General features: G+C 49.7%; 13 protein-coding genes and 8 long non-coding RNA genes across 126 annotated transcripts; 12 read left to right on the forward strand and 9 right to left on the reverse strand.

Annotated features, from left to right (window-relative positions):
* Positions 1-609: 609 nt before the first annotated feature.
* IQSEC1 (IQ motif and Sec7 domain ArfGEF 1) lies at positions 610-334,988 on the forward strand. 33 transcript variants are annotated; one of them, XM_084989556.1, is made up of 16 exons: positions 610-956; positions 100,336-100,365; positions 198,101-198,145; positions 294,029-294,323; positions 298,225-299,471; positions 311,116-311,277; positions 313,118-313,240; positions 314,503-314,669; positions 318,702-318,841; positions 319,294-319,323; positions 320,205-320,330; positions 321,788-321,887; positions 323,921-324,082; positions 324,878-325,054; positions 330,317-330,366; positions 331,527-334,988. In XM_084989556.1, exons 1-16 carry the CDS (start codon positions 685-687, stop codon positions 332,073-332,075), a joined length of 3,675 nt encoding a protein of 1,224 aa, XP_084845682.1. In that variant the 5' UTR covers positions 610-684; the 3' UTR covers positions 332,076-334,988. The 33 variants fall into 33 exon arrangements, with proteins under 33 accessions (XP_084845682.1, XP_084845684.1, XP_084845683.1 ...); XM_084989558.1 differs by having other exon boundaries at positions 333,565-334,988; XM_084989557.1 differs by lacking the exon at positions 330,317-330,366 and having other exon boundaries at positions 333,565-334,988.
* Positions 293,100-299,787, reverse strand: LOC146397445 (uncharacterized). Its single transcript, XR_014823905.1, has 2 exons — positions 293,458-299,787; positions 293,100-293,139 (listed from the first exon to the last, which is right to left on the reverse strand). It is a non-coding gene; the product is annotated as an uncharacterized LOC146397445 (long non-coding RNA).
* Positions 334,989-343,944: 8,956 nt separating the features above from the next.
* ACAD9 (acyl-CoA dehydrogenase family member 9) lies at positions 343,945-391,693 on the forward strand. Its single transcript, XM_021069406.2, has 18 exons — positions 343,945-344,141; positions 363,129-363,222; positions 371,678-371,779; positions 375,395-375,501; positions 376,291-376,391; positions 377,113-377,191; positions 378,984-379,158; positions 379,867-379,940; positions 383,918-383,993; positions 385,263-385,333; positions 385,565-385,684; positions 386,808-386,936; positions 388,614-388,693; positions 389,225-389,351; positions 389,536-389,613; positions 390,025-390,153; positions 390,786-390,858; positions 391,278-391,693. Exons 1-18 carry the CDS (start codon positions 343,992-343,994, stop codon positions 391,376-391,378), a joined length of 1,866 nt encoding a protein of 621 aa, XP_020925065.2. The 5' UTR covers positions 343,945-343,991; the 3' UTR covers positions 391,379-391,693.
* On the reverse strand, positions 390,194-531,252 carry CFAP92 (cilia and flagella associated protein 92 (putative)). 30 transcript variants are annotated; one of them, XR_014823884.1, is made up of 17 exons: positions 462,286-462,457; positions 461,411-461,697; positions 457,230-457,420; positions 456,462-456,666; positions 452,937-453,068; positions 451,933-452,005; positions 449,516-449,637; positions 446,314-446,460; positions 440,536-440,720; positions 429,676-429,881; positions 428,983-429,237; positions 418,111-418,305; positions 416,051-416,378; positions 394,250-394,414; positions 393,511-393,714; positions 393,289-393,439; positions 390,194-390,384 (listed from the first exon to the last, which is right to left on the reverse strand). XR_014823884.1 is itself a non-coding variant. In XM_084989583.1 (17 exons), the coding sequence occupies exons 3-17, from the start codon at positions 461,670-461,672 to the stop codon at positions 390,350-390,352; spliced, it is 3,261 nt and encodes a 1,086-aa protein (XP_084845709.1). In that variant the 5' UTR covers positions 461,673-461,697; positions 525,179-525,348; positions 530,932-531,252; the 3' UTR covers positions 390,194-390,349. The 30 variants fall into 30 exon arrangements, 23 of the variants coding, with proteins under 23 accessions (XP_084845709.1, XP_084845706.1, XP_084845719.1 ...); XM_084989583.1 differs by lacking the exon at positions 462,286-462,457 and adding exons at positions 525,179-525,348; positions 530,932-531,252 and having other exon boundaries at positions 416,051-416,345; positions 428,983-429,881; XM_084989580.1 differs by lacking the exon at positions 462,286-462,457 and adding exons at positions 525,179-525,348; positions 530,932-531,252 and having other exon boundaries at positions 390,194-392,520; positions 416,051-416,345; positions 428,983-429,881.
* LOC146397446 (uncharacterized) lies at positions 449,215-453,069 on the forward strand. The gene is made up of 3 exons (XR_014823901.1): positions 449,215-449,360; positions 449,542-449,668; positions 451,481-453,069. It is a non-coding gene; the product is annotated as an uncharacterized LOC146397446 (long non-coding RNA).
* Positions 474,722-508,157, forward strand: EFCC1 (EF-hand and coiled-coil domain containing 1). 10 transcript variants are annotated; one of them, XR_014823888.1, is made up of 9 exons: positions 474,722-475,831; positions 477,282-477,565; positions 499,120-499,277; positions 500,009-500,165; positions 501,289-501,454; positions 503,152-503,292; positions 505,902-505,971; positions 506,318-506,471; positions 506,679-508,157. XR_014823888.1 is itself a non-coding variant. In XM_021069409.2 (8 exons), exons 1-8 carry the CDS (start codon positions 475,127-475,129, stop codon positions 506,813-506,815), a joined length of 1,818 nt encoding a protein of 605 aa, XP_020925068.2. In that variant the 5' UTR covers positions 474,722-475,126; the 3' UTR covers positions 506,816-508,157. The 10 variants fall into 10 exon arrangements, 8 of the variants coding, with proteins under 8 accessions (XP_020925068.2, XP_020925066.2, XP_020925069.2 ...); XR_014823889.1 differs by having other exon boundaries at positions 500,024-500,165; XM_021069409.2 differs by lacking the exon at positions 506,318-506,471.
* On the forward strand, positions 529,873-532,615 carry GP9 (glycoprotein IX platelet). Of its 3 annotated transcripts, none has more exons than XM_021068317.2 (3): positions 529,873-529,946; positions 530,714-530,829; positions 530,915-532,615. In XM_021068317.2, the coding sequence occupies exon 3, from the start codon at positions 530,939-530,941 to the stop codon at positions 531,458-531,460; it is 522 nt and encodes a 173-aa protein (XP_020923976.2). In that variant the 5' UTR covers positions 529,873-529,946; positions 530,714-530,829; positions 530,915-530,938; the 3' UTR covers positions 531,461-532,615.
* Positions 532,616-534,080: 1,465 nt separating this feature from the next.
* RAB43 (RAB43, member RAS oncogene family) lies at positions 534,081-567,802 on the reverse strand. Of its 4 annotated transcripts, none has more exons than XM_084989655.1 (3): positions 567,507-567,802; positions 540,195-540,372; positions 534,081-537,564 (listed from the first exon to the last, which is right to left on the reverse strand). In XM_084989655.1, exons 1-3 carry the CDS (start codon positions 567,702-567,704, stop codon positions 537,314-537,316), a joined length of 627 nt encoding a protein of 208 aa, XP_084845781.1. In that variant the 5' UTR covers positions 567,705-567,802; the 3' UTR covers positions 534,081-537,313. The 4 variants fall into 4 exon arrangements, with proteins under 4 accessions (XP_084845781.1, XP_084845783.1, XP_020925075.1 ...); XM_084989657.1 differs by having other exon boundaries at positions 534,081-537,611; XM_021069416.2 differs by having other exon boundaries at positions 540,195-540,378.
* A 5,465-nt stretch (positions 567,803-573,267) lies between these two features.
* On the reverse strand, positions 573,268-594,231 carry ISY1 (ISY1 spliceosome associated protein). 3 transcript variants are annotated; one of them, XM_021069414.2, is made up of 11 exons: positions 594,140-594,231; positions 591,950-591,972; positions 591,028-591,079; positions 589,975-590,040; positions 589,079-589,121; positions 583,804-583,916; positions 581,955-582,072; positions 578,620-578,742; positions 575,412-575,530; positions 574,254-574,340; positions 573,268-573,929 (listed from the first exon to the last, which is right to left on the reverse strand). In XM_021069414.2, the coding sequence occupies exons 1-11, from the start codon at positions 594,140-594,142 to the stop codon at positions 573,822-573,824; spliced, it is 855 nt and encodes a 284-aa protein (XP_020925073.1). In that variant the 5' UTR covers positions 594,143-594,231; the 3' UTR covers positions 573,268-573,821. The 3 variants fall into 3 exon arrangements, with proteins under 3 accessions (XP_020925073.1, XP_084845778.1, XP_084845779.1); XM_084989652.1 differs by having other exon boundaries at positions 578,620-580,391; positions 581,725-582,072; XM_084989653.1 differs by having other exon boundaries at positions 578,620-580,398; positions 580,662-582,072.
* An 11,973-nt stretch (positions 594,232-606,204) lies between these two features.
* Positions 606,205-678,830, reverse strand: CNBP (CCHC-type zinc finger nucleic acid binding protein). Of its 14 annotated transcripts, none has more exons than XM_021069428.2 (5): positions 678,185-678,830; positions 608,539-608,655; positions 608,327-608,419; positions 607,955-608,153; positions 606,205-607,205 (listed from the first exon to the last, which is right to left on the reverse strand). In XM_021069428.2, exons 2-5 carry the CDS (start codon positions 608,639-608,641, stop codon positions 607,088-607,090), a joined length of 513 nt encoding a protein of 170 aa, XP_020925087.1. In that variant the 5' UTR covers positions 608,642-608,655; positions 678,185-678,830; the 3' UTR covers positions 606,205-607,087. The 14 variants fall into 14 exon arrangements, with proteins under 14 accessions (XP_020925087.1, XP_020925080.1, XP_084845787.1 ...); XM_021069421.2 differs by having other exon boundaries at positions 608,518-608,655; XM_084989661.1 differs by having other exon boundaries at positions 607,955-608,156; positions 678,185-678,709.
* LOC110256292 (uncharacterized) lies at positions 643,652-673,317 on the forward strand. The gene is made up of 4 exons (XR_002337666.2): positions 643,652-644,501; positions 651,069-651,171; positions 670,547-670,688; positions 671,076-673,317. It is a non-coding gene; the product is annotated as an uncharacterized LOC110256292 (long non-coding RNA).
* Positions 678,831-678,895: 65 nt separating the features above from the next.
* Positions 678,896-702,200, forward strand: COPG1 (COPI coat complex subunit gamma 1). 2 transcript variants are annotated; one of them, XR_014823886.1, is made up of 24 exons: positions 678,896-679,034; positions 679,856-679,908; positions 680,359-680,439; positions 680,837-680,908; positions 681,090-681,169; positions 682,204-682,279; positions 682,523-682,615; positions 683,013-683,099; positions 684,337-684,494; positions 684,584-684,717; positions 686,868-686,935; positions 687,106-687,294; positions 688,901-688,996; positions 691,448-691,691; positions 692,129-692,204; positions 692,694-692,797; positions 693,146-693,271; positions 693,469-693,537; positions 695,930-696,072; positions 696,312-696,483; positions 696,913-697,170; positions 699,231-699,369; positions 699,901-699,999; positions 701,683-702,200. XR_014823886.1 is itself a non-coding variant. In XM_021069417.2 (24 exons), the coding sequence occupies exons 1-24, from the start codon at positions 678,998-679,000 to the stop codon at positions 701,811-701,813; spliced, it is 2,625 nt and encodes an 874-aa protein (XP_020925076.2). In that variant the 5' UTR covers positions 678,896-678,997; the 3' UTR covers positions 701,814-702,200. The 2 variants fall into 2 exon arrangements, 1 of the variants encoding a protein (XP_020925076.2); XM_021069417.2 differs by having other exon boundaries at positions 697,073-697,170.
* A 1,983-nt stretch (positions 702,201-704,183) lies between these two features.
* Positions 704,184-725,680, forward strand: HMCES (5-hydroxymethylcytosine binding, ES cell specific). Of its 4 annotated transcripts, none has more exons than XM_084989650.1 (6): positions 704,184-704,486; positions 710,924-711,067; positions 713,462-713,587; positions 717,748-717,929; positions 721,801-721,993; positions 725,561-725,680. In XM_084989650.1, exons 1-6 carry the CDS (start codon positions 704,304-704,306, stop codon positions 725,585-725,587), a joined length of 855 nt encoding a protein of 284 aa, XP_084845776.1. In that variant the 5' UTR covers positions 704,184-704,303; the 3' UTR covers positions 725,588-725,680. The 4 variants fall into 4 exon arrangements, with proteins under 4 accessions (XP_084845776.1, XP_013836113.3, XP_084845777.1 ...); XM_013980659.3 differs by lacking the exon at positions 725,561-725,680 and adding an exon at positions 723,572-724,227; XM_084989651.1 differs by lacking the exons at positions 717,748-717,929; positions 725,561-725,680 and adding an exon at positions 723,572-724,227.
* Positions 725,681-732,411: 6,731 nt separating this feature from the next.
* H1-10 (H1.10 linker histone) lies at positions 732,412-733,783 on the reverse strand. Its single transcript, XM_003132403.6, has one exon. It carries the CDS (start codon positions 733,434-733,436, stop codon positions 732,792-732,794), a length of 645 nt encoding a protein of 214 aa, XP_003132451.1. The 5' UTR covers positions 733,437-733,783; the 3' UTR covers positions 732,412-732,791.
* A 53-nt stretch (positions 733,784-733,836) lies between these two features.
* LOC110256294 (uncharacterized) lies at positions 733,837-756,203 on the forward strand. 7 transcript variants are annotated; one of them, XR_014823898.1, is made up of 5 exons: positions 733,837-734,032; positions 739,003-739,084; positions 749,416-749,541; positions 750,375-750,511; positions 751,531-756,203. It is a non-coding gene; the product is annotated as an uncharacterized LOC110256294 (long non-coding RNA). The 7 variants fall into 7 exon arrangements; XR_002337670.2 differs by lacking the exon at positions 733,837-734,032 and adding an exon at positions 734,295-738,788; XR_014823897.1 differs by lacking the exon at positions 739,003-739,084.
* RAB7A (RAB7A, member RAS oncogene family) lies at positions 749,371-826,097 on the reverse strand. Of its 6 annotated transcripts, none has more exons than XM_021069434.2 (7): positions 825,905-826,097; positions 784,918-784,999; positions 770,923-770,983; positions 768,134-768,260; positions 755,617-755,835; positions 754,223-754,351; positions 749,371-750,780 (listed from the first exon to the last, which is right to left on the reverse strand). In XM_021069434.2, the coding sequence occupies exons 3-7, from the start codon at positions 770,973-770,975 to the stop codon at positions 750,685-750,687; spliced, it is 624 nt and encodes a 207-aa protein (XP_020925093.2). In that variant the 5' UTR covers positions 770,976-770,983; positions 784,918-784,999; positions 825,905-826,097; the 3' UTR covers positions 749,371-750,684. The 6 variants fall into 6 exon arrangements, with proteins under 6 accessions (XP_020925093.2, XP_020925094.2, XP_020925090.2 ...); XM_021069435.2 differs by lacking the exon at positions 825,905-826,097 and adding an exon at positions 825,374-825,543; XM_021069431.2 differs by lacking the exon at positions 784,918-784,999.
* LOC146397447 (uncharacterized) lies at positions 758,708-764,074 on the forward strand. The gene is made up of 2 exons (XR_014823904.1): positions 758,708-760,859; positions 762,222-764,074. It is a non-coding gene; the product is annotated as an uncharacterized LOC146397447 (long non-coding RNA).
* On the forward strand, positions 815,607-822,269 carry LOC146397448 (uncharacterized). The gene is made up of 2 exons (XR_014823906.1): positions 815,607-819,537; positions 819,649-822,269. It is a non-coding gene; the product is annotated as an uncharacterized LOC146397448 (long non-coding RNA).
* Positions 826,098-866,092: 39,995 nt separating the features above from the next.
* RPN1 (ribophorin I) lies at positions 866,093-883,195 on the forward strand. The gene is given in 10 exon segments (NM_214333.1): positions 866,093-866,364; positions 869,932-869,996; positions 870,940-871,246; positions 876,197-876,406; positions 878,057-878,249; positions 879,138-879,237; positions 880,025-880,163; positions 880,338-880,457; positions 881,881-882,126; positions 882,784-883,195. Coding segments are annotated over 10 exon segments (1,827 nt in total). The 5' UTR covers positions 866,093-866,100; the 3' UTR covers positions 882,967-883,195.
* On the reverse strand, positions 880,594-892,035 carry LOC102160096 (uncharacterized). Its single transcript, XR_297711.4, has 3 exons — positions 891,877-892,035; positions 891,138-891,346; positions 880,594-888,005 (listed from the first exon to the last, which is right to left on the reverse strand). It is a non-coding gene; the product is annotated as an uncharacterized LOC102160096 (long non-coding RNA).
* A 16,378-nt stretch (positions 892,036-908,413) lies between these two features.
* On the reverse strand, positions 908,414-934,538 carry LOC102159951 (uncharacterized). Its single transcript, XR_306926.4, has 4 exons — positions 932,191-934,538; positions 931,093-931,141; positions 910,089-910,248; positions 908,414-908,659 (listed from the first exon to the last, which is right to left on the reverse strand). It is a non-coding gene; the product is annotated as an uncharacterized LOC102159951 (long non-coding RNA).
* Between the last annotated feature and the right edge of the window lie 12,861 nt (positions 934,539-947,399).

Raw genomic sequence — 947,399 nt, forward strand, 5'->3', positions numbered from 1 at the left:
CATGAAGGCCTCTGGGCCACTGACCGCTTAGAAAGCGGAAGGGACAGTCAGGGAAACTTGCTGGTGCGACAAAAGGAACCCTGCCTTTTAGGAGACATGGATCAGAAAACGTGTCAAAGTGCTTATATGTTCTTGAGTTATTTTCCTATTCACACCCCAGTCGTCGACTGATAATGTGTAGTAGGAAGCCATATTTTGCCAAATTTCTTCTTTGAGAAATTTGGGCATCTGAGCGGCTCAGACGGAGGTGCGGAGGCGAGAGTCGCACCCCGGAGGCGGGAGCGGGCGCGGGGCTGGCGCGCGGGGCCGGTAGGCGGCGCCCTCCCTGCGCCGCCGCCTCCTCTTGCCCGCTCCTCCCGCGCCCGCCGCCAGAGCTCCGGCGTCCCTTCCCTTCGCGTCGCAGCCGGCACTTTACAAACTCCTCGCCCGCCCGCGGCGGCCGCAGCTCCGCGCCCTACCCGGCCTGGCGCGTCCGTAGGGCCGCGGGCATCGGGCGGCGCGGAGGCGCCAGGGGCGGGTGCGGGCGGAGGCGGGAGCTGGGCGCCGAGGCGGGGCCGCGTCGGCCCCGCGCGCCGCGCCCCCCGGGCAGAGCCCCGCGCCGCGCCGCGCAGAGCTGCCATCCCCGCCGCGCAGCCATGGCTGCGCCGCCGCCGCCCCGCCGCACACGCGCCTGAGGCGGGGACCATGGCGAGCGCCGCCGAGCCCCCCGGCCAGGCGGCCGAGTACCTGCAGGAGCTGACCCGGATCGTCGCGGCGCAGCAGGAGCTACTGGCGCGCCGGCGGCGACGCATCGAGGAGCTGGAGCGCCAAGTGGCGCGGCTGAGCCGCGAGAACGCCGGCCTGCTGGAGCGGCACCGGCGGCACCTGGCCGCGTGCGCCCGCCGCCCCGACCCCGGCCCCGGCCCCGGCCAACAGCCGCTCGGCGCCATCCCGGAACTCGGCGGCCGCCGCGACAAGTAAGTGGGGACCGGGGGCGGCGGGCGTGTCGGAGGCGCGCGAACTTCTTGTGGGGGGGGCACTCCCCTCGGGGCTGGGCGGGGAGGGTGCCGGCTAGGAGATCCCTGGCGCCCCCGAGTACCCCCGCGGCGTCGCGGCCCGACTTGGGGCTCAGTCTCCCGGGGACTGAATTCTCAGGAAAAGGGTCTCGGGTGCGCTGCCCAGCGCTCCCGCCCGCCCGGCTTTCCGCTGCCGGCCGGCTCGGAACTCAGGTTCCTGCAACCCAGGAGCTCGGATGCAGGGTCCAACCCGCCACAAGGGACTGTCCGGAGGCAGCCCTGGGGTTCTGGGTAGCGGGGCCAGAACTCCTGGCCGGGAGACCCCAAGACTCAGAGGAGAGGGGGCGCGGCAGGCGCAGAGCCCGCTCTCGAGTGGGCCGGGGTCACTTGCGGGTCGCATCCCTCCCCAAGGGACTCCGTGCTGCCTCCAGCCCCGGGCACGCCGAGCTCTGCTCCTTCTGGACGCCTCTGACTCTTCCTTCGCGTCTCCGCGTCTCCGCGTCTCCGGGTTCCTCCCGCCTCGCCCTAGGATTACCCGGGGCTATTTCGGATCAGGGATTAAGCTGGGGATGGGATGGGACGGGACTGGCCAGCCGAGCTGGCCTCGCGGTCCCGGCCGCCCGTACGCCTCTGGTGGGTCCGAAGTGTGCGCGGCCCCTCTCCGCAGAAGTCCTGGCGCCCTGTGGGGCGAGGCAGGGTGTACCACGGCTCCAGTGGCCGCTGGGACGGGGTTCCTCTGTGCTCTGGGCCCCGTCTAACCCCTCCCCACTTTGTCCCCTGTGTCTTTGGGACCAACTAGCCCACACTTCACGGATTAGAGCTGTGGGCGTGGGTGGGTTGGGTCGGGGGTGGCGAGGTCATGTCCTGAAGATTCAGAAATGATGGGGGAGAAGTTGCACTTGACTCCAAAATCCTGCCGGAGGGGGGCGTTCTGATTCCCAGGAGTCCAGGTGTGGTTAACTGGTCATCTGGTCAGTAGAGACCCCATGCCTCCAGTGCCCCAGGCAGAACTGTGACCTAGACTGGGCTGTGCAGGCTGTGGTCCTGGAAGGAAGGTGGGAGTCCCTGGGGGGCAGGGGCTGGGGTCCTCCTGCTGCCCTGCTTTGGGTGCTTCTGGGCTCTGGTGAGCCCTGGAGGAGGAGTATTGAGGATGGGTCAGGGCATGGGTGAGGCTGGTGGCTCTGTGGGGGCAGGCCAGTGATAAGCTTCTGTGTTCTTTTTATCTTGGGAGAGAGAAGGGAGACATGGGGTACTCCTGAAGCTGGCATCACAGAGAGAGAGACCCCGCTGCTGCCTCTGTGGCTCCACCTTTGGCTCTTTGGTGTCTCTGAGACCCTCTTGATCACTCAGTCCCTTCCGCAGCAGTTTGGGTCATCTGGTGCTAATTGCAGGGCCTGAGCCTTTACTCCCCAGGCAAGGACTTAGGGAAGAGCCCTGGTGAGGTCATCAGCTGCTCGGGGAGGCAACATACCAGGACAGGGACGTGCTGCCCGCTTTCCTAGGGAACATTGACACACTGTAGGCAGATGCCTCACAGCACCAACCATGGGGATGGATTCCTTTTTTCCCTTCAAAGTCACCGCTGGTGACCAGGTGTGGGAGGGAAGAGTCTGAGGGGCTGCTGGGGGCGATGGTGGCCTTGGAGGGAGCTAGGGGCTCGTTTCCTGAGTCCCCGGCTCTGTGTCAGCCTGGCCTCAGTTCTAGGATAGCATTCCTTTCAAGAGAAACAGTGGCAGATTCTCCCGGGCTTCAGAGGCACTTCTCAGGCTTGTGTGTGCACTCGGGTGCCGGGAACTGTGCTGAAATGCAGATCCGGGCCCGTGGGTCTGGGGCAGCTGGAGGCCTGTGTTTCTGACAAGTTTTGGGAGATGTGGTGCTGGGGCTCTCGGACCTGGGAGTAGGGCTGTGGGACACAACTGTATTAACAGAACTGCGGGCCCCATCAAGACAGTACTTGGGCTGCTTTCCCTCATCTGCTTCCTTACCCAGCCCCCTCCTGCCCCAGGACCCCTGCATGGGGCTGGTGGCACGCCCGTGCCTTCTCACATCTGTGGGGTTTAAGCTGCTGCAGAGTTGGAGGGGATGAACTGATGACTGCTTTTCTAACCTGGGTTTGAGGGCCCTTGCCCATCCATGGAGCAAGGTGATTTATGCCTAAGAGCATGAGGTAACCAGCGCCCTGAGGGCAGCCAGTTTTTATGAAGTGTCTGCTGTATGCGGAACCATGTGCTGGAGACCAAAAAGGAGCATGGAGAAGACTTGCAGCGAGCACACAGCCCACACAGAGCAAGGGACTTGGGCAGATGAGCGGGTCCCAGGGCCAGCTCTGCACTTGCCCCAGGGTTTTGCATGCACAAAACAGTGATGATCATAGCTGCCTCCCATGCTTTTTCAGAGGATTAAGGGAAAATCATGGGCATGGAGGAAGCTTGTACACAGTACATGCCTAATGCATGGCAGATTCTTGTCAGCTAGGCTCTCATTTTTTTTGGGCCAGTTGAGCACAAGTAGGAGGAGGAGGTGAGTGAACTTCCTGAACCTGAGTGAGACCTCTGGGGGCCCAGTGTCCACATGGGAGACATGGAGTAGGGAGCTGGCACCCTGGAGAATGACCATCCAAAAGTTGGAGTGGGGTAGGGGCTGGCCACCTGTCATGGAGACAAGACCCCCTGTGTGGGGGTTTCTCGAGATGACCGTCAGTGCACGGCCATGGAATGGGGATCACTTTCTGCTGGGCAACTCCACTCCACTTTCCCCCAGTGCTGGTGCGCCCATATTCTGGGACTGCAGGCACCCTCTCCCAGGCCCCCTGCCTGCAGACAGCAGCCCCTGTGGGTGAGTGTCTGGTGAGCCTGTCACGCTAAGCTGGGCCTGGCTTCCCTTTTCCTAAGTAGCCTTCTGATGCTTCAGCTTGAGTCAGGAGCCCCTGGCCCCATGGCCACTGGACAGGGCACCCCTGGGTACCTGGCAAGTGCAGTGTCCTGTTGGGGTATGTACAGATAGATGCCATTGGATAAACTAGCACTGAGACAACAGTTGATCTGTGCCACCTCCCCAAGGTTCCTTGCAGGGGTCCTTGGGAGGGTTCCTGGGCCCAGAGATCTTTAAACCCCTGTTTGCATGAGTTTCTTGGCTTTGGGGAAAACATAGTAGTAACAGGAAAGAAATAGGATGCCTTTGGTTACATTGGGTATTTGATTACTTTTTTTCCGACATCAGAATTCATATCCAGTGTTGAGTCACCTGCATTCTAATGGTGTTTCTAGCACTGTCCCCTCCTGCCCCACTAGCAGTTTGGGCACATAATAGGTGCTCGGTAGATATTGTTGAGTGGACGAAGGCAGGAAGGCTTGATTAGGATCCTTGTGCTTCCTTTAGAAAGTCAGCTTGAACTTCAGCAGATGCAGCTGCTATCAACGAGCAGCAGACCAGATGCCTGGGAGGCAGGGTGAGCGTGTTAAGCTCTGGCCACAAGGGTGTCCTGTGTGCCCTGCGCTGTTCCAGGGCTTTGCATTTTCCAGCTCATTTCATGGCCCCTGCAGTCCTACAAGGCAGGAACCATTGCCCTCTCCCATTCTGCTGATGTAAAACTGCCTCTCAGGTTGTTTGCCTGGCTTGAGCCCTGCCACCTAGCCAGTGGTGGAGCCAGGACCGGGGCTCCGGAGTCTGGTCCAGGCCCCTGCCCTCCCCCGCCACTTGGCCTTCGTGCTAACTGGTGATGAGATGACCTCCTGGGATCCTGTATGACTCCCAGCCTTCCACACTGGAGGAAACCCAGCGTGCCTGGTCCTTGTGCTGTCTTGCAGGCCTTCGTTATCTGGGCCTGGTCGTCCCTTGGCATCACTTGAGGTGGCCTTGTGGAGCGGACAGGGACCAGAGGAGATGCACCTTCTCAGCCTCTGCTCCTCTGGAGTTTCCTGGTGGAAGTAAACACCAGCTTGGAGAGGGGGGAGGGGGCCCCTTGGAGCCGCCTCTGTCACGCTCTCGTCCCCTCCAGCCCTCAAGTGCTGTCACATCACTGGAGAGGACGTTTTTCTGAAGCTCCGAGCTGGTGACTCACTCTGGGGGAGTTTCTAGTGGCATTCACATTCTGTTGATTTTCCAAACAAGCCTCCTCCGGTCTGTGCTGACATTAACCATGATGGGGGCGCGTCAGTTCCGAGGGAAGCCCAGGGGTGGCCAGCGAAGAGGGGGTGGCCAGAGGCAGTGACGCCAGCAGCTGTCCTTGGGTGGGTCCCAGCCAGGAGCCTCTGAGCACGTGCTTCTTCAGAGCAGCTCCCCAGCCCTGCGGTCCAGGGTGTGAGGTCCTGGCCGCTTCTGTTCCTGTCTCCCCTGACCCATGCAGAGGGAGCAGGGGCACCGAGACCAAGCAAGGTGGGAGGGCTTGTCTGATTTGCACAGGTAGGGGCAGTGGGGTGGCAGAGGGAGACACTGTGTTTGTGTCCTCGGTAAATAATGCTCTTTCTCTCCCGGCCAAGATGGAGCCCAGTGTCCTGTGCTGGGAGGACATCCCCTGCTTGGGAATGGGGCACATCAGGCTCGAGGGCCTCGTCCTGCTTGGACGAAACATGTTCACCTCCACAGGAGCAGGGCAAGCCGTTATTTTTCCAGCAGATGGTAGAGTCCGTAGAAGGACGAGGAGGCACTTCTCTGAAGCTCTCCTGGCCATCTGACAAGCTAAGCGAATTATTCTTTTACAACCTGGAGAATAAAGCGTGAACTGTGTCTTTATCTCGCTCAGCTTGAGAAAAGCAGGGAGCAGGAGGTGTGTGAACCTGAGTCAAGACCTGCTCTCATGCCCTCCTCTGAGTGCTCACGCCCCGAGACTGTGCCAGGGAGCGTTTGGACTCCGTGAGCCACCCCGGAGTCGGGGGGCATCAGCACTTTTGGTCAACTTGGTGGCTGAGTGTCAGCTGTTTTGTCTATGACATTGTTTTGACAGTTGATCTCATTTTTTGGTTCTTTGTTTTTTTTGTAAGAAAGAGCCATGCCTTGCCTGACTTGGGGAGGGCACCGTTCTGAGCTTGTCAGGGTAAGTGTTATCCATATAATTGCCTCAGAGCAGCAGAAAGACAAACCGGCCAGACGTGCGTGTGGCAGGAACTGGAATAGGGGATGCGAACTGACCTCATTGCAATGGAGCAGAGGCTGCATATGAGGCCGTGAGGCAGGCCAGGGCCATGCTGGTGGCCTGGAATTCAGTTGTCCCCGAACATGCTACCCCCACCCCCACCCCTTGCAGATGAGGGCCAGGCTGCAGCAGAAATTGCCCCAACTGCAAACCAAGCTTCATGGGGTGCCAGCCTTGTCAGGAATTCGGAGGTGAGTGAGGCCTTTGGAGTCAGATTGCTCCCCCTCAGCAGGGTGACATGTTGGCGGAGATGCCAGACTAGTTACTACACATGCTCAGTGCTGATCTTTTATTCCTTAAAGAGCTGCAGCCTTGAGTTTTTCAAATGCCTTCCCCACCCCAACTTCCCCAGCTTTGTGGGGACCCTCCAGGTGGCCCTGAGATGATACCTGAGCCGCTGAGCCCTGCCTGGGTCTGCAGGATCCTGTCACCCTCAGTCACCTGCTAGCAGGAGGGCCCTCCAAGTAAGGCAGGCTTTGCCCTGGGTCCCCGAGGTGTGTCCCCATGTGAGGTGGGGAGGCGGCCCTGTCTGGGGTTGCTCAGAACAAGGGATCGCATGGTGCCTGGTACTGCAGGACACCCTGAATGGTGGCTTGGGGAGGACAAGGGCATTCAGGGTGACCTTGAGGATCGTTTTTCCCCAGCGTTTTATTATGAACATTTTCAAGTTGAAAGAACTGTTCCAGGCAGAGCACACACCCCGGCCCCAGTTCTACAGTGAAGTCTTGCAGTATTTATTACGTGCCTCTCCATCCGTGAGGTGTTGGAACCACGTCGAGGGGGGAGCTGACATTTACACAGCGCCTGGTGTGCCCTGGGAGCCAGGCTGGGCACTGCGGCACCCCCGCTATCTCCTTCTGTTCACTGACTGTTCCTGGGGCATCAGCCCCGCCTGATCCTTGCCCTTGAACAGCAGCTCCCCCGCCGCCTCCTCTTGGAAGCACAAGAACAGGGATGGAAGCCTGTAAGTGGAAGTTGGTGGAGATCCTGGGCTGGGGTAGGAAGTGGGGCCAAGTGGTGTGCATCCCCGAGCAGGAAGCAGATGCCCACCCTTGGGTGTTGGCAGTGGCTTCCTGGAGGAGGTGACGTTTGAGCTAGGGCTTGAGGAGCAAGGAGGAGGAGGGTGGAATCAAGGTAGACAGACAGCATGTGTGGAAGCACCGAGGCAGGGAGGCGGGTACACGGTGGGTTTGGGATTGGGAGGTGCTGTTGGGGACGGTGCCAGGCCTGTCGTTGGGAACAGTGGGCCAGGTGAGGCCCAGACGGCCCAGGGCCCTTGCTTAGAGCTGACTTCAACCTTACAGGGTAGGGGTAGCATGGTGAACAAATCTGGGTGTGAAAAGCTTAGCCTTCCTTGGAGGAGGCAAGATTCACAAAGGACAGGACAGAAGACCCGTGTTTTGGGCCCGTAGACTTCAAATGCGCCAATTATGCTAAGACCCAAGCTGTTCCTGGGGCTGGGTGCCCCAGCTTCTCCCTGGTCTCTGTTGCTCTTTCCACCTATGCCCCCTCTAAAGGAGCAGCCCAGCAGGGTTGCTCACCTCCCCTGGGGTGGCTGGGGTTCCAGATGGCTCCTGGGCGGGGTACATATGTAGTACATGGACAGAGCAGTGGTCAGGACACTTCCTCCACCACGTTCTGGCTGTGCTGCCCCTGTTTCTTAGCCTCTCTGTGCCTCATAAAATGAGGTTAGAAAGCATCACCTTCCTCCGAGAGTGGTTGTGAGGTTTAAATCTTTAACATGCAGCGTACCTCTTGTTCCTGCCAGTTTTTATCACTGTTGCTCCCTCTTTCTAGGGCGAGAAGAAATCTGATGTTAGAGAAGAGTCATGAGATTTAGAATCAGGTGACTTGGGTTTTGGCATTTATTTCTCTGTTATCTGCCTACCTTCTCCACATCTCATGTAACTGACTTTGTAAGATGTGCCATCACAATCCCTGTAGCCCTCAGTTCCAGCCTCTTCACTTGGATTAAAGTTGTGGAGACTTAATGCTGTTAAAACAGAAGGAAGACTCTCCACAACAAAGCAGAGCCCTCTGGAATGTTTTCCCCACCTTGCCCCCAGCCCATTGCCTGCTCCCAGCTCTGGCAGGACTTGGAGGCCTAACTATCACCCAGCTTAGCCGTCCTCACACTTCCAGGTGTGTAAAATCCTCCACCTGAAAGGAGTGTCTGGGGCCATTTTGACCACCCCTTTTGATCCCCCCCCAGAGACTGAACTGCATCTTCCCTGGCACCTGTTGTCAATAGACACCACTGTATTGGGGCTTCACCCCTGTCCGCTTTCCCCAATGAACAGGTGACCCTGCAGGGTTGCAGTGAGGACCAAGTTAAATACCGAGAGGGAAGGTGTTTTGAAAGTCATAACCTGTTGTGTGAATGAATGTCTCCTCACCCAGGGATGGAATGTAAGGGGTTGTTATTACCACTCTCTGTCAGTAATGAGTACTAATGCCTGACTTGTTCATTCTGTGGGTGGGTACCATTACTATTCTGATTGTACAGGTGGGGAAACAGAGGCACACAGAGGTAGGTGGGGGGAAAGCCGTGGTTTGAGCAAGGATGAGCCTACGAGAGCTGTCACCTAGACATTCTAGGAGACCCTCTAAATTCTAGCCCAGTGTGCTCAGAGAACATTCTTGTGTGCTTTGATCCTTTTCAATGCATTGAGCCTCATTTTAATGTCTAAAATATGATCTGTCCTGGAGAAGGTTGCATGGACTTGAGAAGACTGTGCATCTGTTCTGCTGTGGTTGGGTGGAGTGTTCTGCCCGTGTCTGTTGAGTCTAGTTGGTTTATAGTATTGCTCACATCTTCAATTTCCTGTTGATCTTCTGCCTGGTTGTTCTGTTATTATTGAAGGTGGGGTGTTGATATCTCCACCTGTTATTCTTGAATTGTCTCTTTCTCTGTTTATTTCTGTCAGTTTTTGCTTTGTATATTTTGGGGTTCTGTTGTTTGGTACTTATGTGTTTATAATTATTATGTCTTTTTTAAAAAATTAAATTTTATTGGAGTATAGTTGATTTACAATGTTGTATTAGTTTCAGGTATGAAAGTATGTTTTTTTGGCCTTGCCCACGGCATGTGGAAGTTCTGGGCCAGGAATCAAACCCATGCCATGGTAGCAACCTGAGCTGCTGCAGTGACATTATCAGATACTTAACCTGCTGAGCTACAAGAGAACTCTAGTTATTATGTTTTCTTGATGGATTGACCCTTTTATCATCATAAAATAGCCTTCCTTGTCTTTAGTAATTTTTGTCATAAAGTCTATTTTGTCTGGTAGTATAGCCACTCCAGGTCTCTTTTGGTTACTGCTTGCATGGAATATTTTTTTCATCATCTTCTTTTCAACCTATTTGTGTCTTTGAATCTAAAGTGAGTCTCTTATAGATACCATATGGTTGGATTATGTGTGGGTTTTTTTTTTTTTTTGCTTTTTTTTGTGTGTGTGTGTGTTTTTTAGGGCTGTACTCATGGCATATGGAAGTTCCCAGGCTAGGGCTGAATCTGAGTTACAGCTGCTGGCCTACACCACAGGCACAGCAACGCCACATCCTTGGTTCATGGCAATGCTGGATCTTTGACCCACTCAGCGAGGCCAGGGATTGAACCTGCATCCTCATGGATGCTAGTTGGTTTTATAACCTGCAGAGCCACATTGGGAACTCCTGGATTATGTGTTCTTTTAATGATCCATTTTGCTAGTCTCTGCCTGGTAATTAGGGTGTTTTATCTACTTATATTTAATATAATTATTGATAAAGCAGGATTTACCTCTGTAATTTTATTTTCTATGTATATGATGCAATTTTTTCTTCCTCCATTCCTCCCGTCCTAGCTTCTTTTGTGTTAGATATTTTCTGGTGCACCATTTTCATTCTTTTGTTTCTTTTAGGATCTAGGAGTCCTTTTAGAAAAAAATAAACCTGCTTGCAAAGCCGAACATCCTATGTATCTCTTCTCACCAAGAGAGAGTGAAGGCAGGGTGGGGACTGGACGGCGGAGTGTTGGCAGTGACCCCAGAAATGAGGGTTCCAGGAGGGAGAGCTGCTGATCAGGGAGAGGGGTACATGGGTGTGGACCCAGACAAACTGGGTGGGCTTGGGGAACCAGCCCAGAAGTTCCCTTCAGCACATGGGGAGTGAGTTATTTGTCTCCACTGTTTTTGTAAGGAGCCCTGCTTCAGGGTAGGTTGTAATGAGTATGTGTTGGATGAATGAGTGAGGGAGTGAGTGAGTGACTGACTCAATGTTCTAGTTATCTGTGGCTGAGTACAAATTACTCTGAAATCTAGAGGCTCAGGGCAGGGCTTAGCTGGTTTGGCATTCTGTTCCTTGTGTTGTCAGTGATATTCAAATAGTGGATGGAGTAGTCTGGAGGGTCCAAAACATCTTTCCTCATGTATCTGGGAACTTGTGGAGCCTCTGGAGGCTTGGCCAGAGTGTTTGTGAGTGGCCTCTCTGGCGCGGGGACCTCCAGGGAGAGGGGGCTTCTTACATGGTGGCCCAGGGACTCCAGAGCTGGTGCTCCAAGGCCAGGTGGGAGATGTGAGGCTTCTTGTGGCTTGACCTTGGGACTCCCACATGGTCACGTCTGCTACATGGCCAGGTTCAAGGGGAGGGGAGTGGCCCCCACCCTCAGTGGGAGGAGGAGCCAGGATTTTCAGCCTTCAGCCCCCCACATTCCATGTGCCCAGGCTCTGAACTGTCACTTCCCCCATCTAAGGCTGCTAAAAGTGTCACTCCTCTCTCTGCATAGGGTGTGGCAGCCTGTCCTGTCCCTGGTGGGTCATTCTCCATGGGTGCTGTGTGCCTGAATGGTGTTCTTCTTCCACCGGGAACCTGGCAGTGGGGGTGAGAGTGCTTCCCAGGCCTTCTGCCTGACTAGGGGCCTGGGAGGGGCTGGAGCAGGCCAGATCTACTCCCCATTGCTCAGGGACCTGCCCACTCCCATCTGCAGCACCCCTGCCCCGAGCTGTGTTTTAATTCTGGCCACATGGCAAAACAGCCAAAACATCCAGGGAGCAGGACAGGGGTCTAGAGGAAGTCATCGCTGCTGGTGTGTTTTGAGTGATCACGGTAATTAAGAGCACCTGCCTGCCCACTCCCCCTGCACTGGGCCTTCTGAGCAGCCTCTCCTGCCTGGGGAGCAGCCATCCTCCGGGGCTGGGGATCCCACAGACTTGCTCCTGCCTGCAGGGGGCAGGGCTGTTGCACAGGTGGCTGTGGACATGGTGGGGGTGGTGCGGAGCCCCTGCTTGCTGCTCGAGAGAAGGAGGCGTGTGTCCTTCCTCCTCTTTCTGTTCCTGCCTCTTCTCAGGTGGTCTGGGCACAGACACAGCATTTCCTGAAGGTTCCCTCTTGCTCAGAAACCTGTCCTGGGTGGGGTGGCTGGTGGCCCCATTCATGCTACATCACTCACTGCCACTCACTCCATGTGAGGTTTTCACACTCTGTGCCTTTGCTCATGCTGTTCCCTCTGGCTGGACACCCTTCCCACCCCTCCACTCCTGCCTCTGGAAGCCCCACATGTCCTGTAAGGACCCATTCTCCTCTTGGAACTTTTCTTGATTTGGATACACGCTGGCATGAACCTCCTCTTTGTATTTGTGCTGCAGCACTGAGTCCCCCAGGGCCTGGTGTCTGACTAGCTGTGCCTGGGTGCCTGCTTCTCCCCTCTATCATCTGGCAGCTCCAGGTGCCACCTCCCTTTGGGTACCCTCCTAGCAAACTGCTTACGTTTAAAATGCAATATTTTAACTACCATATGACCCAGCAGTCCCACTCTTGGGCATATATCTGGACAAAACTCTACTTAAAAAAGATATATGCACCCACATGTTCATTGCAGCACTATTCACAATAGCCAAGACATGGAATCCACCCAGATGTTCACTGATAGATGATTGGATCAGGAAAATGTGGTATATCTACACAATGGAATACTACTCGGCCATAAAAAAGAACAAAATAATGCCATTTGCAGCAACATGGATGGAACTAGAGACTCTCATCTTGAGTGAAGTGAGTCAGAAAAAGACAAATACCATGTGATATCACTTACATCTGGAATCTAATATGTGGCACAAAGGAACCTTTCCACAGAAAAGAAAATCGTGGACATGGGGAATAGACTTGTGGTTGCCGAGGGGGAAGGGGAGGGAGTGGGAGGGACTGGGAGCTTGGGGTAAATAGATGCAGAATATTGCCTTCGGGATGGATCAGCAATGGGTTCCTGCTGTGTAGAACTGGGAACTCTGTCTAGTCAATTATGATGGAACATGTAATGTGAGGAAAAAGAATGTATACAATATGTGTAACTGGGTCAGTATGCTGTGCAGTAGAAAAAATATATATATAAAGAAATAAAAATTAAAATTAAAAAAATAATCTACTCTATAAAAAATAAATGCAATATTTTATTTTAAAATTTTATTGGAATATAGTTGACTTACAATGTCGTGTTAGTTTCAGGTGCACAGCAAGGTGAATCATTTATACATACATGTATTTCCATTCCTTTTCAGATCCTTTTCTCATATAGGTCACTACGGAGTACTGAGTAGATTTCCCTGTGCTAACAGTAGGTCCTTGTTACTTACCTGTTCGGTACATAGTAGTATGTGTAACCAACCCCAACCTCCCATTTTATCCCTGCCCCCAGTGTAAAATGAGATTTTTAAAATAATTACATGATTGTCACGTGGACAACTCCAGAATCTCCACCATGGAGTATCCACATCCCTGGGGCAAAGGATGCTGTCCTTTGAGGTGCAGGGGAAAATGTGGGAGTCTGTTTCCATTGATCATTTAGTTTCATCCTTCAGTGTCTTTTCTTGGATTCTTTTGTGATACACATGACATTTGTGCAGTAGTGCCTGCGTATGATTAATAAGTACGGGCAGATCTGGTTATTGTGGGCATGTGCAGCCACACTCTCCTCAGTCAGGGAAGACTCATTAAAAGCCTAGGAGGCTGGTGCTTCAACTATGGCTGTGTTTTCACTGCTTTTTTCTTGAGGCAGCTGCTTTCTTGGCTCGGGGGTCCCCACTGTGAGATGGGCAGAAGTAAGCATTGGTTGAGCCTGTGCTGTGTGCTTGCTGATTCCTTCTTTAATCTGTGTGGCCCCACTTTACAGATGAGCAAAGTGAGGCTCAGAGAGGTGAAGCAACTTGCTTGGGGTTGCACAGTACATAAGTGGCAGGGCCTGACATGACTGGGCCTAGTATGCCTCCCAAACCCGTGTTCTCTCCTTTGTGCTCCGTGTCTGTGCTCCCAAGACCCACCGCTGCTTGTGCTCTGGGGCTCTGCCTATGGCTGGGCAGTGACAGTGACGGGAGCTGGCTTCCTCTGTGTTTCTGTGGCCTCTGGGGAGGGTGGTCCTGCTGGCAGAGGTCTGAGCCAGGTTGGCGAAGGCTCCTTCCCCAGAGGTAGGACTCAGTAAGCCCCTTCTCTCTCTTCCCCCAGACACCTGCCAGCCCCAGGCTGGAGGAGAGCACGGGGATGGATCTGGAGGACAGTAGCTGCAGGACGGGCTTCTGTGGGGTGTGGCCTCCCTGTTTAAGAAACATGCTGATGCTGGTCCTTGAAGGCGAGGGTGGCATTTAGGGTGCGGTTGGGGTGGGGGCTGATCATCACCATCTTCCCAAGTTTCATTCACCAGATGCTAAAAGTCCCGCCCCCTCAGTTGAAGGAGCCAGAGGGATGGGAAAGGAGGCTTTTATTGTGTCTGCACGTCCGCCCGTCTGCTCTGTGGGCACTGTTTGTATGTAAAGCTGGTGGCTTTTTTCCCTCCATGGAGCTGGCACTCCAGGCCCCATCCAGCAGAGCTTATAAGCTTCCTTACATGTGGGCGTCTATGGGCTGGGGCGGCCCTGGGGCCCGTGCCGAAGCAGATCCCTCCAGGCCTGTGTCCCCATGAAGAGGGAGAGGCAGGTGTCAGGGAGGAGGATAGGGAGCCCCAGGTGGGTGCACGACCCCTTTCGCCTGCCCTTGGGGGCCCCATATCCTGATTCTGCCTGTGTCCTTCTAGGAGGGGGTGGCTTTTGATTTCTCTCAAGGTGACAACTTCAGCTGGAGCTTGGAGCTCAACACTCTTCTCCTTGAGTGGCTGTCTTTTGCTTTCATTTGGTTTCAGCAGACCACACCCTCCTCCACTCGCGCTGGGGGGGTTGCTCTGTGCACCTTACCTGGGCACCCTGGAGCCTGCAGTTTAATGACAAAGGACCCTGGCCAGGGTCTGGGCCTCCAGGGCCTGTGAGCTCAGCCAGCCCAGCCACACCACAGGTGGAGCTCAGCTTTCTTTCTGTGAAAGGCCAGCTTTGGTGTATAGTCAGACCTGCACCGCATCCTGGGGTATGCCCTGGGGTACATCCACAGTTAAGTCCCCTCCAGGGCAGGTGTGTTTCAGACTCCATCCCATGAGGAGGTCAGGCGCCAAGGGGCCTCTTGTGGCCCAGCTTGCCAAGCACAGTTTGAGTAATAAAAATTGCTGAGCTGGGAGCAAGCAGGTCTGGGTTTGGGTCTGGCCGCATCCTAGCAGGCTGGGCAAGTCTCACCTGGACAGTGGGCATAAGAATGGAGACAGAGCTGGTCAGCAGCACATGCAGGAGTTTTCAGACATCATTATGTGGGAGGTTCTGGGGCAGATAGTAAAGGAGTCTTGGAGATAGAAAGGGGATGATCCCTGGCCTGGGTGGGGAGGATGTGTGACCCGGATAGCTGCCTCCCAACATCTGCTTTCCTTTTTCCTTTAACTAAAACTTGTTTGTTATATGGCCATGATGCCAGACACGTTAAAGACTGGCTTTCCCAGCCTCCTGGTCATTAGATATGGCCATGTGACTGCTCTGGCTAATGAGAGGTAAGCAGAAGTGTGGCATATAGCTTCCAGGAAATGTATTTAAAAGGAAGAGGTGGGTCCTTTGCCCTTTGCTTCTCCTACCTGTTGGCTTTCCTATTGGCTGGAATGAGAATGTGATGGCTGGAGCTTAGGCAGCTATTTTGGATTGTGAGGACAATGGCCATACCGTAGGGATAGGTGGGTAGTGAGCTAGAAGTAGCTCTTGGTAACCTAGAGGGAACTGCCCCATACAGCCTGGACTTCCCACCTTCAGACTCTTACATGAGAGAATAAAACCATGTGTTTAAGTCCATGTAAATGTATGGCTGACCCTTGAACAACGTGGGAATTAGGGAGTGCCAACTCTCCCCACAGTTGGAAAATCTGTGTTCTAAGTACAATCAGCCCTCCATATCTGCAGTTCTACATCCATGAATTCAACCAACTGTGGATTGTGTAGTACTGTAGTATTTGCTATTTTTAAAAAAAATCACCTAGAAGCATGCCCACACAGCTCTAACTTGTGTTATTCAAGGGTCAACTGTGTTTTCTTTTGATCCCTCTTGGTCCTGAAAATGTTTGAGCACATCTCTGGGAGCCCGAGTCCTCAGTGTTTGAATGAATGGGAGTGGAGTGGGCCCCAGGCCCCTTGTCTTGGGAAAGATGCTAAATGTAATCACTCAGCTGATGAGGAGCAATTACTTCACAGTGTGAGATACAGAGGTGGAGGGTAAACCAAGCCCCCTGGTCTGGCCCGCAGGGAATGGTGGGAGTCTGGTGACAGATAGGGTACCGCCTGGGGTGTCACGGAGACCCGGGGTCCTCTTGGGGGAAGAGTCTATGGACTGGCTGGCTTCTAGCTGCTCAGGCCAGGAAGGGGGCAGGTGGCAGCCTTTGGGACAGTTGGGGACAGGGGGAAGACATTCTGGGCCTGCGTCCCTCCTCAGGCACTGGAATTGATGCTCCCACGACTTCCCCAGGGGAGAAGGGACAGCCCTCTGGTCCTCTTGCTCACACTGCAGGGCTGGGAGAGACAGAGACAATGACAGAGAAGATGGTACCAGGAGAGACAGACAGAGACAGACTGAGAGACTGGTGGCGACTGTGCATATTTAATCTTTCCGCGTTCTCCTGCGTGTTGAGTTAGCCGTTGATTCTTTCAGGTGTTCATTCATGTGACTAGCCCTTGCCAGGCCTCATAGGTGCCAGCATGTGGCTGGGGGATGCTGGTGCAGAGAGGCGGAGGTCAGCCCTCAGGGGGACCATCTGATGGGAGAGAGGTGGAGGGAAGGAGAGGGAGGGGAAAGGGGGAGCTTCTGTACCCTCAGGAAATGCCTCTGTTCCGTGTTTTGAAGGTGCTGTATTTGCAGGTTGACTTTGAGGCTAATGACAGTCATGATCGGGATCCAGTGAAAGCGCGTCTGGGGCTTGGGCTGTGTTCCTAGATTTTGCGCCCAGCCCTGCCCCTCCCTCGGCACCCCAGGTGTGCCCACCCTGGTGCACCCACCCTGGTGCGCCCCTCTGCAACTTGGCTCCTTAAGTCCCTATACAGCAAACCAGGGCAGGAGCCTGCTGATGAGTCTGCTTTGGTTTAGAAACCAATTTGAGTTTGGAAAGAGAACTCGTGATGGGCAGGGAGGTGGGGTGGGCCACCTGAACTAAAGGTCTGGAGAGCACAGGGTGCTGGGCCTGTGGGGCGGGGCTCCAGGAAAGTGAGTTTGGAGCCAGGCTTGTGGGGTCCCCCCTGGCTGCCAGGCACACACCACCAGCTTAGCAGCAGAGGCCGGGAGCTTTGGGCTATTTATATCGACTCCAGCAAATCTTCTGATCTCAGGGATCCTGTTCAAAGCATGAGTCCTGCTGGCTCCTGCACGCAGGCCTCCCTGGCCAGCGGCTTAGGGACAAGGGCCAAATCCAGGGAAGGGCTGGGCCACAGGGACCCCTGGTCCGTGTCCCAGCTTGGCGGCTGAGTGCTCAGCTCTGTCACTGACTAGTGAGGCCAGAGCCTATGCCCTAATTCTGTGCAGTTGATTCTCTATCCTGAGGGAGAGGGGGAGGCTGGCAGGAAACAGGTGTTAGTTGAGCACTTACTGTGTATGCAAGTACTTTTTTCCCTGAAAGGACATTACCTTATTTTTAAAAATTCTGGTAAATGCGCATAACATAAAATTTACCATTTTAACTTTTTTTTTTTTTTTTTTGCTTTTGCTGTTTAGGGCTGCACCCGCAGCACATGGAGGTTCCCAGGCTAGGGGTCTAATCAGAGCTAACTCTGCCAGCCTACACCACAGCCACAGCAACGCGGGATCTGAGCTGCATCTGCGACCTACACCACAGCTCACGGCAACACCAGATCCTCAACCCACTGAGCGAGACAGGGATTGAACCTGCAACCTTATGGTTCCTAGTTGGATTTGTTTCTGCTCCGTCACAATGGGAACTCCCATTTTAACCATTTTTAAGTGTCAAGGTCAGGGGCATTAAGTATATTCACACTGTTGTGCAGCCACCACCACCATCTATCTCCAGAACTTTTTCATCTTCCCAAACTAAAACTCTCTCTGCATCAACCACTAACCCCCAGCCCCTGACCCCACCATCTACTCTCTGGCCTGTGGATTTGACTCCTCTAGGGACCTCATATAAGTGGATCATAGTGTATCTGTCCTTTGTGACTGGCTTATTTCATGAGCACAATGTCCTCAAGGTTCATCCCGTGTTGCCACACGTGTCTGAAATTCCTTCCTTTTTAAGGCTAACATTCAGTTGTAGGAATGGACCACACTTTGTCCATCCGTCTGTCAGTGGACACTGGGCTCGCTTCTGCCTCTTGGCTCCTGTGAATAGTGTGCTATGAATACGCATGTACAAATATCTCTTTGGGACCCTCTCTCCGTCCTTCTTGGTGTGTACCTGCAAGTGGCAATGCTGGGTCTTATACTGATGAGCAGGAAACCTTTAGACACAGGAACTCAGCCCCCAAATAACCAGCCCGGGTTGGGGGGTGTTAGTGTCTGGTTGTCCAGAGGAGCGGGGGTGAGGGGAGGGCTGGTGGCAGGGCAGCATTCTGGCTCTGGCTCCCAGAGGTATGTGGCTGGCTGCCTCCCTCCCTCCCTCTCTGGAGTCCATGCTTCCCGCCTGGTTCTCCTTAGTGTACGTCCCCACCCAGCCCTTTCTGCTCACCTAGGCACATGGGCTCCATGAGGGCAGGGTCTGCCTGTCATCTCCCCCTTGAAGCCCCAGTGGCCGGCACACAGTAGGCCCTCAGGAAGTACTCACAAGTGATGGATATCATGTGACTGGCCTTCCTTCCCTTTCCTGCTGTTCCTGGGCCCCCTAGACCTGCCTGCCACTCCCCCGCCACCCCATGGAGGAGCCCCTTTCTGGGCACCCAGGGCTGCCTGGGGGCTCCATGCCTGGCCCACGGGTCCAGCACTCAGGCTGACAGTGATGAACCTCCGTCTAGAGCTCTAGTTATTAACTCCACTTCTGAGGGCCCTGGTGGCTCCTGACTCGGGGTGCTATTTGTGTTGGAAGCTTCTCGAACGCAGTGACCCTGCCGCCATGTACAGGGTGTGACCCTACCCCCACCTCTGTTCCCTGCCCTGGCATGGCCTCCCTCTCCTGTCCTGGCTTCCGTGTGGGTGAGGTGGTGAGTTAATCAGACCCGGGCGTCCTGGTGTGTTTATCATCGCCGTCCAGCCAAGGCCTCTGGCTGGCTCTGTCTGCTTACTTCTTCCTCGGCCCCACATCCTCCCCCGCCCTCCCCTGCCTGTCCGGGTCCTTGTCACTCTGTGTCCTTCCTTGGTGCACACAGTAATTTGTACGCAGGGTTCCTGTGGGCAGATCCCCTTGTCACCAGCTGCCGCCACAGGGCTGGCTTCTCCGAGAGATGCCTCAGTTGAGGGGCCCTCACCCAGAGAGCTCAGGACTCATACCCCACCCAGACCCCAGTGTAGTACCCTGAGGCGTGTTCATTCTCTGGACCCCATGGGTCAAGCAGGGCAGACCCCTGTGGTCCCTGCCCATCCCCCCCTCCTTTAAGGTGCCCTGAGAGCATCCTCTGTTGCCAGAACCCGTTTTGGGGCACCCATCTGTGGCTTCTCCCTGATCAGAACCCTCCAGAGCTCTAGAGTTGGCGACCCCTTACCCCACCACCCACTCCCTCGGGGATGGACGCCCAACTGCCTCCACTGCAGGGGATGTTTGGTGGATGGCATCCTCCTGCGTGGCACCCAGAGACCCTCTGGAGCATTTCCCTGGGGTGGATGCCCAGGGCAGAGCTGCCCCTCAGGGACTCTAGGGTGAGGCTTGGACCCCAGGAGCTTTGTCGGTACCCCAAGCAGCGAGGGCTTGTTCTCTGAAGACGGTGCCAGGCTGTGCTCCTTGGCAGGACCATGTCTTAATGCCCACACCCACGGGGGTCTTGTTGCCCCCTTGGTGTTTATCTGTTCCTCATGCCTCTTTCCACCTCTTTGGAGGTAGCTGGCCTCCCCTCCTGCCTGCTAGTCAGTGACTGAGCTCAGATGTCACCTCCTCTGAGAAGCCTTCCTGGTGGTTCCTCCTGTCATTCTGCAGGCCTGGCTCCTCCACCAGGTGGTTACACTGCTGTAGGGCTGTGGTGATGCTGCAGGGCCTGTGGGTCTGGCTTCTCTCAGAGGTGGTGGTTTGGGGCTGGGGACTTGTGTTTAGATGCCCTGCCCCCCCTTCCCAGTGACAGGGGAAGCCATTCTGCTCCAGACTGGTGGGGGGGCCTGTGCAGAGGACCATCTGGAAGCCAGAGAGTGGGGCCTCCTGCCCCCGCCCCCTCGCTTTCTTCTTCCTTAGGGCCATGTGTGCCTCGAGGGGAGGTCTCACTAGTTCCCATGGAGCTGGGTGGGGGGATCCTCCTTCCACTTTTTCCCGGAACAGGGATGTCCAGAGATGCCCCCCCCAGGGGGAGGGGGCGGGGGACCAAGGGGCATGCTCCTGATTCCTCTCGGTGCCTCGGTTTCCTCATCTGTGAAGGGGATGAATGACCCCACCCTGCAGGGCTGGGGAGGGCACAGTGGTTCCCGAGTGTCAGGGGGGCTGGTGTCCCTTACACCCTGAGCTTGGGGGGCCTGCTTCCTCCTGCCCTCATGACACCCCCAGGCGGACCCACTGCAGGAGGGTGGGCTGGAGCGGGCTTCCTGGAGCAGCTCTGACCTCTAGCAGTTTCCTTGCTCCTGGTGCCTTAGTTTCTTTATCGGTAAAATGGGGTGTATGTTTGGACCTCACCAGATCATTGAGGGTGAGACCCTGGCATATAGGACTCGGTCCATACACTCTGGCTGTTGTCAGAACTGTTGCCATTGTTACGTTGCCTACTTCTCTGATGGGCCAGGGCACTGGGGTTCAGGTATGTGCCCACTGTCCTTGACACCCAGCACACTGAAGGACAAGCGTGCTCCAGGCCTGCTTTTACAGCCACGGGAAGAGACCCTCATTCTAGTCACCTGCATTTACAGCGGGGAGTGCAAAGTGGCTCCGTGCTGTCATAGGAGCGGCTGATGTCCCCAGATGGAAAGGGCACTGATTTATGAAACTTGCCTAAGAGAAAACAGGACACATATTTTACAGATCCATAAAGCAGGGCTCTTTCATGCTGGCTCCTGGCTGGCCTGCCTGCATGCAGCAGCCAGGGTCACACCTGACAAGGCTTGGCACCCAGAACACTATGCATTAGGGAAGGGACAGGGCTGCCTGCTGTGACCTGCACGGAGACACACCCTGGACATTCGTTGGGACTCTGGGGTGAGGCTTTGACCCTATAAGCTCCTTCGGGACCAGGCATCTCTGGCATCCACCCAACCCCCGGCTCTGCTCCCAGGAGCCCTCTGCATGGCCCAGACATTGTATGTGGCTGCCCCTAGGGCAGGGAGCCATGACCTTGGCCAAAGGTGGCTCCCAGAGAGGGACTGACTGAGCTGAGAGCCGTGGGCTGCCAGCAACCCTGGCAGGGGTGGCATGAGGGCCTCATCCTGAAGGGAGACCGTGGCGGCCACCACTGCATCCACTGTAGCGGGTTAGGCTGATCTTTCCCTGTGCAAATCAGACCCCATTCCTTCTGCTGTGAACACCTCCCCCCACCCCCCCACCGCCCCGCCTCAGGCTCTCCTTTCCATCTGAGCCGGCACACCCAGCCGACAGAGACATCGATTTAAAACCTGAACTAGATGCCAACTTTTACAGATCAGGAGTTTTCACCTAAAGCCTGGTTTCTGGCTTCTCTTGAGCATTGCCCCCTCCTCTGCTTAGCCCCTTACTGGGCATCCTGAGGGGCTGTGCACTGTGCCCCGTGGCTGCAGGTGGATTTTAAGCTCTTTATTCTTCACTTACTTGTCTTGTGCGTGTTTGTGGTTCTGTCTGGGTATCAGGCTCTGTGCTGTCACCTGGGTCCCCCGTCCTGTGGGGCTTATGTTCTGGTAGGGGCGCTGGGCCCTGAGGAGCAGGTATGCAGTGGAACATCTAGCAGGGCCAGGAGGTGGGGAGCGACAGGCTGCAGCTTTTGACAACCTGGTCAAGGCTGGCCCCGGTGGGTGACCTGTGGCAGAGGGCAGTGGAAGTGAGGGGTGAGAGATGTGGGGTCGAAGTGCCCTACCTAACACCCTCAGTAGCCCTCAGGGACCAGGCTGGGCCACTCCTGAGCCTTCTTGAATCCACCAGGCACTTTGTGCCACCACGGGCTTGCTTGGCCCCAAGGGCCCAACTTCCTTCAGCCTTTAGCCTTTCCTTCTCCAACTCCTCCAGGAGGCCTCCCTGGCTGGGCTTTGTTCTCAGGTCACTGGGCAGCGTGGCTGCCTGTTTCCATGCCCTTGTCACCCATCTAGGGACCTTGGGGTCAGGGTCAAGGTAAAGGTTAGTGCCTAGGCCATCATGGTCTCTCTGTCCTTGACCCCGGCTCAGTGCCTGGCACAGAGTGGGGACATGAGTTGGACGTCAGAGAAGAGGCAGTTGTGGGTCAGGTAGATGAAGGCGGATGCAGGTGCCTGTGAGGGACACTGGTTCTCAGACTGCCTGGGACATCGAGACTTGAACCAGGCTTGGTAATGATGCCCCCAGGAACTAGGGCTTTTGGCCACCTCTGCCACGAGCACCTGTCTTGAGCAAAAATGGCCACTCAGTGAAAAATCAGAGAGCAAGCCTTGCCTCTTACTGGGTGGAAATCAGCGAGGGTGTCATGGGATGACGCCCGTCAGTGATAAATGCCAGCTTTTACTTACCGCCCCATATTGATCTGGGTTTCTGCATCACTGCTCAGCTCCCTCCGTGGGCTCCCCCCAAAATGTCAACCCGGGATTGCACGGCCCCATACCTTTCCCTTGGCTTCCAAGTAGCAGAAAATGTCAGGCCAGAGAACATTGTTAACAAGCATCATTCAAATTAAGGTTCCAGGCCTGAGGATTGTAACTCACCTGCCCTCTGCCCTTTCCTTCTCTCTTCCCCTCCCCTTCCTCCCCTTCCTCCCCTTCCTCCCCCAGGCCAGGGTCCTGCAGGGGTGGGGAGCCAAGGCTACTTCCTCTGGCAGGGGCAACTCTTGCTAGAATGCTGTGCATTCTCCCTGCCAGCATGACTGTTCTAATTAGTCATATTTTGAAAGCAGATTTGCTTAATTGCAAGCAGTACTAAATATTGGTATATAAATAAAGTCATTAATAACTGTATATGCAGAAAATTCTCCCACCGAGTGCCACAACAGCTGGGCCCCTTTGACTGTCCCAGGGGCAGGCTTAGCTGGACAGTGGTATCCTGCCGACCCCCTCCTGGCGGCATCTGTCAATAACCAGAGGTGGCAGCAGGTGGAGGAGACTGATGGAGGTCTCCCACAGGAGAGGAGGGGCCGTGACGGGCATGGGACCAAGGAGGTGGTTCCGAAGCAGTGAGTTTTGAATGGCATCAGTGTAACAGGTCTTTGGCAACATCATATTAATACACAACTTAGTGAAGGTTATGTCTTAAACGCAGCATTCATCATCAGCCAAGCCTAGGGATCTGCAGTGCCGCCCTGACTCTCATCTGTAGAACACAGATGATAACATCTGTCCAGTGTGTTGGGAGGTGGTTTATTTCTTAGGATGTTCAACAGTATTTACCGAGTGCCCACTGCGTACTCGGTTCTGTTCTAGTGGAATGTCGTGTGCCAGTGGCTGAGGGGAAGTGGAGGTGAAGCAGAGGGGTTGTCGAGGCCCAGAGTGGGGGTTGGGATTTGCTCTGATTGCTGTGGAAGAAGGGTCAAGTTACCATTTTGGAAGACCTGTCTGATTGTGGTTTGGACAAATGTATGGTGCCAGAGATCCACCGTTAATATTTAGGGACAGAATGGCCCTAAATATCCCCTGTGCTGCGCCTGTTCATCCTTGCTGTCCTCCAGCCCCTGGCCACCACTGGTCTTTGCGCTATCTCCATAGCTGTCCTTTTTCCTGAGTGTCACAGCAAGAATCATACAGTGTGTAGCCTTTTCAGATGGCTTCTTTCACTTAGTAATACGCATTTAAGTTTCCTCCATGGCTTTTCATGGTACCTCATTTCTTTTTAATGCTGAATAATATCCCATTGTCTGGATGGAGCACACTTTATGTATCCATTCATTCACTGAAGGGTGTCTCAGTTACTTCCAGGTTTCAGCAGTTTAAATAAAACTGCTATCAACACCCATGTGCAGGTTTTTGCCTGCACAGAAGTTTTACTTCCTTTGGGTAAATATCAAGGAGCATGACTGCTCGATCTTATGGTGAGAGTAATTTTAGTTTCATAAGAATTGCCCAACTGTCTTCCAAAGAGGCTGTACCATTTTGCATTGGTAGGGTTCTAGGTGACCTCTCTAGGGGGCTGTGGATTCTGAGACCCTCATCCCCGGTCCCACCCCAGCCCCCTTCCTATTTCCCCAGCTGCTTCAGACCAGCACACGGAGCCCCACCAGAGCGTGATGGTGTGCTGTGAGCACAGACCAGGGAAGTTCTGTGTCTCTTGTACCGGGTGGGAGCGGGGAAGGAGGGAGGGAAGAGTGGAGCGCTGGCCTGGGCTGGGTCTTGTTTGGGGGCCGTGCAGGGTGGAGGGTTAAGTCACCGTACACATGGCCTAGAATGCGAAGTCTGTCTCCTACACAGTCGAGGGGGATTCTCTGGGGCAGCATCTGGCACCCCCTGGGAGCGGTCATGGACCTGTGCGGGCTGAGGGCAGATATGGGATGGCCAGGGCATCCTCGGGTGTAGGCTGGGGCCTCGTCTGGGTTGGAAAGGACCAGGGGCACAGGCAGCCCAGGAGAGCCAACTTGAGCCTCCGGGTAAATGCAGGGTATCCGCTGTCAGGTGAAGCTCCCTGGTCACTGGGTAGTGGATAAGCTGAGCTGTGAACGCTGACCCTCAAGTCCCCTGGCAGCCAAGGCTTCAGAGGCTGTCGCTCTGCGTGTTGGGTGATTTTCCATTTCCAGAGGCCCTGGGGCCCTGGCCAATTGACATGACCATTACCATGCTCGGGAAGGTGTTGGGTTTCCTTCCAGTCCAAGAAGTCTTAGCCTGTTGTCCTTTCACCCCTACCCCTTAGCTCTGGTCTGACTTCCACAAATTACTTAACCTCTCTGTGCCCGAGTTTCCTCATCTGTAACATGGAGGTTACAAAAGTGCCCACCTCATGGAACCACGTGGAGATTAAATGAAGGAAGTGAAATGCTGAGAACAGTGCCTGGTGTGCATCAAGCTCTCAGTGGAGGTTAGCCATCCTTGTAATTGGGTGGGACAGAGCTCTGGAGAAATGGGACATGGTGAATTGTTCGTAGCCATCAGGAAAGGCCCCCAGTAGGAGGGGACAGTGAGAACAGGTCTTGAAGGGTGAGGGACCCCAGCACAGGGAGGGACAGCCATTTTATGTGGGGTGTAGGAGCAGGTTTTGGGGGTAGACATGTGAGCACGATGAGAAACAGAGGGGGCCGGGGTGCCTGGGGTCTAGGCATAGGTAGACTCAGGGTGGGAGGTAGGGAGAAGAGGCTGGGGCAAAGGATGCTGTCCTTTGAGGTGCAGGGGAAAACGTGGGAGTCTGTTTCCATTGATCATTTAGTTTCATCCTTCAGTGTCTTTTCTTGGATTCTTTTGTGATACACATGACATTTGTGCAGTAGTGCCTGCGTATGATTAATAAGTACGGGCAGATCTGGTTATTGTGGGCATGTGCAGCCACACTCTCCTCAGTCAGGGAAGACTCATTAAAAGCCTAGGAGGCTGGTGCTTCAACTATGGCTGTGTTTTCACTGCTTTTTTCTTGAGGCAGCTGCTTAATGATGTCTGAGAACTCCTGCATGTGCTGCTGACCAGCTCTGTCTCCATTCTTATGCCCACTGTCCAGGTGAGACTTGCCCAGCCTGCTAGGATGCGGCCAGACCCAAACCCAGACCTGCTTGCTCCCAGCTCAGCAATTTTTATTACTCAAACTGTGCTTGGCAAGCTGGGCCACAAGAGGCCCCTTGGCGCCTGACCTCCTCATGGGATGGAGTCTGAAACACACCTGCCCTGGAGGGGACTTAACTGTGGATGTACCCCAGGGCATACCCCAGGATGCGGTGCAGGTCTGACTATACACCAAAGCTGGCCTTTCACAGAAAGAAAGCTGAGCTCCACCTGTGGTGTGGCTGGGCTGGCTGAGCTCACAGGCCCTGGAGGCCCAGACCCTGGCCAGGGTCCTTTGTCATTAAACTGCAGGCTCCAGGGTGCCCAGGTAAGGTGCACAGAGCAACCCCCCCAGCGCGAGTGGAGGAGGGTGTGGTCTGCTGAAACCAAATGAAAGCAAAAGACAGCCACTCAAGGAGAAGAGTGTTGAGCTCCAAGCTCCAGCTGAAGTTGTCACCTTGAGAGAAATCAAAAGCCACCCCCTCCTAGAAGGACACAGGCAGAATCAGGATATGGGGCCCCCAAGGGCAGGCGAAAGGGGTCGTGCACCCACCTGGGGCTCCCTATCCTCCTCCCTGACACCTGCCTCTCCCTCTTCATGGGGACACAGGCCTGGAGGGATCTGCTTCGGCACGGGCCCCAGGGCCGCCCCAGCCCATAGACGCCCACATGTAAGGAAGCTTATAAGCTCTGCTGGATGGGGCCTGGAGTGCCAGCTCCATGGAGGGAAAAAAGCCACCAGCTTTACATACAAACAGTGCCCACAGAGCAGACGGGCGGACGTGCAGACACAATAAAAGCCTCCTTTCCCATCCCTCTGGCTCCTTCAACTGAGGGGGCGGGACTTTTAGCATCTGGTGAATGAAACTTGGGAAGATGGTGATGATCAGCCCCCACCCCAACCGCACCCTAAATGCCACCCTCGCCTTCAAGGACCAGCATCAGCATGTTTCTTAAACAGGGAGGCCACACCCCACAGAAGCCCGTCCTGCAGCTACTGTCCTCCAGATCCATCCCCGTGCTCTCCTCCAGCCTGGGGCTGGCAGGTGTCTGGGGGAAGAGAGAGAAGGGGCTTACTGAGTCCTACCTCTGGGGAAGGAGCCTTCGCCAACCTGGCTCAGACCTCTGCCAGCAGGACCACCCTCCCCAGAGGCCACAGAAACACAGAGGAAGCCAGCTCCCGTCACTGTCACTGCCCAGCCATAGGCAGAGCCCCAGAGCACAAGCAGCGGTGGGTCTTGGGAGCACAGACACGGAGCACAAAGGAGAGAACACGGGTTTGGGAGGCATACTAGGCCCAGTCATGTCAGGCCCTGCCACTTATGTACTGTGCAACCCCAAGCAAGTTGCTTCACCTCTCTGAGCCTCACTTTGCTCATCTGTAAAGTGGGGCCACACAGATTAAAGAAGGAATCAGCAAGCACACAGCACAGGCTCAACCAATGCTTACTTCTGCCCATCTCACAGTGGGGACCCCCGAGCCAAGAAAGCAGCAGCAGCAGTGCATGCAGCTTCAGGTGCCCATGGGGAACCCACCTTGGTTCAGCAGGGAGTGATTTGGTGAGAACTAGCTTTAGAAAGCTCAGGCGAGAAGCCCAGGTCTTCTTGCACCAGCGCACAGTCTGAATTTCCAGGGGACAAAAAGACACAGAAAACTTGAAAAGAGTCCCTTTTTCTAAGGCCACAGCATCCCCCTGCCTGTGCTTTTGAAAGGCAGATGGAGGGGGTCCCCCTAGTCCTGGTGACTCCCAGGGAGGTTGGTTCCCAGCCCGTTAGAGCATTAGAACCTCCACTCATAGCTGGGCTTTGACCCCAGGCAGGACACTGGGGAGGATTGTCCAGCAGCCGGCCTTTGGGGTCAGTGGGAGCCTAGGGCCCAGGAGGAGCCCCTGCAGGTGTATCTTCTGGGGCCTGGGAGGCAGTCCTGCCAATGTGGGGAGGAGGACCAAGTCTGCGGTGGCCCAGAGGAAGCCCCCGGAGCCACTGGCCCCCCCAGCCTGGAAGCCTCCCCTGAGGTCCGAGTGGGGCTCACTTATCAAATTTGCACTTGACACAGAGCCAAGAAGGCTGCTGATGTGATGGAATCAAGGCTGTAAGTGGTTTTGACACCACTAACTGCAGGTGCAAGCTCAGGGAGTGAGAGTTATGAGAGATAAATGTCTGGCCCAGCTTCCGGTGAAAGGAGAGGCATCAGCAAAGTGCTTATTGGTAGGAGGGCAGGAGCAGGTGAGCTCCACATGGGGCCAGGTGGGCGGCGGCCTGGGAGCCCTCAGGGCCACCCAAGCCACAGGAATGCAAGTGTCCATCGGCCAGGCATGTGCCCCGGCTGCCCCTGGACAGGGGAGGGGCTTGACCTGAGAGGTTCAGAGGCGGTGCTGGGGTGGTGGAGGAAGTGAGGGGACAAGGTGTTGGATGGCCCTGCTATCTGGGGAATGGAATGGAGCCCCAGAATATTCTGGGGTGTCCAGGAAATGTGGGACAAAGCCAGTCTGGGCAGGTGCATCTATTAGGTGGATTTTAGACTCTTGAGGTCACAGCAGCTGTGGTGATGTTACAGCCTTCCCTGCAGACCTCACTGGCAGGTCCCAAGGAAAGCAGAGGTTCAGCCTGTAAGCAGGTGCCCTCAGCTCTGGAAGGTTCCCCCAGGGGAACGGTCAGTGTCAGTGGAGTCAGATCTGTGTGGGCACTGGCCCTGCCCTGCCCCCCTTTATCCCTGTGCACATAGGGGAGGGGGTGTCTGCAGGATCCCAGGGGGAGTGCCAGCTCCGGCCCGTGAGCACCCCTTCCCATGTCCGTGGTGCTAATTAGCAAGCAGCTCATCTCACTCAGGAGAGCCTCATTCTGACCTTGCCTTCTGCTCCTTGTGAAGCCTCTGGACCTGCAGGCTTGGGACTGGGGCGTACCCAGTGGGCGGGTGCCCATGCTGCCAGCAGGTACTCCTGCTCCTGAGCCTAACTCACAGGGTGGGGTGTCCAAGCTGAGGCCTTTCAAGTGGACTCTGGTCTATAACTGGAGGCTTTGAAAACTGCCAGCACGGCCTTGGCCATGTCCGTATTTCCTTTGCATTATGATTTTTCTTGTCTTGTTGTTTTTTAATTGTAATAAAATACACCTAGCATAAAATTGACCATCTTAGACATTTTAATTGTTCCGTTTAGTGATATTAAGCACAACCATCACCACTCTCATCTCCAGAACTTTTTCATCTTCTCAAACTGAAACTCTGTCCCCATTAAATGCTACCTCCCCCGAGCCTTTGCACCCGCCATCCTGCTTTCTGTCTCTGTGGGTCTCACTACCCACCATTGCTCCTGGGCTAGCCCGGGTCGGCTCCCCCCCACCCAGCTGCTTGCTGACCACAGACAAAAGATCCACGTAGCGCAGGCCAGGACCCAGGCAGCCTGCAGACCTGTGAATGAGGACAAACCGTGGCTGCTTTAAGCCACTAAGTTGGGACCGTTTGTTTTGTGGCATCATTGTAGTGATAGGTGCACCCCCAAGACCGTGGACTCTGTCTCTGTGACCCCACTGGGTGCTTAGGCTCCTTCAGTGTGTGTGGAGCTGGGATTCCCAGTTGGCATGTGTCATAGCCCCCCAACCCCAACACACACAGTGCCCACCCCCACCCCCCCCGGGCGCATGGTGCTCGTCTAGTGTTGCATGGTGGTGTCAACAGCGCGGGGGCCCGAAGGGAACCGAAGTCTTCCTCCAAAGCCCTCTGCTCACTCTTGATAGTCCCTGGCCACTGGTTCAGCACAAGCTTGCACTGGGAAGAGGTCAGTGCCAAGTGTCCAGGGCTGCCCATGACTGCCTGGGTCACACGCCCGTGGGTATGAAGCCCTGCTGTTCTGATAGGGTGGACCCCCCTTGTCATCGACTCAGCAGACATTGACTTAGCACCATTGTATGCCAAGCCCAGGGCCTACTGTGTGAATGGTAGGTGAGTTACGCTGACTGAGAGCCGCTGGGATACTGGTGTGTAATTGTTGCAGTTCAGCTGTTTCTGCACTTCCTTAGAGGAGACATCTCTAGGTGTTAAAAAAATAGATGACGTTGTATTTAATTATCAGTTGATTTTTTTCTGTCAGCTGCTTTTGTAGAAAGCAGGAGTGAGGCGTAGAGTCAGACGGCCTTGGGGCTGGTCTTCAGCTCTGGTCACAAGTGGGGCCACTTCCTCCCTAGCTCACTGTGTCCCCAGCACCTGCCACAGCTCCTGGCACAGAGCAGGCGCTGCACAGATATGCACAGAGCAAATCACAGGACGGAGCTGTCATTTGATTTTTCCTAACCGCCATGTGGCCATCCTTGGGGCTTCATCTTTGGACAAGGAAACTTGGCCCAGGGGGGCACACAGGGCTCCCGGGGTCCCTCAGTGAGGGTGCAGAAGAGGCAGAATGGACACCTGCTGCTCTCAGCTGCTTCCCACTCTGCCCCACCACCTCCCTGGAAATGGAGAGCTGCAAATTCAGGTGCTTCTACAAGGGAGGCTGTGTGTGTATGTGTGGGGGGGTCTGTTTATCCTGGCCATCAGCAAATTGGCGTGATGGTCAGATCTGTTCTCAGAATTTCTGTGGCACTTAGGGAGTGGAGCTATCCTGGGCCTCCTGCCTGGGGGGCAAAGGGGAGAAACACAAGGGTAGCATGAGGCCAGCAGCCCCTCCGCCTAGCCATCTGGAGCCGAGAACCACCCACAGGAGGAAGGCATTGCTGCAGGAGGGTGGCCTGAAGCTCAGTCTCCACAAGGCCCCCACCTGGCTTTGGATGGAGCAGCCGGCAGGCCCAGACGTCTAGACAGCCCTCCATCCACTCGTCAGCTGGCCTGGCAGCCTTCAGTGGCCAGCAGTCCTCTCTCCTCCTCAACGCTGGACGCTACAGAGTTCCCTGCCGGAGGAGGTGTGAGAGCTGCGGGGCAACTGGGCCGGTGAGGGAGTGGCACCAGGAAGGTGAGAAGACGCGCCACTGAGAACATAAGATGTGGGCCTGGTCCAGCGAGGTGGGCTGCAGGTTAGGAAACATCTTGGGCACCTTTGTGTGCCCAGGCCTGGGCGGGGGCTCCACCTGTGTTCTGTCTCGTGCTCCTCACAGCCAGGAGCCAGCTGCGAGCAGATGTGAGGGACAGTTCTGAGGCCAGGATCACCTGGAAAGCTCTGCCCTCTCTCTAGCGCCATCACTGCTGGGGTGTAGTTTCCTGTCGGACCCCAGCACCTGTGAGGCAGACCCACTGGCCCTCCCCCTTCCACTCCCCCTCCCTCTCCCCCTTCGCCTCTCACTCAGAGGTTCAGACTTGCCAGTGCAGGATCAGGTATGAGGCTGTCTTCCCAAACACTCTGATCCATGGGTGATTTAAGGAACTTTCAAGGGTTCTTGGCTTGTACATGACTGCTTCATGCGTGGATATTAAATCCCAGCATCCACCTAAGAGAAAACTCTGGTCCAGTCTCGAGCCTGACAGAGGCAAATCCTCTGTTTTTAAAATGAGCTGTCTGGAGTTCCCATTGTGGCGCAGAGGTTAACGAATCCAACTAGGAACCATGAGGTTGCGGGTTCGATCCCTGGCCTTGCTCAGTGGGTTAACGATCCGGTGTTGCCATGAGCTGTGGTGTAGGTCTCAGACGTGGCTCGGATGATGTGTTGCTCTGGCTCTGGTGTAGGCTGGCAGCTACAGCTCCGATTAGACCCCTAGCCTGGGAACTTCCATATGCTGTGGGAGCAGCTGAAGAAATGGCAAAAAAAAAAAAAAAAAAAAAAAATGAGCTGTCTGATTGAAGTTGGCCGTCCATGCAGAAGCAGCAGAGCCCATCTAGTAGGCTGTGCTGTCACCACGTGATCATGTATCCCCGAGTGTGAGGGGATGGTGACCCTGCAGGCCCCCACCCCTGGAAACACTGAGCAGATGGATAACCGAGATGGGCCAGGACGGCAGGTGTAGTGGGCCACCTGTGACCATGCAGCCAAAGGGCTGGCCTGGCCCTGCTGACCATGGTCAGGGCAAGTCCCTGGGTCTCTGAGCTGTGGAGGGGAGCTCCAGCACCTACTTGCTGCTCAGTGCAGTTGGGTCTGAGCAGTACAGCAGCTAGGACGCCACATGGGGAAGGCCACCACGTGTCATGCTGGTTGCCTTCATTGTGACTAGCCGTCACCCATATGTTGCTGCTCGGGCTCCACAAAGGCTGAGGAACTGCCCGAGGTCACAGGGACCAGAGCCTGGCTCAAAGCAGCACCTCCTCCACAGATGCTTCTTGGATGTCCAAGTGCTCAGCCCAGCGCTGGGCCTGAGTCTGTCTCGGTGACTGTAGCATGTCCCTGCTGTCTGCCACACCCTGGCTGTCCCTGCTCTGTGGGGGTTGTTTCATAAAATACATATAAATATACATACACGTATATTTTGTTGTGCTTATATGCACATGACATAGAGTTGATCACCTTAGCCATCTTTAAGTGTCCACCTCGGTGGATTAATCCATTCCTCCAGCATGGTGGGTGCCCCTGGGGGCTGGTGACCATCACCACCAGCACTTCCAGAACTTTCTCATCTTCCCACAAAAGCTCTGCACATGTTCGTTATCCCACCGCTGAAAGTCTCAGACAGCGCTGCTGTGTGTGAGAGAGGGGCTCTGATTTGGCCGGTGGAGTCTTCGTCCCAGGTGCTGCCCCCTGTTCTAGTGAGGTTGGCTGGTGAAAAGGGGAACCACCACCCTGTTTCCAACATGCGGAGCTGGGGAACTGGCTTAGATCGTGCTGTTCCTCTGCCCTGAATGTAGCAGGTGTCACTTGTCACGAATGGAGGGGAGAGTGCAGATTCACCCTGCGCCTTTCCTATTTCCAAACAGAAGAACCAACTGCCAGAGCCCCTGGGGCCTGGAAACCAGCCTGAGCGCGAGAGGCTGTGGCCTCCAGGGCCGGGCAAGGTGGCTGTGGGCGCAACCTCTAAGCCACGGCTATAGCTCCGTTATTAGAGGCCGGCAGAGCTGACTCGTCTGCTTGCAGGCAGGCATTGATAGAGGGGAGAGGGGAAATTGCTCTGGAGCAACTGGGGTCCCCCAACAACGTGGCCCAAACTTAACACATTTATCAAAATGTGCATTTGCTTCTTTACATAACAATGTCTTGGAATTCAGCATTTTCTGAACTCAGGCATCTGTAAGATGTAAGATGTAGGAGCGTGATGTTTCATGGTCAGTTAAGTTTGGGGAATTCTGGATTCATGGGGTTTCTTTGCTGCGGGCCTTGTCAGAGTCTTTAGTGAGCTTCAGATGTGCAGGTGAAGTGATGGACAAGGTCAGGGGTGGGCGAGGCAGCAGGTTCTGGTCTCTTTTGACCATCTAGTTCTCAGTTTGAAGATGGAGTCACATCTCACGGGAGACTTCACGGCTAAGCCAGGATGCTGAGCCCAGGCACACTTCCAGGCAAGGAGGCCACTCTCCTGTTCTCAGGAGAGGACTCTGCCCAGCGTGGTAGGTTCCCCTAGGGGCTGGAATTCCAGGAGTTGATGAGCAGGAAGGCTGCCCCATACAAGATGCACTGGGATGTAAAAAAGTACATGCTCATGGCCTCTGCTGGCCCTTTCTTGCTGTCAGACTGTGTTTTTCTGGAGCTCATCCTGTGTTCTGTTCAGCTGTGAGTGTTTCCTGAGGACTGGGCACTGGGTCACCAGGTGGGATGCAGAGGTGGGAGAGTGGCCGTGCTGCCCTCAGGAGGCTTCAGTAGTCCTGGGGGAGCACGGGAGAGCACCCCTCCCCCACCAGGAAGCTCTTCTGTGGGCAGGAGCATCAGGGGCTCTAGAAAGTGTGGAGCAGCCTCTGGCCGCCTCAGGGCCATGAAGACTAGACCCTTGGCCTTGAAGAAGCAGAGCAGCCCTAAACCTGTAGAGGCCATTTTGTTGCCCTCCCCAAAGCCCCTGGGATACTCGAGGTCCAGCCAGCAGGGGCAGGGGAGCAGCCTAGGCTGTGTCCAGCAGAGGTCAGAGCCAGAGGTTCTGAGAACCAGCCCTGCCCTTCCCCTGTGTCTTCAGCCCCAGCCCAGGCCTTGCATGGGGTTGGCACCTTCACAGACCTGCATCTCTGTGTGTATTTAGGGGGCAGTGTCACGGGCCGAGGGAGCAGATATTCTTCCCCTGAGAAAGCAGAGGGTCTCAGCTCAATGGCAGAGGTTCGTGTGATTTGGAAGTGCCTAAAGATGGGCCGAGGGTCTTTGTAAGGCAGTGAGCCTCCTGTCACTGGAGTGTGTGCAAGCAGGGCCACAGGTCCATGATGCAGAGCAGGTGAAGAGTGGAAGCTGAGGGTGGGGGTGGAGGGTTCACTGGGGCTTTGGGGGCCCTTGCTTGACCACATTTCTCCTCCACTTTCCTTTTTTTTTTTTTTCTATTTTTGCTATTTCTTTGGGCCGCTCCCGCGGCATATGGAGGTTCCCAGGCTAGGGGTTGAATCGGAGCTGCAGCCACCGGCCTACGCCAGAGCCACAGCAACGCGGGATCCAAGCCGCGTCTGCAACCTGCACCACAGCTCACGGCAACGCCGGATCGTTAACCCACTGAGAAAGGCCAGTGATCGAACCCGCAACCTCATGGTTCCTAGTCGGATTCGTTAACCACTGTGCCACGACGGGAACTCCTCCTCCACTTTCTTTATCAGGTTCCCCTTGCGAGGCCATGGGCTGTGGTCATTCAGAGTGTGGGTCTGGAGCCAGACAGCTTGGGTGCCAGTCCCAGCACTACCTACTGCTATGTGGCCTCAGTTTCTTCATCTGAAAAATGGGGGTGAACCTGGAACCCCCCACATAGGGCCAATGTGGAGGTTAGAGTGAATTAATATGCATGAGGCACCACCTTGCTTCTTTTTGGAAACCCCCCCAGACTTTCTGGGTGACGTGAGTGGGGAGGGTGAGTTTGGGACCACCTGGAACCATAATTTCCCCAGGAGTAAGCCGGACAGAGACTGGGGGTGGGGGTTCCCCCGCCCCAGCAGGGGGCCCAGCCCCTGTAAATGTCAGGTCAGTGTACAGTGGCCATTTCATTTTGAAAACTCTGGAATATGGGGGTCATCAGGGTTTCTGAACCTGCACGGCTGGGCTGTGAAGGATGCAGCCCTAGGGCTGGGATATCTGAGACATTGGCCTTTAGGCCCTTTGTCCAGCTCAAGATCTGGGCTCTGATCTGCCACATGGCCCCTCAGATAGCGTGATTCAAGCTCACTCTTACCTGGAGCTGGCACAGTGGTCTCATCTTTGAACTTCTCAGCGTCAGGACGTGGGGAGCAGCAGGCAGCAGATGTTGGCTGGGCCAGCAAGGCCAGGGCTCTGCATCCATGGTCACGTCACCCTCCCCAGGTCCTTAGGGGAGGAAACAAAGACATCAGGGAGCTGTGTCTCTAGTGGAGGGTCCCCTGTTTCAAAGGCCCCTCACGGTGGAGGAACCAGGGGCAGCGTGAAAACAGGGTTAAAGACCCACATCCCTGGTGGGCCTGACTGCCTTCCCCAGTCTGTCACTGCCTCGTACATTCAAGTGCTCTGTTGAGCTGTAGTGGCAGTGACTTAAGACGTTTCTCAGACTCTAGGATAATCTGCCTGGCCCTTTGTCACCACCACCAGGGGCTTGTTCCTCAGCTGCCCAGGCCGCCAGAGGGGCTTGGATCTGTGGTCACAGCAGAGGGGCTGCAGGCTCGGAGTGTGGGCCCTCCCCTTGCAGAAGAGTCCTTTTCTCCTTGCTGTCGGATGTCACATCCCCGTCGAGCTCAGCCCCCTTCACCCCACCACCAGCCCCCCCCATGGCCAGCTTGGATAACTGGGCGACAGCGGAGGGAGAGGCCCAGCAGTGATGGACAGTGTCCACCCAGAGAGGGGCCTCCTGGGCCGGCTCATTGCGGATTTTGTTGTTGGGGTGGTGGGCTGCACAGAGCCCACCTGGGAGCAGGGATATTTCCCGAGGGATCTGGGCTCTCCTGCCTTGGAGCTCTTGGCTTGGAGGAAGGCCAGCTCCTGCAGATGGGGCCGACCGTGTGACCCTGCCACCAGCTGGGAGGGTACAGTCACCCTCTGTCACCCCAGTATCAGGGGAGAGCCAGGCCCAGTGCCTCCCTGGAGAGCCAGGTGCCAGGGAGATGTCACTGGAACCCCCATTCCCATTTGAGGGAGGGGCCGGGCAGCCCAGCCCCCCTTCTTTTGGGGCCCCTCTGAATCCTTCTCTGGATCCCCAGTCCCACACGGGGCCCTCCACATCCAGTGCCGCGTCTCCTGCAGCTGGCAAACTTGCATCCCATTTCACAGTAAACCCCGAGCAGCTGTCGTGGGGAGAGCGAGGGAGGCTTGTGAGCTTTCATGGTGAGAGGCTGCAGGGATCTAAATGATAATTGTAGGTGCTGGGACACTGTACGTTCCTGACACGAGGTCAGGAGCACTTGTGTTTTCTGTCCTTACTCACAATGAGGGCTGTGAGGTTGTGTGGGTGTGATGAGGGCATTGGCTCCCTACCCCCACCCCGCCCCCCGGCAGTGTCACCCAGTCCTCACCATCAATGCAGATGTTACCTGCCTGGGATTTCTTTCTCTTGATCCTGGCCAGACCCTCCCGGGAAGGGGTGATGTGGGAGCACCCCAGGAATCCCTCATCCAGCAGCAAGGAAGTGTTTGTGTCACAGCAGCAGGACAAGAGAACGTGGCGAGGAAGCCAGTTCCTGTGCTTCCAGGAAGGGGGTTGGGGTGGGGGGCTCATGGTGGGGAGGGTGGGCCCGCTGTGCAGGGGCCCTGGGGTTGTGACCACCTCTAGCACCATGGGACAGTCCAGAGAGCAGAGGGCATGCCTGCCCTGGGGCAGGGCCATGTAAGAAGTGCCTGGAGGTGGGAAGGTATGGGCAGAGCAGGGCCAGGAAAGCTCATGGGGACTTGCAGGTGGTTCTGGGGAGCGAGACAGGGTCTTCTGGGGCTGGGGAAGGGGGACAGGACAGCAGAGCCACAGAGTCTGGTGGGTCCCGGCATGTTGAAGGGCAGTACTGCACTTTGCGGTGGGGCCCAGGGTGTGGGGGGCACAGAAGGCATGAGGGGGCAGGGGAGAGGGGGGCTCCATCCCCAGGTGGATTCTGTCCACCTGGTGTGGGCATGTCCCAGAGATGCATCCCCTGGGGAGAGATGGGCCTGCCTGCTTTTACAAAGACCACACAGAACATGTGCGAGCGCGCGCGCACACACATCCTGACACCCTGACGCAATCTGTGCCAGAGTTTTAAAGCATAAAATGAGACACACCCAGTATTCAAGAGCTAGAGGAAGCTTGAGTTTTTTAAAAATTCCATTCAGATCCCAGAAGTCACATTGAGAGCATCTGTTTCACATCGTCAGTGATAATAACAGCAGACACTTAAATAGCACCCACCCGGTGCCAGCCCCATTCGGAACACTACGCACGGTTTACCTCATTTCACCCTCCTGGCCACCTGCTGTGGGTTGCTAGGTCCTAGAATTACCCCCACTTTACAGCGAGGCTCAGAGAGGCCAAGGGCCCTGCCTAAGGCCACACAGCTTGTATGCATCGGTGCTGGGCTTTGAACCTAGCTGTGTGTCCCGGAGCCCACGCCCTTCCTGGGGAGTTGAGGTCTTTGTTTCTCAGGCAGAGGACAGGATTCTTTAAAACTGGAGCTGGAGGATGACATGGCAATTTCCTGGGGACAGGAAGACTCCACGGGGGCTGAGAGAACAGGGAAACAGAAGGAAGCTCTGGGGGCCGGCGTGGAGCTGGAGAGGGGGAGACGCTGGGCTGGTAATTTGGGACGGGTCCCTTGCCCTGTGACACGCCCACCAGGCTGCGGGACCAGTGCTTAGAGGCTGGTGGGTGGCGAGAGTGCCACCTGGCAGAGCCACTGGCCTGCAGAGTGGCCGTTGGGGAGAGTACCAAGCCGGCCTCACTGCAGCCTGAATCCTGGTCAGCCCTGTGGGACCCCTTGGGGAGGGGGGGACCTGAAGGGCCTTGGCACAGGCGGGGCCTGTCCACAAGTTGAGTGGCCTTGGGCACCTCATCCATCTCAGTTTTCCCGTCTTGTATGATGGGTGCGATGGTAGTGCCATCTGGTGGGGTCAGAGTGTGAGATTCGGGAAGTATCAGCAGGTGCCTCAGGCAGGTCCGCAGGGGCCTGATGCCAAGAACAGGTGTATGGCCTTCGGGAGCAGCTAAGGTGACACAGCCTGGAGCCTCCTCGTCAGGGTGAAGGAAAGGACAGGCCTGGAGATAGTGCTCCTCAAAGTGTGGTCCTTGGAGCCCTTGCACCTGGGGTGGTTTTGAGATGCCGATTCCCAGGTCTGGGCCTCTGAGGAACACTGCCCTGGAATCTGCATTGCCCATGAGCACCCAAGGTGATGCTTTTTTTAAATTATAAAATATATGTAATATGAAAGTTCACATTTTCACCATTTTTAAGTGTACCGGTGAGAAGCATTGCACTCACCACCATCCATCTCCAGAACTTTCTCGTCTTCCCATATTGAAACTCTGTCCCATTACACACTAACCCTAACCCCGCCCCAGCTCCTGGCAGCCCCCCGTTCTCCTACAGCATCTGTCCTTTGTGCTCCATTCCCCTGTTGCCCAGCTCCTGGCAGCCCTCATTCTCCTATAGCATCTGTCCTTCAGGACTGGCTTATTTCACCAAGTGAGGCATTCTTAAGGTTCATCCAAGTTCTTGCCTGGATCTGTTCTGCAGTGCCGTGGTTATCATGTTTGCATCACACTCTGTCATGGGTCAGAGCTGGCTTTATTATTAGGGCTGTGTAATATTCCATTGTATGGACAGACTGTACTTTTTTATCCAGTCATCATCCATTGTCTCCACCTCCCAGGTGACGGGATAGAGATGCTGTGGGCAAGGGTGTACAGATAACTCTTTGAGGGAGTTCCCATTGTGGCTCAGCAGGTTAAGAACCCAACACAGTGTCCTTAGGGATGTAGGTTCAATCCCTGGCCTCACTCAGGGGGTTAAGCATCTGGCCTTGCCATGAGCTGTGGTGTAGGCCACAGACAATACTCAGATCTGATGTTGCTGTGGCTGTGGTATAGGCCAGCAGCTGTAGCTTCGATTTGACCCCTAGCCTGGGAACCTCCATATGCTACAGGTGCGGTTCTAAAAAGGAAATAAAAATATCTCTTTGAGTCCCCTCTTTCAGTTGTTTTGGTTGAATACCCAGAAGTGGAATTGCTGGCTCACGTAGAATTTTTTACTTTTTCCATGTACCAGACACTAAGGTTTGGGAGCCTCCTCCCTTTGGGATCCCTGACTCTGTTAACATTTATGCCACGGAATGATCCCAGTGTTCTTAACCTTCCTCTTCCCATCCCAGGACCCAGTGGGCACATTGGACCCAGAATTCTGGCTCTGAGGGTGGATGGAGTGGGGCCGGCTTTGATGTCCGTGAGTAGAGACTGCGTCTCTGTCTCAGGGTGACTGTCTGGATCTGGGCACAGGGCTGTGGCTGGAAGTGAGCAGAGAAGTTGAGCTGAGGAGCTCTGTCTCCTGCCTGAGGCTGATGGTGACAGAGGGTGGCAGGATGGGGCTGGGGGGCAGGTGCCACACTTCCCCATGCTGGACCCTGGGGCCACGTGCAGAGGTCAGAGATTGCCGAATTTCCTGTGCATGTTTGCATCGAGTAGGTGGCCTGGTGGGGCAGCCTCCTGAATCTGTGGGGCTGAGCTCAGCCACCACATCTGGCTACCTCACACCCACACGCAGGCCACCTGGGCACAGCCAGAGTTAAGTCCTCATCTTCCAGGACCCGCACCTCAGTCAGGGACCCATCTCACCCACCTGCTCACAGTTATCTTTGCCGGACCCCTGGGAGTCATTGTGACCCCTGGCTCTCCTTCAACCTGTATCTGCTCACCATTAGACTAAGGTTCCTTAACATCTCACGCCCTTGGTCCCCTTTCCCCACAGCTCTGTGTTGCCTGGGGCTACTTGGAGTCCAGACTCCCTTATGGCCCAGCCGAGACATTCTGACAGTCTCCCCATCCACCTCCCTGCCTCTCCTTTCATCCTTCACCAGCTTCAAACTTGGGTCCAGACAAACCAACAGCCTTCATGCTGTGTGGGAGAGACAGGTGTGAGGGGACAGAGAGCGACCTGAAATCATGGGATGGTGTGGTAGCCAAGAGGGCTCCTGCTGCAGCAGGTTGCATTAATAGAGGTAAGGTGTGGAGAACGAAGGAGGTGATGGCCCTGACCTGCCGGAGGTGGGCTGGAGCACATCTGGAGTATTGTGAGCAGATCTAGAACGCAGATCTAACATCAGGATTATCTTTGCATGGTAATTTATAGTTTATAAAGACATTCCAAATCATTACTGCATTTGGCAGGGAAAGCAAAGAAGGCATTATTATTCCACTTTACAGGGAATGATATATTGAATATATATATATATATATATATAGTGAATGAATATATATATATATATATATATATAGAGAGAGAGAGAGAGAGAGCGAGCGAGAGAGAGAGGAAAGGGGGAGAGAGAGGAGATGGGAGCACTTACTATATGCCAAGTACTGTTCTGTGTATTTTATACATATCAACCCAAACTTCAAATCAACCCCGTAAGTACTATTCCTGTTCTCATTTGACATAGGAAGAAACAGAGGCACAGAGAGGTTGGGTCACTTGCCCAAGGTCACACAGCCAGGTAGTGGTGCCTCCAAGGAGAATTATCCAGAGGGAGTGGCTAAGCTGGCCTCAGTGATGCTTGCAGGGAAACTGACCTAGTTGGGAGCTGAGCCATGCAGCAGAGAAGTCAGGGATGGATCTAGGAGAATCATTCCAGCAAGGAGCAGCGTGTGCAAAGGCCCTGGGGCAGGCTCAAGTTTGGTGAGTTTGAGGGAAGAATAAAGGAATAAATGAAGGTGAGTCCCCCTTGGTCACGTCCTCCTTGGTGAAGGCCCTGCTGACCTCCCAGCTGTCTCCCCTGTGTCTCCTGCACTACTCTGTGGGCCGTGCATGTGATAGTCTGTCCTGGCCTCCATTGCTCATTCAGCTCTTGCGCTGCTGTTGACATTGTGACACAGGAGGTGGTGAACACCTTGTGGGATGAGATGGGGGCCACTGCCTCAGTGTCCCCGTGGTGGCACTGCCTGGCCCACCGTGCACTCAGTAAACAGTTGAGGGCTGAACATCAGTGTCTACAATGTTGGTGATATTAGTGATAGTTAACATTTGTGTAGCCGTCAATTTGTGCCAACTCTTGTTATCATTTGTATCGTATATACAACAAATGACACACAGTCCTGATAGAATGCTGCAATGCTGAGATCTTGGCAAACCAAAACAATACTCGAGCCTTAAAATTGGCAAGTAACTCATCTAAGGGCTGTTTAGGGCAAAGGGAGGTCTGAACCCAGGCAGCCCAGAGTTGGACACCACACTGTGCATTACGTGTTGGCTGTTGAGAGTGTATGTGGACACCAGTGGCGCCAACTAAAATCACACCTTGATTTATTTATTCTGTAATCTGTATCCATGCCTGCTATGTGCTAGGCACCAGGCTGGGCTCTAGTGGTTAAAAAAACCCAGACAGACAGACACTCTTAAGGAGTTCTCAGACTAAGAAGAAATTGTCCTTAGCACTCCCTAGGAGAGAATGTAGGGGGCTGCATTCAGCCTGTGTGAGAGGTTGCTGAGGAACTCATATTTACCTGAGGTCTGAAGACAGGAAGAGAGCCTGCCAGAGACAGAGTATAGGGAATGGTGTTCCAGACAGAGGGAACAGCATGCACAGAGGCCCTGAGGTGAGCACACATTTTCTTATTTGGAGAACTAAGAGGCCAGTGAGGTTGGATTACGGAGGGTGGGGTGAGAGGGACAGGGAGGGACAGGCAGGGACAGATCATGTTACACCTTGCAGGCCATGCAAAGGGCTTGGTAATGTTTAAAAACCAGATCAGTTTTTTTTAAAGATGTCAAGGCTTTTGCAAGTCACAGTGAGATTTTGGCTTTTCGAAGTTCCGAGATCTATTTTGATATAAAACCAGTGAAAGTCATTGCTTCTCACTCTCCTCACACCAGACCTTTCACACACGCCGTCCTTCATTGTGACCACCTGCACCTAGGTTGTCATTCCCCGCCCCCGTCCAGTTGACGGGGGGGTCATGTGGGGTCATGTGTGGCCGTTGTCACTCAGCTGGTCTTGGGGTTTGGGCAGACGGTCCTCCCAGAGCCTGCGGAGAGCGATGCTGGCTGGTGGAGGGGAAGCTGGCTGCTGGGCCTCTGAAGAGCCTGCCTTCTTCCTGCTCCATTGTTCCCTGTCTGCTAGATGGGGATCTTTCGTGACCTTGAAGCTTCTGGCAAGTTCTGACAGCAGTGTGTTCCTGTGAGCGGTGCAAAGAAAAAGCAACTCTGAACTTCTTAGCAAGTGTCATCAAAACATCAGCTTGTTCCCAGATGACAGGCTCTGGGACTCTTCTAGGGCTGGGAGCAGGGAAGACTGACTTTTCAGTGCATTTATTAGCGGGAGCTGTGCTGCCTGGGGCTCACGGGTGAGTAAATCACAGCTCCTGCTGACGACTCCACAAGAGTGAGGCGAGAGCCGGCGCAGGAGGATGTGAGGGCTCTTATGGCCGCGGGCCAGTACAGGAGGGCAGGACAGAAGGCTGACTACATCCCCCTTGGTTGGCTGATGGGGCTGGGGGTAGGCTCCAGGGTAGGGGGCAGAGGGCAGCTCTGGCTGGGGAGTTGGGCCTCAGGCCTTGTGTCCTGGTGGCTGACCCCAGCTGCCGCTGCAGCTACAGTAGGGACTCTGCCTGACTCTTGTGCTTTGGCCTGGGGCTGCTCCTGCCCCCGGTGGGCAAATTCTTGTGAAAATTCCACTGCGAGCCCCTGAGTCACTAGCCCAACCTGCCCAGCCCCCATCTCATCCCGTGGGTCTGTGTGTGGTGCTAGCCCCCCAGCAGCTGCTTAGACACCTGTCCTCTGGGAAGGAGCCCTCAGGATCCGTCATTCCTTCGTGTCACCAAGCACCTGGCACGAGCAGACACTCAATGTGTGTGTGCCCACCCCTCCTGCAGGCCCCCACCTGCGGCCCTGCCCTGCACACTGCTCACCTGTGAACCTGTGTGGTCTTCTGAACATCCTCGCTGCTCTACCTCTCGCACCTTCATCACATCCTGGTGGCCCTCCCTTCAGAATAGCCCAGAATCGGACCCCTCCCCACCCCTGCCTGGGCCCCGCCCCCACCAGCTTCCTAAGAGGTCTCCCTGCTCCATCCTCAGCCACAGGGTCCCTGTCCCCATTTGGCCCTCATGCCTCTCTACCTGGCACTCCCCACACCCATTCCCCCCGGTGGCGGGGGAGAGGGGAGAGGGCCCAGGCCCTGCACCATCTGTGCTTGTCACCCCCTGTCCTCCTTTCTCACTGCATGTCCTCTACTCCTCTCCCAATCCTACTCAAATGTCAGCTACAAGGGGCGGGAATCTTTGTTTTCTTCCCTACATCTCCCCGTGCTTAGAATGAGTCTTAGTATGTAGTAGGTGCTTAGTAATTATTTGCTGAATGAATGATCAGTGATTTGAATATGATTATTATCACTTTGCAGATGAGTAAGTTGAGGCACAGAGAGATTAAGTAACTAACCTGGGGTCACACAGGAACTAGAAGGCAGACTTGGGTGTCAAACCTAGGTAGACTGGTTTTAGAATCTGTGTTCTTAATTCCCAAGTTGCATTCCTAATTTAGAAATGATTCATTAATGAATCAAACAGCCTTTTTAGATTCTTCTTGCAACTTCTGCACTAGATCATCAAACTTTTTCTCGCATTTGATTCTCTTTCCTGCCTCTGTTCCTTTGTTCATGCTGTTCCCTCTAATTAGAGTGCCTATTCACATAGAGAACTCCTATTCATTCTTCAAAACCCAAGCTAAATTGCTCCTTCACCAGATACAGTTAATTTCTGTATCATCCTTGCTTATGTTGCCCTGTGGATATACCTTGATCAGAGACCTTAGAACCCACTTATTTATTTATTTATTTATTGTTAAATAATTATTTTAACTAAAAAGCATCTCTGCCCTCTCTGAAAACATTGAGAACCCACTTACTTATGTGTCCTTCTGAATCCCCATTTTGAGTTTCTTGATGGCAGGGGCCCTGTTTTATTTTCTTTGTCTCTCCCAGCATGTATCTCACCCATGTTAGAAGCCTAATAAATATTTGTTGAACATGCGACTAGCAGTGTTTCTGGCACTTCCAGCCTGCCAGGGGAATATATGCGCATTGAATCTTAGTTGATGAACTTTGGTTTTAACGCTGCCCATATGTTCCGAAGAGAGAAGAAAGGGTCCACATCATAGCAAAATCTAATAAAATTCTATCTAGTGATAACTCTTCATGCCATTCATTTAGAGGGAAATGTTCCTGGTAAACTGCTGTTCTGTCTTTGGTGTATTAAACACAAACCCTTAATGTTATTTGAGGTAAAGTTATATTAAATCCGTAGGATCAAAAGATATTGAGGGGACCCTGAAACTAATTGGTCAGAAGCAAAGTCTCCTTGGTCAGGAACATGAGTGTCCCGTGGGGTAAGGCACACCCTGGTGGTCAGTGCCCAAGTTAGGGTCCTGGGTGTGGACTGTGGAGGGCAGAACCCTTTCTCCTGCAGGAGAACCTGACTGTTGCTTACCTTTCTAGCTGTTTACCTGGGAGCCAGGTAGAGGCAGACTGTCACCTCTGTCGTTAGGCAGCACTGCTGTGGTTAAAAGTCTCCTGGATGGTAATTGCATCTGGATGGCCCAGGGCTTTATATACCTGGTGGGCCGCCAGGCTTGGGCTTTGGGTGCCCGGTGGCTCTCCTTCTGGCTGCGTCCCCATGGGAGGCCAGGATGCTCCGACCATGAGTTGTTAATGGTGGTGCCCGCCCCCGGGGGCATGAAGGTTTTAAGCCAGAGCAGCTCTCACACCTGCCTGAGTATTCTGTCTCCTTGCACCTGAGTGGCCCCTGGAGAAGAGGGCGGCAGTGGAGTGAGCCTGCAGATGGCTGCGTAGAGGATAAACCCTGCTGGCAAGCTGAGTCTCTGTCCTCGTTTTTTTTTTTTTTTTTTTTTTTCTGTGGATGGTGGCCTAAGATGTGTGATTCTCAGCACCGAGCTGAACCCTAAAACACACTCTGGTGGGCATTGCAGAAGTGGGTATCACATTTGCCTAATAGGATAATGAGGAGTAGGTAAATGGTACTTATTCCAACATATAGGGGTCACGGTGGAAAAGTGGCTGGGCTGAGTGGCGTCATGAGGCTGAAGTCCCACGTTGTGTCCTGCACCCTTGCCCCACTGCAGCTGGGAGCCTGCACCCCAGACCTGCTGAAGAACATGGTCCCAGTATTGGCCTCCAGGAGGAAACAGTTCTCCTCTCAAGCCCTTCCGCTGCGCCCCGGGCCTGGTACCAGTGTGACGAGCATATTTCTACCTGGAGGCATGGGGCAAGGCCTGTCTCTTCATGCCCCCCAGCTGGACCAGCTGTAGGGGGCCCTCCCAGTCTTGGTGGGGAGTTAGGGATACTAGTTCTAAGGGCCCTCATCACCATCTCTTGCTTTGTGCCACCTCCAACGGCACCTTCCTGCCTCCTTCCAGTTTTACCTCCTGGTGGTCTCAGGAGGCTTCTTATCGTCTCCATTTCTCAGATGAAGAGCTAGAGGTTCAGAGAGGTTAAGTGACTTGCTCAAGGTTGTCCAGCGGCTCTGTGGCCCAGTGAGGACTCAGCCCTGCCACCCTGCCCCAGAGCCCAGCTCTGGACCCCACATGGTGTTGACTTCCTGCCTCCTCCCAAAGCTAATTAACATCCTGTGATTCTAAATCAGCGTCACCTCGGTAGGTGGCTCTGGGCAGTGAATTTCTAGGGCACAAGATGTCCCTCTGCTTTCCCCTCTTCTGCCAGAGTCTGTCAATTCAGAAAATGCTGAAATGAGCCAGGTGTGAAGTCTGGAATGGGGCCCAAAAATTAATAAGCTTCTCCTCTTCCCTCTAATGCCTTTGTTTTGACTTCCTCTGCAGACGGCTACCGTCACCCTCTGTCCCAAGCGCATCTTCTGTAGCAAAAGCTTGGATTCTGGAATCTGGTGTGATAGGCGGGGAAGTGGGGGTAGGGTGGGCTTGTTTCCTGTCCTGTCTGAGGGGTGGGGTGGTGGTAGGGGGGACAGGTCACGGGGAGCGGCACAGTTTCGCCTACCTCTCTATCCATTTCCAGGTTTCTCTCACCTGGCAGGTCTGCCCAGAGGGCCATGGGTAGTCCCTCTGCACGGGAGGGTTCTGGCTGGTGTTCGGTAAAGATTCTTCATTCTCCAGGGCTGGAGGAGGCTGACCCAGGGGGTGGGCACACCCTTCCCAGAGCAAGGGGAGCAGAGGCTGGGCTGCCGCTTGGCTGTGATCTGGAGGGTTTTCATTGCAGTGAGAGGGTTTGAGCCTTTAGGGTCCCTTCTTAACCTGAGCTTCTATGCACCCATGATTTCTTCCTGCAACCCGTGACTCCAGCTCAGAAGAGGCCAGTTATGCAGTGAAGCATCTATTTTTCCAAGAAGAGATTACATCCAGGGGGATCATTTACAAAGTCTGGAGAACCGGGTAGGCTTCCCCTATGCAGGCTTACAGGAAAAGCCCCCCACTTCTATACCAGGGTCTTCTAGAACAGTAGTCCCCCTTCTCTCTGTGGGAAAAAAAAAAAAAAAGATTCCTTTTTGTTATTTTCAGTCCATCAGGATGGATGCTTCGGTAAAATACAGAATCCTACTGTGGATGTCAGGGCGCCGTAAGATAGTTGCAAAAGTTTCTGGATGCTGGGGTGCTTTCTGTCCATACCGTGCTGTGGGCCTGTGACCTGGGGACTGGCCAGTCCCTGGACCACCCTCTGGGAGCATAGCTTCCTCAGCCCCCGTGATGGAAGGCCCGAGGCTTTGGAGCAGGTGCCCCGCCCCCTCTCTTGTTTGGTCCCAGAGCTCTTGGGACGTTAACAGTTCTCAGTCCTTCGGGGAAGAAACATGCCCACCGGTTCCCAGATCTGTTTGACCTTGGGATGCTTTTGCTTTTTCATGGCCTCCACAGAGTTCCTACCCCAGGGGTTACTTCAAGAAGCTCTTCTCCAGGGGGTGAGGATGTGGAGAAAGTAGAACCTTCAAATTTCTGCACTGCTGATGGGAATGCAAAATGGGGCAGCATTAGGGAAAGCAGCATGGTGGTTCCTCAGAAAATTAAACATAGCACTGCCATATGACCCAGCAATTCCGCTTCTGGGCATGTACCCAAATTAATTGAAAGCAGGCGCTTGAGCAGATATTTGTCCTGTGAATTTAGGTTCACAGCAGCACCCCCAGTAGCCAAAATGTGGAAGCAACCCGTGTGTGCCTTGGTGGATGATGGACACACAAAGCATGTCCACACGTGGTGGAACATTACTCAGCCTCAAAAAGGAAGGACTTTTTTTTTTTTCCCCACTGTACAGCAAGGGGGTCAGGTTATCCTTACATGTATACATTACAATTACGTTTTTTCCCCCACCCTTTGTTCTGTTGCAACATGAGTATCTAGACATAGTTCTCAATGCTATTCAGCAGGATCTCTTTGTAAATCTATTCTAAGTTGTGTCTGATAAGCCCAAGCTCCCGATCCCTCCCACTCCCTCCCCCTCCCATCAGGCAGCCACAAGTCTCTTCTCCAAGTCCATGATTTTCTTTTCTGAGGAGATGTTCATTTGTGCTGGATATTAGATTCCAGTTATAAGTGATATCATATGGTATTTGTCTTTGTCTTTCTGGCTCATTTCACTCAGGATGAGATTCTCTAGTTCCATCCATGTTATGGATGGCATTATGTTATTCTTTTTTATGGCTGAGTAGTATTCCATTGTGTATATATACCACATCTTCCGAATCCAATCATCTGTCGATGGACATTTGGGTTGTTTCCATGTCTTGGCTATTGTGAATAGTGCTGCAATGAACATGCGGGTGCACGTGTCTCTTTTAAGTAGAGTTTTGTCCAGATAGATGCCCAAGAGTGGGATTGCGGGGTCATATGGAAGTTCTATGTATAGATTTCTAAGGTATCTCCAAACTGTTCTCCATAGTGGCTGTACCAGTTTACATTCCCACCAACAGTGCAGGAGGGTTCAGGAAGGACGTTCTGACCCAGGCTGCCACGTGGATGAACCTGGAGGACACTGCACTCAGGGAAAGAAGCCAGTCATGGAAAGACAAACACTACATGACTCCCCTCATATGAGGTCCCGAGAGCAGTCAGATTCACAGGAACAGAAAGTAGACGGTAGGGCCAGGGGTTGGGGCCAGGGGTTGATGGTTAATGGGGATAGAATGTCAGTTCGGGAAGATGGAAGAGTTCTGGAGATGGATGGTGAGGACAGTCACACAACAACATGAATACACTTAATGCTATTGAACTGGTCACTTAAAAATGGCGAATCTCTTGTTAGGCATCTTTTATTGCAGCAGAAAGAGTCCTCTTGGTGTTGTAGGGGTGTGGCTGGGCTGGCTGCTCCTCCTCCCTTTTGCTCCTCTGCTGGGGGGGGGGGGCTCCTGTCTTGGGGGGGCCTGGGCTCATCTCAAACACATGACAGTGTGAGATCAGGCAGCTGCCTAGCCTTGGGGTCCTTTGTGACCCTCGTCCCCATGGGTAGCGAGCTGCATTTTCCAGGTTGCCGGTCACAGGTGGATCGCCCACCTTGTGGTAGGTGCTGGTGCCCACAGCCCCATGTGCAGGAGCCCATCCCATCCAGTTGGGGCCTTGGCTCAGGAGGGCCACCAAGCATTTGGACATGTGTTCTCGGGGCCCAAGGAGCCCTGCTATGTGAGCTCCTGGGGTCCTGGACCCAGTGTTGTATGGGGATGGGGCACAGGATGGCCAGGTGGGCTGAAGCATGGGGATCCGGCCTGGCCCCCTCTCAGGGTGGGACCTCCACATGTGTCTTGTGGAGATGCCAAGGCAGGTGGTCTGTGCCGCCTCCATCCTCTCTGGTTCCTCCCGCAGGGCCTTGACCCTTCATCCCTCTGACTGAGCCAGCAGGAACTGCAGAGGGCAGTGGGCAGGTGGGTGGGCAAATAGCAGGTGGGCCAGGGCCCCATGCCCCCTGGGGCCACTGCCAACCAGGCGTGTCCCTCTGGGCACCGCTGAAGAAGGTCCCACCCTGGCCACATGGGGAAGGCCAGGCCCCTGTGCTTGGGCCAGAAACATCCCATCAGCCCCAACCTCGCCTCATCTCTGCTGGAGGCCTTCCTATGCTGTCGACATCAGGGGCCCTTCCAATGGCCTCAGAGCAGACCCTTTTGGGGGTGAATGCCCCCCCCAACTCCTCAGCCTCCCTCCTCCCACAGACTCATCACTGCCCCCTGTACCTTCTTGTCCTGATGGCTCATGCTGCTGTTTTGAAAAACAAGGGCAATAAATGCCTGTGGAGCCTTCCCAAGCTGGCAGCTATTAATAGTAACGGGAGTTTGGCAGCCAAACCCCATCCATGCGGATCCGGATAAAGGGATGCGTGTTGGCCTGACCGTCAACAAGCCTGATTCAGCCGCACGTCCCAGGAGAAGGGACCTGAGGAGAAGGGTGTGTGAGGTTGAAATGTCCCTTTGGGCATCTCAAGTGATGCTTTTTGGAGAACTGCTCTGAGACGATAAAGAAAAAACCAGAGGAGTAAGTCAGTTCTTGCTTTCAGGCTGTCCCTTGCTTTGGACCAGAAAATAGGCTTGATTATTATGAGTCATTAGATTCAATGAGTAATTATTAGGACGTCCTCTTCCCTGGGCACCCCGATGCTGGTGAGAGGCCACCTCTGTCCTAGGCAATGAAATCTGGGTTCTGGAAAGCTGTGGCTGTGATGCTGAGCAACACTGTCCCTGTGGACTGGCCCTTTGGCCCAGGCTCCACCTAGTTGGGTTTTTGTCTCCACAGACATGGTCACATCCCAAAGTCACTTTCCCTGACCACCTGGGCAGCATCAGCAGTATTGAAATATGCTATGAGCAGCTTAGGAGGCTTACTGAAATCAGTGATGTTCTGCAGATGAAGACGTGCCATCTACCTCCTTGTTATAGGCGCCGCACTGCCTTGTGGCCACGTGGCTGGCGAGGACCATCCCCCGGGTTGGCGGGCCCTGCGCAGGTGGCCAGGCCTTGGGTGAGCAGTGGTGCTGCTGCAGAGCAGAAAGCCTGCGGCTTTGGCAGGGTCTGTTCGCTGTTGAATTATTTAACATCTTAATGAGTCCATTTTTCATGTCCTTCAGTACTTCCCCCCCAGGACCTGCCAGGTGGGCAGTTGGTGAGATTGTAATGAATATTAACGAGGCCACATTCCCCTCGGTGCTGCTGCTTAGTGGTCCTTCGGCGAGGGTGGGGCCCAGTGGGGGCAACCTCCCTGATGACCAGGGGCCATCCCAACATGGGGCCATCAGGGCCCTGGATATTCATTTCCAGTATGAGGAAGTCAGTCCCTGGGGACCCGGGGATGATATCACAGTGAGCAGCTTTAGGGTGGAGACGCTGCATCTGCACAAAGTAGGTGCCACGACTGCCACATGGCCCAGGTCTACCACCCTCTGCTTCCTCTTGCTGGTGAACTTGGAAGCAGGCATTGGGAGGCCGGTGTGGGTCTGGAGAGAGGCAAGCAGGCAGATGATATGCCATGGTCCTCAGTGCCAGAGAGCCTTTGGAGGTTTGTGCCAGAGTGTGGGGTGACATGGTGCACGGTGGTTTATAAGGTCTCTCCTCCTGCTGAGGAAAATGCAGAAAGCCCAAGGGGGCTGCCGGACTGGTGGAGAGGTGATGCTGTGGTCCCAGGAGAGGGGCTGCCGGCCTGGACCAGGTGGCCTGGTGGCCGTGGGAATGAGCAGATGATTTTAGGTGACCTTGAGAGGTATTGCTGAGGGACCTTTGATAATGGCATGTCCTGGGTGAGGGACTCTGGAGGGTTTCAGCAAGTGTAGAAGTCCCTGAGGTGGGGTGGGGGTGGAGGGGTCCTCCTGCCTCTAGTTCCCCCCGTGGCACACCTGCTGCAGACAAGTCCTGCTGGAGCTCGGTCTGATCAGGCCACCCTTGCTTGAGAACGTTTCACGGCTCTCCATTGCCTGTAGGACCCAATGCACATCCTCAAGGCTGGCATCCAGGAACCACCCTGCAACCCCTACCCCTGAGGAGCAAATGCAACACTGGGGCCTCTTCTCCCAACTTCTGATTCTTTTGTCTTTTTAGAACGTTTCCTCTTCTGCTATCACTGGAGGCTCAACACCTTGTTTATAAATCAGCCCACAGAGAAGTTCCTTGCCTTCTGGCAAAAGCCTTGCTCTCAGAGCTCAGCCCTTTCTTACGGTGTCAGACATTTTCAGGTCGGTCATTTTTGCCAATCGTTTCTCTTGCACCAGCTAGCTCATTCATCCATGCATCCATGCATTCATTCTAAGCTGAATGAGCACCTGCTGTATACTCAGTGCTCAGCCCAACCCTGGGGTGACTGACAGCAATCAGAAAGGGCCCCAGCCTTCAAGGACCTAAAAGTCGGAGCAGGTCCAGCCTGCCCTCCCCTCCGACCCAAGTGTCCTCTCCGGGCCCTGCCCACCTCTGAGTGTCATGGGTACACATGGAGGGAATGGGCCAGGGGATACTAGGGACTCTGCTGGGCTTCCTAACCTGGCTTCTGGGAGGTTCCAAGGCTCCACACGTGGGCCTCCTGAAGCTGGAGGTTCAGAGCCTTAGCAGCAGCAGTTGAACCTTTGGTTTAGGTGGTGGGTGGGCGGTTGTACTGCTGCTTCCAGAGGCACCCCTCTACCCCACCCCAGCCCACCCCCTGGGAGAAGATCACACCATTCCTGTTCCTGGTTCTCGAAAGAGAACCTGGGTCCAGGTGGTCTTATTTGTATGGTGTGTATTTTGCAGGTTCTCTTTCCGGGAGGTGATAGCATTTTTACATACAAAGTGTGAATATAAATGAATAGAAAATTTCTTTTTTTTATCTTATAATGATCTTTACTTTTTCCATTATAGCTGGTTTACAGTGTTCTGTCAATTTTCTACTGTATAGCAAGGTCACCCAGTCACACATACACATATACATTCTTTTTTCTCACATTTCAAAATAAGAGTATTTCATTTTAAAAAGTGAGCCAATGTAAAGGAGAATGCTAAGTAAATCATAGTGATCAGGCACAAGGTAGGGGAAGGGGCTGGAATGAGCCAGGTTTGGAGCTGGCTCGGTCCCAGGCTGCTGGCCCAGCTGTGGAGGTGCCCCTGCTCTGTCTTTCTGGAGAGCAGGGCTCCTCTCAGCGGCTTCAGGGTGGTAAAGCCCTAGGGGACAGTGTGAATACACAGACAACATGTGCTGCATATGCACAGTGGAATACTACTCAGCCCCTAAAAAGGAGTGGGCTGCAGATACATCCTGTGTCATGGGTGAACCTGAAAAATGTGGTGCCCAAGAAAGAAGCCGGACAGAAAAGCCTGGTGGCTGGTGATGGGAAAGGGGTGAAGTGCATGTAACTGGGCACGAGGGGTCTTACTGGAAGAAAATGTTTGCAAACTGATGGATGGGGGTGGTTGCACCACTCAGGAAAGTTACTTTAAAAAAAAAAACAAAGCAAGCCAGCCAACAAACCTGTGCCATGTTCACTTTGGTTGGTCAGGAAAAAAAGAAGTGCTAAGAGCAAAGTGAAAATCCTCTTCACTGGCCTGCAGTGTGGGCTGCTGTCTGGATGCTGGAGCTCTGTGCCCATGCTGGGCTCCAACAGCCCGTGCAGGTCTGCACCTGGTTCACTTCACCTCCTGAGCAACACCCTGTGTCCTGCGTCATAAGCTATTCCAGGCCGGGGGACCCAAAGGTCAGCAACTTGGGGAAGGGGCAGGATGAGGGGTGAGCGTGTGTAAGAGTGCACTGATTGACTGTGGTCTGATTCTGTGAGAGGACCCCCCCTCCAGCCCCCCTCCGATGGACCGGCTCTGTGCTCACTTCCCATCCCCTGCCGAGGTCCAGGCCTGGGAGGATGCCCTCCAGGTCCTGTTGACTCACTTGAGAGGCACGGGCAGGATGGAGAGAGACTGGGGTGTCCCTCCCTCCATCCGCAGCTCCTGCTGAGGGGGCTCCTGGCAAGCCTTTGGGGTCTGTAAGCGCCCCCTGTTCCAGAGGACTGGGGTGGGCAGCTCCCCACCCTTGCCAGTGCTTCTGTGGTGGCCCCTTCATGGAGTTTGCTCCTGCCACCTCTTTGAGGGGCTTTCTGTTCCTTGCCAGGTAGGGAGCCCTAAGTGTGTGTGACCTTGTGCCTCTCTCCTAAGGTTGCATGGTCCAGCCATGTATGGGAAGATGATTCTACAGCAGCCTTGGTGTGGCCTTGGAACCTCTTGTATCATGCTTCATCTTTCTCTGTGGGGCACTTGGTTGCTGCCACTGTTTCCGCACCTTTGTGTGACAGCTGTGCCTTGGAGAGCTTCCTAGAACATCCGAGGGAGAGCCTGTGTCAGGCTATTTCTAGGGGACGATGGGCAGAGCTCTAGAAGGTAGTCCAGCTCCAGGGGTGTGACTCCATCTGGTTGGAGCATGGTCCCCTGACCCCAGCATTGGGGACCTTTATGAATTGTGATACAGCTCTGGCTGCAAGAGCTGAAAACAGCAGTTTGGTTTGGGAACCTGTTTATTTTGGAGCCTTGAGGATGGTTGAAGTAGGCCCTGCCCCCAGGGCCCTGGTGTGGAGAACTCGATGTTCTTGAGAAACTTGGTGAGGCCCTGGCAGAAGCCAGGTGGGCCACTGCCTGGCTACTCCTCAGCTATGACAGGGGCCATCCAGGGCCCTCTGAGCCTCCCGGGGCCATGGAGTCGGGGGATGTGAGCTAGCAAGCTGGGTGAGCAGGCTGCTCCAGTGCCGGGGCCAAGATGCTAGGGCCGAGTCTCGCCTTCTTCAGGTCGGACGACACCTCCACATGTCCGTGCCAGGCATTCTGGGCTTTTAACCATCCACGTTGCTTTCCCTCTTGCTCCAGCCTCATTTATTAATGTCCACATGCGTACAGATGGCTCTGCCTGTTTTTAGAACTCAGAAGCCCTTCAGGCTAAGCATTTTTTTTTTTTTTGGTCTTTTTGTCTTTTTGGTGCTGCACCCTTGGCATATGGAGGTTCCCAGGCTAGGGGACCAGTCACAACTGTAGCCACTGGCCTACACCACAGCCACAGCAACAGGGGATCCAAGCCGCATCTGCGACCCACACCACAGCTCATGGCAACACTGGATCCTTAACCCACTGAGCAAGGCCAGGGATCTAACCTGCGTTCTCATGAATGCTAGTCAGGTTCGCTAACCACTTAGCCATGATGGGAAATCAGGCTTAGCATATTTTTATTTATTTATTTATTTATTTTGTCTTTTTGCTATTTCTTTGGGCCGCTCCCGCGGCATATGGAGGTTCCCAGGCTAGGGGTCGAATCGGAGCTGTAGCTACTGGCCTACACCAGAGCCACAGCAACGCGGGATCCGAGCCGTGTCTGCAACCTACACCACAGCTCACGGCAATGCCAGATCATCAACTCACTGAGCAAGGGCAGGGACTGAACCCGCAACCTCATGGTTCCTAGTCGGATTCGTTAACCACTGCGCCACGACGGGAACTCCAGCATATTTTTAAAATCTTGCATTGCCATCCTTTGCTTTTCCACAGGAGCCTCAGGGTGATTGCCACGCTGACCAGCATGTGGGATTGATGTCCCCATGCATGTCCCTGGAGCGCGGGCCCCAGGTGGTTATTTTGGTCATGGGCTGAGTCTTCTCGTGAATTTAATTGGTGTGTCCTTGATTTCATGGGGCAGCCAGTGTGCGGCAGGCTCTGTCCTCCGGGCGGGTCTGCGCCAGCCAATGCTTTGCTCTGGAATCTCTTTGTTTCTGGGTTGAGGGCTCTGCTTGTCAGTCTCCATGTTACTGTGTTCCTCGGGAGCCATTAGGACTGTCTGTCAGTATGATGGCCACACTGCCCTCCGTGCTGGCACAAGGGGAGGTGATTGCTGAGTCAGGAGTCACCTTCTCTTCCATTGCCAGGTGGCAAGTGGGGAGCAGAGCCCCCTCCTCCACACCCTGTCTCCTCAGCCTCTGGCACATCCACCAGGCATCCGCAGCCGAGAGCATTCAGTAGTCGCTCACGCACACATTCCCACGATCCCCAAGCATGTCCCAGGGCTGACTCTGTACCAGGATGGGGCTCCTGGTGTGAGAAGGTGGGAAGGGAAATATTCCACTTGTGAGTTTAGTAAGTCATTAAATGATGCTGGGTGTTTTGCACTAGCTAGAGGCCTAGAGGTCCCTGCCACTCAGCCAGGACCACCTCACTGGCGACCCTGCTGCGCTGGACCCCAGCCCATGCCTCTGTCTCCATTGCTCCATCTGCCCTTTGGCGGGATGTCCCCACCCCCTGCCCTGGCGGAGGCTGTACAGGCTTCTCGCAGAGTCCCTGCTGGGGTGTGCCCCCAACCCCCCACCCACCCCCCGCCCCAGCAGCATGAGACCCAGGCTGCACTCAAACTGCGGAGTGAGTTTCTCATTTGTTCCTTAGCAGAAGGGAGGCTGGCGAGGAGAGGCTTTCCCCAGTCTGGGCAGGGGGCTCATGGCCTGAAGTCACAGCCCACATTGGCTCACACCAGGCAGGTTCACAGGGCAGTGGTCACTTTAGTTACAGCCGGCTGATCACTCAATGTGCTGACTGATTGGATTTGATCAAGTTTAATCTCATCTTTTGTGGGTGAAAACCTGACTCAGAGTGAAGGATGTGATGTTGAAAGGCACCCTGGATGAAATCTTCCCTGCAGGTTTATACTGATCAAGAGTGAGGATGACAAGCGGACCCCACAATTCATGGGCACCACAAGAGACCCAGGAGAGACAAGACTCTTTAAAGAGGTAAAGGAGGGCTCACACATGCCAGTTTCAAAACTTACTACAAAGTGACAGCAATGTAGATGATATGGCACTGACCTGTGGACAGCCACGGAGAGACTGGAACCACGGTGATTCCAGAAATGCACGCACACATCAGTGGTCAGCCACTTTCCACAGGGTGCCGAGGCCTTCAGAGGGGAAGGAACAGACTTTTCAGCAATTGCTGCTGGGACAGCTGGACATCCGCGTGCGAAAGGCTGCACTGGGGCTCTTCCTTCGCACCCTAAATAAAAAATATCTCAAAATGAATCAGAGACCTAAACATTAGAGTTAAAAATAGTGAAACTGGAGTTCCCATCGTGGCACAGTGGTTAACGAATCCGACTAGGAACCATGAGGTTGCGGGTTCAGTCCCTGCCCTTTCTCAGTGAGTTGATGATCTGGCATTGCCGTGAGCTGTGGTGTAGGTTGCAGATGCGGCTCGGATCCTGCGTTGCTGTGGCTCTGGCGTAGGCCGGTGGCTACAGCTCCGATTCGACCCCTAGCCTGGGAACCTCCATATGCCGCGGGAGTGGCCCCCAAAAATAGCAAAAAGACAAAAAAAAAAATAGTGAAACTCTTATAGAAAAACATAGGGGTAGGCCTTTGTGACCTTGCCATTGCCAAAGGATTCTTAGATATGACACCAAAAGCCTGGGCAACTAAAGAAAAGAGTAGATGAATTAAAGCGAACTCTATCCAAAAAAAAAAAAAAAAAAAAAAACCCCACCAAAAACCCTTTTGTGTATCAAGGACCATTATCAAGAAAGTGGAACATCAACACAAAATGGAAGATGTTTGCTGATCTCATATGGGGCCTGTGTGTAGAATATATACAAAACTCCCACAACCCAAGCGAGCAACTACACAGTGATCAAAGTGACAGCAAAAAATCAAGCAGCCCATTTAAAAAAATGGGCAAGGGATTCAAATAGACGTTTCTCCGGATAGGATGTAGAGATGACCAGTGAGCACATGAGAAGGTGTTTGATGTCGTAAGACATCGGGGACATGCACAGGGACAGGGTTGGCCAGGATGTGGGGAGATTGGAACCCTCATATCTCGCTGGTGGGAATGTAAAATGGCACAGCCACTAGAAAACAGCCTGGCAGTTCTTCATATGGTTGAGCATAGGGCATCATATGGCCCAGCAGTGACACTCCTAGGTATGCCCCCTTGATAACTGAAAACATACATCCAGGCAAAAGCAAATGTTCACAGTGTATTGTTCATAACAGTCCAAACATGGAAACAGGGAGTTCTCGTTGTGGCTCAGTGGGTTATGAACAAGACTAGTATCCACGAGGGTACGGGTTTGATCACTGGTCTCGCTCAGTGGGTTAAGGATCTGACATTGCCTTGAGCTGTGGTGTAGGTCGCAGACATGGCTTGGATCTGGTGTTGCTTTGGCTATGCTGCAGGCTGGCAGCTGTAGTTCCAGTTCCACCCCTAGCCTGGGAACCTCCATATGCCTCAGGTGTGGCCCTAAAAAGCAAAAAAAAAGGGAACACAATGGCCATGGTGAGTGACATGAACAGATAGACAAAGTATGGTCCATCCACACAGTGGACCATTACTCAGCACTAAAAAGGAGGGAAGTTTTGCCAATTTCTGCTGCAGTGTGGATGGACCTTGAAATCATGGTTCTCACTGAAAGAAGCCAGACACAGGAGTCCGCTTATGTGGACTGTTCAGAAGAGGCAAATCTATAGAGACAGAAAGTAGATTCTGTTTACCATGGGCCCAGGTGGGGCAGCATGGGGGAGTAGGTTTCTTTTTCAAGGGGTGAAAATGTTCTTAAATTGTGATGTTTGCACACCTCTGTGAATAAATACCATTGGCTTGTACACGTTAAATGGGTGAATTATATGATATGTGAGTTACACTTCAATAAAGCATTAAAAAAAAGGGCAGGAGTGAGCTGCTTCTTCCTGGAGGTATTCAAGAAGCAGCTCAGGGCCATGTCTCATGAATGCAGTAGAGGAGATTCCTGACCTTGGTGGAGGCTGGGATGGATGACTTTTTAAGACCCCATTATTGAGATAGAACTTTTCAGTTCTTTCCATCACAGTGGGACCTGATAGTCTGTGGTTTTCCTGGAATGCCTTCTAGGTCGTGAGCTGGTGGAAGCAGCCAGGGGGAGGCAGTGGCGTGACCTTGACCTGGACTGATTTGCTGACGGATCGATCAGTGGGATTGATGATGTATTCAGGAATACTTGCTGGGTTTGGCCAAGGTGGGCTGTGTGGCTGTGGGGACACAGCTGTGGACAGGCCTCCAACCTCACATGCCCACAGCATCATTGCCCAGTGCAGAAAGTGAGACGGCTGAGAGCCTGGCGGAGGGAGCCGTGGGGGGGCGGTGGGCTACCTCTCAATGGGTTGGGCCCTTCCTGGTGCCCAGGCAGGGCGCTATCTGTGAGCACGCAGAAAGTGGAGCTTGAGCGACTAGCCAGGAGTTGCTGCCACAGCGGCCAGGCGGGCGAAGCCCTGTCCCACCTGAGTGGAAGCTGGCGGAGAGACCTGCGTGGACGTGCAATGCACCATCCCCTGGGCGGACAAAGCGGATATTTGGGCACCCGGGCCAGCACCAGTGATGTGCAGGGATCGCCGGTGTGTGGTCCAGCCAGGAGGGCATCTCCGGTGAGCACACACACCCCTGGCTGCTGGGGATGGCAAGATGTGAACACACAGTGACTGGACGTGGTAACCAGCAGGCCACCCAGTACCTGCGGGAGGGAGCCTGTGAAACCACCCTTGCCTCAGAGTTGCATTTTGAAAGGGCAAGTGCTGGATTTGCAGCCTAGCTGCTTGGTGGTATGTAGGGGTGTGTGTGTTTCTGTGTGTTTGTGTCTGTGTGTGTCTCTGTGTTTGTGTGTGTGTGTGTGTATGTGTGTGTGTATGTGTGGTCTTCTTCCTCTGACTTCTAATTGGGACCAGGGACTGTAAAATGTGACATCTTGGGCATTTGTCTTTCTTTCTGGTTTATCAGTTATGGGAGTTATGCCCGCTTTCCTGCATAATCCCTTACTGACCTCTGCACCAGGCAGAGCCTGTGCGCCGAGGGTCCGGTGTGAATGGGACGGGCCTGCCCACCAAGGTGTAGGGTCAGTGGGAGGCAGCCTGGGGCTGGGCTCTGAGCTGGGGTTTCACTTGCTTTCATGGACATTTACTAGGGGCATGTGGAATGGCAGTATGATTATTATCATTGTTTTTGTTCTTCTTACTAGTCCTATTTATCAGAATCTCCTGTGTGCCGGGCTGTGTATTCCAGGAGCCTGACTTATAACATCTCATTTAATCTTTACAGCAATCTTGACAAGAAGTATGATTATCCCAACGTTACAGATGAGAAAACTGATGGAGAGGTTGAGGAACCTGTCTCTGAGGTCACATAGCTTGATGTGGCAGAGGTGGCCTTTTCCCTGTGCAGGGAGAGGCCCCAAAGGGTGTGTACCTCCTTCTAGGGGAGTAATTAAGGCTCCAAACTGGAAAGGAATTACCTTCCCCTGCACGTTCTCCTCTAGCCTGACGTGTTCAGTCAGGCCTCACGTGGCTGCTCCACACACCCTAGTTCATGGGCAGTGTCTGTCCTGCTGTGTTTTGCGGGGGTATCTCTCTGGCCACCCATTTGGGCTCACTAGAATCCAAACTACTACAGACCTTTGAAAACCTGGATTTTAAAGGTGCATTATTTGGCAAACTAACTGTTTAGGGAGTCGGTGACAGATCTCCTTACTGTAAATATCCAGCAATTTGTTCCCTCACTCCAGATGTATTTATTGAGCGCCTAGTGTGTGCCAGACTGGGGCTACCATCGTAAGAAGGGCTGTTTTCTCTCCGCCCTTGTGTTGTGGGGGAGGTAGTTCAACAGCAGGCAGGGGAGAAGGCTGAGTGGAAGATGGAGCCGGCTGTGGAGAGCCCACGGGGTGATGTGACACGGTGACCAAGGTGGCAGCGATGGTGGGTTCAGATGCATGGGTTCCAGGGGGCCTCCTGGGAGAGGTGACTTTTTGTGGCAAAGGGCAGTAATGTTGCGAATGTGAGCAGTAAGTTCCCACATCCCAGTCTTAACCCCCCACCCCCAACAGGTGACCACTGTCCTGAACCTTGTGTCTAACCCTCTCCTGGTTAATGCATGCAAAAGAGGTTTCTTTTTTTTTTTTTTTTTAAAGGTTTTGCTGATTTTTTTTTTTTTTTCTCTTTTAGGGCCGCACCTGTAGCATATGGAAGTTTCCAGGCTAGGGGTTAAATCAGAGAGGCAGCTGCATCCTTCACCAGTGACAGCCCTGAGGGGCAAGGGGGGTGATGGGCAGAACCCTTAGGACAGTGGGGGGGTGGAGGAGGATCCTCTGACTCAATTTGGGGGGAGCATGGATGGCTTCTTGGAGGAGGTGACCTCTCAGCTGAGCCCTGAAGGATGGAAGAAGGATAGGCAGGCAAAGAGGAGGGCGCAAGGGCAGGAAGGATTCCTCATGTGGAGGGTGGAAAGGTCTGGAGTGCCCTCCTCTGTCTCCCTGGCTATTCCAGCCCTTTGCTGGCAGCCGTGGAATGATGAGGGGTTGCTGTGTGGGGACAGAGTGACCTGGGACTTTGGCTTCCAAGCTTGCATGTCCCCACAGGGGCTGCACACTGTCCCCGAGCTCTGTGCCTCCTGCAGCCTTTCTGGTTTGGAAGTGGGTGGGACCCCCAGGTACACAGCCCTTACTCTGTGCCCAGGAGCGAATAGCAGACCCCTGAGAGTGCAGAGAAGCCACACCTGCCCCGTCAGAGCTGCCTGGGCACATGTGAGATGAAACGAGCTATGCAGACGCATTGGATGATAACATAAAGCGAGGAAGATGGGAAGGGGGAAAGGCAGAGGGGAGCAAGGAACAGACAGGTAATCCCACAGAGGCACTGCTCTTCTGAGGAAATGTAGGCTGAAGTCTTTAGGGGTGATGTAGCATGATCCTGTACCTTATATTTTTTTTAGCAAAATGAAAAACAAAAAACAAAATATGTGGGCGTTTGCTGATGGCTCAGTAGATTAAGGATCTGGCATTGTTGCTGCTGTGGCGCAGATTTGATCCCTGGCCCAGGAACTTCCTCATGCTGTGGTCATGGCAAAAAAAAAAAAAAAAAAGTCAAAATGGTCAGATAGCAGCAGTTTTATAGGATTCAACCTAAAGCAATTTTTCAGTTGCTCTCTGTTTGAAAATTTTCGTTATATGATGATAGGAAAAAAAGAATCCCGCCTCAAAATCAAAAAACCCCCTAGCTCAAAGAATGTCATGAAATTTTCTTATAATTGCTTCATGCTCTAAAACAACTTAATAAGAACTCCAGTTGGAGAGCTCAACATGAGAAGATTTAAAAAAAAAAAATCAGGATCAGATGAAAAGGGAGATTGAAGACCTAAGAAAAAGAATTGCAGATCAAAGCAGTACTTTTAAGGCACTGATAAATAAATTAGGAGCAGCGAGGGACAGAAGATACACTGAAATGGAGGAAGTGTCAGAGAGGGAAGACTTAAGATACCCAGGATGGATGCAGCTGGAGAAAAGAGAAAGATAGAAGCAACTGGAAGAGAAGCAGCAGGTATAGAGGAAAACTGCTATGCACACAGCACGGCTGGTGGTCCTTAAGCGGGGGAGCCGGCAATCAGACCAGATGCTCCCTGTGATGTTCTTACTCCCAGAGAAGTGAAGAGGTGCACCAGCACGTCAGACAAACCCATGGTGTTCTGGAAATATTTGATCAATCCTCAATGCCAAGACATGTCCATGTTCAGACCAAAGGAAGAATCACCCAGGTGTCCCAGCAGAAAGGACGTGTCACCTACCAGGACAGAGTTCAGGCTCTCCTCACCTCTGCCAGCTCAGTGCCAGAGAGGGATGGAGAAAAGGTCCTCAAGGTTTTGAGCTGGGGGAAAGGGTGTGTTCCCAGACAAGCACGTATGTACACAGCCTTGCTGTTTGGTATAGATGCGACAGCCAGACTCCCTCAAAAATGGACAAACACGAGATGCATTTGGGTTTCAGATTAACCCAATGGAAGAATCCAGGAAAGGAGACGCTGATAAAAGATAAGGACCGATACTGAGCATGTAATCCATTTATATTCAGAATGAATGGGAGATCCAGTTGTGAACAGAATGTGTTTGATAACCCAGATAATGTAAAAATAATAATAATGGAACTCAAAAAATCAGGAGGTAGAGAAGGAGGAAGGGTACGGAATGTGAACATGCAAATGTCCTCATCTTTCATTGCTGTGTACAGTGCCCTCATCTCACTCCATCGGGTCACCCTCTTGTCCTTCTCTGGGCTCCATTGCTGTGCTGATGTCTTGACTTGTTTATTGTTCTCCATGAGCCCACAGCTCCAGAAGGTAGGGCTCTTCTTTGTCTTGTTCACTGCTGGGCCCCCAATGCCTTAGAATAGTGCTTGGTGAATGGATGATGGGTGGATGGATGAAAGGATAGATTGGTGAATGAATGGATGGGTGGATGGATGATGGATAGATGGATGGATGGGTGAATGGATGAGTGGGCGGATGAGTGGGTGGATGGTGATGTATGGATGGATAGGTGAATGGGTGATTGGTGAATGGATGGATGGGTAGATGTATAGATAAGTGGATGGATGGATGGGTGAAGGAATGGATGGGTGGATGGATGATGGGTGGATTCATGAATGAGTGGATGGATAGATGGGTAAAGGGGTGGATGGGTGAATGGGTGGATGGATGGGTGGGTGAATGGATGGGTAGATGGATGGGTGGATGGATGGATGGGTGGAGGTGGCCAGGAAACACCTTCTCTATGAATATGAGGCATGTTTAAGCTGTGTAACAGCAGTTTTATAGTCTTAGGTCGTGGTGCAGGTGAGTGTTTATAGTCCTGTTTGGTGGTTCTGATGGGCTGAGTGGCTGAACAGGTCTACTGTGTCCCATGAGAATTTGTAGCACAGAATGGTCCCTGCAGTTTCAGGTGGCTCCCGTTTTGAGATAGTTGATCTGACCTTAATGCTATGGTCTTATTGTTCGGGATAGGAATGGCCCGGTGCCCCTGGGGGCATGAGAAGTACGACAAAACTCAAGGAAGTGGTAGAGTGTGTTGCCCCAGAGATCATTAAAAGGGACAAGGGGCTGCCCCGCCCCGAGCCGAGCCCCTGCTCTGTGGCACAGGCAGAAGGGGTTTTCACACCCGTGTATCCCATGCAGTCCTCATACCCCCCCCGAAAGCCAGGTGTCACTGTCCCCATTTTGGAGATCAGAAAACTGAGGCTCAGCATGGCTCTGCTCACCAACATCCAGCCATTTGGGTGAATTTCCTCAGTTTCTTCAATTGGAAACCAAGGGTGAGAATAGTGCCTGTCTTATAGGGTGGGGTAGGGGAGGGGCGCCACAATGCCAGAAGGGTAGGAAAGGGCTTTGCTAATTGTTGTCACAGTCTGGCTCATTTCTCCTTCTTGGTTTTTGCTGGAGGGCTGGGAGCTCTGCTGGCAATGGCAGGCACAGCTTCCCCTCGTGATTGCTGATTGCTTTCTGCCTCTGCTGCATCTCGCGTCCTACAACATACCGTGTCCTGCATCCCGCATCCCCTGGTGGTTCTGATGCTGAACTGCTTGCTGACAGGATTTGCTGGAAGCTGCACCCACTCCCTGCAGCTCTGGCTTCATTTGGGTTGTAATCTTCCCTGAGCAGCAGGGACTTAACACCCTGGCCCATTATGGTGGAAAATGCCAGCCTCCTCACTGCCGAGGCCATCTGGGAAGGGGTTTGACATGGGGGCTGGCAGGGTGAGGGGAGCAGTTCCACCATCAATGTGGCCTGGACACAGATCAGGGGACCAGGACGGGAAGGCTGAGCGTGGGGCAGGGGAAACCCTGAGTGAGCCCCGACAGACACCCACCTGAGTCTCTGTTCACGGGCATATCCTGACCACTGGCACACTGTAGGGCTGACTCTATCTGAGAGGGAAGAAGGAAGGGTTAATTTTTGGACTTGGAGGCCATATGGCCAAGGTCAGATTTCTGCTAAGGGGCAGCTTCTGCCTGCCAGTTTACTGGAATCCTTTGTTATGCAGCAAATGTGTTCCTGGACCTGGATTTAAGCTGCTGGATCAGGCTGGTGCATCTTGTTCCCACAGCAAGTGCATTTTTGTTGCCACTGCTGAAGTGAGTCTGTTTGTTCATGGATGACTGGCGCTTCCACTGCCATGTGCTTTCAGTGTCCCAGGCACCCTGTTCACAGCCCTTTCTGTTGGTGGGCTGGGAGAGTGGGCATCTCTGGAGGGGACCAGGAGTATCTGCAGTCCATGGGTATCCCTGAGAATTTGTCCTGTGTACGTGAACACAGAAATGGGTACCTGGGGTTCTGGGGAAACCAAGGCGACTCACAGGGAGGATTCACAAAGGGACAATTACAGTGGTGGGAGCAAGGTAGAGACCTATGGTGCTTGTGCAGCACCCAGGGGAGCAACGGCAGCGAGCCATTATGGCTAGTGGCCTGAAGGGGCGTGTGTGTGTGTGTGTGTGTGTGTGTGTGTGTGTGTGGGTGGGTGGGTGTGTGTGGGTGGGTGGTGTAAAAGGAACCCGTGAGCACTCTAATAGAGGGCTGCCTGACTGAACCTGCGTGCACAGGGAGGGGCACAGCTTCAGGCTGGTAGGAAGCAGAGTGGCAAGCACCTGAGGTCCTTCCCATCCCCTGCCGCAGCTCTCATTGGCTGAAAGCTCAGGCAGGAGCACCAGGGAGCTTGTTGGAGGCATCTGTGTGAGTCGGCCTCACAGGATGTGGAGAGGGAGACGGGCAGAGAAGGTGTCTATGGGACAGGTCCTGAGAGCACACCGTCCAGGGCACTGTAAATGCGGGATGGTCCTGTAATGTGCTCACAATGGGGTCTGGCACCTGAGCACCCCCAGGAAGGGTCATCACTATCCTTACATGGTTTGCTGTTCCCCTCCCAGTAAGTATCCACACACATACAGTCTACCACCTGAGCCATTTATAAGTGTCCAGCTCAGTAGCATTTGTTGTGCAGCCATCCCTACCCTCCAGCTCCAGAAAGTTCTCATCTTCCCAAACTGAAGCTCCGGCTCCATTAACCACTAAGTCCTCATCCCCCTCCCCCCAGCCTCCCGCCCCACCATCTACTTTCTGTATCTATGAATTTGACTCCTCTAGGGACCTCATATAGGTGGCACCGTACAGCATGTCTCCTTGGGTCACTGGCTTATTTCACATAATGTCCTCAGGTTTCATTCATATTGTAGCCTGCGTCAGAATATCCCTATTTTTTTAAGGAGACTAAGACTCCATTGCATGGATAGATCGTATTTGGTTTCTCCATCATCACTACGAAAAAAATGTTGATGGATGCTCTGGTCATTTCTGCCTCTTGGTTATTGTGAATGATGCCGCTGTGAACATGGGTGCATACCTATCTCTTTGAGACTCTGCTTCAATTCTTTTGGACATAGTATACCCAGAATGGACTTGCTGGATCACGTGGTGATTCTATATTCCATTTTTTGAAGAACTGCCATACTGTTTTCTACGGAGGCCGTGCCATTTTACATTCCCACCGATGGCGCAGAAGCTTCCAGTGTCTCTCCATCCTCACCAAAACATTGTTTTATGTGGTTTTGATTGTAGCCATCTGAATGAGTGTGAGGTTCTAGCACAGACTTTTGTGCTTTGATGGTGACAGTGTCTGTTCATTAAAGCAAGACTTCTGCTGTGTAGCACTGGGAACTTATCTAGTCATTTATGATAGAGCATGATAATGTGAGAAAAAGGAATGTATACATGTATATGTGACTGGGTCATTTTGCTGTACAGCAGAAAGTTGACAGAACACTGTAAACCAGCTATAATGGAGGAAATAAAAATCATTATTAAAAAGAAAAAAATACGGAGCTCCCATCATGGCACAGCGGAAACAAATCTGATTAGGAGCCATGAGGTTTCGGGTCGATCCCTGGCCTCACTCAGTGGATTAAGGATCTGGTGTTGCTGTGAGCTGTGGTGTAGATTGCAGACGCTGCTCGGATCTGGCGTTGCTGTGGCTGTGGTGTAGGCTGGCAGCTGCAGCTCCAATTTCACCCCTAGCCTGGGAACCTCCATATACCATATGTGCGGCCCTATAAAAAAAGCAATAAATAAATAAATAATACTGTTTAATAGAAAAAAATTAAAAAAGGAAGACTTCTGTGGGGAGCACTTGACTATCACTTGGCTCTGCAGTGTCACTGGATTGGAAAATGGTATAATATTTCTTTGAAGTGCTCTATAATAATCCCCCCTTCTTTTCCCATTTGTCCTACTAGTAGATTTGATGTAGCAAAGCCGTCCAGAATCCCAGTGTTTGTGATCACAAATGAACCGACTTAGCAACACAAGAGGCATGGTGTTGAGGATGAATTAGCGAGTATGCTCTGCTGTGGTTGTTAGAACACATCCCATCTTATTGCAGTTCTGGAAATGAAAAGGCTGTTTTCCCTACAGAGAAAAGTTTGTCTTAAACCGTCCCTAGAAAGGTGTGTACTGCCTCTGTCCTGGGTGCTGCTTGTGACCACCAGAGCCTGCCCTCTGCACGTGAAATCCTCTTAAACCAGCCTTTCCCATTGGCCTCCCTCCTGGCCTCCTTCCCAGCTTTGAAAGAACAGACAAGGTGGCCCCCAAGAGCGCAGGGGCAGTTGGTAGGAGCAGAGGGCAGTTCAGGGGCCCTAACTGTGAGTTCCAGTCACCTCCCTTCCTGGCCATGTGCCTTGGGCCAGCTGAGCTCTGTCTCTTCCTGGACCTCCAGTCCCCTCCTCTACAGAACGAGAAGGATTTGACTCACCTCACAGGCTTGTTGTGAAGATGCAGTGAGACGATCGTGGTGGTCCTCCCACAGGCAAGTTCACCGTGGCTTCTTATTACTGAAGGGCTGCTGTAGGTGGGACGCAGGAAAACCTGCAACACAGTCCTGCCTCGATTTCTCTGTCCTTCAGACACGTCTCTTTCCTGGCAGCTCTCATAAGTTCACAGTCTCCCTTGATCATCCCAAGAAAACAGCATCTCTAATTTAGAAACAAAGACATGGATGCACAGAGAGGTCTGGTCACTCACCCATAATCACACAGCAAGGCAGGAGCTTGCTGAGAAGAGCAGATGAAATAAAGACCGTGGGACCCGATGTGGGGAGGTATCAGGGGTCAGGTAAAGGGGTCAGGCTGGCTTTGGAAGCGGGGACCCATATGACAATCTCTCTTCTTGCCCCACCACCTCCCATAATGCATCCTGTCCTGGAGAAAGGGAGAGCCAGGTTCCTCTGACTCCATCCCCCACCTCCCAGGCACCTGTCCTACAGGAGTCGGACATACCTGGCTTTTGGACCTTCCCCTGCCAGGTGCCAGGCTGTGTGACCTTGGAAACTTAGTTCACCACCTCAACTTCCTTGTCTGAAAAAGACCCCCAACCTTGAGCTTGAATGCAGGTCCCTTTGTAGAAGCTGTTGTGGGCAGTTCTGAGGGCAATGCATGGTCACAGTGCCAGATTTGGAGGATCCAGGAAAGCAGAAAGAAGGGAACAAACACTGCAGGCCCCATTCAGCTGCAGCAAATGCTCTCAGCATTTGAGGGGCTTTCCTTCCCATCTGTTTCCTTTGCATAGACTGTTCACGGTGGAAACATCCTGGGAGACTGCTTGCTAATGGTCGGGGAAGGGGGGCGTTCTAAGAATTCACAAGGCTGAGTAATACCCCAGGGTGTGCGCGTCCGGCGTCTTCCTGTGGATGCTCAGCTTGCTTCCGTAGCTTCGCTGTTGTGAGTACTGTTCAGCCACAGGCAGAAGGAAATCCTGCCACCCAGGAAGAAGCTGGAGGGTGTGATGCTGAGTGAGACAAGCCCGGCCAGAAGGATGGTGTCACTTGCATGAGGAATCTAAAAAAAGGTTGCCCTTGGAGACAGAGAAGAATGGTGGTCTCCAGGGGCTGCGGGTGGGGAAACAGGAGGGTTGGCCCAAAGGGTTATAAGACAGTGAATTCCAAGGCTCTAGTGACTGTAGGTAATGGGTCTTTGTTGTGAAAGTTGTAAAAAGAGTAGATCGTCAGGGTTCTTACCACAAACCAAAAAAAAGGTAACTGTGAGGCAATGGATGTGTTAATTACCTTGCTTGTGGTAAATATTTCACAAGTTACATGTATCATGTCACCAGGTACACTTTAAATATACATGATTTTCTTTGTCAGTTACACCTCAGAGAACTTGGGGAAAGAATTCTGTAGGGTTGCTTCTGCTGTCAATCCGAGTTACCTCAGGGAAGAGGGTCTTGAGGAGGCTTTGGCCCTGAGCAGCGCTGGGGGTGGGGGCCGCCCTGGAGTCTGGGGTCAGTGCCTCGGTGGCAGGGAGGGGTGTCACTCTGGCCAGCAGGCCCCTGGGGCAGCCTGGGTGACTCTTGACTGAGGGGCAACAGGGGCCGAGGTGCTGGCCTCTGCAGCTGTGAGAACCAGGAGGCAGCCTGCAGGCAGGTGCAGAGGGCAGAAAGCAGCATTTTGGCCACAGGTCTGGGTCCGCCCTGTGCACTGAGCCCCTAGCACAGGCGCCTGAGCTCTTGGGGCCTCAGTGGCCATGGGGCTCGTCAGGCTGCCGGATGCAGGCCCGTCATGCCTGAGGGGCCTGGCTCAGAGGGGCCGTGACTCTGCAGAAGTTGTGCGTGGTCCCCAGCCCCTGGGGTCCCCAGTAAAGAAGTTGGGGTTCTTGGCACATGCCTCGGAATGAGGTTTGACATACTTCCCATTTTCTGAGTCATCACTGCTGGGACCTGAGTCAAGAGCCTGCGTGTCCCCCCTCGAACCTCTCCACAGGCCATCAGATGTCTTCTTCCCTCTGAGAAGGGGTCAGGCGTCACCTCCTCCCGGAAGCTCTCTTGCTCTCCCAACCTTTCCCCACCCCTTACTGGGCCAGGGACCTCCTCCCCCTCATAGCTTCTGTGACACAAGGCTGATCTCAGTGTGTCCCGTGTCACCTGCCCCACCTCTCAGCGCCACTAGCAGGCAGCACATGGCTGTTGATGTATGAATGATCAGATGCTCTATTGTAACGTCAGTATGTTTTTATTATCAATGCAAAATAGAAACATGACAGGAAGTTTGGAAAATCTAGGCTGAAAAATAACCTGCCTTCCAGAGCTCTCTCTGGTCACTCAGTGGTTCCCTCCTGGTATGTTTTTCCATCAGCATGCTTTTCTCACCCAGCGGCAGGAAATTCGGGGTTCTGCTTTGCTTGGGAATGATAACTGCACTCTGAGGGCATGAGACCCGAGCTTTCACATTCCCTGCGTCTGAATGCTCTGGGGGTGCTTGGTGTTAGCCCCATTCATGGCCAAGGAGCATAGGTGTGGACACTTGAGGGGACTTGCCCAGGGTCACCTGGGGACAAAGGGTTGGAGCTGGAATCCAGAGAAAGGGGCAGGTCAGGATCCAGGCCTGAGTGCCCGCCGCTCCACCCCCGCTGTCAGCACGTGGGCCTTTCCTGCTGCCTGCAGTGTCGGGAGAGGGCTCCCAGGGGCTGCAGAACATTCCAGCAGGCCAGCACCCTCCAGATGCCAGGTGCCAGGTTTGCTTCTGACTCTGGGCCTCCCTGCCCCGCACCTGCCTGGTGAGTGAGTTCCCAGTCAGGGTCTCTGTGGGGCCAACGCGTTGTGCAGCCGTGGTCACGGGCTGCTCAGAGCCTCAGGGAAGATTGGGATCAGCCAGCTCTGGCCTCGGAATTGCCAATTCAGTATTTTATATTTACAGGGATGTAGGGCTTCTGCTTTGGGGGCAAACAAGCCCACAAATTGGCCATAACAGGCAGGAGGAGCAGAGAGTAAATTAACTTTTAATGTCTGGATAAGCTTGCTGACCATGGGATTAAATTACAGAGGGCCCCGGTGGGGGGATAAGCGGAAATTGTTAGAATTAGAGAAATAGGCCACTTGGCTCTGGATTTCTGGACGGGCCTGGCACTCCTCTGCCCCCTTTCCCCTCAAAAGGGGTCTTCTGCTCTGTCATTATAGACTGTGCTGCTCTCGGGGGGCACAGGGCAGGGCCTTTCCAGCATGGAGGTGGGACAAGGCCGGGCTGCAGGCACCGAGCTTGCTTACAGCTCTGAGACCTTGGGTGGGTCACTGGGGCCATCTGAGCCGAGTCCACCCTGGTACTGACCAGGGGGTTCACTTCCATACCCCAAAGCCAGGCTCATGCTGAAGCTTAGGGACTGGCCTGAGGTGAGCCTGAACATGGGGTGGACCAAGTGCTGGCGACGGGTGGCCCTCACTTCCTGGAGCCCATCTTGGGCAGGCAGGTGTAGAGAGGGGTGGGCTGGAGTGGGGTCAGGCAAGAGGGAGCAGGGTGGTTAGCCGCCAGAGGGTTCACCTAAGCTTAGAAGATGGACCTTCCCTGCCTTAACGTGACACCAAGTTGCTAAAATTTCATCACACAGCTGCTCAGAACATTAGCTCTTACCACAGCCATGCAAGGCATGTGGCCTTGACTTTCTTCCATGCCATCTTTGGACCTCAGTGTGCCTTCCTGTCAAAGGGGCTCACAGATTCCTGCTGGGTTAGGATGTCAGACCCAGCCTATGGCTGGCAGTTCACCTCTTTGAATCTCTGGCTCTTCATCTGTAAGATGGGGCTGGACCTACCGTCTGCCTCCTGCAGCCCTGAGGACCTCAGGGCCTGGGTCTGGATGCTCCTCAAGGTCAGGGGCCCTGGTCACTCTCCAGCCAGGGACATTTGACTTGTTGGAAGTGGGTTCCCAAGTCACGTCTGCAGCTTGCCCCTGAAGTTGGCTGAGTGGGGGGTGCCTGGCCATAAATGCTGGCCCGGGGGCTGTGTGGAAGCCCATCCTCCTGCAGGAGGCAGGCCAGGCAGGGTTTCTGTCTCCAGGCTGGAGATCAAAGGAGGATTCATGCAGAAAATGACTTCTCCCAGCTCCAGGCCGGGCAGGCATAACCCCACCACCAACCCCCTACTGCCACCAGCCCGGGCAGGAGGCCACCTCCAGGAGGATGCTTTTCCTGCCAATGTGGACACCTTGTGGTCAGCAGGGTTGGTGATTAAGTCCTCTGTGTGCAGGGAGCAGGCCCTGCCTGTTCTAATGAAGGGAGACCAGGTCTTGTCTGCATTTCCAGCAATATTTCTCTGGGGTCCCAGGAGGCCTCCCAGTCTCTGCAGCACCAAGGGGAGCTTGTCTTTGAAGTGCTTGCATAGTGGCCTGTGACCCCAGACATCCTGGCCCCGGGCGGCGAGCCTCGGGGGCAGGATCCTGCCCACAGCAGCCCTCGGCAGCCCACAGGGACCCCTGTGTGTCTCTGCCTGAGAGAAGACCCTTCTTGGTTCTGGACTGGGTCCGCTGCCCTCTGTCACCCCCACCTGGACTCCTCCCGTGGCTGCTGGCTCTTGTCCTCTGGGCCCATAGACCATCTCCCCCACCCCTGCCCTGCCCCCTGTGTCACCTGCAGATGGTGGGCAGCCCCCTCAGGCTGCTCTTTTCCACCCCCTCACAGGGCGGGGCCTGAGCTGACCAAAGGACTCAGGGAAAGGGGGACAAGGTGGTCCTCCTCCGAGGGGTCTTGGCCAGGAAATTGATGCGCTCCAGGGAAGGGGGTGTGCGCACAGAGATGTACCTCCCCCTTGCCCCGCGTGTAAGGGGTGGGACGTGGAAGGAAGAAGGAGACCTGGGAGGCTGTGCACACACATATGTGTGCACGCACATACACACATATACATACATGCATACTCATATACACAGACACATAGTACATGCACATACATACATGCCTATACGTGCACGTACACACACACACACGTACATACACACTCCCACACATATACACCACACACACACACCTTTATAACATTTGGGGTTGGCTTTCTTCACTCTGGATTGTGGCCTTGGGACCCATCCAAGGCCCGTAGATCACCCTCTTTGGGCAGCGTTCTGCCTCTGGGTAGTTCATGGTCTGTCTAACCATCAGCCATGGAAGGGTATCTGGGCTGCTTTTCATTTGGGGCTATTACAGTAAAACTGCTCTACGTGTTTCTGTAGAGGTTTTTGTGTAAACAGAGGTTTTCGTTTCTTGGGGATAAATGCCCAAGAATGTGATTGCTGCTTTGTGTGGGAGTTGCATGTTTTAGTTTTGCAAGAAACCGCCAGAGTCTTTTCCAGGGCGGCTGCACCGTCTTGCCTTCCCACCAAATCCTCTCCAGCATTTGGCATTACAGTATTTTTCACTTTTGTCATTACCACAGGTGTGTGGGGACATCTTGCTGTGTTTTCACTTGCGTGTCCCTAATGGCTGGAGATGTCCAGCATCTTCGTGTGCTGTTTTGCCGTCTGCCTGTCTGATGAGTGAAGTGTTCTTTCATGTCTTTGGCCTGTTTTCTAGATGAGCTGGTTGAGCTGTGTGTGCTCTTTTTATGTTTTAGGTAAATCTATCTGCCTCTCCTTTATTGGGTATGTGGTTTACAAATATTCATCCTTGCTAATAGCCTCTCTTTTCATCCTCTTCATTACATCTTCCACAAAGCCAAAATATCATTAAATTCACTGAGGTCCAGCTTACTGCCTTCTCCTTTTATGGGTCCTGCTTTCAGTGTCAAGTCTGAGACCTGCCAGTTCTGGGCCTCGGTTTTCTCCCTTGTTTTCTCCGAAATGTTTTGTACTTTCCTGTTTCTCATGTGAGCCTGGGATCCAGGCTGAGTTCACCTGTAAGAGGCCTGAGGTTTAGGCCAAGGGTCACCTTGGTTGCCTGTGGATATCAGACCTTGGACATTACCTGGCATCCTCATTTCCTTAGAATTAGGGCATATGCCATCTCTCAATCTGCAGAACAGACTGTATTGAGTTTCAGGAGGGCGCTGCTCCTTTGGGATCACAGACATCAGACAGTGTAAATTCATGTAGAAATTAGCCTAGGGCAGCGGTTATCACTCAGCGTCCCAGCGGGAGCCCTGTTCAAGGGGAGACTGAGGAGATGTTCACAGCGGCGTGGGCACTGCGGAACTGACAGGGGCAGTGCCGCACCTGAGCCTGGCACCAGGGCCCAGTGAGAGCGGAGGCTGTAGGTGGGAACCCATGGTTATTGACAAACCTGCAGCCTGGTGGTGGGTGGGGGCAGCTGGGAACCAATACCCCTGACCTCCTGCCCGTCCCTGGCCGGTGCCTCTCAGTGACGATCTGACTGTGGTACAGTGCCCCCCAAATCCAGGTGTTGATGACCTCCCCAGATCTCAGAATGTGACTATATTTGGAGATGAAGCCTTTCACATGGTGATGACGTTAAAATGGGGTCATCTGGGTGACCCCAGCCTGGGCCCTATTCCAGGCTGACTAGTGTCCTTATAAAACAAGAAGATTAAGACGCTGATAGGAGTTTCTGTCCTGGTTCAGTGGAAATGAATCTGACTAGCATCCATGAAGCTGCAGGTTCGATCCCTGACCTTGCTTAGTGGGTTAAGGATCCAGCATTTCTATGAGCTCAGATGTGGCTCAGATCTGGCGTTGCTGTGGCTGTGGTATAAGCCAGTGTCTACAGCTCCGATCTGACCCCTGGCCTGGGAACCTCCGTATGCTGTGGGTGTGGCCCTAAAAAGACAAAACAAACAAACAAACAAACAAAGAAAAACATTTGAAAAAAGACACTGACAGCACAGAGGGATGGCCACGTGAGGACACAGGGAAAGGCAGCTGTCCACAGGCTGAGGAGAGAGGCTGAGCCCTGCCCTCACCTGGATCTGGAACATCAGCTTCTAGAATGTGGGAAGCAAACACTGCTGCCCGAGCCACTCAGAAGGAACAGAATCCTGTTCAACCCATAACAGGATCCCTTCACAGAAAACAGAGGACTCCCATCCATGAAAAGGACAAACCGTTAGGAACTCAAAATCAGCATCAAAAGAGAAAAGGATAGAGAGATGTGAAAAGACCATTTAGCTTCCCAAAATGAAAAAGAACACTGTGGAAATAATAACTGTTACACATCCAGAGATGGTGAAATGAAGAAACTCACCAAAGGGAGAGGTCATTGCTTTGAAACCAACGCTGAGGAATTTTCCCAAAACACATCCCAGGATGTTTCATTTTCAGCAAATTGTACTCAGAAAAGGAGATTGCCTTTGCTGATAATTTATTTAATACAGGTTCACTGCAGGAATTACAGTTTATTATATCACAAGCCAGTAGCGTTCAAGATAATGTCTCTTAATGAGGCAGTAAAGAAATAACATTCTCCAAACCAGTGATAAATTAATGACACCATCGTTGCAGGCAAAGGAGAGATGAAAGAAGGACTAAGTCTAGCTAAGCTACACCTTTCTATAGGCTGGTTCCTGGACAAGTTGGCCTAGTCAACCATGGGCTAATGCACAGCTGTCCACCCAGATACAAGTCCCTGTCACTGAGGCTGGTGCCACGGGATGATGGTGCCAGAGCGAGCAGCTCCGTCTTCTTCCTGGGACTGCAGCTGGCAGAGGGGCCTTGCCACAGCCAGACCTCACATCCCCAGGTCTTCGGAGAGCTCTTTGGATCAGCAAAGGGGAGGCTTGCATGAGATGGAGGCAATGACGTCTTCCTGGTTTTGAGACTGAATGAAAGCCCAAGTGCTCCTCCTTCTCAAGTGGAAACCCACACACACACACAGACACATGCTCACGTGCACACACACATGCAAAGTACACTAAGTAAAATCTGTCTGTGCTTCCTGTCGATTCCTGGCAAAATTCTAACTCTTCTGCATGGCCTGCTCCATGCTCACCTTGCCAACCGCTTCCCTCCCCAAGTCCCTGGAGCTCAGAACTCCAGCTGCTCTGATATCTCAGGTTCCCCAACGCATCATGCTGTTCTCAACTTAACTCCTTCTGTTCCCTCCTCCCGGGCATGCTTCCTGCTCCTTTACCTAACACATGTCTGCTGATCCCATCAGGTTCAACAGAGAGGCTGCCTCCTCCAGGTAGACCTCTCTGACCTCCTGGCTAAGTTGGTTATTTATTTATTTATTTTAAAATTCCCAGGCTAGGGGTTGAATTGGAGCGGCAACTCTGGCCTCTGCCACAGCCATAGCAATGCCAGATCCAAGGCACCTCTGAATCATACACCATAGCTCACGGCAACACTGGATCCTTAGCCCACTGAGTGAGGCCATGGATTGAACCTGCATCCTCATGGATAGTAGTCGGATTCCTATCTCTGAGCTGTAACATGAACTCCTTTTTTAAAAAAATTTTTTTTCCAGCTGAGTTGGTTTTTAACTTTTCTGGTTAAGGTCTATTCCACAGTTTCCAAACTGTGGGTTCCCTCATTCCCCCCAAGACAGGTGATCTTCCTCCAATGCCTTGGCTGCTGCCTGTACCTAGCAGATCCTCTCTAATGTCTGTGGTGGTTTTTGTTTATAGTACAATGGACTATTAAAATGCAAGTTACTATTATACTAAGAACGGTAATAGTAATTATTGTTATTATGGTCTTGGGCTTTGGGACGGCTGGCGGTTTGTTTATAGGGCTCGTGTCTGCCTGAAGGGCCCCTTTCATGCCAGTTAGAAATGGATGGTTATTACAGACAATTGGTCTCCTGCCTGAGCATGGTTTTCTTTTGCTTTGTTTTGTTTTAATCCTTAGAATGGGAGTTAGACCCTCCCTGGCCCATTACAGGGACATGCTTAAGCCATCGTAGTCCTTAAGGTTGCTTGTTACAAAGGGGCAACCAGACCTGTTCCAGGCATTGTGGGCACCACACCGCTGGACACTGCCCCCTCTCATGGCAGATGCATTAGTGGGGTGCGCATGTGTGAGTGGATGGCATGTTGGCCAGGATGGGAGTGTGTGTGCACTTGCAACTGAGGGAGGATCTGGCAGCTGCGTTGAGGTGACAAGCTGCACACAGGCTGTGGAGAGAGGCTGATGCAAAGGTTCCTGGCATCCTTCATAGGCATGGAGGTTTCTACAGCACCCACCTTTCTCAAAAGGGCATTGGGGCTGGAGGGTGGGGAGTTTGTTCCTCCAGCTGGCCCAGTGGGGCCCAGTGGGGCTGCACTTGCTGCCCTGCCTTCATTCCTGGTGCCTGTGCCCCGGACCTGCAGGCTAGGGCAGCCCCGGGTCATGTGACCCCATAGTATGTTCTCCAGGGTCAGTGGCCAGTGGGCAGGTCCCACCCCTCCAAGGAGGAGATATTAAAGTGACCAGCAGCTGAAAGGTTACTGCCCGGAAGCACGTTGTTCATTTTTTTTCTCAAAAATATTTATTGATTTCGTGAAGCTGGTGGTTGAGGATGTTGAAGCATCTAGGGGAGGTTGGGGCCAGATGACCTCAGGAACCTTCCAGCCCCGGTGTCCAAGATGCTGAGATTTAATATAGAAAAGGAGAAAAGTAATAAAAGAGCTGAAAGTTGTTGGTACTGTTCTGGGAGGGAAGAGGGGCAGCGCTGAGTCTTCTGGTCTCTCTGTCCCCGAGATACAGCTGCTGCCGGAACTCATGTGCCCCGGGTTGTGTGTCCGGGGCCAGGCTGGATGGACTTAGCACCCCTGGATCCCCGGGTGCACAGAGGACCTTGCCGTGGGTCCCATGTGAGGGCAGTGATGCTGTGGGTGTGTGTGTTCTGAGCAGCATCAAGGCTTCCATGAGGGCGCTGCCTGGGCTGTGTATCCAGAGCCCTGGACCACCTGCCTGTCTGTTTCCTCAACACTGTGTCTACTTTGGACTCAGACCCCTGCATCTGTGTCCTCTCACCCAGAGGGTAAGGAAAGTGTACCTTCAAAAGCATCACAGGGGGTGGGGACGTGTCCAGGAAGTTTAACCCGGTTCTTTCTCAGCGCTGACCATTCATAAAGGGCCTGGCCATGGTGCTCTGAGTTGTGGGGAGGTCCCAGTTCCTGAGGGAGGGGTGCCTGGGAGGCTGGAGGCAGCATATGCACAGATGTGCTAGTGTTTTTGGGCTTTAACAAACAGGACTGCTGGCCCAGAGTGGCTGGCCCTCCCTGAGGACTGGACCTGAGGACAGTAAATAAACATGTGCATGAAAGTCCAGGTAGAAACAGAGCTGTGGATGTGCCCCAGGGCTCACAGGAGGCAGAGTAACTGTGACAGGAGGACCAGGGTCCTAGAAGGACAAGGACAGAAAGAACTGACATTGGGTGGGCTTTCCACTCAGGGCCTTGGTTCATGGGCCCCAGGGCAGGGCATGCAGGGGTGGAGGCAGCCCAGTGCCAGGAGAGTGTTGTGGAGAACCAGAAGGGTCATCCAGGGCCAGGAGATGCAAGCCCTCTGCACTGAGGGCCCTGAGATGGTCTGGGAACTGCGGGAACTTGAGCTGTGCACCTGCTCAGGTGCTGGGGCACTTTCAGAACTGGCTCCCGGGACGGCTCAGGACCGTCAAGGGCAGAGGGGACCAGCAGTGAAGTATGTGGGGAGTTAGCAGCAGGGAGGACCCCAGGAATTGACCAAGAGAAGGATGGGCCCTACAGGCTGGGTGGCCTGCCATGGAAGGGGGTCAGCTACGACATGGCTCTGCATCTGGGCCCAGAAGGGCTGCAGGCAGGGCCGTGGTCAGCCATCTGCATAGGGAGCTGCTGCTGCTTCCTGTCCTCCCTCGGATGGAGGCGGTGCTTTCCTGGGAGTGGCTCCTCCAGGGTAACCTCCACTGTCCCTAACGCTCCGGCCATCAGCTCTCGGGGCAGTGACAGGGGATCATTGGATGCTTCTAACAGGAAGAACAGTGAAGTACACATCATTGTTTCATGAAGCCGATACTTATTGAGTGCCAACTGTGTATCCCATGGATGCTGGGATGAGGCTGCGAACAGGGCAGATAAGGCTCCTGTTCTCCAGGGGCCAACAGTCCAGTGGGGGGAGTGAGAACCGTCAGCCTGAGTGTGTAAGGAAGGTGTTTCCAGGGGAGCAGGTGCCGTGTAGAGAACCACCAGGACCTGCAGGGAATGGCCGGGGTGCCAGGCTTGTGAGGAGGTGGCCTCGGAGCTGAGTCTCTGTTGAGACACCTGGGGAGAGGGGTCTGCAGGGCAAGAGTGTGAGATGGGGAGCACTGGTGACCAGCCCTGGAGGTCATGGACAGAAGGGACCACAGCCCAGCCCCTTCCCACCCCCTGAGGGCAGGTGCAGGGGAGAGCTTCCGGTGAGCGCTGGGGGGTCGGGGGGGACCTGCTCTGGCAAAGGCAGGAGAAACAGGGAGGGAGGGTCCTGACTGGGTGGAGGAAGAAGGGACTCTGCCTTCAGAAGTCTCCAGACCAGGACATTTCGGGAGGTAGGCAGGTGGGGGGATCTGTTGGCTTGGAGTGAGACTCCAATCAGCATCCGGGGAGTGGGGTCAGGCTCCACATAGGGCAATATCATCAAGTGTCCCCAAACCAGGGTAGGGCTGCAAGGGGAACTGAGGCAGAAGGTCGCTGGCATAGAGGGATCCTGCCTCATGGGGTGCAGGCAGGGAGCTTGGGGCACAGGGGCTGGTGGGACCTAGGGGTTCCCGCTCAGCAGTTTGGGGTCAGAGAACACAGTTCCTCCCAGCCTAAGTGGGGATAGGCTGGGACTGCTGCGGGCTGGGCTTAGGCCTGGCAGGCAGGGCTAACAGATAGAAGGATCTGGAGATGCAGTGAGACACTGGGCAGAAGCCAGCAGGCAAAGTCTTTATATCCCTCTGAGGGTGAGGGGGGCAGGTTTGGGTCCCAGGCTTGAAGCAAGTGGAAACAGCCCAACTGCCAAGTCCTACCAAAAACCCAACTGAAATGGACTTAAAACCCCTTTAATATTCTAGTTAGGGAATTCGGGGTCCATGATATTTGAAAACAGCCTTCAGGTGTGGATGGATCCAGGGGCACAAACACTGGCCCTGCCTCTTTCTTTCCCTTTCAGCTGTCTCGCCTGTACTTAGCTTCTTTCTCTGGAGCCTGTTCTCTGTGGTGGCCTGATAGCTCTAGGCTTGCAGTGGAAAGAGGGCATCTCTTGTTCATTGATTGACCCATGTCTGGGGACTGACTCTTGTTACTGTGAACTTGGCCTTTGCTCAAAAGTCATGATAGTTTGGAGTATGAACGTTGGAGCCAGATAGCAGGGTTCACATCCTGGCTTTGCTCCTTAAGAGCTGTGTGACCTTGGGCAAGTCATTTAACCTTTCTGGGCCTCAAGGGTCCTCATTTGCGAAGTGAGAATAATAATTCATCTACCACAGAAAGTTCTGCTGTAAGGATTAAAAGAGTTAGGAAATAAAGAACTCTTAAAACAGTGCCTGGTATATAGCTGATGCTCTTCTACCCTTACTGTTCTTGCCCCCGAACCAGCTGTGGGGACTTGGGAATGCAGTACTCTGATTGGCTGGGCCCACATGCTCACCCCTGGACAAGAGGAGGGGGTTCAGCCCTCTTGAGAACCTCCAGGTGGAAGCAAGGGGAATGGTCAGGGTAGTTAGCAGAAGGCAGCAATAGAGGCTGGGTGGGCAAAGCCAACAGATGCCTCAGCTGGATGTGGAAAGGAGCGGAGACAACTCCAACGTCAGATCCCACACAGGCTCTGCTCTGAGAGGCAGGTCTGCAGACCAGGAACCATTGATGCATTCCTACGCACGAGTGGCTGAAGGTAGGGGACAATGTCAGGGTCAGGAACATAAACGTTTAGTGAGCACCTGCTATGAGCAGCCATCCCTCTGGGTCCTGGGGTTTGGCAGAGACAAGACAGGGGCAATCACTGCTGTCCTGTCTGACGGACAAGATGGATAGCGAATGAGTTAACAAATACAATAGAGTCGTAATTCAAAAGTTCATGTTCCATAATACTTCATATGAAATCCTATTCAGAACACATTTGAAATCAGTACAACAAATTTATTTGTGGACATCGGCTGGGGGCTTTTGCTGTGCTAGGTGTTGGGTATATGGCCTCACCCTCACATCATCACTGGCCCTGCTGACCCCTCTGCATCCACCCATCTCATGACACCAACTGTGCTGTAGGAGAAATGATCCATCTATCAGTCTGTCTCCCTGGCTAGACCATAAACTCCTGAAGGGGCTTTAGGCATCTGTGCTTGGTGGTGTCTAGGCCACAACAATGTGTGTTTGTGGGATGAATGGTGATGGACAGATGTGTAGGTAGGTAAGTGGAAATTATAGACTGATGAGTGTGCACATGGCTGCACGGGTAGATGGATGGATGAATGGATGGGTCGGTGGGTGGATGGGTGGATGGGTAGGTAGGGGGATGAATGGGTGGGTGAGTGCATGGTTGGTGGGTGGATGGGCAGGTGAATGGATGGGTGAATGGACAGGTATGTGGGTGGATGGATGGGTGTGTATGGATGGATGGGTGGGTGGATGGATGGATGGATGGATGGATGGATGGATGGATGGACGGACTGAGGAACTTGTTCACATTCCACTTGCCAACCAGATTTTTCCAGCCTATACTTAGATTCAAGGGACAGCAAATACAAGGCACCTATCAAGACTAGGAGACTTTTGTAATGTTCATATGTGCTTATTGCTGGCCTGATGCCCTCAAGGGGGTTTCACTTCTCCTCTTGGCTCTGGATGTCTCCTTTGCAGGTGGAGATAGGTCCCAGCGAGGACTTGGTGCCAACTGATATTAAATCCCCCAGGGAACATAGATCTGCCAAAAGGCCCAAGTCCTTGCTGATTGCCCAAGCCGCTGTTCAACTGATGGGAAAACATCCAACCAAGGCAGCATGGTCAGGCCAGCACTTCCTGCTGGGGTCAGCCACGCTGTTTTCCTCCATCACTTCTTCCACGCCCTTGGGTTCATCACAGAACTGTCAGTTCCTTCTCCAGATGTTTTCTGCACTGTGATGATGCCTGAGACACCTCAGCCCAGCTGGAAAGTGGTCCTTTCCATGCTGGGAGCCTCCAACCCAGCTACTGATTCTTTTTTTAAAACTACAAAGTAGGCAAGTCTTTAAAACGTAAAAGAGCCTAATTTCCCAGTCCCCACCTCCTATGACTTCTTTCCAGGTGTGAGGTATTTTAAGCAGTTGTAAACACCCTTTCTGTCAGAATTTTCATTTCTGATAATGATCGTATTTATACCGATTCTGTCCCTGTTCCTTTCTTGATCACAATTCAGGGTCTGAGAAAAGATCTCCTCCAGACTCAAGCTTTGGGATTTTTATAGAGCTTCCATCCGGAGGCAGGCACAGTGCTGGCCCGGGGGAGGGCGGAGGCACCTTTGCAGCACTGACGTTCCAGGAATGGCAGATGAGCCACAGGAAATAGGATGTAATTTCAGGCGGCACTAAGTGCAGCAAAGGAAAATGAGCAGGGAGCTGTAAGGGTTACACGCATTGAGAGGCCCTCTAGGACAGCATGGCCAGTCATGGATTTCTTGAGGAGGTGATGGTTGAGTAAAGCTGGAGTGAAGAGGGGAGCAGGACACATGAAAGTCTGGCAAGGGGAGCGTCAAGTGCAGAGGCCCTGGGTAAGGGCTGTGCCCAGTGCATCTGAGGCCCTGCTCTGGGAACGGTGACCCGCAGCATGAGGAGCAAGGAGAGGAATCCCAGGGTGGGGGTGGGGCCATGAGAAGCCAGAAGGTTCAGGGAGAGGGAACATGATATAGGAGGATGAAGGGCAAGTGGATCATACATCCTCAGCTGGAGCCAGAGTCCAGAAGGGAACACAGGCACGCCTTGCAACAACTTACTCTGTTCCAAGTGCCAAGAACGCCAATTTAGACAGATGTAAAATAAAAGTAGGGGGAGGGCAGGGCAACATGTATTAGTCCATGGGACTGAGAGTTCCAGGGAAATGCTGGCTTCAGGTGAGGCTTAATCCAGGTGTCAGACAAATTCATCAGCATGTGGTGTGTATGTGTGTGTGTGTGTGTGTGTGTGTGTGTGTCTTTATGTCTTGGCTCATTTCTGCCATGCTGGTGGCTTCTCCCTCAGATGTACACTCTACTTATGAGCACTGCTATGTGCCGCATGCCCTGCTCAGTTCTAAGAGCACAAAGACGTGTTAAATCGGGTCTGTGGGGCCGACCTCCATCATTTGATTTACATAAACACTTTGTGTGGAAGTTGGGCCTTGTCGCGACCTTGCCTAGGGCCTGGATCCTCTCTGAGTCTCAGTTCCTCCTTGCCATATCTGCCAGGGTCACTGCATGTCTGAAAGTCCCTGGCCAGGGCTTTGGTGCAAAGTCAGTCTCCATGAAAGTGAGTTTCCTTTCCTCCAGAAGGAAGGGAGGGAAGGGCTGGAGAGGGAGACTGAACTTGTTACCCTAATGCAATTTCAGAAAGCAGCTCCTTCTTAAAGTCACATTTAAGGACAAAATTGCAATGTTCTAATGAAAGAATACTTAAATTCTCAAAACAACCTAATGAGCAGAAATTGTACCATCGTGTGAACTTCCTTCCCAGTAGCAGTTCACCTGGGGCCTCGTTCTCCAGGCCTGAGATGGGCCCAGGGTGGCTGCCTGGAGCTGGGGGCCTGGCTGCCTGAAGCCCCCTCGAGGCTGCCAGTCTGTTCATGCAGCTGTGGAACCTTCCAGAGAAGCTGTGATTATCCCCCCCATGCCATTTGGGGTGAGGAGCAGAACAGTAAACCCTCTCCCATCAGTGCTGGCAGGACTTGGGCTCTCCTGCTTTAAATCCTGCTGAATATGTCAAACTTGGCCACAGAAGTTTATGAGCCAGAAGTGAGTTATGAAGGCAAAGCCCACTGTCCATTATCTCCTCTGAAGGACACCCCCAGTGGGGCTTGTTCACCAGGGGGCGGGGGCAGGCCCTCCGCAGCAGTTTTGCCCAGGAAAGGAACAAGTGGACTGGAAAAGTGGGCTGGACGGTTGGCATTCAGGCCAGGATCACTGCAGGGTCCTACAGGCCCTGTTCCTGGGAGGATGGAACTGCTAGTCAGCAGTGCTGTCCTGCTGTTAGAATGTGGCCCTGATGCCATCCTTGCTGTCCTGCAATCTGAGGTGACTCTTTCCTCCCTGAGCCTTGGTTTCCCTGTTGCAGAGTCCTTTTAGCTACAGTAACATCCTGGCATCTATGTTTGGACATGTCCTCTGGTGGAATGGGCAGTCTCCTGTTGGTAATGATCTCCCTGTTGGTAGAAGCAATCAAGCTGTAGCTTTCGCCATTATCAGAAACTGTACATTCATAATCAGATAGTTGCTGAGGTGCTCCTGTGTGCCAGGCACAGCACGAGGCCTGCAGTGCATAAGCACAGGGGACCCTTATCCTCTGGAGCCAAAATTCAGGGCAGAAGGCAGAAAATAAGTACATGGACAAGAGCTTCGGAGAATGTGAGGTATAGAAGGGGAGTGTGACAGGGTGTGACAAGAGAAAGCAAGGGTCAGGAAGGCTTGTCCAACTTGAGACCTGAAGGATGAGAGGGTGCCAACCCTTTAAACAGCCAAGGAACATTCTAGAAGATAGATTCTCATTCCAGGTCCAGGACCTAGAAGTGCCAGCTCAGGTAGAGGTGGGGGTGCAGTGGGTCTTGGGCATCCTAGGGGTCGATTGAGAGGAGTCAGTGGGGGGGTGGGGGTGGGGAGCATGGGGGACCCAGGTGACACTGTTTACTTGCCCAGCAGGAGTGGTGGCATCAGTTACTGAGAAGTGATGGGGTCAAGGGACTTGATGGGAAAGGAGGAACCAAGAGTGTGGTCTGGCAGCATGAGTCTGTTCTGACCATGAGACGGTCTGGTGGCTCAGCAGAGTGGCATTAGGGTCAGAGCATGGAGATCAGGGAAGGCCCTGGGCTGGAGAAAAGAGGGCCCATCTCATTTAGTGTTCGAAGCCCTGGAAGTGGGCAAGGTCACTAAGCCAGAACCAGGCTCCCCAACATCTGGAGACCTGGTGGGGGTGGTGGTGAATGAGGTGGTATTCAGGGAGGCAAAAGAGGAGAGGATCTAGGGGAGGGAGGGGCAGCTGTGGCCGAGGCTGCAGGAGGACCAGGTGACCACAGGACGTGGCAGCATGGCCAACAGTGGGGACCCTGACAAAGGCCTTGCAGAGGGGGGAGAGTGTGGACCCTTTTGCAGAGCCTGACAGCAGGTGAGCACAGGAGGACCTTGACAAAAGCTGGGCAGGGGGTGGGGGTATGTGGACCCTGTTGTGGGTGACGGCAGGTGAGCCATTACTGCCTTGGTCGGGAAGCGGGTGGGGAGTAGGCAGGAGCTGAGGGCTGTGTGGTGGAGGGAAGGAGGGAGCGGGTGGAGCAGTGTGTGTGTTGGAAAGGCTGATATACAAGAGGGGACATCTGATCGGCCCACGTGAAGGTGGGCAGAGGCTGTTCACACCTGCCCACATGAACAGATGGGGCAGCTCAGATCATGCTGCAGGTCAGTGCGGGGCCAGGATTCACACCAGGTTCAAGGTCCCAAAGCCACACACAGAGAACCTTCACAGCTGCCCATCCTGCCATGGTGGGTGGAAGTAGTGGCCCCTCAGATCCCCCAAATATAAAACCATTGAACCTACAGTCTTGGCTAGGGCCCGAGGTGGGGGTGGTTTCTCTCTGATTTTACTTGCTTGTCTATGAATGTGTCTGTCTTGAACATGAACAATTGCAACCCCGTGGCCCTACTCAGAAGTGGAGCATTATCAATGAAGTTGCCTCTACCTTTCCACATTTCTCTCATCCTGTCCTGTCACCCCACCACTGAGGCACCCCCGAACCAGATTTTGTATTTATCATCCCTTTGCCCCCCCGCCCCCCTTTTGACCTTTTAGGGCTGCACCTGCAGCATATGGAAGTTCCCAGGCTAGGGGTCGAATCAGAGCTGTAGCTGCCAGCCTACACCACAGCCACAGCAATGCCAGATCTGAGTCATGTCTGCAACCTACACCACAACTCATGGCAATGCCAGATCCTTAACCCACTGAACAAGGCCAGGGGCCAAACCTGTGTCCTTATGGATATCAGTTGGGTTTGTTACCACTGAGCCGCAAGGGGAACTCCTTTTCTTTTTTTATTTCAATTTCCAGTTGGTCAGGCTAATATAGAGAAAATTACTGACTTTCATATATTGATCTTGTATCCTGTGACCTTGCTAAACTCATTTATCGATTCTAGTGGATTTCTGAAGATTCTTTGGAATCTCTTACTTACGTAATCAATGTATCTATGAATAGAGAGTTTTTTTCCTTCTATTCCAACCTGCATACCTTTTGTTTCTTTTCCTTGCTTTATTGCATAGGATCTCCAGTATGATGTTGAATAGGAGCAGTGAGACTGGGTTTGCCTTATTTATGATCTTAGGGGGAAAATTTTCATTCTTCCACCATTAACTGTATGCTTTTGTAGATGCTCTTTATCAGATTGAGGAAGTTTCTGTCTATTTCTAGTTGGCTGAGAATTTTTATCATGAATCAATGATGAATTTTTTCAACATTTTTTCTATAGCTACAGATATGATCATGTAATTTTTCTTCTTTGGTTTGTCAGTATGATGAATTGCATGAATTTTTTCTATGGCCACACCCACAGCACATGGAAGTTCCAGGTCAGGGATTGAATCTGAGCCACAGCTGCAGCAATGCCAGATCCTTTAACTTCTGTGCCAGGCCTTTGCAGTGACCTAAGCTGCTTCAGTTGGATTCTTAACCCATTGCACTACAATGAAAACTCCATACATGGATTAATTTTGGAATGTCGAACCAGCTTTACCAATGAATGTCATTCATTAGTATTTTGTTAAGGATTTTTGCATCCATATTCATGAAGGATATTGGTCTGTGGTCTTCTTGCAACTTTTTCTCTAGTTTTGATATGAGAGTAAGTATTAGACTAGTAAAATGAGTTGGGCAGGATTTCTCCTTTCATATTCTAGAAGAGTTTTTGTAGAATTGGTGTTATTTCTCCCATGGGTGTTTGATGGGATTCACTAGAATTAAGACACAGGGCTCTTCATGTTATCTGTTTCTTCTTGAGTGAAGAAATGTCGACAGTGTGTCTTCTAAGGAATTAGCACATGTCATGTAAGTTGTCACATCTCTGGATGTAGAATTGTCGCTGCTATTTCCTTTAATTGGGGACAGACTGTTTTTTTTTTCTTTTATCTTGATCAGTGTGTCTAGAATGGGAGCCAACACACTGTATCTTGCAGGCCAAATCCAGCCCATGGGCCAGTTTTGAAGGTTTTAAAAAGCAATACAAAAGAAAACACAAACCTAAAATATTTACTATGTGGCCCTTTACTCAGAGAAGTTGATGGAAGTTCCCACTGTGGCTCAGCAGGTTTGTCATACTCTACTAACATCTATGAGGGTGTAGGTTTGATCCCTGGCCTTGCTCAGTGGGTTAAGGGTTCGGTGTTGCTGTGAGCTGTGGTATAAGTTGCAGACACGGCTTGGACCTGGCATTGCTGCAGCTGTGGTGTAGGCTGGCAGCTGCAGTTCTGACTAGACCCCTAGCCTGGGAACCTCCATATGCCATAGGTGCAGCACTAAAAATCACACTCATTGAAAAAAACATTGCTGCCCCCGGACTAAAGGTTTATTAATTTTAGTGATTTTTTTTTTATTTTAGCCTAACTGATTTTCCTTATTGTTTTTACATTCTTGATTTCATTGATTTCTGCTCTTTATTATTTGCTTCCTTCAGCTTGCTTTGGGTTTAATTCATTTTTATTTTTCTAATTTATTAGAGTGGAGCTTAATATGAGAAATTTACTTTCTAATATAAGCATTTGATGGCATAAGTTTCTTTTCAGGCACTGCTTTTGCTGCTTCTTACGCATTTTGATATGTTCCCATTTTCATTTAATTAAAAATATGTTCAAATTTCCTATGTGATTTCCTCTTTGATTCCTGGGTGATTTGTAAATGATTGTTTAACTTCCAATTCTTTGAATTTTGTTAAGGTTTGTTTTATGGCCCAGAATATGGTCTCAGTTGGTGAATATTCCATGTGCATTTCCATCCATCCATTGTCCCTCTCCCTCTCTCCACTCATTATTTATCCATTTATTTTTATGTACATCCAGTCATTTTTGTCCATTGATTCACCCAATTTATTCATTTGTCCATTCTTCCATTTATCCATCTCCTATCAATTTATCTATCCTCTACTTGTTAAAGCAGTACCTGGCACATAATATTTTAACTACTACTACTATTATTATTATCCCTCTACTGACCATAGTGACCCATGAGCATGGGGCTCTGGTTTGCCACGAAGGGTCACATGTCCACACTTTGAGGAGGAAAGAAGGCTCAGCTCCACATGAAGCTCACAGATGGAAATATGGAGGGATGGTTCCCCAAAAGAAAATTGTCAGAGTACAGTTACCAGGAGGCAGGGAATGGATGCTGCCCAAGCAAAGCCAACACATGCCCATGACCCGGCAGAGAGGGAAGGAAAACCAGAGATAATTTGAATCTCAGATTCTACAAAATCTTTGAAAGGCAGATATGTAGGCCTTGAGTAGTTGATAAGTTCAGAGGCAAAAAAATGGCTGAAAATGGGAGACAACATCAGGGCCAGGAATCCCATGGAAATATATCCCTTTGGCATATAAATGTTTATCGAGCACTTCCTATGTGCCAGACATCACACTAGGTCCTGCACAAGGTGGGAGCAGTCACTTTTCTCATGGAGGCCACATTCTGGTGGAGAGAAAGACAATAAATGTGTCAGTAAATAAAATATGTTCATAAATCAAAAATTCATATTCCATATGTTTCATATGAAAATCCTATTCAAAACCAGTAAAATGAATTCATTCATTAGACACTTACTGGGGGATTTTGCTGTGCTAGGTGCTGGGTATGTGGGCTTCACCCCCCTTGGTGACCCTGCTGACTCCTTTGTATTGTCCAACTCATATGACACCAGTCATGCTGTAGGAGAAATGATCCGTCTACATGGCTGTCTCCCTGGCTAGACCATAAGCTCCTGGAGGAGCTTGAGGCATCTGTACTTAGTGGAGTGTCTAGGTCACAACAGAGGCCCAGTGTGTGTTTGTAGGATGGAAGGAGGGAGGAATGGGTATATACTGTGGTGGCGTTGGGTGGAGTGTTCTGTAAATATCAATAGGTCAGGTTGGTTGAGAGTGTTGTTTGAGCTTTTTTATATCATTATTGATTTTTTCTCAGCTCATTCTATAAATTACTGAGAAAGGGTTGAGTTGTGTTACATGTGTTTTGAAATTCTTTGAAGTAAACACACATTTAGGATTGTTAGGTTTTTTTTGGAGAATTGACCTGTTTATCACAATGATAACAGGTCAGGCGGGTAATCATATTTTTACTGGGTACAAAATTCTGAGTTTACAGTTTTACCTTTCTAGGTATGTCAATCCATTGTCTTCTGAATTGCGTACTTTTGGATGAGAAATATGCTGTCATTCTTATCTTTTGTTCTCTGTAGTTAATGTGTGTTTACTCTCACTGCTTTCAATATATTTTTCTTTGTTTTAATCTTCCAGTAGTTAGTTTGCTTTCTTTTTTGGAAGCCTCACAGCGTATGGAGTTCTTGGGCCAGGGATCAGATCTGAGCCACAGCTGTGACCCTTGCTGCAGCTCTGGCAATGCAGGATCCTCAACCCATTGCACCAGGCCAGGGATCAAACCTGCACCTCAGCACTCCATAGATGCTGCTGAACCTGCTGCACCACAGCATAAACTCCAGTCTTCCCATAGATTGAATGTAATGTGTCAGGGTTTTGTGTTTGTTTTTATTTAAACTGCTTGCTCGTCTTTGAGCTTCTCAGATCTGTGGTTTGGTGAATGTCTTTAGTTTGGGAAAGTTCTCAGCCATTACTTTTCTAAATATTTTGGGGAAGCCAGTGCTTATATTCTCTCTTTTATTGGAGGCACCTGCCTTTTCCTGGATTTTGACTTTATTAGTTGCCTATAACCTGAGTTGTAAAGAGAAGTTGTGAATTAAGATATCATCTGGCTTGTCATGGTTGTCCTTTTAATCATGAGAATAGTGCACATTTTAGCTTTCTACCCAAAAGCAGAAACCAGAAGTCCTGGTTTATCTTTTTTCAACTTTATTTTTAAAAGGACTGGTTCTCTCCTGAGCATCATGTTCTCAAGGTCCATTGTGTTGGGGCCCTGTCTGCCCTCCATTCCTCTTCATGGCTGAATAGTATTCCATATATGGATAGACCACAGTTTTTAACCCATTCATCGACTGATTTGTTTTTGTCTGAACAATTTCCTTAATTTTGTGATCACTCCATGATGTATTTCCAAAGCCAGTGTGAATGTCTGTATTTCCGTGATTCTAGCCAGGAGGCCTCTCTGGGTTCTGGCCTGCCTGGTCCAGCCTCAGTCCATTCTGCTTTGGTCTCCCTCTCCCCTAGCCTCCTGGCACTTGAGGGTGTCAGGGGCTCATGGGCCAACTATGAGGGGCACCTTGCCCTCTGGGTCCCACCTTGCTTGCATTGGCTTGCCTCGGGAATGAGAACCTAAAAGTGTGCAGAGTATTTGTTCCTGCTGTTTTGCAAGCAGGTCAGACAGAGCTCATTGAAGGTTCTCAGTGACCGCAGTCGGTCTCACACAAATGCCAGGAGAGAAGGCTCCCTGGGCTCAGGCTGGGGCTGGGGGTATGAAAGGGAGCACTCCCAGGGATCTGAGTACCAGAGGGCAAGGGGCTGCATTGCACTCTATGGCTGCATTACAGGTTATCCAAGTGATCTACTGGGCCTGGCTGAGTGTCTCTGTGAGGCTGCATCACCAGAGCACCTGCTGGGGCGGTGACACCCTCTCAGCAGCTCATCCACGCTATGTGGGCGAGGCCTCTCCCAAGGCTGCTTGGGTATCCTCCCATCATGGGGCCCCCAGGGCAAGCAATCCTGGAGAGCAGGTCCAGGGTCAGGGACCAGAGACCCTCATCACTCCTGCCACACTCTGGCCATTAGACACAAATCAGTAGGTCCAGCCTGTGCTGGATTCACCCCATGGTTGGAAAAAAGGAGGGTCCAGCTTTTTGTACACATGCTTTAAATCCATCTCAAGGGCCCAGACCACTTCTTGGCTAGTCCCCAGATTTTTCAGCTCAAGGAGGTGGCATTTAGAGAAAGGGACTTGCCCAAGGTCTTGCAGAGTGGGGGTAGGGAGGGCCAGAGCCCTGGTCTCCTGACCGCTGGCCCTCAGCATAGGCTAATGACTCTAAGGCCAGCTGATGGGATGCCTGCTGCATTCCAGACAGTTGTACATCTTAACTGTGTAATTTTCACAACAGCCTAGAGGGAGGGTCCATTTTACAGATGAGGAACAGAGGCCCAGAGAGGTTAATATCTTGTCCAAGGTCATACGTCTGGTAAGTGGCAGAGCCAGGATTCAGTGTGGCCAGTTCCTGGGGGCTCATGGGGGTGAGGGGACCATGTCACATTCAGACAGACAGAGACCGGCCCAAGGACAGTGGGTGACAGGGGAGGTCAGGGAAGGAGTCACTGGGAAGGTGGCATTTGAGCAAAGACCTGCTCAGGAGGGCAGGGAGCCATGTGGATATGGGAAGCGCGTCCTAGGAGGGCAGACCTACAGGAGCGAGGGAAGGGGTGGCCTTGGTTTTTGATAGAAGATGGGGGACAGTCGGCTGGGAGTGGGGTGACCAGAGGGGAAGTAGAAGAGGAAGTCAGGTGGCCTATCCTTAAGGCCCAGGACATGCTGGCTCTGCCTTGAGGTGGCACAGAGGGAGTGGGCAGAGGAGGAGGCATCCTAATGGGGGCTGAGTGGGGCTGTCTGGCTGTGTGAGAGGACAGGCTGTGGGGATGAGATGAGGGCACGAGCCAGCAAGGGCCACACTGACCCTGTGCTGAGCTTGCACCCTGGAAGGCGGATGGGCTCACTGAGGGGAGATGCTAGGGCGGTTTACGTTCACCACATGCATTGGAGGCGGCGGTCAGGCTCCGAGAAGGTGTGCCAAGAAGGCCAGTGGGTACGTGGGCCTCAACATTGGGAGGGAACTCGGGGCTGAGCACCTTATGTTTGGCTTTCAGGCCGTAATGGTTCTGGTGGGAGGTTGCAACCCTCCTGTGAAAACAGGAGGCAGAACTTTCCAGAAGTTAAATGGGGCCAGGCTGCCAGGGTGAGAGCACGGGACCACGCTGACCACACAAGGCGCCTGGCTGTCTCGGATCTGCAAGCCCATCCTTTCCAGGCTCTGTCCTGCTCTGGGAGTGGGGCCCTCTCCATCCAACAGGGCGAGGCTGCTTTGCCTGGCCTCTAGGGCCCGAGACTCAGGGGCCCACTTGAGTGCTGAGGCACACCTGCCTTGTGTGGTGACTCTGGGGTGGGGAGGGGGGCTGCCTCCCTCAGCTGGGTCCCTGGGAGCAGGGGCAGGTCAGCTGTGCCAGCAGGAAGGGGAAAGGGGACTTGGAGTCTCTCATCTTCCCCACATACTTTTTTTTTTTGTCTTTTTAGGTCCGCACCCACGGCATATGGAGGTTCACAGGCGAGGGGTCAAAAGGGATATGGCCTGTGCCACAGCCACAGCAATGCCAGATCCGAGCCATGTCTGCCACCTACACCACAGCTCACGAAAACGCCAGATCCTTAACCCACTGAGCAAGGCCAGGGATCAAACCTGTGTCCTCATGGATCCTAGTCAGATTCATTTCCACTGAGCCACGATGGAAACTCTTTCGCTACACACTTAACCTGGCCAGAGGACATTAAAATTCCCACCACGGTGTCCCCTACCCCCGGGATTGGATTTTGTTTCAAGGTGACTGATCTGGAGCCGAAACACACAGTGAATCCTGAACTCCTGGGAAGCTCCACAGATTCTGTCGGCACTAGGTAACTCCCTCCAGACTCTTCTTAGGGAGGGAAGAAACTCCTAATGTCAGGGAATTGGGTCACAACTGACCTTTCAAGGAAATCATTTGGGTTTTTGTTTTTGTTTTTGTTTTTTTAATCTTCCTCCTGAGCATAACGAGGCGTGTGAGGGTTTCTCCGTGGCAGTCTTCGCCTGTTGTGCGGTAGAAAAACCCTGCAGTCTTTGGGATCGGAGGGAACCAGTCCCAGTTCACAGATGCGAGACCGAGGCCTGGGATGCTGATGAGCCTCTGCAGGGACACACTGCCCTGCCTGATGCATGGGCCCTGAGCCACCACGTGTGTGTGCAGTGTGACCTCGGGCAGGTCTCTTTGCTATCTGTACAGGGGACAGTGGCCGTACCCCTGTCAGAGTAGTCGAGTGAGGAAGGACCTGACATGAAAACTGCAGAGCACTGGGCCCTTTGCCTGCTGCTCCTCTCACCTCCCAGGCTGTTTGGCACCCTGCTGGGGGGCCTGTTGCTCTTCCTGCAAAACCAGTGTCACACCTCTGCTCAAGATGCTGCCTTCAGGAGTTCCTGCTGTGGTGCAGTGGGTTAAGAATCTGACCACAGTGGCTCAGGTGGCTGCGGAGGTATAGGTTTGATCCCCTGCCCGGCTCAGTGGGTTAAAGGATCTGGCATAAGTCACAGCTGCAGCTCACATTCGATCCCTGGCCCGGGAACTTCTGTATGCTGTGGGTGGGGCCCTAAAATTAAAAAAAAAAAAAAAAAAAAAAAAAAAAGGTGCTGCTGAGGCTCCCTCTTGCCTGACGTCCTCTCTTAGCCCTGCTGTCCCACCCACGCTGTTCTCACCTCTTCCCTTCATTCAGCCCATTCACGGGAGGCAGGCCTGCTGTTCCTGCACTGCGCCAGCAGCTCCAGGCCCCAGTCCTTCAGGCCCAGCACCACCCACCTGGGCCACCCAAGACGCCACTGTCCTTGGAGGGCTCGGCTGGGGAAGGGGGCGCGGAGAAAGCATCAAACCTTTTTTCCCAAATGTGGTCTGGACCAAAAGGACGTGTCCTCCCTGTGGACACGGGAGCACATGTGGATGGGTGGCACCTCTCTGGCCATGGGTGTCTGGGGCCTGCACGTCCTCCCTGGCTCTGGGTAGGGAGGTATGTCTGCGCTCTTGTCCAGGAGGTGGCTTCCCCTTTCATTGCCCCCTGACCCCTCAGCCTGGATGCTCGCCCCCAGCTGTGTCCCGTCCCAGAGCCTCAGGCACACCCAGCCCTGTGCACATGGCTCCCTGCCAAGCTGCACTGATATCCATCCCAGGACCAGGCACCGAGCCAGGCTTGGCAGATGCTTGCTGTGAAATGACAGGTGTGGGCAGAAGCACAAGTGACAATGTGGAGCTGTTTTACCTACAAAGCACTGTCTGCTCTCAGCTGACCGGTGAGGAAGAGTTTTCTGGATTTCCTTTAATAGGGAGGAGTAGTCAGATCTTAGCGTCCTGGGCTGTCCTGGTGGCCAAAGGGACCTTGGAGATGGTCTGGTTCCCCATTTAATTCTGCACTGCCTCTCCACAAACCCAGACTCCTGCATAGCTCCAGGGACAGGGAGCACTGCTTTTTAGAAGCAGCCATTACGTCTTGAGATATCTGCAGTCCTTCAACAGTTTTTGTGATGGAGGGCCACACTCTCATTTCCCTGGAGGGCCCTGACTCTGCCTGTGCCATGGGGTGGCTGTGCCAAGACTGGGGTGCAGCCCTATCAGCCACTCCTCACCAGCTAGGGGTCCTCACTGGACACACTCTGGTCTTCCCCCAACCTCTACTTCCATCCACCACCTGAGACCTGACTCTCATTTTCAGGCAAGTGAGCTCATTAGCTCTGGGCAGGTCTCCTTAGGTGGCTGAGAATATGCTTTAGGGGGATCGAGCCTTCAGAATCCCCCACGTGGTGCCTGGAGGTTATTTGAAGACTGCTGGGGAGGCGTTTCCAGGAGAAAAGCAGCCCTATGAGTGATGACGAAATCAGGGCTGTTGAACCCCAGTACTTCTCAGGCTTTGGTGGAGCCTGTCTGGGTACATCCTCTTCACTCTCAGTCCCTCCTCCCTTTCCAAAAACCATCTTACAAAGGGGTTCGTATTTCTCACCAAGGGAGGAACAGAAGCATCTAAAGGAGGCAGGGGCCTTTGGGCTGGACCCATTCTAAGGTCCCAGTTCTCTGCCTTCAGCCTGATCCAGGGGTCTTGGTTGTTTTGCCACAAGAATCTTTGACAGTTGAACGTTTGCAGAAGGAAACCTTTTGGGCTTCTGACCACCAGAGTGCAGAGCCTGGCTGACTGCACTGACCCCGGGCTACTTACTGCCTCCAGCCACGGTGCTCAGCATCCGGCCTCGGAGGCCAGGCCAGCCTGGCTGTGTGAGATCGTCCTACCCTTGACATCCTGATGCAGAGCGCTCACACAGCCCTCCTCTCCCACGCCACCCTCCCCTCCCCTCCCACGCCACCCTCCCCTCCCCTCCCCTCCCGCTGGGTGATGGAGGCTCTTTGGAGAAGATTTTCACAAGGGTGGTGGAGGGCACTGTCTGGACACCTTAAACTCGAGTCTCCCATTTGATGTGAGAGAGGGAAAGAGCATTTTCTCATTTATCTGCTTCTTTGTACAAAAACATTTCTTTACCCCCCATCTTATGTTAAGCCCAGAAATGGAGATTTGCTTATTTAATGTATACCTGGCTTATTCCAAAAAGCCCTTTTCTTGTTCTTTCTCTGGTTTTTAATGTCCTGATTTTACAGATAGGGAACTCGGGGCCCAGAGTGGGTAGGATTTGCCTAATGTTGCATAGCAGGGAGAGGTGGGTGGGTTGCAGAGCTTCTGTCCCCAAGTCAGGTCCCTGTGTCCATGCCTAGCTCCATTATGGCTGGGGAGTCCCTGCCAAGTGAGAATCAGCCCCTCCAGGTGGCCCCACTAGACACACAGTGATGGATCTGACCTCAGCCTTTCCCATCGGTGAACTCTGGGTGGCAGGAAACAGCATTGCCCACGGAGGTGCTGGGTTCTGCTTTTGAGGTGTCTGCTGTTGTTTGGAATCGAAGGTCTGCATCTGAACTCAGAGGACAGTGCTTGTCGTCCATCCTGGTTCCTTGTCGCCTTCCCCTGACCTTCATCCTGGGGGCCCCTGCCTGCTGCCCTGCTGTACTCCTGGGCAGGTGGCTTCCCCTCATGAAGCCTCTGTTCTCTAATCTGTAAAATGGAGGGGAAGAGGCTGTGCAAATCATGGGACCAACTGTCAAGGCTTTGGGCACATCCAGATGGATGTGTGTCATGCAGCTGAAATGCCTCTGTGACCAGTACTCAGTGAATGTGCATTGCCACTTCCTACTGTTATGACTCTTGTTGCTCTTTTTATTCAAAGTTGGTATGACTCCTAGAGAAAGTGGAGAGTGGTGGGTAAGGTCTCAGGCTTTGCCATTTAACTTGGGAATCAAGTAACTGCCAGCTTCTCCACCTGCTTGCTGTGTAAACCTGGGCAAATCACTTAACCTCTCTGAGCTGCATTTTCCTTATCCACCAAATGAGGAGGCTAATTCTAAGACTGCCTTTCTATATGTGCTTGTGTGTGTTGGCAAAAGGATAGGCTCCATAAATGAAACTGCTCCCCCTCATTGTGCTGAGAGAGTGGGAAGGAAGCTGGGAGGAGCACAGAGGGAGCAGGCTGGGGAGACTGTGCACTAGCTCTGTGCAGCCTCAGTCCTGTTAGATTTGCTTCTCAGAGCATGCATTCCTTTTGCATTTGCAACAAAGAAGCCCCAGAAAGTGGAAAAGTTCAATGAAATAAAGGTACTGCCTTCATCCCAGAGTGCAGTGAGGATGAAATGAGTTACCATCTGTAAAGTGACTAGAATAGGGCCTGATAATGTGATAAGTGTTGAATAAATGTTAGTTGTTGTTATTACCATCACCATGACTTTTCTTTCTTTCTTTCTTTCTTTCTTCCTTCCTTCCTTCCTTCCTTCCTTCCTTCCTTCCTTTCTTTCTTTCTTTTTAACCTTTTTAGGGCTGCACCTGTGGCATAAAGAAGTTTCCAGGCTAGGGGTTGAATTGGAGCTGTAGCTTCCGGCCTACACCACAGCCACAGCACAGCAACATGGGATCCGAGCCGCATCTGCTACCTACACCACAGCTCATGGCAATGCTGGATCCTTGACCCACTGAGCGAGGCCAGGTATCAAACCCTCATTCTCATGGATACTAGTCGGGTTCTTAACCCACTGAGCCACAATGGGAATGCCTACCATCACCATTACTTTTTAGGCAGCTCTGCAAAGTCATAAGCATCTGTCATGTAACTCTGAGAAAGGTGGGGGTCCTCTTTAATACCGGGGGTATGGCATACCTAGAGGCCCAGAAATGATAAGAGTCACCTGTTCTGGGTGGGAAGGTGAGAAGCCCTGAGTGGTTCTGGGCAGGGCACTAGTCCCCACAGGCAGCCCCCACATTCTTATCCAGTGCTGCCAGCTTGGGGGCTCCTCTGTACTGGGGTGGGAATGGTAGGTGTGTCCCTTTAGTCTGGTGACTGAGATGCCCTTGAAAGTCTGAAAAGGCATGAGGGGCAGAGAAGGGATATTTGGGTAGAAACTGAGTCAGGGCCAAGCACTGCAGCCATAGCTGTGGCTGCCAGCTGTCCCCCAGCCTTGGCAGGTTAGAAGGCAGGGATGGGCCAGGAGGGGGCCATTGCTCTTGTGGGCTACTGGCTGGATGGCTGGGGGAGCTTTTTCTGGTTTTCTCCCTTTCTGCCGGCTGGGACCCCAGCCCCAGCCCAGGGGAAGCAGGAAGGGTTGGTTTTATATTAAGATACAGAAGACCTGGAGTTCCGTTGTGGCGCAGCGGAAATGAATCCAACTCAGAACCATGAGGTTGTGGGTTCGATCCCTGGCTTCACTCAGTGGGTTAAGGGTCTGGCATTGCCATGAGCTGTGGTGTAGGTCACAGACACGGCTCGGATCCTGCGTTGCTGTGGCTGTGGCATAGGTTGGCAGCTATGGCTCCAATTTGACCCCTAGCCTGGGAACCTCCATATATTGTTGTGGGTACGGCTCTAAAAAAGCAAAAAGCCAAAAGCAGAAAAAAAAAAAAAAAAAAAAAAGATGCAGAAGACCTGAAAGGAAGCCTGTAGGCATCTCACAGAATGTGTCTCTGTAGATGTAGATATCATTTGCATAACAAGTGTCTAAATCATCAGAAATAAGGAAGAAACTGCAAATGAGGACGAGTAGAGAGACCCCAGAAGCTGCAGCCTTTTCCATGCCCTTTTGACAACGGCCTTGGGTTTGGGGTTCTTTAAAGTGGGGAGGGGAAGTACCAAACAGATTGGTCAGGGGATGGGGCTGATCCAGGCCCTGTGGGACCTAAAGCATAGAATCTGTATAGTATAGGGTAGCATTTTTAAGAAAAAGAATCCTGAATTATGTGTGAGATCTAAGGAGGGGCTGAATAAGTGAGGGCCCTGTGGTTTTAGATTCTGTAGCTTCCCAGGAAACCTGCCTCTGGTGCTGAGTCGACCTAGGGTTTTACTAAAAAAAACCTTTGCCTGTGTGTCCGCTCTACCCCTATTGGCTGTGTGACCTTGACCCAGGCACCTGTCCTCTGTGGACCCCCAGGTGCAGCATCTGAAGGGCTGTAGGCACATGTGGGAAAGACGACAAAGGCAACAGTGGCGGCTTCCTCTCCAGGAGAAATGAAAGGTGTGAGGCTGTTTAGACTCCAAATAGGCCACTGCACCGTATTTAAATGCTGTTTTGACTCACGCTCGCATTAAGCTCCTTAATAGCTGCCTAATGCGTCTCGTATTTTTATTCTTGTTTTGAAGCTAATTGCGTATCATGCAAAGATGCCAGTAATGTGGTAAAACCGCCCATCCGCCTGCAGCAGCCCTCCTCTCTGCTGGCTGCCGTCCCCCAACTCCCACTCCTCTGGCCTGGACTGTGTGTGTGCCCACATGCATGTGGTTTCTTTCTGGAGCCTCTTCCCTCCTTAGTTTGTGCTGCACACATGACACACGCAGGCCTCAATGCCCAAACCAGTGTCTTGCTTTGATGACTTTAGTCTTAGCTCCACTGTAGCCCAGGCCCATTCAGATCACGCAAGCTTCAGGTCCAGTTTGACAGAGGGGCTCAAATAATGATATCAGGAGTTACCTTCACTCTGCTTTCCATGCTGGCCTTACTCTCTAGTCAGTTAGCAGCATAGAGTGGCCTGGAAGCCCCTCAGATGGCAACAGAGCTTCTCATTCTCAATAGGTCTGCTGCAAGTCCAGGCACAATTTTCCTTGGACCAGGTCGCATGTCCACCCTCAAACAGGTTCCTGAAATGGAGAAGAAATCTGTAGATTGGCCAGATCTAGGTTCTATGCTCATATTTTGAGTCTGGTATCACAGAAGGTTAACTTCCCCCCACCACATGGACTGGGAAAGGCTGGGTGGGTGGGCAGGAGTCTTCAAAAGAGGAAAGAGAGAAAAGAGGTACTGTTGGCATAAGATGGGGAAACAGAGGGCAGGCGGGAAAAGGTGTCACAGGTGTCCACTACCCCACCCAGGGCAGTCAAGCATCCTAGGAACTGAAGAGATGAGGTCACCCTCCAGCAGGTGGAAAACCCAACTCAGAACCCCTAAGACCCACACGTATATCAGGGTCACAGAGCCTGGAGACAGGGCCTGAGGCAGGCAGAGCCATAACAGTCACAGGCTTTCCTGCTGGGACTGCTGGCCTGGGTGGTGAAGAGCTGGGGAGAGGCACAGGTGCCCAGGGGCTGCGTCAGTACGGACCCTGGACACTGACAGGAGAGAGCAGGCAGGATGGGGGCCTGGAGAGTCTATTAGAAATGCATCATTGCAGGTGCCACTCCAGACTTCCTGCGCCAGAATCTGAGTTTTAATCAGAACTCTGGATGGTTCACAGGCATGATGCTCTGAAGATGCCTCTTGACTCTCGGCTCTCACTGTACCATAACCTAAGCTGAATCATCAGCTCACATTTCTGCAGTGCTGGGTGGTCAGGTGTCTGGAGGCACCTTAACTATACTCACGCTCTTTGATGGAACCAATATTTCTACTTCGGAGAAGCTACTGAACAAAATCACTAGAGGCAGGGACAAAGAATGGTTTGCACACAGGTGTTCTGTTCATATTTTTTCCAATTTTTAAATTAGAGTATAGTTGATTTACAATGTTGTGCCAATGACCCAGTCTACATATACATTCTTTTTCTCGTACCATCTTCCATCATGTTCTGTCCCAAGAGACTGGATAGAGGTCTCTGTGCTGTACAGCAGGACCTCATTGCTTATCCCTTCTAAACGTCTGCATCTGCTAACCCAAACTCCCGGTCCATCCCACACCCTTCCCCTTCCCCTTGGCAACCACAAGTCTGTTCTTCATGTCTATGAGTCTGCTTCTGTTCTGTAGATAGGTTCGTTTGTGCCATATTTTAGACTCCACACATAAGTGATAGCATATGGTGTTTGTTTGTTTGTTTTTGTATAAACCAGTACCTGTACTGAAAAGGGCTTGTGTCCTAAGTGTGGGGCAGGTGAGCTTTCACACTGTGAGTTCACCTGGTAAAGATTCTAGTACGCAGTTACAGTGTGTGTGTGTATGTGTGTGCCCTACACACAGCTGGGTGTCTTATACTTCAACTCCATACCAACTCTGCCTGCCTGGAGACAGCATCACAGTCCACAGGCTAAGGGCTCAGTCTCAAAAGGCTACCTCTACCTGAGATGCCAATCATAGGCCTAGATAGTTAGTTACCTGTACTTTTGACCAACAGGCTATAAATCAGAGGCACCCACGACCCCTCCTTGGAGTGGATTAACCTGCCAGAGCAGGTCTCAGGACTCAGGCAGCCAGCGTACTCACTCCATCACTAGTTTTTTATAAAAGGACGTAATCCAGAGCAGCTGATGGAAAAGACACACAGGGCAGGGCATGGGGAAGGGGCATGGAGCATCATGCTCTCTCTGAGCCCACACGTGCCACATCTGCACATGTTCCCCAAGCTGGAAACTCTCCAAACCTTCTCCCTTTGGGTTTCCGTGGCAGCTTCATGGCACAGATGATTGATTATGTCACTGGCCATTGGTGATTGATTTTACCTCTGGGGAAAGGGATGGAGAGTTCCACCCCCCCCCATCCACCTTTTGTTCCCCTGGCAACCAGCACCAACCTGGGATGCTTTCCCAAGTCATCTCATCAGCACAAACCCAGTCATGGTCTAAGTAGGGCTTGTCATGAATTGCAAGATGCCCTTTTCACCTTTAAGGCTCTGCCGCTGAGGAAAGAGACCAAATGTACAGATGGTGCTTCCAGTGCTCTTATCTCTCAGGAAACCCCAAGGGTTTGGGGAGTTGCAAGCTGGGAACTGGAAGACAGTGGGCTTGGCTAATCTGGGTTCAAAATGCACCCAGGCACTGGCTGGTCTCGTGATTGGCACCTGTGCAGCCTCAGGACCCTCAGTTCCTATCACTCAGCTTGAAGGGCAACCAGGACTAAATCTTTGCTGATACAGGAGACAGAGCGGAGGGGCACAGGGGTACAGAGATAAGCAAGGCTGGCTTTGTGGGAAAAGCCGTCCCCTGGCTTCTGTGCTGAGGGGGCCACGCAGCCAGTCAGAATGACTGAAAAGGCCATGGGCCCAAAGAATAGTCATCTGACTTTGGGTTAAGTGTATATTTATTTCTTAGGCTCTCTGGCAATAAAATCCAACTGGAAACGTCCAGGGATTAGATTTCCAGAAGTGCTTGCTCACAGCCCTTTCCTCCTTCAGAACAGGAAAGCCACCAGCATCTTTAGCCCTGAGCTGCATGTGGTTTAATCCCAAAGTCTCTTTCCCTCGGCTTCCAGAGCCAAAGGCGTCGCTGATGATGGATGTGGCGTATTTCTTGGTCTCCGTGAAAGTTCAAGTGTGCATGATACAATCTAATTGTCCGGTTTCTTGACATTCAGGCTTGTCTCCTTTGTAAAGCAGTGTAATTGGTTTCTGGGTGCTTGAAAATAGAGCTGGGTGTGGGGAAATACGCCACCAATACCAAGTAGGAGGTGGCCAGGCCAGCGCAGTGCCCACGTGCATTCATTCATGTATTCACCCATCCATCCGCCTGCTACTTTCAGAGCCCGGGGTACAGAGTTCTAGAACCACAGCCCCACCCTCACCTGGGGTTACTCCCAACTCCTGTGAAAACCATTACAGTCAAGGTGCTGGGTACTTTGTGGGTGGGAAAGGAGCCCTAATGCTCCTGGGGGGCCCGAGGGCTGGGGGGGTGGGCAGCTGCAGAGGCTGGAGAAAGGTTCCGGTTCCTGAGCATGTGTCCTCTCTCGTTGCAGGTCTGAAGGAGAAAGCTCCCGCAGCATCAGGTACGTGTCATCAGCCTCGGTCTTTGCATCTGTCCTGGGAGCAGCCGGCGCCCCTGAAACCACGTGCTTGGCTTTCTCTCTGACAGGTTCTGGCCAGGTCAGAGCCCTGATCCCTTGCGTGCCTGGCCCTGCCCGCTGCCCGGGCACCTTGGCTGTGTGTGCTGGCCCGGTGTCCTGGAGCGAGAGCGTGGCCTTTCCTGGTCCCAGGGTGACCTTCACAGAGGTCATCCATCTCGTTGGTGGTTCCTTCCCGTCCGGCTGATGGAAGCTGGCTTTGCTTGGGCTCTGACCCGTGTGAGACAGCCCCTGGGGCCAGGCTAGTGGCTGGGGCAAATCTCTGGGAAGTTTGCTGGCAGGACAGGTGCCCAGCTGGACTGGGGGGCATGTCTCCAGGGTTTGTGGAGCAGTGATTTCCACCAGGCTTGTGGCTGAGACACCCCCCGCCTCCCACCCCTTCCCCCCCCGGGGCAGGGGGGAGGTGCTTACTGGACCACAGAGAGGGTGTTGGTGCCTCAGCCCAGGGGCAGGGCAGGCAGGTCTACAGGCTTGAGTTGGGGGCCAAGAAGGCCCTGGGATGGGAGACAGTGTGAGTGAGGGTGGGAAAGAGAGGCAAGGAGGTGACTTAAGAGCCCCAGAGACCCCAGTCCAATGGTTGCACTCGGGATTCCAGGTATTGTCCCATGACCCTGTGACCGTGCTAGGAAGGGGAGTGCTAATCCTGGGCTTGGCTCTGGGAGCATTGGGCAGGAGTGGGGTAGGGCCCTCTGGGTGGGGCCCTCCCCTGGAGCCTGGGCAGTGGTGAAGCAAAAGTGAAGCTGGCTGCATCCTGAGGGGTCAGCAAGGGGAGGCCCAGTTCTGAACCAGCACACTGGACTGTGGCTTAGCCCAGGAGAGACAGAGTTGGGGCCGTGGGAGGGAGCTATGTCCCAGGGAGCAGAGGCACTCGAGAGGCCTGAACAGTGTCATGGGTTGAGGGCTGGGCCCCGCCCCAGGCCTGAGGAGCTGGAGGGAGATGCCTTGGGAGGCAGACAGTCCAAGAGATGCAGGAGGAGGCCTGCTGGGCACTCTGGGACAGACCAGTGACCACTAGAGCCATAGGAGGTGTGGCTCACTTGGAGCACAAGCAGCCATGAGGAGTGGGGGTGGTACCCTCAGCTGCTAGCAGGGAGGAGGCCCAGAGAGCTGAGTGCAGGAGGGTTCAGACCTCACATCCCATTTTGGGTAAGAAAAGTCAAATATAAGAACATGATTTCTTGCTTGTAACATTTGCATAAGTAAGGGCAGGAGATACAGGCAGCTATTAGACTGTTGGGGGGGGGGGCGATGGGAGTGGCCGCGAGCCTCCTCTGAGTCCCTGTGATATTGCTGAGCTATGACCTGTGCCCATGGGCAATCCCTCCAGAAAATTCATTGAAAACAGACCTGTCTGAGTGGAGGGTGAATTGCTGAGTAGTGAGCATCCAGCACTGGGGGTGTGCAATGATGCTGGAAGGGGATATGCACAGTGTAGGAGGGTGAGGTCCTGTCAGCCACCTCCCCACCCCTTTGGGATCTGAGAACCCCTGTCTGTTGGAGGGTCACCCTGAGAAAGTGCTGAGATCTCCTGAGATAAGCGGGTTCAGCTGGACTTCTACAGAGCAAGTGCTGGATGGTGAGTGCAGGATGGATGGATCCGCAGGGTGGAGAAGAGCCCTGAAGAGCCTGAGCACCATGCCCACCCTTACCCCTCCTCCGTTTCGTGGGGGGGGGGAGTTGTCAGGAAAGTGGGCTTTTTTCATTTCTAAAATAAATTTTATTGACGTATAGATGACTCATAATGTGTTAGTTTTCAGGTGTACAGCAAAGTGAATCAGCCACATATATGCATATATATCCATTCTTTTTCTGATTCTCTCCCTGCATAGGTGATCACAGAGTATTGAATAGATTTTCCTGAGCTATATAGTAGGTCCTTGTTACCAATCAATTTTGTACACCCCCCCCCCAGTTTTTACCCTTTGGTAATCATAAGTCTAGTTTTGAAATCTTTGAGTCTGTTTCTGTTTGTGAATATCTTTTCATCATTTTTATTAGATCCTACATATTAGTAATCTCATATGATATTTGTCTTTCTCTTCATTTAATATGAGAATCTCTAGTTGTATCCATGTTGCTGCAAATGGCATTATTTCATTCTTTCTTATGGCTGAGTAATATTCCATTGTGCATATATACCACATCTTCTTTATCCATTCCTCTGTCAGTGGACACTTAGGTTGCTTCCATGTCTTGGCTGTTGTGAATAGTGCTGCAGTGAACACTGGGGTGCATGTATCCTCTTGAATTATGATTTTGCCTAGGAGTGGGATTGCTGGATCCTATGGTTGTTCTGTATTTAGTTTTCTGAGGAACCTTCATGCTGTTTTCCATAGTGGCTGCACCAACATACATTCCCACCAGCAGTGTAGGAGGGGTCCCTTTTCTCCACACCCTCTGCAGCATTGATTGTAGACTTTTTGATTCTGACTATTCTGATTCACACCATTCTGACTGGTGTGAGGTGGTACTGCATAGTACTTTTGACTTGCATTTTTCTTTTCTTTCTTTCTTTCTTTCTTTTTTTTTTTTTTTTTTTTTTTTGTCTTTTTGCCATTTCTTGGGCCGCCCCTGCAGCACGTGGAGGTTTCCAGGCTAGGGGTCGAAGTGGAGCTGCAGCCGCTGGCCTACGCCAGAGCCACAGCAACGCGGAATCTGAGCTGCGTCTGCGACCTACACCGCAGCTCATGGCAACGCCGGATCCTTAACCCGCTGAGCAAGGCCAGGGATCGAACCCGCAACCTCATGGTTCCTAGTCGGATGCGTTAACCACTGCACCACGACGGGAACTCTGTATTTTTCTAATAATTAGTGATGTTGAGCATCTTTTAATGTGTGGGGTTTTTTTTTGGCCGTCTGTATATCTTCTTTGGAGAAATGTTTGTTTAGATCTTCTTACCATTTTTTGATTGCTTTGGGGGTTTTTTTGGTATAAAGCTGTATGAGATGTTTGTATATTTTGGAGATTAATCCCTTGTTGGTCATTTTGTTTGCAAAGATTTTCTCTTTCTGTGGGTTGTCTATTCATTGTTTTAATGGAAGAAAGTGGAGGGTTTTTTGGTCTTTTTAGGGCCACCCCTGTGACAAATGGAGGTTCCCAGGCTAGGAGGGGAATCAGAGCTGCAGCTGCCGGTCTACACCACAGCCCCAGCAATGCCAGATCCGAGCCATGTCTGTGACCTACAACACAGCTCACAGCAAGGCTGGATCCTTAATCCACTGAACGAGGCCAGGAATCTAACCCATATCTTCATGGCTACTAGTTGGGTTTGTTACCACTGAGCCACAGTGGGAACTCCCTTTTTGTCTTTTCTTTTTTGAAAGCAGTGATGTTGGAATGGTTGGAGCCCAGCCCTGAGGGAGGAGGATCCTCTTTGCGGGGGAGGTGGGAAGACAGCTCGTGCAAGGACCCGGAGCCTGATCGCTTGGCTGCACCCGTGGTGGGAACAGGAACGGCCTCGGGACATGGATTGGTGGGCAGAGTGGAACATATGTTCACAGCCCAAGCCAGACGGTTCTCGGCAGGACTCCTGGAGCTGAGGAGCCGACAGGGAAACAAAACTGATGGGAGTGCAGGCTGAGCGCTACATTTAGGGTCTTCTAGGGCTGAAGACCCCACCATGATGGCTCAGTGCCCCTGGCTGAGTGGACCCCCGGGGCTGAGCCCAGAGGCCTTGAAGAGTCCTGGATGGAAACATTGCCCAGACCTGAAGGTCCTGGGTTCAGGCCTTGATCACATCTCCATCCTGAGTTTCACCCCCAGGGCTGTTGATGGGGTATGAGGCCTCGGCCCATGTCACACCCTCTGCTCACAAGCATGGGTGCACAGGCACATGTCAGGCTCTGCTTTTGTTCAGGGCTGGTGGCCTCCAGTCCATCCAGCTCTGACCCCTGGCGGGCCCCGCTCCTCCCTCTAGGTGCCAGATCACTGCCCCTGGGACAGCTGCAGAACTGGGTTTCCAGGGGGTGTCCAAGAGGCCTTCTCTGTCAGTGAGCCCAGCCCCCATCAGGTGGCCTCTCTGCAGCAGAGAGAGTGCCCTGAAACAGGGCTGGCGGGCCCCCTGCTTCTCCCTCCAGGTCCCCATTACCCTGGAGCTGCCTCTGAGGTCTCACAGATGCCCGTGTGGCCTGGCTTTCCCCTGGGATCCCCTGTGTACCTTCTGTTCCTGCCCCGTGGCACTGCCCGCCCTTCTGAATGCGTCCGTCGACCGCCCGCCCACCTGCCTTCGCGCTGGCAGTTGTGACTTGTGCTGTTTCTTGAGCCCCTCCACCAGGCACACATGGCCTTTCTCAGAATCGACCCCAGGCTGCTGCTGGCCTGAAGCTTTGTAGGGGCTGTGGCTGAAGTGTGATCCCCTCCTTTGCCCCTTGCAGTCCGTGGTTGGCTCTGCTGACTTTTGGTATCCAGGTTCCTGTGCCCAGTGTCCTAGTGACATAAGCACCTGTCTTAGCCCCCCCGCCCCCCGCCCAGCCCCACTGGGCGGAGTAAGGGACCCAAGATGAGGCTGGTACTTGCTAGGCACACAGAAGACCCCCAGGGCCTTAGTGGAAAGAATTCACCTTGGTATCACCTGGAGCCCCAGCAACAATAGGCCCAAACTAATGTTTGTTTTATTGGATTCAGGACCCGTAAATATTTCTAGGCCATGAACTTGGAGGAAAAAAAGAAAAGTGTACCATTCACCCTGTTCCATGGAGAACTCCTCACGTCCCCATGTCCACCACCAGCCCTCACTAAAAATAGTGGGCAGAAGGGGCCACCTTTGGTATCTGGATGTCATGAGCCTGAACGCCATGAGCTGCCCCTTTGCCAAATGTTAAGGAAGGGAACCCTTGGAACCCCCCTCTTCCCTCCCCGCTTCCCCAGGGCCCCTTCATGGCTGGGTTGCTTCTCTTTAGACTCAAGGTTGGGGGCACCGCCCTCCTGTGTGGCTGTTTCAGCCTCGCAGAGCCGAGGGGAGCTGCTTTGCAGGAGGAGGCTGTTTGAGCATTTGCGGGCGTTACTTTCCCCCGAGGCGAAACATTTGCGAGATCAGATGTATTCATTTTCCACAAATGAAATGACTCATTTTTGACCATTTTGCAAATATAGGACTTTGCTCCTTGTTCCCGGGAGCATGTGTCTGCTTTTCTCTGTGTTCCAGGGGAGGCCCCAGAGGCCTCAACTTTGAATCTTTTAATGATTTATTTAGGGAGCAAGGGGAGAAGTTTGCAGAGTTTGGAGTTTTTAAAAGATGAATAGTTGCATGGAGGGCCTGGAAGGAGTGCTGATCCTGTATTTAAGATGCATCTTAAAAAATGCAGGAGAAATCAAGTAGAAAACAGTGGAGCTACCAAAATTATACTAGCTACGCGTTTCTAGCCATTCACGTACTTACTTTTTTTGTTGCTTTTTTTTTTTTTTTTTTTTTTTTTCTTTTTTGGCCATCCAGCAGCCTATGGAGTTCCCCAGCTAGGGATCAGTTCCAAGCTGCAGTCGTGACCTACACCATAGCTGCAGCAATGCCAGATCCTTAACCCACTGAGCCAGGCCAAGGATCAAACCTGCGTCCTGGTGCTGCAGAGACACTGCTGATCCCATTACACCATGGTGGGCACTCCTGTGCCTTTGCTTTTACCAGAGATCTTCATTTCTTCACAGGCTTTGGGTTACTGTCCAGTGTCCTTCATTTCAACCTGCAGGATGCCCTGTGTTGCAGGCAGGTCTGGCTTCTCTGGGAAGCTCTCAGTTTCACCCTCATCTCGGAGGGACAGTTTTATCAGAAAAAGGGTTCTTGGTTGACAGCTTTCTTCCTTCAACACTTTGAATTCATCAACCCAAGCCATCTGGCTGCTGAGGTTTCTCATGAGAAATCCACTGATCTTACTGGAGAAAACATGATGAAAGCTGCCTTCCTCTCAGCTTTTAGATGCTGATGATGTATCTTCAAGCCCAGTCCAGGTCTTTCCTCTTGTATTTAGTTTTTCCTATGCATCACCTTGGGGAGCCAGTAGTTCTTAGAACTGATGCTAAGTGAATTCCCTTTTAATTCTGTTCTAATTGTTTCCTCTCTGTAGATCAGGTGGATTATGAAACTCCAGAAAGGAAGTTCTGGGAACATCCCTCACCATCCCAGGTTTTCAAATACTACATATTCAAAATAATAATAAAAATAATAAAGATGTTTACCATGTCTTATGCAATAGAACATTTTCCTTTAGTTTCATGATATCAGGTGACTTGTAGTATTATTTTGAGTCCAGGGTTTAAGGAAAAGCATTTGAGTATTTCTATTTTTTTTTTTTTTTTTTTTTTTTTTTTTTTTTTTGCTTTTTAGGACTGCATCCTCAGCATATGGAGGTTCCCAGGCTAGAGTTCTAATGGAAGCTACAGCTGCCGGCCTACACCACAGCCACAACAACGCGGGATCCGAGCCAGGTCTGCAACCTATACCACAGATCATGGCAACGCTGGATCCTTAACCCACTGGGCAAGGCCAGGGATCGAACCCATAACCTTATGGTTCCTAGTTGGATTCGTTTCTGCTGCGCCATGATGGGAACGCCTACATTTGAATATTTTAAGTGTAGACATTATGAGGCTGGGGTCCCACTAGCAGGTCACTGTGGTATAGGGCCTCGGCGAGGCCATTCCTGCCAACAGGGAGGCTCATATTGAACATTACAGGCTCCTCAGGACCGCTGGCCAAGATAACTTTGCCAAGGTGACACTGGCCTGGCACATTCTTGCCAGGACAGAGGTGGCTGACAGGATCATTAAGGAAAGTGAACAGAACTCCTCCAGGCTCCAGGCCCCTGGCTTCTGGCACTTTCCCGTGAAGCCCACAGCATGAAGGTTTTATATCACCAGACATCATAAAATTCTCCCAGGCAACTGGCTGGAAGAGACCCGATGGACCATGGACAGGACCACGGCCACAGACAGAGGCCTGGGGCACATCTGCTGCTAGTCTTAGCCCTGCAGCTTCGCCACCAGGAGGGGACTGAATCGGAGACTCAGAGCCAGGAAACCTTCTGAGGACAAAATGAGTGTGAAACTGCAGGCTTGGGCCTCGGCACAGGGCTCATGGGCAGAGAAGCCTCTGATCCCCATGCAGCTCTCGGCCAGAGGAGGACCAGGAGTCAGGGAAGAAGGCCAAAGACCTGCCAGGCTCCCACCCAGCCCAGAGGCGAGGACCACTGCCTCCAGCCCCCTGGGGCCTCCCCTCCAACCACAGCACCAGCAGCAACAAGGGAGCCTCACAAAAACCAAGGGTCGACCTGCTGGTGGGACCCCAGCCTGGTCCTCAGGGGGTGTGGGAGATCCCCCAACTTTATCTGAAAGCGTCTGTGCTTCAGGCTGCTCAGCAAGAAGTGTCACAATCAAGTGAGCCCCGTGTGGTCCTTGTTGAATGAGGAGGGCCAGGCCACACTCCCTGCATTGAGTGCAAAGCAGGAGGATGCTGAGCCCGGAGTCTGGCCGCAGTGCAGGAGGTGGGCCAGGGCTGGACACCACGGCTGTGGGCAGGAGCAGTGCAGGAAGGTCACACCATATATGCAGGGAAGCCTGGGCAAGGGGACTTGGCCCAGTGGACAAGGGGGGTGTTCTCTGCACGGAATTCAAAGCAGGAGGGTGTCCGGCACCTGCCAGGCCTTCAGGTGCATCATATCCAGCAGCCTGGTGAGCAGGGGACAGCCTGGAGCCACCTGGGGAATGAGAGGAGAGGCTGCCCTGGCTGCGGTCTGGCCCTTGGGCCCCACCTTCAGAGACTGGACATCTTTCCTGGGGCACCTCCCCCCCGATTGCTCTTCTTCTGTGTGGGGGAGGGGACGATTCTTGTCAAGTACTCAGTTTGTCCAAATCTTGACATGAACTTGGTGCTCCAGAAAGCTGCACCCAGAAGCTGTCCTGCATCCTCCACACACAGGATTAGGGCTGTGTGCTCCAGGCTGAGAAGCAGGGGGACGCGGTACTTGGAGTCACCAGAACAAGTGAATGGAATGACGAACTGTCCTGGTACCTCCCAACAGCCCCATGTGTGGTTCTGAAGGGAAAAGGCTGAGCCATACTCAGGACAGACATGCAGACCTTGGGCACTGCCTGCCTGCACTCATGGCCCCCAAGGTCATGAGGGGCCGAAGGGAACGGGTGTCCTTCGGCCTATGTTATGATGCCCAAGAGTCCACGACAGAATAGCAAAGCCCCACAAGGCAGCCTGTTGTGGGGGGGAGGGTCAGAGGAGAGGGGGTGGTCCCCCAGGGAGGCTTAGGGTCACTTCCTGTGCAGCTGAGTTCCCTGACTGTCACACAGAAGTGGGGGGTGGTCCCCTTTCCCCATCCAGGAAGGGCCCTGATGTGTGGGTTTGACCACAGGAAATGGAAAGCAGGTATCTGGGCAGAAGGGATCGGGGGTGTCGGGCACACACAGGACAGAAATGACAGGACATTTCCAGGACCACCCCCCCCAAGCACAGCGCTCTGTGTCTCTGCTGAAACACCTCCTGTCAGGGCTTGGAAGCCATCAGCTCTGACACCAGACCCTCTGCTCACAGGGCTGTCCTTCTGTGAGCTCCGGGCCTCAGCTGGAGGGACCCTGGCCCCCTCTGGTCACCCTCAGTAGTTCAAACTCGGACCCACAGCAAGGGCTCTGGGTTTTGTTCTAAAGAGCAAGGGGTCCCTGAGCAGGGAGTGACACAGTCATCTTGGCTGCTGCTGCCCAGTAGGCTCAGGGTAGAAGGGAGCCTCAAGAGTCAGGAGTGGAGCCCTGCCACCAATTTGCCGGGAAATCTCATGAAAAGTCCCTGCCAGCTCATGATTTTCAGCTGGTTCCTGAATTATGAATTGCTTAATGCAATTTGTCTGACTGACAGTCTTTCATAAAACATGACCCCAGGGTAGGGCAGGGTTGCGGCTGGTGCCGAGTGGTGGGAGGGAACATAAAAGGGGTGAGGCTGAGGCATTCAGGTGGGTCCCAAGAGCCTTGTCCACGTCCCAGAGTACTGAACCCCAATCTTTGGCTGATCACGTGGCTGCCCACGACTACAGAGTTGCCATCTCTTGTGCAGGGAGGCAAGTTGTATGACCTTGCTCTTCCTCCAGGATGGGATGGGAAGCCATTTGCTCAGCCTCGAGGATATGTCCCAGGAGAGCAGAGCAGGACTTTCTGCCTCTCCCTTCTTCCTGCCACCGGGAACATGAGCTCTGAGGCTACAGCTCTGTCCTTTCCATGTGGATGAGGACAGCATCTCTGGGATGATGGGACCTCAAGCACAGGAGCTTCCATGACTGGCCCTGGACTCTCTGCCTCCGGCCCCAGCATGAGAGATGCTGACTTCTTTCTGCTGGCCCCTTTGTGTGGGGCCTTTTGTTACGGCTGCCAAGCCTTAACCTAAGCAGGACCGCAGTCTTGCTGGGGACATTTCCTGTGGTCTCCTTGGTCAGGCTGCTCCCAGGACCGCAGCTGCCTGAAATTTCCAGCCCTCCCTCCCATGGCTGACAGCCAGACTCAGCCCCAGCCAGCCCTCCTCTCCAGCGTGTCTCTGGACACCTAAGGCGTGAAGATAGATGCTCCATGCAGACGAGGCGGGAGCGGGCACTTCCGGTGCCCCACCCCCACTCTCTCCTGGAGACGCTGCCTGTTTTGAAACATGCTGCACTGACTCCTTCCCCGCTAATATCTGCAGAATCTAATCAAATAACTCCGGGAACAGGCCGTCTCATGCGTGGTGTAACTTGATTATTGCTGGAAAGATGAGTTCGGAACTGACAACTTCCCTGCTAAGCTGACAAGTTTAAAAGCTTAATTTGAAACATCAGCCAAATTCCATGCAGTGTCTGAAGGCAGAGGCTGAGACCTGGTCAAGGCTGGGACCTGGTCAAGCCTGGCTTGAGCCCAGCCCTCTGTTTGGGGAGATGGATATTTAAGATCCCTGGTGTCTAGTCCTGCTCGTGTAATTTCTTACGTGCCCTCTATCTACAGAGTCTACAATTTTATGGGGGAAAGGAACTCTAATTTATATTAAAATGGTAAGCTTACTGAGGACACGGTAAAGAGGCATACTGTTCATTTCTTCACTTGTTGACTCTTGAATGTCTGCAAAGTATCTTGTTGGGCTGCTTTAAAATGTACATGGAAATGCGCATTGAGCACCTCCTATGTTGTTGGTCCCAGGCTGGGCACTTAGGGGGCTGTGAGGAGAAGGGCACCTGGGTATCTGTTCATGAGAGAATAAATGTGGCCAGGTGAGGAGGACAGAAGGTGCAGGGCTTCAAGGAAAAGGGGTGATACATCTGGTGGGGGTGTGGGGCCAGGATCTGGGGTGGCCTCGGATCATTGCCATCAGGTGATCTGGTGGGGAAGGGGAAGGGTGTGGATATGATTGGTGGAACAGCATGTACAGTGGCTCAGAGGGTATGGGGAGTGGGAGGATGTGACCTTGACTCTGTAGCAGGGCTCCTGACTCTTCCTCTGAGATGGGGGTGGTGATGAAAGCAGCTCTTCTTAATTTTTTAAAAATTTTTTGGCATATAGTTGATTTACGATGTTGTGTTAATTTCGGGTGTACAGCAAGTGACTCAGGTACACACATACACACAGCCATTCTTTTTCAGATTCTTTTCCCATATAGGTTATTACAGAATCTTGACTATAGTTCCCTGTGCTCTACAGCAGGTCCTTGTTGGTTATCTATTTCATATATAGTCGTGTGTATCTGTTAACCCCAACTCCTAATTGATCCCTCTCCCCACTCCTCATTCTTCTTGTTTTTCCATCGAGAGCAGCTGTTAGTGAGCCCTTCCGGGCCCTGTTACTAGTTCTCTGTTACAGATTAGGACATTGAAGCATAAAAAAGTCAGTGGCCGCCAAGGACACAGAGCAGGGTCTTAGCCCCCTGGGGGTAGGGGGCTTATTACTGGTTCTTTTTCTTTCTTTCTTTTTTCTTTTTTTTCTTTTTTTTTTTTGCTTTTTGAGCTGAACGAGCAGGATATGGAAGTTCCCAAGCTAGGGGTCGAATTGGAGCTATAGCTGCCAGCCTACACCACAGCAGTTGGGGATCTGAGCCGTGTCTGTGACCTACACCACAGCTCACAGCAACGGCAGATCCTTAACCCACTGAGTGAGGCCAGCAATTGAATCCTCATCTTCATGGATACTGTTCAGGTTCGTTTCTACTGTGCCATGACAGGAATGCCCTATTACTAGTTCTTTACTACAGGTGAAGAGACTGCTACCCAGAGGGGGAAGTGGCCTCCCACAGTCATGGAGCAGGGAGGTCCTGCTATAACCCGGGCCCCATGGTCCATGTCCCCTACAGCTAGCTTGGGGCTGCCAACAGAGGCACAGGCCTGGATGGAGTCTGACCACCGCCCCCCCCCCCCCCAGTGCTCCATCGGATGCTGAGTTGTTCTCAGGAATCACCCCCCAACACCTGCTTACTCACCCCCAGGGACAGGAGCTTGTTGCTGTTCCTGGAAGCTGGCCAGACCCACCTGTGATTTGGCCCAGGACAGCCTAGGAGACCTGGGACAGCCAGAGGGCCACCTGAGGCCCCCTGTCCCTGCCTGCACAGCTCCTGTCCCCTGACTGTCCCTGGCAGGGGGCCTGATGACAGGAGGTGACAGCCGTGCCATGGAGATGGGGAAATGGTGGACACACTTCTTGTCCATGCAGATGTTCAGGTTTTCACTCATGTGGAGTCAGGCCTTATAGGGTGGCTGGCCTGGGCCTGGGTGCCCAGCAGTGAATACAGCATAGCCTCTGTGCTGCTCACCTCCTGGGGCAGCAGTGCCCTCACCCAGCTCCCCATGAATAATCACACTGAGGCAAGGCTGCGGCCGTGGGTCCCTGTGGAGGGTAAGGGGGGTGGCCGGGGACACCAACACAGCACTGACCACAAGCCTGGACGCCGAACCTGGATGGCCTGGGCTGTGTGACCTGGAGTAATCACCTGACCTCTGTGTACCTCAGTTTCCTCAGCTGCAGAGAGGGGTGATAATACTGGAACCTGCCCTGTAGGTTTCCATGAGGATTAGGTGGGTTCCTGCTTCTGAGGCACAGAGGACAGTGACTGGCAGTGGATCAGGCTGCCGCTTATCAGCAACAGTCCGTCCCCATTTTAAAGATAAGAAAACCAAGGCCGAGAGGGGTTATGAGAGCAGCTTGGGCTCACCCCTCATGCTACCCTCTCTGCCCAGCTCTCCTGCGTTCACTTCATCTCTCCATCCCTTGTAACCACAGAAAAGTAGTGCTAAGAATATCTGATCAGGTTAATGCATGAATGAAGCCAAGCTCTGCTCCCCACCTTGGGGCTCCCGCAGACTGTCCAGGAGGCACAGCACACACCCACCATGGTAGAGGATTTTGGGGCAAGGGCCAGAGGGCACTGGAATAACCCTGGGGCAGGGGGCGGCGCCAGGCAGGGAGATGCCAGAAGAGGCACGGAGAGGCCTCCGGAAGACAGTTTCCAGGCAACGGAGGTGGAGGCAGAAACGAGGATGCCTGGGAGGGGCAGAGGATGGAGTCCAGCCTCACACCGCCCCCTGCTGGACATCAAGTAGTGGTGAGAATCTGGAAGAGCCAGCCCCATTGGGGTCCTCCTGGTCCAGCCAGGCGGAGAGGAGAAGGAAAGGCCATTACAGCTGACCCCGCAGCTCCCGGTATGCTGGGCACTGCTTCAGGGATTCTCTGGTCTCCTCAGACCCTCGTGCAGTGGCTGCTAATCCCAGCCCCGTGAGGACAGGAGAACTGAGGCATAGGGTACGTGGTGACTGCCCTAAGGATGGAGTCAGGATACAGCCTAGAGTATGTGCGCTGGGCCCCTGGCTAAGAGCAGCCTCTAGGCATCATGGTCTTAGGACCCGTGCCGACGCCCGGGCCTCTCTGAGGGACCCTGACATGTGGGGCGACTCCTGGGAAAGGAGAGAGATTGAGGGCTGGTCGTTGGACCTGCAACAGACCCCAGCACTGGCCTTACCAGCTTTGTAACCTGGAAATACTGCCTGACCTCTCTGTGCCTGGCTTTCCAACCTAGACTTAGAAGACTGCTGTGCTGGGCATGCAATAGGCCCTCAATCAGAGGAGAAGCCAGTCCCTCCAAAGACCTGCTCCTCTTATAACCCAGAGCAGGAGTTCCCGTCGTGGCGCAGTGGTTAACGAATCCGACTAGTGAACCATGAGGTTGCGGGTTCGGTCCCTGCCCTTGCTCAGTGGGTTAACGATCCGGCGTTGCCGTGAGCTGTGGTGTAGGTTACAGACGCGGCTCGGATCCTGCGTTGCTGTGGCTCTGGCGTAGGCCGGCGGCTACAGCTCCGATTGGACCCCTAGCCTGGGAATCTCCATACGCCATGGAAGTGGCCCAAGAAATAGCAAAAAAAGACAAAAAAATAAATAATAATAATAACCCAGAGCAAAGCACAGGTGCCATACATCACAGAGCTGATCCTGGACAACTAGGGCCATTGCGAGCCAGCAGCTCCTCTGAGGCCTCTCCGTCCTCAGGGGCAGTGGTTCTGAGCAGGGCCCAGCCTCCTAGGAAGTCTGAGCAAAGCTTTGTGACTTGGGCAGTCCCTGTTTCTCACACTGGTTTCCGGGTCATCCCAACAATGAACAGGAGCACCCGCTCTGTGTTTTAGGGGCAGGGTCCTCCCTTTATAAATCACCCCATCCCTGGAGGCAGGAGGTGTGAGTTCCAGAGCAGGTGACCGTCTGATGGTGACTCCAGGGGATTGTACCCACCCCCACCTCACTTCTCACTGCTGGTTAGAGATCCAAGGCCACATGTGGCTCGGAGCACAGTCTGCCCACCCACACTAGTGTGAAAAATTGAAGATCTCTAGTGCCTGGACCCTCATCATCCAGAAAGCAGAGGTCAGGGTGCCTACAGAATAGGAGAGACGTTTACAAATCGCACCCCTGATAAGGGGTTAATACCTAAAACACATAAAGAACTCCTACAACTCAGCAGCAAAAAACCAAGCAACCCGATTTAAAAACGAGCAGAGGATCTGAAGAGATGTTTTTCCAAAGAAGATGTACACGTGGCCGACAAGTACAGGCAAAGATGCTCAATGTCACTCATCATCAGGGAAATGCAAGTCCAAACTGCAGTGAGACAGCACCTCACACCTGTCAAAATGGCTACTATTGCAAGACAAAAAATGACAAGTGTTGGCCGGGCTGTGGAGAAAACACACCAGTACCCTGTTAGGGGGAATGGAAATTGGCGCAACCACTATGGAAAACAGTATGAAGTGTCCTCAAAAAAAATCAAAGTAGAACTACCATGTGATCCAGCAATTCCACTTCTGGGTATTTATTTGAAGGAAAGGAAGTGACCATGCCGAGAGATTACAGCAATATTTACCATGCCTGAGACGTGGCTGCAGCCTCAGTGTCCACAGACAGATGAATGGATAAAGAAAAAGCTATTCCATTACATATGATGGAATCTAATTCAGCCGTTACAAAAGAAGGAAATCCTGCCATTTGCAACCACATGGACCTTGAGGGCCCTGTGCTAAGTGAAGTAAGTCAGATGGAGAAAGACAAATACCATATACCATATGATCTCAGTTACATGTAGGATCTACAAACAAACAAAGCTGGAGTTCCGGTCTTGGCGCAGTGGTTAATGAATCCGACTGGGAACCATGAGGTTTCGGGTTCGATCCCTGGCCTCGCTCGGTGGGTTAAGGATCTGGCATTGCCGTGAGCTGTGGCGTAGGTCGCAGACGAGGCTCGGATCCTGCGTTGCTGTGGCTGTGTGTAGGCCGGTGGCTACAGCTCCGATTCGACGCCTAGCCTGGGAACCTCCTTATGCCGTGGGAGCAGCCCAAGAAAAGACAAAAAGACAACAATAAATAAATAAGTAAAAATAAATAAATAAAAACAAACAAAACTGAACTCACTGAAACAGAGAGCAGGTAGGGGTTGCCGGAGCCCGGGGTGGAGGGCAGGGGGTGAGGGTGAGGAAGGGGAAGTGGGTGAAGGGGGTGAAAAGTTGTCCAGTGAGCAAGTCCTGGGATGTCCTGCACAGCATGGGCATAGTTCACACCACCGTGCTGTGTGTTGGGAAGGTGCAAAGAGTAGACCTCAACAGCTCTCATCACAAGGGGAAAGCATTGTAACTGCGGTGCTGGATGTTACCTAGACCTACTGTGCTGGTTGTTTCACAGCATGGACACACAGCAAAGCATGCTGCACACCTAAAACTAAGGTAAGACACAGGACCACGATATCTCAATTTTGTCAAAAATGAGAGAGCAGGGCTGAGAGCAGGCTGACCCACTGCCAGAGCTTCGTTTACACCGCAGCAGCAGAGGTGGGAGCTGGAACGGGGCCCCAGGTCTTGCAAAGTCTAAAATACTTCCTGCCTGGCCCTTCACAGGAAAAGTGTGCCAACCCCACCCTGGAAAATCACAGTGACAATGACAGCGCACCTATGCGCCACCCGTCACCCCATTTAATCCCCTTCCCCCCCTTAGAGGGAGAGGCTTCAATATTCCTGTTTTACAGACGAAAAAACTGAGGCTCACTCTGCTTTTACTAAGTAACCAGGAGATGGAGCCAGTTTTGAACCCATGTTCTGGTTTCAAAGCCACGTCTCAATGCTGATTTCTAGAAGGCAAGGTCCAGCCACTGGGGACCCCTCCACCTTTCATACTTACCGCCGAGCTCCAGTGCTGGCCATCCTGGAGGCTGCTGGCTCAACACATTTAATCCACTTATTCTGCACCTGCTCAGCCCGTGGCTGCCGCTCTCCTGCTGCTGCTGACACTTCAGGCGGCCGAGGTTTTATAGGTGAATCCTCACCAGCGCCTGTCCGCCCTCCCATGGGCTGTTATTCTAAATCCTCTGCTCTCAAATCTGCAGAACTGCATGAAGATCTCTGCTCGCCGCCTGTATGGATGTGTGGACAAGGGGAAGGGAGGGGGAGTTTGTTGGCGCCTCTTACACTGAAAGTGGCATATGAAAGGGACAGTATTTATGTCCATAATGGGACTCAATTTGAAGCTAAGAACTTGGGCCCAGAGAGAAATAAAAGCTGAGAGGCTGCAGGTTGCAAGATTGCTGACAAAGGGGGTTGACTCTTGGGTTGTAAATGTGTAATTTAATTTTAAAGTCAGCCCCCTCTCCCGACAAACAACAGTTTGCCATTTAAGGCTGCGGCTGGGCACCCCTCAGCCCCGGGTTGTGATTGGGCCTGGGGGAAGGGTAGCTGGGGGGGTGGTCCTCTCCAGCAGGGGGATGCCTGCCTACATGTGGCCCGGACATCTGGGTCACAGGGGTGGAATGACTTGTCTGTGGAGTCACCTGTGTGCCCTCTGCAGGGGTGAGTGCCACATAGGGAAGAGCCCTCCCTTCCCTCCCCCTCTCGCCACCCTGGGGAAGGGGATGGATTTCTGGGGCAAGCAGGAACTCTGAGCCCTTCTGGCTTGGCAAGGATGGAGGCTGGAGCTTGCAGGCTGCCCCACTCTGCAGTTATATATCAGAGGGCGGTTTGGGATTCCCCCCACCCCACCCACAGCTCACCAGTGAGCCCCCCACCCATGTCTGGCCTCAGTTTTCTCCTCTGTAAAGTGGGATGCAGTCACCTTCACACGGAAGTGAGGGCAGCCTGTGTCAATCAAAACACAAAGCACTGGGTTTAGGGCACCCTGGGGTGTGAGCCCGAGGTCAGGCAAGTGGGGAGGAGAGGAGTGGAGATAGCACATGTAATAGCAGAGTTGTCTAAGGATCGGGCCAAGCCTGCATTCTAATATCCAGAAACAGGTAGCTGCCACTGGCAAATCTATGAGTTAAGGCCACGTTTGCTCTCTTGTCAGTTACAATCATCTGTTTGAACAGAGGCCTCTGGAGTCTATTAGCCACATTACTGCCTGTCCCTGAAGGGCTCCACTCAGCTCCTAAGCACAGGGGCTTCTGTACACCTGCAATAGCCCACCTGCTTCTGCCCTTATACTTCTGTCAGCAGCTCCCCGATACCCAGAGCCTGCCTCCTCCAGGCAGAAAACACCATAGGAGGCCACCTTCCCACCTGTGCTGTGTCCCTGAGGTGGTGAATAGCAGTGATCCTGGGCATCCAGGTCATCCCCCTGCCTCCCCACCTTTACTGTGCTGCTTCTGCTCTCCTGTTCCCTTGTCTTTGAACTCTTGTCTTCCTAGACATACAGCAGGACAGTGAGGGCTGCTCACCCACCAGGCATCTTCTTATGGATGCTCAATGTGAAGGAATCACCGTTGGCCGAAGCCTGTCATGACAACTGTCCCCTCCCCCCACTAGTGACTGGTCACGATGAGGGCTCGTGACCCAGTTCTGAGCACTGGGATGTTGGAGGAAGTCTACAGGGGCTTCTGTGAGAAGTTTTCCTTCCTGAAAAGGAAGCGTTGGCCAGGGAAGAAGGTGCCTTCTTGCTTCTGGCTTGAGCACTGACTATGCAGAGGTGATGGCCAGAGCGGAGGCAGCCACTCCATGAGGGAGTGACACCAACATTCTGGTCAGAGTGGAATAGAGAGATGGGGGGCCTCCGAAACTGTGGCCAGAAGCCTCTAGCCATCAAAATGCCTGTGGTTCACTTTGGCCCAAGCAGGGCTTCTGAACCCCAGGAGCTTCTACATCCTCTACAGCATGAAGAGTGAAGCCCCGTGTAAGCAGAACTCTCTGGCTGTCAGATCTCGTCTCATAGGTGCTGTCCAGGGCTGAACTGTTGGTTCACTGTCGGCAGGGTCTCTCCTGGTGGCAGCCCTGGGAGGAGAGCAGAGAAAGGAGCACAGAAGCGGAGTTTCAAGGGAGATATGGAGAAGGCGGGGGTGGATACATTTCATCCAACACGGAGTGGGGTTCTCTGCATGTTCTGGAAAAGACCCCTGATGTGCTAGTGGGGAGTGCCCACCCCAAGGCCAAAAGAAAGACGTCCCCATGTGGTGGGGCAAAGGCTCTTGGCCTCCCCTGTAGCAGCTCCAGCCTGTGGGCAGGGGCTGCCTGTGCGTTCACGTGAGCGCAACTAATTGTCACCCGAAGCCAGAGAGAGGGATACAGAGCCGGTCTGTTGGGCTGTAGGTCAGCCCATGAGCACCATGGACAGTGACCACAATGCTTCAGGACAGGGCAGGGCCAAGTCCATGGTCACTCAGTTGTACGAATAAGCACCACTGCTTCCTGGCTGCTGAGAGCATCTGGGGCAGAGGAGGGTCTGGGACTTTCTATGCCTGGGAGGACCCCAGACTCTGAGTTCCTGTGAGGTTGTCCGATGCTGCTGCTGCTGCTGCTACAGAAAATCCCTTTGGGGCATTTGTGAATCTCAACCCCTCCCACTGCTTTCAGGTTTGTGGCTTTCTAAGGAGGGGAGGCCATGGAGGTTCCACGAAGCCCACCCATCCTCCTCCCCTGTCCCTGGCACAGATGAAAGTGGCCGTGGCTCCCCTGGAAGAATAAACCCCTCCCTGGCGTGCTGGGGGAGGGAGCATCCCACTGAGGCAGGCCCGTGGGGAGGCCTATTTCTTCCAGGCAAGTCTAGTCTCTCTTCACTCTGAACACGTGGGGATGTGGATTAACTCCCCTGGTCCTTCTGTCATTTATTGTCAGTTCACTCAGCCGCTCATCACCTTCTTTGTTCAATTGTTCCCTCTATTTAACTCATGATTTTTCTTGGTTTTAAGCAAGAAGGGAGATTTATTTGGAGAACACAGGGAACCTAAGAACGAACAGAATAGTTTGGCTGGTTCTCGCCAAGACTGGACAGCAGCTGGTGGGACCTGAGGCAGCAGGTGGGCCATGTTGCCTGCACCCTTCTGGGGCCACAGAGTCACTCACCTCTGCTTCTCTTTGCATAGCACTCTTTTAAGTCTATTAAGTCTTTTAAGTCTATTGGTTTCTCTCCAGCTCCACTGCCAGGGCCCAAGTTTAAGCTACTACTATATTTTTGTCCCTGCAAAGCTGAAACGGCCTCCTAATTTTTCTCCCCACATCCACTCTGTTGTTCTCTTCACTATAGCTAGAGGGACTTATTAAAAATGGAAAATTTGGAGTTTCTTGATAGCTCAGTGGGTTAAGGATCCAGCATTGTCACTGCTGTGGCACAGGTTTGATTGCTAGCCTGGGAACTTCACATGCTGTGGGTGTGGCCAAAAAAATAAAGAAAGAAGGAAAGAAAGAATGGAAATGATTCAGTGGTTTTCCATTGTTCCTGGGATAAACATTGAAGTGTTAAGTCTTGTGTGGACCCAGATTATAGTTCCCCCACATTCTGTGCCTTTTGCCAGGGCTCCTGTCTCCTTGGGGGATCACACAGCCCCGCCCTTGCTACCCTCAGACAGGGTGGAGGGGCTGATGGATAGTGAAAGAACCGTGAGCAACACTCCAGGACCAGTGCGTGATTTACGACTTCTTTTCCCTCCTCCCGGGCGATGGCTGCATCCAGACAGAGGCTGCTCCATCAGCCCAGAGTCCAGAGGGAAGATGACGTGAGCAGAGCCCTGCAGGCACATAGCATATTGAAGGCACTGAGTTTGGGGTATCATTTGTTACTCAGCAGAACCCAGCCCATCTTGACTAATACACATAGTCCATGAGCTCCTACCTTCACCCCATCCCTTTGCTGAAGGCCCTCTGGCCTTTCAAACTTACCCATGTGCTGCCTCCCACCTTGGAACATTTATCTGTTATTCTCTCTCCTCGGAAGATTATTTATGCCTTTTTGCCCAGGTCACATTTACTCATCAGTGAGAGCTCAGCTTAACTGAAGAACTAGGAAGGGATCCCCTGATCTGTGGTCAGAGGACCTTGAATTCACTTTTACTGTCTTTTGGTCTCTTTCACTGAACTCTGAGTTCCATGAAGACAGAGCTCAGGTGTGTAGCTTGTTAGGGCTAGGCTTTTTGGAAACGCTGCTCCATCCTCATTAGGTGCCAGGGCTCTGCTGAGGGGCTGGAGGGGATGGGTGAGTATCAGCCATGAACCCTCCTCCCACAAATCCACCCTGTGGCAGGGGAGACAGACACACAAGAGCAGCACTTGAATCCCTGTGATCATTCTAGCAGGAAATAAGTATGAAAGAGGCTGGAGGGAAGCAAGGGAGACAGCCTGGAGGAGGAGGTATGAGAGCCTGCTCTGGAGGAGGACTTGGTGTTGTCCAGGCGGGGATCTTGCTGGGAGAATTGCCGAGCAAGAAGCAGCGTGCCCAGGGTGTCCAAGTCTTGAGAGAGGATGAGCCCAGGAGCAGTTGGGACCAGGAGTGAGCGTCTGTGTTCCTGTGAACATAGGTGTTCTTGTTTCGGCACCTTTGCAGGTGAAAAGCAGAGTATGGTGATGATTACAGCAGGTTCCAGGCCTTCCCACGCCATGGGTATCCTGGCATGCTCTGACTGGGGTCAGGAGCGCCCTGGGTGGGCATGTGGGTGGCTTTATTGCGGATGAAGCAGCAGAAGACAACTTTGCCTCCCCTGTGCTCATTGGAAACACCTGGATGTCCGAAGTTCCTGCCTTGTTTTCTAAGAACCTGCCACCGTTCTTCCTAGTAAATCAAGACTTCCACAGCCCCAGCAGTAAGTTAGTGTTTGCATAAGATGAATAAAATGGCAGTGAAATGAATCACCAGAAACACTGCGTTGCCGGATAGAATGTCTCCAATATGTACTCATCATGAAAATACTCTGCAGGTGGCAGGATGACACCAGGGGGTTTGTGCTGCTCAGTGACAATGATCGTGATCACTTGGCATCCCTTGCACTGGGAAGGAAGGTGTGTCCACACAGGCCTGGAGCTTCAGGGCCCTGACAGGGTGCAAAGCTCCTGGTGCCCCAAAAGGTGGGAAGGTGGGTGGTGACACTAGAAAGCCTGGCTTCTTCCTGGCCCTTGATTTTCTCCTTGTTCCCAAGGGGAGCAGAGTGTTCTCCCTTATTCCTGGGCATCAGGCTGATGCAGTTGGCGGGCAGGGGATTGGAAAAAGCCCACTTACCGAGACATTGATGTTGTCCTGATGGTGTGATTAACTCCATGCCATTTGTGAGGGGGTCCCTGAGCAGAGAGGACAGACACCCACAGAAACTGGACCCTAACCTGGCACACAAGTTCTAGGTGAGAAAGCTGACCTCTGCATCATGGACATTGAGGGAGGGGTGTTAACTCCTGCTGGGAAGGGAGGAGATGGAGGGAGATGTGCCCCCAGCCACAGGGGGCACACAGGAGCGGAGGCACAGTGCTCGAGGCCTGAGGAAGCAAAGGTGGCAAAAGGCATGCAGTCCCTCTGCCTGGGGAAAGCTGGACAAGGCTCCAGGGGCCCTTTTCAGCAGAGCCCTGGGGATCAGAGGGTGACAGTGATCCTGCCTGGCCTCTGTGCTGGTGGAGTTGGTTTCAAGTCCAGCAAAAATAACCAGCATTGTGTAGATGTGAGCCTGCCCACCCGGCAGGTGAGAACACAGGGGCCTAGGAGGACAGTGGGTGGGCCGAGCGGGGCTCCAGAGACTGGAGGCCCCAGGGCTAGGTGCGTAGGAGCCAAGGTTCCATGCTGCCAGGGTCTGTTCAGGACCGGCTCCAAAACCCCTGGGCTGCTCCCCCCCAGAGGGGTCCTGCCTTTCACAGTAGCTTCTACCTGCCAGCTGGACTTCATATCATCCCGGCCAGAGCGGGCTGACTCTCCAGGCCAGCAAGCAGGCATCATTCAGCATGCCGTCTCTGATTGACCGTCCCTGGCAGCCTGCAGTGTGAGGCTGTGGAGGAGTCCAGAGCTGCCTCTGCTTGGTGTGAAAGTGCTGCAATCTATTGATAATGTCTGCAGTGGGTGAGGAAGGGAGACCTGTGTTATGCATGCCAGCCATTGTCATTCCCGGTACAGCCTCTTATTTTGCTTATGGAGAAGCTGAGGCTCAGGGGAAGGAATGCCCTTATCCAGTTTCCTGAGCTGCACCTCTTGGCCTGGCCTCCCCCCAGACCTCTGGGACCCAAAGAGAAGATTGACTGTGCAACAGGGAATCATACTGGATCTGTCTGGATCCACGCTGTGTTCTTCCTCTATCTTCTCCTTGTAGAAATCTTTCTAATATTTAATGCATTTTATCCGTTATAGTTTACCATAGAGGAGCTTAAAATACTGAGCATCTGTGGGCCCACCACCAACTCCGGAACCAGGTTCTTCTCAATAACCTGAATCTGTGTGTTTGCATCACATCCTCCCTGGAGGTCACCGCCCTCCTGAATGTCACGTTTGTCATTCTCTCGCTCATAGGTTTACTCCATCTGCCTACACATTGTTTTGTTTGTTCTGGGGCTTTATCAAAGTGGTGTGCGAACTTGTAAGACCTGCCGTCTTTACTCAGCATTTTACCTTTCCTAAGCTTTCTCCATGCTGCTGGTTGTCACTGGTGTGAAGATAAACTGTGTGACTATTCCACAGTTTATTTTTGTATTCTCCTGTCAATGAGTAGTATTTGGGTCATTTCTGGATTTTTCTTTTCCTATTATTAACATTGCTGCTGGGAGATCTTATTACATGTGCCTGGGAGTGGACTTGCAGGGCCATAAGGGGTGTGAATGATCTACCTGCAAGAAAAGGCCAAAGTGGGAGGTCCTGTTGTGGCGCAGCAAAATGAATCCAAATGGTACCCATGAGGATTCGGGTTTGATCTCTGGCCTCACTCAGTGGGTCAGGGATCTGGTATTGCTGTGAGCTGTGTTTGGTGTAGGTCGCAGACGTGGCTCAGATCACACATTGCTGTGGCTGTGGCAGAGTCTGGCAGCTGTAGCTCTGATTCAACCCCTAGCCTGGGAACTTCCGCATGCCACCGGTGCGGCCCTAAAAAAAAAAAAAAAAGAAAGTGGCAAAGTGACTTTCTCAGTGGTCATCTCAGTTTACTCTGTCATCACGGGGGCTTGTGTGTTCCAGTGGATCTTTACCCTCTGAAGCCCTTGGCACTGTGCAATGCCTCACTGTTTGCCAGTTTAGTGGGCACACAGTGAAACCTCATTGGAATGTTAGTTTGCATTTCCCTGTGCCTTAGTGAAGCTGAGCATCTGTCCACATCTTCCTTTCTGTGCCTGTGCCTCCTCTCAGAAGCACCTGCTCCAGTCTTTTTGCTTATTGCTTCTTTTTCCTGTGGATTTTGTTTTGTTTTGGCCCTATGTATGGCATGTGGAAGTTCCCAGGCCAGGGATCGAAGCCAAGCCACAGCAGTGACAATGCCATGTCCTTAACCACTGGGCCACCAGGGAGCTCCTTCCTGCAGATGTGTAGGAGTTATTTTTGTATCTCGATACTAATCCTTTCCTGGTTGTGCGTATTCCAAATGTCTTGTTGCTCTTTAGGATTTGTCTTTCTCCTGCCTTCTGGTAAAACACTTTTCATTTTATGGTAGGCAAATCTATCATTTCTTTTAATGCATAGTGAGCTTTCTGTTCCTTGTTTAGGAAATTGCTCCCAGCCCCAAGTTTAGAAAGATATTCCCTCATAGAGAATGATTCTAAAAGTTGTAAAGTTTCCCCCTGTCAAATGCAGATTTTTAAAGTGTGTGGACTTGGCTTGGGGGTGTGGTAAGAAGTAGAATCTAGCTTCATTTTCTCACCTGGATGCCCAGTTTTCCAGCACTGTTTATTAAACAGGCCTCTTTTCTCTATCTCATAGCAAGAAGCCTTTCTAAGGAGCCTGAGTGTTGAGGCCCCAGATCTTTGATGATTCCTGTCTCCTGTCTTCGTCTTCTTCCCTCTCCCTCTTTTTACCCCTTCAGTTTCCCCAGAAAGCCCAGTGTCGTGATCCATGGCTCTTTTGTGGAAATACGAAGGGGAGGGGAGGGGCTGAGTCCATAGTGACCATATGACCTTGTGGGGTGACCCTGACATGGAGGGCAGCCAGGCCTTCCTGACCACAGGGTGTGTGTTCCTCCCTCTGGAAGACAGGCTCTGAACATTTGGGCTGGAGGGTGGGCCCTGGGTGTGGGCTGCCAGCGAGGGTCCCTGCCACGTCCCTCCTGTGGGCTCCCCTGAGCCCCAGGGAGATATTCCCTCTGTGTTTTCCCTAAAGGCCTGAGAGCTGCTCACTGCTACTGCCTCATCCCCCACCTCATCCCTCTTGGTGTCACTGTGACAGTAAGGCACTGGGGTTTACTGACACACCCCAGCTCCTTGCCTGGTAGCGAGATGGGGACCTTGGAGCTGGTGCCCCATCACCCTGGAGCCTGGACCAGGAGCTGACCTTGCCAGGAAGGCTCCCTCTGCTGCTGGGGCCTCGGCTTCACGGCCTTTGATGACACCCTCCCCTGGCTGCTCCCTACCTCCTGGGCCCTTGTCTTAGGCCCCCTCTGAGGTGTTGAGCCAAGAAAGGAGGAGGCCCCCCCTCGCTGACCTGCAACCAGTAGCAAACCTTTGGTCCAGTCCCCACTGTGTCTGCTCCGGTCTTTGTCCGACCCCATCCTCAGGAGGGCCAGGTTCCAGGATAGGCTCCCACAAGGACAGGCTGTTGGGGACCCTGAGATTCTCACCCCAGGGGATGATGATGATGTCAGCTCGTGCCACAGCCCTGTGACGTTCCAGGCCCTGGTCCAGAGACACACTTGGTGGGGCCCTCACAGCCCTGCAAGCAGGCGCTGCTGGTGTCCATTTCACAGATGATGAAGTTGAGGCTCAGAGCCCAGGGCCACTCACTGGATCAGAGTGTGGGTGGGGTTTGAAGCCAGGCCATCTCTGTGCCCCTCACCACAGGGCTGTGTGTCCCTCCAGACCCTGGCCTGCCCCAACTCTGCCTCCTGGTGGCTGGGCTGAGCCCCCAGTTCCCATGGCGACTGTCCCCTCTAGCAAAGAATAGAAGAGCTTTGTCCCTGGGCCCTGCATCCATGGCCTTGGCCTGCCCCGGGCCTCCCTGGCCCCAGAAAAGCCCTCCAGTTTGTGCAGCCTGGCCAGGCCAGTCACAGGGACCGCCACCTGCTGCAGGGGACCCCAGCTCCCAGTAAGAGAATTCTCTTTTGCAGACCCTGCCTGAATGCTGGGCCTCCATTTGAGAGGATTTCAGATAGCAGGGGCTCCTGTTCTCCACGCATGGAACAGACATCTAGGGCCCCCCTCAAGTCAGGGTATTTTCAGCAAACATGTCATCATGGGAGGCTTGTAAGCAGTTGTGCTCCGGCCACAATCTGGGCTTGTGCAGCTCCTGGAAGTGGCTGAAACATGTTGCTACCAAAAGTGTCGCTGGCAGGGCTGCAGCAGATCACCAGGCTCTGTGCCCCGGAGGATGCAGGCCAACCTTCCTCACTTCCTGCTCTCTTCACAGCCCTCACTGGTTCCCACTGGAGGCCTTGCGATAGGAGTGTTATTGGGTCCTGCTCAGTGCTCTGAAGAGAATGAGAGCAGGAGGAGGCTGTGGGGGTGTCGGGAAAGGCATCCCAGGCTGGGAGCTGCCTGTGTAAGGGCCCTGAGGTCGGGTTGGGTTCTGTGCCTTGGAGGCTGGTGTGACTGGAATGGCATGAGAGGCAGAGGAGCCGGGAAGCTGCACGGGGAGCAGGGGCGGTGAGGGCTCTGGGGTCGGGTAAGGAGGCTGGGTTTTACCCGAGTGGCATAGGAAGTCACTGGGAGGCTGAGTAAGGCCCAAAAGCAGGAGAGCCCAGAGGGCATGGGCATGGGGATACCAGGAGGGCTGTACTTCGGTTGTAACTGTGTACATGGAGGCTGGAGTCTAATCTGCAGGACAGAGGCCAGATGATGGCTAATATGGGGGCCAGAAGGTCAGAGCCTGAGGCCAGTCCATCTGTCTGCAGCTAGGCCTCTGCCCATAAATCCAAGGGCCTATGCACAGAGGCCTGTGTGCTGAGAAATCTACGTGCCTATATCAGTTGGCTCTGCTGGGTAACAGCACTCCAGCCTGGAGCAGCTTAGGACAGCGACCATTTATGAGCTGAGTAGCTAGCGGCAGCTCTCCTGGGCTCCCTCCTGCATGCATGGTCAAGCATGGCAGTGGGGCCCATCTACATGTCTCTCCTTCTTCCAGGAGACTAGCTGGGCCTCTACACATGGTATGACAGGATCCCAAGAGGCCACAAAGCCCCTTGAGGCCTATGCCCAGCATTGACATGGCGTCCTTTCCAGCACATCTGTTGGCCAGAGGCCAGAGGAAGTCACAGAGGCAGCACAAGCACAAGGTGGAGAAATTGGCCCCACCTCTGAGGCCAACAGCTGCCCAGTCACAGTGAAGAGGGCATGGGGACATGGCGGTGGCGGGCACCACAGTGCCCTCCAGACAGTGGGAAACAGGTTTGGCACTCTGGGCACAGGCACTGGGCAGGAAGGTGACCTGCAAGAGGGGATGCAAAGGACCCCTCGGGTTCAAGGTGGTTAGTTTCTGGTTGCAGAGTTTCTGCCGCCTGAATTCTGACTTACCCAAAATAAATATCATTAACATTAAAGAAACAAGCCAGTTGGGATGTGACAATTCTGAACGCAGTGCAGCTCCTCCACCGCCACAGCGCATCACCTTCTCATGCACAGCAGAGGTGAGGGGCTAGGGGGAGAGGGGTCTTCACTGCGTCTTGAGGGTGGTCCTCGCCAGGGCCACAGGTTAGGCTGGGCTACTAGTGCGTGAAACTTCCCTGCCAACTGGACCGTCAGCATCACTGCCCCAGCTGGGTCAGGCAAGGTCTCCTTGGGGAGGGAGTTTGAAGCTTTTGCAGTTTGTAGTTGTCTGTTGTATTTAGAAACCCAAGCATCTCAGAGTCATAAATTACCTTGAACTAGTTTGCTAACCCGAGTGACTCATGGCTCTTCAAAGCAGCCTGTTATGTAAATGGCCAAAGGAGGCACAGCCTGGGCCCCTCAGAGAGGCAGGGCTGCAACTGTCATGGCCAGGGTGCCGGCCACCCAGGACTGAGGGGGCCGATGCAGAGAGATGCATCGGGTCCACGCAGTTCACTGTCATTGCCATGGAAACACACTCCCAGCAAGGAGCAAGGGTTTATGGATTAATGAGGCTGATTCTCATTCCCAGAGCAAGGTCATGGGATCTGTGCCACATAGGGGCAGAGAGGGCCATCTGGTTCTGCTTCCCCATGATATCCCTGCTAGGGGCTCATCCAGTGCCCACTTACACCCTCCAGGGATGGGGAGCTCATACCCACTCGGGACATTTCACCCTGACTGAAAGTTTGCTTCCTGCGAATTCCAGCATTCTCTCCTGGGGCCATGTGTGCATCCATGCCGGAGACAGCGTGGACAGAGTGATAGGAGTGACAGGACTCCTGGCCAGCCTTTTGTTCCCCACCACTGCCCCTCTGGACAGAGCAGGTGCCACTGGGGCCAGCTGGTCAGACGTGCAGGGTGTTATGTCTGCACTGCAAGTTCATCTGGGTTCTGCCCACGCTGACATCAGATTTTCACATCAAATAGCTGCAAGATAAACATGTGTCCTTTTCTTGTCTCTCACAGAGCTTCACCCCCTCCCCATCCCTGTATTCAGACAGCAAGGGTGACTCATGTGCTGGGGGCACAGGGAGGGTGTTCAGGAGTGAAGGGAGTCGCTGCTGATAACATGGGATCAACTTTCAGTTCCCCCACTCTGGTTCCCAGAAGTTTGCTAGAGAATGAAGCCCATTAGATGTTCAAAATCAGGCTTCAAACAAGATGGGATGCCTGAAACATCTAAATAATGGACAAAATACATGGAACAGCTCCTTCTTGTGTTGAAGAGATGGAGCTGACCACCAGGGAAGAGCAACATAGCTGAAGTTCACCAGAGAAACTACCTGAGAGGTGCAAACACCTATAAACCCATACAATGCACAACCTAGAAGAAATGGACAAATTCTTAGAAATGAACAACCTCCCAAGACTGACCAGGAAGAAATAGAAGATATGGATAGATCAATTACCAGTAATGAAATTGAATCAGTAATTTAAAAACTCCCAACAGGACCAGATGGCTTCATAGGTGAATTCTACCAGACATTTAGAGAAGAATTAATACCTACCCTTCTCAAACTAGTTCAAAAAATTGCAGGGGAAGGAACACTTTTGAATTCATTCCATGAGACCAGCATCACCCTGACACCAAGGCCAGACAAAGGTACCACCAAAAAAAAAGAAAGAAAATTACAGGCCAGTATCACCATAGATGCATAAGTCCTCAACAAAATACTAATTAACAGAATGCAACAATACTTTCAAAGGCTCATAGACCATGATCACAGGGGATTTATCCCAGAGATGCAAGGAGTCTTCAGTATCCACAAATCAACCAGTGTGATACACAACAGTAATGGAAAAAATAATCGTATGTTCATCTCGATAGATACAAAAAAAGCTTTTGACAAAATTCAACATCCATTAATGATTTAAAAAAAAAAAAAAAAAAAACCTCCCCAGAAAGTAGGCATAGAGGGGACTGACCTCAACATAATAAAGGCCATATTTGACAAACCCTCAGCTAACATCATATTCAAAGGTGAAAAATCTGAAATCATTTCCTGTAAGATCAGGAATAAGACAAGCTGTATGTCTGCATCCACCCTTCTATTCAACATAGTTTTGGACGTCTTAACCACGGAAATAAGAGAGGAAAAAGAAATAAAAGGAATCCAGTTTGGAAAAGAAGAAGTAAAATTGTCATTGTTTGTAGATGACATAGTTCTACAAATAGAAAATTCTAAAGACACCACAGGGAAAGCACTAGAGCTCTTTGATGAATCTGGTCAAGTTGCAGGATACAGAACTAATACACTGAAATCTCTTGTATTTCTACACAATAGCAATGAATTATCAGAAAGAGAAATTAGAGAATTAATCCCATTTACCATCGTAGCAAAGAGAATAAAATACCTAGGAATAAACCTACCTAATGAGGCAAAAGACCTGTACTCAGAAAACCATAAAATGCTGATGAAAGAAACTGAAGACAACACAATTAAAAAGATATTCTTGCACTGAAAGAATCAATATTGTCAAAATGCCCATACCACCCAACGCAATCTACAGATTCGGTGCAATCTCTATCAAAATACCAAGGGCATTTTTCACAGAACTAGAACAAATAATTTTAAAACTTATGCAGAAACGCAAAACATCCCAAATAGCTAAAACAATCTTGAGAAAGAAGAACAGAACTGGAGGAATCAGGCTTCCTGACTTCAGACTATACAACAAAGATATAGTCATGAAAACAGACTGTCACTGGCACAATAATAGAGATACATAGATCAAAGGGACAGGGTAAAAAGCCCAGAAATAAACCCACACACTTATGATCAAACAATCTATGACAAAGGAGGCAAGAATATACAATGGAGAAACGACAGTCTCTTCAATAAGTGGTGCTGGGAAAACTGGGAAGCTGCATGTAAAAGAATGAAATAAGAATATTCTTTAACACCATGCACAAAAATAAACTCAAAATGGATTGAAGACATAAACATAAGATTCCTAGAGGAAAACAGGCAGAATGCTCTTTGGCATAAATCATAGCAATATTTTTTTGATCTGGCTCATAAAGCAAAAGAAATAAAAGCAAAAATAAACAAATGGGACCTAATTAAGCTTAAAAGCTGTTGCACAGCAAAGGAAACCATCAACACAACCAAAAAATAACCTATGAATGGGAGAATATATTTACAAATGATACGACCAATAAGGGATTAATATCCAACATATCATACAGCTCAACATCAAAAAACAAACAACCTGACTAGAAAATGGGTGAACTGAATAGACATTTTTCCAAAGAGGAGATGCAGATGGCTGAGAGGTACATGAAAAAAATGCTCAACATCATTCAACATCAGGGAAATGCAAATCAAAACCCAATAATATGTCATCGTACAGTTAGAATGGCTTTCATCAGAAGGAAAACAATAAATGTTGATGAGGATGTAGAGAAAAGGGAGCCCTGGTACACCATTAGTGGGATTGTAAATTGGTGCAGCCACTAGGAAAAACTAAAAACAGAACTGTGGAGTTGTCTTCAAAAACTAAAAATTGAACCACCATATGACCCAGCAATTCCACTTCTGGGTATATATCAGAAAAAAATGACAAAACTAATTGGAAAAGATACATACACCCTAAGTTCATAGTAGCATCATTTATAGTAGCCAAGATAAGGAAACAACCTGAGTGTCCATCACAGCTGAATGGTTAAGAAGATGTAGTAGGAGTTCCCGCTGTGGTGCTGTGGGTTAAGAATCCCACTGCAGCAGCTCAGGTTGTTGTGGAGGTGTGGGTTCAATCTCTGGCCTGGGCAATGGATTAGAGGGTCTGGCATACCTGATGCTGCAGTGTAGGTCACAGCTGTGGCTCAGATTTGATCCCTGGCCTGGACACTTCCATATGCTGTGGGTGTAGCCATTAAAAAAAAAAAAAAGATGTAGTATATATACACAATGGACTACTAATCAGCCATGAAAAAGAAGGAAATTTTGCCATTTGCAGCATCATGGGTGGACTTGGAGGGCGTTATGCTAAGTGAAGTAAGTCGGAGAAAGACAAATACTATGTGACATCACTTATATGTAGAATTTAGAAAATATAGCCAACTAGTGAATGTAGCAGAAGAAAAGCAGAGAGCAAACTAGTGGTTTCCAGTGGGGAGAGGGAAGGGGAAGGACTGGGGTGGGGCACAAAGATACAAACTATTAGGTATAAAATGAACAAGGGTGTATTGTACAACACGGGGAATAGAGCCACTGTTTTATAACAGCTGTAAATGGAGTATAGCCTTTAAAAGTTATGAATCACTATACTATACACCTATAATTTATGTAATATTGTACAGAAACTATACTTCAGTTTTTAAAAAGCACCAGAGCAGACCCCATGGCACAGAGAGAGAACGTGGGAGATAGGCAGAGGGTCCCCTTTGAGTATTCAGCTGACCAACACCCATGAGTGAGAAAATGTCCAGAGCCTGGGGGACTAACTCTCCAAGAGAAATCAGAGGCAGTATGGTGCCTGGCCCTCACAGACAGGAAAGGTACTGTAATGTCTGGCAGCCAGTGCAGGTTTGGAAACATGAAAAGAAAGCAATGAAATATAACCCACATGAAAAGAAAAAATAAAACAGACACCGGTTGCTAGAACTGGCAGAAGAAGCCATTGAAATAGTTACTCTCCCTGTATGTTCACTTTTGTACATAAACAAGTGTTCAGCAGGTTTTGTATAGATAGATATTTTGTCAAACACCCAAATCAAACTTGGAGAGATTAACACTTGTAGAGATAAAGGACCTAGAATAGCTTAAAACAGTTTTGAAAGAGAAGGATCAAGCAGGAGAAATCACTCTGCCTGATGGTCAGACTTACTGTATGGCCACAGTGATGACGGTATGTTATTGGCTGGGGACAGACTTAGGGATCAGTGGCGCAGGATAGAGAACCCGGAGATATATGCCCAACTGACTTTTAACAAAGAAGCAAAAGCAATTTAATAGACGGGAAATAGCCTTTTCAGCAACAGTACTGAAGCAATTAAATATCCTTAGGCTGAAAAAAGGAACCTCCACCTAAACCTCAGACCTTTTACAAAATTTAACTCAAAGTGGATCGTGGACTTAAATATAAGACTACAAACCTTTTAGGGGGAAAAAAAAAAAAGTGGAAGAAAATCTTCAAGATCTAGGGCCAGGCAAAGAATTCTTAGACTTGACACCAAAAGCATAATTTATTAAAGGCAAAATTGGACTTCATCAAAATGAAAAGCTTTTGCTCTGGGAAAGACTCCATTAAAGGGAAGCTTCTCAGCCTTATTACATACTAGAGAAATATAATTTAAAACCGAAATGACATATCTCTACACACCTGTTAGGGTGGCCACAGTTAAAATGAATTCTCTGCCTGTGAGAAGCAGAGAAGCTGAAACTTTCATAATCTGCCTGTGGGAATGTGAGCCGGTGTAACCATGTTGAAAAACAGTTTAGTGGTTTCTTAAAAGGTTAAGCATGCACCTACCATATGCTCCAGGCCCTCCGCTCCTAGATATTTACCCAGGAGAGATGAAGACATGTGTTCACACAAAAATTTGTAAGTGAATGCACATAGCAGTCCAATTCAAAATAGGCACAAAGTGGAAATAAACAAATGCCCATTAACTAATGAGTGGATAAACAAACAGTAGTATTTCCAAACAGTGGAATCCTACTTGGCAATAAAAAGCAATGAACTGTGATTGATGCAACAACTTGGATGGATCTAAAATAATTATGCTGAGTGAAAGAAGACAGACTAAAAATATATACTGTGCGATCTCATTTTTATAAATTTTTAGGGAGTGCAAATGAATTCTTATGGCTCAGTCTTTGCCTGGGGATGGGGAAGGACATGAAATGGGCACAAGGAGCTTCTGGGGCTGATGGATTTGCTCATTATTTCAATAATAGGTATGTTTTACGGGTGCATATGTATGTTGAAACTTACCCAATTGTACTCTTTAAATATGTCCGGTTTACTGTGGCTCAGTTATATATCAGTAAAGCTGTTTGTTTAAAAACACACACACACGCACATAAAACAGGTTTCCAGACTCAAGTGGAATTTTCCTCTTAATATTGAAAATACTAAATCTCATCTTTCAAAATCCTTGAGAACTTATACAAGGAGGGAGACAGCTTTTTCCTCCAGTGATTTTGTCTGAGAATGACCAGACCAGACTGTCCCCATGAGACAAGTGTCAGAGCCCTTCGCCAGGTGGCCAGATGCCTACCAGCACACACTGGCCCCGGGGAACACCTCTGTCCCCTAGTTTTTCTTGGCAGGACATAGGGTGAAAGAGGTGCCTGGGGTCTGAATCTTTCTATAACAAGAAATGTCAGCACATTAGAAACCCTTTATCCGACACCAGCGTGATTCCTGCAGGGGACACACCTTTATTTCCATCTTACAGATCTGGAAACTGAGGCCCAGGAAGGCTGTTCAGGAACACAGGCTTCTTAGAGCCTTGGGTAGGCTCGGATCTGGCCCCCTCAGCTCCAGAGTCCTCACCCTCGCGGCCACTGCATTATTTGTCCCCTGTGCCATTATCTGTCACCACCTCCTGCTCCTGGAGGGCCAGGTCAGGGGACTTGCAGCTGTGGCTCTAAATGCCCCAAACAAAATTTACCACGGCCCTCCCCTCCCCCCAACCCTCTGAGGACTTTCTCCCTTGAAATGTATCAAGTTTGGTCTTTTCTATTCACTAGTTCAACAAATTCCTATTGTTCTGGATGCTAGAGCTGTGGGGATCAGAATAGCCCCCCACCCGACCCTGGGCTTAGTCAAGGGGTGGGGGCAGGTAGACCCTTACACATGAGCAAGTCTGGCCAGGAAGCCCATGATGTAGGTGGCGCGGCTGGGAAATGGGCAGGAGCCTTACTGCAGCAGAGTTAGGGATGGTTGGCCAGGGATCGGTGAGCAGCCAGTAACCTGAAGAGCCTTGTTCCAGGAAAGGGTGGCAGGAGCAGAGGCCTGCGGGGGCCTGGGTCTGGCGAGCTTGAGATGGATGGCATCGTGGGAGTTTGGGGGTGGGAGGACGTGGGTGGAGGGAGAGGGGCTGGAGCCCAGGTATGAGGGCTGTCTGGGTGCACAAAAGCCACCAACTGCTGTGGGCAGGGAGGGCCGTCATCTGGCTACTGCGGTGACTAGGAGCCAGGTAGAGAGACCCCTTTGGAGGCCTCCCTGGACCCTGGGCAGATCCACGGGCTTCCTGGCTGTGTGATGGAGGGGGCTGAGTTGGGGTGTTTGGATTTGGGCTCCATCCACCAGGGGAGCAGAAACTGCTGGCAGATTCCATGGGGTTGCTGATGAGGAGGCTGGGGGAGCCAGGGGCTCCCAGGGGAGGGAGGCCAGGTGGCAGAGTCACTCCCCACGCCCTCGGCCAGTTACACCACCAAGGGCCGTCCTGCTGGGGCCTCTCCTGAGCTCTGAACATCTGTCAGCCCACCTGGCCTGTCGCAGGCTGGGCATCTTCTGTCTGCATGCTCTTAATCCAGCGTGTGTGTAGGGGGGTGACATTAACATCCTGCCTACCCACCCCCCACTGAGGTTCTCACTTGTCAAAAGTCAGCCTCAGGCCTGCTGTCTGTCCTACAGCCTTCTGGAATTCACCAGTCCACATGGCGATGTGAGCCCTCCCAGGTGTGTGCTGGCTGTGAAGGGCCAAGTGTGGCCACAGGCCATGTCCCCTCAAAGCCCCTCAGCTTGAGGCTGTCTGACTCCTCCCTCGCTGGCCCTCAGTGGCACTTCTAATGTCCTTTTATTAGAAGATGGAGGAGACTAGCTTCCCCACAGGTACCGTTGATAGGTTTGCAATAAATTGGTGGGGGGGGGGGACAAATATCAGAATGAGTGGCTCACTTGTCCGCTGGCGTATCACCACCGCGATGCCTTCCCAGGCCTCTGAGCTGAGCGCATCTCAGAATCAGCCCACACACAGCCTTCCTGGCTGGGGTTTTTCTTAATCATTCGCTCAGCAGGTGTCTTATTTGACATGTAATTGTCTTCCTAGGGGAAATTAATTTCCAGGGCCTTGAATGGTCTTTATGAAACTTGAGAGAGCAGCAAATCTTGGCCGTGCCCAGGGACCAGGAACTCTAGGGCCTCCCAGGCTGCGTGACAGGGCCTCTCCAGGACCTCCTTCTAGATTAGATGGACTTGGAAGTCACTCCTGTGGCTACTGCCCACCTCCCCCCACCCCAAGGCCAAGGCCAAATTCCATTGTTGTGGTCAGAAGATGTCTAGTCAGGAGGTGGTGTGACCTTGTCTCTCCCTGAGCATCAGGGTCCATGGCCGAAAAGTGAAGTCTTCCAGTCACTCACTGGGCTCCAGGCACATTCCTGTCCCAGGGCCTTTGCACTGGCCTTGCCTACTGCCTGGCTTGCCCTTCCCCTGGACGGCGTGGGCTCCCTCACCTCCTTCAGGTCTTCATAGTCTCTCCTAGTGGAGGCCAGCCCTGGGCAGCTTGCTTCACTGCAACCTGGGCCACTCCCCCTGGTGGGGCTACTGTTCACAGTGCATATGCCACCATTTGGCTAATTGTTCCCTCCCCACTGGAAGGTAAGAGTCTGACCCAGGGCAGGTGACAGGAGCTTTTGCCTGTCTCCTCAGTGACCTGCAAAATTTCCACCCAGCCTGGAGAGGCCTGGCCTTTAATTTGCTTTTTTTTTGGGGGGGGGGGGGTCCGCACCCATGGCATATGGAGATTTCCAGGCTAGGGGTCCAACCCTGCCATTCTGTGCCACAGCCACAGAAACACCAGATCCTTAACCCACTGAGTGAGGTCGCAGATCAAACCCTCAACCTCATGGTTCCTAGTCAGATTTGTTTCCACTGTGCCACGATGGGAACTCCCTGGCCTTTAATTTGGATGGAGGACCCTTTCAGCCTCCTGTTTCCTCCTTGGTACCCTGAGCCTCGAGGGCAGTTCTGGAGGGCTGCACACCCCTAGGGCACAAGGCAGCCCTTGGTCTGTCCTCTCCACCCCCTGGGGGCAGAGCCAGGAGTCCAGCAGCCCGGACTCAGCACCTGTCTGGCCATGTTCCCTTGATGCGGCATGCATGGGACAGGCTCCTCCTGCCTGTGGGCTGGGAACTGCTAGCCCCCTCCTCTCTCCCCAAACCAAGCCCCCAAGCCCATATCTTTCAGAGGCAAAAACAGTCTGTCCAGAGTTCCCTAGTGGCCTAGTGGTTAAGGATCCAGCGTTGTCACTGCTGTGGCGTGAGCTCGATCCTTGGTCAGAGAACCTGTGTATACCGCGGACACAGCCAAAAAAAAAAAAAACCCGGAACAACAGAGACACAAAATAGCCTGTCCTTGTGCCTGCCTGGCTCCTGTGATGGTCAGGCTGATTGTCTGTCCTCTCAGGGCTAGCCTTTGTTCTGCTGTGTCCTGGCTTCCCAAGACCTTGGTAGATGGCATCTCAGAGCACATCAGAGTGCATGGCTCTGCTCAGAGCCACCACCTCCTGGGGTTACCAGGAAGGTCTCTGTGACCTCAGACTCCACACCGAGCTCGGTCATTCAGTAATGTCATCACCCACCCATCTGTCTGTCTACCTGTGCATCTGTCCATCCATTCAGTGAGGGGTCCCCAGCCCCGCTCTGTGTGCTGGGGGCAGGACTGAAGCCCTGCCCTCAAGGGCTGGCAGTCCCCCTCCCAGCTCGGGGTTCCTCCTGTGAGAAACAAGAAAACTGACACTAGTGTCTCCGGGAGGCCGTGAGGAGCACAGGGGACAGGTGTGAACAGGCATCCACAGACTGATTCTGTCAGGACAGATAGTATGTCAGGCTTTGTGGGCCACATGGTCTCTGTCCCCAACACTTGGTCCTGCATCATCTCAGCCACAGGTGTCACATAAACCAGTGGGCATCACGTGCAAAAACAGCTAGTGGCCAGACGTGGCCTAGGGATCATGGTCCATGACCCCTGGTGCAGAGTCTGGGATAAGGGGCAGCTGTTGGAATTGTACCTGATGGTGAGAGTGTAACTCTGATGACAGTGCCCTCGTCCCCTGGGATGCGGGGCTTTGGGAAACTCGTGGTCCACGGGTTGCAGGGTGTTGGGGGGTCCGCAGGCAGGAGGTGAGATTTAAACAGAACTGCCCCCTGTTTAAGTCTGTCTAAGCTTTGTTTCTTCTGGGACCAGCCGGGGCCATACTCATTGCTAACCCAGTGGGCAGGTCTTCTGGGCCCATTGGAGGCGGAAGATTCCCCGTCATCTTGGAGGAAGCCTGGGCTGTGCCCCCAGACCCCGAGGGTCTCCTGCATCATGCTTCCTTGCCCACAAGACTCCTCAGCCAGCCCCATGCTCACTGGCTCCCTCATGCCCCAAGATCTCTCTGCTGTTGCTCTGCTCAGCCCCATCTCAGATGGCGTCGTGTGTTTTCCTTAATTAAATGTTTCCCTCCTCCCTCTAGGCTGTGAGCACCTCTCCTCAGGGAAGGGAAGAGCAAGAATGAATATTAACCAAGTGTGTGCCGTGTGCAGCCCTGGGGAGGCATATGGGGGGAGGGAGCAGATAGGGTCTATGCCTGCCTGAGGACACACAGCATGAGAGTCGCAGAAGAGCTGGGACCTGGAATGGAACCCTGTCTCAACCCCCTGTCCACCTGCTCCGCGTCTTGTCATCGGAGAGGCCAAGGATCCCAGGCTGGAGGTCAGAGACCGGGATTGCCAGTGCCCCTGTCCCCCAGCCATGGCTTGCTCACCTGGAAATCGGACGTAGTGGCTGTCACCCCCTTACAGCGGCCCTGAGGATTCAGGGAGGGCGAGAGGGAGGCAGGGGAGAAGAACGGAGTCCTGGCCCGCCTCCTGGCGCCCTGAAGGTCACAGCTGCTGTTGACTGTCCTGCCGGGCCTGCACGCACCCTGTCCCTGAGCTGGAGTGGCTGGCGGTGGGCCTGTGTGTGTCCCTTGCCTGGGGGATGCCTTCCAGGGATCATGCCGCTGTGGCTCAAAGCAGAACCAGAACCCTCCCAGGGAAGCCGAGAGCCCCTAGGGCGGGTCCCTCTCCACCCCCACCTGCACCTGCACCTTGGCCGCTCCAGGCAGGGCGCAGAGAACTGGGGGGTGTGCTCAGATGATGATGCGGGGTGTGGATGGGCCTGGATTCTTTGAGGCCAATAGCAATGCTGTGTTGTCCTCTGGGAGCCACAGCCAAAGCCAGAGCCGGGATGGAGGACCCGAGTCCACATGTTCCCCTCCCCCCCATCATTGGCTTGATTGTCACCACCCTGAGCGGCATATCCGCAGCCACCTTATTCTGCGCTGACCTTCTGCGCACCTGGACTGTCCAAGGTGCTACCCCAGAGGTCCAGAAACCACCACCACATTCAGTCCACTGGCTGCTTTTTTCTTTCTTTTGTGAAAGGTTTTGACCATTTATTTCCTAGAAGAGCATCAGTCATTGTATTGCAGGGGAACCCAAAAATTTACTGGCCTTTCTTAAGCCCATTTTGCAGTATATTAATATCTGAAAATTAAATTATAAACCGTGAGATGCAACGTGTGGATAGTATCAAGGCATCTTAGATTAACTCCGCTCGCTGTTCAAACATCACAACCAGCTCCGTCGCTCTGCTTCTGTCACAATGGAACTGTCTTTTTTTTCTTTCTTTCTTTCTTTTTAGGCCCACTCCAGAGGCATATGGAGGTTCTCAGGCTAGGGTTTGAATCAGAGTTATAGCCACCAGCCTACACCACAGCCACAGCAATGATGGATCCGAGCCATGTCTGCATCCTACACAACAGCTTGTAGCAATGCTGGATCCTTAACCCACTGCGTGAGGTCAGGGGTCAAACCTGCATCCTTGGGGACACTGTGTTGGGTTCCTAACCCACGGGTCCACAACGGGAACTCCCATAAAACCATCTTTAAAAGCTCGTTTCTAAAATTGTCAGCAGAAGCAGATTCCCAGCTAAGGAAGCTTTAGCTTTGAGCCTCCATTCTCCGGGTCCCTTTTAAGGAAGGGGTGGAGGCGGCCAAATGGTGTGTTCACGTGGGCATATATGCTTTTTGCTTTTTCTTTTTTATTTACTTTCTTATTGTGGTAAAAGTCTACATAACAAAATTTTCACTTTTACCGTTTTAACCTGTACAGGTCAGCAGTATTAAGCACTTTCACACCTATTGTGCACCTCTCACCTCCATCCATCTCCAGAACTTTTCATCTTCCCAAACTGAAACTCTGTCCCCATCAAGCACTAACTCCACCCCCATCCCCCAGCACCTGGCCCCACCCTCCTACTTTCTGCCTCTGTGAGTCTGAGCATTCTTGGGACCTCATGTCAGTGGATTATGTAGTATTTGTCCTTTTGTGTCTGTCTGACTTATTTCACTTAGCTTAATATCCTCAAGGTTCATCCATGTGTCAGAATTTTCTTCCTTTTTAAGGTCAGATAATATTCCATTGTATGGATGGACCACACTTTGTGTATCCATCATTTTTTGAGATCACTTTGAGACCCTGTTTTCAGTTCTTTTTGGTGTATACCCAAAAGTGGGATTGTGGGACCATAGGGTACTTCTATTTTTATTCTTTGAAAAACCATCATACCATGTCCTACAGCAGCCACATCATTTTCCATTCCCACCAACAGTGTACAAGAGTCCTAATTCCTCTACATCCTCACCAATACTTTGTTTTTCAGAGTAGCCATTCTAGCGTGTGTGAAGTGGTATCTCACTGTGGTTTGGGGTGGGGGGGTTGGGGGGGGTAGCCATGCCCATGCCAAAAGTTTTCAGCAAGATTTTGGGCCAGGGACCAAACCTGTGCCACAGCAGAGACCCAGCCACTGCAGTGACAACACCTGCTCCTTAACCCACTGCACCACAAGAGACCTCCCTCACTGTGGTTTTGATTTGCTTTTCCTCAAGTTAAGCATCTTTTCCTGTGGATACTGGCCGTATGTTTATCTATTTATGCCCTTGGTCCATTTTTGAATTGGATTATTTAGTTTTCTGTTGTCACGTTTGCGGAGTTCCTTCTATATCTGGATGTTAATCTTTTTGTGTCTGGATATCATTCTGTGGGTTTTCTTTTTGCTCAATTACTGTGTCCTTTGATGTACAGAAGTTTTTAATTTGCATGAATTCCAATTTAACTGTTTTTCCCTTTGGGATCATATTCAAGAAATTATAATCAAGTCCATTGTTGTGACGCTTTCCCCAGGTTTTCTTCTAAGATCTTTATCATTTTCGCTCTTAAGCTTAGGTCTTTGAAACATCTTGAATTCATTTCTGTGGGCGCTGTTAGGTATGGGTCCAACTTGATTCTCATGTGTGTGGAGCCCAGTTTTCCAGGTGCCCTCCGCCGACAACTTGCTGAGGAGTGGTCTCAGTACTTTGTTGAAGATCATTTGACCATGTATTTAATTTGAATTCCAGGCTCTCTGTTCTAGTCTGTGTCTAGAAGTACAGTTATATTGGGATATGGCCATTTGTTACGTATTGTGTGGGGCTGCTTTCTAGAGAAAACTGGCAGTCAGAGTAGTTGTGACAGAGGACACTGGGCTCTCAAAGCCAAAAACACTGGCAGCCTGGTATAGCCCCTTGGCTGCATGGCCACACCACGCCTCCCTGGGTCATGAGCCCACTGGATGGTCTCCTCCAGTGCCCCCTGCTCTATAGGCAGCACCCAGGCCCAGCACATAGTAGGCCTTCAGTCTGTGTTATGTTGTGGGTTTATTGCCTGATGAGCCAGGGCAGGATTTCCAGCTGCCTCTGGCTGGTGCATGCTCCAGGGAGAAGGTGGCCAAGAGGTTAAGGTACTACAGGACCCCTTGTCCAACCCCTAAGGCCCCTCATTCCTTCCCTGAGGGCCCCCTTCCCTAGGGATGGGGCCCAGGGAAAAAATGAGTGGCAGGGCCCAGGATACAGGTGATGGTTAAACTATCGCAGCATCCTGGAGGCCCCCTGCCGCACCTGATGTTAACCTTTCCATTGCTGAACTGGGGAAAGTGGGCAGTGGATCCAGACAGGTAGCCAGGCGGGGGAGGGGGGGCTCTGGGCCATGTTTTGCAGCCCTCAATACCAGTGCTGACCTCATCTGGCGGAGTGGGCTCAGGGCTGGCCAGGGCCATGGGACATGCTCACTCCAGGTTCCTGGCACTGGGCATTCGTTGGGGCCATGCAGATGCAGTAATAGGGGCCAAAATGTTCTGACAGTTGGGCTCTAGCTCTGGAGAGCCACTGCTGTCCTTGCTTTACAGATGAGGAAAGACATTCAGAGGGGACTTATCCACAGTCATGGATGGAGAGAGGACATCCTGCCAGAGGACATCTCAGGGGCCCAGACCTCGGAGGAACATTGGCTGGGCACCTGGCCAGGCAGGAGACCCCAGAGCAAGAAGGCAGAGGACTTGACTGGGGGGGCAGAAGGGCAGGGGAGGGGTGCAGGTGGGGACCAGTCCTGAGTGGGAAGGGGAGCATGCTGAGTGGGGCCAGGGCCCTGTGGGGAGCAGCTGGGTGCCGTGACTGTTCACCACCCATTCAGCCACACGGTGCCCCAGCTCTGCCCATCTATGGCTCCCTGTGGATGAAAGAAAGAAATCCAAACCCCGTGGCCCTACACTCAAGGCCTCACCTGAGCTTTCAGGCCCCCTGCAGCCCACCTGCCCAGCATCTCCAGGGGCCCAACGTGCTGCCCAGCCTGGCTCTCCCTACTTCTCCCATCTCTATTGCAGGCCCTCCGGCCACTCCTGCTGCAGGGCTGCGGGCCCACCCTATCGCCCCTCCCGGCTGGCTGAAACGGCCCCTCCTCCCCCAGTCTCCCTGGCGCTCAGCCCTCCTCTTCGGCACTCAGCACCACCTCTTCAAGGCCACACATTTTTAATTTTCTCATTTTGCAAAATGTCAGACCCATGGAAAAGCTGAAAGAATATGATAAATAGTCCCGTGGATCCATTCCCAGGATCACGGCAGTGGCTGCATCACTCTCTGGGAATACGCACCCATGTCCCCGCTTGCTGCCCTGCAGGCCCATCCCAGCCTGAGACAGGGGCCTGTCGTAGAGAACCACACCTGCCGAGGGCAATGCTGACCCATGACCTCAGCCGCAGTGACTGCGTTTACTGGACAGCCCACGAGCATGCTGTCCTTAGGACTAAGTAAGTCTGTGACCAGCATCCCCAGCCCAGCCCCTCCCACGGGTACCACTGTCATTTGGACTCTGTGCTTCCAGAGCTTTTTGTGCATTTTCAGGCTCCACTCCCTGTGTTAAGCTGCATGTTCTGTGCACGATCTCTCCCGTAGGCAGAGTCATGCTATGTCCGGAGGATGTGCCATTGGCTCTGGGCCTGGGGTCACCTTGACCTGCAGCGTGGACTGCCCCACGGTGCATCTGAGTGGCCCCCACCTAGGGACATCCAGGCTGCTGCCCCAGCTCTGCTTCCCTTTTATTTGATGGGCCCTTGCCCGCTGATCCCCTCACAGCCGGCACCCCCCCACCCCTGTGGCATGCTCACATGTGCTCATCACCCTCTGGAGATGTGAGCTCCCGGAGGGTGGGGGCCGACCTACGGGCAGCTCTCCCCGGTGCTGCACCTGCTGTGATGTCTCCCATCCTCACACCCCACTCTGAGGCAGGCAAGTATTAGCCTCACTTGCAGACACAGGCTGAAGCCCCACAAGGTTCTGCAGCTGGTCAGGTCACGCGGCAGCAACAGCAGGCCTGTTGGCTCCAGGGCCTGTGTTTAACTGCTGGCTCTTCAATATTGAACCCACCCAGATGAATTGAACCCACCCATCCTGGCGACAGACCCAGCAACAGCCCTTTCATTACTGGCACCTGCATTCTCCCCTCGCCCCAGACCCAGGCAAGGAGGCAGCTGACTAGGGCTCAGATCAGCCCTGCTTCTTCCTCTAGGCTGTGTGACCTCATCTGGTCACTTGCCCTCTCTGAGCCTCAATTTCCTCACCATGAGAGAAGCTGCTTGCAGGACCCTCCTTGTGGAGGGAGGATGGTGTTGGAGGGTCCCCCGCAGCACCGGGAGTGGTAGTAGCCTGATCCGTGAGTGTGCACACCCTTGGAGAGCAGTTCAGTGGGCCGGCCTGGCCGCCTCCTGCCCCATGACTGATGTGCAGCTGCTGCGGCCTGAGGCCAGAGCAACTTTATGATGCTCTGGCTGGTTTTTAATCACAGCAAGAGGAGATATGGCAGATCAGATGCTGATTCATGTGACAACGGTGTCTCATGTCTTACCTGGCTTTCCCTGGCCCTGTGGTGATCTGGGGGCTGCCAGGGAGGGGGTGATTCTGCTCCTTGGAGATCCCCCAGAGTCCCTCAGGCCCCCTCTGCCTCCCCCATGCCAGCTATGCACGGGGCCTGGCCCTGAGATCAGACTTCTGCAGCAAGTTAGGGAGAGGGACAAGGGACAGATGCTGTGGGAGTTTCCTAGCCTGCAGCCCCTACTTCTTCCTCTGAGCCACAGACAGCTCCTGCCCACCCATCCATGCTCACCTGCTGAGTGGACCACTAGCCACAGGCTAGAGTCACAGCCTAAGAGACTTCTGTCTCTACAGTGGTCCAAGCCACCTCCTCTCCAAGTGTCACCTCCTCAGGGAAGTGCTCCCTGACCACCCTACACAGACTTCTCTTCATAGCTCTGAGGGCTGCTGCAGAGCTTTATGCGTGTTGGTCTATTTGTTTCTGTCCCCTCAACTGAGAATGATCACAACCCCTGTGCAGCACTCAAAGACGTGTGCAGGGGGCTTTGTGCCAGGGACTGGGTACAGTATATTGTGCTGGATCTTTGTGCAGAGTACTTTGTGCAGGGCACTATGTGCTAGGTACTCTGCATAGGGTACTATGCTGGGTACTGTGTGTGGGGTACAGTGTGTAGAGTACTGTGCAAGATACTATTATAGGTACTATGCACTAGGTACTATAATGGGTACTGTGCCAGGTACTCTGTAATGTACTGTGTGTAGGGTACTGTTCAGGGTATTATATTGGGTGCTGGGTGCAGGGTACTGTATTGGGTGCTATGCTAGGCCCTTTACAGTTGTTAGCAGTCCTGACAGCCTCACTTTTCAGACAATCACAGAGAAGTTAAGAAATTGTGCCATGTCCCTCTGCTCACAGAGAGCTGGTCCAGCAGGTAAGCTGTGTGCACTCCCAGCCTGTCTGCTGTGCTTCTCACCATGGGCCCCAGTGGTGAGGACACTCCAGACACCTGCTGGGCGCTCCATCAGCAGCAGTTCATTTGCTCTTGGGGCCCTGGAAGGAAGCCACCAACACTACACCAGGGGCACTGGGAGTAGATTTCAAGAAGGACACAGAGGTGGCTCACAACTCAGGTCTGCCCTAGAGGCTGAATAAGAGTCTAGTGCAGATGAATGGGAGGAAGGGCAGAGCAGGCAGTGGGAACAGCATGTCCAAAGGTACGGTGGGTGCAGGGAACCGTGGGGTTGGGGGGAGAGGCGGCAGGCAGGGAGCGGTCAGCCTAGCATAGAGGCTGGGAACATGGCAAAACACAGTCACTCAGGGTATTGGGCAGCCCAGGCCTCTGTGATGACATTCCACAGGCTGGGTGGCTTCAGCGGCAGAAGTTTTATTTTTCACAGTTGTGAAGGCTGGTTGTCCAAGATGCAGGTGCTGGTCCATTCAGCCTGGTGAGAGGTGTCTTTCTGGCTTGCAGACAGCCGCCCTCCTGCAGTGGAGACAGACAGAGGAAGAAATCTAACACTCTGGTCTCAGCTTTTCTTCTTCCAAGGGCACAAATCCCATGGTAGGGGCTTCCACCATCATGACCTCATCTAGGCTAATGGCCTCCCGAAGGCTCTGCCTCTGCACACATCAGACTGTGGAATGGGGCTTCACCACACACACGAACCCTCGGTCTGTAACACTCAGCTTCCTTAAGCAGAAAGACTAATACAGGGGTTAGTACGCACATCCTTGAAAAGTCCGGAGGCTCAGGTTCTGGGCAGGCCTCCAGGACGAGCCCAGAGCAGCCCTGCAGAGCCAGGGCTCGGGGATAGGGCTGGAGGGAGTGCTGCAGGCTCTGCCACAGCGAGGGAACTGGGGGGTCTGGGGACTGCCAGTTGAAGGGTCAGGAAGCCAAGGCTGCCCTCAGCATACAGGAAGTACAGCTGTTGAACCATGTGTGTGCCAGGGAGGGCGCTGTAGGTGCCATAGAGCCTTGGTCAGGTCACCCCAAGCCCTGGCTGCAGGCAGGCAATTGGCACCCCAGCAGCCCCAGCAGCCCCCCGCCTTGATTTTTACCCGCTTCCCGGACGCTCCCCTTCCTGTCCCTCCAGCCCCCTCTGGGTGCCTTCCTTGGGAGTGAGAGCTGGATGCAGCCCTTCCCCAACAACCACCAGCACTGTTTCCTGCTGTTCCGTGGTAAGCTTGTTAAGCTGGGTTCATTGGCACCGTCTCTCTAATTGGTGTCCAGCTCCACCCATAGCAAACCTCCAAAGCACAGCCTGTGTAGAGTAGAGATCTCACAGGCTTTGAGGCAGGGCGGCCGGCTCCCTCCGCACTAGCATCAGGGGCTCAGCAGCCCAGAAAGTGCCTTTGATGGGATATCAGGCGGTGTTTTTGCTCAAAAGATAGAAGCCAACTTTGGCTAAAACCAAGCCAAAGAGAATAGAGGCGGGTCAGGGTGGGGGTGCCCTCAGGGCTGGAGGGGTGTGGTGGACACAGGACCAGGCCCTTGGAACCCCATGGAGGCCAGAGCCAGAGCAGCTGGGCGAGGACGGTGGACAGGCTTGTCTGGACGCCCTGGTGGAATAACTTAGCTGCAGTTGTACAGAGTTTTTAGATTACAAAATATTTCAAACCTTGGGAAAATAAAAATCACAGTCTATACATATGTAACACTTCCTATGGTTCTGGAACCATTTGATGCGTTTAATAAACAAGAACCCCTTGAATCTGCACAATCCCCTGAGGCAGGTACAGTGTTTGCAGCTGAAGAAACTGAGGCACAGAGCTGCTGCCTAGGAGAGCCTGGTGGTGTATACCAGGACCCCGTGTATCCCCACACACATCATTGGAAGTGCTGATGTTTATATTTTGCCTCAAAAGGAGGGAGGGGAAGGGGGAGGAGAAGCTGCCCCTCCCCCTCCTGGGGAGCATCCCCTGCCTAATCTGAGCATTGGTCATGAAGCCCCATGTACATAAGGACCCCGGCAGATCCTGCTTGTATCCCACTCCCCACTGCCCGCATTCTGGACATGCCCATGGATGGTTGCTGTCTAGAGGTCTGCATCTGAAGTTAGGGCCTCAAAGGGACATGTTGGCCAGGCGACCCCAGAGCTTGAAAGAGGCCATACTCTCTCCATCCACTTCCTGTTCACTGTCCTTCATAATTTTTTTTTTTTTTTTGGCTGCACCCATGGCATGTGGAATCTCCCAGGCCGGGGATCCAACTTGAGCCACAGCAGTGACAACACCAGATCCCTAACCCACTGAGGCAGCAGGAAGCTCCCACTCTCCCTCATATATGCCTTCAATTAAGTCTAACTTTTCTATTGTGTCATTTATGATCTCTGTTGCCTTGTTGGTTTTCCGTCTAGAGGATCTGTCCATTGATGTGAGTGGGGTCATATATGCCTTCAAAACATTTCTCGCCTGGGGGGCCATAGCCTGCAGGTCTGTGCCCCATCTCTGCACAGGGGCGGTGAAGTCTGTAGCTGCAGCTCTGTTTGTGAGATGTGTGCAGATTCTATCACAGGATGCTATATCTTTGCATCCTGCCCTGTTTGAGTTGCCGTGGTGTGTTTAAGCTTCGTCCGTGATAGGAAGAATTGACAAGCAAGGGAGCAGGTGCAGAGATGGTTGTGGAGTCCTCTGCCTGGAGCCATGCAGCTTAGGATGCCAGACCCAGGGGGTGAGCTTGTCCAGCCTCCTCTTCACAAAAGAGGAGGGTTTGTGAGCTGAGAGATGGGTGCGCAGCTGAAAAGTAGCACTGGGGTGCCCTCCCCACAGCCTGGAGGACGGTGTGCGTGGTGATGTCCAGTGTCCCCAGATATCCATAGATCTGTAGGCTTTGACCCGTAACCCTGTCTCTTGAAATGCTCCTGAAGGAGCATCCATAGATCAAAACAAGGAAATGACTCCCCACGTTGCTACAGGATCGCAAAATACCAGCAACAACATTGCTGTCCAAAAATAGAAGTTTTATTTCATAGTTGGCATTACAACCACATGTATAAGAGAGTCATTAAAATTGGAGTTTTAAGAAAATGAGGCGGAAGGATGCCCGTGAAGTTATGGTCACTAGAAAGGTGAGGGCAAAACTTCAGACTCCAGCAGGGCATCGATTGGGTAAAAATAAATACCTCGAAAAGCGACTAGGAGAAGTTCCCTCTGTGGCTCAGTGTGCTAAGGATCCGGCATTGCTGCAGATGTGGTCACAGGTCACAGCTGCAGAGCAGATTTGGTCTCTGGCCTGGGAACTTCCATGTGCCATGTGTGCAGCCAGAAAAAGAAAAAAAAAAAAAAGAAAGAAAGAAAAGACTAGGAGAAAATTCACGAAAAGCCAGAAAGTTTGGTTCTAAGAGGTGGGCTTTTGGGTGACTTTTGTTTCTTTTGACGTCTCTTTAATTTTTCATTTTCTAGATTGAAACGGTCCTAAGATATTAGGGGCAGCATGAAAGATTGGTCCCCCCAGAGCCCCCTGGGTTGGGGGGTCAGGAAGCTGTGCTCAGGGCCATGAGGGGCTGAGCTGGTGCACGGTGTGGGGGTGGGGCAGTGAGTCCTCCTGCGTTTCACCAGCCAGGTTCAGAGCCCAGCTGGCAGCGAGGCCAAGACTCCATCCCTGTGTCCAAGCCCACTGGGTTTACCTAGAGAGTCAGACCCAGCAGCCAAGGGTTCCATGGGGTCTGGCAGTCAGTAGCAGGGTCCTCAACCATGGGTAGAAGTCCTAGCAAAACCAAGCTAAGTGATAAGAAAGCAAAGCCACCATGATACCAGTAGACGTTACCAGCTGCCAGATTTGGGTTCCAACTCAGAGCTGAGCAAAGCCCGCACCCTAGTTTTCTGGTATCTCTGCTGTGTGACCTTGGCAAGTGATTTAACCTCGCTGAGCCTGTTTAGTTTCTTCATGCATAAAGTGGAGATGATGCTTGCCTGAATTGGTTGCTAGGAAGGTTAAATATGTCAGAAGCATCTACCTGTGCCAGTCACATAGTAGGCACTCAATTAATTGCAGCAGCCACGGAGATGGTAGGCAGACCCGCTGCCTTTACCTCCCTGGATGGTCTCTAGAGGGTCTGGAGCTCAAGGTTAGAAGTAGGAGCCAGCTCTTTCTCTAGCTGCCACTCTGTGCCACCCGGCTTGTACTTTCAGCTCCTGGGTGACCATCTTCAGATGCCTGCAGGGGTGCATGGAGGTCTCTGTGCTGGTGGTCACATGAGCCATCTCACACCTTCTGCACATCGAAAAAGGTGCGGGCGACAAGAAGCAGCTGGGGGTCTGCTAGCTTGTGGCATTTTATGTCTTCATTGTCACTTTTTGTTGGCATGTCATTAATATTACAGCTTTCCATAAGACCATCCGAGTCTTTTACTATTTTCCTCTTTCCTGCTTGCTCCCATGGTTGGTTGACTTTAATGGGCCACGGAGCTGGCACTTGGCACCTCTTCTCAGTCAGAGTGGCAACGATGGATTGGGGGAATGTGTCCCGAGGATTTTGAGGTTGTGAATAGTAAGATATTCTAACTTCTGAGGATGGTTGTCCATCAAGGTGTCTGTTGAGTAACTCGTGTATAAACATGTGGAGCGCATGCTCCGAGCTCAGCCCTGGGCCAGCCCACAGGAGAAAAATGGATAAGAATTTGTTTCTGTTCTGAGGGGCTGCCGGTCCACAGGAGGCAATGAATGGAGTGTATGCATTTATTCTGCACTCGTCTCAGGTCACGGGTCAGCCCTGTGCCCCTGGGAGGGAGCTGCTCTGGGATGAAGGGCTTGGAGGGGTCGACCCACCTCCTGCTGTGTGATTTGGAGCCAGTTCCGGGCCTCAGCTTTCTCATCCTTCCAGTTTCATGGGGTTGTTCTAGGGTAAAATGAGAAACAGAGCTCAAAACCATACCTAGCATGTGGTAAGCACTTAAAAATTCTGTCTCCAATGCTGGGTCTGGAAAAAAGAAGAGAAATGGTGTGGTCCTGGGTCCTGAGGGGTGGGGGTAGGGGTGGGGCCTGGGGGAGGCAGACACGGAGGCAGAGAGTCACAATGGACTGTGGGCTGTTGGTGCTCTTAAAACAATGCCCAGCACAAAAGGAATGCTGGCAAGTATTACTAGTCACATAGCAAGGATTGACTGAGCACCTACTATGTGCCAGGCCCCAAGAGTGGAGAGGTGATGGTGACAGGCACAAATCCTCACCCTAGTTGGGGTAGGGGGTAGGGACCACAGGTGTGTGAGGCAGACCCTCCTGGGTTCATGCCCTCCCCCCCGGTTTCCCAGCCCAGAAACCTCAGCTGCTGCCCCTGCCAGTCCTCTGCCAACCAGGCCCCACTGTCCTGCAGCATCTGGAGGGCTTTTGCCAATCACCTGCCCAAAAAGCCGCACTCGCACTCGCTCTTCTAGCTGGGGGCTTCAGGACACTTCCTTGGCTTCTCTGATCCCCGGCTCTCTCTGTGATGCAGGACCCAGTTCTTTCCCTGGGGCTGCGGAGATGGCAGGGGACACACATGGCCAGCATCCAGGCACAGGACTGGCTCCTCCAGGGATGGGGGAATGGTGGCCTGTCTGCTTTAAACACATCTGCGGCTCCCCGGGGCTCGAGTCTCGTGGTCCGTGGTCTGCAGATGAGGCCAGGGGTGAGTGATCTATTGGTGCCTCAGGGGTGTTGGAGGGGGGTTAATTAAAAAGGTGTCTGGGAGATGAATTTCTGGAAACACAAATTGGAAACCAGCGGAAGCTATTGATCCACTTAATGGGAAGCCGATGGTATCAGAGCAGCAGGCAGCTCTGGCCCAGAGCAGTGGCAGATGGATGTGGCCCCTTCCCTGAGCTGCCCTGCTGAGGACTGGGAACACGTCAGGGGCCCCAAGTGCTGACTCTGGGTCAGAGCAGGGGAGTGAGCTGTGCTTCTGCAAGGGGAGGGGTGCTCCTCTGACATCCCTCAGAGCGCCCTGGCTGGACAAAGTGACAAACTCTTTTTGCCTTAGTTTCCTCATCTGGAAACTCCTGACCCGGGATGCTGTGGGGTTACACGTGAGCCCAGGTGGCCTGTGGCAGACCCTGTCCTCAGCACTGGGGCTGAGGAAACGCACGACCTGCCCACAGACACTGGCCTCCCCCAGCGCACATTTGGTGGCGGGACAGAGAGTAGGGTCTGTGTGTGAGGGCCAGGACCGGTGAGAACCTGGCAGCCTACAGGTGACAGCTACAGCCTGTGATGTGAATGGGTCGTCATCACGGCAACCAGCGAGTTCCCCCAAGGTTCCAATGCTACCCCTGGCTCAGATCAGCTCCCTTCCTCTTTTCAGACCCCTGTGATGCCCTGCCTCTGTGCCTATTTCTCAGATGGGCAGCGGAGGCTTGGAGAAGTGTGGCTGGAGGCCTCCACCCTGGTCCCTCACCCACCTTGGACAGCATGAACTGGCTGCATCATGTCAGTGTCCCCACAGTATCAAAGCAGGGTGGGTTCCCAGGCTCACCAGCCTCTGTGGGCTCAGGCTGGGCTGCTCTGGAATCTGGGGGCGGTCACGCACCCTGTGGGGAGTGGGCACCCTCAAGGCCTGGGGAGAGGTTTATCAAACTCAGGCTAGTGACAGGGCTCCTATCCCCGAGTCCCCCCTCCTTCCCCAGGAGTCATTTTGAAAGGCTTTCCCAGGACCTGGGAGGGGAAGAAGCCCTGTTGGTCTGCTTACTGTTACTGGACTTTATCAGGGTTTATCTCTGAAATAGGAAGGTTGAAAGATAGCTCCACATTACTCCAGCCTGGACCAGCTCCCTGCCAAGGCTCCTCCTTGTTGCCCCCCAAACTCGGGTCTCCAGCATCAGCACCTCTTTGAACACAACCACTGCCTCCCCAAGCCCAGGCCCTCCTAGGCCCTGGAGGGGTCTTTCAGCCTTTTTACCCTCTCAGCAGCCAGCAGAGCTTTAGAAACACAAACCACATCACCTCACTGGTTTGAAACCCACCAAAGGCTTCCCACTGAATTAGGTATAAATGTAGTACCCCGACTACAACTGCCCTGCTACCTGCAAAGCCCAGTTTCCTGATGCTCTCCCCCAACACTGCTGCCCCTGGACCCCCTCTTCCCAATGCCCCTACACTGTGATCCTCAGAACTCCCACACTTCCTGGTGCCCCCACACTGTGCTCCCTTTGCAGCTCTTGGAACACATGGGGTATCCTTTGGCTTCAGGGCCTTTGTACTTGCTACTCCCCATCAGGACCAGTCCTGCCCAGGTCTTCACCTGTCTGGTGCCCTGTTGCTATTCAGGTCTCAGTTCTGGGGGAGCCCAAAGGATTTTTTTTTTTTACTCAATGAATTTATTACATTTATAGTTGTACAATGATCATCACAATCCAATTTAATAGGCTTTCCATCCCACAATCCCAGCACATCCCCCCACCCCCAAACTGTCTCCTTTGGAAACCATAAGTTTTTCAAAGGCTGTTGAGTCTGTATCTGTTCTGCAAAGAAGTTCATTGTGTCCTTTTTTCAGATTCCACTTGTCAGTGAAAGCATTTGATGTTGGTGTCTCATTGTCTGATTGACTTCGCTTAACGTGATAATTTCTAGGTCCATCCATGTTGCTAAAAATGCTGGTATTTCGTTCCTTTTAATGGCTGAATAATACTCCATTGTGTATATGTACCACATATTGTTAATCCACTCCTCTGTCGATGGACATTTAGGTTGTTTCCATGTCTTGGCTATTGCAAACAGTGCTGCAATGAACATCAGAATAAATGTGTCTTTTCGAGTCATGGTTTTCTCTGGATAGATGCCCAGGAGTGGGATTACTGGATCCAATGGTAGTTCTATTTTTAGTTTTCTGAGGAATCTCCATACAGTTTTCCACAGTGGTTGCACCAATTTACATTCCCACTAACAGTGTACAAGGGTTCCTTTTTCTCCACACCCTCTCCAGCACTTATTGTTTGTCGACTTTTTGATGATGGCCATTCTGGCTGGTGTAAGGTGGTACCTCACAGTGGTTTTGATTTGCATGTCTCTAATGGCAAGTGATTTTGAACATCTTTTATGTGTTTTTTTGGCCATCTGTATGTCTTCTTTGGAGAACTGTCTGTTTATATCTTCTGCCCATTTTTTGATGGGGTTGTTTGTTTTTTTGGTATGGAGCTGCGGAAGGTGTTTATAAATTTTGGAGATTAATTCCTTGTTAGTCGATTCATTTGCAAAGATTTTCTCCCATTCTGTGGGTTGTCTTTTCATCATTTTGTTTAGGGTTTCCTTTGCTGTGCAGAAACTTTTAAGATTAATTAAGTCCCATTTGTTTATTTTTGTTTTTACTGTCATTACTCTAAGAGGTGGATCTCAGAAGACGTTGCTGTCGTTTATGTCAGAGAGTGTTTGGCCTCTGTTTTCCTCTAAGAGTTTTATAGTGTCTGGTCTTATATCTAGGTCTTTAATCCATTTGGAGTTTATTTTTGTGTATGGTGTTAGGGAGTGTTCTAATTTCATTCTTTTCCATGTGGCTCTCCAGTTTTCCCAGCACCACTTATTGCACAGGCTGTCTTTTCTCCATTCTTGCCTCCTTTGTCATAGATGAGTTGGCTGTAGGTGGGTGGGTTTAATTCTGGGCTTTCTATCCTGTTCCACTAATCTATATTTCTGTCTTTGTGCCAGTACCATACGGTTTTGATGACTATTGCTTTGTAGTAGAATCTGAAGTCCAGGAGCCTGATTCCTTCAGCTCTATTTTTCTTTTTCAGGATGTCTTTGGCTATTCTGGGTCTTTTGTGCTTCCAAACAAACTTTAAAATATTTTGTTCGAGTTCTGTGAAGAATGTCCTTGGTAATTTGATAGGGATTGCATTGAATCTGTTGATTGCCTTGGGTAGCAGAGTCATTTTGATAATATTAACTCTTCCAATCCACGAGCGTGGTATATCTTTCCATCTATTTGTGTCATCTTTGGTTTCTTTCACCAGTGTCTTATAGTTTTCAGAGTACAGGTCTTTTGTCTCTTTAGGTAGGTTTACTCCTAGGTATTTTATTCTTTTGGATGTGATGGTAAATGGGATTGCTTCCCTAATTCCAAAGGATCTTTAGTTGCACCTGTGAACGAGTTTCCCATCTGTTCCTCACCCCCTTGGTAGCAGGAACTTTCTCTCCTACTTCTCGCCCAATCCCCAGGGCCTAGACCAGGGTTCAGTAAACATTTGTAGAATTAATCAATGAGCAAAAGGTGAGGCTCTGCTGGAATTTGGCCAGAGGTGCAGCCCGCCTTGGCCCAAGTTCTGGGCTTTGCTGGATTTCCTAGCACTTGGTGGGGTTGTGCCAAGTGTCCCACCTTCACCCCCAACACTGAGCTGAGAATAGGTGACCCTGGGGCCCCGCCCCAGCTCCACCTCAGAGAGGGGGGCTCAAGGAGGAGTCCCTGGGATTGGTCTGTGCTAAGAGCCCCGTCCTGTGTGTGGGGGAGGGAAGCCCCTCACCCTGGAGAGCCAAGCCCAACCCAGGGGACAGGAACTTGAAGATGAACATCACCAAGCAGAAGAGGAGAAGGGAAGGAGAAGGGAACAGTGTGTGCGAAGGCCTGGATATTGGGAGAGTGTGCTGTCAAGAAAGAAAAGGCAGGACCTGGCCAAGCCCCACTCTGGCAGGAGGACTGTGGTCCTCACCTGCCTTGTTTCATTCCTCCCTCCCCAAGTGGAGGGGTCGGGCAGGTCTTCACTGGAGACCTTGAGGGTCTCCTGTGGCTCTTGCCCCATCCCCTCCCTGTTTCCCTGCTCCTGCCCTTACCAGTGTCTCAGCACAAAGCCAGAGGGGTCCTTCCATCCTCCCTGAGGTCCCTCCCAGGCCCCTGCGGCTATATCAGCCCGTGCCCGTTACCTCTGACTTCCTCTCCCATCGCTCCCTCTGCCCCACACCAGCCTCCTCGCTGTCCTTGGAACACACCAGGCGCACTCCCACCTCAGGGCCGTTGTACCCACTGTGCCCTGGACCAGGAATGCTAGCCACAGCCACCTCCCTTGCCATGGTGGCTTCTGAGAGGAGGAGCTGGGTGGGGCATGGACAGTGAGCCATGGGAGGTACTTTGCTGGCATCCAAAGCTGTCCCTGGGGCAGGGTGGAGGGGGACTTCTGGCCAAGGAGCCCTCCCAGAGGTGGGGCCACCGGGTGACCTGGCGGATCCATTTACCTCAGCAGTAGAAGATGCTGACTTCTGCTGCCTGGGATGTTGAGCTCTGCCATCGATGTGAGTTCGGAGGGATTCTAAGGCTGTGGGTGCGTGTGTGGGCGCTTAGAGGGACCACTGCTGCCCAGAAGCCCTGGCCGGTACCACCTTTGTTCTTTCTGAACAGGGCACAGCAGTGGCCTTTGTGATCCCCACGGGCCCTGAGCTGAGATGGTGCTGTTCGCAGTGACTTCAGCATGTCCAATTCTCATAAAAAGCAGTCCTGCGCTGGAGGCTGCCTCCCAGCAAGTACTTCCCAGCGTCCCCAGGTGGGGTCTGATACAGTGCTGGGCCCCCTCCAGGCTCAACCTCCTCACTGGCTCCCACCCCTGCCGCAGGCTGCCCATAGCAGGTGGCACCCTGGATCCAAACTCCACTCAAGCCTCTGCTCGAATGTCACCTCCTTGGGGACACCTATCTTGACCTCCTGGTCTCATCCCAGTTCCTCTTCCTTCCTGGATCTGATCACTGCCTGACATGGGACATAGTTATTTTGTAACAGCTTTATTGATACATAATTTATGTGCCAGGAAGTTCATGCATTTAGAGCAACAGTTCAGTGGATTTACTATACTCTCAGGGTTGCGCGGCCATCAGGGCTGTCTAATTTTGGAGTACTTTCATCACGCCAGAAGAAACCCTGTCCCCATTAATAAGCATTCCCCACTTCCCCGCCTCACCCGAGCCCCTGGCAGCTACTAATCTACTTTCTGTCTCTGTGGACTTGCCCATTCCAGACATCCATGGAAATGGAACTGTATGCCCTGTGATCCTTTGTGATTGGGTTCTTTCGTGTTGCAAAATGTTATTTTTAATCACCCATTTCCCCTACCTCAGGGCCTTTGCACCGCCGCTCCCTCTGCCCAGAACACAAGGTCCTCCCTGCCCCCCCCATCTCAGTGGGTGACTCTGCCCCGCACCTCATGCTCCCCATCTTCCCAGCCTTTCCTCTCTTCAGAGGCTTGTTCCCTCTGGCCTCCCCCCAACTTCCCTGTTGTGTCATCAGCCTCTCCCCCCAAGCCAGGCCTTGTCCCATCTGTGCTGTACCCTCAGTGCCAGAGAGATGGCTGCACATCAGTCGGTGTTTATTGAATGAATGAAGAAATTCTGGAGTCTCCTGAGATCCCCTTATCTTATTGAGGCCCTGCTGAGGGATAGGTGAGGCTGCGAGCCACCTGGGGCAGGACTGATGTCGGGCACCGTCGCCTTGGGATGCTCAGACTCGGCTCCAGAAGCGCCCAGTGCCTGGGGACCAGCCAGTGTCCAGGGCCTTCTGTGCAGGCGGGCTGATGAAACCTGGGCTTGACAGCACGGGCTCCAGCTTCCCCAGTGACAAATGGCTGATAATTAATGTTGGGCCTGCACGTTATTCATCAATTTAAAGTCGAGTGTGCAGCCAGAAGCGATTCCAAGAAAAAAATGTTCAGCCTCACATCCTCCTCGTTCTTACTCATCAATCACCAATTTTGCAAGCAGCTTATTAAAATGTAGAGAAAAGCGTGGCTGGAGACATAAAAGGCCCAGAGATGGTTTATCAGCGTTTTGCAGTTGTGGGTGTGGGGAGCAGGGAGGGGGTGCCGGGAACAGCAGGGCTGAGGGTCTGGCCATTTCACAGAGAGGAAGGCTGAGTTTAGAGCCGGGCGACTATGTGAAATCTGGAAAGGTTAATGCCAACCTAGGGGTGTGGCTAGGGGCTCAGACCCCAGGTGCAGGTCCTGGGGGTGCATGGTGGGCACTTAGGTGGAGTCCAGTCCCATGTGGAGGACTGGGGTTGGGGGACGCCAGAGCCACATTCAAACGCTGGACAGGGAAAGAGCATGGTCCAGAATTGGGCAGACCTAGACTCGAATCTCAGCTCTTCCTCCCAACCAGCAGCAGGATGGGGGCATGTGACCCTCCCTCTTGGAGCCTCAGTTTCCTCCTGAGCCAGGGGGACCCCTCTCAAAGGTTTGCAAAGAGGAACGGTGACCATGTATGTCAAGTTCTGGAAGAGAACCTTAGGCATGCAGTTGGTACTCCATAAATGATAAATCCCTGCACAGCCACCCAAAGGCCTAAAACTGGTCTGGGAGGGCGCTGTTCCTCCCTGTAGCATGGAGAGGGTATTCTGGGTCTAGAGCCAGGCAAGTTTCCCTTTGCCAGGACAGCCTTTCAGAGCACCAGGTGGACCACTATGGTCATGCTGTTCCCTCTTTGGGAGGGCGCTTTCTTTAGTTGTCACCTCTCCTCAGGGAATTCCTATGCATCCTTCAAAACCCACCTCACATGGCACCTCCTCTTGACTGATAATGAGTCAGCTTCTTGCCCTCTGTGGCTCCAAATATATTTGATTCTTGCTGGACTGTGAATCTTGGTGAGGAGGGTCTGCCCTACCCAGCCTAGTGGGCAGAGACATGATACATTTTGTGGGATGAATAAGTAAAGAGATGGGTGAGTGGCTCTCCAACCCTCACCCCTGCCCAGAGAGGACCTAGAGGCCTCCCCTCACTGTTCCCTGCCCCCAGGACTGTGAACTCTTGGAGAGCTGGGGCCCAGCTGGGGTCTGTCGCTGTCTGTCTCCCACTGCCTAGGTCTGTCCAGTACAGAGTAGGTACTCAATGGAGGTCAGAATGACAGACAAAAGGGGGCAGGGAAGCTGAGCCCACGTTCTGTAAGCACCTACTGAGGGTCAGGATGGTGCTGGACATTTCACCTGTAGGATTCTTTCTTTGCCTCATACCAAACCTAGTGCACAGTGTGGACACCGGGAGAAAGGGCCCCCTTGTGTGGATCATGGATTCTGGATGACTCACAGCTCTTGCCACTCCCTCAGGATGCCTTCTGGGGAGTTGATGCATGCATGCATGCATGAATGAATGAATGAAAGAGCAAGTGAATGAATGGACAGGCGACCAAGTCCTATGAATCTCTCCGCCTCCTTCCTCTGTCTGCCCCCAGCCTCCTGGCCCGGCCTCTCCCCCATGCAGCTGGCTCAGCGCTTTTATTTAGGGCTGTAGAGTGAAGCCATGCCTCTTCAGGGCCCCCCAGATTTTCCTGTGGCGCCTCCGCCTGTCCTGCTCCCACCTTTCCCTGCTCCGAAGAAGTTGCAGCTGCTGGCCCCTCCCACTCCCCTGCCAATCAGACCCCATTGTCCTGCCGCATCTGGAGCACACTACAAATTGCCAGCCCCAAAAGGCTCGGTCAGCATCCTTGGAGAGAAGCCGTCCGCCCCGCCTTCACAAGCACCAGTTCCTAAAAGGCTGGTGATTGCGTCCTCAGCATTCCCGCCAGGCGGCCCAGTGCCTGGGAGTGGCGGAAAAAGCCCCAGATGGCTTTGGGGGGGTGGGGGGGAGTGTCAACGATTATCGAGCAGGAAGCGAGCTTGGCCTGCAGTTAACAGGGAACACAGTTCTAAAATACCCTTCGCTGTCCTCCGGTCACATCACCATCTCCAGGAGGCTGTGAGCTCCCTGAGGCTGGGCCACCGGAGGTCTGGCTCAGGAGGGCAGGGGTAGATGGGCCACTGTGCTCTTTTCACAAATTCACCTTGATCTGGGGGTTGGGGCCCCGACCTTGGGAGCCACGAGGGGGCTCAGGAGGGCAGGGACTACCGGGGCTGGGCTCAGCCCTGGGGACAGCTGAGTACCTGGACTGCGTTTGGCAACCTAGGACCCCAGAGGGCCAGGATGGAGGCAGCCCCAGCTCATCTGCTAGGGAGGCATCTGCACTGAGCTCCCGTCAGCCAGGAGCAAGGTGGAGGAGGGGGTATCAGCCCATAGTGGCCGCCACAACAGAACAGTCACAGAGGCGCCCCTGAACTCCAGTGGTACACCAGGCGGGGGATCTCCCCCAGTGTGTAATTTGATGTCACTGGGTCTGTGTTCATGAATCATCAAAATGCAGCCCCATGATTTCAGCCCAGTCTTCTACCTTCCCTGAGTTTCTGCAGAGGCCCAGAGAGGTTGTGTGCTCTACCTTAGGTCACTTAGCTCAGCGGGTGCAGGACTCATGGGGAGATGAGGTTGCTGGAGCCAGTTGGCCTGGGTTTATTCCTGCTCCCCTGCCCAGTGGCGTGGCCGTGGCTGGGCCCCTGACCTCTCTGTCCTCAGGTCTGCATCTGTACTGAGGGTCTAAGGAGGGGCTGCAGCAGCAACTGGCCCTGAGCGCCACTCCTTTTGCCCACTTGTCAAACACGGGGCCTGGAGGTGGGGGTGCAATTCCCCAGAGCTGCACGTGCTGGACACCCCTGCCCCTGCCCCGAGGCATCACTCTTCCTCTGGAAGCTGGGTTGGCCCAGGCCTGAGGCCTCCTTGGGAACAGTGGGGACAGTGTCCGGCTGGTGCTCACCCTGAACCTGGGGCTCTGATGTCAGACTGGGGAGAGGCTCCCCAAGCACAAGAAGGGCAGGGCCTGGCCTATAGCCCCCCACAGGGCCGGGGGAGACAGGCCCCCAAAACGTCTTGGGTGAAAACACATAAGAAGTGGGAGCTGGTAATCAGTGCCCTTGGGTGAAACATGTCCACTGGCCGTGGCAGCAGCTCCCAGAGAGGTTGGGAGGGTCGTGTAGGCCTTAGCACCTGGATGGGGGCCCCGCAGGGCCATGTAGAACCTGGGTGGAGGTCACAGTTCTGCTAATTGCCTGGGTTGGGCCACCACAACCCTGTGGCTGAGGGTCATGGAGGCTCTGTGCTGTGGCAGGTGGGCAGGTGGGCAGGTGGACCATCAGCTAAGCGAGGGAAGGTGCAGCTCGGAGCCCACACTAGTGGGCTGGGGTCTTCATGGGGCTTTAGGAACAGAGGGAGCTGGGGCCGTCAGACTTGGAGGAGGGTTTGGCAGCGGGGGGGACAAGGCCCAGCCTGGGTGTGCAGGGCGGGGGCCCCCAGACATGACTGCGGGGCCAGGTGTGGGGACCTGGTAGGCTGGGACTCTAGATCTTGGGTGTCAGACCGCCCTTTCCAGGACGATGTTGCAGCCATGTGCTGCTCTCTGCTGGAATATCTGAGCGTTACACTCATTATGCTGGGCTGGACCAACCCTAGAACTTCAGTGAGAAAGAATTTCCTGGGAACATCCCCAGGATCTGGGGTCCTCAGAGATGGCAAGGACTCCTGGGTTCTTCTTATGCCCCTGCTAGATCCTTGCTTGCTTACCTCTAGGGACAAGGTGCTCACTCCCTTTTGAGGCATTCTATTTCAACCCTGCACAGCACAGATCAGCTTGACCCCAAAAGGAGTTGCGCTTGGCTTCTTCCTGGTCTCAGCCCTGCCCTCTGGGGCTCAGGACTGGCTACAGGGCCTGGGGATACGGAGAGCCCCCCAGCAGCTGCCCCGATGTGGCCTGGGCTGCTCCAGTTCCTCCAGGCCCTGCCCACCCTGGCCCCGCCCAAACTGCCTTATGCCTATCCATCTTCCATATAGGAGCCCGGGCCAAGGAGAGGACCTGGCGGGAGGTCCAGATGGCCTCAACTCCACAGAGGATGCGGCTTTCTCAGGAAGATCCCCACAGACCTCCCAAATGTGCCCCTCTGAGTTCTCCTGAATCCAGAGGGAGGTTGGCAGGGGACCTGGTCTTGGGGAATAGCTGGGCATGAACAGAGGGGTGAGTGGCTTTGTTGGAGGCTAGCAGGAGCGAAGCTGCAGCATGGGACTCCCTGGAGCATCATGAACCTGTCTTACGCTGGGCTTCGAAGACCTTCCACTGCCCCGGTCCCTACTTCTGTAAAGGAGGATATTGTCAGGGAGACAAGGAGGAGAGAAGCAGAGAGAGGGGGAGGGGGGAAAGTCAGCAGGTTTGGTGGCAAGGGAGGAGGGCTAGTCACTAGAGTAAGGAGGCCAGCAACTTTATCCATCAAATGGGCAGATTCATTCACTCATTCATTCATTCATTAGATATTGTTTTGAGACCCTGTACCAGGCACAGTCCTAGGCCCAAGGCGACATCAGTGAATAAAACAGACAGAACCCTTTGTCCTTACAGAGTCTAAGACTTTAATGGGGAAAACAGACAATCAACAACAGTGATACAGTGATAAGTACTCTGAGGATGTGGGGGAGGGGACAGAGGTGGGCATATGGGAAGGGCCGGCCAGGTAAAAGCCTGGTGGAATGTGTTATTTATACATATTTGCTTATTTTTTCACAGCTGGAAATATAAATTCTATAGCATAGAGTTCACCCATTTAATATGTGCTGTTTAGTAGGTTTTATATATTCAGAATTGTGTGACCATCACCACCGTTAATTTCAGAACATCTTCATCCCCAAAGAAACCCCAAGTCCACTAGCATCAGCCCATCCCCCACGGTCCCCCAGCCCCTGGTGACCGCTCATCTACTCTAACTCCATGGTTTGTCTTTTCTAGATGTTTCACACCAGTGGGATCTTACAACCTGTGGCAACTCTTTTCACCTAGTGCCGTGTTTTGAAAGCCCATTCAAGTGGCAGCATCTCTCAGAACTTCATTCCTCTTACAGCCAAATCATATCCCACTGTGTGTATACAAGGCATCTGATTCATCCAGCATCGCTTGATGGACACACGGGCCATTTCCACTTCTTTGCTCTTAGGAATAGTGCTGCTGTGAACATGGGTGTACAGGTTTTGTGTGGATGTATGTTTCCACTTTTCATGGGCAGGTATCTAGGAGTGGAAGTTCTGGGTCATGTGTTAACTCCACATTTAATATCCTGAAGATCTGGCAAACTGCCTTCCAAAATGGTAGCACCATTTTGCATTCCCAGCAGGTGTGAAGGACCCTGTTTCTGTACATTCTCATCAGCACTTGTTAGTGTCTTTTTTGTGATCCTAGTGGGTGTGACTAGTTTTCCACTGTGGTTTGATATTGAGCATCCTTCCATATGCTTATTGGCTATTTTGTATATCTTCTTTGGAGAAATATCTGTTCAGATTCTTTGCCCCATATTTGCTTGTTTTTGAGAACAAAGACCAATTCCCAAACAAGAGGGTTGGTTGCCAAAGAAATGAATGCAAGTGGTGGCCTTTATGGATGGAAGCCACTGAACTGAGAGGGTGGGACTAGAGGTGGGACCAGACTTCCTTGTAAACATTTCACATTTTTTGCTTTCGAATCCTGCAAATACATCATCAAAGAACAGTTTTTATGAGTTCCCTGGTGGCTCAGTGGGTTAACCGTTGTCACTGCTATGGCTCTGGTTGCTGCTGTGGTACAGGTTTGATCCCTGGTCTGGGAATTTCTGAATGCCTTGGGCTCCCCCACCAAAAAGGACATTTTAAAGTAAATGTGAAAAATAAGAGCTTTTTCACTACTGCATCAAGCCACCCAAGGTAGTCCTTGGCAGCCCCAGGATGTGGATGTCAGAGGCTCATTAAAGGAAACCCAGGAGTTCTCGTCATGGCTTAGCAGAAACGAATTGGACTAGTATCCATGAGGATGTCGGTTTGAATCCTGGCCTCTCTCAGTGGGTTAAGGATCTGGTGGTGCCATGAGCTCTGGTGTAGGTCACAGACATGGCTCAGATCCTATGTTGGTATGGCTGTGGTGTAGGCTGGCAGCTGTAGCGCTGATTCGACCCCTAGCCTGGGAACTTCCATATGCTGCAGGCCCTAAAAAAAAAAAAAAAAAAAAAAAAGGAACCCATATAGGGCCTCCCTGATCCCCAGTCCCTCACTCAGCCAGGGTTGGGTTCCTGCTTTTCCTCCTACAGCCACCCTGCCATGCCCCCAAGTACATCTTGTATAAGAACCCCTTTGGGAAAGGCAGCAAGATTGGAATCGGGTGAGAACGGAAGGTCAGTGAGTTCCTCGTGTGCTGTCCGAAGCTCTTGATCAAAGCAGCCATGGGGACCGTGAGCACCGGGGTCTAGTCTTAGCCCTCCTGCATGAGAGAGTCCCCGGCCACCAACTGGGGGGGTTGGACCTCCTGGCCCGGGGTCCAAATCAGAGGTCTCTCCCCAGCCCACACCAGACACAGAGAGTCCTGTCCCCTCTGCCTGTCTCCCTTATTAAAATACTGAAATATATTCATGCCAGGAGTTGCAAACCGCTGCCTGAACTCTCAGAGAGGCCCCTTCTGCAGCTCTGCTGGCCTGCCCTCCCCAGCACCCCCCTCAGAGCCCCCAGGGCCTTCGGTGAAGGAGTTAGTGCTCAGTGTAGCAGCAGGAGGCCTTTCTGAATATATATTCAAATATTCTGAATATTCCCCTGCGCAAAAAAGCACAGCATATACAAAGGCCCTGGGGTGGGAGAGGGCTTGCCAGGGGTAGCATGAGCCAGGGGAGGGAGCAGGAGACAGGGGGTCACACAGGGCCTAGGGGGTGACAGCAAGGACTTGGGCTTTTGCTCTGAGTGAGGTGGGAGCTTCGGAGGTTGCTGAGCAGAACAGCGGCATGGTCTCCCTTCCTTTTAGCCAAAGGGTTGGTCTGGCTGCTATTCCAGATGGTCCATTAGAGCCAGGTCAGAATTGGGGAGCATCCACCAGAGGGTATGCAGGGACCAAGGTGGGGTGTGAAGGCAGAGAGACATCAGAGCAGGCCTGTGGGGTGTGGGAGGAGAGACAAGCGGGAGGGCAAAGTAACAGTGTGCCCAGAGATCCAGGCTGCAGGAGGAGTGGGCATGGGGCAAGTGGGCTGTGCCTTCTCCTGGATGTCGTCTGAGCACAAACATCGTGAAGGCAGCCAGAGCTCCAGTCAGGAGTCTGCAGGCAGGTGGAGGTTGGAGGCAGAAGCCCGGGCATGGTCAGTGAATTGGGCGGGTCATGACGCCAAGGGCTGGATGGGACCACCGGGCAGGAGAGGGGGTGGGGGGAGGGCAGACAGAGGCAGCTGGGGACAAAGGGACAAGGAGGAGCTGGGCAACAAGACTGGGAAGGGGCTGTGGACCAAGAGGCTATCATCATCTAGTTCACTGTCATATTCCTAGCGCACCATAGGTGCCAACACACAGTAGGTGTAGAATGAATGATCAAATGCATGGATGGCTATCTCCTTTGGGCCCTCTGGTTCTCCTGCTGGTAGACCTCAGCCATGGGTCCACTCACCACCCACCGAGTGAGCTCCTACTATGTCCCAGGCACTGGTGCAAGCCATGGGGGCTCAGCAGTTTAGAGGACAGACACAGGAGTGGATGGCCCTGTTGGGGGAGAGACGGTGACCACACAAACCCATCTGTGTGGTGGAAAACTTCAGGCGCACTGTCGCTGGTGGTCCTGGCTCTCCATGTAGGGTAGTGAGAGTTTCCCTCCAAATGTTTTTGAAGAAGAACATTTAAAGAAAGCCATTACTTGGATATGGTACAGGGGCCCCAGCCTACAGCTCCTGTTCTTGGAGGTTTGGGCTCTTGGTCTCTTTCCCTGCTTGGCAGGTGTTATCCTCCCATTTTACAGATGAGGAGACTGAGGCTGAGAGAGGCTAGAGGCTTGCCTCCAGGCCTCCTGCCTCCATTCCGGGGCTCTTTCTGCATCAAGAGCCTCTTCTGCCTTGGGCAGCAACTTGGGAGCTCCCCTGAAACAGCTGGGGAACTTTCCAGATGCAAATATTCCATCCAGTCCGTTAACTAAAATCACAGCAAATAAACTATAATCACAAAACCTATTATTAGTGTGGAGGCGCGAATAATTACCCAGCCCAGATGCAGACTGTCGGGTGGGATTTTTACCAAACCTGCCAAGGGGGAGGCGCGTGGCGATGATGCGAACATGGGTGGTACCCGTGTTCCCACTGATACAGCTGAGGGTGAGCTGGCAGTGTGACTTGAAGGCATTCATGAATCCTTTCAGCAGGTGAACATTTATTAGGCACCTGCTGTATGCCAGGCCCCATCAGTACAATGGTGCTGCGATGCCCAAGACAGGTGGTGACCCCACCCTGTGGACCTGACATTCTCTTGAGGGAAGACAGATATTGAAAAAAGAACAATTAAGCAGGATCGTTTTAAATGTTCTGGATGAAGTCTAGTGGGCACTGGGGGTCATCTCAGTGAGGGAAGTCAGGAGATGCTCCCCAGGGAGGTGAGTTCTGAGCTGATCCTGGTGTAGTGGGAGATGTGCAGAGCCCTGGGGGAACAGCATTCTGACAGAGGCAGCAGCATGTGCAAAGGCCCTGTGGCAGCAATGGGGTTGGCAAGGAGCAGAGTGGGGAAGGGACAAATGTGAAGGGGGGCTGGCAGATTTCATCCTGAGTGCCGTGGGAAGCTGGGCAGGGATGAGTTTGATTGGCATTTGTGTCAGATGCTGTGCATAGTATGGAGAATAAGTGGTAGCCCCAGTCAGCTGGAGAAAGCCCCCAGCCCTCCCAGGAAGAGATGTGCTCTGATTCCCAGCACCAGGGGCAGCTCTGTGCACCCAGAGACCTCCAGGCCCCTCCCCAGGGCTGAAGGGCTTGGACAGAAAGGCCCCAGGAGACCAAGGAGGTGGACCATAAGTGTGCCCTGGCTGGTCGAAGCTCCTGCAATCCTCCCCATGTCTGTTCTCAGCAAGGACCCTGCTTTTCCCACAGCAGGAACTGAGGCTCAGAGACAGGATGGTCATTTGCCAATGTGGAGAAGGGGACACATAGCAGGGAAGTGGTGGGATGAGACCTGAGCCGAGGCCTGAGGGCAGAATCCATGCTTGCCCCCACCGCAACACCATCTGCCCAGAAGCAGCCCTCATCAGACCAGACAGGCTGCATCTCTCCAGGCTGAGTGACCAGGGGCCCCAGTCCTCCAGCCTGGCCCCCCGGCAGACACTGCTGGGAACACCCCAAGGCAGGTGACTGAAGCCAGGGTTCAAAGCCACACCCACTCCAAACCGGCACAAAACCCATCTCCTCTTCCTTTGACCCTGGTTCATTGATGTTTCAGTCACTTTCAGATGATGGTGGGAATTTGTAATAATATGTTTTCTCTTATTATAGTTAAGCACATTGTAGGACATTTGAAAAATAAAATGAAAAGAGAAATAAAGTTGTTCAGCAGTCTAGCACTTAATCGCACTGAATACACACTTTGAGAACGTACTTTTTTGACTGACAATGGTTTTGTTTTGTTTTGTTTTTTGACTTGCCCCCCCCCCCGCCCCATCATGCAGAAGTTCCCAGACCAAGGATCGAACCCATGCCACAGCAGTGACAATGCTGAATCCTTCACCACAAGGCCACCAGGGAATTCCTTGACTAAGAGTTGTTAATGTCATTACTTGTAAACACCCCTTTTGAAGGCTGCACGATACCTCATACCGGCAGGAATCCTGTATTTTTAGGAGTTTCAGTATTGGGCATTCACCTAGTGTTTGTTGTTGTTGGAAATTATGCCGGGATGAGCATAAATCTTAGCACTTACTTTGAATTCTTTTTTGCCAAGAAATGTCATTCCTGTGTGATGTCAGACCCTCAGGGACACGGGGGCAGGGCCTGCCTCTCTGTGACAGGACAGGGTTGGACCCGCCCCAGGAAGGACCAGCGGGAGGCTGAGGAGTGAGCATCCTGAGAGCCTGTGGGGGGAGGGGGGCAGGGGATCCACTCTCTCTGCTCCCTTGCTGGCTTCTGCTCCTTCCCTTAAATATCCAGGTACCCCAGGCTCTGCCTGATCTCCTGACTCCCCCCACCCCTCTCCCTGGGAACTGAGCCTCTACTATACCCTTACAGCCACCTGGATGCTCCCTCTGGGTGTCCCCCAGGCTATACCCCCAACACATCCAAAAGGGGAGGGTCATCTCCCCTCCTCCCCGCACCTCTCCTTGTGTCCCCGGGTGGGTAAATGGCACCACCATCCACCCAGTGCCGATACCCCGTCTTCATACCTCACTTGCACTTCTCCCCAAAGCACCCCTTCTCTCCCGTCCCAGCCCCACTTGTGCACAAATATCCTCTGGCCTCTAACCTCTCCCCTTTCACCGTCCCCCATGAAGGGACCTATTTAACCACTCATCCCTCCCGTCTGAAACCTTTGGGGATGCCCCATTACTCTCTGTTTCTCACCTCCAAGCCTTTGCACATGCTGTTCCACCTGCAAGTGATGCCTTTCCATGCACTATCTGCCTGACAAGTTTCTACTCATCCTGCAAGCCTTGGCTTCCACATCCTGTCCTCCGGGAAACTTCCATTTTTCCTTCCCATGTCCCTTTTCCCCAAAGAAATTACTCTCCTTCCCTCATACTCACAGAGTATTGTGTCACCTCTATGTGTCACTCAGTATTATAATATTCACTCAGAATTATAACTGTTAGAAGGCACATGTATTGAGACTTTTGGTTTTAAGTGACAGAAGGCCCACTTCAGACTGGTCTGCATGACATTTTCAGCTCACATGACCTCAAAGCTTTGGGTGTGGCTGGATCCAGGTTCAAGTGACAACACCAGGACTGTCTCTCTTCCACCCTCAATCCAGCTTCTTCTCAGGGAGCCATGTGAAGCACCAGCTCTTATCTTTCCAGCCTAAACTCAAGTTCAAGGGGAGGTTCTCCTGCCCAACAATGGCAGTGAAGTTGGGGCCTTGTCCACGGGCCCAGCTTGAGTCCCATACCTGTTCCTGACCTGGGAGTCGAGTCAGTCTCACCCCCACCCAGAGCCCCAGGCACCAAGGGGGGCACAGGGGTGACTGCAGGAGGGGAGCACTGGGCAGGGGGCAGGCCAGCTGTCCCCCACAGCCCTGAGATGCGCTTGTTCCCTCCTCCAGGTGGGAGATGAGTCTCTTTCCCACCCATAACCCCCCAGACGGTGCCTGGCCTGGTTCCGGCATTAGTCAGCATTTTATGGATGAAGGAGCAAGTGGGTAGAGAATTAGTTCTGCTCTGTGGTTGGGGAATGTTCCTGGCCTACGGCTGGGGGCTGGGCAGTGATGCCACACTCCTCGTCCCCAACCATGTGGCTTGTAGATTCCTGTGAGGACCCAGGAGGAGAGAGGCCCAGCAGACCAGCCCCTAAGGTCACTGTAAGGTGGCATGGGGGATTGCTGCCCCTTCACACAGACCCCGGAGGCTTCCTCCACCCTGTCCTGGGGAGCAGTGCAAATCACCACACACACACACACACTCGCACACACATATACACATGCGTGTGCACACACCACCCACATGTACACACTCACACACATACATACACACATGCATACGTGAACACACACATGCACACATATACATGTGTGCACATGCGCACGCACGCACACACACACACAACCCTTGGCCTAAGACAGGCAGGTGGGTCTTCTGGAAGGGTAAGTTCAGGTACCAGTCCAGCAGTGACCACAGGCAGGTACCTGCCCCATCCTGACCCAGCCCGTGAGCAAGGCCAAGTCCGCCACCTTCTCTGTGCCCGCCCAGTGTCCCCAGCATCACCAGGGATTTCCCAGGCTAGGGTGGGCAGATGCCTGGGGCCAAAGGAAGGTCTTGGGTAAGCAGTTTTTCTTTCATAACCATGTTTATTTGAATGTTTCTTGGTGGAGTACCCAGCCTGTCAAATACACAATTTACAGTAGTGACAGGAAGTTTTGCTTTCAAATGATTTTAGACTTAAAGAAAACTATTAGTCACATATTAGCACAGGCAGGGTGAGAAGTGGGAGCCACGTGGAGTCTGGACAAGCTGGCGGGGCTTTAGGGAACACACCCACTCTTCTGTCAGCCGGCCTCTCGACCCAAGCTCTGGGATGTGTGGAGGCCTTAGCCCAGGACTCCTGCCTCCAGGCCCGGCAACTTCAGTTCTGTGACCTTCCAAGCAGCCCAGCCTGGCTCCAGACAGCCACACTGGCTAGGGCTTTCTGAACAGGCCAAGGTTGGGTCACCTGCCCTGAGTCACCCAACTGGTGGTACAGATGGCTCCTGGTCTTGACCCCTAGGCTGCACTGCCTGATGAGAAGTTGCAGCAGCTTGAGGGGGGTGGGAGGGGTCAGCAACTGTTAGGCGGGGGAGGGGCCACACTTGGACACACTCAGACCCCTCATGTCTGGCTCAGTGACTGGCTGTCCTCCCTTGCTGTCCGCACAGCCCTGGGATGGCCAGTGATGCCCCCATGCCACCCTCCATCCTGTGGGAACCCTCTCAGGCTCCCCCTGTCCCTGCTCGCCCTGGCCCAGTCGTGCCAAAGCCCCCATACCACACGCTGCGGGTCTCCACGCTCCTCCATCCTCCAGCACAGCGCATATGCTGCCAGAGCTTCTGTAGGAGCATCTGCGGGTCTGCCTCCCCCGCTCCTCATGGGCAGGCTCTGTCCTTGGCAAGCCTGGCGCGGCGGCCAGAGCACAGACTGATGCCCACCCTGTGGCGTCCAGCTCTCCATTCAGAACGGCTCCTGGAAGCAGCAGCCATTGCATTTCAGCCATGTGTCAGGGACCCCTTCTTCCCCAGGACAGGAGACAGGGTACGGTATTTGGTGCACTGCGGGGTGGGGAGTGCCAGGCCCCTAGAAGCCCACCCGCATTTCCAGAGACAACTGCTATGGCCCTTCCTCCTCCTTCAGCTCCCTGCACTTGGGAAGCAGGGGTGTAGGGACATGGCCTGCGGGGCCCCTCCCAGCTCCAAGAGCTGAGCCAGGCCTGCGATTTAGAAACTCCATGCAGGAGAGCCTGTGGACTAAGGATTCCATGATTCAGTGTCCTGAGTGTCTTCCGTGGGTGGAAAGGGAGTCGTGGAAAATAACACGCAGTATGACTCCATTTATGCAAAGTCTAAAAGCATGCCCAGGCGTTCCTGGTGTTTGTGGGTGCCCAGCTACACAGGGAAACTGCAGGAAAGAATCGTTCAGGGAGCAAGTTCACTGTGGGTATAAGGGTTGGGTAGAAGGCTGGTGAGGGGATGGATCAGAGGCGGCGGCTTCCATCAGACTTGCTGTATTCCAGATCTCGTAGTGGGTGAGGGAACACAGAGTTTGCTGTCTTCATCTTTATGCCTTTTGGTTATATTTACATTTTTAATTTCATAACTTAATATGGTACCATTTTTAGGGTCTACACAGTACTGACTTTCTACAGGCATGTGTATGTATCTAAATGCATAGAAAACATCCAAAAGGGTCCATCCAAACATACGACAGCAGGCACCTCTACAGAGATGGGCATAGGGAGTGGGAATTAGGGGAGGGGTCAAGAGGACTTTGTTTTGTGCAAGGAGAAGAGATTTTCATGTTTATTTGTTCAATTAAGATTTTGTTTCTTTAAAATGTAAAGCTTAAGCAAGAAGGGGGAAAAAAATCCCAGGCCTTGAAGGATTGGTGATTCTGAGATATGAAGAGTCACAATGTTGATGGTTCTGCATTTCTACAATTAGGACAGTCAGTGATCTGAAGGGCAGGATGGGGCCTCATTCCATCCTGTGGGAAGATGCTGGGACCCCCCACTCTGCTGGCCCTGAGGGTCCTGAGACCCAAGGATCTGTTGACTCTAAGCTGTAGCCCTCTCCTCCCCCTGCCAAATGCCACCGTGTTCCTTTCCTGGTGGGGACAGATGGGGGCAGGTGGCCTCAGGTAGCTGGACCAAGAGCTCTCTGCATGAACATGCCTGTCCACCTGCAGGGCGGAATTTTCCAGTGGAGGAAGGGAGTCCTGGGTGTGAAGTGTTTTCTCTGCTGCCTCCTCCGTGTCTGAGTTGCTGGCAAGGGTCCGTGGTGATTAGATGGGGGCAGGCAGTGAAAGCGGGCATTTCCAGAGTGACCCAGAGAGCAGGTGACTGCTGGAGGGAGGGACTGTCCTGACACTGATCCCTCCAGCCCACATCCCAGGCCTGCAGGAAGGGGTGGGTGGGTGAGCCTGCCACTCACCTGGGAAGGCTGGCTGCTCCCTACTCCCACACCTCAGGCAACTGGTTGGAAAGCCCCAGCCACCACTTAGTGCAGAGTCCTGCAGGCCACTTCCTGACTGTGTGCCCTTGGACCTGCCCATGACCTGAGGCTTCACATTCAGAGAGTGGGCTCATAAACCCACCTTGCCGTGGTGATGCTGCGGGCTTGGTGTGACGCAGGCAAAGCCCACACACACGCCTGCTCGTGTGGGCATGTCCCCTTGCCGAGGGACCTTCGTCACTTCCTGAAAGGACAAGCCTGTGGGGCTCTAATCAGAGACCAGAGCCAGAATCTCAGCCCAACGAGTTTTGGAGACTCCCTTGTGCCTGACCCTGTGCTGGACCCCCATCGTGGGGTTTACCACCCACCTTGGTAAACGTCTCCACTCCAGGCATTTGTATCTGAACGCCCGGGTTTTCTCCATTTGCCCTGCTTAGAATGAACAGAACAACATCTAAGAAACATGCATGTAGGTTTGTGGGGAAGAAGTGCCAAGAAGCAATGAGTGTCCAGGCCCCCAGGCCCCCAGGGGGACTGAGAGAGGAGACCCAGGAAGGGACGCTGGCATCCAGTCTGCCCACTCTACTTCTCTGAGCCTCAGTTTCCTCCTCTGGAAAATGGATGCGATACAATAATCCCTGCTAATTTGCTCTACAGCAGAAATTGACAGAACATTTTAAATCAACTGTAATAGAAACAATAAATATCTTAAAACATACATAAATAATCCCCACTGGTAGGCTGTGAGGTGCGATGTCAGGGCCCAGGTCTGGGAGCCGCAGGGATGTGGGTTCGAGTCCTGGCTCTGCCTCTGCATAGAGGTGAGCCCTCCCTGAATGGGAGGAGCCTCTGGGGAGTCACTAAACAAAACCAGCCTCGCGAAGCCCTACTGGTTGTGTCTGTTGTCATTTTTGCATTGTTGTTCAAATCGGGTGCTGCTCCAGTGAGGAGAGAGGTGGGCAGGCTCTGCCACAAGTTCAGCCCACTCACCTGACAGTGTTCCTTTTGGGAGGGAAGTCAATGCTGTGGGAAGGCTGGATATTCAGAGCTGCAATTCAGAAAGCTTCATGCACGTCTGATGTCCTGCACCTCCATCGCCCAGCTCCCATGTGAGAACATGCAGCTGGCAGAACTGGGTCCCAGTCCCACCTCTGCCACTCATTGCTGTGCAACTTCAGGCAAGTCACTTGCCCTCTCTGAGTTCCATTGCCTCCACTGTAAAGGAAGGAACAAAACTAAAGGATGCAGCATGCCTCCTTCCCCTAAATTCAGTGGTCTGAAAGCCCAGAGAAAATGGGAAAAAGGGGATGGGCCTCTGAGCCACCCACCAGAAGTCAGGGAATTCATACATACTCTTTCATGTACTCATCCCAAAGAGGAAGTTTTGCAGGTGTCCAGGTGCCAAGACTCTGAGCCAGAATGCCCTCGTGTGCCACCCAACACCTTGTGACCGTGAGCCAATTGCTACACCTCTGGCTCTAGTTTTCTCTTCTGTAAATCTTACTGAGGTTGTTATGAGGATTATAATGCATATAAAAATTATGTATATAATAGGTTATATATAGTACTATATAATATGCACATAAAATTATGTTTATAGTAGGTTGTTTATATTATTATATTTTATATATACAATAGATTTAGAGTTCCTGATTTGCATATAAGGAAACAGATTCTGATCAGTTGGAAGTGAACCTGGGAGGAGAGGATGGATGACAGCCTTCTCCCTATGACCCACCCCTGCAGCTACTCTGCCTACTCAATGGCACTCAAACAAACTCAGCTTATTTCTGCCTCAGGACCTTGACCCTAGATCTTCCCTCATTCAGGTCTCAGCCCACATGTGCCTTCTGGGGCACCCCCATGTAGGTGGCCTCCCTCCCTCCATGCTTCTGCTCTGTTTTTATCCTGATCCCTTATTACCATGCAAAATTGTATCTCTGATCACATGCTGATTTTCTGTTTCCCTCTTGGAATGTAAGCGGGCATTCCAGTGAAGGAATGAGGGCAGATACTCTGCCTTGTTCACCACCGGGTTGCCAGTCCCAGAGCAGTGCCTTTGGAATGAGTGTGTGAGTGGGTGGAGAAATGAGTGGGCCCCGCAGCTAGACCAGATAGTCTCCCTGGCCCCAGGACACGGCCAGTGTGTGATAACAGCTAGGCGTCTGTGTGGGCTGAGCCCTTACTGGAACGCTGTGACATAGCTGGTATGATCCCGTTTTACAGTAGCATAGATCAAGGCCGCCAGAAGAAAAGCAGCTTGCGCAAAGTCTCGGGGCCTTTGGGAGGCAGAGCCAGTCTGAGAATCAGCCGGCCTGACTCCAAGGCCCCAGAGCCGTGCACTCCGTGGCTCGCACATCTCTGTGCCAAAGGCAGCTGCACCCTAGGAAGCAGCGTCATCACGGGCTCCGGGGCAGCGCGTGCATTTCAGCAACAGATTTCCAGGTTTCCAGCGCGGGCTACTGCGCGGGCGCTCTTAGCCTGCTGGGTGACTTTGCAGCGAGGGCGCCGCGGGGCGGCCGCGCCTGATGCTGCGGTTGCCACGGCGACGAGCGCCTCGGCGATTGGTCCAGCACGGCCCGCACTACGTTGCTCCTTTGGCGCGGGGGGGAGCCTCCGCGCTGGCCCCTCCTCCGGATGAGAGAGCAAACCTGGCGCGGACGCCCCCCTCTCCAAGCCCGCCCCTCCCCCGTGCTTCCCGCCACCCCGGTTGTGCGGGAGGGAAGAAGCCCGAGGTGGTCCCAGGTAGCAGTGAGGCCGAAGTCCCCCCGCACAACCTGGCGACCATGGTGACTCAACGTCCTCGCGGGCTCCTGGGCACGGCCTGAGTTCTGCGTGTCTGGGCCCTTCGGAGCCGCTGCTGCCACCTCCTGCTCCTGCCCCAGCCTCCTTGGAGGAGCCCGCCACCCCCGGGAATGTGACTCGCCCCCCTGATGAATTAATTTTATTCCCTTCCACTTCTCGCCTGAGCATCCCGCTCCTCCCGTAACCACGTTGAGCCTTCCTAGCTGGAGAGAGAGCGAAGGGAAAACTGCCCCCAGACAGGATGGCGTGCAGGAGACGCTATTTGTGAGTATATGTGGCAGGTTTATGCCTGGAACTCGAGGCCAGAAGCCAGAGGAGCCCCAGCCCAGACTGGAGCTGGAGCTGGGGCTCTGTCGGGGGAAGGGTGGGTTGCCATGTAGGTGGCTTGCAGAGGGAGCTGGCCATCCGGCAGAGATGCCAGCATTTGTCCCCTGCAGTGGAGGTGTTCGTCGGTGGTGCCGTTGAGGAGAAGGCTGTTACTCAGCGGGTCTCCACTGGACTGTGAAATTTCTTATCTCTGAGGGCAGATGGCCCCCCAAATATGTGCCCAGGGTCCCCAGACCTACTGTTACCATTTTGGCCTTTGGTATAGCCTTCAGTGTGTCTATTTGGAAAAAGCCTCTTGTGCCTGGCTGTTCCATGACCGGCACTTCAGCCATGGCTGATGGAAGGTTGGCAGGAAGGTCAGGGTGGGGACAGGTGAAGGTTCGGCCAGCCATCCTGAGCAGGGAGCATCCGTACCCCCATGCCACCCAGGTGTTCTGTGGGCCAGCAGCTGAGCACCTGCCTCCTTGGCCCAGCACCAGTGGCAGAGAATGTGAAAGTCTGTGAGGGGCGGTGACATCACGGGGCCGGGTATTTATGGAAACCCATGCCCCTGCTTCATTAAGCCCGGCTTCCTGGGGCATCGGATTAGAGCACCAGCTTCCCTCTCAGCTCTCCGGGCTCTGCCATGTTCTGTTCCAGGGTGAGAGGCCTTTGGTCTCAGCCTCACAGGACCGCTCCTCTGGGACCGGAGGCCTTAGGGGTTGAGACACAGACCCACGTCTCCACCTGCCCAGGCGCCTTGCCCAGGCCCAGCCTCTTGGGGCTGTTCAGTGACCTCAGACCTTGGAGGTTAGAGGGCAGAGCTGGACCCTCAGGCTGGGCTTGGTTCCCAGGATGAAAACAGGAAAGCCTGGAGCATTATGCAGGGTGACATCTGGAGGACACTCCAAAGCCTCAAGCCGCCCTATACCATGACAGGGGCCTGTGGAGCCCCCAGTTAAGCTGCATCCACTCCGCTGAATTGAGGGGCAGGCAGCTGGCTCACTAATGGAGCAGGGAGGAAAGGAAACCTGGCTCCTGCGCTGCGTGAGCAGGCCCGGCCCAGAGCCCCGAGGGTGATGAAGGCCACTTGGGTCTGTGCTTTGCTGTGATGTTCATTTGCATTTTTAGTGGAAAAGCCTATGGGTTGGTTTGTTATGTGATCGGAATACGCCAGAATTCTCACTCCCTGTGACAGGACCTCAGCTGTATTTTTGGAAACAAATAGTAAATCCTTTCCCGGCGTGGAACTTCCGCCACCATCCCTGGGAATAGGTCCCCCCCCCCCCCCCCCCCCGCTCCCGCCCGCAGCCGTCTTTTTTCCTGCTACACCTTTGCCTGGGCCCAGATGGCAGAGAAATTCTCACCTCCCAGGGGCTGTTAAACCCTGGGGCGGGGGGGTCGTCGGGGTAAAATGTGACTGGAAGTTGCCTGTACACAGCCCAGGGCCTGGGCTCAGTGATGGACAGCAGCCAGTAGCCCTGGCTGGGCTGGTATCAACACTCCCATTTTAGAGGTGAGGAAACTGAGGCTCAGCAAAGTCCCCTGAGAAACTTGAGTACTGGCCTGAGGATGGGGTTCAGCCTGGGCTCTGCACTAGAATCACTTGAGAACTGTTTACAACTCCCACGCCTGGGTCCCACCCCCAGAGAGTCTGGCTTGCAGGTCCAGGGAGGGCTCTAGCATCAAGACCCTTTTACTTTGCCCTTTGATTTTAGTGCCCAGCTGTGGTTGATTTTCATGGATGCAGCCACTTCCCATGGCATCGCTGCCCAATCCGTCCACACGTGACTTTACCAAGGACACAGCCACCATACAGATTCCAGTACCCCTCCCAACACCAATGCAGACTCATTCGGTTTGCTGGGAGCCCAGGAATCTGCATTTAAACACATGGCCCCTGGGAGGTTTGCTGACCCATGAGCCACGTCTATCTCTCCCGCTTGCCTGGGAGAGGGGCTGGGCTGGTGGTGGCTCCAGGCTCCCTGTCCAACTCCTGTGGGTCTTTTCATGCTGCTCTGCTTTCAGGCCCCCACCGTCTGGCACCACAACATCCAGGCCAATCCCCACATGCAGCCACCAAACCCACAAGCCAGAGGTTGCAAAGAAACTGGGATGGGGGTGGCTGAAGAGAAGGAACTGCCTTGTTCTATAGAAGGATTTTTGAGAACAGAACCAGGGCTATCTTGGCACCTGCAGCTTGAGCCTTGTTGTTACCCAGGCTTTCAACATGGTGATGGTGGGGGGTTTGAGTGTCTCCAGATGCTTAACTTTCAGGACAGTTGGAAACACCAGGCCAGGACTGCTGTAGCCACTGTCAGACTTGCACTGTTTGACTTTGAAGCTTCTCATGTCAGTTGCTTCATCAGTTCTCACCACTGCGGCAAAATGGGGTGTTATTGATCCCATTTTACAGAGGAGAAAACCGAGGCTCAGAGAGGAGTAGCCACTTGATTGAGGTCCCCTGGATGCTTCCTGCTGTGCACTTGGCAGTATCTCTCCCCAATATGTCACATGCCACACCTGGATGGACTTGCTCCCAGAGGAGCCCAGCGGCAGCCCCAGGCATCCCCTTCCCCACCGCCCTGTCCTCTGGTCTCGGCTCCTCCACCCTCTGGGCCACTAGAGCTTTGATTCTGCTGAGAAGGGGAAGCTCAGCTACTGGCAGAGGTGGCTTAGTGAGGGGTACAAGGAATGACAACAGAAGCCGTAGAAGATTTATTCATGAAGTGGGGAAATCAGGAGGCCTCCACAAATTAGTTCCTTAATCAGATTTGCTAACAGCCAAGGTCATTACTGTACTCACAGCTTAATTAATGGTGTCTTAATTAAGGTCAGCCCCCTTCCGACTGTAACTACACTTAACCTGGGCACGTCACTTCCTCTTACTCAAACACAGGAAGTTGGGCTGCAGGGAATGGCAGTGAATTTAAGACTCGGAGCTGCTGGGGGTTGAGGTTGAAGTGGGTGCCCATTCATCATTCATTCATTCATTGGCTCATTCATTCATTCCCTCCATCTTGAACCACCAGCTCTAGACTGTAGGTCCCACCCTCATACTGCCCAGCCCTCTTCCCTGCCTGGCACTGTCTCCGTCCTGCCCGGCTAGCCTGATGCTTGCTGGTTGGTCCATCTTGGCCACTAGAGTGTCGTCTATGCCCAAGGAAGAGGGGCTGACAGTGTGTTAGCTGCAGCTGTCTCTAGGACCTAGAAAAGCGCTGGGCATGTAGTTATTGCTCAGTAAATTTTTGTTGATTGAATGAATTACAGCTCCCTGTGCCAGGCACTGCCCTAAGCAAGGAAACACAGAGCCCAGTAAGAAAGAGTTTCTGCCTGGGAGTTCCTGCTATGGCACAGTGGGTTAAGAATCCAACTGCAGGGGCCTGGGGCACTATAGAGGTGCAGGTTCAATCCCTGGACCTGTCCAGTGGATTAAAGGATCCAGCGTTGCTGCAACTATGGCTTGGATTCAATCCCTGACCTGGCAACTTCCATATCCCATGGGTGTGGCCATAAAAAGAAAAGAAAAGAAATAGTTTCTGCCTCCTGGGAGCCTGCAGGCCAGTGAGAGAGATAGATGTGAACACAGTGTCAATACAAAGTGCCAAGAGTCAGGAGGGGATGTGATCCAGAGACGGGGAGGGCTCACGCCTCCCACAGCAGGATGCAGGGTGAAGGGAGGTTGCCAGGTGGTCAGGGAGGTGAGGGCAATCCAGGCCTCAAAGAGTTGCAGACATTCTGCAGGCAGGAGTTTATTTGACTTTCACCCTAGGGGTGAGCTGTTGTTATGCCCATCGTACTGACAGTGCAACTGAGTCACGGAGTGACTTACCCCAGGCAACACCTGGTGAGGGGTAGAGCTGGGCTTGAACTGTGATGGGGCAGCGCAGAGCCCAGCCCTAGTGCTCTGTTGCACTGAAGGTTTTTGCTAAAGTAATTGGTCTGGCCTGACACCGCGTGTGAGTGAGGAGGTGAGAGGTGGGAGCCGAGGTGTACTTAGGGCCAGGGCAGGAGGTGTCCGCAGGCCAGGAGGGGCTCTCCCTGTGGGCAGTGGGCCGTAGGGAGCTGTGAGGGGCCATGTTACATCGCTGGACTGTGGCGGGAAGTTTGAGGGGAGGCCTGGCAGGCTCGCATCATCCTTTTCGTGTGCCCAGAGAGAGCAGCCAGGTCCCTATTCCAGACCTAGGAGCCCCATACCCCCAGGGCTGCCTACAGGTGGCTCAGTGCAGGGGCTGGCATGGTTCCCAGGTCGTGGTCTAACAGCCAAGCTCTGTGCCCTGGGGTGAGACCCTGCCCATCCCAGCCTCACATCTGACCTCCATACTCAATCCGGTCTGGTCCACATGGTGCCCAGTGGCCCAGACAGGGACCCTCTGCTTGCCCTTGAGGATACTACTGAGCCTGGTTGGGGGACCCGGGATGGGGAGGTCATCCTTGCCACCCTCCCTTTAAGAAACTCTTTGCTGCACCATCTCCTGCCTGCCTGGCAACATCCTGTGGGGTTTGCTCACTCCGCAGACCCCTCTCTTCACCAGCCCCAGTCTGTCTGCCCTAGAGGGAGGAGGCAGGTGCATAGAAGGTGGGCAGACATCAGGGCCGGAAGGTGGTCCGGCAGAGCCCAGTCATGGGCCCCAGTGCCTGACCCCTGAGCAGATTCCCCACGGCCAGCCTCATGGTTCTGCCCCTCCCCCATGCCTGGAGCTGCCCCCCCACCCCCTGCACCTCAGCCCTGCCTCATCCCGGAGCTGAGGGCGCCTTGCCTGGCAGTGGCAGGGAGCCTGGCACCTGGGGACTGTGGGTGAAAGTGGTTTTGTCTCTGCCTGCACACACCTAAGGGGCACTGTTGCCAGGCACTAAGTGCCCAACAGGCTCACCTTGAAGCCTGCCGCTCCCCCACCCCTACCCCCACCATGAATGGCTGTGTCCACCCCTCCCTCCCCAACCCGCTTGCTCACTGGCTCTTCTTCCTCTCCCTCCAGTCCTTCTGCCCCTTGGTCTCTGAGGCCCTGGCCCTCCCTGGAGCTCACAGAGCCCCTACCTTGCTGTGCACCCCTGAGTCAGCCTCTTACCCTCTCTGGGCCTGCCTGGCAGGGTCAGCTCTTGGTGGTTCTGTTATGTGGACTCACACAGGAGGCTGAGGGGAGAGGGGCCAAGGGCCACACAAAGCAGAAGCTGAATGTCAGATGTTCCAGCTCTTTCACACACACCCTATTCTGTTTGTCACCCGTGGTCCCAGGTCGTCCCTTCACTCAGCCCACAGTGGTGGTCAGGCACCTCGTCTGTGTGCCAGGCCGGGTATGGCCATGACTGTACACGAGCCAGGGTGGGCCCTGCCACCTGGAGCTGACAGCCTAGAACAGAGACACACAGCACACAGATCCCAGAGGCCCACCACATGCCCATCTGCCTGCCCCACCAAGAAGCCCCCCCACAACCGCCGCCGGCCCCTGTGCCTAGAGTGTCCTTTGTCCCTCTCCCCTCAGACCTCAAGACCCATTCACACCTCCCTCTTAACTCCCGAGTTCCTGGGAGGTTCCAGGGGAAATTGTCTTCTCACCAAGTTCCTGGACCCTGGGCCTCCCCTCTGTGGTCACCAGCTGCCTGCTTTTCTGTCTCCCCCTGACCGGGAGCTTCCTGGGCAAGGCTCTGCCTCGTTTCCTGGGTCTTTGTAGGCCTGGGCCTGGCAAGACACCAATAACCTTTTTTTAAAAATTGCAGAATACATACAACATAAAATTTACCATTTTAACCGTTTTTAAGTGTCCGGTTCAGTGGCATTAAATCCATTCACACTGTCATGCAACCATGACCACCCTCCATCTCCACAACTTTTTCATCTTCCCAAACTGAAGTTCAGTTCCCATTTCAGATGAACAACCCGCCGCCCCCGGCCCCATCATCTACTTTCTGCCTCTATGGATTTGACATCTCTAGGGACCTCATACAAGGGGAATCATGTGGCATTTATCTTTTTGTGACTGGCTTCTATCCCTTAGCGTAATGTTTTCAAGGTTCATCCATGTTGTTGGAGGGTCAGAATGTCCTTCTTTTTAAGGCTGAAAAACATTCCATTGTGTGTAGATCACACTTTGTTTCTCCAGTCATCTCTCTGTGGACACCTGTGCTGCGTCCACCTTTTGGCTACTGTGAATAATGCTGCTGTGTATGTGGGTGTGCAAATATCTCTTCGAGACCCAGCTTTCAGTTCTACCCTGAAGTAGAATTGCCGGCTCATATGGTAGTTCTATGTTTAACTTTTTGAGGAACCTCCATACTGTTTTCTGCAGCAGCTGCACCATTTTACAGTCCCACCAACACCACACAAGGATTTCAATTTCTCCACATCTTTACTCACACTTGCTATTTTGCTTTTTGGTTGTTTTTCGTTCTTATAATAGCAACCCTCATGGTGTGAGGCAGCATCTCACTGTGGTTTGGGTTTACCATTTCCTGAATAAGAGCAGATGTGAGTGGTGAAGTTCAGCCTCCTTCTCTCCTGATGGACCACTAGCCCCGAGGACCCTGGCATCGACTGGGTGGATGGGGGCTGGGGCTACCTGGATACCTTCTGATGCCTCCACTGTCTTTGTCAGAGTTTCTGTCCCGGGGCAGGGCATGGGGGTGACATGGGGCTCTGATCTCCCTGCCCAGAGCCCCGTCCTCCAGCATACAAGTACTCCAAGGAATGAGTCCTTGGTAGGTGCTCAAAAAATTTTAATCAGCCTATAATACCTGCCTCCGTTGTTTTTAGCTGTTCTTTGTTCATTGATATAATTGAGAGATAATTCATCCTCATGGTGCAAAAATGTACACAAGACAAAGTCACTTCCTTCCCCCGTCCCTCTGCCTAGAGGTCACTGCTGTGTCCAGTTTCTTGGGGTCCTTCTGGGGGAGTTCTGTGTGTTGATGTCTATGCGCTATTATTAAAGTGCCTCGGCCACCCAGCCAGTTACACAAAGCAGAGATTCTAGTCACCACACTGCAGTTCTGGACTTGAGGGTCCACTGGGGGGATAAGGTGACTGGCTAGCCCTTCAAGCAGACAGTGTTCTCCCTCTGGTGAGAAGCCCAGCCTAGTGGCCGGCAGTGTGGTCTCCACAAAGGAAGCAGAGCCATGGCAGGAGAGGGGAGGCTGGCAGAACTGGTCCTGGGACATCTGTAGCCAAGATCCCAGCACACCTCCCAGCAGCCCATTCATGACCCGGGCTGGCTGTCCGTCCATATCACTTCTCTCCACACGTTTATTAGCACCTGTTCGGCTCCAGACCTGGGCTGCATCCTGGGGAGTAGTAGCTCCTGCCCATGGGGAGGCAGGCACAGGTGCAGTTGCCAGCGCAAAGGCAGAGGGTGCACTGGGGGCTTTTGGCAGGGGCCACTGGACATGTGGTGGCATTCGGGGCAGGTGCAAGGAGAGGGTCTGGAAGGCAGGCCAGGGAAGCTCACTCCCTGCAGTGTCGGACGCAGGCTGCATGTCTGAGGCCTGCAAACATGTCACCAGACACCCATGGACATGAAATCCACGTGTGGTTATCTGAGCCTGGGGCCTCACTCTGTTTGACACCTAAACCACAGAGCACATACTTGGGGTTGGCATATACGTTACTTCTCCAGGAATTGACTGCCCTTCTCACAGGTGAGGAAGATCAGAATTTGATATGCCCGGAGCTCTGCTAAGAGCTGTCACCATGCAGAGCGTAGTGTCAACAAGGGCAGCTTCTCTTGGACATCTGAGTCCTGAGCAGCCCCCTGTGTGCATCTGGGTTTGTCACCTAAGGGTGGTCTCCTCATTCCTGGGCACCCACCACTAACATCCTGGTCCCTTCATTGTATGTTACTTTCCTCCTTTTCTCTGTGTTGTTACAACTGGGACCTTCTGCTGATTTTTGTTTTAAGATTTGGAGTTCCCATTGTGGCTCAGCAGGTTTCAAACCCAACTAGTATCCATGAAGATGTGGGTTCAATCCCTGGCTTAGCTCAGTGGGTTAAGGATCCAGCGTTGCCACTGTGGTGTAGGCTGGCAGGTACAGCTCCAATTTGACCCCTAGCCTGGGAACTTACATATGCCGTGCGTGTGGCCCTAAAAAGACCAAAAAAAAATATGTGCAGGTAGATCATATTATTCATGAAGTTCATTTCAGATCAGAGGAGGACGGCTCAGTTTGGAGCTGTAAAGAGGGGGTGTTTGACAAGGGATCTTTCTGGTGATGGAACCATTGTGTGTGTGCACGTGCGTGCACGCATGCACACGCACACACACGCACATGGAGAAGTAAGACAGGAAATCTAAGACAGTGGAGCCAGGAATTCCTTGGTGGCCGAGTATTGTCACTGCTGTGGCGCAGGTCTGATCCCTGGCCCAGGAACTTCCACGTGCTGCAGACGTTGCCAAAAAATAAAAAGTAAAAAAGACAGTGGGAGTTCCCATCACAGCGCAGCAGAAACGAAACTAACTAGGAACCATGAGGTTTCGGGTTTGATCCCTGGCCTCATTCAGTGGGTTAAGGTTGCAGACGCGGCTTGGATCTGGCGTCGCTGCGGCTGTGGTGTAGGCCGGCAGCTGCAGCTCCCATTAGACCCTTAGCCTGGCAACCTCCATATGCCGTAGGTGCGGCCCTAGAAAAGACAAAATAATAATAATAATAATAAGATGGTGGATGGTAGTGTCAGCATCCTGATGGTGATGTTGTCCTGTAGTTTTACAGGATGTTACCATTGGGGAAAATAGGGAAAAGTGTAGATAGGAGCTCTCTGTGTTATTTTTAACAATAGTAGGTGAATCTGTATCTCAAAATCTAAAGTTTAATTGAAAAAAAGAGGCCTGGGGCAGGTGTTGGGTCTGATGACTGGCCCCCTGGTGACTGTGGAGCAGGGAGGCCAGTGGCTACCCCCCAGCCTGTCTCAATCCCTTCCTCCATGGGTGGCCTGTATGGTCCCCAACCTCCCTGACAGCAGAGGCCCCTGGAACCCTTCTCCCTGAGGCTGAACCCCACCAGGACACTGGGACCTGCCTTCTCCCCACAAAAAGGCAGCACAAGTCCCTTTTTCTAGCAGCTGGGACCTTAGGACAAAGTCTTGTCCACGCTCCCCAGAGCCTTCCAGGAGCCAGGCTGCAGACCTGGCCCCAGGGGCTGCCCCCAGCTGGACAGCCTGCTCCCCAGGCCTGTGTGACTGTGCTGTTGCCCAGTGCCACCAGCACAGTGGTGATGCAGTCAGCTGGCTCTCCCTGCCTTTGGTCCCTGTGTCCCTGCCCCCACCCAGCAGCAGGGAGCTTGGACAGGCACAAACTGAGGTTCCTTCAAGTGACTTTTTTGTTGTTGTTGTTGTTTTCTTTTTTTTCAGGGCCATATCCATGGCATATAGATGTTCCCAGGCTAGGGGTCAAATCAGAGCTGCAGCAGCCAGCCTACACCCCAGCCACAGCAATGCAGGATCCGAGCCACATCTGTGACCTACACCACCACTCACGGCAATGCCAGATCCTTAACCCACTGAGTGAGGCCAGGGATGGAACCTGGATCCTCGTGGATATTAGTTGGATTTGTTAACCGCTGAGCCACAATGGGAACTTCTCAAGTGCCATTTTGGAGACAAAAATGAACCAAGCTGACAAACTGAAAGGTTAAAGGGAGCGAGTGCTTTTGATGAAGTTGTCATCCTCAAACTGACTGTTCCATGAATCGGCTTTTGGCAAATTGACTCATCACAGTTTGCAGCGAAGCCAGGACCAGGCTGGCAAGGCTGGGGTTAGCGGGGTTGAAGGCACAGTGTCAGCTTGGGGCCCTGCCCTCCAGACCTCGGCTCTCTGGACCAACCCAACAGAGGGTCCTGACCTTCCCCCTGTTTATCCTGTTTTTGGGGATGAGCTGGGGACATGAGGGCTCCAGGAACCAGGGCCCAAGATGCTCCGTGTTCCCTGTCCCCGAGCATGTCTGCCCCAGAGGGGTCCCCGTGAGAGGGTCCATCAGAGCAGCCCGCGGGCTCCGAGGCGCTGTAAGAGCATGGCTAATTGCAAGATGTTTTACTGGCTTCGGTGGTTTCATTCCACGTCAAGATGGTCCCGGCATCTGTTTGGAATGGTTAATAAGGGAGGTGATGTATTTTTAATCACCACCATTCTCCCTGAAACCCTCAGCCCTCATCTTGAAGGACTCCACAGGCCAAGATAACACAAGCATCTTCTCACGTTTGCTCGTCATCAAGTGAGAGGCACTTCCACCCGACCTGGTTCAGGAGGCATGGCTGCAGCCCCCCACCCCCGAGCCCCTCAGATCCCCCGTCCTTGATCAGGCTTCAGTCTCCATCTCCAAGACTTCATGGTGATCAGGGCCCCTCAGAGGAGGTTCCCAAACTGGGCGGGTGCAGCCAAAGTGGGGGCTGAGGTGCTGGGGTGATCCAGGCCTTTCCAGTACCTCTCACTGCCACAGAAGCTGCTCAGATGTAGCCCCTTATCTGCTCCTAGTAGCTGTGTGACTTGGGCAGATGACCTAACCTCTGTGAACCTCAGGTTTCCTTTTTGTAGAATGGGGCCAATGAATGGAACTTTGTGGGGTGGCCATAAAGATTTGGTGAGCTGATAAAGCACATGGTGAGTCTGGAACTTACACATATCCTCGCCCCTTCCTCCTCTGGGCTCTCGCTGCACAGGGATAGGCTGGGGTCGTGCTGGGACTTCAGAAACAGGGACATCTGGGAAGAGGAAGGAAGCCAGGCTGGGGGAAGGAGTGTGTTAACCAGAAGTTGGGGTGCAAAAGGCAGAAACTCAAGTCAGAAGGGATTGTAACGGTCATTGTGGTGAACAGCCTGGAGGGATCAGGCTTCCACATGGCTGGATCTGGGGGCTCCAGCACTCTTCTGCCTGGAAGGTCCCCATGTGGGTATCCCCTGGCCCCCCAGAACCTCTCACGTCTGCTGGCCAGCCCTAGGGTTCATGGCCATTCCTGAAACCACCTCCAAGGCCCAGAGGAGGCTGCGTGCTGATTGGCCATCCCTGGAGCTGCGTGGATGGGGTCAGTTCTGCCCAAGTCACTGCACTGGGAGTTTAGGAGGGGCTGACGTGTGTGTGTGTGTGTGTGTGTGTGTGTGTGTGTGTGTGTGTTTGTGTGTGTTGGGGAAGGTCCACTGGAATGCTTGGAGTTAGAGGGCAGTGGGCCAAGCGGGCAGCCTCAACTCAGCGGTGGGCGGATGAACACAGCCAGGCCCAGAGGCAGCTTGAGGTCCGGGGCTCTGAAGGCGGGGGGTGCGGGTTTGTGGTTGCGTGCTTCAGGTAAATAAATCCACAGGATCTGGTTGACCCTCCCACCCCCACCCAGGTGCTCGCTCATATCTCCCTCTTTCTTAGCAACAGGCACTGTAAACGAGAATTTTTTTTCTTACTATTTCATCTTTCCTCTTTTCCCAGTGGTGTATTCTAAGTCTTTTTAAAAAAACCCAAATCTGCCTGGGGCATTGTGTGTTTCCTAGGAAAGCTTGTCCTCTATTTCGGATCAACCTCACTTCTTTTTCTCCAGCACCTCCAGGAAGGAAACCCTTCCCCGCTGCACTCAGCCTCCCTGGAGAGGAGCAGTATGTGCGTGTGGTGGGGTTGGGGACAGAGCGAGGACGGGGGGAGCGGGCAGGCTCTGCTGCTGGCTGCGTGCCCCATGTCCCCACCTGTAAAATGGGCCATTCCCAGCCCTGAGGCCAGTGAGGACACAGAGATGACCGCAGGCAGCACGCAGGTGCTCAGGCAAGAGCAGAGGCTCAGCCAGGGTGGGGGACACTGAGGCCGAGATTCTGCTGTTGGAGGAAGCAGCAACCTCACGTTGATCCGCAGAGCGTCCCCATTTACCGAGTGCCCTGGCAGCAGAGCAGGACTGAGACTCTAGCGGCCATGTAGCTTATCTCCAGCTCCCCCTGACCACACTCACAACCCGGGCTGCCCTGGGTCCCGGGCTCAGCTCACGTGCTCCCTGGGCAACCTTAGGGTGTGGTAAGTAAGGGACGCCCCCTGCTCTCACTCTCAGCCCCTCCACGCACCCCTGTGGCCCTGCCCTCTGGGGCTCAGCCCTGCCCAACTGGCCAAGGTCATGTGCCCCCCTCAGCTGCTGCAGCTGCCAGCCACCCCGTGGGCTGAGGGTACCTGAGGCCTTCCGCCAGGGCTGTGGCCATCTGCCAGGGCTGCTCCACACCCCAAGCAGAGGCCAGACGCATGGGGAACAGCGCATGCAGTGATGGCATCTCGCCACCCCAGAAACAGATGCCCCCGTGCCGTGGCCCTCAGGCTGAGCTCACCTGCTCCCCATGAACAGAGGGGCTGGGGCTGGGCTCCCTGTTTTTACAGGAGACACCACAGCCCTGAATCCAGGGGCTGGGGGTCCCCAAGGGCTCTGCTCCAGGCTCCCACTAAGGCTTCAGACCCCTCTGCAGCACTCAAGAAAGTGCTCCCACACAGATCTGAGGTCCACCTCCTGCTGCTGAGGTGGGGGTCCCGGGCAGCTGTGCAAACCTGGCCCCCTTCCCTCCCATCCCACCCACTCCCCAGTTCTGTCAGAGGGTGCCCAGGAACCTTCACCTGCTGAGGGGCTGGGGACAAGCCTCTTGCCCTCTCTGCACCCAGCTCGCTCCTCTGAATAGTGGGGGTAGGAGTGTGCCCCTGGGGCATTTGGAAGGACAGAGCCCGGCGCCCCGCGCACAGTGGGCACTCAGCGCAGTGGCCCTCAGCCTCAGTTTTCCCTGGAGGTCTCTGTGAAGTCCCCAGCTGCAGGGCTTCTGGAAGTGTTCCTTGCTTGTAACTTGTCATTCAGCTAAAGTGAAATAACACACATGGTTTGCAGGAAGGGGGGAAAATTTAAATAGAAAAACCCTGGTGGATTTCCCTTGACCGTGGTTGTTTAATGCAAAGTCCAGGGGCTCACCTAAGCCAGACACTTGCTCGCTTGTAACCCTGAGACCAGGCCTGAGGTCAGCCAGTGCTCTCGGCTGCTTGCGGGAGGCTCTGCGTACATGTATGTGTGAACAGTTGTGTGCATGTGTGATGGCTAAGAGGTATCGCATGTGTGCGTCCATCTCCCATGTGAGGTCAGCATGGCTCTGAGAATGTGTCTGTGGTCGGGGTGCCATCGGGGTCCCCCATGCTAGGCCTGGAAGGGGAGTCAGCCTGACCGCACTTCATGGCCATCCTGGTTCGGCCAGGTTCATCCGGGAGGTGTCCACTGTGTCCTCAGCGCCGATCTAGGGTCAGGGACACCGGTCAGTCAGGGGCCCCATCTTGCCCTGCCATACAGGACAGCTGTCCTTCACAGCTAGAGGGGCTTTGGAGCCAGGGGCCTGCTTTCCCTCTGGCTCCAACTTCAGTCACACTTGGCCACTGTGCCCCAGGCTGAGGTGTGGCCTCCAGGACAAGGTGTCAGGGCAAAGCGAGGGCCTGCATTCAGGATGAGGAGAGACAGCCAGTCTCAGGCGTGTGCACATCTCCAGCTGGGCACGTCCATGTCCACTTACTTGTGCATAAAGAATTTCTGCAAGGAGGCCCCAGAATCTGGTTACGGGACGCCCCAGGGGGCAGGGGGCCCTCGGTAGACTTAGGACCGTTGGGAGGGAATGTGCCACTTGATATCTTTTTTGTCTTGCTTTGGAGCCATGAGAGTTCATCAGCTATTTAAAAATTGAATTTCACAGGTGTGTAAGTTGCTGGGTTTGGGGTGATTTGGCTTATTTTCTGGGTATCTGAGGGGACCCCCATGGAGGGACGCCCTCAGCAACCCTGTGCCTTAGCACATCCCCCACCTCAGGGTCAGTGGGGTCCGGATGTCCTGGTTGGGGGTCCATTGCCTGGCTGACTGGGGACACTCCCTGGAGCTGAGAGCAGGGGACCCAGAATTAGGATCCAGTGGGACAGCGTGACAGCTGAGGGGCCTTGGGCAGGTCTCAGACCCTCTGAACCTCAGTTTCCTCATGTGTAAAGTGAGGATACACAACTCCAGCTTCCCAGACAGATGAAATGAGTTCATGTCAGCATCTGAAAGTTGCAGCACGGCCAACCCTCCCTTCCGGCCAGGCTGGATAGAGGCTCTCTGCTTCCTGCCCATTCGTGAGGCAGGCCTGGGAGTGGCAGGACGTGGTTCCCAGACCAGCGCCCAAGGGCCCTGGGAACAGGCCCATCCAGGCTCCTGCCACGTGGCAAGGCCTCAGCCCCACTCCCGGGAGCCAAGGAAGGCTGGACGGGCCCTGGCTGGTGGCCCAGTGCCCTGGCCAGTGCCTCAGCCTCAAGAAGAGAATCCTGGTGAGAGCTTTAGGATCACAGAAGCAGCTGGGGTCTGAGGGGTGCTTCTCAGCAGGTGGGGGTGGCCACAGGGCCTCCCTCTCCAAGCCAGGCCTTTGTCTCTGCAGCAGATGCTCTGCCTGGCCCCCGTCCCCTGCCCTCCTCCACTCCGGAACCTTCACTTTGCACATGCTCAGACTCTGCCCTTGCTGACCTTGCATGCAGCCCCTTCCCCCAAGCCAAGGTCTGGGCCCAGCGATCACTGCTTCCTGGGGGAGCCCCCACCCACATAGTCTCATGGAGTGACCTTCGGGGGCCCCTCCCTCCATGGGCAGCCACGCATCTCACTCTCTGTCTTTCACCCTGTGTTCTGATGACACCTCAGTTTCCTCAACTGTAAAGCAGGGTGATTCTGAGGGTGATGAGAGTCAGGACAGCGCTCTCAGAGAGCCAGGCATAAGGCAGGGGCTGCGTGGTTAGGGGATGGGATGAATGAAGCCTTGTCCCAAAGGGACCCAAGACATCCCCACCCCCACCTTTAAGAATCCCTTCTCCAGACAGACAGGGTGCAGATGGGGAATCTGAGGCCCAGAGAGGGCCTTGGTACCTCCCTGGGGATCCCCCCACTCCAGGCCCCAGCCCGCTGCCCTTGCACCCTCCCCACACCTCTGTCCAGGCAGAGACACCACTGTGCCCTACAGTGAGAGTTTTCCAGATGCTCCTGGGCCAGGCAGCCTGGGCCGGGCTCCTGGCAGGATGGGGAGGTGAGGAGGCCAGCCCCGGGACAGTCACTCACTGTGCCCTTGGGCAGGGCTGTCTGGGGCCCAGAGCCAGAACAGGAAGGCTGGGTGGGTGGGCAGGGCCCTCTGTGGTTTTCTCAGAGGGAGGCCCTAGGGCGGGGGTTGGGGGCCAGGGCAGGACAGCTAGGGGTTGGGAGCAGGGAGCTAGCACAGCAGCTCCTCAGGTCTGTCTGGTTTACAAGGCGCCCCCAGCCCTGTCAGCTCCTGAGAGCTGCACGGGAGCCTCCGAGGCAGGAGGATCAGCCCCGTTCCATGGACGAGGAGACCGAGGCCAAGGCAGCAGAACTGGGTACCCCGGCAGGTGACACTGGACCACAGCCTCCCCCTCGGGGATGATGGAATGAGATCACAGGGCAGCCTGGCCTGGGTTCGTGTCTCAGTCGCCTCCTACCTTCTCTGTCTCCTGTATCTGGGCCCCAGGGAGGATGGATGATAGTTAGGGGCAGTGGTGAGGGGTGAGCCCAGCCAGCTGCTCAGTGCTTTCTGGCTGTGGGCTGGCCGGACTCAGGAGCATGGGTACAGGGAGAAAATGACACCCAGACTCTGCCCACACAGAAACTTGGGGAGCCCTGGGAATGGCCAAACACCCCCATCGCTGCCTGGAGCGTGTTGGTCCAGCCCCTTGGGTCAGCATCCGTGTGTGCCCAGAGCCGAGAAAACACCCCGCCCTGTGACCCAGAAATTCCAGGAATGGGCCCTAAAGGCACATCTGAGCAGCACAGAGAGCCCATTGTGGGGACAGGCCCACAGCCTGGACGGTGGGAGGTGGGGGGTGTAGGGCTTGGGGGACACGCCAGGCCTGACCCCCTGTGTGGGCAGTGGGGAGTGTGCCCGGGGTTCCAGGCAGCTTCCACAGGGTGACGCAGAGGAATATTTGACAACCGGAAAATACATTCCCGAGAAGTGTTAAGTGAGGAGAGAACCTGGGTTACAGAACAGAGGGTACTTTTGTGAAACCAAAAAACACACATCCACCCAGCGCCTGCCACGGGGACACGTTTGGAAAAAGGCTTCAGGATCCTCAGGCGTCTTTAGACATCACACTGGTTAATCCCTGGGGAGGTGGGATGGTGGGTAACTTATTTGCCTTGTGCTCTGCTGTTATTTTCTACAATTGATGCAGTGGGTGTGTGTTACCTATTTAGTAAGAGGGAGGTTGTGGCCTCCCTGCCCCTTTGGAAATAGAGGTGAATTCCACAAATAACCCATCCTGGAGCCCGTGATGGCTGGAGCCTCCTTGCCCCCAGCCCTGTCCTGGGTCATGCCTTTGCCCACCACCCTCTGCCAACAAGCCCACTCAGGCTCCTGTGGGCTTGAAGTGGCCTCCCTGGGGTGGGGGCTCCATGGAGGGGCCCTATCACAGCCCACACAGCCTCCAGGGTCTGCCCTCTACCCATCCTGTCCCATCTCCGCTTCCTCCCTATTTCTTCCCAAGACCCAGTGGCTCAGAGCCACCTGTGGCCACCTAGAGTCTGCTCTGAGGCCCTTCCAGAAAGCTCAGGATGCCTGGGAGAATTCTTACACCAGTAAACGTGTTCTTTCTAAAACTGACAAAACTTTTTAGCCTCAGAGGGCCCCAGGGAAGTTACTGGTTCCATGTTAGACGCATCTGGGGAGCTTCTAAAGATGAAGGTGTATCTTCATTTCACTGAACAAGATGTGCAGATAGCAGATAAATACATGAACTAATGGTCAACGTTGTAAGCTGTTGGGAAAATGGAATTAAAACCACAGTGAGACTTCACTACACATGGATCTGATGGGTTCAGGAGAAACAAGGGTAACACGAAATGCTGGCCAGGGTGCACAGAAATCAGATCCCTTGTATGTGGCTGCTGGGAGGGTCCAATGGTGCCGCCACTCTAGAAGACAGCTTGGTGGGTTTTTTCCAGAGTAAACATACTCTTACCAAACAACCGGGCCATGGCACTCCTGGGCCTTTGTTCCAGAGAAATGGAGACATATGTGCACACAAAAACCTCTGTGTGGGGAGTTCCCATTGTGGCTCAGCAGTAATGAACCTGACTCATATTCGTGAGGACACAGTTCGATCCCTGGCCTCACTCAGTGGGTTAAGGATCTAGAGCTGTGGTGTAGGTAGTGGATGTGGTTCCGATCTGGCATTGCTATGGCTGTGGCCAGCAGCTCCAGCTCTGGTTCGACCCCTAGCCTGAGAACTTCCATATGTCATGAGTGTAGCCTGAAAAAGCAACAAATAAACAACCTCTGAGAGAAGTTCACAGCAGTCCTAGCCATAAAAGCCCCCAGGAGTTCCCACTGTGGTGCAATGGGATCAGCAGTGTCTCTGCAGTGCCAGGACACAGGTTTGATCCCTGGCCCGGGAGCTCGATATGTTGCAGGGAGGCCAAAAAAGAAAAAGAAAGAAAAGAAAAAAAAACAATCATAACAACCCCCAAACTGGGACCTGCCCAGATGTCCTTCAGCTGGGGGATGAATGAGCAGACTGTGTGGTACCTCCACGCCGTGGGACATTATTCAACTGTCAAAAAGAAGGAACTGTTGATACACAAGCAACTAGAATAAACCTCCAGGGAATTAGGCTGAGTGAAAAAAGCCAGACTTGAAAAGTTACATCCTGTACGATTCTGTTCGTATAGCACTCTGAAGTGACAAAATGATGGGCAGGTTGGTGGCTGTCAGGGGTGAAGAATTGGGGGCACGATGGGTATGGATCTTGAGGAGGGGGTGGCCTGCGAGCGTCTTGTGATAGACAGTCCTGGAGCTTGATCACAGCGGGAGGGTCACATGGTAGAAATTGCATAGACACACATATGCACACACATGCTCTATAACTGGTGAAGTCTGAAAAATCTTGCATGTTCTACTTCTTTTTTTTTTTTTTTTTGGAGTGTAGTTGACTCACAATGTTGTATTAGTTTCAAGTGTACAGCAAGTGAATCAGTTATACATATACATATATCCATTTTTCTTTCCCATACAGGTTATTACAGACTATTGTAACCTATAATACAACCTGTAATAATATGGGTTATTAAAGACTTCCCTGTGCTATACAGTAGGTCCTTGTGACTTATCTATTCTATATACAGTAGTGTATATATGTTATTGCCGTCTTCCCAATTCCTCCCTCCCCACCATGGGTTCCCCCCTGGTGATCCTTAGATTGGTTTTGAAATCTGTGAGTTTGCTTCTGTTTTATAAATAAGTTCTTTTGTATCATTTTTATTAGATTCTACATGTAAGTGATGTCATATGATATTCATCTTTTTCTGTCAGTCTTACTGCTCCTCTTAGTATGACAATCTCTAGGTCGAACCATGTTGCCACAAATGGCATTGTTTTATTCTTTTTATGGCTGAGTAATATTCCATGGCATATATGTACCACATCTTCTTTATCCATTCCTCTGTCAATGGACATTTAGGTTGCTTCCATGTCTTGGCTATTGTAAATCGTGTTGCAGTGAACATTAGGGTGTGTTTATCTTTTCAAATTATGGTTTTCTCCAGATATATGCCCAGATCCTGTGGTAGTTCTGTATTTAGGTTTTGAAGGAACTTCCGTATTGTTCTCCGTAGTGGTTGCACCAATTTACATTCCTACCAACTGTGTAGGGGGTTCCCTTTTCTGCACACCCTCTCCAGGATTTATTTGTAGACTTTTTTTGATGATGGACTGGCTTGAGGTGATACTTCATTGTAGTTTAGATTTGTATTTCTCTAATAATTAGTGATGTTGAGCATCTTTTCATGTATTTTTAGCCGTCTGTCTTTCTCCTTTGGAGAAATGTCTGTTTAGATCTTCTGCCCATTTTTTGATTGGTTTTAGGTTTTTTTATGTAAAGCTGCATGAGACGTTTGTGTATTTTATAGATTAATCTCTTGGTTGCTTTGGTTGCTTCATTTGCGAATATTTTCTTCCATTCTGTGGGTTGCCTTTTTCTTTTTTTTTATGATTTTCTTTGCTGTGCAAAAAGCTTTTAAGTTTAATTAGGTCCCATTTGTTTATTTTGTTTTTATTTTCATTACCTTAGGTGGTGGATCCAGAAAGATACTGCTGCAATTTATATCAGAGAGAGTTCTGCCTATGTTTTCCTCTAGGAGTTTCATAGTATCTGGCCTTACATTTAGGCCTTTAATAGATTTGGAGTTTATTTTTGTGTGTGGTGTTAGAGAATGCTCTAATTCCATTCTTTTCCATGTAGCTGTCTAGTTTTCCCAGCACCACTTATTGAAGAGGCTGTCTTTTCTCCATTATATATTCTTGTCTCCTTTGTCGTAGATTAGTTGACCATAGAAGTGTGGGTTTATTTCTGGGCTTTCTATCTTGTTCCATTGATCTAAATTTCTGTTTTTGTGCCAATACTATACTGTTTTGATCACTGTAGTATAATCTGAAGTCAGGGAGCCTGATTTTTCCAGTTCTATTTTTCTTTTCCTTTTTTTTTTTTTTTTTTTTTTTTTTTTTTTTTTTTTTGCCTCTGCTCTTTTTTTGCTTTTTAGGGGTGCTCCTGCTGCATATGGAAAGTCCCAGGCTAGGGGTCAAATCAGAGCTGCAGCTGCCAGTCTATACCACAGCCACAGCAACACCAGATCCAAGCCACATCTGCAAACTACACCACAGCTCAGGGCACCACCAAATCCTTAACCCACTGAGCAAGGCCAGGGATCGAACCCACATCCTTATGGATACCAGTCGGGTTCATAACCCACTGAGCCACAGTGGGAACTCCTGTTTTTTCAAGATTGCTTTGGCTATTAGGAGTCTTCCGTGTTTCCATACAAATTTTAAAATATTCTCTTCTAGTTCTGTGAAGAATGTCTTTGGTAATTTGCTAGGGATTGCATTGAATCTGCAGATGGCCTTGGCTGGTATAGTCATTTTGATAGTATTGATTCTTCCAACCTCAGTGTCCAACTTCTGATCATGTACTGTAGCTGTGTAAGATGTGGTCAGCGGGAGAAAGCCGCAGGACCTAAACGTTGCAAGTTATGTGTTATTTGGAAGCCTTACTGAGGACTCTAGCCAGGAGACAGCCTCACATCACTCTGAGGAAATGTTCTCAAGAGCTAAGGGAGGAGCCAGATAGATAGAGGAGATTTTGCTGGAAACAAAACAAAAAAACAAAACATGTCCTGAAATATTATGAGTGCTGATCACAAAAACCAGATTTCTCAGGATTCCCCATTGTGGTGCAGCGGAAATGAATCCAACTACTATCCATGAGGACTTGGGTTCGATCCCTGGCCTTGCTCAGTGGGTGAAGGATCTGGTGTTGCCATGAACTGTGGTGTAGGTCACAGACGCAGCTCGGATCCCGAGTTTCTGTGGTTGTGGTGTAAGCTGGCAGCTGTAGCTCTGATCCAATCCCTAGCTTGGGAACTTCCATGTGCAGCAGGTGCAGCCCTAAAAAGCAAAAAAAGATTTCTCAAGTTACTGATTTTAGCACTTTTCTATGTATGGGAAGATGCAAGAGTCTGGGCTGCTTGAAATTGTCCTTAAATATGCATTTTAACTACCTAGGGCCAGTCTCCTGTTTTTCTCCTTCCTGAATCTCCCAGAGGTTCTGACTCATTGGTCTGGGTCAGGCCCAGGCTTCAGAACATACACATTTCTTAGAACTGCCCTGTGTGTCTACCGAATAGCTAGAGACGAAACACTGGCCACTGCCTCATTCAGCAGAGAGAAACTGAGGCCAGAGAGGGGAAGGGGTTTTCCCAAGGCCACACAGCTGCTACATGAGGAAGGGGTGACCAGAAGGGTGGACCACCAGCTCTGAGGCCTTGGGTGTTTCCTGCTGCTCTAGGTTGGGGCTGAACCAGGCTATTTTGTGTTTTCTTAATGTAAATGTTTATTGACATCCGATGGACAGCTTGTTGAATTGTCGCACACCGAACCACTCACATAACCAGCACCTTGACCCCTAAGCAGAAACTGACCAACCTCCCAGGAGCCCCCACGCCCCCTGCAGTCACAGCCCCTCCAGAGGACCCTCTCCTGACTTACAGCCCAGGCCATCTTTCCTGTTGGTGAACTTTATTGGTGCCGGGGCGCCCTCTGGAAGCCATGCCAGGGAGTAGGACCTGAGTGGCCAGTTTACTGAGGGAGAAGGAAGTGGCCTCCCAGGAGCCTGATCTGTAGGGCTGGGGGCCGGGCTTCGGCGAAGGGACTGCCCCAGGGCGCTCATCTTGTCCAGGTTGGTGGGAACGGGCTATTTCCCCCCCCAGGGACACACATCAGAGGCAGGAGGAGGAGAGGGAGCCCTGCCTGGCTGACCCAGAGCACCGAGGCCATGAGCCTGGTCCAGGGGCGCCCAGAGGTGTGGCCGGGGGACGGTGCAGCAGCCCCAGCAGAGCAGACAGCTCTGGCCTTGGGGCCACCACACCTCAGTAAGAGCTGGTGGCCCTGAGTAAGTTGCCTCTCAGAGTGCTGGTTCCCCCTATAAATGAGGATTTTTATACATGCGAATAAGACAGACTTCTAGTAATATGAAGTCAGAGTGTTACTACAACACATTAACGTTTCATTTGCATACTGTGGTATCGCACATTCCTGTGAACCTAATGCGCTCCTGCTCTGAGACTGCCCTGGTTGGCGCTGGATTTGGGAGGCTGACTCTGTGCCTGGCACTGTTCTAAGTGCCTTCAATGTATTAGCCTATTTAATCGTCCCAAAGCACTATAAAAGAGGACCCTAAACAGACAGAGGTTCATTAACTTGCCCAAGGCCACACATCTAGTGTGTGGTAAAGCTGGGATCTGAACCCTGGCCCTTTTGGCTTAGAACTCACATGGTAACTTTTAAGCTCCGCCATCTCAACAAGCACCGTGTGATGGTCTAGCAGCCAGGGGCTCCGCAGGACGCCTGTTCTCTGCTTCTCTGCTCTACAAGGCGCCTCCCAGCTATGGGTAGCATGTCACCTTTCCTAGCAGCAGCGTGAGGTGGCACTGTTACCACACCCCCACCCCATGTTCCGGGTGAGGAGGCCTAGAAATGGGGGTCTCTGGCTGGATCTGAGATTTGAGTCCAGGCTGTTGGCTCCCAGTCCAGGTGTGGGGCTGGGCGGTGCACCATGTGCTGCATGCATCCTTGCCCTGGGCCTTCCCTGCTCTGGCCGTGCCCCTCCTGTTGGCAACTGGCTGGGCGGGAAGGAGGGTAATGAGCAGAGTGGCTCTCAGTCTGTGGCAGACAAAGCTGCAGGGACCCCGCAGGGCTTACGGCAGAGGGCAGTTCCCTATTCAGAGATGTCACACACACCAGGAGGGGGGCCCACCGAGGGAGTCAGGCTGCCAAGGGGTTCCTGGTAGGAGTGGGAGCCCAGGCAGAGGCCATGGCAAGCCAGGTCAGCCCTGCACAACCTTGAGGGCAGGTCGTGCCCAGCAGACAGTCCCCACCCCCACGTGTGTGCTTCGGCTACACTACCGCCTGGGTGGAATCATTGTGCACCTTTCTGTATCTCGGACCCTTGTCCCAGTGTGATGATGTCCCTGTGCCTCCCTTACAGGCTGTAGTGAGGACTGAATGAGTTGACCCTGGTCAAGCATTAACACCAGTACTTCATCCATAGGAACTGCTAAAAAATATTCACTGTCATTAAAGGAGTAGGAAAGAGAAGAAGGGGAGGGGGGAGGAGGAGAGTGAAGAAAAAAGGAAGGACTCTGATGGGGCACAGAGTAGGCAATGAAGTCTTCACAAAGGGGCTGACATGTGTTCAGGGTTTTGGAGAGTGAATAGGAGTTTGCTACAGGAGAAAGAGGAGGGACTAGAATGGCATTCCAGGTACAGGGACCCCCTGAGCTGCACCAATAGCATTGTAAAGGGGTTTTCATGATTCCTTGTGCCTCATGAGGCTCAGGCAGGGGTTCAATGAGGAAGTGTATGGAGAAGGGATCTAGCACTTGGAGGGCTCTCGGCAGCAGGCCAGGATGGTGGCATGTTGTCATGTACTCAGGGCAGGACTGGAGCTGGGGACATCCCTCTGGTGTGCAGGGCAGCCCTGGGCCCAGGGCCCATTGGCCTCTGGGAGCCACAGCACCACTGGCTCTTTCCCTGTCACGTGGAGTTGGCACTGCCTCGCATGGCATGTCCATGTCTGAGTGGCCACCCGGGGGGATTGTCCAGCCCTGGGGCTTCCTGGAGGCCAGGATTTCTCACCTTTCCTGGCACAGTCCTACTATGGTCCTGGCATGGCTGTGTATAGGGGGGAAGGCCTGCCTTGCCAGCCCCGCCCTCCATCCCTCCTAGAAAACCACTCTCTGCCCCAGAGTGGGCACAGGACAGTGCATGGTCCAGGGAAGTGACTTTTGGGAGTCCTGGCACCACCCCGCATGTCCTCTTTTCTTCCTGATCCCTGACCAGGCCTGTTGACACAGGCAGAGTCGCCGAGTGGTGGTGCTTGGCCCAGGTGGGCTCTGGCTCCAGGGGAGGGGGCACTGTCTGCAGCCTCTTTAGCCGAGGCTGGAGAAGAGGGGGCTGGATCAGGGCTTGGTTCTGAGGAATCCAGTCTGCTGGACATGGGATCTGGCAACCAGCAATGCTTTAGCTAGACAGGAAGTAGCAGATCACAGGTCAGGGTGGGGACGTGGAAGCAGGGTCAGGGAAATGAGGCTCAGGATGGCAGGGCCCAGGGTGCCAAGCTCAGGCCCACTCGAAGCAGGTGTGCTGGATGTCTGGGCTCTGGCTGGGAAGAATCATGAAAGGCAGCTACAGTGAGGGGCCGTGGGAAGCAGGGTGGCACTGGAGGAGTGGTGGAGCCCAAGGACACCACCACCAGGGCTATGTCCCCGTCACTGCAGCCACTCCCCAGGAAAGCAAGGGCAGGCTGTGCTGGGAGCTGGGCCCCCGCCTAGCAGGAGGGACACCCAGGCCCCAAAGGCCTCGGTCGCCAGGTGTGGCACCAGGCAGAGGGAACAGAAGCTCCTCTTTCTGGACATGGTTTCAGACCCATTATTTGCCTCTAGGAGCTCTGTATTGTTCCTCCCCTTTTACAGATGTGGACATTGAGGCTCAGAGAGGTACTCTCAACAATGCAGGACTGGTCAGGGATAGGGCGGGATCTGATCCCAGATATGCTGCCCGGGAGCCTGGACCCCAAGCCAGACCCTCTCAGTGGGGCTTCTGGCTCCCAGTAAGGGGGGGACATGCTGGTCTCAGGCAAACACCCCAAGTGTCAGTCCCAGCCCAGCTCATCAGAGGGTGGGACCCACGGTACTTCCCCTCCCTAAGCCCATTTACTCATGAGGCACCTGTGAGGCCTCGGGTGGGCCTCCCTACCCCTTGAGCTGCACTCCCCACCTCTGACCAGGTTGTAGCAGGTTACAGGATCAGAGGAGGCCATGACTGGTGCCCTCGTGGGGCAGCATTGACCAGGACACATGAGGGCCTGACTTTGGAGGGGATGTTGATGGGCAGACAGCACTGAATAAGCAAGCGATGGCTCAGTCCCTGTCACGTGAAAGAAAGAAATCAAGCTGGCTGGCAGGTGAGGGTACCGAGGGGTGGAGGGGAGGGCTGCTGTAGATGGTGAGGGGAGGCCTCTCTGAGTGGGGAAGTTGTGGGATGTGATGAGGACAGAGCCTTCCATGCAGAGGGAAAGGCAAGTGCAAAGGCCCTGGGGCAGGAGAGAGACTGTGTGAAGGGGGAGCAGGGAGGTTGGGGTGCAGGGGCAGCTTGGGCTGGGAAGGAGTTGTCTGTTGTTGGGGGAGAGTTGGCTGTGGGCAGAGCTGCCAGCCGGCAGGCCCAGGCCACAGCCCAGGTGCATCTCTGACTTGCAGAGCCTTGCTGGGAGGCTCCCCATGGGACCTCAGGCCCCAGCTTCCCCATCGAACAGGGGGCAGTTTGACCCAACAGAGAATGAGCCCCTGCACTGGTGCGTGGGGTGGGAACAGGGCAGCTTCGCGGCAGACCCATCAGAGGGAGAGAAAGCACGTGGTTTCTCGTGTGGGGGCAAAAGCTTTTCCCAGGGCTGCTCACCACCCTGGGCCAGACCTGGACCACCCAGCGTGGCCTGAACTGCCTTGGCCAGGGGGTGAGGGGGGCAAGGGGGTTGCTGTGTGGGATCATTGGTAATCCAGTCTCACTTTTGCCACCCCAGGAGTTCCCTGGAGACCGGAAGCAGCCTCTCCACTGACCGATACAGGTACTGTTGCATTGTCCCCACCTGCAGGCCTGCTTGGGACCACCAGCCCGCTCTCCCCATCAACACATAGGTTGCGCCTCAAGGGGCCATCAGGGGACGTTACCCCCCATTTGGCCCTAAAACTCCGCCAGGGATAGGAGGTATGGCTGAAATGTCTCCTGAGAGTAAGCCCAGCTCTCAGTGGGCGGTGGCCCCAGAATCGGGCTCAGTCCAAGGTCCCCCTTGCATTAGGCTCAGCTGATAGTTCCTCTGGGATCCAAGGCTGATGGTCCCCTGCGGCCACAGTTCACATGACAACCCAGGCTACAGCCCAGGGTAGAAGCCCATGGTTTCTAGTAGTTTCCACCCTGTGCTTGGCGGCCGTGAGGGGTGTCTAAGGGTCTTGTGTCTTGACGTTTCTGTCAGATGTCTTCAGAAGAGAGGGCTGGAGATGGGCATAGGGGGAGCCCTAGAGGGGGCAGCATGTCTCTCTCTGCTCACATCTGTTGCCACAAAGGCCAGGAGTGGCAGCTGGTCCTGGAGTGGGGTTGGCATGGGGGGAGGACTGGGATGGGACTCTGTGCCACACTCAGGGGTGACTAGAAGTTGGCAGGGGTGGGAGGTGAGTCACTCCTAGGAAGGCGTATTTGTGAGGTTCTTCAACAAGTGGATGTGGCCACAGTGCATGGAGAGGGAGGAGGGGGTGGGGTGGGGGCAGCAGAGCCAAGTGGCTCAGGGGCTGGGCCTCGGTGGGAGGAGCTTCTGCGCCCACTGGAGGTGTCAGGTGGGGACTGGGTCCCACTTGTCTGGTGGCGGTGGTGCCGTATGGGCATGAGATGGTTGTAGCAGCCAGTTCTGAAACCTGGAGGCAGCCCAAGGCTGTGAGAAGGGCAGGGGATAGAAGTTCCTGCCGTGGCTCAGTGGTTAACGATTCTGACTAGCATCCATGAGGACGCAGGTTCGATCCCTAGCCTTGCTCAGTGGGTTAGGGATCCGGCGTTGCTGTGAGCTGTGGTATGGGTCACAGATGTGGCTTGGGTCTGATGTTGCTATGGCTGTGGTGTAGGCAGGCAGCTACAGCTCCGATTCAACCCCTAGCCTGGGAACTTCCATATGCTACAGGTACAGCCCTAAAAAGAAAAAAAAGAAGGGCAGGGGATGGCCATCTGAGCCAGGTTGGGGCTGACACCCTGGGGGCCAGTTAGGTCATGCGCACACATTCACACACTCATGTAATCCTGACACAGACACTCCACAGCCACAGCACACGGAGCAGTAATAGTGGTCACTTCCGTAGGATGATGGCTGGAGGCGTCCCACCTCTTCACGACAGCAATAGAAATATCAGCCCATTTTGTAGATATCACTGGTTCAGAATTCTCAGCTGGGGAGCAGAGCTGGGACTTGAACCCAGATCCTGGTGTGAACAGTCTGATGGTATAGCACAATCTTCGCCCATGTGTGTGTTCCTCCTGCACAACCATCCATACACACACACATACACACACACAGACTCCAGGATGTCTGCACACTCCCTTCCGTGGCTGGACCCTTGTACCTCCATTCTGCACATGGGTTCACACATACCCACAGCCACAGCCCAGTCTTGGCACATACTCACACTCGTACATGCTCACTCACTCGGCGCCCCTGGCTGGCTGGCCCAGCAGGTGTGTGGGTGTTGTGGCACAGTGGGCTGGGCCCCAGGGTGAAAGATTTGGGAAACCCCTGTGCTGGGAGCAGCTGAGTGGCTGGTTTCTCTGAAACCCAACACACTGGTGAAGGCCACACTGCATTGGTCCACCCTGCCCAACTAGTAGCCACCCTGCTAGGGGCCAGGCCAGGAAAGGAGAGTGGGTAGGCTCTTGTCTGGGGGCTGGGTAGGGACCGTGACAAGTGCCCTGGCCCCTCAGGTTTGGCCATGCAATTCACCAGCAAAGCCCAGCAATCACCACAACTGGGCAGGGCGGTCATGGTCAAGGAGTGGCCACAGTAACCACCATCCCTCGAGGCTGACGACCACACTTGACCAACCAATGACCCTGCACCTTCACAGCCCTGAAGGATAAGCCGGGGGCCAGAGCAAAGCCAACAGGGCCCCATGGCTCTTCCTTACCTCCCCCCACCACTTCTCAGCCATCATTTCCTGAGCACCTGCAGGTGTCGGGGGCCTGGGAAACCACAGTGAGCCTCCTCACTGCCTTTGCAGGGCTACTGTATCAGGCTGCAAGCAGATAGGTTCTTAACATAATACCGTCGGGTGTCAACTGAAGGAAAACACACGACCTAAAAGTTTCGAGTTAGGTTTTCTTTAGGAGCCTTATACCAAGGATTCTAGCCGGGAGACGGCCTCTCAGAGCGCTGAGGAGCTGCAAAGAGGGCAGGGAGGGGCAGGGTATATAGGACCTTTGGCTGAAAAAAAGATGTAGTTCACTGTCAAAAGATGACTGATGATCGCAAAAAGCAGAGTCCTCAAATTAATGATTTTAGCACTTTTCTGTGTATGGGAAGATGCAAAAGTCTGAGCTCCTTGAAATTGTTCCTTAGATACGCATCTTAACCACCTAGGGCCAGCCTCCTGTTTTCTTCCCTCCTGAATCCCCTCAGGATGCACCTGCAGGGCAGCTGTGGTGGCTGATGGCTTGATGGTGGCAACATTCTTTGTTTACTGAAATGGCAGGCAACATTTTTTCTTTTGTCCTCAAGTACAGTGAAAAAAAAGAAGACCAAGTATAGGGGATAGTGATGGAAGGGCAGTCAGGAAAGGCCTTTGGGAGGAGGCGCTGTTTAACCAGACACCAGGGCAGAGGGGGTCGTGGGAAGCCGTGTGACTCTTGGAGGAGGGCATCCAGGCCGTGGGACAGCCAGTGCAAAGGTCCTGAGGTAAAGCATGCTTGGGGCTACGTGAGGTCTGCCCCATCCCGAGATCCGGCCGGCACATAACACCCGACTCGTCTCCCCCACAGCAGCCCTGGGGCACAGGTGGAGCCCAGCACAGCATTCCCACTTCACAGCTGAGGAACACTGGGATCCAGAGACTGGAGGAGTCGGGGTGCCGGCCCACCCCCGCCTCCACCACACCTTGCCCTTTGCCCTTTTGCGCTGTGGGGCCACTGGCTTTGCTGCTCTGTGGGAGCCTCTGGGAAAGTCAGCCCCCGGGCTCTGGTGGCCAGTCCCACGGAGGTTCTAGAGGCCTGCGCACAGCCTGGGAATTCAGAAACAAAGGTCCCAGCCGGTAATTGCCTCCTTTCAAAGGCCCAGCCAGCTTCCTCTGGCACCAGCAGGCAGGCGTGAGAGGGAAGCTGATGTCCTGGGGGGAGGGGCCAGGCTTCAGGCACCAAACAGGCCCCTCACCCACCTCCTCGCCTCCCAGTTGCCCAGTTACCCAGCAGCTCACCTCTCCCCAGCCTGGGACAGCAGTCCATGCCACACACTGCATCTGTCCTGGCCATCCTGTCCCCTCCCAAGAATCACGCTCCCCTTGTGTAACCGGAGGCTCGGCTGAGCCACCGCTGATGCCTTTTGGTTCTCATGGTCCATGTTGGGCACTCCCGAGGGAGGGTTGCTCTCCAGAGCCGCTGGGCTGGATTCCGCCTTGGTGGTAGTGGTGTGTGTGGGGGGGTATCCAGTGCACTGTGGGACAGCAGCATCTAAAGGCACTGGAAGCCAGTAGTACCTCCCTCTCCCTTGTTACAGTCCAGAGGGTCCCCAGGCATGGCCAGTGTCCCCTCAGGGCTGGGGTAGTAGCAGGGTCACCCTGGGGGAGAGCCGCAGCTGGAGAAGCAGCGCCTCCGCCAATGACAGATGGAGGAGATGAGAAGCAGCAGGAGAGGAGACACCATCCTGAGGATGATGACTTTGTTTGGTTTTGCGGGGTGGTGGCAGGGGTGGGGGTTGCCGGCATCAGACCTAGCTCCACACCCAGCCTTGGATGCCCAGCAACCTGCAAGGGACACAGGACCCAGCCCTCCAGTGGCACGAGCTCCTGTGTGAGGCCAGTGAGCCTGGCGTTATCCTGCACACAAGGCCATGGGATCTTCTCTGAGCCTCTGTCTCCTCGTCTGTGAGCAGGGAGCGGTGGTGACCCCCTGCCCCCGCCACAGCACAAGGATGTGATCAGACGACTGCTTTGCAAACAATGTTGAGCTAACCAGGGACCCCAAGCAGCAGGTGGAGTAGGTGTGGTGTGTGCCGGAGGACCTTCCACTCCACTGCCCAAGACCCTTCTTCCCACAACAAATGATGAAGGGGAACAGGCACTGGGCTGGGAGGCTGAGCTGCAGTTGGGGGGAGAAGGAGGCAGTGGAAAAGCTGACTCATAAACAGGATCATTTCAGAGGATGGCAGGCCCGGTGGAGAGTAGGGTGGGGAGTGCGGGGGCTCCCATGGTCAGGGACCGCTCTTTGGCCGTGCTGGGTCACCACCTGGTGAGTGGAGAGGAGCCGCAGGGAGGGCACCTCTGGTCCAGGGGACTGCCCAGAAGGCCTGGAAAGTGGGTGGGCTCCAGGATCTGATGGGAGCCAGGGGCCTGGGGGTCAGATGGCGGCAGGAGCCAGGGCAATGAGGGACAGTGGACAGTTGGGAGTTGGGCCTTGATTCTGAAAGCAGCAGGGGCCACATGAAGGTGTGGAGCAGAAGTGACATGACGAGGTCCCTGCGTGTGAGCTGTAGGGAAAGGGCTGCGGGGTGTCCAGGGCCGAAACTGGACCTGACAGGAGGAGCAGGGAGGGATGCTGGGCCCAGCAGCTCTGCTTGGCTGCCTGTGACCACTGGGTCCCAGGCTGCAGAGCCCCCCATCCCGCCTGTGGCTCCCCATCTCTGCCTGACAATGCCAGCTGGCCATGGCCCCGGCAGCCCAGCCGCCTCCCCCCGTCGCTGCCGACAGACAGGAGTCCCCTCCAGCAGCCAATGAGCGGCTGTCATCGAGGTTCCATGTTAGATTTTATCAATGTGTCCCTGTCGCCTGGGCAACCGCGGTGGCCCTGTCGGTCTTTCTCTGCGCTTTTCAGAGCCGCTGCTCCCACTGCACCATGTGGTTACGTGGTGACTTTCAGCTGAACGGGGATTCCGCCAAACATAACTGACCCGACAGACGAGGCCCCAGTTTTTCTGTCATCGCGCCCCCTCCCCGCCTGTGCCGCCACCCTAGTCTTCCCAGCCTTGGCCACTTCGGGCCAGCGACTGTTTGGCCGGGTGCTGGCGAGGCCACTGGGGCCCAGGCCCCGTTGGAGGAAGGAGCTTGACGAGCCACTATCAGGAACCTCAGCGCCCAGGCCCCCAGGATGACGGGCCGGGCCCCCCCCCAATTCAGCACAGCCAGGCCTGCCCCCGACTGGCCCGAGAAGCACCAGCCACCAGAGGCAGCGTCCGCCTGAGGCTGTCTGGCGAGCCTCACAGAGGAGTTGCCGGGCTTTTGTGTGCGCTGCGCTCTTTGTACTGGAGGCGTGCACTGGAGGAGACACTGGCAGGGCTGGGCCATGTGAGCCGGGCCACCGTGGCAGCAGGGACCCAGGCCGCCAGAGTGGCCCGTCCCCCAACTTCCTCAGCCTCTCTCGGTGGAGGTGCCACGAGGGTCCAGCAGGAGACCGGAAGGCGAAAATGCTCAAGTTCAAGGCCTTCTGCCTGGATTACTGGCAGTTCCTGTGCCTGCAGCCCCTGCATGGAGTCTATAAAAGGTACGTGGACCCGGGAGGGCCTCTGCCATGGGCAGCGGGGCTGGAGGGACCATCCCCGCCTGCCGGCTGCAGGGCCACCTCATCCTGGTGCAGGGCCCCCCAGCCACTGTGAAACTCGGCTTAATCATACCCTTCTCCCTCTGGCCCTGAAGCTAGTGGGATCTCTGCAGAGAAGCAGTCACCCCAGAGTGCTCTGTGTCCCAACGCTGAGCTTTATTGTTCCTTGCTGCTGGGATTGGCCCTGAAGCTGACTTGCTCTGAGCAGTTGAGCCCACAGGGGGCAGCCCCCACCTTGGCCCGGCCCTATGGCAGACCACTCCCTCTGACCTTGCGCAGGTGGCTCATGTGACTAATGGGCTTGATGGGCTCCATCCCAAGCAGGCATCTAAGACTTGGTGGAGGGAATGTGCCCAGAATTGGGGGATCCCTGGTCTGGAAGTCAGGAGACCAGAGTTCAAGTCCCTTTCCTTGCTCTGTGACTTTGGGCAGGTCACTTTCCCTCTCTGAGCCCCAGTTTCCCCATCCTCGGGGATTTGGACCTGATGGTGTGTAGTGGCACTTGGGGGCTGCTCTCGGAAATGATGCGGGCTACAAACAGGACCCCGAAAGTTAGTAAACCTGATGATGTCTTCCACACGCGTGTTCCGTCCACACACACGCCTTGGCTGAGGTGCACCAGGGCCCCAGGCCAGGGGAAAGGGCCCCCCAACCCCATGTTGTCATCCTCCACTGCCTGTGATTAAAGACTTTCGGGAGGGGAGGAGGATACTGGCTTTCTGAGGGGATCAGATATCCTGACTCCACACACTGTGAAGCCAAGTCTATTAGCATGCGAGCAGCTCTGGGAAAGTGAGAGAGCTTTGCTTTTCTCTTCCAGGGGGTTTTCTCTGAAGGGGGCGGTCCTGGGGGGCTCACAACAGACTCAGAAAGGAAGTCCTGTTCCTGGAGGGGTGCAGAGGAGCAGCCAGCCCTGCATCTGGTTGGCAGCAGCCATACTCGGGGCACCCTCTACGATGGCAGGTGGGCCAACCCTTCCTGCCGTCTGGGGAGTTTGCTCTTATAGGCCTGGAACACCTGGAAAGTTCTGGCTGTTAGTCTTTAGGTATCTGCCAAGGGTGCACTTTCCACTGGGCGGTCCTCACCCCTCCTGGAAAAGGGGCCATGAAGCCCTGCTTTGAGCAGGTGCTTCCCAAGGGCAGGCAGCCAAGGAAGTATGGCCACAGGGTTTGGACCCGGGTCTCTCTTGTTCCAAGGTAGACTCTCTCTCGAGTGCTCTACAGCTCAGGGAGGAGTGGGCCAGGGTCCTGGGGCAGGAATGGGCCAGGGTCCTGGGGCAGGAGGGGTGAAGGAGGCACAGCCCCACCCCACCAGGGGCTCAGGAGGACACGATAGGGGGAATGGATCTGGATAAGGGGCTTCATGGAGGAGAGGACAGCTGAGCAGGCAATGAAGTGTCTGAAGGAGCTGGCGGGGCCAAGAAGGGGAGGATGGGTGTCCCAGGCAGCGGGAAAGGCACGTGAAAAACCCCAGAGGCTTTTCAAGGGCAGGTGTCTTCCAGCGGTGGTAGAAGTCTGTGGAGCTGTATCCAGGACCAGGGTCTGGGCCTCCTGCAAGAACAGTGGGGAGCCCAGGAAGGGGCCGAGCAAGAGAGTCACATGGTCCTTGTTGGAGACCCCAGCTCAGCCTCCAGAGGCAGCCTGTGAGTGCCTTTTGGCCCCGCCCACTGTGAGAAGTTGTTATTCAAAGCAGGTGCTCTTCACTCAAGACGCAACTGTGGTCCAAAGACACATGGGACATGGTCCTTAAGGAGCTCCCAGCCTACAAGGGGAAAGAGATCCACTGCCAGGCCATGTAAGTTAAGGATGAGAGATAAATAGAGGCAGCACAAAAATACCAGCAGCGTGGATGGAGTTGGGGGTGGCAATCTGGCCTGGGAGACATCAAGGAAGGCTCCCTATAGGAGGTATCATCTGAGCTGGGCCTGAATGTCGAAGCAGAATTTTTCCACATAGGGAGGGGCACTGTAGAAGGAGAGCACAGAATGAACACATGTATAGAGGTGGGAATGAGCCTGGTGTGGTTTAGAAATGGTCGAAGGTCGGAGTTCCCGTTGTGATGCAGTGGTTAACAAATCCGACTAGGAACCATGGGGTTGCGGGTTTGATCCCTGGCCTTGCTCAGTGGGCAGTAGGTTAAGGATCTGTAGTGCAGGTCGCAGACGGGGCTCAGATCCTGCATTGCTGTGGCTCTGGCGTAGGCCGGCAGCTATGGCTCCGACTCGACCCCTAGCCTGGGAACCTCCATATACCACGAGAGCGGCCCAAGAAATGGCAAAAAGACAATGAGGCTGAATGGTAGGGTGCAGGTTCAGGCCGTGAGGCTAAAAAGGAAGGCAGGGTGGGCAAAGGCTCATTGGGCACCTGCTGCCTTGGAGTCATTGTTCTGAGCCCACTGACCCCTTGAAGTGAGGATGTCATTGTCCCATTTTCCAGGAGAGCACAACAAGACTCTGGGTGGAGGGGGGAGTTGCTGGCCCACAGTCACAGGGCCTGTCAGCAGGACCACAGGTTTCACCAGGCTGCACATGGCCAGCTGAGGAGCTCAACTGTGCCCTGGCAAATGAGATGGTCAGGGCTGGGGTCAGCCCTCTTTCCGTTGATTGGTGTCCATAAATAGTGGTGACACGTCTGTCAGGTGGACGGAAACCCCATCCTTATGGCCAGACCTGGTCCTGGTGGGGCTCTGACTGTACCTGGGAGGGTGCCAGCCTCCCTGCCCCGGCCCCTGCTGGGCAGCACTTACCATGCTTCACTGAGGGAACTTAGGGAATGGTGGTCACCTCTGCCCAAACAGATGTAACCCCAGGGACTTGGCGACGGAACCCCTTGGCTTTTTTCCTGATGCCCTATTCTGTTGCTTAAAACAGCGACCCAAAACTTTAAAGTATGAAAAGGGTGTTTTGCAGACAATGCATAATTAACCACTTCTAAACACAGGGTGTGCCAGGCTCCCTTGAAGCTGTTAATTATTCTTCATTAGTGATCTTAAATTCATGTAAAATAATCCTGGCGCTCTGCCAGAGGCTGAGGGGCGGGGGAATGGAGCTGCTTATTCCAAGTGGAAAATGCAAAGGAACGTTCTTGGCATCCCTGCCTTCTGCCTGGGACGATGGCCCTCCTGCACAGCCTCCAATCTTGGCCCAGAGGCCATCGTGGGAGGCACAGAACCCTCTCCCCAGGCCCCAGCTTGGCAGACCTCAGCGTACTCTCAGTGAAGCAGCTTGGTTTTGAAGAAATCATAGAGTGGCATACGTGTCACCTGGCTTTAGAACTAAACTGTTAGGTTGGGGTGGATGGCCCCTGTGGACTGCCCTCAACTCCCACCCCACCCCGATCGCCCCAGCACTAAATCTGAGAAGTACCCCCATTTATTTCACATGCATATTTTTATAATTTTGCTAACACAAAAAAACCATTCACCAAGTTTTGGGGGTTTCTGTTTTTTGTTTTTTTGGTCTTTTTAGGGCCGCACCCATGGCATATGGAGGTTCCCAGGCTAGGGGTCGAATCGCAACTACAGCCACCGGCCTATGCCACAGCCATAGCAACGTGTGATCTGAGCTGTCTCTGCGACCTACACCACAGCTCACGGCAACGCTGGGTCCTTAACCCACTGAGCGAGGCCAGAGATCGAACCCGAAACCTCATGGTTCCTAGTTGGATTCGTTGACCACTGCGCCACGACGGGAACTCGTCATTCACCAAGTTTTGGACCTTTGCATATTTTATGTCATAATCTGCAACTTGCTCTTTCAAATTTAATTGTGGTAAAATACATATGATGTAAAATTGACCATTCTAACCACCACAGAGGTCAGCAGCATTAATACATTCACATTCTTGTGCGACCAACACCGCCATCCATCTCCAGAACTTCATCATCCCAAACTGAAACTCTGTCCCCTTCATCACTGACTTACCCCTCCCCCTCCCCCTCCCCACCATTCTCCTTTTCTGACTCCTCTAGGGACTTCATATAAGTGGATCATACAGTATCTGTCCTTTTGTGCCTGGCTTATTTCACTGAGCATGACATCCTGGAGGTTCATCTGTGTTGTAGCCTGGGTCAGCACTTGCTTCTTTTGTAAGGCTGCACAGTACTCCATGCTGTGCATAGAGCACATTTTGTTTATCTGTTCCTCCACGGATGGACACTCATGTTGCTTCCACCTTTTGACTATTGTAGGTCATAATGCTGTGGACACAGGTGTACAGATAGCTCTTCAAGGTGCAATGTGCTTTTTTGGCTCCACATTTTATTGGTGAGAGTTGTCTGTGTGGCTGTGTGTGGTTCTTGTGTTTATTTGCATTGGTGTATAGTAGTGTTTTGTTCTGCTCTTTTGTACTTAGGTGGCTTCTTATTTTCTGATACTCCAGGCAGGACTGCAGTACGTGTTCCTGCACACTATCCTTGCACGTAGGGTGGTATATAGGTATCTTCAGCTTTACTGAGCTTTGCAAACTTGATTTCCAGAGGGGTTCAGCCATGTGCATCCTCTGCAGTAGTGGGTGGGAGCCCTTGTCTCTTGCCTACACTTGGCCAAACCAGTGTGATATTTTCAATGTATATGGGGTGGGGGGAGAACATGGTGGGGCCTCCACCAAGGCTCCACTCAGCATCAGGCATCGCAAAGTGAGAGGTGGCGCCCGCATGTGCTATTCCATTGCTGTGTGGTTCCAGGTCCTCCAAGGGAAAGGGTTTTCAAGGGCAATAGTAACTACCTGTTCTCTTACCCCACGAGCTGACTTTGGAGCCTCCCTGGTGAGCAGGCTGTGGATGCCATCGTCCGCTCTCAGATGGAGGACAGGTTCAGGTGAGCCTAGCTGTCAGCTTGCTTCCTGACGGGCAGGTCTCACCAACCCTTCTGTTGGAAATCACTGAGACCAGGTGTATCCAAAACAGTGTAAAGATGCTCACTTTGGAAAGAGACGCCAGACTCCGAGCTTGCAGCCCAGGAAGCTGGACAGACAGAGATTTGGAATAGTCAGAGACCTCGAGGTGCCTACACACACACTCTGAAGCCCAGGCTTCAGCTCCCAGCGGGCAAGTTCAGTCGCACGAGAGGTGGCTGTGCAGCTGGCACCCCGAGGCTTTGTGACTGACTTGAGGACACAGTGCAGGCTCTGACATCAGGCTGGCTGGGAGTCCGATCTGGCCAGTATCTTAGGCCACTGTTATTACCGCTGTTATGCACATTCACTGGGTGTTTGTTTCACTGTGCCGAGTGCTGTGCAGGTGGGGTCTCCAGAATCCCCACAACAACCTTGTTGAATAGATACTGTTATTTTTTTTTTCTTTTTGCTTTTTCTAGGGCCGCTCCCGCAGCATATGGAGGTTCCCAGGCTAGGGGTCTAATCGGAGCTGTAGCCACCGGCCTACGCCAGAGCCACAGCAACGCGGGATCGGAGCCGTGTCTGCAATCTACACCACAGCTCACGGCAATGCCGGATCCTTAACCCACTGAGCAAGGCCAGGGATCGAACCTCATGGCTTCTAGTCGGATTCATTAACCACTGTGCCATGACGGGAACTCCAAATAGATACTGTTATTTCCTCCGTATGTCAGACCTTGAAACGGAGGCCCAGAGAGGACACATGACCTTATTAAGGTCACCAAGATGGGGTGTAGTCAGTCTGATCCTAGGAACCAGTTCCACGAAGCTGCCAAGCCGCCCTTGTTATCCATAGCATTTACCACTTCCTGGCTCCGTGCAGCTGCTTCCTTTGCCGTGGCTCTGTAACAAGTCACCTCCAAATTTATATAAAATAATGGCAGTGTTTGTGTTCCCGTCGTAGCTCAGCAGAAATGAATCTGACTAGTATCCGTGAAGATGTGAGTTCGACCCCTGGCCTCGCTCAGTGGGTTAAAGATCCAGCATTGCCGTGAGCTGTGTTGTAGGCTGCAGATGCGCTTGGATCCAGCATTGCTGTGGCTGTGGTGTAGACCAGCAGCTGCAGCTCCAATTCAACCCCTAGCCCAGGAACTTCCATATGCCTCGGGTTCGGCCCTAAAAAGCAAAAAGAAAAAGAAAGAAAGAAAGAAAGAAAAGAAAAGAAAAAAATGGCAGTGTCTGTTTTTCCCATGGGTCTGCAGTTTGAGCAGGGCCCATCCTACCTGGCCTCAAATGGGGCTTCTTGAAGACTGAGGGCGGGATCCCTCAGAAGCCTCACTTCCCCAGCCACTCACCTCACACTTAGCCAGGGCCTCCCCACGAGGCCTGGGCTTCCTCACATTGTGGCAGCTGGGTGCCCAGAGCAAGTGTCGGTGGGGTGGGAGCGCAGACAGAGCCAAGCAGAAGGCACGCCGCCTTTTAGGAGCAGGCCTCACTTCTCTCACGTCCTCTTCACTGGAGCATCACGAGGTCCTTCCAAGGGGCGGGACAGACTCCAGCTTCTATGGGGAGTGGCACCATCTGATAGTGCTCAAGTGGCCATCTCAGGACACAGTGACACCCAGGTCGCTTCTCCTCTCTGCCCTTCACACCTCGGGCAGAGAGGAGATAGACTCAGGAAGAAAACCTGATGAGTGCAAGCGTGCATGGGACACAGCTGGCCCTTGAGAAATGGTGGGTGTTCTTTTCATTAATGAAGGAAGTTCAGAGAAAGTGTGGGTGTTATTCAGGAGAAGGAACAGCTTTCAATGTGGAAAGCGGGAAGGGGTCTTGTAGAGACAGGTGTTGGGGATGAAGATTGTTTTCCCATCAACACGGCTAAGGCAGAGCCCTTAGTAGAAAAGGCACATGAGGGATGCAAGGATGGTGGCGTGTGAGCCTATGCTTAGCAGAGTCTTTGGTGGTGAGCAAGAGAAAACCCCTGAGCCAGCCAGACATGAGGGAGCTCCCTAAATGGCCCCTGAGGTTCAGCCAGTCAGCAACTGCACCCTGTATGGGAGAAGCCAGCCAGCCCTCAGGCCACACAGGCAGAGGGTAGCAAAGAGTCTGTGTGCAGGGCTCCCCTGCAAGCGTGTCCTGGCTCGGGCATGTCTGCTGGGCCAGAGGGAGGCAGGGCTGAGATTCAAGCCAAAAGCTCCACTTGACCACACTGTCAGGGGCCTGAGAATCTTCTCTTCAACAGAGTAATCAGTGGAGGTTTAAGAATCAAGCAGCCAGAGCCAAACCCTTCCCAAGGTTAGAGAAGAGCAAACGTCCTGGAGTGGGACGCCAGCATGTCCTTGCCATCTGTACCTCGAGGGCGTGTAAAGCAGGCACTGCAGGTGGGGTGGGCCCTGGGGCTCTGGGGCTCTGGGGCTTTGTATGACCGCTTCTCTCCGCCTGGCAGCCTTCTGTGTCTTCTCAAGGTCCCACTGGTGGCCAGAAAGTGCTGGGAGATGGGTGTTCTGATCACAGAGACTTTACTTGGGGGGGATGGGGCGTTGCTGCTGGGACAGACTCCACCAGGGTCTGCCTGACACAATTCCTGCCTTTTATGGCTGGGCTTGGCATGTGAGGGCAGTCCATCCTGAGTAACCATCTGCACCTTGGCCAGGTCCTAGCAGCATCGGATGGATGGGCTGGCTTGCCTGAGGAGCTCCAGGCGCTGGGCAGCTCAGCAGAGGAAGGAGCTGGAACCAGGTGCCTCTGAGCTGAGCCCCTTATCCTGTCTGGGCCTGTTAAAAGCCAGGTCTCCCAGGATCTGGATGTTGAAGCCCTAACCCCAGTGCCTCTGAATTTGATTGTACTTGGACATGGGGCCTTTAAAGAGGTGATTAAAGTGAAATGAGGGCACCAGAGTGACCCTAATGCACTAGGACTGGTGTCCTCATAAGAAGAGGAAAATAGGAGTTCCCACCATGGCAGTGGAAACGAATCTGACTAGTATCCATAAGAACATAGGTTCAATCCCTGGCCTTGCTCAGTGGGTTAAGGATCTGGCATTTCTGTCAGCTATGGTGTAGATTACAGATGCAGCTCAGATCCCGTCTTGCTATGGCTGTGGTGTAGGCTGGCAGCTACAGCTCCAATTCGACCTCTAGCCTGGGAACCTCCATATGCCATGGGTACAGCCCTAAAAAGACAAAAAGAAAAAAAAAGAGAGAAAAATAGGACACAGACACACGGACGCTATGTCTAAAGGTTAATTTCATGTGTTAGCCCGACTGGCCATGGAGTGTCCAGATCTTTAGCTAAACATTGCTCTGGGTGTGTCCATGAGGGTGTTTGCACATGAGAGTAACACGTACATCCTCTGACTGAGCAGAACAGCTTGCCCTCCTCAGTGTGGTGAGCCTCTCCCAATCAGTCGAAAGCCTGAAGAGACCAAAATCTTGGAATGAGAGGGAACCACACAGACCTGATTGCCCTCCAGCAGGCGCATCAGTTTTTTCCTACCTCTGGACTCAAACAGAGACATCAGCTCTTCCTGGGGCTCAAGTCTCTAGGCACTGGGGTAGAAGAATTTCATCAGCTCTCCTAGAGCTGGCCATGGGGTCCCCAGCTCCCCAGCTGCAGGTCTGGTGATGCACCAGCCTCCAGAGTAGTGTGAGCCTGTTCTTTACTCTCAGTGAAGACATCTGCTTATGGATATGTGTGTGGGTGGTAAATAAATATATACATGTGTGCGCACACACACTCCTATTCCCTCCCTCTCGGGAACCCTGACTAACACAACCCGTGAGGGCACAGTGGAGAGGATCCCGCCTGCAAGCCACGCAGAGAGGCTTTGGAAGAAGCCAGCCCTGCCGGCTCCTTGGCCTACAGAACTTGGAGACGGCACACATCTGCTGTGGAAGCCACCCAGCTTGTGGTACTTGGTTCTGGCCACCCAGGCAGACAGCGCCAGGGCCTCCCTTCCCTCCTGCAAGTGGCACAAGGACCCATCCTCAGGCTTCTCCCGAGTCTGTTGAACACCAGCCCGTGCGCATGCTTGGTGCTCCAAGTGGAACCCACAGGACTGGCGTGTGGTGGGCGGGGCTGGAATCCGGGTGGGGCAGGTGAGGCTTCACCTCGGGTACGGAGTTTAAGTAGGCACCAGGAAACCTCGCAGCCCTGTGCACATGTCCAATTTGTCCATAATGACTGGCTGTTGTTGGTTTTACAACCCTGCGCTATCGTGTAACAGCAACGGTCATTTCTGGGGGCTGCAATCCTATGTGCCCCGCAGGGTGGGTCACCAGGGCCCAGTGGACAATGTGTGATCAGATCGGGCAGTAGGGGGCTGTTTTTATAGTCATCCTTTCAGTGTTAAAGCTTTGTTAACTTTTCCCCTTGGATCAAAAATACAGAGGCTCAGGAGTTCTTGTGACTCAGCAGGTTAAGAGCCTGACGTGCTTTCTTTGAGGATGTAGGTTCGATCCCTGGCCTCACTCATGGGTTAAGGATCTGGCGTTCCTGTGGCCATGGTGTAGGTCTCAGCTGCAGCTCCAGTTCAACACCTGGCCCGGGAACTTCCATATGTGGCAGCTGTGGCCACTAAAAGAAAGGAAGAAAGAAAGGAAGGAAGGAAGGAGGAAAGAAAAGAAAAGAAAGAAAGAAAGAAAGAAAAAAGTATGGAGGCTCTTTTGTTAAGTGTGTATACGGTGCAATGTCCCCTTTGCTTCTGGTTCCAGTGTGCTGGCCCTGAGCTGGCCAGTCCTCACCTGTGTCATCTACTCCCTCAGGGCCAGACTGCTGCCCTCCTTGCAGCCCCGCCCGAGAACACGTGTCCCTCCGCACGTTGCAAAGGAGGCTTAAGGTCAGGGACTATTTCTCCAGAGAGGACATCGGTCCATCAGCAGACAACTCTGACACCATCTGAAGATTAGATAGTGGCATTGAACCACCATAAATGTCCCCACGCTGAAAACTGTTCTGTGTCAGAGAGGGTCCTTGTTTTCAGGGAAGACAGAGAGGAAGCAAGGACTTGGCGGTGGGCATCTTACTCTCAGACAATTCTGATTGCAAGCAAACAAGCGTGTGTGGGGCGGGGGGCGCACACACGCACCTTCATGCCTGTAGAGAGAGGGAATATGATAAAGCAAATGAGATACACAGTTAACATGTGAGGAATCGGAGTGAACAGTGTACAGAATTCTTTGTACTTTTCTTGCAACTTTTCTGTAAATGAAATTAACTTGAAATAGAAATTTGGGGAAAAAAGTGTCTTGCTCAGGGCTGGTTGCCTGTGCTCAGGCCCTGGCTTCTCCAGCACTCCCTGCCCCTGGGGCCTTTCCCTGCCTGAGTGGCACCTCCTCAGGGCAACCCTCCCTGATCACCTGGTCCAGCACAGCCCTCTACCCCTGTCATCCTTCATGTTCTCCAGCTTAGTTTCTTTTTCTTTCTTTTTTTTTTTTTTTTTTTTTTTTTTTGGTCTTTTTGCGTTTTCCAGGGCCACTCCTGCGGCATATGGAGGTTCCCAGGCTAGGGGTCTAATCGGAGCTGCATCTGCCAGCCTATGCCAGAGCCACAGCAACGTGGGATCCAAGCCGCATCTGTGACCTACACCACAGCTCACGGCAATGCCGGATCCTTAACCCACTGAGCAAGGCCAGGGATCGAACCTGCAACCTCATGGTTCCTAGTCAGATTCGTTAACCACTACGCCACGCCGGGAACTTCTCTCCAGCTTAGTTTCTTTACCATTTTCATTGGCATCAGAAATGATCTCAATCGTTTGCTTAGCACTTGTCCTCTGTCCCCAGCCCAAGTGTCTGCCTATGGAACTTTGTCCCGTTCATCCCTGACCCCACCACCACCACCCTCTGTGCTTCATGCACAGTAGTTGCTCAGTAAACATCTGTGAACAAGGCAAGGTTCAATGGTCATAGGGCCGAAGGTCAGAAAACCTGGAGTCTTGTCTTCCCGGTACCCATCCCCCACCCCCCACCGCGGACCTTCCCGGTGACCTTGGGCAGTGCCTGCTCCACCTGTGCCTCATCTTCTCCATCTGTAACCCAGCTAAAGCCTGTGGATTGTATGACGCCCAGACTGCTGCCAAGGCCATGTCCGCAATGAGCCCCCTCTGCCGCGGAGACGGCCCCCACCCTGACCACTGCTCCCTCCCCAGTGGAGGAGAAGCAGAAGGTGAGAACATGCTTCATGGACCTACCTGCAGCCCAGCATTCTGTGCAGGTGCTCACCTCTCTCAGGGCTCTTGAGAACAGAGACGAGGCAGGTTTGCGCCTGCCTGCTGGCCCCCTTGGCAGGAAACAGTATCCTCTGGAAATCGGATCACATTGTCTTGTTTTCATGGTAACCTTCTACTTACAGCAAGTGATACCAGTTTTCCATGTAGGGGAGTGAGCTAAAGTTTCCCTTTTAAAATAAAAGTATTCAGGGGGCAAAAGCCAGTTAATTTGGTATTGTGTGCATTGTTTTTAACTTGCTATTGTTGCATATTAAACCTGGTGGGAAGCAGAGAGCACGGTTGCTTCAAGCTCCACTGTGAACCACACAACCAGACATCAAACCAGATGTCGAGGCTTTGCCGGTGTGTCAGCTCCCCTCTGCCTTTGCCGTGATGTTTGTCATGTTCAACTTTCCCAAATAGTCTCCACAGGAGTTCCCATAGTGGCACAGCGGAAACGAATCCAACTAGGAACCATAAGGTTGCAGGTTTGATCCCTGGCCTCACTCAGTGGGTCAAGGATCCAGTGTTTCCGTGAGCTGTGGTGTAGGCCGGCAGTTATAGCTCCAATTTGACCTCTAGCCTGGGAACCTCCATATGCCGTGGTGCAGCCCTAAAAAGCAAAAAAAGGTCTCCACAAATGTCTTTTTACAGTTGATTGCTCAAATCCGTAGCCTACAAGACCCACTCATTGCAGGTTCCCCTTAGCCTCCTTTTCTCTGGATGCCCCCCTTTCTTCGTCATCCGTGCAGTTTGTTTGTGGCAGAAGCTGAGCCACTTGCCTTCAGCACACCCCACATTCAGGGTGTGGCTGATCGTCCTCCCCAAGGTGTCCTTTAACCTGTTTCTCTGTCTCCTGTGGCTCAGCTAACTTGGAGTTAGATCAAGAAGCTTGATTAGGAGTTCCCATTGTGGCTCAGTGGTAATGAATCTGACTAGTATCTGTGAGGATGTGGGTTCGATCCCTGGCCTCGCTTAGTGGGTTGCGGAACCAGCGTTGCTGTAAGCTATGGTGTAGGTTGCAGACGAAGCTCGGATCCCGCGTGGCTGTGGCTATGGCATAGGCAGGCAGCTGTAGCTCTGATTCTAGCCTGGGAACATCCATATGCCGCAGGTGTGGCCCTAAAAAGAAAAAAAAAAAAAGTTTGATTAGACCAAGGTCCAATTTTTTAAACCAGGCAATTTTAAAGGAAAATATTCAATAGTATTCAATTAAATGCCATACTGTCTACAGAGAGGGCCTTGGGAACAATCAGTGAGTAGCAGCAAATAAGTGATGAACAAGATCCAGGCCAGGCACCACCCTGGACAAGTCTGTGTGATAGGGACCAGCCCAGAGGCAAGTGGATGAAAATGAAAGGAGGCAGGTTAGGAGGTGAGGTCCTGGGCCGGAGGAGGTGGGGGCATCCTCACCAGGCCTCTGTGTGCATACACGCGCACACGAGTGCACACACACACACACACACACACACAGAGTTAAGGTGAGGGTTCCTGTTTGGGATAATTTGACCTGCATGCAGGACCCAGAGAGCTGGGATCCAGGGGCCAAAGAATTAGGCCTTTCAGCACAGAACAGGGGTCAAAGGGAGAGCTTTCTCCTTTGCTTAAGAAGGAGCTCAAGAAGGGCACAGCCTGCAGCAAAAGGATTTAGGTTAGACCTCAAGAAGGACTTCCATGCCAGACTAGGCAATCGTGTTGCATGGTGGTTACATACTTGGGAGCAGAACTGGTTCAAATCCTGGCTCTCTATTTATATCACCCTGGGTGTGTCTGTAAACCTGACCATGCCTCTGTTTCCTCACCTTGCAGAGGAGGCAGTAATAGAACTCGCTTCGTGGATGGGCTGAAGGCGTCCATCACAGGAGAGCGATGGCCCAGGGTGCACCGGGCAGCTGCTCAGTGTTGTTAATCTTGGACGAGAGGGAAGTGTGTTTCCCTGGAGGCTGGAAAGTTTGCCTCACCCAGAACATTCAGGGGTTGGAAGCTAAGAGGATGGTGGGGTTGGAGTTCCTGTGGAGGCTCAGCAGTAATGAACCTGACTAGTGTCCATGAAGACACAGGTTTGATCCCTGACCTCGCTCCTTGGGTTAAGGATCTGGCATTGCCGTGAGCTGTGGTGTAGGTCACAGCCGCAGCTCAGATCTGGCGTTGCTGTGGCCGTGGAGTAGGCTGGCAGCTACAGCTCAGATTTGACCCCTGGCCCGGAATCTCCATGTTCCAAGGGTGTGGCCCTAAGTTAAAAAAAAAAAAAAAAAAAAGAGGAAGGGGGGTTATAGGCAGCCCCACCCAGCACTGACAGGTGATGACATTGGTCCCCCAGTAGGACTGATTGGCACAGAGCCCCTCAAGGGCGTGGTGGGGGCAGGAATCTGCACCTCTCCCCTGTTGGCAAATGAGGACACTGAGGTGGGGAGGGGGTGTGTGGTGTGGCTGGTAAGGAGCCCAGGTCCAGCACAGTTCAGCAAGATGGAAAGGATATGGGACTTGGCATCAGGACCCTCGATTAGATCCCACATCTGCTGCTCCCCAGCTGTGTGACTTTAGATAAGTCACTGCACATCTCTGAGACTCTGTTTCTCCATCTCCAACACTGGGAACTGGGCTGGGCCTCCATCAAATCCATCATCTGATTTTGCTCCATGGCAGATCTGGGCACAAACCCTAAAAGTCCCTGGCGCCTTCTGCCCTCCCAGGGCCAAAAGGGAACTGGGTTGGAACTCTCAGAAGAGAGGGCCCAGGAGGGCTGGCAGTCATTTCAGCTGACTGCTGATGTCAGACCCTGCCCCCTGGGAGACATTTGTCCACAGCCAGGCCCACCCTCGCTGGTGTCCTGTCCTAGGGTCTGGCTCTGCCCCAACCCCAGTTGGCAGCCTCCACAACCCTGGAATGGGCCCCCCTCAGACACTCTAGAGCTGCCCAGAATCCTGCTTTTCCCTCAGGTGCCAAAACTTGCTAAGATTATGCATCTATCTTCCTACTTCCTGCTAACCCGGTCCTGGGGGCAGCCGACAAACAGGCTGGACAGCAAGCAGGCTTTGGTTCTTCATTTGCAAAATGAAAAGTACGAGGATCAAGGGAGAGAAAGCTCATTCACGGGTATTCATTCATACCTCCTGTCAGCCAACCTGTCTGGGGGGTGGGGGTGGGGGCATAAGAAACTGATAACCAAACCCATATCCACCTGCACGTCACTACCAGTCTTGTTTTTCGGTGCTCTGAGGAGATGCAAGCATCTCTGGAGCTAGACCGATCACGGGAGGCTTCCTGGAGGAAATGGCAGCTTATTCAACCTTGACACGGAAGAGGAACAGGGCTACAAAAGGTGACCTGGGGGGCAGACCCCCACAGATGTACTTTATTTGATGTGCATAGGATTCACCCACGTGGCATTTTAAATTTGAATTTATTGGGAGTTCCTGCTGCAGCACAGTGGATTCATGATCCGGCTTGTCTCTGTGGAGGTGCTGGTTTGATCCCCAGCCTGATGCAGTGGTTTATGTTTCCAGTGTTGATGCAGCTGTGACATAGGTCACACCCTCGCTCGGATTCAATCCCTGGCCCAGGAACTTTCATGTGCCGCAAGGGTGGCTGAAAAAGCAAAAGGAAATTTTTTGAATTTATTGCAAAAAAAATGCATCTGCCCGAGAGGAGATGCCAAGACCCAGGTTCCCGAGTGACCCAACACTCTCAGCATCCTTGGACCTCTCTTTTTCCATCTGGAAAATAGGGGAGTCCTACATCCGCACCTCCACCCCCCCACAGGGCACATGCTGCTTAAGAAGCAGGACAATTTCAGACTTTGATGTTCAGCCCAGTGGGTGTGAGGTTGCATGCCTGCCTCGGGCCGGGCCCTGCTCTGGGCGCCACTAGAAGTCTGCAAATATAGATGACAGTGAAGCACTTTGCTTTCAGCCCGAAGGAGGAGAAAGGGCTTTGACTGTGGAGTCGGGCAGGCTGCACTGGGTTTGGGTGTCATCTGGGGCAAGGTTCCTGAGTTTATAGAAAAGGGAGATGGGAGTTCCCATTGTGGTTCAGTGGTAATGAATCTGACTAATGTTGAGGATGCAGATACAGTCCCTGGCCACTCTCAGTGGGTTAAGGATTCAGCATTGCCGTGAACTGCAGTGTAGATTGAAGACTCAGCTTAGATCCTGCATTGCTGTGGCTGTGGTGTAGGTCAGCAGCTGCAGCTCTGATTCTACCCCTGCCTGGGAACTCCATATGCTGCATGGGTACAGCCCTAAAAAGACCAAAAAAAAAAAAAAAAAAAAAAGAAGAAGAAGAAAGAAAGAAAAGAAAAGAAAAGGTAGATGTGGGGCAGGTTCAGGTGCCTTGTGAAGAACTGCGCCACAAGGACAGTCTCCCCCTTTCCCCCTCCCCCACCCTCAAAGAAGAGGCAGAAGGTACATGGACACGGGTAAGAAGAGACAGACATAGTGAGAAGGGCAGCAGCCCAAGTTCAGGGACTGAGGATGGGGCGGTAAAGGGGAAGCAGGGCAAGCTCATGGGCAGAGACTCTGCTTTGCTCCTCTTCCTCAAGGCACAGGTCACTACCGTAAGTCATCTCTATTTATGTGCTGGTCATCCCTCCACCAGAGTGTCACCCTACTAGGCTCCCCTGTCTTCACTGAGTTGCATCTGATGTCTGGCAGTCAGTCCATGTTGAGTGGATGAAGGAAAAAATCTTTGGCTTCCTGGAGGTGGTAGCCTTTGTGTTACACATTGAATGATGGTGTATCAGGTTCTGGTGGAAACAGTGTGTTTGCTAGGAGGTGGTGGGCCATCTGGTCTCCATGGGGCTGTGTGCAGGGGTGGGGTTAAGGGGGCTTGCAGGGATAAGTGTAGCATCTGGGCTGGCTGCAGTGAAGGGGGGCTTCCCAACCTGAGTGGGGAGGAGGGAGCCGTTATCAGAATCCAGAAAGTGAGAGCTGTGTGCAGAAGCTGCCCACGGGGCACTGGGGCACTGTGGCTGCAGGTGGCGTAGGACAGGAGAGAGTTGGGTAGGGAACACCGGACCCCCTCCTCCAACCCCTCCTCCACCTGCTGTGCTCCTGCCAGGACCTCCCACTGACCACACCCACTGGAAACAGGGTACCCGGCAATGCAGTTGGTGCCCAAACAGAGTGGAGAATCCATCTGCAGGCTGGAGAGTGATAACCACCAGCCCAGGTGTGAGCCTCCTGGAGGCTCAGGAGGGCTGGGGGGCGTGGCTAGAGGGGGGCTACTTTCAGGTGGCTGGAAGCTCAATGCAGGTGGCTGATGGAAAAGGGCCTCACCTACCTGGCTGAGGTCAGCAGTGCAGAGAGGAATAGGTGTTGGAAGGGCCCTCGTGTAGACAGGGAAACTGACAGAGGGCAGGGTGAGCACTGGGGAGGCCGCATGGAGACCCAGCCAGCGGGAGGGGTCGATTTCTGGCCTCTAAGATGCACCACCTCCATTCACCCCCTTGCTGGATGAGGAAGGCTGACCTGGAGCAGCACCTTGGGTCAGAAGTGGGAGTTGGGGGGTCTTGGAGCCCTAGGACCACAGATACTCCTCGCCGGGCCAGTAGAGGAACAAGTGCATCTGGGCCTGGAGGCTGGACTGAGGTTTGTGGACCCTCATTTTACCACAGAGGAGGGGTCTCCCAGTGCCTCTTGGGCCCTAACCCATTGCCCTCCCCACCTGGCTGCTGCATAAGCCCTGGAAGGCCAAGTTCACTGCAGTGTCAGCACCTCCCAGGGAACAAATGTGTCCTTTTCTCTGCCTGGGATGCAGTGAGCTCAGCCCCAATGGGCCATGTGAGTCACTGAGCCAAGGGTGGAGGGCTGGCCAGCTCTCTGCAGAGCCGGCTTTGGCTGTGTGGCTGGAGAGGGAAGAGAGGAGGGTGTGAACATCCACGTGGCCCCCTCCTGCTGCTGTGGCCACCATCCTACAGGGTAGGAGGAGGGACAGTCACTGAGCACCTCACACATGCCCGGTGGTGCCAGGGGCTCTTGAGATGACACTGAGCTGAACTGTCCTATAGAAGATGACCCTAAGAAGCTAAGCTGCACGCAGGGTCATGCCATTCTGTGGCCTGTACCACTTATTCGGCACCACAGCCAGGATGGGGCGGGGGTAGGGTCGGGGGAGGGATGCTCATCGCATTTTTCGGAGAAACACACTGAGGCTTAGAGAGATGATGCTCACAGGGACGAGGGGGTCAGAGGTGGACAAGCTGCCATCGCTGATGAAGCGGCTCAAAGCGCTGGGAGCCTCAGTTTCCTCATCCATAAAATGGGGACAGTGACACCCACCCCTCAGGGATGGGGGAAACTGAGAGAGGGCCCTATGGGAGCAGTGTGAAAATGGTAGGGCAGCCCCCAGCATGCGGGCCCTCTCAGCCCCCGCCAGTCTCTGCTGCCGTCAGCCCCTGGGCCAGTGCAGGACCATGTGCAGCCCGTGTTCCAGGCTAGACCAGCGACAGCCATGGAATGGGGCTGCCAGGGGTTCAAAAGGCAGATTGTCAAGGACCACAGTGAAGGAGAGCAGAGAAGATGGCTCCTGGGTGGCCTCTGCTGAGTGGGGCCACCGAGTAAGCTCTGTAACTCACCCCAAAGTTTTCCTAAACCCTGTGGCACAGCCCACCCGAGCCAGGGGAGCAGCCTTCTGAGAAGTCACTACCCACCCCGTCCCCATGCCTCAGTTTTCCCATCTGTAAAGTGGTGGGAGGGAAGCCCAAATTCGATGTTGTCAGAGAGGAGTTGGACCCAGTGGACACAGCCCAGGCTCTCCTGAGATTTTGGTGATGGGACCAGGGCATCCTCCAGATGAAAGGGACTTGAAAGGGGCCCCCATGAGGGTCTTGGGCCTCTGGTCCTAAAAACAACACTCTCTTTAGATCACCTCCAGGGCCAAAGGTGCCATGTGCCCCGTCCACTGGGTGCCTGCCAGGCCTGGTGTCCAGCACAGAGCAAGCAGGTAAGGCGCACCAGTGCTGAGCCAGGCCCAGGGGGTCTGCCCCAGAGCCTGTGGCTGTGGGACCCCACAGACGTGGGAAATCAGAGCCCAGCGGGCAGCACCATGGAGGACATAGGGAAGAGATGGGAAGGCTCCACTTTGTCAGAGATGTGGCAGGTCACGTATGGAAGCTTGGGGACCAAGTGAAGCCAGAGGCTGTCGAGGAAGCCAGGAGGAGGGTTCAGGAAGAAAAAGAAGTTGCAGCCACCACCTGCTACAGCTCTTGACCCTGTGGGGACAAGGGGCCCAGGCCAGAGAGGAGTGAGGGAGGCGGTGGGTGGATGAGGGGATGGATGGAAGGAAGGGGAAGGGATGGGTGGGTTGATGGAAATGTGGGGGAGGGGATAAATGGATGGTAGACGCGGATGGATATATGTGCAGGTGAAGGAGTTGGAAAGGTGGGTGGGTGGGTGCATGTGTGGATAGAGGCGTGGGTAGACATCTGTTTAGAGGCTGCCTTCACCCACAAAGGATGTTGAGAAAACATCCATTCTCAGGACAGACTAGATAAACCCTTAAAAGATCTTGCTCTGTGTGCTGCAAGGAATCAAGGCCAGTATGAAAAGTGACAGGGAGACTCCATCCCAGGGAGAGTCTCCTTAGGTCAGTGGAGGCCCACAATGGAATGGGCCACTTTGAGAGGGAGTGAGCTTTCTGTCACTGGGAGTGTTCAAGGGCACTCAAGCTGAGGAGGGACACCCGCTTCCCCAGTGTAAAGGGGAGGAGCCCCTGAGACAGGCGGGGGCCCACTGCAGTGGTGTCTGATAACAAGGAGAAAGAATTGGTGTTCTCCAGGCCCCTGGGGAGGCCGTGGGCTTCCTAGGAGCCCATCTATCTTTCAGATAAAAAACTCTTTCCTTGCTTGGAGGGCGGACAAGCAGGCAGCTGCTTTCCTCACTGTGGGAATCCGGCTGGAATCCGCAACGGAATTCCCATCCTGCTCAGGCCAGGGCAGGGGCCCAGGGGCAGAAAAAGGCTTTGCCCGTAGACCTGGCCAGGCCCCGCTCCACCCTCCCTGACCATCTCTGAGCTGGTGAGCCTTGGTGTCCCCAGTGAATGTGCTGTGGGGACCCTAGTGGACGTGATGGCACTAGCAATTGTATGTGATACCCAGGGCTGCAGGGTGCCAGGATCTGGGCCCACCTGTCCTCCAGGGGACTTCCTGGGGACCGTGGGTGAGAAGTGGGTTCTGTATGCACTGATCTGAGCTGTGAGTCACTGTCCCTGGGGGCTTAGCCTGGGAAGCCCCAGCTGCCTGCTCTGGGCTGTGCCTTGGAGCAGCTGGCAGGGGTTGAGGGCGGGGGCTCCAGTGGGGGCCCCATCTGGAAATGCCCCAGACCCTACAACTGTTCAGAGGTCCTCCAGCCCCTCCTCTCCTCCAGCCTGGGTGCCAAGAACCAGACCACATCGTTCAAATCCACGCCCACCACTTCCTAGATCTGTGACCTCGGATGAGTGACCACCTCTGTCCGGGCCTCAGTTTGCTCACATGTAGAATGGAGCTGATGATAAAGTCCACTTCGTCAGGCAGTTGGGAGGATTGGGAGAGTTAGTTCTGGGCCAGTTCTCAGGGCTCGCCTGGGCTGAGGTGGTCAAGGGAAATTGAAGCCAAAGCAGGGGGGTCAGCCACACCCAGGGTCGTTGTCACACAGCAGGGAGGCGGCCTGGCGGGACTGGAAACTGCCACTCTCCTCCCAGCTCCCAGGCCAGATCTTCTCCCAAGAAGCAGCCGATTGTCTTTGCTTTGTTTTCTGCCCACCCAGGCTTCCTCGGGGAGCCAGGCTCCCAGCCCCTCTGCGTCCTGGGCAGGCTTCGGTGGGCAGGGCTGCGGGCGGGGCAGGCGGGTGTTGGGTTTAGGCCTCTGGGGAGATGAGGGAGGATGTGGGCCCGCCCTCGCCTCCCCGCCCACCTCCCTCCTGGCTCAGCCTCTCCCGTCCCAGGCAGGCCTCTGGACACAGGGCCAGCCCCCGGCTCCGGGCAGCTGTGCTTTCCCTCACTGGGCGGGCGGACACCCCTCGCCCGTCCCACCCCAGTGACTCACTGCTCCCCTGGCCCACGGCCACCCCTGGCTCCTGGCGGGAGGCAGGCGTGAGGTTGTGCAGAAGCCACGGGGTCTGGTGTGCAAGGGCCACTCAGCCAGGAGGGTCTGGAACAGGCGGACGGACGGGGCCAGCGCACAGAGGCTGGCCTGGGGACAGCCAGGCCAGTGGCCTGTGGGAGCCAGCACCTCCCCCACCCCTGGCTTTGGGCCTTTTCTTTCTGCTTCCCACCATGGAGAAGGAAGTGACCTGAGAGCCAGCCCCTTGACGGGAGGAGACCAGGGCTGGAGGGCAGCACTGTGGGCCCTTGGCCTCCCACTCACACCAAACCAGGCATGAAGGGTGGTGGCAGCGCCGTGTGGAGCCTGATGTGGAAGTACTGCGTCTCTGTGAGGACCCTCAGGTACCAGGGACACGTGGGGGGACAGCTCTGCCTGGCTGTCGCCTGGCGGGCAGGGGTGAGCAGGCACCAGGGTGGCTCCCCAGGTCCTGGGCAGCCCAGCCTGGAGGAGCAGGGACAGAGGCAGGAAAGTGATGGGGAGGGAGTGGGGAGACTGGGCCGAGGGGCCGAGAGGATGTGCCGGCAGGTTCCGTGTGTTTGGCAGACTCCCCAGTGTGCACGGGAACTGGCGCTTATCACAGAGCACACTGGCCCTGGGCACAGCTGAGTTACCTTAGCCCTGTCCCCCAGCCTCTGAGATGGGGCTCACGCATGTGACACGCAGGACTGTTTCTCGCTGTCCTCCACACAGTCACGGAGGGCTGCGCCTGGACTCAGGCACCAGGCTGCCTGCGTTTCACTGGCTTTGGTGGAGTGAGGTGGCTTCACCTCACCAGCCAAGTGTTTCCCACCTGCAGATACTTATGGGATTAATGTGATGATTAAGTGAGGTAACAATGGGCAGGGCCTGGCCCGCAGCCAGCTTGGGTCAGCCTTAGCTGCTGCTGTTCCTAACTGCCCCCTCTGCCAGCTGGAGGTGCCTGGAACCCAGCCCGTGCAGTGGAGGTGGAGATGTGGAGATGGAGGTAGAGCAGAGCTCGCCCCTGGGGTGGGGGCACCCCCACCCCTACCTCCAGGTTGGCTCTGGCCTCTGCAGTTCTTGAAAGGGTTCAGGCCCATGGGTTCTGTGTATCTCAGGCAAGGCTAGGGCTCAGTTTCCCCATCTGTAAACGGATTGGGAAGGGCTTGGAGGTCCCGCCTGATGGATAAAACCTTAGGGCACATTTTTTACTTCAAGGAGAGGTAACAGGAAGGGTAAGGGGTTGGAAGATTCCCCACCCTCATTACTTGGTGTGTAAATGATGTAAACTTCCCTTGCTGCCTTCCTTCCTTCCCAAAGTATTTGTGACCACTTATGTGAAATACCAACAATAAAAATAAATAATAAAATGTCAGGTTCAGGAAAAGCACAACTTAGAATAGGATGTCCATGACCTGGCGGGGTGAAAAAATTGAACAGAATAGAGATAGTCAGGGTCCTGGGGTCCTGTTGAGATGAAAATTGCTGAGCTTCCTGGCAGCCAAAGGGAAAAGGGAAAACCTGGCCACCCAGGTTGCTCTTGTGGTGATAAGCCAGCATTATGGGGTTTGTCTCTGCTGCTGGATGAGAGTGTCTGGGACCCTGGGCCTCATCCTGGATGGATGAGTGGGTGGTAGTGAAAGGCACTGTGGGGACAGGCTTGGGCCTGGCTTTAGGGAAACAGGGCAGACAGTGAGGTCCGAGGGTTTCTCTGGCTGGGGATACAGGCTGGCTGTGGGAACAGAGAGGAAAGCTCACCCCTGGAGTGAGTCAGCCGCCTCCTGTCCCTCCTTGGACCCTGGGATAGGCCTCTATGGGCAGGGACCTCAGGGGCCAGGCCAGGCGGTGGGGGTGTCCCTGGGTGCCTTTCCCTGTAACCACAGCAGGGCTTTCCTGCATCGTGTTCTTTCTGTGGTTTCCGGGGATTGGCGCCCTGGAAACCTCAGGGGTTGTTTACAGGATGCAGCGGGCCTGGGACTGGGAGGCCCCGCCGACTCTGCCAAGGGTCACCCTCTGGGGAGGAGTAGTCCCGCCTCGCAGAGCCCAGCAGCCTGTCCTCTCCGGGCCTCAGTTTTTTCATCTACAGGGTGGGAACAATTGCATAGCCGCCCCACAGGGCTTGAGAGCCTCATGGTCAGCACCACTGAGTGTTTGTGGGCATTGTACAGTGGCCACGGACAGGCCTGCAGTGCGGGGCTGGTGTGCACACTGGCAGGGTGGCCACCTGGCTGTCGATGACAGAGGACCAGCTCGGGGTGGGTGTAGGCACCATAATTGGCACTAGGTTTGCCCCAAACCCTCACTTAGCACCTGTAAGTAGAGGGTGCTGTGTGCTTGGGCAGAGGGTGGGGGGCAGGGGCAGCCCTGGACCACTCCAGACTCAGGAGAGTGCTCTGCTCTCTGGACCCCCACCCCCCCAGAGAGTGAAGGCCACTCCCTCAGCCAGCCAGCGCTGACCCAGCCCTCAGTGGGATCCCAGCCTCTCAGCTGCCAGGGGAGGCCTGAGTCAGCAGGTCTGCAGCCCGAGGAGGGGCTGGCGGCGGCCACAGGGACAAATTGGAGAGTTGCGACTGGACAGCGCATAGTTTTCCACTTGCGTCTTCAGATTCCCTTCCATGTGCGCCTGTCGCCCTGGCCCGGCTGCTCACATCTGGAAAAGCGTGAGGTGTGTGTGTGTGTGGGGAGTGGGCTGCTGGCTGGCTGGGCCTGGCCCTCTGCCCAGGGCTCTGGTGGCTGCGGCCGAGAGGCCAGGGGCAGGGTATCTGGGACTTGGGCCTGAGAGGGGCCCATGGGCTCGGGGTGTCTCCTGGACAGACCTCCAAGGAGCTGGGCACACCAGCGTCCCAGCCAGCAACAGTAGGTTGTCAAGTGCAGTTGCTAAGCCTCTCCGCCTGTTTCCTGGCCAGTAAAGGGAGGGAGGAGTACCAGCTGTGTGGGCCTCTTGGGGGGACACTACATGGGTTCTGTGGTCCCCACCCCCTGCCTTCCCTCCTTCCTCGTGTCAGTGTCCAGAGGCGGATGATGAAGCTTGGCAGTCAGGGTGACCTGAGTTTGGAACGGTTGGCCCTTTCGAATGCATTAGTGACTCTTAGGGTTGTGCCGAGATTAAAAGAGTTGATGCGGCAGTCCAGGCCTGTGGGTGGGGTGGGTCTGTGTGTGGCCCAGTCTGAGCCCACATCTCCAGGCCTGTCTGTCACAGGCCTTCCTCTGTGGCACTGGTAACCCCCGGAGTCAGGCAGGAAAATCCCTTGTGCATCTGGTGTTATTTGGGGAAGAAAGGATCAAGGATTGTTTAGTGCCTTGGGGGCCACCAGGGCCCTTGAGCTGCCAGGTGGGTGGGGTGGCCCACCTGGGATGTGGGAGGTGTGGGGGGATGCTCAGCTGAGCAACCCCTGCCCCCAGCCCCTTCCCCGCTGTGCTGCATCTAGGGAGCGGGGCTGGGGAGCAGCTGGCAGCCAGACTCTGGGAGCTTCAAGGGAGCTTCCCGGACAATTAGCCATCTGATGCCCCTCAGTGGGGGGCCTGTGTGCACACCTCCCAGGGCAGGGGGCGTGCCCAGGCAGCACCAAGGTTTTTCCCACTTGGAGCTGGCACCTCCTTCCTGTGATGCTCCCCCAACACCCCCCCACCACACTGTGGGGGTGCTGGCCCTGTGCTACAGAGCCGCATCCCATCTGCTCCCCTGTCCTGGCACAGCCTGTCCAGTCCCCTCCTCACCTCTTTCTCCCCCGACACACACCAGGCTACCCCGGCCCCCTCTAGGCACAAGCACCAAAAATAGCCCAAATTGGGAGACCCTAGGTGGGCAGAGCTGGCCACCATGCCCTGGGCACTGCCCAAAGTGCACATGGATTCTTCCGGCAGCTGCTTTCCCGTTCACAGATGGGACTCATCGTGCCTCAGCCCTGTGGACCCTCCACCCCTCCACAAGCTACCCCACTGACCCCCCTCCATGGAGTCTTTGTGCAGAGATGAAGACTTTCTCTGTGGCCGGCAGGGTACATTCTCACATCTGTCCTAGGAGGGGTGCGCATCCAGGGAAGAGGAGGAGCAGAGGCCCTGGTGTTATTAGTTTCCCATTGGGGTCACTGGGGAGGCCCTCCTTGGTGGGGGCAGCGCTTGCCCTTGGAGAACCAGGTGGACACAGGCAGCCAAGCGGACATGGGAAAGGCTGTCCCTAATGTGCGCCAGGCCCTGGGGACCCCAGTGTAAGTAGGTGGACGGCCTGGCTTTCCGGGGCTGACGTTTAGGTGGGAGAGGAACTGTACACAAAATTGGACGAAGATGCCTGCAGACTGGGGTTCGAGTAAGAGGGTGAAACTAGGAAGAGTGATGGCATGAGCAGGCGAAAGGGGCCGCATGACAATGGCATGTTACGTAGCTGTAAAAAGGAGTGACGGGCTTGTGCACGCCATGACACGGATGAACCTTGAAAACTCAGACACAGTGACATGAGCCCACCATGAAAGGCCATAGAGCGTATGGTTCCACTCACACGAAGTTCCACAAGAGGTACGTCCAGGAGACACAGGAAGTAAGCTAGTGGCTCCCGGCTGGGGCGGAGGCCAAGAGGGACTGCTTAATGTGTACTGGGTTTCTTGCTGGGATGATGAAAATGTTCCAAACTTAGATGGCGGTGGTGTTTGCCTAACTCTAAGTATACTGAAATCATTGAATTGCCTGCTTTAAATGGGTGACTTTTATGGAATGCAAACCATATTTCAATAAAACTGTTTAAAAACAACACAAGACAAAGAGAAGAAAGACCTGCGTGAGGAGTGGCCTTGCGTTGAGGGTGGCAGGAGGGAGTGAGCTTGGGAAGACCTGAGGGGGAGTGTTTCAGGCAGAGGGGACAGCAGGTGCAAAGGCCCTGAGGCAGAGTGTTTGGGACAGGCGTCAAGGAGGGGAGGAATGTGCCGTCCCCAGGGTCCAGGACCAGTTTTTTTTTTTTTGAAGACTCGAGATTTTAGTGACGTTGAGCGAGAGACAGGGTAGGTTTTGGAGCAGGATAATGACATGATGTGCTTTCTGTTTCAAAACAATCACTCAGGCTGCTGTGAGGAAGTGAGACAGTGGAGGGCAGGGTGTGGGCTGGGGGCCAGAGACCAGCCAGGAGGTGATGGCCACCATCTAGGAGAGAGACTGTGATTGATACCCAGGGAGACAGACTGGCAGACGGTGGCAGTGGGAATTCAGCTGGGGAGCAACACTCCCCTTTGGGGAGGCTTCCTGGAGGGGGGCCTGGGCAGGGCCTCTACGAATGGGGGATGGGCCAGGCAGTGGGGGCGTGGCCAGAGGGCTCTCCAGGTGGCATGACTGGTGTATGGGGTAGGGGATGGGGAGCTGAGTGCAGTGAAGCCTCAGAGAGCACCACCCACCCCAGCTCAGCCTGGGGCCATGAGGAGACCAGGCTGACTGCCCCACCCCCTCAGTCCCCAGTCCTCTGTGAGCCAGAGCTGCTTCCAGAGTAAGTAGGGCAGCCTCTCTCCAGGGCCACCCGTCACAGGCCTTTGTCCTGCCTGCTCAGGCTGGCCCTCAGTGTTAGTGCCCGGTGGCCAGCTCTGAACAAAGCAGCCTCCACGAAACTCGAGTGGCCCCGAAACGCGATCGGCCGCGAGAGACCTGCCAGGGAGGGAGCTGTATTATTTATAGAGCAGAGCCTCCGGGTTCTGCCTGGTCTGGGACCACTTGGCCTGGCCGGACCTTGAAGGAGCCCCCTGGGCAGCGTCCAGGCCCAGCCGGAGGGTGGGCAGGGCCCCAGGGTGCATGGGGCGTGGTTTCCTGGATGCCGGCCAGGAGCAGGGAGGAAGTCAGACGTCAGGCCCTGTGGTGGGGAGGGCCGGAGGCTGGTCCCCAGGGGCCACAGAGGAGGCCGGGTACAGGGGCTCCAGGAGGACCTCCGCCCTCTCAGCGGAGACACTGTGAGTACGGACCGCCGCCAGGGGCTGGGGGGTCATGGCCACCTGAGCGACCCGTGGGGGCTGCCAATAGATCGTGGGGGCAGCGGCTGTGGTGGGGGCTCTGGGGTCTCGTCGGGGTTGGTTGCTTCCTGGGACTGTTTTCTGGGCCCTCCTCTCTGCCAGAGGGTGTGGCCTGCCTGGCCCGGGAGCCCTAGGTATTGCCGCCCAGCTGCCTGGAAGGGCAGCCGCAGCTCCCCTGGGCCTTAGACCAGCCCCACACCCTGGTGGAGGACTCGGGGCCCCTCCGCCCACCCCAGCTGGTTGCTTCTCTGCTGGGGGCCCCCGCAACCCCCTGAGAAAGAGAGGCTGGCCCACGCCCACTGCACAGCCAGTGAACAGAGGCCCCATTGGCCCCTGAAGCGTGGTCGGCACAGGTTCCTCTCCCAAGGCTGCCCCTCAGCCACGGTTGCACACACTGAGTGCTTGGAGGCTTAGGGCGAGGGGGCGGGAGGCTCTCCCGGGCCCCGGGAGGTGAGGTTCCTATTCGCCCGTCATTCCATCAGGGTCAGCTTTTGTGCCAAGAGGTCTCCCCAACAGCTTAGTAGTGGCCCAGTGCCTGCCCCCTCGGGAGCTCCCAGACCTGCCAACAATGTCAGCTTTTTCTGAAGTGGCCTGGAATGGAACCTTGAGGTTCTGAAGGTCCCTGGGGTGGGAAGCACCCGGGGGACAGTCCCAGGTGAGCGGGCAGCTCTGGACATGCTGAATGAGGGATTTGGTGAGGCTCTCCCGGGAAACCCCCTTTGCTGAGGAGGACCTGAGCCACCTGCCCCTCAGGGAGATTCCCCACCGCATCCTCTCACTCGCCCCCGAAACCCTCAGAGCCACCTGGGAAGGTGAATGGCTATCACCACTGGCCCTGTGCAAACCCAGACCCAGAGATGCTAGGGTGTCTGCTCAGTGTCCCCCAGCCGGAGTATGTTGGGGAGCTGGGGCTCGAACCCAAAGCAACGTCTAGCCCCCAGTGCATCCTGCAGCCTCTGCCTGGGGTGCTGGGGAGAGGGCTTTGAATGATCCCATGACGACCCCATCACTGAGTCAGACTCCAGTCCTAAGTTTGGGGGTGCCATCTGCCCCTTGGGTCCCCAGCAGCCGGGACTGGGGTGGGAAGCTTGGCCGCAGGAGTGAGTGCTTCAGGGCTGCTCACTAAGCTTAGGTCAGCAAAGCTTCCTCGGACCCACCCATAGAGCCCTCTGATGGCCCCAGTGAGCCCAGGCCAGGGCAGGACCCGTGGCCAGGCTGCTTTGAGCCCAGGGCACCAGCCCCCAGCATGGCATCTCCATCAGTGACCTGCTTTTGTTGGGCTCCAGGACATAGCTGGGGATCCTGGCCAGGCGGATGCCAGCCTTTCTGAGTGAAGGCTGTTCAGTCCAGCCAGGCAGGTACAGGGAGTGTGATCAGGAACCAGGCCAGCGGGACTCTGGGGCAGCGCCTCTGCTGTCCCTTCCAATGCCTCATGTCCTTTACCTGTGCACTGGCCAATGGGGTTAGGGGCCCGAGCACTCCAGGACCCCAGGCAGTCTCAGTACCTCACTCATTCATCAATTCAAGCATTCAACAAACATTTGTTGAACAACTACTGTGTGTCTAACACTGTGTTGTCTCCAGGCATGCAAAAGGGACAAACAAGCCGAGTGATCTGTCACAGCTGTGTAGATGTTAGGGTCCACAACATTTTCTGGGGTCCTGGCACTGCAACCCTGCCTGTGTGAGCCTGGTCAGCCTCCACTTGCTTGAACACAAAAGGAGACTGCTTCATGGTCGCCAGATAAATTCAAGCTTGTGGCCCATCCCTGCTTCACCTTGAAGAGCCCGACCCAGTCCTCAGAGAGCGAGAGTTTTCTGGGGCCCTAGATACTTTCCAGATGAGCCTTTCCCCTGCGGCATAGCCTGGGTTGGGACACGGAGGCCTCCAGCCTGCCCATCTCCTGGAGGCCTGCCAGCCTCATCCTCCTCGGAGCCCATTCCCTGAGCCTAGAGTTAGCAAGGGCTGTGCAGGACCCCCGCTCCCACCATCAGAAAGCTGGAGCAGCTCGGCCTTCAAGACCCCTGCCCAGAAGTGGGGTCATTGCCAAGGTAGAAAACTGGCCTTGCACGGACAGGGTGTGTGTGGAGCTCCATGTGGCCCCTGGGCAGGGGCAGCTGTCTACTGAGCACAGCATCTCCAGGCTGTCAGCCAGGTGAGGGCAGGAAGGCGGGTCCACACTGCAGCCTCCACTCCCTGAGGCCTGCCCATGTGGCAGGCCAGGTGAGGCACCCTCTGACCTTCACCAAGAGTCTGTGAAGGAGGTTAGCCCCATTTGATAGATGACCAAACCAGTGCCCAGAAATCCCTCTCAGTGTGACATCACCTGCTCCTAGGAGAGACAAGAAGGCTGTGGCCACACAGAGCAGGGTGTCCAGGCTATACCCAGAGTGCTGGGCCTGGACGCTGGGCTGTGGTCAGGCTACTGAAGCAGGCCGAGAGCCCAGACTTTAGTGTCAGTCTCACCCTGCTCCTTTCTTGGGCGTGTGACCTTGTCTGTCAGGTCACATCGCTGAGCCTCACAATAGAGGATCTTCTACCTGCAAGTGACAGATAAATACAAATCAAACAGGCTTACACGTAAATGGGGTTTCACTGGCTCATGAAACTGAAAACCCTAAGGCTGACTAGCTTCAGGAATGGCTGGATCCAGGAGTTAAAGTTATGTAATGGGTTTGGACTTTTCAGCTCTCACCCTGCTTTCCTCTCTATTGAGCCTTTCCACGTGGGTCTCTGGCTCTGTGCCTGGTTTGTGGGGAGTGCTCCCCACCCCTGCCACAGGCCAGCTACAGGGGCCGGGCTATGGTGAGCCACACGCTGTTTCTGTCTTGGAAGGTTAGCAGTGCCCTGAGGGAGATGGGACTGGAAAAGAGGAAGTTACCACACAGGCAGTCAGAGCTGAGCGAGGATGAGCTCTAAGCTCTGTGGGAGCCCCAAGGAGGAACGTCAGAGTTTACAGGCAGACAGGTTCCCCAAAGGCTTCCTGGAAGAGGTGGCAGCTGAGCTGGTCTTTGAAAGCATAGGAGTTGGACTGAGGAGTAAGAAGTGAGGGAGCAGGAATGCCGGAGTCCAGTCTGGGGCTCGGGTTGGCTCAAGACCCGCACAGCGTGGGGCTGACTTGGCCGTGCTGGGTTCTTGGGGTTCCGGCCCAGGCTCGGAGGTCAGGATAGGTGCTTGGGTCGGGTGAGGGGGTGACAGGGTCTGCATGTGGTTGAGAGATGGCCCTGCTTCAAGGCTGTGAGACAATGAACCAGGTGCTCCATCAGAACAAGCCTCAGTCAGTCAGGCGTATTTCCCCACAAACTTAGACTGTGTGACTCACCCCCTGGCTGGGCTCGGTGGCCTCTGTTCAGCCATCTAGAGGCTCCTGGGCTGCCCCGTGGCAGGGTCATATGGGGAAGTCGCCATGTTCAAAACAGTTGTGTGTTGAAACACCTTCCCAGCAGACTAAGCATCAAGTCTGCGATCACACCAGCAGGAAACAGTAAATCTGAAACCTGGTGTCTACAAAACAGGGGAGTGTCAGAGCCAGAGGCGGGGCGAGAATTGTGAAGCTAGAGACCCCCACGCCCTAGGGAGTGTGGACAAGGGTGTGGACAGCCACCCACTCCTGAGCAGCCTAGAAATCAGCTTGGTTCTGACCTTTAAGCAGTGAGTGTTTTTTGTTTTTTCCTTTTCTGGCCTCCCTGCAGTATATGGAGTTCCTGGGCCAGGGATCAGATCCAAGCCACAGCTGTCACCTAAGCCAGAGCTGTGGCAATGCCAGATCTTTAACCAAATGTGCCAGGCCAGGGATCGAACCTGCGTCCCAATGCTCCCAAGACACCACCAATCCCATTGCACCTCAGTGGGAACTACTAAGGTGTGAATTTTTAAACTGCTTCCAAGTTGCCCCTGTCGTGTACTCACTCACATGAGGCAGAGAAACGTCGGAGGAAGAGCCTGGGTGGGAGCAGGAAGGTGGAGGGTCAGATCCCAGCTCTCCCTTTGGTGGCTGTGACCTCTTGGGCAGCTCTCTTTACCTTTCCTCCTCTGAGGAAGGTGAGAATTAAAGGACATTACTTACAGTGTGTCATGTGTAATGACACAGCAGTGTCTCTGTAAATGTCAGTGATTACTGTCCCTGAGTAAAGCTACCGTTCTTGGTTTGACTGTAACATTTTTCAAATTATCGTTTTTGCAAACCATGGGTTTGAACCACATGGGAAAATGTCTGGTTCAGGGTATAAGCCCCCTGAGGGCAGACAGTAGGCTGGTCAGACCTGAGGTTCCAGAAATGCGCTTGGTGGGTTAAAACCACAGTTGAATTTGTCAAATCCTAAGTCCTGCCACAGTGTCCTTTACCTAAACAAGCCAGCCAGATAAAAGGAAACGCTGGTGCACTGCACCCTGCGGTGGGTGTGGGGATGTGGTCAAGAGCAGTGGGTGTTGAGGAGGGATGTCCAGAGAGGCAACGCTGGAGTGTGGTCTGCAGTGAGTAGACCTAGGCAGGTGGGCAGGTAGACTCTGTAGGTTGTGTCCCCACGCTGTTTGGGGAGTAGCGGTCAGTGGTGGGGGACATGGGGTCAGAAGGGATGAGGGCCAGATTGAAGCCAAAAAGGAAGGCAGTGGTCTGAAGCCCAAGTGCACAGAGGAGCCATCAGGGAGGTTAGGTTAACCAGTACTCTTAGGGGTGTAAGTAATAAAAGCCAGTAAGAAGAAAACCCAGACTGGCTTAAGCCTTCTATTTCTGAAACAGATGGAGCTTCAGGTACAGGTTGATTCAGGGGCTCAAACTGTATGTCAGAGACACTAGTGTCTCCATCTTCTTATACAACTTTGTTTGCAGGCAGTCTCTGCTCCTGATGGCCCCAGTGGTCCAGGTTTACAATGGTCTGATAGCTCATGATCCCACCAGAAGTGGGTTCCAGCAGAACTCCCAGAACAGGCTTGGGTCACATGCCCATCGCTGGACCCATCCCTTTGGTGAGGGGACGGGATACTCTCAAGTTAGGAATGGAGTCAGTGGACACAAATTAGATAGTTGAAGAGTGGAGGAGGGTGGTCCTCCAAAGAATGGGGGTGGCTTCCTGGAAGTAAGAATGAAGGCTGGACAGGCACAGACATCCAGCATCGCCACCAGACTGACGATGTGTGTCTTCCCTTCCTCTCAGCCCCAAGAGGTAGGGTTCTCGGGATCCCTATTTTGAAGATGAGAAAACCGAGGCTCAGGGAGATACAGTCACTTGCCCAAGGTCACGCCATCAGCTAATGGCTCAAACCTGACGCCTACTCTCTTAGCCATCTGCCCCACTGCCTCACAGTAGTCAGATCTGGGTTTGAAGAGGGCGCCTCAGGACCCAGAGTGGACTGTGGACTGGAGGCAGAGGGTGGGCAGGAGGCCAGTCCAGACAGGCAGGGGGGGAGGAAGCCTTTAGAGATGTGGCTGTGGGGTGTCTGAAGACCCTGTTCCGACATCCTGCCAGCCTAGCCTTTCTGTGACATTTCCTTAAGCAGAGAAAATGTACAGGAATGATGTATATATAAACACACACACATACACACACACACATTATTGTGCCTCCTGATGTCTGCTTAGGGCCATCTGAGCAGGAGGATGTGAGGTATGAGTCTCCTGGGCCTCTAGGCTGGGTTTATGCTCCGGCCGTGGGCACAGGGCACTTCCGGGGGAATTTCCGGAGGAAGTGGTCAAAGGGAGGTGACCACCCCTGGCACACGGCCAGGGTGGGGAGTGGGTGGTATGGGGAAACAGCCTCTCCTCACTTCCCCTTTCAGCCCTGAGATCTCCAAGGCAGAGCCCCGCCTCCCCAGTGACATCGCCCTGTGTTAGAGGTCATTCTCCCCACAGCCTCCTTGCACAAAGGGGAAACTGAGGCAGTGGGGTACAGCCCACTCTAACCTCTCTGTCACCGCATGGGGGAGTCTGGAGGCCTGAGTCCTTGATGGCTTGCTGCCTCAGTGTGTGACCTAGGGCAGTCTGCAGGGCTACTCTGGGCCTTGGTTTCACATCTGCCCCATGGACCTCTAATGACCTTGCTGAGGGGGCAAGTGAAAAAACCTTGCAAGTTCCAGTGCCTGGCACCTCACAGGTGTGCATGAATGTCAACTGTGATGGGTCCTTCTTTGCACAGTAAACTCAGAATGAGCGGACAGCTGTGGATCCCAAGGACCCTGGGCCCAAGATCCAGCTCTCTGTCCTACGAGCTGTGTGGCTTTGGGCAAGTCACCTCCTTTCTCTGGGTTTCAGTTGTCTTACCTGGGAAATGGCCTTCACATCATGACCCCAGGGGTCAGTGGTGGGACTAATGGAATGCCCAACCCAGGGACGCTTGGGTGCCCCCTCCCCACAGCTTCCTTTCCCGCCCTAGGAGGGGATCCAGCAAGTTACCCTATTAGAAATAGTGCAGCTAATGTCTGCTGAGCACCTGCAATGTCCCGGGTGCTGCCAACCCAAAAGCCGTCTGTGCCTAACTGGTCCAGCCCCATCAGACTCTCCTCCATCTCTCAAAGGCTTAGACCCACTTATGTCCCTGTTCTGTTTAAAGGGCAGATGTGTTCCCCCGGGGGCCGTGGACATGGCTTGGGGAGGGGGGGCTACCCTCCAGGGAACACTTTAAGGCCCTCGTTCTGCCTCCAGGGACCATGGGCTGGGTGTGGGCTGTGACAGCCCCCAGGCGGCCTCATTCATGATAAGTGTACTGTTTCGTGTTTCGTTTAGTGTTCGGTGTAATAACACCCCCCAAACATAGTGGCACAACAGCAGTGAGCTCCTGCCGTGCGTGACTGTGCTATCCCGCTGGTCCCCAGGAATGACCTCTTTCTGCACTCAGCTGGTGGGTCAGCTGGCTCACGTGGCTGGACGGGACACCTTGCTTACCCTGCACATGGCCCCAGTGGGCAGCCAGCCTCCACGGTGTCTGAAAGCCTCTTTCCAGGGTAAAGGGGGAGCCTCAAGGCTCTTGAGGTCCAGCCTCGGAATTAGCACAACCTTCACTCCTGTCTTATTCTCTTGTGCAAAGAAAGTCACATGGCCAGACCCCATCTGTGGGAGGATGTGAAGGGGCCTGGATTCCAGGATGCTGGGAATTGGGGGCCATATTGTGCAGTCACAGCACATGTATCATTAGAAGTTGCTGAGTTCCAGGAGTTCCTGTTCTGGCTCAGCGGGTTGAGAACCTGACTAGTATCCATGAGCCTGTGGGTTCGATCCCTGGCCTCATTCAGTGGGTTAAGGATCCGGCGTTGCCGTGAGCTGTGGTATAGGTCATAGATATGGCTCAGGTCACACGTTGCTGTGGCTGTGATGTAGGCCGGCAGCTGTAGCTCTGATTCAACCCCTAGCCTGGGAATTTCCCTATGCCATGGGTGCAGCCCTAAAAAGCAAAAAAAAAAAAAAAAGAATTTGCTGGGTTTCTATCTTATAAGGTTGGGGACAGGAGAGCTAGTTCTAAAGTCATTGTATGCAGAGCTAAAAATTACCCTCGAAAAGTATGCTTCTGTTGCCCGTGATGCGTGGAGTCCCTGGTCGGTGCACCCGCCCTGCAGGGAGCTCTGTGCCCACTGAGCTGGTGTCCCTAAGCCAGACCAGATGGGGCCAGGCTTGCCGAGGCACTCCAGCCTTTGTGGTGGGGAGGGGACCCTAGTTCCAGCCGGGTATGGAGGGGGTCTAATGTGGACGCTTGCCTTCTGTGTCGCCTCTGCTGTGTTTCCCTTAAGCCTCCAGAAGCAGCACTGTCCAGGACAGAGGCTGCTGCCATAGGTGGCTATTGGGTTTCAACTAATGAAAAATTTTTTAAAAACTGATCGCCAAGCCCCACTGCAATGGCTCAGGAGTCAGCTGGCCCCAGCCCAGCCCCCTTCTCCCCACCCCCGCCTTCATGGCCACCCAGGCCCAGGACTGGCCTGTGGGGACTCAGAAGTGACTCAGCCCCTTCATAGTTGTTGCCCTTGAGAGGCTCCTGATCCAGTGGGGGCAGGCGGGCTGGAAACACGGGGTGCCGGAGTGGGGGCAGGGCTGCCAGAGAGGCCCCGGAGACTGCTAAGGTGGGAGCCCAGGGCCTGCCACTCGCCCCTTGGACCCTGTCCCCATCCATGAAGGGGGCAGTCTCCATGTGTGCATACCAGGCTTATCCAGTAAAGGGAGGGTGCCTCTTCATCACCCTAAATCCCACACACATGTCCCCACCTCCACACACCAGGGTTAGTATCCATGACTGAAAAATTACAGTGAGCCACTGAGAACCCATTTTAGACGAATCCGAAGTCTATGAATTTTATTCACCTCACACTGTTTATTTTGGTTTGAAAGATGCTAATGTGTGAAACATAGTATTTGTTTGGTCTCCCAGCAGTGGTATTGGGTGCATGCAGGATGCGAGATCCCCTAAAAGGATTCAGGGGCTCCCAGCTTAGGAAATGATGGAGGCTCTGGGCAGCTCCTGAGCCGTGGGGTCTCCACATAGTAGCGTTTTGGGGTTTTGTGGTGGGAGGGGAGCAAAGTGCCCCCTAACATCCCATCCTCCATCCCTGCCTCCTGCAGGACCCCCCAGCACCTGCATATCAGGGCAGGGATCTGTGTGCGTCCGGCTCAGGGCTGATTTCAGGAACATAGTAGGTGCTCAATAAATATCATTGGGTAGGTGGATGCAGGCTCTGGCACACACAGGCTTGGGCTATGTCTCCTTTTGGGCGGGTCCTGCAGACATGCCTGAGCAAGGACACACCCTCCGGCAGATGCGTTTGCTATTAGATCAGTGCCTTTTCTCTTTGGGGGAGAATTATTCTCAGGGGATTTATGCATTGGATTCCACCCAATTATATGTTTGCATGTGGATTCTTTAAGAGTAGTAAGAGTTATTTTGTAATCATTGCAATCTTGAAGAAGTACAAGAATTAAAAAGACAATTCTCCCATGTCCCCTTCACCCAAATTCATCATAAGTAACATTTCACCAAATTTCACTCTCACCAGAACATTTTTTTTCTCCCAGAACTATTTAAGAGGTCATCGCAAACATGCAAACTGGTGACCTTTACTCCCAAGTAATACTTCAGCATACATTTCCTCAGAGCAAGGACATTCTCTTACATAACCATGGCCCATACCCTCATGGATACTAGTCGGATTTGTTACTGCTGAGCCACAACTGAACTCCACACGATTCTATTTTAAACCGTTTTAAATCACCTTGAAAAGAAACCTTGTGTCTATTTTGCTACACTATCTTGTCCCACCCCTAGCCCCTGACACATCTACTTTCTGTCTATAAATTTGCCTTTCCGAGCATTTCATATAAATGGAATCATGCAGTAAATGATCTTTTGTGACTGGTTTCTCTCACTCAGCCTAATGTTTTCCAGGTTCAGCCATGCTGTGGTGAGTGTCAGAATTTCCTTCCTTTTTATTGCCGAACAAGATTCTCCTGTACAGATAGACCATATCCAGTTTATCTATTGTCCCCAGTTGATGGACATTTGGGTTGTTTCCCCAGTTGATGGATATTTGTGATGTTTCCCTAGTTGATGGATATTTGGGTTGTTTCTCCAATTGATGGGTATTTGGGTTGTTTCCCTAGTTGGTGGATATTTGTGTCATTTCCCCAGTTGATGGATATTTGGGTTGTTTCCTCCTTTTGCCTATTATGAATAAAACTGCTAGGGATATTCACATTCAAGTTTTTCTTCTAGCGGTCTTTTTTTTTTTCTTTTCTTTTCAGGGCCACACCCGTGGCATATGGAAGTTCCCAGCCTAGGGGTCGAATCAGAGCTATAGCTGGTGGCCTACACCACAGCCACAGCAATGCAGGATCTGAGCCACATCTGTGACCTGCACCACAGCTCATGGCAATGCCGGATCCTTAACCCACTGAGCAAGGCCAGGGATTGAACCCAAATCCTCATGGATACTAGTCGGGTTCGTTAACTGCTGAGCTAGGGAGGGAACTCCCACATTCAAGCTTTTATGTTGAACATATATTTTCGTTTCTCTTGAGTAGATACCTAGGAGTGGAAATGCCAGGTCAGATAGTAACTCTACGTTTAACTTTTCAAGAAATATCCATCTGTTTTCTAAAGTGGCTGTACCGCTTTCCATTCCCCCTGGCACTGATGAGGGTTCCAGTTGCTCCGCAGCCTCTCAAACACTTGTCATTGACTGTCTTGTTAATTCTAGTGGTCCAGTCCCAGTGGCTGTGAAGTGGTACCTTCTGTGGTTCTGATTTGCATTTCCCCGATGATTAATGATGTTGAGCATCTTTCCTGCATGCTTATTGGCCATTTGCAGATCTCCTTTGGTGAAATGTCTATTCAAACATTTTCCCCCTTTTAAAATTGTATTGTTTTCTTATTGAATCACAAGAGTTCTTCTTCTATTCTAAATACAATCCTCTTTTTGGTTTTATGATTTGCAAATATTTTCTTCTGGCTTATCTTTTTACTTTCTTTTCATGTCTTTTGAAGCAGAGTGTAAAAGTTTTGAATTTTGCTGAAGTTCAACTTTTCATTTTTTTTCTTTTATTTCTTGCATCTCTGGCGTCATAGCTAAGAACCACTGCCTGATCCAAGGTCACAAAGTTTTACTGCTAATTCTTCTTCTAAGAGTTATATAGAGTTTTAACTCTCACATTCAGTTCTTTGATTATTTTGAGTTAATTTTTATGTCTAATAGGAAGTAAAGATCCAAATACAGCCTTTTCTGGGTGGATAACCAGTTGTCCCAGTGTCGTTTATTGAAGAAATTCTTCCTTTCAGTGAATTGTCTTGCCAAAAATCATTTGCCCATGATACAATAATTATTTCCGTTTTTAAAGTTTTATTGAAGTGCAGTTGATTTATAAGGTTGTGATCATTTCTGCTGTACAATAAAGTGATTCAGTTATACATGTACAAACATCCATTCTCTCTCAGGTCATTAGACAATAATTTTTTTTTTAATTTTTATGATGAATATCCTCCCCCATTTTACCAGAAGTACATACCAGATCACCTGGATGACTCTAAAAACTGAGGTCTGCTGCCTGGTCTCTGCGGCGCCCTTTTCTGTTGTGTTTGTGAACACGGAGACATCAAGGAGCCCTCCCCTGTAGCATTTAACTTTGGATGCAGTGTTCCTTAAAGTGGGACTGATGAATGTCGCAAACTGTATTCTCAGAGAATCACCAGTCCTTAAGTTTGAGATACACTTACTACAGAGCCATTTCTCAGATGGGAAAGTAGAGGCCCGTGGAGGGAAAGCCATGCACCTGTGAGTGCCCACAAACTGGCAGAGAGGCTATGTGAAGTAAACAAGAGCAGCATAGGAAGTCATCCAGCACCCCCCCCCAAGCCTCAGTTTTCTCACCTGTGAAATGGAGGGGACATCACCATCTTAAAGGAGAGCAAGTGACAGAGACAGTGTAGGCAGAGAGCCCAGCACTGCACCTGCCTGACACAGGGGGGCACCGCCTGCAAAGGATGTGCTCGTTGCAAGCCTGGGGCTGTGCCCTGCATCCCAGCTCCTCATCCTCTGCAGCGCCTCCTCTCCCAGTGGAGACCTCCCCCAGGGCTGGCTCCCAGCTCCTGCCTTCCCTCTGCCTCACCTGTCCCCATTGCTTGGGCATCCACTGACCACAGCTCTGTTGTGGGCACTGTGCTGATGCTGGCAAGTCAGAGATGACTCCAACTCCATCCTTGCCCTTGGGAACACTGGACGGTGAATAGACTCGTTAGCTGCTGGTTACAGAACAGCATGGCAGTGCTTCTTTTTGTTATTAATAGCTAACATTTATTGAATGTCTACTATGTGCCTGGTCCTTTGCTAAGCACTGTCTCAGGATGCACACCCAGGGCACTGTGGGAGCCAAGCCATCTGGAGGAGATGACATTTTTGCAACTGGATGTAAAGGGCAGGTTTGGCAAAAAGCATGCATTAGGAATGTTTGCCCCGTTGGTGGAAAGTGGTATCTCATCATATTACATGTGATCCTTTATAGGTAAGAGTGTATGTCTTTTTGTACATTTATAGGTCATTTGTATCTCTTTTTCTCTGAACTACCCCCTTAAAGATACGTTTGAGTTGTTCATGGTTTTTTCTTACTAATTTGTTAAAATCCTTTATACATTTGAGGAGCCAAGGCAACAGTACCTGCAAATACTCTGTGTTGTGAAACAGCACTCGGGTGCATTCAGAAGAACTTAAGTATAGCTGGACTTTGGGAGAAGCAGTTGAAGATGGAGCGAAGCAGGGAGGTAGAAACCAGGAGCCATAGAAGGGTTTTGAACGGGGGGCGGGGGGGGGGAATGACTGAACCTGTATTTTTGAAAGTTGCTATAAATAAGGGTCAATAATGGATAGAGGGAAGGGCTAAAAGGATAAATTGAGGCCAGAAAGCACAAAGCCTTGAATGTCCAACTGAAGAGAGTCTACTTGGTTTGATGGGCAGTGGGGATCCATAGAATGTTCTGGGGAATGACTAGGGGTGGGAAGGAGGGAGGGAGCAGGATTGAGGTCAAGGCTGATACCTGGGTAGGGTGAATGGTTTGGTCCCCCTGCAGGAGGTTTTCTCTCACTGGCATCTCCATCCCACGTGGGTACCCAATGCTGTGTCTTTCCCTGCTCCATGGGTCTGACCTCCAACCCAGACAGACAGGACAGTTGCCAGGAGTGATCTAGAGAGGAAATTTGAACCAGGAGTTTCTGGGCAGGACCCTGTGGGCGGGAGAAGGAAAAGCGAAGAGCGTGGCGGCCAGCCTGGTGGGGGCTCAGAAGCCACGAAATCTATGAGCCCAAGGCAGCTGACCCTCGGCCTCCACCACCACAGTCCAAGGCCGGGTAGCCCCACCCCCCTGGCAGCACTCCATGGCAGGCTGGCTCTCCCAGCAGGAATGGTACAGGGCTGGTATGGCGTCAGAGCTGCAAGGAGCCTCGGCCTATGCCTTATCTCGGGCTTCCTGTCCGCTAGATGGAGGGGACCTTGAGGCTCAGAGGAAGACCACCCACCCCAAGGTCACACAGGGAGTGAGCCCCAGCCCATGTCAGAGCAAGCCCCCCAGCTCCTCGTCCAGTCTCAGAAATGATTCTTTTTAAAATATAATTTCTTGGAGTTCCCATAGTGGCTCAGGGAAAACAAACCAGACTAGTATCCATGAGGATGCAGATTCGATCCCTGGCCTTGCTCAGTGGGTTAAGGATCCAGTGTGGGTCACAGACACAGCTCGGATCCTGCGTTGCTGTGTCTGTGGTATAGGCCAGCAGCTGTAGCTCTGATTCAACCATATGGAAACTTTCATATGCCACAGATGTGGCCTTAAAAAGAAAAAAAGGAAAAAAAAAAACAACAAACAAGAAAAAAGTCTCCACAATTTCTCAAAAATGGTAGTGCATGCATAAAGCAGAAAAAAATATTTAAATGGAACATTTCAGTGAAAAGTGTCTCCTACCCACCCAGCCCCCAGTTCTCCACACCATTCCCAGGGCACCGCTGTGCCAGTTCTTGAGCATCTTTGTCAGAGACAACACATGCAAGAGCCAGCATGTGCTCTGTATTCCCCTCTTTTTTACATAAAAGCAATGCACCATACCCAGCACAGAACTTGCTTTTTCCACTGACCAAAATACCTTGGAGATTGTTCCTTATCAGTCATGTCCAGACGTTGCATCCTTTTTGACTGCTGCATGGGTTTCCACCATACAGATGTATGGTCATGGTCATCTGTTCAGCATTCTCACACTGGTGCACTTTAGGTAATGAGAATCCAGTCATTTTTACTCACTTTAAAGACAGTTACTTAGGGTTTTTTTTAAGGCACATAAAGAAAAAGATGTAATTGGCCCATGAGCCTATGCCTATGTCCAGATGACCCCTGGTGACCTTTTAAACAGCCACCTAATCCTCAAAAAAGTGTAAAACAAGGAGTTCCCTGGTGGCTCAGGGGTCAGGGATCTGCACTGTCACTGCTGTGGCTCTGATTACAGCTATGGCATGGATTCAATCCGGGCCCAGGAACTTCTGCATGCTGTAGGCGTGGCCCAAAGAAAAGTATAAAAGGAAAAGGGAAAGCTTCTCCCACACCCATTTCACACACCCCCACCATCTCCCCAAAGGCAGCCGTCAATAACAGCTTGTTTGGGTGTGTGGGTATCCTTTTGGGGAGAATTAGGAGACCCCAGTACACACATATGTATAACCTTTTACAGTTACACAGAAGGGGTTGAAGCATCCACAGTCTTCTGTCCCCTGCATCTTTGAGCAGAAATGCATCCTGGAGATCTTACCCTGAAGTCACAGCCTTAGGGGGTCTTCCTGCCAGCTCTCCCCCACCCCCACCCCCGCCTCCTTTGGACAGCAAAGGTGTTTCCCTTCTCTGTTCACTTACTCTGACACACCGGGCTGTGTGCACTGTCCTTATGTTTTTATGCTAGCATGCTTTGCCAGATCATCCAGAAAAGGCCACACCACCTTGCACCTCACCTGGCCATGCCTGGGGTGTCCTCCTTTCCTCCCACCTTCAACATCAAAAGTATCATTGAACTGATCCATTTTTGCCAACTTGGCAGACACCAAAAACGGCCAGAGTGTTGTGCTTCGGTTTGTATTCCTTTAATACGCATTTAACTACAAGTGAGATTGAGTGTCTCTCCATGAACTGCTTGTTCATATCCTTTGCTCTTTCTTCTCATTGGTTGGTCCTGTCTCTCCGGGTGATGGCAAGAGCTCTTTATGCATCAGGGAAATTAACTTTCCTCTCATTTTCCTCAATTAACTTCCCTCATATGTGCTGCAGACATTCTTTTTAATTTGTCTTCTTTTACTTTGTGGTATGTTTTATTCCATTTAGAAGCTGTCGTTTATATATAGTTAAATTTATCAGTATTTTCCTTCATGACTTCTGGGAGCATAAATATTTATACAGTGCATGTTATACAACCTTTTCACATATTATCACAGTTGATCCTCACAGCAGCCTTTGAGGGGAGGCAAGGTGGGGTTTTTGTTTGTTTGTTTGTTTGTTTTAATCAGCAGTCCTGTTTTACAGAGGAATTCAAACGTGGCTCAGAAAGGTGGTGGTTCAGGGCAGGCTGAACAGATTCTAAAACCCTTCCTCTCCCATGTCCCTTACCTGCCATCCTGCCAGCCAAGTATCTCGCTCCTGGGGCTCACAACAAAAGGGCTCGGCTTCTCTAGCAGAGCAGTTTTATTTGTTTATTATTTATTTATTTATTTTGCTTTTTAGGGCTGCATCTGTGGCATGTGGAGGTAACCAGGCTAGGGGTCGAATCAGAGCTGCAGCTGCCAGCCTATGCCAAGCCACAGCAACAAGGGATCTGAGCCAGGTCTTCAGCCTGTGCTGCAGCTCGCAGCTATGCTGGATCCTTAACCCACTGAGCAAGGCCAGGGATTGAACCCACATCCTCATGGATACTGGTCAGGTTTGTAATCAGCTGAGCCACAATGAGAACTCCTTTTAAAAAGTTTTTTGAAATTATAAAATTAACTCGGAGTGTGGGGTGGGGGCTCATGCCTGGCCCTGAAAGCCCATTCCCCCCAGGGGACCACTGTCCTGTTTGCTGTGAGCACCAATTAGGCACCACCATGGTGGGGAAGGCCCCCCAGGAGAGGGACCCTTCCTTCTCCGTCTCGGCCTGTCACCAGCACCTTGCATATTACAAGAACTCCCCTTGTAATTGCTGCAAGACTGGTGACTGAGGTGGTCAGGCAGTCCACTTCGACTCTGCAGGTTCCCAGGCCTGAGTTCAGACCCCAACCCTGCCACTTAGCCAGCTGAGTGAGTGTGGACAGTTAACTTACCTTCTGTGTGTTGTGGTGTCCTTGCCTGGGAAATTGGGATAAGAGTTTCCACCCCAAGTAAATGAAATAAGCCTCATAAAGTGCTGAGTGAAATGTCCATCTCTCACTCCTGATCTGCCTGTTCCTCCCAGGGTCCATTGCCTATTCCCCACCTAGCTCCAATATCCAGTGTCATGAGATAACAGAGCTGAAAATCAGGCTCCCCCCCCCCCCGCCCAGAAAGGGGAAGTGCCTTGCCCAAGGTCACACAACCCACAGTGGCAGGGCCGGCAGATACTCCAGTCTCCTGACTAATCATTACATCATTCGCCCGGCTTCTCCGCTGGACCACTGCAGCCTAGCCCTCCGGCCTCCTGCCTCTCCACTTCTGACCGCTAGGGGGCGCGTCCTAAACCTGGCCGGGACTGCTGACGCCCTTGCGCCAACCTGGTCGGGGGCTCCCCGTTTCCCACGCAAGGAAGCCTTCTTTAATCTGGTGTTGAGGGCTGTCAGAACCTCCCCTCCACACCCGGAAGCGCGCCTTCCTGTGCTTGTTCCTTGGGTACTGTCCCCGTGGACCCCCCCCTCCCCCCTCCCAGGCCCAGCCTCTCTCCAGCCTGCGCCACTTCTTCCCCATGGGCTGGGTCCCTCTCCAAAGCCGCGCCACCCGACGCTCTACCGCTGCCAGCCCACTGAGGCCGGTGCCCAGCATTCAGTTGGTGCTGAGTCAATGCTTGCTGTGGGGTAAGGGGCGCCGCCGGCAGGCCCGGATCCTCCTCCACGAACTGCGAGGAGCGGGCGTCCTGGAAGGGACCTAGAACCTTCCCCACCACGCTGTGCAACTCTGGGCTAGTGGCTACCCCTCTCTGGGCCTCGGTCTTCTCATCTGAGAACTGGGGAGGCTTTGGGAAGGGGGCAGGGCATGGCCGGCGTGGACTGCAGTTCTTGGGGTGGGAGGGCCGCCGGGGACTGGCCTGCGGCTGCTGGATGTTTATAGGGGCTCTTGGGGAGTCTGAGCGAAAGGCCAGGGCTACGGCGCCCGCCCCTCCGCCGAGCCCGGGCTGTGCGAACCCGCTCCCCGCCCGTCCCCGTTGCGGCCCCACCGACCCGGGCGCCCTCGACTGGCCCGGGCTTAGGTGACGTCGGCGGCCGGGGCGGCACCGTACTCACCGTCCCCCCGCCCCCACACCCCGGTGCGGGGAAACTGAGGCCCGGCGCGGTGAGGCCGCGCACGCCAAGGTCACGGCGCGCTGAGGCCAGCCGGCGGCGGCGCTCGGGCTCCGGCTGGCGCTCCGGCTCTCGCGCGCCCGGCCCCCCCTCCTGCGCCGCGCTGCTGCCGGCCGCGAGGACGGCGGGGCGACGGGGACGGAGAGCGTTCGGAGGCTGCTGGCCGCCCCGAGAGGTAGGAGGCGGGCCGGCGAGGGGGGCGCGCGGCGGCGGGCGGTGCGCCCGGGGGTCGGCGGGGTCCGTGGCTGCACCGACGCGCGAGCGGCTCTCGGGAAGCCGGCGGGGGTCGTGGGCGGCTTGGCGGAGCCGAGCCCGGGAGGAGGCCGAGGCCGCAGTGTCAGCAACGCGGCGAGCCGCGGGGTTGCAGGGTCGGACGCCGGCAGGGATGGGGCGGGGGCGCCGGCTCCCGGCTTTCGGAACCGGGGCTCTGCGGTGTCGCTCCCTGGGACGCAGGAGATGGAGTCTCCGCGGCTCTGCGGATCGCTCCTCCGGAATCCTGCGGACGCGGAAGGCGGGATCTTGGGGGAGGGGAGTGTTCGTTTCCGCGTCTATACACTCGCTGCCTCGTCGGAGCTGGGAAACGTGAACCCAGGACCCGGGGGTCGCAGGACAAAGCTGTCCTCCCTCCAGCTCCCTCTCTTTTCTCTCCCTCCCCCCCTGCTCCAAGCTCTCCGTGGAGAAATCCTGCCACGGGTCCAGGGTCCGGAGCCTGCGGGCGGGAGGTCGAGGCATCTCAGGAATTCGCTGGGAGCCAGATAGACGGTCTTGGGCTGGGCTGCAGGGACTGGCCCCAAATTCAGCCCTGCCCCTGACCCCCTGCGTGACCTTGGGCAGCCCCTCCTCCCACTACCACGTGGGCAGAAGCTGGCTCCTAGTCTTGGGGGGCCTCTGTGTCAGATACCCAGCTGTGGAGGGAGTCCGTTTAGAGACTGTGCTTGGGGCTTGGAGCAGCCACAGCAGTCTTCGTACTGGGGCCCACTTGGGGCCAAAGGCAGCAGGGATCTGAGAAGTGACCATAGGGCTGTTTCGGCTGTTAGGACTCTGTTCCACCTGCCAGCCTCAGGCGGAACCCTCATGGACCAGGGGGCTCTGAGTGCAGGAAACCCCTGCCCTGTCCAAACCAGCTGCCTCTGGGCTGTGCTGAGGCAGGGAGAGTTGACAGAGGAGTGGCCAAGCTATCCCCCTGCTCCCACAGTCATGGGGAAATACCCCCTCCCAAGTTTCTGCTAGGCAGTGGCTGCTTTAAAGCGCCAAGCTCTACACTGTCACAGCTGATCTGTTCCTGGAACAAACGGAGCAGAAAGACTGGAGTGGGTGTCCCCTCCCCCGGGCCTGTCCAGGAGAGGAGACTCCGGGAACAGCAGTCAGCTCTGCCTGGTCAGCTTTGTGCATTTTGCTCTGGGCATGCTCTGTAATTGGTTGGGGCGGTGAGGGAGTGAGGCACGTGGCCTTCACTTTGAGGAACCACCGCTCTGCTCTGTGGTTAGCCCCACCAGACAGCATGCATGCCGACCTGTGCAGCCCCTGGGAACACCTCTGAACGAAGGTGACGCTGGAGTGGCCTCTGGCCACCCTCCCCTGACCCCAGCTTTATGTCTGGCTCCTCACAGGGAGCCCAAGTGCAGCAGTTGAGTTTGAAAGGGAGGAAGAGAAGCAGCCCCAGATCCCACCAGAAGCCAGAAAGTACAAGCTAAGCACTGTTCAGCGTGACACAGTGCCCATGGCCCAGCCATGGAGTCTCAGCCTTGGAGGGCACGTCTGGGGGCCAGTCTGCTGTTAGAGATGGAGAAACAGAGGCCAGAGAGAGGCAGGAACATGCTGAGGTCACACAGCACTCCAGTGTCCCAATCTCTGCATTGGTGCAGCCGTCTGTGGGGAGCTACTACCTGGGGAATGCTCAGAAGACTCAGTGTTCCCCTGGACAGGTCCCTGCAGTGGAGGGACAAGGAAAGGGACTCTGGCTCCTGTGCAGTAAGTATGCAAACATTAAGTAAATGAGACCCATGACCAGAGTTGCCACCCTTTCCCATAGCTGCTTGCCTTGCCAGCCACTTCTCTGCTCACCCTGTGCTGCTGTCCCCACAACACCACCCAGGATTTCAGTCACACCCCTGCCCCACTGTGAAAAGTGGTTGCCAAGGCCAAGCTAGAACTGGGGCCATCCATGTCCTCAGTGTTCCTCCAACCAGTGTTCTGTTGGGGTGCTAAGCACTTAAGTGTCCCTGGAAGAACACAGCCATCCCTTGCTCTGTAGTAAGCACCCTGTCATTGGGCTGTGCAGAATGGAGCTAAGTACTAACTGGTCAGGGAGGCTATGACTTTGGTCTCAGGTGAGAAGGTTGACCAGATATTCATCACCCCCCTCCCCACCCCATCCTTCATAATCAGGGGGTAGGGAACGGGGTTGCTTGCTCCTATTGGGAGATGTTTCTCGTATGAAAGAGGCTGTATAAAGGCTCTGGAGAAGGTCCCTGCATGAGGCCTGGGGTCCCACATGCTGCCATTGCTCAGACTTGTGTTCATTGCCACCGTGAAGTGTTGCGAAGTGCCTTCCCATTGGACCCAGCCTTCAGCCCTGCCTGACCTTGCTCCTGCAGACATGCTCCCCTACCCATGCACTCCAGAAACCGTTGTTCAGCCTATACTCATCTACATCATCTCTTCACCAAAGCCTGCCCCAATCTCTCTGTCTTCCCCTGGAGGATCCCATGATCACTGAACAGGGGAGGGTGGCGGTGTACAGACAGGTAGTAGGCCTGACTTCATGACACGCCCCCCTCGATGCCCGGGCTCTTCCCTGGGCCAGAACAGCACATGCTGGCTCGGAAGGGCAACACACGGGCAGCCCAGTTCTCAGTGAGTCTCGGAAGAACTGAGTGTATGTGCCTATTGAGGCAGCATGTTCAAACCCAGTGAACAGTGCCATGGGGTCTCACTTGTATTATCCCATTTCATCTGCAAAACCACACACCCATCCACTCAACTCTAGAAGAATAACATCAAAACAGTGACGTCAGCCCCACGGGCCAGCAGAAGCCAATGAGAATGCCACACCCTCCCACCCTCCACTTTCCCCGAGTCCTTTCTGAGATTTGGGCCCAGGTCCTCAACCGCTGGGCAGTTGGTGGGTCCAGACAGCCTGGGGAAGCACTTCTCCAGACAGGTACTCAGACCAGGTGCCCAGAGTCAGGCTGAGCTTGTGAATCCACATGGCCCTTGTGGACCAAGATAGAAGGGCTCACAGTGGGAACCTATAACTCCATACATGAAGTTGAGGCTTGCATGCTGCCTCTTTTTTTTTTTAATTCAAGTATAGTTGATTTACAATGTTGTGTTAATTTCTATGTTAATTAATGATTCAGTTATATATACATGTTTTTTTCATATTATTTTCTGTTATGGTTTATCACATGATACTGGGTATAGTTTCCTGTGCTATATAGTAGGACTTTGATGTGTGTGTGTGTCTGTGTCTTTTTAGGGTTACACCCATGGCATATGGAAGTTCCCAGGATAGGGTCTAATCAGAGGTGTAGCTGCTGGCCTATGCCACAGCCACAACATCTCAGAGTCCGGACCAAGTCTGCAGCTTATACCACAGCTCACGGCAACACCAGATCCTTAACCCACTGAGCAAGGACAGGGATTGAACCTGTGTCCTTATGAATTCTAGTCGAGTTCATTACCGCTGAGCCATGTCAGAAACTGTCAGTAGGACTTTGTTGTTTATCCATCCTATATATGCTAGTTGGCATCTGCTAATCCCAAACTGTCAGTCTTTCCCTCCCCCACCGCTCAACCTCAAGTCTGTTCTCTATATCTTTTGAGTCTGTTTTTGTTTCATAAATAGGTTTATTCGTGCAGTGTTTTAGATCCCACATATGAAGGATATTGTACGGTATTTGTCTTTTCCTTTTCTGACTTACTTGGCTAGTACAATAAGCTCTAGGTCCATCCATGTTGCTGCAAATGATATTATTTCATTCTTTTTATGGCTGACTAATATTCCATTGTGTGTATGTACCCCATCCTCTTTATCCATTCCTCTGTTGATGGACATTTAGGTTGCTTCCATGTCTCAGCTATTGTGAATAGTGCGACTTATGAAAATTGGGGTGCATATATCTTTTTGAATTACAGTTTTCTCTGGATATATGCCCAGGAATGGGCTTGCTGGATCAGATGTAGTTCTCTCTTTAATTTTTGAAGAAACCTTCATAGTATCTGCACCAATTTGAACCAACTATGTAGGAGGGTTCCCTTCTCTCCACACCCTCTCTGACATTTATTGTTTGTAGACTTCTTGAGGATGGTATAATGTGGTACCTCATTGTAGCTTTGACTTTCATTTCTCTAATAATAATCGCATGCCGCTGCCTTAAAAGGCAGTCTTGTAGGAGTGATGCTGTCTCTTCCTTCACCAGAATGTGCATTCCCTGAGGGCAGAACAGTGGTTGAGGCACCTGCTGGTCCCAGCACCAGGGGCTAATGTGAGTCTTTGTTGTGCTCAACTGAGGTGGATCCAAACAAGAAAGAAGGTAGTGAGTTCCTGTCACTGGAGGTGTGCACACTGAGGAGAGTCCTATGTCTTGCTTAGTTTGATGCCCTGAAGCGCCATCGTAGCCCCAGGACTCCCAGAACCAATGACCTCTTCTTTAAAAAATTGTTATCTGAGGACTTGGTGAAAGCTATCAGGATAGTAATATAGGTTCAGGAAAAATGCTAAGTGCCAGGGTGTTGTAATAAAGACAATAGCTCAGGGGTGATATGGGAACCTGTCATTATTTGGCTCTTCCAGATTCAGAACTCGGACCAGGTTTTGGACTTAGCCAAGGGGCTGAGGATTTGGCTGAAGCAGGAAGGAAATTGAGAGTCTTACAGTAAATCCCTGAGCACTGGGGTCACTGTCGGCCACACCGAGGCCAGAGAGCTGAACTCATTGCTTTTTCCTTCCCAGAGCCAAGTCCATTCCTCTCCCCGAGCAGAAAGAGTTTGGAAGTGTCTGGAGAACACTTTAGAAGGTGTAAGGGTTGGGGGCAGGGCGGAGGGGACCAGAGGGGCTGAAGCAACAGATCCGGATAGGTTTCAGTGTGTGGACCAGCTGAGGACCTCCTTGACCCTCAGTCTCCTCCTCTTTAAAATGGGAGAGATGATAGGGCCAACCTCCTAAGGTGGTTGTGAAGTAGTTCTGGAAAGTCTGTCAGTGTCTTACAGCTAGTTTCCATTTTCTCCTCGGGGGCTCTTGAGAAGCTACTAATATTTCTAAGGGCTCAATGTCCAAATAGAAAATGCCAGCTCCGTTGATTTTCTCATTCACCAAATATTTACAGAATGCCTACTCTGATAGCCCATGAGCCACACAGACAAAACACCCTGCCTTCCAGGCAACAAACAAACAAACAAACAACTTCAGAGAGTGCTAAGGGCCAAAAAGAAGACTGTGGTTGGTGTTTCAGGTGGTCTGAAATGGAACACTTCTCCCACGAGAGAGACTGAAGGAGCCCTCGTTTGGGCTCTGGGAGACCTCAGTTCAGGTCATGGCTTCCTACTTGCTGTGTAGACTTGGGCAAGTTCCTTCCTGCCTCTGATCCTCAGTTCTCATTTGTGAATGAGACAGCAGATAAGCGTCTCCAGCTCAGATGCCCTGTGTGGCTGGGATGTCTGTCATGTTGGGGTATACCGCCCTGTGGTGGTGCCACACAGTCGGGGTCCCTGCCTGTCCCACACATACCTTTCTGTTCTAAATGTGACATTGTGGCTCAGTAGAAATGAACCCGACTAGTATCCATGAGGATGCGGGTTCAAGCCCTGGCCTCACTCAGTGGGTTAAGGATCCAGCATTGTGTGTAGGTCGAGGATCTCGGATCCCACTTGCTGTGGCTGTGGTGTAGGCTGGCAGCTGCAGCTCCGATTCGACCCCTAGCCTGGGAACTTCCATATGTTGTAGGTGTGGCCCTAGATATAAATAAGTTAGTAAATAAACAAACAAATGTGACATGTAACCTGTCACACAGAAAGGAAAAAACAGATACGCAGCAGCTTAAAGGAAAATAAGAGGAACGCACATGGGACCGTTGGCCAGGTTCAGAGACATGGCGCTGCTGGAAGCCCCCACCCCACCCCCTGGGCTCCTCTGCAAACATTGCCCCTCAGATGCTCAACATCCTGGCTTTTGTAATAATACCATTCTTCTTGTCCTCAGTGTCTGACCACCTATCTGAGCAACTCTACATGACTGTTCTTACTTTTGAGCTGTCTACACATAGACTTAGGCTGCAGATACTTGTCAGGCTTTGGCTCCTTCTCCCCAAAGCCATAGTAGCCAGGGCTTGTCCTCGTCATGATGTATGGCACCCACTGCAGCATGAGGCTGTGGTGTAGCAATCTGGGCTCTGTGATGGACATGTGGGGCATCTTCAGCTCAGGGCTGTGTACTTGAACCTGCTTGCATCCTAGTGCTTGGATAGCCTTCTCTGCGGCATCTATCTTGAGCTCACGGTACAGGACGCACATGTCTGGTTTCCTAAAGCAGAGCCAGTTGCAGCCTGTCCATCCTGTCTCACCCCCTCACCGGCACCCCATTTTTGCTCACCTGGTGGGTGTGTCATGGTTTGAATCTGCATTTTCCTGATGGCTGATGGAGTTGGGCACTTAGTGTATATTTCTTGGCCATGTGGATCTCCTCTTTGCCAAAATGACTGTTCAAGCCTCTTGCCTGTCTTTTTATTTTCTTGTGGATTCAGAGGATTCTTTTGGTATTCTGAATGCCAATCCTTTGTCAGTTCTGTATGTTGGAAATAGCTCACATTTTTCATTTTTCCTGGCGTCTTGGAATGAACAGCTTAACCTCAGGGTTCTTAATGCACATTTCTCTTTCACTTTATTCTTAATGGTTTGTATGTTTTAAGAAATCCTTTCCAGAGTTCCTGTCGTGGCTCAGCAGAAGCAAATCTGACTAATGCCCATGAGGACGCAGGTTCAATCCCTGGCCTTGCTCAGTGGATTAATGATTCAACGTTGATATGAGCTGTGGTGCAGGTGGCAGACAAGGCTTAGATCCCGCATTGCTGTGGCTATAATGTAGCCCCGAGACTACAGCTCCGATTCGACCCCTAGCCTGGGAACTTCTGTATGCTACGGATGGGGCCAAAAAAGACAGAAAGAACAAAGAAAAGAAAAGGAAAAATTCTTTCCTACTCTGTGCTCATGAATTCACCTTTTACAGATCTCATATCTCTGTGGAATTGATGATAGTGTATGGTGTGAGATAAGGGTCCCATTTCACTCCCACACACACCCCCACACCCCATTTCCCACCCTGCTGTGTGCTCCCTACCTTCCCTGCCCGCCCCCTCCTCCTGTATTCCTACCTTTTTTTTCGAGGGCAGGCAGAGGCCTGGGACCACAGCTCTGGGCTGGAAGATCCAGCAGGGACAGCCCCTGGGGGCAGGGCAGACAGCCCTCCCCCACTGGACCAGCTGCCGCTCCTGCCAAACAGGTCTGTGGGGCCTGTCACGTGTCCGGCTGGCGCTGACTCGGGCTCTGGCGGATTAAGTAGGGGCTCAGGGCTTATGACCCACACCGGCCATAGCACAGGCCCAGGGGAGGGCCAAGGGAGTATATCTCCACCGGCTGCAGAGGAGACCCCCAGAGGCCCCTGAGGCTGCGTGCTCTGCGGCGGGAGGCCCCCAGCCGGGGAACTGAGACAAGGTAAGAGAGGGCCAGGACAGGCCCTGCCCAGCTCTGGGAACTTCTGTCTGGAAATAAAATGCCCCTGCCCCACTTGCTCTTTCCACCCAGGTCTGTGCAGTAGAGGCCTCAGGCTGCTGCAGGGTCACCCGAGCTCATAGCCACAAGCACATACACCTGCCCACCGGCTGCCAGGAGATTCTGTCCTCTTCAGTGGCCAGGGCCTGCCCACCAGGCGGGAGGGGTGGGTGGAGGTATCACTGCCAACCCCTACCTGCCCTCCAGACCCTCGCACCCTTCCCCAGGCAAACCCAGTACCTGGTCACAGCCTTCCTCTCCTGACAGTGGCAGGGAAGCAGGGAGGAAGTGGGTGTGTTCTGAGCACCTTTTATGAGCCAGGAACCTCCCCTTGAGTAATCTTGCAAGATGGGTATGATGTGCCCATTTAATAGATGAGGCTCCAGCTGGGGCCTAGGCTGGGAGGGCAGCCCCCAGCATCTCAGCAGCTGGCCTGCGTGACACCAGAAGTTGCCAGTGCGCTGGTCCCCTGCCTGAAGACCCCGTCCTTCTGAGGCAGCCATGGTTCCTGGGGGCTCTCCCAGGACTCTGGTCTCTAGGCGAGTTGGGGCCCACCTCTGCCCAGCTAGTGGCTAAGACTTGGGCTTTGTTTTTTCTTCCTCCTTTGTTCCCTAGGGGATGAGAGTAACAGGCCCCACCTCTCCAGGTCACTCTGAAATGCCACCTTGCCTGCAAGGGCTTCCCAGTAGGCTCCCAGCAGGCCCTTGGCACTTAGCTTTTGTTTTCACAGGGAAGGTCATACCTAAGCTCACTGCGTCCTCTGAAATTCTGAGCTCCTGTCCTTTTCTCTTCTTCCTGGGCTCTTTAATGCGTTTATTCCTGTGAATATGAGTTTCCTCATATTCATATTCATTTCATTATATTCCTATTCCTATGAGTTTCATATTTGCTGTGGAAATAGAGGCACGTGGTAAAAAATGCTTAGCACTATAGGAGCAGACAATGTAAACGACTCCACCCTCTCCCCAGAGCAAACATGGCAAGTGTTTTTTTTTTCTGTATCTGGCCAAAAATGCGCCTATGTATGTAATTGTTCCCTGCGTATTTTAAAGAGACCACCCGGCAGCTTGCTCTACCCCCATCCTGTGACTTCCCTCTGGGCCTTTAAATCCACCCACTCGGTTGGAGAGCCCATGGCTGCCTCCCTCCAGAAGGCACGCATATTTGTGGATGCTGGCACCAGATTGTCCTCGTCAGCAGGACTGGAGGGAGGCTGCAGCCTGGCACGGGACAAACAGGGGGACTGTTGAGCAGCAAAGAACGGTCCCTCTGTGCCCACTGAGGGCCCCAATTGGAGACCAGCTCCACCTCCTCCCCGGCCCAGCAGATCCGGGTCTGGGGACCTGGCTGAGGCCCATTCTGGCTGCCAGTTATGCATTGGGTGACCTTGAGCTCCTCTGGGCCCCCAGCTGGTATACGTGTTACCCTTGGTGAGAGCACTGAGGGTCTGTCTGCTTGAGGACTCAACAAGCCACACCTCACCCATCCCACCTGGGCAGAAGCCCGTGATGTGGGCTGGAGTTTTCACTGCCTTCTTCTTGAGCTTTGATGGTGCTACGGGAGGCAGCTGAAGTCAGCTCTAAGTCCGCTGTTCCCTGTGGCTTTGTGACTCCTGGACCTGCCACATGCTGGTGTCTTATCTCTGCCATGTAAATCCCCCGGGGGGCGGGGCGGGCGGGTGCAAGGCTTCATCTCTCCCAGCGTCTGAGAAAGGAAGGCAGCTGGTGGCTACATGTGGCAACATACCCTGCATACGTGACTGTTAGGCCTCAGCAGGACTCCCTGGCCCCTTGAAGGAAGAGCAGGATCCACCATTGGTGTCAGAAGGTGGCAGGAACCAAGGGTCACAGTCACCCAGTGAGGCAGAGCTCCAGACACTGCCAGTGTGCAGATGCTCAAGTTGTGCACTATACAAGTGCACTTGGCAAAGGGAGAATGCACTCCTGCCCAGCGACAGACCTGAGAAGAGGGCGCCTTTGACAACTTCACAGAGGGGCCCTGCATGCCCATTGGCCCAGGAGAGGTGCCCGGGCATGGTATCTTCTCTCCATGTACGTGGTTGTCCTCTCTCAGCTTTCTACCATCTCCCCCCAGGAGACGGGAACTCCAAACATTCTCTCTGTTTGTGTGAGCAGCTTGAGTAGATCTGGCCCAATGAATCTGCAGAGGGAATTGGGCCATGGCTCAGAGCAGACCTAGGCCTACATCTAAGCTCTTGCTGCTCCTGGTCAGCACAGACCCTCCACTTTAGCACCTGCTAATATCCTGCCAAAGCTCAGGTCTGAAGGACCTTACCTCTGTGCCTGGCCCCTGGAAAGGGGCCACTTTGTAAAGACGTGTTTGGGAACAGGGACTCGTATGAATGGGACAGAGGCACTTCTTCCACCAGTTTCTCAAGCACCTAGTGTGTGTTGGGCACTGTGCTGGGGCCGAAAGTAAATAGTGAGTCCTGCAGACAAGTCTTCTGTCCTCAGACTGTCCATTGCAGGAGAGGAAGGTGACCACAAGCGGCCTTGACCAGGAAGTGCACAGTGGGGCCTTCCGTGGGTCAGGGAAGGCTCCCCTGAAGGTGGAGTCAGGGATACTTAGGTGAAAAGAGAGATGTACACACCAGGCAGAGGGAACAACACATGCAAAGTCCCAGGGACAGGAGTCAGCTTGCAGTAGACTGGAGGACAGAGGCAGGCTGAGGCCATATCTGCAGGGGCTTGTGGGCATGGTGAGTTTGGCTCTTATTTCTTTTTCTTTTTTTTTTTTTGTCTTTGTTGGTTTTTTTTGTTTTTGTTTTTTTTTTTTTTTGTCTTTTTGCTATTTCTTGGGCCACTCCCACAGCATATGGAGGTTCCCAGGCTAGGGGTCAAATCGGAGCTGTAGCCACCAGCCTACTCCAGAGCCACAGCAACACGAGATCCGAGCCGCATCTGCAACCTACACCGCAGCTCACAGCAACGTTGGATCGTTAACCCACTGAGCAAGGGCAGGGACCGAACCCGCAACCTCATGGTTCCTAGTCGGATTCGTTAACCACTGCGCCATGACGGGAACTCCTGGTTCTTATTTCTTAAGCAGTGAGGAGCCAGGGTGAGAAGCAGGCTGGTGACTTGTCAGATTGAAATGACAGTGAACTTGGGTTTGAGTCCTGTATATCCAGGAGGGTCAGGGTGGACGCTCTCTTAGCTTGTGCAGGAAGGAGAAGCTTCGGGTGGATTCCAGAGGCTGGCTCTACCCAGTCCCCTTGGCTTGGGGCTGGAAAGGCCAGGCTGCAGTTCTCCAGCAGGACAACAGATGGCACCAGTGCCTTAGCGGTGGCAGGTGGGCTGGCCCAGCAGGGACCAGTGAGGAGACAGGTGGAATTGGGGACAGCGCTGGTCAGGGCAGGGTGGGGCCACGCCTCCCCCTGCTCTCACCTACACCCCAAGTGGCACCCAGACTGCTGGTTTGGTGGCTCCGGCCTGCAGTTGCCAGCATCCCATCTTTCATCCCCTCAGAGGAATGTCTACCAGCTGTGCCCTGAGCTGTCATTTCAAGCCGATCTAAATTTGCCACCAAGCCCAACCTTGGGCCAGCTGGGTGAAGCCACCCTCTGCAGGGGAGGGCTGTGGTCCAGATCTCCACGCTGCAGCCTTGGCCAGTGAAATGCAGATGATGAAATGCCCCCTCCCAGAGTGGGTGGCCATCAAAACACAGTGCCTGCAGAGCCTGGCGGTGCCTCCTCTGTTCCCCTGGGATCCTGCCCCTGGCCCAAGGGCTGGAAGCACAGGGGAGTCATGGTATATGGAATAAAGAAGTGCCCTTCCAACCAGAGGCTGCGTCTCGGGGCAGGAACACTCGGGCTTGGGCCGTCGTTGGTATGAACTCCAGCTGCCCTCGTCCAGTGTGTGATCTTGCATCTCGGGCGAGTGGTTTGGCCCTTCTGAGCCCTCTTCCTTCTTTAAGGTGTGGACAATGCCCTCTCTGTGGTTGAGGGGGTTCCAGACACCCATTGTGAGTCCCTCAGAGTACTCGGCACAGAATTGGTGCCCAGGAAATGGCAGTCACCGCCCCTGGAAGTGCCACCAACTATTCCTGCCTGGAACCACTGGTCTCCCTAAGGGAGACCATGGGGCAGAAGCTAGAGCCTTGCTTGCAAGCAGCCTGCTGCAGGCTGGCTGACTAAAGCAAGAGGGAATTTACTGGAAGGTAGCATTGTCCCCAGACTACCCAGGAGGGACGGGAAACAGGCCCGAAATAGGGCCCCTCCTATGGGGGGGCAGCAGGCAGTTTCCCATGGGAGTGCCCCCAGAAAGGGTTGCATACTTGTTCCTACCTGGGTGCCTGCAGGAAGGGCCGAGCCCCAGGAGTGGCCCACGTGGCGTGGCTGCCCCCAGGACAGGGCACCATGGAGGGAAAGGAGGGGTCATGGAGGAGAATGTGGCATCAGGAAAACCGCCCAGGTCCAAACCCAGCATCCTGCTGCTGGCTTTCCACCCCTGGTCCCCAGGCACTCTGCTGTACTCAATGTGGGTTACCCTTAACCAGGGTAATAATTACTGCAGACGTAGCTGACATTGAACAAATTGTTGTGTGCTTGTAATTACAAAGTGCGTGTCTAACACTCCAGGGGTTTCCAAACCTTGATATCTGGGCTATTAACACATAAATTACAGTCATTTATGGAAATTGCCAGAGAGAGCAGAATTGGATTGTGTTGCATAAGAGATGCTTGTGGTGGGTGCGCTCCAGGAGCCTTGAGCTTTCCTTGTGTTTCACGGGGTCAGATTCTCTTTACCAGTCCTAGACGTTTCACACACAGACCCACAGGTTCGAATCCAAGCTCTGCCATGGCCAGCTGAGTGGCCTCGAGGCAAGCCTTGTAACCTCTGTGTGTCTCAGTTTCCTTCTGGACTCAATAACAGGACTTGGTAACTGATCCCTCCAGACAGGTAGATCCAGCTGTGGGCACCTGCCTTCCTGCAGGAGGGGCTCCCTGGGTGCCCACCCTCTCTCCACATGCCAGAGGCGCACAGTGAAGCAGCGACCTTTGTTCCCAAGAGGAGGGGCTGGGACCTTCCCCAGCCTTAGGTGGCCATGAACTTGGTGTTATTTCCTGCTGCAAAAAGAGTGTCCTCAGATCCCTGTTACCCTCGAAGTTTCTGGAACTTCGAGGCCAGGCGAACTACAAATGCTGCAAAGAGTGTCCGTCCTTGTCACCTGGACCCAGGAGAAGGTTATTCCCCTTCCCAGGGTGCTTTCAGCCCCTCTGATCACATCGAGCCGAAGGTGTCCATCAGCACTAATATCTCTTTAATGCTTCTTTATCTCTCACAGAAAGCCTTAATTATATTCCATTACTTTATGGGAAGTAATATGTCACATGGTTCAACAGTGAAAGATACAAAAGGCTACAAGATGAACCGTGGGCCCCCTGCAAGCCCCAGCCCCCCCCCCCCAACTCCCTGAGTGGTTACTCTGATTAGTGTCTGTCAGCATATGTGTGTTTTTTTCTCCTCTTCTTTTTTTTACCCAAACACAGCATTCTTCAGCTTAACTTATGTCTTGTGTCTCATTCCCTATCAGAATATAAAGAGCATCCTTCCTTTTTACGGCTGCCTTCAGTAACATGGATTCTCTGTGCTCGCTAATCTCTGTTTTAAGCAAAGACAGAGCAAGCCTCAAGCACAGGCCTTCTGTGGATAACCACGTCAGAGCAGGATTTTATAACAGTGTTTTGGTTGGGTGATTTGTGTTTATGAGAAAATTCAATTTATGCTCAGTGAGACTGGCTTTTCATTGATGGAGCTGATGTAACATGTCCCTGATAGGATCGTATTAAGTAGTTGGCACACAGGTGCTCAACCTAACTTCGGGATAAATCCGGGCCGCTTCTGCTGGCTTCCCTGCACACACATCCATGGGATGCAGCCCCTCCCCATCATGGAACTTCATTCCGCACATCGCACCCCACACTTCACCTGTCCCTGCACTTCACGCTCCCATGTATGCTCTTCCCAGTATCCAGAGTGCCTTTCAGTGAATTACCATTCATGCCTCAAATGGTAACACACCTTCACCTCCTCCAGGAAGCCTTCTCTGACGGCAACCCCACCAGCTCGTGGTCATTCCTGCCTCAGTGCCAGGTCAACCCCATGATTGTATTGACCACCCAACTTTAGTGCCCTGTCATAGTGCAAGGGTCCTCAAACTTCTGCCCATCAAAATCACCTGGAGGGCGAGAATTTGCATTTCTAAGAATTCCCAGCTGGGACTGCAGTTGCTGCTGTTCCTGGGACCACACACAGAACCACTGGTGGAGTGACAAGGACGCAGGCTGACTGTCAGTGTCCCTGGGTTCTCATCCCAGCTCCATCATTTTTTTTTATTACTCAGTGAATTTTATTACATTTACAGTTGTACAATGATCATCACAACCCAATTTTATAGCGTTTCCATCCCAAACCCCCAGTGAATCCCCCTACCCCCAACCTGTCTCATTTGGAAACCATAAGTATTTCAAAGTCTGTGAGTCAGTATCTGTTCTGCAAAGTTCATTGTATCCTCTTTTTAGATTCCACATGTAAGTGATAGCATTTGATGTTGGTGTCTCACTGTCTGACTAACTTCACTTAGCATAATTTCTAGGTCCATCCATGTGGCTGCAAATGCCATATTTCTTTCCTTTTAATGGCTGAGTAATATTCCATTGTGTATATGTACCACATCTTCTTTATCCACTCCTCTGTTGATGGACATTTAGGTTGTTTCCATGTTCCCAGCTTCATCATTGATGAGCTGTGTATCTTTGGACAAATCACTTACCCTCTCTGGGCTTCAGGGCCTCCATGGAAATCTGAATTATGACCCATCCCCTTGCAGAGCTGCTGGCAGGATCATATGAAGGCATGTGGGACCAGGACTGGCGCCCACTGGTGTGAGTTACCTCCAGTCCGTTCCCCTCAGAACTTCCTGAGGGCAGGGCCCACGTCTCACCTTGTCTTGGATCCTCTGAGATACCCAACCTGTGCCCCAGGGCAGGGGGCAGGGCAGGAATGCACACATGCCCAGTTACAGATTTATTAGAGTGATGAATTAGATGCCACAGTATCCCGTGCCCATTGGGTCGGAATCCATGGGGCCGAGGCAAGGTGGATGAAGTCTTCTTCCCCCTGGGACAGAAGAAGGTGTTGTTTAAATCAGTAACTTAAAGATTGCAAAGGGGAACTTTCAACCCACTTACAAGGAGGAGCCCTTGTTTTTGGAGCACTTAGTGGCATCCGTTTGCAAATGAAGGCATCTATTCATTGAAGCTGAGGGCCACTGGGGCTGGGCTCAGCTGGCCCTTGGGGGCAGTGTGAGCAGGAAGGTTAAGAGCTACCTCTGGAGAAGCTCCCTGGAATGTGAATGTGGCCCAGCCCTGAATTAGTGCCGCCAGTGGGTGGTCTGGGTGGGACAAGCCCTTGCAGCCCCTCTCTACCCCCTTGAGTGTAGATGGGCCTGCAGTTAAGCACAGCTACTAGGAAAGAAACCCCAACATGTCAGCAGTGGTCGTTCGCTTTGCCCATGGGTACTTTTTCATGGAATCTTTAGTCAATATCTTCCTCTAAGCACTGGGCACACCGTGTGTGAGAAGCAGCATTTTTGAAAAACAGTTTCAAATAAAGAGGGGGCGTGGGGTCAGGCGGAATAGGACCAGGATGCAGAGGGGGAGTGAGGAGGGGCTGGCCCCGAACCAGAATGAACCTGTTTCGACATGAGTCATCAGACATCTATTGAGCACCTACTGTACACTGGGCACCTTGCGGATGCTGGGGCCGCAGTGGAGATGCCCCACTCTGATGGAGGAGTCTGTAAACAAGGGAACAAGTAATTGAGCTGTGAGGTGGGCTTTAAAGAGGATTAGGTGAGATCGAGAACTGGGTGTGCTTTACCTGGGGGTCAGGGAAGGTCCCTCAGGGAGGTGACATTAGTAAGCCAGACGCCATCCCTTGGTGCATGTGTCCAGTCTCCCAGCTCAGGGCCCATGCGGGTCTGTCTTCCTGCCAGAGCTCAGGCCTGGGTGTGGGGCTTGGAGCCACTGCCCTAATTCATCCCTGGTCCCAGCCTCCCAGAGGGTTTGTACCACAGGGCGCTGAGCATGGGCTTGGCCGAGATGTGTTGAGGAATGGAAGGCAAGGACCACCTCCTGATTTGACCCCACCTGGGCCCCTGAGCTGAGTTGCCTTTGTTATTCACATCATATCAGCCAAGATCGAAGACAGTCTTCGTGGGTAAGATGTGGGATCAGACAGCCCTGGGTTCAGATCCTTCACTTACTAGCTGTTTGCTTGTAAGCAAATTCCTTAACCTTTCTGAGCACCAGGACAATTCATGAAGAGCCACTGTCCCTGCTCTCAAGGTGCCCACACTCTGGGTGAGGGGTTCTCACTCAGCCTGAGGGGGTAGGGGCACAAGAGGAGGCTTCAAAGAGAAGGTGACACTCGACTGGGCCTTAAGGGTTGGGTAGGAGGTTGCCATGAGGATGAAGAGGGCAGACCAGGAAGCGGGAACAGCCTAAGCAAAGGCCCTGGAGCAGGAAAGTGCCTGGTGCTTTCTGAGCGTCACTGTATGGGAGGGGCCGTAGCGGGAATGAGGTTAAAAAGAGAGTCAGGGGTTGGAAGATACCAAGTTAGTACCTGAGCAGGGTAGATGGACTAGTCTAGTTCAAGGTAAATAATGCTCTACCACCTCAGGGAGACCCCACCTCCCAAAGTAAGTTAGACCAGGGTCATTTAGTTTACTTTTAATAAGATTAGGGAAGTCCATGATTTGCCGTGATTTCTAAGAAAGGTGGCTGAAATTTTAACTCTGACTTGACACTTAATAAGAGCAGCTTTATTTACCTGTGAAACTTCTACTTTGGGAGGCTGAGCAGCCTCCCAGACATAATACTCTAGAGAATTCTGTGTTCTGTGCTGTGTCTCTGTTTTTTTTTTTTTTTTTTTTTTTTGTCTTTTTGCTCTTTCTTTGGGCCGCTCCTGCGGCATATGGAGGTTCCCAGGCTAGGGGTTGAATCAGAGCTGTAGCCACCGGCCTACACCAGAGCCACAGCAACGCAGGATCCGAGCCGCATCTGTAACCTACACCACTGCTCACGGCAACGCGAGATCATCAGCCCACTGAGCAAGGGCAGGGACCGAACCCGCAACCTCATGGTTCCTAGTCAGATTCGTTAACCACTGCGCCACGACAGGAACTCCTGTGTCTCTGGTTTTTCATGGCATCCGGCACTCATATAAGTAAGTTCCATTCCATATGGAACTGACACCTGGCCCGTACCCAGGCCGTATGCGGACTATCCCCGTCCTTGCCATGCCATCCCGCTGTAGGGGACTATGGCCTGAGAGGCAGGATGCTTGGGCCAGGGTCACTGTTTCTAGGACCTGGCCCCACACCCAGGCTCATCCCTTTGTTGCTCTGGGCCTCAGTTTCCCTGTCTATAGAGTGCACAATTGGGCTGGAGGGAGGTTCGCAGAGCCCCCCCAGACCTGCATTCTGGCTGTGACACAGCGACAGGCCTTGCAGTGATATGAGGAGTGACTCATTAAATACCAACAGGCGCCAAGAGAGAAGCTGGGCTACCAGGAGGACAGGACCTGATCTGAGCATGGCAGCTCAAGGAAAGTGTGGAATTTGGGGTCTCTGTAGACCGGCTCTGGCATCTCCTAGAAGAGGCTAGAAGATCTGGAGTCCCTGGGATTAACGTGTCTTTTACTGATCTCTTCATTCCACTGTTTTTTTCCTTGTCTGTTTGTTTTGGGGTTTTTTTTAGGCAATAAGTACTTGTTTAAAGTTTTGCAGACACTATAATTCAGAAGTCCTCCTCCCTCCTCCACCCTGTGCCTCAAACTTAGAGGTGGCAGAGGCCTAACCCTGGGACTCTCTGGAACCCCCAGTTTCCCTTCCCGGAGTCCACCATGGATACCTGTGTTTTGGGTCTCTTTTAAGAAATAGTCTGTGAGTACATTAGACTAAGTAAGCATACCAGTGTTCCGTGTATTTACACATCACATTGGCTTGAACTTTTTATTACAATGTTGTGTCCCAGACCTTTTCCTAGAAGAGTAGATGTTGCTGCTGTCCTTTTATTTTATTTTTTCCAGCTGCACCTCTGGCATGCAGAAGCTCCCGGGCCAGGGACAGAACCCACACCACAGCAGCAACCTGAACCACTGCAGTGGCAATGCCAGATCCTTAACCTGCTGCGCCATAAGAGAACGCTCTGCAACTGTCCTTTTAACATCACCTCCGTTGGTAGCCATACTGCTGTTTATGTGACTGGGTGGCCTCTACCTGTTCTGCTCCTACAAACAACTAATGTCCTTGGTGCTGTGTCTTTGTGCACATGGGCAAGTGCCCAACAATGAGTGGTCCCATCTTGTGGCCATCTTGTCTGAAGGTCACCTGGCCCGGCCTGATGGTTTTGATGACCATGATGTGTGATTTTCCAGGTCTCGCCCATGGTCGCTGAGCCAGGGCATGGGGGCTTCAGCTGAATGGGCAGAGAATTTGCATGGAGCCGCCACACAATTGAAGCTCACGGGGGGAGCTTGGTTATATCAGGCTGACAAACCTTTTCCTGAAGTGCTAGATGAAAATATTTCAGGCTTGCAAGCTGTAAGTCTCTGCTCAACTTTGTTGTGGCACACAGACGATACAGAACTGAATGAGTGTGACTCTGTTCGAAGAAAACTTTATTTAGAAAAGCAAGCTGTGGGCTAGACTTGCTTCCTAGGTTTTGATTTATTCCATGGGGCACCTCTGTGTTCCAGGTTGAGGGTAGGCTCGGTGGATGCTAGAGAGAAGGACACAGGTCTGTCTCTGCCTGGCAAGGACAGCACAGCTCTTTGGTGTGGTGGGTGAGTGGGGGCAGAATAATCTGAGAGCATTTAAAGGGATTTTCTGACTTGAATTGAGAGCCAATCAGGGTGGCTTGCTGGCCAAAGTCATATCAAAAGCTGAAACCCTCGTCCTAGCCATGAGCCAGCGCAGTGGGTTGTATGGCCCGAGGGGTAGTGAGGTCTGGACAGATGAACCAGACCAGGCTTCGCAGGCCGAGGTTTCTGGGAGGACTGCAGAGGTTGGCCTTCAGGGGCTTGGGTACCACATGTCTGGTCAAAGGAAAGCAGGGAGGCTGGGGAAGACAGGAAGCCATCAGAGCCGGCAGGGGTTGGGGGCTGGGGATGAGGATGAAGTCAGGTTTTGGGCATATGAAATGGACCAAGGCAAGTAGATCAGAGCTGAAACCCAGGACCATACAGTGGAACTAAACATTTTCATGCCTTTCTTGCATCTTACAGCCTTGTCAGTGGGCACCTACTCACCCCTCAAGGCCCAACCTAAATGTCACTTCATCTTTGGAGCGTCATGTGGGGGGGAGTTACAGGCTCCTTCCGCCAGACTATCTGTAGCATCAGACCCAGAGACACCTGTCACAGCAGTGTCTCCCCATTGTGCCTCAGAGGACGGGCCTGGGGTAAGCACTAATAATTCTTGCTAAATTAAATGGCCAGGTGAATTAGCCAGGAGAGAGCAAGCTGATGAGCCTCAACTGGGACTCAGAAGGCTAAGCAATTCACCCAGATGGTACCTGTAAGACTTTTGCACAGTCTAATCACTCTAGCAGAAAAATCACCATTCCTTATTTCTCCAGGCTGGAACTTTTCTCACTTGCTTCACAATTCCCTAAATTATTCATCTGCAAGGCAGTTAACTGAGAGTAGAAGCGAAAGTCACACTTTGCAGGAAGATAAAGCAGGACAAAAGAATGAAGAGGCGTTTGGTTTCCAGGGACTCCATCCTCTGGTATTCCAAGTGCTCCCAGGGAAATTCAACCCCCTTCTTCTAAATCCCAGCTGGAACTATGTCGCCAAGACTATCCTGGCTGGCGGCGAGGTCCTGGGCCTGGAGAAGTGCCTGGAATTCCTGGAGAATCCGGGTCGTGAGGCTGTCGGGAGCCTGTGTCTGGAGTGCTTCAGCAGCTGGCTGAGGGGAACTCTTGGCTTCAGTTATGATGGCCTATTTATAGAGGGCAGTTCAGTTCAAGCTGGGGTGGGAGTTCACCCCCACAACTGGACCGTTTCAACCCTGTTGACAATTTCCCCATTCCAGCTCCCCACCCCTAGACCGGATGCAGGATGCGAAGCTTCTCCTTCCAGATCCCTATGTGGATAGGCTTCTGTCCATCTTCATTCCAGCCAGACTTGTGCCTGTAAGGTGATACCTCACTGTGGTTTTGATTCGAATTTCCCTAATGACTAGTGATGTTCGGCATCTTTTCATGTGCTTATTGGCCATTCATGTATCTTCTCTGGAGAAATGTCTGCTTAGATCCTTTGCCCATTTTTCAATCAGGTTATTTTCCATTTCACTCTTGAATTCTAAGAGTCCTTTCCCTATTATGGACATCGGACCCTTACAAGATAGATGATTTGCAAATATTTTCTCCCATATGTGTCTTTATTTATTTATTCGTTTGGCTGCACCTATGACATATAGAAGCCCTCTTCCTTCACTGGTCCCCACCTGTCCCAGTTCTCCTATCAGGGAACAATACTCCTTATCAGGCCCTTTGCACCACTCCCTCCAAATGAAAGATTCAAAAGGCCATAAGACGATGCCCTTCCTTAGTGGCTTCCTGCAGCTTCCTGACTCCTGCAGACCTGCCAGCTGCCTGGCCCTCCAGGAGATGGACTTTCCCGTGTGGCAGCCCAGGACAGGTGGGGTTTTTGATTGCGTCTGTCTGCTGGATGTCCCCCAACCACATTTGGGCATGCCACAAGTGTGGGTGCTGGGCACTGTGCCTGCCTTCAAAGAACCCAAGGACAGATAATAGGTAAATGCATACATTGAGAATAGCAAGCCATGACTGCTTATAGCAGGGAGAGCTGTGCAGCCTGAGTTAACCCAGTTAATCTGAGCCTCAGTTTCCTCTTCTGGAAAGTGGGCCAGTAATAACTGCACCTTCTTCCCAATGTTGTCTTGAGAACCAAATACCAGTAAAGAGCTCTAAAATGCTAATCAATATCACTTAAGCTTGCCCGAGAGTTGATTCTGGGTGGGGGGAGCACAGCGGGTTGAGTGGGCCTAGGGAAATAGAAGCTGCTGCCATCAGATCCTCACCAAAAAGTCCCCTAAAGAGATGGGACCCACTCCCCTTTCTCTGGGGCAAGGAGCGTCGGAGCCCAGAACACGCCATCCGGGAAAGCAAAGACTACGTCTTATAAACTGAGGCCAGAGTCAGCACTGACCGAGGGTGACGCTATCAGCAGAGTCAGGATTGGCAGAGGGCTACAGCTAGCTGGTTGGGGTTTTGTATTTGTTGTGATTACAGGCTCAGGAGGAAGATATGGCTACTGGGGGGCGGGGCTCTGTCCCAGGGGGAGTGCGCAGTGCTCCCAGAAGAGCGTCGGGCTGGCTGGGACAGAGCATGCTGCCCCGGAGAGCCCCGCCCCCAGGCGATCCCCGCCCCTTGCGCTCCCTCCTCCTGCGCGCGGCCTCGCCCCCTGAGCGTCCCGCTTCCCCCCCCCAGCGGCCGGGCCCCGGCCCCGCCCCCGCCCGGGCCACATTCCTCGGGCAGGGCCTCGCGCTGCGCCAGGCGGGTGGCGGTGGCTGCTGCGGCGGGGCGGCGGGGTGGGCTTGGTCGGCCTGGGGCTCGGACTTGGGGCCGGGAGCAGCGGGGACCTGCCGACTCTGGGCCGGGCGACCCGAGGTGGTCGCGTGGCAGGTGGGCAGGCCTCGGGCGGTCGGGCGTCGGCCCCAGGTCCGGCCACCGCTGACCCGGCCTGGGTCCCGGGTGCCCGGCCCCGCCAGCTCCCGCCGCTGCCGCCATGTGGTGCCTGCACTGCCACTCGGAGCGGACGCAGTCCCTGCTGGAGCTGGAGCTTGACAGCGGGTAAGGTCCGGGCGGGGCTGCATTGGGCCGGGGCAGGGTGGCAGCCGTCGTGCCACGCGTGTCCGAGTGTGAGCGGGGAGGAGGCGCAGGGTGCAGTGTGTACCTCTTAGGGTGCGTGCGCGCCAGACGGACGGAGAAGAACACGAGAGTGTGAACATCACGCTTGCGAGTGACTGGGCTGGGAGCGTGTCTGGGTGAGTTTGGTGGAGACTGATGGGAGTTGGTATCCGGTGCAGGCAGGCCAGCGAGCGGACGGAGTTTGTTAGAGGGAGCGTGGCCAGCAGGCGTCTGTGCTGTGTCTGGTTGCCGGCGGGAGGAGGTGCCAGGGAGTTCTCTTGAAGGCTGGTTTATGCCAGACCCCGGGCCTGTGTCCGCTCTATCAGGGAGATCTCAGGGGAGAGAGTGGTCAGGGACTCCTTTGGTCTCTGCGCAGGTAGCCCAGGTGTGCTCTTGTAAGGGCGCCTGTGTATGTGCTTGGGCCTCTGGATCCAGGAGCCCAAGAAGGTTGAGTTTTGTGTGTCTGCTGCTTGACTGCAAGGGGCTGCTGGTGGGGTTGGGGTGTCTGTTTATGTACGTCTGGTGTGGTCAGGCACAAAGTCCCGGAGAGATTTGTGTCCCAGAGACCATCCCTGTTGTGCTTCAGGGCCTGTGGGTGGCTGGCCGAGCATCCAAGGGCCTGTGTTTATGGGTAGAGAGAGAGAGTGTGTGTATGTGCTGGGAATATCGATTTCCTCTCTTGCTCGCCAGCACAGCTGCCCCCGGCACTGTCTGCAGGCCCCTTGAGGAGCAGGGCTGTGGGGTGGAGGGGGTTTGTTGACAAACTGACTTGGCTCGTGTCAGGCCCCTGGAGGAGGGGGAGCCCACCTGCAGCCTTTTGATCTTGAGTTCAAAAATTCTGCAGCGTGTGTCTGGCAGTTGCTCTGAGAACGGCACATATGCTCCTCTCCGCCTGCAGCCCCCCAGGGGCCAAGGCCCTGGGCCTGAGGCTCCAGGTGGGGTTGTGGGGATGCAGTTCCCAAGGACCCATTACTGCTTCCGTCTGGGGCCGAGGCCGGGCAGGCTGCAGCTGCAGGGCCAGCTGTCTGGAATCAGTGGCATCAGTCCGAGTATGGGGGTCGCGATATTCACATCCCACACGTGCCACTGCCTTAGCAGCTGTCCGCACGGTCTTGGTTTGTGTTCTTGTCCGCTTTTGCAGGGCAGGGAACTGAGGTTGAGCCTTGTCTCATCAGCACCAAGGCTCTGTGCTTTACTGAGTGCCTGCTGTGTACAGCCCCTGTTCTGGGCACTGGGGACATAGCAGTGAGCAAAACTCAGAGTCTTTGTCCTCCTGGGGCCACAGACTAGTGGGGACACAGGGACAAGCTTTGCTAGCTGCTCCTTCTCCCCACCTCTCACCCCCACAGAGAGGGACTGAGGAGTTTGCCTTTCCATCTGTTAGGACTTCACCAGTGTCACCCTTCCAGTTGGGTTGTCTCTGGCCACCTCTTCTGTGTGTTTCTTGGCCCTGCATCCCTTCTCATTGGAAGTCCCTCCTGGTGGAATCTAAATTTTCTAGCTGCAGGGAAGCCTGCTCAGGCCCTTTTGTGGTCAGAGCTGGTGATGAGCAGCTGCTCCCCTGTCTCAGCCAGGCCAGGTGCCCTGGAGATTAGGAAGCCCTGCCCAGGCCCAGCCAACAGTTGACCCTCAGACCTTGGAGCAGGTGGGCCCCATTTGCCTTGGAATGCCTGAGGGTGGGCGGGAGAGGATCAGTCCAGCCCTGGTCTCGGAGGCTTAGCCAGGTACTCCTTGGGCTAGCCAGCTTGCCCCCAACTTTGACCCAGGTGGTCTTTTCACACTCTAAAAACCCAGGAAGGATCCAGCATGCTCCAGAGACCCAGGGACATCCCCAGTCTGTAACAGGTCCAAGATGACCTGTCCCGGTCGTCTGTACTCCCCCAGCCAGCTTCACACCGGGCACCGGTCCTTGGTGTTCTGCTGTCTGAGCCTTGGGGCAGCCCAAGCCTCTCCCCGCCCTTCATTTCTCAGTGGGTACGTCAAGGCAGGGAGCATTACAAGGTAAGCCCAAGGTAGAACCAGTTCTATGGACAACTGGTGGAGGGTCCCTTCCAGCCCAGCCGTGGTCCTCAGGCTTTTGCTCAAGGAAGTTGGACTCTGAACTAGGTGTGCTAATATTTACACAACTTTGTTCAGAAACACGGATAGCACTGCCAGCTGCACAGTCAGGCATTGTGATGACTGGTAGATAGGTCTTTCTGGAAGAGATTGGACAGGGCTCCCAGGCTACGGGTGCACAGTGTGCAGGTGTTGATGTGTGCAGGTGTCCCTGGCTGGACTCTGTGGAACGTGGGATCGTGGTTTGCTGGGAGCACCCCTGGGTAGGGCAGCTCTGGGCAGCAGGAAAGAAAGGCTCAGGGAGTTGAGGAGACATCCTTCCAGGGCCCGGGTCAGCTCTTGAGTTGATGCATGTTTTCGTAGCCCCTGAGCCTCAGCTTCCCCATCCATGCCTGAGACCCTCCCAGTAGGTGTCTAAGAGCCCTCTCCTGGCTGGCCACCCTGGGCTCTGGTCATGTGCACAGCCACCCGGGTCAGCTCCCCGCTCTTCCCACCACCAAGGACCCATTGGATTTTCTTCCTTCCTCTTTTGTAAATTTCCTCTGAATTATGATGACGCGTGGAATATCCGCTTGCCAAGCACAGAGGCCGGGCTCTGACACAGCACTGATGGGCTTGGACCCGGCAGGGACCAGTTCTGCAGAGGTGGCCCAGGGCCCCTGGAAGTGTATGTCTGTGTGGCGGGAGGGATGTGCAGAAGCTGTGGAGCGTGATTTATCACTTGTCCTCAAAAGCAAATCATAATGAGTTTAAAGACCATTATGGCTCTTGAAGAATGAATTGGTCTGGGCTTAGAGAATCTGGCTGTTCCTCCCGCTGCATGAGCGGCTGCTGAAAGGTAGTTGATGGTGATCATAGAGGAAGACAGTGGCATGGGGCCACCTGGGCCGCTGCTCTTCTGGTCATGTGGCTGTATCCGGGTTGGGTATGTGCGCCCTTTCAAGCCCCAGGTCGTGCGTGGTTTGTGTGCGGTGCTGCGTGTGGTAGGCACAGCCATTGTTGGCCGGCAGTGCACCCGTGGACACGTACTCTCTGGGCCCAGAGGGGGCTTTGTTCCCTGGAGAGACAAGTGTGGCCCCCGGGCATCGCACACCTGCTGTTCCTTGGTTCACTCACCAGGTGGTCACCAAGCGCCTGCTCTGCCAGGCCACCAGATGACTCGTGTGAAGCTGTGCATCCCAGAGCCCAGGCTTCAGGGTTGCACAAAACTCCCACCCCTCCTCCTCCCGGCTATGTGATTCAGGTGTCTTTTCTTCCTGTCTGAGCCTCAATTTTCTCATCTGTGAAACAGGGCCAAAAAAATCCCTCGTGGGGCCCATGCAGCTTTGGTGACTGAGGATGCCTGGTACGTGCCCAGCGAACAGCAACCCTGGTCCCATTGTCTCAGGCTCCTGGCTGGGCTCTGGGGTCAAGGACAGTTCTCGGGTTGCCTGGTTTTTGTGTACTCTCTCTGTGAGGGGCCGGGCCCCTCCTGACTCTAGTCGCTTTTAGTGCCTTATTCATACATGGCTGTGGCTTCTCTGCTTCTTTGTGGAAATGACCCTTCTACCCATCTTATTTTCCTGTTTTTCACCTCTTAACCTGGTGGCAGTTTAATGTAAAATTAAGGTCCAGATGTACAACCATAGCAAGCGTCCCCCTCCTCTCTATACAGATGGGGAAACTATGATAGTGTTTTTTCCTTTGTTCAAAGGTTGGGGCAATGATATGATGATAGCAGTGTCACCATTTGGTAACCTCGGTGAAGTACTTAGTACTTAGTCCTCAAAGCAACTTTTGCTGTGCCCATTTTTAAGTTGGGCGAAGATTATGTGACCTGCCCAGGGTCACCAGCCAGGAAGTCCGAGAGCTGAGATTTGAACTCGGTCAGCCTGGCTCCCATGGTCTGTGCTCTTTGTAGCCAGTCTCTGCTTCTTCTGGGACTAAGTAATCTTCAGCAAAATATGTCACATTGCACATGGAACCTTTTTCATCTTTCCCAAACTGCAGAACCAGCGTCTGTCTAGTACCCCTACTGTCAGGATTCCCCAACTGTTCCCAAGTGTCCCAGCCTACAGGTGGCTTGATGCCAGCTCTCTGCTCTCCTAGAGTCCAGCCAGACCCCTCCGATCCCGAGTTGCCTTCCCAGACGCCCCAGCAGGTTACTAGACGGTGCCCCTTGGTTGGAGGGTAGCACACTTGTCCCAGGCCAGCCTCAAGATGACATAGGGTCTTAGGGACAAAAACCAACTGTCCCTGACTTGCTGTAGGAACTGGGCAAACACAGCCGGCCTCTGTGTGCTGAGGAAGCCCAAGGCCATGGTCTTTGACATCATTAGGGAACACATGTTTATGGGCTGAATTCAATCCCATGTGAGGAAAATTTGAAAGAGTCCCAGCTGGGAGGCAGCCTCCTCATTGGGGTTCCCCGAAGTCGCCTGTGGCTCAGGCAAGGTTGGTGTCTGCCTATGTGTGTGCTTCCTCCCCAGTGCCCATTTTAGAAGATGGAAGCAAACAGCTTGTGCTTTTCTATTTCTGGCCAGGAGGCTAGGTGGTGTGAGTATTAGATGCATTCGTCCGCACAAAACATTGAAAACGGTGCCTTACTGTATCGTAGTAAGAGCCCAGTGAGTGTTAGTTACTGTCATTGTCACTGTTATTATTTATCCTGATTATTCCAGAGCCAGGAGCCCTCCCATCACATCACGTCCCTTTCTTTTCTTTTTCTTTCTTTTTTGGCCTTTTCTACGGCTGCTCCCGCCACATATGGAGGTTCCCAGGCTAGGGGTGAAATCAGAGCTGTAGCCGCTGGCCTATACCACAGTCATAGCAACAAGGGATCCTAGCTGCACCTGTGACCTATACCACAGCTCACGGCAATGCTAGATCCTTAACCCACTGAGGAAGGCCAGGAATTGAACCCACGTCCTCACTGATGCTAGTCGGGTTTGTTAACCGCTGAGCCACAACGGGAATTCCCGTGTCCCCTTTCTAGGCCTCAGTTTCCTTCCCCCTCTGTCAGCCCTGGCACCAGGCGTCATATCACACCCCCTTTCTGGGCCTCAGCTTCCCCCTCTGTGGAGACAGATGGGCCTGTGACCTTGTGGCTATTTGCTGAGGAAGGATGTTTGACCCAGAGGTTAGGGGGGCAGACGCTGCAGCCTATGACCCCAACCCTGGCTCTGTGCCTCTCTCTGATCTTGGGCATGTTCCTTAGTCTTTCTGTGCTTCTCTTTCCCCATTTGTAACATGTACATGACAGTAGGAGCTCCTGAAATGACTTAATCCACATAAAGTGCATAAACACGCAGTGTAGATACCTGGTAGATGGTAGCCTTTAGTGCTTTCAGAGCTGAGAGGTTTGACTGTGCTGTTCCTGGATGACCTCTCTCTTGGGCCGCACTTAGGGCCAGGGTTGAGAGAGAGGGAGGCAGCTGCAGAGCCGGGGCTCTTGGCACTGTGAGGCAGGATGACCAGGGGCCTGGTTGCAGCCTTGGTGAGAAGGTGAGAGCAACATGGCTGGTGTGTGTGCTTCTGGCCCGCTGCTTGCAGCTGAGCACTTAAACCTCAGGAGTGTTTTGCCTGTGAACCTGAGAGTGCAGCACAGCTGGAGGGAGACTTCAAATGGGACGAGCATGTGCCCGCGAGTGGGTGAGGGAGATCCAGCCCAGCCGTGGGGACCTGGAGCTCCCAGCTGGTGGCCTGTGCTGGACTCTGGGACTCTGGCATCTTGTCCTCAGGGCCGCTTCTGGCGCTTAATGTGCTGAGAACTCCAGAGCCTGGGTTTGGGGCCAGCAGCCCCGCCCTGCCTGGCCTAGCCGCCAGGTAGGAAGACAGCTGCTGCAGGGGACAGAGGATGGCACCTGGGGTGGAGAGACTTGGCAGGAGTCCCACATCTGCCCTTCTGTGAAGGCGTGGCCAGGGCAGGGCAGTCACCTCCGTGAGCTGCTGTAGCCTTGTCTGCCAGGTGCGGGCCGTAGAGGGAGAAGCACTGCAGGTAACTCGCACAGCAGGTGCCCAGTACATGCTGGGTTTGGACAAAGCCCTTCCTGTCTCTGGTAGGTGTAGTGTTGGCACGGGTTTCATCAAGACTGGAACAGGCTACAGGATAAAAATGATAATGTCTGATGTTTGGGTGGCCTTTGAATTTTACACACACGTATCCTATTTGAACTTCCCAAGAGTTCGTGAAGTAGCTGATATTACCCCTATTTTACAGTCAAGTAAACTGAGGCAAGGAAATGAAAATCATGTATTAATGAAAATAACACTTTGCACAATGTAGATTTGGTCTTGTGGTTAACGTATATCTTTCCCCCTCCCTGTGGGGGACTTGGACTTTTTAGAATGGAGAATGAGGCAGAGGCTGGAAGGGGCAGGAGGGTTAGTGGGGCAGACAGGAACCTGCAGCCCCCCACCCCCAGTCCAAACAGCAGAACAACCCCCCAGCCGGTTCTCCGAGCAGCCGCACAGGGATGGGCAGAGTCCACCTTGCAGACTGCACACAGCACCCTTGAGGCTTTGGCTAGTGGCCTTGTATCTCAGAACCATGCTGGCCAGCCCCAGGAGGTCGCCTGGGTATGAGAAGTCCCCTCCAGATGCCCTGACAGTGCTGGGTGACCCTCCCTTCCCCCAATGACGGGAGAGGGGCCAGGGCCACACAGGGTGGAGGAGGTGTTCAGGAAAGGCCAGCAGCTCCGGGGTTCTTATTAATTGGTCTCAACTCCAGTTACTGCTACTGTTGCCCTTCTTTCCCTGTGCAGACGTGGGACAGGCCCCTAGCGTCCGGGTCCATGCGGGGGTTGGGGAGGAAGTGTTTGGGGCAGTGGCTGCTTCCTCTGCTGCAAGCCACTGAGGGGAGGGGGGAGGTGCAGCTGATTCAGTTCTCTGCTCCCTCCAGCCCTTGACTTTCTCAGAGCCATAAATTAAACATGCAGCGTTTGGGGTTTTTTTTTTCCCTACTCAGTAAAAATGGCAAAATGGCCCAGGAAGATGATAGGCCTTGATGTGGATCACAGGTTCTTAGCACTATTTTAAACTCTTTCTCATGAAAAACTTCAATTGTAAACAAAGTAAAGAGAATGGCATAATGGCCCCCATGGGCACTTTTATTTCATTGCCCCTGGGTTATTCTGAAGCACATCCCAGAAGTTTGTTGATTTTAAATCAAGGTTACCTGTTTGTGGTCAGCCTCATTTCTGGTGGCCGAGGTGTCATGTTGTCTGGGTTGGTCCCTGGGGCAGATCCTTGTTCCTTGAACTGAGGCGACCCAACCTGGGCTAACTTCCCAGCCTTGGAGACAAGCATTGCCTGCCCCACTGGTGAGGGAGAGTCCCCCTCACCGCCCAGCAGACAGGGCTTTCTCTGGAGAGGTGCTCTTGGCCCATCCCATCAGTGCAGGGTCCCCAGGGCACTTGCTTTCAGACCTCAGGCTTCCAGGTAGGACCCAGGCTCTCTCTGGTATCCACACTGCACCTGCCTGCTGCCCTGGCTGCCCCGGCCAGGTGGTAGGATTGGGCAGCGTCTGCGTCCTGTCCCCCCAGACATGTTGGTCCTTCCTCTTGCTTGGCCTTGGGTGCCTGACCTTGCCTCCAAATACTTTTCCCTCTGGCCTAGGAGAGACTCCCACCCCACTGCACTGCAGCTCCTCCCCTACCCAGGCCTCTCCCAGGTCCTCTGCTCTCCACCCTGCAGCTTCTGACCTGGCCCCCCATCCCTCCAGCTCTGCACCGAATGCTGAGCCATCCCGACCCCTCCCGGCCCCACAGCCCAGTGTCTGTAGCCTGTCACGTAGTGGGTGCTCAAGGGATTCTAGTTGCTCTTGTCCTCAGGAATCTATTGTTCCTGCCCCTGTGGTTGAACACAGTGCTTCTAAACACAGCAGTGCTCAACTGGAGAGCTGGCTGTGGGCCCGTGTCCCGCCCGGTCCGTGCCCCTTCCCTCTCCTTGGGCGACCGGTCTTGGTCATGTGCCCAGTGCCTGTTTCTGAGCAAAGACCTCTCCTTAAGCAAGGCCTCTTCCCCCTGCTGCCCCCGCACTGCACTCCAGCACGCCGGTCCCCATGGCACCTGTGTGCCATGGGGAGGCCACTGTTGTGTTGGCAACCGCAGCTGCCCTGAGCTCTTCCTGATTCTCAGGCCCCAGATGACAGCTTGTGTGCATTGTCGTTTGGCCCTCACAGCCACCCCGTGAGCTGGACAACACCTGCATCTTACAGCTAGGAAACTGAGGCGCAGAGAGCCTCGTCACTGACCCAAGGTTGCACAGCTCCTGCCTGCCAGACGCCAGACAGGGAAGGACTGTGTGCTAGCGCTGCAGATGCAGGAGTTGAAGGGGGGGGCAGGGTTCTTCCCCTGGGCCCTTGCTGCGCCAGCTCCAAGTGCCCAGTGCTGGTGGGGGCCCTTCAGCAATGCTGTGGGTTTGGGTCCTGAGCGGCAGGCGGGGTTTGGGGGGCACTCAAGGCTATTGGGCTTCCCCTGTGGAGGGAGAGGTGATGCAATGGCCCAGTGCCTCGGTCAGCCTCCCCTCTGTGAATCCTGGGACCTTGCTCTGTTACAGAACCTCTGTGCCTCTGTTTCTCCATCGACAAAATAGGTGATAAAGCACCCACTTTGGAAGGTTCTTGTCCACAATTCCAGGCGTGAGCCCTCAGTAATCTCTGCCTCTGGGCGTGGATGGTATTGCATGGCCCCGATGGTGACAAAGGCATGCTGTGGTGGGGGTGTTGATGGGGGTACAGCTGTGAATGGGGCGGGGGGCAGGTGTGTGGGAACTCTGTACTTTATGCTCAGCTTTGCTGAGAACTTAAAACTACACTAAACAGTGAAAACCTTCTAAGAATAAAGTTCTGGGATGGTGAGCTTTGGTTCCATGTATCATCCTCGGGGGCCAGGTAGGTGGCTGCCCACCCCCCGCTGCTATTATACAAGTATCTTCTTTGCTGTTAGCTCCTTTATTCATTCCTCCTAAGACAGGCTGGCCCTGAGGATGCAGACGCATGTATGTGCCTGTCCCGGGGTCAGCTCGCAGTCAGGCAGGGCATCCTGGCAGGAGGCCTGCGAGACTGCATCTCCTCTCTGCCCACACCCCCCAGCTCCTGGGCCACCTCCCCAGCCCATGCCTCCCACCACACCGTCAGGCGTCCCTGGGGCCTGGCCCAGCCCTGTCTGCTGGAGCCTGCCACAGAGAACTGCTTTATTTAAGTCCATTTTACACGTATGGAAATAACTAGAGGCCTCTGTATTTAATTTGGCCCAGCCGGGAAGATTTTTGGCTGTGTGTGTGTGTGTGTGTGTGTGTGTGTGTGTGTGTGTGTGTGTATTCTGAAAAATCTTTCTGAGCGAACCCCGGGCCTAGCAGCCCAACCATGTGTATGCCATCAAACAGTCAAAACCAACAGGACCCACCTGGACCCGGCCAGGATGAGGGCCTGGCAGAGGGCAGGCTATGGAAGTGGCCCGCACATGAGGCCACGGTGAGGGCAGTGGTTTGTACAGCAGGTGGGCTGTGGGTGGAGTGGAAGGAGAGGGGCTGCTGAGAGCATGAGGCTCTGTCCTGAAGCACAGGTGTCTCTGGTCTCCTGGGCAGAGCTGTTTATTTGGTGTAGGACTGGGGACAAACCTCCAACGTCCCTCTCAGGGGCCTCGACAAAGCCGGCAAAGGCCCTGGGCCGAGCCTGTCCTCATCAGTGGTGCCGAGCAGAAGTAGCCCCGCACTACACGGGGCTTTCGGTTGTCAGGGTGTGTCCTTACCTGATCCCCATGTGCATTTTGAGTAAATGGGCAGGACCAATAACCATAGCTAAGACCAGAAGCAGAAGCACCGGCGCTGAGGTCACCTGCCCCGCGTCCCTCACCCTGGCAGTGGGGCAGTGGGATAGCTGGAGCTCCACCTGGCCCACCTCCATCCACAGTCCCTATAGGTCCTTCCAGAGCTGCAGTGCAGTGTCCCCTACACAGACAGGTGAAGCAGGCTACTGGGGGCAGGCAAACCCCAGGATGTCACCTGGGTGTCTAGGTTTGAACAAACACTTTTTAAATTGTATCCTAACTGTATGAAATTGAGGAAGGAGGCTGTCTGGTGAGTTGAAGTTTGGTGGCCCTGACAACCATGTGATTGTGGATGTCATCAGTGTGATGGTTCTACTTTGGTGGGTCTTGCAGAAATCAAACACTGAGAGAATGCAGCTGAACAGGAGGCCCGGGAGTCCCCAGCACCGTGCAGAGCTGTGGGAATTCTTAAACCTTGCCCCTCGGGACTTGTTCCCCTTGGGGACAGCAGATCCGGGAGCTGCAGGTCTGATTTCTGCTCTTTGAGTTGGGTCTTGCATTTTGGTCCTTTGCAAGTGTGGCAAGAAAATGTAGGTGCTTCGACAGGCAGGAAGGCGTTGTAAGGGAGAGGAGCAGCCAGAAGTGGTGGGCTGTAGGGAGTGGTGAGGACTGTGGCGATAGGTGGTCGCGGGCCATCTGGTGGATGCAGCTGCCCCCCAGCTCCATCTGATTTTTTTTTTTTTTTTTTTTTTTTTTTTTGCTTTTTGCTTTTTTGGCCACCCCCTGGCATATGGAGTTAGTTCCCAGGCCAGGGATCAGATCCAAGTTGCAGCTGCGGCAGCACTGGATCGTTAACCACTGTGCCCTGCTATGCGAGGATCCCAGCACTCCAGAGACACCACCAATCCTACTGTGCCACAGTGGGAACTCCCTGTCTGTTATCAAGAGGGCGTGTGGGCCCCATGACCTGATGCCCAGCTGCCCATAGGAGCCCCCACTTAGGACCCTTGTCTCCCAGGGAACGTGAGGAGAGGAGGTGGGCACCTGGCCTCCTAACCAGCCGTCGCTGGGGGGAGGGGAGGCCCAGGGGCCAAGATGGCCGTGGAGAGAATAAAGGGCCATTTCACACCCTTTCTGGAAAGGCTGGCTGCCTGACCTGGATTGGGCCACAGGACTGGTGTTTGAGGCCCGCTTTTCCTCTTGCTTTAGGCCTGTCCCCTAGTTCGGTGCTCTGGTCCTCGGGATCTGGCTGAGATCTCCAGATAAGTCAGGCCCGCCCTGGGTCTGACAGTGATGGCTTGTGAGTGGCACCTCTCTGGGCAGAGACCCTGCTGGGCTCGACAGCCCCCACCTCGAACAGCATGGCTTTCCCCAGCTGGCTCACAGCCCAAGTCAGAACGCACATTTGCTGCCCGTGGAGGGAGTCTGCCCTCCTGCCTCCCGCCCAAGGCCCTATTGGTGCTGGCCAGCAGGCCTCCCAGGGCAGTGGGAGGTGGGCCCAGGGGAGCTGGGTCAGGGTGTCCCCAAGCTGAGCTGTGCACAGCCCATTCCTTTGTGCCCCAAGGTGTGGGGGGCAGCGCTGTGCATGCAGACCACACGTCTGTACCTCAGAGAAAGTCACAGGTGTCTGCAGTTTGATGTTGCCAAGGCCTGGCTACAGGGCCAGGGAGCAGGTGTGGACACAGGTCCAGAGTCACGGGCTCTATTGCCGCTATGTGTGTCACGTGTGGCCCTGATGAATCTGTCTCCCCTCCAGGCCTTGGTCCCCACTTGTAAGTCAGTGTAGGGGGTGGGGGAGCCCAGCCATGGCCTCACGGAAGTGACCAAGGTAACCCAGGTCAAATGCCTGGACAGGCAGGTGAGGGCACTGCCTAAGGGTCCTAGAGGGAAGAGGTTCAGGGCTTATGGCCCCTGGTCCAGAGAGGATCTGAGCCAGCATGGGTTTGGGAGGAGAGGCAGGGAGGAAGTGCCTGGCACACAGCTCTGCAGTTCTGGACCTGATGGTCCAGTGGGCCTTGTCCTCATCTCTGTGTTGAATGAATGAATGAATGAATGAATGATGCTCTTTCCCAGGTTCGTTTGGGCCCCTTAGCTGCTGGTAGCATCACTTGTCCACTCCTTCAGCAAACGCTCACTGAGCACCTGCTTGTGCCTGCCCTGTCTTCAGCCCGGAGCCCTGAGCAAGGGGCAGGTTAGCCTGCAACCCCCTCCTCCCACCAGAGCCCGATGCAGGAGAAAAGGCAGTCAGGTAACCAGGCTGCCCTGAAGAGCCCCATGCAGTGCATGCAGTGGGGGTGCAAGGGGGTGGCGCTGATAGAACACCCTTTCCCTTCCCTCCTGCCCCGGTGACCCTTAGCCCCCAATTTGCGGTGCCCTGAGCCCCGGGGGACAACCTGCCCTGGCACCCATATGCCTCGAGGGACCTCCCCAGCCCTGCACTAGGCACCATGTTAGTGCACAGCCAGGACCCTCAGCTCTCTTCCCAAGGGGTCCCCAAAGTTGTAAACGAATGTGGAGACCTGATTGCAGGCTCCTGGGACTGACCGCTGACCCTCCTGGAGCCATGAGGAGGTCTGGCCAGGCCCCTGCAGGCAGGCAGACTGGCGTTCTTTATGTTTAGAGGTGAGACCTGCTTTGGGAAGGCTAGAGCTGCCACCCCCCACCCACCCCGGGGGCCAGAAAGGCGATTGGAAACATGTCAACAGGACCGGGTGACGGCTTGGCTGTGGCCGTGGACTTTGCTTCCTTCCCTCTGTCTGTGCGCTGGTGACAACAAGCTTGACTGAGGAGGGGCGCTGCCCCACACCCCCAGACCAGTTCCCATCCAGAAAGGCTGGACAGCAGCCGTCTGCAGGGTCCTCTCCAGGGCACCATGTCCCCAACTCCACGCCTTGTCCCTGCCATGCAGCTGGGAAGCTAGGGCTCAGGAAGGGCTGCGGCCCCAGTGGAGTCTCATGTCGTCAGAACACCTTGGGGTGGTGGGTGCCTCATGGGGCTGTGTGCACAGCCTGGGCCTCCCTGGCCTGTGGTGCTGGCAGCCCGCGACCCCGTGCCTCCTCCATCTCGCTGACAGCAGCTGACAAGCAAGGGAGTGCTCAGTGCTGGTGCCGTGAGCAGAGGTCTAAAAATAGCCTCCTGCTGTGAGAAGTTCATTGTTCAGAGTCCTATATTTTTGTATGTAATGCAAGCCACTTCTGGAGGTCTCTGTGCCCATCCTTAGAGACATTGCTGCAGCCCAGGAGGCAGAGCCCAGTCGACCTCATCTCCGGGGGAAGGGCAGGCCTGGGGTGGGGCCCTTTCCCCGAGGTGATGGCCTGTAGGCTGGGAAGGTGGGGGCTGGCCTGCCAGAGAGGGGCTGTTCCAGGCTCAGGGGCCACCCAGGGGTCTGCCAGTCAAGAGCCAAGAGCTGTGGGGCTGGAGACCTGGGTCCTCTGTAGGAGCTGCGGGCCCTTCCTGTGGCTGGAAACAGGTTGGAGTGAACCCCTCTTCTCGATTTGCCTACTTCAGACCTTGGGCTCCCCAAATTCGCCCTGCCTGAGTCCCAGCTTGCTGCTGGTGGGGGTTGGGTCAGGCCCTGGCCAGCCTACTCACCGCTTCTTGCCCATCAGGGAGAAGCAAGGCCCCTGGGGTGGGGTAAGGGAGCTCCTACCTGCCCACCCAGGGGTCCCTTTCCTCCTGTAGTTCCTCCCAGGCCCTTCCCCAGTCACCATTCAGAGGTGCCTGGTCTCTTGCCTGGAGCACCTTCAGCTGCCACCTGTCTTCTCTCAGCCACCATCCTGAGTTACGCGGGCTTCTGCCCAGCCCTGCCAAACACACACACACATACATACACACACCCCTGGTCCTCAGCCGCCCCAGCATTAGCATCAGTGTGGCATACAGGTCCCAAGGATGCTTGTCCTTTCCTCCATGGCTCTCTCACATTCTGGCCTGTCGCTGACCCCTTTTCTCTATTCCACTCTCTTGGTCTGCTCAGGCCCTCTTGTCCCCCCAGAGTCACCATAGGGGAATGATGAGGGGAGGCAGAGGCAGTGACTGGGGGGAGGAAGGCCTGCGCTCTGCAGTTGGGGTTGCCTTTCTGGAGTCCCACTGCCATCCATCCCACCCCAGTTAAATCCTGGACCCTTCCTCGGCCTTGCCCTAATGCTGGGATCAAGTGCACCCTCCCTCACAAGCCTTGCAAGGACCTGAACTTTCTGGTTCCTGCAGCCCCCACGCAGGTCCTGCCAGACTGAGCTTCCCCGTGTCTTGTGCACGTGGTGGACTCCCACCTTTGCTGCTCCTCCTAGGGTCCCAGCAGATGGCATGGGCCTCCCAGCCAGCCTCCCCACCTCTGGCTTGGGGACTCATGCTCGGCTCGCTAGCCTGCAGCACCCAATGTTCCCCCATCACTTCCTAACGCAGGCCATTGTCATTGTCTGTATCTCCTGTGTCCCTGACCCTGACCAGTCTGCCCCAAAGTTGGCTTCAGCACATGTTCATGGAATGAAGTGACCAGCCTGGGGAGATGGGCTGTGGGAGTCCTGGAAGAGGGCAGATATCACCCCTCCACACCCCCAGGGGTAGCTTGTTTTAATTCACATTGTGGTCCCTGTGCAGCCCGGCTGCCTCATCCATAGTTTGGTAAATAAGACATTTTAGGTCCAGAGAAAATCTCGAGAGATTAAAATCGATAAAATTTTAAAATTGCCATCCTTTAAAAAAAAACCTGTAGTAAGCTAGCTATGTAGTAGGTACGTGTTAAGTCTCAGTAAGGGAGCTGGGTTAGGCTGCACCCTTAGGCTCCTGCCTGGGGACACTGTGTCCTGTAGGACCTGAGCTGTCAGGCCACTGTGGCAGGGGCCCCTGGCTGGGCCTGGTTTGGAGGCCAGACACTTGCTGTGTGCACAGCCAGGGGAAGTGAGGCCACTTTGCTGGTGGGAAACCAAGTCAGACCAGCCAGAGGAAGTCACATCTTTGGCACCTGGACGTGTGGCCATGCCTCTGCCCTGGGCCCCAGCACAGCAGGCCCCAGGCGTCTATCACCAGACAGTCGGCCGCCGCTCAGCTGCATGATGGAGGCCACATGGGAATGCGTTCTCTTCTGATTTTTGTTTTCTAAAAGCCCAAAATCTGGCTTTCGATTAAACATACCTGGTACCTAGTTCCAACTTCAAAAAGGAAATGAAGATGGTGACCACTCTGTGTAGGTCAAACAGAGCCACATGGGCTGGTCCCTGGGGGGTGCACCTTGCCCGTGGAGGAGCGGGAGGGGAGAGGGGAGGGCTGGGCAGAGCCTCAGTTTCCTCTATGTCTGTTGGAGGGGCTTGGCTTGGCCTCTGGGATTCCAGGCAGGCCATAGACCACAACCACCTGGGGTTCTTTTCAAAGCCATTTCCAGGGCCGCACTGTTGGCTGACGCTTCAAGTTCTTGGGATCCCGGAACTTGGGCGGGAATAGGCTGCTGGTCACCCAGGTAAGTCTAGGGACCAACCCAGTTTGGGGGCCCTATGCCCTAGGTCCTCACAGAGTCTCCTGGGTCTCACAGTTACCTCGTGTCCGTCACCTGGCCACCACCTCCTGAGGAAGGGATGTCTGCCTGGCGGTGGTGGCCTTTTCCCTTTCAAGCCCGTGGTTAGGGGGCAAGGAGGTGGAAAAGCTTCCAGCGTTCCTTTGAAAAACCTATTCCTGGACAATTCTAAGTCATGTTTACATTGATTTTCTACACTAAGATTGTGAGGCTGGGTGTGTTTGGGATCTCTGTGGCTCTCTGTACCACCGTACCCACCCAGGATCTGAAACCTCACCGGAGGGGCAACCCAGCCAGCCTGGCTAGGACTGTTGATTATAAGTTGGTGCCCACCTTGGCTTGACCTTATGGTCCACATGGCAGACAGAGCAGCCTTCAGGAGTCTGAGGTTTTTTTTTTTTAAAGGCTTCCCCATCTTGGTAGGAGTAGTTCAGAATGCGTGCACCTCCTGTGTCCCAGACATTGTTCTGGGGCTCAGACCTCATGGGACGGACATTGGCACAGATGGCAGTGCAGTGGTGGCATCAAGCTATAGAGAGATACAGTGGGGGAGGCTGGGGGAGGGGGTCCTCACTGAGAGACAGCCTTTGAGCAGACACCTGAGGGAGATGAGGGAGGTGAGGGAGGGAGCCAGGTCGATGTCTGGGGAAAGACACCTGCAGAGGGAAAGCACGTGCAAAGGCCCTGAGGTTAGGAGCCCTAATGGGAGTGTGGGGGAACAACCAGGAGGCCAGGGAGCAGGGGAATAGCCAAGCAAGTGTGGAGGTGGGGCAGCGGAGGAGAAGCCTGGTCCCAGTTGAATGGAGGAGGGTCAGTTGTGTTTTAATAGGATCCCAGCTGCGGAATGCAGGAGAGTGAGGGGTGTGGCCAGAGGGGCTGGATGAGCCCACTGGAAAGCCTCAGTAATGCAAAGACAGGGTTGGGGCTTGCAGACTGGGCTGCTGCTGGGCAGGTGAAGTGGTCAGATGCTGGCTCTGTTTTGAAGGTAGAGCAACCTAACTTGCTGACAGATGGGGAATTAGGTGAAAGGAAGAGTTGCCAGGAGTGGCCCTTGGATTACTGGCCTGAGCAGCTGGAAGGATGAGGTCTCTCTCCAGAAATGGAGTGGGGTGGGGGTGGGGAGGAAGGTGCAGGAGCTCAGCTGAGCCTATAGCAAGGGCGAAGTGCCTGGGGCTGGACTCTGGGTATATTGGGTTCCTTTGTGAACCCTGTAGACCCTCCTGATTCTGCTGACCTTGCCAAGCCTGCAGGGCTGCCTCCAGATGGTCTAGAAAGCTTGTCACCTCCCTCATTTTGCTTATAAAACTTCTAGTTAACCAGCCAGAAGTCCTTTGGACACGTAGGTGGATGTGGCTGCAGCTCCCCCAGCCCCTCGTCTGAGACCCAGGCAGTGTCTGGAGGCTCCAGTCACTCCCTGTAGACTCGCCCTCGCTGCCCCTCTGTCCACCCTCCCTAGATTTTCCCTGGGCCCTGCAGGCTGAGACGTGCTCTCCCTCGCCCCTTCCAGGCCCTTCTAGGTCACATTCACCCAGCCTGCCCTCCAGAAGAGATGCCCAGCATCACCCAGCCTTGGTCTAGGAGGTCCCCAGCTCCTCCCCCCTGGGAGAGACAAGCTCAGAGGCAACCCTCAGGCTCCATAAGTCCCTTCTGTTGCCAGCTAGGCATCCATCCTTTCTAGGGACGGCTTATCAACTGTGGTCCAGGCTGTAAGGCTCTCAGCCTCCCTGGAGATGCTTCTCTGCCCAGGCCAGGGGGAGGGTGGGGATGACCAGCATGGGAGCAGTTTCCCCGAGACCCTGGGCTCTTTCTGTCCACCTCATGCTGCTCCCCAGCTCTGTGACCCTTTACATACTCATGCCTCCCTTCTAATCCATCCTTCTGTGTCCTTGTGCCCTGCCCCTCGGGGGCTGCCTCCAGGCCTGGGCACATGTCAGAGTCAGGACCCTAGGAAAATGACACGCACTTGAGTCCTGGCTCTGCTCCGAGCCCTGCAATCCTGGGCAAGCCCTGAACCCCGAGTCCCCGTTTTCCCATCTGCAGAGAAGGGGGAGCTGTGCCTTCTCGATGGGGTCACTGCAGGGATTAGACACATGCACTTAGCCTGTGCTGGGGTTCCCAGGTGGGGCCGGGGGAGTGTATGTGTGTTGTGACCCACTGCAGGACTTGGCAGTCCCAGACCCTGCTGGAATGCCTGCACTGCCCCCAGGCAGCCCCTCCCCAGCAGCTGAATGGCTTGATGCCTCTACCTCCCTGAAGTTCCCAGGCTGCCCTCACCCCGGTCCCAAGGTGAGGATGTGGCCGCCAGCTCCTTCCCACCCTCCCTTCCCCTGCAGATGCTGGCCTGCTCTGTCGGCGTCCCTCCCCCAGGAACCAGTGTAGAGCAAGACTGTCCCCTCCCTATTCTGGGCGGTAAACCTCTGTTAACATGGCCTTGGCTAAAGAGCCCCAAAGGGAACTTGTGAGGACTGGGCACTCATTGTCTCTGGCCTGGACTCCCTTTCTGGAAATCGGAAACTGAAAGCAGGACATGGATGAGGCCACGAGGCCTGGAGGTGTGAGGGACATGTGTGTTTTGGGAGGCCATGCAGCTTGGGCCTGTGCAGGTGGCCAGGAGTCCAGAGGGAGGCTCTGGCCTAGTCATTTGACCCCAGGCAAGCCTGCAGACTGCTCTCCCTCCGCAGGGCCCAACCCATTCTGAAGTGGGTGGCTTTCCTGTGTACTGTCACCATAGCTGGCACCATGCAGCCCAGGCTGGCTTATCTTGTGACCATGCACGATCCCAAGACCTCCTTGGGCCCCAGCCCTGCCCCTAGCGCGCCCACTGCATGTTCTTCCTCTGGGCTGCCGGGCAAAAGGTGCACCCGCCTGGGCTCAGGTCCCCTGCAGGTCAGCCTTGGCCCAGTGACTCAGCTCCATCAGCCCCAGGTTCTTTATCAATAGAAGGGACAGTGGCCTCGCTACCTCCTGGTTCCCAGGGATGGTGGTTGGGGTTGCAGGTCACACAGTTTAAACACCAAGCACAGACCTGTACCAGGAGGAGATGCTGCTGCTGCATAACCCAAACCCGTGTGTGTGTGTGTGTGTGTGTGTGTGTGTGTGTGTGTGTGTGTGTGTGTGTGAGAGAGAGAGAGAGAGAGAGAGACAGACAGACAGAGAGACAGAGAGAGACTCATAAGTTACAGAAGCACTGGGGGTAAGTGTGTGGGCTCTGAAGTGAAACTGCCTAGGTTCTGATTTCACTCATGACTTCAGGCATGGGCCCAACCTCTCTGTGCCTTTGGGTGGTTGGGAGGACTAAACAGGCTACGTGTACAGCTCAGAGCACTGCTGGCTGTGCAGGCATTAGTTACTGTTACTGTCATCAGCTTCGCCAGTGCTGGGGGTGAACAGTGGGTCCTGCGTCTACCCAGAACCTCCTCTGACTAACATTTTTCTGAAGAAAAGTCATCTATGACTTCACAGCCCATAATTAGAGACATCCGTGGCCCGAGTCTGAGGGTCCCCTGCCCTGACTCACGCCACAGCTACATACAGTCTGGATGTGGTGTCGGCCATGGGCCCGGGTCTCTCTCCTGCCCGCCCGGGAGCCCGTCACCAGCATCCCTGGCCCACCGTGGAGGTGGGTACTGGTAGAAGGAGAGGCCCTGCAGCAGGCAGGGCAGGTGATCCTGGCTGGGTTCCTGCCCATCTGTCCCTCCTGCTTCAACTGCTAGCACATGCAGCCAGGCCCTCTCGGTCAAGGAAAAAGTGGACACAGCTATTAGAACGCACTTGTTAATGAGCCAAGCGGCTCTTAAGGACTTTACCTGTACCGACTCTGTTAGGCCTCACAGTAGCCGTATGATGTTGGCCCTCTGATCACTCCAATTTCACAGGAAAGGGACTGGGGCACAAAGGGGTTCCTGCCCGTGGTCACTGCTGGTCAGGGATTCCAACCCAGACGTCTGGCTCAGAGGGCACAGCAAGGAGCCCGTCCAGCCCCTGAGCTGGACGGCGAAGAGACTTCAAAATGTGTTCGTTCTTCTTCTGTGGTTTCCATCATCCTCAGGCTGTCGGAGCTCCAGATGCCGTTTTGTAGTGATCCAGCTAATTCCCCACATAGAAGTAACACAGTCCAGCCTTAGTGTAAGAGGGTGTGTTTGGAAAACTGGACCAGGGGGAAGAAGAGCCCAGGTAACTCAGTGACTCAGAGCTTGGAGTTCCCAGGCTGACCAGGGCAGGGCCAGAGCCACTGGGGCCAAGTGTGGACACCTCTGCCTCTGGGTACAGCTCTAGCCTGATGCTGTCCAGCGCCTACTTGCTCTCCAGCCCCTCCTGCTCTGCAGCCCCCACCCCACTCCAGCCCACCCCCCCCCCCCATGCACATTCTGCGGCACACGCCAGGCCAGCCCCACCTCTGGGTCCCTGTCATGCACATGTACAGCTTGGAAGGGAGCCAGTCCTAGGTCCTTGTCTTTGCTGGAGCAGGTGCTTTTGGGGACCCAGCCCTCATAGAACAGGACTTCCAGGAGCGTGGGTGGACCACACAAATGCTCCTCCAGGTCATCTCCACAGTGCCCAAGAGTCCAGGATGGGGTCTGCAGCGGACAGAGGTGGCCTTGTGGAGGAAGTGGTATTGGAGCTGAGCCCTAAGAGTGGCCTCAGAGGCCAAGAAACACAAGTAAAGGTACACAGGTGGGGTACAGGTGATAGTGACTTCTAGCCAGCACAGGTGTCCTTCTGCCCCGCCTCTTGACAGGTGTCAAGTGCCGCTTGCACACCTCCAGTGCCAAGGAAGCTCTACCTCCAGAGCATCCCTATCCATCTGAGTGTGTTCCTTCTCCTGCCGGTGACATGGGTCGAGGTTCTGTCTGTAGGAATGATGTGCTCTGTCCTCTGCCTGTCAGACAATGGGCCTCATATCCCCTCTGGCTCCTGTTCTCCTGGCTGAGCGTCCCAGCCCTTGGTGGGAGGGGGCTTCGTGCTGTAGTTGAGGTTGGCAGACAGGGCACCTCTCACTCCCACGCCCAGAGTGAGCAGTGCTGGCAGATCTGCAAAAGGGAGTCTGTGATAAATTAGCCATGTCTGCCCAGGTCTGGTGGGGAGAAGGTCGGGGCAAGTGCACACCCCAGGCTTGAGGACCAGCTCTAGGGTTCCTGATGCTTTCTGCTGTGGTCTCATACCTATTGTGGACAGCAGGGCTGGTTCTGCTTCTGGCTTTTCACTTGCTTGTGTTAGTGACCGGCTTCTCAGCTTGTATTAAACTCATGTCACCCAAAAAGATCCCCTAGCCTTTCTCATAAGTACAGCCATCAAGCCAGATCTTCCCCCATCTTGACGTTTCCATTAGATTGATATATAATTAATTTAAGTCAGTCCCTTGTTGACAGGCATTTATGTTATTTCCAAGTATGCATAACTAGGAACAACGCTATAGGGGAATTCCTTGCACTTATGTTACTGAACCCAAGTCTGCATGCCAGAGGCACAGTGAAGCCATGCAGTACCAGCAGCAAAACGTTTATACTGCAGGGCAGTGCAGGCAGACAGGTGGCTTGTGCCTTAAAAAACCCAAACTCCTGGAAGGCTTTCAGCAAAGCCCTTTATGGGAAAGGTGAGGGCGGGATGTGGTTCGTTGTTGCAGACTTCTTCGTGTCAGATGTTTTGTTCTTGCAGCTGTCCTGATGTTTCTCCTTCAAAACAATGTTTTCTGTTCTGCACCTTTCTATCTAAAGGTGTAATATACAAGAAGGGGAAGGGGAGGCATTAAATTCTGTTTCCATGCCTCCTTGTGGCTTTTAACACTTAACAAATCCCATAAGCAAAGCACAACATTAGCCCTCATTTTACTTGTTCAAGGTCCCCAGCATCGACTCTCACCCTCCTAGGTCTAGGCCTTGGCTAAGAGGAGGGGCCAGGGTAAGGGCTGGTTATCCTGCCCGGCACTCTTTGTCCAGCATCCAGCCTGGGTCCTCCCGCCAGTGCCCAGGCCCGGCTGATGAGGCAGATGTCAACTAGCGGCACCCTCCGGGCCAGGGCCCCAAACCCTACCTAGCTGTCATCACTGAGGGAGCCAGGTTCCTGGGACCCAGCTGGCCCTGAGGCTCCTCAAGCTATGCAAATAGTGGCCAGGCCCGCAGGTGGGATCCAGGGACACTGCCCTACCATTAGGTCATGGAGGTGGGGCCTGGGCCCGGCCAGTGGAGGCCATGGTGAGGGCCCTGGAGCTCTGCAGGACATAGCCTGTCCCTAGGCTCCCCACTGGCCCGAGGCCGGAGGACACTGGGAGAAGGCCACCATCACTCCCCACCATAGTCCCTCTGCTGAGGATCCCTTCAAGACTCTTTGTTGGTGGAGCAGGAGCGCTGAGGGGCTAGCACTCACTCCAAGCACCCCTGTTAACACTTCCATGTTTGCCTGTCGGTCCTAATTCCCCGTGTGCATCTCTAGAGGAGAGGTTGCTGTGTCAGGAGAGTGCTGGCAGCAGCCCTAACAGTCCTGGAACATCACAGAAACGCTAAACCAACAGGGGATGGCAGGGACTTGGAACAGGTGCCTGCCCAGACCTGGATGGACTGCACCATGGGAGTCTAGTGTTCAGGAATCTCAGTGGGCGGTTGAGGACCAACTACAGCGTTTCCCATCCGGCTGGTAGGTACAGCTTTGAGAGAAGCTTCCCCAAGAGGCCCCAGGTGGCAAGGTGTTGGCTCCAGTGGGAGAGTGCCATGGAGGAAGAGGTGGGTGGGTGGGCTGGCCGAGGTCCGAAAGTCTACCAAGGATCTGAGTCCCTGCAGCTGCCTGCAGTGGGCCTCCAGCTGGGGGTGGCTGTTCTGCTCATCAGACAGCACCCCTCCCCCCAGGAGCAGGGCAGAGCCCAGCACTAATGGGGACGCAGGGACTTGGCGCCAAGGGCTCTAGATGTGAGTGAACATCTCTGTGGGTTCAGCCAGAACATGGCAGGAATCTGTAGAATTCAAGCTTGGTGATAAGGTCCAGGGGGGTGCTCTGAAAAAGTCAGGCCAGCGGGTCCTCCCTAGAGTGCCTCTTGCTGCACGTACTTGTCAACACTGGGTATTTTCTCTTAAACATTGTCTTTGTGTCAGCTGGTGGTTTGGCTTAGATTAAGGAGACTCTTAGTGTCTAATGCTGTGTAGCTTGTTGGGGGCCAGGCAGGGGGATGTTCTCTGGCTCAAGATGGGTCTTAGGCTCCGGGCTCTGCTCATTGTGTCTGCCCGTTTTTTGGAGGACAGTGCCGCGACGTGTGGGTTGCCGGAGGGTGTCCTAGCCATTTCTTACTGGGGCAGTTTGATGTTGGTGTGGAAGGGCTGCCACATGGCACAATTCAAGCGGTGCCATTCACACAGATTGGCCTGGACCTGCTGTGGGGGAGGGTCCCCTTTCACCTGTTCAGTCTCTGAGGCCAGGTGAACTTGGGCCAGGTAAAGGGTTAAACCCCCTGCCACTGGGAGGTGGACATGCCCCCTTGTCCCAGGGGCCGCTGGGGGTGGGTCCCAGCCCCCAACTCCCTGGCAGAAGTGGCCCGTGAGGTTCAAAGGGGTTTCCCACTCAGATCCCACCCTCGGTCTCTGTGGCCTCTGAAGATTCCAGGTTTAAAATCCCTGTGAGCTGAATCTGGCTGTCTCCTCAAGGACACCATTGTGTGTGCTGTCAGCCTCTTGCTCGTAAAGGCAGATCCGGCCCCTGAGCGGTGCGGGGGATGGGGGTACATGTGTACAGAGATGGTCTGTGGGAGACGTTGGGGGGGTGGGGGCCTAGGGCATCCACCTCCCGCAGGTCCCACCTGGGCCCCTTTCTCTTCCACCCAGCTGTCCATTGAGGGAACATGGCAGGCTTTGGAGCTCTGCCCATCCCTGTCCCCATCCTGTGCCCAGCATAGACCATTGAGGCCCAGAGAGGCTGCCGCAGGGTGACTGGTGGCAGGAGAGACTCCAGGGGTGGTGGTCCCAGAGCACCTAGTGCAGCCCACCAGTGTTACAGATGGGGACAGGCCTTGACATGACCCACCCCCACTCAGCCACTCAGCCACATTGAGGCCAGTTCCCAGGGCTTTTCCCAGCAGAAGGACCCTCGTCCTGCTGCAGCCTCTGGGCTGGGATGGCCTTTGCCACAGGAGACCCGCTGCGTGTCCCTGAGGGCTGGAGCGGAAGGCCTGAGCTATTCTTAGAGCTCCTCAGGATGGCACGTGCAGGGCTTTGCAGCCAGGGCCGGCTGGGGTGGGACTGGCCTCCAGGGCAGCTGGCCTCAGCCTGGGTGTGCTGGCTCCAGGGTCCTTTGCTGTGCCCCTCCCCCAGGAGGCAGCCACGCTGGGCAGTGGGGGCCCTGCCAGGCCCTGTGACCCATGGGGACCATGGGAGCAGAGGCTGCTGAATGCAGGGCGTTCCCACTGCTCTGAAGATGTTTGCGGGAGGAAGGACTGTAGCCCGCGGGCGTCTGTGGGCCTTTCCCTCTGCTGGGTCACTTTCTGAAGCCTCCCCCGCTCCCTCCCAACCCCCTCCCCCTCCAAGCCCTGACCCCAGGGATCGGAGTGGTTTCCTGCAGGGCCAGGGGAATGGCAGGCACTACTGGAGAGGCTGCCAGAGGCTACCGGAAGCTCGGTTCCATTTCTCTTTTTTCTCTGTGGCCTGTGTCTTCTGGGGTCATGAGTTTGGCATGAGTAAGCTGTCCCTCTCTATCCCCCAGCCTGCCCCCACCTGGCACATGAGGGATGTGCATGTCCCCAGGGATGAGGGCAAAGCAGGTGGGGGAGCCTTGGGCTTTAATTCCTACTCACGTTCCACCTGTGCGACCTGGGGCAAGGCCGGTGCTGCGTGGGCCTCTATTTCCTCACCTGGAAAGGGAGGTTAATAATCTGTCCCCTGCAGACTGGTTTTACATTCTAGACAAAACGCCCAGACAGCTCTGTATTCATTTCCAAGCTGGCGCTACCAGCACCACAGACTGTCGGCTTGAACGCAGCTGTGTATTCCCCACGGTTCAGGAGCCTGGGAGCCCCAGATAAGGTGTGGATAGGGCTGGTTCCTACAGGGGCCTCCTGGGTGTATGGACAAACGTCCTCTCCCCACACCCTCACTCTGGCGTGCGTGCATGCGTGTGTGTGTGTGTGTGTGTGTGTGTGTGTGTGTGTATCCCCTATTCGCTTTTCCTTTTAGTCATATTGATTAGATTCCTAATGACCTAATTTAACTTAATTATCTTTTTTTTTTTTTTTTTTTTTTTTTTTGTCTTTTTGTCTTTTGTTGTTGTTGTTGTTGTTGTTGCTATTTCTTGGGCCGCTCCCGCGGCATATGGAGGTTCCCAGGCTAGGGGTCGAATCGGAGCTGTAGCCACCGGCCTACGCCAGAGCCACAGCAACGCGGGATCCGAGCCGCGTCTGCGACCTACACCACAGCTCACGGCAACGCCGGATCGTTAACCCACTGAGCAAGGGCAGGGACCGAACCCGCAACCTCATGGTTCCTAGTCGGATTCGTTAACCACTGCGCCACGACGGGAACTCCTAACTTAATTATCTTTTTAAAGACTACCTCCAAATACAGACATGTTCTGAGGCACTGGGGGCTTGGGGCTTGAGATATGCACATGTTGGCCAGCGGGGCCAGTTCAGCCCATAACCAACTCGAGCGCAAGGCCTGACCCCCAGGAGGTATGCAGCGAAGAGTCACTTTTGTTAATATTGTTATTAATATTTTCTTTTGATACAAACTGGGTGGTTTACTCAGTCCAGGAGGTGATGGTAAGGGAGAAAAAGAACAGGAACCCCTGCAGGGCAGGAAGTGTCACCAAACACCTGCCCTGTGCCAGGCCTGCTGGAGCCACTGGAGTCCTCAGTGAGCACATGGTGCCAAGGTTCTCCCATAGGGGACGGACAGTGAGCAAAACCATCAGGGAGGCGCATCAGTTGTGAGAAGGTGGCCAGTTGTCCAGAGAAAGCGGGAGCTCCCCAAGGGGAGGTGAGCCTTAAGAAGGCACAGAACAGAGGGAGGACCAGCTGCCTGAGGGCAAGGAGGAACACCTGTGGGGTCCTGGGTTCTGGTGTCCTGCTCACAGCAGGCCTGTTCCTGTCTCTCTGCAGCGTCGAGGGCGAGGCTCCCAGCAGCGAGACGGGCACATCGCTGGACAGCCCCGCAGCCTACCACCAGGGCCCGCTGGCGCCCGGCTCCAGCCTGAGCCCGGACCACTACGAGCACACATCGGGGGGTGCCTATGGGCTGTACTCAGGGCCGCCCGGGCAGCAGCAGCGCACGCGGAGGCCCAAGCTGCAGCACTCGACCTCCATCCTGCGCAAGCAGGCCGAGGAGGAGGCCATCAAGCGCTCGAGATCCCTCTCCGAGAGCTATGAGCTCTCCTCTGACCTGCAGGACAAGCAGGTAGGTATTGGCTGCGGGGAGGATGGCGAGGCAGCAGTGCCTGCGTGGCCTCAGGCCAGGCTGCCTGAGGCTCCAGGGGTCTGCGCCCCTGACAGCTGGGGTGGGTGCTATTTTCCACCAACGTGGCCTTCGCCTCAGGCCAAACCCCAGCTGCTTCCTCCCAAAAGGCTTTCAGGACTGCTTCGGGAGGGAAGCGCTGGAATGGCTGGGCCCTGGGGGCTCCTGATGCCACCAGTGCACATGGGTTATGTGGCAGCCACTGAGGTTCCGGGGTCAGGAGAGACCTGGGCCTCGGAGGTCTGCAGGAGGAGGGGGGTGGGTGTCAGTTCACAGCAGAAAGAGCACGTGCTTTGAGAAGGAGAGCAAGCTGGTCCCCAGCCAGCAAGGCCGGGCTGCTATCACACCCCTTCCAGCTCGCAGCGCCATGCTCACCTAGGAAACTGCCTCCTTGCAGTCTGTGCGTCCTCCCTGGGGCCCCGGCGCCCACAATGGGGTCAGCACCCGTGTACAGAGCAAGGGAGTTGCAGGACTGCAGCCTGGCATCAGGGCGGGGGGAATAGTTCTCACTCCCGGCCCCTTAGAGTGCAGGCACATAATAGGCACTTTAATAAGAATTCTTATGTGAAACTCTGATGGTAAGTCCCTTCAGGAGAACCCCCAGGCTGCCAGAAGCAACTGTGCAGGCCTGCAGGTCTGGGCTAGCCTGTGGCCTGTCCCCAGCTCCTAGGCACTGAACCTGGGCTGCCACCTCTGACCTTGCCCAGCCCCAGGACACTTCCCCGTGGCCCGTCAGCCCCTAGGCTGCAGAAGTTGCCTTGTTCCCTGTCCCCATCTCACATCTGCCATAGCCTGAACTCTCTTTGCTCTCTGGTCCTCTAGTTTATCTGTTGTGGAGCAGAGGTCTGGGCTTGGTGTGGCCCTGGGCTGCTTTGGGGAGCAATGTGGGTACGGCCCAGGGTGGTCTTCCCCCAACAGAGTCCCTACCAGCCCCCCTCCCTGCTCTCAGTGCTGCCCTGTAACCTTGGACAGCCCTGTGACCTGGGACTGATCTTCTTCATCCATCTACCTGTGAGCTGGGACTGATGGGATGCTGGCAAGTGGCAAGAGCCTGAAGCAAATAACCCCCTGCCCTGTGGCACTTAGCAGGGGCCTCTGTTCCACGTGTCAGTTACACCCAGATCCAAAGTGGATCAGGAATAGTTTATGGTGACAGATGTCTGCAGCAGAACCATTAAAATAGAAGCAAGAAAGGTTCAAACTTCGTGGAGGCCTGTGGAGGTAATCATGTGCTTCTGTGACCATAATGTAGCCACAGCTGTTCATTTTCATCTCATGTGTATTAGGCCAGAGCCCACCAAGCTCCAGAGACTATTCTGGATGCTAGGGGGCCATCAGGGGACGAAGTGTGGTCCCAGCCCTTGAACTGACACCATGGTCCAGGAGGTGACCAGAGACAAGTCAGCAATGAGACGGTTTCATTCCAGAAGGTGATGAAACTCCAGGGTTGTTGAGAGAGGGGAGGGAGGTCAAGTGTGGAGGTGGCGGCATTGGGTGAAGTGTGGGGAAACCTCTCCAGTGTGGTATGAGGACCGGGTGCCTGAGGAAGGGGCCTTCTGGGAAAAGGGGAAACAGCAGGTGCAAAGGCCAGAGGCAGAACAAGCTTGGCAGAAAAGATGGCCAGAAAGAGGTGACAGTAAGGGCCACTGAGCAACCCTGAGCATTTGACTCTCTGCTGAGCTTCCTGGCAGTCGAGATAACAATAGGAACAGGGCAGGTTTCATTTCCAGATGGAAATAGGGTGCCTGACTCCATGTGGGATTAGAGTCTAGGGGAACCAAGCCCCAGTTTAGTGAAAGGAGCCCAGTGGGAGGTCATGTATTTTCTTGTGGGCCTCCGGCCTCTGCATCTCCTGACAGTTTCCTGTCAGAGCAGGAGGCCCAAGTCCCCAGAAGCAGTGTTTCTGTTTCACGGGAGGGTGACCTTCTTGGCTCCCAGTCCTGTCACTTCTCTAAGAGGGGAGATCCTGGGCCCCGCTGCAGACGAGATGTCGCTGTGCCAAGTGAGGGTGACAGATAGCAGGTGATCACACACTGATGGGATTCCCTCCCCTGTGCCCCCAGTGAGCCTTCAGACTGGGTCTCAGGTCAGTTCTGGCCCAGAAGGAAGAATGACCATGGTGAGGGCCAAGGGGCTGAGGAAGGGCAGGCCTGGGTCCGTGTTGCCCTGGGGGAGGCCAGGAACACAGGACCTGCCCCTCCTTCCCAAGTCCCTCCTCCCCCATGCGGATCTGGGGATCGGGTCTCGAGCACAGTGTCACTGTCTGCTCTGTGAGATCCAGAGTCTGCAGGAGAGAGGGGGCCATGGAGTGAATGGGTCCTTCCCTTTCTAATGCTGACGAGGGGCCCAGGACCACAGGCCTTGGAGGGCAGAGAGGGGGAGGGCTTCCTGGAGTTCAGCCTTGGACCCTTTATTGGCCCCACGGGCTTTCAGAGCTCCGCTCCAAACCCAGAAAACAGAAACCCTGCTTACAGATGTGGAAGTGAGGTCATCTCTTTGGATGCTGTTCAGTAACTTCAGGGCGAGAGAAAAAACAGACCCGCCCTGGCTGACTCTGGGCCCCGCCAGGCTTTGAAAAGTCGTTTTGATCCTCAACCTCCCCGGTGCCCCCCACTCCTCTCCTGTGAGGGGCCCACTCTGCCCAGCTGGCCGCTCCCCACCTGTGGGCCCTGCAGGGCTGGCACGTTCGCGTTTGTCGAGAGCTGGTGTCCCTGAGATGGGTGGCCTTCCTGAGCTGGGTACTGCCTCTTTCTGGAGAGGAGAGAGGCCACTGGGGACTCGAGGGACCAGGACCCACACTGAGCCCTCCTCCTCTCTTCCCACCCACCCCCAGGCAGCTCCCAGCAGCCCCGACTCAGCCACAGCCTGGATGTGCTCAGCGTCTGTTTGGCTTTGTTTAGTTATGCGTGTGCCTCTGTCTGCTCTGGACGGCTGGGCCCATCCAGGGCGGGGACCTTGTCTGCCTGCAGCAGCGTGGGTGTGGTCCTCCTCAGAGCCAACAGCAGGGGCCTTGGCATGTGGGTGTGGCACTCTGCCCCGGACACAGGCGCCTCTCTCCCCAGGACCTGAGGCCTCTCGGCCTCCGTCAGTGCCACTCTGCCCAAGCGCCCAAGCGGACCAGCCAGTCCCTTATCCTGGATTTTCTTTGGTCCCAAAGAGCAGGCTGTCCTGTCCTGGGTCCTGGGGCCGGCGTGAGCCTAGGACTTCACAGGCCCACGTGGCACACGGGAGTCCCTGTCTCCACAACTGCCCGCAGTCTGGCCCTGTTGTTCCAGGGCGTGTTGGGTCTCTTCTCTGTGCCTCAGCTTCCCCATCTGTACAGGGAAGGGACTTGGGGACCCCACAGACTGTTGTCACCTCCCAGGAATGCAGTCGAAGGTCTTATAACCCCCGCTTCCCTATGCCAGCACGTGCTGAGGGTCTCACCCGTGCCCACTGCAGTCCTGCGAGGTAGGTCTGATGGGATTCAGGAGCTGCAGGGTCCAAGGCTTCTCAGAGTCTATCCGCTAACAGGGGCAGGCTCAGGTGCTAATGCTGATGCTTCAGAAAGATGCAGGACTAGGGGCTGCAGCCAGTGCTCGGTGCCCTGGGCCTTCTTGGGTCTTGGGCAGGTCTCTTAACTTGTACCTGCCCAAGGCTGCTATGGCCAAAGAAGTTTGGGAAATCACCTCCCTTTAAAGATCCTGAGAAGTCCTGCAGGGAACGCACTTGCTTTAACTGTAATGCGGGGTTTCTCTACTTTCCTGGGCTTTGGGACTGTGTCTGACACAGGCCCCCAGGCCCCTGGGTCGGGGGGATGCTGAGCCTCCCCAAGCTTCCCTCACCCTCCTCTCCCATCCCACAGGTGGAGATGCTAGAACGGAAGTATGGGGGCCGCCTCGTGACCCGCCATGCGGCCCGCACCATCCAGACGGCCTTCCGCCAGTACCAGATGAACAAAAACTTCGAGCGTCTGCGCAGCTCCATGTCTGAGAACCGCATGTCGCGCCGCATCGTACTGTCCAACATGAGGATGCAGTTCTCCTTCGAGGGGCCCGAGAAGGTGCACAGCTCCTACTTTGAGGGCAAGCAGGTCTCGGTGACCGATGAGGGCTCCCCACTGGGGACCCTGGTACCGGCCGAGTGTGGTGACCTCGGCGAGCCACCTGCCCTCAAGGCCCCCGCCCCAGCTGGCGACTTTGCAGATGCCATCACTGAGCTGGAGGACGCCTTCTCGCGGCAGGTGAAGTCACTGGCTGAGTCCATCGATGACGCACTCAACTGCCGCAGCCTGCACACTGAGGAGGCCCCTCCCCCCGATGGGGGGCGGGCCCGGGACACTGAGCCTTCACAGGCCCTGCACGGAGCTGAGCACCGCCAGCTGGACGAGATGACAGCCTCGTACAGCGACGTCACCCTGTACATAGACGAGGAGGAGCTGTCACCACCCCTGCCCCTCGCACAAGCAGGGTGCCGGCCATCCAGTGCCGAGTCAGACCTGCGGCTACGTGCTGGCGGCAGTGCCCAGGACTACTGGGCCCTGGCCCACAAGGACGACAAGGGGGACACTGACACAAGCTGCCGGAGCACACCATCGCTCGAGCCGCAGGAGCCACGGCTGCGTGGGGAGCATCTCCCACTGCTCACCATCGAGCCACCTAGCGACAGCTCTGCGGACCTTAGCGACCGCTCGGACCGCAGCTCGCTCAAGAGGCAGAGCGTATATGAGCGCAGCCTGGGCGGGCAGCAAGGCAGCCCCAAGCACGGCCCCCACGGGCTCCCCAAGGGCCTGCCCCGGGAGGAGCCAGAGCTGCGGCCCCGGCCTCCAAGGCCCCTGGACAGCCACCTCGCCATCAACGGCTCGGCCAACAGGCAGAGCAAGTCCGAGTCGGACTACTCAGACGGGGACAACGACAGCATCAATAGCACGTCCAACTCCAACGACACCATCAACTGCAGCTCTGAGTCCTCATCCCGGGACAGCCTGCGGGAGCAGACGCTCAGCAAGCAGACCTACCACAAGGAGACCCGCAACAGCTGGGACTCACCTGCCTTCAGCAATGATGTCATCCGCAAGCGGCACTACCGCATCGGCCTCAACCTCTTCAACAAGTGAGTCCCCATCTGCCCGCCCACCTGCCAGCCCGCAGGGCACTGGGCCAGCCTTCCTCCTAGGAGCCTGGTGCAGGTGCAAGAGGGGCTGCTCAGTGACAAGTGGGCAGGAGGGGTGGGCGCCCCAGGTTCAGGAACGAGCTTTATGGAGGCTGGCTGCCTGGATGATGGGGGACGCAGGGCTTTGAGCAAGGACATGACAGGGGTCGTGTTGGCTGGATTCAGGCCCTCGGCGGGGGAAGGACACAGGTGGGTCTCATGCTCTTTGGGAGATGTGTGAATCAGGTCCATGGAGTGGCCGCTCTGCTAGGGTTCTGGAAAGGTGCTGTGGGGCAGTCCTGAGAGCAGATCTAAGCTGGAGACTGGTATTTAAAGCAGACTATTCTTAGCGTGGCTGAAAATAGCAAGTGGAGGAGGAGGAGGCCTGAGCACTCCCCGGGAAAGGACGCTGGCCGGCTCTGGTTATTAAACCTCCAGTTTCTCATCATTTCCATCTACAAGGCCTCCAGATTTGAGGTCACCATACGCCAACTCCAAGGTTGGGGACATGCAGGGGACGTGGCTAGCCTGCTTGGTGTTTTCTGTCACACAGCTGCTGTACTTCCCTGCTCTCTGCTTCTTCTTCTACACGGAGAGACTCGGGAACACTTCTGAGCCATTCTTGATGCAAGTGCCAATGCTGTCTGGGGAACTCAGAGAGGCCTGTGCTGGGGGGCGAGTTAGGGGACTGAGCATTCATATGGGGGCCACCAGGGCCTGGGCTCATTGGTCCTTGATCAGCTCAGAACTAAGAGTCTTGGACCTGTCAGAACTGTTAGGGCTGCTGTCTGCTGAGACTTCCATCTGCACATCAGGACCAGACCCACTGCCACACAAGCTGAGGCCAAAACGGTGCCCTGGGAAGGGAGGGTCATGTGCTGTCAAGCCCATCCTGAGCTCTGGCCAAAAGGCCTGCCGCCACCTGCCTCTGGGCACAGCCGGCTCCCGGATCACCTTGGGCCCTTTGGGGGGGAGGTTGGGACAGCCTGGGGGCCCCCAGGGCCTGAGCTTCCCTCATCCCTGACAGACGTGGTGTCCTGATGTGGGGGTCCCAGCTGAGTGGACCACTGGAGGCCAGAACAGCTGTCTCCTACATCCAAGTGGCCTTAGTGTTGGTAGTGTCTTTCTGGCTCCATCAGTCTTTAAGTTACACCTGTAATGCATGAACACGCTCTCTGCTCTCCGTAGAGAAAGTAGGCCTGGAGCGGACACCATCCCCTCTGCTGTCAATCTGGAGCACCCCCCCGACCCCAGGTCTATTTCTGCGCATGTGAGGTTTGGAGCACAGCTCCAGGCATGTCCCTCCGCACACCCTTGGGCAGTGCAGCCTCTGCCACTGAGGCCGTGCCTGCAGGATGGTGCTACGCTTAGGAGCATCCACTTTGCAGGGTGTGCAGGAACTGAGCATGTGTGTAGAGTGTTCGGAACAGCGCCAGGCTATCTCCATGGCCCCTGCTGACATTACCTGGGCCTAGGGCCGTGCACACTGTGGCTGTTGGAGACCATCCCTGTTGGTGCTGTGGACCATCAAGTTCCTGTGCTGCTGCGTGGGGTCCATGTGTACTTATCCGTGCTCCATTTTCATGATTAGCACGGATATGAGAGGGAGCGTGAATCTGCCCTTCCCAGCTGCTCCTGAGAGCCTCTGGGGAGCAGAACTGGGGGCTTGGGAGCCTCACATGGCACATTGCTCATTGAAATAGAAACTGCAGCTGGATCCAAGAGCTCCTATGTCCCACACGCTGGACAGCATCAGTGTGCTCTCCCACCACCTGTCACAGCCTAGAAATAGTGTCTCATTTGTTAGGATTTGGGTTTCCCTGCCTCCTTCTAAGACAGAGCATCCATGTGTGTGTCCTGTAGCCATTTAGGTTTTCTCCTTTATAAAATGCCCATTCATGTTTTTTACCCATTTTCCTGTTAGTTGTCTTTTTAATTTAATAGTAGTTCTTTATATATGGGAATACTAGTCCTTTGCAATTACAAATATTTTCTTCAGGTCCATCACTTTTTTTTGGTCCTTTTTACTTCTGAGATAAAATTCATACACCCTAAAACTACCCTTATAAATTGTACCATTCAGTGGTTTTTTAGTTATACATCTTTTAACTTTGTTTATGCTTTTTTTTTGTTCTAACAGAAGTTACTGGGTTTTTTGCATTTTTTATTGAAATAAAATTGACACATAAGACATTAGTTTCAGGTATACAACGTAATGATTCAATATTTGTATCCATTGCAAAATCTTTACCACAATAAATCTGAAACATCCAGTATCACACATGGTTTACCAGTTTTTTTCTCCTTGCGATGGAAACTGTTAAAATCTACTCCTGGTAACTTCCAAATATGTGATACATACTGTTATCACCATGCTGAACGGGATATTTTAAATTTTAACTAGTCAGTTCATCCATGTCTTTTTGGGTTTTAGTGTTTTATTTTAAAAGACTCTGGCCCAGGTCATAATAGAGTTTTAAGGTATTTTCTCCAGGACTTTCATAGTCCAGTTGTATATCCAGTTAGGATTCTAACTGGGCGTTTGGTTTGGACAATGGTACACGATGAGGGGTGAAGCTTTTGTTAGTCTGTGTGAATTTGCCCTTTGCCTCCAAGCAGTTTCTTGAATAGGTCCTTTCTGTGTTGACTTGAAACCCCATCTAATTCCTCCATGAACAGGGTCTGTGGTCGGACCCTTTCGTTCACTTGGCAAATATTTATTGAATACCTGCTGCACTGCAGGCCCTGCGTTAGGGCCCTGGGACTTGTCCGTGAATAGAGTAAGGATCTTGGTGAAGCTCCACACTTGTGGGCAGAGGGTCTCTTTGTTCCCCTGCCACCATCAGACTTTGAGTCTAATGTTTTCTCGTTAGGACGGAACCCCTCTTTTGTTCTTTATAAAAGTGGCCTTGGTTCTTACTGGTAGTTATTCCTCCACGGAGTTTATAGAATGGGCTCGTTAAGACCATGAAAAACCCTGGTGGACTTTTCACTGGAGCCTCTCCAGCCAGGGGGACCCCACCCTTTTACACGTTGAGGGACAGACGGTGGGATCCAGCCACAGATGGTGTTTAAATTGAAGTTAAAGGTAACTAATGTCGGGGAGTTCCCATTGTGGTGCAGCAGAAATGAATCCAACTAGGAACCATGGGGTTGTGGATTCAATCCCTGGCCTTACTCAGTGGGTTAAGGATCCGGCGTTGCTGTGAACTGCGGTGTAGGTCACAGACGCTGCTCAGATCTGGCGTTGCTATGGTGTAGGCTGGCAGCTGTAGCTCTGATTCGACCCCTAGCCTGGGAACTTCCATATGCTAAATAAATGGTAACTACCGTTGGTCATGCTCCTCGGGCTGTGAGCCATAGCGCAGGTGCCCACCAGCCATACGTGCTTGGTGCCTGCATCCCTGGCAGCACGGATCCGGGACAGTCTCTTGCTACAGAACTCGCCGATGGGCAGCACAGGCCTAGAGCACAGGGCAGGCTGGCAGCAGGCAGCTCTGAGCAGTGTTCAGGGCAGATGGGGACGGGAGACCCACGGTGAAAATGACAGGCACTACCTCCTCCTCACTCACCTTGGTTTTCTCTCCAGTTGTCAGGGGATGGAAGGAGAAACTACTTTTCCAAAGACCCATTCCTCACACAGATTTGCAGCTTTTCAGTTCCTGAAGCCCTCCCAGTGACCTGTGCCAACCAGCTGTCTCCCCTGAGCCTCACCAGGCCCAGTGGGGTTGGTGGTCTGACCCAGGGGGGGTGGAAGCCAAGGCCTCTGGGGAGGCAGGCAAAGCTGGGAGATTGTTGACCCTAAGTGGGCACTGCAGCCTCCACCCAGGATGACTGAGAGCGGAAGTCTTGGTGGACAGTGAGCAGCCTGCTGCCCGAGGCCTCAGCTCCCTCCTCAGGAGGCCCTACCTTGGTACTTCTGTCCCTTCCCTTCCCCGCCCTGCACCCCCTCTCCACCCCTACCTCTGCAGTGCCCCCCTCTGCTCCCCGTAGTTCTCTCTCCCCACCATCTCCCCCACTCCCAGCCCCCACCATCACCCAAGGTCCAGGCTGCCTTCCAAACAGCTCTTGGTTCCCACCCGCTCCCAGGAGGGAGCTTTCCAGCACAGCCCCCACCCCACCCCCGCAAGCCAAAGGGTATGTGGAGGGTCTGGAGACGTCTCCAAAGCAGAGAGCACGCCAGCCAGGGAGAGGAGGAAAGACAAAGCAAAGGAAACCCGAGAAAGTACACATCCTGGTGGGAGGAGGTGTCCCATTGCCTGGCACCCAGATGTGCCTCTCAGCACCCGCCTTTCCCAGGCTCCAGGGCCACACATCTGGCTCACAGTGCTGGGGGCAGGGCGCGGGTCCAGGAGCCTCGGGCAGAGGGGTTTCAGCCACCTCTGCTGCACTGCAGGGACTGCTCCGTGCAGTGCCCTGAGCCCTACTGGCCGTGCCTGGAAACCAGGTGTGTGTTTCCTGCCTCCCCCCGATTCCCCCGCCCCAACCCTGGGGCCTGGTAAGGGTTAGAGACTGAAACCAAGAGCTTGCCCGCAGCCTCCATCGAGGATGCTTGTGGATGCAGCTGTCCTGACCTGTGGGGGAGAGTGGGAGGTTCCAGCTTCAGGCTTGGCCACCAGCAGGTGGCCTAGTGGCAGAGCAGCCTAAAACCCAGGGGTAGTGCCGTGATGCCCACATGTGCTGACGGTGTGTTTCCAGGAGACCACAGGGAATGGGCTGGTACTAAACCACCTTGCGGATCAATGAGTTGAGATGCTGGGTGGCAGCCAGCCCAGGGTCACACAGCTGGTTGGTGGCTGGACTGGGATTCACACCTCTTCCACCTGACTCCTGAACCCTTTTTAAAACCCGGTGCAGGTACTACTGCCTTGTGAGTAACCCTCCACACCCCACTGCTCACTGGGCCACATGTGTACTCTGAGAGCCCAGGAGCAGAGCCACACGCTCAGAGGAGGCCAGCCAGCCCTGGAGCAGTGGTCCTGGGGCCACCATAGTGGCAGGAGCTGGGTCTGTGCCCCCCAGCCCAAAAGGACACTTGACAGGACCTCCTCCGCTTGTCACCTGATGCCCAGAGAGGGACCTGCTCCTGCAACCACACACCACTGGGGTACAGCCCTCTTCATGCCCTGCTCCTCTTTTTCATGCTCCTCACGCTTGCCCTCTGGCCTAGGTACAGGTGCTCAGACCCCAGGGGAGTTTTGTCGCAGGGCCAGACCAGTTCTCTCCCATCTCTGGACCACTGTTCTCCTCCCCAGAGCCCTTGGAAAGGAGTGGACACAGCGTGTCTGGGGAGCATGTAAGCAGGTGCCCCAGGGCCCCTGCTGAGACTCAGAGCTGTTGACTGGGCCCTGGGCCTGTGCTTTGAGACAGGGCTTCCTCCACCCAGCCCCTGCCCAGGGCCCACTGCCTACAGGAGGGGCCAGGGAGCCTTGTGGCCAGACTGAGGTGCCCTGAGGCGCCACCCTTCCAACATCCCTGGAGGTCAGCAGGCCAGGGGCTCAGGCAGCTGTGTGGTCAGCGCAGAGTTGGGGTTGGGCTCCTGAGCTGCTGGCTTTACATGTAACGTGTTCATCGTAACCAGTGAAAAAGGCATGGTGACAGACAGTCTGGGCAGATGAGTAACATGCCAGCCAGCACTGAGCCCCTTGTGCGCAACATCTCACCCAGTCCTCATGGTAATCTGTGAAGTGTGGCTGCTGCAGAGCCAGAAATGCCAGCCCCCAAGTGATACCATGTCTGGGGCCAGTGATGCTGACAGGTCAAGTGACTGGACCTTTTGGGAGTAGTTTGATTTGGGTCTTGGAGATTGGGGTCCTGTTCCTCTCGACATGAGCCACCCCTTGACTGGTGGCCCATACCACCCTCAGAGCCCTGGGGGTCCCTGGCCCTGTCCCAGGTCTGGGGACGGGGGTAGCTGCCAAGTGTCTCAGGGAGGAAGGCAGTGCTGGGCTGGCCCCACCAAGCATCCAGCTGTGCCAGAGGGTAATTCTTTTCAAATTGAGGTATAGGTGATTTACAGTTTTGTGTTGATTTCAGGTGTTCAGCAAAGTGATTCGTTTATTTTTTTTTCAGGTTATATTCCATTATAGGTTATTATAAGATATCGAATATAATTCTCTGGGCTTTCCAGTAAATCCCTATTTCTTATCTATTTTACATATAGCAGTGGTTCCCATTAATTTCATACTCCTAATTTGTCCCTCCCTCCTTCTCCCTTTGGCAGCCATGAGTTTGTTTTCTTTGTGAGTTTGTTTCTGTTTTGTATGTAGATTCATTTGTATTTTTTAGAATCCACACTTAAGTGATATTGTAAAGTATATGTCTTTGACTTACTATGTATAATATTTTCTAGATCTACCGATGTGGTTACAAATGGCATTATTTCTTTCTTTTTTTCCTTTTTTTTTTCTTTTTAGGGCCACATCCATAGCATATGGGAGTTCCCAGGCTAGGGGCAAATCAGAGCTGCAGCTGCCAGCCAACACCATGATCACAGTGATGCCAGATCTGAGCCACATCTGCAACCTATACCACAGCTCACAGCAATATCAATCTTTAACCCACTGAGCAAGGCCAGAGATCAGACCTGCATCCTCATGGAAGACAGTTGGCTTCATTACTGCTGAGCCACAACAGGAACTCCTATTTTATTCTTTTTTATGACCGAGTAGTATTCCATCATGTATATACACCATATTTTCTCAAGCCTGTTGACGGGCCCTTGGGTTGTTTCCATGTCCTGGCTATTGTTACTTGCGCTGCTGTGAACAATGGAGTGCATGTGTCTTTTTTAATTAGAGTTTTTGATTTTTTTCTGGTTATGTACCAAGGAGTGGGATTGCTGGATCCTATGGTAACCCAGTTTTTTGTTTTTTAAAGAACCTTCATACTGTTTTTCATAGTGGCTGCACCAGCTTACATTCCAACAGTGTACGAGGGGCAGAGAGTAATTCTTCCACCTTGTCTCTGGGATAAGTGCTAAGAAGCCTCTGGGCGCCATATCTAGCTTGGATTTCTAATATCAGAAAGAACTTTGTAGAATTCAGAGATGGATAGGGGAGTTCCCATTGTGGTGCAGCAGGTTAAGGATCCTGCATTATCTGTGTGGTGGCTTAGGTTGCTGCGGAGGTCTGGGTTCAATCCCCTGCCTGGTACAGTAGGTTAAGGATCTGCTGTTGCCACAGCTGTGTCATAGGCTGGCAGCTGCAGCTCAAATTTGATCCCTGGTCTGGAATGCTGCGGGTACAACCAAAATAAGAAAAAGAAAAAAAAAAAATCAAAGCTGGGTAAAATAAGCATTGTGAGGAGGTGACGCACTTGCTGGCCCTGGAGGTATGTGAGCAGATAGAAGGTGGCTGCTTCTCTGCAGGATGTTTGAGGAGTTCGAGTCTGGATTCCTGAGTTGAAGGGCACTTGAAGACATATGGGATTCTCTGAGCGCTGAACTTGGTGAGCCCAGCTGCCCCCTCAACCAGTCTGAGGGCAGCACGTGGATAGCTTGACCACGCCCCTCCTCGGAGGACCCTCGGGCCCTGCAGGTGTCTGCACAGACCCTTGTGTTGGTCTCTGTTAGTCAGGTCCTTCTCCATGGTGTGGGGTGGGAATCCAATCAAAGAGGATTTCCTGGTTTGTGGGCCTGAGGGCATCTCTTGGCCATGCCCTGTGATCCCCCCACCAGGGCAGGAGGGCGGCCAGCAGTCGGGCCTTGTGGTCCAGCCTTATGGTAGCCCGGCAGGAAGACCATCTCTGTGGTCAGCAGGGCTCTGATCGACCAGGCTGGGACTGTGGTCAGCCTGCAGGGACTGGGGCCGGAGCTCTAGGCAGGGGTGTGTGAGAAATCCGGAGGCCAGCTGGGTGCCCAGAAGGGAGGTGCTGGGCAGACACCCATGTCCTCGTCTTTTCAGCTATAGCAACTGAAAACAGCCTGCTGTGGCCTGTCCGGGCTCTGCTGGGAGAAGAGCATTCCAGCAAGTGGGTGGTCCTTGGGTACAGAGCCAGCCTCGTAACCCTCACAAGGCCCTGAGCTTGCACACTGACTACTTGCAGCCAAGGACAAGAGATGCCAGGGCGGGAAGCCCTGCTGTGGCCCGCCCATGCTGGCCCTTCACAGCCAAGGCGAGAGAAGCCCGCCAGCCAGCCCCCGGGGATGGCCAAGGGTACTCACTGGCCCTGCAGACAGGGGCCCAGCAGCCCGGATGCGGAGGTGGGTCAGTTATAGACAGTGAAAGGGTGGCCTCTGCAGCTCACTGACGCTGGGTGCCAGAGGGTGGCGGTCAGAAAGGCTAGAGAAAGGGGAGTTAGGGGCATCCGGGGAGGGCTGGCTCCACAGGTGGCCAAAGTGGGTTTGCGGCCTTGGTAGGAGTGTGGGGCCTGGAGTGGAACTCTAGGGGTGTCTCAGAGCAAAGGGGTAAAAAGGCTGGCTCTCTCCCTGGCTGGACAGCCTGGAGCACAGTTACCCAGCCTTTCCAGGCTGCGTCTTGTCATGTGTCCAGGAAGGCTTTTGTGTTGTTTGTTCCTGTGCCCAGGGACCCTCTTCCTGGCTCCAGGTTCAGTGCCGCCTCCCCAGGGAGGCCTTGCTGGACGGTCCCTCCCTGCCCCATCCACCTAAAGGCCACGCCTCCTGCATCACTGTGGCTTCCCCTTGGTCTCACTCTGCCTGGTGCTAACCCTTTTCTTAGAGCTATAGAACCAACAGTGTTTTGTGAGGGCTCAGAGGCACCAACTCATTTACTCTTCACAATAGCTCTGCTGTGTGCACTGTCCCTGTCCCCACTACACAGATGGCACAGAGAGGTTAAGTGACTTGCCTTACTTAGGTCACCCAGCCAGAGAGTAGAGCTGGCTTTGAGCCATGCCTGCAAGTGTCCCTCTGTCCTAGAGTTTATCTCCCTCCCTATTGTGCTCCAGGTAGGATGTGCATGTTCAAGGCAGGGACTTCGGACCACAGATGTGCCAGCACTGCCCTGGCCCAGAGGAGGCACGCAGTGAACTTCTGGAGGGAATAAAGAAGTGGATGAAGGAGTTCCCGTTGTGGTGCAATGGGAACGAATCCAACTAGGAACCGTGAGGTTGTGGATTTGATCCCTGGCTTCCCTCAGTGGGTTAAGGATCTGGTGTTGCCGTGAGCTGTGGTATAGATCACAGACATAGCTCAGATCCCGAGTGGCCGTGGCTGTGGCATAGGCAGGTAGCTGCAGCTGCGATTTGGTCCCTAGCCTGGGATCTTCCATTTGCTGCAGGTGCGGCCCTAAAAAAAAAAAAAAAAAAAAAAAAGTGGATGAAGGGCAAGGAGCTGGAACTTGTCGTGTAGGCTTGGGTGGCCCTGAAGGTTCTAGAGCAGAGTCCTGGAGACACAGGCCAAGGCAGCCCTTCCCCGAGTCCCGTTGGCCCCATCCTGGGCACAGCACGCTGTTTCTTCCGCCAGGCGTTCACTGTGCACACTGGGCTCCTGCTGGCCCCTGAGGCTGCAGTCATCCGGGCCCCAGTCAGTACCTCTTCCAAGTTCAAGCCCAAGCCCATGAAGGGAAGGGGGAGACCGGGGGCCGAGCCCCACCACCTCCTGGCCTGGAGGCAACCCAGTGACCCAGTTTGCTCAGTGGGGATGGGCTTTGCCACAACCAAGTGAGTTTCCCCACCTTGCCATGTCCCCTCCTCATCGAGGCTCTCTCTCGGGACCAGATGGGCTGCGGCTCCTTTCCATGGGGCCCCCGGGTGCCGTGGGGTTCTCACAGCCCCACAGGCCCTGCCTCACAGCCTCAGCCTGAGGAGAGGCAGGTGGGTGGCAGCATGCCATTGTGTGTGACACATCCACAGGACATGTGGGCTCTTCCAGTCCTCTCAGGGCCCTTGGATCCAGGGCCCCACCCAGCAGAGCACACCTGGGCAGGTAGGGCCTCACTGCACTGCTGAGAGCAGATGGGGCCAACACAGTCCTATGGCAAGGGACCCACATCCACGGTGTCCAGGACAGTGGCTGATTGTGGTCAGGGAGGTCACTCTTTGCCCGTGGCCCCAGCACAGCCTGCCCTTCCCGCTGGGCTGCGGGCTCCTAGAGGGGCCCTGGTCATCCCTAATGCTGCCTGACATCCATGTGAACACAGGAGAGGGCAGCTGACCAGAGCAGGAAGCAGCCACCCCAGGGCGGCAAGAGGAGGCTGGGCTGCAGGGCCCAGATAGTCCTGCATGGATGGGTGACGAGGGCACCAGAGTTGGAGAGGCCCCGTGGCCCTCCAGTCCAGAAGGGTGTGCACATCTTCTCCCAGTTTCTAAGCGCTGGCAACTAACTGGAATTCTTTTTATTAACAGTTGTGGGTCAAAGAAAGCATGTCTTTGGGCTACCGTGGTGGTGGGGGGAGGGCACAGGTGTGGGCCGGGGTGCTGTGGAGGCTGCCGTGGAGCTAGTGATGAGGAGGTTCTTGGTTGGAGACCCGAGAGCCGTGGCAGGACCAGTAACGTGGGAGAGCAGAGCCACTTGATCACCACTTCCATCCCAGAACCCAAGCCTCCAGCAGTCACTCATTCACTCCCTTCTGAGCTCCCAAGTGTAAGGTGAGGGTGTATGGCCACCTGGGCTGAAAATAGCAGGGTCAGAGTTCTTGGTGGTTCAGCAGGTTAAGGATCCAACATTATCACTGCTGTGCCTCAGGTCACTGCCATGGGCAGGTTCAGTCCCTGGCCTGGGAACTTCCGTGTGCTGTGGGCTCAGCTGAAAGAAAAGAAAACAGCAGGGTCTCCTTGCAGCCAGCGAGAAGTTGGCCTACCCATGGAAATATGGCATCTGTGGGACCCACCATCAGTGGGAGCAGCATGGCTGGTGGATGCTGCCCTCCTCTTCATGCCCAGGGCACAGCAGAACATTGACCCAACTCTGCCATCTAGGGCAATGGGCAGGATGCTGGGTGTACCCAGGGCTCCACCAGGGCTCCACCGCCCCTCAGGCCCATCCAAGGCTCTGGGCTTGTCAGCGGAGGACACCACCTCCAAGGGTCACATGTGTGGAGCAGCCGGTCATGCCTCCCCATAAGGTCAGCTGAGCGGGCACCATGGTGCAGGACCACAAGGAGGAAGGGACTGCTGGCCCTGGCGCAAGTGGATGCTCAGCCCTGTGGGGCCAGCCCTGCCTCACCCTCCTGGCTGTGCCTCCATCTCCTCTGCTGTGGATCAAGGTCAATCCTAAACTGTCACGGTGCTCAACACATGCATCTCTCCAGGTGGCCTACTGCATTAACTCAGCACACAGGTCCCACAACAAGGGCAGTCACAGCCCCAGTGAGGTCACACTGTCCAACTCTTAAGCGGCACATGCAAGGAGCGTGCCAACCCCAAAGGGTAGTGTGGGAACCAAGGGAGTCGGATGAGTAGGGTCTTCAGACACGTGCTTAGCAGTGTCAGAGATGGTTCTCGGGTGGCCAGTGTGTGCTGCCCGAGGGGGGGCCATGCCAGTACCTGCTCCCGGCTGGGCCAGCCTGGTGCAGGGCCCAGGCAGTCCCAGTTCCCCCATTCTTTGGGCTCAGGGTGGGACAGGACAGGGTGCTACAGAGGGGGAGAGGAGCAAAGGCTGGGGCGGGGCTGGGCGCCTGGCTGAGTCTGTCTCTTGTCCTCCCAGGAAGCCCGAGAAGGGCATCCAGTACCTCATCGAGCGCGGCTTCGTGCCCGACACACCGGTGGGAGTGGCCCACTTCCTGCTGCAGCGCAAGGGCCTGAGTCGCCAGATGATCGGGGAGTTCCTGGGCAACCGGCAGAAGCAGTTCAACCGCGACGTGCTCGAGTGAGTCAGGCTGGAGAGGCGCAGACACACACCACCAGGCTCTCCCACCGCTGGGACCCACAGCGGTCCTCCTGTCCTCTGGCTCCCAGACACATGCATACCCCCACTGCCACATGAACAGGCTAGCACCCTGGCACCTCGAGCCTGTCCATTGGGGCTGGCCCTTCCCCTGGCCTGGTGCCTCTGTGCTCACCTCCTGCAGGGACAGCAGGAGGGGTGCCAGCCTGAGCTTTGCCCCCTCCTCTTCCCTGTCTTGGTGGGAGATGGGGGTGATGGTCTGGCCAAGCTGGCGGCTATAGACCCTGAGAACACTGCAGAAAAGCAGGTTTCCAGCTCCCTGGGAACTGCTGGCGGTCGTGAGCAGTCCTGCCTGCAAGTTTCCCACATCCCCCATAGTCCCCAAGACTTCTGCATAGAAAAGCATCATGTTTAGACCTGTGTTCACTAGGCAGGTTCTCCATGCAGGCTATCTTGCCCCCACCCCCGGTATGGGTGTCGGGGCATCAAAACCCCTTCTGCAGATGAGGAACCAAGTCAGCATCAGGCTGGCTTGAAACCGGTGTCCTGCTCCCCTTTGCCTGCCCTGGGGGCACAGCTCCAGGTCTGCTGTAATTGTACGTCTGACCCAGGCAGCTACATGTGGGATGCATGACCCGGGTAGTAGCCAGGAGCAGAATTAGCGCTGGATAAAGACTGACCCTCAGTAACCACAGCGATGTCTCCTATTTGCTCAGCCCCCAGTGGGCAGGCAGCCTGGCCACTCGCACCTGTCTCCTCTGGGCTTCCCCTGGAGGAGGTGGGCGGGGTTGCAGCATCTATTTCACAGCTGAGCAGACCCAGGCTCGAGGTGTAGGGGGGGTCTGGATGTGCGCCTCACCCCCCCACATGCACGTACATCTGCACACACAAGCATTCAGTCACATGCAAACACAGAGGCAGCGAGCCCGCTGGGGCTTTGGCGGTGCCTGGCATGGGTGGCATCTGTGCTATCTGGGCTGCTCTCCCTCACCCCCACCTCTGATGGGGTCACACTGTTTCTATGGTTAGCGCCCCCCCCGCCCTCCCAAAACCAGGGAGGAACCATCCAAGGAAAGCAGATAGCTCTGCTTGGGTGAATAGGGCCCAAGACTGTCCAGTCCAGCCCCCTCCCCTACAGCCACCCCTGCTCCCCTACGCCCCCTCCAAGTTGCTCCTGGCCTGTAGGAAATCCGGGCATTGTTCTCCTCAGATCAGAAAATAGCAGCAGCCTCAGGAAGTAGCGGGACCCCCCCCCCCAACAGGCATCCTATTCGGATACTGGTCAGCAGATCGTCCTGTGGGGTCCCCACCCCCACCTTTCTCCTAAGGGCTTTGGCTCAGAGCATCACTCCAGTGGAAGGGAGCCCTGGGAGGGGGGTTAGGCCCCCACAGCCGAGGCCTCTGCAGCCCCAGCGGGGTGGTTACAGCTTCGTTACAAACAGGTGCCCTGGGTGCCAGAGCCTCCTGCAAGGGTCCCTGGTGCAGGCCCACCCTCCCTGTTCATGGGTCCCCATCAGAGGCAGGACCAGGCTGTGCTGGGGGTAGTACCATGGTGAGACTTGCTTGCTACCTGCGACCTTCCCATCTCTACCCTCCTTGTGGGGTCAACAGATGAGGACCCACTGAGAGCCCATCAAAGATGCCCAGGAAACCCTTGATGTGAGGGATTGCCTGGGACACAGAGGCTGCAGGGCCCAGGCCTCCACAGCTCCTGCCCTTGCTCTCGGGCCTCCCTGCGCTGACCCCTTGTGCTCCATCCCCTGCTGTGGCGGCTGGGAAGGAGGGCCAGGGGCACAGACCAAGCCTTTGTATCTCGTTGCAGCTGCGTGGTAGACGAGATGGATTTCTCTGCCATGGAGCTGGACGAAGCCCTCCGCAAGTTCCAGGCACACATCCGGGTCCAGGGGGAGGCTCAGAAGGTGGAGCGGTTGATTGAGGCCTTCAGGTGAGAGCTGGGCAGGTGAGGTGGGCATCAGGCAGGAAAAGGGCCCTGGGTGCCAGGAGCTGTGTGGTCAGTGCTGGAACCAGGGCCTGGAGGGTCTTTATGCACCTCCACATCCTCATTGGTTCATGAGTCCATCTGTCTTTGTGTTCACAGGGACACACGCTCCCTCAGTGATACAGAGGGCTTGGTTATGACATCGACACGCTTACTAGCGGTGTGACCTTGCTCTGGTTACTTAACCTCTCTGTGCCTCACTTCCTCTCCTGTAGAGAGGGATGATGAAGGCACCTACCCTGGAGGGGGTAGAAGGGTTAAACTACCCAGGACGTGTGGGCACACTTACCCAGTGCCTGGCACCCCAGAGAGCCTGCAGTGGGCTGTCCCTGCACTGTCTTTTCCCAGGATGCTGTGCACACTGCTGTGGAGGGCCTCTGTGCCCCATGCTGAATGTGGAAGACCCAGTCCCCTGGGCTCAGCAAGGGTGATGGGGCCAAGAGAAGCAAGGTCACAGAGGGGGAAACCCTGGGCCCTGGAGGGGAGCATTCCATCCAGGAGGGCTTCCTTGAGGGGGCAGCACTTAAAAGGGAAGACGGAATCGAAGCCCACATTGAGTTCAGATGACTGCTGCCCACAGGATGTGGGCCTCCATCATGATGCCCCATCCGGTTCCTCTTCTCCATCCCTGCCCCACCCACTCACCCATCTACAAGGTCACCAGTGGAGAGGTGGTGCAGGGGGCGTGTTGGAGGCAGTGAGGACAGTGAGCAGGTGACTCCTCGAGGCAATGTGTTAGCGAGGCAGTTTGTCCAGTTGTTGCAGCAGAGACGCCACAGCTGCCTTGGCTAAAATCCACCCTCTGAAGTGGTGTGAAGGAGGCCTGGCCTCTTGTCACCTCGAGGTCTCCGGGGACAGGTCTACTACCCACCGTCACTCCCCTGTTCCAGGCAGGCAGAGTGTGGAGGGCACAGGGCCTGCCTCCAGGCACAGCCTTGAAGGGGCCCACCCCCTACTGGCCAGAACTCAGCTCTGACTGAGACTTAGGTGTGTGGTTCTCACACCCTGAGCAGCCCTGTGCCAGCTGAAATGGGCAGGGGAGTGGGGGCAGGTGGCAGGACAGAACGTAAGAAGGAGCAGTGGACAGTCAGGGCCAGCTCTTGGGACAAACGTCCTCCCCATTTACCAGTTCAGAGGCAGTGGCCAGCTTCGGCGTGAGTCCTGGCTGGCTGCGCCTCTGCCCTGGCTGAAGCAGTCCCTCCCTGCAGCCAGCGCTACTGCATCTGCAACCCCGGGGTGGTGCGGCAGTTCCGGAACCCGGACACCATCTTCATCCTGGCCTTCGCCATCATCCTGCTCAACACGGACATGTACAGCCCCAACGTCAAGCCCGAGCGCAAGATGAAGCTGGAGGACTTCGTCAAGAACCTGCGAGGTGAGGTCCTGGGCGGGATGTCCTGCGGTCCTCAAGATGCCCTCTGAGCACACCCTGCAGGGGGCACATGGTACCGCAGTGCCCGGTTGCCCCTGGCAGGGACCAAGGTGAGCGGAGGGCCTCAAAGGAGCAGACGCTACATAGCAGGAGTTGTAATGGGCTGGTGCCGTCGTGAGGGTCCTGTGCCAGGGCCCCAGCTGGACTCAGTGGTTGGAGGCCTGGTTGCAGGGGCAGAGGAGGAGCCAGACTGCAGGTCAGGTGCTGGGTGTCCAGGGCCTCCGAGCAGGGGTGGGGCCAGGACTGCCCTCCCCATGGCTGCCCCCTTCACAGCATCTGCCTGCTGTCCCCACCTTGGTCCTCCTCTTGAAAGGGACTCATCTTTTTGTTTCTGTTTGTTTGCTTAAATGTCTATATTTTGAAAAGGAGTCTTATGTCGTCACTGTAAAGTGGAAACCAGCAGCATTTGCCACATCTGGGCATTACTGACAAAAACAAATGCCATGAAAGGCAGCACCGCTGTGATGCCAGCCGAGCTATTTCTGGCTGGGCTGTGGGGCCAAGGCCACCCTTCCCTCCTTGGCAGGTGCCCCCTGGGGCAGGTACTGAGGGGGTGGGCGGCAAGAGGGGGCCTCCTCCTGATGTGGCCAGGCAGGAGAGGGATGGGCAAGGTCTCTGGAAGGAGAGGCACTGCCCTCTCAGGGGGAAGCACCAGCTCTGAGGAGCCAAGGTCCCTTTAGAAGTGGCAGCATGAGTTTATAAGAGGGAAGAAAGCTGGTCTGAGTCAAGAAAGCTGGTGAACTTTTTGAGTCATTTAAGTTTTTTACTTTGTCTTTTATTTCTGTAAGCCCCGCTGCTCTCTTCCCCCTCCCTGTCAAGGGTCCTTGCTGGGGTGCCCCCTGCTGGTGGGCACCACCCTAACAGGCGCTCACGCGGGGTTGGCTCGGGCACCCTCCACATGGGCCCCAAGAGAGGTCAGGTCTTAGCTGTAGTTCCTGGGAAACTGGGGATCAGGAACCTCGTTAGTGACAAATCAGACCACCAGGCAAGGGACTGATGGCACACGGGGACTGCGCCCCTCCCTCCTCTCCATCAATCCAAGCCCCTCTCTTCATGGGCCAGGCATCTCCTGGTCTCCACATGGCCCCAGGCCCCTGATGCAGGCAGCTGTGCTGGGCTAGCTGGGTTCACATGCTGTTGGTGACCTGGGGAGCTTTAGGGACTCTGATTTTCTTCTCTGGCTTTACCACCCACGTAAGTGGGGCCTCTCCTGTGTGAGAAGTAAGGGGGAGAGAGAAATGAGCCCAGAGGACAGAGGCTCCAGGAAGGCAGGGCTGCAGGTCAGATCCTGACATGAGCCACCCTCATGTCAGAAGCTTCATGGTTCGTGTGCAGCCTTGCACCCGCAGTCCCAGGAGACTCTATTTCTGGTCCCCAGGGCAGGAAAGAGAGTAAGCTGTCGGTTCTGGCTCTCAAGGCTGGGCTGTTCCCACCAATCTCCTCTTTTTCTCAAGCCAGGAACTCAAGGGTTTTCGCCCCTGTCTTTCTTGAACTTCAGAAGGGGCAACCAAGGTTCAAAGAGGAAAGGGACTGGCCCGCGGTTACACAGCAAGTGAGTGTCAGGGAGGCAGGACCCTGGTCTTCCAAAGTCAGGTTGGCGCTCTGCGCTCTGCACACATCCACCTGTCCTTTTTAGAGAAAAAGTCCCTACCTCACAGACACTGGATACACGTTTTCTCTGGAATTGCTCAGTTTGCCCAGTGAGTCCAGCAGCAGGGGGGCCTCTGGGAGTTCAGGGATAGGTGGCGGGAGGGCAGGGGGGGCACTCCCCAGTGAGGAAGCAAGAGAAGCAGTCTTTTGCTTTATCGATACTTACTTTTAAATGTTTTAAACTTATATCCTGAATATTGTCTTCACATAATTCAAGAACCTGATAGTGACCCAACAGTCACCCTCCTTGGTATTTACCCAAATGAGCTGAAAACTCCCATCCACACAGAGACCTGCACATGGGCGTTTACAGCAGCTTTACTCATAGTTGCAAAACTTGGAAGCATCTGAAACGTCCTTCAGCAGATGGATAAACTGGTCCATCCAGGCAATGGAGTGTAAGCGCTGAAAAGAAATGAGCCACCAAGCCGTGAAAAGACACAGAGGAAAGTGAAATGAGCGTTGCTAGGTGAAAGTATCCCCTCTGAAAAGCCTGTGTGCCTGACTCCAACTGTAGGACATCCTGTGGGAGGCGGAGCTTAGAGACAGTGAAAAGACCCGTGGTTGCCATGGGTGAGGGAAGGGATGGAACGGAGCTCAGGAGTTTAGGCAGTGAGTGTGATGTCATAATGATGGACAGGTGTCATTAGACTTTTTCCTGACCCGTAGGACAGACCCCACTGAGAGCGAACCCCAGTGTGAACTGTGGACCCTGGCGATAGCACCCTGTCCATGGAGGATCATCATTCATAGGGAATGCACCTCTCTGATGGAGGATGCTGATGAGGGGGAAGCCAGGGGTGTATGGGAACTCTCTGCTTTCCGTTTCATTTGCTATGAACTTAAAACTGCTCTTAAAAAATACTCAAAACAGGAGTTCCTGTCATGGCTCAGTGGTTAACGAATCTGACTAGGAACCATAAGGCTGCAGGTTCGATCCCTGGCCTTGTTCAGTGGGTTAAGGATCCAGCTTTGCCGTGAGCTGTGGTGTAGGTCGCAGACACGGCTCGGATCCCGTGTTGCTGTGGCTCTGGTGTAGGCCGGTGGCTACAGCTCCAATTGGACCCCTAGCCTGGGAACCTCCATGTGCCGTGGGAGCGGTCCAAGAAATGGCAAAAAGAAAACAAAAACAAAAAAAAACCCACTCAAAACAAAACGCAGAAAGCAAAGAAGGTGCGCAGCAGGGCCCCTCCCATCCCTGCTGTCTCCCCACCCTCACCCCTGTGGGTCATCAGCTTTGAGGCCCCGCTGTGCAGCCCAGAGCTCCTGGCTGGAGTGCTACTAAAATGCATGACTGGTTTTGTCCTGTTCTACTTGGCACCTCGCTTTTCCTTGCAGTAAGCCTAAGGCAGGGGTCCACACCGCTCCACTGTGACATTTCTTTTTGCTCTGCAGGGCACAGTGATCCCTGTCATGGGGGTCCCACATGAGGATGGGTCAGCCACTCCCCTATTAGTGGGCAAGGGGGTTACTTCCCATTTCCTGTCACCTGGAAACAACACTGAGCGAATGTCACTCCCTGAGGGACAAAGCCCCCAGATGCAGTCAGGGGACCAGATGCTATGTGAATTTGTGACTGGCCGGCAATGCCCAGTGGCCCAGCAGAGGGCTCAGTCTGCCCCCGACTCCCCCACTCCCGCCTCCCCCAGTCTGGGCTCTGAGTGCAGAGTGCACATCTCTCCCATGCACAGGGCTGGGTGTTTCTGGCAGCACTTTCCAGGCTGCGTAGCAGAGAGGGCACAGCTCATGATCAGAGTGGCCCAGGTTCAAGTCCCAATGAACTGGGACAGCAGCCATTCATAGGCACTGAACTCCCCCTTGGGGTCACCCCACGAGCTGTCCTCATTCCCCATGGAGTTGCCATACTCTTAGTGGCCTGTGTCACAGAGGTGAGGACTCCTGGCTCAGGGAGATCAAGTCTCAGGCTAATGGGGGGGGGGATTGAATTGAGGACATGAACCTGGCCTCTTGGAGCCTAAGAACTCACAAAACCCTGTCTACACAGCCTTCTTGCACCCCAGCCCCTTCCCAGGCCATTGTTTGCCCATCCGTGGAATGGAGACCCCCACAGGGGCTGTAGTCGGGATCTAGAAGCCCTCTGAGCACAGCTGGAAGGTGGCCCCAGGCCTGTCCAGTCTCACCTGGGGGCTGTGCTGGCCTGGTCCCCAGTGCACATTCTGGAAAAATGTGTAATGGGCTGAACACGTCCAGCAGCTGTGGGTCTGGAGACCTTTGGTTCAGCTGGGGACGGGCAGGGGGGCGGCAGTCTGGATTTGGTTTGGAACCCGGCACATTGGGGTGAGCCCAGCCACTGTCACCTACCAGGCGTGGACGATGGTGAGGACATTCCCCGGGAGATGCTGATCGGGATCTATGAGCGGATCCGGAAGCGGGAGCTGAAGACCAACGAGGACCACGTGTCGCAGGTGCAGAAGGTGGAGAAGCTTATCGTGGGGAAGAAGCCGGTAGGTGCTGCCCCATCCTCAGGGCGGTTGAGGGGCTAGCATGGGAGGCCCGGGCATCTGCCCCCTGACCTCATGACCCTCAGGGGATGGTACTCCATCCCCATTGATGGGGAGGCCCAGGGAGCTCGTCCCCCACCCCATGACCCCAGGGTGCCCACTGGCTCCTTTTGGAATCTTGTCCCTTCCAGGCAGGGTTGGTGAATTATCTCAGGTTTGGGGCTCTTTAAGTGGCTCCTAATATTGGGGAGTAACAACCATTTCCTCCAGGTCACATTGGAAGAGAACCTGGGGCTCTTAATAAACCTATGGGCAGTGGCTCCCTGTGACCCAGGCTTCCCCTTACAACCTGCCAGGGTGCTCAGGGTGGATGTCACCCAGAGTCTGCATCAGGACCCAGGTGTACCTTTGGAACATTAACATCTTTTTTGTTTGTTTACTGTTTCCCCACGTAGATTGGATCCCTGCACCACGGGCTGGGCTGTGTGAGTACCCTCTGCTGTCACCTTCCACTGTCCCCCACCCTGGGGGGCCAGCGAATATCCTTCATTTGATCGGCTGCAGCTCCCATCTCCCAGGCCCACAGTCCTGGCTGCCTAAGTTAATTTCCAGAGCAATAAGAAATTTGGTTTTCACAATTTTCCCTGCCTGGGATCTCTGGCGACCCCAGGATGCAGCCACGTGGGGATGACTGTACCCAAAGCAGGTGGTCTCTTCCCCTCTTACCTGGGCCTGGTTGAACTCAGAGACCCGAGTGTGATCCCCATGTCCCAAGAAGCTCAGTCTGGAAAGATGTCCCTGGGGTGGTTTGAGGCCCCCTCCTCACCCAGCCCACGCTCTGCCTCCCTGGTCCTTCTGCACTGCCAGGACCTTGGGGGAGGTGTTCCCACTGCCCGTCATATGGCCAGCTCTTCAGGTGTCTGCCTTACCTTTCTCTGGGCAGCCAGGTTCCCTGCAGAGGGACCAAGATCCCCGACGCCCCCGTGACCTTCCCTCATCCACCACCCCTCTAGCCCCATGTCCCTCCTTAACACTCTTGCTGCAGATGACATTGACCCCTGAGCGCTAGGCTGGGCCTGCATCCCCTCCCCCCCCCACCTGCGGGTCACTGAGCTTGGGCATCTGACCCCCAAGTGGTGCACAAATGTGGACCCTGTGTGCCTACAGAGGGCGGAGGCCCTGACCAGGCTCTCCTAGGCATCGTGAGGGCCAAGGTCCTTTAGGAGGGAGGGCTGGGTGTGGGGAGACCTGGGTTCTGTGTATAAAGCCCAGTTCCTCATCTGAAGGCAGTCTCCGGGGAGCAGGGAGACGAGGTGAGGAGCCTGGGCATCAGGGCTCATAGCTGATGGCCACCCCTCCCACACAGGTGCTCTCGCTGCCACACCGGCGCCTGGTCTGCTACTGCCGGCTCTTCGAGGTCCCAGACCCAAACAAGCCTCAGAAGCTCGGGCTGCACCAGCGAGAAATCTTCCTGTTCAATGATCTCCTGGTGGTACGTGGTCCCGGGTGTGGGGTAGAGAGGTGCTCAGGCGGACTTGGCTATGTGTGCATGTGGGAAGTTCTCTCAGGCAGAAGCTGCCCCAAACTGCTGCTCTGAGAAGGGCTTCGTTGGCTTGTGTCGGAACCCAAGGGGCCCCAGAGGCTTGGACAGTGTGGCTCTGCCTCAGATAGCTTCCACCCAAAGAGGGGAGGTGGGCCTGGGCAGCTCCAGGCTTCCTCCCCCTTGGCCTCTGGTCAATCTCTTCCCGAGACCCTGAGCACAGGTCTCATTGCTCCCTGACCCGACCCTGAGCCAGTCACTGGGCCAGCTGGCTGTGATGCTGTCTCGCTGGTTGGTCTGGGTCTCAGCCCCAGCACAGGGGACTGAATGTGACAGATTCTTCCCCCAAAGGGAAGTTGAGAAACTCTTGCCCCAAAACAGGTAGCATGGACATGAGTCCATGGGGATAAAGGTGTTCCTGCAGGGAGCAGGGCGGCCTGCCCTTTGGAGCTCTTGCCTTCCGCGTACTGTGGGCTTTCCTGACTGAAGCGCCTGTCCCCTGTCTCTACCTGATTGAGGACCAGTTGCTTTTGTCAGGTTCCTGAAGTTGGAGTCCAGACATATGTGTTCAAGTCCTTTAAGAATCCCTGATCTTGGACTTCCTGTTGTGGCTCAGTAGGTTGAGAACCCAGCATAATGCCCATGAGGACACAGGTTCAATCCCTGGCCTTGCTCAGTGGGTTAAGGATCCGGCATTGCCACAAGCCATGGTGTAGGTCACAAGTGTGGTTCGGATCTGTGTTGCTGTGGCTGTGGTATAGGCCGGCAGCTATAGCTCTGATTTGAGTCCTAGCCTGGGAACTTCCTTACGTCTCAGGTATGGCCCTCAAAAGAAAAAAAAAAAAAAAAGAAAAAAAAAAAAGAGTCTCTGACCTTGGAGTTACCATTGTGGCTCAGCAAGTTAAGAACCCAACATAGTGTCCATGAGGATACAGGTTCAGTCTCTGGCCCCACTCCATGGATTAAGGATCCAGCATTGCTGTGAGCTGCAGTGTAGGTTGCAAATGCTGGCATTGCTGTGACTGTGGTGTAGACCAGCAGCTGCAGCCTGGTTTGACCCCCTAGCCTGATAAGTACCATATGCCACAGGTATGGCCTGAAAAAGAAGGGGAAAAAAAGTCCCTGATCTTGAGCAAGTTACTCAGACCTCTAGCCTCAGGGTCCTCCTCTCAAATTCATCCCATCGAGGTTTCACTGTGCCCTCAAGGCTGTGCATGGAGAGGACAGTTGTGACTGTCCCTCCCTGTATCAGCTCTTCCCTGGCCCCAGGTCCTCCTGAACCATGAACTGCAGGAGGGTTGTCACCCGGCCAACACAGATAGTGCCGGGTCACTTAGAATCCTGAGAGCTCAGGGCTGCTCCCAGGCAGCCCAGGTCTGTGGCTCAAGCCTCTGTCTGGCTGCCCCCAGGTCACCAAGATCTTCCAGAAGAAGAAGAACTCGGTGACGTACAGCTTCCGACAGTCCTTCTCCCTGTATGGCATGCAGGTCCTGCTCTTCGAGAACCAGTGTAAGTGTGTCCCTGGGCCTGTCACATGTGGCCTGCTCCGCAGCGCAGGAGGTGGCCTCTCACGGTTCCTCCAGCACATAGAGAAGAAGCACTGCTCTCCCTTCCTTGTCCTTCCTCCTGGTTCCTACCAGAGGTGGTAGGCAGGCATTGACCAGGGAGAGTTGAGTGTCATATGTGGGGCTGTCTGGGTTTTCTTACAGATGATGAGATGTTTTAATTGAGGGTAGTGTGAATTTATCTAATTAAAGTATTGATAGGAAAGCACCAAGTAAATGGCAAAGGCGATATGCAAATATGGAGCAACCAGCAGGTCACGGTCATGCCTGAGGGACTGTAGAGGTCAAGAGCAGAGCCCTGGGTCCCCCACTCTGGCCTTGGCAGCCATGCAGCCCAGCTCCTTGACCTCTCAGGGCCCCATCCCCTTGGTCCACAAGGAGGTGGTAGCGGTGCCTTGCTCAGGATGCCGTGAGCCCGTGCACATAAGGGCTAGGACAGCCCTTGGTCCGGAGGTGTTCAGGGAGGCCTTTGGTATGCTTGGGCCACGGGCTGGGGCCCCTGGAAGGGGCTGGTTCCCCCAACGACACCCGGCAACAGCTCCCTTTGATTTTGCCCCTTCTCACCCCACACCCTTTCCTCTTCCCCTCCCTCTCCCAACCCCCTCCCCATTGGAGGTCCTTGAGCTACAGGCTGAGCCACTCCTCCTGGAGGGAGTGGGGGGTCCTGCTGCCCCATAGGTTCTGGAGGGGCCTGAGGCCATCAGGTCCACATCCCGCCCCATCCGCCTTCCTTCTGCAGGTTGAAAAGTGCCAGGGACCCGAGGCTGGGCCACACAGCCTACCCTTTCTCTTCTCTGCATTAAATGGGACTGGCACCCACATCCCCTCCTTTATCGGTGCCCATGAGGAGCCCAGGATACAGAACCCACCATCACCCCCACCCCACCCTGTCCACCCACCCTGACCCACAAGGCCTGCCTTGCCTTGGTTTCCGTAGGTGGCACCAGTGCCACTTGCACTGTGCCAGCCAGCAGGCCCTCCTGGAAGGGGTGGTGTTGGCAGTGATCCCCCAGCAGCAGCCTGACCAGGCCCAATCCTCAGGCAGAGGCTACGCCAGGATCCATTTCACACTCCCAGGGCTTGGCCCTCGGCACCAGATGCCTGTGCTGGCAAGAGCCATCTCTGACCTTGCCATGGTACGTGCCTCAAACTGACAGTCCATGGGTCCCAGCTTAGTCATATTATATTGGGTTTGAAGTTTGTTTGTTTGTTTTCATTTGTTGAGTCAATATTTAACTCTTCACATAAGAGTTAGATATTCTTGGCTTCTCTCATGAGGTGAGGTTTGGGATCGCCGGTCTGCACTTCGGCATGGCAGACAGTGTGGGCTGCACGCCCTCCCCCATCTCCCTGGCCGCCGCCGAATTTAGGAAACCTGCTCAGGCCTCAAGGCGCTGGCATTCCCAGCCCCTACGCAAGTCTGAGCCATGGTAGGTGGGGTTATGGGTCAGGAACCTTCCCACACTCTATGGTGATGTTTGATTCCCACTGGGGAGAGGCTTCCATACCATGAGGCCCCAGAGACCCCAAGAGCTCAGAAGAGGTGCCAGACAGATCTGAGCAGATGAGTCTGGGTGTCAGCGCCCACAGTGTTCCCTGGGGCTGCGGGTCTGGAGGCGGTCGTGAGAGAACGGAATAGTCCTCGATGACTGATAAGACTGTCCCCCAGCGGGAACACCGCCTCCATCTCGGCTCCTAGCCAGTCTCAAGCATCAGGCAGAGCAACCAAGGACCCAGAAGTAGAGGGTCCAGGTGCCATAGCTTTCCTGAGGGGCAGAATTGGGGGCCCTGGCTTTGCCTCCAATCAGCCATATCTGCCCCCAACTTACACATGGAGCAACATGGACCCAGGTGAGAGCTGCAGGTTGTCCAGTGGCCCCCCTGACCTGCACCGTGGCCCCCTTCCTTTCTGGAGAGAGATGTCCACTGGGAGCCTGGTGGCAGAGCCCCTGCTCAGGCCCATCGTCTCCCTTGCAGATTACCCCAACGGCATCCGGCTCACGTCTGCCGTCCCAGGAGCAGACATCAAAGTGCTAATAAACTTCAATGCTCCCAATCCTCAAGACCGGAAGAAATTCACTGACGACCTGCGGGAGTCCATTGCAGAGGTGCAAGAGATGGAGAAGCACAGGATAGAGAGTGAGTCACAGTGCAGGGGGCAGGGGTGGGATGGGGTTGGGGGCAGTGCCCACATCCTTTGGGGCCTGCTGGATTCGGTGTTGCCCCCCCTTACTCCCTGACCGGGGATCAAGACAGAGGCCAGTGGTGCAGTGAGTCTCTGAGCCCAGAGATGAGATGCCCCCAGCCTCTTCTGGCCTCTCCACGGCCATGTGACCGGGCAGCCCACCCACCCAGGCCACAGCAGGGAGGAGGGCTGGGCAGAGACCTTGGGGTGAGACCCAGGCCCATCCTTCCTGGGAACTACATTGCATGCCCCAGTTCCCTGGACACCCTGTGGTGCAAGAGTCCCCAAGTTGGGGAGCTGACCCCTTTGCACTGCTGCATGGTTGGTGTTTGTCTTCCTCGCCCGACCACTACCAGGGTCAGGGCCGGAGCCATCCAAGCTGATTCTGCCCCTACTTCTCCAGCTCTCAGCCTCATTCCTGGAGGCATGAGTGTCCCCACCTCCAGCCTCCATCCACAGCCAGACTGGGTCAGCCCTACAGACCTCAGGCACTCTAGTCTCTCCAGCCTCCTTTCTGGGGTCTCCTTCCAGCTCCCTTGGTCTAAGGTGTCTGTCACGTCTGCTCTTTCCCTGGTGACTCAGCCCAGTGGAGCCCCGTGGTCCCCTGCACTGCCCTCCCCACGCAGTCCTCCACGGGCTGTGCCGCCCTCGCCAAGGCCCTCTTCACGCTGCTCTCTGCAGGCTGCCCTCCCTAGGCTGCCCTCCATGGCCTGTGCCACCCTCACCAGGGCCCCTGTCCTCTGTTGCAGCGGAGCTGGAGAAGCAGAAGGGCGTTGTGCGGCCCAGCATATCCCAGTGCTCCAGCCTCAAAAAGGAGCCGGGCAGCGGGACGCTGAGCCGGGCCTGCCTGGACGACAGCTATGCCAGCGGTGAGGGCCTCAAGCGCAGCGCGCTCAGCAGCTCCCTGCGGGACCTCTCAGAAGCGGGTAAGAGCTGGGCCCGGCACTGCCTGCCTACCCAGTGCTCACAGGATTCGGCCTGCTGCCCACCGGGAGGGGCTTGGGCAGAGGCCCCTTGGGTGACCATCCCCAAACCACATCAGCATCTGACCACGCAGAGAGGGCACCCCCAAAGGCAAAAGGAAACAGACCCAATGATCAAGGCAGGACAGCCGGGAAGGCCCCCTACTCCCCCTTGCTCATTTATTTACATATTAACCTTTTTATTCATTTTCTGAAAACTGCTCTCACATGGAGCGAGTCAGGCCCCATTGATGAATGTGTCCCGTGCTGCCCCATCCCTGTGTTTTATGCTGATGAATGAAATGGAGTGAAGCCCTTGAAGCTTGTCTAAGGCCCCCCTATCCCACTGTCCATGCTCTTGCTCCCCCCGCAGAGGAACCCCTTCCTAGGAGTCCAGGGTCGGCAGCCACACTGGGCTTGGGGACGTCAGGGGACAGCCTTGGTGGAAATGTGATTTTCGTCGCTGTTTCTTTGTTTCTGTGTGTGTTTAATTTGCTGCCAGCCTCTTACCCCGCAAGCCAACAGCACCCCACAAGTCACCCATGTCTCCTGAGTGGGGGTGCACAGCACGTCAGGGATGGGGAGCTTCTGCTGGCAGCACGGCCAGACCTCGGCAGGGTTGGGGTAGCGCTGCTCCAGTCTGCTTTGCCTGCTGGCATTGTCAGAGGAGCTGTGGGGTGAAGGGTGCACCCCAGCAGCCCCTCATCACCCCCGGATGTGACTAGCCAGGCAGCTTCCCCCTGGAGGAGCCTCGGGGGCCTTGGTGGAGTGGAGGCATGGCAGTGGGCACATTGCAGTGCTCCCCCACCCCCCAACCCAGGCCCTGGATGTCCCCATCCCAGGAGGCTGACATCGCTGTGCTTTGCTGGGGAGACCCTCTCAGGCTGAGAGCAGCCTCCTCATCTCCAAGGGGCCAGTGGCCCCTCCCCTCCTAGGTGCTTGCCCTACCCCGCCACAGGCATTGCCGCAGACCAGCACTGGGTCCCACAGAGTCCACTCACTACTCTGTTCCACTTCTGCCCCCACCTCCCACCCCAGCAGCGCTGTCTCACTCAGCCTATTCATTCCCAGAAGATTTTTTTCCTTTTTTTTTTTTTTTTTTTTTTTTTGAGTTGAACTTTTTCCTTTGCTTCTGTCGTGTCTTTTTTTTTTTTTTTTTTTTTCTTCCCATGGTGAGAATCCAAACCGCATCGCCAGCATGAGCGTCCACCAGGGCTTCTCAACCCCGGCTCTGCTGATATCTTGTACCCGATAATTCCTGGCTGCGGGGGCCGCTCTGAGCAGGATGCTCAGCCTTGTCCCTGGCCTCTACCATAGACGCCAGCAGTACCCCCATCATGACAATCAGTCATGTCCCCCCAAATTGCTGGTGCCTCTGTGGGTGCAGAATCACCCCCTGGTTGGCAGAATCACCCGTGGTTGAGAACCACTGGTTTTCTCCATGGCTCATTACCCAGCTAAACATAACTGGACCGCTCAGGACCTCTGCAGGCTGAGGCCTGGGGCCCGTGTTTGAGTTTGTGCAGTGGGCCAGGCTCTGGCCTCACTAGGCCCTGTCCGGCCCCTTCAGGCGGCAGTGGGTCTCAGCACAGCCAGCCACAGCCACACCAGCACCCATGGTCAGAATCTCAACCGTCCACTCTCTGCTTAGAGGCCAGAGGGAGCCACATGGCCAGGGGCACGGCCATAAGAGGGTGGAGCCCCAAGGTTAGGCTGATTTCCGTTTATTGTCTCCATTGCCATTTTTATTCGGGGGTTGACTCCAGGGAGCAAGCCCTCTTGGGGTCCCAAGTCACAGTGAAGAGGATTCCCAGGAAAGAGCCCCTGCACTCAAGGGTAGGAGGCAAGAGAAGGTGAGCGTTTGAGTCCTGGCAACCGCCAAGGCCCCACTCTGGAGCAGGCCCCCAAGGCCTCGGAGGAAGATGCCAGTGCTGGCACTGGGCACTTTGGACTTCGTCAGGGTGGCGCTCTCCAGAGGCAGCATCTCTCCCACCTGCCACATCCTGGCCCTGATGAGCTTGTCAACAAGAGGCAGCCTCTCCCCTCGGGAAAGTAGCGCCCAGACCTGCTCCTGAAGGAGAAAATATCATCCAGGAACTGACACAGCGGGAAGTAGCTGCAGCCCAGCACGAGCCTGGAGCGCTGTCTACAGTCATGGTTGGAAAGCCCTGGAGGAACCAATAGCAGACTTTGCTCCACGCAGAAAGCACACAGTCTTCCTTCAGCTGAGCCCCTGATCATTTCAGTGGCACCAGAACTCCCCCAGCCTAAGATCTAGGACCTACAAGGACAGATGTGACTGGGCCTCAGCCCCTGCCCAAGATCAGTTAAATCACTGCGGCCACTGCACAGGCCCCCCGAAGTTTCCCAGCCCCTCCCCAGCCAAGCTGCCCAACACCAGTCCCCATGTGGAGGGGCCGTCTCCCAGGATCCACCTCATCGCCATCACCCAGGACAGAGCCAGACACCCGCTGCATCCTGTGCCTGTCTGTGGAGAGCTGGGCAGTGTCCAAAGCAGCACCTGCCACCCCACAATGGATGCTGCATCTGTAACAGCTGGTGGCCAGGGGCACCCCAGCAGAGCCCAACCAAGCGCCATGCAGACACTGAGTCCAGGGCCGCGTGATGAGACCTGCTCCCTCCGCTTGCCACTCTGGCTGTTAGGCCCTGGCCCAGCTGTACCTGTGGGCCTGGAGTTCCCAGCTGCAGGTGGGATGAGTACTCCCCGCAAGGAGAGCCGATATGTACAGATGCTGGGCGTGGGGCCCAGCCCAGTGTGCAACCTGTGTCCCTGAGCAGTACACCTGCCCAGCCCTCATCATCACTCAGGGTCACGACCTTTGGGCAACCCTGCCTGCCTCCTGTCCCAGTGCTGAGAATCCAGGAGGGCTGTGAAGAGCCACCTGGGAGCCCCTGTCCTATGCATGGCTGGTAGGGCCTGTGCTGGCTGAGGCTGGACTCCCTGAGGCTTTTGCAGGATCCAGAGACAGGGTGGGCACCTGGAAACGGCTCAGGTGAGGGCGGCTGGTACATGAGCCACTGTTCTGGCACTTCTACCTCCTTCAGTAGATGGTGTGCGTGTGTGCCCATGCCCGCACGTGGGTCTGTAGTGGCCAGGCGTCTCCAGGTGTACCTGGGACTGGAGAGTGGACAGCGCCTGTAGGGACACCCTATACCTCATGCTGACCTGAACCTGGAAAGATGGATTCTTAGAAACTCAGAATCACTCAGGGACATTCGAGTTAAAGCTCACCTGAGCCTTTGCCCGTATTGGGCAGGAGGGAGGCAGGGCTCCTTAACTCCAGTTTGTCAGCCTCTGGAGCCCCCACCCCCAGCTCGGGCCTGGCCCTGTCCTGTTGGGAGAAGGAGGCCAGCTGGAGGGCATTGCTGGCCAGACAGGATGGGCTGTCTTTCCTCTGGTCCTTGTCCCTGGTCCTCAAAGGAGTCCTCCCAGCTTTAGAGGGGCTAGCGGGCTGGTTTAGAACCCCAAAGGCAGCAGGGGTCTGAGCACAGCCACCCTGGCGAAGCAGGGGCCATGACTCTTTCCCAGATGTGGAAATTGAGGCAGAGTTCACGGAGTGCCCAGTGGCGTCACCCCTTCAGCTGCAGAGCCTCCTTGAGACTAGACACAAATTCTGCTCTGTGTCCCTGGGCCACTTTGTTGGGACAGAAGGTAGGAAGGCCAGATCAGCTCCTCTTGTGACAGATGAGGAAGAAAGATGAGGAAAGGAAAGGTCGTCTTCTGCTGGGCACAAGGGCCCATGCCCACGGGGTTCTCCATGGTCCTCAGCAACCTCATCCGCAGTGCAACCCAGTCCTGAGTGGGCTTGGAGGCCATCTCACACGGGCCAGGGTCCATCCTGGATTTTGGAGCAACCTCCCAGCAGAGCTCAGGTTGGGGGTCAGCAGGCGAGGAAGAATGCGCCAGGTCCCCACCCCTGGGGCCTGCTGTTGAGTGCCCAGACCCAAGGCCCTGTCCCAGGCAACCTTGGGTGCTGCCATGAGGCCCAAAGCATCCATAGACATACCCTCTCCACCCAGTGTAGGCCACAGGGTGGCACAATGCACCCCTTCCATCTCCCAGGCTCTGGGGCCTGGCTTGGATCCAGATGAGAAGGTGGTATGACGTGGACAAGATTTCCAGCCTCGGGTGGACAACCAGATCCGGCATGGGCCTGTGAGAATTGAGCCAATCGGGACATTGCATCACCTCCTGGGCATGGATGGAGGGACACCTGTCCTGCATTCCTGGGCTTGGCCAAGGCTGCACAGGTGGAAGCTGGAAGAACATCACACAGGCCCCCTCCCTGCCCCCAGAGAGCTGGCTAGAGCCCAGACCCCTGGGCTTGGGCACTATCATTCCCAACAGCCTCGCTGTCTTGCAAAAATCCACAGAGAAGTCCTCCAAGGGCCTGCAGAGGCTGGGGTGGGCCCTGGGCATCCAGAACCAAGAGCATGACTCCGCCACCTTGGACACAGCCAACACATATTGAGCATCCACCATGTGCCACATGCTGGCAACAGGGGCATCGGCAATGAGAGCTCAAGACTGGGGAACGTGCAGGGCATTCCACGTGCCCACAGAGGGGACATAGGACTCCAGGCCCTGGGCTGGGAGGAAATCCCAGCAGTCTCTGCCCCTGCTCCAGCCCCTGGCCAGACACTGCACAAACCAAACACTGGGCCTTAGAGGTGTGGGCACCTCTGCTCTAGCACAAAAGAGGGCGGGGAGCTTGGCCTCCCAGCCGCCAGCCCCCCTGCAGAAGGGAGGGAGGTGTGTGTGCGTGTATGTACCTACATACATCTGTGAAATCCACCGAGTGTCAGGGCTGCAGGGCCACGCGGTGTCTCCTCAGCTGTGGGAGGAGCTGCCCTCACTGACCGTCCTGCAGCTGAGGCCCCCCTGGAGCATGGGGTCAGCCAGGTCTATGCCCACCCCCAAGCTGCCCAGAGGCTCCTCCCCACAGACTCCTGGTCCAGGAGAGGGGGCTAAAGTTGGGCTGATTGAAAGAGCCTTTTTTTTTTTTTTTTTCCGGCTTTTTTTTTTTTCTTTTTTTTTTTTTTTTTTTTTTTTTTTGGCTTTTTAAGAACCCCTTGTCTTTCTTTCTAACTCGTCACTGCCCTGCCACCGGCTTCCCCGGGCTGCGGCCATGACCGTGCCTGAGCCAGGTGGCAGCGCCCGGCCTCGTGTCGCGTCTAACCTGTGGTATTGCATGTTCTGGGCAGGGAAGCGAGGGCGTCGCAGCAGTGCGGGATCGCTAGAGAGCAATGTGGAAGTAAGTAGGAAGCCCCGTCCAGCTGGCTGTCGTGTGTCGCCTTCTGTCCCTGATTTATACCTGTTGTCTTTTATTTATTTATTTATTTATTTATTGCTCTTCCTTCCCCTTCTGCACAGAGGCGCAGCCCCGCCCCGCCTGCCTCGCCCCCGTGCATGCCAGCCCCCTTAGAGTCGCCTGTGCCCTCAGTGCTTGTTTGGGCTGGAACTGGGGGAGGGGGGGTCCTGGATGTTGTGTTTTAGTCTCCGCTTAACCCCGTCCCCTGGTCCCAAGCATGGTTAACATCCTGGCTTCCCAGCAATCCCCCGGCCCACCCACGGCGCTGCTCCTGGGCGGGAGGTGGTACCCTCCACCCTCTGGACTTACACGCTCTGCCATCCCATCGCTTCCTTCCTGGAGTTTCGATTGCTGTGTGTCTGCAGTCAGGGCACCACGGACTTGCTCAGCTAGCTTGGGGGAGGAGGAGAGCCGTGAGAAAGAGAACTCAGTGTGGATTTCATGAGATTTCATTCATTCTCCAGCCATCTCTCTCTTCCTGTTCACATCTTAACCTTGGCTTGCAGATCTGTTCATTTCCTTCTTTTCCGTGTTTGGTTTGCAGTAGGTAGCTGCAGTGAAAGGCCCAGGCAGTGGCCCCCCAACCCAGGACAAGGAGTCCCAAGCCCCTCCTGTCCCTCTCGCCACCTCCCCAGAAACCTCGGGCCCCTCCCAGGCAGAGCACACGCTATCGGACCCACTGAGAGGACCCAAGAGAGCTGAGAGCTCCTTCCCCGACTCATGCCCGCCCAACCCCCAGCACACACTGCTCACACATGCTCCCAAACCCACAGTTCACATCTGAGAGCTCAGGCCGCCTCCAGGGCAGGTGCTCGTCAGGCCGAGAGCAGCGGTCAACCTTGAACTGCTGCTGCTGCTGACCACAGAGGGGGTCACCCCCACGTTGCTCCCTGGAGGGCCCCCTCTCAGGGCCCCTAGCCAACCTGCGTGGTAGTGTGAGGAGGTGGTGGCTGAGTCCAGCCTCACCTGTGGCCGCTGCGGCCAGCGAGGTGAACTCAGGCTTAGCAGTCAGTGGGTGCACTTTTTTTCCATTTTTAAAGAATCATTCTGACATAAGTGCTTTAAGCTCTTTTAATTTTGGTTTCTATGAATTTCCTTTTTAGGGGTCCATCATTAGCAGTCCTCACATGCGCCGGAGAGCTGCATCAACACGGGAGTGTCCATCTCGCCCACACCAGGCCCTGCCCAACTCCTCCTCCCTCCTGGGCTCCTTATTTGGGAGTAAGAGAGGGAAGCCCCCTCCCCAGGCCCACCTGCCCTCAGCCCCTTCCCAGCCATCCCCCCACCCACCAGGCCTGGCCCACCCGCAGCACCCCGCGGCCAGCCACCCCCAGGGGCCCACGGAGAGTGCCCTACAGGCCCCGGTGCATGGGCACCATGGCCAGTACTGCCACATGCAGCAGAACCCGCCCCCCTACCACCACCACCACCACTACCATCCCCCCCAGCACATCCCGCACGCACACCAGTACCATCACGGCCCCCATGGCGGGCACCCCCCCTACGGGGTCCACGCGCACAGCCACCCACCGCTGCCCTCGGCCCACGCCGGCCACATGGGCCACGCAGCGCACCACCATGGGCAGCCCCCTGCCCCGCCGCCCCCCACCAGCAGCAAGGTCAAACCCAGCGGCATCAGCACAATCGTGTAGACAGCCTGGGCGGGGGTCTAGGACCCCCCGGAACAAGTGCACACCACACAGAGGCGCGCCCGGGCTTGGCAGACCCAGGGCACTTTGTGTCTCCACCTCTCCCCTCTGTTCCCCTGCCCAGATGGAAACCCTGAGCCCTGAGGGCCTGTGTCTTAGGGAACAAAGCTCCTGGTCTGATTTAGCCGTGGGGCCCTGGCCTCCGTCCACCTCAGCCCGAGACGTGGGCCTCGGCCACCATCTGCCTTGAGTCGGTGCCGCCGGCCAAGGAGACGTTGAGCTGCCCCCCGACTCCACGCAGCCCCAGCTCTCTGCCCCTTCGTTGTACACGCATATGAGATCCCAGCCTAGGAAGAGAAGAAGCGACACACAAAGCCAGAGACAGAACCAAACAAAAAACCCCAAACTTGCTGCATTATTGCTCTTTTATTGACAATGGGCAAAAATTAAGTAGACCTGATATGGTTGATGAAAATACGTAAGTAAACTTTATATAATATAAATATATAAATATATAAATATATATATATATATACTGTATAGGTAGTGTCTGTGTGTGAAAGGCAAATGTGTCAGTCCACAAAATTAGCAATATAGACTTTACAAGGAGCTCCACTTACCTGATAGGAGGACAGTACCTTAGGCAAATGCGTGAGAGAGTAAACCAAAAACTTAAATGCTACGGACAAACTCAGATACTTCCATATTTTCATAAACAGAAGAAAAGTTTCCCCCCTAGGACTGGCCGAAATCTTTACGCAATCATTACTAACTGTGCCAAGTAACATAGCATCTAACTGTTTTAAAAGTCCGATATTGCTTTGTATAAATCCTTATTTTATTAACAGAATACTATCATAAGTAATCAGTATTATAACTGCTCTGTTATTTCAGGTAAGCAAATAGATAAAATGCAGTAAACTCTACAGTAGCAACTCGGGGCAACTGGTTAGGAACTGGTTGTCTGAGACTATCGGTGACACAGATTCTTAGACACTTTAATGGCTGCAATAACTGTGAATTTCCATGATCCATATTTCCTTTATGTGCATTTGCGTTAACGCACACTCATTCAGAGTCCTCTGAGTGGGACCCCCATCCACAGCAGAAGTGTTCATCTCCAACATGAAAATGACCAGCTCATCCTCGTCTCCCCAGCTCCATAGCTTCCTCATCCCGTTTCCAAGTGCAGCCGCTCCGGAACCTGAAGGCTGATGTTAGCGTTTAGCGCCCAGGGCGGTGTGTGTGCTTCCCGCTTTGTTTTCTGAGTGGTAGCCGTGATCATCGTGATTCCATGTGGCCATGTGCTAGCACGACCCCGTGTCCTGACCGCGACCCCGCCAACGAGGGCCCGGCCGCCAAAGCGGCCCTGGGTGTCACGTGACTGTGCTCTTGTCGCTTCCGTGTTGTGGTGACACCCTGCGCTCCCCCTGGGCCGGCGCCCCATGCGCCTGGTTCTCTGCCCGAGTCACCCATGGGCCGTACTTTGTAGTTTCAGCCTTTCGAGCCTCGGCAGCCGCCGGTGCGGTGCTCCTAAGCCGGGACCCAGGACGGCCCGCGGCGCCTGCCGGCGGGAGCCCTTTCAAAAAGGGCGAAGCTGGCGCGGGACCCTGCAGCGGCGGGACGGCAGCGGGGAGCCCACCCCACCCCCTTGTCTGTCATCACGGTCACCAAACCAGCAAATCTGCAACCGAGCACTTTGTTCGTCTCCACAGAGAACGAATACAGCAATGTAGAGCTTAGCCTTTGTTTCCTTTCTTGAAAGAAGTGTGACTTCATCCTGCCCGCCTTTACCTTCCCCTCCGTGCCCGGTCCCTCTCGGGTGTCCGCTCAGGGAGAGGGAAATCCCAAGCACAGCGTGTCCGGCTGGGTCCAGGCAGGGCTGGCCGGGGGGGAGGCTCCGCCGTTCCCCTGACCCCGAACCCCTCGGTTTCCCGTCAGAGCCGGGCTCCCCAAGGCGTTCTCTGTCTTGTGGTTTAAAGGGTGTTCTGACAAGGAAGAGTCGAATTGTACTGCATGTCCTCCGCCGCCAGGCGCGTGAGGCCACTCTGTGTATTGTGTATTTGCAAACTATCAGTGTTACTGTTGACAAATAGTTGAAGTAAAGTGGTAACATATTAAATATGTCGGCTTTTCTTCACTCTCTCTCTGTACCAATCGTAGGATCTAACTGTAAACCCCAGGTTGTTCCAGAAAAGATGCAGGCAGGTGTTTGGCACTAGGGCGCCTTTTATTCAGAGTGGTCACTGATGAGAGAGGATAGAACCAAGGGTGGGGAGGTGTGCTCCACAGGCTGCTCAGGATGCCCTCCTCCAAACTGTCACTGGCCTGTCCTGCGGCCCCACTGGGTCCGCAGGGCTGGGTCTGTAAAGGGGGCAGTTTCTCCCCATGTTTCCAACTCTCTGCTCTGTTGGGTTCCAGTCGGTTGGGCTTCATCATTCCATGCGTTTCGTTTACAAACTTACCGTGGGACAGGTGTTTCCAGAAGGTACGCTGTTCCACGGAGGAGGCTGGAGCCAGGCAGCCCCAGTCTCACTTGGGACACAAACGCTTCTCACAGGCTGACAGGCTGGTGCACCCGTGCAGCTTTCATGGGACTGTTCTTTCTGGATCCCAGCCCGTCCCAGGATCACAGCAGTAGGCACCTGTGCCCACCCCTGCCCTGCCCCCAGCACAGGAGGCAGGAAGCTGAGCACCAGCAGGCTGTGTGTCATCCTTCCTCACTGTCAGGACACAGGTGGGCACATGGGGCGTTCCGCCCAGGTCACAAATGATGTCAGCAGGAGACCCTTAGAGGAAGCAGCTGGTCGCATCACAAAAATCTTTTCTGGGACAATTAAATCATGTATTTGTATTTTTTTTAAGTTTACGAATGGATTGTACAACAATGTAAAAATAAAGTTCATCCTAATACAATGTGCATGTCTTGCTTAAAAACGTCTTCAAAATCATCCAGTGTAGAGCGATTTTTCCATCTGGCACTGCATGCAGCAGAGGCCTCTGGGTTCTCTTTAAGATGAACTGAAAAGTCATCAGATATGTAAACATGACCTTCAATGTTGTCTCAGCACCTTACGAGGCTGTGTCTCTACAGGTAAGCATGCATCTTACAATCTCATTGTGCAGTATCATCACCCTTCTTGCCTGGAAAACAAGTCATTTTATAAGTATTTTAAATTCAACAGCAGTAATCCAGGAAGCAGACTGCAGAATGAATGGGTGTGAGGTGTGGGTGGTGAACGGCACAGCAATTCAGAGCCACGTGACATGTGCCCCACACGCGTGTGGGTGTGACCTTCCTGGGGTCCCGCTGAGATCACCTGCAGGACGTCTCCTCTGGGGTGCTGTCCTCTTGTCCTCACCTTTGAGTTGTTTTACACAGTTAGAACCAGGGCTTGACTGCAGGCTCTTCAGATTTCAGGGGACACCTTGCTCACAGGAAGCCCAGCTCCTGCGATGTTTCTCTGGGGAGGAGAGGAGGGCTTTTATTAATATGCATTCTGTGTGCGAGTAGTAACAGACGCTATTGATGTAAAACCATAGCTGTGATCGTGTGGAGATATCAAATAAATCCTTTAAAACTCTTGAGTTCTTCCTTTTTCTGAGAAGTCCAGCAGTTTCCCTCTTGGCCAGGCACAGAGAGACTCCAGCTGACAAGTGTGCCTGTTCCTCGTCAGCCCCCGCCTGCCGTGGGCTCTAGCTTTCCGGGAACACGTTGATTTGAGGATACGACTTAGGATAAAGGTACATACTGCCACATAGGCACAGGGAGAAGGTTTCAAAGATACTTATAATTTCTAGCAACTTTGAGCCAGTGTTTGTTCTTTCCTTGAGTCAGAGAGGAGGTGGATCCTATGAAGGGTTGAGGTGGACTGGGCCTGACTTGTGGGGTGGAAGCACCCAATGGCCCAGTCCCCAGATGCCTCAAGAGGTTATTTCCTGAGATCACAGCTGCCCACTTTTTCAGGTAGTGCTTAACCTGATGTGGAAGCCAGGTTATTGTGGAAGGTGATGGTCCTGGAAGCAGAAATTCTGTGGGAATGTGACGAGCATGTCCTGTTTATCTTCTTGAACCAAATTCAGTTCCAGAGGATACTCCTTCAAGTTTCAGTATGTAGCATAACATAAAGTAAAACTGGGTAAATCTAATTTGCAGGAAACAAGAGGTTAATGTCAGGGGCCAAAGTCAGCCGTGGTGCACCCTTCACAGAGAGGTGTATTCCTGTCAGAGGATTTTCTTTGGTGTCTGCGGCTGGGAGCCATCCTCCCATATGCGCAGGGCTCTGAGGAGTGACACTGCTTCCCAGAACTCCCTGAAATACTTACATCTGGTTCAGCGGTGGACGCCGTCACCTACAGGGCTGCCCGCCACCTGCTACTCGCTGTGACTGAGATGCTAAGCCGGTGCTTCCGTGTGACCATTCCCTGGGTTTTATGTTTGTCTCCTCCACCAGACTGTGAGCTTCTGGAGAAGGGGGGCAAAGGATGTGTCTGATCCCCTTCTCTGTCCAGTGACCAGCTCAGGACTGGTCTTGTCAAGAGGCATCTGAAAATGAATTGATGGTTGGGGGGGGTGGGTCTCAGCGAAACCACTGGCTGAGCTCAGCATGAGTCAGTTGTCACTGTCATCAGAAGTTGATGGACAGTTGTTTGCTCAGCCCTGTTCTTGCACTGAGAAGTCTAGCTGGGGACACAGGTGACACAGTGCAACTTCTCCGGAAGCAGTTCCCGCTCACTGACCATGTTTGTTAGCCCACATTCTACTTGACCTCTCAGCAGCTTTCCACACTGTTCTCACGACCCTTCTGGAAACATGTGGCCTCTTTGACCCCACACTCCCCTCTTCCTCAACTGCCTCCTTTGCAGGCTGATAGCTCCCATGGGGCCGAGAGGTCTCCGTCTCAGGATGACAGAAAGCCCTTTCCTCCTTTCTACTTCTCAGCAGTGCCTCGCAAGCCCACAGCTGCAACTTCCTACTGCAATCCCCAAATTTGAATCCGAAGCCCAGACCTCCGCTCCAAACCCCCACGTGCCTTGGATCTTTCAGTTGTACTTCAAACCCTTTCTCCACACCAAATCCATGATTGCACATTCACACATGCACACACACACACGCATACACACATGCACGGGGCTAGGGCCCCCGTGTTGGTGAATGGGCATCCTTGTGAGTGGTGCAAAACAGAGTTTAGGGATTGTTCTGGACACCTGCCCTTTCCCTGACTCTCTAAGGCCATTTGTTGGCCAAGCCCTTCTGATTTTCACCTGCCCTGTGTTCATGCATCTACCTGTTTCTCTTCACACCTCTCACCCACCATCAGGCCATGATCTGTCTGTCACCCGGAGTAGAGCTTGGTACCTGGACTCCCAGCCTCCTCCATGGGTCCATCAGCCCCATTCTGCACTGGCACCACATGTGTCTTTTTAAGGTACTGCCCACTTGAATCCATGTCAGTGGCTTCCTGATGAAGCCAAGGAGCAGAAGGCTGAGAAGGGGGGCTAAGGACCTTATGTGAAGGTGATGTTAGAAGCATAACCACTAGAACAAAAATACAAACCTTCCTAAATACAGGAACAAAACTAAGCGAAAAGGGTGAGGGAAGAGAGAGGAGAATGTAATACAGTAACCATACAACATAAAGTACCACAGAAAGCAAGCAAACATATTGGTTGCATCAGTAAGTGTAAGTGTGTTTAGATGCCCTGTTTATTCATTTATTCATTCCTTTTTTTTTTTTTTTTTTTTTTTGGCCATGTCCCTGGCATATGGAAGTTCCATGGCCGGGGATGGAACCTGTGCCACAGCAGTGACAGCTCCTGATCTTTAACCCACTGGGACACCAGGGAACTCTAGAATTCTTTTTAATATGATAACACTTTATATTAAAATCTGTTACAATTAAAGCAAGAATCTAGGAAAATTACATCGATAAACGTGAAAGAATTGAAAGAGATATCAAATTCAAAATTAGGAAAAGAGCAGCAAAGTAAACAAAGAAGAGACAATAATAAAAAGCAAAAAAATAATTGACTAGAAAACAGAAAAATAGCAAAACTTGTAAATCAAAAAGCTGGTTCTTTGAAAATAAAGTTGACAAATCTATAGCTCACCCAATTAAGATGAAAAGAAAGCACAAATACACAAAATAAATGATAAGAGGGAAGTAACTATTGTAATGAAGGAAAAATTTTAGAACAGGGCCTAAAGCAGCTTTATGCAAATAAATTTGAAAAACCTAGGCAAAATTGATAATTAGTCAAAACTGACCCCAGGAAAGACAGAGATTTAAAACAGACAAATTCCCATAAGAGAAACAGAAAAAAATAATCAACCTTCCAGGTCCATGTGCTTTCATAAAGGAATGCTTCCAAACCTTCAAATATCAAATAATCTTCAATGCTTAAACTGTTTCAGATCACAGCAGTGGAAGGAAAACCTATAAATTCTTGTTACAAAGTGAGTATAGCAATGTTTTCTAAACTTAAATGTTACATAAGTACAAAACTGCAGACAACCAAAGCCAAATTGTGAATAACAGCAAACATCTAAGGACACATTAAATGTAAACTAATGTTCATACCATTAAACAATGTGGGGATTAATCCACCTTGAAGTTATAGTTGGCCTCTGTACCCAAAGTTCCTCCACATCCAAGGAGTCTCCCAACCTCAGACTGAGTTGTACTGAAGTATTTACTACTGAAAAATATCTGAGCATAAGTGGGCTCTCATAGTTTAAACTCATGAAGGGTCCACTTTTAGAGTCAACTGTACTTTATGATTAAGTATGGGTTTATTTCAGGAATGCAAGAATGGTTCAATAATAGGAAATCCATTAAGATAATCCATCATTTGAATTGAATTAAGAAGAAAAAATCGTGATCATCTTCATGGTTGCCAAAAGGCCTTCCACAAAATTCAGACCCATTCCTGATACCTAGGCACTTAATAGATGAATACTTCGTTAGCAAGATAGAGGTTATGGACTTCCATCCCAAAGCCAGAATTTTATTTAATGGAGAAACAGTGAACACATTCCATCCATGAAAGTCGGGAAAGAGACATGGACCACATCTGTCTTCACTTCTGTTTAGCATTGTAGTGAAAGTTTTAGCCAACATAGACAGGCATGAAAATTGCAAGAGGTAAATTATTTATTTAAGCAGGTAATGCATATCTGGAAAATCTGAAGGAATCAATGAAAAAACTATGAACAATACGGAGTTAATATATAGGATCAACAGCTATATATATGTATTTTTTCTTTTTGTCTTTTTCCAGGGCCTCACCTGTGGCATATGGCGGTTCCCAGGCTAAGGGTCGAATAGGAGCTGTAGTAGCCGGCCTATGCCAGAGCCACAGCAAGGCAGGATCCGAGCTGCATCTGCGACCTACACCACAGCTCACCGCAACCCCGGAACCTTAACCCACTAAGCAAGGCCAGGGATCAAACCCGCAACCTCATGGTTCCTAGTCGGATTCATTAACCACCGAGCCACGACGGGAACTCCCTATGTGTATTTTATATATATACATATATATATACACACACATATATACATACACATACATATATACATATATATACGTGTGTATATATATATATTCTGAACAAAAAATGGGGAAAAGTCCACACTTGCAACGTCATTTTTTTAAATGCCTGGGAGTAGCCTCAAGAATAATCAAAATATAGGTAAGGAAAAGGTGACATGTTCTGCCCCTGGATTCCTCATACATGGTCGCCCAATTCGGTTTATCGGCCCCGCCCCCGCCCTGCTTTGCTGGACTCTGGGGTTGGGGCTGGTTTCTCCCTCCTCTGCCGCCTTGCGTGAGGTTTCGCTCGGTCGATAGAGGGCGCCACGGGGACACTGCTAGAGGGACGGGATCTTCTTCCAGGCCCTTGAGCTGCTGTCTTCTTTGCAATGTGTGAATCTGGCCAGGCTTTTCTGCCACCAGCCTCAGCCCACCCGCACGCCGGTGGGAAGGTCTTAGCAAAACGCTGGTTAAAACAGAGTCCCCAGGCTTCAGTGCAGAGGCTTAGGTTATATCATTATTCACTCCATCTTGGCGATCTCATCGATAATGCTTGGCTTCGGTTTACTTTCACAGGTGACTGCAGAGAGAGCCTGACACTCTCCTGAGTTGAAATGTTTGACTTTTCTTAAATGTCAGTAGCTTGCCCTCTGTGACTCCAACTTGCCTGGGGGTCCCTCCACCCCTTTCTGTTCTGGATCCTTGTTTTCGGATCACTTCTTCTTTCCTGGTTTATTCCTTTGCTTTGAGCAAGCACATCCATCCTCCAGTGTCTTCCTGAGAAAGGAGGCACACATGGGAGGTAAATTATTTGAGATTTTGTATGTCTTTTTTCTACTTCCACCTTTGATTGACTGAGTATAAATTCTAGGTTGAAAATTATTTTTCAGAGAAAAAAATTTTCAGAATGTTGATGGCCTTGGTCATCCTAGCCAAGCTCCCAGTGTTCCTAATAAGAAATATGAAGCCTTCATGATTTCTAATGTATTCCTATGACTCTCATCCCCCCATGATATCTCCTCTTGGTCCCCAGCATTCTAAGATTCAGAGTAATATTCCTTGGTTTGAGTCTGTTTTCATTCATTGCACTTACTACTTGATGGGCCCTTTTAGTGTGGAAACTTGTATCTCTCAGTCCTGGAAAATCTCCTTGAATTATGTCAGTGATGACTTTCCCTGCCCCACCCCAGTCTTTTTGGAAACACTTTTATTCATTCAGTGGAATAGTCCTCAGATTTTTCTCCTACATTTTCTGGGAGATTCTCTCCATTTACATCCAACTTTTTAATGGAAGTTTTCACTTATCTCATTTTTTGTATTAAATAGTTTTCTCTAACTATCTGTATTTTTCTTTTTTTTTTGGAGTATCCAGTTCTTGTTTCATGGGTACAGAATCTTCTCCTGCCTCTCTGAAGACACTGATAGGGCTTTGATGTTGTATTTTCCTTGAAGAATCTCTGTTTTCTTCCACTAGGGTTTGTTTTTTAGAGTTTGTTTTGATCTTTACCTTCCATGTTGGAGGTTCTTAGGTTTTAAAATTCTTGGTCGAATGCTTATAACTGAGAGTCAGGGGCTGAAAAGCTGGCTCAGAGCTTGGGGAGTGTCAGGAAGTGCTGTTGGTGAACCTTATTTTATTTATTTATTTATCTTTTTTTTTTTTTTTTTTTTGGTCTTTTCTAGGGCCACTCCCTCAGCATATGGAGGTTCCCAGGCTAGGGGTCTAATCAGAGCTATAGCCACCGGCCTACACCACAGCCACAGCAATGCGGGATCCGAGCTGTGTCTGCAACCCATACCACAGCTCATGGCAATGCTGAGCAAGGCCAGGGATCAAACCCACAACCTCATGGTTCCTATTTGGATTCGTTAACCACTGCGCCACAACGGGAACTCCTGGTGAACCTTATTTTAAGTGGTGATCCGGCTAGACAACTGGTTGGGGAGTCCCCAGTAACATTATCTTTAGGTCTTTATTTGCTCTGGGGTCCGATTCCCCAGAGAAAAGCCTTCCAATCTTCTGCCCTAAAGGTAGGAAATAAGTGAGTAAAAAGGGCTGAAAGACTTCAAATTTTTTTTTTTTTAATGGCCGCACTTGCAGCACATGGAAGTTCTCAGGCCAGGGACTGAACCCGTTCCTCCACAGTGACAGCAACCAGAGCCAATACAGTCGGATTCTTAACCAACTGCACCAGAGCAGGCATGTGGGGAGAGCTCAACTTTTAGTTCACATACAATTGCTGAATTTGCCCATTTTCAGCATAACCCCATGCCTTCAACTGAGCCACTGTCTAAAGACTACTTTCTCTTTTCTCTTTTTTAACCTTTCCCAAGGAATAAATTTTCAGATTGAGGCTGGGGTAGGGGAGGGGCAGTTGCCTGGCAGTGCATTCTTGGAAAAGGGACCTGATTAACTGCTTCTCAATAAACTTTTATCCAATATTCCCCATTTCAGACATCCTTTTACCCCTATCTCAAGAGGCCCTGGGTTTTCCAGTTCCTGAGCCTATTGAGAATTCCATGGTTTTGGAGTGCCCTGGTGGCACAGTGGGTTGAGGGTCCATGGCATTGTCACTGCAGTGGCTCTGGTCACTGCTGTGGCACGGGTTCAATCCCTGGCCCGGAAACTTCCACATGCCACAGGTGTGGCAAAAAAAAAAAAAAAAGGAGCTGCTGTAATATAGCTATAATATATGTTTGTATGTTTACAATACACTTTTATTCCTTTGAAAAGACTTTGCATCCACAGCGGCAGCGACCAGCGGCTGCTTTATCTTATGAGCTCGATTCATACACTTACCTGGACTTTGTCCAAGTTGAGGAAGTACTTACTCATCCACATTTGGCGGGACCAGCCTTTATTTTAAGGAATATTTCTTAGTAAATGGCATCCCAAGTGGCCCTTTCCTCGTAACCTGGAATCCGATCCCAGATGTCTGACGCCTTTGGCTGGATGTCCTGAAAACCCACTCCTGTCAGCCTTTTGTAGGTAGCAGCTAAGATGGGAGCTATTTGTAGGGCAGTGCTGGGTACTTACAGTGTACATACTAGAATCTGGCAGCAAGAGAATATTGGATCTTTGGGGGTAAAGGAAAAAAAACTATTCAGTACAGTGTATTGCAGGGAAAATACACAATTAGGTCTTCAGATGAGTTTTACCTATTTATCTCTCCTGGAAATTACAACAGGGAAAAAATGAATTCAAGTAAATGCCAAGTTCTATTAAGTAATTAAGAGGAGTAATTTTCCTTTAAAGAGAACAGACAGAGCAATTATCAATAATTGTTGATTTAATGCCAAGTCTCCGTGGTCCTGTAACCTGAATTTACAACATCCAGGAATGATGCAGAGAGGATTTTTTCATGCACTCCATTCCCATGATCACATGTGACTGTATAGGCCAGGGCCTTCAGGGAGGCAAGCCAGGTAGAAATGATACGAGAACAAAAAAGGAGAACAGATATCAGTCTCTGCCTAGAAAATCACAATGTGGTCTGCTAGGTATTGAGCTTTAATGGCAAGCAAACTTTATTCTCTATCAGTTCAGGCTGAGTGTGCACTGAGGTATGGGGTTAGGACTTCAACAAATGGTTTTTGGGGGAGCATAGTTCGACCCATAACACCTCCTTACCTTTGTGGCTTTCAACAAGCTAGTGACTCCATGTTTCCATAATAAGTAATGTACCCAAAGGGGGACAAATACACATCGTAATAGTGGACAGCATAATCTAGTGTATGAGATAAAATTATTCTTTGAGGATACCCCTCTACAAAGATCTCTGGACAGTAAGGTATCAGCCAACTTCTCTCTCAGCAGGAAATGCACTGGTGACAACTGCAGGCTTACCTTGAGCCCTTCAGTTGGAACACTCAAGAGGATCTGACACAGGATCGGATTACCTGATTGATTGATTATGCTTATTGCGGCCAAAATGCACACCAGCTTAAACTTAAATCCCAGCAATATAACTTTTCCTTAATGCACACCAGCTTAAACTTAAATCCCAGCAATATAACTTTTCCTTTGTTTTGCCCAAGGGGTTAATTCACAGAAGCAACGGTTACCAAACGTTGCCTTGTGAAGCTGAATGCTGAAACCCGCAAATACTAAGCAGTGATGAAGAACCCAGGTGACAGGCTTTGAAAATACTAAGCAGTGATGAATAACTCAGGTAACAGGCCACCCCCGCAGCGCCGCCGCAAGACTCCGCTAAACTGACAGCGACTCCACCCTCTGTCCGAAGCCCGAGGCCGCGCAGGCGCAAAAGCGGCCAGAGAGAGCAGGCGCCTGCCGATGGCGTCATAGGGCGGTGCGAGCTCGCAGCACGTGAGTGAGGCGCTGGGAAAGCAGTAGAGGCATCTGCACGCAAGCAATCCGTCTCTGGCGTGATGAACTGTTGCGGGCTTTTCCTGCGCTCGGCGGCGGCGGCGCGCTCCTGCCGAGCCCTCGTGGCCTTTGCCGAGAGCCGGCGACTGCTGCGCACCAGTCAGCCCAGCCGAGCTTTCGCCAAGGAGCTCTTCCTGGGCAGAATCGAGAAGGTAATGCAGAACCTCCCGGTCGTCCTTGCTCTCTACCTCTTGCTTTCTGCCCTTTTCGGGAAGGCCGGTCGATCCCGGTCAAAGTCTCCACAACTGCCTGACAAACGCTCATGCGAGCAGGTGTGCTAACTCTTCGACTCCCCTGCAGGCGGGGCCGGTGTTCTAACTAAGGTCTCCAGGTCGCTTTGGGAAACCCCAGGCGAGGTGGACGCTAAGCAACCCTCGACGCAGTGTTCTGGCCCCGAACTTTGGGGGCCTTCCTCTCTAATTCCTTCACACAGTCCACGCCCAGCCGCCCCTCTGTCGGCTTCCACAGCCAAGTCCCCGCGCCTCACCCCGCCTATCAGGTTCCTCTGAAGACCGGTCCCCAGGCGCCTTCCCCACCCAACCCTTAGTAGCCGTTTGCACTAAGCACTTACCAGGCTCTTAACAGTCGAAAGACTTGGATTTAACATTGGCTCTGTGACTTTAGGCCCCAGTTCTTTCAAACTTCAAATGGATCTAGCGTTGTGTTCTGCCCTCACAGATGTGTTGCAAAGCCCCAGTGAGATGTATATGTGTGGAAATGCATTTAAACCGTACGATACGGTGCAGATGCAAGAGGCAGCAGAGTAAGTGGTCAGTGCTGGCTTCAGTACCTGCTAGTCCCGTGCGTTGGGGTTACTACTGTGAAGTGCCTCCGTGTGATCATACACAAAATAGGAGCAAAAACTGTTCTCGACTCCCTCCTGTAGGTTCCCCCCAAACAACAACAAAAAAGATATGTAAAGCACTTTGAGCTTGGCTGGAATCTGTGCATCCTTGATGTAGCTGATATGTATTAGGGAGTTAGTCCCTGGTTTCTCTAGAACATTCTCTAAGGTGGTCAGGCATTACAAATGCAGAAGCTGACACTCAGACTGGAGTGATTTGCCCTGGTAGGAAGTACAAAACTAGGCCTTTAAAGTTAGGGAAACCATTTTTCCCAGAACCTGAAGCTGTGTGGTCCTGGGACCTTGTGCTTTGCCGCCAAGGTGAAGAAAGAACACAAATCTTTCTTGCTTCTTTTACTCCAAACCTCTGGCAGCACCTCCTCATCCTCATCTCACCTGTTGGCTTTGCTTCCCTTTGTTCTGAGAAAATATGTGCTGTCAGGTCAGAACTTCCACCCCACCCCCACCATGTGTGCCCATGTGGTCTACCTTCTCTATCAACGTGGGTGGACCTTAACTTCCAGCAAAAGCCACCTAGACCCCAAGTCTTTTCAACTACTCCAGGGCCTTAATTGTCTCCTTTCTCTTCTGCATCATCACTTGTTACCTTCCGCTGCAGCTTGAACGCATACCATTCAGGCTTTGACCAGTCCACTGGTGCTCTCTCATGCACGCCTGTAGTGACCTCCTTGTTGTTGCATCTGTGGTCTTGTTCTCTTGGAAAGGTACTTTGTCTCCTCAGAGAAGGAATTCAGAAACGAGATGGAAATTCAGAAAGTGAAGTGAGGATTTATTTAAGTGAAAATACACCCCAAAAGGATGGGCAGGCAGACAGGCGAACAGCTGCCCTGGGTGTCATTGGCAGGATGGTTCTGAGGGGTGTGCAAATGAGTGGTCAAATACTCATTGGAAGGAGGGACTTGGGTTTGTATCCCCTGATTTTCATTCCCTCTCCACTTTCCCGAAGGGAGGAGGGATGTTTGTCCTTATTTAGCCTTGATTGGAAGTATCAAGACGTCTCTCCATCATGGAACTTATTATTTGCAAGGCTTATTTTCTTATAATTAGGTCATGTTGAGCAACAGGTTACATTTTGATTCTGCAGATTCATGCCTTTACCCATCATTCTTTGTCTGCCTTCAGGACACTTAACACCCCAAATATGTGGTTTCTTGCCATTTCTGGAGGTTCCTGCTTTTCATTGTCCCCCATGGACCCTCGCTGTTTACAAGATACATGGTTTCCTGCCACCTGGCCTGGTGCTTCCTTTTCTCTGCTCACACCTACCTACCTGCCTGCTGTAAGTCTTTTCTCAGTCCTCACCTTACTTGACCCATCACTGGCATTTGACACAGTTCATCATTCTTGGCTTTTAATTTTTTTTTTTTTTTTTGCTTTTTAGGGCCACACCCATGGCACATGGAGGTTCCCAGGCTAGGGGTCGAATTGGAGCTACAGCTGCCAGCCTACACCACAGCCACAGCAATGCCAGATCCAGGCTGCGTTTGCCACCTACACCAAGTTCACAGCAATGCGAGATCCTTAACCCACTGAGTGAGGCCAGGGATTGAACCTGCAACCTCATGGTTCCTAGTCGGATTTGTTTCTGCTGTGCCACAACAGGAACTCCCATCATTCTTGACTTTTAAATAACTGTTCTCTCCTGATTTTTTTTTTTGTCTTTTTGCCATTTCTGGGGCTGCTCTCACGGCATATGGAGGTTCCCAGGCTAGGGGTCAAATTGGAGCTGTAGCCGCTGGCCTATGCTGGAGCCACAGCAATGCAGGATCTGAGCTGAGTCTGCAACCTACACCACAGCTCACGGCACCGCCGGATCCTTAACCCACTGAGCAAGGGCAGGGATCGAACCCACAACCTCATGGTTCCTAGTTGGATTCGTTAACCACTGCGCCACGACGGGAACTCCTCTCCTGATTTTTTTTTCTACGTCACTGGCTGGTCCTTCTCAGACTTCTTTGCTGGTTCCTCCTTGGCTCCTTGACCTCTATAAACATTTGCTAAAATTTCCAACTGTCCCAGTTGGAGTTGGGAGTTTTCTGAGGCTTTTTGTGGACCTCACTTTTCATCTATAACCATTCCTCTGATGATCTAATTTGGTATCATACTGTCAATATTCTGAAGATGCACATGTACTGCTGTAGCTCAGATTTCTCCCCTGAACTCCAGGCTCTCTCTCTTTCTCGCCTTTTTCTTTCTTTCTTTTTTTTTTTTTTTTTCCTTCTTTTTTGCCTGCCAAGCAACATACAGAGTTCCTGGGCCAGAGATCACAGCTAAGCCGTAGCTACAGCCTACACTGTTCAGGCTCTCTTTATGTCTGTCTTTCTACTCAGAATCTGCACTTGGATGTTACTAGGCATCTCCAATCTAGTACATCTAAAACTATCCCCAGCTCTCTCCCTAATCCTGCCCTGACCCCTGATCTTCATATTGGAGATGGGGTTGTTCAATTTTTGAGGCCAAATAGCTAGAGTCACCCTTGACGCCTCTCATAATCCACATCTAATCTGGCAGCAAATCCTGTTTTCTCACCTCCAGGTTATTTTTAGATGACTTTTTTTAAAAAGTTTTATTGAAATATAGCTGATTTACAATGTTGTGATCATTTCTGCTACAGCAGTGATTCGTTATACATATATACATTTGCATTTTTTTGCAGATTCTTTTCCCATATACACTTGATCTTAGCCAAAAGGCCGAGAAGCGATTCTTTTCCCATATAAATTATCGCAGAATATTGAGTGATAGAGTTCCCTGTGCTATACAGCAGGTCCCTGTTGTCCATCCACTCCATATATAGTACTGTGCATATGCCAGTCCCAAACCCCACGTCCACCCCTCCCTCTTCTCCACCTGTCCTCTTAGGTAACCATTTGTTTTTGAAGTCTGTAAATCTGTTTTCTGTTTGTAAATAAGTTCATTTGTAACTTTTTTTTAGAGTCTACATATGTGATATCATATGGTATTTGTCTTTCTGTCTGACTTCATTCACTCTTATAAACTCTGGTTCCAACCATGTTGCTGGAAATGGCGTAACTTCTTTTTTATGGCAGTAATAGTCCAATATATATGTGTATCACATCTTCTTTTTTTTAAGTTTTATTTTTTTCCCTTTGAAATGCAGTTTTTCTCTCCTGTGGTTTCACACAGCCCTGGAGTGGTAAGGAGTTTGAGAAACACAGCCTCAGGGAGGTTAGAATTTCATGGCCTGTTGTGGGGAAATCAGAGCCTGATCTATTGATGGACCACCTTGGAAATCCCACTGTGCGGGTAACCCATGCCCTACAAAGACATTTCTTTCTTTCTTCCTTTTTTTTTGGTCTTTTTATGGCCGCACTGTGGCCTGTGGAGGTTCCCAGGCAAAGGGTCCAATCAGAGCTGTAGCTGCCGGCCTACATCACAGCCGTAGTAACACCAGATCTGAACTGTGACTGCAACCTACACCACAGCTCATGGTGTTTTTGGATCCTTAACCCACTGAGTGAGGCCAGGGATCAAACCCACATCCTCATGGATACTAGTCAGGTTCGTTACTGCTGAGCCACAATGGGAAGTCCTTATATCTTCTTTTTTTTAAATTTTTATTACAGTTGATTTAGAGTGTTCTGTCCATCTCTGCTGTACAGCAGAGTACCCAGTTAATACATGGATATACATTCTTTTTCTCATGTTATATTCTATCATGTTCTATCACAAGTGATTGGATATAGTTCCCTCTGCTATATAGCAGGACCTCACTGCTTCTCCGTTCTAAATGTAATAGTTTACATCTACTAACCCCAGACTTCCAGTCCATCCCACTCCCTCCCCCTTTTCAACCACAAGTCTGTTCTCTATGTCCATGAGTCTGTTTTGTTCTGTAGATAGGTTCATTTTTGCCATGTTTTATTTTTTTTAGATTTTTTTAATATTTATTATTTCACTGCAGAATTATTGTATTGTTAGAAAGATGCTATAATTTACCTACTCAAATCATAAACAGGAAGGCAAAATTAATGCAAATAATTTCTGATAAACATAAATGTCATATATAAATGGCTTATAAACTACCTGCTACTTATGACTATGAATTTGATGTTTATAAATTACCTGCACTTTATGACTATCCAATTTGATGTTGATTCAGTTTGAAATTTATTTATTTATTTATTTGTTTATTATTACTCAAATGAATTTATCACATCTGTAGTTGTATAATGATCATAACAATCCAATTTCACAGGATTTCCATCCCACAGCCCAAGCACATCCCCCCACCCCCAAACTGTCTCCTCCTGAGACCATAAGTTTTTCAATGCCTGTGAGTCAGCATCTGTTCTGCAAAGAAGTTCCATCTGTCCTTTTTTCAGATTCCACATGTCAGTGAAAGCATTTGATGTTGGTGTCTCGTTGTCTGGCTGACTTCACTTAGCATGATAATTTCTAGGTCCATCCATGTTGCTCAAAATGCCGGTATTTCGTTCTTTTTAATGGCTGAGTAATATTCCGTTCTGTATATATACCACATCTTCTTGATCCACTCCTCTGTTGATGGACATTTAGGTTGTTTCCATGTCTTGGCTATGGTAAATAGTGCTTCAATGAACATCAGAATACATGTGTCTTTGTGAGCCATGGTTTTCTCTGGATAGATGCCCAGGAGTGGGATTGCTGGATCCAATGGTAGTTCTATTTTTAGTTTTCTGAGGAATCTCCATACTGTTTTCCACAGTGGTTGCACCAATTTACATTCCCACCAACAGTGTCCAAGGGTTCCTTTTCCCCCCACACCCACTCCAGCACTTAATGTTTGTAGACTTTTTGATGATGGCCATTCTGGCTGGTGTAAGGTGGTACCTTATAGTGGTTTTGATTTGCATTTCTCTGATAATGAGTGATGCTGAACATCTTTTCATGTGTTTTTTGGCTATCTATATGTCTTCTTTGGAGAGCTGTCTGTTTAGATCTTCTGCCCATTTTTTGATGGGGTTGTTTGTTTTTTTGGTATGGAGCTGCAGAAGGTGTTGACAAATTTTGGAAATTAATCCTTTGTCAGTTGATTCACTTGCAAAGATCTCCCATTCTGTGGGTTGTCTTTTCATTTTTTTTTAGGGTTTCCTTTGCTGTGCAGAAACTTTGAAGTTTGAGTAGGTCCCATTTGTTTATTTTTGTTTTTATTGTCAGTACTCTAAGAGGTGGATTTGAGAAGATGCTGCTGTCGTTTATGTCAGAGTGTTTGGCCTATGTTTTCCTCTAAGCGTTTTATAGCATCTGGTCTTACATCTAGGTCTTTCATCCATGTTGAGTTTATTTTTGTGTATGGTGTTAGGGAGTGTTCTAATTTCATTCTTTTCCATTTGGCTCTCCAGTTTTCCCAGCACCACTTATTGAACAAGCTATCCTTTCTCCATTGTACATTCTTGCCTCCTTTGTCATAGATGAGTTGGCTGTAGGTGCATGGGTTTAATTCTGGGCTTTCTATCCTGTTCCACTAATCCCTATTTCTGTCTTTGTGCCAGTACCATACGGTTTTGATGATTGTTGCTTTGTAGTGTAGTCTGAAGTCTGGGAGCCTGATTCCTTCAGCTCCATTTTTATTTTTCAGGATGTCTTTGGCTATTCTGCATCTTGTGCTTCCACACAAACTTGAAAATCTTTTGTTCGAGTTCTGTGAAAAATGTCCTTGGTAATTTGATAGGGATTGCATTGAATCTGTAGATTGCCTTGGGTAGCAGAGTCATTTTGATAATATTAACTTTTCTAATCCAAGAGCATGGATTTCCATCTATTTGTGTCATCTTTGATTTCTTTCATCAGTGTCTTATAGTTTTCAGAGTACAGGTCTTTTGTCTCTTTAGGTAGGTTTACTCCTAGGTATTTTATTCTTTTGGATGTGATGGTAAATGGGATTGCTTCCTTAATTTCTTTTTATGCTCTTTTATTGTTAGTGTATAGAAATGCCATAGATTTCTGTGTATTAATTTTGTATCCTGCAACTTCGCCAAATTCGTGGATGAGCTCTAACAGTTTTCTGGTAGAGTCTTTAGGATTCTCTAGGTATAGTATCATGTCATCTGCAAATAGGGATAGTTTTACTTCTTTTCCAATTTGGATTCCTTTTATTTCTTTTACTTCTCTGATTGCCGTGGCTAGGACTTCCAAAACTATGTTGAAGAGTAGTGGCGAGAGTGGACATCCTTGTCTTGTTCCTGATCTCAGCGGGAATTCTTTCAACTTTTCACCATTGAGAATGATGTTCACTGTGGGTTTGTCGTATATGGCCTTTGTCATGTTGAGGTAGGCCAGGGATCGAACCCGCAACCTCATGGTTCTTTTCTTTTTTTTTTTTTTTTTGTCTTTTTGCCTTTTTTAGGGCCACTCCTGTGGCATATGGAGGTTCCTAGGCTAGGGGTCGAATTGGAGCCATAGCCACTGGCCTACACCAGAGCCACAACAACACGGGATCTGAGCTGACCTACACCACCGCTCACGGCAACGCCAGATCCTTAATCCACTGAGCAAGGCCAGGAATCAAACCCGCAACCTCATGGTTCTTAGTTGGATTCATTAACCACTGAGACATGACGGGAACTCCATACCTTTCAGTTAGTATTTATTATTTGGGTTTAGTATTGCTGTATTCTTTTAGTTTTTGTTTGTTGGCAAAATTCTTTATTTCTCCTATTTTAAATGGTAATCTTGCAGGATAGATCATTCTAGGCCACACATTTTTCCTTTTTAGAACTTTGAATATGTCTTGCCACTCTCTTCTGGCCTGTAATGTGTCTGTAGAGAAATTAGCTGATAGCTTTATGGGGGTTCCCTTATAATTAACTCTGTTTTTCTTTTGCTGCCTTTAGAATCCTCTCACTATCTTTAACTCTTCCCGTTTTTATTATAATATGTCTTGGTGTGAGTCTTTTTGGGCTCAACTTGTTTGGGGCCCTCTGTGCTTCCTGTGTCTTGATATCTGTTTCCTTTAGATTTGGAAAGTTTTCAGTCATAATTTCTTCAAATATATTTTCAGTCCCCTTTTCTTTTTTCCTCCTTCTGGAATCCCTATTATGCATAGATTGGCCCACTTTATATTATTCCATAATCTCTTATTTTGCTGTCATGTTTTTTCATTTGGTTTCCTGTTTGCTGTCCTGATTGGGTGATTTACATTATTCTATCTTTCAAGTCACTTAACTGTTCCTCAGCATTTCATTCCACTCTTCAGTGCCTTTAGCTCAGCTTGTATCTCTGCAAATAAATTATCTACTTTTTCATGGCTCCTCCTTATAGTTTCTCCTTCCTTTCCAAAGTAATCTGCATTACTGTTCATATCCACTCTTAATTCCTTCAGAATTTTCACTATCTCCTTTTTGAACTCGCTGTCTGTTAGACTGCAGAGGCCTGTTTCATTGTTTGCTCCTTCAGAGGAGTTGTCCTGTTCTTTTAACTGGCAGTGCTTCTTGCGCTGCTTCATTCTGCTTATATTTTTCTTATTCTCTGAGTTGAGGGAAAACAACTACTGGAGTCTTGGAGTCTTGGAGGGCTATTTCTTTGTGAGAGCGCCCTTGGGTATTTTGTGGGAGCTTACTATTTATTTTTGGTGTGAGGGCTGCTTTTGGTTTGGAGGCTTACTGTCTCTCTCTTTCCTCAGCGTGTGCAGGCTGTTATCCCCTTGATAGGGTGTGTGCTGGTGTACAGACTATGGTTACGTCCAGGAAGTTGGAGGCAGTGGACTGGGTCTGTAGCCAGTGCCTGGTTGCTGGGCCCTTGACAGTGGGAGATGGTACAGGCTGTGCCTGGTTGTAGGGCCTTGGGAAGTGGCGCTGACCCTCAGGGTGGTGTAGGCAGCTCCCAGGGCCTTTGGCAGTGGCAAGAGCTGGGTGTATGCATTCCCAGGAGAGTGAGAGCAACAATGGGTGGTGCCCAGTTGCAGTGCCCTCCTTAGCAGTGACCCATGAGGTGGCTGGGGCTGCAGGTGGTACCTGTTCATTGGACCCCTAGTGGTGGCAGGCCGTGCCCACTTCTGGAGTCTTAGATGGCTGCGGCAGTTTCCCCCACTGCCCATAGCCTGCACAGAGGGGGTGTCCTGCCTCCCATAGCCTGTGCAAGAGGCGCCCTGAAGCTTAAGAGCCCGTGCACCTGCAGAGAAAGATATTCCTATGGCAGTCCTGCCCTTTCTCTCGCCCACCCCCACAAGGGCGCCTTGCTTCTTCTGTGGGCCCAGGCCTCCTCCCAGGTTCCCTTGGCTGTGGCGCTCTGCTCCCTTTCCCCCCAGGTTGTCTCTGCATAGTCAAACCTCGTCCTCTCCTCAGACTAACCTCTGAAGCCTAAGTCTCAGTGCCCAGCCCCCATCCAAGCATCTCAGACTGTGGTATCTCAGGTGATGGTACCAATGATGTGTGCAGCTCTCCCTTTGCTTTACCCTCCTCAGTCCGGCTTCTGCACTTTTTTCCAAGGTTTGAGGTTCTCCCTCCATCCTGGCTGATCTTCCCATCAGTTAGGTGGCCTCTCAAGTTGCAGGTTCCTTTTTTCCTCTTTCACAGCACCCTCTCAGGAGTGCTGGTCTGGTCTGATTCCTTTTTGTTCCCCTCTTTTCTCTTTTTTTTTTTTTTTTCTTTTGTTCTGCCCGATTATGTGGAGGGTTTCTTGCCCTTTATGGAGGTTTAAGGTCTTCTGCCAGCTTTCAGTAGATGCCCTGTGCCAGTTGTTCTGCATGTAGATGATTTGTTGATGTGTCTGTGGGAAAATGTGAGTACCACGTCTTACTCCTCCATCATCTCGATCCCACCTCCCTGTATCACATCACCTTTGTCCATTCCTCTGTTAATGGACTTTAGGTTGCTTCCATGTCTTGGCTATTATAAATCATGCTGCAGTGAACACTGGGGTGCATGATTTTCTCTTGACAGATGCCCAGGAGTGGGATTGCTTGATCATATGGTAATTCTATGTTTAGTTTTCCAAGGAACCTCCATACAGTTCTCCATAGTGTACATTCCCATCAATGGTGTAGGAGGGTTCCCTTTTCTCTACACCATCTCTGGCATTGATTGTAGACTTTTTGATGATAGCCATTAGGACCAGTGTGCAGTGATATCTCATTGTAATTTTGATTTTTATTTCTCTAATAATTAGCAACATTGATCATCTTTTCACATGTTTTGGGGCCATCTCTTTGTCTTCTTTGGAGAAATATCTATTCAGATCTTTTTGCTTTTTTTGAGCCATACCCACGGCATGTGGAAGTTCCCAGGCTAGGGGTCAGATTGGAGCTGGAGCTGCTGGCCTATACCACAGCCACAGGAACGGAGGAGCCAAGCCTTGTCCATGACCTACACCACAATTCACAGCAACACTGGATCCCCAAACCACTGAGCGAGGCCAGTGATTGAACCCGCATCCTCATGGATACTAGTCACATTCATTTCTGCTGCGCCACAAGCCACAACAGGAATTCCCTGTTCAGATCTTACGCCTTTTTTTGTTTGTTTGATTGAGCCCACAGTATATAGAATTTCCTAAACCAGGAATCAAATCTGAGCCACAGCTGTGACCTATGCCACAGCTATAGCAATGCTGGATCCTTAATCCTCTGTGCCACCGTGGAAACTTCTATTTTTTTTTAATTGGGTTGTGGGGGTTTTTTTTGGTTTGTTTGTCTAGCTTCATGAGTGTTTGTATATTTTGGAGATTAAGCCTTTCTCAACTGCTTTGTTTGTGAAGATTTTTCTCCCATTCTGTGGGTTGTCTTTTTGTGCTTATACTTTTCTTTGCTGTGCAAAAACTTTTAAGTTTATTTAGGTCCCATTTATTTCACTTTTGTTTTTATTTTCATTATTCTAGATGGTGGATCCTAAAAGATGATGCTGCCATTTACGTCAAAGAGTATTCTGCCTGTGTTTTCTTGTAAGAATTTTATAGTATCTGATCTTATATTGAGGTCTTTAATCCATTATGAGTTTATTTTTGTGTATGGTGTTAGAGAAAGATCTAATTTCATTCTTTTACATGTAGTTATCCAGTTTTTTCAGCTCAACTTGTTAAAGAGACTGTCTTTTCTCCATTGTATATTCTTGCCTCCTTTGTTGTAGATTAGCTGACCATAGGTGTATGGGTTTACTTCTGGGCTTTCTGTCCTCTTCCATTGATGTATATTTCTGTTTTTGTGCTAGTACCATACTGTTTATTTTGTTTTTGTTTGTGTTTGTTTTCGGCCATGCCAGTGGCATGCAGAAGTTCCTGGGCCAGGATTCGAACCTGTGCCACAGCAGTGACCCAGGCCACTGCAGTGACAAGGCTGGACCTTTACTCCTCTGTGCTATAGTGGAACTCCCAGTACCATACTGTTTTGATTACTGTTGCTTTGTAGTATAGTCTGAAGTCAGGGAGCCTGATTCCTCCAGCTCTGTTTTTCTTTCTCAGGGTTGTTTTGGCTATTTGGAGTCTTTTGTGCTTCCATATAAATTTTAATGGTTTTTTTTTTGTTCTAGTTCTACAGAAAATGCCATTGGTAACTGGATAGGGATTGCATTAAATCTGTAGGTTTCCTTGGGCAGTATAGTTATTTTGACAGTATGGATTCTTCCAGTCCAAGAACATGGTATATCCTTCCATCTGTTTGTGTCATTTTTAATTTCCTTCATCAGTTTTCAGAATACAGGTCTTTTGCCTCCTTATGTTGGTTTATTCCTAGGTATTTTATTCTTTTTGATGCCCTGGTAAATGGTATTGTTTCCTTAACTTCTCTATCTCATCTTTCATTGTTAGTGTACAGAAATGCAAGAATATTCTCTATATTAATTTCATATCCTGCAACTTTCCTGAATTCATTGATGAGCTGTAGTAGTTTTCTAATAGTAGCTTTAGGATTTTCTGTGTATAATATGTCATATGCATACAGGGACAGTTTTACTTCTTATTTTCCAATATGGATTCCTTTTATTTCTTTATCTTCTCTGATTGCTGTGGCTAGGACTTCCAAAACTATGTTGAATAACAGTGGTGAAAATGGACATCCCTATCTTATTTTTGTCTTAGAGGAAATGCTTTCAGTTCTTTACCATTGAAAATGATGTTAGCAGGAGTTTTTCTCTTATTATTTATTATAAAATATTGATTATAGTTCCCTATGTCATACGTAGGTCCTTGTTGGTCATCTGTTTTATATACGATGGTGTTTATCTATTAATCCCAAACTCCTCATTTACAGGGGTACACACTATATGTAATATTTAAAAATCTATTGCAACAGAACAAAGGGTGGGGGAAAAAATGTATACATGTAAGGATAACTTGATCCCCTTGCTGTACAGTGGGAAAAAAATAATAATAAAAAAAATCCAACAAAAAATAAAAAAATAATAAAAATCTTGGAGTTCCCATCATGGCTCAGCAGAAATAAATCTGACTAGCATCCAAGAGGATACAGGTTTGATCCCTGGCCTTGCCCAGTGGGTTAAGGACCCAGCGTTGCCATGAGCTGTGGTGTAGGTTGCAGACACAGCTCGGATCCAGTGTTGCTACTGGCTGTGGTGTAGGCCAGCAGCTACAGCTCCGATTCAACCTGTGGCCTGGGAACCTCCATATGCCAAGGGCAGAGACCTAAAAAGACCAAAAAAATAAAAAGAGAGAGAGAGAGAATGATGTTAGCTGTGGGTTTGTCATATACGGCTTTATTTTGTTGAGGTGTGTTCCCTGTGTGCCCACTTTTGGTAGATTTTTCTCATAAATGGTTGTTGGATTTTGTCAAAGATGATCATATGGTTTTTATTCTTCAATTTGTTAATGTTGTGTATCATATCGATTGATTTGCAGATACTGAAAAATCCTTGCATCAGTGGGATAAATCCCACTTGATCATGGTGTATGATCCTTTTAATGTAGTGTGCATTTGGTTTGCTAGTGTTTTGGTGAGGAATTTTACATCTATGTTCATCAGTGATATTGGCCTGTAATTTTCTTATTGTTTGTTATCTTTGTCTGGTTTTAGTATCAGGGTGATGGTGGCCTCAGAATGAGTTTGGGAGTGTCCCTTCCTCAGCAGTTTGTTGGAATAGTTCCAGAAGGATAGGTTTTAACTCTTCTCTAAATATTTGGTAGAATTTGCCTTATAAAGCCATCTGGTCTTGGACTTTTGTTTGTTGGACATTTTTAAATCATAGTTTCAATTTTAGTACTTGTGATTGGTCTGTTCATATCTTCTGTTTCTTCCCTGCTTCAGTCTTGGAAGGTTGTACCTTTCTGAAACTTTGTCCATTTCTTCTAGATTGTCCATTTTATTGACATACAGTTGCTTCTGGTAATCTTTTATGATAACTTCTTTTTCGTTTCTGATTTTATTGATTTGAGCTCTCCCTTTTATTCTCAATGAGTCTTAGCAAATTTGTTTATCTTTTCAAAAACCAGCTTTTGGTTTCATTGCTTTTTTTCTATTGTTTTCTTCATCTTTTTTAAAAATTTCTGTTCAGATAGTTATGACTTCTTTCCTTTAAATATTTTGGATTTTTGTTTGTTCTTCTTTCTCTAGTTGATTTAGGTATAAGGGTTAAGTTGTTTATTTGAGCTTTTTCTTATTTCCTGAGGTAAGTGTATTGCTATAAACTTCCCTCTCAGAACTGCTCTTGCTGCATTCTATACATTTTGGGTTGTTGTGTTTTCATTTTCATTTGTCTCTAGGTTTTTGTTTTTTTTTTTTAAATTTCCTCTTTGATTTCTTCAGCGACTCATTGGTTGTTTAGTAGCATTTTGTTTAGTCTACTTGTTTGTGTTTTTTGCAGTTTATTTTCTTTGTTGTTGATTTCTAGTCTTGTTGTGGTTGGAAAAGATGCTTAGTATAATTTCAGTTTTTTAAATTTGCCAAGGCTTGATTTGTGACCCAGGATGTGCTCTGTCATGGAGAATATTCCAAATACACTTGAAAAGAGTATGTATTCTCCTGCTTTCAGATGGATTGTTCTATAAATATCACTTAAGTCCATAAGGTCTATGTGTCATTTAAGGCCTGTGTTTCCTTGTTGATTTTCTGTGTAGATGATCTATCCATTGCTATAAGGACAGTGTTAAAGTCCCCCCACTATTAATGTGTCACTGTCAGTTTCTCCTTTTTTGGCTGTTAGCAGTTGCCTCATATATTGAGGTGCTTGTATGTTGGGTGCAAATATATTTACAATTATTATATCGTCTTCTTGGATTGATCCTTTTATCGTTAAGTAGTTTCCTTCTTTGTCTCTTGTGAACATCTTTATTTGAAAATGTTTTGTCTGATAGAAGTATTGCTACTCCAGCTTTCCTTTGAATTCCATTTACATGGAATATCTTTTTCCACCCTCTCATTATCAGTCTGTTCATGTCCCTAGATCTGAAATGGGTTTCTTGTCAATAGCATGTATATGGGTCTTGTTTTTGTATCCATTCAGCCACTCTGTCTTTCAGTTGGAGCATTTAATCCATTTACATTTAACGTAACTATTGATATGTATGTTCTTATTGCCATTTTGGTAATTGTTTTGGATTTGTTTTTGAAGGTCTTTTTTCTTCCCTTCCTCCTCTTTTTTTTTTCTTTTTGTCTTTTGAGGGCTGCACCTGCAGCACATGGAGATTTCCAGGCCAGGGGTCTAATTGGAGCTATAGCCACCAGTCTATGCCACAGCCACAGCAACGCCAGACCTGAGCTGCGTCTGCAACCCAAACCACAGCTCATGGCAACGCCAGATTGCCAACCCACTGAGCGAGGTCAGAGATCGAACCCACAACCTCATGGTTCCTAGTCAGATTTGTCTCCGCTGAGCCACAACGGGAACTCCTCTTCCCTTCTTCTTTTGTTCTCTTGTGGTTTGATGACTATCTTTAGTGCTGCGTTTGGATTGCTTTTTCTTATTTGTGTGTATCTATTGTAGATTCTGAATTTTGGATTTTTTTTTTTTCTTTTTCTTTTTAGGGACTCACCTGTGACATATGAAAGTTCTCAGGCTAGGAGTCAAATTGGAGATGCAGCTGCTGGCCCATGCGCCAAAGCAACACAGCGCGTCAGTAACCTACACCACACCTCATGGCAACACTGGATCCTTAACCCACTGAGCGAGGCCAGGGATTGAACCTGCATCCTCATGGATACTAGTTGGGTTTGTTACCACTGAGCCACATGGGAACTCCCATTATTTGTAATTTTCTTGTTTCTAGTTGTGGTCTTTTCTTTTCTACCTAGAGAAGTCCTTTACCATTTGTTGTAAAGCTGGTTTAGTGGTGCTGAATTCTCTTAGATTTTGCTTGGCTGTAAAGCTTTTGCTTTCTCCATCAAATCTAAATGAGAGCCTTGCTGTCTAGAGTGTTCTTGGTAGGTTTTCCTATTTCATCACTTTAAATTTATCATGCCACTCCCTTCTTGCCTATAGAGTTTCTGCTGAAAAATCAGCTGATAACCTTATGGGAGTTCCATTGTATATTATTTGTTGCTTTCCCCTAGTTGTTTTAATATTTTCTCTGTCTTTTAATTTTGATTAATGTGTGTCTCAGTGTATTCCTCATTGGGTTTATCCTATATGGGACTCATGGTCCCATGTTAGGGAAGTTTTCAGCTATTATCTCTTTAGGGCTGTTTTCTTCAGCCCTTTCTCTCCTTTTTTTCTGGGACTTCTATAACGCAAATGTTGGTGCATTTAATGTTGTCCCAGAGGTCATTTCTTAGTTTGTCCTCATTTCTTTTCAGTTTTCTTTATTCTGTTCTATGTCAGTGATTTCTACCAGTTTGTCTTCCAGCTCACTTATTAATTCTTCTGCCTCATGTGTTCTGCTATTGATTCCTTCCTGAGTATTTTCTCATTTCAGTTGTTATATTATCACTGTTTTTTAAATCTGTTTATTAATCCCTTCTTGTAATTTCTCAATCCATGCCTTTATTATTATTTTTTTTTTCTAAGCTCTTGAATCATCCTCACCATCATCATTCTGAAGTCTTTAATGTAGGTTGCCTGTCTCTTCTCCACTTGGTTGTTCTCATGGGGTTTTGGCTTGTTCCTTAGTCTGTAACATATATCTCTGCCATTTTATTTTGTCTAGCTTTCTGTGTGGTCTCCCTTCTTCAGGCTGCAAGGTTGTAGCTCTTCTTGCTTCTGGTGACTGCCCTCTGGTTTGTGAAGTTGATCCAGGGGCTTGCACAGGTTTCCTGGTGGGAGAGACTAGTAGCTGCCCACTGGTGAGTAGAGCTGGGTCTTGTCCATCTGGTGGGCAAGGCTGTGTCAAGGGATATAATTAGAGGTGGCTGCATGCTTAGGACACCTTTAGGCAGTCTGTCTGCTGATGGGTGGGGGTGTGTTCCCACCCTGTTGGTTATTTGGCCTGGGGCTTCTCTACACTGGTGCCTGCAAGCTATTGGGTGGGGCCATATCTTTCCAAAATGACAGTTGCCAGGGTTGCTCACACTGATAACTATTCCCTGTGGCCTCTTCCTCCAATATCCTGCCCCCTCAGTGAGGCACAGCTGACTGTTGCCTCCCCGGGAGCCCCTCCAAAACCCACAGGTAGATCTGACCCAGTATCTTATGGAGTCCCTGCTTTGCCCTGGGATCCAGTGCACATGAAACCTTTGTGCACCCTCCAAGAGTGCAGTCTGTTTCCCCCAGTCCTGCACACACACTCTGCTGTCCTTCAAAGCCAGATGCTTGCGGGGGCCGGGGGAGGGGGGTGCTCCTTCTTCCAATGCCAGACTCCCAGACTGGGGGACCTGATGTAGGGTTTGGAACTCTCACTCTTGTCGGAGAACCTTTGCACATAGTCATTTTCCACTTCGTGGGTTACCCACCTGGGGGGTGTGGAACTTGCTTATATTGCGAAAGCAACCCTCCTACTGTCTTGTGGCTTTTTCTTTGTTTTTGGTTATAGAATATCTTTTTTGATAGTGTTTTTTATTTTTCTTTTTTTTCTTTCTTTTTTTTTTTTTTTGCTTTTTAGGGCTTCACCCGCAGCATATGGAAGTTCCCAGGTTAGGGATTAAATCAGAGCTGCAGCTGCTGGTCCACACCACAGCCACAGCAATTCTGGATCCAAGCCCCATCTGCAACCTACACCACAGCTCACTATAATCCTGGATCCTTAACCCACTGAGCAAGGCCAGAGATTGAACCTGTATCCTCATGGATACTAGTCGGATTTTTTTCCACTGTGCTACAATGGGAACTCCTTTTTTGATAGTTTTAAGTTTATCTTGTTGATGGTTGTTCAGCAGTTAGTTGTGATTTTGGTGTTTTCATGAGGGGAGGTGAGCTTGAGTCTTTCTATTCCTGTCTTGTCACCTGTACTTGCATCTGACAACTTTTAAGCCCTTCCACTGATACTGCCCAGGTTCAGGCTGCCATTTCCTCTCAGCATAGTTGGGGTTTGAGCAGCAACGTGGCACCTGACATGTTTAGACTCTCGGAATAGAAGGCGACTTCCATGATCACGTGGGCTGATACCTGACACACCCCCCACCCCACCCCCGCCCTCAGGGGACTCAAGCTCTTCCCTAGAGCATCCCCAGCTCTGCTGCAGGGACCAGTGGGAGATTGAGTGGGAGGGATCTGGGTAACTTCTACCCATCCATAGCCTCATTCAAAGCAGCTTGGCTTTCATCTGTTTTACATATTTGGCTTGTACACTGGACTTATTTGAGAAATCAATTACATTGCTTTCAAAAATTTGAAAAGTGCTAATGAAATTGAACTCAGTACCCTTAGGCACCCCATTTAGACTCTGGATATTGCTACCAGAGATGGGTTCTTACTTGGGTTGAGGTCTCTGTCCTGGTGGCAGTTGTCCTTTGGTTGTAGTTGAGGGCCATCTGTTCCTAGGGTGTTCTCTTTTCTTACTTGGCTGCTTGCTGGTACCAGATAATCTTCCTCTAACACAGCCATTGCACCAGGCCCAGGTGAGTCCATGAGGCTGTGAAGGCCGATGCAGTGAGCTGAGCCTCTAATTCAGCTAAAGAGCCAGCCCTAAGGGGCTACAGAGGGATGTGACAGTCTCAGTGTAATGTCCTCCTAGGCCAACTTAGGGGCAGAGACAAGATGTCCTGGAGGCAGGGATCTCTTGAAGCCTCCTCCCGCTTGTGGATAGGGCCCCATCTATCAGCCTGTCTAGGGGTCCCGACAGGAGAAAACAGATTTGGGAGCCTGTTACTCAAGCGGCCGATTAGACATGGGGCTGGAGGGAGGAGGCAGGAGGACAGGACAGGGCTGGAGGGGGAGCATCTTGAGACACTGGGTGAGATGCTGTGAGGAGAGGCAGGGCTCCTGGGGGCTGGGGTTTAGGGCCTGTGGTGCCGCATCTCAGCAGTTGCGAGTCAGATCCACATATTCCTGTCGTTGCTGGCAGCTAAAGAGGAGGATGGAGCCCCAAAGCCAGAGGGGCTGAGGACACTGGGATGGTTTAGGCAGCGTAGAGCAGTGGCCCCGTGGGGAATCCAGGCTGATTTGGAAATGTCGGTCACTCATGGTTTGTTTGAGATAGATTGGAAGCTAAGTTGTTTTCCAGCATGGAAACAAGAGCAGAGCCGGTATCCAACACACAGAATTAGAGTTCCTGCGTGTTCAGGACGTGTCAGCCCTTTCATGATACGTAACAGGAGAAGAACTAACACTGGCAGGGGTGTGACTTGCCTGTCACACATCTAAGAAGCAGTGGAGTCAGGGCCACATTCGCATGCTCCGGCCCCATAACCTCACACACTCTGCACAGGTAGTAGGGGTGGCTGGCGGGAGGGCCGGTGCTGGAGCGGGCAGCCAGGGAACCCGGTGGGATATCAGGCCTTGCGCACACAGTCTGACCCTATCAGCGGCAGCATCTTTGAGCTCACAAAATAACTAATGTGAGTTTTTACGTTTTTGTAAAGAGCTTTCACGTCCATTATCTTGCATGGTCCTCACAACGACCTTGAGTAAACGTTAACTGCATATTCCGGGTGCGGAAACAGCAGTGTGGAGAGGTGAAGGGATATGGCTCAGGCCACAGGCAGCTGCAAATCAGGGACCAGATCAGGGTTGGAAATGTTCATTCAGGCTCTGTGTTTCGTGGGACCATCATCGTAACTTGTTATTGTTCAGGAAAGCTGATCAAAGTCAGCAATAAGCCTGCCTGGTCAGGGAGCAGGACAAGACAAGGTGGTGGAGTCTAACGCACGATTCCTGTGCCTTAGGCACCTTCTCAAGTTGGCTTTCCAGTTCTTTCCAGAGGATGTGGAAACAAGTCTTTTTCTGTCCCTTTTGATTGATACTACCTCTATGGGAGGTTGCCAAAAATTAAAATTTTACTTCGTCTTCATCCTTTTTAGAAAGAAGTTTTCCCGTTCCCAGAAGTTAGCCAAGATGAACTTAATGAAATCAATCAGTTTGTGGGACCTGTAGAAAAATTCTTCACTGAAGAGGGTACGTATGGTTTCCTTTATCATTACTGATTTCCAGTTATGGGCACTGCTTTGATATTTGTATAAGGAGCAATATATATTAATCACAGGGAAATAGGACTAGGGACTTATTTTGCTTAAAAGATCACTCCAGTGGTTAGGACAGCTTTCAGTACAGGAGCTCAAGTTCAACCCTACATCTGGGAACTGAAGTCCCATACAACGCCACTGCACACTGCTGCAAAAAAAAAAAAAAAATCCAATTGCTATTTAATTATAAGATATATCTGGTCCCAAACGGTTGCAGATCAATACTTTTATAAAGTACAATAAAAATGAACATTTAGAAAAATGAAATGAAGAAAACACAAAATACAAGCCCATCAATCATGGGTTTGGTTGCATGGCAATGTAAAACTTCTGTAAATGTTTCTAAAAGTTTACTCGTAATTTCTGTGCTTTTAGCTTATAGGGACCAGATTTCAGGTTGAGGGCACCAGTGTGGACTGTGTGGTCCCTCACTCAGGGGTCATAGCCCTTGGCAAGGCAATTTACTTCTGTCTGCAGGAGCCTCTGGGGGGCCAAGTGGTGACAGATGGACAGCAGTGCTTCGCCACAACTCAGGACCCAAGGAATCCTTGTTTTATGTGGGTGCGCTTTTACAAATGAAAACTGGGGAATTTTTAAAATGCTGCCTGTTCATTTACTGCTTGTCTAAAAATAATGATAAGTGCATCACATAATAACATAAGCAGTGTTTTTGATGAAGAATGGTGGTGTTTTATAGTTTTGCCAATTTTTTGACTTATTGTTAGCTGACTTCTCATGTCTATTTCTGCATTTAATCTGCGATCCAAGTCATGTAGCCCCTGGAAGACTCCTCTGTATGCTCGTGATAGAATTAGGATTAAAAAGGCAAAGAACATCATCCTTTTATTAAAATAGTTTTGACCTTGTAGACTCCCCGGAGGTCTGGCAGGTCCCCTTGGGCACCCTTTTATCTGCATAGTTAACTGGTATGTTGCTAATTTAAAAGTTGCTGAGTTGGGGGTTCCTGCTGTGGCGCAATGGGATTGGGGCCCCTTGGGAACACTGGGATGCAGGTTCCTTCCCTGGCCCAGCACAGTGGATTAAGAATCTGGCATTGCCGCAGCTACAGCTTAGGTTGCATCTACGGCTCGGATCTGATCCCTAGTCCAGGATCTCCATGTGTCCCAAGACAGCCAAAAAAACAAAAAAGAAAAGGGGGGTTGAGTTGTGTATAAATGAATTTTGTTGTTTAGAAATATTTCTATTTTGCTCTAGTGGTTATCTTACTTCTTGTATCTATGTTTAGCTCCTTAGTTCCTTGGTCTTCTATTTGAACTTACTGTTGGGTTTGTCAGGCTCTTTTTTTCTCTTCCAATTTTTGCTTAGGCGTAATTGATTTACAGTAAATTGCACATATTTAAAGTGTACAGTTTGATAAATTTTTGTATGTGAATATTATCGCCAAGGAATCATCGACACAATTAAGGTAATAAACATACCCATTACCGCTAAAAGTTTTCTTCCCAGAGTTTAACAATTAAAACTTATTGCTCAACCCTTTTTTTTTTTTAATTGAAGTACAGTTCATTCACAGTGTTATGTTAGTTTCAGGCGTACAGCATAGTGATTCAGTTATATATACATACGTATATTTTTTTCAAATTCGTTTTCCTTATAGGTTATTACAAAATATTGAGTATAGTTCCCTGTGCTCTGCAGGAGGTCCTTGTTATTAGCTCATCTATTTTATATATAGTAGTGTGTATCTATTAATACCAACCTCCTAATTTATACCTCCTCCCCACTTTCCCATTTGGTAACCATAAGAGTGTTTTCTATGTTTGTGAGTCTCTTTTGGTTTTGTAAATAAGTTCATTGGTATCTTTTTTTTTTTTTTTTAAGAAACCTCTTAAATTTTCTCATGCCCTTTTCATTCTCTCCCTGTCCCCAGACAACCATTGATGTGTTTTCTGTCACTATAGACTAATTTGTATATTCTGGAATTTTATTTAAATAGATTCATATAATATCTGTTTTTGTCTAGCTTTTTTGGCATAAGTTTGAGTTTCATCCATGTTGACGAAAGAAAGTAGTTCATTTCTTTATGATGCTGAGTAATACTTGTTCATATGAATATACCAGAATTCGTCCATTCACCTGTTAATTGACATTTGGGAGGTGTCCAGACTTGAGTTGTCATAAAAAAGGACGTGAACATTTTTGTGAGTCTGATGTAGACATGTGCTTGTATATATCTTGGGGGGAATACCTAGGAGTGGAGTGTCTGAATCATATGAAAGTTTGTGCCAAACTTTTTTTGGCCACCTTGGGACATATGGAGTTCCTGGGCCAGGGATCACGTTGGAGCCACAGTTGTGACCTACACCACAGATTCCACATATAAGTTATATGGTATTTGTCTTTCTCTTCTGACTTTCTTTACCTAGCATGAAATCTCTGGTCGCATCCATATTGTTGCAAATGGCATTATTTTGTTTTGTTTTGTTTTTTTGATGGCTGAGTAATATGCCATTGTGTATATACACCATAGCCTCTTTTTTATTTTTATTTTTTTCTTGTCATTTGTCCTTTTAGGGCCACACCCACGGCATATGGAGGTTCCCAGGCTAGGAGTCTAAATCAGAGCTGTTGCCGCCAGCCTACGCCAGAGCCACCACAACGCCAGTTCCAAGCCGCATCTGCGACCTACACCACAGCCCATGGCAACACCAGATCCCTAACCCACTAAGCGAGGCCAGGGATTGAACCCGCAACCTCATGGTTCCTAGTCGGATTCGTTTCCAGTGTGCCAGGACAGGAACACCTATTTTTATTATTTATTTATTTATTTTGCTTTTTAGGGCCGCACCAGTGGCATGTGGAGCTTCCCAGGCTAGGGGTTCAGTCAGAGCTGTAGCCTCCGGCCTACACCACAGCCATAGCAATGCCAGATCTGTGCTGAGTCTGCAACCTACATCACAGCTCACAGCAACACTAGATCCTTAACCCACTGAGCAAGGCCAGGGATTGAACCCGCCACCTCATGATTCCTAGTCAGATTTATTTCCACTGAGCCACAACAGGAACTCCCCATAGCCTCTTTATCCATTGGTCTCTCAGTGGGCATTGAGGTTGTTTTTATGTCTTGGCTATTGTTAATAGTGCTACAATGAAAATATGGGTGCGTGCATCTTTTTTTTTTTTTTTTTTTTGGCTCTTTAGGGCCACACTTGTGGCCTATGGAGGTTCCCAGGCTAGGGGTCCAATTGGAGCTATAGCTGCTGGCTAATGTCACAGCCACAGCAATACCAGATCCAAGCCATGTCTGTGACCTACACCACAGCTCACAGCAACGCCAGATCCTTAACCCCCTGAATGAGGCCAGGGATCGAACCTGCAACCTCATGGTTCCTAGTTGGATTCGCTAACCACTGCACCGTGACAGGAATTCCTCCATGTATATTTTTTTAATTACAGTTTTCTCTGGTTACATGCATAGGAGTGGGATTGTTGGATCCTGTTGTAGTTCTATATTTACTTTTCTGAGGAACCTCCATACTGTTTTCCATAGTGGTTGTACTAATTTACATTCCCAACGACAGTGTAGGAGGGTTCCCTTTTCTCCACACCCTCTCCAGCATTTGTTATTGGTAGACTTTTTACTGATGGCCATTCTGGCTGGTGTGAGGTGATACCTCATTGTAATTTTGATTTGCATTTCTCTAATAATTAGCAGTGTTGAGCATCTTTTCACATGCCTGCTGACCATCTGTATGTCTTTGGAGAAATGTCTGTTTAGGCCTTCTGCCCATTTTTCAGTTGGGTTATTTGTTTTTTGTTGTTGAGTTGTATGAGTTGTTTGTGTATTTGGGAGATTGAGCCCTTGTCGATTGCAGTTGTCTACATCTGGTTTCTCCCATTCACCCTTTTATTTATTAATTCCTCTTAGTACCATCATTCTTCTTTAAGAAGAATTTCTTTTCATGTTTCCTGTGTTGCAGCTTTGCAGGGATGAGTATTTTCAGCTTTTATATGTCTGAAAAGGCTGTTTCATTAGAAAAAATTTCTTTGTTGACAACATTTTTCTTTCAGCAGTCTCTTTTGGCTGAATATTTTTTCCTATGAGATGTTTGCCACCATATGATCTTTGTCTTCGTTTTCTTTTTAAAGCCACACCTGTGGCATATGGAAGTTCCCAGAGTAGGGGTCGAATTAGAGCTGCAGCCGCCAGCCTACACCACAGCCACAGCAATGCCAGATTCAAGCCACATCTATGACCTATGCTGCAGCTTTCGGCAGTGCCAGATCCTTAACCCATTGAGTGAAGCCAGGGATCAAACCTGCATCCTCATGGATATGATGTTGAGTTCTCAACCCACTAAGCCACAACAGGAACTCACTTATCTTTCTTTTTTTTTGGTCTCTGGCTGCTTTTAAGTGGTTTTAGAGAAATAAATGTTAGTGTAGTTTTCTTCAGATTTTTCTCAGGGTTCTTTGAACTTCTTGAATTTGTGTGTTTATAGAGTTTTATCAACTTTTGTTTCTTTATTTTTTTTTTTCTTTTTGTCTTTTCTGGGGCCGCACCCGCGGCATATGGAGGTTCCCAGGCTAGGGGTCTAATCGGAGATGTAGCCACCGGCCTGTGCCAGAGCCAGAGCAACGTGGGATCTGAGCCGAGTCTGCAACCTGCACCACAGCTCATGGCAACATTGGATCACCAACCCACTGAGCAAGGGCAGGGATCGAACCCGCAACTTCATGGTTCCTAGTCGGATTCGTTAACCACTGAGCCACTATGAGAACTCCCATTGTTTCTTTAAACATTTTTTTATCACCAGCCGTACCACATTCCTGCTCTTCCTCATCCTCTGCTCTCCTTTGGAAATTGTGTGTGTGTGTGTGTGTGTATAACATGCTGTGTATATAATATATGCATAGATGTATAATATATGGCTGCTTGAATTTATCCCACAACTATTATTTTTTGTGTTTTTTTGTGTTTTTTTTTTTTTTTTTTTTTTTTTTTGGTCTTTTTGCTATTTCTTTGGGCCGCTCCCGCGGCATATGGAGGTTCCCAGGCTAGGGGTCCAATCAGAGCTGTAGCCACCGGCCTACGCTAGAGCCACAGCAACGCGGGATCCGAGCCGCGTCTGCAACCTACACCACAGCTCACAGCAACGCCGGATCGTTAACCCACTGAGCAAGGGCAGGGACCGAACCCGCAACCTCATGGTTCCTAGTCGGATTCGTTAACCACTGCGCCACGACGGGAACTCCGTGTTTTTTATTTTGTGTAGTTTTATTATCATGTCCTATGTTCACTAGTCTCCTTTTCTCCAGTATTTAGTCTGCTGTTCATCCAGTCCAGTGTCTTTCAACCCAGGCATTCTTTTGTCTCTGGAAGATTGATTTGCATCTTTTTATTCCATATCTGTCTGTAATATGCTCATATTTTCTTCTGCTTTCTTGAGCATTTGGAACTCAGTTATAGTAACTCTTGTCATGTCTTTGTCTATTGTCACCTGTGTTATTTCTGGGTCATGTTCAGTTAATGATTTTTCTTCTTATCGATGTGCCTGGTAGTTTCCTATTGGATTCAGTCATTGTGGATTTTTACGCTATTGGTGCTGGCGCAAGTGTAGTATGTTCTTAAGCTTTGTTCGAGGGCAGTTAAGTTACTTGGAATAGTTGGATCTGCTCGAGGCTGCTTTTCAATTTTGTAGCAGCAGCAGAGAGTTTCTCAACTTAAAAAAAAAAAAAAATTCCTCCCTCTTCCCCCACAGCCTTTTTGTAGACATCTTTTTACCCTGATCACATCCCTCTGTGTGGTCTTAAAGCCATGGCTATATTGTAAATCTATTTGTGTGTTAGTAGTGTTTCTGTGCTTTATACATGAAACATATTTTTTTGCCCCTCTTCTCCCAGAGCCGGTTTTCACCCACTTGAGCTGATACTTCCAGTTGAGTAAGCATGGTCTCAGGCTCTTTTCTAGTAGTGAGACATCACCCTTCCTTGTTGCACCTGATGCCCTGTGTCCTAAGGCAGGGAGATAAATCCAGTCCCCATGTCCCCACGTTGGCTGGAAGGAAGTCTCCCCAGATGCTGGCAGTTCCTTAAGTTACACACACTCTACACTGCAGTGCAGCGACTGCACTCCAAAGTGAAATGAAAACACACAACTATGCAAAACTGGAATATGAATGTTCAGAGAATCTTTATTTCTAAAAACCAAAAACTGGGAACCACCCAAATGCCTTTTTTTTTTTACTTTTTAGGTCCACATCTACAGCATATGGGGGTTCCCAGGCTAGGGGTTGGAGCTGTAGCTTCTGGCCACAGCAATGCTGGAACCGAGCCGCATCTGCAACCTACACCACAGCTCACGGCAACACCAGATCCTTAACCCACTGAGTGAGGCCAGGGATCAAACCTGTGTCCTCATGGATTTTAGTTGTGTTCGTTAACCTCTGAGCCATGAAGCCCCAACAGTTTTATACTCATGCTAGAATACTGAGCAATAAAAAAGAATGACATATTTATACCTGCAACAATATGGATGAATTTTATTTTATTTTTTTTTATTTTTTTTTTTTTTGTCTTTTGTCTTTTTGTCTTTTGTTGTTGTTGTTGTTGCTATTTCTTGGGCTGCTCCCGCGGCACATGGAGGTTCCCAGGCTAGGGGTTGAATCGGAGCTGCAGCCACCGGCCTACACCAGAGCCACAGCAACGCAGGATCCGAGCCGCGTCTGCAACCTACACCACAGCTCACGGCAACGCCGGATCGTTAACCCACTGAGCAAGGGCAGGGACCGAACCCGCAACCTCATGGTTCCTAGTCGGATTCGTTAACCGCTGCGCCACGACGGGAACTCCTGGATGAATTTTAAAATCACTGTGCCAAATCACAGTCCAGACCAAAAAAATGTTCTCTAATTCTCTGATTCTATTTATGTAAAACTCAGTAGTGCAAACTAACCTGTAGACAGAAAGACTAGCAGTTGTCTGGAGCTGGAGATGGAGGGGAGCGTTGTCACAGAGGGCATGAGAAAACTTGGTGGAAAGGAAATGTTTTTCTTGATTGTAGGGAGGGTTTCAAGAGCAACAGATGTCAGAACTCAAAAAAATTATTTTAAATATGTGCAGTTTATTGTATGCCAATTTTATATATATATATATATATAAAGTTATAGAAGAAAAAAAATGATAGGTTTAGCTTCCATCTGAAGAATCCATATATCTCATTAGTAACCCACGTGTAAAAGATCTATAAGTGTAGATTATGCTTATTTTTTTAATTCGTTATAGTAATACAGTTTAATTTGTTGGCAGAGTTCCCATCGTGGTTCAGCGGGTAACAAGCCCAGCTAGCATCCATGAGGACACAGGTCTGATCCCTGGCCTCGCTCAGTGGGTTAAGGATCCAGCGTTGCCATGAGCCATGCTGTAGGTTGCAGACATGGCTCGGATCCCACGTTGCTATGGCTGTAGTGTAGGCTGGCAGCTGTAGCTCCAGGTCAACCCCTAGCTTGGGAACTTCCATATGCTGCGGGCATGGCCCTAAAAAGGCAAAAAAAAAAAAAATTTAATTTCTTGGCAGTTAAATGAAAACACTTGAATTTGACTGTTGCAAAAGTGTGCAGCTACAGACCTGAAGCAGCAATGTTGAGCTCTGCTCTGTGTGTGAGTTGTTTGGACACTAAGTATGTCTAGGCCCCGGTGCTGCCTAAAGTCTGTCTAGCCTAACATTTTAGGGCAGCACTGACAGTTGTGTACTTATTCTCTAATTTTCTAGAAGATGCAGGTAATAAAACAAAAATTCAAGTTTAGTAAATACCTACAGAAAAGCTTAGGTCTCATAGAAGTATAATTTGCTGCAATTTTATGCAATGAACACATCCACATTGGGAAACAGAACATTACCTGGTAGTATTGGTAAGTTTTTTTTTTTTTTTTTTTTTTTTGTCTTTTTGCTATTTCTTGGGCCGCTCCCGCGCGGCATATGGAGGTTTCCAGGCTAGGGGTCCAATCAGAGCTGTAGCCCCCAGCCTACGCCAGAGCCACAGCAATGCGGAATCCAAGCCGCGTCTGCAACCTACACCACAGCTCACGGCAACGCCGGATCGTTAACCCACTGAGCAAGGGCAGGGACCGAACCCGCAACCTCATGGTTCCTAGTCGGATTCGTTATCCACTGCGCCACGACAGGAACTCCTTTCTTTTTTTTTTTTTGTCTTTTTGCTATTTCTTGGGCCACTCCTGCGGTAAGTTTTTGAAATGCAGTTCTTGCTGGGCTAATTAGGTAAAGTTGAACACATGCTGAATGACCATGACCAAACAGTTTCCAGTTTTGACTCTGGGATTGTGTAAAATATACACTTGTTCTGTTTAATTTTATTTGTATAAACATAGGTTATGTTTTGTTTAATCACGGTATTTCCTCTTGGCAGTGGACTCTCAAAAAATCGACCGTGAGGGAAAAATCCCAAATGAAACCTTAGAGAAACTGAAGAGCCTGGGGCTTTTTGGGATGCAGGTCCCGGAAGAATACGGTAAGTAAAAGAAACCACCGCCCCTCTGATTTGGCTCTTAAGAAAGCCTTCTGTATTTGTCCAAAAAAGGACTCTGTTCCTGAGTGGTGGCCTTTGAAAATACCCTGAGTCAAAGGTGGACCTGTAAAAATGCTGCAGTGACTAAAATAGCCCTTTGTGGGCTAATTACGGGGTGGCTTGCTGGTGAGTGTGTGGCCCAACTGATGGGCTTTTGGGCGGAAGAGCTGTTGTATGCTGCGCTTTCTCTGAGATGGGAAGGGCCCTGCGGAGTGTCTGTTCTCTGAGTGAGTGGGACAGCCGCGGTGACAGGGCCTAGCAGGCCAGCATTTCATCCTGCCCAGGGGATAAGGCACATGACTGTCAGGTCTTTTGGCCTCCAGCCTGTGCCCAAGGCCACCAGAGCACAATAGCCCTGCCTCTTGCCAGGACCCTGGCTCTGCCCTATTGGACTGAAGACTGAGATGGTCACCGCTTGTCTGCCTTCTGCCTGACCCAGAGCTGGGCCATTCAGTTCTGTGGGGCCAAGGGGACAGGCAAGAATTGTGCTTAGAGGGGCAGGGATGTCTCAGGGGGACAGGCCAGTCCTGTGTGTCCGTGCACAGATGTTCATCCCCTTTGTTTTCACTCTCAGGATCTTGTGACCTGGAAGCCTGGCCTTTACTCCACACACCCGCCCTCTCAAGCCTCCATGAGCCCCTGCAAGGGTGGCTTCCAGCTTCCTCAGCTCAGGGGTGAGGCTTGGGGTGGAGAGCTGTTGGTGGCACACCTTTGTGGCCATGAGCGGGCATTCTCCCAACCTGGCTTTGGGTTAGGTTTGCACAGCGAGTCACAGAAGCAGTTGTTCCTGGTGTTCTTTTTCCCTCCTGTTAGGTCTCAGGGCTGAAGTTACATGTGTTCCCTCCTCCCCACACACACAGCCAAGGGTGGGGGCCCTCAAAGCCTATAGAGTAAGTCCCATTGTGACCTGTCCTGGAGCTGGTCCAGTTTAAGACAGAATGTGAAAATTGAGGACAAACCACCCTGTTGCCTAATTTCCTTGATTCTGAGGCATATTTTAATCAGGTTAAATCTTTGTATGTTTGTCTATTGAGTATCTTAAGCTGTTAAAGGATGTCTCTGATTTGTCATCTTGTGAAATAACCTCCCACATTTCCAAATGGGTAAAAGAAGTTACAGAATATGGGAAATAATCACCACCGCCGCTCCCCCTGGTGGTGGAACACAGCATGGCCTCTGTGGGGGGAGCTGTGTGACCCTGGTCCCATAACCTTGACCTTGCAGCCCTCCCTAGACCTGGAAACTTGCCTGTGCTGTAACTTACAAGCCCCAGGAACTGTCTGCCCATCAGGCAGTAGAATGGAGAGCAGGTGGGGCTGGAGCTGGGGAGCAAGGGTGCTCTGTTGAGAAAAACAGGTGCTTGGAAAAAGCAGGTGGCAGAGGAGAGCTGCTGGACACAGCCCGGCAGTGATGACACCTGCCACCCCTGCAGAATCATTAAGAAAGTATTGTTCATGTTTCCTGCAGACGCTTCTGTGTAAGACTGGAATATGTCTTTGCATCTGCATGTGTTTTATTGCAGCACATGTGTGTGTGTGAGAGTGTGTGTATGTGAGAGGGAGATTGTACAGCTCTGGCCCTTAATCTTTATTTGTGTCCTACTCTCAGCTGTGAAAATGTTCTTTCTTTCATGAGATGGTAGTGGTCACATTTGGGGCTATTTGATTTCTTTCCTTTTATTTAATCCTTCCTTGGGAATTAGGGCAATGGCAACCTTATTGTGTTCATGGCCAGAACCTTCTTGGGAAGTGTTCCCAGTCTGAAGCATTCTAAAGGCAGTTGGAACCACTGTCCTGAAAAAGAAGTTTCTGTCCCCAGTTCCCTGCGTGCCCCCCTCCCACCTCCCCTCAGTTCCTCCTCCATCAGCACCTGTCATCCCTCCCCATCGATTGTCCTCCCCCTGTGATTTTACTGATACTTTGTTGAGGAAAAAGCATTGTAGTTTTTTAAGAAGCAAAACCGAGGAGTTCCCAGTGAGGCTCAGCAGGTTAAGAACCCAACTAATATCCATGAGGATGCAGGTTTGATGCATGGCCTCGCTCCGTGGGTTTAGAATCTGGCGTTGCTGCAAGCTGTGATGTAGGTCACAGACACAGCTCAGATTCTGTGTGGCTGAGGCTGTGGCTGGGGGCTATAGCTCCAATTTGACCCTTAGCTTGGAACTTCGGTAGGCCACAGGTGTAGCCCTAAAAAAAAGAAAAAAGGAAGCCAAAGTGACTTCAGTATATGAAACAAGTAGGAACAAAAGTGTTTTCATTGAAATAGGTGGGGAGGTGGCTGGTACAGGGCCCTGGCCTTCACTTGGTGCCCTGAGCCCAAGGGACCACTGCCTGCTTCTGCAGGGACTCAGCCCTCCCCGTGTGTGTGTGTGTGTGAAGGCACCCCGGCACTTGGGTTGTGTGATGGAGCGGTGACTCCAGGCCAGCACTGCACCCAGAATTCAGGGCCAGCTCTGCCACCTGTTGGTCACGTGACCTTGGGCCTCAAGGTTGAGGTTAGAGTTCTCACTTCAGGGACTTTGCACTGGCTCTGCCCCTGGGTATCCGCAGTGCTAACTCCTTCACTTCCTTGAATCTTTCTGTTTTCTTTTTTGGCTGCACCTGTGTCATGTGGGAATTCCCGGGCCAGGGATTGAGCCTGTGCCACACCAGTGACTCCAGCCACTGCAGTAACAATACCAGATCCTTAACCTATTACACCATGAGTAAACTCTCAGTCCTTGTTTTTGTTTCTGTTTTCTTTTAAATGTTTTTGTCTTCTTGCTCCTGAAACAGTGTTTCCTAACCAGGGTGATGTTGCCCCCCGCCCCAGGAGACATTTGGCAACATCTAGGGATGTTTCTGTTGCCTAGACTGTGGGGAGGAGAATTGCTGGCATCTCATGGGCAGAGGCCAAGGTTGCTGCTCAACTTATGACAGAGGACCCAGCCCCAGCTGGAAGCCAGGGTCCCAAGGCAGAGAGACCTGTCCAAAGGGCCAAGAGAAGCTGTCATGGGACACTGGATGGGGTTTACAGCATTTAAATAAATTTATTACGTGTAGGTGTTTGTCTTATGTTAAATATTACTCTACATTAAAATAAACTCTTATGTTGGGAGTTCCCTTTGTGGCTCAGTGGGTTACAAACCTGACTAGCATCTATGAGGACGCAGGTTTGATCCCTCGCCTCGCTCAGTGGGATAAGGACCCAGCATTGCCCTGAGCTATGGTGTGGCTCGGATCTGGCATTGATGTGCCTCTGGCATAGGCTAGCAGCTACAGCTCCGATTAGATCCTTAGTCTGGAAGCTTCCTTATGCCATAGGTATGGCCCTAAAGAAGAAAAAAAAATACCTCTTATATTAAAATATGTATATGCTTTTTGTCTAGAAAAAGTCTAAAAGGTACACAAAAATGCACTTTCCAAGAGATAAGATTATGGGTAATTTTTGTTTTCTTTGTGCTTTTCTGTATTATGATTTTTTAAAATGGTGAGCTGGCTTTACTCAGTAGAGCCATTTGCCTTTTCTGGGAGGAATTTGGGGCTAGAGCCTAAGTGCACTGGCCTGTCTCTTCTCTAGGTGGCCTGGGCCTCTCCAGCACCATGTATGCGCGGTTGTGCGAGATCATCAGCCTGGACAGCTCCATCGCTGTGACCCTGGCGGCACACCAGGCCATCGGCCTCAAGGTCAGGGGTTTGGGTTTCCAGAGTCTCTAGTTGGCGGCGGGGCAGCAGACTTGCTCAGTTTGACCAAGGATCGGGGAGGCCCGAGGTCCTGCAGCCTCACCTGGCAGTGTCCAAGTGCAGCCTTGCTGTCTGGAGCTCAGTGCCCTTCGGTGACGTGGTCCTTCCGTTGAAACCTTCTGTCCCCATCACCTCTGACCCATCCTTCAAGGCCCAGGTCAGATGCCACTGGAGCCTGCCTTCACCGTGGGCTGGGAGTGACCCCACCCAGCTCTGGATTTGCTCACGGGGGTCTGAGCTCGTGCCCCTGCTATTGTGCCTGTTCCCCTCACCGTTCTTGGCTTGGAGCATTTCAGGGGAGGTCCAGGGGTCCACCGCTCATTCCTCTGATTGTTTTTGCTCAACATAGAAACCAGGGTGGGGAGGAGCTGAGTGTGCAGCAGGCTCGGCCTCACACTCGGTGCAGCTGCTCCTCTCGACGCTGCCTGAGCACCAGGTGTGGCTCCAGCACCCCTGGCCCCCAGCCACGCAGCTGGGAAGTGGAAGAGCTGCTGGGAACGCCTGAGTCTGTGCCGAAGCTGTGCTGGTGCTGCTACCCTGGACTGTGCCCTTGGGGCTCCCTGGCAGCGTAGCTCCCCAGACTTGCCAGCAGCTCCCCATTTTCCCCCCAAGGGCAGGGGTTGCCACCTCTTAGCTGCCAACTCTTGCATGGAGGAAGCATGTTCCAGAAGGGGCCGTGTTTCACATGCTCCTTTCTCCCCACCACTGAAAGCAGCCTGTGTGTTTTGTCAGGGCATCATCATGACTGGCAGCGAGGAGCAGAAGGCCAAGTACCTGCCCAAACTGGCGTCTGGGGAGCACATGGCCGCCTTCTGCCTGACGGAACCAGCCAGGTGAGCCCAGGCGGCAGGGGCAGAGGGCGGGGGCCATCCATGGCTTTGGTTGAGCAGCTGGTGGCCGGGGTCTTCCCTCCCTGAAGGCTTCCTGGAGTCGAGTCAGCAGCCTTTCTTGCAGGGTCTCTTCATGGTCTGTTTCTCTACCTTACTTCTCCAACCCGTGACCTTCACCCACAAGATAATGGGCCTGACAGTCCCTGTTCAGTGGCTTTCCTGTACTTTGCAGCATCCCTTCCCTACAGTAATGCATTTAGGCCTCTATGAAGGGCGTTGGTATCGTCCCCACTTCACAGCTGCAAATGAGACTTAGGGACATGGTATGGTCCGCCCACAATCTCACAGCTGCCCTGGAACTCAGGGCTTCCAACAGCAGGGCTATTACCTGGCCCCTCCACCCTGCGTCCCCCACCCCAGAAGCTGGGCCCCCGGGCACCCACCCTCATAGGAGCGCCGAGCCTGTTTGAGCCCCATCTCTGGGGTTAGCCCTCCCCAGTGTCACCACTGCTGCCGACCTCACAAAGCCTTCTTGCCATATGCTGTAAATCAAGTTTTACTGGAATGTGCCTCTTGTTTACAGATTGTCTGTGGCTATAAAGCTGAATATATTTATTATCTGGCCCTTTTTTTTAAAAGTTTGCCAGCTCCTTCCATTTGGGGCTGGAAACCATCCTTCTCGGTTCCCAGCATTACCCCTCAACCATGGGTTTCTGCCCCGTAGTGGGAGTGATGCCGCCTCCATCCGGACCAGGGCCACACTGAGCGAAGATAAGAAACACTATGTCCTCAACGGCTCCAAGGTACAGCTCCACAGCCTCCAAGACTGCATCAGGGTCGCCGTCATGACCGTTTCCACTGTGCACAGGGTCCCTTAACTGTCACCCTTGTGGGGTGCTGCTCCTTTTTAGGGGAAGGAACTGGCTGAGAGGTCTTGTCACCACCATCACCCTGTCTCCTTAGTGGTGGGATGGGAACCAAGCCATCTTGGCTCCAGAGTCTGTGTGCCTCAGTGCTGCCACCCACCCCAGAGCTGCTCTTGTGTGTCTGTTTTAAAATTTCTTATTACATGGATTTTTTAAACAATTTTTTTCCCATTATAATTGGTTTACAGTGTTCTGTCAATTTTCTGCTGTACAGCAAAGTGACCTAGTCTCACACACAACATACACATACATTCCTTTTCTCACATTATCCTCTATCATGCTCCATCACAAGTAACTAGATATAGTTCCCAGTGCTATATAGCAGGATTGCATTGCTTATCCATTCTAAAGGCAATAGTTTGCATCTGTTAACCCTAGATTCCCAGTCCACCCCACTCCTCCTCCCCCTTGGCAACCACAAGTCTGTTCTCTAAAGTCTCTAGGTTTCTTTCCTGTGGAAAGGTTCATTTGTGCTATATTTTAGATTCCAGGTATAAGTGATATCGTATGGTATGTGTCTTTCTCTTTCTGACTTCACTTAGTATGAGTCTCTGGTTCCATCCATATTGCTGCAAGTGGTATTATTTTGTTCTTTTTTATGGCTGAGTAGTGTTCCATTGTGTATATGTACCATACCTTCTTAATCCATTCATCTGTCAATGGACATTTAGGTTGTTTCCATGTCTTGGCTATTGTGAATAGTGCTGCAGTGAACATAGGGGTTCATGCATCTTTTTCAAGGAAAGTTTTGTCTGGATATATGCCCAAGAGTGAGATTGCTGGGTCATATGGTAATTATATATTTAGTTTCCTGAGGAACCTCCATTCTGTTTTCCATAGTGGTTGCACCATTTTACATTCCCACCAGCAGTGTAGGAGGGTTCCCTCTACCCGACATCCTCTCCAGCAGTTGTTATTTGTTGACTTGTTAATGATGGACATTCTGACAGGTGTGAGGTGGTACACATTGCTTCTTAGGGCCACCCCTGTGGCATATGGAAGTTCCCAGGGTAGGGGTCATATTGGAGCTGCAGCTGGCGGCCTATGCCACAGCCACAGCAATGCCAGATCTGAGCCACGTCTGCGACCTATACCACAGCACACAGCAACCCACTGACTGAGGCCAGGGATCAAACCCACATCCTCCTGAATACTAGTTGTGTTCTTTACCCTTAAGCCACGGTGGGAACTCTGATTGTTTTTTTTTTTGTTTTGTTTTGTTTTTTGTTTTCGTTCACTTTTTTTTGGAATTTGAAACATGTAAAAGTTCAGTCCTGAACTTCCATCCCCTGTCTCCTGGCACAGTGTGTCCTCTGTTACATCGCCATCTCTGCATGGCATCGTGATGGGTCACAGTGGCCCCATCTCTGCAACTACTGTACATTTAAAAATTGATTCTGATTTCTTACCACCTAGCATTCAGAATTCCCTACTGTCTCATACCTGTTTGTTTTTCAGTGTGCTTGACTTAGGGTCCAGATAAGTTCTGTACGGAGCAGTTTGTGGAGAAGTCCCTCTCCCCTCCCCCTCCTCCACCTCCCCCCCTTCTGGCTCCTTGCTGCCTCTCTCCCACCGTCAGCCTGGCCTGTGGTGTGACCGAGAGCTGGCGCCCTGAGGTGGCACCTAGTAGTTTGGTTCTCTCTGGAGCCCTCTTGCTTTCTTTCCTCAGGTCTGGATCACCAATGGGGGGCTGGCCAGTGTTTTTACTGTGTTTGCGAAGACCGAGGTTGTTGACTCCGACGGCTCAGTAAAGGACAAGATCACAGCATTCATAGTAGAGAGGGACTTTGGTGGAGTCACCAGCGGGAAACCAGAGGATAAGCTAGGCATCCGAGGCTCCAACAGTAAGTATCAGGCGTGTGTACATGTGAGAGAAGGAGAGGCAGAGAATGAGATTTTTATCTTGATAAAAAGCTGTCAGAGGAGGCCCAGCAGGTTATGTATCTGGTGTTGACATTGCCGTAGTGCAAGTTCAATTCCCTGGCCTGGGAACTTCTACATGCCACGGGTGTGGCAAACAAAACAAAACAGAGAAACACCAATATCTCAGATCTCAAGATAAAATGAGACTGAAATAGTTGGGGTTCCACCCAAGCACATTGGCAGAATCAGGTCTGGGCTGCCTTGGGGCCCCTCCACAGCAGTGCAAGGGAGCCCTGTGGAATAACTCAGTGCAGTGGGCACAGACATGCATCCCCACACTCGGGCGGGGACGGTGTTGAGGCAGTGGTGGGGTTTCTGAGGGAAGCATTGCTAACTGCAGAGCCCCGCCTGCCCTGCCCGACACCTCCTTCTGTCCTCACTCTCCTGCTGAGACCGACCTGCAGCACTCCCAGTTGAGGCCAGGGTCCATCAGGGGCCCTTGTCCTGTCCACTGCTGCCACTCAGCCTCAGGAGACTGCTGCTTGGGTCTTCAAGCTCAGACCTTGGAGGGTCTGAACCAGCAAGTGCCTAAACTGCGCCACCTGCTTGCTGGCCAAGGGCGGGGTACCCCGTGCTCCCAGTGACCAGTGACCAGTACCAGGGTGAGGTCCCAGTTTCGTGTGTTCCAGCCTGCGAGGTCCACTTCGAGAACACCCGGGTGCCCGTGGAAAATGTCCTCGGAGAAGTTGGCGGCGGCTTTAAGGTGCGTGGCCCTGCGGGTGGTGTGCCATCCTGTGTGCAATTGCAGGCCCCAGCTTCCTGTCCCCTCCCCACTAGGTGACAGTGTGTAGCACCTGGTTGGAAGGCCAGCAGGATGCAGACAGGTCTTTCCAGGGAGGGGTGGGTGTGGGCGCACTGGGTCTCCTCCACCTGAGGCCTCATCTGCCTGGTGCAGAGGTCATTTCCTCCCCCAGCGAGTGAGGAGCAGCCCAGGGCCCCAGGAGCGCAGACTGCACTGTCCTGGGGCTTGACTCCCTGCCCTGACGTTTTTTCTTAGATTTAGATTTAATATTTTTTTAACTGACAGGTGATTCTCATAACAAAGTTTACCATTTTCACTCGAACAGTTTGGTGGTCTGTTCACTGTATTATGCAGCCATCTCTGTGTCTGATTCCAAACTTCCCATCGCCCCCGAAGCAAGTGCCATGCCTTCTCGTTTCTCCTCCCCAGCCTTTGGCAGTCGCTATTTTACTTTCTGTGTCTGTGGATCTGCTGGTTTTGAATGTTTCCTTTGGCTGGAATCCATGGGTGGGCTCCGTCCCGTAGCATCATGTTTTCAAGGAGTATCCAATCTCTGGCAGCTGTCTCTCCTTCTTAGGGCTGAGTACCATTCCCTCGAATGGCTGCACCATGTCTCGTTCCTCCATCATTGGTTGGTGGACATTTGGGTTCTTTCACTTTTTGGCCTGTATGAATAATGCTGCTGTGAACATCCGTGAGCATGATTTTGTGTGAACAGGAATGCAGGGTCATACAGTATATGTTCGGCTTTTTGAGGAACCACCAAATTCTTCCTCAGCGGCTGCCCCATTTCACTTTCCACCAGCAGTGTGTCAGGGTTCCGTTTGTCCGCATCCTTGCCAGCACTCATTATTGCCCATTTTCAAAGTCATAGCCAACCTATTGGGTGTGAAGTGGTATCTCCCTGTGGTATGCATAGCATTTTCCTGATGATTAGTCATGTTGAGCATCTTTTCACATGCCTGTTGAATGTTTATTCCTCTGGAGAAATGTTTTTCCAAATCCTTTGTCCCTCTTTAAGTTGGGCTGTTTGTGTCTCTACTGCTGCCCTGCCCTCATGTACTGGGTGGCCTGGGTTAGAGTATTCACCTCGGGAGCCGCCCCCACCTTAGCTGTGAACAGGGATCAAAGCAGACCCTCCCTGGCCTCCTGGCCATATAAGAATCAGTGAAGGGCCATCAGTCAGGGTTCTGGGAGCATGGAGTAAAGGGTGGGAGAGGGGGAGGCACACGAGGTGTGTCGTGTCCGGATGTCACACCCAGGAAAGGACATGGGGTCCCTGAAAAGCCCCCCGCCTGATCTTCACATCTTTAGTGCTTGTCTTCCTAGATCTTTTTAGAGAGTTTACATCACTGAAATATGCGCGCACGCGCGCGTGTGTGTGTGTGTGTGTGTGTGTGTGTGTGTGTGTGTGTAGCCTGCATTTGTCACTTAGCAGGTCTTCCTGGCAGGCTCCGACTAGGGAGTGTGACTTACTGGCGTTCAGAGCCACACAGTCTTTCCTCATGTGGTCACGCCATGTTTACATCCCTGGGTCCCGGGATCAAACATTTAGCACTGTTTCCACTTCTTCCCCACTCAGGACCACATCGTGTGTCATGTGTCCTTATACACATCTCACATACTTGTCTCTTCATTTCCTGAGTTTAAACACCACCAGTCAAGTTACCAGGGTCAGAGGGCGTGGACATTTTTTTAAGTTCTTGGTCCATGTTGCCCCCTGCCTGCCAGACAGCTGGACCGGTGCCTGCTCTGCCTGCTCCCCCACCGGCTATGTGTGAAGTTGTTTTTTGTTTGTTTTTTTTTTTTTTTTGTCTTTTTGCCATTTCTTGGGCCACTCCCGCGGCATATGGAGGTTCCCAGGCTAGGGATCGAATTGGAGCTGTAGCCGCTGGCCTACGCCAGAGCCACAGCAACGCGGGATCCGAGCCGCGTCTGCGACCTACACCACAGCTCACTGCAACGCCGGATCCTCAACCCACTGAGCAAGGGCAGGGATTGAACCCACAACCTCACAGTTCCTAGTTGGATTTGTTAACCACTGAGCCACATCGGGAACTCCTATGTGTGAAGTCTTATCTCCATCTTTGCGAACACTGCATGAAGAATTTTTTTCCATTGCGTTAGATGAAGTGATTGTTTGAATAGGCAAAAGGGAGCCTATTAAATCAAAGCTCTTTTTTATGCTGAGTGAGATTGCCTGCAGTTGGTCTTGGTACCAAAAAGTGCTGTGAGCTGGGGTGGTCCCACATGTCACAGGCAGGACGACCCTAGGCCCAGTGAATGTTGATGCCCACGAAGGGTAAAGTGAGTACTTGCTCTGGGCCGTTAGAGGCTCATCAGGCACAGAGGCGTGCAGTGGGGCTGTGGAGAGGATGGACATGGCCGCCCAGTTGTGAGAGGAGGCTGCTTCCTGAGAGAAGGTGGTAAAGCTGCAGGACCAAGGTCAGGTGGGAGGGACACCCGGGCCCTTCAGGTGAGGCTGAGTCTGCCCTCCTCCTGGGACCGAGGCCTGGTGTCCAGTCCTTTCCTCCTTTTGTCCTTGTTTGAAGTGCAGCTAAGGATAAACTGAACTGTGAGGGGGCCATGAGGCAAGTCTTGTTCTTGGAACTGTGAGCTGGCCTTTGAGGAACAAACGTGTAAGCTTAGCTCTTAGCTAAGGTGCCCCCGTCCTGAGACGCAGGAAGTCTGCTGTTAGGGGTTAGAAGCCCCGGGGACAAGGCAGGACAGGGCCCCCTCAGTGCTGGGGGCCACTCCAGTGTCTGTGTCCACCTCCTTCCCAGCCACCTCAGGCTGACCAGTTAGGACCAGCGCTGCCCTGCCCAGTGGCTGGAGCAGGTGTTCCCAGCCCCCTAGCCCCACAGGGTCCGTTTTGAGAGGATCTCCATTCAGGTTAACTAGTAAGTATTCATACATTCAAACTCGGATACATGTCTCATCAGTCCCAGTCATGTGAGCAAGTGCCAGGACACAGCAGCACTGCATGTTGGGCAGAGTCCCACGAGTCTGGGACATGCCCCAGAGCCTGGCCCTGCCTTTGAGGCCTCCTCCCTGGGCCTCGGGCCTGAGCAGTGGTGGGCAGGTCATTGTCCTTTAGGAGCCTCGTGCTGGTGGCTATGGGTCTACCCTGTGCCTGGGATCCCCTCCCCTGAGTGGCCTGGTTGCTCTAGCTCAGGGGGCTCCCAGCATCCCTCCCCCAGGCCAGAAGACCCGCACCCGTTCCCACTGGACCTGTGTTCTGCTTGAGTCCACATCACACCTCTGACCACCTGCTGCCTAGACAGCTGTGATCTCTGTGCCCCTTTGGGTGTGTAGGAAGCACTTCCCTGAACCTGGCCAGTCTGGCACTTGGGAGGCAGCACATGTGCTCACCACCCATGTCAGGTGGGAGGTCAGGGTTGGAAGAGAGGAAAAGCTGCCACAGTTGCTGACGCTGTTACTGCAGGAATCAAGGAGGAGCAGGAGTGCTGTTGGTGTGAGGGCTCAGTGCCGGTCACTGAGTACCTGCTGTACAACTGGCTCGCCACTCTGAGCCTCAGGCAGCTCTGACACTGAAGAGTTGCTGGGAAAATGGGGAGCAGGAAGCGCTCGAGCAAGTCCACTCAATAAGCCCTCGTTTCTGCTCCCTTCCCCTGAGGCTGCGAGAAGGCCCTTTCCTTTGGAATAAGGCATCATGTTCCTTTTTAGGGGGTGCCTCTAGGGATGTTTGTGAGAACCGTCACAGTGCTGGGTCACCGGATTTTGAGGCATCAGGCCTGTGTTCTCTCCCGGCCAGGGAGGGTTGGCAAGATAGCTGACTCCGCCCAGACACTGCCTTTTGTTGTCAAGAAAGCTGGTGAAAGTGGACAAGCACCGTGGAGCTCGCCCTCCAGGGCCCTTGGGCTTTGCAGGCAGGACTCTTAGGGAGTGAGCTGGAGCGAGCTTTCCTCTCTCTGTAGGTGGCCATGAACATCCTCAACAGCGGGCGCTTCAGCATGGGCAGCACGGTGGCTGGGATGCTCAAGAAACTCATTGGTAGGTGAGTTGGGGACCGGAGCCCTCGGTGGCAGCCTGCCACTGCTCCCCGCCACTCCACCCCAAGGCTCTACCTCGTCCTGGGAGGTCTGGGACCTGGGTTTGAGTGTAGACCAGAGGGTGCCCTCAGGATTCCAGCCCTCCTGTCTCACCTCCCACAGGATCAGGGCGGAAGGTAGAGGGTGGCTGCTCTGACCGCTGAGGACAGGGTGACTGAGCGAGGGTCCCGGTGTGGTCCGGGCACTGGTCCTCTGTAGGGGACTTGGCACCGTGAGTGAGCAGTGGGGTCGGGTTGGGAACCCTGGTCTCTCGGCCTTTGGCTCATCCGTTTGTCCTCTTGAGCCTGAAACCTACTTCCGTTTGCCAGTGATGTTGAAACAGCCTGATGGGCTTTTTATGGGGCACAAAATGTTATTGCCAGCTTAGCTTCGTCGGGGGGGACTGCAGGGACATGCAGGTGCTGCTTAGTAGGCTCCTTGGCATTCAGGGCAGAATTCCTGTACAGGCAAGGGGATTGAGGCCCAGAGTGTGAATGATGGGCCCAAGCCCAGGCGCCCCCAGACTGCTGCCAGGGCTCGTCCACTGCTGAGCTGCCCCGTCCATGAGCTGTCCGACTCTGCTTCCTTGTCTAGAAAACTCTTGGTCAGCCTGTCCCAAAGATCCTGAGGCCTGGGAGTGTGGGAGCCCGTCTCCTTTCTGAGCCCGATGTGGGACAAGTTTGTGCCTGGGCTGGGGGTGGTGGGGGGCACTGGGAAGGGTTGGAAAGTGGTGACTGCTGGAGCATGCGGTGCCTTCAGAGCCACCAGGCTACGACAGTGCATTCAGCTGTACACATGGAAGTCATGGGCTCAAGTGATCAACACAAGCCGCCCTCCTGCTGCCTTCTGAACCCACGTGTGGGTGTTGGCCTGCTCCTCTGTGCAGGGCATTGCTTCTGCTCTGTGCCAGGTGCCCTACACCTGCATCCCATGGCCGTGGCTGCTGCTCGGAGGTCAGAGATGTTGTCGAGGGACAGGAGGCCACTTGGCCCAGACTCAGCTGGTGAGGGTGAAGGCCGGGTACCTGTCTGCTGCAGCCCTTGCCCCCACTACTGTCCCCACTCTGGATGCCGCTCCGAGATGACAGTCACCCCTTGACTCAGAGATGCTGGAAGGCAGGGCTCTTTCAGGGTGTTTGGTCTCAGCAGACTGCTGCTCATATTTCCAGCCTTGGAAATCATCCTAGGACAACTAGAAAACGGTTCTTTTCAATAACTGTGCTCTACTTCAGAAATGACTGCCGAGTACGCCTGCACGAGGAAACAGTTCAACAGGACCCTCAGCGAGTTTGGATTGATTCAGGTACAGAAGGCTGAGTGGGCATCGGCTGGCTCCAGTGCGTGGATTGAAAGCGCACTGTGGGGGTCTGTACTGCTGCTGCTCGTGGGTACACGGCCCCCTTCCACAAGTGCCGGGCTTGGTGCTCTTGGACACCAGGGATTAATTGGTCCAAACTACCTGTTCTGCTGGTTGGCACATTCGGGTCTCAGCACAAGCAAGTTCTTGATTGTGTTTTTTTCCAAAACACTCCAGGAGAAGTTTGCCTTGATGGCTCAGAAGGCTTACGTGATGGAAAGTATGGCTTACCTCACGGCAGGGATGTTGGACCAGCCTGGGTTTCCTGACTGTTCCATCGAAGCCGCCATAGTGAAGGTAACCCTGGCACATGCTGCCTGCCATCTCCCTCTCCCCGTTAGTCCATTGCTACTCTGGTATTTATGGTGTGCCCATGAAGCCAGGCACCCCAGGACACAGCTGGGGAGAGCAGAGAAGTAGGGGGTGGGGCTGGGGCACAGAAGACCGTGCCCAGCACATGGGAGGCCAGTTCGTGCCAGGTTGTCACCCATCGATCACCAGTCGTAGCACAAGGAGAAATTCAGACCATGCATAGTAACTTCATATCCGCATAAAAAGCAGCAGGGCTTCTTTGGGAAAGATCATCTTGTTCTGAGTATCCTACGTCCTGGTATCACAACTTCTTTTTATGAAACAGTTGATCTAAGTAAATACCACAGGGTTTTCTGTGCTCTGTTTCATTTTGGGGGTAGTCATTTTTTGGCAATAGTATGAAAGATAGCAACCCTGCTTTGGTTCTCCATAATTGTTTTTAAACTGGTCTCTGGGATTCAAGTCTTGAGAGAAACAGAAGTGAACATTCTGGTGTTGGTAGGAAAACCTGGCTGAAAGGTTTGGAATCATACATAACTTAATTGTTTTCATGCTTCTCCCTGTGTCGCACCTTGGTACTGGGGAGGAGCTTTACCACCCCAACCTCTCATCACCCTTGACAACTATGGCAGTAATGGTGCTGTCAGCAGATCCTATTGCGGGGCTAAGCCTGAAGCTGAGCGTATTGGTCTGTGCTCTCAGGATGTGGACACACACACACTGGCCACATAGGGCCAGGTGTCCAGCCAAAGAGTTGCCATGTACAGAGTGAGCAGCAGGGGGATGGGGCTGGGTGGGTGTGGGTCAGGCTTCCTGGAAGAGGTGAAATCTGAGGTGGGTATTAAGAGGCCAGACGTTTTTGCAGGTGTGGAAGGGGTTGATGGGGCATTTCCACCCAGGCATCCAGAGTCATGAGGGTGATCATGTGGTGGAGGGACAAGGACCTGCTGGGGCCTTGGTGAGATGTGGCCATCAGGGCTTCTGCCCTGTCCTCTCATCCCAGAGCCCAGTTCTCTGCACCCAGCCTCCACTCGGTCTGCAGCCTCCAGCCCCTGGCTGTGGGCCTCCTCCCATGCCCACATGCTGACCTAGCCCCGGCCCATGGCAGGTGTTCAGCTCAGAGGGCGCCTGGCAGTGCGTGAGCGAGGCTCTGCAGATCCTTGGGGGCTCAGGCTACATGAAGGACTACCCGTATGAGCGCTTCCTGCGTGACAGCCGTATCCTTCTCATCTTCGAGGTGAGTGCCCCGCCCCCACAGACGCCTCACCAAGGACCATGCTGGCTGGCGCCCACCCATCCCCCAACTTGACCCTCCTCCCCACCCTGCTTGGACCCCGTCCTGCAGGGGAGGAGGCTGAGAGCCCATCCCCACAGGCCGACTGCCACAGGTCTCTGCAGAGTTGCTTGTGTTGGCTGTGGTGGGGCAAGGGAGAGCTTCCCCTGGAGGCTAGATCCTGCCTTTAAAGCCCACTCTGGGTCAGGGCCTCCTTCTCAGAGTGTTGACAGCTCTGCCCAAGGGCGTTCCCAGGACTCCTCTGGCTGTCCATGGAAGGGAGGGGATGGGCAGGGAGACGCCTCTGGGGCGCTGGAGGTGTGATTGTGCTGACAGAAGATAACTCCAGAGTGTGGGGGCGGGCAGAGGTGCACCTCCTCCCCAAGGGGCTGGGGTCTCAGGAAGCAGGTACACTTGGCCGTGGAGGTAGAAAGGGTTTTGACCAGGCCTAGGGGAGGGCAGGGGAATGCAGCGTGCTGGCACTTGGTGGACGGAGGGAGCAGCAGTCAGTCCTGTTGCGGGGCTGGACGGGAAGGCGAGTAAGTAGTGGTAGAAGAGCCTGGCTGTGAAGCAGAGCAGTTTGCATCTTACTGTGAGGGTGGAGAAGCTGTAACAAAGTGCAGAGCAGAGAATGGCGAGTGTACATTTGCTCTGGGACGTTCCCCAAGCCTCCCTGGGGGGATGGGCTGCAGAGGTGTGACCAGAGGCCACGCAGGGTTTTAGGATGGATGGAGGCATAGGGAGGCAGCCCCTGGGGCGAGTGTAAAGCTGGGCACCTGGGCATAGGGTGCTCCCCTACCAAGGGGAAGACCTCATGTGGCCTGTGACCCCCACATGTCCCAGTCCTGGGTCCTCTCCTTCAGAGGACAGCCAGGACGTGGATGCAGTTTCCCTGTCCCCTCCCTGCTGCCCCAGCACTGCTCCTCCCAAGGCCCCTCCCCTTGGCCTGGGTGGGGTGGTCAGAAGGTGTTCAGGAGCTCTGAGAGCCCGGGGTTGGGGGGGGGGGCGGCCCTCGAGTTCAGGGCACTCTGAGGCCTGTAAAGCCATGCAGCCTGGAGACCTCCACACTCGCGCCCCCTTCCTTTCCCATTGGAGCCTCACGACTGTGGTGCAGCCTGGCTGTGTGGCTTTGGTTCAGCCCCTGCCTCTCTGACTCCCAGCACTGTTGTGCACCATGGGCCTGCCTCCTCGGGTTGGATGACTCACGGGGGTAGGGGCGGTGTCTGGGGATGGCATCAGGGAACAGCTGGCCTCCTGGGCATTGAACCTGACACTTGGGAGCAGCCAGCTGCTTCCCTGAGAAGCCTGGCCTGGGGTCTGCCCAGCACTCACTGTGATCTGAGCACCCCCCCCCCCCACTACCCAGGGAACACTGTTTCTCCCCTTAAAATAAGAAACTTGGAGAAAGAAATGACCCACATACAGTGGGCGTAGGAGGTGGTAGGTCCCATCTGGTCAGCCCCTCCACCCCATCCTGTGGAGGCAGTAGCTTGCGTGTCGCCCTTGCCCCCTGCTCACAGCCCTGCTCCTGGCTGCTCTCAAAGAGTTAGCAGGCAGTACCTGGCCTAGCCTCTCACACACATGCACTGCTAGGGCTGCCCTGCTGGGGGCAGCCTTTGACTCAGGGAACGCTGCCCACAGGGAACCAACGAGATTCTCCGGATGTACATCGCCCTGACAGGCCTGCAGCACGCCGGGCGCGCCCTGACTGCAAGGGTCAAGTAGGTGCCACTTCCACCGTCCCCTGGGTCCCCCTGCCTGGCAGAACCGTCCAGTGGCAGCAGGAGGAGGGGGCTGCCTCATCCGGGGACCAGGCCGCGCAGGCTTGCAGTGCTCAGCTCTATCATTGGCTGGCTGGAGGGAGGGGACGGGCCCTGTCCCCTGCCGCACAGTCACACTGCCCCCGTTCCCTGCAGCTCCCACTCCCATGGGGCAGGGAGCTACTTTCAGAACCTGGGCAGTGAGAGGCGACCCCCAAACAGGCAGTGGCTCCAAGGCTGACGCAGGACCAGTGTCTCTTTTCCCAACCCCCATCCTGGGGCAGCAACAGTTGGCGATCCTGCTGGAGCCCAGGCCCTGCAGGGGAGGATGACCTGGAAGCTGGCCTGACCCAGTCCTCCGTGTCAAAGATGGCTGCTCCCTGAGGGCTGGTGGGGGGAGGGCCTCGTGGGTCCTGAGTCGGCCCTCTGGGTGCATAGTCAGGGAGCTTGAGCACTGATGCCTCAGCTAACAGGGCCGTGGGCTCCCTGCAGGGAGCTGAAACGGGGCAATGTGACCACCGTCATGGAGACCGTTGGCCGGAGGCTTCGGGACTCCCTTGGCCGAACCATAGACCTGGGGCTGACAGGGAAGCTTGGAGCTGTGCACCCCAGTGTTGCGGTGAGTGGGCCCAGCAGGTGGACATCCCCATCGGTGTCCCCTTCCCAGAAGAGGTGCAACGGGGGTTTTGGGGAGGGCTGCTTGATGCCCCGTCTCCGCCCTGTCCGGGTGGAGAAGGGCCCAGCCTGGTAGCAGGGCCTGAGACTGCGGGAGGACCATGCTGAGCAGAGCCCCCCGCCCACAGGACGGTGCCCACAAGCTCGAGGAGAACGTGTACTACTTCGGCCGCACAGTGGAGATGCTGCTGCTTCGCTTTGGCAAGGTACCTGGGGTCAGGGAGATGCGCCAACATCCAAGTGGGACCAAGCCTAGGAGGGAATCTTGGTCTCCATGGAGGGCTGGGAGACCCCTGCTGGGAGGGCATCTTCTGGGTGCAGAGAGGCTTCTTGGAGCAGGACAGGCAGCCCTACCTGGGCCTGAATCTCAGGACCTGTTCTGTGAGGTTCTTGCTGCTGAAGTGACTTTAAGCCCTGGCTTCTAGTCTCAGCCAGGTGTCCGGGACATGGACTTGTCTTGACTTCTGCCCAGATTTGCACAGAGCCGCCGGGAGCCAGCCTCCCACAGCCCGAGGGGAGGGCAGTGCATGAAGCTCAGAGACGGCAGAGGGGCCCAGGGCAGGGCCTGTGTGAGGAGGTCCCAGGTGGCGAGTCTCCACCCTGCCCTCTGTTCCCAGACCATCGTGGAGGAGCAGTTGATCTTGAAGCGAGTGGCCAACGTCCTCATCAACCTGTACGGCATGTCGGCTGTGCTGTCGCGGGCCACCCGCTCCATCCGCATGGGGCTCCGGAACCATGACCACGAGGTGAGAGCCCCCCGCTTCTCCCCACAGGCAGCTTCCCTGCTGGCTTGTCATGCTGCATTTTAATCAGATGTGGTGGTTGTGGGGGGAGGGGGCTGCTGTGCGAGTCCAGGGTCATGTCCCCAGAGGGATGAAGGCGAACCTGGAGAGTTGTGGCTGTGTCCAGTGCTCTCAGCTCTGATGGGCAGGTCCTTGCTGCTCAGGACATGAGGCCACTGCCTTTCATCTTCCTGCCTGAGAGAAGAGGGAGGGTGAGTGGCGGGGCCCCACATCCAGCTCCCTCACCCCATCTCTTGGTGGGCAGTGCAGCCTGAGCACCTGCTGTGTACACGCGTGTCTTGACGCACTTTGGTCTGAGAAGCCCGGAGCTGTGGGAATTATGATTCCCTCCCACAGAGGGGGAAATGGAGGCTCAGGGAGGTTGAGTGACCTGCCCTGGAGACAGAGTCCCTTTGGCTCAGGCTGGAATCAGAATCTAAGGCCATGGCCTGACTCTGGCCAAGCTGCCTACTTTGGCTGACAGACTGTCTTCAGAGGCTCGAAAGTCAAGCGGGGGCGGGGGCGGGTGGGGGCGTGTCCTAAGGCCCAGAGATCTGAGTCCTCAGCAGCCACTTCTATGCCTTGGGTCCTGCCAGGTTCTGTTGACCAACATCTTCTGCACGGAAGCCTATCACCAGAATCTCTTCACCCTGTCCCAGCTGGACAAATGTAAGTGGGTGGCTTGGGGACAGGGGAACGGGGCTCCCAGGGCACTGTGCCCACAGATGTCTGCACCAAGTGAGGCTGCCAGCAGGAGCGCACACAGCAGGTGCGGCAGGTGTTGGCTTTGGCCTCCTCACTCCTTGCGCCCCATCTGACCCACCCAGGGAGGAGCACAGGGTTCTGTGCCCTCTGGGCTCTGGCGGCCCCTCTGTGCTGAAGGGCTGTTAGCTCCTGCTATGGTGGCTGCGGCGGAAGGGGAGTTGACAGGCTTGAATTGCTGAGGGGGGCTTTTTATCCCCTCTTCTCCCTGAGGCCCAGAATCACTTCCTGGGGAGGAGCTGTCACCTCTGCACTCCCTCCTAGCAGTGGCCTTATGTGGTTAGAAAAACTGCACAACATAGAAAGGCCACTCTCTTCTCTCCCAGGTTCTCCAGAAAATCTAGACGAACAGATCAAGAAAGTGTCCCAGCAGGTCCTAGAGAAGCGAGCCTACATCTGTGCCCACCCTCTGGACCGGATGTCCTGAAGTGGAAGGACAGTGTCCCCTGCTGCCACCTGCCCCTGGACACGCTCACACTTTCCAGAAGGCAGAGAACTTGGGTCCTTAAAGGCTGACCATTTCTCCTCCAGCCCCTGACCTGGGGGCACTGCTGCCTGACATCCCACCAGACTCCACGTGGCTTCTGGGAGAGTGAGAACTGCTGAGATTCCCTAGCTCAAGGGACACCCTTTGCCACCCCACTCAGGGTGGGACCAGGCTTGTACCACCCCCTCTGTGGCCTGGGCTGGCAGGGACATGCCTCAGGCAGGGTAGCCGCTTCAAGAAGCAGTTCATACATCACCTGGAATCCGTATGTGTCATTCTTTTAAACTAGAAGCAAAATGCACTTAAAATATGTTCAACGAGAACTCTTTAACAAAAGAGAGTGTAAAACGGCACCAATTGTTAGTTTAGCATTTGCCATACTAGGCATGTGTTTCCTCACAACCAGCCTTTAGCACGTGGCAAGTTGACCCTGAGAGATCCACACTCTGGTGACAGCTGTAGGGTCAGGAGCCCTTGCCATTGGTCCTTTCCAGGTAAAGCTGCTGGTCTGTGGCAAGAGATGCTGCTCCCAGCTGGGCTTTCCTCTTGTTCGTCATGGGGACAAGAGACGTCTTTCAGAAGCACGAGCAGGACTCTGTGTGTCCAGGTCCCAGCATGCTCACCTGGCAGGCTTCAGGCTTTGGTCTGGTTCCTGGGTGGTCTGTGCTCCAGAAAGCCCATCACAGCCAGCAGCCAGGCTCTCCCCCTCCTCCAGGTAGGATTCTGCCTTGGCTGGGGTGATGGGAACCGGTTCGAGAGCTGTGCTGGTTCTGGGGGTGGGGCTGAGCCTCTGGCACCTCATCTTCAAAGGTGAGAGCTAATCTTCCACAGGTGGAAGCTTACAAACACAGTGACTTGATGAACAACTTGCCAGCGAAACCCTTAGTTTTTACAGTGTCTTGCTGGCAGGGAGGCACTTTGCACAGAGGAGAGAGCACGTGTCTTCTTGCAGTGCGGGGACAGCAGGCCGCATGGAGCCACGTCTGCAGCAGGTTTTCTGTGTCCAACTGAATGTAAAACATCAGGCCACTGGTTCCATGTCTCCCTTCTCCCCTGCTCTACCGGAGGCTTTCTTACCTGTGCTGTGTGTAGGGAGGGGAGTCAGGGAAGGCCCATGGATGTGACTGTAATTCTGAGCCTGGGATCCACCACCAGGTAGCAGGGCACCTGAGCCTGTGCTGAAGGGAGGCAGGGAGATCCAGGCAGGAAACAGACCAAGTCCATGTCCTCCTGTTTCACAGAGCTCCCAGCTCCCTTGGGAGTTGGGCAAGGAAGAAACCCATGGTTTAACCCATCTGACTTCCTAGGGAAGGTGGCTCTGGCCAACCTTGTTGCCAGATAAACTCCTCTTCCTCCCCAAACAAAGGTTCTGGCTCCAATTTCTCTCCCCAAACAAAGGTTCTGGCTCCAATTTCTCTATCAACCTACAAATGATTTTGTGGTTCCCTCCTCATAAACAGAAGGATGAATAGGACTCAGAGGCCAGACTCCTCCCAACACAGAGGGATAGCTTGCAGCGTCTCAAGCTGGATGGACCACTGAAGCCCAGAGCCTCAATCCCTGGCTGTTGGTCAGGCCTCCAGAGGCTGGTTGTGGGCAGCACAGTAGAAACTCAGCCCTCAGACTCCCTTCCAACACCTCCCTTTAGAGCTAAGAGACTGGCCTGGAGCTGCAAGGGGACCTGCCTGCTGTCACATGGCACATGCCTAATCCAGTTGCAGCTAGAGTCCCAGCGCAGCGTTCTATGTGAACCTTTATTTCCAGCATGGAGGGTGAGTGTCCACGGCAGAGCACACAGCTGCTGCCTGCCCATGGCACCAGGAGGCCAGCTTCACAGAGGCTGTTGTTACCTGTTCTGGGCTTCGGAGGTGGGGGCAGCTCCAGGAAAGGTGGTGGCTGTGTGTACAGGTCGAAGTCCTGGTGGCGGCGGTCCCAGCACCACCTCTCTCGATGCAGCACTGGCTCCAGCACATTAGCAAACAGTGCCTTTTCCCTCCACTCCTATGTCAGGGAGCAGTGGGTGAGGAGGCGGCCCCTGGGGACCCCACTGAGCCCCCGCCCCTTCCACTAACCTCTGTGGTGGCATCAATGGGCGGCAGCAGCCCCAGGTGAGGGGTCCATTCCATGCTGTGAAGACCCACCACTTGGAATCCATTCGGTGTGAGCCAGGCCTGGCGGGATTTCCTCATGGCTTTTCTCTTCTCTTCCTCTGTATCCTGAGGCTCCACCATGGCTGAGAGGTAGTTCTGGGAGTATGTAAATCTCTTCCTCGGCTCCTGGAAACGAGGGAAGACTCAGTGTGGACAGGCGGGCAGCAGACCTGGATAGGGCTGACTGACCTCAGGTCTCCAGGGGCCTGATGACAGTACCTAATGCAGGATGCATGACCATTAATGTGTAGCAGCCTTGTCAGGGTCACGCCACTGTCCACTTTGACAGAAGCCCTTTTCTGAAGTGGCCAATGCTGGAAGCCTAAACACAGCCTTTCTCTCCTGATTCAGCAGCACTTCACAAGTGACAAACGGCTGCCGAGAGGCCAGAAACCTGCAGAGTGCAGCCACACACACCTGGGCAGGCACTGAGGACCTCTGGGAATCACCTTGGGGTATAGAGGGTTCATGTTTGGTGGCAACAAGATGCCTGTCTCACAGTCTCTGAAACCCAGTCTGCTCCCCGCCCCCCGCCCCCCACACACACTGGAGACCGCTGCTGACATCCAGGCAGCATGGACAGAGAGAAAGGAGCTGGCTGGATCCCCCATCCTCCTGCTGGGAGTGCAGGCGCTTGGCTGCTCCCCATCCTGGGCCTTACCTTGCCCATCTCTCGGTACAGCTCCTTCTTGGCAAGCTCTGCAGAATTCAGGGTTTGGATGCTGTAGTTATAGACAGCATCTTTGGCAGGGGCTGTGATCCTAATCACCTTCACCACTGATTTGGGGGGCTTCTTGATGACCTGGTAGGCCCCTGTGATGTTTTTCTGGAGAAAGACACCAGCCATTACCCATATGAGGCCCACTCACCACCAATTGCCAGTGCATATTCCAACAAGATGATCTCCTGGATGTGGCTGCAGTACAGGTGTCAGTTCTTGAGAGCATCACGGAACCCTGCCAAAGGACCCTCAAGACCATTCCTCACTATCCACAGCGGAGTTCAGAGGACCAGAAACTGGAGGCTTGCCTAGGCACACTGTAAATGGAACACAACACCTGGCAGGTGGAGTTTGTGGCTCGGGTGGTCAGAGGTGGGAGATGCTGAAGCTTTTGTGGCACATGCGTGAACTGAAGCAGTAAGGACTGCCGTCCTGGACCATGGTCACCTTTCAGTGCTGAGTTCATAGAGTTACCCCTTCTCTCCAGAGCCTAAAAATGGACTGTTGGTTTCCTTTGTGAATGAAAACAGCAATGAGGGAAGAGACAAGATGAAACAAAGGTGCAGGGAAAGGTGGCTGGGACCAAAAAAGGACAGAAAGAGCAAGAACTGCCACATCTCATAAATTGTTACATACCATGCACTGTAGCTTGCCCTTCATTTGCAAAATAACAATTTTTTTGCATTAAAGCAAAAACACCTAGCTCAAGATGCTCTTGATTCCTTGTCTTTAGGCCAAGCCCAGCATCTTGACTTCAGAATATTTGGAGAATTCTAAAAGTACAGAGTAATCAAGAGAAGGCTTACGTAAACCTGTGATTCATACACAGGGGAGGAACAACTATTTAGGTAACAGGACCCTCTGGTTGGAGCAAGAGAGGCTGGAGGTAGAGACAGCCCAAGGGCCTTGGAATGAGGGGCTATCCAGGCTCGGGTCTGTTGGGGCCCACATGTAACTTCATCAGAATGCTTAATATTTTGTCCAGCGTTCCTAGTTGTCTCCAGTGGAAGGGCTGCTCTGCCATTAATGAAAGTATAAGTCCCCTGCTCCTTCCAAACTCAGAGCTGGTGAATTATAACCCAGGGAGACAGTGTCCTCCTGTGCTGCTTATCCCTGAGGCTTTAAGGTTGAAGTTCTGACCAAAAGAGTTCCTCAGTAAAATGAAAACAAAGAACAGTCAACAGTTGTTCAGGATACCGCGTATTTTCTGCTGATGTAGGACTGAGATCTGCTGGGGAATCGGACTCACAGCTCAGTAACTAGTATGTCCAATTAAAAGTTCACAAGTGAAGCCAAACTACTGGAAGGGATGGGACAAAGATATAAGATATATATGATCACCATTCTTAAAGGATAGGTGATAGAGCTGTAGAATGAATTAGGGAACTGGGAAATCAGCTTGACATGCTCCCAGAAAGCAGCTCTGAATACCAAGATAAAATTAGAAAACCTGAATTAGGGGATGGAAAAGGAAGCAGTGACATCCAAAAAATAGAAGTTCCAAAAGAAGGCAGAAGGTGAGAATAGGAAAGTTTGAAGAAATAATGAGTGTCTGAATAGATAAGGAAAATTCCAAGCTTGGACACCCTATTAATGAAACTTAAGGGCAAATCCTGAAAACTTCCAGAGAAGAAGAGTAGGCCACTTGGAAAGAAAATGTAACAGGTTAATGTCAGATTCCACGATAGCAGTACGGTAAATGAGAAGATAAAGAACCCAGAATTTTATATCCAGCCCAAATGTCCATTTAATTGTGAGGGCATACTCTCAGGTTTACCTTAAGAGGTTTTACACAAATACCTTCCTTTGGGAATGTGCTCAGAAGAAATTTCAAAATGGAGAAAACCCGGGAGTATTTGGGCAAAGTTAGCAAGGTATGTTCAGTGTCCTAGTAAAGTTTTGTTTAAAAAGGACCAGAGAAAGTAAAATATGATAACCTTTTAGAAATGCAGTTCTAGAGAATTTTTTCCAAAATGGATGGTGAGTAGTGTACCAAAGAGACAGTAAAAGGATTCTAAGTGTGCTATATATGTTTATAAAGTAAATTATTATAAAACAAGTTCCAGAATTCAGTAGGAATAAAAGTGAATATGGTCTTTCAGATAACCCTGAAATAAAGAGAAAATTTATAACTTTTAATTTTTTTATTTATTTTTATTTTATTTTTTATTTTTTTTTGTCCTTTTGCCTTTTCTAGGGCTGCTCCTGCAGCATATGGAGGTTCCCAGGCTAGAGGCTGAATTGGAGCTGTAGCCTCCGGCCTACGCCAGAGCCACAGCAACTCAGGATTCGAGCCGCCTCTGTGACCTACACCACAGCTCATGGCAACGTCGGATCCTTAACCCACTGAGCAAGGCCAGGGATCGAATGAACCTACAACCTCATGGTTCCTAGTCAGATTCATTAACCACTGTGCCACAACGGGAACTCCCAAACTTTTTTTTTAATCAGCAGAAGAAAATCTGATCTATACAAAGAAAGCAGGAAAGGTGTAGTTTAAAAGAAAGAAGTAGCCAAAAAAGCCTAATGTTAACAGCAGTAACAGTAAATGGGTTAATCTTGCCAACTAAAGAGTCTCAGGTTGGATTTTTTTTTTTTTTTTTGGTAAAACTAACAAAAAGCTGTATATGAAAAACTGCTTTAGATAAAGGGACATAGGTTGACATTAAAGGGAGAATTATGTTAAGTGAAATAGGCACAACCATAAGATCTCAGTAGTGGAATCTAAAAAACAAGCCCCTCCACCATAACCCTGAAACCCCAAAACAAACACCCAACAAACTCATAGATACAGAGAAAGAAGAGTGGTGTTTGCAGGCAGGTGAGCAAATAGGTGAAAGAGGTTCAAAGGCAGACTTCCAATTATAAAATTAGTCATGCAATGTAATGTACAGCAGTGGTGACTACAGTTAATACCCTTGCTTATTTGAAAGTTTCTAGGAGAATACATCCTAAAAGATCAAGTAAAAAGTGTAACAATGTGATGGATGTTAAGTCGACTTACTGAGGTGATCACTTTGTATTATATACAAATATCAAATGAGGTACCCTTGATACCAATGTAGTATTATATGTCAGTTCCAGCTCAGCTAAAAAAACACAAAAAATTAGGACATGCCAGGAAACAGGATCAAGTGATGAAAACCAGGAGAAAAGGCAGGCAAATGAGAACAAAGGAATTCAGATTCTAGAACTATCAGACAAGGATATTAAATAATTATGATTATGTTATTAGGAATATAAATGAAAAGGTTGAGGATTTAACCAAATATCTGGAATCTATAGAAAAGTCAAATGAACTCCTAGAATAGAAATAATAATTGTTAAAATTATAATTCATTGGGTGGGTTAACAGGAAACTGGACATACAGCAGAAGAAAAGATTAATGAGCAGAATATAGAGTGTTGAAAATATTCAGACTGAAGCACAGAAAGAAAAGGATAGAAAAGTAAAAGTGTGAGATACATAGGTAGTATAAGATATAGATTATGGTGAAAATATCTAACCTGTCATTAGAATTCCAGAGAGAAAAGTGGCTAGAATATGAGAAGGCATAATATCCCAAGAGTAACACTGACCGAAGATTTTTAAAACCTAAGTCATAGATTCAACAGCAAGCTCTGCAAACCCATATCAAGACAAATACAATGAAAAAAGCGTAGGAACATCATAGTAAAATTGCTGAAAGCCAAAGAAAAAGAAATATTTCAACAGCGGCCAGAGGAAGCACATTATCTTCAAAAGAGCAAGAATAAGACAGCTGACTTCAACAATGGAGGAAAACAATGGAAATCGGAAGACAATAGAATGACATCTTTAAAGAGTTAAAATAACTGCCAACCTAGCATTCTACCAGGAGAAATCTCACCAGAGAAAAATGATGAATTGAAATACATTAAACACTCATTGTCAAAATACAACACTAAAGCAATGAAAATGAAAGCCACAGACTGGAAAAAAAATATTTGTAATACATGTAACTGACACCAACTTCATCTGGATTTTTAAAAAAACAAAATAGGAGTGGGAAAAACACAATTTCCTTTAAAATGGGGGGGGGAATATACATTTGAACAGGGACTTCACAAAAGGAGATATCCAAATAGCCAAAATGTCAGCTGCTCAACATTACAATTCACCAGGGAAAAGCACATTAAAACCAAAATACAACACCAGTACCTCTCACCTGAGTGGCTAAGATTTTTAAAGACTGGTAAATCCAAGTGTTTGCAAGGCTGCAGCACGAACAGAACCCACGTGTATTTGCTGGTAGGAGTTTAAAATGGTACAGCTACTTTGGAAACGTAGCAGTTAAAAGTTAATGCTTACCTTTTCGCCCAGTAATTCACTCCCAGGTATATGCCCAAGAGGAACAAAGTTACAGGTCCAAAAATGAAGGTCTGTACAAAAACGTTCATAGCTGTTTTATTCACAATTACCGCCCCCCCCCCCAAGAAAGTACCTCCTGGATACAACAACACTAATGTAAATCCATTTGAGAGTAGATAAACCTATACACAATGGAAAACTGCTTAGCAATAAATATGTAGGTAATAATATAAATCTTTCAAAATACATATGTGCAGTAAAAAAAGCCAATGCAAAGATACATGCTCTATGGTTCCATTAAATGAAGTTCAACAACAAGCAGAACTATGATAAGGTGATAGAACTGAGGACAGGGGTTAATTAACTGGGAAGGGACATGATTATGGAGTGACAGAAATGTTCTGCATCTTGGTTTAAGTAATGGTTTCCTAGGTACATACATAAAGAGGAATAAGGCTGTACACTTAAAATTTGTGCATTTTACTAACTTTAATGTTTACACCTACAAAGTACTACCAGAGATAAAAAGATCAAATCAATAAGATAAAATAGTCCTAAATTTGTATATATCTAAAGCATAACCTTGACACATACAAAGCAAAAGCAGGCACATAAGAGGAGAAAGAAATAAATCTATAATCCTACTTTGAGGTTTTGCCAGACTTTTTCTAATAACTGATAAAAGAAAGACAAACAGGATTTAAAGATAAGGATACAGATTTGGGGAAAAAATTGGCATAGTGGATATAGAACACTACCAGTAACTACAGGATACATGTGTTTTCAGGAACACTGAAACACTTATCAGAATTGACACACCCTGACCCTAAGGCAAATCTCAACAAAGGATAGAAATTATACAGAATCTATTCTCTGATAACAACTGCATTAAGGAAGAACTTAAGAACTAAAGGTATGGATGAATAAGAAATCTGAAAGTGGAGTTCCTGTTGTGGCGCTGTGGAAATGAATCCAACTAGGAACCATGAGGTTTGAAGTTCAATCCCTGGCCTTGCTCATTGGGTTAAGGATCCAGCGCTGCTATGAGCTGTGGTATAGGTCGCAGATGCAGCTCAGATCTGGCGTGGCTGTGGCTGTAGCTCCCATTAGACCCCTAGCCTGGGAACCTCCATATGCCGCGAGTGCGGCCCTAAAAGGACAAAAGACAAAAAAAAAAAAAAAAAAAAAACCTGAAAGTACCTGGAAATTAAACAATATTAAATATCCATGGATCAAAAAAGTGGAAATTAAAAATCATTGTTACAACACTGTAAAATCAATGATACCTCAATAAAACTTTTAAAAATGAGAAAAATATTTTTAAATGAGTCATCATGAACATACAATGTTTGAAAACTTGGAAGATACACTTAATACCCATGGGATATTGACAACCAAAATGAATATAAGATGGTAAATACCTAAAAATCAGTTATCTAAACATCTGAAGAAGTTAGAGAAAGAACAACTTAGATTGGAAGAATTAATACTGTTAAAACGGCCTTACTACCCAAAGCAACTACAGATTTAATGCAATCCCTATCAGATATCTCATGACATTTTTCACAGAACAAAAAATCCTAAAATTTATATGGAATCATAAAATTTATATGGATCTTTTCCTGAGGGACAAGATCAAAGCAGGAGGCATAACCGTCCCAGACTTCAGACAATACTACAAAACTACTCAGAACAGCATAATATTGACACAAAACAGAAATATAGATAAATGGAACAGGATAGAGAGCCTAGAAGTAAACCCACACGCCTAGTTTTGAGAAAGGAGGCAAGGATACAAAATGAGAAAAAGTCTCTATTGTACGTGGTGCTGGGAAAGCTGGACAGCTATATGTAAATCAATGATTAGAACACATTTTCACATCATGCACAAAAATAAACTCAAAATGGCTTAAAGACTTAAACATAAGACATGGTACCACAAAACTCCTAGAAGAGAATATAGGCAAAACATTCTCTGATAAATTGTAGCCGTATTTTCTTAGGTCAGTCTCCCAAAGCAATAGAAATAAAAGCAAAAATGAACAAATGGGACCTAATCAAACTTGTAATCTTTTACGTGGCAAAGGAAACCACAAACAAAAAGACCACCTATGGACTGGGATAAAATGTTTACAAATGAGATGACTGACAAGAGTTTAATTTTCAAAATATATGAACAACTCACACATTTCAACAACAGAAAAAACAAACAACCCAATTGAAAAACAGGAGTTTCTGTCATGGCTCAGGAGTTAACGAATCTGATTAGCATCCATGAGGATGCAGGTTTGATCTCTGGCCTTGCTCAGTGGGTTAAGGATCTGGCATTGCCATGAGCTGTGGTGTAGGTTGCAGACATAGCTCAGATCCCACATTGCTGTGACTGTGGTGTAGGCCAGCAGCTACAGCTTCAATTCAACCCCTAGCTTGGAAACCTCCATATGCCACTGGTTCAGCCCTACAAAAAAGAAAAAACCAATTGAAAGACAAGCAGAAGACCTAAATAGAAATTTTACCAAAGAGGACATACAGATGCCCAAATAACACATGAAAAAATGTTCAACATGCTAATCATTAGAGAAATTCAAATCAAAACTACAGTAAGGTATCGCCTTACACCAGACAGAATGGCCACCATAAAAAAATCTACAATAAATGCTGGAGAGCGTGTGGAGAAGAGGGAGCCCTCTTATCCTAGGTGGGAATGTAAATTGGTGCTACTATGGAAAACAGTATGGGGGTTCCTCAAAAAAATAAAAATAGGACTACCATATGACAAAGCAGTGCCACTACTGAGCATATATCCAGAGAAAACTCTTATTCAAAAACATACATATACTCCAAGGTTCATAGAAGCACTATTTACAATAGCCAAGACATGGAAGCAACCTGTGTCCATCAACAGAGGAGTGGATAAGAAGATATGGCACATATATATATACAATGGAATATTGCTCAGCCATAAAAAATGAAATAATGCCATTTTCAGCAACATGGACCTAGAGATTATCATAGTAAGTGAAGTAAGATGACAAATACATGATATCACTTATATATAGAACCTAAAATATGATACCAATGAACTTATTTACAAAACAGATTCACAGACACAAATTTATGGCCACCAAAGGCATTAAGTGGGGGAGGGATAAATTAGCTTATGATTAGCAGATATATACTACTTTATATGAAATAAATAACAAAGTTCTATCTAGCAAAGGAAATTATACTCTATCTTCCAATAACCTATAATGAAAAAGTATATACACATACATATATGTGTGTGTGTATATAAATGAATCACTTTGCTCTACACCGTACCTTAACACAACATTGTAAATCAACTATACAAAAGCTTAAAAGCATTTTAAAAAATAAAAATTAAATCTATAGTTTGTTTGTTTTTTGTTTTTTTTGTCTTTTTGCTATTTCTTTGGGCCACTCCCGCGGCATATGGAGGCTCCCAGGCTAGGGGTCGAATCGGAGCTGTAGCCACTGGCCCATGCCAGAGCCACAGCAACGCGGGATCCGAGCCGCATCTGCAACCTACACCACAGCTCACAGCAACGCCGGATCATTAACCCACTGAGCAAGGGCAGGGACCGAACCCGCAGCCTCATGGTTCCTAGTCGGATTCGTTAACCACTGTGCCACGACGGGAACTCCTATAGTTTTTTTTTAAAAAAGGAAAGTAATAAGAGCAGAAATCAATGAAAGAGAAAGTGAAGGTACAACAGAAATCAAGGCAACAAAGAACATTAGTTCTTTGAAGAGAATATTTCACTCATAAATGCAATTTCAACAAATATCTCTGTTACCTAGAAACAGATTCATGCCTAAACAGCAACTCTACTTGATCTGACAGACTGGGCGGTGCATATCACTGAGGAAGGGATGGACTTCTTCACACAGTGTGGGTACCACTGATGATATGAAGGAAATGGAATGAAATTCCTGCCCTCATACAAAAAAAAAACAAAACAAAACAAAACAAAAAAAAACTCCATATGGACTAAAGATTTAAACGAGATGAACAAAAAGTTAAATCTTGAAGGAAAAAAGAGAATAATTTTATGACACTAGGGCAGGAGAAGATTTCTTAAGGTAAAAGATTTAAGTCATAAGGGAAGAAATGGAAAATTTACAAAATGTAAAGTAACTTATAGTCAATTAAAAGACAGCATTAGGAGAGTGAAAAGACAGACACCAGAAGATACTTATGCCATATATAAATACCATTAGCATAGCATTAAGAACATTAAAACAGGAGTTCCCTTCATGGCACAGCAGAAATGAATCCAACTAGGAACCATGAGGTTGCGGGTTCGGTCCCTGGCCTTGCTCAGTGGGTTAAGGATCCCGCATTGCCGTGAGCTGTGGTGTAGGTTGCAGACGCGGCTCGGATCCCGCGTTGCTGTGGCTCTGGCATAGGCCGGTGGCTACAGCTCTGATTCGACCCCTAGCCTGGGAACCTCCATATGCTGCAGGAGCGGCCCTAGAAAAGGCAAAAAGGCAAAAAGGCAAAAAGGCAAAAAGGCAAAAAAAAAAAAAAAAAAAGAACATTAAAACAAGACCTAAAATCCAAAGGAAAGAGTTTGTATAAAAGAAGATATCAAGTTTATAAAAATATATTCAACTTCACTAGTAAACAGTGGAATGCAAATTAAAACCTTCTTGAGACACTATTACACATTAGATTAGCAATGGTTTAAATCTGACTATAAAGTATTATCCAGACAACTGGAAGTACTACTCAACAATCCTAATCCTAGGTGTGCATATTATGAAAAAATGTTGCATGTTTTAAATGAAAAGATATGTTAACATGTTTACAATCACATCGTTTAAAATAGCAAAACAAAATAACAATACAAATGCTCATAGATATATATATTCCTACATAAACATGGTTGGATGTCATTAACACTTAGCAGAAATGAAAACCACACAAGATTATATACATATGCAGTAAAACTATAGAGAAAAATAAATAAAATTTGGAATAGTGATTTTTTATGGCTAAGAGGTAAGAGTGGGAAATGGCACATGGGAAACTACCGAAATATCGATAATGTTTAATTTTTTAAGTTGGAGAGTGGGTCAAGATATATTGGTTTTGTTATTTTTGATAGTACACACTTACATGTATCTTAATAATATTAACAAAACTATCATTTGCGACAATAGCACAGGGAATAATGAGAAATCCTTGAAAATAATAAATGATGTTATTTAGAATTCTAAACTATTAACAGTTGTGACTAACAATGGTCAAAATGAAAGATCACATCAGTGAAATGCAAGATAAAGTGGAATTCAATACCAAAAAAAAAAAAACAAAAACAAAAAAACAAAAAGGTAGAAATTAAGAGGAAAACATTGTAGTTGAAGGCCCTTTAAGTTAGTCCCCACTTGCACAGGTACATATGAACCTGGGGTCAAGAGAGTTTTAGAGACTAGAGGGTATCACAGTTTAGCTAAAAAGGAAAACTAATCAGATAGGCATCAGACTTACCTGAGACTCCTGATTCTAGAAAGCAATGGGTTTGGGAGGTGGTGGGGGGAATGGGGATTTGATTCTATAATCCTCAAAACAGCTCAGCTGCTAGTCAAGTGCAAAGACAGAATGAAGACCTTGGCTCTGCAAACTCTGAGTTTATTGTCCACAAACACTTTCTAAAAGGAAAAAAATATATAACAAATGATGAAGTAGAATAGACCCAAGAAATAGTAGCAAACACAAAAATAAGTGAAAGTTACAATTAGGCAGGAGGACAATAGGACTTGTAGTCCAGTGGAGTAGGGAGTACGGTCCTTCCCTCAAAGAGCAAGGATGAAACAACAGAACTGTCAAAAGCAACCACTTGAAACTGTCCAAAGGCATAGAACAGAAACATTCATTCATAAAATTGGGAGTTCCCACTGTGGCACAGGGAGTTAAGGATCTGTGGTGGTTTGGGTTGGATCCCCACCTGGGCACAGTGGGTTAAAGATCTGGTGTTGTCACAGCTGTGGCTCATATTTGAACCCAGGCCCGGGAACTTCCATATGCTGCAGATGCAGGCAAAAAAGAAAAAAAAATTGTACTGAACAGTAGGAGTTGGTTTCATTCCTGCCACCTCTGTGGTCAGAGCATTGTTCTTTTATGTGAGCAAGTCATGAAAATCAGAGATGCATACTTGATTACAGGCTCACTTGAGTTGGGGTAGAGCTTGAAGAACCCCATGAGTGTAGCCACTGTAAGCAACAATGGCCCTCTCAGAAGCAAAAGGACAGGGGAGGACCAGTGCTCAGTGGGACAGAGGTTGCAATCCTAGATGGGGCAAGCAACAAGCCAGCAGAGTAATCAGAATTTAACAGGAAGATACAGGATATCAGATGGCCTTGGAGGACCTTGATAAGCTCCTCACAGCTCCCTGGCAGACAGGCTGCCTTCACGTGCAGAGGAGCCGTAAAGGCAAGTACAAGCTGCAGCAGACTGAGCATGCCCTCCCACACCCAAGAAGATCCAATGGTAAAGGCTGGAACCTGCCTGGCTCAAGGTGTCTGAGCATGACTTCTGACCAGCTGTCTGATCACTAAGTGAGGCAGACCTAGCGCTGACCTCAAGGAAGGCAGGCTTAAAAATAAAAACAACTTGGAGTGTCCTGGTTCTTCAGCAGGTTAAGGATCAGGCATTGTCACTGCTGCAGTTCAGGTCACTGCTGTGGCGGGGTTCGATCCCTGGCCCCAGAACTTCTGCATGTTGTGGGCATGACCAAAAATAAATAAATAAAAACCATCTAAAATCCAGCAGAGCTATCACCAGCCACACCCCCATGAAGAGACAGATTAAGTACAGGCAAGTTACGCAGTAAACAATAACCACCCCTCCCCACCAGGGGGAGAAAGTCAGAATCCAAAGTTGTTGCAAGGTATTTTAGATGACCAACTTTTGAATAAAAAATAGGGAGTGTGAAAAGAAATAGGAAAATGTAGACAATCAATCTTTGGTTACTAAGCCAACCTGCAGTAATCATGTCCAGCAGGTTGGCTTAGTAACCAAAGATGTCAAAGAAGCTATTATGAAAAAAAACTAAAAGAAATTATTCTAAAACTTCAAGGAAAGTATACAATGATTAAATAAATAGACAATATTAGTAAAGAGATTATTTTTAAGAGATAAATGAAAATTCCGGAGTTAGAACATACAGTAACTGAAATGCAAAATTCACGAGAGGGACTCAATAGCAGATTTGAGCCAACAAAGAATTGGAATTGAAAATAGGTCAACAGAAGTTACCCAATCTGAAGAAACAAATTTTTTAAAAAACCTCAGGAGTTCCCTAGTGGCCTAGAAGTTAAGAATCTGGCACTATTGGCTATGGTGTGGGTTTGATCCCTGGCCCAGGGACTTCCACATGTCATGGGCATGGCCAAAAACATGTAGGACATCATCCAGTGAAACAACACACATGAAATAGGAGAGGGGGAAGAGAGAAGGAGGAACAGAAAAAAAAGAATTTGAAGAAATGGTGACCCAGAATGTTAACCTACTGATCTAGGAAGCTCAGTGAATCCCAAGTTGGATAAATATAAAGAAATCCACATCTGGGCATATCAAACAGTTGAAAGAAAAAGATAATAAGAAAACCTTGGAAGTAGCAAATCTCAGGAATAGCAAGGAAAAAAGCCCACTGTGTACAGGGGAACAAAAATACGATGAATGGCTAAATACTTGTCAGATTCAATAGAGACCAAAAGCTGGTGTAATGGTATTTTCTAAGTGGTGAAAGGAAAATAAAAGTGTAAACCAAAGAGTCTGTATTAAGCAAAACACCCTTCAAAAATGAAGGTGAAATAAAGATATCTCTGACAGTATAAAACTGACAGAACACCGTAAACCGACTATAATGGAAAAAATAAAAATCATTTCAAAAGAGATATTCTCTGATAAAGACAAGACTTATTGGCAGTGAGCTGCCTTACTAGGTATACTAAAGGAGGGCCTTTAAAATCTGGCAAAAAGACACCAGATGGTAACTAGAATCTACAGAATGAAATCTCACTGAAAAAGATAAATATGTGGGTAAATATAAAATAAAATATAAATATATTTTTCCTTTCTCTACTTTTAAAGATATGACTGCATAAATTAATTGTAGCATTATATTTTGGGGGTTATTGCATATATAGATTTAGTATGATAATAATAGCACAAAGGAGGGGAAGAAAATGGAAATGTTCTATATTATAGAACAGTTTCTACTTTACCCAAATTAAGTCAGTAATAATCTTAAGTAGGTTATGGTAAATTAAGAAGCACATTACAGAAAAAAAAAACCTAGAGAAACCAAGAAATAACTTTTTTGTTTTTATTTTTTTATTTTTATTATTATTATTTTTTTGCCTTTTTGCTATTTCTTGGGCCGCTCCCGCGGCACATGGAGGTTCCCAGGCTAGGGGTCGAATCGGAGCTGTAGCCACCGGCCTAGGCCAGAGCCACAGCAACGCGGGATCCGAGCCGCGTCTGCAACCTACACCACAGCTCACGGCAACACCGGATCGTTAACCCACTGAGCAAGGGCAGGGACCGAACCCGCAACCTCATGGTTCCTAGTCGGATTCGTTAACCACTGCGCCACAACAGGAACTCCAGAAATAACTTTTTTAAAGACAAAAACCAATAAAAATATTAAAACTGTACACTAAAAATATCTGCTCAACACAAAAGGAGGCAGTCAAGGAGCAACAGAAGAACAAAATCAACATGATATATACAGAAAAAACCTAGGAGACATGATTCCTACCATATCAATAATTATTGTATACATAACAATCAAAAAGCAGAAAGTGTCGGAATGCATTTAAAAATAAAAGAAAGGATTCAACTATATGCTCTCCAAAGGACACACTTTATTTTTATATATTTATTTTTTTAGGACCACACCTATGGCATATGGAAGTTCCCAGGCTAGGGGGTCTAAAATGGAGCCACAGCCACCAGCCTACACCACAGCCACAGCAACAGGGGATCCAAGCCATGTCTGCGACATACACCACAGCTCACAGCAATGCCAGATCCTTAACCCACTATGTGAGACCAGGGATAGAACCCACGTCCTCATGGATACTAGTCGAGTTCGTTTCTGCTGAGCAGCAATGGGAACTCTAGGATACACTTTAGAATCAAAGACACAAACACTTTCAAAGTAAAAGGGTGGGGGAAAATGAAAAACACAGACAAGAGCTGCGGCGGGAACATTAACATAAGACAGATTGGTCTTTAAGACAAGAAACGTTACTAGAAGCAAAGAGGGGTATTCTGCAATGATTAAAGGGTTGATTCATCAGGAAGCCTTCATAATTATAAACACAGACGTACCAAATACAATAAGATAAAAATGACAGCCTTGAAGAAATAGAAAGTTCAACCACTAATGGGGACTGCCTCTTATATGACAGTCCTCTCAACATCAAAGGAATACATACTCCTTTCAGGCCCGAGGGCAGAACATATGCTAGGCCATGAAACAAAATGCAATACATTCATAGGACAGAAATCATGCAAAATACTTCTCCAGTCACAACAAAATTTAATTAAAAATTATCAACAGAAAGACATCTGATAAATCTCCAAATATTTGAATATTAAGCAACACAATTCCAAATACCACAATAGGAATTATAAAGTATTTTGTGGTAAATGAAAAATGGATATTCAACTTTCCAAATTTATGGGTTGCAGCTAAAGTAGTATTTAGGGGAAATTTCGTAGCTGAAATACATATATGAAAGAAGATAAATAAAAAAATTAACTTTTCTCAAGAACTAGAGATACAAATTAAATCCAAAGTAGCAGAAGGAAGAGAGTTATAATACAGTTTAGAGCAGAAATAGATTAACTAGAAAGTAGAAAAGCAAAGGAAAAAAATGAACTCCGAAACTGGTTCTTTGAAAAAAGCAATATTGACAAAACTTAGCTAGAATGAACAACAAAAAAAAAGACACAAATCAGTAAGATCAGAAATGAGGAGATATCCCACTGATTTACCAAAATTTAAAGGATTAAAGGAGTATTCTCTTGAAAACTATATGAATAACTATATGCCAAAAAGACTAGATGAAATGAAAGAGAAAAATACCTAGAAAGATGCAAATTACCAAACCTGTCTTAGGAAGATACAAATATCTGAATAAACTTATAATAAGCGAGAGATGAAACAGTAATTTGAAATTTTTCCCAGAGTTCCCTTCGTGGCGCAGCAGAAACGAATCTGACTAGGAACCATGAGGTTGTAGGTTCAATCCCTGGCCTTGATCAATGGGTTAAGGATCTGATGTTGCCATGAGGGTCACAGACTCAGCTTGCATTCTGCATTGCTGTGGCTGTGGCAGAAGCTGGCAGCTGTAGCTTCGATTCAACCCCTAGCCTGGGAACCTCCGCATACAGCTAGTACGGCTTTAAAAGAAAAAAAAAAGCAAACAAACAAACAAAAAATACAATAAAATTTAAAAATTTTCCCAAGACAAGCTCAGGTTTAGATGACTTCACTGGTTAGTTCTACCAAGCACTGAAAGAAGGCAAACCAACCTTTTCACAAATTTCCAGAAAATAAAAGAGGAGGGAACACTTCCCAATTCATTTTCCAGGGCCAGTATTACCCTGACACTAAAGGCAGACAAAGATATCATAAGAAAAACACAAAATATTAGCAAACCAAATCCAGCAACACAAAGAGATTATCCACCCTGACCAACCAAGTGGGGTTTATCCCAGGAATACAAGGCTGTTTTAAATCTAAACATCGAGTAACAATATGCCATATTAGTAAAGCTCAAGAAGCACCTCAACACATGCAGAAAAAAAGCAATGGACAGAACCCAACATTTATTCCTGAGAAAAACAAAGACCACAAGGGAACTTCCTCAACCTGATGAAGCTCCGCTCCCCCAAGCCTGTATCCAGCCTGGGAGAACATGGCAGAACACTGAGTGCGCCCCCTAGATCAGGAACCAGGCAAGCACGTCTCTGCACTCCTGTTCCACAGCGTGCTTTGTCCTAGAGGCTGGAGGTTGTGCAAAGGGGAGGAGGGGTGGGAGACTTACGGACTGTAATGTCTATGCGTCCCCTAAACTTGTATGTTCCATTCCTACCCCCAGTGTGGCTGTATTTGGTGTGAGGAGGTGATAAGGTTAAATGAGGTCATGAGGGTGGGGGCCCACATCTAACAGGATTAATGTCCCATGAGAAGAGGTACCGAGAGCTGTCCCTCTCACTCTCACACACCTGCTCACAGAGAAAAGGCTGCGTGACACACCTCGAGCTGGTGGCCAGCTACAAGCGAAGAGGAGAGGCCTCAGAAGGAAACTGACTCTTCCTAGCACCTTGATCTTGGGCATCACAGCCTCCCGCATGTGAGAAAATTGAGTGCTGATGTTTAAGACACCAGCCCACGCTATTTCAATGTGGAAACCTGAGCAGACTAATATACAGGAAGGGAGGTATCCAGACTGGAGAGGAAGAGGGAGGTGACCCAGTTTCAAAACGTGCAGGACATAAGAGCAATACATAAAAAGCCACTGTATCTCTGTATTATGGCAATGAGGAACCCAAAAATTGAACAAAATAATTCAATTCATAATAGCATTCATTTCACAAAAGTGTAAGATTTGTACAGTGACAACTACAGAGATTACTGAGAGAAATTTAAGGAGAATTAATAAAAACAGAGACCTTTCTTGTTTATAAATTAGCAACTTCCAAACTGTGAAGATGTCAATTCTCCCCAGATTGATCTATAGATTCAATAACAACCTTCATGAAAACCTCCACAGGCTTTTTTGGCACGCTGATCCTAAACTTTATACAGAAATGTGTACGACCAAAAATACAATTTTGAAAAGCAGAAGTTCTCACTGTGGTGCAGTGGGTTAAAAATCTGACAGCTGTTGCTCGGGTCACTGTGGAGGCGTGAGTTTGATCCCTGGCCCAGCATGGTGGGTTAAAGGATCCGGTGTTGCTGCAACTATGGCAAAGGCAGCTGTGGCTTGGATTCAGTCCCTGGCCGGGGAACCTCCATATGCCATGGGTGCAGCCAAAAAAAAAAAAAAAAAAAAAAAAAAAAAAGAACTTAAAGGACTTAACACAATCCAATCTCAAAAGTGACCATAAAGTTACAGTAATCAAAATAATGTGGGCCTGGTATAAGGATAGGCATATAAATTGATGGAACATAACAACCCAGAATTAAACTTATGGTCAATTGATTCTTGAATTGCCAAGGCAATTCAGTGGGGGAAGAGCTAGTCTTTTTGAGAAGCGGTGCTAGAAAATTGGATATCCATATGTACAATGATGAATTTAGACCCCTTTACATCATAAACACAAAAAAAAAACTTGGTCAAATTCATAGACATAAATGTATGCTAAAAATATAAATCTCCTAAAATAAGGCATAGGAAAAATGCCTTGTGTGATCTTAGGTTAGGCAGACTTCTTACCTATGACACCAAAAGCATGACTGAAAAAGAAAAAATTGATAAATTGGGATTCATCAAAATTAAAAACTTTTATACTACAAGAACTTTTCCTTGTATGATTTAAGAAGATAAAAATATAAGACAAAGATACTGTGGAAATATTTACAAATCATATTTCTGACTAAGCAATTGTATCAAAATATATAAAGAACACTTACGATCCAATAAGACAATCTGATTTTAAAATGGGTTAAAGATATGAATAGATATTTCATCAAAGAAGATGAATTGCTAATAAGCACATTAAAAGCACATCCAACACCATTACTGATTACACAATGCACATAAAACCACACTAAGTTACCACTACACAAACACTAGAATGGCTATAACAAAAAATAATGAGAGTAACAAGTGTTTGTGAGGATATGGAGTAAGTGGAACCCTTGTGCACTGCTTTTGGTGGTGTAAAATTGTGCTACTACACTGTAAAACTGCTTGAAAATTTCTTACAATGTCAAACATAAACTTACCAAACCACCCAGTAATTCTACTTCTGGGTTTCTACCCAATGGAAATGAAAACATTTCCACCCATGATCTGTATGCACATGTTCACAGGGGCAATAGTCATTCATTCATTCGTTGCCAAACCAGGAGCAACACAATTTCCATCAAGTGTTGAATGGATAAATAAAATGTGGTACGCTCAAATCGACATGCTAGTACTCAGCAGTTTAAAAAGGAACAAACTTTTGATATATTCTGCAACATGGATGGACCTCAGAAACGGGCTTAATGAAAGAAGCCAGACATGAAAAGTCACATATTGCATGATTCCATTTACATGAAATGTCCAGGAAACACAAATCTGTAAGAGGCAGAAAGCATATCAGTGGCTACCTGGGGCTGGGAGTGGAAGCAGGGACTGACTGCAAATAAGCATAAGGAAACTTCTTCATGTGATGATGGAAATGTACTAACACTGGATCACATGGTTGTGCAACTCCATAAATTTATTAAAATATCGCTGATATGACTTACATATACCTAAAATGAGTGGGTTTCATGGATATTGATGTGGGGTTTTGTTTTGTTTTGTTTTTGCTTTTTAAGGCTGCACCTGCTGCGCCAGATCCAAGTCATGTCTGTGACCTACACCACAGCTCATAGCAACACCGGATCCTTAACCCACTGAGTGAGGCCAGGGATCAAACCTGCATCCTTAAGGATACTAATCAGGTTCTTAACCTGCTAAGCCACAATGGGAATTCCTGTATATTAATGTTAATTACACTTTAGTAACAATATAAACATAGAAAAAAATAATGGTTGGGTTTTGATTATTGATTTTAATGTGTGTAAGATATCTAAAGCTGAAGTAGCAATTCCTAAGACGACAAAAACATAATTTCTTAAAAATCTCTAACAGTATTTCCAAGGATTTCTACAAAATATAAGAGGAGTACTCTTGTAACACAGTAAGTTAAGGATCTGGTGTTGTCACTGCAGCAGCTCAGGGTGCTGCTATGGCATGGGTTCTATCCTTGGCCCACGAACTTCCACATGCTGTGGTCACAGCCAAAAAAATAGGAGATGGGGCATACTAAATCACATAAAATTCTGTACAGTTATCTTATTATAAAATCTTCAAGGCCCATTGTTAAATGGCATTAATAAAATAGTGCTAATCCATAAGTGACTATAATAAATTCATGCACATATGTGTGTATACGTAAGTGCACTGAGGGGCGATAAAGGGGTAAGGACAGTCTGCTAATATGCTCTGTATTGTCTGACTTTTTATAGGTATGGACCTAGGTCTTGTTTTGTAACTTATAAGAAACTTAAGGCAAAACAACAAGAATACACAGCACATACAACACTTCACAGAATACGTCCAAAGGAGGATTCAGAGCTTTTCTTTTTAAACAAGAAAAGAATTTAGGGAGATCCTGCCATGGTCCATCAAGAGCATCTTTGAAACGCCAGGATAAAGGTTCAATCCCTGGTCCAGCACAGTAGGTTAAAGGATCCAGCGTTGCTGCAGCTGCGGCATAAGTTGTAAGTGCAGCTTGCAAATGATCCCTGGCCTGGGAACTCCATATACCACAGGGAAACCCAAAAAGAAAGAATTTATGCAAAGAGACTGACAAGGGATTACACTCCAAAATATACAAACATCTCATACACCTTTATATCAAAAAAACCCAACAACCCAAACAAAAAAAATGGTCAGAAGATCTAAATAGACATTTCTCCAAAGAAATACAGACGGCGAAAAAAAAAAAATGAAGAGATGCTCAACATCACTAATTATTAGAGCAATGCAAATCAAAACTACAATTAGATATCATCTCACACCGGTCAGAAAGGCCACTGTTAAAAAGCCTACAAACAATAAATGCTGGAGAGGGCATGGGGAAAAGGAACCCTCCTACACTGCTGGGGGGAATGTAGGTTGGTACAATCATTCTGGAAAGCATTATGGAAAAACTATATTTAGTTTTTAAAAACTAAATACAGGATTAGCATATGATCCAGCAATCCTACTCCTGGGCATCTATCTGGACAAAACTATAATTTGAAAAGATACATGCATGCCTATGTTCATTGCAGCACTATTCACAATAGCCAAGATGTGGAAACAACCTAAATGTCTATCAACAGCAGGGTGGATAAAGACATGGTACATGTATACAATGGAATACTACTCAGCCATAAAAAATAATGAAATAATGCCATTTGCAGCAACATGGAGGGACCTAGATATTATCATACTAAGTGAAGTAAGTCAGACAGAGAAAGACAGATATCACATGAGTTCACTAATATGTAGAATCTAATAAAAATGATACAAAAAGAACTTATTCACAAACAGAAACAGACTCAAAGATTTTGAAACCAAACATAGGAGTTCCTGCTGTGGCACAGCAAAAATGAATACGACAAGTATCCATGAAGTTGCGGGTTTGATTCCTGGTCTTCCTCAGTGGGTAGGGGATCTGCCATTGCTGTGAGCTGTGATATGGGTTGCAGACTTGGCTAGGATCCTGCATTTCTATGGCTGGGAACTTCCATATGCCCTAAGTGCGGCCCTAAAAAAAAAAAAAAGATAAGATAAAGAAACCAAACTTACAGTTATGAAAGGGGAAACACACTTCGGGGAAGCATGGACTGGGAGGTTGGGATTGGTACATACATGCCATGACTGTTTCACCCTGCTGTACACCTGAAACCAACAAACACTGTATACCACTTCTACTCCAGTACAGTTTAAAAAAAAAAAAAAGAGAGAGATGAATTTAAATGAATGAAATAGCCAACAAGCAAAAAAAAAGAGAAAATGTTTTAGGGAGTTCCCGTCGTGGCGCAGTGGTTAACGAATCCGCCTAGGAACCATGAGCTTGAGGGTTCGATCCCTGCCCTTGCTCAGTGGGTTAAGGACCCGGCGTTGCCGTGAGCTGTGGTGTAGGTCTCAGACTCGGTTCAGATGCTGCGTTGCTGTGGCTCTGGCTGGCGTAGGCTGGCAGCTACAGCTCCGATTCGACCCCTAACCTGGGAACCTCCATATGCCGCAGGAGCAGCCCTAGAAAAGGCAAAAAGACCAAAAAAAAAAAGTTTTAAAGTATCATGAAAAACAAAGTAAAGTTAATGAATTAGGAAACAGAAAAAATAGATTGAAAAACAGCCTCCTTATTGGTTTTCACAAAGAATGCACACATATTAAAACCTCTGAGGAGTTCCCATCATGGCTCAGTGGTTAACGAATCTGACTAGGAACGATGAGGTTGCGGGTTCGATCCCTGGCCTTGCTTATTGGGTTAAGGATCTGGTGTTGCCATGAGCTGTGGTGTAGGACGCAAACTCGGCTGGGATCCTGTGTTGCTGTGGCTGTGGTGTAGGCCGGTGGCTACAGCTCCAATTAGACCCCTAGCCTGGGAACCTCCATATGCCTCGAGTGCAGCCCTAGCAAAGACAATAAATAAATAAGTAAATAAATAAATAAAATAGTGGGGGGAAAAAACAAACAAACCTCTGAGACTTCATGGAGTGGCGCACCGGAAACAAATCTGACTAGAAATCATGAGGTTGTGGGTTTGATCCCTGGCCTTGCTCAGTGGGTTAAGGATCCGGTGTTGCCATGAGCTGTGGTGTAGGTTGCAAGATGTGGCTTGGATCTGGCGTTGCTGTGGCTGTGGTGTAGGCCGGCAGCTGTAGCTTCGATTAGACCCCCTAGCCTGGGAACTTCCATATGCCACAGGTATGCCCCTAAAAAGCAAAAAATAAATAAACAAATAAAAATAAAACCTTTTTAAAACAAGAGATTGAGGTGAGAGGGAGGGACAGAGGCTTTACCCACATAGACTACAGGCCTATGAGTTCAAGTCACAACGCAGATGGTTTTTTTTTCAGTCTTTTTGGTTGGTGTGGGCTGAGGGAGGCCCTTGGACATTTAAGCCATAGGCACTTGGCCTCCCATTACCTCACCAGCTTCTCGGTCTCCTGTTCTCTTCATCTCTACTCAGATTTTCTCACCCAGGTTAATTTATCTCCTGTGTTGCTTGGACATCATATAATATCCATGACCTTTGCAGTTTAAGCAAGATACTTCTGTCTCTCTCTCTCTCTCTCTCTCTCTCTCTCTCTCTCACACACACACACACACACACACAGTTTTTTTCTCTAAGATGAACTCAGGGGCCAAATAAAAGGAAATACACCTAAGAGTATTCCTTTTCAGGAAGGACAAGGTACACCAGGGTTGGGGGTGAAAGCTTCCAACCTGGTTGTGCCCTGGACTGGGCACCTCCTTCCCACCCAACGTGGGGCCCCTTGGCAGAACACACTCAGGCCAGAGGAGATGCTCTGCTCAGGAATCCACCACCTGTGCTGTATCTCCCAGCAAGCGACAGAACAGCCCAGGTCCCATGGGGAGAGAACGCCCACCTGGATCAGGCTGCGCTTCTGCTCTTTGCTCTTCAGGATCATGGTGTTCCGCCACTGCAGGTACTTCTCCTGGTGCACCTGGATCTCAGAGGTGAGGGTGGATTTCCGGCTCCAGAAGTCAAGGTTGGGAGCAGGAGGTGGGGACACGGCCAGCAGTTTCCCCTCTGTGAGATCTTCCTGGGAAATGGGTATCCCAAACTCCTGGCTCAACTCCTTGATCATGGCTGAGGAGGGCAGCAGGTCTCCAGTGACCACATCCCTGAGCCTGGCGCTGTACTGGCAGATGCAGTAGATCCTGGACGCAGAAGGGCCCCACTCAGCCTTCTACCTTGCAGGATAGGTCCGACGGTCCCCATTTTACCAGAGGAAACGAAGCACAGAGAGGGTGATGAGCTGGTCCTGGGTCACACAACCCCTGCACCAGGAGCTTCCATTCCACCTGCTGAGCCCACGGTGAGGAAGCCCTCCTTCCCTCTCCCCTCTCATCCCCCAGCAGTTAGAGGCTTCCCATGTTCTTCCCCTGATAACTTTTCAGTTCCTGTGGCCTTATTCCTTACTTCTCACCAACCCACAGCCCACTGGGAAGCAGCCTCAACAGGCTGGCTGTCGGGGGGTGGGGACGGGGGCACTCAGTACTCCTTCTTGCCCAGGGGACAGGCTCCAGACACCGAGTCTCATAGCTCAGCGAAGCGCAAGGATGGAGTGGTCACCCCCGCCAAGGTGAGTGGGGAGCCCTCACTGCCTTCGCAGGGTCCCAGCAAGCAAGCAGCAGCACTGATCTGCATGGATGCTCTGGAGAACACAGGTCAGGAGCTGTTATTCATGGCTCCTGAGGTCTGGTGTGAGGCTGATGCCTGGTGGGCTCTGCCTCCCCCTAGCTGGGCTCTCTGACCCACCACCTGGTCTTTCTGCGTTTCTCTTTCCCAACCTGACCACTCAGACCGGAATAGAGCGGAGACTCCCCAGAGGGGAAACTTCTTAGGGTGCAGTGAGTACTTGCCCCCCACCCTCTTCCCAGTGGAACCCTCCCTACTTCCTATCACCCGCCAGGCTCCCCACGGCCAGCCTCCTGGCGTAGACCAGAGGCTCTGGACACCCAAATGCTCCAGCCCCTCCCCAGCATGAGCTTCCTATCGGCCACTGTTTTGGGGTGACCCAATCTACAGGTGCCAGGCCCTCCCTCAGAGATGAGGTTGGGGAGGAAGCTGTTCTGCCCAGAGTTCTCCTTTTCTATATCTGCTTCTCTTTTTTGCTCCTTCTCTCCCCCGACCCTGCCCTCCATCTCCTTTATAAGTACATTCAGCAAGTGTGTGTGTGGGGGGGGGGGGATCTCGGCCTCATCTGTTGCTGGCTCTAAAAATATAAAGAGCTGTACATTTGTACAATATAAAGGTACCTCCTGCCCCTGACCTGCAATGAGCAGATTGCCCACCTGACAGTGTTTGTCTTCCATTCTCAATGTCACCCTTTCCTGACTTCCTGAAAGAACCAGCCACCACCTGAGCTGCCAGCCTGGCCATGGCCCTGGGACCCTACTGCCCTTGGTCAGTCTCTGCCCCTCAGCCCTCCTCCCACAGCAGGCTAGGTGGTGGGGTCCCACACACCCAGGTGGTGGCTTCCAGCAAGCAAAAGCAATGCTCAATTCCCACCCCCCTCCTTAGCAGCACAGATGCCCAGGGTGGGTACAGCCTCACAAGGGCCAGGGAGGTCACCAAAAGTATGCGTGCAGGTGAAAGTATCAAATCCTGAAAGATCCAGGGCTCTGGAGAATGGCTTCCAGAGGAATGAGGTGGGGTGGGGGAGGTTAGGGAAGAAGCAGACAGGAAAGGGAGGCTTCAGTTGGGAAAGAAAGCTGGTGTTGGCTGGGGGATCCTGTGGTTCCAGCCTCTTGGCTCCCCCAACTTTCATTCCTCAGGCTATTCTAGAACATTCCCCAGGACAGGGAAGACTGTGTGCCTGGTTCTGGTAAGCTGTCTTCTTTCGCCAGGATGCTCCTACAGCTCCCTTGGCAGAGCACAAGAGGCTGAGGGAGCAATGGGCCAGGGGCATCTCGGGAATACCTGTTCAGTGCCTGGAAGACAGGCTGCGGCACTGTGTTGCGCACATAGAGCACTGTGTGCTTCACCAGCTGTGCCAGTGGCTGGAACAGGCGCACGTGGTACAGGACAGTCTCCAGGTCCGCATAGAGGCGGCTACGGAAGCGCAGCTCTGAGTTGTAGAGCACCTTGTACCCGCCCTGCTCCGCCTGGGGGACCCTGTAAGAGAGGCCGGCCGTGTTGCTGGCAGTTCTACCCACCAGGAATCGGCAGTTCTGCTTTGTTGGGATCGTTTACTTGTTTAAAAACATGCAAACCAAGGGAATGAATTAGTAGTAAATGCCTCCTGGTAGACAGTCATTCAAAACCTGGGCTCTTGAAAGGGACATTGGCAGTGAAAACGGTGAAACCAGTCTTGCTCAACAAACGGTGCTGGAGAAATTAGATATCCATAGGCAAAAGGAAACAAATAAAAACTCAACCTATGTTCCAGTTCAAGAGGGTGATGTAGGAATATTCTGAACTTACCTCCTCTCATGGGACATAGATCTACAGCTACATATGCAACAATTTCCTCTAGGAAAACAAAACAAAACACTAAAAACTAGCTGAATGACCCTTTCACAAAGGCAAAAGAGAAAAGAGCCACATCAAAGTGGAATTCCAGATAAGATGAACCAGAGACCCACAACAAGACACATTATAATTAAAATGTCAAAGGTTAAGGACAAGGAGAGAAGCTCAAAAGCAGGAAGAGAAAAACAACTTGTTATGCACAAGGTAACTCCCATAAGACTGTCAGCAGATTTTTTCAGGAGACGCTTTTCAGGCCAGAAGGAAGTGGCACTGTGTATTCAGAGTGTCAAAAGACAAAGTCTTCCAACAAAGAATACTCTACCTGGCAGAGTTATCATTCAGAATTGAAGAAGAGATAAAGAGTTTTCCAGATAAGAAAAACTAACAGAGTTCATCCCCACTAAACCACTCTCACAAAAATGTTTAAGAAATTTCTTTAATTTGAAAAGAAATGATGCCAACTACTAATATAAAAAATACGAAAATATAACAAAGGTAAAAATATAGTAAAAGCAGTGAATTAATCACTTATAAACCTAATATGAAGGTTAAAAGACAAAAGTAATAAAAATGACTAAAATTAAAATAACTAGTTAAAAGATCCTAAAGGTAAAAAGATGTAAAATGTGATATCAAAAATATAAAACATGGAGATCTCACTGTGGTGCAGTGGGTTTAGATTTGGCAGTGTCTCTGTGGCAGCTCAGGTTTGATCCCCAATCAAGGACCTAGCATTGCCACAGCTGTGGTGTAGGTCACAGCTGTGGCTCAGAGTCAGTCCCTGGCCTGGGAACTTCCATATGCCATGGGTACAGCAAAAAAATTATATATGTAATTATAATTTTTATAATATATAATTTTATATAATTTATAATTTTTATAATTATATATTAAATTATATATATACACACATATATACATATATACACACATATATAAAATGAGTATCAGACAGGGAATGTGTAAAAACCCCATTATTTTTTAAAATCACACCAAAAAAATTAAATACCTGGGAATAAACCTGATGAAGGAGATGAAAGACTTACACATTGAGCACTCTAAAACACTTATCAAGGAAATTAAAGAGAATTCTAAGTAATGGAAAAATATCCATGCTCCTGGATTGGAAGAATATTGTTAAAATAGCTATACCATCCAAAACAATCTTCAGATTTAACATGGTCCCTATCAAATTACCCATGACATTTTTCACAGAACTAGAACAAACAATCCAAAAATTTATATGGAATTATAAAAGACACAGAATTCCCAAAGCAGTCTTGGGGTGGGGGGACAAGCAGGAGGCATAACTCTCCCAGTCTTCAGAGAATTTTACAAAGCTACAGTAATCAGGACAGTGTGGTACTGGTACAAAAACAGACATACAGACCAATGGAACAGAATAGAGAACCCAGAAATAAGCCCAGACACCCATGGTCAATTAATTGTTGACAAAGGAGGCAAGAATATAAAATGGACAGCTCTCCATCACTCTCTTCAGTAAGTGGTGCTGGGAAAACTGGACAGCTGCATATAAACCAATGAACCTAGAACACACCTAAACACCATGCACAAAAATAAACTCAAAATGGCTTAAAAACTTAAACATAAGACAAGACACCATCAATTCCTAGAAAAGAACATAGGCAAAACATTCTCCAACATCAACCATCCAAATGTTTGCAGGTCAGTCTCCCAAGGCAATAGAAATTTAAAAAAAAAAAAAAAAAAGGTACTTAATGAAACTTACAGGATTTTGCACAGCAAAGGAAACTATAAAAAACAAAACAAAACAAAAACACCAAAAAGACAACTTATGGAATGGGAGAAAATAGTTGTAAATGATGCAACCGACAAGGGCTTAATCTCCAAAATATACAAACAATTCATACAATTCAACAGCAAAAAAACAACAACCCAATGGAAAAATCGGCAAAAGACCTGAATAGACATTTCTCCAAAGAAGATGTACAGATGGCCAAAAAGTACATGAAAAAATGCTCAACATCACTGATTATTAGAGAAATGCAAATCAAAACTACAATGAGATACCAACTCACAGTAGTTAGAATGGCCATCATTAGTAAGTCTGCAAAAAACAAATTCTGGAGAGCATGTGGAGAAAAGGTAACACTCCTACACTGTTGGTAGGCTTCTTAACCAGCTGAGCCACCAGGGAACACCTCAACAATTATTCTAAGTGGAAATGCACTAAATACTCTAACCAAAAGACACAGAGTGACTGAATAGATTTAAAAAAAAAAAAAAGACCCATCTATATGCTACCTATAAGAGACTCATTTCAAACATAAAGACACACAAAGACTGATAGTAAAGGAGGGAAAAAAGATATTCCATGCACAGGGGAATGAAAAGAAAGCTGGAAAAAGAATTAATATTGTTAAAAGGTCCATATTATCCAAAGCAAATTACAGAGTCAGTGCAATCCCTGTCAAAATTCCAATGGCATTTTTCACAGAAAGAGAAAAAATAATCCAAAAATTTGTACAATACCATAAAAGACTCCAAATAGCAAAAGTAATCTTTTTTTTTTTTTTGTCTTTTTGCCATTTCTTGGGCCACTCCCATGGCATACGGAGATTCCCAGGCTAGGGGTCTAATCGGAGCTGTAGCTGCCAGTCTACACAGAGCCACAGCGACACAGGATCCAAGCCGCGTCTGCGACCTACACCACAGCTCACGGCAACACCGGATCATTAACCCACCGAGCAAGGGCAGGGATCGAACCCGCAACCTCATGGTTCCTAGTCGGATTCATTAACCACTGCACCATGACGGGAACTCCAGCAAAAGTAATCTTGAGGAAGGAAAACAAAGATGAAGGCATTATACTTCCTGATTTCAAACTATATCATAATCTATTGTAACCAAAACAGTATGGTATTGGCATAAAAACAGACACATGGATCAATGAAGCAGAATAGAGAGTCCAGAAACACCCATGCATATATGACCAATCCACTTATGACAAACCAGCCAAGAATATACAGTGTGGAAATGATAGTCTCCTCAATAAATAGCATTGGGAAAGCTGGACAGTCTCATGCAAAACAATGAAACTGGACCACCGTCGTACACATATGCAAGAATTAACTCAAAATGTATTAAAGACTTGAATGTAAGCCCTGAAACATAAAACTCTTAGGAGGAAACATAGGCAATAAGCTCCTTGACACTGGCCTTGGCAATTATTTTTTTGACCTGACACCAAAAGCTAAAATAGACAAGTGGGACTACATCAAACCAAAAAGCTTCTGCACAGCAAAGAAAACAATAAATAAATGAAAAAGCAACTTACTGGCTGGGAAAAATACTTGCAAATCATATACCTGAGAAGGGCTTATATCCAAAATAAACAAAGAATGCATATAACCCAAGAGAAACAAAACAATCTGACTTTTAAATGGGCAGATTTTTTTTTTTTGTCTTTTTGCCTTTTCTAGGGCTGCACCCACAGCTTATGGAGGTTTCCAGGCTAGGGGTCTAATCAGAGCTGTAGCCGCCAGCCTATGCCACAGCCACAGCCACACAGGATCCGAGCTGCATCTGCAACCTATACCACAGCTCACGGCAACACTGGATCCTTAACCCACTGAGCAAGGCCAGGGATCAAACCTGCAACCTCACTGTTCCCAGTCGGATTCATTAACCACTGATACACAATGGGAACTGCCAGAAGATATTAATAGACATTTTACCAGAGATGACAAACAGATAGCCAACAGGCACATGGAAAGATGCTCAACATCACCAATCATCAGGGACACGCAAATCAAAACAAACATGAATTATTACCTCATACCTACTATGAATAGCTATTATTAAAAAAAATAACAAGTTTGGTGAGGATGTGGACAAAAGGAAACCCTCAAGCACTGCTGGTGAGAATGTAAACTGATACAGCCACTATGGAGAAGTTTGGAGGTTCCTCAAAAAATTAGAACTACCATATGATCTAGCAATTCCACTTCTGTGTATTTATCTTAAGGAAACAAAAACACTAATTCAAACAGATACATGCATCCCTACATTCACTGAAGCATCATCTCTAACAAGATATGGAAACAACCTAAGTGTCCATCAATGGATGAATGAAAAAGAAAATGTGTTTATTTACTGATGAAACATTATTCAGTCATAAAAAGACAATCTTGATATTTGTGACAACCTGGATGGATCTCCGGGGCATCTTACTGAGTGAAGTCAGTCAGACAGAGAAAAACAAATGCCATATGATCTCATTTATATGTGGAATCTAAAAAACAAAACAAGGGAGTTCCCATCGTGGCTCAGTGGTTAATGAATCCAACTAGGAACAGTGAGGTTGTGGGTTCGAACCCTGGCCTTGCTCAGTGGGTTAAGGATCTGGCATTGTCGTGAGCTGTGGTATAGGTCGCAGACGCAGCTCAGATCCCGCATTGCTGTGGCTCTGGCATATGCTGGTGGCTACATCTCCGACTAGGCCCCTAGCCTGGGAACCTCCATATGCTGTGGGTGTGGCCATAGAAAAGACAAAAAGACAAAAAAAATAATAATAAAATTAAAAAACCAAAATAATAAAAACTAAAGCTCAAAGATACAGAGGAAAAATTGGTGGCTGTCAGAGGCAGTGTGTGGAGTGAGAAAAATTGGTGGAGGGGATCAAAATGTTATTAAAGCATTTATAAAATAAGCCCTGGGGGTATATTGTACAGGACAGTGACTATAGTTAATACTACATATTGTGTACTTGAGAGAAGATTTTTTTTTTTCCTTTTTAGGGCCACATCTGCAACATATGGATGTTGCTAGGCTAGGGGTTGAATAGCAGTTGCCACTGCTGGTCTAGACCACAGCCACAGCAATGCCAGATCCGACCCACATCTGTGACCTACACCACACCTCATGGCAATGCCAGATCCTTAACCCACTGAGTGAGGCCAGGGATTGAGGATGAGGCCAGTACCCTTATAGATATTGTCAAGTTCTTAACTTGCTGAGCCATGATGGGAACTACAAGAAAGTAGATCTTAAACATTCTTATCACAAAAAATTCTTTAACTATGCATGATGATGGACTTTTTTTTGCCAATACTTGGCTTTTTATTCCTTGATTGCTTTAACTTACATTGTAATATATAGCTTCAGTATTTATTTATGGAAATGTTTTTATTTGATTACTTAAAGGCCAAAAGAGCAAAAACAAAAAACTGAAAAAGTAAAGGAGATATTTCTGCTTGTATGTATGTATATATCTATCTATCTATGATGGTGGATGTTAATCAGACTTATGTAGTGATAAGTAATATTCAATATATACAAATACTGAATCATGAAGCTGTATACCTGAAACATAAAGTTATGTGCAAATTATACCTTCATTTTTAAAAATTGCAATCTAAACCTTGCAATTTATACAAAAAAATTAACTCAAAATGAATCATCAACTTAAAGGTAAACCAAGACTTCAGGCAATATTACAAAGCTACAGTAATCAAGACAGTGTGGTACTGGTACCAAAACAGACACACAGACCAATGCAACAGAATAGAGAACCCAGAAATAAACCCAGACACTTACAGTCAAATAATCTTCAACAAAGGAGGCAAGAACATAAAATGGGAAAAAGACAGTTTTTTCAGCAAGTGGTGCTGGGAAAACTGGACTGCCACGTGTAAACCAGTGAAACTGAAACACACCCTCACACCATGCACAGAAATAAACTCAAAATGGCCTAAAGACTTAAACAGAATACAAGACACCATCAAACTCCTAGAAGACAATATAGGCAAAACATTCTCTGACATCAACCGTACAAATGTTTCCTTAGGTCAGACTCCCAAGGCAACAGAAAATAAAAGCCAAAATAAACCAATGGGACCTAATCAAACTGACAAGCTTTTTCACAGCAAAGGAAACCATAAACAAAAAGACAAGCCACAGAATGGGATAAAATAGTTTCAAATGATGCAACTGGCAAGGGCTTAATCTCTAAAATACACAAACAACTTATACAACTCAACAGCAAAAAAAAAAAACCAACAACCCAACTGAAAACTGGGCAGAAGATCTGAATGGACATTTATCCAAAGACGATATACAGATGGCCAACAAGCGCATGAAAAAAATGCTCAACATCACTAATTATTAGAGAAATGCAAATCAAAACTATTATGAGGTACCACCTCACGCCTGTCAGAATGGCCATCATTAACAAATCAACAAATAGCAAAGTCTGGAGAGGATGTGGAGAACCTACACTGTTGGTGGAAAAGTAAATTGGTACAACCACTAAGGAAAATAGTATGGAGGCTCAGAAAACTAAATATAGAACTATCATATGACCCAGCAATCTCACTCTTGGGCATATATCCGGACAAAATTTTCCTTGAAAAAGATACATGCACCCCTATGTTCACTGCATCCCTATTCGCAATAGCCAAGACATGAAAACAACCTAGATGTCCATTGACAGATGAATGGATTCAGAAGATGTGGTACATATTCACAATGGAATACTACTCAGCCACAAAAAGAACAAAATAATGCCATTTGCAGCAACATGGATGGAACCAGAGACTCTCATACTAAGTGAAGTCAGAAAGAAAAAGACAAATACCATATGATATAACTTATATCTGGAATCTAATATACAGCACAAACGAACCTTTCCACAGAAAAGAAACCCATGGAAGTTCCTGTCATGGCTCAGTAGTTCATGAATCCGACTAGGAACCATGAGATTGCGGGTTCAATCCCTGGCCTCGCTCAGTGGGTTAAGGATCCCACATTGCCATGAGCTGTGGTGTAGGTTGCAGACATGGCTCAGATCCTGCATTGTTATGGCTCTGGTGTAGGCTGGCAGCTACAGCTCCAATTTGACCCCTAGCCTGGGAATCTCCATATGCCATGGGTGCAGCCCTAGAAAAGGCAAAAAGACAAAAAAAAAGAAAGAAAGAAAGAAAGAAAGAAAGAAAGAAAGAAAGAAAGAAAGAAAGAAAGAAAGAAAGAAGGAAGGAAAGAAAGAAGGAAAGAAAAGAAACTCATGGACTTGGAGAACAGACTTGTGGTTACCAAGAGGGAGGTGGAGGGAGTGGGATGGACTGGGAATTTGGGGTTAATAGATGCAACTATTGCCTTTGGAATTGATAAGTAATGAGATCCTGCTGTATAGCACAGGGAACTATATCTAGTCACTTGTGATGGAACATGATGGAGGATAATGTGAGAAAAGAATGTATATATATATATATGTGTGTGTGACTGGGTCACCTTGCTGTACAGTAGAAATTGACAGAACACTGTAAACCAACTATAATGGAAAAAATAAAAACTATTAAAAATAAAAATAAACCATAAAATGGAGTTCCCACTGTGGCGCAGTGGGTAAAGAATTCAACTGCAGCAGCTCAGGTCATTGTGGAGGCACAGGTTCCATCCCTTGCCTGGTGCAGTGGATTAAAGGATCCTACATTGCCACAGCGGTGGTACAGGTCACAGCTGCAGCTTGGATTAAATCCCTAGACCAGGAACTTCTATATGCTGTGGGTGCAGCCATAAAAATAAAAACAGTAAACCCTAAAACTATGAATCTTTTGGAAGAAAACAGAAAAATACTCAAGACCTAAGGCTTTGTGAAGAATCAGTTTCCAAAAGCATAATCTACAAAAGCAAAAGCAAAAAAAAAAAAAAATCAATTAATTGGACTCCATCAAAATTCAAAACTTTTTCTTTGGAAAAGATATTTTTAGAATGATGAAAGGACATGTTACACAAAATAGCTCCCCTGGCCCTGGTGTGCGGTTTTTACATGACTGACTGGTGGCGCACAGAGCAACCTCAGTTTTTGTGTCCACTGACACTGCATGACCCAAGCCCTAGTACACTGCTGGTCTTTCTGGCACCACCAACCTCCACCCTCTGACTGTCAGGGGAGGCTTCTCCCTGAGACTCCGTGTGGTCAGCTCCCAACCTAAACAAAACACTCCTGCCGGGTATGACACAGATCACCTCCCAGGAGCCAAGGGCAAAAGGCAGCCCTCTCGGGCAGGCAAATTCTCTGCTACACACAATCAATTTCACTCTGTTGGAGGAAACCAACTTGTTAGAAAACGGGACTCTGAAGAAGGTACTGGCCACTGTGATTCCAGACTGCTCCTCTCACCTGCAAATCCTGGCCTGGAGCTGCAACATGTCCCACCTCCAGCCAGCCCCGCTCACTTCCAGCTAGCCCCCACAATCCTCACTGGCTCTTGCCACTTCCTTAATATCTGTCCTGTTACTGTTTTCCCTGAACTCAGAGGGGTTTGTACAGGGACAGACTCCTTGGTTTGTCTCAAGTCTGAGGTCCAAGGGAGGCTCTGTCAGCAGCCAAGGACCCTCTCTCTTCAGTCCTGAACGGATCTTTCTTCCCAATGTAGAGCCTGTCCTTATCTTAATGCCACTAAATGGGTAAAGGTATTTACAGGTCTATCACCCCCTACATTTTCTCTAATTGCGTGATGTATTGTGTACTGTGTAATCCACTGCACCCCTAAAGCTGTCTGTCCAACTTTATTTCAGAAATCTGAACATAGGGCCAGCACTTACTTAAGCTCAATGGTTGATGGTGAAATTTAAAGGTGAATAAAATAAAATAGTGTACCCCCCAAAAAGTCAACAATTAACAATCACTCCCCACTTCTCCCTCAGCCCTCTTCTCAGGCCCTGGAAACCACTGATCTGTCTCTATGGATTTGACTAGTTTAGATATTTTTTATACATGGAATCATATACTATGTAGCCCTTGATGTCTGGCTTCTTTTATTAGCATAATTTTATCAAAGTATAGCTGATTTACAATATTATACTAGCTTAGGGGTACAGCATAGTGATTCAAGATTTTTAGATTGTGCTCCCTGTGTAGTTACTATAAAATACTGTTCTGTGCTGTACAATACATCCTCATAGCTTACTTATTTTTTAATAATGATTTTTATTTTTTCCATTACAGCTGGTTTACAATGTTCTGTCAATTTTCTACTGTACAGCAAGGTGACCCAGGCACACATACATACATGTATACATTCTTTTTTCTCACATTATCATGCTCCATCCTCAGTGAGCAGACATACTTCCCAGTGCTACACAGCAGGATCTCATTGCTTATCTGTAGCTTACTTACTTTATGCATAGTAGTCTGCCCCTCTTATCACCCTCCCCTTCTCTTGCCCCTCCCTCTTCCTCTCCCCATTGGTAACCCCTCGTTTTTCTCCATATCTGTGAGTCTGCTTCTTTCCTGTTATATTCACTAGTTTGTTGTATTTTGTCAACTCCACAGAGAAGTGAGATCACAGTTTTTATAGTTCTCTGACTGACTTATTTCACTCAGCACAATGTTTTTAAGGTCCATCCATGTTGGTATGTGTACCGGTACTTCATTCCCTTTTTATGGCTGAATACTATTCCCTGCTATGAATAGACCACATTGTGCTCATTAGTTGATGGGCATTTGTGTTATGTCACTTTTGGACTATTACAAGTAATGCTGCCGTGAATATTTGCATGCAGGCTTTTGGATGGATGTAGCTTTCAGATCTCCTGGGTAGACAACCAGCCCTGTACCACTGCCCCCAGTACACTGGGCCCATCAGCACAGGACAGGCCCCCAAGGACTGCACTCCCCTCCTGAGTGGACAGATTCAACTTTCAGACTCCCTGCTGTCAGCATCTGGGTCCTGGGGTGTCTGAGCCCTGAGGACAGATGGGGGCGTCCAGACTGGAGGAGGGGGGCCCTATTTATCCCACTAGGATGGCTGCATGTCGGGAAAGAAGAGAATTATCATGTCACCAAAACAGAAGAATAGAAGCCATGAGGGGCTGCTTGCTCCGGCCCAGAAGGGGACACTTTAATGGCCTCTGCAACATTTCCTATGAATGGCCAGTAGGTGCACTGAAGGCCTCCAGGGACAGAACCTTCTGCAGCCCCTCCAGTTTCAGGAAAATTAGACACGTCTTCCTTGGGCTGACAATCTCAGTCCTTGTGGCGCCCCCCTCAAGGCCACGCAAATACCGCTTCCCGAGAGACCACAGGCCCCTCAGAAAGCTGGAGGCAGGACCCATTTTCCTTGCCCACCATCCCTTCCACAGAGCACTGAAGTCTTCCCTTCAACCAAGGCAAGCGACTCTCCCTGTTCCCCGAGGCTGAGCCCTGCCAAGTGCCCTGCACACACCCCGAGGAGCACGAAATCAGCCGACCCCACCCACAGGTGGGGACCCTGAAGCTGAGCTGGGCTCTGAGAGACCTCTCCCCACCCAGATGCCCCCATCTGCCACACTTACCGGCTCTGGTGGCCCTCCCACAGCTGCTTCAAGCCTTGCTCGGCCAGGCCCTCTAGGATGAGGAGGTGGACCCTCCCGTCCAGCAGGTGGAAGCCAGTGAGCACGTCCAGGTCCTGCCTCTCCTGGATCTTCACCCGCATCTTAAAGGCAGACAGGATCTGCTGCATGTCCTCCAGTGGGTAGACATCCAGGTCCAGGGCCCTGGCGTTGATCATGGTGACGTCCTGCAGGAGGCTGAGCAGGAGGGTGATCTTCCTGGAGTCGAACACAAAGATGATGCGGCCAAACTGGGCAGCTGGGGGTTCGGGGGCCTCGGGCCTAGCCCGCAGTGGCACTGCCACGTCCACCCGCAGCTTCAGCAGGGTGCTGGCCTCCAGGTAGTTGCCAGTGGGCATCGGGCCACACTGGAGGCCACCCCTGGGGGCCTGGGACCCGACCACCTTCCTGCTCCTGCAGTGCTGGCCAACGGCTGTGGCCTTGGGCTTGCAGCTGTGGACGGGGACCGCTAGGTTCAAGAACTTGTGGCCAAGGAGGAGGTCAGCAAAGCTGACCTGGGCGACCCCATAAGGGTCCCACGTCTTCTCCCGGTACTCAAAGGGGTTGTTCTCTGTCTCTTTGGGGGAGATGAGGGCCTGGAGGTTGAGGTATGAGTCCAGGGGGTCCTCCCCAAACAGGGTGGGCTTGCGGGAATACCCCTCCAACTTGCGGTCACGGTCATGAACTTCCACCACCATGGGGGGGCCTTCCAGGTATTCCCGCAGGTCGCTGGGGTGCATCGCCCCCAGGAAAATGACATTGACATCCTGGAAGTAGACACGGTTGCCGTGGGGCTGGCCCTCGGTCCTGTGCACTGGAGTCTCGTGGAACTGGTACCGGCAGTACACAGGCATGCACAGCCGCTGTGAGAGAGCAGAGGGCGGTCAAACGTATGGCCACAAGTGCCCCTCTTTCCCCACGGGGGCACAAATCCCAGCGCCAGCTAAGCCCCGCGTAGCCCCTGCAGCCCACAGTTCCTCATCCACAAACTCCAATGACAGAGCTGCACTCAAGGTCATGGGCAGGTCTCAGGGATGCGTGGAAAGCACCAAGCTGATGGGTGGTGCAGAGGAGGGCTCAGTAAGTCTTAGCCACTGTTTCCTCCCCACAGAGGGTCCGCGCCTCGAGGACAGGCCCTATGCCTCCTTCCCATCCTACAGCCAGGCACAGAAAAGGTATAAAGGAGGGCCTTTAGAATAGAATCCATGTTTTCCAGACATGCATCTGGAGGATGGACACCGGCTCACCTTTAGCATATAAAGTGCCCAAGGGCAACTTCTGTCTGTGTCTAAGAGAATAGCAGGGTGGGGCGTAAGGGGGGCACAAGTAGGAGACTTTCATGTGCTAGGATTTTATAACCAGAAGCTAACCCTTACACAAGTTTGTGGTGGAAACACATACTCCAACTGTACTATTTATTTCACACAGATGCTGACCACTGATTTTAAAATAACCCTGGGTTGGTGGGGCTCCCAGGTACGTGGCAGAATAACTAAGAAAACGTTCTCTTACAGCAACATGGACTCAAACATAAAAGCTAAAAACATAACATCTTCTAACAGAAAACATGGGATAGTATCTTCATAAACTTGGGGTGGAAAAAGATCTATTTGACACAAAAAGCACTAAAAAGTCGATAAAATGGATTGCATCAAAGACACTACTAAGAAAATTAAAGTCAAGCTCCAGACTGGCAGAAAAAACAAACAATACATATATGTCTGATGAACCTGTATCCACAATATAAAAAGAATATCCATCCATCACTAATAAAAAAGACAATAATAAAAGAGGAGCTTTCAAACCTGTTTCAACACAATAAGCACACACCACCTACATCTACCCCGTGAACCGGATAAAAACCCTAAACAGATGCACAGAGCAGAAATTGGGGGGGGGGTGTCTGAAAAGTAAAAAGCTGCAGACAAATGAGTTTCCTGGGTTTTGCTTTCTTCCGTCTGTCCCAGGTTAGACCAAAAGAAGCCGGGATCCCAGGGTTGTGCACCAGGTGTGGAGAGCAAAGTGCTCTTCTGTTCCAAGGAGTAGTGTGGGGGACCCCCACAGACAGAGGGAGTGGGGTCCCCATTGTTTTACTTTCCTGGCCCTGCCCTCAGGCAAGTTCAAGTTCCAACTCTGTAATATGGTTGCCAAGGCAGCAATGGGCAGGCACCTAAACATGCGAGAAAGGGGAATCCTCTTGGAACAGAGCAACTGCGAAACAAAGAGTGTATGCAAGCTGCCTGTTCGTTCTCACGCTGACCGACAGCTCATACCAGGCCCCAAGCTGGGCGCCGGCAACTTCAGCCCAGTGGGGATGCGAGCTAAACATCAGGCCTAACAGATACGTGGCAGATCAAACACATACATCTAATTCCACTCCTCACCGAACACCACTAAGACCACAAAGACATTTTAAGACATAAATGTATAAGGCCAAAGGTCAGGGGGACCAAAGGCAGTGTGAGCGCTAGGACAGCAGTGGGCAGAGAGCACAGGTGAGGGGCCGAATCCCAAGAACACGATGTAGAAGCTGGGGGCCAGCCAGGTTTCTTGGCAGAACCCCAAGGTTTAGGGGCCGACAGGACCCAGGATCTCTGCATCTGGAGGTCGCAGGGAAGAGTCCAGCACAGGAGCCAGTATCAATCCCCCAAGAAGCCATCTGCCCATCCAGGGCACCCTCCCCTTGCCTCATGATGGTGGGAGGCTGTTTGTTGTGCAGACAAATGAAAACAGGGTCTTTAGAGCTTTAAAACACTGATGCCAGAAAGAAGACCTAAACAAAGGGAGAGACATGCTGAATTCCAGGACCACTAGGCTCAACACAGGAGGAGGTCACTCTCCCCCACACTGACCTATGGGTTTAATTCAATACCAGTCAAAATCCCAGCACGAGTTTTTGTAGGTAGAGACAAACTGATTCAGAAATGTATATGAAAGGGCAAAGAAACTGCAACAGCCAACACTGTTTTGAAAAAGAAGAATAAAGAACCCAGAAATAGACCCATGCCAATAGAGCCAACTGATTTTTGTCCTAAGTGCAAAAGAAATTCAATGAAAAAAAGTCTTTTCCACAAATGGTACTGGTATAATCAGTCATGCGTATTCCAAAAAAAAGAACCTCAACTTAAACCTTAAGTTTAAGGTTAATATTAAACAAATATTAACTCAAAGTTGATCATAGAAAACCATGACTCGCAAAGACACATGCACCCATATGTTCACTGCAGCACTATTCAAAATAGCCAAGACATGGAAACAACCTAAATGTCCATCGACAGAGGAATGGATCAAGAAGATGTGGTACATATACACAATGGAATATCACTCAGCCATTAAAAGGAATGAAATACCAACATTTTTTAAGAACATAGATGGACCTAGAAATTATCATGCTGAGTGAAGTCAGTCAGACAATGAGACACCAACATCAAATGCTTTCACTGATAGGCAGAATCTTAAAAAAGGGCAGAATGAACTTCTTTGCAGAACAGATACTGACTCACAGACTTGGAAAAACTTATGTTTTCCAAATGAGACATGTTAGGGGGTGGGGGGATGTGCTGAGGGCTTGAGATGGAAATGCTATAAAATTCAGTGGTGGTGATCATTGTACAACTGTATATGTAATAAAATTCATTGAGCAATAAATTTTTTTAAATTTTAAAAAGTTGATTGTAGATATAAATGTCATATGTGAAACAATAAAAATAGAGAAGAAAAAAATCTTTGTGACCAAGGGCTAGGCCAAGAGTTCTAGGTGTGACCCCAAAACACAATCCATAGAAGAAAAAAAATGCATAATTTTGACTTTATCAAAATTAAAAGAATTAAGAGAATATAAAGACTATAGACTGGAAGAAAATATCAGTGAAGAATATATCCAACAGAAGACTTACATCCAGAATCAATTTTAAAACTCTCAGAACTCAACAACAGGAAAGCTGAGACTCAGTTGAAAAATGGGTGAAAACTTGAACAGACCCTTCACACAGGGGACATAAAATGGTAGATAAGCAGATTAAGAGATGTGCCACATCACCACCATCAGGGCAGTGCACATTCAAGCCTGCTGGGAGTTCTCTGGTGGCGCAGCTGGTTAAGGATCCAGCATTGCTGCTGCCACAGCTCAGATTTGATCCCCAGCCCAGCATATTCCACATGCCTTGGGGGTGGTCAACAAAACCCACAAAGCCTTCTGAGATAACACTGCATACTCATTAGAGTGGCTAAAATTAAAAATAAAACACTGACAAGGCCAAGTTCTGGGGAGGTGAAGGAGCAGCTTGACCCCTCGCATGGCACTGATGGGGATGAAGACTGCCATGGCCGCTCCAGGGAACAGTGTGGGGGAGTCTTAGGGAGCCATCTGGACACTGGCCCTCGAGCCAGCAATCCCATTGGTGGGCATTTATCCATCCTAAAGAACTGAAGACTTGGTTCACACAAAAACACGTGCACGAATGTTTTAAACAGCTGTATTCCTAACTGCCTCAAACTAGAAACCACGTAAAAGGGTGGGTGAAAGGGTAGCCAGACTATGTTACATCCAGCTGCAGAATACAACTCAGCCACCAAAAGGCTTGACAGAACCTCACCAGCACTGTGCTGAGCCAAAGAGGCCACTGCATTGTTCCCTGCTGAAGCAGAGGTTACTGGTGTGGATGTTATGCAATATGCGGCCCCATCTACATGACAGCCTTGAAAACATACTGACAAGGAGTTCCCGATGTGGCGCAGTGGTTAACGAATCCCATTAGGAACCATGAGGTTGCGGGTTCAGTCCCTGGCCTTGCTCAGCAGGTTAAGGATCTGGCATTGCTGTGAGCTGTGGTGTAGGTCACAGACACAACTCAGATCTGGTGTTGCTGTGGCTCTGGTGTAGGCTCCGATTTGACCCCTAGCCTGGGAACCTCCATATGCCGCAGGAGCAGCCCTAGAAATGGCAAAAAGACAAAAAAAAAAAAAAAACAAAAAAAAACATAGTGACAAATACATCAGTGGTGGGGAAGATGTGGTTATAAAGGGCAAGTACAAAAGGGCGTTTTTTGTGTGTTGTGGGGGGGTGTCATAGAAGTGTTCTGGATCCTGAGTTCCCATCATGGTGCAGCGGAAACGAATCTGACTAGGAATCATGAGGTTGTGGGGTCGATGCCTGGCTTTGCTCAGTGGGTTACAGATCTGGTGTTGCTGTGAGCTGTGATGTAGTTCGCAGACGTGGCTTGGATCTGGCGTTGCTGCGGCTATGGCGTAGGCCAGCAGCTGTAGCTTCAATCAGACCCCTAGCCTGGGAACCTCCGTATGTTGCACGTGCGGCCCTTAAAAAGAAAAAAAAAGAAGTGTTCTGGATCCTCATGGTGGGGGTGAGAACACGATCTACACGCAGAATGAAACTTACAGAACTGTACTGAAAGACAAAAAGTCAATTTTACTATTGGATATTTGTACTTTTTTGCTTTCTGTTCCCAAATGCCAGCTAAGAGCCAGCCGTGCAAGCAGACCTTTTTAAAGACAGTTACCATGGGCCTGCTATGCCAACTCTTCTGTACATTTGCTATTAAAAAAAAAAAAGAAGAACTACCAAGGAAGAAAAAGCAACAAAAGCAATAAGCAGAACAGTCCAGGAGATTCAACTTCTAAGTAACAGGAGTTCCAAAATAGGAGAAAAATAAGGAGGAAATGGTGAGTGAAACAGTTCAAGACAATTCTGCAGAGATGAGGGACATGATTCCCCCAGGTCAGCTGGGCTCATGGCCCCACAGCTTGGTGGATAAAAATATGCCACAGACTTCCTGTTCTGGACCGAGATGAAACGGACACATTTTTCCTATTTCTCCTGCTAAGCACAGAAGTCTCCTGGACTTGTGTGTAAACAAAGGTAGGAAGGCTCTGAAAAGCAGAGAGAGGACTGCTGGACAGCAGGGCCTGAGGGGCATGTGGTGAGCTTTCTGGGGTTTCTACCTGTCTGGTATGTTCTGGACCAGGTGCTAGAAAAATTAGCAACCCAGATGCTGATGGCAGCATCAGGGAGACCCCAGGAAAACTCCTTCTTGCTCCAGCCAAAGGGCCTAGCAAGCTAAGAAAACTTATAGAGAAGTAAATGTCCTACCCCAGCCAAGCACTATGAAGAAAGCCCAGCCCCACCTTCACACCCATAAGCAAAAGCCAACCTTACCCGACTGCAACAAGATATCCCTTGCTGGAGTTCCCGTCGTGGCGCAGTGGTTAACGAATCCGACTAGGAACCATGAGGTTGCGGGTTCGGTCCCTGCCCTTGCTCAGTGGGTTAACGATCCGTCGTTGCCGTGAGCTGTGGTGTAGGTCGCAGACGCCGCTCGGATCCCGCGTTGCTGTGGCTCTGGCGTAGGCCGGTGGCTATAGCTCCGATTCGACCCCTAGCCTGGGAACCTCCATATGCCGCGGGAGCGGCCCAAGAAATAGCAACAACAACAACAAAAAAAGACAAAAGATATCCCTTGCTGTCCCCTTCACTTGGGTGATAAGGAAAGACCAAGTGGGGATCAGGGCTTTCATCCCTGCCCAGCAGGAAAAGGCATCGGGGAAGCTGAGTATGAGGACAGAATCCTTCATCACCATCTAGAGGTAGTGAAGCTGCCCACCACCATGGTGTCAGTAAAGGTCACGTGGGAGCAGCAGCAAGGCAGCCTCCCCCCAGAGTACAGGTGCCAAGTGGGGAACCGGGACTTCCTCCTCTGCCTGGCAGGAATCAGCTGGCACCCCATCCCCCCACTGGCAGGGTGTCAGAGGACATCTGCTGAAACAGAACTGTTAAAAAAGATCCAGAGTCTCATACCTCAATACCCCAAATGTCCAAACTATAACTTAGAAATCACCTATCACACCAAGAACCAAGACCTCAACTTAAATAAAAAATGATGATCAACAGATGCCAACACCAAGATGACACACCTTGGAATTATCAGACAATAATTTTAAAGCAATTATGAACATGCTTGAAACAGAAAAAAATGGAAATTCTCAGCAAAGAAAGGGAAAATATAAGGAAGAACCAAATGGAAATTTTAGAACTGAAAATTGTAACTAAAATTTAAAAACTCAATGAATGGGCTCAAGAACAGAATGGGAGGGACAGAGAAAAGAACTGGTGAACATGAAAATAGAACAATAGAAATAATCTGACCTGAAGAACATAAAGAAAAACAGACTGAAAATGAATGAATGGAGATTCAGGGACCTGTAGGACTTTAATGGAAGAACAAATATTCGTGTCACCAGAGTTCCAGAAGAAGAAAAAAAAAGGAGGGTGGTGATGAAACATATTCAAAGAAATTAATGGCTGAAATTTCCCCAAATCTGGTGAAAGACATACCCTATGGATTCCAAAAGGTGAGTGAGTCCAACAGGATGAACTCAGAGAAATCCACACCAAGACACAACTTCTGAAAAACAGAGACAAAGAAAAAAAGGTTGAAAGCTGCAAGAGATAAGTTCCTCCTTTCCTAAAGGAAAAAAAATTCAAACGGTTTGGATTTCTCATTAAATAAATAAATAAATAAATAAAATAAAGCCCAACTGTAAGTAGCACATTTTCAAGTGCTAAAGAAAAAAAGGACTGTCAACCCCAAATTCTAATCAAGTGATCAATTCTTCAGAAGTACAGGAGAAATATGAAGACATCCTCAGACAAAGGAAAACTAAGAGTTCATCATCAGCAGATCTACCCTAAGATAATGGCTAAAGAAAGTTCTTGAGGCTCAGCCGGAACAAAACCAACCAGTATCCATGAGGATACAGGTTCAATCCCTGGCCTCACTCTGTGGGTTAAAGATCCAGTGGTGCCATGAGCTGTGGTATAGATTGCAGAAATAGCTTGGATCTGGCCTTGCTGTGGCTGTAGCATAGACTGGCAGCTGTATCTCCAAATCAACCCCTAGCCTGGGAACTTCCATATGCCACAAGTTTGGCACTAAAAAGAAAAAAAAAAAAAAAGCACAGAAAAAGAAAGTTCTTGAAATGTAAAGGAAATTATTAAAATATTAAAAAATCAATCAGTCAATCAATCTTGGAACATCAGGAGGGAAGAAAGAACAATGGAAAGAACGAAGTTATGGGTAAATACAATGCACTTTCCTTTCCATCTTTTCTTTTTTTTTTTTCTTTTTTCTTGGGGGGGGGGGGACCACATTCCCAGCATATGGAAGTTCCCAGGCCAGGGATCAAGCCTGAGTCACAGCAGTGATCTGAGGCACAGCGGTGAAAATGCCAGATCCTTAACCCCCTGAGCCACAGAGCTCCCCTCTTGAGTTTTCTAAACTATGTTTCATAGTTGCGAGCTCCTGTTGTGGCTCAGCAGGTTAAGAACCTAACATAGTGTCCATGAGGATGCAGATTCAATTCCTGGCCTCATTCAGCAGATTAAGGATCTGGCATTGCCACAAGTTGAGGTGTAGGGAACAGATGCAGTACAGATCCAGTGTTGCTGTGTATGTCATGTAGGTCTGCAGCTGCAGCTCCAGTTCAGTCCCTAGCCCAGGGACCTCCATATGCTGTTAGTACAGCCTTAAAAAGAAAAGATAATAATAATAATAATAAATAAACTATGTTTCACAGTTGAAGCAAAATGTATGAATCATCTGATGCAGTTCTCAGTCTTATGAGAGGAAATAAGACAAATTATAAATGAGAGACAGTAAAAGAATTTAGAGGAAGGTTTCACTTGAAGGAGATCTTTCACACAAACTGGTAAAATGTCCACATTAATAGACTATGATAAGTTAGGCACACATAATGCAATTCCTACAGTAATCACGACAAATCTATATCAAAAGATATACTCAAAAATACTACAGATAGAACAAAATAGAATTCTAAAGCTGTTCAAGTAACCCAAAGGAAGGCAGGAAAAAAAAATAAAACAGAGAAACATAAAACCAGAGGAAACAAACAGAAAACAAAAATCTAAATGGTACACTTCAGTTCTAACATAGCTACCATTTACACTAAATGGTAATGGCCTAAATAAATAAATTTAAAGACCTGCTGAATAAAGATATATGACTTAACTATACACAAGGACATTATGTTGAGTGAGGGGGGAAAAGCCAATATCAAACAGTCAAATACTGGATATTTCCATATATATAACTCTATTGGTTTTCTAGGGCATCCATAATAAATTATCACAAATTAGGTGGCGTAAAACAACAGAAGTGTATTGTCTCACAGTTCTGGAGGTGAGCAGTGTGAAATCACAGTGTCAGCAAGGCCATGCTCCATCTGTCGGTATTAAAGAAGGATCCTTCCCTGCCTCTTCCAGCTCCAACAGTCCCAGACAATTCTCATGGCAGCATAAATCCACTCCTCCCATGGCTTCCCTTGTGTCTCCTCATGGAGTCTTCCGTCCATGCATGCCTGTGTCTATGTCCAAATTTCCCTTTCTTGTAAGGAAGGACACTGGTCATATTGGATTAGGGCCTATTCTAATGACCTCCACCTAGCTTAATTACTACTGCAAAGGCCCTTTTCCTAAATATGGTCACATTCTGAGGTCTTGGAGGTTAAGAGTCTAACATACCTTTTTGTGTGTGTGTCTTTTTAAGGCCACACAGGTGGCATATGGAGGTTCCCAGGCTAGGGGTTGAATCGGAACTGCAGCTGCCAGCCAACACCATACCAACATGAGATCCAAGCCATATCTGTGACCTATACCACAGCTCACAGCAACGCCAGATCCCAAACCACTGAGGAAGGCCAGGGATTGAACCCATATCCTCATGGGTACTAGTCAGATTTGTTTACGCTGCACCAGAATAGGAACTCCTCGACATATCTTTTTGAGGTAACACAATTAGACTTATCACAGTAAAACTTCCGAATTGACAAAATTATAGAGATGGAATGCAAAACGGTAGCTTAGGGATGGTGGGAGGTAAGGAGGTGATTGTAAAGACTAGTGGGAAGGAGATCTTTTTGGGGATGGAATTGTTCTGTATCTTGGGTGCAACGACAATTAGAGAAATCTATTTACCAATACAATAAAATGGCATGGAACTATACACACGTGTTGGAACAATGTCAGGATCCTAAGTTTGATATTGCACAATAGCTATCCAAGATGTAACCTCTCTATATGACCTTCACAACTTCCCTGTGTGTTAGGAGCTACACGGGGGCTCACTGTTAAAATGGCTCTTTATGCTGACCCATGAGATGGACCACCTTGCTCAAGCGACATCCTGTTTTTGCCGCTGGTGCCTACTTTCCTAAGACTACAAGACCCTTCCCCCCTTCACTGTGGGACACCACACACCTCCAGCTTTCTCAGGATTACAAGACCACCCTACCGTGAGACACCTCTGACTTTCTCATGACTATGAGACCACCAGAGTTCAGCTGCAGGCGAAAGATAAATTAAACTCTCCCCACTTCAGCGAATCCAATTTCCCATCCGCGGGGTATAAGAAGGCCCTGGGAGAAGGGCAGGGGACTGGCTCTTTTCAAGGGTCAGTCACCCTCTTCCTCTCCTCTCTAATAAATTTTCTTCTCTTTGCCTAAATACCCGGCTTGTTCTCTTTTTCTCCACACTCGCCTAACACTGTGAACCTGTATTGAAGAATGAAAGTACGATATATGGGAATCCAACTAGTATCCATGAGGATGCAGGTTTAATACCTGGCCCTGATCAGTGAGTTAAAGGATCCAGCATTGCAGTGAGCTGTGGTGTAGGCTGTGGATGTGGCTTGGATCCTGTGTTGCTGTGGCTGTGGCATAGTTCAGCAGCTGCAGCTCCGATTCAACCCCTAGCCTGGGAACTTCCATATGTCACAAGTGCGGTCCTAAAAAACAGCAAGTATAATATATGTATGTAGATGTACCCACACAAGATACATATTTAAGCCATTGCAGAAGACAAAAAGAAGATTCTATAAGCTTTGAGAGAAGCACAAAAGCACATACAGAAATCAACATGGAGTACAAGAGGATGGAACAATGCCTTCAAAACTCTGAAGGAAAATGACTCTGAACCTAGAATTCTATAACCAGACCATCATCAAGTGTAAGGGTAGAATAAAGATGTTTTCAGACATAGGAAATCATAAAACAGATATCCCCCATTAACCTTTTCTCAAAAATCTACAGGAGGATGTGCTCCAGCAAAAGCAGAGAGCAAACAAAACAAGAGTAAGAGACCCAATCTAGGAAATGGGGACCCAGCAGGAGAGGGGACTCCCAGGGGAGCAGCAGCACCAAACTGGCTGGTTCAACATCAGCATGCACCAAGTGTTGCAGCCATGGCAAGGAGGCCTGGGGCCCTTCCCCTGAAGACCCTGTAGTGTAGTGGAGAGACCTCAGGCTTGGAAGCTCTTATCCCAGGAAATTAATCTCTTTCACGTCTGGCTCTGAGATCCTAAATGGGAAAACAGAGATGAGGACCCAATTTCTCAGCCAGGCCATGAGATGAGGAGGGATGAGGGGTGACACATTGTGGGTGGGCTGGGAAACACAGCTCTCAAACCCGGGGGTCTGGCTCCCTCTCACCTCTAGTTCAGGAATGGACACAGGCTGTGAAGGAAGGCAGGAGACGCACTTGATCTTTATGGTCAAAGGGTTCAACTCCTGCTTTTGCTCTTCAGTCATAAGAGGAACTTCTGTTTTTAAGGTCAAAAAACAGTCCAAGATGTTGGTGGACCTCCTGTGGCCATGACTCACGACAGTTTGCCATCCTGGGGGAAGATACACACCACAGCAGACAGTTACTTATCATGTCCCCGAGACAAGCATAGGGGGTTGGCCAACCTGAGAGGCAAGGATAAAACTACACCTAAAAGAGGAAAACTTTTTTTTTTTTTGCTTTTTGTTTTTTTTTTTTTTTTTTTTTTTTTTGCTTTTTAGGGCTGCACCCTCGGCACATGGAGGTTCCCAGGTTAGGGGTCCAATCAGAGCTGCAGCTGCCAGCCTACACCACAGCCACAGCAATGCAGGATCCAAGCCATGTCTGCAACCTACATCAGCTCACGGCACTGCTGGAGCCTTAACCCACTGAGTGAGGCCAAGGATCGAACCTGCATCCTCATGGATGCTAGTCAGATTTGTTAACTGCTGAGCCACTACAGGAACTCCTAATAGAGGAAAACTTTAAAAAAGAATAATAATAACCGGAGCTCCCACTGTGGTGCCACGGGATGAGCAAAGTCTTGGGAGAGCAGGGCTATGAGTACAATTCCTGGCCCGGCACAGTGGGTTAAGGATCCAGCATTGCCACAGCTGTAGCTTAGGTCACAACTGCAGCTTGGATCTGATCCCTGGCCCAGGAGTTCCCTACGCTGCAGGGCAGCCAAAAAAAAGAATAATAATAATTAGGAATGCCCCCTGGGAGCATACATGGCCCACTGCCACCACTGCCACTGCCAAGGGTCCTGCAATCAGGCACTGCCTGTCACTACCACCTCCCACGGGTGGCCACTATTGCTGGGGGTTCCACAACTTAGCGCTATCCGCCACCACCACCCTGAGGAGCAGTTATGGCCTGCCGCTGCCACCAACCCTTCTGAGGGCACTGCAAATCAAGTACCACCCAACTCCCCTAACTTCCCAGAGAGCACTATTGCTGTCCAGGGCCCCACAACTAGGTGCTACCCACCACTGCCAAGGGCCCCACACCCAGCCTCCACCTCCCTAGGAGCAAGCATACCTGCCACTGCCACTCCCTGGGAGTGCACACAGGCCATGCCCTTTCACACTCTGAGGAAAGACGCAGTAAGCATTCAAACCAAAAGCAGCCCTCATGCCAAAAATAAATAGTAAGGCCTCACAAGCTACCCAGGGACGCTCCCACATATAAATAACCTTCCAAGACTACACTAGATAACTGTTTTCCCTAAACTCACAGAGTAAGAAAAATATAAGCAAAATGAAGAAGCACAGGAACCATTCCCAGTTAAAAGAAGAGGAGAATTCCCTTGAAGGAGCAAACAATGAAACAGACCTCTGCCTTTAACAGACACAGAGTTCAAAAAGGAGGCAATGAAAATACCGAAGGAATTAAGAACTGCTCTCAACAGTAATGCAGGTTACTTTACAAAGGAACTAGAAACCATAAGGAGAAGCCAAGAACAATTAGAAAATTTATTTGCTAAGACAAAAGCTGAGCTGAAGGCACTGAACAGCAGAATGAATAATGCAGAGGAAAGAATAAGCGACCTGGAAGATAGAATAATGGAAACCACCCAATCAGGACAGCAGACAGAAAGTCAAATGAAAAAAAAATTGAAATATAAGAGCTCTATGAGATATTATAAAGTGTGCCAATCTTTGCATAATGAGGATTCCGGAATGAGAAGAAAAAGAAAAAGGGATTGAAGATGTACTTGAAGTAATTGTGGCTGAAAATTTCCCAGATATTTAGGTACAGGAAGCACAGAGGGTCCCAAACAAGAGGAACCCAAACAGACCCACACTAAAACATATTACAATAAAAACGGTAAATGTTAAAGATAAAGAGAGGATTCTAAAGGCAGCAAAAGCCAAAAAAAGGGTTAATTATAAACGGAACCCACATAAGGCTATTAGCTGATTTCTCTACAAAAACATTCAAGGCCACAGGGGGTGGCAAGATATATTCAAAGTTGTGAAAGGGGACAGTGTGCAACCTAAATACTCTCCCCAGCAAGATTATCATTTAGAATAAGAGAAGTAAATAATTTCTTAGACAAACAAAAACTTAAAAAGTACAGCAATACTAAACCTACCCTAAAAGAAATATTGAAATGTCTCCTCTAAAGAGAAAAGAAGCAAGAAGATATAAAAAGCAGGAAATCACACCTGGAAAGTAATCACTTAAATACACCAGTATACAGATCAAAAAGGAAAAAAAACCTTAATTGTGAAAGTGATGGTAAACATAAGGCATAGCAAAAGGATAAACATAAAGGTACCACCTCACACCAGTCAGAATGGCCATCACTAAAAAGTCTACAAATAGCAACCTGGCACAGTGGGTTAAAGATCTTTTGTTGTGGCAGCTGTGGTCTAGGTCACAGCCAAAGCTTCAATTTGATTCCCAGCCTAGATTTGGCTCCCAGCCCGGGAACTTCCAGATGCCATGGATGCAACCCCTTCCCTCGCAAAAAGTCTACAAATAACAAATGCTGGAGAGGGTGTGGTGAAAAGAGAACACTCCTACACAATTGGTGGGTCTGTAAGTTGGTGCAGTCACTATGAAAAACAGTATGGAGGTTACTCAGAAAACTCAAAATAGAACTACCATATGATCCAGCAATCCCACTTTTGGGCATATATCCAGACAAAAACATAATTCAAAAAGATACATGCACCCCTATGTTCACAGCAGCGCTATTCACAATAGCTGAGACATGGAGGCAACCTAAATGTCCATCAACTGACAACTAGATTAAGAAGATGTGGTACGTATATACAATGGACTACTACTCAGCCATAAAAAAGAATGAAATAATGCCATGCACAGCAACTTGGATCCAACTAGAGATTATCTTACTAGGTGAAATAAGTCAGAAAGGGAAAAATAAACACCATAAGATATCACTTACATGTAGAATCTAAAATATGACACAAATGAACCTATCTACAGAACAGAAACAAACTCATGGACATGGAGAACAGACTTGTAGTTGCCAAGGGGAAGAGAAAGGGAGTGAGATGGACTGGGAGTTTGGGGTTAGCAGATGCAAACTATAGCATTTAAAATGGATAGATAACAAGGGCCTATTGGTACAGCACAGGGAACTGTATCCAACCTCCTGGGATAGACTATGATGGAAGATAATATAAAGGAATGTGGTTACACACACACACACCCATCTGAGTCAATTTGCTCTATAGCAGAATCTGGTACAACACTGTAAATCACTATACTTTAATTAAAAAAAAAATCTCCCCAGGCAAGTCTAGAACTACCAGCCTAGATTTGTGTTATCCAGTCCAATAGATACTGGCTGTATGTGGATACTTTATATTCAAATTAATTAAAATTAAATACAATTTAAAATGCACTTCTCCTCCAGAAGTTCCCCTGTGGTGCAATGTGTTAAGGATCCGGTGTGACTACAACTGGGGCATAGGTCCCACCTGTGCTACAGGTTCAGTCCCTGGCCCGGGAACTTCCACATGCTGCAGATGCGGCCAAAAAGATAAATAAAATAAAATGCATTTCCTCCATCACACAGTCCCATTTCACATGCTCAGTAGCCGGCCACACATGGCTATGAGGAGACAGGAATCGAGACCTTCACTGCAGAAAGCTCTGCCAGGGCGCTGCTCAGGGCACTTACCCTAGAACAGAACACACTCAGGAACGGGTAACACTAGGGTCTATGCTTGGTGGCCAGGGGTGTCATTTTCACTGTTGTGGTCCAGGGAGAAAAGCAGAGGTATTTGCGTGGGTATTGATGTAGAAGGTAAGTGGTACATTTGAGCCAAATCCAGCACAGCACCCCTTCTGCCATGACAGTTTTATAACAATGCAACTACAGAAAAGGGTCGTGATGTGGCCGCAGGGCACATAGGCAGCTGTAAGAGTGCTTTTTTCGTTTCTTTTTTTCTTTTCCTTTTTTGGCCCTGTAGCATATGGAGTTCCTGGATTAGGGATCAAATCTGAGCAACCCCAGATCCTTAACCTGCTGTGCCAGGCCAGGGAGTGAACCTGCATCCCAGTGCTCCACAGACGCTGCCAATCCCACTGTACCACAGTGGGAACTCCAGATTGCCCGGTTTATTTATTTTGTATATTTTTATTTTTTGTTTTTAGGACTGCACCACAGCATATGGAAGTTCCCAGGCTAGGGGTCAAATCGGAGCTATAGCTGCTGGCCTACGCCACAGCCACAGCAACGTGGGATCCTAGCCATATCTGTGACCTACGCTGCAGTTCATAGCAACGCCGGATCCCCAACCCACTGAGTGAGGCCAGGGATGGAACCTGCATCCTCATGGATATTAGTCAGATTCATTTCCACTGAGCCACAATAGGAACTCCCTAGACTGCCCAGTTTAGAAGGACTCTCCAGGGCAAACATCAACTCAGATCATCACTCAGAAATGCTGGGTGGTGTCAGCCACAATCCAGGGTAGGGTCTCAAGTTTCAGTAGTACCAACATTTGGGGACAGATAATTCTCTGTTGTGGGGACCATCCTATGCATTGGGAGACATTCAGCAGCATCCCATTCTCACTGTGACAACCAAAAATGCATCACACAGCACCAAAGTCCTCTGGGTGGGAGCCACTGCTGCTGGACTTCAACTCGATAGGCCCAGGGATGTTAAGTGATCCTGCAAAGTCTCTTGGCCAATAAGAGGGGAACTCATGTCCAAAGGGTTAACACACAGCTGTGCCATGGGAGACAGAGCTTGAGTGGGTAACAGTCTGAAAACTCACTTTGGGTGGAAATAATTTTCAAAAATCCATTTAAAACTGCAACCTAAAAAAGATAATAGAATTTCCTCAAAATGTATCAACAACAACTCAAGCAAGAACTACAATTTTCCAGGCACCTGAGGAACTGGGCGCCAACCCTACAGGGTTTTGCCCTCTGCCTCTGCCTAAGTTTCTGCATAGTGAAAGTGGTCTGAAGTTATTTTCTCTAAAATGAAAAAGGGTTCCCCCATATTACTTTTTTTAAAACTAAGTCACATAATTTTACCCAAAATACATTCTGAGCCTTCACTATCTAAACTATCTATTATTTATCGAACCTAGTTCATAAATCGTGACAGATCTTGCAAAGCAAAAGAATCAAGTCCTTGTTCTGCCACTGAGCTATGTGCCCACAGGTAAGTTGCTTGACTTCTCTGAATTTTGATTCCTCACTGAAAAAAACTGAACCCCCCCCCCCGATACCACCACCACCACCACCATTGTGGGGATCAGAGTTTGTTGTGAGAAGTAAATGATGGGACATAAACACTGTCTCCCTTTCCTCATTTCCTTTACTAGATGTCTTTGTGAAAATCTGCAGGAATGCATTTTTATACAAAGCACCATTTTATTTAGCAACAAAACTGTGACATTTCTTATCCACAGGTTTCCTTGGACTCTGGAATCAGGCCTGGGTTCAACCCTGATTTCACTTACTTTCTATGTGATCTTGAACAAAGCAATTGACCTCTCTGTGCCTCCCTTCCCCCCACAGTATAATGGAGACATTCCCCCCACTTTGCGGAGGAGCCTGAGAGCATAAAACGAGGTGGCGTGGGAAAGGAGCTGCCTCACTGGGAGTGTCCTGTTTATGGACCTTCTGGCCACATGTGGCCAGGCCACTGTGGGGAACAGGTGTGCTACCTGCAAGGAGCGGCATCATGGCCAGCTGGATGGAGATGGGGCTCTGCCTCCCCAGGCCTGCCAGGCTGGAGTCCGTCTCCTCCTCCAGTCGAGACTTCTTCCTTCTCCTCCGGCTTTTCCTCTGCCCATTTGATTCTTTCTGTTTAACTATGAAATCAAAGGAAGGGAGTAAGCCTTAAGGGGAGCTCAGATCCCAGCTGCCAGGCGCGCCTCATGCTGCAGGGACGTGGGAAGGTGCCCGGAGCTCCTTGGAGGCAGAGTCTGCTCTTTGTGCCTCCGGCCCTTCCAGCAACCAGAGGAGGCATCCAAGTGCACACCACAGACCAGTCATCAGTTGCACACAGGGCAACATTAAGAGATCATTCTGATCTCCAGAACAAACATGCCGCGACACCAGTACCACAACGTAGCCAAGCTGTCCTCCACGTTGGCTCCGTAGAGCAGGCTGGGTGTGGGCTCAGGAGCTGAACCACCCAAGTGCCAGAACCAGGGCTATCGCTCCTAAGGCAAAGCACCTTCCCCCACCTGTCTAGTGGGACAAGAGCACCCACCTCCAAGAGTGCTGAGAAGAGTCAGTGAGCAGAGGGGCATAACTCAGATCAAGGAGAAAAAGGAGATGATATGACACATAACCCTGGGTAATTAAAACCGTGATAGAAAGACCAATGCAACAGACCATTCTGGGCAAACCCAGGGATACATCCACACACATAGGGAGCCTTGACAGATGCCAGAGGTGGCATTTCAAGTGCATATGAAAGGACAGGCTTGTCAATTACATTGATTATCCACCTGGAGTCAAATGAAATTGTTGAGCAGCTCATGCCAAGTGCAAAATGAGTGGCAGACTAAAGGTGGAAAACAAAAACTTCAAATCATTAGAAGAATATTCAGGCGATTAGACTGCTGTCTGGATGAAGAAAGGTTTCTTAAGTGTTACCTAAAATACAAACCGGAAAGGGAGAATTGAGTGACTCGTGTGCAAAACATGACAGCCCCCATGAAAAGACAGGGTAAGGCAAGCTCCCAGCCTGTGATGTGTGTGCAGGACGCACACGACCCTCATTATTCAAAAGACCTAAGAAAAATAAAGCTTTGGGATCAACAAGAAAAAAGCTAACCTCAACAGAAAAACATAAGCCAAGAAGTTGGAACAGGCAAATGACACAAGTGTTACTCAAATAAGCAAACTAGAATGCTCTCCCCATGCCAAGCAAGGGTGTGTGGTGGGAAAGTGGGGGCTCTGAGGGCTGCTATCAGGAGTGCAGACAGGTACAACCTGGACCCTAAGCTGGCAGCATCTCTCAAGTGGGCAAGAAAAGTTTCCTATGCCCATGATCCCACTGGGCACATGCCCTAGACCCTTCCTCATGTGCACTGGAGACCCCATGCTAGTGGCAGCAGGAAACTGGTGACAATTCAAATGTCCTTCAGTGAGGCCTGCAGGGGTACACCCACCCAATAGGGCGCTTCACAGAAGGTAGAAGAAGGGGCTGGACTTAACAGTACTGACACAAAATAAGTCTCAGAAATCAAGCTGAGTGAAAGAGCAAATTGTAGAAGACATGCACATGTGAAGTCATTTCTGAAACGCACAAACACACAGATCAGTACAACATTGTGTGAATCCATGAGAAAGACGGAGGGTGGAGCGGGGGAATCACACCAATTTCTAAGTGAGGATCACTTTAAGGTGCTTCTTAAAAGTATAGGATGCAGGGGTTCCCTGATGGCCCGTGGTGAAGGATCCGGTATTGTCACTGCTGTGGCACAGGTTCAATCTCTGGTCTGAGAAGAGAGCCACGGGTGCAGCCAAAAAATAAACATTAAAAAATCAAAAATAATTTTTAGAAAAGCATAGAATGCAAAGGGCTCGTACACTGTATCTGTAACCTCCTTTTTCTTTAAAAAGAAAATAGGAACGAGAAAGAAATAAAGGAAATATGACAAAATACTAACACCTAAATTGTTATGTTTATGTTATGTTACCACTGCTGTTATGTTTTTCTGTGGACTTTAATATCTCTATTTCAAAATAAAAATAATTCTTTGAAAACCTCCTTTAAAAACTTAAAGGAGGGAGTTCCCAATGTGGCACAGCAGAAACAAATCCAACTATTATCCATGAGGATGTGGGTCTGAACCCTGGCCTCGCTCAGTGGGTTAAGGATCCAGAATTGCTGTGAGCTGTGGTGTAGGTCACAGACATGGCTCAGATCCCCTGTTGCTGTGGCTGTGGCGTAAGCCTGTGGCTACAGCTCCGATTGGACTCCTAGCCTGGGAACCTCCATATGCCGCACCTGCAGCTCTAAAAAGACAAAAAAATAAAAATGCTAAAGGAATTAAAAAACAATGAGGCTGATTAATCTAGAGAAGAGAAAATGTAGGAGGCATTGAGAGGTGTTCAGACATGAGCATGTGGACTGGTCTTCAGGGTTTTAAAAACAAGACCGACTTGATCCCGTGTCTCCCACCCTCAGGGGAGAATCCGACTCCAGAAGCTTCAAGTTGAACTAGAACCAAGAAAAGTGGATTGACTGTGGCAGTTACAGCCAAAAAACAGGAAATGGGCAGCAAACATCCAGGATCTGGAACTTTCCACCTCATGCTGGAAGCTCAACCACTTGCTGACAACCTGGCAAGGATTTGGAGGCCAGGGGTATGGAGGCGGATTCAGTGACCTAAGGACCCTGCCTGGGGGCAGCCTGACACCAACACACACACTTCCCATGAACTGCTGCTGCCCCTGGGAGGCTGTTCCCTCGTTCCACTGGGAGAGGCAGATGGCTTCTTATCCTCCAGAGAATGTCCACACCCGCCACAACCCACACACCCACCCCCCAGCTCCACCCCCCTATCACACACACACACCCTCCTGCACAGCACCTATCACACAGAGCTGTCATTATTTATTTAGAAGTCTCTGGTCAATACTAGGGATTTTCATGTTCCCCGTGCATACCACACCATGGACCAGGAACACAGAAACCCTGGTGGAGTGAGGAAGGAAGAGACAGGTGGATGGATGGATGGATGGACAAGAAGAGGTGAGTCAGAATGGGTAAGTCTAAACAGCACATAGTACTTTTTACTTCTGAGTAACGTTTGAATCTTATTGAAGTATTCTGAATTTGAAATATTTCATAATTCTTTTCCAGATATGGTTATACTATAAAATTTCAAAAATCCCACTATAACTTACTTTGAAATTTTTGCTTTTCTAACAAGTTTGTTACGCTGCTATGTGATGGCCTCTCAATTAACTGCCTCATCTCCGACATGGTTGCCCCTCCCGAAGACATCACTGGTTTTGAAGCACCCCACCTAAAAAAAATCCACAAAGAGAAAAACAAAGGTGAGAAAAGTCAGGGAGCACATCTAATAATCTAGAGTTCCCATTGTGGCTCTTCAGGTTAAGAACCCAACTAGTCTCCATGAGGATGCAGGTTTGACCCCTGGCTTCGCTCAGTAGGTTGAGGATCCAGTGTAGGCTGGTAGCTACAGTTCCCATTAAGCCCCGAGCCTGGGAGCTTCCATATGCCACAGAAGCAGTCTTAAAAGAAAACAAGAATCGATTTACTGGACTGAATTGTAAGCAGATTTTTAAAAATATATTGCTTGTAAATCAATGATATTTTAATAATTTTTAAAAATTTTTAGGGCTGCATCCATGACATTTGGAAGTTCCTGGGCTAGGGGTTGAATCAGAGCTGCAGCTGCCAGCCTATACCACAGCCACAGCAATGCCAGATTCAAACCCCATCTGCGACCTGCACCACAGCTCACGGCAACACCGGATCCTTAACCCACTGAGCAAGGCCAGGGATCCAGCCTATATCTTCATGGATACTAGTCAGATTCATTTCCATTGAGACATGATAGGAATTCCTATTTTAATAAAAAATTTTTTAATATTTTAAAAATTTAAAAAATACGTGACATTGTATTCCTTTCAACCAGTGCTTAGGAAATGTTGATGTGCATATGAATCATCCAGGAACATTACTCAATAAAATGAAGCTTGCAGTTCAGTGGGCCTGTGGGGGGCCCTAAGACTCCCATTTTATTTTTTCCCACTGTACAGCAAGGGGATCAAGTTATCTTTACATGTATACATTACAATTACATTTTTCCCCACCCTTTGTTCTGTTGCAACATGAGTATCTAGACAAAGTTCTCAATGCTACTCAGCAGGATCTCCTAGTAAATCTTTTCTAAGTTGTGTCTGATAAGCCCAAGCTCCCGATCCCTCCCACTAGACTCCCATTTCTAACAAGCTCCCAGTAAGGCTGAGGCTTCTGGTCTGCAGACAAACTTGCACTATCAATTATGATGGGAAAATAATATATTAATAAAAGCAACTGAAACTCTAAAATTATCCAGGAATTCATTTACAGGAATTATATACATCTACAGGGAGAAAAAAAAATTATCCCCATTAAAAGTCATAAAGGAGGGCCTGAATTAGGTGAAAAAGTAAACCATGATCATGTATAGGAAAACTTCTCAATTTTAAAAGGTCAGTTCTTTCCAAATTAATCTATAAATTCAATGCAAAAAAATTTTTTTTCAATAAACACTTTAAAATGGCATGCTCTGGAGCTCCCATCATGGCTCAGCAGAAACGAATCCAACTAGAAACCATGAGGTTGTGGGTTCGACCCCTGGCCTTGCTCAGTGGATTAAGAATCCAGTGTTGCCATGAGCTGTGGTGTAGGCTGCAGACTCGGTTCAGATCTGGCATTGCTGTGGCTGCAGTGTAGGCTGGCAGCTGTAGCTCCGACTGGACCCCTAGCCTGGGAACCTCCATATGCCACAAGGGTGTCCCTAAAAACCAAAAAAAAAGACTTGTTCTTAGAGTTCCCGTCATGGCTCAGCAGTAACGAACCCAATTAGTATCCATGAGGACACGGCTTCGATCCCTGGCCTCGCTCATTGGGTTAAGGATCTGGTGTTGCCGTGGGCTGTGCTGTAGGTCAAAGATGTGGCTTGCATTGCTGTGGCTGTGGTGTAGGCCAGCAGCTGCAGCTCCAGTTCTACCCCTAGCCTGGGAATGTCCATATGCCACAGGTACAGCCCTAAAAAGACAAAAAAAAAAAAAAATTAAATTAAATTAAAATAAATAAAATACAATGACATGTTCTTTTGGTTCTTCCTTTCTCCCAAGCTACCATCCTGGCCTCCATCCTCCCCTAGTCCCATGGCACCCATGCAGGACTACAGGAGCCCAGGACAATGGCTTCCAGAAGAACACTGTGGACTCAGTCGTCTGAAGGTGTGAGTTGAGACCCAGGCTTCACCAGTGTTCCCAAGTTTCCCAGGAATTCTGTTCTTATATCTTGGTTCCAATCACTTAGCCAAGACAGTGACACCACCCACAGAACAGTTGTTCTGAGGGTTAAATGAGATGCGCTCATGCCTGAGAGAGCATAGGGCCTGGCGCATAATGCGTGCTCACAGACACAGCATCTCTTTCCCCATCCCGTTCGTCTCACCTGGATGCATGAACTCCAACAACCAAAGTTCCCGAAAATGGACACGACCCTTGGTGGGAGTCTGTGGGCTAGAACAAGGGGGGCTCCACTCCCACCCCCTAAAATCATGTGGGGCCATCCTTACCGCCCTGTGGCCAGATCTTCCGTCCTGAGTAACTTCTCATAGTCCTCGGTGCTCCTGGGAAGCATTTCTGTTTCTGCTGGGTGAGAACTGATAACATTAAGCCAATGTCTCCAAACCTCTTGCTCCATCTAACTCACTTTGCAGCCAGGGCCCTGACCTGCACGCGGCGCCAGCCTCTAGGCAGCCCGCCCGGTGTGCAGTAGGCAGCCAGTGAAAAGGCTGCCTAATAAGAGATGAGTAAATGAATAAATATACAGACTAAATAGGATTTTTTTGCACAAATGGAGGCAAGAGAAGCCCACGGGTCCTTATATAATACCCCACAGAAGAAAAAGAGAAGAAAGTTATCCGTTCGCTTATCGACCTAAGCACTGTTTATCTCAGGGAATATACTGAAAACTATACTCTCAAGGTATGTAAGTTCCCACGACAGGGGATAGTTAGCAACTTAGGGTACCACCAAGAGATGAAATATTATGTAGTCACCGCGAATGACTTTTACAGAAATGTGTTAAGGAAATAGGACAGTGCGTGTGATAACGTGGTCATCTCAGGATACAAAATTATGTATCCAGGATAGCCTCAGCTAGGCAAAAAAAAAACCTTAGCACAAAAACAAAGAAACATGCCATAATACGATAACCAAAATATAACAGTCTTTGTGATGCAATTGTAGCTTATTTTATCTGCTGGTTTTATATGTTTCTATGTGCACTGAAAATTATAGAAAAAAATATATGTATATGTACTGCATGTATATATATACTTCTACAGTTGGAAAATTTTCTTTGTAAGTCACAGAAATGACAGAAAAAGAATCAACAAGGAGAGCCAGTTGCACAGGAAGAGCCCAGCCAGCTGGGAGAGTGAGGAGCCCCAGCAGCCGCTGCTGCACACACAGGGATGGACGCCGGGGCACGGTCGCCACACCAGCAGCACCAAGTAGCAGCTTTCCCTGCTGTGGTCCTGCACTCAGCTAGTCCACCAAGGCCAGCTCCACTCACCCTGCAAAGTCTTCAAGCTTTTTATTGCCTTTTCTGGTTTCCCTGGGGTGTGCTCCTGGTGCAGCTCCTCTTTGATGTGAATGCTCTGTTCTGACAGTCTTCTCTGACTTAAGACCAAATGTTTCACTTCCTCTAGAATGCAGGAGAAGAAAGCGTCACTGACTCCATCAATTGGAAATCCGCACTGAACACCCACTATGTAACAATCACACTCGAGGTGCAGGAGGTGGCATAGGTGATGCCCTGCCCTCCTAGAGTCGCTGCCTCAAACCACCTGGTACTCAAATTTCGAATGGCAGCGAATTGTCCCAAATAAGACCATTAAGGGTTTGGGAGTTCCTGTCGTGGCTCAGCGGTTAACGAATCCAACTAGGAACCATGAGGTTTTGGGTTTGATCCCTGGCCTTGCTCAGTGGATTAAGGATCCGATGTTGCCGTGAGCTGTGGTGTAGGTTGCAGACACAGCTCAGATCCTGCATTGCTGTGGCTGTGGTGAAGGCCAGCAGCTACAGCTCCGATTAGACCCCTAGCTCCGATTAGACCCCTAGCCTCCGATTAGCCTCCACATGCCGAGGGTTTGGTCCTAGAAAAGGCAAAAAGACAAAAAAAAAAAAAAAAAAAAAAAAAACATTAAGGGTTTTATCTCTGTTGTTCCATTCATGTTCACACTTCAAGGAAGACCTCACCACCTCCCTTTCACAGACGCTTAGGTCACTCTCCTGTGGTCAGAGAGCCGAACCTTTACTAAAGTAGTGACCATGACCAGAGCTCCCTGTCCCCAGCGAGGAGGACGCCCCTCTATGTCCTTCACACCTATCAATATTGCCTTTGCAAGCACAGAACTGCACCCAACATGTGTGCAAGGATGAACAAGTAGAGGGAGGGCATGAACAAAACAGAGATAGCAGATGCTGAAAAAACACGTGGGGAAGAAAGGTGAGACTGGAGTCAGGGTTGAAGGATGGATAAAAATTCTAGAGCAAGAGATTAGGCTAAGAGCCCCTGATGCCTGAAGGCAGGCCCTACAATGAAGAAAAGCCCAGTGTCTTCAGGGACTGGGGCTGGACCAGGTGTGAAGGCAATGAGAAAGGGCGCTTGGGGACTAAGCTGTGCGAGGCCTTTGGGGCTGGACGAAGATGTCAGATTTCGTTTCCTAAGGCACTGGGCAGCCAGGAAAAGCTGCAGAACAATGAAGCGCCAGAGTCAGCAGGTGATACAGAAAAGTGAGGGAACAGAGCAGGAGGGAGGAGACAGGAAAATGCTGGGTGCAGAGGGGAGGAGAGCTCCAGAGAGCAATGCACCTCCCAGTGACACCAAACAGGCATGGATTTGTGAGGGGTGGTGGGGGGGTGGCCAAAAGATGATGGCAAACGGGAGTCAACCTTGACCGAGGTGGGGCAGGGCAGGGGGGCACTGACACTAAGAAACCAAGGGGCTGAGCAGGGTTAATAGAAAATTCTTGGAGTTCCTGTTGTGGCTTAGGGGTTAACAAATGTGAGTTTGATCCCTGGCCTCGCTCAGTGGGTTAAGGATCTGGTGTTGCTGTGGCTGTGGTGTAGGCCAGCAGCTGCAGCTCCAATTTGACCCCTAGCCTGGGAACTTGCAAATGCAGCCCTAAAAAGCAAAAAAGGCAAAAGAAAAAAAGAAGAAGAAGAAGAAGAAAATGCTAGCTTGTTTTGGGATGACAAGCAGGCTGAAAGCTGGCAAGTTCTCCTTTGCTACATCCTAAGGGGCAGCCAGACAAACGTCCTCTCCTGTGAAACAGTAAATCACCTCTGGAGGTGTTTCCACCCTCCCAGGAAACAAGAGTTCCAAGAAGATATCTTCTCAAGAGGGAAAAGGTGGGACTTCATACAGCATGTACACTAGATGTGTCTTTGTTAAAATTTAGTTCCCAGTGTGAAATGCACAGGGAAATGTTAGTGACTGTTTCTGCCCAGGCATCTTGTGGTTTTAATTTTTTCTCCCTTTGGCTACTCTACCTCTCAGTTGTTTTTGCAAAGTGAACATGAACTGATTTTTTAATAGGAAAAATGATTTAACCTAAGATGCAGTGATGCCAGATATGGGACAGATTTTGGGGAGGAGCAGGGGCTGTGGGTTCCAGGATGCTCACAGCAAAAGGCCTCAGACTCTCCCTGCAGGGCCTGGGACCCCTGTCATCCTCCCTTTCCTGGCCAACTGATTTCACTTTCCCTTCCAAACATGGCTCCCAAGCCCCCTTCTCCAGGAAGCCTTCCTGATACACCCACCCCACATTCCTGCTCCAGTGTGAGGTGATTGCCAGGCAGATGTTTATCAGAAATTAGGGCTGAGCAGCTCTGGGGCAGGCCCTGGAATGTGCATTTAGGCTGGCCATCCAACTGCATATAATGCAGGGGGTGTAGAGCCCACACCCTGAGGACGTGGGTCCTTCCTTTGGTCAAAATGAGGAAAGTGATACTGAAGTCACTTCTTCACCCAGGACCAGCAGTTTAAAGGCAAATCAGTGATTTTCGGCTGGGGCGATTCTGCACCTGGGGACAATGTCTGAAGAAATTTTTAGCTCTCATGACATGGAGACTAGTCCTGGAGTCCAGTGGGTTGAGGTCCGGGATGCTGCTAAAAGTCCTACTGTGCCCAGGAGTGCCCTCCCACCAAGCAGTGATCCCACCCAAGACACTGGCAGTGCCGAAGGTAAGAAGCCGGATGTCAATGGAAGATTAAACATCAGAATCCCTGAGCCCCTAGGTCAGGAAAGCTCCTTGAGGCCGGAAAAAGCAGATTTTTCTAGTCCCCAAAAAACTGGGTTCTGATTCTGGCACCGCCTCTCGCTTCGAGCAGGTCCAGGCTCACCCTGTTCACGGAAAGTTGGGATGATTGTACCTGCCTAGAGGCTAAGGCCAGCAGCCCCAACAGCACCTTGTTCTGCCTGTGGTCAGGTGCGTGCCCACTATACCTTCTAACGTCTCCTGGAACTGGGAGGCATCTTAGAACAGCACCGCAGCACAATTAAACTGGCAGAGTTTTATGAGAGTTTTATGTTTCTCCAAGGACAATGAGACCCTCCTCATCTCTTGGGGGTGGGGCGCATGCCCACTGCCCTGCCTCCACAGCATCGACCCGAGGAAGCAGAGGCCCAAGGTCACTGCCAGCTCCGGCTGGAGACGGTCAGCTGCGTGACTCCAACGTGGGCCTTTCTCTCTTCCAAGGGGGGCTCAAAAGGAGACTTTCTGGAAGTCTGGGAGCCCTAATGGAAACATGGCTGTCCCAGGGCTGTGGAACTTTTGAGTGTTCTCTTTCATTTCCCGATATCTTCTAAAACACAGGATTTGTTCCAGGAGACAGGTCACGCAGGCTCAGGGCGCCCTCCCCAAAGCTGAGCACATCCTGGGAGGGCACTGCAGTGCCATAGAAACCAGCATGGGCCCGGAAACCAGGTGCACAGAGGCACCAAACAGGGGGTGATGGCTTTTCTCCTGTTACTGCTGAGACGCCACAAGCCTCCAGAAACATTTCAAATAAAACACAAGATCCTGGACTTACCAAAAGATCCTGTATCTTCCGAAAACACGGAAGGCTTTAATCGATAATACCTGACTTTTTTCGAAACCTTGTCCTTGGTGTCCCAGAGCCTCAAGGTTATTTTGTGAAAATTTATTGTCTTTAGTAATTCCTTTGTCATGTTGATGTTAAAAGTTTGGGTCCACGACACCCAGACCTTGTCCCCTTCTTGCCACGGCCTCACGGTCTGTGAAAGAACAGCAAGAGAGTTTAAGGAGGCAAAGCAAGGAGGCTCTGTGGCCCCAGATCTAACTGTGGCGTCAAGGCGGGCCCTGCCCTCCACTCATGTGACTTGTGTGTCCCACTCTCTCCCGGCATCCAGCTCACATGGGGAGTCAGGACATGGGTGCCATGGGTCCGCACACCTCCATGCTCCTCAAAAAAATAAAGTAAAAGCAATCACCTGCCAAGAGTGCCCTTTCTATGGACTTCCAGTCCTGAACCAGAACCTGTGGACTTGGGCAGATGGGTGTGTGCAAACACACACACACATGTGTGCGCACACACGCACACGTATTCTCATGCACACACACTAAGAAACAGCAAGAGCCGCCAAAACTTTTGAGACACAAAAGAAATCATGAGGTAAAAATATCTACAGAGAAAAATCCTACAATTGCTCTGATTAGGTCAGTCAGAGCAGATTCTCATTCGAAAGGTGGTGCCCAGGATCCCGCATTTCCAGCAAGTTCTAGGGGAAAGCAAACATACTTTGTGAACATTAGAGTATCTGCAAGGCCTCCCCAATACCTTTATCCCCGAATCCAGGAACACTTTGGCTGAGGCTGGAAACACCACCATGTCCACCTTCTGGGGCTCTACATCCCCCGGCAGGAGGAAGTACTCGATGTGGCAGTAATAGCGAACCTTGGCGATAGCTTTGTCCATTTTAGTGTGTCTCCTATATTTCTCGATGAAACTTGAATATTTCCCTTTGTGACCTGGAAGACATAGATGTAATGAGTCTTGTTTGAATCTCACATGGAAAAGCAGACCCGTCTCCACAAACCCCTGGAGCCAAGAAGAGCCCGAGGCTGGGGTGTGGGACCCTGGACTGGGCGCCAGTGCACAAAATTCCAGCGTGTGACTCTGAGATGAGTGTCTCCTTCAATTTCTCACCTGGGGCGCTCTGCCTGGCTGCCTCTAGTCTCAGCAGTAAGAAACAAGTTTTTAAAAACCCATCACAACACAATGTGACCTGTGTAATACCAGCTGCTTGAACAAGGTTCTAAGGACAATAGAGGAGGCAAGGAATAAAGCCTGCTGGGATGAGGGTGCAGGAAGCCCCCTGAGCCCTTGGCAGAGCATCCAAGGGGCAGCGCTGGCAGACATCCCAGGCAAAAGGCAGAGCCTTGTAGAACCTCACAAGGGAAGCTGCATGATGTGGGGCAGGTGGGGGAAGAACAGGAGGCCAGAGCCTCCATGGCCTGCCCTTGACCTTCAACTAAACCCTCCAGGCTGGAAAAAGACATTTTACACACCATGAGAAGATGCGTCAGGAGCTCCATAAATGCTTCCTCCGAGCATCATGCTATATAACTATGACTATACTTAAAGCGTTGTTTTAAAATGTCAAGTGTTTATGACCCAGAAGGCCATCATATGAATGCTGTGCCTCAGGGGGCCAAGCTCTGTGCAGTGTCTGGGATGAGCTTCTCCTGCCCGCCCTTGGTGACAGGACACTTTGTCGTAAAGGTGCAACTGACCAGGAAGCCGGCAGCATCTCACAGATCTGCCTTCTGACTCAACCCAAGCAAAGCTAGACCCTCTCACTTCTTGTCCATGGGACCGCAAATTGCTACAGTCCTTTGGCGAGCAATTTGACAATATCTACACCAAAAAAATCATAAATGCACATCTTAAAGCCAGCAATTCCACTTCTTGAAATTTAGGCAACAGAAGTACCCACACATGCCCAGAAATGTACTGCAGGGATGTCTACTACAGAATTGTAACCAAAACATTGGAAACAACCTAAATGTCCACCAATACAGGGTAGAATAAATTAGACACATATAATGGAATAGTATTTTTTTTTTCATTTTTGGCCACCCTGTGGCATCTGTGGCATATGGAGTTCCTGGGCCAGGAATCAGATCTAAGCTGCAGTCTCTACCTAAGCTGCAGGTGCAGGAACACTGGATCCTTAACCCACTGTGGCAGGCCAGGGATTGACCTGCATCCCAATGCTCCCAAGACACCGCCAATCCCACCGCACCACAGCGGGAGCTCCTGGAATGCTACATTTTAAAACAAACAACAAGGTAAAAACAAGTCTGCTCATATCCTCTAAGAGATCTATAACATGCCATCAATTTTTAAAAAGAAAATTAAAGAATAGAATGTGTAGGATCTCTTTTTTCTTAAACAACCTACATAAACATTCATAAGTAAGCTTATAAATAATCAGGTATTGGAGGAAAAACATTGAAGCCAGAATTTTATATCCGGTCAAAGATAGGTCCTTCGAAAGTACTGACTCCACTGGAGCGTCCATCATGGCTCACTGGTAATAAACCAGACTAGTATCCATGAGGATGCATGCTCCATCAGTGGGTTAAGGATCTGGCGTTGCCATGAGCTGTGGTGTAGGTCACAGACATGGCTCAGATCCCATGTTGCTGTGGCTGCGGCATAGGCCAGAGGCTGCAGCTTTGATTCAACCCCTAGCCTGGGAACTTCCATATGCCTCAGGTGTGGCCCTAAAAGGACAAAAAAAATGTATTGGCGCCATAAAAATACTCTTGGGCAAGGTCTCATAGGTTGAGCTGCAGAGATAACTGTTTTGTAAATGTCTTTGAAGAAAGCACCAAAGTAAGAAAAACAAGTCTAGAAGACCCTGCAAGAGATGTGAGGGTTAAAGGTGATCAGGTCAGCACCACTTTTCCTTTGGCTGGGATGTGCAAATGTCTTTTTCCAGACTTTTGTTTTTTTGTTGTTGTCTTTTTTTAGGGCCACATCCACAGCACATGGAGGTTCGCAGGCTAGGGGTCGAATCAGAGCTGTAGCCGCTGGCCTACACCACAGCCAAAGCAACACTGGATCTGAGCTGTGTCTGCTACCTTCACCAGAGCTCACGGCAATGCCAGATCCTTAACCCACTGATCAAGGCCAGGAATCAAACCGTGCCCTCATGGATACTAGGCAGATTCGCTTCTGCTGAGCCACGACAGGAACCCCCTTTCCAAGCTATTTTGCTTGACATCAATAGACCAAAGATAAAAAGCATCACTGTGGGAGCTCCCTGGTGTCCTAGCAGATTAAGGATCCAGAGCTCTCACTGCAGCAGCTTGGGTCCCTGCTGTGGCATGGGTTCAATTTCTGATCTGGGAACTTCTACATGCCAGGAGTGTGCCCCCGCCCCACAAAAAAGAGTGGTGGGAGCAAGGTACATGATCCAAAAAGTTAAGAGGGAGAAAAAAACAAATAAAAGGCTTCATTATGGATAGAGGAGGTCATATGTAATGACAAAAAGTTCAATTCACCCAAAGATAGGTCATTTCTATGGTATACACCTAACAAAACAGCCTCCAAAATATCTGAAACAACCGTCAACAGAACTACAAGGTGAAGCTGAAATTAATCACCATGGGCAGGGGCAGTTCAAGTAGCAAAAAAAAAAATTATATATATATATATATATATATATATATATATATATATGGAGTGCTTTGGCAAAAGAAAAGAAAAAAAGAGGTTCCCATCGTGGCACAGCAGAAAAGAATCTGACTAGGAACCATGAGGGTGCACGTTTGATCCTTGGCTTCACTCAGTGGGTGGGCGATCTGGCATTGCCGTGAGCTGTGGTGTAGGTCGCAGACGCGGCTCAGATCCTGCATTCTGTGACTGTGGCTGTGGTGTAGACTGGCGGCTGCAGCTCCAATTTGACCCCTAGCCTGGGAACCTCCATGTGCCACAGGTGTGGCCCTAAAAAGAAAAAAAGGAAAAAAAAAAAGTGGAGTACTTTTCTCTGCCCTTAATTTTGGGGTTCAACCATGTGACTTGCTTTGCCCAATAAAATGTTCAGAGGTGGGAGGTGCCCAAAGACCTTCAGAGTACTGGGGTGACCCGGCTTGCCCTCCTGTGTGCCTGTGCCTGTTCATAACAAGAGTGTGTCAGGGTTGCCCAACAGGCCTGGAGGAGGAGGAGAGACACACAAGCAGAGCAGAGCCACTGCAGGGAGTGCAGCCTGGCCAGTAGACCCACTCAACTAGAACAGGGACTCCTGTTTGAAGCCCCTGAGTTGGAGAGTTTGTTTGGGTTTGTTACACAGCATTTCTTCCAACAGCAAGTGATCACCTTTACAATCCGAGATTTTGTTTTTGTTTTGTATTTAAACATTATTTATTGAAAGAAGAAGGAAGGAGGTCAAAAGATTCAAACATTCAGTGAGATGATGAATAGATTCTGGGGATGTCATATATGGTGTGGTGACTTGTTAACAATACTGTGCTGTATACTTAAAAGTTGCTGAGAGTAGATTTTAAATGTTCTCACCTCCACAACAACAAAAAATGGTAATTATATACGGTGAAGAATTACACTCAGAGATGTTGATTGAGTACATCTGAGAACCTGCCTTTAAACAAGGAATTAGGTGACACACAATCAGCTTATGGCAACAAATGCCTTAACCTCACCATTGTTTCTTCATCTGCAAAAAGCTGAAATAACATCACCTGCTTTTGGGGGGTTGAGAGAATTAAGTCTGAAGCCAGTACAACCACTTCTTGTCCCGCCCACAGAGGCCCCCTAAAATGGCAGTTCCTTTCCAGACCTCTGCTCCTGGCAGCGGCCACCCCACTTAGGGGAGTCTCGGAGGGAGCAGGCCATGAGTGCCCCCCCCCGCCCCCCAGCCCCCCCCCCCTTCTTTCCTTCCACCCCCCCCCCCCGCCGGCACAGGGGGTACTGTGCGGTAATCTGACACTTACCAGCAGTCACTGGGAAGGCCAGAGAGATGATGAATTTGCAGGGGACGACGTGGGGCATGTCAGAGGTGAATGTGCTGGCAGGCCGGTCTGAGGACTCGCTGCTACACGGATGGTTAGAGTCCGACTCCTGGGCCCAGGCCCTGACCACCAGGTGCTCCTCCGCCTCACACTGGCTCTCAGACCCGTAAAAGCTACTGATGGACGACATGGGCCCCATGCTGGCCTGGTCCTCATCCTCCCATTCCCAGGCGTGCAGGGACATGCTGCAGAGGCGCTGGCACTCCCGGCTGAGAGGAGTAAAGGCACTCTGTCATCACCGCTGCCCACAGCGGGTAAGCCCCTGACTCTAGCAGGGGAACTATGCTTCTCCTCCTCCCGTGCCTGTCCTGCTCTGGGCTGACTAGCCCAGGCCCAGACACTGCCTGGCACACAGTAGGCACTCAGAGTCAGAATGGAGAACCACAGGCAACGGTGCTGGTGCCATCAGCAATCATGACAATGAGCCAAGCTGGTTTCTCCAACTCAGAGGCCGAGCCTCCAGGCCCCAGGTGCTGGTCCTTTCAAGACTCAGAGTTAATCGCTCGGCATTTCTGGAGCGCCTGCTCCAGGTGAGTGCCTTTTCCCAGGAACCACGGGGGAGGGGTTGAGGAGAGATCCTGTGCTTCTGCTGGGGGGCCTCAGGTTAGCTGTGCCAAAGCAGTGTGAGCTTGCCATTTGGGGACAGCACAAGAACCTGGTCAGGTCAAGAAGGCCGAGGACCCCCTAAGCAAGACACGACTGGACTTGAACTTGCTGGGTCCTGGAGGCCGCATGCCAGAAGATGCTAAGAAGGGACTGCTCAGAAGGAGCCGGGGACAGGGCGCTGCGGGGGTTACCTGCAGCACCTGCGAGCGGATGCGCTGGAGCTGCGTGGACTTGGACTTCAGTGTCAATCCACTGACACAGCCGCCTAGGAGAAGAGGCTCCAAGGACGCTGTCTGTCCACGCGAGGAGGCTCTCGCAGGGAAGCCTTTGAGACCCTCCGCGCAACTGTATTTGGCCGTTGCTAGGCATTGCAACAGCTCCGGGGGCGGGGCTCCGCTCCGGGAGGCGGGACTTCCCTCCTCAGCCTCTGGTCCCCGGCAGGCAGACGTACTGACAGGGTCCCAAAGATAAGCGTATCCAAATGCAGAACCAGTTGCCTTCAGTCATTCACTCATCCATACAGTCTTTAAGGAATCTCTGTTCTGAATGTGAGCACCTATTATCTGCCTGACCCTCACCTTCAGAACCGGGGAGAGTCGTTGCTGGCTCCCCACCTAAACTCCATCTACCTCCACTTCCCGTTCTGTGATGATGGAGAAGGAAGCTCTGCAAACACTGATCACCCCTCCCACCCCACTGTCCTCTCATACAGACTTTGCCTTTGTCGTTGATACCCCTAAAATATCACGAGAATTCTGTTTTGTTATCATGAGCCCCCAAAATCAGAGAGGAGGAAATTGAGGCTTAAAGGGATGAGGCTACACAAGTGCGTGGCAGCACCGGATTGAAATCCAGCCTATCTGATCCTCCCCGCCTCCCAGCTCCTGTCGAGAAGAGCAGAGAACACTGAAGGGGTGGGGGGAAGAGACACATCACAGAGGCAGCTGACCAGAGAGGGGCGGGTCGGGGCCGGCTTCATGGAGGAAGAGACAAAAGCCAGACTGTGGGGTTTGGCAGACAGTGAAAGCATGAGAGGGCATTTGAGACAAAGGAAACAGCATAAGCCAAGGGCCAGCGGGATGAAAACAACTGGCAAGGTCAGGGAAGCCATGAAGAGTCTGAAGTCGGGGTGGAGGGGGGGGTGCTGGTTCAGAGGCGATCTCCACTAGTTTAATCAAAAAGGGGAGCTGGAGTTCAGTCGTGGAGCAGCAGAAATGAATCCAACTAGGAACCATGAGGTTGTGGGTTCCATCCCTGGCCTTGCTCGGGGGGTTAAGGATCCAGCGTTGCCCTGAGCTGTGGTGTAGGTCCCAGACGCGGCTCAGATCTGGCGCTGCTGTGGCTCCGGTGTAGGCCAGCAGCAGTTCTGATTAGACCCTCGTCTGGGAACCTCATGCCGCGAGTGGGGCACTAAAAGGACAAAAGACAAAAAAAAAAAAAAAAAAAAAGCGGGGATGGAGGTGGGGAGCTGAGGCTACACACACACACACTTAACAGGCCCTGAGCTGAGAAAGAACCTATCCATAGCGGGAGAGCAAAACTATCTGTCTATTGATGGACATTTAGGTTGTTTCCATGTCTCAGCTATTATGAATAGTGCTACGATGAACATAGGGGCTCATGTATCTTTTTCAATGAAAGTTTTATCCAGATAGATGCCCAGGAAAGGGATTGCTGGATCATATGGTAGTTCTATATTTAGTTTTCTGAGGAATCTCCATACTGTTTTCCATAGTGGTCGTACCATAGAAGCAACCTAAATGTCCATCAACAGAAGATTGGATAAAGAAGATGTGGTACATATATACAATGCGGTATTACTCAGCCATAAAAAAGAAAGAACGTCATTTGCAGCAACATGGATAGACCTAGAGATTATCATACTAAGTCAGAAAGAGAAAGACAAACCATATTATATCATTTATATGTGGAATCTAAAATATGACACAAATGAACATATCTATGAAACAGAAACAAACTCACAGACATAGAGAAGAGACTCGTGTTTGCCAAAGGGGAGGCAGTAGAGAAAGGAAGGATTGGGAGTTTGGGATTAGCAGATGAAAACCAGTCTTTTGTATATATATGTGGGTGTGTGTGGGGGTGTGTGTGTGTGTGTGTGTGTGTGTCTTTTTAGGGCTATACCTGTGACATATGGAAGTTCCCACGCTAGGGGTTGAGTCAGAGCTATAGCTGCCGGCCTACAACGCCACAGCCACAGCGACATGGGATCCGAGCTGCGTCTGCCAACACCACAGCTCACGGCAATACCATATCCTTAACCCACTGAGCAAGGCCAGGGATCAAACCTGCATCCTCATGGATACTAGTTGGGTTCGTTACTGCTGAGCCACGATGGGAACTCCAAACTAGTCTTTATAGGATGGATAAATAACAAGGTCCTACTGTATAGCACAGGGAACTAAATTCAGTATCCTGTGATAAACCATGATGGAAAAGAAAATGATAAAGAATGTGACCATATGTATAATTGAATAACTTTGCTGTACAGTAAATATTAATACAACATTGTAAATCAACTATACTTCAATAAAATTTAAAAATAAAAATTAGGAATTGCCGTTGTGGCTCACCAGTTTAAGAACCCGCTAGTGTCCCTGAGGATGAGGGTTCAATCCCTGGCCTTGATCAATAGGTTAAGGATCCAGCATGGCTGTGAGCTGTGGTGTAAGTAGCAGATGTGGCTCAGATCCAGCATTGCCATAGCTGTGATATAGGCCAGCAGTTGCAGCTCCGATTTGACCCCTAGCCTGGGAACTTCCATATACATCATGTGTGGCCCTAAAAAGAAAAAAAAAATTAAATAGGGAGTTCCCACCAAGGTGCCATAGATTAAGAATTTGTCTGCAGCAGCTCAGGTTACTGCAGGGGGTCAGGTTCAATCTCTGGCCCATCATAGTGGGTTAAAGGGATTTGGTGTTACCACAGCTGCGACTTGGATTCAATCTTGACCCAGGAACTTCCATATGCCATGGATGCAGCTGTAAAATAAAATAAAATAAAATTTAAAAGTAAATATATAAACAAGCAAACTGAGCCTTAACAGCTGTGAGGAAAAGTCACCAAATGGCAGTGAGCTCCCAGGGTGGGGCAGGCGGGGGTTAGGACTCAAAGACTCAAGTTCTCACCACTGATACCTTCTCTGTCTGGCAGCCTGGAGAGTACCGTCCACAAGCAAGGAAGTGCTAAACACACATACACAAGGTTGGAAGGGGAAAGGCTACTGGAATACACCAGCTCCTAAAAGGCCCCATTAACAAGAGCAGGCCAGTCCTGGGACAGATAGCAGGCCTCCTGCCTCTCGGGTGCCATCTGCTGCCTAAGGCTGGTTTTGCTCCCAAGGCTCTCTGATCACATCATTACCAAAGAAGGCACCAATCTCCTCACCACCTCCTCTGGGGAGAGCCTGAGCTCAGAGTTGAGAAGCAGTAGGTCTTGGACCAATGCCTGGTCCCGGATGTGCATCAGAATCAGCCAGGACCATGTCCAAACTTCAGTTCTGGAGTTCCCATGTGGCTCAGTGGTAACAAATCTGACTAATATCCATGAGGACACAGGTTCGAACCCTGACCCTGTTCAGTGGGTTAAAGATCTGGCATTGCCGAGAGCTACGGTGTAGGTCACAGCTGAGGCTCTGATCCCGCTGTGGCTGTGGTTTAGGCCAGCAGCTGCAGCTTTGATTCAACCCCTAGCGTGGGAACTTCCATATGCCACAGATATAGACAAAAAAAAAAAAAAAAAAAAAAAAAAAAAACCTGAAATTTCAGTTCTGAAGCTTTACTCCAGACCTGTGGAATTGATTCCCCAGAGGTGGGGCTTAGGAACTGGTGACAGATTGTATTTTCCAAACACCTCAATAGACTCCTTGTGATGTCAATACACTTCCCTTCTGGTGGCAGGTCTAGGCCCCTCCCCCTTGAACCCAGACAGAACTTTGGTACCACCTCAGCCAAGAGAGTATAGTGGAAGTGACAGTATGTGACATCTGAGACCAGGTCATACAAATTCCATGTACCTCTGACTTGTTCTTTGGGGTGCTCACTCTAGGAAGCCAGCCACCATGTGGTGAGGAAGCCCAAGCAGCCACACAGAAAGGCTACACATAAAAGTTCTGGCCAAAAGCCAGCTAAGGTCCCAGCCAACTGCCAGCCTCACTGCCAGACATGCAAGACTGCCAGTCTTCAGATGATTCCAGCCCCAGGCTTTGAGCCACCTAGCAGAAACCATGTACAGCAGAAACCAGCTATCTCTATCAAGCCCTCTCCAAATTGCCACTTTATCACCAAAATAAGTTATTATTGGTCTAAAGCCTTAAGTTTGGGGACTATTTGTTGCACAATAAATCAACAAGACAAGACAAGACCCTTATTTTTTAAAGTTACCTCCACCAAGATCCCATTGCATAGGTGAGATTTGGAATCACTGCTCTGAGGGAGGTAGTGTCCAGGTGAAGACCCATGGGATGGAATGAGGGCAAAGGTGTGCCACCTGGTACTCAGGTGTGAAGGGTGGGTCCACAACCGCACCTCCGCCAAAATGTTGGCAAAGTCAAAGGAAGAAAAGGGGGTGTTTGTTTCAATGGTCTGCATAACAAAGCATGCCAAAATTTAGTGGCTACCACAACAGCTACTTGGTACTTCTCACAGATCTATGGATCCTCTGGTGATTCTTTGCTGGCGGCCCCTGGGCTCACGCACTGGGTGGTGCTCATGCAGAGGGTCACTAGGGCTGGAAGATGGTCTGGTTCACATGTCTCATGGTTGGTGCCACTGGCTAGAACATCTACGTCCCCTTCACATGGCCACTGATCCTCCACCAGGCTGGACTGGCCTCCTCAGGGGCATTCTCAGGGCAGGTTCCAAGAGGCCTAAGGTGGAAGCTGCACGGCCCCTGGAAACCTAGGCTTGGAACTGGCACAGTGCCTCATCTGCCACAGTCCACTGACCAGAGCAAGTCACAAGCGTCAGCCCAGCTTCAGGGGACAAAGAGGAGGCTTCTCTGGACAGGAGGAAGAACAAAATCACACAGCAAAGAGGCATCCCGTGGATGGGAGCCATCTGGGGGCAAACATCCTGCTTCCTTCTTCCTCCAAAGCTTCCTCCAGGCACTTCTGGAGTTATCCCAAGACTCTGGCACTTAGAAGTATTTTGGGGAACAGCTACACCCATCTTCTTTCCACCTCTTTCCTAAGCAAATTGTTCCCCCCCCTTCTAACAGGTTTATTGAGTTATATTTCACCTCATACAACCCACCCATTTCAATGTAGAAATCGATGATTTTTAGTAACTTCACTGAGTGAGAAAATCAGGACCATAAAGAAGTTTTACAACACTTTCATCTCCCAGATATGACCCTTCATGCTCAAGGTTTACACAAAATACTATAAAACTAGAGTTAATCACTGTTCCCTCCAGCTCTAGGCAACCATTAATCTAGTTTTCATTGCTAAAAGTGTGCTTTTTCTGGACATTTCATATAAATGGAGCCACATCATCCATGCTCTGGCTCTGTGACTGGCTCATCTCACCCAGCATCACAGGTTTGATGCCATCCCTGTTGCAGCATCTATCAGTACCTCATACCTTCTTCTGGCTGAAGCCCATTCCATTGTATGACTGACCACATTCTGTCCATCCTTTCATCAGCTAATGGACACTGAGGTTGCTGGGATTTCAAACATTTAGGAAAAATGCTGCTGTGAATATTCCTTGAAAACATCTTTTTCACTTCTCTTGGGTAGAGGCGCCTAGGAGCAGGAGAGCTGGGCTATGTAGTTTGCTACATATACGGATCAAATTTTATGTTTATCTTTTCCTGCTACACTTTTCCCCCATGTGGTTGCACCATTTCACATTTCCACCAGCAACATGTGAGGGTTCTTGTTTCTCCACATCCTCAAAAATATTTTTTCTGCCTTATTTATTACTTCCATCCTTGTGAGGGTAAAACAGCCTCTCCTTGTGGTTCTGTTTTATATTTCCCTAACCGCTAACAATACTGGGATCTTTTCATGTGTTCATTGGACATCCATATATCTTCTCTGGGGAAATGTCTGGTCCTGTCTTCAGCCACTTTTTGACTGGGCTGCTTGACTTCTTCATATTGAGCTGTGGGAGTTCTTTGTTGGTTGTGAATACAAGTCCTCCATTGGGCATGTGTTTGTAAATAGTTTCTCCCAGTCTCCTGCTTGTCCTGTCATTTCTTTTACTCCCCCCCCCCCTTTTTCTCTTTTTTTTGTCTGAGCCTGCAGCATGTGGAAGTTGCTGGGGCCAGGGATCAAACCTGCACCACGGCAGCGATCCAAACCACAGCAGCGACAATGTCAGATCCTTAATCCATTAAGCCACCAGAGAACACCATTGTCCTGTCATTTCTTAATGGTGTCTTTATCACTGCACATTGAAGTGCAAACATTTTGAATTTTGATGAGATCCGATTTCTTGATTTTTTTCTTTTTTGGACTATGCACTTGGTATGGTATCTAAGAAATCTTTGCCTAATTCAGGCCCCTTTTTTAATAGAGAGAAGTAACACTTGGCATCTGAACACTAAGCAAATCTGCTAACCACAACTCCTAAAAATATAAAAGTATGACATTAAAAGTGATGGCTCTTGGGAGTTCCCGTCGTGGCGCAGGATAACAAATCCAACTAGGAACCATGAGGTTGTGGGTTTGATCCCTGGCCTTGCTCAGTGGGTTAAGGATCTGGCGTTACTGTGACCTGTGGTGTAGGTTGCAGACATGGCTCGGATGCAGTGTTGCTATGGCTGTGGCATAGGCTGGCAGCTACAGCTCGTATTAGACCGCTAGCCTGGGAACTCGGCTCAAGAAAAGAAAAAAAAGAAAAAAAAATGATGGCTCTTGGATAATTCCAGACACTTCAGAGGACTGAACAGAATGACACAAGCCCCCTGAACATTGTGACAATATCAAGAGCTTATAAAAGTCCACACCCCTTGGTCTCACAATAAATCACCCAGGATATAGAATCAACCATTCACAGTGTTGCCTTAATGGAGAAAAACTGCAAACACCTTGACGTGCATCTGTGGGGAAAATGAAGCCACTTACAGGTCAGTCCTAAGAGGGAGAGAGACCAGCCTTCAAGAACGTTTGCAGGAGTTCCTGTCGTGGCTCAGTGGTTAACAAATCCTACTAGGAACCATGAGGTTGCGGGTTCAATCCCTGGCCTTGCTCGGTGGGTTAAGGATCCAGTGTTGCCATGAGCTGTGGTGTAGGCTGCAGACGTGGCTTGGATCCCGAGTTGCTGTGGCTGTGACGTAGGCTGGGGGCTACAGCTCTGATCAGACCCCTAGCCTGGGAACCTCCATATGCGGCGGGTACGGCACTAGGAAAGACAAAAACACAAAAAGACAAAAAAAAAAAAAAAAGAACATTTGCAAAGAAACAGTAATGAGGGTGAAGCTGTTTAGGAAGACAGTCAATGTGCAAAGAGAGGTTCCAACAACAGCATCTCAACTTGTTTCTTTATGTCAGGTCTAAAGAGGTACAACCGACATCCTGTAAAATTCACCCTTTTACGTGTTTTGACAGATGTACACACTTATGTAACCACCACCCCAATGAAGATATAGACTCTCTCCATCACCCCCAAAGTTCTTTCATGCCCCAATGCATGGAAAACATCTGAAAACAAATGCATGGGAAGAACTCTGTGTTCTCTCTTGTTGGCTCAATGGAGGATGACTTTTGCTTCTTAGCATTTTTCTGGGCTCCTTAAAGACACTGTGAACAATATACAATTGGAGCGGTTCAAACAATACAGAACTGACTTCAGAAAAATTATTTCTCTGCCAGGGCCTCTGAGCTCCCCCACGCAGACACACACCCATCCCCCAGTTCAGACAAAAGCTCGGAGACCTCCAAGTTTGCTCACTTCGAACCTTAAACAAAAACCCTGTGGGTCCGATGGGAATTATTTCAGAGGCGCCTGGTAACACTGCCCTGCAGACAGACAGGCCTGACAGCGCCCCATTATCAGCCTTGATTCCCTGCCCCCCTAAGCTACGGGGGGTGGAGGCCAGGCAACGGCAAGATATTTAAAGGCTTTCTTTTCAACACTGACTGACCCAGAAAGTTCCTGTTCAAAGGATTCCTTCACCAAAAGCAGTCGCCAGCTGCAGCAATGGGGGTAGTCTTGCCTGGGTTAGCAGCTCTCAGCATTAACGTGAAATCAGATTCATCTGATTTGATGCAGCTCGCAAGTCCAGAGTCAAGTTCCAGAGCCCTGTCCTAAATGCACATGGCAACCTCCCAGGCGGTGGGACTCCCAGCAGAGAAGTTTCTACAGTCAGGCTGGGGGCTCAATCCACCACCAAGACTTGGAGTCAAGCTGCCTCCGACATCCATGGGCCAAAGGATGCTGGAATCCCAAGGGTGCCAGTTAGACGTGGTCTTCCTTTAGATGCAGTGAGTTCACATCTACAAATTGTGTTCATACAATACAACATCAACATCATTAGTGTCCACTTTATGCCAGGCCCTGTACCAGGCATGGGGGGGGGGGTACCAGAACTCTGGCATTTTGAAGCTTGGACCTATGGCAGGCCTGCAAATAAACGGCAATGTGGTACAAGGGCTGCTTTTCTCTTTTTGGTCTTTTTTTTTTTTTTTTTTTTTGCCTTTTCTAGGGCTGTTCCCATGGCACATGGAGGTTCCCAGGCTAGGGGTCGAATCGGAGCCGTAGCCACCGGCCTACGCCACAGCCACAGCAACTCGGGATCCGAGCCGCATCTGCAACCTACACCATAGCTCACGGCAACACCGGATCCTCAACCCACTGAGCAAGGCCAGGGATGAAACCCTCAACCTCATGGTTCCCAGTCAGATTCGTTAACCACTGTGCCATGACGGGAACTCCACTTTTTTTTTTTTTTCTTCTGCTTTTTAGGGCTGCACCTGTGGCATATGGGAGTTCCCAGGCCAGAGATCGAATTGGAGCTACAGCAACAGACCTATGCCACAACCACAGCAATGTCAGATCTAAACCATGTCTATGACCTATGCTGCAGCTCAGAGTAACGCCAAATCCTTTCACCCACTGAATGGAGCCAGCTATGAAACCCACATCCTCATGGATACTAAGCAGATTCTAAACCCACTGAGCCACAACAGGAACTCCCTGCAAAGGCTGCTTTTAAAAATACAAATGAGTTCTCATTGTGGCTCAGCAGGTTAAGAACCCACCGTAGTCTCCATGAAGATGTGGGTTCGATCCCTGGCCTCACTCAGTGGGTTAAGGATCTAGCATTGCCACAAGATGCAATGTAGGTCGCAGATGCGGCTGGGACCCAGAGTTGCTGTGGCTGTGGCAGCTGCAGCTCTGATTCAACTTCCATGTGCTGCAGGTGCAGCCATAAAAAGAAAAAAATTATTTAAAAAATACAAATAAAAAATATATACCATCTGTAGGCAAAGAAAGCATGCAGAAGACCACGCACCACCCCTTGTCCAGTGGCAGCCGTGGGGAGGCAGCTAAGAGGGAGCTGTAGTCTTCTCTCACTGTGCCGGACCCCGTGCCCTATGACAGACAGGCACCCACCCCTACCCCCAGTGTGATGTCAGCAGACAGCCTCTGCTGTCACTGAGAAGGTGACATTGGAGCAAGGGACTTGGGGTGAGGGGGAGGGCTGTAAACATCTGGAGGAAGCAGATGCAAACACCCTGAGGTGAGTCAGAACAGTGAGGAGGTCAGTGAGGGAGGCAGAGCGGTGGGTGAAGGCACAGAGGTTACAGGACATGTGGGTGCCCATTGTGTTGGGCCTCAGAGCCATGGAGGACGGACATGGGAGTTCAAGGGCAGTGCCTGGAAGGAGGCTGTTGTAGTGATACAGGTGAGGGATGCTGGGGGCTTGGTCCGGGATAGCAGTGGAGCCGGGAAAAGGGGTCAGATTAGGGCTGAGTTCGGTAGAGCACTGGACAGCCTGACTGACAGGAAAATGGGTGTGAAAGTGAGAGAAGAATCTGAGGTGGCAGGGATTCACCAAGGGAGATGGGAGGCACCATGAATTGAGATGGGGGGGCTCGGGGAAGGGGGCTTGGAGGCGTCCAGGATTGAAAACATCTATCCATATACCTTTACTCATCAAGAAACACATGAAGGAGTTCCCACTGTTGCACAATGGGATCAGCCGCATCTCTGCAGCTCCAGGACACAGGTTCAATCCCCTATGCACAAGGATTGCATAGGTTGCAGCTGAGGCTCAGATCTGATCTCTGGCCTGGGAACTCCACATGCCTTGGGGTGGCCAAAAAAGAAAAAAAAAAAAAAAACATGAATTACACTCCTGGTAAGAATGAAAATAGTGCTACCACTTTAGAAAATAGTCTGGTGGTCCCTCAAAAGTTCAACATAAAACAACTGTACAGGCCAGCAATCTGACACCTAGGTATCTACCCAAGAGAAATGAAAATATATGAACACACAAAAATGTGTATGTGAGTGTTTACAGCAGCATTATTCATAAGAGCCAAAGAGGGAAACAATCCAAGTGTCCACCAACAGATGAATGAATAAACAAAATGTGGTCCATCCATACAGTGACATATTACTCAACAACAAAATGCAATGAAATGTATGCCAACAGCAATGTGGACAAATCTTGAAAACATTATTGTTCATGTTCTCAGAAAGGAGCCAGTCATGGAATTCCTGCCTAGTGCAGCAGGTTAAGGATCTGGTGTTGTCTCTGAGGTGGCACCCTGATACGGCAAAGTGGATTAAGAATCTAGTGTTGGAGTTCCCATAGTGGCACAGTGGAAGCAAATCCGACTAGGAACCATGAGGCTGCGGGTTCAATCCCTGGCCTTACTCAGTGGGTCCAGGATCCGGCATTACTGTGAGCTGTGGTGTAGGCTGGGGGCTACAGCTCCGATTGGACCCCTAGCCTGGGAACCTCCATGTGCCGTGGGAGAAGTTGCAGTATAGGCAGCATAGGTAGCAGCTGCAGCTCAGATTCTACCCCTCCCCAGGAACTCCATATGTCAAGGGTGCAGACAAAAAAAAAAAAAAAAAAAAGGAGCCGCTTATAAAAGACCACTTACTGTATAATTCCATTTTATACAAAATGTTCAGAATAATGAAATCCAAAGAAACTAAGAGTGGTTGTCTGGGGCTGGGGGTTGAGAGTGGAGGGTAGGAAATTGTGGGGGCGGTGGGCTACCTAATATAAAGTTTTGGGGGACCTGTGATGAGAATGGTCTAAAATGAAATTGTGATGATGGTCATGTGTTCTATAAATATGCAAAAACCATGTATTTATACACCTTAAATGGGTGAATTGTATGCTATGTAAATGACAAACTCTTTCCCCCTTGAAGAAAGCAAACAAAAACATTTGTCAAAAAAGGAGATGTTACAGTAAAAGACAAACACCTCCAACCCCTGGAAACAACCACTGAATCCATTTTGGGAGTCCTTCCATTTTCTATGCTCTTGCATACACACATCTTCATAGAAAATATTTAAGCTGCTCTGTGTAGGTTTGTTGTTAGGTTAGTCTGTATTAAATTTACGCAATATACTGCAACTTGCTTTCTTCACTCATCCTTTCTCAGTGATGCATCCTGGCTGCTGTATGAGGGACACCACGTTGTCTCCTGTTGCTATTATAAACAATGATGCAATGAACATCCTGGACATAGGTTTTCCTAAGGTAGAAGCCAAAAAGTGGAGTTTAAAAAACTTTTTGTCAAATTGTTACTATGTTAATAATTGTGAATGCATGTCCAAAATGGGGGTGGCGGGGGCATCTGACTCATTCCTGGCAGGGGCGTACCTTGGGCAAAGCCTTCAAGAAGGACTAAAAATTTGCCAAACCGACAAAGTGCTCTCTGGGCTGCTGCAGCAGAGGGACGGAATTGTAGTGCTTTTTCAAATTCTAGGATTTAACACTTAAATTCCTAGAGCTGTACAGGAGGCCAGATTCTCCCCCATCTTAGAGCGAAAGAGAGCTGAAGAAATTGCATGATGAGTTCCCAGTGCAAGTATCAGGTTAGGACAGCTCTAAGGCTCTCTTATCAAGTTTTTTTTTTTAAAAAAAAAAGGGGGAGGGGGGAAGGAAAGGCAGCCTTCCACTCACCTGAGAGGCGGCTGTTTCTTCCATTTTCCAGAAAGGTGCTCTAAGGCACCAAACAAAATGTTGGTGAAACATCTACCTGGGAGCCTAATGCAGCTCAGAGGTGGAATTCTGGTCACCTGGCCAACACCATCCCCCACACAAAAGGGCGGGAGGCCTGAAGACCACCACTTCCTATCCCACGCCCCTCCTTAGAGCTGACAGAGCAAGGGTTCGGCTCAGATGGGTTTCCATCCACCAGGCTGGGCCTGACGCATCCCCAACCGTGTTTTACCTCTGGTCCAGTTACCACAGCAGTCCGTGGTGGAATTATAAGTGGGTTTGGGAATCTCGCATCGGAATTTAAGAGGAAGGGGCTTCACCGCACCTACGATGGTGGAGGGCGGCCCCAGAGAGCTCTGGCTGCCCTTGGAAAGCTTGGTGGTAAGATGGGGTGGAGTGACGTGTGGGCGTGGGGACACGCCCCCAGCAACCGGCCGCAGCCCTCCAGCCGCTCCCCAGCTTCCTATCTTGAACCAACCCCTCGCTCCGGTCTCTGGGCAAATTCTGCATAAAGCCGGTGGACGAAACGTGGAGGAACTGAAGGCCGACAGACCCGGAATGGAAGGAAAACAGGAGATGCCAGGAACTGCCCGGGAGTGATGAGGGGAGAAGAGTGCCGGGGTCACCGAAGGAAGCGAGATCGGGAGGGTGATCAGACAGCAGCGGCCCCGCGGGGGTCTCATGGCTCCCGAGCCCTCTTCAGTCCAGCCCGGCTAAACACAGACGCCCTGCCAGGACGGAGCAGCTGCCGGACACGGCCCTCGGCGTCGCTCCAACCAGACCGCCGCCGCTAAGCCCCTCCTTTCGAGAAACTCTGGAGCCGCCCCTGGAAGTGGTGGGGCGGCGGGGCCGGAGGAGCGACGCTCAGCGATGGAGCTCAGCGGCCCGGGCGCGGAAGCCGGCGTGGAAGGCGCGGCGGGCGACCCGTACCAGAGACCCGCGCGGCGCACGCAGTGGCTGCTGAGCGCCCTGGCGCACCACTATGGGCTGGACCGCGGCGTAGAGAATGAGATCGTGGTGCTGGCCACCGGCCTGGACCAGTATCTGCAGGAGGTTTTTCACCACCTGGACTGTCGCGGCGCCGGCCGCCTGCCTCGTGCCGACTTCCGTGCGCTGTGCGCCGTGCTGGGGCTGCGGGCTGACGGAGCCTCTGCCACCGAGGAGGCCGCCGTGGATACGCCCGTCGAAGACACGAACTCCAGGGATGTGATCGCCCAGGACGCGGCCGCTGGGGTGGACACCGACGATGACGCGGAGGAAGAGGCACGCCTGGCACTGCGCGCCGAGCCGCCCGAGCTCACCTTCCGCCAGTTCCACGCGCGCCTGTGCGGCTACTTTGGCACCTGCGCGGGGCCGCGTCTGCCCCGCGGTGCTCTCAGCGAGCACATCGAGACACAGATCCGCCTGCGCCGCCCGCGCCGCCGCCGTCGCGCTCCCCGCACGCCCAGCCCCGACAGCGGTCAGGATAGCGAGCGCCTGGCCAGGTTGGAGGAGGAAAACAGCAGTCTGCGCGAGCTGGTGGAGGACCTGAGGGCCGCGCTGCAGAGCAGTGACGCGCGCTGCCTTGCGCTGCAGGTGCGCAAGGGTCCCAGGACAGAAGCGGGGAGGCAGGCAGGGAGTAATGATAGAATGGGGTGGGAGCGTTGATAGGGGTCTGGATGCAGAGCCCCGGACTAAGCAGAGTCTGAAGAAGGGGGGAAAGGGTAGCCGGTCTCACTCCCGCCTGCTTGCATCCTGTGCTTGTGGCACCCCGTTCAACTGCAACCCACTCCAGTCCCCACCCCTACTCATATCACCCGTTCCATCCTGCAAAACCCCAGTACCACTCAGATAAACATCCCACCCACACCCAATCTCATCTTGGTCCTCTGATCCCGCAGGAAACCTGTTTAATCTCACATGTGCCTCTTGAACTCTCTGCCTGTATCAGGCTTCCACAAGGCCTAGGAGATAAGGTGTTAGGATGGCCCTGACCCCACCCTTAAGGAGCTCCCTGCCTAAGGAGGTATTCAGGCAGCTCTGCTCATTCAACAAACACTGGTGGGCCTTGCTCAGGTCCAGGCCTGGTGTCTCCCTGCTAAATAGACAGTATCACTGTTGACTAGGCAGGCACTGGCCACCCAGGCTGGGCGGGCCAGGCCTACTGTGGAATATAGAGAAGGAAGCACAGAGAGAGGCATGGATCCAGTCCAGGCATCTGGGATTCAGTCAATAAACACCTGGACACTGTGTTTGCCCAGCTGTGTGCCAAAGGCAATGGGGGGGGGGACGAGCGCAGGGGCCAAAGGGGGCCAGGAACAGCCTCTGCCACAAGAGATCGAAGACTAGGAGGGAGCTGGCTTTGTATTAGCCCTGCCCACTACCCACACAGCCTAGGGTCACAGTTCTGAGGGGTAGAGAGAGGCTGCAAAGTGCACAGCGGTGCAAGGTGCAGATTTCAGTGGCCCTGGTAGTGGCCGGGCATCGGAGAAGCAAAATCTGGGGCAGAAAAATACTCCTATTGTGTGGAGTAAAATCGTTCAGGATCTCCAGGATTCTCCAGGTACTTAGCACCTAGCGTATGCTAGGCCTGTTTCAGGCGCCGAAGCACAGCAGTAAACAAGATGGAAGAAAACCGCACCCTCAAGGAACTGGCAGCCTAGCAGCAGGCAGTGAAGAGGGCTGAAACGCCATATGGGGCGCCTGAAGTGCCCCGAGATCTAGGGGGTGGAGGGGCACTGGAGGGGGTGAAGGGGAGTGCCCCAAGGCAGTGGGCAGACGGAGAAGAGTGGGAACATGTGGGACTCACTGGAACCCTGCGAAGAACAGAATTCAAGCTTGGCCCTTCCGTTGCCCTCATCCATTAAAAAGGGAGGAGGAGAGCTCCCGCATCCGTAGAGCCTGGTGAGGATTAAAGGAGTTCAGACAGGTCCAGGGCGCGGAAAGCACACGCGCTGAAAGCATGCTTTGCCTTCGCGCTCTGGGGCCGGGTCTTGGTGTCCGACGCGAGGCGCTCACTTCCTGCCCTGCTGCCCTGTCCCGGCAGGTCGGCCTCTGGAAAAGCCAGGCGGGCGCCCAGGAGGCGGCGCGCAGCGGGCCCGAAGCGGCGGCGCGGGAACTGCGGCAGGCGAGGGGCGCGCTGGCGGCGGCCCAGGCCCACGCTGGGCGGCTTCGCAGGGGCCAGGCCGAAGTGCGGAGGCGAGCGGAGGAGGCCCGGCAGGCTGTCCTGCGCAGCCTAGGGCGCGTGCGCGAGCTGGAGGCGCTGGCGCGGCAGGTTCCCGGTCTGCAGCGCTGGGTGCGGACGCTGGAGGGTGAGCTGCGGCGCTACAGGTGAGCGGGAGGCCCATGAGCCCCAGATCACCTCGGGTTCTCCCACACCCCAGGTGTGCTTTCCTCCAACTCATTCTCATGGTCCCCTGGTTGTTCTCATGTTCAGGTATCCACTCACCCACCCATCCATCCATCACACTCACACCCACCCATCAATCCCCCCACCCACCCACTCACCCCTCCATCCATCCCCCCCAACCCATCCACTCACCCATCCATTCATGTGCCTGTTCACCCATAAAGTCCCTCCATATTCCTGTTGAGGGGCCACAATAGTACATCCTTATTTGTTCTTTGATTTGCTCATTGCAATGATAATGATAAGAGCTCACAGTTACAGAGCACCTAACGCATGCCAGGCTCTGACCTAAACACTAAAGGGACTTAACTCACTCAATCCTCACAGCTACCTGCCCTGTGAGGTAAGCACCGGTGTGTCACCATTCTGCAGGTGAGGAAACAGATGTGTGATCTCTTGTGTCAGCTGCACCAAGGCAAGAAGCTGGGCTTGGGACCAGTGTTCAAATCTTGGCCAGGCCCCTGACAGGTGTGTGATCTTGGACAAGTCACTGCTACTCTGGGAGTACCTGTTTCCTCTTTGGTGGAATGTAGGTTGGAGTCCCTACCTGCCAGGGTGGCCATAAAAAGGCAGTGAGGTCCTGCCTGGACACTGAGGTGCTCAGTAAGCAAAGCTCTCATTCCTCTCAAATCACAAGGCACCTGGCCAGCCTGCGTGTCTGGCTTCCACATTTACTGAGAAGCAGCTCTGCACAGGGCCTAGGCCAGGCACCAGGGTGTCATTATGAACAAGACATTCCAAAATGCTTGCCATGAGCAGCACTGGTGAGCATGTGACATCATCACATGAGATGTGTGAAAGCAAGTGACTGGGTGCTGTGGGGGAGGGGCAGGACCCTCATCACACCTGCTGCAGGTTCTGCCAATACCTGAAGACATGATACAGGAGCAGAGTGCTGGCCCTGGGTGGCTGCGGAGGCGGGGGTTGTTACCTGGCAAGATGGGCTAATGAGAGGAGAGCGTTCTAGAAAATGGGAACAGTGTGGGTAAAGTGCAGAGGCAGGAGGGACTTTGGCTAAGAGGCAGAAGCTAAGAGTGAATGGAGGGGTAAAGCTGGAGAGGCAGGCAGAGGCCAGGCCAGGGTGGGTGTGTGGGTGGTGACGGGGACTTCAGCCTTTCCTTCAAAAGAGCATAAAGCCATGGACAAGTTCTAGTAAGGGGGTGACAGAAGCAGACTTCCACTGCAAAAAATAACCACCTTGGAGTTCCCATTGTGGTGCAGGGAAAACAAATCCCACTTGTATCCATGAGGACTCGGGTTCCATCCCTGGCCTTGCTCAGTGGGTTAAGGATCCAGCGTTGCCATGAGCTGTGGTATAGGTTGCAGACGTGGCTCGGATCTGGCATTGCTGTGGCTGTGGTGTAGGCCAGCAGCTGCAGTTCTAACTCAACCCCTAGCCTGGGAACTTCCATGTGCCACGGGTGGTGAATCCCTAAAAAAAATAAAATAAAATAACCATCCTGGCCACAGCTGTGATAAAGAGATGGAAAGGAAGGCGAAGGGCAGGAGACAGTGGGAGCCCAACGAGGGGCTGTTTGTCCCCCTCCAGCCGGAAAGGAAAGCGGTCTGGCCCAGACTGGTGGGCAGGGCAGCCAGAAGGGGTGGCTTTGAACCTAGTTCCTCCCTGGGCAGGGGGAGGGAGGGAACATGTCCTTGACTTTTGAGGTGCTTCCAGCTGGGAGAAGAGAAGGCACAATGGTGGAGGGAGGGGGCCGACTCTGGGCTGGCCTCCTGCAGCTCCCAGTGTTTGGACAGTCACTTCCTGTTTGCATAGCTGATCGGCTAAGGAGCAGGGCCCACTGGCTCCAGGCCTGTGTCCAGCCTTGGGACTTTCTCCAAGAAGCGAAATAAAGGGTCTCTTCTTTCTTTTGCTCTACAGTAACTGTCCTTTTACAGAGTGATTGTAAAGGTAACGCCAAACATCAGGATAGCTCTTTACAGTAGAGAACATGGCTCCATGGCCAGTGCACTGTTTCACCCTCACAAGGCCTGTGCAAGGGAGAGGTTTCATCCCCATCTTAGAGATTATGAGAAGGGAGGTTCTGAGAAGGGAAGTAACTGACCCAAGGCCACACAGCCAGAAAGTGGAAAAGGAGGCCTGTCTGCCCCCGCAGCCTGTGTTCTTTCTGTCTGTTTTACCTTTTCTGTGTTGACTCATGGTTACAAGATGGCTGCTGCACCTCCAGGCCTCATGTCTGCTGTTCAGGCATAAGAAGAAGGACCAGTGACATTGGGAGGATTTTCTTCCAGTGAGCTTTGCCTTTGTATTCAGGGAGAATAAAGTTTCCGCTCCCCACCTCAACCCCAAACTTGCACTTCCATCGACTTGGCCAGAACTGTGTTACATGGCTGCTGCTACCTGCAGGAGAGCTTGATGGTGTGGATATCCCACACACAATTGAGGCTCTCTTAGGAAGGAAAAAGGGGTGGCTACTGCAGAAGCTCCAGAGGAGATGCCCAGAGAATGAGGAAAGCAAGGACCAGAGAGTGACCTTCATACAGTGATTACCTGATGGTTCTGTTACTTGTCTCTCTGCCCCTATACAAAGTGCCTCTAAACTCCGCCCTGTCCCAGGAGGAGACCTCCTCTGTCCACTTTCTGTAGTCACAGCTTGCAGGTTTGTGGGCCAACCTGCCCCCCAAACTCTCCTTCTCTGAAGAAAGGAAAAGTGGGGGGTGGAACAGACAATAACACTTACTGAGCACCAGCTGCATGCAGGCACAATACCACAGGAGCTCAAATGGGCCTCTCAAATAGCACAAGACACAGGGGATTGTCACCTGCATTGCACAGGTAAGAAAACCCAGGCCAGAGAGGAAGCAACTTGCCAGTTCGGCCCAGCCAGTGAGTGACAGGCCAGGATCCAAACCTGGGCCCAGACAGCCCAAAGCCACATGCCCAGGCCAGCCTGGCAACAAGCACAAGTCTGCCTGGGCTGCCCGCCCCAGAAACATCCACAGAACATTTTACTGGCTGGAGGGTGCTGTGGGCTACAGTGTCACCTCTGCTTTTATACAAGTGCCAGAAAGTCAGATGACCCCTGTGTTGAGCTGAAGCACCCCTGTCCATGGCGGGACCATTAGGCCTGCAGTCTGGAGGAATCTGTGGGGCAGGGGGAGGGCCCACACCCCAAAGCCTAGAGCCCCATCAGGTCTTCCTAAGTGGTTTCATTCTGGAATGCCTCCAGGTGCCTGCAGATATGTGTCGGAGAGGAAAAAACATGCAGTGACTGAAATCACCCTGGGGGTGACAGCTCAAAGCCTTATGGTTAGAATGAATGACCCGCTCACACTTGGGCACCTTCCCATGTTCAAAGCACTGTCACAGAAACCATTACTCTGATCTGATGGTATGTAGGTCGCTCTCACAGCACCCATTTTCAAATGAGGAGAATGAACCCCAACGAGCAGGTGATCCTACAAGTCACTAGCCAAGCTCAGCGGATCCAGGGCTCAGCCGGATCCCATGCTGACGCCTCTGCCATGTCCTCAGATGGAATCCCAGTGGCCCTTCCTCGTTGCCGTGAATTTTTAGTTCTTTCTCAACCTGTACCTCCTTTCCCTCCGACTCAGTCCTTCATTGTGGATTCTGCCCAGTCTTTTACCTCCTTCTGTCCCAGTCTCTTTGGGGTTGCTGTAATCCTGAGCTTGCCAAGCTTCTTCCCGTCATGTTGGTGAGTTCCCAGCATGCTTTGTGGTTGCTGACTGTGAGCCCATCTTTATAAGAAGGATCCTAGAGAGTCCCACTTGCCACCAGGTCCTGGGGTCCCCCCTCTGCCTCCCGAGGCCTGATTCTAGGCTGGTTTTTAGATGTGCTTTTTAGTTCAAAGCTTCTAATTACTCAGGTGAGCTCCACAGCTTAGGATGACATCCCAAGGCCAATACTCGGGGTTTTTCCGGCCTCTGTTCATGGAAGAGAGCCCCTCGCTGCCCCTTTGTCTTCACTCCAGCATATGGGTCTCCTGCACCTTCCCCACTTGGCATTGGAACCCCATCTGGACCCTTTGGGGGCATTTCAGCTCCATGGCCTGCTCCCTGCATGAGGTGGGCATCTTCCCTTCTTGCTTTTGACCTTGACTCTGTATCCTTTTATTTTATTGTTTTTTATTTATTTAGGGTTTTTGTTTTTGTTTTGTCTTTTGCCTTTATAGGGCCATACCCGTGGCACATGGAGGTTCCCAGGCTAGGGGTCAAATTGGAGCTGTGGCCACCAGCCTTCACCACAGCCACAGCAATGCAGGATCCGAGCCACGTTTGCAACCTACACCACACTTCACGGCAATGCCGGATCCTTAACCCACTGAGCAAGGCCAGGGATCGAACCCTCAACCTCATGGTTCCTAGTCGGATTTGTTAACCACTGAGCCATGATGGGAACTCCTGTATCCTTTTAAATGGTTATATCTTATCCAGTGCTTCTGTGTGTTTGCAGATAGAGATGGAGCTTCCCACAGCACCTCAATCCACTGCCCTGAGCAGGAACCTAAGAGAACAGACAGTAACTATTTAAGCCATTGGGGGCACCCATTTATTCATTCCACCTCGGTGGACAGAGCCCTGTGCAGATACCTCAGGTACACAGAACTGGCATGTCCACTGCCTTCGGAGGGTCTCCTGGGGCCGAGTGCAGCAGGCTGTGAACACGCTTGGTGGGACAGAGACGTGCTCTGTGCAGAGTGACTGCTGTGTGGGAGCCCAGACCAGGTACAGGTATTCCAGGTGTCAGCTCTATCTCTGGCAAAAAAAACTCTGGGATCCCTGGCCGGGCAGCCTGCAGAGAAGGATCTCCCAGTCCACCTCAGCCCCATTAGCCTCCAGGCTCCTGCTTCCTACAGCTGCTTTCCTCGGTCTCACATTGCCTCCTCCCAGACAGGAGACCTGGCTCCTTCAAATCCCATAAGACAGTCCCTCTTCCTAACACACTGTAAGCGCAGTAACCCTGACTGATGGTCTGGAGGGGCAGGTGCCGATTATACTGCAAGGACACAGGTAGCTTCATATGGAATATCTGACATCACAATTCATACAATGTCATTTAACCCTCTCTTGCAACTGGAGTGTCTCCCTATCACTTCTCCCAAACTATACCCAGCCATTCTCCACCTTTCTGTCCTCTGTTTTATCTTCCTATCAGCCAGGTCTCTTACATGAGTACCAGAAAGCCCAACTTAAACTCACTTGGGTAAGAAAAAGTTGGCTTTTAGGACAATCTATGTATGTCCAGCTTCAGGCATGGCTGGATCCATATACTCAAACAGTATCACCAGGCTATTGAAGCTCTCCTTCACTTTGGGCACGTTTTCTCCCCTGGTAGCCTTTGAGGAACGTATCTCTCTAACACTCCAACAGAAAGGTCATCCCACGGGAGTGCCACCCTGAGCCTCAGTGGACCAACTCGGAAACAAAGGGGCTAAGATGACTTGATGGTCCGACTGACCAAACTTAGTCACATAGCTGTGGAACATACACATGCCCACAGTCAAGCCTGTCCAGCTCCAGGACTGAAAACCTCCCGAGAGTCACAGGAGCGCATATCCCAGATGTGTTCAACAACACACACCCCTGCCCTTGCTCCTCCTTGGAAACGGCAGCCCAAATCCCCTTTCCTGTCTTGGGAACAGCCCACCTGTGGGCTGTCCCTGAGTGGAGGCTCTCCAGGAGGAAGCTGCTGAAATGTAGGACAGGCTTGTCTCAAAATCAGCTTTTTGGGCGGCTGAAACCTTTGGACTGGCTGGGGTCACTCTGCACCCTCACCAACCTATGCCTGTCTCAGTGCTTCAGACCTTGCTGGGAGGTTGGGCTACAAGGACCTTTATGACTGGTCTCCTGCCCCAGCCTATGAGCTCCACCCCCACCTCCCAGGAAGCAGGACTTCTTGGCATTTCTTTGGCCCAGCACCCAGCCCAGGGCTCACTCAAGATAGTGAATGAACAAGTAAATGGAACAATGAGCATATGGTTGAATGCAGCCTCAAAAATGTTTTGGCTGGAGTTCCCATTGTGGCTCAGTGGGTTAAGGACCCATCGTCTCTGTGAGGATGCTGGTTTGATTTCTGGCCTTGCTTGGTGGGTTAAGGATCTGGCATTGCCATGCACTGCAGCATAGTTCACAGATGCAGCTCAGATCTGGGGCTACGTGGCTGTGGTGTAGGCCTGCAGCTATAGCTCTGATTCCCCACCCCCAGCCCAGGAACTTCTAAGACACAGATATGGCCATAAAAAGGCGGCGGGGGGGAAAGTCTTGGCAGAAAGGGCCTGAGCATGCAGGGCTCCAGCACCTAGCAAGCCCTGAGCAGACCAGTGGTCTAATCCTGTTTCAAGGAGCCGCCCTCCGCTGGGTGACTGTGGAGGAGCAGATGGGCCCTAAGGGCTCCTGGGCAGGGGCTGGGCTCAGACTCTCAGAAAAAAGACAGAAAACCCAGCTCAGCTGGAGTGGGGGGGGGGGGGGGAGGGGCAGTAGGCCTGGCCTTTGTGGCTTTGTTGTGAGGAATGATGAAAGGCTGGGACAGGGTGGGGGCAGTGGGACATGGACAGCGCCTTTGGCCAGCCACCATGGAGAGGACACAAAGATGAGGCCGTTAGAGGGCCACTTCCTTTCTTCTGCCCACTGCAGCAGCCCAGCTTGGTGGAGAGTGGGGAGGGAGGGGGACCCAAAGTCAGTGGGTCAGGGGAGGGAGGGAACAGATGGGCGGGGCAGGCGGGGGTGGGGGAAAGCCATCTGGAGCTGGAGGGCGGCTGGTTGTGGATTCCATTATCCTTAGAAGCAAGTGTGTGGGTGGCCACTGCTGAGAACACAGGCCTTTCGCCCAGGGATAATACCGTGGCCTCACAAAGGGACAGGCCTGGCCATGCACCTGCCACAGGCCCGGCCTGGGGCTGCCAAGATGCTGTGGGAGGCGGGAGGGGAGGAGGGGGGGGCTCCGAGTGGGGGATGTGGGGGGGCGGGCTTGGGCAGCCCACCCTGACCTGGATTTGAATCCCAGCTTTGTCAGGTATTTACGGTGGGACCTTGAGTTGTTCCCATCAGCCTCTGTTCCCTCATCTATGAAGTGGGGGTGGGCCATTCCTCTGGACCCTGGTAGGGATATTTCATGGGGGGCAGGGGCGGTGGCTGAGGGCATGCTCTGGGGCGCCCACCTGCGTAAGTCATTCTTCTACAAGCCTCTGTTTCCTCATCTGTAAAATGAGGGTGACGAGAATAACAATAATTATTATTATACCCACCTCAAAGGGTATTTGAAGATAAAATGTTCGCACATACTAAACACCTAGAATCGTGCTTGGCATTGAGAAATTTTTTTAATTTAATTCAATTTAGTTTAATTTCATGAATTGTATTGCATTTATAGTTGTACAACCATCATCACAACCTAATTTTAGAACATTTCCATCCCAAACCCCCAGTCCATCCCTTCCCCACAACCCTTTGGTAACAATAAGTTTTTCAATGTTGAGAAAATCCTTGATAAAGAGTGGAGATTGTTATTATATTTGTCTCTTATCATAGTCTCCCCGTGAATGGTAATGGTAGTGATGGTTGGTGTTATTGATATTAAAGAGTCTGGCCCCAGAGAGTCCTCTGTCTGTGGAGACCACCGCAAGCAGTGGACAGTGTCAGCTAAAGGTCAGGGCCCTATTGAGGTCAAGGCCCTACTGAGGTCAAGCACAGAGCAGGCATGAGAGATGCTGGCTAGGGCATTCTTAAGGAAGTGTCATCATCTGAGCTGGGTGCTGAAGGATGAGTAGGAGTTTTCTCAGGCACTGCAGATTCGGGTTGGGGTGAGTGCAAAGGCTTAGAGGTGTGAAGGTCATGGTGCCCCTTGGGAACAGGGAGACATATTGTGGTGGTGGCTTTGAGGTGGAAAGTGGCAGAAGAGGAAGATGGAAGGGCAGGCGGGGACGGGGACGGGCCCTGAGCATTGGACTGAGGCACAAGGCCTTCACTGCCCCAGAGAACAAGGGAGACAAAAAAGGGACTGAAGCAGGGAACAAAGTGATCATGCTGAACTTCACAGCGACCCTTCAGGCTGCCTGTGGAGGACAGCTGCAGGAGGGGAGGCCAGAGGCAAGGAGCCTGGGGAGGAGGCTGTTTCTGGGTCCAGGCCCTGAGAAGGGATGGGCCACCAGCCCCACACCTGGAGGCCTTAGCTTTCCTCAAGGACAGAACCTTAGGATGTGCAGGCTGAAATAGACCTGAGAGTGGGAGGCAGCAGCCGGGTTGAAAATGCAGAACTTCCCCTGGGTGGGGGAACCAGCAGGGGGTCACCCAGGATGAGTTGCTCCTGCCTCATGGTGGGTCAGGTGGAGCAAACATGTGTTCACACCAGCATTAACCCAGTGCTCTGATCCGCCATGGCGTGTTAGAGAAGCCTAGGCTGGGGGCAGAGCCAGGGCTTTTGGGGGTCAGTGGGAATGAGCCTCATCCCTCTCAAATCTTACACAGGCCCCATTCGGCAAAGGATCCCACTAAGCACAGACTGAGGAGCGGGTATTGGGTGCCTGGGTTTCTCCCGACCTCTCAGGGTCCTGCCAGGGTGCAAGACCCTTCATGGGGGGGGGCGGGGATCACCAGACCTTTTATTCCCCACTAATCACCCTGAATGGCAGCCCATGTTTGCAAAGTCACACCGCCTGGTCTAAATTCAAGTGCCAGCTACAATGTCCTGCTACACCCCCAATGCCCCTTGCTACAGTGGCCACAGCGTATAGGCTACAGCAGCATGGCGCAGTCAGCCACACCCCCTGCATAAGGAAGGCCTTCGGTGGGTGCCTGGGAACATGTCTGCAGCGGTGGGCTTATCAGCTGGGGGTGCCTTCAGCATCAGTCAAGCCAACTCACCTAACAGTGGTTTGAACACATGGGTTTGGGGTTCAGGGTTCGCTGTCCTGACCACAAGTCTGAGGGTGGCTCAGTGATGGGTCTTCATGACATCCCCCAGATATGTGGCCTCCACAGCGCTATTCAAGGCAGAAAGAAAGCAGATGTCTGTTCTTTTCTACCCAGGAAAGCACGACCTGCCCAGAAAGCACTCGTGGGTGTCCACGTGGGCACAGCAGTCAGGGCAGAGCCACAGGGCAGGAGAGGAGCCCGGGGGACAAGTGAGGCCTTCTTAGCCTGAGAGTAGAGGCAGCGAGGGAAGGGAAGCCAAGGGACTTTCCTCGGGGTGGGGCTGACAGCTCAGGGGTAGGCATTGGGCCCCTATAGGGAGAGAGGTCTAGACTGAAGCCAACATGTGCCCTTCAGAGAGGAAGGGGGATCTGCCCAAGGTCACCTGAGCAGTCAGGGCACAGCCCAGGCTGGACTCAGTCCTCAAGGGCCCAAGAGCCCAGGGCTCTCCTGCTGCTTCCCTTGGGGGTGGGGGGTGGGGGTGGGAACGAGCCTTGGCTCCTGTGCCTTCACGGTTACATCAGGGATGACCCTGCTTTTCCACTTCCAAGCCAGGTGGGTGGCCCAGACACGCAGATGAGTAACAAGTGGACCAAGCTATCAGTTCACGTCAGGGGCAGCTGCACAGGACCCAGGGTGGCTTGAAGAGCCAGACCAGCCTATGATCATGACCTGCCATGTCCATCTTCTTTGGCAGCTGGCCAAGACTAGGACACACACTCAACCCTGCGATCTCAGAGGGGCGGGTGCTAGGATGGGTACAGGGACAGTTCCTGAAACTGGGGGGTGGGGAGGATGCTATTATCAGGAGACAGAAGGACACGATCAGACAAAAACAACAGATGTCCACCTTCTGACCTTCCTCCCAGAAGTCTGTACTCTGCCCACTGTGCACACCTCCACACATGCCACCCTCTCTGTTCCTCAAACCCCTTAGGCTCAGCAGACTAAGAACCCCACACAGTGTCCATGAGAATGTGGGCTCGATCCCTGGCCCCACTCAGTGGGTTAAGAATCCAGTGTTGCCCTGTGCTGTGGTGTAGTCTGCAGATGAGGCTCGGATCTGGCATTGCTGTCGCTATGGTGTAGGCCAGCCGCTACAACTCTGATTCAGCTCTTGGCCTGGGAACTCCCATATCTGCAGGTGCGGGCCTAAAAAGACAAAAACTAACAAACAAAATCCCAAACTCCTCCCCTGTTTACTTTCGGCACAGGGTCCCTGACAACCCTGATTAATTGGCATCTATCTCGCCATCTTGGCTACATCCACGGCATCTTCAGAGGTCCCGGCCCCAGCCAGCCTGCTCCCCTCATCTCTCACAGCCCCCTGACCTTTCCATCCTTCATTTATTTCTGTGACAACTTCACCCAAGTCCATGTCCCCCAGGGGGAAGGCAGGCGCCAGGAATGGGGGCTGTTCCGCTAAGCACAGCATCTCCAACACACAGCAAGTGGCCAGCTCAGTTCATCCATGGGATGAACTATACAGAGAAACTGGCAGCTTGGAGCAGGAGTGGGGCCTGCTTGGACACCCGCATTGCACCTGCCCCTCCATTAAAGGTAGACCCCGGGTTCAAGAGGGGACCAGAAACGAGGAACAGTGGAGAAGGCTTCCCAGCCAGGCTCAAGCACTGTCTACACTGCCCTTTTCACAATTTATTTTCAGCTCTTCCTCTGAGGCCCCCCCTCAAGCTCTTCTTCCTACTGTTGTTCTCTTGTTTTCACACACAAGCCTGTTTCCTGCGCGCCTTAGCTCAGGAAGCACCACACAGTGACGGCAGCCAACCCACAGGCCCTCAGGACCTCCGGCTGCCTGGTGGCCCCACTCCTCACCTCACCCCCACCAGCCCCTGCATGTCCCTTCTGCCCTGAAACTTCCCTCAGGGACACTGAGCAGCAAAGGGCTGAACCAGAGAGCGAAACAAACTCGAGGAACATTTTCCATCTGTTTCAGGAAAAGCTGACTCCGGCGGGGTGTGGTGCTCTGCTGGGCCACCTTGCTGAGTCGCTTGGTTATGGCCCATGTCCTTCCAACACTAACCTACAGCTGCCGAGGCATTTGGCAGATATAATGAAAATCCGTAAGCAGTCGACTTTAAGTAACGGAGGTCATCCTGATGATCTGGGCGAGCTGATTAGCGAGGCTGAGGGATTCCCTGAAGCAGAGGCTTCGCCTGTGGACAGAGCTTCTGCTGTGCCCAGAGCTTCCCCCATCACTTCCTGGTCAGGAAGCTCTTGAGGCGTGCTGGAGCTAAAAATGTCGATATCGACGGCTCTGTGTCTCTGGTTGAAGCTTAACTCAAGCAGGCACAGAGGCAGGAGGGGAACAGGGGTCAGCCTTTCTGTGTACCCACGAGCCTAAGGCAGTGCGCTAACTTCTCCTACACACCCTCATTTAACCCCCAAGCCATGCTGTGAACTGTTTATCTCTGACAATGCTTTAGGCTGCAAGCAACAGAAAACTCAGCTCAGTCTAGCTTAAACCAAAGGGACAATGACAGTCCTGCCCAAGAAGCCCAGGAGAGAGCAGCTCAGTGATGTTTACAAGCATCCAATTCTCCACCTCCCGACTGTCATCTTTCTCAGCCTGCCATCTCAGCCTGTCAGCAAAGGTCCTCATGGTCACAAGACAGCTGCCATGGCCTCAGGCATCACTGCCACATCCAGAGACAGAAAAATAACTTCCTTCTTTGACTTTTCTGTTCCTAGAAAGTCTCCTGGCAGACCTCCCCTCAGCTCTCATTGGCCAGGACCATGTCACACACCTGTTCTTAAACCAATCATTGACAAAAGGAAAGAATCATCATGATCAGCTTAGACCAATCAGATCTCCTCTATGGAAGCACTGGGCTACTTGGTGCCTGAAGAAATAATTGAGATTGTGCCTAAGAGAGAGATGGGGTGTGACTGTTTGGGTGGTTGTATTTGGTTTCTATGCAACCATAACAAATTACCACAAACTCAGGCACTCAAAACACCACCCATTTATGATCTCATATTCCGCAGGCCAGAAGTCCAGCCAGGCTTGCCGGGGTCCTCTGGTTAGGCTCCCACAAGGCTGAAACTAAAGTGTCATTGGCCATGGGCTCAGGAGCAGAATCTGACCCCTAGCTGACTCAGGGGTTGGCAGAATTCAGGTCCTTGTGGGTTAAGACCGAGCGCCCATCCCTTGTTGGTTCTCAGCTGGGGTGGGGGCACTCCCTACCTGCCATCTCCTGTGGCCATGTTCATCCTCCAGCCAGCAATGACCTAGGTCCCTCTCACACTTTACGCCTCCCTAACTTCCTCTTCTGTACCACCAAGGAAGTGCTCTGCTTTTAAAGGGACTCATGGGACGAGGCAGAAACAATACCCCAACTTCAGGTCACTGGTCCCATTTAACACCACCATCCTAGAAGTGGGAGCTCACCACAGTAATAGGCTGTAGGAATTAGGGTGTGGGATCTTGGGGGTCCTTCCTAGAAATTATGCCCACCCCCACAGGAGCCACTGTAGCACCACAGCAAGTCCAGCATTTCTTTGGAAAGAAGGTGATGTGAGTTGTTCAAGGCTGTACCAGCCAGGGGTTCATGGCTGCAATCACCATAACTGTCGCTGAAGCAGGAAAGGAGTTGGTTGGCAAGTACCTGGGAGCTAACAGAATCGATGGACAGGTCAGAGAGTCAGGCTCCAGCAGAAAGCAAGGAAAGGCAGACCCAGCTGGCACAGGAGCCATGTGCTGGGTGCCCTCCCGCCAGCCCAGGGCTGTGACTGCCATGTGGAGCCCCTGCCATCAGACTCCAAGGTGAGCTTGCCTGAGCCTACACCTCTGCCAGTCCTTGGTGGCCACTTACTCTGACATTTGGATAGGGGGTGTTCTGAGCAGGAGTGGGGTGGGTGGGACAGCATCTCAGCTTTTGTTCTCCCCTCCTGCCCAGTGGCAGCCACTCACCTATGGGGTCTGTGTATCTTGCAGGTATGTGGACCTGCAGAAGTGCATATTTGTCTGGGGCTCACTTGACTCGAGCAGTTCTTGCTCAGGGCTATTTCCGGCGCATTTGTCACATGCACATGGGCTGCCTCCTCCCTCCTCCTGGCAGGTCCCCCACCCACTCCCAGAGGCAGACCCCTAGCTGCTGCACTCCCCTGCCAAATGATGGGATAAGTGGCTTCCTCCCAGCCACCTTGAAGCCAGGTATGGCAGCCCCCTCAGAATATACCTGCAGGCAGGGATTGCTGGTCATGGGACCTAATGCAGGATTTGGCCAGGGAGCACAAGCCAGCTCCCACGTCTTCTCTCCCGTAATCAAATTCATCTGATTCTTTGGGGCTTATGATTTTTGCTTTTGAGATTTAATGAGTTGTCCCCCAGCTCAGGTCACAAAACTATTCTTCTATATGTTCTATTTTAGTTCTACCCTCACATTTTGGCTGTGTGAGTGTGTGTGTGTGTGTGTGTGTGTACTTTTAAATAATCAACTGTAATGTGCCAATGAGAACATTTCTGTTGAGTTCCCACTGTGGTGCCGTGGAAACAAATCCGACTAGTATCTGTAAGGATGCAGGTTCAATCCCTGGACTCGCTCAGTGGGGTTGGGGATCTGGCGTTGTGAGCCATGGTATAGGTCACAGATGTGGCTCAGATTCTGCATTGCCGTGGCTGTGGTGTAGGTCGGCAGCTAAGCTCTGATTTGCCCCCTACCCTGGGAATTCCCATGTGCCTCAGGTGAGGCCCTAAAAAGCAAAAGAAAAAAGAACATTTCTATTCTGATCAACCAGCAAGTATTCAGTAAAGGGATTCTTTCTTTTACCTAAGGGCAAATATCAAAAGGCCACAAGCCCAGGGGGATTCTGGCCACCCTCTAACACCCTAACCTCAGAAAGGATCCAATAGCACAATCACAGAGAAATGCTAGCCTCAGAGGGAATAAGCTAGGCTCTTCAACATCCACAGCCCGGCTGTCATCCCCGTGTAGTGGTCATATTTCACTCAAGTCACTGCCAGGAAAGACCAGACTCCCAGCTAGGATCAAGGTTCATCCAGCATCTGGAAAGCAACTGATCCTGCACAGACTGAAGATGTCAGAACCAAATAGAGTGGATTGGCTTCAGCTTGTGACACATATCCGTCTACCCTGAAAACAGCCAAGAACAACAGTTACATGTAAACGTGATGCATAGGGGAAGACGGGAGCATTTCCTGGGTGGGACCCAGTTACACTGGACCAGCCTCACTGGAAAGCCAACCACACTCCCAGCTTGGGCCCTCCGGGACCTCCAGCTTGTCAGACGTGAGCCCTACAGGCAGGGCCCTGGCTTCCCCAGAGCTGACAATAATTACAGGTAGAATTCCAAGCCCCACGCTGCAGATGGGATTGTACCCTCTCTCCAGCTGAGGTGGCCTCCAAGGAGCTCTTTCCTCACGGCAGAAAGTGACCAAGCTGCTGACCACAGCAGGTGCTGAGAGAGAGACTGAGTGTGTGCCTGTGCGTGGGCAAAGAGACAGACCTGAAGAGAAGGTGGCCATGTCCAGGAGAGGGGAGGGGCCCAAGGAGCCCTGGAGAAGAGAGAGAAGATCCCCTGGAACTTTCCCTCAGAAAATATAGGTGCCAAAAAAAAAAAAAAAAAAAACCAAAAAAAACAAAACAAAAAAAAAAAACCACAATGCTGCTATACTTTTACCCACATCATCCACATCCTTCTCCTTTCCTGGACTGAAATTTTTTCCCTTTTCCAAATATGAACATCCTACTTGGAACCCCAGTTTGTGCTCCTCAAACTCATCCACCCCACAAAAACCGCTCCATCCTCTAAATTCAGACGGTGTCCTGTTTCACTTGTCTACCTAAAATGCTCACACTATCTTCTGTGTCGCACATCCTTGTTTTGTGAGCATCATGTAATTTTCCCACTATCACTCAGCTTTTCACACACTCAATTCCTAAATTTGGTTTTAACCTTCCTTCCTGAAAGTGAAGTCTATAATCATTTTAGCGCTCTTCTCAAAGGCAGCTGTTGGATATATGCAGGCAGGCGCGGGGGAGGGTAACATGGTACACAGATGTTCCTGGTAGCACAAGGGTGGACCCATGGTGGCAAAAGGGCACCAAAATTCCATGCAAGCTAAGAACCAACAGCACCGGCAGACACCTGAACAAGTCCAGGGAACTCGGTTTTACATATAAACACAAACTTCTCGCGCCTTTTTAATACACCCAGTTTTGCAAGGACGCAATGCTGTGTGAGTCCAGGGAAGGTTATACTTGGGCTTGTCTGGAATTTTCCAAGAGTTGCTCGTCATTTCATAACATCACAGATGATAACATCTGTGGTGCTCAACCAGATGGTAAGGAATTCCTGTGTCCACTGGCATTCATTAGTCTGTCCCAGCAACTCTGCTTATCTGTCTGTCCATCTGTCCATCCATCCATCTGTCTGAATATATTTTCCTGGCCCTTATTTCAGAATGTCAGAAAAAGGGAAAGAGTGTCCACAGCATTCAATCAAATATCACCTTACCTCTCTCAAATTCAAACTTTGCCATTATAAATATTAAACCTATTTATAGGCTTAAATCACATGTAAAAATTCATCATGTGTATTTACATGTTGAAATATATATTTTAAAATTCCTTTCTTGCTCCTTTAAATCACAAAGGATCACCTTAACTTTTTCCAAGTATAAGTAAAGAAAGGGTATAGTATGTATCTAGCTCATGTGGGGACAGCACAGGGATGTTCCAGAATGGCCATTATAAAACAAGGGCATTGGCATGTTAGACTTGGGGGTCCTCTGCTATGGGGGCACAGAATGAGTAGCCGAGGGGCAAGGCAGGAGCTTGGCTCTGACAGTGCCTCGAGCATCTGATGTGTTGGTGGCTAAGCTTTTGCCAAATTTCAGACATTGCCCTAGGATCTGTGCTGCCTTGTGCCGTATCTACAAAGTGCTCCTATCATTATTTAGGTACTTTTTTCCTTAAATCATCTCTTTTTACTTAACTTTATTTAAAAAGGGAGTTATATCACTGTCATAAATGTAAAACCAAAATGCTTTGATGTGCTCATTAAGTGTTTTGAGTACGCATTACACTAAATGCTTACCTGTTTCAAACACACACACACACACCACTGTTCATCCAAGTGTCACCTAAAATCACCTTGAATCCTGGCAGACACGTGTTTAGAAGCACTGTTACTCCATCTCATCTTCTCAGGACCCCAAAGCCCACCAGTGTTTACTGGTGAACAAAAGGGGGATTAAAATGGAGACTGGGGGAGGGGCAGGGGAGTTGTGTAGGTCATACCACAAAGCCAGGGACCCAGGTTTGGCAGCTCCCGAGAAACCCCCTCATTGCATCGAAAAACCAAGGCAGGGGTCTGTCCCTTGGAGACTGGGGGCTGGGAGCTGCCAGGACTGGAGGAAGGGAGGGAACATCTGGCCTTTGTAGCGGACTGGGGCCAGATATATCTGGCCAATAGCCTCCAGCAGGAGGAAGACATCAGAGGCTCCCCCGGGTCGGGAGGGGAGTGCGGTGGGGGGGAGGGCACTCAGGCGGTGGCGTGCAGATGTGGCCAGCTGGAGGAAACATCCCGCCGGCACAGGGATGGGGTGTCAGGCTGTCAGAGGACAGAAGGCAGCCAAAGGCCCACCTCCCCACAGGACGGCCAGGAGCTGAGAGCAAGTTGCCCAGCTACACCAGTGGGGTGACAGGCAGCCCTGCAGGTCCCAGAGGAGAGCAGTGCCAAGGTCAGCAGCGGGTGGAGGTGGGGTCGCAGGCCAGGGAGGATCCTGCAGGCCCTGTCAGTCCTGGTCTTCTCCGTCCTGGACTAGATCTGGGATCTCTCCAACTCCCCCTGGCAGGGCCAGCCTCTCTTTTTCACAAGGAAAAAACAGCCTGGTTCAACAGCAGGCAGAAAACAAGATCTAGCTGGAACCAGCCAATTTTGTTTTATTGCTGCTTCATGTGTTTTCTGGTGACTCTCTATGGCAAGGGACACTGGCTTTTCACTCCTAGTGACAATGTTTCCTATTGAAGGACATATGTATTAGTCAATGACCAGCCCGTGACCCACACTCTCTGCACGTTGGGAAAGTCCTTGTCACCCTTTCACCATAAGGGTCCCCCCACCTCAGTGGGTGAGCAGGGGTCAGCCCCCAACCACAGACTGGGAAGTGATGGGGCTGGCATTCTCCTGGGTCTATGGCTCCAAAATTAGTGCCCTCCTATCTTTCTGGAACAATCCAAGAACAAGGAACCACAATGCCCAGTGGGCACTGGCCGGGGACTGGAGGCGGGAAGGGGGCAAGGAGGCTGCTCCCCTACCCCACAGGACCCACCTGAACCAAGCATATTCTTTCCCCCTCAGGATCTCTGCTTTGCAGCCTCAGAAACCCCCTTGAGAAGGGGCTGATGTTACAAAGGGGACTTCCTGGAAGATGCAGAAGGCTTTGGAGTAGTCAGAGCCACTTTCCAGAAAATGGCCATGCCAGCAAGTGCCGATAGCCTGGGGGTGGGGGGAGAGTGTGACACATACTTAACAGGTTACAAGGTCCTCTCTGTGACCTTGGGGCTGGAGCCTTCAAGAAAGCTGAGCTGGAAGTCAGGGGTGGGCCACAGCATGCTGCCCACCCAGCCAGGCTGCAGTGGAGCCTCGCCTGTCCCAGGCAGCTCCCTCTCCTTCCCAGAGCCAACCCTAAGGATGTCGTCCTTATGGGAAATGCTTGACAAACCACTGGGCCACATGGTCCAGTCCCAGGACCACACGTTACTATCACATTACTAGGCCCAGAATATTCCAACAATGCCTTTCACAAACTACTGAAGTGGGGGTTTGCAGTCAGTCAGTCAGAGATTACAGACGTGCTCTACTAGACTGAGCCACTCTCAGGGGACCCTTTGCGGGTCAAAAGCAGTAAAAATCCATCTGGGTCAGGCCAATACAGGCAAGCCTCCCCTGGCTTCCACCATCTATACGCTGGAGGAGGGTGGGACCTGCCAAGGCCCGGTGAAGCTGTGGGGGAACATGGGACGAGGTCAGGCTGGGCAGGTGGTGGGTCCGATACCAGATCACTGCTCTGCCCCCACCTCCTCTGGGGAGGAGCCCAGAGTTGTTGAGTCTTGCCCAAAAAAGCACACTAAGGCCCAGCCAACAGAGGGGGAATGGGAGCCAAGGTCTGCTCTCCCTTTCTCCTGCCTCTTTGAGCCATTCTGCTCTGCCCTTGCTCCATTGCCGCCACCTGTCCCCAAACACCTGTCATCTTTCTTCCTCCACCCAAGTGTTTTGTCCTGCTCAAACCCAACTTCTGGCTCCTCCAGGCTGCCTTCCCTGCCCTGCATACCCAGCACTCTCCTTGCCTGGGAGGGTCCGGCCCTGTGTCCAGCCAGCATGGCCCTGATGCGCGAGGACTCTGTCTGCTCTCCCTGCCTCCACTTAGAAAACACTGAGGGCGGGATTGTGCCCTGCCTCCTCCTCCCCCAGCTCCTCTCCTGCCTGCACAGACCCAGCCTGAGAGGTACCACAAAACAGCATCTATGCTGCCCTGCACCCTGAAGCCTCACTGTGGTCTGCCTGGGCTGGGTGCAGGGGTGGAACTGAGCCCTCCATGTGACCTCCAGGTGGCCAAATCCCATGGCCCCTCTTTGGCTGGCCAAGTGGGTGATGGCATGTTTCCATGGAGGAAGCAGGGGAACAGAGGGAGGAAGATGAGAGGGCATCAGAGATGCCCATGGGGCCTCCAGGTGGAGATGCCAAGGCAGCAGCTATGCCAGGGAGCTTGGTAGGAGACCAGATCCAAGAGGCCGGAGCTGGAGGCAACTGTGAAGCCATCAGCACTTGAAGCCACAGCACGGGCCAAGGCCTTATGGAGTGAGTGGGGACAACAAAGAGAGGTCCTTGGACATAGCCCAGGGCACAGCAGGGTTTAGGGGTCAGGAAGAAGAGTAGTAGGGAGGGTGGCCCATAGGCGGGGGTTTTGTTTATCTCAAGGTGGAAATGTTCCATCTCATCTGTGGGACGTGGGGGTGATTCTGCAGGTTGACCCCACAGATGGAGGGGCAGTGATACAGGCAGTTAGAGACCAGTTGCTGGCCAATAGCTGCACACCCCACTCTGTTTCCCTGCAGACACGGTTCACTTCTTGGAAAATTCCAAAGCGTGTCCTCATCTGTCCCACTCTCTGAACTCTGTTCTCACTGGCTTCCTCTTCCCAACTCCCTTGCACGTGACCCGTGTGGTCACCTAACTAGGACACCAGCTGGGCTGGGCCCTTCCACACTTTCCTTCCAATCCACCCCCCCCCATGCCTGGCGGGGCCACCAAAGTGCTGGCCTGGAGCCAGTGGCCTGAGTGTAAACCCAGCTCTTCCATTTCCAAGTTGTGGGGCTTGAGCTGGTTACTCTAGCATAATGGCGTGATGACGCTACCTGCCTCGTGGGGTGTTGAAATGTTTAAAGCCCTAGAGCACTGCCTGGCATCTGGCGAGTACTCGAAAGACAGTTATGTGAACACAGGAAGTTACTCTTGGAACCAGCTTCTAAGATTCAAGTAGCCGCGGGGATGTGTGGAGAGCAGGGATCCAGTCTACCCGAGCCAGCCTGCACAGGAAACTTTTTTTTTTGGCTGAGCTTGAAGCATGCAGAAGTGTTCGGGCCAGTGATCAACCCCACGCCACAGCAGTGACAATGCCAGATCCTTAAGTGCTAGTCTACCAGGGAACTCCTCTAGGAAACTTGTAATAAGGTCTGTCTTTCTACCTCATTTTGCTTGTTGAAGCCCTTAAATAATTTAGGGATTAAAAAGAAATTTCTCAGAGTTCTTTTGTGGTACAGCAGGGTAAGGATCTGGCATCATCTCTGTGGCAGCACAAATGTTCAATCCCCGGCCTGGCAGACTGGCTTAAGGATCCAGCATTGCCACAGCTGTAGGTCACAGCAGTAGCTCATATTCTGTCTCTGACCCGGGAACTTCCATATGCTGCAAATGCAGAAAGAAAAAAAAAAATGTTTCTCATAGTAGGAAGACCTAGATATTGTCTAGTTCGATTCTATTCCAAATTCCACCCATTAAAGTCCCTTACCTGCTTGTATACCTTCTCCACTAAGAAGCTCACCACCTTTCAAGGCAGCTCATCACATTTTTGGCCAGCAGTCCTTGTAAGAAAGTTTCTCCTCAAAGTGAATTAAAATTTCCTGCTTTTGAGTCTCCCAACTCAAATCTCTGCTCCCCTTCCTCCTCATCCTGGTCAAGCACTGCCTTCTGGGGCCATATAAAGGTTATTGTCTCCACCCTAGACTCTTGGCAACCCTAAAGCCCCATGTCCTCTCCTCTTCTGGCTGTGATCTTAGCCCCTGGAGTTGAGAGGGACTGTTACCTTCCTAGTTAGACCTCAAATGATATGACCTAAGCTCTAGTCACACGGTTTTTCATTGAACAAAGAATCCCCACCGGGGGTGTGTGTGTGTGTGTGTGTGTCTCACATTGATTGCTGCCAAGCATTTCTCTAGTCTCAGCTTGTGCACAGAGGGAGCGGGGCGGGGGGTGGGGGCACCTGAATGTAGGACTTTATCAGAGATACTGGCTCATAGAACACAAAAGTTTAGGCTTAGCTCTGGCTTCGGGCAGAACCTGATCCAGCAACTCAATGTTACTAAGGACCCATTTTGACTGCTGTGATTTTTTAGGCTCACAGGTGGCTAGCACACCTCCCCACTGCATCCTAGAAGGCAGATGGACGGGGAGGCTGCCTCTGTTGCTCCTCGCGTCTCACTGGCTACCTATGTAGCCCTTGGCCAATCACAGCCAAGGGGATTGGATTATGCAGATTTGTGAGGGAAGGAGCCACATGCCCTGCGCTCCTCAGAGGTGGTGAGGGGCCTGCAGAGGGGGTGACCAGGTGAGCTGCCACCCTTGGAGAAGGGATGCCGGGCAACCTCAAAGGGCTGATGGCCTGCCCTGGCCCTTGTGTGCAACCTTGCAGATCCCCTCTTATTTAGCTCAGCAGACAGTCCTCCAGGTGTTAGGTTGCCCAACTGACAACTCTTGGGCCCACACCCACTAGGCCTCCCTGCCTCACAGTCACTCTGGGACAGCTGTGGTCTCCCTGACCCACATGCAGCCACCAGAGCTCCTGGCCAAGCTGATGGCTCCCTGCTCCTACTGCCTGCTTGAACAGGACCAACTTGTGGGAAGTGGGGAGGGCCTTGGAGTCTGTGGGCCCCAGTGACCCTCCTGCAAGACAGGGCCCAAGTCTCACTGCCAGTTCCTTTGGGCAGCACTGGGGTTGGAACCAAGGACCCCTGCCTGGCCCTTCTGGACACAGGCTCCTCGGAAGATTTTGCCTTTAGTCTCATTGGCTGAAATTGAGTTACAAGCCTGCAAAGCCAGCTGCAAAGGAGCTGCAAAGGAGGCTGGGAACCATCCATCATGGAAGGCTGACTGCTGTGCTGGCCACTGGGTAGGGAGCCAGCATCAGCCCCAGGGTCTTCTGCAGGCAGGTCACAGACAGATTGCCTGTGCAGAGTAGGGAGTGAAGGAGGGCCAGCCCACGCCCTCCTGCAGAGGTTTGACTGAGCACCCTCCCTCTTAACACCCTGTCTTTCTCTACCCACAGGTCAGAGGGCACACAGCTCCCAACCTCAGCACCAGCCAGCCCAGAGCCAGAATCCAGGAGTAGTGAACCTGAGGATGGAGGGACCAGAGGCCCAGAACTCCCACCAGAGGGAGCCTGGGGGTCAGATGGCAGCTCTGGAAGCAGAGCCCTGGACCAAGGTCTGTCCCCGCCACCCAGCCCCACTCCCAGGTTCCTGTCTGCACTCACGCTGCCATCTGGTCTCCAGAAAGAACCCCATCCCCTCCCTGCTGAGGCTGGACTTCCCAAGCCGACAGGGGCCCCTTCCTCAGGCCTGAAAGCAGATACCCAGTAGGGGAGGAATGTTTTGGCTCCATGTGGGGCAAATCTGTGTCCTGTCAATCCCATGCAGGGACAGGTTGGGCACCCAGGGAGCTGGGGTGAAGTAAGCTCCCCATCATCGGGGGTGTGCAAGCGGGGCTGGTTGGTCACCCCTCAAGAAGACCACAAAGAGGCCCATCCTCTTAAGAAGCGGGGTCTGGCGGGTGTGAAGCATCAGGAGGAAAGGGGAGAAAAGCCATCTGGGCCATGGCCCAGGGCTCTCCCAGCTCAGCTACAGGCCACATCCCTCCCACCTGATTTCATTTTTTTTTTTTTTTTTTCGGCTGTGCTTGTGGCACGTGGACGTTCCCAGGACAGGGACTGAACCCACACCACAACAGTGACAAAGCCGTATCCTTAACCTCTAGGACGTTAGGGAACTCCTTTTTTTTCCCCACCTGATTTCAGAGCCCCAGCCCTGCCCCTGTCTCAGGCACCAGGATGACTTGAGGATAATGACACAACATCCACACACACCCCCACGTGCATAAAGCTCCTGCCCCTGGAGAGGGCTGCCTGCTTCCCCTCCCTTTGTCCTGCATCCCCACAGCCCGTGCTTCTCCAGCAGTGGACGAGCAGCTGTTCCGCTCAGTGGAGGGCCAGGCTGCCTCTGACGAGGAGGACAACGACAAGAAGTGGTGGGAGGAGCAGCAGCCAGCAGCCGAGATCCAGACCCTGCTGGCTCGCCTTTCCAGCAGCGGGAGTGGGTATGTGAGCCCAGGGTGGAGGGTCCAGGACCACTGCTGTGGGCTGGGGGCTCTCACAGTTGTCCTGGAAGCCCAGGGCAGCCCCTCATACAGTGACCTTGAACATAGAGACTGACTCCCTGATTCAAGTCCAGGCTTGGTCACCTCCCTGCCCTCCAACATTGTCCCTTCATTTTCTGGGGGAGGCAATGAGAGCCCCCTAGCATATATGAGGGTGAAGTGAGAAAATAGAAAGCACCCTGCAGGGTGATTTAATTCCCACTGATTCTCACCCCCTTGGCCATTGTCTCTGGACTTGCCCCTCTAGTGTGATGCCTGGACATGTCAGACCCTTTCCTGACCCACAGCTCCCAAGGGAGAGCCAGGACAGACCCAACACCCAGGGCACCTCAATCAAGTCACCTGGCTTGTGAGCCTCAGTTTTCTCATCTCTAAGATACAACAGTCAGTCATCTTTGGCAGAGATTTTGTGCGAATTCACCATCAAAGATATATAATGCTCCCCAGGTGCCCCATCACAGCAAGTACTCCACTGGCGTGACCTTGACTTTTACATTATTTTGTAAAGTTCTGTTGATTTTCCAGAGTCATTGTTATCACCAACCCTTTGAGTCCACAAGCATAACTTAAGCACCTACTATGCATCAGGCAAATTTAGAGGCACCTGGAAAACAGCAATAACCAAGGCAGAGGTCCTCTGCCCCGGTGCCTCTATTCTAGTGAGTGGTGACAAGTGTGAGGAAGAGAGAGGAGCAGGGAGGGCCTCTGAGAAGTTGCTGTTTGAGCAGAGACCTGACAGAAATGAGGAAGAGCATTCCAGGCAGATGGAACAGCAAGTGCAAAGGCCCTGAGGCATGGGGGCGGGGCAGTGAGAAGCCTGCTCTGGCTGCAATAGAATGAGTGAAGGTGGGAGGGAGGGAGGCCAGGGAGGTCACAGGGGCAGACTGGGTGAAGCCTTGGGCTCTGGTTCTGATGAGATGGAGACCTCAGGAAAGGGTAAGCAGAAGGTACTATGGCCCCACTTAGCTTTTGGAGAGACCACTCAGTGCCAACACCCACTCTCCCCTCGGGGGCCAACTTTGGAAAGCAGCCCCCACAGTCTCAGTGCTCTCCATCCCCACAGCTGTGATGACCAGACGGCCAAGAAACTCCTAACTTACTGCAGCCACTTCAGCAGTGCCGACCATGCCCGTGCCCTGGGGGAGCTGGAAGCCCGTGTCGCCATGCTGGTGGAGCAGTTGGGGACCCAAGGCTGCAGTGGGAAGACCCTAGGAACACCTGGGGAGGAGGTCAGCTGAGCCCCAGAGGCCAAGCATTAGACCAATGCTAGAACTTCTCACAGGTGGAAGGACTCAGATCTCAGCCAAATCCTGGGCCCCAATCACAGATGGGTAAACCAGGACTCAGAGGGAAGATATAGATTTAATGAAGAATATTTTGGTTGCAAGTTAAAGATCCATCTCAGATTAGCTTGAGTGCAAAACAGAGATCTATTAGAATTTGGAGCTGTGCGAACAGTTTCAGAAGAACAGCAAAGAAGATGAGCTTCAGGCATAGTTGGATCCAGGGACTCAGATTAGATGTCTCCATTTGTCTGTTCTTTTGTTTCCCCTACTTCAGAAGGGCCTGCTCCAGTGGTAGGGGAATGGAAGGCGGGGCTACAGCCAGCTCTAGGCTCCCATCAGCCCACTTAAAAAACCCCAGGGGGAAAATAATAGCCCAGTGCAGTAAATGGCAAGGAAGAACTCCAGTGGTCTAGCCTCAGTCATGTGCCCATCCCTAGGCCAATCCCTGTGGTAGGCAGTCAGGGTCCCTTGACTGACACCTCCATCAGAGTCAGATGAAATGGAGGAGGGACACTTCCCCCAGCAAAGTTAGCGAGTTGGTTGTGGGGGAGGAGGGTGGGGCCAGGCAACACCAATGGAGGTGTTTCCACTTTAGTAGGTCCATGTTACACAGTGATCAAACTGAAACGCTATGAAAAGTTATCATTTCCCTAAGCCCCAGCACAATGCAATTTTGCAAACTGGTTTTGATAAAGAGTTTTATATGTATATACCTGAAATTTTAAATCCATATTGGGTTTTTTTGCTGGGGGGGGTGGTCGGTTCGTTTGTTTTTTACATATCTGTGGCCTGATACAGTTCCAAAGGGCACAGTGACCACTCTTTCTAATTAAATCCCAAACAGGGGTCTGGGGAGCTCCGTTCCTGGGACTCCCTGACTGTGTGGCCAAGCCCACAGGCATTGCGCCTGCTCTCTCCCACCCAAAGCCCAGAGTGGACCGAGTGCCCCAGGGCACCACACCTTCACTTGCTTCTCTTTCCCTCCCAGCCCTGCTTAAAAAATCTGGTGGCCCTGTGACATTTTGTGACTTCCTAGTGTCTGCCCTCTGGTGTTTCGGTGGGTTCAGCAGTGTCAGTGCCTCTGGCCAGGGTGGAGCAGAAGGCCCCTCTCCCAGGGCTCTGTCTTGAGGAAGGTGGGAAGGTTGGCAAGTGTTCTCAGCTGTGGCTCCTGGACAAGAGGCTGGAGGTGGTTCTGCTGCCTCACACTCCACTGCTGCCTTAGCCTGAGGTTCTACAGCTGCCAGGCCACCCTGGGGACAAGCCACTAGCCTGCCAGTGAATTCCCTTCCTGTTTAAACTAGTCAGATTGGTTCCATTGCTTGCAACCAAATAAATTAAAAAGCAAAAGCAGATGCTTAGAGAAGGGAAGATGGAGTCCTTCCACCAGAAAGGAAATATTACATCAGCCCGACGCTCTTGTGGCCTTAGGCCAGGCGGCCAGCTTCTCTGGGCCTCGGTGCCAGCTCTGGGGAGGTGGGGAGGGGTTCCTATGTCCTCAGCCCCTTGGTAGGCTCAGAGGACCAGGTGAGATGACCTCTGTGAAAGGGTCAAGGCAGGCCATGGGCCTGCCTGGGGGTGATACTGGGAGTACAGGGCAGAGGGCAGCAGGGCAGACACTGAGCCCCCACTGGTCACTGCAGGCAGAGCTGCAACAGAAGGTGGACGAGAATGAGCACCTGAGGCTGGAGCTGCAGATGGTGGAGGCAGAGAGAGTGCGGCTGTCTCTGCTGGAGGAGAAGCTGGTGGACGTGCTACAGCTCCTGCAGAGGCTCCGGGACCTGGTAAGCTCTTGGGAGCTGGCATAGCCAGGGGAGGGGAGGAGCTCAGGAGGGGGCCTGGCCTGTGTTGGGCACCAGCTCTGAGCTTTCCCCATGTGGGCAGGAGTTACCTCTACTTCCAGATGCAGGAAGGAGCTTAGGGAAGCTAATCAAAAGCAAGGGGAGGGGCTCTGATTCATTTTATGAAGCTGATATAACTTTGCTCTCAAAACCAGAGGATGATACATACACGGAAGGAAAGTCATAAGCTTTTGTCACATTTTAATATGGATGTAAAAATATTAAATAGCGCATTAGCAAACCAAATATGGCAGTGTTTAAAGAAATGCAGTGTGACTGGAGTTCCCGTTGTGGCGCAGTGGTTAACGAATCTGACTAGGAACCATGAGGTTGCGGGTTCCATCCCTGGCCTCGCTCAATGGGTTAAGGATCCGGCGTTGCCATGAGCTGTGGTGTAGGTTGCAGACGCAGCTCAGATCCCGCGTTGCTGTGGCTCTGACGTAGGCCGGCAGCTATAGCTCCGATTAGATCCCTAGCCTGGGAACCTCCATATGCCGCGGGAGCGGCCCAAGAAATAGCAAAAAACAAAAGACAAAAAAAAAAAAAAAGAAAGAAATGCAGTGTGACTAAGTTGGATTTATCCCAGAAACTCAAAGATGATTCAAGATCAAACATCTATCAACAGACATCTATTATCAAACATCTATTATCTCAATAGATTAAAAGTCAACAACAGTGTCCTTTTATGATAAAACCTGTCCACAAATTAAGAACAGTAGGGAATCTTCCTTAATCAGATAAGGAGTCTCAGCCAACTGCCTCTCACAAAACTCACACTTATTGGTGAAATGTTATAAGGAATCCTTCTAAAAACCAGAATCAAGGCAGGCATGCCTGTTATCACTGCTTGTGCCATGTCGAGGTTCTAGCTAATGCAGCAAGACAAGAAAAATAACAGGTGTGAGGACCAGAAAGGAAGAAACAAAGCAATCGGTAATTGTGTATCCCATTTATCCACATAGGATTGCCACGGAGACTCTAGAAGCAAATCATGATTCCTTGGCAAGTTGCCCAATGGTTTGTTTTTTTTTTTTTTTTCAGAACACAGAAGTCTGTTGTGTTCCTAAACCACAGCAGCAAAGCATTTAAGATTTTTTCTTAAGTCACTAACTTAACCAGGACTGCACAGCCACTCTGAGATGAAAATAGGATTTTGACTCAGATCTTCAGGGTTTGAAGAGGGCTTTGGCTTTTATTTCAGGCTGCCCAGAACACAGGGCTACCAAGGCCCTTCCCAAGGTGATGTGGTCAGGGAGAGTGGCTGAGTGGGAGTCCCACACCTTTGGGCCGTGGTTTCCAGCACAGCTCTGGGCCAGGCAGCCTGGAGGCAAATGCTGGTTCTTCTACCTCCTAGCGTGGCTTTGGGTAGATTTCTCATTCTTTCCAAAGCATTGCTTTTTTTACTGGTTAAAATGAAATAGAAAATGTTGCACAGGAGTTCCCATTGTGGCACAGTGGAAACGAATCCAACTAGGAACCATGAGGTTTCGGGTTCGATCCCTGGCCTTCCTCAGTGGGTTAAGGATCCGGTGTTGCTGTGAGCTGTGGTGTGGGTCACAGACACAGTTAGGATCTGGCATTGCTACGGCTGTGGCGTAGGCCAGCAGCTGTAGCTCTGATTAGACCCCTAGTCTGGGAACCTCCATATGCAATGAGTGAGGCCCTAAAAAGCAAAAAAACAAAAAGAGAGAAAAAGAAAATGTTGCATGGATCATATCATTAACAGGAAAAAAAAAAAGGCATTTTTAAATGAAAATACTCATGGCAGGTGAGGTTGAGAAGAAGCTACGCCCATGAGATGCTGCCGCTTCAGGAGTATGTGGCACAATCTTTTAGGAAAGTAATTGGGTAATAAAGGTCCATAGTCTGGGATCCAGAAACCCTACTTACATAAATGTATCTTAATGGTTCAAGAGAGGAAATAAACTTAGATGCACACCGAAAAGGAAAGAAAGAAAGAAAAGAAAATGTTGCGTGGATTATAAGAGCTAATGCGTCAATATGCTCTTATTCACAGTCATTTCCCAAGTGCCTACCTAAGCGCATAGATGGTAACCTCTAAGTACATGATCTTTGGTGAAATGGTCCTGCACTGCTCCACCACCCACCTTGAGTCTGAACCGGGCAGCCAACCTCAGGGTGGGGGCCAGGAAGGGACCGTGGGCCGGGGGCACTCCATCTGCCCCCAGGGAGCCACACAGAAACCTGTGGGGGCCATCATGTCCCTCCTGCTGCCTGAGGGCACAGCATCCAACAGATGTTGGATATTGACTCCTTGTTGCAAATTTTTTTTTTTTTTTTTTGCTTTTTAGGGCCGCACCTGCAGCATATGGAAGTTCCCAGCCTAGGGGGTGAGTTAGAGCTGCAGCTGCTAGCATGAACCACAGCAACTCGAGATCCAAGCCACGTCTGCAACCTACACTACAGCTCACAGCAATGCCAGATCCTTAACCCACTGAGCAAGGCCAGGGGTCAAACGTATATCCTTGGGGATACTAGTTGGGCTCCTTACCACTGAGCCACAACAGGAACTCCCACCATTTCTTTTAAAGAACATATCGAAAAGAGCCCTGGGGAAGATTTTGCTGAGCACGCTGGATGCTTGCAGGGACCCCGCACACGGTAGGTGAGCCCACCACCCATCTTCCAGAGCCTAAGTGGCAGCTAGAGGGCATCCTGACCTTGTACCTCTGTCCTAAATGTCTTGTCTGTAAAATGCTGCCTAATTCCTGCCCTGCCCACCTGCAAAGGTTAGTCAGTAACAGGCTTCAGAAATCTGAAGGTGCCTGGCGGTTCCCTGCTGACAACTCAGACTTGCTGACAGACCCTGGGCTTACCTTGGAGGCAGTGCTGTTGTCAAACTCACTCCACAGATGGGGGTCGAGGCACAGAGAGGCCCACTGCTGGCCAAACTCAAAGCTTCAGCTTTCTCCCTTAAGCACTAAGCAACATGGCCTCATTGTTTCAGGCAGCAGAATTTCAGCAGTGCCAGCCTGTGCCCAGTGAAATCAAGAGGACCAAGGCTGGCTCCTGCCTCAAAGGGCCTCACAGGCTGACAGGGAGACTGTCAGGTGATGAGCCTGTGCTCACTAGCCTCACAGGCACTACCGGGCAGGGCTCAGGTATGTCCAGGGCACTCAATGGTCCCCACCATGTAGGAGGAGGTCAGAAATTGTGCATAGAAGCCCCCTTCCCTGGGGTCTTCAGTGGGAAAGGAGTGAAGGGGAACTAGCTAGACAGTGCTGGGGAGGGCTCAGGGAGGAGGGAGGGTGGCTGTGGGCCAGAGAAAGCAGACTGACCCACCCTCCCTGCCTGTTCTTTATTTCCAGAGGGAACATCTGGGCCCTCGGCCATCCTGGATGCCTTGCACCAAGCTCTGGCTGGCTGTGAGCTCTTGCAGAAAGAACCATCGGTGCCAGCCTCTGCAGGTCCTGCACTCACCAACTCCCTTCTCATTTCCTGCTGAGGTCGCTGGCCCAGCCTGTAGACACCCTGGTCAGCCTGGCCACCATCAGACCAGCCTCTAGGATCATATTCTCAGAACCCTGGAGGCACTGGCTCCTTCTAAGACTGGCCCAAGCTCAGAACCCAGTAGCCATCCCTTCTTGGGCTTCTCCCAGAGTCCCTTGCAACTCTTGCATTCCTGCTGCCAGGGTCCCTGTTGCCGTGTGGTTGCTGGATCAGCCCAGACCTGCTGCTGCATCCCCAGCCCTCAGAGCAGAAGTGCCCACTTTCCTGCCTGGCCCAGCCCAGCATCCCTTCCCTGGGTTCTCAGGATCTGTCCCAGAACTGTCCCCTTCTTCCCCACAGCATGACTGCTTTAGGGACTAGGGAAACTACCCACAGCCCTGGAAGTACTGAAGGCCATGCAGGACTGGGGGAACTCCAAGGGGGTAGTGAGTGATCACAGCAGGCTTCCTGGTGGAGCTGACCTCAACCTAGCTTTAGAACAGGGGTCGGATTTAGATGGGCAGAGAGGAGGGAAGGATAATGTGAGGTAAGAGCAAGGGCAAAGTGTGGTGCTAGAAAAGGCCCCCACTAATACAGAACCCAGAGCCCCCTTTCCTGAACACATAGTGGGTACCAGGTCTCATGGGGTCACAGGAAGGAGCAAGACAAGTTTCCCTGTCTCACCTTCCTTAAAATCTTGCAGGAAAGAAAGATACGCTGGCAGACAGTGCAGTGTGGGTAAACTCAGGGCTAAGCTAAGGTAGAAGAAAGGGTTACAAGAGGGCAGCTAGAGGGATCTGTCTGAACCAGGGAGGGTGAGGCACTGTAGACACAGCAGGGCAAAGGCAGGCACCTGGTGGGAAGAAGGGCAGGTTGTGGGGGCCTTGATGGCCGATGGAACCTAGGACTTGATCCCCAGGCAATGGGGCCATGGGAGGGTTCTGACCTGTGCATGGAGGGTGGATGGGAGGGAAGGAAACTGTGGGAGCAAGGGGTTGCCAGAGCCTGGAGCCAGAGCCATGGGGACACAGAAGGGGGACTGTGGGGGATGGAGACGGGAGAAACCCAGGACCAGCAGGAGCCAAAGGGCAGGCTCAAGGACAACGGCTGAGCTCGTATCCGGCCAAAGGAATCTACATGTGTTAAGATCCATGGAACTGGATGTTACTCTCCAAAAGTCAACTTCACTGGATGCTAACAAACAAACCAAAGGGGCCAGAAGAGACACTGCTGAAGTATCCATTCTAGTCACCTATATTCTGCAGACAGCAGGCAGAGAGGATCCCTGTAGATTCCAACTACACTAAGCTTCAGCCTCAGGAGCTTCCTAATAAAAATCTCTTACAATTGCCTGACAATCAAAGGTTCATCATTGCCTGTACACCTCTCACTGTAGGCAAGTTTAGGAGGTGGACTAGGACACAGAGGTGCCCAGAGAGGCTGGGTGAGTTACCTAGCATCACACAGCAAATTAGCATCCAAGCCTGGACCGAGGCCCATTTTCTGAACCCACATCATGCACTTCCCACCACTGCCAGCTGTCTCTGACTAGGAAAGGCCAGGATTGCCAAGGGCTTGGGGTCTGGATTAGTTATGATACAGGCTAAACCATCTTGATAAAAGAGATCCCAAAATACTCTGGGCTAAACAGGATAGAATTTCATTTCTCTCTTGTAACAGTTCACAGGTGAGTGGTTCTGGCTGGCATAGCAGCTCTATTCCATGTGGTCACACAGGAACTTGTTCCAAACAAAGGAACAAGATAAAACCCCAGAAGATCTAAGTGAATTGGATATAGACAACCTACTAGATAAAGAGTTCAAGGTAATGGGTCATAAAGATAAAAAATTCAGGAAGAATATATGAAAGAGTAAGAAGTTACAAGTTTTTTTTTCAGAGAGTTCAAAAATATAAAGAACAGAACAGAGATGAGGAATACAATAACTGAAAGGAAAAAATACACTAGAAGGAATCAACAGTAAATAAATGATAGAGGAACAGATCAGTGAATTGTAAGATAGAGTAGTGGAAATCACTGAAGCTGAAAAGAAAAAAGAATAGAAATTAGGACAGTTTAAGATATCTCTAGAATAACAACAGCCATACTAACATTAGCATTATTGGGGTCCTAGAAGGAGAAGAGAGAGAAAAAGGGGCAGAGAGCTTATTTGAAGTCATAATAGCTGAAAACTTCCTTAACCTGGCAAAGGAAACAGATATCCAGGTTCAGGAAGCACAGAGACTCTCAACAGTATCAACCCAAAAAGGACCGTACTGAGACACAATTAAAATGGCAAAAATTAAAGCTAAAGAAAGAATATTAGAAGCACCAAGAGAAAAACAACAAGTTAAATATGAGACAACTCCTATAAGGATATCAGCTACTTTTCAGCAGAAAATCTGCAGGCCAGAAGGGAGTAGCATGATATATTTAAAATAAAGAGGGAATTCCCATCATGACTCAGTGGAAATGAATCTGCCTAATATCCATGAGGACATGGTTTGATCCCTGGCCTTCCTCAGAGGGTTAAGGATTCAGTTGGTGCAGGCCATAGACATGGCTTAGATCTAGAGTTCCTGTGGTTGTGGTGTAGGCCAGTGGCTACAGCTCTGATTTGACCACTAGCCTGGGAATCTCCAAATGCCATGGGTGTGGCTCAAAAAAATAAAATAAAATAAAATGAGGAGTTCCCATCATGGCTCAGTGATTAACGAACCTGACTGGTATCCATGGGGATGTGGGATTGATCCCTGGCCTCACTCAGCGTGTTGGGAATCCAGTATTGCCATGGGCTGTGATGTAGGTCACAGATGTGGCTCAGATCTGGCATTGCTGTGGTGTAGGCCAGTGGCTAGAGCTCTGATTCAACCCCTGGCCTGGGAGCTTCCATGTGTCATGGGTACAGCCTTAAAAAGACAAAAAAACAAACAAAAAAAATGAAAAAGGGAAAACAAGACTCCTCTATCTGCCAAGGCTTGCATTCAGATTTGATGAAGAGATGAAAAGTTTTACAGATAAGCTTAAGCTAAAAGAATCTGTACCACAAAACCAGCTTTATGGAAGTTCCTGTTGTGGCTCAGCAGCAATGAACACAACTAGTATCCAGGATGAGGATGTGGGTTCAATCCCTGGCCTTGCTCAGTGGGTTAAGGATCTGGCATTGCTGTGAGCTGTGGTGTAGGTCACAGACTTGACTCAGATCCCAAGTTGCTGTGGCTGTGGCACAGGCCAGCAGCTGCAGCTCCAATTTGAGCCCTAGCCTGGGAACTTCCATATGTTGCAGGTGCTGCCCTAAAAAGAAAAAGAAAAAAAGAAAAAACAGTTTTACAAGAAATGTTAAAGGTACTTCTCTAAGCAAATAAGAGACCACAACTAGAAACATGAAAATTAAAAAGGAAAAAGTTCATTGGTAAAGCAATATACACTAAAGGTAGTAAATCAACCACATACAAAGCTAGCAGAAAGGTTAAAAGACAAAAGTAGTATAATTTATATCTGTCATAAGCAATTAAGTGATACACAAAAAGATGTAAATTGTGACATCAAAAACAGTAATTGGGAGTTCCCGTTGTGGCGCAGTGGTTAATGAATCCGACTAGGAACCATGAGGTTGATGGTTCGGTCCCTGCCCTTGCTCAGTGGGTTAACGATCTGGCGTTGCCATGAGCTGTGGTGTAGGTTGCAGACGCGGCTCGGATCCCGCATTGCTGTGGCTCTGGCGTAGGCCAGTGGCTACAGCTCCGATTAGACCCCTAGCCTGGGAACCCCCATATGCCGCGGAAGCGGCCCAAAGAAATTGCAAAAGGACAAAAAAAAAAAAAAAAAAACAGTAATTGTGCAGAGTTTCCTGGTGGTCTAATGGCTAAGGATCTGGCATTGTCACTGCTGTGGCATGGATTCAAATCCTGAATGGGGAACCTCTGCATGCTGTGGGCCTAGTTGTGAGGCCATGTGAGTAAAAATTTGGGGATATTAAAATATGGTTAAAATTAAGAGATCAGCAACTTAAAATAGTCACATACAGATTGCTATATATAAACCTCATGGTAACCTCAAACCAAAAATCTATAATAGATACACATACTAAAAGAAAAGAATCCAAACATAACACTAAAGATAGTCATCATATAAGAGAAGAGAAGAATAAAGGAACAACAGCAAAAATAATTTAACAAGACGGCAATAATTACATGTCTATCAAAAATTACCTTAAATGTAAATGGACTAAATGCTCCAAACAAAAGGCAGAGTAGCTGAATGGATACCAAAATGTATATATGCTGACTATAAGGGACTTAGTTCAGATCTAAAGACACGCACAGACTGAAAATGAAGGGATGACAAAAGATATTCCATGCAAATGGAAATCAAAAGAAAGTTGGACTAGCAATACTTATACCAGACAAAATAGGCTTTAAAACAAAGACCATAAGGTCCCGTCATGGCTCAGCAGAAATGAATCTGACTAGCATCCATGAGGATGCAGGTTCAATCCCTGGCCATGCTCAGTAGGTTAAGGATCCGGTGTTGCCATGAGCTGTGGTGTACTCCGAAGACTTGGCTCAAATCCTGTGTTGCTATGGCTGTGGTGTAGGCCAGTGGCTACAGCTCCAATTAGACCTCTAGCCTGGAAACCTCCACATGCTGCAGGTGAGGCCCTACAAAGACAAAAAACAAAAAAACAAAAAAACAAAAAAACCCAAAGACCATAACAAGAGATTTAAGAAAGGGCATTACGTAATGATCAAGAGATCAATCCAAGAAGATACAATTGTAAATATGCACCCAACATAGGATCACCTAAATACATAAAGCAAATTATTAACAAACATAAAGGGAGAAGTTGGCAGTAACACAATAATAGTAGGAGATTTAACACCCCATTTATATTAATGGGCAGATCACTCAGTAAGGAAATACCAGCCTTAAATAATACATTAGACTAGATGAACTTAATAGATATATAAAGAGCATTCCACCCCAAAGCAGAATATACATTCTTATCAAGTGCACATGAAACATTTTCAATGATAGATAACATTTTAGGCCACAAAACAAGCCTCGGTACATTTAAGAAAAATAAAATCATATCAAGTATTTTTGATTTCAAAAGTTAAGAAATCAACTCAAGGAAAAAACTGCAAAAAACACAATCATGTGGAGGTTAAACAATATGCTAGCATACAACCAATGAATCACTGAAAATAAAAATCAAAGAAGGAATTCCCCCTGTGGCACAACAGGAACAGTGGTGCCTCTGGAGCCCAGCATGAGGGTTCAATTCCTGGTCTGGCACAATGGGTTAAAGAATCCAGCCTTGCCACAGCTGTGGCTCAGATATGATTCCTGGCTGAAGAACTTCATATGCCACAGGGCAGCCAAAAAAAATTTTTTTTTAAGTTGAATAAGAAATTTAAAAATACTTGGAGACAGGAGTTTCCATCGTGGCTCAGCCAAAACAAATCTGACTAGTATCCATAAGGATGCAGGTTAGATCCCTGGCCTCACTCAGTGGGTTAAGGATCCAGTGTTGCCATGAGTTGTGGTGTAGGTTGCAGATGTGGGTCCAATCTGGCATTGCTATGGCTGTGGTATAGGCCAGCAGCTACAGCCCCTATTTGATCCCTAAACTGGGAACCTCTATATGCTGTGGGTGTGGCCTTAAAAAAAAGAAAAAAAAATACTTGGAGAAGTTCTCATTGTGGCTCAGTGGCTAATGAATCTGACTAGGAACCATAAGGTTGCCAGTTAGATCCCTGGCCTCGCTCAGTGGGTTAAGGATCCCGCATTGCCATGAGCTGTGGTGTAGGTTGCAGACAAGGCTCGGATCCCACATTGCTGTGGCTCTGGCATAGGCTGGCGGCTACTGCTCCGATTAGACCCCTAGGCTGGGAACCTCCATATGCCATGGGTGCAGCCCTAGAAAAGACAAAAAGACAAAAATAAAAAATACTTGGAGACAAATGAGAATGAAAACCTATCAATCCAAAAAAAAATTGATGAGGGAGTTCCCTTATGGTGCAGTGGGTTAATGGTCTGGCATTGTCACCAAAGTGGCTCCAGTCACTGCTATGGTGTTGGTTCAGTCCCTGGCAAGGGAACTTCCACATGTCACAGGCACAGAAAAAAAAAATCTCTAAGACATAGCAAAAGCAGTTTGAAGAAGGAAGTTTAGAGTGATACAAGCTTACCTCAGGAAAAAAGAAAAATCTCAAACAAACCAACCTAACTTTATACCTAAAAGAACTAGAGAAAGATGGAGTTCCCATCACAGCTCAGCAGTAATGAGCTTGACTAGTATCCATGGTTTGATCCTGGCTTCATTCAGTGGGTTAAGGATCTGGCATTGCCATGGGCTGTGGTTTAGGTTGCAGATGCAGCTCAGATCCCACACTGCTGTGGCTGTGTTATAGGCCATCAGCTACAGCTCCAATGTGACCCCTAGCTTGGAAACTTCCATATATCATGGCCCTAAAAAGCCAAAAAAAAAATAGAAAAAGGAGGACAAAATCCAAAGTTAGAAAGAAATTATGAAGATCAGAATGGATATAAATGAAATTGAGACTGAAAAAAAAAATAGAAAAGATCAATGGAACTAAGAGATCATTCTTTGAAATGATAAATAATATTGATAAAGCAGACTCATCAAGAAAATAAAGGGGGGGGTTCCCATCGTGGCTCAGTGGTTAATGAATCCAACTAAGAACCATGAGGTTGCATGTTTGACCCCTGGCCTTGCTCAGTGGGTTAAAGATCTGGCGTTGCTGTGAGCTGTGGTGTAGGTTGCAGGCGCGGCTCGGATCCCATGTTGCTGCGGCTGTAGCATAGGCTTGGCAGCTACAGCTCTGATTAGACCTCTAGCCTGGGAACCTCCATATGCCGCAGGTGTGGCCCTAGAAAAAGCAAAAAGACAAAAGGAAAAAAAGAAAAGAAAGGAAAAGAAAAGGGGGGCCCAAATCAATAAAATCAGAAATGAAAAATGAGGCATCCTCTGGTGGCCTAGCAGTTCAGGGTTCAGCACTGTCACTGCATGGCTTGCATTCAATCCCTGGCCCAGGAATTTTTGCATGCTTTGGGCATGGCCAAAAAAGAAAAGAAAAGAAAAGAAAGCAGCCACAACCTATACCACAGTAACACAAAGGAGTATAAGAGATTACTACAAACAACTATACACCAATAAAATGGACAACCTAGAAGAAAAGAACAAGTTCCTAGAACCTGTTCCCAAGATTGAACCAGGAAGAAATAGAGAATATCAACAAACTAATTACCAGTGATGAAACTGAAATCAGTAATTAAAAGGGAAAAAAAAAAAAAAACTCCCAAAAAAAGTCCAGGACCTGAAGGTTTCACAGGAGAGTTCTACCAAACATTTAGAGAAAAGTTAACTTCCTTCTCAAACTATTCCAAAATACTTCAGAGGAAGGAATGCTTCCAAACTCAGTCTATGAAGCCAGCATCACCTTGATACCAAAACCAAAGATACACATACACAGAAAAGACAATTACAGGCCAATATCACTGATGAACATAGATGTAAAAATCCTCAACAACGTATTAGCAAACTGAACCCAAAAATACATGAAAAGGATCATATACCACCATCAAGTGGAATTTATCCCAGGGATGCAAGGATGGTTCAATATCCACACACAAAAAAAATCAATGTGATCACCACAGTAACAAATTGAAAAAAAATTTTTTAATCACATGATCATCTCAATAGATGTAGAAAAAAAACTTTTGGCAAAATTCAACATCTATTTATGATAAAGAAAAAGCCTGTCCAGAAAATGAGTCTGGACTTCAACATAGTAAAGTCCATATAAGAGAAATCCACAGCTAAAATCATTCACAATGATGAAAAGCATAAAGCATTGTTTCCTCTAAGATCAGAACCAACACAAGAATACCCACTTTCACCACTTTTACTCAACATAGTATTGGAAATCCTAGCCACAGCAATCAGACAAAAAAAGAAATAAAAGGAATCCAAATTGGAAAGGAAGAGGTAAAATCGTCACTGTTTGCAGATGACAGGATGCTATACAGAGGAAAATCCTAAAGACACCACCAAAAAAATGCTAGAGCTCAATGAATTTGATAAAGTGGAAGGACACTAAATTAATATACAGAAATCTGCTGCAGTTCTATAAACTAACAATGAACTATCAAAAGGAGAAATTAAGCAAACAATTATATATACAGCCACATCAAAAAGAATAAAATACCCAGGAATAAATCTAACTAAGGAGGTAAAAGACCTGTACTCAGGAGTTCCCATCATGGCTCAGTGGTTAACGAATCCAACTAGGAACCATGAGGTGGCAGGTTCGATTCCTGGCCTTGCTCAGTGGGTTAAAGATCCGGCATTGCCATGAGCTGTGGTGTAGATCGCAGATGCGGCTCGGATCTGGCATTGCTGTGGCTGTGGCAGAGGCCGGCAGCTGCAGCTCTGATTAGACCCCTAGCCTGGGAACCTCCATATGTGGGAGCAGCCCTAGAAAAGGCAAAAAGACAAAAAAAAAAAAAAAAAAAAAAAAAAAAAAAAAAAAAGACCTGTACTCAGAAATCTCTTAAGACACTGATGAAAAAAGTGAAGACAAGAGAAACGTGGAAAAGATATACTGTGTTCATGAATTGGAAGAAATTATTAAAATGAATGTATTACTCAATGAAATCTACAGGTTCAGTGCAATCAATCCCTATCAAAACACCAATGGCATTTTTCACAGAACTAGAAAAAAATTTTAATTTGTATGCAAACACAAAAGACTCCAAATAACCAAAACAATTTTATGAAAGAACAGACTAGGAGGTTATCATGCTCCCTGATTTCAGATTACACTACAAAGCTATAGTCATCAAAGCAATATGGTATTGGCACAACAAATACATAGATCAATGTAACAGACTAGAGAGCCCAGAAATAAACCCATGCACTTATGGCCAATTAATCTAAAATAATGAGGCAAGAATATACAAAGGGGGGAAGAATCTCTTCAATAAATGGTATTTGTTATCCCAGGGGTGCAAGGATTCTTCAATATCCACAAATCCATCAATGTTATGCACCATGTTAACAAACTTAAGAATAAAATTCCTATTACCATATCAACAGATGCAGAAAAAGCTGTTGACAATATCCAACACCCATTTTTGATTAAAAACTCTCTAGAGAGTGGGTATATAGAGAACCTATCTCAACATAATAAAAGCCATATATGACAAGCCCACAGCTAACATCATTCTCAATGATGAAAAGCTGAAAGCCTTTCCCCTAATATCAGGAACAAAACAAGACTGTCCACTCTCACCACTGCTATTCAACATGGTCTTGGAAGTCCTAGCCAGAGCAATCAGAAAAGAAAAAGAAATTTTAAAAAGAATCAAAATTGGAAAAGGATAAGTAAAACTGTCACTGTATACATAGAAAAGCCTCAAGACACTACTAGAAAACTCTTAGGGCTCATCAATGAATTCAGAAAAGTTGCAGGATACAAAATACTTGCATTTCTATATACTAACAATGAAAGATCAGAATGAGAAATTAAGGAAACAATCTCATTTACCATCACAGCAAAGAGAATAAAATAACTAGGAATAAACTTTCCTCAAGAGACAAAAGACCAGTATTTTGAAGACTATAAAACTCTAGTAAAAGAAACCAAAGATGACACAAACCAGAGTTCCCATCGTGGCTCAGCAGTTATCGAAGCCAACTAGCATCCATGAGGACATGGGTTTGATCCCTGGCCTCACTCAGTGGGTTAAGGATCTGACTTTGCTGTGGCTGTGGCATAGGCCAGTGGCTATAGCTCTGATTTAAGCCCTAGCCTGGGAAGCTCCATATGCCATGGGTACAGCTCTAAAAAGACAAAAACAAAAACAAACAAAAACAAACAAACAAACAAAAAACCCAAACAGATGGAAGGATATTACATGCTTTGTGGTTAGAAGAATCAATATTATCAAAATGATTATACTACCCAAGGCCATCTACACGTCGAATGCAATCCCTATCAAATTACCAAATGGCACTTTTCACAGAACTAGAACAAAAATTATAAATATGTATGGAAACACAAATAGCCAAAGCAATCCTGAGAAAGAAAAACAGAGCTGGAGGAATCAGGCTCCCTGACTTCACACTATACTACAAAGCTACAGTAATCAAAACAGTATGGTACTGGCACAAAACCAGAAATACAGATCAGTGCAACAGGATAGAAAGCCCAGAAATCAACCCAAGCATCTATGTTCAACCAATCTATGACAAAGGAGGCAAGAACATACAATGGAAGAATGACAATCTCTTCAACAAATGGTACTGGAAAAGCAGACAGCTGCATGTAAAAGAATGAAATTAGAACATTCTCTATCACCACACACAAAAATAAACTCAAAATTTATTAAGGACCTAAACATAGGCCAGATACTATAAAACTAGTATAGGAAAACAGGCAGAACACTCTCTGACATAAACCACAGCAATGTTTTCTGGATCCACCTCCTAGAGTAATGACAATAAAAACAATAAACAAATGGAACCTAATTAAATTTAAAAGCTTTTACACAGCAAAGGAAACATTAAAAAAAAAAAAAAAAAAAAAAAAAAAAAAACCAGGGAGTTCCCGTCGTGGCGCAGTGGTTAACAAATCCGACTAGGAACCATGAGGTTGTGGGTTGGATCCCTGGCCTTGCTCAGTGGGTTAAGGATCCGGTGTTGCCCTGAGCTGTGGTGTAGGTTGCAGACGCGGCTCGGATCCTGCGTTGCTGTGGCTTGGCGTAGGCCTGTGGCTACAGCTCTGATTCGACCCCTAGCCTGGGAACCTCCATATGCCGCAGGAGCAGCCCAAGAAATAGCAAAAAGACAAAAAAAAATAAATTAAACAAAATAAATAAGAAAAGAAAGGAAGATTAAAAAAAAAAAACACCACAGAAGGGGAGACAATCTGCAAATGAAGCAACTGACAAGGGGTTAATCTCCAAAATATACAAATATCTCATGTAGTTTTGTAAATAAAAACATATGAACCAATCAAAGAATAGGCAGAAGGTCTAAACAGACATTTCTCCAAAAAGATAGATGATCATAAAAAAACATGAAAAGATGATCAACATCACTAATTATTAGAAAAATGCAAATCAAAACCACAATGAGATATTACCTCACACCTGTTAGAATGGCTATTGCCGAAAAGACCACAAAAAACAAATGCTGGCGAGGATGTGAAGAAAGGAGCACCTTTGTATACTGTTGGTGGAAATGCAAACTGGTGCAGCTATTGCGGAAAACAGTATAGAGGTTCCTCAAAAAACTAAAACTAGAACTACCACATGATCTAGCAATTCCACTCCTGGGTATATCTATCTGAAGACAATGAAAGCACTAATTCAAAATGATACATGCACCCCAGTACTCATAGCAGCACTATTTACAATAGTCAAGACACGGAAGCAACCTAAATGTCCATCAACAGACAAATGTGTGTGTGTGTGTGTGTATATATATATATATATATATATATATATATATATATATATAATGAAATAATATTCCACCATAAAAAAGAATGAAATACTGCCATTTGCAGCAACATGGATGGACCTAGGGAATACTATGCTTCATGAAATAAGACAGAAAAACAACAATATATCATTTATATGTGGAATTTTAAAAATAATACGAATGAATGTATTACAAATCCAGTCTCACAGACATAAAAAATAAACTTGTGGTTACCAAACAGGAGACGGAAGGTGGAAGGACAAATTAGGGGTATTAGATTATTAGATACAAACTACTATATGTAAATTAGATAAGCTAGGAATTTCCGCTGTGGCATAGCACATTAAGGATCCAGCATTGTCTCTGCAGTGGCTCAAGTTAGATTTCCCAGCTCAATGCAGTAGGATAAGGATCTGGTGTCACAGTTATGGCATAGGTCACAGCTGTGGCTTGGATTCAAACTGTGGCCCTAGGAACTTCCATATGCCACAGGAGTGGCCTAAATAAATTAATAAAATAACAAAGATAAGCAACAAGAATATACTGTATAATCCAGGGAATTATTCCCATTATTATAATAAGCTATAATGAAATATAATCTGCAAAAATATTGAATCACTAGGACATACACCTGAAACAATATATTAAATCAATATACTTCAATAAAAATAAAACTTAGAGCAGAAATCAATAAAATTTTTTAAAAACAGGAAAATGGAAGGGGGAAAAAAAATCAATGACACCAAAAGCCAATTCTTTGAAAAGACTAATAAAAATCAGTTAGCCTCTAGGCAGGCTAATTAAGAAAAAGAGGGAAGACAAAAATTTCCAGTATTAGAAATCAAAGAGGCAACCTTGCTATAGATTTCATTGACACTGACAGGATGATAAACAAATACTATAAACTCTAAGCCCACAAATCTGAACTAGATGAAATGAAATAATTATTTGAAAGATACAATATGCCAAAACTTATATGAGAAGAAATCTGAATAGACCTACATCTATTAAAGAAACTGAATTAGTAATTAATAACCTTCCAAAAGAGAAAACATCAGGCTCAGATGGGCTCATTGGTAAATTCTACCCAACACTTAGGGAAGAAATTTCTTCAATTCTTTACAATCTCTCCCAGAAGACAGAAGCAAAAGAAAAACTTCTTAACTCAGTCTGTGAGCCCAGTATTACCCTGATACTGTATAAACTGTACAAAGAAAAGATGTACAAAAATAAGATGCAAAAATCCTTAACAAAATATTAGCAAATCTAATCCAACAATGTGTAAAAAGAATTATGCACCATGACCAAGTGGTATTTACTGCAGGTATGCAAGGCTGGTTCAACATCTAAAAATCAACTAATATAACCCATCACATCAACAGAATGAAGAAAAGTCACACGATCATATCAATAGAAGTAGAAAAGTTGTTTGAAGAAACATCCATTCGTGACTAAAAAAGAAAAAAAAAAACTACCAGGAAACTAGGAATAGAGGGGGATTTCCTCAATTTGATAAAGAACATCTATAGAAAATCTACAAAGAACATCAAACTTAATGGTGAGAAACAAGAAACTTCCATTAAGATTATGAGCAAGGCAATATGTCCCCTCTCAGCATTCATTTTCAACATCTTACTCCAAGTCCAAGCTAGTGCAAAAGACCAGAAAAGAAAATCAAAGGTGCTATGGACTGGATATCTGTATCCCCCCAGAGTTGATATGTTGAAACCCTCATCTCCAACATGATGGTATTTGGAGATGAGACATTTGGGAGGTGATTGAGTCACAAGGGTGCAGCCCTCAGGATGATTAGTGCCCTTATGAGAAGGGACACAAAGCATGCTTCCTCCCTCTGTATCCGTGTAAGGCTGCAATGAGAAAAATGGCCATCTGTCAACCAGGAGGAGGGCCCTACCAAGAACTTGATCATGCTGACACCCTCATCTCAAGACTCTCAGCCTTCAGAATGTGAGAAAGGAGTATTTACTGTTCAAGCCATCCAGTCTAAGGCACCTTGTGATAGCAGTCCAAATTAACAAAAGTGAAAGGCATACAGATTGAGAGGAAAGAAATAAAACTGTTTCTATGTGCAGATTACATAATTATATATGCAGAAATCCAAAAGAGTCAATGAAAAGGGGAATAAAAACTATGTATAATAAAATTCAGGATACAAGGTTAATATACAAAAGTCACTTTTCTATATACCACCAATGAACAAGTGAAATTTGAAATCAAAACACAATGTCATTTACCTTATTAGCAGCTCCCCAAAATGAAATAATTTATATATGAATCTAATAAATGTGTACAAGATCTGTATCTGGATCATTAGAAAACTGATCAAAGGAACAAAACAACTAAATAAATGGAGGCATATTCCATGATCCTGGAGGAAGAGTCAGTATTACCAAGACGTCAGTCTTCAGGTTGGTCTCTCCATTCAATGTATTTTCAATCAATATTCCAGCAAGTTATTTTGTAGATATCAATAGTCTGATTCCAAGGATTACATGGAGAGGCAAAAGACCCAGAGCAGCCAACTCAGTATTGAAAGAGGAGAACAAAGTCAAAGGACTGACTGTACCCAGCTTCAAGACTTATTACAAAACAATAGTCATCAAGACCGTAAGGAACGAGCAAAGGAATAGGCAAAGAGATCAGCAGAACAGAACAGAAAGCCCATAAGTAGATCCACACAACTAGAGTCAATTAATTTATGACAAAGGAACAAAAACCATATAATACAAACATGATCTTTTCAACCAATGGCACAGGAACAACTGGAAACCCACATTAAAAAATTACATACAGACCTTCCACTTCATAAAAATTAACTCAAGTGGATCATTAAATGTAAAATGAAAAACTTTAGGAGTTCCCGTCGTGGCGCAGTGGTTAACGAATCCAACTAGGAACCATGAGGTTGCGGGTTCGGTCCCTGCCCTTGCTCAGTGGGTTAACGATCCGGCGTTGCCGTGAGCTGTGGTGTAGGTTGCAGACGCGGCTCGGATCCTGCGTTGCTGTGGCTCTGGCGTAGGCCGGTGGCTACAGCTCTGATTCGACCCCTAGCCTGGGAACCTCCATATGCCGCGGGAGCGGCCCAAGAAATAGCAACAACAACAACAACAACAAAAAGACAAAAGACAAAAAAAAAGAAAAAAAGAAAAGAAAAACTTTAAACCCCCTAGAATACAACACAGGAGAAAACCTAGGCAACCTTTGGTATGGCTATGATTTTTTAAATACAACAAAGTCATGATCCATCAAAAAGTAGTTAATAGCTGGACTTTGTTAAAATTAAAATTTTCTGGAGTTCCCATCGTGGCGCAGCAGGAACGAATCTGACTAGGAACCATGAGGTTGCGGGTTCGATTCCTGGCCTTGCTCAGTGGGTTAAGGATCCGGTGTTGCCATGAGCTGTGGTGTAGGTCGCAGACGTAGCTTGGATCCAGAGTGGCTGTGGCTGTGGTGTAGGCCAGCAGCTGGGAACCTCTATATGCCATGGGTGCAGCCCTTAAAAAAAAAAAAAAAAAAAAAAAAGCAAAAGTTTTCTGATTTGAGAAAGACAGTGTCAAAAGAACAAGAAGACAAGACTGTCTGGGATAAAATATTTGCAAAAGACATCGCTGATGAAGGACTACTGTTCAAAATATACGAAGAACTCATACTCAGTAAGACAACATCATTTTTTTTAATGGGCAAAGACCCTAAGCAAACAAACCACCAAAGAAGCTATAGAGATAGCAAATCCACAAATGAAGAGATGTTCAATGTATGTCATTGGGGAAATGCAAATTAAAACAGTGAGATACCAGTACAAAACTGTTAGAATGGCCAAAATCCAAAACACCGATAACACCAAGTGCTGACAAGGATGTGGAGCCATAGGAATGCTCAATAATTCATTGTGGATGGAATGCCACTTTGTGGTAGAATGCCACAAGTGATAGAGCCACTTTGGAAGACAGTTTGGCAATTTCTTAAAGACTAAATGTCTTCTTACCCTACCATCCAACAGTTGGACTCCTTGCCATTCACCCAAATGAGCCGAAAAGCTATGCCCACATATAAACCTGCACACAGTGGTTTATAGCAGCTTGATTCATAACTGCCAAAACTTGGAAGCAACTAAGATATCCTTCAGTATGTGGATGGACAAACAGTAGTACTTCAGACAGATTAATCAGTGCTAAAAAGAAATGCGCTACCAAGCCATGAAAGGACACAGAGAAAACTTAAATACATATTGTTAAGTGAAAGAAGCCAATGTGAAAAGGCTAGGAAATTTTCATGGCGTGTCCATGTAGGTTCATCAACTGTAACAAACACACCATGCTGGGGGTGGGGGGCGATGTTCATGGCCAGGGAGTCGGGGGGAAGTGTTGGGGAGCTCTGCACTTTCCACACAGTTTTGCTGTGAATCTAAAACTGATCTAGGAGTTCCCGTCGTGGCGCAGTGGTTAACGAATCCGACTAGGAACCATGAGGTTGCGGGTTCGGTCCCTGCCCTCGCTCAGTGGGTTAAGGATCCGGTGTTGCCGTGAGCTGTGGTGTAGGTTGCAGACGCAGCTCGGATCCTGCGTTGCTGTGGCTCTGGTGTAGGCTGGCGGCCACAGCTCTGATTAGACCCCTAGCCTGGGAACCTCCATATGCCGCAGGAGCGGCCCAAGAAATAGAAAAAAAAAAAAAAAAAAAAAAAAAAAGATAAAACTGATCTAAAAGGTAAACTCCATTAAAAGTGAATAAAGGGAGAACGCATACAGGAGGTCCGCCAGCCAACTCTGCAGAGTCAGCCCTGGTGAAAGGCGCTCCCTGAACCCTCAGCCTTGCGCTGAAGGCTGGGGCCACATCTCCCGGTGGGAGAAATGGTGGAGCCTGGGGAGCTGACATCATGGAAAACAGGGTTTCCTTCAGTCAGAAGCAGAGAAAGTACACAATTCCTGAGAAACCCTCACCACTAACAGGGCCTGAGAATCAGTCGTGACCCCGACCCAGAAGCTTCCTGCCCTTGAGGCTCCTGGGAGCTCCACTAAACAATCGACCCCTTCGTAGATGGTTCTCAGGAAAGCTGTGGAGTTTTCCTGTTGGAGCCCTTGCCATTTTAATAGGAAATTTGAATTTGAAAATTTCCTGTTAAAATGTCTACAAAGAGGAGTTCCCACTGTGGCCACAGTGGGTTAACGATCTAGCTTGTCTCTGTGGCAGTGCTGGTTCAGCCCAGCACAGTGGGTTAAGGACCCAGTGTTGCCACAGCTGTGGCTCAGATTTGATCCCAGGAACCTCCATATGCCTCAAGTGTGGCGGAAAAAGAAAAATAACTAAAAAATCTGGTTATTAAAAAATAAATGTCTACAAAGTCTTTGATACTCTCCCTTTGAGGTATAAAACCAAATTCCCTTCCTTTTGAGTGTGAGCTAGACTTAGAGATGCACTTCCAATAGAGAATGGCGGAACCAACCCTGTGCCCTTGGACACCAGTGCTTGAAAGGCCTGGGCTACCTACTCCCTCCCCCCATCAGGAGGATACCCAGGCACCCCCGGAAAAGGTCTCGGGACAGGAGATCAGCAAGGAAGGGAGGCCTCCAGCCAGCAGCCCAGTTGACATCTCAGAAGCATGTCCTCCAGCCCCAATCCAGTCTTCAGATGAGTGTAGCCCCCAGCCGAGATCCTGACTGCATAATCCAGCACCAGACCTGCCTGGCTAAGCTACTCCCAAGGTCTCTACCCATGGAAACCAGGACATAATACATGGATGCATGTTACTGCCTTAAGCTGCTAGTTTGGAGAATGATTTGTTGTGTAACAGCAATAGACAAACATTTCCCAATGAAAACCATACTTCCTCAGAACACAAGTTACTCTGGGAGTGCTCTGGCAGGTGTTTGGGTATATAAGTAACCATCAGAAGCCTGAAAGTAACCACTAGCAGGCTGGAAGGAGGACAAGGCTGTCCAGACACAAAGCCGGCTGAAGGAGCATTCAAGGGCCTAGGGATACTGTGGGAAGAGACAGGCCTGATGGATCCCGCCCCCGGCCCCACACCAGCTACAGGCTGACACAGCACACCCTGGCCAAGAGCAGGCTGGGGCCTGGAAGGTCAGAGGGCAGGCAGCCAGCAGTTGGGGAGGTGACAGGAAGCGGAGAGTGTCGCCAAGTCTGCAAGTCCTTGGTGCAGATTCCACCAACCCCTGGACTTCAGAACAATGCAATGATCGTGAATTTCAGGATAGTGTATGCAAAGCACCAAACCCCAAGGCCTTCCTGAGTGGGCTCTGGACAGCTGCACTGGTCACAGGCTCTGAAGCTGGCCCTGGGTGGGCAGAGGCTGGGGAGGGGCAGGGGCGGAGAAGGAATTCTACCACTTTCAGGAAAAATAGAACAGGTCTTTGTGAGCAGCTTTCACATTCACCACTCTCCTTTTTGCCTTTTTCTAGAAAGGCTTCTTCGGGATTGTTAAGATGGCCTGAAACTCGTTACAAGTGTTTTCTGGGAAATTCTAACTAAGGTCCCCTCTCACCTTCTGGCAACAAAATCATTCTCTTGCCCTGAAATTGCCTCCCCACCCAGCTCAGCACTTCATGAAGAACATACTGTAGTTTCACACTCTCGCCACCAGATGGCGACGGCACGCGTTGAAATAGCTAAGCAAAGGTGAGCAGGACCTAATACTCTAAGGCAAGGTGTGGCGTGTTGACTCGCTTCAATTCCCCTCCCTGGGGAGGTGCCCTATCTCCCCACCACCTGTGCTCCTACCTACTCTACCTCTTATTTAGAATCAGCTCACTTTTTTAAAATGTACGCAAATGACTTTAACAAGCAAAGTGTATGTTCCAAGTTAGCTTAGAAAAAGCAGCCTTACCTACCCTGCACAGGCGGCCGCCCAACGTAAGTTCACAGAAGATGCAGCGACGGCTGGCTTCTGACCAGGTGCGTGTGCTGAGCCGAAGAGACCAGCGCCGGAAGGCGGGTGTCGGGGCTGCAGGTCCTGAGACAGAAGCCCTCCGACTCCGGGGCGGAAGGCCACCCCTGCGCCCTAGAAGCCCGAGAAAGCAGCGCCAGGTCCACGCCTGCGGCATTCAAGTTTCACGCTTCATTTTCCCATTTTACAGACGCGCTCACTGAGGCCGAGAGAGGCTGGGACTATGCCCAGACCGCCGGCTGGCGCTGCACAACAGACTCAGACGCCAGGACCCAAAGAGCCTTGCTGATGGAGGCGCGGGCCTGTAAAGACGCAGCGAGTGATCCTACAGCCGGGTCCGTCTGCGTCTGCCCTTCGCCCAGATGCCAGGCTTGTAGCAGAGAAGGGCTGACTCAAGACAGCTAATCAAAAATCCACGTCGGGCGAGGTAGGGCGGGGGGCGAGGGGCTGGGGTATTTATAGGATAACACTGCGGCTGCGCAGAGGGGGCGGCAAAAGGCGATAAGGAAAAGGTGAAGGATCATGCACCTGCTCCACCGTCCTCACAGGCCGAAGGCGCAGAATAAAAAGGCCACTTTAGAATCTTCCTAGAGTGGAGTTTGGGGCCTCTAATGTCAAAAGTCAAGGGGCAGACACACGCAGGCCCTGTAGGAAGTCCTGTGGTCCTAACCAGGTTCACTTGGCCTGAGATCAAACTGGACACAGCTGACTCTGAGTTCCCCCCAACAACTCAGGCAGACACCTCTCTGTTTAGGCTCAGTGTGCCTGGGGGATGGGCAGCAATGACGGGAATCCCCAACCGCAGGGCAAGTGGTGCAACTAACACCCTCAGGTTCACAAGCAGGGTTTCTGGGGGGTTCACTCATTCCCCCCAACACCCTCCACCCCAGGGCCACACAGGCTAAAAGTGTTCCATGACAATATAGACCTCTTAATTGCCTTTGCTTCTGAGAGAAGGAAAAATTGCTTCAGGAAGATAGTAAACCCCTCTAGATCAGGGGAGGGGGATCTGTTCCTGCTTTTCTCATTATTTCTGTCCTAGCCATGGACCACCTGAAACCACCTGAGAGCCTTGCCCAGCTTTGTCAGGCCTGCTCTGTGAACAGCGCCCAGGACAGTCCCAGAGGAACTGCTTGGCTCAGAGACAGACACACAAGCAACCAGCAGTGCCACGAACTCAGCTGGGGGAGCAGGTCAAGGAGAGCATCCTGGAGGAAGTCACACCCTAGGTGGATCTGAAAGGGTGGAGCCTGCAGGTAAAATGTAGGAGAGGGCTCTGGAGAGGTGTGTGGTGGGCAGGGGGTGATGAGGCTGACCTGCCCTGAACTTCCTGTCACGCAGCGATGACAGGGAGGCTGGAGAGGAAGCCAAAGAAGACCCTGCCAAGGAGCTGATTTTAACCTGAAGACACTGCATTTTGAGAGCAGCGAGGGCAACTTTTGCAGCCAGAGGCTGAGCCAGGCCCCAGGATGCAGCCATCCTGGAGAGAAGTGGATTGGTGGGAGCCCAAGGGGATGTGGTCCTCCAAGGTGACAGACAGCTGTTACATCTGCTCCTGGGTGTCAGGCACAAGTGTGTCCTAAGCAGCAGTTAATGGGTCTGCTCTTCTGACTTTCAGAGTAAGACATTTCATAAAGGCATATAAAACATAAAAATAAGGTGATTTTTAGGTCCTGCTAAGTGCCCTGGAAGAGGAGTCCTAGTGGAAGAGGAAGAGGAAGCGGTGCCTTGGGCGGGGAGAGAAGATGTGGACTTGGGATGGGCACCTGTCATCTGCTGGGAAGGGTCCAGTGACAGAGGAAGGGAGTAGGAGGGGCCATGTCCTTGAGGCCATGGAAGGGGCAGAAGGCAGAGCCTGGGAGCTGAGTCTTTCCCCCTACCCTGTCCTCTTGCTGCTATAACACAGCAGACATAACCGCTGACAGCAGCTCTTCTCACCCCTCACTTCTTTGGGACAGAGAGGACACGTGGCTCTGGGTGGGCAAGGCTGTACCCCTTCCCAAGGCCCCGGGAAGAGCTCACTTCCTCCTGAAGTCAGCAATCCCAAGCACCTCAATGTCCCCTTCCACTGCACCTCTGGCTTCCTCTTCTGCCACCAGCTGTAGAAGGCTCTCTGCATCTGAGGGCCCCCATGTTCAGACTGGCCTCCTGGAAAGCCGCCATCTGTTAGGGGCAGCTGTGCCGTAAAACAAAGCACAGGCACAGCCTTGAGGTCAGGCTGAGGGGTGGTGGGGGCTAGTTCTAGGAATTCCTACAGGAGCAGGACCCCTTGCCCTATAGCAGGTGGGAAGGAAGGACACACACACACACACACATGCCAGAATAAGGGGTCCTGAGCATGTTTACAGACATGTTTACAGGCAGGAAGGGAGGTGACTTAGCAAGGGTCCTGATGAGGCAGGAGCAGGGATGTGTGATCAGCCAGGCCAGCCAGTTCCAGCAGCCCTGGAAGGAGCAGCCCCTCGGAAACCCGGCTGGCTGCCCCCACTCTGCCCCCAAAAAGGCCTGTTGCGAGAGATAAGGAGAGCAGGTCAGGCCCTGATGCCCAGGATCCCTGAATAAATGTGTGTCCAGAGTGCAGCCGTGAGTGCTGATGATAGGCAGGTGTATCCATGGGTGGGAAAGGAGGTTTCGAAGAACATGGGCCGCCTGTGGCCCTATTTGGGTAAGAAAATGATACCCGCAGCAAAGAAATAACAGATAGTCTTGCTGGGTGTTGGGGGTGAAGATAATTTTTGCTGTCTTCTTCCTACTCATCTGCACAGTCCAGTTTTTCCACAAAGAGGTGCACTATGACAGGAGATAAGCACCCACACTCTCCAGCAGTCCTAGGCAAGGGATGTTTATCACAATTTGTTTTACCAAAGCGGTATTATCTTACACTTGCATGCAGTCTACTCTTGTCACTCAGCTATACCAAGTAGAAATTCCTTCAGTATAATTCTTAAGAGTTTTACTTCATTGTGTGGGATATCTGTATGGTATTCCAAGCTGACAAGTGCCAGTATGTCTCCCTTTGGTTCCCATTTTTTGCTCCCATTAGCAACACTGTAACACACACCTCTGGGTATTTAACAAAGGAAATGGCAGGTGTTCTGAGAGCAGAGGGCTGCTGGCAGTGCTGCTGTGGCAGGTACACTAGGAGGTACCCTGTGCAGTGAGGGTCAGACTAAGGAGGATAGGTCTCAACTGCTGATGGAATGAACCCTTTGTAGCGCAGCCATTCATTGGCTCACACAGGCAGTGGCACAGCTCCCTGCTGCGGGATGTGCAAGTGCTGGCCCAGCACTGAGACAGGGCCACCGAGAGGCTAAGAAGGCTGCAGCTCTCCAGGGCGCACTCCATGGGAGAAGCAGGTGATAAACACACACATGAATGAGGTCAGCTCCGTGCCCTGCAGGACAGACACCCGCTCTCTGTTCTACATGTGAGGAATGCTCCTGGGGTCTGGGTGAGGGGGTAAAGCGCCCTTGCCCCCTGCCCTTGACCTCTGCCTGGCCACTGTGACCCCCACTACTGCCACCTACTACAGGAATAAGGATCAGTGGGAAGATGTGCAGGCTTCCCCCTCCTCCCAGGCTGGGGTGATACCTGGCCCTGCTCACAGTCCGGTGTCCCCTCAGCTGGTGGCATGGCCACACTGGGCTTCAGTTGCACTTTCCAGCCTGAACCCTCTGAGTTTTAGGGGGTTTAGAACCCCCCAGACTGGGGACCTGAGACCCTCTTCTCAGGTTTGACATCTGTGGCCGACACTGGCCCTGACCAGGGGGATGGCCAGGGGTCCCCTTCCTCTCCTCTGCAGCTGCCACTCTGGGCTCCTTTCCTGGGCCCTTTGGTTGCTAGAACCCCTTCTATTTATTCCCAAAGCATTGCTACTCCCCAGGGGCTCCCACACCTCAGAACCCCCCACCTCACCACAGGTGCAAATGTTGCCATCTCTGCAAACACCTTACAAAGTTAATATTTCATATTATTGACACTTTATAACATAATAAAATGAATATATTAATGCTTCATCTTCATAATTATAATATTTTACTGTTAGGCTTGATTTTAACTCCTATAATTGAATTAGGAGTTCCTGTTGTGGCTCAGGGGAAACGAATCTGATCGGTATCCATGAGGACACAGGTTTGATCCCTGGCCTCGCTCAGTGGGTTAAGGATCCAGTGTTGCTGTGAGCTGTGGTGTAGATTGCAGCAGCAGCTTGGATCTGGCATTGCTGTGGCTGTGGCGTAGGCCTTCGGCTACAGCTTTGATTCGACCCGTAGCCTGAGAACCTCCATAAGTCGAGGGTGCTGCCCTAAAAAAACAAACAAAACAAAAAAAGAAGGATCAGGAAGTGTTAAAAGGCACTGAAAATGCAACGGACCCCCCCTCCTCTTGGAAGCCTCCTCCACCTCCTGGGACAGGGTTTTCCCACACATCCTGTAGTGAGACTCATGGAGGCACTGGGGTACAGTGGGACCCCCGCCTCCGTAAATGGGGGCTGACCTGTGGTTCTGTGCACAAGGCCCCAGGACGCCTCAGGACCAGCTCCTGGAGATAGGCCCGCCGGGGCTGCATGCTGGATAAGCCAGGCTATTTTCATCATTTCCTTCCTCCCACTCAGGCAGGAGCCACCATCTGCTGCACCACATAGAGCAGCCACTGCACCCTCAGCCAGAATAGTTCAGGACACAGAAAGGGGTGCCCAACAGCAGGCCTGCCAGGTAAGTGGCCCTCATCTCCCAGCACCACCTCCTACACGGTAGGAGGGCCTCCCAGGGGTGGGAGGCGGGGAGCAGATCCAGGTCCTGCAGGAAGGAAGCCAGCAGGCAAGTCCAGCCTCTGTCCCTCCTTCATTCCCCTAGAGAGGATGGGAGTGGGGGGTATTTGCTCTGTGACAAGATTGATTAGTTTATTCAACCAACTCATTGGAAGCCTGCCCCAAGCCAGGCCCTGGAGGGGGAGTTTGTCTGCAGCAGGGGAAACAGCCCCCACTGAGTCCCAGAGGAAAGGCAGTGAACCTGGCAGAGCCAGGCTCTTGAGATTGAGTGCTTGGTCTCTGGGCAGCCATGCACAAGTCACTCTCCCTCTCTGGGCCTCAGATTTCCAACTTAAGGGAGAGCCTTGCTTTCCAGGTGGAGCCTCTTCTGGGTACCCATCCCTATGTCCTTTCCACATCCTCACCCAGCGACTGTCTACACCAGGGACCATGTGAACTCTCTGCCCTGGCCAAGCTGTGTGGTCTGTGGCATGAACACCATCTGCCAGACCCTGACTTAGGTGCTGGGGGTGGGGACTGGGCACAGCCTGGGAGACCCTCTTCAGACCCTTCCCGGGCTCTGGGGGCAGAGGCTAGGGCCAGGGCTCTGATCATTTAGCAGGCATCTGCTCCCCCCACCCCTGAGCAGGGGTTGGGGTCTCTGCTAGGGGACAGCAGGGCCCTCCCCTGTCCCAAGAAGGGACTAAGCCCCACCCCCTGCCCCCAACACAGCTGAGCGTCCTGCCTTCTGAGCTTCCGGGGAGGATCAGCTGGCCTGGGTCGTCGTGCTTCACTTCCCTGTCCCCACCGCCCACCTCCCGGAGGAGAAGCCGAGGCCTGAGAGGGAGGTGAGTGGTCCTTTGTCCGGTCGGGTCCCACGCATCCTCAGGATAGGGTGCAGGCCCCAGTACTACCACCCCATCTCACTACCAGTTGTCCCCGCAGCCCACCTGCCCGATGCCCGCCTGGGCGGCCCTGTTGCTGCTCTGGACGGCCGTTCAGGCGGCCGAGGACTGCCCGGCCGCCTGTAGCTGCCGCACCCTGGGCACCATGGGGCTGGAGGTGGACTGCCAGAGCCAGGGACTCGCGGCCCTGCCCGCCCTGCCGGCCCACACGCGCCACCTCCTGCTGGCCAACAACAGCCTGCGCTCCGTGCCGCCCGGCGCCTTCGACCACATGCTCCAGCTGCAGACCCTCCAACTGGCGAACAACCCCTGGCACTGCGACTGCGGCCTCACGTACTTGCGCCTCTGGCTGCGGGACCGCGCCCCGGGGGAGCTGCCGCGCGTGCGCTGTGCGAGCCCCGGCCACGCCTCCGGCCGCGCGCTCAGCCAGCTCAGCGGCTCGGAGCTGGGAGCCTGCGGCTGGAGTCTCCGGGCGTCCTGGGCGTCCCCGGGTGGGCCGTGGTTGGACGTGGCGCTGGCCGTCGTGGCCGCGCTGGGCCTGGCTCTGCTGGCGGGCCTGCTGTGCACCGTCTAGGCCCTGGGCGGTGCTACCGCCCCCGGAGCCCAAAATAAACCGGCAGCTCAGAGATGGGTTTCCCATTAGCACCGGAGCCTGGCTCCTTCTGGAAACCAGCGTCCCTCAGTTGGGGCTTCTCTGTTGTGCACCCGCTCCAAGTTCCTAGTACCATGATTTGTCCCACCTCCACGCCCCTCTCCAGGCACCTGCAGTTCCACAATCTCTGGACACTCCTAGCCCTTCCCCTGCGCCTGCGGGTCCTGGGAGACTGGGTCCTGGGATACCCTCTCAAAGGGGCAGCATCTGCTTCCTACATGGCCTCTCGCAGCCCAGACCAACCTCCAGTCAACATCCAGCCCCTCTCCAAGCTCCAGGAAACCTTGTCTTCAGACACAGCAGTGAGCAGAGAGGACGCATGGACCCCAAGTGGAAGGCGATGGGCTATACCTGTCTCTGTGACAGACAGGCCTTGGAAGGCACATCACTGTTTCCCAAATGGCCTTTGACTCTCTGTTCTGGCCATGAGGGCACCCCATCTTTTGTCATCTTCTGCTCTCTCTCTCTCTCTCCTTTTCCTCCTCTGCACTCTTCCCCAGAAACAAAACAACAAATTCCTCCCTTTCCTGTGGAAGCAGCCCCCCCTCTTCGTGCTAGGGTCAGACACCCTCAAGGTCTGAGCTCTCCCCTACCCCCAAAAAAAGTCACCCAAATCTCCAAACAAGAGAGAAGAATCTGGTGCCAGCAGTTCAGTAATACTTTTCCCCACCATATCAGATAACAACCAAATCAATTATACCAAGGTCCCCCTCTCAAGGAGGGCCAAGTGACAGACCTGTGGGTCAGAGGGTGACACAGGAAGGCCAAAGGGACACAGAGCAGCACTGGAGGTCACTGGCCCATAGAGGTGAGGCTGGAAGAGGAGCCCAAACTTGGGGCAGGTGAACAGAGGGAGTGGTAGGGACTTGAGAAGCCACAGTGCCTGCCTTCCACCTGGCGGCCCAGCTGAATGTTGCCATGTGGAGAGGTGCACCAGGTGCCTAGTGTTCCATTTCTCCAGAGAGGCTGGGAAACTAGATTTTTACATAGAATCTCTGAATTATTCAAGTATTGGCAACTAAATTTAATTTTTTTAAAATATACTTCAACAAATAAAAACATATTAATTGACAAGAATAGTCCACAGGCTGAGAGTTTGGTTTCTGCCTTAGGAATGAATCATCTGGCATCCACTTGCAGGGCACTTAGTATGTGGGAGGCCCTGCATGAAGCCACACAAAGGGGTCTTTTTCTGCAAACTGGGTGAGGAGGTACTGTCTTTCTGGACCATGTGGAGGGGCACTCAGGCCCAGGCCCATAGTCACTTCACAGGCACAGGCAGGTCCTCTGGGCCCCGGCCTTGGTATCCCATCTCAGAGTCCAGGAGTGGGCCTGGTGCCCTCTGAGTTTACTCAGGTCTGGGCAGTCCCCTGGGGTGGGCAGAGGCAAGGGAGGGACAGCCTCGCCCGGGTCCGAGCTCCTGGGGTCGTGGGAGCCTGGCTCAGACTGGCCTGGGGATGGGCTTTTCTTCCAAGGTCTCCTTGCCTTCAGGGAGAGCAGGCCATTCATACAGCAGGACTTTCTCGTCCCTGCAAAGATGGTGGCAGGTGCCTGGAGAGCAGCCCATCTGGAACATCCAGGCTCCAGGACTTCCTGACTCTTGCAGTGAGAAACAGGAGACACTGCCCCAGCCCTTAAGTTTACAGACACATACACCCCTGCCACCGCACACACATGCACATGCACACACTTTAACATGCACCCTGGGGCTTCCCAGGAAGGGAGGCGGGCAGCACAGGAGCTGGTGTCCCACATGAGGAAACTAGGCTCTGACAGAGAAATATCTCGTCCAGGGTCACTAGCCAGTCCAGGGAGACCTGGGGTTAGAGTGGAGGTTGGTCTGACCCCCCAGTGTCAGTCTGTCCTGAGCAGGAGGGACAGATGGGGGCCATGCCCTCCCCATCAGCAGAGACCCCCTATTATTTTGGGGGGCTATGGATTCGTGGACTTTGGGATCAGGGCCCTGATCCAGGCACTCAGCAGCTCCTTGAGCCTACTGTGTGCCTGGCTCCGCGCCCCACGCTGGTCGGGGCGATATGTGTGTTGGGGGGGGCGGTATAGGGGAACAACCCAGACCTGCCAGGGCATCTCAGGTCCTGACTTGGAATAATAGCCTGCCTGCCCAGGACCACAGGGCACACGAACAGACTCCCAGCCCTGGGCATGTTGGCGCACCTGAAAAAAATCAAGGGTAGAGGGCTGGCAACACATCCCTCCCAGGCATGGAGATGCATGAGGGATACTGGGCTTGGTCCCCAACCACCTCCCCAACATAAAGCCAGCTGAAGGAGCCTGGGGCCCAGAGAAGTTCACAGGTATCCCTGAGGCCCTGATTGCTTCTTCATGGTAGGAGGTGGGGGTGGGGATCCCCTCATGGGTCTGAACAGAGGGAGGGTCTCAACGGGGCTCCAAGCAATGGGCAGTGGGCAGGCCTGGGGGCCAGTCAGGGGAAGCCATCCAGGAGGGTGACACATTTGTAGAGAGGAGGCCCCTCGGCATGCTCTGGGCTCCAAGCTGAGAAAACCAGTCTGGGGCCATTGGCTCATTACAGAAACGTTTAATGGTTTAGGAATGTGTACGCTCTGGCTCTGCGAAGTCTCCATAAAGGCAACGTTTCCATGTTTTAAAAAATAGATTTGATATAAAGATTCATATATTCATAAATAGGCAATGTGAAAAACCCAAATGCAACGGCATCCTTGCGCTGAGGCCCTCCCCACCCCTGTCCAGGTGCAGGGTCAGAGGTCCCTGAGGCCCCGGCCCGGCAGCCCCCCAGAGTGGAGGGAACTGAATTCAATATGAATTAGGAGCTTCCTCCAGCTCCACGCCTGCTGGGGCCCGTGTCCCTGGGGCACCTCACACCCCCACCCCCACTCCACCTTCTGGCTCAGGAGTCAGGATCCCTATTCCTTGCCCGCCAGCTCCTCCTCCTGTGAGTGTAAAACACCTGCCCCTCCGGTCCCCCTTCAGCCCAGGCCACAGACCCCTCCTCCAGTCTGGTGGCTGGGACACTTCCTGGCCCTCCTTCCCCCACTGCTCCTGTTCCTGGGTAACTTATAAACAAAGGAGATTAAGCCACTCTCCTCTGGCTGGGAGAGGGGGCAGACGAGGCTGCCTGTGTTGTCTTACACATCCCCATTTTCTCTTACCCAAGTCCAAGTCCCCATTTGACAGGGTACTAAGGCTCAGAGGTGACCAGCCCCCCCTGGCCAGCACACCTTGAGCACTAGCCTGGGTCTGAGGCTGGGGCAGGGCAAGCCTTTCTGCAGAACCAGGAACCTCGCAGGCAGGTAGGCAGGCAGATGGTGGGGTTGGAACTCCTTGCCAGAGGGCATGATGAGCTGGGGACTAGCTGGGGCCAGTCCTCAGCTGTCAGCTGGTCATTCTTGGGGCTCTAAGGGACACGAATACAAGGGCAGGGTCAATAAACAGGGGAAGCACAGAAGGGTCGGCCTAGACAGAGGGCTCCTGGGAGCAGAAGGTGCTGGAGAAGCCTGTGGAGCTTTGGAGGCCTTAGACAACTGCCTGAGGGCACATCAACCCTGGAAGGTGTCAGAGTTGGGGAGGGACCACAAGGGACCTCTCACAGCAGCCTCTGACCACAGCAGGAGGGTGCTTGGAGCCATGGAAGCCCAGGCCAAGGTCAATCAGATGTCCAGGTGAGGGGATGGGGCCCGCGTGGGGGAAGGGGCAGGGGGCATGGTGGTAGGGTAGGGAGTAAAAGCAGGGAGCCCAAGGTGACCCGAGTTCTAGGCTACACTCTGAGAGCGAGGCTGCTCCATGCAGAGGATGGGTAGCAGGAGATCCCGAGGTCCTAGGCTCTGACATCTTGGGACTGTGAAGGTGGCAGGGAGGGAAGCGATGTTACCTTGGTTCTGGATGAGGAAGGGGCCACAGTGAGGGGCTCCTTTCCTTGCAAGTAACCCTGTGCTGGGATTCAGGGCACAGGGGGATGGCTCGAGGTCCAAGGTGGCAAACGAACCCTGTCACCAGTCAGCTGCCCACTGCTGTGACCATGCCCAGGGCTCCCTCTGAAGGAGGCGGGGAGGGCCTGCCTCTTTCCAGAAGCCCTGAGATGCAACTGAAGGCCATGCCCAGCCCTGAGGCCCGGGGTCAGCAGGTAGGGCCAGCACCCATGTTTCCTGCCTGTACCTCCTGCCCCCAGCAGCAGCTCTCTGCAAGTGGTCTTCCTGAGCCTGGTCTTCCAGCTGGAGCCTAGGCTGAAAGCTGAGCTCTGCCCAAGCATGAGCCCCCAGCAGAGAGGCCCTGGGGCTGGAGGACCTCTGACCTTGGCCTGAAGGGGCCCCCTCTGGGCAACCCCCCAGTGCAGGCACTTTCTACTGTGCAGGTGGAAGGACGGGGCCCATCCCATCAGCGAGGCCACAGAGGACGACAGCCACGCAGCCTTCTTACTCCCAGTCCCTACTTCACTCCCCGCCCCCAGGAGGCTGATCCCTTCAAGGCAGACTCTGCCCAGAAGCTCCTGGCCCAAGCAGGTCAGCATCCCACCCCTCCAGAACCAGGCTCAGCGGTTCCAAGGCTGTGTCCTGGCTGGAAGGGAGCCACCAGCCCCATCCAACCCCACCTCCTGGGGCTGCTGTGCAACGTCTGGCTTCCTGCTCTGCAGCCAGGCCTACCTGAAAGGGGGTCAGCCAGACAAAGTGCTGGCCAGGAAGGCTGTGCGGCTGCCTCTGGGCTGGTTCTCTCTGGTGAGGCCTCATCCTTGGCTCCAAGAGCAGTTTATTTTCTGGGGCCCCACAAGGGAGGTCTGAGGGACTGAACCTGGCAGAGGAGGAGAGCCTGGGATTGGTGTAGGAGGACCACCTGCCACCGCCCAGCCCCGGTCTCTGAGCTGCAGCAGTGACCCTGCGGCCCTGCTGTCCCGCCCTAGTGCCCAGTGTACTTGGAGGCCACTGAGGGTGGGTGGCCAGGGGCATGAACTGGCCAGACCCAGGACTGCAAAGCCTCACCTCCTCCATCTGGGAAACTCAAACATTGACTGGGAGTCTGCAGGTAGAGGTGAGAGTGGGCAACCTGAGGGCCCCTCTCGGCCCCAGGCCTTGGGAGTACAAGCTCTTCCTCTTCCCTAAATGTCCACACTCCCCTCCTACCTCAAGCTTCTGAGAGCCAGAGCTAAAGGACTAGCTGGTTTTGCAACCTCAATGGCACAACTTTGGGCTCAAGCCAACAGATGGTCTGCACTCAGCTGTGGGCTGTGACCCACAATTATGCCAGTGAAAATGAGAAGCTACATGGAAAACGTGAGGCAGGAGCCGAGCTGCAGGGCGCCTGTGAACTGAGGGCTGGCAGTGAAGAAAGGGGGGAGCCAGGGCCCCCCTGGGCCTGTGCTCAGGAACCAAGTCTGCTGGGCCCAGGGCTCTGGCTGGAATGACCCGGGGACCCAGGGCACCAGCCACATTCCTGGAAAGCGACAAATGCCGCAGCCTCAGGTGTGAAATGGTCAGAAAGAGGGCACGTGGGGTGGGTGAGGCCCATGCCGGCAGGCTCCAGCCAGTCCTGGGATGCGAAGCGTGCCGACAGCCGCTGGCTGCGGGATGGGACCCACATCCTACCCTGTGCCAATGGGTCTCCTGCAGGAGAAGTCCTGCTTCTTCTGTCCTGGAGGGAAGCCTTCCCATCAACCATCCAGGCCACAGGATGGATAATTCCAGGACTTTATCCGGCTGGTGCCCTGGAGGGCCAGCTCTGGGGGGCTGGGCGTAGAGGCCAGAGGGCAAGAGCAGGTGGGGCCCCGCCTGCCTGCCCTGCGCCCGGTCAGCACCCACAGCCCCAGGTCTCTCCGACATCCTTGCTGTCCAGCTGGATATGGTCAGTGCCCTTCTCGCTGAGCAGAGGGCCCCCATGCCTCATGACCAGCTCCGTGGCCACCCTCACGAAGGCCTCCTCCACGTTGCTTGAGTCCTTGGCCGACGTCTCGATGGCGCACAGGATGTCATAGTGCTCTGCCAGGCTCTGTGCCTCGGCTAGCGGCACTTCCCGCAGCTCGCTGAGGTCCGACTTGTTCCCTGGGAGGAAGCAGGGGAAGTGAGGCCAGGGCGCCAGGCAGGTGCAGCTACAGATAAACAGATAAACACAGTGCCCGGGAGGCCGAATTTTAACACTCTCACCCCATCCTTCAGCCCCTCATCTTATCTCTTCCCTTATCTTTGCCAGAGGCCTCTATCCTGTGTCGCTTCTTCCTAAGAAACAGAAACAGTACAGTTTGATGAAAAGCACAGGGCACTCAGAGCTGAAAGGAAACCTGGCTACAGATGTCAGCTTCCTGTCACCTGCTGTGTGACCCTTGGGTAATTCAGTTCACCTCTGGTCTCAGCCTCCTCATCGAGGACGACACCTTCAGCGGCTTAGGGATTAAATGACACAGTGAAGGTGGGCTGGCACCTAGCAGCACTCCATAAATGGCCAAGTTAAAGAAACCTGGCACTGCTAAATTTTTTGCTAAAATTTTGTTATTATGTTTATTATTTATTCTCTCCTGTTTTCTGTAAGATCATGGGTTTTATTTTGCTTTTCTGATAATAAAAGCAGACGACAGCTGCTCCTGAGAGCAATCCTTTGCCTCGTCTATGAGGTGTGAGATGTTCATTATGTTCTAAATAATCTGGTCAGCTACTTTTTGGCCCAATTTCTAGAATAACTTTTTAAAGCCTCTAAGTGACTTAGTAATGTAGAAAGAACAAACTTAAAAAAATAGAAAAAAAAAAAAGATCAAAAAATAGATCTATAAAGATCTAAAATTTCTTTGGTAACCTGAAATGGTGCAGCAAACCAATTTCAATGTGTAGAACTTATCAGGGTCCTGATTTCCACAAACTGGAAAAAAAAAAAAAAAAAAAAAAAAAAAAAAAGCAAGGGCAATATTTATGAGCAGCTATAAATTGGAATATAGATCAGGTATTTGCTTATATTAAGCAAATGTCATTATTTTTTAGGTGTGAAAATGGTACTTCTGTTTGTTACATGTTGCTTAAGTGTTTGTAGCTGTACAGACTCACGCTAGAATATCTGCAGATGATTTGGTGTTGGGATTTTCCTCAAAATAAGGTGAGGTCAGGGAGAGGATGAATGTGGACAAGAGTAATTACCTCTGCTGTATCTGAAGCCATTACACTATTCTTTTTTTTTTTTTTTTTTTCTTTTTCAGCTGCCCCATAGCATATGGAGCTCCCGGGCCAGGGATCAGATCTGAGCTGCGGTTGAGACCTAAGCCACAGCTGCAGCAACACTGGATCCTTAACCCACTGCACTGGGCCAGGGATCGAACCTGCAATGTCAGCGTTCCCAAAACACCACTGATCCCATTGTACCACAGTGGGAACTCCTACACTGTTCCTTTTTTGTACTTGTATAAAATGCTCTATAATAGAATGTCTTATTTCAAAAGTCCTGGATGACAGGGAAGCATAAGGCTTGGTGGACAGAGTCCCCATTCCTGCCAGCGGAGCCCTACCTGCCAAGTGCACCCACACCCCGTGAGGCCCCTCTGTTCGAGCTCACCTTGGAGGAACCAGCCTGACAGCTGGGACAAGGACCCCAGGGACCACACAAGGGCCAAAGCTGCTAGAGCCCAGGCCTGGGAGGTTTATGCAGAAGGAAAAGGCAGCCCTCTGCAGCAGCGGTTCTCAGAGCGGGGTCACCATATCCCCTGCAGACTTGTTAGACACACACAGGCCCACCTGGACCTCCTGAACCAGGTGCTGAGGGTGCTGCCTGGCAGCTGCATGTCACCAAGCCTTCAGAGGGACTTGGAGGCCCACAAAGGCTGGCAAAGCCCCTCTGTGTGGCAGACAGGTCAAGTTGCTGGGTTATGATCAGCAGAACTGAACCCAAATCCTCCATTGACATGCTCACAAGCTGTGTGGACCGGGATAAATTTCTTCACTCTAAGCCTCAGCCCATCCCCCTACAAACGAGGAGAGGCAGAGTTATGAGAACATCCGTGAAGACTCAGCCAGCCGCAACAGCTGTGCTTCTGCCTCCCGACCTCGCCCTCATTCCAGCTTTAACTATCACTTTACAATCTGCAAGACCATGGTTCAGGCCCTGGCTCTGCACCTCGTCTGGCTAAGTGCAGCCCTCTTGGTGCTCAGCTTACCCTTTGTTTAAAAAGGAGAGAGAGGGAGTTCCCGTCATGGCACAGTGGTTAACAAATCCAACTAGGAACCATGAGGTTGCAGGTTTGATCCCTGGCCTTGCTCAGTGAGTTAAGGATCTGGCGTTGCCGTGGCTGTGGCGTAGGCCTGCGGCTACAGCTCCGATTCAACCCCTAGCCTGGGAACTTCCATGTGCTGCAAAAGTGGCCCTAGAAAAGGCAAAAAGACGAAAAATAATAATAATAATAATAAATAAATAAATAAAGAGGAGAGAAAAGAATGTCCACCGTGGCTCAGTGGTTAACGAACCTGACTAGTATCCATGAAGACAAGGGTTCGATCCCTGGCCTCACTCAGTGGGTTAAGGATCCTACATTGCCATGGCTGTGGTGAGGGCCAACAGCTACAGCTTCGATTTGACCCCTAGCCTGGGAACCTCCATACGCTGCAGGTGCAGCCCTGAAAAAACAAAAAACAAAAAAAACAAAAAAAAGGAGGAGAGACTGAGACAGACAGACACATGGACAGTGGGCCTGGCTCACCAATCAGCAGCTGCACAATGTTGGAGCCGGCATACTTCCTCACGTCCTCAATCCAGTGAGGCACTGACAGGAAGGAGCTCTTCTTGGTGATGTCGTAGGCCAGGATGGCCCCATTGGCGCTGCGGTAGTAGCTCTGCGTGATGGTGCGGAATCGCTCCTGGCCAGCCGTGTCCCAGATCTGCAGCTAAAGAAACAGGAGCCCTGTGAACCTGGAGATGCAGCCAAGCTCAGGGGATGGAGAAGCCAAGCCCCTAGACCCACGCCCAAAGCGATGCTTCGAGGGGCAGGTTACCAGCCACAGCTCAGCAGGGACCACACAGAAGGGGCCAGAAGGTGAACAGAGAAAGAGTCCTTCTGAGCCCTGAGAAGTAACTCAGCGGCCAAGGTGAGCAATGGGGAGCTGGGCAGCCCCGTCTTCGCCTTCAGGTAAAGCAGGCAGGCTCTGTGTCATGGCATGAAGGACACTTGATCCTGCGTCCTCTCTCTCTTAGACGCTGGGGTCACGTCCACCACCTCCATTGTGTGAACATTCAGCATCTGCCCCCTCTGGGCCGTGGGGAGGTGCTCCCAGCACTCGGGCTCTCTGTTCTGCCTCTGCTGTGCATGGAGAAAGATGCTCACAAGGGTGGTGAGGGCCAAGGGAGGCAACGGGCAGGGTCCTCTTGTGGAGGCTGGGCCTGGGCTGGGAGAGCCAAGCTGCAGGCGGGCCCCAGAGCGGGCAGGTGCCAGGGTCTCAGGAGCTCAGGGCTGCCTTCTCTGCTCCACAAACTCCACGGCCTCAGGGTGCTGAGGGTGAGCACCAGCACGGGTCTACCCTGAGCTGCAGGCCCACCACCATCCTCCACTAGCACGAGCCTCTTCATCTAGTTCTCAAGGGGTATCCAGGGCAGGGACAGAACCTCCATGCTTGGGACCTGACATGGTAGAGGTGACCACTTTCTTGTGGGCCCCCCAAGACAAGTCCAACAGCTGACATGCTCTGGGCCACGACACAACCAACCACCCCTGCCCAAGACTTCCTATTTGCTCCACAGGGTGAGTACTTCCAGGAAGCAGACCTGGAGCACAACTCACTCAGGGGTGATGCAAGAGGCAGGGCCCATGGCACCACATCAGCCTGGCGTCCAGGTGCACAAGGACTCACTCCACACCCCAGAGGGGAGCATGTAACATAAAGCCAGAGGCCGGGCAGCTTGGAGGAAACAGAAATTGGGCAGAGCTTCTCAAAGCAGTCTCAAAAACAACCATCAGTGTTTTTAGAAATAGGAAAAGAGCCGTGAAACAATAAAAGAATGCTTTTATTCCAAGGAGACAGAGCATTCAGAAAGGAAAAAAGAACTACTGGAAATTAAAAATATAACATAAAAGAAAAATGCAACATAAGGGCTGGAAGATCAACTTGAAGAACTCCTTCCAAGTAAAGGGGAGAAAAAAGAGGTGGGAAAGAAAGAAAGAAAATTGTGGAACCAGCCTAGAAGGTCCACTATCAGGACAGTAAGACTTTCGGGAAAAAAGAATAGTAAAATCTGGAGTTCCCGTCATGGTTCAGTAGTAATGAACCTGACTGGTATCCATGAGGGTTCAATCCCTGGCCTCACTCAGTGGGTTAAGGATCCAAAATTGCCGTAAGCAGTGCTATAGGTCACAGATGTGGCTTGGATCTGGCGTTGCTGTGGCTGTGGCCGTGGCTGGCAGCTACAGCGCTGATTCAACCCCTAGCCTAGGAACCTCCATGTGCTGCGAGTGCGGCCCTAAAATAAATAAATAAATAAGAGTATAATTAAGGGGAAAGAAACCAACGAAATACTTCAAAAAATTCCCTGATGGAACTGATGGAAAGGGCCCACGAAGCATACACACAATGGAGGAAAACAGACCCACAAAGCTCGTGACTGGGAACTTCAGAACAATGGGGAAGGAAAAAATACCCTGAAAACTTGCATGGGAAAAAAAAACAGAGAGAGAAGAAAAACAGGTTTCACACAAAAGACCCACGTTGCATTAGATGGTCAACAAAACAATGCCTACAATTATGAGGGAAAATGATTTCCAACCCCAAATTCTCCACCTAACTGCCATCTGTCAAGTGTGATGGTTTAACGAAGGCATTTTCAGACATATAGGTCTCAAAAATTACCTTTCTGCCACTCTTTCTCAGGAAGCTGCTGAAAACCACCAAAACAAAGAAAACGTGGGATTGAGAAGAGATTTCAACTTAACAGAAAGGCGAAAGGAACCCCAAGGTGGTAGGGAAAGCCCAAGACAGGAGCCAGGGGTGAGCCTGGCTAGGCCTGGATGGCACTCCCTGGGACAGGCACATGGTTCGCCGGCAGCCTCCAGCCCAGGCGGAGTCAACAGTGCAGTCAGGCCCCCCGCCTCTAGACAGCCATGAACAGAAAAATACAGAGGTTGCACAGACTTAATCCCTTTTTTTTTTTTTTTTTTTTTTTTTGTCTTTTCATGGCCTCACTCGCAACATACGGAAGTTCCCAGGCTAGGGGTCTAATCAGAGCTAAATCTGCGGGCCTACACCACAGTCACAGCATCGCCTTTCTGCTGAGCCACAATGGGAACTCCAAGACCGTAATCCTTGACTGTACCCCATAATCACCAAGATTCTAATGGGGACAGTTTCCTGACCACAGGACATGGGGCTGGGATCCAGGGGGGCCCACTGAGCAGGGAGGCAGAGATCAGAGTCTGGATGTAACGGGGTGGGAGAGGACAAAGGTCTACGTGGGAGTTCCAGACCAGGTGGAAGCCGGGCAGTAGTGGGGGATGAGGAAGTTCCAACCCAGCCATGGGAAGAGGCCCCCTGAGCACCTTGTTAGTGGGCCACTAAGCTGAGATGTCAGGAAGGCTGCACCCTAATAGTGAGGATCCCAGCTAGAGGCAGGTCTCCGGACATCTGCCCCCAACAAAGCCTAAAACCAAGCTCTCACATTTGAAATCCAAAGTCCATCAAGTTAAAAGGCTAGAGAAACACTGTCGGACCTGCACCTCTCTGCCCTAACAGAACATGAAGACAAGCCACACAGGTTCAAGGTGACCAGCCAGTAACTGAACTGACTACTAGGACAGGAATCAATATTCTTCAAAAGAAGATATCAGAGGAGTTCCCATTGTGGCTCAGTGATAGCAAACGACTAGTATCCATGAGGACGCAAGTTCAATCCCTGGCCCCGATCAGTGGGTTAAGGATCCAACATTGCCATGAGCCGTGGTATAGGTCGCAGACGCAGCTCAGATTCCGCATTGCTGTGGCTGTGGCATAGGCCAGCAGCTGCAGCTCATATTCGACCCTTAGCCTGGGAAGTTCCATCTGCTGTGTGTGCGGCCCTAAAAAGACCAAAAAGAAAAGAAAATGATGCCAAAATGGCCCAAATATTGGATTTAGTAGACAAAGACTATAAAACAGTTATTTTAAAGATGATCAGAGAATTAAAGGAAAATATGTTCAAAGATCTGAAGCAAAATATGATCACTATGAGTGGGCAAATCGGGAATTTCAGCAGGGAAATGGAAATTATTTCTAAAAACATATTTAGAAAGGATCAAAACTCAGAGTTCCCTGGTGGCCTAGTGGTTAAGGACTCAGCATTGTCACTATTGTGGCTTGAGTTCGATCCCTGGCCTGAGAATTTCTGCATGCTGTAGGTGCACCAAAAAAAAAAAAAAAAAAAAAAAAAAAAAAAAAAGAGTCAAAATTCTAAAACTTAAAAGTACAATAAGTGAAGCAGAAAATTCATTTGATGACCTTAAGAGCAGACTGGAGAGGGAAAACTCAGCAAACTTGAAGAAAAATCAATAGAAATGATTCATCTGAAAAACAAAGAGGGGAAAAAAGACTGAAGAAAAAAGAGCAGAGCCACAGGGATCTATGGGACAACCAAGCAGCCTCATAGTCACAGGACTGCAGTCCTGGGAGAAGAAAGAGCACGTGGCAGAACTAAGGACTGAAAATTCCCAATTTGATTAAAAAATACATATGGACTTAATTAGTGATCCAAAGCACTCACCAAACACCAAACCGAAGAAATACAAAATATACCATGGAAGACCATATCTGAACTGATGAAAAACAAAGGTAAAAGAAACCATTTTTATTTTTCTTTTTTGTCTTTTTAGGGCTGCACCACGGCACATGGAGGTTCCCAGGCTAGGGGTCTAATCAGAGCTAAATCTGCGGGCCTACACCACAGTCACAGCATCGCCTTTCTGCTGAGCCACAATGGGAACTCCAAGACCGTAATCCTTGACTGTACCCCATAATCACCAAGATTCTAATGGGGACAGTTTCCTGACCACAGGACATGGGGCTGGGATCCAGGGGGGCCCACTGAGCAGGGAGGCAGAGATCAGAGTCTGGATGTAACGGGGTGGGAGAGGACAAAGGTCTACGTGGGAGTTCCAGACCAGGTGGAAGCCGGGCAGTAGTGGGGGATGAGGAAGTTCCAACCCAGCCATGGGAAGAGGCCCCCTGAGCACCTTGTTAGTGGGCCACTAAGCTGAGATGTCAGGAAGGCTGCACCCTAATAGTGAGGATCCCAGCTAGAGGCAGGTCTCCGGACATCTGCCCCCAACAAAGCCTAAAACCAAGCTCTCACATTTGAAATCCAAAGTCCATCAAGTTAAAAGGCTAGAGAAACACTGTCGGACCTGCACCTCTCTGCCCTAACAGAACATGAAGACAAGCCACACAGGTTCAAGGTGACCAGCCAGTAACTGAACTGACTACTAGGACAGGAATCAATATTCTTCAAAAGAAGATATCAGAGGAGTTCCCATTGTGGCTCAGTGATAGCAAACGACTAGTATCCATGAGGACGCAAGTTCAATCCCTGGCCCCGATCAGTGGGTTAAGGATCCAACATTGCCATGAGCCGTGGTATAGGTCGCAGACGCAGCTCAGATTCCGCATTGCTGTGGCTGTGGCATAGGCCAGCAGCTGCAGCTCATATTCGACCCTTAGCCTGGGAAGTTCCATCTGCTGTGTGTGCGGCCCTAAAAAGACCAAAAAGAAAAGAAAATGATGCCAAAATGGCCCAAATATTGGATTTAGTAGACAAAGACTATAAAACAGTTATTTTAAAGATGATCAGAGAATTAAAGGAAAATATGTTCAAAGATCTGAAGCAAAATATGATCACTATGAGTGGGCAAATCGGGAATTTCAGCAGGGAAATGGAAATTATTTCTAAAAACATATTTAGAAAGGATCAAAACTCAGAGTTCCCTGGTGGCCTAGTGGTTAAGGACTCAGCATTGTCACTATTGTGGCTTGAGTTCGATCCCTGGCCTGAGAATTTCTGCATGCTGTAGGTGCACCAAAAAAAAAAAAAAAAAAAAAAAAAAAAAAGAGTCAAAATTCTAAAACTTAAAAGTACAATAAGTGAAGCAGAAAATTCATTTGATGACCTTAAGAGCAGACTGGAGAGGGAAAACTCAGCAAACTTGAAGAAAAATCAATAGAAATGATTCATCTGAAAAACAAAGAGGGGAAAAAAGACTGAAGAAAAAAGAGCAGAGCCACAGGGATCTATGGGACAACCAAGCAGCCTCATAGTCACAGGACTGCAGTCCTGGGAGAAGAAAGAGCACGTGGCAGAACTAAGGACTGAAAATTCCCAATTTGATTAAAAAATACATATGGACTTAATTAGTGATCCAAAGCACTCACCAAACACCAAACCGAAGAAATACAAAATATACCATGGAAGACCATATCTGAACTGATGAAAAACAAAGGTAAAAGAAACCATTTTTATTTTTCTTTTTTGTCTTTTTAGGGCTGCACCACGGCACATGGAGGTTCCCAGGCTAGGGGTCAAATCAGAGCTGTAGCTGCTGGCCTATACCACAGTCACAGCAATGTAGGATCCGAGCCTCGTCTGCGACCTACACCACAGGTCATGGCAACACTGGATCCTTAACCCACTGAGTGGGGCCAGTGATCAAACCTGCGTCCTCATGGATCCTAGTCAGATTCGTTTCCGCTGCGCCACAAAGGGACCCTAAAAGAGACCATTTTTAAAGCAGTAGGAAAAAAGAAAGACATAGTCCATATGTGGAAACAGCAAGAAAAATGACATGACTTTTCACCAGAAATCATGGAAGCCGGAAGACAATGCCACAAAGTGCTGAAAAATGCTAAAAAGGAAAAAAAAAGTACTGAAAGAAAAAACTGAACACAAGAGTCTATATCCAGGGGGAAAACAATCTCTCTCAAAAATGAGGGTGGGGCATTCCTGTTGTAGCGCAGTGGTTAACAAATCCGACTAGGAACCATGAGGTTGCAGGTTCCATCCCTGCCCTTGCTCAGTGGGTTAGGCATCCGGTGTTGCCATGAGCTGTGGTGTAGTTTGCAGAGGCGGCTCGGATCCAGCATTGCTGTGGCTCTGGCGTAGGTCGGCAGCTAAAAGCATCGATTTGACCTCTAGCCTGGGAACCTCCATATGCCGCGGGAGCGGCCCTAGAAATGACAAAAAGACACACACAAAAAAAATGAGGGTGGGAGCACTGGGACCCAGGTTGGATCCCTGGGTTAAGGATCCTGTGTTGTACAGCTACAGTTTAAGTCTTCACTATGGCTCAGATCTGATCCCTGGTCTGAGAACTCCATATACCACAGAGCGGCCAAAAATGAAAAATAAAAATGAGGGTGAAATAAAGATATTTTCAGACAAATGAGAATCTAGAGAATCTCCCTGGAAGACACACACCTCAAGAAATCCTGAAGGGTAAAGACCCTAAACAGAAACTCGATCTATAAAAGGAGCAAGAAGCACCAGAAGGGCACATAAGTGGGTTTATATAAAGCACTGTCTTTTTCTTCTTGTAATTTCCTTATAAGATGATCGCATGTAAAAAAAAATTTTTTTTTTTTTTGTCTTTTTGCTATTTCTTTGGGCCGCATCCGCGGCATATGGAGGTTCCCAGGCTAGGGGTTGAATCAGAGCTGTAGCCACCAGCCTACGCCAGAGCCACAGCAATGCCAGATCCGAGCTGCGTCTGCAACCTACACCACAGCTCACGGCAATGCCGGATCGTTAACCCACTGAGGAAGGGCAGGGACCGAACCCGCAACCTCATGGTTCCTAGTCGGATTCGTTAACCACTGCGCCACAACGGGAACTCCCGCATGTAAAATTTTAAGTAATGACTATAAAGTTGGGTTCACAATGCATTAGAAATACATTACCAAAAATATGACAATTATAGCACAGATGAAATGGGGACAGATAGATGAAATGATACTATTGTAAGGTTACTACTCTCACGAAGCATCAGATGTGAAAGGAGAAATGAGGGTGTTAAGTGTCAGCTAGGAAGTAGGAAGTGGGGTACATACAAACTGACTCTGAGGAGACTTTATAAGTTAAAGGTGCATATCGTTAATCCTATATCAACCAGGAAGAGAAACAGTGGTATAATACAGGAAATAAAATGGTATTCTTAAAAAAAAAAATTCAGAAAGTTCCCGTCGTGGCTCAGCAGTAATGAACCCAACTAGTATCCATGAGGACACGGTACAATCCCTGGCCTTGCTCAGTGGGTTAAGGATCCAGTGTTGCCACGGGCTGTGGTGTAGGTCACAGACACGGCTTGGACGGCTTGGATTCCGAGTTACTATGGCTATAGCATAGGCTGGCAGCTACCGCTCTGATTTGACTCCTAGCCTGGGAATCTCCATATGCCATGGATGCGGCCCTAAAAAGGAAAAAAAAAAAAAAACAAATCAAATCAGTGAAAAGAAAATAGGAAAGAAACAAAGGAATAAAAAACAAAAAAGACAAAGGGAAAGAGCAAATGGAAGATTTAAATTCAACTATGTCAACAACATTAAATATAAATGGACTAAACATTACAATGAAAAGCCACTGTTTGTCAGACTGGAAAAAAGGGCAAGATCAAACTATGTGCTTTCTACCTGAGAGGCATTTTAAATATAAAAATGCAGAGTTTCGGAGTTCCTGTCGTGGCGCAGTGGTTAACGAATCCGACTAGGAACCATGAGGTTGCGGGTTTGGTCCCTGCCCTTGCTCAGTGGGTTAACGATCCGGCGTTGCCGTGAGCTGTGGTGTAGGTTGCAGACGCGGCTCGGATCCCGCGTTGCTGTGGCTCTGGCGTACGCCTGTGGCTACAGCTCCGATTAGACCCCTAGCCTGGGAACCTCCATATGCCGCGGGAGCGGCCCAAGAAATAGCAAAAAGACAAAAAAAAAAAAAAAAAAATGCAGAGTTTCCATCATGGCTCAGAGGAAATGAATCTGACTAGTATCCATGAAGACGCAGGTTCAATCCCTGGCCTCACTCAGTGGGTTAAGCATCTGGCATTGCCGTGAGCTGTGGTGTAGGTCACAGATGCGGCTTGGATCCTGTGATGCTGAGGCTGTGACATAGGCTGGCAGCTGTAGCTCTGATTGAACCCCTAGCCTGGGAACCTCCATATGCTGTGGGTGCAGCCCCAAAAAGCAAAAAAAAAAAAAGGTAGAAAGTAAAACAAATAAATAAATAAATGGGAGTTCCCGCCGTGGCGCAAAGGGATTGGCGGTGACTCTGGTGCAATGGGATGCAGGTTTGATCCCCAGCCTGGCACAGCAGGTTAAAGGAACTGGCATTGCCACAGCTGTAGCACAGGTCACAACTGCAGCTTGGATCTGGGAACTCCATATGTTTTGGGGCAGCCAAAACAGAAAATAATTAAATAAATTGTGTGTGTGTGTGTGTGTGTGTCTCACAAAAAGTAAGCATAACAAATTACAAGAATAATGATGATGGTTATAGTTATATTAAAGACTTAAAGAAACTCTTCATAATGATAAGAGGCAATTTATCAGAAAGACATAATGATACTAAATATGCATGCACTAACTACAGAGCTTTTAATTTCATGAAATTAAAAAGTGGTAACTAAAGAGAGAAACAAATTCACAACTACAGTTGGAGATTTTAACATCTCTCTCCCAATAACTGACACAGTAAGTAGACTGGGGGAAAAAAAAAATCAGTACAGATAAAGAATATCTAAACAACAGTATTGACCTAACTGACATTCCCAGAACACAGCACTCACATTGCAGAACAGCACAATTTTTATTCATGTGGACATAGAATACTCACTAAGATAAACCATATGCTGGGCCGTAAGATAAGCCTTAATAAATTTCAATAGACTGAATTCTTACAGAAATTCCTCTAACTACCAAAAAAAAAAAAAAAAAACCTGCTAAAATAGGAGTTCCCACAATGGTGTAATAGGATCAGTGCCATCTCTGGAGCACTGGGATTTAGGTTTGATCCCCAGCCCAGTGCAGTGGGTTAAGAATCGAGCTGTGGGGCTGCAGCTCAGATTTGAGCCTGGGAACTCCATATGCGGCTGGGAGGCAAATACATAGATAAATAAACAAACAAACACTAAAACAGAAATCAAAGAACAGTCTGGGAGGAACCTCTTCAAGAAAATAGACTTGAGGAGTTCCCGTCGTGGCACAGTGGTTAACGAATCCGACTAGGAACCATGAGGTTGCGGGTTCGGTCCCTGCCCTCGCTCAGTGGGTTAACGATCCGGCGTTGCCGTGAGCTGTGGTGTAGGTTGCAGACGAGGCTCGGATCCCGTGTTGCTGTGGCTCTGGCGTAGGCCGGTGGCTACAGCTCCGATTAGACCCCTAGCCTGGGAACCTCCATATGCCGCGGGAGCGGCCCAAGAAATAGCAACAACAACAACAACAAAAGACCAAAAAGACAAAAAAAAAAAAAAAAAAGAAAGAAAATAGACTTGAGAGAAGCAATAAAATTGAGAGGAAAGTTACACGGTATGTGGGACAGATGGAGAGGAGAGTTATGCTAGTTAGGAGAGAGTCTGGAGATGTATTTACCATTAATTCAAGCAAAAACAAGATGATGACTATGGCAGGAAACCCTGATGAACACGGGAAATGAAAAATGACAGCATGCTACCTAGACTACATGGCTTAGCCGGGAACAAACAGCTCTTACTAATCAAAAGGTATTTACAGAATCATTTCAACAAGGACTTACTGGCCACCTGCTATATGTTCTAGGCACCAGAGATACCAGGGCCAAAAAAGCAGATAAATATTCCCGTGCTCAAGCTTACAGCCTAGTGCACGACAGAAGCTAAATAAGATAATAATGGGTAATAAGGATATATATATATTTATTTATATAGAAATATAGAATATAAGATATTTAGTATAAAATAAGTAATAAAATAATCAGTACATTAGATAGGGATAAGGTGGAAAAATCAAGCAGGGGCAGAAGTTATGAAGTATGGTGAGGAAGGAGGCTTAGCTAGTCAGGCCTCACTGAGATGACTGTAAAGATCCGAAGAAGTTAGCTGTGCAGGTGCCTGAGAGAGATGGGAGCGGGTGCAAAGGCCCTGAGGCAGAGATACAACTGGTGCAAGACGCAAGCAAGCAAATCAGCAGATCAGTGTTTGGAGCAGAGCAAAAATGGAGAGAGGAGGAAGGGATGACAGACAATTATGCAAGGGGCTAGATCTTCAGGGCACTGGAGGCCATAGCGAGAATGCCGGCCATCACTGTGAATGAAGGGGGAAGCCAGCACTGATCACATTAACTTTTTTTTTTTTTTTTTTTTGGTCGTGCCCATGGCATGTGCAAGTTCCTGAGCCAGGGATCAAACCCTGGCCACAGCAGTGACAATACTGGATCCTTTAACTGCTAGGCCACCAGGGAAGTCCCAGATTTACTTTAATAGCATCACTCTGATCACTTTGTGGAGAATAGATCATAAAAGAGCAAGGACAGAAATGGGGATACCAATTAGGAGATTATGGCCATCATCCGGGTAAAAGACCGGAGTGGTAGCAGTAAAGGTAGGGAGAAGGGACTGAATATTCTGGGAACAGAACTGATAGGAACGTACTGCTGATCTAATCAACATCACCACACAACTCCACTGGGAGGATGCAAAGTGTACATGTGAGTGTGTGTGTGTGTGAGAGAGAGAGAGATGGGGGGCTAGGGTGGTGCTGAGAGGTAAATCGTCATCTTCCAAAGTAGGAAGTCAACAGGTGATGCCTGCAACTGGCGACTGCCCCAGAGGTGGGGGTGGTGTTATGAGGAGACCTTTTGATAAGAGCCTCATTGAACCAAATGACTCTTTAAATCATAGACAATGGAGCTCCCGTTGCGGCACAGAGGAAATGAAACCAACTAGTACCCATGAGGATGCAGAGTCAGTCCCTGGGGTAAAAGATCACTCAGAGGGTTACAGATCCAGTGATGCCATGAGCTATGGTGTAGGCTGCAGACGTGGCTCAGATTCCGCATTGCTGTGGCTGTGCTGTAGGCCGGCAGCTGTGGCTCCAATCCAACCCCTAGCTTGGGAACTTACATGTGGCCCTAAAAAGCAAAAAAAATAAAAAATAAAAAAATAAGTCATAGACAAGTATAATTGATAACAATTAAAAATAAATTAAAACCCAACAAAATAGCTACAGATTACACTATCTAGGTCAAGCAACAGGCAAAATTTGGGCAGTTATGGAGCAGGTATTTTTGGAAAGTAGGTCCTTCCCATGACTGGTAATGTTCTCACCCTACTTTGCCCACATCAGAGTGAGGGGAAGGGAGAGAGCAGAGTCAGTGCTCAGCCAAGATCCCACACCAGTCCTGTCTCCCACCAGCTTGGTGTCTCTGTGGTAAAACTGAAGTCAGTCTTTCATGAGGGGTCAAATGACAGGCTCAGTGCGCACAGTGGGCCGTACAGAGAAGGGGCTGAAAAACACGCCCACCAGACAATGCTACGGAGCTGGGGTCATTTGGGACCCACGTTTCCAATACATGCAAAGGCGCTTTGACACAAAGCAGCACACATGACCTGCTCACAGAAACACACACGGGCTGTGCACATGGCCACACATTTTTCTTTTTTCTTTTTTTTTTTTTTTTTTTGTCTTGTTGCCATTTCTTGGGCCACTCCCGCGGCATATGGAGGTTCCCAGGCTAAGGGTCGAATTGGAGCTGTAGCCACCGGCCTACGCCAGAGCCATAGCAACACAGGATCTGAGCTGCATCTGTGACCTACACCACAGCTCATGGCAACGCCGGATCGTTAACCCACTGAGCAAGGGCAGGGACCGAACCCGCAACCTCATGGTTCCTAGCCGGATTCGCTAACCACTGTGCCACGACGGGAACTCCCCACATTTTTCATTTGTTCGGTGTGGACTGAGTGTCTGCCACCACCAGCCCCTGCTGGAGGGACTGAGGTGCTTCAGGAGTGACACAGAAATAGCTCCCTTCTAGTAAAAAGGAGGCAGACAAGGAGGCAAGCTGGATGCTTGCAGGAGGAGCAGAGCCCACTCTGGAGAAAATGAAGGTAGTGGGAGGGGTTCCCAGGATGCGGACATCTGAGGGCAGTCACAGGAGGTGGCACCTGGGCTGAGGCCAGTCCTGAGGACAGTGCAAAGGCCCAGAGGCAGGACAAAGCTCATTAAGTTGGAGACACAAGGGTCAGTGTGGCCAGATGGTGAAAAAGCAGCACCCCAGAAGGTGAAGCTGTTGGAAGGGCCGGAGCCTAGAGCAGGGAGGCTCCCAGGGGCCGACGGGGAGCGTGGGTTTTATTCTCACTGCCGAGGGAAGCCACTGGAGAGCATCTGAAGTAGGGAGCCTTTCTTATCCCACTTTGCATGTCTCAGCAGCACCCTGTACCCACCATCGCTGCAGCCTCTCCAATCTTAGACCAGGAGACCTGCCAGAAACTACCAAGCACTTGGGACCCATGAGGCAGAGGGATTCGGCAGCCCACAGCTCAATGCCAGTGTGGGGCAGGGGTGCAGGGCCGATCAAGCCCCACCTCCCACGGAGGCCAACCTGAGATGCAGCCTCCAGAGCGATCCCTCCCTTCTCTGTTTGACTCTCTTCTGTCCTTGAAACACAGGAGCTTCCTGTGGATTCTTGTCTCGGACTGTTCTCAGGGGAGCCCAGGCTAAGACACGTGCTCTAACTGTAAAGTGTCCCTGGCTGTGGGGTGGAGGACAGTCCCGCTGTGGGATCGCAAAGGTGGCCCTGTCTCTTGACCCAAATGCTGTGTTCCGAGAGCTGAGAGAACCCAGACCAGGAGCACCCTGATTTCCCCACGGCCAAGCACGGCTCCTCCACTGAAGGCCCAGGCCTGCCACTTGGCAGGGCCCCAGGGAAACTGAGAGAAGGTTAATGAGTCTGATCAGCCACCCTGGCCACCTGAGTACCAGGCGAGCAGATCAGCAGCATCCTGAGCCATCACCTGGACAGCACGGCAGAAGCCAGAGCAGAACCACCACATGGATACAGGGAAGGTGGTGGTGGTGGGGGCTGTGGGTGCAGGCCTCACACCCAGCATCAGGAGAAAGGTGGTCTAGAGGCACAGTGATTGGCCAAGGAAGGCATCTCAGCTTCATGCTGAGTCCAAACCCATCTGCCTGTCTGCCTACCTGCCTCCCTGCCCCAGTCCTCAGCAGAGGCCCAGTGGTTGGGGGTCCCCTCTGCCCCTGCTGCATGTGGCACACAGCTTCCACCCACCCTGACTGCCACTCCGGCACCCAGTCCTTTGTCCTTACAGCAGCCAACCTGGAGCTTCCAGAACCCAGCTAAGATCCCGCAAGCCCCTCTGTCCTCCAGCCTCTGGTACACCCCCCCAAGCTCCCAGGGTCTGCCTCCTTGCTGGCCCTGAGCGTTCCAAGGCCTCAAGACCCCTGGCTGAAATGTTCTCCCAGACATGCACCTGGCGCTGCCAATCCTGCCCAACCTAGATGCAAACATCAGCTCTGGACAGGCCTTGACCACCACGCTGCCTTAAAGGGCACCATCCTCTCCCCTCACTTTCTTCAGCACCTGGCCTGACACAGGCACCTCTTAAATGTTTACTGTCCCCTCCTTCACTTGCGTTTCTTGAAGGTAAAGGCTGTGTCCGGCTGGCTTTCTGCATACGCCCAGCACCCTGCCCAAGGTGCTGGATTCACATACAGCACCTGTCTGGATGGACTGTCTTCCCTGCATGGATGAGCACCTGTCTGCCCTCAGAGCCTGCTACGTGGCCCACCTAGCCTCCCTCTAGCAGCCTGGTACCAGCCTAGGAAAGGTCACCTTTGGGTGATTTCCCTCCTGATGCACCAAAGCGAACGTTTCACTACCCAGAGTACACAAGCACCGTTAAACTACCCCCTTCAAGTCCGGAGAACACCTGCCCAGTGGAAACCACCACCGCGCCCTCCTCCTTCCCCACCTGCCAGAAGTTCTCCACCCGAACACTCACTGGACAGGCAGATGGGGACTTTGCCCTGCCATCACACCTGAGCCCTCACCCAACGCTCCCCTCCCAGCAGCACAGTGCCAGCTGCTCTGACCTTCCCAGCCAGGCTCTCTCGTCTGGCTGTGGGGGAAATCCTCTGAGCTGCTGACAACCAGAGTGACATCCAGGAGCATCAGGGCGCAGAGGGGAGGAGGGAGGCCCGCTCAGGATGGACAAGGTTCCCAGGACTCAAAAGCCGGGAGAGGGGCTGCCTCCCACCCACTTCTGCAGGGGTTAGTCAGGTGAGTTACAAACAGGCAGTGCTGGGGTGGGGATCAAGGCAGGAGGAGTCCTGGGTTTTGGGTCCTTCTTTGTCTGGGTGACAAGCAGGCTTGAGCTTACAGGTGGCTGCCTCGATCAGGGAAGCACGTCTCGAGGTGAGCGATGAGGATATTTTCCCTGCTAAGCCCACACCTGACAACTCCCAGTTCACACAGTTCCTCTGAGTCACCACACCCATGATGGGCCATTATCCTTTTGTCATTATCTCTTTTCCAGGAAAGACTGCATTCATCTTGACCTTCTGATGAACTCCTAGCTAACCTTCAGAACCCCAGTTCAAGGTCACCTGGTCAGGCTCCCGTGACACAAAGGCCTCGGCCCTCAGCCCTTTAGTCTTGTCTCTATAATAGCACAGCACATAGTATGTTAAGAGGCCCAAACCTGGGTGCCTTTGGGGTCCAGGCAAGGAACATAAAATGCAATAAAATGACAGAAAAGGATAACCTGTCTAAAGCAAATTCAATAAAAAGCAAACAAGCAAATCACTACTGTGCAGGCCAAACAAAAGAGGCCTCATGGTGGAAACAGGTATCTTTTGCCATCGAGAACAGGCTCTGAAATGGAAAGACCCCATCTCATTCCTTCGAACCCTGGTGATGAGTAGGTGCTGGACAAGGAAACCTGCTGAGGGTAGGTCCTGCAGTGAGGCCAGTGGGAAGGCAACAAGGCCCAAGGCGGAGAGCTGCTTTCCAGGGAATCCTGGCCACGGCTTCTGGACAGAGCTCCCACGTACCCCCATGGGAAGTCAGTTCTGCTTATTAGGCTAAATAAAATAAACAGCACCGTTGGCAGTTCAGGCCCCAGAACCTGTGTCTGGCACCATTCCTCCCAATGGAAAGAGAAGAGGATTTTATTTGAACAGACTTTCTTCTGCCTGATGTCACCAGCAGTGGGAAGTTCCTTGCTTCTTCAAGGCAGAAAAGAACCTTGGAAAGAAGAGTTCCCAAGACAAAACTCTGAAAACTAGTCAGATGGCCCCAAATACAAGTCTCTGTGCTGCTGCTTGTTGCTTCCCAGGACATGGGGAGTCAGAACCAGGAGGTGGTCTGCAAGCCATTCCCTGGCTAGCCGCTGTCCCTTCTCCTGCCTCAGCCCTCAGGGAAGAGCTTGGCCCGGGGATCACATTGGAGGGGCACATCACATGGACCTGATAAGACAGCACCTCTGCACTGTAGGTAAAGCCAGCAGACAGACTCCTGGGCCCAAGTTCCTCCTGTCCCTGAACATGGTTGCTCAGGATCTAAGCATTAGGGGCTTCTGTGTCCCTTGCTACCATGCAGCTCTCCCTGTAGGGCCACAGCCACGGAAGAGAAAGGGAGATCTATTCCCATATTCTGTTCCACCAGCTGAGGGACCAAGGACAGTCAGGTAGCTTCCTGGTGCTTGCGTTTCCTCTCCAGCATCATGGGGACAGTGGTGGGAGCATGGGGCAAAGGTAGTAGATGTGCTTTCAGACCCTCGGGGCTGGCTCTGCCGGAGCTACCCAACAGTGCTTTCCATCCTTAGGCAGCCCCGGTGGGTGACTCGCTGCATCAGAGAGCGTGGTCCAACTCCGAAGCCGTGTGCCCTCTGCTGTGTGCACTGCTCCTCCACAGACCGTGTCCCGGACATTGGTCATGAAACCAAATGACTTGATGAGTTACCCGACCCACAGGAACCAGTTAGCCTGTCCTGAAGTCCTGGTGGGAAAGGCCCAGCCTCTGCCCGTGGAGGCTGAGGGAAGCCTGGGCTCCCTCAGCAGCAAGAAGGCCCTGGGAGCTGACAACCAAGGTGGGACTCACTGAGCCACCTCCCTGCTCGCAGCCCCTTCAGGCACAATGGGGAACCCAGGCGGGACACAGAAGCCCTGTGCTCCCAGGGAGGGTGAGGGCAGGGACCGCAGCTCCTGGACTCCCCCACCCCACACCAGACAAAGCTGACCATTTGCCTCCTCAGCCCAGCACACTCCTTCCAGCACGACTGAAAGGCATCTCATCCAGCCCTCAGATGAACATCAGGCCCCTCCTGCCTCCAAGGCTGTGCACGAACACAGCTGGGAGCAGAGCCCCAAAATCTATTCACTGGGAACTGTCCTCCTTGAGGGCCCAGGCTGAAACCCACTGCCTCTGTGACCCCTGGGAGAGGACCAAGCCTCGTTGGTACCCTAGGCACCCAGCACATGCCCTGAGACAGCATGGTACCTGCAGGCTCTGTCGTTCAGGAATAGAATGAACTTCAAATATCTGGTCCTGCTACTGCCACAGTAACCACTCACATGCTTGTCAGGCCGCAGTTTGGCAATTCAGCCCCTGCAACATCAGCATGGATGGCATCTATGCCACTCAGGCATGTGCACATCTGTCCCCACAATCAAACATGAGCTCCTGGGGCACAGAGACGCCTCTCAGGTACCTTTTCTCTCATCAGTGCTCAAAACAGCACCTGGGAGACGGGAGTACTCATGGAACAAACCCTGAACCCACCAACAGGCAGGTTCTGCCCTGGGGGTCATATGGAAACTTCCAGCCAACGACAAAGATTATGCTCAACAGAAGCATTTTTCTGGCATTTTCCCTTTTCATCTCAATTTGCCTGCTGCTCCAGACAGAAAAGGCCAGCTCAAGCCCAGGTCCCTTAAATGAAACCCCAAGAAACAAAGAGAGCAAAAAGGAATCTTTAACAATAAATCAGAATGGAGATCAAACTTGGCCTCATCCCCAGTAGGGGACCTATGTCACATGCCGCGTGCTCGGCAGCACTGTGGGTGCAAACATCCCCATGACTCATTCTCGCCAAAACCCTTTCTTGCAAGTCTCACTGAGCCTCGAAGCACAGTCTCCAGTTTACAGAAAATGTAAGGGATAGAGGAACAATGGAAAAGACACCATGAGAAATGGGAGAAAAATTCAGAAATTGACTCAAAAAAATCATTGTCATCAAAAATTAAGTGACGCATTGTTCTAGACTAAACCCACACTGGACTCTGGTTCAAGGGGAAAAACACTATAAAAGACATTTTGGAGGAAGATGGGGAAACTCAAAAATGGACTAGACAGTAGATGATTACGGAAACACTGATTTGCTACAGTTTGATAATATACTGTGCTTATTCTTAAAAGTCTTATGACAAGGTATCCAGGAGTGAAGCATCATGATATTGGCAACTTACTTTCAAATAAAAAAATTTATATTACACCCAAAGATACAGCAAATATAGCAAAAGATGAACAACAGTTAAATCTATGTATAGTATGTATAGTATGTATAGTATACATGTGCTATTCTTCCAACTTTTCATTTCTGAACTTGTTCACAGTGAAAAATTGGGGAAAATAAAAGTATTAATAATATCCTGAGGATGAAAATATTACTGATATGAAAAAGAATCAACTGGAGATCTAGGAAATGAAAAATGTAGTTGTCCAAGAACCCAAAAGATAAAATGAATACTGGAATAGATATGGCTGAAAAGTAAACTGGAGAGCTGGAAGGTGGGGCCAGGGCCGCTGGAACACAGCACAGCAGAGCACACGGTCACGGTCACAACGGAGGACAGACTTTAAGCCCAGCTCCTGCCCTGTGCAACCTTCCGAGAACAGGGCGGGGGTAGGGGGATGCGAAGAAGTGCATTGAAGCAATAAAAGCAGATGCTGTGGAGCTTCAGGAATACAGGGCTTTTCATACTGATTACACCTTCAGAGACGATGAATGGAAACAGTCCGTCGCCTGGACAGAGTGCTTCTCCCACTTGCCCTGGTGAGTAGGACTTGGGGCGTGGTGAGTGGAAGAAAAACTAAGCAGGGCGAGGAAGGGGTGAAAAGTAACTCAGACCTCAAAAACATTACACAAGGACTCCCTTGATGTGATTCCATGTCCATGCGTGTCCAGAGCAGGCAGCTCCGCAGAGATGGGCTGGGCGAGGGTGGATGGAATGGGAGTGAGAGCTAAGGGGTATCAGGTTCCCCTCTTGGTGATGAGTATAGAAAACAAAACAAAAAAACAGGAGTTCCCATTGTGGCTCCACAGGTTAAGAACCTGACTAGTATCCATGAGGATGCAGGTTTAATCCCTGGCCTTGATCAGCAGGTTAAGGATCCGGTGTTGCCGTGAGCTATGGTATAGGTCGTAGAAGAGGCTCGAATCCTACATTGCTATGGCTGTGGCATAGGCTGGCAGCTGTTCCCTAGCCTAGGAACTTCCATATGCCACAAGTGCAGCCCCCCCCCAAAAAAAAAGAGAGAGAAGAAAAAACACAGAACTGTACACTTTTTTCTTTTTACGGCCACACCTGTGGCATATGTTAAGTTCTCGGACTAGAGGTCGAATCAGAGCTGCAGCTGCTGGCCTATACCACAGCCACAGCAACACAGGCTCCGAGCCATATCTGTGGCCTACATTGCAGCTTGAGGCAACACAGGATCCTTAACCCACTGAGCAAGCCCATCAAAACCCACATACTCATGGATACTGGCCAAGTTCTTAACCCACTGAGCCACAAAGGGAACTCCCAAACTGCACATTTTAAATGGGAGAATTTATGTTACATGAGTTATATCTCAATGAAGACTTTTTAAAAAAAGAACTTGGTAGCGGGCTACCTTGAACAGGATGGTCAGGTAAGGCCGACTTACGTAAAGAAAACAATAACCTGTAGATGCACATACCCCTGTCCACACACACAGCAAACCGCCCCAGGCGTCCTGGTACACGGACCCTTTCACCCATCCCCACTCCTTCCCAGCGGGAGGGGACCCTGAGCTCAGTTCCCCAGCTCTGGCATAGACCCACCCCTCTCTGCATGCTGAGCTTCCAGACCCAGGGACAACCTGCCTTGGCAAACGGACCCCCTCACCTCTTTCTTTTCTCATTCATTCAGCCATCACTGGTCAAGGGCTTATTCTGGGCAAAATAACCCAATGAAAACTGCAAAGTCAGAGTTCACATGACATTATTTACCTTGTGATTTCAATACAAAGTTGTTGTTTTTTTCTGAGCATTTCATCTATAATACAAACACGGCAGATATTGATGATTCCTAGCTGGCAAAGTGGAGTTGATTCTGTGATCCATTTTTTGGTCATGAAATCATCCATTCTTGGTGACTTAAAGCCCAAGAGTAAAAAAACAAGTTAAACCAAAAAAAATAAATAAATAAATGTTTCGCTGGAAAATATAAATAGAACATTTTTAATGTTAAAATTTGATTTTTACACTTCTCAGGCATAAAAAAGGCAGGGGTGGGAACTATCTGGGTTGGAACTACTGGGAACTTTCTTCAGGAATGCTGGTCCCTAAGCAACTGTGTGGTCCTGCCCCCTCACACAGCAGCGAAGGAGACTGACACCAGGGCAGGAAATGAAGACCAATGCCGCCTTGAGCTGGAGGCCACTTCTGCAGGCCTCTCAAATGAAGGTGAACTTTGCCCCTTCAGGGCAACTGGCCCTGTGTCCTCAGGCAAGGCCCCTGCCAGATGTGGGCAACGGCTCATGTGGAACCAAAGGCCTCTGACAAAGTGGACTCTGACCCTCTTAGTCATCAACCCCCCTGAAGGGCCTACCAATGGCAGAACTACAGGTCCTAAGGGTTGTCACAGGAGGAGGGGTTGTCACAGGAAACGTGCATACAACTTCTCAAGGAGGCCACTTTGAGAAGGGCAGTGCCTAGTGACACAGCTAAGTTCTAGGTTCTTTACTGAACCCAGGATTGAATCAGAGTTGCAGCTGCAGCAATGCTGGATTCTTGAACCCACTGTGCCAGGCTGGGGATCAAATCTGTGCACCAACAATGAGCCAAGCTGATGCAGTCAGACTCTTAAGCCACTGCACCATAGCGGAAACTCTGGTACTGCTTTTCACAAATCAGTCACACCACCTTCTGGTCTGATTACCTACGTGTGATCACTCCCCAGCCTGTGTGGAAACTCAAACACCTGGTCTAGGCCATGCCAGCACCTGCCAGTGCCAGAAAGGGAGGCCCGAGGCCAAGCAGAGCACAGAAGGGAGGAGACGGGTCAATCCACAGATCCCCAAAGCAGGTCAGAGAGGCCTCTAGCTACCAGCACTGACCTGGTTCTGTTGCTGTATGTTCAATACAACAGCATTTCACAGGCCATTCTAGAAGGCAGGAGCTTTCTTTTGTTTATGCTGGCCATATGCACCATTCTCTCAACTAATCTGAGTTAATCAGGATTTGTTTAAGCAGCACATGGCATCAGGATGTTGACAGGACACTGCTAATCAAAATCTAAGAAAATGGAAAATGCAAATGACACATGATGGCCTGGACTATAAATTGGCCCCAAACCTTTCTGTGTATGTGTGTGTGTTTGTGTGCATATGCAAGCTGGCAACAATAGAGGGTGTGACACAGCGGTGAGGACAAGGCAGCAGACCAGGAGCCTGGCGAGGTCTGGCTGACCGGCCCTACCCGCTCTGGGAGGTGGGGTGTCACATGGCCCAGAGGACCAGGGGGAACCGGGCACGAGAACCATGGTAGAAACTGGGAAGATGGGGCCCAGGGGAGAGAGGGCTGCCCCATTACCACCAAATTCTACCACCTCCTGGTGCCCAAAGCCTCCAAAGGAAGCTAGATGGTGTCAAGCCTCAGCAAGGGCCTGCGCGGGCCTGGCTACACGGGGCCAGGCGGAGGCAAGGAAGATGCAAACAGGCTGACGCACGTAAAGATGAGAGCAGGTGGAGGCACTGGGCGGCGAGGAGTCTGGCCCCTGAGACTCTGTCTCCCTGGGTGGCCCTAGCAGACTTGCCTTTTCTCATACAGCAGGCCCTCTCTCAGTGGGCAGGGCCACGGGATTCTTTGCATTTTGCTACCAGGGTAACAGTGGAGGTAAAATGGCACCAGGGCAGCCAGGCAGCAGGCTGAGAAGAATCCCTCCTCACGTGACCACGATGAGGTCAGCCCCCACCTGCTGATGTCCCATGGTGGGTCAGGTCCCTAAAGCTCAGGCTCAACCATGAACAGATTGGAAGCAATGATGCTGCCCGAAGCCCCAGGTGGCCAAGAGGCTCTAACACGGGCCCTCTTTCCACTGTCTTCCCGCTACAAGGGCTGCCTCGAGACTGTCCCAGATCTCAGGAGGAGGGGTTCATTTTCCAATAAGGATGGCTGTTGGTGGCATCAAGAACAGATTTCGGAGTTCCCGTCGTGGCGCAGTGGTTAACGAATCCGACTGGGAACCATGAGGTTGCGGGTTCGGTCCCTGCCCTTGCTCAGTGGGTTGAGGATCCGGTGTTGCCGTGAGCTGTGGTGTAGGTTGCAGACGCGGCTTCGGATCCCGCATTGCTGTGGCTCTGGCGTAGGCCAGCGGCTACAGCTCCGATTCGACCCCTAGCCTGGGAACCTCCATATGCTGTAGGAGCGGCCCAAAGAAATAGCAACAAGACAAAAAAAAAAAAAAAAAAAAAGAACAGATTTCTTCAGGAGTTCTGTTGTGGTTCATTAGGAATGAACACAACTAGTATCCGTGAGGATGCAGGTTCAATCCCCGGCCTCGCTCAGTGGGTTAAGGATCCTGCGCTGTGGTGAGCTGTGGTGTAGGTTGCAGACTGAGTTCGGATCCCAAGTTGCTATGGCTATGGTGTAGACCAGCAGCTGTGGCTCTGATTTGACACCTAGCCTGGGAACTTCCATATGATGCAGGTGTGGCCCCTTAAAAAAAAACAAAAACAAAAACAAAAACAGACTTCTTCAGACAACCACCATGATGGAGAACTGCTCTCTTACTTAAAAATTCTTTTGCTATTTCTTTTTTTTTTTTCCTTTTGCTATTTCTGATCAAACAGGAATAGCCAAACCAACTTTATGCAAACAGGACTAGCCTAAGAGCAAAGCCAGATCCCTGGTTGTAAGGTCTGAGGATGATGCAAACTTAAAAAAGAAGCCCTTTCCTCCCACCCAGGCCTTACCCTCTTTCAGACAAGGAGACCTGTGAAGCCCAGGGCGGGGCCTGAGCACCAGGGTCAAAGGTCCTGAAAGGTGAGGGCCGGGGTCCCAGGGCAGAGACTGAGCTCTGTGAGGGACAGCCCTGGCTGCCTCCCCAGCACAGGAACAGTGACCCCTACACAGAGCTTGGCAAAGGGGTGCTACTCTCCAAGGCTGACCTGTATGCATTCCCTGTGAGGTGCACAGTCCAGTTTACATAAGAGGCCTTTGTGTCGTCCCAGATAAGCAGACCCAGAGCAGTGCTTGGGAATTTTGCAGGATTTAGCACCGGCTGAGATTTCCTGGGGGACGGTGAGGTGGGAGGGAGCAGGTTAAGAAATAATCTGTCTGATCTAAGGAGGAAAATGCTAACAACAGCAACAATAAAATAATCCCTTGTGTGTGTAATGCCTTGGTTTATTCACAAGAGCACTTTTAGGATAGACAAGAAACGGGTCCCACTGACTGCCTTTACTTACGGGGCGGACAGAAACGAAAGGGAGGTTGTTTTACTGTATACCCTTTTACATCTTTGAGGTCATTAAATTCTGAACCTTGAGGATGAGTTACCCAAAAACATACCAGGGGAATTTTAAACTACTCTGAGTGTCTCCACAGCTGCCTGACAACACCAAGAAGCAGAGAGAACAAAGATCATCTGTCTTATTTTGCAAAGGAGGAAGCCTGGGGCTATAGGAGGCAAAGGACCTGCCACTTTGTGACGAGGATGCCTGGAGATAGGTGTGGGACCCGGCTCTTCAGACTCCAGGTCCAGAGTTCTCTTCCAGAGGCACCACCTGAAAGGCCAGCAGCTCCCAGATTCACCCTCCAAGCTCAGTCCTTGCAGGGAAAGCTGAGAAAAGGCATGGGGTAGCACCGGAGAGCCCTCCCCCTTGGCCAGGGAGCCTTCTTAACCAGCAGAGCAGGTATGTGGAGCTGGCTGGATGCTCCATTAGCTGACAAACACCCCGAAATTCCTTGGGGTTTCAACCCTCACCACTGAAAATCTATAAAACAGGAGTTCTTGTCATGGTGCAGCAGAAACAAATCCGACCAGGAACCATGAGGTTTCGGGTTCGATCCCTGGCTTCACTCAGTGGATTTAGGATCCGGTGTGGCCGTGAGCTGTGGTGTAGGATGCAGATGCGGCTCAGATCCTGCGTTGCTGTGGCTGTGGTGTAGGCCAGCAGCTGTAGCTCCGATTTGACCCCTAGCCCGGAAACCTCTTTATGCCGTGGGTTCAGCACTAAAAAGCAAAGTAAATAAATAAAATATACATAAATTAAAAAAAAAATCTATAAAATGCCCCAAGTCCACATGCTTATTTATGTAGTGGCCACAACTGCATCTTCACTAGATTCATTAACTTGCAGAATCTTAGGGTCATGGTTATTTATAAACTGGGAGGGACTCAAGAAGGGTAGTCAAGTATGAAAATGAACACTGGACTTAGGAGCCAGGACGACCCTGGGTTCAAAGCCTGATTTTGCTACTGACTTGGGTGGTGGTCTTAGACATGCTGATCGCTTCCCTTATTTTGGCCTCAGCTTTCTCCCTATAAATAAAAGTCAATCAACAGACATGAAGAGAGTACCATGTGTCTGACATGGCTGTAGGCCCAGATTCACAGGTATGCCAGGCAGACCGGATCCCTGTGCTCTGAAGGACCCGATGTTGAATGGGAGAAACCCACAAAGAAGGTGAGGTCAGGCCCTGGTAAGTGCTATGAACTCAGCCCTGAACTTGTCCTGTAATAGGATGGAGGGTGTGGGAGGTCAGGGGAGGCCTCTGGCTGAAGAAGTGGCAGGTACACTGGGAGCTGAATGATGAGAGGCAGCCCTGACACGGGGGCCTGGGGCAGAGTGTGACAGGCAGGGCAGCAGACGCCAAGGGCCTGAGGCAGACACATGTGAAGGACAGAGAGGCGCAGTGAGGAGTTGTGAGTATGTGGCAGAGGCAGGGAGATGAAATTGGCGAGGCAGACCAGGGCCCACCTCTCCAGGTAAGGAGTTTGGTTGTGACTCTGGCTGCAAAGGGAAATGACTATAGAAATTTGATTTGTGATGTTTCAAACTTTTTATTTTTTGGCAGCATAACTTTTCAATCAAATAAAAATGAGTAGAACCTCAATGTGAAACTAGATAAAAGTACTAGTATGGCTCTACTAGGTGAGGAGCTGGCTAAAGTCCTTGTGGTCCTGGGCCTCTGGATCTTCTCTGTTCAGCCAAAGTGCTGCAGCTCAGAGGAGCTGGAAAGACACTAGGTGACCTATCTCTGAGGCTCCTCAAGCACTAACCAGAGCCAGCAGGCCCAGGGAGAGGCAGCTTGGACGCGGGATACTTGCTGGACCCCAGACAGGCCTGGAAAGATTTTTAACTAAATCCCTGATGTGGACATGCTTTCTGTGGAAACAACAACAATAAAATCTGGCTCCTCAAAGGCTCCAGTTAAAATCACACTGCTGAAACTATAGGGACAGAAAACAGATCAGTGGTTGCCAGGGCCTGGGGTGAAGCAAGGACGCTGACACAAAGGGACACAAGGGAACTTTCTGGGTTGATGGAAGTAATCTATATCCCAAAGGTGGTGGTGATTATGGGGCTGCAAATGTTGGTCAAAATTCCCAGAAATGTACACCTAAAATGAGTGACATATACTGTGTGTAAATTAAACGGCAGTAAACTAGATTTTTTTTTTTTTAATATACTACTGGAAGACACCCCAGAGATACTTTACAGGTGAGGAAAAACAACCAGCTCCTGCTGAATAGTCCAGAGGACCTAGAACCTGGGACCTGCCCCCACCCACCCCACCCTGCCCCTCAGCTTCAATTAATAGCCTCTTCAGTGCCCAGGCTTCAGGCTTCTCTGGCTACAAAATGAGGAGGTAAATGATTGCCACAGGCTTTCCCACTCCAGACAATTACATTTGAAGGAATCTGGTAAAAGGGAAAGACCCCCAAAGCCATGGAGTCAGAAAAGCTGGAAGAAAAAGTCCAGGTCTGTCACCTGCCAGCTGTGTGCCTGGGGCAGCCTCTCCCTCGTGAGGTGGGGTTAATTGCAAGAACACATCTGTCAACATCTGACACACAACACACTCTCAAGAGGGGTGGCCTCTATGACTATTGGGGAGTTACCATGCCTACACTGCTCTCCTGATCCCGGTCCCATCCAAGAAGAACAATCTGGAGGTGATCAGAAGGAAAAGAAATCACGAAGTGCCTCCCTGCATTGCATAACCTGTGCTCAGCACACAGTACACACTCAGCACAGGTTATCTTGCCAGGTAAACAGGAACACCCTGCCCCCTCCTTGACCACCGTAGCCACCAGGGGAGGGAGAGCAGGTTTGTTTATGCCTATCCGTCAACTCGCCACTTCCCCATGGCTCTGGCATTATCTCAGGACACAAACTCACCCGAGGACACACTCCACCCATCCCACAGCCCTTCCCTCGTCACCTGCTCTAAAGGGTGGTCCTGAATAATGACTCAAAGCTGCCTGCCAGACCTTGTTCTATTTTTTCTATCCTAAGAAGACCAAAAACACACAGAAACCAAACCAAAACAAAAACGGAAAACAAAAACCAACCCTTCAGGGAGGGAGTTTTTGCTTCCTGTCACATCTACTCCAGAGGCACTGTGGTCATGTAAAGAGTGTTGGCTGAGTTTTGCTCCACGGTGGGGCAGGAGGGAGGCAACACCCAGAAATTATCCCAATTTTGCAGAAACAAAGAGCTAAGCATCCTGGCAAAAGGCAACGGATAGCAGGCCTATAGCAGCCCAGGGAGGCTGAGCTCCACAGCAGCAGGCTCAAGGGACCCAATACAACCATCCGGCTCAACTCGAAAACACGGAGATAACAGGAGAGACACTTGCCCTGTGCAGTCCCTGTCCAGGGCTCTTAGGCGCTGGCTGGGGAAGTGGGAACTCAAAACCTTGAGAGAAAGGAAAGGATTTCCGAGCAGCGCAGTTAAGTCAAGTTACGGAGCAAGAACAATATAGTCTCTTGCTCTACTAGGAAGGCTGGCACCCAGGTGAAGAAACTGATTCATTAATCACCAATGTTAGTTATCAAACAATTGCTAGGATACTGAGACAGCTACATCTCGCTGTTTCTGTGCGGAGCCATTGCCAGCGCTCGGTCCTCTCCCCCACCTTCCGGTGTCTTGTGAAGTTTTCAGTTCCTACGAGCTGAGCTGGGGGAGGGGACCCAGGCTGGCCCAGGCCGAGTAAAGTTCCACCACCAGGTCCACAAAGAGACTGCAGGGAGGCGTGGCCAGGCCGGAAATTCTGACAAAAAGTTTTGGCCCTCCGGCCCTACAAGCAACTACTTCCTGGTCCCGCCTAGTCGTGGAGGGGGGGTGTCCCCTTCTGCCTAGGGTCCCCACCCGAGGGCCGAATTGGAGACTCCGATCGTGGTGGGGCAGGGCCAGGACGGCCAGGAGCCCCCCCTTGTGCCGGTGCCCTAGGCGCTCCGCCTGCCGGCGCTGGATAAGCTATTTTGGAGCAAAGTCCCCCCGGCGTGCAGCTCTGGAGGGCAGGGCCTCCCCCTCCGCACTCCCCCCAGCGCACGCACCCACGCACCCCGAGGCGGGCGCTGTGCGCACGGAAGCCAAGGCCCAGGCCTGCTCGGACGCGAGGACGGGGAGGGGGCTAGCGGGGGCCGCTGGCCGCTGCAGAGCAGTCGGGGAACTAGCCGCGGCCCCCGCCCCACGGAGGGGACCCTCCAGGGTCCTGACGTCCCTAGTGCCCCGGGGCCCGGCTGCACGGCGGCCCAGGCCGGGACTCCCACCTTGACCCGCTGGCCCTGGATCTCCAGCGTCTTCATGGTGAAGTCCACGCCGATGGTGCTGCCCTGGCGCTCCGAGAAGGCGCCGGTCTTGAAGCGCTGCACTACGCACGTCTTGCCTACGCTCGCGTCGCCCACCAGCACCAGCTTGAACAGGAAATCGTACTGCTCGTCCGGGTCCCCAGGGCCCGGCCCCGCCATGGCCTCGGGAGCCCAAGGGCCGGCACTCTGGACGCTGGGGCGGCCTGGGCTCACGCAAGCCGCGGACCGCCTGGCGACGTGGAAGCGCCGCAACACCTGGAGAAGGGACGCCACCGCCCGCTATGCCCGGGCCCGCCCCACCTGCCCCGCCCCGCAGCCGCGGTTCCGCCCCGGACTCGCCTGGTCCAGCCCTCTACTTAGCGACAGGCCAATCCGGATCTCAGGGCCGCTTTGGGTACTGCCCAGGACACGCCCCTTCCGGACTCCGCCCCCAGACCGCCTGCCATCAGACCCCGCCCCCATCCGTACTGCAGCCTCAGTACTGCCTCTCAGGACCGCCTCCAATGAGACTCCGCCCTCAGACAAGACCCAATCAGAATCCATTTCAGAACCCCCCCTCACCCTTACCCCGGCAAGACCCCTCCCCAATCCCGGCTCTCGGTCCCGCCCCCATTGCCAATGAGCCCTCGGGGATGCCCTCAGCGGGTTAGCACTTCTCGGCTCCGCCCTTAATCCCGCTCACAGCCCAACTCCTCCAGTAGCACCACTCCCTGCACCCGCCTAGCGCCCACAGACTTTGTATGCCTCCCGCTCCCGAGACCTGGCCCATAGCTGGGCTCTCCTACCTGCCTGGCCTCTCCTACCTGAGCTCTCCCAGACCTACATTCAGGAGCGAACTCGAGGGAAGGTGAGGTCTCTGAGACACGTTAACCTAGCCCTTGGACGCAAAATGGCCTCTTCTAGGATGGATCTCTGGGGAAGGGACAGCCAGTGCTCACACCAATAGCACCGACAGGGATCCCCTCCAACAGAGGATGCCATAAGTGGTGGCATTTTCCCATGTTGAATAAGGAAAAGGAGACAAAGAAGGCTTCGGTGAGGCCAAAAACTAAGCTGGCTACAAAACTGGGCCAGAATCCTTGTGGGGAAGGGGCCTGAGGGCTATGTGCTCAAGGTGACACCCCCACCCCAGCCAGGTTTCTGGGAGAGTGGAAGTGGGAGACCCATTTCGTGGGAGGCTAGGCCAGGAGGAGGTGGGGGATCCCAAGCCCAAAAGGCAGCCCACAGTGGTAGAGGGAGCTGCCCAAACATCTCAGGATGGGGACACAGGCCTAGGGGGAACTGACCCACCTGATAAGCATCAAAGATTGTCCTGAGGAGTTCCTGTCCTGGCTCATCAGAAACAAATCCGACTAGGAACCATGAGGTTGCTGGTTCAATCCCTGGCCTCGTTCAGTGGGTTAAGGACCCAGTGTTGCTGTGAGTTGTGGCGTAGGTTGCAGATGCGGCTTGGACCTGGCGTTGCTGTGGCTGTGGTTGTGGCTGGCAGCAACAGCTCCGATTAGACCCCTAGCCTGGGAATCTCCTTGTGCCGCGGGTGTGGCCCTCAAAAGACAAAAAAAAAAAAAAAAGATTGTTCTCAGCGGAGGAAGAAGGGAGGTTCAGGGAGAATTCTGTGGAAGGGACAGACCCATTCTGGGATGGACCAGTGAACCAGGGCTCCTCAGAGAGAGGAGACCTAGATGTCTGTGAGAAGCTTAAAATAGATCAAATAGGATGTATTCCCCAAAAGGCTCCCCAGTTACTAAGATGGAAGGGAACTGAGAATAGTCCTGCCCTCCATAGGCAGCCCCTTACCAAGGGGCTGCAGCCCTCCAATTCCATATAATTTTAAAATCTGATTAATGCCTGCTGCTGGTCAGGTACTCTTCCAAGGCCTTGGAATACATCAGTGACCAAAGCAGAGAAAAATCCACACCCTTCCCATAACTTAAGGAGACCACGGAGAGCAAGTCCACCAGGACCAGTAGTGCCCCAGAATCCTGACCAGCTTTACTAGCCAGGTGGGAAGAGAATGGACCAGGACACAAAGGCAGACTGATAGAGAAGGTGAAGGGTTACTGAACTTCACTGCCATGGGAAACACCCAAATGAAAGGAGCCCCCAAGTGCCATGGAAAAGCAGATCTAGGAGCCCAGATTTGTTACATCAGATTGGAGCCACAGGACACAAGTCCCTCCAAGTAGACTGGAGGATAGTTAGTGGAGACTTCCACATGCTGGGTTGTCTCTGGGGAGGGGGACAGGTTAAAGCCCAGGATCCCACAAAGCAATGTGTGCCTCAAACTGCAAATGGCCACCTGCAGCACCAGATGGGAGGGAAGGGAAAAGTGGGTCCAGGAGACAGGATGGGCTGAGGTCCCACCAACAGGAGGCAGGGGGAGAGGAAGGAAGAAGATTGGGCAGCTGTGGGTACACCGGACAAGCAGCCGGCTAGCAGAAGTGGCCTTTCCATTGGTCTGGCCTGGAACTGGCTAGGGGTTGGTGGAGGGGGGAGGTTGGCCTAGGTATAGCTTATGCCAGAAAACCCAGCCACTATTTGCATTTGTGGGGTGATGGAATTGTTCTAAAACTGGACTGTCATGAGCGTTGCATGGTTCAGGAGATTCATTAAGATATTAAGTTGTACACCTACAATAGGTTTTTGTGGCATGTAAAGTATATGTCAGTAATGCTGTTAAAAAAAAAAAAATCTGCATTTCTTCTCTTTGGTGGTAAATTCCTGAATAGCACAGTGACATTTTAACTGAAATTGAATTATGCTTGTTTGAAATGTAATAATTAAAAAATATTGGTGTCTCAATGCCCAAAATTTCAAATAATGCACATGCCAAATTTTTTAAAATGTGCCAAGAATTTAACATTCTTAAAGCTAATGGTGGTTGGGCTGAATGAATTTTCAGTTTGTGCTACTGCCACATGGTGGCATCATCCTAGCTGCCATATAAATGGAAGCAGGGGCTGTGACCCCAGCGCTCAGGATCAGAACTCCTCCAAGTGGTGAGAATTCTTGCCTCTTCTTCCTTTCTCTTTTCTCCCTTACTTCCCTTCCTTCCTTCCTTCTCTCTTTTCTTTTCCTTTCCTTCTGCAGTCATTATTTAAATACACAGCCTCTAACAATACTATCTGAGTTTTATTTGGCAGAGCCGGAGCTAGTGCTCAAAAAGTGACACCAATCGGAAATAAAGGTGAAAAACACCACGAAGACCAGACACCAGCCATGAATGACATCCTGTGATCTTAATACAGAAGAAGGCTTGCTGTAAAAAATTAAAAGCAGCAAGAATGCAAAACTATGCCACAGCAATTATAGACTGAGGGGGCCTGGCTGCTGCTGGCTGGGCTGGGGAGGCTCCTGGGGTGGGGAGGAGGCAGCCCCAGTTTGCCTGGTGGCCAGAGAAATGTCAGACATCCCGCTGGCTCTCCCAGAGCCCCCAAATGCCTAACCATGGGCCAAAGAAGCCCCGATTCATCCAACAGTGCCAGGTTCATGCTGGAGACTCTTGACTGGAAATACAGGGTCACTGGACTCTCAGCACCCCGACCCCAACATCCACCAGGCCCAGGATGCCCTCCCACTCACTGCCACCCACCCGAGGTGCAATGCCCTCCCCTGGAGGATTGCCCTGTCTTCCTCCCCTCAGCTTCCAGTTGGCCCCCAGCCCCCTATCCCCATCAAGCAGGCCTGCCAGGGACAGACGCAGGGGACACCCACTCACCTCCCCAACTTCATCTGCTCCCCTGCCTCACACCTGCCAGTCTTCAGAGTCCTACCAGCCTGGCAGAGGGACCTGGGAGCACAGCTTATCTTCCTGGGACAGAAACTCTGGCTCGGTGATGCAGAAAAGCCCTATAGGAGACCTTCACTCTATAGCACAAGAGGGTGAAGCAGGAGAGCAGCCATGAGAGAGCCTGGGGGGCAGGGGCAGCCACCACAGCAGACCAGTCTGCTCTTTAGCCCAAGCTACTGCTGCCTCAACTACTGGAAGTAGGGTACCCCCCACCCCCACCCCAGCCTCTCCTGGGGCTTTGGAGGACTAGGTGAGTTGCTGATGTTGCAGAGGATGGGGTGGGGGTAGGTTGATCTGTGAGGAAACAAAACTGGCCCCTTTGCCTCTTGATGCCTTTTAATCTTATCCTTGTTTATAAATTGCCTAAGAGCCAGGGGTCAGAGTGCAGGAGGCTGGGAGTGCTGAGGAGGGCACTATGAGGCCCGGATGGGGCTTGTGTGCTGAGTATTAAGGCACAAGAGAAGATGGCTGTTCTAGACTCACAGCAGGGCCCGTGGGGTAGAAAGTCTATGGACACATCTGTAAGCAGAGTTGCCATTTTGGAAACTGCAGGCAGAGCCAAAGCAAATTTAAACCATGAAACAGATTTCATCAAAGTTTCCTGAGACTGGTTCTGGTGCCTCTGAGCATGACTTGGGCCATAGTGATGGCATCTCTACAAGTGGCCACACCAGCCAAGTCACTCCCTGTTGTTCTAGGCCCCGGGTGGGAGCCCTGCAGAGATGTCCATCTGGGCCCCAGGCAAACAGCCAGCACCTGCAGCAGGAAGGAGCCTTGGGTTGGGCCCATCTCTGCCAGGGACACCTGTGTGTTCTCAGGAAACTGCTTCTCTCTCAGAGCCTGGCTTCCTCTGATGCGGGACACTGACTCCAGTACTGCCTACCTCCCTTCTCAGGAAGCCCCTTGAGGCCTCAGGGTGTGGCGGGGGGTGGGGATCAGGGAGGCAGTGCAGGGGGTGTCTATAAACTTAAGGGCTGGGGCAGGGGCTCCTGTTTCTGACTTGGGCCCCGTGGGGAGAAGCCTGCTGGGCTCCACTGCCAGAGTCAGGAAGTCCTGGAGCCTGGATGTTCCAGATGGGCTGCTCTCCAGGCACCTGCCACCATCTTTGCAGGGACGAGAAAGTCCTGCTGTATGAATGGCCTGCTCTCCCTGAAGGCGAGGAGACCTTGGAAGAAAAGCCCATCCCCAGGCCAGTCTGAGCCAGGCTCCCACGACCCCAGGAGCTCGGACCCGGGCGAGGCTGTCCCTCCCTTGCCTCTGCCCACCCCAGGGGACTGCCCAGACCTGAGTAAACTCAGAGGGCACCAGGCCCACTCCTGGACTCTGAGACGGGATGCCAAGGCCGGGGCCCAGAGGTCCTGCCCAGAGTCCCCACTGAGTTCACTCCTGAGCCCCTCTCTGGGTGCTGGGTTCCCAGGCTGAGTCCAACCCTGCCTGGCCCCCAGGGCTCCCCAAGGTCAAGCCTTGACCCTGCCCGGCTCCCTGCACACACAATTGCCCAGCAGCTCGGCCAAGGGGCCCCTCCAGCCCTTCCTCACAGAAGCCAGGACATTAGGGGCCCTGCCCCAGACAAACCCAGGACCCCTCCCTTCTGAGCCTGGGGAGCTGCCCATGCACCCCGCCCAGAGCTGCGGCCTCTGCTGGGGGTTCTCCGCACCGGGAAGGAGACTCAGCAGGGATGGTGGCTTTGGACTCCTGGGCATCTGTGGTGCATATCCCACAAGCCAGTGCTGCAGCCCTGATGTGCAGCTGTGAGTACAGGGGCCCTGCCACCTCCTCAGGTCCCAGGTGGGCTGAGACTGGTCCCAGCCCTCCCACACCCAATTGCAAGTTTCCGGACCCCCATCCCCTGTGGGGACTATGAACTTCACATCCCAGTGCAGCCGTGGCTTCAGGACAGGCCACCCAGGGAACAGACCTCAGACATGGAGGTTTCCCTTTAATACAAAAACCTTTAATAAAAAAGCTCTCTGCAGGACCAGTCCTAAACAGAAGTAGCAAACTCAAGTTCCCACCACCTGGGCAGGAAGCAAGGCCAGCAGAGGGAGCCCAGAGGCAACCTGCCAGCTGTGACATATGGGATGTGGGTTCAGGGCTCACACAGCTGCTCATTCTTCAACAGGAATCACAAATATGCCTTTTTAGGAAAAGCTGCATTTTTCAGTAGTGGACACTAAATGATCATTCCCCCAACAAATAGCAGTAGGTGGCTACTGAGACACTCACAGGCCGCCAGGGAGTAGGCTGTCTTACACACCCAAGATAGAAATAAGTGGGTTCGCACACTTGCAAAACACTGGAAGGAGGCAATGTGGATGCCTTCAGCCCACAGAAAGCCCACCAGGGGCATGGGGCAGTTATCGGAAAGGGACAAAGGAGGCGAGATGCAAAAGGAAGCCTCCGGTGCCACCTGCCAAAGGTTAACATAGGCTGGAGGAACCAAGACCCCCAGCACATCACAGCCCTTTGGACAGCCAAGCTCGGGCCTAGTACCCCAGCAGTCTTTTGGCCTCTTCGCTCTGGGCCTGTAGGGTCTCGCTGGCGTACTTCTGGAGGAGTTCCATCTTCTTCCTCCGCACAAGCGCCTCCTCGATCTGTGGACAAAAAGAGCCAGGGGTTCAGGCAACGCTCCCAGTCAGGCCCTCACCACCCCGCCACTCAACCCCAGGCCAGCCAGAAGGGCATCCACCCAGGAGCCCAACACCCCGGGCAGTGATGAGATTCCCTCTCTCCCACTGGAAGCATGGGAACAGCAGGTGAGAGCCTGCCTCTTGTGGACTCCATGCCCTGTTCTCAGCCCAATGACCAGTGCTGTACGGCCAGAAGCCAGGGCCACCCTAACGACGAGGAAGGACTAAGAAGAGCACTGAACGCTCCGGGGCCCGTACGAGGACAGGCAGCTCGTAGCCTGGACCTACCTCCTGCTGTGATGGCACCGGGACGTGGGCGATGAACTTCTGCTGCCCGTCCTCCCCTCCTTTCTCCTGGCTGCCTTCCTCATCGGACTGCAAAAAGAGGAAGAGGAGCCACGGGGCACATCATTAATGAAAGGCTGGCACTACTAGAAGATGCGCTACTCTCACCATCCTGCACTGTTTTAAGAATCAACAATGAACAAACAACAATGCTGGAGAGGGTGTAGAGAAAAGGGAACCCTCCTCCACTGTTGATGGGAGTGTAAATTGGTACAACCACTATGGAAAATAGTATGGAGGTACCTCAGAAAACTAAATACAGGACTATAATATGACCCAGCAATCCTACTCTTAGTCATCTATCTTTTATTGAAGAAGATACATGCACCACTATGTTCACTGCAGAACTATTCACAATAGCCAAGACATGGAAACAACCTAAATGTCCACTGACAGATGAACAGATTAAGAAGATGTGGTATATATACACAACGGAATACTACTCGGTCATAAAAAAAGAACAAAAGAATGCCATTTGCAGCAACATGGATGGAACCAGAGACTCTCATACTAAGTGAAGTCAGAAAGAAAAAGACAAATACCATATAAGATCACTTATACCTACAATCTAATATACAGACAAATGAGCCCATCTATAGTAAAGAAACAAACTCATGGACTTGGAGAACAGACTTGTGGTTGCCAAAGTGGGTGGAGAAGGAGTGGAATGGACTGGACATTTGGGGTTAGTAAATTCAAACGATTCAATTTAGAGTGGATAGGAAATGAGATCCTGCTGTACAGCACAGGGAACTATATCTAGTCACTTGTGCTGGACATGGAACATGATGGAGGATAATGTGAGAAAAGGAATGTATATATATTATGTATTATGTAACTCCATCTCCAGCCAGTTCAGGAGGGCCTCTCTCTGAGAGGCCAGTAAGCCATCCTGGTGTGAAGCCCAGGTACAAGGGGCTGGCCCAGCCGTTCCTCTCTGGAACCCTCCCTATGATCCCAGGAGGTGACCTTCATCCCCAAGGTCCAGGGGAGGAAGGAGAAAGGAGCAGAGCAGAATCTGGGTGCCAAGATTCCTCCTACCCGCTCCCCAACGGCACAAAGAAGGCAGTGAGCACCCAAGGCTGAGCTCTCCATGCATACCTCCTCCTCTGGAACAGCATAGATGTTGACCTCCTCTTCCTCTTCCTCCTCCTCCTTTTCTCCTCTTGCCAGCCGGGCCTCTCTCTCTGCTTTCCACTTTTCCACTAGTTCGGCTCTGACTGCAGACAAGGGAGCAGAGGTGTTACATACTCTGGCTTCTAAGAAAGCTTTAAACAGCATGCAGGCCAAAGCCAACACAACCCCTCTGCAAAGGGTCTAGGTGGTAGGAACCCCACCTGAGGGCAGTGCAGTCTCACAGCAGCTGCAGGGCAGCTTTTAGGGGACACAACCAGATCCTCTCCATGCATGACTCCAAGTGGCTTCCTGCCAGGCCCAGTGGAAATGGAACCCGTGGATAGCATATTGGCCAAGAGCTCCGACTCCTGACCTCTTGCTTCCTGTCCCTGATCAGTGCCTGCTCAGTGCAGCACTCAGGGACAAGTACCAACTGACCCTTCACGGCCTTGTCACCGAGCTTCTAGAGTGTCGGTGAAAGGCTGAACGTGCTGCTGGGACAATCGCCCTGCCCTACACTGATGGCCCATTAGCCACGTAGCAGATCTAAGGCTGCCTGAGTGGGCATTTCACGATTTCAAGGCAGACCGGGGAGTTCCTGCAGTGGCACAGCTGGTTAAGGATCCGGCCTTGTCTCTGCTTAGGCAGAGTAAGCCGCTGGCCTGGAACAGTGTTTTAAGGATTCAGCATTGCCACAGCTATGGCACAGGTGGCAACTGTAGCTCCGATTCAATCCCTGGCTCAGGAACTTCCATATGCTGGAGTTCAGCTGCAAAAGAAAAAAGGGGGTGGAGGCAGGCTGGTCTGAGGAGGACTCTAGACAGGGGACTCCTGGTGGACAGGGACTAGGTCCAATGCTGAGCCTCTATTTCCCCCACTACTGCTTCCATCCCAGCATGACCCTGCCTGCCTCAGGGACACCAGTTAGTTCACTATCAGACCACATACACTAAAGGCCAAAACAAGGAAACTCCTTTCTGGCACAAAGCACTATTTAAAAACACGTTTTCAGGGAGTTCCCGCTGTGGCTCAGTGGTAGGGAACCCGACTAATATCCCTGAGGATGTGAGTTTGATCCCTGGCCTCACTCAGTGGGTTAAGGATCAGGCATTGCCACAAGCTTCAGTGTAGGTCACAGATATGGCTCAAGTCCTGCGTTGCTGTGGCTGTGGTGAAGGCCAGCAGCTGCAGCTCCAATTTGACCCCTAACCTGGGAACTTCCACATGCCACAGGTACAGCCCTAAAAAGCAAAAACAAAACAAAAATTGTGACCATGGGTCAATATCCAGTCCAACATCTATAAACAGCTCATATAGCTCAAACTACCAATTAAAAAATGGGCAGAAGAGGAGTTCCTGATATGGCACAATGGGTTAAGTATCCAGCTTTGCTGCAGCTATGGTGTAGGTCACAGCTGCAGCTCAGACTCCACCCCGGCCCATTCCTTCCATATGCCAAGGGTGCAAGGGTGCAGCTGAAAAATTAAAAAAAAAAAAAAAAAGGTAGAAGAACAGAATAGACATTTTCCAAAGAGGTAATGAAGATGGCCAATAAGCACTGAAAAAATGCTCAACATCACTAATCATTGGGGAAATAAAAATCAAAACCACAATAAGATCACCTCACACATGTCAGAATGGCTATTATCAAATAGAACACAAATAACAAAATTGGGTGAGAATGTCAAGAAAAGGGGAACCTTGTATACTGTTGCTGGGAATGGAAATTGATGCAGCCACTGTGAAAAACAGGAGGGAAGTTTCTCAAAAAACTAAAAATAGGAATTCCCCATCATGACTCAGCAGTTAATAAATCCAACTAGTATCCATGAGGACACACATGTGATCCCTGGCCTCACCCCAGTGTTGCCATGAGCTGTGGTGCAGGTCGCAGATGCAACTCGGATACTGCATTGCTATGGCGGTGGCATAGGCCCTCAGCTACAGCTCTGATTCACACCCTAGCTTGGGAACCTCCATTTTATGCCATGGGTGTGGCCCCAAAAAGACAAAACAAACAAACAAAAAACAAAACCACCTAAAAACAGATCATATGACCCAGCAATTCCACTCCTGGTATTTTTCCAAAGAATACAAAAACATTAATTTGAAAAGATATATGCACGCCCTAAGTTCACTGTAGCATTATTTACAATAGCTAAGATACGGAAGCAATAAAAACGTCCATCAACAGATGAATGGATAAGGATGTAGTATGTACGTGTGTATAGGTGTATATTTAAACAAACACATATACACACAATGGATTTACTACTCGACCATAAAAAAGAGTGAAATTTTGCCATTTGGAGCAATATGGATGAACTTGGAGGACATTACGCAAAACGGAATGAGCCAGCTAGACAAAGACAAATACTATATGACTTATCTATTAACTATAAATGGAGAACATAACTTTTAAAAATCATGAATCATGGAGTTCCCATCAAAGTTCAGCAGTAACAAAATCAACTAGGATCCATGAGGATACAGGTTCGATCCCTGGCCTCACTTGGTGGGTCAAGGATCTGGAGTTGCTATGAGCTGCAGTGTAGGTCACAGATGAGGCTTGGATCCTTTGTTGCTGTGGCTGTGGCAGAGGCTGGCAGCTGTAGCGCTGATTCAACCCCTAGTCTGGGAACTTCCATGTGCCATGAGTGCGCCCCTAAAAAGCAAAAAAAAAAAAAAAAAAAAAATTTTGAGTCGCTATATTGTACACCTATATTGTACACTTTCAAAGCCATGAATGTGGTCCTAAAAAGCAAAAAAAAAAAAAAAAAAAAATTGTGAGTCACTATATTGTACACCTATACTGTACACTTTTAAAGCCCTAATGAAGAATTAAAAAATAAATAGGAGTTCCCATCGTGGGACAGTGGAAATGACTAGGAACCATGAGGTTACGGGTTTGATCCCTGGCCTCACTCGGTGGGTCAAGGATCTGGCGTTGCCATGAGTCACGGTGCAGATGGCAGACGAGGCTCAGATACCACGTTGCTGTGGCTGTGGTGTAGGCCGGAAGCCATAACTCCGATTCCACCCCTAGCCTGGGAACCCCCTATGCTGCAGGGGCAGCCCTAAAAAGCAAAAATAAATAAATAAATAAATAAATAAATAAATAAAAACCTGTCTTCAAAGGAGAGAAAAGAAACCAGATGCCACCTGTAATGAAATGAAATGCATGTAGACCTACGTTTCTTTTCATATTCTTGTTCCAAAGGCACAATAACACCATCGTCTTCATCTAGGTAACCGTAATATTCAAAATCAATGGCCTTCATGAGCTCAGCACGTGTCTTTCTTGGAGGAGGAAGAGCTAAAAGAAAGGGCACCAATTAGCTGAATTCCCAGCCACAACCACACTCTACCTTCCCCCAATTCAGTGTCACACAGGCACACAGCAGGTGTGGTTGTGAAAATATCACAAGGAGGTGCTTCTCTAGACTAGTAATGGGATTCTATATGTGGTACCACCCTTTTCAAAACAGTGTTAAAATCTTTGACCCCATTAGTTCATTTTGAAGGAATTGATCCTAATTAAAAAAAAACAAACAGGAAAGCTGGCAAAGGCTGTTGGATAGATGATGTGAGTCAGAGTTATTCATACTGTAGTGAGAACATGAACACCTCAGGTCCGTGAACCAAAAGACATGAATGGGGCCTCCTGCAGACCTGGGGGTGCTGTTCCACAGGCTGCTCTGGCAGTTTCGGGAAACTGCTATGTTTCATGAAAAAATATTAAGAATATAGATAAAACAAACAAACAAAAAAACTACAAGCAAAAAAGATAAATGAGAAAGTCCTGAAGAAAATACTTTACAGAGTTCTCATTGTGGTTCACCAGGTTCAGAACCCTACCTAGTGTCTGTGAAGATGCAGGTTCAATCCCTGGCCTCGCTCAGTGGTTTAAGGATTGGGCATTGCTGTGAGCTGTGGTGTAGGTCACAGATGCGGCTTGGAGCTGGTGTTACCATGGCTGTGACATAAACCTTCAGCTGCAGTTCTGATTCAACCCCTAGCCCAGGAACTTACATATACTGCAGATGCGGCTGTAAAGAAAATACTTTCAGACTAATAATTACTCTTTACAATATTCAGTAATTCTTGAAACTCAAGAGAAATGACAACTCAATAGATTGGTTGCAGAACAAAAGCTAATAATTTAAGAAGAAAAAATTTATACATATGAAAATTTCAATTAGTAATTGAATTATCAATTTCATTAATAATCAGGGAAATAAAAAATAAAAATAATACATTGTTTCAAGCACCACACAGCAAAAATTTCAAAATTATGAAAACCTAGAAATAAACAAAGTCAGCCAAAGGAGGAAGTGACACAAAGTATGGTTAATCCATAACACTCTTCCAAGCTTCACATGCATGCAGAGATCTGAGGACTGTGAGAAGATTTCAGCAGATGGGGGAAAGCCTGTTTCAGGAGGCTCCTCCCATCACCCCATGTGGTAATGAGAATGCTGTCCACTCCACACCACCCTGAGGGGTGGTCCCCAAGGGAGCTACACCACTCAGGATGGGACTGAAACGAGGCAGCCTCAGAAAATCGCACACATTCCTTCTGCTCATAGGATGGAGTTCCGAGCCAAAGTCAACCAGGCTCAATTCTGGGATTCTGCTTCAACTGCTTGGGGAAAAAAATCTGTTACTGAAACAGCCCAAAATGGAAGTCCACGATGGACAACTTGCCACCCTAAGTGGGGAGCAAGACAAACAAAAAAGCTCACAGAATGGAAGTTAAAATTGCAACATGGAGGAAGTTCCCCTGTGGCACAGGTTGAGAATCTAGCATTGCTGCAGCTATGGTATAAGCTGCATCTGCTTGTGGGTTTAATCCCTGACATGAGGATGTTGTTTTGATCCCCGGCCTCGCTCAGTGGGTTAAGGATCTGGCGTTGCTGTGACTGTGGCGGAGGGCAGCGGCTTAGTTCCAATTTGACCCCTAGCCTGGGAACTTCCATATGCCATGAGTGTGGCCCTAAAAAGCAAAAAAAAAATTAGGCTTTTCTGCCTAAAGTGAACTGGGTTGAGTCAGTTTATATATAATGATACATAATTTAGTTGATGAACTAGACATGGGAATGAACGGAAAAGGCCTGGAAGGGAACATTACAAATGGGTTGTAATGGTGACAGTTCATCACAAGCAGGGCACTGGTAGAGGGGTCAAGAGGACTATGCTACTATTTAAAACACAAGAGTTAAGACTAATGGGTACTTTCTTATTAAAAAAAAACTATGACTGGAATAAATTAAATTTAGAAACAATGTAAGTGCAGGGAAAAAAAGAAATATATACAGCACAACCTCATTTAGGGTCTTAAAAAAGAGGAAAGGAAGACACCCCAACATGTCAACAATCATCATCTGTAAGTTGTGAAAATGTGGGTGTTTCTTCTGATTTTCTGTATTTTACTTCTCTGTAATAAAATTATATTGCTTTCGTAATGAATGGCATGGTATTTAAACTCCGAATTATTTTAAGCTATGTTAATGACGCACACAAGATCAGTTAGGCATAATGAATTTAAGAATAAGCAGGGCTCAATGGAGGCGGAACCCTATTTTTAAACAAACAGGAAAAGTGGAAGGAAAGACCAGACGGCAACAGCCTGAGGAACACTGCTATCCTCCTCTCAGCTCTTCACACTCCTATAAGATGTTAGGCTGCTTTGCAAAAAGTCAAATTAAAATACATGAAATTCTAGACCAGCAGCCTCCGACTGCACGTCGGGAGGCTGAGGCCCCGTGAAGCCCCTGGCCCAGGGTGAAGGCAGGGGCAGCGAGGGTGCCTGGCTTGGGTCCACTTTCCCCTACTTGTACAAACTGGGCTTCGGCCCACCTTACATTTGTTCCTCGTTTGGTTTTCCAGCTAAACGAGTAGCTGCAACACAGACCTGATCCAATGAACTTGAGAGCAGCCCCAATAAATGTGGGAACTACAAACCAAGCAACCCCTCAGTCAGACTGAAATGGGTGTGCAGAGTGTGGAGTTGGCACCAGTCAACTCTGGGTTCACTCCCACCCCAATGCATGCCTTGGGCTTGTGACTGTGATTCCTGGTGCTTATTTAAAGTTTCTCAGAGTTCTCATCATGGCACAGTGGTTAATGAATCTGACTAGGAACCATGAGGTTGTGGGTTCGATCCCTGGCCTTGCTCAGTGGGTTAAGGATCCGGCGTTGCTGTGAGCTGTGGTGTAGGGTACAGATGTGGCTCGGATCTCACGTTGCTGTGGCTCTGGCGTAGGCCGGTGGCTATAGCTCTGATTCAACCCCTAGCCTGGGAACCTCCATATGCCACGGGAAGCGGCCCTAGAAAAGGCAAAAAGACAAAAAAAAATAAAAATAAAGTTTCTCTATAAAATCTGTGAACAATAATCCTATGATACTATGGGGCTATTGGGTGTCCAAGAAATGTTACAAGAGAAGTGGCCAGCTCATGGCATGTCTGCTGTGACAACCACCACCATGCACTCCTGGCTAAGACCCTCACCAATACCAGCTACTTACGTTCCTTCTCAAACAGTTCTCTGACACCAGGCAAATCTTTCGCTGCTCCAAAGTACTTGTAACCTCGATTTCCTGGGACTTCTTTCCCTTCATGATCCAGCATTTTAGGGCCAACTTTCTTATTGGGAAGGAAAAAGAGAAAATGGATCTGATCCTTAAACCCACTATTTCCATATTTGCAAATACATTTTAAGATAATAACACTAAAGGTGGAAAAAAACAAATGTACATGAAAAATACTTTATCTCTTAAAAATCAACCTAAAGACCTAATAGAGAATGATTTAAGTAAATTATAGCATATTCATGGCTGGACTATATTCTATAGCTTAAAAAAGATGGTCCAGGAGTTCCCATCATGGCTAAGCAGTTAACAAACCCAACTAGTATCCATAAGGACATGGGTTTGATCCCTGGCCTCGCTCAGTGAGTTAAGGATCTGGCATTGCTATGAGCTTGGTGTAGATTGCAGATGGGGCTCAGATCCTGTGTTGCTGTGGCTGTGGTGTAGGCTGGCGGCTACAGCTCCAATTGGACCCCTAGCCTGGGAACCTCCATATGCCATGGGTGCAGCCATAAAAAGACAAAAAAAACAACAAAAAAAAACAAACAAAAAAAACCCGATGGGTCACTGCTGTGGCACTGGTTTGAATCCTGGCCCAGGAACTTCCACATGCTCCAGACACAGCAAAAAAAAAAAAAAAAAAAAGAAAGAAAGAAAGAAAAAAAAAAAAAAAACCCAAAAAACAAACAAAAAAAGATTCTAGAAGGAAATACATAAAAATGTTAATGTTGATTCTGGAAGGCGAAACTTGAGAATATCTTACATGTTAGTTTTATAACGCTTCCAGGAGGGCCAATAAACTCCTGCATGACTTACAGCATCTGACAGGAAGCAAAATCACCACCAAGAGCTACTGAAGATGTGAGATGAGAGAGGTCCTAGCCCAGTGCCTAGAAGAGAACAAGTGCTCAAGGAATAGGAGTGCCTTTCCTTCTGCAACAGAAGGAACAATGACCTCAATTTTATGCCAGGCACTCAGGCGAGAATTATGGTTTTGTCACAGACTGTCATAGAGGTGACAAAACCAACATGGAGAAAAACCGAATATAGTTGTTACAGAACATTTTATAGTCCACTGACTAGATGCTACTGGGTCAAATGACCAGAGGTAGATCTCTTCACAAATGGGGAAATGTAGTAGGCCCTGGGGCAGCATCTTTCAAAGGTGAGACCCACTTGGTGGGTCATGAAATCCATTAAGGGGTCACAATCATCAATCTTTAAAAAATTAAAATAAAACAGAATAGAAACTATCCAAGTGTATCAACACATTCCAAGTATTTTTAGCACATATTTGTGTGTACTGGTTTGTGATACAGTGACTCTGTGTTTGAGTGTTTTATAATGGGTCATGGTCCTAAAGACTTGACAGTCACTGTTCTAGAATTTTGCATTTAAAGAATCTAAAGAAAAAAAAAAGAATGGGAGTGTCCCCAAGGCCCCCTCAAGTAAAGAAGCTGACAACAGTTGTTTCAATTCTCAAGGAATTTAGAGAAGAATGTGAGGGGTCAAGGTCATTTCAAACAAGAGGCCCAGAAAGACTGAGCAGCTTACCCTGGAACATCTGGCCAGTAAACTTTCTGAGGCCTGTGCTGTGGAGCCTCAAGCACCACTGGGCCTGTGCCTTCATGTTTCCTGTCCACGTGTAACAGGCGCTTTCAGTCTTTCATTTCTCAAGTGCCTCCCTGGGCAGGCCCGCTGGGATGCAAAGTGAGAAAGGACCCACTCTACCTGCAGAAGGCTCCTCAGCTCAACCCAAAGGCCATGGGGGTGGCAGCTTACTTACTCCATAATCAGGACCACCCAGCTCCTTGATCCGGACCTCCCAGTGTCCTTTCTCTCTTAGCAGCTTGTTAATTTCATCATTCAGGTCACGAATTCGGAATTCACCTAAACCAGCTAGAAAACAAAAACATCCTATCATTTCCTGAAAATACCATTTAATGTCATACGCTTAGAAGTGAAAATCGAAGTTCCTCATTGTCACTCAGGGAGTTAAGAACCTGACTAGTATCCATGAGGATGTGGGTTTAATCCCTGGCCTCACTCGGTGGGTTAAGGATCTGCATTGCTGTGAGCTGCAGCATAGGTCACAGACACAGCTCAGATCTGGTGCTGCTGTGGCTGTGCTGCAGGCCTCAGCTGCAGCTCCAGTTTGACTCCTGGCCTGGGAACTTTCATATGCCTCAGATGCAGCCTTAAAAAAAAAAAAAAAAAAAAAAAAGGTGATTATCAACACCTACAAAGGTGGAGTTCTCATGGCTCAGCAGAAATGAATCTGACTGGTATCCATGAGAACGCAGGTTCAATCCCTGGCCTTGCTCAGTGGGTTAAGGATCCGACATTGCTGTGAGCTGTGGTGTAGGTCGCAGACACGGCTCAGATCTGGTGTTGCTGTAGCTATGGTGTAGGCCAGCGGCTATAGCTTCAATTCAACTCCTAGCCTGGACCTCCATATGCTGTGAGTGCAGCCCTAAAAGGGGGGGGGGACACCTACAAAGGTGCACAACACAAAAAATACCCTTGCAAATTATGAGAAAAACCATCCACACCAAAATCACGAAAGGTCAAGAATGATGAACAACGGTTCCCAGCAGCTCTGAAGGGGAAAAAAAACCTTAGAAAAAAATTTCAAAAAAAAGGGGGGGGGGAGTATTTGCAAAGAAAAATAAAAAATTCCATCTGATTGCCAAAAAAAAATTCATCCTCACCAGAAACCAAAAAAAATACAAACTAAAGCAACCTTGCAGTTCTACTTTACACCACCACTAAAACTGCAAAATCTGAGATGGCGGCACTCAGCATCCAAGGCCAGCAAAGATGCAGGGAGGGCAGCATAAGCGCTCCTGTACATAGGAACACCTTTTGATAAAGATGATCGCCTAAGAATTAAGCCTTAGAAATGAATTGACTGATTAATTGATTTTCTTCCTTTCAATGTGTTAAGATCTAGTAACTCAAATTCATTATTGTTTCTCTTTTTCATTTTTTTAAAATTAATGTATAGTTGATTTACAGTGTTGTGTCAATTTCTGCTCTACAGCAAAGTGACCCAGTCATACATACGTACATACACATCTTGGGACTAATTTGCTTTTTTTTTTTTTTTTTTTTTGTCTTTTTGCCTTTTGAGGGCTGCTCCTACGGCATATGAAGGTTCCCAGGCTAGGGGTCGAATCGGAGTTGTAGCCACAGGCCTATGCCAGAGCCACAGCAATGTGGGATCCAAGCCGCGTCTGCGACCTACACCACAGCTCACGGCAACACTGGATCTTGAACCTACTGAGCAAGGCTAGGGATCGAACCTGCAACTCATGGTTCCTGATCCGATTTCTTAACCACTGATCCACGGTGGGAACTCCTTAAGGGACTAATTTAAAGGGATTAGCACAGGGGAGTTTGCTGAGGTCTTTGGCGGCCAAGAGCCCGGAGCAGCTAGGACGTTCCACCAGAGGAGGGAGGATGGTTAATGAATCCTGACATGCTGAAGTGAGCATTGCGCAGCTTTCATAAGGGAGAGCTCCCCCCTTCTCCAGTGCACTGCCTCTGTACCTATGCCTAGTCAGGTGGCCACAACTGTGTGCCCTTATCTCTAGACTTATTCTATCCATTGGTCTGTGTGTCTATTTTTCACCAATACCACATTATCTTGAATACTTTTAGCTTTACATTAAATCTTGAAATTAGGTGTTATGAAAACTACTATTTTGTTCTCTTTCAAAACTTTTTTGGCTTGGAGTTCTCACTGTGGCTCAGCGGAAACGAACCCAACTAGTATCCCTGAAGATGCAGGTTAATCCCTGGCTCAGTAGATTAAAAGATCTGGTGTTGCTTGTGAGCTGTGGTGTAGGTCGCAGACACAGCTTGGATCTGGTGTTGCTGTGACTGTGGCGCAGGTTGGCAGCTACAGTTCCAAATCCCTAGCCTAGGAACTATATGCCATAGATGCGGCACTTAAAGAGACCAAAAAAAAAAAAAAAAAAAAGTTTTGGCTATTCTAGTTCCTTTGCCTTTCCATTTAAATTTTAGAAACAGCAGTTCCCATCATGGCTCAGCAGTAACAGCCCAACTAGAATCCATGAGGACTCAGATTCAATTCCTAGCTTTGCTCGGTGGGCTAAGGATCTGGCATTCCTGTGAGCTGTGGTATAGGTCACAGATGCAGCTCAGATCCTGCATTGCTGTGGCTGTGGTATGGGTCAGCAGCTGTAGCTCAGATTCAGTCCCTAGCCTGGGAACCTCTATGTCATGGGTACAACCCTTAAAAAAAAAAAAAAGAAAATTACGTCATGCTTTTCTTCCTTTCCAATCTTTGCAGCTTTTATTTCTTTTTTGCTTTACTGCACTAGTTAGAAATTCCAGTACTTTTTTTTTTTTTTGGTCTTTTTGCCCTTTCTAGGGCTGCACCCACGGCATGTGGAGGTTCCCAGGCTAGGGGTCTAATTGGAGCTATAGCCACCGGCCTATGCCAGAGCCACAGCAATGAGGGATCCGAGCCTCGTCTGTGACCTACACCACAGCTCACGGCAATGCCAGATCCTTAACTCACTGAGCAAGGCCAGGGATTGAACCTGCAACCTCATGGTTCCTAGTCAGATTCATTAACCACTGCACCACGAAGGGAACTCCAAATTCCAGTACAATATTGAAGACATGAAAATGGGTATCTCCACCTTGTTCCTGATCTTAGGAGAAAAGCAGGTAATCTTTCAGCATTAAGTATGATGCTGGGCTGTGTTCTTGGTAGAAGTGCTTTATCAGGGAAAAAAGCTCCCCTTTATTCCCAGTTAGCTGAGAGTTTTTATGAATGAATGATAAATTTTGTCAAATACTTTATCTACTGAGACGATATAGTTTTTCTTCTTTAGAATAATGATATAGTGAATTATATTAATTTTTGAATGCTGAATCACCCATGCATTCCCAGGATAAATCCTAACTGGTTGTGATATATTATCCTTCTTATAAATTGCTGGATTTGATTTGCAATTTTTTTTTTTTTCTTTTGAGGGTCATACCTGTGGCATGTGCAGGTTTCCAGGCTAGGGGTAGCCCACATTGGAGCTAGAGCTGCCGGCCTAGGCCACGACCACAGCAAAGCAGGATCTGAGCTACATCTGTGACCTATACCACAGCTCATGGCAATGCCAGATGCTTAACCCACTGAGCGAGGCAAGGGATAGAACCTGCAAACTCATGGTGCCTAATCGGATTTGTTTCCACTGTGCCATGATGGAAACTCCTTGATTTGCTAATGTCCTTTTGAGATTTTTATGCCTATACTCATTAAGGAATATAGTCTGTAGTTTTCTTGCAATGTTTTTCTGATTTTAGTATCAAGTTAACACATACCAAAATTTATAGAGAATTTCCTGGTGGCCTAGCAGTTAAGGACCTGGTGTTGTCACTGCTGTAGCTCAGGTCACTGATGTGGCACAGATTTGAGCCCTGGCCTGGGAATTCCAACATGCCAAGAGCGTAGACAAAAAGAAAAAAGAAAAAAAAAAGTATTTTGAAATAAATTACAAGTGTTCATTCTTCAGCCTTCTGGAAGAAACTGTGTAGAAGTGATATTCTTTATGTCTGGTTACTGACCAGTGAAGCCATCTGGGCCTAGAATCTTCTTTGTTAGAAGGCTTAACTATGAATTCAATTTCTTTTGTAAATAAAGGTTCATTCAGGTTATCTATTTCTTCTTGAACAGCAGCACAACTAAAGCTCTGGGTCAGAAAACTCTTCTGAGAATGCTTAGCAGCATCTCGGGCCTCCCCCCATAGATGTCAGCAGCACCTCCAGACAGGGGCAAGTGTCGCTGGGGGCAAAAGTGACGGTGGTTAAGAACTACTTCTCTTGGGGGCTCCCACTGTGGCTCAGGGGGTTACGAATCCAACTAGCATCTGGGAGGATGTGGGTTTGATCCCTGGTCTCGCTCAGTGGGTTAAGGATCTGACACTGCCATGAGCTGTGGTGTAGGTTGCAGATGATGTGGCTGTGGCAAAGGCCAGCAGTGCAGCTTCGATTCAACCCCTAGCCTGGGAACTTACGTATGCCACAGGTGCAGCCCTAAAAAGCAAAAACCAAACCAAACCAAACACCACTTCTCTTAAGTGAGCTTTGGCAGTATGTGTCTTTCAAAGAGTGGCCCATTTGATCTAAGTTGTTAAGGGCCTAAAATTGTGTGTAATATTCCTTTATCCTCTTAAGGGCTAAAGAATCTGCAGCGATGTTCCCAATTTCATTCTCTTTGGACATGCTCATATGGACGTTCCCAGGCTAAGGGTTAAATCAGAGCTACATCTGCCGGCCTACACCACAGCCATGCCAAATCCAAGCCATGTCTTTGATCTACACCACAGTTCAGTTCATGGCAAGGCCGGATCCTTGACCCACTGAGTGAGGCCCGGGATTGAACCCGCATCCTCATAGATACTAGCCAGATTCATTTCTGCTCCGCCACAACGGGAACTCCCCAATATCATTCTTAATGTTACTAATCTGTGTCTTCTTTTATTCTTGATCAGTATGACTGTACGTTTATCAATTTTACTGATCTTTTTAAAGAATCAGTTTATGATTTATTTTTTCTATTCATTTTTTGTATTCAATTTAATTGACTTCTACTCTTTTTACTTCCTTGCTTCTGTTTACTTTGGATTTAATTTGCTCTTCCTTTTTAGTTTATTACGTAAAAGCTTAGATCACTGATTTGAGACTTATTTTCTATTCTTTTAATGCTAGAAATTTACATCTAAGCAGTGTTTTAGCTGCATACCATACTTTTTTTTGTTGTTGTTGTTGTTGTCTTTTTTAGGGCTGCACCCACGGGATATGGAGGTTCCCAGGCTAGGGGTCAAATTGGAGCTACTGTGGTCTTTTTTTGCTAGAGTGGTCTTATAAATGTCAACTAAGTCAAATTAATAGTACTGATGGTACTGTTCAATTCTATGTCCTTCATGATTTTCTATCTACTCGTTCTCATGATTATCAAGAGAGGAGGTTGAAGTCCCCAAATCTAATTGTGGATTTGAAAATCAAGCACTTTAAAGAGAAGGCTAGCTTACCATTCTGAATTTGAGCCACTTTTTTAGAGATCTCTCCAATGATCTGTGAAAAAAATAAAGGCAATAAATTTGTATGACTTTTGAATATGTCTGAAAGCATAAGAAAACTATAATTCAAAATTACTAATTAAAAAATCTTTTTTTTTTTTTTTTTTTGGTCTTTTTAAGGACACGCCCACAGCATAGGGAGGTTCCCAAGCTAGAGGTCCAATTGGAGCTACAGCTGCCGGCCCACACCATAGCCACAGCAATGCCAGATCCTTGACCCGCTGATCGAGGCCAGGGATCGAACCCACAACCTCATGGCTCCTAGTCAGATTTGTTTCCATTGTGCCATGATAGAAACTCCACTAATTAAAAATTCTTTAAAATAGATTGGAGTTCCCGTTGTGGCTCAGTGGTTAACGAATCTGACTAGGAACCATGAGGTTGCGCGTTCGACCCCTGGCTTTCCTCAGGGGGTTTGGGATCTGGCATTGCCGTGAGCTGTGGTGTAGGTCAAAGACGCGGCTTGGATCCCGAGTTGCTGTGGCTCTGGTGTAGGCTGGTGGCTACAGCTCCGATTCGACCCCTAGCCTGGGAAACTCCATATGCCGCTGGAGCGGCCCAAGAAATGGCAAAAAGACCAAAAAAAAAAAAGTCAACAAGGACCTCCGGTATAGTACAGGGAAATATTTTGTAACAACCTACAAGGGAAAAGAATCTGAAAAAAATACATATATATTTATGTGTATGTGTAACTGAATGCTCTCCTGAAATGAATACACTGTAAATAAATCATGCTTCAATAAAAAAATTTAAAAATTCCTAGATTCCTGGTTTAAGAATCATACAGATAATAAAAAGCAAACAGAGACTTTTGACTTCTATGAAGATCAGGTTTACCCACAAAGTACCTGTCGTCTCCACTTCTCAGCTTTGGGCAGCTCAGTACACTCTGAGGCGAGGAAGGGTCTTCGCTCCTAAGGGAAAGCAAAATACATATGCTGCAATTGAAATGTATGAAATTACAAGCTTCTTGCAACATTCACAACTGATTCAGGCCTGAAGCCTAAAATGTCTAACAGTCTAAAGACACTTGAAGTTTCAGTTCCAGATGAACTTCATCACACCTTAAACCCCATTCTGAAATCTCTGCTTAGGAAACACTCGGCAGACACAAACATTTATTGCATGGTATCTGGTACAGGGAGCTGCTGGAAATGACTTAAAATCTAAAACACCTCCCCTTGAGCAGTGGGTGGGTTAATCCAAGTATATCTCTTACAATCAGCCCTCAGTATTCAAGGTTCCTCTGCATGCACCAACCACAAACCATGTTACACTGTCATACTTACTACTGACAAATATCCATGTATAAATGGACCCACACAGCTGAAACCCATGTTGTTCAGGGTCAACTGTTACAGAAAGACAGCTAAGTACACACACTAGGTGATATCCATTTCAGGGCATATTTATACCAGCTTAAGAAATGACAGCTAGCAGTGTTTAGAACATACAAATATGTGTGCATGTGCATGTGTCCGTGCATGTGCATACAGGTCTGTGTGCAGGCATATGTATATTTTAAAGAGAAAGGGGGACTATTCAAAGAATGGTACATGTCACCCCAACCTGGCTGAGTCTTCGTGAGTTGGGGTCACTTACTGGTCCCAACTTAGTGCTGCTCCCCACCGCACACCCACTTCCTACTATTCAATGTTAGACAGGGCTGAGACAATACAGAAACCCAGTCAACACATGACATTGGAGAGAGCAGTACAAGCAGCTAGACCATCACATTGCCCCAACACAGCCACACCTGGGACTCTAGTGGACAAGCTCCTAAGGTACAGGGAAACACACACAAGATACAAGAAGATGTGGAGTCTGAAGTCTGCACACGAGGGAGTTTTACCACACTTGTCCTTGACGCTTTCAAAGTCATGAGGAAGATTTAAACTGACCTTTACTTTTCCCTCTTCCAGCTGAGCTTGGCGAAATCTTGCCAAGGCCGTCCTACCGGGAATAGAGAAGACTCTGTTAGATCCTGCTCACAGATTTCTTATCCCAAAGTTCCTGGATGGTTAAATCTGCTCATCACCATACAGAATGTTACTCAGAGTGTGTGTGTGTGTATGTATGTGTGTTTGTATATATATATATATATATATTTTAATTGAGAAACCACAGAGAAGTTATGGGTTTCCATGCTCCTAAGAGTCAGGTCTATAAGGATTTGGGTTTCTGAATACCCAAGTGTCTATTTACCTACACTGTATCATAAGAACTGTGGGAAACAACCTATCAGACCACTGTGGTGACCAACACATTCAGGTGTTGAAAGACTAATACTACGGAGTGTTGCAGCTGGCACTCTTAAAGCCCCTGCACCACCCAGGTGAGCAAATGTTCATCCAGTTTAAGTTCCAGGAGCTGTCAAAGCACTATGGGGTGGAGTTCCCACTGTGGCACGGTGGGTCAAGCACCTACTTTTGACACAGCTGTGGCATAGGTCAAAGCTGCAGCTTGGATTCGATCCCTGGCCTGGGAACTTCCATATGCCACAGGTGCGGCCTCAAAAAAGTAAATACTACGGGGGAGTTCCCTGGTGACCTAGTAATTAAAGACTCAGCTTTGTCATTGCTGTGGCTCAGGTTACTGCTGTAGGAAGGAGTCAGTCTCTGACCTGGGAACTGCATGCCAAGAGCACAGCCAAAAAAAAAAAAGAAAACACTATAGGGAAAATGAATGGGCAAATATATGAATACTACTGCAACATCTGTAGAAAAAGGAACATATACCAAAAGACCATAGGAAAAAAGGGCTCTGTGGTGGTAATTAATTAAGCCGCATAAAATTCACAGACAAAATCAAGTTGACACTTACATGGCCTTTTCCGCGTTTCGGGCCTAAAAGGAGAGAGGAGGGAAGAAAAATGCCCATGTTTGAAAGAGCTTTTTTTTTTCATTTCCTTTTTATATACGTTTCACAAGGACACTACTTTAGATAAGTCACAAGCAGAACATGTGAACTAGTACAGTAACAAGAGCAAAAATCAAGACGTCCAAGTCCTGCTGAGGCTGCCCCCTCTACCTAAAATCTTTACTCCTCCACTGTCCCCACCCCCTTGGCTCTAGCTAACTTCTACTCATCCTTCAGAATTCACCTGTGTCATCACCATCCCAGACAATTCTCCCATGACACCTTTTTTCCTTCTTCCTCTCTGTCTGGGTTCACACCTATCATGCACTTTCCACCCAGAATCACATGTCTGTCCCCTGCCAGTGGAATTTGTGAAGGAAAGACTGGCTTTTAAAAGGGAGATTTAGGAGTTCCCGTAGTGGTGTAACGGAAACGAATCCAACTAGGAACCATGAGGCTTTGGGTTCGATCCCTGGCCTCGTTTCAGGTTGAGGACCCCTTGTTGCCACGAGGTGTGGTGTAGGTCACAGACATGGGTTGGATCCTGTGTTGCTGTGGCTGTGGCGTAGACTGGCAATTGTAGCTCCGATTTGACCCCTACCCTGGGAACCTCCATATGCCAGAGGTACGGCCCTAAAAAGCAAAACAAAATAAAATAAAATAAAAATAAAAGTGAGTATTATGTAAATACCGCTTCACCAATGTCAAGTCAATTATCCTTGAAACACATTGTCAGGCAGGGGCATATGTTTTCTCGGTTGTATTTTAAGTAGAAGGTGGACTTGCTGAGTCAAGGACTTGAGTTTTACTCCTGGCTCTTCCACTTAACCATCCCTGAGAAACTGCCTCTGTAAGCCTCAGTTTCCCCATCTTTATAGCAGGGACCATACCTCTTACCTCACAGAGCTGTCATGATGATTTAATAAGTAACTGAAGACATCTGGCATGCAGTTTATTTTTAAATGGAGCTGCAGCTGCCAGCCTATGCCACAGCAACTCAGGATCCAAAGCGAGGTCTGTGACCTGCACCACAGTTCATGGCAATGCCGAATCCCAGATCCACTGAGTAAGGCCAGGGATTGAACCCAAATCCTCACAGATACTAGTCGGATTTGCTTCCACTGCATCACAATGAGAACTCCCCGGCATGCAGTTTGTAGATGCTCAGCAAAAGTGAGATCGATTTAAATCTTTCTGACCCTCTTTTTCACGGGACAGAGAAACAAATTTGGCAAATGCTTATATATAAAAGTGAACACATATCTACTAAGGGATAAAACTGAGAGGCTGTCCCAGGAGAAGCCATCATCTTGAAGGCTGAGGCTGTCCTCTACCAAATTCATCAAAGCCTACACATTCTAAGTATTTAATTCAGTGTTTCTCCACAATGACTCCATGCTTAAAAAACAGCATGCTGGGTACTAGAATTTTGGTCATGGTTCTTGCTTTTACGGGAACTCATAGGAACTTCCACCTCAAAACAATGTATGATGTGATGAGGGCTTGTACAACCGCAAATGTGAAGGTGTGATGAGGGCAGTTACAGAAAATACCCAACCACTCCTGAAGCCAGAAACATCCAGGCCCAGGGATCCTTCTCCCGGGCTAGGGAAAGGAGAGCGGGAATGCCCCAGGCTTGTCAGAGTTCAGAAACGAAGCTCGAGGCTGAGCCGGCCAGCAGGAAGCAGCAGTACGGGACATATCGTCCAAAGCCTGGGGAACAGAAAGGGCTGCTTTTGCCCTAAGGATTCACAACCTCCTGCAACGACACTATGCAGCACTCTTTCCGTTCCTGGGCGCAGACGACGCGCCAAGGCACCGAGTGAGACGTTAACTAAGCTACGGTGAAAGACCCTGTGCTCTGGGAGTGTCTATCCAGTCGGGGGAGACACACAGCAAACGGCGTGGGGCCGGCCTGGCGCCTGCCCAGCCTCGGTTTTCCCGATGAGTAACTACAGCGCTCCACACCGGCTGCGGACGACAGGGCGGTTGCCGAGGTCCAGTTTCCCCCAACTTGTGAGCGAAGACGAGACGGGAAGGGACTCGCCGCGTCACAGCCGCGGAGCTGGAGGACGCAGGCGGGCCGCCGGAGAGCCCCAGGCCGGGCACCCTCACGGCCTACCGCTCTCTCCCCTTACTCCCAACCCTACTCACCATGATGCGAGAGAGAGCGCCGCCCTTGGGCCCAGCGGCCCCAACCCACGTAGATTCACCTCCCGACGCGCGGCTAACAGGAACCGGACTTTAGTTGAAAGCACCACCAGTTTCTCTATCGGACGGAAAAATGGAAAGGACCGGAAGTGAGCGACCGGAAGCAAAACGGAGAATTGGCCTGGGGAGGGGGAGGAAATGAACGCGCATTCCCCTAGACAGCCTCACCATGGCGTTTGGACGGCGCACCAAAGCGCACGTACAAAAAAAAAAGGACGTTGGCAGAACTGCGCTTGCGCAATGTGACTGACATGGCTGGTCCACTGGCTTTGCTCTCGCGATAAAACGCGAGATTTCTAGCAGTAACTGCTGCAACTTCGGATCTCGCTCTGCATTTGCGTCTAAGGAGGTGCGGGCTTTCGAACGCCGCAGTAGTTACGCGTCCCGCGGACCCTGTCTGATTCTGAAAGAACAGACACACCGTGTGCGGGCCTCGTCAACTCCTGCCCGCCTCTCTGGCATTTACGTGGGGCCTATGCTTTTTCTGAGATTTTCTCCTGGAATCGCGGGGTCAGAGCTGGACCAGTGCTTGAGGTCACTTTCTTTTAAAATAGAAATGTAAGGTCCAAGGAAGAAAAACGCACTTACTGGAGGAGGCTGATGAGAGAGGTGGTGTATCACTGCCCGCAGAGGGGAAGTCGGTAGGTGTGTGCTGGGCACATTGCTGGGATCGGAAGGTCCTTAGTCAAGGACCGGGAAGGCAGGGGAGAGGCCACGATCCGGATGGTTCTGCTGGCTCCTCCCACAGGGTGTCAGTGTTGCAGTGAACTGTGGTGTGGAATTCAGGCGAGGGCTGGTGGCTACTTCAGCCACTTACAGCGGCTGGCCCTTTGCAAGCACGGTGCTTCGCCGCGGTTACTTCTGCCACTGGCACACCGGCCGCAGTCAGGAAGCACCACATCAGGCAGGACGGACACGTACTGGGAATGGGCACCAGGGTCAGGCCTGAACTATGACCAGTATTCTCCGTGAACGTTTAGGAGGGGCTATGGCCGTCGCACCTCCGCAGCAGCTAGATATGAGTCTGCTAATAAATAATGGCCAGTGGGAATTGAATGAAAGGAATGTGTGTCGCTTAGGCGGTACCATGCAAAGTACCCACGTTCCTTCTCTGGTGACTATGGGAACAGCCACCTTGAACTCAGAAATGAAGTATTGTGATCATTTGGATGGTCCTTCCCTAGCTGACAGCCACTTTCAGACTCCAAGGGCAGACAGTCCTTAGTACTTGGAAGTCATTGAGTTGCTGAAAGATTTCAGGCTTTACCTGGAGCCCACTACTCAATCTTCAGTTGTGTAAACCAGTAAATTCCCTTTAGTGTTGAAATCAGTGAGAGTCTGACTTCCTGGTACTTGAAACAGCATGCTGATCCATTTATCTTGCCAGTCTGCTAAAGTCCTTCCTCTGCTCATCCTGCTGCTGTTTTTTGTCTTTTTAGGGCCACACCCTCCACAAAAGAAGTTCCCAGTCTAGGGGTCAAATCAGAGCTGTAGCCGCCAGCCTATGCCAGAGCCACAGCAACTCAGGATTCGAGCCGTGTCTGCGATCTACACCACAGCTCACCGCAACGTGGGATCCTCAACCCACTGAGTGAGGCCTGGGATCAAACCCACAACCTCATGGCTCCTAGTCAGATTCATTTCCACTGCACCACTACGAGAACTCCAAGACTACCTGTCATTTGAGACAGTTCAGCCAGCCTGGATTCACAACCTCATTCCACCCCTTATTAGCTCCTATAGCTTTAGACAATATTTTTGACCTCTCATTTTTACCCTGCTGTGAAATTGGCATATTTTCTCATCCATGAAATTGGCACTTTTGCCTTATGGAGATGTGGTTTTAAAGGAGACAGTACATATAAAAATTGTTCAAGGAGTTCCCATTGTGCTCAGTGGGTTAAGGACCTGATATAGTCTCTGTGAGGATGCAGATTCCATCCTTGTCCTCACGCAGGGGGTTAAGAATTTGGCATTGCCACAAGCTGCAGCGTAGGTTGCAGATGCAGCTCAACTCCAGTGTTGCTGTGGCTGTGATGTCGGCCTGCAGCTGCAACTTGGCCCCTGGCCTGGGAAGTTTCATATGCCAAAGGTATGGCCATAAAAAGAAAAAGAATTGCTCAAAACAGATGTATGTAAAGTTCTGAATTGTTCTGAAAACCCACATGCTCTATAACCAGGTCTAGGATGTGGCCTAACCTAATTCCTGTGTCCAGTCGCCTGGGCCAGGCTAAGGGGCTTTGCAGGACTTGTAAAAGCTCATGTAGCTTTTAAATCCCTGGGTTCAAGTTGTACAGGCCTTCCCCTTACAGTAATCTTACCTTTTTTTTTTAATCTCCACCCTGACATCCAGCCCTGACATAGGCTGCATGTAAGATTTGATGGTTGAACAAGTAAGAGCAGGGACTACTGGGCTGCACTGCCTTTTGTGCCAGCAGCCCTAACTTACACTGTTCCTAGCTGCCCCGTAAATTTTAACAGCACTTTTGTAGTAATAAGACTGTACTCACATCCTAGTAGCATTCACATATCTATTTATCTTATCTATCCTCAGCTGTAAACTTCTAGCCGGCAGAATGAATTTGGCCTATGTGCTGCTTTGACTTATGTTATGGTATAAAAACCGGAAAATCTCACATGAAAATCCTGATTTGGGATAACACCCACACTCCTGCACAGTAACTGTCAACACAAGTGAAAAATCCTAATGTTAGACTAGTCCATGTTGTAAGCAGGGTAGAATAAAACACATTTAATTGTGTGTGGACAACACACCAAAAAAACCCCTAGAGTTCCCGTCGTGGCTCAGCGGAAAGGAATCTGACTAGCACCCATGAGGACACAGGTTCAATCCCTGGCCTCGCTTAGTGGGTTAAGGATCCAGCATTGCCATGAGCTGTGGTGTAGGTTGCAGACATGGCTCGGATCTGACATTGTTGCGGCTTTGCTGGAGGCTACAGCTCCGATTGAACCCCTAGCCTGGGAACCTCCATACCTCTCGGATGTGGCCCTGAATATATATATATATATATATATATATAAAGCCTCCTAATATTAAAAAGACCTTTGCCAGCTCTGTCTTACACAAGTAATAACAGAGGGAGTACTTTGGCCTAACACTCGAGTGTATGTCCCCCAGCACCCAGGTAAGGGCCTCAGATACTGTCACTAAAAAAGAGCAGGTGCAAAAGAAAAAAATGCCTCCCTAGGGATGTCTACATCCCAGCCCCCTAAACCTATGAATACCTTACATGGCAAAAGGAACTTTGCAGGTGTAATTAAGGGACTTGGGGTGGGAAAGTTGTCCTCAATTACCCAATGGCCCCAGTGTCATCACAAGGATCCTTGTAAGGAGGCCATGAGTCAGAATTGGAGGTAAGGAGTTCCCATCATGGCTCACTGGAAATGAATCTGACTAGTATCCATGAGGACACAGGTTTGATCCCTGGCCTTGCTCAGTGGGTTAAGGATCCAGCTTTGTCATGAGCTGTGGTGTAGGTCAAAGACGAGGCTTGGATCTGGCACTACTGTGGCTGTGGTGTAGGCCAGGGGCTACAGCTCAGATTTGACCCCTAGCCTGGGAACTTCCTTATGTTGCTGGTGGGGCCATAAAAAGACAAAAAAAAAAAAAAAAGAATTGGAGCTGACTGTGGAAGCAGAGGTTGGGGAGATATGGCCGAGGAATGTAGGTGGCCTCTAGAAGCTGAAAAAAGGCAAGGAATTTCCCCTAGAGCCTCCAGAAGGAAAGCAGCCTCCTTTTTCCTTTTAGTCCTGTAAGACCCATTCCAAACTTGTGACCTCCAAAAAATACTCCCAAAATACTGTTTTAAGCCACTAAGTCTGTAGTAACTTGTTACAGAAGTAACCTGAAACTTACACAAATTTCAGGACCTGGGAGTTGGGTGCTGCTGCAACAAATACCTAAAAAATGGTTTTGGAACTGGGCAGTAGGGAGAGGCTGGGGGAATTATGATAGAGAACAACCTAGAATGTTCTGCAGGTTGTTGGTAGAAACTTAGCTGAATTGTGCCCCACAGTTAAGTTTCTGGTTTTTTTCTAGAGCCCCACCTGCAGCATATGTAAGTTCTCAGGCTAGGGGTTGAATCAGAGCTACAGCTACCGGCCTACACCACAGCCACAGCCATGCCAGATCCAAGCCACATCTGTGACTGAGACCACAGCTCAGAAATGCCAGATCCTTATGAACCCCACTAGTACCCATGAGGATGCAGGTTCAAGGCCAGGGATCCCACAACGGGAGGCCAGATCCCACAACGGGAACTCCAAGATAAACTGTTCTGAGAGAGGGTTCAACCTCACTTCTAGCACCTTAGTTTTTAATTAACTTTGGGCTTCTGTGTCCCAACCTAGTTAACCAGCCAAAAATACCAGACTCCCACACTGCTGATGAGATGGCATTCTTTAGGGCCAAATAAAAGGGTTTTGCTTTTTCTTTTTCAGCTGCACCTGCAGCATATGGAAGCTCCTGGGCCAGGGATTGAATCCAAGCCAGAGCTTATCTATAGCACGGCTGCAGCAACACTAGATCCTTAACCCATTGCTGGGGATTGAACCCAAGCCTCCAGAGACAAGCTGGATCATTAACCCACTGTGCCGCAGCAGGACCTCCTGGAGTAAGACTATATAGCATCCAGTAAAGGGGGAACATGGTAGAATCTTTAGGAAGATGTAAGACGGAAAAAACCCAAAGTTGTAAGAAAAAATTTAGTTATTAGTAAAACTGTTATATTTGCAGTGTTTCTGGTTTGTTTTCAAAGGCAAATCATTTGTTTTTGGCAATACCCAAGGTATGCAGAAATTCCTGGGACAGGGATCAAAACCACACCATGGCAGTAACAATGCTAGATCCTTAACCAGCTTCACTACCAGGGAATTCCCCAAATCACATTTCTAATTTAAACTGTGAACTAATTTGGAATCAAGATCTAAATGCCCAAGAAAAACTGGTTTTTAAAATGCTGCTCAGGTTTAACCACATTCAAAAGAATGTTTAAAATATCGGACTGCTCCCTCTGGGCCCCAAGCAGTAGAGAACTGCTCCTCCATAAAGCAGGGCTGCTGTGGTCCCTGGAAGGACCTGGGCTGTTCCCCAACTCCCAGCACACCTCCCCTCCACTTCCCAGTTGACCAGCTTCACCCACATCATCTGCTGCCCTCCAGAGTCTGCAGTCAGTGGCCAAACATTAAAGGCATTCCAGAACTGGCTCATCCAGTGCCATTTCAGACCTGCCTCTCAAGTGGCATGCAAGCAACCTGGTGGCACTGAAGGAAGACTCTGAAAAGAAGTAACAGGTACCATTTATTGTTCTAAGTAATAGGCCCTTTACCAACAGTGTGTAGTGTAATCCATCATAGTGAATCCATAAGACCAGTTTTTTTCACTTTACAGATAGCTTTGAGCTATTTGCTGTTTAAAATATAAGCCAAAAACTGACCTGGAGCCAAGATTCCAATGTGATTTGAGACCACAGCCCTGCTGCCTGAAGGATGCTCCCCAGCTTCAAAACAAGCAGCCCTGCTGTTAAAGCCAGAAAAGCTGGGGAGGCCGGGGTACAGAGGTGTTAGTAGCCTTACGGGAGAAGCCAGGTTTTAGGATTCACACAGGTGAACTCTGGGGGCCATGACTGCAATCATCCTCGTCTGTTCAGGTTCATGATGTGGAAACTATCACCTAAAATATTAGTGGGCAAATGGCCTCAGCTTAGAGATGAATGTCACCTCCTGTGTTACACGCACAGTTTCAGTTAGGAGTTTCTGAGTGGCTCAGTGGGTTAAGGTCCAGCATTGTCACTGCTGTGGCACAGGGTGATCCCTGGCCCCAGCCCCAAACTTCCACATGCGAAAAAAAAAACCCTACCTCCTAAGAAGTAGGTACATCAGCCAAGCGTCAAGCACTGAGAAAGTACACATCTCTGTGTCCTGACTCAGTGTTACAGGTCCCCAAACACACCCACGTTAAGTGGAGCCACACTGGGGTAATCCTGTCCCAGTGACTACCATGACTGGGTGTGCAGAGGGCGGGCTAGGTGACCAGTAGGGATATTTAAGCCGAACCTGTGGGGAGTGGGTGTTACTAGGGGAAAGAAAAGCCAGGAGGAGGATTAGAAGTGCAGGTGTCCTCAGGTATAGAAGTTCATCTCAGTGAAATGGGCAAATTCTTACTGAGAAGTCCTTGAATTACCTCTGTGCCATCAAATTGTTTGTGCTAAGCTTGGTCACTTAGCAGTGTTCTCTGGGGGCGATGACAAGCCAGGTTCCAGGCCATGGTTCGTGGTTGCTACTGCAGAGTATAATGCAATGATGAAAATGAGGGACCATGGACTAGAATGTACCACTCTACTCAGTGCTCCCACCTGGTCTCCTCAGGCCCATCTAGGACTGCATGTTTTCTACAAGAGCAGAAAGGAAGGGTGAAAAATACCAAGTTTGTGATGCTGAAGACAGCATCACAACTACCCTTGCCATCATCTATGTATCAGCTACCTCAGAGGACAGGTTCGACACAGCTGGCTATCAGAATCTTTATGAAAAGATGACAAATCAGTCAAGTTCCTTGACAAGGTTGGTAGTGGAGCTGAAAACAGATGTGAAGCAGTTATGTTTAATGAATGCTCTTTCAATTCTAAGGCAAGCAAAAAGGATAATTACATGTACGAAAAACACTCTAATTTGGAGCATAAGCTCCAAAATACTAAGTTGTTCTCAGATTCCAGCCGCACCACTGGGGCTAAGAACTCGGTTACTCATCCCAGTAGTTTTCAATCCATGGCACCTAGAGTTACCTGGAAGCTTATTAAACACTGATGCTCAGGACCTACCTGACAATTACAAGCCAAATGTCTGCATCTCAACACCTACTCCCTAAGACCATTGTTAGGTTTTACACTTTTTAACTGCCTCAGCAAATCAGTAGCCCCGAATACTTCAGTTTACATAGAAATCCAGAGTCCAGTACAAAATATGTTCAAAACCTCTTCGAGGAGTTCCTGTGTGGCTCGGCAGTATGAACCCAACTAGTACCCATGAGGATACAGGTTCAATCCCTCGCCTCGTTTGGTGGGCTAAGGATCTGACGTTGCCATGAGCTGTGGTCTAGGCCAGCAACTGCAGCTCCAATTTGTCCCCTAGCCTAGGAACTTCTATATGCCACAGGTGTGGCTGTAAAAAGCAAAACAAACAACAAACCCTGAAAACAGGATGACCTTAGACTTCTAGTCTCCAGAATTGAGGAATAAATTTCTACTATTTAAAAAAAAAAAAAAAAAAGACACCTCTCTTTAGAGAACTTACATTTTCTACCACTTTTTAAATTACGGAGTTAAGCCTAACTTAGACTGTTACAAGTACCAAGAGTTCCAAAACAGAGTAATAAACAGAAAGAGTTCCCACAGTGCATTAAGAATCCAACTGCAGCAGCTTGGGCAGCAGCAGATGTGGGTTTGATCCCTGGCTGGAACAGTGCGTTAAGGGATAAAGCGTGGCTCGCATTCAATCCCTGGCCTGGGAACTTCCACGTGCCACAGCTACAGCCATTAAAAAGAGAGAGACAGGAGACAGATGGTAAAAGACCCATATGCACCAAAAATTTGACAGCCCCCAAAATCAAGATTTTGCTTCCAGCACTTAAAATACACAAGGTTACAAATGTACAAGAAAACATAATTGAAACCCCAAAGCTCTGCTACTAATGAAAGGTAAGCACGCCTTTTTCTACACAGTGGTGCAGTGCTGCCCTGGACTCCTGCAGTGTCACTAAGTTAATTCCATCACTGACCTTTCCTGTAAGACAGCATACTGGTTCTGCTCTGTGACAAAGAATGGGACTCCTGACTTATCTACTATAGGGAAAGGGAATAATCTTCTCAGTTGCTTTTAAAGTGTCAAAGCAAGAATGCACAGACCAGTCAAATGAGCATTTTTAAAACGTGTTTTGCTAGATTAGCAATAATGCATGTACTGTGGTTATGACATAGCTAAAAACTATTAACAGTGGAGCTTTCTACGCTACACATAAATTAGATGGAACACTCAAATAGAACATTGTATTAGGGAGTTCCTGTTGTGGTGTAGCAGAAGCAAATCTGACCAGTATCCGTGAGGATGTGGGTCTGATTCCTGGCCTTACTCAGTGGATTGGGGATCTGGCATCGCCACGAACTTTGGTTTCAGTCACAGATGTGGCTTGGATCCCTTGCTGCTGTGGTGCAGGCCAGCAGCTGTAGCTCCAATTTGACCCCTGGCCTGGGAATTTCCATATGCCTTGGGTGCAAGCCTAAAAAGCAAACAAAACACACAAAAGCCAGTATTAAATGAGCTTTCCACCTACAGCTAGGTGGACTTCACTCCCCAGTAAAAATGTCTGCCACGATTAGAAAACCAGGTACCTGACCTGACCCTAGAATTGCTACATGCTAAGGACAGCATGTTCCATGAATAATTTAACATATAATCAAAATAACTTTCTAAAACAAAAGGCAACTGCTGGGTACTACAAGTGGAGCACAATCGCTAATTTCTTCCCAGACAAAACATTTCAAGGCACTATATACAAATGTACCATTTTCTCCCTACAACTTTAAAATCTGACTGTATTTATAGAAAATCAACTTTTCCTTGTGTGACATTCAGTATTTACCAAGACCCTCAAAAACCATCAAGTGCCCTGCGTATCTCTCAGAACAGGCAAATTACATTCTTCATTTTTACCAACCATGTAACAAGTTTATGAACTCAAAGCAACATCCTTACAGGGAACAACAAATGCTAAAGGCATCAACTGAAAGGATGAGACCAAGATTTTCTAGGGAAATTTAGGCTGCCTTAATCACATTCTCTATCAACAGTAAAACTGATGGCATATATCAATAAACACTTTAAAGACATTCTTGCCAAATAAGCCTGTAGAGCAGGATGGAAGTATAAGGGATATAAACAAGTAAATGTCATCAAAGAAAATCAATCAGTAAATACAGAATATTCAAGAAAATCACACTAGTTTCTTCCAAAAAAAAAGAAAAAAATCAGGGCAGTTCCCTTTGTGAATCAGCAGTTAACAACCTGATTAGGACCCATGAGGATGTGGGTTTGATCCCTGGCCTTGGTCAGTTGGTTAAGGATCCAGTGTTGCCATGAGCTGTGGTATGCATCGCAGACACAGCTTGGATCCCACGTTGCTGTGGCTGTGGTGGAGGCCGGCGGTTGCAGCTCCGATTCAACCCCTAGCCTGGGAACCTCCACATGCCATGGGTGCAGCCCTAAAAAGCAAAAACAAAAAACAAAACAAAACAAAAAAACCCCAAAAACAATCAGGCTCATGAGACAGCAAAAGGAACTGTTAGGAGATGAAGGAAACATCAATCAAAGGCAACTTACAAAGCCCAGCTAGATCCTGGTATGGGAAAGCTGGCTACATAGGACTTGTGTGATACAACTGAGGTAATCTAAATTTTGTACTAGGTATCAGATGGTACAATAACATCAGATTCCTTAGGTATAATGGTATCATGACCCTGAGAGAACATCTAACTCACATGAGACGCATGCCAAAATACTCAGGTGAAATGTCACACATACAACCTACTCCCGAATGTCCAAAATTAACAGTTTGCTGTTAAACCTAAGGGGGGAGTATACACAGGAGTTCACTGTACTGATTATTTCCTAAATACCCTTACAAAACTCTTCAAAATAAGATTGGGGCAAGGGCTCCTCCAGATCCACTCATTTAAATCACTGAAGAAGAATCTTCAAGAAACAGAGAAGTAGGCAAAAAGGCAGCAAACCCTAACAGGTGAAAGCTGCAAACCCCCAAAACAAAACCATTCATGTATCAAGGCAATGGTACTATCTGAAAACTGTTTTTAAAAAGTAGCTTTAGGGGGAATTCCTGTCATAGCCCAGCAGAAAAGAAATCTGAGGAATCCAACTAGTATTCCCAAGGATGCAGGTTCAATCCTTGGCCTTGCTCAGTGGGTCAGGGATGTGGTGTTGCCATGAGCTGTGTAGGTCACAGATGTGGCTTGGATCCTGCGTTTCTGTGGCTGTAGCCAGCAGCTGTAGCTCTGTTCAATGACTAGCCTGGAACTTCCACATGCCCTAAGTATGGCCCTAAAAAGTTAAAAAAAAAGGGGGGGGGGACCTTTAGGAAATTCCTTTGTGGTGCAGCAGTTTAGGGAGGATCTAGCATTGCCAAAACTATATAGCACAGGTTGCAAGTACTGTGCAGGTTCCCTCCCTGTCCACATGCTGCAGGTGGCCAAAAAACAAAACAAAAAAGTAGCTTTAAAACCAAGTGGCAGAGTTCCTGTCGTGGCTCAGTGGTTAACAAATCCGACTAGGAACCATGAGGTTGCGGGTTCAATCCCTGGCCTTGCTCAGTGGGTTAAGGATTCAGCGGTGCCGTGAGCTGTGGTGTAGGTCGCAGATTCGGCTCGGATCTGGCGTTGCTATGGCTCTAGCGTAGGCAAGCAGCTACAGCTCTGATTAGACCCCTAGCCTGGGAACCTCCAAATGCCGCAGGAGTGGCCCTAGAAAAGGGAAAAAGACAAATAAGACCAAGTGGCGTATGGAGGTTGCCAGGCTAGGGGTCGAATCTCAGCTACCATTACTGGCCTACACCACAGCTCAGGGAAATGCTGAATCCTTAACCTACTGATTGAGGCCAGGAATCGAACCGGAAATCTCATGGTTCCTAGTCGGATACATTTCTACCGTGCCACAACAGGAACTCCAAAGCCAAGTTTTATAATAAAGCACTAATTCCTACACAAGCTGTTTTCGCTAGCTCCTAGCAATTAGCTGGACTTCCCTGCAAAACACAATGCACTTGTTCAGTCAACATCAATGTAAAGAAATGCTTTCTTATGAAAGCACACTTTATGGCCTGTGGCAAACAGGTCTGTAATTCTGCCTATCAAAGGGTATCCAACAACAGGCAGCAAATCCAGCACTAAGAACGGTGTGGAAATAGTAGTTCTATATTATCTCACTTGCTGTTCCACCTTTTCCACTTGAGGCTGGAGACCTTGGGGGGAAAACCACCTCATGTGCACTTCCCCCAATCCTGTAACAGAGGCCCTTGTAAAAGGGGCTTTCCTAATGCTGTTTCGTATCTGTGGCACAAACTAAAATTACCAAGGTATTTAATGTGCTTGGTTAACATGTGAAACATACCATTTGCTCAGTTTAAAAAAAAAAAAAAAAAAGCTTATATTCATAAGGAAATGAATGTGTCACAATTTCACTTTCATACCTGCTCTGGACTATTAATTTAACCAAGTTGAAACTGGCACAGGACAGCTGAAACACCAAATCTTAACACTGAAGTGATATACCATCACAAACTGACCAAACTCTACAAGGAGGGTGAATAATGCCCAATACATGCAAGGTGACGAAATCACAGGGCAGTGGGAGGGGGAAATGAACCAGGGTGGGAAATCTCCCATAGCTACATGGTCTATGTGTCATTTAGCTTGGGGCACAAAAACATCCACAGGGCACAGGGGAGGAAGGCTATCTGAGCGGCCAGCCTCAAGCAAGCTAAGCTTTTGGTAACTCATCTATAAAGTGAGTTCATTCAACAAGATGACTTCTAAGGTCCATCAACTCTAGGTAAGATTCCAGAGAAAAACAACCCAAGGAATCCAACATTTCAAATCCTCGTGAAGCCCAGCAAAATATGAAAGTCTAAAATAACATCAGAACTGTTGAAAATGGACAGAGAACAAACATTTAAGGCTATCATTAAAATGGATTAGGAAGAACTAAATTTTCTGTGTCCTTGCCAAATAACTGGCACCCAAGTATCAAAAGTCTGGCTTCCTCAGAACAGCAACTTTCATCACTGACAACATGGCTGAGTGAGCACAAAAAGAAAAGTCCAAACTGTTGACTTTCAGTCCTCCACACTCCCCTCTTTAATATGGCATTTTTAACTATATACATTAAGGAAAATTTGAAACAAACAAAAAGAACTTTAGTCAAACTCCCCTTCCTCCTCCAGCTTTATTGGATAGTTTAAAATTACATTTCTATTTTCTAGAACTTCAGTTGCTTTTACCATCTGACTTTTAAAAACTGATTACAGCAAATGAAACACAGTTGTCTAAGTGATATAGTATACAAAAATAACATCTTGATTTCTGTGAAAATGCATTTCTTTGCAGTTCCTGAATAGCTCCAAATTATGCTAACTCTGAGTATAGATGTTTTTACTCTGGGTTTTAGATTTAGTCTTCGAAAAAATGTGTTCTAAACCTTTGCCAACACCATCTGTATACCCAGCATCAATGCTGTGATGAAGTTGTTCCTGTTTAGACTTTTATCCCAAGTTTTCTTCCATAGCCATTAACACGCATGTTTGTCTTTTTATTTTGTTTACTCCCACTCAACTGTATGTTCTATGTAGGGCCTGATACAGATGTTACTTGATGTTATTTAATAGCTACTGAGGTCAGACAATCCAAGGCCATCATTATGCTAAAATTAAAAGTTATTTACGGAAGTTCATAGACACTTCCAGAATTGGTTTTACCTCCTACATGGGAACATATTCGAGAAACCCAGAACGGGCTTACTGGTCTGACTCAACTCTTCCCATTCATCAATCCCTATTCACCAGTGGCGTGGAAAGGGGGTTCTTTAACAAAGCATTATACATAACACCTCTACCAAACTAAACATAAACTTTTTTTGTAGTTAAATGCAGAAAGTCGATTTTTTTTTCCACCCCTTTCCTCCTTTTACACGGCAAGTAAAGCTCACTGGCCTGGGAGTAGCCTCTATCTGCCAACCTTTGGCCAGTGAAGAGGATTCAGAGAAAATAATACAACCATCAATCAGAAAAGGAGGGGCGACAAAGGAAAATAATTAAGCTGTGGCCTCAATCGTGCATTCCCGTGCAAGGTGCCCTGACTCGCCACAGCGGTAACAGTTGACTTCACTCGTCTTGCTGCAGTTGATGGCTACATGACCAGTTTCGCCACACCTAAAAAAGGAAATTAAAACAGTTTTCACAATGGTGCTCAGCAAATGTAAAGCTGTACTCAAGCAATAGTTATTGCAAAACAAAAAGCAATGACAAGTGAAGCAATGTATTTTTGTTTTCAAGACAATCTTTTTTTCCATTTTCCATGGCATATGGTAGTTGCTAGGCTAGGGAGTGAACACAAGCCATAGCTTTGGCAAGACTAGATCCTTTAACCCACTGTGCTGGGGTGGGGATTGAACCTGCACCTTTGCAGTGATTGGAGCCACTGCAGAGACAATACCGGATCCTTAACCTGCTGTACCACATTGAAGACACCAAAGCTGTGGGAGTTCTCACTGTGGCTCAATAGGTTAAGGAATGGACAATGTCTCTGATGTCTCTGTAAAGATGTGTTTTCAACCTTGGCCTTGCACAGTGGGTTAAGGATCCAGGTGTTGATACAAGCTGGGTGTAGGTCTGCAGTTGCAGTTCCTAGCCCGGGAACTTCCATATGCGGCAGGTGCAGCCCTACAAAGAAAAAAAATGCAAAAGTTGTGCATGCTGTCCAGCTACCATAATCCACAAGTTATTATGATAGAATACTGACTAATATGCAGACAGACTGGTATACATGCCTAAACTCTCTCTCATCTGGTCAGAGCCAAGTCCCAGGTTTACTGACATACCACGTCCCTCCATTTGTAGCTAACTCACCTCCACAAGAATCTGTGCCGTGAGTCTCCCCCAGCAACACCCCAACAACTCACCTATAGCACTTCACTTTGGTGCAGTCTTTCTGAATGTGCCCAAACTCTCCACAAGAATAGCACTTCTGCTCATCCGCGTGGTCACAGTCGCGGGCCAGGTGGCCGGGTTTGCCGCAGTTGTAGCAGCACTGCTCTCGCTCTCTCTTGGGCTCCTTGCAGTCCTTGGCAATGTGGCCTCCTCTACCGCAGTTATAGCAGGCTTCAACAATAAGGAAAAGAGGCAAACCCAGACTATAAAACCTTAAAGATGTCACTATGTTTCAAACCATACCACACACTACCTAAGAAATGGAAAATCCTTCCCAAGGCAGTGGTACATGCTCACCTCTCCAGGTTCTAGAAGAGTATGAGAAGGAAGTATTAAATACTTACCATCCTCTTGGAGATCACAATCCTTGGCAAGATGACCAGACTCACCACAGCGGTAACAGATGTCTGGAAGAGACGAAGAAACAAACTGGAAACCTATTTTGGACAGAAACAAAAAGAATTTGGCTAATTAGATGAGTCTTGATACTAATGAATACTGAAGTACTTCAAAATTTTTTATTCGACAAAAATACCTCTATCCGAGGTAAAACCACCTCTGCCACGGCTTCTCATTCCACGACCACGGCCCCCACCAGTGGGGCACTCCCGGGCCCAGTGGCCAGATCGTCCACACTTGAAGCATTCATTGCTGCTCATGGCTGCAGTTAGATCTTCAAAATACCAAAAACGACAACATCAAACCACTTGAAATTACTTTCAGCTTTTTTTCCCCTTTTAGTGTATTCTGGATAATTATTCTGGAGGGAAAAAAGCCAACCAATATATTGGTTAGAAAAATAATCACACAACTATATATTTATGCATTATATACCTATTGTGAAATATTCCAAAAGTTTTAAATGAATCATAAAACATGTATTTCCATACAATTTCTGATCCTTAAAATCATTAAGATTATGCACACATGGAACATACACATAATTCAGTTATTGATAGGATGATGAGATTTATAGGGATAGTATCAATGAACATCCATCATCAGAAAAAATTAGTAATACCTCATCCGAGGCCCAACTTAATGGACACATTTTCATGAGCACAAGCCCATAAATGATACTGTGAGCAACTGGAAGTCATTTCCTGGTTATAAAACTGAACTAACCCAATGCAGCTATAGTACACGCAGATTCTAAGAGTAGATGAAGAAAAAATTCTCCTCTGCAACCGTCACACCTACACAGTGCTAGGGTAATATACACAGCAGACATGTTAAAGCACTGGGACCCTTTTCCACTTTCCTATTCTACCATTCCCAAATTTTTCTGTAACTTTACATTTAAAACAAGGATACTTGGGGTTTCATAATAGACTCCTTTATTGGGTACTGTTTCAGAATAAAAGTAAAATTCCAACTAAAGCAAATACATTTTATACTTCTTACATAACAATCTAAAAATAAGCAGGGGCTATTCCTAGAACAGAATAGAATGGAATGGAATAGAACAGAAAGGAATGCTGCAGGACAAATTCCTAGTAAAGTGGCCTTTAAAAAGTAAACTAGCTAAAAACAATGTAACCTTTACATTTGCACACTTCTGTATCTAAACATTTTTACCCTTCACTCCAGTGTCAAACAATGGTATACAAGTTTTAGAAACACCCTCTGAAAGCCAAGCATAAGTGCACCATTAGCAGAGCAAATGGTTTCAGCTAAATAAAAATGACTGTATAGTGGAATTATCCACCCAACCACAGTACTGAAACCTAAATGGCACTAAGAAAAATGATAACATCATTTCCCCTATCCTCTGCTTTCAGTAACTGGTTCATCATTAGGCTGTAGAGAAACCTAGCTACTGAAGATTATGCTAAAATTATTAGTTTAAAAAGTTTCCACTGTCAAACACTTAGAAGCCCAACTCTCTGCAATCAGAGCCAGGATAAACCCTCAGAGGAATCTTTTGACCAACTCTTGCCATTTGCTGTATCAACTTACTACCTAAAGGGGGAAGAGGGAGAGAGCCTGTATGGGTTACTTGTAGTCAGTTTCAGATGCACAATGCAGGTTTCCAGTCAGATGAAATCAGCCAGTGCAGATTCAAAACTTACTTATTTTTGCAAAACTTGAGACTGCATTTGGTTTCTTATACTGGTGCTAGCATTCTGTCACGTGGAGTGCTGGATTCCACCAAGGAATACTCAGGATTAAAAAATGACTAAGCATGGGAGTTCCCACTGTGGTACAGCAGGTTAAGAATTTGACTGCAGGAGTTCCCGTTGTGGCTCAGTAGTAACAAACCCAACTAGTATCCATGAGGATGTAGGTTTGATCCCTGGCCTCACTCCGTGGGTCAAGGATCTGGTGTTGCCGAGAGCTGTGGTACAGGTCAAAGATGTGCCTTGAATCCGAGTGGCTGCAGCTGTGGCTGGCAGCTGCAGCTCTGATTTGACCCCTAGCCTGGGAACTTCCATGTGCCAAAGGTGTGGCACTAAAAAGTAAAGAATCCGACTGCAGTGGGTCAGGTCACTGACGAGGTACAGGTTCGATCCCCAGTCTGGCACAGTGGATTAAAGGATCCAGTGTTGCCACAGCTGTGCCTCAGATTTAATCCCTGGCCCAGGAACTTCCATATACTGCAGGTGTGGCCATAAATTTTTAAAAAATCAGCAGCATCTAAAATGATCACAGAAAAAAAGCAGCTTATGCCACCTTATCCTCCCTCAATCCCATTTTCATTTTGTTCTTTTCCAGTTTAGTTGGACCAATTGAGCACATTTAACTATTGCTCCCAAAGAGTTCTTCAAACAAAGGATCACTTTAAAGGTAACCCAGGCAATCTGTTAAGTTCTGGGTTTTATTTTTATTTGTTTTTTTTGTTTGTTTTTTGGGTTTTTTTTTTTTTTTTTTTTTTTTTTGCTGCACCCACTCCACACAGCAACCCAAGCCACTAGTGACAACGCCAGATCCTTAACCCACTGCACCACCAAGGAACTCGAACAAGTTGAGTACGATAAATAATTTCAAAAAAATTCTCATCTTTTAGAAAAATCCTATATTCATTATGCATTATTTATATATTTTTAATGGCCACATCTGCAGCATATGGAAGTTTGTGGACTAGGGGTCTAATTGGAACTGCAGCTGCCAGCCACACTGGATCCAATCCACATCAACAACCTATGCCACAGCTTGTGGTAACACTGGATCCTTCATGACACTATGTTGTGTCCTTAAACTATCAGCCACAATCGGAACTCCGAACATGCACTTTTTAAAGCTAAAGAGATGATGGTTCCGGGCAACATGGCTTTTAGACTGCTGCTTTAAAAGCACCTCTTGGGGAGTTCCCGTCGTGGCGCAGTGGTTAACGAATCCGACTAGGAACCATGAGGTTGAGGGTTCGATCCCTGCCCTTGCTCAGTGGGTTAACGATCTGGCGTTGCCATGAGCTGTGGTGTAGATTGCAGACTCGGCTTGGATCTTGAGTTGCTGTGGCTCTGGCGTAGGCTGGCAGCTACAGCTCCAATTAGACCCCTAGCCTGGGAACCTCCATATGCCGCGGAAGCAGCCCAAGAAATGGCAAAAACAAAAAAACAAAACAAAACAAAAAAAACAATAAAAGCACCTCTTGGAGTTCCCGTCGTGGCACAGTGGTTAACGAATCTGACTAGGAACCATGAGGTTGCGGGTTCGATCCCTGCCCTTGCTCAGTGGGTTAAGGATCCAATGTTGCCATGAGCCGTGATGTAGGTTGCAGACGTGGCTCGAATCCTGTGTTGCTGTAGCTCTGGTGTAGGCCGGTGACTACAGCTCCGATTCGACCCCTAGCCTGGGAACCTCCATATGCTGAGAGAGCGGCCCAAGAAATGGCAAAAAGACAAATAAATAAATAAAAGCACCTCTTATTTATGTCATAATGGTAAAGTTCAAAAGAAATATATGATGACTCATGTTTATCAGTGAAATAAACAGCAGTTAAAATTTTAGGTTTACTTTCAGCACAGAAATACTCAAGGGAAACTACGTAATCACTTAGGATAGACGATGACAGAAAATAATATAAGAAAAGGAATGTACATATATGTATGGCTAGGTCACTTTGCTATATAGCAGAAACAGACACAACTCTGTAAATCAACTATACATTAAAAATCTAGCTACTCAAGGAGTGATTAACCTACGTGTGGATTTTCCATGAACTGTTTCTTTCTCCCTCTTTGGCCAAGCCACTCCCAATCAGCCAGTCTACATTTTCACTGACTCTTTAGTTAACACCAACCCAATGGATTCTCGCTAAGTTTTAAAGGCATGCTAAATATCCTAGGAGGCAGGCCCCCATCCTAATACTTATCTTACATACAAATTTATTATAAAGCCTTTGGAGAATCTCATGCTTTTCCTTAGGAAAACCAGAGGAAGTAAGGTAAGAGAGCTGCACAGCTCCCTGATTCTCACTGCCTATGACTGCTCTTGGTTGGAATTTTGCTGCACTGTCCTGCCTCTGCCTCCACCTGTCACAACCTTTTCCAACCTTCAGGGGCCACTCAAATGCCAACTCTATAAAAGAACCTGACCACATCGCCCAGCATGGAATGGTCCCTCCTCCTATTAAGTCCCAGGGCACTTTCTAAAACCTGGCTTATTGCACCACCATTTTGCCTTGTTTCGTATTCTCTGAAGGCAGAGAACAAGTAATTCACCTTTGAATCATTATAATCCCTCATATAATTATCCTTTTATTAACAGTTATAACTCAGTATTTTTACTGATCAGGTTGTTTTTGGGGGAGGCACTCCAGTAGTCATTTGCTGAATGAAACAAACTGTGTTTCTTGTACAGACCCAATCCAATCTGAGCAAGTATTGGCAATAAAACACCTGAATTCTTGCTATCACAAGAGCTACTGCACCATTAATTTAAAGTAGCCATGTACTTTCAGAGTTCCCACTGTGGCGTGTTGTGATCAGCAGCATCATAGGAGCGCTGGAACAGGGGTTCAATCCCAGAAGGGTTAAGGATCTGCCATTGCCACAGCTGCCGCTTAGGTCTCTGCTGTGGCTCTTATCTGATCCCTAGCCCAGGAGCTTCATATGCCACAGAATGACCAAAAATGGGGGGTGGGGAGTAGCAATGTATTTTCAATTATTACTCATTAATGACAGACTATAATCACACTAAATTCAGTATGCATTTCAGATTGTCTAATAAACACCCCCCCAACAAGTGAGAAAATTCCACCCCAGGTCACTAAAAAGTCAGCAGCCAAGCCAGGATTTCTAAATTGCCATCCAGACTTTTCCTATTACTCCAAGAATTCACAATCAACCAGACCTCAGTAATATTTCATGGAAAGCTACAAAACATATATACTAATTTAAAAAACAAATATTTTATCTTCACTGTTACCAGAAGAGCGTACATATTTTTCTCCCTTTTGCTTCTATAAACCACTATCTATACCCATGTATCCTCACACAGTATAAATAGATCTGGGGAGTTCCCGTCAAGGCTCAGTGGTTAACAAATCCGACTAGGAACCATGAGGTTTCGGGTTCGGTCCCTGGCCTTGCTCAGTGGGTTAAGGATCCGGTGTTGCGGTGAGCTGTGGTGTAGGTCGAAGATGTAGCTCAGATCTGGTGTTGCTATGGCGTAAGCCGGCGGCTACAGCTCGGGATTAGACCCCTAGCCTGGGAACCTCCATATGGCTCAGGAGCAGCCCTAGAAAAGGCAAAAAGACGAAAGGAAAAAAAGATCTGGGAACCACAGGAAAGCCTGGGTTAACCACTTAACCCAGCTTAACCACTGGCTGTGTTACCTCAAGACACCTGACCCCTCCTCCTGTTTCTATTTTAAAAAGATAAAACTGATCTGTGGTGAGAATTGTTACCTGGTGCCCTGTGCTGAAGGGTTTATGTCTTCTGCTTACATATTCTTTCCTGTCCACTCGTCCCCCAAGAAGACAGGTAGTTTAGAACTGGGTCCAACCTGCACAGCAGGCTTTGAGTGGGGCTAACTCTGTTTATACTCACTTCCCTCCCATTTAGTTTACTTCCTGAAAGGAAGGCAGAAGCAGCACAAGGAGAAAAGGGGTGAATTCCAAGTGACTTCACATTTTCAACAATAGGAATTTGTGTCCATTTTGATTATTGTGTATGGAATTTTCACACACAAAAATGTGGCAGGAACACAAGGCAAGCTAGGCAGGAGTAAGACAGTAGTCAAGATATACTGAGGGGGATTTCTCATCGTGGCACAGCAGAAATGAAATCTGACTAGCATCCATCAGGACACAGGTTCGATCCCTGGCCTCACTCAGTGGCTTAAGGATCCAGCGTTGCCGTGAGCAGCGTTGTAGGTCGCAGAAGTAGCTCGAAACTGATGTGGCTGTGGTGTGGGCTGGCTGCAACTGTGGCGTTAAGTAGCTGCAGCTCAGATCCGACCCCTAGCCTGGGAACCTCCATGTGCTGCGTGTGCAGCCCTAAGGGAAAAAAAAAAAAAAAAGATATACCGAGGGGCTATGTATGCTGAACTACGAGGTCTATTTCACAGATTTTGCACTTATCTAGGCTCTAAGGCTTACATTCTGGATTTGGTACCAAAACACTAATGGTCATGAAAATTTGTCTTCAAGTATGGTTAACTCTACCCTATTTCTGATACTAAGAACAAAACCAGTAAACCACTTAAATCTTAAGACTAACACTGAATTAACTAACTCTATAAATACACTTAAGAAGCAAAAGGCAAGTGGGGAAGAGGTAACATAAAGCAGTTGATGGAGACCTGGATAGCTTGTTTTATGTGGTTTTCCTAACACAGCTGTAATTACTCACAGTTTTTGAGTAATTTTCCCTAAGTTTAGGGTTACCCCTGACTCATCTGCGTTGTTGGCCTAACTGCATTTATACCACAGTGGAGCTTCTGTGCCCTGAATGCACTCGCCCGTTATCACGCTCTAATAAGTCAGTTTAGTGACCCAACATGGTACTCAAACACTCAGACTGCTGTAATAAAATTAAACTACAGATGGAATGGAAGGAAGCAAATTATCTTGTGCATAAACTGCATTCTGGCCAGAATAATGTAGAACAGAGTACAATACTAGGAGCAATTCTGGTTCTTACCCTGGTTCCCGCGTGACCTTGTTTACTTACATCCATTTCTGCCTGCCCTGAAGGGTTTTAATTAGTAGCTAAATACCATGAGTCAAGGGTTAATAAACACATTATAATCCTTACAACTTTGAAAGCTATATATTTTTATTCACATCTACTGATAAGGAAGCTTTAGATCTGAGACTAAATGAGTTATCCAAATCCATACAACAAAAAAGTTCTAGAGTCAGGATTTCAACAATTGGCTGTAAATCTTCTTATGAGGCTTTTGTGAGGAGTAAGTGATAAAGTACATAATGCTATCATAAGAGTACACCAATTTAGATAAGTGAAACTAAAACTAGAACTGTTAAGTTTTAAAAAATCTTTACCCATAACAGTTCCCTTGTGGTGTGGTGGGTTAAGGATCCAGCTTGTCACTGCAGTGGCTTAGGTCCCTGCTGAGGTATGGGTTCGATCCCTGGCCCAGAACTTCCACATGCCAAGGTTGCCGCCAAAAAACAAAATACGTACACCCAAGAATGAATTTAAAGCCTCTTATGGTCTATAACCTTGAAACAGAGAGAACATAGGAGTGTTACCACAAACCCAAAGACTGGCAACCTGATTTCATTGGTTACTTCACTTGTTTGTAATGATGGAGCCACTCCAGGTGATCATTGTACCGAATTCTCCAAGTCCTGATTAACAGAGTCTATCTACTTACAACTTGGATTGGTGGCCAAAAGCTCTCATTTTATTACTCCAGCAGTTTTTTACAACATGAAAATGGTGCACAGTTTACTGGAATCTCTCCACAGCATGCCCGTACTGCAGCGGCATCTGACACTGCCAGAATAGGAGTTCTATTAAATGAGACAGTACAGAAAGGGCCTTCTCCACATAGCAGGCCAGGATGCCTTGGCATCAGTCGTCTGCTCTCCACTTACTGTCAGAAGGCTAGGAAGAGGAAAGAAGCCAACAATTTTTTAAAAAGAAAACTCTCTCTTGCAGAGTAGGGGGGGCGTGGGCAAAAATTTCTCTTGTGGTCTAGCCTTTAGAGGAGATTAATCATTCCAATTAGCCAAACTGTGGTTCTATTCCTTTTAAGCACCCATTTGGTATGTTCCTACATACATACCACATATTTTAATTAGATTCTAAGATAAAGAGAATCCAAACAATCACAAAACCTTATTACAAAACCCATTTATAATACCCTAAAAAAATATCATTTCTGCCTGTTCCAGATGTTCAAATTCAAGTATGATAAATGCCCCTTAGTCTTCCACTGATTCAGCTCAAAATACTTAAGACCCCACATTTGTCTGAAATACCTATCCTGTTATCAGTATGAAAAGGAATGTGGACCTTTCGGTTGCCAAGAAAAACTTACCCAAGTTATCTAATGTGACACATTAGACAGTATACAAACATATACTGTTAGCTTTTTAAAAAAACTGTTGACAAGAGTTGCAATTTGGAAAAAAATTTAAGTCCTAATTCAGCCCTTGGGAACCTAATAAATTATTCCTTTTATATTCTAGTACAGAGAACTCCCTGTAGACAAGAATCAGGCTCGACAAACTAAAAACAGCATGAATCTATGTACGTGGCACTTTGTAGGTGTTTAAGTCATGGCCACAGTAGTTTTTAAAAAGCATTTGAAAATAACTGCTCTGCAGAGGGAGAAAAAAAGGCCTGACAGAACTTTTCATCTCCTTAAAACCTTCAAAACCTTACATGCGACTTGAGCAAAATAACAAGGCTAATTTAAATTAAGGTTAACCTATTGCTGCAAAAAGTAACGGGGTGTCTCTCCAAAATTGGGTCAAATAGGAAAAAGGGGGAAAAACCTATTTTAAGAAGTTGTCATTTGGGGGGTAAAAGATGAGGACCGTAAATCAATCCTCCAGTATCTTAAAAAAACTAATCCAGACTCTTGGCTTCTTTTTATCTTACTCTTTCTGTGGGTCCTTCCGAATAATGCTTGAAACACACTATCTGAAGTCACAGAAGAAAACAGAGCCATGTTTTCTTTTCCTAAGACCCCTGAGACCCGATGCAGTCACTTCCTTTGGAAGTGCCCTGTGGCTGAGGCCATGTGGTTAACATGTGGCAACAAGCATAAGCCTTACCCATAATAAAATCAACACCCAAACTCAAATGTGGGCGATTATGCCATTCTAAAATAGGTTTTCATGTTTAAAAAAACCAAATAGAGGTTGGCTAATTTATCTTCTCGCCTCGTTTTTAGATTAAATTGTGTTTGTGTTCGTTTCACCTATCCCAAAGAAGCAGCAAAGGTTACTTCTGATGCTACGATCTTGGAAGTTTAACAAATCCATATTTTCTTCTGACAATGAGGTTTTTAAAAAACCTCTCTAACTTCAATCACTGTTGATTCAAGGAAAGTGGGCCCTATCTGTCCCACTCCAAACTGCAACCTTAGATAAGTAACTTAGCATTTCAATGACGACAAAAACCCAAGAGCCAGGGAACTAACCAGTACGGAGTGTGAATCCCAAAGGCTCAAGGCCTTCCCCAGGGTGTCCCCCACCCTACTCAGAGACCTTCTCCAAGGCCCTCTTCCGATCCCACAGAGCCCTTGGCACATGGCCCGCGCCAGGACCAGTCCCCTCCTCCCTCCACTCTGAGGCCTCTCCCCCCACACGGCCCCCTCCCAGCACGTTCCCGCCAAATCCACCCCCGCCCCGCAGCCCCCAGAGCCCTAGCCTCCGCCCCAAGGGCGCGCGGCCTCGTCGGCTGCGAGGCTGGGCCTGGGCGCGGCCTGGGAGCAGGCGGCGCCGCGTACCGGGCGGAAGACGGCCGACCGTGGGGCGCTGACCTGGCCCGGGGCGGCGACAGCCGCGTTTCCCGCCTGACGCAGCAGCCGCGCAGGCCGGAGCGCGGCCGCCATCGCCGCCTCCCCGCGCCCGGCCCGCCGCACGCGGGTCCGCCCGCACCCCGGCCCCTGATCCCACTCCGGCCTCACCTTCGGCGTCTGAGCGGTCCGCAGCGGCGGAGACTCGGACGCAGGCCGGGGACGGCGGCTCGCAAGACAGCGGCTGTTTATTTTCAGGGTCCTTGCCTGCGCCACACGCGGATCTGCACACGGCCCCACACACGCCGCTGCGCACGGCTCTCCTCCGCCTCGCCCACGCGGCCAATCAGCGCGCGGGGCTGAGGGGTCCAATCAGAGCCTTCCGACGCGGTACGGAGGCGGAGCTCTTCCTCCGCGCGCGCAGCCTTTCCCGACGTGCTCCGCGCGCGGCCTTTCCCGCTCGCACCCGCACCCCGCGCGACCTGGGAAGGTCGGGGGTGCTGGCTTCGGGGCCCAGCAGCCAGCGGCGACGCCGGGTCCCGGGGGCGGGTTTCAAGGAAGCGGCTGTGGTCGGCATGGGGAGAGCTCCTCGCGGTGTCCGGCTCCGGAAGAGCGTCTGCCCGCAGGCTCTTGGCTCCGAGGCGGCCGGAGCCCGGCCCCACTTCCGGAGGCTTTCTGTTTGGGGAAGTCAGGCTGCCGAGTCACGCAGGTGTCCGTGGCTGCGCCCGCAGACCTGAGATCATTAGGGTTTTTTGTTTTTTTGTTTTTCTGTCTTTTTAGGGCCGCACTTGTGGCATATGGAGGTTCCCAAGCTAGGGGTCAAATCGGAGCTGTAGCTGATGGCCTACACCACAGCTCTGGGCAATGCCGGATCCTTAACCCACTGAAAGAAGCCAGGGATCAAACCTGTGTCCTCATGGATGCTAGTCAGATTAGTTACTGCTGAGCCACAACTGGCAACTACTGTTGGGGTTTTTCTGTAGCCTGGCAGAACCCCGGAGTCCTTGCGTCTTCCACCTCCAGTATGGATACACCCTGTCCCAAGTCAAAAGTCCTGAGGAGGAAAGGGGCCCTTCATGGGGAGCGGAACGGGGGGGAGGGGGGGGCAGAGGCTGCCCCTGGCCTCCCCCCCCCAAGTGCCTGTCACCAGTGGAGCTTACTGGGTGACTCCTGCGATGTAGGCCAGAGGGAGAGATGTCCGGCCTGGGCCCTCACGGTCTTGCAGTGGCCTTTAGATTTTCTCCAAAAGAGGTTGTGTATGTAGCATAGATACTCTGACATGGTGAAATATAAACTATTAAATGAAAACTGAAAACTTACAGTATTTTGTGTCCTCTTTTGGAAGGGTTTTTATTTAAAACATGGAAAAAATGGAAGAGGCCTGAGTCTGTTGAGCCCTGAAAGTTCCTGAAGTTACTACAGTCTCATCCTAACTTGATATGCTCCTGAGGCTAGTGTTGCCACACGTTGGCTGGTATATCCCAGGAATGGACTCTTCATTCTTTTAATGGCTATCCTACTCTTTGAAAGTAAGTGCTTACATATATTAACACGTTAAACCTGGGATGATCAGTCCTTGTGCGTAGCATTAGTTGGCAGATGGCTGTGTAGGCCCAAGCTTGCCACTCACCTGGTTTCACCTTAGACAATCCTAGTCCAAAGGCTGGCCTCTTTTTTTTTTTTTTCTTTGGCCTTTTTAGGGCCGCACCTACAGCATATGGAGGTTCCCAAGCTAGGAGCTGAATCAGAGCTGTAGCTGCCGGCCACAGCCACAGCCACATCAACACTGGATCTGAGCAGTGTCTGCAACCTACACCACAGCTTGCTGGCAACCAGCTGAGCAAGACCAGGGTCAAACCCATGTCCTCATGAGTTCCTTACTGTTCAGCCATGTCAGGAACTCCCTGTATGGCTTCTTAGATCACGTTTTTGAGGAGGCAATAGAGCCCAGTGGTTAAGAGCCCAGGTGTTGAGAGTCAGGGTTAAACCTGGTTCAAACCACTTAATCATTGCAAAGCATTTAGCAGGTTGTGCTCATGAGGGGGCAGCAATTTTCGAAGTGAATGGACTATTTTAAGGACCAGTGATTTTTTTTTTAAAAATTTGTTAAGACAATTTGAAGTAAATATTTTAAAATTCAGCTTGAGAAAGACCCCATTTCCAATAAGATTGAATTGCCTAGCAATTTTATGTATTGAGTTATAGCACCAGAGTTAACCAGTAATAAAATGGTATTTTGAACTTAGTTTTATTACGGAGAAGCTTACACAGCTTTATAGATTTCCCCTCCCTAACTGATTAATCTTTATAGTATCTTGTGATTAAAAGTAGTGTGGTAATCACCACACTTAGTGATTTTCTAAGCCCCAACAGTGAGTGAGCCAGTATAACACGAGAGGCTATGTAGGAAGTCCAGTCTGGGTGCCTCCATGCCACACCAGGAGGACAAGTTAAGTTGTCATAGGAACCATAAGTTAATATTGATTAATTGACTTGATTTTTGTTTACCATTCCAACCACAGGGCTACATATTGGCTATTCATCATAGACAGGGACTGAATGTTCCTAATATTAAAAGAAAAAAACTAGGGTGGGTGTGAAATATACTGGAGTAATGTTCTTCTATAGGTTTTAACAGACTTCGGGAGAAGGAATGGAAACATGACATAGTCTTTGCTGTTTGGCTCTGGGAGGAACAGCTCATGGCTCTTTACCTGGCGTCTAGCTTTCCTTGATGACTATTATTAACAGAGCCAGGCTCATGAGGAAGCACTCTGACTGTCTCCGGAGAAGAATGGAATTTAACTCCAGTGATATGTGTTGCATGGATAAGGCCCTGGATACACCTAGTTCACTAGAGTTGTTTGGAAGTAAAGCAAAAAGCTATCCCACTCAAAAGATAAACTTCTAGCTGTATTTGAAGAAAGAGGTTCCTGTTGTATTTCCCTCTGCTGGAAATGTGTTTTATCACCTTCCTGCCTTCCAGAGTTCAGGGTTACCGAAGATAGTGTGCTCAGCATTGCAGAGGTTACAAAGTGGACGCGTCAAGACACAGACCCTGCCCTTGAAGATCTTGCAGGATGACAAGGCCCATAAGAAAGTATTAAGTGTCCTGAGAGAGGACCAACTAAAATGCTATGATTCAGCATGATTCAGGATTCCTTTAAAATGAGTGCCAGTTGAGCAGCAATACCTGCCAACTCCCAATTTCCGCTTAAAATGTCCAGTTGCCTAGCATAAGCCTTAGATCCTGCTGTTAAATGGAAATGATATTGTGTATATCCTTCTAAACTCTTCCATGTCTTGTTTTCTCTTCAGATAGCAAAATAGTCTCTGACTGTACTTGGAAAGTATGCAACTAAGTTGGGGAAAATAAATTGTCTTCACCACTCATGTCTGCTTCTGAAGCAGAAACATAGTTAACTAAGTAAAATTCTGAAAGAGAAGACAGTTATACAGTACTAATAATAGCTAATTATAACTATATAAAGTTCTTAAAACAGTGCCTGGCATAAAGTAATTACTGTGAAAGTATTATCCATTGTTATTATTTATTGAGTACTTACTGTATACCAGGCATTGCTTATAACCTTTTTATTCACAAAACCCCTATGAGATAAGTAATTTTATTATCCCTATGGGGAAATAAGTCCAGAGAATTTAAATCTTCCCAAGGTCAGAGAGTAAATAAATGACTGGGCAGGCTTCAAATAGAGACAGCCCAGGTGCTTAACACAAAGTTTCCAGCCTCTCAGGAGTTACTGAGACCTAATCCTACAATTTCATACTGATTCCTTAAAAAGAGCAGGGAATGATAGCTGATGATAAAGAATATGTGAACTACTGACTTAAAATGTAGTGCACTTTCCATTGGTTGGCATACTCCTATGTATCCTTAAATTGAAACTATCTCTACTGCAAACTAACTTATTTGCAAATAGTTTTAAAAGTTTCAAAATAAAACCACCCATTCTTATTTTTTCCTAGAAGTAGATGCATTAATTTTTTTTAAAAAAAGTAATTTCATATTAAGCATCTACATTATTTAGTTAAACTTTAAAATAGGTAGCGAATAGCAAGAAAATGATGTTTTTTGTTTGTTGTTATGGCCGCACCCAAGGCATATGGAAGTTCTCAGGCCAGGGATAGAACCCAAAGGCAATGCTGGATTCCTTAACTCACTGCACCACAGTGGGAACTCCGATAACGGTATGCTTAAATTGTTTCCAGAGAGATGTCTTAAGTTGTGTTTTGAGGAGTTCCTGTCGTGGCACAGCAGAAACAAATCCGACTAGGAACCATGAGGTTGCAGTTTTGATCCCTGGCCTTGCTCAGTGGGCTAAGGATCCGGTGTTGCCATGAGCTAGGGTGTGTTGCAGATGTGGCTCGGATCTGGCATTGCTGTGGCTGTGGCGTAAGCTGGCAGCTGTAGCTCCGATTCGACCCCTAGCCTGAGAACCTCCATATGCCATGGGTGCCACCCTAAAAAGCAAAAACAAACAAACAAACAAACAAAAAAATGGTGTTTTGAGGGAGCATTATAAAGTTTAAGATTTGATCACATAGCTCTCATAATCTATAAAAATAATTTAATGGATTTTTAAAGATTAAATTGAAAAAAAAGCTGTAATTGGGTGAATTAGAATCTAAAATCTAGGAGTTCCCTTTGTGGCTCAGCGGAAACGAACTTGACTAGCACCCATGAGGAAGCAGGTTTGATCCCTGGCCTCCCTCAGTGGGTTAAGGATCGAGCATTGCCGTGAGCTGTGGAGCAGGTCACAAATGTGGCTTGAATCTGATATTGATGTGCCTGTGGTGTAGGCCAGCAGCTGAAGCTCCAATTGGACCCCTAGCCTGGAAACCTCAATATGCCACAGGTGTGGCCCTAAAAATACAAAAAAAAAAAAAAAAAAAACAAAAAAAACTAAAATCTAGAAGGACATTTAATCTAATCTTAGTATCTAGCCTAAAAATTTTTTTCTTTGATTTTTAGGGCCAAACCTGCAGCATATGGGAAGTTCCTTGGCTAGGGGTCCAGTCAGAGCCACAGACACAGCCACAGCCATGGCATTGCCACATCCGAGCCACATCTGCAACCTACACCACAGCTCACAGCAACACTGGATCCTTAACCCACTGATCGAGGCCAGGGGTTGAACCGCATCCTCATGGATCCTAGTTGGGTTCATTTCCGCTGAGCCACAAGGGGAACTCCATAATCCTCTCATTTTCAATTTCAATTTAAAGGAGACTTATAAGAGTTGCACAAAATCCCTTCAAGTGCTAAAAAGAACTGTTTTTAATGTGAAGACAGGTGCCACCCACATCTCATAAGAGCTATGCTTGTGCCCTGATTAATCCAGTTAATTACAGTGGAGGGCCCCAATCTAATACCATACATTTGCTCCTGTGTCTCCAGCCCTTTTCTTTTTCTTTTTTTTTTTTTTTTTTTTTTGTCTTTTCTAGGGCTGCTCCTGCGGCATATGGAGGTTCCCAGGCTAGGGGTCTAATTGGAGCTGTGGATGCTGGCCTACACCACAGCCACAGCAACGCCAGATCTGAGCCGTGTCTGCAACCTACACCACAGCTCACGGCAATGCCGGATCCTTAACCCACTGAGCAAGGCCAGGGATCGAACCCGCAACCTCATGGTTTCTAGTCGGATTCATTAACCACTTTGCCATGACGGGAACTCCTCCAGCCCTTTTCTTTGGGAATTAACACAAATGGTCATTCTACCTTATAAATTAGTCACTTATGAGTTTGACCAGGATGAATCAACAATCACCGACATTATGCCAGGTTCTTAACCTACTGAGCCACAACAGGAACTCCTCAATATTTATCCTGCTTTTTATTTTTTTTAATTTTTATTTTTTTTTATTTATTTATTTTTGCTTTATAGGGCCGAACCTGCGGTGTATGGAGGTTGCCAGGGTATGGGTCAAATCAGAACTACAGCTGCCGTCCTACACCACAGCCACAGCAATGCAGGATCCTTAACCCACTGAGCAAGGCCAGGGATTGAACCCATAACCTCATGGCTCCTAGTTGGATTTGTTTCCACTGCGCCATGATGGGACCTCCTATCTTGCTTTTTAAATTTAACGTGTTTCTGAGATATGCCTATATAAACATTATATACATATATATTCTTATCTAGCTCATTATTTTTTTACTGCAATGTGTTATAGCTATACTATATTTTGTGTATGCATTGCCTTCATGCAGGATATTTGTGTTATTTCCACTCTTCTGCTATTATACAATGTTGTAATAAGCACCCCTATGTACAGGTCTCTTCAGGCATATGTGGGAGGGTTTCTCTAGGGTTTCTAAACGAAGAGTAGAGAGGTATTGGGCAGTGAAGAGGCTGAATTTTACTTTTCACTAGTTGCAGCCCGTCTTACTCTCCAAGTGGCTGTAACAAATTATACTCCCAGCCACAGTGGATAAGGGTGCCATGCTTCTCAAATCCTTGTCAACACTTTATGTTGCGAGATGACTTCATTTTTGCCAAACTGATGGGTGAAATAGGGTGTCTCTTGTTTGTTTTATTGAGCTAGCTGTAGATTCACATGTGGTTGAAAGATCAGATGTACTCTCTACCCAATTTCCCTCAATGGTAACATCTTGCAAAACTATAATACGTTGTCACCTGCAGGATATTGAAGCCACCCAGCCCCCTGATTTTGTTCAGCTGTCCTCAGTTTTACTTGTACTCTGTGTGTGTTGTTTAGTTCTACACAAGTGTGTCTCATGTTTGGGTCTGTACATTGCTCTGAGCACAAGATTGTGAACCGCTGCCATAGCACAAAATTCATGTCCGGTTGCCGTTTTATAGCCATGCCCACCTCCCTCCTACCCACCCCCTCCTCCCTGATCCCTGCTCTCCCTTTCCAAAATGCTGTCCTTCTAAAAATGTTATATAAATGGAATCATGTAGTATGTCACCCTTTGGGATTGGCTTGTCTCACTCAGCACATGCATCCCTGCAGATTCATCTGAGTTGTTACCTGTGTTAGTACTTTGGTCCTTTAGTGCTGAGCAGCCTTCCATGGTGGGGGTGGACCACAGCTTAACCTGCACCTACGGAAGGACTCCTGTGCTGTTTCAACTGTTATCAGAAAACTGGGTTTGCTTCTTGGTGGGTGTCGAGTCAAAAGACACAACCAAGCCAAAGATCAGGATAAGGAAGGATTTATTATTATTGCAGCAAGTAAGGAGACCACTGGGGATCTTTCCCAAAGTAGTGTCTTCCAACAGCAAAACTGGGGAAGTACCAGCTAAGGGTACATGCATATTCACGAGGGGGCATGAGCCGAGGATATTCCAGCATAGAATTGGGGTGAAGGCATAAAATTGAAGTCTGAAGGGTCAACATCTTTCTGTCCTCCACTTGGGTGGGGATCTTAGTTCCTGCATATCTGAAAGACTGTATCAAATTGTTTTTGTGGATGCTTTGAGGAGGAACTAGGACACTGTAATTTTCTCCAAGCTATCTTTCTTAAGTGCTTTTCCTCAGTTTCTTCATTCCCTCACTTCCCTTAAGATCATTAATGACTGAGACCTGTTGAAGAGCAAGCATTGTGGCCAAGCTTTGATCACAAAATGCTGTAGGCCAAAATGGCTTCTCTTGTGTCAAGAAAGCCATGCTTACAAAACAAACAAATAGAAAAGTAATTTTGTGTGGGTTTTTTTATTTGTTTGTTTGTTTGTTTTGGCTTTTTAGGGCCACACCCGCAGCTAAGGGTCAAATCGTATCTGCAGCTGCTGGTTTACACCACAGCCACAGCAACGCCAGATCTGAGCCGCATCTGTGACCTGTACCACAGCTTATGGCCAGGCTGGATCCTTAACCCGCTGAACGAGGCCAGGGATTGAACCCTCATCCTCATGGATACTAGTAGGGTTCCTTACTGTTGAGCCACAATAGGAACTCCTAGAAAAGCATTTTAAAAAAGAAGAAAAAGAAAAAAACAAACAAGAAAAAAAAGAAAGCCATACCGGGTTCTCTTTCTCTGGTATCAGCTTATGCAATTTTTGGCTATTACAAATAAAACTGCTTGAACATTCGTGTGAGGGTTTTTGTGTGCACATAAGTTTTCACCCAGTATCTTGTTCTCTTCAGTTAGCTAGCATTCCCACATCACAGTAAGGTTGAATATCCTTCATACATTTGTAGGCTATTCAAGTTTCCTCTTATGAGAAGGGTTCATTTTACTCATTTTTTCTATTTTGTTCCTTTCCTTTCTCCCTGTGACTTAAAAGAGTTCTTTATATGTGCTGATGTCAGAGTCCTTTGTTAGTTATAGGAGGTTGTGTTTGTTGACACTTTGGTGAGCACTGTTTCTCAGAGTGATGTAAAGATTAGGAATTGATAAAGAACCTTCTGAAACTTGGATTTGGATCACTGATGAAGGGACAGAGGGGTTTCATCCAGGCTGCCCACACTGAGTTTAGGGAGACGGCTGCATTCCCTGCCCTCTGTAGCATATCCATTGCTCCTGCTAAATGCCAACAACACACTTAAATGGTGGTGGGCTGGATGCCAGGCAGAGCGTGTCAAAGCTTCTGCCTGCTCCAGGGCAGACGCCAGGCGTCCTGACGTTTGCTTTCAGCAAATCCTTTGCCTCATTCAGAGGAGGCATTCGGACGCTTTATTGCATCACAAACCCGTGCTTTTCAGCATTCTGAGCAGCCCTCAGAAACTGCTGACATCATGCCGTGCTACCATTCTCCCCCGCACTGCAGCCAGAATTTAGACTCCTGACTCACCCTTCAACCAGCCACAGAGAATGCTGAGGATTCTGGAATGGTCAGTGCTCACAACGTGACTTTGACGGGGGGAAATAGCTCCTGGACAAACCAAAGGTACCAGGGAGGCTTTCTCTTTTCTGACTCTCTCATCTGCTCAGCTTCTTCTTTCTCCCTTGGCAGAAGAAGAATCCTGCAATCCTGGCCATTAAGCTAGGGGCTTTATGAGCTGGCACAGCCAGCACCGTCCTTCTGAACTCAGAGGGTTGTCTTTTCCATTTGCACTGAAATCCTGGCTGGGGTGCAGCACCCACACTGAAATGGTCTGCATAGCTGAGTTAACAATTCCAAATTTAGCTTGCATTTTGATAAATTCCCTTATAAAACATTCACTGACCAAAATGACTGGACTAGTTTCTTTTGTGAACATTGCAGTTCTCCAAACTGCCAGTGGAGAAACTGATACACGAAGTTTCTTATACTCAACCCGTAGCAAAAACATAAAAGCAGGTAATAGGACTTGGAAATGCATGAAATGTATACCTATGTAAACAAATAAATGGTAGAGAAAAGAGACTTTGGAGATTGAAAGGGCTGTGGTGAGGATTAAATAGGTATAGTACAGGAAAATGCCTTGCATTCCAGTGTTTTTACCAAGGTAAACTATGAGTAAGATCAGTTTCTCTCGGCCTGACACATGAGTCATCAGATTCTTTTTCTACACTGATTTATTACAAATAAAGGAAATACTTTGGACACATGAAGGAGCAATCAGCATTTCTATTGCATTTGAAGAATGATTAGAAATAATTTTCCCCTTTATTTAGGGGCTGGATTCCTCATTTGATACAATGAGCATTCTCAGGGGACTAAAACTGACTCTAAAAGATGGTGGTGCTGAAGATTTATCCAAAATGGAGTTTGGTTTGGGTGGCACAGCATGCAGACAACTCTAGACCACACTGGAGTGGGAGGTTAATTACATCTTTGCAGTGCTTCCTCTTTTTTTCCTTTTGGACACTTCAAATACACATCACATTTCCTAACGACTTCCTGAGTCCATCAGGGCCTCTTCCTTCCTCTTTAGGGTTGACCAGCCCCATTCCATTAGGATATCATGCAACACTAGCTAGGATAATAATAACCGAATTTAGTATCACTGAATCACTTGGCTGTACATCTGAAACTAATACAACATTGTAAACCAACACTCCAATACAAAATAAAAATGAAATTAAAAAAAATACAACCTCATTTACATAGCCCTTCATCATTTTCACATAAGCAGTCAGTCAGAATTTATTGTGACACTATATGTGCCACACTCTGCTGGGCACATCCACCTTTGCTATGTCACATAGTCATTTGTCATCTTGTTTGAACCTGTGAGGTTTAGAAGCCTCATAGACTCAAGCACAGCCTCTCTAGGCAGGACCTATATACCAAAGGGGGAGGCATCACCATCCCAATGTGCTGTTTTTCACTGGGTGGGATGCCTGGGTGCTATGGTGGTATGGAACACGGCACCCAATGGTGGGTTTTAACGTGCTGAGCCATAATGGGAACTCCAAAAGCCATCCATTTCTTATCTCACACTACAATTTCTTTTTTTTTTCTTTTTTCTTTTGTCTTTTTGCCTTTTCTTAAGCCGCTCCCGTGGCATATGGAGGTTCCCAGGCTAGGGGTCTAATCGGAGCTGTAGCCACCGGCCTATACCACAGCCACAGCAATGTGGGATCTGAGCTGTGTCTTTGACCTACACCACAGCTCACAGCAACGCTGGATCCTTAACGCGCTGAGCAAGGCCAGGGATCGAACCTGCAACCTCATGGTTCCTAGTCGGATTCGTTAACCACTGTGCCACGACGGGAACTCCTACAATTTCTTTATTCATCTTCAAAGGACATTTAAATTGCTTCCAAAAGTTTCCTTTTGTTTTTTTGTTTTTGTCTCTTTAGGTTCACACCAGTGGCATACGGAGGTTCCCAGGCTAAGGGTCCAATGGGAGCTGTAGCTGCTGGCCTACACCACAGCCACAGTAAAGCCAGATCCTTAACCCACAGAGTGAGACCAGGGATCAAACCCATGTCCTCATAGACGTTAGTTAGGTTCTTTAACTGCTGAGCCACGACGGGAATTCCAAAAAATTTCCTCTTAAAATAAGAATAAAATGTGAGTTACTCTAAAAATAAATATGAAGTAAACAAGAGCAGAGGAAGTACAACAAATGCAAACAATCACGAAGCCACCAGGGCCAGTGAAGCCAGTGTGGCAGCCCAGTGGGATCCAAAAGGACACCTGAGGGTGGAGGAGGGGAAGGAAGTACAGGGCAGCATCTTAGAGCCTCTCACCTGGCACCTGCCTTTGGGCTCTAACAGGCCTTCAGGGTCTAACAGGCCTTCAGGGTCAACTGTCGAGTCACTTGCGTGATAACTGCAGTGGAAGAAAAGATCCTCAGGAAACACACCACCACCAACAAAAGCAAAACCCGAGACTGTTTTCTTTCTTTTTGTTTTTCTCTTCTTTTGGGGGTTGGGGGGGTGCTGCCCTGCAGCATATGGAGTGCATGGGCCAGGGAGGGATCAGATTTGAGCCGCAGCTGCAAACTACAGCGCAGCTGCAGCAACACTGGAGCCAGGCTGAGGATCAAACCTACATCCTGGCAGTGCAGAGATGCAGCTGATCTCTTGTGCCACAACGGGAACTCCAAGATTTTCCTGAATATGGCAAGAAAGCTATTCAGGAATCAGCATGACAACCAACTACCTCAGAAGATTAGCAGTATTTTGAAACTGAGGGGAAAGAAAGAGAGTTTGTGCCTCTCACTCCTGTGTGTAGAGGTGTCAGAGTGAAGAGCCTGGAGCAGGGCTGCCGCTGAAACAGATGAATGTCTGCAAACCCACCCTGCAACCTGCTTTCCTGCTGCCTTGTTCTCCTGCTCAGCTGTCTGGGCCTTTAGAGAGGCCCATCCCCTGAGTGTTGTGGAGGCCTGAGAGATGCAGTGTAAGCACTAGATGGAAGGTCTTTTTAGCCACAGACAGCATCTCAAGTTCACAGCAGTGTGTGTGTGAGTGTGTGTGTGTGTGTGTGTGTGTGTCTGTGTCTGTGCGACAGAGAGAGAGTGTGAGAGGTGCGTGTGTAAGTGCCCACAAACCTGAACATAGCACCTTACATGCCCTTCCTTATTGGAAGATTGTAAGAGTAACACAGAGAGTAAAACCGTCTCAAGAGAAACAACCCCAAGGGTGCTGACTGGGCCTCAGGGGATCTAAAACCCCACTAGAGGTAAAGACTGTCTTGGATTTCTGGTTTGACTCCCTTTTCACAACTCCCCCCTCTTCCTTACCATTATCTTTCCAGCACTCTTAGGTAGTGACCCCAGCTGAACAGACCCAATCACTCATTTCCCCTGGAGCAGTAAGTACACCTTGGCCAGGGGTCAGCTTTTCCAGGGTTTCTTCCATGGGTCCTTCTTAAAGACCCCAGTAAATCCTTAGCGGTAGATTCATAGAAAGACTAACAAATACAGAGTCCTCAAGTCTCTCCACAGCATAACCACAGATTCTTACCTATGTTTCCTCCTACCATCTTTTAAGACCTTTATATGCTTTTTTTTTTTTTTTTGGCCATGCTCATGGTATGCAGAAGTCCTGGGCCAGGAACCTGCACCACAGTAGTGACAATGCTTGATCCTTAACCTGCTAAACCACCAAGGGATCTCCCTATATTTTCTTCTATAAAGGACAGTACATTGGGTTATTATATTGGGACATAAACAGTAAAACTGTGGTTTAAGATCTGCAATAGGGGAAAAAAACAGAATTCTGAAAAGTTAAACCATAGGAAGCTTTTGAGGGCACATGTCTTGGTTTCATTATGTGATTCTAAATGGTAGCCCTCTGAGGTCAAGTGTAGGAAAGATGTGATTAAGGTTTACAGTTGCAGCACCTAACAGAGTCCTACTGGGAAGATAGGCCTTCAGTGGATGGTTAGAGTGAACGAGGATTTCATTGTCCCTCTCTAGTCACACCCAGGGTTGCCAAATGGCCCACAGTCCTCAGAGCCAGCACTTATCCTCTCTCACTAGAAAGTTGCTAAGACAAGGCATTTTCTGCAGGCTTTTCCTGTTTCCTAAGTACCTTCCAACATCATCCCGGTGACAACATCATTGGCACATGTTTTATGCTGGCCTTTGCCATAACACAGCAAACAGAATGTACAATCTCCAAAACTAATGTTAATACAAACAGGTTTTTTTTTTTTTTCTTTTTTTAAGGGCTGCAGCTGTGGCATATGGAAGTTCCAGGGCTAGGGATCAAATACAAGCTGCAACTGCTGGCCTACACTACAGCCATAGCAACAATGGATCCCAGCTGCATCTACCACCTATGCTGAAGTCTGCAGCAATGCTGGATAACTTAACTCACTGAGCAAGGCCAGGGATCAAACCCACACCTTCATGGAGACTATGTCGGGTTCTTATCCTGTTGAGCTACAAAAGGAACTCCCACAAATAGATTTTATTTATTTATTTATTTATTGCTTTTTAGGGCCTCACCTACAGGCATATGGAGATTCCCAGGCTAGGGGTCCAGTTGGAGCTACAGCTGCTGGCCACAGCCACAGCCACAGCAACATGAGATCTGAGCTGCATCTGCAACCTACACCCAGCTCCTGGCTACGCTGTATCCTTAACCCACTGAGCGAGGCCAGGAATCAAACCAGAAACTCATGTTTCCTAGTCGGATTTGTTTCCGCTGCACCACGACGGGAACTCCAAATAGTTTTTTTTTTTTTTTTTCATTGATACCTTTTTTATTTTACTTTATTTTATTTTATTTTATTTTTTGCTTTTTTAGGGCTGTACCCGCAGTACATGGAGGTTCCCAGGCTACAGATCTAATCGGAGCCACAGCTGTCAGCCTACACCACAGCCACAACAACGCAGGATCCAAGCCGTATCTGCAACCTACACCATAGCTCACGGCAATGCTGGGATCCTCAACCCACTGAGCCAGACCAGGGATCAAACTCACAACATCGTGGTTACCAGTTGGATTCATTTCTGCTGCGCCACAATGAGAACTCCATTGATAACCTTTTTTTATAAAGAGAACATTTAACAATGTTTGTACTTTTTAAAGAATTTGTCCATTTCTTCTGGGTTTTCTGTCGTATTGGCACATAGGTGCATATAGTAGTCTCTTATGATCCTTTGTATTTCTGTGATGTCCATTGTTACTTCTCCTTTTTCATTTCTAATTTTATTGATTTGAGTCTTCTCTCTTTTTTTCTTGATAAGTCTGGCTAAGGGTTTATCAATTTTGTTGATCTTTTCAAAGAGCCAGCTTTTCGTTTCATTGGTCTTTTCTATGGTTTTCTTTGTTTCTATTTCATTGATTTCTGCTCTGATCTTTATGATTTCTTCCCTTCTATTAACTTTAGGTCTTGTCTGTTCTCTCTCTAGCTGCTTTAGACGTAAAGTTAGCTTGTTTATTTGAGCTTTTTCTTGTTTCCTGAAGTGGGCTTGTATTGCTATCAACTTTCCTCTTAGAATGGCTTTTGCTGCATCCCATAGGTTTTGGAGCCTCGTATCTTTGTTGTCGTTTGCTTCTAGGTATTTTTTAACTTCCTCTTTGATTTCTTCAGTGATCCATTGGTTGTTTAGTGGCATGTTGTTTAGTCTCCACGTTTGTGTTTTTTGCAGTTTTTTTCTTGTTGATTTCCAGTTGTACAGCATTGTGGTTGGAGAAGATGCTTGACGTGATTTCAATTTTTTTTTTTTTTTGTCTTTTGTCTTTTGTTGTTGTTGTTGCTATTTCTTGGGCCGCTCCCGCGGCATATGGAGGTTCCCAGGCTAGGGGTCGAATCGGAGCTGTAGCCACCAGCCTACGCCAGAGCCACAGCAACGCGGGATCCGAGCCGCATCTGCAACCTACACCACAGCTCACGGCAACGCCGGATCGTTAACCCACTGAGCAAGGGCAGGGACCGAACCCGCAACCTCATGGTTCCTAGTCGGATTCGTTAACCACCGCGCCACGACGGGAACTCCTCAATTTTCTTAAAGTTACAAAGGCTTGATTTGTAGCCCAGGATGTGATCAATTTTAGAAAATGTTCCATGTGCATTTGAGAAGAATGTGTATTCTGTTGCTTTTGGATGGAATGTCCTACAAATATCTATCAGGTCCATCTGGTCTAATGCTTCATTCAGGGCCTGTGTTTCCTTATTGATTTTCTGTCTGGATGATCTGTCCATTGCTGTAAGTGGAGTGTTAAAGTCCCCCCCCATATTGTGTTATTGCCATTTTGTCATTTTAAGGTTGTTGGTAGTTGCCTTATATATTGTGGTGATCCTGTGCTGGGTGTGTAGATATTTAAAATTGTTATACCTTCTTCATGGATTGATCCTTTGATGATTAGGGAGTGACCTTCCTTGTCTCTTAAAATGTTCTTCAATTTAAGGTCTGTTTTGTCCAATGTGAGTATTGCTACTCCAGCTTTCTTTTGATTCCCGTTTGCATGGAATATTTTCTTCCATCCTCTCACTTTCAAATTGTATGTGTCCTTAGAAGTGAAGTGGGTCTCTTGAGGACAGCATATATATGGGTCTTGTTTTTATATCCATTCAGCCAGTCTATGTTTTTTGGTTGGGGTGTTTAGTCCATTAACATTTAAGGTAATTATTGACAACAAATAGTTTTTAAATAAAACTACCATCAAAGGGAAGATTGACATTGCCACACAAGAGGGTTGTGAGTTTACATAAAGTATGTAAGAAGCACTTTTTACAATGTGAAGTGCTATCCATATGCCAGTTATTATTATTAGAATATAAGAAAACAACCCCTAGCACCTTATGAAGCGGCATTATCCCAAGTCACTTTTAGTCTATGTAACAATGCAGCAGTTCTCCAGCATTTGTGGTCAATTGATCATTTTGGTCACATACCTCAAGACTTGCCACCTCATTCACTCTTACCATACAATCCAAGAGTTTTATGAGAATAAATGGGAAGAAGAGAGCTATTTTTAACTATCCAGTTCCCAATAATCTTTTGCTGGGAAAGAGAAAAAGGAATTAGAGTGCAGAAAGTACAAGATCAACGACAATTAGATTTTTTTGGCCATACCCACTGCACGTGGAAATTCCCCTGCCAGGGATTAAATCCATGCCACTGCAGTAACCAGAGCCACAGCAGTGACAATGCTACATCTTTAACCTACTGAGTCATGAAGGAACTCCAATAATTAGATTTTTGGTTTTTTTTTTTGTTTGTTTTTGTTTTTTGTCTTTTCTAGGGCCGCTCCCGTGGCATATGGAGTTTCCCAGGCTAGGGCTCTAATCGGAGCTGTAGCCACCAGCCTATGCCAGAGCCACAGCAATGCGGGATCCAAGCCACATCCGCAACCTACACCACAGCTCACAGCAACGCTGAATCCTTAACCCATTGAGCAAGGGCAGGGATCGAACCCACAACCTTATGGTTCCTAGTCGGATTCATTAACCACTGCGCCACAAAGAGAACTCCTAGACTTTTTTTTCAAGCCCACAGCTGCTGTATATGGAAACTCCCAGGCCAGAGATTGACTCCAAGCTGCAGCTGCAAGCTACACCACAGCTGCAGCAACGCCACTGTGCCAGGTCAGGGATCAAACCTGAGCCTTCACTGTGACCTGAGCCACTTCAGTGAGATTCTTAACCCAATGCACCACAGCAGGAACTCTGACAATTAGATTCTTCATGAAGCAACAAGACAAGAAGCCAAGCGAAGCATTAGGGAAACCCATTAGAGGACCTGCAGGTGGAAGGGTCTGCAGCACCAGACCCTCCTCCATTCGATGATGTGTGCTCCTGGCCTTGGCAGCTTCCACCCCTCCCTTCCTCATCACCTACCATCTACCCAAGATGAAAGGGGCCAGCTGAGAAAACCCAGGAGGGAGGGGGAGAATAAGAAGGACTGAAACTACCCAGAGGGGGCGGCCCCTGTTCAGGCCCAGCTGGTTTTTCCTTTTGGAGAAGTTGGGATCAGAGCTACCAAATGTCTGATTTTTTTGACAGGAGTTAAAATTCTTGGTATTTGTAACAAATCTCTTAATTTTGAACTGTTGGCAACTTATTTTTAAAATTACACAGAGGATTTTGAGGGGTGAAACTACTTAATGTGACCCTATAATAGTGGGTGGACAAACACTGTCATAAATTTCTACAAACCCATAGAATGTATAACACCAAGTGTGAGCAATGTAAGCTATGGACTTGGGTGTTTATGGTGTGTCGGCCTCGGTTAGTGGACTGGCAAAAGCACTCTGGTGAAGGATATCAATAGTAGGGGAGGCTGTGCATGTGGAGGGTGGGGGTTTGGGGAACTCTCTGTACTTTCCACTCAATTTTGCTGGGAACCTGAAACTACCGTATTCTGAAAGATAATTATTTAAAAAATTGTTCTGGGTGGAGTTCCCATTGTGGGTCAGCATGTTAAGAACCTGACCAGTATCCATGAGGATATGGGTTCCATCCCTGGCCCCACTCAGTAGGTTAAAGATCCTGTGTTGCTGCAGGTTGGGGCATTGATCACAAGATGTGGCTTGGATCCCATGTTGCTGTGGGTGTGGTGTAGGCCAGCGGCTATGGCTCCGGTTTGACCCCTAGCCTGGGAAACTCCATATGCCACAGGTGCAGCCCTAAAAAGACAAAAAAAAAAAAAAAATTGCTCTGGGAGTTCCCACTGCAGTGTGGGGGATTAATGATCCAGCCTGTCTCAGTGGAGGCACTGGTTCTATCCCCGGCGTAGCACAGCTGTGCAATAGGTCACAGCTCCACCGTGGATTCCATCCTTGACTCGGGAACTTCCATATGCCACAGATGTGACTGGAAAAACAAAAACAAAAACAAAGTGGCGTGAGGGAACCCGGGTTGGGGGGTGATTGAAATATTACATATTTTGATTGTGATAACGTGACTATATATTTGTCAAAACTCATCAAACTATTTGCTAACAAGAGTAGATTTTATTTAATGCAAATGAGATAATAAACATGATTCTAAAAAATTAATTAAAAAAATTAAAAACTGTTCTGGGAGTTCTCGGGTGGCCAACCAGATTAAGAATCTGGTGTTGTCACTGCAGCAGCTTGTGCTGCTACTGTGGCGCAGGTTCAACCCCTGGCCCAGGAACTTCAACATGCTGTGGGCATGGGTAAAAAATAAATAAACAAACTTAAAATTGCTCTGGCCCACAGACCACTAATTAATAACCAATGACCTACTACTCATTTTCTGGCTTTACCCTACACTTCTCTCTTGAGCTCAAGACCTATATTTTTTTCTTTTTTTTTTTTTTTTTTTGGCTGCCCTGAGACATATGGAGTTCTCAGGCCAGGGATCAGATCCGAGCCTCAGTCTCGACTTAAGTCACAGCTGTGGCAATGCTGGATCCTTAACCCATTGTGCTGCGCTAGGGACCAAACCTGCATCCTCATAGATACTAGTCAGGTTCTTAACTCCCTAAGCCACAACAGGAACTCCTGTACTTTAATTTAAACGTGGAGAAATTAACCTGAGCATTCCACAGACCACACAAATGCAATTTGTTTAAACTAGAACATACTTTGTTCAACATACAAACAAGCAAAATGAAACCCACTTAAGTCCCTGTAGGTCACAATCCACCTGCTTGTCTGGAGTAGAAGTCCTGGAGACATCTACCGCCCTTCCATTTTTTCCTCTCTCCCCTCCAATGCCTTCCTCCAACCTTTACCAAACATCTTGTAACTGCCAGCTCTGATGGCAAGATGCAGGAGTGGCTCAGCAGGGGCTGGTCTGAAGGTGGAAAGGACAAGTATCTACAGAACAATACTCACTATGTGCTGTGATAGATCTGTGCAAAATGCTGTGTGGGAGTTCCCGTCGTGGCGCAGTGGTTAACGAGTCCGACTAGGAACCATGAAGTTGCGGGTTTGATCCCTGCCCTTGCTCAGTGGGTTAACGATCCAGCGTTGCCGTGAGCTGTGGTGTAGGTTGCAGACTCGGCTCGAAAGCCACGTTGCTGTGGCTCTGGCGTAGGCTGGTGGCTACAGCTCCGATTCGACCCCTAGCCTGGGAACCTCCATATGCCACTGGAGCGGCCCAAGAAATAGCAAAAAGACAAAAAAAAAAAAAAAATGCTATGTGGACCTTCCTTAATCTGCACAACAGCTTCATGAGACAGGCATCTTTTTTTCATAACAGCCCTGATGAGGTGTAATTGCTATGCCATAAAAGTCTTTCTTTTATAGTGTATAATTCCATGGGTTTTAGTACATTCACAGAGCCATGCAACCATCGCCATTATCTAATTCCAGACATTTTTTTCCTTTTGCTCTTTAGGGCCATACCTGTGGCATATGGAAGTTCCCAGGCTAGAGGTCGAATCAGAGCTGCAGCTGCTGGCCTACACCACAACCACAGTAATGCAGGATCTGAGCCTCGTCTCAGCTACCCCACAGCTCATGGCAACACCAGATCCTTAACCAACTGAGCGAGGCCAGGGATTGAAACCACAACCTCATGGCTACTAGTCGGGTTCATTGCTGCTGAGGCACAGTGGGAACTCCTAATTCCAGACATTTTTTAGGGCAGTTTTAAGTTCAGAGCAGAATTGAGCAGAGAGGACAGAGGTTCTCACATCCCTCCACTGCAAATCTTGGCAAGCACCACTCATTACTGTCTCCATAGTTTTTCCTTGTCTGGAGTTTCATAAAGTTGGAATCACATAGTATGTAGCCTTTTCAGATTGGCTTCTTTCACTTAGTAATAGGCATTTAAGTTTTCTCCATGTCTTTCTTGGCATGATAGCTCATTTCTTTTTAGTGCCGAATAATATTCCATTGTATGGATGGACCAAAGTTCAGTATCCATTCATTTATTGAAAGATGTCTTAGTTGCTTTCAAGTTTTGGCAATTATAGATAAAACTGTTATAAATGTCTGTGTGTAGGCTTTTGTGTTGACATGTCTTCAACTCCTTTGGTAAATACTAAGGAGTATGATTGCTGGATTGTGTGGTAAGAGTATGTTTAGTTTTGTAAGAATCTGTAAAACTGTCTTATAAAGTGACTGTTCCATTTTGCCTTCCCACCAGCAATGAATGAGAGTTCCTGTTGCTTCACATCCTTGTAAACATCTGGTGTTGTCAGAGTTTTGGATTTTGGCCCTTCTGACAGGTGTGTAGTGGTGTCTCATCGTTGCTGTAATTTGCATTTCCCTGATGACAGATGATGCATGTGAAAGTTCTTGGGCCAGGGATCAAATCCACGCCACAGCAGTGTCCCGAGCCACTGCAGTAACAACACAGGATCCTTAACCCATTGAACCACAAAAGAATTCCTCTGTCTTCTTTGGTGAGTGCTTGTTCAGGTATTTTGCTCATTTTTTAATAAAGTTGTTCCTTTTCTTACTGTTGAGTTTTAAGAATTTTTTTTTTATGTTTCTTTTCTTTTCTTCTTCTTTTTTTTTTTTTTTTTTTTTTTTTTTTTTTTTTCTTTTTATGGCTGCACTTGCAGCATATGGAAGTTCCTGGGTTAGGGGTTGAATTGGAACTACAGCCGCCGGCACCACAGCCACAGCAAACACCAGATCCGAGCCACATCTGTGACCTATGCTACAGCTTGTGGTAATGCCAGATCCTTAACCCACTGAGCAAGGCAGGGATGGAACCCGCATCATCATGGACACTATATTGGGTTCTTAACCTGCTGAGCAATAACAAGAACTCTTTGTATATTGAAAATATTTTAAAATTTCTTTTTTTTTTTTCTCTTTTTTTAGGGCCACATCAGCGGCATATAGATAGTCCCAGGCTAGGGGTCTAATAGGAGCTACAGCTGCAGGCCTATGCCAGAGCCACAGCAACCCCAGATTCGAGCTGCATCTTCAACCTACACCACAGCTCATGGCAATACCGGATCCTCAACCCATTGAGCCAGACCAGGGATCGAACCCGAAACCTCATGGTTCCTAGTCGGATTCATTTCCACTGTGCCACAACAGGAACTCCAGAAAATATTTTAAAAGTTCTTTGAGACTTTTCTTTTTAGCCCACCTTTTATATAGAAGTGTGTTGTTTAATCTCTAAGCATTTGGAGGGCTTTCCAGATCTCTTTCTTTCTTTTTTGTCTTTTGGTCTTTTTAGGGACACGCCCATGGTGTGTGAAGGTTCCCAGGCTAGGGGTCGAATCGGAGCTGTAGCTGCCGGCCTACGCCAGAGACATAGCAACGCCAGATCCAAACAATGTCTGCGACCTACACCACAGCTTACAGCAATGCCGGATCCTTAATCCACCGCGCAAAGCCAGGGGTCGAACCAACAACCTCATGGTTCCTAGTTGGATTCGTTTCCGCTGCGCCATGACGGGAACTCCCAGATCTCTTTCTTGTTTTAAATGTTATAGAAGTATAGTTGATTTACAATGCTGTGTTAATTTCTGCTGTACAGCAAAGTGGCTCAGTAATATGTATATACATTTCACACATATTTTTTTCTGTTATGGTTTATCGCAGAAGATTGGATATAGCTGCCTATGCTATACAGTAGGACCTAGTTGTTTATCCATCCTATATGTACTAGTTTGCCTCTGCTAATCCCTAACTCCCTTCCCCACCCCAGATCTCTTTCTGTTACTCAATTCTAGTTTAATCCCATATGGTCTGGGCGTAGGCAGAGGTCATCTGGCCCCCGAGTGTTACAGGGCAGAGCTGTGTTCCTGGGTATTGACAGCTCTTTATCTGAAGCCTCTGAACTGAGCCCAACTATAAATTTAATCTGGAAGGATCAATCTTCTAAAAGGGACCAAATCTCCACCTCTCTATGTTTTAAACAGATTTATTCAATTTAAAATAAAAGGTTTAGTGTTCAGTAAAGGAAAACCTAGCAGACTTCTGTTTAACAAGCCAGAGGTCTAAATGTACTAAGTTGTGCGGACTTCAGATAAATTCCCTTTTTGAATTTTTTTTTCCTTTTGGCTTTTTAGGGCCGCACCTGCAGCATATGGAAGTTCCCAGGCGAGGGGTCAAATTGGAGCTGTAGCTGCCAGCTTATACCACAACTCACGGCAATGCCAGATCCTTAACCCGCTGATCGAGGCCAGGGATCAAACCCATGTCCTCATGGATACTAGTCAGGTTCATTTCCGCTGAGCCACAATGGGAACTTCTCCCTTTTGGAATTTTTTTATTGTGGTAAAATATATCTAACATACAATTTACCTTCTCAACCATTTTTAGGTGTCCAGTTCAGTGGCATTAAGTTCATTCACACTGCTGTGCATCACCACCATTCCTCTCCAGAACTTTCTCATTAGCCCAAAATGAAGCTCTGTCCCCATTAACCACTGGCTCCCACCTCCCGCAGCCCCAGCGCCCACCCTCCTCCTTACTGCCTCTGTGGATTTGACTGCTCTAGGGCCTTCATACATGTGGAATCCTACAACATTTGTCTCTTTGTGATGGTCAGAAGTTCCTTTCTTTTTAACTCTCTAAATTTTTATTTCTTCATTTTGTTTCAAATTAAAATGACAACAGTCCAAATCAGTCCTCATTCAGCAGACGTGCGTGTTGTGGGGAGGTGACCTAAAGGCAGGGCCCTGGCGTCCCCAGAGGCTGCAGCCTGTGCAAGGGTGGTCATTTGGACAAGGAGCTCAGACCTCAGTATTGACCGAGGCTGAGAAGGAGCAGAGCATCATTTAGTTTTCTTTGCCAAAAGAGAGTCTAAATTGTGCTGAATCAGAGCAACTGTAAACATTGTTTGCTTTTAGATATTTCACTTTATCTGCCAGGCTCTGAGATAATGAGCCTGTATTGTGGAGTTGTGCTGCTGAGAAATAAATACAGATGAGTTGGCAAGTCCATAAACAAAAGATTTTAGGCCTTCCTCATCTAGAAGGAGACAATTCATATAAACTGTGGCTTGTACTGCATTACACAAATCTTTAAATAAAGCAGGTGTTAATTAGTGCAAGGAAATTTTTGGTCTACGGGAAAAGGCAATGCTTTCTTCTTGTACCTTATAATATTCTACTATATATACTTTTTCATATAACATTTTCTAAGTACAGGTCTCCTGAAGGTTTCTTTTTTTTTCCTTTTTAGGGCCAAACCCACGGCATATGGAAGTTCCCAAGCTAGGGGTCGAATTAGAGCTGCAGTTGCTAGCCTGCACCACAGCCACAGCAACACTGGGTCCTTAATCCACTCACGGATACTAGTCGGGTTCGTAACCCAATGAGCCAAGATGGGAACTCCAGGACTTCAGTTTTAAAAGCTCAACCTGGTAAACCAACTATAATGGAAAAAATAAAAATCATTAAAAAAATTTTAAAAAGTAAAAGCTCAAAATGAAACTTGAAGATATCAGAAGTATTGTGAAAAGGGAGTTCCCGTTGTTTCAGCAGAAATGAATCCGACTAGCATCTATAAGGACGAAGGTTTGATCCCTGGCCTCGCTCAGTGGGTTAAGGATCTGCCGTTTCTGTGAGCTGTGGTGTAGGTCGCAGACGCAGCTTGGATCCCACACTGCTGTGGCTCTGGTGTAGGCTAGCAGCTAAGGCTCCAATTCGACCCCTAGCCTGGGAACTTCCATATGCGGGTGCGGCCCTAAAAATAAAATTAAAAAAAAAAAAATTTAAAAAAAGAAGTATTGTGAAAACATGCTACATAACCATGCTCTTTTTTTCCAAGTAGCAAGACAGACAGTCTTCTGAAAAAAATAACTCAGACATCACATCTGCCAATATCCTCCACAAAGCAACAAGCCCAGAGAATTTCAGCAACTTGCTGATGGGCACAGAGCCAGGACACCACCCCTTTCTCCGAATCCAATAGGCTCTCATAAGAAGGTTTTCAAGGACAGGAGAAAATATGGAACAAAACAGAAATATACTGGAATAAGGGAAATCTAAATTGTTGTGCTGAGCATCATAGTACAGTGGGACATGTAAATAAAAAAAAATTTTTTTTGGCCACATCAGCAGCATGTGCAAGTTCCTGGGCCAGGAGTTAAACTGGATCCACAGCGAAAACACCAGATCCCTAACCCACTGCACCACCAGGGAATTCCTATTAAGACTGAGGAGAGAGGGAATCGTGATAGAATTAAATACTGACACCAAATAGAAAGAAGCCCTCAGACGTGGCCCTGAAATAGTCCAGAAACAAGCAGTTTACACAGAAGGGATTTCCTGATCCATGAAGGACACCACAGCAGCCAGGAGGGAGGTGCTTGGGGAGGGTAATTTTACTCTAGTCTTGCTCAAACCTACAGTGGCCCTCGTACATTAGTGGAGAGAATGCAAAATGGCGCAGTCACTGTGGAAAACAGTTTTGACTGTTCCTCCAAAAGTTAAACATGTAACTACTGTAAGACCCAGTAATTCCACTTCTAGGTATAAACCAAAAGAATGAAAAACAGAGACTCAAACAGACACCTGTATGCCAGTGTTCACTGAAGCCTTATTCACAACAACTGAAAGGTAGAAAAAACCCAAGCGTCCATCAACAGATGATGGATAAACAAAATGCGATTCAATGGAATATTACTCCATCATAAAAAGGAAAGAAAATAGAAAATAGCAAGTTTTGACAAAGATGTAGAGGAATCAGAACCCTCTGGCATTGCTAGTAGGGATGTGAAATGGAGCAGTCACTGTAGAAAACAGTTTGGTGGTTCCTCAAAAAATTAAAATAAAAAATTACCATACGACCCAGTAATTCCACTCCTGGGTATACACCCCAAAGAACAGAAAGCAGGGGGTTACAGAGATATTTGCACACCACTGTTCATAGCAGCATTATTCACCATATCCAAAGGGTAAAAACAACCCAAAGTCCAACAGTGGATAAACAGAATGAGTAGATAAACAAATAGTCTGCTTTAAAAATGAATGAAATTCTAAGACATGCCACAACATGGAAGAACCTTGAGGACATTATGCTCAGTGAAATAAACTGCCACAAAAGCAAAATTACTGTATGATTCTACCTCTGTGAGGCCAGTAGAGGAGAGACACAGTAGAATGGAGGTTACCAGGGCCTGGGGGATAGGGAGGGGCAGTTGGGTTTAATGGGGACAGAGTTTCAGTTTGGGAAGGTGAAAGGTTTTGGAGATGGAGGGTGGTGATGGTTACATAACAATGTTGTATACATCTTACCAAAAATATGATAAATTCAGCACCAAAAAAAAAGGAAGTTCTGATACATTCCACAACATGGACAAATTGGGAGTTCCCATCTTGGCTCAGTGGTAAGGAACTAACTAGTATCCATGGGAATGCAGGTTCAATACCTGGCCCCGCTCAGTGGGTTAAGGATCTGGTGTTGCTGTGGCTGTAATGTAGGTTGGCAGCTGTAGCTCCAATTTGACCCCTAGCATGGAAACTTCCATATGCTGTAGGTATAGCCCTAAAAACCAAAAACAGAAACAAAAACAAAAAACAACAAAAGCAACAACAAAAAAAAACATGTACAAATATTTAAAACATTTCTGCTCGAAATGAACTGAGCTGGACACAAAAGGACAAATACTCTATGACTCCATTTATATGAAATATCTATCATAGGCAAATAGAGGCACAAAGTAGACAAGAGGTTACAAGGGCTGGGAGCGAAGAGGCGTGGGGAGGTGTTACTTAATGGGGACAGAGTTTGTGCTGGGGGTAATGGAAAAGTTTTGGAAATAGAAACAGATTGCGGTGATGGTTGCATAACACTGTAATGAATACTATTGAGCTGTATACTCTAAAATGGTGAATTTTATCTATTTTATCCCACGAAAACAAACAAATCAACAAAAACAAACATAAAACCCTTCAGGGGCTCCACAGCTTTGCAAAACTGAAGTGCACACCCCTCTGGCTGGCAGGCAGGGCCCTCTGCCTTTCCAGGCTTCTTGGCTGCTCCTGGCCATCCGCCCAGTCCTGGCCCAGCTCCACCAGGCCTTCTCCAATCCTGTGTCTGCCATTCTTGCCACCTCCTGGGGTAACTGGCCACTCCTGTGCCACTAACCGCCCTGCCCTGCCACCTCCTAGGCCTCAACTCTGAGTCATCTGGGCTCAAACAGGGCTGTCTGCTCAGTAACCACATGGACCTAGAGAGGAAGGAGAGCCAGCAGAGGCAGGGCTGGCCAAAGTCACTCCTAGGGTACAGTGTGTGCTCGAGCAGAAAGGCCATTGGATCTGGCATCAGAAGACAGAGTTTCCAGGGCCACCTCTGCCACCAGCTAACAGGGTGACTATGGACAAGCCACTGCCCTCTCTGGACCTGCCTCCTCTTCTGTAAAATGAGAGGATTGGACTGGGAGCTGCAGGAGGGCTTTCAATTCCAGGCTTTGGGGACTAAACTTGGGCACAGAGGACAGCAAGACAGAAGCCATCTTCTTCAAAGGACAAAGTGGCCCTCAAAATTTCAAGTGATTTTCTTCTCACCAGGGCACCTGGAGCAGCCTTTAAAGGTTCTTGAGAGATAAATGGTAATGCACCAAAGTAAAGAGTTTTGAGGCTGAATTATGCCATGATTTTAGCGTCTGTTATATTAGGATTTTCATAAAAGAAATTATCCAGAGGAAATAAAAGTTCCTCATTCTACTCTTAGCCTACACATGTAAATCTGGGAGGTGGAGCTGGGTATCAGTAACTCATGGTTGAATGCAGAGGCCATCCCAAGAGGCAGTAGAGTGGGCGTGACAATGGAAGACTATATAACCCTGACAAGGGTCTCAGGACACCTGCCTGCTGCCATGTGATGGATGAGTCTCAATCAAGGCTGCTATCTGACCCCCTTCATGAAGCATTCAGAAGTGGATGGAATTGGCAGTGTTTTTCCTGATTCCACAGGATTCCAGCATGAAGTAAGTATTTTGTAATTTAATATAATTTAATTTTTTCTTTTTAGGGCCACACCCATAGTATGTGGAAGTTCCCAGGCTAGGGATCGAATCAGAGCTGCAGCTACCAGCCTACACCATAACCACAGCAATGCCAGATCCGAGCTGTGTCTGCAACCTACACCACAGCTCATGGCAACATCAGATCCTTAACCTACTGAGCAGGGCCAGGGATCAAACCTGCATCCTCATGGATACCAGTCAGGTTTGTTACTGCTGAGCCACCATATGAACTCCTGGGTTTTTTAAAATTAATTTATTAATTTCTATGGCGGCATCCGTGCCATATGCAAGTTCCCAGGCTGGGAATCAGACCTGCACCTCTGCAGTGACCCAAGCACACTGTGCCAAAGCAGGATCTCCTGGTTTTAAAAATAAAATGATGGAGTTCCTGCTGTGGCTCTGTGGGTTAAGGATCCAGTGCTGCTGCAGCTGTGGTATAGGTTGCAGCTTCAGCTCAGATTCAAGGCCCTGGCCCAGGAATTTCCATATGTCATGTGCATAGCCAAAAAAAATAAAGAATGAGTAAATAAACAAAAATAAAATATGTAACAACAGGAGAAAATATTTAAGATATGATTTTATTTAACTCCTCAATGTTACTTCTGGACATCTACTCTGATGAAATATTCAATGGGTGCACAAGTGTGTGGTTGTCAGAATGTTCATGGAAGGATTGTTGCTGTGGACTGAATATTTGTGTTTCCCCAAGATGGAATTGAAACTCTAATCCCCAGTGTGATAGCATTGGAGGTGGGACCTTTGGAAGGTAATTAGCTCTCTAGTGAGGGTGGAGCTCTCATGAAGGGGATTAGTGCCCTTCTAAGAAGAGGTCAGAGTGCAAGCTTGCTCCTTTCCAGCCTTGTGAGAATACAATGAGAGGGTGGCTGTGTGCAAATCAGGGAGCAGGCCCTCACCAGGCACCAGCTCTGCCAGTACCATGACTGTGGACTTCCCCGCCTCCAGAACATCAAGAAATAAAGGTTTATTGTTTAAGCCTCCCAGATAATCTGTTATAGCAGTCTAATTGGGCTCAGATAATTGTTTATGATACTGAAAAAGAAGGAAAACCTAACTGTCTTCAGATAAGGAATCAGATATATATATATATATACACATGAAATATACATATAGCATATAATATACAAAGGTATTGATACAGCAGCATATGTACAAACACAAACCAATATATACATATGCCATTATATCAATATATCAATTCATAGGCCAGATATTTATCACCCATATAAATAATATATAATATAAATAACATGTAGATATATTTGTATTATATAAATTCATATTTATTTAACATATGTCAGTGTACCAATACAATGGAATGCTATACAGCCATTTATTTATTTATTTTTATTTTTATTTTTTTTGTCTTTTGTCTTTTTTGTTGTTGTTTTGTTGTTGTTGTTGCTATTTCTTGGGCCGCTCCCGCGGCATATGGAAGTTCCCAGGCTAGGGGTTGAATCGGAGCTGTAGCCACCGGCCTACCCCAGAGCCACAGCAACGCGGGATCCGAGCCGCGTCCGCAACCTACACCACAGCTCACGGCAACGCCGGATCGTTAACCCACTGAGCAAGGGCAGGGACCGAACCCGCAACCTCATGGTTCCTAGTCGGATTCGTTAACCACTGCGCCACGACGGGAACTCCTATACAGCCATTTATACTTTTAGAGGAGTTCCCACTGTGGCTCAGTGGTTGGTGAATCCGACTAGGATCCATGAGGATGTGGGTTCAATCTTTGGCCTCACTCAGTGGGTTAATGATCTGATGTTGCCGTGAGCTGTGGTGTAGGTCGCAGACTTGGCTTGGATCTCACGTTGCTGTGGCTGTGGCGTAGGCCAGCAGCTACAGTTCTAATTGGACCCCTAGCCTGGGAACCTCCATATGCCACAGGTGTGGCACTAAAAAAACAAACAAACAATAACTTTTGGAGAAGAATACTAAATCACTTGATGGTAACTAAATTTACTGCACCGTAATTAAGCATTCCTTATATATCATCTCATTTAATCCTTACACTGTAACTTCCTGTGATAAAATACTTTTTTTTTTTTTTTTGGCCACAGCATGCAATGGCTTGATGTGGGAGCTCAGTTCTCAGAACCAGGGAGTGAACCCCAGGCCACAGCAGTGAAAGCGCCAAATCCTAACCACTAGAACGCCCTCATATTTTTATTTCTATAGATGAGAACACTGAAACATAAGAAGTTAAGGAACTTACTCAAGACTACCTAGTTAAAAAATGGCAAACCCAGAAATATATCCACTCTTTTTTTTTTTTTTCCTGCTTTTTAGGGCTGCACACATAGCATCCCAGGCTAGGGGTCAAATCAGAGCTGCAACTGCTGGCCTCCACAACAGCCACAACAACATGGGATCCAAGCCGTGTCTGCAACCTACACCACAGTTCATAGCAACGTCAGATCCTTAGCCCATTGAGTGGAGCCAGGGATCAAACCTGCACCCTCATGGATACTGGTCGGTTTTGTTTCTGCTGAGCCATGAGAGGAACTCCTGCAACAAGTGTTTCTTAATTAAAAAGTAATTGCGGGTGGGGGAGTTCTCTTGTGGCACAGAGGGTTAAGAATCTAGTGTTGTCACTGAAGTGGCTTGGGTTGGTGCTGTGGTGTGGGTTTGATCCGAGGACTGGGGACTTCCATCTGTTGAGGGTGTGGCCAAAAAAACTGAGGGGAGGGACAATATTGGGGTAAGGGTGTGGGAGGTACAAACTACTGGGTATAAATTAAGCTCAAGGATGTATTGTACAACATGTGGAATACAGCCAATAAAAACTATAAATGGAAAATAACCTCTAAAAATTATATAAAATTTAAAAAAAATTTAAAAGTCTTAACAAGATTATGCAAATATTTAAGAAATACTTTTTAGGAGTTCCCGTTGTGGAGCAGGAGAAATGAATCTGACTAGTAACCATGAGGTTGCAGGTTCCATCCCTGCCCTCACTCAGTGGGTTAAGGATCTGGTGGTGCCATGAGCTGTGGTGTAGGTCACAGACACAGGTTGGATCTGGCATTGCTGTGGCTGTGGTGTAGGCCAGCAGCTGTAGCTCTGATTTGACCCCTAGCCTGGGAACCTCCCTATGCCGAGGGTGTGGTCCTAAAAAGCAACAAAACAAAACAAACCCTTTGTAAGCATTTATTCCTTTAACAGATATTTAGGAGCTGACCTGCGAAGGAGAAGACTCAAGTCTTAAGTCATGAGTTTAGGGCATGCACATGAAAAACCCACTTTCCTCTACTTGCCTACTAGGAAGCCCCTAGGCTTTCCGTATCTGTGCCCCTGGGGTGCAGGTTCCTCTCCTACCCACTCTTTTTTATTTTTATTTATTTATTTATTTATTTATTTTTTGTCTTTTCCAGGGCCGCACAGGCGGTGTATGGAGATTCCCAGGCTAGAGGGTCTAATCGGAGCTGTAGCCTACACCACAGCCACAGCAACGCCAGGTCCAAGCTGTGTCTGCAACCTACACCATAACTCACAGTGACGCAGGATCCTTAACCACTGAGCAAGGCCAGGGATGGAAACCGCAACCTTGAGGTTTCTAGTCAGATTCGTTAACCACTGAACCATGACAGGAACTCCTCCCACCCACTCTTAAGAGGCCTTATGGCTGACCCACAGATGTGAGCGCCCTCTCTGGGTTAACCTGTGATCTCTGTGAGTCGCTGGCTGCTCCTCCTGTCCAGGCTCTTGCCTTCCTCTCTCACTCCTCTCAGCAACACAAGGAGACAATCCTCCTCTCACTTTAAAGCTGAAAATCACTCAGACACAGAGGTCTGGTAATATACATTCAGTCACTCATGGGGACTCCAGCCCAGCTGACCAGCCCCAGCCTGCATATCCTCTCAACCACCTGCCTCGTTGTCAGATCACCCCCAGCGTACACTTCTACCCCACCCTGGCTGGCTTGGAGAGTTCTTCGGGTAGAAATCGCTGCAAGTGTCAGCGGACACTACAGTAGCCAAGACATACTGTTTCGAAATCCAATTTTTCTCTGGAATCTAGACCCTTCCTTTTCTTTCATCCCAGCTGCTTCTGCTAGGCCCTTACTGTCACCAGCCTGCACACTACCACCACTTAGCCAAGCCAGATCATAGTGGAGGCCCTCCACCAGCTCCACACTGACCAGGGGATGAGTCCAGACTCTTGCATTGCAAGCAAGGTTCTCAGTGCCCTAGCCCCAGCCAACCTTACCAGCTCTATCGCCCACCACCATCCTGCCCCCAGCTGATCTCCCCACGCTGGTCTCCTCACCAGGCTCTACCTACAGAGGCACTTCCTGCCTTCCTCCACAGGGACCCTCCAGGGGCAGAGGAGCTGGGAGTCAGGCAGACCAATGTAAATGATGACTAAGATATGGTATGTAAATGGCAAGACCATCCCAGAGAGTGATGGAAGACTGCTGGGAGGAGGAGATGTCCCATCTGTGTCTTAAAGAGTGAGAAGGCATTCACTGGGCTGAGAGAAGCAGGGAGGGGATCCCAATGGAAAAGGATGTGAAAGGGCCTTCGTAAACTGCCACTAGATCTGTGCCCTCCCAAGGTGACTTTATTCATAGATGCAGATGGAGGAGTCAGAGGCAGAGCTGGGATCCAGGCCTGGCTCCGTGCTTGTTCACTCAGTTGTAAAAAGGAGGTGGAAGTGAGAAGAGGTGAAACATTGGGCCCCTTGATGAGGTATGGGAATGCGTAGGGCAGGGAACTGCATAGGGTTTTTTCTACCACAATCCAGAGAGCAGTGGATTCTAGGCACATCTGAAGCTGATGTGTCAGCCCTTGAACCTCTAGGTCTATTACTAGCCAGCAGCAATTATCCCAACCTTGTATATCAACTATACTTCAATAAAACTTTTAAAAATGAAATCATAAAAATGCTATGCTGGGAGTTGCCGTCATGGCTCAGTGGTTAATGAATGAGACTAGCATCCATGAGGACGTGCTGTTCAGTCCCTGGCCTTGCTCAGTGGGTTAAGGATACAGCATTGCCATGAGCTATGGTGAAGGTCGCAGATGCGGCTTGGATTTGGCATTGCTGTGGCTGTGGCGTAGGCTGGCAGCTATAGCTCTGATTTGACCACTAGCCTGGAAACCTCCATATGCCATGAGTGTGGCCCTCAAAAAACAAAAGACAAAAATAAATAAATAAATAATGCTATGCTGCTATTTCTCTAGACTACTGAAATATTTTTTAAATTATATAATATATTCAACACCACCTAGGGCATCAATCCCGGGAAATTACTGAAAGTAAATACATGAATAACTAGAAAAGGTATGTGCACAAGGATGTTTCAATAAAAAATGAAAAATCTGAACAACTCAAGTATCCAAGAGAAGAATAATTTAATTTATGGGCCCTCTGTGGATGAGACAGTGTGCAGCCATTAACGATTATACTTTTGGGGACTATAATACATGTGAAACACTTCAATCTTTTTTTTTTTTTTTGTCTTTTGTCTTTTGTCTTTTTGTTGTTGTTGTTGTTGTTGTTGTTGCTATTTCTTGGGCCGCTCCCGCGGCATATGGAGGTTCCCAGGCGAGGGGTTGAATCAGAGCTGCGGCCACCGGCCTACGCCAGAGCCACAGCAACGCGGGATCCGAGCCGCGTCTGCAACCTACACCACAGCTCAAGGCAACGCCGGATCGTTCACCCACTGAGCAAGGGCAGGGACCAAACCCGCAACCTCATGGTTCCTAGTCGGATTCGTTAACCACTGCGCCACGACGGGAACTCCCGAAACACTTCAATCTTAAATGAAGAAACAAACATGAAAGTACATAAACACGTATGCTTATCAGGGAATCCAGAAGCTATAAAAGCAAAGACAGTCATATCTGATAACTTAAAGTTTGATGTTTTGGAGATTTCGTTGTGGTTCAGTGGGTTAAGAATTTGACTAGTATCCATGAGGAAGTGGGTTTGATCCCTGGTCTCATTCAGTGGATTAAGTTTCCAGCATTTCTGCAAGCTGCTGTGTAGGTCGCAGATGTGGCTCAGATCCCGAGTTGCTGTGGCTGTGGTATAGGCTGGCAGCTGTAGCTCTGATTCAACCCCTAGCCTGGGAACTTCCATATGCCGCAGGTTTGGCCATAAAAAGAAAATAAATGTGAAGTTTTATAACAAAAAACACTAAGAAAGTTAGAAGGCAAAGGCTATAGGAGGGAAAAAATAATATCTACAACAAAGGTTAACATCTGTAGTAAACAGAGAGTTTCTATAAATCAAAATGCAATAGAAAAATGGTTAAAAACATGAAAAGACAATTTACAAAGAAGGAAATCCAAGAAGCACAACCTCAGCAGTCAGGGAAATGCAAATCTGGGCAATAACAAGATACTCAGATTCATCAGTGGGATTGGCAGAAACTGAAAAGAAAGAGAACACCCAGTGCTTATAAAGATTCAGGGAAAAAGACATTCCTGTTCATTTCTGGTAGGAACGTGGCCAGGAGTGACCTTTTTGGAAAGTCACTTGGTTCTCTCAAAATTACAGTGAAAAGGAAGAAACTTCTGAGGTGAGCCATGAGGTGAACAAATGTCCAGGGCACTGTGCCAAGTGAAAGAGCCAGACCTGGGTGTCCACACACTGATCCCAGGTACGTGATGTCCCAGGAAACGGGAAGCTGCATGGGCGGTGGAGGAAAGGCTCACTGTGAAGGTGCAAGAGGGATCTTTTGGGGGTGACAGAAAGTTTTATATCTGGGTTGTGTTGGTAATTACATTGACATATACATTTTTCCAAACTTACTGACTCATTTACTTAAAATAGGAGCGTTTTACTTCATTTTGTATTTATTTATTTATTGGCTGCACCAGCAGCATGCAGAGGTCCTGGGGCCAGGGATTGAACCCATGTCACAGCAGCGACCCAAGCCACAGCAGTGACAACACTGGATCCTTAACCTGCTGAGCCATAGGGGAACTCCCCAAATGGGAGCTTTTTATTGCATGACATGATATCACTAAAAAGTTGATTTAAAAATTTAAAAATACAGGAGTTCCCATTGTGGTTCAGCAGTACGAGACTGATTAGTATCCATGAGGGCATGGGTTCAATCCCTGGACCTGCTCAGTGGGTTAAGGATCTGGTGTTGCTGTGAGCTGTGGTATAGGTCGCAGATGGAGCTTGGATCTGGTGTTGCTGTGGCTGTGGTGTGGGTCGGATGCTACAGCTACCATTGGACCCCTAGCCTGGGAATTTCCACATGCTGTGGGTGCGGCCCCAAAAAAGACAAAACCCAAACCAAACCAAACCAAAAGAAAATAAAAAGTATAAGTACAGAAAAATATATGTAGACTTCCATTTTATTGCAGCATTGTTTTGAGAAGCAAAAAAGTTGGAAATGGGAGTTCCCGTCATGGCTCAGTGGTTAACGAATCCAACTAGGAAACATAAGGTTTCTGGTTCGATCCCTGGCCTCACTCAGTGGGTTAAGGATCCGAGTTGCCATGAGCTTTGGTGTAGGTTGCAGATGCAGCTAGGATCCTGTGTTGCTGTGGCTGTGGTGTAGGCTGACAGCTACATCTCTGGTTAGACCACTAGCCTGGGAACCTCCATAGGCTCCAGGTGAGGCCCTTTTTAAAAAGACAAAAAAAAAAAAAAAGAAAGAAAGAAATGTACATAGCATCCCATTTTTGTAAAAAAAAAAAAAAGTATATTTTTAATCTACTGTTCTTATCTGAAAAATAGAGGAAAAAATATGAATTGAGCACTTCAGGATGTTAATATTTCTTACTTAAGGGGATGGAAATAGAGAAGGGTGTGTGGTGATATAATTTTTTTTCTAGCCTCTGCAGTCAAACTCTTAACTCACTGCACCACAGCAGGAACTCCTAAATTTTTAAAAATTAAAGTGTAGTTGATTTACAATGTTGTGCCAATTTCTGTGTTAGAAAAGTGATTCAGTTATACATACATATGTATGTATATATATATTTCTTCTTTTTTATATCATCTTCCATCATGGTCTATCCCAGGAGATTGGCTATAGGTCCCTGTGCTATACAGTAGGACCTCCATTGTTTATACATTCTAAATATAATAGTTTGTATCTACTAACCCAAACTCCCCATCCATCCCACTCCCTCCCCACTCCCCCTTGGCAATCACAAGTCTGTTCTCCATGTTTGTGAGTTTGTTTCTGTTTTGTAGATAGGTTCACTTGTGTTGCATTTTTTTTCTTTTTTCTTTTTTCAGGGCCATACCTGCAGCATATGGAAGTTCCCAGGCTAGGGGTGGAATAGGACCTGCAACTGCAGGCGTACACCACAGCCACAGGATCCAAGCCACATCTGCAACCTATGCCGCTTGTGGCAACGCCAGACCCTTAACCCACTGAGAGAGGCCAGGGATCAAATCTGCATCCTCATGGATACTAGTCTGGTTCTTATCCTGATGAGCCACAATGGGAATTCCTATGCCACATTTTAGATTCCACATATAAGTGATATTACATGGTATTTGTCTTTCTCTTTCTGACTTACTGATTCACTTAGTATGAAAATCTCTCATTGCATCCATGTTGCTGCAAATGTCATTATTTCATTCTTGTTTATGCCTGAGTAGTATTCCATTGTGTATGTGTACCACATCTTCTTAATCCATTCATCTGTTGATGAACATTTAGGTCGTTTTCATGTCTTGGCTATTGTGAATAGTGCTGCTATGAACACATGGGTGCATGTATCTTTTTGAACTATAGTTTTGTCCAGATAGATGCCCAGGAGTGGGATCCTATTTTTAATTTTCTGAGGTACCTCCATACTGTTGTCCATTGTGGTTACACCAACATACATTCCCAGAAACAGTGTTAGGAGGGTTCCCTCTTCTCCACACTGTCTCCAGCTTTTGTTATTTGTAGACTTATTAATGATGGCCATTCTGACTGGTGTGAGGTGGTACCTCATAGTACTTTTGATTTGCATTTCTCTAATAATTAGTGATGTTGAGCATCTTTTTATGTGCCTACTGGCCATCTGTATGTCTTCTTTGGAAAAATGTCTATTTAGGTCTTCTGCCCATTTTTCCATTGGGTTGTTTGTTTTGTGGTTGTTGAGTTGTATGAGTTGTTTGTATATTTTGGAGATTAAGCCCTTGTCAGTTGCATCGTGTACAAATATTTTCTCCTGTTCCATACATTGTCAGTCTCTCTTTTAAAGACTAGCTGACTGGGTCATCTCTGAAATATTAACTCAAGCTGCTGACCTTTGGAAACATATCAGAGACCATGTGGACCTATGCGTGAGCTTGGTGTTAGTGAGGGTGAAAAGGATGCAGGCTTAGGCTTGGTTACAGCCCCACCTGGGGGCAGGGGGTGCTGGGACAGCCTGTGGAGGGGACATTGGAGAGGATCTGAAGCAGGCTGCTCCAGAACAGAGGCACAGGACTGTCCCTGCCAAGCTAGCGGACTGTTACTGCCCGCGGAGATGTTGTGCCAGGTCTAAACATGGACTGCATATTGAACATAACCCAAGGAGGTCACTTGCTCTGCAATTTTAAAAACAAAGTCAATCCTCGACTTGATATGATTCAAATCAGCTAGAGCAGGGGGGGCCTCTCAGGAGTTGGTTTCTAATTTGGTTTTAGAATATGAAGAAATATCAAATCAGGTTTCAAAATTGTGGTATATTTTAAATGTTTAAATATTGAACACTTTCAACATGCAAATATTGCACTTATAATTGTGCTAAAGATGACTACATAACGATATATACATACACACACACCTATATATATATGGAGATACATGTATTTCCTTTTTGAAATATATAGATATTTCTAAAAGTCAGGAAACAGGATAGGCTTTTTGGGGCTTTGTGGAGGGAGTGGTTTTTGCTTTTTAGGGCTGCACTCATGGGATATGGAGGTTCCCAGGCTAGGGGTCAAATCGAAGCTGTAGCTGCTAGCCGACGCCACAGCCACAGCAACTTGGGATCTGAGCCACGTCTGTGACCTATACCACAGCTCACGGCAATACCGGATCCCCGACCCACTGAGAGAGGCCAGAGATCGAACCCGCAACCTCATGGTTCCTGGTCAGATTCACCTCCACTGCACCATGACGGGAACTCCAAGTTTATTTCTTTTTTTTTTTTTTTTTGTCTTTTTGCTATTTCTTTGGGCCGCTCCCGAGGCATATGGAGGTTCCCAGGCGAGGGGTCCAATCGGAGCTGTAGCCACTGGCCTACGCCAGAGCCACAGCAACTCGGGATCCGAGCCGCGTCTGCAACCTACACCACAGCTCACGGCAACGCCGGATCGTCAACCCACTGAGCAAGGGCAGGGACCGAACCCACAACCTCATGGTTCCTAGTCGGATTCGTTAACCACTTCGCCACGACGGGAACTCCCCAAGTTTATTTCTAAATAATGTATTAGTTACATTTTCAAGTAACATGTTCGATATTTTTTTCTTTAACGTCTAGCAACGTATTCAGGCAAAAAAACACCTAAATTTAAAGCAACAGATCCAGTAACTACACAGGGAAGTTTTTACATATGTATGTACCCTCTCCCTATCTATCTGCTCAGGGTGTACTCCAGGTGTTCTAGTTTGATAAGAGAAGACAAATTCAAGGTAACATGATAAGCATTTTTTTTTCCAGTCCTTCTTTTCATCCCGACTCATGCACAGCCTTGTAGGAGATGAAGCTCTTGGAGCATGCACAACCTGACCACCTGCCCGGGGCAGGCCCTGCTGTGAGACAGAGCTGCACGGAGTGGGGAGTGGAGCCTGTAACTCGGAGTCAGGTTGCAGTTGCAGCTCTGCTGTTTCTTGTGTGACTTGGAGTCTATTTCCCCCTCAGCAAGATGGAGATAGGAGTAAAATCTTCCCAAGGTTGGGGAAATGGTGAACTGAGATAATGCACAGAAGGGTGTTGCACAAGATTGAGCACCAAGGTTGCTCAAATGTTTGCTTCCTTGGACGTCTCTCCCTGGCTGGATGCAAGGATGATGTTGGATGATGTACATGAAAACAAATGTTGGTTATAATTAGAAAAGGGTAACAAGGCCTGCGTCTGTCTCAAGGCAGGGTGTCTCTGTATCAGATGGAGGTGGGGGAGATCTTTGCACTGCCTCCCAACTTACAGCTCAGGGACGGTAGTTCCCAATCACTTGGATCTTTTTTAACTTCCTTCTGTGCGCCCTCAACCTTTTGGCAACCCCCAGATCTAGCTAGCTTCTCAGAATGGGTCTGGAAATGCAGAGCAACATGTGGAAGGGGCAGGGCCATGGGCACGAGACACAGCTCCTGACAATTAATACTTCAGGGCTGCACTCAGGGCCCAGCAAGGCCCCTGCCTGCTCCCTCTGACCTTACTTCCCTTCTCTTACCCTTTACCACCCTGGCCTTCCTTCTGTCCCTAAAACACATCAAGCTGAGCTTTAGTCCAGGTGTATTCCTGCCTCATTCCTTTCCTCTTGGTTCCCTCTTTCTAGAAACTTCTTACCTGGCCCTCCACACGGCTGGCTCCCTCTCGATATTTATGTCGTGGCTAAGCTACCCCTCCAAGGAAGCCTCTCCTGACCACGTGGCTAAAGTATCCATCCCTCAACCCCAGTCACTCTCTACTCCATTATGCTAATTTACCTTCCTTACAGCTCTTATCATCAGCACATACTGGTTATTTGATATCCACAGAAGCAAGAGCTCATCCATCTTGTCCACACCGACTCCCAGCACCTGCACACTCAAGACATCCTTGTTAAAGTGGTGAATGAGTGAAATCCTGTCTGACATCTCTAGAGCCACAGAAACAGCTTCCTCCTGGTGGTCCATGGGGAGTCCGTTTATTGCTGTAAGTGGTGCTGCTCCAAGCTATGGTGGGTCAATAGGCTGGTGGTCTCCAGTGACACTCAGTCCCAGGATCCATGCTCTTCTGTGTCCCTCACATATAAACTCAGGGTGTGGCCACGGGACTTGCTCTGGCCAACAGGACATGAGCAAGTATGCCAGGCGCAGAGCCATGATAAGTCCTGAATGCTGGGGTCTGTCCTCTTGGGACACTGTCTCTCGAGGTCCTAGGGTACACTGCAAAGAGGTCTAGCCACCAAGATGAAAAGACCACACGGAGGACCAAGGGAGCTGGCCAGGTGCCCTGTTCCAGCCATTCCAGCTGAAGTGCTAGAAATGTGAGTGAAGACCTTCCAGCCCCAGGAGGTGACAGGTAGGGCAGGAGAACCACCGAGCTGAGCCCAGCCCAGCGGGCAGACTGATGGCAAATCCAAAACCATTTTTAAATAAATTTGACCAGCTTGCTTTGGCAATAAGTAGCTGAAACACTAGATTCCCTGCCATTATGAATGGCTGTGTGTGTCCTAGAGACCAAGGCAGAGGGCTGCAATGCACTAAACTTTGTCTCCACACTTTGCTGGGCATCTGGCACAAACTAGGCAATAGTTCATTCAGAAATTTAAGGAACTCCTGTCCATGCTGTCTCAGCTATGCATGTGTGCGTGCCTGTGTTTGCATGTGGCGTGTGTGTGTGTGTCTGTGTGTGTCTGTGTGTGCGCGTGCACGCAGAGAGTAGTCGTGAAGGCTCTCTCCCAAGCACTTCCCAAGGCTGTCCCTTAGCTCAGCTCTCCTGCCCACCTTTCAGCACGGCAGCCCAAGCGCAGGGGTGTCATCCATGTGCAGAGAGGTCAAAGGAGAGGTCTGTGAGAGCCCAGAGAGGGTGAGCTGACTACCACAGGGACACAGGGCCCAGGGACAGGCTTCTGAGTTGAACACCAGCATGTGCTAGCTGCTTATAAAGCACTGGAAAGTTGGCCATGTGATTCCACCCAATTTCCCCCGGATCTGCATTTTTATTATTATTTTATTTTATTTTATTTATTTATTTTTTGTCTCTTTAGGGCGGCACCCTCAGCTTATGGAGGTTCCCAGGCTAGGGGTCGAATCATAGCTGCAACTGCCGGCCTACACCACAGCTACAGCAACTCGCGATCTGAGCCACGTCTTCGACCTACACCACAGCTCACGGCAACACCAGATCCTTAACCCACTGAGCAAGGCCAGAGATTGAACCCGAGTCCTCATGGATGCTAGTCAGGTTCGTTAACCACTGAACCACTTCGGGAACTCCTCCCTGGGATCTTTAAAGTCATCTCAGAGGTGTCAGTAGGGCTATTCCCTGGCTCGTGCCTGGTCACACAGCATGGGAAGGGCTACAGCTGCCGGACTAGCAAGAGTGAGCTTCCTGCAGACTTTGCTGCTAGGTCACAACTCATCCCCTTGGGCCTCACCTCCTGGACCCTTGCCCACAGCACCAGTTGCTTTTTGGGAGACAGAGGGAGAACAGGGTAGGTCTGCCTAACGTTAAAGTTCATTTATGGTTTTTGTTTTTATTTTTGTTTTGTTTTTTTCAGTGCTGCACCTACAGCATATGGAAGTTCCCAGGCTAGGGGGTCAATCAGAGCTGCAAATGCCAGTCTGTGCCACAGCAACGTGGGATCTGAGCCACATCTGCAACCTACACCACAGCTCACAGCAATGCTGGATCCTTAACCCACTGAGTAAGGCCAGAGATCAAACCTTCATTCTCATAGATAGTCAGGTTTGTTACTGCCTGCGCCACCACAGGAACTCCTCATTCTTTTTTTTTTTTTTTTTGTCTTTTCTAGGGCTGCACCCTCAGCATATGGAGGTTTCCAGGCTAGGGGTCGAATCGGAGCTGTAGCCACCGGCCCACACCACAGCCACAGCAACGCCAGATCTGAGCCATGTCTGCAACCTACACCACAGCTCATGGCAATGCCCGATCCCTGACCCACTGAGCAAGGCCAGGGATCAAACCCACAACCTCATGGTTCCTAGTCAGATTCGTTTCCGCTGTGCCACAATGGGAACTCCTCATTCATGTTTTAAAAAACAAGACAAATAATCTCCCAAGGTAATAGAAATAAAAGCAAAAATAAACAAATGGGACCTAATCAAACTTACAAGCTTTTGAACAGCAAAGGAAACCATAAATGGAATGAAAAGATAAGCTACTGAATGGGAGAAAATATTTGCAAATGATGTGACCACCAAGGGCTTAATCTCCAAAATATACAAACAGCTCACACAACTTAATCATAATTTTTTAAAAACTCAATTTAAAAAATGGCAGAAGGGGGAGTTCCCGTCGTGGCGCAGTGGTTAACGAATCCGACTAGGAACCATGAGGTTGCGGGTTCGGTCCCTGCGCTTGCTCAGTGGGTTACCGACCGATCCGGCGTTGCCGTGAGCTGTGGTGTAGGTTGCAGACGCGGCTGGATCCTGCATTGCTGTGGCTCTGGTGTAGGCCGGTGGCTACAGCTCCGATTCGACCCCTAACCTGGGAACCTCCATATGCCACGGGAGCGGCCCAAGAAATAGCAAAAAAAAAGACAAAAAAAAATAAAATAAAATAAAATAAAAAATGGCAGAAGGGGAGTTCCCGATGTGGCACAGGAGAAACAAATCCAACTAGTATCTATGAGGATGCGGGTTCAATCGCTGGTCTTGCTCAGTGGGTTAAGGATCCAGTGTTGCTGTGAGCTGTGGTGTAGGTCACAGATATGGCTCAGATCTCGCGTTGCTGTGGCTGTGGTGTAGGCTGCCAGTTGTAGCTCCAACTCGACTCCTAGCCTGGGAATTCCCATATGCCATGATATGGCCCTAAAAAGCTTAAAAGAAAATTGGCAGAAGACCTAAATAGACATTTCTCCAAAGAAGACATACAGATGGCCAGTAGGCACATGAAAGGATGTTCATCATTTCTAGTTATTAGAGAAATGTAAATCAAAACTACAATGAAGTATAAGCTCACACCAGTCAGAATGCCATCATTAAAACCATCATTAAAAAGTCTACAAATAGGAATTCCCATTGTGGCTCAGTGGTTGACGAATCTGACTAGGAACCATGAGGTCGGGTTCAGTCCCTGCCCTTGCTCAGTGGGTTAACGATCCGGGGTTGCCATGAGCTGTGGTGTAGGTCGCAGATGCGGCTCAGATCCTACGTTGCTGTGGCTCTGGTGTAGGCCGGCAGCTACAGCTCCGATTAGACCCCTAGCCTGGGAATCTCCATATGCCGTGGGAGCGGCCCAAGAAATAGCAAAAAGACAAAAAAAAATAAAAAATAAAAAAAAAAGAAGAAGAAGAAGATGTGGTACATATATATTCAATGGAATGTTACTCAGTCATGAAAAAGAACCAAATAATGCCATTCACAGCAACATGGATGGATGTGGAGATTATCACAGTAAGTGAAGTAAGACAGAGAAAGTCAAATACCATATGATAACACTGATTTGTGGAATCTCAAATATGGCACAAATGAACCTATCTACAAAACAGAAACAGACTCACAGACATAAAAAACAAACTTATGGTTACCAAAGGGCAAAGTGGGAGGAGGGATAAATTAGGAGTTTGGGATTATCAGATACACACCACTGTATATAAAATAGGTGAACAACAAGGACATATTGTATAGCACAGGGAACTATGTTCAATATCCTGTGCTAAACCATAATAGAAAATAATATTATTAAAAATAATGTATATAGGAGTTCCCATCATGGCACAGTGGAAACGAATCCAACTAGGAATCATGATGTTGTGGGTTTGATCCCTGGCCTCGCTCACTGGGTTAAGGATCTGGTGTTTCTGTGAGCTGTGGTGTAGGTCGCAGATGCAGTTCGGATCTGGTGTTGCTGTGGCTGTGGTTAGGCTGGCAGCTGTAACTCCGATTAAACCCCTAGCCTGGGAACCTCCATATGCCGCAGGTGCGGCCCTAAAAAGCAAAAAAAAAAAAAAAAAAAGTATATATACATGTATAACTGAATCACTTTGCTGTATAGCAGAAATTAACACATTATAAATTAACTATATTTCAATTAAAAAATTAGAAAAGGAATTCCTGTTGTGGCTCAGTGGTAATGAACACAAGTAGTTAGTATCCATGAGGACATGGGTTTGATCCCTGCATCCGCTCATTGGGTTAAGGATCTGGTACTGCCCTGAGCTGTGGTATAGGTTGAAAATTTGGGTCACATCTGGCATTGTTGTGGCTGTGACGTAGGCCAGTAGCTGCAGCTCTGATTCGAATTTCCATATGCTTTGGGTGTAGCCCTAAAAAAGAGAAAAAAAAAATATTAGACAAACAAACCGTACTCTATACTGCTCCAAACCTATGTTTCAGTAGAAAGCCTTATTTCTTCCTTTTATGTAAATCCAAAGTGATGACAGTTTATCTCAGGTGGATTAGAAACTATGATTGGTAATTTGAAAGTAAAAAATATAAATTTTACAGTTAAATACATTTTTTAAAAATTTAAGGGAGGAAGTGAGGGGTTTTGTTTGTTTGTTTGTTTTGTCTTTTTGCCTTTTCTGGGGCTGCTCCCGGGGCATATGGAGGTTCCCAGGCTAGGGGTCTAATAGCTGCAGCTGCCGGCCTATACCAGAGCCACAGCAACGTGGGATCTGAACCGAGTCTGCGACCTACACCACAGCTCACGGCAACGCTGGATCCTTAACCCACTGAGCAAGGCCAGGGATTGAACCTGCAGCCTCATGGTTCCTAGTCAGATTCATTAACCACTGAGCCACGACGGGAACTCCAGAGGGGTTTTTTTACCCCAAACTTTTTATCATTGAAAAAAGTCAAATATGCAGACTTAAAAGATCAAACAATTGTTAAGTTGCCATATTCACTTTATATGTGACTATATATGTGTGTTTTCCTCAAAGATGTGGAGGTAATTTCAATTCTCCTACATAACCACCACAGCATTATCACACCAAAAAAAAAAAAAAAAAAAAAAAACTATCATGAGAAACAATCTTTGAACTCAGGGCTTGGGAAAGAGAGATGACAGCGTGTCTGCACTTCTTATCTGGAAACACAGTCCAATGGGCCAGGGTGCTCCGCCAAGCATGGGCAGAGGGAACAAAAGGACTGATCCCCAAAGGCTGGAGCAAAGGCGTGGCATTGGCAGCCTTCACAGCTGTGCTTCAAACCTTTTATGGGAGTGTCTCAGCTCCTGGATTCTGAGCATGCGTCAGGAACTGCCTGTGAATTACCAAGCTCCAGCCCAACTCACCCGTCGGCGGTGTGGAAAGGGCCTGAAAACTAGGACGAAACAAACTGTAGTAACAAGTCATCTTTGTGAGTTCGAGGAGGAAACAGTGCTGACAATTTCTGCTGTGAATGAAGCCAGGCCTTCCCGGGGTGACCTGGGTGGGGACCTCTGGACTGAGGAAGGAAGTGGGCCAGTGGGAGGAAATGCCTTGCTGGGTTACAGGCATGAACACTGTGCTGCAGGAATACCTCCCTCTTCCACCTCTGCCTACCACCCCCCCACAGAGATTGTGCAGAGTCCTTCCAGCTCTGTGACTTGATGAAGCTGCAGCCCTACCCCCTTTCCTCCACCCTCTGGCTCCCTCTTGCCCACACACTCTTTTTCCTTACTGTGTCCCCAAATGCCACCACCCCTATAATGCACAGCCCATGTCTGCTTGCAGGGCAGGGCCACTCAGGTGGGGCAGGTGGCCGAGGCGGCATGGGCACATCAGAACAGGCCCAAGGTGAAGGGTGTCTGAGTCATTTCCTGGGGTGCCCCTGTCTGGGTGGACGCAGCCAGCGAATGGGAGCTGCTAGTAGGAAAAGGCAGGTCACTGGCCAGACAGAGAAAGCAGACTGCATCTCCCCTTTTCCCTCTATGGGAGTGGGGTGGGAGCTGACAGCTCTCCCTCTGCATCTCTGGGACCCACCAGGAAGCCCCCATGCCTGACGCCAGCCTTGGGTTCTGGCAGCACCTTCTCTAGACCCAGAGTGGTAGAGGCTTTCCCATGCTGCCAGTCTCTGCGTTCCCTGCTCTTCAATCCCCAGTGAAACCATGCCCTTGTATTAAATTCTGTATATTCTAAATACCTAAAGTGGTTTTGGTTTTCCTGGCTGGACCCTGGCTGACACACGTGGTAAATGTTCAGATCAAGTGTGCGGTAAAGAGATAGGAGCAGGTGTGGGGGCCTAAACCTGCACATTCCACAGTAAGGACTGGCCCTTGACTGGCTTCTGGCATGTAACCTAGAAACCCTGGGCATATCCTGCCTGGGAAGAGTGCCCTGTACACCTTGGGCCTTGGGCCAGGCCAGACAGCTTGTGCTAAAATGTGATTTATGGTGAAGTGAACACCCGTTTTCATTTACCTGGGGCCTCGGGCCACATGTTAGTTCAGCATGGTTTCAGTGATAGTGGAGACAGAATACCTGTAGTCAGTCCTGGGGGTGCAGGATGCCTCATGGTCTCCTGCTGATGCACCTGGATAGCACCCGTGACAGAGGCTCTGGAGGGACTGGAGGCAGGGTGATGTCTGTCAGGGAAGTGAGGAGCCGGGAAGTCAGGGACCACTTTGTACGGGGTCTGGAGCTCAGGTGTGGGCAGTGCATCTGGACTCAGAAGCAGTCAGAGAGAGGTGGTCAGTTGAGAGGGGGAAACTGAGGTCACGTGAAATATGCAGAGTGAGCAGAGAGGACCTAGGGCAGAACCCTAAGCAATGTCAACTGCCACTGTTGTATAAAGAAAGGATTGAGCAGGAGACGTGAGGAGCAGAAGCCGGGAGCTAAGTGGGAAAGCAGGGCAATGGGACCCCTACCCGACAGCCAAGGGGAGAGAGAGGGGACACCACGTGGTACCTACAGGCATTACTGGGCTGGAACACACTTGTGTGAGCTGTGTCTTCTTGGCCTACATAACATTTAAAACATTTTGAGTTGCTTACCAAACTGAAAATAAGAGCATTTTGGGAGAAATTCGCCACTTCCAGTTTCTCTGGCAAAATCTGAAGATTAGCCATTATGGGCCTGAACTGCTGCATGCCAACAGCCTGGTGCATGAGGCACGGCCACCCCTGTTCACAGAGGTGTGTTCTCTCCTATTTGCCTCTGTCCCTACCTCTCCCTGTTGCCCCCAATATTGGGGGCCTGTCACATGTCATATGCCATCTGTAACAAAATACCACAGACACTTATTGCTCACAGTTCTGGAGTCTAGGTGCCCAAGTTAAAGTTATGGGCTGATTCCCTTCCTGGGGGACCTTCTCCCTGGGGCTGCCACAGCCTTTCCTCACCGTGTGCGTGGAGAGAGACCTCTCACTCCTCCCATTCTTATAAGGGCACCAATCTCACCTTGAGGGCCCCACCCCATAACCAGTCTAACCTAATCACTCCTAATACCATCACTTTGGAGGTTAGGGCTTCAACACATGAACCTCGGGAGACATGGGCATCCAGCCTATGACACCATCTCATTTGCATTATTACTCTTCTGCTGGTGGAGCTAAAAGAGAGGGTTTCTTAAGTTTGTTTCCATGAAAGTGGGAAAATAAAGACAAACTGAGATATTCAAGCATTTCTTAAAAAGTGAGACGGAACATATTTCTTTCTTTCCTTTCTTTTTTTTTTTTTTTTTTTTTCGTCTTTTTAGGGCCACACCCGCAGCATATGGAGGTTTGCAGGCCAGGGGTCAAATCAGAGCTACAGCTGCCAGCCTATGCCATAGCCACAGCAACATCAGATCCAAGCTGCGTCTGTGACCTACACCACAGCTCATGGCAACGCTGGATCCTTAACCCACTGAGGGAGGCCAGGGATTGAACCCAAAAACCTCATGGTTCCTAGCCAGATTCGTTTCCGCTGCACCACAAGGGAACTCCCAGAGCATATTTCTTAATGGACTAGGCTTCCCTGCCTGAGAGACTTCTAAGAGGCCCTGATGACCTCTGCCTCCTGGTGGCCATGTTCTAGTACAAACTCCGTCTTTGAAAGTGGGTGGACCTGATTATTTGATTCTACCTGGTGGGATGTGACAAGGTATCACGTGGGATATCACTTCTTTAGGTAGATCACAAAAACCCCGACTTCCATCTCTCTAGCAAAGCACTCTTGGTCTTCCTGGTATGCATGCTATGAAGTAAGCCAGCACGTGGACAGGCCCATGGGGCAAGGGGCTGAGGGCAGCCTCCCTCTGGCCAACAGCCTAGGAACGACAATACCCAGTGACATGCAAGGGACTGAATCCTGTCAACAGCCATGCAATTTGGGCAGAAGACCCTTCCCCAGCTGAGCCTTGAGATGCAACTCCAGCCCCTGTGCAGCTGCATGAGAGATCCTGAAGCAGAGGACTTAGCCAAGCTGGACCCAGGTTCCTGCCACTGAAACTATGAGATAAGAAATTGATGGTTGGGGTGTTCCCTTTGTGGTTCAGCAGTTAATGAATGGAACTAGGATCCATGAGGATGTGGGTTCGATTTCTGGCCCCACTCAGTGGGTTAAGAATCCAGCGTTGCCATGGCTGTGGTGTAGGTCGGATCCCAAGTTGCTGTGGCTATGTCATAGACCGGTGGCTGCAGCTCCAATTCGACCCCTAGCCTAGGAACTTCCATATGCCACAGGTGCAGCCCTAAAAAGCAAAAAAAGAAAGAAAAAGAAAGAAAGGAAGGAAGGAAGGAAAGAAGGAGGGAGTTCCCATCATGGTGCAGTGGTTAACGAATCCAACTAGGAACCATGAAGTTGCGGGTTCAATCCCTGGCCTTGCTCAGTGGGTTAAGGATCCGGCATTGCCGTGAGCTGTGGTATGGGTAGCAGATACAGCTCGGATCCCGCGTTGCTGTGGCTGTGGCGTAGGCCGGAGACTACAGCTCCAATTCGACTCCTAGCCTGGGAACCTCCATATGCCGGGGGAGCAGCTCTAGAAAAGGCAGAAAGAAAGAAAGGAAGGAAGGAAGGAAGAAAGGAAAAGAAAAGAAATGGATGGTTTTTCGAGTACCGGAGTGGCTCAGTGGGTTAAGAACCCAACACACTGTCTGTGAGGATGCAGGTTCAATCCCCGCCTTGCTCAGTGGGTTAAGGATCTGGCGTTGCTGCAAGCTGCAGCACAGGTCACAGATTCGGCATAGATCCTGTGTTGCTATGGCTGTGGTGTAGGTTGGCAGCTATAGTTCTGATTTGAACCCTGGCCCAGGAACTTCCACATGCTGCAGCTGTGGCTGTAAACACCCCCCCCAAATAAATGGATGTTTTTAATTTTTTATTGTGGTAATAAGCATGGAGCATGAATTTTACCATCTTAGCCATTTGAAGTGTCCTGTTCAGTACTGTTAACTCTATGCATGTTGCTGTGCAACGGATTCTAGAACTTCTTTCTGCAAACTGAAACCCTGTGCCTACTGAACAGGAACTCCCCATCCCCCGAAGTGCAGATACTGAAACCACTGTTCTACTTTCTGTCTCTATGAATCTGCCTGCCTGAGATGGAAGGAGAAACACATAAGAGTCGTCCTTTTGTGACTGGCTTACTTCACTGAGCACAATGTGCTCCAGGTTCATCCTGTAGTAGAGGTGTCAGAATCATCTTTCTTTTTAAGGCAGAGTAATATTCCATTGTGTGCATATGTCACGTTTTGTTTCTTCCATTCGTTCTTTCCTCTATGGACCCTGGAGTTGCTGCCACCTTTTGGCTGCTATCAACAAGGCAAACATCTGTTTGACACCCTGCTTTTCATTCTCCTGAATGCACACCCACAAGTGGAATTGCTAGGTCATATGGTGATTCTATGTTTGATTTTTTTGAGGGACTGCCATGTTGTTTTCCTTATATTCCCAGCAAAGGAGCACAAAGGTTCTAGTTTCTCCATGTCCTCTTGCCAACACTTGTTGTTGTGTTTCTTGAAGCTTTGAGCATGGTCGTCCTGAGGGCATGACATGGTATCTTATTAAATGTGTGTTACTTTAAGCAGCTGAGTTTTGGGGTGATTTTTATGTAGCAGCAGATAAGTAAGACATGATCTCATTCTGGGAGTTCCAAGAAGGGAGTGGTTATTGGCTTCAAATGCTGATGAAAGGTTGAGCAAGAGAGAACTGAAAAGCAAGTGCACAGGGTCATCACAGAGCACTAGGGACATGGGGCAGGGCAAGATGCAGTGGAGAGGATAGTGGCAAGCCTGACGGCTAAGAAACGCAGACAGGAATAGGGGCGACTTTGTAAGGAGTAGTCTGTATAGTTCTTATGGGTTGTCTACATGCTTTCCTGGGAGGAGAGCTAAATGTAGGGGAAGAGTGTTCGACGAAGGTTTCTTATTTTTTTGGCCACACCAACAGTATGTGGAAGTTCCCACACCAGGGACTGAACCCACCCCACAGTAACAACGGAAGCCATTGCAGTGACCGTGCCAGATCCTTAACCTGGTGCACCACAGGAGAACTCCAGCAAGGAATGGTTTCATTCTCTTCTAAGGCTTTTTTTTTTTTTCTTTCTTTCTTTCTCTCTCTCTCTCCCTCCCTTCCTTCCTTCCTACCTCTTCCTTCCTTCCTTCCTTTCTTTCTCTTTCTTTCCTTTCTCTCTCTCTCTCTCTCTTTCTTGCCATGCCTACAGCATGTGGAAGTTCCCAGGCAAGGGACTGGACCTGAAGCATGGCAGTGACTACCCCAGGTTCTTAAACGTTAGGCCATCAGGGAACTCTTCTTTTCATTTTTAAGATGGGCAAGAACCACTCATGTTTCAATACCTGTGGCACTCATGGCAGGGTGGGGCTGGCCACTGGCTTACACATGTACTAGGATGCTTTGCTGGCCTGCCCAATCATGAAGCAAAGTGAAAAATAAGGCTAATACAAATCAGGGAGTTCCCGTCGTGGCGCAGTGGTTAACGAATCCGACTAGGAACCATGAGGTTGCGGGTTCAGTCCCTGCCCTTGCTCGGTGGGTTAACGATCCAGCGTTGCCGTGAGCTGTGGTGTAGGTTGCAGACGCGGCTCGGATCCCGAGTTGCTGTGGCTCTGGCATAGGCTGGTGGCTACAGCTCCGATTCGATCCCTAGCCTGGGAACCTCCATATGCCGCAGGAGAGGCCCAAGAAATAGCAACAACAACAACAACAAAAGACAAAAAAAAAAAAAAAAAAAAGGCTAATACAAATCAGCACTGTTCTGATTGGTTTTTTTTCCTTGACAACTACTTTGAGTCTTTTGGGGGGGGCATATATCAAATATTTAATAATTCCAAGTATTCTTCCTTTCTTTATTTCACCTTCTGACCCCCACCCCGGCCTCCCTGTCTCCTTGGTGTCCCTCCTTGGCTGGGGTACAAATGCATCTTCCATCTGTCTCTTGGGCAACCCAGATCCCTGACCTTCTTTCCTCTCTTGCCACCAACCCTTGTTCAGGGCTCTTCTGAGCAAAGCATAAGGTATAGTAAGTCTATAATTTTTTTTTTTTTTTTTTTTTTGCGCGGCACCTATGGCATGTGGAAGTTCTGAGGCCAGGGAGCAAACCACACCACAGAAGCAACCTAAGCCACTGCAGTGACAACTTAGATCCTTAACCCATTGTGCCACAAGAGAATTCCCCTAAAGACAATTTCTGAAAGAGAAAACGAGGTCACCCTGATGGCTGAATTTCCTGGGGTTTCCAAGTCAAAGGCCCTTCACAAAAGGCACCAGGGGAAGGCCAAAACCAGGTCCCTGCACATGAAATATGCTCCTGCCTCATTCCACCGTGTGACCTGGACACTTCACAGCATCATGAGTGTATTTTAGCTGTTCATGTAAAGGCACACTTGCTCAAGGCTTCCTTATTACAAAGACTGCAGACCTAGGCACGACCCACAGTTGGTGGCCCTGGCATCCTCAAGTGTATAGACACAGTCACAGGGGTGGACCCTGGCCTCAGATACTCCTTTTCGGTTCCTGGAACAGGAATGGTCACTCTTTTCCTGGTGAAGCTGCTCTCACTCCTTTTGTTCACTGTCAGCAGCTCCTGGCAAGTCATTAACAACAGTTCAGCCACACCACCCTCGGCAGGGAGTCTGAAGAGGGCTGCTTCTCCCAATTTGCAGTGACAGGAAAACTGTCTCTTAGGAACCTTAAATCTTGGTTGCAGGCCTGTTAGGCTTCCGGTCACATTCCAGAGGAGGGCCATATGGGTGTGAGTGTTGTTGCTTGGAACCAAGGATCCAGGGGCAGGGAGATGCCTCTCGCACCCAGTTTGGGGCAATTTCATCACAGAAAAAACCTTGCTTTTGTGCACGGACACTGATTTGACTTTAGATGTTATTTTTCGGAAACCATCAGTGACCAATGAGAAGGAATTTCTTTTTCTTTTTCATCTTTTTAGGGCCACACCTGCAGCATATGGAAGTTCTCAGGCTAGGGCTCAAATCAGCAGGCCTACATCACAGCTCACAGCAACACTGGATCCTTAACCCACTGAGTGGGGTCAGGGATCAAACCACATGCTCGTGAGTACCAGTCAGGTTCATTACCACTGAGCCACAACGGGAACTCTGCGAAGGAATTTCTTTCTTTCTTTTTTTTTGTCTTTTGAGGGCTGCACCTGCAGCATACGGAGGTTCCCAGGCTAGCGGTCTAATCCCAGGCCACCGGCCTATGCCACCGCCACAGCAATGCCAGATCCGAGTGCAAAGGAATTTCTTATCGTGCAAAAAGAATAAACATGGAGTTGCTGAGAGCAGGGCTGGGTCATTCCCACATTCCACTGCTGCTCACTAGGCACCTGCTATGTGCCAGGTGTCAGAAATACGTCAGACAAGGAAGGAGCTGCTTTAACAGCTAAGGTGGAGCGATAACAGTAAGTAAGTGTGATGGTTCATTTTTTGTGACAACTTGATTGGGCCATGGGGCATCCAGATATCTAGTCAAACATTATCCTAGCTGTTTCTGTGGGGGTGTCTGTGGATCATATCACATTTAAATCAGCAAACTGAGTAAAGCAGATTGCCCTCCCCAAGGTGGATGAGCCTCATTCAATCAGTTGAAGGTCTGAATAAAACAAAAAACTGAATAAGGAGTTCCCGTCGTGCCTCAGCGGTTAACGAACCCGACTAGCATCCATGAGGATGTGGGTTCGATCCCTGGCCTTGCTCAGTGGATTAAGGATCCGGTATTGCCATGAGCTATGGTGTAGGTCCCAGATGTAGCGTTGCCATGGCTGTGGCATAGGCCGGTGGCTACAGCTTCTATTGGACCCCTAGCCTGGGAACCTCCATATGCCTCAGGTATAGACCAAAAAAAAAAAAAAAAAAAAAAAAAAAACCCTGAATAAGAGGGAACACCTGCCTGCCTGCCTTCAAACTAAGATGTCAGCTTTTTTCCTGCCTTTGGACTCCAGTGGAAACATCAGCCCTTCCTGAGTCCTGACCTGCTAGTCTCTAGACAGAAACCACACCAGCAGCTCTCCTGGTTCCGAGTCTTTAGACTTGGGCTGGAACTAAATCCTTGGCTCTCCTGGGTCTCCAGATGATGACTCGCCTTGCAGATCTTGGGACATGCCCCCTTCCGTAACTGGACAAGCCAATTCCTTATAATAAACTGCAAGTTCTCTCTCTCCATCTCTGTCTCTCTCCCCCACCCCCATCCCCGCCCCCCCCCCCACATTATATTATTTCTGGGTTTTTGGAGAACCTTGACTAAAGCAACCGGCGAACAAATGATCAATCCAGGCAGTAATAAACCATCATGAAGAAAGTAAAACAAGATCTTGATAAAGAGAGGAGGTGGTACTTGAGCTACAGAGGTCAGGGGGTCCTCTCTGAGGATGTGGCCTTCAGCTGACCAGAGCAAGACAGCAACAGACATACAAAAGCTGCTGCAGGGTCAGGGGCACAGAGAGATTCAAGAACAAGAAGAACTCCAGTGTGGCTGGGAGAACTGTGGTGGGAGAAGGAAGCAAGATGCAGGGCATAAGGGCCTCACAGGCCATGGGAGGAGTGCGAGGAAAATGCTCTGGAAGCTTTTAAGGAGGTGTTAACACTCTGGCTGCTTTGTGTCCCTCCTTAGCTGGCTGTGTGATCTTGGGCAAATGAATGTACCTCTCTGAACTTTACCTTCCTGGCATTGTTATGAGGATCAAATGAGATAATGTAACAGAATGAGTTAGTTCCAAAGCATTGGCTGTAGAAACGTCAGTTTCTCTTGCTGCTTGTTCACAGGGGCAGTGAGTGGTGAATGCTGACATTAACAAGCTGAGGAAATGAAATTGACTGAACTTTCTGGAAATGGGCAAACTGTACCAGGGATATTCATCACACCGTCATTTACACGTGGAGAACCTGGAAACAGCTCGATGCCAAGGTGAAGGCACTTTGGTGCATTAAAGCTAGAGGTGCGAGGTCAGCAGACTCGGTTGGGCTCAAACTGGCTCTTTTTCTTTTCTTTGTCTTTTTAGGGTCACACCCACAGCATATGGAAGTTCCCGCCAGCAGTGGAATTGGAGCTGCAGCTGCTGGCCTACACCACAGCCACAGCAATGCTGGATCCTTAACCCACTGAGCGAGGCCAGGGATCGAACCTGCATCCTCATGCAGTCAGATTCATTTCTGCTGATACACGATGGAAACTCCCTACCAAGGCTAATTTTTAAAATGTAGGAAGTTATATATTATGCATACAGAGGTGGTTATGCTAAAGACTGCTTAAGTTGATCTACAGATTTAATTCAATTCTAATTAAAATCCCCAGGTCTGTCTATGGAACAAGCTTTATTTGGAGGGTTTCTCTGGAGGAATAAAGTCAAGAAGAGGCAAGATGTGCTCTTAGAATAAGAGAAGGATGCACCCTCCTAGATACTGACATCAACACTTATTCCACGACTATGATGACTAAGACAATGTGGAACTGACACAGGGGCAGACAGACTGACCATGATAGGGAGCCCAGAGACAGACCGCAGAAATGGTGCTTGACAGATGACATACAAACAGAAAATAAGTGGAAGTTTGATATGTGACCAGAATGGCATTGCATATCAATATGGTAAAAAAGGACTATTTGGTAAACTGTGCTGGGCAATTGATGAGCCAAGTGGAAGAAAAAAAAAGAAAAGAAAAAAACTGACCCATTATCTCACACACACACACAAAATTTTAGAAGCTGGAATGTAAATGTGAAGAGCAAAAAATAAATTTGTTTTATTTTTAGGGCTGAACCTGCAGCACATGGAAGTTCCCTGTCTAGGAGTCAAACTGAAGCTGCAGCCTACACAGTGTCTGTGACCTACACCAAGCTCATGGCAACGCTGCATCCTTAATCCACCAAGTGAGGCCAGGGACTGAACCTACATCCTCTCGGATATCAGTCAGATTCTTAACCCACTGAGCCATAACAGGAACTCCTGAAAAGCAAAACTTTAAACCTTTGGAAGAAAACATAATACTGTGCTCTTTGATATAACTGGCACTAGGCACATGTAGCTATTTAAATTCAATTTTAAAATCATTAAAATGAAATAAAATTTAAAATTTAATCCCCGAGTTACACCGGCCACATTTCAAGTATTCAGTAGCCACATGTGGACAGTGGCTACAGTCCTTGGCAGCAGAGATAGAGAACTTTACCTCACTGTGGAAAGTTCTGTTGAGTAACACTGATATAGAAGAATATCTTTCCAAACTTGGGATAGGAAAGTGTTTCTTTCTTTCCTTTTTCAACATTTTTTTGCCATACCCGCAGCATGTATAAGTTCTTGGGCCAGAGAGTGAATCTGTGCCATAGCAGCAACCAAAGCCACAGCAGTAACAACACCAGATCCTTAACTGCCTGAGCTACCAGAGAACTTCAGGAAGTGTTTCTTAAGAAGACACAAAATATACTTTTCACGAAAGAAAATATTGATAATTTGGAGTTCCCATCATGGTGCAGCAGATGAACCCGACTAGGAACCATGAGGTTGTGGGTTCGATCCCTGGCCTCGCTCAGTGGGTTAAGGATCTGGTGTTGCCATGAGCTTTGGAACAGGACCCAGAGGCAGCTTGGATCTGGCGTTGCTGTGACTGTGGTGTAGGCCAGCAGCTGTAGCTCCCTGATTAGACCCCTAGCGTGGGAACCTCCATATGCCATGGGTGCAGCCCTAAAAAAGCAAAAAAAAAAAAAAAAAAAAAAAAGATAATTCAACAATATTAAAATGTTGAACTTCTATTTATCAAAATATACCCTAAAGAAAATGAAAAGCCACAAACTGGGAGAAGATGACTGCAAGAAATATCATCAACAAAGGGCAGCACTCGTACTTGATCCAGAGAACTCGGACATCCTGGCTACCAAAAATCAATATGACACATGGATGGACATTTCAGAGAAGAATCATGGTTGCCTGATAAACACATAAGAGATTTTCAACTTTAGGAAAAAGCAAAGGAGTCCATGAGATTCCATGTATACCACTAGCTTGGCAGAAAGTCAACTTAAGAATACTGAGCTGGAGAGGATGTGAATCCCTGGTGGAAGTGTAAACTAGTACAAAAACTTTGAGAAGCAATTGTCATTATCTTATAAGGTGGAATGTCCTTACAAGGCACTTCCTCTCTTTGGTCTCGCTACACAAGAAGTATTCCTGTGTATACATGCATCAGAAGGCAGACACGAGTATGTTCACAGCTGCATGTGTGTGTGTGTGTGTGTGTGTGTGTGTGTGTGATTGAAAACACCCCGGAGGAGTTCCCGTTGTGGCGCAGTGGTTAACGAATCCGACTAGGAACCATGAGGTTGCGGGTTCGGTCCCTGCCCTTGCTCAGTGGGTTAAGGATCCGGCGTTGCCGTGAGCTGTGGTGTAGGTTGCAGACATGGCTCCGATCCCGTGTTGCTGTGGCTCTGGCGTAGGCTGGTGGCTACGGCTCCGATTGGACCCCTAGCCTGGGAACCTCCATGTGCCGCAGGAGCGGCCCAAGAAATAGCAAAAAGACAAAAAAAAAAAAAAAAAAAAAAAAAAAAAAGAAAACACCCCGGAAACAAATTAAATGCCCAGCAGTAAGAAAACAGGTCAGTACATTGTGTCTTCCTCACCATGGGATATTATAAAGCAGTGAAAAGAATGAACTACAGCCACATAAGCTCAAGATGAGACAGGCAGTGCTGAGTACATCAGTCCTCTGGTGTGAAACCACTTTTGTAGAGCCCAAAGGAGAGCAAAAGCTGGAAGGATCATTGTGTAGGCCCACACACATATGTGGTATTTGTTTCTTTCCAAAAGACAGGGAGACAATAAAGTAAAACTTCTGGCTGGTAGCTACCTCTGGGGTGGGCATGACAGCATGGGGGACTCTGGCTATTGGTCATGTTCTAGATCTGCACTTGGGAGCTCAGTTGCATTGCTATACTCTAATACACATTAACAGGCATTCTTGTCTGTGCATCAAATATAGATAAAAATGTAATAAAGAGAAAAAAGTGGCTGATTATCTAGCTCCCTCTCTTTTTTTTTTTTTTTTTTTTGGCTGCGACCATGGCATGCAGAAGTTCCCAAGGCAGGGATCTAACATATGCTACAGCCATGACAACACTGGATCCTTAACCCTTATACCACTTGAGGAACTCCTTTTTTTTTTTTTTTTAACTTTGCTGTATTGTCCTAATGTTCCCTCCCCTCAAATACATATGCCTTTTTTTTTTTCCTAATCAGAAAAAAGACATAGTAAATTACCTGGGAAATATCCCTTCTTAAATTTGGAAGTTGTTTACAAATAGAATTTATGTTGGGGGCCCAAAAGAAATAGAGTAGTCAAGTGTATTTAGGAGGCCACCTAGTAACCTTGGGTCCAGGTCAAAGCTTCCTAAAAGTGGCTTCACCCCAAGATTTCCTCTCAGTCTGTGGCCTGGGGTTCAGGGGATGCAGCAGTCCCCAGCAGCTATGTACCCAGGGGCAATGTAATAATCTCTCCAAGATTCATTTTTGTGACTGTAAAAAGCATAATGATGCTCACTTTGAACTTTCTTTGATGACTAAGGATAAAATACGTAAAGTGTCTGTGAGTTACCTGGTGAATCCTTGGTAAATGCCAGCACTTTAATTGTGATGTCCAGGTCCTGGTAATGATCAAGCTTATTACAGAGGAGCCCTTTATAGTTTGCAAAGGTGTGCGGGTGGGAGTTATATACTTTATCTCACCCTTACAAATGTCTATTTTTTATTAGTAATAATGGCTTACATGTACAGAATAATGTCTGTGTTTATAAGCATTATATAATAGTGGGTACTCAATAAGCGCTGAATGAACGAATGAATAAACGAACGCTCTCAAGGGTGAACATGAGCAGAGAAGACATTGATGGGAGAACTCATCTAATGTGGTAGAAGCTGCCCCTAAAGGAAAGTCAGCACTGAGCCTCCCTGGTTTCTTGAAGGCAGTCAGAGCAGGCCCAGGACTCTGCCATGAACCATGCTGGGGGGGGGCAGCCAGGGCCTGCCAAGGGGCCCTGCCCTGGGAGAGAGGCCTTGGCAGAGCCTCTTCTGCTGTGGCTTCCAAAAAAGAGAGAATTGGTGCCACCTGGAGGGCAAGAGTGGGCACCTCAGAGGAAGGCTGGGGAAATTCTTTTCTAGTTCAGGGTAGGTATAGGGTTGGGGTGGGGGTGGTGAGAAAGTACCATAAAAATAATCCCTGCTTTTTAAGAAATTAAATATTTATTAGAGTAATTGTAGGAGTTCCCTGGTGGCCTAGTGGTTAAGGATCTCATGTTGCCACTGCTGTGGCACAGCCCATTCCTGTGGCACAGGTTTGATCCCTAGCCTGGGAACTTCTGTATGCTACAGTTGCAGCCAAAAGATTCACCTGCAGTTGTAAGATATAATACAGAAAGCGGGGAGTTCCCGTCGTGGCGCAGTGGTTAACGAATCCGACTAGGAACCATGAGGTTGCGGGTTCGGTCCCTGCCCTTGCTCAGTGGGTTAACGATCCGGCGTTGCCGTGAGCTGTGGTGTAGGTTGCAGACGCGGCTCGGATCCCACGTTGCTGTGGCTCTGGCGTAGGCCAGTAGCTACAGCTCCGATTAGACTCCTAGCCTGGGAACCTCCATATGCCGCGGGAGCGGCCCAAGAAATAGCAAAAAGACAAAAAAAAAAAAAAATACAGAAAGCGCATTTGTACCCCTGGCCCCATTTCCCCTAATGGTAACATCTTACAAAACATAGATCAAAGGGATACAATTGAGTCTGGAAATAAACCCACACATTTATGATCAATAGTTTTATGACAAAAGTGCTAACACAATTCAGTGGCAGAGAGGCTAGTCTTTTCAACAAACAGTGTTGTGACAGTGGGTGTCCACAAGCAAAAGAACGAAGGTGGACCCCTACCTTATACAAAACAAATTCAAAAGTGGCCAAGACCTAAATGTAAGAGGTAAAACTATAAAACTCTTAGAAGAAAACAGAGGGATAAATCTTCAGGACCTTGGATTAAGAATGATTTCTTAGGAGTTGTGGCTCAGCAGTAACAAATCAGAGTAGTATCCATGAGGATGTAGGTTTGATCCCTGGCCTCGCTCAATGGGTTAAAGGATCTGGCATTGCTGTGGCTCTGGTGTAGGCCGGCAACTACGCCTCCAATTCAATCCCTAGCCTGGGAACTTCCATATGCCATGGGTGTGGCCCTAAAAAAATAAAAAAAGAAAGAATGATTTCTTAATATATGACACTAAAAACATAAGAAAGAAAAACAGATAAATTGGACCTCACCAAAGTAAAAAGCTTTTTTTGTGTTTCAAAGGACATGACAAAGTAAAAAGACAACCTACAGAATGGAAGAAAGTATTTGCAAGTCATACTTTTTTTTTCTGAGGCATATGGAGGTTCTCAGGCTAGGGGTTGAATCGGAGCTGTAGCTGCCAGCCTACACCACAGCCACAGCAACGCAGGATCCAAGCCTTGTCTGTGACCTACACCACAGCTCAGGGCAACGCCAGATCCTTAACCCACTGAGCAAGGCCAGGGATTGAACTTGTGTCCTCATGGATGCTAGTCAGATTCATTTCTGCTGAGCAACGACAGGAACTCCACAAATCACACATTTAATAAGGGTCTAGTATCCATACAATATAAAGAACTCATAACTCTTTGATAAAAAAGATAGCTCAATTTAAAAATGGGCATGGGATTCGAACAGACATTTCTTCAAAGAAGGTGTACAAATGGCCAAAAGTATCTGAAAAGATGCTCAATGTTACTAGCCATCAGGGAAATGCAAATCAAAACCACAATGACATACCGCTTCACAGCCACTATAATTGCTAAAACACAAAGACAATAAGTGTGGTTGAGGATGGAGAAATTACAACCTTTAATACACTGCTCATGGGAAAATTTAATGGGGCAGATGCTTTGGAAATCAGGCAGTTTCTCAAAAAGTTAAACAGAGTTATCACACCACCAGCATTTCTACTCTTAGGTATCTACTCAAGAGAAAACATGTCACAAAAATTTATACACAAATGTTCATAACAGCATTATCTACAGAGGTAAAAAAGTGGAAACAACTCAAGTGTCCTTTAACTGGTGAATGGATAAACAAAATGTATATGTATCCGTAAAATGGAATATTATTTAGCAATTAACAAGAGTGAAGTACCGATTCATGTTATGATGTGGATGGACCTGGAAAACACTATGCTAAGTAAAAGAAGCCAGATACACAAAAGGTCATACAATGCATGATTCTATTTACATGAAATATCCAGAATAGGCAAATGCGTACAGACAGAAAACGGATCAATGGTTGGGGGGGAGGAGTGAGGGATGGAGAATGTTCTGGAATTAGTGGTAATGGGTGTAGCCTTTTGAATATACTAAGAATCATTGAACTGTACGCTTATAAAAGGGTAACATTAAGGTATGAGGATTATACCTCAATTTTTTAAAAACTAGTAAAATTAATAAAAAATATTATCACAATCAGGATATTGCTATTATCCAATTTACAAATCTTATTCAGAGTTCCCTAATTGCTCCTATACTTTCTGTACTCTGTTTCTACAAAGGACTTAACAATTATCATGAAGAATGTACATTACAGTTAAAAAAAAAAACAATAAAACCCTATAATTATATATTAGCTTATACACAGAGCTGGAGTCACAACACACAATTCTCATTGTAAAAATTAGTATTATAAAAATTTTCCTTGGTATGTGATTTTACAGAATTCATATCACACTCTGAAAGGATATTTTAACTCAACACAATTCATCTATATTTCATCTTTTTAACAATCCAAATCTCTGGGGTTCTTTTCTGGTTTTTAATCACGAGCCATGTTTATTTAACCTTAACTATGAACTCTTTTACACCTTGCTTTTCCCTTTTGATGTCTCACTTTATATAAGAAGCTTGGATACTGCCTCACAAGTCATCAGAAATATCCCTTTATAAATTATGTGGATGACAGCATCCGATGGACGTCCTACAATTCCCTTAATCATCCACTTATTGCTGGACATTTAGGGTGTTTCCGATTATTTCGCTGCAAACTGCTGCAGTGGGCAACTTAACTCTTGAGAATTTTCTACGGACAAGGGGTGGGGTTAGAGGTTAAAGATTTTGCTCATCTTTCTGGCTCTTTACAATTTTTGGTGCAAGACTCGCACTTCCCTCGCCGCGCTACCCCGTCACTCCGCTGCGTCCAGCCAGGAGCCTCAGCCTCTGCAATGCCAGACCCAGAGGTTGACCCCTCCCCATCACCTGGGGGCCCCGCCCTAACCGCCCCCACCCCAGGGACCTGGACCCCCGCCCGGGCTCATCTAGGTTCCCTCCACACCGCCCCTCCGGCCAGCCGACTTCTGCCCGCCGCCGCGCAAGTCCTGACCTTGGCCCGGGAGTGTCCTCACAGATCCGCGGAGAGTGACCCGGGGCGCCGTGTTTTCCCTTCCAGTCCCTTCCAGTCCCCAGCGCTAGGCGACGCATCCAATAGGTGCTGGCAAAATACTCGAAGATTGAAAGAGCACATTGAAGTTGCTGCGCAGTAGATAAGTAGATCTCAGTTTAGTTAGATCCCTGGAAGTTAACGCGGTACCAAATGGTTCGCACCTGGAGCAGGTGTGAGCGCGGTGCGCAAAGGTGAATTGTAAGAGCCACTTCATGCGTTATTTCAAGCAACAATTTACTGAGCATGTACCGTGCGCCAACATCATCCACGGCAGGGAGTAAAAGAGCAATCAAGGACGAATAGAATATAGTGTCTTGGACGACCATTCGGGCTAGGCAGAAAAATCCGGCCGGGAATGGGGCTGAAAGTGAGGTGAGGCTGGCAGGCCTACCGGAGAAAGTGACAAGACATGTAGCATCTCGGAGGTGGGCCTCCTCTCCTGCCAGCGTGCTAGGGCCTCGCCTCTGGGAGTCCGTTTAAACTCGCGCCACCAGGCGGTGAGGCGTGGACGTCTATAAGCGGAGGAGGCCGTAAGGTCCGGAGTTTTAGCCCCGGCTTCTCCCCAGCAGGGACGGGGTTAACGCCCGACGCGGCGGCGGCACGTGAGCATGCGCAGATCGCGGAGTGCGCCTGCGCATAGCGCCGGGCGACGTGGCCAGCCGGAAGTGGCTGGAGCTGAACTGCTACCGGACTGTCGCTGCCAGCTGCAGGGTCCCTCTGTGAGTGCTGTTTCGCGCTCCCGCCGGCACCACCATGCTGAAGAAATTCGACAAGAAGGACGAGGAATCGGGTGAGGGGGGCCAGACCCGGGGGAGGCCTGACCGCGCAGACTCCCAGCACCCTCCCCACCGGGCCCCCTTTGGGGCCTCTGTCCTGCCCCGAGGCCCAGGGAGGAACAGCGGCTTCTGTGAGGTCCGTCGCGGGTCAGCAACAGGCCTCGGAGAGCCTGAGCATGCTCCATTGCCTTGCACTCGGAAGCTCCAGCCACGATTCTCTGAGTGACCTTGGACGGGTCACTCGCTTCTCTGGGCCTCAGTTTCCCCTTCTGTCCAAGGAGGGGCCGGGTGGGGAAAACAGTGCTTCTCTGAGGGTTCGCTGGGGCTGCGTTAGTGCTGGCTGCACTGGGACGTGGTCTGAGGAGCCAGGCCCTTTTCAGTGCCCTGTCACTGCAGTAGAGCAAGTGACACACTCAGTGCCCAAGTCGGGAATGTTAGATAGGTCACAGACATAGTGGTGGAGACAGATATCAGTCAAATAATCACTTGTATAACTTACAAGCATAACACCTGCTATGGAGAAATTCTAATCACTGGGAGATGGTGGTCCCACCCGTAGTAGGGACCCGGTTAAGTACCAATTGCATAAATGAAAATATGGCACTATGAGAGGCACAGGAGGACTGTGCAGGGCTGCTGGGTGAAGTGGTTTGCAGTGGCAGGAACCCCCTTGCAGGAGAGTGGCAGGATCTATTGGCAGGTTGTGATTGCCATTCTGAGAAGTTGGTACTTCATTGGATGGACAGTGCGACATCTTTCCCTTGATTGCGACTGGGAGAATTTTGAAATTCAGAGTCGCAACCTGTACTCAGTCCTCTCTGTTCTCTGACAATAGGTGGAGGTTCCAACCCATTCCAGCACCTCGAGAAGAGTGCAGTGCTCCAGGAGGCAAGTGTTATTTGCTCCCCTGTCCCTTCCATCATAAATGTCCACACTCAGAGTGATCAAAATACTAACACATTCAAAGTTCTGGTTTAAAGAACAGTAGGGGAAAAAAACCTGTTCTTGGAAAAACAGGGAAACTTTGTTCCTGGAGAGAGTTCATTATGGTTATCTTTTTTTTGTTGTTTGTCTTCATTTCTCCTTCCAGTTATTTTATAAGTATCTGTTAGTCATTAAGTAAGCACATCACCAGCTAATATGGAAAATTTCAGGAGTTGTTAATAAATGAATTAAGAAAAAAGCAAAACAAAACTCTTTCTTATGAAAATTAGGTTACCTGGCCAGTGTGTCTATTTACCTGGGACTTCTCCAATCTTGAATGTGTTTGAGGGTAGTCATGGAAGGGAAAGAAATTGAACTAGAAGATCGTAGTCTTTCTTGGTTGCTTCTTCTTAGGCCCGTGTGTTTAATGAAACCCCCGTCAACCCTCGGAAATGTGCCCACATCCTCACCAAGATCCTTTACCTCATAAACCAGGTAACAGGGTGAGGCTTGGGGGTGGGGAAAACAGTGCTGGGTATATGTCGGGGAGTTGCACGGCCCATTTGTGCTTGTAGCCAGCAGCCTAGCTCTAGATACCCTCAGCATCTACCTCTGATGTGTTACTGGGTTTTGTTGTTGTTGTTGTTGTTGTTTTATGTTTTGGCTGTGCCCATGGCATGTGAAAGTTCCCAGGCCAGAGATTGAACCCTTGACTCAAGCCGCTGCAGTGACAGTGCCAGATCCTTAATGTGCTGTGACATCGGGGAATTCCTCCTGTGTTGCTCTTCATGGAGCCTGTGCAGGATCTGAGGATATAACCAGGGCTGATCTGGCAGGAAGAGCCTTCTGACCCATCTGTGCCAAGCTGAGACCTCTTTCTTCATTACAACAGGGGGAGCACCTGGGGACCACTGAAGCAACTGAAGCCTTCTTTGCCATGACCAAACTTTTTCAGTCCAATGATGTAAGTGCCCCCACCCCTGCTCTCCTCCAAAGGGAGCAGCTGGGACAAGGTGGTGGGAGGGCCAAGGAAAGCTGGCCCCCCAGTCACCGAGGCTGCCTCTGTCTTAATTGGCATTTTCTTGTCCTAACCCTGGTGCTCATACTGAGTTGGGGTCAGAGGGCTTTTTGCATCTCTTGCCCAGCCCACTCTCCGTCGGATGTGCTACTTAACCATCAAGGAGATGTCCTGCATCGCAGAGGATGTCATCATCGTCACCAGCAGGCAAGTCAGAGGTCTGTGATGCAGTCCACTGCCACAGGCCATCTTCTCATGAGCTGAGGCTTGAGTTTGACATATCGGCAGTGCCCTTTCCACCTTTCCTCTCCTGTCTCCCTTGTCCTTCAGTTACCCTGCCCACCATAACAGCTTCCAGGGTGGGCGGTTTCCCTTTTAATTCTCTGGCTTTAACTTAGGCAAACACTTTTCCTTCCTTTGATTTCTCTTTGTTGACTGAGGCAGTTTGGAGCTTTCACAGAGTCCAGTGAGTACCAGAGAGGATGCAGAAAGATTAGACATAAAGGATGCATGAGGCAGACAGACAGACTTGCTAAGTACTGGTTTGCCCACTGAGTGTTAGGCTGAGTGATGCAAGGGACAGATGTGCCTAGAATATAATCCTTGCCTGTAAGAGCTGGGCTCAGCGCTCTTATTTCTTCTTGCTGTAGTTTGGAGGGATGTTGTACTTTCATTTAGAAAATATGTACTGAGTGTCTGCCAGCCACTGTGTGTAATTCTGGGAATAGAACAGCAAACATGACAGACATGGCCTTTGCATCCCCAGAATTTAGAGAAATAACCTTTAGGAAGACCTTGGGGATGTACAAGGGCTGGAGGATATCCAGCTTGAGTTTTGGGCAGGAAAGGCCTCCTGGAACTGAGTGGAGTCCTGAAGAATGAGTGAAAAATATCGGGACAGAGGTGGGGGGTGGGTTCCAGGCAGGGGAAATGCAGGTGCCAAAGCCTGAGGGGAGAGAACATGGCTCTTTGGGGACTCCTGTTAATGAGTTTTTGCTTGGTGGTGATGGCAATAAGAAGCCTCAGAAAGTTTTAATCAAAGCAGGGAGTGACCCGGTCAGTTTTGAATTTTATGAAAATCTCTCTGCTGTGTGAAGTTTGGCTTGAAGGATGAACAATGCCAGATGCTGGTCAGGAGACTGGAGTGTGGTGTCGGAGCTGGGGGTGGTGGGCCAGGTGCAGGCCAGGGGAACAGGCCTGGGTCTGGCCCCTGCATGTGGACAGCACCTTCTCCCCTGCAGTCTGACCAAGGACATGACTGGGAAGGAAGATAACTACCGTGGTCCAGCCGTGCGTGCCCTCTGCCAGATCACAGACGTGAGTCTCCCACACCTGAGCTGTTCTCTTTTCCCGGCTCAGTCGCCTCTGGGTCTCATCCTTCGTGTGCTTTAGCTTGTCCCTGGCTTCTGAACAGATGGCCCAGCCAGGTGATGGGGGTTCTAGGGGCTCAGGAACACAGGAGACACACAGGGTCCCCACTCCTCCTCACACTGTGCCCTGTGCTCCTGAGGGTGGCTGGGATTGACAGGTTGCCTCCTGCCCCACCCCTTGTCCCACCAGAGCACCATGCTGCAGGCCATCGAGCGCTACATGAAGCAGGCTATTGTGGACAAGGTGCCCAGCGTCTCCAGCTCTGCCCTGGTGTCTTCCCTGGTGGGTCCCATGGGGCTGGGCCATGGGAGTGGGTTGGGATACTGAACAAACATCCAGTTGCTTTCCAAAAAACCCCATAAGGTTTAGTATCCCCAGATCTGAGAGTCCTGCCCCTTCTCAGTGAGGAGCTCCCCAAGAGACTCTGAGTGGATGGAGGGGCCAGCTGGACAGTGGCCTTGACCCATCCCTTGGGGGGTTTGGGTTTGGCAGGACATCTACCATAGCAGGGATGGTGAGGGTAGGAGCCACCCCGGGTTTGTGCATTTCTCAGAGAATAACGGAGGGGCCCAGAACTGTGCCTGAGGGAAGACCCAGGGCCCTGCTGAGCTATAAGGCGGGCCGGGCATGATAGCTGAGCCCCCTCCTGCCAGTTTCTCAGTGTGCCCTGTGCCCACAGCACCTGCTCAAGTGCAGCTTTGACGTGGTCAAGCGCTGGGTAAATGAGGCCCAGGAGGCGGCTTCCAGTGACAACATCATGGTCCAGGTGAGCTGTGGGCAGAGTAGTGGGACTTCACATACTTAGATGGCGCAGTGCTGGCCAGGCAGGGTGAGCTCACACCATGGAAATCCTGGTGGCTCTGGCCAGAGCAGGCTTCGATCCCTTTGTTGTTGTGAGGAGATTTGGGGGGTTTGGGGGAAAAATCAAGGGCACCATGTGCAGGGGTGGGGGTGGCTCCTAGGCTTTGCCAGGTGTGGTGTTGAAACATTCAAGTATTTTGAAAACTAGCTGAGTGTTGTTTTGGAGTGTGTGATGTAGCAGACGTGGCCCCGGGCGGAAGAGGGTCTTGGCCCAGCTGGCTTTGTTGGTGATGCATGGAAACACGCTGGTGGGGCTTTCTTGTGCTTAACTCTTCTTCAGTGGCTTAGCCCAGGAATCCCTTTATCTCCATGGGCCTCAGTTTTGTTTTTGAGTCTTTTTTCTCTTTTTAGGGCCACACCTGTGGCACATAGAGGTTCCCAGGCTAGGGGTCCAATTGGAGCTACAGCTGCTGGCCTACGTCACAGCCACAGCAATGCCAGATCTGTGTCTGCGACCTGCACCACAGTTCATGGCAACACTGGATTCTTAACACACTGAGCGAGGCCAGGGATTGAACCCACATCCTTATGGATGCTCTTCGGCTTCCTTAACTCCAAGCCTCAGTAAGATGGGAATGAGAGCCCCTCCTTCGCAAAGGTGTGGGTTAAATGAGGGCCCCTGTGCCTCTGCTTGAGTGGCACTTAACTTACAGGCCCCTGTGTGGTCCTCTCTTCCTGTCTCCTTGCCCTTGGGGCTGGGTCTTGTCTCTAGGCCAACTGGTGCCCTCAAACACTCCCAGCTCAGAGACAATGCCCCTCTGGAGAAGAGTCAGAAAAGAGCAGAGGAGACAGGAAGTAACGGCCTTATGCCCCTAGGCCTTGCTTTGCCAGCAGCCGCCCGTGCCAGGGCCAGGTGGTGGGGGTAGAGTTCCTTCCTCCTGGGGTATGGAGGGCTGGCTCCCACTTGCTCTTTCTTCAGAGACACCTGTTCTCCTCTCATCCTCTCATCTATGTGGCATCTGTTGTTCCCTCTGCACTCACTGCTGAAATCGGGCTTGCGGAGGGGCGGTGGACAGGGACTGCAGAGGCTCAGGTGGTTTGGTGGGCGTGGTCTGCACCCAGCCTCTGAGGTAGCGGCCCCGAAGCCGATCTTAGAAACCTGGCCTTATGTGCCCTGGTCTGCTGCCCCTCCTGCCTGCCAGTACCATGCACTGGGGCTCCTGTACCACGTGCGGAAGAACGACCGCCTGGCCGTCAGCAAGATGATCAGCAAGTTCACACGGCACGGCCTCAAATCCCCCTTCGCCTACTGCATGATGATCCGAGTGGCTAGCCGGCAGCTGGAGGAGGAGGACGGCAGGTAGTGGCTCAGTCTGCCCCGCCTACCCAACCTTGGCCTTCTCCCGGGTGACCCCCCCCAGCTTCCTCTTGCCACCTGTTGTTCTGTAGCCGAGACAGCCCACTGTTCGACTTCATCGAGAGCTGCCTGCGCAACAAGCATGAGATGGTGGTGTATGAAGCTGCCTCAGCCATTGTCAACCTGCCAGGCTGTAGTGCCAAGGAGCTGGCCCCAGCTGTGTCAGGTAAGCGGACACCCCAACCCCAGCCCCACTCTCTGTGTCTGCTGGGCACTAGGCACTGGGCTGGGGGTTGTGGGAAGGAAAGGAAATGCCCTCTATTAGGCTATAGGCCAGGGTTAAGGGTAAGTGCCTACTCCTGCTGCCTGGGCCCCTCATGTTTGGGGGTCAGGCTCTGGCAAGTGGCAGAGGTGAGGTTCATCTGCCCTCTGCAGCCTGGGGCTGGCTGGCTGTGGGAATGGGCCTGGTGGGGGAACGAAGTGAAGCCAGGGCATGCTCACTGAGGCCTGAGCCACCCAGAGGAGTCAGTCCGATTTGGACGTGAGCCTGCTACCCAGGTTGGAGTCCTGACTCTGTCTTGGAGCAGCTGGGTGGGCCTGGGCAGGTTGGCTATCCTTCCCTGCATGGCGGATGGGGATTGTGCCAGTTACAGGGTTGTGGCAGGCAGTACACTTAAGTCATCTACACAGATGGCCTCAAACAGTGCCTGGCCACATGATGCACATGGCGCCAGTGCTCTGAGCGCTTGTGCAAAAGAATCTGCCGGGCATCCCATTGTTGCTGGTCGGATTATTGAGTAACTAGCACCTTGGTGGGACAGGACTTTGGCTGCATGTTGAGATCGCACTGCTGGTCAGAGTGGTGGGCACATGGTGGTGGGTTAAGTACTAGAAAGTGGTGCTTTGAGAGGTTAGACGAAGTGGGGAGAGAAGGGTTGAGTGTCCCAGGACAAACCCGCTGAAAACCAAGTTGCTGTCCCTGATGCAGTGCTAACGCTGGTCAGATGGGGAGATGGGCTTCTGGTTTGGAGAGAGAACCCTCTCTTCCTGGGCAAAGCCAAAGAACTAAGTGAGGAGTTCCCATTGTAGTGCAGCGGAAATGAATCCGACTAGGAACCATGAGGTTGTGGGTTCGATTCCTGGCCTTGCTGGGTAGGTTAAGGATCCGTCATTGCTGTGAGCTGTGGTGTAGGTCGCAGACGCGGCTTGGATCTAGCGTTGCTATGGCTGTGGCGTAGGCTGGCGGCTACAGCTCTGATTAGACCCCCTAGCTTGGAAACCTCCATATGCCGTGGGTAAGGCCGTAAAAGGACAAAAAAAAAAAAAAGAACTCTTGAGTTCATTCATTGGTTTGAACATTTCTTTGTTTTCTTCATATTTCTCCTATTTCCAGAATAATGAAAGTCAGATAACAGAGAGTTTTCAAAATAAGGGTTATTTAGGAGTACCCTGGTGGCATGGCAGGTTAAGGATAAGGTGTTGTCACTTCAGTGTTTCTGGTCACTGCTGTGGCAAGGGTTCAGTCCCTGGCCTGGGAATTTATATATGCCACGGGCACAGCCCAAAAGGGGGTGGGGGTATTCCTATTGTGGCACAGCAGAAATGATTCTGACTAGTATCTGTGAGGATGCAGGTTTGATCCCTGGCCTTGTTCAGTGGGTTGGGGATCCAGTGTTGCTGTGACCTGTGGTGTAGGTTGCAGATGTGGCTCAAATCCCTCGTTGCTATGGTGTAGGCCAGCAGCTGCAGCTGCAATTTGACGCTTAGCCTGGGAACTTCCATCTGCCATGGGTGCAACCCTAAAAAGCAAAAGGGGGGGGTGTTATTTTAAGGAAAATTAAGTGTAAGAGAATAAAAGTCAAGTTGTGAGGAGGAACATGGTGCAGAGAACAGCAGTCACCTTCACTGCTCCAGCGAGTACAGGATGGAGCTGAGCTTCCTAAAGCCAAGACATCTGAGGGGACTGGACCAGGGGAGCTCTTCTGAGTCCTGTATACCCTGGGAGAGGCATGCAGGCCAGCTTCACCGGGCGTGGCTTCAGGGCAGGCAGTCCTGAATGTCCAGCCTGATTCTGGCACTTCCTGGCTGCTGGAGTTACTTCAGCTACTTTGCTCATTTGTGCCTCAGCTTCTGCATCTGTTAAGTGGAGACAATAATAGGAACTGCTTGGTGGGGTGTGTGGAGTCGCTGGGCACCCTGAGGGATTCAGGGACTCCTGCTGGGTCCACATAGCCCTGGTGGCTCTGCCCACAGGAGACCAAAGAGCTTGGGTCTGAATGGCCTCAGGGCCCTTGCATGCTCCGGCCTGGAGCCACCGTGGGTTTTCTCAGCTGCCAAGCAGAGGGCAGCCTGGCAGTGGTGTCTGTCTCCCTGCAGTGCTCCAGCTTTTCTGCAGCTCCCCCAAGGCCGCACTCCGTTACGCTGCTGTCCGTACCCTCAATAAGGTGAGTTCTGGGGATGGGGCAGGGGTGCAGAATGGGCTGGGGAAGTGTTCTCTAGCTCCGTGGGTACACATCCTGGTGGTGGCGTGAGCTCCCCCGAGGGACCTGAGAAGTGACGGGAGGCCTTCTGTAGACCTGGCCCCGTCTGCTTCATCTCTTTCCCTCTGGAGCAGGTCGCCATGAAGCATCCATCAGCAGTAACAGCCTGCAACCTGGACCTGGAGAATCTGGTTACAGACTCAAACCGCAGCATTGCCACGCTGGCCATCACCACCCTTCTCAAGACGGGCAGCGAGGGCAGTATCGACCGCCTCATGAAGCAAATCTCCTCATTCATGTCAGAAATCTCAGATGAGTTCAAGGTCCACAGTGCCCAGACCAGTTTTTTAAGACCTTAAGTGTTTATTGTGCGCTTACTATATGCTGCATAGAGTTTTGAAAGGGGCCATAGCAGGGACAGACAGGTGCCTGCTCTCCTGAGCTTGCTCTCGGAAGGGGCGGGGAGGGAAGTAATGAACATGGCTGCCATAGACAAGGTCATTTCCAACGTTGTAGTGCAGTGGGGAAGACTCTGTGGGAAGGGTTCCCAGAGGAGCTGGTCCAGGAGGGCAGGCGTGCCAAAGATAGAGGAGAAGAGGCAGGGAGTCTGTTGGGTTGGGTGTGTCGGGGCCAGTGGGGGGCAATGAAGTGGATCAGGCAGGGCCAGACCACCTGGCAGTCGAGATACAGTTGTGATTTTAAGGAAGGTACTAGAGAGGGTTTTTGTAGTACTCTTTAAACTTATTTTCAAATAATTCCCAAAAGATCACAAAGAAATGGACTGAGAGTTCTCATGTCCCCTCCCCCAGCTCCTTCCTCCAATGCCCCCCCACCACAGGACAGGGTCAGCCAGCCTCCGCATGGTCTGTTTTTAGGCACTAGTTTTACGTGTACACGTATGTGTGTGAAACACTGCACTTTGCCACATTGTATAGCTTTGCAAAATCACCACCACAACCAAGATATAAGATACTCAACTAGAATGTCACCAGAAGACTCTTGTGTGCCCCTGCCTGGCTACCCGGTTCCCTCCTCCCATCTCCAACCCCTGCTCTCAATTTATTTAATTGCAGTATTTTACAACTTTACATAAATGGGATCACGCAGTGTGTTGTTGGAGAGGGTAAAGGAATGATTACAGTCTAGTGTGGATAATGGTACAGCATGGATTACACAAAGGAAGCAGGAGTAATCTCTGCCAGTGGATTACAAGAGTGCCCCGGAGCATGGAATGATGCAGAGGCTGGTGTGTCAGAGCGATTCTTCCAATGCAGCTGGAGGGTAGCAGGCCTGTACCTTGGCCATGGGCATTGGGAAGAGCAGTGGTGGTCACTGCAGGCTAGAAACAGAAGGCAGGGGTGCTTTGAGGGCTGAGGGAGGAGACTCCTAGCTCAGGTCAGTGGTGCTGTGGATCCATTTGGGGAAGGAGGAAAGGGTCAAGTCAGGGAGAGGGGAGGCGATGGCAGTGACGCAGCATGGATCTAGGTGCTGTGGGCACTGGATGAATGTGTGTGTAAACATTTGGAAACACTGGTCTTTGAACTCAGACTGAGGCGAAGCTTTGGGAGTTGGCATAGAAGAGGGGGTTAAAAGCACAGAAGAAGATAAGGTTGCTGAAGAGACTGCAGGACAGGGTGAGGGCTGGTCATCAAGGAGGAGGGATGAAAGGGGCTTGCTGCTTGCCTTGAGTCTGAGTAGACAGGAAGTCAGGAGGACCCAGGGTCTGCATCAGGGGCCTTGGGACTGTTGCACGGGCCATTCTGCTAGGGTGGGCTCGGGACTACCTGCCCCCTGAAGGTAGGGATGGAGTGGCCCCCACCTGTGTTACCCCTAGGGCCTGGCCACACTTAAGGAAGGACTCTTCTGGCACTTGGCGAACTAAATAACCAACCCAGGTGGCAGGGCCTCTCTCATGTTTGTCTGCTGTAGGTGGTGGTTGTCCAGGCCATCAGTGCTCTGTGTCAGAAGTACCCGCGCAAACACGCTGTCCTCATGAACTTCCTATTCTCCATGCTGCGGGAGGAGGTAAGAGCAGGGCCCTAGGGGCTCACCAGGGCTCACCAGGTCTCCTGTGTGGGGAGTGGCCTGGCTGCTGGCTCCATATCCAGCCTGTTCTCGGGGGGTACCCAGATCAGCCTGTTAACCAGCTGGTTTCCTGGTGCCCACGGCCCTTTAAACTCCTCCTGGATTAACAGTATGAAGTGTGCCAGCTACTGTGATTACAGGAATAACTAATGACAGCCACTCTGGCTTTAAAGCCCCAGCAGCTGTTCCAGGCGGTGCTTGTGCAGAAGACAAGAAACCGTGTCCCGCTTGGTATCCTGTCTAGTAGAAATATTCAGGAGCTCCAGGCAGTATCTTGGGAAACTGAGGCTAATGGTGTGACATTGTTTGTACCACCTTTCTTGATTGCGTCAACAAAAGCAGTTAATTCAGAGGAGCAAAAGCAGAGTTTCCTGGTCCCCAGATATTTGGTGGCCCTTTGCCCCAGCCCCAGATGGGCCCTTGGACCAAGGCAATGGGGGAACATTTTGGCTTGAATGTCTTTGAGGTTCTCAGGAATATAAGAGGGGAGCGGGGCTTAGGGGACCTCACCTGAGGCCCAGCATTGTGGAATCCTACACAGCCAAAACGATTGTGTGATCCTTATAACAGGTAAGAATCTGAGACCACATGCCTGTGGTCACCTGGTCAGTAAGTGTCTGAGCCAAGATCTGAACGAGGTCTGTCTGGCTCCAAAGCCCATGATTTTCTCCAGGACCTCCCTGCCTTCCTGGACAATACGTGGTTCCATATTAGAGTTAAGGTGAGAGCTTCACTTGTTAGAGCATGGCCCTTCAGACACTGAGACCTTGTTGTGTAGAAATGGGTCTGTCGCTTGGCAGAGGGCGAGTCGGCTGCTCGCAGCTGCCGGCAAAGCCTTGATGCAGTTACCTAGCAACCGGGCTGCCAAGCTAATCCTGCAACTAGTGCACTTGCTCCCTGAACAGCCTTACTGAAATGTGGTGCATGCACGGGCACACGGACACACACACACTCACTGCAGTTCACAGAGCGTGTGTCTTCTTCAAAATAACCTGTGAGATAAGCACCCTCATGGTCCTTATTAGGAAGGTCTGAGGCTCAGACAAGGAAAGTAACCTACCGTAGCCATCAAGCAGAAACTAATCTGAGAACAGAGGCCAGATTTGACCCACAGACAAGTTTTTCTTGGATTGTACAAAGATTTATGATTTTTTTTTCTTTCACTTTTTAGGGCCGCACTTAAGACACATGGAAGCTCCCAGGCTAGGGGTCGAATCAGAGCTGCAGCTGCCGGCCTACACCACAGCCACAGCAACGCCAGATCTGAGCTATGTCTGTGACCTACACCACAGCTCACAGCAACACCAGCCAGATCCTTAACTCGCTTAGTGAAGCCAGGGATCAAACCCACATCCTCACGGACACTAGTCAGGTTCCTAACACTATGAACCACAATGGGAACTCCAAAATTTTATACATTTTGAATTAGTAACCATTACTTAAAAATCGAGAAAACCACCACAATAGATCTCCAGTTTCTTGTGAAAAACCTCTAAGATCTGGCAGTACTAAGCTGAAGCATGGGCAGGCACTGTCCACTGCCCCTCAGTTTCCATCTAGTCTGCTGCCTGTTGCCTGGGTCTGGCACCTAGAGGCATCTCAGTTACTACTTTTTTTTTTTTTTTTTTTGTCTTTTTGCTATTTCTTTGGGCCGCTCCCGCGGCATATGGAGGTTCCCAGGCTAGGGGTCCAATCGGAGCTGTAGCCACTGGCCTACGCCAGAGCCACAGTAACACAGGATCCGAGCCACGTCTGCAACCTACACCACAGCTCATGGCAACGCCGGATCCTTAACCCACTGAGCAAGGGCAGAGACCGAACCCGCAACCTCATGGTTCCTAGTCGGATTCGTTAACCACTGCACCACAATGGGAACTCCTCAGTTACTACTTCTGTTGTTCAAGTCTGTAGATAGCAAAGTATAGATTTGACTGCCGGGGATCTTTGACTCTCCACTGCCCTATTCTGCCCTTTTTAAAAATTATCATAAAATACATTACAAAAATTAACCATCTTAACTCTAAGTGTGTGGGTCATTATTGTTGAGTACATTGGCCTTGGTGTGCAGTTCAATTTCCAGAACTAAACTCTGCTTCCATTCAGCCCTAAATCCCCCCCCATCCCCAGCATCTGCACCACCTGTTCTGCTTTAATCTCAAAGTTGGGAAGAAAATTAAGAGCCCAGATAGTTCTGTTAAACCATCCACTGCTAGATCTGGAAGGGCCCCAGCGAGATTCCATCTGAGCCTTTTGTTTGACACAGAAGGGAGGTACAGGCTCCAAGAGCCAGGCCCTTACCTCCAGGTCCTGTGCCTGGTGCTGGCCTGGCTCTGGGCCCCACCGCCTGCGTCCAAAGCAGCCTCTGTGCTCAACTGCCCCCTCACACTGCAGGGCGGCTTTGAGTATAAGCGGGCCATCGTGGACTGTATCATCAGCATCATTGAGGAGAACGCTGAGAGCAAGGAGACAGGGCTGTCCCACCTGTGCGAGTTCATTGAGGACTGCGAGTTCACAGTGCTGGCTACCCGCATCCTGCATCTCCTGGGCCAGGAGGGGCCCAAGACCAACAACCCCTCCAAGTACATCCGCTTCATCTACAACCGGGTGGTCTTGGAACATGAGGAAGTCCGAGCAGGTGGGTCTGAGCAGGCTGCCCTTGGGCTCCTGGCATGCTCTGGCATGGACCCTCAGCAAAGGGACCTGATGTTCTTGCCTCACTAGCTCAGCATTCTCTGATGGAGGAAGGTCCTTGGTTGCGAGGGTATCCAGCTGACTGGTCCTTAATCTATGTAATTTGTCTTAGTGATTTTTTTTTTGGCTTAGGCCATTTGCACATAGGAGTTGAAAGCAGCTTTTGTGGCCTCTTCATAGTTAATTCTGAAATGGGCTCTTGGGACCTGAAAATAGGGCTGCTTTCTTGAAAGGGGTCTGGAATTGAGACCGGATGGTGCCAAGATCACTGAAGCCACATGCTGCATGGTGGTGGGTTGGGCCTCCCAGCTGGGAACTGCTTGGCTCAGGACAGCTTATTCCAACCACTAGAAGTAAATGGTTTTTACTTCATAACCACAGGAGCTGTGAGTGCTCTGGCCAAGTTTGGAGCTCAGAATGAAGAGATGTTACCCAGTATCTTGGTGTTGCTGAAGAGGTGAGTCTAGGCCTGGGGGCCTGATGGACACCAGTGTTCCTTTCAGCCCAGGTGGCTTTCCTTTGTCTCTTTTTAACTAAAAAAGGGGAGAAATTATACATGCACAACTATTGATTGTAGGAAAAAATGGAAACATATAAAAGCATGAAAAAACAATGTCATAAAAAAAGCCCTCCACCCAGGAGTTCCCATCATGGCACAGCAGAAACGAATCTGACTAGGAACCATGAGGTTGCGTGTTGGATCCCTGGCCTCACGCAGTGTGTTGAGGATCTGGCATTGCTGTGAGCTGTGATGTAGGTCACAGACACGGCTCAGATCCAAGTCGACTTCTACCCTGGCAACCTCCATATGCCTTGGGTGCAGCCCTGAAAAAACCAAAAAAATAATTACAATTAGAAAAGAAAGAGAACTGCTTCCTCATCACCCCTGCAGCAGCCCACCTGTCACCCCTGGGGATCTCAGGAAAACCTTGTGTTCTGGCCACAGGTGTGTGATGGATGATGACAATGAAGTGAGGGACCGAGCCACCTTCTATCTCAATGTCCTGGAGCAGAAGCAGAAGGCCCTTAATGCTGGCTACATCCTAAATGGTGAGCTTCCTGGCCGCCTCTGATGCAGCTCCTCCCAGAGCTCCAGGCACCCTCCCTGGGCTTTCAGGCACTTGCAGAGTGTCTCTGTGACTTCAGGGGACCCATGGGGGTGGAAACAGCCCAGTGAAATGAAATGCTAGTTGGTAATTACAGCCTCCATTCACACAGCATGTTATCTTTGTACGTCCTACTTGGTGTCCTTTCCTGCCCCATCAGTCCTGTGAAGGAGGAGGATATGAGAAAGTGGAGGCTCAGGCTCATATGCTGTTATCAGGGCTGCGCTGCCTAGACCCTGGACCTCGGCCTCCCCTGGGGATTCCTGGTGCCCATCTTCCTTCTGGCCTCTAGGTCTGACGGTGTCCATCCCTGGTCTGGAGAGGGCTCTGCAGCAGTACACACTGGAACCGTCAGAAAAACCTTTTGACCTCAAGTCTGTGCCCCTGGCCACCACGCCCATGGCAGAGCAGAGAACAGGTTAGTAACACCTGTCATGCTTTCAGAGGCCCTCCTTGCATTGGCTGCTAAACCTGTCCAGGATGGATGGGGCTGTGTGAGGAGGGGAGTCAGCCTGGGGTGGGGATTGCAATCCCAGAGCAACGACCACTGCCCTGCCCCCGGCCCCATTAACTGCTGTTGTTGATTGTTGGTCACTGTGCCATTTGCTCCTGCAGAAAGCACGCCCATCACAGCAGCCAAGCAGCCTGAGAAGGTGGCAGCCACCCGGCAAGAAATCTTCCAAGGTGAGGAGCTATGCTCGGTGGGGCTTGTGGGCCACGACTAGGGTGCTGCTCTTCTCTGGGGAGCTAAGAGTAGGAACTGTCGTCGGTGGCTCCTGAGGGCTGGTATTTAGACAGCAAGTTTGACTCTCACAGGTTATTGGGTTCTTAGGGCTCAGTTCTCCAGGGTCTATGCCAGCTCAGCACGTCTGATACGCACAGCTGAGTCCAAGGGCCCTGGTACTTTTTCTTGGGTTCCAGGTGTTTTCCGTCTGCCTTGTCTTGCAGGGCCTCCTTTAGGTTTTCATCTATCCCTCTGCGCCTTCATTTTCTAAGGCGAGAGCCCATGTGTCTAGTTGCCAGACCTCATCACCCACTGAATTCCTCCCTTCAAGGCCCTTGTGTGTCCCTGTTCCCTCTCAACGCCCTCCCTGACCCCTAAGCTCATCTCATCTCTTCTCTTCATGGTTCCATGTGGTTCTCCACATCTTTGCTGCCACAGCGCTTGGCACCGTGCCTTCCTTCCTCACAGGAGGCTCCCAATTATTACTGACTTACATTAAGTCCCACCTTTTCCATTGCGTGCCAGAACCCTGTCTTCTGTTAACATACTGTCTTTGAGATTCAGCAAAACGAGGATCCAGAGCTGACTGGGATTACTCTAACCCCAAACTTTTCCTTCTGCATTCCTTCTCTCTTGCCGTTGTCACACATCACTGTGAACTTAGTGGCTCTGCACAATGCAAACTTACTGTCTCGCACTGAAGTCAGAAGCACCAGTTGCCTGCTGGTGGTGCTGGGCACCCTCGGGAGGCTCCAAGGGGAGGCGTGGCTCTCCTCTCTTTCCGGCCTGCATTCCTTTCCAGTAGCACAACCTCTTTACACATCCCTAGCTCTGCCCTTCAGCCTCCCTCTCACACAGACCCTTGTGAGCACATTGGGCCCCCAGATAATCACGGGTAACACTCCCGCCTCAGGATCCACCATAATCATATCTGTAAAGTGAGGGAACGTGCACAACTCCTAGGAAGTAGCTCGGCTCCTGGGAAGTTGCTCATGCATGTCTCGAGGCTGCTGTTTGGCCATGCCCTCTGAGGGAGACTCCTTCAAAGCCTCTTTCGAGGCCTCAACTGCATTTGGAAACAGCCTTCCAAAGCTTAACATTTATTTATTGATCCCATTCTACATTCCAGGAACTTTGCTAGATTATGACATTTATTGCCTCATTCATCTTCACAACCATGTGGACAAGATGGTTGTTTCTATTTTATCGATGAAGAGTCTGAAACTCAGAGGCATTAACTTGGACCTACCAGCAGAATCCCCCAGGGTAGAAAGAGTCAGGTCCAGAAACTCGATGCCCAGTGAAATGCCATAGAAGGCACTCTGGTGGCTGATGGTCATATATCCAAGCTGGCTCTTGCTGGGCTTTTTATTACCTGTATTCACTGGACATGGTCCTTTAGGCTAAAGAGGGCTAAAGCAGTTACATAGGCTGCCTCTCGGTTGGGCAAGAAAGCAAAATAATAATAATGTCTGTTTTCTCTCTCTGTCCCTGAAACATGGAACTGAACACTTACTAAGTCCAGTGCAAGACATCTGTCCCTGGTCTGAGGGCACAGTTCCTGTCCTTACAGAGTTTAGTTTAACTGGGAAGAGAAGTTGAAAATCTTGAGTATCGATCCTCCAGTGTATGTCAGAGTCAGCTGAGAAAACTTGTTAGAAGTGCAGATTCCTAGGCCCCGGATCCAGAGATTTTCATAGCAGATCTGGGATGTGTCCGAGAGTCTGAGTTGTGAACAAGCCCCTAGCCCCAGGTAGTTCTGACACAGGTGAGTTGAGATCACCCTTTGAGGAACTGTACCCCGCCGTAAGACAGGGACAGCTGCCAGATGCCACGGTCTGCTGGGCACGCCAGGGCTGGAACCTGGCTATGGGATATAGGGTGAGGCCTGGTCAGACATGCACTGTCGAGACTGAGTTAGGTTTGTTGCAAGACTCAGAATCTGAAGCATCTCTTTTTGGGCCACTCATCATAACTGACATGTGTCTGAGACCAGTTTGTTCTCTGCCTGGTTCTATGGCCATCACAACATCCGCCCCCTCTTAGTCCTTTTCCCAAGTCCCCCTTTTAAGCATCCTTGCTGAGCTTCTAAGGTTGAGGGAGTGTCCATGTGGACCTGTCCCAGGACTGGGTCTCCCAGTCCTTTTGTTGCTCTGCCATCTTTCGGGACAGCGGGGAGGACTATATCTGTATAGGTGGGACAGCATGAGCAGAGTTAGGTGAGCACACACCCAGGTTTGACCGGTTGTTAATGTGCACTTGAGTGGGTGGGAGACTTGAGGGCTGGGCATGAGGCTTGAGTGGAAATGTCACAGGTTGGTCTTGGAATGACGTGTGGCCTGTGGGTTTCAGAGCAGCTGGCGGCAGTGCCCGAGTTCCAGGGGCTGGGGCCCCTCTTCAAGTCCTCGCCTGAGCCCGTGGCTCTCACCGAGTCAGAGACAGAGTATGTCATCCGCTGCACCAAGCACACCTTCACCAACCACATGGTGTTCCAGGTGAGCAGGGGTCCTGGAACCCCACACCCAGTGGCTGCATCTGTCACCAGCTGCTGTCTCTGGATCTGTGACCTGGGACCTCTGTCTCCTGACTATTAGCATAGAGACAGGGCACCTGGGCAGCAGGGCAGGATGGGGGTCAGGGTGGCTCCCGGGTGAGAGGCAGGACCTCCCGGCCCCACCCCTGCAGCAGGGGTGGCCAGAGCAGCATGTCAGCAACCCCTCTGCTCTCTGTCCAGTTTGACTGCACGAACACACTGAACGACCAAACCCTGGAGAATGTCACCGTGCAGATGGAGCCCACCGAGGCCTATGAGGTACTGTGCTACGTTCCTGCCCGGAGCCTCCCTTACAACCAGCCTGGGACCTGCTACACACTGGTGGCACTGCCCAAGGAAGACCCCACTGCAGGTGAGCCCCGCTGCTGATGCCTCCTTGGCCACTTGGGGGCCCATGGGGTTGAGATGGGGTGGGTGGCTGGTGCTGTCAGAGCTTCAGCTCCTTGATGGAGTCTTCAGGAGAGGGAGGACGACTGAGTCCAAGGGCTTTTCCTACCTGAAAAGCAGGAGTGCTGTCCCTAGTCATAGAGGAGGAAGTTGAGACTTGAGATCCATGTCTTGTGTGAGTTCGTGTGTTGATGGGAGGCAGAGCTCAGGTCTGTCCGGTCCTCAAACCATAGCACCCTCCTTGTACCTGAAAGAGCACAAGGGGAGCAGCCATCCTGGGTTCAGTCCTCAGAAGAAACTTGGTGCTTTTTCAGGCCTGGGACAGTGGGACTGTGGCTGCTGTGTGGATGTAGCCATCCTGTAGCATCCTGCCCTCCTCTCTTCCTTCCCCCAGGGGACACCCTCAGGGCCATGACCCGACTCTCCTGCCTTCTGAATCTGGTGGCCTCTGTCCACATCAGTGGGCCTGGGAGGCCTGTGCCGCTAGTGGACTTGTAGCCAAAGCCTGGAGGGCTGCAGAGGACCCCGCTGACACCCAGATTTCTTCTCCACAGTGGCCTGCACGTTCAGCTGCATGATGAAGTTCACTGTCAAGGACTGTGACCCTACCACTGGGGAGACTGATGACGAGGGATATGAAGACGAGTATGTGGTAAGAACCAGGGCATGGAGGCTGCAGGAGGGGGTAGCCAGCCTTCAAGCATTTTCTCACTGCTTTTGGCTTTACAGCTTTCTTTGAAAGAGTTGGGGGTTTGGGTTGTTTTTGTTTTTTGTTTTTTTCTTAAAAAAAAAAAAGTGTGTATGAAGAAAATCCGGGTAATACAAAAACAGTATAAACAGGAGTCCTTGTAGTGGCGCAGTAGTTAACGAATCCGACTAGGAACCATGAGGTTTCGGGTTTGATCCCTGGCCTCACTCAGTAGGTTAAGGATCCGGCGTTGCTGTGAGCTGTGGTGTAGGTCGCAGACACGGCTCAGATCCCACATTGCTGTGGCTGTGGCGTAGGCTGGCAGCTGTAGCTCCGATTAGACCCCTAGCCTGGGAATCTCTATATGCTGAGGGTGCGGCCCTAAAAAGCCAAAAAAAAAAAAAAGAAAAGGAAAGAAAAGAAAAACAGTATGAACAAATAGGAAGACATTACCCATAATCCTTGGGAATAGTTGGGGGAGAGGAGTTGTATCATTGAGGTCATTCTATACATTATAGGTCTTCCTGTGTTCACTTAAAAACATAGTATACGTTCCTGTCTTTACAAATACTTCATATTCACAATTTTTAATAACTTTAAAGTATTTCCTCACATTGACATAGCCTAACTCACTTGCCCTCGTATTCCTTTAATGTTGGGCATTTGTGATTCTCACGGCTTTTAAATATTGCATTAAACATCCCTTTGGGTTCAAATTTTTATCTGCATTTCAGGTTATCTTCTTAGTATAGAGTGCTAGAAGTAGAATAATTGGGTCAAAGACTAAGCATGATTTTAAGACATTTTGATTCATATTGTCAGACTGCTTTGTAGAGAAACTGGATGAGCTTACATCTGCCAGGCCACCCTTTTGGGCACTGGAGGGGCCCTTCCAGTCCCAGCCTGCTGAGCAGAATGGGAGTGAGTGCTGGTTCCTTCTGGGTTTGCCTGTGTTGCAGTGGCTCAGCGCCATCTGCAGGCTGACCCTGCTGCTCAGCCTGGGGTGGAGACTGCAGCCCTCAGGTCAGAGGGACGGTCACTGGAATGCCACTGACATTCACTTGTGTCCTCCCAGATGCACTGTTGAGGACAGGCCTTCCCTGGGCCGGCAGCGACCTAAGGGCAGGAACTGGCCCAAGCGAGCTCCCATGGGAGCTGGGTCCGAGGCCTTGCTTCTGCTGCGGGAGCTGAGTCCTGCTTACCTTAGATGCTCTTGGAAGTCGGGGCTCAGGGAGGAGCTGTTGGGTGAATGAATGGGAACTTTTCTGTGCATCTAGACCAAGGTAGAGGCAATGTTACATGTCAGGCCCGGGGGAGGACACAGCTGAGATAGGGTGGGGGTATCTGCAGGGTCCTAGGAGGAAGGGCTCCCTGAGTGGTCCCTCCTCCACAGTCTGACACTGCATCTAGGCAGCCTTCAGAAGGGTGTGACCTCTCAGCTGACAGCCAGAGGTGAGACTGCACCCTATATCCTGGTTCTGCTTCACAAATTCAGCCAACCACAAACAGAAGATATTCAGGGTTGAGGGTGTGGAGGTTCCAGAAAGTTCCAGAAAGTGATACTTAAATTTGCTGCACAAGGCACCTACTTACATAGCGTTTGCACTGTATTTACAGCTATTTACATAAGGCTACATTGTGTCAAGTATTATAGGTAATCTAGAGATGACTCAAAAGTTTGGGGAAGGATGTGTGTAGGTTATGAACCACTTTATGTAAAGGACTTGAGCAGCTGCCAAGGAGGTCCTGGCACCAAGTCGTCATAGGTACTGACAGGGCATGGATGGGATGTCTGAACTTGGGTCAGGGTGTTATCCACTGAGGGGACCCCACTTGGCTGTGGGCACCTTTCAGAGAGGAGCCGGTCAGGTTGCTGCTTCTCCCAGGCCTGGCACAGTGTGCTACCTAGCAATCACCTGCCAGATGTGCTGCAGGAAGGGGTGGGGGGGGGCGGGCAGAGATGTGCAGGGGAGGGCTGCTCTCCCCTGGACCTCTGCACCCAACATGCTCCTCCCTCTGCCCAGCTGGAAGATCTGGAAGTCACTATCGCCGATCACATCCAAAAGGTCATGAAGCTGAACTTTGAGGCGGCCTGGGATGAGGTAGGGGATGAATTTGAGAAGGAGGAGACATTCACCTTATCTACCATCAAGACACTAGAAGGTAAATCCTGGCAATGCTTCACCTGGCTTACTTGCTTCCAAAGACCCTTGGCTCTTGTGAAGGGGCTCCTCTTCCCCCCTCTCTGCCCCTATGCCCCAGAGATCCAGGGCCGGGTCTAGAGCACAGAGTTCAGGTGCCTCTTCATTAAAGGCCACTCAGAGGGGGGTTAGGGTTGGGAGAGAGGTGGTGGCACAAAGGGAAGATGAGATGAGGGTCTTAATAACACTGGGATTTCTGGGAGTTCCCGCCGTGGCACAGTGGTTAATGAATCCGACCAGGAACCATGAGGTTTTGGGTTTGATCCCTGGCCTCGATCAGTGGGTTAAGGATCTGGCGTTGCCATGAGCTGTGGTGTAGGTCGCAGATGCTGCTTGGATCCCGCATTGCTGTGAGCTGTGGTGTAGGCTGGCAGCTACAGCTCCAATTATACCCCCAGCCTGAGAACCTCCATATGCAGCCGGAAGCAGCCCTAGAAAAAGCAAAAAGAAAAAAAAAATTTTTTAAAAATAACACTGGGATTTCTCCCTACAGAGGCCGTGGGCAATATTGTGAAATTCTTAGGAATGCACCCTTGTGAGAGATCAGACAAAGTGCCAGATAACAAGAATACTCACACGCTGCTCCTGGCTGGTAAGCGCATTCTGGGTGGGAAGGCCTAGGAGCCCCCACATCTCCACGCCCCCCTCCGAGCTCTTGCTGCCACTCACTCAGGTTCCCTTCAGGCCAGCAACCGCTGTGACCTTAGAAAGGGTGCCACTGTACCCTTCCTTTGAGCACACAGATGTAAAAATGCACATGTGTGCTTTCCCCTTTTTTAACTCATGTGTTTATATATGAATGGTGTATATGTTGTTCTCCACTTGACATTGCATCTTGGAAGGTTTCCCTATCAATACTCAGAGCTTCCTCATTCTTTTTTTGTTGTTGTTATGCCATGTTATGTATTTTTTTCTTTTTTTAAGCATAACATAACATTTACCATTTTAAACATTTTTAGGTGTTCATTTTAGTGGCATTAAATACATTCACATTGTTGTGCAACCATCACCACCCTCTATCTCCAGAGCTTTATTATCATCCTAAGCTGTAGCTAACGATTGTTCCATTGTATGGATGGACCTGCCTTGCAGAGCCAGGCTGTGCTGATGAACGTTTATGGTGTTTCAGGCTTTTCAGACTATGTTGCAGTGAATAATCACATACATACCTGTATACACACACACTTTATTTTGCATTCGTGCACTGAGGATATTTGGAGGGTAAGTTTCCCAAGGCATTACCAGGTCAAAGTGCATATTTCCTTTTGGTAGATATTTCCAGTTGCCTTCTGAAAGAACTGTAGGCCTTTCCTCTCACACTGTGGACAACGCAGTGTGTTATCAAACTTGATGATTTGTGCCAAGTGTAAAGAATGGTGGCTCGGTGTAGTTTCATTTTATATTTCTTGTGTATTGAATGAAGTCACGCATCTCCTCAAGCATGAAGTGCCGTATGTATTTCCTGTTCTGTGAATTGTTTTCATATCCTTTATCTAATGTTCTGGGTTGGTTGGTCTTTTCCAATAGGAATGGGACTTTAAGCATTTATCAGGGAAATTTTCAAATATGCATGAAAATTGAACCCCTGTGTACTCATCCTCCAGCTTCAGCAATAAACAGCCATTTCTATCTGTCCTCATTCTCCACCCCCAGATTATTTTAGAGCAAATTCCATCTATAGACATTCTCTATGTAAATGTTTCTGATTTGTATGCTTCTCTGAAGGATAACGACCCTTTGTTTAAAAGGGGGCAATACAGCAGTCACACCTAAAACAGTGAACAAGAGGAAGTTTTTTTTTTCTGAGCGTTTATAAACAGGGTTAGGAAGTAGCCGTGCTTCAGTGCCCTGCTCACAGCTGACAGCCCCCAAACCATCATTTCTGGCCACAGGGAAGCAGTCCAGCCCCCTGGGTGCTGCAGACACCTGCTGTGTGGTTTTGTCATGATGGGGCTGTCCCTTTGTCTGTGCTCTCAGATTCTGCCAGCGTGTGAGAGCTTCTATGACATCAGCACAAGCCGTTTGTGTCCGTTAATTCATTTGAGCTTGGCTAAGTTTGAAATATCGTTAGTAGAATGGTTCAGGGTGCTACAGCTCAGAAGTCAAGTGACAGCCTCAGGCCCTCACTTAGGGATTTCAACCAGCACTCCTGCATCCAGGCCCACCCCCCTCTCACCTTCCAGAGCTGCCTCCATCAGCTGCAGCAAGTGCCCCTCAGCCTAGCTCTGAGGTCCCCTTCTGCCTTACACACCCATCCTTCCCTCTTCCCTTCTAGGCGTGTTCCGGGGTGGTCATGACATCCTGGTACGCTCCCGGCTGCTGCTCTTGGACACAGTAACGATGCAGGTGACCGCCAGGAGTTCAGAAGAGCTGCCAGTAGACATCGTCTTGGCATCTGTGGGCTAAGGCACCTGCCTGCCTGGGCCCTACTTCTACCCTCCCCATTGCCCTGTGATACTATGTGGAAGTCACACCTTCCTCGTGAACCGTCGGAAACTCCTTTCCAAGCCTCTGTATTCAAACCAATTAGGAATCATTGAGGGCTTTGTTTTTTGTTTTGTGTGTGTGTGTGTGTTTTTTTGTTTTTGTTTCTTTTTTTAAGGTTTAACCCCTGCCCCAAGATTGCTGGGGGTAAGTTTTTAAATAGAGTGACATTATCTTGTCCTGGAACTTGCTGCCGTGCCTGCCAGGGAAGGGATATCGCAAGTGAATAAAGTGCACACACCACCTCTTGAATCTATCTGCTAAGAAACCATCTTATTCCTATAAATAAATCAGCATGTATTTATTGAACAACTGCTATTTCTTTTTTTTTTTCTTTTGGTCTTTTTGCCTTTTCTAGGGCCACTCCTTCGGCATATGGAGGTTCCCAGGCTAGGGGTTGAATCGGAGCTGTAGCCACCGGCCTTCGCCAGAGCCACAGCAGCACGGGATCCGAGCTGCGTCTGCGACCTACACCACAGGTCACGGCAACGCTGGATCCTTAACCCACTGAGCGAGGGCAGGGATCAAAGCTGCAGCCTCATGGTTCCTAGTCAGATTTATTAACCACTACGCCACAACAGGAACTCCAGAACAACTGCTATTTCTGCAGGCTCATGCTTAGTGGTCCGGCTTCCCTACTTCCAAGAACACTTTTCCACCCCCTCCCCTTGCACCCGCAGCCCTTTGGCCATTGTACTTAGCCTGAGGCAAGACCCTGTTGCTGGTCTCTATCTGAGCCCACACCCAGGAGCAGCAGCAGTGCATGTTTGATGAGGGAATGACAGCAGTAGCAGAAGTTGTTTGTGCCCTTAAACTACCCTCCTTTTCTAAATCAGTGAGGCCTGAGGATTTGGTGGATTACCTGGCTTTTGCCTAACCTCAGGCCTGTGGTGAGGTGTACACTGGGGTTTCCCTGCTGGGAAATAGCCCATAGAGAGCACAAGTCTCTGGGGGTGTTTTTTTGGCTGCTCCCGCAGCATGCAAAAGTTCCTAAGCCATGGAGTTCCCGTTGTGGCTCAGTGGTTAACGAACCCGACTAGTATTCATGAGGATGCAGGTTCAATCCCCGGCCTCACTCAGTGGGTTAAGGATCCTGCATTGCCGTGGCTGTGGCGTAGGCCGGTAGCTACAGCTTCAATTCAACTCCTAGCCTGGGAACCTCCCTATGCCACAGGTGCAGCCTTAAAGAGACAAAAAAAAAGTTCCCAGGCCAGGGATAGAACCCCACACCACAGCAGTGACAATGCTGGCTCCTTAACCTCTGCACAAGGCAACTCCCAGAAGTCTGTTTATGTCCCAAGGGAGCAGGCTCAGCGGCCAACCCCTGCTGAGCCTTTAAACTCAAGCCAGATGGTTTTGCCAATTTTGTGGCTGAAATACACCTGTAAAGCCTATTTTTTGTTCTTTTTAGGGCCGCACCTGTGGCATATGGAAGTTCCTAGGCTAGGGGTCGAATCACAGCTACAGCTGCCAGCCTATGCCACAGCAACGCAGGATCCGAGCCACAACTTCGCCCTACACCATAGCTCATAGCAGCACTGGATCCTTAACCCACTGAACGAGGCCAGGGGCCTAACCCACATCTTCATGGATCTTAGTCTGGTTCCTTAATTCTGAACCAGGAAGGGAACTAATCCTCCCTCCCCCTTTTTTAACTCTAGGCCTCAGCTTTGGGTGTAGGGGGAGAGATGAGGGCCCTGGAAATTGCTCTGGTGCTCAAGGGGTTTGAGAGTGACTTGTGTGATTGATGCAAGTTTTCTGATGGTTTTTCAATTTTTGCCCAAACTATGAAGCAGTTAGTAGGACTGTGAAGTAAGGGAAACGTTTTCTGACTTCACCCCTACAGAGAAGGGCCCTTCAGACCCTAGGGTCCCCTCTAGGTGTCCTGGGGACTCTTCCAGGCCACAATCCCCAGGTTCGCTCTGGAAAGGGAGTTAACTCCGAAGGGGAACGGCCCACACGGAGGACGTGGAGCCCCGAAAACCCTGGGATCGAGGAGTCCTCAAAGGCAATCAGAGGGTCCTCCTCGAGCGCTTTCCGAAGAGCCAGGTTGGGGAGCCCCGTCTCTCGTCAGGGTGGAGGAGGGGAAAAAGTGCCCGAGTGAAGCTGGCCTCGCGGGGCCGGCCTGCTGGGGGCGGGGCTTAGCGCGGAGAGAGGCGCGGGCGCCGAGCCTGAGGTGAGGCGGGTTGAATACTGCCGAGGCGGGACCCGAGGCGCGGCTGAGGCGGGACCGGCGGGCGGAAGAGGTGGGGGTGAGGCGGGACTAGCGGGAGGCGGGAGGCCCCGGGAGCTAGGGGAGGGGGAGGGGCGGGCGGAGGCCCAGGCCAAGAGCTGGCGTCGAGCGGCTGGAACCGTCCCCTAGTGCAGGAACCTGCGGTGTGAGGTGCGGCGGTGTGAGCGGCGGCACAGAGCATGTGCGGGCGGACGTCCTGCCACCTGCCCTTGGAGGCCCTCACCCGGGCCTGCGCCTACCGGGACCGGCAGGGCCGCCAGCAGCTCCCGGAATGGAGGGACCCTGACCGGTACTACCCCTCGTACAACAAGAGCCCGCGGTCCAGCACGCCGGTGCTCCTGTCGCGGCGGCACCTGGAGAAGGTGAGCGCTCCCCCCGCGCCGGCTTCTGGCTCCGCGGCCCCCCTCCTGCACGCCGACTTTATGTGCGCCTGTGTCCAAAGACACTTTTTAAGACAGCGTCCTTCAGACCTCACTGGTCATCAGGATCATTTCAGTATCTGTTTTCAAAAAAAGGAAAGTAAAAAGGGATTTCCTCGCCTCTTATCGTCCAGCTAAACCAGAATCTTAATCGCGCGATTAAGACTAGCGAATCTCAAAAAAAAAAAAAAAACAAAAAACAAAAAGACTAGCGAATCTCAAAGACCTTTTTGTTTTTTGTTGTTGTTGTTGTGTTTTTGCCATTTCTTGGGCCGCTCCCGGGGCATATGGAGGTTCCCAGGCTAGGGGTCCAGCCTACGCCAGAGCCACAGCAGCGCGGGATGCGAGCTGCGTCTGCAACCTACACCACAGCTCACGGCAACGCCGGATCCTTAACCCACTGAGCAAGGCCAGGGATCGAAGCTGCAACCTCATGGTTCCTAGTCGGATTCGTTAACCACAGAGCCACAACGGGAACTCCTGTTTTGATGTTTCTTGAACCGTGAAGTTTGTATGCCTTCTGCTTGCGTTTTCAATCTTTTTATGTTTGTCTTTTACTGGGGCTACAGTCTGAGGTGTTTGGTTTGGTAATCTGAAGTTTGGTTGCATTCATTGTTTTTATAGTGTCTATCCCCATAGCGTTGGAATGGTCAATAATTTATAATCATGTTTTGGTTCTTACCTCCTGAAAAAGAGTGTGTGTTTGTATGTATACATGCATATACACATGCAGTGTAATAAAAACGTTTATTAATAGTTTCTCCTTGTCTTAAATATTTTAAATATGTTGATATGTTTTTTAAAAAACATGTTTGATTTTTTTCCATCCTGGATTTTTATTTGGCCCATAATGCTTAGATCACTCTGTAAAGTTGATTATACCCCTGTCACATATACTTCAGAACTGTGGTGATAATACGGTCATCAAAAGAGAGATTTTATGTTATAGGATCAAGTTATTTTGAAATAAACCACCAGATTTTTTTGGTTGAATGAAGCCATTTACATGAAGTAGTTTATTCTTGAGCCAACAGTGGATGCATACTTCCCTGTTGAAACTAAGAAGACTTTTTTAATGAGAGGAAAATAAAAATAAAATAAATGTCATGGGGAACCTTGACTGGAAAAGGAAAAAAAAAAGTTTCAGAGGAAGGCATAATTTGAAGAGAGAGGAGAGTTAAGTGTATGAGGTTTATTATGTTTAAGCCTTGGTTCTCTTTGTACCACCTCTTTAGAATTGCAGAATGGATGTTAGCTCAAAGACATTTTTTTAACAGATGTAAAGACAAAAGTATAGAAATTGTGACTTGTCCTAGGTTACCCAATCAGTGAAGTACAGAGCCAGAACTGAGGTCCAGTCCACTGTCCCCACTCCAGTGGATACTCCCTGCAACTAGGAATGGGGAAAGTGGGGCCCTTAAGCTTGCCTAGCCCCTCTTCTGTTAGTGGCATGAAATTGCCGATGTAGTGTTTTGACTCCACATCTCTAGCAAATTTTGTAAAGATTGCTAGCGTTTCCTAATTTTGATAAATATTTGAGGTTTCGTTTTTTGAAACCTGTAAATTATAAACCGAAAATAGAACCATTTTAGCAGATCATGAATCCATATTATAGTGGCCTGTACTTGTGTATAGATTGTAACATTTGCATTTGAAACCAACGGTTTGCAAATTACTTCCTCTTTCATTTATTTAACCCCAGTGTTCCCAGCTGTTCTGGCCACAAGTTCATGAGAGTAGAGGAAAAGATGACTAATGTTGAGCAACATTTTCAGCATTTTGGCTTACAAGCCACTTTCTATTCATTGCTCCCATTACAAAGCAGTCCGACATTTAGGTTTGGTTTGCAGTTGTCCAGTTAACACACTCAAGTTGATCAGCGGAAATTGTGAGAGTAGGATTTTTTTTTTTTTTTTTTTTTTGGCCCTCCCCTCTTGTTTCGGGTTTTTGTTGTTGTTGTTGTTTGGTTGGTTTTGGGTTTTTTTGTCTTTCATCTTTGGCCTCCCTGTGACATATGGAGTTCCTGGGCCAGGGATCAGATCCAAGCTGAAGTCATGACTTAAGCCACAGCTGCGGCAGTGCTGGATCCTTTAACTCACTGTGCCGAGCTAGGGATTGAACATGGAACCCAGTACTCCAAAGAGGTCCCAATCTCACCACTGCAGGAACTCCTTGTTTCAGTTTTTTTTTATTATAAACAGATGTCCTTTTTGCCATCTATTTATTGCTGTGTTTTTTGCATTTCTGTGCTTTTTGTTGGTGACTTCCCTGTTTAAAATTGTCTCTAAGCATAGTGGTGAAGTGCAGTCTAGAATTTCTAAGTGCAGGAAAGGTGCAGTATGCCTTGAGAAGAAAATACACATGTTCAAGAGACTTCATTAGGACATGAGTTACTGTGGCTGTTGGTTGTGAGTTCAACATTAATGAATCAACAATATATGTTAAATAAAGTGACTTTAAACAAAAATACACAGAAGGAGTTCCGTCGTGGCGCAGTGGTTAACGAATCCGACTAGGAACCATGAGGTTTCGGGTTCTATCCTTGCCCTTGCTCAGTGGGTTGACAGTCCAGCGTTGCTGTGAGCTGTGGTGTAGGTTGCAGACACAGCTCGGATCCAGCATTGCTGTGGCTCTGGCGTAGGCTGGTGGCTACAGCTCCGATTGGACCCCTAGCCTGGGAACCTCCATATGCCATGGGAGCGGCCCAAGAAATAGCAAAAAGACAAAAAAAAAATACGCAGAAGACAGGTTATATATTGATGAGTTGATAAAAATATTGCCACCATAGGCTCCTGGCAACTTAACTCTGTATTTCCCTTAAGAGCAGCAGAGTTCCCTAATTCAGTGTTTGCAGCAACTTTGTAGAAGCTAACTGCAGTGTATAGTAAGAATGGACTCTCTATATATGAGGTGTGTGTGTGTATGTGTTTGTATGGAAAGGGGATATGTTCCTACAACAAAGACTGTGTGGCCTGCAAAGTCTACTGTTCTTAACATTCAGCATTTTATTTATTTATTCATTGGCTTTTGGGGAGGGGGGGCTGCACTTACGGCATATGGAAGTTCCCAAGCTAGGGGTCAAATCAGAATTGCCGCTGCTGGCTGACCTACGCCACAGCCACAGCAGTGTGGAAACTGAGCCATGTCTATGACCTATATACCACAGCCCACGGCAACACCAGATCCTCAACCTCTGAGCAAGGGCAGGTATCCAACTGGCATCTTAATGGATACTAGTCAGATTCATTGCCGCTGCTCTACAATGGGAACTCCAACACTTAGCCTTGTAGAGAAAAGCTTACAACATCTGATATAGAGACAATTACTCTCTCATCTCTCAGTGATGTTGGTTCTTTTTTTCCTTTTTTCGTCTTTTTTCTAGGGCTGCTTCCCGAGGCATATAGAGGTTCCCAGGCTAGGGGTCTAATCGGAGCTGTAGCCTCCAGCCTACACCACAGCCACAGTAACACCAGATCTGAGCCACGTCTGCAACCTACACCACAACTCACGGCAACACTGGATCCTTAACCCACTGAGCGAGGCCAGGGATAGAACCCGCAACCTCATGGTTCCTAGTCGGATTCATTTCTGCTGTTCCACGATGGGAACTCCCAGGGGCCCATTCTTCAAGCTGCCACAAATCCACTGTCATCTATAATTAAACACGTAATCTTTCCCAAAATGGAACCCCTTTTCAGATTTTTCTTTTTTGTTCAATAGGGCTATCGTTAAGTCTTAATTATCCACTTGCTAACCATTATAATTTCATTTTTTCCTTCTATCTTTTGTGTGTCTTTTATTCTGACTACTGTCACCAGACCCACTGTACCACTGTCGTAGATACACACTACATTCTGCTCACGTCTCCTCCCTCATAGTGTGCTGTAAGTAAAAGTCTGGAAAAACTCATGCACAGGCTTCATTATGTTCTCTCCTTCCTGTGAGGGGACACATCAAGCATGTTTGTTATCCAACAAAGAAAATTATACCAGAATGTATGCAGTGTTTGTGACCAGGGAAACCCGTTAGAAACTTAGGCCCAAGGTTTTTCCTGAGGTTTGATCACAAGGGCACTCTCTACCTAGCAAATACCCAAATTCCAGACTCCTAGAAGGAAAGCAGGTGCTCAGCATAAACCTCATTTTTTGCACAAACTAGGCCTCGTATACTATCCTTAGCAGTCAGGGAAAGGTGGAAACACTCAAAATCCGAGTTCTCAGATGCTAACAGAGAGCCAACCCTATAAGCAGACCTTCCTAAAAATAGCATCCTCAGGCTTGCTATAACTTCTGCACAAAACCACTTCCTGCACATTCTATTTTTTAATTATAGTTGATTTACAATGTAGTGCCAATTACTGCTGTATAGAAAAGTGACCCATATAGGTTCTTTTTCTCCTGTCATCCCCCATCATGGTCTATACCAAGAAACTGGACACAGTTCACTGTGCTATATAGTAGGACCTCACTGCTTATCATTCTAAATGTAATAGTTTGCATCTACTTACCCCAAACTCCAGTCCATCCCACTCACTCTCCCTCCCGCTTGGCAACCACAAGTCTGTTCTCCATGTCTGCGAGTCTGTTTCTATTTTGTAGACTGGTTCATTGATACCATATTTTTGATTCCACGAATAAGTGATAGCATATGGTATTTGTCTTTCTCTTTCTGACTTACTTAGCATGAGAATCTTTTTTTCCTTAGGGCCGCACCCACGACATGGAAGTTTCTAGGCTGGGGTGGAATCAAAACTACAGATGCCAGCCTACACCACAGCCAACGTGGGATTCAAGCCATGTCTGCAAATTACACCACAGCTCATGGTAACACTGAATCCCTGACCCAATGAGTGAGGCCAGGGATTGAACCTGCATCCTCATGGATCCTAGTCGGGATTGTTAACCACTGAGCCATGATGGGAACTCCCAGTATCAGAGTCTCTAATTGCATCCATGTTGCTGTGAATGGCATTAATTCATTCTTTTTATGGCTGAGTAGTATTCCATTGTGTATATGTAGCACATCTTAATCCATTCGTCTGTAGATGGACATTTACGTTGCTTCCATGTCTTGGCTATTGTGAATAATGCCGCATTGAACAGAGGGGTACATGTATCTTTTTGAATTGTAATTATGTTCAGGTATATGCCCAGGAATGGGATTGCCAGAGCATATGGTAGTTTTATTTTTAGTTTTCTGAGGAACCTCCATACTGCTTTCCACAGTGGTTGTACCAGTTTACATCCCCACCAATATTGTAGGAGGGTTCCCTTTTCTCCATACCCTCTCCAGCATTTGTTATTTGTAGATTTATTTGTGATGACTATTCTGACCAGTGTGAGGTAGTACCTCATTGTAGTTTTGATTTCCTGCACATTCTTGACATGGCCTCTAACTTCATATCTGGTCTTTCTTCCAATCTCTTCTCTGACTGAATTGTATGGCTCTAGTGGGAGCCAGTCCAAGAACCATCTCACCCTGTACCCTTCCCTTTTGCCCCTTCCAAGGAGCTAATACACTTCTCTGTTCCATCTCTCACACATCACTCTCCACTGAAGTTTTTTGACATTGCTTGTATGTACCACTTACGTGAACCTTAGCCTATAGATCTTATCACTTGTTTTTTGGTTTTGGGTTTTTGTTGTTGTTGTTGTTGTTGTTTTGTCTTTTTGTCTTTTTAGGGCCCTACCTGGGGCACATAGAGGTTCCCAGGCTAGGGGTTGAATCAGAGCTATTGCTGCCAGCCTACACCAGAGCTACAGCAACACCAGGTCCGAGCTGCATCTGCGACCTACACCACAGCTCACGGCAATGTGGGATCCTTAACCCACTGAGCAAGGCCAGGGATTGAACCCACAACCTCATGGTTCCTAGTCGGATTCGTTTCCACCATGCCATGACGGGAACTCCTCTTATTACTTGTTTTTATGTCTACGCAGCCTCACAAGTTACAGTGCAAGCCCTTTGAGATTTAAGTACCTTCCATGTGCCCCCATAGCACCCTGCGTAGCCCTTAATCGTTGCATGAACCTTATTGTATTATGGTTGTCAGTAATGTGTGCTTTTTGAAAGCTGGGACCACATGAAGTTCAGGACTTAGTACTATGTGTTTCCCATAGTAGGTAGGCACTGATTAAAGAAACTAAACTCTGTATTGCCCACCTTGCCCAAGCAGGATGACTTACGTTCTAATATTGCTAGAGAACTAAATTAGTCACATCATGATAAATCATTAAAATGGTTTTCAGAGCAAATCTTTTTCTTTTAATAATTATGTTCTTTGTATTTTGATACTAATGGTATTGTAATGCATGCATTAAATTTGGTTTTCTAAATTTCTTTATGGTCTCCTCACTGGCTCTTAACCTTTCCCGTGGCAGGGTGCAGACTCATCTGAGCGGATCATTGCTCCCATGCGATGGGGCTTAGTCCCATCCTGGTTTAAAGAAGCTGATCCTTCCAAGCTGCAATTCAATACAACCAACTGCCGTAGTGATACCATAATGGAGAAACGGTCCTTCAAGGTAGGTAGCTGGTGTTGGGAAAAGGCACATATTCTGATATTTTATCTAACAGAACTATCAGTGCCTTATATACCTGAGCAATAGTTCCAAAATGTGTTCCCAATTGTTAACATTGAGCCCTGTTCAGTTTATTACTGTGACAAAGTGTGCCAAAGTTGCAGTTTATTTTTTCCTCATATTCTGTTTGGTTGACTAGACTCAACTGGACAGTTTTTGCACAACTAGAGTGTCTCACGTAATTCTTTTTTTTTTTTTTCTGTCTTTTTGCTATTTCTTGGGCCGCTCCCGTGGCATATGGAGGTACCCAGGCTAGGGGTCGAATCAGAGCTGTAGCTACCGGCCTACACCAGAGCCACAGCAACGCGGGATCCGAGCCACGTCTGTAACCTACACCACAGCTCACGGCAATGCCAGATCGTTAACCCACTGAGCAAGGCCAGGGACTGAACCTGCAACCTCATGGTTCCTAGTCGGATTCTTTAACCACTGCGCCACGACGGGAACTCCTCTCACGTAATTCTAATCCAGAGATAGCTGGATGGTACAGGTGGCTTCTTTTTTTTTTTTTTTTTTTTTTTTGTCTTTTCTAGGGCCGCTCCCTCAGCATATGGAGGTTCCCAGCCTAGGGGTCTAATCAGAGCTGTAGCTGCCAGCCTATGCCACAGCCACAGCAACGCGGGATCTGAACCATGTCTGCGACCTACACCACAGCTCACAGCAATGTCGGATCCTTAACCCACTGAGCAAGGTCAGGGATCGAACCCGCAACCTCATGGTTCCTAGTCGGATTCGTTAACCACTGAGCCACAACGGGAACTCCCCAGGTGGCTTCTTGACCCACCTGTCTGACACCTCTCCTGGGATGAGTAGAGTAACCGAAGACTTTGCATACACATAGCTGGGGAGGTCTCACATGGCATCTGACTAACCTAGAGCTCATCATTCAAGAGAGTAGGGCAAAAGCTGCAAGGCTTTGTGTCCTGGCCTAGGCAGTCCTGGCAGTGTCATTTCTACTGCATTCCATTGGTTTTACAGAGCCAGACCAAGGTCAGTGTGGGAGGGGCCCGCACAGGATGTGAACATTGGTGTGCATGGCTTGCTGGGGGCCACCCTCAGAGACTAGCTACCAGAAGTTCCTATTCCTGTTATGTACATTATTTTATCCTTACAACATCTTATATATAAGAGAGGTACAGAGGAATTAACTGCTCTGAAGTCACACATTGGAGAATCTGAGCTTTGTTGTTGTTGTTTTAATGGCTGCACCTGCAGCATGTGCAAGTTCCCAGACTAGGGGCTGAATCAGAGCTGTAGCTCCAGTCTACAACTCAGCAGTGCGGGATCTGAGCCTTATCTGAGACCTGTGCCGCACCTTGAAGTAATGCTGGATCCTTAACCTGCTAAACGAGGCCAGGGATCAAACCCATATCCTCAGAGTCAGCGTTGGGTCTTTAACTGCTGTGCTACAACAGGAACTCCAGATGTGAGGTTTTTTGGGTTTGTTTTTTTCTGCGTTTTAGAGATGTGCCTGTGGCACATGGAAGTTCCCAGGCTAAGTACTGAATTGGAGCTATAGCTGCTGGCCCGTGCCTCAGCCATAACAACTCGGGATCTGAGGCATGTCTGCGACCTACACCACAGTTCATGGCAGTGCGGATCCCCCACCCGCTTAGTAAAGCCAGGGATCGAACCCACGTCCTCATGGATACTAGTTGGATTCGTTTGTGCCATGCCACGAAGGGAACTCCCCAGATCTGAGATTTTTGTTTTGCTTTGCCTTTTTTTTTCTTTTTTTTTTTTTTTTAAGGGCCTCATCTGCGACCTATGGAGGTTTCCAGGCTAGGGGTCGAATTGGAGCTGTAGCCACTGGCCCACACCACAGCCATAGCAACGTGGGATCTGAGACACATCTGTGACCTACCCCATAGCTCATGGCAACACCAGATCCTTAACCCACTGAGTGAGGCCAGGGATGGAATTAAAGTCCTTATGGATGCTAGTCAGATTTTTTTCCACTGAGCCAGGACGGGAACTCATACATTCTTTTTAAAATATTCTTTTCCATTATGGTTTATCACAGGATATTGAATTCCCTATGTATAGCTCCCTCTCCTATATAATAGGACCTTGTTTATCCATCCTGTATGTGATAGCTTACATCTGTTTACCCCAACTTGCCACTCCATCCTTTCCCCAACCCCCTCCCCCTTGGCAACGACGAGTCTGCTCTCCCTGTCTGTGAGTCGGTTTTCCGTTTTGTAGATAGGTTCATTTGTGTCATATTTTAGATTCCACACGCAAGTGGTATCACATGCTGTTTGTCTTTCTCTTTCTGACTTACTTCACCATGGCCCTCCTCGCTAAGACCATATCTTGCTCACGTTTTTCCCTCAGGTGCCTCTGAGTAAGGGAAGGCGCTGTGTTGTTTTAGCAGATGGATTCTACGAGTGGCAGCGACATCCGGGAACATACCAGAAGCAGCCATACTTCATCTACTTCCCCCAAATCAAAACAGAAAAGGTATCATTAGCAGCACTCACAGTAGATATTTAGATACAGAGAGCTAATCCAAAGAAAGCTGTTTTTTTCTTTTTTCTTTTTTCCTTTCTTCACATTTGTTTTTTGTTTTGGGGGGATTTTAGGGCCGCAGGTACAGCATATGAAAGATTCCGGGCTAGGGGTTAAATCAGAGCTGCAGCTGCTGGCCTAAGCCACAGCAATGCCAGAGCCACGTCTGCAGCCTACATCACAGCCTTTAACCCAATGAGCGAGGCCAGAGATCAGACCTGTGTCCTCATGGATAATAGTCGGTTTTGTAACCTGCTAAGCCACAATAGGAACTCCAAAATTCACCTTTTAAAAGTATGCAAGTCAGGAATTCCTGTTGTAGCTCAGCAAGTTAGGAACTGAACATAATGTCAGTTAGAATGCAGGATTTTTTTGTTTTTTGTTTTCTTTTTAGAGCCACACCCAAGGCATATGGAGGTTCCCAGGCTAGGGGTCGAATCGGAGCTACAGCTGCCAGCCTACACCACAGCAATGCAGAATCCAAGCCATGTCTGTGACCTACACTACAGCTCATGGCACCACTAGATCCTTAACCCACTTAGTGGGGGTAGGGATTGAACCCACAACCTCACAGTTCCTAGTCAGATTTGTTTCTGCTGCACCACGATGGGAACTCCAGGGTACGGTTTTGATGCCTGGCCTTTCGAGTGGGTTAAGGGTCTGGCGTTGCCGCAAGCTGTGGCATAGGTCACAGGTGCAGCTCGGATTCTGAGCATCTGTGGCATAGGCTAGTAGCTACAGCTCTCATTCAACCCTTACCCTGGGAACTTCCATATGCTGCAGGTGTGGCTGTGAGGAATTAAAAAAAGTCTGCAAGTCTTGTATATTTGGAGTAGTGTGGCCATCACTACTGTCTAATTTTAGAACATTTTCATCACCCCAAAAAGAAAGCCCATACCCATTAGCAGTCACTCCATTTCCTACTCCCCCTACCCCTGGCAACCATTAATCTACTTTCTGTCTCTATACGTTTGTCTATTTTGGACACTTCATATATATGGAATCATACAATATTTGGGTTTTTTGTGCCTGGCTTCTTTTACTTGACATAATGTTTTTCAGGTTCATCTCTGTAGCATGTATCAGCCTTTCATTCCTTTTTATGACTGAATAATCGTCCATCGTATAGATAGAGCACATTTTTGTTAATTCATTCATCGGTTGTTGAACACTTGGGTTTTTCTACTTTTTAGCTATTATGTATAATGCTGCTATGAACATTCATGCACAAGTTTTTACATGGATGTGTATCTTTTTTTTAATTTATTTTGTCTTTTCCAGGGCCACACTCGTGGCATATGGAGGTTCCTAGTCTAGGGGTCTAATCCATTGGTATGCATGTCTGTTCTCATGCAGTCCCACCCTATAACTCTATAGTAAGCTTTTAAATAGGAAAGTTTGAGTCCTCCAACTTGTTTTGGTTGTTGGGTTTCCTCAGTTTCACATGGATTTTAGGATCAGCTTGTTTCTGCCACAAGGACAGTTGGAATTTTGATAGAAATTGCATTGAGGAGTTCTCTTGTAGCTCAGTGGGTTAAGGATCTGGTATTGTCACTGCAGCAGCTTGGGTTGTCACTGTGATGTGGGTTTGATCCCTGGCCTGGGAACTTCCACAATCTACAGGTGCAGCCAAAAAAAAAAAAAAAAAAAGAAAAGGAGGAAGGAAGGAACTGCTTTGATCCGTACATCAATTTGGGGAATAGACCAGTTTACTATCTTTATCTTCCATTCCATGAACTCTTAGAGTGTCTTTCCATTTCTTAGATCTTTAATGTCTTTCAACAATATTTTATAGTTTTCATTGTGCAAATCTGGTACCTACCTGGTTGAGTACATCCCGAAGTCTAGTATTGAATAATACTTTTACCTCTTCCTGGGTGATGCAAGTACTTTGCCAAACTTTATCCTCAAAGTCAGTATACATAAATCAACAAAATTCAGTTACTAGCAACAAACAATTAGAAATAACAGCAAATTCATAAGCTGCTGGAAACAGTCTAGTAGAGAGCAGGGAGAAAGTACAAGTCACTAGAAGGATGTCCTTGTGTAGGTGAGATGGGAGGCAGTGAGATCCTGTGCACTTGTGGGCAAAACACATAGAGCATTTGGAGTTTCCTGGTGGTGCAGCGGATTAAGGATCTGACATTGTCACTGCTGTGGCACAGGTTCAGTCCCCTGGACTGGGAACTTCTGCATGCCTCGGGCGAGAGTATTAGAAAGTGGAGGGAAGGCAAGGTGTGTGAAGGTGGGGAGATGTTTGGAAGCAGGCAGATGGTCTTGTGAATGCTTCTGTTTTGTCAGGGAAATAGGCAAAGTCATCAGCTGAGAGTGAGGATGGGGAGAGGCTTGGATATTTGAGAACTGAGTGATTGTCAGTAAGTGGACAACAGAAATGGATTGGCATATCATTGATCCATCTGGATCTTGTGGTGTCTAAGGAATAAAGTAGGGGTTTTAACGTTCTTTTCCCCATTATTTACCTAGTCATTGCATTTCCATGCATTGAGTACTTTCATTCCCTTGTTATTTTCTTTCTCCCATTAGTACTGCTTTTTTCAACCCAGCCTTTTCTCTTCCATTTACCTAATCCCTCTGGATAAGAGTGTTTCCTTACCAGCTTATGGTAGTGCACTCCATACTATGGCTGCTCTATTTAGGGTTTTCCAACAGTGGCAAACTACTAGCTATAAGGGTAGAGCCATTTCTGCTTTTATTTGTGTCCAGTCAATACATTAGCCATGTGTTATCCACCTCCAGGGAAAAGGAGGGAAGCTTCCCTACAGCCAAGTCTCTGGACTGGAGAGGTGAGCCCTCTGAGGGTCCTACACAGCAGCGTGCTCCTCCCATAGTCCCTGGCTCCTTCCTGCCCTCTTCTAGGAGCCACTAAATGCATGGCCTTTGCTGTAGGTCTCTACCTGTCGGTAATCCCATCATTTGTCTCAGAGCAGCCAACACACTTGTCCTGGCTGTTTTGTTTTTCTAGGGATCGAGTTAGGCTGTACATTCAGGCTACCACCTTAGATTTTTCCACTGTGATTTTTTTCCATTTAAAATGAACTATAAGGGGAGTTCCTGTCGTGGCTGAGTGGTTAATGAATCCAACTAGGAACCATGAGGTTGTGGGTTCAATCCCTGGCCTTGCTCAGTGGGTTAAGGATCCAGCGTTTCCTTGAGCTGTGGTGGAGGTTGCAGACGTGGCTCGGATCCCTCATTGCTGTGGCTCTGGCATAGGCTGGTGGCTACAGGTCCATTTCGACCCCTAGCCTGGGAACCTCCATATGCTGCAGGTACAGCCCTAGAAAAGGCAAAAAAAGACATAAGTAAGTAAGTAAGTAAGTAAATAAATAAATAAATAAATAAATAAATAAAATGAACTGTAAGGACGTTCCCACATGGCTTACGGCCAAGAAATAAAATAAAATTAGAAATAAGGTGAACTGTAAGTCAGAAATTCTGGGGCTTATTTCTGGAGGAAGAGACATTTTGGGCAGAGGAAAGTTGCTTCAGTGAGACACAGGGGCATGAAGTTGCATAACGGCTTCATTTACAAACAGCAGGGCTTAATTCAAATTAACATTGTAAGTGAAAGCCAAAATGATGACCCAGAACAAGAAGGCCTGAGTACCAAATTGAAGATGTCAAATTTTATTGTGAAAGCATTAAGGAGCCATAAGGCCATTGCTTTGGTGAGTATTTTCCACCAGCCCTCTTACCTTTGTCAACAGTGGATCAGGAAGATGCATACTAAAAGGCATGGACTGAATCTAAAATGATTGCCTTGGAGTCCCTGTTGTGGCTCAGCAGTTAATGAACCTGACTAGGACCCATAGGGACACGGTTCAATTCCTGGCCTTGCTCAGCGGGTTAAGGATCTGGCGTTGCCATGAGTTGTGGTGTAGATCACAGATGCAGCTCGGATCCCACATTACTATGGTTGTGGTATAGGCTGGTAGCTACAGCTCCAATTTGACCCTAGCCTGGGAACTTCCATATGCTGCACCTATAGCCCTAAAAAATAAATAAAATGATTGCCTTGCTTTCAAGTCTGTAATACCACCCAACATGCAGGAGGAGGTGGCTGCTGACTAACTTGCTGTGGATTTTGCTTCCAGTCAGGCAGCATGGGCGCTGCAGACAATCCTGAGGACTGGGAGAAAGTCTGGGACAATTGGAGGCTGCTGACAATGGCTGGCATCTTTGACTGCTGGGACCCTCCAGAGGGAGGAGACTGCCTATATTCTTACACCATCATCACAGTAGAGTCCTGCCAAGGCTTGAATGACATCCACCACAGGCAAGTCACCCTTCTCATCCCGAGCCCGAGAGGATTCAGGGGAGCATTTGTCCTTTCTGCTTTTAGATAGGCAGCTTTTGGAATTCAAAGTTTTATAACACACAGATTTAGAGAGTAGGAAACTAAGACCAAAATACAGTTACACTCAGCTTACCTGTAACAGACATTCATTCTTAAAAACGACACAAAGCAAAATTGTACAGCAAAAACCATAGGACTTATGGGAAAAGTTGGATTAAGGGGACAACACTGAAAAACTTTGTCAGTGACACACTAAATAATAGGAATCTAATAAAAAAAAATTTCTGGAGTTCCCGTCGTGGCGCAGTGGTTAACGAAGCCGACTGGGAACCATGGGGTTGCGGGTTCGGTCCCTGCCCTTGCTCAGTGGGTTAACGATCCGGCGTTGCCGTGAGCTGTGGTGTAGGTTGCAGACGCGGCTCGGATCCCGCGTTGCTGTGGCTCTGGCGTAGGCCGGTGGCTACAGCTCCGATTCAACCCCTAGCCTGGGAACCTCCATATGCCGCGGGAGCGGCCCAAGAAATAGCAGCAATAACAACAACAACAACAAAGACAAAAGACAAAAAAAAAAAAAAAAAAAAAAAAAAAAAAAAAAAAATTTCTACAGTTTCATACATTAAATGGTTAAAAAATACATAGATATTACAATAAATGTGGCACTTTACCTTAAAAAGACCTGAAATCGGCTCGTAGAAGTGAGTGTCAGAAGAGTTGCAACTTGTCATTGTGAAATGATGGGAAGAAGATTATGCAAAATGTATTATCTTTTGCAGCCTTAAATTGTGGGCATGTTTCTCTGCCTTTGAACGGTGCCCCTTCCAGGCCTGTGGTTATAATAGATAGGCATTTCATCAGAATTGAACATTTAGGGAGTTCCCATTGTGGCTCAGTGGGTTAAGGACCAGATGTAGTCTTCATGAAGATGTGTGTTTGATCCCTGGGATATCTTTGTGAGAAAGCTTCCAGTTTTTCACTCTAACTTTCAGTCCGTATACTGAACAATCGTTTCATTGCTTCTGTTCCTTCAGGCCTGATGGGTACTGACTTCCTGACACTTGTTGCTGTTGTGCCAGCCATGGCAGCCCTTGGTCCCTGTGGTGGGCCCCTTCTTACTGGCTGCTTGTGAATAGTACATGTTCTCTTCTTGCTTTCAAGCTTCTCCTCAAGCCTTAAATGAACTCCATTTTCAAGCACTGCTTAGCATGTTTGAGCCAGGAAGCATAAACATGTGTGAGATATTGAATACTTTTCTTACGTATGCTATAGCTGCAGCAACAATGGATCCTTAACCTACTGCACCACAGCGGGAGTTGCTATCGGATTTTTTTAAATATACGGAGAAGTTTACAAATGCAAAATAAGAGCAAGACACAATTTTGGTGGATGATAGGCAGTGAGCTGAGGTAGCTGTGAGGGCTTGCAGTGTGTTTGTGTGTGTGCATTTTGTGTACTCTTACAAGGCTCACTTCTGCAGGCTGCAGTTTTTTGTGTTCACAGACAAAAAACTGTGTATAAGCAGTTGCAAAACTTGCATTATGCTTAAATTGCTCTCTAAGATACCAGTCACTTTGGAATGGATTTGCACTTTAAAAATAAGCATTAACAGGACTGACTATATTTGTGTAACACTGTCACAGTTTTTGCCAGATAACACATAGTAATTTTATGATGTTTTCCTGAAAAGAGTACTGTGCTGCACGTGTTGAATACCTGTGTTACTCCCCACTTGCCTTTTTTTTTTGTCTTTTGTCTTATTAGGGCCACACCCATGGCATGTGGAGGTTCCTAGGCTAGGGATTGAATCAGAGCTATTACTGCCAGCCTATGCCAGAGCCACAGCAACATGGGTTCCGAGTCACGTCTGTGACCTACACCACAGCTCACGGCAACGCCAGATCCTTAACCCACTGAGTGAGGCCACAGATGGGACCTGCATACTCATGGATACAAGTCAGATTCGTTTACCACTGAGCCATGATGGGAACTCCACCTGCCCTTGTCTTGAGCTTTTTTTTTGTTTGTTTGTTTTGGTTTGGTTTTTTTTGCCTTTTCTAGGGCCACTCCCATGGCATATGGAGGTTCCCAGGCTAGGAGTCTAATAGGAGCTGCAGCTGTCGGCCTACGCCAGAGCCACAGCAACACGGGATCCAAGCCACATCTGCAACCTACATCACAGCTCACGGCAATGCTGGATCCTTAACCCACTAAGCAAGGCCAGGGATCGAACCCACAACCTCATGGTTCCTAGTCGGATTCGTTAACCACTGAGCCACAATGGGAACTCCTTGAGCTTTCTATCTGAAATGATGCTCTCATGGGATAAAGTAGTTTTAGTTTTTGCTAATTTACCTTAAAATAAATTCCTGTTTCTTCTAATCTAAGACACTATCATTGATGTTAAATGTACCATTATTTTGTGTACTGTTAAGAAAAGTAAAGTGCTGCCAGTTACTGCCAATTAAACTATGATACAGTGCAAAGATGCCATTCATCATAAAATACATCTAGATTTCAGAGATTTTAAAATATTTATCTATTTATTTTGTTGTTTGTCCTTTAAGGGCTGCAGCCAGTGTATACGGAAGTTCCCAGGCTAGGGGTCGAATCAGAGCTGCAGCTGCCAGCCTACGCCACAGCCACAGCAATGTGGGATCTGAGCCACATCTATAACCTAACACCACAGCTCGAGGTAACACCAGATCCTTAACCCACTGAGCAAGGCCAGGGATCAAACTTGCATCCTCATAGATACTAGTTAGGTTCTTAACCCGCTGAGCCACAACAGGAACTCCTGGATTTCTGTTTTCTTTTGTCTTTCAGGGCCACACCCATGGCATTTGGAGGTTCCCAGGCTAGCAGTTGAATCGGAGCTGCAGCTGCTGGTCTACACCACAGCCACAGCAACAGGGGATCTGAGCCTGTTGCTCAGATGTCTTCCACCCCACACCATAGCTCACAGCAATGCCAGATCCTTAAACCACTGAGTGAGGCCAGGGATCGAACCCACATCCTCATGGATCCTAGTCAGATTCGTTAACCACTGAGCCACAACAGGAACTCCTCAGAGATTTTAATATCCTTTTTTTAAAAGTACACATTCGAGGAGTTCCCATCATGGCGTGGCTGTGGCTGTGGCGTAGGCCAGCAGCTACAGCTCCCTTTCAATCCATAGCTTGGGAACCTCCATATGCCGTGGGTGCAGCCCTAAAAAAAAAAAAAAAAAAAAAAAAAGTACACGTTTAATTTGTTGAAATGACATTATTAAAATAGATGTTTATGTGTATTTATCTCCTAAAATCAGCTGTATTACCCACCAGTGAAGTCTGCACATTCTTGGCAGGACATAAAAGTGGAAGCTAAACAAGGGATCATTTCCTACCATCATCCTGGGTACCAGGAGTCCTCTGATGCAGCCTCTTTGCTTTTCTGAGCCATACTTTCCTTTTGTTCACAATATGTGAATAGCTGTTTCTTACATAAATCTGATGTGGTGGTAAGGCTGGAGAGTGTTTTTGACAAACAGCTTTTCCGAGGTTTTCTCCCATTTAAGTCTAGACTTGAGCTTCAGAGATAGGTCACAGTTTGATAGCTGAGGAGTGCCCAATCCTGGCACTGGGTACTATCTTCACCATCAGACTGTGTAAGCTGGCTCTCCTGGTGTTGACTTTCTCACCCTGTTATTCTCAGGGGGCACAGGGCAGCAAGCCCCATGTGAGGCATAGAGGGAGGGTGAGCTGCTGCTTGTGACAGTTTGCACTTCAGCTGACAAGACCTCTCTCCCTCTCTTCCTCCCCTCCACTCTCCTTCCCTCATCGGATGATCTGACCACGGTCTTGATCTCACTGGCCAGGATGCCTGCCATATTAGATGGAGAGGAGGCAGTCTCCAAATGGCTGGACTTTGGCGAGGTCTCAACCCAGGAAGCTCTGAAGTTAATCCATCCCACAGAGAACATCGCCTTCCATCCAGTCTCTACCGTGGTGAACAACTTCCGAAACGATACTCCTGAGTGTCTGCTTCCTGCCGACTTACTCGTCAAAAAGGTGACTCTGTCATTTCTGAGTTTCCTATCTTCTATCAGTATGACCTGTTAGTTCAGTTTATGATATGGCCCTTTACAATCAGAGCTCTGATATAAACGACCTAGAATTCATCTTCCTGTGCATGGCAAGGTGGACCAGGGCAGTGACTCTCAAAGTGGGCTGTGACTAGGAGTCCTCAGAAGACCTCTTTCAGAACGTAAATGCCAGACCGTCTAGACCTTCTGTGTCACTATTCAGGGCTGACTTGGGCTTCTGGACTCCTAGAGGGTGATTGTGAGAAAGACAGAAACCCTTGACCTTCACTCTATTTCTGTCCCCAACCGAATGTGTGATTTTTTTTTTTTTTTAATGTCTCTTTTCTGTAACTGTCCTTTCCCAACTACAGTTGGAGGAATTCCAGTCCTCATTCTCTTTCAAGAGGATTTGAGAACATTCCTGCCATGAAATTTAACTTCTTAGAATTGGCAAGGATCTAGAAGATGGGTTTTTGTTTGTTTTTTGTCTTTTTTAGGGCTGCATATGAAGTTCCCAGGCTAGGGATTGAATCAGAGCTGCAGCTACCGGCCTACACCACAGCCATGACAACACCAGATCTGAGCCATGTCTGCAGCCTACACCACAGCTCACAGCAATGCCAGATACTTAACCACTGAATGAAGCCAGGGATTGAACCTGAGTCCTCATGGATCCTAGTTGATTTCATTACCACTGAGCCACAATGGGAGCTCCCAGAAGATGTGTCTGGAAGGGAAGGTGAACAGCAAGAAGCCTGCAGTTGAAAAAGATGTTTGAGAGCAAAGGCTGCCCCCTACTGACATCTGGGGGATAAAGATTTAGGAGTACTACCTGTTTCTGGGTGGCACAGAGAGACCTGAAGTAAGACATGAGTCTGGGTGTTCCAAAACAGGCTTAGGATGCCTGAGAAGTGTGAAGGACGATGACAACTAGAATAACTGCCTCCTTCCCCATTTTCCTTTTGTTTTTGAGTTTATTAAGTTCTCAAACTGTGTCATTTTCTTTTCACTCAGTTCTCTCAAACTCCTATGCCCGACACATTTATTCACTAGCTGTCCCTGAAAATGTAATTACATGTGTTCATTTTGCACTAGGTGCTGCCCCCTTTCTGCTATGGTCTTTACTCCAATTCTTTCAGAACCTTCAGCTCAGGGTTGGGGTGCAGGTACAGAAGGGAGCAGTGCTGGTGGAGGAGGCTGTGCAGTGAGAGTTACTCTGTTCAGCCTTAGGCTGAATCCTTATCATGGCTGTCTGAAATTATGCCTCACCAGCTCATTTCCCCACACTGCAAGGTCACACTGAATTGCATTCTTTCCCCCTCATGATTCTTCTTTCTCTGCACATCTTTGGAATGCCAGATGGCCTTCTTCTCTAATGGGTCCCACACTCCTCTAAGATCGGCTACCTCCTCCTTGTACCCCTCCAACACACTCAGTTGCTCCTCTCCTTCCCCACTGGGTTAGTGGCCCCACTTGGCCATTGCTAACGTCTTTCTTCCCTTGGAATTGGCCTTTTTCCAAAAGCTTGAACTGGGTGGTTTGAGCCTTCTGTTCTTTCTTCTAGGAGTTCAAGCCAAGTGGCAGTAGCCAGAAGATGTTGCAGTGGCTGGCCACAAAGTCACCAAAAAAAGAAGACCCCAAAACACCAAAAAAGGCAGAGTCAGATGTGCCCCAGTGGTCCAGCCAGTTCCTACAAAAGAGCCCAGGCCCCCTCAAAAGAAGCAGTGCAGGACTCCTGGAGCGATGGCTGAAGCAAGAGAAGGAGGAGGAGCCCATGGCCAAGCGGCCTCACACCCAAAGTGCAGGACTTTCAGACCAAGGCTTTCATGTGCCGCACTGAATGCCAAGGTGACAACAGGTTCCTGCACTTTGTGTGTGTGTATGTTGGGCAGGGGTTGCTTTGGAAGGAGGTAGCAGTGTTAGTTAATGGTTATGGCTTTTGGGGGAGTGGCTGTCCTGGTTGTGACCAGGAAACCCCATTGGAGCAGGTGGGTGGCCTGGGAATAGGAAGGGCCACCGTGTCAACTCGTGGTGGGAGGGGAAGGAGCTCCTGCGCCACAGCCCCTCCTGGTAGGACTGATAGACCTTCCCTCAGAGCCAAACCTATCCCAGTGTAGCTAGCAGAGGCCATCTTCTACCTAGCTTTTGGGCTCTTTCACTCTTGGAATTAAATTCTTAAAACATTGTGTTTTTTTTTCTGAATAAATTATATTTGAATAAGCTGTCTACATTTCAGAAAATGCTAGTGGGAGGAATGCTGGATCTCACTGTTTTCTCCTGGCATCAGTCCTAGGGAATGGTTTTTGCCACAAATGTGGGGCACTGGGATTTTCTGTGTACAAAAATGCTTTTCTTGAAAAATAGCAAGGCTTGGTGGGGGCTCTTTGTTGAGTTTCTTTTCAGTCTTAATACTTGGAAGCTGGAGTGCCTGCCAAGACCCTCCGGGTGTGGAGAAGCCCCAGGCACGGCCCTCGGAGCCCTGTCCGCGTTCGAAGCCTCTGAATGGAGTGGGGCACAACGGTTATGCGAACTTGGGGGCAGCAGGCAAGACTGCCCAGTGTTGGGCATCCACCCCAGCCTGGTCAGCACCCCTGCAGTTTGTTCTGCAGGCTTGCCTTTGGCGCCAGTTTATAATTAGATGTTTATCTGGGTACTTGTGACTGTCCCCCTCCCCTCTAAGATGACTGGGTCCACTTTCTCACTGTTAAACTTCTCCCCATGTGAAGAGCAGGCGTGCAGTCAAATCTGGGTACTGAAATGCGTGCACAGCCCTGGAAGCTTAGGCAGGTGCCACGCCTTGGTGGGCGAGAAGCGGGCCGCCCATGGGGGGGTGCTGGGCAGGAGGAGCCTTCGTGGGGTCCAGGGAACAGCCCCCAGGAGTGCCGAGGCGGCCCGCCCCCTCATCCCGAGGTGTGCTGGAGTACCAGCGCGGCAGCACACAGGCGGTTACTTGCATGCCGCTGCTGGGCCTATGCAAATCAGGGATCGCAACTCCACCAATCAGAGCGGGGCCCTGAGTGTACTTGCCAATGGGAGCGAGTGGCGCTGGCGGGGCGGGGGTCCCCGCCCCGACCCTCGGTCTCTGCATTCCTCTTCCGGTTGAGGTGGCGGCAAAGGCGGGGTTCTTTCACCGGCCTCTAGTTTTCTTTGGGCGCTTTTGCGTGGGGTTGGTGTTCTAGGAAGACACTTTAAAAATACAAACAGGAGTTTCTGACATGGCTCCGTGGAAACGAATCTAGACTATATCCAAGAGGACGCAGGTTCGATCCCTGGCCTCCCTCAGTGGGTTAAGGATCGGGCCTTGCAGTGAACTGAGGTGTAGGTTGCTGAGGCTGTGTTGCAGGCCAGTGGCTATAGCTCCGATTGGACCCCTAGCCTGAGAACTTCCATATGCAACGGGTGCGGCCCTCAAAAGACAAAAAAAAAAAATAATTAAATGAAGGGGAAAAATACAGGTAACTTTCTGAAATGTCGACTGCCACGACTTTTGTCATATTTGCTTCTAGTTTTATAAGCAATGAATTAAATTCCCTTTTTCTCCACTGTTTTTCAGGGTTGTCAGTTTGGTGGGGTCTTTTAGAAGAGGTATGTCTTCAGCGGTATGTGTCCTTTTCATTCACGTTTTTGTACCCTGACATAAATATGATGATAAAAGAACATTCTTGTATCAAAATATTGTTTTCTGAGTTTCAGGCTTATGCAAATGCAATTACCTTGGGCATTTCATTCTGCAGTCTTTTCCCCATCTGAATCATCAGTTTTACTAAATTGCTACTAGATTCAGGGGCATGTGATTCCCCACTTTACCACCTTTTGCCAGTACCTCATCCTGCTTGTTAGAGCAGTGCAGCATCCCTCCTGTCCTTTGTTTTAGACAGTGTCTCCTCCACTCCTGTGTACAATCCTTCTGGATCCATCTCCTCCTGCAAAGCTTGTGTACCTGAAGCCCAGTCCTGCTTTGTACAGACCCAGGCAAGGGAGAGGCTTGGCCTATAGGGCACAGCTTGACATAGGTAAGATGAGGGACTCCTGGCCTGGGAAAGGTGTCTCAGCTTGGAGAGTTTGGACAAGACCCTGCAATATGCCAGGAAAGCCCAGACAGTAGGTTGGTGAGAGAGGGTAGTGAGTGGCCTCAGACTCTCAGATCCCTTTTTGGTCTGCATGCCCTCCTCTCCTGCTTCTTAGTCAGAACATGGAGCATTCATGATGGGAAGTGTGGAACCTCATTCTCTGGGGAAAAGACCTTTGGCTAAGGCTGTATGTACAAAAATGACTAAATCCCTGGTCCTTGCCTTAGTTTGCCCATTTCTGAACCTGGGGAGTGGGTACTCACAATTGGACTTCCGGAAACCCACAGCAACAGATGCTGGTTGTTGGAGGCCCAGAACCTACCTCTGTGACATGTCCCTCGTGTGCACCTGGATGAGGAGCCCCCTTCTGTCCCGGGACTCAGAAAAGAGAGGCATGTTGCAGGCGCCACAGAAGACACTCTCAGTGGGCAGCAGAAGCTACACATCTGTCTGGAGGACTGGTGGCTTCGGTGAAAGGGGTTGGACACTCACTCTAGACAACACAAAAAGGTTTAAAGGGCAGCCAGGCTGGGGCAGGGCCTCAGTCCACACTTCTATCCCCAGTGAAGACAGCCAGAAGAAAGATAAGACTTGGGAGAGGCAAGAGGTGGAGATCAAGAATGGGGAAGCATACATGGCAGGTGCACCACGCAAGGATCTGGGATCCCAGTGCCAGTCCTATGTGGGGACCTGGCTACCCCTGCTTTCACCACTTTTTGGCTTACTTTGCCTCTTGCTCTGCCAGGACACCACAATATGCACCTTCTCGTCTTGATCTTTTTTATAATTTTTTTTTTTAATGGTTACGGCATGCAGCAGCTTGAAGTGTAATTTCAGTTCCAAGATTGGGGACTGACCCAGGCCACAGCAGTAAAAGCATTGAGTCCTAACCATTAGACCACCAGGGAACTCTCCTGTCTTAATCTTACATATGGGCTGTTCTGGCTGTTTCACAAGTCAAGTGATCTCAAAGGTAAGGATTGTAGGCCACAGTGAGCTCACACATGATTTTGTTTGCCCCATACAGTACTTATTCAATTGTGGTAAAATATACATGACGTAGAATTTACCATCTCAACCATTTTTAAGTGGCATTAAATAAATGCATTCACATTGTTGTGCAACCATCACCACCATCTATCCCTGTTAACTCTTCATCTTGCAAGACAGAAACTGTCCCCATTAAACACTAACTCCCATCCCCCACTGCCAGTCCCTGGCAACCACTCTACTTTGTCTTTGTGGGTTTGACTCCTCCAGATTTTTTGTGTGTCTTTTGTCTTTTTCAGGCCGTACCCAAGGCACATGAAGTTCCCAGGCTAGCAACGTGGCATCCAAGCCACGTCTGCCACCTACATTGCAGCTCACAGCAACACTGGATCCTGAACCCACTGAGCAAGGCCAGGGATTGAACCTGTGTCCTCATGGATCCTAGTCGGGATTGTTAACCACTGAGCCACGATGGGAATTCCCAGATATTTCATATAAGTGGAATGAGACAGTATTTGTCCTTTGTGACAGCCCTTACAGGCTTTCACTGAGCACAGTGGCCTCTAGGTTAGTTCATATTGTCACATGTGTCAGAACTTCCTTTTAAGACCAAATCATATTCTGTTGTGTGTAGATGTGTGTAGAGACCAGACTAGATATAGCCACTATCCACTGATGGGCACGTGGTTTGCTTACACATTTTTGGTTGTTGTGAATAATGCTGCTATGAACATGGGTGTGCAAATCTCTCTTCAAGTCACTTTATTTAATTCTTTTGGGTGTATATACCCAGAGGCTAAATTGCTGGATCAATTCTGTGTTTGATTTTTTGAAGGACCTCCATGCTGTTTTCCAGCAGCTGCACCATCTTACATTTCCACCAGGAGTACACAAGTTTCCAGTTTCTCCACATCCTCACCAACACTTGTTTTTTTAATAGTAGCCATCCTAATGGGTTTGAAGCAGAGTATTTCTTTTTTTAAGCCCACATTTTAAAAGTGGGAGGTTTCACCAAAAAAAGTTTATGGTTTCCACAGAAAAAACTCTCAGGAGTTGCCTCTGATGACAGCCCCAAGTGGGACCCTGTTGGCTGAGGCACCCCCTTGTCCGGCCTCCAGGATGGTCCACACCCCTCCTTGCCTGGAGGCAAGGATTTTCAGGAGGTGCTTCTAATACAGTCTCAAAGAATGGGAAGCTCTGGCCATATGCAGCTGCATTGCTGCCTGGTGACCACTGGCAGGAGTTGGTAGTCACTGTCCCTCTTCTGGAGGGTCTGTGTCCTCCAGTTGGCCAGGCTGCCCTGTGCACCTCTGTGCTTGAGACCCTGGTCTAGTTTGCACACACCCATTTTATAGTGGGGAATGGAGATGACTTTGTACCATGTCAATTTCACTGGACTGAACTGCCTTTCCCAAGGCACCCTTGCTTGTACATTTCCTGGTAGGGTGGCCGGAAGGCAGCGACCTGCCAGACTTGGAAGGAAGCAATCATTTAGGTTGCTGATTCGCTGGCTGACCTCCTCGGGGTGAAGCAGCAACTGCGATTACTCTACTTGCCCTGGATTCTTCAGTTTTTCCGACTCCAGGTCAAGCATGGACATGGTGAGCTCTGGACAAAGGGTCTCAGCTTCTGTAAGATATGCTCATTACCAAGGTCAGAGGCAGTGATGGACACGAGTTTTGGTCCTGTGCTCAGTGCGAGGCCCTTTCCTGGCAGAGGGACAGCCTGGTCCCCAGGAGTTGATTGGATAGACACCTCATCCTATGGGTGGCTACGGCTGCCCAGCCTGGAAAAGGGCCTTGGTAGTGTCTGCAGAGTTGTCTGGGGCCTGGGAGGAGGAGGATCTAGGAACCTGGAAGGCAGACCTGAGACCCTGAAGAGGGTCATAAGGAGGCAGGGACCCAGTCCTGTGAGGAGAAGAGAGCGCCACACCCAGAGGGGGTATGGGCTGGAGGCAGGAAACCTGGAGACCCTGCTGGAGGCAGTATGTACAGACACCCCTGGTCAGCAGATAAGTAAAAGAAATCTTTCCTGCATCTCGTTATAGATGAGGAGACCGAGGCTTGGGGAGAACAGTCTTACTCTGGACAAAAGACCATTTTGCAGCCAGGCCCAAAACCCTGCAGGCCCCCCACTCAACCTCAAGCCTGATCAGTGGGTGCAGGCCTGGGCTGTTACTATGCCCCTATTTTACAGACAAGCAAATTCACCTAGTCCTTTGCCTCCTTGCTGCACTGGGGTCACCTCCCCCAAGAAGCCTTCTTCCTGGGCTTCACAGAGTCACATGCCTTCAACATTCACCTAGAATTGAGGTTCCCTGAAGCCAAGTCCAAGAGACACAGTAAGGAATGGTGGATCCTGGGCTCCACAGCTCTGCGGGAGCTGAGTGTTGTGCTAGTGTAGAAAATACACATCCCGCATCAATAGGATGAGCTCCTCCCTGGGCTATCTGGAGACTCAGATGCCTGGAAGCCTTCCTCAGAGTGCCTGGCATAGTGAGTGTTCATGTTATGACTTCAGGATGCAGAAATCTGGCATGGAGGTACACCTTGGCTGAAGGGTCTGGGTGAGAAAGTTGGGAAGTGGAGGGGAGGGGCCCATGTGGGACCCTCGGAGAGTGGTTTTGAGGAAGAGCAATTTGAAGGGATGACAAGGTCCAGGATGTGGGCAGGTGAGGATAAAGTGAGTCAAAGGAGTGGGAGACCAGATTGCAAGTGAAAGCAACCCTAGTCAAGCTAACTTATATAAAAGGCAAGTGTCAACTCACAGGACAGCAGGTCTGACCAGCTTCAGCCATAGCTGGATCCAGACTCCGTTAATGCTTAGGTATCTGTCCATTTCGTGGCTCCAACTTTTTTTTTTTTCTTTTTGTCTTTTTGCTATTTCTTTGGGCCGCTCCCGCAGGCATATGGAGGTTCCCAGGCTAGGGGTCCAATCGGAGCTGTAGCCCCTGGCCTACACCACAGCTCATGGCAACGCCGGATCCATAACCCACTGAGCAAGGCCAGGGATAGAACCTGCAACCTCATGGTTCCTAGTTGGATTCGTTAACCACTGCGCCACGACGGGAACTCCCAACTTTCTCTCTCTTGGCTCCTTTTTCAGGTTGGTTCTCCCTGTGTGTGGACAATGATGGCCAAGGGTAGCTTGGCCCCAGGTTCCTACCCTGAGTGATCCTGGGAGAGGGAGCATCTCTTTCTCACTACTTCCAGGAAGTCCCAGGGTTGACTCATTAAAGCCACTGGGGTGAAGAACCCATTTCTGACCCAATCATTGTGGCAGTGAACAGACTGAACACTCTTTGGCCAGTCTTTGGTCACATGACTACCCCCAGGACTGGAAGGGTCAGACCCCCAAAGCCTTGTGGCCTGAGAGGAGGGGAAGTTGTGTCCCCAAAAGAAAATTAATGTGCTTTTGATTATCAGAAGAATGGCAGTGCTCCATGCTGCCACAGAGGAGCCTTAGTGTGGAGAAGGCAGCAAGCAGGGACCAAGTCTTCCAAGAATGGAGGGGGTGACAAGAGAGAGGCAGGGGCAGCAGCAATCAAGTGGGAGGCTGTGGAGAGAGCCAGATGGTGTGAGCAGCAAAGGATGGATTTTGGTGGGAAATCTGGAAAGAGAGTGTGGAATAAGAGCAACCTGAACGGCACTCTGGAGCCTTGGAGCTAACAAGGTGTCCTCAAGGTCAGAGTCAGCAGGGGCGGGAGCCTTGGTCATGGAGGGCTCTGGGAAGGGGAAGCAGAAGCACTGCTTCATTCAGTAGGAAGAGCTGGACAGGACAGAGCACTGTCCAAGTGCCCAGGTCCCTGCAGCACCTTCCCAACCCCACCCTCCCGCTTGGAATCTCAAGGTCACCAAGGAGAGGGTCACACAGCCAAGCTCCAGGACCCCAACCTGGATGCCTGATTTTCTGGTTTAGGGAAGGACAGTGGAGTCAGGACTATCTAGCCAGTTAGGTGCACCATCCCCCAGAATCCTGAGGCGGCTGAGGCTTCTCAAGGCTGCCAGCTGCTGGTAGCCTACTGGCTGGCTCTGCAGACAGCTTGGGACTGGCCTGGGCTGACATGATGGCCCTGCAGTAGGGCACTGGGCACACTGCCCCCAATCAAAACTGCAAAGTAGTTGAGGCTGTTACTGATGAGCAAATGGCCAGCACAAGGACTGGCAGGGTGGGTGAGTCCCCCGAAATCAGAACAGCCACTACCAAGTTTAGCATTCTCCCTTTCCCCTTATGCAGGTCAGGTCAGGGACCCATCTGGCTTTCAAGTGTCTCTCAACTTCTGTCAAGAGTCAATGATGTGGTGCCTCTATGCCTTGTCCTCCCCTCCTCCCTGGGCTGGGCGGGGCAGGCACCTCCCTGGGCTGGGCAGGGCAGGCACCTGTGCAGGTTTTGCCCACTGCTGTGTCCTCTGGGCCCAGGATGGGAAGGGGCAGTAACATGTTGGCACCTGGCCCTGCAGTCCCCTGCCACAGGAAGCAGTGGAGACTTGCAGAGGGACTGGCTGGCCACTTGCCCAGTGGGGGGGGGGGTCTGCTCTATTACCCCCCCACCCCCAGCCCCCCGGAGTTGTCACAGGCAGGGTAGTGGCTGCCAGGCTTCAGTAAGGGGCACTTGCTGGCCAGAGGCGCTTCTCCAATGGAGAGCCCCTGCCGCTCTCATCTAACCCCAGCCCAGGCTTGCTTAGCCTGGTCTGTACAAATGCACTATTCTAGAACGTTCCCTGGCTTCCCACCTCCACGGCTCCTCCTGTTTTGCAGGGTTGTCTCTTCATAGGAACGTTTAAGAACAGACCTCAGAACTAGTGCCCAATTGGACAAACAACTATTCCATATGCTGGACACAAGGGGGTTTGGGGGCTCTCGGCTGAGGGTCATTCCTGCCAATTTGCCTATAACCCTCGGAGTCCTGTGTGCACTGCAGATTAGCCGACAAGCTCAGGGAGGGCCAGAACCTTGCTCATACCACACATCGGGACTGTGGCGGGTGAGCCAGAGCCAGGCTCCACTGTCCCTGTCACATCAACACGAGGTCTGATTTCTGAGTCACTAAGCTCTGTAAAGGCCCAGCTTGTGGCAACTTTGGGAGAGCTGAGCTGCCCTGCTCCACAGATCCTGCAAAGCCATTGCTCCCCACCCCCCAGGTGGTGGACCCGCCTGCCCATCTATCGAAGTATTGCACCTCCCAGACGCTCCTTTCGGAACCAATCGGCCCGCTCTTCTCCCGGAACCCAGGTCTGAATTTCTGGCGCATCGGCGGTGCCGGGGACCTCGGGAACCCATCCATGCAGCCCAAACCCCGCGGCGGCCGCGCCCAACCCCACTCCACTCGAAGAAAACAAGAGCGGTTCAAAGGTTTAAACAATTTATTGTGCCCCAAAAAAGGCGACAGGAGAAAAGAAAGCGCCGCGCGGCACCGCGCAGAGTGCTTGTCGCGCGCCGGAAGGCGGGGAGGGCATGGGCTGGAAGGGCTGCGCGGCCAACGCGTAAGGCCGGGGCGGGCTGACGCGGCCGGCCATTGGCGCCCGGGGGCTGGTAACCATGGCGACAGGCGTTGCCAAGGGCGAGAGCCAATAGGGGAGTCGCCAGGGCCGTTTCAAAAATCTAGAGCTAACAACAACAAAAAAAAAGCTCTCACGCGGGGGATGGGCGGGCCGGCGCTGGCCCGGGCCCCCAGCAAAACCTACGTGCGCTCTGGGTGGAAAAGCGGGGCCCGAGGCCCCAGGGCTCACTTGCGGCCCTTGGGCACTTTGGGGACGCTGGGCTTGGCCGCCTTCTTCACCTTCTTGCCTCCCGCGGCCGCCGCCTTCTTGGCCTTGTTGCTGCTTTTGTCCTTCTTGGAGGAGGCGCCCTTTTTGTGCGAGCGCTTCTCGGGCTGCGGGCCCTTGGCGGGCTTCTTGTCCGCGCGCCGCGGGGCGGCCGCGCTCGGGGCTGTTTTCTTGGCCTTGTGAGCGGCAGGCGCCGGGGCGGTGGCGGGCGCCGGGGCTCCGCGCCGATCGCCGCCGCCCTCCAGCTTCTTGCGGTTGAGCTTGAAGGAGCCGTTGGCACCGGTGCCCTTCACCTGCAGCAGCGTGTCGTTCTGCACCAACGCCTTGATGGAGTACTTGAGGTAGGTGCGCCCGTTCTGCTGGTCGAACCACGCCACCTTCTTGGCCTCCGCGTAGATCTTGGCCAGCGACGAACCGTTGCGCTCGCCCAGCCGACGGATGGTCTCCACCACTAGCTGGCTGTACTTGCCGGGCTGGTTCTTCTTTTTGCTATTCTTCCTCTTCTTGGAGGGGGACAGCGCTGCCGAGCCGCCGGCCTTGGCCGCCTTCTTGGCCGCCCCCTCGGCGGTCGTCAGTGGTAGGGCCTCCTCGAGCTCCACAGACATGGTGGCGAGCGGGTTGGTGGCGGGCGGGGCGCGGAAGCCCGGAGGCCGCGCCGGGAAAAGAAAGGCAAGGGGCCGCGGGGGCGCCGGGGGGCTGGGGGCGCGCGGCGGCTCCAGGCGGGAGCGGCCGCGGCCGGGCCTGGGGCCGGGCGGCAGGGCTGGGGTGGGGGCCGGGCCGGCCGGAGCGGGGGTCCCGGGTTGGGACCGGGCCGAGAACGGCGCGAAGGCGGCCGGAGCGGGGCGGAAGAAAAAAAGACTGTTAACGGAGCGAAAAAGTCTGCCGAGCGAGCTCTGCTGCCGCCACCGCCGACTCCTCCGCCGGAGCTCGCTGGGCTTGCGCGCTCTGCTCTGGCGGGGAGGGCGCCCCGCTCAGCTTTTATGGCTCCACGGCGGACCACGTTGAGAACAACAACAGCCTGGTCCGGGGCCAGCGCCAACTTGTGCTTCTTGGAGCCCCTTCCCCGTCCGCTGGCTTCTCAAACAACGCCTCCCCCGCGCCGCCGCGCCCGCCGCGGTGCGCCCAGGACAGGGCCCGAGCTCGAGGCGCAGCGGAGAGACGGCTTACGCCCAGGGAGCGCTCGGCAGAGGGGAACTGAGGGGTGAGCCCTAGGCTGCCGGAGCACGAGAGGAGGGGGGCACCCACTTTCAGGGCGAATAGCGCGGGCCCCGCGGCAAGCCCCGCGGTCCAGAGCTCGGCGGACGGCAGCCAAGAGTGCGCCACAGGTCCCCAAGCCCAGACCGCGTCCAGGGGGCCCCGGGCCTGCCTGCTGGACGCGCTTTAATTTGTTCGAACTAACACAGGGCACGCCCTCGCGCGGTCGGCTGGGGCAGTGTGGAGGGAGATGGGACGTCTAGGAGGGCGGTCTCCGCCCGAGTCCTAGGGGAGAACGGATGCAGGCGCCCTCCGTCTCCGCGCCTCCGGTCTTGTTAGGCCTCGGGGGCCTGGGTACGTTGCGGGAAGAAGCGGGGAGGACCGCAGGTGCTTCTCTTGGGACGTAGCTGTCCCGTCCCCCCACCTCCTGGCCGCTGGCGCCGCTGATGCTACAAGTGCCCCATTGTGTGGTGTGTAAGTAGCTTCCACCATTCCCCCTAAAGCCAAATGGCGGCCTCTGGGTGAGCGAGGGGAAGGCTGCGGCCCCCAGAACTGTTCCCGGAGAGGATGGGGGAGGGGAACTGCTCCCGTTCTGGGCCACACCCCTCTCCCTCTTGGGGAACGCAGTTGAGAGCCGGGGTCTCCTCTCTGGGTACCAGGCTAAGTCCTCCGCGCAGGCTTGTGCAAATCTGGTGGTCCTGCCACTGGATCCAGTATTGGGGGTGAGGAGGAAGTGCTGGACCGTCTTTCTCATAGCCAGAGGAGCCTCTACTCGGAGAGCTGAGACCGCAGGGACCAGCTTCCGGAGGAGGGCGGATCCCTCTGGAGTGGTGATTTAGGCCCAAATCTTGGGGCCATGGCAAGGGCGACAATAAACAGTGCGCCGAGGCCCGAGCATAGAGTGGATTAGGGCTCTGAGGGTGAGAAGAGCGGGAGGCGGTGAGGTCCAATAAAGGGGAATGCGTTTCCGGCTTCTGGCCCCGCCGGCCCTGCTGAGCGTCATAGCAGTTGCCTGGCTCCCTTTTCCCCTACGAAGGGCTAGGGAATAAGGCCCCAGGAGAGGAGGAAATTGAGGCTAGAAAGGTGAGGCTGGTGGGGGTTTTGAGAGAGTCACAGAAGGGCTTTGCGCCCCCCGGGGAGCAGAGCTTTCACCCTGTAGGAGAGGGAGGATGGATCGCAGCCTAAGTTCCTGCAGGGAAGGCCAAGCCCTCTCCCAGGAAGGAGGACCCCTCAGTGGCTGTCCTGGCAGGGCCTGGAAAATCTGGAGGGCTTGAGATCTCAGCCCAGGTGACAAAAGACCATCTGAATTTCCTAACAGCGAGGGGGGTGGCTCTTTGAGATCTGAGCCCTGGGGGGCACTGGGGAGCAGAGGGAAGATGCATGGTATGTACAGCCTGGGGCCTAAGGAGAGAGAAGCAGCAAGATATAGTTGCTGTGCCCCCTGGGGGGGTCTGCTCCTAGGAGTGGGCAACAGGTGGACCAAGTTACATAGAGGTGGAGCAGGGATGGGGTTCCAGGTTGGGTCTCTGCAAGATCAAAGGGAGAGTAGAGGATGATGTTCCCGAGGGCACCCGGTATTGAAACCTGTCCTGCCACCCTGGGGGAGCAGGTCGCTGGAAATGTGAATCTGGAGCTGGCCGCAGCAGCAGGCTGGGTGAGGGGGGGAGAAGGTGGACGTGGGAGTGGCAGAAAAGAAGGCTGATCCTTTGGAGACTGAGGAAGAACGGTCAGAGAGGAAGGGGTAGACCAGGCATGGCTGGTGTTGTGGAAGTCGAGGAGGAGAGAGTTTCAAGAAAGAAGGGCTCGTCTGTCACTTGCAGCCCACTCAGAAAGCTGGTTGATCCTCAGGGCAGACTGGCCAGCTTCCAGCTTCTGAGACACTCTGCCTGTCTCACCCAGGGCCCAGGGTTTTACACAAATCTACATTGTTCCAGGATTAAAAAATCGGGCCATTTCAGATTAAAATGCAGTCTAGATTTCAGATTTCCCTTTAGAAAATCTTATTCAACCTGGGTGGAGTGCAGAAGGGGCGGGGCCTAAGTAGCAGGCCCTGCAGCTGATCAGGGGCTGGAGCTGCTGGTCAGAGGCAATCATGGAGCCGGGTGACAGCTCTCCACCTGGGGAAGGCCTGGCTGTACCTGGGAGAGAAGAGCTCAGAAGAGGTGGAGTCCGCACCAGCCCTAGGGGGCTCCTTGGCCTGCCAGCGGTGGTGGTGGGAGCTGCCTGTGGCTCTGTGGCCTGGGGCTCAGGGAGACTCGCTCTAGGCTTTGGGGGCTGTTTGGTACCAAGTGATTTCGTGCCACTGGTCTCATTATACAGATGAGGAGACAGCCTGGAGGGGCAAGTAGTGGCTTTGTCTAGTTCTCCAGGACTCTAGCATGGGTTCCTGAGGCCTTAAGGGATGCCCTTGAGGCACACACTCCCAGTTAGGCCCCCTGCCACCTTCTAAGGACGCCACATGTAGGGGAGGCCTTGTGTGGCCAATGGAAAAATGACGAAAAAGGCACATCTGGAATCGGTCAGGGCCTGACAGAGAGGGACAGTTCTTCCCCAGGGCCGGGAGGGCAGACCCTGGGCCAGTCCTCTCTCCCTCAGCCAGCTTCTCCAGTCCTGGGGCTCCAAATACCATCCATACACTGGTGACGCCCCACCCTCTCTCTTGACTGGCAGATGCCATCCCCCTTTCCAATGGGGTGTCTAAAAAGTGCCTGGGACTTCCACAGATGATTTGAGCCAGAAAGCACAGGTTCCTGCCTGATTTCTGCTTCCCTCTCCCTGCTCTGCCAGCCACTTCTCCCCAAGCCTCCGGCCTCTCGGCACAGCAGTGGAGTGCTGCCACACTGGCCTTTTTTGCTCCTCACACACACCAGGGCTGCCACCTGAGTCTGTGGTCTGGCTCCTTTTACTCAGGAGCCTCCAGGCCGTGGGGCCCAGAGACCACCCTGGGATTCCTGTCCCATCACCCTGCTTTCTTTTCTTCATAGCACCCATCATCATCTCATCCTACTTTGCCAAGTGCAGAGCTGGGTCTGCCTTGCTCCTTTGCCAGCCCCCAACCCTGGGTACCCTGCTCAGCAACCGCAGGGAGGGAGCCTGGGAGTCAGGATCTCCTGGTTTGCCTTGGACTCTGGCTCTCCCACAAATGCCCTGGACTCTGAGCAGACTCAGTGTGACCCTCCGTAAAATGAGTGTGTGCACAAAAGGGCAGACGAGGTACCTGTAATCTGGCGGGAAAGCCCTGGGATGGAGGCTGAGAGGGGCTGTGGGGTCACTAGCCCCTTGTGTGAGAAAGGCCCAGTTGGCTCCTGGCTGCTGGGGTAACAGTTAAGGAGGCCAAAGGGTCTGTCTCTCCAGAATCTGTTTTAAACAGAGGCTGGCACCAGCCTTGGCCTGAGCTCGGAAGAGGAGGCAGGCCCAGTTTGAGGGTTAAAATGTAAATAAGAGGCATTAAGTGCTTTTCAGTATTAAGGGGAGACAAAGGGGAATTCACTAGACGGAGACTGTGGGAAAGGTTGCCTTTAAGATGCAAATGTGTATTGTGAAGCCGTGAATGGGGATTTGGGAGGGCCTCTGGCCCCTCGCTCCCCGCCCCCCCATCCCAGGACCTGCGGCAGCTCCTAGGGGCGGGGGTCTGACGAGCCGAGATCAAAGGAGTGGACGAGTTGATGCTGAGGCTGAGCGGTGGTGGAACTTGGGCTGAGATGCCCTGCGCAGCTGGGACGTGGGCTGAAATGCCCTGCGTTCCAGGGGTCCGCGGAGGGAGACTGGAGGCCCCGCCCACCTGCCCTTCCCTGTGGGGTCCCCCACGCAGTCTGTGCGCAGGCGCCTCCAGTGCTGCTGTGCTTCAGCGGTTTGTAAAGAACAGACTTAAGTGCTGCTTGGTGCGGAAGGACCGGACCTCAGCGGGACTTGCCACGGCCTAGTGCTAAGTGCTGGGGACCACGGCTTAGGACCGTGGGTAACAATCCCCAGCCTAGAGGTGGGCCGGCCACGCTGAGAGCAGATGCCATTCATAGATCGGAACCATCTCTTTGGATGTGAGCAGGTAGCGCATCTCCAGCGAGGGTCCTACCACCTGCCTCTGCCTTCTCCCAGAGCTGGGGTGGCAGGCTCTAGGCAGAGCAGAGGCCCTGCGCTCGGTGAGTCATGCTGCCCTTCTCCAGGCCTTTTAATTCCCATTCCTTTCATTCTTTAAAAGCCAGGTCATTTTTTCTCCAGAAAGTTACTCCTAGGAGGATGTCAAATGGAGACAAAGCCCCCACCTTGGCCCGGGTGGCTCACTTGGTGGGAGCTGCGTGATGCTAACTCTGGACACCCTGGCCACGTCCAGATGGCCTGTCCTTCTGAACAGCTGTAGCAGGGCTGTTGCTCAGGTTAATTCGCTGACAGGAATGGTGGCAGGATTCACTCTGTGCCCTCCAATTGGGCTGCCTGCCTCCCCGTACCCCTACCAGTGCTCATCCCACTAGGTTTTGTCACTGCACCTGTGCTCTCCCCCCTTTCAGGTGCTACCATCACTCTCCTCTCAGTGACCTGGCTGCTGCCTGAGGCGGCTGACCCCTCATCTTTTCTGAGCTTCAGTCACCAGCCTTTTGGGGATTCAAAGGGCCGTGGCTTCCTGCCCCCTTCACAGTCTGGCTCTGCGGCTCTAACCTCACTTCCCAACAGAAGCCTCCAGCTCAGATGCCTGGGCCAGGTGTGGGGGGATGGGACGCAAGGTGCTGTCCTCCAGTAACTGCGTTGCGATGAGGGGAACAGTGGAGGTTAGTGGCACTGGGGACTGTGGGGGGGGGGCAAGTTTCTCGGACAGGGAGCCAGTGACTCTTGTAGCCCAAGAGAAGCTGTCTCCTGGGCCCAGGGCTGGCCTGCCCATGTGCCTGGGGAGGGAGCTGGTGGGGTGTGTGTGGCGGGGGCGGTGGCAAGGCCAGAACTGTCTCCAGCCTCAGGCTGTGGTAGAGCTTGACACCTCTTCTCCAGAAGCCCCTGGGAGCCTGGGAGAGGCCTGGTGACCAGAACAAAACCTGACAGAGAAGCCATCTTCCAGTGTCCTGCAGGGCAGGTGGGTGGCCGCCTGCAGGCCAAGGAATCTTGGCTTTATCTCCCTTTCTCACAAGCAGCCTCAGTTTGTGGAGACGTTCTTCCTGGGGAGGGATGGAAAGCCATAGAGGGATCAAGAGCAGCCTGCCCGCCTGCCAGGAACCCAGCGATCCTGGGGGCCTGAGCTGCATGTTCACCTCCACCATCCTGATGAGGAAACCGGAGGCCGCAGAGAGATTAAGGTTCCCAGTGACCCCCGCCCCGGAAAAAGTCCACAAAGCATTTGCTGTTTGTATCATTTCAACGAGCCACCCCCACGTTCCTGTCCTTCATTTTATACCAGTTACCACTTTCTGAGACCTGTGTCATGCCTGTCGCCTCCACTAGAGCAGGGACCCTGTCTAACCCACTGCTGCACAGGGCTTGGCACATAGTAGGCCCTCAATAAATATTTGTTGAATGAATGAGATGGGAGTCAAACCCAGGCCAGGCTTGGCCAGTGCCAGCCCCCCCTGCACCTGGGAGCCTTCTGGGCCTGGGCTCTCTGGAGCTGGCCTCAGAGTGGTTGCTCGCCCAGTCCTGGGGGTCCGGAAATTCTAGTCAGGAATGAAATATCCGCTACCCCAGAAGCCCCCTCCTGAGAAGAGGCCTGTTCTGCTCACCAAATGCCGCTATCTGGCACCTGGTGGGCTGGGCCCTGTTGCTGTCCCCCCTTCCTGGGCCCCTGCTTCCTCCCCTTTGAAGATGTGAACTGAGTTCTGGGCCTCTCTTGCTCCAGACCCCCCAGGGCTCCAGGATGGGCCTTCAGCATCCAGGTCCTGCTGACCTCTTCGACTTTATCTCCTGTTGCTCTTGCCCCCGACCCCGCCAGGCACCCCCATGCTGCCCTCATGCACCCACTCACCCCTGGCGCCTGATTCCATCAAGCCCCCTCGTCCTGTCATCCTGATTCCTTTTCTCATAAGTCTGCTCTTAACTAAATTGTCCCTTATTTTAATTGTCCCTTATTTTAATTTTACCTGTCCCCCACTCCCAAGACCTTGTCTGTCTTGTGTAGCATCGAATGATGAGAATCTAGAAGGGAATCTAACTCCTGCACCCTTGTCAGGACTCAATTATATTTGTGAAGAGGGGGAACCACCAAACCAGCACCTAATCTAGCACCTGACATAAATGGCGCTCCAAAATGAGCTCCCTTCCTTTATTCGGATATTCCTGAAAACAGTGGCCCTGGAGGTACACTTTGGGGCTGTCGATGGGTGGCCTGGCAAGGATCCTTAGACCTAGGCCTGGTGTCCCATCTGGCCTGCCCCTGACACATGGAGAAACCAAGATCCAGAGAAGAGGCAGTTCCCCCCGCTGTGTATGGATTGCGCTCCAAGTCTGATTCCCAGTCCAGTGCTCCTGACCCCTCATCTGTCCAGTTAGCCAGGCATGGGGAGGGGACAGCAAGGCCACGGCCAAGCACCAGCCTTGTCTGGGTGCAGAAAACCACCCATCAGAAGATTGTCCACTTGGTCCAGGGCCCCACAGCCATGCTTCCGTGCTGCTGGACAGCCAGAGGGACTGAGTGCTGGTCTGTCAACCGCATTCTGCACCTGCTCATTTGGCACCATCTGCCCCAGAAGATAAGAAAGCCTGAGTGGGTCTCCCCTGTTGCCAGATCTTCACAAAAGTGGAGGTTTTTTCGAAGTCCCCATTGGACCCACCCACTCCTCCTCAAACAGAAGTATGATGGCCCGCTCCCGTCACACTTAGAATAAAATCCAAATGACTCCCCACATTCCCAGCTGTTTTCCTGTCCCCCCAAGTGCTGGCCCACTCCCCCAGTGCCCTTTTGCTGCTGTTCCCTCTCTTTGCAGATTCATAGGTCTGGTCCTTAGTCAGGGTAATTCCATCTCCTCTGGGAAGCCCCCCAAGTAGGGTTACCCCACCCCCACCTTTCACCATCATTTTTGCATGTTTTCCTTCAAAGCACTTATCCCTACTTGTGTTTTTGCACTTATATCCTAGTTTCTCCTCCCCACCTGAAGTCAGCTTGTCTGGCTTTTGGGTCTCTGAGTTGCCTGTACTTGGCACACAGTAGATGCTCAATAAACATTTGTTTGAATAATCGAGTTAGAAATGGGGTACAGAGATTCGGCCGGGTCTCTGCCCAAAGGAGCAGTCGCGGCTGCCTCCCGCGACTTCCGTTCCCAGTGGAGCAGCAAGCATTTCAGTCAAAGACAGACTAGCCCCTGCCCCCACCACCACCCCCAGCTCTGCTCATGGACAGACTCCAGAGGAGGTGGTCTTGGGGTCAGCTTTCCGTCCTGGGAGCGGGGACGGGCAGGACAAAATTTCGGCCCTAGGCTGAGGAACGACAAAGACCCAAGTCAGTCGCCCTGGGGACCTAACGGGAAAGGCCCCCGGGGTTGTACTGGAGGGACGGTCGTCTCTGCTTCAGCGCCAACAGGAGCAGCTGCGGCGGGATCGCAGGCGGGCGTTGGGCGCGCGGCCGCCCGAGGCCCCGCCCCGTCTCCACGGAGACCGCGCGCGCCTGCCTCCCAACCGCCAACCGCTGCGGGGCCCCGAGGAGCGCGTTTACGCGCCTGCCCGGCCCAGGGAGGAAGGGCCGTGGGGGCTCTGCTTAACGTGGGGCGTCTTAGGCGCGATGCAGGGGGCCGGGTTTGGGGAAGCAACCGTCCCAAGCCTTGAGTTAGGCCCCTTGGGTGCCGTCGCCTTGGCCCAGAGCCCCCTGATAACTTGCCCCGCGGGTCCGCGCTGAAGGAGGCTCAGGTCTGAGGTGGACCGTCCTCCCCCAAGGGAGGTCTTACTGCTTTGGGGATTAGATACCCCCACATCCTGGCCAGGCTGTCGCAGAAGCTCTCTGCCAGGCTTTCTGCCCCGGAGGCTCAAAGAACATCCTCGATCCTCGTGCTCCCTCCCTCCTCAGGCCAGGTCACCTCGAAGCCTGCCGAGGAGACCCCTGCACAGATTATCCGATGTCCACGGACAGATGTGGGTCGGGCTGACGTGAAAGCTGACTTTGGTCATCTGGCCAAGTGACAGCTGGTACCACTTGACTTGCCACAGCACAAACCAGCAGAGCTGGCTTCTAGAGGTGACCTTTTGTCTGGTTCTCACTGACTTCCTGCTGGGCCTTCAAGTCCTGTGCAGTTGGCACCTGCTGGTCTGTGGGTCTCAGGAATCCAGGCCACCAGCCCCTGTGCTTAACTCGGTCACCGGGGAGCAGAGCTTCCCAGACTTACCAGATCATAAAACCACCACCACAGTCCCTACCTTGGTGCTTTTCCTGTCCATCCTGCCTGTTCCTCTGTCTGGGATGCTTTGATGCTCACATTTTGTCCCAGGAAAGCCAAAAAATAACCAAACAGAAGAGAAGACACAAGCATTGATTTTGTCTGTACCAGAGTCCACAAAGTCACAGGGCTACCTGGCCAGGTAGAAGAGGTAAATGAAGAGGTGGTTTGTGAGGGACTGGTAATGGGATAGCTGAGAGCAGCCCCCACTGCTATGCCAGGCAGATGGTAGGCCCAGGGCTACAGGACACTCTGAAGAGAAGTGGAAAATGACGGTTTTCTGGGTTTTTGTTTTGTTTTGTTTTCTTGTCTTTTGACTTCTTTAGGGCCACACCCGCAGCATATGGAGGTTCCCAGGCTAGGGGTCTAATCAGAGCTGTTGCTGCCAGCCTATACCACAGCCACAGCAATGCCAGATCTGAGCCACGTCTGCAACCTACACCACAGCTCAGGGCAACACTGGATCCTTAACCCACTGAACAAGGCCAGGGATTGAACCCGCAACCTCATGGTTCCTAGTCGAATTCGTTTCCGCTGCACCATGACGGGAACTCTGAATGATGTTTTTTAGTATGTAATCTCTTGTTCTGTTCTTTAACCATTGGGGTATTCAAAATTCAGATTAAAAAAAAATTTGCAAGGAATGAAACAAAGCATTTATGCAGCTCAGGGTTGGCCTGCCCAGTTAGCAATCCTGGACCTGAGTGCACTTTCAGTCCTGTCTGCCTAGGGTTTGATGGGAAATCCACTAAGCCTGCTGTGTGTGCACCCCCTGGACACCCTGCTCTGCTTGAGGCTGGTGCCACAGAGGCTCACTGGCTGACTGTGACCCTCACAGCCTTCTCCCAGCTTGTCCATGACCCAGCACTCTGCTCTGGCGCTCTGCTCTGGTCAGCTCAGGGTTCCATTGTTCTGGGGAGCCCACACCCCCTCTGGATCCAGGTGTGGCTTCCTCCAGGGGCCACATTCCTATGCACACAATAACAGGAGTGAGAAGAGCAGATCGAAGACTTCAGACCTTGACTAAGAAAGGCCAGCGCTTGGAGTTCCCGTCGTGGCGCAGTGGTTAACGAATCCGACTAGGAACCATGAGGTTGCGAGTTCAATCCCTGGCCTTGCTCAGCGGGTTGAGGATCCGGCATTGCTGTGGTGTAGGTTGGAGACGTAGCTCAGATCCAGCGTTGCTGTGGCTCTGGCGTAGGCCGGTGGCTACGGCTCTGATTGGATCCCTAGCCTGGGAATCTCCATATGCCGAGGAAGCAGCCCTAGAAAAGGCAAAAAGACCAAAAAAAAAAAAAAAGACAGGGCTTGCTCTGTTCCCCTTTCCTAGAACACATAAAGCAGAAATAGAACCAAGTCTCTGGGCCTTCTAATACTTGTCTCTTGCCAATCTGTCATCTTGCAGGGCTGTGGGCGCGGGGACACAGTGAGTCTAGCTCCTTTCCCGGTTCTGTAAGGAGCCTCAAGCCAAAGGCCTCTGCTGATAGGGCGCAATGCAGAGTGTTGGTCCTCGTCCTAAGCTACACACGCAGTCACCTGGTGAGCTTTAAAAAGTAGCAGGGAGTTCCCATCGTGGCACAGTGGTTAACGAATCTGACTAGGAACCATGAGGTTGCGGGTTCGGTCCCTGCCCTTGCTCAGTGGGTTAACCATCCGGCGTTGCCGTGAGCTGTAGTGTAGGTTGCAGACGCAGCTCGGATCTGGCATTGCTGTGGCTGTGGTGTAGGCTGGTGACTACAGCTCCGATTCGACCCCTAGCCTGGGAAACTCCATATGCCGTGGGAGCGGCCCAAAGAAATAGCAAAAAGACAAAAAAAATAAAAAATCAAAATAAAATAAAAAGTAGCAGGCCTGCTCCGGAACCGTTACTCCATAGCACTAAAGGTAGGGCCCAGGCCTGAGGGTTTTTTTTTCTGACAGCTGTACTGAGGTAGAGTTGACAGGCATGAGGATTTCCATCTGGCTCCCCTGGAGAGTGGAAATGGTGCCCTGTGGCCCAAGGGCTCCCAGTGGTGTTCAGCATGCTTCGATGGTTATGTATGTTAAGAAATGATCACCACAGTAAGTGTAGTTAACATCTGTCACCATACAGAGCTACAAAAAAGTTTTTTCTTCTCTCTTAGTGAAATGGTAGGTGATCCATTAAAATGCATTTCACCTGTAACCTGCCTTGATTCATCAAGCTCGTTGAACTGTTGTTACAAGGAGACTTGCCAGTCCTCCAAACAGCAGGGGTTGTTTTCCAGAACCTTGGGAGTCAGCTGCCTCTAAGTGAGCTGAGCTGGTTAAGGCTAGATAGGACCCTGACCCTCCGAATGGGCATGCGCCAGTGGGTGACCTTTGAGCCTGAGGAGGCCCGAAGTTTAATTCCACCTGTGCAGAACTGCAGTTATTGCACCTTTTCCCAATCACCTTGTCCCATGCACTCACGCCCCCACAGGCCCACCCCGTCCCATAAATCCCTGAGCCCCCGGCCCGAGGGAGGTCATTTTGTAGTTTGTTGTTCTTTCTGCTTGATATGTTGCAAACCCAGCATCTCACCGTTTGGCTTGTGGCGCATCAGGTAAGATACCTTCATTCGGTAACATTAGCAACTTTCAAATATACGATACAGTATTATTAGCTATAAGTCACCACGCTGTATGTTACATTTCCAGGGCCAGTTTTGTAACTGGATGTTCTTCACTCTTTTTTTTTTTTTTGTCTTTTCTAGGGCTGCTCCCGCGGCATATGGGGTTCCCAGGCTAGGGGTCCAATCAGAGCTGTTGCTGCCAGCCTACTCCAGAGCCACAGCAACACCAGATCCGAGCCTCGTCTGCTACCTACACAACAGCTCACGGCAATGCCAGATCCTTAACCCACTGAGTGAGGCCAGGGATCGAACCCACAAACTCATGGTTCCTAGTCAGATTCATTAACCACTGAGTCACGATGGGAACTCCGATGTTCTTCTCTTTTGACTCATTTCACCCATTTTATCCCTCACTCCTACCTCTGGTAGCCACCAATCTGTCCTTAGTATCTATGAGTTTGGTTTATTTATTTTTACTGTACTTTTTAGGGCCACAACTGTGGCTAAGGGTTGAATCTGAGCTGCAGCTGCTGGCCTATGCCACAGCAAGGCCAGGGAATGAACCCACATCTTCATGGATACTAGTCAGGTTTGTAACCTCTGCGCCACAATGGGCACCTCCTTGGTTTATTTAGTTTTAGATTCCATGTCTTTCTCTGACTTCTCTTAGCATCCTGTCCTAAAGTTTGTCCCTGTTATCATAAATGTCAGGATTTTTTTGTTTATGGCAGTATATATGTACCACACCTTTATCCATTCCTCTGTCTATGGGCACTGAGGTTGCTTCCACGTCTTTGGCTCTTGTAAATGGTGCTGCAATGAACATGGGGGTGTAGATATCTTTTTGAGTTGTTTTCATTTCTTTTGGATAAATACTGAGTAGTAAAATTGCTGGATCAGTTGGCAGTTCTGGTTTTTTTTGTTTTTTTGTTTTTTTTTTTTTTGGCCACACCCGCAGCATATGGATGTTCCTGGGTCATCCATTCTGAGCGGCAGCTGCAGCAGTGCTGAATCCTTAATCTGCTGTGCCACAGTAGGAACTCCTGTTAGTTCTATTTTTAACTTTTCTGCTCTACTTTTTCACAAATGCTTTCGTCGAGGGATGGGTTAGAAGAGATGGCAGCGAGGAAGCTGCTCTGCTATGTAGGAAACCCGACCCAGAGCAGGCTGACTGCACGGTTCAGCATTGGGTTCCTTAGGAACTGCAGCACATGTTGAGTAGCTCTACTTTTTTTTGAGGAAACTCCAGATTCCCATTCCCACCAACAGTGCACAACGGTTCTTTTTTCTCCTCCTCATCATCACTTGTTTCTTATCCTTGATAAACCACCACTGTACCAAGTGTGAAGTGACACCTGTTGTGGTTTGATGTGTGTTTCCTGATGGTGAGTGAGCACCTTTCCCTGTAGCTGCAGATTGTGTGTGTCTTCTTTGGGAAAACATTTATTCAGGTCCTTTGCCCTTTTTTAAAAAAAGTTGGATCATTTGTCTGCTATTGAGTTGTAGGAGTTCTTTATATATTTTGGTTATTAAGCCCTTATCAGCCCATTTAGTAGGTTGCCGTTTGTTCCTGGTTTCCTCTGCAGGAGATTTTTTTAGTTTGAATTTTTTTCAGGTGCTTTTTCTGCAACTGAGATGGTCAGGTTGGTTTTTGTCATTCTGTAAATGCAGTGTATGGATAGACTCTCCTCTGTCGAGTCATCCTTGCAACCCAGAAATACAGTCCACTTGGCCATAGTGTGTAATAAGCTTCAGTGGTCCCCTTGTTTCTGCGGAAAACAGCCAGAGAATCAAGGACACGTGGGATGTGGTGATCCAGGATGACCAGGACTGACCCCCTCAGGACAAGGAGCGAGAGGCCCTGAGGGTCCTTTCCAGGCTCAGAGGGAGGACTGGAGAGAGCCAGGGTACTTTTCCAACTGACAGCCACACTCAGAAGCAACAGATACAGACCCGACTGTGGCCACCACCACGTCAGTCACCAGCCCCTCCCAGGGGGTCTTTTCTTCCCGAGCCAGGCGTTTATTACACCCTTAAGTGCCCCCCCCCGCCCCCGGTGCAGAGTAGGCAGGACCTGGGGGCACCCACCCTGCGGCCCCACTTCTCCTGGAGACTCAGTAAATGGGGCACCTTTCGCCCCGAAGCACCAACTGAGGCAGGACTCTAGTCAGAGGGAAGCATGTGGTGGGCCGTGCTGACACTGGCAGGGTGGAAGCTGGTGGCGGAAGGAATGGACTGAGCCCCCAGCAGAGCTGCCCTGGGAGCCAGGCAGGCGGGTGTGAAACACAGTAGGTCCTCAGCTAGCGATCAGTGTGGGCAGCTGGAAAACAGCTTTGTGTGGTGTCTTCCAATTAAATGCTGGTGGGATGTGTGCAGGGAAGCAGGCAGGAAAGAAGCCTAGTGGTGGTGGGGGCAACAGTGTGTACCTAAGACCAAATTTTTTAAGGCAACATCTTCTCTTGGGAACCAGCAGGGAGCCTTACACATAGTGTAGCCTGTAAAACAGCTAGAAACATTTTTACACCAGTTCAATGCTGGCTGCACACTGAAATCATCTGGAGAGGTTTTAAAAGGCAGCTGGGCCCCTAGCCTAGCACCGTAAAGCCTAGTACGTGTGTGTGTGTGTGGGGGGGAAATGTTCAGGCCCTCAGCTGATTCCAGTACACAACAGGCTTGAGAGAAAGGGCACTTGTGCCAACCCAACTTGAGGCAAGTGCTTAACTTGTTTCAATCTCTCACAAAGGATAGTTAACAGAAGATTTTTAAGGCCTAAAACAAGTCAGCAAAGGGAAACCTGACATTATCCATTTCTAAGAAATAGCATGTAGACAGGATATGCTGGGTGCTGAACTGGGTCCACTCTGAACACACACGTTGGAGTGTTAACCTCTGTCCTAAGACTGGGACTGTCAAGAGGCATGCTAATGGTATGGCTGGTGTCCTCCAAGGAGAAATTAGGACAAGGTGGCATGGAAGGAACAACTGTGTGAGGATGCAGGGGAGAGGGCCATCTACAAGCCGAGGAGAGCGGCCCCAGAAAGAGCCATTCTGCTTTCATCTTGGACTTCTAGCCTCCAGAGCTAGAACGTGCAGTTTAAACTGCCCAGGCTGTGGTGAGCGTAATAGCTGCCCTAGCAAAGGAGCAGGACGCATCCCAGAAATCACCCGAGGGCAGGCTTGTCGGGCAGGGTCAGAGTCAGCCTCATGATCAAGCTCAGGGTGTGGCAGGTCCACAGTCATGTCACGATGGAGGGAAGAGTGAGGACAAGGATTCAGTCAGGATTCAGGTCAATTTTAATGATGATTTCAGGGTTGGGGTGGCTCAAAGTATGGAGGAGGGTCTGTGTCCAAAGGCTGGTTAAGATCAGGATTAAGGTGGAGTTCCTGTCATGGCTCAGCAGTAAGCAATCTGACCGGTGTCCATGAGGATGTGGGTTTGATCCCTGGCCTGCTCAGTGGGTTAAGGATCTAGCGTTGCCATGAGCTGTGGTGCAGATCACAGATGTGGCTCAAATCCCAAGTGGCTCTGGTGTATGCTGGCAGCTGCAGCTCCAATTTGATCCCTAGCCCAGGAACTTCCATGTGCCGTAGGTGTGGCCCTAAAACCACACACACAAAATAATCAGGATTAAGGTAAAGCTATGAATAGGTCAGGAGTTCCCGTCGTGGCTCAGTGGTTAGCGAATCCGACTAGGAACCATGAGGTTGAGGATTCGATCCCTGGCCTCGCTCAGTGGGTTAAGGATCTGGCATTGCCGTGAGCTGTGGTGGAGGCTGCAGATGAGGCTCGGATCCCTTGTTGCTGTGGCTCTGGCGTAGGCCAGTGGCTACAACTCCGATTAGACCCCTAGCCTGGGAATCTCCATATGCTGCAGGAGCGGCCCTAGACGACAAAAAAAAAAAAAAAAGGTCACTATCAGCAGAAAATGTGCAAGATCACTATGAAGAGAAAGTAATTTTGTCAGTGTCAAGGTGTGAAGAGTTAGAGCAGTGGTCAAGGTCAAATTCAAAACAAAGGCTACAATCAGACTTAGGATTCATAACAAAACTAATTCAAATTCACTTTAAAGTTGGGCTGGTTCAAGGTAATATTATTAGTGTCAGGAAGAGGTAAGAATTGCAAAGAATTAAGGTAAAGTTCAAGGTCAGGTCAAATCTGAGGCTAAGACATGGTCAGAACACTGGTTGGCATGAGGATGAAAGTCACCAGAGGTCTGAACAAGGCCAGGGTCAAAGGGCAGTTCAAAATCAGGACAATTGTCAGTGACAGGATGATAGCCTCAAGGTGAAATATAGATGCCGGCTCAACATGACAAGGGTCAATGTTTGGTTTGGGGACTCTTGCTTGATGAAAGGCACTGGCTAGGACTCCTTAACGAGGTCTCTCCTGAGCCACAGTCTGGAGGAAGGAAAAAAGGGCGAAGACAGACCATCTTGTTCTTGTTACATTTTATTGGCATCACGTTCATCTCTTTACAGAAGAACCTGGCCCACACCCTTGAATGCAGGCCCATGGAGAAGGGACGTGCTCCGTTAAGCAAGCTACAACGCAGGGGCGGATCCCAGGGAGGCCAGAATTGCCCGGCTCCACACCAAAGAAACAGGGTAATCCTGGCGGGCAATACTGGGAGGCGGTGGGGAAAAGAAGGGTTTGCTAACCTAAGGACCACAACCCTGAAAGGAGCGCCTTCTAGAACAAAGGTAAGATCACCAGGACAGATCTGTTAGGACTTTCCTTTCCCGCGTGTAGGTGGGACACTGATCTAATAGGGGAGTTTCAAAGCGTGGAGCAGGGTGGGGAAAAAGGAAAAATGGGAGTTTTAAGTTCCAAAACAAACAACAGTCATTTCTCCATTGCACACACACTGTATTATGCAAATCAACCTTGTGGAAAATTTAGATACAGAAGGAACTGGACAGTTTTCCCCCTGGAGAGATGAAAAGCTTTTTGGCTCTTAAGTCTTTGATAAAAGGCGTACATAATTCTCATGTCTACTGTACAGAATACTGCCTCCAGCTGGATTTCTGAATTCGGAGTTGCTAAACACTCTGTAATCCAGACAGGGCTCAACCCTCCATCTTTACACCTGCATTACAGGACTTAAACACATAATCCAAGAATTTCTTACACTAATTTATACATTTTAATTGGTTGCATATATTAACATGTACTATAAGGTTCTTTTCTAAGAAGCATTACATAATAAATGGATACTGTAAAAAGATCTGATTAGTTAAAAGTAACAAGCATTAACAGATACATACAAAACTCAGCCTGACAGACTGGGTGTGAGCCTGTAATGAGCATGGGGCACCAGCCTTCCCAAGTGGAGCCTTCACAGGAGGGGACGGGTGGGGGTAAAAAGACCACAAGACGGTTAAAAAAATCAGGTAACTAATTAGACACAGATTAACTGTAAACAGTTCTCTCTCTCCAGTGGACAAAAAGGAAGCTTCTGATGCCGACTCCACACCGGAGGGGTTTCTACAGCTGGCCCATCCTGCTGCCACAAGAGGGCTGCTGTGGGGACGCTGATGGAGCCGCCTCGGGCCTGTGCCGTGGAGTCTGTGTCAGGTATGTATGTGTGTGTGTGTGTGTGTGTGTGTGTGCAGGGTGAGGGTGTAGTAGGGTGGGGTTTCTCTTGGCAGCTGGAAAGGAGAGATGACTCTGGGGAAGGAGGGCGTGTGGTGGAAGGCCTAAGTGTGTTCTTGGATCGTGAAGGACTCTGTGCTCTGCTCACTGTCGCTTCAGCAACTGCAGGTTTCCGTCGGGGGCTTGGCCCGGTCGTTCTTGTCCAGTTTGATGGGTTCAGGGAATTCATTGTAGAGCTCCACCTCCGTCTCCTGGGCAAGGGAAAGACCGTTGGTTACTCAGGGCATGTGGGCAGCAGCAGCAGCGGAGAGCCTGGCTATCAGGCCTGAGCTGGGCAGAGTGGGGAGGGGGCGGGGGCAGGCTCAGCAGCGAAGAGGGGGCTCTGGCAGAAGGTGCTCAACCTGAAAAGGCCAAGCACGAGGAAGAGGGAAGTTCTGCAGCAAGAGCAGGAAAGACGGAGCCGAGGTGCCCTGCGTCAGAGCATCCTGGCTGCCAGGGGATGACCAGAGGTTCTGCCGACATGTAGAGTCAGACGTCCAGGGGCAACGTGGGCCAGGGTCAAGTGCTCGCTGCCCTCTCAGTCTCCTTATTTTTCTGGACTTAGGGTCTTTTTCTTGCAAAGGTTTAGGAGGATCTGTCCCCAGCACTGCACACAGAGCCCAGCCAGGCACAGACCCTCCACCCGTACCCAGCATCTGCTAGGGCTGTGGCTGGCGCCGTCACTTGTGCTCAAGCAGCGTGTTTCCTCTGAGGAACAGCTTTCTACTTCCTGGTGTGGAAAACTGAGCACCTACCTGTGTGTCAGGAGCCATTCAAGGATTTGGAGAGAAAGCAGGGAGTGCTTGTAGTCACCTAAAGTTGGTCCATTCATAACTGCCTGACAAACCTCTAGGCCTACGTATTAAAAGCTCTACTGGGGTTGACCCCGGAGTGTCCAGTCCATGCTTTCTAGTATGGTCACAAAGTCCGTGAAGATAATAATCACCACCGTCTCCTTACAGGATGTTTACAGCGCCCCCAAAACACAATCTGACCTACTGGCAGCCATTGGCGACCTGAGCCCTCTGCAAACACTTTCCTCAATGGAGACGGAATTTGGTGGCACCTTAATGATGGACTACTGGCCGCTAGAATGGAGAAAAAAATAAGCCTTGCTTCAGCCACCCAGTCTGTGGTCTCGGTTATGGCATCCAGAGCACATGAATACAACTGTCATAATAACAATTCCTGTCAGACTTTCAATAAGCTTGTGTCTTGGGGGAGGGTGAGGAAGGAAAAAATTGTAACTGGAATAAAACTCTTGGTCTAAATGGAAAATGCACCACAATAGCCAACCAAAAATTGTAAAACCAGCCAGGGGAGGCTGGCCTTCCCAGAGGTCAGAGTACACGGGAAAGGGGAGGGTAGACAAAAAAGAGACCCCAAATGTACCAGAGTATTGGCTACAAAAAAGGCAGGGAAAGTCTAGAAATTTAAAAAGGCATTCCATTTTTTTCTATGGCCAAAGGAGGTAGGGATCACTGCATTGCAGGTGAAGTTAATTTCAATTCATCAGTGCTCGCAAGAACAGGGCAGCCCAGCTGTAGCAGAGAAAACCCACCAGGGGGCGGTGTCAGGACCGCCCCAGGGGAGGCCTACTGCTTGCTAGCAGGGCAGGAAAAAAGAAAACCCCCTGCTGGTAGGAAGTGAAGTATTACTGTCCCAGGGGAAAACACTGGCACCCTCCATTAAAAATACACATGCCTTGGAGTTGTCCTGGTGGCACAATGGGTTAACAACCTAGTGCTGTCACGGCTGTGGCATAGATCCCTGGCTCAGGAACTTGGGCATGCAGTGGCCAAACTAACAATCTACAAAAACTGGCTCGCAGACTTTTGCTGTCCCTTGGTATACTTTTCTTTCAGAGAAACTCCAGCAGTGATGCAGGGAGCCCCCAGTCCTTGGATCCACCCATTCTGACAGGTCCAGATGCCCTGTCAGCTGAGCACCACAGCCTGGGCAAACTTGCTGCCAGAAGCCAGCGACCTGCAGGGCCCTTCCCACTTACCATTTACTCCCCTGAGCTTTGTACCCCCACAGATACTAATGAGGCCTGGAATATGCCTGTACTCACCGGCCCCAATAGAGCGGCTGAACCAAAAAGCCTTCAATTAACACATACCAACAAGAGATCACTTACTTGGCAGGGGCAGGGGGGGCGGCGGTTTACAGCTGAAGAAACAAGAAAATGCAGGCAAACTTTATCCAAGGACTAGAATTACTCAAGCTCTGGGTTAACTTTCTGGGGATCATTCAGGACAACTGAGAGTCAGTATACCTCATTTCACCTCCATTAACACCCGAAGGTTAGCAGGAGGGGCAGGGGCTCAGATATGATAAAAACTAGATCCAGCTTCCTTTTCCATTAAGTGGCTTCAGCGACCTCTAAAAATGGCTCACTATTCACTTGACCCAAAAACCCCACAAAATCATTCAAATCTTCGTAATCACTTTAGGAGCACTTGTGAAACTGCCCAGGCCATTAAGGGTATGAAAAGCCACCAAACATCTCAAAGCTGTCACTTTACAGAAGCAGTGTGTGCCATTCCATATTTTTTTGTCTTTTTAGGGACACACCTGCAGCATATGAAGGTTCCCAGGCTAGGGGACTAATAGGAGCTGTTACTGCTGGCCTACGCCACAGTCACATCAACTTGGGATCTGAGCCGAGTTTGCGACCTACACCACAGCTCACAGCAACGCTGGATCCTTAACTCACTGAGCGAGGCCAGGGATTGAACCTGCAATCTCATGGTTACTAGTTGGATTTGCTTCCACTGTGCCATGATGGGAACTCCCCCATTCTGTCTTAACAGTGGTGGAGGTGGGAGGCCAAACAGTAGCACAGGACACAGGGTCAGTGGATTAAAGGAAGTGCTGAATTTTTTTTTTGCTTTGCTTTTTTAGGGCCATACATGCTGGCCTATACCACAGCCACAGCAACACAGGATCTGAGCCTCCTATGCAACCTACACCACAGCTCATAGCAACACCAGGTCCTTAACCCACTGAACAAGGCCAGGGATCAAACCCTATTCCTCATGGATACTAGGTGGGTTCATAACCTGCTGAGCTGCAGTGGGAACTCTGGAAGTGCTGAATTTTAATTGCGCAAACTCCAGAATGAGAAGAGCGCTGAACCTCAAGGCTCGGGTGTGCACTCTCCAGTCACTGAGCACATGCAGGGCAACAAAGCCACCCAGAAGCACCGCCCCTCCCCCGCCAACCCCACTGACAGAGAAAGAGCACCCTGTTCTAAACCAGAAGAACAAGATATCCCGAAGAAACTGAAGAAACAAAAACTTAGAGCCTAGGAATAAATTCCGCAAAAAATAAATGCAAATAAAAGTAAAAGTAACAGACAAAACCCCAACCAGATCCAATGAGAGGCAGAGTTGGGACTGGAATTCAAGTTCCCTCCCTAACCAGGAAAAGGAACCTAAAGAGGGCCCTCTAGAGGCCCAACTTCAACAGCTGCAAAGGTGCCGGTCAGACAAGGGCAGCCTTAGCTGACCTCCCCATTGCCCTCCACCACTGAAGTTACTGACCAACAAATCCTTCCTGAAAGCTTTAGCAGAACGTGTCATTACTGTCCCAGATAATGACAGCTAGGAGAGAAGGGTAAGGAAAAGACAGGCAGGGGCTGAGACCCACCTGCTTCAGCGCGTTCCGAGCGATCGTCTGGAAGGCTTGCTCCACATTGATGGCCTCCTTGGCGCTGGTCTCAAAGTAGGGAATGTTGTTTTTGCTGTAGCACCAGGCCTGCGCCCGCTTCGTGGCCACCTAGAAGGAGAGGCATGTGTGCTCAAGACAGGGCTGCCCGGCATGGCTGCTATCCTGCCCAGAAGGGCCGTGGTCCCCGTCCACAGGAGATGCTGGCTATGTGCCCACTGCCACCCTGGCTACAGCCATAGCTCCCAGTAAACACGCAGCAGCCCATGAAGAAAAGCCTCATCTCCTGTGGAACCTTGGGGGGTCTGCAGCTTGGGAAACACCTGGAGGCTTGGTTGTCAGGCCTGAAGCCCTTTCCCTGTCACCACCGGTTATATCACCTGTGCCACATCCCTAAGGGCCCAAATCCTGCAGCTCCCACCCCACCTCCAACCCATTCTCCGCATGAAAGGAGAACTAGGTTACTGAGGGAAGATGGGAAAGCCGAGCTCTAATTAAGACATACTCTCTGTCCCCAGGGAGATGCTACTTGAAGGTAAACCAGAGCAATCTTACTCAAAGCCTCAGGGACCTTTTGTATGCGTGGAGACCTAGGCAGGCCCTGAAGACAACAATATCTAATCCCCTCCTGGGGATGGGGGAACGAGGTGCAGAGGCACAGGCAGTAGGTCAGAGTCAGCCAGGGACAGCGTGGGGATGTAAGCCGGTCTCCTGGCCCTGGTCCTCAGAGGCAGCTGGCGTGGAGGCAGTGCACCCCCAGCACTCCAGGCTCGGCATAGAACGTGCCAAACTCACAAAAGCCCCTCAGAAGCAGGTGGCTCTCAAAGAACACGAAAGTGACAGCGGTCCCCAGAATGTTCCTCCTGGCCAGCAGCTCTCAGCACCATCTCCAGGTCAGAAGACTCCGGCCAGATGACAGAGCCCACTCGAGAAGCATCCCCCACTTAGCAATCGTGACGTGGACTGCAGATCAGGTCTGCCTCTAAGTTCCAGAGACTGAATCCCACATGGCCTTAAGTCACATCACTTCCCTTAGGCCAGGAGGGACAGCCAGTATGGGCAAGTCCAGAATGGACTCGCTCCTCTGTGGGCATAACTTGAAAGGGAATGCCACTGCACCCCCCTGCCAGGGGGCCAAGACCTTTCCAAGGTCAGGAAGCCTGGGGCTGGGCAGGCAGGTAACTAGGTGGTGGTCCCGCCCCTGCCCCACAAGGGGGCGCACCCAGCCCAACAGATCCTTGAGGCACCTGGCTTTTTGCTAAGCAAATCTAAAAACTGTACCAGTCACCCAAAAAGTAGCTGCCACTTTTTAAAGAAAGCCTTTTCATGATTTAGGGGCTATAATCTAAATGCCTTCCACCACCTTCAGCACTCACCTGTCTGTTTTCGAGGTCGATCTTGTTTCCCAACACAACAAAGGGGAAGTTTTCGGGATCCCGGGGACTGGCCTGGATGAGAAACTCATCTCTCCAGCTATCCAGGGTTTTGAATGTGTTGGGGGCAGTCACATCAAACACCAGAACGCAGCAGTCTGCGCCTCTGTAGAAGGCCACGCCAAGAGACTGGAACCGTTCCTGTCCGGCTGTGTCCCAGATCTGGGGAGACAAAAGGCTTATTCGTGGGGCATGTGGGAAAACTCGGCATTCCAGGGACCAGCACTTTGGGATTCGGGAAGCAGATGTCAGCACCAGCCTGTCCGAAATACCCGACCAACAGCAGGTATGTGTGCCTGAGCCCCTGCCTCACCGCCCCCCGACCCCCAAGTCTGGAGGTGCTGGGAGAGTTTTCATCTTGATCCAGGTGGTCACATGGGTGGATATTTATGTAAAATCTGCACTATAAACAAGATGTACCCCATGGGAACTTTCTGGGGGTGATGAAATATGGAGAAGGGATTATTCACTGAATTGTACATTTAAATCTATGTATTTTACTGTATGTAAAGCTGACCTGTTAAAGAAAATCAGTGTGTTTTATCTACATTACACCTCAAATAACAAACAAAACAAAAGTGCCAAGAGAGACAGATACAGACAGACAGAGATAAGCACAAACACACAGGTAAGAGACGGACATGGGGAGAGGTAGAGACAGGGACACACAAAGAGACAGAGAGAGAGACCTAAATACACAGAGATGGGGAGACAGTAAGGGGAAAACGGCAAGGAGATCACCACAGAACAGATGAAGGTCACTTCTGATCAAAGGAGCCCCAGGTGCTGCTGACCAGCTCAAGGAACTCCCATCATTTGTTGTCATTCAAGGTTCAAGAGCAAGGGTGGATTTCATCAATGCCCCAGATCCCAACAGTACCCAGTCGGCCTGGAGAGATAGCCAATGTTCCCAGGAAGGTCCCCAGAGCCCATCAACAGTGAGCCATAGGGTCTGAGGCTGAGGGCAGTATCTTCCAGCTGATAGGGTCTTCAACTGGTGGATCCAGTGTCCATTTGCAGGAAACCACTGGGCTTCAGAACTACACGAGAATCTGGACCATTCTCATAACCCAAATAAACTCCACCTTTAATGTCCAGATCAGCAGCCAACTATCCAAAGGCCCAAGGTTTAGACCAAAATGGACTGCAGACTGCGCAGCTACACTTGAACCTCCAGAACCATGTTCTGCAAAAGGAGGGCTGCACTCCTCTGGGAAGCCCCTCTCAGGCAGCCAGCCCTGCCTCCCAAGACCCAGAGCACTTGGGGACATGTTAGCTGCCCACCCTGGCCACACACAGACTGACCTTACAGTTCAGGCAGAAAGAGCCTCATCGTACAAAAGGAGGCCATGGCGCTGGGTCAGAGGGTGTGTATCCGGAGCAGGGCAGGAAGTCCAACAGGACTGTGCTACAGGGCTGACATTTCCCTGTTACCAAGCTCATGACACCTAAAGCCCACAACACCTCCCAAGATGCTCTCCAGGAGTCCTGAGACGGTGCGCTAACCCAGAAGGCTGGTCTGTCCTTGGGGACTGGTTCAAACAGCACCATGGCAAACGGGCACAGAGCCCAAACATAAGTGCCATCTGGAAAGCTGGGAGTGGCAGCTTCCGAAGCCCTAGAGGCAGTTCCAATAAAGCAGACAGACCACACGGGCCAAGCTACACTCAGAGTGCATGCTGGGAGGGGCTGTGTGTCACTGCCCTCTGAGGAGGGCAGTGCTGAGAAGGCCACTGAGCCTTTCTCTCCAGCACACGTGACCTTCCGCACTCAGCGCATGGCGACATGGCCAATGCTGGGTCACACACTTGGTAGCAGGGAGCCAGCCCCTGGCAGCCCATACCCTTTCCGGGAAATACTGACCAATACATGCTCTAAGTGCTCTGGGAAGGACCTCCCCAGTGGCCATGGGAAGTCAGACTGCAGGAGTGGAGTCAGGAGCTGCTGTGAATGCCCACGTGTGGCAGAAGTGCCGAGACCCCAGGTAAAGGAAGCAGCCCCTAGGAACCAGGGGAAGTGACTGCAGGGTGATGAGCAACACAAGAAAATGCAGCCCAGGAGCAGCAGGCACTTACACTGCCCGGCTCCCACAATGAGCAAAGTACCCATATGCAGGCAAAACAGGGTGTCTAGGGACAGAGGACCAGGGGTGGGACTGCCATGCCAATCACTATGCACTCTTCTTCCCAGAGTCCTACACCGAATACCTGTCTCCAAGTGGAAGAATGAGCCTATGAGCCTTTTCTCATTAAAGAGGACTGAGGCGGAGGGGTCAAGAACTCTGTCAGACAGTAAAATGCAAATATACAACCATTCCCGCAAAAAGAATGTAGCAAAGAAAAATTTTAAAACAGAATTTACATATAGACATGGACAAAATTTTTAAAAAGTTTTTTTCCATTAGGAAAGCAACATTGTTGAGTTCCTTGGTGGCACAGTAAATTAATGACCTAGTATTGTCACGGCAGTGCTGCTGTGATGTAGGTTCAATTCCTGGCCTGGTTCCATATGTCACAGGTGCAGCCCAAAAGTAAATTAATATTTTTTAAAAAGAAATGTAACACTGTTACTATATAGACATCTGGATAAGTAAAGCAAAGGCCCCCAAAGCCCTGAAACACTTGGCCTCCTCCCACACTGGGACCATCTTCATTTGCTCATGTCCTAGCTTAGGTATCCGTGCTGCAGGGGGGGACTGAGGTGAAATCCTACAATTGCCCCACTAAACACAACTGGCAACGCCTCACATGTGTACTACTGCCCAATGACTCAGCAAACCACTTCATTCTTTTTTAAAAAATACATGGCCAGGAGTTCCCTTTCGGTCTAGCCAGTTAATGACCCAGCATTGTCTCTGTTGTGGCTCAAGTGGCTGGTGTGGCACAGGTTTGATCCCTGGCCTGGGAACTTCTGCATGCTGTGAGGATGGCCAAAACAAACAAATTAAAAAACCCGCTGCTGCCAGTTTTTCATAGTTACAATCAACTCAGCACCAAACATTATCACAAAGGACCTTCCCCGTATTTCAGATTGCTTTTTTTTTTTAAGGGCAAATGGAGGTTCCCAGGCTTAGGGGTCCAATTGGAGCTACAGCTGCTGGCTTTCACCACAGCTACAGCAACATCAGATCCGAGCCACATCTGTGTCTGCGACCTACACTACAAGCTCACGGCAGCGCCGGATCCTTAACCCACTGAGAGAGGCCAGGGATGGAACCCACAACCTCATGGTTCCTAGTCGGATCCGTTTCTGCTGCACAAAGACAAGAATTCCCAGATTGCTTCTTTAGGACAGGATCCCAAGAGCAGAATTATTTAAGAACTTTATTACTCCTGGGTGAAACCAAAAAGTTTTGGAACTGAGATACAGAGACGTCAAAGTAAGGAATTAAAAGTTGAAATTGGCAAGTTTTCAAAGTTAACTTCAAACTTAGAATAGTCCTGTGGCTGTGATCTTTCAAATTTTGTGATATTTTAATTGAAGTATTTTATTTTCTACATTCAAAATACACCCATATATTTATCTATCCACAACTCCAACATGACAAATATTAACCTACAAAAATGTATCACCTCTACAAATGCTGGAGAGGGTGTAGAGAAAAGGGAACCCTCCTACACTGTTGGTGGGAATGTAAACTGGTATAGCCACGATGGAAAACAGTATGGAGGTTCCTCAGAAAACTAAATATAAAGCTATCTTAGAATCCAGCAATCCACACTCCTGGGCATATATCCGGACAAAACTATAATTCAAAAAGACACATGCACCCATATGTTCACAGCAGCACTTTATTCACAAGAGCCATGTCATGGAAGCAATCCAAATGTCCATCAACAGATGAATGGATTAAGAAGATGTGGTACATATACAGAATACTACTCAGCCATAAAAAAGAACAATACAGTGCCATTTGCGGCAACATGGATGGAACTAGAGATTCCCATACTAAGTGAAGTAAGTCTGAAGGAGAAAGACAAATACCATATCAATTATATGTGGAATCTAAAATAGAGTGCAAATGAACCTATCTACAAAACAGAAATAGACTCAAAGCCCTCAAGAACAGATTTGTGGTTGCCAAGGGGGAGGGACCCCAAGCCCAGGAAATTCCATATGCCACAACTGCAGCCCGAAAAATAGGAAAAAAAAAAATTCCTTACATTGTTCAGGAAGAAGCTAGAAATCAATCAATATTAATTAAACATTGGATGGAGTAAAGTGTGCATAAAAAATTTAAAGGTAGCTCATGAAGCCATAGTAATTTAAACAGTATGATGTTACAGAGATCCACATATCAATGGACAGACAGCACAGAAAGGGCACAACTAGCTGGACAGTGGGTAGGTGGGGAAGTGGCTTTGCAGAAGAATGGGGAAAGGAGGGGCTGGGCATATAGAGGCCTGGCTTTCCCTTTGGTGGGGAGCAGCCAGAGGGTTCAAGACCTAGATGGAAAAACAAAATGAAAATCTTTAAAATGAGAATACCTTTTTTTTTTTTAAATTTAACTGTAGGCATTTAAAATGAAGAAAGCAGGAGTTCCCACTGTGGCTCAGGGGTAATGAAGCATATCCATTAGGATGAGGGTTCAACCCTGGCCTCATTCAGTGGGTTAAGGATCGGGTGCTGCCGTGAGCTGTGTGTGGTGTAGGTTGAAGATGCAGCTCAGATCCTGTGTTGCTGTGTGTTGTAGGCTGGTAGCTACAGCTCCAATTCAGCCCCTAGCCTGGGAACTTCCTTGTGCCAAAGGTGCGGCCCTAAAAAGACAAAACAATAACAAATAAAATAGAGAAAGCACAAATCTTAAAAGATTAAAGACCGATTACAGTAAATATCTGAATAACGTGATTCTATATAACTATAAGAGACTAAGAGAAAATGCTTGTAACAATGCATAAGAGTATCTAGTCAGCACATGACCTAGCAGACAGCTAGGTGGAAGACCTTAACAGGCAATTCTCAGAAGAAACCTTAAGGTCCAGTGGCCTGACTACAGGGAATTGCAAATTCATTTTTATTTTTTTCTTATTATTTTTTTGTCTTTTTAGGGTCCCACCTGTGGCACATGGAGGTTCCCAGGCTAGGGGACTAATTGGACCTGTAGCTGCTGGCCTACACCACAGCTGCAGCAACGCCGGATCCTTAACCCACTGAGCAAAGCCAGGGATTGAACCCACAACCTCAGGGTTCCTAGTCTGATTCGTTTCCGCTGCACCACGACGGGAATTCTGGGAATTGCAAATTTAAAAGGCTGACAAACTCAAGTTTTGGTTGGAAGTGTAGACTTTCAAACTGATGGTGGGAATGTATCAGTCCAACCTTTCTATTATTAATGATGATTTTTTTTGTCTTTTTACGGCCACACCCACAGCATATGGAAGTTCCCAGGCTACGGACTGAATCGGGGCTGCAGCTGTCGGCTTACAACACGGCTTACAACACAGCAACAGCAACGCAGGATCCAAGCCATGTCTGCATCCTAAACCACAGCTCATAGCACCCTGACCCACTTGAGTGAGGCTGGGGATCAAACCCCCATCCTCATAGATAACTAGTCGGTTTCTTAACTGGCTGAGCCACAATGGGAACTCCAACATACTCTTAATATTAGGATTATAATTCTACAAAGAGACCCATGCATACAATTAAATTAATCTCAGTTTATCTTCCTATCCCAAACCTTTCCAAATGAAATCACCTTCCCTCTGCCTGGAGTACATCTTTAGAATTCCTGCCAGTGGAGCTCAGGGATGTAGGTGCTTTCATTCTTGGAGGAGGGTATTTCCAGTGGGGACGGGACATTAAGGTGACAATTCTCTCAGATTCTCATCATCATCCTCTCTGCTGCTCCTTTCCAGGTCATGTTTCCTTTGTCCTCAAGTTTATCTTTCTCTCTCTCTCTCTTTTTTTTTTTTTTTTTTTTTTGGCTTTTTAGGGCCACACCCATGGCATATGGAGATTCCCAGGCTAGGGGTCGAATTGGAGTTGCAGCCTCCAGCCTACACCATAGCCACAGCAACATGGAATCTGAGGCAGCAGAAACTTTCCTTTTTTTTTTTTGTCTTTTCTAGGTCCGCACCCGTGGCATATGGAGGTTTCCAGGCTAGGGGTCTAATTGTAGCTGCCGGCCAACACCAGAGCCACAGCAATGGGTGATCCGAGCTGCAAATGCGATCTACACCACAGCTCACAGCTATGCCAGATCCTTAACCCACTGAGCGAGGCCAGGTATTGAACCCACAAACTCATGGTTTCTAGTCAAATTTGCTAACCACTGAGCCACGACGGGAACTCCCCTCCTTTTTTTTTTTTTTTGTCTTTTGTCTTTTTGTCTGTTGTTGTTGTTGTTGCTGTTGTTGCTATTTCTTGGGCCGCTCCCACGGCATATGGAGGTTTCCAGGCTAGGGGTCTAATTGTAGCTGCCGGCCAACACCAGAGCCACAGCAATGGGTGATCCGAGCTGCAAATGCGATCTACACCACAGCTCACGGCAATGCCGGATCGTTAACCCACTGAGCAAGGGCAGGGACCGAACCCGCAACCTCAAGGTTCCTAGTCGGATTCGTTAACCACTGCGCCACGACGGGAACTCCCCTCCTTTTTTTTTTTAAACTTTTATTTATTTATTTTTTTGTCTGTGCCTGAGGGATATAGAACTTCCTGAGTCAGGGATTGAACCCACACCACAGCAGCAACCCAAGCTGCTGCAGTGACAACACCAGATCCTTAACCCAATGAGCCACAAGAAAACCCCCACATGGAGCTCCCGTCATGGCACAGCAGAAATGAATCCAACTAGAAACCATGAGGTTTCAGGTTCGATCCCTGGCCTTGTTCAGTGGATTATGGATCCAGCGTTATGGATCCGGCGTTGCCGTGAGCCGTGGTGTAGGTTGCAGATGTGGCTCGGATCCAGCATTGCTGTGGCTCTGGCGTAGGCTGGCAGCAACAGCTCAGATTAGACCCCTAGCCTGGGAACCTCCATGTGCCTCAGGTGCGGCCCTAAAAGGACAAAAGACCAAAAAAAAAAAAAAAAAAGGAAAAGAAAAAAAAAAAAAAAACAAAACCTCCACAACTGCTCACTTAAACTGTAGGTGCTATGGATCTTGGAAGTGTGGATCCCAAAGACATTCATTCCTCTCCCTTCTTCTGAAGGACAAGCAGAGTCTCTCCAAGGGAGGTCAGCCTGCCAGAATCCTGAGACAGAGCTAGGATGGCCTCAGAGGGATTGCCCAGCCTCAGTCAGCTTCCTGACCTAGAGAGCTGACAGCAGATGGTACCAGAACCCCAAGCAGCAATGACCCATCACCCGTCACAGCTAAAGGACAAGGCTGGCTTCTTGGTGGGCCCAGCTAGTGTGCTTCCCTGGGTTGTCTCCATAACCACAGCCATCGGCTCCTGGACAGATCACATCACATTTCCAACGTGTTACTGGCCTTGTTCAACTGAGTGGGTATGTTCACCAACTTGTGGGAAAATGACTCCATTCCTGTGTCTTGTTTCTAGACTTTTAACATCTCTGAGTGGCTGGGCCATGGCCCTATGGCTATTTGTGATTTGCCAGGGAGGGCCAGCCATTGCTGACAGCTCAGTGTTGGCCTGGACGGTGTATCTGCCGCAGATCCTGTTGTGTACCCTTCGATACTGCACTGCCTACCTGGGACGTTCAAGCATGAGGGGTGAAGCAGCTCCAGGGGGAGCCTCTGGGATGCCGGCAGCATTCTCTTTCCTTTTTTTTTTTCTTTTTTCTTTTTTCTCTTTTTTTTTAGGGCCACACGTGTAGCACACAGAGGTTCCCAAGCTAGGGGTTGCATCAGAGCTGCAGCTGCTGGCCTGCACCACAGCCACAGCAACGCCAGATCCAAGCCACATCTGTGACCTACACCACAGCTCACGGCAACATCAGATCCTCAACCCACTGAATGAGGAGGCCAGGGATCAAACCCACAACCTCATAGATTCTACCTAGTCGTGTTCGTTAACCACTGAGCCATGAAGGGAATTCCCAAGTTTGTCTCTTTAAAAAAAATTTCATCTTGATTTTTCTAGACTTCTTTATTTTTCTTGGGATTTGGGCTTCCTGAATCTATGGATTGGTGCCACATCAATTCTGGAAAATTTTCAGCAAATATTATTTTTGATCTATCCACCTGTCTGAGACTGAGGCAATGTAGTTCCTCTTTCTGCCTCTTTTCCATTTCCCAACATTCTCCTCCTTTCAGCCCTCTTTTGGTGCAGCCCAACTGCTGCTAAAAACATTCTCTAAATTTACAAGTGCTGGTCAGGGCATTTCATTTTTAGAAGTTCTACTGACCCACGCCACCTGCTTAGTTTTGTCTCTGCAGATACATAAGACTGCTTTATTTCTTTAAATACAAAACCCACTCTGAATTGCCAGGGAGGTTTGCACTGGTTCCTGCCTTGCTGTCTGACTTGAATTATCTTTTACTTGCAAGCTGCTAAAAGCCTGTGAAACACAGGTGAGGATTCCTCACGATCTAGGATGATGATGCCTTTGTCAGCGATGATGGTTTTCCTGTAACTTGAGTCTTTTAAACTGGCCGTGGAAGGAGAGAGGCAGCCTTTCCAACCTGAGGACCACGGTCTTTCATACCCTTTCCAGACTGCGCTTGGCACCGTGGGCTCCCCAGAGGTCCCAGCCTGAAGTACATGTGGGGTCTTTTAGAAGCAAGGCCCCGTGCCAGACGGGGCCAGGTCTCGCTTCTACCTCTGCCCACGTGGCTACCAGAAGCCCACCGTGGTCCACCTGGCTCTCCTGCTACAGGAAGTAGCTCTGTCCAGCAGGGGTGGGGGGTGGGGGAAGAACTCGTGCCATCCAGGCCACATTCGACCCAGCACCAAAGACATACCCCAATCCCCTCAGCTTTCTGTCGCTGCCGAGAACTCATCTGTCTGACTGCTGTCCCTTTATCTGTCTTTGCTCTCCACTTGCCTTAGGATTCTGATTTCTGGTGCTCCATAATTTTGAGTTTTCTTTGTGGTAATTGGCTCAGCTCTTAATGTTGAAATTTACTGTTTTCTTCAGCTGTGTCTAATCTGCCGTTTCACTCTTTGGTTTATTTCAATGACTTTTTTCACTTCCTAAAAGTTCTAAGTGTTCCATATCCTCATTTTTCACAGTGTCCCTTTCCATTACAGTTTCCATTCCTTTTGAAGAGATCGCTAGTCATCATGAACATTTTCTGCAGTACATTATTTCCTCATGTGCCTATGAGCTCATCCTCTACCCAGAAGCTGTACAGCTCTCTACAGAGTGGCCTTCTCTTTATTTCTGCCAGGATGGCAGAGGCCTATGACATACAGAGTATAATGCGGGAGCCCACATACAAGCACGGTGGGACCCACAGTCTCCAAGCAGGAGACCAAGCGGCAAAGCCGGTACTTCACACACCAGCTTGGCCACTTACTCAGGCTAAGGTTTTAGTCATACTTCAGGCTCCCAGGTGACTATGTGTCTTGACATCCAGGGGGCTTGCAGTTCTACCACCCACCCCCACCAACTCGGGCTGTTCACATCTCTTGTTCATGATGGTTGACAGCGCTCTAGGCCACTTTGTTTGTTTGTTTGTTGTCTTTTTAGGCCCACACCTGAGGCATATGGAAGATCCCAGGCTAGGGGTTGAATGTGACCTGTAGCTGCTGGCCTCCACCACAGCCACAGCAACGTGGGATCCAAGCCACATTTGCGACCTACACCATGGCTCACAGAAACGTCAGATCCTTAACCCACTGAACAAGGCCAGGGATCAAACTCGCGTCCTTATGGATACTAGTTGAGTTTGTTACCACTGAGCCACAATGGGAACTCCCTCTAGCTCCTGTTTTATTTATTTATTCATTTATTTATGTTTTAGAGCCACACCCACAGCATATGGAGGTTCCCAGGCTAGGGGTCTAATTGGAGCTGTAGCTGACAGCCTACGCCACAGCAACGCAGGATCCGAGATGCTTCTGGAACTTACACCACAGCTCACAACACCAGATCCTTAACCCACTGAGTGAGGCCAGGGATTGAACCTGCAACCTCATGGTTCCTAGTCAGATTCGTTTCCACTGCGCTACAACAGTACCTCTTAGCCCCTGTTTTAAATCCACAAATCACCAAGGCAGGGGCCTGAGCTTATCACTGGCATTCAGGTCTCTCTCCTTTCCTATTATCTACAAATTTCCTTCTTTCAAACTTGGCTTATTTAAACTTTAGTTACACACACACAGATTATTAAAATATAGATGACTTTAGAATATTTTACTAATCAGATATGTATCAAGATTTTTTTCTTTTTAGGGCCACACTCGAGGCATATGGAGGTTCCCAGCCTAGGGGTCAAATTGGAGCTGTAGCCGCCAGCCTACGCCAGAGCCACAGCAACACAGGATTTGAGCTGTGTCTGCAACCTACACCACAGCTCACAGCAATGCCAGATCCTTAACCCACTGAAAGAGGCCAGGGATGGAACCAGAATCCTCTTGGATGCTAGTCGGGTTCATTACCACTGAGCCATAATGGGAACTAAACACAGAATTGCCATATGATCTAGCAATCCCACTCCTGGGCCTGTATCTAGAGAAAACTGTAATTGGAAAGATCCATGCACTCCTGTGTTCACTGCAGCACTATTCACAATAGCCAAGACATGGAAACAACCTAAATGTCCATCAATAGAGCCATGGATAGAAAAGATATGATATATATACACAATGTAATACACGATGTACATATACATGATGTAGCCATGAAAAAGAAGGCAATAATGCCATTCACAGCAACATGGATGGACCTGGAGATTATCATACTAAGTGAAGTAAGTCAGAAAGGGAATGACAAATATCATATGATATCACTTATATGTGGAATCTAAAAAAATGACACAAATGAACCTATTTACAAAACAAAATAGATAATCTACAAGGATCTACTGTATAGCACAGCAAACTCAGTAACTTGTAAAAATCTATATGGGAAAAGAATCTGAAAAGGAATGGATATATGTATAAGTGTAACTGAATCACTCTGCTGTACACCTGAAACTAACAACACTGTAAATTAAGTTGAAAAAAAAAATATTTTCCCCCTTTTTAGGGTTGCACCTGTGGCATATGGAACCTCCCAGGCTAAGGGTACAATTGGAGCTTCAGATGTCAGTCTACGCCACTGCCACAGCAAAGCCAGATCCAAGCCATGCCTGCAACCTACACCACAGCTTGTGGCAACATCAGATCTCTAAGCCACTGAGCAGTACCAGGGATCAAACCCACATCTTATGGATACCAGTCAGATTCATTACTGCTGAGCCTCAATGGGAACTCCCGAAAACATTTTTTTTTAAAACGACACAAAGTTATTACAATACTATTGGCTATAGCCCCTATACTGCACATTTTATAACTGGATGTTTGTACCTCTTAGTCCCCTTGACCTATTTTTGCCCACCCCCAGTTAAGGAGTGAATACCACTGGGAATGGGGGGTCGGGGAGACCTGCCTCAGCTCCATCCTACAGGAGTAAGGTTAGGTATCAAGAAGCCTCATTCTCTGAGAGCATGACATAGCTCAAGGTCAACACATGTAAAAACTTGCACCTGTGACCTGTGCCAATCAAACATTTTGGCCAGCCTGGGGCTTGCCACGACACCAATGGAGAAGAACCCACTTTTCTCAGCACAGAAAGGAGGCAACACTGCTGTGGAGATAGGAGCTCCCAAAACAAAATCTGGTCTGAACGTTGGAGACTCTGGGATGAGTATAGATGTGAAAAGAGGGCCTTGCTGGAAGCTGAGCCGCACAGACAGCTTTGTAAGAGCAGCACATGACAGGGAAGGACTGGGATGAGATGAAAAAGTGAAGAATTTGTGGCCAGAATGTGAAGGCTTTCAAAGAGCCATGTGAAGGAATCTGTTTTTATCCTAACTGTTGAAAGGGAGGCCCTTGAAAGCAAATTAAGCCAATATATGAAAAAACCAGATTGGCTTAACACAACTTTGGGGGATATAGATAGGACAGCTTATAAGAAACCAGAAAAGTTGGAAAACTACTTTAATGAGTGCTGTAAGAACCCAGGAAAGACACAAAGATTTTTTTGGCCTAAAGCATGAGGCAAGGATATTAAGAAAGAGATGAGTTAGGCATTTTTTTTGGAGACATAAGACAGGAATCTGCAGGATGCCATTTAGCACAAAACAACAACAGAAAACCAAAACAACAACAAAAAACAGAAAGACCAGACAAATCTGAACTTTGGAAAAAACAACGAAAAAATTTTACTATGTCTCATGCAAATTTGGGGACTAACTTGGTATCTTTCTTATATTTTATTTGGCAACCCTACCTCTAAGCCAATTACCCATGACTAAAGAATAGAGAAGGGAACAGGCAGGCACAGGAGAAAGGGTCAAGGCTACAGGACCTGGGCACAGCCGGCCAAGCTGAGACCAGCGCTTACCTGCATTGTGACTAGTCTGTCATCCACCATCACCTCCTTCGTCAGGAAGTCTGCTCCTATTGTCGCTTTGTACTGATTACTGAACTTCTTGTTCACATACTGGTTCATGAGTGAAGTCTTACCAACTCTGAAATTGGAGAAAAACCACAGTTTCAGTCAACTAGGAAGAAACCCGCCTGTCTCAGGGGAACAAGGCCCTGCCCTGTCCCTACTCACTCCCCAGCATCACTCATTTGACCATGTGCTTTCTCCTGGGGCAAAAACACAAGGGTACAGATGTAGAAAAGCTGCTTGTGAGCTGTGGTTCAGCTGGTAGAGCCCAGTGTTATTATTTCTTTCCTTACAGAAGGATGGAAACAAATACTCTCCTCCTAAAAGAAGTGTCAGCAATAAGATCACCCCACTGCCCAAAAATATCTCAGCTGTCCTGGGTGTCTCTCCATTTAGTGCTTGGTGTTCAGTCCAAGAAAATCACAGCCAGAGGAAGCCACTGGCTTCGAGCAGACATACACCGCAGTCGGCCAGTCACTGCTTCAAAGTTCAAAACCCGAAGCAGAAAAAGGACCAATGTTCCATCAAACCAAAATCTACCTCAAAGTATGCTCCTCCAGAGGTATTTTCCAGTAAGAAAACCCAACAAGAGAGACAGAAATGTGTGGTTTTTTTTTTTTTTTTAGTGATGAGGTAGTTAGGACAGGCTGACAATAATGCAAGCCTTCCTCACAGCCAAGAATACCTATTTTTCCACAAAGGAACATATTCATCTCATAGGCAGAGGACCTGGAAGTTCAGACACTGCCTTAGGCAGTGTTCTCCACCCCAGGCCACCTGTCCCTGAATTTCTAGGGGAAGAAGTCAGGAAATCTGTAATCAAACAAGGACCTGGAGATCTGTCTCAGGCAAGTTTGGGTAACATAGGCCTAAAATCAAGGCTTTTTCCCCCCCTGGCCACAGCAGTGACCTGAGCTGCTGCAGTGACAACACCAGATCCTTAACATGCCTAAAAGCAGTCCTTTCAATTCTGACAGCATACCAGTATCACCCAGTGTGTGTGGGGGGGGGGGGGGGAGAGTAGGGGGAGAGGGAGGGAGAATGTGTGTGTGTTTAAGCATTGCCAACTAGGTCCCACCCACTGGTCTGGGCAAATAATTTTTAATAGGCTCCTGAGGGGATTAAAAAAGCCAGCTAGGGCAGAAAAATCACTGACTTTTCCAAAGAACTTTGGAATAAGGAGGCATAATCTGCACATAATACTTTAGTTTAAAAAATATGTAACCTTCAGTTGATTTAAGCTTTCACTTCAAATGCTCAGTCTGAAAAACAACCCCCTAGATTCTTAACAGCAACAAAAGAACGAGTTAGTTACTCAATCAGTGACAGATCCAGGACTAGTTCCAGACTCTTAAACCAGACACAGCAGTAGTAGGACACAGGCACATGCCACTTGAGTGAGCTCTGTAGAAACTGTTTCTCGGAGTTCCCATTGTGGCGCAGTGGTTAACGAATCCGACTAGGAATCATGAAGTTGCGAGTTCGGTCCCTGGCCTCGCTCAGTGGGTTAAGGATCCGGTGTTGCCGTGAGCTGTGGTGTAAGTCACAGACGCAGCTCGGATCTGGCATTGCTGTGGCTGTGGTGTAGGCTGGTGGCTACAGCTCCGATTCGACCCCTAGCCTGGGAACCTCCATATGCCGTGGGAAGTAGCCCTAGAAAAGGCAAAAAAGGCAAAAAGACAAAAAAACAAAACTGTTTCTGACAGACTGAAAGTCTGTGGCAACCCTGTGCAGAGCAAGTCTGTCAGTGCTGTTTTCCCATAGCATGTGCTCATACCATGTCTGTGTCACACTTTGGTAATTCTCACTATAGCTGAAAATTTTCCGTTATTATTATATTTGTTAGGATGATCTGTGATCAGTGATCTTTAATGTTACTACTGTAAAAAGATTAAGACTCACTGAAGGCTTAAATAATGGTTAGCATTTTCTAACAGTAAAGCATTTTAAAATTAAGGGTGTGCATTGTTATCTTAGACTTAAAGCTACTGCACACTTAATAGACTATAATACAATGTAAACATGAATTTTATATGCCCTGGGAAACCAGACAGTTCATGTGACTCACTTTACCACAACATTCACTTTAGGCGGTGGTCTGGAACCAAACCTAAAGTAATTCTAAGGTCCACCTGTACTGCACAGTGTGTCCCAAACCGCCTCTCATAGGCATGATGCCAATGGCAACAAATCTACACAAAAAGGACTCTCGGATTTCCTATGTGGCTCAGTGGGTTAAGGACCCGATGTGATTTCTGTGAGGATGAGAGTTTGATCCCTGGCCTCACTCAGCACTGCCACAAGCTTAGGTGCAGGTCACAGACACGGCTGGGATCCCGCATTGCTGTGGCTGTGGCATGGGCCAGCAGCTTGCAGCTCTGATTCAGCCCCTAGCCTATATGCTGCAGGCAGGTGTGGCCCTAAAAAGAAAAACAAAAAACAAACAAACAAAACAAAACAAAACAAACAAAACAAGGACTACCTATTCCAAGCAGCTCGGGAAAAGGAATTCCATGAAACTATTATTAGCTGAGTTCAAATAGCTGCCCTTCTCCCCACATCACAGCACACACTGGGAAACAAAGGGCTAAGTAACCGGGGATCACTCAGAGAGATGGGCCCTAAAGGCACCTATCAGAGACGGGAGCAGAAGATGTTGGCATGGTAGGCATGGGCTCTGGGGAGTGACGATTAAACCCAGGGCAGTCTGTTAGCTCAAGTTTAGGAGGAACACTTACCCAGAATCTCCCAGGATGATAACCTTCAGCAACACTTTCTTCCTAGAGGTCATCCTTCAAACTAGGAGAAAGGAGAAGGCATGTGAGCAGGAGGGGGAACCACCTCCCTTGGCAGCAAGAGCTTGGCCACACAGCGCAGCAGGACCACCTGCCCCAGAGAGTCTGGGGGAATGACCCCTGCATGGATGCTGGGTGGCTCCGGGGCAACACTCCCCACATGCAACAGCTCCGACCCGCTTTGTTCACGCCTCTGCTCAGACATTACTCCTTGGGTGATGGCCTCACCTAGAGCAGCACATATCTCTTTGGAAAGCTCCCACAGCTCCCCAGGAGGGACACATCCAGCACAAGAGCCACAGGTTCCATGACACCCAGGCCTGCGCCTGTCAGATGCAATGCCAACCAGGAGACATCTCATCCGGGACAGAGGGTACAGTCTGCTTTTAATGCCATTCGCAAGGAAAACAGCTAGAGTTAACCAAAGGTCAAGTTCTCACTCCATCTTTACTCACACGTATTGTTTACGAATGGTGTTACTGAGTCAAAAGTATAAATATTTTGACAACTTTTGCTAATTCACTCTTTCCTGAAGGATTTCCAAATTTATACTGAGACTACGTTAGAGCCATTAGCAGCATATAGGATAGGATCTAAACAAGAAAACTGACAGTTTTACTGAAGCAAAGAAAATCTGAATAAATGAAGCAATATCTCCAAAAGGAAGCCTTAATGGAAAAATAAGAATTCTTCCCTACTTAAACAATTCCAAGGACTTTTTGGAATTTGATGAAGTAATAACTTTATTCATAAAAAAAATTGCACGAGTCCCTCCCAGAAGAGTAATGACGAGAGGACTTGCCTAATAGTCTCAGAAAGAATATTATAAAAATAGTATTAACAGTATGGGATGGAATGGGACTAAACAAGAGACTCCAGAAATGAACAATTTAGGCATATACAGCATAATAAAAATTGGCAGAAAAAGGATGGACAATTCACTAAGTACTGAGAGAGCCAGGATTATTTTGGTGAGAATTAAGATCCCTATACCTCAGCTTACAAAGCAAATTCCCAAAGAAGTAAAGATTTAAATGTAAAAAATGCCTATGTATAAAGATGAAAGAAATACATACAGTATTAGGTTTTTCCTGGGTGGGAGGATTACAAATAATTTCCTTTTTAATACTCACTATGATCTTTCCAGGAGCATGTTACCTTTAAACTCAAAAAGCTATTTGCAGGAGTTCCCGTCATGGCTCAGTGGGTTAGGAACCAACCAGCATCCATGAGGACATGGGTTTGATCCCTGGCCTTGTTCAGTGGGTTAAAAATCCATCGTTGCCGTGAGCTATGGTATAGGTCACAAATGCAGCTCATATCTGGTATTGCTGTGACTGTGGCTGGCAGCTGTAGCTTGGATTCGACCCCTAGCCTGGGAAATTCCATATGCCATGGGCATAGCCCCAAAAGACACACACACACACACACACACACACACACACAAAGCTATTTCCATCTTGGAGGAAAATATTCACCTGTTGATTTTTCAAGTTATTTTCTAATTACAAAAACCTTCCTTGTTCACCACGACTGCACCTAAGTGCAGACTTTCATCTTCACATAGTGCTTGCTAAATATTCAAGGGTGCAGCAGATGGTACTCAACAGCCAACCCAAAGAAATCCCACATCTTGTTTCACCAGGACACTTGCTAATGTCTTAAAACTGGAAAAGCTAAGAGCTATGTTTTTGTACTTAATGTTCTTCAGGATCAAGAATGGGACACTCGTTTCGAGAAAAGAGATAAGAAAAATACAAAACCAAACCCGGAATAGAACTTCTGCCACAAGAAGTAGTGGCTTTAAAATCCTCACTGGCATTTTCTGCTTTCTGTTACCCATTTGCATAACCATCTTCCTAGATTTCTCAAGACTGAAATTACTTTTAGAAATCCTACAAAAAGTTAGAAATTTCTAACTGGAAAACCGTTCTCTAACACACAGACCACTTCCTTTTAGAGGAGAAACTGAAGCAGGCAGAAAGAACGGAAGAAAGTTGTATGAGATCCCCGATCTGTGGCTTGGAAATGAACATTTTTTCTTTTTCTTTTTGGTCTTTTTAGGGCCACACGCAGGCTAGGGGTCCAATCAGAGCTATAGCCGCTGGCCTACACACACAGCTCATGGCAACGCCGGATCCTTAACCTACTGAACAAGGACAGGGATCGCACCTGTGTCCTCAGGGATACCAGTCAGGTTTGTTAACCGCTGAGCCACTTCAGAAATCCTGGAAATGAACACTTTCAATAACATCCATTAATCCATGAATATCTCCCAAAGCCTTTCTAGAAGAAGGAATATTCAAAATACACTTCCTTCCTTCTACTATCAAACTAAACTTGATCAGTGTGCTTTGCAGTGAGTTCATGGAAGAACGAGCGTTTTTTTAAGAGCAAACACCAGCTATTCCATATGCGGAATCAACTTTCTCCCTCAAGTATAGTGTTTCTCATGTAATAAATCAAAAAGCTAGAATTTTCCCTATTAGCCTGGAGTTACTGCTTTATTCATCTCTGAGTCGGAGCAGCCAACTGGCCACAAGGGCAGAAAGGGACCGACAGAGCATGGTCGGGGGCAATAAGGACAGAGGGCTGGTGTGGGGAGACTGGGAAGAGCAGAGCAAGGCAGGAAGTTGCGGGCCGGGGTCATTTCAAAGTCTGAATTCTGCCTGGTGATTAGGAACCACACTGACTCTGGGCAAGAGGAGGTGAGGCTCCGTGGGGAGCAAGCAAGTGCCTGCTAGTCCATCAAGACGACGGAGTCAAACGCAGGGAATGGAACTCCAGCCAGGTGTCACCACATCCAAAGTCACAATAGCAGTCAAGTGGCAGAGCTGGAACTCTAAGCTGGAAGCCCAGATGCTGTGCCTTTGTGCAGTTCCAGCTCTCCCCTGGTTCACCAGGGGACCAGGCAATTAAAAAAGCTTCTTCTGGCAATTGGCACAAACCAAGCTTGGGAACCAGTGATGTGAGGTCAAGATCTGCTGTTCTGATGCACATGTGTAACGACAGCACTAAAGATGTGAACAAATGCTAAATGTTCAATAAGGCTGGGACAGTTAAATCAACCCATTTCCTATAGTCCAGAAACATTTTTTCTTAATTTATGTTTCTAAGTCACCTATCTATAACAGCTAGAGACTAACCAAAGAGCTGACTTTTCTACCACCACAGAAGCAAACTGCAGAAAGTTCAGAAATTACAAAAGAGACGTTCCCATCGTGGTGCAGCAGTAATATCCCTGAGGACTCAGGTTCAATCCCTGGCCTTGCTCAATGGGTTAAGGATCCTGTGTTGCCATGAGCTGTGGTGCAGGTTACAGATACAGTTGCTGTGGCTGTGGCTGTGGCCAGCAGCTGTAGCTTCGATTCAACTCCTAGCCTGGGAACTTCCATAGGTCATGGGTGTGGCACTAAAAAAAAGGACAAAAAAAGAAAAAAGTACTAAAGAATGAAGCAAAGACAAAAGGCCACACAATTCTCTCTCTTAGAAGCAATCACTGTTAGCATCAGGGTATAGGTCTTTCCAGCTTTCCTTCAATGGTTGAGATTATATTGTTCGTTACTTTGAATCCTATTTTTCTACATTAAACATCTTCCCGTGTTATTAAGGTTGATGGTATTTCAGTGCATGGGTAACCCTACTCCTTTGTTATTAAGTTCATGATTGTTTTTTATTATGATGAGATGAACCTATGTATATAATCTGTCAGCATAATCTGATCAGACTCACAAATGTGTTATTACTTAGCTAAATAGTATACATACATGAAAGGCCCTTGAAATACACTGACAAATTATTTTCCAGAATAGCTTTATTTCTACCTGTACCATCTATGAACTACCATTTCAACCTCAGCCACCCTAGCTATTATTAGCACAAGTCACTGTTAATCAATCATGTAGCCAGAAATGAAGGTCCACCAGTTCTATTCTTACTTCTTAGATTAGTAGTGTCAAACATTTCCACCATGTATTTCTCAGCTGTCAGATGGTCTTTGCCTATTTTACCTACTAGGATGTGATGACTGGCTTCTGAGCAGGTTACAAGTACCATCCTAAACTGGCATGGGCACAAAGGCGCTCCAGCCCATTTTCTCCCCAGATACCCTGCTCTGTTCTTGACCCTTAGAGAAACCCAGCACTCATCTGCTCTACAAACCGATGGACTTTAAGGCTCAGTGTGAGGTGGGCAAGCAATGTTTGTTGAAAAGGTTTTGGAGGAGTTTCCGTCGTGGTGCAGCGGAAACGAATCCAACTAGGAACCATGAGGTTGAGGGTTCGATCCCTGGCCTCGCTCAGTGGGTTGAGGATCTGGCATTGCCGTGAGCTGTGGTGTAGGTCGCAGAAGTGGCTTGGATCTGGCGGTGCTATGGTTGTGGCGTAGGCCAGTGGGTACAGCTCGGATTGGACCCCTAGCCTCGGAACCTCCATATGCCAAGGGTGCGGCCCTAAAAAAGACAAAAAAAAGAAGAAGAAGAAGAAAGAAAAGGTTTTGGAGAGGGTTACATGGAGAGGCAGAGAAGGTGTCTAAGTTCACATTATTACTGTGCTGCTCATCAAGCTGAACAGCAGTGTTTGTTAAGCAGACTCTTTTTTTCAAACACCCCAAACTGAGGAATGAGACTTGGAAGTAGAGTGGAAGAGCACAGCCCCCAAACAGCAAGAAACAACCAGTGTCAGGTGAGCTGCACCCAGATTTCACTGAGGTCATCTACTTTAACCCTCCCACCAAGTCCCTAAGGTTGGATCCTCAGTCAGCAGATGAGGAGACAGACGCTCGCAGGTGATGACGGGGGTTTCCAACAAGTGGAGCCCAGGACTGATCACAAAGACTTTCATCTCAGCTACCACATGGGGCTGATCACCAGGATCAAAACAGCTCTCCATGCTTCACAACAGCCCAGAGGGTGAGCCTGGTGCCTGGACGGAGACTGGCATGAGCAGCTAAGAGGCTGAGTCAGGACGGGGGTTCCTAACTCGGCTTTCCTACTTGTGTGCACCTGTAAATCCCCCATAATAAAAACTGCAAATGCAATTCATACTTTTAATGAACTAGGAAAATCTGTAATTATCTTGGGTTACCTGTGACAGTCAGCCTCTGGTTGGAGCGCAAGCAAGAGCATCAGTTTTGCCACCATGGCAATCTGAGGTTAGAAATATCTAGCACAGATCTTCTAAACAGGAGGCCTAAGTAAAAATTATGTTAGGGTTTTGATAAGGACAGATAACTTCTTTTAAGATGAGTTTGAGAGAGAAAGAGATAACACCAACATGAACTTGGATTTCTGTCCCAGAGGAGCTTAAGATAGAAGGAAGGAGAAAAACTAGAATATGACCAGAATTTTCAACAATTAACACACCCTCCTGCCAGCTCCAATTCCAGCAGCCTAAAGGCAATTTGCAAGTGTTCTAGCGTAGCAGCAAACAGCCACAAAATGTCACTGGGTGAATAAAAAATGACATTACCTCCAAGCCCAGGGGGTGGAAGGAAGTAATGCTGGTTATAGAAGGTGGGTTGGCTTGAGGGGCCCAAGGAACACAGATCACCATCAGTGAAGGAAGACTAGTTATCCAGAGGCTTAACCTCACACAGACCACGTGATGTATGCACCTCTCCTCACCAACTGCTTCTCTGGAAAGCTGTGTGTGCCTGCCCTCCAGGCCTGCCCTCGTCTCATCTGGGGACCCAGGACTGTTAGGACAACTTAGTGCTAAGGTGAGGTGGTTTAAGGGTGGCCAGTGAGTCTGTGAGGATGAGAGTTGAAGTATGGCTACTTAGTAATCCAAGTGTTAGCAAATCTAGGAAATATTCTACAAGAAAGAGAAAAAAAAGGATGGGTGTGACAGACTGGCTTAGGTTAAAAATAAAAATGGTGGAGTTCCCACTATGGCACAATGGAATTGGCAGCATCTCTACAGAGCCAGGATGCAGGTTTGATCCCCAGCCCAGCACAGTGGGTTAAGGATCTGTCATTGCTACAGCTGCAGCTCAGATCTGATCCCTGGCCCAGGGAACTCCCTATACAGTGCGGTGGCCAAAAATAAAAACGGCTTTCAAGTTCTAAGCCCAGGGCTAAGGCAAAAGAACAAGTATCAGTGAATAATGTTTTGAATCTACAGAATTAAAACTGCTTCCTTTTTTTGTTTTTTAGGGCCGCACCCATAGCATATAGAGGTCTAATTGGTCTACAACTGCTGGCCCACACCACAGCCACAGCAATGCCAGATGGAAGCTGTGTCTGCAACCTACACCACAGCTCACAGAAACACAGGATCCTTAAACCCACTGAAAGAGGCCAGGGATCGAACTGGCAACCTCATGGTTCTTAATTGGATTCGTTTCCGCTGTGCCATAACAGGAACTCCTAAAACTGCTTTCATTATTCTCCTTCCTGTAAGTCACTGGCCTGGCCTGGAGCACCTTCCACTGCCCAGTTCCTAATTCCCTTTCCTTCAACACAGCTGCTGCAGGATACCCCTAAGACCTTAAATCCAGGTTCTGACCTCCCAGGGCACGAGGGTCTGTGCCTAGTTGTTTGTCACTCCCTTCAAGTTAAATGCTGCTTTGCTGAGGAGCTTCCCCTGACCTCTTTCAAGTTCTAAGACCCCTGGTAGATGACATGAACCTTCAAGGGTGTCCTTCCAACGACGTGGAAGCCTGCAGGCAGTGCACACCTGGACAACAGGCACCCCCCTCGGCCTCTGTCCCTGACCTCCCCAGGGCCCAAGATAGACCTAAGCCTTTGTCCACTAGCTCCCACTACACTCTCCTACACTGCCTAGGGCAGCTGGGGCTCTACAAGACCCCTGGTAGATGACATGAACCTTCAAGGGTGTCCTTCCAACGACGTGGAAGCCTGCAGGCAGTGCACACCTGGACAACAGGCACCCCCCTCGGCCTCTGTCCCAAGAGGGGCTTGCTGCCAGCTCATGGCCCTCTACCAGAGCGCCCTTTCCACTATGCTATCTATCCAGCGTCCGTTTTTTTTCCAAGACACTGGAATTAACAACTCAAAAGGCATGGTCAGCTAATAATCTATATGCCAGTGTGCTCCAAGTAAGACTTTTACTATAATACCAGCAGACAAGATGCTGGGCTGCTACTCCATTTATACCTACCAACCCTGGGGGAATCTCAGTAGGAAAAAGTTACCAGAAGCCTTCAAAAAGACACTTGGAGGGTCCAGGGGACAGGGACAGACCCTCCTTCATTACACAATAAAAACATCTAGTGAGAGAGGCACATTAAGGAGTTGCCCAAACACCTTAAAATATTAACTACTATGATCAAGACATATTAAATTGATTTTTTTCTTTTCCTTTCTTGGCCTTACCCACAGCATGTGGATGTTCCCAGACCAGGGACCAAATCCAAGCTGTAGCTCTGACCACGCTAGATCCTTAACCTACTGCACCAGGCCAGGAATTGAACCCACCTCCACTGTGCCATAGCAGGAATTACGAGACATATTAAATCAATTTTAAGGGTAATTAACTTAGTTGGGAGGGTTAGGGAAGGATTCCTCCGGGAAGAAGTGACTAAACCTGGATCTGCCAAGACTTCACTGGCAGAAAGAGCACCATAAGCAAAGGTCTTGCTGCAGGAAGAAAGGAACAGCTGGAGATCCCCAGCTAAATCACATGGGCCTGGAAGGCCACAGCAGGGCCCTTACACCAGAGCAATGAGAAGCCCACCCTTTAAGGTTTTTACATAGCAGTGCCCATATTGTGAAGCTACCTACCTACCTACCACCACAGGTGGGGGGCCCTACGGTGAACACTGAAGAGGCTGCTGTAAACAGCAGGTAAGGAGGCTGCAACAGAGCAGTAGGGAAAGTGAGGGAGGCGGAAGCACTCACAGGGTCTCACATAAAGGGGGTGGCTTAAGCGCCTGGCTTTGGGAGAATGCTGGAAATGAGGAGGGTGGCAAGGAAGACACCCACTTTCATGTGTAATGCAACCAAGAGGATCTTAAGTCAGGGAACCCTGAAAAAGAGCCAGGTGTTTTTTGGAAGGAAATTGATTTAGACATGCTAAGTGTGAAGTGACCTTGACACACAGAAAAGATGGTCTTTTTTTGGCTTTTTAGGGCCGCACCTGTGGCATATGGAGGTTCGCAGGCTAGGGGTTGAATCAGAGCTGCAGCTGCCGTCCACACCAGATCCAAGCCATACCATGGCAATACCGGCTCCTTAACCCACTGACTGAGACCAGGGGTCCAGCCTGCATCCTCATGGATACTAGCCGGGTTTGTTACTGCTAAGCCACAATAGGAACTCCCAGAAGAGATGGTCTTTAGTCAATTAAGTATGTGGTTTGGCTAATGCTCTTTAAATTGTAAATATATAATTGAGAGGACACACATAGATCAAAACACAGATGTGATAAAGGATCTGAGTAACAGCTATCTTTCACTGTAGGGAAAGCTCACTATAAGCAGAGTTACTGTGGGTAGAGCTAAACTGTGACCAACCTGGAATGGACTCTGCCCAAAGAGGGTGCCCACACCAGGGACACAGATGACTGGGAGTTAGTGAGCTGGGCCTGGGGAATTTTACCCTGCTAAATCGGTCTGTACTCTGGAAAGTTCAGGAGCCCCTGCTTTAAGTGACGCAAGGATCTGGTAAGAAACATATTTTGAGATGCACATTCACACATTTCCATGTCAGAGTTTGCAGGGATTTCCAAGACAGGGAAAACTTGAGCTCAGCTGAATTTTATCATATTTTCCTCTTTCCCCCAGTACCAGAGGACCTGGAGCAACCCTGCAATCAGATATGTTTTTACAAGATAAGGTGGTACTTAGTTGTTACCGGAGCTCAGATTTGAGGACCCAGCCTACAGCCTGTGCTGAAATGGGCACAGCGCCCACAGCAGCTGGAGGGCCCCACTTTCCAGAGATGGGCTGTGTGATAAGAAGACAGTCCTCACACAGGGCAGAGTGAACACAGGACCTGAGGTGTAAGGGAACAGGCAAGAGAGAGAACAACCAGCAGAAGTGCCCATCGTTTCCAGAAGTAAAACTGAAGAACTATACACGCCATGCCTCAGAACGGGCGTTCAGTAGTTCCCGTCATGGCACAGTGGAAATGAATCTGACTAGTATCCACGAGGATGTGGGTTTGATCCCTGGCCTCACTCAGTGGGTTGTAGATCTGGCGTTGCTGTGAGCTGTGGTGTAGGCCAGCAGCTGTAGCTCTGATTCAACCCCTAGCCTGGGAACCTCCATACGACACAGGTTCGAAAAGGGCCATCCCCTCTGCTATGCTTCATTCAATCATATTTAGACACATCCAATCACATGTTCCTATTCTCTTCAGGAACAATTGTCACTAACTATGGCCTAAGTGTGGTTCAGACACCTGCTGAGTGTCCATTAAGTGTCAGGTGCTGGGTTGGATATTGGGGTTGACCTACAGAAAACTACAAACACTTTTTGTTTCAAAAGAAGGCCATCATAATTCCCTGCAAAATGAACAAAGCATTCTGTTTTGCAGCTTTCAAATATTAAACTGGAAAGCTCATGGGCCAAACAGCTGGCTATTTCACAACTCCTTACTGGACAAGGGGTTCTATGTCTTTGTATAAACAGTGAGCCCAAGTACAGCACAAAATGAATGCACCAACACTCAACCATACTGGGTGCTCCCAAGTCACTACTGCACTAGGAGAGACATCCCTTCCACAGCCCCGGCCTGCACACATACCCCGGTATTATCTCCCTCTGTGTAGTGCTGCACTTTCAGAGGCCACCCAACTTCTCAACTCCTCTCCATGCAATGTGACTTCTAGTTCTCTGAACTTCCTGGTTGCCTAGCTCTGACTGGATCAGACTCACTAGCCTGCCTCTCAGTTCAAGTACCATCCATTACTTACACATGTCAATGTCATAAGAATGTCACCAAAGGACAAGGATGACTGATGGAGAATTTTACAAACCTCTAAAAACTCACTCAGCTGTGCAGTTCTTAATTCCACTTGTAGGTACTAGTAGCCTTAGGAGCCACTATGATTGTCCAGGAAGTGTCCTAACAATGGGATGTCTTCACAATAAAGCCAACCCTGGCTAGTCTAGACACCCAAACAGGGGTGATATTAACAATGGCTTGTGGCCCTCAAGAAGCCACAGTATAAACACAAATAGACACAGGAATTCCCATCAAGGCTCAGTGGTTAATGAATCTGACTAGGAACCATGAGATTGTGGGTTCGATCCCTGGCCTCACTCAGTGGGTTAAGGATCCGGTGTTGCCGTGAGCTGTGGTGTAGGTCACAGACTCAGCTTGGATCTTGCGTTGCTGTGGCTGTGGCTGTGGCTGTGGCACAGGCTGGTGGCTACAGCTCCTATTAGACCTCTAGCCTGGGAACCTCTATATGTCGTGGGTGCAGCCCTGGAAAAGATAAATACATAGATACAGACAAACAGATGCAGTATATTCATGGTATTAAAAACTCACTAGGGGAGTTCCCGTTGTGGCACAGTGGTTAATGAATCCGACTAGGAACCATGAGGTTGCGGGTTCGGTCCCTGCCCTTGCTCAGTGGGTTAACGATCCGGTGTTGCCGTGAGCTGTGGTGTGGGTTGCAGACGCGGCTCGGATCCCAGGTTGCTGTGGCTCTGGCATAGGCCGGTGGCTACAGCTCCGACTGGACCCCTAGCCTGGGAACCTCCATATGCCGCGGGAGCGGCCCAAGAAATAGCAAAAAGACAATAAATAAATAAATAAATAAATCTACTTTAAAAAAAAAAAAAAACTCACTAGGACAGAGAAACAATTAGCGGAAAAATCTTAAAAGGCCTTGGGGTCAGGGGGTGGGGGGATGTACTTGGGTTGTGGGATGGAAATCCTATGAAACTGGATTGTGATGATCATTACACAACTACAGATGTGATAAATTCATTTGAGTAATAAAAAATAAAATTAAATTTTAAAACATTTTAAATAATAATAAATAAATAAATAAAAAGGCCTTGGGGTCAGAAGAGAGATGCAATAATGAAAAATAGTCTAGAAAGACTGGTCTAAACCTGTGCTGTTCTACACAGCAGTTATTAGCCACAGCTGGAAACTTAAATGAAACCAAATGAAATCAAATACAGTCCCTCAGCCAATGGCTAGCACCTTCCACACTGCACGGTGTGGACATGGAACATTTCTATCCTCACACAAAGGTGTATTCTATGGTGCTGGTCTAAATAATCTGGAGGATTCTACTAGAACAGATGGTCCTCAAACATCTCAAACATTTGGACGCAGCTACAATATGCGAGTCCCAGGCCAGGGATCAACCCCATGCCACTGAAGTGACCTGAACCACAGCAGTGAAAATGCCGGATCCTTAATCCACTGAGCCACATGGGAACTCCTATTATTCGTTTTTGCTACTAATCATTCAATCCATCTTCTTTCACTCTTGAAAACACAGTAAAGATTCTAGTTCTTCAAGGGCAAACTTGATGTTATTAGTTAACATTTGAATTTTTCATTAGGATACTACAAGAAGATACTGGCTGCATCCTAACTACGTCAAAATATTTGTAACACTGGTCCAAGCAGACCAGGAGTGTCCAAACACTGTATTAGGTCCTTTGTAACCCAAGAGATGGAGGTTCGGTTAATGGTTTCAAAACATGCAATACAGTGAACATCAGCAACATTAAGGACCAGAAACACATCACACTGATTAACGGGAATGGTTTTGACAGATTCCTTGCCTTAGGAAGGTAAAATTACAAAAATGTCACTCAAATCTTAAAAGCCTTCTCTGATGAGGTATGGAAGTCTGACAGTGGTAGATAGTCTCACAAGGTCCTGTTTAGGAAATGAATGCAGTTTTGTCAGTACTCAAGTACTCCTTTAAGAACCATGGTGAAGTGAGGTATTTCACATGGCTAGATTTACTCTCCCAAACAATTTCTTCCTGATCACTTCCCAAATCAAGATGCCAAAATAAAAGAAATCCAGTCAGGCAAGTAATCTGTCTCCACACTTGGAATTTTTTTAAAGCTCAAAGCAAGTACAGCACAGAATGCAAACAACAGTATCATGCCTGCTGAGGTTAGATGACAAGAAGTCAACTCCCACTACTCATGCGATGCCCCACCCTGAGCTCCCCCACAGGGAAACCCAGGTGCTGCGGGAGGTACTATCACTAAGGAAAAGGAGGAAAGAGGTCAAACAGGCAGATGAAGAGCCAGGGACCTTTCCCCCTAAACAGAGGAAGGCTGGAAACCAGGTGAACATAGGCGCAGCCAGAGCCCACAGGAGGGTGGCCCTCCAGTCACCATGTTACACAAGCAGTGGCCAAAGGCCAGGCTGAGAGATTGAGGCTGCTGCTGTAGCACCACCTCTCCAGCACTCCTCATCTTCTTCAACAACAAGCCCCAACCTGGACTTTCCCTGCAGGGGGGCCAACCTGCTCAACATGTAACTAGAGGGCAGAAAGGCTGCTGGCTCTCAGGGAACTTTAATTCCAAAGATGTCCCAGGTGAAGACTGGTTTGTTTCTTCTAAAAAATGAATGTCTGATTTCAACTTTTGTTCAGGTCACACCACCTCAATCTCTCTCTCTCCAAAGAATAAAATCAAGGGAAGAAGATCAAAGAGCACTCACCTCTGACACTGCAACAGGGACGGAGGAGTTACCCAAGGGGGAATACAAGTTAGAGCAGCAAACTCTTGCCCAACATTTAAGGGTTTACAGGCATCTGTCTAAATCTTAGTATTGCTTCCAAGCTAGATACTAGGAATACAAGAATACCAGGAGCCTGCTATCTATTCAAGGACTGTCATCCTCAGGACAGATACCTGAAGCAGAAAATTGGTCAGATTTTATTTTTATTTTTTTTTTGCTTTTTAGGGCCGCATGCGCGGCATACGAAGGTTCCCAGGCTAGGGGTCAAATCAGAGCTACAGCTGCCGGCCTACACCACAGCCACAGCAGCACGGGATCTGAGCCGCGTCTACACCACAGCTCATGGCAACGCCAGATCCTCAACCCACTGAGCAAGGTCCGGGATTGAACCCACAACCTCATGGTTCCTAGTCGGATTCATTTCCTCTGTGCCACAACAGAAAATCCCCAAGTACATCAGCTTTAACATAACAACTACATTTCATACCACGTCATCAAAGTCTACTGAGCTTAATATGTAAGTACTGGGGCTCCAATTCACAAAGTCTTCCCAGCAGAAACGTTTTTAAACAAGTGTTCAAAACCTTCAATGTGAAGAAAAAAATGTAAAGAGAACAGCATTATATAAGTGCCATATTCTGTACGGACACTTGCAATTAAAGAGTATGGGATGCCTCCAATGGGAAACAACAAATTTCTTAGACTCTGAACTCTAAGAGTAATTTCTTCTGGGCTATTTCGCTCTTGGGTTTCACTGCTTTTAACCAGCTGGATGTTGCAGAGGTGATGGCAGGACAAATGAATTCTATCTGGACAAACTGCTGTAGAAAAGCCAGTTTTGTGTGTATTTGCATGTTCTTTCAAAACTACTCACCAACCAGACCAACCAGTACATCTGTTCTTCGTATTTTTTTTGAACTGGTTGGGTACTTCCCCCGGCTTTCCTCAATTAATGGAGTTAAACAAAATCTTTGACGTGCTCGTTTCACATTTAAATGAGTCATGATCTACCTTTTCTTGAAAATTATCTTTTAACAATACCTGTCACCTAGATTTAACAGCCAACATTTCCAACGTTTTAAACATTGTGGTTCATCTTCAGAGGCAGAGTGCAGGACTCAGAACTTGAAGACTGACAGCTTCCTAACAGGCTACAGCTGTCACACAAAGGCCAGTCAGAATGCTATGGCTTCAGGGGTGATCCCAATAATTTTCCCTATAGGGCTCAGATCTGCTCTGCAGTCAGATGTCAGGGCTTGAGATTTAAAGGCTCTAGTTCATGTCAGCGCTCCGAAACATACCAGTTGTGCAAGCTGAGATCAGTAATTTGTTCTCCTTGGCCCTTATACTGAATTCCCAAATCTGTAGAAGGCAGATGTGTTCCTGTGAGGATGAGAAAGAACATGTGGAGGAGCCAGAGAGCAATGACTGGTACATCAAGTGGTTGCTTATTATTGTTAAGCTCAGTGCCTATACTTTCCAAATTCCTGAAGCCACAATTGGCTCCTGGTGAAATGGAATGAGCCCCTTATTAATCCAGCACAACATTCTCCAATTCAGTGTGCTATGGCACTCTTTGTCCTCTGACCAGTAAAATCTCAGAACCTTTTTTTTTTTTTTTTGGTCTTTTAGGGCCACACCTGCAGCATATGGAACTTGCCAGGCTAGGGGTCCGATCAGAGCTGCATCTGCTAGCCTACACCACAGACGCAGCAACACAGGATCCGAACCATGTCTGCAACCTACACTACAGCTCATGGGCACGCTGGATCCTTAACCCACTGAGCGAGGCCAGGGATCAAATCCTCATCCTCATGGATGCTAGTTGGGTTCTCTAACTGCTGAGCCACAATGGGAACTCCCTCCAAACCTATTTTAGCCTCCACCCTTCCTGCTGAGATGAGCCCCACGACTGAGTGAAACTTCCACCAAATACAGAGCCTAAAATTAAGACATACTCTTTCTTGGAGTTCCTGTTATGGCTCAGTGGTTAAAGAACCTGACTAGTATCCATGAGAATGCAGGTTTGAAGTCTGGCCTTGCTTAGTGGGTTAAGGATCTGGTGTTGCTGTGAGTTATGGTGTACGTTGCAGACATGGCTCGGATCCCATGTTGCTGTGGCTGTTTGTGTAGGCCAGCAGCGACAACTCTGATTTGACCTCTAGCCTGGGCACTTCCACATGCTGCAAGTGAGGCCCTAAGAAGCAAAAAAAAAAAAAAAAAAAAAAAAAAAAGGCAAAAGAAATGAGCTTCTACAGCAAAAAAAAAAAAAAAAAAAAAAAAAAAGGCAAAAGAAATGAGCTTCTACAGTTTATTGGTGCCTCAGGGGGCACCAATAAGCCTCAGTCAGTCCCCCTTTGCTGGAGCACAAATGGCAAATATGGGAGTTTAAACATACCCCCAAGTGTGCATCGACTGATGAACACAGAACAAGTTACAAGTAAGCAATGTATTTGGTCCCTCTGGGACTAAAATATCAAAGACGGAGAGGAGATGCGAAACCCTGAGACGTCCCACTGTCACAATGCTGGGTGGCAGGGAAGTGCTGTGAGCGCCTTGGCTTCACGTGCATCCCTACCCCTGGAGCAGCAGCTCCTCTAGCCACAGCTTTCCCACTTTTCCAACTCAGTCCCTTTCCAGCACTCCAGACAGTTCTAACTCTTGCCAGTTACATGGTTTTAACTGGAATGACCTTCCTGCCCTTCTCACCATCTGATTCTCACACTCACTCACCTCTCCTGCCTAAGCAACGTCTTCTAAAATAAAGGAGAGCTCCCGCTGCAGCACAATGGGATCAGGGGCATCTCTGCAGTGCCAGGACACAAATTTGATCCCTGGCCTGGCGTGGTGTGTTAAAGGATCTGATACTGCTGAAGCCAAGGCATAGGCTGAAAGTGTGGTTCAGATCTGAGCCCTGGCCTGGGAACTCCATATGCCATGGGCTGGCCAAAAAACAAACAAAAATAAGTAAATAAAAAGTAAAAATAAATAAATATAATAAAATGAAGAAGGCTCTAGGTTTTCAGTAGTCCACTCTACCTAGACATCCACAAATGCAAAAATTTCACATGAACTCTGATGTGCTCCATGGAACACAGGGGCTTAAACACTGACAGCCTCAGTATACAACAAACACTTGCCTCCAGAGAACAGGATCTAGCCAGTTGTTTAAAAAGTTTCAAATCAAGGAAACTAAATCACCAGTTGTAGCATAAAGAAGGATATACCAAGAAGCACTGGGTAAACCCTGTCATGGCAAACAGAAGACAGGTCATTCAGCTGAGCAGTTAAGTCTAAGACTCAACTCAATGTACCAAGAGTCCTTTCTGCAGTCATGACTTTAGAAGTTACCAAAAATGTTACAAAGTGTAAATTCTGATGAGCAAGATTATTTCATTAAAAAGTGAATGTTTCGGAGTTCCCGTCGTGGCGCAGTGGTTAACGAATCCAACTAGGAACCATGAGGTTGCAGGTTCGGTCCCTGCCCTTGCTCAGTGGGTTAACGATCCAACGTTGCCGTGAGCTGTGGTGTAGGTCGCAGACGCGGCTCGGATCCCGCGTTGCTGTGGTTCTGGCGTAGGCCGGCAGCTACAGCTCCGATTCGACCCCTAGCGTGGGAATCTCCATGTGCCACGGGAGCGGCCCAAGAAATGGCAAAAAGATAAAAAAATTAAATTAAAAAAAAAAAGAATGTTTCACATAATTCCTCACCTTAAAGTCCATAATTAGAGTAAAACAATTAGTGCCGGTTACTTTTTTTTTGTCTTTTGTCTTTTTAGGGCCACACCCTCAGCATATAGAGGCTCCCAGGCTAGGGGTCTAATCGGAACTGTAGCTGCCAGCCTGCACCACAACCACAGCAACGCCAGATCCGAGCCACATCTGCGACCTACACCACAGCTCACAGCAACGCCAGATCCTTAACCCACTGAGTGAGGCCAGGGATTGAACCTGTGTCCTCAGGGATGCTAGTCAGGTTCATTAACCACTCAGCCACTACAGGAACTCCTTCAATATCTTTTAATAACCCATAATGGAAAAGAATATCTATGTGTGTATAACTGAATCACCTTGCTGTACACATGAAGCCAACACATTTTAAAATTAAAAAAAAAGAGTAGAAGGAATACAGAAGAAATGCTTGAAATGACTTAAAGAAACATCTTGCAACTCAATGAAAACAAAGTCAGGTAAAGATCATCAATGATGCTGACAGCACGTAAGTAAAATGTGGGTGGGGAACTAAAGATCCATGTGGTACCAAACTATCACCCACAAGTAACTTCCTAGTCACAGAGGTCAGGAGAGAAGAGCAGTAATACAGCTGTGACCATCTTAATAAAGTGATTAAACTTATCTTCACTGATAAGATGATCAGACATTACAAAGTAGTCTTGTCAAAAACGTGTAACTGTTACTCAAGCTTTCAGATCCAGCTTCCAGTTCACAAGAAACACTTTCAACACCAAAGGATACAGCCAGCCAAACCTAAGAGGTGGGACATTGTGTTAAGACAAGTAGCTTCATCTTTTCACAGTTAAAGGTAATCACACAAAAGGAAGAAGAGACCACATTCGAGATAAAATGTGGTCTGATAAAATTTCGTAGAAGTGTGCGTTTATGTACTGTAGGATTTTAGTGACTTTTCATGTTTGGAACTTTTCATATTAGAGCATTTTACAAAGAGCCAGCTATTCCACATTAGAGGAGCGGCCTCAGGAGGCAGTGCAGTTAGGCCCGCTCTCTGATCAGGTCATAACCTGCTTAAACAGCTTCTGATACTCGCCCTCCAAACTCCTCACCAGCACCACGGATGTCAGGCCTATCAAGGAAAACCAACCTAAGAAATGTCTCAAACAGGAGTTCCCATCATGGCTCAGTGGTTAACGAATCCGACTAGGAACCACGAGGTTGCAGGTTTGATCCCTGGCCTCGCTCAGTGGCTTAGGGATCCAGCATTGCCGTGACCTATGGTGTAGGTTGCAGACGTGGCTTGGATCCTGAATTGCTGTGGCTATGGCGTAGGCTGGCAGCTACAGCTCCGATGAGACCCCTAGCCTGGGAATCTCCATATGCCGTGGGTGCAGCCCTAGAAAAAGACAAAAGACAAAAGACAAAAAAAAAAAAAAAAAGACATGTCTCAAACAGAACTTTCCAAAGTACTTCAGGTGTGCTCCACCAGTAAACACCTCCTCTCTAGCCAAGAAGGTCCTTGCTACCATTTTTTAACTATTTTTTCTTTTTGTCTTTCTAGGCTGCACCCCTGGCATATGGAGGTTCCCAGCCTAGAGATCCAATTGGAGCTGTAGCTGCCTGCCTACATCAGAGCCACAGCAACTTGGGATCTGAGCCGCATCTTCGACCTACACCACAGGCCCACAGCAAGGGCGGATCCTCAACTCACTGAGTGAGGCCAGGGATGGAACCTGCATCCTCATGAATGCTAGTTGGGTTCGTTAACCCCTGAGCCACGATGGGAACTCCGCTACCATTTTTAATTTAAGTAATCCTTCCTGGAGTTCCCCGCGCAGCAGAAATGAATCTGACTAGGAACCATTAGATTGCAGGTTGGATCCCTAGCCTTGCTCAGGGGGTTAAGGATCCAGCACTGCCGTGAGCTGTGGCATAAGTCACAGACATGGCTTGGATCTGGTGTTGCTATGACTGTGGCGTAGGCCAGCAGCTGCAGCTCCAATTGGACCCCTAGCCTGGGAAGCTCCATATGCTGCGGGTGCGACCCTAAAAAGCATAAAATAAACAAAGTAATCCTTCCTGACACTATATAATTCTATCTTGTTTCTGCTTTTACTTATTCTGTCTTTTTTTGGCCGTGCCCACAGCATGCAGAAATTCCCAGGTCAGGGACTAGACCCACACCACAGCAGAGACACGGGCCTCTGCAGGACAACGCCAGATCCTTAACATGCTGCACTAAAATGAAACCCCTTTTTGTTTTTGGAGAAGTGTGTTTGAGACTTCAGAAAGTTAAGAAAACACGCAGGGTGGGGGTGGAGGGTTGTAATAAGGAATAAATGACGTAGCCTACTTAGTTCACTGAGGAGAAGGGCTTGAAAGGAAATGAACATCAGTAAACACTATAATTTCTGGGGAAAACTGAGCAGAAACCCTTCAAGGTTCCACTTTCCCTTCTCCTGTCCCGTCCTTTAGCCTTTTTCATCTTTAATCTCCACACAGCAAGGCCACCTGTGGCCTAGGACATACCAACTCACTACTTTTAGCTAGGCATTGCCAAGAGGACTGCCCTCCTTCAAATTTATATCAGCATGAAGTTATGGAAAGTATTCTTATTCCATTATAATTTATATATTATAATGTATGTGGTAAAGTATCCAGAACATAAAATTTACCATTTTAACCATTTTTAAGTATATAGTCAGTGGCATTAAGTACCATGAAGTTTATTTTCAACAATGTGGTTTAAATCTCACTGAAGGTGCCAAGTGCAGGGGAGGGCAATGGTTAGTGAGGCACAGGCCCCATGATTCCTGCACAGTAAGACACAACGTCTGCCCATGAGGACAATGCCACAGGCTGACAGGCATCAATAGAAGTGAAAATACTAAGTGCCTGACTGCTTTTCAGTAATGCCTAAAAGAGTGACTCACTCAGATTTCTAGTTCAGTGTCCTGAGTTCTGTATAGTCAGACCCTATCCATGTAATTTAACTTAAAATCAAGTCATTTTTTATTTTTATCTTTGGCCATGCCTAAGGCCAAACAAACAAATTAAGATTATCGGTTGACCGCTGTCACTCTGTGGTAGAAGCGCCTCCTTTTTCCAGAATAGGGATCTACTGTGTAGAACCAAGTCATGAAGATCTAAATAAAGGACTGCCAGCTCAGAGGTCAGGTCATGCCAATCTGGACAGACAGCCCTTGGTGTGCACAGCCTGTTCCGAGGCTGGAGACGGGGGAACAGATGCACTTCTCAAGCACCTGCATGGGGCCAAAAGCTAGAATGCAAAGAAATCTGAGCCAGGCTCCATTCCCAGCTCATTTTAATGGGACACTTCATAAGTGAACAGTAAGTTACGTGCTGTGTAATAAGTACACAGTCAAGACTTTTTCCTAAAAACAGGATATGAGGAAATAAACAGACATCGATGTTATATACACATCTATAAAACCTGCCATCTTTGAAGTTTTAAAATAGCAAGCATATATTACCTTTGTAATTAAAAGAAACTCTTAACACAAAGGGAGTGGGGAGTGATAGGAATTTCCACATCTGCACCTCAATATTCTTCCTCATCTGCAGGAGAGACTTAGGGTTGTAGGGAGGATTCCAGAGGGAAGTAAATAAACAATAAAACACCAGCTATGATGGAAAAAATAAAAATCATTAAAAAAATAAAAACAAAACCCTTATAAACAAAACCCTTTAAAAAAAAAAAAAAAAAAAAAAACAGGAATGCACCTCTCCCAAAGCCACTATGGGGTGGGCAGGAGAGAGTGATGAGATTTTGCTTTGCTCCCCCTACAAAGAGGATTATACTAGAAAAGATTTCAAAGTTACCATCAGTTGCATATGTGTGACCAAGTGTTTCCCTGCAGCTCTCACTAGCCTTTTGTTTTTATATCTCACTTGTGTTACAGTTGCTGAATGAACTTCTCCACGCTCACTCAAAGGTTGAACAATCAAAAATGTGCTGGCCAGGTGATGGTACTGACCTTGCCCATCAGAGCACACCCTGCCTTCCACCAATCGGAGCCTAGTTCTCTGACCTGTAAGAAGTGCTTATGAAGAGGTCATTGTAGTGGCCCTGGGGCTCGTCTCTAGGAAGAGTAACTCTCTCACTGTCCGACGGACTAGTTAGGGCTCTCCAGGGAACTGGACCATTAGGATGGAGAAACAGGACCTAAAGGTTCTGCCAGCACCATATAGTAGAAGCTCATGTTTCAACAGCTACATTCAAGTGAGATTTTAAATCTGTTATTAAGTAAACTTCACATATATGAGATTTATACATATGTAACAATGATCCGGCACTTAGATGTAATAAAGGAAGTGTCTCTCATGATTACAGAGGCGGAGGTGTCCTACGCTCTGCCATGTGAAGGCCTGAGAACCAGGTAAGAGGACAGTGTCAGATCCAGTGAAGACTGAGACAGGAGAAAACCTTCAGGTAGTGAATTATCTGACTCAGCCTTCTGGTCTACTCAGGCCTCCAGGGACTGGATGAGGGTAATCTCTTTGCTTGCTCTACAACACTCAGTGTTAACCCTATCTAAACCAAGGGTGCTTTAGGCAAACACCTGGGCATCCCTGGCTGGGTTAGGCTGATACAAAGCCAACCATGCACCAGGGCAGACAGGAAATAGTCGACCGACTGCCCTGCCCAGGCACCCATCCAGCTCTTCAGGCTGAGGACCAAGTGCCAAAGAGCAGACTAAGGTTTCAAAATACCTTGCTTCCATTCCAAAGGCAACGAAATATCCTCGGTCATCACTGACGTGTAGGTTTAAAGGGACTCAAACTGTGCCTACAAGATTTTGACAAAATAATCACATGGCTCACAAGATCACTGATGCACAGTTTGCTTCGGATAAATTTAGGACTATCACTGCTGAATAGTAACTAAAGGTGGAAACATACCAGTATCACACTGAAATGGAAAGGGCCGAACATTCCGTAACTACGAGGCTAGGTCCCTGAGCTTTTCCACCATCCCACACTGAGCTGCTGAGCATCCTTCCAGGTGGAGAAACACAACTTAATTTCATTCTTTTTAGGCAGGACAGCTGCTTTAGAATAGAGGTCCTCCATTCCCCAGCTGCTGTTTACCAGCCTTGATGTAACTATGAAATCACATTTCAAGGTCAGAGACCTGTCAGATGGTTTTATTTAGGAGACGAATTTGTTCAAAATAAGATACTGATCTTAATTTCCTCATGTGTAAGACCATCGCACTGTGGTACCACCATTATCTATTTCCAGAACTTTTTCATCAGGGCAAACAAATTCTGCTATGCAGATTAAGCAATAACTCCCCATTTCCTCCCGCAGCCCATGGTAATCTCTAGTCCACTTTCTGCCTCTGAAATTGCCTTTTCTAAATAGCTCTTTTAAGAAAAGAGCGTCTTAAGCGTCTTACGCTCTTAGAGCGTAGGATCGTCCAGGAGTTCTCGTTGTGGTTCAGCAGGTTAAGAACCTGATTAATATCCATGAGGATGCTGGTTCAATCCCTGGCCTCACTCTGTGGGTCAAGGATCCAGCGTTGCAGTGACCTGTGGCGTAGGTTGTGGATGTAATACAGATCCCAAGTTACTGTGGCTGTGGCAGGCAGCTGCAGCTCTGATTCAACCCCAGGCCTGGGAACTTCCATATGTTGCAGATGTGGCCCTGAAAAAAAGAAAAAGAAAGTGAGATTGTCTAATATTTGTTTCTTCCAGTCTGGCTTACCTCACTTGGCATGTTTTCAAGGTTCACCCATGTTGCAGCCCACATCAGAACTTCACCCCATTAGATGGTAAACAATGTACCACTGTGTGGATATACCATATCTGCTTATCCATTTATCAGCTGGTGAGTTCTCTCTACCTTTGGACCGCTGTGAATAATTCTGCTGTGAGCAACAGTGTTATGTGTATCCGTTAGATAACAAACTTTGTGGGTATACAACTCAGTGTCAGGACATGTGGTAATGCTGTTTAACATTCTAAGGAACATAGCCCCAGCACCATTTTACATTCCTACCAGCAATACACAAAGTTCCCAATTTCTCTACATCCTCGCCAACACCTATTTTTTGCATCTTTAAAAATAAGCCATCACAGTCTATGTGTAGTATGTCACTGTTGATTTAAGTTTCCCTAACAACCAGTGGTGCCAAATACTTTTTGTATATGGATCAGCCATTTGCATATCGTCTGCAGAGAAATGTCTATTTGGGTCCTAAGCCCATCTTTATTTGTTCCTTTTTTTTAGGGCTGCACCCACAGCATATGAAGGTTCTCCGGCTAGGGGTCAAATCAGAGATGCAGCCGTTGGCCTACACTGCAGCCACAGCAATGCCAGATCCAAGCCACATCTGTGACCTACACCACAGCTGATGGCAATGCCAGATCCTTAACCCACTGAGCAAGGCTAGAGATCAAACCTGCATCTTCATGGATACTAGTCAGATTTGTTTCCACTGAGCCACGACGGGAACTCATCTTTATTCAAATCGCTTGTTTTCTGTTGTCAAATTGGAGGGGTTTTAAATATGCATTCTGAATATTAAACCTTATCAGATATGATTTAAAGTGTCTTCTCCCATTCTGTGGGTCGTCCTTTTACTCTTTTTTTTTTTTTGGTTGTGCACATGGCATATGGCAGTTCCTGGGCCAGGGATTGAACCTGTGCCTCAGTTTCAACCCAAGCTGCTCCACTGACAATGCCAATCCTTAACCCACTGCCCCACAAGGGAACTCTGTCTTTTTACTCTCAATAGCGTCCTTAGAAACACAAATTTTTAGTTTGGATGAAGTCCAATTTATATATTCTGTTGTTGTTGTTGCCTGTGCCTTTGGTGTCACAAGCACAGAATCACTGCCAAACCCAATGTCATGTTTTTCCCTGTTTTCTTCTGCGAGTTTTATAGTTTTAACTATAGATTAGGTCTTTTGATTGAGATGACTGATTAGTTTTGATTTATTTTTTGTATATGGTGACAGGTCAGGGTCCAAATTCTTCTTCAGGGTAGATGTTTTCTCAGCACCATTACCATTTGTTGAAGACACTGTCCTTTCACCACTGAATGTATTTAGCATCTTTATGAAATTCAATTCACCATGTATGTGAAAGTTAATCTCTGGGCTCTCTACTCTGTTCCACTGGTTTACATGTGTATCCTTAAAGCAGAACTATAGTTTTGATCCCTGTAGCTCTGTAGTTAAGTTTTAAAATCACAAAGTGGGAGAGCTCCAATCTTGTGCTTTCAAAATTATTTTGACTATTCAGGGCCCCACGATTTTCTCTGTGAATTTTAGGATGGGTTTTTCTACTTCTGCAGAAAGCATCACTGGGGTCTTGGTAAGGACTGCACTGTATCTGTATACGGCTTTGGGCGGTGTTTTCTCATTCATGAATGTTAGCTGTCTCTCCATTTGCTTACATTGTCTTTAATTTCTCTCGGCAATGTTTTAGAGTTTTTAGCTTACAAGCCTTTCTCATCTGCATTAAATCTACTCCTAGTTATTTTATTCTGTTTGATACTACTGTACATAGAATTGTTTCCTTGCTTTCATTTTTGGAATGTTCATTTTTAGTACACAGAAGTACAGCTGGTTTTTGGGTGTTCATTTTCTATCCTGAAACTCTGTTTATTAGCTCTAACAGGTTTTAAATTTTTATAAAATTTTTTGATATGAAATCTTTAGAGTACTGTACATACAACATAATGGATATATTCTTTCCTTTCCAATCTGGATGTCTTTTTTCTTGCAGAGCTACTCTGGCTAGAACTTCCAGGGCTGATCGGAACAGAAGTGGTAAAGTGGGCATCCTTGTTTTGCTGCTTACCTTACAAACAAAATTATTAGTCTTTCACCACTGAGTATTAACGTTTACTGTGGGTTTTCCACATACGGCTTTTATTAAGTTGAGGTAATTTCCTTTTATTTCCAATGTTTTAAATGTTTTCCTCATGAAAGGGTATTGAATTGTGTCAAAGGCTATTTCTACATCAATTGAGATGATATTTTTTTCCCCTTTCATCCTGTTAATATGGTGTATTAATGATCACTGTTTGGCTGTGGAACCATCCTTGCATTCCAGGAATAAACTTTGCTTGGTCATAGTATATAATCCTTTTACTTTGCTGCTGAATTTGATCTGCTGGTACTTTCTTGAGGATTTTACATCATTGTTCATAATGGAAAATGATCTGTAGTTTTCGCTTTTTTAGTGTTTGTTTGGCTTTAGTATTGCAACAATGATGGCCTCATAGAATGAGTTAAGAAAGGCACCCCCCTTCTTGATTTTTGGGAAGAATGTGAGAACGATTGGTATTAGTTCTTTAAATGTTTGTTAGAATTCACCAGTGAAGCCATTAAGTCCAGGGCTTTGCTTTGCTGAGAGGTTTTTGATAATGAAATTCAATCTCCCAGCTTGACAACAAGTTATGATGCTATTTGCTATTTAGTTTTGGCAGTTTGCGTGCTTCTTGGAATTTGTCAATTTCATCCAGGCTATCCAATTTGTTGGCATAGAAATGTTCATAGGATTCTCTCATAATTCTTTTTTTATAGAATGGGCAGTAACATCCCTTCTTTCTTTTTTTTTTTTTAATGGCTGTACCCACAGCATATGAAGTTCCTGAGCCAGGGATCAGATCTGAGCCATAGTTGCTAGCTACACCACAGATGTGGCAATGCTGGATCCTTTAACCCACTGTGCCAGACCAGGGATCCTGGCCCACTGTGCCAGCCCACAGTGTCCTGGCGCTGCAGAGACACTGCCAATCCCATTACACCACGGCAGGAACTCCTGTGTATTTACTTTTACCAAAGACGTTCACTTGCTCACAGGCTTTGGGTTACTGTCCACTGCCTTTCATTTCAACTGGCAGGATGCCCTGCATTACAGGCAGGTCTGGTAGCAAAGACCTTCCTCAGTCTTGGCTTCTCTGGGAAGCTTTCAGTTTCACCCTCATCTCTGAGGGACAGTTTTGTTAGAGAAAAGATTCTTGGTTGACAGCTTTTTTCCTTCAACATTTTGAATTCATCAACCCAAGCCATCTGGCCTCCAAGGTCATGAGAAATTTACTGATAATCATTATTTGATATTTTCCTCATTTTTCCTTGAAATAAAAATTTAGTTAGTATTGTTAGTATAGTTAGCACAGTTAGTATACCTCAGGTATACAGCAGGCATACCTCAGATATTGTGAGCAATCTTGATTCCATACTACTGCAATAAAGTGAATACCATAATAAACGAAGTCAACATGAACTTTTTGGTGCATACAAAAGTTAAGTTTACAGGAGTTCCCACTGTGGCACAATGGGATTAGCAGCATCTTTGCAGCACTAGGACACAGGTCCCCAGCCTAGCACAATGGGTTAAAGGATCCAGCATTGCTACAGCTGCAGCAAGGTCACAGCTGTGGCTCAGATCTGATCCCTGACCCAGGAACTCCATATGCCATGGGGCAGCCAAAAAAGAAGAAAAAAAAGTTATATTTACACTATACTGTAATCTATTAAATGTGCAATTAACACCATGAAGCATTATGTCTAAGAATATGTACCTGCCTTAATTTAAAAATATTTTAGCAGTTCCCATCGTGGCTCAGCAGGAATCAGACTAGGAACCATGAGGATGCAGGTTCGATCCCTGGCTTCGTTCAGTGGGTTAAGGATCTGGCATTGCTGTGAGCTGTGGTGTAGGTCACAAACATGGCTCAGTGCTGGCTTGCTGTGGCTGTGGCTGTGGCTGTGGCATAGGCCGGCAGCTGCAGCTCTGATTAGACACCTAGCCTGGGAACCTCCACATGCTGCAAGTGAGGCCCTGAAAAGCAAAAAAAAAAAAAAAAAAGAAAATAATAGTTACAAAAATAAAAATATTTTATTACTAGAGTTTCCATCGTGGCTCAGTGGTTAATGAACCCAACTAGTACGCACAAGGACATGGGTTTGATCCCTGGCCTCACTCAGTGGGTCAGGGATCCAGTGTTGTCACGAGCTGTGTGGTTTAGGGCACAGACACGACTCAGATCCTATGTGGCTGCAGCTGTGGTCTAGGCCGGCAGCTGTAGCTCCGATTATACCCCTAGACTGGGAACCTCCATATGCCACAGGTTCGGCCCTAAAAATTAAAAAAAAAAATTAGATATACTAACCATCATCTGAGCATTCAGCAAATCATAATCATTTTGCAACACTAACAGGGATTACTGATCACAGATCACCGTAACAAATACAATAATAATGAAAAGTTTGAGGAGTTCCTGTTGTGGCACAGTGGAAATGAATCCGACTAGGAACCCTGAGGTTGCAGGTTCAATCCCTGTCTCACTCGGTGGATTAAGGATCTGGCGTTGCCAAGCTGTGGTGTAGGTTGCAGATGCAGCTCAGATCTAGCGTTGCCGTGGCTGTGGCGTAGGCCAGCAGCTACACCTCCGATTGGACCCCTAGCCTGGGAACCTCCATATGCCGTGGGTGGGGCCCTTAAATAACAAAAGACAAAAAAAAAAAAAAAAAAAAGTTTGAAATATTTCAAGAATTACCAAAATGTGGCCCAGAGACTTGAACTGAGCAAACACTATTGGAAAAATGGCACCCACAGACTTGCTCGACAGAGGGTTGCCACAAACCTTCAATTTGTACAAAAGCACATTATCTTTTTTTTTTTTTTTTTAATGGCCACACCAGTGGCATATGGAAGTTCCAGGCCAGGGACTGAATCTGAGTCACAGCTATGGCCTAGGCCGAACCTTTAACCCACAGAGTAGGGTTGGGGATTGAACCCGAGCCTCTGCAGACCCAAGCCACTGCAGCTGGATTCTTAACCCACTTTGTCACAGTGGGAACTCCAAATGCATGTTACTTTTAAAGCTCAAAAAAGCAACTGCAATAAAACAAGGTAGCTAATAAGCACAGTTAGCAATGGTAGTAATTGTAGTTAGTATGAGTTAGCATAGTTAGTATTGTTAGCATAGTTATTTAGCACTGTTAGTATCATTAGTATTAGCACTGCTGTTTGGTGCTGTCTGTAAGTGTAGTTAGCAGTGTTAGTTAATATCATCAGGCAGCACAGTAGGGGTGCAGGGCGGTTTTATATCACCAAACATCATAAAATTCTCCCAAGCAACTGGCTGGAAGAGACCCGATGGACCATGGACAGGACCACGGCCACAGACAGAGGCCTGGGGCACATCTGCTGCTAGTCTTAGCCCTTCAGCTTTGCCACCAGGAGGGGACTGAATCGGGGACTCAGAGCCAGGAAACCTTCTGAGGACAAAATGAGCGTGAAACTGCAGGCTTGGGCCTCGGCACAGGGCTCATGGGCAGAGAAGCCTCTGATCCCCATGCAGCTCTCGGCCAGAGGAGGACCAGGAGTCAGGGAAGAAGGCCAAAGACCTGCCAGGCCCCCACCCAGCCCAGAGGCGAGGACCACCGCCTCCAGCCCCCTGGGGCCTCCCCTCCAACCACAGCACCAGCAGCAACAAGGGAGCCTCACAAAAACCAGAGGGTCAACCTGCTGGTGGGATCCCAGCCTGGTCCTCAGGGGGTGTGGGAAATCCCCCAACTTTATCTGAAAGCATCTGTGCTTCAGGCTGCTCAGCAAGAAGTGTCACAATCAAGTGAGCCCCGTGTGGTCCTTGTTGGATGGCAAGGAGGGCCAGGCCACACTCCCTGCATTGAGTGCAAAGCAGGAGGATGCTGAGCCCAGAGCCTGGCCGCAGTGCAGGAGGTGGGCCAGGGCTGGACACCACGGCTGTGGGCAGGAGCAGTGCAGGAAGGTCACGCCGTGTATGCAGGGAAGCCTGGGCAAGGGGACTTGGCCCAGTGGACGAGGGGGGTGTTCTCTGCACGGAATTCAAAGCAGGAGGATGTCTGGCACCTGCCAGGCCTTCAGACGCATCATATCCAGCAGCCTGGTGAGCAGGGGACAAGAGGAGAGGCCGCCCTGGCTGCAGGTCCGGCTCTTGGGCCCCACCTGGTGCAACTTCAGAGACTGGACGTCTTTCCCGGGGCACCTCCCCCAACTGCTCTTCTTCTATGTGGGGGAGGGGAAGGGTTTTTTTGGTCTTTTTGCCATATTTCTTGGGCCACTCCTTTGGCATATGGAGGTTCCCAGGCTAGGGGTCGAATCGGAGCTATAGCTGTCAGCCTACGCCAGAGCCACAGCAACGAGGGATCTGAGCTGCGTCTGCAACCTATACCACAGCTCAAGGCAATGCCGGATCCTTAACCCACTGAGCAAAGCCAGGGACTAAACCCGCAACCTCATGGTTCCTAGTCAGATTTGTTAACCAGTGAGCCACGACAGGAATTCCTCGGTTCTTCCAAATCGTGACAAGAACTTGGTGCTCCAGAAAGCTGCACCCAGAAGCTCTGTCCTGCATCCTCCACACAAAGGATCCGGGCTGTGTGCTCCAGTCTGAGAAGCACGGGGACACCGTATTTGGAGTCACCAGAACCAAACAGAATGACGACTGTGAAGAACTGTCCCACTACCTCCCAAGAGTCCCCACATGTGGTTCTGAAGGGAAAAAGCTGAGCCACACTCAGGACAGACGTGCAGACCCTGGATACTGCCCACCCACACTCATGCCCCCTAAAATCATCAGAGAGGCCGAGGGGAACTGGTGTCCTGCAGCCTGAGTTAATGATGACCAAGAGTCCATGACAGGATAGCAAACCCCCACAAGGTAGCCTGTGTGGGGTTAGAGGAGAGGAGATGGTCCCCCAGGGAGGCTTGGGGGTCACTTCCTGTGCAGCCGGCCTGAGTATCATGCAGAAGTCAGGCCTTTCCACTGTGACAGCTCCTCTGTATTACAGTGGCATGGAGCCATCCCTCTAAGAGGCCTGACAGAGGCCTGGCTATTCAGCAGCTTGAGGTTCTTGGGGAGCCTGACATCCCAGAGGTGCAGAGGCAAGAATGATGATGACAGACAGCAGTGCAGAGGGATGGAGAGGATGTTGGAAAGGTGCCCTCTAGAGCTCCCACTGTGGGAGTTCCCGTCGTGGCGCAGTGGTTAACGAATCCGACTAGGAACCATGGGGTTGCGGGTTCAGTCCCTGCCCTTGCTCAGTGGGTTAATGATCCGGCGTTGCCGTGAGCTGTGGTGTAGGTTGCAGACACAGCTCGGATCCAGCGTTGCTGTGGCTCTGGCGTAGGCTGGCGGCTACAGCTCCGATTCGACCCCTAGCCTGGGAACCTCCATATGCCACATGAGCGGCCCAAGAAATAGCAAAAAGACAAAAAAATTAAAAAAATTAAAAAATAGAGTTCCCACTGTGGTGCAATGGGATGAACGGTATCTCTGCAGCACCAAGACACAGGTTCAATCCCTGCCCTAGCATAGTGGGTTAAAAGATCCGGCATTCGGCGCTGCCATGAGCTGTTGCGTAGGTTGCAGACGTGGCTCGGATCCCACATTGCTGTGGCTCTGCTGTAGGCTGGCGGCTACAGCTCTGATTCGACCCCTAGCCTGGGAACCTCCATATGCCGCATGAGCAGCCCAAGAAATAGCAAAAAGACAAAAAAAATAAAATAAAAAGATCTGGCATTGCCACAGTTGCAGTGTAGGTTGAAGCTGTGGCTCAGATCTGATCCCTGGTCTGGGAACTCCATATGCCTCAGGAAGGCCAAAACAGAGAGAAATAAAGAAAAATAAAGAGTAAGTTCCAGAATCCTAAGGACACGGTATTTCCACTTTCGGTGGTGCATCTGTGTTTCAGGTGTCCATCCAGAGTGTTTGCAGGGGCTCCTGGAAAGTGTGAGTGAGGCCCGTGCCCCTGTGCGCATAGCCTTTCAATGCAGTGAGCCTGCCCAGGTCCACATCTGACCAGGTAGAGGCTTCTCCACATGGGAGCAGCGCCAGGGAAGCAAGAGGACTGGGATAGGGTGGAGGGGTCTTAACTGCACCCCTTAGCAACCCAGTTTTTTGTTTTTTGGGTTTTTTTACCCTAAGCAAGCTGATTTATGATCAATCAGTGCTACTCTTCTTGAAATACATCCACAGCCCTCATCCCCTCTAGGGCAAGTCTGGGTTTCTTACTGGGCTTTCTAAACCCCTGGAGAACTTCACCACCACCCCACCTTGCACTTGACTCACAATGACCACTGTTTTCCACAGATACACTACATGTATGGTTTTCTCCCAGGGAGCCTGCACACCAGGTACTTGGCCGAGCGCCACTGGGCTCCCGGGACGAATCAGGCATAGATCCCGCCTGGAGAGCTCACAGTCCAGCGGGGAAGTGAGACAGGGACCTGCTAGAGTAATCACCTGTGCACAGGGACAAAGGTGGACAAACAGCACAGTGCCTGCTCACCTGAGCTGTTTAAAGGAAGAGAAGTCTAGCTGGGCCCTGATGCCTAAGTCTGACCACAGGAAATGGAGAGTGGCATCTGGGCAGCATCCGATGGTGTTGGGCACACATAGGACAGAAATAGGACACTTCCAGGACCCCACCCACACACACACCCAAGCATGGTGCTCTGCATCTCCACTTAAACACCCTCTGTCAGGGCCTGGAAGCCATAAGTTCTGACAACAGACCCTCTGCTCACAGGACTATTCTATGAGCCCTGGTCCTTGGCTGGAGGTACCCCGGCTGCCTCTGGTTGCCCTCACTAGTCCAAGCTCTAACAGGAGAGTCTAATCCATTTACACTCAGGCTATGTCCATCTCTCCACTCCCTTCTCTTTCTGTTCCTCACACCAAATAATTTCAACTCTTAACTTTCAACTTGCTGATTTCACTCTTCTGCCTGCTCTCATCTGCTGTTATACCTGTCTATCAACACTGTACTTTTCTGTTCCAGAATGTTCTGGTTCCTTGTTATCATCATTCTTTCTTGATACCCTTATTTTGTTCAGACACTGTATCTCCATTTCTTTCACTTCTTTGCCCATGGTTTCCTCTGTCTTCTTGAGCACACTGAAGACAGTGCATTGAATATCTCTGACTAGTAATCCCAATGTCGGCACTTCCTCTGGGTGCTTTCTGTCAAATTCTTTTTGTCCTGTGAATGGGCTTCACATTCCTGTTTCTTTGTATGTTCTGTCATTTTGTTAGCTGCACTCATGGCATGCCTAACTGGCCAGGGATTGAACCTGCACCACAGGAGCAACCAGCCATAGCAGTGACAAGGCTGGATCCTTAACCCACTGAACCACCAGGGAACTCCTAAATTTTGTTGTTGAGAAATGGACATCCTGAGTATTAAATGCGGTCTTCTGGGAAACTGGCTCTCTCAGTCCTCAAGGACTGATGACTGCTGAGAGCTACAACTGTGTACCTGTGAACGCACTGCTGGCTGAAGAAAGACAGCAGCCCGCCTCTGCATTACACCACGCATCTAATCAGGCTCTGGCATTCAGAACAGGTGATGCCAACCACGCCTTCCAGCTCAGGGGGTGGAGGACCGGCCCCTAACACTCCTACTCTATCGCTTTGCATTACATCACTGTGGTCTGCAGTCTTTTTTTTTTTTAAGTAGTCTTTTAAGTGTCAGTGACCCAGTCCAATGTTTAGACCCTGACCAAACACATCCGAGCCTTTCACTCGCTAATTCTCTCAGCAGAAACTGCCAAGCACATGCATATTCTTTAAACATTAGGTATGATCTGTTGTCCAGTTTTGCTAAAGGATCAGGATGAGTCACTCTTCCTTAAACATAACTTCTTCTTTAGACCTCCTGTGACCACAGAAAACTAACCACAAGGAAGGATTCAATACATGGCAGAAGGCAAAGACAGCTAAATCTAATAGCAGAGACAGAAAACATTAAACCAGTGGCTCCTGGGTTTAAGCATGGTTCAAGATACTAGAAGTAGAATGTAGTATTAAGAGGTGGCTGACAAGGATCATGGCAAAGAATCTACTGCAAGAGCCTTTATTCTGGGGACAACTTCCCATGTTCTGAGGCTGCAGCTGGAACTAACAATTCAACTCTGCCCAACATACATTAGTAACTTGAATATTTGCTAGACTATTCAGCTTACTTTGCCTTAACAGAAGCATCTTTCTGGAAGCACATATAAGAAAAATACACAAAGAAAAAAAAAAAAAAAAAAGGAGTTCCCGTGGTGGCACAGTGGTTAACGAATCTGACTGGGAACCATGAGGTTGCAGGTTCAATCCTTGGCCTTGCTCAGTAGGTTAACGATCCGGCGTTGCCGTGAGCTGTGGTGTAGGTCGCTGACGCGGCTCGGATCCTGCGCTGTTGTGGCTCTGGCGTAGGCCAGTGGCTATAGCTGCGATTCGACCCCTAGCCTGGGAACCTCCATATGCTGCAGGAGCAGCCTAAGAAATGGCAAAAAGACAAAGAAAAAAAAAAGAAAAATACCACAAGGCTCTATGCATTTTAGATGCACTCGGCTCTCACTCCAGAAACCTCTGAAACATGTTTTGTTTTGTTTTGTTTTAAGGTCCACACTTGTGGCATATGGAAGTTCCCAGGATAAGGGCTGAATCAGAGCAGCAGCTGCTGGCCTATGCCACAGTCACAGCCGCATCTGCAACCTATACCACAGCTCAGAGCAACATAGGGTCCTTAACCCACTGAGCAAGGCCAGGGATCGAACCCACACCCTCATGGATAGTGGTCAGGTTTGTTATCACTGAACCACAATGGGAACTCCTGAAACATAACTCTTTTTGAGGGCCATTAATGTGTATCTATAGGGTAAGCAGGTGCTACAGTGTTTGAAATATTCCTGTTCCAACAGTTAGCATTTTCCACCAAACAAGTTCTTCCTCTATTAAAAGCCAAACTACATCAACCCCTGACCCGTCAGGAGCCACGAGTGTGACACCGTTCCTGAAGGGCAGCAACAGGGGAAGTTAAAAATGTCTCCATCACCGGAAGCTGATGCACACCAGGGGACATGCCACGCCACACTGGTACCACCCAAGCAACTCTGGTTCCTCCTTCTCCCCAGGAGCCGTCCGCCCTGCCTCCTCTCTCAGGGCTTTGCCACGCTTGCCCACGCCCACCCCATCTGTGCAAAGCCTGTCAAACAGGCTTCCCTGCCTTTAGGGCCACGGTCATCATCTAGGACCAGGCCTGGACACAATTACACTGAGCTATTTCAGTTGTAAATCCTCTCAAGCAGAATAAACTCTCCCTGATATTTTCTTGTCATTTCCTTTTAAATGTGTAAATTCAGATAGACTATCATGACAAAATGAGGTTAATGTGAAAATGAAATACCACAAAAAGACTGTAGCCACATCACAGTACTTTCTACCTGGGCTCTCAAATAACAACATATCCGAAAAATGTAAAGTCCACCATACCTGAAACCACGTGGGCAGCACTGCTCCCCACGCCAGCTCCCTCACTGTGCTCAGTCCCACCTCTCACCTCAATTCCAAAGCCAACCACCATCACAAATGAATCATGTTGAGATGGGGACAGCCTGCATCCAGGGTCTGCCACACTGACAGATTTTCAAGGTCAGAGGCCCACTCTCTCCTCCCGATGCATCTCTCTCAGCCAAAAGCTCAAGAAGGGAAAAACTCTGCCCTACTGCAAAATGCACATTCAAAATACATAAATACAAACCAGGCCAACGTATATTAATGAACATTCTAAATTTTAATTAGTTTTTTTTAAGGAAGGGTACAGAACTATGCCCCTATTGTGATTATTAGGTTGAATCCTAAGAAATGTCACTTTTGTAGGTCAACACCAAGCAAGTAGAGTGTCCACTGTTATCTCTAGGTAGGAGGGATGGGGGGAGAGGGACAAGAGACTTGTTTTCAAGGTTTCCTCCTGGATTGATTAAGCCTTTTGTTAAAGTGAACACCTGTCCAGAAGCCTACTATTAGGCTTTCTTCACACGCCAGCATCCCTTTTGTCCCTAGTTCCTCATGTGTCATTCAGCCACAAGGACGGGAACCACCTTACTCCCCTGGCATCTCCCTGCCGAGCCCTCAGCACAATAAAGCCTCGGAGGGCTCGCATGTCTGATTCCACGCCACACCTGCTGCCCCACAGGAAGGACGGGGCTCCCCACCGCAGGGATGAAGGCAAAACCCACCATGACACTCAGATTCTGACACGCATTCTGATTCTGGCCTGCACACAGCTACCAGTGAAGTTTTTTAGTTAATGTGCACATTGTCTGCCCAGGGAGCGGATACTTTACAGGACCAGCCAACGCCAGCTTCTCCTTACCCACCCCAATCCCCCCTGGAAATCTTTCCAACACAGCCTCACCTCACCTCTTCCAGGCTAAACGAAAGAGCCAGGCCACAGATCTGCACCCTTCACAGAGATGGTGGAGACTCAACAACACAGAAGACTGCCATTCGGCAGCAGCGTCTGGACAGTCACATGTGAACAAGTCATATAATAACATGTGGAAATGACTAGCTATACCTTTAAAGGATAACAAGCAAGAGAAAAAAAGCAAGGATTGGTTGACCCGCTATACTTTTTTCTGTTGAAAAGGTAATTGTTTTTGACAATTCAGATGCTAACATTTCCTCAAAAGCCCTGAAAATAAAGACTGGCCCAACAGTCTAGTCTTTATCTGTAAAAATTAATTCCCCCCCTCTATCTCTTACAATTAATAAATAACAAAAAAATTTTTTTTTTTTTTTAGGGCCACTCCTGCAGCATTTGAAACTTCCCAGGCTAGGGGTCCAATCAGAGCTGCAGTCACTGGCCTATGTCACAGCCACAGCCACAGCCACACCAGATCCGACCTGTGTCTGTGACCTATTCCACGGCTCGCAGCAACGCAGATACTTAACCCAGTGAGCAAGGCCAGGGGTCAAACACGAATCCTCATGAATACTACTCAGGTTCTTAACTGGCCGACCCATGACAGGAACTCCAAAAAGAAACATTTCTAACATATGCCAAGTCTGGCCCATGCCTATGTAATCTGCTATGATTACATAATCTCCAGAGGTATGACAAAGAAATCTTGTTTGTCAACGTTAGACAAGAGCAGTTAGGAATAAAAACCCATCTAAATAGCAGATTAAGAAGTAATTGTATGTACTAATATCACAAGACAAAACCAAAGATGACAAAACATGAAATGCTTGGGGAGTTCCCATCGTGGCACAGCGGGAATGAATCCGACTAGGAACCATGAGCTGGCGGGTTCGATCTCTGGCCTCGCTCAATGGGTTAAGTATCCGGTGTTGCCATGAGCTGTGGTGTAAGTCGCAGACGCTGCTGGGATCTGGCATTGCTGTGGCTCTGGCATAGGCAGGCAGCAACAGCTCCAATTCGTCCCCTAGCCTGGGAACCTCCATGTGCTGAGGGTGTGGCCCTAGAAAGACAAAAAGACCAAAAAAATTTAAATATTTAAAAAAAAAAAAAAAAAGAAAGAAAGGCTTGGGAGTTCCCACCATGGTGCAGTGGGTTAAGAATCTGACTGTAGCAGCTTGGGTCACTGCTAGAGGTGTGGGTTGGATCCCCGGCCCAGCATAATGGGTTAAAGGATCCTGCATTGCTGCAACTGTGGTGTAAGTCACAGCTGTGCCTCAATTCAATCCCTGGCCTAGAACTTTCATATGCTGGGGGTGCAGCCATTAAAAAAACAAAAACAAAAACATGAAATGCTTTTAAAAGCATCATGAACATAATTTAAAACATAATACCTGCTTTCCCAAGTCTCTTTTCAATACATCACACAGGGCAACCAGGATATAAGGATTAAAAGATGTGCACTACTGTCCCAGCAAACCCAAGGGTCCTTGAGGGTCAGGAAGCAGGGTGTACAAGCCTGGGGGGCATGGCAGGTGCTCAGTAAGACCTGCAGACTGAGTGAGTGAGGGTGTGGGTTTGTCCAGATACATGGGGGGGCGGGGGGTGGGAAGGAGCCTCTTCCCTCTACCAGGCTGTCTCAGGAAAAGGCTTCTTCTAAATTTCCTGATAAATGATGTCAGACAAGTTGATGAGGAAACAGGACAAGGAGCAGGAGGAGCACCAATTTAATCAGAAGCAAACATGCCTTTGAGCATAACTTCAACAGAGTTCTACAAAGACGGAAAACTGCCCAGCTCATCAAAATACATTATGAAGCAGAGCAGCAAATAAGCCAGGGCACTGTCCCAGAGACAAAGGATGAACAGATGTGTTTTTAAAAGGCACATGTAGGTGGAAAATTAGTGTGTGTGATTAAAAAAACTTTATAATCAGTGAGGAAAGGATGACAACACAGTGAAATACTGGGGCAGCTATGCATATAGGAAAAGATTCTGACATCACATCACGGAGAATTCCTTGCTAAGCACTAGGAAAAAACACTGCTTTTATTGTCCTAGGGATGGGACATGATATGAAACCCAGAAAACAAAACAAATGGACAGATGTGACTACAGAAAAGATTTTATACTAGAAAAACAGTACTAACCAAACCAAGCCAAGAGAAACAAGTCAGAAACACTGCAACATGAAAAAGGGGCAACATTCTTACCACATAAAAAATATTCTTACTATGTAAGAAACACTTTTTTTTTTTTTTGCTTTTTAGGGCCATACCCGGAGCATATGGAAGTTTCCAGGCTAGGGGATGAATTGGAGCTGCAACTGCCGAACTACCCGAACTACACCACAGCCACAGCAACGCAGGATCTGAGCCACATCTGTGACCTACACCACAGCTCACAGCAATGCTGGATCCTTAACCCACTGAACAAAGCCAGAGATTGAACATTCATCCTCATGGATACTAAGTCAAGTTCATAACCCCCTGAGCCACAATAGGAACTCCAAAACATTCTTGCTATGTATTAAAAAAAAAAAAAAATTTTCAACTATAATGGAAAAAATAAAAATCATTAAAAAAAAAACCCTCCCCTGGGCTTTAGAGAACAAAAGCCCATTCACAAAAGAAAAACAAATGGTTAATCTTTTTTAAAAAGTTGAATCCATTTAACAAGGAAATAGGAATGTTAAATAGTGAGGCACCACTTAAAATTTCCCCACAAAGAAAACTAGTAATTGGCAATTATTTATATAAAAAGAATTTCCAAATGACAAATATCGAGTGCATAACCTTCCTGGAGGCAGCGTAATAATGAATACCAAACCTCTAAAGTTTGTATAACCACTATATCTTAAGTAAATAAATAACCAGAGACACAGACAAACATTAAATAATTTTGTTAAAAACTTGGAAGTAACTGATATGTTCATTCAGAGGTCAGTTAAACTTTGGCAGCAGTATTCAGCAGCCATTGTAAACAATGTACTGACAAGCACAGATGTCTAGTACACAGACAGAAATTTTTAAAAGCAAGCTACAGAAATATGTACTGTACAATCCCCTTTAACTATAACAATGTAAATCTGGACATACAGTCACCAAATTACATGGAAGGATGGTAGAGAATTCTTCACTTGAAGACTTCTACACTGCTTCTATAGTTCAGAAACAAGTTCATTCTAGGAAAAAGCTAAGCATTTAGCACTGAGGTCACCCTTGCCCCTCAGAAAGAAGTGAATGAGCAGGACTCCACACAGGGTACAGCTTTTCCAATGGCTGAAGGGTCCTTTGGGTTTTGATGGGGTCACCTTGCCAGTTAGGATATTGCTAAAGCCACTGCCATACAACCAAGAGCCAAAGCAAGTTAAAACAGGAAGGATCTTGTGGTCAGTTAAACTACAAGTGGTTGCCCTTATCCTTGGGAGATTGGTTCCAAGACCCCACTGGATGCCTGAAGCCACAGACAGTAAGTACTGAACCCTATACCCACTATAAAGTTTAACTCTCTCTCAAAACACCTGACAGTGCTGTGCTCACCCTTCCTCTTCCTGTGATGCAAGATGATCAAATGTCCACATGACACAAGGAAATAAGGAGGAGAGACTAGACATTGCAACAGTTAGGCTACCAATGACCTGATGACATGTCAGATGGATGACATCTGCTTCGGGGGACCCAGGATCCTGGAGCCACAACAAGGTCGATGCCTGATGTATGGAGAAGAGCATGTGGACCATAAGGCTGGGGATCCCAGGCAGAAGGACCAAGGCAGCAGGAGATTTCGTCATACTACTCAGAACAGCAAACGATTCAAAAATCACCAACTGTTTACTTTTGTAATTTTCCATTTAGTATTTTTGGACCATGGTCGACCACAGGTAACTGAAACCACAAATGTGAACCTAGGGATAAGAGGGGCTGCTGTAGCCTCACTTTTTTTTTTTTAAGGCTGCACCTGAGGCATATGAAAGTTCTCAGGCTAGGAGCCAAATCAGAGCTGCAGCTGCCAGCCTACACCACAACCACAGCAATGCCAGATCCAAGATGCATCTATGACCTATACCACAGCTCATGGCAACACTGGATCCTTAACCCACTGAGCGATGTCAGGGATCAAACCCACATCCTCATGGATATTATTCAGGTTTATTACCACAGAGCAACAATGGGAACTTCCTGTACTCTCATTTTTCAGAGGCAGAAACTGAAGGTGAGGAACTACCTTGAAAACCCTCCTGTGGCCCTGCTTATGGAAGCTGCCACAGTCCCACAGGATCTGGTCCACCGATTTCAAACAATGTGGAGAATTTACAGGTATTTCTTTTCTCAAACACAGGGAACCAAACACAGGTAGGTAGGGTGTGTATATGTGTGTGTGTGTGTGTGTGTGTGTGTGTGTGTGTGTGTGTGTGTGTGTGTGTGTGTGTGTGTCTATCAAAAGCCACTTGGGGAATGTATTTTTAGTTCTTTCAAAATGGTTACATTTTGGGGGCAAACATATATATTAATCTAGGATCTACCCTAAGACCCTCTCCTTAAGCATGAAAACATCTACAGGACATGTTTAAGTCACTATATAAAATATGGGTGGCAGGGATTCAGCGAAAGGTGAGAATACGACAAGCCCAAGTGGCCAGGAAGAGCTTAAGAAACAAAGCTAGTGGTACCCAGTTAGGCAGGATGCAGACAGACTAAAGAAGCAGGGGATCACATGTGATCAGGAAAAGGCTGGTAAAGCAGGTCAGGGCAACATGGGCTTTGCAGCCAAGGGACAAAGTCAGGGAGACAAGCTGGAGACAGTCTGTGCAGGGTCCCACGCAGGTCAGTGGAAACACAGGTTCGCTGGCTGGGTGGGAGCAGGACTAAGGACCACTTTAGGACTACTCAGGAAACTTTAAGAAGGGAGGTGGGGTGCCGGAAATGTGGAGGGCAAGTGAGGACTCGTGCAAACATTCCTTCCACACCTACCGCATGTGAAGGACACTGCAAGGCACAAGGAGAGGTCCCCACATAAGATTTCTTAGGATAGGAAAGTGGTTTGTGAATGAACACCATGGACTATTTGGTATCCTTTTTTTTTTGGGGGGGGGATCTTTTTGCTATTTCTTGGGCCACTCCCGCGGCATATGGAGGTTCCCAGGCTAGGGGTCGAATCGGAGCTGCAGCCACCAGCCTACGCCAGAGCCACAGCAACACAGGATCCGAGCCGCGTCTGCAACCTACACCACAGCTCATGGCAACGCCGGATCGTTAACCCACTGAGCAAGGGCAGGGACCGAACCCGCAACCTCATGGTTCCTAGTCGGATTCGTTAACCACTGCGCCACGACGGGAACTCCTTGGTATCCTTTTTAGCATTTAAATTACCAGCTGACTGGAATCAGAATCTAAAAACAAGGCATTCCTCCCCCCAATGGCTATGACCTACCTAAGCCAGCCAGTGTAAAACTAGGACCACAGCCCAGATATTTCCAGTCAAATGTCTCCTGATTCCTTGTGTAGTGTGACTCACTCTAGCCAGTGAACTGTGAGCAGAAGTGACATGTCATTAATGGGTTGAAACATTAACGGCAGAGCAAGACCCTCCAATAATTCTCCTTTACTTTGCCAAGAGAGCCACCAGTATCCCAGATTGTGGCTGCTGCTTCAGCTGGAGTAAGAATGATGCACAGCCCCTGGGAAGAATCCATGCTGCTTGAGCAGAAAATAAACCTCTGTTGTTTTTGGCCTTTTTGAGGTTATTTGTTACTACAGAATAAAAGCCAATTCAGTATGATGCTGCTTGAAAAATCACTACCTGGAAAAGAAACAGGATAGTCAAAGCAATTCTCTTTCTTTTTTTTGGCCACATCTGCAGAATGTGGAGGTTCCCGGGCCAGGGATCGAACCCATGCCACAGCAGCAACCTAAGCCAATGCAGTGACAACACCGGATCCTTAACCTGTTGAACCACCAGGGAACTCTCAAAACATCCCTCTTTTATTTTTACTTTTTATTTTGCTTTATAGGGCCGCACCTATGGCATATGGAAGTTTCCAGTCTAGCAGTCGAATCAGAGCTGTAGCTGCAGGCCTATGCCACAGCCATGCCAGCCTGACCCACTGAGTTAGGCCAGGGATGGAACCTGCATCGTCATGGATACTAATCGGATTCGTTTTTGCTGTGCCACAACAGGAACTCCCAGCATCCCTCTTTAAAAAAAAAAAACCTTTAAAAACCCCGCTTAATAAATAAGAGTTCTCTGGTTCCTCCACAGAAGATGCCATTCTTCTCACCACTCTCAGGCTTAAAGACACATATGCCAACTTGGAACATGGAGTGTGGGGCCTCCCTGATACTAAGCATGCTCTTCCAGGCTGTTCTTTCCTCTGAAAAAAAAGAATATCAACAACTCACATGCTTAGTTTGAACTCAGAGGTAAACCATAATCAAGGTAAACATTCCCAAACTGTAACACAACATTGTAAACTATACGTCAATTAAAAAATGAAAAAAAAACGGGAGTTCCTGTCGTGGCTCAGTGGTTAATGAATCCGACTAGGAACCATGAGGTTGCGGGTTCGATCCCTGGCCTCACTCAGTGGGTTAAGGATCTGGCATTGCCATGAGCTGTGGTGTAGGTTGCAGACGTGGCTCGGATCCTGCGTTACTGTGGCTCTGGTGTGGGCCGGCAGCTATAGCTCTGATTGGACCCCTGACCTGGGAATCCCCATATGCCGCAGGAGCGGCCCTAGAAAAGGCAAAAAGACAAAAAACAAAACAAAACAAAACAAAATAAACAAAAAAAAAAAAAAAAAGAAAGAAAAAAAACCTCTACCCAGCAAGAATATCATTTAAAATAGAAGAAAAAATAAAGAATTTCTCCAATAAACAAAAACTAAAAGAGTACAGCAATACTAAACCCATGCTAAAAGAAATACTGAAAGGGCTTCTCTAAATAAAAAAGAATTAAAAAGAAATAGGATGGAGGAAATCACAACTGGAAAGCAATCACTTAAGCTACAGAACTTTTTTTTTTTTGTCTTTTTGTCTTTTTTCTTGAGCTGCTCCCTCGGCATATGGAGGTTCCCAGGCTAGGGGTCTAATCGGAGCTGTAGCCACTGGCCTACGCCAGAGCCACAGCAACTCGGGGTCCGAGCCACATCTGCGACCCACACCACAGCTCACGGCAACACCGGATCCTTAACCCACCAAGCAAGGCCAGGGATTGAACCCACAACCTCATAGTTCCTAGTCAGATTCGTTAGCCACTGAGCCATGATGGGAACTCCTAGTATACAGATCTTTGAAAAAAAAAACAAAAAACAAAAAAAAAACCTGCAGTAAAAGTGATGATAAACACAAGAAACAACAAAAGGACAAACACGAAGATGTTAATAAAGGACCTCAAAATCACAGAATGTGGGGAAGGAAAGTAAGAAAATCTAGACTTCTTTTTTTTAATGTGTTTGAGCCTATACAACTGTATCAGGCTAAAGCTAGCAGATATAGAAAGTGGTTAACATAGTTTAAAAACAAGGCAACCACAAATCAAAATTAAACATTACATTCATGAAAACTAAAAAGAAAAGTACATGAGCATAAAATAAATGGAAATCATCCAACCAAAAAAAAAAGAACAAAGGAGAAAAACTTTCCCTGAAAAAGCCACATGCACCTGTATGTTCATTGCAGCACTATTCACAATAGCCAAGACATGGAAACAACCTAAATGTCCATCAATGGATGAATGGATTAAGAAGATGCTGGGAGTGACCAACGTGGCTCAGCGGAAATGAACCTGACCAGCATCCATGAGGACACAGATCCAATCCCTGGCCTCGTTCAGTGGGTTAAGGATCTGTTGCCTTGAGCTGTGGTGTAGGTCACAGACATGGCTTGGATCCGACATTGCTGTGGCTGTGGCGTAGGCCAGCAGCTATAGCTCCGACTCAACCCCTAGCCTGGGAACTTCCATATGCCACAGGTGTGGCCCTAAAAAGACAAAAAAAAAGTGGGTGTGGTATATATACACAATGGAATACTACTCAGCCATAAAAAGAACAAAATAATGCCATTTGCAGCAACATGGATGGAACTAGAGACTCTCATACTAAGCGAAGTAAGTCAGAAAGAGAAAGACAAATACCATATGATATCACCTATACTGGAATCTAATATACAGCACGAATGAACTTTTCCACAGATAAGAAACTCATGGACTTGGAGAACAGACTTCTGGTTGCCAAGGGAGAGGGGGAAGGAGTGAGATGAAATGGGAGTCTGGGGTTATTAGACGAAAACTACTGCATTTGGAATGAATAAACAATGAGATCCTGCTGTATCGCACTGGGAACTATATCTCATCACTTGTGATGGAGCATGATGGAGGATAATGTGAGGAAAAAGAAAGTATATATACATATGTGCGTGTGACGGGGTCACTTTGCTGTACAGTAGAAAACTGACAGAACACTGTAAACCAGTTATAATAGAAAAAATCAAAATCATTAAAAAAAAAAATTAGAGTTCCCGTCATGGCTCAGTGGAAACAAATCTGACTAGCACCCATGAGGACTCAAGTTCAATCCCTGGCCTTGCTCAATGGGTTGAGGATCTGGCATTGCTGTGAGCTGTGGGGTGGGCCTGCAGCTACAGCTCTGATTCGACCCCTAGCCTAGGAACCTCCACATGCTGTGGGTGCAGCTCTAAAAAGACAAAAAAGAAAAGAAAAAAACAAAAAACCAAGGTAACCATTAAGCTCTACAACATGTAAAGATATTGTTTATATATACATATTTGTATATATTTTACTTTATATACTTATTTACTTTATAAATATAGTATATATAATATATATTATATATATATTCATAGATAAAAGATTCTGTGTGTGTGTGTATACTCTTCAAGGCATCATACGAATGTGTGAGGAGGGGAAAAACTAAGGCAACTTTCATCTACACCACAGCTCACAGCATTGCCAGATCCTCAGTTTGACCACTGAGTGAGGGCAGCAGTCAAACCTGCATCCTCATGGATACTAGTCCAGTTCGCTACCAGTGAGCCACGATGGGAGCTCCCTGTTCTCAAGTGTTTTAAATGCAGATACCACACAAAGAGCTGAGACTATTAAGAGACCAGGATGGGAGTTCCCGTCATGGCTCAGTGGTTAACGAATCTGACTAGGAACCATGAGGTTTCAGGTTTGATCCCTGGCCTTGCTCGGTGGGTTAAGGATCCGACGTTGCCGTGAGCTGTGGTGTAGGGTACAGATGCAGGTCGGATCCCAAGTTGCTGTGGCTCTGGTATAGGCCGGTGGCTACAGCTCCGATTCGACCCCTAGCCTGGAAACCTCCATATGCCGCAGGAGCAGCCCAAGAAATGGTAAAAAGACAAAGAAAAAAAAAAAAAAAAAAGACTTTTTTTTGGCTAAGACAGTCTAGAAAACATATGGCTAGTAAAACACTTTTCCACAGAACTACTTTCAATAGTCAAAACCTTTGATTCCAATGCTAGATAATCTCAGGCATTTATCCAATAAAACACTGCCTATAAACTGGAAAGAAGCAGCCCACATGGGCTGGCTGGCTAAAGAAAAACATTTTCTCCATCCCATCGCCCAAACCAGTTCTTAATTTTAACCTGTGTTAAAGGCATTTTTGAGGAAGTACCTCTTTGAAGGTTTAGCATACCATCAATATTTCAGTCTTAGCCCCACTAATCTCTTACAGTGTGTTTAAGTAAGTTATCACATCCAAATCATTCCTCATCCATAACTAGGATATCATCAGTCTTAATAGGGTTGTGAGGCTCAAGTGAAAGGATTATGCCCTAATCTAGCCCCATCTACTGAAGTACCACTTGATTAAACATCAACCCTTCAACATGGCCCCAGGGTGCCTCCCCCCACCTCACTCCAATCTGGCTCCCCTACATACAGCCACTCCCAAACTGGGAAACCACATCCCTCCATCTCCCCACCTCCATGATCTGCCTATGCCATTCCCTCCAACTATAATGGCTTCCCCAAGTCTCCCCTCAGCGCCCATCTAATAAACCCATCACTGAACACTTCTAGTATTTTCTTTTTCTTTCTTTCTTTCTTTTTTTTTTTTTTTTTTTTTGTCTTTTTGTCTTTTTAGGGCTGCACCCTCAGCATATGGAGGTTCCCAGGCTAGGGATCTAATCAGAGCTACAGCTGCCAGCCTACACCACAGCCATAGCAATGCCAGATCCGAGCCACGTCTGCGAACTACACCACAGCTCACGGCAATACCAGATCCTTAACCCACTGAGAGGGGCCAGGGATCGGACCCACATCCTCATGGATGCTAGTCGGGTTCGTTAAGCACCGAAGCAGACAGTATCTCCTCTTTAAGCTATTTTTATGATTCTCATCTGCCCTCCTTTTATAATTATCCTTAAATTTCCAGTGCTCTCTGATACTCTTCACAGCTGTCAGCAGTGTCTTCCCATAGTAGACAATAAAAATGTGTCAGATGAACACAATTTATCATTCAGAAAATTTATCATTCAGGAAAACTACCCATATCAATCACTGGCCCAGAAGCATAACTATAAAAATACTTTTAAGTTTACTGAGTAGTATTTTAAGATCCATCCTAGGATAATGATTCACCCCTGCCCTCAAGAAGATTGGAGTAAAGGAGGGGCAAAGTCATATAACATCATTCCAGTCAAAACAAGGTCAACAGTGGGTACATAGTTCCAGACCACTCGGCCAGAAAGCTACTAGTCAGACACCAACTACTAAGTGGTCAGGCAGAACAGACCTATTTCTAGCATGTGTATGAGGAAATCCAGTATTTTAAGGATGCAAGTGTCAGACCAAAGAATTTCAATGAAAGCACTGTTTAAAGGACTACAATTATACCCTACATATGACACTTTTAAGCCAATTCCACCACCAGAGTAAGTCTAGACTATAAATGCAAAAACTAGGAGTTCCTGCTGTGGTGCAATGGGATTGGCAGTGTCTCTACATCACCAGGACACGGTTTCAAACCTTGGCCCGGCACAGTGAGTTAAAGGATTCAATGTTGCAGCAAGTGTGGTGTAGGTTGCAACTCTGGCCTGGATCTGATCCCATGGCCTGGGAACTCCATATGCCAAGAGGTGGCCAAAGAAAAAAACAAAAACAGAAAGAAAGAGGAGTTCCCATTGTGGCCCAGTGGTTAATGAACCAGACTAGTACCCATGAGGACACAGGTTCAATCCCTGGCCTTGCTCAACAGGTTAAGGATCTGGCTTTGCCATGAGCTGTGGTGTAGGCTACAGATGCAGCTTGGATCCCGGAGTCACTGTGGCTGGTGTGTAGGACAGAGGCTATAGCTCTGACTAGACCTCTCGCCTGGGACCCTCCATATGATGCCGGTGAGGCCCTAAAAAGACAAAAGGAAGGAAGGAAAAGGAAAGGAAAGAAAAGAATGAACCTAACTCTTAAGGGCAACTAGGGAGGGCTAACTACTCACTAGAATGAAGACATTCTGCTTTTCTTTTTTTTTCCAGGACCACACCTCGGGCATATGAAAGTTCCCAGGCTAGGGGTTGAATTGGAGCTGCAGCTGCAGGCCTACACCACAGCAATGCCAGATCCAAGATGCACCTATGACCTAAGCTGCAGCTCATGGCAATGCTGGATCCTTAACCCACTGAACAAGGCCAGGGATCAAACCCAAATCTTCACAGACACTGATCAGGTTTTTAACCCACAAAGGGAACTCCATTCTCCTTTACTAAGCCCAACGGACCTAAGAAGAATTTGTAAGAGGCAGTCTCAAGAACTGCCTGTGCTGGCACTGGAATGGGGCACTATGCTAGTGCCACAGGGCAAAACGTAAAAGACAATCATGAGCAAAGACATGGAATGTTTGGAACCGTCACATTCAGCTGGGAGGACTGCAAACTGGTACCACTGTGGAAAACTGGCAGTGTCTATCAAAGTATTGCAGATACCGTTATGGCCTGAATTGCCCTGTCCAATTCATGTTGAAGCCCTAACACTGTATCTCAAAATATGACTATATTTGGAGATGGGACCTTTAAAGGGGTGATTAAGGTTAAACAGGGTCCCGGAGGGGGGTACCTAATTAATCTGCCTGATATCCTTTTAAGAGGAGATGAAGACACAGACGCCTACAGAGGAAGGACCATGTGAGGACAGAGGAAGAAGACAGCCACCTACAAGCCAATGAGAGAAAAGCGACTAAAGAAAACAACCCTGTCAACACCTTGAGTTCCAAAATTACGAGAAAACAAATTTCAGTCATTTCAGCCGCCCAATCTGTGGTATTCGTTATAGCAGCTCTAGCAGTGTACAGATACATACTCTAAAACTCAGCCTTCCCACTCCACAAGGAAAATGTAGGCACATACTGATCAGAACACAGACCCAAAAGGACTTCCCTGGTGGCCTACTGCTTAATGATTCTATGGCTCTGGTTTGATTCCTGGCCCCAGAACTTTCATATGCCAGCCAAACAAAACAAACACATTTATTTTTTTGTTCTGTCTTTTCTTTCTTTTTTGTTTTAAGGCCGCACCTGTGGCATATGGAAGTTCCCAGGCTAGGGGTCGAATTGGAGCTTTGGATGCTAGCCTACACCACAGCCACAACACCACCAGATCCAAGCTTCATCTGCAACTGACAGCAGCACAGCAATTGTGGATCCTTCACCCACTGAACAGAGCAGGAACCGAACTCATATCCTCATGGATACTAGTTGGATTCTTAACCTGATGAGCCACAACTGGAACTCAAACACATTTTTTAAAAAAGGGAGTCTCTCATGGCATAGTGGGTTAAGATGTGGCATTTGTCACTGCAGCAGCTCAGGTTGGATTCCTGGCCTGGGAACTTTCATATGCAGTGGGCAAGGCAAAGAAAAAAAAGACAGACCCAAGAATATTCATACAGCATTTTTTGGGCCACACTGATGACATGTGGAAGTTCCTGGGGCAGAACTGAACCTACGCCACAGCAGTGACAATACTGAGTTCTTAACCTGCTAGGCCACCAGGGAACTCTGCACACAGCATTATCTTTAACAACCACAAACCACAAGTTACCCAAATGCCCATCAATGAATTAATAAACACCTATGGCATACCACATAATGAAATACTCATAAGCAATGAAAAGATAAGTTACAACTGCACCCCACACAAAATCTCAGAAGCAACACTGAATCAATGAAACAAATACCAAAGGTTGTATAGTTTATGATGGCATTTACACTAAGTCCAAATCAGATAAAATTGAACTATGGTGTTAAAAATCAGCAGGAGGAAGGAATTCCCTTGTGGTGCAGCAAGTTAAGGATCCAGCTTTGTCACTGCAGCAACATGGGTTGCTGCTGAGGCACAGGTTCGATTCCTGGCCCAGGAACTTTTGAATGATGCGGGTGCAACCAAAAAAAAAAAAAAAAAAAAAAAAGTATACACTCATAAAAATAAAATAACCAGGAGTTCCCGCTGTGGTGCTGTGGATTAAAAATGTGACTGCAGCAGCTCAGGCTCATGTTGACACAGAGGCGCAGGTTTGATCCCCAGCCTGGCAGAGTGCATTGAAGGCTCTAGTATTGTGGCGACTTCAGTTCAGATTCAGTCCCTGACCTGGCAACGTCCATATGTTGCATGTGTGCCCATATGCTGTATGTGTGGCCATTAAAAAAAATTTTTTTTTGTCTTTTGTTGTTGTTGTTGCTATTTCTTGGGCCGCTCCAGTGGCATATGGAGATTCCCAGGCTAGGAGTTGAATCGGAGCTGTAGCCACCGGCCTACACCAGAGCCATAGCAACACGGGATCCGAGCCGCGTCTGCAACCTACACCACAGCTCACGGCAACGCCGGATGGTTAACCCACTGAGCAAGGGCAGGGACCGAACCCGCAACCTCATGGTTCCTAGTCGGATTCGTTAACCACTGCGCCACGACGGGAACTCCTAAAAATTTTTTTTAATAAGATAACCAATTAACACTTTTGTTCTTCCTCTGGGTAAGTGAACTGAATTTTTCTTTTTTTACTTATGTATTTTCTCACTTTTTTTTTTTTTTTGAAAGAAACGACTTGTTTAATAATCAGCAAAAGAGGAGTTCCCACTGTGGTGCAGTGAGTTAAGAACCTGACTGCAGCATCTCAGGTTGCTGCAGAGGTGTGGGTTCTATCCCCAGCCTGGCACAGTGGGTTAAAGGATCTGGCATTGTTCCAGCTGTGGTGTAGGTCAAAGCTGTGGCTCAGATTCAATCCCTGGCTCAGGAACTTCCATATGCTGTGGGTACAGCCATAAAAATAGAATTAAAAAAAATTTTAAAAACAAACATAATAATCAGCAAAAGAGATATTTTAAATGAATGATAGTGTAAGACAGACACATTGTTAAAAGGAGTCAAATGCTGAGGGCTTTACAGCAAACACAAATAATCAAAAAGGCAGGCTGGTGCACCAGAAAGAGTGAGCTATGTTTTTGCAGACCCAGGTCAGCACTCTAGCAATTGAGCCACCTGAGCACAGGCTCAGCTCCCTCAGGCAGAAATACAGAAATGGCCACCCTCTGAGCCTGCAGGGCTGCTGTGAGAACCAACCGAAATCCTATGTAAACTGTAAGCACTACACAAACACAAAAACATTCAAAGACAAGCACTACGTAGGAAGGTTTTTACAAAACATCAATGCTCTTTAACAACTGTGCACTGAATGGCACAGGTCAGAGGACTCTGGAGTGGCTCTCACCTGTGGGCTGCCCCAGTGATTAGTTATTTCTGGGGCCCCCCCAGACCTGTCAGTACACAGAGCATTGTTGGCAGACTGACTAAATGCCAAACGTACCAGGCCCTATTTTTCATAATGTCTATGCTCTTACAACTGAGTTTTTTAAAAAGTTAATTCACAGATGCTTTGTTGTGTACTTTCAAACAACTCAAATAGAAATAATTTTTTACAATTAGAACTGCACACAATAAAGAAAAAAAAAGAACTGCATAAAAAGCTTGGAAACAAATGAGGTAACTATTTACTCCACAGTGTGATTTTTAAAGGGTTCCCTAACTGAGCCGGGCAAGCCAGGAAAGCCAGAACTAAGAAGCAAGCAAGCATCTACACCTGAGAAGGTATGGAGACCAGAAATCCTCAGGGCGCCTCGCAAAGGGCACACAAGCAAATCCACTTGAGAGCCAAGTCAGGTGGCAGGTCTCCCCCAACACGCTTCCCCAGATGTCTCCGTACTGACGCAAGCAGCCCTAGGCGACCAGGACGCGGAAGAGATGATCAGTCAATTCGATCCCCACGGCAGTGATGACATCACCAAAACAGCCCTGGCAAGGTTTGAGATCCCTGCACTAAGAACTGCATCTTTGGGCAAAGGAACAAGACCGATGCTGCATGTCACCACTGGGAGCAACTCTCAAGCTCTCTTCCACCCCCACGGAGACATTCTGCAAGTAGCTATTCTTAAATTTGTTTTTGCAATCACAGCCTGAAGTACTAAAATTGAAACTAGTCAGAGACGGTGCTAAAAATGCCTGTTCTGATTTCACCCACCGCACCACTTTTACCTTTGAATCACAAATCACACTGACCACAACCACCATTAAGAAGTTTTAAAACATTAATTCAAACCATTTTTTCTGTGTTTAATGCCATATGTGGGAAGGGAAAAGCAGAAAATAGAAGATGCGAGAGCAAATAACTGAAGAGATCAAAAGTTGCAGTCAACTGCAGAGAAGCACGTTAACAGATACACATCTGATAAGAGAGGAATGAATGCCTCAAGTACAATGGCCACCTCATGAGGGAGAGAAAGGTGGGCAGAAAGCAGTCACTGCACCATGGGGAGGGGGGGTTAATTCCTAGAGCTTCAGGCACCTTCAGAGGAAGACATCAGTACCAAGGGGAAACACTATTTTCGGCCTTACTCGGGAGGACTCCTGACTTCCTCTGAAAACCCTGCTTACAAAGCCCATCCACTATCTGGACAAATTCTTCTCAGCCATATTTGAATTATGTAGATGGAAAGTTAGACAATCTATGACAGAAGTAATGTTAAACACTTATGTCAAATCTCAGGAACAGTGCATAAAACAACTGTCACACGTGTGTGGGCTGGGTTTGCCACACCTTTGCGTAGAAAGGCTAACGCCAAGTACAAGGGCAAAATGTTATTAGTGCAGATCCTTTTGGAAATTTACTGAAAACGAATCCCATAAACAAACCTTTTGCTTTACTTGTTGGTTGGGGCAGGAATCAGATTCAAAGCCACATTTACCTTGTAGTTCCCGTCGTGGCACAGTGGAAACGAATCTGACCAGGAACCATAAAGTTGAGGGTTGGATCTCTGGCCTTGCTCAGTGGGTTGCCATGAGCTGTGGTGTAGGTCACAGACACGGCTCAGATCTGACACTGCTGTGGCTCTGGCATAGACCAGCAGCTACAGTTCCGATTAGACCCCAGCCTGGGAACCTAAATATGCTGCGGGTGTGGCCCTAAAATGACAAAAGACAAAAAAAGTAAAAATAAAAAATTTTAAAAAGCCACACTTGTAGTTCCCGTCGTGGCTCAGTGGGGAATACGACTAGGAACCATGAGGTTGCGGGTTCGATCCCTGGCCTCACTCAGTGGGTTAAGGATCCGGCGTTGCCGTGACCTGTGGTGTGGGTCGCAGACTCAGCTCAGATCCCTGTTGCTGTAGCTCTGGCGTAGGCCGGTGGCTACAGCTCCAATTAGACCCCTAGCCTGGGAACCTCCATGTGCCATGGGAGCGGCCCAAGAAATGGCAAAAAGACCAAAAAAAAAAAAAAAAAAAAAAAAAGCCACACTTAACTATAAGGCTATGCTCTTTATTATGGGGTTTGGCGGGGGTGGGGGGGTAGGCCCAGTTGGCACCAGAAAAAAAATTCTGCCCCAGGTGGTCAGTAACAATTACCTGGAGGAATGTACTAATAAACTATTTTTAGAGTGTCTTCTACATTCCACTCTACCCTTCTGTTTACTCGTACAATTCTACCACAAATGTAAAATGCACATCCCCTCTTAAAGAAGGGGAAGCCAGGGGACTTGTGGGAGATGGGGTGGCCAAGGGTTTTACTAGGATGATACTGGTACTAAGACTGGGTGGCACTAACTAAACTCTGTCAGCCATAGAAAAATTTTCACCAGCATGCCAAACATGCCTTTGCTCAGAGAGCTCTGCAACAGCCAACATCTGCAAGCACACCAACTCCCTCTTGAGTGAACAACAAAAATGCCCCTAGGGCAAAAGGAGAAACAAGTTTAGAGTTGAAGGTTACTCTTCAAAAAAAAAGCACAATCCAGAGTTCCCATAGTAGCTCAGTGGTTAACGAATCCAACTAGGAACCATGAAGTTGTGGGTTCGATTCCTGGCCTCGCTCAGTGGGTTAAGGATCTGGCATTGCCATGAGCTGTGGTGTAGGTCACAGATGCAGCTCAGATCCTGTGTTGCTATGGCTCTGGCGGAGGCCAGTGGCTACAACTCCAATTCGAACTTTAGCCTGGGAACCTCCATATGCCACAGAAGCGGCACTAGAAAAGGCAAAAACACAAAAGACCAAAAAAAAAAAAAAAAAAAAAAAAAAAGCACAATCCATTAGAAATCGCGATATCCTCTACAAACTCCCTTCAAAAGCAAAGCAATCTGTGCAAACACTGTTGTTAAAATGAACAAAGCCTTCAAGTTGGCCATAACACTATGCGCTGTCTGGGCTGTTTGGATTACTACCGATGCACTGGTTGAGATGAGAAATAACTCCTCCTTACAAAAAAGTCTCAAGATGTACAGCCAAGCCATTCCACAAGAGAATTCCTAGCCATGATCACTTACCGTTTCTACATTACTTGAGGAAAGGAACCATGCCTATGTATGTGAGTCAATACGCCCAATGCCTGATACACAGTAGATACTCAAAACATTTCATGAATAAATGAAAAGCTACTTATCAGCAAACCAAAAAGTTACTCATCAGCATCAGGTACCACCTCACACCTGTCAGAATGGCCATCATTAATAAGTCCACAAATAACAAATGCTTGAGAGGATGTGGAGAAAAAGGAGCCCTCCTGCACTGTTGGTGGGAACGTAAATTGGTACAACCACTATGGAAAACAGTATGGAGGTACCTCAGAAAACTAAATACAGAACTACCACATGACCCATCAATCCCACTCTTGGGCACACATCTGGACAAAACTTTCTTTGAAAAAGACACGTGCACCCGCTTGTTCACTACAGCACTATTCACAAGAGCCAAGACATGGAAACAACCTAAATGTTCCCTGACAGATGACTGGATTAAGATGTAGTATATATACACAATGAAATACTACTCAGCCATAACAAAGAACAAAATAATGCCATTTGCAGCAACACGGATGGAACTAGACTCTCATACTAAGTGAAGTCAGAAAGAGAAAGACAAATACCACATGATATCACTCATATCTGGAACCTAATATATGGCACAAATGAACCTTTCCACAGAAAAGTAACTCATGGACTTGGAGAACAGACTTCTGATTGCCACGGGGGAGAGGGAAGAAGTGGGATGGACTGGGAATCTGGAGTTAATAAATGCGAACTATTGCATTTGGAATGGATAAGCAATGAGACCCTGCTGTATAGCACCAGGAACTATATCCAGTCACTAGTGATGAAGCATGATGGGGAATAACGCGAGAAAAAGAATACACACGTGTGTGTGGGTCGCTTTGTTGTACAGTAGAAAACTGACAGAACACTGTAAATCCGCTATAATGGAAAAAATAAAAATCATTTAAAAAAATTACTCATCATTCGCTCCTCTTACACAAACATTAAGGATACCACACTTACTACTCATTTACATATACCAGGACAAATAACAAAATCTAAAAGGAAAAAAAAAAAAAGACATCAGACTACAGCAGAGGAGTCAGGACAAGTTATCTTCATAAGTACTCCCAACTCACTTTCCAGTTCTTAGACTCAAACATGAACAAACTCTCCTAAGTCTGAAGAAAGAAACACACTAACAGGAGACTTTATTAATCCCTGGATGAGAAGTCATGAGGCTCATCAGCTGCTTAAGTCACAAGTCAGAGACAAGAGCTTGTTCTTTGGGAATCCAAAGATGCAGTATTTCAACAGCAAAGAACCAACTGGCAGGACCCCCCAGTACGAAGGTTCAGGAAAGGTTCACATGGCAGTACTGCCAGCCTACTCACTTGACAAAATACATAGGTGACAAAAATCTTCAAACCTTAGTTAAGTACTTTGATAGAGTTCTAGAGCTCCCACTTTATTGGTGCTACACTACCAAAAAAAGATGTGTTAGAAAACACAACTGCAAACGGAGTATATTATGGTTTTAAGGCAGAACTAATATCACCAGGGATGGCTTCCAAAGTGACATCACTAGAAAGAGAGACAGATACCAAGCAGCAAAAGATAAATCACAACCTGCAGGGACATCTGAAAGCAGTACAATCCAGAGGCAAGTTAACAGTGCTCTATAGTCTAACTGCCTGGAATAAAATCTCCGCTAAGTTATTAGCTGTGCGACCTTGGACAAACGACTTAACCTCTCTGATCTCCGGTTTCCCTATCTACAAATGCGTACAGCAATGTTACTTCAGAAGGTTGTTCTGAGAATTAAACACAATAATCTATGCAAAGGTCTTGCCACGCTGCCCAACACACAATAAGCGCTCCAATGTTTGATACTGTCATTTTCATTTTCCCAATTTTATGAACCCTTCCTTGCGAATCCAGTCCGAACTGAGAACATTACGAGAGCCCCGACGCAGTCGGAACACAGACACAGCTCTGTAGCCAACCACCATCTCACCTTAAGTTTAGAAACTCTCTCAGGCTTCACCATAACGCGTTTACGACAAAAGCTCCCCGTCGCCAGAGACAGAGGCGCCGGAGGCCAGGACGGGACACGTGACCCAACTCCCCGTGGACTCAGTGGCCATCAGGGAGCCTCTCTCCCTCGAGCGGCCGCTCGGCCGGACCGCGGGCACTCGGCTCGGGCCTGGCACCAGGGCCGGGTGGGCGGCGCCCCCGCCTAAGACAGGCCGAGCCCCGCCCTCCCATCTCCGCCCGGCGCCCAGTCCGTGCAGCCCTCGCGGTATCCCGGCCGGACGCCACCGGGAAACGGGCGTGCGCGGCCACCGGCCTGGGGTCGCGGCCGAGAGAGGTCACACCCGGCGACCTCTGACCTCCCCGCGGGCGGGCACGGCCGGCTTGTAACCGGTCCCAGGCGATGCGGAGCTCCCCCGTGGACTTGAATTGGACCCGAGCCGACCGGAGAGGCGGACGACGCGCGCCGGCAACCAAGGCGCCGGAAGGGGGATGGGGCCGGGCCTCCACTTACCGCGGCCGCTCCGCTGGGCTCCGGGCCAGGCGTGTCGGTAGGGGTCTGCCGGGGAGGAGACGGAGGGAAGACGAGGGCGGAAGAAAGTCCAAGTTCCGATTGCAGCGGGATCCTCAGCCTGTCCAAGCTTCCAGCGCCGCCACCGCCGCCGCCTCGGGCTTTATGGCCAAGACTCGGGCTCCGCTCCCACTTCCGCCACCGCCGCCGCCCCAAGCGGAAGTACCTGTCACGAGACGCTCGACGCCAGGGGTGCGGGGGAGCGGCCCCGCCTCAAACGTGCGTCACGTTCCACCGCCTCTGGGCCCTGGCCTGGGTCACGTGGCACAATCATGTCTGCCCCCAGTGGCTGCGGCCATCTTTGAGGTTCGGCCAGCAGCAGGGTGCCGCCATGTTGGACCCACCTAATGATCCCTTGGCCACTGAACTTAGTACCGAAAGATAAGCAAAAAAACTGCGCTGTAGAGCCTGAGGAGGGTGGGACACCATACCAAGCACTAGCTCCATCTCAACACATTAAGATCTACCCAGAACTTTCCCCCCATTTTTTTTCTTTTTTGGCCCCACCCATGGCTTGCAGAAGTTCCTGGGCCAGGATGGAACCCAGGCCACAGCAGCGACCCCAGCCACAGCAATGACATTGCTGGACCCTTAGCCAGCTGTGCCACTAGAGAACTCCTACCTCCATTTTCAACGTGCTCTTTTCATGGCCTTTTCCTTTGTTCATGCAAACTTCATTCTTTTGGTTGCTAAGCCCAAAAGCTTTGGAATCATTCTTGATTCCTGTAGTGGGTTGAATAGCCAAAATATATGTCCATATCCTGGGACCTGCGGCATGACCTGATTTTGGGGGGGGGGGTAGTATTTAAAGGTGTAATTAAGGATCTGAGATTTCCCTGGATTACCCAAGTAGAACCTAAATCCAATGACAAGTGTCCTTATAAGAGATGCATGAAACACAGAAGTCCATGTGAAGATGGAATCAGAGACTGGAGTGAGTAACCACAACCCAAATTATGCCAACAGCAACCCTGCAAGCTGAAAGAGGTAAAGGAAAAACGAAAAACAAAACAAACAAAAAACCCGAAGAAATAAAAAGCAGGGGTGGGCTTTGATTTTGGACTTTTGCATTTGAAAGAATACATTTTTGTTGTTTTAAGCACCAAGCTGGTGGTGATTTGTTACAGCAGTCGTAGAAAAATTCAGGTCCCTCTGTCTCCACCCCTCATCCATAGCCTTTAAAACATAACCAGAATGTGACTTCCTATTACCTCTGCCATGACCACCTGGTCTGAATCTCTCATCATTTCTCACCTGGACTATGGTAACAACCTTGGTTTCTTGCTCCCACCTCATTCCCTATCTAGTCTCAACACAGCAGCCAGAGTAATTCTATTAAAAATGTTAAACCAGGGGAGTTTCTATCGTGGCTCAGTGGTTAACAAATCTGACTAGCATTCTTGAGGACACAGGTTCAATACTTGGCCTTGTTCAGTGGGTTAAGGATCTGGCGTTGCCATGAACTGTGGTGTAGGGTGCAGATGCGGCTCAGATCCTGTGTTGCTGTGGCTGTGGCATAGGCTGGCAGCTGCAGCTCTGATTTGACCCCTAGCCTAGGAACCTCCATATGCCGTGGGTGTGGCCCTAAAAAGAAAAACAACAACAACAACAACAAAAACCAAGGAGTTCCCGTTGTGGCTCAGCAGGTTAAGAACCCTACTAGTATCTATGAAGATGCACTGGCTTCACTCAGTGTGTTAAGGATCCAATGTTTCTGGGAGCTGTGGTATAGGTCACAGATGCAACTCAGATCCCGAGTTGCTGTGGTTGTGGTGTAGGCCACTGGCTATAGCTCTAATTCGACCCCTAGCCAGGGATCTTCCATATGCCACAGGTGTGGCCCTAAAAAAAAAAAAAAAAAAAAAAAAGTCAAATCATGATATTCTCCTGCTCAAACTATTTCCATTAAGTCAGAATAAAAACTAAAGGAAAAGTCCCATCCCATCTGGCCCCTAAATACTCCTCAAACCTCACCTCCTTCTAACGTCCCCTCTGATTAGTCTTCGTGTAGTCTTTGTAGCTTCCAGTTTAAGAGGAGAAGGCACACATTTACGATTGTACTTCTACCTGGACAGCTCTGGCCACTCCCTCACTTTCCTTAGGTTTTTTACCTTTTTCCTTTTTGTCTTCTTTGGTCATTTTTTAGGGCCGCAGCCGTGGCATATGGAGGTTCCCAGGCTAGGGTTCTAATCAGAGCTGTAGCCGCCAGCCTACACCACAGCCACAGCAACGCTGGATCCAAGCTGTGTCTGCAACCTACACAACAGCTCGAGGCAACACTGGATCCTTGACCCACTGAGCGAGGCCAGGGATTGAATCTGCAACCTCTTGGTTCCTAGTTGGATTTGTTTCTGCTGCACCACTATGGGAACTCCAGGTTTTGACTTAAATGTCATCTTCTCAGTGAGAATGGTCTTCCCTATTTAAAAACAAAGTTCCCCTTCCTATCACCCTGAATACAGGACACTCACTATCTCCCTTCCTGCTTTCTTGCTTTCTATATTGCCTACTTATTTGCTTATTGTCCATCCTCCCACTAGAACGGCAGTTCCATAAGCATAGAGATTTTGTTGGTTTCACTCACTGCCATATACTTGATTCCTAGAACAGTGCTGGCACACAGGAGGTGCTCACTGAGTTCAATTTATAATATATTCAGGGGAATAGGAATTGAAAATGGCCCCAGAAACCAAGAATTATGGTAATTCCACCCCATTCTGCAGCCATCCAAAATGCTTGGCTTGGAGTTCTCACTGTGGTACAGTGGGTTAGGGACCTGGAGTGTCTCTGCGGCAGCAGGGGTTCAATCCCTGGTCCCACATAGTGGTTTAAGGATCTGGCATTGCCATAGCTGTGGTGTAAGTTGCAGTTGCGGCTTGAATTTGATGGTGGGCCCAGGAATTCCCATATGCCATGGGTGTGGCAAAACCAACCAACCAACCAAACAACAAAAAACAAAAACAAAACAAACAACCTCCAAATGCTAGGCTTAAAAATAAAGAAACAACTAGAGAACACAGGAAAAGAGCACAAAAATAGAGACTTGTGAAGCCCCAGCTTTCCAAGAAGCAGAATGAGATGGCTATTCAGATGCAAACATGGACTATTCCTTATGAAAAAAGAGAGAGTTCTCCTTGTGGCTCAGCCAAAACATATCTGAGGTGCAGGTTCAATGCCTGGGCTCCCTCAGTGAGTTAAGAATGTGGTGTTGCCCTGAGCTGTAGTGTAGGCCAGCAGCTACTGTAGCTCCGATTTGACCCCTAGCCTGGGAACTTCCATAGGCTGTGCATGTGGCCCTAAAAAGCAAAAAAAGAAAGAAAAAAGAAAAAGAGGAAATGACAACTCAGAAGAAACACATCAGCCAAGCAAGTGGAGTCAGGAACTACATAGAATCATTCCCAAGGAGCAGAACTGGACCCTTATCAGAGAACTGACAACATGTGCCTCCCTGGATTTCAGAATTGCTGTGACCCACTGATAGCTGTTTTCCTCTTTTTGAACACAAGTCTTTTCTGGTTATCTTATACTTGTCAACTCTGTTTGTTGGGTCCTTGCAGAGCAGAAAACATGTCTTAGCCCAAAGGTCTACAGGTCAAGAGGAACAGTACTCAAGAAGCTGTTCTTGAGGAATCACAGGGGCTTATCTTCTGAGTGGTGTCATTTGCACCTAGACCTGATTAACATGCCAAGATCCATGATGAACCAATGGTGTGTTGGGATGAGACCTTTAGAGTCTTTGGGAGGAGGTGAGCATATTTTGCACACAGGAAAACAGAAGTAATATGTGTCCAGGAGGTAGGTGATGGTAGGTTAAAGAACGTGGTAAATTCTTGGTTCCTTCTTCCTTTGAAATGTGGACTTCCCTTCCTTTTGAATTTGGGTTGGCCTTACTTACCTGTTTGAGAATGTCACAGAAGTGATATCCTATGACTTCCACTGCTAAATCATGAGAAGCCTTACACCTTTCTCCTAGAACTCTTGAGATGCTCAGGCAATAGAAGCCTCAGAAGCCAGCCTCCAGGCCGTAAGAACCCCAAATCATGTGCAAGTATTCTTATCAGCAGCCTCGGCTGGGCCCCCAGTAGGCAACCAGCATCAACTGCCAGCCACATAATTGAGTTATTTGAGATCTCCAGCCATAAACTTCAAATGACTGCAGCCCCAACTAAAAACTGACTGCAATCACGCAATAGGCTCAAGTGAGAACTAGCCAACCTACAGAACTAAGAAATGCTGATAAATTTTTTGTTTTAAACCACTACATTTTGGGCTGCTTTGTTACACAGCAATAGATAACCATAATAGAGCCTGTACAGAATGAAGGAGAAGGGAATAGTTCTCGAAAAGACCTTTAGTAAAACAGGTTTGATGGTCGTGTGTGGCAGGGGAGATCTCACAGAGTTGTCAGTTAAGGGAATGACATGAACACAGCTGTTTTAGAGTCCTCTAGTAACTTGGTGTCCTGATGAAGGGGACAGGGGAGGAAGCCTAAGCTGGAGCTGCATGTCAGGCTGGGTGGGAAGGGAATGACAGGGATTCATTCACTCCCTCACTCATTCAAAAGAAATCAGTCTACAGCTTCCAGGACAGCCCTAGGGACACAGAGATGAACTAGCCCAAGTCCCCATGCTCTGGGAGTGCCAGTGGTATGCGTGCATGCATGTATGTGGTAGAGAAACACCCACAAAAAGACAACCACACATCGCAGTGGATCTTCCTCCTGCTCTTCCCACAACTAGCCACAGGTGGCTTTCCAGAGCTTCTGGCAACAAGGCTGTACAGCTGCCCTCTGCCTACAGTAGCACTTTCACAGACCAGCACTGGGGCCGGTAACTGTCATTTCTGGGTCTTTTCCGGGGTGGAAGGAGGCAGGCCTGTTGGAAGAAAGAGACTTTTTTTCTGATGGAGAAAGAATAAGACAGGCCTAGAATTGCTGGGGGACTTCCTGTCCCCTGGAGAGTCCAGCCTGCCCGGGTGTGGAGCTGAAGTGACAACAGAAAACAGGAGTTCCCGCCGTGGTGCAGTGGTTAACAAATCCAACTAGGAACCATGAGGGTGTGGGTTCGATCCCTGGCCTTGCTCAGTGGGTTAAGGGTCCGGCATTGCCATGAGCTGTGGTGTAGGTTGCAGACGTGGCTGGGATCCCGTATTGCTGTGGCTGTGGTGTAGGCTGCCGGCTACAGCTCTGATTAGACCCCTAGCCTGGGAACCTCCATATGCCACGGGAAGCGGCCCTAGAAAAGGCAAAAAGACAAAAAAAACAAAAAAAAAAAAAACAAAAAAAAACACCCAGAAAACAAAGAGGTGGCGAGGGATGCATGTAAGGGCTAAAATCTGGGGCACTGGCATCTAATGATGCCTCACCACTTGCTTAACAGAGATTCCCGGTCTTGCCCAGAGGCTGATCCCAGGAGCTGAGCAGCTGCAGGCCCAGGTCTGACCTGCCTGGACTCAGAGGGTCTGGCTCCCCTAGGGCCTGCATGTAAGTCAGGGGACAGAATTCAAAAGCCTGGGCCTCCCCATGGGTAACCACTGGCCAGCAGGAAGCAGGAGCGAAAAGGGGCCAAGGGTGGAATCTTGGCTTTCACCTTCCTGGTGGGCTGCTCCCCAAGGGCTCCCTGGGACATCTCATAGAACTGGACATCTCAGGGACTACGTCTGTCAGAGTTCGCAAATAAAAATTCTCGTACTATAACAGTATTTGTGTTTGTCTGGACTTCACATGGATGGGCTTCCCATCTTGGCCTGGCAGCCTATCCAGACCCACGGCTGCTGTGCTTGCTGGGCGTCTGTGGGCCCTTACACCCTGCGTTCCTGCCCCTGCTGCCAGGACGCAGAACACTGCGATAAAGTGGCAGCATGTGAAGCTGGATCTCAGACTCTGTTTCTAGGGAGCTGAGGTAAGATAGGGCAGTTCAAATAGATCTTTGTCACCCGCATCCAAAGGTGCCCTGGTGACAACTCAGTCTCAGCTTCCTCTTCTGTGGAATGAGGATGACAATGCCTGCCCCACTCACAGCTCAGGATGGAGAAGCAGGTAAGTCACTTAAGAAGGGCAAGGTGTTAACTTCAGTCACCACAAAGGAGCTGCCCCACCACCAAGTCAAAGAGCTGGGACATGGGACGGGGGCAGGGGCTGTGCCTTCAAGGCTGTGTCCCTCCAACTTTCTCTCCATGGGACATGTCTCTGGGGGCATCAGACCACACGCTGCAGATTAACAAGCACTGTGGGGACCAGGCCCTGATTCCATCCAGCCCTTCTTCCCATGCTGTTAATGAAGGCCTCCTACATTTCCCTCCTGACAACACCATGGGGTGCACGCTGCCTTACTCTGACTAACATGTGCCCTTCCCCATGTGCCCCTTCCATCGCCTCGGAACAGCCTTCAATGCTTTACATCATCTGGCTTTTGTATCCGTCATTTATGTATTCATTCAACAAATGTGGCCTGGGAGTTCCTATCGTGGTGCGGTGGAAACGAATCTAACTAGTATCCATAAGGATGCGAGTTCGATCACTGACTCTGGGATCTGGCATTGCCTTGAGCTGTGGTGTAGGTTGCAGACATGGCTCAGATCCTGCGTTGCTGTAGCTGTGGTGTAGGCCAGCAGCTGTGGATCTGGTTTGACCCCTAACCTAGGAACTTCCATATGCCATGGGTGTGACCCTAAAAAGAAAAAAAAAATGGTAGCCTGAGCAATTACTATGGGGTGGGCCCTCTTCTGAGGCATTGGAGAGAGAGGAGAATAAGAGAGACAAAAACCCCTGCTCCCTTGGATCTCACATCCCAGAGGGAGACTCAGAACATACAGCATACAAATAAATGAAATATGCACTGTATTAGATGGCCATAAGTATGATGGAGAAAAACAAAGCAGGGAAGTAGGGTGGTGATTGACCTTATCTCCCAGCCCTGGCCTCTGGTCAGTGCATTCCTGTCACAACCATCTGCTTCCTGCTTCCACATCACCTGCCAGTCCTGGCCCGCCTTCTAGTTCCTCCCAGACAGCCCTTGCCCCCATCCAAAGATCTGCCCCAGCCGGATCCTTCTTACCTCTGAATCTTAACTCAAATGATAGTAGAGGAGGCCCTCCTGGGTTGACATAAGCTTGTTACATTGTTACATTTTCTCCACATCACCTCCCTGAGAAAGGATTCTCTGTAATTATTCCTCTCCTTGTTCCAGGGAGAAATTCTCCCTCCTCTTAGACTTCCCAATACACAAGAGCAGGGACCTTGGCTGCCTGATTTGCCAATTACCTGGACATGACAAATACTCAGAAAATACGCACTGAGCAACTGATTGATTCACTGCTCTCCCATCCCCTGACTCCTCTCCTCTCACATAAAGAACTCCCCCTTTTCCTTCAAGACCCGTCTAGCAAGAACACATCAGTATTAGAGTTGCCGTTGTGGCTCAGTGGGTTAAGAACCTGACCAGTATCCATGAGGCTGTGGATTCTTCGATCCCTGGCCTCACTCAGTGAGTTAAGGATCTGCCGTTGCCATGAGCTGTGGTGTAGGTCACAGATGTGGCTCAAATCTGGAGTTGCTGTGGCTGTGGCGTAGGCTGGCAGCTGCAGCTCTGAATTGACCCCAGCCTGGGAGCTTCCATAAGCCGTGGGTGCAGCCCTTAAAAAAAAAAAAAAGGAAAAAAAAGAAAAGAAAAGAAAATAATACATCAGTATTGATATACACCGGCACAGGGCTATGGCACAGAAGGGAACCTGACCTGCTATAACACACAGACCTCCAAATGAGTCAGAAGTCAAACAAAACAAAAGTGGCTCTCCTCCATACACTGCTGTGGGGACTGGGCTTGCTCTGGCTTGCAACAGCGCCATTCCCAAGGGGCTTGTCATTGTCCATAGAGCTGATAGCAGGGGAAAGGCTCTGGAGACACACATCTGCTTCTTTAATGCCTTGGTATGGAAGTGACACATGTCCCTTTGCCCACATTACTTTGGCAAGAGCTAGTGATACTGCATACCTGAATGCAAGGGGACCTATGAGATGGGGCCCAGGTGAGACGACAGCTGTGTGCTACAGAAAAGGGGGCTAACACTTCCATGGGTAGCTTTCTACCTCTACCACAAATATAGCAGCACAGGAAACAGGGGACTAGGGTGGCCCAGGAGAAACACCTGAGGTAGCTTGGGAGACAAGGTAGTCAAAGAGGGCTTCCCAGAGGAGGCAGTGCTATGGTGACTCATAAAGGCTGATTAAGAGCCTGTGGGGCCAAGGAAGAGGGTTATTGCCAGGGAGGGACGGTTATGTGCAAAGGTCGAAAAGAGGGAGCAAGTCATAACTGATTCCAGAAATTCCTGATGGCCTAGTCTTCCTGGAGAACAAAGTTAGCAGAAAGGAAGCAGGAGCAGGAAGGAAACCTACGCAGAAAGACCAGGTCCTGGTGTTGTGAATGCCTTTGATCCAGATGTTAATGGTGCCTTTTCCCATTTCCCCGGTATTGACAATCATGATCCAAAATTGAGGGCAGAGTGTGGAGCACATCACACTGAAAGATGGTTAGGACATCTGCTAAGATTGGGGCAAGAACAGGTCCTGCTTGGGCACACAGAGAAGCGGCAGGACTGGCCCCACAGCATTCACTCCCTCCTCCCACACCCCCACAGGAGCAGAGGTGGGGACTGGGGAGAGAGGGAATTCTGGGCATCCTGGGCTCATCAAGGTGAAGGGTTCTAGGAGAGTCTCTTAAAGCCAGGGAGGGGAGCAGCACTGGTGAACATCTCCTTTCCCAGGGGAACCTCCAAGGCGGCAGCAGATGTTTCAATCATGGGCAGGGACAGGAGGAGACTTAGAGGTGGCTGCACGGCCTTTCCCAAAGTCAAGGCACTGAGCCACTGTACTAACTCTACTGCTGCAAAACTGCACAGCTCACAACTTAGCACCATAAACCCACAGCCATTATGATCTCAGGACTCCTGTGGGCCAGGAGGTCAGACTGAAGAGTGTGAGTGTGACTTATCTCGTCTCTGAAGGCTGGGCTTCAGCTGAGAGGCTCACAGGCTGGGAGCTGGACTGTCCTAAAGGCCTGCCTGGGACTGGAGGATCTGTGTGCAGGGTGCTGACAGAGCAGCTCCTTTCCAGAGAGCTGCAGGAGCACCCATGTGACAGGGAGCAGGTCTCCCGAGAAAACAACCTATAGGACCAAGCAAGGCACTGGAACGTCGGACTTGACTCAGAAGTTTTGCCTCATCGCCTCTACAGAGCTCAGCTGGTCAGTCAGCTCCAATTCTGTGCAAGTGGACTGCAAAGAACACCAGGTCAAAGGATCAACCAGAAGGGCTGCCAGAGACCACGCACCTCAGGAGGATTAGGAGTGCCCCCTCCACAGCAGCCCGGAGTTCAAATCAGAGTCAGCCCTCGCCTGTCATGGCTGAGCTGTGAGTAGACACAGGGGCCGGGTGGGTAATTCACACACCCTGTGGAAGGCAGGCTCCAGAGGATGCTGGTGGGCAAGTAGCACAGCCAGGGACACAGCCACGGCCTGTGGCACTTGTCTAAAGGATGACCCTTTCCCACTGCTCTCCACAGTCACCTTTGTCATAAATCAGATGACTATATTTATGGGTCTATTTCTAGACTCTGTCCTGTCCCATTGATCTGCTTGCCCGTCTTTATGCCAATACCACAATGGATTAATTATGATACTTACATAGTAGTCCTGATATCTGGCAGTGTAAGTCTTCTAACTTTTTCCCTCCGCTCCTGGACTGCTAGTCCTTTGCACTTCCAGATGAATTTTTAAAAATTTTTCTTTTTTTCTTTTTTGTCTTTTTAGGGCTGCACTCACAGCATATGGAAGTTTCTAGGCTAGGGGTCAAATCGGAGCTACAACTGTTGGCCTATGCCACAGGCACAGCAACTTGGGATCCGAGCCACATCTGCAACCTACAACACAGCACACAGCAATGCTGGATCCTTAACCCACTGAGCAAGGCCAGGGATCGAACCTGCATCTTCACAGATACTAGTCAGATTTGTTTCTGCTGAGTCATGACGGGAACTCCTCCAAATGAATTTTAGAATCAATCTATCAATTTCCACAAAAAGATTCTGCTAGAATACACACTGAAATTGCACGGCATTTGTAATCCACTTGGGGAGAATTTTTTTGAGTTATAATACTCATTTGAATACTTTTCCCTATGTATGTTACACTTCAAAATATTTCACATCTGGGAGTTCCTATTGTGGCTCAGTGATAATGAACCCAATAGGATCCAGGAGGATGTGGGTTTGATCCCTGGCCTCGCTCAGCGGCTTAGGGATCCGGTGATGCCATGAGCTGTGGTGTAGGTCACAGATATGACTTGGATCCAGCGTTGCTGTGGCTGTGGTGTAGGCCAGCAGCTGTAGCTCCAATTCGACCCCTATCCTGGGAACCTCCATATGCCATGGGTGACGCCCTAGAAAAAAAGACAAAAGACCAAAAAAAAAAAAAAATTCATGTCATTAATAAATCTACTACCCAGAGCACATTTCACATGTATATTACAAGACACTGAGATTAACATTAAATTTTCAAAAAAAATTTGAATTTTTTTCCAGAGGGGTTCAGGGAGCGGGGCTCTTTCCAATTCCATTGTTTACATACCACCTTCATTATTTTTTGACATGTCCCATGCCATCAATACTGACATTTATGATGAGTTCCCTGGTGGCCTAACAGTTAAGGATTTGGTGTTGTCACTGCTGTGGCTCAGCTTCAGTCCCTGGCCTGGGAATGTCCACATGCCTTGGGCACGGACAAAAAAAATATGTGTGTGTGTGTTGCTCTTTATTGAAAGGGAGTTGATTTAAAATTTTTTAATTTTTTAAAAGAAAATTTAAATATCACCATCATAAGGGGATAATGAGTCTCTCATGACTTATATGAGACATAACTGGAAAATAAGCATAATAAAATAAGCACTGTGGAATTATAGCTAGCTACTCTCTCCTGGAGCTTTGGGAAGGACACCTGCTCTCTCTTTGTTCAAAAAAGGCGTTTGCAAGTGTCAGAGAAATGTGAAAGATACAAGGCTATCATACATTGAATTTCTCCCTGAGGTAATCAGGAAGATTGGAAAATAACTGAAAATGGAATAATGTCACTTTTGGGGGGAGCTAATTGTAAATTCACACGGGGTTGTAAGAAATAATCCAGAGAAATTGCTTGTACACTTTAGTCAATTTCCCCCCAGTGGTAACATTCTGCAAAAGCTACAGCATGTCAGTGTGAGGACAGTGACACTGACCTTATTCAGAGGGCCTCAGTGTTCTTTGTACTCCTTTCTTTGGTGGGGGGGGGCAGTGCGAGTGCACGTACATGTGCACATGCCAAGTGCTGTGCAACTCGATCCCTCGTGTGGGTTTGTGTGCCCACCACCACAGGCTGTGTGCTTTTAAAACATCCTCACTCAGGAAGCTTGGCTGATGAGGCAGCTGCCATCAACCCGCAGGTCACCTGCTGCTAGGTCCCAGGGGTGGATGAGGGAGCTCCTGCTCCGCCTCTCATAGGCCTCCACCCAGATGCTATCTCCATTCGTGTTTCCTGAGACAAAGGCTGTCACCTGGCCTCAACAACCCCAGTGAGGCAGAAAGGAAGGATCAACTATGTTCCTCAAAGGCGGAGAATCTGAGCATTAAGGAACAGCATTGAAAACGTGGGCAGTGTTTGAATATTAATGACTTTAAACACACCAGTTACACATTTCTCTCTCACTGAGTGCCCTGGTGAACACTTAAAAAGCCAGGTCTGGAGTTCCGCTGTGGCTCAGTGGTTAACAAACGCGACTAGGAACCATGAGGTTGCGGGTTCGATCCCTGGCCCCTCTCAGTGGGTTAGGGATCTGGCGTTGCTGAGAGCTGTGGTGTAGGTTGCAGATGCGGCTCAGATCCCCGCGTTGCTGTGGCTCTGGCGTAGGCCGGTGGCTACAGCTCCGATTCCACCCCTAGCCTGGGAATCTCCATACGCCATGGGAGCGGCCCAAGAAATGGCAAAAAGACAAAATAAATACATAAATAAAATAAAATAAAAGGCTAGGTCTTTAAAATCCATTCTTGGAAGAAACAAGGCAAATAGAACACAAACAGCTGTGTAAAACTTTCATGATAACCAAACATAGGGACCCCCTGGTTTTTAAAAGCTTGCTTTATGCCACTTTGCTTTTATGAAAGACCAATGTTAGCACCTGTTCTCACTTGCCAAAGAAAATCTTTTTTTTTTTTTTTTGCTATTTTTTGGGCTGCACCCGTAGCATATGAAAGTTCCCAGGCTAGGGGTCCAATCAGAGCTACAGCTGCCAGCCACAGCCATAGCCACAGCAACGCAGATTCGAGCCAGATTGTCAGCCCACTGAATGAGGCCAGGGATCAAACCTGAGTCCTCATGGATGCTAGTCGGGTTTGTTTCCACTGCATCACAACAGGAACTCTACCCACCAAAGGAAATCTAAAGAGGATCTTCACTTTTACAAAAAAAGGCAAAAAACGAATACAGGGTTGAGAATTTGTTTTTGCAGCAAGTGTTACAGGGGTAGTGTACACCGTGAGCAGCAAGAACAGCCCCACCAAGTCCCCTCCCCAGGAACTACACTCAGCATCACAATGTCAAGCGGCCAGAGCTTTGAACTACATCTGTGAGCATCTTATCCTCATTCATTTTGTGCATCCATGAGCAAGAGGTGTCCTTAGGTCACTGCTTCATCACGTTAGGTCTGCCCTCTGGGCTTCTGAAAGGTTTTTTAGGGATGCTTTACTTCTGGAGCGTGGAGAAAAAAAAAAAATGCAGGAGTTCCCGTCGTGGCGCAGTGGTTAACGAATCCGACTAGGAACCATGAGGTTGTGGGTTCGATCCCTGCCCTTGCTCAGTGAGTTAACGATCCGGCGTTGCCGTGAGCTGTGGTGTAGGTTGCAGAAGCGGCTCGGATCCCGCGTTGCTGTGGCTCTGGCATAGGCCGGTGGCTACAGCTCCGATTGGACCCCTAGCCTGGGAACCTCCATAAGCCATGGGAGCGGCCCAAGAAATAGCAACAACAACAACAACAACAACAACAAAGACAAAAAAAAAAAAAAATGCAGGCACTGTGTGATACTTTCCCTTCTCCAGGTTCTTTGGAGATAGCTCAAGCATGGGACAGTTATTTTGGTCATCTCTCTCTGCACTTTCATTAAACTAGGCAGCATTCTCTACCCATTTGGCCTCTGAATCCTCTCCTGGATTCATCCCTCCTTCCATGCTAACCCCTGGCTTTTGTGTTCCACATGGCACCACCACTCTACCCTCCTTCTGGACCTGGCCTCTACCTTCAGCCAATGTCTGCCAGAGGGATCTTTATCTTCAGCGTTCCAGCCAAGTGGAACTCAATAATTAAACATTGAGTTAACAATGGTATTCAAAACAGAGACTCCAAAGAACTAACTCTCCTGTTCTTTCCTCGCTAGGCTTTGTCCAAATGCAGATGGAATTTTAATGCAATAATAATAATAATAGGGAGTTCCCGTCGTGGCTCAGTGGTTAACAAACCTGACTAGTAACCATGAGATTTTGGGTTCAATCCCTGGCCTTGCTCAGTGGGTTAAGGATCTGGCATTGCCGTGAGCTGTGGTGTAGGTCGCAGACATGGTTCGGATCCTGCATTCCTGTGGCTGTGGTGTAGGCCAGCAACTACAGCTCCGATTCAACCCCTAGCCTGGGAACCTCCATATGCCGAGGGTGCAGCCCTAAAAAGACAAATAATAATAATAATATAATACAACTTTTATATGCTTATCTTACCTAAGGTTATACCAAATGCATTTATTACCAAAGAGTCCCTAAGCATCCTAAAATTAGCTATCACTTTCACTTTCTCCCTAATTATAAAAACAACACATATTCATTATTGACCATTTTAGAAAAATCAGGAATTTGAATAGGAAAATAAGACATCAACAATCATCCCACCTAGAGATAACAGGTAAAATAATAGTGGTGTACATTGCGGGTTTTTTTAACACACTGTATTAGTTAACTTCAGAAAGTAACAGAATTACCTTCAAACTTAGCACTTATTATCTCCTGGTTTGTGTGGGTCAGGAATCCAGGAGTTACTGAGCTGTGTGTATCTGACTGCAGTTGGCATGTGTGCTAAAACTCTGGTCAACTCGAGGCCAACTCTTGTGGCTGCAGGGGCTGCAGGTCTGCGATGGCTGGCATCTGGGACAGCAGTTCCTCCCACATGGGATCTCCATGGAGCTGCTCAGGATGTTGAGCTACCTCTGCAGAGGCAGGGATGCGTGTGAGAGGAAGGGCAATGGAGAGGTCCAGTGTGGATGCCACCATCTTTTATAACCTAATATCGAAAGTGACACTCCATCACTGCTGCTGTATTGTGAATCACTAAATCTGATCCACAGCAAAGGGCAAGGGATACACAAAGGACTGAAAAGCTGCCTACCTAATGTCTGAATGAAATACTATTTTTTGTAATTTACTTGTTTACTTGAGATATAGTTCTTTTTCCACAAAATTTACCATTCACCGATTTTATTTTATTTTATTTTACTTTTTGTCTTTTCAGGGCCGCATCTACAGCAATATGGAGGTTCCCAGGCTAGGGATCGAATTGGAGCTGTAGCCACTAGCCTATGCCAGAGCCACAGCAACTTGGGATCCAAGCCGCATCTGCGACCTACATCACAGCTCTCGGCAACTCCGGATCCTTAACCCACTGAGCGAGGCCAGGGATTGAACTGGCAACCTCATGGTTCCTAGTTGGATTCATTTCCACTGTGTCATGATGGGAACTCCACATTCACCAATTTTAAAGTGTACAATTCAGTGGGTTTTGGTATATTCACAGGCTGTGGAAATATCACCACTTATCCCAGAACAATTTTTCTTTTTTTTTTTAAATCAAGAGAAGATTGTTTTATTAGAAAACTAAAAGTTGAAAAATCACAACTATAACAATTTACCAATACAACGTGTCAGTATCAAGCAGCCTATAATTCTACATATAAGAACAACCATTTATTTAATATAGTTGATTTACAATGTTCTATCAATTTCTGCTCTACAGCAAAGTGACCCAATTATACATATACATACATTCTTTTTCTCACATTATCCTCCATCATGTTCCATCACAAGTGACTGGATACAGTTCCCTGTACTGCACAGCAGGAACTCCTTGCCTATCCACTCCAAAGGCAATGGTTTGCATCTACCAATCCCAAACTCCCAGTCCACCCCATTCCCTTCCCATCCCCCTTGGCAACTGCAAGTCTGTTCTCCATGTCCTTGAGTTTGTTTCTTTTCTGTAGATAGGTTCATTTGTGCCATATTTTAGATTCCACATATAAGTGATATCATATGGTATTTGTCTTTCTCTTTCTGACTTACATAGTATGAAAATCTCTAGTTTCATCCATGTTGCTGCAAATAGCATTATTATTATTATTTTTGTCTTTTTTGTCTTTTCTAGGGCTGCACTTGCGGCACATGAAGGTTCCCAGGCTAGGGGTCAAATAGGAGCTGTAGTCACCGGCCTACGCCAGAGCCACAGCAACGTGGGATCCGAGCCATGTCTGGGACCTACACTGCAGCTCACAGCAACGCCAGATCCTTAACCCACTGAGCAAAGCCAGGGATCGAACCCAAAACCTCATGGTTCCTAGTTGGATTCGTTAACCACTGAGCCACAACGGGAACTCCTATTTTGTGTTTCTTTATGGCTGAGTAGTATTCCATTGCATAGTTACACCACCTTTTCTTTTTTTTTTTTTTTTAAGGGCCACGCTAGCAGCATCATGGAAGTTCCCAGGCTAGGAGTTGAATCAGAGCTACAGCTGACAGCCTATGCCACAGCAATGCAGGATCCAAGCCCTGTCTGTGACATACACCACAGCTCACAGCAATGCCAGATCCCCCACCTTCTAGGTGAGGCCAGGGATTGAACCAGCATCCTCCTCTTGGATACTATAGTCAGATTCATTTCTGCTGTGCCATGACAGGGACTCCCATGTGCCACATCTTCTTAATCCATTCATCTGTCAATGGACATTTTAGGTGGTTTTCATGCCTTGGCTATTGTGAATAGTGCTGCAATGAACACAGCACTATCTGCATGTATCTTTATCAATGAAAGTTCTGTCTGAATAGATGCCCAGGAATGGGATTGCTAATATAAAAACAGACATACATACCAATGGAACAGAATAGAGAACCCAGAAATAAACCCAGACACTTATGATCAATTAATCTTCAACAAAGGAGGGAAGAATATAAAATGGGAAAAAGACAGTCTTTTCAGCAAGTGGTGCTGGGAAAACTGGACAGCTGCATGTAAATCAATGAAACTGGAACACACCCTCACACCATGCACAAAAATAAACTCAAAATGGCTTAAAGACCTAAACCTAAGACAAGACACCATAAAACCCCTAGAAGAGAACATAGCCAAAACATTCTGTGACACCAATCATAAAAAAGTTTTCTTAGGTCAGTATCCCAAGGCAACAGAAATTAAAATAAACCAATGGGGAGTTCCCGTCGTGGCGCAGTGGTTAACGAATCCGACTAGGAACCATGAGGTTGCGGGTTCGGTCCCTGCCCTTGCTCAGTGGGTTAATGATCCGGCGTTGCCGTGAGCTGTGGTGTAGGTTGCAGACGTGGCTCGGATCCCGCGTTGCTGTGGCTCTGGCGTAGGCCGGTGGCTACAGCTCCGATTCAACCCCTAGCCTGGGAACCTCCATATGCCGCGGGAGCGGCCCAAGAGATAGCAACAACAACAACAACAAAAGACAAAAAAAAAAAAAAAAAAAGACAAAAAAAAATAAATAAATAAACCAATGGGACCTAATCGAACTTACAAGCTTCTGCACAGCAAAGGAAACTATTACAAAAACAAAAACAAACAAACAAAAAAAACCTACGGAATGGGAGAAAATAGTTGCAAATGATGCAGCTGACGACAAGGGTTTAATCTCCAAAATATACAAACAACTTTTAAAACTCAACAACAAAAAAACAACTCAATTGAAAAATGGGCAGAAGACCTGAATAGACATTTCTCCAAAGAAGGCATATGGATGGCCAACAGGCATATGAAAAAAAGCTCAACATCACCAATTATTAGAGAAATGCAAATCAAAATTATAATGACGTACCACCTCACACTGGTCAGAATGGCCATCATTAGTAACAAATAACAAATGCTGGAGAGGGTGTGGAGAAAAGGGAACCCTCCTACACTGTTGGTGGGAATGTAAACAGGTGTAACCACTATTGGGAATAGTATGGAGGTACCTCATAAAACTAAATATAGAACTACCATATGACCCAGAACATTTCCATCGCCCCATAAAGAGACTCTGGGCTGTTAGCTCCCCATCCCCCTTCCCTTCTTCCCAGCCCCCAGAGACCACTGGTCTATGGGTTTGCCTGTTCCAGGTGTTGGATAAATGCAATATGACATATATGCAGGCATATGAATTGCACAATTATCTGGCCTTTTGTTCTTCTCAGCAATGTTTTCAAGGTTCACACATACTGTAGTGTCATCTGGACTCATTCCTTTTTATAGCCAAAAGAGATTCTACTGTAAAGGTAGACACATTTTGTTTATTCATTCACCAGTTGATGGATATTTGGATTGTTCTCTATTTTGGCTACTAGGAATCATGCTGCCATTAATACCCATGTAAATATTTCTGTGAAAATATTTTAAAAATTTTTTATTAATTACATTTATTTTTTATTAGGGTATAGTTGATTTACAGTATTCAGTCAATTTCTGCTGTACAGTATAGTATATATATATAGACACACACACATTCTCTTTTCATATTATCTTCCATTATGGTCTATCTCAAGAGCCTGGATATAGTTCCCTTCAATTCTCTTGACTAAAATCTGGTTGAATTTTTTGAGGAACTGCTAAACTGTTTCCCAAAGCTGCTAGTGTCATCATTCCCACCAGCAATATATGAGAGTTCTGACTTCTCGATATCCTGGACAACACTTTTTATTGTTCATTTTTCTTTTCCTGTACTCATCCCATTGGACCTGAAGTGGTTTCTCATCGTGGTTTTGACTTGCATTTTCCTAATGACTAATGATGGATCTTTTTGTACACCTTCTTTGAAGAAATGTCCATTTAAATCCTTTGCCCATTTTTCAACTGGTTTTTGTATTTTTATCTTTTATTTTAAATTTTTTTAAATTATTAAAGTAAAAGAATATTGATTTAAAATATTCCTTTAATTTCTGTTGCACAGCAAAGTGACCCAGTCATACATATATGTACATGCTTTTGTTTTTCTTACTATCTTCAGCATCTTCTTGCTTTTTAGGGCTGCACTGTGGTATATGGAGGTTCCCAGGCTAGGGGTCAAATTGGAGCTACAGCTGCTGGCCTACGCCACAGCCACCGCAACACAGGATCCAAGCCGCATCTGTGACCTACACCACAGCTCACAGCAACACTGGATCCTTAACCCACTGAGTGAGGCCAGGTACGAACCCGTATCCTCTTGGATACTAGTTGGGTTCGATAACCACTGGGCCACGACGGGAAGTACCAAGTTTGAAAATTTTAAGTCCAGGAGTTCCCGTCGTGGCGCAGTGGTTAACGAATCCGACTAGGAACCATGAGGTTGCGGGTTCGGTCCCTGCCCTTGATCAGTGGGTTAACCACCCGGCGTTGCCGTGAGCTGTGGTGTAGGTTGCAGACGCGGCTCGGATCCTGCGTTGCTGTGGCTCTGGCGTAGGCCGGTGGCTACAGCTCCGATTGGACCCCTAGCCTGGGAACCTCCATATGCCGTGGGAGCGGCCCAAAAAATAGCAAAAAAAAAAAAAAAAAAAGAAAAAGAAAATTTTAAGTCCAGTATATATTTTTCTTTGGTTGCCTCTGGATTACACATCACAGCTAAGAAACCATTGTGTACTCTAAGGTCATAAATATTTACATCTGTTTTCATTTTTCTTTCTTGGCTGTGTCCCTGGCATGAGGAAGTTCTCAGTTCAGGGATCGAACCCACAGAGGTGACCTGGGCCACAACAGTGTCAACACTGGATACTTAACCATCTGCTCTACATTAGGGTGTGGGATTTCTTCAATTGCTTTTTCTGTACCTACTGAGGTAGATGCTCATGTATTTTTTCCATTTTGTTTTATTACTATGGTACATTACATTTACTGATTTTCATATGTTTAACCAGCTTTGCATTCTGAGATAAAGCTGAGTTGGTCATGGTGCATCATCCTTTTTATATGCTACTGGGTTCGATTTGCTAGTATTTTATTAAGGATGTTTATATCTACAATCACAAAAGATACTGGTATGTAGTTTTCTTTTTCTTTTCTTTTTTTTTTTTTTTAAGGGCTGCACCTGTGGCATATGGAAGTTCCCAGACTAAGGGTTGAATCGGGAACCTCCATATGCCGCGGGTGCGGCCCTAAAAATACAGAAAATAAAAAGACAAAAAAATAAAATAAAATACATCAGTGCGCAGAGTTCCCACTGTTGCTCAGTGGGTTATGAACCTGACTAGTATCCATGAGGACTCAGGTTCAATACTTGGCCTCTGATCCTTAGCTTAATGATCCAGCATGCCACGAGCTGTGGTGTAGGTTTCAGATGCAGCTTGGATCCTGAGTTGCTGTGGCTGTGGTGTAGGCTGGCAGCTACAGCTCCAATTTAGCCCCTAGCCTGGGAACTTCATGTGCCAAAGGTGCGGCCCTAAAAAGAAAAAGAAAAAAAATAATTGAAGGTGCAACTCTAGAAATAAAATTTTTTGTCGTCATTGTTTTCTTATTTTCTCTCTTTAGGGCCACACCCATGGCATATGGAGTTTCCCAGGTTAGGGGTCCAATCAGAGCTGTAGCCACCAGCCAATGCCAGAGCCATAGCAACTCGGGATCCAAGCTGCATCTGCAATCACCACCACAGCGCATGGCAATGCTGGATCCTTAACCCACTGAGCAAGGCCAGGGACCAAATCCGAATCCTCATGGATGCTAGTTGGGTTTGTTAACCGCTGAGCCACGACCGGCGCTCCTAGAAATAAGATTTTATCCCACCCCAAGGGTCTGCTGTCATTACTGCTTCTTATAGTAGCTGTCTGTTAAGTTAACTATCCTGAACTAATTCTACAGTGCCTGTATTCTTTGGTCTCTACTCAGTTAGCTTAGTAGTCAGCTATTGGGAGGACAAAGATTTCTTTAAACATCAGAACAGAAAATTCCCACGTGGTACGGCAGATTAAGGATCTGGAGTTGCTGCAGCTGTTGCGCAGGTCCTGGCTGCAGCAAGGGTTTGATTCCTGATCCCTGCCTCAGAACTTCCACATGCCCGAGTGTGGCCGAGAAAAAAAAAATGTCTGGAACAAATAAGTCTCCCAATCTTTGCCAAGGGGCTCTGAGTGTAAGGACAGGTTTTCAGTGCACAGACAGGCAGTTCACAGCTCCATCTTAGTCTCAATTTCCTGCTTGTACAGTGCTTCAAAGTCTCAATTCTTTTCTGCACAAGTGCTCACCCCAGGCACATAGACCCAGACATGTGCCTGACCTTCTCGATTCCCCAGAATATGTCAAGCTTTCAAAGCCCTTATGGACATCTATTCCCTAACTTTTCCTTTTACGTTTTGTTTTATTTATTTGTTTATTTATTTATTTATTTATTTTTTGTCTTTTAGCTATTTCTTGGGCCGCTCCCCGCGGCATATGGAGGTTCCTAGGCTAGGGGTCTAATTGGAGCTGTAGCCGCCGGCCTAGGCCAGAGCCACAGCAACTCAGAATCCGAGCCGCGTCTGCAACCTACACCACAGCTCATGGCAACGCCAGATGTCAACCCACTGAGCAAGGGCAGGGACTGAACCCGCAACCTCATGGTTCCTAGTCGGATTCGTTAACCACTGCGCCACGACGGGAACTCCTGTTTTATTTATGTTTTAGGTCTATTGATTGACCCAAGTCTTATCTGCTGCCTCTAACAATCACATAGTTAAACACTTGCTTGTAACTGTTTGTCTGTTTGTTTTAATGTCCCCTAGAGAGAAGACTTTTCACACTGGGTGAGCTCCAAGTCAGGCCAAATACAAAACCCGGGTAACTTGCAACTTTCAGGGAACTACCAGACAGTTCAAGCAATGGCAGTCATGTGAGAATGCCCTCCTCAGGTAGCAGTTATGCTGCACCAGAATTGCAGGCTATTTGGTGTTTTTTTTTGGTCTTTTTAGGGCTGCACCTGAGGCATATGGAGGTTCCCAGGCTAGGGGTCAAATAGGTCTGTAGCCACTGGCCTACACCACAGCCATGGCAATGCCAGATCCTTAACCCACTGATCGAGGCCAGAAATCAAACCTAGGTCTTCATGAACACTAGTCAGATTCCTTTCCACTGAGCCACAATGGGAACTCCAGCAGGCTGTTATTTTTGAAGGTACTGTGAACCTGGACAATAGAGGATGAGCCTAGGGCAAGTTTTAGGGCCACACCAGTGGCAAATGTAAGTTTCCAGGCCTACACTACATCCATAGCAATGCCGGATCTGAGCCTTGGCTGCGACCTTCACCACAGCTCACAGCAACACCAGATCCATGACCCACTGATTGAGGCCAGGAATCAAAGCTACATCCTCATGGATACTATTCAGATTCGTTTCCACTGTGCCACAATGGGAACTCTCTGTTCACCTATTCTTGAATAAATGTTCTTTTTCTTTTTGGCTTTTTAGGGCTGAACCCGCGGCATATGGAGATTCCCAGGCTGGGGGTCCAATTGGAGCTACAGCTGCAGGCCTACACCAAGCCACAGCAATGCAGGATCCGAGCAGAGTCTGTGACCTACACCACAGCTCACAGCAATGCCAGATCCTTAACCTGCTGATCGAGGCCAGGGATCGAACCTGCAGCCTCATTGTTCTTAGTCGGATTTGTTTCCACTGCACCACGACAGGAACTCCTGAATAAATGTTCTTTAGGTGGTGTCAAGACTGGCTAATTTCCATACTTGTCAGAACGTGGACTTGGACAATTTCTGCCAATATCCTGTTTGATTTTATGGAGGAGATATCCTCATAATCCTTATACCTCGATTTTCATTGTTCTCACTCACACCTAGTTGTGTTTAAACTTGAAGATAAACCTTGAACTTTTTCAAATATGACTGATTACTTCAAAGTGTGATCTTCTGGGAGTTCCTACTGTGGCACAGTGGGTTAAAAATCTGACCTGCAGGAGTTCCTGTCATGGCTCACCAGTAAGGAACTCAACTGGTATCCATGAGGATGTAGGTTCAATCCCTGGCCTTGCTCAGTGGGTTAAGGATTCAGTGGTGCTGTGAACTGTGGTGAAGGTCACAGACACAGCTCAGATCCCACAGTGTTACTGTGGCTGTGGTGCAGGCTGGCAGCTGCAGCTCTGATTTGACCCCTAGCTTGGGAACTTCCATATGCCTTGGGTGAGGCCCTAAAAAGCAAAAAAAAAAAAAAAAAAGTTAAAAAAAAAATAGAATCTGACCGCAGAGCACTAGATTTAAAAGGATCTGATCCTGGGCCTGGGAACTTTCATTGCCTTGGGTACGGCCATAAAAAAAAGAAACAGTTTGATTTTTCTCATGAATGATGAGAATCCCATTCTATGAATAAATTACTGTTTATTTAACAACCACCTCCCAACTGGTAGACATTAGGCAGAGGAAGGCTCCTGGGACACGCAGGAGCCAGCTTGTACTGACGCTGAAGAGCTACTGTGTGCATCTTTTCTTTTCAGTAAAGTTCCATTGGCAGCTTGAAGTCAGCCACACTGGAAATGCTTACACCATAGAAACTGGCAAAATTACAAAACACTTCCCTCCCCCTAACCCCAATACATGGCTACTAAACACTTACCTGCACATCACTGTGTGCAAGCATAATGACAAAGAGCCATAACATGACCACATTTTACTAATTTGTGTATCCTTAAGACTCAGCAGGAGGCCAAGCACACAGTAGGTGATCAGAATATTTTTTTCTCTTTTTGTGTACACACTTCCTGACATAGCTGGACTCCCAGTCTGAGTGCTGTTTTGTAATCTTTCTTGATTTAACATAACTTCAAAGCATATTATACATTGATACATAATCATCATTATTGTAATGGCTGCAATTTTCCTTCGATTGAGTGAAATAATCCCCCCCCTTTTATTTTCCTTTTTAGGGCCACGCTCATGGCATATGGAGGTTCCCAGGCTAGGGGTCTAATCAGAGCTGTAGCCACTGGCTTACGCTACAGCCACAGCAACATGAGATCTGAGCCACGTCTGCGACCTACACACCACAGCTCATGGCCATGCCAGATCCTTAATCCACTGAGCAAGGTCAGGGATCAAACCCAAGTCCTCATGGATACTAGTCGGGTTTGCTAACCACTGAGCCATGACAGGAAATCCAAAATAATGATTTAATCCCTCCCATGTTGATTTATTAGTTTTTTTCTGATATTTCACAGTGATGGACAACTCAGTCTAAATAGCTTTTTTTTTTTTTTCCTTTTCTTTTTAGGGCTGCACCTGCAGCATATGGAAGTTCCCAGGCTAGGGCTCAAATCAGAGCTGCAGCTGCCAGCCTATACCATAGCCACAGCAATAGCAATGCAGAATCTGAGCTGCATCTGTGACCTACACCACAGCTCATGGCAACACAGGATCCTTAACCCACTGAGCAAGGCCAGGGATTGAACCCAAATCCTCATGGATACTAGTCGGATTTGTTTCCACTGTGCCACAACGGGAACCCAATTAGGTGTTTCTTGTTGCAAACTCCTTTAAAGCTGGGAACAGTCTGCCTTACCAAAAGAGTAAGACAGAGTAACCTGTACCTGAGAGTACAGAGTACCTGAGACAGAGTAACAAATACATATGACCTCCTACATCATTAATTCTTTTACATAGACAGCATCTCTTCTGGGCTCAACTCCCCCTTACAGGGACTCAGGAAGAACACTTGCCTGCACCAGACATTCGCAAACAGGTCCTCCATTTAGAACTTTAATGCTGTCTCCCAATTCATTTGTACCTGCAAGACAGAGGTGCTCATTACATAATTACACAGTTCTAAACCAAGAACAATCAGGTTGTACTTTCAGCTACTCTAACAGAAAATCCAAACACACGTGCACTTGACAGAAGTTTCTTTCTCCTCTATTTACAGTATCAGGGAGCCAGGCTCCAAATATATTGCTGCTCAGTTGTCCCTGGTATGCCCTGATCGGTGCAGCCAATATGGCCCACTGCCTATTGTAAATAAGAAAAATCCCTCTTCCCTGCAATTGCACATATCACTTGGTCCCACATCTTATAAGCCAGACTGAATTACATGGCACACATAGCTGCAAGGGAGTCTGGGAAATGTATTACACGATCTGGTTGACTATATCTCCAGCTAAACACTGAGGGTCATGATAATATGAAAAGTATAGAATTGATTTGGGGCAAAATTAGCCTTCTCTCCAAGTTTTTAATATATTTTTAAAAATAAATTAATAGTTCATGTTCTATAGATTTCTATATTCTAAGTTTTTCTATTTATTTGGAAAACATGCCAGTTATACTGCATCATCACTTTTTATGTTAAAAGCATTAGGTTGGTAAGGTTAAACTTTTAAACTGTACTAGAAAATCTGCTACCATTTCAGTCTTTTTTTTAATATGTCAGGAACTAAAAGGCATTGGCCCAGACCTTGCTCAGCTACATAAACAAAGACAGATGAGACCTAGTCTATGACTTCTTAGTTGAGGGTGAGACAAACACATAAATAAATCATTAGAGAAGGAATACACAAAAAGCTAGAAATGGCTAGAATAAGACTTTTTGCAGGAGAAAGCCTCTTAGAAGAGGAAATCCAAATTCATCCAGAAAAAATAACAAGAAGGAACATTCCAGACAAAGGGAACATCTTGAGTGAGGCACTGAATGTTAGTGCTATATACACAGGGTGGAGGAGTGTCTGGAGAGGCAGATGCGGTGGGTATGGTGAACTAGCTCTCATCATCCATTTCAACCTCCTGGTATGCCTTCACAGGCTGCTGAGGCCAGAAATCTGAAAACGACATCCTCTGGCTTCCTTGGAGCCAGAATTCTGGCTAAGAGTTAGCTCCACCAGTTAAACGCAGGGATGCAGCTGGGAGGGAGGCAGGGGTCATGTTTTTGTTTCCTTGGTTGCTTCTTCTGGCTAGCACAGCCTTTATGGTGAGGCAGACACTAGGTTTCAGCAGCAATTCAGCTTTGTGGGTGTTGCAGCCGTGGCAAAGACTCCCTTGTATCTGGATCACAGCTCCAGTGACAGCCTCCTGACCCTTTCCTGATTGTGGGAGAGGCTGCAGCTCCATTGGTACGCCAGTTCTGCTACGTTGTTCTGGATACATTCTTAGGGGCCCACTGAGAGCCATTCCCCTAGGCCCCCCAACAACTCTGTAAGCATCTAATGCCTTAGATTAAATTCCTCATTAAAATTGCTAGAATGGCTTGTTTCCTGTAACTGAACCCAGATTAATGCAGAGGCTATGCAGTTAAAACTGACTGACTAGTCAGCTGCATTCTACCTAAAATGTGGCTCAAGTTCAGGCTCTGGCTTACATTTGGAAACCCTTTCGCTGTTATGCCCAAAAAGCAACATGAACACCTGCTACATAAAGCTCCCAGGGCTGGCCTGCCTCAGTGGAGAACAGGCCACTTCTGAGTGCAACTTGGGACAATCACAAACACTGCCTTTGGTCTAGGGATCCTGCTTCTGACAGATCTATCCTCCCTTCCACACCCAAAGATAAGGGCTGTACAAGCCCGGCCATGATTCAGGCCAACAAAGCATCTGCATGAATGAGTTAAAATACCCATCATAGAGATTTGGGACCTCTTTCATTTCCCCGCAAACAAAGCCTTGGAGGTTAAATCCAGGACTCTGGGGAGAGCTGGGTAGGTGTACTGGTGGTGGTGCGGAAATAGAGAGGAGATATCCACCTCTGTATCAATCATCCCACTGTGGTATACACATGAACATATAAAATTCTAATTACCAGCTACTTATTTTGAAGTAAAAAAGGAAAATATCCATGTGAAACAAACCCAATTCCATGAGAAGTATTTCTTCAGGACCTGTTTAAAAAGCAAACCAATTAGGGGGACTTATTAGGTAAATAATAGTAGGAATGGCATGAAGATATGGCCAAAACCATGCAGGTGGCATGCCAATTCCTTAGATTTGGAAATCCCACCACAAGGCGACATTTAGTCCTTGTGACAACTTTAGAAGTCAGAAAGCGAGTCAGTAAACTGAATGACCTGTCAGTGTCGCATGGCTGTGAGTGGTTAGTGACAACACTGGAACTCATTCCTGGCTGGTATTGTCTTTGCTCCATTCCCACCTTATTTGTCATATACAGACTCTGAAAACCACCAGTGAGAATAACTTTGGAGAAGTGAGAAACTCTTCCAGCCCACTTCCTCCTGATGGCTGTGGTCATCCACCAGGTCCCGGTTCCCCTCTGATGGGCCTGCTATGTTGCAGAGAGAGCTCAGATATGCCACGTCCTTGGCTTGGACATCCAAGCTGCCTGCCTCCTCCAGGGTGCAGGCTGGAAGGAAGGGGCAGAGAAGGAGGGGCCTGTGTGGGTCTCTGAAGCTGCTCCTGGCCTCCTCTCTGGGCTGCAGTTAATATCCCAGGAAAACAAGAAAGTGCAGCTAGGATGGAGTGGGGGTTGAGATGCTGCCTAAGCAGAGGCTGAGAGCTCCTTCTCAAAAGCCAATTAATGACTCATGAGGTCCAGGACTCTGGGTCAGAGCTGTTTGAGGCAGTAAGATCCAAGCCAGCCCTCTTGAGGAGCTGGCCACCTGTGTGCCTCCTGGAGTGTCAGCTGGGGGCCCTCAGAGGCCAACAGCAGCAAAGGAGGTCTTTTAGGCATGGCTGTAGCTCATTGCTTTTCTCCAACTCAGACAACTTCCATTTCATCTGTTTTGGATTCTAAAACATTGTGAGAACCACTACCCTAGCACCTCTTAGCCTCAGGTTTGAAGAACTGTGCGCACGGCCTCCTTCAGCCTTTGGCACTGCAGATGTCCAAGGCAGAAATGGCTGGGATGGAGGAGGAGACTGATGGCAAGTGATGACCAAGGGGGTAACATGCTTATCCCACTATTCCTGCTTTCTGTGAGGACTTCTTTTTTTTTTTTTTTTGGCCATACCCATGGCTTGTGGAAGCACCCAGGCCAGGGACCAGTATGTAAGAATTTTCCTTGATTTTTAGGGATGATTGATATTCAACTGTATGGAGAGATAACAATGTTTTCCATTCATCATCCACTGATGGATATTTGGTTGTTTCCGTCTTTTGGCTACTATAAATAATACTGCTATGAACATTGGTATACAAATACCTGCTTTCAGTTCCTTTAGGAATATGCCCAAATATGGAACTGATAGATCATAAGACAATTCTAAGTTTATGTATTTATTTTGGGGGGCGCTGTGCCCTAGGGATGCAGAAGTTCCCAGGCAAGAGATCAAACCCACACCACAGTAGGAACCTGAGCCACTGCAGTGACAATGCCAGATCCTTAACCCACTGAGCCACACGGGAACTCCTTCTTGAATTTTTTTTTAGGGACAATGGAGGTCCCCAGGCTAGGGGTTGAATCGGAGCTACAGCCACACAACAGTCACAACATCAGATCTGAGCCTTGTCTTCGACCTACACCACAGCTCACGGCAACACCAGATCCTTAATCCACTGAGTAAGGACAGGGATTGAACCTGCAATCTCATGGTTCCTAGTCAGATTCGTTTCTGCTGTGCCACAACAGGAACTCCTGTTTAATTTTTTGAGGAACTTACAGGCTGCTTTCCACAGCAGCCACACCACTTTACATTCCCATCAGCAGTGCATAAGGGTTCCAATTTCCAGTTTTTGATCATACCTAATCGGTGTGAGGTGTTCTGTCATTGTGGTTTTGATTTGTATTCCTTAATGATTAGCAATGTTGAGCATCTTGTGTTTACTGGCCATTTGGATAACTTCTTTGGTGAAATATCTTTTCAGGTTCTTTGCCTATTCATTTTATAATTCATTTTTTAAAAATTGTGGTAAAATATACATAACAAAATTAGCCATTGTTAGTGATTTTTTTAGTATCCATTAAGTACATTCATATGGTTTTGCAACTTTCACCCATTTTTGAATTGGGTTGTTTAGTTACTGCTGAATTTTAGGAGTTCTTTATATACTCTGGGCATTATTAGATATGTGATAAGCAAATGTTCAGATATATGATTTTTAAATATTTTCTCCCATTGTATAGGTTGCCTTTTTATTCTGTTGATTGTATTCTTTGATGCATAAACATTTAAAATTTTGATGTCGAATTTGCCTATTGCTTCTGTCATTGCCTGTTTCTTTGGTGTCACATCTACAAAATCACTGCCAAATCCTGTGTCATAAAGCTTCTGTCCTATGTTTTGTTCTAAGAGTTTTATAGTTTTAGCTCTTACGTTTACACAGACTGCAGATATTATAACTTAAATTTTTTTAAATGTTTTTTTCCAAAAAAATATTCCATCATGTCATAAATTTGCAGAGGTTTTCATCTCACTCACATTCAAGACCATTACTTTACCCTAGCCAACAGTGGTCTCTATGATCCCACTGACATTGCTGCAATTTCACTTCCTCCAGGTGCACTGGCCACACCCCTGCTCCCTAAATATGCACAGCCCATTCCCACCACAGGGCATTTATACATGCTGTTCCTCCTCCCTGGAGCCCACTTCCCTTCAGATCCCTGAATACACGTACCCTTCTCAACAAGGCTGTTCCTGACTTTATCTCAAGTGCCATCTCTATCTCTATCCCTTAACTGCACTTTTACCTTCTTATTAGCATTTATCACTCCCTGACGCATTACATACTGTTTCTCCCTTGTGTTCCCCAGGAGAACATAAATTCTAGGAAAGCAAAGGTCAAGCATACAAGATGCTCAGAATAAAGCTTTAAGTGGTGGCCAATGGATGAGAGCTTTCTAGATCATATCCTTAAAAATGAGGTGCACCTGCTTTCTCCCTCCCTCCTTCCACTGGCTGGAACTGGATGTAGTGGCAACCAGTTTTAGATTATTTAGATGATGGTAACTCCTTAGAGATGATGAAGCAACAAGACAGATAGAACTTGGGTGCCTGATGTTTTCATGAAACAGGGAGGGCTACTGATAAAGCGTGGGTTTTTCCCCTTTGAGGAAGAGCACACAGTGTTGGAAAGAGGGCACTGCATGCGACTGATGGATGAAGGCAGCTCCACAGGCATCTGCCACACCATGCCTGAGAAGACACACAGGACGTTTCACTAGGAAAGATCAATGGGAACATGGATCTCTCAGGCTACATCCCCAACCTCAGCCCTCTGAAGGGTCTGGGACACTCCCAGGTATTTCCTTTAAGGCGAATGTGGTTCATTAGAGAAAGAGCCCTCGGGGGTGCCTTCTTATTTTTCATAAAGAAAGTTTTCTCTAGATTTTTTAAAAGTTGTCATTTGTTACTTTCATTCCATGTCCTCTCGATGTCATCAGACCAGGTTGCTATAGACAGCCTGCACGTGGGCACCAGAGGGGGTTATCCTCCTCGGCCAGCTTCATCCTGTTGCGTGAACTGTGCTCCTCACTGCTCTCCTCGGGCAGTGGAGCTCCCTCCCCCATCACTGTGGTCTGGCCTGGCCTGGTCCGGCTGGGCTCAAAATTCCTACTCACTCTGTGGCCATAACTTTCAGGTCCCTGTTATCCTGCCTGAAGTCATCTTGTGACCCTGAGGTAACAAAAAGCTTGAGAACAAAAATCGCAGTGTAAGGATGACTGAGCAAAAGCCTAACAGTATTTCAGCTCCTAATGGCTTCACGGATTGAGTGTACTTTTCAGAACTTCTGGATCCATAAGAAAAGGGAAATCTATGTTTGGCTAAGGCACTATGGGTTGTGTTTTCTATGAAAAGGTAAGAGTCTGCGTTCTTGATGGCACCATGAGACAGCCACACTAGCATAAATCTAAACTTCTCTTACAAAAGAGAAAAATGAAGCCCTAATTTGTCACTTGTAGCAGAGACAAACAAATACATGCATTATTCTTGGGTCCTGGTTAAGAAAGAAGAGTCATGCTTTGGAAATGCTGAGTCTGAGGTGGTGGCAGGACAGAAAATCACAGAGAACAAGGAGAGCAGGAAGTGTGGGTCTGGACCCTGGGGAAAGATCGGGGCTGGAAATGAACTGGTCATACAAAGTTCAGGGTGCAGTTTTTTTTGGGGTTTTTTGTTTTTTGTTTTTGTTTTTTGTCTTTTTAGGGCCCCACCAGTGGCATATGGAAGTTCCAAGGCCAGGGGTCAAATCAGAGATGTAGCTGCTGGCCTACGCCACAGCACACTTAGGATCCGAGCCACGTCTGCAATCTACATCACAGCTCATGGCAACGCTGGATCCTTAACCCACTGAGCAAGGTCAGGGATCACCTTGTGGACACTAGTCGGGTTCGTTAACCACTTAGCCATGATGGGAACTCCCAGTGTGCACACTTTTCAAGTCCCTCACTGACGGTCCTGGATGGGACACCAACATACTCTGTACAACTATGAGAATAAGACCAAGGGATCAGACATGGACTTCAAATGAGGAAAGACCTCCTGCCTGTTAAGAGCCTTCCACAAAGGAACAGGGCCCCTGTGAGTCAGGGAGCACTTTGCTCCTTGAGCAATGCAGGCAGAGACAGGACCCTGGAGAGGGAGGGAGACCTCCAGAGCACCACGAAGTGGGATTCGAAGACTGTTAAAGATCTTTCAAACCTTGAACTGCTCATTATTCTAAGCATCTGATTTGGTTCTGAAGTGTGACATTGTCAGTCTTGAAGAAAGGATCCACCCAACAGTGAGACCATGTTTCCACCCATCCTGCCCTGATGCCATGGCCTTTCAAGGAAGTCAGGGGCTGTTTGGATGGTACCGAATTTCATAAAAAGTCTCAGATGTTTCTATTAGATAATTATTAGATAACTGTTAAACTAAGTTTATTTTTAATTCAATCTAATCTTTTTGGGGGCCACGCCCACAGCATGTGGAAGTTCCCATGCCAGGTATCAAACTTGTGCTACAACTAAGGCAAATGCTGTGACAACACTGGATCCTTAACCTGCTCCATTGTAAGTGAACTCCTAGACTAAGGTTTTTATTTAACTATATACTAGTGTTTTTTTCCTCCATAATTATAAAACTGATACATGCACATAACAAAAAACACTTCAAGAAAATACCAAGGGAGGGGGAAATATGTAATTCTACCACCCAGAAACAACCATGATTGGCATTTTTTTTTTTGTCATTTTAGGGCCACACAGGCAGCATATGGAGGTTCCGAGGCTAGGGGTGGAATCTGGGCTGCAGGTGCCAGCCTAAATCCAGCCACAGCAAGGCCAGATCCAAGCCGAGTCTGCAACCTACACCATAGCTCATGGCAATACTGGATCCTTTCACCCACTAAGCAAGGCCAGGGATCCAACCTGAGTCCTCATGGATACCAGTTGGATTCATTACTGCTGAGCCACACAGGAACTCCATGATTAGCATGTTTGATATAAAAATATCAAGTCTTTTTTGTGGGCAAAAATTTTTCCTCAAAATTGTTTTCCATTTTACATGCTATTTTAATGTGTTTTTTAAACTTATTTTGACATAAACAGAAAAGTTGCAAAGATAGTAAAAAGAATCCCCATGTACCCTTCACCCAGATGTACTGCCTTTTAAAAATTAATTGCAGGGAGTTCTCATGTGGTGCAGTTGTCACTGCAGTGGGGGTGGGTGGGCAGGGTCGGTCTGATGCTTTGGTGACAGATTCAATCCCTGGCCAGGGAACTTCCATATGCCTTGGGTGCAGCCAAAAAAAAAAAAAAAAATTAATTGCACACTATGAACATTTTTTTATGTCCACAGACACCATGGCCAACATTTATTACTGGCCAGGTGAGCCTTTTATCCACCATGACTCTGCTATCCCCACAATAACCCCTTAAGACGAATACCATAATTTCCCACGCCTCACATATGAATAAATCAGGCCTTAGATGCTTCCAAAATGTCACTTCACAATCCTTTGTTATGGATCTTTGATTCCTATATTTGTGCACCTACTCCTTAGGTTTTCGATGCCATCTCTAAGTAAGATTATCCACAAAATTCCCCCAAGCCTGCTGGCAGGGCTGAAGGGAGGTCCACAATCACCACAGCACCTTAAATCCATGTCCCATCACCAGGCTACGCCATGGCCCATAATGCACAATGACTGACTACATTTAAAATCTTATAGTGATCTTGTAAACAGCTTAATGTTTCATTTATGATTCAAAATTACCTCATCAAATTTAAATATGTAAATCATACTCTCCTCTCTGCAACCCTACTGGATATTAGTTCATGTAAAAATGTGTGTCCATCCTATGTTCACAGAGTTATTCACAGTAGCAAACAGTAGAAGCAAACCAGGTGTCTACGAACAGATGAATAAATAAAATGCGGTGTCAGGGTGGAAAAATTTTCCTTCTATTTTTCTAATTTCTTTGGCTAGTCTAATGGTTAAATTGTCATAAAAAAGATTAATAGGCAAGGAACCAACTTAATTTCATATGTATGGGAGCCCTATAAAAATAAGAAGGTAGTCAGGCAAGTGAGGCTTATCTGCCCTCCTGAGCTGAGGGAAGGGTTGGGGCTGGAGCTTCAGAGGGGAGGAGGGCCACTCACAAGAAGAGAAGAGCAGGGCAGAGGCTTGGTGATTAGATGTTTGTCCTGCCATGCATGTAAGTCTTTTATTTTATTTTATTTTGATTTATTTATTTATTTTTTGTCTTTTTGCTATTTCTTTGGGCCGCTCCTGCGGCATATGGAGGTTCCCAGGCTAGGGGTCGAATCGGAGCTGGAGCCGCCGGCCTACACCAGAGCCACAGCAACGCGGGATCCGAGCTGCGTCTGCAACCTACACCACAGCTCACGGCAACGCCGGATCGTTAACCCACTGAGCAAGGCCAGGGACCGAACCTGCAACCTCATGGTTCCTAGTGGGATTCGTTAACCACTGCGCCACGACGGGAACTCCCCAAGTAAGTCTTTTAGATAGAAAAGTTTCTCTCTGGTAATTGCTTTTTCTGGTCTGGTCCTTATTTAAATTCTTTTAGGCAGTTAAGGGAGAGCTACAGGCTTTCCCTCATATTGCTGGATACTGACTGCCTTTGGCTCAAAGCAACCCGCGTGCCAAGTTGGCACACTTGGGGTGGCTATTCCGCTACCCTTCAGGGCTCGTGAAAACCACAGAACATCAACCTGCCTTGAAAAAGAAAGGAGCGTGCTACAGCGCGAGTGAACCTTGAAGACTTTATGCTCAGTGATGCACACCAGTCACAAAAGGACAAACACTCCAGGCCTCCTGTATGAGGAAAGAACGGTGGTTGCCAGGGACTGGGGAGGGACAAATGTGGAGGTACCCTTTCAAGGGTACAGAGCTTCGGTCTTCGGCAAAATGAACTTATATAGAGCCTGATCACAGAGCAACGCGATGTATTTAATGCCACTGAACTGCACACTCGAAAGCGACTAAGATGGTTAAGTTCCACGCTGTGTGTATATCACCGATATTAAGTGTTTTTTAAACTTACACAGGATGTGTTTCACATTAATTAAATAAGCAAAGGGTCTCCGACCCGACGCTGTGCTCAGAGGCAGCCCGCTCCGCCGCCCCACCTCCCGGCAGGCCTCCTGGGTTAAGCGTCACTCTGAGGCGACCCCGCGGCCAGAGAAGAAAACCTGCGAACCTGGAGCCCCGCACTGAGCCTTACACATGTCGTTCCCAATGGAACGTTTCGGGATTTGCGTCTTCGCTCGAGGAGACCGAGGCCCCGTGAGTCTTAAAGGAAAACACCAAGCCCGCAACAGTGGGCCCCCATACACTTCCTGGGCTCGGCTTCTCACTCTGTACCTTTCGCGGCAGGTCACGCCTCAGAAAGGAGGGACATAGCTCAGACCCCGGGTCACTGCTGACTTCGCGGCCCAGCGAGGCGCTCTGAGGGCGGGGGAGCCGGGTGGGGAGGGAAACACGCCGCCGCTCACTTTCATTTCCGGCCGCCCAGCCAACGCCTCCATCTTGTGCCTTCTGCCGCTTACTGACAACAAAGGCGCCGGGAAATTCCGCGGGAGCCGTCTTTGGCTAGAAGCCTGCTGCAAGCCCTACGCCAGGATCGCCGCGTGTCCCAGAAACAGAACAGCTTCTCAGCGTTCCGAACCGCCCCATAGGCAGCCGCCATTTTGTACGGCAAACCCCTCTATTTCCGCGACCGGCCGCTGACGTAACTGGCGAGGTGCAAGCCAACAAAGGCCGCGCTCATGCCCTCTGGCGGCGGTACAGGAGCAGCATCGCCAGCTTTGACCTGCGGGGGGACTCTGCTTCCGGGTCTTCTCGGGGGGCGTGGCCCGGACCTGTGAGCCGAGCTGGGGCGCGGCTGCGGTGGCCTGGGAACGTGTGTATTGGCATTGGCGCGGGCGCTGTGTGCTGAGCCAGCATGGCTTGATGGGCTCGGTGATCTGTTAGTCACCGTGTCGGAAAGGCCCGTGCTGTTGTTGCCATTTACAGATGAGAAAACAGCGTCCACCTTGCCCTCCCCATTCAACCTTAGTGGAGGTGGCCCGGAGGTCCCTCCTTTATATAAAATGGGGTGACGTTATCTAATGGGCAGGGCAATTGCAAGGACTGAGTTTTCCAATCACAGTATCTCCTTAAATCTCCGTTTCTTACCCACTCGTAATAGTAAGAACAGCAACCCCTTACAGCATGTGTACCACTTGGTCTACAACCCTATGAGGCTCGTTTTACAGGTGAGGACAGGGAGGAAGGCTCAAAGTCCCCCAATAGCTGGTATTGGGGACAGTTTGGGGTGAGAGATTGACTAACTGTAACTGCTACACATTCTCCCTGTCAGGTGTGTGCAAAAAAGGTGGTAAAGTAACGGAGCCCAACCCTCATAGTTGTTGCAGCCTCCTGGGACAGACACTGGGGCTTCTAAGGCCAGGCCCCTCAGGGGAGGAAAGAGATGAGGTAGGGAAGAAGAGGGGGAGTACCAGAGGGAATGGGCTGGAGGCACCGAGAAGCATCTTTGTCCCTTCTGCACCAAAAGTGAGGAAATGGCTTTCAGCCTGAAAAATGGGAATCTGGGATGATAGTAATGATGATAATTGCTACAACACACTGAGCAGTTACCACAGCTACCACAGTAAGCCTTAATCCAGCCTCAAAAATGGAGACAACTTGGGAAAAGTAGGTCCCTTATCCTTGGCAGTCTTTTACTTACCTATGAAGCTAGGGCAGAGAGGATCCCTGTCCTGGCCACCTAGCCAAGTTGTTATGAGCATAGAGTTTTGGTGTTCTCTTTGCCATCTGATGTGGCTTTTTTTTTTTTGTCTTTTTGCTATTTCTTGGGCCGCTCCCGCGGCATATGGAGGTTCCCAGGCTAGGGGTCCAATCGGAGCTGGAGCCACCAGCCTATACCACAGCCACAGCAACACAGGATCCGAGCCACGTCTGCAACCTACACCACAGCTCACGGCAACGCCGGATCGTTAACCCACTGAGCCAGGGCAGGGACCGAACCCGCAACCTCATGGTTCCTAGTCGGATTCGTTAATCACTGCGCCATGACGGGAACTCCTGATGTGGCTTTTGAGGGAAGATGGCGTTGGCAAGGCTGGGGAAAACAGGCGCTGTGACACCTACAGGTGGAAATGTATGTTTTTACACCTCATTGGAAGCCAAGCTGGCAATATCTGTTAACATAGAACTAAGGCCTAGGAAATTATCTTACAGGTGTATTGCCCCATATGGACAAAAAGACAACCCAGCATTTTTTGAATACCCAAAGCCTGGAAACAATCAATAGGGAACTGGTTTGTTAAAAAGCATGACACATTCATGTAAGAGCACAGTGCTCTTACAGCATGATCACCTAATTCACCTACAACTGTCACTGTTTGGCTGCAGATAATAGAATACTCTTCTATTGTGGTTTAAATAAACAAGTGTTACTCTACCTCATTCAATAAGTAGTCCAAGGATGGGCAGATCTGAGGCTTGTATGGGCATGATGTGCCATCAGGGACACAGATTCTTTTAACATTTTAAGAAGTTTTTCTTGGAGTTCCCGTCATGGCGCAGTGGTTAACAAATCCGACTAGGAACCATGAGGTTGCGGGTTCGGTCCCTGCCCTTGCTCAGTGGGTTAACGATCCGGCATTGCCCTGAGCTGTGGTGTAGGTCGCAGACGTGGCTCAGATCCCGAGTTGCTGTGGCTCTGGCATAGGACAGTGGCTACAGCTCTGATTAGACCCCTGGCCTGGGAACCTCCATATGCCGCAGGAGTGGCCCAAGAAATGGCAAAAAGACAAAAATAAATAAATAAATAAAAATAAAAAGTTTTTCTTATTGTGAATGATCATATCCTGATAACTACACACACATATATACATATAAATATACATACATGCGTGGAACATAAGTGTTCAAATTAGTAAATTACTGTAATATGAATATCTATATGACCACTACCTAGGTAAAGAAAGAAAATGCTGGGAGTTCCCATTGTGATTCAGTGGTAATGAACTCAGCTTGTAACCATGAGGATGAAGGTTCGATCCCTGGCCTCCTCATTCAGTGGGTTAAGGATCTGACGTTGCCGTGAGCTGTGGTGTAGGTCACAGATGTGGCTTGGATCTGGCATTGCTGTGGCTGTGGTGCAGGCCAGCAGCTGCAGCTCTGATGCAACCCCTAGCTTGGGAACCTCTGTGTGCTACACGTGTGGCCCTAAAAAAAAAGAGAAAAAAGAAAAAAGAAAAAAAAAAGGAAAGAGAATGCTGCCAGCATCCCAGAGGCTCCCCCTGGAGCTGCTTCACCCCTCATGCTTGAACGTCCCAGGTAGGCAGTGCAGTATCGAAGGGTACACAACAGGATCTGCGGCAGATACACCGTCCGGGCCAACACTGAGCTGTCAGCAATGGCTGGCCCTCCCTGGCAAATCACAAATAGCCATAGGGCCATGGCCCAGCCACTCAGAGATGTTAAAAGTCTAGAAACAGGACACAGGAATGGAGTCATTTTCCCACAAGTTGGTGAACATACCCACTCAGTTGAACAAGGCCAGTAACACGTTGGAAATGTGATGTGATCTGTCCAGGAGCCGATGGCTGTGGTTATGGAGACAACCCAGGGAAGCACACTAGCTGGGCCCACCAAGAAGCCAGCCTTGTCCTTTAGCTGTGACGGGTGATGCGTCATTGCTGCTTGGGGTTCTGGTACCATCTGCTGTCAGCTCTCTAGGTCAGGAAGCTGACTGAGGCTGGGCAATCCCTCTGAGGCCATCCTGGCTCTGTCTCAGGATTCTGGCAGGCTGGCCTCCCTTGGAGAGACTCTGCTTGTCCTTCAGAAGAAGGGAGAGGAATGAATGTCTTTGGGATCCACACTTCCAAGATCCATAGCACCTACAGTTTAAGTGAGCAGTTGTGGAGGTTTTGTTTTGTTTTTTTTTTTCTTTTCCTTTTTTTTTTTTTTTTTTTGGTCTTTTGTCCTTTTAGGGCCGCACCTGAGGCACATGGAGGTTCCCAGGCTAGGGGTCTAATCTGAGCTGTTGCTGCCAGCCTACGCCAGAGCCACAGCAATGCTGGATCCGAGCCACATCTGCAACCTACACCACGGCTCACGGCAACGCCGGATCCATAACCCACTGAACAAGGCCAGGGATCGAACCTGAAACCTCATGGTTTCTAGTTGGATTCATTTCTGCTGTGCCATGACGGGAGCTCCATGTGGGGGTTTTCTTGTGGCTCATTGGGTTAAGGATCTGGTGTTGTCACTGCAGCAGCTTGGGTTGCTGCTGTGGTGTGGGTTCAATCCCTGACTCAGGAAGTTCTATATCCCTCAGGCACAGAAAAAAAAAAAAAAAAAAAAAGGAGGGGAGTTCCCATCGTGGTGCAGCAGAAAGGAATCCAACTAGGAACCATGAAGTTTCCAGTTCAAACCCTGGCCTTGCTCAGTGAGTTACGGATCCTGCATTGCTTTGAGCTGTGGTGTAGGTCACAGACATGGTTCAGATCCAGCATTGCTGCAGCTGTGGAGTTGTAGCCCAGCAGCTGTAGCTCCGATTCCATCCCGAGCTTGGGAACGTCCATATACCTCGGATGGGGCCCTAAAAAGACAAAAAAAAAAAAAAAAAAAAAAAAGGTTAAAAAAAGAGGAGTTCCTGCTGTGGTGCAATGGGATTGGCAATGTCTGGGATGCCAATTTGATATCCTTTCTAGCTCAGTGGGTTAAAAATCCTGTGTTGCCACAGCTTCGGCTTAGGTTGCAACTGCAGCTCAGTTCTGATGCCTAGCCCAGGAACTCCATATTCCCAGGGGCAGCCAAAAATGAAAAAAATAAAGTTGCAAAGTATTGATTTGAGGACTCTTTAAATAACATCACCTGCTTCACACAGACCATCTCTGATTCCATGTGTAGCTTCATGTGTTTGGAATCTGGATGCATTTCAGGGCTGACAAGTCCGCTCCTTAAAGTGCTAGAATAGGAGTTTCCGCTGTGGTGCAAAGGATCCACAGCATCTCTGCAGGACCAGGAAGCATGTTTGATTCCTGGCCTGACACAGTGGGTTTAGGATCTGGCCTTGCCACAGCTGTGGTGTAGGTCACAACTGTGGCTTGGATCTAATCCCTAGCCCAGCGGGAAATTCCATATGTTGCGGGGTGGCCAACAAACAAACAAACAAACAAAAACCATGCCACAACACTTGAGGCATGTCTTTGCTGTACAATTGTCACTTAGTGGAAAAAAATCAAAATGGTTCATTCATTTCAGGTTTGGTGGATGGCCCTAGATTTGCACCTGGCTATTGCCAAAACAACTTCCTTGTACAGCATTTTAATAGTGACTGTTAGATGTTTGACACTATCCATCCTGGCATGGGTGATGGGGAGTTAGGAAATCAGGTTTCTAGCCCCAGCTTTGCTCTTAAATAGCTGTGTATCTTTGGATAAATTACCCTCCCTGGACTTGTATTTCACTTTCAGAAAATAAGGATCGTATTGGGATAGCTAATGCTTCTTTTTGTCTGTGAAAATCTGGGGTTTTATTCAACAGCCTGGAGTAGTCCAAAGAGCTCCAGTTCAGGGTCAGTCTAGGTTTCCAAACAACCTGACATTTACTGACTTTGTTGTGTGTTTACTCATCTATACAGTAGGGGTAAATAGCATTTATAATAAAAAATTCATTTATTCATCCAATCAGTGCTAACTGGTCACTATGCCCCACATGCTGAGGTCCTGGGACGAACAGTCTAGACAACGTCCCTGCCCAGCAGAGCAAAACTTCTGTATAAGTTCCTTATTGATGCTGTAACAAATTACTGCAAACTCAGTGGCTTAAAATAACACCAACTTAAATCTATAGTTTCCTAGGATAGAAGTCGGAAACGGGCGTCACTGGGATAAAGACAAGGTGCTTTTGGTTTGTCCTATGTTTCTTGTGGTCTCCCTGAGGTGCATTTTCAGTTCTGTGGGCAGTATCGCAGGAGTGAGGTGCCCTTCTGGGTGTGGTACGTGACGTCACTACGTCCTTCGGTCGGTGATGTTAACCTTGGTCAAGGTGGTGTCTGCCAGGATTCTGGAACATCAATTTACTATTTACCCCTTTGTAATTACTAAGTATTGTAGGGGAGATACTTTGAGACTGTGCAGATGTCCTGTTTCTGCTTAAATTTTTGCTAAAGCTTTTACGTTCTCCGTTAGGGCTATATTCTACCCCATCAGGAAGCAGAAAAGCCACCGTCTCGGTGGGGAGTCGGAGGGTGGCGGGAGAGGCGGAGTGCCAGGGCTCCTTCCCGCGAGAATAGATCGGGAGTGCGCGCGCAGGCAGGCGCCCGGCGGGTCGCCTGTTGCCCTGGAGAAGGGGGTCCTCAGCCCTGGGCGCCGCCATCTTGGGATGCTGGCGGACCCAATGGTCAACTGCGTCGTGGCGGAGGCGGGGCGCAGGGGCGGGCTGGCGGGCGGCCTGAGGCTCAGCTCCATCCCGGCCATGGAGGCGCCCGCAGTCTGCCTGCTACCGCTGCTGCTGTTGCTCTGGGCCTGGGCCCCGGCGCCGGGCCGCGCCTCCCCCGAGGCGCTGCCGCTGGTCAACGAGGACGTGAAGCGCACGGTGGATCTGAGCAGCCACCTGGCTAAGGTGACGGCCGAGGTGGTCCTGGCGCACGCGGGCAGCAGCTCCTCGCCCCGCGCCGCCTCCTTCCTACTAGCCCTGGAGCCCGAGCTGGAGGCCCGCTTGGCGCACCTCGGCGTGCAGGTGAGCTGGGGCCGAGGCGGCGGGGACACGTCAGCACAGGCCGGCGGGCGGGGCTTGGGGTGCTGCTGGCCGGGCCGGAGCGCGATTGGCGAGCGAGGGTGGACTCTGTCCAGTGCGATCGGAAATGGAGCAGCATGTCCCCTGCTTCACGTCTGAATCGTTTGAAACCGTTGTTAATGTAACGCATTTCTTTTGGTCGCGATTTAACTCTTTAAAGGGTTTATTTCTTTTAGTTGAAAGAGTCATACAAGTAATACAGTACAGAAAGTGAAGTCCGGTTCTCTCCCCCTAGACCGGTTGTCATTCTCACGCTGAAGCAGTAAATGGCTCCCAAGTTTGCCTAATCAGTTTCACGCCTCTTGAGGAAGCTGTTGGCTTTGGGAATAGAGAGAATATACCTATGCAGAGGTTTGCTTTTTATTACTGCTTTCATTAAATAGCAGCCATTAAGTCATTACCCAGTTATTGGTTGGGAGAATAGTCATTACAGTGTCGTGTTTCTTCCAAGCACGCCTCTGTCTGACTGAGTTTGGAGATACAAAGCTACCTTTACAGAGATTATGCTTCTGAAATGACTCCTGTACCTTTCATGCCTTGTCTAAAATTTGAAACACAGTTTTGCTTAAAGGTTTGTGGAAAGATTAAAACTTCATTTGAATGTTTTGAAGGTTCAATCGCATTCTTTTATAAAAGCTAGTGCTGATTTAGTGAGGTTGCCACAGGATTACTATCTGGCCTTCATGCTGGAGAGTCTTACAGGCTGGGTTATTGTACTGGTGCCTTATTGAGACTTTATGTCAGGTACTATGGTAGATATTTTAAGTACATCCTCATTTAACTCTCATGGTAGCCCTTTGAGGTATACTGTTAGTGCACCTGAGGAGTCTGAAGTCTGGGAGGGGAAGCTGTATAACCCACTATGTGAGGTCTTCGAACAAAGAGTTGAGCTTTGGTTTAAGACTCTGTATGTTCTTCACTGTCTCATGTTGTCTCTTCTGGACTAGTTGGTTCAAAGGTAGGGTTCTGTTGGAGTATAAAACCTGCAGTCTCATCACCAGCTTTGCTCAGAGTCATTTTTTAGTTTGTAGTCCAAGAGAGAAACGTTAAATGGATGTATGTGCTTCCTTGCCCCTATCTCAGAGGGAAGCATAACAGCGATAATTTTAACCAAGAGGATGTGTATTTTCCAACAACTGACTTGGAGGCTGTGGTGAGGTTGCTAGAAAAATTTTCAGTGACCTATCTTCAGTCCTACATGTAGCACTTTAGGAGGTGGTGGAGGGGACCATGGTGATTACTGAGTAGGAGCCAGTGGTTCCTCATCTTTTTACTACCTAAAACATTATTTTTACACCCATTTGGATCCACATTTGAAATATTTTGTCTTTTTAATCTTTTATTAGTCTATTTTTTCTGGTTTACATATTTAGAGGTGATAATGATATTTCTTTGTCTTTTTAGGGCCATACCTGTGGCATGTGGAGGTTCCCAGGCTAGGGGTCTCATTGGAGCTGTAGCCTCTGGCCTATGCCACAGCCACAGCCAAACCAGATCCGAGCCTTGTCTGCAACCTACACCACAGCTCACGGCAGCGCTGAATCCTTAACACACTGAACGAGGTTAGGCCAGGGATTGAACCCGCAACCTCATGGTTCCTAGTCAGATTCGTTGCCACTGCGCCACAACAGGAACTCCAATAACGATATTTTTAAGAGAAATAAATCAACATATTACTGAACAGTGAGAGTTCCTGATAAGCACGAATATATTAGAATGTTCCCATAATGATAAGATTCTAGTGGAAGTAATGAAATTTATTGTTTTTATTAGGCTATACAACTTTGTTGAGAATGACTGTATGATTACTTTTAGACTTTTTGAAGTATTACACATAGCTTCCTCATTATAGCTTTGTATACCCTCTTGGAAATCAATGTTTCAGTCCTAAAAGGTGGTCTTAATTTTTTTTCCTTTGGTGGAGCTTAGGTTGGCAAAGAGATCAGTGGTGTGTGCATAAGTTTTTTCCTTATAATCTGTTCCACAATCTCATTCGAGATGTCTCCTCTTTCTCAGAAAGACCCTCAGCTTGTTGGCATTGGCATCCTTTCCCTGGTTGCACATTGGCTGCAATGAAGGTTGAGAATAAGGGGGGTGCGAGAGGAGTTCCCGTTGTGGGCACAGTGGAAACAAATCTGACTAGGAACCATGAGGTTGCGGGTTCAATCCCTGGCTGTAGCTGTGGTGTAGGCCAGTGGCTACAGCTCTGATTCTACCCCTAGCCTGGGAATCTCCATATGCTACAAGTACAGCGCTAAAAAGACAAAAAAAAAAGAAAAAAAAAGAATAAGGGAGTGTGCCACACAGTGGCCATTGCTTTTGCCATTGTTAACTATTTTTTTAAGGGTTAATTTATTATTTTTGTCTTTTTTTTTTTTTTTTGGTCTTTTTTTTGCCATTTCTTGGGCCGCTCCCATGGCATACGGAGGTTCCCAGGCTAGGGGTCCAATCAGCTGTAGCTGCCAGCCTATGCCAGAGCCACAGCAACATGGGATCCGAGCTGCGTCTGCAACCTACACCATAGCTCATGGCAACGCCAGATCCTTAACCCACTGAGCAAGGGTAGGGATCGAACCCGCGACCTCATGGTTCCTAGTCAGATTCGTTAACCGCTGCACCACGATGGGAACTCCTATTTTTGTCTTTTTAAGTTCCCACCCACAGCATATAGACGTTCCCAGGCTAGGGGTTGAATTGGAGCTGTAGCTGCTAGCCTACCCCACAGCCACAGCAACGTGTGATCTGAGCCACATCTGTGACCTACACCACAGCTCACGACAACACCGGATTTTCCCATTGAGCAAGGCCACAGATCGAACCTTGCATCCTCATGGATACTAGTCAGGTTTGTTACCACTGAGCCATGTTGGGAACTCCCCCGTTACCTTCTTTTGTGCAAGCAGAATCAGTTTTGGTCACGCCTGAGACTTTTCTACTGCAATAAATTAATACTGCTTTTTCGTTTGCATATGCATATTTGAATGTATATGAGGAATACACTCAAAAAGAAATCTTTCCGGCTTTTATATTTGTTTCAAGTGTACTTGGAGGAGTTCCCGTCATGGCTCAGTGGTTAACGAATCCGACTAGGAACCATGAGGTTGTGGGTTCGATCCCTGCCCTTTCTCAGTGGGTTAAGGATCCGGCGTTGCCGTAAGCTGTGGTGTAGGTTGCAGGTGCGACTTGGATCCCACGTTGCTGTGGCTCTTGTGTAGACCAGCGGCTATAGCTCCAATTCGACCCCGAGTCTGAATTGGACCCCAAGAGCGGCCTAAGAAAATGGCAAAAAGATAAAAAATAAAATAATAAAATCAAGTGTACTTGGAAATGTAATTTTAATTTTTATGTGTGCATTTCAGTTGAAAAATTGTTATCGGAACCAGAATACAATCTTTACAAAGTTCTGGTAGTTTGAATACTTTAATGTGTACATTCTGAGGCAGTTAGTTAATTGCTGACTTAAAACAGGCTGAAAGACAAAAAAGAATAACTTCCTTTGTCCTGTTACAGGTGAAGGGAGAGGATGAGGAAGAGAACAATCTGGAAGTGAGAGAAACCAAAATTAAGGGTAAAAGGTGAGCTGACAGTCAGAATATCTGTGTCTGTCTTGCCTTCTTTGGTTGGGAGGTTATCATCATGTCAGGGTTGGGATCAGAACTGGGAGAGTTGCTTACAACGTGCCTGGCATCTTTTCAGTTTACACAGTGCCATAGCAAGCAACAGGCTTCTGGGTTCTGGGCCCCAGGTATCATGTCTTTTCCAAACTCCTCATGCTGACACTGGATTCCTGTGAGAGTGGCAGTGTGTTTTAAGTTTTGGGTCTCCCACCTTCCCCTGCAGGGATATTTGGCCATGTATGTCTTTTAAAATGGAATCATACTGTGTCATCTGTAAACTGATTTCTGTTTTTTACATTGTATGTGGAAATTTTGTGTGTGTGTGTGTGTACATACCTGCAAGCATCTTTTTCATGACTGCAAACATTCTGTTGTGTGGCTCTAATGGAATGTTTTCAACTGTTACCTATTGTTGGATGTTTGTTTTTTTTTAATGCTCTTTTATTATTATAAGCACTCTTGAGATGTATGTCCAGACATCTGTCTTAAAGTGCTTTTTTTTTCTTCTTTTCTTTCTTCCTTCCTTTCTGTCTGCCATGCATGCAGCATATGGAAGTTCCCAGGCTAGGGGTCAAATCAGAGCCGCAGCTGCCAGCCTACACCTCAGTCACAACAACGCCAGATCAGAGCCATATCTCTTGCAGCTTGCAGCAATGCAGGATGCTTAACCCATTGAGCAAGACCAGGGATCAAACCCACATCCTCGTGGACACCATGTCAGGTTCTTAACCCTCTGAGCCACAATGGGACTCCCTTAAAATGCTTAAATTATCAGATCAAAGCTGATCTCTTAAAGGTAACTGCTTTTATCTCGGTACAGAATTTTGCTGTGACTTTGAGCTGCTGCTCTCTTTTCACTTCCCTAATCTCTCTTGATTATTTCTCTTGGTTCTTCCTCCAGCGGGAGATTCTTCACAGTCACACTCCCAGTTGCTCTTGATCCTGGGGCCAAGATTTCAGTCACTGTGGAAACCGTTTACACCCACGTGCTTCAGCCATATCCAACACAGATCACCCAATCAGAGAAACAGTTTGTGGTTTTCGAGGGGAACCATTATTTCTATTCTCCCTACCCAACCAAGTCACAAAGCATGCGTGTGAAGCTCGCCTCCCGAAACGTGGAAAGCTACACCAAGCTGGGGAACCCCACGCGCTCTGAGGACCTCCTGGATTACGGGCCTTTCCGAGATGTCCCTCCCTATAGTCAGGTAGGCATCCAGCCCACCCGTGTCTGCTTCAGAGCATCTCCTGGAGTGCGGACTAGTTGAGAGGCATGGGTAGAAACACAAATGTTCGGAGTTCCCGTCGTGGCGCAGTGGTTAACGAATCCGACTAGGAACCACGAGGTTACGGGTTCGGTCCTTGCCCTTGCTCAGTGGGTTAACGATCCGGCGTTGCCGTGAGCTGTGGTGTAGGTTGCAGACACAGCTCGGATCCCGCGTTGCTGTGGCTCTGGCATAGGCCAGAGGCTACAGCTCCAATTGGACCCCTAGCCTGGGAACTTCCATATGCCGCGGGAGCGGCCCAAGAAATAGCAAAAAGACAAAAAAAAAAAAAAACACAAATGTTCTAAGTTCATCCCCAGTATTTAACCTGCAGTGAAATGACTCCTCAGGCCTCACTGTTCTCATTCTGGGAGTACAGACAGAGGGTAGGGGTGAGGACCTTTCCTCTCCCATGAGGGGAGAAGGAAACAAGGCATTCTGGGTAGAGGCACGAGTGAGACAAAGGCCCCAAGATGGGAAAACCAAGCTGTGCTGTCCTTGTGGCCAGGGCAGGGGGTGGGCCCTAAAGGAAGAGGGAGCAATTCTGGCTTAAAAAAGATGTTGTTATGGAAAATTTCAAACATGTGGAAGTGCAGAGAATTGCAGGCTCACATCCATCCATCATTGAGGCTCAGCAGTTACCAAGCTTTGGCGACACTTGCTTTAGCTGCCTCTTCTTTCTCTTTCCTTCACTCTATACTCTCAGGATCCCATGGCATATGGAGATTCCCAGGCTAGGGGTCGAATTGGAGCTGTATCTGCTGGCATACGCCACAGCCACAGCAACGCAGGATCTGAGCTGCATCTGCAACCTACACCAGAGCTCATGGCAATGCCACATCTTTAACCCACTGAGCAGGTCCAGGGATTGAGCCTTTGTCCTCATGGATACTAGTCAGATTCATTAACTGCTGAGCCACGATGGGAACTCCAGCAGTGTTGATTCTATCATGTATGTTACATACCTAGTATTTATTTATAACTGGAAATTTGTACTTTTTGACCACCTTCAGCCAATTCTCCTGCCCTGGTAATTACAGATCTGATATCTGATAACTATGACTTTGGTTTTTGAAGTAGAATTGGCCTGCAACACTATGTTAGTTCCTCTTATACAACATAATGATTCAATATTTCTATACATTTCAAAATGATCAACACAGTAAGTCCAGTTCTGATGTCACTCTACAGAGTTACTACACACTTATAGACTATATTCCCCACATTATACATTTCATACGTGTCTCATTTATTTTGCAACTGGAAGGTTGTGCTTCTTAATGTCCCTCACCTACTTCTCCTCCAGTCCCCCGCCCCTCTGGCAAACACCTGTTTGTTCTCTAAATCTATAACTGTTTCTATTTTATTTGTCCATTTGTTTTATTGTTTAGATTCCACATTTAAGTGGAATTATACAGTATCTGTCTTTCTCTGGTTTATTTCACTTAGCATAATACCCTCTAGAGCCATCCATGTTATCTTAAATGGCAAGATTTCATTCTTTTTTTTTTTCTTTTTGTCTTTTGTCTTTTTAGGGCTGCACCTATGGCATATGGAGGTTCCCAGGCTAAGGGTCAAATCAGAGTTATTGCTGCCGATCTACAGCCACAGCAATGCCAGATCTAAGCTGTATCTGCGACCTATACCACAGCTCACAGCAACGCCGGATCCTTAACCCAGAGTGAGGCCAGGGATCAAACCCACAACCTCATGGTTCCTAGTCGGATTCGTTTCCACTGCGCCAAGACGGGAACTCCATGATTTAATTCTTTTTTAGTCCATTGTATGTGTCTGTGTCTCTCATATCTTCATGCACTCATCTGTTAATGGGCACTTAGGTTGCTTCCATATCTTGGCTAATGTAAAAGATGTGAACTTTGGGGTACACATATCTGTTCTCATTAATGTTTTCATTTTCTTTGGATAAATACCTAGCATAGAATAGCTGGGTTATATGGTAGTATTTTTAATTTTTTTTTCTTGCTTTTTTGCTTTTTTTAGGGCTGCACCTGTGGCAAATGGAAGTTCCCAGGCTAGAGGTCTAATCAGAGCTACAGCTGCTGGTCTAGGTCATAGCCACGAGGGATCTGAGCCTCGTCTGCAACCTACACTACAGCTTATGGCAACGCAGGATCCTTGACCCACTGAGCAAGGCCAGGGATCGAACCCGCATCCTCATGGATACTAGTCGGATTTGTTTCTGCTGCACCACAACAGGACTGCTGTTTTTAGTTTTTTTAAATATTATATATTTATTTATTTGTCCTTGCCTGCCACATGTGGAAGTTCCTGGGCCAGGAATCAAAACAGCAGCAACCCAAGCCACTACACTGACAATGTTGGATCCTTAACACACTGTACCACAAGAGAACTCTGCAGTTTTAATTTTTAAAGGAATCTCCAACTGTTTTCCATACTGACTGCCCCATGCCTGCCAAGAGTACGAGTGTTCCCTTTTCTCCACATCCTCAGTGATGCTTGTTATTTGTTATCTTTTTTTTTTTTTTTTGTCTTTTGTCTTTTTTTTGTTGTTGTTGTTTTGTTGTTGTTGTTGTTGCTATTTCTTGGGCCGCTCCCGCGGCATATGGAGGTTCCCAGGCTAGGGGTTGAATCGGAGCTGTAGCCACCAGCCTATGCCAGAGCCACAGCAACTCAGGATCCGAGCCGCGTCTGCAACCTACACCACAGTTCACGGCAACGCCAGATCGTTAACCCACTGAGCAAGGGCAGGGACCGAACCCGCAACCTCATGGTTCCTAGTCGGATTCGTTAACCACTGCGCCACGACGGGAACTCCTGTTATCTTTTGATAGTAGCCATTCTCACAGGTGTGAAGTGATACCTCACTGGGGTTTTGATTTGCATTTCCCTGAGGATGAGTGATGTTGAACATCTTTTCACTTACCTTTTGACCATCTGTATGTTTTCCTTGGAAAAATGTCTTTTCAGGTCCTCTGCCCATTTTTATTTTATTTTATTTATTTATTCTTTTTAGGGCTGTAGGTGCGGCATATGGACGTTCCCAGGCTAGAGGTCAAATCAGCTGCAGCTTCTGGCCTACACCACAGCCATAGCAATGCCAGATCTGAGTCATGTTTGCGACCTCACCACAGCTCACAGCAACACCAGATCCTTAACCCATTGATTGAGGCCAGGGATCAAACCAACATCCTCATGTATACTAGTCAGGTTCATTACAGTTGTGCCACAGTGGCAACTCCCAAGGATTAAATGAAATTATGTAATTATTTAGAGCTCATAGAAGAATGTCTGACACATATGTACATGTTAGCTGCATAAATGTTATCTAAAAAATCTCTTTTGTGAACTTTTCTAGTTAAAATTTTCTCCAGGTTAGAAAAATCCAGTAATGAATATTGTGTGTCTCCCTCAGTTTTGAATTATTTGTTAGTTCATTGGTGAGAGTTATTTCTTCACTAGGTCTTATATAAATTTTCTAGTGTTTTTTTTTTTTTTTTGTCTTTTTGTTGTTGTTGTTGTTGCTATTTCTTGGGCCGCTCCCGCGGCATATGGAGGTTCCCAGGCTAGAGGTATAGTCGGAGCTGTAGCCACTGGCCTACGCCAGAGCCGCAGCAACGCGGGATCCGAGCCGCATCTGCAACCTACACCACAGCTCACGGCAACGCCGGATCGTTAACCCACTGAGCAAGGGTAGGGACCGAACCCGCAACCTCATGGTTCCTAGTCGGATTCGTTAACCACTGCGCCACGACGGGAACTCCTAGTTATTTTTTTATTTACAACTTAATGATTTTATTTTATTGTAAAACTGTAAAAATTAGTTAAAAAATTAATTTAAAAAGTTCATTGTAGGAGTTCCTGCTGTGGCACAGTGGGTTAAGAATCTGACTGTAGGAGTTCCCGTCATGGCGCAGTGGTTAACGAATCCGACTAGGAACCATGAGGTTGCGGGTTCGGTCCCTGCCCTTGCTCAGTGGGTTAACGATCCGGCGTTGCTGTGAGCTGTGGTGTAGGTTGCAGACACGGCTCGGATCCCGCGTTGCTGTGGCTCTGGCGTAGGCTGGTGGCTACAGCTCCGATTCAACCCCTAGCCTGGGAACCTCCATATGCCGCGGGAGCGGCCCAAGAAATAGCAACAACAACAACAAAAGACAAAAAAAAAAAAAAAAAAAAAGAATCTGACTGTAGTGGCTTGGGTCACTGTGGAGACATGGGGTTCAATCCCTGGCCCAGTGCAGTGGGTTTAAGGATCTAGTATTGCCACAGCTGTAGCTCAGATTCAACCCCTGGCCTGGGAACTTCCACTTATCATGGGTGCAGTCATTTAAAAAAAAAAAAAAAAAAAAAAAGGCAAGCTCATCATAGAAGTTTGGAAAATAAAAGCTACAAGGACAAACTAGAAATAATCTATAATTTCTGCTTCCTATCTGATGAAATTCTCATGTGTATCATTTCAGGTTGTCTTTTTTCTCATATAGTTGCTATAATACACATAGAGAGGTTTTTTTAATTTTCAAATTTTTATTTATTTGCCTTTTAAAAAAAATTTTTTTAGGGCCACACCCACAACATATAGAAATTCCCAGGCTAGGGGTCTAATCTGAGCTATGGCTACTGACCTACGCCACAGCCACAGCAATGCTAGAGAGGTTTTTTAAAAAACAAGTCATGTTTATGTTGGAACCTAGAACAGTTTTGTGTAATCTTTCCAATTAATAATATATCATGACTCTTTCCATGTCATTACATTAGATACATCATAATTTAACCATTTTGTTGCATACATTAGATGTGTTGCAGTTAAACCATTCTAGAACTGATGTATAGGCTGTTTCTGGTCAAATTTGATTCAAGCTTGTGTTGATTACTCTGTCACCAAAACTTGGAAGTGTTTGTTTCCTTCCTCTCCAGGATACCTTTAAAGTACATTCCGAGAACAACAGCCCCTTCCTGACCATCACCAGCATGACACGAGTCATTGAAGTCTCCCACTGGGGTAATATTGCTGTGGAAGAAAATGTGGACCTGAAGCACACGGGGGCTGTGCTGAAGGGGCCGTTTTCCCGCTATGACTATCAGAGACAGCCAGACAGTGGGATCTCCTCCATCCGTTCTTTTAAGGTATGGAGTGTGTGACTTGGATGTTGGGAGAGACTATGACTATCACCTGTCCTTGCCTTTGCTTTTTGAAAGTAGCTAATTACTGACAGTTGTTGGGGTTGATTAGTGTTCAAGTAGTTGAGTAATGGTGGTAGAACCAAGAGAATCTTAAAAAACCCTATTTGTATAAGTAAGCCATGTTTTTAAAAGAAATTCTGAATACTGGAGGGAGTTCCCCTCATGGCACAGCGGAAGCAAATCTCACTAGGAACCATGAGGTTGCAGGTTCAATCCCTGGCCTAACTCAGTGGGTTAAGGATCCAGCGTTGCCCTGAGCTGTGGTATAGGTCACAGATGCAGCTCGGATCCTGCATTGCTGTGGCTCTGGCGTAGGCTGGCAGCTACAGCTCCTATTGAACCCCTAGCCTGGGAACCTTCATATGCTGTGGGTGCGGCCCTAAAAAGCAAAAGCAAAAAAAAAAAAAAAAAGAAATTTTGAATATTGGAAAAAGGAAAAACAGGCAAGAAAATAGTATTGCTAACACTCATGTATTTCCTTTTTCTATGCTGTTTTTTTTTTTTTTTTTGTCTTTTTGCTATTTCTTTGGGCCGCTTCTGCGGCATATGGAGGTTCCCAGGCTAGGGGTTGAATCGGAGCTGTAGCCACTGGCCTACGCCAGAGCCACAGCAACGCAGGATCCGAGCCGTGTCTGCAACCTACACCACAGCTCACGGCAACGCCGGATCGTTAACCCACTGAGCAAGGGCAGGGACCGAACCCGCAACCTCATGGTTCCTAGTCGGATTCGTTAACCACTGTGCCACGACGGGAACTCCTTTTTTTTTTTTTTTTTTTTTCTATGCTGTTTTTTTTAAAAAATTGATTATATTACTTATAGTTTTCTTTTTTTGTCTTATAAATGAAATCTTATAGGCATCTTCATGTACTTATGTATAATAGAAGACAAAAAAAGAAAAAGTAAAAATTTAAAAATAAACACAAAATATTAGGTGGAGAAACCCCCATAAACCACCTAGTGATTTGATGTCATTTCTTTTTTTTTTTTTTTTTTTTTGGCTTTTTAGGGCCACACCTGCAGCATGTGGAGATTCCCAGGCTAGGGGTCTTATCGGAGCTATAGCTGCTGGCCTACACCACAGCCACAGCCATGCCAGATCCCAGCCATGTCTGTGACCTACACCACAGCTCATGGCAATGCCAGATTCTTAACACACCGAGCAAGACCAGAGATCGAACCAGCGACCTCATGGTTCCTAGTCGGATTCATTTCCGCTGTGCCACGACAGGAACTCCTTTATGTCATTTCTTACATCTTTTGTTTCCCTTCCTACAAAATAAGTTATAGTTTATTTTTACCTTTGTACTAAGTCTTTAGCATTTACAGAGGTATTTATGAGTCTATTATTTACTGCTTAGAAGAATTTGGCTACTTACTAACCTTGATTGAGAAGTAGATGAGATAGCTAGAAATTCTGAAGCCTTTATGTTGGGGGGGGGTTAGATTTTTCTCAGAGTGTTAACAGTTTGGAGACTAGTGGCTTAAATGGGACTGTGATGAGGAGCTTGGTGCAGGAAGTCTTTTCTGGACTTAGGGTCCTTTCCTCTGAGTGGGTTTCCTGAGTCTTCAGAAGGTACATTCATTCTTGCAGACCATCCTTCCTGCTGCTGCCCAGGATGTTTATTACCGGGATGAGATTGGCAATGTTTCCACCAGCCACCTTCTTATTTTGGACGATTCTGTAGAGATGGAAATCCGGCCTCGCTTCCCTCTTTTTGGCGGGTGGAAGACCCACTACATCGTTGGCTACAACCTCCCAAGCTACGAGTACCTCTATAATTTGGGTCAGTCTTCAGTAGTTAGAGAATAGAGTTTTCTATTAATTTTCTATAGAAGAGAATTATTTTTTAATTTCCTGTTGGTTTGTTGTCGCACTGTTGTTCGTAAATTTTTTCCCAAGTTCTGTCACTTTACTGAATTTTTTAGTTCTGGTTTATATTGCTCTCTCATGGCTTGTGTTATTTTCATAATAACTTTAGCTGTTTGGAAATAATGGCAACAGCTATAACTGGTCCTGTGGGTCTTTCTGGCCTGCTTTCACTTTCTCTAGGGATGTTCTCCTTTTTGTTACTTTACATAACTCATTCTGTGTGGGGGTGTCTCTGTTCTTTTCTGTTGCTCACTTTTCATGTGAACTGGGAGGAGTGTAACCAGTGCCCTGCTGCCATGATGTCATGTGGACAAGCATGCTGGCCAGTCTGGGCTTTCCTGGAGCTCTGTAGCCCCTGTTAACACCATGTTGTTCCCCAGCATGCTGTCCTTGTGCGGGGTGCTGTCCTGGAAGAGGCACTCTGATGGCTTGTCCACTCTGAGCTACTTCCCATGGCTGCCCTGCTCTCCAGTGAAGTGTTGTCTGTGCGGTGGCCCTTCTGGTCTCAGGTCGGCCAGCTGCCCTGCCACCTGCCTCCGCCTTCACCTTCACAGACACTGACACCACAGGTCCCGTGGTCTGGGTGTTTTCTGCCTCTACTCCTTGGATTTGGGGTTCACGGAGATGCCTTGTTATTGAGGCTTGTTTTAAGTGTGGTGGCTCTATCTCTGTGCCACCACTTGTCTTCCAGTCTTCAGCCATTGAGACAGCATCTCATCACTTCTCTGTGTAAGATGAGGGCACTCTGCTCCTGCCCCCTTTTTGTTTTTCATGTCACTCCTGTGTCTGCTTACCCCTTCAGGAGACCAGTATGCACTGAAGATGAGGCTTGTGGACCATGTGTTTGATGAGCAAGTGATAGACTCTCTGACTGTGAAGATCATCTTGCCTGAAGGGGCCAAGTGAGTGTGACTTCCCTTCCTCTGTCCCCCTCTGGTGCTGGCCTCTTGGTATCCCAAGGGGACACTGTATTCCAGAACACAGAGGCGCTGACTGAGAAGCCTGGAGGCTTCCAGCAGAGTTTGAACAGAGGAGTAGGACTCAGTGAGGGCAGAGATAATCTCTGAGCTACCCCAGCACCTTGCCTTTATGACAGAGGCAGTACTCATAGCAGGCCAGACTGACAGCCTGGGTCTGGGGGGTGACCAAAAATAGGAAAGAATGTAGAGATGAGACAGCCAGTGCATTGTGCTGTGTTCATAGAAAGAGGAAGGATAATGGTGCGATGGCTTTGTCTTATCCTGGGCTTGCAGACCAGGTTCAGAAATGAAGAAAGGGTCTCAGATACTGTATCAAGTTTCCATGGTTACAGAGAGAGGGAGCTTCTTTGGCCAATTTAAGCAGAAACTCATGAATTTGGAAGGGTATGTGATCTCATAAAATGATGGCCTAAGTTAAAGAACCAGGCTTGAGAAAAGACAGAGCTGGAGCATCTCCAGGAATCCAGCTGGCAGAAACCCGTGGACATTCACAGGGCCACATGCTCTGTGTGTGGGGGACAAACACATGCTCGTACTCAGGCAGTAGCTCTGCTGTCTCCAGGTTGAGTGTTCCCTGTGCTGGGTGTGGGGAGTAGAGTAGAGCTGAATCATGACCCTGGAAGAACCCCTGGGCCTTGGTATCCACCCCATGAACCTAGTTGGTCAGTGCATTTCATATGAGGCTCAGCTCCATCCTAACTGCCTCCAGGAACATCCAGGTGGACAGTCCCTACGAGATCAGCCGAGCCCCTGACGAGCTGCACTACACCTACCTGGACACGTTTGGCCGCCCCGTGATCGTGGCCCACAAGAAGAACCTGGTGGAACAGCATATTCAGGACATTGTGGTATGAGCTCCACAGCCCTGCCCGCCTCCCCTGCCTTGCCTGGGGTGGTATGGGCACAACTGCCTCTGGGGACAGGGGTAGTGGCAGATGGTGTTGGCAGCCTGGACAGTGCGGGCCTGGTGAGGGCCTTCTGCCCCCAGGATTCCGAGTCTAGTGCATGTTCCTGGCCCCCAGGTGCACTACACATTCAACAAGGTGCTCATGCTGCAGGAGCCCCTGCTGGTGGTGGCCGCCTTTTACATCCTGTTCTTCACCGTCATTGTCTACGTCAGGCTGGACTTCTCCATCACAAAGGTACCTGCTTGCCACCACTCACATCGCCAGTATCTGTCCAACTTCATTAGTTCCCTAAGTGGCCTTCCTGATTTATTTTGCAAACATAGGCAGTTTAATTCTTACTTTCTTTTGTTCATAAACAGTAACAACAGTATATATCATATTTTTTACTTTATTTTTCACTTAACAGATATATCCTGAAAATCACCCTTTTTGGTTCATAGAAATCATTCTTCCAGGCATGTGGAAATTCCCGTGCAGTGATTGAACCCAGCCACTGTAGTGACAATACCAGATCCTTAACCCACTGAGACACAAGGGAACTTATCATGGTGTTTTTGTCTTTTAGGGCCACACCCAAGGCACATGGAGGTTCCTAGGATAGGGGCTGAGTCAGAGCTGTAGCCACTGGCCTACCACAGCCATAGCAACACCAGAACCAAGCCGCATTTGCAACCTACACCACAGCTCACGGCAACACCAGATCCTAAACCCACTGAGTGAGGCTAGGGATTGAACCTGCGTCCTCATGGATACTAGTCAGATTTGCTTAGGCTGTTTCCACTGAGCAATGACAGGAACTCCAGCCATGGTGTTTTTTTAAATAGCTTCAGAGGATTTCCATAGTATTGATGGGTCATAGTTTATTTAACCAATTTCCTATGTATACAACTCTCTGTTTTATCATTTTTTTCTTTTTATGGCTGCACCCATGGCATATGGAAGTTCCTGGGCTAGGGGCTGAATTAAAGCTACAGCTGAGGCTTATGCTACCACCAAGGCAACGTTGGAGCTGAGCTGTACCTGCAACCTACATTGTAGCCTGTGAAAACCCACTGAGAAAGGCCAGGGATCAAACCCACATCCTTACAGGGATATCAGGTTCCTAATCTGCTGAGCCACATGGGAACTTGCCATCTCTATTTGAAAGCATTGTGGGCCAAATCAGCCATCTGCAGACCAGGTTTAACCTTTTGAGTTGCTCAGAGCTTCTGCAGTAGAAGATCGAGAGATTCTGTAGTGTATATAGAGCCCCAGCTGGCTAAGGAGCTTGGCCTTCATCTTTTAGGCCTTGGAAACCCTTGAAGGTTTTAAGGAGGGAACAGGACATAGTAAAGGTCCTGGAAAATTTTCCCTGGCTGAGCTGGGATCTCTCCTCCCTCACTACCCCTTTCATGGCACACTCTGGTACCCCTTTCATGGCACACTCTGGCGTTAGTTTCCCTTTCACACCGTCTGTGACCTATTGGACTTGGGCATGAATGTCTGCTTCATCTTTCTGTCCCATCCTCCCTGTTGCTGAATGGGTCCAGAGTCAGTGTTGGCAAATTTGATTCTCTTTCCCAGAAGATGGACTTTCTTATGTGCACAGCTCTTTGTGCTCCTTGGGAGGTGGAAGGTCAGAGTGGACCTAGGCCTGGATGCGGTATCTCTCCCCTAGGATCCGGCTGCAGAGGCCAGGATGAAGGTGGCCTGCATCACAGAGCAGGTCTTGACCCTGGTCAACAAGAGAATAGGTCTCTACCGCCACTTTGATGAGACGATCAATAGATACAAACAGTCCCGGGATGTGTCCACCCTCAACAGCGGCAAGAAGAGCCTGGAGTTGGAGCACAAGGCCTTGACCAGTGAGGTGGCACTGCTACAGTCCAGGCTGAAGACAGAAGGCTCTGACCTCTGTGACAAAGTAAGTGTCTGCCTTTGCCGAGTCACCAGGCTCGCTGCCTGCCATGCCTGCTCTGGGAGTGTAGTGACTGTCTGGAGCACCTGCCCTTGCTTGCTGTTGGCCTGTGGGATGAGCGCCTGGTCATGGCCATGTTGCCTGGTGTTCCCTCTGGGGGTGAGATGAGAAGTTCTGGGGTCTCAGTTGAGAAGCTGGGTCTGGAGGAATTCTACCGGCTCCACCACACTGTCTGTCCATGTGGCCGCCCATGTTAAGAGCAGCTGCTACTTCTCCTGGAGACCAGACTGGACAAGGCTCCAGGCTGTTTGGGATTTAGATTTAGAATCAAGGGTTTGAATCCAGGCTCTGGTTCAGACTTTGTAAACCTGGGTAAGTTACCTACCTTGTGTGCCTCATTTGGGAAGGTAACAAATGTTCAGAGTGCCCACATATACATGTCTTCGTGCCATGGGGTTGTGTATTTTCACACTGGATCCTTCCAGTCTCTTGACACCTGGGTGGGAATGGTGTAGGCACTGGCTCACAGGGGCCAGAGCTTGTAGGGGTGAGGCTGGCATCTCCCTGCGCAGCAGCCCCTTTGCCCCGGGTTGTGGTGGGCCTGCAGGGGCACAGGAGGGGGAGGACCCATCTCAAGCTCTGCCCTGCTCTTGCCTTGGCCAGGTAAGCGAAATGCAGAAACTGGACGCACAGGTCAAGGAGCTGGTACTGAAGTCAGCGGTGGAGGCCGAGCGGCTGGTGGCTGGCAAGCTCAAGAAAGACACATACATTGAGAATGAGAAGCTTATCTCGGGAAAGCGCCAGGAGCTGGTCACCAAGATCGACCACATCTTGGATGCACTGTAGCCATGTACTTACTTTAAGAAGGCAGAATGGGGGTGGTGACCACCCAGGCCAGCAAATGCTGGCTTCTGTGTCCTGCAGAAGACCTTCAAGGAAGAGAGAAGCCAGGCCCTGCCTCAGGCAACACAAGAAGCTTAGTTGTTGTCCCCAGAGTTTTCTTTTTTCTTTTTTCCAAAAAACTACCACCACTTAAATCCCATTAAAAACAAAATATTTTTGTGTTTTGAAAAAAGAAATTTTTGAGTCGGTTTTGTTTGTTCTGAAGCCTAGGATATTCTTTTTGCCTGTAAGTCCCTTGTTTTATGCCCTTCTAATTTCTGATGTTTGGGTATTTTATAAGCATTTGTGTTTTTTAAAGTGTGTGTGGCCAAATGAAAATAAAGTTGGGACTGTGAACATCTGTTTTGTTCTGTTAAAAATCTCTTGTAACTTAATTCTTAACTTTGGGGATGGTACTTCCATCAAGTGGGTTTTTTTTTTTTAATTTTCCCACTGTACAGCAAGGTGATCAAGTTATCCTTACATGTATACATTACATTTTTTTCCCCACCCTTTGTTCTGTTGCAACATGAGTATCTAGACAAAGTTCTCAATGCTATTCAGCAGGATCTCCTTGTAAATCTATTCTAAGTTGTGTCTGATAAGCCCAAGCTCCCGATCCCTCCCACTCCCTCCCCCTCCCAAGTGGTTTTTTTGATGGGGGGGGATCAACACCTGCATTATATGGAGCTTCCCTGGCTAAGGGTCCAATTGGAGCTACAGCTACCAGCCACAGCCATAGCCACAGAGGATCTGAGCCTCATCTGTGACCTACACCATAGCTCATGGTAATACCGGATCCTTAACTCACTAAAGAGGGCCAGGGATCGAACCTAAGTCCTCATGGATCCTAGTCAGGTTCATTACCACTGAGCCACAACAGGAACTCCTTTATCAAGTGCTTTTTAATCCACTAAATAATAGATTTGCTTCTGAGAGCTAGTTTGAATGGCTAGTATTGGTTACATTTTACATAATACTGAGGCCACAAACATCAAGTGCCCTAGGTAAGGTCCCAGAACAGAGCTGTGGGGTGGAATACTTGTGTTGGGCTCTTGTAGGCACTAAAGAAACACTGAACAGAGATGGCTCGCATGGGAAGACCAGCAGTCACAAGATTAACAGCTTCACAGATCAACCATCACAAGCAGACTCTGTGAGCCAAAGGGACATGGTCCCCTGATGGGATGTGCTGGAGAGCACAGGATAGGAATGGTAAGGAGAAATTTTCCCTGAGAAAGTGGCATGGTACTTGCCAAGGCCCTGGGGCAGGCTGGGGCTTGAGGACCTGGAGGGAATGCACAGAATATAGTAGAGTGTAAGACATGGGGCTGCAGAGCTGGAAGAGCCCAGACAAGGTAGGGCTCTTGCAGGTCTGTCAAGGCTTTTGCCCTTATCCTAATATCAAGGGAAGACTGACAAGTGTGCGACAGACATGCTTAGATTTGATTTTTGCTGAGAATGAACTGAAGACCACAGGTCAATGTGGGAGAAAACCTGAGAGCCTGTTACAATCCAGGCAGAAGTTGAAGGCTTGGGCCAGGCTGGTGTAGGGACATGGATGGCGGGGAGAGATCTGGGAGTGAGTGCCCTATTTCCTTCCCAACTCTGCACCTGGAGTGTACACCTTGTCCTTACCTAGTTAAGTCCCGCTTGTTCTTCAAGGAACAGCTTAATGTACTGTCTCTGGGAAGACTTCCATGACTTGCAGAACCATCCCGTCACATCCTCATTCTTCCCTGCACCCCTCCTTCAGGCCCAATTGCACAGTGAGAAAGTATGCAATTATGACAGGGCAGAGGTTTTGTCTGATATGCTCCCCCGTGCTGTCAGTTAATTTTCAGACCAGTGGATGACATGTACCCAGTGGCTTAATGTGTGCCTTGAACATGGGTGGGGTGGGTGGAAGGATGGCTGTAACATTCATTCAATGTGGTGAAGTCCGTACAAGGCCGGTTGTGAGGATGATGATGATAAGCTGTTTCAGTCATGGGGAGGGGGATGTGCCCAAGAGTCCAAGTTGGGTGTCTATGAGACCTAGGTATTCTAGCCTGCAGCTCGAAAGACACATCAGCCACCTGGAGCATGGCGCTACCCCCAAGCTGAAAAGGAGGTGAGAGAGCAGGACCATATAGTGTTTCAAGACAAGCAGAAGGAAGGTTGTGGGATTTAGGGGTTGGTCACTGGGGGGTAAGGTGGGGAATGGGCGTGGGGCTGAGGGAGGCTTCCTTCCAAGCCAACCATGGGAGGGTGGTGCAGCTGAAAGGTTCAGGACGGAAGAGGTTCAAGTGTTAAATGCCTTCGGGAAGTATGCAGTGGGAAGGGGAAGCTCAGGAGTGTTGGAGAAAACTGATCCCAGCTCATACGGTTAGTGTCAGAAAGTAAGACACACGAACATGGGGAGATCTCGACAAGGCTCTTTACTTATGCAGAAGGGCGCAAGTGCTCCCAGTTCAGGACCAGCAGGCAAGCGACCAAGCACACACGAAGAAGGAAGAACCCATTATTTATTCCTAACACAGGCAGTACGTCTGTCCCCTTCCCACTGGTAAGGTCAAGGTGCACATTTTTCTAGGTTGGCTAATTTGAAACAAACGGTTACTGGGAGGAGAGGGAAAAGGGGAGAGGGGTGGAGGAGGGAGTCTCAGACAAAGCAGGAACAAGATGGAGTAAACAAGGCTTCCTTTGATAGAAAAGACATATGTTAATTCTCACAATTTCCCCCTTTCATTTTTTTTTTTTTATCAGATATTCTTTTCTTCAAACTCTGTGAGCATAGTTTGACTTTCATTGTGTCCATTAATAGTATATTGGTTTGGTAGGGAGGAGGTCCCATTTGTTTTGTTAGGTCCCATTTGTTTGTTAATCTTTCAGTACGTCCCTTGGCACGAGTAATTATACAACATCCAACTAAGACAAAGACACTGATCACACGACAATTAGATGGCTAAGGACTGAAGTTATTAGTCCCTTATATTTTCCAAGCCAATTTTCTAAAAGGTCTGTGAAGGGGTCATTAATACCAGAATTTTCTGAAAGTTCATCTGCTAAGGTCGTTAGTCTGCACAGGGCCTTGGTGGTGGTGCCATCTGGGGCAGTGTTATTGGGAATGAAGATGCAGCACTGGATACTCATCATTACACAGATCCCACCCTTTTCTGTCAGCATCATGTCTAAGGCAAGTCTATTTTCCCATGCCATCTGACTGGTTGGTCCCAGCTGTTTGGCTATTCCTTTAATGGCATCTTTAGTGTAAATAATGAAATCTTTGTTGATTGTAATAGATGTAGTTTATCCAATAAACAGTTTTGTTTATGGTTGACCACTAAAAGACAACAAACCAGGCTATTTGATTTCTTGCCTTAAATTCGTTTGGAACGCTGAGTCAATATAGACCTGGGGTCAAAGGACCACCCCCAGGGGTGATGTCTCACTTTCTTTGGATTGGTTGAGTTTGTAATTGGGGCCTAAATGCCAGGGTGAAAGGGATGGCCAATTGCACCAAAGTACAGGTGCCACTCCAGTTTTCCAGAAGGGTGCTCATTAGTGGACCCCCACAATACTACCAGACATCTGCCTGGGGGCCACTCAGAACTGGGATTTATTGTGGAGTGTTGTAGGAATGGCTATCACTGCACCTGGTCACACTGCCTAAGAAAGTTGCCTTTGCCTATTGATCTAGCTAGACACGAGAAGTTGATGTTTTCATTTGGCGGCTGAACAGTTCTTGGGGGCTGACCCGCAGAACTTCCGACCTCAGGGAATAGCAGTGACAAAGTCCGATAGGACTTGTTATTCTAAGCTGTTTTGTCCTGGAAGAGGGCCAACATATATTCAAGATCCCATGGATCTGATGACCATCCCAGAAGAAAGGGAACCACTTGGGCCTCTGGTCTCCCTGTGGCACAAACATTAACAGTCGATTTTGTGTAGGTGTCCACAGAATATTTTTATCCATTCCAACCAGGCATTTGTGTCCCTTATCCTGTTTCTATCTGAATTGTTTGTTTGAGATTGATAATTTTGACTACTTTAGCTGTGTTAGGATTATTTTGAGGGCATGGGGTTGGGGGAAGGTGAGGGTCTACGGGAAGAAGTAGAGCTTGGAGGCCAGGAAGGAAGAGTATTTGGTTGGGTTGAAGGTACCAATCTAAGAGCCACTCATCCCACTGGGTCCGTTCCAGAAACATTAGCTCCTAAACTGTATATACGAGTTGCCACTTCTGGTGGCTGGGCTAGTGTAGCTGGATTGTTGATAGTCAGTAAGATTGGATTACATGTTAAGTGGGTACAATTAACTGGAAGCTCTCCCCTTGAGAGATGAATCTTGTCCTTTAATGCCTGTAAGTCATGAGTATGGGGGAATGTCCACCCCTGGTACTGGTGGTCCACCAAATATCACTCCAATTTGTATACATGGGTATGTATACTCCCGTCTTCCCCCTTGTCTATACAGTTCTTGTGGGCTAAGTTCTGGACAAAGATATTTATGGATGACAGCTGTTTTTGATTTTCTAGAGTTCCACAATCTAGGACCTGACAAGCATTAAATTTTATGACTACTGGGTTAGGAGTCTGGGTCAAGTTAATAATTAATTTGGGTGGATAACCTGCCCATAATCCCAGGCCCCAATAATATCTCAGGGTTAGGGGATCCTATGATCCACCCTGAATACCAGACATTAATGATCCCCAAATAGTCATTCATATTAGGAATAAGTTTAAACCCTTTTTGAACCAACCAGGTTTCGGTGGTTTCCAGAAAAGTCACCCACAGCCTTTTGTCTGTTATGGCGCCCCCCTTTTTTACCTGGGTGTGGTGAGTCCATCCTCACTCGGCCATTTGAACTGCAGTTTTGGTGGTCAGCAACATGAGGAAAGGTCCCTTTCAGGTTTGTTGGAGTTTGTCTTCTTTCCATGATTTGATTAACACGTAGTCTCCAGGCTGATGTGGATGGACTGGGAAATCAATTGGTGGAGTCTGGGCTAGTAATCCCTTTTGTCTGAGAAAACGAAGAGTGGAAGATAGACCAAGTGCATTAATTCTTTAACAATTGAATCTCTGAGGAGTTCCTGTTGTGGCGCAGTGGTTAACGAATCCGACTAGGAACCATGAGGTGTGGGTTCGGTCCCTGCCCTTGCTCAGTGGGTTAACGATCTGGCGTTGCCGTGAGCTGTGGTGTAGGTTGCAGACGTGGCTCGGATCCTGCGTTGCTGTGGCTCTGGTGTAGGCCAGTGGCTACAGCTCCGATTCGACCCCTAGCCTGGGAATCTCCATATGCCGTGGGAGCGGCCCAAAGAAATAGCAAAAAAAGACAAAAAAAAAAAAAGACAAAAAAAAAAATTTGATCTCTGAAAAAAAAAATAAATAAAAATTGATCTCTGGTTTCAAAGGTAGGCAGATCGGATGATCTACCCAGATAAGGAAGTGCATATAACATTTCATATGGAGACAGACCGATGTCTTTCCAGGGAGTGGTTCTGAGTAAAGCAATGGGGAGACATTCGGTCCAGGGTAGCCGGGTTTCTAGCATTAGCTTAGTTAGGTGAGTTTTAAGAGCTTGATTCATTCTTTCAATTTGACCAGAAGGGGTATGTGTGCCTCGGGATATGATATTCCTATTTAATATGTAATTCTTTGGGTAGTCCCTTTATTATTTGAGCCGTAAAATGACTTCTGTTATCTGACTCTATGTTTTCAACCATCCCACATCTGGGAATTTGTTCTAATAAGGCCTTTGTTACATAACTGGTTGTGGCAGTGGGTAATGGGACAGCCTCCACCCAATGAGTTAGATGGTCTACGACTAAGATATTTGAGTCGCCCTGTTTGGGGCATTTCAGTGTAGTCGACTTGGATACTCTGGAAAGGCCTTAAACTGAGAGACCTTCCTACGGTAACTGTTTTCTATGAAGTCTTTTAAATATTGGTCTTTCTGAACATTTTAAGCAACCTTCTATTACCTGTTTAGCTACTATGTAAATACTGGCACACCCATAGACCCTTAAGACTGTGTCACACATGGCTTGGGGTCCCCAGTGGCTCCCTTGGTATAGGTATGATAGAGTTTCTCTCCTAAGGGGTTTGGATAGCATTTCCCTCCTGTCTGGGAGGAACCATCTTCCCTGAGCATCAAGCTAAGCCCTAGCTGATGTAGCTCTTCCGTCTTTTTCTGAAAAGGAGGGAATTATTTTGGGAAGGGAGGGAGTAAGATCAAAGATGGGGACCTCTGATTCTAATGTTACCCTCTTGGCTTCCTCATCTGCAAGGGAGTTTCGGCATGCTTCACATGAGACCCCCTTTTGGTGGCCTGGCACATGTACTACCGCTGTTTCTTCTGGGAGCTGGAGGTTGTCAAGTACCTGTGTGATTAATTCTCCATGTATTAATCCCTGTCTCTTATTTTTAATAAGCCCTCTAATGGTTTATCCTTCCAATCCTCTATCTTTTGTAACTTTTTGGAAATATCTGGCCAACTATTAGCTATGAAATGAAGTTTGAACATGCCCTGTCCTAGAGGGTCGGTGGAATCTCTTCCACCATATCTTCTCATTTGAGCTTTGAGTCTGCAAAAATTCAGCTGACCCCTCCTCTTTACCTTGCTGTACTTCAAACGCCTTAGATACACTTTGAGTCCAAGGTAGGCATCTCTAATTCCCTAAATTATTTCTCAAGTCTATCATATGCCCCTGGTGGGTGGCATTATCACTGTCCCACCGGGGTCCTCGCTGGGAAATTTAGTTTCTGCCAGAACTTCCCCAGCCTGGGGAGGGTGGGTTCACTCCCACAAGGCCATAGCTGCCCTTCAAATCATCCCCCTTTCTTCCCCGGAAAATAGAATGCTCAAAATAGACATTAAATCGGACCATGTATAGACTTGTGGTCCAGGGAACTGACCCACGTGATCCATTACCCTGTATGGGTCCTCCAACAATGGCCGCAATTCCCTCTTTAACCCCAGTGCTGGTTGAAGGGGCATTTACATATCCTATTCCACCCCCACCCAAGGGAACCTCTGGTAGTGGGAATAGTGGCTGCGGCTCTTCTTGTTGGTCCCCAGGGGCACTGGAGGGAAGCGGAAAATTTCAAATGTCCTGACATTGTTTTAACTCTCGCCTAAGCCTGGAACAAGGCCTTGTCACATCCTTTGGTTTTGTTGAGGCGGTGGATTCTGACCTTGTGGATGGCGGCAGCGGGTCTGCACAGTGCGTCCTGGACCCCTCTCCCTTCTGTGCGTCCCTAGTGGCAGCTGTTGTGGGATTGAGGCCAGCTCCATTTTGGGGACTGTAAGGTGGAGGAAGGGAGTCAAGGGGGGGGGTCCCATGGAAGGGAGGAGGTCTCAGAATGTTCTTGGGTTTCTGCCTCATTTCCGTTCTGTTCCCGTGTTCTGAGAGGAAATAAGATGACCAGTCCCTGCCGCCAACAGAGAGTATAGTCAGTTTCCTCCTGGGACCCCTATGTCTTGTCCTGGACAAACTGAATGAGCAGTTAACAGACCCAATCCTCGTCCAATCTAAACTTTGGCCAGAAGACAGATGTGGCGAGAACAGCTGTCTGTGTTCAGATAAAACATTTAATCATTCTTCCCTTCTTTTTGTTCTTCGTCCGTGGATTGTCACCCCAATACTTTTAACATCAATCCCAGAGGACTGTCCAAAGGAATCTGGATCCTCCTCCATCCAGAAAGCCTCCAAGTGGAGGTGTGGGTCAGGAAGTTTTACTTCCCATGTGCCTGGGATAGTGCTCTGATTCTCTGACTTCACCCAAAATCTCTGGTCTTACCCAAGACCTTTTTTTGGTCTTCTTGTCTTTTCTAGGGCTGCACCCTTGGCATATGGAGGTTCCCAGGAGAGGGGTCTAATCAGAGCTGTAGCTGCCAGCCTACACCACAGCCACAGCAACACCAGATCCAAGCCACATCCGTAACCCACACCACATCTCATGGCAACGCCGGATCCTTAACCCACTGAGGAAGGCCAGGGATCCAACCTGCAACCTTATGGTTCCTAGTCGGATTCATTTACCACTGAGCCACGACAGGAACTCCTCCCCTAAGACCTTTTGAGGCTTACCGATCCCTTTCTTCGACCATCAAAGAGAGACTCAGTTGCCCCCACAACACGACCTTGCCTACCTTGGTCTGTGCCTGGAGTTGCCTGGTCGCTGCGGTTGCGGTTTTCCTCAGACTGTCCTCCTGCACAGTCGAGAACCCTCCAGGAGTTTGAAGTTCACAGGCACGGACCTCTCAATTCAGGGCCACCGCAAAGGGGGCCGTGGGATGTGGCTCCCCTCCTCGAAAATACGCACTCAAGTGGACCTCGAATCCTGGATGAGCCCCCAAAACTGTTGGGGAAAAGTGACCCCGGCTCAGATTGTCAGTGTTGGAAAGTAAAATACACGAACACGGGGAGATCTTTACCTCTGAAGAAGGGCGCAAGTGCTCCCCTTCGTGACCAGCAAGCAAGTGAGCAAGCTCACATGAGGGAAGAACCACTACTCATCCTCAATGCAGGTGGTACATCTGCCCCCTTCCCATTGGCCAGGCCAGGGCGCAAATTCTTCTAGATTGGCTAATTTGAAACAAACTGTAACTGGGAGGAGAGGGAAGAGGGGAGGGGTGGAGGAGGAGGGGGTCTCAGGCACAGCAAGAACAAAATGGAGCAACTAAAGCTTCCTTTGAGAGAAGACATATTTACTTCTCACAAGAGGATGAAAATAATGGCGTACAGTCGGAGGTTTCCGAGGCCGGGAGGGTACAGAGGACGCTCGCTGCAAAGCGGGGGTGGCGGGGTCCTCGGTCCATCACCTTTGAGGCGGGCAGAGCTTATCACCCGCGATGAGGGTCCCAAGAGCTAACACGTGAAGGCACTTACTTCATGGCTGCTCCTTCAGCATGCACACTGGTTCCTCCTAAGAGCTTTTGGCCGCGCCGGTGCCTCAGTGCTGCTCTTCCCTGGGCCGGGGCTACGGCCCCTAAAGCGTCGGGACAGCGGGTCCTTCAGTCTTCCCGCCAGCTTAGTTCAGATAAATCCCTCACTTCCGGGCAGGAACAGGAAGAACATGAGGCGAAAACCAAGAGCTCGGGTCGGCGGGTGCCCTCTGCTGGGCCAGCGGGCCGAGCGCAGGCCGGAGAGGGAATCACGTAGGCGCCCCAGGGCCTTTCTGAAACCCGTGTACACGTCACTAGAGGCTCCAGGAGGTAGAGCCTAGTGCGCAGGCGCAGAGGGCCCGCCCGGGCCAGGCGGCGAGAAGCCGCGCATGCGCATGGCCACACCCTGCGTGAAGACGAGGGCTACAGTTGTGGCGCCACCTAGGGGCGAGGGTCTGGAGCAGCCGCCTGGCCTGGACCAGAGCTGGGCTTGGCCTCGTCCATCACCCCTGAAGCGTCGGGGGAAGAAGGCCTGTGTGCCCGCCGCCCCAGCTCCGCGCATTCCCAGCTCTCGGGTTCCCGCCGCCCTGCGCTTCCCTGGTCCTGGGTTCCCTAGTGGCCAGTGGGGTCTGGTCTCCCCTCTAAGCCGGAGGTGAGGGAGATGTGGTCTGGCTCGTGGCGCTCGGCCAGGTGACACAGACACGTCCACTAGTCGCGGATCAGCCTCCTTCCTGAGCCCATGGTGGGCGCTCCCGGGCCACGTTCGGTCTCGGTGCCCAGGCCAGACCGGCGCCCAGGGCAGCCCACCGTCCAGCCCCATTGTCCACCCTGGCTCCTCCACGGCTGGGCCTCAAGCTGCCGCACGGCCGCGGGTGGTGGCAGGGAGGAAAAGGCGGCTGAAGAAGAGAGCCAGGTGTCAGTCTGCCCCTCCATTTGTCTTGGAGGCTGACACGGAGAAACCCCAGAGGGCCGAGTGCGCCCTCACAGTTTCACCACAAGTATCCTGGCCGGGCGTCTGGCGCCCAGCTGATAGTGCAGCCGGGCCGCAGCCCCGCCGGAAGCGCTGCCAGCGGTTGGGGCCGCGGCCCAGACAGGAAAGGCCCCCGCGCCCGGCCCGTGGCCTCCCTGCGCCGGCTGCTGCCTGCGCGGTGGGGCCAGGCCAGAGCCGGGCAGCCAGGGACCCAGACCTCGGGACCTACCCGTCACTTACCTGGGGAGCCAGGGAGGTGACACGGAGAGAAGACGGAGCCTGCAGACTTGAGCCAGAGCAGAGGAGATCTCCCCTCCCAAGTCACCCTCCGTGGTGGCCCCGATACATTCCCAGCTTCCGTGGGGTTGTTGGTCCCAGAGTCACTGTGACAGGCCCAGAGCCAAGTGCAAGGAAACATAAGTCAATAGAAGGGCACAGCAGTGGGTGTGGGGAAGAGCAGGCCGAGTGGGACAGAGTTAAGAGGAGCAGCCACAGGGTCTGGAGGATTTGCAGGTGGGCTATGATGGGAAGGGAGGAGCCCAGACTCCAGGCCCTTTTGCCATCCATTCAGGAGGTGGGATACAGAAAGATATTTTTTAAGGTGAGAAAGGCAAGAGCCTCTTTAAATGCTGGAGGGAAGGAAGGAGGTCGTAGGGAAGGAGAAGTTGTAGATCCAGGAGAGAAGGGGCCCATGGTGAGAGAGTCCGGCTGGAGGGAATTGCAGGCCAAAGGGAAATTTTAAGGGTGGTCTCTGAGCAGTTGGCTGTGCCCCTGTTCCCAGCTCTGTGGAGGAAACCTCATCAAGCTTCAACTCCTGGATGGCCTTCCTGACATCCCAGGTGGCCAGGAGGCCCCTGCCTTGCTCCCTTGCCTCCTTAGACTCAGAGCACACTCTCTGCAGAGCTGAAGAGGCAGCACATGGAGGCCTGCGGTTCATTTAACAAATATCTTTACCATGTGTCAGGCACTGTTTTAGGCACTGAGGATACAGTACATAGACAAAGTCGTGTGAGACCTAGAGAGATTAGAAACTAGAAAATAAACCTTTGCAGGTGGCAATGGGTGCTATAAAGGAAATAAGACAGGGTGGTTTGATCAACAGATTTAGCCTGCAGGCTCCCTGGGAGGAGGAAGCAGAGCACAGAGAAGGGTGGCACGGCTGTGTTGGCTGTAGGGCTGAGTGAGTCCCCAAGTCCTGCTGAGCACCCCCCATCTCCCCTGCCCCACCACCCAGCCCCTAGTGGCTGCAGAACCTCCTGCTTCCAAGTCTTTGCCCAGGGGTACCTGCTCCCTCTCTTGGGGCAAGACCTTCTGTCTGGGGCTAAAGTCTTCCTGCGCCAGCCAACATGTGAGAGCCCTTCTGACCCTGACACTCTGGAGTTGTTGTTGTCTGTTAAGGAGAGAGGAGGACAGGCTTTGTTTGTGTGTTTGGCTGAAATGTGGGTGGCAGCAGGGCCCTTTGAAAGAGGGATCGTCAGACCTGCCCAGGGTTGTTTGGTTCCGAGATCACTTAGGTTCCTTCTACCCATTTCCTGACTCAGACAATGGCCACATACTACCTGTGTTACGAGGATAAAAAACATAAAGATCAAGTAAAGCCGGCGTCTTGTGTATGTGTCAGAGGAAGATATTGGGGCCCTTTCCATGCTTGTGAATTGCAGGCCCTGGTGGAACTGGACTTGAAGGCCTGTCCCATCTGTTGTCCCCTGCAGGAGGCTTGGGGAGACTGGCAGGTCACAGGCTCTGGCAGGATGGCTGCGGTGTGCTCCTCCCTCACTGGTGTCCCCCTGGCTTTGTGCAGTTTGTATGTTGAGTCCCTATAGAAGATCTGAGAGAGGGTGTAATTCATTTCCATTTCCAGTAAGGACAGGAAGCCAGGGAGGAGAAGTGCCTCTTTGGAGGTCACTCTTCCATCAGGCAGGTCAGGGACAAACCAGGTTGGCAGAAGGGATGGTTTTGTGGTGCCACCCTCCCAGGGCTGGGCCCCAAGAAGGAGGCCCCTCCCCTGCACAGCTCTGGGCTTCTCTGAAGTGTTGATGTCCCCAGAGAGCAGCTGGAGACAGGAGGGTCTGGGGACGTGGCACCTTGGTGACACAAAAGAAACCCTGATTCAGAGGGTGGGTCACCAGAGAAGATGCCCGGTGGGACAGTTGTGATCTAACACCGGCAGCTGCACAGTCCTGCTTCTCACTCTTTATTTAACTGGGTGAAACCAAATTAGATGATGAGACCAACCTGAGTGGGGGGGGGCACCTGTCAGAGAGCCCTCGACAGCTGGCTTAGTCCTTTCTTAGCTGTGTGACCAAGGGCAAGGCTGCCCTACAACTCTGTTTCCATAAAATGGGGTGATTTTAATTCCTAACTCTGAGTCACTGTTGGTGTGAGGCTCAAAGGAGTTGATGGAATGGGTGCTGGCCCACAGTAGTGCTGGATAGGGGTCCATGGTTATGGGAACGTTTAGCCTGGGTGATGTGAGCCCCTGGCCCCTGTGAAGCAGGTAGCTGGCCAAACACCCATCTGATCTAGCTCCCACTTGAGAGGGGTCGCTGAGTCCCTTTTGTCTTAAGTCACATCCCCTATGACCCCAGGGAGCTCAGGGGCAGCTAAGAGGCCATTCTCTAGGAAGCCAGCCACCCTCGGGTCTCAAACCTAGAGTGGGTGGAGTGCTCCCAAGATTGCTGTAGGGTGACAAGGACTTTCCCTGACCAGATACTAGCTGGGTTTCTCCAAAACTTCTTTTCAACTAGGCTCTGACTTTCCATTCCCGTATTCCTCTCTGCACTGCCCAATTTTAGCAAGGGTCCTGCTAAGTCACTTTAGCTAGATCCCCCACCCTGCACATCTGGGTGTGTCCCTCACCTCTTGCCAACCCCTGGGTGATGTCTGATTGCCTAGCTCACCTGCAGCGGGGGTCCTGTGGGGCTGGTTTAGCCAGAATGTTCCCTACCCCCGCTGTTCCCTCTTAGTCATCTCCATCTACTGCTCCCATCTGCTCCTTGGCGGTAAACTCCCCTTTCCTTGTTGTCTTCAGGATTGAGCCCCATCATGCTCCCACTACAAAACCCTAAAGTAGGCCCCCCCTTGATACAGTTTTCCTTATTAACAATATAAAGTAATAGAGGTCACGGGAGACTACCCTTGTGGGGCACACAGCAGGTATGCAGTAAATGTCCCACTCTGTCCCCCAGGTGGCCGCTGGATGTCTTCTGTGGATGTGTTTTGTGGCTCTAATAGAGTTCCAGCTCTGTTTTCAGGGCCTTGGTCTACCTTTCGTGATGTGGGGCAGCTGTGCCCTGACCCCTCAGTGGGGAGAGAGGCTCTAAGAGCCTTGCTTTGCTCTAAAGACCCTCTGAGGCCAGTGGGGACTGTGACCCCCATTGCCACCAGAGGGCACCCCTGCCCAGGAAATCCACGTCAGTCCCCTTGGTGCCTGCCCAATGTGGGAGGTCCCCAGCAGGGTCCTCTCACACTCGCTGGCTGTGCAGTCATGTCTGCCTTAGATCCCCTGTCACTAGGATTGTCACTGGAGCTACTGCATGGGCTTTTGTGCAGACCGAGCAGGAGGATGGTAGTAGAGCTCTCAGAGGAGTGGGGACCCAGTGCCTGAGGTGGGGACTCGGATCCTCATGCCTCTGGGTCCCTACGGCTGCCCCATGGCAGGAGGTCCCTGCTGAGGAAACTGGAGGCTCAGGAAAGTCAGCTCAGGGTCCTGCATGGTGAGTCTAGGCCCCAGGGGGATTCAATCCCAGTGACGGTCTCCAGCTGGGGGCCAGTCATGCCACATTGGTCAGGCCTTTGCAACAACCAGTGCCAGAGAGCCTGCAAACACACTGTGCGCAGGGGGCCAAGGCAGCTCTGGACCAGGTTCTGTGGGGACCTGGGGACAACCTCAGGCTGTGGTCCCTCCTCTCAAATTGCCCTTTGGTATCGTGGCCCAGTGATGGAATGTCAACTGAGAGATGGCCTTCCTGGAATCCCAGCTGGACCCACAGGCCGCCATATGCCAGGCCCATACCTCCCGGTGGCCATGCCTGGGCTGCACCCACCACTTTGACCCCTCTCTCTGTCAAATCCTCTGCACCCTCCAAGGTCCAGTTGAAGTTTGCCCCTCAACACACTCCATGAAACCTTGTCCAATGGCCAAAAAAGCCACTGATGTCCTTGCTCTGTGAGGAAGCTTCTCTCCTTGTCTGCCTGGGAAAACTCCTATGCATTAGCTAAAGCCCAGTCCCCCAGGGGTTTTAATGCCACTCTCCTTCTCTCTCCTAGACAGAGATGGTTACTTCCTTGCTGGGCTGTCCGTATGTTTGAGTTACAGCGATGTAATAGTATCACTGCTTTGGTTTACATTTATATTCATTAAAAAATGTAGTCTGCATTTTGAAAAATTTTAAAGTAATATTTGCTTGTGGTAAACATTCAAGCAAATCAGGCGGGTTGAAAGGCAAAGTGGAGGCTTCCACCTTCCTACCAGGCCCCAGGTGTCATCCTTCCTTCTAGAGGAAAACTTTGTTAGCAGTTGCTTGTGAATTCCTCAGGGAGCTCTCCAGGCATGCGCTTCCCAAGGCTAGGAGGGGACGTGCCCTCTGGGGGTGCCAGGGCTGCTCACAAGATGCTCGGAAGATGTTGCCCGGGCTGCCTTTTCTTTCTCACATCACTGACTGGCTGTGTGTAGCCTGGGAACTGGTGAATTGCCTTGCTGCAGGCACAGATGCATTTTATTTTCTTGCAGAATGTTATTATCATCATGAACAGTTGACTTGGTCTTCGACATTTAAGACTCAGGAGGTGTTTCCTAAAGCCTTGAATTTTCTATGCCTTTTGAGAAAATGCAAATGATCAGAGACCATGGGGCCTGTGCTCCAGCAATGGGCCCTGGGCATGAGCAGCATCACCCACCCTCTGTGCCAGTTTGCACAGCCCCTGCTTCCGTCTGCTTCTGGTCCCTGCAGTGGTGTCCGTCCCCTGCCTGGCCCCGAGGCCCCTGATCTGTGGCCCTGTACCTGCAGCTACAGAGGCAGGTGATTTGCAGGAAATCATTGGTGACAAGCACTGCAGCAGCTGAGTACCCGGGGAGGTGGAGGAATGATTGAGAGGGAACCCAGGCCATGTGGGGCCAGGATGTCCTCCGGGTTGATGTCACCCAGGATAGCACTGGGCTTGCATTCTGGATCCTTGAGTTCTGCAGGCAGGGACTCCTCAGCACATAGAAGTGTGGCAGGGATATGCCTGCCTTGCCCTACCCTGGATGCAAGCGGCCTGGACAGGTGCCTCTGTGCCCCCTGCCGAGGAGGGGTTCAGACACACAGGGCAGTGGCCTGGCGAGGTCCCTGGCTCATGGGCAGGTTGACCTGATGGGACAGGTGTGCCGCAGCTGCCTCCGCAGAGCTCTAGGTGAGGAGGGTGGGAGGTAGGGCCTTAGGCTCAGCACTTCTAAAAGGGAGCTAGGAATACCGCTGAAGCGTGGACTCAGAGCTGGAGATGGAGGCATCCCATGTGGCATGCTCCATTACCAGAAGGCCTTCTCCTGCCATGTCTGATTGGCTAGTGCCCTCAGTTCCTCAGAGAAAAGGTTTTCTTTTCTTTTTTTCCCTCAAGAGCGGGATGCTTATCATCTCCAATGATGGGAAAGCCTGTTCAGTGAACATGTTTTGTTCTATAGAAAACCCACTGGGTTTCCCTCAGGTTCTACTTTCCCATTGCAGATGGGAGGCTTCACTGGCCTGAACCTGTGGACTGGTGGTGGGGGGGGACGAATGTGTGACCCCAGTGCCACCCCGGACGGGGTCCCCACCCTGCTGCAGAGGTGGAAAGGGCTGCTCACAAGATGCTCGGAAGAGGTGGAAAGGTGTTCTGCAGCACTGGGAGGAGACATCAGCCAAGGAAATTCCCATCTCCTTCCAGCACTTGGGCTGAGGAGCCCTCAGGACCTGGTGGAGCTGCAGTTGGCCCGAGGCCCCAGTGTTGGGCACAGGGGCTTCCAGGCAGAGGGGTCTCCTCAGGCTCCCACCCACCTCATGCACAGCAAGGGCCTGATCAGCCCAGGGCCAACTGGCAGGGAGCCTGGCTGCCATGATGCTCACCCGGCTTCACACCTGGCCTCTTCCCGCTCTGGGTGCCCAGGACTTGGTGCTGCAGGTCGGGGAGTGGGGCCGAGGCTTTGGGGCAGGCCACACAGCCCTCCTGCCCATCTCTGGCTGAGGCCCCCTGTCTTTCCTTTCCTAGCGTGCCCCTCCACCTGCCCCTGCACCTCTGGTGGGGGGTGGGCAGGGGAGGTTGTTGACAATTCTGCATTAATCTCTCTGCCTGGGCCTCCTGGTCAGGTGGTGCTTATCAGGGTTCCGCTCTTGTCAGATGGGCCTTCCGGAGCCCGTGGGTGAGGGGGGGCCGTGGCAGCCCTGCTGTGGGCCCTGGAGGCCTCCTCACCATCCTTGGCCTTCACATCCCCCGCCCCCCCCACCGCGGGCTGCCTTCTTTACCACATCAGGATACAGAACATTGCATGAATTCCGGTCTCAATGGAATTATTTCAGAATTCTGGTCAACCGCAAGCTTGGGGTATTTCACAAACTATCTATCACTGCTGTTTGCGGGGCAGAGCCTGAGCTGGGGGGAGTAACGGATGCAGGGAGGCCCCGTCCACTGCCTGGGGGGTGGTAAGTCCCCACCCACCTTGGGCCCCCCCCCAGCAGAACCCAAGGTCCTGCAGGCAGTGGGGGGGAGCGGCTCAGGAGAGGCAGCTGGGAGCTAGGCCCTGGGACAGGAAGGCTGGATAGGGAGAGGCAGGGTAGGGGAAGCACCCAGGTGTGGGGTGCACTCCTGACCCTTCCACCTGCCAGCAGTGGACCCTGGCAAGTGCTCCCTGAGTCTCCAGCCCTGCCCATAACATTACACATTTAAAAATACTGCCTCTGAATCTGCCTGGGAATCAACTCTTAAATGGCATTCATGAAATGTTATTTTGTTAACAATTGTAACATATTTTGACTATGTAGGAAAAAGTTTCTATTTCTTCAAGAGTGTCCTGGACTGTGTGGAGGTGAGGTGAGCTCTATGATCCTGCCCTCCTGCTTTTTTAAAATCTTTTTAGGGCTACCCTGCAGTATATGGAAGTTCCCAGGTTAAGGGTCAAATCAGAGCTGCAGCTGTGGCCTATGCCACAGCCACAGCAATGCGGGATCTGAGCCATGTCTGTGACCTACACCACAACTCACAGCCACACCAGATCCTTAACCCACTGAGTAAGCCTGGGGATCGAATCTGCATCTTCATGGATCCTAGTCAGGTTTGTTACAGCTGAGCCACAATAGGAACTCCATGTGATTCCCTTTGAAATGCCTCAGCATAAAAAATAAAATGAATTAAAGATTTCTTCTGGTCTTGGGAGTTCCTGTTGTGGCTCAGTGGTTAACGAACCAAACTAGGATCCATGAGGATGAGGGTTCGATCCCTGGCCTCGCTCAATGGGTTAAGGATCCGGCGTTGCCACGAGCTGTGGTGTAGGTTGCAGATGCAGCTCGGATTCTGCGTTGCTGTGCCCCAGTGTAGACCGGCAGCTGCAGTTCTGATTTGACCCCTAGCCTGGGAACCTCCATATGCTGTGGGTGCGGCCCTAAAAAGACAAAAAGACAAAAAAAAAAAAAAAAGACAAAGATTCTTCTGGTCTTTACTGTCACCCTCGAGGCTTGATGGTCATGAGGTTGGGGACAGGCTGAGGAAGAGGTGGCACTGAGGAGAAGGGGCTGGTCGAAGGCAAGCTTAGGAGGTGGGTAAAGAGAGTCGGGAAAGGGCAAAGGGTCCTGCAGGAGGTGACAGGGGTTACAGGGTGGCTGGGGTGGTGGTGGCCTGCACATCCAGTCCTTCCTCCTCTGCCTGTCATCTGGGGCTGGAGGCCAGTAGTATGGCAGTTCATGGAAGAGCTGTGTTTGGGCAGCACTGGTGGCTGGAAGATGGCCAAGCTGGTTCTAGAGAATGATGGGGCTTTGGGCTGAGCCGGTAGGTCAGAAATGATGTCACAACCCACTGATAGTGCCACTAATAGCAATGAGAAGGACTTATTAGGGTTGGTACTGTACCAACTTTCACCTTTAACTCATTTGATCCTTGCAACAACCTTACAAAGTAGGTACTGCTACTGTGCCCTTTTAAAAATAAGAAAACTAAGCCAGGGAGAGATCAGTGAGCTGCTGGAGACACTCAGCCAGGGGTGGAGGAAGCACTGGGCCCAGGCGGTCCTGCTCTGCAGACTTGCCCTTGACACCAGACATGACCATGGAAACCATGGGGGGCCTGGGAACCTTAAGACATGTCAGGTTTTAAATTTGCATCAATTTAGTCTGAATTATCAAACTAACATAACACTGAAGAAAGTTTTCAAAATAGCAGGAGCAAAATGAACAAACAAAATCTTTCTCAGCAAAAGTTGCAGGCCCGCCTGGCCGGGGGGTGTGCTTTTGCTCAGGGGATGTTTTCATGAAATATAACTTTTCCTCCCTCCTCCCGCCATTCTCTCTTCCTCTCTTTTTATGACTTTCTGAGGCTAGATTTCCAGAAATGGGGAAATGGGCCAAGGGGAATAACTTAAAAAATTTTTAAATGGTTCCTGGCAGCTTTGTGTGAAGCCCAGCCTTCCACCAGGGGATCCCCATGTGTGGGTGCTGCATGTTGGGTGTCAGTGATCATAAGCTGTATCTTAGATCACTCTTCGCTTTTCAGAGGCTGATGGGAAGTGCTGGGTCCCAGCATCGCTATCACTATGGTCATCTGCAGGGTGTTATCTAAGGCCCTTTCAGGAAATACGAGGGCCTGGCAGAGACTGGGGCTTGATCAGGGCGTTCTCATGAGAGATAGATGCACACCATAGGGGGCGAGTGTGGACCACACAGAGGGTGACCCTGAGCCCATGCCCGGGGACCGGGCCGAGATCTGGAAGTTTGCTATGTTGGCTGTGCCTGTGGTGGGCTCCAAAAATTTCGCATAAGTCCTTAAAACAGCCCATTTTGTCAAGTCAGGGAATATTTAAGTGAAGGTTTCCCTGGAGTACCACCCCCCTTGCCTCGGCCCTAGGAATGGCTTGAATTTGGATTCTGGATTTATGTTTAAGATGCCTGGGCATAAGTAAACATAGAACCTAACACTTGCATTTGGCTACTGGCCCTTTTAGCATCTGACTGCTAAAGCGCCAGGGATGGTATGGCTATTTGGTCTTTGTGAAGGAATCTGGCACTTTGCTAAGGTTACAGAGCAGCTCAAGAAGGCCCCCTGGTGACATCATAGGGCTGTGCCACTTTAGCACCTGGCCCCTCCCACCCTCCCATGCAGCCCCTAGAAACTTCTGGTTTCTACATGACACCCAGGGCAGCTTTCCCTGGCCTGGAATGCTTGGCCACTGTGTTTGCCCTCTTGGGGGCAGCCACGGCTCAGGGAAGAGATGGCCCCGCCCCAGTGCAGCTGCCGGCTTGGGAGCTCAGGCCTGGAGGCCACTGCCCAGGGCCCCACCTTTTACGCCTGGGGCAGACCTAGTGGCCTTTGATGGAACAGTGGCTTGGGGATGAGCTTCCTCAAAAAGAAAAGGATTGGGCAGGACTCCATATGGGAGGGTCTCTTCCAGCTCTCCAGGGGGCTGTCTGGAGGCTCTGGGCCTGGCCTCAGGGGCGCGGCATTAAGACCCAATGATGGCCTCCTGAGTACAAGCAGAAAGTGTCCCCTAGGACCCCTGAGACCTCTGTCCCAAGGCCCCTCCCTTCAGGAATGGGAGAGCCTTCTAGAACATGAACATAGACAAGATGGAACAACATGTGACAAATTGTGGGATCCTGCTAGTATTTAAATCACACAGATTCACACCTAAGAATAAAGGGCTTCTGTAGCTATAACTTCATTTGGAGATAATATAAGAAAGTCTAAACTGGAGGTGCTTTGTGAAAGCAAGGCTTGGATAAAAAGCACCCCTGACCTCCTGGGGTTCACCTCACAGACTGGCCCATGGGTTCCCATAAGCGGTCTCCTCAGGGGCTCACACTGGCCATCCCACGGCCCTCCCCAGGGCCCCATACCTCTGATCCCACAGGGCTAGTGGAACTGCTGAGAGGCTAGCTGTAGGTCAGCAGAGATGTGCTGCAGCCAGCCCCATCTTCTTCTCCTTTCTGGGCCAACAAGAAAAGTAAATGCAGCAGGTAATCCATCCCACGCCTGTTTGGGTTGTGTGCCCTGAAAACAGCGAAAAGGGGAGTGGAATAAGGGGTGGCTGCGGCAGCAAGCAGGTGTCTTCTAAAGGAAGCCAGCTCAGGATTCTCAGTCAGCCTGGAGGGGTGGGCATGGCCGCAGCAGACCCTTTTTTAGCCACAGTGCCCAGGGCTCCTGGGCACCCCCTGTGGCCACCCCTCTCACTTAGGCTTCTTGCCTGTTCCTGGGGACCTCATGCTGGGGCCAGGAGCATGGGTATCAGCGTTCTCAAGGTCAGGGCAGGGCTGCTTAAACTTCACTGCCTCCCACCCACCTGGAGATCTCGCTCCCTGGCAGGCTCTGATTTGGCTCATCTGGGCGGTCCCTGTGAGCCTCTGACACCCACGGGCACTTACTCAGGACCCTTCACAATACCCTTCTGTCCTCCAGAGACAAACGGCCCAGGCTGATCTTGGTTTTTTGAGTGTTTACAGCCAGCTATGTACTTCCACCGGAGGAGGGCTTTGTGCACACCCTGCTCCCCTGTGGAAGGAGATGAGAAAATAGGCAGAGCAGTGTCAGCTAAGAATTGCGCTGAAATCTGGGGGTGGGGGGGATGTGCAGATTGCTGAGAGAAGATGGGAAAGGGAGGACTGGGGCCCACGGGAAAGGGAGACGACAAGAAATTGCTGGTGATGGGGTCGTCACTGGCCTCTTAATTACTTCTATTAATTACCCTTAGGGTGTTCCTGTGTGATTGAGGACATGTCCATTGCTGTCTGTCATTTAAACTGCCCTAGGGTTTCAGTAAACCTCACAGTGTTCCCGGCATCTCATGTGTATGGTTGAGGAGCCCCAGAGTGAGGGCAGATGGTGCAGTCCCACCTCGAGGTCCAGGTTGAGATGGGGGAGTACAAGAGGCAGCGTGGAACCATGAACTGTCAGGAGGAGAGGAACTCCTGGGACCCACAGAGATTTGGGGGAGAGAGTCAGACAGCCCAGCACACTTCTGTCGAGGGGAGGGCAACCTCGGCAGATACCTGGGTTTTATGAGGACATGAGGAGGGCTCACTGCATACGCCTACCCGCTGGGTGAGGCTGCTGTGTCAGCACCGTTACCTCCATGGTAGTCAGGGCTTCTTTTGCCTTTAAGAGACAGAAACAACCCAAACTGACATAAGGAGCGGGGAAAGTAATTTATTTTTATTCACTTAAAAAAAGCCAGGGTCATTTTGGGCATGGCTGGCTCAGGCCCCCACCCCAGGCTTCTGCTGTTGGCCATGTTCTCAGCAAGTGTCCCTCCACACCCACCCTGTGGCTGGGAGACTGAAATGCAGAATTTTGACGTGTTGGGAAATTAGAAACAAACAAGGAAATCTTGCTGAATAATGCCGGCAGAACCCTGTGCAGGACAGGGGTTGGCTGGAGCTGGACCCTGCTTTCCAGTTGCAGTGAGTTGAGGCAAGAGGAGAAGTGAGGGGGCGGGAGGGGTCTGGACTGCAGGAGGGCATCCCTGAGACCAGCTGCAGTCTTGGGCTGAGCCTTGCTTGGCCATTTGCCTCCCTTACAGCTAGGGTTCTGGCCAATGGGACAGAAGCCGCCACCTGAGTGGAGGTGTCGGGGAAGGATTCTGAGGCCGGGTCAACTGTTTTCATCCCCTCTTCTTTCTTCCTCCAGCAAGGACATGCTTGTGGCCCAGCTTGGAAAGGCATTTAGCTCTTGCTAAACCACATGGATTAAAAAAATATATGTTTTGGAGTTCCCTTCGTGGCTCAGTGGTTAACGAACTCGACTAGGAACCATGAGGTTGCAGGTTCGATCCCTGGCCTTGCTCGGTGGGTTAAGGATCCAGCGTTGCCATGAACTGTGGTGTAGGTCGCAGACGCGGCCCCGGATCCCGCATTGCTGTGGCTCTAGCGTAGGTTGGCAGCTACAGCTCCGATTCGACCCCTAGCCTGGGAGCCTCCATATGCCCCAGGTGTGGCCCTAAAAAAGGGAAAAAGACCAAAAAAAGTGTATATATATATATGTTTTTAGTTACAAAAGTAATGCATACTCAATGTAAAAAGTCCAGATACACCCAAATATGTGTAGTAAAAAGTGAAAGTCCCTCAAGCCCCTTTTCCCTAAATCCGACTCTGCCCAGGCAGCTCCAGTTAACAATTTGGGGTGAAGCCCTCCACGTTTTCTGTGCACAACTGCTGCACTGAACCCTTTCCTGCTGAATTCCGTGGCCTCCATCGACTGGCCACACACAGGTTGGCCTCCACCTTGGGGGATCTCAGCATCATCCCGTGCTGGCTCTAATGTTATTTACTTACTTATTCTGCTACAAGTGGGCAGTGAGAGAGTCACTTTTTAACTACAATTTTATTTATTTATTTATTTTGTCTTTTTGCCATTTCTTGGGCCGCTCCCTCGGCCTATGGAGGTTCCCAGGCTAGGGGTCTAATTGGAGCTGTAGCCACCAGCCTACACCAGAGCCACAACAACAGTTCATGGCAACGGGGTCTGGGGCCGCATCTGCAGCCTACACCACAGTTCATGGCAACGCTGGATCCTTAACCGACTGAGCGAGGCCAGGGATCGAACCTGCAACCTCATGGTTCCTAGTCAGATTCATTAACCACTGTGCCACAATGGTAACTCCACAATATTATTGTTTATAGCCTCATTGCCTCCTTTTCCCAAGAGAAGCCACAGTCATTATCCTCATCGGCTGATGTTTAGTGGTGGTCAAGGTATACAGGACACTGCCCTGATGAAGACCCGGAGCAGATTTGGGCAGGTCCTGGCTCTGAGGGCTTGGCTGGCTGGCTGAGGTCCTGCTTGAGCACCACTACAGGAGTCTGGGGAGGTGGGGGAAGAATGGGCTGGCCGGCCGTGGTGGGCCTCACCAAGGCTAGTCTGCAGGTTTGGGCAGGTGGGTGGGGCAGGGTGGCATGGTTCGGGGTAGGGGGCAAGCAGACCTGGTTCTCCAGGCCTAACCCTGCCCCAAGTGCCCCAGCAAAGGTAGAATAAGGTACCAGGGTCACTGTCTGTCCTTTCTCAGGGCTGCAAGCACATCCCCGCATCATGGTGGTATTTCTCATTCTTTCTCTCTCACTCTCATTTTTCTGTAATAAAAATAACCGTGAAGGTTTCGAGATGCCTTTCTTTCACGGCATCTCAGCACTTAGGTCCCAGCAGCGCATCGGTGGCAAAGAATGTCCCCTGTCACCACGACTGCTTGCCTTTATTTGAAGTGTCTGGCTGAGCTATCTCCCCGTGACATGCTTCTTTCAGAGCGAATTATTCATGCCCCCCCTGCCCACCGCCCCAGCTCCTCCCGCAGGTGTGAAGACAGGCCGGGCCTTTGTGTGTGAGGAGCAAGCCCCCCTCACGCTCCCTCCTGGATCCCCTCCAGGCCTGTCAGGGCTCTCCTCACTCTGGGCCATGCAGCGTGTGGGGCTGATGGCTCCTGTCATCCAGGGAGGGCTGTGCAGCCCCCCGCCTGCCTCTAATCTCCCCCTCTGCAAAGGGCAGCCCTGTCATTCAGGGGAAGCGGGCGAACCTGGATCTGGGGACGCAGGGATGCATCCACCCTGTCCTGGTAGGAGGAGGCAGGGCTACAGCCATCTTGGGCCCCAGAGTCAGGGAGCCGAGCTTATGCTGGGAAGGTGTCGTGGCTGAGTGCCTGGGACAGCAGCCAACCTCAGTGGTCCCAGCAGGTGGTCAGTCTCAGGGCCATCACAGAAATGTGAAAACAACCTACGAAAGCAGGTCAGTGTCCCCATCCCCCACTAGACTCCTAAACTTGTCCCCTCTTTCTAGATGGACGTGATTCCACTTGACCAGGCAGGACTGGCTGTGTGCCCATAGTCAACTGGTTTGCCTCTTCTGCCTCAGTCCCCTGGTCTGTCTGGTAGGGAACCAGCATCTGTTGGAGAGGGGACACAGAGAGACTGGGGGACCTCTGTGCATAACAGCAGGTGCTCACTGCTATCACTGCTATGGTGCACAGAGCAGAGGTGTTCCGCATGGCCTGCACACAGCTTTGCTCTGACATGCCAGTGTTTAGCGTGAGTTACTAACATGAGAAATTGTGGAGATTCCACATAGAAATCTGGTCACACAGAGCCCACCCTGCTTCAAGGCTGCAGCTGGCTCTCACCCCACTGCCCCCACCCACCCCCACGTTTGCTCACTTGCCTGTGGCCAGCACACTTCATGTTGTGATTTGCTGGGACCCTGAAGTTATTTGAGTTTGCAAGAGAGCTCTGAGGCCCAGGACATACTTGTGTTTGGACCCTGCCACATTTTTTTTTTTTTTTTTTTTTTTAGCAGTGCCAGTGGCATATGGGAGTTCCTGGGTCAGGGATGGAACCCATGCCATATCAGTGACCTGAGCCTTTGCAGTGATAATGGTGGATCCTTAACTCACTGTGCCACAAGAGAGCTCCCCGCCACTTCTATTTACGACCTGGATAGTCAGCCTCTCTGAGTCTCAGTTGCTTCATCTGTAGAATGGGATGCACAATCCCCATCAAGTGAAATCAAGAGGAAGTGTCACTTCACTCTGCACCTGGCACGGAGAGAGGGTTCTCAACAAAAGGGAGGACACGGTCACTGAGGTTTGGCTGTCCTTGTCTGTCACTGGACCAGTGTGGTATGTACCCCATGGGCTAAATTGTCCCCTGTGGTGGGGAGCTTGGAGGGTAGCACAGAGCTGAGGCAGGCCCACAGCCCCCAGGCCTGCAGCAGCAGCCCAGGAGTTGGGTGCCTCATGGGCCAGCATAGCAGAGGGGCAGCCGTGGGAGCTCTGGGGGGCTGGGTCTGTGCAGAGGGGGACCCCTCCTGAAAGCCCTGAAGCCCGGAAGCTGGCCTCGCGGAGGGAAAACAGGTGCTGGCGCGCCAACCCCGAGCTCCCCACTGTAAATTAATCCACCCGGGCAATTGGGAACAGAAAGTGCTTCCTGTCCCAGCCTGGGACAATGGACAATAAACGCAGCCAGCCCTCTGGGCCCTGGCCCCTGACCTCAGAGACTTCAGGAAGAAGTTTCCAACACACACACACCTGCGGCATGTTGAGCGCTCGGCATTGTTCTAAGCTTGGAGCTGAGCTGGGCCCCTTTCTCTCAGGAGCCTCTAGCTCGTTCTGGAATGGAGCCCAAGGAGCCTTCACTCCGCCCTGACACACGCATTTCCCGGGGAAAGGGACCCCTGTATGACACACGTTGAGTAAGCTTCCTTCGGCTCTGTTCCCTTCGGTGCACAGGACCTGGACCCGTGCTGGCAGATCATCAACGGGCTTCTACCAGCCTTGTTACCACAGCTCAGAGAGCACAGCTCGGTGTGCCCCCTCCCCTAGCCCGGGCTCCCGGCCCCTCACCCAAGTGATATGCATGAGGACAGGTTCAAACATTCACGTCTCAGTGGGAAGCTTTAAGGTACATATAGTCTGACATCACCCGCAAAGTGAGGGAGGGCCATTACAATAATCTCTGATTCCGGAGAACATCACTGAGGAAGCAAAACTCAGGCCTGAGTCGACTCCTTGTGCCCTGTGAGCTCCGGTGAGGCTGGCTCCTTGGAGTGGAGTGAAGGCCTAGACGCCCGTAAGCTCGAAGACGCCAGGCTCCCTTCTGTTACCTTCCAAGGCTGACAACCTGGCCTGCGGTTTGACGTTAAAAGACAACTTGAGGAAGAGAGATGTGAGTGCACGCCCCAGCCACGAGGCCCAGAGCCTTTCCGCCCTCCCTGGGCAGGTGCCCCTCATCCTTTCAAGCAAAACGGCCCAGTGCCTTCACAGAGAAGAGGAAGAAGAGGCCCTGTCCAGCCACAGGGAGCTGGGGAATCCTCTGAAAGGTCTGGGCAGGACCTGGGCCCGAGGTGCTCTCCCATTTTGCCTGCAGAAAATCTGAGCTGTGGGTGGGGTCTGGGGGGCTGCTGGAGCCCCAGGACGAGGTGGTGGTGGACAGGCCTCCTTGCCCTGGGTCAGCCCAGCAGCTGCCCAGCTCCTGGGCAAGCAGCACTCTGAGACTAATGTATCTGGAAATTCCTCTTAAAGAAGCCTCTCTTTGGAGAAACTGGAGATGCCATGGAGTGTGTCTCGAGAATGTTCTCTGAGGCTGGGTGGGGGTGGGGGTGGGGGTGGGTGGACAGTGGACCTCACGCCTTTCTCTGGGTGACATCTCCACAGCCGGGCTCCTCCAGCTCTCGTCCCTGGAGTTAGGGTCCCACGTGAGGGGCCGTCCTTCCTGTCCCTCCCTCTAATGAACCACTCTCTCTCTTTCCTTTCAACGATTGGCCGTTGGAATCAAAGAGGCCCTCTGGTGACTCAGGCGTTTCCCATTGCCCTATTCTAGCATCCTCTACTCTTAGCACCGAGAGTTTTCACGTCCTATTTGGGGCTGATAGGAAACCCTCTCATTGTTTCACTACATGGATATTAGCACTGATGAAGGAAGCGCTCCATCAGATAATCGGCCACTGCAGCGAGCCGGTTTCCAGCATGAGTGCCCCAGTATCAATGTGTCCCCGCCACCCGGTGACCCTGACTCACAGCCCCCCAGGCATCCTCAGCTGGGATGGGGGCTCCACTAACTGAGTGACACCAGGGTCCAGGGCCAAGTCAGGCCCCAGTGTCTTGCCCCACCATTTGAAATGGTGCCCTCTTCTCTCCCAGAGAGAGGTGACAACACCAGGGCTGGAGCTGCTCAGTCACCTGCAGATGTTGCCTCCCTCTCCCCCAGCACCATTGCCAGCCATGCTCTTTGAAGGCCTGGGGTCCCAGACAAACCCCTGGGACCCTCCAAGCAGCTTCCCTTTGATCTATTTTCCACGCCCACTTTCTGTGTAAGACTTTATTTGAACACAGGATTCTGGTGCTAAAAAGTAATTGGAGGCCCCCTTGCCTGACCACAGCTTTCTAAGGTAGGTATTTCATTTTGCGACCAGGTATTTGCAGAAGAGCACATCTGTGCCTGGCTCAGACATGGGAAACTGAGGCCCAGAGAGGCTGGATGCCCCACTGGAGTCACAAAGACCTGGGCGTCAGAGGGTCTCAGAGAGTGTGTGAAAGCATAGGTTTCAGGCCTCACCTTGGAGATTCTGACACAGCAGGCCCCAGGAACCTTCACTCCAACAGCATACAGGCAACTGCCATGAGAAGCAGCTCTCCAAGTCGCTGGAAGATGACTCACTGTGTCACCGGCTCTCCTGGTCTTTGCTTTCCTCTGTGGTCCAGCTGAGATCATGGTGCTGGGGGAAGAGTAACTCAAAAATCTCACCTAGAGGATGAGTTTTAGTGCCCAGTTTATTTTGCTGAGACAACCCAAGAACTCTTACATGTGGCCATCTTTTAACATAATAAAAAACTTACCCATTCCCAGTGTTGACTTCGTCTATATTTTATCTTTAACATGGTGAAATACACGTAACAGAATTTACCACCTTAACTGTTGTTAATTGTCCAGTTCAGCGGTGTTAAGTACATTCCCATTCTTCTTTTTTTTGTCTTTTGTCTTTTTAGGGCCACACCCGCAGCATATGGAGGTTCCCAGGCTAGGGGCCTAATCTGCTGGAGCTACTGGCCTACACCACAGCCACAGCAATGCCAGATCTGAGCTGCGTTTGTGACCTACACCACAGCTCATGGCAATGCCGGATCCTTAACCCACTGAGCAAGGCCAGGGATCGAACCTGAAACCTCATAGTTCCGAGTTGGATTCGTTTCTGCTGCGCCACAACGGGAACTCCACATTCACATTCTTGTACAGCCATGACCACCATCCTCCCTGAGAACCTTTCCATCTTACCCAGCAGAAACTCTGTCCCCATCAAACACTAACTCCTCATTCTTTCCCCCAACCCCTGGCCACCACCATTCTACTTTATATTTCTACAATTTTTGACTACTTCATGAATTGCATGCAAGTGGAATTGTATAGTATTTTGTCTTTTTTTTTGCTTTTAAGAGCTGCACCCTCGGCAGCGTATGGAGGTTCCTCCAGGCTAGGGGTTGAATTGGAACTACAGCTGCTGGCCTACACCACAACCATAACTCGAGATCCAAGCTGGATCTTCAACCTATACCACGCTCACAGCAATGCCGGATCCTTAACCCACTGAGAAAGGCCAGGGATCGAACCTGCAACCTCATGGTTCCTAGTCAGATTCATTAACCTCTGAGCCATGACGGGAACTCCAAGAAATTCAAATGAACAACATTAACTTACAGCTGGATGATGTTGTCTTGCTGAATCCTGGTTAAAACAGGAAGAGGGTGCTGGCTGCCTCCACGCAGGCTCTGTGGAATCTGGCAAGTTCTTTAACCACTTATAAGGATTCAATTTGCCTACACTTTTCTTATTTTGAATTATTGCAAAGACTTTGTTTTTTTTGTATCACACACAAATGCTCTTTGCCTTTCTCTTGTCATCTTACATCTTATTCCCACCTTGGCTGTTTCCTTGGTAGCCTGTGGCCATTGAAGTTGTACCCAGTGGCTATAAGACCATGATTAACTCAATCACTGGTACTGGTTCTCTGGCTGCCCTTGCTTAGGAAATTGTACATTTGATTATGGAAATGACTTCCGAAAGTTAGAAGCTCCTGAGGAACTAGAAGCATCTGAAGCTTTTGGCATAGGCCCCAGTTTGAGATTTCCTGGTCCGACCTCCTGTTTCGGCAGCTTCTTCTGGCCTGTGATGCTAGCTTTGCCTAGAGTTGCTCTCCTGCCTCTCAATCACCTTGGGCTACCTGAGGCCAGCTGCTTGTCCTGTTTTAGAATTCTGAGTCTCTCTGAGACTACTGTTCAGCCCTTGCTTTCCTGCTTTGGGTCCTCAGTCACTGCTGGGCCAGGTGCAAATCAGAAAACCCCTCCTCAGATGATGGGCTTTGCCCACTGCCCTGGGCACTTGGGATACCTCCTTTCCCTCCCTCTTTCTTCCTTCCTCCTCCACACAGACCTTGTAGAACTTTTATTTTTGACAACACGAGTTGCCATTTATTGAGAACCTCCTGTGTGCCAAAGCTTCCCCAAGTTTTTGACACACATACTGTCTCTGAATCATCACTGCCCCCAGGAAGGATCATGGTGGCCCCACTTTCCATGTGGGAACCTCGAGATGACAGGAAGTTTGCTCAGGGCCACACATGCAGGATGCAGCAAAGCCAGGCCAGCCAACTCCTCCAAGACCCCACACCATCCCTGCCACCAGGGGCCAGTCTTTGGGTAAAATTCTCGGCCATAGCTCTGTGGGTCTCTCTGTGGCAGAGAGCTGGCTTCAGGCTGGTTCCCAGGCCATGCCTGCCCTGGCATGGGCAGCTGGCCGTGTCTCCCAGGCCCGCGCTTCCTCAAGCAGCTGTGTCGAAGAACAAACATCTCTTTCCTGACATCAGTGTTTCCTGCGTTGTTTCATGGCTGGAACTGTAACCTGACTATATCTGCTGTCACCGTGAATGCCTGGTGGTCCGCCAGGCGTGGAGGGTGAGCTGGGCTTCAGGGCCTCCTTGGGGCACCCACAGCCCGTTAGGACATTGTTTATGTGGGAAAGCGGTTCCGCCATCCAAACAAGAGTCTTACGAAAGAATTTTAAGAACACAATTAGTTCATAAATTGGGAGCTTCCTGTCTTTGTTGGGTGGGGGGATGGGCGGGTAGCTGGTTTCCACACTAAGTGAGATAATACATTAAGAAGCCTGCAGCACAGTGCCAGGCACATCAGACCAACTCCAAAAAAGTTGCCCTTGTATTATTATTGTGATTGTTGCTTCATGTGGAGGCAAAATCTGTGTGGCTCAGGATAGCAGAACTGGGACCAGTGAGTTGTTGGTGGTAACTTTCTCATGAAGTAGACCTAATCCATCAAGGTTGTTCAAAAACAGAACATCCAGCAGTGAGCACCCCCGTCACTGAGCGTGTTGAAGCAGAGGCTACTGAACAAGTGAACACATAGCAGCCTCTGAGAGAAATACCTGGCCTGGAGTAGGCCCTTGACCAGTGATTTTCCAGGTTTAGCCAAAGCCATTAAAGCTTCCTCAATGTTCATTTTCTGCAGCAGAGCCACCGTGTACTAAGTGCTCTGAGCCCGGCCCCAGGTGACCCACCTGCTGTAACTCACATGAGTCTCACCGCAGAGGTGCATGGGTGTTGTTACCCCCTCCACAGCAGGGGGAAGCCCCTCCCTAGAGTCCACAAGCTAAAGGCCAAGTCAGGCTGCTGTTTGACGGGAAAGGTCAGGAGGGTCGGTGCATAGACTCCCATGGGGCTTGACTGCCAGGGTCTGATGTCCAGCTGCGTCCCCTCTGCAGTGCTGGTGGGTGTCTTGGGGTGGGGCCGGGCTGCAGGCTGGCGGGAGAGTAAGGCCCTCCCTGCCTCAGGGTCTTTGGTCTTGCCCCCCCTTTTCTGTCTCGGCAGGCCCTACTGAATAGCCTCTGGGAAGTTAGTTCCCCAGGTGGGCACCCACTGCCCAGGGTGGCTGAGCCTGGACAGGTATGAGGTGACATGGAGAGTGGCCAGGAGACAGCAGCTCTCCTAGCCCTGCTTTCAAGGACTCTGACTGTGCGCAAGTCGGTCAGCCTCTTTGATCCCTTCCTCCTTCTTTAACGTGAAGGGCCACTAGTAACTCTCTGATAGCAATTCCAATACTGAGTTCCTCTGAGTATTAGGACAAGAACCAGAAATAGCATTTTTATCAGTGGGAAAGCGGGTTAGGACAAGGCAGTCATGAAAAGACCTTGAATGAGGCTAAATGTAAGGAAGTGGCTAAAACTGACCAAGATTTCTCCTGAGATACTAGGGTTTCAACTGCAAATAAATCACTCCCTTTGGTGCGAGGACAGTGGGCAAACCAGCTGAGCTGAGTGTAGGGAGAGAAGGTGCTGGCCAGGGGCTCAGTCTTTCTTCTCCAGAATCTGTCTTCTATATCATCCTTCCCTGTCAGATTCTGAGGCAGCAGATTGGATTTCAAACCTCCTACAGTGATACTATCTTAACCTGTGACTTGATTTTGCACCTTTGGTTCCTATTTGGGTGTATTTCCGATAATTAGGACATGCTATCAGCAAGTGGCAGTGCCATTCCTATCTTGCCTACATCCTTGGGAGTTTTATGGTTTACAGGAATTGAAGATATTGGCCTAACAATTTTTGTGTGTGTGGAAACAGAAATATGTATTAGCACTTTGGCTGGTGGTTGCCAAGTCTCTTCTTTTTTATCCCCCCCCCCTCCCCAAACCCGCAGCATATGGAGGTTCCTGTGCCAGGGATCAAATCTGACCTATGCCATAGCTGCAGCAATGCTGGATCCTTAACCCATTGTGCTGGGCCATGGATCGAACTTGTGCTGCTGCAGAGATAATGCTGGATCCTTAACCCGCTGTGCCACGGTGGGAACTCCCACCAACTCTGTCCTTAATACTGTCTGTCTCTAAGAGTTCTGACTAGCAAGTCCCTTCCCTCAAATTCTCATCTATGGAGATATTCATCATGGAAGAGAACTCTATGGAAATTAAAATAAGGTACTCCTTCTTCTAGAGGAGTAGGAAGTTATGACTTTTTCTTTAAAAAAAAAATGAAGCAAGAGTTTAGATTTTCATAAAGATGACTGAGTGATTTCTACCAACCTTTCCACTGAGGGCAATTAGAAAAGCTGGACAAGGTACAACCACTATGGAAAACAGCATGAAGGTACTTTAGAAAACTCTACATAGAACTACCATATGACCCAGCAATCCCACTCTTGGGCATATATCCAGACAAAACTTTCCTCGAAAAAGACACACGTACCGGCGTGTTCATTGCAGCACTATTCACAATAGTCAAGACATTGAAACAACCTAAATGTCCATCGACAGATGATTGGATTAAGAAGATGTGGTGTATATACACAATGGAATACTACTCAGCCATAAAAAAGAACAAAATAATGCTATTTGCAGTAACATGGATGGAGCTAGAGACTCTCATACCAAGTGAAGTCAGTCAGAAAGAGAAATACAAATACCATATGATATCACTTATATCTGGAATCTAATATATGGCACAAATGAACCTTTCCACAGAAAAGAAAATCATAGACATGGAGAACAGACTTGTGGTTGCTAAGGGGGAAGGAGAGGGAGTGGGATGAACTGGGAATTTGGGGTTAATAGATGCAAACTATTGCTTTTAGAATGGATAAGCAATGGGATCCTGCTGTATACCACCAGGAACTATGTCTAGTCCTTGTGATGGAGCATGATAATGTGAGAAAAAAAAAATGTATAAGTGTATGTGTGACTGGGTCACCTTTTCATGCAGTAGAAAATTGACAGAGGAGTTCCCGTCATGGCGCAGTGGTTAACGAATCCGACTAGGAACCATGAGGTTGCAGGTTGGGTCCCTGCCCTTGCTCAGTGGGTTAACGATCTGGCGTTGCCGTGAGCTGTGGTGTAGGTTGCAGACGCGGCTCGGATCCCGCGTTGCTGTGGCTCTGGCGTAGGCCGGTGGCTACAGCTCCGATTTGACCCCTAGCCTGGGAACCTCCATATGCCGCGGGAGCGGCCCAAGAAATAGCAAAAAGACAAAATAAATAAATAAATAAATAAATAAAAAAAAAGAAAATTGACAGAACACTGTAAATTAGCTATAATGGAAAAAATAAGAACCATTATATAAAAAAAGAAAATCCCACAGCACTGCAAAAAAAAAAAAAAAAAAAAAAAAAAAGAAAGAAAGAAAAGAAGAGCTGGACAAAACAAAACAAAGCTTAACACCTCCTTGAAGGCCCTGAGGAACTAAAAACATCATGAAGAATTACTGGGCCAGGAATCCAGTACAAAGTAAAAATTCCAAAAATGTGAGTTCAACATTTGGGACCACCTTTTCCTTGGGGTTGTTCGCTGATTTTGGCTGAGGTGGCTAAGAGCTAAGTGCTGCCTTTGGCAATCGTGGGGTGAGGAAGGGAAGGACTGGTGGAACTAGGGTAGGACCGGTGTGCAGTTCAGAGTCTTGAAGCAGTACCCTTGGGACTGAGGGTGCCCTGCAAGCAGACATTGACCAGCCCCTAGGAACAGCTGTTGAGTCTCACGTACTCTCAAACCCCAAGGCTAGATTTGTGATTTAGAGGCTAAGGCATTAGAAGAAAATTTCTGGAGGTATTTAATACCTTTAAATGCCTTTCTGAGGGAAGATAATAGCCCTCTAGGCCTCAACTTATTTCTACCTAGAGTGTTCAAAATTTTAATATCAAGCACACAACAAAAGTAACTAGGCCAGAGTTCTCTTATGGTGCAGCAGGTTAAGGATTCTGTGTTGTCTCTGCAGAGGCTTAGGTCACTCATGTGGCATTGGTTCAATTCCTGGACTGGGAATTTTCACATGCTGTGGGTGTAGATAAAAAATAAATAAATAATAAAAAAAAAGAAAGAAAGAAAGAAAGAAAGAAAGAAAGAAAGAAAGAAAGAAAGAAAGAAAGAAAAAAGAAAGTAACTAGGCCAGAAAGAGAAAAGACCACATTAATGGATACTAGGAGAAACAACAGACAACAGAAAACAGATAAGGAGAAGAAGCTCTGTTTTCTGTTATTGTCTGTTGCTTCTCCATAACTATAGTGAGAAGTATTAATTCATCTCTTACTTCTATCAGTAACCTATAGAACAAGCAGAAAAAAAATCTATAAGAATAAAAAAGATTCAAATAACATGATCAGTGAACATGACCTAATGAACATGTGTAACATATTGAACACATGACTACTTTAGAGTACAAATTGGAAATTCACCAAAAATGTACTCATTCTGGGAAGCAACTCTCAAAAAGTTTCAAAGAGCTATAGAGATTGGGGGAGTGGTGCACTGGAAAGGGTGTAGGAATTCTGCACCCTGTCCCCAAACCTTAACTTATGCATCTCTTCCATCTGGATCTTCCTGAATTATATCCTTTTATATAATAAATCAGTGACCTAGTTTTCCTAGAGAATCCTTAGAGTCTGAGCCTTGGAATTCTTTTCAGCTGCAATGCCCTGTTATTATTCAGAAGCCTTATTGATGTGGAATGTGATTACTACAGGCTAGTGATTTTTTTCTTTATGCTTTTTTAGGGCTGCACCTGTGGCATATGGAAGTTCCCAGGCTAGGGGTTGAGTAGGAGCTACAGTTGCTGGCCTATGCCACAGCCACAGCAATGTTGGATCCAAGTTGCTTCTGTGACCTATACCACAGCTCATGGCAATGCTGGATCCTTAACCCCCGAGCAAGGCCAGGGAATCAAACCTGTGTCCTCATGGACACCAGTCAGGTTCATTATCTCTGAGTCATGACAGGAACTCCTAGGCTGGTGTTTTTTAAGGTTGAGGAAAAATCCTGAATCAAGATAAATTTACCAAGATAATAATGCTGTGGCAGGAGTTCTTGTCATGGTTCAGCAGTAACAAACTAGGATCCATGAGGATGTGGGTTCAATTCCCTGGCCCTGCTCAGGGGGTTAAGGATCTAGCATTGCCATGAGCTGTGGTATAGGTCTAAGACGTGACTCAGATCTGGCATTGCTATGGCTGTGGTGTAGGCTGGAAGCTGAAGCTCTGATTCAACCCCTAACCTGGGAGCTTCCATATGCAGGCGTGGCCCTAAAATGACAGATAATAATAATAACCCTGTGGAAGTTCAGGATGAATCCTACATATGAAAGAAGGGTAGGTCAGGAAGTACATGAAACCTCAAGAATACTGCTGGAATTGATTGGCGACAAGATGGTTGAGTAGAAAGACTTGAGCTCACCTTCTCTCATGAAAACACCAAAATTACAACTAACTGCTGAACAACCATTGACCCAAAAGACTGGAACCTACCACAAAAGGTATTTTACATCCAAAGACAAAGAAGAAACCACAATGAGATGATAGGAGGGGGGCTTTTGTGATATAATCAAATCCCATACCCACTGTGTGGGCAACCCACAAATTGGGAGAATAATAATATTGCACACATTCTCCCACGGGAGTGAGAGTTCTGAGCCCCACATCAGGCTCCCTGTCTGGCACAGGGAGGAGGATCTCCCAGACGATCTGTTGTTGAATACCAGTGGAACTTGAGTGCAGAAGCTCCACAGAACTAGAAAAAAGAGAGACTCCACTCTTGGAGGACGAACACAAGGTTTCATACATACTGGGACCCACAGCAAAGCAGTGACTGCATAGTCACCTGGGCCATACCTACCTGTGGGTCCTGGAGGGTCTCCTGGGGAGCCAGGGATCAGCTGAGGCTCACTATGGGAAGAAGGACACTGGTCACAGAGGCCCAAGGGAATATTCATTGGTGTGAGCTCTCCTAGAGATTGCCATTTTGATACTGAGACCTGGCCCATCCAACAACCGGCAGGCTCCAGTGCTGGGATGGCCTCAGGCCAAACAACCAACAGGGTGGGAACACAGATGCCTAAAGTTTCCCTGGGTCCACAGCTGCCTCACCTCTAAACATACCCCTTGACATGGCCCTGCCCACCAGAGAGACAAGACCCAGCCGCACCCACCAGTGGGAAGGCACCATTCCCTCTCATCAGGAAGTCTCTGGAAGCCCAGGGACCACCGGGGAGCTCCCTCACCCACCAGGGAGCAGACACCAGAAGCAAGAGGAACTACATTCCTGCAACCTGTGGAACAGAGAGCACAAACACAGAAAATTAGACAAAATTAGATGGAAGAGAAATATGTCCCAGACAAAAGAATAAGATAGGAGTTCCTGTTGTGGCTCAGTGGGTTAAGAACCTGACTAGTATCCATGAGGATGTGGATTTGATCCCTGGCTTCACTCAGTGGGTTAAGGATCTGGCATTGCTACAAACTGTGGTGTAGGTCACAGATGCAGCTTGTATGTGGCATTGCTGTGCTGTGACATTTGACCCCTAGCTTGGGAACTTCCATATGCCATGGGTGTGACCCTAAAAAGAAAAAAAAGAGAACAAGATAAAACCCCAGAAGAATAGCTAAGTGACATGGGAATGGGCAATCTACCTGAAAAAGAATTCAGAGTAATGATAGTAAAAATGACCCAACATCTTGGAAAAGGAATGGAGGCACCAGAGTTCCCTGGTGGCCTAGCTGGTTAAGAATCTAACATTGTCATTGCTGTGGTGGGGGTCACTACTGTTATGAGGGTTCAATCCCTGGTCTGGGAATATCCACATGCCATAGGCATGACCAGAAAAAAAATGGAGGCACAGACTGAGAAGATACAAGAAGTGTTTAACAAAGAGCTAGAAGACCTAAAGAACAAACAAACAGATGAAGAGTACAATAACTGAGTTCCCATTGTGGCTCAGCAGGTTAAAATCCTGACTAGTAGCCATCAGGATGTGGGTTCAATACCTGGCCTCTCTTAGTGGGTTAAAGATCTGTTGTTGTCATGAGCTGTGGTATAGGTCGAAGACACAGCTCAGATCTGGCATTGCTATGGCTGTGGTATAGGTGGGCAGTTGCATCTCTGATTTGACCCCTAGCCTGGGAACTTCCATATGCCTCAGATGAAGCTCTAAAAAAGCAAAACAAACAAACAAACAAACAAATAACTGAAATGCAAAATATAGTAGAAGGAGTTAACAGCATATTAAATGAGCAGAAGAACAAATAAGTGAGACAGATTGGTGGAAATCACTGCTGTGGAAAAGAATAAAGAAAAAAGAATGAAAAGAAATGAGGACAGGAGTTCCCACTGTGGCACAGTAGGTTAAGAATCTGACTGCAGTGGTTTGAGTCACTGTGGAGGTGTGGTTTCAATTCCCAGCCCAGCAAAGTAGGTTAAAGGATCTGGTGTTGTCACAGCTGCAGTGTGAGTCAGAGCTGCACCTTGGATTCAATCCCTAGCTCAGGAACTTTCATATACCATGGGTGTGGCCATAAAAAGAAAAAAATGAGGATAGTCTAAGAGATCTCTGAGACAACATTAAACACACAAACATCTGTGTTATAGAGGTCCCAGGAGGAGAAGAGAAAGAGAAAAGGCCTAAGGGATCCCAGGCCAGGGATAAAATCTGAGCCATATCTTCATCTTCAACCTAAGCCACAGCTGCAGCAATGCCAGATCCTTAAGCCAATGCTGGGGATTGAAGCAGCCCCCAAATTCCCTAACATAGGGGAAGAAATGCTCACTCAAGTCCAGTAAGCACAGAGAGTACCACACAGGATAAACCCAAGGAGGTACATGCTGAGACATATTATTCAAATTGACAAAAATTAAAGACAAAGTATGAAAAGCAACAAGGAAGATGCAACATTACAAGAGAATCTCCATAAAATTATCAACTGATTTTTCAGCAGAAATTCTGCAGGCCAGAAGGGAATAGCATGATGTGCTTAAAGTGATGAAAAGGGAAAAACCTACAACCAAGAATACTCTATACAGCAAGGCTCTCATTCAGGTTCAATAGAAAAATCAAAAGTTTTGCAGATAAGAAAAAGCTAAGAGAATTTAGCACCACCAAACCAGCTTTACAACAAATGCTAAAGAAACTTCTCCATGTGAAAAAGGCCACAACTAGAAACAAGGAAATTATAAATGAGAAAGCTCACTGGTAAATGCAAACATACAATAAACAGAGGAAGTCACCCACATGCAAATATGATATCAAAACAATCAATCATGAGAAAAGAAGGGTACAAAGGCAGTATATTGGAAATGCATTTAAAATTAAGGGACCAGCAAATTAAAACAATCTTCCATGGATATAGATTGCTATATCAAAACCTCATGGTCACTGCAAACCAAGAATTTAAAATACATATATACACAAAAAAGAAAAAGCAATCCAAACACCACATTAAAGATAGTCAAAAAAACACAAAGAAAAAAATGGGATCACTAATGTATATCCCTCAAAAAAGGGAGTTCCCACTGTGGCACAGTGAGTTTGTCTCTGTGGCATTGCCAGTTTGATCCCTAGCACAACGAAGTGGGTTAAGAATCTGGCATTGCTGGAGTTCCTGTCATGGCTCAGTGGTTAACGTATCTGACTAGCATCCACGATGATGCAGGTTTGATCCCTGACCTCGCTCAGTGGGTTAAGGATATGGTGTTGCTGTGAGCTGTGGTGTAGTTTGCAGGTTAAGCTCAGATCTGGTGTTTCTGTGGCAGTGGTGTAGGCCAGCAGCTACAGCTCCGATTGGACCCCTAACCTGGGAACCTCCATATGCCGCAAGTGTGGCCCTAAAAAGAAAAAAAAAAAAAAACTTGCATTGCTGCAGCTATAGCTTAGGTCTGAGATGCAGATGTGGCTCAGAGTCAGTCCCTGGCCTGGGAACTTCTATATGCTGCAGGTATGGCTGAAAGAGGGGAAAAAAAAATCACAGGAGAAGAGAGAAAAAGAGGAGGGGAAGAAAAAACATTTACCAAAAAATATTCAAAACAATTAACAAAATCACAACAGAAACATACATTTTGATAATTACCTTACATGTAAATGGATTAAATGCTCCAACCAAAAGATATAACCAGCTGAATGGATATAAACATAAGACTTGTATATATACTATCTATAAGAGACCCACTTTAGATCTAGGGACACATTCAGACTGAAAGTGAGGGGATGGAAAAAAGTATTCCATGTAAATAAATGTAAATAAAAAGAAAGCTAGAGTAGCAATATTCATATCAGACAAAAATAGAGTTTAAAATAAAGAATGTGGGAGTTCCCATCATGATATAAGGGAAATGAATCCAACTAGTATCCATGAGAATGAAGGTTCAATCCCTGGCCTCACTCAGTGTGTTGGGGATCTGGCATTGCCATGAGCTGTAGTGTAGGTCACAGATGCAGCTTGGATCCTGTGTTGTTGTGGCTGTGATGTAGGCTGGCAGCTGTAGCCCCAATTCAACCCCTAGCCTGGGAACTTCCATATGCCAGGGGCATGACCCTAAAAAGAAACAACAACAACAACAAAAGAATGTGGAGTTTCTGTTGTGGGACAGTGGATTTTTTATCTCGCTTGTCTCGGTGGAGGCACCGATTCAATTCTTAGCTGCAGCTGTGGCTCAAAAGTTCAATGTGCCATGGGGGCAGCAGGAAAACAAACAAACAACTCATGAAAATAAAGAATGTTACAAGAGACAAAGAAGGACACTACCTAATGATCAAAGGATTAATCCAAAGAAGATATAAAAATTATAAATACATATGTACCTGACATAGGAGCACCTCAATATATAAGGCATATGCTAATAGCCATAAAAGGAGAAATAAACAATAACATAAAATTTTGGGGGACTATAACACCCCACTTAGAGGAAGGGATAGATCATCCAGAGAGAAAGTCAATAAGGAAACACAAGTCTTAATGTACTAGACTAGATAGACTTAATTGATATTTATAGAACATTCCATCTGAAAGCAGCAGAATACACATTCTTCTCAAGCACACATGGAATATTCTCCAGGATAGATCACATCCTGGGCCACAAAGTAAGCCTTGATAAATTTAAGAAAATTGAATTCATATCCAGCGTCTTTTCCTACCACAATGCTATGAAACTATAAATCAACTATAAGAAGAAAAAAAAACTGTAAAAAGCACAGACACATGGAGACTAAACAATGTTACTAAATGACAAATGGATCATTGAAGAAATCAAAGAGGAAATAAAAAAATAGAGTCAAACAAAAATGAAAACACAATGATCCAAAATCTATGGGGCACAGCAGTTGCAATTCTAAGAGTTCTCTTCTCATTACTTCAGAAAACAAGAAAAATCTCAAATAAACAACTTAACATTTCACCTAAAGCAGCAAGAGAAAGAAGAACAAACAAAACTCAGAGTTAGTAGAAGAAAAGAAATCATAAATATTGAAGCAGAAATAAATGACATAGAAATGAAGAAAACAATAGAAAAAGCTAAAAGCTAGTTCTTTGAAAAGACAAGCAAAATTGATATACCTTTAGCTAAATTCATCAAAATAAAAGGGGAAAAAAGGAGTTTCCTTGTGGCACAGTGGGATAAAGACCTGGCATTGTCACTGCAGTGGCACAGGTTTAATCTCCCCCCTCCCAAAAGAAAGAGAGAGAGAGAGATATCAAATCAATAAAAGTAGACATGAAAAAGGAGAGGTCACAACCAACAGCACAGAAATACAAAAGATCATAGGAGGCTACTACAAGTAATTATATGCCAATAAAATGGACAACTAGAAGAAATGGACAAATTCTTAGAAAGAGTTCCTGCTGTGGCAAAGAGGGTTAAGAATCTGCAGTGTCTCAGGTTGATGCAGAAGTGTGGGTTCAATTCCCAACCTGGCACAGTGGGTTAAAGGATCTGACATTACTGCAGCTGTGGCATAGGTGGCAGCTGTGGCTCAGATTCAATCCTTGGCCCAGGAACTTCCATATGTTGTAGGTGCATCCATTAAAAAATAAATAAAAAAGGAGGAGATCCCGTTGTGGCTCAGTGGTTAGTGAATCCGACTAGGAACCATGAGGTTGCAGGTTCAGTCCCTGGAATTGCTCAGTGGGTTAAGGATCCAGGGTTGCCATGAACTGTGGTGTAGGTCACAGACGTGGCTCAGATCCCGAGTTTCTGTGGCTCTGATGTAGGCTGGCGGCTACAGCTCCAATTAGACCCCTAGCCTGGGAACCTCCATATGCTGTGGGAGCAGCCTTAGAAAAGGCAAAAAGACAAAATAAATAAATAAATAAATAAATAAATAAATAAATAAATAAAAAAGGAAAGGTACAATCTTCCAAGACTGAACCAGGAAGAAATAGAACATATGAACAGACCAATCACAAGTACTGAAATCGAAACTGTGACTTAAAAACTTCCAATAAGGGTTCCCTTGTGGCTTATTGGGTTAAGAATTGTGTGTTGTCACAGTGGTGGCTCAGGTTTGAGGAACCCAGGAACTTTTGTCTGCTGTGGGCATAGCTAAAAAACAAAATAGGAGTTCCCGTCGTGGCGCAGTGGTTAACGAATCTGACTAGGAACCATGAGGTTGCGGGTTCGATCCCTGGCCTTGCTCAGTGGGTTAACGATCCAGCGTTGCCGTGAGCTGTGGTGTAGGTCGCAGATGCGGCTTGGATCCCTCATTGCTGTGGCTCTGGCATAGGCTGGCGGCTACAGCTCCGATTCGACCCCTAGCCTGGGAACCTCCATATGCCGCGGGAGCGGCCCAAGAAATAGCAAAAAAAGACAAAACAAACAAACAAACAAAAAAACCAAAATAAAACAAAACAAACAACAACAACAAAAAAATTTCCAACAAACAAAATTCTAGGACCTGATGGCCTCACAGGTGAACTCTATCAAAAATTTAGGGAAGAGTTAATACCTATCCTTCTGAAACTATTCCAACAAACTGCAGAGGAAGAAACACTCTCAAACTTGTTCTATGAGGCCACCATCACTCTGATATCACAACTAGACAAGGACACCACAAAGAAAAGAAAATTACAGGCCAATATCACTGATGAGCATAGATGTAAAAATCCTCAACAAAACATTAGCACACCGAATCAAATGATACATTAAAAGGACCATACACCAAGATCAAGTAGGATTTATCCCAGTGATGCAAGAATTGTTCAATATCTGAAAATCAATCATGTGATACACCACATTAACAAATTGAAGAGTAAAAATCATGTGATCATCTCAATAAATGCAGAAAAAGCTCTTGACAAGATTCAACACCCATTTATGATAAAAACTCTCCAGAAAGTGGGCATAGAGGGAAACTACCTCAACATAATAAAGGCCATATATGACAAGTCCACAGCTAACATCATACTCAATGATGAATAGCTGAAAGTATTTCCTCCTCTAAGACCAGGAACAAGACAAGGACATCCACTTCCACCACTGTTATTCAACATAGTTTTGGAAGTCCTAGCCATGGAAAGAAAAAGAGAAGAAAAAGAAAGAAAAGGAATCCAAATTGGAAAAGAAGAAGTAAAACTCTTACTGTTTTCAGATGACATGATACTATACATAGAAAATCCTAAAGATGATACCAATAAACTATTACAGTTCATCAATGAATTCAGTAAAGTTGCAGGATACAAAATTAATTCACAGAAATCTCTTGTATATCTATACACTAACAATAAAAGATCAGAAAGAGAAATTAAGGAAACAATCCCATTAACCATTGCATCGAAAGAGAGTAAAATACTTAGGAATAAACCTACCTAAGAAGGTTGAAGACCTGTACTCTGAAAACTGTAAGATGCTGAGGAAAAAAATCAAAGATGACACAAATAGACAGAAAGGTAAACTGTGTCCTTGAATTGGAAGAATCAATATTGTCAAAATGACTATATTACCCAAGGCAATCTACAAGATTCAATGCAATCCTGTCAAATTATCAATGGCATTTATCATTATATAACTATAAATGAAATAAGTTCATTGAGTAATAAAAAATAACAAATACCTTAGAATAAATTTAATGACAGAAACATAAGACCTTTACATAAAAACTGTAAAATATTATGAAAAAATTAAAGCAAATATAAATAAATGGAAGGGCATACCAAAAAAAAGAGGCATTTTTCACAGAACTGGAACAAAAAATTTTAAAATTGGTATAGAAACCTAAAAGGCCGCAAATAGCCAAAGCAATCCTGAGAAAGAAAAATGGAGCTGAAGGAATCTGGTTTCCTGAATTCAGACTATACTATAAAACTACAGTAATTAAAGAGTATGGTACTGGCACAAAAAAAGAAATACAGATCAATGGAACAGGATAGAAAGTTCAGAAATAAACCCATGCATCTATGGCCAATTAATCTATGACAAAGGAGGTAAGAATATAAAATGGAGAAAAGACAGTCTCTTCAATAAGTAGTGCTTGGAAAACTGGAGAGCTGTATGTAAAATAATGAAATTAGAACATTCTCGGAGTTCCCGTCATGGCTCAGTGGAAACAAATTTGACTGGCATCCATGAGAATGCAAGTTCAATCCCTGGTCTTGCTCAGTGGGTTAAGGAACTGGGATTGTCATGGGCTGTGGTGTAGGCCACAGATGCGCCTTGGATCTGGTGTTGCTATGGCTGTAGCCTAGGCTGGTGGCTACAGCTTCAATTTGACCCCAGACTGGGAACCTCCATTTGCCATTGGTGCAGCCCTAAGAAGACCAAAAAGAAAAAGAAAGAAAGAATATTCTCTTACACCATATACAAAAACACACTCGAAATGGATTAAAGACCTAAATGTAAGACCAGATATTATAAAACTCTTAGAGGCAAACATAGGCAGAACACTCTTTGACATAAATCACAGCAGTATCTTTTTGGATCCACCTCCTAGAGTAATGAAAATTAAAACAAAATAAAAAATGGAACCTAATTAAACTTAAAAGCTTTAGCAAAGAAAACCATAAACAAAACAAAAAGACAACACACAGAATGGGAGAAAATACTTGCCAATGAGCCAACTGACAAGGGGTTAATCTCCATAACAGACAAACAGGTCATGCAGTATTAACATAAAAAAAGTTCCGTTCAATAAATGGGCAAGAGATCTCAATAGACATATCTCCAAAGAAGACATACAGATGACCAAACAGCACAAGAAAAGATGCTCGACACCACTAATTATAAGAGAAATGCAAATCAAAACTACAATGAGTTACCACCTCATGCCAGTCAGAATGGCCATCAACAAAAAGGCTACAAATAAATGCTAGAGAGGGTGTGAGGAAAGGGAACTCTCCTACACTGTTGGTGGGAATGTAAATTGGTACAACCATTATGGAAAACAGTATGAAGATTCCCTAAAAAACTAAATATAGAACTACCATATGATCCAGCAATCCTACTCCTAGGTGTATCTCTGGAGAAACCCTAATTTGAAAATATCCATGCACCCCAATGTTCACTTCAGCACTCTTTACAGTAGCCAAGACATGGAAGCAACCTAAATGTCCATCAACAGAAGAATGGATAAAGAAGATGTGGTACATATGCACAATGGAATATTACTCAGCCATAATAAAGAATTAAATAATGCCATTAGCAGTAACATGGATGGATCTAGAGATTATCATGCTAAGTGAAATAAGTTAAACAAAGACAGATAAATACTTATGATATCACATATGTGGAATATAAAAAAATTGAACCTATTTACAGAACAGAAACAGACTTATACACTTAGAAAACAAACTTCTGGTTACCCAAGCGGAAAGACTGAGGTTAGGGGGAGGGATAAATTAAGCATTTGGGACCAACATATACACACTACTATGCATAAACTAGATAATCAAAAAGACCTACTGTATAGCACAGGGAACTCTACTCAGTATCTGGTAATAACCTATATAGCAAAAGAATCTGAAAAGGAAAGTATATATGTATAATTGAATCACTTTGCTCTATACCTGAAACTAACACAACATTGTAAATAAAGTATACTTCAATATAAAATAAAAATTAAATTATACTGAAAAAAGTTTCAAAGAATGGAAATAATTTAGGATGTGTTCCCATATGACGATATAATTAATTAGAAATAATGACTTTTTTTGGCCATGCCTGTGGCATGCGGAAGCCAGAGATCAAACCCATGCCTCAGTGGTGGCCCAATTTGCTGCAGTGACCATACCATATCCTTAACCCACTCGGCCACAAGGGAACTCCAGAAATAATGGTTTTAAAGATAACTAAAAAGGGATTTCCCATTGTGGCTCGGTGGAAAGGAACACAAATGGTATCCATGAGGATGCAGGTTCAATCTCTGGCCCTGATCAGTGGGTAAAGGATCTGGCATTGCTGTGAGCTGCAGTGTAGGTCACAGATGCAGCTCTAACCTGGGGTTTCCGTGGCTGTGGCATAGGCTGGCAGCTGCAGCTCTGATTAAACCCCTAGCATGGGGACTTCCATATGCCATGGGTACAGCCCTAAAAAGACAAAACAAAAACAAAACAAAACAAAAAACCCACAAAACCCCCAAATAGCTAAAAAAAGAAAATGTTATGCATTTATTATATGGATACTTATATAGTAGAAATGTTGTTAGTACTTACAGTAAAAAAGTTCATAGCATTTGCAATGATAAAACAATACATCCTAAAACAATCTAAAGATTACGGAGAATTATTTGAACGTATAACTCTAAATCTGACTAAAAATTCCGTATGTGAACTAAGTACAAGATTCTAAGAGAAATTCCATATAAAAGAAAGAGTGTATGAGATGGTTTCTTCAGGAAACTGAAGAAAAAAGTGGACCCAGGTAAAAATGAATCAGCCTGGGTCAAACCATCATTTCTTCGAATATTTCCTCTCTATCTGTATCTCAATAATTTTTTCCTTTTTTGGATGCACCCCTGGCATATGGAAGTTCCTGGGCCATGGTCTGAAGCTAAGTCACATCTGCAACCTATGCTACAGCTGCAGCAATGCCAGATCCTTAACCCAATGGGCCAGGCCAGGGATCAAACTGGCAACGCCACAGAGACACACGAGCTCATTAACCCATTGCACCATAGCGGGAACTCCTCTCAATTTTTTTAAAAAATAGATTTTATTGGAGTATAGTTGACTTAGAAAGTTGTGTTAGTCTGTCTCTCAATTTTTAAAAATTAAGTGTTTTTCGTGCGAAAAATTAATCAAGACAACAACAAAAACCAAACCCCAAGGGCCAAAGAGAAACACTATGGCAGTTAAAAAAATATTTTGAGGGAGCTCCTATTGTAGCTCAGCAGAAATGAACCCAACTACTAGCCACGAAGTTGTAGGTTCAATCCCTGGCCTTGCTCAGTGACTTAAGGATCTGGTGTTGTTGTGAGCTGTGGTATAGGTCACAGATGTGGTTCAGATCCCACGATACTGTGGCTGTGGCACAGGCTGGCAGCTGTAGCTCTGATTCGACCCCTAGCTTGGAAACTTCCATATGCTGCACTTGAAACCCTAAGAAAAGAGCAAAAAAAAAAAAATGTTATGAGTAAATGATATTTAAAATACCAAATATAGGAGTTCCTGTCGTGGCGCAGCAGAAATGAATCCAACTAGGAACAATGAGGTTTTAACTTCGATCCCTGGCCTCGCTCAGTGGGTTAAGGATCTGGTGTTGCCGTGAGCTGTGGTGTAGGTTGTAGAGGCAGCTCGGATCCTGAGTTGCTGTGGCTGTGGCTGTGGCTGTGGCTGTGGCTGGCAGCTACAGCTCCAATTAGACCCCTAGCCTGGGGACCTCCGTATGCCATGTGTGGGGCCCTAAAAAGACAAAAAAAAATAAAATAAAATAAAAAATAAAATACCAAATATAAAAATGTGTGGAATGCAGTTAAAGCCATGCTTAAAGGGAAAATTATAGCATATACATTAATGTATATTATGTATAGTATATATATTATATATATTAGAAAAGAGGCGAAAGGTTGGAAATAAACGGGCTAATCCAGTTATTTATCTTTCTCTGGTTTTTAAGTTGCACTGAGAACGTGACTTTACGAACAGGGTATGAGGTCATGCTATTTTTGCACCTTGTCTGTATGAAGTAACATTTTTTTATGACAAAATGTTGTATACATCACGGCAGAAGTCCTCATCTAGTTGGACATTTCAACAGCATTTAATATGGCAGATCACTCTTCCATTCTTCTCATTCTTTCCTGTGACTCTTTCTTCACTTGATTTCTAGGCAGTGGTGAGCAGGAGCCAGCTCATATCAGCTTGCAAGTGTTGGTTGTGTGCCAATGACCTGTTCAGTGACACCACAATGGTAGCTTAAAATGAACCATGGTGGGAGTGTTACCCATGGAAACTGGAAAACATAGCAAGTCAGTGCATCTATCTGTGTGCATATGTATGTATGTATCGTCTATTACCTATCTATCTTCTATATGTCTATTATCTATAACCTGTCTGTCTGTATGTCTGTCTACCTGCTCACCTACCTATCTACCTACCTATCATCTTGGTAGTCCCACTCAGTCTCATGTCTTTATTATTATTATTTGTCTTTTTGCCTTTTCTAGAGCCGCTCCTGCGGCATATGGAGGTTCCCACGCTAGGGGTCTAATCGGAGCTGTAGCCACTGGCCTACACCAGAGCCATAGCAACGCGGGATCCAGGGCCTTGTTTGTGACCTACACCACAGCTCACGGCAACGCCGGATCGTTAACCCACTGAGCAAGGCCAGGGATCGAACCCGCAACCTCATGGTTCCTAGTTGGATTCGTTAACCACTGAGCCACAACAGGAACTCTAAGTCTCATGTTTTTAAACACCACATACTCATGCTGAGATATTTTTTGTGCCTAAGTATAATCCAGGCTCTACCCCAGTTTATCATCAGCTTAACTCCCACAACAGTCTTCCTGAAACAGTCATGACTTGCTCCTCTTCTGCTTAAAATCTATCCCTTGGGAGATGCTGCGTTCCTCTATCAGATGAGCAAGGATAAAAAGGGTAGAGTAGGCCCCATGGCTATAGGAAGTGTAGGGAGACAGCTTTGAGTGTTCATAGCTGGTGGCATCATTCGTTGGTACAACACGTGGGAAGACTAATGGGCCATGGCTTTCCAAAGTAAAGATACCCATAAACCTCTTGCCAGCAATTCTGCAGAGTTGAACAGAGCCCTGCTCCCACATTCCGGCCCGGCCCAGGGACGCCCCTCATGCTGGCCTGTGAGGCCGGCATGCAGGGCTGTGAGGCCGGGCTCAGAGGAGGCCTGTGCTGTTGTGACTGCTGGCCACGGCTTCCACCCAGCTGGACGGGGCTGCAGCTGGGCCCGCCTGACGGTAATAAAGATCACGGCCACCTCGCTCACCCGCCACAGCCCGGCGGCAGGAAACATTCCAGGAGCACCTGTTTCCTGAGGACCCTGTCAGGGGCTCCTGGGCACCATCTGGGCGCTGCCCCACATGTTGTTTGCACTAGGAGTTTAGAAAAACAATCCGACTTTGACTAATTGCTCTTTAATTTTTTCAGGCGCATCCCAAAGTCTCACCCCTGCCCCACTCCCTCTTTCCTGGCCAGCTCTTCTCAGGAGTCCCTAGGCTGCCATGCATGCATCCCCATGACTTTCTATACTTATTCACACCCCAAACACACTCACACTCGCCCATACACCCACTAACACACCTCTCCCTTACACAGTTCTGAAGAATGACCCATCCTACTTGAGGATGGGGACCTTACCCCTTTGAGGTGGGCAGGGGCAGCTTAGAGCATCAGCGGTCCTCAGGCCCTGGGGAAATAGAGAGTTGTTTATGAGCCAGATGCTAAGGTTGCATCCCAATTCTATAACCTTCCACCTCTGAGCAACTTGTCCACCTGTCTGGGCTTCAGTCTCCTCCTCTGTTAAATGGTGAGGAGTGGCCGTGGCTGCCACCTTTGCACGGCAGTACAGGGTAAGTGCTGTGTGTGTTTGTTTAAAAAAATTCCAACAAATCAAAGTAAGATCAAAACTCAATACTGAAATCTGGATTATCCTCCAGACTTTTCTGGTTGCGTCATTCTGAATCAGTTCCCTGAAGCTGAATGTTTGTCTTCTTGTGAAGCCTGAGGCCTCCCGGAAAGCAGAGGAAGCTGGAGAACAGAGAGGTTAGGTCGCTTTTCTGATGTTGCACAGCATTCTAGAGACCGGGGCAGGCCTGCAGAGTTTCCACTGTGAACCGTCCAGGGAATGTCCCTAGGAGGTTGCTATGGGGGGAGGGGGTCATGGTGGGGCCCAGTTTGGGGGGACTTAGTGAGCAGAGGAGAAGCAGGATGCATCATCTCTGTTGTGGCCAGTGGGCATGGCTGCAGGAAATGGGTGGCCTCAGTGGAGCCCACCAGCTGGAGCTACACAGACCGTCCGGCTGGACAGGGCCCAATTTCCAGGCAGCTCCAGGGTGGGGAGGGGTGGGAGGGCCCAGGATGGGTGGTGGTGCCGATGGGGTGGGGTTGCATGCAGGGTGCCTGGTGGTGGGCGGGCAGGCACTGTGGGGCAGTGCCTGGCAGTGGCCAGCTGAGGGCCTCCTGGGGCCTTGTTCTTGTCCACCATTGAGACCAGGGCACAGATCTGATGGGCCTAGCAGGGCTGCCGGCTGAGAACAGAGCGTCCTGCAGGAATTCCGGCCACAGTGCAGAGCCGGGTGCCCTGCCCTCCCCAGCACCAACCCCACCCCCACCCTCACCTCAGTGGGCCTGTTCACAATTTGGGGGCTTGGAAGTCACCATCGCACATAAGATGGCGGGGACGCCCCTCACTCAACCAGCCCCCAAATTCCACAGCTGCTTTGATGCTCAGCTCACCTCTTCCCTTCCTGTCCTCAAAAGTGTTTGCCTCCGACCCGAGGGCAGTGGGAGGGGTGCTTCCTGGCTGGGCCGGACTGTAGGCCGGGCCGAGACTCCCAGACTGTTACAGCAGCGAAGATTTCCTTCCTGAAAAACATACTAGCCTCTGCTTTCCGTCCCTCATACTTTTTTTCTCCAGAAACACCCCCACTCAGCCTCCAGCTGTGGTCCCCCTGGATGACTGGCCCATGGGTTGGCGGTAGTTTGCAGTAGCCTGTGGGGTCAGGCAGCAGGACAGGCAGCAGGACCCTACCTCTCACAGACAGGGGGCCACATCAGCAAATAAGAAATAGACAGCCTTCTCTGGGTGGCCGCCATAGCCAGGCAGGTGCCGTAATTGCACACAGTCCGCTGTGGTGACTCAGAGCCCAGAGCCAGTTTCTTAAGATCGTGTGCCCCAATTTTCTCATCTGCATGTGAGGATCTCTTTTCCTCCCTGCTCATCCAGGCTGTCTACAAATCCTGCTGGCTCTACCTTCAAGGTGCACCCCTGAATGTGGGCCCTTTGCCCGACCCTCTGCTGCCCCCCAGTCTCAACCTTCCCTAGGCCCACTTTGTCCCAACCATAGCCTCTTTCCACATGGACAGCAGGCTCAGGAGGCAGGATACTGTTCAAACCAATGTCTCCCCTTTGCTCCAAATTGAGGCTCCTGTGTCATTCAGAGGGAAAGCCCTCCCTCCCTGCCCCTCCCCTCTGACCTCAGCTCCTGCCCCAGCCACAGCGGCCCCTCCTGCTCCTCACACCCACAGCAATGGGCTCAGAGCTGGGCATGATCCAAAGTTGACCAGAGACATTCCCATTTACTGATATAAGGGCTGGAACTGCAGCAACCATCTCTCCACCAGGAGGAAAGTGACGTCATCAGAGGAAGCGAGCCAAGCTGAAAGGTGGGGAGAAGCCAAGCTGGTTGACAGTGATGGTATTTGGAGTAATCTTCATCTGAGCCTAGCCCACCTCTGGGTTTCCCAGCTGCTTATGCCCATTTTAGTTAAGCCAGTTCAGGTCAGGTCACTGTCATTTGCCATAGAAAAGTCCTGCTTCAACTAGAAGCTGAACTAGAACCTCCTGGAACTTTTCTCCCTCACTGCCTTCCTTACCCTCCCCTCCCTGTCATCTGAGAGGCCCTGTTTTGGCCTCTCTGTCTGGCGTTTGATTCCTGTCTTTCTTTGGGTCTGGCCTCTGGTGGCCGGTGTTCACGGTTCCTGCCCTTTTGGAGAACCAGAACTTAGAAGTTCTGAGTTTTAACACATTATTCACTTATTTGTCAGATTAATGGCAGGAGCTCTGTTGGTGAACATGGCTGGTGCAGGGGCTGCCTCTGGTTAGTTGGAGGTTCTGGTTGTGAGAGTTTTCGCGCCCTCTCCAGCCCGCCTCTGGGAATGTCTCCCCCCTTCTTCCCCTGTGTACCCTGTCACAGCTGTCCTGCCTCTGTGAGCTCCCTGGACGTGTCACGTCCCTTCCTGCTCCGAGCACTTTGCACTGGCTGTTCCTTTTGTCTGGACTGTCATTCCCTCAGATCTTCCCATGGCTGCGTCTGTGTCAACCTTCAGTTTACAGCTTGGTTGTCAGTTGGAAAAGCCACAGGCCTTGGGGACTTGTCTGTAACCCAATGGCCCTGGCAGGTGAATCTTGGTTGGGAGATGGTGGGACTGGAGCCTGTGGCGTGCCCGCCACAGCTGTGCTGTCCCACTGGTCCTGAGAGTTCTGGTGCCTTATCTGGACAGCAGTCCACCTGGATCACAGGTAACAGCAAACCAGCTTCTGCGAACAAAAATTGCTGCAGGGGCAGCACCAACTCCCAGGGGCTCAGACACCAGAGCTTGACTCGTGGACTCATTTCCTTCTCCAGCAGGTCCACTCTCAGTATAGTTCTCTGTGGTGTGATGAATACCCCAGGGCCCTCATTCTCCCAGGTTTCAAATCTTTGTCCTGCACTGCCTGCCTGAGCCCTGGTATTACCTGCGTGAACCAGCTGGGGTGCTCGGGGGTGGGCAGGACCAGTCTGGAGCACAAGGTTTGGAGGGGGCAGGACCCTGAGTGCAGGCTGAACTTAGGAGGCCTCAGTGGCCGTAGGCTGGAGGCACCTCCGGGGCTGGATGTCATGGGCACAGAGGCTGAGATGGGGCCTCCACAGAGCAGCTCCTGCCCAGACCTCAGTGGGTTCTCTGCCCAAGGATGCTTACGACCTGCCCCTGACCAATTAGAGCCCCTGGGCCCTCCTTGCCAACCCTTCCTATGCCCAAAGCACAGGCTGAGAGTGGGGGGCCAGGCTAAGAGTAAGGCCCAGGAGTCCTCAGCCACTGCCCCCAGCCTGCCCACCTTCATCTCTCCACCCATGGCCACAGCCCCTAGAGGCCAGCTGAGGAGTGGCCCACCACCTCCCTCCTGTTGTCAGGCCCAGAGCCTCCTGCCCTCCCACCCCCATTCCTGGCATGTGCCAGGAAGTGCCAACGATTCCCCATCTCTAAAAGAGAAGGCCAGCGTGGTGAGGCCGATGGCTGCCCAGCCTGGCCTCTCCAGGCTGCCCTTCCAGAAACTCCCAGCCCCTTCCTGCCTGGCTTCCTGCCCAAGCCCTTCCTGGAAACTGGGCCCACCCTGCCCCCCAGCCCAGGGCGCCAATATTTCCACAGGGTGAATCAACCAGCCTCCCCCAGGAGGTCCCCTCCTTTTACTCACAATATTGAAAGCCTGTGGGGGGCAGTGGGAAGGAGAGGCCAGGCCATGGCCCCATCACACCCCTACCCACACTCCCCCTCCCACCACACTCCATTCACACTCCGCCCCCCTCACCATAGCACCCCCCAACTTGAGGTCTCTAAAGCAGGAATAAAACACAAGGGAGGGAAGAGAATCACAGAGTTTCTGTTTAAACCTTCATCTAAAAAAAGGAATTTAGTGAAGCTTTATTGATATATAAAATGCTGATAGTATTGCCAAGTCTATAGATATATATCAATAAACATATTGATATGGAGGTACTTACAGACAAGTGCTTAATCCAAGTGTGGTGAGAGTCCCTCTGTGCAAGGACCTGGGCCTCCATGGGGGGAGATGGCCAGGAGGGCCAGGCTGACATGAAATCATACAAAGTAATAACTATACTTATTAATGTTGGGTTTAGAACACTTAAGAATGCAGTATATATAACATAATGCCACAGAAAGGACAAGGGAGTAGAGCTGTTCATGAATGATGTCTACACCACTGGAAATAAGTTAGGATCCATCTGAGAGGCTGCTGGTAAGCCCTGAGCAACCACTAAGGGAACGCCTCAGAAAGAGAGAGTGAAAACACCACTAAAGAAACATAAATGCTCCCTTCACTCAATGCAGATGAAAGGAAGACTAGAGGAACAAAAGGACAGGACACACACAGGAAACACAGAATTAGAAAAACAGTGGAGAATATCAGCAAAACCAAAAGCTGGTTCTTTGAAAAAAATCAAGAAAATTAGTAGACTTTCAGCTCATCTGACCAAGACAAAATGAGAGAAAATTCAAATGACTAGAATCAAAAATGAAAGAGACATTACTACTGACCTCACAGAAATAAAAAGGATTATAAAGGCATCCTATAAGCAACTGTGTGTTAATAAAGTAGGTAACTCAGATGAAATGAACAAATTCTTAGATAGACATAACAAAAGTGACTCAACAATGAATAGACAATGTGAATAGGCCTATATAATGGGTGAAGAGGTTGAATTATAATAATGATAATTAAAAAAACAAACAAACAAAACTACCCACAAAGAAAGGCAGCCCAGAGCCAGATAGCTTCATTGGTGAATTCTACCAAACATTTAGAGTAGTTGTTAGTGCCTATCTCTCACAAATTCTTCCAAAAAATAGAAGAGAAAGGAACACTTCCCAGAGTTCCCACTGTGGCTCAGCGGGTTAAGAATCCGACATAGTGTCTGTGAGGATGCAATTCAATTCCTGGCCTCACTCAGTGGGTTAAGAATCTGGTACTGCCACAAGCTGTGGTGTAGGTCGCAGATGCAACTAGGATCCAGTGTTGCTGTGGCTGCAGCTCAATCTGACCCCTGGCCCAGGAACTTCCATGTTTCAGGTTTGGCCATAAAAAGGAAAAGAAGGAGTTCCCGTCATGGCACAGTGGTTAACGAATCCGACCAGGAACCATGAGGTTGCGGGTTCGGTCCCTGCCCTTGCTCAGTGGGTTAACGATCCAGCGTTGCCGTGAGCTGTGGTGTAGGTTGCACACGTGGCTCGGATCCCGTGTTGCTGTGGCTCTGGCATAGGCTGGCGGCTACAGCTCCGATTCGACCCCTAGCCTGGGAACCTCCATATGCTGCGGGTGCGGCCCAAAGAAATAGCAAAAAGACAAAAAAAAAAAAAAAAAGGAAAAGAAGAAGAAAAAAAAGGAGAAAAAAAAAGGGAACGCTTTCCAACTCATTCTATGAAAACAGCATTACCCTGATACCAAAACCAAAGACATGACAGGAAAAGAAAACTACAGTCTCTTATGAATATAGATGTAAAACTCCTAGATAAAATGCTAGAAAACTGAATCCAGCAACATGTACAAACGAATTATACACAATGACCATGCAGGATTCATCCCAAGAACGCAAATTTGGTATAACATCTGACAATCAATCAACATAATACACCATATCAAAAGAATGAAGGACAAAATACACATGATCATTTCAATAGATGCAGAAAGACAATTTGGAATAGAAGGGAGCTTCCTCAAGATGATTAAAGGGCATTTACACAAAAACACATCACTAACATTACACTTAATAGTGAAAGACTGGATACTTTAACTACAGGAACAAGACAGGAATGTTCACTCTTGCTGCTTCTATTCAACATTGTTCTAGAGGTTCTATCAGGGCAATTAGACAACTGAATAAAATACAATGCAACCATACTGGAAAGGAAGAAGTAACACTATCTCTATTTACAGATGATATGATAGTATATATAGAAAACCCCTAGGAAACCACTAAAAGACTATTAGAGTTAATAAATTCAGCAAGGTGGCAGGATATAAGATTAATATACAAAAATCAGTTGTATTTCCACACACTTACAAAGAACAACCTGAAAATGAAATTAAGAAAATTCAATCAACAATAGCACTCAAAGGAATAAAATATTCAGCAATAAATTTAACAAAACAAGTACAAAATTTATACTCTGAAAACTACAGAATGTTGTTGAAAGAAACTAAATAATATCCATACAAATGGAAAGACATTCCATATTCATGGATTGGAAGACAATATTATTTTGGTGAAAACATCCTCTAAATTAATCTGCAGATTCAATTCAATTTGTATCAGATTTTTATCTTTGTAAAAATCAAAGAACTGATTCTAAATTTCATATGGAATTGCAAGGGATCAAGAAGAGCCAAAACAATCCTATAAAAGAACAAAGTAGGAAGACACACAATTTTTGATTTCAAAACTTTGTGAGTGAAAAAAGCAAGATGCAGAACAATATGCAAAATATAATAACATTTGCTTAAGTATTCCCTCTTTTCTTTTCTTTTTTTTGCCACACCCACAGCATATGGAAGTTCCCTGGCCAGGGACTGAACCTGAGCCATAGCAATGACCTGAGCAGCCACGGGGACAACACCGGATCCTTAATCTGCTGAGCCACAAGAGAACTACAAGTATCCCCTCTATAATGGGTGTGCATAAGATGAAGTTTCTTACAAGTTAGAATTAACTCATAGAAATGCCATTTGCAGGAACATGGATGGAACTAGAGACTCTCATACTAAGTGAAGTCAGAAAGAGAAAGACAAATACCATATGATATCACTTATACTTAAAATCAAATATATGGCACAAATGAACCTTTCCACAGAAAAGAAACTCGTGGACTTGGAGAACAGACTTGTAGTTGTCAAAGAGGAGGGAGAGGGAGTGGGATGGACTGGGAATCTGGGGTAAATAGCTACAAACTATTGCCTTTGGAATCGATAAACAATGAGATCCTGCTGCATAGCACAGGAAATTATATCTAGTCACTTAAGATGGAGCATGATGGAAGATAATGTGAGAAAAGGAATGTATATATGTATGTGTGACTGGGTCTCTTTTCTGTACTGTAGAAAATTGGCAGGGCACTGTAAGCCAGCTGTAATGGAAAAAATAAAAATCATTTAAAAATTAAAAAATAAAATAAAAAGAATTTAACCTATAGAGCTGCAGTCATGGCTAGCCTTTCCCAAGAAACAGGAATGGGCACAATGAAAATGTCTCCATGTGTCCTTACTGGTGTCAATTTAAGTCACTCTTGGAGATGGTGATGTTTAAGTGTGGGGTTTCAGTTTGAAGAGTTAATATGGTTAGCTGGTGAGATTGAAATAAACAAAAATAAAACAAACTTTCCATTTTTCTTCTTCTTCTTTTTTTTTTTTTTTTGGCTAGGCCCTTATCATGTGGAAGTTCCCAGGTCAGGGATCAAACCCAGTGCCACACTACTGACAATGCTGGATCCTTAACCCACTAGAATATCAGGAAACCCCAAACTTTCCATTTCTTGAGCACTAACTGTGCAGGGGCCTTCATGCTCTTCATCTTATGTCATCTTCCGAGGAGACACCAGAGGCTCAGAGAAGGTAAATAGCTTCCACAGAGGGTGAAGAGCAGAGCTGGGGATCAGGTCCAAGTGCACTCGATTTCAAAGCCCATTCTTGGTCCACTCCCTGATGCAGAGGGAGGTGTGGAGGCTCAAGGGAGCAGGAGGGTCTTGGGGGCCTACTTCCCACCTGGTTCCTGGCTCAATTTGCAGAATTCCCCCATCACTCTCCTTCTCAGGATTGGCCTGCGCAGGTGAGCGGCACTTTCAGACACTGCTTGGATAACCTTTGTGACACCCAGCAGGCAGATGTGAGTGGTGAGCGCCCTCCCTTTGTCATTCCATCCCATCCATGGAGAACCATGACCATGAGGATATTCACTGATGTGGGGATGGGATATGCCTCCCTGTGACTTGCCCACAGGCCCCAGCTTTGTCATCCGTGCCCCTGACTGCCACCTGCCCCCTGCCTTGGGACATCCCAGCAGAGACTTTAGAGGTTTGGGGACTAGACCTTCTTTAGGCTGAGCCACTTCAGCTCATCCCTACTCCAGCTGTGCCCTCCAGCCCCCTCCCCAGGGTGGACCTGCTCCTCTCTAAGGTGAGACCTCCTGTCTGAGGGGCTTGGGGGTCTGAGGAGGTCTCTTCTGAAGCTTGTAGAATATGAACATGAGAGGGGCCCTGGGATCCCTCGAGGGAGAAGATGTCAGTGTCACAGTGTCTCATGGCTCATGCTTTCCCAGGGTGGCTTCAGGGAAGATCTGTCACAGTTCCTGACACCCCCACAGTTTGGGCCACTCAGGACTGCCAATGCAGACCCTGAGCCTGTGGCAGGGGTGGCACAGCCAGGCTCCTCTCCTTCCAGGAGCACCTCACGGTGGTTTCCGTAAGTTGGTGGTGATTGCATAACTCTTTCACCAACTGCCATGCCGGATATATTTTGCAACCCAGCCCGCTGTGCCACACGTGTCGGCTGGCACAGCCAGGCCTCTCACAGAGGCTGGAGGAAGTCTGAGAGTGAAACACGCTGACACTGCCTGGACCTGTCAGCCTCAGGACCTGCTCCTCTCCCTCCTTGGGGATGCTCCCAGGGTCCCCAGCCAGAACGGGGAGCTGTCAAGTCCCCAGAGCAGCCGGAGGAGGTGTGGGCCTCAGAGAAGCCACCATCACCTGGCAAGAGCTCCTCTTGGTGCTGAAGAGAAGATCTGCCCCAAATGTCACACTGGAGGGAGACCCACACACATCAGCCTGCAGGTGAAACCCGGTGGGCACGGCTGGTACACTTGGCGTCCTTCGGAGGAGGGGTGGAAGAGAGTGAGTTCTGAGGAAGGGCCATTCTGAGAGGAGGGAGTGGGCATCCACTGGCTGGTGGGAGAAGAGAGAGAAAGTCCACCAGCCCATGTGCCTCCGGTGGACCAGGGCTGGAGGCCTAGCCATCTGCCCATAGCTCTTGAGGCACCGACACTGCAGGGGTTGGCAGATGATCCTGACGGCTTTGTGATGCTCCCAAAGCAAAAGCCTGGACTCTCTGGGAAGACGGAACCAAGTGCGGAGAGAGGACGGGGCACTCCCACTTCCTGGAAAGGTTTTCGGTGGAACAGGGAGCGCGGTGGATGCTGTAATGCGTCTTGAAGATCCCTATCTCATCCTCCAGCTGCCAGGAGTGCTGGCTGCTGATGACTCCTGACTGAGTCCATCACTTGCAGCTAAGAGAGAGCTGTCTCTCCTTAGATCCACGTGGGGCAGCCTGCATGCAGTGACTGGTTACTGTAGGAGTCTGAAGGCCCTGTTCCCTTACCCCAACTTGGGAACTTAGAGGGCCCTCTGTGCAGGCTGGCTGAGCCTTTGTGGCAACGGCATTGCAGCTCAGCTTCTCTCTGCCCAAACCTGCTTCCGTGCTCCCTCACAGGACCTAGGACAATACATCTAGCCACAGGAGTCCTGCCTTCTCCATGGTGTAGACGAAACTAATTCAAACACTGGCCATTCAAACTTGTGGGTTCTTTGCTCCTCAGCGCTAGTCTACTCAAGCCAACTCCGTTCTCCTGACCACCCTTGTTGGGGCAGCCTTTGGACTGCCTTAAACAAAGAAAGGCACCCTCTAGCTGGAAATGCAGTTGGCCATTAAAGAGAAGACTTGAAGACACATCAGCGCCTAAATGAGACTTTCTATTGAGCTCTGCCCAGCAGCGTAGAGGGCACAGTGAACAGCAGAGTTTTGTTGGGGATAGCATCTGCTAACTATTCTATTTTGGAGATCCCTAAAATACTTTGGAATGGGGAAATCACTGATTTCCTTTTAATTCCCACAGCAAAGGTGACCATTTACTGCACTATCTCCAGGCAGAGCAAAACCCAGGACTTGCCCTCTGCAGATCCATCCAGCAGGAATGACTTCATACACATGTACAGAGCTCACCCATACACCAAATGCCTTTCTATGATTCTTCATAGCTGGGGAATCCCAAACCGTCCCAACAAGAAAAGGAGGAGGACAAGGTGATATTGCTTCAAGCACCAGACAAATCTAAGAGTGGTCTTTAGATATGGCTTGATCTAGGGGCTTAAATTATATAATCAAAACCCTGTTTTTGGAGACTCTACTCTCAGGCAATCTTTCCTCTTGTGTGTCAAGTTAATAGCAATGGATCTGGACAAACACTCTTCAGGCTGAAGAGTTCAGTGGGAGAGTGAATTTTATTTCTAGACGCCTAAACAAAAGTCCTGGGATTCATGTTGCTTGGCCTGATTGGCTTGTCTTTTTTTTTTTGTTGTTGTTGTTGTTGTTGCTATTTCTTGGGCTGCTTCCGCGGCATATGGAGGTTCCCAGGCCAGGGGTTGAATCGGAGCTGTAGCCACCGGCTTACGCCAGAGCCACAGCAATGCGGGATCCGAGCCGCGTCTGCAACCTACACCACAGCTCACGGCAACGCCGGATCGTTAACCCACTGAGCAAGGGCAGGGACCGAACCCGCAACCTCATGGTTCCTAGTCGGATTCGTTAACCACAGTGCCACGACGGGAACTCCTGATTGGCTTGTCTTTAGCCATCTTTTTTTCCCAAAGTGACCACAGCATTTTGCATCCTTACCAGCAATGAGTGAGAACTCTAGTTGCTCTGTATCATCTTCAGCATTTGGTACTGTCAGACTTTTTAACATTAGCCAATTTAGCATGTATATATTGCCTTTAATTTGCATTTTCTTGATGACAATTGATATTGAGCATGTTATAATGTCCTTATTGGCGATTTTATGAAGTGGTTGTTCAAATTATTTGTTCATTTAAAAAATCAGGTAGTTTATCTTATTGTTGAGTTGTAAGAGTTGTTCTAAAAAATAAATTTTAGATACAAAGCCTTCCACATATATATATATTTCCCAGTCTGGTGCTTGATCTAAGTTCCAACCTTAAGAGATTAGAGAAAGAACAAATTAAACCCAGAATATTGATAAAAGGAAATAAAAAAGCAAAGAAATAAAGGAACTGGAAAATAAAAATAAAATAGATAAAATAAATGAATTAAAATCTAGTTCATTGAAATGATCAATAAAATTGATAGGCTTATGATAAAATTGATCAAGAAAAAAAAAGTTGATAAAGAAAAAAAAAAGAAGAGTTCCTTTGGTGGCTCAGCAGGTTAAGAACATGAGATAGTATCTGTAAGGATGCAGATTTGATTCCTGGCCTTGCTCAATAGGTTAAGGATCTGGTGTGCCACAAACTGCGCTATAGGCCACAGATGCAGCTCAGATCTGGTGTTGCTGTGGCTGTGGCATAGGTCTCAGCTACAGCTCTTATTCTACCCCTAGCCCAGGAATTCCATATGCCACAGGTATGGCTATTTAAAAAAAGAGAGAGAGAAAAATACAAATTATCAATATCGAGAAGGAAATAGGAGACATCACTACACAGTCTACAGATATTTTAAGGATTATAAGGAAATATTATGAACAAATTTGTGCCAATAAATTTGACAGCCTAGATGAAGTGGACAATTTCCTTGAAAGACACAAATTACCAAAATTGATCAAAGAAGAAATAGAATTTGTGTGTGTGTGTGTGTCTTTTCTAGGGTCGCACTCATGGCATATGGAGGTTCCTAGGCTAGCGGGTCCAATCAGAGCTGTAGCTGCTGGCCTACACCAGAGCCATGGCAACACAGGATCTGAGCCATGTCTGCGACCTACACCACAGCTCACAGCAATGCTAGATCCTTAACCCGCTGAGTGAGGTCAGAGATTGAACCCGCAACCTCATCTTTCCTAGTCGGATTCGTTAACCACAGAGCCACGACAGGAACTCCCCAGAAATAGAAATTTAAAATAGGTCTATATAAATTAAAGAAACTAAATTTGTCATTTAAAAACTTCCAACAAAGAAAACATTTGAGAAAATAATAAAATCCTACACAAATTATTTCAGAAAATAGAAGAAGAAGAAACATCTCTCAAGTAGTTTTATGAGGCAAGTGTCACCTGGTGCCACAAAACAGACAAAAACATCCCAAAAAAGAGGATTATAGATCAAATCCCTTATGAACAGAGATGTAAAATTCTTTAAAAATTTTTTATAAAATTTAAACAAAATTACATAAAATGGATAATACATCATTACCACGAGGGGCTTATTCCAAGAGTGCAAAGCTGCATTAAAGTCCAAAATTAATTAATGTAATCCTCTATATTAATAGATTAAGAAGGGAAAACTATATGGTCATTTGAAAGATGCAAATAAAGCATTTGAAAAAATTTAACACCAGTTCACAACTAAAATTCTCAGCAAACTAGTAATGGAAGAGAACCTCCTCAGTCTGTGAAGAGCCCATGGTTATCATCTTACTCAGCAGTGAAACTCAATGCTGAGATTAGAAACAAGGTGATCTAGCCTTCCCACTTCTGGGCACATATCCAGACAAAACTTTCATTGAAAAAGACTCATGCACCCCTAATGTTCATGGCAGCACTCTTTACAATAGCCAAGACATGGAAGCAACCTAAACATCCATGGACAGATGAATGGATGAAGACGTGGTACAAATACACAATGGAATACTACTCAGCCATAAAAAGACAAACTAATGCCATTTGCAGCAACATGGATGGGACTAGAGATGATCATACTAAGTGAAGTAAGCCAAAAGGAAAAAGACAAATACCATATGATATCACTTACTTGTGGAATCTGAAATAGGAAACAGATGATCCTATCTAAAAACACAGAAACAGATCATGGCCTAGGAGAGCAGACTTGGGGTTCCCAGAGAGGAAGGAGAAGGGAGTGGGATGGGCGGGCATTTGGGGGTTTTTTGGATGCAAACTGTTATACTTGGAATGGATGGGCAATGGGGCCCTACTGTACAGCAGAGGGAACAGTGTATGATTGGGTCGCTTTGCCGTACAACAGAAATTGAAGAAACATGAATCAGTTTACTTTATTTATTTATTTATTTGGTCTTTTTGTCTTTTCTAGGGCTGCACCTGTGGCATGTGGAGGTTCCCAGGCTAGGGGTCGAATTGGAGCTGTAGCCCCCAGCCTACGCCACGGCCACAGCAATGCCAGATCCAAGCAGTGTCTGTGACTTATACCACAGCTCATGGCAATGCCAGATCCTTAACCCACTGAGCGAGGCCAGAGATTGAACCCACAACCTCATGGTTCCTAGTTGGATTCGTTAACCACTGAGCCATGATGGAACTCCCCAGTTATACTTTAATTAAAAAAAAAAAAAAAGAGGTGTTCCCATAGTGGCTCAGTGGAAATGAATCTGACTAGGATATATGAGGATGCAGGTTCGATCCCTGGCCTCGCTCATTGGGTCAGGGATCCCATGTTGCTGTGGCTGTGGCATAGGCCAGCAGCTGCATGTATGATTTGACTCCTAGCCTGGGAACTCCATATGCCATGGGTGCGGCCCTAAAAAAAAAAAAAAAAAAAAGAAAAGAAAAGAAACAAAGGAAAACCAAGAAAGAAGGCACAGATGTCCGCTCTCATAACTTCTAGTCAACATTTACACTGAAGGTCCTTGCCAGTGTAATGAGGCAAGAACAAGAAATAAATGATGCAAAGATAGCAATGAAAGATAGACATATTTTGTACCCAGAAAACTCCAAGGAATTTTTTTTTAAAGCTACTAGAACTAAAAAGTGAATACAGCAAGTTTTCAGGATAAAACCCAAAAAACAAAAGTCCGTATTTCTATATGTTAGCAATGGATAATTAAAAATGGGATTTTAACAGCAGAAGAAAGGCTGGGGGAAAAATGTAATTGTAATGTATACATGTAAGGATAACCTGACCCCCTTGCTGTACAGTGGGAAAAAAAAAAAGTGGGAAAATATGGGATTTTAAAATTAATTCAACTTACAACATCATCAAAGACAAAATATTTAGTGATAAATTTAACAAAATATGCGTAAGGTCTGTCCACTCAAAACTGCAAATCCTTTATAAACCAATGTTATGTCAATTTAAAAATATATCTATGGAGTTCCAGTCGTGGCTCAGTAGTTAATGAATCCGACTAGGAACCATGAGGTTGTGGGTTCGATCCCTGGCCTCGCTTAGTGGGTTAAGGATCCAGTGCTGCCGTGAGCTGTGGTGTAGGTCGAAGATGTGGCTTGGATCCCGCGTTGCTGTGGCTGTGGTGTAGGCCAGCAGCTACAGCTCCGACTAAAATAAAATCAAAACTACAAAACCTTAAATACATAAGTTAGAGAGGATCTAAGTGGAGATATATGCCATATTCATGAATCAGAAGACCCAATAGTGTGAAGATGACAATTATCTTTAAATGGTTTATACATTCAATACCACCCAAATTAAAATCCTGTAAGGGAGTTCCCACTGTGGTGCCATGAAATCAGTGTCTCTGGAATGCGCTGGGAAGCAGGTCTGATCCCTGACTTGGCACAGTAGAGTAAGGATCGTACGTTGCCACAGGTGCAACAGCTTGGATCTGATCCCTAGCCCAGGAACTCCATATGCTGAGGGGCAGCCAAAAACAGGAAAAAAAAAATCCCATAGCCTTTATTAAAAGAGAAATTGACAACTGAATTTTAAAATTTATACGGGAAGGCAAAGGACCTAGAAGAACCAAAATCATCTTGGGAAAAAAAGGGGGAGCTGGGTTAGAAAATTTGTACCATGTGACTTTTTTTTTTTTTTTTATGTATTTTCTAGGGCCACACCTGTGGCATGTGGAGGTTCCCAGACAAGATGGTCTAATCAGAGCTCTAGCCGCAGGCCTACGCCAGAGCCACAGCAATGGCAGATCTGAGCCGTGTCTGCGACTTACACCACAGCTCACAGCAATACCGGATCTTTAACCAACTGAGTGAGGCCAGGGATCGAACCCACAACATCATGGTTTCTAGTCAGATTCGTTAACCACTGAGCCACGACAGGAACTCCACACCATGTGATTTTAAGACTTTCTATAAAGTAGTATCAATCAAGACAGTGTAATACTGGTGTAAGTGTAAACCTTACATTTACCTTTATAAAGGTAAATCTCCATGAAAAAGGAAAGAGAGTGCAAAGATAGACCAACAGTTATATGGCTAACTGATTTTTTACAAAGGTACCAAAGTATTTCAATATGGGAAAATATTGCTTTTTAAACATAACAATTAACTATCTTTAAGGGAAAAAAAATGAATTCTAGCTCTTACCTTGCACCATACTCAAAAATAAGCCCAAAAGTTCAAATCTAAACCTCAGAGCAGTGCTCACCATCAGTCCTCAGTGGTAGACACATGTCAGAATCAATTGGGAAAATGCCCAAATAGCACCTCGTGCTCCAGAGAGAAGTTTTCAGGGTGCACAGGGGTGGACTTACTCCGTCTTGGGGCTTGTCAGTTTGACCAGATGAATCTTCCTGTTCTACCGAGGACAAGTGTAAGTTGGCAGCCAGTGCCGAGCAGGAGAAAAACAAGGAGGATCCCCAAAACGAACTGTTTCGGCAGCTGTGAGGAACATTCCTCCCAAATCTCTGCCTTGGGGCCAGGAGCCACGAGCAGCAGGCTCATCGCAGCCACCCCCGAGCGGCAACATGGCGGACAGCTCTACTTGGGAAAACCCTGGGAGCCAGATCTCGTGACAATGCAGTCCCACATGGGCGCCAAAAAACTGTTACCAGCAAGTGGGTCCAGCTGCTGTAGCTCTAAAGCCAATAAAGAGAGAAGGTTGATGAAAAGGAAAATTTGCTTTATTTCAGAGGGAGGCAACCCTGGGGTGGGGGTGGGGCAGCTGGTGTCCAAAGGCTGCCTCCCCCAACTGCAAATCAGTGGGCAAGGGCTTTTATAGGCTGAAGGAGGGGGCTACACGCAGAACAACACAGTCAGCTCTGACAGTCATCTTGAAATTGGTCATGGGTGGTCTGACCAGTGTCACCTTGATTTAAGTACAGTTCGTCTTCAGTTCTGGGTAGGTTTGTTCCCATTTCCCTGAGGCCAGTTCTCAGGATTGTGGCAGCTGATGTCACGGCCACAGTCTGGTCATCATGTCGTTAACTTCTTCCACCTGGTAGGGGTTTCAGTATCTATGTGACAGCTCACAGGATGTGGCTCAGAATACGATCTACAGCCCTTGAGATGGAG

Source organism: Sus scrofa, chromosome 13 (assembly GCF_054392235.1).
Source record: "Sus scrofa isolate SSC_HxYL_T2T_F1_AM1 chromosome 13, Sscrofa_HxYL_maternal_Yorkshire_Landrace_v2.0, whole genome shotgun sequence".
NCBI lineage: Eukaryota > Metazoa > Chordata > Mammalia > Artiodactyla > Suidae > Sus > Sus scrofa.

What these genes read in the sequence shown, in the direction of transcription:
- GP9 (XM_021068317.2), top strand. Translation starts at nt 530,939, where the DNA reads ATGCCCGCCTGGGCGGCCCTGTTGCTGCTCTGGACGGCCGTTCAGGCG.
- ACAD9 (XM_021069406.2), top strand. Translation starts at nt 343,992, where the DNA reads ATGAACTGTTGCGGGCTTTTCCTGCGCTCGGCGGCGGCGGCGCGCTCC. An exon ending in ACCAGGCCATCGGCCTCAAG is followed by an intron (nt 375,502 to 376,290) that starts GTCAGGGGTTTG and finishes GTGTTTTGTCAG; the next exon opens with GGCATCATCATGACTGGCAG. An exon ending in TGCTGCTTCGCTTTGGCAAG is followed by an intron (nt 389,614 to 390,024) that starts GTACCTGGGGTC and finishes CTCTGTTCCCAG; the next exon opens with ACCATCGTGGAGGAGCAGTT.
- IQSEC1 (XM_084989556.1), top strand. Translation starts at nt 685, where the DNA reads ATGGCGAGCGCCGCCGAGCCCCCCGGCCAGGCGGCCGAGTACCTGCAG. An exon ending in CTCGGCGGCCGCCGCGACAA is followed by an intron (nt 957 to 100,335) that starts GTAAGTGGGGAC and finishes CTCTCGTTGCAG; the next exon opens with GTCTGAAGGAGAAAGCTCCC. An exon ending in GGAGAAGCACAGGATAGAGA is followed by an intron (nt 324,083 to 324,877) that starts GTGAGTCACAGT and finishes CCTCTGTTGCAG; the next exon opens with CGGAGCTGGAGAAGCAGAAG.
- RAB7A (XM_021069431.2), bottom strand. Translation starts at nt 770,975, where the DNA reads ATGACCTCTAGGAAGAAAGTGTTGCTGAAGGTTATCATCCTGGGAGAT. An exon ending in ATCATCCTGGGAGATTCTGG is followed by an intron (nt 768,261 to 770,922) that starts GTAAGTGTTCCT and finishes CTCCAATTTCAG; the next exon opens with AGTTGGTAAGACTTCACTCA. An exon ending in ACAGACTAGTCACAATGCAG is followed by an intron (nt 755,836 to 768,133) that starts GTAAGCGCTGGT and finishes TTGTCTCCCCAG; the next exon opens with ATCTGGGACACAGCCGGACA.
- H1-10 (XM_003132403.6), bottom strand. Translation starts at nt 733,436, where the DNA reads ATGTCTGTGGAGCTCGAGGAGGCCCTACCACTGACGACCGCCGAGGGG.
- RAB43 (XM_021069416.2), bottom strand. Translation starts at nt 567,704, where the DNA reads ATGGCGGGGCCGGGCCCTGGGGACCCGGACGAGCAGTACGATTTCCTG. An exon ending in TCCAGGGCCAGCGGGTCAAG is followed by an intron (nt 540,379 to 567,506) that starts GTGGGAGTCCCG and finishes CTGTTTCTTTAG; the next exon opens with CTGCAGATCTGGGACACGGC. An exon ending in CATTGTGCAGCTGCTGATTG is followed by an intron (nt 537,565 to 540,194) that starts GTGAGCCAGGCC and finishes GCTTCCTCCCAG; the next exon opens with GGAACAAGTCGGACCTCAGC.
- ISY1 (XM_021069414.2), bottom strand. An exon ending in TGGAAGAGGGAAAAGTAAAG is followed by an intron (nt 590,041 to 591,027) that starts GTCAGTTTAAAT and finishes GCTTTCCCTTAG; the next exon opens with GAGCGAAGACCCTTCCTCGC. An exon ending in CTGAGAAGTGGAGACGACAG is followed by an intron (nt 589,122 to 589,974) that starts GTACTTTGTGGG and finishes TTTTTTTCACAG; the next exon opens with ATCATTGGAGAGATCTCTAA.
- EFCC1 (XM_021069407.2), top strand. Translation starts at nt 475,127, where the DNA reads ATGGAGCTCAGCGGCCCGGGCGCGGAAGCCGGCGTGGAAGGCGCGGCG. An exon ending in GGTGAGCTGCGGCGCTACAG is followed by an intron (nt 477,566 to 499,119) that starts GTGAGCGGGAGG and finishes CTCTACCCACAG; the next exon opens with GTCAGAGGGCACACAGCTCC. An exon ending in TGCAGAGGCTCCGGGACCTG is followed by an intron (nt 503,293 to 506,317) that starts GTAAGCTCTTGG and finishes TCATTGTTTCAG; the next exon opens with GCAGCAGAATTTCAGCAGTG.
- CNBP (XM_021069419.2), bottom strand. Translation starts at nt 608,641, where the DNA reads ATGAGCAGCAATGAATGCTTCAAGTGTGGACGATCTGGCCACTGGGCC. An exon ending in TGGTTTTACCTCGGATAGAG is followed by an intron (nt 608,420 to 608,517) that starts GTATTTTTGTCG and finishes TGTCCAAAATAG; the next exon opens with GTTTCCAGTTTGTTTCTTCG. An exon ending in ACCAAAGTGAAGTGCTATAG is followed by an intron (nt 607,206 to 607,954) that starts GTGAGTTGTTGG and finishes TTCCTTTTTTAG; the next exon opens with GTGTGGCGAAACTGGTCATG.
- CFAP92 (XM_013990106.3), bottom strand. Translation starts at nt 461,672, where the DNA reads ATGTCCCTGCACGCCTGGGAATGGGAGGATGAGGACCAGGCCAGCATG. An exon ending in GGCCTTCCCAGTGACTGCTG is followed by an intron (nt 457,421 to 461,410) that starts GTAAGTGTCAGA and finishes TATGTCTTCCAG; the next exon opens with GTCACAAAGGGAAATATTCA. An exon ending in GGAAGATACAGGATCTTTTG is followed by an intron (nt 453,069 to 456,461) that starts GTAAGTCCAGGA and finishes CCTGCATTCTAG; the next exon opens with AGGAAGTGAAACATTTGGTC.
- HMCES (XM_013980659.3), top strand. Translation starts at nt 704,304, where the DNA reads ATGTGCGGGCGGACGTCCTGCCACCTGCCCTTGGAGGCCCTCACCCGG. An exon ending in CGCGGCGGCACCTGGAGAAG is followed by an intron (nt 704,487 to 710,923) that starts GTGAGCGCTCCC and finishes TTCCCGTGGCAG; the next exon opens with GGTGCAGACTCATCTGAGCG. An exon ending in CCGACTTACTCGTCAAAAAG is followed by an intron (nt 721,994 to 723,571) that starts GTGACTCTGTCA and finishes TCTTTCTTCTAG; the next exon opens with GAGTTCAAGCCAAGTGGCAG.
- COPG1 (XM_021069417.2), top strand. Translation starts at nt 678,998, where the DNA reads ATGCTGAAGAAATTCGACAAGAAGGACGAGGAATCGG. An exon ending in ACATGAGGAAGTCCGAGCAG is followed by an intron (nt 691,692 to 692,128) that starts GTGGGTCTGAGC and finishes TCATAACCACAG; the next exon opens with GAGCTGTGAGTGCTCTGGCC. An exon ending in ATCTTGGTGTTGCTGAAGAG is followed by an intron (nt 692,205 to 692,693) that starts GTGAGTCTAGGC and finishes TTCTGGCCACAG; the next exon opens with GTGTGTGATGGATGATGACA.